Source organism: Ochotona curzoniae, unplaced genomic scaffold (genome assembly GCF_017591425.1).
Source record: "Ochotona curzoniae isolate NIBS_2020 unplaced genomic scaffold, NIBS_Ocur_1.0 contig_908, whole genome shotgun sequence".
In the NCBI taxonomy this organism is placed as follows: domain Eukaryota; kingdom Metazoa; phylum Chordata; class Mammalia; order Lagomorpha; family Ochotonidae; genus Ochotona; species Ochotona curzoniae.
This window is the reverse complement of record NW_024466607.1, coordinates 15,337,832-16,445,143: the sequence shown is the minus strand read 5'-3', so window position 1 is coordinate 16,445,143 and position 1,107,312 is coordinate 15,337,832. Positions and strand designations below refer to the sequence as shown.

Here is a 1,107,312-nt window from a genome sequence, read left to right as displayed (position 1 = left end):
AGGACTGCACAGTCACAGCAGCCCCCTGCCAAGCTAGGCAGTGGTCCAGATCCCTCAGAAACTTCCCCCTCCCTAAAAATCCATTCATTTGACACCTACCAATGTCATCTCTGACCCCAACTCAGCGCCTCAACAAATAACTGCCCTCCACCTTCCTCATGACCGCCAGAGTGTCACCAGCTCTGATACCAGCAGGTGCATACATTTGTCTCCACAGCATTACCAACACCCTGGTGTCACCTCCATCACTCTTGGACACCCTCCTTTTCAAAGCCCAGCTTAGCACCTCACTTCCAGAAACCCCATCCTGATCCTGCAGTCAGCCTCCTCAATCCTTTCTGTCTTGGTCAGGGATCTGTTAGGTTCCTTGTGTCTTGTTTGTCCCATAATGGTAAGCTCCCAGAGGGCAAGGTCCAGGTTGAAGTCTTCCTGACACCAGCCCCCATCAGCACAAACTGAGGTTATTTTGATAATGAACTGGTGGTGCTGATTCTTTCTTCAAAGTATCCTTTGTGATTGGTCATTCCTCCCAACCTAGTCTATTGCTGCTCCTTTTCTGCCTTCCCCAGCCAAAGAAGGCTGCTCACTCCTGTCCAGAAAAGGTTCTCTGAATGGCTGAGTCAATAATCAGATCTACATTTTAAGAGGGGGGTGGTAGGTGGGGAGATTCAGTGACATAACACAAGGGATGACTGGGTTGAGTGCTTAGCATAGTGGTTAAGAAGTGGCTTGGGATGTCCAAGTCCTGTTTTAGAGTCCTGATCCATTTCCAGGCTACTTCCTGCTAATGACACCCTCAAATACAATGAAAATAAATGTATGTTTTAAAGATGTTTCTAAGTTGCTAACTATTGCATAAAGACATATCCTTTGACTAGTGGTCACCAGAGAATGAAACCACATACCCCATAAAGCTCTCCAGAAGTGGGACCAACCCATAAGGGACTTCTGAATAGCTTTAAAGCTTTTATTGCATTCTCTAGATCCACCTCTTTGTCCAGTGTACATGTTGACAGTAACAGAGCCTAAGAACAGATTTTCCCAACGTTTACTGTATTTTGCCCAGTCTGAATTTATCTTAAATGATGGCATCTCCAGATGAAGAATGTCCCATTCCACAACAGCACACCTTAGATCCAGGGTGAGAGGGCATTGATCCCAACTGGTAAAGAGACAAGAAAGGGGGCCAAGGTGAGAAGGAGGGCAACTGACAAGTCCTGAATTACTATACTCTTGTTGTTTGAACTAAATTTAGATTGTTTTCTCAAGTTGAAGCAAAAGAGCATAGCACACAATGTGGTGAATCGGCCTTCAGCGAGCCCATGCACCTGCCGCTATCCCCACAGCAGCTGGTCTTTCTTTCCTCAGGCTCAGTCCACTCGATACCACCTACATGCAACCTTCCCAGCATGTGCTGGGACCTACAACTTGACTCTGAAAATCAGGCCTTCAGCACATGAGCCTCCCCCTCCTCCCTACTCACTCACACTTGTTTTCTCAGCATCCCCAGGAGCCCACTGCTGGTGCCCACTGCTGCCCAGTCCACCATTTTCACCCTGCCCTGTTCCACAGGTACCTTCTATTGTCCCAGGAATACTTTCTCTATAGATGCTCCCCACCCCACATTCCTTCTCTCTCCCTCTCTTCCCATTTGATTCAAAGGAGATCCTCTTACATTTTAATTGTGTGCCACCAAAGGTCTGACTTCTGACCTCATTGTCTCCTGGAATCTGCTCCAAGAGGACACAAGCACCTCCCGTTCCTGGGCTGAATTGGACCATTGCATGCAAGATCCCTCAGCCTGCATCCTCTCCTCCCTTGAAACCCTCAATTTCTCCTCACCCCTCTGAGTCATTTTCCCTAAGAAGTCCTCCCCAGGGGGCTCTCCATAGAAGAGGATTTTTTTTTTCTCTCTCCTGTTAATACCTTTCCTGTACCATTTACCCACCCCACACTGCCCTGAGAGATCAAACGTATCCACATAGGTCAAGAACAAACATCTGCTTCCTTCGTCAGTGGCAAGGATTGCCCTTCATTTATTTTTATCCCACACAGATAGTAACATAGTGCTTGCTCCTAACAGGAATTAACACATACTCTTGAGTGAATGATCTTGCTGCGTGCATACTGAGACCATAACAAAAAAAGATTGGAAAAGAGAACTGAGATAGTTACCTCAGCAGTCACAAATCTCCAAATTCAGAAACTTGAGTTAATTAGAGCAAATTTCCCTGATATAGGCACACTTGTTTTAATTAAAAATTCATGAGACATCTTATTGAGCAGCTATATAAAAGATAAATGTGGTGGAACAATTTCCTTAAGAAATGAAGAACCCTGTAAACAGTGTGACGTATCATGTCACTGTCACTTTTTGAGTTTCACTCATTACTTCAGATAATACATTGCAACTTGATAAATGAGGACAGAATCAAATTTTCAACAGGAAATTCTTGAAGACTGGTGACCATTAGAAACAGCCTATAATCAAGCAGATTTTGGAAATAATGTGCAAGAAATGCAAACAGCCTCATCTTTTTTTCTTAAGTAGATTTCAAATTGATCAATATGCTTTATCATAAGAAAATTCCATAATGGTAAGTTCCCTATCACCTTTAGCAAAGGAGCCTGGCTCACTAGCTACAAAGCCTGATGAGCCACACTTTGTATCTTCACTCCTTGTTCTGTGCTGCCTGGAAAATCAGCAACATTTGAGAAGCCAGCCAGTCTGATGACTCAGCTCATAAAACAATGTGTGGCCACAAAGATGATGTTTATCCAGGAGCATTCTGGAGGCTCTTGCTACTGAAGTCGGCAAGCAGTGGGTAAGCTGCTCCCGATGCTCATTCTCCCAAGAGTTTCTGGCAGCAGTACCAGAGCAGTACTCCCTTCCTTCTCCCAGCAGCCGATCTCATCTGATGCTCTGTCCAAGCAGCATGGTAGGAAAGCTTCCAAAAACAACACAGTTGATAGAAAGGCAAAATGCAGCTGCAAACAGAACCGCTAGCACTTGTTTTGATCAGGAGATGCCAATCTCATGTGCATCCCAGGCTTAAATAGATGGTAGGTTCAAGAACAAATATTACCCAATTCACCGCTGCCCTATTGGGTTCCTCAGAGAGTGTATCTTAGGTAAAGAAAGCAGCTGCAGAGTGACTTTTCTTCATGGCAGAGAGATGCCACAGCTTGTCTCATTGAAGCAGCCCTTTTGGGAGGCAGCATTGGCATAAAGGGCTAGCACAGAGTGGGTAACGCAGAGTTCCTTTCAGGTGAAGAGACCTAAACTGACTAAGAAGATATTTTGGTGGTTTTGTTTTAAATTGTGTTGCATCTGAATATCTTTGCAGTGGGGCGGGGATAGAGAAGAGTGTGAAAGGGAGACAGATTAAGCAGTGCAATATTTCATTATTTTCCTCAAAATGACAAACTTTAACCATCTGTTCCTATTTTATCAACCCATTCAAAATATTATTGAAATACAGATTTCTTGCAGTTAGCCAATGTCTTCTAATGAATCTAACTGAGCAAAATTCCCCTGATTTCTGGTTGGCCCATAACTCTCAAGCCCTGCCATGTATCCAGGAATGTCTGAGAACCCTTGGCAGTTTTTTCTGCTAGCTGATCACTAAGCTGCCTGGAGACCCAGAGATAGCGGCCAGCTCTGCTCTTCCTCTCATCTTTAGAGGCTAACACACAGCATCTGATACAGAGTAGGTGCCCAGGAACACATCATTGAGTGAGTCCTGACTGTTTTGTTTTGTTTTGTTTTTAAGAAATTTTACACTTTTTATTTAATTGAGAGCCAGAGAAAGATTTTGCTGGTTCATTCTCCAAATACCTGCAACAGCTGGAATTGGGCTAAGTAGAAGCTGGGACCAAGAACTGCATGTCTCCCATGTGGGTGGCAGGGACCCAAGTACTTGAGCTATCACCTGCTGCCTCCCATAACGTGCATTCGCAGGAAGTTGGAATCAGAAGTAGGATCAGGACTTGAACCCAGACACTGCCATAGGGGATATGTGTGTACCCAGTGGCATCTTAACCACTTCACCACATACCTGCTTCTTTTTGTTCCGGAGATTTTTATCTTTATTCCAAGAAGGCTTGTGTTTGCTGCTGGTTTGTTTTCTGGCCAAGGAAAAAGGGAGGAGGTAGAAAGAAGATGCCCCTGGAAGGAAGGGCAAATAGAAACTTGGCATTATTTAGTTCTTCTTTCCCTTTGGGAGAAATAACTGTGCCCTTGAATTTTTGCACCAAGTCACCAAGGAGGGATTGAAATTAAAAACCTTGGAGAGTAATTAGCAACAAAACACTCTAATGTCAAGAAGTGAGTTTTATGGAACCATATTTGTAATATTAATTGGGCCTCTGCGTAGCCAAATGGTGAAATTATTGCTCTAATACAAATAGTCCCAAAAGAAGAAAACAGCCCAAAATAGTACGGATATTGCAAATCAGGACAGAAGTAATTTCTCTACACATTAAAAACAACCAATCGCAGAGCCTTCCCTAATTCACTTAGGTGTGAAACTAAGCCTGTTTATTTGGTATAGCACCACCTACCTCATCTCTGAATTGCTAGAACTAACTGGGGCTAGGAAGGAAACTGAGACTTGGTTCTCACTAGCTTTCTTTCTTTTCCTTTTTATTTTTTTTAAGATTTTACTTATTTTGTTATTGGAAAGGCAGATTTACAGAGAAAAGGAGATACAGAGAGAAATATCCCATCTGCTGGTTCACTCCCAAGGTGGCCACAACAGTCAGAGCTGAGCTGATCTAAAGCCAGAAACCAGGAGCTTCTTCCAGATATCCAATGCAGGTGCTGAGTCCCAAGGCTTTGGGTCATCCTCTACCACTTTCCCAGGGCACAAGCAGGGAGCTGGAAGGGAAGTGGAGCAGCCAGGACATAAACCAGCACCCATATGTGATCCTGGCATTTGCAAGGTGAGGATCTAGCCACCAGATCACTACGTTGGGCCCACCCCACCAGGTTTCTATATTTTTCATGGTGAAATGTGAGAGATTCACATTATTCATTCACCAAAAAATGTAATAAGAACCTATTGCGGGGGGCGGGGGGCAGCGTTGTGCCATAATGAGTTAAGTCACTGCCTATAACACTGGCATCCCATATGGGTACCAGTTCATGTCTCAAAGGCTTCAATTGGATCCAGCTCCCTGCTAATGACCTGGAAAAGGCAGTAGAAGATAGTCCAAGTACTAGAACCCATGCATTCATGTAGAAGACACAAATGAAGTTCTCAACTCTAGGTTCTGGTCTGCCCAGTTATCTAGGCAGTAAACCAACAGATAAATAATGAAGATCTTTCTCTTTCTTCCTCCTTCCCTCTCCCTGTCCCTCTGACTCTTACCCATTTCCCTCTCCTCAGTCTATAACTCTGCCAAATAATTAAATCTTAGGGGGAAAAATAATCTATTATATTCAGGTATCGGAAAAAAGTTTACAGTTGTCAACACAGAGTTTACCATTGAGCTGGGAGAAACACTAACCAATGATCATATCAGCACATCTCCAATAAGAGACAGAAGTACCAAAGAACAGTGTACTATCCGTCAGAGGGTTCAGTCTTGCTTGAAAGTCAGAAACTGGGGCCAGTGTTGCAGCATAGTAGGTTAGTCCCCCTGCTAGTTCAACTTCCAGCTGCTCCACTTCTGATACAACTCCCTACGAATGTATCTGGGAAAGCAGTGGAAGATGCTTCAAGTCCTTGGGCCCCTGCATCCCAAATGAAGCTCCCAGATCCTTGTTCCCAGCAGTTGGGGAGTAAGCCAGCAGATGGAAGATGTGTGTGTGTGTGTGTGTGTGTGTGTGTGTGTGTGTGTGTCTTCCCCCTCTCTGTGTAAAGCTGCCTTTCAAATAAATAAATCTTTTGGAAGAAAAGGAAAGGGAATACTTCCTGGAGGACATGATATTAAAACTGCTTAGTGATGCAGTCAAGTAAAAAAAAAAAAAAAGGAAAAGTGTCCTAGACAGAGAGCAGCATTTGGGAAGGTGGTTATGATGGAGATCTTGATGAGTTTAAGGAGTGGAAATGCCAGAGAGATCAGCACGTGATAAACGGAAATAAATGGAGAGCGCTGAGACACATGACCAGACTGGGAGACAGGGTCACCTCCCATGATGCCAGGCCACCAACTGTTGTCAGGCCTTGAGTCCAAAGCAGAAATTAAAGATATGAATAAGAACAGACTAAGGTGAGGTATCTCAACAAGATCCCAGGTCTGTTGCTACTGAAGTCAGCAGGTAGTAGGTAACAAGCTCATGAAAATGCAAGGAAGGGCCCAAGCCCTTGACTGCTGAGATCAGAGGTCCCACTGCATACGCCTCCCCCCATGCCCCACCAGAGCACCCAACAGAGGCTGCGCAGAGGCACTTAGTGCCATTCCCCAACCAGGCTCCTTCCAGCCTTCATGCTCCTCCCTGAACTCATCTCATGATGGTGCTTGTTTCCAAACCCCCACCTTCATTTCCCATACCCAGGGAGAAAAGCAGCTGTGTCCAAACCACATGTGCATCCAGCCTGTCCCACCTCAACCCAAGTCTGTCACTCTAGGCCACTGGCAGCTTTGGTCTTTCTCAAACATCACAGGTCCTAGCAACCAGATATAGCATTTGAAAGCTCTGGAGTTCAGAACTGGGTTCACATCCAACTCCAGTTAGAAGACCCCAAGCAAGTAACTTGACACTCTCTGAATCCAGTTTTCACCTCTGTCAGGTGGAAGTCCCACCAGTTTCTACATTAGGAGTGTGTGTGTGAAGATGATATATGTGAAGAACCAGGCACAGAGCGTAGCACACAAGGCAAATGTTCGCTAAACGTTAGAACCTCACTCCCCTCCCAGTAGCTCAGACGGCATCCCAGAAATATCTGTTTTCTTGTGTTTGCTTCTTCTCCCAACCAGCCTGGGGAGAGCTGCTGGCCACCTCTGCCCAGCTGCACTGGCGTCCCATGTATGCCTCTTACCAGCCTGCCTTTAGCTCAATGCCAGCATCTTCTATTTAACAGAGCTGTTTCCATGATACAGCACCGTTGAGAACTACACATTCTCCCTCCACCGTGACCATCAAATCCCCCACCTGGAGCCACTCTCCCTGCAGCTACAGGGTCCTGAGCTGCCAAGGCATAGATCTGTTTCATTCTGCACTTGCTTAAAGGTCAAACATGAATTTCTCCCCATTATTGTACTGTGTCTTGTCACACAGACTCTCTGTTTCATGGATTAGTCACAGTCTTGCTATCAAATTAAATATTCCTCGGTGCTTATTTTTAGAGAAGTCTTTTTCTAACTCTACATGGTGCAGGGATGTGAGCGCACCCACAGCTCTGGAATCAAGGCATTACCAGGTGGGTTCCACACTGCAGGAGAGTGCAGATTCCTCTAGAAAGCAGCTTACTGTGGAGCAGTGGGGTTTGTTGCTGGCCTCTATCCCTGGACTCCTGCATCTACCTCAAAATAATTAATCCCCCCTCATGCTGCAGAAGATCTAATCATCCATTCATCAGTCTAGTGAAGGCCCAAAGGAAACTCCTGACATAACTGTCAGTTAAGAAGAGAATACCTGGGCCCGGCGTGATAGTGTAATGGTTAAAGTCCTTGCCTTGCATGCCCAGGATCCCATATGGGCGCTGGTTCTAATCCCAGCAGCCCCACTTCCCATCCAGCTCCCTGCTTGTGGCCTGGGAAAGCAGTCAAGGACAACCCAAAGCCTTGGGACCCTATACCCACATGGGAGACCCAAAAGAAGCTCCCAGCTCCTGGCTTTGGATTGCCTCAGCTCCAGCCATTGCAGCCACTTGGGGAGTGAATTATTGGATGGAAGACCTTCCTTTCTGTCTCTTCTCCTCTCTATATATCTGACTTTCCAATAAAAATAAACAAATCTTCAAAAAAAAAAAAAGAAGAGGATGGCTATGCATTCTGGGTCTCCTTTGATCCTCGTTCAAGAGCACCAAAGACAGTAGTGCCCTCCTGCTCTGCACTCTCACGAAAGGCTGTCACCCTCCTGCTGAGGCTTGAGAAATTATAGCATTTCAGTCTCTGCCTGCTCCCATAGGTTCTGCCTGCGCAATCAAGCCAGCATCAATAGAGAAATGAGGCCCTTGGAACAGAATTTCAGACCTCAGCTCGGGTATGGGTGCATATGGTAAGAAAACTTGCTAAGAATCGGTCTGTCACCTAACTGAAGGCACTGTAAAGATAAGAAACACTTCAGAGACACAGTTGCTAACATCCCATTGGTATACCCATGTCCAATATCAGAATGCCTGGGTTCAAGTATGCCAGCTCTGCTTTCAAAATCCAGCTTCCTACTAACACACTTCCTGGGAGGCAGTGGTCATGGCTCAAATAGTTGTGTCCCTGACACCCATATGGGAGACCTGGATTGAGTCCCCACCTCCTGACTTTGGTCTGGCCCAGCTCCTTCTGTTGCTGACATTTGTGAAGTGACCCAGTGTGCTAGAGATACTACTTTCACTCTCAACCTTCCTGACCCTTTCAAAAAACAAAAGCTACCACAACAACAAAGAAAAACCTATACACATCTCGGGGCCTAAGGACTCAAGGCACAGTTGAAGCAATATGGATTTCTCAATCATCTTTTTCCTTTCTTTGTGTGGGTCCCCAGGGATGACTGTGGAATGTATGGAACCTCTCTCACCCAAAGCAAGTGAGACTGAAGGCAAGGGAGAAAAGGCCCAATTCTGGGGTCCACTCACAGCTCCGTTTGACCTCACACAAGTTGCATCTTCACACAAGCCTTCTTTAGCAAAGGTGATGCTTTGGCCTGCATCAGGTTTGTGTTTCTCAACTTGTTCCGAAGTTACATGGGGGAAGGGGAGCTCCTGTAGACTATGTATACTGCAGACACTCGGAGGGGGGGGGGTGCTGAGTTTAATTGGACATAACCCAGAAGCATACAAAGACACTCTTGGAGAAAGTCTCATGAACCAAGGCACAGAGGATGGAAGCAGCCTGGGTGTGGAGGAAGCAGTATGAAAGTCAATGTGACCAGATTCCAAGATTTTCCTAAGGGTGGAGGTGGGTAAGGGGAAGCAGAGGATAGAGAGTTAGTCAGTAAAGACTAAGCCAGGTGGTTTGTCCAGATGTATTTCCTAAAGGCTGTTTGAGGTCCAGAGAGAATGGCTCAGAGCAGAGCCTATGATGGCTTAGAGGTTGGTGTGTCTGTGGGGACTGCTATGAGGCCTTCAGGGAAAGCAGACCATTGTGGAGACTGGCTGGAGGTGAGGGACAGAATAGGAGGACTGGGCCCGGCGAGGTGGTGCAAGTGGTTAAAGGTCCTCGCCTTGCACGCCCGGGATCCCATATGGGCGCCGGTTCTAATCCCGGCAGCCCCGCTTCCCTTCCAGCTCCCTGCCTGTGGCCTGGGAAAGCAGTCGAGGACGGCCCAAAGCTTTGGGAACCTGCACCCTGTGGGAGACCCGGAAGAGGCTCCTGGCTTTGGATCGGCATAGTATCGGCCCGTTGCGCTAACTTGGGGAGTGAATCATCAGACGGAAGATCTTCCCCTCTGTCTCTCCTCTCTGTATATCCGCCTTTCCAATGAAAAAATAAAAAAAATAAATCTTTAAAAAAAAAAAAAAGAATAGGAGGACTGTTTGACCTTGCATTGCCCTTCACCCAGAAGGGTTTGGTAAACCATTCTGAGAGCCTACTGGGGAAGGCACAAATGTCAGCATCCAACAGGAGCTACTTCTTCCCATGAAAGGAAATGCAACCAATAAAAGAACAGTTGGAAAAATGAGCATCCTCCCTAACCAAAGAAACACAAGTTGAAGCTGCAACGAGACCCCACCCCCTTAGCTCACAAAGCTTTCAAGAAGAGAGGGCAGTGAGCCTACCCTGCCTAACTCTAAGAATTGTAGGTCCAGTTGGCCCTCTCACTGGCAATGTAGCAAGTGAGCATCAAGAAACAAACAAAAAGGTTATATTAAAGTATATTAGTGTGAGTTCCACTTACATGGACATTCAATGTAATAGTGTCTATAATTTCAGAAATAATCCAAAGGACCCCAGTAGGGAATAAATTGATTGAGTAAGAGATATTTACTCCATAGAATCTTATGCAAGCAATGGCAACCATTGAAAACCATGTATCAATGTGAAGATTATTGATTATATAACATTCAGTGAAAAATAAGCAGGCCGAAAAGCCATTCACGATGTGCTTATAATTATGCAAGAATCAATGCATGTAGACACAAACTAGAGTAAAATATATCAAAATTCTTTCTTTTCTTCCATTTCCCTGTGGGCATGTGTTGCCTCTATGCCAAATTTACATGAAAAATGTAATGCAACCTTTTTGTGTCGGTAGAATAACACACAGTGGCAGAGTATGGAACCCGGCATCCCACCCTCCTTGGGGCTCACCCTTGCTGGCAACAAGCAGGAAGGATTTCTCAAAGGTTAAGTCTCAGAACAGCCAGGCAGCACACTGCTGAGCACAGAGGTCTATATGTTTCCTCCTCCCCGACCTGACTCATCTATCTATGTCCTTGCCAGCTCAGGCCCTGACTTTCAGGACACGGGACCCATTCTTCTGCTTATCTATGGTCAGGAAGGGCTTTGGTCACTCAGAACAGAAGCCAAGAGCTCCTGCAGGCTTTGCTGAGAGTGCTGGGAGAAGGGCTGCCACTCACTCCCTTGCAATGTGCTCACTACTCTGCCTCCCTTGCTGCAGCTCCCACCCCTCCCAGTTGGACTTCCAGTTCTATCACTCCACCGAGATGGCCGCACTGATCCTACCGAGGATGTCTGTGATCATGAATCTGATGCTGGCTTCTCTGTCCTTGTCCTACTTTTCCTGCACAGCAGCATCCAACACAGTGGCTATCTCTTTCTTGGAATACCTACCTTTTGAAGCTTCCAATAAATAATGTGGTCAACCCTCTCTATCTGTGGGTTCTGCACCCTTGGAGTCAATCAACAGTGGATTGAAAATATTGGGGAGAAAAAAAATTTGCATCTGTAGGGAGCATATACAGATCTTTTTCTTAGCATTATTCCCTGAAAAACACAGCATAAACAACTATTTATGTAGCATTTACAGGGTGTTAGATATTGCAAATGATCTAGAAATGATTTAAAATAAACAAGAGGATTTGCATGGGTTATATGCAAATACTATGCCATTTTACCTAAGGGATATAAGCATCTGTGGAGTTGGGTCCTGGAACCAAGTCCCCAGGGATGCCAAGGAACAACTACATCCTCCAGTGGCCCTCCTTCCCAGCTGCACCCTCTCACTCACAGCCTTTTTTATGTCTGCTCAGCCTCTGCTGGGAATTTAGCCAGCTTTTCATCCCTTCCCACATTCTCTCTCTTCTCTGGTTTCATATATTTGAGCTCCATCTACATCATGATATCTTACAAAACTATGCCTCGTGAGCTAACATTCCAACTGCCTTCCTGATGCCTGGGGTCTCCAATTGTACATTCAAATGATAATGACCAAGCTGCACTGCCCCAAGTTCCCCATCTTGAGATCCAGCACCTCTACCTCCCATAGGCCAAGACAATCGTCTCATTGTCATCCCTGTGCCTCCTCCCCCTACCACAGCCTTTCTATAGTGCTGAGACTGTGACTCCAAAATATATCCCACATCTTCCATCCTCCCCAGCCAAGCCCTCTTGTCACTTGAAATTCTACAGCCTCCATTCTTGGTCTCCCTACTTTTGCCCACTATGAATCATCCCAAGCAATCAGAGGAGATGTTTTTTTTTTTTTTCTTTCAAGTGTAAATCACAGCTTGTCACTTCTCTGGTTAAAACTCTCTGGTGACCTCTCGAGAAATAAAGCCCAAGATATTGCTTCTGCCTTACTCAGTTCTCACCACTACTGTCTACATTTTGTTGCAAGTGCCAGTCAGTGCAACCAGGCAAGAAAAATAGATACACAAACATTGGAAAGAGAAGCCAGTACCATTGGGTACAAACTTAAGCCTCTGCTGGCACTAGCAACCCATATGGGCTCCTGTTCAAGTCCTGACTGCTGTACCTCTGATCCAGCCCCCTGCTAATGGCCTAAGAAAGCAGCAGAGGATGGCATAAGACATTGGGTTCCTGTATCTGGTGGGAGACAGGAAGCAGCTCCTGGATCCTGGTTTCATACTGGCCAAGCCCTGGTCATTGAAGTCATCTGGGGAATGAACCATGGATAGGATGATCTCTCTATGTCTCTCCTTCTCTCTCTGTAACTCTGCCTTTAAAACAAACAAATTTTTTAACTACACACATTGGAAAGAAAGACATAAAACTGTCTTTGTGAAACTATCTGTACTTACATACGAGATTCTTGAGGATGTGGAAAACCTCAAAGAGGGTAGCTGCCCTAGTGGTCAAGACACTGCTGGGCCACCTGCATCCCATATTAGAGTACCTGGGTTCAAGTCTTGCATCTGCTCCTGATTCTAGCTTCCTGCTGTTACACACTCTGGAGACTCCCTTGGAGGGAAGCAGCCCTGCCTGTTTCAGGCATTTAGGAAATGAACTAGCCGCTGGGGGATTTCTGCCTATCGTTCTCCATATCTATCACCTCCATGTCTATCTTCATCTCTATTTTTCAAATAAATAAATAAATAAATAAAAATTAAAGAAAAGCAAAACTCTTAAAGCAAACAATGCCATAGAATATAAGATGAATATATAAAAGTGATTACATTTTCATAAGCTTTTTTAGAAATCTCTTTAAAATTTCCTTACATTACAATCCAAAAACTCAAAAGAATAAGAATAAATATAGTATAATATGTGCAAGACTATAAAATATTGCTGAGAAAAAAAACTAAAAAAGACCTAAACGAATAGTGCTGTGTTCATAAACGGAAAGGAATCAAGACACTGTACTGGCAAACAAATAACCAGGTAATCAACATAAATGTCTGAAGTCCAGGCCTAGACCAACATGTGAAGTGACTTCTTAAAAGGATGTCATAGTGATTCAACATGGGGAAATGTACTGGTTATCATCAAGATAGTGCTGAAACCACTAGATATCTATATGGAAATATATAAACCTCAATTTTGAATTCCCATCACACACAAAAACCTGTTGCAGATAAATGATGGCCCCAGATGTAAATGTTAAAATTGTAAGTTCTTAAGCCTGTGAGAGAATACAAAGTGACCTAGAAGAGTATATTTGTGACCTTCGTAAAGTAAAGTTTTCTTTACATAGACAGCACTAACTATAAAAGACAAAACATCAATCAAACTAAAAAAAAAAAAAAACTAAAAACTCTGCTTCAATAGAAGCACTGTTGATAAAATGAATTGGTAAGCCAAAGTGTAGAAGAAATATTCCCCATCCATATCTAGGACAATGGATGAGAATCAGAATATATGGAGAACTCCAACAAATTGGGAATTAAAAGGTAAATAATCTAATATTTGAAAACAGGCTTAAGATTAGCATGGCATTCAATTTTCCGACCTGGACTTGGCACTTAACACTATGCTCCAGGTACCAAAGAGCCTGAAGAGAATGGCCATGACCCAAGTTAGACACCAAGGACTCCAACTCAAGAGGGCCAAGACTTCTAACCTTCCCATGGTTGCAATCTGTCCCATTCTCCAATGTAATCAAGAAACCCTGTGTGGGTGTCCAGCCTCAGGGTAGTTCTAGTCTCAGCAGGGGCAGGGAAGGGGACATCAAGAGTCAGCTATTGAAGCCAGGGCTCCGGCAGAGCCTGCATGAGGCAGGGACAGGGGCTGAAAGCCTCTCTCTCCAGACTGCCCAACTCCCTGGACCCTGGAAGCCCAGCAGCCCAGCATCTGTCTTCCCCACACACCTGCTCTTCTCTCTACCCCACAACCCTTTGCACCTGCTGCTAGTAATGAACACCCAAGCTGTCTTCCCCCAACAAAGAGAAAGCCTAATTAAGGGACATGGAGAACCCAGCATGCAAGATTTAAAGTTATCTCAGGAGCTGGTGTCCCACAGGTAGTAGAATAAAGGGCTAGGTTCACCTCTGCCCAAGCCTTCCTGAACCCTGAAACTACTCACTGGTAGCCCGGTCCCTTACTCACTGGGTCCTTCTCAGTAGGCTCTGAGATACAATCTCCCAACCTGTCCTAGAAGCCCAGGTGAAGAGACATACTCCATGAGTCAAGGTCCCATCATCTGGAAGAAGGCTAAGCTGGGGGGACTCTGACACAGGAGTGGCAGAGGGGCCTTCCTCTTCCCTGCACAAAGAGCCAAGCCAAGGGTGGGAGTGGGGTCTCATTTGCCTCATCCAAACAGCCCAGACAGCAGGAGCAGCTTCTGCAGGCTCCCAACATCTCCTCACTCACCTCTATCCTCTTTGTCCCAGCTTTGTCTGTGCAGAGTGGATTTCCTGCCCAAAACAGAGCCCTGCTAGTGCCCGAGACAACCGTGAGCAGCTGGCCAGTCCTGCTGCCATGTCATGCACTGCCCACCACCCCACGCCCAGCTGAAGCCCCCAAGACACATTGGCCACTGTTCTCTGCAACGAGGGCAGGGGTAGCGGGAGCAAGGATGACCTTGGAAGCCATTAGGCTACATCACAGCCCTATGTCCTGCCCTCAGTTTTCTGTGTTCACAGAGAATCCTAGTGCCTACCTTGCAGGATTTGAGATGGATGCTGGGAATGTCTGGATCAGTGGTCCATAAACAATTTCAAGCACATAAACTCTTGTTCAAATGAAGTCTCAGGAGAAGCTCCAACACATAAAATTGCTCTGTCGGAAGCAGAGGTGGAAGGCCCCGGGACACCTCTGCCAGATCCTGGAGGTCCAGGGAGCCCAGAGTGGAAACACCTGATACCAACGCTGGCAGCCAGCTGGCAATGCCACAGCAAAAGAGGGAGGGAGATGGATTATCTGACAAACTGGCATCCAAAGCTGGGTGACTCCCTAGGGAGGCAGAGGTGGACACGGGGAGGGGAACTGCCACAAGTAAGGGTGCTCTCAAAGAAGCTGCCAGCAGGTGCCCACTGTCTGAGTCTAGCACCCCACTCTGACCTCCTGTGGAAGATAAGATAAGGAAATGAGAGACTCCTTTGCCATGAATGCTTCCCACCTGTTGAAGGCTCTGTTCTTTACACAGAACCCTGTACGTACCAGCCACAATGTTCTTCCCCTAAGTCTTTTTCTATCCAAATCTAGCTTGCCCTTTAATGTTGTTACCACCTAAGGGAAGGCTTCAGTGATTGTCCCCAGTCAAAAGCAGCAATCTCTCTCTGACAGTGGGGCCATGGCAAAAGGCATGAGGCTCAGTTTCCTCCATCTGTAAAATGGGAATGTAGAGATTGAGCAGATCCATGCAAAGGCCCATCTCAGTCCTGGCAAACAGCAGCCACTCAATGATGGCAGCTATTCATTGTGGTGTTTTTAATAGTCTATTCCTCCCCATCCCATCCCATTTCACCCCTGAGCTCAAGATGCTGGCACACAGTAGGGGTCCATCAAATGTTTACCCAAGTGACCAGCAGGTGGCCCCACACTCCAATTAACCTGTCCTGCCTGATGCCTGCTCCTCTGCAATGGTTCCCTGAAGTCACTCGCTGCTTTCACCTGATGAGAGGAAAGAGAAAGAGGGTGGAGCCCAGTGTACCAGGCTGCTTGACATTTTACCTAGCAGATGTTTCGTGCTGTATTCATAAGCTTGGCCATTCCTTTCTTCTCCATTGAAGGCCTGCCTCCCTTTTGTGAGCATTCGTCCCATTTAACAAGTAAAAAAACAGATCTAATGAAGTGTCTAATGAATCTGAGACCACAGAGCATTCCTCACAGTCCCTACACTGGTGGCAACAGCTCTGCTAAAGACTCTCGAATCATCCAGGCCAGTTTCTTGATGGGGAACCTCAAAAATGAAACAGCCTTGGTCAAGGCCTCTTGGGACCAACGTTCAGGCTCCTAAATACCCCCTTCCACTCCATACCCAGGCTGGGAACTCTGCTTCCCAGACCCTGCCCTGCCTGCTGATCCTGATTCCAAGGGGTAAGCAGCTGGCAGCCCCATGGGACAAAAGGCAGCTTTTTACCCTCCTGTGCTGGGGGCAGCCAGGGGAGCTGGGGGCAGCTGGGAGCCCTGCCTCAGGATACAAAGACTCAAAGCCCAAGGCCTCCAGGCCCAAGGCAGCTGAATCTGCAGACAGCTACTGGTCCCACCCCACCCCCAAGCCCGCCAGAGACAGAGTAGCAAGCAGGACTGCAAACACCAAGACCCCCTCAGCGGCTGCAGAGGGCTGCATTTTGAGACTGAATCGAGGGCAGAGAGGGGCTGGTGTAGAATAGCAATGAGCCAGACTGCTGGAAGCCAGCCAGCATCAGGCTCTGAAGACACAGTCAGCAGGCTACCTTCCTCTCTTTCTCTTTCTCACTCTCTCTCCCTCACACACACAGATATGTGTATGTGTGCCTCTTAGGCAATTATTCACTGAAAGCTTTCATGGAAGCCCCCCCAGGGAGCCCATGCTAATGTGTGTCTGAACTAACTGCTGGGAATGTTGGCCACTTGGCTTCTTGGCTCACCTGAAAAATGGCCAGAAATCTCCCATTTCACAGATAGTCACACTGAGACCTCAACAGCAGTGTGACCTAGCCAAACTTTGGCCCCCCCAGCCCCGACTTGTTGCAGTGACACCTAATACCAGAGACTGGGGGGCAGAATCCTCCTGGGCCCTTGGAAATGGCCAGCCAGATATGCCTTCTGCAAACCATCTCTCCTGCAACCCCTTCCTCTAAGAAGTAACAGACTGAGTATGACCAACAAGCCTTCCCTGGGTCTTTGCATGCAGATACCTGAGTAGATGAGATAGAGCCCCGAGGACTTTTGCTGGTATGGTTTTTCATGTGAAGGCCAGGGCAACCCAGGAACAAGGCCAGCCCTGGAGAAGCATAGACTGGAGAGCTAAGGTATAGATAGGCACAGAATCCCTCTGACGAACCTGCAACCAGCCAAGCATGCTTCCTAGCCATGGGGATGTGTAAGTTTCCTCTAAGTCAAATTACTCCATGATGCTGCCTCCTCCTCCAGCCAAATCCTTCTGTGATAGACTACTCTGGGCCATGGTTCAGCCACATTTTGAGCTTCTCCCTCCCTGCCTGAGCTTTTGCTTCTGCCCTTTTTGCACCCCACAAGGTATCAGGCCTGGGGGCGGGGCATGGTACCCAGGTTAGGAGCCACCTACAACCCCACAGCTTAGTGCTGGGTAGATGGTACCCATCTCAGCGTTCGGCCGCCACATTACCAAAATGTTAGGAGAGCCGACAAGTCAGCCAGCACTGCAGCTCCAGTAGGGTCCTGAGAATTAATCTGGCTCCACTCCTTGAGGCCCAGGAGGACCCCCAGGAAGCAAGAAATTTAGGGCTGCTCTGCTTTACACTCAGTCCACCCCTGGTTCTTCTTGCCTTCCTCCCAGCTGAGGGTGCTAACACCTGCCATACCCACCAAGCATATCACCACCATCTGGCCAAATTTTCCAGCAGTGGGCACCTTGGGCACCTGCCCACAGTTGAGGACACTGGAGTTGTGAAGGCCAAGGGGCTTGTCCAAGGTCAGTGGGATGGTGAGTGGTAGCACATCTCAGGAGCCAGTCTGTCGTCTGCCTTTTAACATCTCCATACCCTACCTTTCACCCTGCAGGAAGAGGCAGCAGAGGACCCTGGATGAGCTCTTGGAAAATGGGGAGGTTCAAGATTGGAGTAGGGGGTGGCAGCAGGGAGGGTGCTGCAGCTAGAGCCCCCCTAGAGTCTGCCCACAAGGGCTGAGTGCACTCCGCTGCTGGAGTCATCAAAAGACAGTCTTCAGCAGCCCGCCCCGCCCCTCCCCGATATTCTCGCTGCCAAATGAAATCTGGCAGCTTCTGAAAATAGCTCCACGCTGCAGCAGGCACCCTGCCCGCCCTTCAGCAGGCTGGTGCGCAGCTGGGGGTGGCCGCTGTGGGCAGACACTGGCACTCATGGGGCTGGGGGTGGGTGTCACACACATGGTGCACAGGGGCAGTGCAGAGCTGGGGGGCATGTGGCAGCTGCCATCACTCAGTTCCTCTGACCTTCCTGCACCCAAGGAGGCCTCAGTGGCCCTGAAACCAGTTGGGCACATTCACCAGGCTCAAGGTAGAGTTAAGACTGGGTGTGAACAGCTATCACTATGGTCCATTCACATGGACAAAGAGAAACCCAGAGGCCAGTGGCAAATGTCAAAATGACCTTTATTCATACCTAGTTAGAAAACCCAGAGCATTGTCCCACCTGACATGGCCCAGCCACTGATTGAGGGGCCAGGAGCTGAGAACTTGACTGGGTGACAGGCACTGTAAGGGTTGAAATCAGGCACTTCACAGCCAGCCCAGGGCTCCCTGGGGCAGAGTGAGGGCAGGGGACTGGGTGACCTGGGGCAACCCAGAAAGGGTGTGCTCTGCTTTAGCTCAGGCTGAAACTGGCAGCAACCTCTGTGAGCATCACTCAGGTCTGACCCAAAATAGAGAAGAGATCCTATGGTCCTGCTCTAAGCCTTATACTGGCCATCACAGGAGGGGCAGGGCAAGTAAAGTGTCTTTCTTGGCTTTTGGTAGAATGACATTTTCCAAAGTGGAAAAGGGTTTAAAATGACTCTTCCCGCTCTTGAGCTGAGAGGAGAAACCACCCTTGGGTGGACAGGAACAACTGGGGTACTAAAAGCAGGGAATCCTGGGGAAAGAGCTCCAAGCACCATCTGACTGGCTGCAACAAGGTAGAGCTGGACCACCCAGGGAGGCAAGCAGTCAGGACCCTGTGGCCTCAGGGAGACCAAAGAGGGGACTGAGAGAAGCGGCCACCCTCAGACTGCAGAGGTAGGCCCTCTCCTGCTGCCTCCCTTCCTCCCTCCCTTGCTACCACACTCAGCATGCACAGACAGCCATGCAGTCCCTGGTCACCATGGTAACCAATGGCCGATGCCTTTTCCAAGGCCAGGCCCATCTGCCCAGGCCCACAGTGGGTGTCTTTATGGAAGAAGGGAAGCCCACCACAAATCCATGGCCCAAAGGCCAAAATATGTCCCAGGGCAGAACAAAGTCAAGGCCTCCCCAGGGCCCCCAGTACCACAATTGCTGCAGGTGCTATGGGTGCTCCTCAGCCCCAGGCAGTCTCCTTCTCTTAGGTGAGAACCTGGGCAGGGGTTCTGACAAGAGGTGTGGGTCAGATCCTCCATCTTGAAGTCCCAAGTGACAAAACATAAGAAAATAATCCTTTCTTTAAAACAATGGCCTTGGGCCCTGCCAGCCAGGACTTCAATAATCAGTCTGTCAACAGGCTGGCAGGCCTGGTTTGTCCAGGTCCTGGGAGCTACTGGTTGTTGCACCCCTGGGAGACTGAGGGGCCACCCGCCTGCTTCTTCCTCCGCTTGTTGAGAAGCCGGTTGTTGGAGGTCTTCAGGTCCTTGATCTTCACCTGGTCATAGTCCACCCGCATGGTGGCCAAGGCGCTGGTCATCTCCTCCTGGAGACAGATGCAACATGGGCCTTAGGGGCAGGCCCTTCTGCCTCAGCAGCCCCTTCATAATTTTAATGGGTACCACAGTTAAGCTGTTACTAGGAATGCCTGCATCCTATAGTGGAGTGCCTGGGTTCAAGCCCTGCTTCTGAGACCAGCATCCTGCTAATGTGCACCCCTGTAGCCAACAGATGATAGCTCAAGGATTGGGTATCTGTCAATTAGTGGGAGACTCGGATTCAAATTCGTGCTCCTTGCAGGCATCTGAGGGAGTGAACCAGCAGGTGGGAGACATTTCTCTCTCTATTTCTCTGTCTTTCATATAAATAAACATTTGAAGAACATCACACTGCATGCCCAGCACAGAGCCTAGCCCTCTATGTCATGTGATCCTCACTATAGTCCTTTCTGGAAGATGTTCTGCTTTTCCTCTGGTGGCACAGAAAGGACCCATGAACCATGCCAAAAGCCAAGTGACAGGCCATAGAACGAACGCTCCCTCTCAGAACTGCACAAAATGCCACCTCCCTGGGCCTGGCAGACACCAGACTGCTGCCCATGCACCTAGATATGGCCTCTGCTGAGCCTCAAGTCAAACTGACTTACTACTCAGTATCACTGGAAATAAAAGGCTATGGCTACCATTTGGGACCAAAACTGAGCCCCAAGTCCAAAGCTGCCTTCACTGAGGTAAGCAACCAGAAGTATACCCTGGGTGGAGTGATGTGGCCGGTGGTTTGGTGTCCGGGTTGGACCACTGGCATAGCACTGCCACCTGGCGTCCCAGGCATGGGTAAGGGGCCAAAGACTCAGACCCTGCATAACCACCTCGAGGCCCTTCTTCCAAAGCTCTGGAGTGCAGGGAGACTAAGGAGTTCACTCACCTTGACTTCGTCCCAGTGATCCTTGTCCTCCTGAAGCACCCGGGCGGTGTAGAGGGGAGTCGGTGGCACCACCATTGATTGCTGGAGAAGCCCCAAAACCACAGGTCAACTTGGGAAAACTGCAGGACGCAGCTTCACCCACCTAAGCCTGGAACCCGAGGTGCAGAGGTGGTGCAAAGCATGGGCACTAGGGGGCGCTGGTGTACACACACACACACACACACACACACACACACACACACACACGCCTCCCCACCCCACATACACACCATTCCACCCCATCCCCACCCCCACTAACCCAGCACCACCATCCTGTAAGCTGGACAGTCCTGCCCAGTGCCAGGAAGTGCTCACATTGATCCAGGGGTGGTTCATGAACTGTGCAATGGTCAGCCTCTCTGTGGGATCTGTCTTCAGCAGGAGGCGGATCAGCTGTTTGGCTAGGAAGGCCAGGCAGGGGAGGGGAGAGGTGAGGCAACAGGATTCCTCTGAGCCCATTCCCCACTTCCCATGGAACACAGACTTGGTAGGGGCAAGTGAATTCTAAACCCTCAGAAATAGGAAGCTGATGATCCATTTTTCTTTTAAGGAACTTGGTGTCTAGCGCAACTCACTCAGAAGTAATAGATTAAAAAGCCAGGACCCCAGAAGGGAACATATGAATGAGAAACAGGAGTTGCAGTTTTAAGGAGTCAAGCTATGCGCCTATTCGGCAGATGTACAAACTGGGGTTTGGAAAAGGTGGATAGTTTCACCTCAAGCCACAGAGCTGGGAAAGAAAGGAGCAGGGGGCACGGGGAAGATCCAGGGGGAAGGCAGCAGGGGCCAGGTTTACTCACCATCCTCAGACACATCTGACCACTCAGGATTGGGGAAGCCATACTGGCCCAGGCGGATCCTCCTCTTCATCCCTGGGGAGATGGCCTGGCCCGTGTTGGAGTAGAAGGGCGGGAAGCCACACAGGCTAGGGGAGGGAGGAGGTCGTTGGGCACGGGGCAGTGGGTAGTGGCAGGATGGACCTGTGTCCCAAACCCCTGACCAGACTGACAAGCAGCCAGGCATACTTCATGGCAATGCAGCCCCTGACCTTCCCCCAGAAATAGCTGGGCACAGGGAGACCTTCAGGAGGCCCGAAGTCTGGTGGCCCACGACAGGAAGGGGAGGGAGGCCTCCAGCAGGAGTGGTACACACAAGCCCCTCCCCCCCGGACAGGGAGGTGGATGTGGCTCTGAGAGTGGGGCGGGGCAAGGCTGTACTCACAGGATATACATGATGACACCCAGGGACCACATGTCACATGACTTGTCATACTTCTCTGGACCCAGGACTTCAGGGGCTGCCAGGGCAGAGGGCAAAGAAGGACTCTCAGACCCAAGAATCTTGGAGTGCAGGCAGGAAAGTGATGCTTGCACAAGGTGGGAAGCATCAGGTGCCCAGGTTGGGGGATGGAAGGTGTCTGGCACCTTCTGGGAATGAGACAAGCGTGTGACGCGGGAAGGAAAAGTGCTCAGGGGGAAATACACTGCTTCACAGCCCCTGGCTCCTCAGACGCTCAGGCCTAAGTGTCCCTGCCAGGCCCAACTTTGGCTGATGGAAGAGACCAGGGTGGGGGAAGGGGGCAGGGGCATTACCATGGACAAGTGGGTACTAGTCCACTGACTGCCCTGTGTCCTTTGCCTTCTTGGATATAGCCTGGGTTAAGATAAGGAAGAGCAAGAAGCAGAGCTGAGCTTTGTGGCCAGCGAGGTACCAACCCACAGGGCCTCAGTCTCCCATCTGAGTAATGGGGGCAGGGGAGTCACTCAGATTTCTAAGATAAAATAAAAAGGATCCGTCCTGATGGGCAGGGTGGCAGAGGGGGCATCCCCTCTTTCAGCAGCCTCTGGGAAGCCTTCTGCCACCAGCCTGCTCCCAGGCATGGGTCCTACCAGCAGCAGGGCCCATCCAGCTTGGGGTAGGGGGAGCTGAGGGCAGCTTTTTTAGGAAGCATGAATCAGCACACGCCCCCAGGGCCCGTCCATACCCAGGGCCAAGGCATCTCTTCCCCCAAAGCAGGTGAGGTGCCCAGCTTGCAGTTTCCTTCCAATGAAGCAGAAAAGGCCCACCCACTTTCTGAATATGAATCCCAGAAAGACAAAAACCGGAGAAAAACAACCGCGGCTGGGCTCTGTCCCGAGCCGATGGCAGCCTTTTATCACATATATATTTAGAGCTGCTGTGATGTCATTCAGCTCACAGGCCACAGCCAGAATTTTCCTGGATCTATTTTCAAAAGCAGAAGCTGAAGTTTGGGAGAATATTTTTACAGCCTCCGGCCCCCCCACTCCCAATGTCACCCGCCTCCATGCAGACAGAATTCCCCCCTCCCTTCTCACTGAGATTTAACCCTTTGGTTTCTGCAACACACCAGCTGCCCTGCACCACAGCAGCATCCTGCCAGAGTGAGGAAGTATAAGCCAAGGACCCAGGACATACCCACATAATAGGGAGTGAAGCAGGGTGTCTGCAGGGCACTTTGTGTGGTCTCCTTGGCAAAGCCAAAGTCAGTGAGTTTCAGCACTGCATCTTTCTCCTTGGATGTGTAGAGCAGGTTTTCAGGCTGAGCCAGGGAGGGAAAACATTGGTTTGCAATTAGGTACCACATGAGAGCAGAACCCTAAGGTGATCTCGGGTCAGACTCCCCACCTTCAGAGCAGGAGGGAGCAGGTCTGTCATGTGAGGGTGGGAGCCTTGGCTGTCAACAATATGGTTTGAACACAGAGAAGATTGAGGTGGCTGGGAGGTGACACCTTGTTCACAGAGGGTGATGGCAGCAGCTGCTCACCCAAGGCTGTGGATGGGCAAGGATCATGGAAAGCTCGGGGGCAGAAACTCTCCTCCCAGAGTTGGTAGTGCCACCTGACATGCAGGAATGAAGGCATGAGGGGAGGCAGGTTATTTCCAAGTCTGTATGGCCAAGCATGTGTCCCATGCCCAGCCCCACATGAAGCCTGCAAGTCCTAACAGGGTAGCCCCAGGGGAGGTTGTTCAGGGAGCAACCCCACTGCTCAGATCCCAGTACCCTTGGGGAAGCAACTCCTCCTAGCTACACAGCACAGTAGAGAGGAGGTAACCCTAAAGCTGACTTCTCATAAATGGGTGGGATCCAGGCTCACAGAGAGAATCAGGAGGGACCCCGAAAACAAGAAGAATGTGGTATTGGTTGAAGCTCTGGTTTGAAGCCAGCAGAAGCTATTTCTCAGGGTCTTTTTGATGTGATCTGACCTCGGACTGGGATAAAAACAGACAAGGAGTTTTAGTCTATGCCAGAGATTGTCCTATACAAGCGTTTTGTCTTCTTGCAAAATAAAAAAAAAAAAGTGAAAGAAAAAAAGAAAGCAAGAGGAGGAAGAGAATAAGAGAGGTCAAAGTAAAGCAAGGAGTCAGAAGGTGAGCCACGTGGCTCTGCACACATCCAAAACTGAAGGACAACTGCAGGGTGGGCACTTGGCACAGGGCTAAAATAGCCACTTGGGACACCTGGATCCCATATACAAGTGTGCTCTCCATGCCAGCTTCCTGCTAATTTACATCAGCAGGTGATGGCTTACGGCTTGAGCCTGGCCCAGCCCTGGTTGATGTGGGCCTAGCACCTCCAAGGTAGCAGTCAATCATTTTTGCTCCTCCTGAGTATGCTGTGTTGAAAGGAAAAGGAGGCCTTTTGGTTAGCGCAGACCAGAGCTGGCTGGGCCAGGGAGAAGAGGCTTGAAAGGCTGGCCAAGGAGCCTAGCCTATACCCCAGAACCACCAGGGATTGTACAGTGGGACCACACCCCTGGTTTGGGCCCCCATCTTGGGCCCTACCACCTTACCTTGACATCGCGATGGGCAATGTTCTGGCTGTGCAGGAACTGGATGGCTGTGCCGATCTCCCGCATTATCTCTGCAGCCTCTGCACACACAGAAAAGGGGTCGGGGATTAGTGATGTTGCTTAGGAGGCCTGGGGATCCCCACCTACTCATTCTCCATGGGTATAGTCTAGCCAGTCACAGCGCTCCTGCTCAGACAACCCAGTTCTCAACACAGATGCTCCCAGCTCACCTGGACCCATCTCCTTGGGCCCAGACTAGCTCTTTCCAGCTCAACTCCTGGTCAGCATGAAGGGGTTCTGAGATCTCTATCCTTAGGCCTCACAGAGTCCACCTCCAGCAAGGGTCACGGAGCCCTCATCCCATCCTGTCTTGCTTAGACTAAGACACAGAAGGGAACAGGGCTTGGCCAGCATCACCTGGCACCTTTAATCTACCCACTCCCCAATGCCCAACCAAATCCTACTGCATGCACGCACCTCTCTCAGTGAAAGCCTGGTCACCACGCTCCTGGATCCTGCTGAACAATTCACCACCTTCCATGCTGCAAGAGAAGGCAGAGAATCTGGTACCAGCCTGCCCCTGCCCACATTGTTAGATCCAGTGCTCCTTTCCTAGTGAACAGCTGCTGCACCTGCCTGTACCTTGACCTTCTAGCATGTGCTGGGCAGACAGCTCAGGTGGGCAGATTGAACTCTTCCAACCAAGGGAGAGTGGCAAGCACTGCCTCTCTCTGGCTGTGAGACCCTGGACAACTCTAACCCCAAACAATCTCAACTTCCTCCAATGCAAGAATGAGTTGCCAATTGTTTTATCACTGAGATCCCCATTCTCTGAGCACCTGCTGTGTGCTGTGCCCTGGGCACTGTCTGTCACTCTTGCTACTGCTGTGGGACCTGGGCTGGTTCTTTCATTTCTCTGTGCCTCAACTAGCTCTAGTAAATCAGGTGTAACCACACCAGTGTCACGGGCATAAAGACTGCATATGTGACAGAGTAATGTCAAGCACAGATTGGTGCCACATGAAGCTCTTATTCTTCATTTGACAGGTGACTTGGAGAGATTCAGAAAGGGTAGCAGCTGCCCACAGGCACATACCTAGCAGGTGGCAGAGACAGGATCTGAACCCTTGATCCAAGGAGTTGGCTAACCTGGGACCAAGCTCTAGGGCTGGTGGGAGCAGCACAAGGAGAGGAGAAGGTCACTGGCTCCTGGTTCCAGTCCCCATTACCCAGCATCTGGTGGGACTTTGAGAGCACAACCTAGTAGGAAGGCTAAAGTAGAGGGCACCATGTGTGTGCCCCATGTTCGCCACCCACATATGCCAAGGATTGGCAGCCCTGACAACCCTCGCAGCACAGACTGCTGCTCCTCCAAGGACAGGCTTTGCCCCTCAGGGAAGCCAGGGTACAGCCCCTGGGATGTCTTTCACACTCCGAGGCCAGATCCATGCACAGGATCAATGGCTGCCCCCACCTCAGGGGCTGGGGTGGTACCCATGGCTGCTATCCAAACAGAGAAAGGTACAGGAGGAGAGCAGGGGGCCCAGGGCTAAGACAGTGGGGCTGGCATACCACTCCATGATGATGAGCAGGCAGCGCTTGCCGCGGTGCATGTTCTCATAGACGTCCAGGATGCGTACAATGTGGGGGCCACCCGAGGCCTGCCAATGGTGCTCCACTTCCTGCCGGGCCTTGGGGTTGTCATACAGGAGCTGTAGGCAATGGGCACAGAGTGTCAGCCTCCCAAGCCTGTTGCTGTCTCACCTGGCATACAAGGATGCATGAACTCAGAGAAGTTTGTCCAAGACTATACAGTTCACATAGGGGCAGGATGAGGAGTCAAGTCTGGGTCTCCCTGCCTGCTGTCCAATGAGCCTCTGGACTGGAAGGTCCACCCAGGACTCAAGCAATTGGGCTGGTTACTTCAGGAGGTTCCACTAGAAGGCTGGACACATGGAGTGGCTCAGGGGTCAAAGGAACTGCTGCCTTCCTTCTCTGGGGCAGCAAACAGCATGGCAGGCAGTGGCAATTGTCAAACCATACTAGCTGGGGGCCCAAGCCAGGAGTCACCCAACCTTTGAGCCTCATTTTCACAATGGGGATGACTTGAGAGCTCCATGGCCCAGGCTGGCATTGGGAACTATGCTCATGAAGTACACAGGAGGGCAGGGTGTTGTGCATGCAGTCTGTCCACAGCACCTGAATGTGCAAGTGGAGGATGCTGCCTGGGAGGGAAGTGACTTGCAGCAGTCAGTCCCTCCCTCCACCCCCGGTAACAGAAGGCAAGCTCATGCTCCCACAGGAGCCAAGGTAAGAAAAACTTCAAATCCTCCAGGAACAGGTACAGGATAAAACTGTCACTACCAGGAAAAGTGCTCCTAAAAACAGCTGCCCAGCCCTCACCTCCCAGCCAGTCCATGGCTCCCATTGTCCCTGGAGGCCATCATGTAGGACCAGGGTGACTGGTTTTAGCCTTGTTGCTAGACAGAGCTCAGGGTCCAGGTTCCACCCTCAATCCAGACCTACAGGCACCTGAAGAGAACCCAGTAGTAGAGACCAGGGCCAGGGAGGACCCCAGCTGAGAGGGATGGCGGTTGGGTGGAGTTAGGTGTGAGTTCAGGACTATACTTTGGCTGAGCCCATTTGGGGAGTAAATCAAAACATAGAAAATACCTTCTCTCTCTCTCTCCCTGCTTCATCCTTTCCCTCTTTCTCTCCTCCTCCCTCTCCCACTCCGCAATTGCCTTTCACATAAATAAATCTTTAATTTCAAAACCAGTCCTGGGTCAGGGTTGTGGCACATCAGATTAAGCCACCTCTTGAGTCATCATATCAGAGTGACAGTTTGAGTCTCAGTTACTCCCTTTGGATCCAGTTCTCTGTTCACACACCTGGGAAAGCAGTGGTAGAAGGTCCAAGTACTTGGATCCCTGTTGTTCATATGGGAAACCCCTGCAGTTCCGGGCTCTTGGCTTTGGCCTGGCCTAGCCCTGGTTGTGGGAACCATTTGAAGAGTGAGTTAGCAGGGTAAGATCTTTCTCTGTGTGACTCCCTCTGCTGCTCTGCCTTTCAAGGTAATAAATAGATTTTTTTTTTTAAATCACATAGTCCTGCAAGCAGCAAGGGCCACAGAAGAAGGCTGTTCCCAGAAAACATGATCCATGTCCAAAATGGCTCCTCCACAGAGGCCAGAGCTTGCTCCTCAGCGCACCTGGACCCAGCTGCCAAGGACTCTGCTGAGTCACCTGACCCTTAACAGAGCTCCAGACTGCTTAATGCCTCAGTTTCCTCCGTCCTTCTCCAGAGCTTCCTCCTCCTTCAGGTTCCCCTCCCAGTAGTGCTTCCTGACCACCAACAGGTAAAGGATCTCAAAGGCCCTCACTCTGCCTTCATGCTTTGCCTTTCCTTATTTGTGCGGCACATGCACTTCTGATGAACTATAATCTACATCTGGTATCAAGGGTCCAGTTCAATGAGTCTGGACACTGCATGTGCCTCAGGGACCCACAACTCTAGCAAGTCAGAAAGCAGGAGCCAGCATTGAGCCACAGTGAGTTAAGCTACCACCTTGGCACCAGCATCCCATGGGTCCCAGTTTCTATTTCTGCTTCCAATTTAGCTCCCTGCTGAAAGACCTGGTAAAGCAGAGGATGGCTGAAGTGCTTGGATTCCTGTCATCCAAGTGGGAAACTAGAATGGAATTGTTGGCTTCTGGCTTCAGCCCGTCCCAACAGACCTGGCTGTCACAGCCATTTGGGGAATAAGCCAACAGAATGGAAGATTCATTCTCTCTCTCCTTGTGTCACTCTTTCAAATTAATAAGTACTGAAAAAAGAAAACATTCCCGTCATCCCATGTCATCACCCTCATTACTCACTGCACAGCACTTGCTCACAACTTGCATGATCTTGTGAGAACTCTTTAAATACAAACACACATGCGCAGACACATACACCCTAGGCTTGCAACATACCTGGCTCTGCTCAGAGCATTTAACACATATTAGGAGAAAATGACTTTATTGTAACTACTTTATTTGAAAGTCAGTAAGAGAAGACAGGATAGAACAGGAAGGGGAGGGGAGAGTTGGGGAGGAGAGGAGAGAAAAGTAGTGTGTGAGACAGAGGAAGAGAGAAAAATAAACAGAAAAAATTCCAATCTATTGGCTCACTCCCTAAATGTCCAGAAATGACACACAATGTTAAAACAAGAATCTAGGAACTCCCATATGGGTGGCAAGGACCAAGTGCTTGAGCCTCGCAGAGTGTGCAACAAACAGCAGAAAGCTGGAAAGGAGAATGGAGCAAGACTTAAAACCAGACCCTATGATAGGAGATGCAGGCACTACAAAGAGTAGCCCAACTGCTACACTATAGACTTGTCTATTTTTTTTTTTTTACTTTTTCTTTATTTTATTGTCTCACTATTGTTTTATTTTAAAATATTTTCTGAGCCCAGTGCAGTAGCGTAGTGGCTAAAGTCCTCACCTGTACATACTGGGATCCCATATAGGTGCTGGTTCATGTCCTGACACCTAGCTTCTCTTCCAGATCTCTGCTTGTGGCCTGGGAAAGCAGTAGAATATAGCCCAAAGCCTTGGGACCCTGCACCCATGTGGGAGACCTGGAAGAAGCTCTTAGCTCCTGCTTCGGATTGGCTCAGCATCAGTTGTTGCGGCCACTTGGGGAGTTAATCAGCAGATGGAAGATCTTCCTTTTTGTCTCTCCTCCTCTGTGTAAATCTGTCTTTCCAATAAAAATAAATAAATCTTTAAAAATATTTCTTTTCCTACTTATTTGAAAGTCAGAATTACAAAGGAGGAGAAAAAGAGAAATACAGGCCCGGCATAGTGGCCTAGTGGCTAAATCTTGCCTTACATCCACCGGGATCCCATATGGGCATCAGTTCCTGTTCCGGCTATTCCACTTCCCATCCAGCTGCCTGCTTGTGGCCTGGGAGGGCATTAGAGGATGGCCCAAGCCCTTGGGATCCTGCACCCACATAGAAAACCTGGAGCAAATTCCTGGCTCCTGCTTCAGATCAGCTCAGCTCCAGCCATTGTAGCCAAGATAGAATATCTTTCTCTCTGTCTTTCCTTCTCTCTGTATATCTGTCTTTTCAATTTAAAAAATTAATCTTAAAAAGAGAGAAAGAGAGAGAGAGAGAAACAGAGTGACATCTTCCATCCTCTGGTTCACTCTCCAAAAGGCCACAACACGCAGGGTTGGACCAGACTGGTGCTGAGAGCCAGGAGTTTCTTCCAGGTCTTCCATGTGAATGGCAGTGGCCCAATAATTAAGGTCCTCCTCCACTGCTTTCCCAGGCCAGTAACAGGGAGCTGGTAGAACAGCCAGGACTTAAACCAGTGCCTACTTGGGATGCTGGCATTGCAGTCATCATATTATTATTATTATTTATTAGAAACGGAGAAACAGAAAGAGGAAACTGTTGGTCTTTGACCACATAGCTATTCCCCCAGCCAAGCCAGCATCATGCAATTTCTCTTGTCAGATCGTGGAACCTTATGGCAAGGGCAGGGCCAGTGTGTCTGGACACATTTGGGTCTCAGTACTGGGGTACAAGCTGGGTAGAGATTACTGGCTCAAGGAATATTTGTAGATGGAATGAACAACTATATAATTTGAAGAGGAAGGAATACACAAGGCATCATGGGGATAAGATCAAAACAGTCCCCACTGAGACTCAACAAATAAACATGACACACTGGCCAAACCTGCTCCCCACAGCCTGGAGGCAGTCTGGACCTCACCAACCCTTGTTGGTGAATTAGATTTTCCCTCCTCTTCCAAGGAGCCTACCAGGGCTGCTCCAGTTTACAACTCAGTGCTAGCCGGCCTTGTTCCTGTAAGTCCAGAATTCCACGCATCCTTCACAAACCTCCCAAACAGCACTCCACCTTCCCAGGCATGGGGATAAGCACAAGGCCAGGGCACCAGAGGCTCAATTCAATCCCTATTGAGCATGATCTTGGCTCAGCCGTTTTCCCTCTCTGGGCCTCCACCCAAAGTGAAGCTGCAGGGCATGAGGTGGAGGAAATAGGTAAAAAGAGGTCCTCCAGGGCGGAGTTCTGGTCCCATTCTTACATCACTGCCCACATGAAGCAGTTCCTGGGTCTCCACTGCCTCCATGTGCACATACCCAAGTCCCTGGGGGTTCGTAGCAATGGCAATGGTGTCTTGCTTCTCAGTCAAGCACAAGGGACAGGCGCCTCCAACAACCCACAGACCCCTCCCCTCCCCTCATTCCCATCCTGTGTCCCCTGAGCTCCTGAGCGGTCCACAGCTGTGGGGTCTAGGACAGCACCTGGGCAGCTCCACAGCTCCAGTCTGTGCCCAAGAGGCTCATGCGTGTGTGCACTTGCACACACACACATGCTCATGCACATAATCCTGGTTGTCACCAAAGGAAGGGAGCTCTGGCTGTACTTGACGAAGCTCAGTGAGCACAGAATTTGAGCTGACACTTCCCTGAGTAAAGGATGCTGCCCTGAGCAAGGGACATTTCTCTGAGCGAGGAATGCTACCCTGGTCTCAGGCTCTGATGTGGCACTCTCCATCTCTCCTCTCTCGCCTCACTTTCCTTGGCCAAATTCTCCCACCTGTGCCCAAAACTGGCAGCCAAGACCCCTAACAGGCCCATCAGCCAAGGAACCCCAGCAAAAGGTGAGGGCAAAGGGGCCTAGGTCCTACAGATACTGGATTTGCCCCTCTAGCATCTCACGTGGAAAGGGAACTTCAGAAGAGGCCATACCCCTTCACCATCCATAGGCCCCATGCTTCTTGCCTAAGGACAGTGCCTACTGAGGGTGGAGGAGTTTTTGAGTTGTATGGTTGGGCAAACAATGGCTTAAGTGGAAAACAATTTGCAGTTTACAAAACACTCTGCTGTCCCTTATCTCATGGGAATGCTGGGTGCCACCCTGTGAACCACACAGGGTGGGGACCATTAGCCCCAATTCACAGATGCAGTAAAGCAGGCTCAGAGGGATGAAGTCATTGCCCTGGGGCTTCTCGGCTACAGAATGGCAAGGCTAGGAGAGGGAAAAGGGCACCTGTGAGACAACATCCACACAAGCCCCCTTCAGGTGCTCAGAGGAGGGAGCCCCCAAGTTGGGGGAGGCATTGGCCAAAGCCACCACCTGAACAAGGGCCAGAGCACTTGCTCCAAAATAAATGTATATATGATCACATGAGTGTGTATAGCATGTGTAGCAATGAGTGAGTGTGTATGTGTGTGTGTGTGCGCGTGTGTGTACCTGCGTGTGCCATTATGTATACCTGGGTGTGTGGCTAAGATCAGGTGGAAAAAAAAGAGAGAAACAAAGCAAAAAGCAATGGATAAGAAAAGAGCCAAAAAGCACCTTGAACCATATCCCACCCCTAAGAAAAGTCTTCAACACAGCCATTTCTAACTTGTCTTCCAGCTCCAATCCAAGGTTATATGGAATTGTTATTCTGTGGGGACACAGCTCCAGCTTTATCAGGGACACAGAAAGCTATAGTAGTGAGACTCATTCAGTTACTGAGACTACCCCTGTCCTGTGCTGCTAGCTGCTGACCTTTGCTGGCTGCATTGCCCATTCATAGCACAGACCACAGCCTCGGCCTCTGTGCTGGAAGCAGCCGGCAGAGATGGGGCTGCCTCCACATTAAGGGATCAGAAGCAGGTACTTCCTGCCCAAGGCCTCAGCCTCTTGCTTGTAAAGCTGCTGCCAGACCCTGTGCCATCCCCCACTACCTCCAAGGGTACTGGTGTCATTCACAGAGATGGCAGTAGCATCAAGTCTGACTCTTTAGCCACAGTTTCAAATCACAGCCTGAGACATGCACCATTATTCTCACATGCACTCACTTTTCCACTCTCATAGCTCATTACAGAAGCTAATGGAACCAATTTTACAGCTATGGATTAGCTGGCTTCATGCCAGACCAGACCTTGCTTCATTAAGCTCTGACCACATCCTGTCCTCCTCCTCACCCTGCCCATTTCCTGCATCTCCTTGGAGGCTCATATGATGCCAATGACCCCAAAAGCCAGGCCCAGCTTGTTGCCTGGGGGATGACAGAGTCAGGTCAATGTTGGTGCCCCGTCTCTCTGCTGCTCAGCCAGTCCTATACTGCCAGCAGCCTAGAAAGACCAGCAGCATCCATTTTTCTTTAAAAAAAAATTGTTTACTTAAAGTCAAAGCAAAAGAGAGAGAAGGAACAGCAGAGAAAACTTCCATCCACTGATTCATCTACCCAAATGCCTGCAGCAGCCAGGGCAAGGCCAAGCCAAGACCAGACTAAAGCCAGAAACCAAGAACTCTATCCAGGTCTCCTGCATGGGTGGCAGGAACCCAAGGATCTGAGCCACAGCCTGCTGTCTCCCAAAGTGCATGCTAGCAGGAAGCCAGAATCAGGAGCAAAGCTGGAATCAAGTCCAGGTACTCTGATGAGGGATGCTGGCATACCACACAACGCCCTCGCCCAGCAGCAGGTTTTTAATAGCAGGGACCCTGTCACTCTGAGAGGTTAAGAGACTTGCCCAAAGTCACACAGCTGGGTAAAAAGAATCAAGACTTGAACTGAGGCCTATTGGCTTCAAGGTAGCGGAAGGCAGGCAGACACTGCAACTCCAGCCTGGGACAGCCCAGCTCCTCCTCCCTAGCTTGACTCCACATCCCGGACCAGGCTCTGCTTCTGGTGGCAAATTGGATGGTGGTCCACAGAGCCCCCACCATGGCCTAGACACATTGCAGCCATCACTCTCGCCTTTCACCAGCCATGCTATTAACCACTGTCTTTAGCAGAGCACCTGAACCTCAGGGAATTTTTATGGCTTCTCCAGGTCATATAGTTCCCATATGGCCACCTCCAAGGCCAGCAGTGCTCTGGGAACAAGGCTTCAACCCTCTTCTGCAGGGAGATCGGTCCACTCACTGATCTTTCTCTGATTCCCACCAACACTCACCAGCCCTGCCTGCTACAGGCACACCATCCTTAAGGATCTGGGGTCTGCAGGTGCATGCACTATTGCCCCTGGGCCATGGGCTTGTACATGTAGCCTAGGACAAGAGACTCCAATGCCTTCTTATCCCCTGTCCTTTCAACCCAGGAGCAGGGAGGGTTACTTTTAGGATAAGTTTGGGATACCTGATGGGCAGACAGGTGATAGCCTGGAACCTCCTGGGAAGGGAAGGAACAGCAGGAGCTGCCAGCCTGTGTCTTCCCAAGAAGCTCTGCTGTCACACCAGCTAACACATTGTGAAACTCTCCAATCTCAGGCACAACAGACTCCTCCAATTTGATGAAATTTGATGACTTCAGTTTGCTTCCTGCCAGCCCCAGACAGGCTGGAAACAAAAATGGAAGTGCCAGGTATGAGGGGTGGGGAGAGTGGGGAGGGAGTTTCCAGACTGAGGGCTGGGGTGTACTGAGAGCAGGGTAAGTGAGGCAGTGCTAATTTGGGCAGGCCAGGGAGTTATGGTGCCCCAGGCCAGAGACCACACATAGCAAGACCATCTGGGGCCACAGGGCTCCACATCAGGCAGGACTTCAAAGGCCAGTTCCCTCTCTGACCACTCTGTGGTCTCAAGAAGGTCACAGAAAGTCTCAGAGACTCACTGGCCCAACGGCAAGTGGAGGCAGTGACAGCACTCATGATCCCAGGTGGCCATGAGGATAAAATGAGCACACACGCATGATGCTCAGATTAGCAGAGACCCATGCAGTGTGAGTTCATGAAGCTGCCACCCTGTGTCTCAGGGGAAAAGGGTTTCAAGGTTTGCTGGAGGCCTCTGCCTTCAGAAGTCCCCCCTGAGTCTTGTCTCAGGGCAGCCTCTTACTCTTTCCAAACACAGGGAAATGCAGGCACAGCCTCTGGAACCTCAGGCAGGCAGACCCTACCAGGGCCATGGGTCCCGAGGAACGATCTAGTGCCCCAGAGGGTCAAGGCCAGGCTGTATGGAGAATCAGCAGTCTGTGAAAGGCTCAGCAAGGGGCTTTTTGGCAGTGGCAAGTGCAGTGGAGACCTGGGGCCCAAGGCAGGAAACCAATCCAGTTCTCAGCCTACTGTTTGGTAGCCGGTATCAGATTCCTCACACCCCTAAGTGCTCAACATGTCTTTTTGAGTGATGCTCCTTTCTGATAAAGAGCTTGATTCTGGGCTAGTCCCAAGCCCCAGGGCTCCATCTGTGAGATGGGGTATACACGCTCCTTAAATGTAGCCCTACATAACAGGTGGCAGTGTGGCCCAGGGAGAGCTGTGAGCTCCACCCTCTGGCTGAGGTGACCCAGGGAGTAAGCAGAGTAGCCATAGTAGCGGTAATTCCCCTGTCCCACTAGGACGGCTTTCAGCATTCCATCCAGGGTCTTCCTGCAGGGGCAGCTCCAGAGAAGGCCCCACAGACCCCCTGGGAGCTTCTCTGAGTGCACAACCAGAAGCTGGGTCTGTCATCCTCCTGAAGATTTCTCTGTCAACATCAGCTATGCAATTTGTGAAGCCTCACCCAGCTTCTGTTGCTTCAGTGGCAGTGCCAAAGTAGGACGTCTCCACCCTAAAGGTTGGAAAATTCTGGCACACAAGTATTTTGTCAATCTCAGAAGTAGAACCTCTTAGGGGGCTTTCTTCCTACAGAGACCTCACCTTGGCCGTGGACTCTGGGCCCCTAATGAGCCAGCTGTACTGTGGCAATGCCCACATAGCCAACATGGGTTACAGGGCATAGTGGCCACCCTCCCCACACATGGGGGTCATTAGAGCAAATGAGGCTGGGCCCCAGTGACCCGTGCAAAAGCACCCAGCAGGCCATGAAGACAGGGACCCAAGATCTTCCAGCTCTCAGGAAAGTCTGGTGTCAATTCCCTGCAGGAAATTTCAGAGATAGCAAAGGAATAAAAAGCAGAGGGACTAGATCATACCAAGAGCATGGCACAGAAACTTCAGGGACCCTTCAGACCCTAACCCACTCCAGAAGCTTCTATTGTGTCTGTTCACCCTCCCTCCTCATTCCCTGGCTTCACTTTTGTCCCTGCAGCTCCCCATTCAGGCTTGTATGAGGACAGGCTTCCATTGCTCTAGTTAGGCTCCTTTCTGGCACAGCAAGAGTTCCGGCTGTCCAGGCTTCAGCTTCCAACCCATCCCCCCTGCTCATGTCCAGTTGGGAGGCTCCCCAAGCTCCAACCCCCCCCCCAGTTGATCCCTAGAAGATCTCACTCATCTCTGACAACACCCCAGGCCTCCAACCAAAAGGAACAAAGGTGATAGACCCTGTCCAATTGGGGACCAGGGTGCTGACCTGGCTCCACTGGGGTGCTGGGAGCAGTCCTGTGGTAGAAATGAAGTCCTTCCTGGGCTACAAAGGACCCACTCAGAGCAGCTGAGCCTGCTTAATGGAGTACTTAATGGAACCCCAGAAGGGGGTCTTCACACCTAAGGTGTATCAGGTCAAAGAGCTCCTTCCCTAGCAGACCACAGATCCTGCTGTGGTATCTTGGTACTCCCCTATTCTGCCAGCAAAGCAGCCCTGCCTGGCCAAGGAAAGGCATCTGGGGCACACTCTGGCCAGGCCCCATGCTGCCTGACTACTTCCAAGAGCAGCTTCCTCACTGGCCTCTCTGGCCCTGCCATGGCTGCTGCCCACCCTGGCAGTCTGCACCAACAGAAGGGAAGCCCCCTGGCTAAGCAGAGTGCCGGCCCGCAATACACAGATGGGCTGACAATGCTCTCCAGCTGAGCTGCCACCCAGGGAGGAATGGCAGAAAGCCAGGCCTAGGGTCCAGCCCAGCCTGGGTATGTCCATGGGACAGGACCCTGGCTGAGTTACTCTGCCATTCCAAACCTCCTATAACATGGGGGTGAAATGCTGTTCTCCAATCCTGCTGAGCTGATGCTCACCACAGAGGAACACTCAACTAGTGGGTGCTCTTACCTGCACCCCTCTAGCCCCTTACACCGCTGTCTGCCAGAGAGCATGGAGAAAACCTCCCAGGCCCTTGACCATAGCCTAGGGTTGGGGAGAAGGGAAGAATCCATGAAGAAAACTACAGGTCCCTTGTGAAGGCCAAACCCTTAGGAATGGGGTGATGTATGAGGCAAGTGAGGCCCTTTGCTTCTTATGCCCCTGAAAATAGCCTTTCGGCTTTACTGGGCTGAAGGCAGCAGGTGTAGGGCGCAGGCTTGAGAGTCTTGGGTGCTCATAGCAGCCAGTGCAGGCCCCTAACCCTCGGTTTTGTCCTCTGTAAAGTAGAGGTCATAGTGTGCCCAGTGTCATATCTCAGACCACCATAGAATGAGACCTGAGTCACAGCTGAAATGACTGCCCACACTCCACAGGGGATGTCTCACATTACAGCATAGCCCGGGAGTGCCTGGCTCACTGTTCCCACTGCCGTGGCTGCCAGCACCTGGCCAAGGCCAGCTGCAGGAGCAGACACAGGAGTAGCAGGGTACAACAGAGGAGTAGCAGACTGACTAGAACTGGGCCCCAGCACCTGTTCCCCATTTGGTAGGTGCAGCAAAGAGCCCCAGGCCAGGCTGAAAGAGACAGGCAGAGGGGCAGGGCCCAAGAGAGAAGGGACAAATCCACAGCAGGAACACATTTGGGAAAGGAGCAATGAAAAGGGCAGGGAGGCAGAATTCCCCTGGAAAGTGCTGAGACAAAGCCCGGGCTGAAGAAAGGAGCAACCTTGGGAACAAGCCAACACTCCCAGTACCTTGGGCCTAGCCCAGGTGGAAGAGGCCTCTAGAGACTCCTCCTCTTCCCCCACCCCTCCCTGGGGTGCAGGAGGAGGGGGGTGCCTCGCCTGTCTCCTGTTCCTGCTCTCAGCAAAACCACCTTATGGTTCCCACGCTGCAGGACTTGAATCACAACTCCACATGGCCTAATCCACTCTGTTTCAAAAGGGTAGGAGGCTGGGGAGGAGACCAGGCCAAGCTCCCTTCACCTGGTTCTCTCAGCCACCCAGGGGCAGGCTTCCTCAGGTACTTACTTCCCCAAGTACAAAACTGAGACAAAAGATGAAGCCTCTGTTGTCATGGAGATAGGGACCTTCCCACATGATCTACATAGCAGCCCAGGTGACCTAGAACCCCTGTAACACCCCCAGCAAGGGTCCTCCCCTTCTAGGCCCTTCACAGAGAACCCTGGTTCCTCTGCAGGTTCCAGAGTCTTTCTGGACCAGTCACCCCTGCCAGACACAGGCCTGCAGGTGGGGGGCTGTCACTCCACGACAGGCAGCAAGCATCTAAACTAGGCATACTGTCTCTCACACTGTGCCCTCTGCTGTCACCCACAGCCTTCTGGACTAAAGCTGGTAATGTCTTCCAGGAAAGGCTCCCCTGGTTGGCCCAGCCCAGACACAGTTTCACTTCACCCACTCACCAGTCTGACTTCCCGTCTGTGGTGCTCTGCACTCAGTTGGGCTGGACTTGTGTGCAAGTTATGAGGCCTGGGGCAAGCCATACAACCAAAGATAGTCCTTGTATGCTGACCTTATGGGACCAGCCCCTGTCCGTTCACAGACGACAAAGAGATTTGGCCAGGTGTCAGCCAGCACTGGCAGCATGGCTTGGGGCCCGGATACACAGCAACATCCTTCCAGGGCTCAAGTCTCAGGGTCCCTGTCCTGCCCCAACTTCCATAAAATGCAAGTGACACAGATGCTAACACTCTGATATCACACAGCTCAAGCTTGCATCCTAGTGCTGCTACCCATGAACTGTACACCTCGGGCATGCCACTGACCTCTCTGAACCTCAGTGTCCTCCTCCAAAGATGCAAACAACTAATAGGTGCTGGGCCAGCACTGTGGTGTAGTGGGTAAAGCAACCACCTGTGATGCCAGCATACCATATGAGTGTCAGTTCAAGTTTTGGCTACTCCATTTCTGATCCAGTTCCCTGCTAATGGGCCTGGAAAAGCTGCAGAAGATGGCCCAAGTCCTTGTGGCCATGTACCCTCCTGAAAGACCTGGAAGAAGTTCCTGCCTTCAATCTGATCTATCCTAGCTGTTGCAGCCATCTGAGGAGTGAATCAGTGGATGGAAGATTACTCTTTCTTGTTCTCCCTCCTTCCCTCTCTAACTACATTTTTTTCAAATAAATAAAATAATTTGAAAAATAATTAGATAACATATGCTGTGCATTGAGGACAGGGCCTAGAAAACATACCACCAGGACCCAAACCCTGGTGAGCTGGCAGCAGCTCCTGGATAAGATGAGACTGGAACCAGAATCCCCCTTGCAGAAGGGATCCTGGGAGTAGGTTGTGAGCTTAGCTTCAAAAGTCCCTGGCAAGGCCAGCCAGAAACAACAGGAAGTATCCCAGAACATCTCATCTACCTAAAATGCCACCATTCACATTTCATGGGGTTTGATGCCCTCCTCAGGATCCTCATGCAAAAAGCAAACTGGCCTGCACCTACCAGCCCTCGTGTTTCTCATATTCTTTCCTTTCAGGTGAGGGGTGACCCAGGGAGAACCAGGGATACATTGAAACTGTTCCCAAAGCTGCCATTGGACAGAGTTGCCAGCTCTCCAATGTACCTCTTGATGGGTGACTCAGTTGGAAGTGGCTCTGCAGCAGCTGATCGGACCGGTCTGGAAATGGGAGGTGAGGGGGTGGCAGCTGCCAAGTGTGAAAGGTCCTGGCTTGCCAGGCAGCCCCACCTGGCCTCAAATCCAGCTTGGCAGTGCCAGCCTCACCCCACCCATGAAGTCAGGGTCCCTATGCCCCTCACCAAGGCAGGGCAAGGCAACCAGGATCCCACGTCCCCCACTCCACAAATGACTGGTTTTGTGCCTTCCTCCTCATTCTGGCTGGAGCTAGCCTCTCTGTACCTACCCTGGTTATACCGGTATCCAGCCAGTGGGCATGGGCAGTAGAATGGGCATTGCCCTTCTCCCTAGACCTTACCCAGGAGTTGTGTCCAAGGGCAGAGGAACTGCTACATGTCCCACAGCATTTTCCTGTGGCACAGTAAGAGAACCAAAGGCCCAGCTGCCACCTCTCCTTCCAAAGCAGGGAGGAGCCAATGCAGGGATATTTTAACGAGCATCAGGAGCCCCTAAGGCAGGAGAGACTTTGGGCACAAATGCCACCAGGGAATTTAAGTTAAAGGGGATTATTAAGCTTTAGGGGTCAAAGAAGCTTCCCAAAATGTTGCGCAAAAAAGCCAGGGATACCACACAGCTTCCTGGAAGAGGTGGCACTGAGGCTGAGTGCTGCTGACAGATGGGATGGGAAGGGATTTACCAGAAGGAAAGATATGACCTGGAGTACAAAAGGTAGGGGAGGCTGCACTGCAGAAGCCTTGAAGACCACTGAGGGGCTCAAAATGCATTCAGCCAAGTGCCCTGTGGGACCTGAGGTGAGATCTCAGGGTCTCCAGAGCCTCGTTTCCCACCATTCAGAAGGTATACTCCCTTCGATGATATGCTACAGAGTAGAGCACAAGAGAAGCCTGGCTCAAACCAGTCAGCTGGCCCATGGGGAAGTGAGCCATCCTGGGCAGGGCAGTGCCTGCAGCCTCCCAGATCCAGGGGCCCAGGGGAAGGCTGTCCACTGCAGGGGTCTCCTACACATGTGCACCCACCATCCGACCACTCGCTCACCTAGCAGAGGAGGGAAGAGCACTGGGAACCCAGAGGGTTCCCACACACTCAGCAGCCAGAGGGGAAGGGTCCACCCACAGGGAGCAGGGGATGGGGGCTTTCCATTCAGAAGTACCACACATCCCGGTCGCACCTGACTGCCAGGAAGCTGATGACCACAGCAGACTGGACAGGCAGTAAGGAAGGCAAATTCAGATGTCGACGTGTGTGATAATGTTTGAAGAGCTGAGTCTTGGCTATGGTACAGTAACACCTGGACAACAGATCTACAGGCCTTCCCACTTAGAGGTAGTGCTGACAGGTGCCAATTCACCAAGTGGGGTCTGGCACTGGGCACAAGGAAGAGGTCAGTGGAAGGAGAAGTGACCGAAGACTCCATGATGGCAGGCAGCACCAGCTCCTACCAACAGGATAGCAAACTTGGGACCCTTGGGGCAGACAGAGTGGGAGAAGCAGCACATAGTGGTCCCAGAGAGGAGCTGCGAAGGGTGAAGGAGGCCGAAAAGGGGCAAGTTGGAGGTCAGAGCCACAGGAAAGGGAAAGAGGCCCGGCTGGCCGGCAGGAGAAGCCTGCTGCTGCAGGGCCCCACAGAATAGCAACAGCCACAGGGACAGTGGTCACAGAGCTTCCTGTTTAAGAATGTCTGTGGCTTCCCAGACTTCCTGCTCAGCACCATTTGCCATCTCTGGCCATGGGGCCAAAGAGGACAGCCATGGAGAGGCACAGAGGTGGATTGAACAACCCCTGGTGACAAGGACTGTTCTGCCTAGTAATGGCAGGCACATTCTGGGGAAGGTGAAGGACACAGAGCCTGTGAGCCCATGACCTTTCTCTCAGCAGAGAGAGGGTAGCGGTGGAGAGAGCTGATCAGACAGAGTGGGGCTAGGGCCCACTCATGAGCTGGCTGCCCCTGTGCTGAGGTCCCCAGGTTCTGGCCCTCCTGGCAGGGACAGAAGCTCTTGGCCACCTGTTCCTGGCCATGGTCACCATTCACAAGCATGATAACTGTGCCAGAGATTGCACTGGCCCCATCTTTGAAGGTAGTGAGGCCTGCCCACCTGGGCAAAAACTTCTAGGTTTGGTCCTGGAGCAGGGGGAGATCGGCGGCACCAAGACCAGGAACGTGCCGAGGTGAGGGGGGGTCACATTGCATTCATGTCTTCCCGGTGCAGAAGGTGAGCACGGAGGCCCCAGACCTGAGGAAGAGCTATATAGATGTCACCTCAGAAGTGTCCCCACAAGAGTCTGTGTGGAAGGGGCACCAAAGAGCTCGAACCCCGCCCCCAATTCCCTAGTATCCGCCTCCATTCGTGGTACATGGAGCCTCTCACTCCTCCCCCACCTCTTCCTTACAGGACTCAGAAAAGCCCCAGCCCCATTCTGCTGCTGAATTAGCATGAACTAACCAAGCAGTTAAATCTGGGGCTCTGTTCCAACAGCCCAGCCCAGGTCACTCTCTAGACCCACCTGCACGACCCCCTCCAGGTCGAGCTTGGGGAGATGATCTCCCCCACAAGGCCTGGCCACTCTAAGATGAACAGAGAGCTGGACCCAGGTCCTGGGCCCCAGGCAAGTCCTGTCACCTCTCCAGGCCTGTACCAGCCCTGCACAAGTCCTCTGCACTCCACACAACATCTCATTTCAAGCTCACAGTAGCCACTTCTCTTTCCTTCATAAGAGAGGAAGTGATCCAAGGTCACAGAGCTGGCAAACACAGGCAGAGATGAGAGCCATGGTGGGAGGACTCTACACTTGGGCTTGCGATGGCATCTGATGAAACAGGAATACCCTCTGCTGTCCTCAGACTCCACTCCTGCTGCCACCATCTGCCCCATCCAGGCAGCCCCTAGCACAAACTACAGGTGAGCAAAGTTCTTGGTGATAACAGATTCAAGGGATTCTAGGTATGAGGACAAGTCCTGGACCTGGAATGTGGGCCTTGAACCAGAACCAAGATCAACCACTCCAACAACCACTGCCTGATCCCACCTGTGTCAGTGTGCCAGGCCTGGTGGCTGCACGGGTGATCCACTGACCCACCAGCTGCCCAGGAAGGGTAGTCAGGCGTGTAGCGGGACCTGCCCCTTTCAACAGGGGACCAGCAACTCAGCAGCATTTATGAGCAACTTCAGCCCATGGATGCCATTAGCCCTTCTGACCCACTAGCCCTGGAAAGCTCACTTCACTCCAGCCCAGGAAGGTGGAGGCCACAAGGGAGGAAGGGACTGCACCCCAATTCCAAGGAGCTCCTTGGGGAAGGAGCAGGCCAGCTGAGGCAGAGCCCCTCCAGCCCTCACACACAGGCCCTGCCAGCACCACAGAGCTGAGAGCCACTCCTGCCCAGCTTCCGGGTACCATGGCTCTGCCCACACTGGCTCCACCTCTGGCTCACTCAGACACCCTGATCTTGGCTAGCTAAGCCTCAGTCTCCCCACTTGTAAAACAGGGAAGATCATGAGCTTCACCTTATAGGAGGGACTGAGGATGTGAGCTAAGCTTTGGATGCTTGGCATGGAGCCCTGGACCTAGCAGTGCCCCCACAGGCCTCTCATCCAGGGCCCACCAGGCGTCAGCGAGGGAGCACTGACCTTCAGGGCACACTTCTGTCCAGTGCGGCGGTGGAAGCACTCGAGCACCTTGCCGTTCACACCCAGGCCCAGCACCTGCTTGGACAACTGGTAGTCGTCTGTCACCGCATACTTCTTGGGCTCCAGCCGTCCTGCGAGGGCCGGAGCCCCACCCTGGCCAGGTGGGCCAGGCACACCTGGTGCGGGTCCAGAACCCCCCAGCTCCTCTCCAGTCTCGACATCCATGGCCCCCGCGGGGCACTCGGAGGTAGCCCCAGCCTGGCACGTCCGGCGACACCTGGGGAGCAAGGGGGGCAAGAGTGAGTCCCACCCAGGCCCTTCCAACCCACCCTGGCATCGGAACCCCTACGCCTGGCCAAGCTTTGCAGGCGGGGGGACAAGCTAGAGTCACAGGGGCACTAGACCAAGGAGGATTGACAGGCGGCAGGGGGTAGTGGTCGCACCAGGCGACGAGTCCCGCCAAAGCACGTGTCAGGAAGAGAAAGCACCAGGCAACCAAAGTGGCCGCCAGGTCCCGTCCGCGGGAGACACCCAGGCCAGTCGTACCTGGGGAGGGCGTGCCTGCTGGGGGCGCACCTGGCGGCGGTGCGGAGATGGCCCAAGCGGCGGCTGAGGGGCACCCTGGGCCGAGAGTCGCGCCGGCGGCCCACGTGACCCCCTCCCCGCGCGTCATTCCGACTTGGGGCCCCGCTAGGTCAGCCTTAAAGGGCCAGGCAGGCCTCCGCTGGGCACGGCAAGGGCGGGAGTCCCAGGCGAGCCCCGCCCCGGAGCCCGGACAGAAATGGAGCGGGCGTGGCTTTCTGTGGAGGCGGGTCCCCAAAGCGGGAAGCTAGGGGGAGACCCTGGCATGTGCGATCCCTGCTGTGCTAGCCTGCGGGACTGCCTGACCAGGGCGGGCGCCGGACGTCTTGTTTCCCTGACAGCCCCTTCTCGAGCAGCTGCTCCCGCTGCGGAGCAGGCTCTGTGGACTTCCGCCTTCGGGGCGCGCCGAAGGGGTGGTGGCCATTTCTTGTTGTTTGGTCCCTGATTGCCCCTGGCGTCTCTCCCTTTCCGTAAATGTTCTTCCGGTACCCTTGATTCCTTGGGCCCCTTTGGTTTCCCATCTAGTCACCCACGAGTTTCTCAGCACTGCTCCTCCACTTCCCTCCCCTGTGAGAGACTTCTCTGTGGCACCAAAGTTTTCGGTCCACTTCAGAGTTCCCTTAAACACCTAGCCTGTCTGGAGCGGGTTTCCTCAACACTGGCTAACCCTCAGTTTACAACTTGTCTAAGAACCACAGAGAGCGTGGTCGTGGCTGCCTAGCTAGGCGTGATCTCCCGCCTCAATCCCCAACCAGGACGCTGAGAACCCCAGGCGCACCGGGCAGCGTTTCTGCGCGGGCCTCTGTCGCCATCTGCTGGCCATCCTCAGGACTGCAGGCACCACAGCTGCAACCCCAGCCTCAGAATCGGGAACCCTGCAAACCCTCCACCCCGCAACATACGCACACCCTGGGCCCGGCTGTATGTAAGGAGGAACCTGGTGCCATTCTGCCCACATAACTACATTCCGCGTGCCTGAGCGTGGGAATGAGGAAGTGAATAAAGAACCACTGTTATTATTGGTGGTGGCTACTGCACCCAGATGCTGAAGGAGGTCAGGGCTTGAGGGCTCTGCCCCAGTGTCCGTCAGGTGACCGTAGAGTTATCATATTCAGTGAGCCCTGCCTATGCTCTCTGAGACAGGGGTGGGGGGATGAGCTGACACAAAGTCAACTGTTTTCCCTACACATTCCCATTCCAAATCCAAAGTACAATCTCAGATTCAGGCTTGTATCCTCAAACAATAGTTTGTCCCAGCTCTCCCCGCCCCCACACACATATACACACATGTAGGCATGGTCTTATGCATGCACATATGCAGACACACATGTCCCCATGGGCACACATGTGCACACACACTCACCTGCAGTGAAGACCAGCTGGCACCTTACTTGACAATCCAACTCAAGATCTGGGGCCCTCAGAGAAACCCTGTGATCCAGACATCCTTCCTGCTGGGGGCCTGGAGAGAAGGTTCTGTCCTTTGGACGGGACTGGTTGGTCCCAGCAACACCAAGGCTGGCTTCCACAGGTGCAGTCAGGAACCTGAGGGTGGAGCTGAGCTCCTTTTCCCAGTCAGGAACAAGTTAGTAGGGGGAGTTGTGCACTTGGGGATGCGGTCTTCTTCCTTTCAAACAGAATCATATTACAGCTGGTCTAAAAAAATCGATCATTTTTGCAGAGTGTAATAAATCCAAATCATGCAGAAATGCAAAGGGTAAACAGTGGTGATGCTCTCCCCCTCTCTCCCCCCCACCCCAAGGTCCCTCATGCACAGTTGTTTGGCAGCATGTGATAGCCAGATGTGGCTTCCCTCCCATGCCCATGTTCCAGCAATCCCTGCCACAGCCACCTTTATGTGGCTGGAAGAATCAGGGTATGGATGACTGGGTCTGCACAAGGGAGAGTTCACGGTGGCAGATGCCACCAGAGTCTCCAGGATGACCGTGTGTCCACAGGGACAGAGAGCATGACTTCTGGAAGAGTTTACAGTGACAAAGGCCCTGATGAATGAGTGCCAGAGTGAGAGAGTCTGAATCCCCCCTTACATAGATGTGGGCTGTCCTTCAGAAAAAGGGGGAAGCTGCACCTGTAGGATTGAGACCCCAACCAGACAGACTCTGAGGAAAGCACTGCTATGTGTTCTTGTGACCCACTGGGCCCATGATCTGGGCAGGAAAAGACCATCCAGGAAGATTTAATGTATGAGGCCACGAGAGGCAGAGCCACTAGGTGGCAGTGCAGGCACAGCGGTTAGAGTGGGAGCTGGTGGGAAGCAGGCTGGGCAGAAGAGGTGACAAGTTGACCAGACTGACACACAGGACAGAGGAGGGCAGGCAGCTGGGGCAAGAGAGGGGCTCCTCACTGCTCCCAGCAAGCAGGTGTAGTGTCCAGGTCACAAAATCTGGTTGGAAGGGGCAATCCCTTAGCACCCTTTGGGTTACACACTGACCCCTGGAGAGGAAGCCTTTGGGACCCCAACACTGACTGACCGTGGGCCTGGGGAAGCTTCGCTGAGGACTAACGGATGCCTAAGAGGGGACCCCTGGAGGGGAAGCAGATGGAAGGTAGGGGCCTTAGCTGCAGCCCACTGCTCACTAGCCATGAGACCATGGACTCACTGTAATCTCCCTGAGCCTCTGTCTCCATGCCTGTAAGAGAGGCAAGCGGGACAATGAAGTGAGACCAGAAATGGCTGTGGGGGCTGGCATAGAAAGTGGATTCAGTAGTCACAGAGAGGGGAGGGCAGAGTCTTGAGGCAGAGAGCTGGGGACTTGGTCCCATAAAGACCCAACCAGTGTGGGGGATCCTTTGCCTTCACAGTAGTGGTGCCGTAGACAGCACCACTGTCGGGGAAGGACCCCCATGCCAGGCACTCCAGGGTCAATAGTGAGCAATCCATCCCACCCTATGTCAGCTTTCCTCCAGCAATGTTACACTGAAATGGATTCCTTAGAGACTTCTCACCTTTTATTTTATTTATTCTCCTTTCACACGACTTTGTGTCAAGGTCTCATCTGTCCTCTGTCCCATCCTGGGAGAGCAAGACAAGCCCTGTCTGCTCTGAGGGGAAGCCAGGACACTATTGTACAGGTCTCTAACACGGCGGTGTGGGGGAAGGGGTGGAAGCTGTCCTCCCTGCTGGGGACATCACAGCTCACTTCTCCCCAGCAGGGGCCCTGGGGGGCACGCCCTCAGTACTACGGATCAAGGGTTATAGCTGCCGCTCTCCAAATCCCATCCTTTCCCGACCCTTTTGGCCTGAGAGTTTGGAGGAAACTTCCACCAATCCTATAGTCCCTTAAGATACTCACCCAGCGAAGTAGAAAAAGGAGCAGGGGTTCAAGGTCTGAGCTGGGACCAAGCCCTGTCCCTTCCCCTGCCCTCCCTCGACGAGGCATTTCATCTCCCCAGGACTAGCGGGGGAACTTGAACCAGGCCTTGATCTCCTTCTCTCCTACCAGCTGTCAAGGATCAAACAATCCCAGGCCTCCGGCTGGGCTGGTCAGGAGCTGCCCGGCTCCACCCCCTGCCCGTCTCCCACTTCCAAGTTGCTCTCCAGAGTCCAGGAGATCCGAGCTTCTCTCCCGGCATTTTTGGTGACTCACCAAACCGGAAACAGGACCGCCGGGGCTGGGGAGGGGGGCACTATCCCAGCCTGCCTGACATTTGTTATTGGCGCGGCCGCCAAAGCGAACAGCCCTGCAGGATCCGAAGGGTGGGGACTGCCTTCGCTTTTTACCAGTTCTTCCCAGTCGTAGGCTCGACCCCCAGCTGGATTCTTGGGGCTACCGCGTTCAGCCCGCTGCCCCCTCTGCGTCATTTTCCAAACACCGTCACTAGGCCGCCCACCACCCCTAATACACACACACACCCTGCCCGGTTATAGACGCGGCCCAACTCCACAGATCAACAGGAAATTGGTGCCAGAACGGAACACAATCCCAAGACCCCGCCCAGTGCTAGCCCTGGTTACACGGTGAGATAAGCGGACCCAACCCCCAGGAAGCGGAAAGCGGGGTCGGAGGACCACAGCCTCGGCCTCAGCCTCCCCGACCCGGGCCTTTCCTACGCTCCCCGGTCCCGCCCCCTTTTGCGTCAGTCCCAGGTCTGCGAGCTACAATTGGCTCGTTCGAGCCTCTCGGTTCCGCCCTTGCACTGTGATTGGTCGTTTCTCGGGGTCCCTCCCCGTTTTCCTGGAAAGTTCTTGGAAATTAGTCAAAGGGATTTCCTTTCACGGCGCGAGGCCCCCGGACGCCAGTGTCGGCTCCCCCTCTGCACCCTCCGCCTATCTGCCCAGCCCCACCGCTCGGCCTGCGGTTCTAGGATGACGGCGCTTCCGGGAAGGGCTGGGACACCGAGGACAAAAGATTAGAAGGCGGCTCGCCCCGCCCCGCCGCGCGGCCCGCCCCGAAGCCCTCCCTGATCGTCCGCCCCTGGCCGCTCAGTCACGGGCCCGCCGCCGTCGACCCCGGAGCTTCCCCGCCGACTCCCGCCCGCGCTGCCGTCCCGCGAAGCCGCCACCCCGAGCCGCTGCTCCGCCACCGCCGCCGGGATATGGTCCTCTGCGTTGAGGGGTGAGCGCGGGGCCGCGGGAGAGCGCCGGCCAGAGCCAGCTGCGGGACATCGGAAGGGCGAGACTGGGTGGGAGACCGAGGGAGCCCGGTGCTGTGGGGGTCGTGACCCCTTTCCCACCCCCTTCTGCTCACACAGTTGTGGGGAATCGAGAGAGCTGGCCGCCAGACGGGGTTCTGTAACCCCCCAAAAGTGGCTCCCCAGAGCTGGGCCCAGAGCGCCCTGCTCCAGTCTGCCGTCAGCCCTGCCTGCCATTGGTGACCTTTGGCCAGCCCCTGCCTCCAATGCCAGGTGTCTCCTCTGTGTCCCAGACCAGCAGCTCTTGGGGAGTCAGCATGTGAGAACCAGTGCTCTTTGGAAAACCTGTGTTTGACTTGGTCTGCCTGAGGCACGCACAATTGCCTCACCCCTCCTCTCTGCCCAGTTTGGGATCCTAATGGGAGAAGGACCTTGGAACTTGTCTCCCCTCTTGAAGTTTCACAAATATTTGGGGTGGGGGAGCTCCAGAAGGGGTGCTGGTGGTTAAGACAGAGTCTTAGCCTGATTTGGGCTCTCTTCACACCCCATCTGCCAAGAGTCTCAACATCCCTTTCAGCCACAGGGCTGGATGCTCGCCACACTGAGCTCAGGAGATTTGAAGGAGAGGCAGAGCCAGTGGGTGTCCTACAACCAGGGAGAGCTGAGTGACCCAGTGACTGCTCTTATCAGAACTGGCATGCTACCAAGTATGAGTGGGAGGTGGCACCAGCCTGAAGTGCCCCTTGCTCTGAGCAGTTCTCATTCCAGGGAAGAGGCGTGGAGATGCTGGGAAATTATTGCTTTTCCCTGGCTGTGGCCCGTGTTCCTAACCTGCTCTCTGAACTTTGGGGTTCCTGAACACTACCCCCAGCCACTGGCTTCCTTCTTAGGAAGGCCCCTACCCAGCCCTATCCTAAGGTCGCATGCTTCCTTCCCTTACCCCTAGCTGGGGGGTGGGGCAGCTAGGGATGGAAAGTAGGATTGCCAGTGTGGCTGGGGATCCCCCTAGCCCCAGGCGGGGTTCACCCTACTGGCATGTGTGTCCCTAGGCAGGACTCAACTGATTGGACTCCACAGTAGGCACACACATGTACCTAGAACACACCAGCCCTGCCCCCTCCTTGATGATGACACAGCCATGAACACACCCAAACAACACACCAGCTCCCAAGCTTCCCACCCTCACACGAGACCTTTATGAGGGCCCTGCTGAGGTATCTGGACGTGGCTACCCCCAGAGATTCTGGCCTGAGTAGTTAGCCATCTGCCTTGTTCCCAAATCATGGCAATCCCAGGCCAAACCCTGGACCCCAGTAGGTGGGTCACCTTAAACTTGGCCTCCAGGACCATTGTTTAGCCTTGTAATTGACATACCAATTGAGATGCCCACATTGTACATCAGAGTTCTTGGGTTTGATCCACAGCTGTGGCACCTGCTTCCTGCTTCCTCCTGTTACGAACCTTGGGAGGCAACGGTGGTGTTGACCGAGTAGCTAGATTCCTCCTCCCCCATGAGAGACCTGAATGGTGTTCCTGTCTTCCGGCCCTGGCCCTGGCCCAGCCCCGGCTGTTGTGAGCGTTTGAGGAGTGAGCCAACAGACGGACTGTCTTTTTCCCTCCTTGTTTCTGTTTGCCTCTCAAATAAGTGGTTGGAAATCCAGCCTCTGGGCCCCTGAGCAATATTCCAGAGCTCTCAGTGCAGCCAGAACAGGCATGGAAAAGTGCTTGGCATTTGGCAGGCTATACCGGCTAGAAACCTCAGACCCCTCCTTCCTGGGTGTGATTACAGAGCTGTGATTTGTTAGAACATTTTTTTAAAGATTTATTTTTTTTATTGGAAAGTCAGATATACAAAGAGGAGGAGAGACAGAGAGGAAGATCTTCTGTCTGATGACTTACTCCCCAAGTGGCCACAAGGGCCAGAGCTGAGCTGAGCTGAAGCCAGGGGCCTCTTCTGGGTCTCCCTCGCAGGCTCAGGGTCCCAAAGCTTTGGGCCATCCTTAACTGCTTTTCCAGGCCACAAGCAGGTAGCTGGATGGGAAACAGGGCCGCCAGGATTAGAACTGGTGCCCATATAGGATCCCGGCATGTGCAAGGCTAGGACTTTAGCCACTAGGCTACCATGCCGGGCCCTTGTTAGAACTTTCTAAGGGTCACCTGTAATGTCCACAGCCATGTCTGACTCCTCTACCTACCTCCTGGCCCATGGGCAGTCCTATTTATTTGTCCGTGCTATCCTCTATGGCTGCAAAGCTTCCCCTGGCTGCGAATGAGCAAACCCTGAGCCCAACCTGTGCTTTCATAGCCTAGGGTTGTATTATGCTCAGTGCATAACTCCCCTAGCCAGTCTGTTTCTCCTTGGGGACGGGGCGCATGGATCCATTATCTGCGTGTCCTGAGGCCCAGCAGGGGCTAGACCAGGACTGGAATGTATGTCTCTCAGGAAGTGGGGCCCATCTCTGGTCACTGTGCTTAGTGGGCTTCCTTGAAGAGGAGTCTTCTGCTTCAATTTTGACCAGCTCCATTTCCCAAAGCAGCCATCTGAGGATGTGTGTCCTTGCATGCCTGGGCTGGTGGGCCGGGGAAGTGTATGGTCAGGAACAAGCTGTGTGCAAGGCCATGGAGCCTTGATGGGGCTGGAGCAAGAGCTGAGCATCCTGCCCCTTGGAGAGGGCTCACTCATATTTATGGGAGGTGACACATGGCAGTCCCTTTTGAGGGCACTGTCCCACCCAGAGCCCTCTGCTGGGACAAGCAGAAGTCCGGCAGGGAGCTGTACCTGTAAGGTAGAGGATGCTGGGGCCACTAAGCCCTCAGGCCTCTTGCTGTCATCTTAGGGCCATTAAATGCACTGGTACCATTTAATCGGCGCCCGCTAACCCAGGAGGGCAGATGCGAGGCTACTTTGCATGATCTCCATTGGTGTGATGAGGGCACTGAAAGTACCTGTAGGGAATGAGGTATTGTCTAAGTTGGGACCAAATATAGGGAGATAATGACTTTCACAAGAAAATCATCAAGAGGATCGCTGCCGTTCACGATGGCCGGTTAGGAAAACTGGGGCCCATGGTGAGAAGCGCCAACAGAGGCTACCGCAGCACTGGGAATCTCTGGACTAGGGGAAACACAGGCTCCCTGCTCACTGCCTGCCTATTCCTTTGTAGATCTTGTCCTTTGCTGACTGTGGAGCAGATTGGGCAGCGGCCCCTTTGGACCCAGTCCCTGGAGCTGCCCGAGCTAGCCATGCAACCCTTACCTGCTGGGGCCTTTCTAGAGGAGGTGGCAGAGGACTCCACAGCCCAGGCGGAGAGTGAACCAAAGGTGCTGGACCCTGAGGAAGATCTGATGTGCATAGCCAAGACCTTCTCCTACCTTCGTGAATCTGGTGAGTTGCCAAGGAGGCAGGCCAGTCCTGGGAGGGCTGCTGGAGGGTATTCAGCTTTGACTGTTTAGTCTGCCTGGGGAAACACGATCCTACCCAGGACAGTCTTCTGGGAGAGATAAAGTCCTCTGCGGGGAAGTGTAAAGGAGGAGGCATGGTCCTAACGTGCCCTGGGTTGGTGCGTCAGCCAATTTCTCCTGTGACCAGCCCTTGGTCTCCTCTCCACTTGCCCAGGATGGTATTGGGGTTCCATTACGGCCAGTGAGGCCCGGCAACACCTGCAGAAGATGCCAGAGGGCACATTCCTAGTAAGAGACAGCACCCACCCCAGTTACTTGTTCACGCTGTCGGTCAAAACCACCCGCGGCCCCACCAATGTGCGCATTGAGTATGCTGACTCCAGCTTCCGCCTGGACTCCAACTGTTTGTCCCGACCCCGCATCCTGGCCTTTCCAGACGTCGTCAGCCTTGTGCAGCACTATGTGGCCTCATGTGCTGCTGACACAAGAAGCGACAGCCCTGATCCTGCTCCTAACCCAGCCCTGCCTGTCCCTAAAGAAGATGCCCCTGGTGACTCCGTGCCGCCAACCCCTGTGACCACAGCTGTGCACCTAAAACTGGTGCAGCCCTTTGTGCGCAGAAGCAGTGCCCGCAGTCTGCAGCACCTCTGCCGCCTCGTCATCAACCGTCTGGTGACCGATGTGGACTGCCTACCCCTGCCCCGGCGCATGGCTGACTACCTCCGACAGTACCCCTTCCGACTCTGACTAAGCCTGCACCTGCCCAGCCACACACTGCAGGGGATACCTCCAGCTGGTCTCAAGCTCCTGCTGTCCCTCCTGTCCTCCTGGTGCCTGCATGCACTTGGCAGCTAAACCAAGAAGAGCCAGCAAGAGCAAGATGGGGACAGGGCTGGGGGGGAGCTGTCACACAACTTGGAGGCCAGTATTCCCAGGCCCCATGTGGCTCCATTGTGGTGAGCCTTGTATCAGAGGAGAGAGGCAGGCAGGACCTGTCTCACCCTGTGGATTGGGTCTAGGCCTCTGCACACTGGCCTGTCCCAGCCAGCTGAACTGTGTAGACTTGCCCAGCCCTGGTTTCTCAGCCCACAGGCTGGGGCAGGCCCCTACCTACCTCCAGACTCTGGTTCTGGGAGGGTGATAGCAATGAAAATCTTGCAGAAAAGCATGCCAGGCTGGGGCTGTACAGTTCAAGAATATTTATTTATTTATTCTCCATGAGGTTGGCCTCAGGGTTGGGCCACCCTACCTCTCTGCCCCAAGCCCTAGGTGGTCCAGAGAACCCACCTCTATGCCAGCTTCCCAGCTCTTCCCTGCCGACAGCCACTTCCTGGGATGTGCCCTAAGTGGCGTGGCACTGAATCACCTGTGAATTGCCCTCGCCCCCCTGCTCCAGCCCCATGTTGCGAGGGTGGGAGCACAGGAAATGAAGCCAGAGCCCCATCTGCACAGAGCTGGTCTCCTGTGGCACAGGCCATGTGCAGTATGTGGGTTGATTCAGGAAAGGGGTGCCAGTTGGAGGGCTGCACTGCTGAGCCTGTCATGCCCAGGAAGTTGCCTGCATGGGAGAAGAGAGAGAGATACATATCTAATAAGACTTTATAAAATAATGATCATAACAAAAACAGAGTTTGGTGATCTTTTTTCTTCCACTGTTTTTTCTGGTAATGACAATAAAATTGTACCTTTCATTTACAGAGCCCTCACTGGGACCTCTCTGGAGTTCTGTCCATGGCTCTTCCCTTTGATCCTATTATCTTGACCCCATTTTACATTGGAGCTAGCCCAGGCCCAGAGACTTAAAGTGGCTGAGCAGTCACTGCTGAGGGGCTCTGAGGAGCTGGGGCATGGGGGATGGTGAGGGCAGGAGCAGCCTTTCTCTTATTTCTCCTTGTTCTCCTGGGAAGCTGGAGGCAGAGGGTGAAAGCCAGTTGGGGGTGGGGTGACACAGGAGTGTGAACAGGAAATGCCAATTCATGTTGTCAGCAGGGAAGGTGCTGTGGTCCACTCCTGGGGTAGTTTTGAGGAAGTCAGCAGCCACGCCAGGACCTGTCCTACTATGGGGAAGGTGCTGAGACCTGACTGGGAAGCTCGGATTCCTGACGCCAGGAGGCAGGGGGAGAGCTGATTCTGTGCAAAAGAACAGCTGAGATGGTGGCCAGATGGAGCAGCTCACAGGGACTAGTCATGGGTAAAGTTGTAGCAGGGGGACCTTGTTCTTTCACTCAGGATCCTGTACCCCAGGAGTGGGCAGAGGAGTGATTGTGTACAGAACCCTCTCTCTTAAGGCCTGAAATGTTCTGCACTTTTGTAGCAAGGACCTCTGAGCCAGACTCACAGTCCTGTCGCCCTTATTTCAGAAACACTTCCAACCGTGCTGTTTCCTGAGCTCTGGGATACTTGAAGCTGTAGATGAGAAACAGCAGCTGCTGGTAGGTTGACAGCAGAAAGGGCTGAGTGTTGTTCTGGTGATGAGGAGTAGGCAGGACTGTAGGAGCCTAGGCCCTAGGGCCACAGGGATGGTGGTGGGAAAGAATGGGAACAGTGTGGTTAGAGCAAGAGGTGAGCAAGGGAGGGCTGCCCTTCCTGGCCAAGATGTCTGGCCTGGCACCGTCCCTGGTGCTGGTGGTAGTTTGGGTTCTTGGCTGGTTGTGGGGCCCGACGGTCTGTTGCCTCAGGTCACCATGGCCCTGCCAGGGCTGTCTACAGTTCCTCATACCTTCATCTTGGAGCTCAGCCCCTTTGTGGCTCCCTGAGGTGACACCTCTGTCTGCTCCACCCCCAAATCTAAGTGTTTTAGTGGCCAGAGAGTGGACACAGAAGGGCCAGAGGCAGGCTGTCCCCACCTGGTGCTATGTCCAGGCCAGAAAATTGCCATGGCCACAGGAAGCAAAGAGATGCTTCACTGTCCACAGGGAAAATGTCAGAAACATGCACCACACCCTGAGTGTGGGGTCCAAATCCTATCCACACCCCATAAGGAACTGAGGCTCAGAGGGGGCAACAGGCTGGTTGAGGTCATGCAGTTAAGTAGGACATAGAGCAGAGCTCATCCTGTTTCTGACTGCCTGCCTGCCTCTGGGACCTTATAAGGAACTGGAAGGAGCAGGATGACCTCAGGCGAGGTATGGCTTTTCCTTGTCCTCTCCCTGCCTACTGAGAGCTCTGTGGACACTGGCCTGGTCAGCAGGGTCCTGGCCCTCACTTCTACTCTAGTTCAAGTCCAGGGCCCAGCTCTTTCCTAGAGAGACGCTGCCAGCTACATCTGACTGTTGGCATTCTCCCAGTTCAATTTTTGTGTTTCCTCCTGAGGGAGTTAAGTGATACCTAGCTAGGTCATGGACGGTAGCAGGTGTGTAATCAGAGCCAAGACCCAGCCTAACAGGTAACAATCCTCTGGCCAACACGTTCATCCCTAGTACAAGGGATTCCTGGCTAGTACAAGGGCACCCCCTGCCAGTACTCTGGTCAGCACATGGGATCCATAATGGATGGTGACCCTTGACCATGTTCCTCAAACACCATTTGGGCCCTGGGGACTGCGTCAGGGGAACAGGGCAGACAGGGTCTCCATCCTCACAGAGCTCAAGCCAGTACAAGACAAGTTAGCAAAAGAAAAAAACCAAAACCAAAAACAAACAAACAAAAAAAAACAAGTTAACAAAGGAGACAAACTGAGTGCAATGGATAAGTAAAGCAGGGGGTGGAGCAAGCCCTGGAGCAGATGGCGCTGAGCCAGGGGACCTGGGCAAAGGGCAGGAACAGCCGAGAAGGTATCTTGGGAAAGGGACCCAGCTGAAGCTGACCACCAGTACGTCTGTCCACAGTAGCTGCTCAGGATGGGTGGGCAGGGTGGGGGCACCCCTGCAGAGTTTAGCCAGGGAGGGCAGTGACCTGACACCCATTTCTAAGGGACAACTGGGTCAGCTGGTGGGAATGGCTACATGAAGGCTTGGGAGCAGACAGTCAGAAAAGTTGCAAGATATGGGATTTGGAGGGGCATGTGGCAGGGAGTAGGAGAAGCTAAGGGAGGCAGATTTGGGGCCCTGGTAGAGCTTGTGTCCGTTTAAAGATGAGTGTGAGGTTCAGAGAGGTGGCAGCTTGCTCAGTCACACAGCTCGTAAGAGGCAGAGCCGGGATTCACACCTCAATTCCAGATCTTGTTTGTGTAACCACCACTCACCCTGCCTGCCAGAGTCTGACTTGCAAATGCCTTGGCACAGCACAGCACAACCAAATATTGGGAGGGGAGGTGGAAGGGAGGCTTTCTGGAGGAGGGAGCCTTCATCTGTTGTCCTTAGGGGCAGAGATATCACCAGGTTTTTCCTCGCTGGAGGGTTTTACTGGCCAGTCACTGGTGGGGATGCTGGCCTGTGACCACTGAGGGGCCTACGTCCCCATCACTGCACACAGCAAATCATGCCAGGCCAAGGCTGCCGACCATGGTTGGGCTGGCTCCACACTAATACCACAGCCCACACCCACCCACCCTGAGCAGCTGCCCACAGGCAATTGAGTGCCAGGACAAGGGACCTCTAGGCCTCAGGGACCTCCCAAAGGCTCTCATGCTCCAGGAGAGGCAGGGCCTGGACAGGCCTTGGCAGCTCTTTCACCCCAACCTGTTGCACCAGTTTCTATACAAAGCAGATTTGGGACTGCACCAGAAATTTAACAGTCTCCCAGCAGGTCTGGCCACACAGCAGTGATTACTCCATGGGGTTCGCTCCCTTGTCTGTGAGCAAGAGACAGGAAGGGCAGGTCCCTGGAGGCTGCATGCTGGCCAGAATGTGGGCCACAGGGTAGTTGGAAGGTGCCTGGGCCTGGCTTCAGGGGATGCAGAATGGAGGCTGCCACTCTTCTGTGAGCAGGGGAACCTTGGATTGACCAGACCTGCTCAGTGAAAACAATTGTTCCCATGACCAGAACCAGGCAGAAATATATAGGGCCCAGAATGGGGTACCTGTAGAGAACTGAGGGAATTTGTAGCTGCCACAACTCTAGGCAGTCCTCCAGGACCATCCCAAGCACACAGTCCCCACTGCCACTGAATACACTGGCACTGATGACACCCTGATGGTGTAGCCAGAAGGGGAATGGTATGAGGCTAATGTCTCCAGGGGTAGAGCCCTGCTCTGGGAACCATCCCCACACCTGCTGCCAGAGCGGGGCTCCACCCCAACAAGTGTTTCTTACCTTCAGCCTCCGCCAAAGGAGCACTTCTCAGCTCCCCCTTCCCATCAGCCCTGTCTCCAAATAGACATCACCGTGTGTGTGTACACCTGCGTGTGCATACATGTGTTAACCTTTCCACTCGGCCACCGTTCCTGTTTTTCTCAGCTTCTTCCAGGGGACATGCTAGGAAATGCTTTTAGGAAAAGGGGTTCTCAGTGAGTTGGTCCCCACAGCTCAGAGATGGCAGGCTCCTCCAGGAGATGGGGCCCGAGGCCAGTTGGGGGGCCAGAGTGACAGGGAAGATAGGACCTCTGGCAGACAGCACCCTGACCCTGGCATGTGCGGGTCTTCAGTGTGTGCCCCAGGCCTCCTTGCCATGTTGTTCTTGTCAGTCTGATACCTCATGGGTGGTCAGGGTGGGCATGGGCAGATAAAGCTGGGGAAACCAGGGCAAGTTGCCTTCTCTCTCTAAGCCACCAGAATAGGCCAAGATTCTGGCTTTCCTGTGAGGGGATTGGTTCCCTCTCCTACCTGAGAGGTACCCAGGTGGGGTCTCTAAGCTGCTGGTGCTGCTATTGAGTTGTGGGGCCCCAAGGAGTGGGTGGGTAGGTGGGGAAATGGTCCCACCTTGCAGCATGTGGATGATCACCTCCTTTCTGTGCTGGGTCTAAGTAACCTGGGGTGCCAGGGGATCCTGGCAGAGGACAGGAAGGCGCCCCACCCTCGGTGAGGTGTTTTCACCAGAATCGCAGCAGCTGCGGCTGGAGGCCTCTTCCCAGGAAGAGCTGAGCGCCTCTTCCAAGAACTCAGAGGAGGCCGCAGGAGGGAGGGGAGCGGGGGAGTTAATTTTAAACCAAACAGCCTTCCTCGCTTCTCAGGAACCGGTTGCTCAACGTGATCTGGCAGGTCCCAGGCGGGTGGGCAGGCCTGGTGCCAGCTCAGAGGTAGTGGGGGTGGAGGACACGCCCCAGAGGAGGCCTGGTGACCTTGAGGGAAGTTGGGCCTTGCCTTCACCCATTCATAGAGCCTGTCCCCAATCACCTGACCCAACTTGCGGGGTGGGGTGTGTGCACACGTGTGTGTGTGTGTGTGTGTCTGCATGTGTGATTGCTTCTATTCTAATCACAGGAGGTGAAATCATAACAGGGTCAGTGATACACAAGTCCTCACTTTCCAAGGCTCCCATCCCCCTTCCCTGCTTGCAAGCTGCCACTCCTGTTCCTAATCCCCTGGGCTGTCCCTCCAGGGCTAATCAAATGAAAGCCAGGGTGAGGCCGGCATGGACCCACATCCTCGCTGTGATGGAGGACGAGTACAGCAAGCTGCAGCAGTTGTGGGCCACAGAGGAGCCTCCCTTCTGGGCAAGAACTCATGGGTCTATCCCCATGATTGACCAGGGGACAAAGCACTCACACTTCCATGACCTCCTGTCCCCTTTGCCCTCTCCAGAGACCCCTTCAGACCTCCCCCTTCCTCATGAATCTGTATTGGTTGCCCTGTGAGATCCCAGTCACTGGGCAGAGCAAGGCCTGGGTTCCAGGAAAGGATCCCAAGCAAATGCTGCCAGGAGCTGCAGTTCTTTGAACAGCATGGCAGGGCTAGGGGACACTTCTTGGAACCTGCAAGCCATTCTAGAGGAACTCAGAGGACAGTGGCCAGTGATGTAGGGTTGGTGAGGGTGCTGAGGCCTAAGCTTGGGTTCCTACCTCCAGGAAGCCCTCCCTGACTGCAGGTATATCCCATCACAGCTGGGGTATGCTGGGCCATTCCAAGGGTTCTGCCAGGGCAAGCCTAGGTCTGTCAGTGCTCAAGTCCCTGACTGGGGCAGAGAGTGGACAACCAGAAATGGGTGTGGGTAGAGAAGAAAAACCATATGGGTACCTGTGTGGGGCAGTGTGGGGATGTGATACCCAGGTGTAACCAAGCTGCCTGGGGTGGGGAGCCCCAGGAGTGTGAGTAACTTGGGAGCAAACAGGAGAATAAGCAGGGTCAGCAGTGCCAAGCCCTGCTTCCCAAGCCCCCTTGTGGATGGACAGACAGCCACTGACTCTGGAGTCTGTCCTCCAGGCCAGCCTTGTTCCTGTGTTAACTCCCTGTCCCACAGCAAGGGTGTAGGCTGCAGCTTCAATATCAAGCTACCCCTGGTAGTCCCAGCTCTACAGTCCTACAACTGTGCCTTTAGGGGTTCTGGTGTCCCTGCCTGTAGAATGGAGACGAGGGGCAGCAGGTGGGCATGGAACCCAGGCCCAGCTCCTAGGTCTCCCAGGAAGCTATGGAGGCTGTGACCTGGGGTTGGGGCTGGGTCAGGGTTAAGGTCCAGCCACTCCCAGGCAATATCCACAAGCTGTCAGAGTCTTCAGATTAGCACTGTCAGAGCAGGGACCTCAAAGTCCGGTTGGGCACTGGCAGAGCAAGTCAAGGTCAACAGAGAGGGAAGGAAAGGCATCTCTTTCCGGCAGGGAAGTTTTGGGGCAGCCTTTTGGCCATTCAGGGCCTGTCTGCCTGGAATGAAGGGAAGACTCCTCTGGCCAAGGCTGGACAGATGTGGCCTGGGACACACGCTCATGCCCTCAGCTCACACCTCAGCCATCACTGAGCTAAGCCCTAAGTCTGCCACCCACTCAACCCCAGGTCACAGAAAAGGCCGACAGCCCATCCAGGGGCCAGTGCTGGAGAGAGGGGCTGTGGCTGCATCCCCCAGACAGCTATGACATAGGGCAGTGGCACAGAGGCCCTCCAACCCCCACTGAAGGGCAGTGGGGGCAGCCCAGGGAGCAGCCAGTTCTCAGAAGCTATCCGGGTGACTGATGGAATGCTGCATTTGCTGCTACTTAAGAGACCAGGCCACATGGAAAAAAATTCTACTATGGGAGAATTTGCCCTGGAGCCCACCCAGCCAGATGGAAAGAGATGCAAGGTAGCAGCTACTGGGTTTTCAGAGGACCCTTGTGCTCTGCTATGGCAGGTCCCAGAGCTACACAGGTCCTGTTGTGTCTTGAACAAATTATGACCGGCCCCCTACCGCTGTGAACACAGAACTCACATGGTAGAGTGAGGGTGTCACTTACCTCAATCACAAGGTATAAGTACAAAGATATGCAGAGAGCTGCTTCTCCTTTGGCTCCCACTTCACCACGAGCCCAGACTCGAGCACTGCAAGGCCCTGTCTCCCCAAGCTCCAGGGCAGTCACAAGTCCCTGCTGCTCACGGCTACCTTTCCTTCCTGCTGGAGCAAAGGCCCCCCAAGTCCATGTTTGCCTTGCCTTGAAGAGACAAATGGAGGCACATGCGTAAAAGTCTAAATATTAAAAAATCATAAATTAAACTGCCATAAAACATGTTCTCCTAATTAATGAACTTTTATAGACTAAAACATCTGTAATTCTGCTGCTTTTATATGTCTGGAAGCCACAAACATCAAAGAAGACTGACCTTAATGATGATTGTTTATGCCTGTGTGTTTGGTGATGGCCTGAGGTTCAAGTAAAACAACAGACATGCCTGATTCAGAAGGCAGTCTGTAACCCTCTTTTTTTTTCTTTAGATTTATGTTTCTTGGAAAGGCAGATATACAGAGAGCAGGAGAGACAGAGAGGAAGATCTTCTGCCTGATGATTCACTCCCCAAAAGTGGCCGCAACAGCTAGAGCTGAACCAATCTGAAGCCAGAAGCCAGGAGCTTCTTCGGGTCTCTCACATGGGTGCAGGGTACCAAGGCTTTGGGCCATCCTAGACTGCTTTCCCAGGCCACAAGCAGGGAGCTGGATGGGGAGTGGGGCTGCTGGGACTAGAACCGGCGCCTATATGGGATCCTGGCATGTTCAAGTCAAGGATTTTAGCTGTTATATTATTGCACTGGGCTCATGATTCTTTAACCCTCTTTATTCTTGTCTTTTTCCAGGTAAATGATAGGTGATGCTATGATAGCTGATATTTTTTTTAAACCTAATTACTCTTCTTTTGATATTTAAAAGATAAGAACACAAAGATTAATGATATTTAATAATCCAAAGTATGAATGCTTTAAACATATTCCCAAAAAATAGTTAGGCAAAGAGACTCAGGATATAATAAACTGTCAAAACTTCAATTACCAAGATGTACAGCTAAAATTTTACTTTTTTTTGAAATTTTTATTAGATGTTGTTAAATTTTTTTATGGGAAGAAATCTTTATAATCCAGTCACAGCCTCTGTGAGGCCTGCAGCTATATCTGCCGTGCAGTTCAGTGGGACCATGCTTTTCCCTGGGGCCTGCATAGTACAAGCGCCATGACACATCTGGGTGCTAGGAGTCCAATCTGCAGTGACAATGATACCCAAGCATTCCTTAGTAAATTTATTGGAAATTGGTCATTTGTATGTTTATGAAACACTACACAAACAGACCCCAGGCAAATTAGAAGATGGTAGAATAGGCACAATTTTTAATACATGATATTGGCACAACTTGGAAATGAAGTCCAGCGCTGGCATTGTGCCGCATTGTATTAAGCTGCTGCCTACAATGCTGGCATCTCATATGGGTACTGGTTAGAGTCCTGGCTGCTCCCTGCTAATGTGCTAAGATGGCCTAAGTGTCTGGGCCCTTGTACCCATGTTGAGGACCAGGATGGAGTTCCAGACTCCCGGCTTCATCCTGGCTGTTGAAGCCATCTGGTGAGTGAACCAGCAGATGGAAAATGGCTCACTCTTGTTCTTTCTCTCAGTCCCTCTCCCTCTCTGTAACTGCCTTCCAAATAGTCTTTAAAAATATATAGGTCTGCCTCACATCTGCCACCATCATAAATTCTAAATGAACAAATATTTAAACATTAATGAAACCATGAGCATCCTTTAGAAACCTCTGCCCCTAGGAGTCACAGCAGGGTTCTGGAAAGAAAATACTTCCTTCCTGTGGCTTCCAGCTTTATTTACAGAATGGGACTGGGGTAGGAGGGTAAGGGTGGAATAGAATTCCAGAAATCCACTGAGGCCAGTTTAGTGTTCCCTCTTCATTTTGAAAGTTTCCCCCAGAGAAGCAGACTCTGCAACAAGGATTCAAAGACAACTTGCTTATCTGGGAGGTGAAGGAAAGCACCAACAGGGTGTTGGACTTCTCCATGGTTCACTGTTTCCACATACCCACCAGGAGAGACACTGACTGCCCTTTTCCCAAACAGTACTTACTGAGGTGATTATGGTAGCGAGTAGCCTCAGGACAGAGGCAGAGCAGGAGCTCCCGCCTAGCAGTTGAGGTATTTGGGTTTGAAACAGCTCTGGCTCCTGATTATAGCTTCCTGCCAATGCAAACATGGCAAGGCAAGCAGCAGCCGATGGCTCAAGTATTTGGGTCCATGCCACCCCACTGGGAAACTGGATTAAGATTTGGCTCCCAGCTTTAGCTCCAGTGATTATGGGCATTTGAGGAGTGAATCAGCAGATGAGGGAACATTTCTATTTTTTAAAAAGAAGATAAATGTAGTGTCTTTCTCCAAGGAAAGATGCTTTTTTAATATATTGTCCAGTATAGCAAGAAATCACTTACTGGGAAGGTAAAGGATCCAAGTCCCCTAAACTCAAGGTTCTTGTGTATAGTGCAACCCACCTGGCCCTCATTGCATCATCTGTGGAAAATGGGGTGCTGGGAAGTGGTGTGAGAAAATGCTGACGCTCTGTCTACTGCTGTTACCATGAACAATGATCTGCTCTTTACTTAAAAATTTATTTGAAAAGAAGAGAGACAGAAAGAGGTCTTCCATTCTTGTTTTTCTCTCCAAATGCCTACAATAGCTGGGGTTGAGCCAGCCTAAAACCAGGAGACAGGAAACACAACTCTGGTTTCCCATGTGGGTGACAGAAACCCAACTATTTGGGCCATCACCTGCTGCACATTGGCAGGAAGCATGAGTTTGGAGCAGAGGTGGAACTCTGCTCAACGATGCAGGCATCCCAAATACCTTGATGGCTACATCAAACAGTCATACCATTCTACCTTTCTTAATTGGTTGTTTATTGCCATCTGCCACCTGTTGGCTTGCAACTCAGATAAATCTTAGTCATTACATTCTTAACACAGAGAAGAGAGGAAGTGAGACCAGGAAGGAAAGGAAGCCGAAACAGGCATGTTAGTAGCAGGCTCCTGCCACAGGTAACTGAAAATCAGTTCAGAACACACCTCACAGTTGTCCTACCCAAGACTGAGGAACACAGGACAGGAATCTGCCAACTTCTTGGCCCCACTGATTCAGGACTGCTGCAGGGGGTCAGTTCCCTGGCATTGCTGGTTATTTACTGACCTGGCCTCTGCAGCATAGAAAGCGCTGGGCTGCTGGCTGAGAACCTGAGTGCTGCTTGGTCCCCATCACACTGTGAGTTCCAAGGAAGCAGGGCCTTTGAACACTGCCCGCCTCCACCTGGCACAGTGCCCCAGAGGCAGTGATCAAATGTATACCCATAGCCTTTCCTCCACTCAGCTATAAGCTCCACAGGGGCTGAGCCTGTGTCTGTGTTTTTTTTTTTTCACACCCCAGCACCAAGTGTAGGCCTGGCTGTCAGCAAATATTCACTTAAGTGTTTGTTGCATGAATAATGAAAGATGCAAATAAACTTCCAAAATAAACAAAATCCAGGACTAGAATGAACATCTGTAACTTAAAAAAAGAGTATTTATCCCAAACCAGCACCAAGTTCACTTGATAGGAGGCTATCAGTGACACCCCCAGGTAATAAGAACAAGACACAAACTCTCCAATCATTACCATTTTTCAATATTATCTTGAAAGTCTTAGCCAAGCTATAAAACAAACAAAAAAAACTAAGAGCTAGAATTATTATAACAAAAAGATAATTTTGTCATTTTCAGTGATAAAACGTCAATGTATAACATCCAAGAGAAGCAACAAATAGCAAATCCTATAAGAGAATCCAAAAGGATGGTCAGATATAAAGTAAATGCACACAGGGGCTGGCATTGTGGTATAGCTGGCTAAGCCTCTGCCTGTCATCCTAGCATCTCATACTGGAATGCTGGATCCAATCCAGCTGCCTACTAATGTACCTGGAAAGGTAATAGAAGATGGCCCAAGTATTTGGGTCCCTGCCATTCAGATATGCTCCTGGCTTCAGCTTGATTTAGCCCTGAGTGTTAATGATCAGATGAAAGACCTTAAAAATAGGGTAAGTGTGGGCCCTGCGCAGTAGCCTAGCAGCTAAAGTCTTTGCCGTGACCATGCTGGGATGCCATATGGGTGCCAGTTCTATTCCTGGTGGCCCTGCTTTCCATTTAGCAACCTGTTTGTGGTCTGGGAAGGCAGTTGAGGATGGCCCAAAGCCTTGGGACCTTACACCCATGTAGGAGACCCAGAAGAAGCTTCTAGCTTTAGATTGGTGCAGCTCCAACCTTTACAGTCACTTGAGGAGAGAATCATCAAACAGAAGATTTTCCTCTCTATATACCTAATTTTCCAATAAAAATAAATAAATATTTTAAAAAATAGAATAAGTGCATATAAGCAAATGATTCATCCACACACACTAGCAAGAACAGTGTAGACCATCTCTAAAAGACAGCTAACAAGACAGGCATCTGAGACCAGATGAGCAGGAAAGCTCACTTTTCAAAGAGGCCTGGGCCTGCCATAGCTGGAGGGAAATGAGAGTAGGGAACTGAAAACCATCTTCCTATTGGCTATGATTAACCTCCTCCAGGGCTCCTAAGCCAGGTCCTGATGCTCTCCCTTGAACTGGCCCTCTGCACAGTACAATGTACTGGGTCCATTTCCTGAGATGTAGCAAAATCAAGTGTATCAGCAGCACTATATTCCTGGGCAGAGACTGAAGCAGATGGTAGGGGAAAAAGAGGGCAGCCAGATGGCACTGGGGCTCAGAGCCTCGTGAGGTTGAGGCAACCTCTCTGTCCCCTCTTCAAGGCAAGGGCTCTGCAACGAGGGGAGAGTTGGGTCTGGGGACGTTTCATGATGGAGCAACTCCCAGTAAACCTGAGTATTCACCAAGCTTTGTCTGGCCCACCCCTCACTGTGCCAAACACAGCCCAGACCTGGCACATAGATGAGGAACACTGGGAGCAAACAAAACTGGAATGGTAAACACCACAGGGTCCAGTCTTCCCAACAGTGCAGCACCCTGGTCTTCTCAGGCTGGCTGGCCTTCGTAGCAGGAGCAGGGTTCAGGGCAGTGGCTCCCTCTCCCAAGGCCCACCCTAAGTGGGACTGGTGAAGTCTGAAGGGCTGGGCCGGCCTGGCTGCAGCTCCACTTGCCTCAGCCTGGAAAATTCTCCACTGAAGCCTAGAGCTGAAGGGGCCAATTGTAGCGTTTCTGAGTGTAACAATGAGGAGATGGGAGACTGATGGGAGATGAGGGACAGGGAAGTTTCAGGGGTCAAAGAGCAGGGAGAGATCTGAGTGGAATTTAGAAGGCTTTGATGGCTGGGAGGGGAAGGGAGGGAAAGAGGGAGAGGACAGTCCAAGGAAAGGTATGGTTGTATGGGAAATCCCAGGGAGGGTAGGTAACGCTTGGGAGGACCCTGTGGTTGATCTCTACATGGATTTGCTGGGATAAATCACCAGCTTTTTTTAAGTTTTTTTTTTTTTTTATTGCAAAGTCAGTTAGATATACAGAGAGGAGGAGAGATCAAAAGGAAGATATTTTGTCTGATGATTCACTCCCCAAATGACCGCAACGGCTGGTGTTTCGCCAATCCAAAGCCAGGAACCTCCTCCAGGTCCCCCACGTGGGTGCAGGGTCCAAAGGCTTTGGGCCATCCTAGCCTGCTTTCCCAGGCCACAAGCAGGGAGCTGGATGGGAAGTGGGACTACCAGGATTAGAACTAGCGCCCATATAGGATCCCAGTGCGATCAAGGCAAGGACCTCAGCCGCTAGGCCACCACACCAGGCCCTAAATCACCAGCATTACCACAGGTCAATGGAGTGGGATCCGTGGGGGTTGCCAAGCCCCAGATACCAAGTCAGAAAGGGCAGTCATGGATATGGTACTCAGGTCTGACTCATTTCCCTCCCAGATCTTTCCCAATTTGCTGTGTGACACTGGGCAAATCATACACCTTCTCTGGTCTTCAGTCTTCTTTTCCACAGCTCACGGTTGAGCCTCTAAGACGGGGTGATGACAACACCACACACACTGCCCTGACCTACTTTCCAGGGCCTGGTGTTCCCCAAGCAAGAGGGCCTGTACAGACACCTGTGATGATAGATGTGGGCCCAAGTGCTCACATCCCTCTCACTCTGTACTTGTGGGCGCCTACGTAGGGATGAACAGGTCTCTGACACGCAGATGTGAAACAGCCTGGCCTCCTCACCATCGGATGACTCCCATGACTCCCCATCACTGACCAAAGGCAGTCCTGGGGACCAGCCATTTACCGGGGGCCCAAGTCCACAGGTTTCCCAAGTGCAAGCCCTACCCCATTCCCCAAAACCATCTACTTAGTGGGTAGATTACCATTCGTTCTCAGAAGTGATTGTGGGTGAACACTGGGCTTAGGGAAGGTGGGGCGGGCTAGGGCAGATGAGGGCTTCACACAAGTTTGGGGAGGTGGTCTCAGCCCTCAGCAACCACAGAATGCCTCATAGAGGATGTTGTCAGGAGACAGAGACTCATCCTAGATGCTGTGTCCTCACCTGACCCTGAGTCCTGCCCCACCCAGGGAGCCCAGAGTGAAGCTGCAGTGCTGGGCTCTTGCTGTGACTCAGCGGAAGACAGAAGGGGGGGGAGGTTGATGTTGGGGCCCGAGGGTTTTGCTTCTCATTTCACTCTTTCCAAAGCACAGTCAGTTCCCAGAAATGGAGGTACCCAGAACCAAAGACACTCTGGGTTTCAGGGGCACCAGGTCCCCCAATCTTCCCACCTCTGGAGGCATTGCCCAGGGTCTAGGGAAGCCCCTGGCCCATGTCACCTGCTTCGGGCTTTCTCTCTTGCTCTGACAAAAGGCTGAGTGTGGGTGGGGGTTATGGAACATGGGAGTTCTTAGGGGTATGTGACTCAGATTCACTTGCTGTGACAGGTGCTAGGTGAGAGGAGGTCCTGTGTGAGGGACTGGAGCAGGCAGGGCAGGCTTTGCAGGAGGAGGTGGTCATGGGAGGGGCTGCCTCAGTTTTCCCAGGACCCCCCCATCTGTGAGTTCCTTCTTTCTCTTTTCCCTTTCCTTCACGTTTCCAATTATTAAAAACACCCCAGACTCCAGTGAGCACAGCACCAGATTATGACACATTAGAGTCTGTGCTCAGAGAACAGGGCTTGTGCTGAGCTGGGAACAGGGCTGCTCCTGCTGTCCCTGTCCATCAAAGACATGGCGAGGTGGACTATGCAGACACTGTTAACCTCACAGAACCACAGGATCAAGCTGGGGTTCTCACTGCCAAAGCCAAACACAGCAAGTTAAACAGATGCCAAGGCCAACAGCTCTCAGCTGAGCTCCAAGTTACATGATTGCATTCATTCTGTTGGCTTCAATGGACTTTATGTTAAGAAAGAATCTGAATTTGTAAAATATGCCAATCAGCTGCTGCTTTTATCGTGTAAAAATCTAAGTTCATGGAAAACACGCATTATCTTTCAACTTCATTTTTCCATGAACCTTTTGAAGTTCCCTTGTATCTGAGTTCCGCGCGAAACCTGGTTTCAAAGAACAAGCTGCCTTCTCCAGGGGGCTGGGGTTGGGGCAAGAGGGCTGAGCAGAATGAGGCAAAGCACACAGAGTGAGCAGGCAGCCACAGTCAGTTCTTGAGCTGTGGATGAGTTCAAGAGGAGTGATAAGGCACAGCAACCTGGTGCCTCTTCCTTAGTCCCTAAAATACAGGACCTCCAGGTGCTGAGATGGAGACTTAGTCTCCTCATCCACCTGTCAGGCCATCCCACACCCAGAATATGTCAGTCTCATTTTGGAGCAGCTACGCTCAATGCCTTCCCTGCTCCATGCCAAGGGCTCTCTGCCTGGCCTCTCTGTGAAGAATGTGAAGGTTGGATGGCAGGAAACTTGTCCTGAGTCTGGTACTTTCTGATTGGGTCACCACTTTCCGTTTTGTCCTGAAAGTTCATGTCAGCTCTGGGAGAACCCTAACCAACTGCTGGGGCCCCTCTAGGAGTTGCAGCCCAGGGCTTCAGTTGGCTTCTGCGGCCTGCTCATCCTCTCCTGGATGATGTCAGAGGATGAGCTTCAAACCACAGTGTGGCGACTTACTGGCTGTGACCTTGGCAGACTAAGCCTCACTCTCTCTTCATCTCAGCACAGTGGACAGTGTCCATGATGCACCTACAGGAGAACTAATGACAATGAGTGGCACCCACTTGGATGCAGAGTATGCCAGATACCCGGCTGCTGTTGCTGGTGCTCAGACCAGGAGGGTGGTCTTCCTGACTCCACCTTACAGGCTCTGATTGGGCTACAGTCCCACATGGATACATATGGATCTGGGATGTCCTCAGGACTTACTTCCTATACTCCCAAACTCACTTAGTCACTGTCCCCAGCACTTGAGTCTCCAACTCATGGTCCCTGCCCCATCACGGACCTGGCCACCTCACCACCTACTCTCAGTAATGCCTGTGAATTGATTCTGTTCCAGAATGCCTCATGCCATCAGCATAGTCCCCAGCCACCTCCAGACCCTCACTAGGTATAGCCTCCTGCCCCAACCAGCAAGAAATTTCTCAGTGCCTATCTGACCCATGGTGCAAAATCCTGCATTCAGATCTCAGCCCAGGGCATCCCCACTGCCACCTCACACCTACATATCACTGCCCTCAGGCATCCAGGACTTGTCCCTGTTGTCAGAAACATCCCTATCCTGCATCCTTTTCTCCCTAAGCCTGGTGTGATGATGAAGGCTTTTAGGCCTTGGGTCACTCAGCCTGAGTTTGAATCCCAGATCAGACAGCATATGAGCCAGGTCCTTACTCTTGCTCAATTTTAGCTTTCTCGTGAGTCAAATGAGAGATTCTCTGCCTCTACCTCGTGTGATGTCATGAGAGTGATAATAATCTCAAGAGTGGGCATTTGGGGAAGGCAGCAGTTAAGATACCACTTGGACCCTGGAGTGATAGCTTAGTGGCTAAAGTCCTTACCTTGCATACACCAGGATCCCATCTGGGCACCAGTTCATGTCCCAGCTGCTCCACTTCCCATCCAGTTTTCTGCTTATATCCTGGGAAAGCAGTAGAGGATGGCCCAAAGCCTTGGGACCCTGCACCCACGTGGGAGACCCAGAGGAAGCTCCCAGCTCCTGGCTTTGGATCGACTCGGCTCTGGCCATTGTGGCCACTTGGGGAGTGAACCAGCAGATGGAGGATCTTTATCTCTGTATATCTGTCTTTCCAATAAAAATAAATAAATCTTAAAAAAAACACAAAGACACCACTTGGGATGCCCGCATCCCATATTTGAATGTCTGGGTTCAAGGCCCATCTCAGCTTTCAATTCAAGCTTCCTGCTAATATGCAGCCTAAGAGGCAGCAAGTGATGGCTGACATAGTTGGGTCCTTGTCATACACACAGGGAGACCCAGATGGAGTTCCAGGATCACAGGTTCGGCCTGTCTCAGATCTGATGACTGAAGACATCTGGGGAATAAAGCAGCAGGTATCTTTCTACCATTCCCTCACTCTGCTTTTCAAACAAGTAAATATAAACAAAAATGAAGGTCTAAAAAATGGGTATTCCAGAAGCACTTGGCTCAGGGTACATCATTCAAGTTCCATATTTTACAAGTCCCTCTGCTTGGTTTGTCCCCTGGGAACCCAGCACAAGGGCTAAGGAGTCTGAGCTCCTGGCCTTATGCTGCACATGCTTCAGGGCAAGGGCCTATCAGATGTCACTGGGCTTCTAGAAAGTCCTCTGGAGATGGTCCTGGCAGCCCCTGCTCCTGCTCTGAGTACCCACAGGACCTCTGCCCAGAGCTCTGGAAGGGGAGCCCAGGACTGTGCCAGTCTCAGTCTCTGACAGTCAGATGGGCATTAAAGGCAGCCTTGTCTTTCCTTCCGGTCCAGCTGTGCCACCTGAACCATGCCTGCACCCTTCTGAGCTTCTGTGTCCTCAACAGAGAGATGATTCAAAACCCAGTCTGTAGTTGTGTGGGCAATTTAAAATGAATAAATGCAAAGCAGCTGCTTGGAGTCCAGGGCTCAGTAGGAGCTCAAGAGGCAGGGAGATGGAGGCAGACCTAGCAGACAGCCTGGGTCATTCCCTCAGCTTCAAGATCTGAGGGCAAGCAAGGCTCCGTCTGCGCTAGCTTGGGATTTGCTGTCCTCGCCCACGTAGCTCAGCCTCACGCTGACTTCCAAGAATGACAAAACAGGCAGGACTGTTCCTAGAAAGACAGGGTGGCGGGGGGTCTTCAGCTGACAGGGGAAGGACTGCTAGCTAAGAGCAACAGGAGAGATGTAGGTCCAAGCCTCACCCCTACCCTTGCTGTGCCTCAATTTCCTCATCTGTAGCACAGGGACTTCTATGGTGCTTCAAGCTGTAACTATCCCTCCCTAGGTTACTCCCCCTTCCATCATGGCTGGGGCCAGGGAAAGATCAGCCCAGTCCAGGGCTCCCAGGTACGTCAAGCTGGGCTTCCCTTGCACCTCTCTATGGGAACTGTAATAATGGCCTTTCCTGGCCATTTTCCTGCAGAACAGGACAAGGAAGGAAATAGGTGGTTGTGTGTGGTGGGTGGAGGGGGTGGTCTTTAGGAAAAAACAATCTTAAGTGTTTGAAGCTCTTAGATTTCTAATTTTTGGTTTTAAGATCAAAGATGCCTTAAGAGCCTTTCCAAATACCTCAGGTATCAGTAGCTAGGGTACACAGCCAGTTTCCACAGGGAGGAAGGTATAAACTTAATTCTTATAGCTATCAGGCTTGAGATGGGTCCCAGCTCTATACATATCCCAAGCTATAGTTGAGCTATCAAAGGTGACCTCAGCCATGAACCTGAGGGCTTCAGGGACCAGAACTCTAGGCTTAGAAGCTCCAGTTTAAAAAGGGCTGTGGGCCCTTGGAAACAATGGGGATTGAGAATACTGGACCAGGGGTCAGGAGGCAAGGGTTGCTTGACTTTGTGTAGCTCTTTTCTCTGGGAAATGGGGTGGGGTGAAGATGGGGCAAACTCAGGGACTGGGCCTGAGTCTTAGCATAACCAACCCCTTCTAGGACAAAGTGCATCTGGAGGATTTGGGGCCAAGCTGGTCCTTTGACTCAAATGTCCAGATGGGCTGACCTCTGGTTCTCAGTTCTCAAACCTGGCATGAGACTCCTGGTGAGCCTTCCAGAAACTCTCCCTGTCACTCCTAGGTGAGGCCTGTGGCTTAATGAGGTGGCCTCTCTTATTCTGCAGGAAAATGGTTGGGAAAGACCAATATTATGGTTCCCACAGAGAGAGAGGCCAAGGGAACCCAGCTGACCTCCCTGAGAGCCCTGGACTGGCTTCAGCCAGGTGAAATGGTGCCTCCAGAACCCTTACGTACCCCTCATTTAGGGGTCAAAAGCACCCATTTCTGGAGTCCAAGGGCTCAGAGCCCCAGGGATGACACAATTCTACCCCAGTAACAGAATGGTGATCCAACCCTACCACATCCCACAGCAAAAGCCAGGTAGCTTGGTGGCTAGGAGGGGGTTCAACCCCTCCACAGCTTATAAGAAGGGGTCAGGCCAAAGCCAGGAGCTGCTGGGTTCACATCACAGACAAGGTACCTGGATCAGCCTCACTCCAGGATTCACCCTAGTCAGTTTTCCAGTCCTCTTACTCTAAGAAAGGGTCAGCTCTCCAGCAATAGTCAGACTTGAGGACAGGGGACTTGGGCAAACCAGGCCTCCAAGTTGAGGGTGGTCCTTCCTGACCCATCACCCTCTGACAAGAGGTATTCAAGGCACTGTATTATGTGTCTTAGAATCCTTCCAACTTTTGCTCATTTCCACATCAAATTTCAAAACCAGTGTTTGTTATAGAAACACTCTATCTTGGGCACAAACACCTGGATTAGCTTCCATAAGGATACAGGAACAAATGACCACACAGCTAGTGGCTGAAAATCAGACAAATGAGGGGCCAGTGCCATGGCTCAAGTAGCTAATTCTCTGACTTGCAGGAATAAGATCCCTTATAGGTACCAGTTTATGTCCCAGCTACTACACTCTCATCCAGCTCCCTGCTTATAGCCTGGGAAAGCAGTAGAGGATGTCCAAAAGCCTTAGAACCCTGCACCCACGTGGAAGATCCAGAGGAGCCTCCTGGCTTCAGATCAGCTCAGCTCCAATAGTTAAAGCCATTTGGAGAGTGAATCAGCAAATGGAAAAATCTTTCTGTCTCTCCTTCTTTCTATAAATCTGCCTTTCCAGCCTGGCGCAGTGGTCTAGTAGCTAAAGTCCTCGCCTTGAACGTGCCAGGATCCCATATGGGTGCCGGTTCTAATCCTAGCAGCTCCAGTTCCCATCCAGCTCCCTGCTTGTGGCCTGGGAAAGCAGTCGAGGACGGCCCAAAACCTTGGGACCCTGCACTCACGTGGGGGATCTGGAGGAAATTCCTGGCTCCTGGCTTTGGATGGGCGCAGCACCAGCCATTGCGGCCACTTGGGGAGTGAATCATCGGATGGAAGATCTTCCTCTGTCTCTCCTCCTCTCTGTATATCTGCCTTTCCAATAAAAATAAATAAATGTTAAGAAAAAAAAAACAGGCAAATATGTCATCTTACAGTTTGAAGGTCAGGAATTTAAGGTCTCTTTCACTGAGCTCAACAATCAAGGTGTCGGCGGTATGGTCAGTGTTCCCTCCTGAAGCTCTAAGCAAGAGGTGGCTGTCCACTGTTTTGGCTCAGGACCCTTCCTCCAGCAACTGCACCCCTGGGGCTTCCGCTGCTTTCCTCAGTCTTCTCTCGCCCTTACTGACCTATCTGCCACCCTCCCTCTTTTAAAGACCTCTGTGATCACACTGAGTTCATCCGAATAACCCAGGGTAATCTTTGCATCCCAGGATCCTAATCACACTGATAAAGTCTGTTTTGTCAGAGAAGGTAATTTAGTTACAATCTGGGGATTAGGACACAGGCATCCTTGGAGGGCATTAATCTGTTTACCAGAGGAGGGATAGGGTTGCTTGCCAGTCCCAAATCCAATCCAGGGAGCTTTTCCAGGGTAGGGGGTTTTCAGGGGGGATCAGGCCACTGTACTAGCCAAAACCCTGCTAGGGGATGGTTGGGCCAAGAGCTCCAGGAAATCTGGCACCTGCCTCTGCTGCCGCCAAGGACAGCCTGTTCTCCCAGCATGGTTGTATGCAGGGATCAAGTGAGCTTGAGCCCTCAAAGTGGCCATGGCTCAGCTCAAACAGCTGCCTAGCTCAGGCAGGACGCCAGGTCCTCAAAGCTTCCTCTCCCTGCTGACCAAAGTGTATGAGAGCCACTGTCATTCAGATGTGGGCTGCGCAAGAAGTTCTAGCCCTGTTCTAGAAAATGTATATACTGTCAGCATATTGGTACAGAGTATGCCGAACTACAGGGTCTCCAGAGAGATGAATGAGAAGGGCAAATTTGCAAATGCATGGGACACAACATCATCAGAGCTGCAAAAGATGTGGGTTAGGGTCAGGCCAGAACACAGACTCAAGGCAGGTGTTCCAAAGGAGGCAGCTTTTGTGCTGGAAATCGAAGGAGTGAATGACTCAGGCAGTGACAAGGGCATTCTAATTGATGCACTGCCTGGGCCAAAGGAAGGTGCGTGCAAGGAATGGAGGTTACTGTCCGGAGGCTAATGTCCAGGTAGTAGAGAGCAGCAGCCAGGGTGAGGGAATGGGGAAGGACCTGCAGGTCTAGAGGGGTTAGTGGGTTCCTCAGCTTGGGCCAGGAGCCTTTAGGCCTCCCAGCAGTGGGGCCCTATGTCTTGACAGCAGTTTACTCAGGGCTAAGGGCTCCAGAGTCCTCTCCTCCTCTGTCGTTCCTCGTTAGACCAGAACAGAGCAACCTACTGGGACTGCGCAGGTCATGGTGGGGCCAGGCAAGGGTTTGAGGCAAGAACTTGGAACAGTGATGGTCCAGGCTGGGGCCCAATCAAGTCTGCAGCTAATGGTCTTGAAGGCTTCACCCTGCCAGTCCAGTTAGCTAAGACCATTTTCCCAGGGGAGGGAGGCCCACATTTGCTGAGAAAGAAACTTCCTAGAGGTGGCTCCTGCCCCAGTGACCTCAGCTGCCCCACGCTGTCACTCTCCATCACTGTACTCTAGAGTATCGCACCCACATGTTCACGAGGCCCTTCTTCAGCACTGGGCCTGAGGCCAGGAAACTGATACCATCAAGGGCTGAAGTGTAGTTCAGGCCAGTGGACAAAGAGGTGGTAGACTGCTATGAGGTCAGCACAACTGTCTTGAGATACCAACACACACAGGAGCTACTTGGGTAACTGGGAGCAAAATGAGGCTGTGACTTTGTGTTGGTCTTAGACTTAAATGAGCCAGCTTCTTACAGGGAAAGGAGCTGCCTGAGGTTTCACTGCAAGACATAACTCTGGGACTCAGCTCTCCTGGTTCCCACAGAGGATGCTGCCCATGGGACCACACTGCCTCTGGCAGCAGCACCTTGGGTCAGTCTCAAAAGTGCCAGGATAGGGGCAATGTGTGACAAAGAATCTGGTTGGCCACACTCCACAGGACCCCAAGATCACTCCCATACCCACCAACCCAGAAGTTTCCTGTCACTGTTGACAGAAAGCTGGACCTTTGGGTGGCCAGCAGTCTGCACAGACCAGAGCTAGGGTGCCAGTTTTAGATGCTGTCTTGGCTTCTTACTGCCCTCAACCTCAACCAGGGGCAGGTAGGCAATCTGAAGCCTCAAAATTAAATTGGGAAAGGATGTTGGAACTAAAGCTGCAAGATTATAAAGTGAACAGGAACAGATGCTTGACACAGCAGTTGAGACACCCAAATTCCCAGTTAGAGATCCTGGGTCCGTGTGTGTTACACATCCAGATTCTAGCTACTAATATTACCAGTGGGACAAATCAGGGGAAGGCACTCACTGGGGGGGGGGGTAGACTCAGCCTGTGAAAGTGGGCTGCCCAGTGCCAGGCTTATCATGTTCGTAGGCCCAGAGTGAGCTCTTCTGTGCCTTTTTCCATACTGCACCCCACCTTCTTCACCAGGCAGCGTATGCATAGCCACCTTGCTGGGGCAGAAGGAAGCTCTCACTCCCAGCACTACCTGGGGGCAAGGGGCAGGGAACCACAATCAATACCAAAGACTGGATCACCATTTGTCAGTCTCTATACTTTATGGCCATATTGCTCAATTCCCCCACAGCAAAACCATGAACAGTTGCTAAGAATCTGCATTCAGACACACTAACATACAGGGAGCCAGACCAGGAGGTCAGGTCTGTTGAGCTCCCAAGCTAAACAGGAGCTGTGCCTGCTCTTGGCTGTCCCAGCAAGAACATTCCAACCTTGTTTCTATCCAAGGCCTTACAGCAATGTTGAGCATGGGACTCCCAGAACCATGGGAAATGTCCCAAACACTCTGGGTCCTGGCAAGCGACCCTCCTTCCTGAGCAGCATTCCAGTAAGAGCCAGCAATGCACTAGGGCAGGCTGGGACCGTGACCAAGCATCACAGGGCAACCACGCTATGGCCCAGATCTCTGGATATGCAGGAACCGGGACCTGAGAAGACAAACATAGAGTGCTGGCTACTGCCTGAGTGCCAGGACATATCAAGGAGCAGGGCAGCACACTCCTCTCACAGCCAGAGCAGTAGACAGCCTGGAGGGCCATGGGGGCAGAGGGATAGCAGAACCTCACCTCCCACAGTAGTCCTTGCGCACAGCCATGAGACTGAGGGACAGGCCAGGTCGGTTCTGAAGCCAGCTGTTGACAAGCTCTGGATGCCTTGGGTCCACTTCCAAGAAGATGCTTCTATGTGGGAGAGAAATTGTGCAGCTCAACTGGGCAGGCCTGGGACCTGCACTTTTGGGTTTGCCAGGAGGAGCAGGAAAGAGTGAGTGCCAGGGATGTGTCTGGCACACAATGGGAGGTTTGCCCCATCCATACCCAGAGTCCTTCAGGAGCCAGGGTGCCAGAGACAGGATATGCGTGATGACGTCCATACCCTCCTCCCCACCGTCTAGGGCTGCCGCATCTTCATAGCTATACAGAACAATAGGAGATAAGAGCCTGTGTGGGGTATCTGAGGGTCTCACCAGAGGGACTCCATAGAATTTGTACTTTACAGAGATGAAAGCCCAAAGACCAGGAGGAAGACAGCCCAAAAAGGATGGCCACTTCTGTCCACCTACTCCTGCAGGCAGCACCCTGTCAGGCAGGGCCAGGCATGCTTACTGAATCTTGCTGACTGATAGCCCAGGGCTGCTTTGGCTCTTGGTCTGGGAAGGTCTGGAACTGGTCCTGACTACTCCCCCCTGAGAACTCAGAAAGTAGAGCACACATCCAGACCCACACTGCTGCTGCCCTGTCTGGGGGCCCCCCTGGCTAACCTTGGTTCTCAGCCCCTGTGTGAGAGCATGATGGGCAGATGCTTGGCTGGAGCAGTTTTAATTTCAGCTTTGTGGGGAAGCTCCCCTGCAGCTTAAAGCAGGCCCTTTCCTTCTCTGGGCCTCAGCCTTATGTAAAATGATGCACCTATCTACAAGTCCATACTGCAGTAGCAGCTACAGAACCATCAAAGCCCTCCCCAGCGCCCTGCCCAGCACCACTGCTTTCCTGCAGAGGCTCAGTGAGGCAAAGTGGCTGCCTAAGAGTTGACTGGGGAGGCAGCAGCTGAGCCCGGGTAGGACTGTGACCTCCATAAGGTATCCTCTCAACACCGCTGCCTCTTGTTGTTCCTGCCCATTTGTACTCTGAGTCCTCCTGACCGGGTGGGCCTGCTGAACAGACCAATCCTGCCAGGCCTTCTCAGGCCTGCCCCCAGCCCACTCCCAGCACCTGCGAATCTCTGGGGCCAGCTGTTCCATGTCCTGGTGGAAGACGTAGGGAGGGTTGCTGACGATGAGGTCCACAGGGCCCCAGGGTAGAAGGTGTGTCCAGTTCCCCTCTGTGGTTAAAGAAGCAGACAGAGAGCACAAGCTGGTCCATTAGGAAGGAGACAATGTCAGCTCCACTGGTTACCAGGTCCCTTGGGCACTCCCTCCATGCAAGCTACCCCTTGGGCCTTTCTCTGGCCTCACGAGCCTTGCTAGGAAATCAATGCCCAGAGTCTCCTAACCAGAAGCCTAGCCACAACTGCGCATGCCGGGACAGGGAAATTCTGCACCTAGAATATCCTTGCCCTCTCTTCTTCCTATCAAAAACCTCATTCTTAAGCAATACTAGGTTCATGTGCCACCTCCAGGAAGTCCTCTCAGATTACCTGACAAAAGCCTCTTTCCTCCACATCCTCCTGGCCTTGCCATACTTTGCCTTGAGCCAGCCTCATCTGAGAGGACAGAGAGAGTAGGCCTGGCCTCCATAAGTCCATCCTGATGGCCATTTACCAGCTCTACCTGAACCAGATGCCACACCAGGTCTACCAAACTCCCTGGAGGGGGCACATGAAGTTCAACGACCTCATGGGTAATGAGATGAAGCCAGAGCTGGAGCTGGAATCCTGAGGACCCTACCCAGGCTGAGGCTGAGGCTGAGGGGCTGCATCTGGATCATGCCTTCCTGGGCCAGGTGGGTGCAGGGGGCACTCAAGGATTTTGGTCCCAAAGGCTTTCTATTGAGCCTCTGCTTATTCCTCAACAATAAGCAAATGCTTGTGAGATACACTGGTGATGGGGGATTTAGAAGGTGAAGAAAATCCCCGTGGCTGGTCTCCTCTTGGGTTGGGTCAGCCAAGGAGACAAGAGCCACTTGTCCGTGCTGAGCAAGGGCTATTCTCGGATGCCATGTGTATCAGTGGAAGAGGGACAGGTGGAAGGCTCTCTCCCCATTCCCAGCATGGTCCCCACCAGCATTGAGGAACTCAATCCTAGGCACAATAGGGGGTGGGGTGGAGGGAAGATACCTAAGGTCACATCAAGGCAGACGATCCGAATCCTGTCCTGCAACTGAAGCCTGCAGAGATGAGGGGCAGGAATAAGCATGGGAGGCAGATATCTGTCCTTGCCTATGGGTACCAGAGGTTGGGAGGGACAAATGAACCCGTCTCAGACATGCAAGACACCATACCCATCACTCATTCATAACCCTATGGGACAGTTACCAGGCTACCCCCATTTCCTCCCCACTTAAGAATGAAAGCAGACACTAGCGGACTTGATACTTGAATAAGGATCAAGTTGAGGCCTTACAGTCCAAGTCTTCTGCCCTGGCTCCCCCACCAAGCCCGCCTACCTCTGAGCATTCTCGTGGGTCAGACAGATGGCAGCCTCTCCCTGATCCACAGCAATGACTTGACCCTGCCCCAAGAAGAAATGAAGGGTGCATGGGAGGCCAAGTGTTCCAAGGCAGCAGTCCTGGGGATCCTCCTCATACACCCCCAACCACTGCAGAGGAAGGAGACAGCCAACAGCCTCTTCCTCTTTACAACCAAGGTTGAGCCAGACAGATGGGGAGCGGAGGGGAGACCATGAAGAACTGGCACAGCCCTATCCTCCATCCTCTGGTCATTCCCCTCAAATGTTTCCAGTGAACGAGGGGGATGAAAGCCAAGAAAAGGAGAGTGTCAATCCAGTCTGGCCAGGGTGGGGTAACGGGATGTGGCAGGGCTTACCTCTGGCAGTAGGCTCAGTAGGCTGAGGGCAATGGCTCCGGATCCACAGCCCACTTCCAGAATGAGGGGGCCACCCTGGGCTCTTGCCACACATGGACTCTGGGCCACTTCCTCCAGTACCCACTCAACCAGTTCCTATGACAGGGATATAGATCAGAGTTAGCCCTTGTGCAGCTGTAGAAAGGGGGAGGCCAAAGTCAGGCTTGCCTTCATATCAGTTGGAGCCAGAAGCAGGTCTCCTTGCCACTCCATGCCTCAGTTTCTCCATCTGTAATCCCAAGCACAGTTGCAGATAACCCAGTTTGTGAAGATTGAACAGAGGCACACTTGTGAGGCACTAACTCCACACCTGTTGTAAGATAGATGCTCAATAAATAAGGCCTTACAGACACCCTTCTCTGTGCTCATAGAAATGCTAGGAACCACTCTGGAAGGAGTACCTGGCCATACCTCCCTCCGTTCCTGGTCCTACTTCCGTCAATTGACTTTCCCAAGAGGAAACTGCAGCCCAAGAGTTACAGCTCCCATGGAGCCTGGCCTGTGACACAGTGGTCAAGACTCAGGGGCTGGTGGGGCCCCAGCTTCCTCACAGGGCTGAGCTAGGAAGTACCAAGGGATGCTCCTGGACTGAAGGAAGAGACAGGGTAGGCTGTGACACACACACACAGCATAGGGTAAACACCATAGATGTAGTGGGAAGTACCTGACTGCACTGTTTAACTGGTGGCAAGAAGACACTTCCAGATATTCTCACTACAAAACAACACAGTCTTAAGGCTCACCTGTCCTTTTGCTGGGGGCAGTTTCTGTGTGTGGGAACCAGGAAGGGGAATGGTGGAGGGTGGGCACTGATGTTTCTAACCAGCAGTGGAGAAGGGACCCATAGAGCCAGGTGTGGAGTAGGCAAAGGGGCAGTGTGTGGCCCCTTTCTTAAGTCATCCCTTTGGACATGGGCAGAAGAGTGCTATTAAAGGCTCAGGACTCCTGGGGTCCCACCTTCTGGGCAGGACTGACTCAGGGAATGGAGCAAATGGGGAGCAAATGGGGGGTTCCCCTGTCTGAAGAGGCCCATCTTCTTCAGAAAGCCCTCCTCTACTCCCCTTCAGGCCTGCTCTGCCACTGCTCTCCCCAGATCCTGGAGTCCAAGGTCTAGGAGGAGGTTTGTCCACAGTGGAAGGAAGACTGGGATTGGCCATTACATGCAACTCACACAGGCAGGACTTGTCCCACAGAGGGGCCTCTTGATTACTTCTTACACGTTCTCTGTGGCACCAAGAAGCCATCCTCTGAGTCTCAGTGTCCTGGGCCCACATAAGACATCAAAGCCCCCAGCCAGGCCCAATGCTGCAGAGGGCTCCAGGTGACTCAGGCCCAATTTCCATTCAGTTTCTTGTGCTAAGGCTCAAAAGACAGGTCATTCTCCTGGGTCCTTCCAACTCCAGTGGCAAAGTTCAGCCACCCCAAGGGTAGCAAGTTCAAGCCAGGCAGAACTTGGCCAATAGGTCCAATGTTTCCTATTGTGGTTTCTGGGTGTTCCTTACCAAGGAAGCTACAGCCAGCCCGACACAGGCAGAAACAGCTTACAGGCGCTTGCTGTGCAGGTACCACTAGGGACCCCCAGGGCTCATAGCAAGCCGGCTTTGAGTGCTGGGACCAGCACAGAGTGAGCAGTCCAGGCTGTGGCTGAGAGCCTGCGGTCTCGGTGTTGAGGTCACATGCCCAGCGTCTGACAGGGTGACCCAACCTTGTCAAGGTGTGAGTTTCTTGGTTTTCTGGTCACAGATAGACCTTTTCTGGCTGGAGATGACCTCTCTGCCAGCCACACTGGTCAGCCACTTCACAGATATGCCCCTGGCCTCAGACACTACTCACCTCAGGTAGGTGTGAGGCTGGAAGACCACCTCTCTCACCAGTGACCTCTCACTCCACGCCACAGGAGGCTCATCTTGATTGGAGTGAAGCACCCCACCCCCAGCCTGCAGATGAGCCTTTTGGGCATGGCTACAAGCTAAGCTAGTCACAAGTCCTGGGTATCTCCCGTTAAACATGGGCAGAATCCAAGACCACATTGGGGTGGAGAGACAGGGATGTGCAAGAAGGTGGGGAGTACCCTGGACTCCTGTACCCCTCAAGAAGTTGGCCTGAGCCTCAGCAGGACCTAGGGGCCAGGAGCAACCCAATGAGGACCGCATGTTGGTGGGGTAGCACCAGGAAGGTGATGTTGTCTCTCCCAAACCAATCAACAGACAGAGCACTGGTTCTCCCCACCCTCACACTTTGACAGTCTCCCCACACCAGGCTGGGCCCAGAATGGCTTGCACCTCAGCTTTGGGTTTCCTGCTATACACAGTGGCAGTTCAGAGACTGAGTAGCCTTCTCACCCCCCAGGGAAAGCCCCACTCTCCAAGGCACGTGCCACCTGTGACTTCTGCACCCATCCTCAGAAACCACCTGCAATGGGCAGAGAGATCGCAGCAACACAAGCCCTACCCTCAGCTCTGCACCCAAGCTCCCCACTTCTTGCCACAGGCCACGTCCTCTTGAATTCTTGGTAAGGCGCCCCCTCCCCATGTGGCTTCACACGGGCAAACCTGGCAAGTTCTCAGAAATGTCTGTACAGTTAGTTGAGGACTTGGCCTCTAAACCACACATCCCCTCCCCCTTCCACCCACCCCTCGCAGCAAAGCTGCTCCCCCAGCCCAGACCCACACAACAAAGGGGAGGCCACATGGGAACAGGAAACCCACACTCAACACCCGGAAGCCCAGAATAAATGGCTGGTGCCAGCTCTAAAGGGACTCATAAGTCATCACAAAAGCTGCCTTCCCATGTCTTGACCCTTGGCAGTCTCAGGGAATGACAAGCAACTTCCTGGCTAGAAGTAACGTGTTTGGGGGAGTCATGGGGTGGCTACCGAAAAGACTGCAGGTGGCAAGCCACATCCTGCCGTAGGTCTGCACTTCATCCCAGATCACACTGACCTTCAATGGCACAGCTTCACACAAGGAGGCAGGAAGACCAAGGGCTGCCCTCACATTCCCCTCGAAAGCCTTGTGACTTCAGCAAGACCTCCTGTGCCTGCCCTGACTGCTGGGACAGTAAGGAAGAGACAGCCTGCCAAAGGCACGCCATGCAGGATTGCAATCAGCTTACTGGCTGGGGGATTCAGGCCGACGCCAGGAGGATTGGGCCTGAGCCCTCACAGGAACACTCTGCAGGCCTAGCTATCTTTTTCCAGAAACATCCTGTCTTTTAACACAGTAGCCTCTGGCCTGGCCACCAGGCTTTGCTACTCTCCCTGGCTCCCAGCTCTGCCATCAGTAAGGTCAGGAAGAAGTGTGAGAAGGCCATAGAACGCATCTCCTTCCAAGATTAGGGTGTCGCATCAAGAGACAGCATCCTCAATGCCATCCATTTAGAATCTTGACACAGGCAATGACCTGACCAGATCCTAGGCCTGAGAGGACCAAGTCACAGAATCATTGGTCTGGAGCCCAACCCTCTCAATCGTCTGGATCTAGAGGGGCTGTCATGTGCACAACGGCACACAGCTCAGAGACAGCTTCTTCATTTCCTCATGCCTCCTAAGATAGCTCCTAGGGAAACGGTAAGGATAAGCTAAGCACTGAGGAGACACAACCCGTCTATGGGCTGGAACCAGTCCTAGAAGCTGGAACCACAACTTGGGACACAGGGACAGCCAACGGGTCCAACAAGAGTCTTTTCTTCTTGGTCCCACCAACCCTGCCTGCTAGAATTGCAGTCATGTGGTCCCAGCGCCCCCTGGAGGAAGTCTACAGCAAGACAGAAGTCCTGAGCAATACTTTGGTACCCACCTGGCTCCAGCAGTGTGGCTTACTCACCTCTGTCTCCGGACGAGGAATGAACACTGGGGGCATCATTTTCAGATTGAGTCCCCGAAAATCCCACTCGCCAAGGATGTACTGCACGGGCATCCTGCAGAGGGGAAAACCAGGTTGTCATCAGAGCTGGAACCAGGACCAATAGGACCATGCCAGGTTCAGGGTACCAATTGTGCTTACAGGTGGCAAGACCACATCCCCAAATACATTGAGACTCCTGCCAAAGTTTGGTCTCCCTCTCACCACTGCCTTACCCCAATACCTCCCGAGCCTTGGACACAGACCTTCCCGACCCTGCATTTGGTAACAAGGTTGGACTTCTGATCTCCATGCAGATCCCTCAGGTCTGACTCATGGGTGCTCACCTCTGCAGTCGGTGGCTGCACAGCTCCTGAACACGCCGTAGTTGCCAAGGGGTCAGAGGCTGGGTCCTAAGCACCGGCTTCAGGCTCTGAAACTGTCCCCACAGTGTGTATGAGCTGCTGGCCTCCTGGTCCTGAGGCCCTAACCCAGGTTTTGTATGTGGACAATACTACAAACCCCACACTAGGGGATCGTTCCTGAACCCCTAGGGCCTGATGTACACACACTGTGCTTGTCGACTGGATGAACAATTATTTGCCTAAGATATTCAATTCAGCAAACTCCCTCCAGTCTAAGCACATGGTGAAGTAAGAAAGCCTAATGCTCCTTCCCCCAAAGTCCTCCCTCGTCTATCCTCCTAACAACATAACACTTAACTGTTTTGGCTCCAAGGACATGAGCCACGATGTACTCGCTGGATTCCCGGGCTTCAGGGATGCCTCTCTTCTTAAAGACCTCTGTCCAGTGGCTGACCAGCCCTGTGGCACTCCATAGCCCAGCCAACGGCGCATGGGGCTGCCCTGAGCTGGATGAAGTCCAGCCCTGAGCACGCCTGATCCTTTCTGGGCAGGACAGAAGGGGCCTCAGCACTCGGCCCCAAAGCTTCATGTCGCAGAGAAGAGCTTTCCTGAGTGACCCCAGGTTCTCAAAGGCCCTTGGTGATCTCAGCTGCTGATGTAGGTAGGGAGAGTGGTGGTCCCTGGCCCCAGCTGGGTAGAGACACAGAGGTCTTAGGCTCCCCTACAGCAGCTCTGTTCCTCAGATGTGGCTGCCCCCTGGAGGGGTGAAGGGGAGAACCAGCAGAGCAGCTGGATCCCACGCTTGCTTCTGCCACCTCTTGACCCTTTTAAGGAAGGCCCTTTTAGACCCTCACCCAAGTAGTAAATTCTTCTGATCTTAGCCAGTTAGGTTTTCTCCAAATTTTTAACTGAGGAGGACTGAACCTGTAGTTCAATCTCTGCTAATAAACAAGCTGCTGGCAGGTCATGTCATGGGTTTGCATTTGCTCTGCATTTGACCTTGACCTTGGCTAAGTTCTTTACGTAGCCCAGGATAATCACACAGAGGGACTCAGAGGCTATTACTAACTACAAAAGACGGGAGACTCATTTCTGGGTAACTTTGGTCCTGACATGTGCATGAGCTGCCACTGTTTGTTGGAATTTTCCCTTTCATTTAACATAGCATCAGCACTCACAGTCAGCTACACAAATGAACAACGTTATCATCTAAGAGTCACAAGTTTAACTGAAGGCGAAACCCGGTGGTCCCTTTTCCTTCCAGCGAGACTAAGGTCCAAACCAGCCACAGGCCACTCCTCAGAAGCCACAGGCTCCAAGAAGGGAAGAGTCTCGCCCGTGCACAACCCGCTAGAAATGTTCCCTAGGCAGGACAGGAATCCAGGGCAGCACCTGACTCCAGAGGCGGCGCGGTACCCCCTGCCTCAGGAGGAATCAGGATCCGCAGCTACGGGCGGTCTCCTCAGGGCGTGCGGCGCCGCCGAAGGCGGAGGTGAGGTCGCCCCGTTCTCCGAGCGTTTCCCTTCTGCTCTGTGAGGAACCGGGTCCGTCAGGCCTCCCGGGGTTTACACAGGAGCCCCTCTACCCGAATCCCCTACGCTAACGCAAATCACAGAGGAATTGTCCCGACCCGCCCTGAGACAGGCTCTCAGACGTGCATAACCCACGCCCTCCTCAGAAACCCCGCTTCCGGACCGGCGCAACCGAGAATCGGCTCGGGTGGACGCCGTTTGCCCCGCTCCAGGGTTCCTAACGCTGCTGCTGAGTTCCACCACGGATGTTCCAAACGCAGAATAGGCAGGCGGTGGACTCCACGCCCACCACACCCCGCAGACGCACAAGCCGGAAAGAGGTGTGGGGGGGGGGCAAGCAGATAACAGCAAAAACAACAACAAAAAAACACGGATCCAATCTGAGGTGACTGCTCGCAGAAAGCCTCGAGCCACACGGTGGGAGGAGGGTGTGGGCGGAACCCGGTACAGGGGGCGTGGCGCTCCCGGGCCTGCCTTCCGGGGCGGGGTCCCGGCGTCGGGGGCGTGGTCTAGCTGTATCCTGTGAAGAGCACCGAGCTGCGCGTGGTGGCTGAGTTGGGCCCCAGGTCTCAGAGCCAGCCGAGGGCCCGAGCCCGCGAGTGGCGGTGCGAGTGGCGACCCCGAGAACTCCAGGGCTTGTGTTCACCTTCTCACTCCCCTCCCGGGTCTGGAAACAGGAAACCCTGGCCGCCGGAGTCCTGGGTTCGAGTCCCAACAGTTGGAAACTCGTTGTGAGGCGTTGTCACACAATTCATGGCTGCTTCCCACAGAACGTGACTTTGTCAACACTCAGCACTGGAATATACTCTTCACTAGAACACTGCTAACTACCGGTAGTCACGTGGCTCCCCGGGTTCCATCCCGGGGATTCGTGCTTGTACCTAGTAACCCGTAATCCCCGTGAGCGCCTTGGAAAACCTGCAGATTAGGGAGGATGCACGTCTGCGGGCTTCCCGCCTGGGCCAAGGGCGCCGACTGTCAGAGGCTGCTTGTGCCCCATCATACCACCACCCAGATAATAGCATCATCCCGTCCCCTCGACAGACCCGCCATCGGAGAAGGAAGCAAAGGCCCCCAAAGGCTGAAGAATTCCTGGTCTAGTGGCTTGCCCCGGTTTTGGGAGCTCGAGTTTGCAAGGGCGAAAGTGAAACGTAAGGAGGCTGGGGTGGAGGTGGGTTGGGGGACTCTAGTCCTGGCCCTGGAAGGGTCTGCCCTCCTCCCCACCCCCAGGCCCCTACGCGACTTCAGCACCAGCCAAAGGGAAGGGTGATATCGGAAAATCCAAACCGAGCTCCAGAATCTCGGCTCTTGGCTCCCGCCGGGGGCGGAACCAGATTCAAGGGACAAGCTAGCGGGCTTGTACTGGGCGGGCTCTAGCTCTAGCAGCCAATCGAGGGCCGGGGGTGCGGAGCCCGTGGCTGGGAGGCGAGGCGCTGGAGCTTCGGGGCTCCCCCACTCCCAGTCCCCAGGCTGCTCTTCCCAGCCTCGCCCCCGCCCGGCGCTCCGTCCTACCCACCTCAGTCCAGACTGGAAGAGCTGGCACTCGCGGTTGCAGCTGCAACTGCAGTGGCTACACCGTAGCTGGCCCCCGGCTTGCGCCTCAGACTGAGCTACCGACCTCTGCTAGCACCTGCCGCGGTCACAGGCAGGGCCTGGGGGCTCCCTCCTCGTCCCGCCCTCCTGCCAGCTGCCACCATCCTTACACTCTCTGACAGCTCGGCGCCTCTCAGAGGATTAAGTAAGTGCTGAGGTCGCTGCTTCTGTGCGAAAATGGAGGCATCCACAGAGACGCGGAGGCGGGAGTGGGGATCGGGACAGGGAGGACTGCAGGACCTGGCGGAGAAGGGCCAGCGAGTTCTGAGGTCGAAGCGCCTTGGCTCTACACCCTGCGTTCCTTCCCTTCTCCTTGGGGACCCAAGGCAGGGCTGGAGGGGTGGTCATTTGAGTTCCTGGGATAGGTAGTCAAGCAGGGCCCTGGAGGAAGAGTTAAGGGTCTGTCCCAAGGTCATGCTTGGGGTCAATGGCAAGGCCAAGGAAAGAACTCTGACCCCTGACCTAGCAGGAGGGAGAGAGAAGAGTGAGCCCCTGCCTGCCTCCTGATCTGCCAGCACAGCCCCTTGCTAAGGGGCCACGGTGGGAGTGGGCACATCTCTCTCACACTCATGCCCCTGCACAGGGCATGCTTCCCACTTAGGACCTGTCTACTCACAGCTGGGTTAGGTCCCTTTCCCACCCTGTCTTACCCCAGGGCCCTCTGGGCTGGGTAAATCAGCTTCCCTGCACTCCCTGGAGGAGGAAAGCAGGGAGAAGTCATGTCAAAGTGGACACGCAGCACCCCTCCCTCGGAAGGGATGCTTCTTTTGTCTTTCTCCCATCCCCAAGAAGTCCCCAGACCCCCAAAGGGGAAAGGGGCCAGGTCTTGAGTGATCGGAGGACAGCCATTAGCCTCTCTCTGCCTCCCATCTTCCACACACTGGGCTGGGTCCAGAGATTCCTGTGGCCGCCCCTTTTCTGACTGGCTTGACCTGGGGGCAGATCTAACATTCATTGGGTGATCAGCTAGCCTGAGCCAAGGCTTTTCTAGGAAGCTGTTCATTCCCACCTTTCAATGACTGTGATACGGGTCTGTGATTCTATGGAATGCTCTTACTATCTCCATATCCCCACATTGGACAAAGAAACTGGAACATGGAGAGATGGAGGGACTTGCTTTGGGCCAACCCACACCTGAGCTGGAACTCAAAGCAAAGCTACCTTGACTCCTAGCCAAGACAGATGTTTCCCACCAGAAAAGGAAAAAATCCGCAACATTTTTTTCCCCCAAGCAGGATGAAGGATTGGAGTGGGGGTGGTGCACAGGGGGTCAGAAGGTGGGGGTGGACAGTAAGGATTGAGGGAGTTCACAGGGGAGAGGCTTTTATTTACTTATTTATTTTTAAAATTTTTATTTATTTTTATTAGAAAGTCACATATACAGAGAGGAGGAGAGACAGAGAGGAAGATCCTCTATCTGATGATCCACTCCCCAAGTGGCTACAATGGCTGGAACTATGTCAATACGAAGCCGGAAGCCTCTTCTAGGACCCCCCCCCCATATGGGTGCAGAATCCCATATGGGGGGATTGGGCGTTGGGCCGTCCTCAACTGCTTTCCCAGGTCACAAACAGGGAGCTAGATGGGAAGTGGGGCCACCAGGACTAGAACCAGCGCTCATATGGGATCCTGGCACATGCAAGGCAAGGACCCCCAGCTGCTAGGCTACCATGCCAGGTCGCTATCTATTTTTTTAAAAGATTTATTTATTTGAGCCTGGTACAATAGCCTAGTGCCTAAATGGATGCCCTCATCCATTGGTTCATTCCTCAAATGTCCATAACAGCCGGAGTTGGCCAGGAGCTTCTTCTGGGTCTCCCATGTGGGTGCAGGGTCCCAAGGTTTTGGGCCATCCTCTACTGCTTTTCCAGGCCACAAGCAAGGAGCTGGATGGGAAGTGGAACAACTGAGGCACAAACAGTTGCCCATACGGGATCCTGGCACTTGCAAAGTAAGGATTTAGCCACTGAGCCATTGTGCCAGGCCTGAGGAGGGAATTTTTTTAAAAGATTTATTTATTTTCATTGGAAAGTCAGATTTTATCGAGAAAAGGAGATGGAGAGAAAGATCTTCCATCCACTGGTTCACTCCCCAGGTGGCCACAATGGCCAAAGCTAAGTCGATCCAAAGCAGGAGCCAGGAGCTTATTCTGGGTCTCCCATGCGAGTGCAGAGTCTCAAGGCCTTGAGCTATCCTCTACTGCTTTCCCAGGCCATAAGCAGGCAGTTGGATAGGAGGTAGAGCAGCTGGGACACAAACCAGCACCCATATAGGATCCTGACACTTGCAAGGCAAGCATTTAGACAAGAATGAGCCATAGTGCTAGGCCTGCAGAGGGACTTTTTTCTTTAAAAATTCCCCAATACCTTTGGTATATGCCAACCATGACCCCTGGGATCGTCTTACTTATCCACAGGGGTGACTGGGCTTTACTGTCTTATACCTGAATGCACACAGGAACTAGCGCTGTATCAAGCCTGTGTCCTCATAGCTGCTGAAGGCGCCCACAGCCCTGCCCACCAGCAGTTATCTCCCCCAGAACCCTCAGAGCTAGAGAAACTTCCTCCCCTCACCACACTCCTGTCTTTAGCCTTATGTGTTTTTTATTCTTTCCTCATCTGCACACAGGGAGGCAAGGAGTTCGCATCATCCAAGGAGGTGGCTCTGCAGATAGCCCAGCCCACGGCTGGAGCATTCCGATGCCCCATGTCCAAAGCGAGTGGACCAGTTGACTGAATGACGGGCCATCTCTCAGTTGGGCAGGGCCCCTCCATGCCAGCATGAACTCCAGGATCCTGTCGGCAAGAGGCTGGCTCAGCAGCCACCCACCCTCCTCTGAACCTGGCCTGGCACCTGCCACGGATGGGTCAGCCTCTGAGACCACCACCCTCAGCCCAGAAGCTACCAGCTTTAATGCCACAAGAGTCCCTGATATGGCCAGTGGCACAGCCGGTGTGGGCACCATGCTGTTGTCTTTCGGGGTCATCACGGTGATTGGCTTGGCTGTGGCCGTGGTGAGAGCAGGGAGCTGGCAGGGGCTGGCCGGGAGGCTCTGGCTGGGTGGTGAAGGCCAGGGTTTGGCATTCCAGAGCTTTCAGTCTGGAGGTAGCTGTCTGTTGATGAGCATGCAGGCCTCCCCTTCCCTGAGACGTATCTGTGAAGAGGCGGAATGGTGGGGGGCAGTTCATCCAACTGGAACAACCAGGAGGGGTCTGTCTGAGTCTGAGCTGGACCATGCAGCCTCCTAGGAATCGGTGAGGAGGCTGTGCCCAAAGAGGGTGCTGGTGCATCCGAGGTTTGCAGTCGGGGCTGTAGCAGAAGCAGAGGGCAGGAGAAGCTGGGTTGGGTTCTGAGCTGTGATGTCTAAACTGCAGACTCAGGACACGATGGGCTCCTGGCAGCATTTGTTCACTTATTCATGGGGTGGTAAGTTTTGGGGCATCTGCTCTTAACTTGACCTTTGGGAGCCCACAGGTGCTGGGAAGACAAGGTTCTTATATGAGGAATGAGAGTAAGCGACAGTGGGGACTGCAGCTGCAGGGAGGAGAGGGAGCTGCTGGCCAGTGTCAGTCCTAAGGGTCTCACTCCCCTCCAAGAGGACACACAAGCAGTCAGAATGTCCTTGAGCGACCCCTGGAGCTTGAGCAGGCTGAGATGGGGAAGGGCAGGGCACAGGTGGTCTCCCAGCAGGACTGGCAGGCTTGGGAGCATGTTACTCTGACAAGTAGGGCTGTGGGGAGTGCCTCCATGGCCCAGCTGGAGCCACTGGTGAACCAGGATCACCATATGGGCCCTGCAGGCTCCAGACGGCTGCCAGGCCAGCAAGCAGGGCCTGGATGCAGCACATGGAAGCCAAGGCCTGGTCTGAGAGGTCTCCTGGGGCTGGGGGAGGCAGAGCGCCAGAGCTTGTCCTGGCACCACGAGGTGGTGGTTAAGCAAACCCTGGTTCCTTTACTCAGGGCCCTAAGAGAGCCTGGATCCTACCCTTGCTACTCTCAGTAAAAGATTTTGTCTCTGAAACTTGGGATGGCTCCTTGCTCTTTGTTCTACAGGAACATTCAGGGATCCTGGGGAGAGGGGCTTGCCCCAAGTGAAGAGGCAGGAAGGTTGGTGGACAAAGGCAGGGAAGAAGGGAAAAATTCCCAGACACGGGGACCACATCTGGAGACGTTCACCAACTGTGGCTTCCTGTCCCCTAACGCTGAGCCAGGAGTAGTAATGCAATGCTAGGCTGTGTGCTTCTCCCAGAAGGAAAAAGAGCTTGGTGTGGGCAGGGTCAATGGAGGAGGACTTCCTAAAGGAGATGGACTGCAGCTGGACTGTGCAAGGGAAGGTTTGGGAAGGCAGGTGTGGGGCAAGTGTTGGCAGTGAGAACAGAGGGGCAAGGACCCAGGGAGCTGATGAAGGCTCTGGCCTTTTTCCTATAGCACCTGCTGAATCCCAGGTCACAGGAGAGGGAGGGGTTCTATGGCAACAGGTAACAAAGCACAGGGTGCTGGGGCAGGCCCAGAAGACCCCAGAGATGGTGTTGCATCCCATCCACAGGAGAGCAAAGGGTGCCCCCATGGTGGCAGGAGTGGGGTTGCCTGGAAAGGAGGGGGCAGTGAAGGATACCTTTGGGGTCCTACAGCAAGAGTCCAGGACCATCTGGGAGCCACATTGTCTGGAAGTTGTGAGTGGAGTCCAGGGAGTATGGGGACCATAGGGGTTCTGGGACAGACCAGGGCAGTGACTATTCCTGAAGCTGCTAGTTTCAGGAAGAGCAGAATGGTGGCAGAGGTCCCTGGGATCCCTGCCTTGTGTGGCCACCCACATCTCCACTCCTTCCCCGCCCCCTGTCCCAGTTCTCCACTCTGTTCAGTGCTTTCTCCCTGGAGACTCCTGCTCAGGTCAGGAGCTGCAGCGTGTTCTCTCAGACAGCCTGGTCCTGCCCCTGGGAACCTAGACATGGACTCTGAGGGGTCAGCCTGGGCTGATGTTCAGGGCCTTGGGCCTGCTCCCGTGCCTCTGTCCGACTGCAGACCATCAACTTCCTAGGAGCCCAGGACCCTACCCAGCACCTTGCCCAGGCCCTGCAAAATCTGCCTGCCAGCTGTCTCCTGCTGTTTAGACCTGTTTGTAGCTTTAGACTGAGGGAAAGTTGAGGGAGAGAGTGCTGTGTGTGCTCCTCTGCTCCTTCAGCCCAGAGGAGGCAGACTCTGGGGGCTGTCAGTGTGGACACAGTAGAACCCACTTGAGGTGTGGTTTTTTAGGCCAAGCTTTTTGAGGCAGACCCATCCCACCTCTGGGTCCCTGGGCCCCATCTGGGCACTATCCACATCTACATACAGCATGGATGTTGGCTGGGGGGTCCTGAGAATGGGAGAACCAGTAGGTTGCCAATTCTTCAGGCTCCACATGTCCCCCAGCCAGAGGGACTGCCAGGTTGGCTGGGGCCTCCTAGTTCTGCCTTCTAATGCTCCCCCTTCTCTTACAGGTTCTGTACATCAGGAAGAAGAAGAGGTAATTCCCTGGTTGCTGCCTCAAACTTAGCCCACCATCAGTGCTGGGCAGGGCTCTGGGAGGTGTGGGTGGCGAGGGAGTCAGGGCCTCTCCTGTCCCCTCCAGGTTGGGGGTGACTGTCTCACAGCCACGGTGGGTAGGTGTATATTCCAGGCATTACCTGACAGAGTGATGAAGGGAAGAAGTATGGAGGGAACTCCACCTAGCTGCCCAGCACCCCTTGCCCTGCCGCTCTGCACTCCCTACCTGCCCCCACCTAGCCACCAGAGGCTAGATTTTCCACAAGGCCTTGACCTAGGCAGTCCATGTGGACCCCCATGTTCCACATCTACATGGCCGGAGGGCCCCCAGGCCCAGGAATGGGTAACTTCTTCCCAGGCCACCCTTCTAAGAGGGGGAATAGCTACAACAAGTTAAAAAAAAAATTCCCCTTTAACTCCAGGTTAAACCCCACTGCCTACTGGCAGTAGCTCAGCTGCCAGCAGGCAGGGCCCAGGGACTAGTGGGAGGGCAGGGTCAGCCCTGTTCCTCAGCCTCCTCTGTCTGCACTTCCAGGCTGGAGAAGCTACGCCACCAGCTCATGCCCATGTACAACTTCGACCCCACAGAGGAGCAAGACGAACTGGAGCAGGAGTTGCTGGAGCACGGACGGGACGGGGCCTCCATGCAGGCTGCCGCCTCCGCGCAGGCTGCACAGGGCAAGGTGGGTACCAGCCAGGCTCCCCCGCTTGGCCTGCAGTACTTCACGCCTCCTCCACCCAAGCCTCCCTCTGTTCTCCTGCAGCTTGCCAGCACCTGCCAGGTGGTCAGCTGTCAGCTCTCAGGCGTGTGGACTTAGGCCAGTTGGTTCTGAAGTGGGGAGAATTGCTCCCTGATCATGCCATGCACAGACTTACTGTGCAAGGCCAGGCCAGAGGCAGCCCCACGATCCGCCCTGATAACTGGCAGATCTTGGAAGCCCCTTGGCACTCTCTGAACCCCCATTTCCTCATTCACAAATGCACATCCTTTGTTCCTCCCCCCATGTCTTGACCGGAAAAGCAGGAGAGGACCAGCAAGAGGTGCATCATGTTGGTCCCCGGGCTCCCCTGCTCTCAGGGCCTGTGGTCTTGAGTGAGTAATGGACAGGATCAGATGGGTTGGAGTAGTCCTGGTCACTGAAAGGTAGAGACCCCAGCCAAAGCTCTCCTGTGTGGTCATTCCCAAGAACCCCAAATCCCCAAAGGATCATCAGGATCAGGCCTTCCCCTATCCAGCCTGCATCTTCTTGAACTCAGCTGGGAGTCCAGAGACCATTTAGTTTTCTGCCAGGGGTCAGGAAGTCACACTGGCAATCTTGATCACTCAAGGCCATTCCCCTCAAGGGCTGCTGAGCATTATTGCCATGCACCTGCCTTGTGCTGGGGCTAGGGAGTGCAGAGGTGAGGCCCTTCACCCCACCCCATGCCGCACTGCTGGAAGAAAATGATGCATACTTCAATTGATTGAGCTCGCCTGCAAGTGCTGCCAAGGTGATGGGGCAAGCTGGGGACAGCTGCTGGGGGAGGTGTCTTTGGAGCTGGGTCGTATTTCCAGGCTGAGTTTTCATGGAGAGCAAGCCAGGCAGCAGGCATCGCTGGCACCTAGCACAAGCAAGCACCGGAAAGCCAGGGGGACATGCCAGACAGGATGTACGTGGCCTTGGTCAATGCCACTGATGTGCCTGCCTCTCTCTCCACAGACCACCCTCCCCTCCCAGGGCCCTCTGAAGAGGCCCAGTCGGCTGGTATTTACCGATGTAGCCAATGCCATCCAAGCGTGAGCCACCTGGGGACGGGCCTGGAATACTGACAGAAGCCACCATGATGCCCTCAGGGCCACCTGCCCACAGATCATCAAGACCTGCCCTGCCTCAGGGGAATAGGGGAGGGCCAGGCCCCAGCTGCTCTGCAGACAACCCCCTGCTGTCTGCCCAGGGCTCTGGCCAGGCTGGGCATCTGGCCACTGACCTCTCCTAACCCCAGGACCCTGGCACGGAGGGCAACCCTCAAGCCAGAGAGGTTGTGAGGCACTGCTGCTTGGCTTCCTCAGCCCCGGCCCAGGCTGTTCACATTTTGTTCTGCTTCCCTGGTATGGAGGAAATGGCAGGGGAGACGTGGCTGAGAGGAGAGGGGAAGGAAATGGGGGGCTCCCCAGTGTCAGGGAAATCCCCGGATGTTAGAGTCTGGAGTCTCCTCTGGGTGGGGAGAGGCAGCCGAGGATGGAGCAGAAGGCAGCATGTCAGGAGGGCTGCCCACTCCATCTGTGTGGCCAAGGGCCCTCCCAGCCAGCCATCCCTGGCAGCCAGTGGCTCTCTAGACCAGGAGGGAGCTGAGGGGAGAATATTGGGGACTGTGCCCCCCAATCCTGCAGGAGGCCTCAAGCATGTGTACGTCCCTAAACAGGGCAGAATGGAGACTGTGTTGACTCCACTCTGGAGCATCAGGGTAGGCTGCAGTGTTCACAGACCCCAGGGAAGAGGGAAGCTGTGTTTCTTTGTGTGTGGCTCCCTGTCCTGACTCCATCAAGATTCAGGGTTGGAGAGAGGAGAGACTGGGTTTGAGGATGGTGGCTGCAGATTGATGTGGGTGGTTCTGACTGATTGAAGGCTAGGCGAGGTGCTCCCTGGAAATAGACCTAAGCAACACAGTCTGTTTTTTAAATTCTCCACCTCCACTCCATCTTTGCAAAGGGCCTCTCTGTATTGATGGAGTGAGCAAGGGAGTTCTGTGCACCTGGCTTCCCCCTAAACCTGGAGGGGCAGGGCCAATGCCAATGCAAGGGCAGGGTACTGGGCAGAGTCAGACTCCAAGGGCTACACTGGCCATGCATGCGCATGTGAGCATGTGCAGTGGCCCCACCACCATTGCCAGCCTCTGCTGGAGGGGCCCCAGGGAGGGCATGTGTGGCTCTTGTGTTGGCCACATACCTCATGTTGGGTAGTAAGGACCTAGGAGGCCCAATGGGGAAGATTCTGGATTGATTTTCTCTTCTAGTTGCTATAAATACGTTAGCACTTGCACTAACTGGAGGGCTATGGGTAATTTAGGATGCACAAAGCTGTAATTTAACTCACAGCATCTCTATGTGAGAACATTAAAGATGTAATTAAGATGTTTACACGGAGAGAGTGGAGCTGGTGACACTCAGTGTGTGAAACCCCAGGCAGGGGGCGGGAGGGCTCCCAAGGGGTCCCAGCTAGGAGGTGGCAGCCCGTAGCTTTCCCTGATGGATTTGGAAAAGTACCTCCAGCCCTGAAGGCAAGCTAGCCCTTGGGCCTCAGGCCTCCACTGTGGAATGGGACAACAAGCCTGCCACTCCCAACCAACCAAGAGGATAGGGCCCTGTGGGACCAAGGGGTGGGAGTCCTGCTTCCCATCCAGCTCCCTGCTTGTGGCCTGGGAAGGCAGTCGAGGATGGCACTAAGCCTTGGGACCCTGTACCCACATGGGAGACCCAGAGGAAGCTCCTGGCTCCTGGCTTCGGATTGGCGCAACACCGACAGTTGAGGTCATTTGGGAAGTGAATCATCGAATGGAAGATCTCCTTCTCTCCTCTCTGTATATCTGACTTTGCAATAAAAATAAATAAATAAATCTTAAAAAAAGAAGCAGCTCAGATTCCAGCTTGCAAATTAAAAAAACAAACAAACAAAAAAAAACAGGTCCTCGGTAGACACCCATGCAATCCATGGGTGACCCATGCTGACCTCCTTTGGGGTCAGCAGTAGCGGCAGACACTAGCAGAGGGTACATCAGGGATTGGGGTAATAAGAACAGCAATCAGTAATCACAGTAGGTGCGATTGATGATTGAGCTCATGCTGTATGCAGACACATGGACCAGCTGGTGCAGGGAGAGCAGGGCTGTGGAGCGCCATCCACAGGCATTCTCAGCTGGCCAGCATCAAAGGGGCCTTGGGCTGCATTGAGGAAAAGAGCCTGGTCCCGATAACCATCACATTGCATCCAGAAGCCACCTGGACTAGGGTCATCGTGCTCAGAGCCAGGCCTTAGGCCCTCCTATGCCTGTCTGGAAAGGAATCCCAGAGAAGCCCCGCTGGAGCCTGCTGGGCCCCCTGGGCTCCCCATTCAGCCTTTTAGCCTTGCGCGCCAGCCCGTGCTGCCATCTTCTGGCAGTTCTTGGAACTTCCCACAGCCAGGTGCCCTGCCTGGTGGCCCGGGGTTCTCTGCCCTCAGTGTCTCCTTACCCCCACCCTACTTGCTGTGTGGAGAGCAGCTCCACCCAACCCCTGACCACAGGCTGGTGTGGGGACTCACCTGGCGTGCTTGGGATGATGTGAGATGAACGAGGGGCCTGAGGTGTTCAAGTCATTGTTACTGGCTGTTGGTCCTGCTCTCTTACAACCTGCACCCCACCCATGCGCTGGGCTCTTAGAGCCCCAATAGGCAGACAAGAAGCACCTAACCACAATGCATGTGTAAAGCCCAGTGGCCCCAGTGGCTAAGAAGCAAGTGTGCAGACAAGCCCCATCCTGGTCAGAACTCCCACGGCCTTGATCTGGGCTCAGGCAGAGAGCACTAGTTGAGGAGAGTTAAGGCAATCAGCTGAGGCTTGGATGGGTAGTGTGGCTTGGTATAATCATGTGCTGGGGAGGGAGGGAACAGAGGGTCTGTGCCATAAATCCCTTGAATGAACCTGTAGGATCCAAAGTCATCACATGTAGACCTGCTCGGGCACTCACAGGCAGAACCAGAGCCGGCTCACTCCTGCAGAGATGGGGGGCCCTTGTGTCCTTGTGTCCCCCTGTTCCATACGGGGATGCCAGGACCCAGAGCAGTCAGCATGTAAGGGGGGCCTGATTTGAGTCCATCTCCCAAGACTCCCCAAGAAGGAAAAAATTTCCCCTAAAGGTGGAGCCCCTTCCTATGGCTGGATCTCTTCCAGACCAGCCCCTCTGCTGGGCTCGCTGACCAGGCCAGCCTTAGTAAAGTCCTGCTCTGTAGGACAGCAGCACTGCCAGCAATGATGCTCTCCTGAGGGGACCGGAGACTTCAGAAGGGGACTCGTGGCTGATGACTGAGGTACAAGACATGGCTCTGGAGCTGATGCGGAGACATTTCAGGTTGGGCAAGAGGCAAGGTGTGAGAGACAACAGACTATACAGGATGCTGGTCGTGGGGAGTTCACCAGGCGAGCACTTGTGTTGTGTGTGGGGGAGTGAGGGGCAACACTGCGCCTTCCTCCTCTGGTGCTGGCGAGGTGCGACTCCTGGGGAGTCCAAAAGGCCCAGGGTGCCTGTTTCCAGCCTCTAGCCTGGACACTCATGGGCTCAAGTTCTTTGGCCTAGTGAGCGCTTTGTGCTCCCTTTGGAGCCATTCCAACTATGACCACCAGGTGGCGGTGCAGGCCTGGACCATTGCGGTGCTCGGGGTGAAGTTGAGAGATTTCCCTCCCCACCTGAGCGGCTCAAGCGCTTAAGTGGCTCGCTGCCTTCTATCAGGAGCAAGTCCGAATGCATCTGGGCTGAGTCAGGGAGACTGGTCACTAAGGTGGTCAAATCTTTTCAAATCACAAATTAGGCTATTCGAAGTCCTTGGAGAGCCTTCTAAATGCATGTTGTCATTTGTGCTTTAATGATGAGTAAGCACAGGGCTCCAGAGTCCCTACCCACTTCAGGCTGAGGGAATCTAAATTGTAGGTGCAGACACCTCTCCCAGTGGGGGACAGACAGTGGACCCTAAAGACCTTATATTCAACAGGCAGAGGAATCCTCTCCCAACAGTGTGGACTAACTCAATGTTTGCCATTGTAGGTTTTAATGAGGAAAGAAAAATACAAGAGAGAAATTTTGGACCAGAGGGTTCCTCGTACAGAGAAAGAAAAAATCCACTCAGTGTCTTCCCCAGTGGCTTTTTCTCATTTGGGAAACCTTGTTTTCTATCAACTTAATTCACCTGTCAGTCCTTTATTTCCTGACTAATCACCATCCCAGCCGGGAGGGCCTCAGGTGACTCCTCACAGGCCCAGGGAGAGGAGGAACCTGGAGCTCATGACCAATTAGCTCAGGAATTTGTGCTGCCTGGGACTCTGGCCTGGCCAACCTCTGATGGAGTCAAGGTGGTATTACTCTCCCACAGCTTCATTCTCAGATACCTGGCACGGGCCTCTGAGCAATGACACCCGCCTGAGGGCTCCCGCTTCTGCACAGCTACTGCTTTGCTTGCAGAGTGCTGTAGAGTTTGTACCTGCACCTCCCCTCCCCTCACCACTCCCAGCCCCTACCACCCTGCCTCCCTGCCATCACACACACACACACACACACACACACACACGCCGACTTCTTTGCACTGCACGCCCCATCAGACAGTCTCAATAAGGCTGAGTGACTTGTCCCACAGGATTTGAACTTGGCTCTGTTGGACTTGTGGATAGGCTCTTTACACCTGTGTCCGTTCAGGGACTGCAGGCCCTAGGCTGTGGGTCTAATGTGCGTCTCTGAGGGCCCGTTCCATCTTGGTCCCATCTCCCCACCCTGAAACGAGACAGAGTGCTTGTTGCCTGCAGCGGCCAAGCCTGCTGCAAGGGGAGGGCAAGAGCTGGGTTTCCTCCTGTCTGTATGTCCCCTCCAACGACACAGACATCAGGAAGCCCGTGGCTTCTGCAGTGATGCCTGGTGGTGAAGTTCAGTGAACTGCTTCTCCCCAAGGACCAGGGGGAGTGGCCTCTGTTCATTTATCTCTGAGGCAGAACTGACAAAAGGCTCACACCTGCTAAATAAGTCACACGGTAAATGTCAGGAGAGCGACCCCCGAGGGGCCTTGAGCCACACAGAGGCTCAGCCTTTAGCCTGGCAGCCCTGGGCTCATAGGACTTACAGATCAGACCTGATTCCAAGCCACCCCTTCTTGCTCAACCCCTGCTCCCAAGTGACCCAAATTCTTTTTTCTTTTTTTAAAAATCCTTTTAATTTTTTTATTGGAAAGTCAGATTTACAGAGAGGAGAGACAGAGAGAAGGATCTTCTGTCTGCTAGTTCACTCCCCAAGTGGCCACAACGGCAGGAAAGAAGGAGCTTCCTTTGGGCCTCCCACGCAGGTGCAGGGTCCCGAGGCTTTGGACCAAACACTACTGCTTTCCCAGGCCAAAAGCAGGGAGCTAGAGAGGAAGCGGAGCATCCAGGACACAAAGCAGCGCCTATATGGGATCCCGACACATGCAAGGCAAGAACTTAGGCCCTAGACTACCCAAATTGTAAAGCTGCCGTGCACATGGCCCTACCAAGTCACCCACTGCTCCAAACCCAGCCTGCCCTTTGTCTGTTGGACACACAGCCCAGGTGCTGGGATCTAGTCTGGGGACTGAGACAAGGCCTGAGTCTTCTATCCTGGCTCCGACAAGGTCAGGGGAGATTTTTCTGCTGGGCAGCCAGAATGGGGTCAAGGGTGAGGGAGTGGAAGGGTGGTGGGTAGGAGGATGGGAGGGGTTGTTTCTTAGGTTTCTGGCATCTCCTGAAAGCCAGCAGGTGGCAGCAGTGCTCTGGCCATAAAAGCTCTGGCCATAGAAGGTTGGGCAGGTGTTGGGGGATGCATAGGCAGCCTGGGGAGGTGTGAGACATAGGCTGCAGGACTGGGTTGGTCTTTTGCTAGCTCGGGGCTGCCCATTACCCTCTCAATCTCCAAATCAGAGACCAGAGCTTCATCCCGTCCCAAGGTTGGTCACTCCCCTGCCATCATGACCCTAAGTTCCACCTGGCTGCCTCTCCCTGGGCCGTGCCCCACCTGACCACCCCTGCATTGCCTGGAGGGCTTCCCTGGAATTCCAGAAGGCCCTTGACTGGCCAGCAAAGGCCCTCAACCTGCTGCCTCCTTGACATCCAAGCCATCTGCTCAGAAAGACCCAGCCTCCTGCCTTTGCCCTCTTGCCCTAGGCCTGTGCCAGGGTAACTTCCCACTCTGCCCCTGCTGGGCAGCAGATTCCCTCCCTACCCTGCTCCCAGCACTCTGGCAATTACCAGGTGATTGATTTGGCAATTAATTTGGTGATTAATCATGCTCTGGCTGCCTAGAATATAGATCTGCTAGGTACAAAGGGGGCTGACCCCCAAGTCCCATCACTAGCAGAGCTGGGCACACTGGCATTGCTTGTCAAGATGGCCAGGAGGGCATTTAGCTGAGAGTGAGCCACATGTGCCTCTGGGGAGGGGCTGAGGGTGTCCCAGCATGCCCTATTGTGCTGCCTCCCAACCCTTGTCCAGTCCCAGGAACTCTCTGCACCTGTACAACTGCTCAGACCCCAAACATCCTAGAAACACCTCCCCCAGGCACTAGGCCTGGAGCTGAGCACTTGGTCCAAAGCCTTGGCACAGACCAGGTTGCCCTGACTAGCTGGCCAGATGAGGGGACAGCTGCCAGTCAGGCACCCCCCTCAGCCAGACCTTGGTTAGTAGTGTGACTGAATGGCGGAGGAGAAACTGAGTCCTGGTCCCTGGCAGTGGTCCCAACCCAAGTGACTCTACCCGACTGTGAGCTCCCAAGGGTCTGGCCACCAGGTGTGTGTCCCCCGCAGGTACAGCCACCAGATGCACTGCCAGGAAGGGGTCTCCTGGAGCTAGCCTGGTGGCATTGATTGAAATGGCCCCCTGCCAATTAGGATTTTTGAAGAAATGTTTAATGATCCCTAATTGGCACCCTCATTAGGTGCCAATTAAATACTTAAGCATTTCTTACAAGTTTAACACATTAATAAGGCAGCTCATTACATGGTAACGAGGTTTATTTCTCATATTTGTGGTATTGTTTCACTGACAGCCCGAGTGGCATGTTCAAATATGGCTTCTTGCTGGTTCTATGCGGGTCCTTCCTACCCCTGCCAGTCCCATAACTGGCTCTCCCAACCCTGGGGTTTTCTCTGGTACCTTGAGTCGAGCCCCCTAGGTGTGGGACAGCCAGGGCTCTACAGCAGGGCATAACTCCAGAGGCTCTCAGATTCTGAAGCTCCTTCCCCTCCCCTCCCACACATACTGGCTACCTCTGTCCATGAAGCCAAATTCTACCTCACAGGTGCATCAAGGGCTGACACTTTGAGGGCAGGAACACAGCAGCCAAAAGAGGACAAGGAGGTCCAAGGAGGCTGTCCCTTGAGACGGGAGAAGGAGTGCAGGCAAAGGGAGCTACGCTGAGATCAGGGGTCTGTGAGACGTTAGGGACACTAGTGAACAGTGACTGGCAGCAACAGACCCTCAAAAGCCAACTGGGGTGGGGAGCACTCAATAAAAATTAAGATGCCATTGGGTGCCTGCACTTCCTGTCCTACTCCTGAGTCCTGCCTAGCTTCTTGCTCATGTGAACTCCTGGGGGCTGCTCACAGGGAAGAGCTGGATGGGGTTTCCAGCTGCTGGCTTCCTCTTGGTCCAACCCTGGCTGTTGAAGGTGTTTGGGGAGTGAACCAACAGCTGGAGGAGCTCTCATTTTCCCTCTAATGGCTATTAGCTTTTCAAATTAATTAATTTTAAAAGTGCTCTGTGGGGGATTTGACCTCCAACTAGAGTACAGTAGGAAGCCACAGAGTATTCTGAATGGGGCAGGTAGTCACCATCTCTGGTTTAGAAAAATCAGGTGCAGGATGGACTGGGAGGGGCCAGGGGAATGCATAGGACCTCCCCTTCTCATCGTTAACACTGGGGAGACTGTTTGGCTGGGGGCCTGGAGCTGGGGGTGTGGGGGTTAGGGACAGGAAGAGCCAAGTAGACGCTTTCAGAATGGCTAGATCAGGGCCCAGTGTGATAGTGTAATCTTAAGTTCCTCGCCTTGAATGTGCCAGGATCCCATATGGGCGCCGGTTCCAGCTCCCTGCTTGTGGCCTGGGAAAGCAGTCGAGAACGGCCCAAGGCCCAAGGTCTTGGCACTCTGCTCCCGTGCGCATGGGAGACCTTGGGACCCTGCACCCACGTGGGAGACCTGGAAAGAAGTTCCTAGCTCCTGGCTTCCGATTAGCACAGCACCGCCGTTGTGACCATTTGGAGCGCGAATCATTGGACTGAAGATCTTCCTCTCTGTCTCCTCCTCTCTGTACATCTGCCTTTCCAATAAAATAAATAAATCTTTAAAAATTAAAAAAAAAAAAGAATGGCTAGATCAGGGCAGGGGCCATGGGGGCTGGGAGCTCTAGAGGATGCTAGCAGTCATCAGCAACACTTAACTGTTTTCTTTTTTCTCTTTTTTAAAGATTTATTTATTATTGAAAAAGACAAATGTTTACAGAAAGGAGATACAGAGAGAAAGATCTTCTGTCTGCTGATTCACGACCCATGTGACCGCAACAGCTGGAGCTAAGCTGATCCAAAGTCAGGAAGTAGGAACTTCTGGAACTCCCACGCAGGTGCAGGATCCTAAGGCTTTGGGCTGTCCTCTACTGCTTTCCCAGGCCTTAAGAAGGGAGCTGGATGGGAAGTGGAGCGGCTGGGACACAACTGAGTGCCCACACGGGATCCTGGCAGTTGCAAGGTAAGAATTTAGCCACTGAGCTAAATAAATAAATCTTAAAAAGAGAGAGAGTTAGGGCCCAGCACCTAGTGGCTAAAGTCCTTGCCTTGCATGCACCGGGATTCCATATGGATGCCAGTTTGTATCCAGGTGGCCCTACTTCCCATCCAGCTCCCTGCTTGTGACCTGGGAAAGCAGTCAAGGACAGCGCCAAGCTTTGGGACCCTGCACTCATTTGGGAGAATGGAAGAAGCTCCGGGCTCTTGGCTTCAGATCGGCTCAGCTCCAGCCATTGCGGCTGCTTGGAAAGTGAATCAATGGATGGAAGATCTTCCTCTCTATCTCCTCCTCTCTGTATATCTGCCTTTCCAATAAACATAAATAAATCTTTCAAAAATGAGAGAAAGGAAGGAAAAAAAAACCCCTTCTATCCACACAGGAAACCTGGTTCTTGCAGGACTCCTATAGCGCTGCCCTGACACCCCTCCCATCTGCTATAGTATCTGCAGGTATGCAGGGCCAAGGGGCTCGCACAGGGCCAAGGAGCTCCCACAGGCTCGGGCTCACCAATGTGGTCTGCTTTTAATCAATTACTCCTAGAAATAGTTCACAATGAGCATCCTTGGGCAAAATTTCTCATATGGAAAAGTTCATCAGTAGGATACATTCCTGGAAGTAGACAGGCTCGGTCAAGGGGTTTTTGGTTTTGATAGACGTTAACACAGATGAATTTGGGTGGGTGTTGTCAAACTGCATTCTCACAGGTTGCACTGCTGTCCTTCTCACAAACAGTTCTAAGTATCCACTTGCTACCTGCTCACCAGAAGGTGCATCAACCACCCTCAACCTTGCCTGTTTGGTTTACTTCGTGCTCAGAGGAATGAGTCGAGTCTGGCTACAATGATGGAATTTCCTTCTGTCTGACCTGTGTGTATGCCCATCTACTTGCCCTATTTTTTTCAATGAGATTGTTGATCTTTCCCTTCTTAAAAGCCTTCTAGAGCCCTTTCAGTGTTGTGAAATTTGCAATTTCCCCTTCAGCTTGCTGTTTATTTTTAAACTTTGATATATTTTCCATGTGGAAATGTTTGATTATTATGTAGTCAGACATATCCAATTTTTCCCCCTCTGTGGCTTTTGTAGTTTTTGCTGTGCTTTGAAAAGGCTGTACCAAATCAAACCTATGTCAAAATTCTCTTGTCTTTTTCTGGGATTTTATTCTTTTTATTTTTTCATCCCTCCAATCCTTGAACTCACTGGAGTTGGCTTTTGTCTTATGATGTGAGGTAGGGATCTGACTTACTATGCCAGATTACCATCCCCTGTTTTCAACAGGGTCTTCCATCAATACTGGTTCACTTCCCGAATGGCTGCAATGGTCATTTGAGTTGTTCTGAAGCTGGGAGCCAGGAGCTTCTTCCAAGTCTCCCATGTGGACGTAGGGTCCTAAGGAGTTGGGCCATCTTCCATTGTTTTCCCAGGCCGTAAGTGAAGAGCTAGAACAGAAGTGGAATAGCTGGGACTTGAAACAGTGCCAATATAGGATGCCAGTGCTGTAGGTGGAGGATTAATTACTACAGCTCTATGCTGGCCCCTGCAGGTTATTCTTGTTGCTAAAATGTTGAGAGTTATGACTGGGAGTATAGCAGAGCTTGTCATTTGGTGGGCAAAGAGGCGCAAACCCTGTCAGGGGACCAGCCCCAGGGACAGGTGGGTGAGATGTGCCTCCTGGAGGTTGAAGAAGGGGAAGGGAAGTCCCTTTGAAAACTAGATGCAGTCTTTTTTTTTTTTTGTAAGATCTATTTATTTATTTATTTTAAAGATTTATTTTATTTTTATTGGAAAGGCGGATATACAGAGAGGAGAGACAGAGAGGAAGATCCTCCGTCCGATGATTCACTCCCCAAGTGAGCGCAACGGTCGATGCTATGCCGATCCGAAGCCAGCAGCCTCTTCTGGGTCTCCCGCGCGGGTGCAGGGTCCCAAAGCTTTGGGCCATCCTCGACTGCCCTCCCAGGCCACAAGCGGGGAGCTGGATGGGAAGAGGGGCCGCCAGGATTAGAACCGGCGCCCATATGGGATCCCGGGCGTGCAAGGTGAGGACCTTAACCACTGCGCCACCGCGCCGGGCCCAAGATCTATTTATTTATTATTTGAAAAGCAGATTTACAGAAAGAAGCACAGACATAGAGATCTTCTATCTGCTGGTTCAGTCCCCAAATGACTACAACAGTCAGGGCTGGGCTAGACCAAAGCCAGGAGCATCTTCTGGGTCTCCCACATGGGTGCAGCAGCCCAAGCAGCTGGGCCATCCTCTACCACTTTTCCAGGCCAATAACAGGAGGTGGGTTGGAAGTACAGCAGCCAGGATGTGAATCAGCACCCATATGAGATGCCAGCACTTCAAGGTGGAGGATTAGTCTTATGAACCACTATACTGCCCTGGTATCCAGTTTTGACTTTGCCTGCCACACCATAATTCCCTTGATAGATTTGTGACCTTGCCATAACCTTGACGCATTGCAGGCAGAATCTTGGGCAGTGGAGTGATGAGGGCAGAAATAGAAATCTGTGTTTTTCTGAGGACTCTCTGCTGGGTCCAACTGAGGACCCTGAACAAGCTTCCCTGTCCCCCACCCACAGAGCTGTTCCAGAGTAGGGTGGCTGTATTGTGACATAAGCCAATGAAGCTGTGGTGAGCCTCATGGGACCTGCTGCAGGTTTTGCAAAGGCAAGACCAGCTGCATCTGTGAGTCAGGCATGGGCAGGATCACAGGGCCTGGCTTCCTGTGCGACAGCCTAGCTCCAGCTTCTCTCTGCCTCCCTGTCCCTAGTTTTCTCTCCATCACCAAGACCCATTGGGTGTGGCCTTGGATGACATTTTGGCTCTTGGTTCCCCTTTAGCTCACCCTGGTGGCACATCTGCTTTGATGGTGTTCTGGAAGGTGGCAGCGTGTGGGCGGGTGGTCAGGAGTTGACAGCACTAAGGCAGCTCTCATCTAAGCCAGAAGAAGGTCTATGTCCATGCTTGCATGCTAGCCTGAAGGGAGAGGTGCAAATCCCACCCCTTCTATGTTCTTCCTCCTATCCCCCCCACCTACCACCCCTGCTCCGAGGCAGCCCTACACCGCCCCCCCAAGGAATTGGAGGCATATTAGGTGCTTTGCTTCTTCTAGCCACCAGGTGGCAGCAGCAAAAAAGCCAATTTTTTTTGTCTGAAGTGGTAGACTTGACCTCCAAAGAGATTCCGAGGTTATCTGGTGGCACTAGACGTGAAAGGACTTGAGAACCAATAGAATCTTTTCGTCTCAGGAGCCTGTTTCTGTGGCTTCTCACAAGGAATTGGCTGGACTGGAGGAATCACATAGAGGGTAACAGGGTTGGGTTTTAGGGGCTGGACCACTGAGATACCCACGGCTTCCAGACCTGTTGATTCCTAGATGGCCACCAGTGAGGACTCTTCCTGGGATCAAAGGAGACTGAGAAGGAAGATGGGGAAAAGGAGAAAGTGGGGTGCACAGGGACAGGAGCCAGAACTGGTGGCCAAGGTTCTTCTGCAGCCCCTGGCTCCGCACACAGGGCTTGGCTGGCTAGAGAGTGATGCTGAAAGTTCTGGAGTCTTCCTTCCACAGGCTGATGGGAAGTTGGGGAGTTGTCTGTGGAGCACACCTCCCTTCCTGCCATAGGCAGTACCCTGAAAGGTTTATGGATTCTCCCAACATCTTGTCCCTGAATCATGAGGCCACACCAGCCTCCGTGTCACTCACGACAACACCAGATATCTCTCATTTGTCTCCATCGTGGAGGGGATGGTGATGTCCTGACTTGACGCCAACGTCCATGTGTACACTCTCTGAGCTCCAGTCAGAGGATCTGGCCCAGGCTTGTGTAGGGTCCCCAGGTCCTGGCTGTCTAGATCCCCTCTGACAGGTTGGGTCTGAAGCCATAAGTCCCCTTGGCTATGGGAACCCATTGCCCTGGCAACGGTCCTCTTAGATGCAGTCCATGAACAGGGCCTGTCTTGTGCTAACCCAAATGGCCCTGGAGACCTGGGCACTTGAGGACAGGAGGGAAAGCGGCTGAGATCTTGGCACCTCAGGAAGCCTGGGGGTGGGAGTGAGGTGCCTCCTCTTTGAGGCCCCATCCAACTCCCTTGGGAAAGGACAGCTGAATAACAGTAAACCAATCAGCAAGGTACTTGCAGAGACTGAAAGAAACAAGGACTGTCTGGAAGCAAAACCAGAATTGGGACAGCTTCTACTGGGTGGCCAGGGAAGGGAGGCACCGACAGCACTGGGCTGAGACCTCAGTGTTGAGAACTGTTGGCCTTGCAGGGAGGGACCTGGGACAGATGTCTTCCAAAGGACAGAACAAGAATGCAGGGTCCTCCTGGGCTCCTAGTATAGGCTAGAGGGAAGCAGAGTGAGTGAGGAGATGCAGGGAGAGAGTGCTGGGCCTTGCTGGGTGGTGAGAAGGATTTATCATAGGCCAGTAAGGAGAGCAGAGGCTGGAATGGAAATGAACAAATAAACAAAGGAACACAGCCCCTCTAAAAAGGCCACTTCTGGGCCGGGTGCGATAGTATAGTGGTTAAGGTCCTCACCTTGCAGTCCCGGGACCCCATGTGGTTGCTGGTTCTGATCCCGAGGGCTCCGCTTCCCATCCAGCTCCCTGCTTGTGGCCTGGGAAATCAGTCGAGGACGGCTCAACGCCTTGGGATTCTGTATCCACGTGGGAGACCTGGAAGAGCTCCTGGCTGCTGGCTTCAGATTGGCTCAGCTCGGCCGTTGTGGTCACTTGGGGAGTGAACCATCGGATGGAAGATCTTCTCTATCTTTCCTCCTCTCCATATATCCGTCTTTCCAATAAAAATAATAAATCTTAAAAAAAAAAAAAAGGCCACTTCTGGTCAAGTTGTCAAAGGCACCTGGAAAAACCACTGTCTTCCTGCCCAGATAGGTGAGAGCCTAGCAGATGCTCAGCCACCACACCTGTGACAGGTGGGGCCAGTCTATCCCCTTTCCCTACTTTCAGCCCCTGTGGTGAATGCCAGGGCAGGCTGCTGCCCAGGCAGGTCCATGGCAGGAGGCCTCCCAGACTTTCTGGCCCAGCTGGAGTCATCCATCAGGCCCAAGGCCATCTGGCCTGGCCCTGGCTCTGACCCCCACTGGAACAGGGGCTGTTTATCTCCCTTAGCTGTTCCAAGCAGACCAGCTCTCAGCTGTCCCCCACAGGGCTGGAGCTGGGCTGGCCTTCCTTGACTCTCGGTCCATCAGCTGCATGCCCCAAAAGGAGAGCAAACGAGGCAGGTCCCTGTCATGTTATGCCGGGGCCAGGGGAGCCAGCTTCTACCCCAGACATCTGAGAGTACTCATCGCTTGCCTACTGTGTGTTGGGTACTGGGCACAGCATGGTGAGCAGTGGGGCAAAGCCAAAGTCCCACTACTCCCACACAGAGCTGGGTACTCCTGGCCTGGAAGGACTTGGCTGTCCAGGTCCAGGTTTGTGACCAGGGCCAGCATCTGCAGCCAATGGGCTGGGACCTTGGAAGGCACCAATCTTTGTGCTTCTGGGGTGAGGTTGAGATGAAAATGTGACCTTGAGAATAATGCATGCCACCTAGGGTTCCGAAGGACTGTGTGTGGCCACACAGGACTTGTGTATGTGAGTGGTGGTGTGCTCTGGCCAAGAGCAGCCCTTGCTTCCATGGGCTGTCATGCAGGCCTGTCACAGTGTACGTGAACAAGGCCTAGGGTGGCTGGGTCACAGCCATGACTTGTCTTGGCTCAGATGAGAATCTGGAGTTCAGGGTCTGCTGTGGTGCCCTGCTTCCAAGGCGTGACCTGCTGAGACTGTTCTGGGAAGCCACCGGGTATGGGGAGCACGAGTTATGGGGAGCACCAGGAAACCTCCCTCTGCTCCCCTGAAGCTTCCTTTCTTCCTGGGAGCCATGGACAGCCCAGGATGGGCCCCTGGGAGGCCCTAATCCTTGCACTCCCCTCAGCCAGTCCCTCCCCAGCCTTATCTGCCTCATCCAACCCTACTCCCCTGCCTGCAGCGCCCCCATCCCCTTCACCTTTCTTTGTCTCCACTCCCTTCTCCTGCTTCTCTGTCACCCCTCCCCTCCCCACCACCCTCCCTGGGGGACAGAGAGGTGCTGGGGGGTTGTGTGAATAGTAATTACTATGCTCACTCATCCAAAGTCAGGTCTACTTGACAAAAAGCCTTTGACCTCTTCCTTCCAAATCCCAATCCGTTGCCACTGATGACCTCAAAAAGAAACCCCTGAGTAGGTGGTTTCCTTGCTAAGTATAGAGGGCCTGGGCTGAGGAGCGGGGAGGAAGGAGTGATATTTGGCCTGCACGGGCCTGTTCCCCACCCCAACAGGCAAGCTGGCAGTCAGCACCCTGTAGACTGGAACCCAGCCTTCCCCAGAGAGAGCTCTAGGGAAGCTATTCCCAAAAGGAGACTCACCAGGACACCCACCATAGGACAGAAAAGGCAGTGCCCTCCCCTGCCCCTTGTAAGGGTCAAGGCCAACACTCCTACAGTGCAAGATGAGTTAGTATGAGAAAAGCATAGTACATTGCTTTTTTTTTTTTTATGACATGGCTCAAAGACCCACAGAAAACTGCATTTGCAGGCTAAGTCTGGTGAAAAGAGGGTTGTGGAGAACCGTGATTGGGCAGAAAGGGAGTATGAACTCAGGCGAATAAACTGGTGATTCTGTTGGCAGCCACCATGCCATGTCATGAGAGTATCTGCTTAGAGTGTGACTTCTAGGTGCCTTATCTGGTGGTAGTGCTTTCCCCAAAAGCACTTTCTTGAGCATCTTTCTTGATCTCAGGGCTTTAATTTTCCCCTGCACGGAGAGCAGTACAGGCTGGACATGAGGACTTGGCCAGTACCTCTTGAAGGGCCTGAGAACACTTTCCCTGTTCAGGCCCCACGACTGATCAAAACAGGAGTTTGCTAGGACCCCTACTCACTCCTGCTACTCTGCGGGGAGGGAGATGCAGGAGCAGTAGGGGCAGGCGAGATGGTACAGGGGGAGACAGGTGGGCGAGGCTGGGGGTATTCCCGGCAGACGTCCCCACAGGGGCAAGGCCACCGAGGTGGGCCGGGAGGGGAGGGGGGGATTTGGGCTCAGTGGTAACCCTAAGGGGGCAGCAAAGGGGTACTAAGAAATATGGTAACACCATGGGCATCCTACCTCTTTCAGAGTCTCTGCTGAGGACTTGCCTTCCCCTTTCTGTGAAATGGGGGCGCTCTGTAGCTTGAGGGGGGGAGGGGATGCAAACCCCGCCTTAAATCAATGCTTCCGTCCCCCAACCCCTCCCCTCTCCACAGGACAGCTAAAAATAAAAGCAGCGATAATTTCCCTAAATGAAACCGCCACTTAAACACTTAAAAAGCAATAAAAACTCAATTTTCTTTCTCTCAATTATTTTACTTATTCCATTTTCCAAAAGGTTCCCCCTGTTATGAAGATGTATTTTTCCCCATCAGCGGCACCGCTCTCCGCCATTACTCAAACTGACTCAGCCTCCCTCTGCCAGGAGGGTCCCTGGTCTCCGCGGCAACGGGTGCATGTGACTGGGAGACTGTGACTTCAGCATTGCTGCTGCCTTTGGTAGGAACACTTGAGGGGAGCAATATCTGCCTCCTGCCAGTCCCTGCCTCAGTTTACCCACCTCTCAGCTCCATACCCCCAGCACGCCCTGCATCTCCCAGCCTCCCAAGTCTCTCCCACCAGCTTCCACCCTCGGCCTCCTGGCCCCTTTGAGATGTGTGGAGTGAGACGCAGTCCCAGCACCCTCAGACAAACAGGGGTCCGCGCAGGAGAGCTGGCCGCACGTTTCAATCACAGTGCTGACATAGTTAAAATGAGCTTTCCTCATGCCATTAGTGCTTGGTGACCGGCCCCATTTGTATCACGCCCGCCCGGTTGCCTCCTGTCTACTAATTGTTTTTCCTCACTCCTTCCATTTTTAAACTGATGCCTTGTTGCCTTTTAATTTTTAATTATCACTGCCTCCCCTTTAGTCCTAATTGGCGCGGGCCGACTGAGTGAGACTGTCTGAGCATGGGTCTGTGGCTGACTACCTCCTGCGTGGATGAGGCCTACTACCACTTGCCCAGCTCTAGCCCCTTGTCCCAGAGGCCAGAGGCCAGCCACATATGTGGCCCATGGTTCAGGAAAGATCCGGGTTCTTCCTGTAAACACACATACAGAGTGGTGGTGGGATTGTTGGTCATGGGAGTGACCAGATCCTTTTCCGTGTAGGACCCTGGCCCTGCTTTGCTCTCAGATTTCCTGTACTCTGTGGCCGAGCACAGAGGTTTCACCCAGCCTCACTCACCCTTGAGCCTTTGCTCACACACAGGCTTTCTTGGGCTCTGCTGACTTCTACTTGTTGCTATCTGTTCCAGTCTGTCTAGCCGTCTGCCCATCAACCACCCATCTGTGTTGTCTTCCTGCCTGGTCCTCAGCCTACCCATGGGTCTCCTAGTCTGCCCACCCTTTTGGGCCCGGGGCCCCTCTCTGCCTGCACCCCAACCTCAGCCCTTCCCTTGCTGTCTGCTCCAAGGCTGCTGGGTTTCCTTTCCAAGCATGACATGGAGGCCTCTCTTGGGTGCCACCTGGGCACAAAAATGCCAGAGTCAAGATCAAAGGCCAGTTTTTATGATGGAACCCCAGCCCTGAGGCACACACATTCCAGGCCTTGGCATCAATCCAGCAGCCATCCCTGCCAAGGGGCCCCTTGGTTCCCCACAGGTCCCCGAGCTGCAGTCAGAAAAGCTGGACCCTGTCTCGGGTTCCAGTTCTCCCTTGCCAAGTGGCTTGGCCCACACCCTAACCTCTGTTTCTGCCTGGACCTTCCCAGGGCTGTTGGGAGGCTATTCTGGGTTCTGGAAGGACATGGAACTGCATACCCAGGGGACGTAGTTGCTATTCTCCCTTGGGGCCTTTTACCCCTCCTCCAGCTGAGCTTGCTGTGTGTTAGAGGCTGGGTTCCTACATGCAAGTTCCAGTCTACCCTGGGCTGCATCTGCTGGGCACTCTGATGGGAATGAGGGTTGGGAGGGGAGGGGGTCCCAAGGGTCCCACCCTGCAGGGGGAGAGCGCACCACGGGCTGGCTAGGAAAATCTCAGTTCTCCCACACTCAGTTACCTTGCTTCCTGCCCTGATCTGGGTCCAATGGGGTTAGGAGAAGACCAAGTGAGAATGGGACTTGGATTAACACTGTGCCAGCTCAATAGGATCAGGCCACACTGGATCTCTGAAGTCACTTTGTTCAGCAGGAATTGTTAACAATGCCGCTAGGCAGCCTGAAGGGATCCACCCCTGGAATCCCGTGCTCTCCCCACCCCAGCCAGAGCCCCAGTCCTCAGAATGAGTTGCAGGCTGAGGATGACCTCCGTCCCCTCACCTTCTGCGAGCAGTAAGTGGGGCTGTAGTCAGAGACCCTCGAGCAGAGCCACCACTTGTTGGCTGGACCAGGTCATCTGACAGATTTAGTGGCAGAATACTGGAGAAGCGAAGGAATGTGTGCCCCTTTGCACTTGGCCTCTTCCAAAGGAGTCCTAGGTGCGCACAGGCACCTCCTACAGAAGCCCTTGTACTTCTTAGTCGGATGTCCCCATCCACCTCGCGGTGCAGACTGACTGCGCCATCCTCTCCGCACAAGGCCCGGGTCACTTAGGGCAGCAACGGGGATGGGGTGAGAGGGTGGGGTAAGAGCACCTGCACGCACGGGAAGCGCATGTGAGGAGCAGCTGCCACCGCCCCCACCCTTCAGCAGCCGACGCCCCCCTGCCGCCTCCCGCACCCCGAACGCGTGAGAAAAGCAAACAAAGACGTATTGGTTTCTGCTCTATTAGAGGCGCAGGAGGGGGGAAATCAATGTTTAGTAAATGGGAAAAGAGAAAATCGTTCAGGAAAGACAGTCTATTTCCAAGCCGGAGAAGGGTTCGTAAACAGCACAGGCCATTGCGGAGGAAACACCGAGGGCCATAAAGCTGCCGAGCCGCGCGGTCGGCTACCGCCGGGGGCGCTTCGCTCCGGCGAGCAGGGAGGGATGCGGGGCTGGCGCGCCCTGTCAGAGCCACATCCAGGCACCTCGAATGGACTACGTTGCTGGTTCCCTGGTCCTTGGCGTCCGACTCCCCTGCCTGGCGAGACCCCTGGGAGAAAAGCCTTGCCAACGCTAGGGCTGCTTAGGAGGTGGCTGTGGGCTCCAAAGGAATGCCATCCAGGCAGGGATAGGAGAGATTTTATGAAAAATAGGACAACTGAGCTGCTGTGGTGACTAAGGGAGGGAAAGAGGCTGGGGAGGAAGAAACTGAATCTATGTGAGGAGAGGGAGGCTGGTATCTGATGTGCCCCAGCCAGCCCTTGTCTTGGTTGCACTGGCCCCCAGGCCTAGAATAAAATATGGCAAAATATACTCTTAGAATGTTGACCTGTTATGCTGTTCCTGCCCCTCACCTTGGCGATTGGGACCCTCGTGGCTGGCATTCTGCTGTTGCAGAGAACATGGCTCAGCAGGTGCGTGGGACCCAGCCTTGTCCTCTCCATTCATCAAGGCCCAGTGGGCTGCGCTGAGAAGTATTGAATTTTAGCTTAAGATGGATGGCATGACCGGGGTCTCCTTTACAAATGAATTATATTCTGTTTACCCTTTGTGCATGTGCGTGTGTGAGCGCGTCTGTGAGCACGTGCCGGGTAGAGGTGTGGGTTTGTGACTTATTTCTACAAGGGACATGTTCCCATGGGTAGGCATGTGTGTGTAGGAGTATGTGTTGGGGAAGGAAGTGGTAGCTCACACAAGATGTCTGCTAGACAGGAAAAAGGCCTGTGGGAGGGGAGTTGGGGGACTGGGGGAAGGGCAGCCACTTCGTCTGTCACTGATATTACTATTCTATTGCAGCTGGACCTTGTGTCCTGCACAGAGTCCCTTCCACGGCATCCTTTCAGTCACACTACAGCACATAAGGTCAACTCTGCTGGACCCTATGTTTGCTAAGGAAATGGAGGCTCAGAGAGGTGAGGCCATCTGTCTGAGGTGATACAGCATGAGCTTGGAACTGGGACCTCAGAGCATGGCTGGGCCTGGGATGACTGTTCTCATTCGGAGATGATCCTGAGAGAGAACTGAGGGTAGGGAGAAGATGGTGGAGGGCAAGGGTTGAAGGACGTGGAGAACTGGGGCTCCTCAAGCAAAATCAAGATCTTGTTTGCTCTGGGAAGGAAAAGAGGCTGGCAAATGCATTGTCCAGGCATGTGACCCAGCCAAAGGACCTGTGTCAGGAGCAGTGGGGGGCAACTGATTAAACCCCTTTCCTGGGTGCAGCTCTATGGCCCACCCAGCTTTCTGCTTTCATTCTGCCTCTCTGGGCCTCTGCTTTCCCCATGTCCATTGGGCAGGGGAGATCCTCCTTCTGGCTTCTCTGATCTCTGACTTGCCGGAGCTCTGTGGGACACATGCATGGTTTTGGATGTATATCCTAGCTGGACAGTGTGTGTGCCCAGAGAGAAGCACAAATGCAAAGCAGAGTCCAAAGGGGAATAGAGGTGTGTGCTTGTACAGCCTCTGGGGTTCAGGTTCATACCTGGTTGAGGAAAGACAGGTCCCTGGGGTGGGAGAGGGAGAGACTGGGGTAGGCCAGGTGTGCAGGAATGAATAGCACAGGACCGGGTCTGGAGGCAGAGGAGCTCCCTGGACCTTAGACCTTGAGTTTCTGCTCGCCGTATCCCATTTCCATCCCTGTACCTGCTCTGGCCCCACTGCTCAGAACAGGACCAAAGAAAGCAATTTTGTTTCAGCAAAGGCAAGCAGGAGATGCAGATAGTGATAAGGAAGCTGTAAGGAGAAAACTGCCTGCCTGGCCCATTGGGCGGGTGGAGCGAGGCACAGACTGGGAGGGGGTGGAAAGGAGGGTGCTCAAAGAGACTGGGATGAGGGTGCCTGCGGAAGTAGGCATGAAGAAAGGGCTGCTTTGGGGTAGGCCATAGGGAGGTGGGGATGGCCCAAGAACACCAGTGATGGACAGATTTGTCAAGGAGTTGGGGAGGGGGTTCAGGCCTGGTTCCTAGGGGTACCCATGCCAGACATCTCCTGAATTTTAGAGCTGTCTTCATGCAGGAGCATCTAGGGAAGCTAGACAAGGGTGTCAGGGTCAGAAAGACACCTCCCCCTCGTGTTAGAGGAAGCCATGACAAGGCTTTGGCCACCAGTGCCTGTGAAAATGCAATGTGGACAGCTGCAGGCTACTGAAGACGAAGGTGAGTGGGAGCTCCTGGCTAGCAGCTGCAGTCCTTGCTGCAGGAAGGCTAGTGAGTATGAGTCTAGAATCCTGGTACCCCATGGGTGCCTTTAGCAGGGATGTTTCCAGACAGGAGCTCAGGCCATGACACACACTTCAGGGAGCAGGTGCCATGCCAGGGACCATTCAACCAATCAGCTTCAATGCTCCCCTACTGTGCCCCCAAAGGGAGGTCAAGCTGGTCTGGGAAGTGGACCTGGCATGTGGGAGCCGCTAGATGACTAGAGGGAGGGACTAAAAGAGGGGGCATGTCAAGGCCTGCCTTGGGGCCTGGTGATAAGTTCTTAACTCCAGAAATCCCTTTCCTATTAGGCAGAAGCCAACCCAAGTCCAGCATTTTCTGCACCAAGTGACCCTGTCACCCATGGCAAGCAACATGTAGGTGCTCCTGCCATGCCATGCTTTTCTGAATAGGAATGGGAGCTGGGCAGAACTGGCCTGGGACCTTCCTCTTCCCTATGGCTGCGATAGATAAGGCAGGGACCCAGAGGCTGCTCCTCTGGGTGGGATGTCCTTTGAGTGCCTTTCGCTCACTGAAGCAGTGAATGAATCCCACAATGCGGGATTCTAGATTCTGGGAGCTTCTAGAAAAACAAGCTAGACTGTATGTGTGCTTTTTTGAGAGTAGGGACCTGCTTTTGCCACTCTTGCCCTCATTAGCAGTGGTTCCATGGATTCCTATTTGATCCCTGGATATGAATGCCTCAGTACTCTGAATGTTCTTCCTCCATGACTCAGCCCCACAGGCCTTGGGGTACAAGGTTATTGAATTTTGACCTCAAGGGACTATACAAACCCCAGTAGGAGACACCACTTACCAGGGAGATGTTGCTGTGAATTTGATCCATTGGTCCAGCAGTCAGGACCACTGTCCACCCATCAGTCTGTCTGCCCTGATAGAGGCAGTCTTGGAAAATATTTTAGTGAAAGAGGATAGGAAAAGGGTAAAGAGGGTCTAGAAGAAGAGTACTTATAATGGAGCAGCTGCATTGGTGGAGCAAACAGAGCTCTATATGGGCCTTGCTGTGGACCCTGGGCCCAGGCATAGAGGGAGAGGCTCTAGAGTCTTGCGGGGAAGAAGGGAAAAGAGGGGAAGGGGAGGCTGAATGGGTAGCTGTCTCTTAACAGGGAGATGAGCTCAGCACCATGGAGAGCTCCCACAATGCTGTCAGGTCTGGCCCAAGCCAACTGCCCCACTGGTGCTGAGCCATTGCCTGGGTCCCTCCTGGAGAGTCCCATGCATATGCGAGTGCAGCCTTGTCTTACCTGGGTTTCCCTGACACTGATGCAAACAGGCCAGGAGTTCAGGGCCAGCGAGTTTGCTAACCACCTGAAGGATGGTCGGCCAGGTCCAACCTGCCCCATAGACCCTCTGCCTACACGCTACTTCCCCTCAGTTTTAATTTAACCAAGCCATCCTTTCTTCTTCAGGAAGAATCAATGTTTTCTCTGTCTTTTGACACTTATTTTATTTTATTTTTACATGCGGCCTCCCAAAGGCTGTAATTTACAACTAATACCATGCAATCAGAGACAATGGCTGGGCGCCTGTGAGCGAGAGCAGGCAGGCTCCCTGCCAGGTGCCCTGGCCCCCCCCATACAGTCTCAGGGGTGCCTATGGCTGTGAGGCCTCGGGGTGCAAAGCCCAACATCAGGCATGGAGAGATATGAACTAAGACCTCAGACTTTCTCTGGAGGCTGCAAAGAGTGAGTTCCCAGGTGGCAAGGGCGTGGGGGGAGCAGGCTCTAGAGCAATCCAGGGGTGTGGGAGCTTCTGTGGGGGCCTGATACAGGTAAGGGGAGGAAAAAGTGTTCAGGGGCTTCCTCCTAGGTCAGCTTCAGCTGAAACACCCCCCTTCCCACAGAAATCTCCTCCATCCCCCTCTGCCTCTGCTGGGATATGCCCATGTGGTTCCTGCACTGTCATCTACGGCACTGTCACTCCGTGTCAGTGATTTAAGTCTGCCGGTGGAGCTCGTGACAGCTTAAATGGCTGCCATCTCCTCCCCTTACCCGTCAGACCCTGATGAGGCCCCATGGGGCAGCAGGGTGCTAGAGTAGGGTCTGACAGTGCTTTCTAAGCTAAGCACGGTGGGGGGGGGGGAGATACCGGCTGCTTTTTTCCTTCTGGAGGGAAGGGAGGTATGCGTGCCCTCTCCTTCCCCTCGCCGGTGATCAAGAAGGGAAGATAAAACCCTCCATAAATTCCTGGGAAATGGAGTGTCTGGAACGTGCTCAATTCCACCTGCCTGCAGGTGAGAGGCTCGGGGAGGGGCAAGGAGCTGCACTTGGTGTTCAGCTCTGCAGCCTGGTGGTCGGGGGGCATTGGAGAACACAAGCCTGGAACTCAGCTGGCTCAGGCCTAGCTCTGCCTCCCCAATACACCCTCCAACCCTGCCGAGTTAGGCTAATTCTTAGGCCCCAGGATCCCACCCTAGGTCCTCCTTCCTCTCCAAAGTCTTCTTTTCCATTCAAGTATTTGATCCCCAATTTTATCTCTGTTCAGCTAATAGGGGGCAGGCATCGTTCATTTGCAGAAGCTAAGATCAACAGAAGCAGAGTGGCCAGGATGCCCTGGAAGCCAAGGGCAATGCAAGTGGTGCCCTGGCCCCTTGCTTATGCTAACAATGTGAGCTTCTTCAGAGTTGAGCTGGCTTCCTCCCTGTAAAGATCCAGAGCAGAGGACAGAGTTTTCAGAGGACAAAATTGAGGGATCTGGAATGGAATGCTTATCCCTGATCAAGAGAGCCACTGAGAACCCAACACTGTTTGGTTCCCTGGCCCTGAGGTCCTAGACCCCCCACCCTCACTCTTATCACAGGGTGAGTGCCTGATCTAGTGAGGTCTCAGGCTGGGTCAGAATGAGTTGCATATGCCTCAATTCTTGGTATTCTGGCAATTCAGGCCTGGTGGGAACAGATGAAGCCCTGGATGGATGCCATGTGATGGCAGAATGCAGACCAAGGATCCTGTGAACACCCTGAGGGCCCATCATCCACATTTGGGGAAAATCATTAAAGCAAAGGCCTAAAGGAGGGATGGGTAGGATTCTCCAGAAGGCCAATGTGAGGGCATGGACATTGGCTACACAGGTAAAGCAGCCCCTGAGCAGGGACTAGACTTGGTTTCAACAGCAGAGTGACAGAGGGGCCACGTGACAGCTCCAGCCCAGGAAGGCCTGTGCAGATCTTGTGGCCTCCCTTATCTTGTGGAAGGAGACAGGTGGAAGTTCTTCTGTATCCAGAAGTGGGAACTGAAGCACAGCAAGGCTGACTGATTTGTCCAAGGTTAGCAGCTTGCAGATAGCTGAGCTGTGCCGTAAGTCCAAGTCCCACTACTGCCCCTCAGTTCTGGCCTGAGCTGGGACTCTGGTTGAGCTGGACTTGTGGCTTGCCAGCCTCCTAAACCCCTGCAAATCCCTCCTGGGAGCAGGAAGTATTGGAGGAGTAATTAAATGACTGAGTGAGCAGGGCCAACAACCAGAACGAGGGACACACCAGGTGTCCTTCCAAAAGTCACATGTCCCCACTGGGGGGGCTCCAAAGGCCTGAGCTGGTTGGGGGCTGGCCTCCCTGCCAGAAGGCGGGACTTGGGCTGACTCAGCTGTCTGTGTAGGACCCCTGACATGAGGCTCAGGACTCACTGAGACAAGTTGTTCCTGGTGAGTGACCCGTTTCTGTCATAGTTTTGTCTTAGGGCTCTTGCAGCTGGAAGAGCAGAATCTGAGCAGGTGGGCAGGTATGGCTGGAGCTCTGGGGTGGGCATAAGGCTGACTTCTCAGGGTGGCATTTCAACTTGAATCAGACTCTTGGCAACAGCAGGGGCGGGGCAGGGGTGTAACTTATCAGTCTAACACCCTTGGGGTTTCTTCCCTTATGCTGAACGCCCCCAGCGCCCCTCCACACATAACCCTGACTCAGCAGCTTAGTCCAGATCCCTCCACCTCCCACCCCAACCGCCTTAATGACTTTTTAATAAATTGAAAAATTGTTTCAATACCAAATGCGATCCGGGGACATTGTTCGTGACTGTATTGAGCTTAAGTCAAATGCTTTGTGTCCCCAAATCCGACTGATTAATAATTACAAGGAGCAAGTCTGTCTTTACTGTAATGTGTTTAGGAAAACTGATGGATTTAATTTTTTTATCGGCCAAAGTAAGAAAATGTAATCTTTCTGAAAGTATCTAATACAACAATGCACCATAATTAGTTTCTCTGGAAACAGGCATAATGGAATAGAATAATAAATCACTTCTCTGTTTCGTCCCTTCCCTCTGATAGAGAAAGATTTTTCTCTCTGTGGGGCCCAGAATGGGACAGAAAACAGAAGTGGGGGACAAGGCGGATGTGCAGCCCACATTTTCCTCCACTGAGCTCATGGAAAACCTGGAGGCCACTCTCCCTGCTTAGGGGATCAGAGCATGGATGCCCCATCCCAGACCAAATCCCGAGCATTTGCCAGGAGCAAGAACCCAGGTTCCAGGTGCTGGGGCTCCTAACTCCCTTATCAGCCAGAGACCCCAACTTGCCACATCTGCAGAGCCTGGGCGGCCAGGAGGACAGGTGCACAAGGGCTAATAAGGAGAAAATATTGTTTGGTTGAGTGTTCGGGGGCCCTGAGATGAGAGAGGTGGATGGGTGGGTATAAAATGGCATGAGGTTCATTGATAGGATTCTTAGCAGTCACCTACTTCCTTGCTGTGTCTGCTTTCTCCTAACTTAAGATGCTTAGAAGAAAAGGGAAGAGGGGGAAACCCAGATAGGGAAGTGGGGAAAGAGGCATGTCCAGGTGAGCACACTCAGATCAGCCTCCTCTCCCAGCTTGGGGCCGTGGGGATTGGGGAAAGGCAGTGCACCAGCCTGCCACCCACTTCCTCCAAGCAGCCCCCAAGAGACACAAAGACCTGGTTGTCCCAGGCTCTGCCTCCACTCTGGGGTAGCCCCCATTCTGGACAAAGACCCTAGGTGTGGCCTATTCTTATTAGAGACCCCTGACTTTCATCTTGGCTGCATCCCATTTGGCTGGCACTGACCTCAGTCCTGCACCCAGTAAGGGCAGATCCTTATTCAGCTCACTGCTCATGACCAGCCTACATGACCCTGTGATATGTAATGTGGAAGAGGCCACACCCTCCTGCTCTAGGGATCCCTGTGCTAGGAGAATCAGCGGTGGGCTCCCCTAGACCTGTCTTCCTCTTGCCAGCTCTCTGACCTAGGATGATGGAGCAAATCAAACCCTAAATTGTTTGGAGTCCTTTGCAGACCTGCCTGCCCAGAGCTCCCTAGCAGCCACCTCCCTCACTTCTCCCAGTCCCAAGCCTCCTTTTGCTCCTGATGCCCAACTATGGGGGAGGCTGGATAGCAGAGAGCCCTCTCCCAGGTGAGAGCTTAGGAGGCTCAGTATGTGTCTAGTGCCCAAGAAAGAGCCTTAGAACTGCCCCCAGCCGGGAAAGGGGCCTCCATGGCCATTTCATTCATTCTTCTCCTCTGTGCCCACTGAGGGCACCAGCTGGTCACACCTCTTCCTTCTGAGCCCCCAGGAGACACTCCCGCTTTGGTCTCCTCCCCACCTTCTCCATTGAGCTCTCACCACACCTTGTTCTGAGCCACTGGCAGAAGCTCAGCTCGGCTCCTCCGAGTCCTTTCCACAGGCTTATCTAGCCTCGCCCTCAGGGGCATTCTTTTCAAAATGAAGCTGATTTTGTGGTTGTTGACTTACTTTAGTTTTTAACTGTGTAATTATTTCCTCAAGAGGTGGAGAGAGAGAGAGCAGGAGTGTGCACAAGTGCCCACATCTGCTGGTTCACTACCCCAAATGCCCACAACAGCCATGGCTGGACAAGGCATTTCAAATGACCTTCCTCAATTAAACCTGCAGAGATGTTAGGTTGTTGTGGCAGCCTAAGTGAGCCCATCCTAGGTGGCGATTGGCGGAGAAAGGATGCCCTGCCCACGGGTGATATTGGGCAGGATCTACTTTAGCCACCATGCAAGCCCCTCATGCCTGTCTCCCACCTAGTGAACCAACTGTGTATCTTCTGGGATGATGGCAAGAATGGAGGTGGGGGAGGGGGCCTGGAGCCAGGGAGGTGTGAGCATGGGTGAGGGTGGCTGGTGACAGTGGGGGATGCCAATATTATCAAAAACTGTAACAGTAATGGTGGTGATGATGTCAAGGTGACAGTGATAGTGACAATGTTGTAGGGGGGATGCTGATGGTGCCTGCCTGTTATAAGGATGCCGATGGCTGCCTTGTCCATTCCCATCAGCCTGGCCCAGGCCTGACTTCCACCCAAGACCTGGGCGTGGAAGTAATCATGGCAGCTCCAATGGAAGGCCTCAAACATTGATTAATTACCTCTGCCGGGATAGCTAATTGTCTGCTGATCTCTCTTCATCAAATGCCTTGCCAGCCTGACCTGGGTCAGCCTTCCAGGGCAGCACTGCATGGCGTCAGGGCAGAGGTTTTCTAGATATGCCAGCATTGAGGCCTCTTCATTTGCCACTAATAAGCCCCCTCACTGCACCCATTATAGGCTGCCTCCAGGGAGCTGGATGTTGGGTGCCGTGCTGGGCAACCGTACAAGGCGTCAGATGGTGTTTCCCTGAAACTTGATGGGCACAATATGGAATTGCCATGTGCTGTGATGTGCACTGCATGCAGCTTGGAAGTGGGTTGCTCAGTGACTTGATGGACTGAGCCCATTCCTGGACACACCTTGCAGATGTCAGGAAAGTAGCCCTGGCCCAACGTGAGGACACTTCTGCCCCGTCCATGCAGGACCTCATGATGGCCACTGGGGGTGCCATAGATTCAGCCTTGACTTTGCTCTGATTTGCCTTCCAGAAGTCCCAGGCTCATAGAAGAGGCTGTTTGTTCTGCAATGGGAAAGAACCAGCATGCTGTGTCTAATACGGATGTCTGGGTGGGGGCCAGGGCAGAGGAGCTCTCAGACTCTACAGTCCACCTCCCTCCTGAGTTAGGAACCAGAGAGGTAGATGCCAGATCATCGGACAAACCAGCTTAAAGCCACAGTCCTCCCCTGCCTTTTATCACAGCACTGGCCCTTCCTCCCACCACAGCCAGGGTGACTCCTGCCATACCCTGGTTTCTTGTTCTGAGCTGTCTTATTGCTGGAAGGCACAGATGAAGGTCTAACGCGCGCACACACACAAACACACACACACACACACACACACACACACACACATTCTTTCCATTTGTTTTTGCTGAATAGGCACTTCTGTTATCCCAAATCTGAGGGGCTTGGCTTGTCTGCTCTGAGGGGAGAAAATACTTCCATTTAAAAGCAGAACGAAAAGAAATACATCCACAGGCCCCATTTCACTGCGCCAGACACGATGAGCAAACCATGGTCGTTAACATGATAAAAGTCACTTTGTCTGGGTGTAAAATTCATTTTTCCCCATTTAGCACATGGTGCATTTGCATCTTGCTTTGGTTCCTGGGCTGCGGTCTCCTCCTAAGGATGCCCCAAGACTGGCCCCTTACGGCTGGGGTGTCGGCTTCAGGAGGCTCAGGGATCTGATTAGGCAGCCAGCTGTTTCCTTGACCATGAGGCCACTTCTCCCCGTAGCCTGGAGGAAGGCCCTTGAGCCCCACAGTCCAGAGAGGACATATCAGAGGGGACTCAACTGGGTGAATGAGTGGGGCACTTAAGATCCCTGAGCACCTGTGGGCCTAGTCCCCACCTTAGTCTGTCAGGGAAGAGATGGCATCAGGTTGGCTGCTGATACCTTGTTCCTGCAACTGATCAGGTGAAATCTGGGTAGGAAATGATGGGACCCTGGGGCACAACTAAGAGGAAGCCACTCCCTGTAATGAGGGAGGAACCAGACATGCTGCTTCTGGAAAAAAGGAATGCAGCAAGCCCAATAGAAGAGGGGAGAAGCTAGGGGAAAGTGGGTGGAGAGGGAGGAAGGAGGCAGTGCCCAAGTAATGTCATCACTGGACCAGAGTAGAGACTAAGAACAGACACAGTAGTTGCTCTACCCCACCCGCCCCTTCCATTGGAGAACTGGGGAGGCTGAGAAGGCCTGGGCAGCTAATGAGAGTCCTGTCAAAAGCGGGGAGTTTGTGCGGATTCCCAGAGCTGCAAGGGTGGGGCTGGAGGTCTTGCAGAAATAATATAGTGATGACCACATGGGTTTTTCTAAGAAAGGCCGAGAGCAAAGCCCAGAGCAAGGGGCAAACTACCTCCTACCTCCCCCTTATTTGGGACAAGGGGGCCATGTACCATTCATCCCACAATTTAGATCCTGGCTGCTGGCCACAACACTCATCTCCGGGACTCTGGAGTATCTGAGAAGGGACGAGAGGCCCCCGTCTGGGTGCCAGGGTGTGGGAGGCACAGTGTGCATAGCAGGCGGGGCCAGCACCAGCTGTTCACTTGCTGAAGCTATTTTATAATATTGCCAGAGCTTTTAAAATAATCCCATTTCTGCAGAATATTCCCAGCTAATTGGAGCTGTCTCTTTCTTATTAAACAGAAAGGTTATAAAAATGTGTGTTGAGGGTTTAAGAGCAATACCTCTCGGCTGCTCTGACTGTTATGACAAGGATAACATCTTAGAAGCCCGCACTGGGTGGGTTAGGTGGTGCAGGCCATGGTGGCCGGGTCGGGCTGGGCCAGGCTGGGGCAGGGGTGAGGCAGGGCCGCGCTGGTTCCCCCCCACAGCACCTTGCACAGTGCAAGCTTGAGGGATGGCAGCCTTCCCTAGAACAATTGCTCTCTAAACACTTAGGCTGCTGTGACAGGGCTGTCCATCACCCTGGCCTCTGACTGGGGGAATTCGCATAATTCATAGTGAGGCAGAGGGAAGGGGGCAGCAAGTCCAATTAGCTGAGCAGGGAGGCAGATGAGCTCACTGAGGCCTCTGGTCTGTGCGGGGATGAGTAAATGCCTCCCTTCTTTCATGATGGGGGCAGCCCAGGACAGAAATCACTGTTTTGCACTTGTCCCAGCAACAGAGGGCCAGGCAGAGCTGGGGGCACTAGGAGCTCGCTCTTCTACCAACGGAGTCGGCAGCAACTTGCACCTGCAGAGGTTTATCCCAAGGTCACCCAGGAGGGTGGAAATGACAGCCCGGGCTTAGCTAGGAGCTGAAGATTTTGGCCGCACACCTAATCCCCACCCACCCCACTCTGCTCCCACTTTTTGTGTATGTGAACCCATGACTGTGTTCTGGGAACCTCCAGACTTCCTGGCCACCCTACATGAGAACAACTCCACTTCAGTCTACTATGTATCGGGGATGCATCTCATGAGGCTTGAAAAGCATCCCCTGCTGCTTAACAGCCAGTTTAAACCTAGTGCCCTGGCAGAGGCAGATGGGACTTCCATGGATACCCTTAGCTGTCCCCCTCTGACCAGTTTGCCAGGGGTAAGTCTGTTTAACAACTGGCACCCCTGACCCCCAAGCCTTTCTCATGGAAGATGTTATCCCAGATTGCCCCCTGCCTCCAGTCCTTGTCAAGCACATTTCTCCCTGAGCTTTTGCCCCATTCTCTGTGCACCTGGGAGGCCTCTGCTCATTAACCTAACCTCACTGACCTATCATTCTGAAATGTACCCCATCCCAGTCCCATCCCTGGCTTATGGCTCAGTTTCAGGCTGCCCAGCATGTGCCAGACCTGGCTTATGCACATAGGTGGGCAGTTAGGGTGGGTGCCCACCTCCCTCCATGGCCTGGAAGACACTCAGATGCAGGTTTTTCTGAATTCTTGGTGACTAAGCAGTGGGCCAAGGCTCCAGATCCTCCCTGCTGCTCCCATAGGGAATAAGGGAGCTTACTGAACCCATTTCACTTCCAAGGAGACTGAGGCTCAATCACATTGGGTAACAAGCTCAAGGTCATCTGGGTCTGGCGATGTCCACTGCCTCTCCAGCCATGAATCACGCCCAGGCGCTGAGATGACTGTCCTTTCCACCCTGTGCTCATGGGACATTTCTCCCATGATTTGCAGCCACAGCATGGCTCTAGCCCTGCCATCTGCCTTGCAGCCTCCTGGCCTGCCTGCCCTAGTGCAATGGGCCTCTCCATCAAGGAGAATGCTTGCTGCTTGCTTCACTGCCTGTGCCTGGAGCAGCCACTGCCGCAACACCTCTCGCTAGTTCCTGGACACCCCCACCACCTGAGTGTCCTTTTCTCCTCCACCTCCCAAAAGCATGCATGTGTTACAGTGAGCAACCCCCAGGCTGTGCATCTCAGAGTGCAGATACTCAATTCTGCTGTTGCCAGGGTCCACAGAAGGAGGGAACTGGAGAGGCAGTGGTGGGCCCCTTACTCACCTGTGAAACAAGTCCCCAACCCTCTTTCACAAAGCCCTATCCACAGGTACTTGGCAGGGCAGGCAGATCAGAGGAGCTTCAAGTGAAGCAGGAGAGAGGAAGCTGCTGCTGCTGCTGGCTCATGGGTGAAACCCAGAGGCTGCACTACCACCCTGGGAGCGGGCAGGAAATGCTAATTTGCATGCCGCGTGCGTATTTTTGCATATTGAGATAAGATGGGCTTATTAAAAAGAAAGATTACAATATGCTTCTCTTGCATCAGCCCAAGAGGAGCTGCATCAGGAGTTGGAGCCCGTCACTGCAGCTTCCCAGCCGGCCTTAAACAAATCACCCTGAATTACCAGGGCCTCAGTTTCCTCATCTGCCCCAAAGGGACTACTGTGACCTCCTTGGAAGGCTCTTTGGAGACTCAGACATCCTTCTGGACCCGTGTCTTGGTGAGGCTGGAAGGGTTGGAGCTGAAAGGGAATGGTGACGGGAGTCATTATCCTCATTTAGTATCTCAGGAATAAGCATAAAGAATTCTTGTGTAATACTTACAGACCACAGTGGCCTGGGGTAAGCCCTTTTCCCCTGTGCAGTGAGCATTCAGTCGCTGGGGAAGGGCAAAAGTAGGAGTGCTCCATGAATGGAGTCCAGCCCCCCAGGGCCTGGTTATGGGGAAACTATGGCAAGACTCACAGTCCCAAGAGTGCCCAGAGCCAATCTAGAGGGTTGAGGGTTGGCAAAGCCTGGGGTATGGAAGATCCAGCTTTGTGTAAAAGCAACTGACCAGCTGCCTACCTAGCAGTGTTTTTCCTGTGTGTGTGTGTGTGTGTGTTGAGGTGGCTACTGAGCAGCTAGGGCTTCCAAGGAGCCCTGCCTGTCCCTCTTTCCCACTATATCTCACAGACCACAACTTCCATCCAGCCCTAATACTCCTGTCATTTGCCCAATAGGGTGCAAGCTAGTGCTAGCAGAGTCATGTGAGTTGAGTTTCCACTCAGGCTCCTCCCCCACAACCCCCAACACCAGCACCTGCCAGTATCACTCCTTTGTGTGGTCTGAGGAGCCAGAACTCTAGGTGCTGTTGCCTCTTCCACCTGGCCCATCTCTTGGGGTGCCCTCAGGCTACATAGCAGCCTCAGATCCTGCAGGCTTTTCCTCAGCAGAGCAGAATGGCTTACCCACTCCCCCTTGGGTCTTTGCCATGGATGATTTCCGGGGAGACTGAAGGGAAGGGAAGCGGATACCCTCCTCCTCCAAGGGCCTGGGTAACTGTGGAATTCTTAGGCACTTGAAGAATGTTGGAAGCTGCCAGCCTGGCTTCTGGACTATGGATCCAAAGGGAATCACTAAAATCCCCCAGGACCCACCTCCTCAGAAGGCTCCAGCCTTCCCTGCTCTCCCCTGCCTTGCCCCAGGCTGTGTACTTGGCAGAGATCTTGCAGGCCTTGTGGAAGGACACACACTTCAGTGAAAAAGCTGGATTCATTCTTCTTTTATTTATTTATTTATTTTTATTGGAAAGTCACATATACAGAGGAGAAACAGAAGATCTTCCATCTGTTGTTTCACTCCCCAAATGGCTACGATGCCTGGAGTTGAGCTGTTCCAAAACCAGGGGCCAGGAGCTTCTTCTGGATATCCCACACAGATGCAGGGTCCCAAGACTTTGAGTCGTCCTCGACTGCTTTCTCAATCCTCAGGCAGGGAGCTGGATGGAAAGCGGGGCTGCTAGGATTAGAACTGGCGCCCAAATGGGATCCCAATGCGTGTAAGGCCGGGACTTTAGCTACTAAGCTACTGTGCCAGGCTCAAAAGTTGGATTCATTCTTGGCTGTGACCCTTCCTGCCAATAATGAAGAATTGGCGGGGAGGGTCATCTACTAGCCGTAACCCTCCCCAGGCAGGAATCTCATAAAACTGGCTCCTACTAGACCTGCTGCCACCTTACACAACCTCAATGTCCACCCAGGAATTAAAGAAGAACCACTGTATCTTGTCTATCTTTCAGACTCAACAAAACAAATGTAGCAGCCATCAGTTAAATTAAATGATGGTGCAACCTGTTTTGACCTCCCTTGACTGCCTGACAGGTGGCTGATCCTCCAGAAAAATAAGAAGCAGAAGCCAAGAGATTCTCCCAGAAGAAGCAGGGGTCTGAAGATTTTCCTGAAGGCGTCTCTCACACTCATAGCAGCTTCTTCCTTAGGTCTGGATCTCTCTGTTCTTTCACACCCATGAGCACCTAGGGCAGTCACTCAAATTCCTTCCACTATTGCTGCAGGAGGATAGGAGGGCAGTCAGTCCTGACCTCGGAGAGCTCCTGAGATGAACCCCTGGTGTCTGCCACCCACAGCAGAGCTGATTCACTCAGGAGCACAACCCTCCAAGTTCCCAGGGTGCTCTGTGCCTCCCTTTCTGCATTTTCAAGATGTTCAAGCTGGGGGACAGATTGTTGCTAGAATGACTGCTGACAGAATCCAGGCACTGGGCAGGACAAGGCGTTGCCCTGGAAGCATGTTGGGACTCTTGATGGGGAAGGCTGCCCCCACCCTTCTCTGATGGCAATAAGATGAGCTGCCTGCCAGGGCCACTCTGCAGAAGCACAGCATGACCGAAAAGGGTGATGGACGCCAGGCTGCCTTGGCCTGGCTGCCTCTTCCCTTCCAGGAGACACAAGAGAGCAGGCCTCATGGAGACTTAGAGCTGCTGTCAGCGCTGGCCAGGGGCTCCCACGAGGCTGTTATTTATTTGAAAGCCAGTCACACACCTAATGCTCTTTCAAGGGAAGAATTTCTCTCTTTTATTTGTCCTCGTTGTCTCTTGCCAGAGTGGGAAGAAGGGCCAAGGGCAGGGCCAGCCCAGCATCTGTCCTGGTGCCACATTTCCTACCAAGGCGTGTGGGACCTGGAAGGGGCTGTGGCACCAGGAACACCCCTCCCTGACTTAGCTGAGGCAGACTCTTGGGTCAGGGATCATAGCAGCTGTGTGAACGTGCATGTGTGTGTTGTGTATGTGTTGTGTGTGTGTGTGTGTGTGTGTGTGTGTGTGTGTGTGTGGTGGGGAGGGGACACAGGGCAGAACTTAGACCTCTGCACGAAAGCCCAAGACAAGTGCTGCCCCTCACTGGACTTGGGCTTTGTGAAATGAGCAGGTGAGTGCAGCCCTCACTGCTATGGGAACCAGGACAGCAGGGACAGAGGATCCTGGGGTGAACAGCCCTGGAACCGCAGGCTCTGCCTGCTGGCTGACCCCTCCACCTGAGCTGGGATTGTGATGGTGGCCAAGGCAGCAAAGGGAAATTACCTCCCAGGCTCACACAACAGAGGATCCACTCACTCTCATTCTCCTCTAAGGAGGAGGAGACCCTGGCTCCCGGGGAGGGCAATGTGCAGTGGGAGCAGCTGTCCTGTTGGCCTTGCTCATATTCACCCCGGAGCCCAACTTTGCCCCCAGTGTTGCCATGCCCATGAGACCAGGTACCCCATCTCCCTGCCTCTGCCAAGTGAGTCCTTTCTCATATATATTCCTGGGAGACCATGCCCCTCCCTCAGGAAGGAGGCCCAGCCCACTCTTGTCTTAGGACTTCTCAGACCCTCTGCTAGGGACACTTTCCCCCTTACATGTAGCCATTCATCCATCTAAGTCCTACATGCCCTTTGATTCTAAGTTTCAAGTATTCCTCTCCCCACCTTGCAGGAAGCCTACTCTAACCTCATGAGCTTCACAACACTGAGTGAACATATTCTTTCTTTCACCCATGTGATGTAATTATGTATCTCTCTGTATCTCTCCTTGTGGTTTGAGGTATTCCACATGTTTTTCCTGTGTGTCATTTTCTACACTAAGAGGGAAGCTCCCCCTGGGCCCTGGACCAAGCTTCTTACACCTGCCAGCACATACCTGGTGGACCAGCATCACCACTCTGCCAATTCTACTGGGCTTGGCTACAGTCTCAATAAAGTTCGAACCAGGGGGCCTGCATTGTAGCAGAAGAAGGCCTGGCTCCCCCACGAGCCCCAGGATGGATTCTTGGCTTCCCTGATGGCAGAAATCTGGATAGGACATGAAAGACCATGGAATGGGTATGCTGATTGACTTTTTTTTTTTTTTTTAAAAAAGATCTATATGCTTATTTGAAAGATTAAGAAGTTAGACAAAGAGAGAGGGAGAAAGAGAGAGAGAGAGAGAGAGAGAGAGAGAGAGAGATCTTCCAACCTCAGATGGCTTCAGGGTGGGGCCAGGAGTAAAAAATTCCATCTGAGTCTTCTGTGTAGGTGGGAGGGGCTCCAAACACTTGGGTCATCTCCTGCTGCTTCCCTAAGTACATTAGCATGTGTGCGTTGGTTGTATAGTGGTGAGCATAGCTGCCTTCCTAAGTACATTAGCAGGAGCTGGATCACAGTGGAGCAGCGTGCACTCGAACTTGTGCTTTTATGGGATTGTAGCACAAGGCCGGCCCCTGACTTCATGCTTGGTTGTGGTGAAATGGACCTGAGATGATAGTCCAGATCTTGAGACTTGAAATTCTAAACCCTCATCTGACCACTGGGTAGGTGATCTTGGGCAAAACTTCCTCTTCTGCTTTTGTGCCTCAGTTTCCCTTGCTGTCTAACAGTTCTGATAGTCCGTAGCCTGGGATTAAGCCCTCACTTGGATGTGTGAGCGGTGACACCTTGCACTTCTCCAAAGGATTCCTTTCCAGCCCCCTCAACTGATGACAAGGAATGGCATAAGCTGATGGTGAGTTGATATTGCATTGAGGATCCTTGAAGGATTCTCAAAGCATTCAGAGATGGGGGTCCCCACGTGACTGCATCTTGGGGCTATGGTGCATCTACCATGCTTGAATGGAAGGTGTCCCATCCACCATCAACCCTCCCCACCAAGAAACTGGCAGTGCAGCCATGGGAGTAGCCACTGGCAGGTGCAAGTGCTGGTGAGCAGTCCATACCTGAAGTGGGATCTGGCTGGGGGCCCTGGGGCCCACAGAGCCCTGCCCAAAAGGGGCAAAAAACAGGTGTCTGAGCTGACTGGAGCAGTAATAGGATACCTGCCAAGGCTAAAGGCAATTGAGCTGACTGAGTGGAGGCACAATTGGCTCAATGAGGCTTGGAGAAGGGGTGGAGACTCATGTTATGCTCATCCCTAGGAATCTTCATCCTCCCATGCTTAATGTACACCCACTCTATCCTGCTTACCTTACAAGACCAACAGCTAACCCCTCCACCCCTTTCAGGAAGCCTTTCTTACCTGTCTGCATAGAGGCCCGCCCTTCCTGGGGATACCCAAGGCTCTCTGTATCTCTCCTTCATTAAGCCCTTGCTGAATGCCAAGTCCTGCCTTCAAGGTATTGCATGCTTTAAACTTTCAGACAACCCTGCCAGAGGTGCACCATGTCTCCTGGTGCACGGAAGAAGAATCAGGTAAAGAGGCAAGGTCACTTGTCTTCACAATTTGCAATGTCTGATGTCAAAGGTAACCCTCCCCTCTCATACCATAGGCCAGACCACTCTTCCTGGGCATGCCCAGTCCCTTGACAGCCCAGAAGATTCCTGATGTCAATACCTCCTGTGCCCTCTCAATGCCCAAGCCCTATGTGGGGCCTAGCTGAAGTGACAAGGATTAGAAAGCCTTGGATCTCAAGCTTGACAAGAGTTCAGAGTGCATGTGTGTTTCTGAACCCAAGAGAGAAGTCATCACAGGTGTTTGTGGCTGGGTGGGGGGGGGGTTGGGCAGGAGAGAGGGGACTGAACTGTGAAGGCCCTATAGTATGAGTAGGGGAGAGTGGTCTAGGAGGGTTCAAGTGGCACAGAGAGGAGAGGACTGCAGATAGAAGGAACTGTGGGAGGAGAGCCCCTGGATAAGAGTATTCTGGAAGAAGGAGCTGTCCAGACAAATTGGCAAACTGGTAACAGGATGTGGGGAGGGGAGGCAGGAGGCTACTTTCCTGGAGTGGCCTATCCTAGTCCAGGGAATGCTGGGCACATAATAGGTCCTCAGTGCTTTCTGGCCCACTGAGCTGAACTCCCCTGAGCCTGCATGCAGAACTGGCACCTGCCAGACCCCTTGTTAGAGCCAGGCTCCTCTCTGCTAATGACAGCTTCTCCATGCCCCTGCCACTCTACATCTTCCATAACAGGAACCTTGGATCAAGTGAGGGAGCCCCAACAGCCTCTCTTGCCAAGCCCAGCAACATACCTGCTATGGAGGCCCTCTTGTTTCCTGGAAAGCTTTGATTTTTGCTCCCAAGATCTTAATCCATGGCTGCAGCCAGCTGCTGGAGGTGGGAGGTGGGGGGGGGGGGGGGGAAGCGTCAGAAGTTGTCACAAGCATCAGAAGTTGGATCATGTTGATGCTTAGCACCGGTTACTTTGAATCCCTTCCCTCCTTATTTGTCTTCCTTTAACGGCCTGTCAACCCAATCTCCAGCCTTTCCCTTGGTGCCTGCAGCCTCAATTAGGCACACATCTGCGGAGGCTGCAACTGGAATGCCCACCCACTGCACCTAGCCTGACTCCAGGTGCCTGGTGGCTTGGGCACTCTTCAGGGATAGACAGGGTAGGGCTGCCCTTGACATTTCTCAGGCTCCTGAAGCTTTCTGTCTTGGAAATGTGCCCACCCTTCTTGCCGGGCTTCCAGGAGGAGTTATGCTCTTTGTGCTGGTCCCTGGGGGCCGTGAGCACAGCTGTATGGTAAACAGGTGGAGAAGGACACTGTAGGCCAGCCCTGCCTTTACCTTGTGGAGCACAGGGCTGCTGAAGACATAAGGAGCTGGGAGGAGGCTGGTTTGTGCTAGCTTCCTGATTCTGTCGTGCAGGACCCTGCCATGCTATACAGCCTGGAAAGACTGGGACAAGAGGACACCCCAGGGTTATCAGACTCCTGGCTTAGTGAGGTCCTGCTCTTTCCCGCTTTGAAGCTGACCTGATTTGGCCTCTGGTGGTCCACCAGGTCCCACCTGTTCACAGGGTCCTAGGACTGTCGGGGGTTGGAGGCCCAAGGCTCCTTGGCACTGTGCTGCCTTGCTGATAATGTTTTAGGAGTCTCAGGGTTTGGGGCCTGCTGGCCAAAGTTAATCTAGTCCTTGAGGCTCACTCACATCAGTGGAGGAGGCAACTCAAAAAAAAAGAGAGAGAGAGAGAGAAAGGAGCAAAAATTGTCCCCTGGCTTGCAGGCACGGGACGGCCAAGACATGCCTAGGAAGCACATGAAGTTGGTTTGTGCTGGGGTTTCAGCCTTCCACCCCCCCCCCCCCGCCACCTCTGCTATGCACAGGAAAGGGGGGTTGGTTGGCATGCTATCCTCCTTTTCCCTCATTCCCTCATGAGAAGATGTGGGCAGTTACAGCCTGAGACTAAAGGGCTGCCCAAGGATGCTCTCCTGCACACAGCTGAGCACTTCCGCTTAGCAAGCAGTCTTCCCCATTCTCCTCCAACTCATGGTCATGGAAGTGGGCACCCACACAGGCATTCCTAACGGGAGGCCCACAAACTGCAGACTGGGGATCTACACCAACTCTGCTTTCTCCCCACAGCAAGGAAGAGCTGGGCGCTCCAGGACAGACAGGCAGCCTAGGGAGCTCCGTGGCCCTAAAAGAGTTTCCATAAAGGTGGTGCAAATCCCAGAAGCTGGGGCTGTAGGAATCCTCGCTCAGGGGAGGGGAGGAGCCCGTCCCAGCACCCCTGAGCGAGGTGGACACACGCCACTGCCCAGAGTCCCAGCAAGTCTGGCTCTTAATTTCGGTCAGGGGTTGTGCCTCCTGGGTATCTGGAGCCGCCCGTGCGACCTCAGACCCGAGTCCTCTTCCCTGGCCTGCCAAAGCCTGCTGTTCCACTATGAAACCTGCGACTCCAGGCCTTCCGCCTGTTGAAGGTCGAGACCCCAAAGGGTCACACGTGCTCCTGCCCGAGCTCGGAAGCTCTGCCCGAGAACCAGGTGGAGAGGAGCATATGGGTGTGAGGCTGAGTGAAGCCGGGGTGGGGGGTAAGGAGGAAGTGGGAGGAGGGTGCACCGGGACCGTGGCAGGGGCGCCGGAGGCGCGCGCCCGGGCTCCAGTCAGCTGCGCGGGCCGCCAGGGCAGGCTCGGGGCTGCGCAGGCACGAGGGGCGCGCGGCCGCGGCGGGGGCGCGCGGGGGCGGGCCGGCAGGGTAGCGGCGAGAGGCGAGGGTGGCGCCGGCGGGTTGGCAGCGGCCGCTATTTGAGCGCAGGTCCCGGGCCGAGCGCTCAGAGCGCTTGGAGCCAGCGCGGCGGGGAGAGAGAGGTGCGCATCCCGCAGAGGCGCTGCGGCCGGCGCACCCCGGAGGCCCCTCGTGGAGCAGGCGGAGGAGGAGAGGCCGACTGCGGGCCCCCCGCCCTCGCCCCCCCTCCCGCCCCGCTGCTGCCACCGCCGCCGCCCCCCTCCCCGCGGCGCCGCGTCTTGAATGGAAACATGGCGGTGCCGGCTCGGACCTGCGGCGCCTCTCGGCCCGGCCCCGCGCGCACTGCGCGACCCCGGCCCGGCTGCGGCCCCTGGCCTGGCCCCAGTGCCCGGCGCCTGGGGTCCGGGCCCCCGCGCCTGCTGGTACTGCTGCTGCCACCTCTGCTGCTGCTCCCGCTGCTCGCCGCCCCCGGCGCCTCTGCCTACAGCTTCCCTCAGCAGCACACGTAAGTGTCCTCGGTCGCCCGCGGGACCCCGGCCGAGCCCTGCGCCCCTCAGCGTCCCGCGGTCCCTCTCGCCGCCCGCCGTTGTGGCGGGGGCGCTGGATCCCGCTGCCAGCTGAGCCCGGGGGCGGCAGCCCCTCAGCCCTAAGGGCTGGCGGCCCGGGTCCTGGTTTTTCTTGGCTGCATCGCGAAACTTCCCCGCGGTGTCACTGCTCCTTCCCGCTAAGCCCCCCAAACGGGGCAAGACAAGATTTCCCATCCGCGGAATGAGGAGTCCGAGCTTGTCAGCTATTTCTACTGCCGCTGCCCGAGTGAGGGGGCCCGGGGTTGGTTGAGGGGTGGCTAGGACTAGGACTCCTGGGAGGCACATTGACTCCACGTTCCCAACCCGGTGAGCATCAGATACTGTAGAGCCAGAAGTGGGGGCACCTACCTGAATCCACGAGCTTGTTTCTTTGGGGAGGGGGAGTGTCTTGGTGCAGAAGATGACCCGTGCCACAGAGAGGGTCGGTGTCCCCTGACTCTTCTCCTACTGAGGGGAGGGTCCCCTGGCCAGCCCTTTTGAGAGGGACAAATGTTGAGGTCAGGAAAGAAGGTGAGTGGCCACGGGGACCCTTGCCTGCCCTGCCACCTCTACAATCGCTGCCACCAGCAGGGTGATAGCATCTTCAGCTCTGCCAGCTGGTGCTTGTCCCAACACTCCTTAACGATCTGGCCCTCGCCAGGAGCCGGCAAACTCGGCGGCCTCCCCTTGGGGAGCTTGGCCAGATGTGCTTGGGACTGGGAGGGAGCTCCAGTGTCTGTGGCCTCTAGGACAGCATCTGTTGGCTGACTCCATACCCTGGCCATCCGTCAGTGCCCAGACGCCCCTCGGAGCACAGTGACCACCTTGTTTCTGCTTTCTACCCCTAGACTCTTTGGCCAGTGTCTTGGCATGGGGCTGGGGTCTCCAGGGAGGGGTCTGGACCCAAGTAAGTGGACAGGTTGGCTCTGCGTCATCAGACAGGTTCTGCACAAGGGTAGGAGCCCCTGGCACTGCCTGGAAACCTGCCGACTTCGACTCACATAGATTCTCTCAGATGATGAGGGAAATGCAAAGTCGAGGAAGGGTGTTTGCGCTGGGCCCCCTTCTCTCAGTCTGATCGTCTCCTTGCACAGGCTGGCTGTGCTCAGGCGGGTGATCAGTTGGCAAATTACAGGTGCCGCACGAACGTGTCCTCTGTCAACTGTCTGGGTTGCTCGTGTGTGCATGTAGGGGGTGCGCAGGGAGAAGAGAATCATAGGGAAGTTCAAGGTGGGGGCGTTGTCTTTTGCTGTGATAAAAATGGACTTCAGCCACTGCCTTCCAACAGGGCAAAGGCATTATTTTTGTTGTTGTTGTTCTTCATTCCTCAAAGCCAGGCACAAGCCATGCCACAAAGGTATTTTTTGTTTTTTGTTTTTTAATTTTTTGCTCTAGCAATGTCGTAGCTCCTTGAGCAAAGATTTTTATCAGAGGCTGCTTGGCCAGCCTGGGTCTCCTCTAGAAGGGCAGTGTGAGACACTGACCGGAGTGGATACTCATCCCCACCGGAGGATGGTAAGGTGTAACGGCTGTGGACACTCTCCTACTGTCGATATAGTTGGAGCTGATTCAAATGTTTGGGTCATGTCTTGCAAACCATAATTAGGACCTGAGAGTCGGGGGTGGAGCAGGGGGATATGCAGCATTGAGGGTCCAGGGGGAAGTAACTAACAGAGGCGGCATGAAAGGTTTGCCCTGACAGCCAGCGCCCTTCAGCTGCCCTGGTTCCTTGGAAGCACATGCCCATTGATCCTTGGAGCGGGAATGGAAGAGGGGCATCCTGAGGTTTCTGCCAACCCCAACCCCCATGATCATGCCTGGCTGGAATTGGGGCTTTTGTTGAGCTGACTTGAAAGGCGGAGGCTACTACTGGGGTTTGGAGCTCCAGGGAACTGCTCAGGACTAGTGCCTCACTGACCCTGCCCGGGGCTTAATATTAGCTGGGCCAGGCAGACACTTTGATACAGGTGGATTTCCAAGGTGGAGAGAGAGAGAGGAACCCTCAACCTCAGGACATAGAGGTGACAGCCCATTGGTGCCGAGGGCAGGTCACAGGAAAGCAATCTCCTTGTTAACGGCTGCCAGCTGCCAGCATCAAGGGGCCCAGCGTTACAGGCAGCCGGGGCTGGGGTCCACAGTCATTGTTTCTGTGTGTCGTCTGTGACGGTGTGGCTCCCTGCCCACCGGGAAAAGCAGACCGAGATTGCTGCTGGATTGGAGAAGGGCATAGCAGTTGCCCCTGCAGGGAGGACAGGGCTTCAGCCGGGGGGAGTGGAGACAGGGGCCTCTCTCACTCCCACCAGCACCTGGAGCCCGTGTGTGCTGCATGTGCATGTGACCACTGGTGTGTCTGAGCGGTGGAGAACGAGTCAGAACATACTCCTCCTCTTCTGTCTCCTCTTCCTCCTTCCATTATGCCCACCCAGTGGGGGCGTTCAGCCCGTGCTGCTTCATTTCCCGGGCGTCTTCCCCAGCCCTCTCCTCCGATCCCCTTTTTTGAGTCTCTCATTTCTGTTCATTCCTCTTCTCTACCTGTCCCTCATGTCAATCCATACCCACCCGGACCTGCCTACCTCTTTTGTCCTCTCTTTGGGTCTCTGCTCCCTGTTCTTAGCCACCCTTGAGCTCCCCTGACTCCTGCTCAAGGGAGTCTTGGTTGAGTTCTGGGCCCAGCACCTGCCAAGCTGCCCCCCCAGGACTGTGCCTTCCTTGGCCAGATCTGGTGTGGGGAGGGTGTTGGGCAGCACCTCTTTTCTTTTGGAGGAGCAGTGGAGGGCCTAAGGTTTGGACCTCCAGCAGGTAGATGACAGCTAGAGCCCCTGCTCCCTTCCTGAGTGGACAGATGTGGAGCAATGCCCGCACCGGGATATGCGTCAGACTGGCTTCAGCTAATGGTGGGTGACGTGTGTCTGTCTGGGCCTCGGAGCCCCTGTCTCCACCTCCCTGTTACTCTCCCTGTCGGAGGGAGGCAGCAACACACATCTGTGTCCCCAACCTGCTGCAGCTCTGGCAGGAGGGGGTGATGCTTTGTTTTTTGCCACTGCTGTCACAGAACACAGAGCTGCTGGTGTCCCCACCCCTCTGAATTTTGGGGGGAGACCTGTGATTGTGATTGTGTCTCCACCTGAGCCCCACCTTCATTGGGAGCTTCCTCCTGGCCAGCTGTATCAAGGCCATCCCTGAGAAGGGAGACCCTCTTTACAATAAGTCCTTGCTTAGTGCAAGAGGGAGTCTTGTTCCCTAGGTGGGATTGTTTGTTTGTTTGTTTGTTTGTTCCCATCAGAAAGAGAGACTGACTCTGGGGCAAAGCTGGCTCCACATGTGGAGAAGTCATGGCTGAAGTCAATACATACTTCTTTTCTCTGCTTGTGTGTGAGGGTGTGCCATGAGCTCCTGGCCCCATGGTTGTGTGCAGGTACATGCTGCCAGCTCCTGGGAGAGGGTGCTGTGGGGTCTGTGCTCGAACTTCAGCTTCCTGGACTGACCCTTTCCATTGGGATGACCTTGCCTCAGTTTCCCCCTCTGAGATAAAAGTATGTACATCATAGGCTGGCAGGGAGAATTAATAGGGGAATATACAAGCTCTGGTAGTTATAGGGGACTCTGTTAGGTGGCACAACAGTGATCATTTATGTCAGTGTTGAGTCCAGAGGCTCCAGCAGGGGCCCGTTGCCCTCCTTTGTGCTCCCACATGCCCAAGGGCTAAGTGCCTTTTGTTCTCTCTGCTCTACCCAGACCTTCTAGCACTATTGTATGCCCTTCTTAGGGATTAGATCTGCCCTGCTGTCAGGTCAAGGTCTCACACTGGCTCCTCCAGGGGCCTCCCCCATTATTATTTGGGTCGTGTCCCTCTTGGCCTCCCTACAGCTGATCTTGACTGCAGTGTGTGTTGTCACCAGGCGAATGGTGGCCTTTCACTGATTCTAACCCAAGCCCCGGAACCCATGGTTGTACCCATTGCACAGGTGGGAAGAATGAGACGCAAAAGGATACTGGGACCTGTCCAAAGCCCACAACTGTACAAGGTAGGACTGGAAGAGGATTGTCTGTCTCAGAGACAACTAAGCACTGGGCCCAGGAAGTAGTAGGGGTGGGGACCAGAAATCTAAGTCTGAGAAGAAAGTGAAAAGGCTGTGTGTGTGTGTGGTGGGTGCAGGCCTTGGTGCTTGTGACCCTTGTGGCCTTGTCCCTCTTTGCTCCTCCAGGGTTTAGACAATCCTGAGGATGCTTCTTGGGCCCCAGGCTGTCCTGGCAGCCCCCCAGGCTGTCACAGAACAACCCAACCCACACTCTTCGCTCTCCACAAACCTGCTGGGCAAGGCTAAGGAGCAGACGGGGTGGGAGTCCAGGGAGGACAGGAGGGCTCTAGCTGGAGATGTCTTCCAAAGTGCGGTTCTGGAAAGAAGATCATGGACTGGGGGGGCGTTGATGGCAAGCCTGAGGCTGAACGCTGTCTGCTGTCTGTCCAGGCTCAAGGCCTTAGGTAGACTCATAGTTGATGGGGTTCATGCTTGGACTGGGGACCAAGGGGAGGGCGAAGGCTCACTGCCAGGAGAATATGGGAGCAGTTGAATGTTTGGAAGTTAAAGTGAACAGGTGTGGGCTGTGTCTGGTGGGGCCTTATACCTGTGGAATGAGTGGTTTCTCCCTCTGCATCTCTCTTTCTTTCTTCCTTCTAGCTATTCCATTTCCTCCTCAAAGTCTGCATGGGGATCTGTGTAGTCTTCAGGCCAGGGCAGGGGGTAGGGAGAGGGCACCCTGAGGCAGGGCGTGGCCCCCACCTGCAGGTAGCAACCCTCTTGCCACCCAAGGAAGATTCTCTCTGTGTTGGGTTGTTGGTTTTTTCCTGGTGCCTACTTTCTAAATAAGAGGCCACAGAATCAATACACATATATTCCCAGAGGGAAGTGTGTATGTGTGTGTGTGTGTGTGTGTGTGTGTGTGTGTGTGTGTGGCTTGTGCTTTTTTTTTTTTTTCCTTTCCCTTACTCTCCTGTCCTGTGTAACCTGAGGAGCCTCCAGAGTGGCTTGTGGCCAGGGCAGGAGGGGCCTGCTGGTGACCAGAGATGGAGCTGCCCCTTGGGGACTGACAGGGGCTGCGCAGGCAGCCCTGAAGCCTGCTTGAAGGAGTCTTGACCCTGTCATCTGGGTCCTGCCAGCTGACCCTGACAGGCCTTGCCCTGCCATCATGAGCTTGGGACATTCATGTCCTTAGTCCTGAGGCTGCTTTCCTCCCTTTAGCACCTGTGACCGAGCCCAATGAGTCAGGACAAATGGACCTCATGTGGTCAGATGGGGGCACCTTCATGTGGGAGCCTCTGTTAAAGTCAAGACCAGTCCTGTCTTCCAAGCTGGGCTCTTGGTTGCTCCCCAGCCTCCTCCTGCCCAGCCCTTCTCCCCCTGCCCCGCCCCCCTGCCTCTGACATCCCTGTGCCCTAGGAGACCTCTCTCTGTGGATGAGCCCTAACCCCCAGCCTATTGGCTCTGGCTCCTCTGGTGGGGGCTGTTTCTCAAATCTCTTGTCCTGACCCTGGCCCTCTATCGGGCCCTCTGTCCGTGTCTGGACTGACCCACTTTGAGCACTGATTAGCCTAATTGTTTAGCAGAGACAGAGGGCCACCGCAAGCTTTGCTGCTGGTAATAACTATCTCCCTCCCCTTGGAAACGATCCTCACTAAACAAGAGAAGGAGTGGATGGGAAGGTGGGAGGTACTCCCTTAGCCTTTCCTTCCTGCAGCCCCCTGACTCTGGGCCCTTGCCTGGGTCTCAATGCCCTCCTTGCCACTCCTTTGTAGAGGGCCCCCTCTGGGTGAGCTGTGTGACACTGGGACTACTTACAGCCTCTATGACCTCATCTGTAAAATAGGTTCTCCTGTTTTATGTTTGGAGATGTGACAGCGTGTGAAGGATCAACTTGGCAGATGTTTGTGTGAAGGCCAGGGGTGTTGTCCTCATCCTTAGCACCCAGCCAGGCCCCCTGGGCATTTGGGATGGAGTAATGGTTTCTTGCTCCCTCCTCTTATGCTTGGCCATTGCTGTGGCCTGTGTCCCTTTGTGTGTGACACTGTCCACACCTGTGTGTGCTTGTACTGTGTTCCTTTGTGTGCTCACCCACTTGCGTGTCTGAGCTTATATACTGTGCATACATGTGTCAGTGCATTTGCGTGTATGTACGTGTGTGTGTGCACACATGGAGGTTGATGCGTGCGTATGTTTGTGGTTGTGGACACCTGCTTGTGTGTGTGTATGTATTACAGGCACAGGTACAGGCACAGTTTATCTCTGCACCCAGCATGCTCTCCCAGTGCCCACCTTCTACACTGCCTTTGAGGTTAATGCCAGGGTTTGCTGCTTAGTCAACACTGGCAGTGGGATACAAAGCCTCCTGGTTGTGAGGACTGGTGTTTTGCAAACTTTTATGTCAGAAACAGCCTGAGTTAAGGCTGAAAAGGAGAGTTTGATCTCCTACCAACTGGCATGGTGACAGTGTGTGAAGGAAACACGCAGAGGCTGTGTCCTTGTAATTCAAATTTTTGCAAATTGAGTGGTATTTAGATTCCTTGGAGGAACCTGGGAGTCTGTGAAGTGAAGCATCTTCGTCTTTGCAGACAGCCCTTCCGTGGGGGGAGAGGTGTGGAGGTCGGGGCTGAGCAGAGCAGAACCCTTGCCGTGTGACCTTGGCTGATATTTTTCTCTCTGGGAGTAGGTGCTTCTCATTTGCACACCAACAGGCAGGAACCCAGCAGCCCATGGAGCACCAGCTGTAGGTTTGGGATCCTCCCCCGCAGCCAGACACCTACCCATGCAGCCCACAGGCATGAATTTTGGGGTGCCGAAACATCGGTTTGATGACCCCTGTATGTCCTTCCATTCCCAGCCTCTCCAGCGGGGCCTTGTTCTTTCAGAATGAATTCTGTCTATGGAGCCTTCAGAAACACAGCTGTGTGCAGTCCTGTGTTGGCCGCTGGCACCCAGGGCTGGGAGGGACCCTGGCACAGTGGTCAAAACCATCAGTCTGGCTTTCCTGGCATCCCCAAGGCCTGTGCATGGCTGGTACTGAAGGAGAACAGGGTCTTTGACATTTAGAAGAAGCTTCTACAAAAGGAAGGCAGAAGGGACTGCCAGGGCTCAGAGACCTGTAGGCCAGGGGGACAGGGACCTGGGCCATGTGTGAGTCCATACTTGGAAAGGACACATCACAACCACAGGTAGACAGCTAGTTGGGCCCCCAGGGTTGCTTTCTGCTCATCTCAAGGCCTGCAGGATATACATGTGGATCTCCCTGCCTGGACCAGGTTCATTGCCTGTTTAGGGGACCAACTCAGATCTACATTGCCCTACAGCTCATCTTGCACTTGTAATTGTGCAAAGTAACACACCTCCCAGCCATTGTGGCAGAAAGTATCAGCCCATAATAGGCATGAAGATGGGCTGGTGTTTCAGCATAGTGGGTAAAGCCACATCTTGTGATAGCAGTATCCTGTATGTGTACTTGTTCATGTCCCAGCTGCTCCATTTCCAATCCAACTCTGATATGACCTAGGAAAGCAGCAGAAGATGGCCCAACTGGTTGGACCCCCACACCCACATGGGAGACCAGATGAAGCTCCTGGTTCCTGGCCATAATGGCCATCTGGGGAGTGACCCAGCAGATGGATGCGCCTTTTCTTTCTGACTGAATTTCGAATAAATAAATAAAATTAAAAAAAAATTTTTTTTTAAAGGAGCAAAAAGAGGTGGTAACTAGATTCCAGGGAAATCTCTACCTACTCTCCAGAAAAAGTGTGAATATTCCTGTCATTCATTAACGTGAACCTCCTGTCTTTAACCTCTGTCATGCTAAGCTCCCCTCCGCACACCACCCACTGTGTAGTAGTGTGCGCTTTTGCTTTGTTGTAGAATACTCATCTGCTGTTGCCTAGACACTTTCCTACTCCTCCTAGGTTCTCCTAGATTCTTTCTCCTCCTAGATTCTTTCCTACTCCTCCTAGATTCTTTCTCTAGGTCAAATCAAGAACCTGGTACTGGACAGCAGTCGCTCTCTGTGGCTAATGGTAAACAAGGTAGCCCCAAAGGTACTGGGGAATTCCCAAAGCTAAGGGTGGTGCAATCTCTCCAGCCCCTCCTAGAAATGCAAATCATGTCCCTGGGAAAACATGTTGGATCATGGGAAAAAAGTCACCTTAACTAATAGGTTTGCAGTTACAATTGTTTCTTGGATTGTAGTCCTTTGTTAGCAGCTTCTAGCTGTCCTGCCTGCTGCTCCCCTGCAGTGTATTCAGTAAGTCTAATTCTACCATGTAGATAGAGAGAGAAACTGGGGCCCCAGGTTGGGGAGGGAGGCAGGCACCGGGTTCTTCAGTCTCCAGCCCCTACCCTGTTCTTTACTATTCTCAGGGTGATTTACTGGTTGACCTTCTTTGAATGGTGGTATTCAAAAGCACCAACAGGGTGACCAGAGGGGCAACTGAAGGCCTCCTTTGGCAGCTCCCCAGAACCTGGTTTTCTGCTGAGTATCCTATGTGAGTCCCCTTGGTTGGGAAGGACACTTTGTCAACAGGCAAGGTGGGTTCAGATGAGCCATGTGATGGCGAGAGGCCCAGCTTTGGTGTGAGGCCCCAGCCTGACGTGGCCTTTCAGTCTTGATAGCTTCCTTCCGTAGCCTGTGCTTTCCTCCCGCTGGCACTGCTTGAAATGCTGCATTTGAAGCCTTAAAGGTCAGGCCTGGTGCTGCCACCAGCTCTAACAAACAACACAACAGTGCACTCCAGCCCTGCCCCCAGCTTCATTCATCTGAAAGGACAGGCCTCCGTGCCCAGGGCCTGCCCACAGGGACATTTCTCCTGGGTTTACTGAGCCCCTAGGAGTCTCCTCTCTGTCCCCAGGGTTGCAGCAGTCTCCCATGGAGGGTTGGCTGTGACTTTGTACCCTGGAAGTCTGCTGTGTGCAGAGCCTAGTTCTTTAGCTTGGCATTTGAGGGCCTGCCTGGGCTGGATCTGGTTTCTGCCCACCAACCCTGAAAATATCCAAGGCTGAGCCCCCTGCAGATCCTAGAACGACCTCTGACATTCCCACCTCTAGGCTCACATCCCTCGACCAGGGTCATCTGCCCAGTCTGAGTCCTGGGCAAGGAGGCTTCCACACTGGTACCTTCATCTAGTTCCCTATCCCTCTACAGGCTGCTCCTAAAACCCTGACACCCCTCCCTCTGCCCCGCCCCAGGATTCCAAGCCAGTTCACAGGGGTCCTGCAGGTGCAAGCGTTCAGCTGTCCAGGGAATGTGTTTGGCTGTCTGGAGAAGGAGCTTGCTTCTGCACACACCTTGATGACCCCAGTGTGATATAGTTTTCATTCATGCTTAGACCCTTTGTCCCCTGACAGAGTGTTGAGGGATGGGTGTGACCAGGTCTTCACTTGCAATATGACTATCTGTCCTTAACTGATTCTCCTAATGTCAACAAAATGGCTGCCACAGCTCCAGGCATCATGTGCAGACCCAAACATGAGAGATGGAAGTGATGTTTCCTCCAGGGTTTTCTTTTCTTTTCTTTTCTTTTTTTTTAAGACTTGTTTTATTTTTATTGGAAAGTCAGATATACAGAGAGGAAGAGAGACAGAAGATCTTCCATCCGTTGATTCACTCCCCAAACAACTAGGAGTCAGGATCCTCTTCCAGGTCTTCCACATAGGCGCAGGGTCCCAAGGCCTTGGGCCATCCTTGACTGCTTTCCCAGGCCACATGCAGGGAGTTAGATGGGAAGTGGGGATGCTGGGACACGAGGCAGTGCACATATGGGGTCCCAGCACATGCAAGGCAAGGACCCTGGCCACTAGGTTACCACGCCAGGCCCTTCTTCTGGGTTTTTCATAAGAGGAGAAGAAACCTTCCCCCAGGAGCCCTCAAATGACTTGCCCTCCCACTTTATTGGCTAACTCTAGGTCACATGTACATTGTAAGCTGATCACTGGCAGTCAAAATGGTGTATTGTGATTGGCTCAGGCTAATCAGAATTTACCCTTAAGCTGACAATGGGGTCACCTTGGAGCTGGAAGGGGAGACTATGCAGACTGGGTTTCTTAGCAAGAAGGCAGGGGTAAAAGAGGACCTTGGGGCAGTGTCTGCTGCAGAGCTGGACAAGAGATCTGATCGTGGTGGGCTTGTGGCTGAGAGGGTGGGGAGAGGGAGGGGAGTGTGCCCCAGGAACATTTGTCAGGAATGTAGTTGCTTTAGCCACAGCATCAGTCTATGAGTGGATGGTGTATTTCATACACATGCTGCTCCAAAAAGAGCAGTCCTTCTTTAGAATGTCTATTTTTAAATTTTTATTTTGGGAAGCAAAGAGACTAGACAGGGATTCTCCATCTACTGGTTCACTTCCTTAATGCCCACAATGAACTGTGACTGAAGCCAAGGGCCAGGATCTCAATCCAGGTCTCTCATGTGGATGCCAGGGACACAGAAAGAGCCATCCCCTTTCTGGGTGAGCATCAGTAGGCAGCTGGAACAGGACCAGAGCCAGGACTCAATCCCAGGCAGTTTGGTATGGGATGTGGACATCCCAAGCAGTGTCTTAACCACTAGGCTAAACACCAGCTGAGAGGTCTGTGTGTTTTGATCCGTTTTCATAAGCCAAAAAGCATGAGGCTCAGCAAAGCTAAGTGGGACTGAAGTCACACAGATGGTGCTCAGATCCCAGTACCTGGTCACTGTCTCATAGAGTGCTTCTGTAACTCACCTCTGGGCAACCTGGCTGCAGGATGCCTGGGGTGTCCTTGTGCCAGGGCTGCCATCTGGCTTCCTGGGACCAGGGCCTGGAGCACCCTGTCTCTTTTCCAGAGGAATAGCATGTCCGTTGCCTGAGGGCTGGGTGTGGGTCTGTGGGAACTGTGGGACTCATTGGTCCGGTTGAACAACTCTGTGTCCAAGTAGGGAACCTGAGGTCCAGAGAGGGGTGCTTCTCATTACTCAAGACACAGCCTGGACCCAGAGCAGGGAAGGAGCAGTCACCCATGTGCTATGTCAGCTGGGTTTGATCAGGTGGGATGCCTGAAGAAGGAAACTCAGGCCACTCCCCTGTCTCCTGCAGACAAACAAGTGTGGGGCTGGTCATGTTGACAGAGGGGTTTGCTTGCCCTTTTTGCTGTTGCTGCAGAGTAACACACTGGCCTGACCCTCAAGGGCCACCACTATGGAAGTAGCATGGCCAACTTGGCTGGGTGCTACCCATAAGACTTGGTTCTCATCTGAGTGGAGGGAGGTAGTGACGTGGGGGACACTTGTGTTAACTCCCTGCAGTGAGACTACCACACTTGTGTGCTAACACACACAAGGCCTATGAACCCACACAGCTGTGTCCTCACCACCTGCACCCTGACCCTTCCTGTTACTCTCTGGGCTCTGATCCCTGCAAAGGCAATGTCCAGGGATGGCCAGTCAAGGACACAGTAAGCCCCGAGCCTGTGCTACTCCTAGTTTGGGGTACCCCTGCAGCTGTTATTCTCCACCTGCCCCAAAGGAACAAATGCTCTCTGGAGCTATGCAAGGGGTGGGAAGGAGCTAAACCAGGGTAGACCTGCTCTGTTCTGCCTCTTCTTTTTAAGAAGATTTACTGGGCCCGGTGCAGTGGCGCAGTGGTTAAGGTCCTCGCCTTGCATACCCAGGATCCCATATGGGCGTCGGTTCTATCCCGGCAGCCCCGCTTCCTATCCAGCTCCCTGCCTGTGGCCCAGGAAAGCAGTCGAGGACGGCCCAAAGCTTTGGGACCCTGCACCCGCGTGGGAGACCCGGAAGAGTCTCCTGGCTTCGGATCGGCATTGAATCGGCCGTTGTGCCCACTTGGGGAGTGAATCATCGGACGGAAGATCTTCCTCTCTGTCTCTCCTCTCTGTATATCTGCCTTTCCAATAAAAAAAAAATAAAAATAAACCTTTAAAAAAAAAAGAAGATTTACTTATTTTTATTGGAAAGGCAGAGTCACAGAGAGAAGGAGAGACAGAGGGAGAGATTTTTCATCTACTGGTTCATTCCCCAAAATGGCCACAATGGCCAGATTTGGGCCTTTATGAAACCAGGAGCTTCTTCCATGTCTCCCACATGTGTGCACGGTCCTCGGGACCGAGGCCACTGCTTTCTCAGGATGTTAATAGGAAGCTGGGTCAGAAGTGGAACAACTAGGATCTGAACCAGTGCCCATATGGAATGCTGATGCCATAGGCTGAGGATTAGTGTGCTATAGCACCATGCTGGCTTCCTTCTTTGTTGTTGTTGTTGTTGTTTTCAAAGTGATCCAGAAAGTGATTTTTTAAAAGTTTGTTTCGTTGAAGTTTATTTTTCTATATTTGAAAGGCAGAGTGAATGAAGAGAGAGAGATCGAGAGATCCCATGCACTGATTTACTCCCATAATGCCCTCAGTAGCCTGGGCTGGACCAGGCTGAAGCCAAGAGTTCTATCTTGGTCTCCTGCACAGGTGTCAGGGACCCACATACTAGAACCATCATCTACTGTCTCCCAGGGTGCTCAGTAACATGAGTCTGGATTCACAGCAGGCAGGGCATCCCAAGTGGCAGTTTAGCCTCTTGAAGCCCCAGGCCTACCCCCAGATCTGCTTCTAGGCTTCTTCCCAATTGCCTGCTTGGGGCTGGTGCCACTGTTGCCTGTGTCACGTAGAATAGAGGGATAGAGCAGTCTAGACCATTGCTCCATCTCTCTGCTCCTTCTCTTGTGTTCCATCCCTGCACCCTTGGGCTGGGCAGGACATTATCTAGACAGGGAGATGGGAAGAGGGAGGCACATATCTAATTACTTAAGCCTAATGGGTGCCGATGGAGGCCCTGGAGACCTCAGTGGCTGATGCGCTGGGGTCTGTGGTCCTCCCTTTTGCCCTGCCCTCCCAGCCTCCTCCCACCTAACCCAGCCCTTGTCCAGCTCATTGTGGGAGCCTGAGCAAGCCTCAGTGCCCACATCATTCCTGACTGCTCTGGAGTGGCAGAGCCTTCTGCATAACCACCCATGCTCCCTGTTCTCTCCCCTGCCTCCTGGCATAGCTGTCTTCTCACCTGTAAGCTGGCATGGGTGGAGAGCACAGCCCAGAAGGCTTTTCTGGTAGGCTTCAGGTGCCCCTCGGAAGAGACCACTTCCTCAGGACAGAGTACCCTCTGGGGCAGCAGCTGTCTTTGGAGTACAAGTGCACAGTGAGTGCTTCCAGGTGCCCACAGTCCCAGGCTGGTAGTGATTGGGGTTCCTGGCTCCTGGCTTCAGCCTGGTCTAGCCCTGGTTGTCGTGGGCATCTGGGAAGTGAACCAGCAGGTAAAAGACTTCTGTGTCTGTTTCTCGCTCCTTTTCAAGTAGATGGAAATAAACAAACATTACAAATGGAGAGAACTATGACTGTAGAGAGTAGCAGGATACATGTGGAACCACACCTCTGCCTTTTTGGGGCACTAAGGTCCAGGGATGGAGAGCTGGTACTGCTTCAGTGCTGCCTGTGAGGAGCCAGTGCCTGTGTATGATCCCAGGTCCAGCCTGACTCAGGCATGTCCTTCACTCAGCTGCTCTAGTTGGCTTCCAAGGGGTGAATGGACAAAATATCATATTCCAGCCACTACCATGCCCAGTCAGGGTGGTACAGGGCCTAGCAAGCTGCCCTCCTCTGAGGTTTAGTCATGTATGGTATGCACAGCACAGGGGAAGGGGGAGGAGGCCCAGACTTGCCTTGCAGGGTGATTCTGCCCCAGTTCCAGAAGCTCCCATCCGACCTTTCCGCTCTCTTAATGGCTGTGCTCCCAGAGACTGCTTTCTGTCAGGGCTGTGCCTGCTGGCACCCAGGGTGCCTTGGGTGCCCAGAGCTTTGAATTGGTGCTCTGCCTGCCTGGCACCCCAAGCCCCAGGTTCCATAGTGCAGAGTGGCTGGGGTAGAGGTGCGGGGAGCACTCCCAGAGGCCATTAAGTGGAGTGATTTACATGGTTCCTGAGCCAGCGCCGGGGGAAATATATTTCACAGGTGATTTCCAGGCTGGTGGTGTATGTAGGAGGCCATTACTCTCAGATGAAGAAGGGTGGAGACTTCCTGGAGCTGCAGCACCCGGAGCTGTAGGCTTTGTTGCCTCAGTGCTAATGCCTGCTGCACGCTAGACAGCCTGGGCTGGGGCTGGCTGGGGCAGGGAGGGAGCACAGGGGAAGGTGAAGCTGTTGTGGGAAATATAGCCCTGTGTGCTACTGCATTTTAATCAGCTGTGCCTCAGTTCCCTCATCTTTAAAATGGGCCCATTTCCTGCGCACACTGGTCAGTAGGATGGAGTATCCCGTTATTGACCCCATGTGTGCCAGATCCTGTTTGAAGAAAAGGGGTTCTAAGGATATGTCTGTGACAAAAAGCACCAGAGAAGTGGTGAGGGGTTCTAAGGATATGTCTGTGACAAAAAGCACCAGGAGGAATGGTGAGGGCTTTGCCCTTGTGGGTACCTCTGGGGGAGGCAGTAGCAGGAAGGCCTTCTTGGGGCATGGAGTTGCCCCTTGCTGGGAGGGGGGTTGATAATGTCCCAAACCTCTAATGTTGGTTAGGTCCTCAGTACTGTCTACTTTCCCCAGGGCCATGATCACAGGGTCCAGAGCCCAGGGCACAGTGTTGGGGTGCTTGGGCCAGAAGGCTGTGCCCCAGAGTTAGCATCTGAAGGATGAACAAATGAAATCAGTGCTTGAGAGACTGCACACTTCTAGCTAGTCTGTTCTGTTTCCCTCGTCCTACTGGCAAGGAACAGTTTCCCGGAGAGCACTCATGCTTATTCAGCCTAGGGCTCCCCAAGCCCTGCCAAGTAGAGCTCTTGGAGAATGGGGATTGCAGGGCAAACACCCAGAGCTGTTGGGCAGCTGGTCTGAGCCTTGCTTGTCTGAGAGATAGAGAAACCACCTGATATACTGTCCTTCTCATGAAATGCACTTGACATGTGGGCTAGGCTGGGAATCCCAGGTCAAATGTCTATACAGAAGTCCCCTAGGGGAGTAACTTGGATGTGGGCTGCCCTTGGGTGTGAGGCAGGGCAGTGGAACAGCTCTATAGCCTTGACTATATAGGCTGTGCCCAGTGAAATACTGGTTCTGCCCGAGACTCCATCCTGGCACATTCTCTTTGGGCATATTCTTTTCTCCACTACAACCTGCTGTCGCTTCATTCTCTCAGCACACTGGAGCATCTGCCGTGTGCCAGGTGCTGGCATGAGCTAGGCTGATAGTAGTCAAAGACTGACGACATGCTGTATTGGAAGGTAGCAAGTGCTGTGGAAAAGGGAACAGGGTGAGTTAATAAGAGGCTGTAGTTCATCTGGGTGGGGTAAGGGTAGGCATTACTGAAGAAGTGTAAGAATAAAAGCCTGAAAGCAGAGGCAGCCAGAGCTGAGGAAAAGTGTCTTGAGCTAAATCCCTGAGGTAACATGTGGCCAAAACAGAGGAAGATGAAGAGAGAGAGATGAAGAAGAGGGGGCCAGGTCAGTAGGGCCAGTGGGATCAGCATGAGACTTTGGTTGATATGTGAATAGGCTAGGAGCTGTAAGAGGGTGTGAGCAGAGTGGTAAGACATGTTAGTGGTTTGGGAATGAGAGGGAGAAAGGGATTCCATGTGAACCTCTAGGTATTTGGCTTAGCAGCTAGAAGAATGGAGTTGCTACCTGCTGAGCTGTTGGGAAGAGCAGATCCAGGGAACCATCAGGGTTGGCCCTGCTGGGTTCAAGATGCTGACCAGATACCATCACAGAACCCTCTGCCCAGGTTGGTGCCTAGCACATAGCAGAGCACCCCACCCTATGAACCCAGTTTACCACCCCTGCTTGCAGCTGCCCTCCTCATGTCCCTACGGCCTGGAGCTCAGCACCCTCGGGGAGGTACTTGGTGTGTGCTGCAGGCTCGGGGTTCTGCTGGCCTGGGCATGGGGGCCATGTGCTTTGGGCCCAGCATCAGCCTGTGAGTGTGTGTGCAGAACTCATTACAAAAGCTCACAAATACAGTTCTCTCTCGATTGTCCTCCGACCCTGCCGTGCCATCCTCACTCCCCAGAGCCCCAGGTCAGGTCATCCCCCTGGCTGGGCATCTCTTTCCCCACTGCCCAGACTTGTGAAACCCTTTTATGGAGCTTATCAGGCTCCCTCCATCAGCAAGGTCAAATGCCACCTGCTCTGCTTGATTCCCAAGCTCCCAAAGGCCAGCCTGTGTGTGTCTTGCTCATACCACTGCCCCAAAGGTAACTCAGTAAGCAGCCAGGTGACTGACTGGACTGCACACGGCGGGTGTGAGACTCAGCAATGAGCCGTGCTAATTTAAATCCCCGAGACAGCACAGGCTACCTAGGCCAGAAGGAGATGGACTGCTGGGCTAGTGCTGGAAGTCCCTTCCTCACTGCAGCTTGGTGCCCTCTCACTTGCCAAGGGACTTGGCGTTGCTGCAGGATTCCCCGCAGAGCACACTGAATACCAGGCCTGTGGTGCAGTGCGTGTCAGGGGCTGAGCCCCCGCATCCAATTTACATGCGGCTTGCCAAGCTCTGGGAAGCCAGGCACCAGCAAGAGCAGATCCCAGAGGAAGTAGGTGTTCCTGTCCAGCCGGTCCAGACTGCGTGGTGGTGATGAGGGGGGATTTGGGGCCCAGGATCTTATACCTCCCAACCAGCCTGGATCTGTGGTGGGACCTGAGGAAGGACTTCCCCATTGCCCAGCCCTGGTTTGCTTGGCCTGGCAGTAGAATCCCTTTCCAACGCTGCAAAAGGTCATAAGCAAGTGGAGGTCCACATGCTATTCCCCAAGTTTGGGCCAGGATTAGGAAGGTTCTATGGCCCTTGGGACCAGGGATATGGGGTCAGAGTCCCCTGGGCTCAAGTACAAACTGGCCAGATGATCTTAGACAAGCTGTTCCATCCACCCAGGTCTCAGAGTTCTCATCCGTGGAATGGGTGTGGATTGGCACACAAGTGGCCAAGGGTATTGTGTGGTGTCAGCACACACTAGTTACCCTGTTTTTGGAGCTTTATTCCCTACTTCATTTGGAGGCCCTTTCCTAGCACTGCTCCCCAGCTCCTCTCCCACTATGGTCCCTTGGGGGAAAATATCTATCCCCAGCTATTTCCAGAAGACTGTTCTTTGCCTGGCGCCACGCTAAGCTCTGCAAGGATGCTTGTGGTGGGACCAGGCTGTAGCCGCAGCCTAAGGTATGTTTGGTAAAGAATGATGAATACTCTGGGTTTGAGAAGGAGCTGGGGGGCTTCCAGGTAGGCTTCCTCATGGAGGTGCCTAGGCCAGATAAAGGAGGGACAAGACCAAGGAACAGGCACTCACTTGGCCTCCACTGTGTACCTGTCCAACTTCAGGTGGCCTGAGTGCTCTCATGAGGTCTCTGCTCTGAGCAAACCAAAGGTCCCTGAGAGGGTCTGTGTCCTCCTCAAGGCAGGCACCCATGTCGAGGACATGCACAGAGGACAGCTATTTGTGGCTCAGCAAGGATTTGACTCATGCTGGGGGAAGGGGAGGATGGTGGGAGGGGAGATGGGGACATGTGAATCACAGAATCTGACCAGAGAGATTGGTGGCACAGAGATAGTCTGTCCTGCTGCTTCTGGTCAGGCTACAGATCCTGATGTCAAGTAGGAACAGGAAGCCAGAGCTCCTGGGTTCCTTCTTCCTCACCTGCTGACCAGTACAGGTGCTTCAGCTTGCCTGGGCCCTGTGACACTGGGCTTGGGTATAGCTCCCTCCTCTGCCTCCTGAGAGCTACCTGGGTAAGCTTGAGTTGGGCCTAGGCAGAGTGCGCCTCTCTATCACTCGTGATCACCTGTGGATAGGAGGAGTGATGTCCCAGCCCCTAGAATGCTCACCTGGTATTGGCAGCTGTGGCAGGTGACTCCTGGTTTGGAGGCACAAAGGACAGCAGAGATCTGTCCTGGTGCCTCAAGCCAGGATCCTAGCTTGAGGCAGGCCTCAGCTGCTTCATGAGTTCCACTCACTGTGGGAAATTCACATGCTGTGACATTGGTGCTAGCATCTGTGTGACACGCCAGTCCAGACTACCAGAAGGGCAGGAGGTTTCACCTTAGACTAGAAAAGGCTGTCCCACCGCTGTGCAGTGAGCTGTTGATCACCATCACCTGTGTGGCTGCCTAGCTCTGTGCAGTGAGGATGGGGTAGGGGAAAAGGGGTCTCAACACAGTTCCCAGAAAACAAAAGCTCCTGGGAGCTACAGAGGCCTGGGGTCCTGAATAGGGACCTTCAGAACAGCCTCGGGTTTGTGATGATGATTGCATGGAGCCATGCTTGCAGTCTGCTTTGAGAATATGCTGACTATATCGAGGGACACCTCACCAGGTGCACAGTGGGCACCAAGGAGGGTTTAGTGGGACAGCTGAAGGGTGGCTGGTCTTGCTGCCAGAGCAATTTGGAAGCAATTTGAGTAGCTGAGTTTATGACTGCAGAAGGGAAAGTGAGGCACAAGCAGGGGATGGGTAAGCCTGCACAATCCCCCACCCCAGCCCTGGCCCCAAGACCTAGAATTCAGTATGGAAGATGTTGTGGGGCATGAGGGGGAGATAGGGTGTTAGAGGGTGGAGGACAGCCCGTGTCTGGATCACTCCTCTGCACTTTTTCCTTGCTTCCTGGAGGAAGTGTCTGCTCCAGCGCCAGCACTTCTAGGAGAGCCATGAATTATGCAGGGAAGCCACAGGCCTGGGCGGCCCTTCATAAACGAGCCTTAATAATTCATACGGAGAGGAGCTGGGGGAGGGAGGCCTCCTAGGCCAGCGCAGGGCGGCCACCACCGTGTTTCTAGTCCTCCGCAGGCTCCCTTGTGGGTTTGTGGGCTTCCGCTGCCCACCCTTAGCGGCCTGCTCCAGCATCCACACACAGCCTGGGACAGAATGGCCAGTAGGTCAGCTAGACTCTGGGGAGGTAGATCTGCTCAGCACCAGGTCTGTTTTCCAGACTGGAGAGCTGGGGCCTTGTCCCACAGGGATAGTAGACCAGGATGGTGCAAGCAATGAACAGCAGAAAGGGAATCTGCGTGGATAGGCACTCAGACAGGGACCTCAGATGGGAACTTGGATCCAGGAGCTTCTTGGGCTCTCCCACTCCCAGGCTCCAAGCCCCTCCTTCCCTCTACATGAGCTCCCGTCCATACTATTGGTGTAAACACTGGGCTGGACCTGGTGCCCTAATTAAAGCCAGGTGCCCGTTCACTGTGAGTCTTGGGGGAAGGGGAGAGGCTGCCTCCCAGCCAAGCACCAATTAGAAGGAAAAGTTCTTTCTCAGCAAAGAAAGGGAAGGGACAGCCCTGTCATTAATAACCTCATTAAGGAGCAGTATTTGGGCAGGGTCCCAAGACACACGTAGTCAAGGCTGGAGGACTCGGACTAATTCAGGCTTCAATACGGCAGCAGCTCCTCTCCGCCACTCCTCTGTCTCTCCTCTGGGTCTCCCAGGCTGCCAGTGATGAGTGCAATCTCCCACCTCCCTGTATACTATGTGCATGGCATGTGAGCCGAGTGGGTGGGGTAGAGACCTGGCTCCTAGAAGCCCCAGCATTGCTCACCCTGCAGGTGCCTTTAACTGAACCCCAGGTGGGGTTGAAGACCTGAGGCCTCTGGGGCCTGAGTCTGACTCTCCCGACTGGGGAGTGGGATTCCACCATGAAATGGCCAAGTGAGTGTGCCCCCTTCCCTCTCTGGCCTGTTTCCCCTCCAAGGTTTAGGTCATGGGAGGCCAGTGCCACTTGGCCCGGTTTGTCCTCTGGTGAGTCAAGGACATTGGCTAGACCATATCCCTTGGCTAACCCTTGATCCTCAAGTCAGAGCAGGAGGCTCCTCTCCCCGCCCAGGCCCAAAGCACTGAGGAGTCTTTTCCCCAAAATAGAGAAGCAAGAGGATGCTGTGATGGAGGAAGCCTGGGGCAGGGGAGAGAGGGTGGCAGCCCGTGAGGAGTACCCAGAGGCAGGCCCCACAAATAAGGAACTACAGGTGTGAGGAGGGCACCTGGCCCTGTGCAGGTGTGGGGGTCTGCATGGCCGCCTCTCTTTCCTAGGGCTGTGGACCCCACTGACTACCTCTTAAGTCCTTGGAGAGTAGATATGGTTGGTGAACTTTAGCTCTAACTTTTAAATGAGATGGCACAACTGATGCCCAAGGGTGCACGTCTGCTCCATGGTCTTGGAAGAGCCAGAACTGGATCTAGACACTCAGTCAAGACACAGTGGGATGTTAATCCAAGTGGTCAAGGAGGACTCCCTAGGGGAGGTGGCTCTGGAGAGGCCGTAACCCTGGAGTATGGCCTTCAGCTTACTGCTTTAGTTCCTGCCTCAGCAGGGATTGCAGCTGCTGGGGAGTGCTAAGCCTCCCTTTTGAGGGCAGCACACTCCCACAGCTGCTCGCCTGCCCATTCGGGCAGGGTCAGCCTGACACAGACGCCCTCCAGCCCTGCCCTGGACTCCCTAGGTTTCTTTTCTGTCTGTCACTCTTGCCCCACCCCTCCTCCTGCTGTCTCCCTTTCTTTCCTTTTCAAATGGCATTGAAGGCACAGAGGTGGGAGGTGGCAGGCCAGCTGAAATATAATCAGAATAATTAAATACCACTTTATTTAAAATTGTTACCTCCCCCAGAGCTGGGAGAATAATTGGCCAACCTATCTTGTAGGAAGCAGGAGATCCACAGCTTCTGCCGTTGCTGTATTTGGTTCACTGTGCCCTTGGCAGAGGGTGGTCCTTGTGATGCCTGTTCTCTCACACCCCTTGCCTGCCCCAGCCAGTGTCCACCTGTTGCATTCTCCCACCTTCAGGACCCACTCCTATACCCCCATACAGGCCAAGAGCACTGAGGAGTCTCCTCCTCAGTGGATGCCCTGCCAAGCATAGAAACAGCTGTAGAGTGTTATCTGCACATCAGCTTAGGGGTTGTCCAGAAAGGCTGCCTGGCAGAGGCAATAGACTTTGAAGGCAGAAAATGTGGCCGAGTGACAGAAAGACTAGCGGAGGGTGCCCAGGGGTCTGACCCTTCACTCCCTGAAGTCCTTGACCCCTGGAACAAACTTCCCTGCCCTCGCTTTTTCCCCTCCGCTGGGTCCAGCCGCCCATACCACTCCATGCCCTTTGAGGGTGAACCGCAGTGTCACCTGTCTCTGGTTTTTTGATTTGTTTAATTATAGATGAGTTTTCTGCATAATTTATTCCAAAAGCCTGGATTATACTGTACAATTAAATCACATTCTGATCAACAACTTCACATATAAAATTAACAACTGGCAACAGTTTAATCTATGCTGCCGCATCTGCACACGGCCCCTTTCCTTTCTCTCCTCTGTCCCTCCTCTCTGCAGAAGCCTTTGCAGCTGGCCTCAGAGCTGGGGTCTCCCCAGACTTCTCACTGTCTACATGGATGAATTTGCTCCCTTACCTTAGTAGTGAACCCTTTCTCTCTCCTTACCACTCCTTGGTTCTGCCATGGACCCCAGAGACCAGAGCCTGGTGTCCCACAACCTCTGCCTGCCCAGCCTTGCCTGCAGCCACTCCTTCTGCCCACTTTCCTCCCAGACATTTACTGAAGATTTCCTTGAGCATGCAGGGGAGCCCAGATCTTGGGGCAGGGGAATATTTTGGATGGTCTTCTACCCTCAGGGATCTGCTAAGTTGTGGGCAGTGAATATGAGCAGGAAGCAACTTAGCCATTTGTCATGAACTCCATTCACAGATGGGAAAGCCAAGCTCACTCAGGAGCAGAACAGGCAGCCTCTCCTATGAGGCTTCAGTGTCCTGGCAGGAAAGGGTCATGGTCCTACTGGAATCAGGAACACAGGTCTGGCTTCTGTCTTAAGTGTGTGACTCTGAGCCTGTCCTTTCCAGGGGCGTCAGTTTTCTCATCTGTGAAGTGGAGCTGCTTAGGTGGAGGCACATTGGAGGAGGTAGTTCATTCCCAGCTTCTCATGCCCCTGATGTATGCCTGTCTCCTAATCTCTCCTCACTTTCGTGCTAATTTGGCACATAGACTCACTTAGAATAACCAATGGCTCCTCGATGACAGGCATGGAAAATCACAAGGCTATGGACATCTAGCAGGTGGACCTCCCTGATGGGAATATAGTACTGTCCAGCCAGAGAAATGCTAGCAGAACCAAGCACCTGGGCCCAGGCTGATGGGAAGATCTTCACGGTATGATCAGTTGTGCTTTGACTCCAGTGTACCTCATCCTTCTGCAGCCCCCATGCTATTCTGCTGGAGTGAAGGTGACTGTCCTGGCCAGAGTTGGGCTTGGCTTGGAGAGTGGCTGCATTCCTTCAGGTGCCTTGTCAGCTCCTGACTCCTCTGTGCCCGTGTGTCAGCCCTTGAGCTGGCAATGGGACACTGACCAAACCCCAGAACCCACAAAGTCACATCCCTGTGACACTGAAAAGAATGATCCATCATCATGTTCTCTTTAACTCTGGAGCACACATATCACCTTCCTAATTGGTTTGATTTAGGTGAATTATCAGAGTAACTTGCTTTCCCTGTCATATGCCGATGGGCAGTGCAGCTGGGACTTAAGGGCTACTGTCAGGTACAGGCTACCAGGCTACCAGAGCCACCCTGAGGCTCCGAGACTATGAATGTGTCCCACCGTGTCACAGTGGGCCAGTCCCCACAGCCCCTGGCAGAGGGGCTGCTTATCCTGGGGCAGGAATGGGAAGATTGTGTGTGCATGCATGTGTGGTGCAGAGAGATGAGGAGAGAAAATAATACATCTTGAGAAAGAATTGGAGTTTGCCCTGGGATTTGGTTCTTCTAAAAATGATTTTGGTGTTGCAGTGGGCTTTTTAGAGGAAACGATGTTTGTAATAAAGTGTTATCTGAGGAAAATAAGGATTTGGCATCCATGTTTGTCGTCCCAATTAATTTTCTTTTACTTATCTGTGAAATCCTGGAAACAGAGACCTATAGACCAGAAAATAATCCAAGCCCGGAGCAGCATTGGTAGCATGATGGTAACATCTGCAATTTGCTCTCTGGGCAGGAGGCAGGCAGTTTCCAGCACATTCTGTGGTGTGAATGTCCCTGCAATGATGGATCCCAACTGTAAGGTAAAGGGGGAAGGGCAGCGCTTGTGACTGTGGCACCCTTCTGGATCAAGTCCCATGTTTGCCACCTCCTGGGTGGTGACTTTAAGCAAGCCCCTTGTGCCTCAGTTTCCTTATTTGTGAGCTGTGAATGATCCTGTGCGCTGCTTTGTGAGGACTGATGTGACAGGGCAAGTGGCACTATACCTTTCACTTGATTTGGGAAAGATTATGGTTGGAATTTTTGTGCCCTAGACCAGTGAACGGCTGAGTCAGGGTCAGGGCCAGAGCAAAGCTAATGGCTCCCTTTGGAGATCAGCTCCTCGACCCTGCCCATTTGTCTGCCACCTGTCTGCCTGCCTGAACACAGAACTGTGTGGGAGCCCATCCCAGCATTAAATCCCAGGGCTTTGTCTCAAGAACACAAAGAGCCACCTGCCACATTGTCCACTTGTAGCCAGGGCCAAGAGATCAGTGCCTGGTGGCCAGGGGCCAAAGAGCCGATTCTCTTCTGCATTTTGCCCTCTGTAGGCTGCTGCTACAGCCTGATTGCCTGTTAGAACCTAACCGGCAGGATGGTCCCCACGTGGACTCAGGGTTGGGTTTTCCCCCTATGGTGGGGAACGGAGGTGGAAATCAGGCAGTGGCTCAGCCAGCAACAAGCCAAAGCTAATACCTCTTTCTTTTGATGTTGATTCTTTTTTCCATCATGGTCCTGACATTCAGCTTGGCAAATTGCAATTAGTGATCTGCCCGCCTCCTGCTCCAAGTTCCCATGCCAACCGACCGGGGCACGCACAGTGGCATTGGCCCAGCCACCACCCCTCTTCCAGCAACAGGCCTGAGGAGGGGTTGGGGGTAGGGAACTGGGGAAGACGCTTGATTCTTGGGTCACAGGGATCCAGAAGAGGGTTCTGGCCCCAAATGGCACTGGGGGAAGTGGCAGGCCCAAGGAAGGGCATCAGGGCCAGCAATGATCTCCTCAGAGATCCCTGGGCTCCAGGGACAGGCAGCACCTACCCCTATCATGCTGTGTTATTGGGATTGATTAACAAATTGTTCGAAGCCTTGTGGTGATTGTCCTGTGGATCTTCCTGGAAGGGACATGGTCTGTATGCCAGAACAAGTCAAGTGGGAAGGGCAAGACCAAGTCCTTTGCAGACACGGGAAGCTGGGGGCCTGCTCCTAATGGAGTGCACTGTTGGAGGGAGCAGCATGTCCCTCTGGCAACCTCTGGCAAGGGCTTCTCTTAGCTGGTCCTGTTGGAAGGGTTTGGGCCTGGGCAGGGCCTCTTCCCAGATTCGTTCCTATTTCTGGGATGTGGGACTAAAGATTTACGGTTGCATGACCACCTGTCCATCCTGTCCACTCACCAAGATTCCTTAGCAGTGCGCATGTCTTGCCTCTTCCCATGTGTTCCTGTGGCACCCTCAGGGGTAGCCCACCTCACCCCCACACTGTAGAAGAGGCAACCGAGGCAAAGGTGCGCTGCACCAGTCCCAGGGTGGCATTGGTCTCCGAGAGGGAGACTGCTCGGGCTTTTGGCTCAGGTGAAGGATCCATGGAAGTTATTAGGCTCCCAGAAAGGGGCAGAAGGGCCTGCCCTGGACCCTTGTGTGGGTGGCACATGTGGGAGAACCAACACTCAGCCTTAGCCAGGCATCGTCTTCCAGCGTATGGGTCAGTGGTGCCATCTCAGCTGCAGGCTCTCCATGGTCCATCATACAACAATGTGATTCTGGTAGCTGCGCTCACTAGCCCCTCCCTGGTCTTGGGGACAGGAAACTCCAACAGACTTCACCTGGCTCCATCCTAAGCCCTTCTCCCTGGTATCCAGAAGTCCCGTGTGTCTGGGACAGCTGTTGTTCACGAGCACATCTCTTTCCCTGCAGTCCTCTCAGGGCTGTTGAGTTCCCAGAGTGTGTCGACAATGACCTCTGCTCTCCTCGGCTGCCTGCAGAGCATGAGAAGCCAGGAAGCCCCGAAGTTGTGGGAGTGGGGTTCAAAGGGGAGTTGCAGGTGCATTCTAGCTCCCAGTCTCTGGTTCTCAACTAGTGAAAACTGGGCTGTGAGGGTATGGCTGCCCAGATTCCCCCAGGGTGGTAGAGCGGCAGGGGCTACTCCTGACTCAGCTGTCCTCTTTGCACACAGGATGCAGCACTGGGCCCGGCGCCTGGAGCAGGAGATTGAAGGCGTGATGCGCATTTTCGGAGGTGTCCAGCAGCTCCGTGAGGTAAATGATGGGGAGGATTTGGGTGGCTGAGGTGTTGGTGGGGGATAAGTCAGTAGGAAATAGCTGGGAAAGCAGTGGCACCCTGCTCCATCTCAAGTCTGTATCCACTCTTCCCGGGAATGAATATGGTCCCTGGTGCCTGCTCTGTTACTCTGCCGGCACCGAGCCCTCCTTTCACTATCCATCTTGTGCCCTCCTTTCACTATCCATCTTGTGGGCCAGTTTGGAGGCTGTTTGGCTGCACCACACACTCATGACTGTGGAGCAGCGAGCTATCCCTCTGATAGGATGTGGGCATCTCAGGGTTTGGTGGTGAGCTCTGTGCTGAAGCTAAAGCCAATGGTGCGAGCCCAGGCCCTGGAGTAGCTGGTGGACACAGGATGCTCAGACGCTGAAGGGACTGCCCCCTAAAGAAGAGGATGGCCAAGCCAGATCCTCCGCACCCCCACCGGGGTAGCAGCACTGAAGGCATGTGGCAGGCACAAGAGGAGTAGGAAGCCTGTGTGCGCCGTGGCGGGATGAGGGTGCAAGGTGCGGGAGGGGTGATTGATTGGGCGCCAGCAACCACATTCATCCTGGGAGATTATGTTAATGTTTGAAATAGTGATGTGAAGAGCAGGCCATCCGTCTCCCCCAGAAGGCTGTGAAATGTGCTGCTGTCAGGCCGCGGGCTCCGCAGCCGGTGCTCTTTATGTGGAAATGCAGGCGCCTGGAGAATGGAGCTCCTAGATATTGCAAGTGGGGTTGCTGGGGGCTGGGAGGTCTTTGGGGATCTTGCTGCAAGAGACTTGGGCCAGGAGGTGCTGCCCAGAACTGAACAGAGGCATGAATGGGACTCTTCTTGCTGATACCTGGCCCAGGGACAGTAGAGGAAATGGAATTCCTATTGGAGCTCAGCTGTGAGTCCAAATGCAGCGTTCTGTAATTGCCTGTCCCCCTGATATCTTGTCCTTCTTCTTGGTTAGGGTCAGGGTGAGATGTGACATCTGTGGAGCAGGGGAGTGTCCCTCATTCTTTCCCATGCTTGGCTTCTTGCAGGTACCCAGAAAAATGGAAGTAGGGGTGAGTGTGTTTAGGTCAGACCTCTGACACTGCGTGGAGCTGGTTGGGGATATCTACCAGGGAGGGCAAGGCAGGGAAGGGGGTCTGGGTCTGGAAGTCTGAACTGCCAGTCCTCCTGCACATCCTCCCACTGCACTGTGCCTGGCACGCAAGGACCCCTCCGTTTCCCAGTCTGTGAGGCTTGAACTGCATTAGCCCCCGTCCCACTCTTCCTGTGAACTCTCCATGACTCAGCTGCACTTGGAAGCCAGCAGAGCTTTCCATAGCACGCACTGTAGGAAGAGCTGTTCTGGAACAGGAGTCAATTTAGGCTCAGGAATAGCACTCAGCACTAACCAGGCTCTAAGCAGGCACTGCCAAGTGCAGCCGCGTAGGTGAGTGCAGGAAGGATAGCTCCTGCAGTGTGCAGCATGCGCCTTTCCCACTGGCCTCGCAGGACATGCCAGATGCCCAAAGGAAGGGGGTATTCATGTACCCTGAGTACAGACCCCTCCCTGCGTTGGGTCCTGAGCTGGTGGACGTTTATGTTACACTGCAGGGCGACACAGACTATGAAAATTGGTAAGTGAGAAAGTGATGCACATACATTGGACCTTGGGCCTGGGGCTCTGCTCTGTATGGGTCTTTGTTCTTCCTGGGTGGTGAAATTATGGGATGGAATGTTAGCCCAGAACTTCCACCATGTGTCCCTGACTGAAATTGGGAGCCTCTTGGGTGCTTGTTTTTTTACCTATGGCCTGCCTGGGAAGTGTGTCGTTAATGAGTAGGTGAGGATGATGATGGCCAGACTGGTGCAGACCCGCCCCCTTTTCTAGAAATCAAATTTGAGTTTCCCTCAAAGATTATTGTCACTCTCAGGATGTGTCCCTTCTCTTCCTATAGGACTTGAGTGATGCTGGACACTGAAGGTACTGGCCTCACAGCATGTGTTGGGCTAGGTTCTGACTCCTGCAGCAGGGCACTGCCTCTCTCTAGCTATGCCTCCCTTCTTGGGTAGACATGGGGAGCTGAGCAATGGGGAACTTGGCAGCTGTTGGCAGGCAGTGGGGAAGTGCTGACCTGGTGTCCTGCTCCTGCTGGCAGCCCCCTGCGTGCTGACTGCCAGCTCTCTGTCCTGCCCCAGTTTTTTTCTCACCTGCTTCCTCAGTCTCTTCCTTCCTGCTGACAGCTCTGGGGCTGCTTCTTGGCCCAGGACACTCTGGAGAAGTGGGGAGCTGGCGCAGAGTTCCAGGGGAAGAGGGCAAGCCCATGGGAGCAGGAGGGAGCCAACAGGGTTTGGCTCCTTGCCCAGGCACAATTCACCTGCAACCCTGACCAAGCTACCACTGTCCTCCTTCCAAGCCACATGACAAGCCCATGTGCCCAGCCCAGGCCTGGCTCTAACAGGTCAGGAGGATGCTTGGGGCAGAGCCTGACCCAGTGGCAGGTGCTGTCCTGGACCTGGGCTTCAGCTCCACCAGGCTAACAGCCTTGGCCCCTGAGGAAGTTACTCCTCCTTAGACTCCCACAGCCGATTCCAAGCATCCCCCATTCACCCACAGCTGGGCGGTCCTAGCATCTGAGCTCTCTTGGCCTTCTCTCCATCCATGCCCGCCCTCCCTGCCTGCCCCACCCCCAGGAGCTCAGAGCAATGAGGGCTGGCAGCTGCACAAGTGCAGAAACTGCAGACAGTGGCATTTGGGAGCGTTTTCCTTGCCTTGGCATTTTCCTCCTCCCGACCTTACCACAACCCCATAGGCTTGGCTGGGGGTTGACTATGGCCTGTTTGCAGATTGGAGACTGTGACATGCCTCAGCAGGAGGTGTGTGCTAGCTGGGAAGACCCCCCCCACCCCCATACCTTTCCTCATTTAACCTAGAACCAGCACACAACAGGACTCCTGCTAAGCCCAGTGTCATTTGTCATTCCTATTCCCATTTTGGCAAGTCTGCTGAGCCACACCCTCCTGGGTAGCCTAACCTGGCCCACTCTTGTCCTGAACAGGCCACAAAAGTGTGACCCTCTGCTGTAGTCTGTCCCCTCCAGAGTCCTTGGGGATTGATCAGCATCTCCAGAACCCTTTCTACCTTCTCCCATCAGCACCATATTGTCCCCATCCTGGGGGAGAGCACAGAGCATATGCTTGGGCTCTGAGCTCATTTGCATAACGAGGCTGATCGGGATGAATAATTCATCAGGTCCCTGGGGGTGCTTGGGAGAGGATGTGGAGACAGGCAGGTCTTCCTTCTCTGGAGCCCAGGTCACTCTGGAAGATATATACAGGAACCTTTCTGCTGGGCTGGCTAGAGTACAAGGAGCACTGGCAGGAAGGCAAAACAGGAGGGATTCTGGTCAGACATGAGGAGGAATGAGACCTGGGGTTCATTCCAAATCTGAGTCTTACCATGTTCCTATCATTAAATGGGGAAATCCAGGCTCTGGCCAACTGCCTCCACCAGCCGATCCCATCCAGGGATCCCAGGCAGGCCATCCCTGAATTCTGGTATGTTGGGGGAGGTGTTGAGTCAGAGGAACTGCCTGGCTATTGAGCCTGCATCTATAGAGAAGCAGACTCCAGAACTGGGATCTCCATCCCCCAGTCTCCTGTTCTCTGCCCTGTATTACCCCTCCAGAGCCTTGGTTCAGATGCATGGTGTCTGTGTGCCTTCATCTCTACTGGTAGGCAAGAATGGCATTTCTGAGCCAATAATGACCCTATCTTGCCTGCCTCTGTCCATGTCTACCTCTGCTCTGGGCTCTCTGGAAATGTGTAATTAACATTCTCCCAGTGTCACCTCTGGAGCTGGCTCCCTGCATGAACCAACGTCTGGTCATATCCCGGGTCCCATTCAGGGAGGCAACACAAGTGCCTTTGAGACACGTCTGTTCCCATCCCAGCTGAAACCACCATCTCCTAAACATGTGCCCACTCTCACACTAACTCAGGGGACACTGCCTGAGGGCTTGTTGTCTGTGCCTGCTTGGGGAGAGTGGGCTCTGGGCATCCCAAGTGAAGTTAGTACCAAGGGTGCCAAGGAACCTCAAAATAGTGGAGGACCTGGGGCAGAAAAGGAAAAGGGACTGGAAGGAGAGACATCCAGGAGATGGAAGTCACCCTGGAAGGTCAGGCAAGGGCAATCCAAGAGGTTGGGAACCCAACACACAGTGAGGCAGGCAGGAGACAGTCCCTAGGTCATGCAAACCCCTGCCACACAGCACTGGTCCCTGGCTGCCTCGGCATTGCACAAAGGGGCAAGTGAGGGGTAAAAGATGAGCTTCACCCCTGCTCTTCCCAGCCCTTCCCCCAGCTGCTGCAGCATGAGAACTGCCATCCCTAGGGCCGCTGCCCTGATGCGTGGCACAGCCCCGACCCTCCATCCAGCTGCCTCCTGGTGAGGCCCAGCGGTGGCCCCCATCCCCTGGTGCAGATGACTGGAATGTGGTGTGCTTTGGGGCGGGGAAGATGGGAGGGTGCGGGTGTGAAATACGCCGCTGGGTAGGGATTGCTGTCGCTTGCCTCCCTAAAACCCACATATATTATTCTTTAATGGAAAGTTAATTGTCTTATTATTCCCTCCATATGGTCCTCTTGCTCGGCACCCAGCGGGGATGCGTGGGGCTGAGGAGGGGGGTTTTGGGAGGGCGTCTCGAATGTGGCTAGGCCTCTGCTCGAGCATAATTGGGTACAGAGAGGCAGATGCATGGGAGCCTGGCCCAAGCCCTGCCTGGACCCCCTCTTTATCCCCCCAGACTATCTTTTGCCGCCCCCTTGCCTTTCTGACCCTGCTCTGGGGTGGGGTGCTGTCTGGCACCCCCTACTCTGTGAGGTCTGAAAATGCTGGTTCCTGAGTGCTGTGATGGGAGACTCAGGTCTGGGAAGGGGGTCGTTATTGTCCCCTGCTTCTCCCCCACTTCCTTTCTCCATTGTTGCTTGGAGGAAAAATATTCTATTTTTGAATAGCTGCTTCATCTGTGGTGGGAACTCCTGCCTGAGGACCAGCTCAGTAGCTGAGGCTTACTGCACCTTGCCACACAACCCAGAGGGGGGAGGCACAGAAGTGTTGGTGGTTACTGGGGCATGCTCTGTGATGCCTGCCCCAGAGACCCTGGTTCATGTCAGCTGCCTCTGCTATGGGCTCCTAGAAACCCTATCAGGGCCAGGTCCTGTGCCTCCCCAGCCCTGGCACCTCCCAGACCTTCCTCTTTCTGCTCCCTGGAAATGGGGGTACAGTGACATGAGATCCCCAGAGGGTATGAGCTGGTGACTGCTGCATCAGTGGCCAACTCTCAGAGCCTGCTCCTAGAGTCTTGGCAGAGCCTTGATGGGGCAGGGATCCCTGTGGAGGGACTTGGAATTGTGGGTATTCTCAGCAGGAGTGACTGCCCAGGCTTCTGCACAGGAGGCCGTGGAGAAGAGGGGCTGGCACAGCCCTGAGTAGGATTGGCTTGGAGTATGGGCATGAGGCTTTAGCTTGAGCCAAGAGATCAGTGCAGGGGTACATCCAAGGTCAGCTTTCTCGGTGGGGAGAAGAAGCACTTAGAGCCCTTAGTGCACCCCCTGAAAGTAGGGCATGCCTGTGTCCCACAACCAAAGCAGAGCTGGGTTTGGACTCAGGGCTGTGCTGTGGCAGCAGTTGAAAATGGTGGGTGATGGTGTGTGGAAGGAAGTGGGCGGTGTGATAGGGCTCTGGTTTTGTCCACTGGGGTCCTGGCCTGTTTTCCTGCCTTCCTTGTTTCCTCCAGTACGTAATGGGGATTGGGATGGTCCTCTTCCAACAGGAGGTTGGAGGATCTCAATGAAGCAGGAACATGGAAAGGCTGTACAGAACCCTGCACATGGTGTGTGTGTGTGTGGGGGGGGGTGACTTGATGCCCCTTGCTACCACCAGCACCAGTGGCCTGCCCTTCAGGGATTAGTCACAGTTTGGAAAGTTGAGGCATCCAGGTGTCCTCTTTCCTGGGCTTAGCCCAGAAGTTTGGGAATTGGTTCCCCCTTCTCTGCTGAGTGGGGCATTTTGGGGGAAAGACACAGAGGCCACAGGGCTAATGCAGAACTGGAAGAAATCCAGGGCACCAGCTGCAGAAGCACTGGTGGGGTTGGGGAGGAGGAGAGCAGAGATAAAGGGAAGGGCCCCAGCCCCCTGGCAGGCACGAGCAAGCTCCTCTACCCAGTCAGTAATTGGTAGCTTGTCCTCTAGGCCTGGAACTTGAAAAAGAAGATGGCAGATTGGCTGGAGATGGCATGGAGGTCACACAGAACCAGAGAGCCCCAGGTTGTTCCCAGAGATTGAAACTGGGATTGGGGAGGTGTGGGGCCAGACAGTGGCATGACAGTGACCAAGGCTAGGGCTAAGGGTCAGGGCTTCTTAACAGTAGCAGCTCCAGGGGTTTTTGGGGGAGTTTCCCTAACTTGGAGGTGGAGTGGGGTGTCTCAGTTTAAGGAAGAGAGACTTAAGTGCAGATGATTTGAATAGTGGACAGGGGCATGTTGGCTGCTGTTCGAGAAGACAAACGTAGGGGCCAGCAGCTGAACCTTGCCAGACAGACAGTGCTGCTGTCCTTGGGAGAATTGTCTGGAATCCTTAGCTTGGCTGGAACACCCATCCCTCTTTACGTCTTGAGAACTGAGGGAGGGGGACACTGGAGCTGTATGTCCAACTTCCCTAAAGAAGACTGCTACCTCCCCCTCCCAACACTGAGAGACTGTGCTCACCAGTGAACCCGCTATCATCTGGGGTTTCTAGAGAGGCTGGCCTTAAAGCAGAATAGCAAGGGTCAGCTCACAGCAACAGTAGCCAGGGTCTGCTCTGCTCCCCCAGCCTCTGCATCTACCCTGGAGTGATGCTGAGGCTGCCTGTCTGGATGATAGAGTGGGGGAAGGGCACATAGGGCCCAGTGGGTTTCCGTTCTGGGCCCCCTGGGGATGGTTGACCTGATCTGCATTCCTCCCCCTTACTCCACTCCTGTCCATTGCTGGATCAGTGGCAGCCAAGGGGACACTTGCCTCGGATTCATGGAGCCCCAAGCACTTGGCAGAGGCAGAGGAGTAATTGGTTTTGACAAACCACAGCCGGCCCCAGGGGCAGCATGAGCAGCATTTACCACGACCAGGCAGGAAATAGAGGTCCAGCACTGCCTCCTCCCCCTTCTATGAGGATGCTGCCTTCGCCTTCTAAGCGGGAGTGCGTGTCTGGAGCCAGTTCCAGAGCCACAAGCCTTCCTGTGGCTGCTCCCAGCCCTGGGTGTACCTGGTAGTTCAGAAGGGCACCACTACTGCATGTGGAGGGGGAAGTAGAGGGGAACTGGGTCCTGCACAGACTCCTGGGGGCCCCTCCTTGTCCATCCTTAGTTCCTAGGGACAGGGAATCAAGAACTTGAGCACTAACCACAGTGTGTGCACATGAGGGTGTGAGGTAGGTGTGCAGTTTGGGTGGAGGGTAGGCCATGTGCACTCACAGGGGGCACAGCATTGGCTACCCAGGGGTTGGGCCCAGAAGATATTCAGACAGAAGGATCCCTCAGGCTATGCCTTTGCCCCACAGGGCTCAGGGAACCATCCAACCCCATGGTGGGAGATGAAATCCAGCATGATGGGCTAAGCTGTGGTGCCATTTGTCCTAGGAAGGGCAGGCTTGGCTGGGATCTGCAGGACTCAGTGCTGCAGAACTGATCCCTCAGTTGTTCTTGAGGAGTCAAGGGAGGGTAGAAAGCTGTAGAGGAGGATCCAGGAGCAGAGGATCTGTGGACGGGTGCTGGTTTCCCAGGCCCAAGGGCGGGGGGTGGGGGCAGGGGCAGCTGAGTGACTATAGAACTGGCTGGGGTGTGTGTTTCTGTAAGGGGTGGGAAATGCAAGGAGCCTTCAGTATGCTCACACTCCTACTCCCTTCCTCTAACTCACTGGATTGGTCCCCAGCTTTAAGCCCCACCCACAGCTTTCCCCACCTTGGCCAGTGCTGAGGCTTTCTTTGTACTGTCCTTTTGCATCCTTCAGGTGTACACAGAGGGGAGTCAGAGCAAGCTCTGACAGGCCCCCGTACAGTGACCCCCATCCAGGGGCACATGGCTGGTGGGCAGAGTCATGCCCAGCCTTCCAGGAGTTTCCCCAGGCACCATCAGGCCACACACTCTGGCAATTCTGGATCAGGTGACTCTTGGGGAGACACAGTGGCTGGCCTGCCAAGCTTGTGGAGGGGTGTGTGGACTGATCAGGATGTATGGAAGATGGCTAGGAGAGACATGGTGTTGCGAGCGGACTGTGAGAACAAATGTGTGTACTAGCAGATGAGCACAGTGCAGGGGTGTGTTCAGGAGAGTGCATGCAAGTGTGTTTATGCATATGTGTATGTGCACACGTATGCACAGCTGCACTGCTCTGAGTGCTAACCATGGAGAGGTGGGGCACTCACAAGGATGCAGGTGCCTAGAGCTCTGTCACCCAGGCAGGCGAGAACTACTTAACTGATTAATTAGTGAAGCTGAGATTCTGCAATGGTAGATGAGGTATACACTTTTTCACACCCTTTTCCCATGCCCAGCAAGCCTCCCCCAGCCAGTCTGCCTGACTCTATGCTCAATGGCTGTACAGTGGCTGTACCAGTTGGTTGTGTGTTTCTGCCTGGGGGCACCCCCCCCCATGGAGGTCAGGGGCCGCATGCAGGATGGTCCTTTCTTGAGGAGACTGGGTGGGGGTGATGAGGTCACTGGACCTGGTCTTCATCTCACAGATGAAGGAGCTGTGGATGATAAGGAGGCAGCAGGTAGGAGCCTTGACTCCAGGTTTTGAGCCTGTGGAGGGGAAGGGGGGAAGGCTGCAGGCTTCCTGCAGAGCGTATGGGTGTGGTCAAGTTATGGTGCAAGTCTCTGCTAGGCTGTGGTAGTCCATCCTGCTCTGGGCTGAGGTTCTCCAGCAAGTTACCTTCTGAAGGTATGGGGAACAGTTTAGGTGCCTGTGAACTTAGAGCAGAGGTGAAGTATAGGGGGGTGGCTTCCTAGAGCACAGAGCAAACCACTCCTTCATACAACCCCGCCACCCAGCAAGTCTGTAGGCCACATATGATCCCCCAAAAGCCTGTGCAATGGCTCCCCTCTCATGTTCCTTTGATGTGAGGTCCCTGTGCTCTCCATCTCCCCATCAGCATTATACCCTGCGGTCGCAGCCTCCCCTTGCCCCCTATTTGGTTTCCTCCATGTGAGCAAAGCTCCTGAGACATTATGACAGGGTCTGTCACGCTTGTCCTGAAATCCTGGAGCCTGACATGGGTGTTGACTCATAACCTGCTGCCCCTGAGACACTCCAGCCCTGCACAGCACCATGCCGTGGCCATGTGGTCAGTTCCAGAAGCTGGGTTAAACGGCAGCCACTTGCCTCTGGGTTGGGTGTTGACAGAGGAGCTTTAATTATGCTCCATCTGCAGGCATGGAATAAATTGGTGTTCAGTGAATTTATTCTCTTTTGAGAAGGACTTTCACACCGGGGAAACTTTTAAAAAGAACATTTATATAAAAAGCAATTACTGTGCCAGTAATTTTTATGTATTCTCCCTTTCTATCGCTGCCTTTGTGTTTGAACGTGACTGCCCTCCCAGGCAGCTGCAGCCTGGCTTCTGGCTCTTGGCCTCCTGGCTATAGCTTCCCACCTGCTGGATCAGCCTCCTCCTCCAAGAAGGATCAGGATTCAGTGCCCAGGCCCAGCGGGGATGCAAATTGCAGAAGCATGGCAGGGTGTATTTTTGTTCCAAACTTGGGTGCCTTGGAAATTTCCTCCCACATGCTTCTGTACCCTGAGGTCACTCCAGTCCCAATGTCAGGACTGGTATATTCTTTCTGGCCATGCACTGAAAAGTACGTGGTTCCTAGCAGCCTCATGGCTGGATGTGGTCAGAAAGGATGCAGTGGTGTGGGAGCAGGTATTTTCTCTTCCAAGGAACCCATAGAGGAGCTACTAACGGGCACCCTGCTTCCCCAGCCATTATTGCTCTCAGACTCAATGCATTATGTAAATTGTCTCTGTTGCTAAGTGGTGGAGGATCCACTCAGGGGGAACAAGGCAACGAGGTCTGGGGCCTTCTCATAAAAGACGAAGACTGCGTCCTGGAAACTCAAAGCTCTGCATCAAGGCTTGCAGCCTCCGCTCTCAGACTATGATCCCTGGGGCATGCATACCTCTCCCACCTTGAACCGCAGCTTTATGAGAGCACTGGGCACACCCCCACTGCAGCTCAGGGGCTCCCAGCAGCCTGGCTAGGATTCCTTCTGGGGTTTTACCTCCTGCCCTGCAGGGAGGCCAGTTTCTCCCATCTTAGCCAGGTTCAGCTGCATCTGAGCCATCAGTAACTACAGGAATGTGACCACCATCCACATAACAACCCCTCCTCCCTTAGAAACCACTGGCAGAGCTGGAAAAGGTCAAGTCCAGCTCTGGAACCCTGGAGATCCCCGATAACCCTGGGTCCCTTCTGAAGTGAATGTCCAGTGAATTTGGGATGTACACGATTGGCTACTTGACGCAACCCCACACCCCAAAACTCCAACAGGTTCATGGGACTCTGGTGAGGCTGGGGTCTTATTGAGGTAGGTGAAGATAGGAAGGTCCTTGGGCCCAGCAAAGGTCTGAGTGATGAAGGGTGCCCTCTCCTGGGGCCCACCAAGACACGTTATCTGCTGGGGGACCCAGGCCCACTGTCCAGGGGCAGAATACCAAGCAGCATCTGAGCTCCCATCCTTGCAGGCCCCAGCTTTGTCCTGTCCCACTCCCATTCCAGTCCAAGATAGGCTGTCCATTTAGTGCATGGGAAACACTGAGTTGAAAGGTGAATTTGTGCATTTTCTGCAAATTTTGCCATGAGTTTGGGAATTCCAAGGAAGGTGTTAAAGTTGGCAGAAACATTTGCAGCCAACTGGACCCTACACTCCAGGCACCCTTTCCTGGCAGAGCTGACCTCAGCACAGGTATAAATAGGGTGGTATAGACAGCGGCATGGCATTTGTGGAAGATTTGGAACTCCTGCCCCACTTGGTGCTGTCTCCACTGCCACAGGATGGGTGGTATCATTTCCCAGACACTTGAGGCCACCGTCCTTCTACTTGCTTTCCAATTACTCACAGCTTTGGGAATATATTGGGAGTGGTTCCTAAGATCAGGGGTCACCAACACCAGCTAAGTACGAATGATCAGAAGGGAGGGTCTGGGCAAGGACTCAAAGCCTCTTCATTTGCAGCTGGAGTCAGCAGAGGTGATGATGTCACCCACTGTCCCTTAGGGGTCTCCATCCTGAGGCCTGAGCCTGAGACCAAAGCATTCTGCACCCTGTCCCTGACTCGCCTGCCTCTTTTCTTTCTTTGCTTTCTTCCTTCCTTTCCCTCCCTCTCTCCTCTTCTTTCTTCCTCTTAGATTCCTAGATGGATTTTATAATTTAGGGTTTTAAGTCGGTATTACACAGGCACTGGTGTAAGTAATAGTTTTACCAGGCAGGTTCTATGAGGAACACAGCAGCCCCTCCCCTCCATTTCCAGCTCCCTAGGTGCTGTCACTTTCTCATCTGCGAGCCCAGTGTCTCTAAATGACATACTTGCGTCATGGCTCTGCAATTGGTTCTGTTTTAGATATTCTCTGTGGCAGCCCAACACTGGAGAGGGACGAAAGGGGGATCTTGGTCTCAATCCCCCATGCACGGCCCTGCCCCCTACCCTGTGCTGCTGTCCTGTTGTATGACCCTGACCTCGCAGAAGCTACACCTCACTGTACTTGTCTGACAGTACTTTTTTTTTTAATTAGTTTGTTTTCTTCCTGGGTACTGTTGGTTTATTTGGTTAGTTTTCTGTAAGCCTTTACTCATTCTATGGCAGACTCCCTGACACGTTATCTGACTGTCCTCTTACAGTTCCATGTACCGGAGTTCTAGCAAGTTCCCCATTCCTGGAAGTCCTGCTTGGAGCCACCCCCTCAACTCCAAAAGTTGGCTGAGCTGCTAGCTGTGATCTGGGATGGATAGCCTTTCATTCTGGATCTTGCAGCCTCCCCTGCCTCGGCTTTTGCATTTCTCCTTTTTTAGATTCATTAAAAAACATTTATTTTGAAAGAGTTACAGAAGGAGGGGGTCAGAAACTGAGAAACATCTTCATCCATGGGTTTACTCCCGAGATAGCCACAAAGGCCAGCACTGAGCCAGGCCAGAGCCAGCAGCCCCATTTAGATCTCTCACATGGGTGGCAAAGACCCAAACAAGTCATTCTTAGGGTCCTGGAGGGGAAGTTGAGGAGCATCCATATAGGACACAGTGTAACAGGTGGCTGTGCTGTAACACTGGCTCCTTCCCTCTCTTAAAAAAAATATATTGTTTATTTTGAAAAGCAGAATGATAGAGCGGGATAAAGAGAAATCAATCTTCAATCTGCTGGTTCATTGCCCAAATGGCCACAGTGGCTGGGACTGGGACTGAAGCCAGAAGCTTGGAACTCTGAATCTTCCTTTTTGGTGACAGGAACCCAAGCATTTGAACCATCACTCAGGCACATTAGCAGGGAGTTGGATTAGAAGGGGAACAGCCAGTGCTCGAGTTGGTGCTCTGCTATGGGATGTGGGTGTTGTAGGCAGCTGCTTAAGTCACTATACCATTATAGTAACCCTGATTTCTGCCTTTCTGCCTAATGTTGATAGGAGGAAACATTGCTAGGTGGCTTCATTAGAAAAGGAAAAGAAAAGGTCCAACTAAGTGGCTCATCCTCCCCATGCAAGTGCCTGCATCCCATATGGGCTCCAGTTCATGTCCCAGCTACTCCACTTCCCCTCTATCTCCCTGCTTGTGGCTTGGAAACTCAGTGAAGGATAATTCAAAGCTTTGAAACCCTGCACCCACATGGAAAACCCAGAGTAAATTCCTGACTCCTGACTTCAGATCTGATCTGCTCTGGGCATTGTAACCTATTGCAGAGTGAACCAGCAGATGGAAGATCTTGCTCTCTGTCTCTCTTCTCTGTGAATCTGTCTTTCCAATAAAAATGAATAAATCTTAAAAAAAAAAAAAAAGAAGAAAACCTGACTCTTACTCTTGAGTCTCAGAAAAGCTTTTGCTTTCTCTCACACTTGAAAGGGCTGAAGTTTTTTTTTGTTGTTGTTGTTGTTTAATACTGAATTATTTTGGAAGTCACAGAGAGAGAAAGAGAGAAATATTTCATCTGCTGATTCACTCTGCAAATGACCTCAGCAGTCAGGTCTGGGCCAGGCCAAAGCCAGGAGCTTCTTCCAGGTTTTCCATGTGGATTGCAGGAACCCAAACACTTAGGCCATCTTTGTCAGCTTCATCCAGGTTGTCAGAGGGGAGTTGGGTTGGAAGTAGAGCAGCCGGAACTCAAACTGGCGCCTATGTAGGATGGTGGCATCACAGGTGGTAGCTGTTTGTCTGGGCTTTGCTAAGGCAGCTCTGCTTCCCTCCTGCTTCCTTGTTTGTTGGGAGAAGCCTCAGGACTTGGGTTCCCAATCCATGGTCTGTGATGCTTTGTGATTTTTTGTTTTTGTTTTTTTAATCAGAAACATATGCATTGTCTCCCTCTGCCTGACATTGAGAAGTTGCACACCAGCTGACCTTCACCATTCAGTGGACACCTCCAAACTAGGGACTGTGAAAATTTCTGAGAAATTTTCCTGAATGATCTCTTTGTCTTTTTTCTCTTGTATTGACTTTATTTTCCTACAGAATCTTTAACTCAAGGCTGTTTCTTTTTTCTCTTTTCAATTTTCCATATCTGTGGCTTTTGGTCAGAAGATTTCTCAATCTCAAAAGATTGATCTTCCAATCTTCCCATCAATCTTGTATTTTACTGCGGCGTTTTAAGTGCTCATAATCTCTTTTCAGACCTTTTCAAAATAATATCTTGTTTATTTTTAAAAGGTTTATTTATTTATTTGAAAGTGAGAGAGAAAGAGAATCTTCCATCCACTGATTCTCTCCTCAGATGGTCACGGTGGTCAGGGCTGGGCCAGACTGAAGCCAGGAGCCTGAAGCTTCATCCAGGTCTCCTTCATGGGTAGCAGTGGCCCAAGCACTTGAACTATCATCTGCTATTTTTCCTAGGCTATTAACAGAGAGCTGGAACAGAAGTGGAGCAACCAGGATTCCAACCAGCATCTATATGGAATGCCAGCATCACAGATGACAGCTTAACCTGCTATCATGCAATGCCAGTACCTATCATTTCCTTATCGCTATGTTTGTTAGGATAGCAATACATCTCTACTTCAGATCAAAGATGGACTTCCCGATGAAACTGTTAACTATGATAGGATGCTGGACTCTGTCATTGCCCATGCCCACAATGATGGACATATGACTGTTTATGAAGAACTACACTACACTATAGTAATAATGTAGGAGAACTCAGTAGGGGAGGAGAGAACTTGGGGAGGGGGTTACGAGAATTCCAGGACCTATGGAAATGTATCATAAAATTATAATAATAATGAGAGTTTAAAAAAAGGATAACATTGCAGTTTTTTTAAAAAGCTTTTTCTTTTGAAATAATTTTAGACTTGCGGAGAAGTTGTAAAAATAGTACAGGAATTCCCTAACTCTTTACCTCGTTTCCTTTAGAGTTTCAGCTTGCGTAACTGTAGTACAAATATCCAAATTAAGAAACTGACTTTGGTATAATTCTCAGCCAAAGCTCTTTGGATTTTACTACCTCTTACATTATTGTCCTTTTTCTGTTCAGAATCAAATCCAGAATATCACACTGCTTTTAGTTGGTATATCTCCTTGGTCTCCTTTAAAATGTATGGCAGTTTCTAATATTTTTTTTAAAGATTTATTTATTTATTGAAAAGTCAGATATACAGAGAGGAGGAGAGACAGAGAGGAAGATCTTCCGTCCGATGATTCACTCCCCAAGTGAGCGCAACAGTCGATGCTATGCCAATCCAAAGCCAGGAGCCTCTTCCGGGTCTCCTGCGCGGGTGCAGGGTCCCAAAGCCTTGGGCCGTCCTCGACTGCTTTCCCAGGCCACAAGCAGGGAGCTGGATGGGAAGTGGAGCTGCCGGGATTAGAACCGGCACCCATATGGGATCCCGGGCGTGTTCAAGGCAAGGACTTTAGCCGCTAGGCCAAACCGCCGGGCCCTATCCTGTTTTTCATGACCTTGACAGTTTTCAAGATGTCTGGTTCAATTCCTGCCTCTGATTCTTGCTCTAGCTCCTGATTCCAGCTTCTTGCTGACATACACCATAGGAAGCGGCAGTGATAAACTAACTCACATGAGAGATATGGGAGACGAAGATTGTGTTACCAGCTCCTGGCTCCAGCTTTGGAACATCCACAGGCATTGTAGGCTTTTCAGAAGACAACTGGCAGATGGGAGCTCTTTCTCTCGCTCTCAAATTAAAAAAAAATGGTATTGCAGGCTAAGTAGCCACCTGCAACATCCACATCCTGCACTTGATCTTAGCCAAAAGGAACATCCACATTCTGTCTGAGCTCCCGTTTAGGTCCTGGCTGCTCCACTTCCATCCAGCTCCCTACTGATGCCCCTGGGAAAGTAGTGGACATGGTTCAAGTGTTTGAGCCCCTGCTACCCACGTGGAAGACACAAATGGAGTTCCTGACTTCCTAGCTTTGGCCTGATCCAGGCCTGGCTGTTGTGGTCATTTGGGGATTAAAGATGTGTGTGTGTGTGTGTGTGTGTGTGTGTGTGTGTGTGTGTGTATCTTCTTCTCTAACACTGCCTGTCAAATAGATACATCTGTTAAAAAAAAAAAAGTACCAGCCTGCTATGTTGTTTAGTTGTCCCCTGTGATTAGATTAAGGCTGTGCTTATTGTGGGGGAAAATATTGTAGGAAGGATGTGCCCTTCCCAGTGTGTCCAATCAAGATTCAGACAACATCAGTACATTTTGTTTTGTTGTCAGTACATTTTTATTACTGGTGATGTGAACCTTGATGGCTTGGATAGAGTATTGTCTGCCTGACTCTGTAAAGTTGCTGTTTTTCCATTCGTAATTAATATACTTCTCGGGGGAGAAGCTGTGCAAATATCCCATTCCTCTTCAAACTCTTGAGCCTCCATTGATGGAGTTTGCCTGCAGTGGTTATTACTGTGGTGTTTGGACGGTGCTTGTCTAGTTCTCTTGCTTCTGTATTTACTAATTGAATTCTTTTGTAAGGAAGTACCCTTTTTTCTGATTTATTTTTTCAGTTATTTATTTCTGTCAATATGAATTCATATGTACTTAGTGCTTACAGTTGGTGCATGTCATGATTTGTTTCCTCGCCCAAATTGCTCCAGGCTTCCTGTGGGGAGCTGTCTCTTGAGTCCTTCGTTTACTTTCTGTTTCCCCCAGTTACCCCAAGCTTGTTTTAGATGGTTCCCATGCCATCTCTGGGATCAGAGAGGGTGCTGGGCAGGAGAGCCACCGGGAAGTGACTGACACGCTGTCAGCCAAGGTAGAGCTTGCTTTATCAGCAGAGCTCTTCTCATTGCAGGCTGCATGAGCCAGGCCTGCTAAGACTCTCCAGGGCGCAGGTGGGGGATATGAGTTCTCCAGTGAGCTCTGGGTCCATTTATTGACCAGTGCAAGTTGAAGATTGGGGTTGAGGACTGAGTATGTGCTTTGCCATTGGCACATAGCTGCTTCTAAGCCATGTCACAATCAGAGGTGGGAAATACCCACACAGATACTGAGCCTAAGATGTGCACATACCTGGGAAATGCATCTGTGTCTCTCCCTCTCCATGCATCTTGAGAACTAGGAGCCCACACTAGTGCCTGTGACTCCAGTCCAGTGCCATAGGGCTTGTGCCGGCCTCCCATTGTCGCTTCCCGTGGCTTCTTTCTTCAGCAGTGAAATCCCAATTCTCATTATTGACGAAGATTGACTGACACTTTTTTCCATCCTTCACCTGCTGTTCTCCTCTCTGCTCAACCTGGTTTCTGTCTCATTCTGCTTTGTTTGATATCTGGCTCTCACGTTCCTGTCTACCCTTTGTGTCTGGGGCTATGGGTTCTTGGCTGGTTAAGCGGACAGAGAATAGCATGTGATAGGATGAGGAGAGGGACTGACACAATTGCCTGGACCTTAAAACCACCGACAGGTGAAACACCAAGTGTGGGTAGGAGCTCTGCACGTGGCATGGCAATGTGTGGACTGGTCTAGGAAGTGCCATCTTAGAAATAGGATCAGAGAAATTTGGAGCTGAGGTTATGGAGTGATTTTTTTTAAAGATAATCACTATTTATGAGGAAAGGTATTTTGTAGGAAAGTAGGCCTCAGTTGCAGCCCCCCTGCTGGCATTCCAAGAAACTAGGCAAGCTAGCCCACCTGACAAAGCCTAGTTTACTGTTTTATGTGCTGGTTTCATTCTAGGAAGGATGCCAGAAGAGGGAGAGCTCGGTCTTGAGCTCGGGTGGGATGGGGGCATTCTAATGGAGGCTACAGCAGGGTGTGGGCTGCCATGCCTGCTCTGACCTCTGTGGAAAGCTGGGTGTGAAAGCCTCTGCCAGCCCCTCTTGGCCTTGAGCCATCCACTATACAACTTGGTTGGAGTTGGGTGCTGTCCCTGCTGCTGGCTTGGGCAGTTAGGCATGGAGGGAAGGCAGGTACATAAAAGCCATGATATGGAACCCGGTGAGGAGAGGCAGAGAGTGTAGGGGTGGGATCGAAGGGTAGGGAGAAATAAGAGGGGAGCTAGGCCTAGGAGGACAACAGAGTGGAACCTGAGCAGACCCTTCTGTCACCAGCTGTTCTTCACATCACCTTGACCAATTTCTAGGGAAACTGATGCCCAGATGGGATCGAGACAGACCACACAGCAAGCTGGGACCAAAACAGAGGCTCCAGACCCCATCCCAGGCCAGTGGGTAGAGATGAAGTCCCACTCCCTACAGTGTGCAAGATGTCACAAGTGACAGACCCACAGGCCCTGCCCCCTCCCACCTCTCCCAGCCATCAGCTGTGCTCTTTGTGCCTCGGAGTTTTTGCTTTTCGAGAACCAAACACCAAAGATTCAAGCTAGGTGTCCCTATTAAAGTCTTAACCCTTTTTTCAGCAGAGACTGAGCCCTGGCAGTGCACACAGCCTTTCCTTTTCTTTCTTCCTTGCTTTCTCCTTTCAAGATTTATTTATTTGCAAGTCAGAGCAACAAGAGGGAACAAGATCTTCCATCTGCTGGCTGGTTCACTCTTCAAATGATTGCAACAGACAAGACTGGTCCAGGCTGAAGGCAGGAGCCAGGTCTCCCATATGGGCAGCAGGGGCCAGGGTACTTAGTCTATGTTCTGCTGCCTTCCCAAGCACATTAACGGAGAAGCTGGGCCCTGTGGGATACCAGGGTTGTGAGTGACAGCTTAACCTGTTGCACCACAATGCTACCCTCCCTGGCTCGTTCCTGGCCTTGAGCAATAACTCCACTCCTCTAGGCCCAATTCCTTCCTCTGTAGAGCAGGGCTCATACTGCCTGCCCTCCACCACCCTCCCATGTACTAGATGGTTGGGAGGTTTATAGGCCACCCGCCACTCATGCCTGGCACTTCAGAGAGAGAAGTGTCACATGATGGTTGACAGGATGCTCTCACAGGAAAGTTGTAGGTGCTGTCCTGGACCGGTCAGCAATAGACAATGCATGGCACTAGGCATTGGTCCAGAAGGATGGGGGCCGAGTGTGGGGAGGAGGGGGAGCCAACGGGCCCGAGTGTCTGTTTTGCTGATTGCTCCTTTTGCTTTCAAGGAGATTAAACTATTTTTAGTCTGTGCTACTGCTGGTGAGACGCCGGAGGAAGCCTTTCCATCGCTGAGATTTTCTGGAAGCTGCCAAGTGTGGTCTTCGGCTCAATTCTGGGAGCCTCTCAGAGCACAGAGGAGAGGCCATTACCATCTGGGGGCGAGGGGACAGGCTGGTGTGTGTGCAGTTGCTCCCCGGGGTCCTTGCCACACTGGTCTCCCTGGAGTTTGCCAGCCCTGGCCTGCGGAGCGCAGTAATCCGATGCGCCTGATGTTTGTAATGCTGTGTTTAAAAAAAAGTAATTTATTTTCTAATTATTCCTTGTCTTGCATAACCGTGCATTGCCAAAGTGTCGCTATTTAAAATATTTATCTCTGCACGCTGCAGGAGCAGCTCTGGAGCGTGGAGGGGGAAGAAATAAAAGTCCGCGTGCCGGTCGCAGGCATATTACTGTGACTCGTTCTGGTGGCTGTGTCTTTGCCCTGTAAATATATTTATTTTTCATTAGGACATTTCTGAACCCATGGCCCCTAGAGACAGCACATTGATGACACTATTCAGTGTGCTTCACTGTGGGGTGGTGGTCCCACAGTGCCATGTGTGGTGGGTGTGTGGTAGTACTGGGCTGTGTGCAATGCCCCTGACTTGTCCTTTTGGGTTGAATGGGGAAACAGGCTCCACTCCAAAAGGCCTGTTTTGGAGCAGACTCAGACTCGCTGGGAAAGTGGGCAGTGGGCCTTGGACTGCTCTGACCCTGATGCCAAACCTTTCTGTATAGGGGTTGAGATCAGAGAAATCCTGATGGCCTTGACAAAGGACCTGTGGGTGCTGCAGGCAGGGTGCCAAGCACAGAGGGCAGGGTCTGACACTCCTGTCCCAGTGTTTCTCTGCAGGCTGCACATTTGAGCCATGGTACAGAGGCAGGCCAGGGTCCAGGTGAGCTAGCTGGTAGAGCAAGGACTGACCCCTGGCTCCTCCCTCACTAACAGGCTCTTTCCTAATCCCCCCAAAAAACAATTTTTTTTTTAGCTCACTGAGTCTAAGAAAGAGTTTTATGCTGAATTTTAAAACACCTTATTCTTTCCAGTCTCTAAACTGCTAATCTCCCGGGCTGAGGGATTCTGGGACAAAGGCAAGGCCTCGAAGTGGAAATCTGTAAAATTAGCTTCGGCAGTATTAGTGTTTGCAGTCGGAGATTGAAAATTACTTCCCAGGGTCTGATTGGAGGCCCTGCTTTCCTTACGGAGGAGGCGAAAGTGAGGCACAGAGTCATCGAGAAGGAAAGGCTGGGGCTGGCCGCAAGGCAAAGACTGCGGCTGCTGTGGAGGGGCCCCCTCTCCTGGGGATTCTGGGGGCTCAGCTGCCTCTTGCTAGGCCACTCAGAGGGTACTTGTGTCCTCTGCCTTAGTCTCCCCCCAGAGCCAGCAGTTTCCTCAGCACTGTTGGTCCAGCAGGTGCAGTTAGTGCTGTGGAGTCTAGCTGGGTCCTATGCCATTCCTGTGCCAAGGCCTCCAGGCCTCAGTTTCCCAGACCCTCACACTCACGCTCAGACACAAGAGGGAGGGAGACTTCCGGAGCCTGACTGAGGGGCCAGCCTGGTGCCTGTGGGTGTGCCCATGTGGCCCATCAGGCCTCTTGTGTGCTTGATTGCCTCTGATTGGCTGCAGCTGAATTCAGCAAAAGCTATTATTTGCCCTTGATGAGCCAATCATATGGCCTCATTGGCCATTCAGAGCAGGCACCAGAATCTCGGGGCGGGGGGGGGGTAGCGGGGGGGAGATATATGGGGCTCAGACAGAAGGGGTGGGGGGCAGGGCAAAGCGGGGGCAGGGCAAGCAGATGCAGGGCCCAAGCCTGGGCAATGTACACCACGACCTTCACACCAATCACACCTTCCTTCCCTGACTCAGCACCCCAAACCAGGGCCTGTGACTCCCCAAAGGACAGCCTTGCTCTCACCACACCCTTTTCTAGCACTTTTTGCAGTCCCGTCTGAGCTCCTCAAAGCATCTTCCATGGGGTCCAGCTGCATCTTTCCAGCCCAAGGACAACCCTTGCCTCTAAGCTCCCAGAGCCTGCCTGCAGTCTGCCCCCTCCCATGTTCTTCCAGTAGAATTCATGGGCAAGGTGGACGGGAAGACTCAGATGAATCAGTGCAAGACCAGATCAGCCCCTGCCCGTCTCTGGAGCCTTGGAGGCTGGTTCCCCCATGAGAGTTTTCATTTCTTCACCTGTGAAAAGGGCCTAATAGTCAGACTTCTTTGAAGGGGTGATGCTTAAATCCAGGAGCTAGGGGGTCACAAAGGTCAGACCTGGGTAACCTAGCCTGGACTGGACCTGGAAGAGGCAGAGATGGGCTTTGTATCTGACATAGTTTGACCCTGTTATTGGGGATATCTGGATGCACAGGAGCAAGTCAGGTGATGTGCTGTCACCCATGCAATTTGTGTGCCATGCAGATGGAGAGGAATGGTGGAGGCATGTCAAGAGGGTTAAGGAAGTCTCTGTGGAGGAAGCCAAAGGTGGAGTGGGGGTGTTTCTGGTGAAGCAGGGAGAAGGGCAGCAAGCAGGATTCTGGCATGCATTGGTAGGAGGGGTGATAGTGAGGGGGTACAGTGGTCCTGGGCCATCTGGGGACGGGCCTGCCTGCAGACACACTTTTTGGAACCCAGGAGAGGACTGAGGCTGTGTGAAGTCACATTCCTGGAAACCAAGTCACACTTTTAAGGTCTGCATACCGGCCATCTGCAACCTCAGCCAGCAAGGGGGAAGTCGTGGTTTTCACCTTGATGAGGGGGCTACTTGTACAGCTGTGGGGTGCCCAGGTTCAAGGTTCTTGAACACAATGACTCAGATGCTCCTTTTTCACTGCTTGGGGTCTCACTCTCCCCGTCAGAATCCTGGGACTGAGACCATTACCCTTGCAGGTCCTTTGACTTGAGATTGAGTCCTGTGGCTGACTCTCAGCTTTCCTGACTCAGCGTGGAAATGAGTCCTTTTATATGCTGCCAAGGGGGCTTCTCTCACATTTCACCTTAAATTCGTGATTAATCACATTCAAGTCTTTCATTGTCTCTCTCCAAAGCAGCCATAGCCCCCAGCAACAGCCATCCCATTCCACAATCCTTATAATTACACTGTCCTGCAACTGTCAAATACCTGAAATATAGTGCCTGTTCACAGGTTTCCCATCTCCCTCATGATGGGTGAACGTTTGATCAGTTGCACTTGTCACTCCATGGTAATGCTGTCGTGGTAAGGATAGCACCTACATTAGGGTCAGCTTTCCCAGACCACTTCTACCCCCAGCTGTGTCAGGGTTAGGGTCCTGGAATTAGGCTCAAAGATGAAGGTTGTGTGCGGATACATATTGAGGGAACCTCTTGGAGACTGCAGCTGTGAGGAGTGAAGGAGGCAGGAGAGGGCAGCCACAAATGTTTGGCTGGGATACAGTCACATCAGAAGCCGGAGTGTTACCAAGAAGCTGGAGCACAGAAGGGCTATTACCTTCTGCCCTGAGCATAACCTGGGTAAAATTCAGGTGGACGGAGTCCGAGGCAACATGGTGGGCGCCATCCCCATAGTTCTAGTCCAGGTATTGCCAGCTCTTGGAACTTGGGCAAGACTCAAGAATTCTCTTAGCCTCATATCCTATCTGTACTTGGGGTTCTGCCAGGTCCCCACTTTCTCATGAGGTTAGGTGTGAACTCTGGGATTGGAAGAACTTACAGCTCCTCTGCGGGCAGGGGTGGGCAAAGGCAGAGTTCAGCCACTGTGTAGGTGAGCAAGTGCCAAGGGAACCCCAAGTAGGCTGCCCCTGCTCTCATTCAACCAATAGAGGACTTGTGGAAACAGGAGATGTGTCTACATCTGCACTGTGAACAAAACACCCAAGTCATCCAAGGGGTCAGCAATAAAGTAGTGTTTCCTATGCGGGGGTCCAGCCCATGCTGAGGCTTCACTAACTAGTGGCAGAGGGAGGCAGGCTGGTTGGTCCAACGAGCTGGACTATAGCAACTGGACTCTGGAACTGCTGGTAGTTTTGGTTCCAGAAAGTGGCCAAGGCATAGGGCATCAGTCAGCTGGGGGATAGGCCTTAGAAACAGTTTCAGGGTAGGGGAGAGGGAAGGGATGAAAGTGATAATGGGGTGAGTCCAGACAGGGTAGTGTCTGTGATAGCCATCGGGAGTGGACAGGAGCCCTCACAGAGGCCACTCTTGTTGGAGCTTCTGTAGGCATGATGGTTCTAGCTCTGAGGGACTTCTGGTTTGCTAGGACCCACGCAGGTGGGGAACCAAGTCAGAGGCAGGTGGCACATTCAGAACAGGTACAGTGTCAGAGACTCCTGGCCACACTTGGTCCATGTGGCCAGTGGGTGTAGCTGTGGGTGGGGAGGAGACAGCAGCAGGAGGTGAGGGCGAGGATCATCTGGGCATGCGCGCCCAACACGCCTGTTAGCAACACTCATCAGCCTTGGTGTGCCAACAGCCTCTTTCACGTTGTAAAAGCCTTTTCTTTCGAAAAATAAAGGAAGATTGGAGGCAAGTACAATATTTGGCTGTGGCGGCTGTTAATTTGGCACTGAGCGTCACCTCCGCCTTTCTCTTCCATGATACCAAGAGCTCCTTTCGCAGCTCTGGGTGGGCGGGCAGGGCGCGGGGGGGGGGGGGGGGGCGCGAGTGCAGGGCGGGCTCCCTGAGCCTCTCAAGATTCGAGATTCATTTCCTTAAACACACATTGTCTCACTCCAATTTCACGTCCGAGCAGTTCTGGCGAGGAATTAGCAGCCCCTGGGAGAGAGCGGGCAGGTTCTGTGTACACTGGCGGAGGCGGCAGAAGCAGATGGGGCTGGGGGCTGTTTGTACAGGGAGCCCAAAGAGGAAGCAGGTCAGGGGGAGTGGAGTGGGGAGGGGGCTCTGCCACAACAAAGTGGGAATCTGCTCCCACTACAGGTGGTCTTGTCTGCCTGAGGGGAGGTGCCTGTGTCACAATGGGGAAGCAAAAAGAAGATACCAGGTGCCCTATCAGAAAATGACTATGGGTTCCCATTACACACACACACACACACACACCAAGAGCACTGGCTTTGTCTGATACCCTACTTTGCCTGATGGGGTCTTGCTGGCTCTTGCGCAGCTTGTGGGAGGAATAGCACCATTGCATGGTGGCCCCGGTCTCCATCCTAATCGGTCCTTGGGATCCATTCCTTGGGGACTGTGTTCATCAGTCCTCCAAGATATATTTCCAGGCAGGCCACCTCTCTCTTCCAAGTGGGGTGCTGGCCACTCTGCACCTGTCAGAGGTGATCTATAAGAAGACTGGGGCAGGCAGGTATCAGCCTCCTCCCTAAGAGTTTAGCCTTCCTAGTTGGGTGTGTTTGATGATGGTGGACCTGCTCTTTTATGCCCACTTTGTCCTCCCTTTGCTCCCCACCATCCCAACCCCCACCACTACACTTGCCAGACTCCCTGTAGCAGAGCCAGGGCTGAACCTACAGGGTGCTGTGGGGAGGTGGCCTAATCCCAGCTCTTCTGAGCCACTGTTCATCCATCACCTCTTGGAGGGAAGACCTGCTAATTTGTCAGCCCATTAGCCAGGCGTGAACAGCATATGGACCCGATTCCCACCGCCCTCTTCCTGCACGCCTCGGACAGCATCATCTGTGCTCACGGCGTGGTCCCAGGTCTAGGCTTGGATCTTGGGCGGCAGCACCTGCTGGCCGTGATGAGCAGTTGAGAGTTTAGCATTTTCAGCTTCAGTAAATCCTTGTGTGAAGTTAGGTGTTGGAGGAGGGCCCTGCTTAGGAAACTGGGCTTAATGGTTGTTTTCAATCTGCTGTCAACAGTGCTTAGGGTGTTTCCAGATCTTCTTGCCTGTGGCTGGGGTTGTGTCTCCTCCAACACTTGGGAGGGAATCCAGGTTCTAGGACATAGCGGAAGACAGGGGGAGGGTCTTGGAGTCCATGGGCCCAGTGGCTGCTGGATCTGAAGTGTTACTGGTGCTGAGCCCTGGGCCTTCAGAAAGAGCGGGGTTAGAGGCCAGGGCCAGGGTCTGCTTCAGGACACGCAGGCCTGTGTACATTTGTGTGTGCATATAGATATTCCCTATGACCTCCTGTTTTCTGGACTTGAGCCAAGTGACACAGGGACCTAGAGGCTGTACTCATGGAAGGATGCAGCCGACTTTGTTCATTACAAGCCCCTCTCACATGCACACTCTGGACATACATACTCTAGGACACATGTACCCGTCCTGGGCATGGAGACACAATTGGCAATCCAGTGATCATGCCTCTGAACATTTTGTTCCATGCATGTGTGGTTCCCCATGCACATGCACAGGCACACTCAGGCACATGCTGGCTCCTGCATCATTCCAATTTATGACAGGAGATAAATTTGCAGTTTAGCTACCCTAAACCTGCCAGCAATGTAAACTCCTGATAGCCAGAGTTGCATAGAGTACTGGAGGCTCCACAAAGTGTATTCCTGGGTAGGATGGAATTTCCCAGCCTTCCAAGGCAGCATATGCCCACACCTGCAGAGGCACTCCTGCAGGGGCTGGAGAGAGGTAGGAAGTAGGGTGGTGGGTATTATTTCATCGCTTCAGCTTGGGCCATCTCCAGGGCTTCCCAAGGGCTGACCATAGAATGAGGGCAGGTCACAAGAGTTTTAAGGGTCCAGGTCCTGGAGGATGAGGGAGATGGGATTGTGTACACGTAAGAGCACAACAGCATGGAGGCCATGCTACTCTAGGTCTTATCCTGGTCTGAGTCTAAAGTTGGAGCTTGCTGCTTGGCTACCTATGGGGCACTGAGCAGGGCAAGCCTGAGCCATGATCTAGTAGATATATGGCCAGCAGGATCCACAGCTGGTTTCTGGAGGAGCTCAGAATTCTCCAGGGCTCTACGGAGTTCAAGGGAGGCAGAGAAATTACCTAGCCTAGGGTACCAGCAGGAAAACCAGCAGGGCTGGGGTATGCTGAGAGAAGCCGTGACTGAGCCTTCCCCAGTGCCCTGGGTGACCTAGGGAGAATCTGAGTGGTCATTTTGGAGGGACTGCCCATCTGGCATGGTGGGCAGGACAGGGAGGAGCACAGCTTCCCAGCTCTCTGCTCTGTGCCCGGAGGATGCAGGGCCGCCTTACGTAATTGGGGCAATTTGTTCTGCTCTTGTCCAGGCCTTTACTGCCTCCTTGCTCAAGCCACCTCCTGTTTGCTGGAGATTGCAGAGCAGGACACATGGGAGCCCAGGGACCATCACCTCTGGGAACCTGATGGACACCCAGGGTGCAGGAAAGTGGGATTGAAAGAGACAAGGCCATACGTGGGTGAGCACCCAGGCCTCCAGAGCCCAGCCTGCCAGGTGACCCCAGGTTCTCTGGCAGATAGCCCCTTGTGGTCCTTTGTCCTCAGCAAGCCCTTACCACCTCCACTTCTGCTTGCCGCTCCCCTGCATGGCGTGCCACTACTTGCTACTCACTTATCTCACTCAGGCTGCAGTTTGCCCATATATAGTACAAGGCTCTGGACTTCTAGTCTCATGTGATCAGGATGACTTCCTGCAAGTGGAATCCACCTTTCTGGGCCCAGTCATATATTTTTCTCCGCAACACACACACACATATACTATCTCTCTCTCTCTCTCTCTCTCGCTCTCGCTCTCGCTCTCGCTCTCGCTCTCTCTTTCTCACTCCCTTCCGCTCAGCGCTCAGGGTCTGTTGAGCAACAGGGATGGGGCCCTGAGCAGAATGAGGATTTAAGAGATCCTAGTGATGAGGTAAAGTATTGGGGCTTGTTATCCTGAAGAGTCTGGGGTCCTGTGAGGGGTCACCCAGCTTTTGTTAAGAATAAGCTCTTGAAGCTGGCATTATGGAGTAGTAGGTTAAGCTGCCACCTCCAATGCCTCCTGGTGCCCATTTGGGCACCAGTTCAAGTCCTGGCTTCTCCACTTCAGATCTAGCTCCTTGCTAACGTACCTGGAAAAGCAGTGGAGGATAGTCCAAGTGCTTTGGGCCCCTGTGTCAATGTAAGAGACTGAGAAGAAGCTCTTGGCTCCTGGTTTTGGCCTGGCCCAGCCCCTGCCATTGCAGCCATTTGGGGAGTGGCTCAATGGATTAGTCTCTCTGTGTGTGTGTCTCTCCGTATGTGTGTGTGTGCCCCTCTCTGTATTTTTTTAAGATTTAACTTTTTAACCTAAAAGGCAAAGCTATAGAAGAAGGAAAGACAGAGAAAGTGCACTTCCATCTTCTGATTCACTCCCCAAATGGCCTACTCCAGCTGGAGCTGGACTGATTCAGATCCAGGAGCTTCTTCTGAGTCTCTCCCATGTGGATACAGGGGCCCAAGCTCTCGAACCATACTCTGCTGCTTTCCCAGGTCAGAAGCAGGGATTTAGATCAGAGGTGGAGAAGCCAAAACTTGAACCGCTTACTATGTAACGGTGCCAGCCCCTCTCTCTTTTGCTCTTTTGCCTTTAAAATAAACTGTACTATAAAATTCAAAATAAACAATAACAAAAGGATTTTTAAAATCTGAGTATTTTAAAAAGAAGAACAAGCTTTCCATTGGACATTCAAAATAGGATGGATGGTGGGAGGGGAGGGAAGACAAGCATTTGACACAATGGTTAAGACACCGGTTGGGACACCTGCACCCTACATTGAAGTTCTTAGGTTCAAGTCCCAGATCTGCTTCTGACCCTAGCTTCCCAGTAATATGCATCTTGGAAGGCAGCAGGTGATGTCCCAAATGCTTGGGTCCTTACTGCTACGTGGTAGACCCAGATGGAGTTGCTGGCTTCATCCTGATCCAATCCCATCCAGTAGGTATAGGGGTGTGAGCCAGTGAGTTGAAATTATGAATGTGTCTGTCTATTTTTTTTTCTCTGTCTTTCTGCCTCTCATTGCAAAACAAAACCTAAAGCCAGGATGGGATTTGCCAGGTGGGAACTCAGCTGTGCCCTGCTGACTTTCCTGGGAGCGCCCTTTGAGGACTGGGTCCAGAGATCGCCCATTCCTGACTCTGGGAAGCCTTTGCTTGGTGCTTACTCTGCGTCCTTCAGGTCTCCAGAGGGGACCCTCCAGTGAGGGCTGGGGAGAAGCTGTGAATGACAGGGAAGAGCAGGTCCCCTCTAGCGTGTGTCCCAGTAATGTGTTTGTCCTCGATGAATTTGTGCTGCTGTCCCTGTCCTAAGCATATCTTTGGTATGTGCAGAGCCATGGTGTCTTGGTCCTGTTTATTTATTTATTCTCCCATTCTCTGGGAGATTTAAAGGCACTTACAAGGATACATAAAATTCAAGAAGTGCCTATAAACTGGAAGCAGGAGAGAAAGAAAAAACCAAGAGGGGGAGAAAGATGGAGCCAAGAGATGCTGACACAGGAGCTGAATGAGGCCGGGGCTTGGGTATGCCTCCTACCTATGCTTGCGCACACACACACACACACACACACACACACACCATGGGCAGCTTCAGCCTGGTGCTAGTGGCCCTGGCCACATCATGCTCAACACCCAGACCTTGTAATCAGTAGGGAGCCCTGCTGGGCTCTCCTGGCACCCTAGTTCAGAGACCACTGTTAGGTTTTGTCCTGCCTTCACAGCCTCTCCAGGATCCAGCAAGGGACTATAGGGCCATGGCCTTCAACAGTAGCGCTAGAAAAATTCTATGATTGAAACATTTCAGGGCCCGGTGGCGTGGCCTAGCACCTGAAGTCCTCGCCTTGAACACGCCGGGATCCCATATGGGCACTGGTCCTAATCCCAGCAGCTCCACTTCCCATCCAGCTCCCTGCTTGTGGCCTGGGAAAGCAGTTGAGGACGGCCCAAGGCCTTGGGATCCTGCACCTGTGTGGGAGACCTGGAGGAAGTTCCTGGCTCCTGGCTTTGGATCAGCACAGCTCTGGCCATTGCAGTCACTTGGGGAGTGAATCATCGGATGGAAGATATTTCTGTCTATCTCTCCTCCTCTCTGTATATCTGCCTTTGTAATAAAAATAAATAAATCTTTTAAAAAAAGAAGAAAGAAAGAAAGAAAGATTTCAGATGGCTACCATATCACCTTTTAGATATGGGCAATAGCCCGGAGAGCCTGACCCAGGCCTGGGGCTATCAGGTATCTGGTGGTATTGGCCAGATCCATTCAAACTGGGGTGGTCTCTCTCTGAGCCCAAGGGCATGGTGTGAGCAAGACATGTGCAGGTGGCCAGCGGGGTCCTGGATGTGAATTGCAGGAGGTTGGAGGCAGTTATACCAGTAAGATTAACTTGGACATGCCTGGAACTGTGTGTGTTCATTGGTATAGGGCAGGACCAGGATAGCCTTGTCCTGGTTGTGATGCCAGGCAGCATCCTCTGCTGCTTACTGCCCACACTAAGAGCTCATGTTTTCACAAGAGCAGCCAGCCTGAGGGCCTCAGCAGAACCTCTTATTGTGATCACGGCTGTCATTGGTGCTGTCATTATTTGGTGACATCTTCAGCAGCCAAGGGCAGACTGCCAGCCAGTGAGGCCAAAGAGTTGGTCCCTGTGGGACAGGGAGGAGCAGGAAAGATGATCTGGGTATTGGGGACAACCCTAGAAGAGACACCACTGGAAGCCAGCAGAACTGCACATGCACCAGTCTACGTTGGAGGCAGGCCCTGAATAGCCTGGATGAGGTAGTTCAGGTCTGTGTGAGCTTTGGGAGCGAAGGTCTGTGCCAGTCCGCGTGACTGGTAAAGAGCAGGGCTGGGATTCAGACCCCAGGCTTTTGATCAGTCTTGCTATGGGTACCAGAGACTGGGATGCCTCCACATTGGACAGATTGTAAAGTGCGAGCAAACAAGTGATAGAGAACTTTAATTCATTGGTTTGACTCCCCAGAGGGCTACAATATTTAAAGCTAGGTTAAGATGAAGCCAAGAGCCAGGAACTCCATCCACATCTCCCATATAGTTGGCAAAGACCCAATCACTTGAGCCATCACCTGCTATTTCCCAGGATGTAGTAGCAGGGACCTGGATTGACAGTGGAGGTGGAACTCCAACCCAGGCACTCTTGATGTGGGTGTTGTCCCAAGTGGTGACTTAACAAACAGCAGCGTGGTGCTCACCCCTTTGGACAAATTGTAGCGCTCTAGCCCCTCAATGTTCTCATCTGTGAGAGGAGCCCCCACCTGCTGAGCACTTGCTGGCTGTCACAGATCATGATGGAAAAGTGAATAAAACAAACATCAGGTGCACCCATTCCCGAAACCTGACAGGGGCCTGGTACACGGTCAGTTTCTAGCTACTGGGGAATCCCTGGGGAACTGCCCCAGTGCTACAGAGAGTTGCCCACCCTGAGTTGTCCATGATGCTGCCAGAACAGAGCAAAGGCCACTCAGAAGGGAAATAGTTTGTCATTGGCTCCCCCTGACCTCCTGTAACCTTGCTTCAAGCTGAGCATCAAACCATCTGGGTCTACCACCTTCAGTGGGGCTCTGAGATGACTAGGGTCCTCCCTGAGCCCTCATCTTACCTTCCCAGACTGCTATAGCAAGGTACAGGCAGACAGGACCTTGTTCTGAGCCCCATCTTATAGGCCTGAAGACAGAGGCTCAGAATGTGACAGGGTTAAAGGGGCAGTAAGGCTTGCAGTGGCCAGGCCCTGGATCTTGACTTTCCTTGAGCTGTCAGGTACAAGAGCAGGGTCAGTGGCTATGCTCCAAGTGCAGAGTGGTCCTCCAAGGTCAAGCCATGCCAGGGCTGCTTATGCCAATGAACCAGGGTAGAGAGCAGACCAGGTTTATCTGGGAGGCAGGAGGGTAGGCAGGAGAAGCTAGGGAGCATCAGCATCCAGGACCTGGCACTGATGACCCAGGTCTGAGAAGTCCTGGGCTGCAGGCTCCTTTGCTTGCTGCCTCTACAGTCTTCCCCTAGAGTGCCTGTCTTCTGGAGCCTCAGTTTGTCCAGCTATAAAATGGGCACACCAACCATTCCTGCCTTAGAGGATAATGGCTCAATGATTTGAGTCCTATCTGGTCCCACACAGGGCCCTGCCAGGATTCAGAGGAATCCCCAGGGGAGGGGCCAACTGGAGGTGGAGGCAACAGAGAGCGTGGAGCCAGAGTGGGTGGCAAGGGGGGCCCAGACACCGACACAAACAGTCTGTTTCCCATCAACACAAGCGCCCACACCAGCCGGCCGCCACCCGGGAAAGTACGGCTCTGTTTACTCGCACTCCCCCGTTGCCAGCTGGTGTGCTGGGCACAGCTTCCCTCCCAGCTGCCTCGACAGCCGGTGCGGCTCCCAGCCCAGGGAGGGGGGCAGGCAGGAGCCCCTGCATCTTTGCTGTAATGCCGTTTCCCTTGGGCTCCCATCACCCGCCCCTGCTGTTCTCCCAGGCCAAATGAAAGGGCAGGAAGCACTAGACATCCCCAAGGCTGGTGTCCCCATGGATGGGCCGTACCACCGTTCTCCCTGCTCTCCAGGCTGCAACTGTCCAGAGACCTTTTTCTTGAGTTGGGCAACAGATGTCTCTAATGGGATGCTCTTCCCACCTCCGCCCTCCTATCCAGCTGCCTTCTTAGGAAGAACTTCCTGTAGGGCATAGTCAGCACCCAGTCATCTTAGCACATCCAGAACCAATGAGTATCCATGGCTTGTGGCTGCATCTGTGAGACCGTGAAATCCCATAGGCCCTGGCCTGCTGGGGAGCCATTGCTCCTGTCCTCTGCTCCATGGACACCTTGTCTGGGCTCAACAATGATTGGTTACTGCAGGAGGTCACACATCATTCAGCAAATCTTAGCTGTGACATAGCACAACATCGCTTACCCCCAGGTCCTGAGTTGAGCATTTTGGATCCAAGACTGATGAAAGCTTAGAAGTAGGGGCCCAGGGCCACTGCTAAGTGTCCCCTCCCTTGTGACTTTGGAAATGGGATGTGGGTGGTTTTGGTGCTGTAGCATTTGCTTTTGAGGTACACAGGAGTATGTACTATGTTGACATGGGCAGGTTGGGACCCTGGGGCATACTGCCTCCCCAGCCCCACCATGAGCTAGGCTATTTGGTACAGTTACCTTCATAGTAAGGACACATCCTCCATTACATTCCTTTCTTACTTTCTGCCCGTGTTTAGAGCATCCCCTTGACCACCAAGGGGAGCACAACTTGGTGTCAGCTTCATATAGGCCCATTGCCAGGGAAAACAGTCATCTGAGACTGACTGCCTAGCAGCCAACTGCTGTGACTATGGGTATATTTGCAGAATCTTTGTCAACTTGGCTTGCACACTCCCTGTGACAGGGAGCTCACTACTTATCCAGGCACTGCTTCCCAGATTTGGGATCCCTGAGTGTATGGAAGTGCCTCCAATTTCCCCTGAGAGTTAAATCCTTCTGTTCTCAACAATCATCAGGAACCTAGGAGAGAAGACCTCTGTATTTGGAGTTAGTGGAGTCCATTCCCCTCCAGATAGTCCCCTCTGAGATCCAAGCCTTAACACTGCAGGCATTGTACCAGGCCAGCCTGTAGTGGCTGGGTACTTGATATCGTCACAATTCCAGAGGAGCAGAGCCATGGCCGCACCCAGGAATGGGCCTTGTACTCTGGGCTCCTAGGATTTGGGGCGGTTGGGGTGGGCCTTGCGTAAGGAGGGGTCTGGTGGGGGGCACTCTGGGGAAGCTGGCTGGGAAGATCTGGTTTATTGTTTTGTGTTGGTTTTTGTGTCTTTTGAAAAACAAGAGATTGAGCCTTTTTATGACATGGATTTTACAGCGTGACGAAGCAGCGTAATTTCCCATTCTCAGCGGCAAGTGCACTTTTTACACTAATTGCATAATTAGACATAATGTACTAATTGCGGTAATGGATGACAGTCAACTAAACTTTAACTTTAAAAACAGGGAGGCGTTGCTGGGGGTGGTGGCGGGGGTTTCATGCCCCTCCAAGTTTTGTAAAGGGGAAACACGGGCAAGATGTTCTAGAAGCCTCCTCTGGGGGCCAGGGCCCTTCTCACCCACCCCAGCCAGGTTTGAGTTTGTAAGGATCCCAAGGAGTATGTGCAGTTTAAGACATGGAGTGCCTGGTGAGGGTGCAGGGAGGGTAGTGCCGTGAATGGGCCCCCAACCCAGGAGGGCCCCAGGCTCCCTGCTCCAGGCAGCTGGACTAGGAGCACTGCTACCTGCTTGCTCACTGCCCCATGTCCTCCACCAAAGCCCATGCAAGAACAGAATGTCACAGCTTGGTTATCGTCTGTGATCCCTTCCAGAAATAATGTTCCTTCCAGGCAACCCCTACCTTTTCAGCAGTGTGGTACACAGTGCCACACAGTGCACAGACACACAGCTGACCCAGTGACACCAACCTGCAGCCAGGCAGCACCAGCCTGGCAAATGGAAGCCATAAGGAGGCACACCCCTGAGCAGCGTGGGCTCTGACGGGCCCCCTGCTGTGTAGGTCCTGTTTGGCCTGACTGTACCCAGATTTCTGGGCTGATGGAACTGGGTGGGGGGTCTGGAATGCTGGGCAACCTGGCTGGATCCCACGCTGAGCACAGGCCTGGAAGGACAGCCAGCAGCAAGGCCAAGCCTGCCTCACCTTATTCCTGTTCCATTTTCTTTCTAATTTAATTTTCCAGCAATGAGGGCTTGTTCACCTTCACTCCAGAGAGGACCAATGAGGGTGCCTGTTTGCAGTCCCCGGGGCTGGGAGCTCCATCCTCAGTCCAGCCCCTCCAGGACAGCCCTCTTGCTTCCCCTGCCTCTCGGGCCTCCATCCTAATCCATCCTTTCCATCCTTTTCCTGCCCCAACCCCACTGAACACCCTGTTCATCTCTTATGTCCATTTTCCCACAGGCCCCACTTTCAAGTCTCAGGAGAGATGCGGGGGACAGAACTGCACCAAGAATGGAACCCAAAGCAAGGGCTCTGGATCAGAGCCAGTTAAACCCCAGCTGTGCCACGTGACTCTTGTCCTCAGGCACTCGGTGTCCACTAGATGGGGTCCATGGGAATGGACCCTGCTTGCGGTTAAGTCGGGTGTGTGGGAGGCCATAGCCAGGGCTTACAACAAGCTGGAGTTTTCTCTTCCCCATTTCATCCCCTCCTGCATCTCTGGCATTTCCCTTCCCTTCCCTCTCTCTTGTCTCATCCTAGGCAGGTTGGGTGCTGGTTCATTTCTAGACCCCTTTGCTGTTGGCTCTCTGGAACCTTCCAAAATGTTCCTGCTGGAGAGCTGCCCATGTGGCTTGTCCTGAGGCTCTTTGTCTTCCCTGGAGGTTGTGGCATAGCCATGGCAGGGTTGTTGGGAGGAGGCTGGTTCCTGTGGGACAATCAAGCTTCCTGTCCCAAGTTGCTGTCCCTGCACATGTCCCCCAGCTAGCCTCCTGTTTATGTGAGACCACCTGAGGGAGTGGGAAGCTGGTCCTGAGTTTAAGGCCTCTGAGGAGGCCAGGGAATCCTGAGGATCTTCAGACATGCTTCTCTCTCTCTCTTTCTCTCTCTACTATTTGGTTGATTGATTGAGTGATTGATTGATTGAAACAATTATAAAGAGAGAGAAAGAAATCTTCCATACTCTGGTTCACTCCCCAGATGGCTACAAAAGCCAAGGCTAGGCCAGCCAGGAGCTTCTTCTAGGTCTCCCACATGGGTTTCAGGGGCCCAAACACTTTGGCCATCCTCTGCTGCCTTTTCCAGGCTGTCATCAGGGCACTGGATCAGAAGTAAAGCAGCCAGGACACAAATCAACACTCATAGGGAATGCCAGCATCACAAGCAATGACCTTACCTGTTTGCTACAATGCTGGCTCCCAGGCATGCCTCTCACTCAAAGAATGTCAGGGCCTTGATGATCAGATTGGAGCTAGGGAAGAGAGAGGTGGAGAGACAGGTCTCCATATCTGAGGGATGGGGACAGGCATGTCTTCCAGGAGGCCACCCAGATGAGCAGTGATCATAGGTACACAGTACGGGGGGTGGGGGTGGGGGGATGGAGATGAGGGATTCCAGATTCCAGAATTGTTCCTCATGGCTTTAAGTACCCTGACATGCTCCCATCCCAGGGAGCATCATATTGTCTCCTGTCCTCCCCCAAAGCATCCCACCATTTGCTGTCTCATGTAGGATTAAACCCCTTCCTCTCATCATGATTGGCCTGAAACTGCCATAACCTGTGGCCCCACTGGCCCCTGTTACTGTCCCAGATCCACTTTGTCCAGGGAGAGGTGACACCATGCTGTTAGCTCTGAGCCAAGAGCCTGGCCACTAACAGATACCAACAGAGAAACAGTCATGCCATGGTTATTGGGATCCAGTACTTCCCTGCACCCTGGGCTTCCTACTGCCTCCTGACTAGCCCAGAGAAGACTGGAGGCTGGGGCTGAAGGGGAGCCTCAGCACTGGGCAGGGTCCATGCTCCAGGGTTACCCAGAGCACTCCCAGGCTCCCTGCTGAGCCTGCAGGTGGAAAACTCTTCCCTGGACCACATCCCTATGGGGATGGCCTATCTCCCAGGGTGGGGCCATCTGCTGGGTTGTCACTTGGGCTTCACTAGGACTCAGTCTGCCTACAGTGGATCCAAGAGAACATTGAGAAGTAAAATCTTAGGGAAATGCCCTTCTAGGACTGCTGTGACTCATGTGGGATGGAGAACAGGTACGGATTGGCAGGGCTGGTAACTCCCAGGCCTGCAGGCTCACAACAGGGTGAAGGGCCAGAGAGGCCTGAACACAGGCATTAGAGCTAGCAGCAGGGTGTCCTTGGGTAGAAGTGGAACAGGAAGAAAACAAGACAGGTGCATCCCTGGACTACAAGGTCTGTCTTAGCTGCAGGCAAAAGTGGAAGAATCCTGCTCAGACCTAGCTGTCCCCAGAGCACTGCTCTTGGGTATGGAATTGGACATCTGTGTTTACAGAGCATCCATCGTCCCATAGACACAAGGCTGAGGAGATGGACAGGAGCTGGCCCCACCATGCCCCATCAGTGGCGCCCCAGTGTCTGGATTCCTACTGTCACATCCAGGCTGAGGCTGGGGTGTCAGAAACAAGGACAGGGTAACTGGAGGAGGGACCTGACAGGAGGGAGTGAATCTGGAGGCACGGAAGCTGATGGCTTCGGACAGCTGTAGAGTGCAGATTTTGCGGAGAGAGGGTGGGGGCAGGGAGGGGACTAGGATTCCATCTGCAGAATTCAGGCACTCCTGTGCAGTAGCAATAGGGACGATGCTGCTGTCCTGGGTCCACCTGCGAGGTGGGAACCTCCGTTCTGTTTGGTGTGTCAGCCACTGAGATGCAGAAATGGGTGACTTGGAAGGCAGGGTCGCTCTGATGTCACCTGCCAGGCACTGAGAATAAGCCCCCTTGGAGGCCCCCTCTCCTGAGCCCTGTCTAGACGTCATGAGGTACTACATGCCACACTATCAGGACCACCCTGGGGCTGGGGGCAGGGATTGCCAGGCTTTCCCAGGCGAGGTGTTATGATGCCTGGGGGCTCTAGCCTCAGGTTCTGGGACTGCTAACCACTGTGGTCTGCCTAGACCGACTGGTCTGGGAATGACCTTGACAGGGGAGTTTCAAAACCAGCTCCACCATCCCAGCAACCAGAGGAGCCAGGCAGCTGCGCCCCCTCCTGGTATCACTGGGCTGGATACTGCCCAATGGATCCTTCAGCCCTAGTGGCTGAGACCACAGCCATAGCACACCTGTGGTCCAAGGTTGGGGGTAAGCCTGTGTTTTTTTAATGTCCCCAACCCTGGGAAGGCTAGGATAGGGTGGATAGGGGGCCTTGTTTTGCCATTCCATCATTCCATTTCTGAGCCTCAGGTTTCCCAGCTGTAGGGTTCTGGGCTGCAATCTCCCTGTGTTTCCCTAGGACTCCCAGGCTCCACCCCCACTTTGTACTCAGTCCTCTCAAGGTCTTCTCTCCAAAGACTTCCAACCTGAGGCCAGGCCCCCTAGGGTCTGGGGAGCAGCCTGGTCTGGTGCCCACTTAGGGCCTCCATCCTCCCTGGCCACGTGGCCAGGCCTTGCAGCTCGCCCCCTAATTGCCACTGCTCTGCAGGAAGGAGCGACTTCACCACAAATTATTTTGTTCTAAAAGAAGGACAAAAAGAAAAGAGAAGCCAGGAGGGTGGGGGGATGGCAGGGGGGAGGAGGAAAAGATTGCCTGAGCCAGCTTTGAGCCATATGTTAACCCTTGCACTGCCAGACACTAGGTGGGCAGCAGCAGGGCAGGAGCTGTGGCAGTGCTCGCTCGGCCCATCCCCCTGTCAGATGGCAGAGGCCTTATCTCCCCACTGTCTAGCTGTCACTCTTCTGACCTTATCTCTGCCTGCCTGTCTGTCTTGCCTCAGCTGCCTATGCCCCCTCCTTATCTCCCCTCATCACCTCTCTGTCTCTGCTTTCTCCTGCACAGCCTGGTGGCTCAGCACAGTTGTAGCAGTCTGGCTTGTGACCTCACATGGGGCCCAACCTACTAGGATCCCCTGAATGGACACACAGTCCCAGTCAGGCTCAAAGAGACACACAGGAGTGTGTCACACACAGACATTTGCATGCATGCACGCAATCGCCCACACTCAAGACCCCAGCCACGAACAAAGACGCCGGCAGAAATGTGCTTCTAAGACTTCTGCAAGCCCCTAAGCTTTGTAGCTTCATGCAGAAGCCCTAACCCCACCCCACCCCACACCCAAATGCTACACTTACACTCAAGCAAGTGTATAAAGCCATTTCTCTCCCTCACACCACACACACACACACACACACCATCAGATTTATACCATCACATGCGCATGTGCATGGACCCCACCCCCAGGAGGAGGAATGAGCTGATTCATTTCACAGACCTGTTCCTTCGTCCCTGATCCCAGTCACTCCTGCACCTACCCTCCTCCAATATTTTATGCCTCCAGAGGAGCCCCTCAGGGGCTATAGTTTCTAGAAATGCCCTGGAGGTAGCACGAGCAGCAAGGAGTGCTGGCTACTTAAGTCCGTAGGCGGGAATGGAGGCTGGCTGTGTCTGTGATGTGTGTGGGTGTGCACATGTAAATGCATGTGTGGGCATGAGAGCACCTTTGTGTGGAGATGTAGGTAGATGATGTGCTTATTGGCACCATCTCTCCTGCCACCCTCCCTCTTGCCTCTGTCCACCCTCCCTCCTCTGTTGTTCACAGCCACTGTGAGCCAAACAGGGGCTGCTGGTCCCTGCAGAGGGAACCCTGAGGCCCTGAGGAGGCCTCAGTGACAACCTTGTGCCACCAAGCACACACTAGCCTGGTTCCGGATAGAAGCTGTAGGGCTGACCCTGCCAGTTTGCTGGTGTCCTTCCTCGAGTGATGGTGGGGGTGGGGTGACCTTCCACACCCACTCTCAGGGACCAAGGTCAGGATGGGGTAGGAGTAAAGACTGCAGAGGAAGTATGTGTAGGGGCCAGGTAGGATCACCCCAGCCTCATTTCAGCCTCTGCTTCCTTCCAGATCTACAAGGACAACAGGAACCTATTTGAGGTGCAGGAGAATGAACCCCAGAAACTGGTGGAAAAGGTGGCAGGGGACATCGAGAACCTGCTGGACAGGAAGGTGCAGGCCCTGAAGGTAGGTGTGGGGGTTGGGTGCGTACAGGGGAAGGACCAAATGGAATGATCCCATTCTGTTAATTCCTTGTTCTGATCCTTGGTCATCATGTAGCGTCCTGGCCTTCTGGATCTAAACTGGGTAGGCAGAACTGTGCCAGCATTTATCCAAAGTGGGCTGCACAAAGAATGGCCTGGGTTGCTGGGGGCCCTGTACAACTATAAGGTGGAACTCAGCCAACTCCTTCCCCATTTACTCCCTACCTTGCCTGGCCTGAGGGACTGTTGTTGCTCTGGGTCCCCTGCCTTTGTTTGTGGGTAGTGTCCTGGGTAAGAACTTGGTCAACAAGCAGGCCTGTTGGTGATGTAGCCTGTGGTGTGGATGGAGGGCTGTGGTGTGTAAAACTAGAGACTTGAACCCCTTCCCTAGCTGCCTAACCCCTCCACCCTCAGTTACTCCCTCTATACCCAGAGAGATGTGTTTAAGCTCCAAGACATGTGGTTCCATGTGGTACCCAGACCTGCTGGGCCATCCTGGTGATGCAGGCTGACCCCTGAATGGGTGGCGTGGAAACAGGTGAGAGGCATCCAGGTTGACCCCAGATCAGGAGCACCTGCAGCTAGTGCAGTCTTTGTTAAAGGTAGGCAAGGCCCATAAGAAGCCCAAAGTCTGGCTCCATGCAGTGACACAGATGAACTTGAAAACATTATGCAAAGTGAAGGAAGCTGGTGACAAAAGACCACATGTTGTGTGATCCCATTTCTGTGAAATGTCCAGAACAGGCAAAGCCATAGAAATGGAAAGTAGATTAGCAGTTGCCTGGGGCTGTGGAGGGTAGGGGTAGGGCGGGCCTGCTAATGGGTACAAGGTTTCTTTAGGGGTGATAAAAATATTCTAAAATTAGATTGTGGCCCTAGTTATACAACTCTGAATATGCTAAACGCCACACAATTGTGTGCTGTAGATGAGTGAATTTGCCTATGTATGAACTGTATCTCAACAAAATAAGCTTTAAAAACATATACAAGTCCATGCAAGTCATGCCCAGACTGGCAGGGTCAGGTCAGGCCAGCCACCCAGATCAGACCCTTCCATCTCCAGGCACCAGAGGAAGCAGGAATCCCCACCCTCACATCTAAACACTGGGTTCTGCTGACCCTCATATGTTTCCCCCACCTGTCTCTCTGTGACCTGCACTTATAAATGTGGAGAGGCTGAATCCTGGGCCCAGAGGCCCTGAGAAACTAAGGACCTAAGGACCTCCCACCTAGTGTGGACCCAGAGGAGCCAGAACTGGGCCCAGCTCATCCCTATCTTCCTTCATGATCTCCTGGCCCCTCCCAGATAAATCTTGGGACCCTGTCTGTTTACTCCATCCAGCTAGCATCTCATGCCTGCCTTCTTACTTTTCTAAGACCTGAGTCAAGCTGACACCATTACTTCCCTTCTCTCCTTCCCTGTCTCTCTGTCACTCTTCCCTCATTCCAGCTTTGTTGTCCTCCTACTCCACCTGCCCAACCCTAAACTTGAATGGGAAATGGGTATCCTTCAAACCATTTGCAGACCCAGGACTGGTAGCCTCAGTAGCAGCAGTGACAGATGCCCAATGAACCCTACACAAAGGGTGCCCAGGACCCCACCCCCTTGCCATCCTCTGTGGGGACCTCAGGGCTAGATGCCTCCATAAGCCACTTTCCCAACCCTTGAGGAGCCTTTGGTGCATTTAGCTTGAGGGTGGAAGACAGCCAAAGATCTGGGATGCCAGCCTCAACCCTCTCCCTGCACCCTACCTGCTGAACCCTAACCCTTGAGGCAGGACAGCCATCTATAGGTCTCCTTTCCAGCTCAAGGCTTAGTATACAGGCAATGTTAATACAGATTATTTTCAATGGAAGAATGATAGCAAAAGATACATACCCAATGGGCATTTGTTTTTCTTTTCCTTTTGAAAAGTTATTTCAAAGACAGAAAGAGAGAGAAAGAGAGAGAGAGATCTTCCATCTACTGGTTCACTTTCCAGAAGCCCATAACAACCAGGGGTAAGCCAAGCCAAAGCCAAGAACCAGGAACAGCATCCGATTCTCCCATAAGAGTGGCAGGGATTTATGTCCTTGAACTGTCCTTTACTGCCTCCTGGTTGGATGCAATAGCTAGAAGCTGGATCAGAAGCACAGAGTAGCCAGAATGCGAGCCAGTGCTCCTGTATGGGACACAAGCACACCAAACAGAAGCTTAACCTACTTTGCACACCCCCAGCCCCACTGGGCATGTTCTGCATGCTGAGTCAATCTCACATCATTGTCCTAGCAGCCTCAGAAGGAGGCCCTGCCACCCCACTCCACAGAGGAGTACACTGAGACTCACAGGTACAAGGGTTTGGGAGAGCCAGGACTTGAACCTGGATCTCCTTGACCCTGACCAGGGCCCTTGCTGAACCCACAATCCTGGTCCTCCCGGGCCCTGCCTACCAGTGAACTCCTGTGCATGCAACCAGCACCCCCTGGCTCCAAGCCTGTGAGGTGCTCCTTTTCCCAGCTCTGAGATGGGTAGGAGCACCCCTTCCCCTCCTTGGTCTTAATTGTTCAAGAGGCATGTTGGTGTTAATTATGTTTTAAATTGAGTTCTGGCCCTTCCCCTTTTGCCACATTTGTTTGCAGCCTGATATGGAGAGACAGGTGTTGGGGGCCTAGACCCCTGCACCCCCACTCCATTGTCTGTCTCTCCCTGGACCCCATCCAGTAATCCAATTTAAATCCCTCGTTCTGGTCTGGAATTTTAATTTGGGGCTTGCAAAGAGGGAGCTACACAGGACAGGAGTTCATTGTCTCATCTAGTCAGTGACAGTCAGATGTCTGTAGCAGCTGTTTTCCAAGCTGTATGGCGTGGTTTCGCGGGGGCAAAAGTCAGGTGGAAGCAGGCCAAAGGGGGACTCTTGAGACAAAAGCAAGCAGCATCCACAAATCCAGAAAACAGGCCAGGTCCTCACCTTCCAGGGGCATGAAGAGGCCCTGTCTGGGAACTTTAGCCACCTGGGGAGCTAGAGCCAGAGCCTGCTGTCTTAGGGTCTTGACCCTGGGAGTGATGTGGAGAATTGAGGAGCGGAGTTAAATCTAAAGCAGGACTCTCTGTTCCCACTCCTCTGGGCCTTGCCCTGTCACTACTCTTTCAGAAAGATCATCTCTTCCTTACTGTTGCCTCCATGCCCCTAATAGGCACACACATGTCACATGTGTCAGGCCCTCAATAAGTGATGGGGCACAGTGGAGACAGATAGCTCCTGTTCCTGGTCTCCTGGAGCTCTGAGACCAGTTCCATGCCAGGGCTGCATCTGCCTTCTTTGTTAATCAGGGACATGAGCACTCTGTCCATTCCAGGGTCCCCAGGCATCACAGCTTTGGGGGTTGCCATTCAAAGGCTCCTTCTGTGCACAGATCTGTAAAGCCTATGCCACCTAGAACACCATCCCTGGCACCTTTATGGTGAAGCTTGGACATCCCTGCTACCTTTATGGTGAGACTTGGAGGAGAAATCCTATTCACATTAGGCAAGGGTGACCCAGTGGAGGAAATGCCAACACCGCCCCTCCTCAAGCCTTGGTGGGCCTGGTTCCCCAAGAATGATTGGAAACCCAGGCCAGGACATGTTCTTGAAGGACATCAGCATGACTCAGAGCCTGCAGCACTCCAGCACTCTGAGAGACCTTTTCACCTCCAACTGTAGACATGCTTAAGGCAGTAGAGACCCTGTCCTTGCTCCAGGTCTCATGGCAAAGCTTTGGATCCAGGCAGCTGGGCACAGACCCTACAGACTGCCCTCCTACAAGTGGCCCCGTGGAATTCATTGTCCACAGGGATATGGGGCTGAAGGAAGAGGAGATGGGACACTGTGACCTTGGGTAAATTCTGGCCCTTTTGATTCTTCCTTGGGTGGTGAAGAAAGGACATTAGCACTCCACCTACACCATGACAAGGTGTGCATATGTGGGGACAAGGTTATGTGCCGCTCTGGCCTTGGTGCTGGGGGCTCCAGTGGGCAGCATTCCCACTGTCCGCGGCCTCTCTGGGGAATGAGCATCATTTAAAGAGCAAAATTAAAAACCCTTCTGCTCTCAGCGTCCTGCTTTTGCCGCTAATGGCCACTTAACCCAATTAAACTGACGCATTGTTGGCAGTGTGGCCGGCTCTGTTCAGGAACTGGGCTCCAGCATGGGGTGTTCAGAGGAACAGGAGCTGGAAGCCTGGTGGCCGACAACAGAACATAACACCCAGGTGCCTCTGACAGTCGCCTTTCTAGGTCTTTGCCCGAAGCTGGGATCCCTTCCTTGCCCTTAGGGCCTGGCCACTTGGTTCTGTGCACTGTGGGCTGTGGAGTAGCATCCTTGTCTCTGCCCACCAGATGTCAATAGCGCCCCATGCTTCTTCCAGCTGTGACAGGCAAAAATAGCTCCAGGTGTTGCCCCGTGTTCCCTGGGGCAAGACTGCCTGGTTGACAGCCACTGTCCTGGTGGTACAGCCAGGTACAGCCACAGCCGACAAGCAAGCCAAAGGCCTGCCAGCAAGGGGAGGGCACTGGGCATATCTGCAGGAGAAAGAATCCTGAGGAATAACAGGAAAGGCTGCCTAGAAGAGACAGAAAGAGTTCGGAGGAAAAACTTTGGCACTGAGGCATCTGTAGGCCCTTTTAACTGGGTCCATTGATGCACCCATTGACGGGAGCTCAATAAACAGTTGGCCAAGAGGTTGGGAGTGGAGGGAGGCCATGAGTGTCTCCTATTGCCTGGCCTGGAGGACAAGCCTCCTAAACATTTTGTAACAGCAGAGCTGTAGCCTTGGGTTCTGGTGGGAGATCAGCCCCTGGGGTCTGCAAGGAGCAGATAGACAGAAGAGCATGCAACACAGGCTGCCTCCGCCCACCCTCCCTGAGCAATTAAAAGGTGCTATGTGGGGCCAGCAGTGGCTTCTGCCTCCTTTCCATTACCAACATTAAGAGATCTTGACCCTTCCACTTTCCCGGTTCTCAAGAGGAGCCGCAGACACGCGCAGCCAATTAGGCGTGTGCGTGGGTGCCCAGGGCCCCAGCAGCCTTTTCTCCCTGATTGCAGCGTTTCCTGGTGATTGTTCTCCCCTTGCCCAAACAGTGCTGCTGCTTTCCAAGCCAGCAGTGCCCAGAAGAGCCAGCAGGGGTCCCCAGGGATGGGGGAAACCTCAAATCAGACCCTGGCCATTGGTCAGAACCTCCTGCCTCAGAGCTCGGTTGAGGGGAGAGAGCTGACCTGTGAGGAAGTAAGGAAGGGGACTTTGGGTGTGAAGAGCGTCTCAGAAATTGGGATCTCCTCAGAGAAGGTGGCCCAGATGTGTGCAGAAGACAGTCATCTGCTGTCGACTCTCCATACCCTGAGATTCTTGGGGTCAGCATGATCCCTGGGCAGACATCGAGGGTTCCTGCAGTTGTGCCAGGCAGCAAAGAAGCCAAAGGCCCCCGAAGGTCTCCAGGTGTGTGGACAGGGCTACCTCCCCAAGAGCATGGAGGTATGTGTGGCTGGAGTCTTCGTCTTCACCCTGGTTGAGCTAATGGTGACCAGAGAAGGGCTGAGTCAGGAATTTGGAGCTGGACTTCTCTGGTCCTTCTCTCATGACCTCCTGTAAGGTGCAGGATCTCAGGAGAAGTCCGAAGCGCTGTGGCCACTCCTCAGCATTCCAGCCCAAGAAAGGTCTGGGGGAAGGGGGCAGGCTATGACCTTCCTGAGACCCATAGAATAGCCCCTACCACCACCACTGAGTTCTCCCTGGAGCTGAAATACAGGCATGTGTTGGGCCAGGAACCTCAACAGCCTGTTTGCCCAACTGGGGACAGCTTCACTGAGGATCCTCAGGCCCCAGACTAACTTCCAAAAACCTCTTCCAGCCAATGGCCCTGCTCCTGTGTGCCACCACACATATCCCTTCAGAATACCGTGCATTCTCCATGTCATGCATGTGTTCAGTGAGTCACTGCCACAGCCTGGCCTGAGGCCGGCTCTAACACCAGTACCTGCTTGCTGTAGGCCACAGGATTCAGAAGTTTAGAGACCAGAGGTTAGCCCTAGCTACAGTCTGGCTGAAGCAAGGGCACCATTCCCTTGCTTGTCCTGGCTCCTGAGCCCATACACCTATACCTCCCAGTGATCCCAGAGCACTGCTGCTGGAGCAGAGGGAAAGGCCAGGGGTGGGGAGTGAAAGGAGAGGACACATCTAGGTGGCTAAGTGCAGAACACAGGTGAGGACCTAGAGATAGGACCTTAACAGACGATGCTGGGGAACTAACATCCTGAGCTCCCTCTGATTCCCCTGCACCCTCCCTCCACAGGACCAGAATCTAGGACAGGATGGGGGAAAATGGGAGGTGGCAACCAGATGGAGAAGACTAACTGCAGCACCAAGTGAGACCCCACCCTACTCTTTGGAGAAGGCCTGCAATGCAGGAGGACCCCTCCTGCTTGTGCCCACCTCTGGGGCTCCTGACAGCCAAAGGGGGCAGATGTTCTGAGGCAGAGGGAAAGGGCCTGCAGGGATGAACCAGTCTAATTTAGGATCAGAGAAGTGAGAATTTTAATTGAGTTTTAATAGCATCTGGCCCTTTGTTCTGAAATCTTCATGTGCAAGGGCTGAGGGGGAAGGTGCAGGGGTGCCTATCAGCCAGGCTGATCTCTGCCCTCCAGGGCCTCAGACTGCAAGTAATCAGACAGTAGGCTGTGGGACATGCGCTGTGAGGACAAACAGGTCCTAGTAGGCAGGCTGGAAGATGCAGGTGAAATTTCCAGAGGCATCTCTGCACAGCTCCCCAGCCCCCATTCCCCCATGCTGACCTGGCATTGAGGGCCATGAGCAGATTCTCTGGCCAGAGCCTGGAGGAGATACCTATGAGTACCTATGAGCCTGTGTGTCAGGACAAAGGGGATGTGGAGGGGCACTGGCAAGGCTGCACATCCAGAAGCACACACCCTGGACACAGCGGTTACTTCTTATCCCATGCTCTGTGTCTTCAAATACAAATCAAGCAGGGCCTTCCTCATGCAATGGGCACCTAGGAGAAGGAGTCAGGTTCTCAGGTTGCTGGTGCAGAGGGCAGGATGCCAGGGACCTAGCTGCAGCCTGGTGCCAGGTTCAGGGGTAGTGAAGGGGTCCTCAGGCCTCCAAAGAACTCCTCAGCTATCTTTCCCAAGTCCACGTCTGATGTCTGGACCAGCTCAGATGCCATGGTAACCCCAGGCACAAGCCTCTGGATTGTCCTGGAAGAGGTCAGTGGACTGTGATTCGTTATGTCCTAAGCCACCTGGTGCCTCAGCGCCCTTGTTTCAGCCTTTGTTTGCTAAGTGCAGACACGCAACCAAGCTCTCAAGGACAGACCTGCAAGGGTGCTCCCTAGAGGAGTACAGTCTGCTCAAGGTGATGGGCAGGCCCGGGGGATATTAGCAAAGCCTAGCAAGGGGTATGGAGTGCCCGTGGGTTCAGTACACAGGTAGGTGCATACAGGCTGTATATGAGACAGGCTTATCTGCTCATCTGCCTCCACAGAACACATGCACAGGTGCCCCATGCAGCGATCCTGGAAGAGGAGGTATGTGAGGGTCTCTTTGGAGTCTAGCTGAACCCTTGCCCAACAATCACATCCTGTACTGTTCTCACCCAACACTGTCCACGATAAGAACCTGTGGCCATGAATCCCTCTCAGACAGGAGTAGCATGGTACATGGTGTATGTAACAGGGCGGCACAGAGGGTAGCTAAAAATCAGAGATTTGGTCTTCCTTGCTGCAGCTGCTGCTGACACCTGAACAGCACTGAGCCCTTGGCAAGTCTAATAGTCTCTGAACCTCAGTTCCCCTACCTACCTATATATTTGGAACCAGTGTCACCTCACACATCTGTCATCAGACTTTATGTCTGGGTCTTGATGATACCAATCACTGGGGCTATCTCATGGGATTGGCCCTGTGACAGTCCCAGCACTAGACTACAGAACCTCCTCTCTGAGGACCTGATTGGGCACCTGTCCCCCAACTCCTACCTCTGAGGCCCAGGCTGCTTAATACTTCCTACATCCTGGCATAGACCTAGGCCCTTGTTTGCAAGGCTGCAGTGCCTGGCAGCCCGTTGCTGCAACCATCCTGGTTAGCTTACTCTATGCCCAGTGAATGGGAATCACAGCATGTTTGCTGTGTCAACACTAGCTGGAGCCTGGTTGTGGAGATAATCGGATGCCTGAGGCCCCATCCAGCCACCTAGGAGCTCCTCCTGGCCAGCAGAAAGGTTGGAGGGAGGGGAAGGTGGGCAGTCCATAGGGCCTCCAGGTGTAGACTGGCAAATGTCTGGGACCAACTAGAGCATCTCCAGGCAAGAGGACAGTACCTAGAAAGGGCCAATCATGGAGGGCAGTCTTTCAGGGAGTCTTCTTTGCAAAGGGAACCTTCAAGCCTTTGAAAGCCAAATGCAGATCCCTTTGAGCTTCCTAGGCCTGTTCTTCTTCTTCCCTGTGTCCCTAGTTGTCCATCCTGCACCATTTGAGAAGGCTTAAGCAGTTAGGCAGGTGAGTATGGACAGGTGAGTATGAAGGGAAGTAGTAAGGGAGAGGGTAGAGGTTGGGAACTGCAGGAGAAGAGATAAGAAGGCCATGAGCCAGGCAGGCTGGCATTGCTGTTTGAGCCATGTAGGTTGGGCCAGTGGGCAAGAGAGCACAGAGGCAGGTATTTTTTGGTGATGGCTGGGTGGGGGAACATGGGACCAGAGACAGGGAGCAGCCCGCCTTGAGTCTAGGGAAAACCCTCCCTCATTGTCAAGGCTCTCAGAATTAATAACCACGTGGCAAAACTGGGCCTCTAAATGCTTTTACTTCTTTCCATTCCACTTCTTCCTCCCATTCCTCTTCTTGTTCTCTTGAAAGACAGTTATTGAAAGAGACAGAAAGATCTTCCATCCACTAGTTCACTCCTCAAATCACTGCAACAGCCAGAGCTAGACCAGGGTAAAGCCAGGAACCAGGAACTCGGTCCAGTTCTCCCACATGGGAGTACGTAGACCTTCATCTGTTGCTTCTCAGATCGTTAGCAAGAAGCTGAATCAGAAGTGGAGACTGTACTTGAACCCAAGCCTCGATGTGGGGTGCAGGTATTACAAGCAATGGCTTAACCATTCTGCCCACATGCTCACCCCAATCCTATTTCCTTTTATTAAAAAAAATAATATTAACTTTTTAATTTGACTTATAAATGTTAATTTATTTGAAAGTTAGAGTTATGGGAGTAGGGTCAGGGTAGGAAAATATATCTTCTATACCCTGATTCATTCCTCAAGTGTCTGCAACAGCTAAGCAGGCTGAAGCCAGGAGTCTGGAATTTCACCTGGAACTCCCATATGGGTACAAGAGCCCAGTCACTTGGGCCATGTTTTGCAGTTTTCCCAGGTACATTAGCAGGGAGCTGGATCAGAAGTAGAGTAACTGGGACTCAAACATGTGCCCAGTTGGATGCACGTCTTACAGGTTGCAGCTTTCCTGTTAACTTCTGAAATAAGACTCCCAATCCATTTCATAAGGAGGCTTTTCCAAAATGAGCCTTTGAGGGTGACCCACCCAGGACAGGTGCCTTTAGGACATGAATCAGGCAACTGAATCACAAGGCAAAAGGGCTAATGGCACTGCCTCTCGTTGTTTGACATGTTGTGGATTTCCTTTCTGGCCTCGGTTTCCTTATCTGTAACCTGGCAATATGTATCCACCTGGAAGGACTGTGGAAAGATTCTCTGCCCTGAGGCTTGACCATCTTGCAGATGCACATACACCACGTGGCTGCCACTGTCACAAAGGGAGAAGTTGAGATTTTCTGAACTCGCACCCTCTCATGACCCAAGGGTTGGGGGAAATTGGCAGAGAAGAACCCCATTGTTGGACCCCATTTTGAGATTCTTTGGAAAAGCATCCCAGTTACCTGGAGTGTGAGGACAAATGTGTTAAAGAAGGAAGTTACACAGAGTGGATGTTGGGGAAGGGAGCAGAGCTGGACCCTTCAAGTTTCCAAATTGGGCTGGGCAGTCAAACTCCAGCTTATGAGAAGTAGAGCAGTCAGAGCAAAGGCTGCCAAGGTTATTGGAACAGTGGACAGAGGCCCATAGCTGATCCAGGTAGGAAGCATAAGTAGGATCAGATGAGGCAGCAAGGTGGAGCAGGTAAGGGAAGGGACTCTGGACAGTTGCCAGTGTGAAGAGGAGAGAGGTAAGGGAGCCTAGGTAATAGCAGGCTGCAGGGTGAGAAGGTGGAACCCTCAGGAGCCACAGGTGTATTTGCACAAGCTCCTGCCTGCCTGCCTGGGGATCTGTTAAGCCTCAGTCACAGGAGCCCAGAGAGTGTCATCTTCCCTGCCACTCCCATCCCAGGGTCCGGGAGCCAGTTTGGCCTCAGGTACACACTCCTACCCAGAGATTGGGGTAGGGGACTGGGGATGGATGGATGTGCTGAAACCTTTCTGAGCTTGTCTCTTGGAACCTTGGCTCCAGGTGCTGGGGACTTTAGAGCCCTTAGAGGGACAGACTCAAACTGATGGGCTATGGGGGCCCAAATCCTCTTCATGTGCACCTGTAGTGCTTGGTGCTGGTGAGCTGAGAAGTAGGACACCGTGGGATAAGAGGAGCGTCCTGGGCTGTGGGAGAGTCTGGAGGGCTCTTTCCCCAGGGCCAGCAGATAAGCAGTGTGTATTTAAAGAGAGAAAAATGATCCATCTGTGCTCTGCCCAGGAACGCCAACGACAGCTCAGCTCCTGGCATGAGTGAGGGGTCCCTGCACCCACTTCCATGACCTTGACAAGAGCACCAGGTACCAGAATCTCCCAGGGATGACATGGATTGTTCCCTGCCTCTGTGTGCATAGCTGGGCCTCCTGTTATCAAATATGCTTCTGCTCATCTCACTCCCTGAGGGACTGCTGGGTAATTAGCTTACCCTGCAGAATACTGCTTCTGTCTTGGTTTGCTTTTCCCAGGAAAGGACAAGAGGAGATGGGGTAGCAGATTTCTAGGTTTGGTGCCACTTCTTAAGTGCACTCTGACTCTGCCCTCCCATAGGCACTGATACCCACACTCCCCAACATAGCTCCACCTCCAGAGCCTGGGTGTAGGTAGAAGTCAGTGGGCTGTCTGAGGGTATCCCAGTGCCAGGAAGGGAGAGAGTACCCATGCGCTCTGCTGACACCAGGGACTGCTCAAACCCAAGCTAGGCTAGCCTTAAACTAATGAGATGCATAAGTGGCATTGCCTACCCATAGCCTCACACATGATAGGCATGTGTGTGGTAGGCACAATGGAGACGAGGATGCTGGTGCCCAGTGCATGTAACCATGAAGATATGGGCTGCACCTGTTCACAGGTATGCAGTAAGCATTTAGTTCGTGGAAACCCCAGTGATCCTCTCGATTTTCAGTCTGCCCATACCCACCTGCTGGACACCTCGCACTGCAGCCAGTCCCAGATGTTGGGGAAGGATGGCTTGGAGTAGTGGACTGTGAACAGACTCCCAAGAGTCACATACAGCCCAGGTGTTGCTCTTCAAGTGTAACAGCTCCAACCATAGCCTCACCTCCTTCTGGGAGCAGAAATATCTGCCTGCCCACCCCCAGAGGTGAGGACTGGGAGATAGAAGGCAGGGGCCAGAGCCAGGCATTGAACCTGGGTACTTCAATTTGGAATGCAAGTTTCTCAACTGTCAGGTTGAATGCCTACCCAAGCACAGAAGTTCCAGCTGTTTGAGTCAGAATTTACCATTGTCCTGGCCCTGCCACTGATGCTGAGGCCCACTGCCTACTCCCCTGGTACAGAATCATGGCCACAGGGGCCTGCGTGCAGTGGACCCTGTGTGGCTAAGAGCTAGCCATGCTGGGGCCCCTTGCCAGGCCGCTGGCAACACTGAACCGAGAATCCTCAGCTGGTGTGGCCTACTTTTCTGCTCCCCCCCACCATGCCCCACCTCTCATCGCCACCTCCTGCTGAGACTCCCTCGGGAAGTGAAGGCTCTTATACTTTTTAATTAAAAATATTCTTTCTCCCTGCAAGCTTTGCTTCCCTGTGATTTTCCTCTTAGAAGGAGAGGGGAGCGGGGAGGTGGACTGTAGGTGAGGGGCAGAGGTCGAGCCTCCCCGAGTTTCCATAGGGGACTCAGAGAGCCATGGTCTGGCCTGGGGGAGGCTGCTGGTCACCCTCTGCCCTCCCCACCACACCGGTGCTTTCCTGACTCTGCTATGTCCTGCATAATCATTCAAAGCTACCCACTTGAATGCAGGTTGGAGAAGCGCCTACAGGGTTTCCTGTCATATAGGATGAAGCCCTGGGGGAGGGGTATCAGGGTCTGGACCTCAAGGTCACCAGATGGGTCCCCAGCACTGCATGGGGAGTATTTCTGGCTCAGCGCTCAGGAGCACAGTGTCAGTTCCTGGCTCCTAAGGTCAGGGTACGGGGGAAGCAGGGCAGGGTGGAAGGACACAGATGGTTGGTCTCAGGGAACCAGAACAGCATCTCTAATTACGGCACTGGAGGAGGGGCTGGCCCACCCTGTCCCCTCACCCCTGCCCTCCCACCCCAACTTAGGAGGAAGATATCACCATGACCTCAGGTCCCCACTTCTGAGTTGGAACTTCTTCCTTGTGTCAATCACACCATGATCCCTCTTGCTTAGCTTACATTCATGTCCTACTCCCTTACCCCTAACCTGCCTGCCACACACATGCCATCTCCAGCATCCCATTGTCAAGATATAGTTAACTGTTCCATTTGGAGTCCATCTTTGATCTGAAAGTAGATATGCCTACTGCATTGTGTCCTCACATCTGGACATGATAGTCTCCATTACACAATTGCCATACATTCCCTGCAAGTACAGTGACCCTATCATTGGGAGTCCCTCAGGATTTGTTTCTCAGCTACATGCACAGTGGCCTTATCCTTGGGTGTCCTTAAGCAGCAATTCCACATCCCCAAGACCCCATGGCTCTCTTGCTAGGTGACCAGCAGGCAGAGCCTGTGCCAATTGGCATGCTGGCTGCACAGTTAAGCCCAGGACTCGCTCAACGCATGGCAGCAATGGCTGTGGCTAGGGCCTCAAGCATGGAGTCTGACCTGGCTCAGGTAACCCCAGCAGATGCCATGTTGCTGGAAGCTCCCAGCACCCAAGCCCCAAGGTCAAACTCAAAAATAGAATCTTTTTTAAAAAAATAAAGATATATGGGGAAGGAGAGGAATGCCAGGACAGGATACACCACCTCTGCCCTGAGGAAGGAGGGCTGCAGATTGCCCATGGAAGGGAGTCTGGGGATGTATTGGAGTGGGAATTTCTGAGGGTATATTTGATGGGATAGGCTTCTGGGGGTTTCCACAGACAAGGCCACTGCACTAGCAGGTTGGCGAGGGAGCTGAGATGAAATGATTTAGAGGGGGAAATCAGAGGGCATGTCTGGGTTACACCAAGGCACCCATCCACATGGAAGACCTGGGCTGGGCTAAATAGCATCACCTACAGGCCACTGGGCCTGGCAAAAGCTGGGGATGGGGAACATCCCCAGCTAGACTAGGCTTACAGTAGCTGCCCACAAACATTAGCATATGGGTGGGCCACGTCAGTCTGGGCCATAGTACCCACCAGAACATAAAAGAATTGGATCTGGGGGCAGATTCTGTAAGGGACTTGTGGGGTCACCTCTGTGGGACTGCAGCACCTGCTGTTGCTGCTGAGAGCTGGGGGTGATGATGGACTGAGCCAGGCTGGACCATGGCATTCACCTGACACAGGAGCTGGGACTGGGAGGAGACTGGACTTGGCCAGGCTGTGGCACCCACCAGCACATTCAAGGCCAGAACTAAGGGCAGTTAATGTCAAGTATGTCAAGCAGGGCTGTGGCACCTGCTGGCATGAGTGAGATCCAGGGCTGGGAGTGGGTCTGATAGGGGAATTCTGGGACGATGACTCAAGTACTTGGGTCTGTGACATCCAGGTGAGAGACTCAGAGTTCTGAGCTCCTGGCTTTGGCCTGACCCAGCCTCAGCTGATGTGGGCCTTTTGGATGTGAACCAACAGATAGATCTTTGTCTCTGTTTCTGTTTCTCTACCTTTCAAATCAAAGTGAGGGTGCCCGAACTGTGATATAGTAGGTAAAGCTGCTAAAAATGTCTAGGAAAGCAGAAGATGGCCCAACTGCTTGGCTTCTGCACCCATGTGGGAGAGCTAGAAGAGGCTTCTGGCTGCTCCTGGCTTTGGTTTGGCCCATCCCTGGCCATTGCAGTCATCTGGAGCATAATTCAGTGGTGGATGATCTCTCTCATCCTCTGTCCTTTTTTCTGTTTGTGTAATTCTTTTAATTCTATTTTTAAATACACACACATATGTGTGTGTATTTGAAACATAGAGTTATACAGAGAGAAAGGTCTTCCATCCTCTCTGTTCACTACCCAGATGGCTGCAATGACCAGAACTGGGCTAGTCTGAAGCTAGGAGCCAAGAGTCTTGAACCTCCTATGGGTCTCCCACATGGGTGCAGGGGCTCAAGGACTTGGACCATCTTCCACTGCTTTCCCAGGCACATTAACAGGGAGCTGGATCAGAAATGGAGTAGCTGGGACTCAAACTGGAATCCATATGGGATGCTGGCACTGCAAGTGGAGGCTTAACCCACTATGCCATAGCATCAATCCTTGTAACTCTTCCAAAAAAAAAAGAGTCAAGTCACACATCTGAGTGGCCTGGCTCTGGCCCCTGATTGCAGCTTTCTGTTACTGTGCACCCTAGGAAGCAGTGATGGCTCAGGTAATTGGGTTCCTGCAACCCCAGTGGGAAACCTAGATGAATTGTATTTCTAGCTCCTATCCAGTCCTAACTATTGCAGCCATTTGAAGAGTGAATTTGTAGTCCAGGAGCTTACTCTCTCAAATACATTTTTTAAATTAAAAAAAAAAAATAACCAACCAGAGCCAGCCTTGTAGCATATCAGGTTAAACTGTTTGCAATGCCAGCATCCCTTTTCAGCGTGCTGGTTTGGGTTCTGTCTACTGTGTCTCCCTGCTAATGTGATTGGGAATGTAGCTAATGGGAGCCGAATTCTTGGGTCACTACCACCTGCATGGGAGTTCTTCTCCTGTGGCTTCAGCCTGGCCCAGCCCTGGCTTTTGTGGGCTTTGCAAGAGAACCAACAGGTGGAGGATATCTCTCCTACTCCATCATTCTGATTTTCAAATAAATACAAGTCTTAAAAAAAAAAAAATCATGCACTCGCATAACCCCACCTTCCTACCTACAGCCACACAAGTACGCTCAAAGTCCATATCTCCTGTGAGTCTGCAGAAAGATGTGCACACTGCTGTGAAAGGAGTTGTGCATGCCCACATGTGCATATCCGGGCCCTAGGCAGAAGCAGATGTACACACTCCTGGCATGCAATCCTCTCCCAGCTACTCCATCCCTCCCTCTGGTGCCTCTCCACTGCACCCAGCAGTGGGCATGAATATCTCTGTTTTACAGATGGGACATTAAGTCTCAGAAAGGAGAAGGGGCTTTCCCGAGGCCACACCACCACCCAACCAAGCCTCAGGTCCCCAAGTTCCCTCTAGGTCTGATGTGGCCTGGCTACCTGTGCAGGGATCTCTTCCCTATTCTGCAAAACCCATGAGGCCCAATACAGAACACCCATTCCTGTCTGCAACCTGGAGCCCACAGTGAGGGTATAGAGAAGGTGGAAGCCCTCAACTGACAGCCCTAACAGTTGGGAGAAGAGACATTTCTGGGCCTTATGCACAGAGGTGGTCTGCAGAAAAAAAAAAAGAAAGCAGATCTCAGTGAGACCTCTGCTACCAACCCTGGCACTCAGGATTTATCCCACCCTCCTTCTGCCTTCTTGAAACCTCCTTTCTCGTGGTAAACCCCTCTGTCTTCTTGCTTCCACAACACCCTCCTAAATTTGTTTCAGTAGCTCCTAAAAAGCTCTCAGAGATGAGATATACCCTGATCAATCCCTCACCCCAGAACCATCCCTGACCAAAGAAGGGACAAGGAGAAATCAGGCCCCAAAATGTTAAGAAAATGGTCCAGAGTAGCCAATCTTGCAAACCAGCTCAGTGCCTGCCACACAGAAACCAGGGCTGTGACAGGCTACAGGGTTGGAGAGATGAAACCAGGAAAGGTCCCATGAGAGGGCAGCTGAGATGGCCGCTAAGTAGGTGGCCATTGCCCAGGCAAGGGAGGAAAAGAAATGGGATTCAAACAGAGGGTGTGGTATGAGCAGGAGCCTGAAGTGGGGGAAATGTGTCATGAAAATTGGATATCTGGGGTGGCACGAAGGCTCAGTTAGATAATCCTTCCCACCCCCTGCAAGCACTGGCATCCTATAAGGGTATCAGTCTATATCCCAACTGCTCCATGTCCCATCCAGCTCTCTGCTTGTGGCCTAGGAAAGCAGCAGAGGACAGCCCAAAGCCTTGGGAACCTGCACCCATGTGGGAGATCAGGAGGAAACTCCTGGATCCTGGCTTCACATTGACTCAGCTCCAACTATTGTGGCCCATTTGGGAAGTGAACTAGTGGATAGAAGACATTTCTCTGTCTCTCCATCTCTCTGTAAACCTGCCTTTCCAATAAAAAATGAATAAATTTTTTAAATGGACATTTGCCAAGCTCCTGCCTCATGCATTTGAATTTCTATGCAAACAGGGTCCTTGGATTCAGTCCTTTTTTCATTCATTCGCTGAATAGTTAAACCAGGTGCTCTGCAGTAGGGCCCAGTACTGGGATGGGAGAAATAGCCTCCAAGGTTGCACAGCCCATCAAAAAGTTGCCTGGTCAGAGACATCCAGAAGAAAAGAGGAAACCAGATGAGGTCATACAGCAGGCACACAGGAGCCCTGCAGAAGGGCTTCACTGAGATGTAGGTGTGCTATGGGAACCCCAGAGAGACCAGGCCAGGACCAGACTTGTTAGGAGCAGCAGTTTTTTTCATCTGTCAATATTTGGTATGGTTTTCAGAGGCCCTCATAGTCGGATCCCTTGGCCGTTCCAGGATTTATCCTTTGGTGTTTAGATGGTAATCAGTAGCATTAGAAATTCAGGCCACCAGGAACGCTATTTCTGAAGTGTAATTGCTACTGGCAGTGCTCTTCTGTAGCCAAACCCAGCCCTGAACTCCCACAACACTTGAGCCTCTGCACAGCACCTCCTAGAGCCCAAAGGTAGAATTGCAGGTGTTAGAAGCTATAATCTTGGTGCCATCCACCCTGGTTGAGCTCCCTTCGAGTGCTGCCCATGTCCTTCTCAGGCCAGTAAGAACAATTGGGGATTCAGAGTTTCCAACCCCAGAATGACTGTGTGATTCCAAACGGGCTTGTCAGCCTGAGGAGATGTGAGAGTGAGGCATGCAGACACTCATAACCTGTATCCTCTTGGAGTCCCTTCAATTGGGGGACAGTGGAGCCACCCCCAGCCCTCCGTGGCAGCAGGGCCAGTGGCTGCCTTCCCCTTCTTGTCATTGGCCCTGCAGACATCTATCCCTTATGGATTCTCTTCATTCCTAAGTCAAATGATTTGTTAATTCAAGTGAGTGATCGCCACTCATCCAAGGCTCTTTGCAGACCCAGGAACAGCTTGTGGGCTCCCGGAGCCCTGTGCCGTCAGCCTGGTGCAGACTTGGAGGGGCTGTTTTCGATTTAAATGCGAATTGAATGAGGAGAAAAATGTTTCTCTTGGCAATTCCATAGGCGCTCGCTCTTCTGACAGATGTTGGAGTTTATTATCCCATCGGGCCGGCGTTTTGTCGAGCAGAATTGCTAATTATTGCAGAGGCCTGGCTACAACTGAGGCGGGGAGGGGATGGGTGTGGCTCTTGGAGGTGTCTGATCCCTGGATGGCTGGGACTGGAGGCCCAGCCTACAGCCCTTGCTGCCCTCCTGGAAACTGTGGACATATTGGAGCTGGCCCTGGGTTCCTGTACCATGCAGTATCCTGGAGTTGTGTTGATTGTGTTGCTGTCCCAGGGCTGCAGTTAGTGTGGCCATGGCTCCGTGCAGGTATGCAGGACCTCAGCATGACCATATGCATATATGTATGTGTATGTATGTGTGTGAGAGAGAGAGACATCTACAGCTGTGCCACACCTGACTTCCAGGCATGCTCTCCATCTCCAGCCTTGTACTGCAAGGTGAGGAGGCCTCAGGAAAAAGAATGGCCACAGCAGGTGTGGGCTATGGCTGTGTACTGTGTGCACAAGTTCAGGGGCTCTATGGTGCATCATCTCCAGTGGATTTCATGCCTTCTGCTTAGGGATCCTAACCTCACCTGGGGCAGCCAAGAACAAGGATGTATCGTCATCCATCTAGCAGGGGCCTGTAGGGGCCTGCAGGGGCCTGGGGATTCCTGCAGCTGTGGGTCCTGGAGCCCCTTGCTGGTCAGGAAAAGGACAACTTGGGTGACTGAGCTGTCCTCCGAGAAACACTTGGCCTTTGTCCCTTGCCTCAGCAAGACCTCTCTATTCAGAGCCTGGAAACAAGCAGCTGAGTGCCCCACTGACCCCAGTACTCCCAGCCCAGGACACGGTCCTGTCCCCTCCTCCTTCCTTCCCTCCCTCCACCAGTTGCAGGCTAACCAAAGCTCAGCTTCCCAGCTTTAACAACAAAGGCAGCCACAGCAGCTGGACAGGATTTTGTAACCCTAATTAACACCAGAGTCCTAGGGGAACCCAACTCTGGACTCCCACTGCAGGCTGAGACCAGCTGAGTGCAGTGGTGAGGGTCCACCCTCATGCCAGGGTGGGGAGGTGGAAGCCCAGCCTCTCCCTGCCTGAAATCCTGGGTCCTGGTAGCTGCCCCATTGGGGAACCAGGGAAGGGGAGATTTAGGTGCTGCCAAGCATCTGATTGACCATGGAGACTGGGCTCTCTCCTCTGGATAAAACTCTGCCGTGACACCCTTTCATTAAATAGGGCATGTTCAGGAGAGAAAATTGCTACTATTTTCCCCTTTTACTTCACTGTCATCAAAAATTGATCCCATATTGCATCCTTATTTCAAAGAATGAGCTTAAAAAAATAATGAAAATCTCCACTCTTTACAGTGGTGGCTGTGTCAAGCTTCCCCACCCCCACCTCCCAAAAAAAGAGAAGAAAGAAAATGTGATTGTTCGGGGTGGGGGTACCTGCTGGCCTGTACCGTGCCTCCGAGATGCACGTGACCTGCAAGCCGGAGGGGGAAGGAGGAGCAGCGCATGATTGTGCGGGCAGAGGGGCATTTCGATCTGGTGAAATGTGGTAGAAAATGGGGTAATTGGGGGAGGTTAATTTGGATCTAAATGGAGCGATTCGTAATCTCAATAAGAAGCATCTCGTTTTCCAGAGAGATGACTGTGCCTACCAGATGCCAGCTTGCCTGAGGTAGTTGGGTGGTAGCTTGGAGCAGGGGCATGTGGTTAGTGTCACTTCCCAGAGCCATCCACCCTGCCTGGCTGCTGGAGGGAAGGGAGCTGGTGAAAGTGTCATTGAGTTTATCCTCTCATTCATTCGCCTGCTTGCCAAGGCCCCTCCTGTAAAGCACAGGAATTCTAAGGGTGGGAATGGACAATGGGAAGCAGCCTAAATATTAGCCTCTTAAGTCTCCTTGAGTCCCGGTGTCACTCTCAGCCGCCTGGAAACCAAAGGAACAAGGGCCACGCCATGTTTTGTGTCCTCTATAGAGGAGTTGAGATGTTTAGGTTGGTTCCCGTGGAAGCTGTCTGGCTTGCCATGGTATGGTCAAGGGACTCTAAGAGAGTACTCCTCAGTCCCACCTGCCTGCCTAGCAGCAGGGCCTGGAAAATGCCTGGACTCCCCTAGGCCCAGTAGTTGGACAGACTCAGGGTTGGGTCCCAGCTCCTTCTGCCACTTTTGTGGGCTGCAAGCACTCACTACACTGGTGAGACTCTGAAAAGGGGTCAAGTAGCACCATCCTGGTCTCCAAGATTGTGATTCCTGGTGTTATGTAGGGGTACCTGAGGAGTGTCACAAACGTCCCCAGGGAACAATTGTTTGGGATTTTTACCCAGGATGTCCTTGGTCCATATATGTGTCTATCCTGGTGTTTGTTTGGCTGACCTCTTTCTGGGGTGGGATGGGGGAGGGTGAGCATGGAGGTGAGTGGAAATCTCTCCCCTCCATGGAGAACTTCATGAGTTAGGGCCAGGTCTGACAATCTGTGCTGCTAGCACTCGGCACAAGCCAGGCCCAGAGAGGGGCTCTTTTCCTTTATTCCATACTGAGTTAGCATACAACAAAATGAACAGAGGCAGGGGCCAGCACTTGATGTAGCAATTAAGATGCCGATTAGGACACCTGCATCCCATATTGGAGTGCCTGAGTTCAAGTCCTGGACACACTCCCAAATCTAGCCCCCAGCTAATGCTAACACTGGGAGGTGGCAGGCAGTGGCTCAAATAGTGGAGTCCTTGCCACCCACATACAAGCCTTGAATTAGGTTCCTAGCTCCCAGCTTCAAGCTGACCAAACCCTGGCCATTACAAGTATTTAAAAAGTGAGCCAGTGAGGAAGCTCTGTCTATACCTCTGTTTGTCTTAACCCTGTCTGCTATTCAAATACAGAACAAAAGATTAGAATCTGGCTGAGGACTGGGAGGAAAGTGAAGGAATACACAAATTGAGGACATGTTTAAGGGGACTTCTGGGGGTGTAGGGAAATGGGCAAGTCACTGCCAGGAAGATCCATCTGGCAAATGATAGAGTCTATGGATCAGGGAATCAGGACCCAGTAAACCCCCTTCCCAGTCCTGCCCCCATCTGTGCCTTTTGAGGGGAATACAAGACCCAACAGTAGTTCAAGCACCAAAGGTAAGGATCCAGCCATGTGTACATGTGTCTGAGTAGGTCATACACATGCGTGCCCCATGTTCTCATGTATGATTCCATGTATGTGTGTTTATACATGTCTGCATGTGTGTACGTGTGTTTTCATGGATACATGTAAGAGTAAGTACTTCAGAAAGCTCATGGAAAATAGAATTAAAAGATGAGTTTATTTTGATACTCCCAAAATTGAAATTGTATTTCCCATGAACTTTTAAAAGATGTATTTGTTTATTTGAAAGGAAGAATTACATAGAAAGAGAGGGAGAGACAGAGATCTATCTTGTGGTTCACTACCTTAATAGCTGCAACTACCAGAGCTGAACCAATCTGAAACTGGGAACTTCTTTCAGATCTCCTACGCGGGTGCAGGTACTTGAATCATCTTATGCTGCATTTCCAGGCACATTAGCATAGAACTGTGTCAAAATTGAAGTAGTCAGGACTCAAACTGGTACCCATATGGGATACTGGCACTGCAAGTGGTAGCTTTACCCTTGATGTCACAGAGCTAGCCTGCACTTTTCAGAATGTATAGATCTTTCGCCTTTTACTGCATGAACTTTTTAAAGATTTATTTATTTTTATTGGAAAGTCAGATATACAGAGAGGAGGAGAGAAAGAGAGGAAGACTTCTGCCCAATGATTCACTCCCCAAGTGACCACAACAGTCAGAACTGAGCCGATCTGAAGGCAGGAGCCAGAAGCCTCTTCCAGGTGTCCCATGCAGGTACAGGGTCCCAGGGCTTTGGGATATCCTCAGCTAATTTCTCAGACCACAGGCAGGGAGCTGGATGCAAAGCAAGGCCGCCAGGGACACGAACCAGTGCTCATATGGGATCCCAGCACATGCAAGGCAAGGACTTTAGCCACTAGGCTATCGCGTCAGCCCAACTGCACAAACTTTAAAAAATATATATATTGATTTGGGGGCCTGGTGCAGAAACCTAGTGGCTTACGTCCTTGCCTTGCACACACTGGAATCCCATATGGGCACTAGATCATGTCTCAACTGCTCCACTTCCCATCCAGCTCCCTGATTATTGCCTGGGAAAGTAGTAATGGATGGCCCAAAGCCTTGGGACCCTGCAGCGACATGGGAAATCCAAAAGAAACTTCGGGCTCCTGGCTTCAGATTGGCTCAGCACCAGCCTTTGTGGCCACTTAAGGAGTGAATCAACCGATGGAAGATCTTTGTCTCTCCTTCTCTGTGTAAATCTGACTTTATAATAAAATAAATCTTAAAAGTATATTTATTTTCATCTTCATTTGAAGGAGTCAGTAACTGTATCTGGTCTCCCACATGGGTGATGCTGACATTTGAGCTATCAGCTGCTGTCTCCCAATTTGTGCATCAGCAGGAAGCTGTAAAAAGCAGAGTAGTCAGGACGCAAGCCAGGAAATCTAGGATGGGACTTTTAAAAGTAAGAGTGAGAGGGAAAAAAAAAATCTTCCTTCCACTGGTTCACTTCTCAGATGGCCACAAAGGCCAACTCTGGGCCAGGCCAAAATCAGGAGCCAGGAACTCTGTCTGGGTCTCCACGTGGCTACAGGGACTCAAGCACTTGGGTCATCTTCCACTGCTTTCCCAAGCACATTAACAGGGAGCTGGATCAGAAGCCAGAACACGAACCAGCACCCATATGGGATGCCAGTGTCACAGGAGGCAGGGCTTAACTTGTTATGCTACAACACTGGTCCCTCCATCCTTTCTTCAAGGGAACCCTCTGCCTCCTCCAGCCCCAGTCTGTGCCCTGAGAAAGTGGCATGAACTCCAAGGCCACTCAGAGTTGGCCTTGTAGTGATTCTGAGGCAGTGGAGCTCAGGACTGCCCAGGTCTCCCCCCGTCCCCTGAGCCCCTCTCCCAGCCATACCATGTTCCACCTTCCATGCTCTCCAAACCACAGCTGAAGGCTCATGTCTGCCTCAGAGGGGGCCCAGGGTTTCTTGTAGGTGAATCAGTGAATGGGAAAGAGGCTTAGGGATCACAGCTCCAGGGACACTCCCTATGGTGCCCACAGAAAGCTGTGTCTGCAGGCAGAATAACCTCCTCTGAGCCTCTGTTTCCTTGTTTACAAAATGAGTGAGCATGAGCCCTGCTTTACTGGTGTTTCAGCAGGGATTAATGAACAATGCCAGGGTATAGCTAGTACCCAATAGCACCAACCTGTGCCAGTGGATGAGCCAGTGACAAGACCTATCAGAAGCCCCATCAGGTGCCGAGATTCCATGCCCTCCTGTATATTTCAGGGGTGGGGCAGCTTCTTGCTCGGCCCCACCTGACCACCAGCCACACCTGACCACTGGCCACTGATCTCTCTGTGAAAATCCCCACCCCTTCCTTGCCCCCAGAGCCCACACCTCCACCTTCCTGGGTGACAACACATTAATGACCCATCCTTCCTCAAAGCCTGAATGCCTTTGACCTCTGCTGCGGCTATCACGGCAGCCTGCCCTGGCCATGACCATTGTAAATTTGAGTTTATTTGTTATTTTATTTGAAAGACAGACAGAATGAGAGCGCTAACCCCTCAGATCACTCCCCCAGATACCCACAACAACCAGGCCTGAGTCAGGCCAAACCCAGGAGCTGAGAACTCAATCCGGATCTCTCTCATGAGTGGCAGGGACCCAACCACCTGAGCTGTCATCTGCTGCCTCCTAGGTAGGTGTGCACTACTAGGAAATGAGAATCAGGAGTAGACTTGGGAATTGAACCCAGGCCCTTTCAGTATAGAGTGCAGGTGCTTAAGTATCTATCACTTAGGCTATATACCCCTCGTTTTCCCATTTTAGAAAGGGAAAACCTTGAGTCCAGGAAAGCTGCAATCACTCCCCTAGGGTGGATCTGTGTACATCTACCACTGGAAGGACCCCGCAAAACAAAGTACAACCCAGTGGGTTGTGGAAACTGAGACTGAGACTAAGGCATCTAGAATTCAGAGGTCTCTTTCCTGGGAGACAGCATGGTAGAGGCCCAATTCTCAGACCTTTGTCCTAGAGGAGAGAGATTACAGCCTGAGTGGAGGTGGCAGTGGCAGAGATGACCCAGTAGGCAGGCACGTGCCGCTAGGCTGCAGCAGACAACAGGGCTCCGTGGCTGTTGCTAGGTACCCGCAAACCCAGGTGGGCTCTACCTGTGGTGGAGTGGCTATGCAGTTTGGGGTGGGCCTAGGGCCCGGGCAGGGGCAAGGCCGCCTCCGCCTGCCCACCCTCCTCTCACTTGGCAGCAGCGCACAGAAGCCATTAGCGCCTGGCAGTCCATGTCCCACGGCTCTGACAAGCGCCTTAAATGTTGTCGCCACGGCTCCAGCTGTCCTGCCGGCTGCCTTTACTCCTCATAATAACCAAGTGTCGAAGCTGATTGCAACAGCGGGACGCAGCCAGTGTGCAGAGCAGCTTTCACCCTGGGCGTTGCCACCTGGCAGCCAGGCTAGGCCCAGCCCTGCCCGCCCTCCACCCACAGCCCTTTGTGTGCCTGTCACCTCTGCCTGTGCCCCCAGCAGCACCCCGGGCCAGGTGGTGTTCAGCTTTGTTGCCCAGGGTGATGCCAAGCTAATGCCACTGAAGCTCATGGGCAGGAACAAGGTGGGGTCTTGGGCATCCACACCAGGAAGAGTAAAAGTCTGAACTATAAGATCCAATTCCCACTCTCCTGAGTGGGCCCTGTGGGGTACCTCAGCTTCATCTTGGGCTAACCTCATCTCTTGGCCTTGCTGTGAGTAGAGACAGGGAGTGGCCAGAGCCTAACCCCGAAACTGACAATGGTGATGGAGGTGACATTGGCAGTGGACAGGGGATGTCAGTAGTGGCCAAGGGGAAATAGATGGTGGTGATGGTGATGGGAATCACATTCTGCTAGTGTCCAGGGTATTGTAGTTGTCAATTGGTCAGACAGGACTAGCAGGGTTCCCTGTGGCATACACTTCTCAAGGCTGTCCTCTGGCAGCCTATCCCCACTCATGGGTCATGCCCCAACTGGAGATAGGACATAGTAGGCCTTGCTTGGTACTCTTTTCTTTTCACCTCCAATGAGCACAGCCTTCTGGGTAATGAGATGCAAATTGACAGAAAAGACAATAAGGCAGTCTGTGGTCGGTGGGACAGCTTTTAGAGTCAGGCTGATTGCCTCCATGCTAATTTGCATGGCATTATCTGTACACGTCTCTGCCAACAGGCTCATGCATTTCATCAGAGGTCACCTGGATGGCTGCATTTGACAAAGAGCAGTGATCTATGATCCCACACCAGGGGCAGGCCAAGGACCACTCTGAATCTGACCCAAGCAGGGCTCCAGCATATGGCTCCACAAGCCTGGGCCTGTGGGGAAGTACAGTGGAAGAGAATGGTAGGGGTTGGAGGGGTGGGTGTGGGGATTGATTGTCAGCCTGGAATAGGCCAGGGGTCAGGGCATGAGTGGCAGACCTAAGGGGTTATGGCTAGTACTGATATTTCCATTTGAATATACTACACGAGCAACAAGCAGACCTTGGGTACCTGGCCTGGGATGCATAAATAAGGGTCCATATTCTATCCCTAAATAAAGCAGTGCCATGGGCTATTCCTCCAGATTCCAGATTCCTATTGTGTACTGGAACCAGTGGACCCCTGGCCTCCTGATATCCATGTTGAAGGTGACCATCATCAAGTCAGCCCTGCCTATGTAGTGTGCTCAGCAAATGGCCCAGGTCCAGTTCTCTACATGCATGGTCACACCTTGAAGCCCTCTGAACCAGCCTACACTGTCATGTCACCAGTCACTCAAGGAAGTGACTACACTCATTTCATGTCTAGGAAGGGTGGCACTGCCCAAAGCCTGGTCCTGCAGGCCCCCTGAAACTTCTATCCTTGGTGCTGAAAGTCTGGACCCAACCTGCCCAGGGGTCCCTGCTGCCAAGGGGCCGGGGTTAGTGCCTTCCAGCTTCCCTTGTATTCTGGCACCTACACCAGTGTGAGCCATGACTCCAGGTCCACATCCCTGTCCCAGGACAGGCAACAAAGGGTCAAGGGACCTCTTCCTATCACCCCACCTTGGGCACACCCTCAGGCACATGCCAGGGCCCATCTAGCCCCACCTCCTTCTTCACTGCCCTACTCCTTCTGCCAAAGTTGGGCCTAATCAGAGCTAATCAGAAAATTATGAGCTGCCTGATTACTGATTAGATTCCTAATGTTAATAGAGTCTGGAAGGGCCTGCTTGGGCTATGTTTTAGGGGAAAGTGTAAAAATAACCCCGTGGAAAGGGAGCATGGGGTGGGGACTTGGGCTCTGCTGTTCTCACTGTAGTTGGGGCCTAGGCCAACTCTCTGGGGGGAACACTTGTGTGTTTATAGCAGAGAGGCTTCCTGGCCCCCTAAATTCTGCCAATGAAGACACCCCAGACAGCTCTTGGCTGCAGAGGCCTCTAGCAAGTTCAGAACTCAGAACAGTGGGACTGAGCTACAGTGGGAAGAAGTTAGCTAGGATGCAAAGAACTGGCTGGTGTTTGCTGCATGAGAACAGGTCCCTGTCTGCACAGCTGGTGCCAAGCACAGGTCATGCAAGAAGTAGGTGCTCAGTAAATGCTTGTTGATAGAGGGGAGGAAGGGTGACATCAAATCCTTCCCATAAAAACTGCTACCCCCATGTCCAGTTCCTGAACTGGGGGGGGGGGGCATAAAGGTGTCTGAGAAGGCTTCTTAAGGAGGCTTTAGGAGCACATCAGGAGAATGTGCCAGCCTGGAGCCAGGATAGGGGGTGTGACATTCCCCAGACACAGTTCCCCAGCCCCAGTTTCTCATCCCAGAAGAGCCTCAGTGGCTTTTGCACCTGGACAGTCACATTGCTGACTTGGCAACAGTTGGATTGGGCAGGCAGAGGATGGTTTCACAAGGTCCAGAGTGGGGTTGGAGTCTTAGAAAAACGAGGTCAACAACTGCAATACCAGAGGCAGCTCCTCAGGGCTGTCTGCATGGGGTACCCAGTAAGACCCTCTCTAGACTCACTCACCTGCCCAACCAGTTCAAACCTAGCACCAACTTGAACCCCTGTTCTGTTACCAAAGTTGTTTCTGGCCTGGTCTCCATGTACTCCTCCTAGGGAAACACAGGACCTCCATGCTGACAGGCCCCTGAGGGCACCTCCTGACCACTCTCTGCCTTGCTGGCCATAATTGGGGCCTGAGATCACTTAGAGCTTCTTCCAGCCCTGGACCACAGAGAATTGAAATTGATAGCGGGAGGGACACAGTTTGGAGACCTCGGGTGAGGAGCTAGAGATGTGTGTCCAAAGTGAGTCCACTCACCCTCTCCTGCCTCTCACAGCCAGCCAGGTCTGGGATGCATTACACAGGTGAGACACCAAGACTCAGGGACACAAAGGCAATGCTTGGTCCCCCATTTATGTGCAGATGCCCAGTTCTGCAGAGTGGGGAGTGGGACATTGTCACATGCATGCGTGCACACCATGCCTACAAGACTGTCTCCAGAGAGTGCCCTGCTGAGGGAGCAGGAGGCAAAGACATGCTCGATACTGCACTCACATAATGACGTGTCACCGAAGAACAGCTGACAGCCTGGGGCCTGATACCCTCACCTGATGCTATCTATGTGGTTTCTTTAAAGGATGAGGGAAACCTTGATGAATTACACTGGCTCATAATTCAAAGGGAGGAAACCTGCCAAAACTTGCAAGATGAGGACAAATTCCACCCAGCTCACCAGGGACCAATTCACCTGCAGAGATGTGCAGGGTTCACGCCGAGGTCTGGGGACAGATGCCAGCGTGGTTGGCAGGGTTAGCCCCCAAGAGGTTGCATGGGCAGGGCATTATCTTGGAATAAACCCCCAACAGCTTGGAGTTTGCACAGCACAGGGCTCTTCCAAAGGTTGGGTGTGTTCCTATGGCTGGGCCTCAGAGCCACTGCCCAGACCTGAGCTTGAGATGCTGGTTGTATGTGTCAGTTTATTTCACACTGGGACACCTCTCGTAAGTTCTCAACAGGGACCCCAGGGGCAGCAACAGGGACAGAACAGTTACCTACAGCCCCTGACATGTGGCTGGCCAGATCCACACACAGCTCTCTGATACACTCAGTAGCCAGAGGCAAACTCTCGAGGGAGAGAGTGGGCTTCCCTAGAGCTCCTGGTCCAGAAGTCCAAGCTGACTCCTACCCAGCCACTGAGGCCTGTGTCCTTGCCTTGTCCTCTGTTCACACGGATACAACTGCCCTATTCCTTCTGTGTTGACTGTGGTCAGTCTCAGTCTGAAGCTAAAGCCATAAAGCCAGTAGATTTCCTGTTGTCACCTGCAAGTGTAGCAGCACCTCCATGTATCCATCTCCAAACTCCCAGCACCCCCATCCTGATGCTCTAACATCCACTTTATGCCAACGGTGCCAGGATAGTGCAGTTTTTCTTAAATGCCTTCTCCCTTGGTGTAACACATCAGAGCAGTGGTGCTCGGGGACCTGGGAAATCCTGGAAACTCCTTTTCCATCTCAAATGCCAGCCTCTCTGGTCGTGGTATTGCCCTCCCCATCTCTATCACACGCTACCTTTTACATTGCCTGCATTTCCTGGGCAATATAGCAGGCTGCCTCTTCCAGGTGGGATGGAGGGGGGCCAGGAATCAATAAGCATGGCTGCAGTGCCCATGGGGAGCCAGTGAACCCAGGCCGGGGGTGGAGAAGTAGCAAAAAGACATAGTAACACGAATGAGATTTTCCCTCTTACATGTAGTCTGACCTTTTTTATTTAAAAAAAGAAGAAGAAAGAAAATCAATGTTCCTAATTCTTTTTTAATCAGCTCATGGAGGGCACATACAGCTGTAGAGGGAAAACATCAGGGGGCTGCCGCTGGCAGCCACAGCGAACACTTCAGTGATGCCCCACTTCCCACAGCACGCCTGTGCCAGGAGCATTTGTTTCTTTCCTTGTGGTTTTTCGTTGCTGGGGTTTTGGTGTAGGCATTGAGTGTTTGGTTTTCATTGTTCTGGTAACTGTTTCCTCTTTAGGCTGGGAGCACAGTTTATTCAGAAAGGATAAGTATTGGGATTTGTCACAGGGGCCAGCATTGTGGTGCAGCAAGCCCTTACCTGCCGGGCAGGCATCCCATATTGGAGCCCTAGTGCATGTCCTGGCTGTTCCTCTAATCAAGCTCCCTACTAATGCACCTGAGAAAGCAGCAGAAAAATTGCCCAAGGACTGGTACACATGTGGGAAACCCAGATGGAGCTCCAGGCTCCTGGATTTGGACTTGGCCCAGCCTTGGCCACTATTACCATTTAGGGAGTGAACCAGCAATTAAATCTTTCTATTTCTGTACTTCTACTCCTCTCTACTTCTTTTTTTCCAGTGTGCAAGGCAAGATTTATTTAAGAAGAGTTTATTTATTTAAGAAAAAGAAGACTTCTGCCATAGTGACAGGAGATGGCTCCAAGGGAGAAAAGACTCCTGTTGTCTCTACTTCTATTTCCCTCTCTTATACTCTGCTTCAAATAAGTAAAATAAATAAATAAATAAACCTCGACAAAAAGTAATGTTGAGGCTGGTACCACAGTACAACACATTAAGCTTCTGCCTGTGCCTCCAGCACCCTGTATGGGGACCAGTTCAATTTCTGGCTGCTCTACTTCTAATCCAACTCCCCACTAATGGCCTAGGAAAGCAGCAAAGGATGGCCCAAGTCCTTGGGCCCCTGCACCCACATGGGAAACCTGGAGGAAACTGCTCGCTCCTAACTTCAGAGTGGTTTAGCTCTGGCCTTTGTGGCAATTTGGGAAATGAACAGCAACTTAAAGATATTTCTTGTTCTGTCTCCAATTGTGTGTTGTGTGTGTCCTCTTTCTGTAACTGTGTTTCAAATTAAAAAAAAAAAAAACAAGTATTTAAAAAAATTGTTTTGGATAGGAGTCATATGTCCAGGGAAGGTTCAATAAGAGGTGAAGGAGGGGACCCTTCAGCCTGAGTATGGCTAAGGGGCTGTCTTACACCAGAGCCCACTAGAGTCAGCAGCACTTTGGACAGGCAGGAATTCTTGTGACTCTACCACTGTGTGAAAGGCATGACTGACGACCCCTCTGTCCTGCCTGAAGTACCCTCTTCATCCATCAGGACTCAGCCAAATGGGGCTTCAGAAAGGCCATGGTGAGCAAGTTGTGCCCCTGGTGTTCTGTGCTAAGGGTGTGTTGTGGTGGTTCAGTCACAGGCTCCACTCATGTGCCTTCCCCTACCATGAACTGTGCAAGGCCAGCCAAGCAGAGATTCTCCCATCCCAAGTTAGGGATTCCCCTGCTCAGAGTAGGCAATGGACAGACCAACAAATGCCCACTCAAGGCAAGGCAGCAGAAGGAAGGGTTCCCCAGGGCCAGGACCCCTAACCCTACCTGATCCTCTGCTTCTGTTGTCAGCCCGGGAACTCCAGCTCCCTCCTTGCTTTCTTGCATCTTGCTTCATTATTATACAGATATTTTAATTATGCAGATATGTTTTAGACAGTTTTAAATATGTATATTATTTACTCATTAGACCATAACAGCTCTGAAAATTGGAAATCTGTATTTAGTATCTATCAGTGCACAATGCAGAACTAGTACAGGGCCCAAGTACTAGAAGGGAAGGGAGTGGCAATGTAATTGGCAGTGGGAGGCTGGGCACACATCCTAGGTATTGGGCTTGGTGACACTGAGGTTGAGAGAGGCCATCACTGATGCCCTCTCCTGAGGGAAGGGCAAGGAACCACTGGGGAAGTAGGAAGCTAGCCAAACTGAACCAGACAGGCCCACCTTGGCTGAGTGACATGACTCCCTCCCTGAAATGCTCTCTGCCACCCTACAAGGCTTGAGCATCAAGCTGGCCTAGGTGTGGTGCCCCCTCCACTACTTTCCAGAGGCCTGAGGCTCACTACTTTCCAGGGTCCTGAGACTCTTAGCTGTGGTTCCATCATCTGTTCAAGGAGGGAGATGAAAGAATCTACATCCCAGGCAGGCACTGTGGGAATGTGAGTTAGGCTGCAGTCTGGGGTGCCCACACCCCACATTGAAGAGCCTAGGATGCTTCTGATCCAGCTTCCTGCTAATTTACACTCTGGGAGTCTGCTGATGATAAAGGATCAGGTCCTTGGGTCCCTGCCACTCATATTGGAAATTTGGATGGAGTTCTAGACTACTAGCTTAAACTTGACCCAACCCTGATTGTTGCTGTCATTTAGAAAGTGAGCCAGCATATGGAAGATTCTCACTCTCTCCCCTACCCCAATGCCTTTATTAAGTTGTTAATCCACTTTCACGAATATTTCTGGGGAAAGCCCAGTCCTTTGTCTGGCATGGGACCCAGTGTGCAGGGAATCAGCCCTGGCCAAGATAGGTGTCGAGCAGGAGCCAGCATCTTCCCACCATTATTACCTCCCTGGCAACCTCTGGTAGCCTTGCCCTAACATCACTTACTGCTAGGGCTTTGCTGTGGCCTTGCTGTGCCTGGGCCTAACTCAGAGCCCCACTTCCATCCTAGCTGCTAGCTAGCTCAGACTGCAGAATCCCCAATCTCTACATCTGGTACCCTGCTGCTAAAAAAGACCCTTACCCAGCCTTGCCCTCTAGGCTGTACCAAGTTAGTCCTGGCTGGTAGGCAGTTATTCCCAGGCCCTTGGGGCTCCCAGGCAAGGCAGTGAGGGGCAAAAGACAGATGAGAAGTGGGGGAAAGAGAGCCCCTAAGAGGAGGATGGTACCTCTTAGTATCCAGTGCCCCAGCATCCCAGTGAACCTTCCCAGAAGGCAGGGGCTTCTGAGACTACCCACTGTGGCCCCAAGTCCCTTATCTTGAGGCATTGTGTGTCAGGCCCCCTGTAATTGTGTGTTGTTTAACTTAGTGAAATTTGAAGGCATCTGCGGAGGGGGCTGCTCCCCGGGGGAGCATTGTCCACAGCCCAGCACACTCCAGTCTTCCTCTCTCTTGCCTTTTCTTGTAAGAATGGTTCTGGAGCTGAGGGAAATTGATTGTTAAGTGAAACTCTCTGATAATTGCCTCTGAAATGCCTGCTGTTATCCTGATGGACTTGGCTGTGAGCAGCCCCACTCAGCAATCCCACGGCGGTCCCTTCCAATGCCATGGCCTTGAAGGGGACACTGCCAGCCAGGCAAGGCACCATCAGTGACTTGGCAGCAGCAGCATCCTCCTCACATGCAGTTCTCACGCGCCCCCTCCCTGTTCTGTGCAGGGAGAAGAGGCTCAGACAGGTTAACCAACACACAGGGTCCCACAGCTGACCTAACTCAAACCCAAGTTCTAGGCAAGTACAGAGACCCTCTGACCTTGATTCAGCAGATATTCGTTATGTACCTACTGTGTTCCAGAGGCTGGCATCAGACGGTGCCCCACCAGACCCAGAGTCCAAGGAAAGCAGACAACAAAGGATGCCCAAGGTGCCGGGATGTGGATACATGGGGCGTTGGAGGGAGTCAGGGTGGAATGAACAGGGAGGAGCAGCAAGGGGTCAGGGCCTGACAGGAATGGACACTGCAAGTGGTCCTGAGAGCTGCCCCAAAGGGAACAAGCACAAAGGGTCAGGGCCAGAAACAGCACATCCCCCCAGCCAGTCCAGTGCCCTGAAGATAGAACCTAGCCCTGCTCCCACTCTCTTAGGTGTCCTGGGAAGCTCTCAGCTTGTTTCTTTCTTCTAAAGATTTAATTTTTTTTTTAGAAGGCAGAGTTATAGAGAGAAAAGGAGAGACAGACAGATATCTTCCATCACGTGGTTCACTCCTCCAAGTAGCCACAATAACTGAAGCTGAGGGGATCCAAAACTGGGAGCCAGGAGCTTCCTCTCGGTCTCCCATGAGAGTACAGGGACCCAAGTAGTTAGGCCATCTTTCTGCTGCTTTCTCAGGCACATTAGTATGGAACTGGATTGGAACTGGGAACAGCTGGGATTCAAACCAGCCCCCATTATGGGATGCCATGGAGAGAGGCTTAGCATACTACACCACAGCACTGGCCCCTCAGCCTTCTTAGCTTCAGGTTCCTTCCCCATGCTATCCACCCCTGAGCCATCACAATGATCTGGAAGAGGTGGGAAAGAAGTGCTAGGAAGATGAACCATGGAGCAAGGTAGGTGTGGTCTGGCCACCCCATGTTGGCCTGAATCTTTGTGCACCATAGGGAAAGGCCGTGGAAACTCTGAGAGCCTGGCTGAGGCCAGGCAGAAAGAATGGGCAACAGAGGTGGGCATGAGCTGGCCAAAAAACCCTCTGTGGACAGGGCCTCTGTAGGTGACTGTTGAGGTTGGAGGAGGGGCCTGCTGAATACAATGCATTCTCAGCAGGAGCGGTTCCTGGAGCCAATGTCCAGGCAAAGGAAAGAAGCCACTGTTCATGGAAACTGCTTTGAGCTCTGGCAAGGATTCTAAGGTCCAGGCTGTGATCCCCACTCTGGGCACTCACCCTGGTGAATGTCTCCCACCCTCTCAGCCTCTTATCCTTGGCCCCAGGGGACCTGGTGGCAACCACAGCCTGCCTATTCTAACCCCTCCTCCCACACCAGTAGCCCTGCCTATTTAGCAGTTCACACACGTCCAGTGCCTAGGGATGGACTGATTGATCTGTAACACCAAAAAAATAATAATGGCTTGATCGTTACTGAGGATTAAAAGTAATCCTTTCTCTGTGGCTATTGCGACTCCGTTATTCACGAGTCAACGGACTGACCCGGGCTGCTCGAGCCCATGGGACTCCGTGAGATCAAAGGAGGCTGGGAGTTGCAGCCCTCCCTTCCTGCGGCTGCCTCGCCTCATCTGCAACACTGGGGCCTGAGACTTCCAGGGTCACATCCAGGCACTAGGAGGTGAAGGAGCTGGGGGGAGGGGGTGGAGGTAAGGACCAGAGGGGCAGTCCCTCAATGCCATTGCCTAGGTTGGAAACTTTCACTGCTGTCAGTTTAGTGGTCATAGCTCCATATACTTGGCTTGTGGCTTGTCTGGTACAGGAGAGCCAATCTGGCTCATGCTGTGCCCCAACCAAAGGCCCGATGAAGTGCAGTGACCTCCATGGAACCCCTGTGTAGGCTGCAAACCCACTCTGAGGAAGTTTCAGCGTCCCTGGTAAGGCAATGGGCCTCTAAAGAAAGGGACAAGTGGATCAACCAGGACTCGGCCATCAAGAGCTCAGGGGTTGCCACCCCAAGCTGCACAGCTCCTCCAGGCCTGGCACCAAGTTTGCACCTGCTGCATAGTACCTGCTCAGTTAACACAAGGGCCGAGGGCTGTGGACTTCACATGTCACATAGTGATGTCCTCTGTGGAAGGACACTCCAGGCTTATGAACTGGAGACCTTGTCCACTCTGAGAGGATCTTTGGGATGTAAGTCAAGAGGCGACCCCAGCCTAGAAAAGGAGTGATGGGAGTCAGACCCAAGCAGACCTAAGTGCGTCTCAGGGAAGCGTTGTCTGTTATGTGCAGAGCAGTAGGTACTGGAGGCTTGCAGACAGGGGACAGGGACATGATCAGATTTTGGATGAGGCTGCAGGGATGATGTGGAGGACGGAGGAAGGACAAGGTGCGTGGGCCAGGACAGAGCGTGAGCAGGGCCTGAACAAAAGCCATGTAAGTGGCAGCAAGTGGGAGTGGAAAGGACGTGGCCAAGGCTCCAAGGTGACTGGGCCTGTTCTGCGGAGATGGGGTGAGCCCCATGGATCTGAGAGTCATTCCAGGAGATATTCAGGAGCTTAGGTGAGGCACATATTGGAAACAAGACATGGGCGAGTGGCCTCTCAAAGCAGAATGTTCTGTGGTCGCTGCGGAGCAGTGCAAAGTGTAGAGTGTGGGTAGATAGAAACCAAACCTATGTGGGAGCAGAAGGCAGAGGTCAGGAGGCCGGGGAACCCAGGGCTGTGACTCCATGCAGTTCCCCAGGTCTCTGGCCTCACAGCCTTCCCACCACTCAGTGCTCTTGTCCCAAGAGCAAAGAGCATCCAGATCTAGTGGGGGACCAGGCCCTACCATCTCCAGAAAGCTTTCTCTGATTTGCTGAGGCCTGCAGCACCAAGCTCCTGCCCTTCTGGTTCCCCCTGCAGCCCATGACCTGTGAGGCATAGAGCTAGGCCAGCCTTGCCTCTGCCTGTCACCTGGGCAAGCCCCAAGTATGCTCTGGCAAGTGTGAACTGCATGACATGTAACTGTTCTCTCCAAGGTGGAAAGGACTTACAAGGGTATGCTACTTACAAGGGTAGAGGCTCCTTGGAGGAGGCCACTGCAACCAGCCCTCAGGGATGGGCTCATGGGGACAGCAGGGGGAGCCCTCTGGGAAAGAACTCGGGAAGCCTGGGAGGGGTCCATGGGTCTGGTGGGCAGCTCCAGTTGAGCCCTGGCAAGCACTGTATAACTTGTGGCAGTCCCACCTTGGCTGAGAAGGCTTTTGCCCTTGGCACTAGGCTGAGACCATTTCATGGGGAATAGTGAATGGCATGTGGAGTTGGTCCAGTTCTGGGGGCCTCCTGTCATGCACTGGGCAGGGGACATTGCTGAGGGGGAATGACAAGAAGTCCAGGAGAGATGCCCTTGAGTCCTTGCCTGCAGGCTTCCCTTTCCTATGAGCCTGGCTGTGGTTAGAATGGCACCCACACAGTGAGCTGACAACATCTGGGGCCCAGAATCAGGGAGAGAAGCAGCTTGGGCTCTGGAGTACTGGGGAGGGACAAGACTTTGGTGGGTGTGGGATGGGAAGCCCTGCACAGCCTCTGACCTCCCTGTGCTCTGTCCCCTCAGAGACTGGCCGATGCTGCAGAGAACTTCCAGAAAGCCCACCGCTGGCAGGACAACATCAAGGTGAGACACACCTGCTGAAAGTCCCTGGCTCCCTACAGTGCATGGTGAAGTCTCCCTTGAGTGGACATGCGGCTCCCATTGGCCTCCTCCAAGAAAGCACCCCAAATCTGGAGACCCTCGGGCCAGAGAGGCCTCATCAGACTTCGGTCCAAAGAGACACTAGGAGAGATACTGGGAGAAGGGAATTGTCCCCTCCCAGGGGACCTGGAGGCACCCATCACAAAAGCCTCTGGCTCCTCCCCAGAGCTGAGGCAATGCGGGAGGGAGAGGGGAGCCCTGCTGGCCAGATCAGTTCCTGGATGGGTTTGGCATTGTCTAGGGCTGGGTACACCTGTCTCTTTGCTGTCTGGACAGTCCCTGACTGGGGCAGGGTTCTGGTATCCTCCACAGCTACATAAGTGTCTTGGCTGTGTCTTGGGATGGGGGTGGGGGTGCTCTAGGAAGGCCAGGGCAGAGCTGCCCCCTAATGCTCAGGGACCAGTAAGTAGGGTGGAGTAGGGCAGACCCTTGATTCAGCCCAGCACTGGGCCAGGCATACCTGTGCACATCTGCCCCAGGAAGAAGGTAGGGCATCCCCACATCACTGATGAGAAAACTAAGGCACAGACTGTTAGACCTACCTAAGGTTACCTATTGGTGGTAGATTGATGTCTGTGATCCAAGCCCCTAAGCCAACTCCTCCTCTGCAGTCCCCTACTCCCCTCCCACTCAGATCACCCTGAGCCTGTTCCATCTCACCCACACACTAGCCACTTTGGTCCGTTCCCATCTGATGGGTGCTGGCTATTACGCTTGGGAGTTCAGTCAAGGTTTGAAATAACACATGACTTTTTTTTTTTTTTTGAGAGGCAGACCAACAAAACACAAGACAGATCTTTCACCCACTAATTTATTCCCTAAATGTCTGCAACAACCAGGGCTGGACCAGACCAAAGCCAGGAACCAGGAACTCAATCCAGTTCTCCCATATGATGGCAGAAGCCCAACCACTGGAGCTGTCATCCATTTCTTCAAAGGGTCCACGTTGCAGAAAGCTGGAGTCAGAAGCTAGAGCCAGGTGTGGAACTCAAGCACTCTGATATAGCATGCAGGTGTCTTCACTGACAGTGTCTGCCCTCTGATGACTTCTTAGTAAATGAGCCAGAGACTGCCAAACTCCTTGCCTGCCCTGGAGCCCTGGGACTGACTCTTCTCTCCCTCCTCACTCTGCAGCACCACTATCCATGGTCTCTCAGTCAGGAATACACATGGCCATGGCCCCTGGCTCTTACTCTCCACCCAGACCATGTTTCTCCCCTACCCAGAGATAGCCCCTTCCTTGGCACCTTCACCTGAGGGCTAGCACTGATGAGCCTGGCTGTTCCTACCTCCTTTTCCAGCCTCACTGTTTGTTTGCACACCACACTGGACATTTCCTGCAGGACCCTTCCCGCCCCAGGTTCTTTGCCTAGAATGCCCTTTGTCCTGAAGGCTGCTGTCTTTCCCCAGCCCATCTGCCCCCTACCTCCTCCATAATCCTCAACTTCATGCAAGTGTTGGAGAAAAAAAAAATGAAAAGATCTCCTCTCCCTCCTATTCCAGACTCCAAATGGGACAAAGAAGCTACTTTGGTCCCAACCCTATTTTTTCTTCCTTCCCTGAGCCCAGAATCTCAGGCCTGAGACTGAGTCAAGGTATTCCAAAAGTAGTCATCAGGGGGACTGCCAGGAGGAGACCCCAGGTCTCAAGAGCGTTGAAAAGATGCTGAGACCAAAAAAAAAAAAAAAAAAGATGCTGCTTGAGGACTGTCCCTTGGGGACCCAGGCAGGGACCTCAGTTTCCCCATCTGGCAAAAGACAGCTAGTATTGATTCCACCTATCACCTCAGGCCACATGGACACCCATCTTGTGATGCGGGGGTGGGTATCTGGCCAACCTGGTGCTTGGGCCCTGGGGGTGATCTCTGGCTGACTGTCCCCCAGCTTGACCTGAGGTGTTCTCAGCTGTGGGTGTGACTACAGGGACAGCTGGACCCAGCCTTTCCTCTCCCCAGTGTCACCATGCTGTCCATCTGTGTGTTCCACTGAGGTTTCAGGCATGGCAGCCACACCCTCCAGCCCAGGTGCAGGAGCCCTACTCTTCTCTCCACAGCCACCCAGCTGAAGGTTGCCGGTGCTGACAGCAGACCCATTAACCCACACTCCAGCCAGTGCTGCCTGAGCTGTCTGGAGCTGGTGGCAGTGGAGAGATGGGGGCTGTCCAGGTTGGGGGTATCAAAGCAAGGCTGGCAGAAGGATGGTGTTCTGTCCTCAGTAGGCACACCACTCACCCAGAAACCATGTCCTTTTGTGACTTTCAGAAGGTGATAGGCAAGAAGCTATATTCTTCCTAGTACTCAGGACAGGCACCTGGCCTATGCCACATTCTAGCCTTGAACTCAGGCCTTTTATCCAAGCCAGGTATTCTCCCGGGAATGCCCCTACCCAATCCTTCCAAAGGACAGAGGCAGTTCTCTGCCTAGGACTCCTATTCTCTCCAGTTCTCTGCCTAGGACTCCTTTTCTGGCCCTGACCCTAGGACTGGCCTCCAGTGCCCACAGTACCCACCTTTGGATCTTTCCTCCCTCCAAGTTATCAAGAGATAGTTTCTGGACCAGTGTTCCTGGAGCTCATCTGTCCCTCTCCACCTCTGACTCTCAGCTCCTCCAGGCTGGGTGTACTTGGGCCTGACTTGGTGCTATCCATCACTACTGTGTGCCCTAGCTGGGTATCCTGAAGACAGAGTAAATAGGTGGCTCTGAGCTGGGGAGGTGGTACCCAGCAATTCTGGATACAGAGGAGATACTTGGAACTCATTACAGTCAGTGGGGTGTACTCTGCCCTTACTGACGTGCCAATAGCACATAGTGAGTCTGCATGCAGGCCTCAGGGAGGGGGTTATGCCCTCTGCATCGAGACTCTACATGGAGCTTCCTGGAGTCTCCCTGAGCCAACTGTAGCAGGAGATCCAGAGGACTCTGAACATAAAGCCTTCCTCTCTTCCTTATTCCCAGGTCAGGGTCCCATGCACATGGCCATGGCAAAAGCAGGAAGCCTGTTGCCACAGCCCTGTCCAGCCCAGACTTCTGGCCACGAGGGCGGCTATAGGCATGACTCACAGGCAGTGCCTCCCCGCTCCCTGCAGACAGGCACAGGTGCTCTAATGCCCATAACACTTAGAACAGATGGAGATAGGCCACCTGCCAGGTCAGGCCTGGTGCCAGCACCACACTACACCAATATTGTGTGCCACCGAAGCGACCCCCAGGAAGGAGCTAATCCATGGCATGGTGAGGTGAGGAAAGAGAAATTGGTGGTCCCAGGGCCTCTGTGCCAACACCAGGGCCTGCAGGAGATAAACCGTAACCTGGGAGTGTACATGGGAAGGAAACCTGCCCTAGGGAATCCAATGGGGGAAGACATGGCCCTGCCACAGAGAAACTGATAGGAAAGATAGCTCTGCCTGAGGAGCATGGAGGAAGGCTGTGAAAGCTGGACCAGACTGGAGAAGATGACAGGATGACACAGGTGACTTCCCCGCCTGTGGCTCTGACCCAGCCACATGACCTGCTGCCTGCCCCTCTGCCAAGCTCGCGACAGACGGCTCTCTCAGAAAACAGTCTTCTCGGCTGAACTGAGCTGAGCTGGCAGGGGACCAGGGCGGGAAGGCCAGGCCTCCTCATGCTGGTATGGCCGGGTGGATGGTCCAGGCCCCGCGAGGGGCTCATGTGCAGGCACAGTCATGTCTGACCAGCTGTAGCAGCTGCCTTCCATGGCAGCAGACTGCTGTTCCCCATGCTTAGCCCAGGTTCACTGCCTGTCCCTCCTCCCACCCCACCCCACCCCCGCCGTACCCTCCTGCCCTCTGTGTGCCACTTCCCAAGAGTGTCCAAGGGGCTTCAAAAAGTTTGTGGAAAAGTAGAAAGAAGAGAAGGTGTTTTCTTTCTAAAATATTCTGTTCATTTGCATTTCTGTTTGAAAGGCAGCAATTAGAGATCTTTGATCCACTGGTTCTCTCCCCAGATGCTGCAACAAGCAGGAGCTCCATCCAGATCTCCCATGTGGATGGCAGGGACCCAAGTCCTTGAGCCATTTACCTCCCAGGGAGCACATTAGCACAAAGCAGAGTAGCCAGGACTTGAACCATGCACTCTCATATGAGTTACAGGTATCCCAGATAACATCTTAACCAAATGCCTGCCCTAAAAGATGTTTCTTTTGGTGCAAAAATATTTTGAAATCCATGCATAGTTTTTTTTTTAAATAAAGTGCAATTTCCTTGAACTTTTTGAAGTCCCAGCACATATATCACACATATGTGGGCCCTTCAAGCCCCACCCCTCACTGGTCAGCTCTGTGCATATCCGTGTGAGTAGGGGATGTGTGTAAACTCAGAGAGTGTAGTCTCCCCACCCTATGCCCAGTTAGATCACAATTGGCCCTGAAGAGCCCAGATCACAGAGCAGAGTGTCAGCATGTGACTCTCCGATCCTGAGGACACCCGTTGGAACCTAGCCAGGGCCTCTTCTGTGGCCTGCCGAGGTGCAGACCTGCAGGGCCCCCACCCAGGAGTAGGAGCAGCCCTGCTTCTTTCCTGTTTGCCCCCTCAGAGGAGGCATCATCGTCCTGATTTTGTAAGTAAGAGGTGGAAGCCAGAGAAAGGGCCTCATAGGGCACCCTAACCTCATCAAGGCACTAGGGACAGTCACCAGGAGAACTCCTGGGACAGGGCCTTTGAGACCCAGCCTGTCTTTACTCACTGCTCAGGGTCCCATGGCTCATACCTGTACAAATTGCAATCTGAACCCTTTGCCAAAGTCCCTGCATTCATTGCCTAGATAATGCCTCTTCCTTATTGCTTAACCCAGGAGGTGGTTACTAATGGTGGACATTTGGGCTCCGTGGAGGTCAAAGAAGACGTGGAGGCCTTCCTCAGAACGCCCTTCTCCAACCCTGACCTTGATGACCCTACCCTGATACACCTCTGGCTTCACATCACACAGGCATAGTAGTCGAATGTGGTTGACCATGCATTCTCACATGGGCGACATTGCCTGCCACCATCCTAGGTTCCTCTCTGTGCCAAGGTAGGCAAAAGGCATGGCCTGATCTTCCTGCCCATATGTATCCAGGTTTTGAGGGTATGAGAAGAAAGCACAGAGAATCCTACACCTCACCTGTAGTCTGCAAAAGGATAGGAATCCTATTTGTTGTGTCTCTGGGGTCACCACCACAATATCAAGGCCGTGGGACGAAAAGAGAAACAGCCGTTGGGGCAGCCGGAGAGGCAGCACAAACAAGTACAGACAGGACCCAACTGCAGCCCGGGAGGGGAGCCCAGGGCCCCCACCCTTGCCCTTTCTCGTCCTTGCTGAAGCTTTGCTGGCAAAGTTGGCAGTGAAGCCCCAGGTTGTAATCTGCAGTCCTCCCCGTGCGCCCGCCTGTTTTCATTCCAAGGGAAAGAGCATCAGAGCCGTGTTTATAACCCCCTTTTAGATAACAAATCACATTTTCTTTTCGCCAGCGAGTGTGTTGAATTGATATTTTTTTCCCCTCAGTTTAATGGGTTTGTGTGTTCAGGAATGATCTTCATCAACTGAAACTCCTTATTGTGTTTGATGTAATGTCAGCTTTCATTATGCACTTTGGTCGGTGCTGGCGCCGGCAAAGCCTCAGCGCCCTGTAGCCTGGGCCCCTGCCCCAGGCCCGTCTGGGCTCCAGGGAATCCTGGGTAAGGTTGGAGATGAGCAGTGAGGGCAGGTTGGAGCCAGGGTGCAAAGCCTTCCTTATTGCTGGCATCATCTGTGTGATGGGGTCACAGGGCTGTCATGAAGAAACATCAAACCCCCAGATGCGTCATGCTTGGTCTCACATTCCTTGGGAAGATATGGTCTCCCCCAGCATGGCCCAGCATGCAGTCAGTTTTCCCAAATGCTTGGGCTAAGCTTGCGTGTCCAGTCAGGAGCCTGTACTCCTCAGGTCCCTGAGACAGTCCCCTGTACTGACCTCCTCAACCCACGACCTGAAGAGCCTGGGGCTCAGAGAAGGAGTTGTCCAGCTCTGAGTTCACATGACCATTACCCCGAAGCCAGGTCTTGGAGTGGATAACCACAGCTAGACCCCAGCCAGCAGACAGGATCACCTCTCCCACACTGCAGGTTTGGGTTAACCCCAGCAAAGCCAAGGAGCACCTGGGGAGGGCGCTATGGACATTGGCCCTGCAGCCCCCCTTGAGTAGGTGGCCCTCACCGACACCAGGCTCACCTTCTGGCAGCCTCTGGCAGCCATGCTCGGTTCTGATTAAAGATCATTAGACATGAAATTAGCCCGTTTGTGTTACGGGTCCCTGGGGCGGCCAGCGATTATGACACGCAGATGGCCAAGAACCCGGGCGGCGGGCAGGCAGGCACGGGCCAGGACAGGCTGGCGAGGCCGGGAGGCAGGCATGCAGGCTGGGCTTTGTTTTCCCCCGCTCCTGTTGTGTCAGCCCCCTTGCATTTCACAACAAATCACAGATAATTAATAAGTACATGCCCGTAATGAGCAGGCTCTTTAATAGAAGAAATTGGAAGATGCCGCGCCGAGTCATTATTTCACTCGAGCCCAGACTCTGCGCTATTTTCCCATCTTCCTCGCTTCCCCGTCCTGGCTCCACCAGCGTCTCTGCACCAGCCAGCCCAGCAGAGGACCGGCCTCCCTTCAGGATTGCCTGTGGGGACAGGTGCCTGAGTCAGAGAGCCTAGGGACTCAGACCCATCTGTCTGCTTCACCCTCCTGGGACCCAGCTGGGATGGAAATGGGGCATTCCCAGACCTTCCAAGAAGGCAGGATGGCTGTGGATGGGGGAAGGAACGGGGCAGCCTTTATCCCTAAGCAATCTCAAGAGGTGTCTCAGGAGTGCCAAAGCTGTGGATGCTAAGGTCTTTGCACCCCTCACACCCTCCAGGAGGAAGACATCATATACTATGATGCCAAGGCCGACGCCGAGTTGGTGAGTGTTCCCATCTGTGCCACAGGGGCGGGAGGGGGCAGTGCTGCAGTCAGGCCATCCTCTCCTGGCCACCAGGACCTCAGCTGTAAAATGAGTGTTAGGATCTGGGATTTCCATTCTGAGCTCAACTCTATAGTATCTTTATGCCACCAGCTACCTTCCATCATTCCTCCAGGGTTTTGACCCCCTCCAAGGCTATGTCTCTGTGGCCACTAAAAGTGGAACAAAATTCAGTATGAGCAGACTCAGCTCCCTGCCTGAGCTTGACCCAGAGGCACCTAGGCCTCCCTCCATGGAGTAGTTCATATCTGCATTAAAAAGGGTCTGGGTGGCCCCAGAGGAGGGAGAAAGATGTGGGAGCTTCCTGGAAGAGGGCAGGTAAAAGCAGGGCCCAGTGGCATAAAGGTGCATTTCCAGCCTGTGCAGCCACTTTCTGGAAGGAGGGGACATAGCATAGCACACAGAGCATCCTTCTGGCTGGCCCTAGCAGGTCAGTGCTGGACCATAAGCTCCTTTAGTCTTGCCCCAACTACAGGGTACCCCACTTCTTCAGCTGACATTCAGTTCATGGTGGCACTGAAATTGAGGAAACTATCCCAGAGCCACGATGCCCCCTATGCCTCCATGGCTGAGCTCCCCTGTTCAGTAGTGAAGCCCTTGACACTAGAGAACTCATGTGAAAGACGTGACTGCTGAGGAGGAGGAGGTGGCTTCGGAGAAGACAAAAGTGTCTAAGGGTGTTGGCAGTCACAGTAGACAGTGTCTGGCGAACTTGGCTGAGCTGGAGTCCCATTGCCTGCCTTCAGGGTGCACAGTGGCAGGGAGTCTGTAGAGTCTCACCTGTGCGTGCTGGTGCAGAAGACCCAAGACCCGCTCCTCCTATGGGAAGGGAAGTCTCCTGGGGTGAAAGGAAGTATCCAGTGACACCAGGAGGTGGAAAGGCTGTAAAAGATCCCCGTAAGGCATCCCAGCACAGAGCCTGGCTGGCCTGGGAAAAGCCTCAGAGAGGACAGGGTCCCTGAGCAGGAAGCAGGGTGGGCTTCAGCAGGTGTGCATCCCCTTGGCTGAGCTCCGTGGCTCCCGGAGAAGTTGCTAAAATTAAAGCTGGAATCTGAAATTCAAATGAAGAGCGAACCTTTAATTAGACCCTGAATCTAATTCCTTACCCCCCTCGGCAGCGGGCTGTAATTTTAGCAATCAGTGCATTAAATATAAACCCAAGACTTGAGTTGCCCACTGACTCAAGGCGCTGGGCTCGGAGGGTACCACCAAAGGGCTTCTTGGCCAGCCTGGTGCCCAGGCCCCCACCAAGACAATCCTAGCAACATCCCCAGCTGTATACAGCACTCTGTCCCCAGCCCTAAATCACAACCTCTGTGCCCCCAACCCCTGGACACCTGCCCGGGGTGGGCAGGATTAGGGACTGCCCAGAGAAGGAGATTGACGCTGGGGTGGTCCTGGGCAAGGGTCAGCTAAGCTGCAGATCCAGCCAGGCCCACCCCGGTATAAATAACAGCACGCACACATTTCCCGACTCCTCTGCTTGTTGTGTTGTTTTGTTTTTTTAATCTTTGCCAGAGGTACAGTTAGAGATCTTTCTAGACCATTTACTTTTAAATTACCAGCCAGAAGGTGGGGGTGGGGGAAAAGAGAGGGAAGGAAAAAAGTTCGCCAGCTGATAGCTTATCAGAATGGAATCCAAATGTCACATTAGTTGGGAAAGTTGGGAGATTAAATTTTCCAGCGCCCTTCATCTGCCGTTGACATTTCGGGGGCTTTCTTCTCCCGCACCTCCCCCTCCTCTGAGCAGAACGTGAGCAGCGCACGCTTCGCAGGCAGCCGGCTTGATGCTCGAGCCAGGCCAAAATGCTCAAGATGCTCAGTTGATTGTGACCTGCCCAGGCTTTACCAAAGCACCCCCTCCAAAAAAGGGGCTACTCCAGGGGTGCATGAGGAGTGCTGGTGGGTGAGAGAAGGGATGGTATTCCAAAGGAGGGGAACAAAGATGGCAGCATTGAATTTGGTCATGCAAGATCTACCTTTGAAGAGATGGTATGGAGTCTGCTGCTGATCTCCCAAAAGCCGTACTTGAGGATGTAGAGGGCACATCTACCTGGGTAGAGAGGTTCCCCTGCCCAGGCAGACAAGACTGGGCAGCACCCCAACCAGGGAAGGGGTGGGCCCGGCACATGGTGCACAGCAGGGTCAGCATCACTGGAGGCATGCAGGGTGGTCAGGGGGGTCTCAGGGGGCAGTGGGAGAGGGTGTGGGGACTTCAGTTGTGTATGCTCACTCTGGGGTGAAGCCCCCAGCTCTGTTCCTTACCCCACCTCCCTCTCCACCTTTCCCTTGCCGCTGGATCTGACTCTCTGCTCCATGCTCTTCCATCCCTGTGTGCACACCTGCACCCGAGCCCCCTCCCTGCCCCCCCCCGCGGCGGCTGCGGCATCAACACCGCAGTCACAGACCCACTCCTGCCAGTCTATGGTGGTGGGCGGGAGTACACGGCGCATGCCCAGCCTGCCCAGCCGCGAGATGCCGTAATTGGCACCTGTCAGGCGGCTGCAGCTCATTTTAGAAAATCAACGGGGGCTCTTACAGTCCTGCTGCTAGCAGACGCCATGGCCCCTCCCTCTGGAGGTCACTAATTCTTAATGTGAGCCCACAGCCCAGCCTGGCACCCCCAGGTCTGCCCCCCCCCGACCCAGTTCAGCCCCTAGAGCATCCCTGCTGCAGGAAGTGAGCCTCTCCCTGGTGCCAGAGGAACTCAATGCAGAGGATGGGCAGTACCCTATGGAAGGTGTGGGGCTCCTGGGGTAGGGGGTGCTGCCACTGCCAGGGCCCCTGACGATTACATGGGGCACATGCTTGTCAGCAAGAGGGCACAGCCCGCTTCTTCTGTTCACTCAGAGACCTGCCTCCCTCTCTGAGAACTGGTTTTAAGGCATCTGGTGAAGGCTCAGTTAGGTTTTGGATACAGAATCGGAATTTAGCAAACGTGGGAATAGCATGGGTGGGCAGTTCCCTCGCCCTCTGGCCACAGTGGTCTCTGAGGGATGTCCTTGAGACAACCCCCCCCCCGCCTCACTCATAGGGCTGTCTGACACTACTTCTTAATCCTGACACTGCCCTGGGGTCCCCTTTCCATAGGATGACCCTGAGAGTGAGGATGTGGAGAGGGGGTCCAAGGCCAGCACCCTCAGGCTTGACTTCATCGAGGACCCCAACTTCAAGAACAAGGTCAACTACTCGTACACGGCTGTGCAGATCCCCACGGACATCTACAAAGGCTGTGAGTGGACAGAGCCATAGGCTTCCGAAAACTCCTGGGAGGAGGCCAAGGGGTGGACATTTGATGGCCAGAGCTCAGGCAGCAGGGGTTAAAGGTCCTAGGGCCCGCTGCTTCTGATACATTCATGCCAGCACCTGCAGAGTAACTGCAGCCTCAAAGGAGGGGAGGGTCCCCTGGGCTGGGGGCCAGAGGGCAAGGTCCTAGGACTATTGTGTTGTTTCCAAGTTGTAAGGCATCCCCCAGTCCCCTCTGAAAGACCCCTCCGGGTCAGCTCAACTTCCCTGGTGGCCTCCAGCAGGAACAGAAAGGATGCTGCCCGCAGGTCACCTGCCTGAGCCAGCCAAGGGGCACTATCACAGACAGCCACACTAATTAAAACAGGAGCTACAACGCCCTCCCCAGTCATCCCTCGCTACTCACACAAATTACATTTTATATGTTTTTTATTTACTGTGTCACTTTTAATTAAATCTGTAATCGCCCACCGGAGGGGGCATGGTCCCCTTTCCCAGCTCAGCGTGATCTGAGTGCGTGCACGTGCATGCAGGTTGGGGTGCTAAGGAACTAGGAGGGAGCAGCAGGTGTTACACAAACCTGTCTTGCTGCCCTGAATATATGGGGCCGGGGGCAGTGTGCCCAGAGCAGAGGGTCTTCTCCTGGCTCTGACCTGTGCCAGGGTCACCCCGTGCTGGTTCCAAAGGGGGTTCTAGATCAGTGTGTCTAAGCCTCTTACAGGGCAGGTAGGAACCCCAAGGCCAGGGAAGGCCAAGGTTTGCCAGGCTAACTCCCAGCAGACAGTAGTGTGTAAAATGTTGGAGGGCATAACTTCATTGTTTTCCTGAAGGAGAAAAATAGAAATGGTTCAACTCACTAAGTTTCTAATTTAGGAATAGGACCGTAACAGACTCCTCAATAGGCAGAGCCAATGCTAGAAATGTGGTTTTATTTTCCCATTATGATCAGTTTGGGGAGGTCACGGGGACAGACGGTGTGAGAATAGAAGAGGGGGATGAAACATCAGCTGTCCCGGGACCATAGGAAGAAGGGTGCTCCCTGGACTATGGGTAGAGCCTCAAGCAGATGTTCATCGCACCTGTTCTACACTCTAGACAGAGAGCCTCAGCAGGGCTTCTTGGGTTCTTACTTGAGGTAGATCGCAGCAGTGGTCACAGACGCTGGCAGGGCACCCCCGGGAATGAAGAAGATAGAACAAAACTGGAGGGAAGGAATAAGAGTGAGATGCAGAGGCCACCTCCTGGCACTTTCTGAGTGTCCAGGGACAAGTGTCCCACACGTATAAGGCACAGTTTAAGAGCTGGGGACTGCTGAAGCAATCCTAGATTTTTGTCCAGGGAGCTGTAGAATAGGATGGAGCCCATTCCTCTGAGTGTGGTGAGGTGGGTCTGGCAGGCGTTGGAGCTGGACCGGGGTGGACTGTGAGAGCTGGATACACCAGGGTCCTCTCAGAACTAGAAGGCAGTGTGTGGGTATGAATACAAGTGCCCTGTGTCTGCGGGCATGGTCAAGTTGCTGGGCAGGTAAGTTTCCGAGTGAGGGGATCACACAGCCAGCTAGAAGCAGAGGTCAGGTTGTAGCTGTACCTGCTGGGGATGCCAGCTGCATGTGTGTGCACATGCATGCAAGCGCACATGCCCATATTCCAGAATCCTGGCACCGCCCCTGCCCTCCAAAGCCCCCACCCCCACCTCTGCCTGTTCCCGGCCCCAGTTGATTAATCATGGAGCTGAGTGGCTTCCAGCTTATCAGGTGCCTTAATAGCTGAATAATTCCAGCCCCATCAGCGAGCCCTTAATTGCTTTCTTGTGGCTGCGGCCTGGAGTGCATGCTGAGTGGGTGAGCTCCCGAGGGGAGGAAGGAAAGTGGTGGGGGTGGAGGGGGACAGCCTTGAGCTCTAGGCAGCCTGCTGGACTGGGGGGAGGGGCCCCAGCACACAGCTCTCTGCCACCTGGGCAGCCTCTCCCCAGGGCCCACAGTTGCTAGTCTGTCCGTGTGGGACCTGGCTGGAGGGCACACTGAGCTGTTCTTTGGACAGCTTGGGAGGAAGAGTAAGGACCAGAGGGTCTACTTTAAGAAACTGGCACAGCTCCAGCCGGGCTGTGACCAAGGGTGGGGGGTTGGAATCTGGATAGGCAGAGGAAGGGAGAAGCATTCTAAGTGTCACAATGGGGGGTGGGGGGTAGTCAGCAGGGACAGTGCAGGCGCTTTCCATCCCAGCCTCCTGCTTTCCCCTCCCCAGCCACCGTTATCCTCAACGAACTCAACTGGACAGAGGCTCTAGAGAATGTGTTCATTGAGAACCGCAGGCGTGACCCCACATTGCTGTGGCAGGTGTTTGGAAGTGCCACCGGTGTCACCCGCTACTATCCGGGTAGGTGCCTCGCCCGTAACCAAGCACCTGACCCAGGGCCTGTGGGGTGGGAATAACCTCTCCTGTGCAGCCTGACCACCCCTTCAGACATGGCCTTTCCCTGCCATGTCTCGCCTCACCTTCTTTCCTTCCACAGCCACCCCATGGCGAGCCCCCAAGAAGATCGACCTGTACGATGTGCGCAGGAGACCCTGGTGAGCGAGCAGGGGCACCCCCTCGGCTCCCCGCCTCTCCTGCCTGCCTCCCTCCCTCCTCATATCCAGGCCTGCGAGCAGGGCACAGCCAGCTCTATCCAATTTTCATTTCACACATCGTTGCCACTGGAAAATGGAGCCCATCACCCAGGCAGGCCTCCCAGCTGCCTCTGCCCCCAGCTGCCGCTGGCACTTCCCACCCCTCTAGATTGTGGGCTGGGACCAGTAGGGGCTCCAGAGTGTGGGTGCAGCCTCTTCTGGGTGACCAAGCCAGCCCCCAGTCCATGCTGGGAAACCTGAACACACCTCCCTTTGGTGTGCCCCCTTCCAGAGCAGCCACTCATGACTGCTTTCCTGCCACCTGCTCTACCCAGCACGGTGCTCATCCCTGCCACTAAGGCCAGGGACAGCCTCCTGACTCCCCTCTGAATTTACTGCTCCCCTTCCTGGGGTTCATTGACCTGCCCAGGGACCAGATCACTCACACATGAGCAAGGGCTGGGTCTGTTTTATTCAACCTGGGCTCCCTGTGCTGCCCCCCAGCCTCCCTGTAGAAACATATTGGATTGGTGTGGAGGTGAAGGAAGCAAGGACCCATAGGGCCTAGGGCTGCCAGCCCTAACTGAGGCTTTTCCTGGACAGGTACATCCAGGGGGCCTCATCACCCAAGGACATGGTCATCATCGTGGATGTGTGAGTGGACAACATGGGCAGGGTCTGGACTCTGCTGCATGGAGCATGGGTGGCAGGGGGAGACAGAAGAGCCCCTGCGTCCTGCCTGTGCCTCAGTGGCCTCTGCCCGACCTCTCCAGGAGTGGCAGTGTGAGCGGCCTGACCCTGAAGCTAATGAAGACGTCCGTCTGCGAGATGCTGGACACGCTATCTGATGATGACTATGTGAACGTGGCCTCGGTGAGTGCCAAGGCAGCAGACAAGCACAAGGCCAGTCTGCTCCTGTGACCACTGCCAGCTTTATGCCACAGCTGCTGCGCTGGACAGAGAGCCTAAACCCTCATCCCACCCTCACCGTCCTGCAGTTTAACGAGAAGGCACAGCCAGTGTCCTGCTTCACACACCTGGTGCAGGCCAACGTGCGCAACAAGAAGGTGTTCAAGGAAGCTGTGCAGGGCATGGTGGCCAAGGGCACCACAGGCTACAAGGCCGGCTTTGAGTACGCCTTTGACCAGCTGCAGAACGTGAGCCCCGCTGGGGGGAGGGGGCAGTGGATGGGCGGCTGAGGGCAGGCAAGCACCCAGGCTCAGTGACACTGGGAAAATCAAGACGGATGGCCTTGTTAGCACCAAACAGGCAGCTGGAACACAGAGCACCATCTGCTGTTGGTGGGGGCGAGGGGCTGGTGGTTTGCAGGGGGGTTGAGGAGGAAGCCCAGAGGGCCAGGGAGGGAAACCCTAGACATGGAGGGGCTGAGAGCCATCTGACTCTGCACCCGCCCCGCCCAGTCCAACATTACCCGGGCCAATTGCAACAAGATGATCATGATGTTCACGGACGGGGGTGAGGACCGCGTGCAAGACGTCTTTGAGAAGTACAATTGGCCCAACCGCACGGTGAGGCTGCCCCCCCGGGGGAAGGGCTTAGTACTGATTTGGGCTCAGTTTGGAGGCATGCTGCTCTCTGGTGGCCAAAACAGTAACTTCAGGCTCCTACAGGTACGCGTGTTCACCTTCTCCGTGGGGCAGCACAACTACGACGTCACACCCCTGCAGTGGATGGCCTGTGCCAACAAAGGTAGCTCCCCAGGGTCACTGCCTGCCATGCCTACTGTCCGTTGGGGTGTTGTCCACTGTCTGTCCATCTTTCCCTGCAAAGGCTGCCTATTGTTCCATCTGGGGTACTGCCTAGCGTGCCCTTGCCCACCCCTTTACAATTCAGCATCTTTCTATGCATCTGTCTGTCTCCCAGCGGATCTGTTCCTGCATCTGTCTGCCAATCAAGTCTGTGCGCTGGGACCTGGCTGCAGGGAGCATGGTTGTCCCTACCATTCTAGAATGAGGAGCTTCAGGTTCCCCTTCCCACCCCGTCTCTTACCCATCCCCTGCCATTCACTTTGCCCTTGCTGCCTCAGTGTTGGTCCCAGTGGCAGGGCAGGGAGCACAAAATGCTGTGAGTTTGGGGGGAATGACATCAAAAGAAGGAGCCTGTTGGACAAATGGAACAGCAGTCACAGAGGCAAGATCACCAGTGCTGCCTGTCCTGCAGTGCTAATCAGACCCATCCTTGCCTCTCCTTCCTTCGTAGGTTACTATTTTGAGATCCCTTCCATCGGAGCCATCCGCATCAACACACAGGTAAGACTGGAGGTGGGAGGAGGCCGTTCCCCCCAGTCCTGTTGCTTCCCCAGAAGCTGAGTGCTGTGGGTCAAGTGCGCCCCCTGGTGGGTGTGGGGACATGTTCCTGTGCGTAAGGTGACAGAAGGCGGGGGGGGGCACGCAGTAGGAAAGGGCACTTGCCACCCCTGCTGCCCCCTCGTCCTCAGGAATATCTAGACGTGTTGGGCAGGCCTATGGTGCTGGCAGGCAAGGAGGCCAAGCAGGTGCAATGGACCAACGTGTATGAGGATGCACTGGTAAGACTTCTGGCAAGGGAGAGGTGGGGTGGGCAACATTCCCCAGGAATGTAGCCACAGGGTCAGGGCCCTTGAGGACCCCCTCTTGAGGAAACCAAAGAAGAGAAATAAGGGGACCAATGCCCGAGCTCCTCTGAACCCTTGGGGCAGGACTGACTACAGAAGACCCCATTTTCCTATGCCTCTAGGGACTGGGGCTAGTGGTCACAGGGACCCTCCCTGTCTTCAACCTAACACAAGATGGCCCTGGAGAGAAGAAGGTGAGGACCCCCAGGAGGAGTGTTGGGTGTGGCTGGGAGGGGCAGGGGAGCACAGGGAAGTGAGATGGACCTGGAAGAGTGGCTTGGGTGTGGATGGTGAAGGGGCACTCTGGGGAACTGAGCCCATCACAGAGCCCCTTCCCCTCATCACCTCTGTTCCCAGAACCAGCTGATCCTAGGTGTGATGGGCATTGATGTGGCTCTGAATGACATCAAGAGGCTGACTCCCAACTATACGGTGAGTGTCCACCTGTATGCCTGCCCTGCTCAGCCTCCTCTGAGGACACCAGGGACACCAGCCAGGTGCAGCTAAGGAGGCTGAGGGGATGACACATCTCCATGGGACCACTGAGTTCAGAGAACCAGGGAAGGCTTCCTAAGGAGGGAGCCTTGGACCCGGAACTAGGGACAGCTGTTAAGGGCCAGGCTACAAACATGTCAGTCTTTGCTGGCATGAATGCCCAACCAATATTCCATTTAGTTATCACATTGCAAAAGTGACCAAAGTGGGCCTGGCCTTGTCTAGTCCAGTGTTATTTGTAGATACTGACCAACGAGCCTGCTGGCCAGGCTAATGGCTCTGCAGCTTGTTGATCAAGCAGCACCCCTTAGCAGGGTGGTAGACAGGATGGAGGAGAGGTATGGAGTCCAGAGCATCCCTCCCTAGTCCTCCAGACCCTGAGCTGCCCCCCTCCCTGATCTGCACCCTCAGCTTGGAGCTAACGGCTATGTGTTTGCCATCGACCTGAATGGCTACGTGTTGCTGCATCCCAACCTCAAGCCCCAGGTAAGCCAGGCTGCTGGCATAGAGTGTGGGAAAACCCTGTGAGATTTGGTCTCCTGACTTCCCACCCTGCCTCCTGCAGACCACCAACTTCCGGGAGCCAGTGACTCTGGACTTCCTGGATGCAGAGCTGGAGGATGAGAACAAGGAGGAGGTGAGGGGCTGGAGTGGGTAGGGCCAGGAGCAGGTGCAGAGGACTGGGCGTCACGTGCCTCTTGTCTCCCAGATCCGCCGGAGTATGATTGACGGCAACAAGGGCCACAAGCAGATCAGAACGTTGGTCAAGTCCCTGGACGAGGTGAGGCAGTGGGGGAGAGGGACCTTCTGTACCCCACAGCCCGCGCTGGCTAGCCAAGTACCTGACCTGCCTTTCTCCCAGAGGTACGTAGATGAGGTGATTCGGAACTACACCTGGGTGCCTATAAGGAGCACAAACTACAGGTAAGTGAGATCAGGGCTGGGTGGGTAGGCAGAGGGCACGTAGCCCTGGGGCCTGAGTAGCTGCAGCCCTCCCACCCTGGACCGCTGTGCCCACCAATCCAGGAGGGTACCCATAGCCAGGCTGCCTGCTACCTCCTGGGCTACCCAGCACCTGTAAGGCCTCAGCCTCGCCCTCCTGGAACAAGCACAGCCCTGTGTGGAGGACAGCAAACACATCTGATGGCTCCTTCCCCACCTCCCTCTCCAGTCCTCCTGCCTGGGCTGCACTCCTGGGTGCCCACACCCGAGATTTCAGTCTCAACACTTCCACTGCCTGCTGTCAGCCAGCACAAGAGATGAGGAGCTGGCAACCTTGTGGGCCAGGCCCCTGTCAGCACAGGTTATCCTCCGGGTGTGCCACACTGCTGCTGCCTTTAGAAATGCCCCACATTGCAAGGCCACCCTGCAGCTGTCCCTCACCATAGCAGAACTGACCTGCCTTGAGCTGGCTTTCCCAGACCTGAGTGTGCTAGAACCGCGGTTCTCAGTACTGTAGCAACTCCCAGTCCTGTAGCAGCTCCCACTCTGGCAGCTAGCTCACAGCCCGGATCCAGCCTCTGCAAGTCTGCTGCTGGTCAAACGGAGGAGGCCAAGCAGGCAGGCGGGGTGCTGCAAGAGGCTGCTGGGGTGGTCATGGGGTGGTGATTGGCTTGAGGGGTGGGAGTTCAGAAGCCTCCAGGAACTCTTGAGACAAGACCTGGACCCCCAGGCATTTCCAAGGCTGTGACCCTACCATAGCCAAGCAGAGTCAGATCACAGCTTAGACCTCTGCCCAGATCCAAGGCCATGGGGAAGGGTGCAGTGTGGCCCACCTGTCCCCAGCAGTGACCTCTACTCCTTTTCTCCTCCCCAGCCTGGGGCTGGTGCTCCCACCTTATAGCACCTTCTACCTCCAAGCCAACCTCAGTGACCAGATCCTGCAGGTCAAGTGTAAGTGGCCCGGCCCCTGCCTGCGCCCTGCACCCCTGCCTCTCCCCGCACCACGGCCGGTCCCAGGCAGCACAAGTAGCCACTGCTTGCCGGCAGGATAGCCTCTCCTGCCCAGTCTGCCCACCCCAGGTGCCTGCAGGCTGAGGCCCCGGCCTTCAAAAGTCTGGAAATCTGCATGCTGGCCTTTTCAGATTTGATTCTAGACCATTCTCTCACAGTTTCCGTTGAGGTTTCTGTTTTTGGTTTCTCCTATTCCGTGTCTTCTCCCCGCCCCCAAGCCTGCCTACCCTGAACACCCCTGGGGGCTGCATTCTTGGAAGACACCCCCTCCCCTCTTCTCTCCCTCCCATGCTTCCTGCTCAGCTCCCGCCCCAGGGTCTCTCTCCACCTCCTTCCCCATCCTCACTTCACCTCATTTCCCTCAGTTCTTCCTCTTCCTCCTGCCTCATCTTCTGCCTGTCTCACCTTTCACTTCTGACTTCTGAACCCTCTCTCTGCCCCTCTTCCTTCCTCCCCCCTCGCTCCTCTTCCCCCTCTGCAGCCTCCCCTGTCCCCCGCCTCATCCCCTGTTCCCTCACTCACCTCCACTATGGCTCTCCTCCACCCTAGCACCCTTGTCCCTTGTCTCTCTCCCACACTGGTTTACACCTGTGCCCCTCCCAACCTCCCTGCTGCCCCCTCACTCCCTCTGCCCTGCCACTGTGCTCCCTGCTCCTCTCCCTCCCCTTCATGCTGGTATCTGCCTCCCCTCTCCATCCGTCTCTCCCACTGTCCTTCCTGCTACCACCCACTCTCTCCCCTCTGCCTGTGGCTCACTCCTGCATGTCCTGCTCACCCTGGGTCTCTCGTGAGAGGCCTCAGTCTCCAGAGCCTGTGGCCCTGCCTGCCCCTGAGGTCACTGGGAGGGAGGCTAGGGCTCCGGCCCCACCAGGCACCCGCCCCCAACCCCCCTGCCTGGCCGCCTGGGGCTCATCTCCTTTGAGTTTTCTTGCTCTCTCTTTCTCTCTCATGTCGTTTTTTGCAAGAAGTTTCCTTTCGGTATGATGATGAGACACAATATTTTCATTCAAACAGCCATTGAATAAAATATTGTTTGTGCCCCTCCCCTCCCCCTCCCCCTTTTCGTTTGTTTTGTGTTTGTGTTGTTTTTGTTTTCCTCGCTTTCTCTCTTGGTGGACTGTCCCAGTGCCAATCAGCAAACTGAAGGGCAAGTATATTCAGAACCAGTGCACCCTCCCCCTTCCCCGCCCTTACACCCCTGCTTGCCCCCCTCCCTGCCCAGGACCAGCCAAACCCCTGCTCTCTGGGGCTCCCCTCCCAGTATCCCCTTGGCTCTTCTGGTTCTCACCTTCCTCTGACTCCTCCATCCGTTCTAGTGGACGGCCCTCTCCCTGGCCATGGCTGGAGGGTATTCTCCAGTGTGTTCCAAGGGCCCAGGCCCCTTCCTTATAACCTGTACTCCTCACTCCCTTTAGAAAGGCCCCTGCCCCTCCCCAACCTCGACCTCCCCTGTCTCTTCAAGACAACTCAACAGTGGGTCCAGGGCTGCAGGTCTCTGCACCCCCTCCCACCCAGCAGGACAGAAGCCCAAGATGCAGGGGCTTTGGGAAAGGGGCCAGCTTCCTCTTAACAGTGTCCTCCTTTGCTCTGTCAGACCTCCAGAGCTGGCATCCACCCAAGGATGGAGGCAGAAAGGCTTGGCAGCCTCACACTTCTACCTGAGGCAGAGGGGCAGCGGAGGGGCAGGCTGGATATTTAAGGTGATCCTACCAACTTTGGGACTGCCCTAGATGTTGAAACCCCCACTCTGCCACCTCAGCCACTCCCGGCATCTTTGCTAAGGCCTGTGGACCCTGCAGCTCCTGCTGAGGCTCAGCAGGTGTGGCAAAGTGTTCCCTTGGGGAAATGAACACTGACTGACTCAGGGACTGTGGGCAGGCTCGGCCAGGGACAGAATGGGATCTGTCCATCCCGAGGGGTGGCAAAGGAGCATCAAGGAAATAAGGCTGGGTGTGAAGACTGAGGCCCTGACACTCCAAGGTGTCCAAGAAAGCTGGCCAGGGGCCTTCCAGGCCCTGGCCGAGAACAAGGGGATGGAGGAAAGAACATAAATGCTACTGGCACAGACAAAGCCATCCCTTTGAGGGAATGTTAGGGCAGATGGAGCATGGAGAGCTACGAGGGCATGTCCCCATGACCTGGAATCTGGCTCCCAAGAATCCTTCTAGACTCTGTCCTGCCCGGGGATACAGCCTCACCCTGGCTCGGGTGGAGGTGGGAGACATGTCCTACTCCCACTGGTTTGAGTTGTCTTTTTCTCCTCACCCCGCACACCCCACCCACTGACCCCTGAAATGCAGGGCTCTGGAAACAATGACAACCACAGCCTAGGTCCCCTCCCTGCCCCTTCTCCCTTTTTATTTCTCCTCTTCTCCTCCCTCCCTTCCCCATAAGCTTGTGCCCAAACCCTGCCTCACAGTCCTATCAGAAAGGAACAGTCCAACCAGTGATTCCCCAGCCCCTCCAAGCACCCTGAGTCCCACCTAACCCGGAATCTCACAGTGCATTGTGGGTGTATTAGGGAACAGGTAATAGTCCCAATCCCTAGAAGATAAACTGCTGGGGACAGGGATGGAAATATGATAATGAAGATGGTGAAGACAACAAGATGGGACTGTGGAATGCCCAGGGGGCATCAGGCCAGAAGCAGACAGACACCTCCCACATGCAAACGGCTGGGAAGGGGGAGGTCAGAGCTCCAAAGACCACATCTTCAGCTTTACTTCACCCACACACTTAAGCACATGCACACCCCTACATATGTAAACACACGTACCCATGTGCTTGCCCTCTCTCTCTTGTTTCTTTCTCTCTCTCTCTCTCTCTCTCTCACACACACACACACACACACACACACACACAGAGCTTATAAGCCTAGGCACAGATCACCTGCCCTACTTAAGCCCCCAGAATTCCTGCCTGGCTTCTCTGAGCCCGGAAAAGTCCTCAGAGGGTAGAGACCCCATTCCTTCTTCCCCACCTGCTTCTCAGGCTCCCAGGTGTGCTGGCTCCACAACAAGCCCAACCCCTCTTGGCTCCCACACTCCCCTCCCACCCTGCATCAGCAGTCCTGCACCCTAAGGGTCTCCCTTCACCCAGCCTTGGGTCCCACCAGACCCCCACAATGCACTGCCGCCCATCCCCGTCTCTGGTTGGACTGTCTGTGCCCGTGAGAGATTCCCACCCCCTCGGTTTGGCCATGTTGATGCCTGACGTGGAACCAAAGCAAGACATACTAAAATGCAAACAGCTGTGGCAAAGAGAGTGCGGGGAGAATCCGCAGTCAAAAGCCGATTCCCTTCCTCAAAGTCTCTTCGGAGGCAAAGGGAGCTCCGCATGTGGTTTTTTGTTTTTGTTTTTGTTTTTTTCTCCATGACGGATGTAACAATCAGAACAAAACTGGCATCTCCCCAGACCATGCACATATATAGCAGTGTGTGTATATATGTGTGTGTGTGTGTGTCCGTGTATATGTGCTATACAGCCGTATGGAAGCATATACAGCCACGCCAAGGGACTCACTGCCGACAGAGGACCAGACCCGGGCAACATATTGGCTATAACTTCCCTCTTCCCGTGATGCCATGCTCTAGTCTCCACAGCCTCCACTCCCTTTCCCCCAGCCCTCCACCAGTCCCAACTCTGGCTCAAACCCGAACATGGACGTGGCGGGTCCCCTCTTCCTCCAAGCCACCCTCTCCCCAATTCCCCATCCCAGCCCCATCAGCTCTGAGCCCCGTGGCCTCCCACCTCCCCCCAGCTCCCGCCGGATAACCCCCCGTTTCTGTTGCAGATTTTGAGTTCCTGCTCCCCAGCAGCTTTGAGTCTGAAGGACATGTTTTCATTGCTCCCAGGTAGCTTTGCGTGTGGCCTTGCTGAGGTGTCCTCCCCGCCCCCCGACCGCCCTGGCCCTGCCTCCCGCACTGCTGCCTGGAGCTCTGTGTGTCTGTGTCCTGTGCAGTGTCACCCCAGCCCCACACATAGCCCGGTATGCGCGCCCATGTGCATACCCAGGCCATGTAGCCGCACCAGGCAGCAGTGGCCAGCAGGCCCCACAGCCCCAGCCCTGGCCCCGACCAGGCCTGGGGCAGGAGGGCTCTGCACTCTCCACTGAGCTCCTCTGCCCTCCCAGGCAACCAAGAAGGAGCCTGGCTCAACCCCTTTCGCTGGGCAGCTGCTGTTCTGGTGTGTGGTGCCCTGCCCATCCTCCTGCCCGTCCCCTTCCCCCTCCCTTGTCCTGTGTCACTTGGTGATTGTGTGGGTCCAGGGGCTGAGCCAGCCAGAGCCTCTGTGGGCAGCGCTGAGTCCTAAGTGTGGGCGGCTCCCTGAGAATGAGGGGAGGGAGAGCGTGGGGAGGAGGGCAAGGCTCTGCAGAGCTCTCTGAGTAAGTGGGGGGCAGGGACCCAGAGCAGGCTTAGGCCTGGGCCACAGCTGGGTCGCACGCTCGTGCACACACAAGTCCACGTGCACATGGCTCTGCCTTGGGCCTCCAGATGCTGAACCCCCCTCCATGACCTGGACTTAAGAGGATGGCACATGGGTACAGCTGAATGAGACTCTGGGCATTCTTGGGCACCTCACAGGGGCTCTGGGCATCCCGACCTCTGTGTGTATGCACGGGCGTGCTCACACCCACACATTTCTTTGTGACTCTGTAGATGTGTGTTTGTGTCTGTGAATCATTGTATGTGTAAGGGTCCAAGTGTACCCCCATGGTGGGCTCTGGGCAGAAGTGACTGTGGGAATGTGGCAAATGCCCGCGTGGCCGATGTGACCCTGAAGGTAGAGACCATATGTGTCTCTGTGACCCTTGCATCTGGTTTGGTCTCCCAAGTACGCCTGTGAAGTACACGCAGGGTGAGTGAGGCCCACACAGGTGAATGTGTGTGCTGTATGCATGGGAGGGGCTGCGAGTGATCCAGCTGCTGTGTGACTGTCATTCTGGGTGTGGCAGCTGCACCCTCAAGGCACAGACATGTAGGCTGGACACAACATGAAGGCCTTAGGGGGCAAGGAGTAAGCCAAGGCTAAAGCTGCCCAGCTCTAAGCCCAGCACAGCCGAGGGGAGTGGCACATGTTCTAAATGCCAAGAAAACAGCTGTCCCACAGGCTGATGGGCAGTCCCCATGAAGGGAAGACTGGGCCAGAGAGGTGGTTTCTCCTGCTGAGACTTCTAGAGAGCAGAAACCCAGGCAGCTGGCAACATGCCCACAGCCGCCATGTTCCCTGGACCCAGAGCTTGAGAGCCCTCAGGAAGGAAGCAAATTGGACTACCAACTCTGGGGGAGGAGCATTCTATGCAGAGGGGACAGCATTGACCCCCCACACCCACCCTCTGCATGGTAGGAACAAGTCTCAGGGACCCCAAGTGAGCTGCCCTAGGGTATACAGCAGATGGGGCCTCAAACCCTGGCTCACAAGACACCAGGGCGGGTCCTTGGGCCCACCCCCTGCTTGCTGACAGCTGCAGGGCACAGAGATTGGTGAGCCAGGCCCCAGGTATGCCATCTGGGTCCGGCTATATACAAGAGCAGCCTGACAGGGAGAAGGAAGCAGACCCTCGCTGTGGCGTCAGCACTGCCTGCCCGACACGTGGGCAAGGGACACACAAAGTCGCAGGAGCCTCAAGAGGCCTGGGCAACCCATCCTCTTCTCAGCCAGTGGGACCACTGGCCTCACAGGAAGCCTGGCCCCACAGCCCACTGTCCAGCCCCTCCGAGCCCTCTCTTCTCGCCCCTCCCCACCCCCAGAGAGTATTGCAAGGACCTGAATGCCTCAGACAACAACACCGAGTTCCTGAAGAACTTCATTGAACTTATGGAGAAAGTCACTCCGGACTCCAAGCAGTGTGAGTGCCTGGCAGGACAGCCAAGGGGCAGCCCCAAGCAAGCCCAGAAACTGGGCCCGTGTAGAAATATGCAGGGCCTGGGCCAAGCCATGGGAAGGGCTTCTGGGAGTCCCTCAGGGACGAGGAGCTGCAAGGAGACACCTGCCCCCCTGTTTCAGGCAACAACTTCCTGCTCCACAACCTCATCTTGGATACAGGCATCACCCAGCAACTGGTGGAGCGTGTGTGGCGGGATCAGGATCTCAACACGTAGGCACCACTCAGCCTGCGGGGGCAGGAGGCTGGGATGGGCCCAGAGAGCTGGCCTGCCTCACAGAAGGCAGGTCTGTGACTCCAGCCCTCCTCCCCACTGCCCCCAGGTACAGCCTACTGTCTGTGTTCGCTGCCACTGATGGTGGCATCACTCGCGTCTTCCCCAATAAGTAAGTGACCAACCTAGCAGCCAACACTGTGCCCTGCCTGGGACTCTGACCCTGTCCTGCTGCCCGGGACTCTTTGAATCTGCTGGGACCACAGTGCCCCTCACCTACTGACCTCTGCCTCCCTTGGGTGCTCTAGAGCAGCTGAGGACTGGACAGAGAACCCTGAGCCCTTCAATGCCAGCTTCTACCGCCGCAGCCTGGATAACCATGGTTACATCTTCAAGCCCCCACAGCAGGATGGTGAGTGTCCTGGGAGCCCAGCCCGCTCAGCCATGTGCCCTCTGCCACCAGGAAGTGGCTGGCTGTGTCAGACCTTGTGCTGAATGTGTTCTGCATGCCCCCTGGCTTGGGCTCCTGGGTCTGGGCTGCCACCCCGCCCCACTCCTAACTGCAGACCCCACAGCCCTATTGAGGCAGCTGGAACTGGAGAACGACACAGTGGGCATTCTTGTCAGCACGGCAGTGGAGCTCAGCCTGGGTGGTCGTACCCTGAGGCCAGCAGGTGAATGCCCAGGATACATGTGGGGAGTGAGGCAGCAGGCAGGGGACTGCCCAGGCAAGCCGCACTGATGGCCCCTTGCTCTCCTTCAAAGTGGTGGGCGTCAAGCTGGATCTGGAGGCTTGGGCTGAGAAGTTCAAGGTGCTCGCCAGCAACCGTACCCACCAGGACCAGCCTCATAAGGTATTGCAGCAGTGGAAGGGGCAGTGAGCCCAGTAGTGTCCTTCCTGGAGTACCCAGGGATACCCAACAGGCCTCCCAGAAGGCCATGTGGAAGCCGGGGCTGCTGCAGTGGCCTGAGACATCAGATGCACTAAGGGCAATGGGAGGGAGGAAAGCTGGAAGGTGGATTGACAGTCCTTGCTCTCTGACCAGCAGTGCGGCCCTAGCAGCCACTGTGAGATGGACTGCGAGGTCAACAATGAGGTGCGTATGCCCCAAGCCTGCCCCAGACCTCAGGTTCCCCTCACTCTAGACTTGTTAGTTCTAGCCACCACTCCTGGCCAAGTGTGGCCTCAATATCTCACCCTAACTTCACATCCTTGCTCAGTCTGGGCAGGGAGGCAGGAAGATGCACTCCCAGATCTCCCTGGGCCACTGCTATGCCAGGGCCTGTAAGGTTGTTGTCCAGCCCCTCTGCTTCTTCCTGACCTCTCAGGACCTCCTCTGTGTCCTCATTGATGATGGAGGATTCCTGGTGCTGTCAAACCAGAACCATCAATGGGACCAGGTGAGGAGCAAGAGGAAACGTGTTGGGGGAATTTTAGGGGGTAGTACTGCCAGCCCTGACCATGGCTCCCTCCTGGCATCCATCCACAGGTGGGCAGGTTCTTCAGTGAGGTGGACGCCAACCTGATGCTGGCCCTCTATAACAACTCCTTCTACACCCGCAAGGAGTCCTATGACTACCAGGCAGCCTGCGCCCCCCAGCCCCCTGGCAACTTGGGTGCTGCACCCCGAGGAGTGTTTGTGGTGAGCCTGCACATGCAGAGATGCCTGGGAGGGGCAGGAGGTTTTCCCACATGTGACCCCCACCCCTGACATCTGAGGGGTTGGAGTGTCCAGGGGTAGGCAGGGTGCAGCTAGCCCACACCCTCTCCCTGCTGCAGCCCACTATCGCGGATTTCCTTAACCTGGCCTGGTGGACTTCTGCTGCTGCCTGGTGAGTACCCAGGGGGAGGTGAGCAGAGAAAGTGTCCTCTGACCTCCGCTGACCACCCCCACTCGGTGCCCCCTGCCCCTTCGGCAGGTCATTGTTCCAGCAGCTTCTGTATGGCCTCATCTACCACAGCTGGTTCCAGGCGGGTACGTAGCCCCGCCTCACATTGCAGTATCCAATCTAAGAGAGGAGAGGGGAGGGTGTGAGGGCTGAACCAGATGAAAGCCCAAGAGTGACCCCGGCGGGCCTGTGAGTGGGGCTGAGGCGCTCTGGGCCCTGCAGACCCCACGGAGGCCGAGGGGAGTCCCGAGGCACGAGAAAGCAGCTGCGTGATGAAGCAGACCCAGTACTACTTCGGCTCGGTGAACGCCTCCTACAACGCCATCATCGACTGCGGAAACTGCTCCAGGTGATGCCAGGGGCGGGGTTAGAGGAGGGGTTGGGGCGGGGCTCCTGCCGGGGCGGGGCCAGCCTCGAGGCGCTGCCTCTCCTGCACCCTGCAGGCTCTTCCACGCGCAGAGGCTGACCAACACCAACCTTCTCTTCGTGGTGGCCGAGAAGCCGCTGTGCAGCCAGTGCGAGGCTGGCCGACTGCTGCAGAAGGAGACGCACTGTATCCTGCCCCCGCGCTCCCCCACCGCCCGCGGCCCTCTGCCCCGCGGCCCCGCGTCGAGGTGCCCCTGCCGCCTCCTCCTTGACTCCCCACCCATGCCCAGCGGACGGCCCGGAGCAATGTGAGCTGGTGCAGAGACCGCGATACCGGAGAGGCCCGCACATCTGCTTCGACTACAACGCGACGGTGAGGGGGCTGGGGAGCGGCGGCCTGGGCGGTCCTCCCGGCTCCCGCGGGCGTGCAGCCAGGCGGACCCGTCCCTCGTCTGTCCCCGCAGGAAGATACCTCAGACTGCGGCCGCGGAGCCTCCTTCCCGCCGTCGCTGGGCGTCCTGGTGTCGCTGCAGCTGCTGCTCCTTCTGGGCCTGCCGCCGCGGCCGCAGCCCCAAGTCCACTCCCACGCCTCGCGCCGCCCCTGAACGCCCCCGCCCGGCTGCCCCCTCCCTTCCCTCGCGCGTGCTCCCGCACTGGAGCCTCGGTCCCTTCTCCCTCCCCAAAGGACGTGCGCCTTGGGGTGGGGGAGCCCCAAAGGAGGGGACCACCACGGGCCTTGGCACTCCATCCACATCGGACTGTGGAGTGTCCTCGGATCCTCCATCCCCACCAGGTTCTCCCCCAGCGAGCTGGGAGGTGGAAGCCACCTGTACTGGTGCCAAACCAGGCCTCCGCTGCCCACCCTGCCTCAGCTGGACTCCTCTAGGCACCCCCAAACTGGTTTCTCCTACAGTAGAGGGAAGGAGGGAGGACAGACGGGCAGTTGCTGAGGCCTGGACATCCCGGCTTAAATCCTGGCAGGAGAGGCGGCCTGAGGTTCCCGTGTCCCTCACCCCCAGCCCTGCAGGTGTGCGAAAGTCCCCGTGACAACTGCTTAGACATAATAACCCTGCACACACCTGAATCCCTGAGGGCAGAAACTGGACTCAAATCAAAACAAACCCTAGAACGAACACACACACACACACACACACACACACACACACACAGTATACCATAGTTGGAGTGGGTGGGGGCTCACAAAGCCTTACCTAGGGCCAGGGGTTGGTGGGAGGGTGTCACCTGCCTGCACACTCCATCTCATCCTCACCGTCCACCCCGAACCCCAGCTGAATGTCAAACAGTGCCAAATGCTAGGGCAGAGGGTGAAGACCCTCTGTCCCACCCCTGCTACCAGTGTTCCCTAAGTGCCCCTTACCCTGCCAGGTGCTCATTGTAACCATTTCTCACTAGTTCGTCAGCCCCCAACACAGCCACCGGCCACTGCCTGCCCCCTTGGCAGAGGAACCCCCCACCATTCATTACCCTTTGCCTTAGCAGGGGTGGCTCAGTCTCTCCTGGCTGGGCCATCCCACCCCAGACTAGTCCTTCCACACTCAGGCCTGTGCCGATTCCCCATCTCTTTCCCCTCACACACGTGCGTGTGCACACACACACACACACACACACCCTGCCCCCAGGAGGCCAAATGCCCCTTCCCTGCTGAACACATACCTGAATTTGCACGTGTGCGCACACATACACACACACACACACACACATACACACTCTGTGCACCCACAGAAGCTGGCCCAGGCATATCACTTGATACTGTTCGTTCTGGTCATTTCCCCCAAAGGCGTCCCAGCCTGGGGGCCGTTGGGGGTGGGGGGAGGCCAGGGCACAGGGATATGGCCATGGGGCTTTGATGGACCGGGAGGAGGGGGGAGGGGGATGCATTAATTAATGGCTCCATTAATTAATGTCATGTTGCTTGTTGCTTTCTCAGTGTGTGTATATGGTCCATGCCCGCTGCTGGTGTCAGGGTGAGGCATCCTTAACGTATGCCACTCCCCAGATGTCAGCCATGCCCTGCGGGGGGGCGTGTGTGTAACTGTAGTGTAGTCAGGTGCTCAATGGAGAATATAAAAACTAAAAAGAAACAACAATATACAGAAAATATATATTTTAAGTTTAAAAAAGCAAACAGAAAAACAGACAAAACAATCCCCATCAGGTAGTCATCCAACCCCCAGCTGGGTCCAATCCTGCTCATCTCCCACCAACCCAGCTACCCCCTCACCTCAGGCTGGGGGACTGGGGGGCCATTTCCTTTTCTCTGCCCTTTTTTTTTGTTTTGTTTTGTTTGTTCGATTTTGTACAGACAAGTCGGAAAAACAACAGCGACAAAAAGTCGAGAAACTTTGTAAAATACTGTTGTGTGTGATTCCTTGTAAAATATTTTCAAATGGTTTATTACAGAAGATCAGTTATTAAATAATGTTCATATTTTCACTTCAAAACAGTCTCCATGCACTGTGTAAGCCCTGAGGGTGACAACTGGGTGGTGACGAGGACAATGGCCCAGGTCAGCGCTGGCCATGGGGTCTGGCTTAGTGAGTGCAGGCTCTTGACATACTTAACAGCTTCTCCCTCAAAAGCTTCAGGAGAAAGCTGTCTTTAATGAATGGCAAAGCCACCCCTCTCCTCAAAGAACCTGGAGGAAAGCAGCTGGGCCAGCCAGTGAAGACAGGGACAGGCATCCACGATGTGGTGACAGACAGCTCCATGAGCCTGACTGGGTGCTGGTGACCTCACTGCCACACACCCGCCCTGCAGTCTAGAAGCTGGCCAAGTGGATGCTGTCTCTAAACCTCCATAGGGCAGGCCTAAGCTCATGCATGCATCTTAACCTGCTTCATAGCCAGCCCAGGTCAGTGTAACTCTAGTCAGCACACAGAGCTCCCTGTCTTTCTCCAGCACTTGCAGAGCAGGCTGCGGCAGCAGCTGGGTCCCCATCACCATCTTAGGAGTTTGTGTTTCCCCATAGCTCAGATAAGCAAGAGAGGAGCAATCTTCTGTCCCAATGAAGGTTTCAGAAAGGAAGGGCCAAGGTGAGGTGGAGTCAGATGCTACACATGAAGGAGGGCGCTGGAGGCCTCAGACTAAAGCCAGGGCTTGGCCCCATCGCCTAGCCCCTCGCCACAATGCCCTGCAGCAGCCCCAAAGGCCCAGAGGTGAGGTTACCAGGGGGAACACACAACACCTGATCCACTTGGAGCTTCAGATCCCAACTTGTGTAGTAGGGAAGTATGTTTCAGGTATGACATGGCAGGTACTTGAACTAAAACAAGAAGCATGCTTATATTAAAAAATACTTTGTTCCTCCAGAATTGACTGAGTGCTCTGTACTTTGGTTTTTTGAGTCTGGTGTGAAGCCTGGAGGGCACCGACATCCACAAGATAAACAGGTTGAAAAGCAGGGATTCTTCACCATGTAAAGTCCCTTTAGGCTGTCATCATGCACACATTTTTAAAAGATGACTCATGCATATCTACCATAGGAAAGAACCTGCCAGAAACTGGGGTAATGTGAATTGGGGTGTCCAGGCTGTGGGGACTATCTCTCTTACCCTAGCTGCTCTAACAAGCCTGGTGGGAAATAGAGTCAGAGAGGGCAGCCCAGCCCTACCCTTGTAGGACAGGGGTTCCTAGGTTCAGGTCCTCATCACTCGTGTCCAAATGAGTGGACAGGCATTTGATACTCCTGTTCCCCTTTAGGGTAGAAAGGTTCTTCCATCATCTGCATTTCACGGTCCAGGAACTCGAGTTTCAAAAAAGTCCTGGAACTTGGCCAGTATCACACAACCACTAAATGGTAGAGCAAGGATTCCAGCCTGGGTCAAGCCCGTGGAATCCCCACACACTCGCACATTCACCAGCATCAGCCAATTTCCTGACCCACATCCCTGCCTACAGGAACAGGTGTACACGCACAAATAGAGCCACTCTTCCAGAACAGTTCGGCAAGCGTGTGGCCCGAGGCACAGCTACTCCCCCCTACCTGCCTCCATCGCCTACCCTCTCACCCCACCTCACCTCTCCATCTTTACCGCCAAGAACCAGCAGAAAGGGAGCTGAGAACTACAACTCCCAGCATACGCTCGCATCACCGACAGGAATTGTGCTCGCGTGTAGCCTTCTGGGATTTGTAGTTCCATCCGGAACCCAGCTCCTCCCGTACCCGGCGGCGGACAAGGACTCAGTATCCCAGCATGCCGAGGAGCCGGAAGGCAGGCGCTGAGGGCATCCCGCCGTCGCCGCCGGGGGCGCGCAGGCGCGGCACCCCTGTTTGCTGGCCCCCCGAGGAGGAGGAGGCACGGCCGAGGCCGAGCCGGAGCTGACCCGGCTTGACTCGGGCCCAGAACTAGGCTCCAGGCCTGCGAGAACCAAAGGACTCCAGAGTGAATGGAGAAGGCCGGGTTCTGAGAGCGCCGTTGGCCCGGCCGGCCCGGCGCGCGGTCTACGGGGCAGGCAGGCGAGGTCGCCCAGAGCCTTCCCGCAGGTCCTGGGCGAGGGGCCTAGGCTCCGGCCCGGCGGCAAGACCCGGTTCGGCCCCTCAGGACCACAGCTTGATCCGACCGTAAGCAGGTCCTTCGCCCGGGACACAGCCTAGTGACCAGGCCAGGCCCGGGCCTCCCGTCGGGGCCGAACGAGGGCGAGGCCCCGGGGAGGCCCTCCAGCCCCACCTTCCTTGAGGCCGACGCCAGCCAGGAAGATGCAGCGCACCCTGCCTGGCGCTCGCCAGCATCTGGGGGCCGTCCTGGCCAGCGCCAGCGTGGTGGTGAAGGCGCTCTGCGCCGCGGTCCTGCTGCTCTACCTGCTCTCCTTCGCCGTGGACACACGCTGCCTGGCGGTCACCCCGGGCTACCTGTTTCCACCCAACTTCTGGATTTGGACGCTGGCCACGCACGGGCTGATGGAGCAGCACGTGTGGGACGTGGCCATCAGTCTGGCCACGGTGGTGGTGGCCGGGCGCTTGCTGGAGCCGCTCTGGGGAGCCTTGGAGCTGCTCATCTTCTTCTTGGTGGTGAATGTGTCCGTGGGGCTGCTGGGGGCCTTCGCCTACCTCCTCACCTACATGGCTTCCTTCAACCTGGTCTACCTGTTCACCGTCCGCATCCATGGCGCCTTGGGCTTCCTGGGAGGTGTCCTGGTGGCCCTCAAACAGACCATGGGGGACTGTGTGGTCCTGCGAGTGCCCCAAGTGCGTGTCAGCGTGGTGCCCATGCTTCTGCTGGCACTGCTGCTGCTGCTGCGGCTGGCAACACTGCTCCAGAGCCCAGCCCTGGCCTCCTACGGCTTCGGCTTGCTCTCCAGCTGGGTGTATCTTCGTTTCTACCAGCGTCATAGCCGGGGCCGAGGGGACATGGCCGACCATTTTGCGTTCGCCACCTTCTTCCCTGAGGTCCTGCAGCCCGTGGTGGGGCTGCTGGCCAACGTGGTGCACGGGCTCCTGGTGAAGGTGAGGATCTGCCAGAAGACGGTGAAGCGCTACGACGTGGGCGCCCCGTCCTCCATCACCATCAGCCTCCCAGGCACAGACCCTCAGGACGCCGAGCGGAGAAGGTACCGTGCCGTCTCCACCACCCCCGCCTTGCCAGGCTAGCTCCCTGACCACTCTGCTAGGACTGAGGTGTCTTCCGTCTCGGGCCTGGTAGGAGTCAGCACTTAGGGGTGTGAGCTCTCGTAGATGTTTTGCACAACCTGCTCTCAGACCCCAGCCGCAGACGATATGTCCCATTTTCTTTGCTATTGTGCGAGTCTAACAGGTGTGTAGAATATGGCCTGGCCTTACCTCAGGATGAGTCCTGTGGGAACCGGAAACAACCTGCTGGGCCTTTATCCTGGGAGGAAGGGTGTTGGCAGGATGCCCAGGGACTCCAGAAGAGGCCTGGGCCAGGCCGGGCTCCAGGTGCTGACTCGCACCCTCTTCCTGGACCCGAATTCAGAGTCTGCATTGAGGAGGCTTGAGTGTCACCCAGCTTTACTCACCCCCCTGGCAAGCACGTGTCACTAAATCCAGGGAACAGACCACCTGTGCCACCTCGAGCCTGCTGACCACACCTTTTCTGTATGGGAAAACCAAGCCCTCTGCAGCCCTGGGTGTGCTCGCTGCATTGTTCACTGGGCACATTGTGGTTACCAGTGGGGCAGGTGTTTTATGACTTGCCTCTCCAAGGTGGCCCCAGCTTCCTCACGCCTCTTTTTTTTTTTTTTTTTTTTTTTTTTGAGGCAGTTCCCTGTGCATTTGGCAAACCCCTACTGCTGCCCACCTGAGAACCGGGGTGCTGGCAGGAAGCTGTGAGCACAGAGCTGAGGGGTTGTACCAACATCTTCACCCGAGGCCATGAGCGTTCAGTTAAGCCATGACCGCAGGTGACTGAGCCCCAGATGTCACACTGTGCGGCCTCATTCTGAGCCTGCCAGCTTGGGTCGTCATGGGCAACAAGTCCTCCAGACAAAAGTCCAGCTCAGCCTCATCCAGGGGGATGGGGCCAGGCGGGCAGGGCCTGCAAGGCGGGGCGGCCAGGCCAGCATGGCCCCTCCTCCAGCTGGAGCCCTTGGATTGTTAGGAGTGGCAGGGTGCCAGAAACCCGCACCCAAGGAAGGCAACAGGAGGCAGGTGGAAGGCAGAGTCAGGAGGTGGCTTCTTGGCTGAGCCTTTTTAGTTGTCAGCTTATGTGGGGGTAGGGTGTTGCACCTTCCGCCCCCATCCCCCAATGTGCATCTGACCGAGTGCTACTGCCAGACCCAGAGCACTCCTGAGGAGAGCAGCAGAGAGGAGCAGGCCCATCTGCCTCTTTCACAGTTGCAGGACACTACCTGCCAGCTGGCTTCAGACAGAACTAGCAGTAGCACCTCAGGGAAGGGGGACATGGACAGCAGCAGGAAAGGGTGCCCACCTGCTGTTTGCCAAGCTGGAGAGCAGTGTTAAAATGTGCCGGAGCTGCCTCTCCTGTCTGTCCCCTGGCATGGTGGGAATCCAGAAGGTGGTAAAAGCCATCCCTCTGTGGGTGGCACAGGGGCCACTGAGAAAGGTGTTGCGCGGTGCTCCTCCTTGGTGAGCCAGGCACCTGTCAATTCCCTTCCAGTGGGCCTTTCCAGCTCCCCTACAGTGGGGCTCACTTTGTAAGGGCCCCACACAGCTGTGTTCTGACATGGTCTTAGTGACTTTGGGGATTCTTCTGGAAAGTGTGGCATTGCCCCTGCTTCCTGGACCAAGAACCAAGCAAGATGCTGATGTCAGTTTTCCCCCCACAGACCCAAGCCAGGAGGTTTAAGACAACCCTCTCTTTAGAAGTAATGTTGTGCGCAGGCAAGAGCTCTCATTCCCAGTGACTTGACCCTCCTACCCTTCTGCCATGCACACTGGCTCCAGCCTTCCTTGGGTACTCAGTGCAGGGCCACTACTGAGCAGCCGCCCTGGCGGGCAGTCTGTCCCAGCTACAGCCTCCGGATCTCTCAATCTGATGGCGGCAGCTGGGGGAGCCGGAAGGGTGGGGGAAGGAGCACTGGGCACAGAGGGGAAGAGCAAGCATGATACCAAGGCATGAGCCAAGCCCAGACCTGGGATGACCTGTCCTCTCTTCTCTGGCCCCAGGCAACTGGCACTGAAGGCCCTCAACGAGCGACTAAAGAGAGTGGAGGATCAGTCTGTGTGGCCCAGCATGGATGATGAGGATGAGGAGGTGGGGGCCAAGGTGGACAGCCCCCTGCCTTCCGACAAAACCCCAGCACCCCCAGGGAAGGGGGCTGCCCCAGAATCTAGTCTCATCACCTTCGAGGCAGCACCACCGCCGCTCTAATTCCAGACCGCCTGGGCATGTCACCTCCCCCAGTGGGATCTGCGATGTCCTCAGCGACCCCAGGGCACCACCGCGACTGTGCTCAGTTGAGGGAAGAAGCCTGCTGGAGTTCTGTAGCCTCCAGCTGTTTCTCGCCAACACTACCCAGGACTCCCGCTACCTGGTCCTAACCGCAGACAACCACTATGCCAGACCCGGGCCCCACTGCGGCAAGACTGTGCACCTCAGCAGGCAACCCCACGAGAGTGGCTACAGGGACACTGGTGCCATGGCCCTCATGTCTGCAGCTGCCTGCTCAGAGCCACAAGCTTGGGCAGGGACTTGCCAAATGTGTTGTAGGGCTCTGCCGGCTCAGGAGACAGTGCCTATGGCAGGCTGCACGTCCCTGCCCACTCCCAGACAGGCGATGCTCATGTCAGAGTTTCCCACTGTCCTCTGCCGTGGCTGCAGCTGCTTCTGAGCTGGAACAGCCACGGCCCACAGGGATTTTCTACAGGACCGTTGAGTGGGCAGCCAGGCCCTGCCTCGCAGTATCAATAAAGCAGTTCTTTGAGGTCTGGCTCCTGGGCTCTGTCAGGCCACCTGTCAGCCCTCCACACACTCGGCTCGTTGATAGGGTCCTTCTGCTGGGCATAAGGGTCAGTCTATGGCAGTGCTAGCATGAGCTCTGTTCCCCTTCTGCCAGCACATGCCTGCTGCCAAGCAGCCTCCTCAGCTGTCAATGAGCACTGCTACAACTCCCCATTCCCCTCTGCCTATGCCCATGGCACCTGCCCACGGAGGACCCCTCTGCCCACAGTTGTTAGCCATAGTTCACCCCCAGACAGGTGCTCAGTGCCTGACCCATGGTCAGATAGCCCCAGCCTGTCACTGTCTGCGTCCAACCGCTCATGCTGGCAGACAAATGGCACAGCATTCACAGGTACAGCACAGCCCTGCTTGGGCCCAGGTGGCACAGAGATCCAGCAGCCATAGTTGGGTCTTTCTATCTTTCCCAGTTACTTGTTTCCTTGCACTGATAAGAACCAGCCCCAAGCCTGCGCCATTCCTCCCATGGGTCTTTTTCCATCACTTTATTACCATTTTCTACTTCTGGACGTGCCAGTACAAACGTGTATGGCAGTGTCAGGGAGGCCATCCTGCAACCCCAGCTTTATCCAGACCACAATCCGTGTGCTCCTTGGGATCGCTGAGCAGAGAAAGGAAGCACTTAGCCTGAGTAGCAAAAGTGTCACACATGGGTCTTTGACCCAAGACTACACCAGTGCCTGAAGTGTCCCAACTCAGTCAGCTGAACATCCAAGAGGGTCCCAGCCCCATCTTCTCCACTGAGGGACAAGTCCAAACATCGCATGAGCTGTGAAGGGTTCATGGCTGGATCCTCTTGCGGTATAGGTATGCATTGCTCACCTGGTTCATGATGACCAAGCTGGTGAGGATAGGGCATAGCACAGCCAGGTACCAAGCGACCCCAGTGACAGTGGCAGTAAACCAGAGTGAGCACATGCCCAGCAGGAGGCTGGCACTGCCCAGCAGGTAGCCCACCAGCCCAGATGTGGCATGGTACAACTTGAGCTTAGCCAAGGGCCACCGGGGCAGCAGCTTGGGGTAGAGTAGCCCCACGCCGCCCGAGCACTGCAGCCCCGCCCAGAGCACAGCCAGCAGCCCCGCCTGCCCATGCCGCGTGGCCAGGTGGGCCTTGCCGAGCTGCTCCTTGTGGAGGACGACCAGGCTCAGGCCCAGCAGTGCACACAGCAAGGCCAGCAGCTGCAGGGCCCAGTGACAGCGGGCCCGAGCCTTCCGTGAGAAGGAGCGCAGCAGCGAGCTCTCAGGGGAGAACACCAGCAAGGCCTCGGTCATGAGGAAGGAGAACTGAGGAGACAGAAGGGGAAAGGGCTTCTGGTCACCCCCCAACCCCCAAAGCAGCCGACGGGTCTGGGGTGTGTCCCCTTCTCTTGGTCCCCCTCCCCACTGGCGAGGTGGGGCGAGGCCAGAGTGCAGGCCCCCACCTGGGATAGAAGGACCATCCTTCTATCGTGTAGAGTGCTGCCTCCCCTTTCTTCCCGGGTGCCACTCTCAAATGTCTTCCCTGCTCTTCCCCAGCAAACAAGGTTAGAGAAACAGTACTCATCAATGATTTACAGATTCTGTCTCCATGCCATGGGGCTGGATATAGTTTCTTGGCAAGAACTGGCCATATTGGAGCACTGTTACAGGGTCATTTCGAAGCAGCACCATAAACTAAGGTAAAAGGGGGCAGAGGTACATCCATGTGCTGTTTTTCATCTTCCTTCCTGGCAAGTGGGTGAAGCCCTCCCCCCCCCTTTTTTTTGTGTTTGATAAATATTTGTCCTGTTTCTTGAGCACTCGGGTTCTGGTGTAGGGTATATACCAAGGGGAAGGAATTCCAGCATGTAATAACAGATATTGAGTGTCCACAAGGCTACAGAGACCTGTGTCCATGCCTGTACCCCACCACCACCCAAAAGGGACCCAGGCCCACTACTTACAGCCAGAGACATAAGCACAGGGTGCCAGGAGAACAGGCCTGGAATGAAAAGGGGACACCGTCAGCCCTGCCAGTCCCTAACAACACTGGGAACTGGGAGCAGCCACCTCCTGAGGTGGGGCTGCCCACATACAGACTCCTGCCGGGATCAGAAGCTGTGCTTGTACCCACTGGCAGCAGTCCCTCCCACCCCATTCCCTCCCACCCCCCCGCAAGAAACCCAGACAAGGGGAAAGGATAAGGTTACTCAGTGGGTTCTGGACAAGTTGGAAAAGCTCCACCCCTCCCATTCCCTCAGCACAGAATACCCCTTAGCCAGCCAAGCCTTTCCCAAGCATCAGGCTCAAGGTTTCCTACAGTCCCCGCTCCCTGGGAGACGTCGCCCTGCCCTTCCCAGAAGCCCACTACCACTTGTACTTACTGGAGCCAGGCCTGGCAAGTACAGCCACGAAGATGGTAAAACCCAGGGCTACGAGGTGGGCGGCAGCCCCAGAGGCAGTGCGCAGAGCATGATAGATGTGCGACTCGGTCTCCACAGACAGGGCCATGATCAGCCAGGCCAGTGGTTGCAGCCTGAAAGCATAGCAGCGCAGGCAAGAATCAGGTGCCACTGTCCGCCCCTCACCAGAGAATGGAGGAATATTACCCTCTTCCAAGAAGTTATGATGGACGGGAATAGTACAGCACCAAGACCGGCAACAGGATTAATCACAACGTGACCATCGAGGACCAGGAGCCTGCCAGCGGCCACCTGTACCCAAACGTTATGCACGTCTGGCCCACCTTAAAGGTAAGGAGGGGCAAGGCCCTGTACGACTACAAATCCCAGCGTGCTCAACGCCCTCGCGGGCGGGAGGGCCGGCTAGGAGGGCGTGAGGCACCATGAGGCACCACGGAAGTTGTAGTCCTCAGGTGCAGCTGGAGCGTGAATCCCTACGCGCGCTTCCTCCCCACGGACCGCTGGCATGCTGCCCCTCTACTCTAGGGATCCGCCTGCCTCACCCGCAGCACCGGCCCGACACTGTAGTTTTCTCCAAAGAAAACTGGATACTCTTGAGTCCTGCCGTGCGCACCGCCGCTCCGTTGCGGAACGACTTCACTTCCGGGTGCGACGCCTACCCACAGGGGCTTCCTGGAATGAGCACAGCCCCACCTTCCTCCAGCCACGCCTCTGAGCCGCGCTGCGCAGGCGCTGTTCAGCGAACCGCGTCGCCGCTGTGTGTGCGCGCGCAGCCCGCGGTACCCTGGTGGTCCAGGCTTCCCAGCCGCGTTTGACAGGTGTCCCCCGAAGTGGGGGCGCCCCTCGCGCGCAAGAGACAAGGAGCCACGGGCGCAGGCCCCGCCAGCACCATGGGCAGCAGCTGTCGCATCGAATGCATATTCTTCAGCGAGTTCCATCCCACACTGGGACCCAAGATTACTTACCAGGTAACTCCCGGGCTGGCGGGATTGCAGAGGGAAAGAGGGATGCACTCAGGAGCCAGCGGGCTGCTCAGAGGGGCTGGGTCTCCGTGTGCTTGCAAGTATGTTGCTCCTTCAGTTGCAGTCAACCATGAGCCAAGAAGATCCAGAGCAACACCCCGGTTCCCAGTGGCAGGGGACACACACTGTCACATCAACAGCGTTTGTAAGAAATTGGATTTTGGGGTCCCAGAGAGAATCCGGGTCCTATGACACAGGAGGAGGTGCCCACGAATATCCCCTCCGCCTGCAAGTAATACACAGGAAGCTGGGTGACAGAGAAGAGAGTGTTGTGGGTCAAGGAGTAAGCAACTGAAAAAGCCAGGAAGCAGCTGTCTGGAAGTGCCCCTTCCACAGGTCCCAGAGGACTTCATCTCCCGCGAGCTATTCGACACAGTCCAGGTGTACATCATTACCAAGCCAGAGCTGCAGAACAAGCTTATCACTGTGTGAGGCCCCAGCCGGGTGGGGGTGGAGGCGAGGGTCCCAGCAAGACAGGGCAGGCCTCAGGGAGAGCCTGATTCTGTTCCATCCATCCAGCACGGCCATGGAAAAGAAGCTGATTGGTTGCCCCGTATGCATCGAACACAAGAAGTATAGTCGCAATGCCCTCCTCTTCAACCTGGGCTTTGTGTGTGATGCCCAGGCCAAGACCTGTGCCCTTGAACCCATCGTCAAAAAGCTGGCTGGCTACCTGACCACCCTTGAGGTCTGCAAACAGATTTGCTTGGGTGCTTGGGCAGGCTGAGTGGGTATGTGGGGTTGGGTGATCTGTTGTTTCCAAAGTCTCTGCACCCCCAGACCTGGGACCCTGCCAGCCAATTCAGGGGTCAGCCAGGGTCCCCCAGCAATGTACCCACCGTGCTGTTCCTGCTTCCTCCAGCTGGAGAGCAGCTTCGTGTCCACGGAAGAGAGCAAACAGAAGTTGGTGCCCATCATGACCATCTTACTGGAGGAGCTAAATGCTTCTGGCCGGTGTACTCTTCCCATTGGTATGGTCCAGCTCTACAGGGGCAGTGGAAGACTGGAGGAGGAATGGGAAGGTGGCAGGGGACAGTAAGCCCAGTCATTGAGGAGAAGGTTGAGACTCGGGAATTGGTGGCCAGGAAGTGGCTGTGTACAAAGGTGATGATGTGCAAGGTGGGCCTGAAGTTGGGAACTGAACAGGGGAATTCGCCAGCTGCATCCTCTGAGCATGTCCCTTTCCCTCTCTGGACCTGTTCTTTCGTTCCATAAAAGGGGAAGATCGGATGATGATGGGCATCTGGCACAGTAGTGGAGTCACCCCTTGGATGGACACCCACATCCCATATGGGAGAGCCTGTTTCAAGTCTTGGTTGCTCCATTTCTGAGCTAGCTACCTGCTAGTGAATGGGGAGGCAGCAGAGGGTGGCTCAAGGGCTTGGGTCCCTGCCACTCGTGGGAGAGAGCCACATTGAGCTCTGGACCCCTGGATCTGACTCATTCCCTAAGGTGTGGGAATCTGGAGAGTAAGTCAGCAAATGGAAAATTTGCCTCTCTCTCTCACTTGTACTCACTTTACCATTCAGACAAAATTTATTTTAAAAATGGGCTGGCTGAGGGGATGAGATTAATGCAAATCACAGCTACCTGTCTGCTTCAGGGGATTCTAGGAGGCCTGGGAATGTCCCTTGGGAAAGACAGGACTGAGGATGTGGGTGGGTCCCCTGCAGATGAGTCCAACACCATCCACTTGAAGGTGATCGAGCAGCGGCCGGACCCTCCCGTGGCCCAGGAGTATGATGTACCTGTCTTTACCAAAGACAAGGAGGATTTCTGTAACTCGCAGTGGGACCTCACCACGCAACAGGTATGCTGCCCCTGCCCAGATCTCATCATCTCAGCCTGGCCACAGTCCTGGCCTTTGCCCACCCTCCGGCTCCAACCTCGCCTTGCTCTGTCTAGATTCTGCCCTACATAGATGGTTTCCGCCACGTCCAGAAGATCGCAGCTGAGGCAGATGTGGAGCTCAACCTGGTGCGCATTGCCATCCAGAATCTTCTGTGAGTGAGGTTCTGGGAACACTCAGGTGGGGAGAGCCCAGGGCTCCTAAGCCTAGGGGGTAGAAACAGAGTACTCCCAGGAGCTGAGCTCTGCAATCTCTTCCAGGTACTATGGCGTCGTGACACTGGTGTCCATCCTGCAGGTGGGCAAGCCTGGGATGCGGTGACGTGAAGTGTGAGCCACGTGGCTGGACCCAACCAAAACTGTTGGGCTCCAGAGCCCCTCACTCAAACCCCCACACCCTGTGCTTTCTGCCTGCCCCGCTAGTACTCCAATGTGTACTGCCCGACACCCAAGGTGCAGGACCTGGTGGATGACAAGTCCCTGCAGGAGGCGTGTCTGTCCTATGTGACCAAGCAAGGTAATGGCAGGCCTGGGGGAGGGGAGCTCTTGAGAAGAGCGGGGCCCCCTGGCACACTGACCCCTGACACCTACAGGGCACAAGAGGGCCAGTCTCCGAGATGTGTTCCAGCTGTACTGCAGCCTGAGTCCTGGCACGACCGTGCGAGACCTCATCGGCCGCCACCCCCAGCAGCTGCAGCATGTTGACGAGCGGTCAGAGGGGCATGGGGGAGGTGTGCCTGGGCATACGTGGAACCTCAGGTCAGAGAGGAAGCTCAGGTTTGCAGAGAACAGAGCCACACAGCCCTGCCAGTCTAGGAAGGCTTCCTGGAGGTGATGGGCTTGGAGGCCAGGTTGGCTACTGAGACAGTCTGAAGAGGAGACCACAGGAAAGGGCTTGCCTGGTTGGAAGCAGGCCTGGCCAGGGCTTCACTCTCTCTCTCCTTCGGCTCTCACCCCAGGAAGTTAATCCAATTTGGGCTGATGAAGAACCTCATCCGGCGACTACAGAAGTACCCTGTGCGTGTGTCTCGAGATGAGCGAAGCCACCCTGCCCGCCTCTACACTGGCTGCCACAGCTATGATGAGATCTGCTGCAAGACAGGTAGCAGCAGGCACGGTGGGGTAGAGCCCCATGGCCAAGCCCGGGCCCTTGCCCTCACCTGCACCACCCCACCCAGGCATGAGCTACCATGAGCTGGATGAGCGGCTGGAAAACGACCCCAACATCATCATCTGCTGGAAGTGAGTCTGGCAGTGGCTGGATGGGCATGTCCTGCCTGCTGTACTGGTGCTGGACCAGTAGGTTAGTCCTGCTGGTCAACCTTCAGTTCTGTAAATAAAGGCATCCTGCTTCAAACCACCTGAAATGAGTCCTGCTCCTGAGCCTGCCACCCAGACTCAACTGCCCACACGCTTGGGCCTTAGTGCTGGCGCCCTGGAGCGCCATCTGGTGGGCAGGACTGACACTGGCCAAGGAAAGGCATCTGCTGATCATAAACAAAGAAAGAGCAGGAAAGGAACCATCAGAGATGCTTGAAGGGTGAAGCAGGAGGGGAGCAGGGACGGCTCTGGAGTAGTTGAGCAAGAATGGCCTTGCCAAGGTGACAAACTGAAGCCTAAAGAGGAAAAAAGAAACAAGGGCAAAACCTTGAGGCTTCATAGCACAGCCTGTTATGTCACGGCTTGGGATCCCCACATTTCCAGGGCTTTCGATCCTGCTCCCTAATGCCCTGGAAAGGCAGTAAGCACCACATGGGAGACCCAAGTTCCTGACTTCAGCCTGCCTGGCCTAGCTGTGAATGTGGGCAATTGGGGAATGAACGACTACATGGAAGATTTCTCTCTTTCTCTACATTTTTTTTTTTAGATTTTTTTTTTTATTGGAAAGTCAGCGTTACAGAGAGAAGGAAAAACAGAAAGATCTCTCATCAGCTGGTTTATTCCCCAAATGGCTGCAATTTTGAGCTGACCCAATTAGGAGCCAGGAGCTTATTCCAGGTCTACGGTGTGGGTAAAGGGTCCCAAGGCTTTGGGCCTTCCTCTACTGCTTTCCCAGGCCACAAGCAGGAAGCTGGAAGGAAATGCAACAGTGGGGATATGAACCGGTATCCATATGGGATCCTGGTGCATGCAAGGTGAGGACTTTAGCCACTAGACTACTGTGCCAGGCCCTCTCTGCCTTTCAAATAAACTCAACCACAAAACCTTAATGCCAAAACCAATGGTGGACTGGACGGAAGCAAAGGAAGACGCAAGAATCCAAGTCCTGAGGTAGGAGAGGAGGCAGATAGATTCTAGTGAGCTGCTATGGCCCTGGTTTTTTTATGTGTTGTGTGTGTGTGTTATTTTATTAAATTTTAAAGATTTTATGTTTATTTGAAAGGCAGATTTACAAAAAGGAGAAAGATCTCCTATCCGCTGCTTCACTCCCCAAAAGGCTATAACAGCGCTGAGCCAATGTGAGCCCAGGAGCTTCTTCCAGGTCTCCCATGTGAGTGCAGGGCCCCAAGAGCTGGAACCATCCTCAGCTGCTTTCCCAGGCCATAAGCAGAGCAGGGTCAGAAGTAAAATACCCAAAACTAGAACCAATGTTCATTTGGGATGCGCACACTAGCAGACAGCTACTGTGGTACCCCCAGGCCAAAAACTTGAGGTTCAGAGACAAGCACAAAGCTGACCCATGGGGGGGGGGGGGGCAGGGAAGCGTTATGTGTTATGGACATCTTTCAGGCTCCTGGTTGTGCCTTGGGGTCAGAATGGAAGGAGGTGGGCCCACCACGGTAGCCTAGCAGCTAAAGTCCTCACCTTACAAGCTCTAAGATCCCATATGGGTGCCAGTTCCTGTCCCTGCGGCCCCGCTTCACATCCCGCTTTCTGCCTGTGGTCTGGGAAAACAGTCTAGGACACCCAAAGCCTTGGGACCCTGCACCCACACAGGAGACCTGGAAGAAGCTCCTGGCTCTTCACTTCAGATTGGCTCAGCTCTGGCCACTGCAGCCACCTGGGGAGTGAATCAGTGGGTGGAAGATCTTCTGTCTTTCCTCCTCTTTGTAAATCTGACTTTCCAATAAAAATAAACCTAATTTAAAAAAAAAAGAGTGAAAGGACGTGTGGAGAGAAGGCTGCTGCAGCTGACAGCAAAAGCAGTGGCCCCTGGGGCCACCACAAAGAGAAACTGCAGGCTGGGAACAGAGCCAACAGATGGAGCTGGGTGCGAGCATCATGGAAGCCACCATGAGGGACATCCGGTGGTCAAGACGGCACGGCCAGGACCAGCACGAACTCTCAATGGCTAAATCCTCATCTTGCAAGTGCTGGGATCCCATGTGGTTGCCGGTTCATGTCCTGCTGCTCCAGTTCCCTTCTACTGACTGGGAATGCCCAGATGAGGATGACCCAAAAGCCTTGGGATTCTGGGCACCCACGTGGGAGACTCAAAGGAAACTCATGACTTTGGATTGGCTCAACTCCGGCCCTTGGGTCCATTTGGGGAGTGAACCAGGGGAAGACCTTTCTGTCTCTCCTCTCCATAAATCTGATCTGCCTTTTCAATAAAAATAAATACTAACAAAGCAAAACAAAAAAAGATAGCACGGCCACAAGAACGGACGGAGTTCACGTTACCCCAAGCGTGTGCCGACCAACTTACTATCTATCAGCAGTCCCAGGCTCCAGGCATAGCAGGCCTGCAGTAGGAGGACTGGAGCATAGTTGCCATAAACAATGGGCTCTGCGACGCTGAGCCGCCGGCAGGGGCGCAGCCGAGGCCTCTCGGCGCAGGCGCAAGCTCACGCGTTTCCCTGGCAACTAGGATCCACGCGCTCCCAACTGCCCTACAACTGTCCTGTGGCCGGCTCTGGTTCCACGGCAGTCCGGCGTCCTGACGTGTCTGTCAGCACCTCCGCTTCGGCTGCGGCCTGAAGACCCTGGCCCCAAGATGGGCGACCTGGAGCTGCTGCTGCCCGGGGAGGCGGATGTGCTGGTGCGGGGCCTGCGCAGCTTCCCCCTGCGGGAGATAGGAACTGAAGGGTGAGCCGGCCCTACCAGAGGCACAATCCCTGAGCTAGGATCCCGAATGGGGGAGCACGGGCTTGACATGGGGGGAGGGCTTGCCAAACTGAGGGGCAGAGAAGTCTACCAAAAAGAGGTTAAGACTCAGTAGGAAGCAGCCTGCCTCCCCCCCACACACACACACACACATTCACACATAGTGCTCAGGCACGCACCTGCACCCACACATCCACGCACCCCATTTGGGGCAGGTGGAACCGGCAGCACGAGAACCTGGAGAAGCTGAACATGCAGGCCATCCTGGATGCTACGGTCAGCCAGAGCGAGCCCATCCAGGAGCTGCTGGTCACCCACGGCAAGGTACACCTCACCACTCTACTCCTAAGAGTACCCCAGCCATCCGTGCCCTCCCCTCCTCCTACCTCCAACCCCAGGGCAGCATCATGGCATCCCGACCTGGGCAGAACATGGGCAGGTTAGGAAGACAGTCATGGATCCTAGAACAGGAAATGAAGCAGGGTGAAGGGCCCAAGCTGAGGGCACCCCTGAATTGACTATAAGGCCTGAGGAGACCACCACTGAAATGTGAATGGGACCACAGCATTGAAGGAGGCCAGGCAATGCCTGACTGGAACATGGGTCAGGGGCTGGCACCAGCAGGTGACCCAAACTACCTCTTGACAAGAGGGTTCCTCTACAAGAAAAAGGTGGTCCCACTACTCGAGGAGAGAATAGAACTGGGCACTAAATGCATAAAATGACCCTGAGGCACACAGGAGAGCCAGGGGAGGGGGAGGGCTGCCCAGAAGGGATGCCCACATGGAGTGTGGTGGAGGAGGGTGATGTGGCTGCAAGTGCAGGGAGGTCAGGGACCAAAGCAGGGTATCCCCACTGGGAGGTTGGGGGCAGCTGGAAACAAAGGGGAAATGCTGGGAAGTGGATGTATGTATATGACCCAGGAGATTCTCTGGGGGAGTTTGCAAGCTGAGTGGTAGGCCAAGCCAGTGGCAGGAAACTTGCTGATCTGTGGCAGGCCCCTCTGCCATCCACCTTACCCCACCCTCCCAGGTCCCGACACTGGTGGCAGAGCTGATCAGTGTGCAGCTGTGGAAACAGAAGGTGTTCCCTGTATTATGCAGGCTGGAAGACTTCAAGCCCCAGAACACCTTCCCCATATACATGGTGGTGAGCTGACCTCTAACCTACATGTCCCCACCCCTCCCGAGGGCCCCAGCCCTCCCACAGCAGCCCCTATGGCCCTGTCCCCTGTCTCTGACAGGTGCACCACGAGGCCTCCATCATCAACCTCCTGGAGACAGTGTTTTTCCACAAGGTGAGGCTCAAGATGCAACTTGGGGAGGTGGGAAGGCCAGCAAAAGCTGGAAATGTCCCCTCTGCCTGTCCTCCCCTCCTCCCAGGAGGTGTGCGAATCTGCAGAAGACACTGTCTTGGACCTAGTGGACTACTGTCACCGCAAACTGGCCATGCTGGTGTCCCGGAGTGGCCAGAGCAGTTCCCTTGAGGAGGAAGACTCTCAGGACACCACCCCCATGCAGGTGAGCTGAGGTTCCCTGAAGTTGGCTTGTCACAGGCCTGGGTCTCCCAAGACGTGTGCAAGTAGGGGCCCCAGCCTGAACCCCATATGGTACCCCCTACCAGGAACTACAGAAACAGGCTGAGCTGATGGAGTTTGAGATCGCACTGAAAGCTCTCTCGGTATTGCGCTATATCACCGACTGTGTGGACAGGTGGGCATCCGAGCCTGGGCCCTTCCTTGGGCTGCAGCAAATGACCATGAGCAGCTCCAAGGCTTGGCTCACTTTCCCCTCCTGCCCACCCACCCCCAGCCTCCCACTGAGTGTCCTGAGCCGGATGCTCAGCACCCACAACCTGCCCTGCCTCCTGGTGGAACTGCTGGAGCACAGTCCTTGGAGTAGGCGGGAAGGAGGTAAGCATCTCCCCCCACCACGCCCTCTGCGTGTAGGACAGTGGTCAGAACTGAGGAGGGCAGCTGGCTTTGCCCAAATTGGGGTTGGACCTGGGCTCTGCAGCAGTCAACACCCTCATGTCTGTTCCTGAGGACTTGCCTTGCTCTAGGGCTGGCTGCATGGTAACCTGGACAAATCCTGGGGTGCCAAGCTCTCTCCCGCCATGCTCAGGCCATAGCCAGTGCTCCCTCTAACCCTCCACCCAGAGAGAACTCACTCCCTGCTCAAGTTGTGCCGGTTCCCTTCCTCAGGCAAGCTGCAGAGATTTGAGGGCGGCCGTTGGCATATAGTGTCCCCTTCAGAGCAGCAGAAGCTGAGCAAATTGGACGGGCAAGTGTGGCTTGCCCTGTACAACCTGCTGCTGAGCCCTGAGGCCCGCTCTCGCTACTGCCTCACAAGCTTCGCCAAGGGACAGCTGCTCAAAGTAGGACACCCCCCTGCCCCACACAAGATGCTACCCCTAGATTCCACCTCTCCCAGCCCATCTCCTCAGTGCCCCTGCTGTTTCTCTTTGCCCAATCCTCTTTGTAGACCTGAAGCTTGAGGTGACATAGCTCATTCCAGAGAGGCCACGTAGATGCCTTCAGCCCACTTATAGACCTTCCCTAATCTCTAGTCCCCTGGCCAGCACATGATCCACACTGACCTCCCTTGGATTTCCCCATAGCTTCGTGCCTTCCTCACCGACACCCTGCTGGACCAGCTGCCCAATCTGGCTGACCTGCAGGGTTTCCTGGCCCACCTGGCCCTGGTGGAACCCCAGCCCCTTAAGAAGGATCTGGTGCTAGAACAAGTAAGGTACCTGTGAGCTGGCCACTCAGGACTTTTGTTGTCTGTCTTGCCTGTTCCTCCTTGTTGTTCTCCATGTCTCTTTCTCTAGATCCCAGAAATCTGGGAACAGCTGGAGCGAGAGAACAAGGGCAAGTGGCAGGCGATCGCCAAGCACCAGCTTCAGCACGTGTTCAGTCCATCTGAGAAGGACCTGCGGCTGCAGGCAGCAAGGTAAGACGGACTGAGCTGCCAGAGCGGTTGGGAGCCCTGAGACCCAGATGTGGGCCAGTGCTTCTCCACTGCCTCTGCCCCTGCCGGTCCTTTGTAGATGGGCGGAGACCTATCGGCTGGATGTGCTGGAGGCCATCGCTCCAGATGGACCCCGCTGTGGCTATTGCAGTGCTGGGGCCACCAAGCGCTGCTCCAGGTGTCGGAAGGAGTGGTACTGCTGCAGGTGAGGCATCACACACACCCACACCCCTCTCCTCCAGCCCTGGGATCCCTCCCCCTAAACACTGCCGCCCTCACCAGCCTGACTGCCCACAGGGAGTGCCAAGTGAAGCACTGGGAGAAGCACAAGAAGGCTTGTGTCCCAGCAACGCAGGATGACAGAGCCAAGTGAAGGACTGTAACTGCCCAGGGATGCCCCATCCCTGTGCCAAGGCCACCCACCCTGAACCCCCTGATCCCCTCTGGCTTCTTCTGCCCTGGACCGCTGCTGCAGGCTGCCGGGTGGTGGTGAGCTCAGCAGAGAGAAGTAGAGCTGCTGACCCATCCCCACCCCCATTTCCTGCCCCACCCGTGGGCAGGCAGAAGGCGCTGCCTCAGCAAACTGGAAGGGGGCCGGATGTGGGGACCCTCTTCCCCCCCACACACACACCCGTAGCACCATAAAGCTGGTCCCCAAGACACACACCGCGCCTGTCTTCGTTGCGCTTTGCGGTCGTGAGCCGACGTGAAAGAGGGAAGGGAAGGGAGGAAGGGCAGAAGTTAGTTGACAGAATCCCCCGCCCCCGCCCGGCCCCGCCCCGCCTGCGGGTCACTAGCACAGTCCCCCAGCCCTGCTTTGCAGCGCACTGCACTTCTCAGACTTTTTCCCGCCGCCCAGTCTCGATCCTAGGGGCGGCGCCCAAAGTCCCGGCCCACCCCGTGGCCCCGCCCGCCCTCCCCAGGATCACTAGAGCCCAGGGCCGGGCTGAAGCCCCGGTCCGGGACTGAACCATGTCGGCGGAACCTGAACTCATTGAGCTGCGGGATTTGGCACCCGCCGGCCATGCCGGTCCGGGCCGCACCCGACTGGAGCGTGCCAATGCACTGCGCATCGCGCCTGTCACCACGCGCAACCCTGCAAGACAGCTGGTCCCAGGCCGCGGCCACCGCTTCCAGCCCGCAGGCCCAGCCACACACACGTGGTGCGACCTCTGCGGTGACTTCATCTGGGGAGTCGTGCGTAAGGGCTTGCAATGCACGCGTGAGTAAAGGCTTCCCACCTCCCCCAACCGTGCACGCACCAGCTGCAGTGCAATGGGCACCCAAGAGACGGGCTGCCAGGAACAGCCACTTGCATCAGTGCAGGCTGGATGGAGGGGGTCGGCGGGGACTGGTTCCAGGGACCCTTCTCCTAGGGTCGGGTGGGAAGTGGTGTATCCCTTGTGGCACCACACCCAAGGCTGGGAATGGTGGGGCAAAGGTGACTGCCTGTGGGTAACAGGTGCTGAGAGGGAACACCATCTTTCATGCCCTCTGGACCTTCTGGAGAAAGAAAGGGCTTGTGCCTACTGCCCTCTAACCCCTGCTCCCAGGCCTGTCTTCCCAGAGACTCACTCACTGAACCACTGTCCCCCTCTAGAACCACTGGTGTAAAGGGAAGTTTCCTAACTCCAGACATGGGCATGCCCTCCTGGGACCAGATACTGTGAGAGCCCTGGGTGGGCCCCCTGGTTACAGGCAAGCCTGGATACCAGAGTCCATCTTTAGCAGACACTTGATTCAAGCCAACTGAGCCAGGTGGAAGTGGACCACACATTACACATTCACACCCCCCTCCCTCCACCTCCCTTCTGCCCTCCTGGGAATCTCCAGAGGGGCTGCTCTCTCCCAGGCTCTGTGTCTTGATCACTCAGGCCAGGAACTTTCCACAGCCTGGTGACCCCTTGTGCAGGGATCAGTGCCCACAAGTAGGCCCCAGGCATCCAGTAATCAAAATAAAAACAAAATTTCCAGCTCGTGCCAATGTGTCGCCTGGATAGACAAGCACTGCTGTAGTCCACAGAGGCACTTAGGGATTGGACCTCAGGCCCACGTGTGTGCTGGAGGGAAAGCCACTCAGCCACACAGGTGCATCTGTGAAGTCAGGAGCTGTGGAGGGGGATGGGACTAACAGGATGCAAAATGTGACAAAGAAGAGGACACTCCGTTGAGTAGAGTAGCGGCAGGGATGAGAAACAGACAAACTGGATGTGTAGAGATAAGACAAAGACTCAGCATGCATTTGGGGTTTAGGCTGAAATAGCTTCTGTTGGTGGTCGGTGGGGGGGGGGAGACCCTAGTTAAGGGGAGGAGGGGAGATGCTGAGTAGTTAAATATTGCCAGGATCATCTCCAACGCCTGTGGGACATGCAAGTGAAAGTGCTGGCTTGCCAGACTTGACCTTCTCCCTATCCCAGAGGGAAGGTGGTGCTGGACCTTGGATCCGGAGCACAGAGGCCCAGCGCAGCATTCCAGACCCAGGCCCCAACCTCACCATTAGAACCTGGGAGTTCGGGCAGAGCCAGCTAAGGAACCTGCAGGGGAGTAGAATAGCAGTACAAAGTGGCCCCTGCAAGCGGTCCTAGCCCAGGCAGTTTCCTGTAGGGAGAAACAAGCCCACCTTGGGGAAAGTGGGCTAGAGGAGACTGTGAAGGCCGGTTTTCTGGGTAGACCAGTATCTGAGGTTAAAAGGTATCCCCTTCGAAGTAATGAGAAGGAACTCTGCTAGGCCTGCAGCCCACATTCCCAGGAGTTTTGCAGACGCCTGTCCTCCAGCCCCAGGGATTCCACACTGCTGCACACGTCTGCAGCAGAGTAGGAACCAGTCCTGTTAAGACGCTGCCGACTGCAACAGGCCCCCAGGGTCTGCCGCGGGCCTTCCGGGGCTAGAGCGCCTCGGCCTCACCGCCGGCTCTCTTCTGCAGACTGCAAGTTCACCTGCCACTACCGTTGCCGCGCACTCGTGTGCTTGGACTGCTGCGGGCCCCGGGACCTGGACTGGGAACCCGCGCCGGAGCGCGACACCAACGTGGTGAGCGCGGGGTCTGGGGGGCGGGATGTGGTGGGAGAGGTGCCCTAACAGCCGAGGGTCCGGCGGCAGGGACTGCACAGGGCGGGTACCCGCGGGGTCGGACCCCGCGCGCGGGCCGCATTCCGGGGTCTCGCCGCCGAGCTGCGCCGGGCGGACCGCAGGCGCACCCGCCACCACTCCCCACGTCCGCCTTCCGGTCCCGCCCGAGGCGGCGCTGACGCACATGCGCACACCGCCCGCGCCACGTTCCCCGTGGGAGGCGGAGCTGCGGCGAGCTGCCTGGGCGGTGAGGTCATGCGAGGAGGTGACGTGTGCGTGTGTGCGCCGCCGCCCCGCCGCGTTGCTTCCCCCAATGAGACGAGAGCGAGGTCCCGGCCGTCCGCGTTTCAGTCTTTAACGGTTGCGGGTGGTAACGCAAGCGCACTGCGATCCACGCGGCCGCGCAGGCAGGCTCCCTAGGTGGAGGTTGGAGGCTAGCGACGCGCGGGACGGGGGCAGCGGGCGGGCGCGGCCATGGGCGAGGCGGACACTCCCTCCTTCGAGATGACCTGGAGCAGCACGACCAGCAGTGGCTACTGCAGCCAGGAGGACTCGGACTCGGAGCTCGAGCAGTACTTCACGGCGCGCACCTCGCTGGCGCGCAGGCCGCGCCGGGACCAGGTGGGGAGCCGGGAGTGCTGGAGGCGGGCGAAGGGGGCGGCCGCCCGGAACGCCGACCCTCCTCCGGCCGGCGGCTCCGGGTAAAAAGTTAATTCCAGCGCCCCGGTACTGGCTGCCGAGGCGTCCTCTGCTCGCCGTCACGGACCGGTTGAACCAGGAGAAGCAGCTCGGTGGCTTGGGACTGACCGGCAGGACCCGCCTCTGACTCAAACTGTCCGCGCGCGCGTTGTAGACTAGTACCTTGATGCCGCGTTTTTTGTTTTTTTGTTTGTTTTTTTGTTTTTTTTTTTTTTTTTTTCGAGGAAAGGGGCGCTCCCTGGGGCAACTCGGGGAGGAAGTGGGAGGGAAGGCGCCTCTCCGGGAATTGAGGAGGGTGTTCCTGGGGAAGAAGAGGCGGAGGAAGGGAAGTCCGGGCTCTCAGTAGCCCAGCGCCCAGCTCTTGCCGACCCCGATTCTGTTCCTAGCCCCCGGGGGACCCTGAAGAACGGGGATTAGGACTGGATGTCTTTGAGCGTTTAGGAACACTTCACTCCCTGGAGGTGGGCAGGATAGACCGGAGGGCTACAGAAATGTCCAAAAGACAGGTATAAGATACGGGTGACTGACTCACAGGGGCTCTTGGATATCTCCTTTATATGAGGCCCCTGTGCTGGGGGAGTTTATGGCCCCCGGAGTAAGTGTGTGGGACCATGAAGTAGAGTATTCCTAGCCAGCAATGGAGTGGAAATTGAGTCAGACAAATCGAATTGTGGGTGATGTTTCAGGAGTTTTTCAAAGTGTTTGAAAGCAGGTGATGTTCAGTACCCCAAAATCTCTACCCAGAGCTTATGTGCAAGGTATTTGTTGTTCTGTTTAAGGGAGTTAGATCTAGGTGCATTCCCCCAAGTGGTCATGATGGCTAAAATTGGGCCAGGAGCCTTGAAAACCCCATCTAGGTCTCCCAGGTGAGTGCAGGGGCCCCAAGGATTTGGGCCGCCTTCCTCTGCTTTCCCAGGAGCAGTAGCAGGTAGCTGGATCAAAAGTGGACCTGCTGGGATCCATACCAGTGCACATATCGGAAGCTGGCATTGCCGGTGGCTTAGCCTTCAGTGCCACAATGCCAGCCCCAGGGACAAGATTTTGGGTGTGTACTCAGCCACAACCATTTTCTGTTATGGAAAGGTGGAAGCCCACAAGATGCTCTCCAGTGGAAAAGGAGAATAGGAAGTGCTGGCTCAGGTATAAAATGAGTCCCTCAGTCACTGCTGTAGACCACCAAGGCACGGGAGAAGGGAGATCCTGTGGTCCTGGTGAGCTTCCTGGGGACACGGGCAGCTTGGGAAACGGGAAAGGAACGTTGTTCTCAGTTAAGTGGCTTGCAGGGCTCCAGTTTGCAGAGGGCGGAGGGTCCTGTGCTGACTGAGCACGCTGGCATTGGATCAGGAATTCCACCAGGACGAAGCATTGGGCAGTGGTGATCTCAGCTGGGGCTGCGACACTCCCATCCCCACTGGGCGGGTCTGACAGCAACAGGAAGGAAAACTGATGCACGGAGGCCGAGGGAATTTCGTTGTAGTGGTTCGTTCGCAGTCCCAGTCATCCAGACCCATACTTCACCCTTCTGGCCAGGAGCTAGTTCCTGGAAGAGGAGGGGACTGGTTTGGGAAGTTGCTATCCTCCCCACAGCTGGGGCAGCAGGGAAACCCACCTGCTTGGCATCTGCAGCATGTACTTGCCTAGGAATCTGTACCTGTAGTGGGCTGGCACCGAGCCTGGTACTACCTTTTGTGCAGCACTGTATGATATCTGAGGTCTGGCCCCAAGCACCCCACCCAGAAGTGTTGCTGGAGGTGATGGTGGGACTACTGGACTAGTAGCTTATTCAGTCCCCATATTTCCTGCTCTACAGTAGCTCATGGCTCTTTCCTAAGACACAATGGAAAAAACAGGCTGCCACGTCCAGAACAAATCTGACACAGCCCTACTGCAGCACTAGGGTTAGGCTGTGCAATGGGGGCTAGGGTCAGAGTCCCTCCTGAGGCTGGTAAGGTGACTTAGCAGGCTAACTCTCCACCTGCAACACCAACTTTCATCCAGGTGCCAGTTTGTGTCCTGGTTGTTCCACTTTGATCCAGCTCCCTGCTTGTGGCCTGGGAAAACAGAAAATAGTTCAAATCCTTGGGCCCCTGAATCCACAAGGGGGCTTCTGGCTTGAGATTGGCCCATCTGCAACTGTTGTGGCCATTTGGGGAGTAAACTAGTAGAGATAGAAGACCGTTGTCTCTGTCCTTTCTGTGTAAATCTGCGTTTCAGGGCCTGGCGCAATGGCTCAGTTGGTTAATCCTCCACTTCCAAGTTCCCATGTGGGCACCAGTTCATGTCCCAGCTGCCCCATTTCCCATCCAGCTCCCTGCTTGTGGCCTGGGAAAGCAGCTGAGGATAGCACATAACCGTGGGACCCATGTGGGAGACTTGGGGAAAAATGCTCCTGGCTTCATATCGGCTCAGCTCCAGCTGTCCCGGCCGTTTGGGTAGTGAATCAGCTGATGCAGGATCTTTCTGTAAATCAGCCTTTTCAATTAAAAATAAATAAATTTTTAAAATTTTGTCTTTCAAATAAAAATAAACCAATCTGAAAAAAACAATCTCTCCTCTCTCCTTGGCTCCTGGCCTTCAGCTGCTCCCACTTCAGCCGTCTCCTGAGGGCCACACAGTGCTGGAGAGAAGCCAGCTGACCGCCTTTGCCATCTGCGCTTGTGGTGCGCAGAATCGGGAGCAGTGACAGATGTAGGGATGCTGTCTTCTGGGAATCCGTGTTCATCCGCCATCTCCATAGGCTGCCTGTTTCCCTTGGGTCTTTTTTTTTTTTTTTTTTTTTTTTTGAGCGCACTTATCTGTTGATTCATTCTCCATTCTCTGGACCACACTGGAACCTGGAGCCCTGAACTCAACCCGGATCTCCCGTGTGGGTGGCGAGCCATCACCCACTGCCTTGCAGGGCCTGCGTTTGCGGGAAGCTGGGATCAGGAACATAGTAGGCATCTCAGCCCCAGGCTGAACACCCACCCCAGCCTTATTTTTCCAGGATGAACCCGTGACATGGGAGACACCGAATCTTTCTCAGGCTGAGATTGAGCAGAAGATAAAGGAGTACAATGGCCAGATCAACAGCAACCTCTTCATGAGCCTGGTGAGTTGAGTGCTCACGAAGGGGCTATGAGGAGAGGCGGGAACTCAGCTGGGCGCCTGATGCCCAGAGGGAGGTTCCCAGTCTAGCCTTCTCAGAGTGTCATTTCTCCCTCTATAGAACAAGGATGGCTCCTACACCGGCTTCATCAAGGTGCAACTGAAGCTGGCGCGCCCCGTCTCAGTGCCCTCCAGCAGGAAGCCCCCCTCCCTGCAGGATGCCCGCCGGGGCCCAAGCCGGAGCACAGCCGTGAAGCGCCGCACCTCCTTTTACCTGCCCAAGGATGCGGTCAAACACCTGCATGTGCTGTCTCACACACGGGCCCGCGAGGTCATTGAGGCCCTGCTCCGCAAGTTCATGGTGGTGGATGACCCCCGAAAGTTTGCTCTTTTTGAGAGAGCTGAGCGTCATGGCCAAGGTTTGCTTCCTACCCCGCTGAGTAAGGAAATGGGAGGGGACTTCAAAAGTTCATGGAAAATAGAATTCAAAGCTAAGTTTATTCTGATGCAAATAATTTTAGAAATGCATGCAGTTTTTTTCCTGAACTTCAGGAATACCTGTGTGTGTGCGCGCAAGCACGCTTGTGCACATGTGTACTTACCTGCCGAGGCAGCTCCTCCTCTCACTCCTCTTCTCCCTCCCTCCCCTGCCTGATCTTCAGTGTACTTGCGGAAGCTATCAGATGAGGAGCAGCCCCTGCAGCTTCGGCTACTTGCGGGTCCCAGCGAGAAGGCCTTGAGCTTCGTCCTGAAGGAAAACGACTCTGGGGAGGTGAATGTGAGTACCCAGCCCTGCTTCGTTTACTGCTTGCTCCTGGGCGGGGCAGTGGGCCACAGCCATGTAAAAGGCTTGGGGAGGAATTGGCCCTCTCTCCGGGAGTGGCTGAAGTGAGTTTTCAGGCCAGCTGTACCAAGCCAGGCTCCTCAGAGAGAGCTGTCTTGGCTCTTTCTTGGTTGGAAAATCCTCTGGCAGCGCATCTGGTGCCCAGCAACATCCCAGCCGCACCCACATGCATGCCCATCCACATCCATCCCTTCAGGCATTAAGGCTTTACCCGGAAGCTTTCTGGCTCTGAAGTATTGGGCCTGTGAAGTGAGACAGGGTGGAGTCAGCTGTAGTGTACCCACAGATGAGAAGAGCAGCTAGCCTGGCAATGAGGTGACTACTTTATAGGATTTATGTAGATCCCCATGCAGTTCATGGTGGCTCCTAGTGTACTGTGAGAGCTTCAGGCAGAAGACCTGATTCAGTTAGGCATGTTCCTCATGACCTGGTCTTTCCCAAAAGGGGTCTACTGGCTTGGTGGCAGCTGCTCCATTCCTGTCCCTTTCTACCCCCTGCAGTGGGACGCCTTCAGCATGCCTGAGCTCCACAACTTCTTACGTATACTACAGCGGGAGGAGGAGGAGCACCTGCGCCAGATCCTCCAGAAGTACTCGTACTGCCGGCAGAAGATCCAGGAGGCCCTGCATGCCTGTCCCCTGGGGTGACCTGCCACCCCCCAGGCAGCAGGAGAGCAGGCAGCGCCCAGAGTGTGCTGTGTGAGTGCGGCAGGGCCCACGGCCCGAGGAGTGAGTGCGGTGGAGGCCCTCCCCGGCAGAAGGACAGGCCAGGGCAGCCGCGGAGGAGCTGGCCCCCATGTCCATCAGCAGGTGTGGCCAGCCAGGGCTGCCCAGCATTGCGGCAGGGGTGGAGCTGACAGATGTCTCCTCCATGTATGTCTCAGAGATGAATGTGGGGGACTCTGTGGGCAGAACAAGGTCATGTTCGTTGGCCTGAGGGCCTTTCTCTGTGGGGACAGTTATTATGGAGTCTCACAAGAACCCCCCCCCCCCACCCAGGGATGGGGGTTCAGAGTAAGGCAGATATCCAAGAAGAGCAGGGTTTCCCGCTGTGGTGCCCTCCGATTGGTCCCCCAGCCTGAGGGCAGGGCATACTGGCTGTATGTTGCCACAGGGAGATGCCCCACACCAGGGACTAGGGATACGGGCACTGGGCCAGGACTGTACCTCGTGGGCCCGTCACAGGCAGGGTCTCTCCTTCAGGTGTTCTTGATGAAGTGTGTGAATGTAAGCACTGTGTTGTGGCCTCAGCTAATGCCTCCTGTGGGGAACGGGGTGGGGGTGGCAGTCACCGTCAGGGCCTGGGGCCTGGGAGAATTGGCTGAATAAAGATTTGAGAATCTTCCTGTTGATTGGATTGTGGACTCATTGTGGGCCCATAACCACCTTGGTGTTCCTGATGCCAGAGGCTGCCAAGGGGGGTGGGCAAGTTCAGGGCATCTTTTGAAAAGTGTCTGTGGGATCTGGTGTGTGGAGGTGCAGGTGATCTCAGCTGTCACTCAACATTCTGGGTGTGTAGGGCCGAACACTGGTTGCAGCTGCCATGGCCAACACAGACCAGGCTCATGAAGGAGCTGGTGTGACCCCCGTAAACTGCACACGGCACCAAGGAAATGGCTGTTAATAATTTTCTTGTGGCATCCTTGTGATATGGGAGGGAATGCTCCCGTTGAAGTTTAGGGCTCATCTGGCCAGTTCTTTTAACTGTACTTGGACTGGGCTTCTCTCATCTGCATCAGTGGTGTTGACAATAATATGGCTGTGAAAAGCTGCATGAGCCGGGAGTGCTTCGAGGGAGTTTGATGTCTGAGCAGGTTCTCTGGGTCCAAGCTGGGGGTGAGGGAGGGGTTCGTCAGAAGCGTCCAGGCGGCCACCCGACTCCCGCAGGGGAACCGCAGTGCATGCCGGGGTGCCCAGCCCTGGCCGACGGTCCGGGACGCTAATCCACAGACGGACGGGAGCAGCAGCCAATCAGGGTGGGCAGCGTGAGGAGCCTGCGGAAGCGGAAGTGAAGTTTCCGTGGAGACGGCCGAGCCTGCGGAAGGCGGCGCCGGCGGAGGCACCTGCGATCGGCGGCTGGGCAGGGCATGGTGGCTCCCTGTGCACTGTGAGAGCCGAGCGGCCTCGGGGTCCGCCATGCGTCGGCGGCCCTGACATGGGTGCCACCGGCTCCAAAGCTCGGGGCCTATGGCCCTTCGCCTCGGCGGCGGGGGGCGGCGGCCCGGAGGCGGCGACGGCGGGTGCTGAGCAAGCCCTGGTGCGGCCTCGAGGCCGAACCGTGCCACCCTTCGTATTCACGCGCCGCGGGTAAGGGCGTGGGTTCTGCCCCGGGGTGGGACCGCCGGGGACGCCGCGCGCCCTGCGCTGGGGTACTGGGCTCGGCCACAGCACTCTGCACCGAGACAGGACGACCCCCCTCTCTCGGGGCCCCATCGGAGCAAGGGGGTCGGGAAAGCCGGGCAGTGGGCTCCGGTGGTCTGACCGTTCAGAAAGGGCTTTCTAGTGGAAAGTAGGCTTGAGTCTTGTCCTTGTGGGACCCCTCCGCACGTCTAAACTAAGAGCCCTGTGAAACTTCGGCACCCCTTCATTGCATCCCTTCTAATGCTGTGTACGAGTGAAGGGCGCTCAGCCTCAAACACCTCCACCTCCCACCCCTGATACTTACAAGGGAAGAATGACCTTCTGTTTCGACTTCTTCCCTTCCACAGTTTTTTGGAATGTTAAGAGTAATATTTGGAAAAACAGGACTGGGTTTGTGTTGGGGGTTAAGGGAGAAGAAGATCCTCCTTCCATTTGTATTCTTCATTGCCACAGCCCTGACCTACCCCTGTCGCTTCCCTTAAGGCCCAAACAGGACCAGCAGGTTGGCCCAGCCCTGGGGGTCTCCTGGAGTCAGATAGTGGTGGTGATGGGGATTTGGCTGTAGATGCCAGGGGGACCCTCTTGTGGCAGTTTGGCTACCCCAGTCTCTTGGGTGCAAGACAGTGGTCTTGCCTGCTTTATGCTCCCTCCTCACCTAGTCCCCGACACTGAGCCAGCAACTACCACCAGCAGACCCAGGCCCCCAGCCTAAGTTACCCCCCAAGTCCCATCTGGAGGCCAGGACATAATCCTGCAATGACTGGCCATGCTCATGGCCCCGAGAATGAGAACTAGCCTTGGGAGCCCAGACAGTGAGTTGTTTGGTGTGGCTTCTATTCTTGAGATCATCTTCACAGAGGGGTACTGGATAACCCATAAACCCTGAGCAAAGGCTTCTCTGTATGACAGTCCTGTCTCGATTCCCTCATCACTGTGGGAGTGGCCCCCACTGTGTTGTGCGTTGTTGGCCATGACCAGGCAGGGGCTACAGGCCAGCCCGTCCCCATTCTGCTTCCAGCTCCATGTTCTACGATGAGGACGGGGATCTGGCTCACGAGTTCTACGAGGAGACAATCGTCACCAAGAATGGACAGAAGCGGGCCAAGCTGAGGCGGGTGTATAAGAATCTAATTCCTCAGGTGAGGGGCTGGGAGCCTGCGGCAGGTGTGTGGAGGTGACCCCAGATGAGGGAGGGTGGGGAAGAGGGAGGAGCTGCAGCAGCACAGAGCCGTGGAGTCGACCCCTCAGCGGCCTCTGTCCCCATGGCAGGGCATCGTGAAGCTGGATCCCCCTCGCATCCACGTGGACTTCCCCGTGGTCCTCTATGAGGTGTGAGCCCGGGCGGTAGCAGACACAGCACCCCTGCCCCAGCAAGAGACCCCAGGCTCCCGGTGAAGACTCCATTGAGGAGCCCAGGCTGGGGCCCACAGCCCTGAATAAACTCCGTTGGCCCAGAACCTTCGGTTTGGACAGGGCTGTCCTGTGCTGTTGATGGGGCATCAGGTTGTTGTGTGTGGAACAGGTGGTGGCAGCAGCTGGCTGCCAAAGGCTGACCATAGAGGTACCAGCATCTCCTCCCCTGCGGGGCATCCACTGGTCGGGAGAGCCTGGTTCCTTGCCTGGCCTGGGGGCCCAGCCCCGTTAGAAGCTACAGCACTTTACAAGCAAGATCTGCCTTCTTCCAGCCCCTGGGCTGTCGGGGGGGCTACACCAGTGGGAACTTCCTTCCCCTCACTTCCCTCTCCCCTAGTTGGAGCATTTCAGCCGTTTGCTACCTCGATTCCTCCTGTGTTGGACCGGGGCTGGGGGCAGCACCAGCCCAATTCGCCCTGCCTCCCTGCTGTTTGTTCCTGGCCTCCTTGGACATACAGGTGGCTAGCTGTTGACAGGAATGGGGACTGGCTGGGGAGCTTTCTCCTCCAACCAGAGCTGGACTGACCCTTCCCTGTGCAACTAGTTGCTGGCCTTTCTCTCTCACCTCTAGTAGTTGAGAGAGTACAGGCCAGGGTCAAGAGGGATTGTAGGCACCTGTGCCTATGGGGAGGTGCACCCACCTCTGTGTTCTGATCTCTGCATGGGAGGGGGAGCTGTGTTGCCACACCTGTGGTCAGGGACAAACCCCTAGTGCTGATGCCTGGAACAAGAGCTATGAGTAACCCGCTCCTCCCCTGTGTCCTCACCTCTTCAGGCTCAGCAAGGGAAAGTACTGGAGCCCCTTGAGAGGGACAGAAAGGAGGGGAAAGCCGGAAAAGAAATACTGAAAATGTGAAGGTTTGTACATAGTCTTGTTGGGCATGATGTCCGGGCAGAGCCTGCTCTCTAGGGAGATGATTTTTTTTTTTAATTTTTGTGTAAGCCCTGTGCTTTTAGACTGTGGGAAATGACTTGGGGAGGGTGGCACCCAGCATAGGAAGACTGTTGTGTTATTTGTTCAATTTCAATAAAATTATTTGTAGATCCTGCATCTGAGAGTGTCGTCCCCTGGGGTTGGGACACCTGCTGTCTGTCTCTTGGCCTCGGTACTCTGGTCCAAAGGTTAAACCTGAGCCCTCCCTGTGGCCATCCCAGCTGTGGCCAGTAGGTGGCGATGTAGGCACATGGACTTGGCCTGCACGTTCCCACAGCATCCACTCCGCCACCGGTGGCACTCCTGCTCACAGGTCCATTGTGTTGTGTGTGGTGAGGCCCTCTGATTCCAGATCCACTCTGGACTTACCCTTCCCTCCCTACCCCCCAAGGTGGAAAGGGAGAGTGTGAAAGTTCTGGAATGGCTTTTGTGCTCTCAGCATTGTGGGCTAACTTCAAGTGAGATCGCAGCCCAGGCCCTCCTGCACCTCAGAGGCTCAGCTGATGAGGAACAACAGCCAGATGGGTGCCACTCAGCGGGGGGTTCTGCAGCCCTGCCCCAAGGCCTCGCACGGTGACAGTGCACCTGGCGCTTTTGTTCCAGCAGGCACAGTTCCTTTCCTGACACTATCTCTTCACGGACCCTCTGCCATGTCTGTCATTCCACACCCTGCGGACCTTCTGCCTGTCCTTCCAGCCTCCCCTGTGGCTGGTTCTCTGCTTGGCCTGATGGGCCCAGCTCCCAGCTATGGGGAGGATGAGTTGAGGGGCATGGCTTCTGCTCCCCTCTCAGCAGTTTGTGAAGTCCTGAGCAGAAACAACACCCTGGGGAGAAACCAGGATTTGCAGTCCTGTAAAGTTCCTTCCCCCACTCCAAGTGACCCGAGACCAAGACCCTGTCACCCACACTGGCTAGGCAAGGGGTAGGGCTCTCCTGTGCTAGGTGGCATGGGCTCTCCCACCGCCAAGGTCCCAGCTGGGGGAACTCCTGCACCATTCTAGCTGACACCAGTGCTGGGAACAATGGCAAGCAGGGCAGTGCTTCCCCGCCACCTCCTGCTGGGCTGTGCGCACTTCCTTCCTGCTGACTGCCTCAGGAAGTGTCCCTGCCCTGGAACAGTCTGGCCCAGGCTGCCTTTATTTTCCCAGGGGTCCCCACCCTTGGGGCTTCCAAGACTCAGTTGCTTCGGAAGCCAGCTCAGCAGTACTGCATGCCCCCCCATGGCCATTACCTGGGCTGCTTGGTCCTCAAGGCAGCCGCCTCTCCCAGCCTTCTGTTGGGAAAAGGACCCTGGGTAAGGGGACCACACTCCCTTCTGAGCTGTAGAATCACCTGGGCCCAGAAGTGTGCCCTGTGGAAGCCACACGGTCACACCCACATCAACATGCTGTCCTCACACTCAGCATACTTCTGCCCACAGTGGAAAAAAACGGATTCAGCTCCTGGAAGTTCCTGTGGCCACCCCCCACCCCAGCGAGGGGGGCTTCCCTCACTGCTGCCCTTGAGGATGAGGCTCCCCCCACCAGGGGAAGTTTTGAGGGAGAGGTTCCCCGGGTCCAGCAAGCTGTGTGCTCAGGAAATACTGGCACCTGAATGTGGCCCACACTGCCTTCCTGTCACCTGGCACAGCTGGTGGCAGCAGATCCTACTCAGGAAGAGTGGGAGTGGCAGCCTGCCAGCGGGGCATGCAGGAGGAAAACCGGGTCAAGGCAATCTCCTCCCCGCCCCTGTTTCTGGCCCTTTCCTCTCAAGGGGCAGCAGGAAGTGAGGAGAAAGGGCTGGGATGGGAAGCCAGAGCGGATGGGAGGGAATGGGGTTTATCAAGTCCCCCGCAGGCAGCAGCAGGTCCAAGTAGTCTGGTCCGCCCCAGAGGCTCACCCCAAAGAAGCAGGGAGGCTGCCGACCTGTTGGACCAAAGGACTTAACATACAGGTGAGTCTGGCACCCATCGCCGGTGTCCGGTCTCCACCTCCACTCCCCGCTTCCCCAACACAGAGAAGGAAGAGGCTGGCGACCCCTGAGGGGAAACAAAGGCAGTGGCCTTAGGACCAACCGAGGTCGCGGTCCAAACGCGAGCCTGCTCCCCACCAGGAGGGTCTCAGGAAAGAAAGGGCTTAACCCCTAGAGAAGCCCCCACCCGCCTGGCGGCTTGGCACCCTCCGGGAGCTGACAGTGAGCTGTGGAACTCCCCACAGCTCCCCCACACACCCCGAGACTGGCCAGGAAAGAGCTGCCCCACGAGGGTCAGGCCCCGGGAGCCCAGCGGCAACCCAGCGCTCGGGGTTGCCAGGACAACCGCGGCTCGGTCCGCAGGGCCAGGGGGCGGGGCTGGACCCCTTCCCCTGGACGGGCAGCGGGCGGGGCTGCCCTTCCGACCGCAAAGAGGAAGGCAGCTCAGATTTGCGGGAGGCGGGGCATTACTGGATGTCAGGGACCGGATCAGTTCAAAAGTCCCTTTTGCTACACAAAGGGGTTCTTGGGCGGAAGTCGACTTTGGGGGAAACAGAGCCAGATCCGTCAGGGCCCCAGTGGAAAAGCGAGGCGGGGAAGGAGGATCCCACAGCACCTCCTCAAGGCCAAGCGGGGGCAAGACACCTCTCTTAGCTTCCCCCTTCACCCCGCCCTCCTCCCTCGCCTGTGCTGTCCCTTTAAGGGGCTGCGACTCCGAGCGACCGGGCGGACTGTACCACCCGTCGTGGACTGTGGGGGGGGAGCTGGAAGTTTCTGGCTCATTGGGGCTTGCTGCTGAAACGCCGACAGAAATCCAAGTTCATAGCGGTGTCCTGGTCTCAGAGGGGCGATCACGTTCTTCTGCAGAGGATCTAGGGGTGCTCGAATTCAAAACGCTACGTGGCGTCGAGAGACCGAACCTTCCCGCTGGGATCTCAAGTCCAACCCCGGGCCCGCCTCCACGCTGGATTCTTAAAGGGCCCGCGGGCCCGAGGGCGGAGCCAGCAGAGGTGCTGAGCCCGGGCTGTGCCTGGGCGAGCGGCCGGAGCGGGCTAGGCTGGCCAGGCCCGGGATGGCGGTGGCCCTGGCACCTGTCCCCTGGGCACCCGGCGCGAGGTGAGGGTGGGCAGCACGGACCTGGCGGCTCCTTCCCCACAGGCTGGGCTTCGAACCTCCGGGGGTGCGTCCAGGGAGGCGGGCCGGGAGCCCCACCCCCACTCGGCCGGGCTCGGGCCCCACGTGCGGGGCGGGGGCGGGGTCCCGCACAAAGGCCGTGCTGAGGGTTCTCGCCCCCGGTCCAGCTCGGGCTCGGCGGCGTGGGCAATAGGCCGCCCGCCCGCATTCCCGGGAGCGGTGGAGGGAAGGGCTTGTGGGGCCAGTGCCTCCGTGGGAGGTCCTGCTGCCCCTTTGTCCCCGCAGGGCTTCCCGCCGCTGAGCCTGGGGATCGTGGGCCAGACCAGGGGCCTGACAGCTTCGCGCTGCTGCTGGGCGTCCTGTGCCTTCCAACTTTGCAGCCCATTACGGGCTGCGTGCGCCCTGCCTTGCCCCTGTGCTATTATTTCTCTGACCCACGCGTTTTTTCACAGGGTGGGGGTGCAGGGTGGGTCCCGGGAATTGGCCATTCTCTGGAATCCGGTGGGTGGTATGCAGACCCCAGGGGCTCTAGGCAAGCCCAGTTCATCTAGCTCACAGCCAGGGTCACCAGCCCACAGCTGGGCTCCCGTCCCAGCTCTGGAAAGCAGACTTGAGCTCCTGGCAGTGAATCCTGCACAGTGCCTGCCCATCAGTGGCCTGTGGCTTCTGAACAGCCCCGGGCATAGCGCCCTGCTCAGCAAGGGCCTTAGGTTGAGAGATGGGCCTCAATGGGATTCTCTAGACTAACTTGTTTTCCCTCACTTTCCTCTCAGTTCCTGAGTTGGTGCCAGGCTGGTGGCACTCCCTGCAGCTCCCAGCATGCAGGTGGGCCCAGGCCCCACCGTCACACTGGCCCTGGTGCTGGCGGTGGCACAGGCCATGGAACTCAAGCCTACAGCACCGCCCATCTTCACGGGCCGACCGTTTGTGGTGGCCTGGGACGTGCCCACACAGGACTGTGGTCCCCGGCACAAGGTGCCATTAGACCTGAAGGCCTTCGATGTGCAAGCCTCTCCGAATGAGGGGTTTGTGAACCAGAACATCACCATCTTCTACCATGATCGCCTGGGCCTGTACCCGCGCTTTGACCCGGCTGGCCACTCTGTGCACGGCGGCGTGCCGCAGAATGGCAGCCTCTGGGCGCACCTCAAGATGCTGCAGCAGCGAGTAGAACACTACATCCGTTCCCAGGAGCCTCCTGGCCTGGCCGTCATCGACTGGGAGGACTGGCGGCCCGTGTGGGTGCGCAACTGGCAGGACAAGGACGTGTACCGCCGCTGGTCCCGCCAGCTAGTGGCCAGTCGGCACCCAGATTGGCCAGCCGACCGCATCGTGAAGCAGGCACAGTACGAGTTCGAGTTCGCCGCTCGCCAGTTCATGCTGGAGACGCTACGCTACGTCAAGGCAGTGCGGCCTCGGCACCTCTGGGGCTTCTACCTCTTTCCTGACTGCTACAACCATGATTACGCGCAGAACCGGGAGAGCTATACAGGCCGCTGCCCGGACGTTGAAGTGGCCCGCAACGACCAGCTGGCCTGGCTGTGGGCCGAGAGCACGGCCCTCTATCCCTCTGTCTATCTGGACGAGACCCTGGCCTCCTCTGTCCACGGCCGCAACTTTGTCAGTTTCCGGGTTCAGGAGGCCCTGCGCGTGGCTCACACCCATCATGCCTCCCATGCACTCCCCGTCTACGTCTTCACGCGCCCCACCTACAGTCGCCGACTCACTGGGCTCAGCGAGGTATGTTCCTCCCCCAGGCCATGCCCTCCTGCTGCCCGCCTACACGCAGCCCCCACACACCCCTTCCAGTCACCAGGGGCCGGCACAGGCATCCTGCGGAAGCATTAGCATCAATGTACCTGCTTGTACAGTAGATGGAGGCGGGGATGCCGAGCAGTTGGCTAACCCAGGACATGGGGCTCCCCAAGGCTCCAGTGTGCCTGTGACTTGGCAAACTGAGGCCCAGATTAGCTTAAAGGTTTGGGTTTTTTTGTTTTTCAAGATTTTTTTAACTTATTTTTATTGGAAAGGCATATTTACAGAGAAGCAGAGAAAGATCCCCAGTCCTTTGGTTTACTCCTCCTCCCCCAAATGGCAGCAATGGCTTAGAGCTGAGCCAATTCGAACTCAGGAGCTTCTTTCAGGTCTCCCAGACAGGTGCAAGGTCCCAAGGCTTTGGGCCATCCTCTACTGCTTTCCCAGGCCACAAGCAGGAAGCTGGAAGGAAGTGTAATAGTGGGGATATGAACCAGCACCCAGATGAGATGCCAGCACTTGCAGGAGGAGGATTAGCCAACTTAGCCATCATACCAGGCCTTGGTTTAAAGAGAAGGAGGGACTCTGCAGAGGAAAGCAAGAAGGCTAGCACCGGGGTCCATGAGAGGGAAGGGCTGGGGCCTACTCACTCTCTCAGCCTGTGGTTTCAGTCCACCCTGCTGACCATTCCCACCCCACACAGATGGACCTCATTTCCACCATTGGCGAGAGCGCAGCCCTGGGCGCAGCCGGGGTCATCCTGTGGGGCGACGCAGGCTACACCACAAGCACGGTAAGTGCGAGCCACACAGCTGGCCAGAACCCAGTCTCCAGGGACAGGCTATGGGGGGCAGTTGGAGTGGAGGAGGGCGCCCCAGCTCTGCTGCCAGGAAAGAGGAAATGCTGACCCCTTCCCGCCTGGTCGGCTGGGTTCCTGTCTCTGCCTCCAGCCCCTTCTTAGCAGGAACAGGGACTGTGTGGGTGGGATGGTGGGGTGTCTATGTGTACACACACACAAAGGTGTGGCCTGTCAAAAATGGTACATATGGAGTCTCCTTCTGCACCTGTGGGCTAATTATAACTCCTTTCTCCTGCCCCCAGGAGACCTGCCAGTACCTCAAGGATTACTTGACACGACTGTTGGTCCCGTATGTGGTCAACGTGTCCTGGGCCACCCAGTATTGCAGCACGGCCTGGTGCCATGATCATGGGCGCTGCTTGCGTCGCAACCCCAACGCCAATACCTTCTTGCACCTCAGCGCTAGCAGCTTCCGCCTAGTGCCTGGCCGTGAACCTGGCGAGCCCCAGCTGAGACCTGAGGGGGAGCTCAGCAGGGCTGACCTTGACCACCTGCAGAAGCACTTTCGCTGTCAGTGCTACTTGGGCTGGGGTGGCGAGCGATGCCAGCAAGACAATAGGCGAGTGGCTGGGGGCGCCGCGGAGGTCTGGGCTGGGTCCTACCTCAGCAGCCTACTCGCCCTGGCAGTCCTGGTCCTCCCCTGGACCTTGTAGTGTAGGAGCGGTTCCCCCTCCTGGCAACCAAGCGAGCTGACTTCCACCATAAGGGCTCTCCAGGACCTTGAGGAGCTTGTAGGGGCGGACAAATCGGGAGTCTGGCAGGGGCAGAGCCCCAGGGATGCCTACCAGGGCATTCATACCAGCTCTCACCCCCCTGTTCTAAGGGGGAGGGGAAGGCCCCCAGGAAGTCCCTAACCCCTGGCCCCTGGACAGTTTCTTATTATTATTTTGGGGTCTCTTATAAATTAAAGACAAACAATGGCTTCTGTGCTTATACTTTCTGCACCCCCACCGCATCAGGGCTTGTGAGAGAAGTCTTGGAGTTTGCCGTGAGGTTGAGCTCAGCTCTGACTCGGTGAACCGCTCAGCTGGGGACTTGCGATCTGTGAGATGCATTCACCAGCTAAGCGGCTGCGGCACAGGCTGCTGGACACACAGGTTGTCACTTCACCCAGCACTCAAGGGCCTTGCCTTCTCTGTGCTGATTGGAAAGGAGTCAGGCCCAGCGCTATGCTGCTACTGCTTGCCTTGCTCTTCCCCCAGCCAGCTGGTCATGGCCTCCTGGCCTTGCCCAGCCAGGGATGAAGGGAAGAGAAAGTGTCCTCCACTGCTGTCCCCACAAGCTGCTCCCCAACTGGGTCACAGTCTGCTCTCAGGTCCAGCCCCAGTCTCGCTGGGGGAGCCATCCTGAGCAAGGGCAAGCCTGCAGTGTGGCCTGTCCCAGAAGAGAGAAGTAGCAGCCGGAGTGGTGCCATAACTCCCAGCTGCCTCCCACCCCTCCCCTGGGCTGTTTGCTGGGCACCTGGGGTCCCCTGCCCATCCGTGATGATTCATCCACATGGCACTGTGTTCAGGAAATGTGGGGCTCTGGGCAGACTCCCTCAAGACCAATAGAGTTGAGGGAGTGGCAGCAGCAGCAGACAGCCTGGGGAGTGTCCTCTAGGATGGACTTTCCATACTGAACTTTGTAACTGGGCAGCTGGGCCCTGGGGAGCAAAGCATGGGTGCAGGCCAGAGGAAGCGGGGGCCCAGCTGCCACCCAAAGGACACAGCTGGGTTCAGGCGTGTCTTGTGGGCAGAGGCAGGAGGGATAGCCCCACCCAGGGTGGCACCAGGCCTGATTGTACCTGATGACAGTCACCATGTCACCTATTCAGCAAAGCACTGGGAAAGCTGCCCAGCCTCACTGAGGTCACCCAGTCCTTCTTGCTGGCTGTGGAGAGGAGGCTGGGGTAAATTCGCACAGTAGAGAAGGAAGTGGACATCAGGGGGCCCAAGTGTTTGTGGCCATGGCAGGCAGAGGCTGACCAGAGGGAAGACACACGTGGTGGTCTCAAAGATGACACAGTAGAGCTCACAGAGGGAGGACAGGAAGGAGGAGGTTATCTGCGACCTCCCCACACAGATGTAACCTAAATGTAAGTGTGAGCACCCCACCGTGCCTATAACCTCTCAACACAGTAATCCTGTCCCACGCAGTTCTATGTTTCTCATCTGGCTGTGACCCCACACAACTGTGACTTCCACAGAAGTGTGACTTGTGCCCATGCAGCCATGACTCCTCTTTACAAACCCAATTTCACCTCCTGAGACTTCTCCCAGCAGAACTAGAGGACAGTGCTAGGGAAAGTGCAGCTTGGGACTAGCCAGGACTGCCGCCCCTGCGCTTGAAGTTAGGGGGCAGCAGTGGGCCTGGGATGGTGTGAGACAGGCAACTCAGAGGTGAGGCAAAGCAGGCAGACAAGCAGGCCTGGACAGATCCCAGACACATGGCTGGGATCCAGCCAGCCCTGCAAGAGCAGACCAGATGGGCTTCCAGCCCCTCACTCCTTCCTGCTTTTCCCAACATGAGTGCTTCGCCCTGGGACTGAGCCAGCTGGAGAATGCCAGTCGCCTGGACTGTGCCAGCCTCAGCACTGACCGAGTGTCTGGGGTCAGGGGCTGCCTTGTTCTCCTGTCTTCTCAGCCCTGACAAGTTGTGCCAGGCTCTCTGGGTGTCCCTGGTCAGCACCAGGATTCTAGTTTCTGAACAGAATCAGACCCAGGTCTGGGCCTTGGCCGATGTGCCCAAAGTCCCTGGCAACCTAGACCCTTCTAACCCTCAGTCTCCTGCCAGCCCAGAGGACCCAACCCAAAAAGCAGTCAAGTGTGTCATTGTCCCATGAGCTGCTATGCTCCCCTCGGCTGCAGGCCCAGGCACCACTTTCTTCCCAGGCCAGAATGGGGCGCTTTTGTCACCCCACCCTGGCAGGCAGGCCTGGACCTGAACACGAAGCCGCTTCTGAGTCCGTGAAATGTGCAACCATGAATGAAGGGAGGGGCATGTGTTCCCAGATAGACCCGCAGCCACACAGCAGCAGGTCCCACGCTCGCACATGCATGCCGCTGAGGTGTGTGCAGAAGTCCACATGGTCCACAGGTCACAAAGATGCAGTTGTTGATCCACATACACGAAGGGTAGTGACAGCCTGGAAAGCATCAACACAGTCCCTCTCAGAAGTTCCCCCCACCTCCCAGGCACCGGAGATCACTCAGTGGTCCACAAAATGGCAGTGTAATTAGATGCAAAATAATGGGTAGATAATGAACCAAGTCTGGATTATATTCATAGTTATACCATCATGGTTTACACACACACACACACAATTTGAAAGGCAGAAACAGAGATTTCCCATCTTTTGCTTACACCCCTGAAGCCTCTGACAGCAGGGAGTGGGCCCAGAACTCAGTCTGGGTTTCCCACTTGAGTGACAGACCCAGCTGCCTGACCTCTCATCTGTTGTATCCTGGGATGCACATTAGCCGGAAGCTGAAGTGGGAGGTGGGGTGAGGACTTCTCAGCCCTCTAATACAGGATGTGGGTTCCTTAAGTGGTGTCTTTGCCCAACGCCTGCCCCTAAAATATTTCAAGGGGCAGGCATTTGGCGCAGTGGTTGGGATGTGTCTATCCCATGTTGCAGTGGCCTGGGTTCAGATCCTGCTGCTTGCTGATCCAGCTTTCTGTCCATCTGCATCCTGGGTAGGGTGGAGAATTGCGGCAGTGGCGGTTTGAGTCCGCGGATCCCTGCCATTCGTGTAGGATTCTCGAATGTTCTGGACATCTGAGCAGTACACCAGTGCATGGAAGATGTGAATCTTCTGCTTTTCAAATACATTTAAAATAGATAAAATGAAGTAAGAATGCATTATGGAAAGGAAGTGTCTATAAAAGCAAAAGGCCCTCCCAGGCCCTGACACCCCAGCTGCCTGAGGAAAATTGACTCCAGCGCTTGCCACGCTCACCCACACTAGAGCCAGGAAAGCCAGGACAGCCTACAGAGTGGGCGGGACCCCTGCCGGCCCCACCCCTACCACCCGAGCAGCCCAGCACCAGGGCCCGCCCCTTGGCCCGCCTGGGGCCTGGGCGGTGCCAGCTCCTACAAAAGCTCAGAGTTTCCAGTAGCAATTTCCTCCTGCTGGAGTAGCTGAGGCCAGATCACCTGGCCTGGCCCTGCCTGGGACGCTCCGCCTGGGGTCGGGAAGCCTGCAGAATGTGGCCCTTCAGCTCTGAGGTCAGTAGGGAGGGGTGGGCAGGCGGGTGGGTGTGCAGGAGAGCTGGGCTGGCTGGGGTGAGCACCACCTCTTCCAGCAGTCGGAACCTTGGGGCAGCCTTGGGGCTCTCTGTGCTCCCTCCTTCAGTGGCCCTTAGGGAAGGGGGAGGGCAAGCTTAGGCTGGGGGAGGGGGGGCGGTACGTGGAAGCAGATGGCAGGGTCCCAGCCCCAGGAGTGGTTTGGATGTGGCCTCGTTGCTCCTTGCCCCCCCTCCCCCAAGTCCCTTCTCACCCACCCTGAATCCTGCCGATCTGGGTCTAACTGGAAAGAGTCCACCTGCCTGTGCTGGACTCAGAGAGTTCAAGACCAGGCCTCAGCTTTGTCTCCCCTACCAGGTTTTCCCAAACATACCTTGTGCAACTGCAGGCCACCTGCTTCACAGCTGTACTCTCTTTCTGACCTTACTCCACATCCCGCGAGGTTCTGGGGACCCCAGGGTGCCCCCCAAGCCCTTCATTACTGTCTGGAATGCAAACACCCAATGGTGCCTAGAGACACACGGCGTGGATGTGGATGTCAGTGTCTTCGATGTGGTTGTCAACCCGAGACAGGCCTTCCGTGGCCCGAACATGACCATTTTCTACAGCTACCAGCTGGGCACCTACCCATACTACACGCCCACGGGAGAACCCATATTCGGTGGCCTGCCCCAGAATGCTAGCCTTGATATCCACCTGACTCGCACCTACTGGGACATCCTGGCTGCCATGCCCACAGCTGACTTCTCAGGACTGGCAGTCATTGACTGGGAGGCATGGCGCCCACGCTGGGCCTTCAACTGGGACACCAAAGATATTTACCGACAGCGCTCACGGGCACTGGTGCAGGCAGAACACCCAGATTGGCCTGCCCCTTGGGTGGACGAAACAGCCCAGGATCAGTTCCAGGGAGCTGCAAAGGCCTGGATGGCAGACACACTCCAGCTGGGGTGGACACTGCGTCCCGGTGGCCTCTGGGGCTTCTACGGCTTCCCTGACTGCTACAACTACGACTTTTTGAAACCCAACTACACAGGCCAGTGTTCCCAGGCCGTCTTGGAGCAGAATGACCAGATGGGCTGGCTGTGGAATCATAGCCACGCCCTCTACCCCAGCATCTATTTGCCTGCCGCACTTCAAGGCACGGGCAAAGCGCAGGTGTATGTGCGGCACCGTGTGAGTGAGGCATTTCGGGTGGCACTGGCCGCCAGAAACCCTGATCTGCCAGTGCTACCCTATGCCCAAATCTTCTATGACCTGTCAGATCACTTTCTGCCCCTGGTGAGTTTCTTCCAGGATTCCACCCACCTGGTCAAGCCTTGGGTCCAACAGCTGGGGCTGGGCAAATGTAGAGGCACCAAGTGAGCCTGGGGTACCAATTGACTACCTGTTTTTGTTTGTTTGTTTTAAAGATTTATTTATTTTTCTTGGAAAGGCAGATTTACAGAGAGAAGGAGAGACAAAGATTTTTCATCTGCTAGTTCTCTCCCCAAATGACTGCAACAGCTGGAGCTGAGCCAGTCCAAAGCCAGCAGCTTCTTCTGGGTCTCCTACATAAGTACAGGGTCCCAAGGCTTTGAGTCATCCTTTGCTGCTTTTCCTAGGCCATAGGAAGGAGCTGGATGGGAAATGGAAAAGCCAGGACACTGATTGGCACCCATATGGGATCTCAGCGCTCGCAGGGAAGGATTAGTCAGTTGAGCTATTGCTTCAGTCCAGAGCATCTGCCTTGTGCCTAGCTCTGTGTCTAGCTTTGTGCCAAGCTCTGGGGGGCATGGGCAGTGGTGTAGCATTTGCTGGAAAGTTATAGTCCTATCCATGGGGGCATTCGCAGGCTAGGGGCCAGGTTCACAAAAAGGCCAGAGCTGCCTCAGAGAGTGGCTGGGACTTCCTTGCCCCATCTCTGGTGGGTGGGGGGTTAATGCCATCTGCTCAGGGAGGGAGGGTCCTCCAAGCCATGTCCTCTTCCTTCCCAGGAGGAGCTAGAACACAGCCTGGGAGAGAGTGTGGCTCAGGGAGCAGCTGGAGTGGTGCTCTGGGTGAGCTGGGAGAACACCAGCACCAAGGTGAGTGCAGGCCCCCAGCAGCAGCAATCGGCCATCTCTGACATACTGACCAGTTGCTGGTTGGGCTGCTGCCTGGTGGTGGTGGTGTCACTAACCCATCCCCCTTCCCTTCCAGGAGGCATGCCAGGCCATCAAGAGGTACATGGACACCACACTGGGGCCCTTCCTCCTGAATGTGACTAGCGCAGCTCATCTATGCAGTCAAGCCCTGTGCTCGGGCCATGGCCGCTGTGCCCGGCACCCTAGCCACCCCGAGGCCCTCCTTGTCCTCAACCCCGCTAGCTTCTCTATCCGGCTCAAGCCTGGTCAGCCCCTGGACCTGCAGGGTGACCTCTCACTCAAGGATCAGGCACGCATGGCTGCGGAGTTTCAATGCCGCTGTTACCGTGGCTGGTGGGGAGCACGCTGTGAGCAGCAGGTGAGGCAGTGACAGGCCCCAGGCTGGGTAATGCACACCGAGAAGCTGAGCTGCCTCCAACACAGGCACAGTCATGCACAGGTCAGAGTCACAGTCAGGAGTGCACTCAGCCACCATCACAGGTGGTCACATGCCCTGAGCACTCGGGTATGCCTGCAGAACGGAAAAGCTGCGTACAGAGTTGGCACCAAGGCCAGACACTGTCCTCTCCTTGTCTATGTGTCCCTTCTGGACTGGGATACTTAGCCAGTCTCTGAAATGCAGCAATCACCGGAACCAATATTTACTGAGCACCTTACTTAAGTCCTGTGCTAAGCACTTTCAGAGGACTTATACAGGGCCAGCACTCTGGCAGAGTGGGTTAAGCCACAGCCTGCGGTACTGGAATCTCGAGCAGCAGTTCGAATCCCGGCTGCTGTGCCTCCAATCCAGCCGCCTGCTAACTTGCCTGGGAAAGTAGAGGAAGATGGCTTAAGTGCTTGGGACCCTGCACCTACATGAGTGGGAGAAGTTCCTGGCTTTGGGGAGTGAACTAGCAGATAGAAATGGATGGCTTGTGGATGTACGGTTGTGTGTGTTGCCGGTAACCAGCCGCAAATCCGCTGAGAAACACCAAGCACCCACAGCCCAGCAAATAAAAGCAGTTAAGATTAGAACTATTTGTGGAGCACCCTGAAATGCACAGGCCCTGGGAACAGCTCATCTGGAGTCGGATGGACAGCTTCCCCTGTGGGGCCCAACTCAGCAGAGGAACTTCCTCCTAATTAATTTCCAGCAGGACGCAGGAGGCCTACCAGACCCAGCTGAGTGGCCTTGGATCCCGGCAGGGGCTCGCTCAGCTGAGCCAAATCCGGACCTAAGAGTTATGCCAGAGACCAACGTGGGGGCCCAGTGTGGGGCCGGACGGGAGAGCCCGCCAGGCTCGGCAGTGGCGGGCGGAACGGAGGCGGGGCCGGGGCGAACACGCACCGGATCCGCGCTGTGACGCGCAGAACCGAGGGCGGGACCTCGGCGGTGACGCTCGGACCCGGCCGCCCCGGGAGACCGAGGACCAGACGGGAGCCGCGGGCCGCGACCGCTGCAGTGCGGGGGGCCAGCGCGGGCGGACCGAGGAGGCTGAGTCCAAGACCGCGACGAGATCCCGGACCGTGGACGCGGTTCGTCCCGGAGCCCGGCGTCAACATGTCAGTACCGCCCCTCTCCTTCCCATGCGCTCCCCTCTGCCTGCCCTCCATGCGCCTGCGGCCCCCAGGTGGCCTTGCCGCCCCGCACGCCTGCCCCCCGCGTCGGCCGTTCCCTACTAGAGTGTATCAGCCATAGTCACTCGGAGTCAGCTCTCAAGGCCCCCCATCCTCAAAGCTCCATAACCGGTGACCCCTTAGGAAAGAGGGGGAGACTGGGCAGACCCCTCCCTCCCTGAGGACGCTTGGAGCCCCGCCCCGCCCACAGTGGGTGGGGTCAGCACTGGAGGGGTTAAGCCGGGCGAGAAACCCGGGGCTTCCTCCCTCCCGCCCCACGCAGGCTTGCAGCTGCTCCAGGTGAGGATCGGATGTGTTACAGGTGGGCTAGGGGCAGGGGAAAGGAAGGGACCTATCCTCTACTGACCAGTGTTGAACTGGCTTCCAGCTCCGGAAGGTGGGGAGGGGGAGTGTGTGATTAGAGAGGTGGGGTTCATCCCCCCCCCCAAGCCACCACAAGAAAATCTCCCTCCTAGACTCTCCTGCCTGCAGGTCCTGGGTGGGGGGAGTGGAAGACGGGGCTGGACGCCCCACCTGGTGGCCGTTGGATACCCTGTGGCTATCAGGAGGAAGCTGTGGTATTATCTAAGATGACTGGCAAACTCAAGCCAATGAGGAACCAGGGCTGTAGAGGAACGTGGCTTTGGGATTGCAGCCAAGCCTCGTGCTGAGGGGACAATGGGACCACCATGCCTTGTGGGCCCCAGTCAAGGGAGACTGAGCCTGAGGGGGCGGCAGAAGGGGGGGCACCAGGATGGCTAAGGCAGTGGCATGGCGCTGGCGGTTGGCAAGGCGGAGAACTAGCTGAAGGCAAGCTGGGGTGTAGGGAGAAAGAAAAGGGCTGCCGCTCCCGGAGAGTGTTTGCTCTAAAGGGGGCTGTGGGTGGGTTTAGGCAGCAGGTGTGTCTGCTCTGTGAGGCCAGCCAGCCACAGTGGTGGGTGGCTTGTGAGAGCTGAGATGGCCCAGCTGTCCGGTTGTGGCAGAGTCTGAGGAGCACAGATCTGTAGCCAGAGCGGGCTGGGTCCAAGCCTGCTGGGGGTCCATGGCCCACTGTCATCATTCTCATTCCAAGACAGTTGGTTCCTCCTCCCGGCTCTCCATCTGAGTCAGTCCCCCCAAATCCCCCAACATAGCGAAAGGGCTATATCAGGCCACCTGGGCCAGCAGGTGAGTGTGGAACAAGATCCCAGTTCCAGGGCACATAAACTGCCCCCCTCGCCCACTCTAACCTCCTCTTCCCTCCTTGCCTGGCCCTGTCCAGTCCAGCTATTGTTTCTGGAATAAGGTACCTTGTAGTCTGAGTCTCCCTGGAGACTGTGGTCTTATCCACTCCCACCTCCCAGCCTAGCATGGAGTCGCCTGCCACCTATAAAGAGGTGGTCTTGGCTGCCAACCTGGCTCAGCTGAGCCTAGCTCCTGCGTGTAAGTGCTGGCAGTCAGTGGGCCCTGGTCCAGTCCAGCTGACCTGTTCCCCATCAACCCTCCACACTAGATGGAGCTGATCCTGAGGACCAGCCCAGCTGAGCTGACTCTGGATTCCGCATGCCAGCCAGAGCTGACCCTGAGACTCAACCTGACCAAGCTAACCCTGGATCCTGCACACCAGCCAGAACTGACCCTGAGTCCCAGGCTAGCTGAGCTGACCCTGGATTCCACATGCCATCCCAAGATGACCCTCAGTCCTGGCCCCACTCAGCTTACCCTGGATCAGCAGCCAGAGGAGAGCTCCAATCCCAGCCTGGCTGAGCTGACCCTGGAGCCCGTGCACCACCATCCTGAGCTCTTGGACGCGTGTGCCGACCTCATCAATGAGCAGTGGCCCCGCAGCCGGGCCTCCCGCCTGCACTCGCTGGGCCAGTCCTCGGATGCCTTCCCCCTCTGCCTGATGCTGCTGAGCCCTGGCCACGCACCTCAAGCAGTCTCCACTGTTGTGGGCCATGCCCGCCTCTCCCGTGTGCTGGATCAGCCTCAGAGCCTCTTAGTGGAGACAGTGGTGGTGGCCCGGGCCCTAAGGGGCCGTGGCTTTGGCCGCCGCCTCATGGAGGGCTTAGAGGTCTTTGCTCGGGATCGGGGCTTCTGCAAGCTGCACCTCACCACTCATGATAAACTGCACTTCTATGCACACCTGGGCTACCGGCTCAGCAAGCCTGTGCAGGGTTTGGCCTTCACCAGCCGCCAGCTACCCGCTGCCCTGCTCAGTACCTTCTCCAGGGCCCCTTCACTGCAGCCACCCTGCAAGACTCCCAGCCTGACTGCCAAAACCACCCCAAAAGACCCCAGGGCACCCCCATTGCCACCGCCTCCTCCCCTCCCCGAACCCCTGCCCACTTCACCTCTGTCTTCTGCAAAGTCCCCATCATTGGAGACACAGTACCATGATCTAAAAGGATGCCCCATATTCTGGATGGAGAAAGACATCTGAGTATTCCAGGACAAGATGACTTCTGGGCATGTGCACTGCCTAGCCCAGGACTGGCCACAACCCTCTGTCCATGCCGCTGGGGGGCAACTTTTGCCTGGACAAGTGTCCTGGATACCAGAGGCCCAGGAGGTGGCTCTGCAGCTCTGGCTTGGAGCCCTCCATATGGCTGAATAAAAGCTTCCGTCAGGTGTAGCTGTGACGGTTTTTTGTTGACCCCACCCTCACTTGTTAGATCCCTCAGCTCTGTAGACCCAGCTTGGCCCTGGGGCCACCCGTGGGGGACTTGTGTCCTTTAGCAAGTGGCTGCTCTTCCTCTCCACTCCTGACCTCCCCTGAACTCCCACTGGGTATTGGGCCCTGAACTGGGAACAGGTAGTGGGGAACAGACAGGTGAAGTCTGGAGCCCAGGGATGGACAGGCAAAGCAGGCAGGCAGGGAGGGTGGCTTTGTGCCAGGACGGGAAGGGCAGAGACTGCAGAGGAACTGGGCCAGGCTAGCAAGGGGAGAGGAGCTGAATACTCTGGGCAGAAGGAAGAAGAGGACTATGAGAGCTGCGAGGAGAGGTGACAGGCCACACCATGCCTTGACAGATGGCAGCCACAGGGGTGCTACCTAGGCCTAGGTGGAAAGCTACGTATACAGCCTTGGACTCTAAGCTCATACCCTCTCTCTACCCCCACAGGTTTCTGTCCCCGGGGCATGACCATGTGGCTAGGCCTGGCCCTGGTGCTGGGGGTGGCCATGTGCCTGGGGTATGGCCGACCCTTGCAAGCCCCTGAGCGTGCCTTCTCTGTGCTGTGGAATGTGCCTTCGGCACACTGTGAGGCCCGCCATGGGGTGAGGCTGCCACTTGGTGCCCTGGGCATCATAGCCAATTGGGGCCAGCACTTCCGTGGGCAGAACATCACCATTTTCTACAAGAACCAGTTTGGCCTGTATCCCTACCTGGGGCCCAGGGGTACAGCTCATAACGGGGGCATCCCCCAAGCTGTGCCCCTTGAGCACCACCTGTTGCAAGCTGCCTCCCAGATCCGCCACAGCCTAAGACCTGGCTTCACTGGTCTGGCGGTGCTGGACTGGGAGGAATGGTATCCACTCTGGACTGGGAACTTTGGCTGCCGCCGCGCCTACCAGGAGGCATCCTGGGCTTGGGCTCAGCAGGCGTTCCCTGACCAGGACCCTCAAGAGCAACTCCACAAGGCCCGTACCGGATTTGAGCAGGCGGCCCGTGCACTGATGGAGGACACACTGCAGCTGGGCCAGGCACTGCGGCCCCAAGGGCTCTGGGGCTTCTATCGCTACCCGGGCTGTGGTAATGGCTGGCAGGGTAAGGTTGCCAACTACACAGGCCACTGCCATGCAGCCACCATCGCCCGCAACACTCAGCTGCACTGGCTCTGGGCGGCCTCCAGTGCCCTCTTCCCTAGCATCTACCTCCCACCCCGACTGCCACCTGTTCACCGGCAGACCTTTGTCCGGCATCGCCTGGAGGAGGCCTTCCGCAGGGCCCTGGTAGGGCACCCACACCCCCTACCTGTCTTGGCCTATGCCCGCCTCACATACCGGCGTTCTAGAAGGTTCCTAGTCCAGGTAAGTGGGAATCCCAGGGGAGGTTGAGGTCTGGGTCTGAAGGCCTGGAACGCTCTCCTCCTTCCCTGGGGTTTGTAAAGGGTGGTCCTGGTGCAGGGATGCTGAGGGGGTTGGCTCTGCCCTAGAAAGGGAGGCAAGGCTTAGCCTGTGAAGATCTTAAAGAAGCCAATTGTTTAGGACATGGGGGCCAGAAGAATGTTCTAGAAGGTAGATGTGGGCCCTGCCCTAGCTCAGCCATTCTCTGCCTCCAGGACGACCTTGTGCAGACCCTTGGTGTGAGCGCAGCCCTGGGAGCGGCCGGCGTGGTGCTCTGGGGTGACTTGAGCCTCTCCAGCTCCAAGGTGCTCACCGCCCTCCAAGGTGCCAGGTTGGGTGGAGCGGGCCCAGCCACAGGTATGCTGACACATTCCCTTCCCTTCTCAGGAGGAGTGCTGGCGTCTCCATGACTACCTGGTGGGCACCCTGGGCCCCTATGTGATCAATGTGACCAGGGCAGCCATGATGTGTAGCCGCCAGAGGTGCCATGGTCATGGGCGCTGCGCCCGGAGGGACCCAGGACAGACAGAAGCTTTTCTGCACCTGGAGCCTGATGGCAGCCATGGGGCTTGGGATCCCTTCAGATGCCACTGTTACTGGGGCTGGGCTGGCCCAACCTGCCAGGAACCCAGCCTTAGTTCTGCACCTGAAGATGCAGCATAAAGCTGGGCATCCCTGCCCCTGCCCCATCTGGCCTCTGCTCCAGCTTGTCCAGTCCTGGTGGCATTCTGTCCCCATCTTGCGAGGTCATCCTCCTGAGCACACACCCCTGGGCAGGGGCGGGGGGGATGTGCACAAAATCAGGAGACCCTCTGAGCTCTTCTGACGCCAGGGCTGCAGCCAGCTCCAGGCTGCGTTCCTGCACTCCCCCGGGTCCGGGAGCAGATGGGCCCCCTTAGACAGTTGGTCTTGGCTGAGGTGTGTGAAGGGGAAAGCTGCTGTCTGTACCCTGCTTTCATCATAAAGTGATTTTGTCTTTCACTGCCAAAGTCTGGCTTTCCCTCTGTTCCTCCAAGCTTCCATGATCCCCAGACCCAGGTGTCCCTGGACCTCGGACCTTGTCCAGCAGTTTGCCTCGCCTTGAGGATTCCTCACCTGAGCAGGATAATTTCTAGTTAACATCGGCACCTGGCGCCCAGGTGCAAGTCGCGGAGTGGAGGGGAGGAGGTGGGCACGCAAGGCATTGTGGGTGCATAGTTCAGCCAAAGCGTAAGTGGTTGATGGGTCTCGAGAGTAAACTACAATTCCCGTGGTTCTCAGTGGCAGGCAGCAGAAGTAACCGGGGCGCGCAGGCCCTTGGGAATGGTAGTTTTGGCCGCGTGGTAATGGTTCTGAACCGCATGGCAGAGAACTCGCCTTCCCGGCGACCCCTGTGGCGGGGCGGGGCGCCTCATGAAGATGGTGGCGCGCGCGGCGTGTGGCTCTGGTCGTCTGCTCAAGTCTGAGCGCAGCCCACGGGCCGGCGTCTGGCTGGTCTGGAACCCTCGCCCGCCGGGTCCCTGACCTCGCGCTCCCTGCGCCCTCCACGTCCGGCTCCCGGAATGCCCCGCGCCCGTAAGGGCAACACGCCCCGCAAGGGCGGCCAGCGCCGTGGAGGAGGTGAGTAGGGGGCGACGGGCTGTTGGCGAGCGGCGAGCTGGGACCCTCGCTGGGTCCCCGTTGGTGTCCCCGAAGCTCCTCTCGCAGGGCTGGCGCAGTCTCCCAGAACTCTGCGGAGACCAGCACGTGCCCCAGCAGGCAGCGGCCACGTGTGCGCCCAACTTGAGCGCGCTCCCAGCAGTGACCTGACCTGCGCTTCCGGGCCTCGGTTTCCCCCGTCGCACCTCCACTCCAGCTGCCTGCTGGAGTGGACGTAACAGGGAACCGCTCATCTTGCCCAGCTGTGGTTACTTGATCACGGAAGTTGGTGGAGCCTTTGCTTGGCCGGCTCCAGAGAAGGAACGGAAGGAAAAGAAGGAAGGAAGCCAAGGAGCGGTTAGGAAGCTTAGGACTGGAGCCTTGGGCCTGGCCCTGACCTCGCAGGGTGGCCGAGTACCTGGAGACCTGAGTTGGTCCTAGGGACTGGCTTATCAGCTTCGGCCAGACCCTGGTCCTGGTGCCGTAAACACATATGTTTACTTGGGCAAGGTTGGGGTGCCTGCCAGACATGGCTTCAACCCAGCCGTCGTACTACTGGGCCTGGGTGAGGGAAATACCTCATTAGGGTAGTGACAGTTCTGGGGAATGTGTCAGGGCAACGCTTGGGAACCCGAGAGTCCCTGGGGAAGAGCGTCTGCTGAGTCGGATGAGGTGGTGATCGTCGCACAGACTGCGAGTTGTGCAAAGGCCTGGCATGAGCGGACAGCGGAGTGGGGCTGGGCTGCTTTGGCAAGGTGAGAGACGGGTGAGCAGAGGCCAGCCTGTGGGCTGCACTTTGTTCTGCAGGCAGAGTGTCAGCGCTTCCCAAGACGTGGGGCTGGCCTCATCCGAAGGACCCGTCCACACAGCCGTGTCCTTTGCCAGGCCAGCCTTGGCCCTGGACCAAACCCACAGGGGGCTCTACCCATGTTCTTCCTGTTTCGGGGACCCTTCCCAGGGTTCGGGGGAGCCTGTGTATCAGGAAGGTCAGGAGAAAGCTGTAGGGTTCCCTTTTTTTGGATTGATTTATTTTTGGGGGGTGGGAAGGCAGATTTGCAGAGATCAGGTGCGTTCAGGGTGGTATGGCCGTAGACGACAATGCCTGCAGATTTACAGAGAGGGAGAAACAAAGATTTTCCATCCGCTGATTCACTTCCCAAGTGGCTGCAACAGCTGGAGTCAAGCCAATCCAAAGCCAGGAGTCAGGAGCTTCCTTTGGGTCTCCCACGCAAAGGCCTTGGGTCATCCTACACTGCTTCCCCTGTTCACAAGTAGGGAGCTGGAATAGAAGTGGGGCAGCCAGGACATGGGATCCCAGCACATGCAAGGCTTCGACTTTAGCCACTAGGCTACAGCGCCAGGTCCTAGCCCCCCAGTTTAATTTATTGAAAGGAGTTACAGAGAGGAAGTTTGAAATGTGTGTGGGCGAGCCTGGAGCAGTAGCCTAGCAGCAAAAGTCCTTGCCTTGATTGCGCCAGGATTCCCATATGGGCACCAGTTCTAATCCTGGCAGCCCCGCTTCCCATCCAGCTCTCTGCTTGTGGCTTGTGAAGGCGGTTGAAGACGTCCCAAAGCCTTGGGACGCTGTACCCATGTAGGAGATCCAAAACAGACTCCGGGCTCCTGGCTTTGGATTGGCTCAGCTCTGGCCATTGCAGCCTTTTGGGGAGTAACTCAATGGATGGAAGATCTACCTTTCTGTCTTTCTCTCTATATATATATATATACATGTGTGTGTGTGTGTGTGTGTGTGTGTCTGATTTTGCAATAAAAATCATTTAAAAAAAATTTTGTATGGGCAAAGGTGTGTGTGGAAGGGACCTTGTGCAGTGCCGAATGATATGAAATGCAAGTGTGGATGACATTATGAAGTATGGCATAGCACGTGCTATGTCATGCACGCTGTATGGTCCTCCCCAGGCGCCCGTAGCAGTGCCCAGGCCGACTCGGGGTCCAGTGACGATGAGGCGGCTAGTGAGGCCCGCAGTACCACCAGCGAGTGCCCCAGCCTTCTCAGCGCCACCGCAGAAGACAGCCTTGGTGAGAGTGGGGCAAGTGGAACCAAGGGCAGGGTGGGTGAGGGCTGCGCTGACCTGCCGCCCTTGTAGGGGGCGACGGCGTGGATGAGCAGGGCCAGCAGGAAGACCTTGAAGAGAAGCTCAAGGAGTATGTGGACGGCCTCACAGACAAGAGGTACCCTCTGTCCCCTGGCTCCCTGCACAGCCTGTGGCCGCCCAGTGTGACCCAGGGAGGGCTGGCCTCTCCTGACCCCTCCCTTGACCCTCAGTGCCAAGACCCGGCAAGCAGCGCTGGAGAACCTGCGCCTGGCCCTGGCATCCCGCCTGCTCCCCGACTTGCTTCTGGAATGTTGTTTCACCCTAGCAGATGCCCTGGAAAAGTGCCTCAAGAAAGGTCAGGCCGGGGTGCGTGGGGACCTAGGCTGGGCAGGCACTGGCCCTCGCTGACTGGCAGGCCTCCCGCAGGGAAGGGCGAGGAGCAGGCCCTGGCTGCTGCCGTGCTGGGCCTGCTCTGTGTACAGCTGGGCCCCGGATCCAAGGGCGAGGAGCTCTTCCGCAGCCTGCGGCCCCTGCTCCAGGCCGTGCTCAGTGAGTGCACAGCCAGCCCTGCCGCCCGCCTCCACGTGAGTGTCTGGTGCCCCAAGAACATTCCCCCACCAGATTCCCCAGCGCCACGTGGGGCATGGCTTCCATCTGCTCACCCCTTACCGGCTCTGTCCTCCCCCCAATAGTGTGCTTCGGCTCTCGGCTTGGGCTGCTATGTGGCTGCTGCCGATGTCCAGGTGAGTGGCCTTTAAGCACAGGTGGGAGAGCACTTTGGCACCTAGCTCTCCCCCTGAACCCCTCGCTTTTTCTCCTGTGCCCCCAGGACCTGACCTCTTGCCTTGCCTGCCTAGAGGCTGTTTTTAGCCGACCCTGTGGCCCAGCAAGCCCCGCAGCTCACATGGCACCCATCAGCCTGCATGGTGTGCTGTGTGCTGCCCTGCAGGCCTGGGCATTGCTGCTTACCATCTGCCCCAGTGCCCACATCAGCCGCATCCTCAGCAGGTAGAGATGGCTATTCACGGTGGCAGGGGTGGGGTGTGGGGGTACCAATGTGGTCCCTACCCCAGCATGGAGTTCAGCCTGTCCCCTCCCTAGGCAGCTGCCCCGGCTGCCCCAGCTCTTGTCCAGCGAGAATGTGAACCTGCGGATCGCTGCTGGAGAGACCATCGCGCTGCTCTTCGAGCTCGCCCGAGACCTTGAGGTACCAGGGATGGGCTTGTACCTGCGGGAGCACTGCCTAGCCCAGACTGGAAGCAGGGGCTGCCACAGAAAGGGATGGCAGTAGAGGTGTCCAGGTTGATTGGAGGAGGACTTGAGAGGGACCAGGCAGAAAAGGGTAGGGCTCCCAGCAGAAGAAAGGGTTTGGACGCCCCTTGCTGGCAGCCAGCAGTGCTCAGTCCCTGCCATGCCCCTCCCACCGGTCCCTGCAGGAGGACTTTGTATATGAGGACATGGAGGCCCTGTGCAGTGCCCTGCGCACCCTGGCCACCGACAGCAACAAGTTCCGTGCCAAGGCTGACCGCCGGCGCCAGCGCTCCATCTTCCGTGCCGTGCTGCACTACGTGGAGGTGTGTCTTGAGTGTGAGCGGGGTGTGCCCTCCAGCCAGTGCCACCCCAAGCGCAGCAGCCAATCCCGGCCTGCGGGTCCCTCTCCCCCGGCAGGGCGGTGAATGCGAGGAACAGACGGTCCGCTTCGGCATGGAGGTGCTCTACGTGGACAGCTGGGCCCGGCACCGCACCTACACCTCCTTCAAGGATGTGCTGGGCTCGGGCATGCACCACCACCTCCAGGTGGGAACAGTCCCGGGGTGGCGGGGTTGGGGCGCCCAGCTGAATGGCTCGGGACAGGCCCTGAGCTCTCTACTCTGTCCTCAGAACAACGAGCTGCTACGGGACATCTTTGGCCTGGGCCCTGTGCTGGTGCTGGATGCCGCCGCCCTGAAAGCCTGCAAAATCTCCCGCTTTGAAAAGGTTTGGCATCTCCAGGCACCTCTGCCCTTCCCTCCACCCCTACCCTAGGAGGCCTGGAGTCATGCAAGGGGGCTGGAGAGGGGCCTGGGCTGGCCCCCCGCCCAGCTCACCAGCCCGTTGTCCTGTGTCCTGCCCAGCACCTGTACAACGCCGCCGCCTTCAAAGCCCGGACCAAGGCTCGCAGCCGTGTGCGGGACAAGCGAGCAGACATCCTGTGAGGCGGGACCAGCGGGAGGCTTGTGCGTGCCCTTGCCTGTATTTTTAACAGAACACAGCAGCAGCTGGCCTCTGCCAGCGATTGTCACTTTATTTTTTTAATGACAGAACCAAAAACAGACACAGGGTGGGTGGCTGAAGATCAGGACACCTGGGACCATGACCCTCTGTCCCTGGCTTCAGCCCTGTGGCTGCCTCCTGCCTGGCCTCAGGAGGGCTATGGGGACCCTATCCTTGTCAAGCCTTGCTCCCCATGGAGACCTACTCCCTTGGGGGGCGGTGCCAGCAGGTGCGGGGGCAAAGCTACCTGGGTTGGCTTGGTGCACTGGTGTTTAAAGATGATTGGAGATGAATAAAATAATGCTCAGCTTCTGTGCTCCTGTGCATTTTTACCAACCCACCCTCACCATCCGAGGGTCTCCCCAGTCTCTCAGGTGTTTCCCAGGTCCCTGCTGGGAGGCCGGGCAGAGTAGGGGGCTGCCAGGAGGGCAGCTATTTCTAGACTTTAGAACCCACTGTCCTCTGACCTTGGGCTACCCACAGCAGGACCTTGGCACCACAAAGCTTAGCTAGGCTTGATGTGAAGTGGTCAAGGGGAAGCAGGCATCTATCTGTGTGGTCAGCTCAGGCTCCTGTACAAAACTCCCCCGAGGATGCCAAACAGTTAGTGCTGACGGCAGCAGACGCCTGCCAGTGGTCCCTCGGTCCTCCCCGCAGACACACGCCCCTAGAATGCAGGTCCCATCGTGCTCAGCTGGGAGCTCTGGCCTCGCTGGAGTTGAGCCTCCGCAGCTGGCTGAGGCTGGCCAGGCGGAGCCTCAGGAGCGTCTCCTCCTGGGTTCGCAGCGTGTGTCCCAGGACACGCAGGGATTCACTCTGTAGCACTGGGAATGGGCAGGTGGGAGTCGGGCTCTGCAACTTCAGGCTGCCTCCCCCACCCAACCCAGCAGCAGCAGGGACCCCAACCCACCCACGCCTGCAGCTGCTCCACTGGTCCCCAGTGCCTCGTCCCAGGTACCCACCCCAGGTTCTTACCGCTCAGGTAGACAGCCACAATGGCGAGTGCCAGGCAGGTGAGGATCAGCAATGCCAGCAGCAGCAGGAAGCCCCCACGGCTGTGCACAGGGCCACAGCCAGCCTGGGCACATAGTGATGGGGGCAGGACGCCCAGCAACTCGTTCCAAGGTTGGGCCTCGTCAGTCAGGTAGGGGTGCAGGGAACCTGTGTGATGGACAGGACGTGAGGGCGGGAGCAGGTGCACCTGTTTCCTCCCTGCCTCCCGTACACCCATCCCACACCGTGCCCCCTCACCTCCACCGTGCAGGTCACTGATGGACTCCACCTGGTGCAGGCGCACTTCTTGCACGTGGTTGAGAGCCAGCGGCCCCCTGCTTCTCTGGCTTGGCTCTGCTGCCACAGCGTCTGCAGAGGCAGCGTGAGGCTGATGGAGCTGCTACAGCTCATCCCCCAGTCGCCTCAGGCAGCAGGGACTGGGGAGAATGGACTAGAACAGAAGGGCATCTGGCTCTACGACCCCCTAAAACTGATGGAGGAATGACGAGTAGAAGACTGGAGACCCTGTAAGCCACAGGCATCCCCACTGACAATATTTGACAGGGGGCATGTGTGCTCATTTGAGAGGCTAGACATGGCCTCTCATTGGTTGGCTCAGGTGTCTGCCAGCAGATTCTGACGTGTGTGTCTGTCTGGACTCTGTACTTTCCTTGTGATTTTATCTTTAGGCTCACTGAAGTGTTTGTGCTGTCTCAGTATTCAAGTACATTTTCTTCTGGCTGTTACTGGATTTTTTTTTTTTTTTAAATCATGGCCCAAGAAGAGCTCCAGATGCCCACTTGGAAACTAGACAAACTAATAAAGTGGGCAGCCACCTCCAGAGTAAGGCAGGGATGGCTCTGGCACTGCAGCTGGCCTGCTCTGAGGGCTGGGACTCGGCCCTCACGGCCAGGCTCACACAGGGAAAATCCTCCACACACATTACTATACTTGTCCACACTTTGTAAATCCACTGTGTAGCCTGTTACAGGGAAAAAACAGTGGTGTTCAGACCTCAAGGGGTACACACTCCCTGCTGCCGGGGGGCCCAACCCCTCTCTTGTAGTGTAGACTAGAGAACACGAGATGCAAGGGAGCTGGCCAGCCTGCCGCACCGAGCTGGGCCGCATGCTGGGACCAGGGAGCCCCTGGCCATACCCCGTCCTGGCACTTGACTTGCAGCTTCCTGGATGCCAACTGCCCTGGCCCTTCTGGGCCACAGCACTTCTCAGATGTGGCAGATTTATAAGCTGAGTGGGAACCAGACCAAGGGACACCCCTCCAAGTCTTAGCCACTTGGGGGGTGTTCAGGCCAAAGCTGGAGAAAGCCAGAAGTCGCTGCTGGTCAGGTGCCCACCTTTTCCCTGAAATCAATGCCCACCCCAAGCCGTTCCTTTTCTCCCCTGAGGAAGGCTAAGGCAGCCAGGCAGCAGGCAGATGCCCACACCTACTCGGGCACAGCTTACAGCTGACCTACCTACCCCTAACGGGGCAGCTTGCTGTGGTCCTTGCTGGGCTCAGCAGAGGGACAAACCCTGAAGTGGGCAGGAGTGCACGCGTGGCATGCTCCTCTTCCATGCGCACACTGCAGTCGGACACGGGAATTAATGACTTCTCACCGCAGTGAACACAGTCGGACACAGGATCTGTGTCCCGCAGGGTCACAGGACTGAGATCCTGGCCTCCCTCACGGTCGCGCTCTCCTACCTTCTTGGGTCTCCTCAGGCATGGCAAGCAGTGGGCAGTCGGGGGGCAGCAGAGGATGGCCAAGAGTAGCAGGGCTGGACAAAGGCAGCTACGGCTCCTCCCCGGGCCTGGCCGCCGCCTCCCAGCCTGTGCCCAAAATAGGCCCGAGTTCAACCCACGGGGCTATATTTAGAGGGGCAGCTCCCAGCCATGGCAAGGGGGAGTGATCTGCATGGGCCAGGCCGGATTCCGTCTTCTGGCGATGGAATCCCAGCCAAAGCCTCTGCCAGTCTACATGCCCAGGGGCCCTCCTGGGGAGCCTTGCTTCCCCATACACAGAGGTCTCAGCCACCCAGCCACACAGCCAGCTTGGGCTCAGCCTGCCCCATACTCCGCCACGCCTCTGTCTGCTCATTCATCTCTCCTCCCAGAAACATGTGACCCATGCCCATCTATCACCGTGTAACTGCTTGGCATCAGGGGTTGGAGGTGACAGGCAGCCAGGGCCCAGTGCCTTAACAATACAAGGATTCTAGGGCTGGTGTTGTGGCATAGCATGCGAACCTTTCACCTGCAGTGACAGCATCCCATCTGGGCGCCAGTTTGAGTCTCAGATGCTCTATTTTCCATCTAGCTCCCTATTAATGCGCCTGGGAAAGCAACAGAAGGTGGCCCAAGTGTCTGGGCCCCTGCATCCATGTGGGAAACCTGGAAGCAGCTCTGGACTCCTGGCTTTGGACTGACCCAGCCCTGGCCATTGTGGCCTTTTGGGGAGTGAACCGGCAGATGGAAGATTCTCTCTCTGCCTCACCTCCTCTTTAAACTCTGCCTTTCAAATAAATTAAAAGTAGATCTTTAAAAAAGGGGGGAGAGATACTGGTTCCAAGAGCCCCACAAAACAACATGTACACATGGCCCCTGAGCTGGCCAGTGTGGTACTGCTAAGCTGACCGCCTTAGGTAAAGAACTGGCCCTGCTGGGCCTCAGTCTGCTCATCTGTAACACAGGCACACTGCCACCTCCCTAGCGGAGGCCGCTGAGAACAGATATTCAACCCCAGGTGCTGGCACTCGGCCCCAAGCTGGTTTGTTCTCCCCACCCCCTTCCACAACAACACGCAAATCACCTGGAGTCAGGATGCACAACTCCGACCCTAGCAGGGAGTAAGGCCCACCTGCGCCCCCTCTCTCCTGGGGCCGACTCCCGCCAGGGGAAGCTCTGCCTCCTACAACTCCCTGCCTCCAGCCCACCCGCCCGCACCACCTCCCCGCACATCCCAAGGCCGCTGGGCAGGCTGACTTTTGACTCCTCGGAATGTTTTGGCCCCGAACCACGGGCGCTGGCCCCCTGCTGCCTTTCAGCTCAGGTGGCACCCCCGCAGAGAGCTCTGTCATTCAATGCCCCACGCTGCCAGTTTGCTTTCTCTACACAGCCTTGGTGCACGGTGCAAGGCCATATTCCCCACGGAACCCACTCAGCCGAGCTGAAAGCACTGTCAGTCCCCACCACGCAACCTCGGACAGGTCAAACAGGCCCTGAGACTGCTGGGAAGCGACCGGCACCACACAGCACGGGCTAGAGCGAGTGGTCGTCTGCCGGCCTTGCAACCGCAAGCGATAACATGTTTATTGCTTTGCTTTAGTACAGTCGGCCTGCCTCCCCCACCCCACCCGGTACCGCACCCAGCCTGTTCACAGCTTGCTTTCTACTCATTGCCCGAGGACGGGCAGCCCTCCCCAACGGAGGTCATCGGGCACCTTCCCAGCCCCACTCCTTGTTCGGGAGCCCCGTTTCTGCGCCCCTTCCTTCCGGGCCGGATCCTGCGCCCGGCCGGGGCTGCCCTCTCTGAGGCTACATTCAAGGGTTATCCTGTTAATAAATAAGCCGGCGCAGCTGCCCCTCAGCCAGGGCCTGTCGGTTGGCGTCTCCACCGGCCAGGGAACCCCCGCGGACCCGGCCCCAACCCTCCGTCTGTCCCAGGGTCTGTCTGCCCCCTCTCCCGCCGTCGCCTCCTGCCTGGTCTCCAACGAGCAGCCGCCGGGTCACCAGTGCGCCGCGCTGCGCGGCCCGCGCTCGGCGCGCGGCTCGGGGTCGTGCGTCCGCCGGTTGCGGCCCTTCCTGCGCGCCGTCGAGGCCGCCGCGGGCGCTGGGGGCTGCGGCCGGCACATGCGCAGGGAGCTGGCGCCGCCCCCGCCGCCGCCGCCCGGCTCCACCAGCTGCAAGAAATCCCGGTACCAGAGTTTGGGGCCGGGCAGCGCCGCGGCCGGTGGCCCTTCCTCGGCCCGCGCCAGGCGTTCGGCCTGCGCAGCGCTCAGCACGTGCAGCGCCACTCGCCGCAGCGGCTGCGAAAAGCCCTGCTCGACGGCGGCGCACACGTAGACGCCCGAGTCCCCGCGCCGCAGCGCGCGCAGCAGCAGCCCCTGCGCGGTCAGGTGGACGCGCTCCTCCGGCTGCACCTGCGGGGCGGGAGGCGTGGGGCCGGCGTGAGGGCCGGAGGGCGGGCCGGGGAGGGGAGGAGCCAGGGGTTCTTGGGAGCTGGGGGCGTTCCAGGCGGAGTGTGTGGAAGCTGGTGGCAAGTGAAGGCCGGGTTCCATGGAATACCGGGAGGGGGCCGGGTCAGGAACCCGTGAGAAGGAGCCAGAGGGGATGGGGCAGGTGGGGAGCCGGCTGCCTGAAGTCCCATGGAGCTGGACTTGACCTAGACATGGGGTGCGGCCTAAAGGACCCACTAGGCAGACTAGGGCGCAGCCAGAGGGGGTGGGAGGCAGCGGCAGGGCCGGCCAAGGAGTCTCACCTGGGTGTGGGCCACCTGGCCTGCGCGCTGGAACGTCCACTCCATGCGTGCCTGCAGCGAGCGGGGCTCGCACTCCAGAAAGGCGCTGCTACCTTCTACGCCAAACACCTTCCGCTCCAGCAGCGTGGGCCGTGACGACGATGACAAGTCTTGGAACGAGGACAACCTCACACTCAGACATGGCAGGGGAAGATGGCGCAGTCTCAGGGACAGAGAATGGGGGCCACACAGGGTACTCACCCCCCGAGCACAGCACACTGGGGTCTCCATTCCTTACATCTTGTCTTCTGAACCGCCTGCAGGGACAGTGGCACCCCAGTGAGCCCTTCTCCCAGCTCCAACAGCCACAGCCCCTGGGTGTCCTTCCCGGCACCCGATCCCCAACCCCCCACCCCAACCCCGCCCACCTCTTGGCACTGGGCTGGAAGCGCGTGCACGCAGCCCCGTCCCAGGCGCAGTATGGGTCCCGCGCCAGACAGCATTCGGCGCAGGCGCGGCCGTGGGCAGCGCAGCGGTGCAGCGCTATCTGGGCCACCGCGCTCCGCGAGGCCACGTACAGCTGGTGCTGGGGGGCACGAGGGGCTGCAGGCTGGCCGATGGCGGGCAGCCCCGCGCCTGCTTCCCCTCATTCAGGAACCCTGAGGACTCAGGCCACCCAGACTAGCATAGGCAGCGCCTACTCACCCCTACACTCACCCCCATGCCAAGGGACTTAACGCAGTGAGCAAGGGCGGACTGGGCCTGGGGCTCCAGTTTGTGCACCCCGCCTCCCTTTCCACCAAAAGGGTGTGCTGCTCACTCACCCTTTTGGAGGAGATTTGCATGCTGGTGACAGCGGCCGAGTCCTGAGTGGGAGGAGGCACTCTGGAGTCACGGCTTTATGGGATGGGGGCTGTGGGGTGCCTGTAGACGGGGAGGCCTCACCTCAAACACATGCAGCTCCTCCAGAAGCAGCCCCTCGGCGCTGGGCCGGCTGCCCTTGGGCAGGATGATCACCTTCAGCACCGTGCCTGTGTCTGCAGGGTGAGAGGAAGGCAGCCCTGGCTGGGTGCCCCTCGCTCCGGTGGACAGCAGCGAGTGTGTAGTATACGGGGCACGATGCACAGCCACCTGGCGAGCCTGGCCAGGGCCTCAGGGGGTGCTGTGGCAGGACACTGACCTGTACCCACGAAGAGGACATCGTAGTGGCCATCTGCCGCTGCCACGCGGTCGGCCACAATTTGAGTGAAGGTGTATCCTGCGCCCACTTGCAGGAAAAGAGGGCGTCCTCCGATGGGCAGCACCGAGTTGTACATGAGGGGGTGGTTCCGGGCAAACTGGATGACATCATCAGGGAACTCCTTGGTGGACCCGAAGGTGCCAAAGGTCTTGCTGGGGCACTGGCGAGGGCAGAAAGAGGGACACACACAGCAGGGAAAGAGGTGTGAGGGCTAGATGGACACCCATACCTGAGGCCTCCATGAACGGAGTGGGGAAGGGGCTGGAGCCCTGCCCTGAAGCCTGGAGACAGAACCAAGCCTGCTTTGCTCCAAGAAGTCGGACCCAGTGGTGGTGACATTACCCCGATGCAGAGCAAAAGGAGGAAAGCCCCACAGCTAGCAGCTACGCACCATGCCTGGTCGAGGGTAGGGAACGCGACCCTGGTAGGACACCCACTGGTGTGTGGGCCCCTCCTTGTGTGCAAAGGGCCCCAGGAAGGCCCGGCGCACGTCGTCCATGCTGTAGGCACACACTGCTGAGCCCTGGAAGACACCACTGCCACCCAAATAGAAACAGGGTCAGCGCGCCCCGTGCGCCCTGGCGGTGTCCCCTACCTGCCGCCCCTCACCTGGATGTGGAGAAGACTGCGTAGAGCAGCGGGGTCCGGCGGTCGCGCGAGGTCAGCAGGAACACGTCCTCTGCGGGAGGGAGGCAGGTGGGCTGGCCAGCGCGCACACACAGCCCCGGTGGGGTGCCCCTCCGGGCTCTCTGCACCTACACCTCCCACACACACCCAGCCCGCATGCCAGGCACTCACGCAGGTGGTCGAAGTGGGTGTCACCCTCGACGCCAGGCACCGAGCACACGAGTCGCGCCTTCAGGAACGTCGTCCACTTGTTGACCAGGCTGCGCTGGCCACCCACGTCATTCTGCAGGGGGAGAGGGAGTGAGCACGAGACAACCCCACCCCTTGGGGAGGGATCTGGGGGTAGGCTGCCAGGAATGGCCCAGGGACGCCTCACCCTGCAGATCTGGCCAACGCGGGACACGGACAGCCGTCCTAGGGCTGGTGCCGCCTCCACTGCCAACTCACGGAAGAAGAAGTAGATTTTGTCGTCATCCGGGTTCTCGCTCTCCGGGATCCAAAAGACCTTCACAAATTTGGGCTCTGGCCGCAACACGATGCAAGGAGTCAGATAGTCATGCCCATTTCCTCCCACCAGGTGGCGCTACGAACGGTCCCCACTCGCCCAGCCGCGTGCGGCCCCGAGCACGGACCGCATCTCGACTGTGGCCTGCGAGGTAATAAGCAGCCACGAGGGGGCAGCAGAGACCACGGCTATCTGGGCATGCACCTAACACACACAGAGACACACACACACACACTCCCTCCCTCCTTCCCTCCGATTGGAAAGAGGGCTGTTGGGCTTAACCTGCATTTGTGAATCTTCTCCCCTAGCAGAGCTAAATACGCCCCGCTTGGGTTCGGAGCCTCCCATGGATCTCTGCTGTTAGAAGACGCTACTCCCCTACTAATAGTTTTAATGATTTTGTGGCTATTTTTTAAAATATTTATTTATTTTTATTACAAAGTCAGGTATACAGAGAGGAGGAGAAATAGAGAGGAAGATCTTCCAAACGATGGTTCATTCCCCAAGTGACTGCAACGGCTGGTGCTGTGCTGATCTGAAACCAGGAACTTCCTCCAGGTCTCCCACAGGAGTGAAGGATCCCAAAGCTTTGGGCCGTCCTCGACTGCTTTCCCAGGCCACAAGCAGGGAGCTGGATGGGAAGTGGAGCCACCGGGATCAGAACCGGCGCCCATATGGGATCCCAGCGCATTCAAGGCAAGGACTTTAGCTGCTAGGCCACGCCAACGGACCCGATTTTATGACTGTTTTTAAATTTACTTTATATAAGTAGAAGTTCAACATATTTTCCTTTGACTACTGTGCATAGCTCATGCCTATTTTCCTACGGGATTATTGTCTTTCCACTTTTTGTTAAACTCTTTATTTAGCAGAGCCAATAAGTCTTGGCTATAATGTAAATTGACAGTATATTATCTGGGCCCAGTCCTGTGGCCTAAAGGCTAAAGTTCTCATCTTGCACAAACCAGGATGCCATATGGGCACTGGTTCTAATCCTGGAAGCCCCACTTCCCATGCAGCTCCCTGCTTGTGGTCTGGGAAAGCAGATGAGAACAACCCAAAGCTTTGGAATCCTGTACCAGCGTGGGAGACCCAGAAGAGGCTCCAGGCTCCTGGCTTCAGATTGGCTCAGCTCCAACCATTATGGCTACTTGGGGAGTGAGTCAATAGATGGAAGATCTTTCTCTCTGTCTCTCCTCCTCTCTGTATATCTGACCTTTCAATAAAAATAAAATATTTTTTTAAAGGTGCATTATCTCTGGTTATCCCTGCAGCATAGCAGATCCAGCCACTTCCTGTAGCACCAACGGGTGCTGATTCAAGACCCAACTGCTGGACTTCCAATCTAGCTCCCTGCTAACGCACCTGGGAAAGTAGCAGAAGATGGCCCAAGTGCTTGGTTCCCAGCCCCCATACTGGAGACTGAGAAGTTCCTGACTTCTGGCTTTGGCCTAGTGCAGTCTTGGTGCTTCTGGTCATTTGGGGAGTGAATCATGGCTAGAAGATCTCTCTCTCTGCCTTTGACTCTCTGCAGCTCCATCTTTCAAATCAATGTTTCACTTTAAAGAGTACATTACCTCAAAACAAATCATATTTTTTAAAATAGACTATTCCTTGGGCCTGGCGTGATAGTCTAGTGACTAGATCCTTGCTGTGAATCTGCCAGAATCCTATACGGGCACCAGTTTGTATCCTGGCTCTACGCTTCCCATCCAGTTCCCTGCTTGTGGCCTGGGAAAGCAGTCGAGGACAGCCCAAAGCCTTGGGACCCTGCACCCGTGTGGAAGACCTGGAAGAAGCTCCTGGCTTCAGATCAGCTCAGCTCTGGCTATTACGGCCATTTGGGGAGTGAACCAGTGGATGGAGGATCTGTCTCTCCTTTGCTCCATAAACGTGTCTTTGCAATAAAACAAATAAATCTTAAAAAAAAAAAAAAGTCAGAGACTCTAAAATATTTAAAAAGAGAGAAGCTTCTGGCGCCCCGAGAACACAGGTGGCCCTAACTGGTGTCCCATGGGTCTGGTGGCCCTGCAGCCTGCACTGCACTGCTCTCAGTTCAGCACAGGGCTCTCCAGGGCTCCGGGAATGAGCTGTTACCTCCCATCCCAGAGCAGCTCCTTCCTCCACCTCCTGACCCCAGGCATCTCTCCCCTCACTGGCCTATCCGTCAGGATCAGTCTCATTACACATTTGTTGTGAAAGAGCGGGCACTGACCACACTGTGCTGACACCTGTGCCTGATGTCAGTCCTGCTTTTGCTGGGTCACTGGTGAGATCTCCCTTCTCCCATTCTCTCTACTGCTTGGCACCCCAGCCTCCCCCGCCCCCTTCTCACCATTGAGCCAGCGGGAGTCGTGCGGCTCTGTTCGGAGACTCGGACGCTGGCCTAGGCTTCGAAAGATGGTGAAGTCCCGGCCCATGAGGTCTGCTGCCACACCTGAGTACAGCTCCTCTCCTGCGGGCAAGCCAGGGCTGCTCAGCCAACCACCCAGGGCTCCGGGGGGCATCACTAAGTTCTGACTAAAGGGGACCAGGAGTTGTGCAGATGCCCGGCTGCTGGACTCACCCACCAGCACGGAGGCAGCCCGATGCCTGGGATCATAAGGGCTCTTCCCCTTGCCATCCTCAAGTCTGCGCAGGTCCAGCCGCAGCATGGGCTCCTGGGAAGCCGGGACAACTGTTCCTGCTAGGCCCTTGTTCACCCTCTCCCCAACCCCCAGCCCCTCTCCTCACCCAGAGCTGGTCTCACCTCAGGCCGGTGGCCCACCTCCACAAAAGCACAGGTAGGGTGGAAGGCTCCTGTACCACAGGCCAAAAGGTGGGTGCGGTTGTAGGTATGCAGCAACTTCACGAAGTTCATGCACTCCGTCTAGTGGGCAGGCAGGAGCTGGCACCGTGAGGCTGCCAGAAGAGGCCCTGGCTTGCCAGCACCATTCCCTGCCTGCCTCCTCTCTGTGCCGTCCAGGGGATACTCTTCATGAGCTCCAGTGACCAGTGCAACCGCCATAGAGCGTGCACGAGGACGCAGGGGCCTGCGAAGCCCCCTGTGACTCAGCCCCCACCCTGACTCACCACCTCGGAACCTTAGCGCCTTTGCCCTTGCTGCCCTCGCCCCAGCTGGAAGAGGCAGGCCTCTGTCCAGTCCTGCCCTGTCCCTGGGCTCTGGGGCTGACCTCCCCACTCCCACCCCATGCCCAGGGCTGGGGAGACAGCCAGTACTCACGCCAATGTCCTTCCCAGCCCAGTTGCACTCTTCTCGCCATTCAACAGGGGCTGGCCAGGCCAGCTGCAGGAAGGTTGGGGGGATTGTGGGTCAGATCTGGGCTGTTCCTACTTTTTACACAGGGGGACCCATTGCTCCCAGACCTCTGCAGACAGCCAGAGATGGGCTCCTGGGACTCCCTCCCTGAGCCTGGGGACCCGGCCACCTTCTTGGCCCGCTTGCTGATGTTGTCCAGGTTGAGCGAGGCCACATGGTTCTCAGCACCCACGAACAGGCGCCCGCGCTCCTCATCCAGCAGCAAGGCTTCATAGCAGCAGGTCCGCTCCAGACGGAAGGTCCGGAGGCCATGCCAGGTCTGCAGCTCTGTGGGGTGGGCACACCTCTCTAAGGATGCGCCAGCCATGCCAAAACCCTCCCTGGGGCCTGACTGGCTGTCTGCCTGGGGACTAAGGGTTGCCTGACCCTCACACATATGCATTTATACACCCGGATAGGCCCACAAGGATGCTTGGTACAGAGCAATCAGGGTGGGCAGTGCGGCCCCCCAGGAAGGGGAAAGCAGGTTGAACAGCTTGTTTGGACAAGTGAGATCTTGTCTGAGTGTGTGCACTGGGAAACCAGTGGATACCAAGGTTCTAGGAGAGCTAGGCATGTAGAACTAGCCAGGACCCGGGATCGGAAAGGTGGACTGGCAGTCCCAGGCCCGGGCTCACCTACCCCAAGCCACTGCTGGGGATGAGGGGGCAGGAGTGAGACTTCCACACTGCCCTGCCCAAGATGCCAGGCCTGGCTGGGTAGAGAGACAGGGCATTCTATTGCTATGGAAATGGAGATGAGACTCTTCTTGGGAAAGTGTGAGGAAATGTGGGCAGAGAGGCTGAGGTTAGCTGGAGAGTTCCCCAATCCTACAGACACAGAGCTACACACCCCAATGAGCCCCTTCCATGCCCGCCTCTCCTGCCTCCTGCGCTGAGCCCCCCTGCCTGCCAGGTGCACCTACCTTCGAAGGAGAGTCGAAGACGTGGGGGGCTGGGGACAGCCCCTCCCAGCCCGGCTGCCCAGAGTAGAGCCAGCCCCAGGATCATGGCGGCGGCCTCAGCCCGCCTCAGCCCCGTCAGCTCAGGGCGCTCAGGGTTCAGCGGGTGTGTGTGGAGGAGCCTTGAGTTGCCCTGGACTCTGCCCTGGGATCTGAAAGAAAAGGAGCCAGCAGTGAGGGCGGGAGACTTACGGGGGGAGTCCCCAGGGATCAGATTACAGCCCCCGGGTGGGGGCGAAAGGCTGGGGGGTCGCATTCCACTTCCGAGGGAGCCCTCCCCTCTGAGGGTGCCCCGCCTGGCCACAATCACAGACACACCCACGCTGGGCACACCCTCAGGGTCACCCTGTGCTGGCAGTGTCTGCTCTGCTACCACGTCACCTCCTTCCTTAACCGCCTCCCCTCCCCTCCCCTGCACACACTCACATTCATTCATTCACAGACCCTGTGTGCCCACACTGTGCCAGCCTGGGACTGGGGGTTGAGCGATTCTGGCAGACCCAGTCAAGGTCCCCAAATGGGAAGAGGCCGAGTGCCAACAAGGAGTCCAGTCCTATGGGTGAGGTCACTCCAGAGAACGCCAAGTGCAATGAGCAAAACAAGCCCATCTCAAGAGGGTGACGGGAGGAGAGTCGACCCAGAGCCAGGCCTGTGGAGGTGGCCATGCACCCACAGAGGGCCATGGAGGTATTCCTAGGGGCTGCCGCCTAGTGGGGGCCTGTCAGTGTGTCTCTGAATGTGTGTGCATGCATGGATGTCTATGTGCTAACATGGGGTATCTCATGTCACACATGTGTTGAGTGAGATTCCTTCACATCATATATGCATCTATACATGTGTGCTATGTGTGCATGCCACGTGTGTGTGTGCATGCCTGTGTGGGCATGTGAAGGAGCAATCCCAGCTGCAACATCAGTCCCTGCCCGGGACCCCAGGGGACCTATTCTTAACCCAGTTAGGCACTGCTGCCTGGGTGCCACAGGGCTGCTGGGCTCCTGGGTTGGGCAGGTGCCTCTGCTGCTGCCTCCTCTTGACTCAGAGCTATTCCTAAGCCAGATCCAGTAGCCTGTGTGCCCTAAGGGGGTGGAAGCGGCACCTGGGGGTCCACAGAAAAGCAGTGAGGTCAGGCCCCAGGAGTCAGGCAGGAGAGGTTGCCTTCACTAACCCCAATCCTGGGGGCGTCCTCAGTCTCCCCAACCTCTCCCTCTACTCCTGCCCCTGTCATCTTCCTCTTTTTGTGTCCCCCACCCTATGACCAGACACCCCCCTCCTAGATCTCTCACATGGGGGCTGCCATGTCCACCTTCCCTCCCAGGGAGCTGTCTGGGCAGGTGCCTGGGTGAGGGGCTCTGGGGGTGGGGCAAGGTTCCAAGAAAGGATGAGGTCAGAGCCGCAGTCGCTGGGGGCAGTCCCAGATGCCTCTTCCAACACACACTGCTGCCCAGTCCTTGGTGCCCAGACTCCCTCCACCCTGCCCCAGGACCCCAGCCTCCCTCCTGCCCACCGGATACACTTGCCGCAGGCTGTCTCTTCCTGGTCTGTGCGAGTCTGCCAAGTGACACGCTGCTTTCCACACCTCCGGCAGGCTCCTCCCCTCCCAGCCCCCTCACACCCCGGGAAGGGGTTGAAGCCTAGGGGCCATAGGGCACCCTCCTACGGCTCCTTTAAGGAGCAGCTCCTGCCCCCACCAGGCTTGCCACCGCCCCACACGCGCCGCCGCCCGTGCCTGCCCTGCCGTAAAGTTTGCAGGGCGGATCGGGTGACTGGGCAGGCAGCCGGGACCGGCTGGAGACAGCAGCGGGCTGGAATGGGCACCAGCAAGGGGTGGGGCGAGACGACCCTCCCAGATCGGGCCTCAAGGTGGAAGAGTGCCCTCACGTGGGTCTGGGGGTGGGGGGCAGCGGTTGCTAGTCAAGCCAAAGCAAGCAGCAGCGACAAGGACATCCCCCAGCTTCAGGTGGCTGTGTACACCGCCTATGGGGAATGCGATGGGAAGGGGGCACCCGTTGACTCGAGCGCCTGACCTGGCTTTCCTGAGCTGGGGCATGGCAAATGGGGAGCTCAGCTGACACCTTGGTTCCCAGGAGCCACTGGGAGGGGAAAGCCTGAGGGTGGGAGAGGGGGTTTCTCAACTGGAGAGCCTCAGGACCCCAACCCCTATCCTTCCTCAGCATTTGGGTCAACTTAGCACTTCAGCTGCCTGGGGAACAATTTGGAGGACAGCCAGGTAGGCACAGACACAGGAGGCCTGGCCAGTCTGGCTTTTGCAGCAGGGCATGAGTCTCCCCTGATCAGGTCACCATCCTGGAAGAGGGGTGCTGCTTCCCTGTTGAGTGGAGGGCATCTTGTGTGGCTCTGCCTAAGTGGGAGGTGAGAGGAATTGCCCCTACCAAACCCAGAGCCAGGTGCCTGATTTTACACTGGGCTTTAGCACTTCAGTTGTGGGGGGGCAGGGGTCTTGGTGGATACCCCTATTTGTATTGGAGGGCGATTATTTTGCAGGGTCTGAATGGTGACAATGACAGTGGCAGGCCCTCAAGTCCATATGGGTGAGCAAACTAGGGCCTGAGGATACACTTCAACTCCTCAGTTCCCACAACAAGTGTCTGCTTGCCATCATCCTGAAGCAGAGGCACAGCACCCCCGGGGTCAGCAGGGCTGGGCAGATGCTTCAAGGGCACACAGTTCTGTTGCCCATCACCTGGGTGCCAGCCAGCCAGCCAGGCACAAGTAGGGCTAGAGGGAGATTCTCCAGGTACCCTGGCATCCGCAGTGAGCAAGACCTTGCCATCTGCCCTCCTCGCAGCCTAGTGTTCCGGACTGCTCTGGCTAGCAAGCAGAAACTAGGAAACTAGGGTATGCAGGGTTGCCCCCTTGCCTGAGCCCTAAGACTTCCAGGATGTGGTCTTCCTCTACCAGCTGCCTCTGGCCTGGAACCTGGGCAGCCTCCCCTTGCCCCATGCAAGCAAACAAAATTCCTCAGCTGTTTACAATTTTCCACCCAGGCAGCCAAGATCAGCAAGTACCCTTGAGGTCCCACTGCACCCCCGCTGCACCCCATCTGCCCCCACTGCTTCCACTTCTTCAGGATTGGGGTCCTAGTCTTTGTTTCAATGCTCCCTGCCCAGTCTCCCAATGCTGTGCTCACACCAAGGACCAGGAACCCCTCACCTTTCCAACAGCCTGAGACTCAGGCCCCAGCCGAAGGGACCGGACTGGACCACCCTTCTCCAGATGTGCCCCCTCTCTTGAGCAAGGCAGTCAGTCCTCAGAGAGAGGGGAAGCTCTTGCTCAGGTCTCCCAGGTCTGCTCCTTGGCCACAGGTCAAGTGTGCTGGCTATGAGTAATACCCTCTGAAGATGGCAGTCAAGAGCAAGGGTGGAGATGACCGCGGGGCTGTGGACCTCACCCCCGGGGCACCCTGGCCTCCAGGGCCTCTACCTTGGACTGGGGCCTGCTTGGGTTCTTGTTCTGCAGCTGCCCAGCAATGGGGTCAACCTGCCAGGAAATAACTGGATGGTTGGGCTAGGCACCTGCCCCCACCCCGCCCCACCCCGCCTCGCTATCATCAGTTTGCCCTGCCCCTGTGCATTATTCCGCTTGGATTCTAGGTGTTGTGGCTGGGGTGGGACAGCCCATGGAGGAAGGCACAGCCTGGGCAGCATGGGATCTTGCCCACTCACACCTGCTTTAGCCATCAAGGCTGGTGGCTCCAATCCATGCTGGCCACATGGGTATGGGTCATGCTGGCCTGAGGATTCAGGCATGGCAGGAGTTAGGTGGGGAAACAGATGGGGATGGGGGAGTGGGGAGACTGAGGGCAGCCAGGCAGGGATCTCCAGGCATGACCTGAAGAATAAATAGAGGAAAAGTTTTCCAGGACATTTGCCCCCCTCTTGCCCAACCCTGCCCCAACTACCTCCCAACCTGGTCTTCAGGTTGAGGGAGCAGATCCCCGGCCCGGCCCACCTTTTGTGAAAGATCAGCTCTTCCCCTCCTTGCCTGCTCCCCTGGCCTTCTGAAGGCCATGGCAGAGCTGAGCCTGAGAGGGGCAAAGAAGCGAAGAAGCTGAGCCTTTGGCTGTGGCCCTGCCCCCACCGCCCCGCCCCTGCCCTCCGCCTCCTGCACATTCCTCGCAGGCTGAGGTCAGCCCCTCTGGGAAGGGAGCCCCCCCACACCCGCACCAGCCACATCACAACTCCTCACTCCTGTTTTCCTCATCGCCCAGCAGGGTGGGGTGAGGAGGAGGGAGGCTGGAGGGGGCGGGGCCTCCCTCTCCCTTCCCCGGAGCCTGGGGGTGTGTGGAGGGGGCTGTGCCAGGAATGCTGCTTGTTGAAGTGGAGGACAACTGCACTCTATTTTCATCAGCAGACCATGAATTTCAGTCCTGCATTCCCTAACTGGCTGCCCAGAGCCCTGGGACTGCTGCTGGCTGACTGAGGGGCTCAGGACACTCAGAGTTGGGCTAAGGGGTGAGGGCTGCCCAAGAATGAACATCCCTCTGCAGGGTACGTTGGATAGCGAGCGACCCTGGACGCTGTCACCACTGTTGTCCTCCAGCTCTCTTTTCTCCTTGGGTCCTGTGGAACAGGCAACAGCCTGGGTGACAGTTGTTCACTCTTGCTGCTGTCTCAGCTCTGGGCATCCCAGGGCACCCAGGCCTGTGAAAGGCCATGAAGGAGAGTTGTACAGCGCCCCCACCCCCCCAGGTACAGCTTCATCGGGCCTTTCTCAGGATGGGGCTTTCTCTTGCCTGCTTCTCTCGAGGCTCCCACTCCAGAAGCTGCTTCTTATATCCTCTGACCTCCACGCCAAGGCTCTGCTTGGTGACCCCTCTGTCCCTGAGGGCCTCATTCACTTCACAAGCCCCAGCCTGGCCCGGGGAAGTGCCAAGCCTGGGCTCCCGAGAGCCATTGCTCAGAGAGGTCCCTCTGTCCTCCTGCTCTGTGGCTGGAAGCCTGACCCTCTGCCCTTGCCCTAGGCCGTGGCCCTGTGTGGCTGCCCCCTGCAGCACCCTGCCCCCATCCCTGACTCAGAGAGCTTGCAGAAGCTTGGGGGCACGCAGCCTCAGCCAGGCATTCACAGTGCCCTGCCAGCGCCCCACCAGTGCCCCTGCCAGTGCCCCAGCTGCTCTGTTTCCGGGATGCATCAGCTCTTTCATTGCCAATTGTTAGCTCGAGCTGTATCCTTCACTTTTCAGGCCCCTCCCCTTGTCACTCGAGGGTCTCATCTCACCATTCAACATCTACCTTGGCCATTTGCCTTCCTGGCTGATCCCTGCAGCAGTAGGTTCTAACCTTGGGTAGGGCTGGGCAGGGGGTCTTCCATTGTGGGGCAGCATCAGGGACTACCCTCCCTGGCAACCCAGGACTCACCAGAGGTTTTGACCTCTGCTCCCCCTAAACACTGGGACCACCACCCCGAGACTACATGAAGGTGGAGGGTCTGGCAGGCATACACACTAGCTGTCACGCAGGCTACATGTGCATAGCCCGGTTGCCTGGGGCTTCACCCTGGCTGGCAGGGGCTGCCTTCCCTCATTGAGAACACAGGGATGGGGGCTTCGGGGAACACAAATCCTCATGAGAGGAATAAGAGCCCTGAGGGGTCTTACTTGGAGCAGGAGATGCAAGGATTCAGGTCAGTGTTTGGGGAGTGCACCCAGTCCTAGAATTCAGTCAAGAGAAGCTGTGATCTTGATCCTGCCCTGGGCTTCTCTCTGACTCCCAGGCCACCAGAATCTGCCTGCTTTGCAAGCGGCCAGGCAGCTGCAAGGGGGTTCATGCTCTCCAACTTTCTCGGTGGGGCTGGCACTCTGGGTGTGGTGGGGAGACACTGATTCTCTGCAGAAGAGTAAGCTTTGCTGGTGGGGAGAGGCCATGAGGCTACCCCGGAACACACTGGGGAGTTCTGCCAGGTCTCCATGGGTCCTGCAGCTGGGGACCTCAGCGCTAACCTTGGGTGGGGAGAGCCCTTCCCTAATCTGCACCTGGCATCTGCCCAAGGTGTGCATCTGGCTTGGGGAACTGGCTCCTCCCCTTGGGGGCTCCCCACAGTCTCCCCTCTGCAGGCCTCTCTCACTTCCCAGCTGTTTCCCTAACCCCTAAGCAGGTTAAAAATACCAAGACTGCCACCACCCCAGCAGCTGGAGCAACTATTTGAGGTGGGTCAGGGCCTCCAGGAAGCAGACTGGCCTCGTGGTCCTTCCCATTTGCGGTAAATAGCCCATACCGCCTGGGTCCCTCCTTGCCTCTGCCTGTCCTGCTAAGAGTCTGCAGCTGCCTAAGGGTGGGGACAGGGTGGATGGGTGCTCTGCGACTAGAAAGCCAAAGAGCCCGTGCATGGTCATCCTCACCCAGCTGCTCCTCCAGGTCAGGCAATGGGGGTTTGCCCATAACCCAATCTCATGGACCCCATGTTGTTGGGGTACAGGATACCTGCACAATGGATCCCTCCTGCCTGTCACTGCTCCCCACCCCCAACATGGCTGGGAATTTCCCAGTCGCCACCAAAGACAAGGCAGAATTGAGAGGCCGCCCCCGCCAGGGCTGGGACAATGGAGCCTTATACCCTAGAAATCAGAACTGGGTAGGAGGGCCCAGCCAGGGCAGGTGGGGGCCCAGCTCCCTCTGTACCCAGGGACTCCCTGCTTGCCAAGACCCCACCCAGACCCACTGCCAAGTGGGGGGCAAGGGGGAATCCTGGCTAGAGCCCTGCACGGCCCACCCAGGAGGGAGACATTGGGTGTGCCAGCAGACAATGCCGGGCCTTCAATGGTGTCTGTTGTGCAGGGTTTCCCCCCTCAGGACAGACGGAAGGAACCATCTCCGGTGCCCGCTTCCTGCGGGGCGGGCATTGCCATTCCGCAACAGCTCCCGCCTGCACATCTGGGAACAGCAAGGTCCAGACCTGAGCCCCAGACGGAAACCAGGGATCCTTGGAGGGGCGCGGGCCCTCGGAGGCAGAGGTAGCCAGAAAGGACTGAGGAACCCGGGACGGAGGGGACATTCATCTTCCTACCGGCGCCCGGCCTCTCATCTCCTGCCAGACTGGGGCCCCACGGCCCCCGCGGGGCACTGGCAGGTGTGTGGAGGCGGGGTCGTCCCAAGTCCCCGGCCCAACCCCTCCCTCCCCGCCTCCACGGCGCCGACCCCGGCCCGCCCTCGGCCCAAGCCGCTTTGTCCCGGGCCTCGGGCCGCGGAGCCGCGGCCGCCGCACAAAGCTGCTTTTGTGCCCCGAGGCCTCCGGCGGGGCCCTGTGACGTCAGTCTCCGTGACCGGACCGGCGGGGCCGAGCGGGACGGCTGCGCCCCCTGGCGGCCGGAGGCGGTGGCGCGGGTCTGCGAGTCGGAACCCCTCCGGGTGGCTGGGCCCGCTGGCTCGCTCGCTGGTCCCTGTGTCATGGCACCTGGCCCGGGCCCAGCAGACCCTAGGAAGGTCCCAGGTTCACAGCCCCAGCACCATTATGATCAATGGCCTAGGGCTCACTAGGCCGGCCCGGGCCTCCCACACCCCTGCCCCGTGACAACACCGAGGGGAGGCTGCCTGTTACTGCCCTAGGGTTCGGAGTGGGCCTGACCTGGGGAGGGACCTTTCTGACGCCTCAAGGTCCCTGCCGGCTTTCTGTTCAGTCAAATCAGCCTGGCTGTGTGACTTATGGCAGCCGTCATGGTCTTGGGCCTGGGTGCCTGGGAGGCCGGAAGTCCAGCCCCTTCCTTGAATGGCACCTGTTGTCATGCTCCAGGTGGGGCTTGTGGCTGAGTGAATGATGCTGGTAGAGAAGCAGTCCCTTGCTGGGTCTCAAGGCTGCCCCAGCAGGAGGAAGGCCCACGGTCCAAGTGGAAACCAGAGCCCAGCCCTGGGTCCAGCCACACGCAAGGCAAGCACCGAGGGCCTGGTCACTTCACCCTGGTGTATCCCGTGGCCTGGGCCTGTGCCCGTGGATAAGAAAGAATACCTCACAACTCTTGATTTTCTTTCTACATTTTATTATTTCAAACCAAGTGAACAATTCCATAAAACGTGAAAAAAGCAAGGAAGTGTTCAATGCTGAAGGACCCGGGGCCTGGGGCGAGGGCACAAGGGGCGGGGAGGGGCCCCTCAGCAGGCAGCGGAGGTCCTAGGTTAGCGCTAAGGAGCTACATGGAGGTTAATGGAGCCTGGGCCCAGGGCCGCTGGGGCGGGGCCCTCAGTGACCTTGGCAGTTGTCTGGAACAGCCCTTGGGACCTGATTGAGTGGAGGGCAGGGCAGGGCAGGGGTGCTGCCGGTTCAGAGGGTGGCAGGCTGGGGGACAGGTGTAAACAGGCAGACACACTCAAGGCACAGCGTCACCAGAGGGACGTGGGTGGGTGCTGGTCAGGATCGGACAGTTTTAAATAGATTTTCCTCTAAAAAGTTTTCTCTTTTTTCTTTACTTTCTTTTTCTTTTTTTTTCTTTTTTTTTAAAAAAAAGCTATGAGTACGAGCAGGTGGACCATGGTCTCCAGGAATGGTGGCGTCTCCCGCTTGTGCTTTTTGCCTTTGGGGCCTCCGGGTGGCGGGGTGGGTTGTGTGGAGGGGACGGATGGGAGGGCAGGAGGCTCCCTGTAAACATTTGGACTTGGGCAGGATCAGGGGCTGCTGTCGGGTGGAGCCAGGGGTCCAGGCTGGAGGAGTAGGTGCCGCTCCAGACACAGGCTTTGGGGGACTCGGTATGTGCTCCCCCCAGTCCCATAACAAGACAACGGTTAAAAACCCAGAACAGATGCCCAGGAAGAGAGTACTGTGATCACTGCCGAAAGCTCAGACAGGGGCAGGCTTCAACCAGGGAGGCCTGTGACAGCCCCTCCCCGCAAGCCTGGGTCTGAGGGAGGGGCTGGGGAGCCCAGAAGAGAGAAGGAAGAAGGGGGAAGCGGCCGAGGGGCAGGGTAGGGGACAGGCGGGGAGTGTGGTCTTCTTGTCCCCATCTTCCTCGGGGTTGGGGAGGAACAGAGTTGATGGTGGCCCTGGAGGTCAGGGACAGGTAGGCAGGGGTCAGCAGGCAGCCAGTGTGCTCACTTCTCTTCTCGCCTCCCTAGACAGTGCCCCTTTCTGCTACCCACTTGTTACCAGGGACACAGCTGCTACCTAGGGACCAGTTTCGTTGCTGGGTTACATGAGGGAGGGCAACCTTGGGCCCTGGTGGTGCCATCCCCACCTCCACCAGAGCCAGTGAGGCCAGTCTAAACCCAGGACCCGCCAGCTTGGGGTAAACGTGGCGGCTGAGCCCCACCCGACTCCAGTTTCCTTTGGGCCAGGCCAGTTGGCCAGTTGGGGTGCGTGAGGAGCTCTGTGTTCCCCAAGGAACACTGGGATAGTTCCGTTTCCATCCCAGGGCAAGCCCATGGCCTCTGGCTGGACCTCTGGGTACTGGAACACCCTACCCCCAAGGCCCTGCATCTCTGCCACTTGGCCTCATTAGTCTTCTGAGCTCCCCTCTTGTCCACTGGTCCCCTACTATCCCTTCCTCCCCCCATCTCTGGTTTCCACCGCCTTCTCCAGTCCCTGCCTGCTCCTCGCCTTGCCCCCAGTGGCTCACCATCTTGTCAGGCCCTGTCCCTCAGAAGAGGCCGCAGTCCTTCAGGTTGTTCTTGATGATGACGTCGGTGACGGCGTCAAACACGAACTGCACGTTCTTGGTGTCGGTAGCGCACGTGAAATGCGTGTAGATCTCCTTGGTGTCTTTGCGTTTATTCAGGTCCTCAAACTTACTCTGGATGTAGCTGGATGCCTCATCGTATTTGTTGGCCCCTGTGGAAGACAAAAATGAAGACGTGTGTGTGGATGTGGGTATGGGTGGCAGGCGGGCCTCATCCTACACAGCTGGCAGGGTTCCATGAGTATGCATGAATAAGCGAAGAACATATGCAAGTGTATGCACAGGATGAGTGTGTAAGTGCTCCTGCACACCCGTGTGTATGGGGAGAGGCACCTAACTCTGTGAGGGGAGCCACAGGCATGTGTTAAGGTTAAGAAGTGCCCGCCCCATAGGGGGTGGGGTTGGGGTATAGCAGGTGAAGCCACCACCTGGCATGAACCCATATAGGGCACTGGGTTCACATCCCAGCTGCTCCAGTTCCAATCCAGCTTCTTGCTAATGGGCTGGGGAAATCTGCAGAAGGTGGACTATTTAGGCCCCTGACAGCTTTGTGGGAGACCCTGAAGAAACGCCTAGCTTGTGGATCTGGCGTGGCCATGCACTGGCTGCTGTGGCCAGTGTAAGTCTGTAAGTCTGACTTTCAAATAAATAATATTAAAAAAAAAAAAGTGCAATTTATGTGAGCAACTATGTAAGCGTGCTGGTTGCCCTTCTGTCCAGTGGGGGGCGTCCACGGTCATCACTGGCTCCTCCCGAGCCCCCACACCTGTGTACTCGGGGAAGCAGATAGTTAGGTGGCTGTGGGTGATCTTCTCTTCAAACAGGTCCTTCTTGTTGAGGAAGAGGATGATGGACGTGTCCGTGAACCACTTGTTGTTGCAGATGCTGTCGAACAACTTCATGCTCTCATGCATGCGGTTCTAGGGACAGGGTAGCGAGGTCAGTGCCAGCCATTGGGCCCCTCCCCAGCCGCCCCCTGGACTCCCACCCAGCTGCTTCTTACCATCTCCTCGTCCTCAGCCAAAACCAAGTCGTAGGCACTCAAGGCTACGCAGAAGATGATGGCTGTGACGCCCTCGAAGCAATGGATCCACTTCTTCCGCTCTGACCGCTGGCCACCCACATCAAACATCCTGTGGACACAGGATTGCCTGAGTACCAGGGAAGGGAGCCCATTCCACAGGCTGGCAGACTGATGGCAGAGCTGCCTTGATGGAATCCACCTCACCCACTTGCTTACTGCACCTCTGGGTTCTGGGCCAGAGAAGCAGTAGGGTGGGGGAGCCGGGTCAGTGGGGCAGGGTGCAGACCCACAGTGTGGGGTGAGCAGAGCTGTGAGCTGCTGGCAAGAGATGGCATGGTTCCTGGCCCCTGATGTCACTGCGAGGTGCTAGGGTGTGCATTCCCAGAGCACAGCCTTGGGAGACCTCAGAGTGGCGTGGCACAGTCCTGCACCAGTCCCTTCCCTTGCATAGCCCGTCCTGCTCCTCCACTCTGCCCACAGGCCTGCTTACTTGAAGTGCAGGTCCTTGAAGGTGAAATGCGTCTCCACGATACCCGTGGTCTTCACGCGGGTCCTCAGCACATCCTGCTGCGTGGGGATGTAGTCGCTCTGGGCGATGCGCTCTAGGTCATTCAGGTAGCTGGGAGTTGGGGGAGGGAGGAGTCAGCACCTATCTGGGGCCTCCTCACCTGATCCCAGACCAGTTGGGAGAGCCCCCTCCTGCCTATATCCCCATCTCTCAGGCAAAACCCTTGCTTCTTTAGCTCTGGAAAAACTTGGGACTAAGAGCCCTCAGTAGATTGTGATAGGAGGGAGGTGTGGCTCCAGGCCACAATAGTTATGGTCTGAGCCAGGCCCTGCTTCGGTTGGGACCCAGGGAGGTGCCAGCTCCAGGCAAGGGAGGAGGGGCAGAACGATCCCTCTGCGAGGGATTCAGGATGCTAATAGGAGCAATTATGGCAGCCTGATGCAGTCCCTCGATGTGGGGCTGGACAAGCTGGGGCCTGCCTGGCCCAGCAGGCTCTTTGCCCAGCACCCAATAAAACAGGCACCCTAGGGGGGCGGGCAGACACCTGCTTGGCGGGGCCCCAAGGGCTCCTCATTAGTGGCTCCCTTAATTAGCATCAGTGTTGCTCAGGCAGGATCCTGGGACGAGCCCCACTGGCCATTTCCAGGGTTGCTGCAGTGCTCCACCGCCTGGGTCCTCCACTGCTGCCCTGTCCCGACAGCTTGCTGGGCCAGAGCTACTGGGGTCAGCCCTTGGCTTCCATCAGCAGCCAGGCCAAACCAGGCCAGAGGGAAATGATCTCAGAGACATAGGGACAGAACAGAAAAACAGGAAGGACCATGGGGGGACCATGACGTTTGTGCCATGACCTGCATACCACAGCCTGCTCCCTACTGAGAGAACCCCCTGCCTGTGGGCCTCAAGGTGGGTTTCATGCCAGCTTCTCCTTTCTCCCCAGCAGAGAAACTCAGCCCTGGGACCCCTGCCTACTGTAGTTTAGGAGGATGACTGGAAGAGGGCCGGGGGTTGCCTAATGTGCACTCCCCCCCCGCCGCCCCACGCACACACACATACAAATCCTGTCCAGGCACAGTCCTGCCTGGGAGAGCAGGACCATGTTCACAGCCAAACCCTATTGCCGAAATGGTGCTGGGCACATGGCAGGTGTTTACCATCTCGGAAAGGAGAAACGGGGTGACAGAGAAGTACGAAGTAGCCTGGAGGAGGCTCTGTCCCTAACCCCAGCAGCTCAGTGGGCACCAAAATCACAATATTTGACGGGTTCACCCCTAGGACTACCTTAGTGCTTGGCTGTGACCCTGCAGTCCCTGTGCAGGGTAAAGGGAAGCTGTCTGGGGAACTGGAGCAGAGACCCTCCTCCCATGGCCTTTCTCTAGAGCGTAGCCCTCTCTGGATAGGCTGGGGAACGCACAGCCGCAGGTGCCCAAGACTGCTCCAGAGGGGCTGGCTGCCGTGTGGCAGGGAGCAGAGATGAGGGGCTGGCTGCCGTGTGGCAAGCAGCAGGGATCAGGTGCAATAACAGCCTCTCTGCGGGCACCATCTGAAGCTGGCGTGTTGTCTGCCAGCCCGTGTGTCCTATTCCCTGTAGGGTCCTCGGCACCCCCTGCCAGTCCTGGCACCTGCTGGCACTGCAGGAAAGTTTGGAGCTTGAGTCTGGGCTTGTTGCGCCTTGGGGACTCTTGGGATTCCCTGAGAGTCTCCAGCTGAGTCCTGGCCTCGGCCTGTGGCCAGTGAGCCTGATACTGAGGGCCAGGGCTCCGGCACCTCCTTGGCAGTGCCAGCTTGGGCATCCTGTGTCTCAGGCACAGTTCTAGGAGCCTGCACATGCCGTGCCCCTGCCAGGAGCCCCTTTCCCTAACTCCCTCTTTTAACTCTTGCCCAGAGCACCAGTTCTGCATGGGGAAATCCCCCAGCTGACACTCTAAATTGTCACTGCTTAGGGACTTGTCTTCAGCCGATGGCAGCAGATGTTAAGACTCCTAAGATACAACTGGACAGGAAGAGAGCTACTGCGAAAGTGCCACCTGTCACTCCTCCTGGCCTTTGGACATCGCTCTGCACTTCCCCCAACTTTCCCCTGGCTAACAGGGGTCAGCTCTGTGGACAGAGACCAGAGACACCTTGCTGGGGGCACTCACTAGGCGGCCGAGTCGTTGAGTTGGTACTCCCGTGAGCGGCCAAAGCAGGCCTGCACTCCTTGGTCAGCCCAAAGCCTCCGGATGACACCCGACAGGTCCTCAGGGAGCACGCCCTGCTCCTCGGCGGCGGCCGACAGTGCAAACAGCTGCCTGGCATCGTCCTGGACACAGCAGTGGATGGTCAGCCAAGGAAAGTGGTGGCCCCCACCCACCCTGCCTGTCGGAGGCAGGGAGACCTCTGGAATGGGAACAGGGCCCAGGTTGGGACAGTTTTGTGTTCTTCAGGATAAGATTGACTCTACAGGTTTTTGGGAGTTGGGAGGGAGGTGGGGGAGCAAGGGGAGAGTGCTCATACATTGCGGGAGGAGTCGGTAAAGTCAATTTGCAAGTTGCTCATGGCTTTGACAATAGCCATGATGGACTGGATGGTGTTGCTGTAGACCACTGCCCGGTACTGCCGACATTCCTCTTCCGAGTAGCCATCTTCATGGATGATCCTGAGGGCCAGAGGTCAGGTGTTACGGCCTACAGGGACTTGCTTCTGGAAGGGGGACCGGCCCCACTGGGATCTGTGGCTGGGGCCTGCCTGCCCACCCCCCCAAACTTACTTCATCTGCTTCACAATGGTGCTCTTCCCAGATTCACCAGCACCTGCAACAGAGAGTACAGGCTTTCAGCAAGAGGCTGGTGGCCTGCAGCCCTGGGGGTGGCACCTGCTGTCCCTAGCAGATGCTCTGGGCCTGCAGAGGGAAGTGAAATGGTGCTCTCACACCTGAACCAAGCAGACTCCCTAGAGGCCTCACCTCTTAAAGGCTCCATTGGCCACTGTGGCTCCCCACTGCCCTGGTTAGGTTCAGGGGTCCCCGTTGGAGCCTTAAGGGCAGCTCCATCTTCCTGTGTGGCTGCTGCACACCACCACAGTCCCTCAGGTGCACCACCTCTCCCCACACCAAGCCTTGGCTGCCTGAGGGCCTAGGCTGTGGCACGATGTCACACTCCTGCCTCTGCTCCCTGGATTGGGTTTGTCCCAGACAGGACACTGGAACCTGGGAGATGCAGAGTCCCACAGCTTCCTATGTGTATACCCCCACTACACAGGTTTAAACTTTCCCCCTGCCTGGCAACCCTTTGTGTGTATGCCCCAGCAGGCCCACAGAGTGGTCTTACAGATGAGGACACCGAGACGGGGAAAGGTCTGGGTATGTCACACCGCCAGGCTTTAGCACGACATGCGAGTCCTGCTGCAGTGATCCCTGACCCACCCTGCCCTTCTCACAATGTGGCTCAGGGAACGGGCATTGGGCACAGTCAAGATGTCACCCGGGACACCTGCATCCCATTGTTACAATGCAGGCATTCTAGTTCCGGCTCTGTCTCCCCATTCCGTCTTCCTGCTCATGTGCATCCTAACAGGGAGCAAATGACGGTTCAAGTAACTGGAACCCTGCCGCCCACATGGGACACTTGGACTGAGTTCCCAGCTCCTGACTTTGGCCTGGCCCAGCCACAATTTTTGTGGATATCTGAATAGTGATCTAATAGGTGAAAGATCTTTTTTTTTTTTTTAGATTTATTTATTTTTATCAAAAAGTCAGATTTTACAGAGAAGGAGAGACAGAGAAAGATCTTCCATCCAATAATTCACACCCCAAATGGCCCCAATGGCCAGGGCTGAGTTGATCTGAACCCAGGAGCCAGGAGCTTCTTCCGGGTTTCCGACATGGCTGTATGGTCCCAAGGCTTTGGGCCATCCCCTACTGCTTTCCCAGGCCACAGGCAGGGAGCTGGATGGGAAGTGGAGCTGCTGGGATATAAACCGGTGCCCATATGGGATTTCCCCGGCGCTTGCAAGGCAAGGACTTTAGCCACTAGACTACCATGCTGGGCCTAAGATCTACCTTTTTTTTGGTTTGTTTTTTAAGATTTATTTATTTCTATTATAAAGGCAGATATACAGAGAAGAGGAGACACAGAGAGGAAGATCTTCCTTCTGATGCTCACTCCCCAAGTGGCCGCAACGGCTGGAGCTGAGCCAATCGGAAGCCAGGAGCCAGGAGCTTCTTCCAGGTCTCCCACCCAGGTGCAGGATCCCAAGGCTTTGGGCTGTCCTCAACTGCTTTCCCAGGCCACAGGCAGGGAGCTGGATAGGAAGCGGGGATGCTGGGATTAGAATCGGCAACCATATGGGATTCCAGAGCGTTCAAGGCAAGGGCTTAAATCACTACGCTATCATGCCAGACCCCAAGATCTACTTTTTTAAAAAAATAATTTTTAACTTTTCTCTCTGCCACCTTTGCCCCATTCCTGCGCCACTGGAATAAACCTGTTAAGATAAAATAATAATAATTTTTAAAATATATTTGAAAAGTGTGGAGGAACACATTTCAAAAAAACAAGGCTTTAAGATAAATTTTAAGATAACAATTTCATGATCTTTTTCAGTCTTCTATTAAGAAGGACGTTTTTAGACATGACACAAAATCCAGAATCCTTCAAAGTCAAGGCTAGTGTGGGTTCTTGTCACGCCAGGGAAGGCATCTCCTGGGACCCCTGTATCCCATGTCAGAGTCCCTGGGTTTGAGTGCCAGCTTTGCTCACAACTGTAGCTTCCTGCGAAGGCAAGAAGGCAGCAGGTGACGGCTGACGTGGCTGCTTCCTGCTACCTGTGTGAAAAACCTGGATGGAGTTCCTGGCTGCATTCTAGCCCGGTCCTGGCAATACCACAGGCATTTTAAGGAGTGAATCAGCAAATAAATTTTTAAATAAACAATGTGGTGTAGACTTCACAGGACGATGCCCTGGGAAGGCATTTTAAAAAGCCAATTCCCAGATCCCACCTCAGGCACCCAGAGCCAGCTCTGGAAGGGCACAACTCAGGAAGCAGCAGTTCCCAGGAAGTCCGAGCAGAGATGGGTGAAAACCAGGCTGGGGAGCCTGGGCACTGGAGGCGGGACCTCCTGCTGTGAACTGGCATGGGCACCCCCATCCTTCCTGCCCCCTCCACACTGTGCTCCCTGCTGGGCTCCTTGCTGGGTGACTGTGAATGCCCCATTCAGTGTCTGTATTCTCCTAGGCACTATGGTGGGCCTATCCCTTGGAGTGGCCCCTGGGGGGCAAGTGGTGGGGTCTGTGAGGAGCTCAAATTGGGAGCTGGCCAAAACTGCCTCGAAGGATGAGGAGGCACTCACAGACAGACCATCACAGCAGTGTGATCACACGGGCAACGACAGTAACAAGGGTCACGTGGCAAGCAACTCTGCCATATGCTCCTCCCCACCCCCCAGCTCCCCCAGACCCCCTCCAGAGCCCGTCAGGCCTCGCAGCAGTGCTGGAGGGGCTTCTGTGCTCAACCCCTTCTGACAAGGCAGGAAACTGGGAGAATAACCACAGGCCTGCTCCTCCATCCCACACCTCCACCACCCACAGCTGTCCCCCTTCCCTACCCTTGCCCAGAGCCTTGTGACACACCCTCCCTGGGTTCTGCACCCTCTTGCCCTTCCACGCTGACCGGCCCCATCTCTGAAGCAGCACCAAGGCCCTGCCTGCCTTCAGCTCCTCAACCTCAGGCCCACGTTTCACCAGGGCAAACTGAGGCATGCCTGTGGCCTCACCATGGCTGATGAGGGGTGGAAATGTCTACATCCCAGCAGCTGCCTCCACCCCCACCCCACCCTGAGGGCCCAGAGTAAAAGCAAGGCCCGGGGTGTTTCCAATGAGCAGACTCCAAAACAAACAAACAAACAAATAAAACTAACAATTAAAAAAATGAGCAGATGCTGGGCAGCGGCTGGGGCCCACTGTACTCCCTTGGGCACAGGTTACAGTTCAGTGGGTGCTCGTTGGTCAACTCCTTGGTACTGGTCCCCCAAGGCCCCACACCACGCATTAGGGCAGGGAGGGCAGCAGTGGCCTGCTGGTAGAGTGCAGATCACCATCTGAAGTCAGGGGGCAAAAGATCATGCTGTCCCCAGCTGGGTATGACAGCGTGGGCAGCTGGCTAGGGCACAGGAGACTTGAGATTGTGTGAAGCATGCCCCCCTCTTGTATGACACTGGGTGACACTGGGATTTTGGAGTCCCCTCAAAACCCACCTGGTCACCTGAGGCATTCATTTCCCCACTTGACCAGCCCCTGGGAGAGGAGGGAGTGTCTGGCCCTTGGATGCCTGTCTTGTGACCCCACCTAATAATGGGGACTTGAGCCCAGGAGAATGTTGACATTGAATGGGGCATAAGGCAGACATTGCTTTGCATCTGCTTTTCCTAGCAGAGTTAAGAGACACCAAGGTGGGCGGTGCTTGCACAGCCTGGTCTGTAAGCCAGGACACTTGCTCCCTACCACAGCCAGCTGAGATCCACTCTCCTGTCCCGCCCGGCTTCCTTCCCTTCAGTCTCCAGAGTTAGGGAGAAGCTCCCAGTCACCAGCAGGGGTCACTGCAAGGAGCATCTGACAGGTGGGTGGAACCAGGCCAGGGAGCCTGCATCCCCGGACTGCAGCTGGCAGGTCCCTTTGTCCTTCCAGCAGTAGCGTGACTCAGGCGGGAAGTAGTGAGTGGCAGGACAAGGCGTGGTGCTGGAGCCAGGCAGGAAGCGGAGAAGGGGAGGAGGGTACTGGGACAGTGTAGGGCAGAGCCCAGGAGCAGAGACACAGAGAAGCAAGCAGCAGGGCTGCGAGGCCCTGCAGAGGCCATCCTATAAGGGGTCCTAAAAGTACCCAGAGCTAGGGGCAGTGACCTCATCCATCACTACTCCAGCTCAGCCTCCTTGCTCATCAGGCCCAACGGGTGTCTCTTGGCAGACACGCTTCCGTGGCTTGTACCCTGCCGACAGCGGACACCTCTGCCAGCTGACTCCAGACCTCAGCAAAGTTGCTGGGTGTGGAGGCTCAGCCAACAAAGAGGACAGATGTCACCCCCCGCCAAGCAGGCTAAGATCAGAGGGCTCCACAGAGCTCCCCTGGGGTGATTGTGCCAGTCCCGCTTGGCCCCAGCTTCTCACCCTTGGCAGTTGGGCAGTAATCACAATGGAGGAGTGCTGAGCCCCTAGGGAGAAGGGGAGGGGAGGGAGGGGGCATCACCCCAGCTGCCAGAATGTGGCCAGCAGGCTCCTGCTGCCTGGCACCAGCCTACAACATGGTCACTCAGGACCATTTCCAGCCCCCAGCACTCAGGCACTAGTTACTGTGCACCTTTGCCTGGTGAGGGCTCTGACCCATAGGGAGGCTATGAATACCACCCTCTTCTGTGGTCTTAGCTCCTCTTCAGCAGAGGTGGCCCAGCCCCGAGAGGCCAGCCAGCTCCTCTCCTGCTTTCCAAGCTCCTCCCAAAAGCTGAGCCAGCCCCCACATCACGGTCCTGACATTCAACCTGATCCCTCATGAGAGCTGTGGAAGCATTAGTTCCCTTGCTGTGAAATGAAAAGCATTAGTTTCTTGTTTTTCCTGCTGAGAAAGAAGACTAAATGCAAAGTTCCCACACTACCTGGCACAAAGCAGGCGTTCAGATCTAAGCTGTCATGCCTACTCTCTCTATCCCCAGGAAGAACAGACTGCCCAGGCCTGGCATTTCCTGCAGCCCACCGTGGCTGTGCCGTGCTGCTCACCGCCATGGCAACCCACAGAGTGGACTGCCAGGGTCATCTTGTTTGAAGAGCTTTGAGGGCTCTTGGACTCAGCAGATGAAGAGTGATGGACAGTGTTTCACAGGCCAGCGCAAAACAGTGGGGGCTCCCTGTTGGGACTTAGCATATGGGAGAGAGTTGGTGCTACTCATTCTACTGCTGGCTTCTTGCCGAGTTCATCACCTCCTTTCCACACAACCTGGCACTCCTACATAAGTGGGGCTGCCTTCCTGCCTAGCCATCCTGCTGCCTGAGTGTACTGAGAGCTGGGTGGGCCAGCTGCAGGGCCTCCCCAGACACAGCTCCCACGCTGGTGGGCTCCTCTGGCATACGTGGGGCTGGGAAGACAGCCAGCTGACGTGGCAGGCCCCAGGGAGGCAGTGGCTGTGACCACAGGGCAGACTTGGGCAGTGCCCAGCTCCAACCCATGGAGCGGGGCCCGCCCACCCTGCCGCAAACCTCAGGCCTGCTGCCCCAGGGTGCATAGCGCGGGAGGGGTTTGGAAGGTCCACCCTAAATGCTTTCCAGCCACCTCCTCCTGCTCTCCTGCCCTGAAGAGTTCCACACTTCCAGATGCCCTGTAGCCATCATTGGGGTTCATGTTGGCTCCTCCCCAGGGTTCCTGGAGCGACCACCTGCCTACCGCCAGGGGGAGCCCGGCAGCCAGGAACGCAGGGGCGGAGGCGAAGGGGGAACCAGTGCCTGGAGATGTTTTGTCTGAGAGAAATGTGGTCTCAGCTGGGGGACGGCTGGGGGATGGGGGTGGCGGCGCCAAGACCCTCACCCACCACCCCACCCTGGGAAGCCCCCAGCCACAGGCACAGAACAATGGGAGCAGGAGGAGGGGGAAGGAGGCCCCACCAGACAAAGGCCCTCTAAGGGCCACCACTGGCGTTTCTTCCTTCCTGCAGGTGCAGCTCTGTGGCTCCTTACTCCCTCCGAAGAGGCTTCGGCCCAGGTCCTGCACACGGACTGAGATCTTGGGTGGGGCCTGGCTTTCCACCGGATGCCCCAACAAAGTCACAGCTCCCACATCTCCCTCGTGCCCTATCTCCTCCCGGCCACATGGGCCTCAGACGCAGGGTTCGGCTAGCCACTGCCCATCAGAGATTTCTGTGCAGGGAGACTGGGCCTGGGACAGGGCTGTGCCTCCCTCTTCTTGAGGTAACTAACAAGAAGCCTTACCTCTCTGCCAGGCCACTGTAGGCCCTGGAGTGAGGTGCCTGGGATGTGGGCCTCAGGGTCCACAGGTGTAGCACATACCCACTCGGGGAATACCATAAGCCAAGGCCCACCCCAAGTATCTCCACCCCCAGCCCGGGGGTCCTCACTCCGCCCCCAAACTGCCTTAAGGCCTAACACAAGCCACAAGGACACAAACCAGGCTGAATCAGGAGGTCATGGCTCCCAGCACTGAGCACTGAGAGGAAAGGATCACACAGCACAGGTGAGGGAGAAGTGGACTTTGGGCGTCTCTGTATGCGCCATGGCTCGGGGTTCAGAGAAACATGAACATTTCTGCTCTAGCTGCTCTAAGCTGCACACTGCTCTCTGGCCCTTGGCCCCAGGGACTGGCCTGCACACAGAACCCTCGGGAGCCTCTAGGCCACAAAACTCAGACCTGGTGCTCCCAGCAGCTATCAACACTGCCACCAGCCCATACCGCAGTGACAGCTGCCACCAAGCCCCACTCCTTGTGGCAGTGCAACAAGGACTCACCTCGACCCCACTCACTGGGATGACTCCTTGTCTCAGAGTCCCCTATGCCCTGGGGCTTTGCTGCCCTCTGGGCTTCCTCCAGCCTGGTGTCAGTGCCTCCCACCTCCCCCCCCCCCAAGTCTGAGGGTTAGGGCAGCAGCATGCAATGCACTCAGTGCAAGGCAAAGTTGCCTCCCAGGACAGCTGATTGCTGACCCCTCACATTGGAATGATTCATGCACGGAGTGTGGCCCACCTTCCAGGCCAACCTGTCACTCCTCATCACTCAGGGCCCCAGGGAGGCCCCCATGAAAGTACAGAACCACTCAGCCTCCTGACTGACTGACCGATTCCTGCCAGCTAGCCCCTGAGGGGTCACGGCAGTCAGGGCACTTACTCAGTGACCCTGGGTCGTCTCTTGGCATTTGTACGAATGACTTAAATCATGTCATGTCCTGAGCCTGTTTGTCCAATGATGAAATGGACCCATGTGTACCAGCCACACAGGAGTCAACAAGGCTGTATGCAGAGGTCAGCTGCACCAAGCCTCAAGCTTCAATCAGAGGAAGCTACTGTTAGTATCAAAGGGAAAATTGAGGCCCAGAGGGTGGGCATGGGGGGTGGGCCCTTATGCTGGGCCAAGGGCCCCTCTGTTTCCCCAGGCAGGGGAAACCCAGAATGAGCTAAGCCTAGGGCTGCTGCTCCATTTCCAGGCATTCATCTCGGCCTGCTGCCGGCCTTCCGGCTCCGGAGGGCAATGGCCGCTCGGGAATCTAACAGCAGCACTGGCCTTCCTGCAGCCCTCCCCTCGGCATCCCTCTCCTAGCCATCACTTCCTGTAGCCAAAGGAGGGGGGCTAGAATTCTTCTCAGAGGCACCACCTTCTCTGGGATCCTGGGCCCAGTGGTTGCTGAGGCAGGACAAGGGGACAGAGCTACCTGGAGTGGCCCCCAGTCCGCAGGGCAGCAACTCATCTCCCCCTCCCCCTCCATCAAGTTGGTAGAGTCCTGGGGTTCACAGCCCTGTCCTAGCACTCAGAAGCAGCCCGCTGGCCCCTTCCTCTTTTCAGCTCCTCCCCCGACCCAGCTGCTTCCTCCTTTTCCTCTGCTTCTCTGAGAAGGCAGGCACTGCCATCAACATGCATGCTCCACACAGCTTAAGGCTGTCGCGGCAGCCTGGGAGCCTCCAGAATCTTCCAAACCACAAGGACACCTTCTCTCCTACAAGGGCCACAGGAGTCCACCAGGAGGCCCTGACCGAGACAGGCCTGCTACTCCCTTCCTGGCCTGCAAGGGCACTCATAAGGCTGGCACCAGGGCCCAGTCCAGCGAGGGTCCCCCCAGCCCTAGCAGGGCATTCCACCAGAACCATTTGGTGCAGCCACGAGCTTGAGGGGCAGAGAGAAGAGTTCCAGGCCGGAAGAACTGGGCAGGGCGGAGCAGAGGGGAGCCCCACCCTGCACCTGCAGCAGTGGGTAGTCTCCGGAACCAAGGTTACCACAGAAGGCCCAATGTGCCGTCCAGGGCACTCTACACAGTGCTCTTGGGCCTGGTCCATCAGCTGAGCCCTGCCCTTGCTCTCCAGGCTAAGATACCTGGAGGAGGCTGCGCCAAGGGCTGTGGGTGGCACTCTCAGCCAGCCTCTGGGCAGAGCCTCTCAATCTCCCCCCGCCCCCCGCGGTGGCTAAGAGCTGGGGTAGATGCGATTTTTCCTCCCTACTCCTGCCTGGTGAATGGGGGCCTTTCAGGAAACCAAGAGCCAGCCAGGGAATGGGATGACGAGCTGAGCAGACAGGACCAATAGGGCTTGCTCATGTCAGCCTCAGGCCAGTCCTGGAGTCCCAGGACCTTCCCTGCCATCTCACCACCATGCCTGGCTCCAGTGTCACCTGCTTCTCAGGCTAGCCCAGGGCCAACCTCTGACAGGTGGCCCAGCCCCTATTGAAAAGTCTGGGCTCTGACTCAAACATTGGGGGTAGCTGGACACTGTTTTCCAGCCTCTGGCCCCCAGGCCCAGCCCAGCGCACTGCAGTGAAGGTCACTCCTTCCCCCACCTGCTCAGCCCTCTGATCTCCTGAGGTTCCCTGCTCCCAGCCAGCCTGGGATGGTCCTGCTGCATCAGTTCCTCCTCATAGCTGCCAATCCACCTGGTCTTCCCAGCTCAGGGGTGGCCGGCCCTTGGAAGACCTCTGACCCTAGGTCTCTGATTCTAGAGGTGCCACTTCCCACATCAGCAGTAATGACACAAGATGGCTGGACAAGGGCAGAGCCCAGGCAGGAGTCAGAATCGGCCTGGTCTACCCCCTCTTCCCCTCCAGTTGGTCCCCAGCGTGAGAGTTAAGTCCCCACCCTGCTCCTTGAAGACAAAGCCTGGGGGAGGGGTGGGAAGAAGAGACTGGGAGGCCCCAGCTGCCCCGCCCCCCATTCAAGTGCTAATGAGCTCCAGCTGGGGAGAGGACTGGAGGCCCGCCTGGGTACCAGCCCACCTGGCACCCAGAGCTCAGCCACACCCCCAACCCAGGCCCCTAGAGGCTGGGCCTGAGATCCCAGGATAGTCCGCTGCTCCAGCTGGCACCCACTTGGGGCATGCTGTGTCTCCCCACTTTCTGGGAAAGGGGTTACCCAGGGTCACCACCCCACCCGGGGCCAGGCAGCCTCTAAGAGGACCCCTTCCTTGCAGCAGCAGGCAGAAGGAGCCTCACTCATTTCCATGCTTTGATGCACTTTCTCTGCAAGGACCAGGGCTGCAGGCAGGCAGTCCTCTTCCCAGGTTAGGGCTCAACTGTATGGGCTGATGTAGAACCCTCCTCCCCCAAGCCAGCAAACACTCCCAGGACGTCTTGTGAGTCAGCCCACCCCCAAGACAGCCAGCATCCCTGGGCACATCCAACAGTTTCATCCTTTGCACCAATACCAGGGGAGGGGGAGCCCTGTGCTAGACACACAGCTCCTCCGGGTGCTTGATTGGGCAGGCCCTTTCTGCGCAGTCAGCTGGCCGGGCCCAATAGTCCAGAAGCATCACTGAGGTCCATGCCCTAGGCTGAGGGCAGGCCCAGCCCCACCAGCGGGAACCAGCCAGCTCAAGCTGTGGGTAGCTCTGCAACAGCTAGCGGGCAGCCTGAGTCAGAAGGCAGAACACAAGATCCTTGCTGTGCCAGGCTACAGGCTGGGCAGTATGTGTTCCGTAGTGTCAGGACTGATTCTGAAGGGTCCATGTGGCGTGTGGTGGAGCTGGGAGGAAACTGCCCCTGAGCTCTGCTCTCAGAGTCCCCCCTACCTGTTGACTAAACTGACACTGAGCCCTTGCCACCTGCCACTGTATGCCACATGGCAGTCCTGCGACTGTCACCTCACTTTTTTCACCTGCCTGTCCTCACACCAAATTCAGGTGTTTAACTTCCCTTGGTTCAACAAACAGAGCAGAAGCCCTCAACAAGTGCCAGACTGTGTGCTGGGCACAGGAATGAAATGGATACAGTCCTGATGTGGCCGCCACCAGGGAGACAGCCCTGCTGTGACGGGGAGGCACCCCGGCAGGAGCCGGGAGATACTCCACCTGCCTCTGGGCAAGGAAAGCAGTAGAGCTCAACAGAAGCCAGGTCCCAGCAGGATACTGCTGTCCTGCATCTCTACACTGTCCACAGGCACCCATCTTAAACCGGAATCTGCCCCTGCAATTCTGGCTTCCTTCCCCTTGTGTGCCAGGGCCTTGCTGGTCAGTCCCGCTAAACTGGGTAAGAATGTGTGTTGGGGGGTGGTATTCCTGGAGAAGGAGTGGTATCAGTTCCTCTGTGCGCGTGCGCGCACACGCACACACACACACAGCTGCCAGGAAAAACTCCCCTGCCAATGTGTACTATGTCTGCTTCAGTCCGGGTGACAGCGACTGTGCCCGCCTCCTGGCAGGGCTAACAGAGATGAGAGGGAGCCAGAGTGAGGGTGGGGCGGCAGGCGTGGCTCTGGCAGGGAGAAGGCTGGCAATTACCCAGCCCGAGGCCCGTTGCCTGGACAGTCTCCCGCTACATAAGCCGAGTGTCCGGAACTCGGAACCTGCCACAGCTGGGCTCCCAACAACCACCTCCACCAGGACGGGAAGAGACAGCTCTGGCCAGGACCCTTTCCAGGCGGACACAAGTAACTGGGTCCTCAAGTTCAGGCGGATCCTGACTTCTCTGCGTCCTGCAGCTGCCATCCCCAGCCCCTGCACCCAGCTAGTCCTCCACCAACTCCAGTTCTCTCCAACCCAAGCTGGCACTCCTTTGGCCTAAACCCAGGAAGCCCATTTCACAGAGGCAGCAGAGGCCGCAGGCACAGGACACTAGGACAGACTCCTCAGGCTACAAAGTGCTGAGCCAGACACTGTACCCTGGCTGCGGCCAGCCTGGCGGGGGAGGGGTGTTCCGCTCCCATCTGGCCTGGCCCACAAGCTGTCCTGGATTCCCAGGGGGACAGGCCTGCTGGGATCAGCAAACCCTTTGGGGTGGGGGCAAGGAACAGGACAAGAACTTTGGGTTCCCAACCCTGGGGTCCAGTTCCCTGTGTTCACAGCCACAAGAGCTGTGCCTAGCCTTGGGAGGGCTGGCTGGAGGCTCCCAGCTGGGCATGGAGAGGTGGCAGTCCCGGAAGTGACCTCCCCGGGTCCAGCAGTGATGGGCATTCCGCTACATCGACACCCACTCGCTGCTGCTGCTGCTGCTGCTGCTGCTGCTACTGCCGCTGCCGCACTCCACTCGCAGCAGACAGGAAGAGGCAAGCGCCCAACGCAAGGCAGCCCAGGCGGCTGGGCCGCCGCCCCTTCCCGCCCCTTCTCTTCCTCCCCGCGGCAGCAGCAGCGGAACATGGATGCCATTTTGAAACCTCCGGGGCTGTGCCCCTGAGGCCGGCCCGCAGAGACAGTCAACAGATGGCCCATAATAGACCTGCACACGGTTCCCAAGTCAGGGGCCCAGCTTAAAAAGCCCAGCTTTCCACAGCCTGGAGACTCCCGGCTGGCTCCGGCTGAGGGGCCACACCCCCACACACTTACGGTCCAGCCCGCATCCATCCTGCTGCAAGGGGGAACCCCCCTCACACGGATTCCCCCCCAGATCAGGCCTCTGCCAGGCACCACTCCTGCTCCTAAGGTGGGGGTAGAGGCCACATGTTTGTGGAACACCAGCTCAGGGGTTCGGGGTCAACCTGGCCCACCACAGCTGGTCCTCCATTCCCAAGCTCAGGTTCAGCTATTCACCATTCCCCCTTACAAAGTCCCCAAGATTGGACAGGCCCACCCACCCTGGGAGACTATAACCTAGGCCTGCCCAGCAGGGCAGCAATATGTCGGCTGTCTCTCCACTTCCACTTCCCCCACCCCTCCAGCCGCCACCATCTTCCCAGGCCTTGGAAGCGGCCACAACCCTAACCTCTTCCACGCTCCCTCCTACTCCACACACTTCCCCCTCAGCAGTCCAGACAGGCCTTGGCAACTAGAAAACAGATGGCCAGGCAGTAGAATCTCCCCCAGGAAGTTGAACTTGGCCCCCACCCACACCCAGAGGGACTAGTGCAGCACCCTGGGGGAGATTTGCCTAAATGCCAAGGCAGGAGGGGAGGGGAGGGGGCTCCTCGTTGGAGCCAGGCCCACCAGGTGCAGGGGGAGGGTTGGGGAGGAGCCTGAGACAGGGGAGGGGGCCTGCAGAAAGGGGTCTCTCTAATGGCTGCGGAGGGGACACCAGAACAGTCAGTTTCACATCTGGGAGCTCAAGTGGAAGACATAGCGGCACAGCGGCACAGCGTCAGAGGAAGCGCAGACAGGCAGGATACAGGACTAGGGAGTACTGGCCTGGGCCCTAGGGAGGTGGCCACCCAAAAGGAACCCGGGAACAGGTGTGGGGAGCAGGTGTAGCCAGAGGTGTGCTGAGAATCAGTGAGGTGCAGGGGTCTTGGGATGGATGCACAGCGTCTGTAAGGTTGCTTAGTAAGGATGGTCGGCCAAGAGCGGGTGTGGGCAGCCAGAGTGGAAGGCACTGAGGCCTGGGTTTGGGACTGCGGGGCCTGAGAGGAGCTGAGCCCGCCCCCAACCCTCCAACCCAAATGGAGTTGCAGGGGGGCACTCAGAGGGCTACAGCCACCCAGAATCCCCACCCCGCTCCTTACTCTTCAGTCCTGGTCCGGTTGGGCATTCAGGGTTCAAGCCCAAGTTGGGGGGTGGGAGAGGGTCCAGAATAAAACCCTCCTCTGGGAAATCAGGGGGTGGGTCCCAGCGCGGGGCGCGGCCTCACCCAACAACAGCAACTTCACCTCCCGCGCCGCCTTCTCGCCATCCTCCCGCAAGTTCTTGTCGATCATCTTGGAGCGTTCGGCCGCCGCCTTGTCCTCGGCGCTCACGGTGCAGCCCATCCCGCCGTCCGCCGGCCCGGCCGCGACCCCCCCTCCCCACAAGGCCCACGGCCCGGCTCGGCCCCGCCCGACCCGCTCCGCTCCCGCCGCCGGCTCTCCGCTGGCAGCTCTCGGAGCGGCAGTTCCGAGCGTCTGCAGGAGGCGCCTTCCCCGCGGCCGCGCACCGACGGCGGGGCGGGCCCGGGGTGGGGCCTCGGCCAGCGGAGCCCCGGACTGGGCCGGGCTGGGCCTGGGGGCGGGGCCTCGAGGGAATCGCGGCTGCCGATTGGCCGGAGGGAGGAGTTTCGGGTCCCGGCCGGCCGGAGGCGGGGCCAAGCGGAGGGACCGCAGTGGCGGTGGAGTCGAAGGGAGAGCTGGGGCCCTGGGCGGGCCGCAGGCGGGGCCGGGCTCCCATTGGGTGCCGAGCGTCCGGAGTCGGCGGCGGGGCGACGGGGCGGGCGGACGTCGCAGCCCCAGGGTGGGGATCCGGTGCCCCGAGGCCCGACGGAGCACAAACCGGCCCCGGGGCTACTTGCGAGTGGGGCGGGAAGGGGCGGAGGTGTGTCTTCCTGGCTTGTTGGTTAGCGTACCCAAGAAACTTGTTTGGGGATCTGCAGAACGTTCTGAACAGCGGTTTTTGATTTTTTTTTTCCAATCTTAAGCGGGTTCCTCCCACTCCCTTTCTTTCTCTGGGTTGTAACAAATCAAAAACAAAAAACAAGTTGATTGCCACTTCCAAACCGCATGCCCTGAGTCTATCTGAGACATTGGTGTTTACCCTGAAAGTAGCTATCCTGGGCTCCAGCACAGGACCAGGCAACCAGGCCATGAGGGAAAAAAGGGGAGAGAGAGAAAGAAAGAAAGAAAGAAATTACACTGGACTTGCAGAAACACAAGTGGTTGTGGTCTTAGACGCCTTCCTGGCTGCCACTTTCACGGCTGATGTCACCTACTGTGCTCACAGCCTGGCACCTCTGGGTGGGCAGAGGTGGGATGGTGGAGGCAGCAGGGTTCCCAGTCTTAACCTCGCAAGTCTGGAGGAACACTCAGCCCAAACCTCGGGAGGCTGGGGCGGGACAGGGTGGATATGGGAGGACTGCCACTTGCCGAGGGCCACCCAGAAACCTGTCCTGGAAGACCCGAGCCCAAAGACAGCAGATTTCTGAAACCAGGCCTGGAGCCTCCTGTTTGGCCCCTGCCTTGCCAGCAGGCACACACTGGCCTTCTGGCTCCCAGCTCGCAGCCTTTCCTGTCTCCAGGTCTCGTGGGAGCATGTCCCCTTCTGAATGGCCTGTAAGTCTCCCAGGGTGTCCCTGCAGCTTCCTCCCGCCTGTAGCTCGGGAGAATCTGGGAGGCATGTAGCAAACTCCTCTGTAGGCCCTCTACATGGGCCCCCAGGCCCAGCCCCCCACCGTGCCTCTGGTCCACAGAGCATGCCATTAAAATGCACGCCAAGCTCACGGTCTATCCGAGTCTATCCGTGCAGGCTACAAACGGCAGCCCCGCCCCTCGAAAGAGAGCTAGCCTGGCAGCCCGGGCCTCCCTCGCCTGCTCCTAGCAACAGCCAACAGCTCTCTCAGTTGCCAGGCAACAGGGAGAACCTGTCAGGCCCTTGGAGGCCAGGCTCTGGGGAGGTGGGTGGACCACAGACCCCCAATCTGTGGAGGCGGGGCAGGATGGGGCCACTGGGAGGCCCAGCCCGAGGTCCTGCATCTCTCAACAGCTTCCTTCCCACCACTCAGCCACTTCACTCAGCCCTGCACTCTCCTTAGTCAAGATCCCAGTGGCATCCCCCACCCCGTAGGCTGCACCTTCCCCAACTCCTCGTGGCTCCTCCAGATTATGGCCAGCCCTCTGCGTGCTCCTCTTGGCGGCAGCAAGGGGTTGGGGTGGGGCGGGGGAAGGCTGAACCCTCTCTTCCCACTCATCATGCTGACTTCTCTCCCCTGACTGCTGGTCCAAGGCAACCGCCATTCTGATCTCTCAGGGAAAGTACAGCCTACTATCCATGACAGGATCTACCTGTCTCCCGTCAGCCCTCGCTCTGGCCTTGATGCCACTGCACGTTCCAGCCAGAGCTGTTGGGGTCTGTGCAGTAGATGTGGGGGACATGAGGGGGTGAAGAGTGTTCCATTGCAGGCAGGGCCGCAAGGAATTTCCCGCTGATCGGCAGGGCCCACCTGGCAGATGTCTCTACAACCACCTGAATGCAGCTCCACCTTCTTTTGCATGGACACTGGACCACCCTGCGGAAGGATTTTAATCCATCCTGGCATTTGCTACTGCGAGGTTAACTTTTTGCTCAGCCTGAGCTTGGAGGTCAGTGTCTTGCAAATGGGGCCCTGTATCATTCCTACTGTCTTGGCTGTGCCCATTGAGCCTATGCTGATCAAGGGATCTAGATTTAGGCCTTCATTCTTTCCTCATTCTTTAGACTCCCCTTTTCTTTGTGGTACAAGATTGAGTTGTAGGATAAGAATCGTAGTAGGAAATTCTAGGTAATGTTAGCAGGAACTTCTATTGTTTCTAGGTAAAACTAATGGCAGAATTATCCTTAGAAACACCCACTTGGTCATGATGTAAAAAGTCTGAGCCAGAATTAGACTGATTTTGTATAAATAAAGCGGACAGCTTTCATGCATCGTCCATTATGATCATGAAGTCCTAGTGGTCCGTCTCTTTCTTTCCTCTTTACGCCTCATCCATGCACCCTTCGCGAGTTCCGAACTCAGCTGGAGCTGGACTCCGGCACAGAGCCACATCTCTGGCTGCACCGTGGCATACTCTCGGCTTCACTTCCCCTCCCCCAACACATATCTATCTCTGTCCTTGTCACCCCCCATCCTCGCCCTCCAAACTCCGCCCTGGTTCCCATGGCTCCTCTATAATCGTCCAGACCATGGCTTCTGAGCGCATCAACACAAACTCTTCACCATGTTACTCCCTGGCTCCCAAGCACGTTGTGGTCCCCCAGTGTCTGCAGGACAAAGCTCATTCATGCTGATGCAGACTCAGTAAGGGGGCGAAGGCTGGTGGGTGAAAGGTGGCAGTGAGGACCTGACTGCCTGTCACTTCTCACAAATACCAGAAACTGTACTTCCATCTTCTTATGAGTCAAATGACTCTAAGGGAGGGAACATGCAGCCAGGAATAAGGGAGCAAGTGCAGGTGAAACTGGAATGTATATGGACCAGAGAGAGAAAGCGAGCGAGCCCTCAACAGGACGAGTTGTATGGCACAAGATCTAACAGAAACTTTCACTTGACTCCTCCATTGGCGGTCCCCAGTTCGTTGACCACGCTCCTACTCCTCAATCCCTCCTCCCAGCATCCTTCACTCCCTGGCTGCACGCTGGGCCTCTCTGACTCACATTGTCGCACGGGCTGGCTTTCCCTCCCCAGGCACATCCCACTACCCTGGTGGGGAATCTCTTCCACCCAACCCCCCAATGCCCTTATTTGGCTGCAGGCAAATATTTATCAATTTAGACCAATGGATTACCCAGGTCTATCCACCCTGCCAGGGGCTCCTTGTCCTGGAGCCAGGAAGGGCATAAACAACTCGCTTCCCAACCCTCTAACAGCCTTAACTGTGGCCTTGTGTGTGTGTGTGGAGGCACGCACTGTGCCTTCACACTCAGGAAGCCACGCCGTCCTCTCAGGAGAGGTCATTCCAGGGCCAGAGGGTGACCGCCCAGCCGGCCAGAGCTGCCAGAACATCTGAGGTGGAGGCCCTGCAGCCCCTTGGGGCTAAACCCAAAGGTGCTTCCAGCAGGAAAGAAGGTGGCACTTCGGCTAGCAAGCAGAAGTGGCTGCTGCTGATGAGGCCCAACAGCCCGTTTAGCCTCAGTGCTCTGCGCAAGCCACAGCTCCAGGCAGCCCAATCAAGCAGCAGCAGCCCTGAGCAGGTGAGGGAGTTCCATTGGGTGGCTGACACCCCAACACCCCCAGCCTGTAGGCTCCAGGAAGGGGAAGCTGCAAGTACTTCCCCAAAGGCAGTTTCAGGGTGTGTGTGTATAGGCGTGTCTCCCCTCACCCAAGACCAGGCAGGACCCTCCAGGGATGCTCAGAGTCCAGAATCTGCACCACCCGACCTGTGGGAGACAGGGCCTCCACTCTGCTCCTGCCTGTGGCTCTCAGCAGAGCTTGCACCCTCCTTGCCACCCGGAGCCAGGCTCCACCCCTCTTCCTCCTCCTCCTGTGTCCCCTGCACTTCCCCCCTTCCTGCTTCTGGGCTCAGCAGCAAGTTCTGAGATTAGAGTCCGCTATGCTGTCCTCTTCTCCCTTCTCTCCTCCAGACTTCTCTTACCCCTCCCACCCCACAAGCCTGGGGATTCTGGACCCCAAGGTGCCCCCCTTCTGAGCCACTTGCCCCCTCTGCAGAGAACTGGCTTTGGTTTACAGAGTTCAGGCACCAACGCTCCATGCCAAGAAGTTTCTAGATAAGGCAAGCCCCTTGCCCCCTCCCTCTCTATCTGACCCATGGGGGTGTGGTACAGAAGGGGCTGGGAGCAGGGTCACTGCTGAAGCAGTCTTGACCAGGAGCCTAGGATGTGGCAATGTGCTGCTAATCCTAGGACAAGGGAGGCAGGTGGACCCTGCCCTCAGGAGCACACAGCAAAGTCAACAGGGAAATGAAAGCCATGGTTTCAGGCTGAAGCTACAGGATGACGTACAGAGCCCTGTGAGGGCCAGGCCAGAGGGCACTGCTGGAGAGGGGAATTTAAATCATGGGATCAGACTAGTCAGGTGACAAACAGGAAGACAGTGACAGGCAGAGGCAGCATCAAGTGCAGAGTCCCTGGCCAGAAGCAGCTGGTGGTTCCTGAGGCAACCGGAGGCAACAGCAGGATGCCGGGTTAGAATAGTGACAAGGGGATAGCAGTGTGTGTGTGTGCTGGGGTGGTAGGGAACTACCAGGAGGCACTGCACAGAAGTAACCTCTACAGGGGGACCCCAGGGGGCAATCTGTCTCCAACCCAGTCCTGGCCCTCAAGGTGCTCCTTATACGAGCAGGAAGGGCTGCCCAAGGCCCTGGCAGGAAACCCAGAGTCCTCAAGGCTTCAGGGCTCTGGTCTGAGCTGCACCTCTTCCTCCTTGAAGAGGCTACATGCAGTCCAACCTGTCTCTGTGCCTGCTGCCTACCTAGCTGCCAAGGGCCACTTCCCCTGGGCAGCCAGGGTCCCCAGAGGGCCTGGGAGAGATCATCACCACCTTCCCCTGAGTCACTGCTTTGTTGGCATTACAGCCCAGGCCTCCGCACTGTGCTGTCCAGAGGCTGGGACTGGGAGCCTCTCCCGCGACTCGTTAGGGCTGCCATTAACGCTGCTTCCTGGAATTTAATTTAATGAAAGAGCAAAAATAGCCCTAATGAAGGTGATGCAACAGCAAGCAGCTCAGCAAGGTGCGTCTTGCCACCTGGGCTCAGGGGCTTGCTCTAGCTGGTGACTGGGAGCGTGTGTGTGCGGTGGGAGGGCAGCAAGGGAACTGTCCTGCCAGGGACGCTGGTCCCTGAGCTCTCAGAACGCACGGGCACAAGGGTGTGTACTGTACCCAGCAAATGCTGCAAGCAGAGTCAGCTAGACAGAAAACCATCAGCAGCCACCTGAAGCTGACAGGGAGAGAAAGTACCTGAGAAGCCAGTTGCCGCTCTGGAGGTCCCAAGGTGAGGACCAGCAAGGCGTGTCATCAGCAACAGGCCCAGGCAGCCCACTGGAACTGCGGGGGTCAGAAGGGGCCACACATGAGGCAAGGAGGAGCTTAGCTGTGGGATGGGTAAAGACAGCATATTCCCATCAGCTGGTGGCTCACTCTCCCCAATGCACACAAAGGCTGGGGGAGCTGGGTCAAGGGACCAGTAGTGAGGAGTGGAGCTCAACTTGGGTCTCCCATGTGGTGGCAGAATCCTGACCCCAGACCATGGGTGCCACCATCCCACCACAGGGGCGTGAGGGTTGATACTAGCCCAGGCACTAGGGCCCGACTGCTGGTCCCTGAGCTCTGACTGCTGGGGCAAACGGCCACCCAAGACCTGATACCTGCACTTTCCAGTGGCTATGAGGCTAGCTGGAAGTCAGGGAAGGGCAGGGTGTGACCATGATGGGTTGCGAGGCCTCTGGGGGCTCCTGGGGAAGGAAGCTGGGGATGTTAGCCCTGGGCTGTTTGTCCCCCAGCACTGGCTGCTTCCTGCCAGCCTTCACCGCGGGCCTGACCTCTTCTCCCTTAAAACACATAAAGGGCTTCCCAGTGTCCCGTACCTGCTCCCCCCTTCACCCAATCTCCCCGTCCCCCCAGAAGTGGCCTTCCCTGCCGGGCCCCAGCACCGCCATCTCACAACAAAAGGCTGCAGATGCCCAGGTGTGCGGCTCAGAGATGTGCAGGGCATAGCCTCAAGGGGTATCGCCTGCCCTGCGCCTCTGCCCAGAGTAACCTCTCAAATGCCCCAGTTCCTGCCCCTCCTCCATGCAGTCTTTTACCCACGCCCCGCCCACGGCTTCCTCCCCCAAATCTGGCCTCCTGAGCCCAGCTGGAGCCGGAAGCGGCCTCGGGGTGCGCTGCCCCGCCCCTTCCGGGGCCTCTCTAGGCCCAAGCACCCGATTTCGGTGGCCGAGAGAGGACGGGAGCGGTTTCCTGGGGCAGCGGCGCCCTCTGGTGGACCTGGAGAGCAGCACCAGCGCGGAGTACGTCCACCTCTGCAAAGCCTGTCTTCTGCCCTCTGGACTGCCAATCCGGGGCTCGGATGTCCTGTCGAGCTTATCCCAGACGTCGGCCGAATAAAGAAACAAGCGGTGTAGCATCTGGAGGATCTCTGGGAAGGCTTGGTTAAGGTGGATTTGGCGATCCCTCCAATACCAGGCAGCTACTAAGTGGGCCTGGCCTGGCTCCCTGCAGCACGTATCTGCCCAGGATTTCCAGTGTGGAGGCCTTGTCCCTTGTGGGCAACCCCGCCTGGAGCCTTCCTGCCTGCATTTCTATTTTCTTGTAGCAGCAGGAAGCCTTCCAGGACCTCCCTGGGGCCTCTGGACTGGGCTGCGTGGTCACAGGTGTCCACCCCAAGCCCCTAACTGGGCAGCGTGTCCAATGGGTCACCGCGCGGCCCAGGGGACCACCAGGGGGCAGCAGAGACCGCCTCCGTGAGCTCCTGGGGATTAAGTCGCTTACCATGCCCTCCTGATTGTTTCCAAGGCTACTTTTAAAATTTTTTTTCATATTTTTCTATTCTTTTATTATTATTATTATTGGAAAGGCAGATAAACAAAGAGGAAGAGAGAGAGGAAGGTATTTTGTCTGATGGTTTACTTCCCAAGTGGCCACAACAGCTGGTTCTGTGCCAATCCGAAGCCAGGAGCTTCTTCCAGGTCTCCCACATGGGTGCAGGGTCCCAATGTTCTTGGCCATCCTCAGCTGCTTTCCCAGGTCACAAGCAGGGAGCTGGATGGGAATGGAGCTGCCGGGATTAGAAGTGGCACCCATATTGGAATCCTGGCATGTTCAAGGCAAGGACTTTAGCCACTAGGCCACAGTGCCAGGCCCTATTTTTCTTATTTTTCTTTTGGTAGGAAACTCGAAGTCCATGAGCACTGCTCTAAGTTGGTTGAAAGAAAATTGGTTGCTGGGTGACTTTAAATTGGGGTCAAGGCAGACAGGTGGATGAGTGGCTAGGTGTCCCCAGACACTGGTGCTTGGCCAGATAAGCCAGTGGCCACCATGCACACCCTGTGATGGATGGTCAGGCCCTGATGTGCAGCGTTCATCTGCACTTCATCAGCTCTTCTTCCCCAGCACTCTGATCCCAGAAGTCCTCCCTCCCACAAGAGTGCCAAAGCCCAAGTCCTTGGGCCATCTTCTGCTGCTTCCCTAGGTACATTAGCAGGGAGCTCGGTCAGAAGTGAAGCCGCTGGGACTGGAGTCAGCACCCATACAGGATGTCGGTGTTGTAGGTGATAGCTTACCGCAACACCAGCTCCCATTGCAGTCTTTTAAAAGTCAGAGTTGGTTTCTGCCTCCTCTGATTTCACACATGCTATCCTTATCTGGTACCTGCTGCCCCCATCCCAGTGCTTGCTGCCCCCTTCTTCCTCCACGCAAACCAGGCAGGCTTGCCCCTCCCTGCATAGACTGCCTTGCTCGGGGTCCTCAACTATCCCATCTCTCCAAGCCCAGAGGATTGCGCTTCACCCTCCCCTCGGCAGCATCCCACATCTGCCAGCATACAGGTGCCCCTGCTCTCCCAATTCGCTCCTACCTCTTTGGTTCTACAGCTGGTTCTGCCTCACCTGCCCAGGGCATGACGCTATCACCTGCCCTGCTCTGTCCAGATTCACTTCTTCCCATCTCATCCTGGCCCATGGCTCGGCCTTCCAAAGCCGGAGCCCTGGCCTCTCTATCGAGCTCATAGCACACCCCCGCAGCTGACCTGCCATCTCCATGTTGATGTTTAGTCAGTGTTGCTGGGTATTATTGTTGTTGTTGTTGTTTAATTATCTGAAAAGCAGAGAGTCCGAAATCTCCCACCTGCTGGTTTATTCTGCTCAATTTTTAAACATCTAAGGCCTGTCTGGACCAAAGTCAAGAACCCAAAGTTCAGTCTGGTTCTCCCACATGGGTGGCAGGGACCCAGTCCCCGAGCCGCTACTGCTGCCCCCCAGGTGCTTATTAGCAGCAAACTGAAAACTGAGCAAGACCAGTGCCCAACGCAGACGCTCCGATAAAGATGCCTGTGTCTCAAAGCCACTGCTACCCCTCCCTATCAACATTTTATTATTTTACACATTATTTATGTAAGGGCCAATGTTGTGGTGTGGTCAGTTAAGGTACTGCCTGTGATGCTGGCATCCCATGTAGGCGCAATTTGTGTCTTGGCTGCTCCATTTCCCATCCAGCTCTCTGCTAATGTGCCTGGGAAAGCAGCTTGAGATGGGCTAAGTGTTTGGCTCCTGTTCCCATGTGGGAGTTCCAGACTCGTTGCTTCAGCCTTATCCATACTTCAGTGTTGGTGTCACTTGGGAAATGAATCAGTGGATAAAATATTCCCTCTAGGGCCCAGCGCGATGGCACAGTGGTTAAGGTCCTCACCTTGCGCAAACCGGGATCCCATATGGGCGCCGGTTCTAATCCTGGCAGCCCCACATCCCATCCAGCTCCCTGCATGTGGCCTGGGAAAGCAGTCGAGGACGGCCCAAAGCTTTGGGACCCTGCACCTGCGTGGGAGACCCGTAAGAGGCTCCTGGCTTCGGATCGGCATAGCATCGGCCGTTGCGGTCACTTGGGGAGTGAATCATTGGACGGAAGATCTTCCTCTCTGTCTCTCCTCCTCTCTGTATATCTGATTTTCCAATACAATTAAAAATAAATTTAAAAAGTGAAGTGTTTTAAGGATTAACATACAAAGAGAATATGCTTTAAAGTAATAAACTCTTGATGGACATAGCTGATGACTTTGTCAGCTCCTGTAATGGCAGCTCCATATGCAGACAGTCCTGGAGTCAGCCTTCATTCACCTCTCCCCTCCCAACCTACCCGGTACCCAAACCACCAGGGAGCCCTGGCACCTCTACCTCAAGACGAGCCCTGTGACTCACCGCACCCTGCTGCTGCCAGGGCCAAGCCTCCCGACTTGTGTGTTTGGAACAACTGCAGTAACCGATGCGTCATCGTCACTTTTGACCTCCCAGCCTTGGCTCCAGAGCCCAGTTCCAATGCAGCAGCTTGAATGGTCCCTTTAAAGTTTGGCTTAGGGCCTGGTGCAGTAGCCTAAGTGGCAAAAGTCCTCGCCTTGCATGTGCTGGGATCCCATATGGGCACCAGCTCATGTTTTGGCTGCTCCACTTCCCATCCAGCTCCCTGTGTATGGCTTTGGAAAGCAGTTTGCTACACATACTGGCAAACAAGGGTAGGGGGCGGGCCTGGTGGGGGTTATTGTGGGTCGTTCCAACTAGGCTGCAGCTCCCACTGGTTTATGCGAGGGCTGAGAGTATGTGATGGGCAGAATCAGGCTGGGCTGCAACACCCATTGGTTCCAGTGGAAGTTGGGGCTGAAAACAGAACTAACCCAGTGATTGCAACCACCAGCTGATGGGGTGATGGACTCTTCCAGGCCCTGTGCTTGCTGGTACATACAAGAATCTGGGAACACCTCAGACAAAGTTTCTTTGGGGATCTCCCCAATCTAAATGCTGGACTCAGAACCCTAATCAAGAAAAGACAGAAGTCAGAACAAGTCAATCAACCACCTCAGCTATATGTTGGCAGCGAAATACTGGGCAAACGGAGACTATGATGGATGATGAACTATATCAGTTAGTGGATGCTTCAACAACGTCATAGTGCTTGGAGTGGCGAGATTGGCAGCGATTCATAACTGGTGAACTATCAAAACCACTTGAGCAAGAATCTTGGAGCATGCCCCACGTCGGGGACCTGGGGTGGGTGGGTAACTGGGTGGGCCTTCCCCCTTAATATCCTCCTTTAAACATGAAGGAAACAATATGGAAATAATGGTATTACCCACTTTCCTGTAGCCCTCGAACCATTTTACCCTAATTAACTATGTAAAGATAGTCAAAAATATAATAAAAACAATTATTAAAAAAAAAAAAGGAAAGCAGTTGAGGACCGCCCAAAGCTTAAGGACCTTGCACCCACGTGGGAGACTCCGAAGAAGCTCCTGGCTCCTGCCTTCAGATCAGCTCAGCTTCGGCTGTTGCAACCACGTGGGGAGCAAGCCAGTGGATAGAAGATCTTTCTTTCTATAAGTCTGACTTTCCAATAAAAATTAATGAATCTTTTAAAAAACTGTTTGGCTCAACAATGAAGATCCCCATGAGGGATGTGCGCATGCCGTGCTGGAGTGCTGGGATGTGGGGACTGGCTCTGCTCCCGATTCCCTGCTGCCTGCTTGGGTGCGCTGCACACGACAGCAGTGAGGGCTCACACAGCTGGGTCCCTGGGAGACCAGACTGAGGTCCCCGATCCTGGCTTTGGCCTGGCCCAAAGCCCTGGATCCCTGGTGAGCATTTGGTGAGGGAACCCATAAACAGAAATTACACACATACCTGCCCATCTCTTTAGCAAAAAAAAAAAAAAATGTTTAAAATCCCCAAACTTAGAAGCAGTACTGAATCTAGTCTCGCTGCCTCTTCTGCTTGGGGTCTAGCCCTGGCTCTCAAATGACCCAGAGAAAATCCACAGACCTTAGGGGGGATGACAAATGCCCACAGCATCTGTGCCAGAGGCCTCCAAGCCGCCGCAGCGCTCCGGCCAGACACTGGCTGCCCCAGGGCTTTGTGCCGGCTTGACCCCGCTGCCCTGATGTTGCTCTGACACATTCACCTGACTTCTCTCCCCCCTCCCATCTCTGGTCATGAGTCCCTCCCTGGCCTGGGTGTTTGAAAACGTGGCCTCGATGTTCTCGGGGTGTCCACGTCCCACACTGAATGCTGATTTGAGTTCCTGTTACTTTGGATTCCAGCTTCCTGGCAATGCATGCTGGGAGGCAGGGGGTGATGGCTCCAGGACTGGTGCCCTGGCACTCGCTTGTGAGACCTGGATGGAGTTCCTGGCTCCTGGCTTTTGCCTGGCTCAGCCTTGGCTATTGTGACCATTTGGGGAATGTTGCTCTACTTTTCAAGTTAATGAAAATAAATAAGCAAACTTTAAAAGAATTTTTTTTTTTTTTAAATTGGCTCTCTGCCACCCATATGGAAGGGCAGAATCCAGTCCCGGGTTCCTAGCTAGAGGCTGACTCAGCCCCAACTGTTTCAGACTTTTGGGAACGAACCAGCAGATAGACGAACTTTGTTCTCTTTGTCTTTGTTTCTCTGCTTTTCAAATAAATAATTGTTTTAAAGAAGTGTTTATTTATTTGAAAGGCAGAGTAAAGAAAGTAAGGGAAAGACAGAGATCTCCTATCTGCTGGTTCACTCTCCAAATGCCAGCAACAGCCAAAGGCTAGGTCAGCCAGCAGCTCCATCCTGGCCTCTCCCTCGGGTGGCACGAATTCAAGCACTCCGGCCATCGCCCTCCCTCCTTAGGCACATTCTTAGCATGCTGAATCAGAAGTAGAAAAGAGCTGGGACTTGAACTAGGCACCTTACTTGGAATACAAATGTCTCCAGCAGCAGCTTAGCCTGCTATCCTACAAAATCCACCCAAATAATATTCACGAGAGAGGGGAGAGAGAGAAGGATTCTCCATCAGCCGCTTTGCTTGGACCCTCACCTGCTGCCTCCCAGGGTACACATCAGCAGGAAGCTGGCAGGAGATAGAAGCAAGGCTTGATCCCAGCGACTCTGACACAGGATGTAGGCAGCTCACCATGCTGAGTCCAGAAATAAAACAGATTTGAGAGTCCTCGTGCCTCAGGGAGCCCCACCCTGCCGCACCTCCTGTGCCCCATGCCCCACTGCCCCACCCCCATGCCCTGAACGCCTTTGTGTACCAAAACACAGGGCTGACGCGTACTGCTCCTGTTCGGAATCCAATCCCCCACTAGACTCGGGTGCAGGGAAGGCAGGTGTTCCCCTCTGCTCACCGCTGTGTGTGCAGGTGCCAGCCGAGTGCCCAGCACGGAGGAAAGCTCTACAAATCCTTGTTGAGGGAGGGAGTGACTCCCTTGTCAGCCGCCAGGCAAATGTGTGTGTGTGTGTGTGCGTGTGTGTGTGTGTGTGTGTGTGTGCGCGCACAGTGAGGGGGCTGTGAGCAGGGAGCCCAGGGCCAGAGCTGCTGCCCCTTCTCCTGGACCATGTCCTCTTCCTTTTCCATCACAAGTAGTCAGAGGATAAACAGGGACAAGCGACCAAGAAGACTTTTGCACTGGACTCTTGGCTGCTCTGAATTGCCAACATTTCCAACTTAGGAAAATCCTTCAAAATTCAGAAAAAGGCTCCGGGCTGCCCAGGGCCTGCAGACCCACTCACAGAGCAAGGTGAAGGGTACATGTTTGCACATAGTCAAATGGGCGCTTGGCAGCGGACTCTGTCGTCACAGCCACATCTCTTGTCTCCTGCAGGCTGGCACCTGCTGGCACCTGCTCCTCACTCCCCACTTGCTAAAGCCTTCACATGAGGCAGGGTACACCTGGCATGGTGGGAAAGCAGCCTGAGATGCCCCCGAGCGTAGCCCCTCATGCCCGGCGGGCCCCAGGCTGTAGCTACCTCTAGGCCAGAGTCCAGCTGTTTGCCTGGGTGAGTCTCCAGGCTGCAGTGAGGCAGCTGACGGTTGAGGGATTGGGATTCAGGAAGACCCCTCAGCCCAGCTGGCATTGCTGCAGACCCAGTGGCCACGGGCTTGAGGAAGTTCTTTCTTCAGAACTTCCCCAAGCTGGCAGCTGCCTGGCAAGTTCAAACTGGGTCTTTCCTGCTGCCTTTTCCCTGGCGGCCTCGCCTGGTACAGGGTCTCTGCTAATGAGGATTCAGTGCCAAAGTCCAGTCAGCTCCATCCCGCTGGGTTGCGGCTGGTATGGGCCTGCCCAAGGCGGTGGCGAGCTTCCCAGTCCCACCGGAGCCAGGCCACCTGGGGCCGCTCTGTCCCCTCGCAGCCCTTACCCTGCCTCGGACATGCCCTCCTCCTGTCACTCAGTGTCCTGCTGTGGGTTGGGTGTGTGTGGCGGGGAAGGGAGGGTATGCTGGGCTCAGCCCACCTTCATTCACATTCCTGGGAATGAAAGGCTTCACTCCTGGATGCAGGATCCCTGGACTTTTGTCCAGGTTGCACGGCAGCCAGGCGGAAGCGGGAGGCCTCTCCTGGGACTTGCTCAGGGCCCCCTATTGCCCCTTGCTCAGACCCTCCTGTGGCTGCTGGGGATGCACCTCACGTCCCCTCCTTTCAAAGGCCTCTCTCTGTGTCCCACTTCCTTGGGCCTCATTAATTCCTCCCCACCTCATCCGTGAGAAAGCAGGTCTGTGTTCAGCTTGGCCCGGGCCCAGGGCTGGGTCTGAGCGTGCCACTGGTGGCTTTGGGAGGCAGCATGTGGAAGGGTGGGTTTGGGGAGTCTCACCCTATCCCCTTCCTCATCCCAGGTGAGGAGATGCAGTCTTCTCTCATCCATGTCCTGGTCCCCACTCCACTTTTCATGCACCCAGACAAGAATATGCATCACAACCAGTCTTAAGATGTAGAATATTTATAAAAGGGGCTGCCAACCTCGCCACCCCAGCCCCAGGCTGACCCCTGGGGAGGGATGCGGTAGGCCCCAACCTCTCCCTTTTCCCAGCAGTGGAATGTCAGCTTCAACCCAGGCTGGGCAGGGGGGGAGTCCCAGCCTCCCCGAGGGCTGGTGAAGGGACAGGGCCTTGGAGGTGGGGGTGCCCACACCAGCCCCACTCTGCAGAACCTGGTAAGCCCAGCTCTGGAGTACCTCCAGATGAGGAGGGGATGAACAAAGGAGCCTAGAGGATCCCACAGAACTGAGCCCAGTGTCTGCCCAGGGGACTGGAGGAGGGACCGCAAAGGGGCTGGAGAGATGAGGCCATAGGGCGAAGGTCCAGCCTAGCTACAGCTCTAGGTTCTGGCTTCCTTTGCCCCCCGGAGGCTGGGACCTTAGAAGGTGGCTGCTGGGCCACAGTGTACACATTTGTGCCAGGAAGGATGAGGGTTTAGGCAGGATCTGAGGCCATGGCCCCACCCTGCCCCCAGCTCAGGAAGCCCCTGCCGCTCTAAAGCGCAGCAGGAGGGTAGCCCAGGGGCCTTGGTCCTGGATCCTCAACAAAGACCTTCCACAGAGAGGACATGGGGCGGGGTGAAGGCCACAGTGTTTGCTTTCTGCCTGGTCTTTCTCCCCGCTGCTGGTCACTGCACAAGGGGGTAGGGGTGCTAGGATGTGGAGACACAACAGGATGGGGCCACCCTAGTGGTTTCCTCCGGGCTGTTTGGTCCCCGAGACCCAGTCAATGATGATGAAACTCAGGCTCATGGTCATTAGCAAGAGTCCAAGAAGAGCAAAACAAAGGGCCTGTGGGGGGTCAGAAGGAAAGTTAGGCCCAGGGTGAGGGTGAAGGCGACCCCCAGCCCGGCCTCGCCCCTGGCCCCCCGCAGCGGCCTCACTCACCAGGATTTTGGGAGTGGATCTCACAGGCTCCTTTTCAGTGGGCATGATCCGGAAGTAGAAGACGGCTGGGAAGATGAAGATGAGACAGGGAGCAGACGTAGCACCTGCAGAGAACAAAGCAAGGCCCCCTGTGGCGGGTCCACCGACTGGCTCAGATCTGAGGCTGGACCCTTTGGGACGACTGGCCAGGCCTTCCTTGTTGGGGGAGCTTCCTGTTGAGATGCCACCAGAGAGCCTCTCCCCTGGTTCTCTACCCCCACACCACCTCCGGGAAGTGGAGGGTGGAGCGAGGTGAGGGCTTGGTATGTGAGCTCCTAAGTTCAGCTGCTCCAGCAACGTACCCAGTTCCTGCAGCCGAGGTATCCTTTCTTTTCTTTTCTTTTTTTTTTTCTTTTTCCAAAGATTAATTTTATTACAAAGTTAGATATACAGAGAGGAGGAGAGACAGAGAGGAAGATCTTCTATCCAATGATTCACACCCCAAGTGACCACAATGGCCTGTGCTGTGTCGATCCAAAGCCAGGAGCCAGGAGCTTCTTCCAGGTCTCCCACACTGGTGCAGGGTCAGAAGGCTTTGCGCTGTCCTCAACTGCTTTTCCAGGCCACAAACAGGGAGCTGGATGGGAAGTGGGGCCACCGGGGATTAGAACTGGTGCCCATATGGGATCCTGGTTTGTGCAAGACGAGGACTTTTAGCCACTAGGCCACCGCGCCGGGCCCAATCCTTTCTTCTTGACTCAGATTTTGTGTGCTGGACTGGGAGCCAGGCTCCTGAGTTGAGTTGCCCCTAGAAGGCCCCTAGATTGATTGATAGTCTACCTCTGAGCCCCAGAGGGGACAGGGCCTGGCACAGAACACCACGCCTGGAGGCTGACGATCTTTGCTGACTTAAGGATCTTGCTCTCCAGTGGTGTGGCCCTGCTACTCCTGCTGTCACCCTAAACTCCATTTCCTCATACATGAAATGGGGATAACAGCCTTGGCAGAGGCCCCTGACCTCGAGGTCCACCCTGTGCTTCAGCAAACTGACCTGACTCAGTGGGTGCTCAACCCCCAAGAGCAATTAGAATCGCCTTAACAGGCATCGTTGTATAGCCCACACCAGCATCTCATCAGTGCTGGTTCAGGTCTCAGCTGCTCCACTTCTGATCTAGCTCCCTGCTATTGTTCCTGGGAAGGTAGAGGAGGATGGCCCAAGAGCTTGGGCCCTTGAACCCACATGGGAGTCCCTAAAGAAGCTTTGGGTTCCTGGCTTTTTTTACCTAGTCCAGCCCTGGCCGTTGAAGGTATTTGGGGAGTGAACCAGTGGCTGGAAGATCTCTTTGTGTCTTCTCTCTATATAACTCAATAAACAAACAAAAATCTTGGCAGGGAAGAATGATTATTTTAAGGACAAAAGCTCAGAGGGGAGGCTAAACTACCAGCAGCCATCACTTAAATGTTGGGCATGAACTCAGGAATCTACTGGCATTTGCGGCTGTGAAATTCTCTGGCAGGATACCCCTACTTCCACTCAGGGCCAGACCCTCACCAATGACCCCAAAGATGCCCAGGATGTTGGGGGCAAAGATGACTAGCAGGTTGATACACGTGAGCAGGCCTGTGGCAATGAGTATGTGTCTCAGCCAGTTGAACTCCTGGTCCTGGAACAGCATCTGCTGGATAGCCCGGCGCACCTGGCGTGGTGAAGGAAGACAGAGATTAGCTCAGTTGCCCCTTCAGCCCCACCTCCCCACCTGCCCCTTGGGTCCCACCCCCAGCCCAGCAGCTCACTGGAAAGAGAACGATTGGCACGGTGAGGGTGACAGCCGTCAGCACGGCCACCCGCACGCACAGGATGAGCACGTCGAATGGATCCACCTTGCTGTAGGTGTGCAGCAGCTCTGATTCCACTGCATCTGCCGCAGCCAGGGATGGGGCAGTTAGTGACAGGCTTTGGGGATTGCTGGGGGCGGGTTGGGTGACTCCCAGGGTGTCACTCAGAGCCGCCTCCACTGCCACAGGGCACAGTCAGGCAGCATGCCCCTAGTCAGTGTCTAAGGTATGCATGCAGGGTCCCAGGGCTACAGACCAGTGCCCACCCCCAGCCTGGCCTCTGCCCCATGGTACAGCCATACCGTAGAAGGTGAGGTAGCCAAAGAGGGCGGCCAGGAAGTACATGACGTACATGACCGAGATGGAGAGGTTGGAGATATGCTGCATTTTCTTCTTGGAGGGGCTGTAGGACAGTATGTGACGGACTTAGTGGCAAGCTAGGCCACATCAGGAGACACCCACAGGTATCGGGGTCCCTCTGGTGCCCCATCTCACCGTTCAGTCGCTGAGAGAGCCTCCTTCTTGTCCCCAATCTCCCCTTGTGGAGAGATCTTCCATCAAAGTGACTTGGTCCCAGCAGCCCGGCCTGGCCCTCTCCCCCTTGGTCTCCCCACCTAGAGCCATATCCACGTGCCCCAAAGCGGCTCCAGACAGCCCACACCTCCCTTCTCGACCCAGCACCTACTCTTTGAGCTCGGTGTAGATGGGCAGCACTTCAGGGTGGCAGACGAAGGCGAACGCCATAATGGGGATGGTGTAGGCTGTCTGGGGAAACATGAGGTCGTGTCACGGCGACCCCCACCCTGGGTCCCGTCCCTACCCAGGCCTGCTGGGACCTGTGAGTTGAGCGTGAAGTAGCTTGGGGTACAGAGAGCTGCAGCTTCAGCCTCGCCTGGCAGGTGCACCTTCCCTTCAATCACATCCACGTGGCTGAAATTGCCTGTGACATTGGCTGAGCTGAGGGGCAGCGGACAGGGCACTTGGAACTTTTTGTAGATGACCTGCATGCAAGGAGGAAGGGAAGGGACTGAGGGTCTTAGAGCCAGGCTAGACTGTCTGTGAAGAAGCCGCGAAGCCACATCTAGCTCAGGCCCTCCCTCTGCCAAGGACCCCTGGCGACTGACCGCAATCAGAAAGAACACCATGCAGCTGAGGGAGAAGCCGCTGGAGTAGCCCAGGTAGCCTGTGAAGTGCAAGGGGGGCTGTGAGACTGGAGGTCCGCTGCTCCAGAGCCCGGCAACACGTCTTCTGAGGCTTGTCCCTGCCACACTCACCGAGCTGTCGCATCAGTGCCAGGGGCAGAATGACTGTGACTGAGACCAGGATCACCAGATAGTTCCCATTCAGGTACCAGTCTCTGCAGGGTTGCGGGGAGGGCTGGGTCAGAGCCCACCCAGCCTGAGGAAGGGTCACCTGCCTGTCTCTAGTGGGGTTACCGGGAGTGCCACTGAGTGACTCCCCAACCCCCACAAGAATCTGTGTCTTTCCCCAGCTGCAAAATGGGCATTCATCCAGGACTCCCCGGGGTGATGGGAGGACAAAGGGGGTCCCCTGGAGGCAGCCCACAACTGGGAACCTTAGCATTAAAGTCATTACTAGCTTTCAGGATTGGGCCAGCCTCCTGAGGGTGCCCAGTGGAGGGAACAGGCTCTGAGAGAAGTCATGCTTTTCTCCCTGGAGTCTAAGGGACTTGCCAACAGTCTGTGCTCCTTCTGGTTCTAGCTAGCATCTTCTTGCTTTCTGCTGTCCCCTCCTCTATACCCCTCAGTGGACACAATAAGGTGATAAGGCCATACCGGATGATTGGGAAAGGTCTCTTAGGGCCCCAGGGCACACTCCTGGCTCTGCGTCTGTCCCAGAGCCACTCCTAGCCTCACAGCCCCTTTGCTTGCCCAGGCTGAGCCGAGAAGAGCAAGACCCAGTTGTCCTCACAGAGCACAGTGGGTGTTGGTCAGTGCTGGCTACAATGATAGGCAACTGGGACACCCTGGGCTTAATCTTCTGGAGGTGGAGCTGGCCCCACGGTCAGGAATAGCAGGTGCTTAGAGCTAAGCCTGAGGCGCTTGCGTTGTCTGGCTGGCTCCGGGGCCAGGAGGCAGCATCCTCAGCGTCATACATTCACTCCTGGGGGCTTTTCCCTTAGGTGTTAGGTGCATAGGTACTGATTATTGCCCCTGCTGGCCGCTCTCTGTGCCTCTCCTGGCCTGCCCAGGCTCTCCCACCAGCCCAGGCTGGGCCTCCCTCCCAGCTGCCCTGGCTGGGGGCTCACGAGGTTTTGTCCTCCATGTTCAGAAAAGTCTGGATGACCAAGGGTAGCTCCGACTTGATGATGTACAGGTAGCTGGACATGGCTGCGGGGAGTGGTGTGGGTCAGTCAGGCGAACTGGACCTCAGAGACACCCACCGCCCACCCCAGGGCCTGCCATCCACCCCATCTGCTGTCTTACCTCCAATGTTCTGTAGTGTGATAGCCAGGGCCGCCGCCAGCTTTCCTGGGGTACCGAAAGCGCGGTAGCCCAGCTGCTCATAGGCACGAATGCCTATGGGAACAGGGGGTCAGCACAGCCAAGTGAGCCACTCCCTGCCAGCCCCACCCCTCTCCGGGCCTGGCAGAGACTCACCCACGATCCCTGAGGACTTGAGAAGCAGGTGGATGGAATAGCTGGAGAGTAGGGCAACGGCTGTTAGCAGGAACCTGAGGACAATGGAGGGAAAGAGGCTGTAGGGGCTGCCCTGGTGGGTTGGGGCTGAGGGACTCCAAGAGGCTGCCTGGGGGTGGTCTGGGACTTGAGTGTGTGAACCTCCCAGCAGGCATGGATGCAAGCTCAGTGGGCTTCAGGCCCCGGCTTGGACATGACCCAGAGAGGTCAAGGGTGCCCTTCAAGGGCTTTGTCTCCTGAGCCATTGACACAAATATGTTTTCTCTCTAGGCTGCAGGGCAGGGCCCCCAGGCCAATGACACGTGTGCCCGCACAGGGCCTGGCCACGGGTTTTGACCATCACATGTAACCACAGTGAAAGGACAGACTCGGGCCTGTGCAGTTGGCCCTTGCCGTGACCTCAGAGAGTTTATGGGGCAGACAGCTCTATTTGGCCAGTGGTGTTTTTCCAGCCGTGGTTTGGGCTTGGTGGATGAAGTACCCACCCACTGCGGCCTGGGCTTTGAGATGAGGCGGGGGCAGTGTGGGAGGTGGGGGGGCTGCTGGAAGACCAGGCTCGACAGCTCGCTGAGGGCTCCCCATCTAGGAAGCTTGCAGAGAACACTCACAGGAAAAGGATGATGCCTGTGTTGGCCATGGCGTAGGCGAGCCCCAGGATGCCGCTGCCCATGATGGCATTGCTGAGGTTGAACACCGACATCCCGAACGACGTCTTCCCCTCGAACTGTAGACACCAGGGTGGTGTGGCAAGAGTGGGCAATCAGTCAGTGAGGTTTGGGGGTGTCGCGGTGTGTCCCCCTTGCCTTACCCCAGTCACTGGGACAGGGTGGTGAGGGTGGGCGATCAGTCAGCAAGGCTTGGGGGTTCACAGTGTACTCCCTCTTTTCTGTCCCCCAACTGCCCATTACTACCCCAGGGATGGCACCTGCACCCCTGCTCCCCACCGAGCCTCCCAACCACAGCACGCAGCCCAGCTCACGTCGGTGAAGTGCGGCTCCTTGCCAGAGCTTTTCTGTAGGAAGCCCTTGCCCTCAGTACAGCCTTGTCCAGGGTCCTCGGCCCTGTGGGCACAGCCAGGACAGGCAGCTCAGCTCTAGCCCCTTGTGCTTCTTGGCCTGTCCTGCCCCAGTCCCCCTGTTGCACTCACCGTTGGTGCACAGCTGCAGGTGAGCTGGCAGGGAGCAGCCCCTCCGAGGGCTTGCCATTGGGCACCAGCTCTACCATCTCGGTCTGCAGAGATGTCTCCATGACTCAGGCCCCACCGCCAGCAGCTCTGCTCTCACACCCACCGTCAGGTATCTGCGGGAGCAGTCAGTCCCTCTGGTCATCTGCCTGCTCCAGCCCACAGCCCTCAGGGGGTTACTCCGAACACTCAGGTACAAGGTGGTCCACCTGCTGCCTCTTTAAGGATGTGCCTTTCAGAGGAGCTAAGCCCAGACAGCTAAGCTACCCTGGTATTTCTGCCAGGATATAACACACACACACACACACACACACACACACACACACACACACACACACACAGCCCAAATGGGCCCTCAGGTTCCCCGTGTGTGCACTGAGGGTCACCTGAGGCCACGCCCCCTGGCATCAGGCCCCCAGCCCTGACAGCGGGTATACACTCTGGATGGGCTCTCCACCTTGACGTGAGTCCTGGGAGTCAGCTTCCTGCACTGGCCTTGTGTGCCAGGGGCCTCCTGGCCAACCTAGAATGGCAGTGCCCGACGGCTGGAGGCCTCGGGAGAGGGTGAGGGCTGTGGGCCCTGTTCCCAGCCGCCCGGCGGGCACTGTTGGCAGCCAGAACAAAGGGCCCTCTATGGGCTGGGAGCTGGCGCTGGGAACGGCAGGCGCAGAGGCTGCCCCCTCCCACCCCTCCTGCCGGAGCCAGGAGGACTAAGGCGGCACTGGGTGGCTTGGACACCTGGGCCCTTCCCTGCTGACCATGGCAATGGGCCCTTCAGGCCCTTCCAGGAAATGGGCACTCTAGTGCCCAGTTCTCTGAGCCACACAGGCCTCATTCCCCACCCAACCCTGCTCTCCTTCAATATTCACCTCCTCTGCCAGGGAGCCCTCAGGTGCCCACCACCCAGGGATGACCCCTCCAGCCAGAGACCCTGCTCCCCAGGGCAACAGGTCCAGGGTGCGTGGCCTTGGCCAGCTGCAAAGCGACACGTTACCCAGGCAACACCCTGGCCCCTCGCCCATTGCTAGGGCCAGGAGTTGGCCACCTCATGCCCGGAAGATGCTGGGCGTTGTGCCCCTAGGGCCTTAAGGACATCTTGAAGGCCAGATGGGCTGGCAGGCTGGTGGGCAGGCTGAGGCCAAGCCAGGACTGGGGAGGACAACATGGCCAGGCAGGGCCTTTAGACCTTAGTCCTGAGGCTGGGGGCCCCACATCCTATCTGACCCCCATCCCCACTCCAGACCTCAGTTTGTCCTTGAATCTGGCTCCAACTGAGCAGCCCTGGCTCAGGGTGAATGGGGGTGGGTGGGCTCAGGCCTTAGGGAGGTGGCAGTCGCTTCCCCTACTTCTTCCTAGGCCCGAGTTTTGACTCTGGGCACCTCCACCCTGAACACCCTATACTGGGCATTCTCCCACCTCTCAAACATGTCCATGCTTCCTCTAATGCCAGCCCTGCTTACTCAGGACTGTGACCATGCTAACCTCTCATCAGCCTCCTTCCTGTAGGCCAGTGTGGTTTCATGCTCCTGTCCTAAGCCATCCTATCAGCACCATCCCATGGAGCCTTATACCACTGGGCATGGAGGTACCTGGACCCGCTTTCAGAGTTACTCCAATGTGAGTCCTGGCACTAAGCTGGGGTTGCCCTCACCCAGCCCCCTAGCCTTGGGCAAGCTGGGGCAAGCCCTTGGAGTACGCTGAGTCAGCAGCTTGGACAAAGCATCCTTCTCTGCCTTAATGATTGAGGCCCCCCGGGGCCTGCCTGGGCTGGTGTGTCTAGAGGTGCCAAGGTGTCCATCAGGACCCCAGACACCACCCACTTGCCTCCAGTCAGACCACGGGAAGTGTATGGGGTGCTGGCCCAGGTTTTTCCCCAGGCATCCTTCAGGTCAGGGGCCTAGACCCTGGGAGCCTGGTGGCTAACACTGACGCCCAAGCAGTCTTGGCTGCATTTCTGGTTGGCCTGAGATCATGGAATACACCTGGCCCACACCTCACAGCTCCTGCTACAACTGAGTGTGAGCCATGCGGTATCGAGACTCAAACAAAGGGTGGGCAGGCATTTAGTGCGGCAGTTAGGACACCTCTTGGGATGACACTGTCTGATAATGGAGCACTTGGACTTGGGTCCTGGCTCTGCTCTTAAATCCAGCTTCCTGCTAATACACAAGCCAGCCTGGGCTGTCATAGGCGTTTGAGGAATGAATATACAGGCACAGACACAGGGGCTGTTGGTTCACTCCCTAAATGTCCACTACAGCCAGGCCTGGGCCAGACCCAAACCAGGAGCCCAGAGCTCACTCTGGGTATCCCCACATGGTTAGCAGGGATCCAGCACCAGCTGCTCCCCTGCGTACACATTAACAGAGCTGGATTCAGGAGTAAAGTAGCTGGGATTTGAACCAGGCATTCCAATATAGATGCAGGCAACCCAAGAAGTGACTTAATCACTGTACCAAACACTTGACATCACAAATATTTTTAAGAAGAAGAGCTGGCACTGTAGTACAGTAGCCTAAGCCTGCACCAGCAGCACCAGCATCCTGTATGGGTGCCAGTTCCCAGCTTGTTCCACTTCTCTTCTAGTTCCCTGTTTGTGATCTGGAAAAGCTGCAGAGAATGGCTCAAGGCCTTGGATCTCTGTATCCAAGGAGGAGACCAAGAAGAAGTTCCTGGCTCCCGGTCTCAGATTGGCCCAGCTCCAGTCATTGCGGCTATTTGAGGAGCGAGCCAGCAAATGGAAGATCTCTCTGTTTGCTTTTCTATATAACTCTGCCTTTCCTATAAAAGTCAACTTACAAAGTAAATGAAGATGGGGGAGGGAGGGAGGCATGAAGGCAAGCTTTCTAGAGGTGATACAATCCCAACAGGCATCCCTGAGGCATTGAGCAGGCAAGAAAACGCAAGGCAGGAGGCACAGCTTGAGCAAAGGTCTTGTGGAATGGCACAAAGACGACTTAAGGATGAGATGCAAGTTTTGTGACAGCAAATGCACAAAAAGACTGGCCAAGTCAAGGAGCCTGAACTTTGCTGTAGGGCTGGGCTGGGGCCCAAGGAGGGGCTGACACCGGCCTAGTCCGTGGGTCTCTGGCCGTTGCTGGGGCCACCAGCCTTTTCAGAGAAGCTCCCCTCTCTCAGCCTTGTGTCTCCCCAGGCTCCTCCATAGCAGGTGTTACGGCCCACTGGGAGAAGCTCCTGCCCGCTGGATTTGCCAGCCAATCCTGGCCACGATGGGGAAGCCCAGGGGAGAGAGGGACTGCAAAGTCCCCAGTCCTGCTTCTGGGTGGGTATTTCCTACTCAGCACCTCTGTGTCCCCCAACATCTCGGGACTCCCTGGGGCTCGGCCAAAGCCAGGGAGAGAGTGAGGAGTCTTCCCCGGACCTTCACACTCCCAGAAAAGACCACGGTGCCCACAGAAGGGTCAGGTTCCGGGATGGAGAGCCGGTCATGACCTTGGGCAAGTCATCAGAGTGGCATCTGTCACTGACCAGGCCACTGCCCTGGGGCCTGTTTGCTTTTCGGAAAGATAAAGGCCAGGGGCCCCAGGGGCCGCGCAGCAGGCAGCGCCTGCCCACGCGGGCGTCACAGGGTGAGAATTCGTCAGGCACACTCGTGCAGGTGTTGAGTTTGGCTAATTAAAGATTCTGAGGCTGGGGAATCCAGGCCACTCAGAGCTGGCTGTCTGCACCAGCAGCTGCGGGAAGCACACCTTTCTATTGCGGGACCATAGCCCTGCTGGGGCCCGAGCTCTAAGCCCTCCCCCACACTCAGGGACTCAGCAGGCCTGCAGCAGTGGACAGCTTCAGGGACACGGTCCTTCCTGCGGCCACATGCTCCAGTGGAGCACATGGAGCCAACAGCTATGGCCCAGGCTGCCTGAGCCTGGCTTGGGAGAGTCACTGTAGTTATTTGGAAGCTTTGGGAGTAAGGCCTGTCCTCAGCTCCAGTTCAGTCTGTCCCTACCATCTCCCTTTCCCTTGGTTTGGCACTCATCTGAACTGTTATCCCTCAGTGTACCTGCTTCTCCAGGCTTCGGAGTCAGGGAGACTCTGGCTACTAGGACAAGCTCTCAGCCAGGGGTGGTAGCGCACATACCTGGCACCTCTGAATTATGTATGGACAATGCACGGGCATAGGCACCTGACTGCTGAGCTCAGAGCTCAGGGGGGAGGGCAGGCGGGAGATGCTGGGACGGTGCAGGCACTCAGAGACCCTCATGCTCTTCTCCCAGGCCCACCACTTCAGATTGTGAACCCAGTAGATGCTAGTCCTTCCTCACTACCACCATATAGCACCCTGATGCAACAGACAGCCAGTGTGAGAGCACCCCTGGGCTGGGGCTCAGGGTTCACACGCATGAGGGGGCACAGTTTGGGAAGAGCAAACGGCTCTATCAGCCACACATACTCTCCTGCCCCAGGTTCCCTTGGCTCTGGCAGCTGGGGTTGGGGCCTCTGTGTCCTGGGCATTGAGAGGATGGGACACAGCGGGGGGCCGGAAGGCGGGCTTTCCTGTGGCGGGGTGCATTATATAGACACACAACAGAAGTAGAGAAGCTCCGGCCTTAGCCACCTCAGGCGTCCTCGCACCCACCCAGCCCCTGGCTCAGGGGGACTTCGGACGGGGACTCCAGTGGACTTTAGAAGGGGACTGCAGTGGCAGGTTGACACTAGAACCTTTTGGATCAAGGCTGGGCCGAAGCCAGGAGCGGCTCCCCCTTCTGTCCACCGCTAGCCTGCTGAGAGGGATGGGCTGCTGAGGCAAAGGCCAGGACATCACGTGACTGTGCCCCCACTTCGCCCCCAGGGGCAGGGGGAGACCCTGCACCAGCCAGCCCATCTTCCTCCCCGCTGACCCGGAATCCCCTGGAGGCAGCCAAATATTTGGACAGCCGGACTTCTGGCCCCATAGAAAGCTGGAGCGTGGGCCTCAGGCAGTTCAGGACTTCTTGGAGACCCCCACGGGGGGGGGGGGGGGGTTAAGGCTAAGCCAGGCTGGAGGAGGGGCGATATTGGCTGTCTGAAAGAAGCAGCGATGGGCAGAAGAAAGGAAGGGAGAGAGTATGGAGAGAAAAAGCACAGAAGTCACACGTGTCCTCTGTGACCTATGGGGCCGACAGGGAATCAGAGTGGGCCTGGGACAGAGTAACCCAGAGAGGAAAAACCCCACCTGTGGGGTGCAGCCAGATACTCAGATGGGAAGACAGCCATACGGACAGCCAGGGATATGAGAAACGGGCAAGGTGGTCAGCCAGGCAGCCAGGTGCAGACCGAGAGGCAAGGATGCAGCAAAACATGCCCAGAAGAGCTGGAGTGGGAGCAAGGAGACCAAACCCCCAGGTGAGGGGGTCCCGGAAGAAGGCTGCTCCCGCAGCCCTGGAGCACTCGAGGCCAGGGCTGCCCCCACCAGCCAGGTGTTAAGTCATCCACAGAATGGGCTCAGCCCGACTGGAGGCTCAGAGACCCCCGGTCCAACACCACAGCTGTGGCCCTGAACAAGGGAGAAGCCCCACAGAGGGGCTGGTTAGTCTGCCTGGCCCCCCGAGAGCAGGGGGCCAGACACGTGTGCAGACGTGCCGGCTGAGAGCTGTGTACAGGACGTGGCCTGTGGAGCGGAAATTCAAAACCAAGCCACCCTGGGCCACCGACCGGAAAGCCCCTCCTGCCCCAGCAGCTGGTCCTTCCCTTTGGGCCCCCAACAGCCCAACTGCCCTGCCTGGACCTCCACAGCCTCCACAGCCTCCACCACGCGCTGGGGCCATCCCCTCATCCACAGCAAGAGATCCTTTTTCCCTTACCACACTGAGTGTGCGTGTGGCACCCTGTGGGGGCTCAGCCTGTGTGCTTCAATGAACAGGAAGGGTTCAAGGCCCTCTGGAATCCTCTTCACATGCAGTCTGGCCTCCCCCAGCCCCTCACCCATCGCATTGAGTCTAGGAAAACCTTGTCCTGCAGGGCCCCATCTGCGCACAGCCAGGACTGCACCCCCACACCAAGATTGCGCCTCCCTTTCCCTCTCAAACTGCCAGCCGTGTCCTTAGGCCAGCCCAGACTTTCAAGGAGCAGGTCAGCTTCAAAACCTCCCCTGATCCAGCCCAGGCTGTCACTTACTTATGCCTCAGTTTCCCTCTTTGCCCAGGACCTCCAACTTGTTCTCTGGGGCAGTGGCCCAGGCATAGAGTAATCAGCTCTCACGTCATGGTCACTTGGGACCCTGGACTGTGGCGGGGCAGGAGGATGGGAGGCAGGTGACATGGGCCAAAAGACCCTGCACTGGACACAGCAAGGCTTGGGAGGCCAGAGGGCACGTGGAGGCATAAGCAGCGGTTGGGGGCAGGATAGAATTAGGAGACACACATGTTCCCGCCCTCCCCAGAGGCTCAGCTGCCACCACCCAACCCTAAGAAGGCAGAAATGACCCTTGTGGGTTGGAATCAGCACAGCCCTGGGCAGGGTGTGCCAGGCAGGGCTCCACCTGTGGGAAGGCTTCCGCTGCTGGGTCACTATACCCCCTTCCAAAATGGCACTGTCCCCGGACTTCCCGGGCTGTCCATACCCCAGACACAGAGAAGCCAGAGGAACTGGCTTTCCTTCCACCAGAAACAGCCCCAACCAGATGGTGTAGGAAGAGGAAGGCAAAGGGAGCGCCGGCCTCGCCTAAGGCAACGTAGAGGGTAGGTAGGGAGTCCTCCAGGATTGCCAGAGACACAGGGACCTGTGGCTCAGTCCTCCTTCGGGCACCCAGAGCCGGGCTCAGGGCTCAGGTCATGGCAGGGAGAAAGGGCAGAGCCCCCCAGGCCCCACCCTTGGCCCCCTACTCGGGTGTAAACAAACGCACGCATTTGCTCGGGCCAATCAACCGACCAACCCGGTGGGGGGCGGGCCCAGCAAGCCGCGCCGGGTCGCTCCCCTCGGTGGACACGCGGCGTTCCTGCACCCTGCCCGGCGCCAGGTAGGGCGGAGCGCGCGGCCCGCCCCGCCAGGCCCGCTGGCCGCGTGTACCCCTCGGCTCCCCCGGCAGGCCCGGCCCGTTCGGGACCCCAAGCCCCCGTCCAACGCAGCAGCAGGCGGGATAAATATACCCGGATTCCCGGCGTGCCAGCCTCCCGGCTCTTGCCCGTCAGGCGCCCGTCGAGGGCAGCGCTCCAGGGACTCCTCCGGGCCCCTCTGGGGTAGTCCAGCGGGACTCTCCCTAGCCCGGCCCCGCGGGCGTGCCGCTTTGTGAGGCCCACTGGGTGCCGCCCGAGCCCCCAGCAAGGCGTCCTGGGGCCCGGCTCCGGGTGCCTCTGTCCCGGCCTTCTCGCTGTACAGACGGCCCGGGGCGGTGAGCTGCCCGGACCCGGCTCAAGCTCCATGCTGGACCCCGACCTACGGGGTTTCCAGACTCGTGTCCCGAGCGCGCCGGGCTCTGCCGCGCTCGGGGCTGGGGCCGCCTGCCCGGGTCCCGCAGCGCGAGCGGGCGGGCGGGCGAAGGGAAGTTCTCCTTAGCCTGAGGATGGACCGAAGGGTGGACGGGACGGCTCGGGCCGTCCGGCGCCCCTGGGCAAGGGGTCCGACGCCCCGGCGGTACCTGGCCTCGTGGGTGGGCACGCGCGGCGCTCCGCTGGGGCCGGTGAGGTCTGCTCTGCTCCCGGCTGAGCGCAAGGCTGCAACGCCCGCGGCGGCGGCGAGGGGATGAAGGGCGGCCGGCCCCGCCCCCGGCCCGCCCCCCGCCGTCAATCCCGCGGTGGCCAGAGGGAGGAGGGGCCGGCCCGGGGCCCGCCTGGAGCCAAGGGGCGTCGGGAGTTGCAGCGAGCCCCGAGGTGCGAGCTCTCGGCCGCTCCGAGAGAAGGCTCACTTGGATCCTGTAGGAATCCCTAGGGGGTTCTCACGGAGGTCTCTGGGCACCCTGAATTCTTGAAAAGCTCTACTTGTCGCCTCCCTTAAGTCACTGGGCGGTCTTCAGCTAAGAGCCGCGGAGCAGGGGACTCTAACCTCGGCCTCCTCCACCTCTCCAGTCATGGTTGGGCTGGGCTGGGCTGGGGGCAGCAGGACTCCTTGCTTCCATTGGGCGGAAGGGAAATGCTTATTGCCTGAAGTGAGACGTTTACATTGTACACCTGTGCTCCACATGGCACTGTGCCCTCCCGCCCCCGGAAATGTTCAGGTATGGCGTGGTGATCCCAAACAATGTTTAAGGGAGTGAGTGTTGTGATGCAGCGTGTCAGCTACTATTCAGCAGGCTATATCCTGTGTCCAGTGCCAGGGTTTGAGTCCCATCTCTGCTACAATTCGAGCTGGAAGCGCATGTCCACCAGCGCATGGCCCGGCACTGGCTTCTGCCCTCTATGGAGGAGAACTGATGGCGTTCAACCTGACCCAGCTCCAGCCAGTATGAGCTTTGGGGGAGTCAACCAGAGGATGGAAGATCCTCTTTCTCAAACCAATAGGTGTTTTAAAAGGAGAGATAGGAGCTGGGTCATTATGGAGAGAAACAAAGTTTGGCTTCCGTGGGGCTTCCCCAAATCATGCCCCTGCCCCCTCCTTAACTCTAAGTTATTTTTTTTTTTTACGGTTTGTTTATTTTTATTAGAAAGGTGGATCTACAGAGAGGAGGAGAGATGGAGGAAGATCTTCCATCTGATGGTTCACTCTCCAAGTGGCCGCAACAGCTGGAGCTGAGCCAATCTGAAGCTAGGAGCAAGGAGCTCTCCGGGTCTCCCACATGCGTGCAGGGTCCCAAGACTCTGCGCCATCCTCAACTGCTTTCCCAGGCCACAAGCAGGGAGCTGGATGGGAAGCAGGGCCATCAGGATTAGAAGTGGAGACCACATGGGATCCCAGTTTGTGCAAGGTGAGGACTTTAATCACTACACTATTGTGCCAGGCCCATCTCTAAGTTGTCGTCCTTTCCAAAGAAAGTGGGGCTCAACCTTGGCACCTGGCAGAAGAGATTTGGGGGTGATCTTGCTCTTTACTGGAGGCCTCTCTGGGTGTTGGCACTCAGGGGTGTGTGAAGAGTGTGGGGATGAGTGATGCTCTGAGCTCACCAGGATCTGGGGAGGAGTAAATGGAGGGAGGCAGGAATTCCCTGAACATCTGTGTCCCTAGCCTCTCAGCCGCTGGCTCTGATCCGATTACAGCCAGGGCTTCTGCCGTCCCTGTCCAGGCTGCCCTTCTCGGTGTTGTGTGCCCCACTTCCTGGAACCAGGGCAATGCCCTGGAGGACCAGGTGAACCCTTCCCTGCCCAGATACAGGAGTCAGGATCCTCCACTTACAGGACTGCTCAATTCCCTTCCGGCTGACTCGTGGGGCCACCCCAGCCAAGCTGAGCTACCTCAGTTTCCCTCCACGGATTGTCCCCGGGCCTGAGAGGAGCCTGGGAGCAGGAAGCTATAAGCCACAAGCAGCAGGCTCAGCCTTGGCTAGGAGGATCAGGAGGCTAGAGAGAGAGGCATTGGGATCTGCCATGGCAACCCCCAAACCCAAATTCCTGCCTGCTGGTGGCTGGAAAACAGGGAGGGCTTCATCCCCCATGTAGGGCTAGTGTGATTCCCAGAGGAGAGCTCACCTTGATCCTGGGGGACCATTAAGTCCCCACCCCACTCCCAAAGCGCCATGGATCCTGGCACATCTTGACAGGAGAGCTGCTGACCGGGGTGCCAGTTCTGCCCTCCTCTGTACCTGCAGAGAGCCTGGAAGCCCTTATGGGGCTGTTGGCAAAGGGCTGGGGACCCCCATCATAGGTTCCTGGAGGGTTAGGGCTAGCTCAAGGTCACCCAGCCTGTGAGACATGGGGTCTCCCACTCAGCCTGGAGGGAACAGAGCCCAGCTAGGCTGGGCTGGGCTGTTGTGAGTGGCTCCAAGCAGTGTAATGTGGGGTCCCTGGGCCAGGTCAGTATGGCCAGGCTGGGGGAGGGGCTAACTGTTTGTTGTTACTTAGCCTGGGCCCCCGCCAGGGCAAACACAGGCTCGGAGGCCTTTCCCGCCACCTGCGGAATCTCCCAGCCCAGCCGGTGCTGACCTGACAGTTGGGGGGCTGGGAGAGCCGCCCCATGTCTTTCTTCAGAGGCCAGGGAGAAAGTCCCTCTGTGCGGTGGTCCTACTGGGGGCAGACACCTGAGTTGGAGAAGGGCACTGTACCTCAGATGTCAACCCAGGCCCCCCTCCTCTGTACCCTCATCAATAGCAAACACAGAGCAAAGTGAATTCAGGGTCCTAGCACCACCTCAACCCTTCTTCTAGGGTCCTAACAGCTTTGGTTTATCTTTGCTCTCTCCAACCTTGAACTCTCAGCGTTTAGCTAGGCAGCTTCTGCTGCATGCTGTTCCTGGGGGCCCTGGATGCACAGCGACAAGATACTTCATGGGCCCCGCTCTCCCCCCCAGTGGGCCTCTCAGCCTCCCTCAAGCACAGTTGGCCACACCCATGCTCCTGCCGCCTCCTGGCTGCTGCACCTCTGCCCTCTTGGCTCTCAGGGCTCTCACCCACTTCCTTGTCCTTCATCAGCCACGTAGCAGGTGGCCTCTAGGAATTCTGTTTCAGGTTCTAGGGAGACCCAGCTTCCTAGCTGCCTCACCAGCCCATTACCTGTTCCCAGGGGGCCCCCAATGTTCCCCATGGCTGATCTAGATACCAAAGTTCTCCGAAGAGTTAGCAGGCATGTAGCGAGGGGAGCAGATGCAGAAGCAGCTTTGTCAGGGGGAGGAGGGCACACTTGCCAGGGTGGGCAAGAGGAGGAGCCCTCCTGGTGGAGAAAAAAAAGGCTGTGTGGGGTGAGTGCTGAAGGGGGGTGCTGTGTGGGAGCCAGGATGCCTGTCTGGTGTCATGAGGTGGCGGGGGAGCTTGAAGACCTCCTAGGAGACCATGGCCCTCCCTGTCACCCCTGCAAGTGAGCCAGGGACCCACATTCACGGCTCTGACTACAGCCTGCTCATTTTGCTGCCTAGAAAGCAGCTCACTGGGGATGAGCACAGTAAGGAGGTAGAGAGGGGACCAATAGCTAACCCTCCTACCTAACCCTGCCCAGTGGGTGATTGGTTGGCCCAGGCCTGCCCTACAGCCCTGGCATGCCCTCCCCTTCCTCTCCCTGAGCTCCAGCCCCCAGCTTCTCTGGCCACTGAAGCAGCTTAATGAGCCTAGATCACGTGGCCTGCGCTGTTGCCCATGGGGAGGGCCCATTCCCACCGTGGCCACCCAGCCAGGCCCTGATGTCAGCAGCATTAACCGTCCACAAGTCTAATCTCTGGCCAGTGGCAGGGCCAGATTGGGCCCATCAGAGCCAAAGCTGAAGGCCAAGTTGTAGGTCAGGCAGGGATTGCAGTAGCCGGAGGTGCTCGCAGTGGACGCCCCCACCTAAAAGCCCAGGGTGTGGCGATGGCGGTGGTTCTAAGGCATTTCTCTCTGATCTCTGCCCTGGACTGTGAATCAGGCATCGGGCACCCATTGATCATGCACCCTAAGGTGTAATTATACTGATGTCACGCGTAGCACTAGGCAAGCTTCAGGCCCAGTGACGCCCGTCCCTCCCGCCCCCCCCCCCATACACTCTCGCTGGGAATGGACAGGGATTCTGGGTCTGAATTCCAGAGGAAATTCTGACACATGGTACAATCTGGATGAACCAGAAGACACCATTCTGAATTAACTAAACCAGCCACAAAAAGGCTAAATCAGTACCACTGCACTTACACGCAGGACTCAGGTGCAAAGTCAGAGATACAAAGTGGGTGGGTGGTTGTCAGGTGCTGGGAGAAGAGGAGGAGGGAGTCAGTGGTTAATGGACACCAAGTTTTGGCTTTACAGGACAAAAAAAATCTGAAGGTGGATGGTGATGATGGTGTACTGTACTCAGTGTGTTTAACAACACAGAAATAGATTCTTAAAGTAGGGATTTTATTGCTTTTTGACTTTAAGATTTTTTTTTTTTAAGTCAGAGTTACAGAGAAATGGAGAGTGAAAAAGAGATCTTGCATCCACCGGTTCACTTTCCTCATGGCCACAACAGTTAGTCCTAGGCCAGGCTGAAGCTAGGAAAAAACAGCTTCATCTGGGTCTCCCATGTGAGTGCAGGGACCCAGACACTCAGGTCATCTTTTGCTGCTTTCCCAGGCCATAACTAAGGAGCTGGATCCAAAGTGGAGCAGTCAGGACTCAAATTGATGCCCACATGGGATGCTGGTGTCACAGGTAGTGCCTTCAGCAGCTACACCTATAGTAATGATTTTTATGATACATATATTTCATCATGAAGGAAAGAAAATTGGCAAAAAAAAAAATAATAATAATAATAAAATGTGGGCTGAGTGCGATAGCCTAGTGGCTAAATCCTTGCCTTGCATGCCCAGGATCTCATATGGGTGCTGGTTCATATCCCGGCTGCTCCACTTCCCATCCAGCTCCCTGCTTGTGGCCTGGGAAAGCAGTCAAGAATGGCCCAATGCCTTGTGAACCTGCACCTGTGCGGAAGACCCGGAGGAAGCTCCTGGCTTCTTGCTTCAGATCAACTCAGCTCTGACCGTTGTGGCCACTTGGGGAATGAAGCAGCAAATGGAATATCTTTCTCTGTCGTTCCTTCTCTGTAAATCAGCCTTTCCTATAAAAATAAATCAATCTTTTAAAAAATCAAAATGTATACAGGGGAAGATATTTTTCTTTTCTCCAGGTCCCAATATGTTCCCATACATCTCTGTTGCCTTTTGAGATTTTTTATTGTGGATTTTTAAGTTTTGCTTCTGACAAATATTTTTAAAGAGCTCACCTGCCTCCCCAGGAGCCCAGCCTGGCCATAGCCTCGGCCCCCAGACACTCAGTGGCCTCCTGGAGAAAGCTCAACCTGAAGACCCCGTGTCAGCCCCCTTTCACCCAGTATACCTCCTCCCTCTCTGCTCTTAACAGCAGAGTCCAACCCCATCGCTGGGTCTGATACACTCCACTATCTTTTTGTCTTTTGTTTTGTTTTTTTGTTTCTTTGACTGACATACTCCAATGTCCCCATCACACTGGGCCCTGCCTGTCCAAGGAGAGCTTTCCTTCACTCCTTACCCATGATCTTCCTCAAGAGACTTGAGTTGGTCTCAGATCCCTCCAGGCATGGGCCTCTTCAGTCCAGGCCAAATGCTTCTCCCTGGGAGGTCCCAGGCAGCCCTGGGCACTTAGTAGCTCCCCACCCCACCCCAAGAAAGGAGAGGGGGGCCTAATACAAAGTTTTATTGCTGAATCTGCGCGCACAGCTAAAGGGAGCGCAAACTGTGCTTCGGCCTAATGGATGAAGCTGCTTGCCCCTGAGTCAGTGCAGCACACACAGGCCCTAGCCGATGGGCAGAAGCAAGTCACGGGGTGCCGGATAAGGAAGGAGGGAGCAGGGGGTTGGGGACATGGAGCCTTCAGCCCTAATGGTTCTGACCTGGCACTCTGTTTCCCTGCCAGGGAATGAGCCGCTGCAGTTGCAGAAGGGTGGACTGCTAACCATGCCACCTGAGTTAGACACCTTGGGCACAGCCTAGGCCTTGCTCTTTTTCTGATTCCTCTGCCTGGGCTGATCGATGGGTGCCGGACTCTGCCCGCAGCCACCCCTCAGGACAGTTCCACCATTGGCCCTCAACTGACCATCCCCTTTGCCTGCCAATTTAGGTGTGTGTGTGTGTGTGTGTGTGTGTGTGTGTGTAGGGGGGTGAGGCAGGGCATGGATCTCATGTCTGAGAACAGAGTGGGCAATTCCCATGGGGAAAGCAGGGGTGGGTGGGTGACTCTGAGTCTGTATTTGGGGAAGGCTTAGCTGGAAACTGTCTCTGGTCGCTGGAGGGGAGGGGGTCCCAGCTCCCCCTCCCTCCCATTTATGTATGGACCAGAGCCAGCTTGGACTTTGGACCTCTGAAATTGCTGGGCGGGACTCACTGGCCACAGAATGGACAGGTATCTGAACTTGTCACATGGAGGTGGACTAGGCTGCAGGAAGTGGCAGGCCTGCTTTGGGGAGGGCCACCCACTCCTGTTCTCATGACAGGGGGCTGGTGGGGAGGGGATGTTTGCTGAACCTAAACCCACCAGGTGAGTGGTGGCTCCTAGGAGGGCAGGATTGATCAGCTGGGCACTGCTGAGTCACTGCTGAGTCACAATGTGAGCCCAGCTATTTTGAGTGAGGCCTGCCTGAGGTCCAAGAGGCCAAGGACAGGGTGGGGCTGGGGGCATAGCCACTCCTCCAGGGTACCAGAGCTCAAGGATGGAGTTTGTGGCTGTGAGGTGGCGTGCTGGGGCCCCAGAGTCTTAGGGAGGTGGGGCGCTGATGGGCTTCTTGGGGGCTACAAGGCTACTAGCGCTACAGGGTATCAAGGCAAGGGACACCCATGTATTCTGGCAAGAGACAAGGGAAGCAGATCAGCAGCCCTGAACCCTAAATTAACCGGGTTTGGGCTTTGTCGGGGGAACTCTGATACCCCACGTGCTGAGGGGAGGGAGGGACCAAAGGATGGGGACTTGCAAGGGGGTGGGATGGGATAGGGCTGAAAGTAGCTGCTGGAGCCTGGGGTGTGTGGGGCTGCAGTTGTAGGGTGCTGGGCTGGGGCTGGGGAACTAGCCGGCAGGAGGGGGCAGTGTTGTCCAGGCTGTCAAGGACCCCACCTCAGAAGAGGCCACAGTCTTTGAGGTTCTCCTTGATGATAATATCGGTGACGGCGTCGAAGACGAACTTGACGTTCTGTGTGTCGGTGGCGCATGTCATGTGGGAGTAGATCTCCTTCACATCCCGCCGCATGTTGAGCTCCAAGAACTGCACCTTGATGTAGTTGCCCGCATCCTCATAGGTGTTGGGCCCTGCGGAAGGAGGTATGGGGGAGGGGGCACTGACTGGCTCGCGGTCCCAGGGCCACGGGGTGTGGGGGTGGCGCTCGAGGGCAGGGTGGGAACTCACCGTCATAGTCTGGGAAGCAGATGCTAAGGTGTGCCTTCTTGATCTTCTCGGAGAAGACATCCTTCTTGTTGAGGAAGAGCACGATGGAGGTGGTGGCGAAGTAGCGGTGGTTGCAGATGCTGTTGAACAGGTGCAGGCTCTCGTGCATGCGGTTCTGTGGGCGGCAGCGGCTGTCGGGCACCGGGGAGGCAGGCACCGGGGCGTGTCCCCCACACAAGCGCCCTTGCCTCCCTATGCCCACCCTCAGGCTGCCTTTCCCACCCCACCCCAGCCCAGCCACTCACCACCTCGTCGTCTTCCACCAGCACCATGTCATATGCGCTCAGCGCGGCAATGAAGATGATGCAGGTCACACCTTCGAAGCAGTGGATCCACTTCTTGCGCTCCGAGCGCTGCCCGCCCACGTCGAACATCCTGTAGGAGCCCCGCGAGTGGAGCCTGAGTGCCGTGCACCTCGGGCCCCCTTTTCCCAGGACGCGCATTCCTCTTGGTATGGGAGTTCCAGGATCGTGATGGAGGGGTCCCCAGGCAGTGCAGAGGAGGAGTGTGGGGATATTGGGGTCGTACCGGAAGTTGAGGTCCTTGAATGAGAACTGTGTCTCAATGATGCCAGTGGTCTTAACTCGTGAGCGCAGCACGTCCTGCTCGGTGGGCACGTAGCCCGGGGTCACCAGGCGCTCCAGGTCTGAGAGGTAGCTGCGGGCAGAGAGCGGGCGCGTAAGCGAGGGACCTGGGGCAGGGCCCACCTGTGCCCCGCGCTGCCCATCCGTGCTCACTAGCCCGCCGAGTCGTTGAGCTGGTACTCGGAAGCGCGTTCGAAGCAGGCCTGGATACCCGAGTCCTTCCACAGCCTCTGGATGATGTCGGACATCTCCTTGGGCATGGTGCCTTCCTCTATGGTGTCGGCCATGTGCATCAGCTTGCGGGCGTCGTCCTGCGGGCCGCGCGGGAGGAGAAGGTGTGGCTGGAGGACAGGAGTCCGGGCCCAACCGGATGCCTCCGGCCGTGCCCATCCCTACCCCTATCCCCACGCATGGCCCACTTTGGACGCACCTGGCGCGCCGAATCTCCATATTGGATGTTGAGCGTGGTCATGGCGCGCACAATGGCCAAGATGGACTGCAGTGTGTTGCCGTAAATGATGGCAATGAACTCCAGACACTCTTCCAGCGAGTACCCGTCTTGGTGGATAATCCTGCGGCCGGAGCGAGCGGGGTCAGCGGCCTGCGGGCCGGAGGTGCAAGGCAAGCCTGGTGCATGCACACGCCGCCCAGCCCCCTCCCTCCCGAGTCGCAGGCCGCCAGGGTACTCACTTCATCTGTTTGACGATGGTGCTCTTCCCGGACTCACCCGCACCTGAAAAGGGAGCAGCATCCAGCGTCTGCGGTCCTCGTGTGCTGGGAGGCTGAGGCAGGGGGCAGGTGCCAGCCCAATCCAGTCACCCCTATCCTGCACCCCCGCCCCAGGCCAAAGCCAAGTCCCGAAGCTCTGGTGAAAAACCGTGTGTAGAAAAACCGTGTGTAAATGTCCGGAAAGTGACTAAAAGAGGGCCTGAAGGGAACATCAGTGACCCCCACTGAGCTCTGTGCGTTGAATCCCCCCAGCCTCGGTGTGCGCAGCTTGGCCTGTGCTGAGACCAAACTGATCCTGGAGCGCCACCTTGTGGGTATTCCTGGCGCCGTCCCCGTGGGTTTATTTGGGGGGGCGGCACCCACTCCTCCTGTTTTGTTTTGTTTTTTTGTTGTTCTTGTTTTCAGAAGGAAGGTGGGCGGGCTCTAAAAGGCTCAGAGAGAATTAGCGCCTTTGGGTGGGGGAGAGGACAGAGCTGGTATCCTTTTTGATCCTGTCCCTGCCAGGGAGTTGGACATAGTTAATGGGATTTCCGGCTTAGCCTCTGTGCCTCTGCTGGCCCCAGGCGGCTGAGTAGCTCTAGATTGGTCCCTTGTTCCCCACAGGGCCTCCAGCTGGTTGGCTGGCCCTACTCCCTCACTCTGTGCTGGTCCCTTGGGGGAGGGGTTGGCTGTGGCCTTGAGGAAGGCTAGGGTCAAGTCCCACCTCCCCTCCCCATCCATGGACCACTGTGGACCAGGCTTTATTTCCTTCAGTGCCCCTCCACCTCCACCTGCTTGGCAGGTGAACCAGCAGGGTAACCTTGACACCTGAGGGCCGTGGTTTGTAAATCCAGACCTCCTAGGAGGACTGTGGCCTTCTTCCCAGGGGAGCAGCCAGGTGTAGGGATCCCTGAGAGGCCCCTGGTTCCCAAGCCCTGCCCCACAGGTCCACCAAACCCATGGCAGCTGTAGCCAGAGGGGCCTGTGCAGACCGGTCACAGTGGACTTAGCACCTGACTTTCTGAGGCCCAGCCCTCTAGAGGACCTTGGCCTGCTCAAGGTTCCTGCTCTGTGCCTTGCCTAATCCCAGCCTCTTTTCTCTTCCTCCCGGCAGGGCTGTCCACCTGCCCCCACAGGGCCTTACCCAGGAGCAGCAGTTTCACTGTTCGAGCATCCTTCTCAGCGTCCTCCTTCAGCTTCTTCTCCAGCTCCCTGGAGTGCTTCTCCTCAGCGCTGGCCCCAGCCCCCATGGCTCTGGCAGCAGGTGAGGGTGCAGGGTGGGCAGGTGGCGCTTTTGGGTGCCAGGAATCCCAAGAGCCAGACTTAAGCCTTCTGTGGCCTCCCCTGCTGCCCTTCTGGCCCCGTAACTGACAATCAAATGGCTCTTTGCAGACTTGTGCAGGCCCTGGTGGAGGGGGTGCTGAGTGGGATTTGGGGGCTAGGAATGCACAAGAGCCAATCAGAGACAAGGACAGGTGAATCTAGCTCAGCCCCCCCAACTTTGTAATCGGCGCTGGCATGGCCCCAATCCTTCCCCTGCTGACTCTGCACCCCTGCTGTGCCCTCCCCATCCCCCCAGGAGAGGCGCGGGAGACAGCAAGGAGGGTTGGTGCTCAGATGGAGAAGGGTAGGTTCTAAGTGTCTGGTGGAGCCTGGGCAGGGATGGCAGTAGGAGGGTTTGCACGGGCCTAGCTGGGGCTTACCTGGCTCCTCCACTTACTATTATCAGCCCCAATGGCTGCCCAGGAATGTCTACTGTGTGTGCCTGGGTGTATGTATCTGTCCTTCACTGGTACAATGCATGCAAGGCAATGATGTACCACATATGCACCTGTGTACACACATGTATGTCATGTCTACACGGTTGCTCCCATGTGCCTAAGGGTGCCCATCTATGCAGGAATGCATCTATGTGTGGAGCTTTTCTTTAGGTGCACATTATTCATTTGGGTTCAAGTGTCTGACATGTGCCTGCACACATGCCAGGGGGCCTGTGCGTGCCTACATGTGTGCATGCCTGCAGTGTTGTCTAGGCTTGCCAGTTCCCTCCCAATAATCAGGAAACCTCCCTCCAGAGGCCCTGAGCCCCGTGGCTGGCCTCCCTCCGGCTCTGGAAGCTGTCTGCCTCTGACTACTCAACTAGCACAGCCTCTGAAGCCCACGAGGGGGTGCCAGGACCCCAGATACTGAGCGCTGAGGCCACAACAGGAAGTGGGGTAAGTGAAGTGGCTCTTACACCGACCCTTCTTGCTGGGTGAGGGAGATATAACTTGATTGTTGATTGGTCCCACTTTGAATTCCTGAGCCCCAGCTCCACTCTGCAGCTCATGCTGCCCATGGTTGGCATCCTGCAGGAGCCCAGGTCTGGGAAACCCAAGCTGGTTTTGCACAGTGGATTTCTCTGAAGTGGGACCCACCTTCTGCCCCCCCATTCCCCATGCCCATTAGGTATGGCTCCACATCTCACAACTGGGCTGGTGTTCAGCATAGCAGTCAATATGCCACTCAGGCTGCCATGGCACGCATGGGTTCTAAGCCCAGATTTGCAGATTCCAGCTCCTTGCTAATGTGTACCCTGGGGGCAGCAGGAGATGGCTGAAGTACTGGCATCCCTGCCAACCTCATGGGAGACCTGGCTTGAGCTCCTGGCTTGATCTGGCCCAGCACCAGCTTTGGCAGGCCCTTGGGGAGTCAACCTGTGGATGGAAGATTTCTGTCTTTCCAATAACTAATAACAAAGTGTGGCAGCTATCCAGGATGAAACATGTATAAACTCAGAATAAAAAACAGTACATATAGTAGGATACACACCCTTCCCCAAGAGAGAAGCCGAAGTCTAGTCCCAGAGCCAGTGTTTATTAGCAAGATGGCACCCAAGGGCAGCTGTGGCCTGGGCAGCAGCGTGGCACCCTGCGTGGCCACCCAGGGCTATTTACACCCATGGCCTGCAGTGGTGGGCAGAAGGGAGCACTGGGGAACCCTGGCAGGCCCCTCTGTTATCCACTCAGCTCCTGGGTTCAGTGGGCACAAGGACAGCTGTGGAGGTGCCGTGGGGCCACCCTAGCCAGGTCTGAGGGGCAGGGAGGAAGCAGCTGTCAGAACTGCCCCACCTGGACAGGGTTCCTCTCCTGTCCCCAATAAATAAGAGAATAAATACTGGGGAAGGGGCTGCTTCCAGTGAATGCCCTCAACCAAGGCAGAGGTGTGTCTGGCAGTGACGGTGGCCCCTTCTTCCCTTATCCGAGAGCACCTGAGCCCCCTTACCCAGTCTCCAAAGCAGTCCTTGCAGCCATGGCCAGGTCCAGGCCACAGCATGGGTTGCAGGTGTGTATGGCCAAGGTACTCAGTCCATGCCCCCCAAAGGTGGGCCTTGCTCCCTCCCTGGGTCCTGTAGGTCTCTGGCAGCAGTCACGGAGCAAGTGAGGTGCAGCTGAGCTGGGAACTAAATAGTCCTGGCCCTTGCCCAGCCTGGGAAAGCAGGCTCATATTTCTGCCGTCTCTGCCCATTGCGGGTCTGAGTTCCGGACACTGTTGCCGATGGGGCAGACTCTGTACAACCCACCAATAAATACTGTCTTTGACGGGGCAGGATGTGTATAGAATATAGATATTTTATATATTTATATATATATATATAGATCTTTTATATTAAAAGGGATGGGGGCTGGGTGGCCCCTCATGGGGCAGGAGCAGCCAGCCTCAGGTGTCCGGAGGGTGGTGCCGACGGTTCCGGGGCTTTTTCTGGTCCTGGGACTCTGGTGGTCTAGGTGCCCCAGGGGCCTCCCGTGGGCTGGGAGGAACATGGCGCCAGTAGCCCTGGCAGTACTGGTGGATGAGGCCCACTTCTGGCTGGGCCAGCAGCTGGGCCAGCTCCTGGTAAGGAGGCGTGGGAGGTCCCACACCCGGAGGTGGTGGGGCGCTCACGGCCAGTGACGGGAAGAGGGCGGCGTGGACGGCTTCTCGGCCTAGCACGTGCAGCTGTACCCGCACCACAATGTGCTTGAAGTTGTTCTCAGTGGCTGTGCAGGAATACAGACCTCGGTCGCTGAGCTGCAGGGCACGGAGCAGCAAGCCCTGCTCTGTGCGCAGGAAGCGCTCCTCAGCACGAATCTGCAGGCAGGGGCAGGGGGTGGGCTTAGGGGCTGCAGGACCACCCTCACCCCCCTGCTACCCTCACCAAGGTTGGCCCACCCTAGCTGACTCATGAGACACTATGACACCCCGAATGAGGCCTGCCTCCCAAAGCCTGAACACAGTGGCCTCATTCCAGTAACTTCCATGTGCGTCACTGCACCAGGGCTGCCTTTTTAAGACCTGCCCAGGACCCTGTGGGGCAGGGCTCACCTCTCGGCGCCTGTCACCAGGATCTCGCTGGAAAAGCCACTTGACCGTGGCTTGGGGTGAGCGTGGCTGGCACTCCAGGAAGGTGGCACTGCCTGCCACGCCATACTGCACCGACTCCATGGCATTCTTGTTGGCTGTGGGGCAAAGAATACGTTGAATGCTGGCCTACTGGTTGATGGGTGACAGGGACCCACAGAGGCAGGGCAGCCGCCACATTTTAAGGAGGTGACCTGGGACAGCCCAGAGCCACTTGCTCTCCACCCCCATGGGCTCTGCGGGCTCTGCTGTGTAGGCAACCCCAGCCCACACTCACCATTCGAGTTGAATCCACGGCACTGCCTGATGGGGTTCCCGTGCCGGACATCCTGGCGACGGCTCCGCCTGGGGGGACGTTAGGGAAGAGAATGGGCTCCTGATGCGGTGCTTCCCGGAAGCTGCTACCCCACCCCTACCTAGGGTCCTGGTACCCTGGAAATTCCACAGACTCCCATCCTCAAGGTAACAGTACAACTACCACCAGACCCCAGGACAGCAGCTAACTGAAGGACCACACCTCTTGGAGGATGCTGTGTAGCGGGAACAGGTCTGGCCATCCCAGGCGCAGTAGGGGTCCCGGGCGAGGCAGCAGTCAGCACAGGCAGCACCATATGCCTGGCAGCGATGCAGGCTCAGGTGCGTGACACCCACAGCTGAGGCCACATACAGTTGTTGCTGGAGGTGGGGGTGATAAGGACTAGTCAGCTCCCTCCTTGCTGCCAGTCTTCATCAGACAGCTGAATGTCAGGACTCCTCCTCCTTGTTCAAGGACTCAGTTTACCCATCCTTGTGACAAAAGCGGGAGCCCAAAGGGATGCAAACACCACCCCCCTTCCCCTGGCCACCTCATCAGACTTACCCTCTTGGAAGAGATGGTCATGGTCTTAACAGGTGCTGGTTCCTAGAAGAAGGCAAGGGTCAACCTAAGACCTCCCGGCCCTACAGATGGGACCAGGGACAGGTGTATGGGGTGGAAGATAGGACCAAGCGATGCCACACCCACCTTGAAGACCTCCACCTCTTCCAGCATGAGCTCTTCCACCTCCTGGTCATCTTTGGGCAGCACAATGACCTTCTGTACTGTCCCGCGGTCTGGAACAGGCCGGGCATGGCCTCAGTGGGGCTGGGGATGCAGGGGAAGGGGCACCAGCCTCAGCCCCTTCCCCTACCAGGGTCCAACCCCTCCCCGTTTCCCCAAGGGTAGTGGAGCCGCGCTGTGCCAAGGCTGAAGGGTTCCCCCAGGATGAGCAGAATGGCCAGGATCTGCCCCCAACCTACTGTCATGTGGGGCTTGACCCTCCGGTGTGGGGACTGGCTGTAGCAGGCGTATCTTTGTGTGCATGCACACGTGTCTGCCATCTGTCCGCAGGGGTCCCGAGGTACCCCAAGGATGAGGATGGCGATGGCCACGGGGTTCTCCCATGCCCAGCGTCCACTATTCCCATATAAGAAAAAGACTCTCAGGACGAAGAGACCAGAGTGGACCTTGGTGGACTTTCTTTGAGCTGTTCTAACTCCTAGCAGGGCAGGTTCCAGCCTAGAGGGCAGCACCCCCCACCCAGTGGGCCCAGCGTGGGAGGGGCCACGAGCAGCAGTGGGTACCTGTGCCCAGGAAAAGCACCTCATAGCGCCCGTCAGCTGCATCCACCTGATCTACAGCGACGGTGGTGAGTCGGTAGGGAGCCCCCGTGCGGACCACCAGGGGCCGCCGCTGCAGAGGGTACACGGCCTGGTACATGAGCGGGTGGCTGCGCATGAAGTTGATGACCTCATCAGGGTAGTCTTTGGTGGACTTCATGGATGGAGTGAAGGTTCCACCGGGACACTGCAGGCAGGCAATGGGTATCAGCCCCGCTGCCCAAGCTTCCCCTTGCTTCTCTCCTTAGAGCCCTTCCCCTGCCCTTTGCTCTCCACTCCCACCTTTTGGGTGGTCCTGCTCTGGACAAGGTCCTGTGTCACAGGACCAAGCTGCTGCCTGGGGCAGTTTCTGGCAGCTGGGATGCCAGCTTTTCTACCAGTTTCTCCTGCCTGCCTCCTGTCTTCCTGGTTTGCACAACCGACTTCTGGCCCTTCTCCCTCCACTGGCTGTTCTCCTCTGCCTGGACTCAGCCTGCAGCCTCTCTTCTATTCACCTCTGGCCAGGGTGGAGGTCAGGTGCCTTCTCTGATCCCTGCAAGCCCAGGTCACAGCAAGACAGAGCAAATGCCATCTCCTGGGGCCCACAGTGAGAGCCTTGTCCCCTGCTCCCTGTGAATGCCCACAGGCTAAGCCAACCTCCAGCTATGGTCTTGAAGAGTGCCCTCTGACCTTCAGCTCCCTAACAGGGCCTCAGAGGGCCCTCTGCAGGTCAGCCCTCCATCACTTACTGCTCCCTTCCCGATCTGCCCAGGGCTGTGCCTGATTTCTGGGTGTTGGGTCTACTTCCCCCATTAGCCAAGAGTCCTGGAATAGGGAACCCAGGCCTGTGAAGGGCTTGACCTACCATAGATCTTTCAGAAGGAGAGGCAGGAAGCCAGGAACACTCACCGTGCCAGGCCGTGGGTAGGGCATCTTCCCAGAAAAGGGCATCCACTGGTAATTGGGGCCCTCCTTATGGGCAAAGGGCCCGTTGAAGACCATGCGGATGTCAGCCATGGAGTAGACACACACGGCAGAACCACGGAACACTGAGCTGCAGGCAGGAGGCCAGAAATGGGCAGCAGACCCTGGCCCAAGGCCCCTCCCACGCCTTCCTCCTCCACCCAGGGGCCACAGTTCTCTCGCAGGCAGATGTCCTCTGCCCGCCGTGTCCCCAGCCTCACCCCGAGGAAGTGAAGACAGCATAGATGACCGGGTTCCTCACATCTTGAGTCTGCTGGACAAACACGTCCTCTAGGGACACAAGGGGAAAGGACAGGGAGGAGCCTTAGGCAGGGCCTGGAGGAGGACCCCAGGGCATCACCTTAGCCTCTGTCCCCAGCTCACGGAGCTCGTCGAAGTGCGTCTCGATGCCGTCGTCACCAGGCACGGAGCAGACGAGACGCGCCTTCAAGAAGGTGCTCCACTTGTTCACTAGGCAGCAGTGGCCGCCATCATCATTCTGCAGCAGGTGCGGGGGGCTAAGTCAGAGGGGTGCCCATATGTGTCCTGCACCCTGTCCCTGACCCCACCGGGGAAGGGGCTTCAGGCCTACCAGGCAGATCCGCCCAATACGTGCGTACACTGCCGGCATCTGCGGTGCCTCTGCTGAGCGCTCGCGAAAGAAAAAGTAAAGTTTGTCATCGTTGCGCTCGGCGCTGTCAGGAATCAGCTCGGCATGGATGAAGGATGGGTCTGCAGCAGGGCGAAGCAGAGAGTAAGGAGGCATGAGCCCTTCTTCCCAGCGACATTCCCTGCTTGACCACCTGTGCCCCAGCCACCTCAGCACTCACCATTGAGCCATCGAGAGTTGTACTGATCTGTGCGCATGGCTGTCTGTTTTCCGAGCGTGCGGAAGATGGCGGCATCTGTTCCCATGAAGTCGATGTACACGCCGGCATAGAGTTCCTCATCTGTGGGTGGCTGGCGGTGAGTCCCAGAGCTGCCCTGCCCACTGCACCATCCTGGTACTCAGTCCCTCCCTGCCTCTGCAGTTGACCAAAGGCTTAAGTGGCTGGAAGAGCCTGGGGGCAAGAATGGCCGCCCAGGCAGGCTGCACCCACCCTTGCAGAAGGTCTGTACATGGACAGCCTGGAGGGGAGCCCCTAGGGAGGTGGAGGGGGCCAGGTCATCACAGAATACAGGAAGACAACCAGGAAGTATGGAGCTGTGTTAGCTACCTCTGCCGCTATCTCTAATGGAATCTATCTCATTCTGAGTTTACAGTATTGCACTTTTAGTAATGGCTATGTTTCACCAGTGACTCACAAAATTCTGGGAGTCTGACCCCCTGCATAGCCTCCTGCAACCCCTGCCCTGCCCTCTTCCCTCAGGGTAGGCCCTGTCTTCTGCCATAAAACTCCTGCTCTGGGCTCTGCCATCAGACTGGGACTTCCTCACTGACCAACAGCAGGAGGATGAAGCCGACTCACTGGGCTGTCCCAGGCTTGCAGGTACTGCACACAGGCAGACTGTCCTGGCAGTCAGAAAACAGGCCGAGTTCACGGGCAGGAGGTACAGCAGCCATTCTCAAGGTACAGGTTTGGGTAACAGCCCCAGCTCTCCCAGACACCTGCCCAGACCAGAAACACGCATGCGCCCCGCAGCTGGTCACCAGGCCAGAGCTCCCTACAGGTGCTTTGATGTGGGCCTCAGGCTACTTTAGGTATCTAGAGTGAGGTAGGGGACCCTCCAACCTCCCAGACAGACCCAGTTTGGCTGGCTTCTCACTCAGGGAGCCCATGGCAGGGCCCGTGCTAGCCCAGAGAGCCGGAGAGAGGCTCATGCCCACTGTTTTCTGTGACCACACCAGGCTCTGAGCTGCAGCCCTCTCCCACCAGGGGCTTTGAGGACAGCCTGCCTGGGACCCCCTTCCTAGGAGCCCACACTCAGTCTAGGGGACAAGGGCAGGGTGGGGAGCACTCACTGATGAGGGCAGAGGCCGTGTCCAGCTTGGGGTCGTATGGACACTTGCCCTTCCCTGACTCGAGTCGTTCAGGCTCCAGGTAGAAGATGTAATCCTGCAGGACAGAGAGGGGCTGAGCACCATCCGGGCCTGTCCCCAGCCGGCGGGTCAGGGTCCTCAGGGACATTCTAAGCCCACTCCCTGCACTCCCAGAGCTCCTGAGGTCTGCACTTCATTTGGCCAGGTCTCCTGCTGCAGAGTCTCAGGCAACTCCTGGGAATCAAGTCGGGAGGGGAAGGGGACACGGGAAGGGAAAGGTGGGCATGGAGTGGACAAGGAGGGGTTCAGCCCCTTCCATGGTAACTGGCTCATAAAGACATTGGCCAGAGCCCTGTCAGACCACAGAGGCACAGCTCTGAGGTGAAAATGCCCATCTGGAGCCAAGGAGGGGCTGCACATCTGGATTGGCCAAGAGGCATTCACCAGTCATCAGGTCTTGTCCTTGGCTATCAGGTCTGACCAGGCCATAGAACTGAGGCTCCAGTGTCCCCAGGCTTTATGCATGGATAGGCTCCTCTGCTTTGGCAGAGCTCACCTGCCCCCGCCCCCAGCCTCCCAGGCCTCCCCAGGGAGCCAGAAGTTAAAGATCCAGCTCAGACCACATGGACTGGCCAACGCTGTTCAAGCCTCCTAGATGGCGGAAGAGAGGCTGGTAGAGATGCTGCAGCCAGGGAGAGCTCATGGGCCACAGGCAATGGCAGGGAGATGGGAGGGATAGGGGAGAGGAGAGAGGCAGAGGCAGAGGCAGGAGGAGGCACAGCAGGTGGCAGGATGGTGATGGGCAGGTGCACACAGGCCCACTTCCAGTTACACTCTGCACACGTGGCTTCCTGCACACACAGCCTGACACACATCTTTGCCGGTACATGGAGGCCACTACTCACACATGCACACACACACATGCATACACACAATCAGAAGGGTCACACTCGTCAGCATTCCCCACTGTAGACATACACATTCTGTCATCCACCGGCAGCCCCTGCCCTCCTGCCCGCCCCTGCCCAGCCCCAGCTCTTCCACTCCACAACTTGTCCGGTTGTGGCAAGTGGACATATACCGCCTCAGGGGAAGAGAACCCCAGCATGAGCAATGTGTGGGACCCCTGTCCTGGGGGCAGCACAGGGCCTAGACCCCTTGAAGGAAGGTGTTAGATCGCCCACAGGTGCCATGTGCCCACTCAGGTGCCATGTGCTGAGGAAGGTGTGGCCAAGTACATGTTGGTGTACGCTCAGGCGTGTCTACACATGTGTTCTGAGGCCAGAAGCACGGCTCCCAGGCTCCTGTCTTCCCCACCTGGTGGCTTCATCACTCTTGCCTGCAGGGGTCACACTAGGGCTGACATGAATCCAGTCGGGGATGCCTCCAGGGCTTGAGGACACTGCAGGAGCAGGGCAGGGATGGAGTGGGGGCACCGAGGTAGGCAGAGGGATGTCCCAGGACAGGCTGGCCCAGGCTGAGTTCAGCTCCGGGGCCATGCTGCCTGGAGTAAGGCCCACCTGGCGTGGGGCTGTGGGCGTCGGGCGGAGGGTGCCATCCGTGGCTCTGCTGCCGCGGCCTCTGGCCACCTGCGTCTGCATTCCCGGCGTGGCCTGAGAAGATGAGGAATAGGGATCAGAGCTGGGGGTGGCAGGGGCTGGGGGAGCGGGCTTGGGCTGCCAGCCTCTCACACCACACAGGCCAGACACACCACAGGCCCCTCAGGAACGTGTGTGCACCTACATGCAGGTGCACACCCACGTGCTCCCTCTGAGCAGTCACTCTCACTTGTGCCCTACGAGCTCACACACACGTCCACATGGATATGGAAAAGGGCAGAAGCAGGCGAAGGGTAGAACTGGGAAAAGGGCAGTTCCCCCAGTCCCCTAGAACCAGAGGAGGAAACCACTTTCTCCCCATCGGTGGAAGCAGACCCAGGTGTCCTGCTTTTGATGCTGAAGCCTTGGGTCTTGGCCGCAGGGGCACACGCCCCACACAGGCAGAGCCCAGAGAGCTGTGGCCGTGCACAGAACCAGCGCTCCCTGTGTGCAAGGCCCAGCCCTTGCTGCACAGCCTTAGCTCAGCACCTACTCACCCGACCTGTGAGAAAGGCAGCTGTTAGCCCTGTTTTCAGATCCCAAGGCTCAGAGAAAGAGAACCGAGTCACTCACCCAACTCATAGGGCTCAGGGCTGGGGGCTCGAGCCCTTCCTCCCATCAGGACCCTGGAAGGGCAGGCAGGCCCATCAGAGGGGCACCCCAGAGGGCCAGGGTGGGCCGGGCTTACCTGGGCACGACGGCCACGGTTCACATAGGTGCACACTGGGTTGTAGGCACCCGTACCACACACATACAAGTGTGTTCGGTTCCAGGGCTGGATGAGCCTGATGAAGTTTCCGCACTCACCCTGGGGCCAGAGAGAAAGGCGTGTGGGTGCCCAATGCCTGCGCTCCTCCACACAGCATCCCTACCCCAAGCCCACGACACTTACGTTGCCATCCTTGCCTGATAGCACGCACTCCTCGATGCGCTGTGGTGAGGCTGCCCAGTGGATCTGCCAGAGAAGGGGTTGTGTGGGGGGTTGCTGATGCTGCCTGCTGGTGGGCCTTTGCCCTCAGGCCCCCAACCCCACACCCACATCCTGGCTGGTGCTCACAATCAGGGGCTCGCGGTTAATGTCGTGTAGGTCCAGGGACAGCACGTAGTCCTTGCTGCCCACGTACATGCGGTCGTGGTCCTCGTCCTTGAGCAGGATTCGGTAGTCGGTGGTGTTGAGCAGGAAGTTAAAGAAGTGGGCCGTGCCTGTGGCCTTAAGCTCTGTGGGTAGAAGGCGGTGTGTGAGGTTGAACCCTCAGGAGACCACTCAGCCACACCACACAGAGGGGAGACAAGGAGGACCTCAGTGCTCTCAGGACTCCAGCCACACAGTTATCTCAAATCTCCAGCTCCTGGGCTCCTTGAAAGGCCCAGAGGGCAAAGCTGGGGCAGGTGGGCAGGCCAGGGCCTGAGTCATTGGCAGGGGTATCACACAAGCTAAGCCCAGGTCTATGGCAAGCCCTGGGGCCGGTCCCAGCAAAAGAGGTGTAGGCACAGCAAGGGTGTGTGATGGCATCACAGTCTTTGCTCAGCCGGGCTGACACTCCCGGGCATGGGGGAGGCAGCCTCCTATAGGGGTCTACAAGTGTTCCCGCAGCTACTGGGGGTGGGAAGCAGCTTGCAGACGCTGGCATGCAGCCTGGATACCCTGTCCTCACCCGGCTGCCTGCTAGACAGAGAGTACAGCTGGTCAAACAGCAAGGTCCCTGCCTGCTCCCAGACGAGTTAGGCAGGGAGCCGGAAAGCTGTGCCGGAGACCCTGGCCGCGCCAGACCCCACAAAGCGGCTCCTGGCCGAGCTCGCAGGCCACTGAGTCTCTGTGCCAGGGACCCCAGGGCTTGGGGCATAGGCCAGCAGCCTCAGCCCTCCCACCTCCAAGAGGCTGGGGGATATGTTCCCCTTCCTGGTGACAACCAATGCCTGCAGCAGGACTAGAGTAAGCCTGGGGGCCTGCCTGGAGTGAGGGGTATGAGCAGACCCCTAGGCAAGCCCCTTCTCCAGCCAGCACCAGCTATTTTCAGCTCAGCAGGAGAGAACATTGTCAGGAGGGTGATCTTCCCAGGATGTCCTTCATCTCCCCTCTCCACAGCTGGCAACACCTCTCACAGGTGATACAGGCAAGGGGGTGGCTGGGCCAGGCCTGCCTCCAGGACACCTGGAGAAGAGAACAGCTGGAATCCCAGGCCCTGGACACAGCCTGGAGGTACAGGCAACAGGTGGTCTCATCCCAGCCATCAAGGTTGCCTTCCATTCAAGACAGCTGTCCTCGACTGGTCTGGCCAATTCTGCCTACCAGAGACCCTGGGAGGAGCCAAGGGGTCTGCCTTGAGAGCAACTGTGGATGAGAGCTCTGGGACACACACATGGGGACTCTGAGGGGCTGGGATACAAGGAGAGGTCTTGCTGTGTCCTGACCTGTCTGTGCAGTAACAAGGGAATACAGGTGATGACCTTGGCCAACCACGGGGACGCAGGGACGCCAAGGGATCAAAGGGCCGATCCCCGCCTGGCTGTGGCCTCACCCGCCTGTCCGGCGGCGCCTTTGAAGTCCTGGGCAGGGCAGCCTGGGCACCTGCCCTGCACCTGTTGTCAGGCCACCCGGAGTCCCCTGCCTGGCCACCCAGCCACAGTGACAACAGGAAAGTAAACACTCCCCCACCCCCAGGACTGGGAAGTGGCCAGAGAGGAAGTGGGGCTGCCAGCAGAGCCCCCCCAGGCTGGGACAGCCCGCCAGGGGTTATTTATACCCTGGCTGGGGGCATGGCCTTGCCTCTGCCCTTACTCATCCCCATGGGCTAGGGGCACTTTGAGGACAATGCAAAAGAGGACATGGAGGCTTCAGGGAGCACCCTCTGAAACAGGCACTTGAGGTCACATCTCATCCCTAGCAACTTTATCAGCCACAGCCCCCTTTCCCCACACTCCCACCAAGCCCTGTGCCTCTATGATCCATACACTGCCCCTCCACTGTGCCATGGCCTCCCAGGGTGCCCAGTTCCTTCCAGCTCCCCAAGCTCATCCCTGTGACAGTCAGGGCCAAAATCACTCAGCAGGTACAGAGAACAGGCCCAAGTAGGGTCAGAAGCCCAGCCTTGCATCAGCCTTGCTTCCTCTCAGCCCTAAGCAACCCCTTCCCATACCCACAGCATGGTGCTGGGTGCAGCTGGGAGCAGAGGCAGCCTCTCTTAGCCATTATGCTCCTATTGTATGCAAAGCCTTGTGCTCACAGCACCCAACTAGAACATGAGTGAAGGGGGAGGGAAGTGACACGGAAGTGACCCGTTAGTGTCCCTGTTGGGGCCTTCCCAAGTCCAGAATTGAAGTGGAAGTCAGTCCTGGAGGTGGGGATGCCTGACAGGAGCCCAGGCCGGAAGGTGACTTGTCCTCCCTCCACGGGACACATGACTCAGGACCACTGGCCCTCTCCCAGAGGCTGCGGGATATGGCGTCAATGGTGTTGGTGTCACAGGACATGACGCGTCAGTCACAGTGGAAGCTGGCTGGGGGAAGGGAATGTGTTGCCATAGCTTGGGTCCACTGTCTCTGAGCCCCATTTCTAGACTGACTTGGGGCCCCTGCGGTACAGGTGACTCTGGTGGGAGGGGAAGTTGGTCCCTACTCTGGTCCCAGAGAGAGAGGCAGAGAGCCGGGTATTCCCTTCATGGGCATCTCTGCTTTCGGGGGAGCAGAGAGAGTGGGCTGGAGTCCCCTGCTCTTTGCTTACAGATGTACTATCACTTGGAAACTGTCCATGCTCCACCCATTCCCACCCCTACTACCCCATTTCCCAGGCCTGGGGAGGGAAGCAGAGGAGGCTCTGGGGCAGGAAGGGGCTTCCTGTTGACTCAGCCCCCATCTCGCGTCGGTGTGTCCCTACCCCACCCCCAATCCGGAGAAGCAGAGCTAAAAGCCCAAACCAGTCACTCACACTGCCCCCACAGAAGAGCCACTAAGGCGGAGGGAAAAGGCACTTTTCCAGGGTTGTCTAGCAAATCAGGGCTCTATCCTTGTCAGCCTATGCTGGGGGGTTAACTTCACCTGCCAGGCAGAGAGATGGGGGAGAAGGGAGATGAGGGGTCTGCTCTGGGTAGGAAGGCTGTGTGTGGCAGAGGGTGTGGTACTCACTGCTCCCCACCCCCTGACCCACCCAGAGACGAAGGCACAGGGAGCCCTCACAGAAAGCCCTGACCAGAGCAGAGCTGCTTAGGGAATCCTGAGTCTCCTCTGTGACACCTGTAGTGCCATCGGAGGCCACATCCTACTGGGCCCCTAAGGGACAAGGACTTAGGCCAAAAGGGCCAGAGGTGGCATCATAGTGAGGGAGGGAAAGGCCAATGTGGACCCAACTGGGTCATGACCTCAGACCAGTGCCCACTTCTACCCAGCTTGGCCCAGGTCCAGCCAGGCCTGACAGCTAGGGCATTAGCCCTCTCCCTTTGCCATGGCGGAGGGGACTCAAATTATGACCTGCAGGGGACAGGAGGGGGATGTGCCTGGCCATGCCCCCCCCCCCGGGGAGGGCTACCCATCCCCCACATTTTCCCCAGACTGGGCATAGCTTGGGTGGGACGACATCCGGGAAGCATTTTCCCGGCACTCGGAAGGAAGGGCCTTTTCTGGCATCGAACACCTCATTTCCGTAGTTGTTCCCAGCCTTTAGGCCTCGCTCCATGGATGCTCAAGTCCAGCAGGGCTTGGCCCAGGTCCAGGGGGCTTCATCCCAGGGTGGGGGTGTGTTCCCTCATCTCTGGGAAGCAGGTGGTGATGCCTACTTGAAAGAAGGCAGCAGGCAAGGGCAGGCCCCGTGGAGGCGTGTCCACAGCCCCCTGCTCCGGACCCCGGCAGTGGGCCTCACCCCCTGCTGCCTGTCTCTAGGACACCAGGTCGGTCACTAGCAAGGCGGGGACTACAGCAAAAAGAGGGGTCTTGGGGTGGAGGTGAGCACCCCGCCCCTTTGGTTATAACTCCACAAAGCAGCAGGCTCTGACTGACAGTGGCACCTCCCCCTAAGGGCTGGGTGCTAGAGATGATGGACAGGTCCTCACCGCCTAACTCTGACCTCTAACCTTGCGTGGGCTAGTGCAACCCTAATCCCTGAGCTGAAGAGAAACAGGGTTGGGTGTGAGTGTGTATGTGTGTGGGGGGTTGTATCCTGGGTTTTCACTTAGACTTCATCCACGGAAAGGATGACCCACCCAAGATGGAGGAGGGGGATCCTGAGAGAGCCAAGATTGGGACAGCAGTGACACAACAGGAGTGCCAGGGCCCAGGCAGTCTCTACTGGCCACTGCCAGGGCCTCGAGAGAGTAGCGACCCCTCGCCTCTCTCTCACTCCCCCTCAAAGCTGTGAGGGGCCCCAGAGAAAGGCCCAGGGGGCTGGACTGGCCCCCTGGCTCCTGGCCTAATCCTCTTTTAATGAGCGGCCAGCCGGAAGGTCTCAGCCCCTGGCCATAGCCCTGCCACCCTGGGAGCCCCAGCTAGGCAGAGCTGGGGGCAGGGTGGCCCAGAAGCCCTTGTATGTACCCTGTCTTTGCTCAGCACATGGTGACTATCACCCCAAGGCTAAGATCTTCACCAGTGGCCAGGCTATCCCAGGTGGCACTTGCCTTGCACCCACACTCACAGGGGAGGCTCTTGCTGCTGGTCCAGTCCCTCCTCTCCTGGGGGCTCTGGATGGGAGCCCCAAGAAGCTCAACCCAGGTTTTACCGTGGGCTTATACAGTGCCCTTGCTGGGACTTTGCTCGGGTGCTTCAGGCCTTCCCAAAAACCATTCAATCACTCCCCAGCCCTGTACCCCCACCTCTGCTGCCACTATCACCATGCTTGCCAGACTAGAGACCCAGCGACCTCCCTAGAAGCTATGCACCCTGCCCCTGCCCCCCTAGGCAGGTGAGCCAGGTCAGTGCCAACAAAACCAATTACAGCCGCTCTCACCCAATTAGCAACTAATTATGGCCTAGTAGTCCATTCAACATAATTAACATGTAAATGACTCCACATGTTTATATTCAATAACTGCTCTGATTGAATTTAATTTAAATGTCTGAACTAGGGACCCAGTTACCGTATTTCACCACCTAGAACTGCACGTCCCCCATCCCCAAAATTCTGGCTCCTGGGGGTGGGGGTAGGGATACAGGGTGGGGACAGAGGTGCTTACAGGCCTTGAACCTCTGGCACAGCCACCCCAGGGGTACAGGGAGGCCATGAGGTCTGAAAATCCCCCAGAGGGACCCTGACGAAGGGAAATCCCCTGGATTGAGGGGCCCCTTCTTCAGGCTGCTATAAACATCCTCACTGTTCAGTAAACACTGCGCCGGCCGCCAGCAAGGCAGAGCCGCCCAGCTGGGCGAATGCTCGGCTGCACATACCCTCCAGGTTTAGGGCATGGGGGGTTGAAGCCGGTGGGGCCAACCACCCTGTTCCCACGCCCGTTCCGCCCCAGTGCCCACCTGCTCCACCCCGGGAGAGGCTAGCCTGGGAGCATGCAGCTCATCCTGGAGCCAGGAAAAGTTAGAAAAGAAGCCACAGGGTTCCCCGGACACACAGCCCAGCCCACACGCACAGGACCACTGCTCATCTCCCAAAAGCAGCCCACAGCTCCCTACCACCAACTTAGGTGCTTCCTGTCCTTTGCCTGTCCCAAAGGCCCCACAGGACCTGACAGTTCTAGATGGGGCCAGGAAGTTCCACATGGACCCGAGAGGAGTACACAGTTGCCCAAGAAAGCACATAAAGGCATGTAGCCACCAAGCAGATGTCAGAAACCCAGCTCAGCATGGGAAGGACATGCGTGGGCAAGGGACTTGGCCCAGAGTGGCAGGGCAACCCTTGGCAGGGTGCAGGAAGTGATTGCATCCAGTAAGCAGGTCACACAGGAATGTGCCCCAGGAAGGGCAAAGGCTAGGAAGAGTCCCTGGTCCCAACGGGGAAAGAGGGGGCACTCCATGCCTTTCTCAGGTGGGTAGAGTACAGAGCAGTGGAGTGTGTGCCCCCAGCTTCCAGCCCCCAGCCCCCTGCCAGGCCCTCCTCCCACATTCCAGGCCTAGCCCGGAAACTCCTCACTCCCTCTTCCACCACCTCCTCCTCCCGAGGCCTCCAAAAGACAACAAACTCTCCATGGCTCATTTACTCCGATAAATCACCCAGACAGACAGGCCAGTCCCGAGGACAGGCTGGTGGGTGTCAAGACCCTCCCCCTGCCCCAGGCCTACCACCATCTCTGCTGCTCTCCTAGGACTCGTGAGGAACCCTGCAGCCCCCTCACATTCCCCAACCAGATTCCAGGGGTGTCCCAGACAGGCCCAGCCCCTCCATGGCATTCTTATGGGGAAACTGAGGCACACAGTAGTTGGAAACATGCTTAGGATCAGCCCCAGAGTATGCACTGAGCCAGGTCAGGTGCCCAGGCCAGACTTGGCCAACAGCCAATCCAGGGAAGTGGACTCCCCCCACAGGCCTGGGGCAGGGTAGGAAGGGGGTGATCAAAGCAACCAGGCAGGAAGACTCGGGCTGAGGGCCCCTCCTGGTGTACCACCCGCTTGGTTCCTGGGTGTTGCAGAAGTCCACAGGTCCCTAGTTCCAGCTGTCACCCTGCTGGTTGCTGCATACAACCCTTAGCCAGCAGCCTTGCCTGGCCAGCAGAGAAATAAAACAATGGCCGTGGCCAGGGGAAGGCAACAAGGGAACCTGCACAGAGCCCCAGAAAGGGAAGAAGCAAGGTTGGTACAGACCTTACAAGAGTGTGTTTAGGTGAGAAGCTGAGGCTGAGTGTGGGTGAAGGAGAAAGGCAAAAGGACAGAAAGGGGTGTAAAGCTGGGCCTCCAGGCTCCAAAGACTCCTTGCTCCCCAGAGCAGCCAACTTGCTGTAGGTCTGGGCCCACCCCAGAGTGACACACCAGCCCAGCTTGCTGGTGGCCCCAGTGGGAGTACCACACAGAGGTCCTGCCAAACCCACCCCCTCTGGCAGCCATTGCCTAGATGCCATTCTTTGCTGGGTCAGGAACAAGGATCAGGGTCTGGAGCCCAAGAGGCTTCCCCAGGGCCCCTGGGCAGAGTGGCAGCCTGGGTGCAGGGCTGCAGGCCTGCCAAGCCCTGGCGCCCATGTGAGCCGGGCTCTGGATTGAGACTGTAGCCTTCTGGCATCCAGGCCCCTGACAGAGCCCTCTTGCTATTTCTAAGAAAAAAAAAAAAAGCAGCAGGAATCCTCTCTGTTTCTCTAAGGGCTCCCTGGAGGCAGGGCCTTGATTCCCAGGATGGTGCAAGGGAGGGCAGGCCAGGCAAACGTGCTGCTGCCCAGCTGGTGCCCAAGTGAGCAGACCAGGTTGGGCTGCCCTGGCTGCCAGGGCCAAAACAGCATCCTGGAAGAGGGATCACTGCAGCTGACCCAGTGCCCCAGCAGGCAGGGGGCTTATCTCGGGGTAGGGGTTGAACGGGAGGGAGCCACTGGGAGGCATCCACCCCCTCCAACGGCACGTCTACTGCTGGAACTTCTCCATGCTCCGTATTTAGTATCTCTGCCATGAGACAAAAGAGCTTAAAGCCACACGGAACTGCACTGCATGCAGCATGCCTCCTCCTGCTCTTCTGTTCCTGTAGCACCCTTCTGCTGGTGAGGCGCAGCCTCTTCCACGAAGCCTGCCAGATGCACCCCAACAGGGTACAGGAGCCTTCCTGCAGCCCTTTTTCAAACACCACCTCCCCAACCAGAGGGTACAACTCTCGAGGGAGCACAGAAATGGGGCAGACAGGAGCCACAGCAGGGCTCCAGATTCCTGAGACACCCTTTGCCAACCAACCAATGCTCACACCACGCCCATCTTCCAACCACACCATCATCCTCACTCCTCATTTCCAGGAAGTTGTGGGGGAAGTGAGAGACAAATCTCCCATCCCTGTCTACCCACAGCCAGGAAGCAAGTATCAGGGGATTGCTTCCATGGGGGCCATGCAGTGGGAAACCTGGGCTCAGAGAGGTTCAGCCAGTTGCCTGAGGTCACAGAGGCAGATGTACCTGCCTCAGGACTGGACAGCTCGACCACCACCTCCCTCTGCGCTGGGTGAGTAGCTGGAGGTCTCTGGGCAGTTAGGTGCCAGCTACCCAAAGCCCGCAAGTCAGCTCTGAGCCATCACAACCTCAGAAGGGTTCAAGGGTCAGAGGCTCATGTGCACACAGGTGCAAGGAGCTGCGAGTCCAGTTGGAGGCCCACTGCTTCCCAAGCCACAAGCTGAAGATGCCCTCAAGGGCTGGGGTGAGATTTTTATCTCGGCGGTTTCTCTTTAAATTCTTTACGATTACAAAGCAGCGGGGGCTGCCAAGGAACATGATTTACTCCTTGAGCATGCACCAGCTCCTTGCTTAGTGCCAAGGGAGGCTGGAGCCAGGGAGGGGGGTGGCGCCATGCCAGGGAAGCAGAGACCAGGCTTGCGCTGTGGAGGCCCAGCCAGTGGCGGCCTCATCCAAAGCTTGGCTGGACCTAGGAGGGCCACAGCTGCAGGCCCAGGGCCCTGGCCTGGCTGACTCAGGCCTGGCCTTTCAGCAGGCTCTTGAGCCAGCACAAGAACCCCGTATGCCCACTGTTTGCAAAAGCCAATTCTGAGCCACAAGTAAGGTGCCGCCTGCCCAGCACCCCTGGGGTCACCCTTGATCTTAAAGCTCCCGGGCCTCCTCTCTTCCATAATGAGAGCAACTCCAGGTTCAACTGGCTGGCCAGTGTGGCCCCTAGGGAGGAGGGCTAGGGGGATTCTGATGCTGCACCCAGGCCTGATTAAGGCTCCCCCACTTCCACCTCCAGCAGCACTGACCACTCCCATGAGTGACAGGAAGGGGCTGTGACCTTCCAACCGCCTCATCTTCAAACTTTGGTTCTCTGTGGCCACAGGCAAACATGGTGAGCAGTACCTACCCACACACTCACCCTTCCCCACAGAGCAAGCAGGCCATGCCACGGTCAGACAGGGTCACACACTCTTCTCTTCTTGCTTTTTTCATCCCTGAGCTGGGAGGGCTTCCCAGGGGAGTGGGTGGGGGCCTGGCTAGCTTTGGGGGGAGGCTGGAGAGGAGGGGAGAGACTGGATTTCTAGGCTGGAAAAGAACAAACCTGAATGCTGCTGCTTCTGCCTGCCCCACATCATCCCAGCCCTTTCCTGGAGAAGTAAGGCCGGGCACTGCAGGACCTAGCAACTCTTCCTGGCTCGCGAGATAGCTAGAGCCAACAGTGTCACCAGTAACCCACTCCGCATGCCTGGTTGGTTCTCGGTTGGTTCTGGGACAGGATTGGGCCCCACCAGGGAAGCCACTGAGGCCCCATGAGTTTCCTTCCTTCCTCCAGAAACCCCAAGAAGGGCCTGCTCAGGCCTGAAGGGACCCCCCCACCACCAACCTGGGTACCTGCTAAGATTTCTACTGCCTTCATCTTCCCTGACCTCCCCTAGCAAGATGACCTTCTGCTCTGGCTTCTTACTTCTGTCTCAGTTTCCCCAGTAGCCTAGCCACCTCATGCCATCACAGCCCCTCCCTCTCTGGCCACACACCTCTTGGCCCCACATCCTGGCCACCACCAGCAGAGGCACCAGTGGCACATCGGGGGCAGCTTCCTGGGAATAAGGAAATACTCTCCACGCCGAACAAAAGAGCTGGCAGGGGCCCTGCTCTCCCTACCGCTGCCTGGGCGGTGGGAGGTGCCCCAGGGCTGGGGTCATCTCAGGGTAGGTAGGAGAAGGAAGTACTTTTCTGCCCAGACGCGGCCCAAGACTCCTGGGTGAAGCGAACCCCACACCCTGGGCAGGTGTGGGTAGGGGTTAGAGGGTGCATGCATTCAGGAGCTCCCCAGGGCCAGGACACAAAGAACACACTGTGCCTCAGCCCTCTCCCCTGAGCGTGACATTGGCTATGCCACCAATGAAAGCACAGGAGAGGGGCCACAGCAGCCCCCATCCACCTGGTCCCCAAATCCCCTCACACTGCCCCAGCTCTAGGCCTGGCCAGGGTTGCCTGGGCGGGAAGGGCGGGCAGCAAGCCCATGCCTGGCCCAGTTCCTGCTTTTGTTCCTTTATCTGCCTTGGGTGGTGTGGCCCTTATGCCAACACCTCCAGCCTGGAGGGTCTGGCTGTAGCCAGGCCAGAACTGGCATTCTCAGTGAAGCGGGACCCAAGGTTAGACCCGAGCCCCCAGAGGCCAGAGCTGGCAGCTGCTACACCCACCCAAGGCGCAGCTGGAGAAGCTAAGGCACAGGGCCCATATGACCAGCAATGCTTCTGAGGACAACCTTTTCTGGGCCCCTCATGTGCAGCTAGGAGAGACACCCCCCTTGCCAGCCCAGGGCCTGGCTTCTCTAAGCACCAGTTTCCAACCTCACTACAGTGAAAATCTATGGTTAAGGACCACTTCTCGGGCCCGGCGCGGTGGCGCAAGTGGTTAAAGGTCCTCACCTTGCCGCCCGGGATCCCATATGGGCGCCGGTTCTAATCCCGGCAGCCCCGCTTCCCTTCCAGCTCCCTGCCTGTGGCCTGGGAAAGCAGCAGAGGACGGCCCAAAGCTTTGGGAACCTGCGCCCGCGTGGGAGACCCGGAAGAGGCTCCTGGCTTTGGATCGGCATAGTATCGGCCCGTTGCGGCTCACTTGGGGAGTGAATCATCGGACGGAAGATCTTCCTCTCTGTCTCTCCTCTCTGTATATCTGCCTTTCCAATGAAAAAATAATAAAAATAAATCTTTAAAAAAAAAAAAAAAAAAAGGACCACTTCTCCTCCACAGCTGAGACAGGCTAGTCTCTGGGACAGGGCCCCACACCCTGCCCCGCCAGGCATCTACTGTCTCCTGAGCCAGTCTGACTGCACACCTGATTTGGTCACTGCCCAATCCTGAGGTCCTGAGGATTCAGCAAAGGACTGGGGGTCAAGTGATATAAACTAGGCCACGAAGCCAGGTGAAAACAGTGAACTTTACAGGTACAATGGCACAGGGATGGGTAGGCAGGGGTCCTGCAGCTGTACCCCAGGCCATAGCCGCACTGCAGGCAGCACCCCAGGCCCACTGCCAGGGAGCTGGGCTTTTACTCACCGCTGGTGTCGGCTTGAGAGCTAATTGAAAGGGAATCGACCAGACCGAGGCGATGAGGGCGCCAGCCAGGCCAGGACACCAGGGTTCTATTTCTGGACTCGCCTCTGCCTCCTTCTCCTCCCTGCCCTTGGCCCTGCCCTTGCCTGGGCCTCAGTTTCCCTCTTAGGGAAAACAGGAACAAAAGCCCCTTGGAGTTCCAGCTCCCTGGTCCCTCGCATGGATGATCACAAAATCAGAACTCATTTGGACACCTCACAGCCCCTATTAGCACCTTGGGTTGCGGAGGCAGGGAAGGCAAGATATGTGCATGGAAGGGTGGCCACAGCAGGCATCTCACCTTTCCACGCCTGGGGAAAGGGATGCTTCTTCTCATACCCCAGCCAGGGCCAGTCCTCAGTAATTCCAGACATGGGGACAATAAACTGTTCACTCCCCGCCTCCCATCGAGTTGCCGGGGGAGGGGCTCTGTGTAAGGCAAGGCCTGGGCCTCGGCCAAGCCCAGGAAAGGCAAGGTCAGCTCAGTCTTTCACTCTAATATGGCTGTCTGGAAATCTGGTCAGCCTGGGCTGAGTGGGTCCCACCCAGGACAGAAACCTGGACTAAGTTACCTCTGACCAGAGGAAGGCCAAGGTTGGGAACTTGGTAAGGACTCTGGGTCCCTCAGGCCCCATACCCTAGGCTACCTGCCTCAGTGGGAGATTCTGATCATGTAATTCCCTCCCCCAGAAGGTGGATACTGAATAAGCCACCAGCATACTCATGATTTCCATGTACACCTGCCCAGTACATAGTGAAATGCAAAGGTGACGGAGCTGGGGACGAGCCATTCCTCACTCTGTTGACCCTAACCCACCATCAAAACCTCCTAGTGATTCCAAGGCTGAGTGCTTGCCTTGTCATGGGCAGCATCCACCCTCCCGGAGCTCATAAGGTGGCTGACAAGCCAGTCACAGCCAAAGGGGCCCTCCTAGTGTTCTGGGAGCCCCTCCACAGGTCCCACTGTACCTAACCGTCCAACCTTCCACCCCAGAGGCTGACCAGGACATGCCCAGATACAAGCCCATGGCAAGGAGGGGCCTTTGCCAGCCTGGCTTTGGAAGTAGTGACCTGTGCCTCTCCCTAATGAATGCAGAGAGTGAGACATCCTGCAGACCAGGCCCAGAGTACCCAGCCTGAACCTGTTAGAGGTCTGGCCTCAGAACCCTTTACCCAGGATCTCAGGATCCTGTGTGGTGGTACAATTTATCCTCTCTACGCCCCAACCTCTCCCCTCTCTCCTGTGCAACGGACCCAAGTACCAAGGTCACAGGCTGGTACCTGGGGAATAGGGAAGGAAGCAAGGCAGCCAGCCTCTTACCTTTGAAGGAGAGCCGGACTCGGGGTGTGGCCGGGAGGTAGTCCTGGGTGGGGGCAGCTGGCCAGGCCGTGAGTAGCAAAGCCCAGAGGAGGAGGTCAGCGACAGGCATTGTGGGAGGGGCCTAGGGCCCAGGAAGCAGGTTCAGCTCTGTGGACACCTGGAGGGAAACAGTCGGGCAAGGTGAGACAAGTGGGGCAGTACTGGCTGACCAGCCTCTCCTGTCTAGCTCTTCCCTAGGAGCCTCCACTCCTCACCTGAACACAAAGGTGGCTCCACCCCGAGTCTGCGTCTGGGTACAGACCACATCAGGTTTTCATTCTTTCATGATTGATTTATTTATTTGAAAGTCAGAATGACAAAAAGATAGGGAAATCTTCCATCTGATGGTTTACTCGCAAATGTCTACAACAGCCACACATAGCTAGGCCAGACGCAAGCTAGGAGCCTGGGAATCCATCTGGGTCTCCCACATCGTATGTGGCTGGGACCCAAGTTCTTAGACCAGTATCTGCTGCCTTCTCAGGCACATTAGCAAGACCGGAAGCAGAGCAGCCAGCACTCCACTGCAGGATCCCAAGCAGTGGCTGAACCCGCTGTGCCACCATAGCTCTCTTCCACCTGCCTTTGCCTGGGGAGGGGGTCTCTGGTGGGCCTAAAGACCAGGTGACATTGGGCAGTCTGGAGGCAGATGGAGTGCAAACTCAAACCTGGAGCATTCTGAATCCCACCTGCAGGACCCAGCTCCAGCAAGTGATCATGCCTGCCCACCTCCAACATCCCCAACAAGTGGGGGGCGGCACTGCTGCTTCTCCCTCCCCACTTCCAGGAACAGGGGAAGAAGAGATTCACCCCAGCCAAAGCTCTCCTCCCAGCACAAGGAGATCTGGACCTGATTGTTGGGGTGGGGAAAAGAGCGGGGGAGATGAGGAAACAACACATGCGCAAAGCCCAGAAAGAGAGAAGCAGAGAGTAGGGGAGCCCATCTTACCACTCCCAAAGCAGGAAAAACCAAGGTTAGACTAGCAGAAGGACTTTCTGCAAGGAACCACTCCAGCTTTGCCTCCAGAGGGAGTCAGAATGGCCAGAGCAGGTCATGGGACAGCATCTGAGCCAGTTGCTCTGCTTCCTTCAGAATCCCCTCCAACACACATACCCACATACACCCAACAGGTCCAAGTTTCATACTGTGTTTTTCAAATATTGTCTCCCTAGGCAGGCTGGCTGTTGGATAAACGCAGCCCAGCACCAGTTGTTAGAACATATTGCTCCCTCCGGCATCAACCAGCGCCAACTCCCACCCCCACCTGGAGGCACTTGGGGGAGGGTAGGGGCAGCAGCAGCAATAATAACGTGGACCCCATCCTCCAAGTATGACCAATGCAACCCCTTTCCCCAGGGTAGACAGGACCCTGGGATGCTGTGGCCTGTGACTCCATTGGCCCGACTGTCCAGGCAGCAATGTACCGCCCCCCCCCCCATCCACTCCCATCTGATTCCCATCCGCTCCCACCTGATTCGGGCCTTGAGGCCCTGCCTACTTATACCCACTTCCGAACCCTTTGCAGCAACCCATGGCACAGTCTCTCAGGCAGGAAGCACAGCCTGGCCAGGGCCCTGGCCCTGTCCTGTGCTTGCCACACCTCCTCTGTTCCTGTTGGGAAGACACTGCCTACCATCACAGATGGCCCCTCCCAGGGTGGCTGGCGGGGGGTGGGGGGGAGAGAGAAGGGGGCAACAAACTAGCTGAGGGAGTGACAGATTTTGACAAGAAGGCCCAGCAGGAGAAAAGGCTGTGCTGCACCCTCACCCTCAGGGTACACCTGGGAGGCCCCCACCACTCGCTGTGCAGACACACACGCCCACACTTGCATGCCCACACACGTCCTCACAAGCTTGAGTTTGCTCAAGAACTTGACCTGCTGGGGAGGTGGGGCTCAGGGGAGCTGCAGATACCTTCTGGCCCTAGGGCGGGCCGGATGAGAGTTCAGACCTTGGTTTCTGAAGCTCTAACTAGTCTGCCTCCACGACCTCATGTTCCCTGCATCCACTCTCACAGCAACAAGGTCAGGGTCCTCAAGCACAGAACTGCAGTGATCCAAGGTATGCAGAAAGGAGGGGAGGGCATCTCCCTTAATCCTCTGGCTCTTTAAAGAGGCGAATAGGGGATGCTCAAGTGGGCTGGGGCCTCAGATCCAAGTCAAGGCCCCTTCTTTGGCAGCCTGATGAGTGGGGGGAGAAAAGGAGAGGAGGAAAAAAGCAGGACAGAGGGGGAAGAGCAGGGAGTTTCTCTAGTCCCGGATCCCCTGCCCACCCCTGGACACTTTTCATGCATCCCCAGGCTCAGACAGCCCCAGGCAGACCAAGCCTAGACCAGTGGCCAGAGCAGGAAGAGCCACCGCCACCTGGGAGCCCACCAGGAGAGAAGAGAAAGGAGGGAAGGAAGGCTGGCGGGAGGGAGAGAGGGAGGGAGGCAGGCGGAGGGAGGAGAGAGGGAGGAGAGAGGGAGGGACGGAGGAGAGGCGCTGGAACAAAGAAACGAGGAGCTGGGGTTGGCAAGGGGTGCAGGGAAGGGGCGATAGGAGCAAGGACTCCAGAGGCACCTGGGGGGGCAGGACAGGGGGCCAGGTAGTCAGATTGTCCAGCAAGATCCAGACCTCCCAGGCTTAGAGTGTGTGCGGTGGGGGGAGGCCAGACAGCCTGCCTCCTGCTCCGGCTCCGGGCAGGGACAGACTGAGGCTGGCTCCTGGAGCTGCGAACTGGGCTAAGGCAGAAGGAAAGCAGGAGCTGGGGCTGTAAGGGGGTTAGCTGGGTGGGGGTTTATTCACAGCACACGGCCCCCCCACCCGGTTACCCAGCCTTCAGACCCGCCTCCCCAAGAGCTCCTCCCCAGCTTTTCAGCTTCCCCCTCCCCCAACACCTTCTGGACCAAGAAGCAGAGCCATCCCAGCATAACTGGGACTGAACTCCCACCCCTACTCTGTGGCCAGTATTTCCTGGTCAAGGTCACCTGGGCCTGGTTCCATCCTCCCCCAAGTAGGTATGCAGAGCAGTGGGGGCTGAGGCTAGGCAGCAGGCCTGATCTCAGGCCCCCACCTCCACACTTCCGGGCAAGACTGCTACAGAGCTGGGGGAGCAGTAGGGGTAGGCATGCGGAGCACCCCCCACACAGGCCCACTGCTGCGGTCTAAACACTAGACCTAGGGTGCAGGCACACCCCCTGGGCAGCCTGGTGAGAGGCCGCTGGGGCTCATTAAACCCTCTGCTGGGACAAGACTCCTCCAAACCCTGAGTGCACTTTCCTTATCACTCCAACTGGGACAGGAGCTGCTGGGAGACAATCAGTACCCTGTGTTGGCCCAACTCCAGGATGGACACACAGGGCGCCTGCAGTCTGCCCCCTCCCCAAGCACTAATGAGCAGCTGCGGAAACCAAGCTACCTAAAGAACCAAGAGTTACTACTCAGCCAGCCAGCCCGCCTGCCCGCCCGCTCGCCCGCCCCTATCTCCAGCCCACTCCTCTTTGCCAGCACTGCCTGATTCCTGGGCCACCTTGGCACCATCCCATTCCACCAGTTCAGGGCAAGCCCACTAAGCCCCTGCTGTCCTCTGTCCACTTCCCTACTCCCCTCGTTCAAACTACGGCTAGAAGGAAGACCCTCCGGCCTCCCCTTCCCAAAGCCAAGTGCTGGCAGGAAAATCAGGCGTTGGGGAGATCCTGGCGGGCTGCCGGGGTCTTCAAACGGGGACATTGAGGCAGGGTAGGCGCAGCTCTGGGGGAAGAGGGATGCCTCTGGCACCAGCAGAAGGGGATGGGAACTCCAGCTCCAAGAGAGGAGAGGGAGAACGAGCAGAAGCACTCACCCACTCAAAGCCTTGGGGCAAAAAGTTGCTTTGCACGCTGCTGACCCCGCAGGCCCCATCACCCAAACCCACACACCCGCACGCCGGCTCAGATCCAAGAGGTCCCGGCTTGCCCGAACAGGTATACGAAGCCCACCTCGGTCCTGACGCTCGCTGGCCACGGCAGCTCCCCGGCTCTCCAACTCCCACTCCCCGGACACTTCTGTGGAGTTGCGTTGCCTCAGGTCCCAGAGGGGTCGCGCAGTGGCCCAGCCGTCTGCCCACTCCCTTGGGTTCCCGCTGCACTCACCTCTTCCGCGGCGACCGGGCCTGAGTGCCCGGGCAGAGGCGGCGGTGGCGGAGGAGCAGTTCCCACTGGGCAGACCGGCGCTAGAGGCCCCCCGGGGCCATGGCCCTGCCCGCGCCCTCCCGCTGCTGCGCCTCAGCTGGGCTCGGCGCCGCAGCCGCGGCTTAACCGGTTCCGTGGGCTTCGGGCACGTCAGCAACCGAGGCCCCGGGCCCCAGCCCGGGCCATGGGAAGGATCAGGGGAGCACGGGGCCGCCTCCCCCGGGGCGGGCTGCGGGCGCCCCCTGGCCGGCGCACCGAGGGCGCATTCCCCTGCGCGGGGCGCGGGCGGCGGTGCGCGCTCGGCTTCGGGGCGCTGCGCTCGCCTCGGCCCGGTGGCGCTGCGCTCGCCTGCCTTGCCGGAGCGGGGCCGGGCGGCCTCGCCGAGCTGCACCGTTCCTCGCGGCGCGCCCTGGCCCTACGCTGCGCTCGGGGACCGCTGGACCGCCGCGGCCGGCTCGCTAGCTGCTCTGGTCTCGCGGCCGCCGGCGGGACAGGGCGCTTGGAGCCGCGCGGGGAGCGCCCGCAATTGGCCGCCCGTGGGCGACATTTGCATAGCGCGGCCCCGCCCCGCCCGGCCCGCCCGGCCCCACCCCCGGGGCGGGACCCGCCCGGCCGCCGCCCCGCCCTCGCTCCACCTGTCCGCGGGGCTGGGTTCAGGGTTCCCGGGCGGTGGGCGACCCACGCCGCCGTCGCCGGGGGTGGGGGAGGCTGAGCTGCGCCCCGCATCCCCGCCCCCGCTTGGCGGGCGGCGCCCCCGCCCCGCCCTGGCTTTGTCTCTCCGTGGATACACCGCAGACATCGCGCCTGGTGTTTACCCGGGCACTCAACTCCCTGGCGAGAAGGGCGAGCACGCCGGGGGAGCAAGGAGCCGGTGCTCACCTGCGCACCCCCTTCCGCGTCCTTCCTTCCCACTCGTCGCCGACCGCGCCCCTGGCGCCGCGCTGGAGTCCCGCGGGCTCCGGCCTGAGGACCTGTCCGGGCCGCTCAGCAGGTGGCGGTGCAGCCCCTGGGACGGACGGACGGATGGTGCCGTTGGTACCAGAGCAATCCTCCCACGCTGTTCTGCCCAGCTACCTGTGGTCACCTCAACTGCCAGTCCCATTTCAGGCCAGCAGCTGCCACAGACCCTTGCCTTACCGCAGAGGAGCCAGATGTGCTGCAGTCTGCTTTACCTTCAAGCCATCTGGTGAGCAGTCAAGGGCTCAGCAACTGACCAGCGGTCTACCTGGACACCAGGCAGGGGCTGTCTGCCCACGCCAATCCAGCCCCCAAGATCACAGCTTCCCTAACCAGGACCCTGCGACCCTGCACACTCAGCTCAAGGCCGGGGGCATTGGCCCTCCCTGTGTCCTCTTCTTTCTCCTCTCTCCTAATGAGAGCCTACCCCCCCCCCGCCCCCGCAATTCCACTTCTTCCCCGTGCCACGGGAGTGTGGAGTGTGAGGGGTCCTGCAAAGGGTCTCCTGATTTAGAACTTGGAACCTTGTCCACAGGCTCCAAGTGCGTTTGGGCTGGGCATCTGAGGCAAGGAAATACCAGCAGCGGATGATGCAGGTACCAGGGCCACTCTTGCAGTTACCCCACGGTGCCACCATCATCAAAGCAGCTGGGGCCACCACCAGGACAGTACCCAATGGCATCCCTTCCTTCTGTCCATGGTGTCCCTATGGCCAGCCTCTTCTGTCACATTCCTCTTCCTCACATCATGGTCACTAAGACAGAGCTGGGAGGACTCACCAGCGCCTCCAGGTGCTGGGCTGGGGTAGAGATTCCACTGATGGAGCTCCACTCAGACCCTACATGGAGAGGGGACGGGAGAAAGAGAGCATCGAGAGTGAGTCTGGTCACATAGGGTGGATGCTTGTTCTCTTGTCAACAGATAATTAAGTTAAAGTTCATGTGTTGCTGTATGGCAGTGCCAGGCTGAGCATTTTGCATTATTGTGAGAGCGTCAAGAAGCTCCTGGAGGGGAAAAAAGTAGAACTGAAAGGTACATGGTGAGGGAGAGGCAGTGTGGTACAGCCACTGAGCTGCCGCTTGTCGCACCCACACTCCGCACTGGAGTGTGTGATTGAGGATCCGTTTCTCCCCACTTCCGATGCATCCTCCTGTTCATGTGCCTGGGAGGTAGCAAGTACCTGAGCCCCCACACCTAGGCGGGAGACCTCGGAGGACTTCCAGACCCCTGACTTTTAATCACCTAGAGATGAATCAGTGAATAGGAGAGTTCCTTTGTCGCTTTGCCTTTCAAATAAATAACACTTTTTTTTTTTTTAAGAAAAGATAGATTTACTTTGGTGCAGCAGATTTTGAAACCCATACGTAGTTCTTTCACAATATGTATTTTCCTTGAATTTCGGGAGGACCCCTTATTTGTATTACTTGTAGGACTGCTGTATAGTTTTCTGCAGTTGTTTTGTCTTTAATTTCAGGGGTCCAAGGACTCCTTGAAACCAACAAGTTAGGAGGTCCTTCACGCCAGCACACCGGTAGTTATTTGTGCTCAGGGACCTTACACGATTGTCCCCATGGCAGCACTAGAAGAGAGGACCAGGAGAAGTGGGGTGAGGCTTTTAACCATGAGGCAATGGCGCCTGAAAAAGGCAGTACTTTTAGGAGTGGAGTGATGGAGAGTTCCTGGAGAGGGGCTGGGTGGAGATGTGGGGCTCCTGGGAGCCCAGGTAGGTGCTCAGGGTTAGTGATGGCTGCTGGTTCTCAAGCTGCATTGTTGAGCTCAATAAATCTGTATAGAATGAGATCAAGCCCTGGAGCCCACAGGCCAGAAAGCTCTGAACTCTGGGCTGCCTTAACCCTAGGCCCTCTGCCACCCAGGCTGGGCTGTGGTGCAGCCCACAGGGAGCAGGCCAAGCTGTCTTCCTGTGGCCCAGGTCTCCCTCACATCTCTGTGGGCTTCTCAGCTCTCCCTCCACCCCAGCGTATACAGCTCCTGGCTCCCAATGGGGCATCTTGGCATCAGGTTGGTCAAGTGGGTACAGAGGGATGGGGTCTGACTCCCACACTGACTCTGCCCCTTGGGTCTTACCTTAGGGTAGCTCCGTTTCCCTTCACATATGGGTTGGGTGCCCAGGTGATGTAGGCCACATGCTGACTCTGTAGGCTAGGCCTTGTGAGTGATTCAGCCTCCTGGGGACTCCAAGGGGTTCCCTGTCAGCCAACAGTGGGAGTCAGCCTGGGGAAGGAGTCTGTACAGCTCCCAGGGGGCGCCAGGCTGACGGAGCTAAATACACACACACACACACACACACACACACACACACACACGCACACAGAGCTTGGCCCTCCAGCCTAGCCCACCCCAGTCCTGTCTCTCTTTCCCGGGCTGGACTTTGAAGACTGTATCTTGGCCTCCTGGCCTCCCGCAAGTACGCTTCAGCCACCCCGGCCCTCCAAGCGCCAGGAGAAGGTGCAGCTACATGCCGGCTAACTAGCTGAACACTAAAGGCCAGGCTCTTCTGGGAGTAGCTGTGCCCCTAGATGGAGGTGGCACCCACACCAGGCTCCCTCCCCAGCCCCAGGGGGAACCTGTTTCCCGGGCCTGGCAGGCTGAGCAGGCCCTAGCCCGCCCCACACTGCTGGCTCAGGTTTCCCTACTTTCTGGTTTTCTCATCTCCCCTGCCCCAGGCACCGCCTGCTCTCTGGCCCAGCCCCCACAGGCCCGCCCGGAACTGGAACAAGTGAGCTGAGCGAGCAGTGCTATGCCTCGAGAGTGTTAGGAAGGAGACCAGGAGGGGTCCTGGGCAGCCAGTTGGGCAGCCCTGGGGAGGGATAGGCAATGAGGAGTCATCTGTGGCCCAGGGCCAGGCAGAGGTTGGGTACAGCCTCCTCCTGCCCAGCCTGCCCCAGGGGCTGGCTCTAAGCCCATCAAAAGCTGGAATGACCCACCTCCTGGCTGCTCCCCAAAGCTTTTCTGCTGTTGTCCCTCCAGCAAAGTACGTCCTCCCCAGACTCCAATGCCAGTCTAAACGCTGCGTTTCCTCTAGACCTGGGCCTGTGGCCACCTCCTTCCTCCACAAAACTGGGAGGGGTGGTGTGATATGGGGGTGTGGGAGTGGGGGTTCAGCTTCTCCTAGCCTGCTCCTCTCAGCTTCCCTCTTGGGCATCCCAGGGCTCTTGGGGAAGCTGTCCACTCTCGGTCAGCTCTGGGCCGTTGCACGTGCTGTATCCCCAGCCTGCTATCTCTCCTGTTTCCTTCTAGATCCCTTCGATCTCTGGACAGGCATTGTCACCTCCCAGAAAGCCAGCGCTGGTGGTGGCTGGGTCACAGCAGGTTCTGCAATCCCCACCACATACACACACCTCCTCCTCAGGGCACACCCACACCCCTGTGCACGCCCCTGGTTGGGCCCCACACAGATCCATCAGCAGCTGTTTATCCTGGGAGTTCAGAGGGAGTAAAGCAAGAAGCAGGGCACTAAACTCCTAGCTTATTTCTCTACAGTTCCTCATCTCCAGGAGAGAGAGAAAAGGAGATGATAAGGAAGGTGGGGTGGGTTGAGTGGACCTAAGCTTGGCTGGCTTAGCAGTGACCCGTGACCGCCAGCCCGCCTGAGTGCATCCTGTTTAGATAGCGGCCAGACAGCCGTCCCTCACCCCTTGGCCCTGCCCAGCCCCCGCGCAGGAGCTCAGGCTTGTAGCTCAGACAGGATCCGGCAGGCTCCAGAAAAAGGCGTCCCTAGGAATGGTGGGATGAGAAGAGCAGGGTTCCTGGGCCTCCAGATCCTGGGGTTCTGGGTTGGTGAGGGCTGGGCAGCCCCATCCAAGGAGCAATGAGGACCTGGCCCAGAGACCTTGCTTGTGTGGCCAAATGAATGAGGAGAACCTGGCTGTGGCCCTTGGACCTTGCTCTGCTCAGATCGATCCTCCCAGCTCCTCAGGCCCCAAATCCGCGCCTTAGCCCAGCCGCTTCCTATCACATCCACTTTCAGCCCTGGGCTCGAACTTTAAACTTCATCTTCTAAATATACCAGACCTCAGATGACTGCTTCTCACCTTCTGTTCTTGTTCCTCTAAGGTGACAGAGTCAGTTGGGGAGCCTGACCCTGAGGCCATGGAAGAAGGCAGATCTCACCTCTCTTGTCCAAAACCCTCCATCTGCAGAGAGGCACAGCCAAGTTCTTAGCAGCCCTCACTCAGCAGCCCCTTGCCAGACTTCCCTGACTCCTGCACAGCTCCTCCCACTGCTGCTTCCTGTGCTAGGCACCCTGCGGCCTCTGGAACCACCCGCAGGGACTGTCTCCTTTGTCTTCCCACAGGCACCTGAGTGCTCCTCCCCTCACCCCCACCCAGCCTTGGTGCCCAGGTACATCAAGACCTGATCTGTCCACCCTCCTCCAAAGTCCCTGGTCTCTCCTACCTTCCTTCTTCTGCCCCTCCCAGCTCCTCAACCACTGACTTACTTTCCTGTGAAGCTGTCTGCTGCTACTTCTCCCACAGGCAGAATGGAGGCCGCCCTTGGCAGGGGAGGAATGAATGACAATGTGGCTCTCCCAGCAGCTTCAGCTGGCGGAAAGGGAGGGAGACTTAGTCTGCCCAGGGGCTAGGAGCTGCTTCCCCCACCCCTTGGGACCCGTATGCACTCCTACCTGGAGTGGAGGCAGTTGGGGGGACAGGGGTGCCATGAGCAGTCTCCTCCCTGCTTGAGAGATGTGCTGTGGAGCAGTGGGAGTGCAGCCGCTGTCAGTCAACCAGCTCCATCAGGATTTGAAGGGCAGCAGAGCCCTGCCTGTGAGCTCCCCTGGGGCAGGCACAGGCCCCCAAGCAGAGGTGGACAGTGAGGCCTCAGAGAGACCTGGGCAGCCCCTGACAAAGCTGACTGTGGCAGACTCTAGTCTTGTGAGGTTTCTGGCTGCCTCCCAGGCCCACATCTGCTGTGCACACTCCCTCCATGTGTCTGTGTGGCCACGGTCCTGGGGGAGGGGGACCTGAGAAGGGTCCTGCTGCCAGGCCTGCAAGCTGGGATCTGGACTTACTTAGTTCCAAATGACTGGGGAATGTCCCTTCCGTGACAGTGGTGGAGGGTGGCGTGGCCGCCCCCAGAGTCCCTCGCTCCCACCCCGGGCAGTCAGGCCCAGAGGAAGGCAGCCCCCCAGAAGGGGGGAGGGGCTAGGTGGGCAGACACTGAGCACCCTGTCATCCTGAACCCCTTCCTAGGTCTGGCTTCAGGTGCCCCCCCCCCATCACTTTTTGGAGGCAACTGAATATAGAGATCGGAGGCCAGAGCAGCCCACTGGAGTGCCCAGGGCTTCTACAAGCTGGTCAACAGCAGGAGACCTGCCACCCAGGGCTTCTCCTTCCAGAACATCTCCTTTCTCCGTTTCTAGCTGAGGGTCTTGGTGAAGGGCCAGACTGGTAGGGCTGATGGTGGGGCTTGGGCACCATGGTGTTTGCCTTCTTGTTCCCTGTGCCAGGCATGGCAGGGCAGAAAGTCTGCTCTAGCCCAGTGTTTCTGTGCCTTTCTGTCTTGCCAGGGTTTGCTTTTTCAAATGTAACTGGCCCTTCTGGGACCTAGGCCCTACCTGGCCTGTGACTCTTTACCTGGGAATCACAGGCTCTACGTAGTACCATCTGTGGAGTTCTAGGAAGACCCAGGGCTTGTGCTTACCCTGGTATGTCCTTGGGTCCCGTTCATTTATGTATGATAAAGAGAGGAAAACAAGACACAGAAAGAGCTGGTCCATGAAGCGATCCATTCCTCAGATGCCAACAGTGGCCAGGCACCAGAAGCCAGGAGCATACTCGAGGTCTCCCATGTAGGCAGGAATCTAATCACTTCAGGAAGCTAAAGGCAGTGGCCAGAGACACTGCAATGTAGGCAGCAGGTGTCTTACTATCTGTGGTTTCGAAGAGTCACGTTGAGTCCATGAGGAGTAAGGACCTGGGGTGATTTTTGTCTAGGGATTCTAGGCACTTGAATGTGAAGGTGCAACCTCTAAAGGAGGCAAGGTCAAGGCTGTGGAACTGGCACTGTGGTGCAGCAGGTTAATCATGGCTTGCATTGCAGGCATCCCATAGCCCAGTGCTGCGTTGGGTCTGATCCAGATCCCTGCTAACGTGCCTGGAAAGACAGTGGAAGGCAGCCCAAATGTCTGGATTCCTGCCACCACGTGGGAGAACAGGAAGGGTCACCTGGCTACTGGCTTCATCAGGGTCCAGATGGCTGTTCAGGTTTTTAGGGAGTAAACCAGCAGATGGAAAATCACTTTTACTTGCCCCTCTCTCTGTCCCTCTGCCTTTCAAATACATAGTCTTTAAAACAAAAAGTAGGACTTGAGGGTGATAATTTTTTCAATGTTTATTTATATCCATTTACTTGAAAGGCAAAACCCCAGAGTGAGACAGAGAGGATAAGGCAGGGAGACAATGCATGTGTAGGTTTATTCTCTAAATGCCTGCCACAGCTAGGATGCCTGAAACTTCATCTTAGTCCCCTATGTGTGGCTGGCAGGAGATCAAGCACTTGAGTCATCCTTTCCTGTCTTCTAGGTGCATTAGCAGGAAGCTAGATCAGGAGCAGAGGTGCCAAGACTTCAACCCAAGTACTCGGATAAGAATGGGAATGTCTCAAACAACAGCTAAGCATGCAACATGCAGGCCCTGATTGAAGATTTCATTATTTTTTGAGCCCAGTGAAGTAACATAATGGTTAAACCCTTACCTTGCATGCTCAGGATCCCATATAGGCCCCAGTTTCTGTCCTAGCTGTTCTACTTCCCATCCAGCTCCCTGTTTGTGGCCTAAGAAAGCAGTCGAGGACGGCCCAAAACCTTAGGACCCTGCACTGATGTGGAATACTAGAAAGAAACTCCTGGCTTCGGATTAGTTCAGCTCTGGCCATTGTGGCCACTTGGGGAATGGACCAGCGAATGGAAGATCTTTCTCTCTGTCTCTCCTTCTCTCTGTAAATCTGACTTTCCAATAAAAATAAAATAATCTCATAAATAAATAAGAAAAATAAAATAAATAAAAGCCAAGGCTGTTTCTGGCTAGCGGGGTGCAAAGAGCAGTGCACATTCAGGAGAGAGGCTGGGCTCTGGCTGGAGCACTGGGGTGCTGCTGGTATCCTTCCAACTTGGCCAGGCTCTCTCCTACTCCTCCCCTTGAAGTCCATCCACGGGGCTTGACCCGGCCTTTGGGGCTAGGACACACAGCCTGCCTGTCTGGCCTCCCCGCCCCCTGCTCCTAAAGCAGCAGTCTTAGTTATAATCCAAGAACAAGTTCCTGCAAAGCTCCTGCGTGCTGCCCCAGGGAGCAGGAAACAGAGATGGAGGGATAAGAGGCTGGGAGGCAGGGGTGGGCCTGCATGAGGAGGGGCCAGAAACCCAGCCTTCCCCCTTGCCCTGCCTCAGGACCCCCAGACTAAAGAAAGTCTTATTCCTGTTCCCACCCCCCACCACAAGCATGCATTCAGGTGTCACAACCTGCTTGTGCAGAGCTCATGTAGCCCCACCCACCTCAGTTCCTGTCTTGGCTCACAGGGACAGGAGTCTCCGGGGCTCAAAGTGGCACGCCTAACTGCTCCAGCCCTGAAGTGCACCCTTGGCTTTGCTCTCCCTGCGCCCAAGCCCCTTCCCCCCCCATTTGCTCAGCTCCCTAAGATCCTTGAGGGGAAATGGAGGCTCACAGCCCACACCCCTGTGCTTTGTCTTCTTTTTAAGAAGGATGCACAGAATCACTTCTCGGCTTTTTGGCTAAGATCAAGTGTAAAAAGGATGCACAGGTTGATTTGAAAGACAGAGTGAGACCGGGGAGAGAAAGAGAAAGATCTTCAGTCAGCTGGTTCACTCCACCAAATGGCTGCAATGGCTAGGTCTGAGCCAAGCCGAAGCCAGGAGCCAGGGACTCTCTCCAGATTTCCTATGTGAATAATGCCTCTGAGGTATCTTAGCAGGGAGCTAGCTGGGAAAGGAATGAAGGAGCAAGAACTCAGCCAGGACTTGAACTAAGCTCCCCAACACGGACTGGATTCCTCCTAAACATCTAACCCATTGTGTCACATACCTACCCCACTGTCTTTCCTTTTCTCTTTTTTCAAACTATAGTTATTCAATTTGAAAGTCAGAATTACATACAGAGAGAGTTGGAGATAGAAAGAGATCTTCCTTTTACTGGTTCATTCCCCAAATGGCTGCATCAGCTGCAGCTGAGTCTATCCAAAACCAGAAGCCAGAAGCTTCATCCTGTCCTTCCATGGGGATACAGGGGCACTTGGGCCATCCTCCACGACTTTCCCAGGCACTTTGGCAGGGAGTTGGATAGAAAGAAGAGCATCCAAGACTCAAACTGATGCTCACCTTGTCTGTGGACTGCTCTGTCTCAGGCCTTCCTGACCTTGGTCACCTTCTAGCTCCCTGCTCAGTGCATGTGCAACTGTCCCTAGATGTGTCTCTGCTGCTGATCTGGAAGCAAGCCTTATCTCTTGAGTGTAATTGGTGTGGGCTGGAGGTGGAGGTCAGGTCCAGAGCCTGGCTGACGTGTTCCAGAGGGAGGTGGGGGTGGTATGCCAGCACATAACCCGCATGCAGACCCTCTTTCCAGAGGACAGTGTGGTGGTCTCTGCCTGATGAGGTGCTGGCTGGCAGGTGCAGGTGTGAATGTGCATGGCCTGCCCAGCAGGGATAGAGACTGGGGTGGGAGGGACAAGGTAGAGGTCCAACTAAGCAGTCACCCTCTGCTTGGCCTGAACAGACCTGTGTCCTGGACCCACTATGTCTCTCCTGGAGTGCCAGCAGAGCAATTCCAGGCAGGCCCTTGTGCACTGGTGGCAGTATCTGGGGTTCCTTGTCGCCCATTGGTGAGAGATGAATCAGACAAAGGTGTGGTAGAGAGAGTGCACCACACCTGCTGGTCCAACCTCTTAGAGCCTCCACCTCCCCCTCTGTAGCCCAACAGTCACGGTCACAGAGCCTGAGGCCCAAGCAAGCACAGCATCCCTTCTCTGAGCACCTGAGACTCCACCAGAAACATCAGGGATCCCTGGCCCAGCAGTGCTGCCAGCCCAGCCAGGCCCTGGAAAAGTCCAGGAGGAAACAGGTGCTCCCGGGGGGTCCCATGCGGCTGGTGGGGCTAAGCAGAGGGGAGGCAGAGGGGCCAGGGTCTTTAGAGAATCAGGAGGCCCACTCTGTAGGACATGCTCCTCTGCTAAGAGGTACTGCACCGCGAGGCCTGGGAGCTCCCAGGGGGACACACAGCCAGAGGTCTGGTCCCACTCCTGCCACCCAGGGTCCCCTTCGACCCAGCTGGTAGCTCATCAAGCACACCCAGGTGGGGAACGGGCTGCGCCACAGAGGGTAAGACTGAGGCTCAGAGGGAGAAGGTCTTGCCTAGGGTGCCAGGGGCCGAGGGCTACAGCCTCCCTGGTGTTTGCCAGACTCTATCCCAGGTCCCCAGAAGTGAGCATTCCCAGTAAAACTCAGACTGTGGGCTGAGATGCCTCTCATAACTGGGCCATGCCCCCAGCACCCTGCCCTCATTCCCTGCTTGCTTTGTACCCCCATTCCTCCTTGCAGAGCCCCTCCAGTCTGCCCTCCTCTGCTCCCTCCAGGCCGGGGAGTGGTCCTGGGCTAGTCTTTATCACCCCTCTCCTGTAGCCCTGCTGGGTGCTCTGCTACCCAGAGGCCATGGCTCCTCTGCTTGGCCAGGTGGGGGGAGAGGGGAAATCAGGGGAAATCAGGGTCGCACAGGGCAGGGGAAAGCCAGCTTTGAAATCCCCCAGGGGCTGCCTGTGCTGCAGGTGTCAGGCAAGGCTTCAGGGCTGCTTGGCGCCCCCCAGGTGTGAGGCTTCCGGCAGCTCAGAGGTCCCTTTGTGCCTTATCGGCTGGGCCTCTCTGGTGGCAGCGCAAAGATAAGCGGTCCATTTGGGGCTGAAATTCCAGCCTTAGCCCACTCTGCCACCGTTGGCGTCCCGGCCCTGCCAACTGTCACTCTGCACTGTCATCTTCCCCCTCCCCGAGGGTCCCCCAGATGCACCCTTGGACCTACACCCCCCAGCGCCTGGCCAGGCAGGCACACACCAGCCTCACCACCTCACTATCCGCCAGGTTGCCAGTAGAGCCCTCCCCTCTTGCAGACCACAGAGCTGGGGGGAGGGGTCCAAATGGGGAGCCTGAAGAGCAAAGGCTGACCCCTGGATGATCCCAAAGCCACACCCCCGGGAAGGCGACCCCAGACACACACCCCTGGAGGCTTCCCGGACCACCGCTTTCAGGGACTCTCCAGCTCAGTCTCTGGCCCGGGCTTCCCTGTCTCCCCCTCCCCCCTCATTAAGCCTCCTAAACCCGCCAGCTCCCTGAAGCAGGAAATTGCATTCTGCCAAGATTAAATGGACTTGAACGCCCTGCCTGAGAGGGAGGGGGGCCAGGAGGGGAGCCGAAAAGAGCTCAGTGTGCTGGAGTGGGGGGGACAAGAAACCCCAGGTTGGGGAGGGGGTTCCCACCAGACAAGATGGGCCAGGGCAGGAAAGCTTTGGTCTTCAGAGGACAGAGGGAGAGGGAACTGAGAAGGCTGTCTCCCACCTCTCCACACTCCCCCCCCACACACTGCTGTGGTAATGTGGAGCCCAGAGAGGAAGTAGCTCTGTGGGGGCAGACTGATTAGATGGAGGAGGGGAAGAGTGGTGGGAGGTGAGAGGGAGACTCCTCTGGGTGAGACCCCACTGGCAGGAAGCCTGAGGGGTGAACCCAGAGAGTGTCCCTCCCACTGGCCCAGGTCTTGCTGCAAGGGTCCCAGCAGGCTTATGGAGAGACCCCATCAACCCCCTCTTCACTGAGGCCTTACCTCTGCGCTGTCCCAGGGTGTGTGCACACAGGGTGCTAAGGGAGAGATGGGCTCAGACCCTGTGGTCCCCGCAGCCCTGCTCCCTGGGAGGGCAATGGTCCTTGCTAATTCTCAGAGAGTTCTGAGGCCGAAATCTTGGACTTCTCCCTCTGCCCCAGGCCAGCTCCTGGTTTGAGGAGAATGTGGGGAAGGGCCAGGAGGGTCTCTCCTTTCCTTCAGCAGGTGGGGTTGGCATTCAGTGGCTGAGGGCTGCCCTTGGTTGGGGCCAGGGTCTGATCTGGGTCCAGATTAGGTCTCAGAGCTGGTGACACACTGGGCCAACCCCTCAGAGGCCATGACCAAGGACAACAGTGCTCGCTGAACACCTGTAGCCAGCCTGTTCGGGGGCGCTTGGGCTGCACCTCCTGTCTTCACACTCAGGCCACCCGGGCTATTTGTTCAGATGCTGGTGCCCATTTCAGGCAACCAGAGCCCAGACAGGTGGCTCTCTGGATTGAAGCTGGCTCCATGCTGGCAGCCAGTGACAAATGGACCTCTCACCTGTGCAGCTGTGGGGGGACCTGACTCGTGTGTGCTGGGGACAGCTGGCAGCCTGGATAGTGCGTCCGGGTCACTCTGCAGGCACTGAGGGAAGGACTGCCTGCAGGGAAGGGTCACAGTACCCCACCCCCGTCCCTGTCCTTGTATGGCAGAGGGGACAAGTGGCCTGCCCCAGTCTGCTCCCAGGATGTCACTTCCTGTTTGGGGAGCCTCTCGTGGCAACTCCTTCTCCTAGTGCCCGGGCCGGCGGGCGCGGGGCGCCGGGGGCGGGGCGCTTTCTTCCCCTTCGCGGCGTGGGCAGCCCCGATCCGGGGGGTGCTGTGGGGGGCCGCTAGGACCGGGGCATGGGGGGGTGCTGAGGGTCTGCCTTCTACCCTTGTGCCTGGTACACCGTACACCCTTGCTTCTCCCAGCAGCGGTGTCCACTCCATGCCCTCAGATCTTTGCAGAGACCTCAGTTGTATGCAGGGGCTTCAGGGCCCATCCTCTCCCAGAGGTCCTGCAGGTGCAGGAGTGCTCCCTGGGCAGCCTGACCGGATGCCTCTGTCCCTGTGCCCTGAGTGGACACCGTCCCCCATTCCCAGCATTAAGCTCCTACGGTTGTGCTGATCATGATTCCGAAATTTTGTATTTAATTATTTTTAAGAGACAGATTTCTTTTTGTCTGTTCATTAGTTCACTCCCCACATGCCCCACCCCCCCCCCCACAACAGCCAAGGCTGGATCAGACCAAAAATAGGAATCCTGAACTCCATCCAGGTCTCCCACATGTGAGCTGTGGGAATTTAGATAAGTTTCTTGCCCTCTTGAAACCTTTACGGTCTCCTAGTCTGTCTGTCCTTCCTTTTTTTTCCCCCAAAGATTTATTTATTTCATATAGAGTGAGAGGGAGAGAGAACTCCCATATGCTGGCAAGGATATGGATCAGAAATGGAGGGCCTGGCACAATAGCATAGTGGTTGAAGTCTTCGCCTTGCACGTGCCAGGATCCAATGTGATTGCCGGTTCTAATCCCAGCGGCCCCAGTTCCCATCCTGCTCCCTGCCTGTGGCCTGGGAAAGCAGTTGAGGATGGCCCAAAGCCTTGGGACCCTACACCCGTGTGGGAGACCCGGAGGAGCTCCTGGCTCCTGGTTTTGAATTGGCACAGCTCTGGCCGTTGTGCTCACTTGGGGAGTGAACCATCAGACGGAAGATCTTCTTCTCTGTCTCTCCTCTCTATATATCTGCCTTTCTAATAAAAATAAATAAATCTTAAAAAAAAAAAAGTGAAGCAACCAGGATACAAAGCAAGTGCCCACACGAAATGCCAGTAATAGCTTTTCCTGCTGTACCACAAAGCTGGTCTGCATCTATTTCCCAGTTGTAAAGCAAAGGATCTTCACCTCTTAGCTGACAGGTGGCTACCCAGGGAACTAGGATGTGTGTCCTGGGTTTGGGATGGCACAGTTGCTGGCATTTCTTCAGCTTCTCTTCTAAATGCCCCATGGGACAGGCAGGCCTGTGGGCTGATCCAACTTCTCTGATATTCAGGAAGCAGGCCAACGTGGGAACACCCAAGGGAGTGTGCAGCTTGGCCTCACATAGCCAGTGTGTGTGGTACGCAGGCTGCTGGCTCCTACCTTAAGGCAGGGAAGGTGCCAGAGCCCAGAATCTAAACCACCAGGGACACAGGGTAGAGCCGTTCCTTGTCCTGCTGGCGGAAGACCTGGGACTAGTTCTGCCTTGCCCTGCTGGTCCTTCTCTTACCTGTCACCTGATGCCAGGGCCAACAAGCTCTCTTGCTGCCCAGCTGACCACTGCTTTTTCAGGTGTCCAGCCCAAGCAGGTGGCACTGAATGGAGTTTGCCAGGTACCCCTAGGGTTTTCAGTGGGGAATCTCAGGGCCACAGGTGGCTGGGGTGTGGCATTCCCCCGGAGGGCATGGAGGGCATCATAGGCAGATAGACACCTCCCTCTACTTGTCCAGCTTCAGCATTCCCCCAGGGAAAGCTCAGGTTCCAGATGTTCCTACCTGGGACATTCTACCCATTACCTAGATCTAGGTCTGGGCTCTGTGTCCCTCTCATCCGCCAAGGTCTAGCTTGCACCCTTCCGGCCCTGGGAACCTGGATGGGAAGGAAGGTGGGTGGGTGGAGCCACAGCATCCCTCCCTCCTCCTCCCCCAGGCCCAATCACCACCTTCACCAGAGGTCCTGGCTTAACCCCTCCTCCCCCGCCATTCCCACCAGCTGGCAGGAGGACAGACAGAAATGAAGGATGGTGCCTGCCCAGGAGAGCCTTATGGCTTGTCTGGGCTATGGGAAAAATCACTCAGGGAGTCTCAAACGCGGAGTTATTATCCTGCATCCATTGGCTGGCCCACAGCTCCTGAGGTTCAGGCACCTGCCTGAGGGCCTTGTGTGTGCCTTGTGGGGTCTCAGCGAGCCAGTGCCCTGGGGACCCTACCCCAAGACAAGGCAGGCTGTAGAGAACAGTGTTTAGCCCAAAATACTTGTCTGGGCTCACTCACCCAGGGTCCAGAAGGGGTGGGAGTCGGCAGGGTCTCAGGCAGCAGCCCCCAAAGTCAGCCAATCTAGTCCACAAATGCCACAAGAGGGACTATTGCCTTAGGGTGCTGGCACTCTGCTCACAGCACAGACAGACTGCAAGTGGCATCCCACTGGTGCTGGCACCTGTCTGATGGCCTTGTCATTCCTGGTTAAGGAAGCAGGCCCAGGGTTGTCAGCCTAGGGAGTTGCTCTGTGTCCATCCTAAGGTGAAACATCCCTGCTCACATGACCCATGGGATGGGATAGGAGGACCAGCATGGGGTGTGTATTTCCTCCTAAGGCTTCCTCTCCTGGGTGTGGGAGGTAGGGAAGGCAGACGCCTTTGGGAGCCTCAGGCTGCTGCAGAGTCCACACAGGCAGAAGTTACCTCCTGCAGGTGAGGCAGGCTGGGCAAGGTGCCTGGGACCCCACTGTCCCCTAGAATCAGCAGGGAACATCTGTATGCCAGTTCCAGAAGGTCAGCATCTCTTCTCCTAGTCAGAAGGCAGGTCGGGGCAGGGATGCTGGCCTCATGAATTCATAATGGCTGCACTTCAGCTAGTAGGTGAGGGAGGGGGAGGGGCCAGGAGGAGGAGAGGCAGAGACTAGACAGGGTCAGCATCCCCCACTTGCCATGTCCTTCTCAGAAACCCTCTACCCACCACAAGGGTCGCCCAGCACAGAGGTTCCTGAGGCTAAGCTCCTTAGCATCAGGACACAGCATAAACAACATCTGTCCCCTGTTGTCATGGGGTCACCAGAGCAGCCCTGGAGATACAGTAGGAGGCCAGTGAGGGTCCTTGCTCCCTGCCTGCCAGGCGCCAGCCCCGCACAGGGCTCCCTAGGTGTGTGCCGGCCTCCGCCTGTGGAGCCCTCGGCTTCTCAGGCTGGCTGGCTGGGGAGGCAGTTGCTGTCCTCTCTGGGGACTGGTCTCCCTGGTGGAAGACTCAGTGGAGGAGGAACCACGTGAGTCTTCCCGCCAGCCCTCTGCCTGGTGCCTGTGCACCGCGTTCCACCCTCCCCCTTCCCCAGGCTTCTAAGATTCAAAGAAGAAAAGAGAAGAAACGAGGTGTCTGAGGATGAGGACTGAGGGGTGGAAATTACCTCAACTGAATTTTAAAAACCCCTGGCTGGTTGCCATGGCAACAGAAAGGTGCATCCCATCGTCATGGCAACAGGCAAACACCGAGGTCTATGGCTGGGATTGGGGATTTGGGATGTGGCCTGAGAGGGGGTGGGCAGAGGAGGCTGGGGGGGGGCAATACAGTTTGAGATGACTCACCCCCACTTTCCCAGAGAACTTAAAGACCAGGCTAGGTGGGAGACAGAAGAACCGTTGAGATGATTCCCCTAGCTCCCGCTGCCCATCGGGGTCTCCCGTCTTAAGTGGGGAGCAGGTCCTGAGTTCCTGTTTGGTTGAAGCCTGGGTCTAGGGAGACAATCAAGGCTGCCTCCTGACCTGGGGGAGCTCCAGTCTGGGAGCTACTGTACCTGGCTACTGCACATCTGGGCACCTGCAAAGCAACCTGCTCCAACTGCAAGATGCCCACACACACCTGCAGGGGACTCTTCAGGGCTGCAGTTGTCTCCTCCAGGGATCTCATCCCCAGGGCTCGAGGAGGACAACTGCCACCAGCCAGCCCTATGATGTAGCATGGGGTAGCCTAGGGCCAGCGGAAGGGCTCCCTTCTGCCATCGCTGAGGCTGCTTAGGCAGCCAGAACCACAAGTGACATTGGTCAGTTTCTAGCATAGGCTCAGACTGACTCGTGCAGCCTCCAGATCCCAACTGACTCTGTGACAGCCAAGGCCCCAGATGGATGGACAGACAGATGTGGAGCTGGATGCTCAGATCCACCGGCCCCGCAGCCTAATGTTCTCAGACTCAGTCAGTCTCCTGGGTTACCCGGTGACGCCACGAGATGTTTGTTAGACACACCTGGGAGTAGCGTGGCTCCCAGAGTCTCGGGCTTTTCCATTAATGCATTAGTGTAGCCACACTTCTAAGAGGAGATGGGCTGCCTGTGGCCTTGGAGAGCTGGCTGCGTATGTGTGTGTGGCAGGGCAGGCGGGGGCATCAGCCTCCTAGCCTGCCAGCTCTGGGCAACTTTGCTGAAATTTGGATGTCCGGCCCATTCCCTTCATTTGGGAGCCTGGCTTGGTACTAGAATTCCCAGGTACTCCAATGCAATCTGCTGCCTTCCCCTAGCTGTGCACCTCCTGAGGTTGGCATAGGGGCAGGAGACCTCACAGTAAGCAGGGAGGTGACCCTCAGACTGGGAGATGCACTTGACTCTAGGGGGAGGAAGAACCCTGAGGCTTCCTGCAGGCTCCCCTCCCCCACTGTGGCCTGCTCCCTTAGAAGACCACTTGCTTGTGGATGGGCTGCACAGCAGGAACACTCCTGGCTCCAACACAAGCCTCCTTGGAGAGGGCTCCCCAGCCTGCCTGCTCCATCCCAAGTAGAAAGACTGGGTTTGGGGCAGGCATGGTGGTGCAGTGGGCTAAGCCTCAGCCTGCAATGGCTGCATCCCATATTCAAGTGCTGATTGCAGTCTTAGCTGCTCTGCTACCTATCCAGACCTGTGAATGCATCCTGGGAGGCAACAGATGGTGACAAATGCTTAGGACCCTGTTACCCATATGGAAGACCCAGCTGAAGTTCTGGGCACATGGCTGTTGGCCTGGTCAGTCCTGGATGTTAAGCTGTATGTCTTTGGGGCATGAATCAGTGGATGGAAGTTCTGTTCTCAAACATTAAGAAAGAACCAAGGCCCCAGTGCAATGGCCTAATGGCTACATTTTTGCCTTGCCAGTGAAAAACTGGGCAAATGAAGGCTCTAAGATGGACTATGTCAGTCACTGGATTCTTCAGCGACCTCATTGTGCTTGGAATGGTGAGATTGGCAGCGATTCATAATGGTTGAACTATTCAAAACCATTTGAGCAAGACCCTTGGAGCATGCCCTACATCTGGGACTTGGGGTGGGTGGGAGGCTGGGTGGGGCTTCTCCCTTTATCTCCCCATTTACCCCATACACAGAAAAAAAGAGAATGTGGAAATAATAGTCTAACCCACTTTCCTGTAGCCTTTGAACCTTTGTGCCCTAATTAGCCAACCATGTACAAATTGTCAAAAATAAAGAAAGAAGTTAGAAAAAAATCGGGCCTGGCGCAGTAGCCTAGCAATTAAAGTCCTCACCTTGAATGCACCAGGATTCCATATGGATGCTGGTTCTAACCCCGGCAGCTCCACTTCCCATCTAGCTCTCTGCTTGTGGCCTGGGAAAGCAGCAGAAGACAGCCCAAGGCCTTGGGACCCTGCTCCCATGCAGGAGACTAGGAAGAAGCTACTGGCTCCTGGTTTCAGATCAACTCAGCCCTGGCCATTGGGGCCACTTAGGGAGTGAACTAGCGAATGGAAAATCTTTCTCTCAGCCTCTCCTCTCTGTAAGTCTGCCTTTCAGATTAAAACAAATAAATCTGAAAAATAAATAAATAAAAGAAAATGAAAGAAAAAGAACTATGGGACTCGACGAGACCGGCCCAGCGCCAGTGCAATGGCTAAACTGGCTGATCCTCCACCTGCAAGTGCCAACATCCCATGCAGGCTCTGGCTCCTGTCTCGGCTGTTTTACTTCCCATCCAACTCCCTGCTTGTGGCCTGGGAAATCAGAGGAGGATGGCCCAAAGCCTTGGGTTCCTGTATCTGCATGGGAAACCCATAAGAGGCTCCTGGCTTTGGATCAGCTCAGCTCCAGCCATTGCAACCACTTGGAGAGTGAACCAGCAAATGGAAGATCTTTCTCTTTGTCTCTCCTTCTCTCTGTAGATCTGCGTTTCCAATAACAATACAAAAATCTTTACAAAGAAGGGCCCAGCTCTAGGAGTGGAGATCGGGTCCAGGACTCTCTCTTTAGAAGCCTGTCTTCCACTATACCAAGTCACACCAGGTGAGGGGATTCTGGGATCTCCACTACCTATAGCAACATACACTCTGCTAAGCATAAAAATCACACTGGGGGCCTGTGTACAGGTCAGGGAGGTATCACCAGGGCCCAGGGAAGGGTCTCACTCTGGGGCTGGAGTGAGGTCAGCAGCCAGGGGGCCTGTACTGAACTTGGACGGGGTGGGGATGCTTGGGTACCTCCAGGCTGTGCCCCTCCCATTCCACAGGGATGGCAGGTGCAGTGTAGCACAGGCAGCCCACACCCTTGGGCCCAAGGTGCTAGTGAGCTTGCTCAGAGGACAAACAACTGTGGCTGGGGAGCAGCTTTGGAAGCTGTGGGTGACCTCCTGGGTCACCTTGGCTCCACTCCACATGCTGGGCCAGGAGCACCCAGAACTTCTCTGGTTTCAACTGTCAGTGATATTTCTCCTGCCATTTGGGGATATCCTAGGTAAGCATCATCCCCCTAACCGTGAGGGACATCAGCTGTGCACACTGGAGCAGAAATCAAATGCTCCCCAGCCAAGCCCTCACCGCCCCCTATGCTATATCTGTCCCTGATCCAAGCCTCCACGGTTGGTTGTGTTGTGGGTGCCAAAACCCAGGCACCCAGATCCTGGGTCAGGAAGTTTCTTTTCCTGGCATCTTGGCTGTAGCATTCCCTGGGTAGATGGTTAGTCCTGCCCTGAGCAGTGTTTGTCTACATGGTAAGGAGATTTCCTAGGTCTGTTGGCTGCCCACACAGAGGACTGCCACAGAGGAGCTCAACAACTTAGCTCTACCCCTGTCAGCTCAGGTCCTATGGTTTTGAGGCCGCCTCCCTCCAGCTCCAAGGACAAAGGTTTGAGCTGGGCTGGGGCCTGACGGATCCTGCTTATTTCATCATAAATATTTATCAGGCTCCAGAGGCCAGAGCCTGCAGCTGGCTTTGGGGGGGGGGGGGGGGTTGGGGGTAGTTGGGGCAGATGCTGCCATCTCAAAAAAGCCCTTCCCTAATTGAGGGTGTTGTGAGAGAGTGCCACCTGGGCCTGGCATTCCTTGGGGAGGGGAGGACAGATGGACAGCGGGACAGAAGGAGGGGGGAGTCTGGGGACTTGGGCATAAATCCAGTAACCAGGCCTTTCCACGCACCCCAAGAATGTCAGCGAGGAGTAAGAAGAGCTGGAGCAGGGAAGACAGGGCGGCCTGGCCCCACCCAGCCTGCTCTCCTTCAGAGCTCTGGCCTCTTACTACCTGCTCTCCTCCCACTGCTCCCCACACTACATCCTCCCAGTCCTGCTCTTACCCACATGTTGTCTTCCTTAGCTGGTGTTGTGGCACAGCGGATTCAGATGTCACTTGGAACACGGGCGTACCCAGTCAGAGTGTGGATTTCAGTCCTGCCAGCTGATGCACCTGGGAAAGCAGCAGAGAATAATGCAACCCTTTGCATCCATCTGGGAGACCCGGATGGAGCTCCAGTTTCCTGGCTTCTGTCTGGCCTAACTGACCATTATGGCCATTTGGAGAGAGAACCGGGGAATGGAAGATCTGTCTTTGTCACCCTGCCTAGCAAATAAACAAAAGCTTTTACAGAGAGAGAATCTTCCATCCACTAGTTCACTCCTCAAATGGCTTCAATAGCTAGGGCTGAACCCAGCCAAAGTCAGGAGCTTTTTCTGGGTCTCCCATGCGGGTGTTGAGACCCAAGCATTTGAGCCAATCTCCTATGCACATTAGTGGGGAGCTGGATTGGAAGTGGAGTAGCCAGGACTTGATGCCCATGAGAGACGTCAGTATTGCAGGCTGTAGCTTTACATGCTATGCCACAATCAGCTCCCAAAGAACTGAGGGGTCGGGGGGCAAACAGCAGCCACATCCCCTACAAGCGTTTCCCCTTTCCTCACACATCCCTCCTGACCCAACCCTCAACTTTCCTCCTGGACTGCGCACTACTAGCCATTCTGTCTTCCTCACACACTCAGGTACTGGACACTTCAGGCTGGCAGAGCAACCCCCATGCTACCCAGCTGCTGCCCTCACTGGCACTTGATCTTAGCCAAAAGGCCGAGAAGCAATGCTGCTGCCCTCATTGGCATGCAGGTGGGACCCACAGGTGGAATCCGAGCGAAGCTCTGCTCAGCAGGGAGCTGTGGCCTTTGTCTGCCAGGTCCCTGGGAAGAAGGGGCTAAGCAGACACATTGGGGGCCTGCAGCCCCCTCCTCACTGCCAGGGATGGCACAACTGCAGAAGAGGGGAGCAGCAGGGCTCATAACACCCCCCGGGAGATAGAGAGGGGCCGTGGGGGAAGGGCCGGCCTGAGGCACAGCCTTGGGGAAGCTGCCTCCCGGCCCAGCAGCTTGCTCATTAGCGCGGGAGCCTGGGGGAGATGCAGCTAAGTGGGTCAGGCCCCTCCCCCAGCCCGGCTGACAGGTGTGGGTGGGAAGGATTGGCAGCCCATTGTCCCCCAGGAGCCAGCCCCCTTCTCTGAGCTCTGCCCTTTGCCACTCCCGCCCCCTCCCCCCAAACCCTCCAACCCGCTGCCCATCAAGGGCCCCCACCTCCTCCCAGGGATCCCCACTTTGAGTCCTTCCTATTTTCTCCCTGAGACTCTCCCGCCGTCCCCCTCCCCGCCCTGCCCCGCTGCTGTGTCCCTCTCTCCCTGAGAACCCTCTCTGGGGCCCCCAACTCCTCCCCCGCCCCAGGTGCTGGCCCCAAAGCCAGCCTCCCGGAGGCATCCCACAGCCCGAGCCACACCTGGGAGAAATTGAAATTCTAGACTCTTCCCCACCCCCACCACCGCGGCAGACAACCCGGTCCTGGCCGCGAGCACAGTGAAACCCCGATCGGCGGGGCCGGCTGGGGGCTGCGCGCCAGAACAAGCATCCAGACTTGGGGGAGGGGGGCAGGCTGGGCACGCTGTGGGCTCCAGGCCAGGGCTTTGCTGTACTCCTATACCCGGTCCCCTGCAGCAACTGGCCCTGGGCATCCACTCTGGGGTCCCAAACTGCCCCCAGCCCAAGTTGACTTCCCTGGTAGGTCTCAGGAGTAAAGTAGGTGGAGAGGGCACGGCATCTCAGGGGCGGGGGTCTGCCTGACTCCCAGCTCTCAGTCAGGCTAGACGTGACTGAGGACCAGATGGGCAGCTGGACCCGCAGCCCCCTCCTTTGGTCCAGTCCATCCTCCATCTAGTACCTTCTAGGGCTCCCCATTTCCTGTCAACACTCTGCCTAGCCCCTGGGCCACCTGTCCATCTCAGGCCAAGGTTTAGAATAGAAATGATTCTCTGCTCGCCTTGGATGTGGCAAGATAGTGACTATCTTGGTCCCCACCAAGGTCACTGTGGTTCATTGGTTGGTGGTGGTGGGTCTGGCAGCACAAGGGTTAATCTCAGGACTCAACCCCCCCCACCCACCCACGTGTGCGCAGTCAAATTCCAGGAACGCTTTCCATTAAGGGCGCTCTGAGCAGATTTCATTTACATTAATAAGAACCAGAAAAATCTGAGGGGGGGAGTTGGTAGTGGTGGTGGTGCTGGTGTGTGGTTGTTGCTCACGTTTTCACATTGAGTCTGGGAGATGGCGAGTCTTTGGCTCAGCCACACTGGTGCTGAGGTGCTCAGGGGAAGGTTAAAGCTGTCCCTGGTCCCTGGGAGAGCCCTGTCTGAGGGAGAAGGCCAGCCCAGCCTTTCTAACCTGTGGCAGAGCCTGATCCTGAGGGCTTCCAATCTGAGGGTGAAGGGTGGCTGAGCCCTGGGCTTCTGTCTTGAGATCTCCACTTGCCAATCTGAGAAAGGTGCATCCCCTTGCCAGCTGTGGCTACTGGTGTCCAAAGGGGAGTGTTGAGCCTGGGCCCACCTATTTCATTAAGTACTGTGGCTGTCCCTTCTCCCCTTTCCTTACCACTGACCATGCAGTGAGTTCAGGAACCTGCTCTGGTTGGAGATCCCGAAAGCGGGGTACACACAGGTGTGCCTGCCGGTGGGGGTGGCCCCTACTCCTGTTTGCCTACAGCTCTGCAGGCTCCCTCTCAGCCTGCTGCTGAACCAGATTTCATTACTGCACCTGGCTCCTGGGGGTGCCTGCCTGGGGGCCAGCGCCCAGGGAGAGGAATAGGAGCTTACAGGTGTCACACACTGGGGTAGATTGTTGGGGTCCGCAGGTGTCTGCATGCTGCCGCTGGAGGACAGGGCAGGGAGGGGGGCTGTGCAGGTGTGTGCCTGTTGCATAGTGCAGGTTTGTGCAGCTCTTCAGCCCAACCCATGGGTGGGGGAAGAGAGACGGGGGGGAGGGAAGCCCCTGTGCTAGTGCCTCTAGGATTTGGGTTCAGCCTTGTCTTGTTCCAGGCCGTGGGGATCTGGTGTGGGCATCCCCAGGCAGTTGGCTGTGCTGGGTCCTGGAGGCCCGTGGGCTGAACCCAAACCCTGCAAAGCAGGCTGGGCTAGGTTCCACACCTGCACACCCCGCTCCAGGCCCCAGCCAGGGAGTTGGGGTGGGGGGCGGGGAAGGCTTAATTGCATCCATGAATCATTCTTGAATAGCTTCTGTCCAGCCAGACTGGGGTGGGTGGTGATGCCTGCCTGGAGCCGGGAGTCTGGCCTGGGTATGAGGGGCTCCTGGGTTTCTATTGCACAGGAAAGGGGTTGGGGGGGTGAAGGTGGGGGAGGTCTCAGCTCAGCCTCCTGGCTCCTCCTCTCAAAAGCCTGCCAAGGCCTTCCCCTGTCAATATGCAGAATTTTGCTGTCTTATCTCAGCAGCCTTGGGCAGAACGGAACTGACTTCCCCAGGCCCCTGCCTGCACGCCCCTTCCCCACACACAGCCTCCTCCCATCGTGTTCTTGATTTCCCTGTAGCCCTTCCCAGCATCCTCTTGCATTTCCCAGTCTTCTAGATTTCCACAGGACATTGGGATCACCCTAAGGTTCAGCTCACTTTGCAGTTGGGGCACATCAGTGCTAGAGTCTGGCCTTGCACCTCCAACTGGGGATTCATCTCCACAGGCCCACCCCTCCTGCAACTTTTTGGGAGGCTAGGGGGAAGGCCCTTGGGAAAATCGACTTCAATTCTCTCTGCCCTGTAGACAGAAGCTGCAGCTCTGATGTGGGCTATCAGGAGTCAATAACCATGAGGGGGGATGACAGCATAAGAGGCAGAAATGCATTTTATCGACTACAGAAATGTTTACCTGGGTTGATAAGACGGCTAAGGCTAGAGTACTTACTAGAACAGGGCCAGTTGTGGGGGCAACTTCCTCTTTTCTAAAAAGGGGAGTTGCAAAAATAGGAATTGGGTAAGACTTGGTATCTGCTTGGCTCCACACAGAACTTCAAGCCTCAAGTTCTAACCAGGCCTCCTTGAATCTCAGACCAAGAAAGAGCATTCCGAAGCCTCCAGTACTGGAGGACTTGATGGGACACCCTCCCACCACCACCGTCTGGTTAAATAGATGATGGAGTGCTGCCACCTGGCGGCCATGAGCAGCACAATTCTCCTGGGTCCTGTTTCCAGGGCCTTCTCTGCCCCTCATGTCCCACCTGTCTCTGAGGGCATTCAGTTCCCTGGAATCAGGGTGGCTCAGCTCTGGGTGCCCTTGAGACCACCAGCCAGACTCTGCATGCCTAGGGAGCTTAGATCAGGCCTGGCTGCTCATCTGGGCTTTGAAACTTGTTTGATGCACAGCCATGGCAGCTGTTACTGGCCAGCCTCAAAGCCTAGCACATGGCAGCAGCTGTCTCAGCCAAGGGCAGTTTGGACTTAGGAAACTTGGAAAAAGCCCTTTCCAAATGTGGGTTTCCCTGATGGGGAAATTTGTACTGCTCTTGTAGCACCCCCTTCATCAAGGTATGACAGAAACCCTGTGAACTAGGCAGATGAGTTCACCACACCCAACAAACCAGTGGGAGGTTCCCTGGGCCCTCAGCACCAGCAAGATGTACAGCCTAAAGGACCACAGCTTTATCCAGCCTCAGACACTGATGCAGTATAGACCAAAGTGTAGAGCTGCAGTCCCTTGGCTAGATGTGCTGCTGACAGCCGTGGCTGAGGGCGGCTCTGGCCCTCCACTTTAAAAAAGAAAGCTCGTGCCTCAGCTGACAGATGCTGTAGTCCACCACAGCATGCACAGCAGCACAGGCTTCACTCAGAATAGACAGACTGAACAGGCCTTCCTGGTGTGCCAACATCAATCCAGAGAGTTGATGGGAAGCTTAGGCTCCTCTGGGAAGCCGTCTTCCTCCCTCAGCCTTTGATGAGCTAGGTCCGTCATCAAGCTGAGCTCACACAGGCATCCAGGCCGTCAGATGTCCCTCAGTAAGCTGCTTGTGACTGCTGCTGGGGCTGTGAGGGCTCAGAGGTAGGGCGATTCTAGGGCTGTACAGACGGCAGACTGCACAGGCCTGAGGACTTGGCATCTGAGTAAATCAGCAACTGGGCTTTAACTCCAAGACACCAAGTGGAGCACTGCAGGAGAAGGGACATAGGCCATGTTTTTCCCCAGCCTGTGCAAGGTAGGGAGGAACAGGAAGGCTGCCTCCCACAGAGCAGCAACATCCCCATTCAGCACCTCAACTGTAGCCTGTGAAAGCTTGCCAAGCTCTGATACCCATCTAATCATGGCTGGTATTCCATCTTAGGTCATGATGGCTATGAGCTGTCATTGTGGTACTGCATCCCATTCGGGCACTGGTTTTTGTCCCAACTGTTGCACTGCCAATCCAGCATACTACCTGGCCTGAGAGGAAAGCAGAGGGTGGCTCAAGTCCTTAGGTCCCTGCATGCACTCTTTGGGAAACTCAGAAGCACATGGCTCTGAACCTGCCCAGCTCTGGCTGCCCATTTGGGGCGTGATCCAGAGGATGGAGGCCCTGTCTTTTCCTCTCTCTGTAAAATCTGCCTTTCAGATTAAATAAATATTAAAATCTAGTGGGTAAAGCGAAGAACATAAAATACTCTTCTAAGTCATCACTAGGCTTGAGTGGCTTAGTTATGCCTCCACCCCACCCTAACCCTCACCAAGAAGGTAGACACACAACACAACACACCCATTTTTCAAGGATTTCTTTTGTAAAGAAGCCATACTTGGCAACTAGACTGAAAATCTTCCAAAATTCTGTACAAATGTATAATATACAAATATACACAAGGCTTTTGCCAAAGAAAGACATTACAATAAAGGACAGAGATGGTTTGAGTGTTACCTACCACCGAGGGCATCTCAACCCCAGGAATATGAGGGGTTGCTGGACCACATGGAAAACACATTACATTACATTATGTACATGGAAGTACAAAAAACCCACGGTGCCCTCTGGGCTGTTCACAGGCCCTCTAGCAGGAAGGAAGGCCATTTACCAGATAATGCACATAGGGGAACTCCTTTAACATGGGGGGGAGGAGGGAGAACCCTGCAGAATGAAGCGGTTCACCCTAAAATCTATTAACAGCACAAAGCATGCCCTGCAAGAGGGGAGGGCAAAATGAAGTTCAGAGACAGACATTCCTTGTGCTCCTGGAGCGCCTTCCATGGCTCCCCTTGTCCTACTCCATCTCTGTGAATCGAGCAAACATGGCTTTCCGGACAGCATCCTTGTATGAATCAGCACCTGACAAGCCATATGCGCTGCCTTTGGCTCCGAGGCCAGCTCCTTTCAGCCGGACTTGAGCCTGGGAAAACAAAAAGGGACATTAGGGCTGGCAAGGAGGGTGTGGCACACGCCCACATCTCTTTAAGCCCACAGCCTGTGCAGCAGGACTGGCCAAGAGCATATAGATCCACCTACGCCTGGGATGAGCCACTTTCACAGGCTCAGGGGCCAGTGGGGTAAGCTGCCTGGTGCGATACTGGCACCTCACTGGGTCCAACCCTGGCTGCTCCACCTTTTTTTTTTTTAATATTTGTTTATTTTGGGCCCAGCGTGACAGTGTAGCAAAGTCCTTGCCCTGAGTGTGCAAGGATCCCATATGGGTGCTGGTTCTAACCCTGGCAGCCCTGCTAGTGGCCTGGGAAAGCAGTCAAAGCCTTGGGACCCTGCACCCACATGGGAGACCCGGAGGAGCTCCTGGCTTCAGATTGGCACAGCTCTGGCCGTTGTGATCACTTGGGGAGTGAATCATCGGACGGAAGATAATTATCTTTATTACAAAGGCATATATTAGAGAGGAGGAGACACAAAGAGGAAGATGGGCTGCTAAGTCCCTGGGGCCCAAGCCATCTGTGGAAGATGCGGACAGGGTTCCAGGCCCAAGTGTGGCCTGGCCCAACCCCAGCTGTTGTGGCCATTTTTTGCTTTTAGGTTTTTTTTTTTTTTTTTTTTAAAAAACAGGAAGACAGCTCAGTATCAGTATGTGAGAGGTCACAGTGGGGCTGCTCTGATGACAAATTCAGGGATTTCTTATGAATGAAAATCTTATCAAACCTTACATTTCATATATATAAGACCATAATCACTTAAGTATAAACCCTTAAAAAATCAAATCCAAGCTAACAGATTTGGAAGGGTGCTAAAGAAAAGCACTCTCTGTGACAAGTTTTCTTATGACCAAGAAAACAAAAGTTACATGGTCTTAAAAAAAAAAAAAAAAAGGTGGTTTTTCATAAAGATAACAAATCTGAACAGAAAAAACAACTGGAGTGCTATACCCATTCCTTCCAATGGACATGTTAAAAGGCAGGCCCCCTCAGCTGCGATGCTATCAGCTGGCCAAAGCAGACTGCTAAGGTAAAGTGCTTCCTGGGTTCATTCTCCCTAATCTACGTACCCACTCAGGGCCAACCCCACTGCTTACCTCAATGGGAGCGGTGATGCCTTGACACTTTCTTCCCAAACCAGAACCTTCCCGCCAACCCATGGCCTGCAGCATTTTGTTGCCAATGTTACTGTGGTCAATGCCATCTTTGGTGGGCTGCTCGTAATTCCTGCCAGTGGCAAACACACAGTTACTTAAAACAGCCAGAGCCCCAGCCAATGAACTGGAAAATGGTGCACGTCACATACACAGTGGTAGCATCAAACTGTTTTTTGCGCTTGGGTTCTGGAGGTTCTGGAATGCCATACTTCTCCCGTCTTTCTGCAGCTCGATCTCGGTATTTCATCTAGGTGGAAGGAAAAAAAGAACACTGCTAGAGACACTCAGGCTTTAATTATCCATCTAATTACTGGTAATTCAAGATTTATCACCTTGGTGGGCCTGGGTGGTGGCCTGGTGGCTAAGGTCCTCGCCTTGAACGTGCCGGAATCCCATATGGGCGCCAGTTCTGGTCCTGGCTGCCCCACTTCCCAGCCAGTTCCCTAACTGTCCTGGGAGGGCAGTCGAAGACGCCATAAAGCCTTGGGACCCTGCACCCTTGGGGGAGACCTGGAGGAAGTTCCTGGCTCCTGGCTTCAGATCAGCCTCCTCTCTGTGTACCTGCCTTTGCAATAAAAATAAATCTTTAAAAAACACTTGAGGTGATACATCTTTTTAAGATTTATTTTTTATTGGAAAGGCAGATATACAGAGAGGAGGAGAGACAGAGATGAAGATCTTCTGTCCGATAATTCACTCCAAGTGGCCGCAACGGCTAGAGCTGAGCCGATCTGGAGCCAGGAGCCTCTTCCGGGCCTCCCACATGGGTGCAGGATCCCAAGGCTTTGGGGCCGTCTTTGATGGCTCTCCTAGGCCACAAGCAGGGAGATGGATGCAAGTGAAGCATCTGGGATACGAACTGGCACCCATAAGGGATCCCGAGTATGCAAGGTGAGGATGTAGACACTAGGCTATTGCGCTGAGCCCACCTCAAGCATTTTTTAAACAAGTATTTGGTTTTTTAGACTGGGCTAGCGAATTTTCTTTCCTGTCACATTTAGTCATGTCTATACAATGCCAGGCCTCAGGGAAAGCCCTGTTTTTAATGCTCACAACCCACGAGTGCTAGTTATGAGCCCTAGACCTCCTATCCAGCTTCTTGATGATGTGTCCTGGGGGTGGGGTACCAGAAAATGGCTTCAAGTGTGTGGGTTCCTGCCACTCAAGTGGGAGACTCTGATACTCTGGGTTCTGCCTGGGCCAGACTTGCTTATTGCAGGTATTTGGGGGAATGAATTAATAGGTGGAAGATCTTTATTCTCTGCCTTCCAAATAAATTAAACAGTTTATACAGATATTGCATGGAACCAGAGAGTTGTGTTCAGTTTTCGGTCTCCTGGGACAGGTGGGTATAGCCTGTGAAGGTCTTTTGGGAAGGAGAACAGCATTGTCTGTGTCTTTCAGCATCTGAATGGGCCCAAATCTGTGGACAGACAGCATCTAGAGATCCTTCAGCAATCCCAGGGGGAACTGGCCCCCTACGCAAACAGAGGAAAGCAAAGCCTTACCTAGATATTTCAGAATTGTTACCATGGTAGGAACAGTTTCTGACACATTGATTTATTCCTAGCCCACAGTCTCTATCTGAATGAGCAGAGGTTCAGACACTCCCCAGGACACCTGTGTCGTTCTCTCTATTAGCTTGCGATTCTGTTTGTGATTCTAGCTTCCTGCCGACATACACACTGGAAAACAGCAATGGCTTAAAAACTTGATCCCTGTTACTATGCAGGAAGACCCAGATTGAGTTCTGCATCCATGGAGGAGTGAATCAGCAGATGGAAGGAGCCTTTTTCAGGTTTCCCAATGTGGGCGCAGGGTCCCAAGGTGGTTTTGGGTCATCCTCGACTGCTGGATAGGAAGCAGGACTGCCGGGATTAGAACTAGCGTCTGTATGGGATCCCAGCGCATGCAAGGCGAGGACTTTAGCCACTAAGCTACTGCACCGAGTCCTAAAGTGTTCTTTGTAACATCAAACCACAAAGTTCTCCTGAAACTCCGCGCACTTCACCAGTGCCTGTGTGGCACTTCAGGACCTGTGGAAGTCTATGGGGCATAATTCTGTCTTATGCATCATGATGTCACAGAGTGGGAGTCACAAATCACGTAAGGCCTGAGTCTACATGAGCTATAGTATAGTGGCTGAGTGTATGACAAATCTTTCTATCCTGCCCTTGGGTCCTGGTACCAAATACTTTTCCTAGTGGGTCACTGTTTCCAATTTACCTCTCTTTCTCTCAATTCCAAGGCTTCCAGCTCCTGTTCGCTCAACCTGGATCGTCGGTAGATATCCATGTTTTGCTAGACAGAAGATTTTAGACACAGTAAGAATCCAGACAATTTGAACATTTGTAACATTAGCAGGATCTGAGTTAAAGCACTCTTGGAGTCAAAACTCCTTTCATTACATTATGGTGTTAAAAATTATGGACCCTGGTGTGCAGGGAGTTGCCATGTTTCTTTCCATTCTACACTGTTACAACTTTCTAAATGGCCATTGTTTAAGAGTGCACGTTTACTGAGCTTCCCCAAAGTCAGGGTGCTCACATCATATCACCTAACCACCTTCCCTCCCCAGCTTAGATCGGATCAGAAAGGTAGGGTTACCTTGTGAAGGTCTGAAAGCTGCTGATGCCTGACCAGGGCATCTTTGTTTGGGAACTGACGCCGGCACAGCAGGCAAGCCATCTTTTTCCAGTCAGCTAATTTCTCTTCTTCACTCTCAAGTCTCTCTACCAGCTCTTCCTCGTTGTCACTGTCACCACTGTAAGCAGCAACTAGACCCCTCTGAGGATAAAAGAAGGTGGGTCATCCCACGGGTACAACAGGAACACAGTGACAGCTATGTACCTGGATGAAGTAACATCTGAAACACAAGCTTCCCCCATCACTCTGCCATTCTTTAGTATTGAATTTCAGTTTAACTGCACAGAGCAGCTAGGTCTTTTGAGTGCTGAGCCTGGTACTAGCCTCCGGGGACCAAGTTTCTAAGAGCCAAGAAACGGCTTCTTGGATGAATTCAAACCACTGACCATGTATATAACCTTCAAATACAACAGTAGATTAGAGTAATGGACCAGTATCTAGGAAGCAAAACAGGTTTTTTTCTTGCCTTAATTTTCTCTTTCCAGACCATTAAAAACTCTTTCAGATGTAATGAAACTCAATTAGCTGAGCTCAGGAATTCAGGTTGTTTCATTGCTCCATCTCACTTGCTCTCACCAACAGGAAACACAACTTTCCAAATGAGTTCTAAGTGCAGAAACTGCCCCAGATACCCATGGACAGAGACCACATCCACTGCCCCAGATACCCATGGGAAGAGACTGACATTCGAAATGAGACATAAACCCGAAGTGGCCATTAAAACACTGGTGTTAGTTCCTTACCTTGAGGGGATTCTCCTCCTCTCCATTTCGCACCAATTCTGGGATGAGCTGCTGTCTTTCAGCTAAGGCCCCCTGGGAAAAAGAGACATAGCCGTAAGTCTCAAGTTTCCCCAATACCTATTACAAGGAACAGCCCTTCCTGTTCCATTACCTTCTTCTCAAAGAGAGCAAAGCCAGCATCTGCTGCAGCAGATTCTTTCCTTTCTTCTTCTCGCAAGGAATTCACAGGTTGAAAGCTATTCTTAAAATTTTCTTTCTGCTTGTTTAAACTCTTTGCCCAGCGTTCCATATCTTTGGCGATCTAATAATGTAAAGCAACAAATACCACCATGAAACATCTAAAGATCTTACCTCAACAGCATATATTGCAGACCCCTTTTACTTCTACTTCTACCTACAAATATTTCCACGAGATGCTGCATACAACCAAGGTCACTGAAGAGTACCACTGAAAAGCCTTGGAGATGTAATCTATAGGAAATTTACTTTCTAGGTTTTCAGGCAATGTATAACAATTAAAAGTTGCAAAATGTTCCAAGCACTTAATGTCTCATCTAATTTTCAACAGTCCAAGTAAAACTGACATAAACGCTGTAAGTCAAAAACGAAGAATTAAGCTCCATACTCTAAAAGCAGAGAAGTACGGGTCTCTGAGCCGGGTCATAATCTTACCTGCTGAGCTGTTTTGCTCTTGGGTTTCTCCTTTTTCTCTTTCCCCTCTTTGGCAGGAGGCAGTCCAGTCTGCTGGTGGGAGCTAGACTCTGCTGCTGGCATGTAGGTCTCTTTCTCTCCATCCCAGTAAAGGTACTGCTGGGTTAAGGAATTATAGTAGTACTAGAAAAACAAAACAAAACAGTGAATGCAGATATTCTGCTATGTCAGGTAGTTTTTGAAAAACCCAGCATTAAAAAAAAAGTTGTAGGATAGCTGTAGAGGAACCAGAAAGGTTCCTTGGTATCTCTAGGTACAGGTGATGTGTCAGCTAGGAAAGAAGTGTAAAACTTCCAGAATGGAAGCAGTTTTTGTGCAAGTGTCTAGTTCTCAGTATTTAACCTGAGCCTACCTAAAATACACCAAAGAGGAACACATCTCACACCTTTCCAGAGAGCACCTGTTTATACAAACCAGGTGGATGTGTTAAAGACCACACACTCACAGTGATAATAGCTCATCTACATAGTCTTTGGGACCCCATCCCAGCAACCAATCATAGAATCTTTTTTTTTTAGTAATTACTTTTGTGTGTGTGTTTTCTTTTTTTTTTTTTTTTTAAAGATTTATTTATTTTTGGGCCCAGCGCGGTGGCGCAAGTGGTTAAGGTCCTTGCCTTGAACGCCCGGGATCCCATATGGGCGCCGGTTCTAATCCCGGCAGCACCGCTTCCCTTCCAGCTCCCTGCCTGTGGCCCGGGAAAGCAGTTGAGGACAGCCCAAAGCTTTGGGACCCTGCACCCTGTGGGAGACCTGGAAGAGGCTCCTGGCTTCGGATCGGCATAGTATCGGCCGTTGCGGCTCACTTGGGGAGTGAATCATCGGACGGAAGATCTTCCTTTCTGTCTCTCCTCCTCTCTGTATATCCGCCTTTCCAATAAAAATAATAAAAATAAATCTTAAAAAAAAAAAAAGATTTATTTATTTTTATTGCAAAGTCAGATATACAGAGAGAAGGAGAGACAGAGAGGAAGATCTTCCATCCGATGATTCACTCCTCAAGTGACCATAACAGCCAGTGCTGTGTCAATCTAAAAGCCAGGAACCAGGAACTTCTTCCAGGTCTCCCACATAGGTACAGTGTCCCAAGGCTTTGGGCCATCTTCGACTGCCCTCCCAGGCCACAAGCAGGGAGGGGGATGGGAAGTGGAGCTGCTGGGATTAGAATTGGTGCCCATGTGGGATCCCAGCAAGTTCAAGGTGAGAACTTTAGCCGCTAGGCCACCACTCTGGGCCCCAATCATAGAATCGTAACATGATTCTGGGGAAAGAGGTGTTGGTGAAGAAACTTGAGCTCAATAGGACCAGCACCAAGAGGATGGGCAACATTTAGCATTGTTCACTCCTTTTAAAATTTCCCATTCAGCAGGTCACAAAGAACTTCTTTCTCACTTTACTCTGAAGCCACAAGCTATCAATGCCAAGTTCCTGTTAAAAGCACTTCTTTTACCCTGTTGTATATTCAGCTCCTACTCACAAAATATTTATTTATGGAGTGCTAAATGCTTCTTTTCCTTGCTAAAGTCAGAAATGACACCAAAAATACCATGTCACAGAGCTGCTAAATTCTACCCTCAAGAATACATAGGGATGTTAAGAAGCTAGATATAAAAAATGTCAATATCCAAAAATGAGAAACAATGAACAACAAAGAAAGTCATAATATCCAATTCCACTTATATGAACTGTCTAGCATAGGTCAATCCACAGATTGAAAAGTAGATCAGTGGTAGGGTAACTCTGTGGCTTAGCAAGTTAGGCCAATACCTCAAGTGCCAGTTTGAACCCAGTTTCCATCTAACTCCTTACTAGTATGCTTGGGAAAGCAGAAGATAACCAAAGTGCTTGGACCCTTACACAGACATAGGAGAATTGGATGAGGTTCCTGGCTCTTGGCGTCGGATCGCCTCAGTTGTAGCCATTGTGGCCATATAGGAGTGGGCCAGTAGATGGAAGATCTCTTTCAGATACATAAAATAAATCTCAAAGATTCTAGTTCAGTGGTGAATAGAAGAACGAAAGAATGCCTAAAAGGGACTGGTGTGACTCATACTAAGAATCAAAGAATTTACTGCACACTCTAAATGGTTAAAACTAAATTTTATCTCAGAGACAACTACTCACAAAGAAAACAATTTAAAACTTATATGCTTCACGCCAAAGAGGAAGCCTATAGTGGAAGACCACTCATGTCAATTTGCAAAGAAAAAGCCTAATGTTGCTTCTGGCCTATAGCAAACAATAGCCAACACCAAAGACAATCTGAATTGGTTTATCATCCATGATACAGGCTCAAAATCTGTCAGAATACAAAAACTGTCACACCCAGACTGGATTACTGCTACACTTACTGGCAAAACAGGGTAGGGGGTGGGCCTGGTGGGGGTTATTGTCGGTCGCTCCAACTAGGCTGCAGCTCCCACTGGTTTATGTGAGGGCCACGTATGTGCTGGGCAGAACCAGGCTGGACTGCAACACCCATTGGTTCCAGTGGAAGTCGGGAGTGAAAACAGAACCAACCCAGCAATTGCAACCACCAGCTGATTGGGGCGATGGACGGTGCCAGGCCCTGTACTTGTTAGCACATACAAGAAATTTCTTTGGAGATCTTCCTAATCTAAATGCTAGACTCAGAACCATAATGAACAAAAGAGAGAAGACAGAACAGGTCAACCAACCAGCTCAGCTATGATGGACTATGTCACTCAGTGGATTTTTCAAAGACCTCATAGTGCTTGGAGTGGCAAGACTGACAGCAATTCATAACTGTTGCAATATCAAAACCACTTGAGCAAGAACCTCAGAGCATACCCTACATCCGGGACCTGGGGAGGGTGGGATATTGGGTGGGCCTTCTCCCTTAATACCCCCCTTTAAACATGAAGGTAACAATATGGAAAACATACTAGTATTATCCACTTTCCTGTAGCTCTTCAACCTTCTTACCCTAATTAACTATGTAAAGAATGTAAAATAAAAATTTATTAAAAAAAAAAACTGTCACACCCACGTCAGCACACCACAGCAAAGATTAATGACTATTTTTAATAAAGGAGATCAAGATTCTGGAGTACTTTTATGAAGAATTGGAACAGATGAAAAATGGCTCTATCAGTGCAATTCTGGTGACAAAGGTACCAAGAGGCAGAAGTTGTCTAGTACCAGCAAAAGTAGACTAACTGCTCAAAACAAGGTTTATGAAACTAATTTCTGCAATGTTCCAGGTATGTTGCTTGCTGACTTCATGGAGGACCAGAGAATACCTACTTATGAAGTGTTCTGAGAAAGTCAGCCTAAGTGTCCACACAGTACCACCTGAAAAAGCCTCACTCTTCTATCATAGTGCCTGTACTTATTCTTTCAATTTTTAATAATGTTAACACTCCTGGCACTCTGTTCTTATCTGCTGGTTCACTCCCCAGATAGCCACAACCATACTGGACCCAGCAGCTTCTTTTGGGGTCTCCCGCATAGGTAGAGGGGTCCAAGCACTTGGGTCATCCTCTGCTGCATTCCTAGGCCATTAGCAGGAAGCTGGGTAGAAGTAGAGCAGCCTGGACCAGAACTGGTGCCCATATGTGATGGTGACACTGCAGGAGCTCATTTGAGTTACCCATGTGGTTAGGTAGGAACCCAAACCTCTGGGCCATCTTCTACACCTTTTCCCTAGTCTATTAGGAGGTCAGTGCCCTGATAATGTGCCTGTGAGAGCAAAAGATAGGCAAGCTTGAGCTGTGTACCCATGTGGGAGACCCTGGTGAAGCTCTTGCTCCTGGCTTAAGCTTTGAGCAGACCTGGCTGTTGTAGCCTTTCAAATAATACAATAAAATAAATCCTTATTAAAAATTCCCTAATTTTGGGTTACATACTGACTTATAGAAATATTTCATTTCATACTTCATAAACTGAAATGGTGAAGCTAAGGCATTTCTAGTGAAACTGAAAAGGAAACAGTGTATTTACTTGCGAGTTTGGGTCATAGTAGAGGCCTGTTGTTGGATCATAATAATATCCCGAAGATTCATCATACTGGTATGTGGATGTGTCAGGTACAGCTGCAAAACAAAATTGAGCACAGTCATTCCAAGTAAGAAACTGGCTTTATTTCAGATTCTAAATCAATGAGGTGCAGCAGGCCTGATAGCTCTCCTTTCACTCACATCCCCAAGTGTCCCTCTGAAACCCACAAAGGGAGAGGAACTTTCACTAAACAAAGGCAACAACTAGGAACTTCCAACTGTCAGCAGCCCCAGGAGGTTTGGCTTACCATATTTGGTACCAGGAACTACACCAGTGGGGGAAGCGGCTGGGGCCTGTGTACTTGTGCTAGTGCTAGGCTGTGCTTCCTCAGTCTGGAAAGAACAGCAGCTTCAATATAATTTCAACTGTAAAGCCTTTCAAGAGAGCTATATTACTGTAACCATCCAGGAAGAAGGGCCTCCGTGACATACACACTGTAGCAAGGGTCTAATACAATCCTTACAAAACACATGCTGACCACTTTCTTTCTAAAGGTGAAGTTGAAGCATGCACAAAGTATAAATACACTCCTGAAATTTTATATTTAAAATACATGCATATCCATAATAACATTATTATCTAATAAAGACAGAGACTGGAATGTGTATTGCTCAATCGAAGGAGAAGTAAGACTTGTTCAACAGAACAAAGTTAACCAACAGCTACCAGTTCTATATTTAGGAGGAAAGGATTACCGGAGAGCCAGGTGGATTGGAGGTTTGATTATACAGCTGGGGACTCTGGGATACTACAGCCGCTGAAGTGGTGGTCACTGCTGTGCCTGATGATAAACACAAGAGTAAAGGGAAAGCCAAAGTACAGAATTCCAAGCCAAACATTTGTTCCTGTAATGCCCAAACTGTTTTCTTTCATTAAGGTTTTGGTGTGACGGCTAAGACAGAAACTACTGCCATCTGGGACTGAGGCGTAAGTTATTGCACGGGATGCTAGCATGACATGTCAAGAGTGCTGGTTTGGATTTGAATCCTCTTTGCTTCTCATCTAGCTCCCTGCTAATGTGTTTGGAAAACTCTTGAGTCCCTGCCACCCACATGGGAGTCTGGCCTCATGTGCTGACTTCATTGGGGACAGAACTGGTGGATGAAAACTCTCTTTCACTCATTCCCTCTCTGTCAACTCAGCCTTTCCAAACAAAACCAAAAAACTCAAACAAATAAAGCTATCTGGTCTGGGGATAAGAAAACATTTAAAGGGCCTGGCGCGACAGCGTAGAGGTTAAAGCCCTTGCCTTGCACGCCAAGGATCCCATATAGGCGCCAGTTCTAATCCTGGCAGCCCCGCTTCCCATCAAGCTCCCTGCTTGTGGCCTAGGAAAGCAGTCGAGGACAGCCCAAAGCCTTGGGACACTGCAGCCGCATGGGAGACCTGGAGGAAGCTCCTGGCTCCTGGCTTTGGAACGATGCAGCATTGGCCATTGTGGCCACTTGGGGAGTGAATCATCAGATGGAAGATCTTCCTCTCTGTCTCTCCCTCTCTCTGTATATCTGTCTTTTCAATAAAAATAAATCTTAAAAAAATTAAGTAAGGATTTTATAATCCAAAAGCTAAAAAACATACTGCTTATTGCGACTCCCATGGATGGAAGCCTGAGCATCAGACTTTAGGGTCACACTCTTTCTACTCACCTGAACTTATGTGGGCACCCAGAATATCTAACAACACACATGAGGGAAGCAAAAATCTGAATACTAAGACTTACACACACTCTGGAACTCGAAGAGGCTATATCAGATTTTTGTGTGTATAAACCACTCTAGTCACCCCTAGGATTTAGAGCACACAGCAACAACCCTGAATTTGTTACCTACATTCTTGCAGTGAAATGGACTTAAGAGTTGTGGGTATAGTTAGGACATCTAGTCCTAACTGCTTAACCACAGTTGTTCAAACAAAGAAAAAGGCAGATGAGATTGACTACCTGATGCAGACGATGCTTCAGATTCCAATCCTCCAGGTTGTTGCTGGTAAAACTGTTGGTAATCCTGTGAGTACTGAAGAAAAGTCCACCATTAAAGCTGCTATCCTCAGACCCAATCTGCAGTCTCTGGAGGTTGGAGGCTGGTCAAACTGACCTGAGTGTACTGGGCATAACCGTCTTGGCCTGGCTGCAGATAATTGTAGTCAACATTGCCTCCTTCACCACTTTGCGACTGTAAGATGCCAAAATAAAAACAAAGATAAACTTAGTGGATACTAAAGGAAAGCCAGAAAACAAGTCTCTCAAACTTCCTTTGGAGAGCTTCTATTACAAATACTGTGGGGAAAAGTCACTCTGTGTATCTGAGCAATACCATCGTAATCCCCGAGCAAATCCTCCATCTTACCTGGGTGGATGACCACTGAGCAGCAGCGATGGCTGTACTAGCCACAGAGAAGGCGCTGACCCGGTTACCATCTGGGAGGACCAAGTCTCTGAAATCACAGAAATTCAATTATGTGATTACAACTTTGTAAGCGCTCCCAATTAGTGCTCCTACTGCCAGTGATACAGTGACTACACTACCCTTTCTCAAGTCTTCAAAACCCAGAGAAGCCACATTTCACAGAAAGAGAAGTCTATGGACAGTAACCAAGTATCCCTGTAATATCACTGCTCAGTTTTTAAGTTTGTCATCTAACCAGGCAATGGTTAGATGAGCAACAACACTAGAAAAGGGATATTTATAGTACTATACTTAGGAACTTTGAGGCTACTAGCATGATGCTCTGGAAAGAATAGGTTACCTCTAGACAGGTTTGTACCATGGTGCTACAGTTTACACAGCACATACTCTCAACCTATCTGCTATTCTTGAAATCATTTCTGGTAACCATTAACAACTGGTTATAGAAGACAGAGGGAAGAAGATCAGGATATAAAGTAGGAACTTGCACTGGTTGGCAAAGAAGCTGCCTACAAGCCACAAGTCTACAAGTCTGCCTATAAGTCTACAGCTACAGCCACTTGCAATCAAGCCCATGAGTCACTCACTTCCTGGCACTTTTTGCAAAATCAACTCCAATGGTTTTTCCATCAATTTTCAAAGGAGGATGGAGACTCTGTAATATCTGAAGCAGTTGAGAAGCATCCTGAATGTGGAAAAAAAGTTGTATCACACAATTAAGTCTCTGCTTACCATCCAACCCATTCAAAGAAACAGCTTTTTATAAAAATCAAAAGAGCAGGGATTCCTTATTATGTTTGTGAATATGAAACAGAAAACACACAGGAAATGAAAATATTCAGTATTATTAAATGCCAAATCAATCTACAACAAAGCAGAAAGGAAAAAATCATGGCTCAACAGGTTTTATTTTTTACTATGTATCAAAGTGTATAAGCCTCATAATTTAGCAGGGCAGAATCAGACAGCTTCACACATAGAACTGCAACAGCTTTGTAAAAAGTATCATAGTTGGATGAACTATATTTGTATCTTAAAAAGAAAGCTAGCTTCATTTCCCATCTAGCTCCCAGCTTGTGGCCTAGCAAAGCAATGGAGAATGGCCCAAAGCCTTGGGACCCTGCACTTGTGTGGGAGAACTAAAAGAGGCTCTTCCCTCCTGGCTTCAGATTAGATCAGCTCTGGGCATTGTGGCCATTTGCAGAGTGAATCAGTGGATGAAAGATCTCTCCCCCTCTTATAATTTTCCTTTCCAATGAAAATAAATCAGTCTTAAAAAAAAAAAAAAAAGAGATTCAACCTCACCATTGCAGATGACAGCTGTACAAACGCAAAGCCTCTGTTCTGCTGGGTCTGTTTGTCTTTTATGAGGCGAATGTTGTTGACTGCTAAGGATGCATAAGGAGACAGTGCTGTCATGATGGAATCCACCACAGTGTGCGGGGCTATGTTCCGAAGAATGATTGCTGTGGATAAATGAGACAAATGATAAATAAATGCATTCCTACCACTAATGCTTTTAAGGCTGGTTTAAGCATGAACAAATCCATTTTGGATTTGATCTAATGCACAGAAAATTCTTAAAACTTTTTCATGGGCTAAACTGAAGCAGACATTGCCAACTAAAAAGGGTGAGAGAACAGAAATATACAACTAATGCTTTCATATAAATAGCAAGATTATACTTCAACTTACTGTCACAGTAGTAATCCACAGACTGAACCGATTCTGTGGTTCCTGGAGGCACTTCTTGTTCAGAGTCTAGAAGAAGTGAAGGAGACTCAATTGAAGGCAAAACAGACAAATAACACCAATGCATTTTTAGTAAATATTAACTACATATAGCAGTTTTTTATTTTTTTTCCTTTTAAAGGATTTTTGGTTATAGTTAAACCTCAATAATTTTGAAATGGCTAATGTAGGATGCAAATATTGGGCAAGCACAGTACTGATATCAATGTGCACAAAAGAAAAGCAGCTATAGAATGAAACCAGGCAAGCAGTTAGTTCTGGAAAACAAAAGAACATCTGTGTTCTCATCATTGCCAGCAGCATCAACCTAACCAAAGGTTTAAGGCAAGCATACTACCTGAGTAAATGTCTAAAATCTGCATCTTCCCTTCAGATTCACAGGCAATAATTCAGTCAGTCAGGTTTTAATGTATATTCCAAATAGCTGTTTCTGAATTCAAACTTACCAAACTTGTCTGCTCCACATCGGAAACATTTTAGTCTTTTCCTGAAATTGTTAAGCCAGCACTGGGGGGGGAAAAAAATTATCTAATTACGTAATTTATTCCAAAGGCAAAGTAACAGGGCAGGACAGACCAACATTTTCCTTCTGCTGGTTCACTCCTCAAATGCCCATAACACTTACGGTTCGACCAGGCAAGAGTGAGGAATTCCATGCAGGCCTCACATTTGAGTGGCAGAGACCCAAGTATCTGAATCATCATGTGCTGCTTCCCAGGCATATAAGCAAGAACTTGGAATCAAAGCTGAGGCAGGACTTGCTTATAGGCACATATTTGATACGAGGGGAAGCATAAAAGCCTACGCACATGAACACCTGACTTTGTAACTATTTCATTATTACATTAGGCCAGGCTTTCCAGTAATAATGTGGATATTGTATTAATAATATAAAAAAAGACAAAACACACATTTTTCTGACAAACAAGGGGATAAGGTAAATATTCAGAATGCTATACTACATGAATTCTTCCATAAAAATTTTTTGTTGGTTCTGGCGTGGTAGCCTAGTGGTTCTCCTTGCAAGCACTGTGATCCCATATGGGCGCCAGTTTGTATCCTGACCACTCTGCTTCACTTCCGGCTTCCTGCTTGTAGTTTGGGAAAACAGATGAGGACAGCACCCACCCAGGAGATCTGGAAGAAGTTCCTGTCTTCAAAGGCTCAGCTCTGGCTGTTGCGGCCACTTGGGGAGTAAATCAGCAGATGGAGGACCTTTCTCTGTCTCTCCTCTCTGTATATCTGACTTTAAAATCAAAATAATTAAATCTTAATTTCTTGTTGTTGTTGTATTTAAGACTTTTTAGCAAGTTTGGAAAAGGTTTCATTTCAAACACTCAAGCGACTGTAGGAACTTGGTCTAATGGTTGAGATGTCCAAGTCCAAAATGAGAGTGCCAGGATTTGTTGGATGGCTGCCTATGGTTCTTAGTCCCACCTGCCTGCCAATGTAGACTAAGAGGCAGTAATGCTAACTTAAGTAAGGGGGCTCTACCACCCAAGCAGGAGACTTGGACTGAGTTTCCAGCTTTACCCGGCCCACTGTCAACCAAGGTGTGTACAAGGAATGACCAAAGCATGGGAGCTGTCTCTGCCTCTCAAACGAAAAGCAAAACAAAAATCACAAATGAATAAACCTAAAACTAATCCTGACCAGCCACTCGTGAATTTCTTCCTTATACTGAGGGAAGTCTATGTACCATTCTATATAAACAAGAGTATCTAGTCACCTCCTGAGTACAGGACACGTGTAGACTAAAGCATGAAAGACTCTCGGGGAACAGAGTCCTCAGTTCTTGCCTTACATCTACTAGGATCCCATAAGGGCACTGGGCTGTTCCACTTTCCATCCAGCTCCCTACCTGTGGCCTGGGAAACAGAGAATTGCCCAAAGCCTTGGGACCCTATACCCACATGGGAGACACAGAAGAAGCTCCTGACTCCTGACCTTGGATTGGCTCAGCTCTGGCCGTTGTGGCCACTTGGGGAATGAACCAGAGGATTAAAGATGTTTTTGTTTTTCCTTCTCTCTGTATATCTGCTTTTCAAATGAAAAAAATAAAACTTCCAAAATGGGATTATAAGCATTAAGTGGCATCTTACCCACTGTCCAAATAGTCACCCTAGGAGCTCTAAATGAAGGAAAACTCTATAGTTCTGTGGATTCTGTCCTCTGATCCTCACAGTGTGAAGAATTCAATAAAGTCACAATATATGAAAAGATTGTGACTGTGTACTTATTAGTTTCCTTGTCTGAATAGTTTAATAGACAAACTTCTCAGGGTTTTGCTGTTTTGCTAACTGAAAAAACACATGCTTACCTTATTACAAAGCCAATCTTCAAACTTTGGTCTCAGATTACTATAATGCATTGTAATGTGCTTTCCCTGAATCACCAACTTTTTCTGTAAGAAAAGAAGTGATCAGTTATTCCCATTGTGAGGAACATGTGTCCATTTTCCCAGGGCAGAGCACACTTCGGAAAAATCAGTGCTCTGGAATTAAATGGACAACATACGGGGAGGACCAACCACCGCCACCTATACTCTGCCCATCCAATCTTCAGATAGGCAGTAAGAGAATGGGATGCGGAGTAAAGGTAAACGGAGTAAGGGAATGCTGAGAAAGCTGCCAAACACTAAACGCTGACATGCACCAGGCCGTGTCTCCAGCAGAGACAGAAGTCCTAACATTCAACAGGCTGCCTGAAAGTGACAGTCTATTTCAAAAAGCAGAAGACACAACTCTCCAAGTTCTGAGATTGTCTCCCACTTTAATCATGGTGTCCTTGGGCTTTGCTTCACTTTTTCCAAAGTCCCCATCCTTACGCAAAGTAAAAGCTTTTATCTTTTCCCTTCCCCCGAACTTCTGCTTCAGGACATGTCCTTTGGGGGTACACAGGGAGGGGAACGCCATTTTTAAAGGGAATCTGATGGTAACTCTTTCTCAGAAAGACTATTCTGAATGCCACCAACTTTAAAAATAGCTACATTGAGATGTCTTCCTGCCAACTGCAACCATGGAATGTACTAAGTGACACATGTTTTTCACTGGAATGGATGATAACTTTCTTCAAGGTGAGTAACCAGGAGGCCAATGAAGTTTCTTCAGGGGGTAGGAAAAGTTAATAATGCATAACACCACCTCATTCTTCAAGTCAACCATGTGACAGATATTTAGTTTTAAGGGGCCAAAACTCGGAGCTGAATCATTCTGGTCAAGAGTACACCTAGTACCTGCCCCCCAAAAGCCTTCATTTAATTGGAGTATCTTTTTTTTTTTTGGGTGTGGGGCTGGTGAGAGTTGTGATCTGACACTATCAGAGCAGACTTAAAAGGTTAGATTTCCAGGTTGTTAAAGTCTAACCCTTCTAGACATACAGTCGAGGAATCTAGTTCTCACAAATCCTGGACAATTAAGAAAATGCTGTTTATTTTGTTTGCAATATCTAAAGGCAAGACTGTATGTCTGGCCAATAGAGAAAGAGCTGAAGGGCCATCCACTCATTTTTAACGTAGAGAAGCAAAAATAGAGAAGCTGGGAATTATGTCAATAAATCATCCCACTAAGAGGGATGTTGTGTTGGGGAAACTCCAAACTACCACTGAGTCCCTAAACCTATTGGCCTTTTATTTCTGGAGTGATTTTGAACTGTAATGAAGTATTACACATTAACACAGCTTTGTATACATTAAAATTGTGGAGACTCTTAAATGTCTGATGAGCTTTACTTTCTGAGGAGCTTTTAAACTCTCAGGATAATCAATCTGTTAAAATCACTGCACCAAAAGTTGCTGTCAAAGAATCATATGAAGTCTTTTTATATTATGGAATCACTATGATGGTATCCACAGTGTAAAATGAATGATTTTGTAAGATCAGACTGTGATTTCTTGGTTAAGAAAATGAGAAGTTCAAAAATCTAACAAGCCAATCAATTCAAGTAATATCCTTATTAATGAATTTTGTTATAAATGGCAATATTACTAACTGAAGAATATGACTCAAAACATAAAATGTTGCAGAATAGCAACAAGTCAAGACAATTCCCAGAATGCACTTGGTAAAGGCATTCAATATTGTTCTTTGGTGCTCCTGAGGAAAAAAAAATTTAAGTGCCAAGCACTAAGCATTATCTTGGTAAACTGAAGAACACTTCAGTTAACAGTACATCAAAGAGCCATCAATGACTGCCTTGAGCGGACCACAACAGGCATTCTAGGGGGAGATTAGAATGTTAATGTCTCTCTGAACTAGATTAGATAGCAACAAGGTACTACTTTCAGGCTAACCTCAATAGACTTTTTGTTCATGAATTCTAGCAGGTCCTTAAACAGCCCCTCAAGACCCATCTGAGCAGTTATGCATCCAGGAGTCCAGGCAGAAACAAGGAATTACTTACAAAAATGCCTACCAGAAATTTTCATTATGTGCTCTATACTGTCAAATGTAGTCTGATAGTCTAAGCTTACCCTCAGTAAACATAACGAATAAGAAAAAAATTATAAAGAAAGAGGACCATTAAGATAATTATGAGACAAGCATTCATAGTTATTGCCCGGTGAGGTAGCCATGTTTAAAGGCAGAGCAAATTCTGCAATTTAGTCCTTGGAACTGTATTTAGTGTAATATCAATTTTAATATATACAAAGCTTTTAAATTTTTTAAAGTCACTCCTTTGGAACAAACCACTCCTTCAACCTTCTTTTTAAATTGTACAGACTTGTTCCATTTTCATGAATATCTAGACTTGGTGAGTGAAGCAACCTGATTGGCTTCCATCCAGCTGGTAGCATCTTGCAAGTGATAAAACTCCACGAAGGCGAAACCACGGCTTACACCTAGAGACAGCATTCAGATATAGACGGGATACTCGTGTTAGTCAGTTCCTTTATAACAGGTGAATCTCTCTCCCACTGCTTCAACACTGCGTGACAAAAGCCAATTGGGAAGCAGCTTTACAAATGTCACTTGACTTGGGGATCTTCTTGATACTTTGCCATGGCAAGGAACAAGTCGCCTGAACTAAGTGTCACTCGATTTGATTCCACGCTTAATAACCATGCAAATGAATACAAACAGTCAAACAAGGAGTTTACAAATCATTACTTACCGAAGGGAAAAAAGCCCCTAAAGACAAAGTTTTTTAAACGTTCCTCTCAGATGCTAACATCGTTTTCAAAGTCACATTCCTTAGCCATGGCAAACCTTTCATTCTGATTTCATGTGCTTGAAGATTGGGGGTATCAGGACGTTCTTTAGGGACTGAGATGGGAATGGGGGAAGAGAACCAGAACAGCAGGAACTAAGCAAGCTCTCACCTGTCTTTCTTTTCATCAGCCTCACGTCTGCAGGCTGAGGGCCTTCAAAGGACTGCATCGTTTCTCGAATCTGCACAGGATGTTACAGTTAAAAGCTTTAGTCACAGTATTCATCACAGAACAAAGTTCACAGGCTTTGTACATCAACTGCTTGATTAACAGCCTTTAACTTCTACCCAGAAAATGCAAATATTCTAAAAGGCATACAGAAAAAGAGAACACTCATCGAAAATGACCTAACAGGACCTGGAGCGGTAGCCAAGTGGCTAAAGTCCTCGTCTTGCTCATGCCTGTATCCAAAAGGGGCGCCATGTCTAATCCTGGTGGCCCCGCTTCTCTTCCAGCTCCCTGCCTGTGGTCTGGGAAGGCAGTTGAAGATGGCCCAAAGTCTTGGGATCCCGTACCCATGTGGGAAACCCAGAAGCTCCTGGCTCCAGACTTCAGACTGGCTCAGCTCTGGACATTACAGGCACTTAGGGAATGAGCCATCGGACGGAAGATCTTTCTATATCCTTCTCTGTATACCTGCCTTTTCAATAAAATAAGCAAAAGAAATTGACCTAACAGCCAGGAAGGAATTATATGGTGCCTGGGAATTTGGTACAGGCAAAATTTATGTATTAGTCTCATCTTGTTTTGTATTCTAAGGGATCAATAAAAAATACTATTTAAAAGAGGCAGAGGATATAAATCATCCTTGGAAGTATACCTGACCGAGGCAATAGCAAAACCAGGAGAAATCCTCTCAAGATAAACATTAACAAAGTCCAGAATCTTAGGATCGAAATTAAAGCAAAGGTCCAATTAATCAAATCAAGAACCACTCCAAAACCAAAAAACATTAAAGCACTCTGACTGGCAGATTTATAATGGTCTAGTCCTCACTGCAAAAGCAATGATAAAAAACATGAGTTGGGGTGGGTGTATCAGGTCAATTCTCTACCTCCAACACTGGCATTCCATATGTTCACCACTTGTTCTGGCTGTTTTACTTTTGATCCAGTCCTGGGGAAACTGCGAAGCACAGCCCATCTTTGACCATGCAGTGATTTGGGGGAGTCAACTAAGAGATGGAAGATTCTCTAACTCTGCCTTTGAAAAGCTTCTTAGTCTCTTCTTTTAATCACACAGGGCAACAATATTCCCAAGATAAAAATGGTCTGGTCTATAAAACAAAAATTCTCATTTAGCACCTACTAGTTAGGTACAAAGCTTCCAGTATTATATACAGTCAATTTCTATTTATTAAAACTGTAATCCCTGAACCAACACTTGCAGCACTGTCATGGATACACAGAGGAATGAAAAACAAGTTGCCCAAATGCAAACATTGCTAGATGAGCTGAATCTTTATATTGTAAACATGTGTTCAAGGGTCGCATGTGTGTATCTCTCTTCTTCCCTCAACTTCATTACCTAAAATGGCTTCCCCAGTATTTTAGATAGCTAGACGGGATCTAGAATTCGTAAGCACTAAGAAGGCAATGATGGGGTCAGTGTAATGGCTCACCTACCTAATCCTCTGCCTACAAGTGTTGACATGTCTTATGGGCGTCGATTCTAATCTTGGCTGCCCTGCTTCCCATTCAGTTCCCTGCCTGTGGCCTGGAAAGTAGTGAAGGACGGCCCAGAGCCTTGGGACCCTATACTATGCGCATGTAAAATACACATGTGGGAGACCTGAAAGAAGCTCCTGACAGCTGCTTTGGATTGCTCAGCTCTGGCTATGGCAGGTTAACCAGCAGATAGAAGATCTGTCTCTCCTCTCTGTAAATCTGTCTTCCAATAAAAATAAATATGGGTCCAGCACAGTGGCCTAGTGGCTAAAGTCCTCACACCCAGATCCCATATGGATGCTGGCTCTAATCCCGGTGGCCCTGCTTCCCATCCAGCCTCCTACTTGTGGCCTGGGAAAGCAGTCGAGGAGGTCTTGGAACCTCCGGGCTCCTGACATCAGATTGGCATAGCTCCAGCCATTGTGGCCACTTAGGGAGTCAATCAGCAAACAGAAAATCCTTCTCTCTACCTCTCCTCCTTTCTATACATCTGACTTTACAATAAAAAAAAGAAGAATTTAAACAAACAAGCAAGCAAGCAAACACAAGAGGCTCCAGATCGGCTCAGCCCTGGTCACTGTGGCCACTTGGAGAGTGAACCAGTAGACAGTAGACCTGTATCTCCTTTCTGTGATCTGCCTTTCCAATCTTTCTAATGAAAATAAATATTGACCATCAAGTTACTAGCCCACACATGTGATTATCGGCTGCTTGTACCAAATCCATCACTGCTGGACAGTGGAGAAGTGATGGCTGAACAAGGATTTGAAAGCAGATAGAAAGTGTGACAGACTCCCACAGAAAGAGGAAGAGGGATCCTTTGAAAAACTCTAGGTTACCCCTATAGCTCATTCAGCATTGGAAGTGCAACAGTTCTCTTGAATACTACTGTGCCCTCTAAGAAAGTAGAATACCCAACAGAACCTTCTCAAAGAATGAAATAATCTGAACACTCCCTTTGATTCACAGGCTGAAAGTCTTCCTGAGACCCTTTGGGGTTTACAACAACTGATAGCAAAGCGAAGCCTTGAAGTGCCAAGCAGGCTTCGGACACCTAATGACTTATCTTGTACTAGGGATGCCTAGATATACTCTCCTGAGGGATATCCTGCTGCTGTTGTTGCCCTTCTATGATCTTTCTCAGCATGAAGCAGTCGAGCCACCATCGCCCCCGTCCCTGACAGAAGCTAGGGTCCATTCTTCTGGGTGAAGGAATATGAGGAGTTACATGGGATGATAGGCAGTTAGAATCTTGGATCCCTAATGAAGATGCCTTTGTAAAATATAAAGTCCTGCTTCCCCTATTTCTTCCCCCCTTTAAGAGCACAGAGTTTACAAAACAGAAGGGGGATTTGTAGGATAATTGAGTGGATATCTGTATGAGGACAACTGACTGGATATACAAAACAAAGAGATACTTCCAGGTGAGAGTGTGGAAACAATTGATGGGTTCCATACACAGGCTTCTGGGAACTTCCATAATCTCAAATCAACCTCCTGCTGTTGATATGTGAACTCCTCAAAGGAGCATCCCTTATGTGAACCTCAGTCTATAAAAGCCTAATGCCACTGACTATCAAAAACAAAATAAGGGCATAGTGTGATAGCCTAGTGACTAAAATTTTCATTTGGCACACGCTGGGTTCTAATCCTAGTGGCCCCATTTCCCACCCACCTCCCTGCTTGTGGCCTAGGAAAGCAGTGGAGGAGGGCCCAAAACCTTGGGACCCTGCACCTGTGTGGAAGTCCCAGAAGGAGCTCCTGGCTTCGGACCTACTGAGCTCCAACTGTTGTGGTCACTTGGGGAGTAAATCAAGGGATGGAAGATCGTGCTCTCTGTATATCTGACTTTGCAAAAAAAAAAAAAAAAACAAAAAAAAAAAAACAAAAAACTGAGCAACAAGAAAGAATCCACAAAAGTTGTGATGTGCCTTACAGAGAAAATCTGTCAGGCAAGCTTCATTCAGGAATGAGTAATAGCCTGCTTGCTGTGAGTTCAATGTTAAAGAAATAAAACAAAGTTACCAGGACTAAAGGGAAACTACCCTGTATCTATCTCCTCATATAGCAGAGCTACAATGAGCCATGATGAGACTCAGGCTCATACTAAGTAACAATAACCATAATAAATAGTTACTATAAAGGTAACAGAGTAACACATGTTCCAATTTAGTTACTAGAGATAATCCTAAAGTAAAGAGCCAAGCAGATTAACAAAATGTACTAAATGCTGTACTAATGATGTACTAAAGTTCCAGAGATTAAATACCATAATTTAAATTTTTAATTTTTTTTTTTTGGTGGGGAAGGAGGATATAACTAAGCAGCATTTGTTATTTTTCACTTTTTTTTTTTTAATACTTTACATTGTTAATTAAAAAAAAATTATTTTGGAGTTTGTGTGGTGGGTCAAAAAGCTAACTCTCTGACTTGCAGTATCAGCATCCCATATGGGCATGGGTTATAATCCCAGCTGTCCCCTTCCATCCAACTCTGTTCGTGGTCTGGGAGGGAGCAGAGGATGACCACAGTGGTTGGGACCCTTCATCCCATCAGAGACACAGAAGATCCTGGGTTTCGATCGGCCCAGCTCTGGCCATTTGGGGGAGTGAACAAGTTAATGGAGGATGTTTCTCTTTCTGTAAATTTGCCTTTCAAATAAAATAAATCTTTAAATAAGCATTCAGGGATGGGCATTTGGTCCGAGTTAGCATGTTCAAATCCCACACTAGTGTGCCTGGATTTAAATCTATCCAATCCTGCTTCTTGCTAACGTGCACTCTGGGAGGAGGCAGACAATGGCTTAAGGACTTGCTTCCCTACTATCTGCATAGCAGATCTAAGTTCTAGGCTCCTGGCTTCAGATGAGCCCAGCGCTGGCTATTTTGGGAATTTGGGAGTGATCCAGTAGATTGAAGATGGAGATCTCTCTGGTTTTCAAATAAATGAAAAATCAGTTATAAAAACAAGACACTTCTCAAAGGCAGAGAGACAACAGACTGGCACAAATCTATTAGCAGCTTCACTCATTACACGGCTGCAACAGCCAGCATTAGGTCAAATCAGAGCCAGAAGCCAGGAGGTTCTTCTGGATTTCTCATATATGTGCAGGGGTCCCAGCACATAGGCAATTCTCCACTGCTTGTGCAGGAACACTCATGGAGAAACTGACAGGAAGTGGTACAGCCAGAACTTGAACTGGTGCCCATTTGGGATACTAGTGTCATAGGTAGGCGCTTTATCAAATATGCTAAGCACCAGCACTAGATCTTGGCTTTTTCTAGGATAATCCATGGTTATGTATCCTGTGCCATCTAACATAATGCAGCAGATGTGCAATAATCACATATAACAATAGAGTGATTATCCAGTATTAACTGCTAATATTTCCCATTTACCACATTCACTATCTTGAGGACTGAGAAGCTCAAAGCTATACAAAAACCCATTTCTTCCCTTCAGCTTTGTCAAAAAGTCAGTTCAACATGTCAGTAATAGTATTATTCTGACCACGCCAGTATTGGTAAGGCACAGTGCTGTTTTTTACATCTTTGGAAAATATATTTTCAAACTTCACATTCACTTCTCCAGTGACACTGGTTAAACATCACAGTGCATTCAAGGACTGGGAAAACAGACACCTGGTTTTCATAGATGCCTCAGAGATTTAGTCTTGTGTGGTAAAAATGGGACACATATGCAAGTTGATAGTTACAGAATAAGTATTACATAAAAATCATGATTATGCCTTAGAGAAAAAAGAAAATTAAAAAGTTATTTGTTTGATCAGGAAAGACTTCATTCTAAAATATGTCTCCAAGTAGATAAAGATAATTTAGTATAACAATAGACAAATCCAGAGTGGCCCACTGGGGAAAGATTGACTGGAAGGAAGGCATATGGACCAGATATGCTGCTGAAAATGACAGGGTCGGGCCCATCATGGTGGCCTGGCGGCTGGAGTCCTCCCTTGAATGCACCGGTTCTGGTCCCGGTGACTCTGCTTCCCATCCAGCTCCCTGCCTGTGGCCTGGGAAAGCAGTCAAGATGGCCCAAAGCCTTGGGATCCTGCACCCATATGGGAGACCCGGAGGAGGTTCCTGGCTCCTGGCTTTGGATCAGCACAGCACCGGCCATTGCAGTCACTTGGGGAGTGAATAAATGGACAGAAGCTCTTTCTCTCCGTCTCTCCTCTTCTCTGTATATCTGACTTTGCAATAAAAATAAAAATAAATCTTTGAGGGGAAAAAAAAATTGACAGGGCCAAACAGAAGCTGTTCCACGTTGGTAGGAGTGAGTCAAGGAATGAAGCTTCCTTTCAACAGCCTTCTCCAAGGTTGCAAATGGATAATTTTCTTCTGTGAAAACTTTTTTATTTGGGGCTGACAAAGTGGCTCAACAAGTTAAACCTCCATCTGTAAGTGCCAGCATGCTATAAGGGCACTGGTTTGTACCCCAGCAGATCCATTTCCCATTCAGATCCAGGCTTGTGGCCTGGGAAAGCAGCAGAAGATGACCCAAAGCTTTGGGCCCTGGCACCCATGTAGAATACTTAGGAAAAACTCCTGGCTTCAGATCAGATGAGCTCTTGCCACTGCATTCAACTGCGGAGTGAACTAGCAGACAGATCTTTCGTTCTTTCTCTGATGTAAAAGTTTTTCAAACAAAAATGTATTAGAGAAAAGAGAAACATCTTCCACATGCTCACTCACTCCCCAAGTAGCCACCAAGGTCAGAACCAAGCCAACTGGAAAAAAGGTGCCAGGAGCCTCCTTCAGGTCTCCCATGCGGGTGCAGGGTCCCATGGCTGTGGGCAGTCCTCTACTGCTTTCCCAGGCCCCAAGCAGGGTGGTGGAAGGGAAGTGGAGCATCTGGGACACGAATCATCACCCATGAGATCCTAGTGTTTGAAAGGTGAGGATTTAGCCACTGGGCCATCACACTAGTGCCTAAAAACACATTATTTTATTTGAAATGCCGTTTGACAGGGAAAAGATACATTCAGCTTGCTGGCTTACTCTCCAAATGGCTGCAAAGGCCAGGGCTGAGATAGTCTGAAGCTAGGGTCCCAGAATTCCATTTAGGTCTCTCATATAAGTGACAGTGGCTCTAGTAAATGGGCCATAATCTGCTTATTTCCCAAGCACATTAGCAAAAAGCTGGATCAGAAGCAGGGCAGCAGGAACTCAAACTAGTGCTACTGTATAAGACTACTGGCATTTTACCCAGCAGCGAAGCCCCATCTGCTAGTTACACCTCATAGCTTTCATCAAATCAAAGGGTAGGGTAGCCAAATTATGACAAATGTTACATTTTTACCAGTCACCCCATTTAATAAGTAATCAATTCAATAAAACTGACAATCTCTCTAAGAAGTATTAAGGAATAAGAGCTGATCCCAAAAATTAAGGAACTTCTGAAAACTCCACATTGAGGTGCGAAGCCTAAGTGTAAATGGTAATTTATTTTTGCTTATTCTAAAGAATTTTTCACCAATGGAGATTAACAGTTGGAGAGAAAATTATTAACATGAGATAATAATGGAAGAATTTGCATTTGTGTTGACTCACATCGCTCTCTGTGATGGTGATGGGAAGGCCGCGGAGTATGATGGTCTTGCTCTCTCTCTCGTCACTGATGTCATGTCTATAGTCATGCTCACCATAGTCACCATCTGAATGGTAACCATCTTCAGATCGGTCACTGTTCCTTCTTTCACGTTCCCTCTGATTTAAAATAAACAAAATAACATTAAAACCTTTCTATATACTTTCATGCAGGCCCTCTACTCCTAGAACTTACCAGATATGACCCTTAGAATTTAAACAAGTCACAGGCATTTGGTGCAGTAGTTAAGATGTTGATCTCCCCTATCAGAATGCTAGAGTTTGGTTCTTAATTCCAGTCCTAATTCAAACTCTGGGAGTCAGCAAGTGAGAGATTAAAAGGCTGGGTCTTGGACACCCAGATCAGAGACTGGAACTGAGTCCTGGGTCCCAGCTTTGGCTTGGCCCAGACCCAGCCACGGTTGCTGCAGGCACTTAGAGAAGTGAGCAACACAGGAGCTCTCCCTATCTGCCTATTTATCTCTCCTTATTTGCTGAAGAGTATACAAGCATTCCAGGTTAGTGTTTTCTGCAGTGGTTTCTAAAACAGCAAGGACAGGTTAAAGAAGACCTTACAGTATACCAACATTTGATGAACATAAAATAAAATAATGTAAACATAATAAAAGGATGTGGGAAAAAAAGTTAAGGTAACCAAAACTGCAAGTGTAACACACAGCTTGAGGCACAGTATTTGATACTGTGATTCCAGGATGTGATTTTTACAATAGCAACAGCACCTATCTTATAGGGTTCTGAGAGCTTAACAAATTCACAAAGTCGGGCCAGCGGCACGGCCTAGCAGCTAAAGTCCTCGCCTTGAACACGCCAGGATCCCATATGGCTGCCGGTTCTAATCCCGGCAGCTCCACTTCCCATCCAGCTCCCTGCTTGTGGCCTGGGAAAGCAGTCGAGGACAGCCCAAAGCTTTGGGACCCTGCACCCGCATGGGAGACCTGGAGGAAGTTCCTGGTTCCCAGCTTCGGATCAGCGCAGCACCAGCTGTTGCGCTCACTTGGGGAGTGAACCATTACACAGAAGATCTTCCTCTCTGTCTCTCCTCCTCTCTGTATATCTGACTTTGTAATAAAAATAAGTTCACAAAGTTAAACTTCAGCTGCAATTTCTTTTAAGCTAAAATTTCTATCCCTGAAACACTCAAATTTTATTATTATTAAGAATAAAAAATTAGGCCTACTGAGGAAGCTTAGTGGCTAATGTCTTCACCTTGCACACACTGGGTTCCCCTATGGGCACCAGTTTCTGTCCCAGCTGTCTCATTTCCCATCCAGCTCCATGCTTGTGGCCTGGGAGAGCAGTCAAGGATGGTCCAAAGACTTGGGAACCTGCACCCATGCGAAAGACCTGGAGGAGGCTCCTGGCTCTTGGCTTCACATCAGTTCAGTTCTGGCCTCACTTGGGGAGTGAATCCTTGGACAGAAGATATTTCTGTCTCACCTCAAGTGCGTATCTGACTTTCTGACAAAAATAAATAGAAGTCCTCACCTTGAACACACTGGGATCCCATATGGGTGCCAGTTCTAACCCTGGCAGTCCCACTTCCCATCCAGCTTCCAGCTTTTGGGAAAGCAGCTGAAGATGGCCCAAAACCTTGGGACCCTGCACCCATGTGGGAGACATAAAAGAGGCTCCAGCTCCTGGCTTCGGATTGGCTCAGCTTCAGCCATTGTGGCCACTTCCGAATGAATCAATGGATGAAGATCATCCTGTTTCTCCTCTCTGTACATCTGACTTTGCAATAAAATATCTTAAAAAAAAAAAAAAATGAATTATCTTTCATCCGTTGGTTTACTCCACATATGGTTGCAAGAGCTGGGATTGAGCCAGGCTATAGCCAGGAGCTTCATCTGGATCTCTCGCATGTGTGGCAGGGGCCTAAGTACTTGGATCATTTTCTGTTGCTTTTCTCATGCGACCAGCAGGAAGCCAGATGGAAAGTGGAGCAGCAGGGACATAAACCAATGCCCACACGGAATACTGCTATTACATACTTTACCTGCTGTGCCACAATTCCAAAACTGTCTTTGGAGGTTTTAATCAACTCAAAGTTTTCAGAGTAATTGTTTGGCTGTGTTAATCAGAAGAGAGATTTCTATATCTAGTAAACTTATTTTGAGAATCCTGCATCGTTAGTCATATGCTTATACTCTGCAATATTTGCTGGTCACTCACCTCTGGGCTATCATAGTCTCGGTAGTCATCATATCTATCACCTCTTCGATCATCACTAGATCTTTTATAATCTGAGTCCCTCCGCCTGCTCCTAGATTCACGTTCATCACGGTCATCTCTGTCTATGATGGAACCATATCTTCCACTTCGCTCCGTTCTACTCACTCTGCCACGGGAAAGAATTTTCATTTAATGTTAATTTGGTTAAAAACAGTTTACACAGTTTGCAACATGTATCTACCAATAGCTGAACGTGACCCCTAAAATGACCAAATTCCTGTTTGTAAAGATAACTACTGGGGGAAAAACACCTACTACTGTCAAGATAATTTCCAACAATGTAAGATCAACAGAACATGCAGCTATCAAATGCTTGGTTTGATTATTCTGGGCAAAGCGTTCTGTTCTCAAAGTTTATTCTTCTACCTTCTCAAGCTTATGGTTCTACATATTACTCCTTCCATGCCCTTTGTCCTTAGTGACCAAAGGGCAGGAACAATGTAACTGAATTTCACTCATTCCAAAGGAGAAAACTCTAGTTTATTACCCTCAAAAGTACCACACTACCTGAAGATGGACCAACAACCTGGATAAATTAAGTCTTTTTTTCCATCAGTCTGTCAACCATGTAATTTGTCAGACATAATTGGATAGTTACCTGAAACTAATACCATTATTTTCCACAATATCTGGTTTATTTCGGTGACTGGGTAGAACTATGAAAATCTAGTAACAAGAGGTCAGTCTGAACATAGATTAAAAAAAAAAAAAGCACATAAGGGCCTCATTGATGAAGCATAAGTCCAAGTAAATGAGTAGTCTTAAAGGATTTCATGATATTAATCAAAGCAAGGTAAATGTTTATTAAGTTACTTGGAATCACAGACTGCCGCCATATAATTAAAATGACAAAACAAAGTATTGTGGGCTGTCAGTTTGCTCTAACACAGGCCTGCCCTCAATTCTAAGGCCAGCAACTAAAAATGCAAATATTGTTTAAAAAAAATGGCCTGAGAAGGGAGTATATCCATTGGTGACATGGCAGCTACTTTCTCTAATTTTTTGGTTCTCTTTCTCCATGTAACAGCCTCAAGCATTTCAGGTATGCCTGTAACATCTCACTCCATAGGGGACAAATCCAAATAATGGCACTTCATCAGCTGCTTAGCAGCTGGGTACCATGCTGCAGCACAGTCTGTTGTCCACAACGGAAATCCTCAGCAACCATTCCATTTGCCTGCTTTGCCTAATCCTTACTTAGCTTTTAGGTTTAGTGAGTATTTTCCCCAGAAAGCATTCCAGGATATGGCCCATTAAAACACCCAGAACTGTATTCACAGCACAGCTCACACTGTACCTTGACTAGACTGCAGGATCATGAAGGTTCGCATTAGCAATGCTTGACACAAAACACTCAAATAGTTGTATCATAAGTAATTTAAAGCATTTCAGTTCCCCCTGAAATGTGAAGATCAGAATACTGTAGTAACTTACCGTTTGTCTGAACCCATTGTTCCACTGCCGATCTAGCATACACCTCCAAAAGCTTTGTCTTACTTCTGCTAGGAGACAAAAGAGATCGGTTGCTGCAAACTTCAGAGATCATTTGAGTCAGCCTCTCTATAAACTGAAATAATGCTGTTTGGGTTTCATCAATCTTTTATCCAATCATTAACAGCAATTAGCAAAGGTGAGAACAACTGTCAAGGCTAAAATCAGGCCAATTAACAATGAGCAGTTTAAAGATTTAGCAGCAAACACAAAACATGAAGTAAGCAGAAGACAACTTCTCTGCTGTTACTTTAGGATTACAAAGCAAAAACAAACAAACAAGCAAACAAACAAAACAAAACCAAAAACCAAAAAACCAGAGCAGCAATCAGCTGCTTGGGTTCAGAATCCAAATAGCTACAACGGTTAAAGCCTGAATCCACAGGACTACACCAATTCAATGATCCACATGAAATTCAGCATTTAATGATGAAAACCTCCTCAGAAGCTAGAACAGTTGTGGAGCTTTTTAACATTCACTATATTTACGACGCAACGGCTGATCCCAAGCATTTACAGACAGATAAGAGCAAACCTCGACACGACTGAATTCCTTGGTAATCCCCCCTCCCCCCGCTCAATCCTGGGCCAAGGGGCGAGCAGCTAGACCCACCCGCTGGCTGCTAATACCACACAACTGGGGCCCTCTTCGAGAAACCGGCTAAGTTACAGCCATCCCCAGAGCCTTTTCAGGGAAGGGGGGGGAGGGTAAAAAAAAATAGTGATTAAGTGGAAAGGACCGCCTGGGAAAAACAAATTGCCAGGCGGTGCCTGCAACCCACCCCCACTGGGTGTCGCGGCCGAGATGGCGGCGCCACAGCCTGCGAGACCCACTCGGGTGTCCGGCCTTCGCTCCCTGCACACGCCCCTGCTGTCTCCCAGGAAGTTCCCAGGCTGCAGATCAGGCACCACCGAACAGCCTTTCCGAGAGGGCGAGTCAGTTGCTGGTACGGGGCGATGGCGGATAGTCCGAGGCACTCTGAAAGAACGCTCGAGTCCGCCGATGGCTTTACCGCTCCGTTCGGTTGGGGACAAGGAGACATATCCAAGCAAGGGCAAAACTCAGAGCCCATAAGGAGCGGGCCCATGGCTGAGCTGGGAGGTAGCCTTTGGAAGCTGACAGAGGCGGCGGCGAGGAGGGGCGCGGCCCTCTAGCGCCTGGAACTGCTTAGCCCCCCGAGAGCCTGGGTTGCGGTAGAACAGCCACCTCCTAGATGACACTGCAGCTTAGGGGACGGCACGAACGGCAAGGATCGCCGGTCGTTACGGACGGGCCAAGTACTTACCTCTAGGAGGGACCGAAGCAGCAGCAGTAGCTGCGCTGCGTCCCTGAACCTCCAGACAGGATTCGCCCGCTCCACAAAATGGCGTCTCCACCGACGGCCGTCTCCTACCCACAGTTCCTTGCTTTAGTCCCGCCCCGCCACCCGCCTCTGCGGAGCCGCCCAATCCACGAGTCTTGCTAGGCTGCGCGAGGACTGCCGGGAAGTGTGGTCGCCGGGGCAGCCTGTCAATTCGCCCCGAGTTATTTTCCTGCGTGTTTCTCTTAAACTATGACACAGTTCAGGACCCGGATTTGAGCTTTTACAGAATTCCTCTCGGCAAAGGCAACTAATTGTTGCCTTGGTTACAAGCGCCAAAAACGCGTTTTGCGTGTCTTCAAGAGAAGGAATGTTATTTGACCCCTGGATGTTGGGTTCAAGTGATGTTACTAAATGCTTTACAGACACTATCTTGATCTCCATAGCCCGTGGATAGTTATTAAGCTCCATTTCAGTGCAAGGAACTCAAGAATTATGAAAATGGAGAAAATTCTTGAGAGTTACTACAGGGACAGTCTCTAAAGAAAGCAGGAAAAGTTCAGGAAAGTCACTCCCAGGCACTACAGCTACTGTGTGGCCTAATTAATCTTCAGCTCCTGCACAACTATTCAGGATTAAACAAAACAACTCAGTCATTCATAATTCGTTTAATTTTCTTGTACCCACTGCATCACCAAATGCTGTTGATTTTACCTTCAAGTTCTGCCTAGTATGACCACTTTGAGCCACTTCCACCGCTGTCCCTGTTAAGGCCATTGTGTGAGAGACAGTAGCTCATGTAAAGCTTACAACAGTGGACTGATAACTGAATTAATTTAGTTGTGAGACACCAGCAACCCAATTGCCCGTTCAAGACTTGGCTGTTCAACTTCCATCTCAGCTACCTAACATGCACGGGAAAGCAAAGGATGATCCAAGTCCTTGATGATCCAAGTTCCTGAATTCTGATCCAACCCTGGCAGTTAGGCCATTTTGGGAGTGAAGCAGTGGATAAAGATCTCTCTCTGTATCATTCCAATTTAGAGGTGGGGTGGGATGGGGAAGGGGGCTGGTGTGATGGCCTAGTGGCTAAAGTCTTTGCCCACGTGGTGTTGTTTCATATCATAGAAGCTCTACTTCCCATCTGGTTTCATGGATTTCCTAGTAAAGCAGTGGAGGATGTGATGGCCCAGGACTTTGGGACCCTGTGCTCGCATGGGAGACCCAGTGGAGGTTCCTGACTCCTGGCTTCAGACTGGCTTAGCTCTGGCTGTTGCAGCCACTTTGGGAGTGAATCAGTGGACAAAAGATCTTTCTCCTCTGCCTTTCCAACAAAAATAATAAATCTTAAAAAAAAGTGCACAACTTTTCTTTTAAGATTTAGTTTATTTTTATCTCTATTACTGACCTCTCTTTAGATAAGAAATCTTTTATGAATGAGCAGAATGACATTAGCAAAGACTCCAAACAGCAGCTTCAGTGGCCTAGAAAATCTTTTTCCTGGAAAAGTACTCCAACATGTTTTAATTGTATGGCTTACTATAACTTTTTACATGCTAGAAGGAAGTGACTCTGGAAACCTATGGTATGGCATCTTGGTGTAATGAGTTAAACTGTTACTTATGACACCAGAGTTCCATCTGAGTACTAATTTATGTGCTGATTTCTTCACAGGGCCTCTGCCACCCATGTGGATGACCCTGATGAGAATCCTCAGCTCCTGGTATTGACCTGCCATATCCTGTAACTATTTGCGAAATTTGGCCCAGCACTATGGCCTAGTGGCTCAAGTACTTGCCTTGAATGCACTGGGATCCCAAAGAGTTGCCAGTTCCAATCCCGGCAGCCCTGCTTCCCATCCAGCTCCTTGTTTGTGGGCTGGGAAACCAGCTGAGGATGGCCCCAAAGCCTTTGGATCCTGCACCTGTGTGGGAGACCCAGAAGAGGATCTGGCCTCCTGGCTTCGGATTGCCTCAGCTCCAGCTGTTGCGGTCACTTTGGGAGTGAATCATTGGATGGAAGATACTTCTGTGTCTCTTCTTCCCTCTATATATTTGACTTTGCAATAAAAATAAATCTTTAAAAAAAAAAAAACTTTGTGGAATGAACAAGATGATAGAAGACCTGTCATTATCTTGTCAACCATCAAATAATTTAGTTTTTTTCTTTTTTTTCTTTAAAGATTTATTTATTTTATTGGAAAGTCAGATATACAGAGAGGACGAGAGACAGAGAGGAAGATCTTCTGTCTAATGGTTCACTCCCCAAGTGAGGGCAACAGCCGATGCTATGCCGATCCGAAGCCAGGATCCAGGAACTTCCTCCAGGTCTCCCACGTGGGTGCAGGGTCCCAAAGCTTTGGGCCGTCCTCAACTGCTTTCCCAGGCTACAAGCAGGGAGCTGGATGAGAAGCAGGGCTCCGGGATTAGAACTGGCGGCCATATGGGATCCCAGTGTGTTCAAGGTGAGGACTTTTAGCTGCTAGGCCACGCTGCCGGCCCCAAATGATTTATTCTTAAAGCCTTTTCCTTAAAAAAAAAAAAAAATTTAAAAGGCAGAGTTACAGAGAGAAGGAGAGACAATCTTCCATCCACTGGTTCATTTCCAACAAAGCTGCAACAAGGGTTGGATCAGGCTGAAGCCAAAAGCCCAGAGCTTCAACCATTCTCTGTGGATGCAGGGACCAAAGCTCTTGCACTGTTTTCCACTGATTTCGAGGGTGAATTAGCAGGGAATTGGATCAGAAGTTGAGGAGCCAAGACATGAACTGGTACCCATACTAGGATGCCAAACTCACAGGCAGAGGCTTTTCCTGTATGCCTTAAAGCTGGCTTCAAATATATACATATCTTTGTGTATTTACATTTTGTACATATGTATATTTTGTACTGTGTATTTGTGTGTGTGCATACATATAAATATAGAGAGATAGATGTAGATATATAAAAGCTTTATTCATTTAACTTGAAGGAGTTATAGCGGGAGAGACAGAGATGTTTTCTATGCTGGCTCATACCTCAAACGGTTGCAACAGTCAGAGCAGGGCTGGTATGAAGCTGGGAGCCAGGAACTTCTTCCAGGTCTCCCATGAAGGAACAGGAACACAAGGCCTGGGACCATCCTCCACTGCTTTCCAAAGTATAGAGCTGGATTGGGAAATGGAGCAGGCAAGAGTAGAATTGGCACTTATACAGAGAGCATTATGCCCCACTTTGGCCCCATTTTTTTTTCTTTTTAAACATGACAAGAAAAAAGAAATCCTTGGGCCTGGTGGCGTGGCCTAGCGGCTGAAGTCCTCGCCTTGAACACGCCAGGATCCCATATGGCCCGCCAGTTCTAATCCCAGAGCCCTGCCTCCCATCCAGCTCCCTGCTTGTAGCCTGGGAAAACAGTCAAGGACATCCCAAAGCTTTGGGACCCTACACCCACGTGTGAGACCCGGAAGAATTTCCTGGATCCTGGCTTCGGATCGGCATAGCATCGGCTGTTGCCCTCACTTGGGGAGTGAATCATTGGACGTTAGATCTTCCTCTCTGTATATCTGACTTTCCAATAAAATAAATAAATCTTAAAAAAAAATCCTTGAGTACGGAATCAGCCGTAACTCTCCCTCTCAGTTCTATATACACATTCCTATATATATATATATTTCTACCTTTCAGTGTTTTGACCTTGTTATTTCTATGCTTGTACCTTTAAAGAATGTAGAGTTTAGGATAGAGCTTGTAAAATTTTCATCATCAGGAAAAAAGCACATGTAACTGATCCCACAAAGCCAGTCAGACAATGAACTAGTAGTCAACCACCTTGTTCCCAGGGGAGTTCAACAGCATTTTTTAACAACTCTTGGGATTCTGGGCTGGGCTGGACTAATCACCTGTCAGAAAAGCTATCTGCAGTCATAAATGGTACAAAATCATCCTTAAGCTTGAAGGCTGCCTCTAGAAAACAGACTAATCCCATCTGCATTTAAGTGACATACTCTCAACTGTCTCTGGTAGCTGACTTGAGTAATTTTTCACTGCTCTTCCAGGCACATTATCAGGGAGTTGGATGGGAAGTAGAGCAGCTAGAGCATGTTTGTTGCCCATACAGGATACTGGCATTGCCCTGCAGCTTCATCGGCTGTGTCACAACATTGGCCCTCAGCATTATTTTTCATATGCTGAGTATATCTCTATTAGGCTATCTGGCAGGATCTAGAGATATGGAAGTAAAAAAAAAAAATTTAACAAGGGCCCCATTTTGAAAATCTCATTAAGAGCCGCAAAAATTTTCCAAGGTGAAATTCTTCACATTTCTACTTTCATTAGTAACAAGCTTTAAATGGGAAACAAACTTTAAATAGGAAAATCAAATTAAGTAAAAAAAATTTATTTGAAACTTAGACAATGATCTGATATCTGAGTTTAAAACATCTTTCATAGATTATGTTGTTGCCACCAAAGAATCAAGTCCATATCATTCCATCCCAACTGCTGACTGCACTTCTCCCTTGAGATTTTTAATCCATTAGTAACTGATCAGTGTCCATTTTTCTCAATGGACAGGTCCAAGGGCACAGAGACTAAAACCAGTCTTGCTTATAAAACCAGCAAACTAAGCTCTCAATTCGCAGACTGCCAGCTTAGTAACTGGATGTTTCTTCTGTTGTACCACCAGTAACAGATGAGCACTGTGGTGTGGTATGTTAAGCTGCAGTCTGTGATGCCAGTATCCCATATAGTTGCTGATTATTATCATGCCTACTCTACTTCTAACCCAGCTTCCTACCAATGTGCTGAGGAATGCAGCAGAGGATGGCCCAACTACTTGGATCCCTGACACCCACAGGGAAGAAATGTAAAGTTTTGGGCTCCCTGTTTGTCTGACTCAGTCCAGGCTGTTGGGGCCACATGGAAGTGAGCCAGTGGGATGAAAATCTGCTGTGGGCAATAACCCTGGTTCTCTGCCTGCTACCTGGTAGGTGTGGCTTAGAGTTTACCTGCCCTGGCCTGAGGCACAACATCAGGTCCTGCATATGGAACATGACCTCTGACATGACTAGAAAGTCAATAGCATTAGGCACGCCTCTTAGCCAATCACAGTGTCATTACTGGGTGTGGGGATAGCCTGAAAAATGCCCTCCTACCCCCTTTCCTTAACTTTATTTTTATTGTTTTTACTGGAAAGGCTGATATACAGAGAGGAGAGACAGAGAGGAAGATCTTCCGTCTGATGATTCACTCCCCAAGTGAGGGCAACAGCCAATGCTATGCCGATCTGAAGCCAGGATCCAGGAACTTCCTCCAGGTCTCCCACGTGGGTGTAGGGTCCCAAAGCTTTGGGCTGTCCTCGACTGCTTTCCCGGGCCACAGGCAGGGAGCTGGATGGGAAGTGGGGCTGCCGGGATTAGAACTGGCGGCCCATATGAGATCCTGGGCATGTTCAAGGCGAGGACCTTAACCACTATGCCATCACGCCGGGCCCTCCTTAACTTTTAAAATCCTGGAACTTGTGCTGAATAACGGACATTCCTCACCAGCTTGTCTCTGGTGGTTGACTCACCCTCGGTGACCTGGGGGCCTACTGGTGGGCTTAAACCCTGAGACCCATTTCTCTGTAACTCTGCCTTTCAAACAAATAAAATTTCAAAAATAAAATTTCGGGGGCCAGCAAGCTGGCATAGAAGGATAATCTTCCACCTGCGGCACTGGCATCCCAAATAGGCATCACTGTATATCCTGGCTGCTTTACTTCCAGTCCAGCTCGCTGCTTATGGCCTGGGAAAGCAGCAAAGGATGGCTCAAATCCTTGGGCGCCTGCACCCACTTGGAAGACCTGGAAGAAGCCCCTGGCTTCAGATTGGCTCATTTCCAGCCATTGTGGCCACTTGCAGAGTGAACCAGTGGACAAAGATCTTTCTCTCATTCTCTCTGTGTATCTGCCTTTACGATAAAAATAAATAAATCTTTTTAAAAAATTTACATTTATCATTCCTATTGCTGGTAATGCTTTCTCTTTAGCAAACCCCCTATTATATCCCCTGCTCATCATTCTATACCCCTTCTCCCACAGCATCCCCTTATTTCCTCAGAGTACAGTTCTGCTCTCCATGTCCTATATTATGCATTCAGACCATGCCCTTAAACTAAAGATTGGGCAAATCACAACCTACAGGCAGATCAAGTCTCTGTGTGTCCTGGGATGGTAAAGTTTTACTGAATCACAGTTTTAACCACTTGTTTATATACAGATAGCTAATGGCTACTTTTTAACTGCAATAGCACAGCTAAACCATTACAAGAGATTATGTGACCTGTAACAGCATAAAATACAGTCTTTATTTCTTTATTCAACTGATCTTTTAAATACTCAACTCTTTTCTTAAGGATCATTCTTTTCCTGAGACATCTACAAAGAACAATTTACTACAGTGCCTATTGAAAGTTGCAATAGACTGTATAGTTCCTTCAGCAACAAATAATTTTTTTAAAAGTCAATTTTTTTTTAGCAACCTTGGGGAAATTGCGGAAAAATTCAGAAGGCAGATACTGCTTTGGGGAGTTTTAGCTATGGAGGGAAGAGCCAGAGTAGTGGTTGTGATGATCACAAAGTGAGAAGCACCAGGATCTCTTAGGCAGAGTTGCCACATCATCCCTCTCCCACAACAGTGGGGGAGTCAGAATAGGACCTTTGAAGATGTAATGAATAGTAAAGCAACATTTGGAAATACATCCTGTCTTAGCATTACCCCAAAAATGGAAACAAATAATGAGATTACACTGGAAAAATAAATTCCATACTTTTGCAAGTTTAAAGAAATTTTACAACCTGACAATATTCACATAAGCTATAGTTAAAGATCCCTTCAATATATTCACTCACATTTATAGCATGATGAAGTACTCCAGGGCTCACTGCAGTTGGAGTTGCAACTTTAACCTCAGCTTATATGAACCCATATCAAGACTGTCTCTTCTCCTTAGCCATCCATCACCATATTTGGGAGAAAAATTTAACAAAATATAATCACATTGAAAAAAAGTTTATTTAAAAAAGTTCTAGCAGCAAGAACAGTAACAAAACAAAAGAGAGACAGACAAACAAAACAAGGAAGTTGTGTCCTGTGGACTTGTCTCCATTCTTAATCAAGTTCTTTATACCGAGCAAACATGACCCTCCGCACAGCATCACGGTAAGTCTCATTGGACTGCCTCTTGCTGGGTCTTCCTGGGGTACCAACTCCAGGTCCTTTCATCCGGCCTTCAGTCTGCTAAATAAAGACAAACAGTGTAGTAGGCCCAAGCATTTCTTGACAAGAAGGCGTTCTCATTATGGAACAATATCCCAGATGAGTAAGGGTGCTGGTGCCATGACTACAGGATGTAGATTTCAATAGAAGACTTATGAGAAGCTCTTCAGGGTGACATACACCAATTTCCTTATAGCTGGCATATGTTAAGGGGAAACCAAGTCTAGAAAATGGACAATGTTTCTTCTTGGCACCTTTGCTAGAGGCTCTTCATGTAATACAAGGAGCAAAGTCCTTCCTGGGAATCAGGATTAATTTCATGTTCTCCAAATCTTAGCCATCAAAGACTCTGCTATTTTTCCAGGAGATATCCTTATTCAACTCTTATTGCTGGTTCCAAATGATTCTTTACCCTCAAAACACCCAAATTCCCATATGGCTCTACTGCTTATTCTTTGTAAGAATACAACAAAATTCATTCCAACTATTCCCTCTTTCCCACCTCCAACCAATCCACAAAGGGCCCCTCAAGTCAAGCTATAATCCTGTGAACCAAACAGATGAGTTCATGAGGTCTTAGATAATACAACAGCAGTGGAGAACTCATTGAAAAGGCAAGGATAGTATTGTAGGCCAGCTACCAAAAGAAAGTTAAGTATATTTGACTCAAACATTTCACCTCCTCTGATGTAGCCAATCCAGGATGGCCATATCCTAGGCCGGCCCCTTTCCTCCAGCCAGTGGCCTGTTGGACACAGCCTCCTTTGCCACTGTCACTATCTTCTTTATCAACAGGTTTACGATCACTGCAAGAGAAGGAGATATACTTAGATACATCACATTCAAGGTAACCTACTTGTGAGCTTAATAAAAATTTCTGTACTCTTTGTTCAAATACATCTCCTGGAAAGTAAACTAAACAATGTCTATGAGTGGCTGTTATGCAGTAGGCTTTGTCCTGGGGATTCAGAGATGGCTATGACTTCACCTGTTCATGGGGAATGATACAAGAATTATGCCCAAAATATTTTAATAAATAAATAATTATTTATTTATAATTGAAATGTAGATTTATAAGAGAGACAGAGATCGATCCTCCACCTGCGGGTTCATTCCCCAAATGGCTAAAAAGGCCAATGCTGAGTGTATCCAAAGTCTGCAGCCAGGACTTCCTTTGGGTCTCCCACATGAGTGCAGGTGCATAAAGATCTAAGTCATCCTCGGCTGCTTTCCCAGACTATAAGCAGGGAGACAGATCTGAAATGGAGCAGTCAGGACTAGAACCAGTGCCCATGTTTGGTCCTGGCTCCGTGAGGTGGAGGATTAGACCATGGAGCCAATGTACCAGTTTCCCAAGAGATTCTTATAGCAAAGAACACTGAAAAGCTCAATTATGAATGTGGCAATAGTGAATATCTGATACAGAAATACAACAGGAGCACAAATTGCAAAAGGGCTGCACAAAATATGACAGGAACTCTTAACAGGAAGATGCATCAGAATTGGGTCTTGTCAAACAAGAAGCTGTAACCTAAGAAAGGTATGGAAGAAAAAGAGGACACAAGCCAAGAAAAGTGAAGGAAGTAATTTATTCAGGAGATAAGTGGTAGGAATTGACAAAGGTAAAACTGCTTGGGAACAAACATAAAAAGCATTAAACATACAGCTAAATCTGGTTTCTGAACTTGAATCTTCAGTTCATATTCAGAACATATAACTGGGCACAGTACATGTTCAAAAGCAGGCAAGTTAGAAGAACAGTTTTCTCTTTACAAATCTTCTATTGCTGCGTAACGAACAAGTAGACTAAAGAACAGAGGTAGCTAAGATTTGGAGTAAGGATTAGAGTCTGGGGTGAGCAAGTTAGAATAATGAACAAGAGTTCATTAGGAAATTGGCCATTAACTTGATACAGCAGGGAAATAGTAGGCCTGGATCAGACCAGCTACACAGAATGCTGTGATGTTGTTAATCTGAAATAGGAATCTAGGAGGTTTAGTAGAATTGTACTAGGATATAAAGTGAAATGTAATAATGGGCAATTGTTTAGCGTGAGGGACCTGAGAAGTGCCCAATTGGAAGCACTCAGGTAGCAAAGGAAATAGTGATTGTGAGCTCAGAAAGCAGAAGTCACTTGGGATGCAGGCACAGGATTAGCCAGCTTCCTGGTGAGGACTCGGTTTTTGCATCCCTGAGACAATCCAGGTCAAGAGGGTAGAGTCACCCACTATAAGTGAGTAGTGGGGCTAGCATTGGGGAAATAATGGGTAAAGCCATTGCCTGTGACCCCAGTATCCCCTATGAGTATCAATTTGTGTCCAGGCTGCTCCATTTTTGATCCAGCTCCCTGTTGATGGCTTGGGAAAAGTAGCGGAAGATGGTCAAGATGTCTGGGTTCCTTCCCCCATGTGGGTAATCTGAACGAAGCTTCTGGCTTCGGCCTGATCCATTGAATGGAAGATCCCTTTCTCTGTTGGTGTTGCCTCTCTGAATATCTGCCTTTCAAATTAAAAAAAAAAAAAAAAAAAAAAAATCTCTTGTGGGATGTGATCAAATTAAGCTGAAACTGAAATGCCAGAGCCTCAGGCTCTAACCAGCCACTGCAGGAATTTGCTTTATCAGTTGTCTCCTTGATCCCATTAGCACAATTTTCTCTGATTATAGGCTTTATTTACCAATACAGAAATCTGCTCCATTTATTTATTATAAATGATAGTATCCCCTTTTCACTCTTCCCTCCCAATCTTTTCTTTTAGGGTTTTTACTGCCCCTCCAAAAGACTTCCAAAAGAAACCTGGGACACTATCAATGATTTTTTTCCTTTCCACAATAAATTGGTCACAAACACTGATGGGTTTCATACCTTTCATTCTCAGCTACTTTCTGTTCCATATTTATAATCTCCTTTTAAGCAAATAAAGCATTTCACTTGCTGCATAAATCGCTCTGCAGTTACCTTGCGTCAAACACTTTCTCTTTTATATCCATCATTTGTGCAGTTCTCTCCACCTGAAATACTGTGCCCCTCTCCTCCAAGCTGTTGAGTCTGCCTCTTGTGACATGCTGCCACTCAGGTCTTTCCTATCCTGTGTTCAGCAAAGGGAGTCTTGTCTACATGAGAACTCTTTACACTTAATGCACTGCTTGTATATAGTGGGTCATCAAGAAATCCTACAATATTTTTGGGTTTATGACTTGGAAACTCTCTGATTAGAAACAACTATAAGAAATCAGAGATTATATATCTATTATCAGTCAACCATTTATCAAGCATTACTGCAAGAGAATGGAGGGTCCTTAGAGAAAAATCTAAGAATGTGATATGTTCATCAGGCTCATGAAAGAGGGTACAACATTACTGTAGGGAAAAAAATTTCAGACCTAACTTTGATCAGTGAAAGTAGCCAGCCAATGTTCCTTGTAAACAAAAGCACTCCCTGTGCTGGGAAGAAGATGGGTATATCTGACACACAAAGATATCAGACAAAATCTGCTCTGATATCTTCACAAGAAAAAAACAGCAACACACTTGGTGCAGGAGATGGCTTCATCATCAAGTCTTGAGGCTCAGGTCAAATGGAGAGTGTCTGGCTTACCTGTCAGTTTCCTTGGAGTATTTAATTCGTTTCCTTTCTGGAGAGTCAAAAGATTGGAGTTTTTCTCTGCGATCATTTCCTCTTTCTTTATATTTTCCCTGTTGGTATGCAGAAAAGTAGACTTGAGATTTGCGTTAGGCAGTGGGGAAGCTGGCATTTCCTTTAATGTGAAGATCAATTAGTAACTCCCAGAATCTAGCTTCTTCACACATTGCTTACAGAAAACTGTGACTGCTCTGGTAAATTTGGAAAGAATAAGGTGGCTGGTATGACTAGCTTTTCTTTTTCTTTTTTCTTTCAGCTTTTGCTTTTTTCATCTGAAAAGCACATGAACTCTAAAAGGTTTACATAGGTAAATTAAAAAAACATTTGAGAAGAAGAGACACATAACTTTTATGCTTTGGCTCATTCCCTCAAATGCTTACAATGTCCAGAGCTGGGCCAGTCAAACCCAGGAGCTAAACTCCATCTGTATTTCCTACATGGGTGGTAGGGCTTAGAGATACAAGTACTTGAACCATTGTTGCTGTTTACGAGGATGAACATTAGCAAGTTAGAACTGAATATAGAGATGGGACCCAAACCAGGCACTCTGTATGGACTGTTGGTGTCCCCTAGTGGTGTCTTTATGATGCAACAAATGCCTGTACCTCAAGGTAGATTCCTAATTATCACATAAGATCTGTCCTGCACTGGCAAGGCATGTAACTGGGTTTGTGAATCCACTTGATCGTGTGGTCTAGGTAGCAAGTTCAATTGGCTCTCAAATATATATTTTTTTAAAAATATTTATTTATTTTTATTGGAAAGGCAGATGTACAGAGAGGAAGAGAGACAGGGAGGAAGATCTTTCATCCGATGGTTCACTCCCCAAGCGGCCAGAACGGCCGGAGCTGAGCCAATCTGAAGCCAGGAACCCCTTCTGGGTGTCCCAAGTGGGCACAGGGTCCCAAAGCTTCAGGCCGTCTTCGACTGCTTTCCCAGGCCACAAGCAGGGAGCTGGAAGGGAGGTGGAACTGCTGAGCTTAGAACCGGCACCCATATGGGATCCCAGAGCATTCAAGGCAAGGACTTTAATCACTACGCTATCACGCTGGGCCCAATTGGCTCTTTATATATTAAGAGGCCTCCTCCATCTTAGCCTTAATCAGTAAATGTTATTTTAGAGCTCCATATGATACTCCTTCCTTTTACTAAACTAATTTAAAGTATCAGCTTTATAAAGGGCATAGCCATAGTTTGAGATGCCTGTATCTCATATTGGAATACTAGGGTTTGAGTTTTTCCCTTTAGATCCAGCTTTGTATGAATGCATCTGGGAAGGCAGTGGATGAAGGCTTAGGTTCTTGCCATCCATGTGAGAGTCAGGTGGAGGTCCTAGTTCCTGGCTTTGACATGGTCCAGCACGGGTTATGACATTTAAGAACTGAATCAGTCGATGAAAGATGTCTGTCTTTCCCTCACTGCCTTTTAAACCAATCGATAAATCATTTAAAAACAAAACAAAACAAAACAAATTCACTGGGGGATATATCATCCTTTTTTAGGCCTCTTCATTTTTTGTCTTCTTGTAATGAAGCAGAAGCACAATCTATAAGGTTTATAGCAGAAAATAAAGAGTTAGGGTAAAGGGAGTAACAGATCATCAAAGTTTACCTCCCGTTCTCTCCTCTCCAGATAGGCCAGCTCCTGTTCAGACTGTTTTATCTTCCGATGAATTTCCAGGTTTTGCTGAGAAGAAAGGGAACTGTAGTAAGTGCAGTCTCTCCAAAAAAAAAGAAAGGTCTGCAGACCTTCCTAATGGCACCATAGAATTATGGCTCTTCTGACTATCTCTCTCCAATGACTACTGTATCACTAACTAGTTTTGCCCTAGTTTCATCAATGAGAACCCAGATTCTGATGTAGGCTCATCACAAACATTAATTAAGCAATGTGGCACAAGAAGGAAAACTTCACTACCCCAGCCCCATGTGTGGTTTATTTCTTTAAAGTGGAAAAACAAAACTAGACAAAATAATAAAAGGAGAGGGTGTTGAGTATACAGTGTGCAAGCACTCTATCTATTCTCCTTTACCCCAATCCAGCATCCCCTGACACCAATTACTCTCTCCAGGGTCCAGAAAAACTTAGGAAAAGCAGTAGCAAGATCCTGACAGAACAGACAGACTGCTCTGACAGTCCCACTCCGTATGCACCAGCTCTAAGACATATAAATCCTCAGAAGCAGAACTAAATATAAGGAGCCTAAAACAGCTCTTACACAGAGAGCACTTCTTTGTACTAGAGGACTTCAAGGAAAAGAAGAGTGCTACAATCTTTTCATTGTCTTAGAACTAGTTCAATTTATGGATTCACCAGGCCTGTAGCTCTTTCTCACTCATAATTTTTTTTTATCTCTTTAGCTATTTATAAGCATTTCATTAGCTAAAATTCAAATTTATCAAACTGATACTAGAAAAGATCAAAAGGAGTAGGAAGGCAATTTATTTCAGAACTATCAAAAAGAGCTAATCAAGTCCTAGAAGTCTGTGGTCTGTGCAAACATAGCTGTGAAAAGTACAAAAACAGAGCTTCTCAGCTTTTAGCTACATTAGATTTTAGGTTCCACATTGGAAGAAAATTTAAATCTGTACCCTCACCTGCTCTTGAAACATTTGCTAAAGAGGTATCAAATAAATTACTTTGAGAACACGAACTAGTTGGGAGTTTTACTTGTTCATAAATTGATCAGCACATACAATTAGCAAATCTGCAGATCAGGACTGATGTGTGCCTGGGTGGCACCCAAGAAAGTTGCTATGCTGTGGCTTAGACCAACACTTACCACATGAAGAGATGGGAGACTCATCCATCATGGGAAAACGGGGAAAACTGTACATTTTTATAAGCAAAACTAGCAAATATTAAAGAAAAGACACTCATTAAAGCTCCAACTGTAAGGCTGACAGCAAAGCTAAGATGAGAAACCCAGCAAATAAGCTTCCTACCTCACAACCTATTTTCTCTACGTATCTTTTGTATTTGGTGCATCAGCCCCAACTAAGCCGCTTGCCTGGGATCTCAACTTCTATATTCTTTGAAGGCAGATAAAGCCTTAATTCAGAGCAACTCATGAAGAGAAGTAGAAGCGCAATTCTTTCTTGAACTGGATTGATTTAATGACAGGAACTGGGGATGGTACATCCCCAAGGGGGACAATATAGCTTCTTTATTTCCTGTAATGCCCATAAATGACAAGAGTACAAGGTTTCAAAGATCACTAATACCTTATGCAGATCTGACAGCTGTTGGTGTTTGAGCAGAACTTCTTTATTGGGAAATTGCCTTCTGCAGAGCAGACAAGCCAGTTTATTCCAGTCAGTCAGTTTGTCTTCTTCACTCTCCTTCTTTGTCTGCTCCTCCCTCTGCTGGGGCTGCATGGTGCGGGGCTGTTGGGGAGGGGCCTGTTCCTCTTCCTCTTCTTCCTCGTAGTCACTATCTCCTCCATATTCACCCAGGAGGCCGATTAGTGGATTTACCACCTTAGGCTGGAGGGAGAAGGTCAGGGATCAAAAACCAAATTCAGCCTATAATTTTAGATATTCTGATATAATTTCTCATTTGTTTTCTTTTAGCTGGAATCATGAACTGGGTTAAATATAGGTCCACTGACTGTGCTGCTAATTTTTCAGAAGCAACATGGCTACAGATTAAACTTGTCCAATCATTCTAGCAACAGAATTGTAAGAAGGAAAACAAAGTAGAAATGACAGAGAATGTAGCAAGAGTTAAAAGTTCAAAGAAGTGATAAATTCCTTCAGGTTAAGTAATTATGGGAGAAAGGTGAATTTCATCAATAGTATAGGTAAAGGGGATTTCAGAGATTAGAGCAAAAGCTACTGTAGTGATAAGCATGCAGGTACACAGATCCAACTCCTGAGTAAAGTAAAGCTAGAAGCTGAATGAATAATGGGAAGCTGGCAAAGAGTACCTTATGGGAACTGCTAAATAATAATACATGGTCATGCATATATGATCAATTGAAACGAAAAATAAAGCAAGTCACTATTTTATTTGCATTCAAACAGAATCACTAGTGGTTAGATTAAGAGCATCATTCAAGGGATCTAAAAATTGTCAATGTTAGCATCATTTGTTGTGGTCACAAAGGCAAACTATAAAAATGATCAAATTTGAAAGACTCTAGCAATGAAAGGCAGTAAATACTAGGACCACAAAAATGAATTTATTTAATGATTTAGAAAAGAACTGACACGACTAGGGTTATAACTTTAAAAAAGGTAAGGCAGATTAAGAGGTAACAGCACAGAGTAAACAAATAATAGCCACTGATTGTTCAGTAACATTCCTATCAGCTGATAGGAAATTTCATCTCATGCATATACTCAGGGAAGTCTGTATGTATCAGACAAAAAAGCTAAAACTAAGTGAGACATTAGGCTTTCTGCTTTCTTTCCCACCCCAAACCAACCCCAGTCCAAACCCAGGCACCAGTGTTAGCCTTACAGGAGGAGGACTCTCTTCTTTCTTCACAGTAGGAGGTAGGGGCTTCTTAAAGACATCTTCTGTGGGGGGCTTCCCTTCAGTGGCATTTTCTTGAAACTGAAGAAACTAAGTGGTTAATCTTATAATATTCACAAAGTAAAAAACTGTTGAAAGTACCCCAATAGGTCTCTAATCTGCTCACCTCTGTAATGAACATTTAAAATTAAACAAAAAATAAGTAAATTAGGGGAGCCACCCATGGAAACTCAACAGGCTTATCCTCTGCCTGAAAGTGCCAGCATCCCATATGAGTACTAGTTTGTGTCCCAGCTGCTTCACTTAAAAAAAAAATTTTTTTTAATTTTACTTTTATTGGAAAGGCGGATTTACAGAGAGGAGAGACAGAGAGGAAGATCTTCCATCCGATGATTCACTCCCCAAGTGAGCACAACAGCCGATGCTATGCTGATCCGAAGCTAGGAGCTTCTTCCGGGTCTCCCACGCGGGTGTAGGGTCCCAAAGCTTTGGGCCGTCCTCAACTGCTTTCCCGGGCCACAGACAGAGAGCTGGATGAGAAGTGGGGCTGCCGGGATTAGAACCGGCATCCATATGGGATCCCGGGTGTGCAAGGCGAGGACCTTAACCACTGTGCCATCGCGCCGGGCCCTTCACTTCAAATTTAGCTCTCTGCTTATTGACTGGGAAAGCAGCAGAGGACGGCTTAGGTCCTTGAGTCCTTGCACCCATAAGGGAGACCCAGAAGTTTCTGGTTCTTGGCTTCAGATCAGCTTAGTTCTGGCTACTGTGGTCATTTGTGGAATGAACCAGCAGATAGAACCTATCTGTCTCTCCTTCTCTCTGTAAATATGTCTTCTAAATAAAAATAAATCTTAGAAATAGAAGAAAAAAAAAAGTAAAATAACATGCTAAATGCTACACAGTATGACAATGATGCAAGTTTAGAAAAGAGAAATAAATGCAGCAATAATAAAATGAGAGTATAACTGTATTTTTTTCCCAGAGGCATAAAAAAAAAGAGTATTATAGATGCAAAAAAAAAAAAAAAAAGCAAAGTGAATAAAGAATACAAAACAGTATGCATGCTATAATTACAATTGTAGAATGGTGTACAAAAAGCTAAACCACAAAAGGACTGGTGCCATGGTGTAGGAAGCTAAGCTTCCACCTATGGTGCTGGCATCCCATGTCCCAGCTGCTCCACTTCTGATCCGGCTCCCTGTTTATGGCTTGGGAATGCAGTGGAGAATAATAGCCCAAGTTCTTGGCTCCAGCGAAGACCCAGAAGAAGCTCCTGGCTCCTGGTATCAAACAGGCTCAGTTCCAGCTGTTGTGACCATTGGTGAGAAAACTAGTGAATGGAAGATGTTTATCAGTCTTTCCTCCTTTATGTAACTCCGCCTTTTCAAATGGAAGTAAAAATAAATCATAAATGTGGGGCTAGGAGTAGGCCCAGTAGGGAAACTGTGCACATGTCTCTGATGGGCTGTAACTCCAAGGAGTAAACATGAGAATCAGGACTGAGAGCAGGTCTGGCTAGACAGGCAGTGGCACCTGCTGGCATGAGTATGGGCTAGATAGTGAGGCTGATTGGATTGAGCTAGGCTCCAATACAAATTGATGTAAACGAAAGGGATGTGGGACAGAGTAGACTAGTTTGCTGCACATACTGGCATGCACAGGAGCCAGAGCTAGGGGCCAGCCCAATGGGGGTTATTAGGGGTCGCTCCAACTAGACTGCAGATCTCACTGGTGTACATGAGGGCAGAGTGTGTGGTGAGCAGTTTTGCGCTGGTCCACATTATTTATCCATTTGCGAATGATATGGGACTGGGGACAGAACTGACCAGGTAACTACAGCGTGTGTGTGGGCTGGTGTGGGTGATGGACTGAGCCAGACCCTGCCCCAACTGGCACACATATCAACCAGGTTGGGATCACCTCTGGTGAAAGAAATTTCTTTGTTTTTTTTTTTTTAAGATTTATTTATTTTTATTGGAAAGCCAGATATAAAGAAAGAGGGGAGACAGAGAGGAAAATCTTCCATTTGATGATTCACTCCCCAAGTGACCACAACAGCCGTGGCTGTGCCTATTCAAAGCCAGGAGCCAGGAACCTCCTCCAGGTCTCCCACATGGGTGCAGGGTCCCAAGACTTTGGGCTGTCCTCGACTGTTTTCCCAGGTCACAAGCAGGGAGCTGGATGGGAAGTGGAGCTGCCAGGACCAGAACTGGCAGCCATATGAGATCCCAATGCATTCAAGGCGAGGACTTTAGCCGCTAGGCCACTGTGCCAGGCCCACCTCTGGTGAATTTTCTTTGGGGGAAAATTCCAACCACTGTGAAAATCACAGGCTATGTGGTTTGATCGCCAAGTGCACGTGTTAGAACTGAGTTTCCATGATTGCTGAGGTCTGTGTGGTAGACAGCATGCCCAGATGCTCATGGGGGACAAGACAACCAGATCACTGAGGTCTGAAGAGGACACCTAGTACCATGGAGGGCAAAACAAACCAGACAGCTCTCTGGACAAGTATCTGGAGGAATCGAGACTCTAAGGTGGACTATATCAGCCAATAGAACTTGGAATGATTTCCTCAACCTTGAAGCTACAAAATCAACAGCATCTCAGAACTATCAAAACTACACCAGAACTATCAGAACACACTCCACACTGAGGATCCTAGGATAACATTGGGCGGCGTTCCCCCATTCCTGAGTGCTGATGTGAGTGGCCCTCTCTTCTTTCCACTTTCCCCAGATACCAGAAGAACAAGAGATTGGAGGCATTTGTCTCTACCACTTTGCCCCCTTCCTTGACCTCCTCACTTAACTGGTGGACCACATGGACATGCATTCCTATCAATTATGTAAACAAAAAATAACAAAATAAATAATAATAAACAAAAATAAAATGAATTTATTATTAAAGAAAAGAGTCAAATATGAAAAACGGAAAGTAAAACAAGTAAAAATGTGTAACTCTGCAGTTAGGACCTGAGCTTAGTTTCTTTTATTCTAAATGATATTTACACAGTTAAGAAGGCTGTACGCCATGTGGACCACTGATGAGGGTGGAAAGGGTCAGGAAGCAGGGGAAACTGAATGAGACAATTGTTTCCAATTTTCTTTTTCTTCTATCAAGCCAAGTTTCTTTGTTCTACCATCCATGATTTTTGCAGGAAAGCCGAAATTGGGAGCCAGGAACCAAATACAGGGACTCTGATGTGGGATGTAGGCAGTTTAAAACATTACGTCAAACAGCCACCCCTTAAGTAACTTTCCATCTTAAACTTGGAGAGTCTTTGTCCATAACACCTACAGTCAAATGATTAATTAGTCTGGTTAGACAGTAGACTCACAAATCCTCTTACCCTTGGCACTGCTTTGTCTTTTTTCTCCTTGCAATCTTTTTTAGGTGTTTCTTTCTTGCTACTTGACTTTCCTTGACTGGTGGGCTTCTTTTCCTTGACCTCTTCTTCCTCAGGTGACCCAGGATCCTGGGGTACATAGACTTCTTGCTGTGATACAGTTGGAAACAGGTAAGTCTAAAGAAAAATTTCATCTCCAAGCAATTCTAGATCTAAAAAAGTTCATTTCCCTTCTAGGAAAAGAACAGCTCTCCTATTCATAAGCCTAAGTATCCATGTTAAAACAAAAACAAAAACAAAAAACCTAGTCTAATGGGCAGGACACAAGCACACTTCTGAAAGCAGCACTGTTCTTACCTGTAATGTTGTAACACACTGATTTCCATATATGTAACAATTCAGTTTCCACAGTTTTAAACTTTTCCACTTTTCATGCATTAAGCGTCCACAGGATCCAGAGAACAAAATTCTCAAAGTGACAAATTATGGGTTCTATCCAAAAGAATCACTGAGTATAAGTAAAGTAAAAAAACCTCACCTGGGTGGTAGGGTCATAATACGTTCCTGCCAAGGGATCATAATAGTAGCCGGTAGCAGAATCATATATGTAGCAGTCAGATGATGCTGCAGGGAATAAAATTAGAACCAATTTTAGTTCCTGCCTAAAGAAGCTCTTATTGGGGAATCACCAAGAATAACTGAGGAATCAGGATGGCCTACTAACAGGTAATAGGTAGTAAAAGTAATCTCTCCGAATGATCACCCACCCACAAAGAGCATCTCACGTTAATTTTATGAGTATAAATATTTTTTAAAAATAAGTTTATCCTTCAGGTTTAATACATAACAATTTCTAACATTTTGCTGCTTGTACTTCTTATGTAGACATTATGTACACCCACACAGAGACCATTTTTTTTCTTTAAGATCTCAAGGATTTCAAGAACAGAGAAGCAAGTCAAGCAAAAACAATAGCAGAAATAAAACAGGTCACTTACACTGTTGTCCTTGCCGATTTGTATCTGAAGACCAATCAGAATTTCTGCTATTTCCTCTCCTATCTCGGAAATATTTTTTGCCCTATCACAGAAAAGCAAGTTAAAATTATGGAACTATCCAGTAACAACTAACCTGAACAGTCACCCACTAGAGAAAATTCAAGATCACCCTTTCAACCACCTGATGATTTTCACAGAGCACTGTGCACTGTGCAAGCCTACCTGATAGTAATGCATGTGGTCAGAATGGTCCCCAGAATCATTTCTGCAACAAATAACACCATACGTCATGCACCTCTTAGGAAGAGGCACTCAAGGAGTGCTTCATTTTACAGATTAACTGAGAAACTTTTTTTTTTTTTAATTTTGCAGGGAAAAGAACCAAACCAGATAGCAAGCAAGTAAGATGGTTTACACTTTCCTAAGGGGAGGAGCAGTGGGAGCCTTGCAAAGTCAACGGATGAAACAAGGCAGCAACTGAGGTTGGTAGAGCAAGATCTGCCTCATCTCTGCAAGCCTGCCTTGCTGCAGCTGTTTTTCCTAGCTACCATTTCTGGGTCAAGATGAGTGAAGCAGTCTGAACAAGAACTATAGCAACAGGAATTTGAACAAAGTCAGGGAGTGTAAAGTCAGAAAAGCATTTTCTTACTTGATTTGAAGGAGAAACACAGCATTCTAGAGATTTTTTTTTCATATCCAAAATGTCTCACCATTTGAGAACCAAGGATACCAGGTAATTAAAAGGAAAATGTTCAAAATATCAATTAATAGTATATAAGCACAAAGACAACTTTAGAGTAATATGTAAGAACAAAAACAACTACAAAGTCAGAAAATGGTAGAATTTAGAAAAAGAAAATGTATGAACATATATTGGAAGTGCCTGCTCCAGGAAAGCATCAACCTTGTTATTTGTCTCCCTAGGAGGAGTTAGTTTTCTTCCCAGAAGCTTGAGCAGGAGCAAAACAGAAGATCCCCACCATCCTGCCTTTACCTTCGCTTTCCAGTGGCCAGGTTTACAGCTACCATCTTTCCATCAATGCTAAAGGGTGGGTCAAGGTTCTGCAAGATCTTGACCACACGAAGAGCTTCCTAGGGAATCAAATGCACACTTAAATCCAAAGAGAGAAAAGGCCATTTCCCTTGAAAAAAAATGTGGATTTTTCTTTCTAGAATATACATTTACTGAATGTTATGTTCCACTTAACAATTTTAGCCAGTAAGAGGGCAATGGTGAAAAAGCACAAGGACAGGTACTGTGGCATTACTTTTTCATTAGAGTGCTGCTTTGAGTTTCAGTTCATTAATCTCTGATCTTTTCCCCTGCTGGTGCACCTGGGAAAGCAGCAGAAATTGGCCCAAGTACTAGGGCCGCAGCATATATATGGAAGACCTGAATGGAGTTTCTGGTTTCTAACTTCAGCCTGCACCAGCACCCACTGTTGTAATCATTTAGGGAGAAATTAGAGACATAAGATTCTTCTCTTCATCTCTATATGTGTATGTGTTCTCTTTCTCTATCTTTGCCTTTCAAATAAATACTAAAAAAAGAGCAACTCTTAAAGAAGGACTGATCAAACCAATGATGAGAGTAGATGCATGCTTCAGGAATAAATTTCACAAACTCAAATCCTCTTTTAGGCTGCAATTATCAGCATATCAGGTCCTGTATATAAAGTTTCTTGTGAATTTTGAGCAAGAAATCTAAGAAATATTAACAACTTTCATCACTGTTTTTACATTATTTCCATAGAAAGAGTTCCCAAAACTAAAATCTAACCACTAAGAATTTATTAAATACTTTGAGGAAAAAGAGATCTGTTATCACCAAACATAAAACCAGCTGTAGTTGAACAAACCTAAGAAATTTTAGAAATCGACTGAAATTTTGAAGTGTTCAGTAACCAATTTCTTTGTAAGTATGCAGGTTGGAAACTGATGCAATAACACAAAAGTGATCGGGAAAACCACACAAAGTTTTAATTGTCAAGGACAATCACTTAGTCTGAATGAAAAATAAGCCCAAAAAAAGAGAACAAAGGAGGTTAAGATACTGAACAGAGAGCACATGAGAATTTAAACAGTCAAGAGAGTGCTTCACATCTTCAAGATTCTTAAGTTACCCTACCCTCGGAGCGGAAACTAAGGTAGTGGAAACTCACCGCGTGGGAGTCAAGGTCAATAAAGCCATAGGTGTGGCCCATGGGCCCAGTTCTGTTCTTGATAATGCGAACATTGGCAGTTGTAAGGCGGACGTAGGGTTCCAGCACTTCCACTATCACTTCAGGTGGGGTGGAGCGGTAGATGCGTTTTAGCATGATTGCTGAATGAATCAAGCACAAACAGGAAAAGAGATGAATTTCTGAAGTCTCAACCATCTGTCATTTTTGGTTACAAATACTACTCTGCTCTAGCAAGGCTGGTTCTACAAAGAAAATCTGCATACTTCTCTACTTAAAAATCTAAAATTATGCCTTATTGTATTTGGAGGATGTCAACTGCTTCAGCTAGTCCAGTAAAGGCAAAGGAAAGCAATGGCTTCTGTAACCAGGCTGTGGAAGTCACCAGCTCTTAGATACAAAACAAGCTGTCTGTTCTCCAATAGTGGTGCTCACAGTCTGGCAGATGCACTGATAAGCAACTTACTTTTGCTCTCCCCATCCTGACGTCCATCTCCAGGCCATGGCTCCTTCTCACGGTCTCTTCGGAAAGTTGGCCCATCCCGCCGAGAATGAGGCGGATACCTTTCTGAGTCTCTCTTTTGATGTCCCAAGCGTGATTCTTGCCCTTCTTCACGCTTCCTGGATTCAGGTTCCTTATCAGCTGTCCTTGAGGCCTGGTTGGATTGTTTTTCTGATGGGGTTGGTATGGATATTTTCTGAGGCTGAGGGTAGGTTATTAATACTTGCTTGGCCTCTGTCATTAGGGGAACAGAAACAGAAAGAGAATCTTTTTTTTTTTTTTTTTAAGATTTATTTATTTTTATTACAAAGTCAGATATACAGAAAGGAGGAGAGATAGAGAGGAAAATCTTCTGTCTCATGATTCATTCCCCAAGTGGCCACAACGGCCGTGGCTGTGCCGATCTGGAGCCAGGAGCCAGGAACCTCCTCCAGGTCTCCCACACGGTGCAGGATCCCAAAGCATTGGGTTGTCCTCGACTGCTTTCCCAGGCCACAAATAGGGAGCTGGATGGGAAGTGGAGCTGCTCGGATCAGTACCGGTGCCCATATGGGATCCCGGGGCATTCAAGGCGAGGACTTTAGCCGGTAGGTTACGTCGCTGGGCCCAGAAAGAGAATCTCTATCCAAAAAAACACTACTACTTTAATTCCTCTTTATCTGTCAACCAGTATTTTAGTAGCCTCAAAAATACCTATAAGGGGTGGGTGTTCAGCATACCAGTTAAAATAATATCTACTTAGGACAATCGCATCCCATGTAACAGCATCTGCGTCAAGTTCCAGCTACCTTACTTTTTAAAAAAGATTTATTTTTATGGCAAAGTCAGACATATAGAGAGGAAGACAGAGAGCAAGATCCTCCATCTGATGATTCACTCCCTAAGTGATTGCAACAGCTGGAATTAGCTGAACCGAAGCCAGAAACCAGGAGCCTCCTCCAGGTCTTCCACTTGGGTGCAGGGTCCCAAGATGTTGGGCTGCCCTTGATTGCTTACCCAGGACACAATAAGGGAGCTAGATGGGAAGCGGGCCACCAGGACTAGAATCGATGCTCATATGGGATCCGCCTCCCACTAATACACCTGGTAAAACAGCAAAAAGATGGCCCAAGTACTTGGACACCTATCACTGATGCAGGAGACCCAGATGGAATTTCAGGCTTCTGGCTTCAGCCTGGCCCAGTCCTGGTTGCTGTGGCTGGTCATTTTGGGAGTGAATGAGTTGAGAGATCTCTTTCCTTCTCTCTAAGATTCCCTGTAGTTCTACCTTTCAAAAATAAATAAAATTTTTAAAACCTAGCAGACATCAAATATTATTTTTGATGGAATCTTTTATGGATTTGAATGATAGAAAGGCAGAGGTAGAAATTGTCAATCAACTGGCTCACTTCCTAAATATCTCCACTAATTAAGGCTGGGCCAGGCCGAGGCTGGGAACCTGGGTCTCCTAGATTAGGGGCAGGGATTCATGCACTTGAGTCATTACTTGCTGCCTCCCAGAGCAACAATCAATAGGAAGGTGGAAACAGGAATGCAGCCTGCACTCAAAGTGAAGAACTCTTAATACAGGATGCAGGCATTCCAACGGGAGTTTTATCCGGTATGCCAAAGAGCACAAAAATAAACTAAACTTAAACCTTAGAATGTGTCCTTCAGAATGCTACTTGAATCCATGCACCAAACTATATTTCATGATCATGCCCTAGTTTTTTTTTCCCCCCTCTCCTCCTCTGAATTATTTTTATTGAAAAGTCAAACTTCCTTTGTGTTTCAAAAAAAAAGTCAGATTTACAGAGAGAAGGAAAAAGATCATACATCTTTTAGTTCACTCCCCAAGTGGTCACATGGGCTGGAGCTGAGCTGATCTGAAGCCAGGAGTTTCTTCTGGGTCTCCCACATGGGTAGAGGGTTCCAAAATGTTGGGCTATCTCCTCTGCTTTCCCAAGGTACAAGCAGAGAGCTGGATGGAAAGTGGAGCAGCTGAGACATGAAATAGCATCATATGAGATACTGGGCCTTGGAGGTGAAGAACTAGAAAACTGTTTGAGCTTTGCTTGAGGAATATCAGATACAGGCACATACATCATTACTACAGGAGTATCATGACAGATGTCTCTGATACCTTATTATTATTATTATTATTTAAGATTTCTTTGTTTCAGAACTGATATAGTAGTCTAGCAGATGAAGTCCTCACCTTGCATTTCCTGGGATACCATAAGGGCACTGGTTCATATCCCAGCTGCTCCACTTCCTTCCCAGCTCCGTGTTTGTGACCTGGGAAAGAAGTCAAGGATGGCCTAAAGCCTTGAGACCCTGCATCTGCATGGGAGACCTAGAAAAAGCTCCTGGTACCTGGCTTCGGATCGGCTCAGCACTGACTGAAGAGGCTACCTGAGGAATGAACCAGCGGATGGAAGATCTTTCTGTCTCTCCTTCATCCTATAAATCTGACTTTGCATTAAAAATAAATAAATCGTTTTTAAAAATTGCAAAGTCAGATACATAGAGAGAGGAGGAGAGACAGAGAGATCTTCCATCCAATGATTCACTCCCCAAGTGACAGCAATGGCCGGTCACTTAAGGAGATCTAGAAGAGGCTCCTGGCTCATGCTTCAGAGCAGCTTAGCTCCAGCCATTGTGGCCACTTGGGGAGTGAATCAACAGACAGAAGATCTTCCTCTCAGTATATCTGACTTGCCAATAAAAATAAAATAAATCTTTAATAAATTTACTTTAAGTTATGTGCTTTCACATGTTATACATGTATTGAATTGTACTCCATAGACAGGTAGACATTAATAAAAGTTAGTTTAAAAAGTGCTTGGGTAGTAGGTTTTTTCCTTTATATTGGATAGTCTCACAATCCTGATTATTTTTCTCTTAAGATTTTTCATATTACTATTTTAAAAATATTTATTCTAAAGGCAGAATTACAGAAACAGGAGAAGATAGAGATTTTCTACTTTTTGAAACAGTCCCCAAATGGCTACATGGCTAGAACTGGACCAATCCAAAGCCATAAGCTTCTTCAGGTGTCTTACATGGGGTGAAGGAGTCCAAGCACTTTGGAAATCTTCTGCTGCTTTCCAGGTGCATTAGCAGGGAGACAAATCAGAAGTATTACACTGGGATTCAAATTAGCACCCATAATAGACGTTGATATTTCAGGTAAAGGATTAACTCACTGCGTTACAATGCTAGCCCTGGTGCCACATATATTCTATTTCAATCTGACATCTTAAATTTCTTCTCCGTGACAATACTACTGACCTGTGACTACCTGCCTCTGATTACTTAGCCACTTCAGCCTAAGGACCTTGCAATCCCATTTCTTTCTTCTGCTTCAACACTGTGGCCCTAAATCTCTTTGCTAACAAACCACATGAAATAGGATATTAATCAGCTCGCTCTTTCTTTTTTTCTGTTAATTTATTTTTATTACAAAGTCAGACACACAGAGGAGAGACAGACAGGAAGATCCCTCATCCGACAACCCACTCCCCAAGCGACTGCAACGGCCGAAGCTGTGCCTATCCGAAGTCAGGAACCAGGAACCTCCTCCGGGTCTCCCATGTGGGTGCAGCGTCCTAAGACCTTGGGCTGTCCTTGACTGCCTTCCCAGGTCACAAACAGGAGCTGGATGGGAAGTGGAGCTGCCAGGACCAGAACCGGTGCCCATATGGGATCCCAGTGCTTTCAAGGCTAGGACTTTAGCCGCTAGGTCATGGCGCTGGGCCCAATCAGCTTTTTCAAAAGCTTTATACATTAGCCTTTATTTAGGGGTGAAATTCTTTAAAACCAAAAACAGTAGGTAATTTGTTATATTCTTTGCACAAGATAAAAACCACAATCACATCCACCACTCACCTTCCTTTGGGCACTTGCAAAATGAACATGACGATCGGTGCCCACCAGTGTTGCTCTTACACTGCAAGGGAAAAAAAATTCAATTTGGTTGGAAACATTTATTTAAAGCATTCTCTTTCTCATACATATGCATACAGTAACACATATGGAAAGTGAAAGAAACAAGCTGAATCTCAAATCTCAAAGTGCTATGAACCTGATAGCTACCCTACCTACCAGTATCGGCTGGCAGACAGTATCTGGTAAGTTACTTTTTCAGAGCTTCATTCTTCCTTTAATTTTATTGGAAAGATAGATTTTCAGAGAGAAAGATCATCTGTCTACTGGTTCACTCCCCAATGGCTACAATGACCAGAGTTGAGCTGGTCCAAAGCCAGGAACCAGGAGCTTCTGGATCTCCCACATGGCTTGCAGGGTCCCAAGGCTTTGGTCATCCTCTACTGCTTTCCCAGGCCACAAGCAAGAAGTTTGATGGAAAGGAGCAGCCAGGAGAAGAACCAGTGCCCACATGGGGTCCTGTGCGTGCAAGGTGAGCAGTTAGCCATTGAGCCACTGTGCCAGGTCCTGCAGGTTGGTGATTAATGTGCTGTACCACAGCACCAGTCCCTTAGATTGTTTTTATGCTCAAAGCAATCAAAATGGACTGCTAATAAAAGAGCATAGCACAATTTCTTTTTAATATGTCAGTATGAAATAATATAAGTTTAACAGAATATAGCAATCTGGTGCCTGAAATTCTACATGCTTGGAAACCCTAAACTATCCTATGGAGAGCCTGCACAGAACCAGGCTCTCCAAATGCTCATTTCCAAATACATGGTCCTCTATAAGCACTTCTAGGAAAAGTAACAGAGAAGAGATGGTAAATCAAGGGACTATGATGATGATTATTATTTTAAAAGATTTTATTTATTTATAAGAAAAGCAGAGTTACAGAGAGAGGGCAAGAGCCAAAGAAGTCTTCCATCTGCTGGATCATTCCCCAGCTGGCCACATTGAGCCAGAGCTCAGAGCTTCATCCAGGTCACTCTGCCATTGTAAATATTAAGAAGGAGACAGACCTATTTTTGCTATTACTTCAAAATAATAAGGGACTTTAGTTTGCTCTCTGGCTCCAGCCATTTAAATATTCCCATTACATATGAAGAATTGGGTCCATAAGACACACAAGTTTATTGTTTTTGAAATTTATTTTTATTGGAAAGTCAGATTTACAGAGAGGAGAGAAGGAAAGATCTTCCATGTGCTGATTCACTCCCCAAGTGCCTGCAAAGGTCATAGATAGCTGAGCTGACCCGAAGTCAGAAGACAGGAGCCAGGAGCTTCTTCTGTGTTTCCCACATGGAAGCAGCGTCCCAAGGCTTTGGGCTTTCTTCGACTGCTTTCCCAGGCTATAAGCAGGGAGCTGGATGGGAAGTGGGACATCTAGAACATGAACCAGTGCCCAAATGGGATGCCAGCAAGAACTTTAGCCACTAGTTATCATGCCAAGCCCCCCACATCTCTTAAGTGGATGCAGGGGCCTGATCACCTGACCATCGTCTTTAACTTTCACAGGCACAGGTTAATAGGGAAATGAATGGACATGGCCTATTAGGTTTTGAATTTATCTCTGTATGGATGCCAGCATGGCTATACAACAATGCTAACCCCAGGAGTTATCATTTTTATGATTAACAGAAAATCAGGCATGAGCGCTTGAGACTGTACAGAGTCTGCTGTACAGACTCAGACTGTACAATGGTCACATGCAGCAGCTGGGAAGCAGGAATTGGGGACATTACCATGGCCCCCAGTTCATCTTGAGTGGCAACGCCACTGCTGGAGACATGCAGGAGCTGTAATGATGGATATCTACTTTTAAGAAACAAATATTTTATACTTACTCGTTTGCAGTACCAAAAATCCGGTCCTGGTACATACTCAAGAGTGACCTCTTTGTCACGGATCATTAGAGATCCCTGTAAAGACAAAGACAGAAGTCATCAACATCAATCCTAGCAGGACACAGAGAGAGACAGGAAGGCACAGAGAGCCTTTCTGGTCTCCAACCTGAAACATGTTATAAAGTGAGTTTACTCTTTGGCAAAGGCAGAAAGGCTGTGTTAAGCCACAGATTTGATGTAACGTGACACAGCAAACAAGCTTAGGCAGTGTGAAAAGATGAAAATGGTCTTCAGCCTTGGCTCCTGCAGATCGGGGTGCTGTCCTTGGGCAGGCTAGGCCAGGTCTACTCCAGAAGTCATGTAGCACATTCTTACAAGTCCCAGCAAGTCCCCAACTTGGTTCAGGAGTTAGTGCACAATCAAGAAGCAAACTCTTGCAGCATGGAGGCATGGGAGCCCTCTGAATAATCTTCTTTTCCATGGCTAACTCACATCTCCTTGGAGAGGCAGTAAGGGCTGTAAGTTTTGTTTCCCAAAAATTCTCTTTGGAAGAGTGGCTATACAGCAAAAGCACCAGGATAGAGAGGTACAACACTGAAGACAGGAAGAAATGAGGAGTGAAAGCCACATGACAGGTGATATATTAATACAGGAAACTATACAGCTGGTGGTAGTAGAGGTAACAGTAGCAGCAACAGCAGCAGCTTCACTTTGACCTGGAGCCTAGAGGGAGCCAGTCCTGAGATCTGAGGAGCAACTACTGGCACAAAAGATTTTGGGAAAGCATGGTGAAGGAACAGGTAAGGAAACAGGCCCAATAAGCCTATAGTCACATAACTCTCTTGCCTCTCCATTTTGAGGAAGTCAATGTCTAGTTCATATCAAAAATAAAATAAAATAAACACTAGCCAGCACATATAGGTTGTAGCAAAGGGGAAAAGAATCTCTGCCTACTGACAAGGGACCCTCACCCACACTTGTAAATGAACTAACCGAGGCTGTGACTCTGGAACTAGCCCCTGCGCTGTGTTCATTCTCCGCCCTCTAGGGTCCTCTGTGTCTCCTCAGACAGGGCTCTGAGATATACAAGTCATTTCTTTGCAAATGGAACTCAGTTTCTTGCTTGAATCCATACATCTGTCAAATAATGCTTTACCTCTCTGCTTTTCACATCAAAAGAGTTAAAAAAAATACACAGAATAAAATTATTGTCTTGTCAAGAGCAAAAGTAAACTGTTTACCTATCTAGGACTTAGAATTTGGTCTCCGAGAAACTATCTCCTGGTTTGCCCTCAAGGCTATTAAACAATGACAATAAAAATTTTCTTATATTTATTAAACATTTACTCAGAGCCAGAAATTACTAAGTACATTTTCTTTTTTAATTCCCTAAATGACCACATGGTGTAGTAACATTATTTTCACTTGACAGGCGAGGATACATGCCCAGATACACAGGGTCACTCAACTGGTAAAGGGTTGAGCTGGATTCACATCTGGATTTTTAGAGAAGAGAATCTTTCTCATTTACCAACTCATGTTTGCTATTAAGGATAGGTAATCTGACCTCACAAACCAGCTAGGAAAGAAACAGAATCTTCAGCAGAGCACCATTTTCAACCCAGTTCTAATGATGCAGACATGATCAAAACAGTGCCCTACCCAGGACAAAGCATCACACCATTGAGAGTATGGACTAAATCTGAATCCTGTTTATACCCCATGATCTTCAGCAAAGTCCTAATGTCTTTGTGCTTCCTCATCTGTTAAGTAGGGGTCACAGTACCTACTTCATAGAGTAGAACAATAACATACATAAAGAAGATGGAATATGGTGAGGGCTCAATAAGCGTTAAGCCCTAAATGCTAAAAATGTCAAGCCCTAAATGTTAACAAAAGACTAGCCATTAGCAGGTAAGACCAGACAGAGCCAAACAGCCACAACACTACACATGCTGCTTGCTTGAGACAGGAACATCTGAGAACTCATTTCAATCTTCTGAAAGATTATATCTTTATTAGCAATTTCACTGTACATCAGAACCTGATATGAGCTGTCAATTTTCTAGCCCAGATCTTAACAGTCCAGGCTACATCATACCAGCTTTTTATCAGCACCAAACACAGTAACTGAGACTGAAAACAAAGCTTAAGCAGTTCTTGTTGAATGATGAAAGGACTTAGCAGGATCAACCACCCCTGGAGAACTGGAGTGCTTAGAAGACTCTGGAGGGAGATACTGCTGTCTCCACACATATTTGCATACCCAATTGACAAAACACATTAATTGCTATATGAACAGTAACCATGAGAACAAGGCATGGGCTGAATTTCAGTCCACTAAAAATTCTGATTTCACCACTTGAAAGCATTAGTAATGAGGAACCATTAAGGCAAAAGCACTTTATATTTCTCAGACAACAAATATGCCACTCCAGTGGCTTTGGACAGATGACCTTTTGCAACTGGAAGAGACTCCTGCCAGGAGCCCACATAATCTTGAGGTTTTCTTCATCTATTGTGATATGAAGGAAATGGTTTCTTACTTTAATGGAATCCCTACAACTTGTACACAGTTTGATTTCAGACTGCCAGTAACCATTGCTGAAAAATATATCATGATTTTAACATTACCACTGAGGAATAGTCAATTCTTTTAATAAGAATCAACAAGTCACAGGAAAAAAATTGAATGAGGTTAGCTATGTATGATTTGATATCCCAGTTACTGTCACACAAAGTAGCCCAGATCCACTAACTACATATCTAGCTGCACCTTGTCCCATCCCTATCAGATTTTCTCTAGTTCCAGAGCAAAACTTTGTCAATGACTTCCAAGTAAGTAACCTCTGGGGACTCAGATTAATTAGTAGTTAGAATAATGCAATAACTTTCAGTAGTTATTTCTTATTCATTTTTTTAAAAGATTTTATTTTTATTTTTATTATTTTTTCATTGGAAAGGCGGATATACAGAGAGGAGAGACAGAGAGGAAGATCTTCCGTCCGATGATTCACTCCCCAAGTGAGCACAACGGGTTGATACTATGCCGATCCAAAGCCAGGAGCCTCTTCCGGGTCTCCCACGCGGGTGCAGGTTCCCAAAGCTTTGGGCTGTCCTCGACTGCTTTCCCGGGCCACAGGCAGGGAGCTGGAAAGGAAGCGGGGCTGCCGGGATTAGAACCGGCGCCCATATGGGATCCCGGGCGTGCAAGGCGAGGACCTTTAACCACTTGCGCCACCGCGCCAGGCCCTTCTTATTCATTTTTTAAAGAATTACCTGCACTCCTATGTTTTTCTTTCTTTAAAAATATTTATTTTTATTTGTAAGTCATATTTTACAAAGAGAAAGAGAGAAGAGATCTTCCATCAGCTGGTTCATTCTCCAAATGGCCACATAGCAGGAGCTAATCTGATCTGGAGTGAGGAGCTTCTTCTGTTCTCCTATGCAGGTATAAGGGCCTAAGGACTTGAGCCATGTTCCACTGATTTCCAGTCTGCAAGCAGGGAACTGGATTGGAAATGGAGCAGCAAGGACATGAACCAGCACTCATACAGGATGCCAGCTCTGAAGGTGAAGGCTTAGCCTACTACGCTCCAGTGCCAGATCCATGGTTATCTACTCTTAATTGTCTAATATCTACAATCTTCAGTACACCAGAATTTTTATTCATCATTTGATTTACTTAGTTATTAAGCTACTCGACCAAAGGTACCTTCGAAGCCACGAGCCTGATCAACCATGTTTTGTTCTTACCCAGCCACCACTATTTGGGAAGTAAAATCAAAGTCACTTTATTGACAGTAGTATTAGATTAAGTCAGACACAAATCTGCTAAAATCCTCTCAATCCCTATGTCCTCAGTTGGCAGTCACACAATTGTGTTCCTAAGTATATTTCAAGGGGTCTAAATACACAGAGTTACAAAAAGCTGTAGATGTTTTTGCCCCAGACTAACAAAGCAAACCTCTTATTCTTTATCTCAGTGAGAAAGAATTTCATAGAGAAAGAACTTTGGTTCGCTAGCTTACTTCCCAAGCGGCCACATCGGCTGGACCTGAGCTGACCTGAAGTCAGGAGCCAAGAGCTTCTTCCAGGTCTCCCACGTGGGTCTGGGTCCCAAGGCTTTGGGCTGTCCTCAACTGCTTTCTCAGGCCACAAGCAGGGAGCTGGATGGGAAGCAGGGCTGCCAGGATTAGAACTGGCATCCATTTGGGATCCCAACGTGTTCAAGGTGAGGACTTTTATTTATTTTTATCAGAAAGTCAGATACGTACTTGGGGAGTGAATCATTGAATGTAAGATCTTCTTTTCTGTCTTTCTTCCTCTCTTGTATATCTGACTTTGAAATAAAAATAAATAGGGCCCAGCGCAATAGTGTAGCAGTTAAGGTCTTGCAGGTAACTCCCTGCCATTATTACATGTATTCTAAAGATCCTAATACTACTAGAAAATGTCTTGTCACGATCAAAGAAAATCTTTGATCTGTAATCTTAGAAACACTTCCATTAACTTAGCTCCTGAAATATTTAAAGAAAAGATATGTCTGTCATAAGATTCATAACATTCCCCTATTCTAAATATACATAGAATTGGCATTTGTGGAAAAATAAAGAAAGAAAATTTAACAAGTAAGTAGGCAAAAAAATAAATGCAATACTCTGGTTTTACTTTCCACAATGGCAGCTACCAATGATCAGTTGTCTTAAAATATTAAATAGAAAAATTCACAAAAAAGCAATTCCTAAGTTTGGAGCTGTACACTATTCTCAGTAGCATGATAAAACTTTCCACTATTCTGCCAAATTAGACCAGCACATTCATACCATATTTGCTTTCTGTTCATTAGGTTACTTAGTAGTTGCGGGAGATCTACTATCTCAGCTGGAGGATCAGCTTACTATGCCACTTTGCTGTCCCCTAAACAACAAATGTTTTCTAAGCAGATGACTATTGGCACTGGTTTTAGCAGTGGATAAATCTAGTAATGCTCTCACAAAGACTACACTTTGAGTGAGAATAATAAACACATCTTGTAACAATAAGAAGCATTTTATAACACTGCTGGATGTCAGGAGACAGGGACAGTGAGAAACTTCATGTCAAATGGCAAATTGCACAGGTCCCTAGATTAAATAAACAAACAAATAAATAAGCCGAGTGCTGCACAGACAACAAACCTGAATGAGAACCAGAGAGGTGAGAGTCACAAGCCACAGTTACAAAATATACAGAAGTTGGCTGGGTGCTGTGGCACAATAGGACAATAAGTTCAGCTGCTGACGGGATGCCCATCTCCCATCTCCCATCTCCCATATTGATGTGCCTGGTTTGTGTGCCAGCTACTCGGTGCTGCATATTCAGTTACTTGTGAATCTACCTGGGAGACAGTGAATGACAGCTCAGGTACTTGGGAAAACCAAACAGTTTTTCTTAGCTCCTGGTTTCAGCCTTTTCAACCCTGGCACTTGGGAGAATGAGTCAAAAGATGATTTTGTCTCTCCACCTCCAACCCTTCATTCTAATTTAAAGTAAATAAGTCTTAAGAATGTCCATAAATGGGGCACAGTGCAATAGCTTAGTGGCTAAATCCTCGTCTTGTATACAACAGGATCTCATATGGGCACCAGTTCATCTCCTGGCTACTTCAATTCCCAGTCAGCTCCCTGTTTGTGTCTTAGGAAAGCAATAGAAGATAGCCCAAAGTCTTGGAACCCTGCATCTGTGTGTGGGAGACCTGGAGGAAGCTCCTGACTCCTGGTTCCTGGCTTCAGATCAGCTCAGCTCCGACCATTGCAGCCACTTGGGTAGTGAAACAACAGATGAAAGATCATTCTGCCTCTCCTCCTCTGTGTAAATCTGTCTTTTCAAGAAAAACAAATATTCAAAAATAAAAATAAAAATGAAAACAACTGAACAAAATTTGCAGGAGTCAAGAAAAGCAATGCTTTTCCTTTCTTTCCCCTTTTGGTTTCTTTGGAAATGGCAGTCCTGGAGTCTAGCCGGACCTTGAGTCGCGGAGGTGGGAGTTGTCCAGTTGTGTCCCCTACAGGTTTTGGAGGATGGTCATTTGAGAGCCTTCCAGAAACCTCTGCCTGTATCAGACTTTTTCTAGAACTCAATGATGGCCTTTGGCATCAGAAGGTGGTCTATGCTTTCATGTGCACAGGCCCAGGTGCCTCAGGATCTCTGATCTCAGGGACTAGATCCTGTGGATATGAGTCTCCACCTTGCAGAAACATTGCATGTTAGATCACATCCTTTATTTACTCCAGTGCAAAGGAGAAGATCATATCCAATGCATAAAATAGGCAAGTCTGTCTATTCCAGAAAACCAACTGAAGACTTCAAATATCTCTCCAAAAGGCAAAAAGAACCCAACAACCTCTTAGAGTAATGGGAATATGAGGGGGTTACAAATACTGAAAAGCGACCGGAAATTTTCTGTCTTGTGAGATGGACCTTTTAGATGATATAGGGATAGATCTCAGAATTAGCAGAAGTCAACAGAAGATGAGATGATGAATCTGCATCCTTCAACAACCCTTCAAATTAGGATGGGAAATATCTGAGGACAAATGAAATGGGATAAATAATAGCTAGCTTAGGATCAGGAGTTGGAAGCCACACACCCTTCCATGTAATCCTTTCTGCCTGTCAACCAAATGACCCTTTCCCCAGAATGTACTTTCCTTCACCTGGGACCTAACCCTAACCACTCCCCATTCCAGGCTCCTAAGAAGCCTAGCAAAGGGAAGGGTGCTCTCTTCCCAGGGACACTAGATGGAAGATTCCTACCATCTGTGGAACATGAAATTAAGCTAGCATTAACAGGCTAGTCAAATTGGTACTTCTATAGATCCAGATCTCTTCTCAACAGTCTACATCAAAGACAAGCTCAAAATGATACAACAGCTCAGCTCTGGAAGACTGAGCCACAACATCCACCAACAAATGCAATGGCCAAGACTAGGGGGCAGACTATACCACGTAGGGGCCTAGCATGTGTGAGATCTGGGTCTGGGAGCAGCATTGGTAGGGGGAGTTAAGAGGACACTCCTGCTGGGCTGTGGTTCCCACTGATGAGCACAAGGACCAGGAATGGGAGCAGACCTGGCTGACCATGGGCTGGGCCTGGAAGTGTACCATACTGGTCTAGGCTCTAGTACCAGCTGGTACTTATGAGAGCCAGAGCATGAGGCAGGCAGGGCTAGGTTACAGCACCCCCTGACCCACATGAGAGACGGGTCTGGGGATGGTCAGGCAGAGCTGGTGTGTAGCAATCATCAGTGAGAGCCAGAATAGGTGTGGGCTGTTCTGGCAAGGCTGCAATACCTGCCAGTGAATGTTGAGACTGGAAGTGGGCCAAGATAGGCTGAGCCAAACATCCATGAATGTCTGCGAGATCTGCAACTGGGAGCTGGTCTGGTAGGTGAACTTAGGGAACTCCTCTGTTAAGACAGCCCTGGCTGGTGAGCACAAGACCCCATGCTGTGGTAGTCCAGGCCAGACTAGGATATAGTGGGTCAGGTCTGGGGGCAGGGTAGGCTGGGCCAGTGTGAGCCAGGATGGGATGTAGGCCAGCCTGTGTTGCGATGCAACACCTGACAGTTCGTTAGACCTAGAGACAGTTCGTTGACCAACCCGGGCTAGGCTAGGCTGCAGAACCTCCCAGCGTGAGCTGGGACTAGGGGCAGGTCAGCTGGAACCAGGCTACAACACCCACCAGTGAATGCCAAGGCACAGAATGGGCAACAGCACTCATCGGCAGATGCAAGATCCCAGGCTGAGAGTGAACCTGGTTGGGGGTGTTGGGGGAGAGCTGCAGGGAATCCCTTGCTGGGCCACTGCTCTCACTGGGGAGCATGAGAGGTGGGACTGGAGGCAGACCAAGTTGGGCAGGGCTACAACAATCACCTTGTATGCAAGCTGGGTTTAGGGAAGGTTAGTTAAGCTAAGCCACTGCATCTATTGGTGCATGCAAGAGCCAGGGTTAAAGAGCCGACTGGCCAGGCTTTTCTGCAGTATCAGTTGCCAAGTGCCAGGACAGAATACAAGTTCTGTCACACTGAACTGCAGTAGCCTCTGGAAAGTGCAAGACCTGGGACTAGGGCTACAGAGAAACTATGAGCACTCCTCTGCTGGGCTGCAGCTGCCACTGGAACACATGAGAGTCAGGGCTGGCGGCAGACCAGGCAGGACAAGGCGGCAGCATCTATGTGGACTGTGTCATGAGAGGTTAGGGTGGGCTGAGCTAAGTTGCAACATTCATAGCTGTATTTGAGAGCCCAAATGAAATGTGGCACAGACCAAATTAGTTTGCTGTAGATACTGGCATGTGCAGGAACTGTGGCCAGCGGCAGGCCTGGTAGGCGAGGTAAGGAAATGCCTCGACCAGGCTGCAGTACTCATTAGTACACTTAAGGGCCATATCTGTGGCAGGCTGTGTTGGGCTGGGCCACATCACCTATTGGTTTGCATAGGACTTGGGGCTAGGGACGGAACTGACTAGGCAACAACAATCACCAGTGTGTGCATAGCGTGATGAGGGTGATGGAATGAACTGAAACTAATACTAGCTGGCACATGCAATAGTCAGCTATGAGATCATCCCAGGTAAGATTTATTGGGACCACTGGACTCAAAATTCTGGGCACACGGAAGATCACAGGATTTGTGGTCTGAACATGGACTGCACACATGTGTCAGGACGGGGCCTCCTCAACTGCTGATGCCTGTGCAGTGGAGAGCATTCTTTTTTTTTCCTAAGGTAGCTTAAAGACTTTGTTTTATCATATATTTACGACTGGGTTTAGGTTTAGGTTTACAGTCCCTGTTAGGGTTGGTTCTAAGTTTATCATTCAGTAGACAGCATTCTAAGGTGCATGTGGGGGACAAGACGACCAGCTCATTTAGGCCTAGAGGATGTCGAGTGTCATATCAGGAGATGGAACACAGAATAGGTTAGACAACTCTACTGCTTGAGCTTTTGCGGCAAGGGACTGGGTAGACTATTGTCAGCAAACAGACTTTGGAAGGGTTTTCTCAATCTAAGAGCAATGAAACTATCAGTGTCTCAGAACAAGCAAAACTAATTAAACAATATCCTTAGAACATTCTTCTCCACATTACAGTGTCAAAGACATTAAATAGACATCTCCCATCCCCAGGTATTGATGTAGTTTGACACATAAGTGCATCTCCCCTCCCCCCAATACAGGAAAAAAGGAAAACTGGAAGTATTTGTTTCACCCACTGTCCCACATGCCTCAACCCTCCCCACCCCAAATTGGTGGTTCTCATTAGCATGCATCTTTGTCAACTGTATGGACAACATCAAGAACAAAATAATTAAAATAAAACAAAAAGAGACAAATTAGTTCAGTCATCAACACAGCCTTCCTGAGCTTACATCTGCTGTAAGTCAGGACTCAGAATAATGTATTGAAAAAAGTTATAAGGGGCCTCGCAGCTAGGGTCCTCGCCTTGAAAGCACCAAGATCCCATTTGGCACTGGTTTGTATCCCAGCAGCTCCACTTCCCATCCAGCTCCCTGCTTGTGGCCTGGGAGAGCAGTTGGGGACAGCCCAAAGCCTTGGGCCCCTGCACCCAAATGGGACACCTGGAGGAGCTCCTGGCTCCTGGCTTCGGATTGGTGCAGCACCGGCCTTTATGGTCACTTGGGGAGTGAATCATTGGATGGAAGATCTTCCTCTCTGTCTCTCCTCCTCTATATATATATCTGACTTTGCAATAAAAAAAAAATCTTTTTTAAAAAAAGGTATTCAAATATTCCCTATATAGCCCAATTTACTAAGATTCACTGCCTTGCATGTTTTTAATGACAAAAGAAACCCTAAGTGTCCATCAATAGAGCATGGATAAGAAAAAGAAGTTGTAGGGCTGGCACAGTGGCTTGCAGGCTAATCCTCCACAGACAACACTGGCATCCTACAGAGGTGCCACTCTGTGACCAAGTTGTTCCACATCTGATCCAGCTACTTCCAATGGCTTGGGAAGGCAGAGAAGGTCAGCTCAACCTCTTAGGCCACTGTATCCATGTCAGAGTCCTGAAAGACGCTCCTGCCATCTGGTTTTGGATCAACTCAGCTCTGATCATTGAGGCCATTTGGGGAGTAAACCCAGCAGATGCAAGATCTTTCTTTTTCTCTATTTCTCTGTAAATCTGCCTTTCAAATAAAAATAATCTTAAAAGGACCGGCAGCGTAGCCTAGCGGCTAAAAGTCCTCACCTTGAATACGCCGGGATCCCATATGGGTGCTGGTTCTAATCCCGGCGGCCCCGCTTCCCTTCCAGCTCCCTGCTTGTGGCCTGGGAAAGCAGTTGGGGACGGCCCAAAGCTTTGGGACCCTGCACCCACGTGAGAGACCTGGAGGAGGCTCCTGGATCCTGGCTTTGGATCGGCATAGCAACGGCCGTTGTGCTCACTTGGGGAGTGAATCATCGGACAGAAGATCTTTCTCTCTATCTCTCCTTCTCTCTGTATGTCTGACTTTCTAATAAATAAATAAATCTTAAAAAAAATTTTTTTAAAAACCAAAAAGGCCCGATGCAGTAGCCTAGCAGCTAAACTCCTCACATTGCATGCACCAGGATCCCATATGGGCACTGGTTCTAACACTGGCAGCTCCACTTCCCATCCAGCTCCCTGTTTGTACCTGGTAAAGCAGTTGAGGACAGCCCAAAGCCTTGGGACCCTACACCCGCATGGAAGACCCAAAGAGGCTCCAGGCTCTTGGCTCTTGGCTTTGGATTGGCTCAGCGTGGGCTGTCATGGCCATTTGTGGAGTAAATCATCAGATGGAAGATCTTCCTCTGTCTCTCCTCCTCTCTGTATATCTGACTTTGCAATAAAAATAAATCTTTTTTTAAAAAAATTAGTAAGCATAATTTTTTAAAAACACTCATTTTTTTTTTTTATTTGAAAGGCAAAGTTACAGAGAGGTATGGAGAGAGAGAACAAGATCTTCCACCTGCTGGTTCATTGCTCAAATGGTTAAAATTGCCAAAGCTGAGCTGCTTAGAAGCCAGAAGTCAGAAGTTTCCTCCAAATGGGTGTAGGGATCCAAATACCTGGAGGAATCCTCCACTGCTTTTCCAAGCCATTAAGAGGAAACTGGATCAGAAGCGGAGCAGCTAAGATCCAAACAAGCCCATATGGGATAGGCACCTCAGCCAAGGCTATAGGCTGAGGATTAACATGCATACCACAGTGCTGTCCCCTAAGCATGATTTTTAAGTCCTGGGACTCTTCACTTCCAATCCAAATTCCTAATAATATGCTTGCGAAATCAGTGAAATATGGCCCAAGAGCTTGGGTCCATCACCTACATGAGAGACTTCAAAGAAACTCCGGGATTCGTCATCACCTATGATATCACCATCCATATTGACACAGGTTCAAGTCCAAGCTGCTCCACTTCCAATTCTGCTCCCTGCTAAGTCTGAGAAGGCAGCAAAGGGTAGCCCAAGTCCTTCTATTCCTGCACCCATGTGGGACACTGGATGAAGCTCAGAGCTCCTGGCTTAAGCCCACCTTAGCCTTGGTTGCTTGTAGCCATCTAGGAGTAAACAAGAAGGAAGAGCTCTCTCTGCCTCTTGCTCATACTCTCTAACCACAAATTTCAAATAATTAATTATTTCAAACTTGGTGACAAATAAGAGATTTACCAAACACTGGTTCACTCCCCAAATGGATGAAATGGCCAGAGCTGAGCAGATCCAAAGTCAGGAGCCAAAAGCTTCTTCCAGGTCTCCCACGTGAGTACAAGGGTCCAAGGACTTGAGCCAACTTTTGCTGCTTTCCCAGCCAGTAAGCAAGGAGCTCAATTGGAAGCAGAATGGCTGGGACATGAAATAATGCCAGGAGTAGGGAGCAAGCAAGTGGGCCATCATTTGACTGCTTTCCCAGGCCATTAGAAGTCAAAGGGTAGCCGAGTATCAGTAAGGAGAGCTATACAGAGCACAGTGAGTGTAGCTAGTAATAATACACTTGCTATGGTTTGGATGTGTTCTAAGGGTCCTTGTGATTAGAAGGATGGTTCCCAGAGTAGCAATACTGTAACCTCTGGCAGACAGAGCCCAATGGGAAGGTCCTTAGCTCCCTTGAAACTTTTTATACAACCTGTTTGTAAGTTCTCAAAAAAATGGGGGGGGGGGGGCTGTTTGTTTATTTTTATTGGAAAGGCAGATTTTACAGAGAGAAGTGACAGAAAAAGATCTTCTACCCAGTGGTTCTCTCTCCAAATGGTGCAATGGTTGGAGCTGAGCAGATCTAAAAACAGGAGCCAGGAGCTTCTTCTAGGTCTCCCATGTGGGTGTAGGGACTCAAGGCTTTGAGCCAACCTCTACTGCTCTCCCAGATCATTGAAAGATAGCTGAATCAGAAGTGGAGCAGCCAGGACAGGAACCAGTTGCCCATAAGGGATGTCGGCACTGGCAGGCAGAGATGGAGGTCAGTTCAAGTACCAGCACTTAAGTTTCCCATCATTTATCCTGGAAAGTGTCAGGTGATGATGGCCGTAGTAGTTGGGTCCCTGAAAAACCCACATGGTAGACATCGATGTATACTCGGCTCCCGGTTTCAGTGTGGCCCAGCCTCAGCAGAAGAAGATCAAGGTACGCTGCTATATCCTATCACTGCTCCTTCTCAATAAAAATACTAAGTAACAATAACAATAAATAGGAATTGTTAAATAGTCTGGAAGCTTTCTGTCAAGGACCATTTGGGTATTTCTGACATCATTTGTGGATCATATAACATAATCAACTTTAAAAAATTAGCTTGAAGGCTGGTGCAATGACGCAGCACTGGTATCCTATAGGGCACTAGTTTGTTTCCCACCTATTCCATTTTCTGGTTTTTTTTTTTTTTAAGATTTATTTATTTTTATTGGAAAGGTGGATACACAGGAGGAGAGACCGAGAGGAAGAACTTCTGTCTGATGATTCACTCCCCAAGTGGCCACAACGGCTGGAGCTGAGCCAATTCGAAGCCAGGAGCCAGGAGCTCTTCCAGTTCTCCCATGCAGGTGCAGGGTCCCAAGGCTTTGGGCCGTCCTCGACTGCTTTCCCAGGCCACAAGCAGGGAGCTGGATGGGAAGCGGGGCCGCCAGGATTAGAACCAGTGACCACAGGGGATCCCAGGCACAAGGCAAGGACTTTAACCACTACACTATCGTGCTGGGCCCCTATTCCATTTAACACAGCGCCATGCTAATGCACCAGTGAAAAGAGTGAAAGCCTAAGGCCCCAGGCCTATGGCACCCCTGTAAAAGACCTGGAAGAAGCTCCAGGTTCCTTGCTTTGGTCTGGCCCAGTTCTGGCTGTAGCAAAATGCAATGGAAGACATTTCTCTGTGAGTCTTTTATCTCTGCTACTCTGCTTTCAAGTGAATAGTTTTTTTTTTAATTCATTTTTATTACAAAGTCAGATATACAGAGAGGAGGAGGAGAGACAGGAAGATCTTCCGTCCGATGATTCACTCCCCAAGTGAGCGCAACAGCTGGTGCTGCGCTGATCCAAAGCGAGGAACCAGGAACTTCTTCTGGGTCTCCCACATGGGTGCAGGGTCCCAAGGCTTTGGGCCATCCCTGACTGCTTTCCCAGGCCACAAGCAGGAAGCTGGATGGGAAGTGGAGCTGCCAGGATTAGAATCGGCGCCCATATGGGATTCTGGCGCATTCAAAGCAAAGACTTTAGCTGCTAGGCCACGCCACTGGGCCTGAATAGTTGTTGTTGTTGTTTTTTTTTTAAAACAAATTAGCCTTCTATAATTTGTTGAATTCGAGTCCTGATTGAGATTGTTTGCAAGAACCAGTTCAGACCGTATCATGGAATTTATATGACCCATCAACTGGATATTTCCCATCCCTGCATCCACAAAAATATATCCTTTTTTTTTTTTTTTTAAGCTCTGGGTATCAAACACACAAGATATTCAAAATTTACTATGTCAATAAAGGGTTGTCATTGTGGCACAGAACGTTCAGATACTCCTTGCAATACCAGTATCTCATGTCAGTGTGGTTAGAATTCCAGTTACTCCTTCATTTTTTTCTGTTGTTGTGGGTTTTTTTTTTTTTTAAGATTTATTTCTTTTTTATCAGAAAATCACATATACAAAGAGGAGGAACGAGAGGAAGATCTTCCATCAAATAATTCACTCCCCAAGTGACAGCATCAGCCAGAGCTGAGCAAATCTGAAGCCAGGAGCTTCTTCCAGGTCTCCCACGCAGGTTGCAGGGTCCCAAAGCTTGGGGCCGTCCTCGACTGCTTTCCCAGGCCACAGGCAGGGAGCTGGATGGGAAGTGGAGCTGCCGGGACTAGAACCAGCACCCACATGGGATCCCGGCATGTTCAAGGCGAGGACTTTAGCTGCTAGGCCACCACACCAGGCTCAAAAAATGTTTTCACTTTTTAATAATCACATGTAAATCAGTAATTTGTATAATCACGATGAAAATTAGTATCCAACACAATTTTTTCTTACAAAAAATAAAAAATACACATTAAAATAGATGTGACAATACTGAGAAATGATGTTAAGACACATGTGCCAAACACACACACACACACACACACACACACACACACACACACACACGCACACACGCCTTGGGACTAAAGTTGTGGCACAGTGGGCTACAACACCTCCTGAAGTGCTTACATCCCATTTGCATGCTGGGTTGAGTCCTAGCTGCTCCACTTACCATATGTACATATTACTACAACACACAGAGAAAATCATACTTTCAGTTTACAATAAGTTGGGAAATAAATTATTTCAACTGATAGAAACAAACCATTATTTATAACAAAATAATTATAAATCTATCATAAGAGACACACTGAAAGGTCCTCTTAAAACTCTTAATCAATAGGGCCTAGTGCGGTAGTCTAGTAGCTAAAGTCCTCGCCTTGAATGCACCGGGATCCCCTGTGGTCACTGGTTCTAATCCTGGCGGCCCCGCTTCCCATCCAGCTCCCTGCTTGTGGCCTGGGAAAGCAGTCGAGGACGGCCCAAAGCCTTGGGACCCTGCACCTGTGTGGGAGATTTGGAAGAGCTCCTGGCTTTGGATCGGCTCAGCTCTGTCCATCATGGCCACTTGGGGAATGAATCAATGGAGGGAAGATCTTCTCAGTCTCTCCTCTTTTGTTTATATCTGACTTTCCAATAAAAATAAAATACACCTTTAAAAAGAAACTACCAGAAACAGAGGTTTATTTTTCAAATTTAAGAGATGCATCTTCTATAATCAGAGACATAGTAAACCAGGTTTTGGATTTCATAGTTTGAAGTCTTAAAGCCACAGAGGTAATTTCCAGCACTTGCAACCATATTCCACACAGTGTTATTGTTTGCCTTCCCGTCTCTTCAAACTGCAAAGCAAAAAAAAACTCTTGTGGAAGCCTGGAAGCAGTCCCCTAATAATCAAGCCAAACCAACAAGCTAAATGAGAAAGACAGTTAAAATAAAGCAACCTCTTGGGAACTGCCACCAAATTAGCTTTAATCACTTACTCTATTAAGTAAGCCAAGACCAGAGCTGTTGAGACTTAAGATCTTGTATTCACCAGATAAGAAGCTGTGGTGATGACAGAAAACATGTACTCAGCATTCCCTGGACTGCCAGACCTTATCTTCACTAACTCAGTTAATCCTATGGGCAAGAAAGGGGATGGGCCAGGCCAGTGGCTCAACTTAATAATCCTCCACCTCCAGGCATAGCATCCCATGTGGGTGTACTTCATGTCCTAGTTGCTCCACTTCCCATCCAGCTCCCTGCTTGTGCCTGGGAAAGCAGTCGAAGATGGCCCAAAGCCTTGGGACCCTGCACTCGCGTGGGAGACCTGGAAAGAAGTTCCTGACTCCTGGCTTCGGATCAGCAAAGCACCGGCCATGGCGGCCACTTGGGGAGTGAACCATCGGACGGAAGATCTTCCTCTCTCTCCTCCTCTCTGTGTATCTGCCTTTTCAATAAAATAAATCAATCTTTTAAAAATATAAAAAATAATAAATAATTTAAATATCTTTAAAAAAAAAAACTTCCTAAAAAAAAATCCATGAAATGGAAAGGAGCAGATAGATGGTGGCCCACCCAAACGCTTGAGCCCTGGCCATCCATGTGGGAGGACCCAGATAGAGTACTGGGCTCCTAACTTCAGCGTGGCCTAGTCATTTGGCGTCATTTGGGGAGTGAACCAGCAGATGAAAGATTTCTCTGTCCCTATTATACTGCCTTCCAAATGAATAATTAAACCTTAAATAAATAAGCAGATAAATAAACAATTAAAGAAATAATGATTATGGCAGCACTGTGGCAGAGCAAGTAAAGTTGCTACCTGTGGTGCCAGCATCCCACAAGCATGGTAGTTTGAGTCCCAGCTGCTGCACTTCTGATCCAGTTCCTTGTTAATGCTCCTGGGCAAGCAGCAGAAGACTATCCAAGTGCTATGGCTTCTACATTCATGTGGGAGACCTGGATCAAGCTCCTGCTGCTAGCTTTGGACCAGCCCAGTTTGAACTATCACAATCATTTGGGGAATGAACCACTGAGTGGACGATTTCTCTTGGTCTCTATAACAGTGCCTTTCAAATCAGTCAATAAACCTTTAAAAACAGAAAATAAAGAGTAGACAAAAATTTGGCATCTGTGTGAATGAATACTCCATGAGATCCACAAGCACCATATAATCTTTCTGTCCTTTCTCAGTATGAGGTTTTATCATCCCAGAAGGAAGGGGCTAGCTGGTAAATATACTTCTGAATAGAGTACCACACAGTACTGTATGCATAAAGATGACTACTTACTGAAACCGTGTATTTCACAATTAAAGAATACTGCTTTGTTCTAATGTCCCATTTCCTGGATAGCAGTCATTCATTGGGGATATGGAAGCCCTAATAGTATATTTACATAGAACGACTAGGAATGGCTGGGGAGAAAAAAAAATCAATCTGTAAGTCTATAAATCATCTTTTTCCAATGCTCCTTGTTTGAGTTTTTCTTCAGATGTGGCTCCAACAGAAAGGCAGCATAAGGATAAATCTAGGGGAAAAAAAGCAAAACTGCCCTGGTTTTACTACTAGTGACACTATTCTTCGGGAAGTCAGGTTTTGGGGCTTTTGTGTGTATATATATACATTTTGCGTTTCTGTATATTTTTTGATAAAATTTACTCATGTTTCTCTGAGAGGCAGATTTATAAAGAGAGAGAAATTTTCTATCTGCTGGTTCACTTCCCAGAAGGCCACAAGGACTACAGATGAGCCGATCTAAAGCCAGAAGCGAGGGTGCTTCTTCTGGATCTCCCACACAGGTGCAGGGACCTGATAGGAACAGTCTGGTTATAAGTGTTTATTTACTCCCGTCTACATGTACACTGCTCCATCAATACATACTTAAATGGGTATAGATAAAAATGAATCCATGGGAAATAAGAGTAGTATTATTATCAATAATCTTAATTATATCCTTAATATCACTACACTTTTATCTGAGATTGATGACCCAGAAATAGCTGTAATAATAGACTTTTTCTGTAAGTTATGCTGTGACTTAATAATGGATATAGTATGTATTCTGGAATTTTTGAACAGAGGTGACTCCATCCTCCTAAGCTACTGGTGAAATGGGGCCTCCTCTCCTATCACTCCTGTCAAGAAACTCCCATATATGCAAGCCCTCCCTTATTCTTGTCAAGAAGCTCCAATGTGCGTAAACCGTCTTCTATCACTCCTGTTACAAAGCCCTAACATACGTAAGCATGTCATAAAATACAAGCTATGTTAAAGATGATAAAAGAAGAAGAAAATGTGTCTTGATAAATATGTAAAAAAACATGTTTTTCAGAACTAAGAGAAAGCAAGTGTGGCTGATACATAACGCGTAATAACCAATCAAAATGTTGTAACAACTGCTTGCCTGACCCCCTCAATTGTATAAAAACCCATGCCTTGATCCCAGTCACAGAAGCCAGCAGGCTCCCACTAGACCGGAGCCAAAGCCCTTGGGCTTCCACCCGAAACTTGCAGGCTCCCATGAGGCCGGAGCCAAAGGTCCAGCAGGTTCCCACTAGGCCGGAACCAAAGCCCAGCAGACTTCCACAAGACCGAAGTCAAGGGTGCTCTCGGTGGCTTCCCCCGTCCTGTTTGGTGTGTGTTCACTTGAATAAACACTTGATTGCAAAGCATCCACTCTCTCGACTCGTGGCATTTGTTTGAGTGACCGGGCTCGGTGTTTGCGACAGGACTCAAGGGTCTGTAACATCCTCTGCTGCTTTCCCAGGTTACAGGTAGCAAGCTGCATCAGCAGTAGAGTAGCTGGGACTCAAAACCAGGACCCATCTAGGTGGCTGGCACTGTAAGCTAGATTTTTTTTTTTTGTAAGCTAGATATTTTGTCAGGATTCTTTGTTGTAAAGAAGGGGCAATTAAGTTAAACACTAATATTTTTAAGATTAAACATTAACTAAATCTTTTTTAAAAAGCATTATTACTCTAGGAACAACACAACTGGAAAAAAGTGTAAAAGAGATGAATGGCATCTGCCATGATTGTCCATTTATAGTTTTATCATTCATAATATTTAATGTAGTCACAAAAGATTTACTGATTATTCATTAATAGGAAAAACTGCTTACTAATTAGTATTCTCAAATTTGGACAGATTATTAGAATGGAATCAACCATAAGCACAGATTGGAATCTTCATTCTTCCCTCCAAAACTGGCAAGTCGTTTTGTTTCTGATACATAACTACCATTTGTTAAATGACCAATTCAGTGATGAACAATGAACCACCAGAAATCTGTCAAAACAAGGCAATATGCTCCCAATCAAACCATCCTCTGAAGATCAGACAGTCATTATATTACTAACAAAAGACAACGATACATCAGAAATCTCTAATTACTGCCAGCTTCTCAAGCACTTCAAGCATGTCATCTCCACATCCATAAGGGGAGAGCACCACCAAAGAGAGGGAGAGTATAATAACTTTTGCTGAGTACAACAAACTGACAAATGGGTATTAGACTTCAGAAAGAATTCTTCCGTAATCACTGCTCTTCTCTAGGAGAACCTTTGTAAGATTTGAGGCTTACTGCAGTTGCACTATCCTAACTGTAGGCAGTGGATACACAAAAACCAAACTACATCTCTAAACTACTTTTTCCCACTTTATAGATGGAAGAACTGACATACCTCAAAGCAAGCCACTTCCTTTAAGGAAATACCATGGTAAGAAGGATTCTATCCATTAGGAATTCCTCCCCCAAAACTGTTAGGTCAAGTAAAGACAAAGATGGCAATTCTACATGGCAAGCTGTATAACTCCAGATGGTTCAAACGTAAAGAAGGACAGATTCAAATCCACCAGCTCTGACCATATGCAGCCAAGGACACAATTCCAACTGGCAAAAAGCAATGACAAACAGACACAACAACTCATTCCTCCCCAACAGCTTTCCTTGAAAAGTAGCACATGCAGGCAGAACCTCACTGCCAACCAAGTCACATCAGTGGTCTTCAATCTACGTTTGAGACTAATTATTGTTCTTACATTTCTAACCAGGCAGAACTTGGACCACAATCAAGGATCATACATTACATCAGGATGCTCATCTCAGTCGCATTCCAGAGAGACACACTTCAGACCTGTCATCTTTTTCCATCTACTATCTTTGGAATTTAGTCCAACTGCAAATGGGCTAGTTTTTAAAATATGTTTTTGCCCATTAACTCTCCCAGAGAAAACCTTTGAATGGAATAGGATATGCTCCAAAGATAGATTTCTATATCTTTCCAACGTGACACCATATGAAACCCTCCCTCCCCATAATAACAAATAAATCCTTCCAGCATCATTTGACCGAAGTATAAAGCAACCTGGTTGGCCTCCATGCATCCGATGGCATCTTCCAAGAGTGAAAATTCCACGCAGACATAGCCATAGTCGTAACCTGGGGACAGCATTTAAATACAGACGGGAGTGGTGTTAGTGCCTTATAAACACAAAAGATACACTTAAATCCCGTTTCTGAACCCCTTAGATACAAGCCCTCCCAACTAGACCCTCCCTCTCTGTACTAAGTAAAGCTGCTATCCCAAACAGAAAAAAAGTACTGAAGGAGAGTATGAATGTGTCTGGACTTTGAGACTCATCCCAAAATGGCTTTTTCTATGAACCAAGAAGATCCTTTGCCCTCTTTAGTGCTGGTGACCTGGTGAGGGTGCCGCAGAATTGGGTAATCCCACAGAATGCTCATGTGGGGCCCCAAACATAACTATAGGCTGAATCTTCTGGAAATACATTCAACAAGAAAAGGAAAGTATCTGGGGGAAAAAAATGTATCCAGAGAGAAGGAGGAGAAGCAATTATCCCAATTCTATGCTAATAGTCACCACTTTTCAAGCAGAAACCACCTTCAAAGACAGAAGTGCTGACAGATTGAGGCAACTATTCTGTTTGAATGCCACAGGAAACTTCTGGTTGGCAGGGGACAGACCATTTCAGGTCTCCTCTTTTTCTTGTTTCAATGCAAGTCATAAATCAGCTAAAATTTGTATGAAAGAAAGAAGGTATAAAAGCAAAACTAAATAAAAATAGATGGGTCCAAAATTATGGACTGGTACAGGCTGGGGGAAAGAGTAATTATTAGCAACCAACATGTTCAACATGTTCAAGAACGGTACACAGTATTATTACACAAAATATCCTTCATCTCACTGCTGAGCAAGTGTCATAATGCAACGCAGGCCTGAGACTCTCATGACCCATGAAGCTGTGAAATCACAGAATTTACAGACTACAGCATCTAATGTTAATCCATTCTGCAACTTGGAAACTGCCACACATGATCACAAAAACACACTTATCAATACAGTTGTCCCCAAGCACCTTAAATGCTTCACCCACTGACTCACATCTTTAGAAGTAATACTCCACAAATGAACAGCAAGTAAAAGATGCAACAGGAGAAATAAAACCCAGGGGGAAAAAAAACAACACAAAATCTGACAGGTTTGAGCTTAGAGTACTTGTAATAGGAAGCTGGTATTTAATCAAGGTATCAACAACTAGAAAAACTAGGGCAACAAAAAGTACAATTTAAAGACCTCAAATTTGGAGGAATGGGTTGGATTCTTACATGGCATGAATGGTTTAATATGCTTTATTTTGACAGTAATAAATTTTTATTTTATACTTATTAAATATTTCAAGTTTTCTATGACATACTGTAATGGTACAGGCTGATATTTACTTTGCATTTGAAGGGATCACCAGGAAGAAATAAAGCTACCAGAAATCTTAGTACCACCTTAGGCTGAGAGACAGATTTTTCCATTGCAATTATACAGTTGTTTTTTTTTTTTTTAAGATTTTTTATTTATTTTTATTGGAAAGGCAGACATACAAAGAGAAGAGGAGAAACAGAGAGGAAGATCTTCCGAGCACTAATTCACGCCCGGAATGGCCAAAACGGCTGGTGCTGCGCTGATCCAAAGCCAGGAGCCAGGAACTTCCTCCAGGTCTCCCACATGGGCGCAGGGTCCCAAAGCTTTGAGTCTTCTCTACTGCTTTCCCAGGCCACAAGCAGGGAGCTGGATGGGAAGTGGAGCTGCTGGGATTAGAACCAGCACCCATATGGAATCCCGGCACGTTCTAGGAGAGGACTTTAGCCACTAGGCCATGGTGCTGGGCCCCAATTATACAATTTTAAATAATATAAATTAAAACTGAACACTCCAACCTGTTTAAACTGACCACAACATGTTTCTTCTGATTAGTAATTTTGAAGAAATAAAAATAGTTTAGCCAAACAATGTACATACTTATACATTTTCCCTTAACACTGGATCATGTTAACATGTTTTCTTACTTAATTAATTTTAAATGGATTTTGTTAACCAAACTGAGTGAACACCTGACATATGAAACATTCTGTACTTTGTAAAGGGCTGTGAATCTTCTTGGAAAACATAGAATAGCAGAAAGAACAGTGGTCCTTGTTATCAACAAATATCTACGGTAAACAATTATAAGTCTGTAACTGGAAAAGGCAAGCCATCATGGAATAAGAAAACACAATTTTGTGCTGTTTGGAGAACATATCAAAGGAATGCTCAGATATGTGGAATGCAACCCTTTCTATTGCAACCAAAAAAGAAACCATTGGAAAATAATACCAAATTGGAACAACCCTAGGTTGCCTTTCAATGTCTAAAGAATTAAAAACTGTGGCCCAAAAAAGCACATAATCTGTGGATAAAAGATTCTTGACAACATTCATACTTCACTAAACAACACACAGACTCTGATATTAAAGTCACACGTTAGAGAAACATGTATTATGGGAAACAATATGAGCATTTAATAGCAGCTCTATACCTCAGCCCTGAAACACCAGATGTTGACATTGTACTACAGACTTAATATTGAATTCACAAGCCTGGGACCGGTACCGTGGCCTAGTGGCTAAAATCCTCTCCTTGAAGGCGCCAAGATCCCATATGGGCACCGGTTCGTATCTCAGATGCTTCACTTCCCATTCAGCTCCCTGCTTGTGGCCTGGGAAAGCAGTCGACGATGGCCCAACGCCATGGGAACCTGTACCTGCATGAGAGACCCCAAAGAAGCTCCTGGCTTCGGATTGGCTAAGCTCTGGCCATTGCGGCTACTTGGGGAGTGAACCAGCGGATGAAGATTCTTCTTTATTTCCTTCTCTCTGTATATCTGACTTTCTAATAATAAGTAAATCAATCTTCAAAAAAGAATTTCACAAGCCCAACACTCAATTTCTTCTACTTGAAACTTTAGCTGCCAAACAAGAACATACTTAGGCTACAACTGTACATCCTAAAACTAAAGAAAGTAACTAATATCCACTCCAGGCATTTTATGTGTTTGAGACTCATGGTTATATCATAAAGATTTTGAGAAACTGTCGCCATATACAATATTAAAATAAAATTTACATGGAATTTGTTGGTAAAAGGCTTTAAAAACTTTACACAGAATGATTTTAACCTTCATAAGATTACTTGTCAGTTAAATATTATTGATTTAATCCACGACAAAACAGGCAAAAAGAACCTGACTTAAAATTACAATAAGTAAGCACTAATACTGAGCATCAGATCCAGGAAGTCCAAATTCTAACTAATGCGGTTATTCACTATTCTATTGAACTAGTCATGTCTTAGTAAGATTCTAGGCGGATTTAAATAACCTGAACTGCAAACTCTACAAAATCAAGAAATATGAGCCCAATACAATGTCTCAATTGACTAATCCGTCCCCCCCCCCGCCCCCACTTTCAGGTGTCAGCATCCCATATGGGCACCAATTTGTGTCTCAGCTGCTCTACTTCACATCCAGCTCCCTGCTTATGACCTAGGAAAGCAGTACAGGATTGCCCAAGTCCTTGGAACACTTATGAGACCTGGTTTTGGATTGGCTCAGCTCAAGCCACTGCAGCCACTTGAGGAGTGAATCAGTGAGTTGAAGAGTTCTTTCTCTGCATCTTCCTCTCTCTGTAGATCTGCCTTTCCAATAAAAATAAATCTTAAAAAAACAAAACTTGACCATACTGGGTCTCAAAAGTCTTCCAGAAAGACAAAAATTAAAGTCTTACTGCAAATGAGGAAAATAGACTTGGTATAGTATATTTTAAAAAGCATTAATAATGAATTTAGCCTTAAAGACAAATTTGTAAAATGTATATATAAAAAAATTGGAATTAAAAACTTGGAAGTTAAAAAGTCACCAGGTAAGAAAACCATGCACTATCAAAACCATAATTGAAGATCCCAAGGTGAAGAACAACATACCATCTTTCAATATAGGTAAGTCCAACATTGCCAGTTTTTCCTCCAGCGTTGCAACAGATCACATTTCCTTTGGTTGACACCAGATGCAGAGCTGGGCTTGCATTTAAAGGCCACAATGTGTGAAAATTCATTACTTTAAATTATAGAATCATAGCCAGCACAGTGAATGCGCACACTCAGAGAAACTTTGAAATAGAGACCAACTAAAGCCATAGTCAAGTCTCATCCAGCCCCACTTTGGTGCTACTCCATGGGGAGGAAAATAGGTTGTAAGGCAGGAGGGAAGAAGTGAGGAACAGGATCTGAGCAAGCACAGTGAAATATACAAAATCTGAAAATGCACGTAATGCAACACAACAATATATTAATTTGATTACAGTAGTTGTATTGCTGTAGAATAATAATTAGGAATTATGTCCTTTATAATTCACAGAAAAGACCCTGTAGGCAAGAAAGACATCCCACACACAGACCTATCTCTACATTATGAAAATAATTAACCCATCACGCATTCAAAACTGCTAGAATTTACTAGGAGTCAGAATGTAAACTCAATGAAAATAGTTCATAAACAAATTTTTACCATAGAGAATAACAACAAATTGCATTTTTAAAACCTTGTTCTTTCACCATCCCTTGTTGGCTAGACGACTATATCTGGTAGGCTGATGTGCCTTTGTGCATATTAATATACCTACTAAAAAGTTCATGTACATATTGCAACAAGGTGGAGGAATCCACCATGGGGTGAGGGTACGGGGAGGGGTTGGGGGAATCCCAGAGCCTACGAAACTGTGTCACAAAATGAAATGTAATTTAAAAAACAAAATAGTGCTTCAAAGATCTAACTTAAAAAATGGGTTCATGCAAAGATGGACTTACAATGATACTGTTCACTATATCTTGACAATAGGATGCTGGACTCTGCCATTGTCCATGCCCGCAATGATAATGATAATAATAATAAAATGTAAAAAAAATTTTTAATGGGTTCATGTTTGATATACAATTTTTTTTTAATCCAGGGCATCAGTTTTACACACAAAATTTTAATATATTTTAATGCAAAAATATTAAACAATCCATAAAATCATTTTAAAACTATACGTTTTCCATGATCTTCTAAACTAGTCTCACATGTTAAGTATTAGTTAGTTCATGTGTGTTACATTAAATTTAATTATGAATTAATGAATGTCACGATATATGTAAATCCTTTTATGTTAGTAATATAATGTGATATAAACTGAAAAAAAAAAAGTGCAAATGCAGCTCAGTGTGATGGCTGAATGGCTAAATCTTTGCCTTGCAAGTGCTGGGATCCCATATGTGCATGCCCCAGTGCTCCAATTCCCATCCAGCTACCTGCTCATGGACTGGGAAAGTGGTAAAAGATGGCCCAGAACCTTGAGACTCTGCAACTGCATGGGAGACCCAAGAGGAGGTTTCTGACTCTGGTCAGCTCAGCTCCAGCTGCTGCAATTATCTGGGAAGTGAATTAGCAAATGGAAGATCTTTTTCTCTGTCTCTCCTCTTTATAAAATCTGTACTGACTTTCCAACAAAAATAACACATAAATCAAGGAGAAAAAAAAAAAGTATTCCTTGGGCTGACATCATGGCTTGGCACATTAAGTCCCCACCTGTGGTGCTCGCTTTGGCAGCACATATACTAAGTCTCCATGTGTGGTCCAAGCATTCCATAAAAGCTCTGGTGCTGGCTGCTCCACTTTCAATCCAGCTCTCTGCTAATGTGCCTGGGAAAGCAGCGGAAGATGGCTCAAGTGGAGAATGTAGGACTGTACCCATGCAGAGACGTAGAAGAAGGTCCTGGCTCCTAGCTTTTTAATCGGCCAGTGTAGCCATTTGGGGAATGAACTGAGAGATGGAAGATCTCTGCCTCTCTCTGAGTAATTGTCTTTCAAATTTAAAAATATATTTATATTTTAAAAGTATTCTTAACTGCATTTTCTAATTTAAATTCATAGACTTTGCAGAAAAATAAATGTTCTTTAGGCTTTTCCTAGGAAATTAAGAAGAGAACCAAACAAGGGAAGGAAAATCTATGAAGGTAATAATAAAACTTAAAAATTTCTACATTTTCATTAACCATTTGGTTGGCTATTTCCCAAAAAGGTGTCTGTGATAAAAGCTAACCTGATGGTTAAACAACCATGTAAAGATAATCAATAAATATATATACTTCTTAATGGAGCCAGCATTGTAGCACAACATATCAGGCTGCCTACAAAGCCAGTATCCCATGGGCATTGATTCAAGTTCCCATGGCTTCACTTCCCATTCAGCTCCCTGTTGACGCACCTGGGAAACCAACGGAAAATGGCCCAAATCCTTGGGTGTCTGCACCCACATGGGAGACTTGGATGGGTCTCCTAGTTCCGGCTGGCCCAGCACAGCCATTGCAGCCACTCTGAATGAACTCGAGGATAAAAAAAACTCTCTCTTCCACTCACCCCCTCTCCCATCGCCCTCTGCCTCTCCCAAAGAAATAAAAGGCTTTCAAAGAAATGAAGGGAAAAAGAAAAGAAAGCCGCAGTAGAATATATCCAATCCTAGGACTAACTCTTCAGTCTCTGTCCCTAGAAAAATTGACTCTGTGATGCTGATAAATATTAAGTGCAGATCCTCCAAGTCAATTGTTAGTCTAAACAGGCTAAGCTTTCATAGCAATTATAATAAATATTTGTTTTGGTTAATAAGATGAACAGCTGTACCTTCAAAATAAGCTAGAAAAAATAAACAAATCCAGTTAACTTTCCTATTAGAAATTATTGGCTGTTAAAAAAAAAAAACAGAATATATACATCAACTATAAAATGTAAAAGGAAGAATCAGAACTTATGCATGGAGGGAACTATACAGTTTCTTAACTGAACTGGTATATTTGATAGATTTTAAAGGGCTTAGTTCTATAGGTTTGGTTTTGCTAATCCCATTTCTGTGGGATAGAATTTTAGGATAAAAGTAAATATTACCAAGTTAGCAAATTTAGCAAGCCAAACAGAAGTGATCCAGTATTTGAATTCCTAGAAGACTATGTCAGACTTCTAACAGGTACTTTGTTCTATTAAAACTTCAAGTGAAGCACTGGCAGCTTTCATTAGAAAAATCAGAAAAATAAAAATTTTATATCAAGCTACTACTCTGGAAGAAAATAATTTGGACCAAGCACAATGGCCCAGTCACTAAATCCTCAACATGCAGGTGCCGGGATCCCCAACGCTCTACTTCTCTTTCAGCTCCCTGTTTGTGGCGTGAGAAAACAGCCTTAAGACCCTGCACCCACATGGAATACCCAAAAGAAACACCTGACTCCTGACTTTGGATTGGTTCAGCTCGAGTCATTTCAGCCACTTGGAGTGAACCAGCAGATGGAAGATTTTTTGTCTCTTCTGTAAACCTGTCTTTCCAAAAAAAAAATAATTGGCCCACATAACATCCATCCCATATAAGCACTTCCAATTTGTTTAATTTTATTTTTAAAGACCAAAAATAATTCCAGTGTCACTCCATCCTTAAGGTGATAGTCTAGGTCTAGGATATTTGCTAAAAAAACTCTAAACTTACTCAACATTTCAAATTCACTGGCAGTGATGGTGCTAAGACAATAGCATCCCTGCCCTAGGGAGAAGTCACGACTATTACAAAGAGGCAGAAGCCACCTTACAAAGCTATGTAAGTTAAAAGGGGGAACAACTCTTCTTCAAAGAATCAGTGATCTCATTCATTTTTTGTGCACTTAAAAGCAAAGAGAACAACAACAAAAGCCTGCCAAATGATTTTCAGGAGTAACAAAGCAGCTTTGCAAGTCTGCTTTTCCCTAAGCAAAAACACTTTAAGATAATGCCAGCATGGTGGAAGGCTCGCCCTCAACAAAATTGGCATCAATGCTATATAATAAACTTCCCATGCAGAGAGGTGACACTAACAAAAGTTAAGTCCCAGATTAGGGACTGGGGTTCTATTATTTATCTCCAATGCTAGCACTCAATAGTGCTTAGTCAATCCTAGATCAATCATAATGAGCAACACAGAGGGAAATTTAGTATAGTAAATGCACAAAAGTGCACTATACCTAACTTTTCATGGGACCAAGCCACAATGATTCCTATACAACAGGAGGTTTTAGAAGTAATGAACTTCAATACTTCTGTTACATAGTTTTTTTTTCCTGTTACATAGTTTACCAAGCACCAGAGTTCAAACAATTGCCTCTGTGTTATTGCTTCTCAAACATGTACCACTATTACTATTCACACTTAAGCAGCTGAAAGGCAGGCACATATTTCCTCATACTAAGAATATACCTGCTTCCCCCTATAGATCACAAGGTTATTTTCACCTTTTTTAAAGTTTTTGTTGTTGTTAAGGCAGATCAGATTTACAGAGAGAATGAGAGGTAGAAAGATATTCCATCTGCTGACTCATTCCCCTCGTGGGCAATGGTCGGAGCTAAGCCAATCCAAACCCAGGAGCTTCTTTCAGGTCTCTCACACAGATGCAGGTTCCCAAGGCTTTGGCTCATCCAGCAAAGTGGAGCAGCCAGGACAAGAATTGGAGCTCTTGGGCCTGGCGGCATGGCCTAGCAGCTAAAAGTCCTCGCCTTGAACACACCGGGATCCCACATGGGTGCTGGTTCTAATCCCGGCAACTCCACTTCCCATCCAGCTCCCTGCTTGTGGCCTGGGAAAGCATTTGAGGACAGCCCAAAGTCTTGGGACCCTGCGCCCACGTGGGAGACCCGAAGAAGTTCCTGGATCCTGGCTTCAGATCAGCATAGCATCGGCTATTGCGCTCACTTGGGGAGTAAAACATCGGATGGAAGATCTTCCTCTCTGTCTCTCCTCCTCCTCTGTATATCTGACTTTCCAATAAATAAATAAATCTTAAAAAAAAAAAAATGGAGCTCTTATGGCATCCTGGCACTTGCAAGGTAAGGATTTAGCCATTGAGCCATTGTACTAGGCCCAGTTATTTCCACTTTGGGAAGAAACATATGACCTATTTTCTCATTGTCTTAGCCCTAGTGCAGAAGGCAACTCAACACTGTACCATCTGTGAGTCTGGGACAATTCTATAAAAATGATTATTTCTAAGCTGAAAACTGTTCAGGATAAAAGCAAATCACAATGGTCTAGTCACTTATCTAATCCAGAAATAAACAAGCATCCAGAAAAGTAAGACAAATGGCACAATAACACTCAAAACTTGACCAATCACAAATCTACGTATACAGGCTACCACTGCCAAGATGGGCTATATATCAACCTGACTGGGCCATTCATGCCCTGTAACAGATAGTTAGTGCCCAACTGAAGTCCCAACTAGATATTAGCCAGATCTAGCCTTGGGGTCCTTTAACTGTAGTATCACAGAAACATTTGGTCTTTGTCCTCAATGCTTGCACAGAACTCTTAAAACCCTTAGAATTTCCAAAGTGATATGGCTGAGAGAAATATTTGTTATTCTAATGAGCAAACTCTTGTGAGAAGAAGGCCTAATGACAAAAAAGAGCAAGCCTTGATCAGAAGTTTGGAACTCTGCCACCCATTCCAACCTCTAGAAACAGGAGAGAGATCTGAGCTAACCAACAATGGACAATCATTTAATTAAATCATGCCTGCATAATGAGGTCTTCATGACTATCCCCACACAAAGTTGAGACAGCATTTGGGTTGATGAAATCATCTATCTGCATGTATAAGAAGGTAGTAAACTACAATTCCATGGTTCTGATGATGCTGCACTCAAAAACCTTCTGATCTTGTCATATGTATTTTGTGATCTAGCTGAATTCAATTGAATTGAACTGTAGGACTCCCAGGCTTTGTCAGAACTGGCTGATGGTGCAGAAACTATGTGGCCTAGTGGAAAAGATGCTGGGTAAGATAACTAAACACCGGGCGGTATGGTAGCCCAGCGGCTAAAAGTTCTCTCCTTGAATGCACTCCAGGATCCCATATGGGTGCTGGTTCTAATCCCGGCAGCCCCGCTTCCCTTCCAGCTCCCTGCTTGTGGCCTGGGAAAGCATTTGAGGACAGCCCAAAGCCTTGGGACCCTAAGCCCGTGTGGGAGACCTGAAGGAAGCTCCTGGCTCCTGGCTTCGGATTGGCTGAGCTCCAAACATTGTGGCCACTTGGGGAGTGAATCAACAGACGGAAGATCTTCCTCTCTTTATATTTGACTTTCCAATTTAAAAATAAAAAAAAAAGATGACTATACCCTAAGTCCTGGAGCCCAATTACAGCTTCTTGCTAAGCTGCAACCTGGTTGACAGTAGGTGATGATTCAAATGGGTCCCTGCCTGCCACATGGAAGACCTGGATTGAGTGTCTGGCTCCCAGTTTTGAGCAGGCCCAACCTGAGTCAGTACAAGTTTTTGAAAAATGAACCACTAAAGGAGAACTCTCTACATTTGCTTCTTAAATAGCTGTACTGAGTTTAGGAGACTAGAGAAGTAATTTTTGTTTTATTTTTAAATATCTATTGGAAATAAATATCTTTGGCAAAATGGAGTCATGGACAAACATTGTGGTACTGCAATTTAAGCTCATATTTGGAAGGCCCACATTGGAAGTCCCCAAGATGGACCCTCCAACCTTCTGCTACTGTGCACCCTAGGAGGCAACAAATGATATACTTGGGTTCTTGCCACTCACATGAGAGATCAGGATGGCTCCGATCTTCAGCTTGGCACAGCCCTGACTATTGTGAGCATTAAGAGAATATACCAGCAGATGAAGATATCTCCTCACTCTGCCTTTCAAATAAATAAATTTTTTAAGAAAATTGTTCTATCAAAAAAGAAGGGGGGGGGGGACTTTCTTTCCTTGGAGCTCCCTTCCTGTCACTATGGCAGATCTCTTCCTTTCTCTCTTAGATTTCCTCGGGTCTTGCCAAAGGAGCCCTTTCCTGTCACTACAGCAGCAACCCCCTTTCTCTTTCTCTTAAGTTAATCGTGCTTTGCAAACTAAAAGAAAAGAAATTGGTCTATCTGCCTTTAGGACAAAGGAGGCAAGAATTTATTTCCACTGATTCATCATTCCTGTGGCACTGGCATCCCATGTGGATACCAATTTGTGTCCAGCTGCTTCACTTCTAAACCAGTTCTTTGTTTATAGTCTAGGAAGACAGTGGAAGATGGCCCAAGTCCTTGAGTCCCTGCATTCATGTAGGAAACCTGGATGAAGCTCTTGTTCCCTGCTTCCAGACTCACTTAGCTATAGCCTTTTCAGCCCTTTATAGTGTGAACTGGCAGGTCAAAAATCTGTATCTCCCCTTTTTCTCTCAAGCTCTGATTCTTTCAAGTAAAATAAATAAATCTTGAAAAAAAAAACAAACTCAGAGTCAATACTTTCCCAAAAAGCACACAAAAACAGCTACATGTTTCTTTCTATATGCTTCTACTTCTACCTATATGGTTTTCTATAATATTCCTAAAAAGCACCGATTTATTTTACCTCTGTGAAACAGAGGACATCATAAACAAGCATTTACTGATCTTTCTAACTAATGGTTACCATCAAACACTTCTTTAGTTAGTCTTTTAACCTTGTTACCTTTAAACATCTACTATGGTTTCACTGTTGCTCCCAAAACTCATGTATTAGAAACAATAATACAACAATGTTTCAAGATGGGGTTTTATAAAAGACAATCAAGTCATTAAGATGTTGGCCTCAGTAAAGAATGAATGTTATTTTTGCAGGAAAGGGTTCCTAATGAAGGATGACTTTAGCCTCTTTTCTCTCAAATTCACTTGTCCTTCTGCCTTCCACCACAGAGTGAACAAAGCACAAAAGCTTCATCAGATGTGAGCCCCTTCACCTTTGTTTCCTTGAATTGTGAGACCTTTTTTTCTTCATAAATTCCCTAGTTTGTGGTATTCCTTTAGAGCAACACAAAACAGACAATGTTCTATTGTCATCCTCTAATAATTTTATAAAGGACAGCATATTTTACTGATAGTTATCTACAGTAATAAAATTCTTTTAAATTTTCAACTAAAGAAAACTGATAGAACATCTAAATCCCTTTACAGAAACTGAATTTCACCATATAGTGGAGGCTGCTACCTCCTCCCTCCTGTTCAAGAGGGAGACATTGAACCCTCATCCAGATATTTATATTCAACAGCTCCTTAGAGTCAGGTTACATTGCTTGGAATGCATTCCTAAACACCACTCAGACACTGGTCAGATGAATGAACCAACAAATAAGCAGTAACATTACCTGTCAGTTTCAATGGTACAGTCACATACAAATCAAAATAGTAGCAGCAAAGAATGTATAATAGGGACAGGCACTGTGTTGGAGCACAGAAAGCTATCACCTTCAATGCCAGCATCCATACGAACACCACGTCAAGACCCAACATCTGGAGAATCAAGATGGCGGAATAGGGTAAGAACATGTTTAATCAGACGGAGAAACATTTAATCAGGATGAAGCAGAGAACATATTTCAGGAAATAGGAAAGGACAGAACAACAGCAGAGGGGTACCTGGAGACTGACAGACACAGGAAAGCAGCAGGCACAGCAGTGTGGTGTTGCAGTGAATGATACTCCAACAGCAGACGGAACTCCACCAGCAACCAGGTGGGAAGGGACTTTCACTGGGAGCTTGGGAGGTGAACCCAGACAAAGTACTGTCCGTCCTGCTGGTCCCTTTGATTTGACCAGGAGCAGAGACAGAGCAGCAATCTCAGGCAGTGCGAGAACAGTGAATTTCATAGCCCAGTCAGCCCCCTAGAGCTGAATTGTTCGCCATTTTGAATAAGGAGAAAAGGGCAAGGGAAAGTACTGAGCATGCTCTGAGCAGGGAGTGAGCTCATTTCTTACTCGGCGAACTGCAACGACGTGGCATTCTACAGGTTCCATCCGGGGCATGTCTGGGTAGCCCTCGGATCTGACGGCCAGCAGATCAAGGACTGTTGTGGTAGCACGTTGTGCGCCATTTTGTGCACTGTGGCAATAGCTTTGGGACTGCAGGGGACAACAGAGAACTGCGCATGTGCTGAGCTCGTGAGAGCTTGCTGAGGTTCCGCAGTAAAATAATACCAACTGTGACATTGTACCGGTCAAAATAGGTCCGTGTAGCACCCAGACCTAATGTCCAACAGGTTCCAACAAGATCAACGCCACCAACAACCTAACTAGATAAGACACCTGGTGTCTCTCTAATCCTGGAACCCACTCCAACTGGAAGAGGGAGAAAGGTTGCAGAGACAAGGGTGCAGCCTCAGCATCGTATCACAGGAGGTGGAGAGTGGTGAGCCAAGAGCTGGGGCTGTGGAGACCACGGTGGATATCTGACATAAGAACCCAGACCTGGAACTCGCTGGAGGTCGTGGCACAAGTGGCTGCAAGTAAAAAGTTGTGTGCCAACTGCAATAAGTAAAATCGTATTGTAGACCTGTGGGTGACACAGCTTAGAAACCTGCCCCAAGAAGAAGACTCTGCTAACCAGAAGTACAATGAGCAAGAGCAAAAGAAAAGACAAAGGCACAATGAATATTACTGAGCACTCCCTTGCAAAGGAGCAAAACCCTATGCCAACATCAGAGTTAATTGAGGAAGACATAGAGAAAATGGGGGACACAGAATCCATAAGACTCATTTTGAAGATTCTGGTCAAAAATGAGAAGCTCATGCAAGAGTTCAAAGAATTTAAGGAAGCAGTAAAGCAAATCAAGGCTGGTATATCAGAAATTAAGAACACAGTAGAGCAAATTACAAGTACAGTGGAGTCTCCAAAATAGAATGAACCAAGCAGAAGAAAAAATCTCAGAATTGGCAGATATCTCCTGTCACCAGGGAGAAGCAAACAAAAAGCTGGAAGCAGAGCTGGATCAGGCCAAAAAAAGTATTCAAGAATTGAAAGACATTATTAAGAGGCCAAATATAAGAGTTGTGGGAGTCCCGGAAGGTGCAGAAAGAGAAGCTGGTTTTACAGATATTTTTAATGAAATAATAAAGGAAAATTTCCCTAATCTGGAGAAAGAATTGGGAAACAAGATTCAGGAGGGACACAGAACTCCCAACAGGCTTGATCAAAAGCGATCTTCACAAAGACATATGATTATCAAACTCTCTTCAATTGAACATAAGGAAAAGATCCTTAAATTTAAGTGCACGTGAAAAACATCAATTGACATATAAAGGAATGCCAATTAAACTCACAGGAGATCTCTCACAGGAAACTCTACAGGCCAGAAGAGAATGGAGTGACATATTTCAGATTCTAAAAGAATAAAATTGTCGGCCTAGGATAACATATCTAGCAAAGCTTTCTTTTGTCTTCGAAAATGAAATAAAATTCTTCCACAGGAAAGAAAAGTTAAAAGAATTTGCCTCTTCCAAACCTGCTCTACAAATGATACTTCAAGATGTTCTCTTGACAGAGAAGAGGAATAGCACCTACCAAAACCAAAGGCAAATGGAAAGAACATCCCAGTAAAATGACAACAGAAGAATAAATCAATGAACAACCCATTCCTAAAATGACAGGACCAAAGTACCACCTATGTATATTTAACTCTGAATGTAAATTGCTTAAGCTCAATCAAACATCATAGATTAGTAGACTGGATTAAAAAACAAAACCCATCTGTTTATTGTCTGGAGGAGACACACTCCAACAAAGATCAGCGGAAACTCTACCACATGGGTTTTGTTGTTTTCTGTTGGTTTCATCTCTTCAAAACACTTCCTTCTGATTAAATCATTCAATGACTCATAGATCATACAGTGGCATCATTTTCTTCAAGAAGTTTCTTGATTTTCACTTCTTCAGCTACACGTTAGACATTTAATAGCATGTTGTTTAACTTCTTGGTGTTGTTAGTTTCTTTTTTCTCTTGGATGTTGATTTTGTTTTGTGGCTCTTCATTTAAGGGAAGGTATAGTAGTTGTGTAAGGGAGACTGTCATATCTAGTAACATGTCATTTAACTTCATGGCATTGTAAATTTCTATTTTTCTTTCTATTGTTGATTTTGTATCATGACTTTTCTTTAAGGGAATGTACAGTAGTTATGTAATGGAGACTAACAACCAGATGTGAGGATGCAGTGTGGTACGCATTTCTGTTTCCAGACAAAGATGGACTTACAGTGAAACTGTTTATATTATATTTTGACAATAGGATTCTGGACTTTCTGCCATTATCCATGCCTGCAATGATGAACATATGACTGAGCATGAAGAACTATATGTTAGTAATGATATAAAGGAACTGGGGGGTGGGGAGGGGAGGGAATTGGGTAGGGGATAAGGGAATAGGGAACTGTATAATAAAATGAGAGCAATAATAATAAAATGTGAAAAAAAAAGACCCAACATCTGGTCCAGCTCCTTGATAATGCACATGGGAAGGAAGAAAGGAAGAAGATGGCTCAGATGCTTGAGCTCCTGCAACCACGTATGAGATCTAGAAGCTCCAGCCTCCTGGCTTCAACCTGGCCCTGCCCTAGCCACTGTGATCATTTGGGAAGCACCAGCAAATGGAAGATCTCTATCTCTTTTTCTGTCTCTGTAAGTCTACCCTTCAAATAAAATCTTTAAAACTTTTAGCAGGGCCTGCATAGCAGACTCAGAAGAAGCTCCTGACTCTTGGCTCTGGACTGGCTCAGCTCCGGCCATTGTAGCCACTTGGAGAATGAACCAATAGATGGAAACTGTTTCTCCTCTCTGTAGATCTGCCTTTCCAATAAAACCAAATAAATCTTACAACAACAACAACAAAACACCTTAGCAGTAGTGAATGTCTGGCCTGCAGGCTGTGCAAGTCCACTGAAATCATTTAGTAAAGCCATCTCAATGCAATCACAGGCAATTTTGAAACTCAATAAATTTATGTTAGGTTAATTTTTAAAAATATTTTTAAGATTTTTTAAAGTTTTTATTGTAAAGTCAGATATACAGAGAGGAGGATAGAAAGATTGTGGGTTTTTTGCAATTTATTTTTTATTACAAAGTCAGATATACTTTGAAAGAAAGGGGAGAGAAGGGGAGAGAGAGAAAGATCTTCCATCCGATGATTCAATCCCCAAGTGATCCAAATGGTCACAACAGCTGGAGCTGAGCCAATCCGAAGCCAGGAGCCAGAAACTTCTTCCGGGTCTCCCACACAGGCTCAGGGTTCCAAGCTTTGGGCCGTCCTCAACTGCTTTTCCAGCCTACAAGCAGGGAGCTGGATGGGAAGCAGAGCTGCCGGGATTAGAACCGGCGCCCATATGGGATCCCAGTGCATTCAAAGCGAGAACTTCAGCTCGTAGACCACCGAGCTGGGCCATAGGCTAATTTTTAAGCTGATAATGCTATGTGGACCACAAATCATGTTGTAAGTATCTATGGTCCTTATCAGAAAAAAAGTTGTGCAGACCTGGTTTGACAGTGTTCAGGACTAACATATTTTGATATACTCTTTATTTCCAGTTGATTGAATTAATGGACATGGAGTCCATGGATAAGGCCCACAGTCTAACATCTCTTTCCATAGCTCAAAATCTGCATTAGGCATTATTTAGTAAATCAGAAATTATTTATAATATCTAAGAGGAGGTATGTAGGTCATGAACAGAAATTGCAATAGTATCTTGCAATTTTTACGTAAGGGACGTGGGACTCTAAACTTTCATCTAAGAGGAGGTATGTAGGTCATGAACAGAAATTGCAATAGTATCTTGCAATTTTTATGTAAGGGACGTGGGACTCTAAACTTTCTGGGATATCCAGGGGCCTACAACTAATCACTCAGACACTGAGGAACAAGCCTATAGTGCATGATGAGATTTGGATATTGGTTTCAGCATCCCCCAGAGGCCCATGTGCTAATAGATTGACTTAGTCACATCTTTAAGGCTCCACAAGGACAGAAACTTAATTTAATCACAGTCTTAAGAGGGAGCCTTTGGGAAGGCGTTACATTGAATTAGCTTGCTGGCTCCCCATGATTGAATTATCGTGGCTGCCTCCTTGACATGTGATGCCATATACTGTCCTGGAAATTTACAAGCAAGAACATTTATCACTAAAGGCCAAAACAGGTCATCCAGTCTCAGGCTACGAAATTCTAAAACTGGGACCCACTTCCTCTTGGAATGGCTTGTGTTAGGCATGTTATGGTAGTTAACAAAAATCTGACTAATAACCTACATGTACAAAACTAAGGATGTATATAGCATCAAGACTACTACAATCCTGCCCCAGCCCTATAAAGCAGGCAATCTAACAGAATTGAAGTAAAATGTATGCTTAACATGAGTTCCCAAAGCACGAACGGGATTACTTTTGCATACTTGCAGAAAACCTGTTACTGAGTCACTTTATTATTTTTTTAAAGATTTAGTTTTATTGGCAAGATATACACAGAGGAAGAGAGAAAGATCTTCCATAGGATGATTCATTTCCCAAGTGACCACAACGGCTGGTGCTTAGCCATTCTGAAGCCAGGAGCCAGGAGCTCTTCCAGGTCTCCCACACGAGCTTAGGGTCCCAAGGCTTTGGGCCATCCCTGACTGCTTTCCCAGGCCACAAACAGGGAGCTGGATGGGAAGTGGAGCCGCTGGGATTAGAACCAGCAACCGTATGGGATCCTGGCATGTGCAAGGTGAGGACTTTGACCACTACACTATTGTACCAGGCCCTGCAACTCTACTTTTAAATAAATAAATAAATATTAAGCAAACAAAAAAACCTTTTAGTCTATATTTTCTGAGGATGAGGTGTTCTCTAACACAAAAACATAACTTACCAACTTCTATGAATTTAGCATTAATACGCCTTTACCACAATCAAGATACAGGATAGGGCCATCGTGTGACATGGCAGGTTACAACACTAGTTGTATGTAATGTGGGCATCCCATAAAAAAGTGAGGGGTTCAAGTGGTGGCTGCTCCACTTCTGGTCCAGCTCCTTGCTTATGTGCCCTGGAAGGCTACAGAGAATGGACCAAGTACTTGGGCCCCTGTTACCCATGCAGGTGATCCGATGGATTGCTGGCTTCAAACTGTTCCAGACTTACGTATTTTGAGAATTAGGAGAGTGAGTTGCAGATTGTCTCTCTCTGTCTACACCTCACTTTCTCTGTAAGTCTGCCTTTCAAATAAATATTTTAAAAAGGAAAAACATATACTATATTATTACACTAAAAATTCCTTCATACTTATACATTCCTGTAAAAAATATTCAGTATATGGGCCTGGCATGGTACTCTAGCGGTTAAAGTCCTCGCCTTGTACACACTGGGATCCCTGGCTCGTGGCTTCGGATCGGTGGTTGAGGCTACTGGCGAGTGAATTAACAGATGGAAGATCAGCCTCTCTGTCTCTCCTTCTCTCTGTACATATGACTTTCTAAAAAAAAAAAAAAAACTTTAGAAAAACACTCAGTATACAAACGATTAGTAATACGTACATTCACACTGCACTGCTGTTCAAAATACTTTTATCTCCCCAAAAGTGATCTCACCCCCATTAAGTAGTGATTACCCCATTCCCACAGGATCTTTAGATCACCAATCTCCTGTCTATATAAATGCCTATTCTGGATATTTCCTATACACTAACACATAATATCCGACATTTTGCATAGTTTCAAGGCTCACTGAAGTTGTGATATGTGTCAGCATTTCATTCCTCATTAGGGGCAGTAGAAGAATTAAGACTGGCTTCTTTTAGTCAGCCTTTGAGACTCACACACACTGTTTCTTGCGTGAATATTGATCGTTGAGTATTATTTCCTTATATCTACCCTTCTCTGTAACTCAAAGATTTAAAAATCCAATAAATGCCCAGGTTTTTCAATAATTTTTCAACAAAATCATTCTGAGGGCCCAGCACGCTGGTCTAGCAGCTAAAGTCCTAGTCTTGAACGCGCCAGTATCCATTATGGGCACAGGTTCTAATCCCGGCAGCTCCACTTCCCATCCAGCTCCCCTGTTTGTGGCCTGGGAAAGCAGTCAGGGATGGCCCAAAGCCTTGGGACCCTGAATCCTCGTGGGAGACCTGGAAGAAGCTCCTAGCTCCTGGCTTTGGATCAGCACAGCATCGACTGTTGCAGTCACTTGGGGATTGACTCATCGGACGGAAGAGCTTTCTGTCTCCATTCCTCTATGTATATCTTTCTGACAAAAATAAAATAAAACTTTAAAAAATAAATCATTCTTGGGCCCGGCGCGGTGGCGCAAGTGGTTAAAGGTCCTTGCCTTTAAAGCACCGGGATCCCATATGGGTGCCAGTTCTATTCCGGCAGCCCTTCTTCCCATTCACCTCCCTGCTTGTGGCCTGGGAAAGCAGTTGAGTACAGCCCAAAGCCTTGGGACCCTACACCTGAGTGGAGACCTGGAAGAGCTCCTGGCTCCTGGATTCAGAATGCCTTAACTCCAGCCGTTGTGGCCACTTGGGGAGTGAACCATTGGACAGAGGATGTTCCTCTCTGTCTCTCCTCCTCCTCTCTGTATATCTGTCTTTCCAATAGAGATAAATAAATAAATAAAATAAAAAACAAAGTATTGGGCCTGTTGCGGTGGCCTAGAGGTTAAAGTCCTAGCCTTGAATGTGCTGGGATCCCATATGGGTGTCGGTTCTAATCCCAGCTGTCCCACTTCCCATCTAACTCCCTGCTTGTGGCCTGGGAAAGCAGTCAAGGATGGCCCAAAGGCTTAGGACGCTGCACCCACATGGGAGACCCGGAGGAGGTTCCTGGATCCTGGCTTCAGATCAGCATAGCACCAGCCGTTATGGTCACTTGGGGACAGAATGATTGGACGGAAGATATTTTTCTCTGTCTCTCCTCCTCTCTGTATATCTATGACTTTGGGATAAGAATAAAATAAATCTTAAAAAAAAAGAAAAGTATCTGGGTGATAGATAGATCAACAAACAAGGATACGATAAAAAATGACCAAGGAGTGACTTTTCAATTGGAAGGCGGTTAAACAGAGTTAAAAATGAGGTCACAAATGAAATCTTAGAGGATTAGATGAGAAAAAGCAGGGCAAAGGCCCTATCACAAATAGGAGCTTGAAGTAGTGAAAGACTAGAGAAAGAGTTCATTGTGACTACAACATAATCCTGGAGGCCAGTACATACAAAAGAGGTCAAACAGCAAAGGGCTAGCTCATGCAGGGCTCTGTAGTTCAGAATAAAGTGTTGGGCAATAAACTGCTAAATACTAAAATGAAAACAGACACAAGACAGCTGAATAGTACCCTATAGCCACTTTAAGGTACATAGCAGCCGGTTCTGTGTATAAGCAAAAATTGAAGGGTCAATGAAGTAGTCACAGGATGTGGTTAAGAACTTGCATTGTTTTAACATACTGATTACTCAATACCATGTCAATTAATTCCATAATGTTGTAAATTGTTGTTGATGTTGTGCTGGGGCTTCTAATTGATCGGGATGGTACTCTGCCAGCTCTACCTTCAGACCACAGAAGGTCTCCCCAAAAAAGCTGTTGGATTTATCTGGACAATAAGATGCTGGACTCTATGCTTGGTATATATTCGCAAAGAAAGAATCTTGACTTAATTTGAACTGTACAAATTACAGGTGGAGGAATCCTCCAGGGGGGAGGACACGGGGAGGGGTTGGGGGAATCCCAGAGCCTATGAAACTGTGTCACAAAATGCAACGTAATTAATTAATAAAGAAAGGAGAGAAAGTAAGAAACAAGAGAAAGAAAGAGGAAGAGAGAGAAATAAAGAAGAGAAAGAAAGAAGGAAAGAAAGAAAGAAGAAAAAGAAAGAAAGAAGAAAGTGTTGGGAATTTCTTCCCAGTAAGATTGGGGTCATAAGGTGGCTTTAGGCATTGCTCCGGAATCTCTGAAGTTCATTCTACTTACTACAGAAATGTAACATGGATCTGATAATCTGATCATAAATGAAATCATATGTATACGCATAAAACATACTTTCATTTGCCAAAGAATACTACATTACTGAAAAGTGTTATTTTTAACGACAGTCCTGATTCACTTCATATGTGTATCAATGTCTCTGGTCTGCCAAAAGCTAACAAAGCCAGCAAATTTAAGAAGCTCCTTTTTGAACATTACACAATAATAAATTATTGCTCTGCAAACAAATCTATTTTAAATAGAAACTATCTAAGAAATTATAGTAGCTGAACTGCTGCTATTTAAACATTAATACAGCTCATTTTCTAAATGTATCAATAGTTAACAAAAGCATAGTTAATGAAATAAGAATGAAACTAAGGTTATTACTCTGTGAGTTAAAAAACATCTATGGCCAGTAAATTCTACCTTCAGGTCACAGAGAATCATGTATGAAAGGCATGAAAAAATAGTTAACAACCAACAAAAAGGAAGTATACAACAACGTAACTCCTCTTAGTCACAGGTCCACAAATTCAGAATTGATGTTTTTAAAACAAACCGACAACAACAACAAAAAACTAGCTTCCTAAGAAATAACATTCCTGAATTTGTCCTTAAATGATAGAAAAAATGTTTTTGGACTTAATATAAACATCATATTCACCATGTTCTTTTCAGTATATAAAAAAAAAATTGTTTCTTGACAAGTTTATTTAACAGAATCCATTTAAAGACATTATCTAGTTAATGAAAAACCTGTTTAAAAGCAAACTATGGCCTCCAGCTCTTAACTTGAACATTTTTTAACTAGAGTACTGATATTCTAAGTCCTGTAAAGAGTAACGCTCTATTTTCTCCAATTTGAAATGTTCAAAAATAAGTTTATCTTTATTTTTTAAGGGGAAAGTGTTTGTCCCAGTAGCTAAGATGTCAGTTGGCATGCTACAGCTCATTACCTGCATCTTCGGTTCTCTGCCTACGCTCCTGACTCCAGCTTCCTATAATACAAACCCCAGGAGGTAGCAGTGATGGAAAGAGTGATTGGGCATTTTCAGTTCTGGCCCATTCCTAGGTGTTGCAGTCATGTGGGATCCAGTGGAGGGGAGCACTCTCCTTCCCTCTCAAATAATAAAATTTTCAAAAGACCACCTTTATTTTTAAACCATTTCATATGCTTGACTTTTTTTTTAAGATTTATTTTTAAATTTTTATTGGAAAGGCAGATATACGGAGAGGAGGAGAGACAGAGAGGAAGATATTCCGTGCACTAATTCACTCCCCAAATGGCCACAACGGCCGGAGCTGTGTCAATCAGAAGCTAGGGGCTTCTTCCAGGTTTCCCACATGGGTGCAGGATCCCAAAGTTTTGGGCCATCCTCGACTGCTTTCCCAGGCCACAAGCTGGGATCTGGATGGAAACAGAGCCGCCGGTATCAGAACCGGTGCCCATATGGGATCCTGGTGCATTCAAGGCGAGGACCTCAGCCTCCAGCCCAACGTGCCAGGCCCTATATGCTTTACTTCTAAGCACTGATTAAAACTTTGAGGACTTGGCATTTCACTCCTGATTAACTTTTTAGTTAGCAGTTGAAAAAACTAATCAAATTTGGTGCTCAGAATCCTAGAATTAAACTATAAAATGGACTTGTGAGGCCCGGCGCTGTAGACTAGTGACTAAAGTCCACGCCTTGCATGCTCTGGTATCCCATGTAAGTGCCAGTTCTAATCCCGGCAGCCCAGCTTCCCATCCAGTTGCCTGCTTGTGGCCTAGGAAAGCAGTCGAGGAAGACCCAAAGCCTTGGGACCCTGCATGCACATGGGAGACCCAAAAGAGGCTCCAGCTGCTGTGGCCACTTGGGGAGTGAATCAATGCAAGGAAAATCAATCTCTATTTTTCTTCCTCTCTGTATATCTGATTTTGAAATAAAAATAAATCTTAAAAAAATAATAAAATAAAATGAATGGACATGTAGTTTAATTTGTACTGAATTAAATCTGTGGAATGCATTGTAAACTGTAAACACAAAGAATCAATAAAACTTACAGACTGAAAAAAGATACTGGGAAGATAACTGAAAATGTTTAATTTCAGTTTAGACCACAGAACACAGGACAAAGACAAAGCCCTTCTGGATTTGATTTATACACAAGTATCAACAAAATAGCTGTCAGAAGACTAATTTTAAGAGCACGACTGAAAATTCAAGAAACCACTAATTAACACAATTTTTCTGAAAAATAATAAATCTCACTTTCAAACAATGAAATGTCAAGTTTTACATACAGAAGCTTATTAAATCCTACTAAGCTAAAATATCATTCCACCATCAAAACATAAATAGCAAGTTTAGTTATATAATAATGTAAAGTATATTCAGGAATAAATGCTCCAACACTCACTTTACATCTCAAGGGGACTCAGAAGAACTGGAACATGCATCCTCCATGCCCATGTGTGGACAAACATCCACAAAGAGCCACAGCTAAGACTAAAGCTGGTTGGTATTGGAAGGCACCAACAGGAGGTTTCTGGAAATCTTAATTGTGATTTCATAAAAACAATTTTGAGTAACATATGATGTAGAAATCTGACAGACTTTTCCTAAACCAACACCACATACATATAAAGAAACTCACCTGTGTTACACTGCTTCAACTGCAACTCCTTCACAGGTTTGCCATCTGGACTCCGAAAAGCATTAAGGATCTGCAAGAATATAGTATTTACACTAATCACACAAAGCATATTCAAGCACCAATTATCCTTTTTCTACCAGTTTTTATTCTATAAAACCCAAAGTTATATTTATTTTATAAGGGCAAATCTAAGCCATGCACAAGTGCTCAAAAACATTGGAACTTGATAAGCCTCCTCCAGCAGTGCTAATATCTCTCATATGGTTGCCAGTTCAGGTCCTGGCTGCTCACCTTTTGATATGGCCTGGAAAAGTAGTGGAAGTTGTCCAAGGCCTTGTGCCCCTATACCCATATGGGAAACCTAGAAGGGGCTGCTGGCTCTCAGGTTGGATCAGCCCAGCTATGACCATTCAACCACTTGGGGAATTAATTAAAGATTAAAGACTTCTTTTTCTGTAATTCTGACTCTCTAGTAAAAAACTAAATCTTTGCACAAAAAATAAAACAAGGGCCCAGCGTGGTGGCCTAGTGGCTAAAGTCCTCGCCTTGAACATGCCGGGATCCCATATGGTTGCCTGCTCATATCCCAGCAGCCCCACTTCCCATCCAGCTCCCTGCTAGTGGCCTGGGAAAGCAGTCGAGGATGGCCCAAAGCCTTGGGACCCTGTACCCGCATGGGACACCTGAAGGAAATTCCTAGCTCCTGGCTTCAGAATGGCTAAGCACCAGCCGTTGTGGTCACTTGGGGAGTGAACCATCGGACGGAAGATCTTCCTCTCTGTCTCTCCTTCTCTCCGTGTATCTGACTTTGTAATAAAAATGAATAAATCTTCAGGAAAAAAAAATACAAGATATAAGCCTTTATTTTTAAAAATATTTTTATATTAAAGGCAAAGTGACAGAAAAAGGGAAAGATAAAGGTCGTCCATCCTCTGGTTCACAGCCCAAATGACTGCAACAGTCAGTCAAGGCTGGAAGCCAAGAACTCCATCCTAGTTTTTCACTGGAAGTCAGGTGCCCAAGCACTTGGGCCATCTGCTGCTGCCTTCTCAAACATATTTAACAGGAATCTGATCAGAAGCAAAGAAGCTAGACAAGGGAAGCCAACATCTCAAGCAGAAGCATTAGATACTCCACAATGCTGACTCCAGAAGAAGACATCTGGTGCATGCAGCAGTTAACACACTGCTTGACATGCACACCCACAGTCTAGTCCTAGTTTCAGCTATTCCATTTTTTTTAAAGATTTATTTTTTTTTAATTGGATAGGCGGATATACAGAGAGGAAGATCTTCCGTTCGATGATTCACTCCCCAAGTGAGTGCAACAGCCGATGCTATGCCGATTCGAAGCCAGGAGCCTTTTCCGGGTCTCCCACGAGGGTGCAGGGTCCCAAAGCTTTGGGCTGTCCTCGACTGCTTTTCTAGGCCACAAGCAGGGAGCTGGATGGGAAGTGGAGTTGCCGGGATTAGAACCGGCACCCATATGGGATCCCGGGTGTGCAAGGCAAGGACCTTAACCACTGCACCATTGCGCCGGGCCCAATTTCACCCTTTTTTTAATTTGCATATTTCATGTTGAATTTATTCCCAAGTCGTAAGTTTTTGCTTCTTCAGTGTCTTCTGGAATATCTCTTTCTTATTAAAAATTCTGTCAACTGAGTATTTAAAATATTTATTTGAAAGAGTTACAAAGGAAGGAGAGGTCCTCCATCTGCTGGTTCACTTCCCAAATGGCCACAACAGCCAGGGCAGGACCAGTCCAAAGCCAGGAGTTTCACTGTTAACCCTTGTGAATGACAGTGACTCCAGTACTTAGGCCATCTTCCATTCTTTTCCCAGGTATATCAGCGGGGAGCTGAATCCAAAGCAGAACACCCAGGATTTTAACGGGCACCCAAATGGGATGCTGGCATTGCAGATGGCAACTTAATGTGTCACACCACTGCAGCAAACCCTAATGTATCACAATTACAATAACAATCCCTCCTTTAACAAAATGGCCTATCCTTAGCCTGCAAGCATCAGCATCCCATATAGGCACCAGTTCATGTCCCAGCTGCTCCACTTCCCATCTGGCTCTGTGTTTATGACCTGAAAAAAGCAGCAGAAGATGGCCCAATACCTTGGGCACCTGTACCAGCACAAGAGACCCAGAAGCAGCTCCTGACTCGCACAGCCCCAGCCATTGTGGTCATTTGGGAAGTGAATTAGTGGGTAGAAGATTTTTCTCTGTCTCTCTTCTCTATAATCTGCCTTTCCAATAAAAATGAAATAAATCTTAAAAAAAAAATTCAGCCCAAATACATTTAGGTTAAGATGATACTCTAAACTTGTCCTTCAGTTTTCTTCAGAGCATGTTTATTGCCTATAATTGTTATGTGTTTTTTTGCTTGCCTTTGTATTATCTATGAGGCTTCATAATATTTACTACTTTATCACTGAGTGCCCATAATACCGCCTGGCACACAATATACACAGGCTTAATCGGAAAAATCTAAAAGTCTCCAAATTTGATATGGGTTTTACCTATAGCTTTTTTAAAAATTTTTTAAAATTGCAAAGCGAGAATGTGCAATGGCATCTTACCTCTTCTTTTGTGGCATTTTCAGGCACCCCACTTAATCGAATTAGCTTGCTGGGTTTCTGCTCACTTGAGCCCATCCTATAATCTTGGTCCTTGAATTCAGAATGAAGAAGTATTTCACAAATATATTTCAGTGTGCAAAATAAATTTTAACATAAAAACCTAGATACTCAGGATCAAAAATGAAAATAACTTGCAACAATGAGATAAAAAATTCAAATTCTCTACTGTCCTAAATTCTGAAACTTAGTTTTAAATTATAGAATGAAAGTGTGCTAATTTTAAAGCTCCCTAAGTACATATTGAAATCATAAGGCAGGACATTAACATAAACATTGAAAAATCTTTTATAACCACACACACAAAAAGCCTTAACATGTTTCTAAATTTTATCTTCCTGAAACAGAAAATAATCAAAAAAATAATTCAAATTTGCCAAAGATGTTTTCTACAACCAAATTTTAGAACAATCAAAAACATGATCTGAGTCTAAAGCATACACCATCATTCAGAGAAATTTGCATTTTTTCATACTTATAAGGAGTATGAGCTCCAACTAATTTCTCCTATTTCAAAAGTTATCTCCTTGCTGTACACCTGCCTTTACAATAAAAATAAATCTTTTTTAACAAATTTAAAATAAACAACAGAATAAAATGCTTAAGAAACATTAAAGTGAATTAATTAACTGCAAAGGGATATTCACAGCAGTTATGTCACCCCATGTAAGAGAAAGACTAATGAGTATGAGTGAGTTGTAACTCCAAAAGATAGATCCTTTCAAACTAAATTATCACAGGGCATTTATATCAGCAGCATAAAGAAAATCTAGGAATAAACAGACATCAAAAATATGATCTCAGCTGAGGAGCCTTTTTATGAAACATTTACATTCCTAATTTCTACTCCTGAACACAAATCTTGCAAAGGAAGAATCAGAATTGAATATCTTGGACTGTACCCTACATTCTCTAAGAAAGCTTTGTGAAACAGCAAAAAGCAATCTATTCCATCAACATACCTGAAGGTCCCGTTGGGCATCTCGGGCAGTTCTGCCCTCTAGAAAAGACTTGCTCTGGCCATAGCTAAACATCTGGTTTCCTGGCAGCCTATGATCCACATCACGGTATTCCATGCTCCGGTAATCAGTGTCTTGCCGGCCGAGAAAGTCCAGACCACCTTCTTCTTTAAACAAACCAGCATCTGAATTCTGTTGTTCACCTCCAGAAAGCTGTGACTTTTCTTGATCTTGAACTGGAGTTTGGCTGTTTTGAAAGTCTGACGGAGATTCACGTTCAAAGGCTACACCTTGTGTTTCTCCTTCCCGGGTTTCTGAATGCTCAAATTCTCCCTTCTGAATGCCAAAAGTAGGCCTTTCTACTGTATGGTCATGTGTGGATTCTTCTCTCTTGTTCACATTCATACCAGAATTTTCTCTATCTTGTGTAGAGGGCTGAATGTAATCCAAAACATTTGGATCCCCAAGGGGCCTCTCTCTATCTTTAAATTCCATACAAGGTCCCACCTCCCTGCCCCTGAAATCCTGATCACTCCTGGAACGGTGTCTGCCTCTGAAATCTGAATGTGGTGTGTCCCTGTCCCTAAAGTCTAGATCAGTAGTACCTGAACCTCGGCCTCTAAAGTCCATCTGTGTCCCATCTTTGTCCCTGAAGTCCAAATCAGATACTTCTCTATTCCTAAAATCAGAACGAGACTGATCTCGGGGCCTGAAATCCAAATCTGATAGATCTCTTCCCCGAAAATCTGCATGGGTCCCATCCCGACCTCTAAAATCTAAATCATAAGTGCCCCGAGCCCTGAATTCTGATGGGGGAGGATTCCTCCCTCTGAAGTCGACAGCATGAGCATCTCTGTCTCTATAGTTCATATGAGGTGGTTCCCTACCCCTGTAATCCATAGAAGTACCATCTCCTCCCCTATAATCCATTGGTGGTCCTTCTCTATCCCGAAAATCCCCAGAATGCATGTCCCTTCCCCTGAAATCCAACTGTGATGAATCTCTGCTTTGGAAATCGGAAGATGAAAAATCTCCCCCCCTGAAATCATGTCCAGGTCCCTCTCCTCCTCGATAGTCACCATGCGGTCCATCTCTAGCTCCATAGCTGAAAGAATGCTCCTCTACATTTGCAAAAGGAGGCCCAGAGTGCCCCTGGAAATCAAAGGGAAGTGAATCTCTGCCAGGACAGTTGCCAGAGTGTCTCTCTTGAGCATGACTCTTAAGGGGAGGAGGATAATCCCTGTTCCACCCGGGAGCAAACCTTTCTTCTTGGCTCCCACTGTAGAAACAAAGACAGTGTTATTTATATTGTCCAGAGAGTTTGATATCTACACACCAGCATATTCTTCTCTAATCACAGCACATTCTTCTGCAAACATTTTTTTTTTTTTTGGCAGAGTTCTGTAACAAGGTCCTAGATCTGCAGAAAACAGCAAAGTTTTGCTATTTTAAGACGAAGTGGCGGAGTAAACTTTTATGCTCCCATTTCAGAACACGAGGAAATTCAACACAAGGTTTTCAACATGACTGCTGCAGAAAAAGCTTTCACCCAGTCCTGCAACAGGGAAAATCCGCAATACCAGATAAGCTAACAATGGTGACATGCTACAAAATTTCCATTTTCCTACAGCCAGGGAACTTAGAATTCCAAGGTCAACATGATGATACCTATATATCAGAAAAATTAATGCACTATAAATTTCTTACAGTAAGTTTCAAGAGTTCTTTCTCATGGCTGCATTCATAGTAACATTTCAAAATATATTACTACAGCTACAATAAGAACACCACCCAATCAAAATGAATGCAGGCCCAAAAGGAAGAAACACTGGTTGTAAACCACCAGTAGGAGCACAGCAGTGCTCACCGCTGGGTAACCGCTCTGGCTGCATATAAATTCCAGTTCCACAGTGACAATGCCTGGAGGTGCTCTCACTTGGATGCTATTACTATAGCCACCCCAGGGCCTGTGACAAGGCAGCAATAACCATGCCTCAAAGCCTGTCCCAGCTGAGCAACAGTGTCCAAGAGCCCAGTGGTGACAGCCCTGAGAGCACATCTCAAGAGGAAGAAGCTAATACTCCAGATTCCAGTGCTTCATGCTGATTTTTCATGTCATAAAATGTATTTTGAAATAGGTACAACGTTAATTCACATTTTCAGTTTACAGAAGTTGAAATAAAGGAAAGCTGGCCCAATCTTTGATACTACCCAACTTCTTCCCTTAGCCTAACCTCCAGAGTATTTTGCTTTTGGGTCAAAGATAAGGGAATTTAAGAAGTCAATTAAGGTACCTGAAATCCTAGGTAGTAATATATGAAAAAGGAAAACATGAAATAATCTAAAGGTTATTTGCTGTTTAGTAGTCAAAAAACCAATGAGATCTCAAGATCCACTCATTTTTTTCCTCCAGAACTGAAGAGGTTCTTTTAAAGATTCCTCCAAGTTCAGACTATACTATAATAAAATACAAAATACAGCCAACTCTAGGTCATTCAGCTGAAGAGAAAAGTTACAATGCCAAATCCTTTCTTAAAGTAACAGGAATTTAGCATCATTAACCTAAACACTAGAATGATGTACATGAATTTTTCAGAACATGATAACTTCCAATTGATTCTATTAACATCAGTTCATGTCTATGTGGATCAGCATAAAAGTAAGTTTAAATGTACTTCACAGGGGCAAGGGGTGTGGGTCAGCAATTAAGCCGTGGCTTGTGATGCCAATGTCCCATATGGGCACTAGCTCAAGCACCAGTTACTCCACTTCAGATCCAGCTTCCCACTAATAAGCCAGGGAAAAGCAGAAGACACCCTGAACACCTGGTTCCTGACACCCAGATGGGAGACCTAGATGTGGGCCCAGCTCTGATCACTGCAGCAACTATCTGGGGAGTAAATCAGCAATGGAAGATTTCTAGCGCTCACTCTGATTGATTATATATATATATATATATTTTTAAATAAGTAAAAAAAATACGTCATAAGTATAATCTAACACCAAAAATAACATGTTATCACTATATTATCTCCCATACTTAAAATCATTCTAACCCTACTAGTTAGCTTATAAGAGGGCTAACCTCTTCAGACATTCTAGATTGAGGGCAGAAGTATCTATGTTTTCTAATTAAAACTCATCTAACACTCTCTCTAAATACTGCCCTAATTATCTCAGCCTCCCAATTAAGAGGAAATGGAACTAGAGTAACCTACCATACAAGAGTTCTCAATAGTTTAACAGAGACAAATCAAGAAACAGATTTATTTAATATAAAAAAACAGTGGTAATGAAAATAATTTTAAACTAAATAAGGACCAATTCAAGAAGATGTTCAAAGGAGCTCTAATGTTCTTTTCCTACCAATTTACCTCTTTACAGTCCAAATTAGTTCCCAAAGAAAGGAATGCTGTGTAAGACATATCTCCCTTCTGGTCAAGCATCTCAAGAAACTGTACATAATAACTGATATTAAACTAAAACTAAGGTAGAAAAAATAACTTTAAATAAATTTGAATGGTTCAATGAAAAATGTTCTGGTAATATCAAGAAACATATAGCAGAGGGAGCATACTTTTATTTATCTAACATTTGTGAATACTTAAATCAATCATCTTAAATTGATTCTATAAGAAACAATCTTACACACCAACTAATTAACCTAAACAAAAATAACAAAACATGGGTTACAATCTAACTATTTTGAAATGTTTAAAAATTACAAGTCCACTGATCTAGAGTTGGCAAACTATAGCTATTTTATGGGTTGTATACCTTCAGTCACAGCTATTCAACTCTGTCATTGTACCATGATTATAACTACAGTCAGTTTGTAAATAATGAGCATGGATGTCTCCTAATAAAACAGGCTGCAAGCTACAGTTTACTGAACACTAAGCCAAACTTTTTTTATTTGGAAAACTTTATATTTTAAAATATCATCACTTTAATTAAAACTACAGAGCAGAAAATAAAATTCATTTAGCATTTATTAAATAAAGTTTTACTAAACATTATATAAGTTTTCTAAACTTATTGCTCTAACTAAATTTTCCACTGCAATTTAAACCTTCAGAATAATGAATAAAAACATATACTGCATAAAATATTGCAGACAATTCAAACAAAATTTAGCGGTTACTGCAGTTTCAATTGGAATACAAATACTTTACATGCATAAGTTCAAAGGTAAAATTTCTCTGCCATATACCAATTTACAACATAAAAATCACATCTTTATAGTATTTTATATATCATACATAGGATTTCAAAGGTTTTTTTCCAAGTATCACAATGTTTACTGATAGATACAAGTATATAAAACCAGGACATGAATATGACTGGATAAATTAAGTAGGCTTAATTTGAATACCACAACAAGAGGGACCAATTCAAATTCTCATTATTTGTTTCACACCCACAAAAAACAATTCAAGGGCATTTATGATCTCTCAAAACTGATCAGTTTTGTGCAAGCAAACCATGTTTATTTTTAAAAAGACTTGTGCCCTTGCTCAGATTCAAGGATACTAAAATCCAGCACGTTAAGCCCATGACTAGAGGTAGAAACACAGGCAATATTACTATGATGGCAACAACCATTAATTCCAAAGCTTTAAAACTAATGTCAACAGTGTGCTCTATACAATCTATTTAAAAAAAAAAACCATAAGCCAAAAACCAATTAATTCCTAACGGAAGGCTACCAATCCTCCACTCTGCTTTGTCTCCTATAACCATTAAAACTAAAATGGAGCTTGAAAAATGGCATCAATAAGCCATTGGCAAGGCACAGCTCTAGAGTCTAGATACAAATTAGGAAATTAATGCAATTTTTTAAAGATTTACTTACTTTTATTGGAAAGTCAGACATACAGAGAGGAGGAGAGACAGAGAGGAAGAACTTTTTATCCACTGGTTCACTTCCTAGGTGGCCACAAAGGCCAGAGCTGAGCCAGTCCAAAGCCAGGAGCCAGGAGCTTCCTCTGGGCCTCCCACGTGGGTACAGGGTCCCAGGGCTTTGGGCCGTCCTTGACTGCTTTCCCAGGATGCAAGCAGGGAGCTGGATGAGAAGCAGTGCCATCGGGACATGAAACGGTGACCATATGGGATCCCAGCACATGCAAAGTGAGAACTTCAGCCACTAGGCTACCATGCCGGGCCCAATTAATGGAATTTTTATACATGTTCATGTACATGTTGCTAGCTTTCCTTAACAAGTATTAATCATTTGGCTAAAAACCATATTTTTAATGTTTAAAAAATGTTACTGAAGTGGACCAGTGTTGTGGCACCATGGAAGTTTAGGCTGCCAGAATCCTATACTGGAGTACGAGCATGCATCCCAGCTCGTCCTCTTCACTCCAATTGCCTGCTAGGGTGCCTTGAGCAGGGTCCCAGAGCTTTGCTCCTTGCCATCTGTGGGAGAGAACAGTGGGAGACCAGGATGGAGTTCCTGGCTCCTGGCTTCAGCCTGGCTATTGGTAGCATTTAGGAATAAATTAAATGGAAAGATCTTTAAGTCTCTTTCATCTTCTGTCTCTTTCATCTTACAAATAAATAAATCTTTACTTGTTTTAATTACATATTTTATTTACATAAAGGTCTAACTTTTAAAGAAACAATATTTTAAGATAAAACACTTAGCATTATGGATACTCAGTCCCTCAAGTATGTCAGAAACGCAGAGGGGCCAGTATTGTGGTGTACAGGGTAAGAGCACCACTTACAGCACCAGCATCCCATATGGGAACAAGTTTGAACCCCAGTTGCTTGATTGTATATGCAGTTTCATGTTAATGCTGCTGGAAAGCAGTGCAAGATGGCTCAGTACTTGGAACTGCCACTCACAAAGGAGAACCCAGTGAAGCGCCTGGCTTCTGCCTGGCCCACTTCAGCCACCATAGCCATGAGGAATGGAAGATCTGTTTCTGCCTACCAATCTCTGTAGTTCTGCACTTCAAGTACATAAATAAACAAATATTTTTAAAAAGAATAGAAACATTTTAAACAAACTCTGATTTTAAAAATCAGTTATTTTTACACACAAACACACACAAATTTTCCTATAAAGGAAAAGCCAAAACATCATATTATATAATTACCACTAAAATATTAACAATATCAACATTAAAAATCACAAGACTTACCGAAAAGGTCCTGTTCTGTTAGTAGGACGAGAATCCCCCCACATTTCTTTCTATGTCAAAAGGGTCCCAGTAAGTAGATCCTTTTTCTACTCAACTCGGGCTAACCCTGTATAAAACAAAGAAAAAAATGTTATATTTTTTTTAGTATTTTTTTAAGTATTTATTTTTATTGCAAAGTCAGATATACAAGAAGGAGGAGAGACAGAGAGAAAGATTTTCCATCGGATGATTCACTCTACTAGTGACCCCAATGGTCCCAACAGCCAGTGCTGTGCCGACCTGAAGCTGAGAGCCAGGAAATTCTTCCAGGTCTCTCACATGGGTGCGGGGTCCCAAGGCTTTGGGCTGTCCTCGATTGTTTTCCCAGGCCACAAGCAGGGAGCTGGATGGGAAGCGGGACTGCTGGGGTTAGAACCTTCGCCCATATGGGACCCCGGTGCTTTAAAGGCTAGGACTTCAGCCACTGAGCCACCGAGCCAGGCCCCAAATAAATAAATCATTAAAAAAATTGTTGAAAGGTTGGAGCCCGGTGCAATTGCTAGGCACCCGGCCCAAGGCCAGGACTTTAACCACTACACCATCACACCAGGCACAACAGGTTAAGCCACCACTTGCAACACTGTTATCCCACACTGGACTGCCATTTCAAGTCCCAACTCTGCTTCTGATCTAGCTTCTGCTAATGTTCTTGGAAGACATCAGAATTTGATAGCAGTAACTCCATACTGAACATGGGTCAGCTGATCTGAGAAAACATAAACATCATATTAACTAGAGATTTAACTAGAGATTTAACTGTACTTTCAAAATCTGTGGGAAAACAAAACTAAAAAAAAAAAAAAAAAGCCCAGTGGTATGGCTCAGTGGCTAAATCCTTGCCTTGTATGTGCCAGGATCTCATATTGAAGCCGGTTTCTGTTTTAGCTGTTCCACTTCCCAACCAACTCCCTGCTTGAGGACTGGGAATGCAGTAGAAGATGGCCCGAAGTCTTGGGACCCTGCATCTGCATGGGAGACCTGGAAGTAGCTCCATACTCCTGGCTTCAGATCAGCTCAGCTCTGGTTGTTGTGGCCACTTTGGAAGTGAACCAGCAGATGAGAGATATCTGTCTCTGTAAATCTGCCGTTGCAATAAAAAAAAAAATACAATTTTAAAAAGCATAAAAAAGCATTTTTGGTAAAAAAAATTTTGAAATCCATGTAGTTTTTTCATAAGATATCTCCTTTGAACTTTCTGTAGACCCTCTCATAGGATGCATTGCCAACTGTTTAAAGTTTCAGCTTAGGAGCAGCTGTTTGGCCTCAAAGAAAACATCCCTGCATCCCACTCACATCTGCACCCAGCAAAAGTTACTCACTCCAACTTCCCTTCAATACAGACACCGGAGGCAGCAGAGATGGTTCACGTACCTGAGTTCCTGCCACTCAACATGGTAGATGGATTTAGTTCCTGGCTGTTGGCTTTGGCCAAAGCCCAGCACTAAGCTGCTGTAGATATTTGGGGACTCAACCAGCACAGGATTTTTGCCTCTCAAATAGTTTAACTTAAAAAAGAAAAAAACAGGCCTTTAGCTGCAAGACTACTGCCGGAATCCAATATGGGCAAAGGTTCCAATCCTGACAGCTCCACTTCCCATCCAGCTCCCTGCTTGTGGCCTGGGAAAGTAGTTGAAGACAGCTTAAAGCCTTGGAACCCTAAGCCCGCACAGGAGAGCTGTAAGAGCCTTCTGACTCTTGGATTCAGATCAGCTCAGCTCCAGCCCTTGCGGTCACTTGAGTAATGAATTATCCGATGGAAGATCTTCATCTGCTGTCTTCTCCTCCTCTCTGTATGTCTGGCTTTGCAATAAAAACAATTCAAACTTAAAAAAAAAAAAAAAAGATAAACTTTCAAGGAATCATTTCAGGCCTGGCATAATGGATCAGTGGCTAAATCCTCACCCTGAACATGTCAGGATTCAAGATTAGAATCGGCACCCATATGTAATGCCAACACTTGAAGGCCAAGGACTAGCTTTTATTTTTTTTTAAAAAGATTAATTTATTTTTAATAAAAAGACACTCAGAAAGAAAACAAGCATATGTGAGCATTCTCCCTCACATTTACCTCCTCTCAAATAAATTAATTTTAAATATACTTTATAAAACTGCTCTTCTAAAGACATTCTTAGAAACTGAAATGCAGGGCCCAGCGCAGTGGCCTAGCAGCTAAAGTCCTAGCCTTGTATGCGCCGGGATCCCATATAAGCACCGGTTCTAATCTCGGCAGCTCCACTTTCCATGCAGCTCCCTACTTGCGGCCTGGGAGAGCAGTCTAGGAAGGCCCAAAGTCTTGGGATCCCATACCCATGTTGGAGACCTGGAGGAAGTTCCTGGCTCCTGGCTTCAGATTAGCACAGCACCGGCCGTTGTGGTCACTTAGGGAGTGACTTATCCGATGAAAGATCTTCCTGTCTCTCCTCCTGTCTGTATATCTGAATTTGCAATAGAAAGTCTATGAAATGAGCAGCTGACTTACAAAGACAAAATTCATTTTAAAAAATGCATTATAAACAGAGTAAATAGAGAACCCAGAGATTTGGGGAACATATTTGTAAATCACATTTCATGAGGACTTAATATCTAGTACAAAGAGTTCTCAAAATTCAACCACAGATTCAGTTTCTAAAATGATTAGAGCCTGGTGAGGTAGCCTAGTGACTAAAGTTCCTGCCTTGCAACCGCCGGGATCTCATATGGGAGCCAGTTTATATCCCAGCAGCCCCGCTTCCCGTCCAGCTCCCTGCTTGTGGCCTGGGAAAGCAGTGGAGGAGGGCCCAAAGCCTTGGGACCCTGCACCCACAGGGAAGATCTGGAAAAAGCTCTTGGCTTCATTTGACACAGCACCAGCCATATGATCACCTGGGCAGTGATTCAATGGACAGAACATCTTCCTCTCCAACTCTTCTTTTCTCTGTATATCTGACTTTCCAATAACAAATAAACAAATATGTTAAAATATAAGATAATAAAAAGACATGCATATAACAGATTCAATGCCTGGTTCTGGCTCCTGACTCCAAGTTCTTGCTAATGTCTGATCCATGAAAGAAAGCAGTGATGGCAGTCTTAACCGAGTCTCTGCCATTGTCATAGGAAGCATGTCAGAGGTCTCAGTTACAACAAGTGATGCAGAAGAAGACCTCTCCGAGTCTATTCTTCTCCCTCTGCCTCTCAATCTAAAAAACAAAAATCAATAAAAACAAAAAGCTAACAAAGAAAAACCCTAGAAAATAAGTGTTGGAGAGGATGGAAATCAAATTAGTCCGATAGGACTGTCCTAACAAAATATCAGACTGCATGGTTTAAACAAGAGAAATTTACTTTCTGGTGGTTCTTGAACAGGGAAATTCGAACACTGAGCAGTTGGCAAGGTTGCCCTGGTGAAGCTTCTCTTCTTGGCTGGCAGATCCCACTGCATCCTAACAGTCTCTTTGTCTTCCTAAAACAGTCCTGGGCGTGTCTCAGTGGACTAGCAGCTAAAGTCCTCACCTTGTATGCGCTGGGATCCCATATGGGCGCGGTTCAAATCCCCCAGCCCAGATTCCCATCCTGCTCCCTACCTGTGGCCTGGGAAAGCAGTCAAGGACGCCCTAAAGCCTTGGGACCCTGCACACGAGTGGGAGATCCAGAAGAGGATCTGGGCTCTTAGCTTCAGATTGGAGCAGCACCGGCTGTTGTGGTCACTTGGGGAGTGAATCATTGGATGGAAGATATTTTTCTGTCTTTCTTCCTCTCTGTATATATCTGATTTCGCAATAAAAAATAAAATAAATCTTAAAAAAAAAAAGGATCTCTAACTGCCTCACAAATTTAAAAAGTCCATGTTGCAGCGTTAACGATTAAAACCTCTAGCCACAGGCCCAGCGCAGTGGCACAGTGGTTAAGGTCCTCGCCTTGCACGCCCGGGATCCCATATGGACGCCGGTTCTATCCCGGCAGCTCCACTTCCCTTCCAGCTCCCTGCCTGTGGCCCGGGAAGGCAGTCGAGGACGGACCAAAGCTTTGGGACCCTGTACCCGCGTGGGAGACCCGGAAGAGGCTCCTGGCTTCAGATCGGCATAGCATCGGCCATTGTGCTCACTTGGAGAGTGAATCATCGGATGGAAGATCTTCCTCTCTGTCTCTCCTCTCTGTATATCCACCTTTCCAATGAAAAAATAATAAAAATAAATCTTTAAAAAAAAAAAAAAAACCTCTAGCACAATGCCATATGTCACAACGGGCAGCGGTATGAGTTCCAGTTGCTCCACTTCTGATCCAACTCTTGCTACTTTGCCTGGGAAAAGCAGCAGATGGTTCAAGTCCTTGGACTCTTACACCCACACAGGGGATCTGAATCAAACTTGTGGATCCTGGCTTCATCTTTGCTTGTCCATCTGTCTCCCTCCCTAACAATGCTTTTCGGGCCTGGTGCAGGTCTAGCGGCTAAAGTCCTTGCCTTGCACATACCAGGTTCATGACCAGGCTGCTCCACTTCCCTTCCAGCTCACTGCTTGTGGTCTGGGAAAGCAGTAGAGGGTGGCCCAAAGCCTTGGGAACCTGCACCCAAACAGGAGACCCAAAAGAAGCTGTGAGCTCCTAATCGGTTCAGCAAATGGCGTTGCAGCCACATACTGAATCAGCAGACAGGTCTGTCTCTGCTTCTCTATATAATTCTGACTTTCCAATTAAAATAATAATAAATCTTTAAAAGAAATGTTTCAATAAGTCTTTTTTAAAGATTTACATAGAACTACCATATAGCAATTACATTTCTGGGCATGTACCCAAAGGAACTGAAAACAGGGATTCAAAGAGGTATTTGTACAGGGTGTAAATGTTCACAATAGCATTATTCACAACAGTCAAAAAGAAACTACCCAACTCTCCACACAGATGAAAGGAAAATAAATGAGATCCATATAACAGAAAACATTACTGAGCCATAAGAAAGAATGAGGTTTTAACACATGCTATAAAGTTGATGAACTTCGAAGCAATCATGCTAAGTCAAACAAACCAGATGCAAAGGATGGATAAATACTGCAGGATTCCATTTCTAAATGATGCCCAGAACAGGTAAATTTACAGAGAAACAAAGTATAACAGAAGTTACCAAGAGCTAGAAACAGAAGAAATGGAGAATTCCTTGCTTAATGGTTACAGTGTTTTAATCTGTTTTTCCTCCCTTGGAGCCCCCTCCTGTCACTATGGCAGGAAACCTCTCTCTTACTCTGTTAAATACGGCTTTGCACACTGGGAAAAAAATTAATTAATTAATTTAATTAAATTTTAAAAAAACATACATATATATATTATATATATAAAAAACGTTGGGCCTTGCGTGGTGGTATAGCAGCTAATGTCCTCACCTTGAATGTGCTGGGATCCCATATGGTCACTGGTTCTAATCCCTGCAGCTCCACTTGCCATCCAGCTCCCTGCTTGTAGCCTGGGAAAGCTTTGGGACCTTGCACCCATGTGGGAGATCTGGAGGAAGTTCCTGGCTCCTGGCTTTGGATCAGCACAGCACCAGCCATTGCAGTCATTTGAGACTGAATCATCAGACAAAGATCTTCCTCTCTGTCTCTACTCCTCTCTGTATATCTGACTTTCCAACACAAATAAATAAATCTTTAAAAAAAAAAAAATCTATAAAAAAGAATATAATGTCAGTGATTTATGAACTGCAGTATTATTTTTTAGGGCCCAGTGCAATAGCATAGTGGTTAAAGTCCTTGCATTGAACGCGCCAGGATCCATATGAGTGCCGGTTCTAATCCCAGTGACTCCTCTTCCCATCCAGCTCCCTGCATGTGGCCTGGGAAATCAGTCGAGGACAGCCCAAAGACTTGGAACCCTGCACCCACATGGGAGACCCAGAAGAAGCTCCTGGCTCCTGGCTTCAGATTCACTCAGCTCCAGAAGCTTTGGTCGCTTGGGGAGTGAATCATCAGACAGAAGATCTTCCTCTCTGTTTCTCCTCCTCTCTGTATGTCTGCCTTTCCAATAAAAATAAATAAAATCCTTTTTAAATTCTTAAAAATAAATAAGAATTATTAAATAATTATGTAATTATAAAATAATAATTAACTAAAATAATTCCCTTTTCAAAGCCTTATTAATTTTTATTGGAAATGCCGATATATAGAGAGGAGGAAAACAAAGAGAAAGATTTCCATCCGATGATTCACTCCCAAAAGTAGCCAAAACGGCTGGAGCTGAACTGATCCAAAGCCAGGATTCTAGAGTCTCTTCCAGCTCTCCTAGAGGGCGCAGGGTCCCAAGACTTTGGGCTGTCCTTGACTGCTTTCCCAGATCACAAGCAGTGAACTGGATGGGAAGTGGGGCTGCCAGAATTACAACCAGCACCATATGAGATCCCGGCCAGTACAAGGCAAGAAGCTGCTAGGCTACCACACCGGGTCCAGAATTATTTAAAATAAAAATTTTGCTGCAATATATATTTTTTAAATACTATAAGCTCTTAAAAAGAAAATTATCAAAAAGGAATGGGTGGGGCCCGGCGCGGTGGCGCAAGTGGTTAAAGGTCCTCGCCTTGCACGCCCGGGATCCCATATGGGCGCCGGTTCTAATCCCGGCAGCCCCGCTTCCCTTCCAGCTCCCTGCCTGTGGCCCGGGAAGGCAGTCGAGGACAGCCCAAAGCTTTGGGAACCTGCACCCGCGTGGGAGACCCGGAAGAGGCTCCTGGCTTCGGATCGGCATAGTATCGGCCCGTTGCGCTCACTTGGGGAGTGAATCATCGGACGGAAGATCTTCCTCTGTCTCTCTGCTCTCTGTATATCCGCCTTTCCAATAAAAAAATAATAAAAATGAATCTTTAAAAAAAAAAAAAAAAAAAAGGAATGGGTGATTCATCTTACTTAGATAAAATGCCATAATGCATGAGTTTTATCTCAACTAACCCCTTCATTAAAAAAGTCACAGGGGCTAGAGCTGTGGCACAGCTCAGTAGGCCGTCACCTATGACACTAACATCCCATGGGAGTGCCAGGTCCAGGTTCCTGCTGCTTCACTGCTGATCCAACGCCCTGCTAACTCACCTGGGACAAGCAGCAGAAGATGGCATGATGGAGTCCTCAGCTCCTGGCTTTGGCCTGACGCAGCTGCAGCAGTTACAACTATCTGGGAAGTCAACTGGTTAAAGGAAGATCCTATCTCACTTGCTCTTTGAAAATCTGCCTTTCAAATAGATAAAAATAAATCTTTAATAAATAGATACATGGTAGTAGAATATATTTAGTGAGCATTTTCAGCCCAACCAGGCATGGTAAGGACATTACACATTATGCCAATTTCACAAAATTTACAAAGTGGCTCTATTTATTAACTCATTTCAGATGAGGACACTGAGGCACAGAGAGAAGGTAATTTGTTCAATGTCAATAAAGTTGTGCTGGGGGCAGAGATTACATCCCTATCAGATTTGAGGGGCTCAACAGCTATCTGCTACAGAGTCCCACAGGGTAACAGGGTTACCAAAGAGGCATTCAACTGAAGTCTGTTAACTAAGCAAGGGAGATGGATGAACACGTTGTGGGAAGCTAACAGAAAATTTAATTCCACATACTTGGAATATAGCTAGGGGAAAAAGTCTACCAATAGTTTTAATTCCAAGCCAATTCTTTAAGTTTTTTATTTTGTTTTGTTTTTATTGGAAAGTCAGATATACAGAGAGGAGGAGAGACAGAGAGGAAGATCTTCTGTCCAATGATTCACTCCCTAAGTGACTGCAATGGCTAGTGCTGTGCTGATCCAAAGCCAGGAGCCAGGAATTTCTTCTGGGTATCCCACACGGGTGCAGCATCCCAAGGCTTTGGGCCGTCCTCGACTGCTTTCCCAAGCCACAAGCAGGGAGCTGGATGGCAAGTGGAGCTGCAGGGATTAGAACCAGTGCCCATATGGGATCCCAGCGCATGCAAGGTGAGGACTTAAGCAGCTAGGCCACGCCGCCGGGCCCCCAATATGTCAATTCTTAATCAGATCATTAGTATCAATTCAAACATTTAAACATATTGTCACAAAAGCATCATCTCCAAACTTCTGCAGCAAGTCTAGACACAATGCTTCTTTGAAAAGCCACACGATGTTAGGGTCCTAGAGGATCCTTATCTTTTGGTTAGATACCTGCCTGGCTACCGACCTGGACACGATTCACATGCTCCTCTCTGCGTTTTACCCAAATGTGAACGGCGAATCAACCCGTTCTCTCTCCGTCTCCCCTGCTCCTCATACCTCTCCCTACAAATCTCGAGTTTGGTGATGGCAACCTATTTCAATCACTGACATCGGGGGCATTACACAACAGGAAGTTGGAAACTAACAGGACACAATCCAGAGTTCAGAAAATAAACCAGGTGACCAAGCGCATCAGAGCCGACTCAACTCCCTTCAGTTACATCCAGCCACTCTGACCTTCACGAACAAATCCACAACGTGCAACACACACACAAACCCCTATCCTCACAATGTGTGACCCCCGCAAAACATGGGGGTGTCCTTTTTATTATTACTGAAAAATAAAATGCAGCTGCAGAGTTGGACCCGTAAGCATAACATGAATTCTAAAGTTAGCAGAAGGAGGAAAAAAAAAAAAAAAACAACGCCGAAAGGAATTCACGTGGGAAAAAAACATCTCACTCCTCTCACACTGGCCCAAAGGGAGAAGAACCCACCAGACCACCAGACTGCTCCCACCTCGCCGCCCAGGCGCCTTCCTAGCTCTCGGCCAATGCGGCCCACCCGCCTCTGAGGAGGGATCGCTCCCTCGTGATACCTCAGAACTGAACCAGAAGCCGACAGCAGGCAAGAAGAAAAGAACCCGCCCGACCAGCAGCCCCCGAGCAGCCGCCACCAAGCGCGCCCGGCCTCAGCCCCCTCAGCTGGCCACTCCGACGCCCGCTAGCCGCGGGACCGGTAATTCGACCGGCGAGCCGGGCCCCGCCCAGGGCCCACGGACCGTTCCGAGACGTTCGTTCCTGCTCCGGCAGCGCCTCCCTCACCACACCGCCGCTGGGCTCCCGTCTCTCGCACCGAGGCCGCGGCCGCCCCGCGCCACACGGAAGCCGCAGCCTCAGGCCGCGCAGGTCCAAAGCCGTCCGCCCTGGCCCCGTCCGCTGGCTCCTTCCCCCCGACGCCCGGCAGGTTCCGGCACGCCCTCTCCCGCAACGGGTCCTCACCGAGGCAGCGTAGCCTCCGAGGCCCGCTCCTCCTTCTCTTCAGCCGCCACCGCCGACCAAGCGCCTCGGAAAACCGGAACTTCCTCCCGGCCGGGCCGCTGTTTCCACAAAGGCCCCGCGCCACCGCCTTCACCGCGCGGCCCGCCGGGAGATGGAGTACAGCAGCCGATCCCGTAGACTGAACTCCCGCCATGCCCCGCGCGGAGATTGCCTCCTGGGGCGGGGCGAAAAGGGCACGCTGTTCGCCGCCATCCAATAGAAGGGTGCGTTTTCCTGTCTCAGTTCGTGTGGCCTGCTGGGGGTTGTAGTTTTCCCTCTGCTCTACAGCAGCTCCTCCTCTTGGGCTATCAAAGCAAACTTGCATGAGTTGATGGCTTTTCCTTTCCAAGGTTTGCTTCCTTCCAGGAGCTCCCTTAGGAGCCTGGCTGCATAGCTCAAGACTTCCTTATTTTCCCTTAGTGTAAAGGAAATGGAAGGGAACCTCTTTGGATCTAAACACAAGGAGATGGCCCAGCGGCGTGGCCTAGTGGCTAAAGTCCTAACCTTGAACCCACCAGGATCCTATATGGGCACTGGTTCTAATTCCAGCAGCTCCATTTGCCATCCAGCTCCCTGCTTGTGGCCTGGGAAAGCAGTCGAGGACAGCCCAAAGCCTTGGGAACTTGCACCCGTGTGGGAGACATGAAAGAGGTTCCTGGATCACAGAAATTGATGGTGCTTGTGCTAGTATGGCCACACCAGAGAGAGACATATATGACTGGCATAAGGGAACAGATGGTGGAGGAGCAGTTTTAACTGGAAACTAAAAGGCAGGTAGCTTTGGTTTCTTAGTATTTATTTTTATTACAAAGTCAGATATATAGAGAGGAGAGACAGAGAGGAAGATCTTTCGTCCAATGATTCACTCCCCAAGTGACCACAATGGCTGGTGCTGCGTGGATCTGAAGCCAGAAGCCCAGATCCTCTTCCGGGTCTCCCACATGGGTGCAGGGTCCCAAGGCGTTGGGCCATCTTCGACTGCTTTCCCAGGCCAAAGCCAGTGAGTTGAATGGGAAGCGGGGCTGCCAGGTTTAGAATCGGCGCCCATATGGGATCCCAGCACATTGAAGGCGAGAACTTTAGCAGCTAGATCATGGTGCCAGGCCCGGCAGGTAGTTTTAAATGTCTGGTAGATATGATGAGTAAGAAGTGGAGTTCACGACAAGGACCAGGGCTGGTAATACAAGTTGTGGAGATATTAGCACATTTCTAGTGTCAAGACATGTGCTTACATAAGATGAACAGGAGAATGAATGTGATATAGATGGAAGAGCAAAATTTGAGCCATAAGGCTTACCAGTGCTAAAGTGTGCTGGAGGAGAGCAACAGTTAACAGAACTACAGACTTTGCTCCTCAAACGGGATTATTATCAGTAGGCCCTTCCTTTATCAATAGTACTATAACCTCTCAAGAGGTAAATCTGACGGCCAGCATTGTAGCACAGCAGGTAAAGCTACCAACCGTAATGCCAGCATCCCAAATAGGTGCCAGTTCAAGTTCCACCTGATCCACTTCTGATTTAGCTCCTTGTTAATGCACCTGGGGAATCAGAGGAGAATGGCTTAAGTGGAAGATGGGTCCCTGCATCCATGTGGGAGAACCAGAGGAAGCTCCTGGCTACTGGCTTTGGGTCAGCTTAGCTCTGACCATTGCAACAATTTGGGGAGTGAACCAACACTTGAAACATCTGTCTTTCTCTCTCTCTGTAGATATGCCTTTCAAATAAATAAAATATTTTCTAAAACAGGTAAGCCTTTTTCTTAAAGATTTATTTACTTTTACTGTAAAGTCAGATATACAGAGAAGAGGAGAGCTAAAGAGCAAGATCTCATGTCTGATGATTCACTCCCCATTGACCGCAACGGCCAGAGAAGCCCCAGTCTGAAGCCAGGAGCTCTTCCAGGTCTCCCATGCGGGTGCAGGTTCCCAAGGCTTTGAGCTGTCCTTCACTGCTTTCCCAGCCACAAGCTGGATGGGAAGTGGAGCTGCCGTAATTAGAACTGGTGCCCATATGCGATCCTGGTGCATTCAAGACCAGGAGTTTAGTCACTAGATAACTGTGCCAGGCCCAAATGGTAAGCCTTTAAATCTTTTTTTTTTTTTTTTTTACCCATTTTTATTGGAAAGGCAAATTCACTGAAAGGAGAGACAAAGTGAAAGATTTTCCATCCACTGGTTCACTCTCTAAGTGGTCACAATGGCCAGAGCTGAGCCAATCCAAAGCCAGGAGCCAGGAGCTTCACCCAGGTCTCCCACGTGGGTGCAGGGTCCCAAGGCTTTGAGCCTATCTCGACTGCTCTCCCAGGCCACAAGCAGGGAGCTGGATGGAAAGTGAAGCAGCCAAGACCTGGGATCCCAGCACTTGCAAAACAATGATTTAGCCAGTAAGCCACTCTGCTGTGCCCCCACCATTCCCTTTTATGGTTAAGGAACTAAACCCTGGAAAAATTAACTTGCCAGAGCTGGAAAGCCAGACCCAGTTTGAAGGATTCTAACCCCACTCTGTCCTAACTACTTTCCCTGAGATGTTTCTTGAAAGTTTTCAGAGTAGGAACCTGGGCTTTTTTGTTTTTTGTTTTTTAATTTTTCTTACATATAGGAGCTCAGGGTATTCTTAAAGATTTTTTTTCTGTTTTTGTTTCACTTTTTGCTGCCAAGGAAAAAAAAAAACAAGAGCTATGTTGTCCCAGAACAGCACAGTCACCTGGAACAGGGTTCAAGGTGAAATAGGGAAGCAGAATCCTGATGGGAGACGACCCAGCAAAGACAGATATTGTCCAGCTGCTGCTGCTGTGGCTGCCTTTGACCTTGATCTCATTTGGAGCTCTGGTTCTTCAGCATCCATGGTAGGAACTTGATCAAATGTGAAAATAAGAGACAAAGAATTGGATAGTACCAAATCACAGGTGAGGGGCCAGCACAGTGGCTTATACTAATCCTCCACTTGCAACACCTGCATCCCAAAGGGGTGCCAGTTGAGCCCCAGCTACTCCGTTTTCTATTCAGCTTCCTGCCTATGGCCTGGGAAAGCAGAAATGTTGGGGCCCTACATCCATGCGGGAAACCTGGAAGAGGCTTCGGATTGGTTCAGCTCTGGTTGTTGCCAACTATTTTGGGAGTGAACCAGTTAATGGAAGATTTCTTTCTTGCTATCTATTTATGGATCTGTGTTAGCTTTTTCGCCACAATCCTAAGACACCAGATATAATAAATGAGCCATGCCAGAGTTCTTTATTTTGGCAGGGGAGGTAGCTGTGGGGCAGGGAGAAAGCGGGAGCAGAGAGAAAGTAGAGAGAAGAGAGACAAAAGAAAAGAGGATGAGGAGAAGAGAACAGAGAGACAGAGAGCTCAAGAAGAAGAGAGATAGAGAGAGCAGAACACAGGAAGCAGCACCTTTATAGCCTCGAGGTGGGTATGGGGAATGCAGGGTCAGGGACTGGCAGATGTGGCTGTAGGTGGACACCAAGGATAGATGCCTCAGGGGATTGGTTTGAACCTGAGGGTCACTAAGCTTCCTTAAGCAAGTGGGCCTTAAGGGGGCTGAGACCTAGAGTATTTATGGTAGGGCTGGGTAAGCAGGCACTCAAGGTGGCCTCTGGGACGAGCATGATGGAGTCAGTCTTGGGGTCACTGTTTGAGTCACTCCTTATAGTCTGTCGATCCATCTATCTATCGATCTCTCTTCTTTCCATAAAATCTGCCCCTCAAACAAGAATAAATAAATCTCTCTAAAAAACATTGGGTGAAATTTCCCAGCAAACAGGAAAACAGCTGCCTTAGAAGGTATTGCAAAGTGATACATAGGAAGGAAGACCTCTTCAGAACTTCCTGAGGGGAAGGGAGTTTGGCACAGCAGTTAAGATGCTGCCTGCATCCGCTGTACAAGGGCCTGGATTTGGGTCTTGGCCCTGCTTTTATTTCCAGCTTTCTGTTTATGAGCACGTCGAGAGAGAAAAGGTGACAGCTCAGGCACTTGGGTTCCTACCACCCATGTAGGAAAGCCAGATTTAGTTTTGGGTTCCTGGCTTCAGCCTCACCCAGCTTTCGTGGGCATTTGGAGAATAAACCAGTAAATGAAAGATCTTTCTAACTGGTTGTTTCTCTCTCCTTTTCAAATAAAAGTAAATAAAGTTGACAAATCAAATTTAAGAAAATGTTAAGCAGTTTCTGGGGGCAGGTGTTTAGACCAGTGGTTTAGACGCTAGTTAGGATGCCTGGCTTCCTTATCAGAGTTTGATTCCCAACTCTAGGTTCAATTTCATCTTCCCGCTTATATAAACATGTTATGAACTTTTTTTTTTTTTAAAGATTTATTTTTATTATTTTTTCATTGGAAAGGCGGATATACAGAGAGGAGAGACAGAGAGGAAGATCTTCCGTCCGATGATTCACTCCCCAAGTGAGCGCAACGGGCCGATACTATGCCAATCCGAAGCCAGGAGCCTCTTCCGGGTCTCCCACGCGGGTGCAGGGTCCCAAAGCTTTGGGCCGTCCTCGACTGCTTTCCCGGGCCACAGGCAGGGAGCTGGAAGGGAAGCGGGGCTGCCGGGATTAGAACCGGCGCCCATATGGGATCCCGGGCGTGCAAGGCGAGGACCTTTAACCACTTGCGCCACCGCGCCGGGCCCTGTTATGAACTTTTAAAAAAGATTTATTTGCTTTTATTGCAAAGTCAGACATGTACAGAGAGGAGGAGAGACAGAGAGGAAGATCTTCTGTTCGCTGATTCACTCCCCAAGTGACCGCAATGGCCGGTTCTGAGCTGATCCGAAGCCAGGAGCTAGGAGCTCTTACAGGTCTCCCACATGAGTGCAGGGTCTCAAGACTTTGATCCATCTTCTGCTGCTTTTCCAGGCCTCAAGCAGGGAGCTGAATCAGAAGCTGGGCTGTTGGGATTATAACTGGTGCCCATATGGGATCCCGGTGCGTTCAAGGTGAGGACTTTAGCCACTAGGCCACTGCACCAGGCCCTAAACATGTTATGAACTTAAGCACCATATATGGAACATGCTCTCCCAGGAAGGCAACCATATACATTTGCATTCTTGCACAATGTCAGATTTCTCAAGTGCACAAACACACATACATATCAACTTTAGCAAACATGCAAGGTTAGTCAATAATGCATGTCACATCAAGCAAAGAGGGGCGAAAGCATGACAGTGTGGAGTCCATGGTCTGGGAGGCTCTGGTCCTCCAGGCAAGCAGATGTCAAGTTTGTTCAGATTATGGTTGCCCTGGATTAGCATGCTGACTGAGTCACTTGGAGTGCTTCCTAGCAACTGCCAGTGGCCAGGTGGGCACCTGCCTGCAGCAAAACCTGTACACACTGGGCCAAAGTTCCTTCTCTTCTTTTATAGGCCATTTTACTTTGAATTGTCTCTTTATCCATTGTCCATGAGTCTCTGAGCCATTTGACATATCCCTAGGTCATGTTTCTTTTATTTATTTGTTTGTTTGTTTTTATTTGAATGGTAGATTTACATAGACAGGAAGAGAAAAAAAGATCTTTCACCCACTGGTTTATTCCCCAAATGACCACCACAGCTAGAGATGAGTTGATACAAAAACAGGAGTTAAGAGCCTCTTCTGGGTCTCCTACTTGGGTACAGGGTCCCAAAGCCTTGGCCCATCTTCTATTGCTTTCCCAGGCCACAAGCACGGAGCTGGATAGAAAGTGGAGCAGCCAGGACATAAATCAGTATCCATGGGGGATATTGGCATTCAGAGGTAGAGCATTAGCCAGTGAGCCAATTCGCTGGCCCCATCTTATGTGATTATCGGCTGCGCCAAGTCCATCGCTGCCACACAGCAAACAAATGGCAACTCTGAACAGGGACTTGAAAGCAGAAAAGTGCGATGAAGACCCCCACAGAAGGAGCTAAGTAAGGATAGTGGGCCAGAATCAATGTGCAGCACAGTGTTTTATTTCTCTTGTGCAGAACTCTTTTTTTTTTTTTAAGATTTTTTTTTTTTTGTGGGGGAAAAGGCAGATGTACAGAGAGGAGGAGAGACAGAGAGGAAGATCTTCTGTCTAATGGTTTACTCCCCAAGTGAGCGCAACGGCCGGTGCTGAGCCATTCTGAAGCCAGGAGCTCTTCCGGGTTTCCCATTATGGGTACAGGGTCGCAAGGCTTTGGGACATCCTTGACTGCTTTCCCAGGACACAGTAGGGAGCTGGATGGGAAGTGGAGCTGCTGGGATTAGAACCGGTGCCCATATTGGGATCCCGGCGCATTCAAGGCAAGGACCTTAACTGCTACACTATCACGCGGGGGCCATGCAGAACTCTTTTTTAAAAATTTATTTTTATAGAAAAGTCAGATTTACAGAGAGGAGAGACAGGGGAGAAAGATCATCTGTCTACAGTTTCACTCGCCAAGTGGTCACAACAGCCAGAGCTGAGCCCATTGAAGCCAGGAGCTTCCTCTGGGTCTCTCACATGGGTGCAGGGTCCCAAGGCTTGGGCTGTCCTCAACTGCTTTCCCAGGCCACAAGCTGAGAACTGGATAGGAAGCATGGTGGCTGGAACATGAATCAGTGCCCATATGGAATCCCCGATGTGTGCCGGGCAACGACTTTAGCCACTAAGCTACTGCGCCGGACCCCTGTGCAGAACTTTTTAATGAAAAGTGAAGCAAAGGTAACTAGGCAGTAATTGCATTTTTTTTAATTTAGTTTTTTTTTTAAGATTTATTTTTATTATTTTTTTATTGGAAAGGTGGATATACAGAGAGCAGAGACAGAGAGGAAGATCTTCCGTCCGATGATTCACTCCCCAAGTGAGCACAACGACCGATACTATGCCGATCCAGAGCCAGGAGCCTCTTCCGGGTCTCCCATGCGGGTGCAGGTTCCCAAAGCTTTGGGCTGTCCTCGACTGCTCTCCCGGGCCACAGGCAGGGAGCTGGAAGGGAAGCGGGGCTGCCAGGATTAGAACTGGCGCCCATATGGGATCCCGGGCGTGCAAGGCGAGGACCTTAACCACTTGCGCCACCGCGCCGGGCCCTTAATTTAGTTTTTAAAAGATTTATTTACTTTTATTGCAAAGTCAGACATATACAGAGAGGAGAAGAGACAGAGAGAAATATCTTCCATCCAATGATTCACTCCCCAAGTGACCACAACAGCCGCAACAGCTGAAACTGAGTTGATCTGAAGCCAGGAGCCTAGATCGTCTTCCAGGTCTCCTACATGGGTGCAGGATCCCAAAGTTTTGGGCCATCCTCGACTGCTTTCCCAGGCCACAAGCAGGGAGCAGGATGGGAATTGGAGCCGCTGGGATTAGAACCAGCGCCCATACGGGATCCCAGCGCATTCAAGGTGAGGACTTTAGCCACTAGGCCATGGCACTGGGTCCAAGTAATTGCATTCTTGTTTAGATGTTATTTGTGAATGTAACCCTTGGTCACTGCGTGAGAGAATGCTAGATACTGAAATTAAGCATCGTGCCCAGAAAAATGGTAAAAAAAAAAAAAAAAAAAAAGAAAAGACCCAAAAGATAGAAGGTATTCATGTTAGTTTTTGGATTGCATGGACTTTAATTAAAGCTGTTGTTATTATTTTAGAAGGGGACCCTCCAAGAGACTCCTCTAAGAGGAGACTACTGAAATATGGCTAAAAATGAAATGCCTTACATCACAAATGAGGAAGACAGAAAAAGAAACTCAGGAGAGAATCCCTTATTGTGGCTAGAAAAGAAACTAAAACTTCTTGAGTTGAAACAGCAAAATCGCAGGACTTCTCAGAATCTTCCAGTGAGAAAAATGAGCATGGGATAAAAGAACATATAAGTACCAGCCCATGCTGCTGCCTCACCCTTAAATCTGCTCAAGCATGTGCCTAAGTGTTTGATATTCTCCAGAGACCTCATGAATTACAATCTCTTTTCCAATTACACTTAGTAAAGAAAATAATTAACCTGCATATGAGACTCTAGACTTTAACACCATCACAGCTTTAGATCTGGCATGATAGCCTAGTGGTTAAAGTCCTCACCTTACATGCACTAGGATCCCATTATGGGTGTTGATTTGTATCCTGGCTGCTCCACTTTCTTTCCAACTCCCTGTTTGTGGCTGGGAAAGCAGTCGAGTATGGCCCAAAATCTCGGGACCCAACACCCATGTGGGAGACCTGGAAAAAGCACCTGGCTCCTGGCTTCAGATCAGCTTAGTTCCAGCCATTGCAGCCACTTGGGGAGTGAATCAGCAGATGAAAGTTATTTCTCTGTCTCTCCTCTCTGTAAATCTAACTTTGCAATAAATTTTTTTTTAAAAAAATCTCAAATAAAAATAAAAAACTCTTAAAAAAAAAAAAGGCTTGTGCATCCTACAGACCCACTTCTTCATAGCTATGGGAATATTTAAATGGCTGGATCCAGGGAGCAAACTGAAGTCCCTTATGCTTTTGAAGTAATAGCAAAAATAGAGCTTTCTGCTTCTCAATATTTACAATGGAAAATGTGGAGGAGCAATATGGGTAAGGAAAAATTGCAATCCTTGGGATTTCCCTGAAGGTGGGTGACTTAGGAGGTGTTGGTTGGAAATGGGTTGTGGACTACTTCAGCGCAGTAAATACAACTACCTCAAGCTGTGGACCTGGGAAAACATTGACACTGGGGCTGAATTTGCAGGCAGCTATACAAAAGTCATCCAGAGGGCTTACGTAGGTCCTTGACTGACTCCGTAGAAACACAAGTTAGAGCAAACAGCACCAGGAAACTATTACTGCAGCAGTTGGCCTTTGATAATGCCAACGAAGACTGTCAAGCACCTATTCGTCCTGTAAAAGCCAGCACATGGGGAAGCCCAGAGTGGGCAGGAGTCTCCCCCCAGCCCCTGCGTGGTGCTGAAAGGGGGATAGGAGACTGGCTTGGGGGTACTTGCTGGAGCAAAGGGAAAATCCTAGTGAGCGATTTCAGACTTTCTCTTCATCCAAAAGTGGTCAGCAAGGATTGGCACGAGGCTACAAATGAATTAAGCTGAGCGTTATTGGCAATCTAACGTTGCTTCTTGAAACTGACCACGGAAAACAATGGCCACCTCTGTATTAGAGCGTTTTGAAAAGCTTTCCAGGTCTATATGTGCAGCTAGGGTCCAGATTTTCTGTTCTAAAACATGGCTCAAGCACTTTTTCTTGTTCTTTTTTTTTTTTAGCAATGGGGCTAATGCGGTTTTTGCACAAGCCCACATCCTCCAAGGTCGGTGTAGTAGGGCCGATTAACGACATGCACCCACCCCCAACACTGGTGGTCCCTGGGGCAAACAGCAGAGCAGCGCCGTCCTTCCATCCCTTTCTCTTGAAATAAGTCTCCCGCTGGCTCGGACTCCGGGATCCGAGGAGCCAGTCGTATGGATCCGCACGAGGGCTCCGGGCTCCAGGACACTACGGAAGGAGATGCGGGACGAGGCGGTCGGGCAGGGTGGCCACCGACAGTTCCTAAGGCGCCGCAGGCGACCAAGCAAGGCAGACTACATCTCCCACAATGCATTCGGGGGCGGGCCAGGTCGGGCCGAGCGGCTGGAGCCGGGCCTTGGCAGCGAGAGACCAGCAGGGGCTGCCTTTCTGAGCCCGCTGCAAGGTTGGGGGACGGCAGGAGTGCTCGTGCCGGGTTGCTGTAGTCATGTCTGTGACCGCCGGGGGCCTGGCCCCCGTCAACTTGCTCTCCCAGGCCGATCCCAGCCGGGCACTCCCACCCCTCCGGGGGTCCGGCGGAGAACAGTGACCCACACCGTCCGTGCGTCCTGGGCCCGCCTGGGCGAACAGGTGAGTCTGGTTTGCCAATCCACGTGGCCTGGGGGGTGCCGAGAGACCGGAGAGCTGTCATCTTTGGAGGGAGGGACTTGAAGATTGTTTGGGAGGGGGGGGTGCCTTGCCATCTTCCTGCTACTATTTCCCATAGAAGGAATGGGTCTGCCTGGAGCCCCTCAGCGTGTGGACCCCAGCTGGGAAATAGAAAAAGCGAGGCCTGGAACCAAGACGGTGAGGTCCGATAGGGCACAGTGGGCATGTGGGACCCACCTTCTAACACACTCCCATGGAGTCCTCAGAGCCCACTCAGAAAGTGACAGAGGTGACTTGCAGGGTGAGCGGGCAGCAGCTGGGTCCTGGCTGTGATGGCTCGTGCTTTCCAGGGTGCTCCCTGGGCCAGATAAATGGGCTGCACCTTGTACCTTGCAGCTCTTTCTGGTCTGGAGTTTGCTAGGGGAGAGGGAGGAAGCAGCCTTTGTCAGGGAGGGGAGTGGCTCCCAGGAAATGACTGGGACCAGGCCAGGCTCACAGCTAGGCCACAGCAGTCTCACCTGGGCTCTGTGCCGCCCATTGTCCCAGGAACGCCACTCCCCAGAGAAAAGGTGAAGGCAGGGTGAAGTGTTATCCAAGCCGGAAGAAGAGCCAGGGCAGTAGGGAGCTAGTGAGGAGGGGCTCAGCTCCCTGCAGGGCCACTTGAAGGAGGAGGGCACCTTGAACCAACCTGTTGGGTGGCATTGTGCACAGCCATAGCAGGGCTGCTTCTAGGGAAGATGGCCAACCCTGGGGTTAGCTAGAGAGACTTCTAGAAGAGAGTCCCTCCCGGGACTTCTGAGAGACCTTCTTTACCTAATGTTTTCATGGGAGCTTCAGCCACAGTGGGAGCTGTGGCGGCTTTAGACGTGATTCCTTCCGGCTCCTTGCCTGAGTTTATGGGGCAAGCATCCAGAGTCCGATGTTCATCAGAACTTTTGCCAGGAACTCCAGCTTGAGTTTAAACATGCTCAGGTGTTGTATGGTCTCAGGTGGTAGGGGACCAGAGTGAAGGGAGCATCCACTGTCCAGACCAGTTGGTCCTACTCCTTATTTCCCATGCTGTATCATTCATGAAACCCCCAAGAAGCTCTCAGGACAGTAATTAGCCTTCTTTGGGGGTCTTTAGAGCAGAAAGATATAAAACAGGAACATATAGCAGACCTAGGAGTTCATCTTGGGAGTGACTTCCAAGAGTAGCAGAGAGCCAGCAAAGAGCCAGTTAGTCCAGAGGAGTGCTTGTTCCTCGGCCCACTCCAAGCCTTGTGGCCCCATGTGCGGTGGCGGGGCGGGGGGCAGCGGTCATTTGAGGCCAGAGCCTGGTTCAGATGGAGCAAACCTCTTAACAGCCTGATGTATGAGACAGAGGTGACTGGATCTGTGTGTACACGCAGTCACACACGTGCCGCGGCTGATAAGTAAAAAGAATCGTGGCGTGCTAATGGCAGCATATAAACACCTACTCAGTGCCAAAGGGAATGAAATGACACGGATGATCTCATTTGCTCCTCTCACAGCCCAAAGAACCAGTGCTGTCACTCTCCCCATGTTATAGAGGAGAAGGCAGACACCAGGAAAACCAAGCCAAATTCAAGCGGGCTCTTCTGCCACGTGTGGTGGCTCCTGAGCCATTGATTGCTTCTAAGGACAGGTCTTCCCCACCAGCAGAGGTGTCCCTGGGCTACATCGTGGCTGTGGTAACTCCTGGCTGTTCTTCACAGAGCTTTTGACATTCAAGCACTGATTGAACCTGTGGTACCGCCACTCCGAGAGTGGTGGTGGGTCACAAGGGGATCTTCCATTCAGAGGCATAAAGCAGGGTGGGAGTAGGGCCATGAACGGAGGGAGGCCTCACTAATAAGTCACACCTGAGTGGCACCCCGTGGGAAAGGAGGGAATGAATCATATGGGTTTTCAGCCTAGGTGGTGAGAGCGAGGACCCGAGGGTGGGGACAGCTGGGAAAGTTCAATAGGGACAAAGTCCTGGGGGAAACTTGGGTTGCTTCAGGCAAGCCCTTGGCCGAATAGTCGGGAGAGAGGTAGGAGATGAGGTGGAAGGAGCCATGGTGACTGGAGGGGACAGGTAGTGACCAGGGGTTCTGCTGTATGGCGTAGCTTTCTCACGGACTTTGGAGGGGCCGTTTGAGTTATGAGCAGAGGCATTACAGGACATTTCTCAAGAGGATCCCTGGAGTACTCTGAGGAGGAAGTGGGGAGGTGGTTGAGGGGACTGCGGGAGCCATCTAGACAGACACAGGAGGTCTGGACCCACATGGCAGTCATTAAGGTGAGAAGTGGTCACATTCTGGGTACCGGTGCTTCCCACTTCAGTAATCAGATCTGTGAAAGCTTGCCCCATTCTGTGTGCCATTACTGATGTCTGTATTTCTGGTTATTTAACATTTTTAGAAAATCTTTAATAAAGATTTATTTCATATGTTGATTCACTCCCCAAATTCCTGCAATGGCTGCAGGTGAGCTGATCTGAAGCCAGGAGCCAGGAGCTTCTTCCACATCTCCCAGATTGGTGCATGGTTCCAAGGCTTTGGGCCATCTTCCCCTACTTACCCATTCCAGGGACCTGAATCAGAAGTAGAGCAGCCAGAACACAAACAGGCAGCTATATAGGATGCTGTCATTTGCAGGTAGAGGATTAGCGTGTTAAGCCACCACACTAGTCCCAGTTATTTTATTTTACTTATTTTAAGGATTAATTTATTTATTTTTGAAGTTTTCTTTTTTATTGGAAAGGCATGTTTTCAGAGAGAAGGAGACACAGGGAGAAAGACTGTCCATCTGCTGGTTCACTCCCCAAATGATCACATGGTTGGATATGAGCAAGGAGTTTTTGAGTCTCCCGTGCAGGTGCAGGGTCCCAAGACTTTGGGTCATCCTTTATTGCTTTCCCAGGCCGCAAGTAGGGAGCTGGATGGGAAGTGGAACAGCTGGGACATGAACTGACACCCATATGGGATCCTGGCACATGCAAGGCGAGGATTTAACGACAGAACCATCACACTGTGCCCATGGGGTGTCTTTTGAAGAAAGAAGAAATGTCTGTATGTTAGTGATGGATGGGGAGAAGGGGAATTGCTGAACCAGGAGCCAGAGGGACAGCTGCTAAAGCCATGTGCTCATGTGGGAGGGCGGGGCTGGGATCCAGCACTCACGTGGAGCAGTTAGCCTGAGTGGAGGAACAGTTCATCCTTAGTAAGCAAAAGGAACACCAAGCCTGCCAGACAGGGTAAAAGGGCCAGTGGCAGTCTACGGAAGTTGTCTTCGGATCCCTTCTGGATTCTTAGTGCAATGGAAGGCAGGTTCATCTACTGAAGATACTGTGAGCATGAGGGAAAGAGGACGGAGGTTTGAGAAGAGGAAAGATGAAGCTGCTGACTAGGAGCACGGGAAGGTGAACAGCTACAGAAATGTTGAGTGGTCCCATGTATGGGACCCTCCCCAGAAATAACCCAGGGAGCCAGCTTCAGAAACTCTGGCCACAGCTCACTACCATCCAGCTTGCTTTCTGCTTAGGCATGGGCAGACTAATCCCTCTGAGGCCACGCTACACAGCAATACAGACCCAACTCTGGCTTTTAAGGTAACTTTGTAGTCTTTAAAGTTCTTGTGTGGCCTTTTTAAAAAAAGATTTATTTATTTTAGGAGCTGATGCAATGATTTAATTGGCTAATCCTCTGCCTTCAAGTGCTGGCATTCCATATGGATGCCTGTTCATGTCCTGACTGTTCCACTTGCCTTCCAGTTCCCTGCTTGTGGCCTGGGAAAGCAGTAGAGGCCCAAGGCTTTGGAACCCTACACCCACTTAGGGGACCCAGAAGAAGCTCCTGGCTTCTGGCTTTGAATCTGCTCAGCTGATCTATTTGGGAAGTGGACCAGTGGATGGAAGATCTTTCTCTGTCTCTTCTCTCTGTAACTCTGCCTTACCAATAAAAATAAGTAAGTCTTAAAAACAGAAAGATCTAGTTTCACTTCAAAGTCTTTTGGTTCACTCCTCATGTGACTACAATGGCTGGGGCTGGACCATGCCAAAATCAAGAGCCAGGAACTCTGTCTGTGTCTCCTAGTCTCTAAAAACTTGAGCCCTCTTCCACTGCTTTCCCCAGAGCATTAGCAGGGAACTGGATTTGAAGCAGAGCTTCCAGAACTCAAACCATCACTCTGATATGGGATGCCAGTGTCTGGAGCAGCAGTTTAATCCAGTATGCTACAGTGTCATCCCCTAAATTTAACTTAATTCCACCTTCCTAGTAACTTTCTGGAGTATCTGCTTAAACTAAAGTGAACAGGCAAAGTGGTAGGATGATGTTAACCCTTCTCTATACTTGTCCGTGTTTTCAAAGTTTTCTACAATGACTATAGAAACAGAGCAAGACACTGAATGTTCTCTATGAAGGGTCTACGCAGAGCCCAATTCCTGGGGATGTGAGTGAGTGAGTGAGTGAGGTTCTGGTAATGGACAAGCCCGCTGCACTGACCCCTGTTGGTGATGCCAGTAACGCTGCCAGCAGCACCTTCCCCCCAGCCTCCAGTGATGCCTCTGTTCACCCCACAGGAAAGCCCAGAGGATGGCTGCCGATATGCAGAGGAAGAGAAGCAGTGATGGTCCCGATGGTACTTTGGCTCCTTCTGATGGACAGAGTATGGAGAGAGCAGAGAGCCCTACCCCAGGAATGACCCAGGGGATGGAGCCAGGTACATGCAGTGGACAGCTCCAGCCAACCAACAGCTGGAGTGACCACTCGGGGTACGGGTCAGGGGTTGGGACTCCCCATCACTCTTTCCTACTTTGTCCTCACTTACACATGTGTTCAGCCCCTTGCCAGCTCTTTGTCAGGTGTGGGGGATCCTGTAGGAAACTGAGCCCTACCCATATCTGGTCTTCCTCTCCACTCCCCTCCTATGCCCTGTGTCTGCCAGCTCCCTCTCTCCTCTTCAGCTCTCTGCTTAAAAGGTACATGTTAGGCTTTCCCCAAGTGCATACCAGCTAGGATGCTAGTTATTATGTCATTTTGTCTGTGTGTGTATTCCTCATCTGTTACACACAAGCTCTTGAGCTCCAACCACAGGACAATGAGATACTGCATGCCTGGTATAGTGTTAATCTCATCAGAGAACCTCAAAAACCTGTGTCCCAAAACACTCAGCCCGGCCCCTGCCCTGGTGGAGCCACCTGCTGGTAGAGCTGAAACAAGTAGGGGAGAGATTTCCTATGTGTGGCAGGTGTTCCAGGCACAGGCGCAAGCCTGGGCATGCAGCAGTGGACAGCCAGGTTTCCTCTTTTGGGTGGGGAGGGGGTGCCATAGTACCAAGGGGAAGGGAGATTGAAGAGGTAGAAATGATAAAGAGCCAGGGCCAGAGGTTTGGCAAAGGTGTATAAGCTTCTTTTCTGAGAGCTGAAACATGGACCAGCATCCAGGCAGCAGTGGCCAAGCTGCTGAGGCTGGCAAGGGCGTTTGGAGGGTGGGCAGAAGGGTGGGCAAGGGAATGGACTACAAGATGGCAGTGAGAGAGGTGGGCCCTCCCAACTGCCACTGCTGCTTCGAGGGGCTTGAGTCTTATTTCAGTATGAGGGGAGGAGGCGGGTGGGTTGGCAGAAAAACATGGTTCGTGGCAGGCAGTGGCAAGACGGAACAGAAGCGAGTCCACATTGGGACCAGCAATCATGTCAAGGTGGCTGTGGTATGCACCTTGCCAGTAAGGGTTTGCCAGTGGGAATCGGCTGGCAACAGACTCTAAGAAGCAATGTTTTGGGCCCACAGGTGCTGGGCAGGAGGGTGCCATGTTTGTCCACACCCGTTCCTATGAGGACTTGACTGAGGCAGAAGATGGGGCAGCTTCTGGGGACAGCCCCAAAGAGGGCACCGTGGGCCGCCCCCAGCTGCCTGCAGACATGCGCCAGATCAGCCAGGACTTCAGTGAGCTGAGCACCCAGCTGACGGGGGTGGCCCGTGACCTGCAGGAGGAGATGCTGCCAGGAAGCTCTGAGGACTGGCCAGAACCCCCAGGGGCAGCTGGGAGACCTGCTGCGGAGCCCCCCAGGGAGGGCACAGCCGAGGGGGAGGAGGAGGACGCGACCGAGGCCTGGCGCCTGCACCAGAAGCATGTGTTCGTGCTGAGCGAGGCCGGGAAGCCGGTGTACTCCCGCTATGGGTCCGAGGAGGCACTTTCCAGCACCATGGGAGTCATGGTGGCCCTCGTGTCCTTCCTGGAGGCAGACAAGAACGCCATCCGCTCCATCCATGCAGGTGAGCCACCTGGAAAGAGGCTGGGGAGGGTCCCTGGGCCACAGTTTAACACGTAACAGGTCTTATGACAGGGTAAGTCCCTTCTCCCTCTGAGCCTCACTGGAAGCTGGGATAAGCCACTGCTGGCCATAGGCTGTGGTGAGGGTCACAGACTGCTCTGACCTGGGCTCTGCCAGGGGGTAGGTAACCAGCACTAACAGCGAGCCCCTGGGGCCTGAGCCCCACCTAGCTTTTGCCTAGACTTCGCACCCACCATAAGAATGTGTGTCTTTCTGAAGAGCTTCTATCCAGGGTGTCCAAGGATGCCAGTCCATGACATAAGTGGCAGGAGCAGGCCCTAAGCCTTCAGGGAAATTGGGCAATGGGCTTTTTTTTTTTTTTTTTTTCCCAATCATCATCAACCTTGGATCAACTCCTGTTGGGAAAAAGAACTCTGAGCTAGGAAAGAATGTGGAAGGTAAAGGGATGCAGGGGAAAGAAGGCCCCTGGGAGAAGGGCTGAGGCTGACCCCACCCCGCCCCACTCCCCAGATGGCTACAAAGTAGTGTTTGTGCGCCGGAGCCCCCTCGTGCTGGTGGCGGTGGCCCGCACGCGACAGTCGGCCCAAGAGCTGGCGCAGGAGCTGCTCTACATCTACTACCAGATCCTGAGCCTTCTCACCGGCGCGCAGCTGAGCCACATCTTCCAGCAGAAGCAGAACTACGACTTGCGGCGCCTGCTTTCTGGCTCGGAGCGCATCACCGACAACTTGCTGCAGCTCATGGCGCGGGACCCCAGCTTCCTGATGGGGGCTGCGCGGTGCCTGCCCCTGGCCGCGGCCGTGCGCGACGCGGTGAGTGCCAGCCTGCAGCAGGCACGTGCGCGCAGCCTGGTCTTCTCCATCCTGCTGGCCCGCAACCAGCTGGTGGCGCTCGTGCGCCGCAAGGACCAATTCCTGCATCCTATAGACCTGCACCTGCTCTTCAACCTCATCAGCTCTTCTTCCTCCTTCCGCGAGGGGGAGGCCTGGACGCCCGTGTGCCTGCCCAAATTCAATTCGGCAGGCTTCTTCCACGCTCACATCTCTTACCTGGAGCCTGACACCGATCTCTGTTTGCTGCTGATCTCCACCGACCGTGAGGACTTCTTTGCGGTTTCTGACTGCCGCCGGCGCTTTCAGGAGCGCTTGCGCAAGCGCGGAGCCCACCTGGCACTGCGAGAGGCGCTGCGCACGCCCTACTACAGCGTTGCCCAAGTGGGCATCCCTGACCTGCGCCACTTCCTCTATAAGTCAAAGAGCTCAGGACTCTTCACCAGGTGAGGGAGGGCCTTGAGGGCACGCACTCCTTCAGGGAGATGGGGATGTGGGGCCTGGGAAACCGATGGATCCTGGGCCCTGGGGTGCAGACCACTATTTTGTGTCTCTTTTTACTCTGGCAGAAGAGACCCATACTCTCCATTTTCCCAGGGCTGTGTATTTCTCTCCCTTCCCTGTCCAAAGGGCCTGGAAATGCCCAGTGTACCCAAGGAGGGAGGCTGGACCAGAAGCCTTCCTAGGCCTAGACTGACTCTGGGTCATTTCGCTCCAGTCCAGGGTACAGAAGCTGCTGCTGCTGCTGCCTCCTGCTGTGGAGGGGCTGGGAAGACAGACAACCTTTGTCCTTTGACTACCCTTGATTCAGGGGGGGTTCCAAATTGGACCTGTTACTCTTAGATGCCCGAATTTACCTTGGCCTCTCTCCAAGGAAGGGTCGCTAAAGACCTTGAACTTGGGGGGGATTGGGTGGTGGAAGGGGGCAGGGTTTCAGCCTGTCCTGGGCAGTGTTGTGTGGTAGGAAGATAATGCCCTGGCTTAGGAGATTTCTGGTGGGTAGAATCTGGTAGAATCTCCCTGGCTAGGAATAGGTGATTCTAGAACTCCAGAGAGGGCAATGGAAGTCACCCTTTTGCGAACCCACTACCTGCAGCCCTGAGATTGAGGCCCCGTATACCAGTGAGGAAGAGCAGGAGCGGCTGCTGGGCCTCTACCAGTACCTGCACAGTCGTGCACACAATGCTTCCCGCCCACTCAAGACCATCTACTACACAGGCCCCAACGAGAACCTCCTGGCCTGGGTAAGGTGGCCCTGGGCCGGGCTGGGCTTCACCCAGGTTGAGGCTACGAAGGCAGGGCCTCACCTAAATGACCACGCATTCTTCCCCTGCTCCAGGTGACAGGCGCCTTTGAACTCTACATGTGCTACAGCCCCCTGGGGACCAAGGCGTCAGCTGTCAGTGCCATCCACAAGCTGATGCGCTGGATCCGCAAAGAGGAAGACCGGCTCTTCATCCTCACGCCCCTCACTTACTGATGGCGCTAGGTGTGCAGCATCGGCCCTGCGAGGCTCTCTGAGCATGCTGGGAAGCCCTGGGAGCCTGCAAGGCAGGGCTGGCCTCTGCTACCCGGCTAGCAGGTGGGGACTGTGTGTGTATTAAAGTGCTTTGGGGAAGAAGACACCTGTCGGGCCTTGCCACTGGTTCCTTCCCCTCTTGTTCCCAGACTCCACTTTCCTGTCGCTAGCCCCTCCGTGAGCGTCACTCTACACAGGGGCAGGTGCACACTTGCGGCCCTGTCCCCTTGTGGTCGCACCAGTTCAGACCACACCCACCCAGAGCGGTTCCCTGGCTCTCTAGTGCCTCAGCTCTTTGTGCTTGCCTTCTCCTGACCAAGAGGCCTGCAGGTGCCCGAAGAACCCCCTGTCCCCCCGCCAGGACACCCAGAAAGCCTGGCTGTGGCTGATCTGAGCATGTCAGCCATAGTCAAACATGGAAAACCTGAGTCCTGGTGTGGGTAGTAGTCCTTGATGAGGCATCTATGTTCAGCACAGGCAGGTCAGGTTCCTCCGAGAACACAGGCTTCTGGGAAACTGCTTGGGTTCCCCATGAAGGGACTTTGTGCCTCAGCCAACTCCTTCCTCAGAACAGTCCCCATGAATAGGCTGGGAGCTTTGGGGAGCAGGCCCAACTGGCCTCTTGAACAGGAGGTTAATGACTGTAATGAAAGCTCATGCCACTCAGAGCCTCGCACCTTCCTCCATCACCCTGTCCCCAGCCATGGCAGGGCTGTAGAGTCACATGGGGTCCTGCTAATGTCCCGGAGCCTCAGTGGTGAAGACCCAACTCCAGTCACTCCACCATGAAACTGTCCTTGGACAAAGCCTGTAGCATAGTGCTGCTGGTGGTGGATGAGGGGGCTGGCCTACTGTGTGTGGGTGCTGAGAGGTATAGGGAGGACTGACGGAAGAAAACCCTGCCCTGCAGAGGGTATGCAGACCACCAGAATCACCCTCATGCCTTCTCTCAGAGTAGGGTCAAGATGTTCTGACACTGTCAGAGAATGTCTCAGAATGTGACCGTGTGGGTGTGACAAGTAGAAGGAACGTGGGAACAGTGGCACCTCCTGTGCTGGGAATGGCCACATTCCGGAGCACAATGCATGGGCCTGGTGGCAGGTCACCCACCCAGAATCCCAAAAGCCTTGGAGAACAGCCATGGCTTGGTGGGTACCATCTACCCCATACATGTTCTGGCTCTTTTATTTGCCTCTTTGATGCTTGCACTCCTCTCTTTGCTTCTGGTCAGGATAGTGAGCCATTGCCCTTGGGGCTGAGGCCATGCCTGACCACTGATGTTCTTGTGGTCGTGAGGCAGTAAGGACCTCTGTCAGCTGACACGATCCATGGAGGGAGCTCAGCATCTGTTTGGGGCAATGACAGGAGGAAGTATCACAGATAAGAGTGTGTACCTGAACACCAAGCACCTACAAGCCTGGCATTCACCTGTTGGGGATCAGGGTCAGGGAGGGAGATGCTAGGTGAACAGGGAAGGTGTTCCCACTGGAGGAGCCAGTGTGTGCCATGGGAGGACTTGGTATGCAACCTGGCATAACTGGTTCACAGTGGAGCTGGAGGAGTTGACAAGGTGGGGTGGGGGGCAGTCCTTCAGATTTGGGGTGTAAGTCTGATGGGGAGACTTTGAAAGCTGCCATGTGATGTGGCTACATTGTAGTTTGAGGGTCATTCTCCCGCTTAGCTCTTCCCATTACTGAGGACTCTATGAGTTGGAGAAGGAGGCCTCGTCTTTTGGAACCATATTCAGAGAGAACTGACAACCCAGAGAGGGTAAGGGGGACAGCATTCCCTCAAGGGGTAGTTGTACAGGTCCTGAGCCAACTGTGGACCTGGAAAGTGCTTACGCTTGGCATCAGAGGCTCCACCAACTGCCCTCCAGTCCTACAGAGCCAGCAGAAGGATGAACCTGCTGTTCCGGAGACCCAAGGCTGCCACACGATGGCAGTAGAAAGCCGTATGATGACTACTGAACACACATACACACACACACACACAAAGTGGCTCCGCTGGCGCGACCCTGAAAAGCCCTGGAAAGACTCCTCCGGGCCCCAGGAACTTCTCACACGTCCAGCCTCAAGCTTATGATGTTTCATTCCAGTTCTGCCCTGCGGGGACCATCTCCAGAACTCCTGAAGGAATGAAGTGGCGCTTACTCATTTCCGGGCCAGTTGTGGCCCTCGAGGGCGTGACTGTCGCGTCGCCTCGGGCGCCGCAGTGTCCTGCAGGTGTGGGTGTGGCGGGCCGCTGTGCTCCAGCTCCTTTTCCCGTCACCGGGTGCTCACGAAACTCCGCCCTGAAGGAGCCGGGAGGCTGGCACACCTGCCGCGTTCCCCTTCTGTCTCGAAACAGCTCTGATCGGGCGCTCCAAAGGTTGGCAGCCACGCAGGGGCCCTCGCGCGCAGGTACGACCCTGCCTCCGCCCTGTTCCGGAGCCGGCAGGTACCAGCTTCGCCGGACGCGTTAGATCGTCCTGCCAGCGTCTCACCTGCACCCCGGTCCAGGTGTGTGCATTGGCGGGTGGCGTGGGAGTGCGGGAGGACCACTTGCCTTCGGGTCTCCTGTGCCCTCCTACACTGGTCCCCTGAGGGAAGGGGCGGGAGGAGGCCAGCCTCGGGAACGCCTGGCCCGGGCGCCCCGGGGAGCCCCGCCCCGGAGCCGGCCCCGCCCCGGCCCCGCAGCCCTCGGGGCGATTTCACTTGGAGCGGCGGCCACGGCGGCTACTCCCGGCCACGCGTGTCCTCCGGCCTTGACTGCTCCACGCTCGGCGAGGTTCGACTGCCCTGGGGACCGTCGGGGTCGCTGCCCACGCCTGGATTCGGGCTCCGCTGGAATTCCCGAGGGCTTTGATGGGGCACTTCCCTTGGTCTTCGGTGCTGCTGCTGCTGCTGCTCCTGCCCGTGGTGCCTGCAGCCGGCGCGCCCTGGACGTGCCGGCGCACCCCGTACTCGGCCTCCCGTGACTTCGACGTGAAGTACGAGGTGCCTAGCTTCCTGGCCGGTAGCCCTGTTCAGGCCGTGGCGACCTTCGAAGGCGGTGCGGATGGGAGTGCCGTGTTTGTGGCTACACGCAACCGCCTACAGGTGCTCGGGCCCGACTTACAACCCCTCCAGAGCCTAGCTACTGGCCCAGTCGGTGATGCGAGCTGCCAGACATGTGCAACCTGTGACCCGTGGCCACAGGACTCAGCAGGTGATACGGACATGCAGGTGTTGGTCTTAGAACCGGCACTGCCAGCGCTGGTCAGTTGTGGCTCAAGCCTGCAGGGCCGCTGCTTCTTGCATGAGCTGGAGCTGGGCGGGTCAGCCCCCCGCCTGGTAGCACCTGCCTGCCTCTTCTCAGCGCGCCGCAACCAGCCCGAGGACTGCCCAGACTGCGTAGCCAGCCCTCTGGGCACACGCGTGGTCGTCGTGGAACAGGGCCAGGCCTCCTACTTCTACGTGGCATCGACCCTGGACCCAGCCGTGGCTGCCAGCTTTAGCCCCCGCTCCGTATCCATCCGGCGCCTCAAGGCCGATGCGACGGGATTCGAACCAGGTTTCGAGGCACTGTCGGTGCTGCCAAAGCACCTGGCCTCCTACCGCATCGAGTACGTGCATAGCTTCCGCGCTGGAGCCTTCGTTTACTTCGTGACGGTGCAGCCGGCCAGTGTAGCTGAGGCGCCCGGGGCCTTGCAAACGCGCCTGGCGCGCCTGAACGCAGCCGAGCCCGAGCTGGGGGACTACCGGGAGTTGATTCTCGACTGCCGCTTTGCGCCCAAGCGCCGGCGTCGCGGTGCGGCTGAGGGCGGGCAGCCTTACCCGGTGCTGCGGGCCGCCCACTCGGCTCCCGTGGGCGCCCAGCTGGCCGCGGAGCTGAGCGTCTCCGAAGGCCAGGAGGTGCTGTTTGGGGTCTTCTCCACTGGAAAGAACGGTGGCCCGGGCATGGGCCCCAGCTCCGTGGTCTGCGCCTTCCCCATGGATCTGTTGGACAAGCTAATCGAGGAAGGCGTGGAGCTCTGCTGTGACTCCCCTGAGGGCCGCACCCTCCGCCGAGGCCTTGACTTCTTCCAGGCGCCCAGTTTGTGCCCCAACCCGGTGAGTGGGAGCTGCCCATCTTCCCTCCCAGGGAGGCATTGCGGTGAGGGAGACAGGCAGAGAGAAGCTTCTTCCAGCTGTCCAGTGTGCTAAGGGGAGTGGAATAAGGAATGGGCCAGGCACAGGGCACCCAGTCAACTCATCTCCCAGCCTGGCAGGTCTTGTGGTTGTTCTTTTGCTCTCCCACGCATCCTGGCCTCTGATGTTTATGGGTGCTTTCCGGGGTATGTGGGGGTGGGACTGTATCATGACTGAACCCAGCTTCTGTTCTCTGAGTGAAGTGAGAATGGGTTTGCCTTCCTCGCTGCCCACCCCTTGATATCCTCAGGGACACACACACAGACCCTGGTATACACGCAGCACACACACACACACACACCCCGAATATGCTCATGGTCATGAAACATACACAACTCCAGCCAGCTGCCTAGCCACATGGTTTCACTTTCCCAATCAGAGCACTTGCTTCCCTTGGCTTTCCAAAGGAGATAGAGCTGGCTTCCTCAGAGACTCTTCTGTCCTCTCCCATCTCATCTCACTCTGGCAGGTTCTGACGTGGAGTCTCCTAATTTTTAGCAGTGTAGGGACTGGGTAGTATTGTGGGCTGAGCTTAAATAGCCTGTTATCCACTGGGGGGGAGAGGGGAGGAATTGGGGAGACAGAAGGCAGCTTAACTGCAAAAATGTTCTGGAAGACTCGCCCTGGTGTTACGCAAGCAACTATAAACATTTGGGGATGAGTGAAGGAGGAGTTGGCTGGGATTGATTCCCGGCACCAAGTGTCTTCTGTCCCAGGCAAGAACATGGACCTGTGTTGAACTGGGCCCTGGTCACAGCAGGCCTGGCTCCCAGTTCTCTCCAGCCATGGCCTCAGGAAGAAACACACAGGACAGACCTTAGAACAGTCCTATCCAAGGCTGTAAGAGATTAGGCCAAGGGAGCCAGAGCATGGTTGAGTCTTCTGTTCAGCTGGCCCACAGCCACTGCTCTCAGAATCTCTGGTCACCTGTTCCCTGCTCTGACTTCTTTCATGATTCCCGTCTTAGTTCTGGAGACAGAAGGAGAATTTGGACCCAGTGTGAGGGCTGGATTTTCAGCCTCCTTTCCTCCTCTGGGTGCCTATGGGGTGGGAGCCCGGGCAGCCCTGCAGAGTAAGAACTTAGCCCCAAATCGGCTAACGGTCAGTGGGTCACAAGACAGCCAATAGCAGCACAACTGGGCAGTCTCCAGGAGGCCAATGCATCTCAGGCCCCGCTCACATGTCATCAGACCCTGATGAGTCATGTCTCTGCAGTGTTTGGGCTCTGGGTACGTGGTACCCTTTCTGGGCTCACAGTACTTGGCCTCAGAATGCCTGGGAGGCTCAGGGCTGGTGCATGGGACATTGGGATACTATGTGTTTCCAGGAGTCAGGGGGCTCCTAGAGAAGCTTGGAAACCCAGAGCTAAGATCCTGGAACAAGGAGGGAAGAGGCTGGGTGTAGCCCTGCCTGGGTTAAGGCGTCTTTTCAACCCCAGAGCCCCACCTGTCCCTGAGTCATGCTGAAAATACCTGGCAGGCTTCTGGCAGGTTTCCTAACTCCAGTGAGGACAAAGTCCCACTCCCTAACCACTTGGGCTATAGACCCCAGGGTGTGGAGAGTTCTGGGCCTAGGTCTGCACCTTTCCTGGGCCCTGGGGCTCCTAAAGTCCCAGGACGGGGACAAGCCTACATGATCTGCTGGAGGTCTCAGGGTTTCACCTTGAAATGTGTGCTCAGTGCTGGCAAGGACAGAGCACCCAAGACTGACTAAGGCTTGTCACCACCTGGCACCCAGCTCCAACATGTGTAATTCACACCCTGACTTCCTGTTTCTCTCTCTTTAAAGATTTATTACTATTTTTTGTAACAGCAAAGTCAGATATACAGAGAGGAGGAGAGAGAGAGAGGAAGATCTTCCGTCGATGATTCACTCCCCAAGTGAGCGCAACGGTCGGTGCTGCACCCATCCGAAGTCAGGAGCCAGGAACTTCCTCCAGGCCTCCCATGTGGGTGCAGGGTCCCAAGGCTTTGGGCTGTCCTCGACTGCTTTCCCAGGCCACAAGCAGGAAGCCTGATGGGAAGTGGGGCTGCCAGGATTAGAACCGGATTCCATATTAGGATCCTGATGCGTTTGGGGCTCCTTCCTTTTGAATCTTCTACCGGACCCATCCTGGGGACCCATCTTGGGGACACGAATGAAGCCTCCAAAACACCTTTCACAATGAGTAGGGGACTTAGTGTTCCCCAGCCTCTGGGGCCTGGTGCTCAGGCTTTAGCCCTTTTATACCTCCTGAGGGAGTGTGGTTTGCAGCCGCAGGTTCAGGAAGCCCTTTGGCGTCTCAGGAGGATCCTGTTATCTGTTCTGTGCTGCTCAGTTCACCTCAGGGTTGTTTAGCCAAGTTGGTCAGCGGGAAAGGTGAAGTTCTGAGGATACAGAGTTCACGGAGGTTCAGAGCAGAGCCAGCAGAGGGCAGCAGAGTACTCACGTTAAGGTGGCATATTTCAGGGCCTGGAGCAATAGCCTAGTGGTTAAATCCCTGGTCTTGCATGAGCCAGGATCCCATATGAGCCCTGCTGCTCCACTTCCAGTTCAGCTTCCTGTTGTGACCTGGGAAAGCAATGAAGGATGGCCCAAGTCCTTGGGACCCTGCACCTAGGTGGGAGATCCAGAGGAAGCTTCTGGCTTCGGATATGCTTAGCTATGGCCGTTGCAAAACGGCCACTTGGGGAGTGAGTGATGTGGTTGATAGAGGATATTTCTGTCTCTCCTTCTCTCTGTAAATCTGCCTTTCCAATAAAAATAAATAAATCTAAAAAAGAAAAAAATAGTCACACTCTTCCTGCCTGGCTTCTCTCCGGAGGGGCGATGACACTGACCCTCTTTGAAACTGCTTCCTCATGTACCTGCCTGAGGAGGTAAGGGCAGACTGGCTATAAGACTGAGTCACTTATCAGGGTGGACGCGGCAGGGGAAGGGTGTGAGGGAGGTGAGCTGGCTCCCAGCAGCTTGAGGCCACTGTGAAACCTGACAAAAGCCCCAAGGGGTCAGGGCACAGGGCTGACCCGATTCATTCCCTACCCTGATCCTCCCCAGCCGATTCTGGAAGCCCGCAGCCCTAACATCAGCTGCCGCCACTTCCCCCTGCTGGCCCGCAAAAACTTCTGGCGTGTGGACCTGTTCAACGGCCTGTTGGGAGCAGTGCAGGTCACCGCGCTGCATGTGACGCGTCTCGGCAATGTCACTGTGGCCCACATGGGCACAGCTGATGGGCGAATCCTGCAGGTGGGTCCCCGCAGCCCCCCGACCCAGGGTCTTCCCCATCCCCATTGCCATTTGCTCACAGCTCACCTGTCCCAGGTGGAGCTGGCTAGGTCACTCAACTACTTGCTGTACGTGTCCAACTTCTCACTGGGCAGCAATGGGCAACCCATCCAGCGGGACATCAGTCGCCTGGGGGACCACCTTCTCTTCACCTCCGGGGAGCAGGTGAGGCAGGAGGGGCAGGTGGGGCAGGCTTGGGAACAGGGCTGTCCCATCCAGAAAGGCACTGATAAACAGATGTCCCTAGGGCAGGGAGAGTGTGGGGTCTGGTTCCCTCTAGCCATACCCGCTGACTCTAGCCAGACCTGAGTCACCTATCTGCCTCTTCCCTCCCTCTCAAGGTCTTCCAGGTGCCTATTCGGGGCCCTGGCTGTCGCCACTTCCTCACCTGTGGACGCTGCCTGCGGGCCCAGCGTTTCATGGGTTGTGGCTGGTGTGGGGCCGTGTGTGGGCGGCAGGAAGAGTGTCCTGGCTCCTGGCAACAGGACCACTGCCCACCTGAGCTTACCGAGGTACAGGTTCCCTGGAAGGGCACAGGTGAGGGTGGGCCATGCTGGACCTTGCGTGGGAGTTAGCAGGTCCTGACTGTATTCTAGAAGTCTGAGGATCCTCCACAGCTATGGGGAGTGGGGGCGTTCTTGGCAGGGGCCATGTGGGGCACAGGCAAAGGCTGAGGCCAGGAAGTGCTCCAACAAGGACCAGCACGCGATCAGGGTGCTGGAGTGTGGATCGGTGACTTTGGGGCAAACGGGACTCTGTGAGCTCTATCTCTCACAAGGACTCAGTCTGTCTCTTCCTTCTGCTGCAGTTCTACCCCCACAGTGGACCTCTTCGGGGCAGCACCAGGCTGACCCTGTGTGGCACTAACTTCCATAACTCCTACCTACACCCTCCTGGCCTGGTACCCAAAGGAACCTACCAAGTCACTGTGGGCCAAAGTCCCTGCCAGCTGCTGCCCAAGGACACCTCCCGTCTCAGGTAACTGCTTCCTGGCCTCCCCCTCCCCTGAAGGAGGCGAGTCTGTTCTCCGTGAGACCCCATTTTCTGCTTAGCAGGATCAGGGGGCGGGGGGGGTGGGGACACAGGAGCAAGCTGCCGGGGTTCTGGTTGTTCTGGGCCTGGAGCGATGTTTCTGTCCCTCTTGGGGCCCGCATGTGCCTTACTTGTCCATTTAGTTGTGAAGCAGGCCAGGTCAGTCCTGCTGCTCTGGAGGAAGACATGGGTGGAGGAGCCCTGTGACAGGCATGTGACCAGGCCTGCGTGGTTCCTGGCTGACCTCCGGGATGCCCCCTGATGCTCCAGCCTAGTGCCCCGGAAGGACTTGACGGAAGAGCTTGAGTGTGAGCTGCAGCCCTTGGGCACCCAGGCAGTGGGGACGACCAATGTCAGCCTCGCCGTGACTGGCGTGCCACCAGGCAAGCCCTTCCGCATAGAGGGCACCTCAGTGCTGCAAGGCTTCTCTTTCATGGTGAGGGCCCCTGTCTTGGCTGTGCCCTAGGGCCCCTGGGTAGCCAGGTGGCATGGGAAGGGTCTGCTCCAGCCGAGACATCTCTGCCCACACAGGAGCCAGTGCTGACGGCAGTGCAGCCGCTGTTTGGTCCGCGGGCAGGGGGTACCTGTCTCACGCTTGAGGGCCGGGGTCTGTCAGTAGGCTCTAGCCGGGCTGTGCTGATCAATGGCTCCGAGTGCCTGTTGGAGCGGTAAGTGCCAGCAGGCAGTGGGATGGGGCGCCCTGCAGGAACCCTAGGTTCCTGTCAAAGTAGAAGGAATTGGGCTGGCTTACGAGATCAGCATGGGGAGCACAGTTCCCGAAGGAAGGGCCCACTGCCACCGCTCCCAGAGGCCAGAGACTCCAGTGGCTTTGGCCCAGGCAGTTGGGCAAGCTGATCCCCCAACCCTTCTGGAGATTTTCCTGGGACCATCCTACTTTCAGACAGAACCATGAAGGCTAGGTGCAGGAGCATGGCAGCAAATGAATGGGCACGGGGACAGGAGGACAAACAGGCTCCTAGAGGAGGTGGCCTGGCCATCACAAGGGCAGGGGTTGCCCCTGAGCCCATTCCCTCATTCCTGCAGGGTCAGTGAGGGGCAGCTTTTGTGTGCCACACCCCCCGGGGCTGCCACGGCCAGCGTCCCCCTTCGCCTGCAGGTTGGGGGTGCTGAGGTGCCTGGTTCTTGGACCTTCCACTACCGGGAAGACCCTGTGGTGCTAAGCATCAGCCCTAACTGTGGCTACACGTAAGTGCCACCCTCCCATGCCCTCTGGCTTCCAAGGAGTGAGGAAACTGGCCTAGAGAGCTCCTGAAACTTAGCACCCTAACTCCTCCACAGTGGCTCCCACGTCACCATCCTTGGCCGCCATCTGACTTCAGTCCAGCACCTGGTGCTGGCATTCCATGATGGGCAAAGGGCAGTGGAGAACGCGGTGAGCAGGCACTGGGCTGGAGGGAGGCAGTGGGAGGCTGTGTTGGTTCCCTGAGCTCCAGCCCCACCCCGTGTTGTGTGGAGGTGTCAGGGTGCCTGGCTGACTCTCACTTGTGTCCCAGGAGTGTGAGGGGCAGCTTCCAGAGAAGCATCGGTGCCAGCTGCCTGAATACATAGTCCAAGGTGCCCCAGGCTATGTGACAGGGACTCTGAGTGCCCGAGGAGATGGAGCTGCTGCCTACACCCTGCCTGGCTTTCGCTTCCTGCCTCCTCCCCATCCACCCAGTGCTGAACTGGCCCCCCTCAAGCCAGAGGAACGTGCCGTTAAGTTCGAGGTAGGTACAGGGGTAGGGAGGCTGGGAGAGCAGGGGGAGTGGGAGGTAGGAGCCGGACCCCTGGCTACTCTTCGCAACTGTCTGTGCAGTACATCGGATTGGGAGCCGTGGCTGGCTGCGTGGATGTCAACGTCACTGTGGGAGGTGAGAGCTGCCCGCATGAATTCCGGGGTGATGTGGTCATCTGCCCTCTGTCATCGTCTCTGCAGCTTGGCAAGGATGGCACCCCACTGCAGGTGGGTGACCTGTTGCTGCTCCTTCCGTGGGAAACAGGAGCTCAGACCCACACAGGCTGGCCCTGAGCTGCCCTCTGCCTTCTAGGTCTGTGTGGATGGTGAGTGTCGGATGCTGGGCAGAGTGGTGCGGCCAGGCTCCCAGGGCATCCCGCAGCGCACGCTCCTTGGGATCTTGCTGGCCCTGCTCCTGCTTGTGGCTATCCTGGCCACCACACTTGTCTACAACTATCGCTGGAAGAAGAAGCAGCAGGGTGAGCTTGTCACTTCCACTGTGATTCAATCTCTGTCCCAACTATGGTGAAATCTCTAAGACCCTGCCTGGGTTCTTCATGCCCTCTCAGTGGGCCTGTTAGTCACTTGGCAAGCTTGGCCCCTGGGGGCTGTCTTTCCACAGGGCATTCTCCCAATCTGAACAACCTGGTGTCCCTGGACCACACGGCTGGAGCCACGCCCTTGCCCCTTCTCCGCTCTGACTCGGACTACAGAAGTGGTGTTGGTGAGACGATGGAGGCACCGGAAGCTAGGGTTGCCCTTCCCCGCCCCCTACAAGACTCTCATTCCCTCTCCCCACAGCAGTTCCTGTCACTGGTGGTCTGGATTCTTCCACTGAGGTCCTAGGAGAATCCTTCTCAGACAGTGAGGATGGAACCTGTGTCCCCCTGCTGCGGGCAGAGTCCAGGCAGCTCAGAGCCCTGGATCCCACGCTCCTAGCCGAGGTCAAGGATGTATTGATTCCTCACGAGTGTGTGGTCACCCACAGGGACCAAGTCATTGGCAAAGGTATGGGGGTCTTGCAGGGCTGGGGCCCAGATGGCATCAAAGAGGATAGGGCTCCTGGGGTGGCTGGGAGATGTTGTGCCCATCTGTGTGGGACCTTGGGCACAGAACTGAACCCGAGCACCTGTCAAATAGTGATCAGGTTCTGCCTTGGGTGGGTTTCTGGTGCAGAGGAAGTGGGATGGGAGGGCCAGAAGCTTTGCTGCCTCAAGACTACTGCCTGTCTCTAAGGTTAGATTGGCCCACCCCAGCGCTCTCAGGTTTAGCAGCCAATGAGAGAGCTCAGGGCTCTATAGCTTCTGTCACCACCTCCCTCTTCCCAGGTCACTTTGGAGTTGTGTACCATGGAGAATACACAGACCAGGCTCAGAATCTAATCCACTGTGCCGTCAAGTCACTGAGTCGTGAGTGGGGCAGGGGCTGGCAGGCCAGGACAAGGGAAGAAGCCCCAGGCTGGGAAATCGTTACTCCTGCTGGGCCATCACCCCACCAAGCAACCCTGGGTGGTATCCCTGCCTCTCTTCTCCGCACCTGACCCCTGTAAAGCGGTCAAGGGCAGGGAGCCTGCCTGCCGTGGGCCTGACTTCCCTCTGTACCCAATTTTCTTCCTCCAGGCATCACAGAGGCACAAGAGGTAGAGGCCTTCCTGCGTGAGGGCCTGCTCATGCGTGACTTGCACCACCCCAATGTGCTGGCCCTTGTGGGCATCGTACTGCCCCCTGCGGGGCTGCCCCAGGTGCTGCTGCCCTACATGTACCATGGAGACCTGCTGCACTTCATCCGCTCGCCTCAGCGGGTCAGTGCCCAGTGGCCCTGGCTGGCTGGGTGGCGAGTGGGACAAGGGGAGGGGCTTGGGAAGCAGCCAAAGCTGGAGCTGCTCCGTTCTTGCTCACCCAACCCGCCTGTGCCCTGCCCGCCCCCACCAGAACCCCACCGTGAAGGACCTCGTCAGCTTTGGCCTACAGGTGGCCCGCGGCATGGAGTACCTGGCAGAAAAGAAGTTTGTACACAGGGACCTGGCCGCTCGGAACTGCATGTGAGGGACTAGAGGTGCCAGGGGAACAGCCAGGAGGCAGAGGATGGTGTTATGCTGCGGCCTGGGCTGCCTCAGAGTACAAGCCACCCCTTGTACAAGCCGCCTTTGACCTTTGCTGTGCAGCCCTGAGTGCGTCCTCTCCTCTCTGAGCCCCAGTTTTTTCACCTGCCCTTGGACTGGACATCATTATTCTGAATGTCTGTAAAGGCTCCAAAACGAGTGGGATCAGGATCTGATGGAGGCCAGTCCTAAGCAAGCTTGTCCCCTCACAGGCTGGACGAGTCATTCACAGTCAAGGTGGCCGACTTCGGGCTGGCCCGCGACGTCCTGGATAAAGAATATTACAGCGTCCGTCGGAGCCGGCACGCTCGCCTCCCTGTCAAGTGGATGGCGCTGGAGAGCCTGCAGACCTACAGATTCACCACCAAGTCCGATGTGGTGAGGCCTCACCTGCCCTCTACGCCCCGGGACCGTGGTGCCCTGTGGCACTTGACCTTGGCCAGTCAGCCGTGCATGACCTGAGCCTAGGTGATCCCCAGGCTGGGCAGTACCCATAGCTCTTGTAGCTTGTGCGTCCACTCCTTGGGCAGACAGGTGTGAGATGGAATGTGCTGCATGCTGCGGCTGGGGACACAACAGCTCTTCCCAGGCAATCCTGGGCCTGCCCAGCCCTGGCTGAGGTTGAGGGAAGTCTGGGGTAGGGGAGAGGAGTGTGAGCTCTGAGCAGAAGGTGGGGTCACCCATGTATAGCTGAAAGATTCCCTGAGGCAGAGATGCTGGGCTGAGTGCTGAATTTCCCCTCCCCCATCTCACAGTGGTCGTTTGGGGTGCTGCTATGGGAGCTGCTGACTCGAGGTGCACCCCCATACCTTCACATTGATCCTTTTGACCTTCCCAACTACCTGGCCCAGGGCCGGCGCCTGGCCCAACCTGAATATTGCCCTGATTCTCTGTGAGTATTTTTTTCGGGGGGGGGGGCAAGCCTGCAGAGGGTAGCACTAGCTCTAGAGATGGGGAGAGGGCAGGAGACAGCAGTACCCACTGCCTCTTTGAATTACAGGCTGGTTGACAGGATAGGCAGCCTAAGCAGGCCTCAGTTTCCTTCTCTGTGGATTAGAACCCACCCACCCCCAATACTGCACCCTTGCGCAGGGCGAGATACTGAGCAGGTCTCATGGTTGCCATGGGAACAGCATTCTGAACTCCAAGTCTGGGATGCGGCCAGTGATTTGATTTCCCAGCACCACCCTCCCCAGCTCCTGCTGTGGTTCCCATCTTTTCCACTCATGTAACCTCAAGGAAAGGTCCCATCAGTGCCCACCCCAGTCCCCTTGGCTCTGCGGAGGCTCTGTGGGGGGCCAATACCTGTGCCTTGAGGTGGTGTGGCGGCCACTGAGTTGCTGGCAGGGCCTATGGGGTGGGCCTGGTGCAGAGCTGTTTCAGCAGCAGGCATGCCTCCTCTGTGCCAGGGCTGCAAAGGGAGAGCAGGAAGAACCAGGTCACAGGTGTGAGTCAATGACTCCCATCGTAGGCTGAGTTCCAGTGAGGCCGTGAATAACCCTGTCCCTGGGTTTGCTCACCAAAGTCAGAGAGATTGACCACTCTACCTACCTGCCTACCTGTCTACCTGCCTCCAAGCTGGGCTCCCCAAGAGACATGGAGACCTATGTGCACAGTTGATGGGTAGACTGGGGATCAGGCCTGGCAGAGAGAGGAGTCAGCTTTGTAGCAGATCTAAGAGAAGCTGTAGCCCACCCTGAGGGACCTGCTTTGGCTGGGAGGTTTCTGCAATTGAGGCCCTGGGATCAAGTCCTTGTTTCAGGCCATTATCAGTCACAGGTCCCAGACTGTCACTGTAGTGGTGTGGTGTGGTGTGTGTGCATGTAGTGGGTATTTGTTTGGGAGGACAAACTTGAGGGTCACAGGGAGATGAGAAAGTGATCCGGGCAGGAACAGCACGACATCCATTACCCCACAGTAGCTCTGTTTCCTCCCTAGGCCTCAGTCTACCCGTCTGCAGGGTGGGGATGATGATGGTATCAGTTAGAGCCTGAGCACGCGGAGTCGTTGTGTGAAGGTCACAGAATGTGGAGATGATGTATCTCAGACTGCAACGTATGCGCCAGCACCAGCAGGCACACCGAGAGGGCCTGTTGGCAGGAGTGAGGGTGCACTGCAGTGGCCCCAAGTGTTTCCTCACTCGCCTGAGAGTCCTGTAGCACCAGGGCCAGGTTTTCTTCCCAGAAGATGTGTTCTAGGAGCCTGAGGGCTGGGCCCTGTATGAGGCCCTTCCTCAGGACAGGGGGCACAGGCACTTGCCCCAGGTCACACATCCCAGGCCACATGGTATGAGACCCAAGCTCTTCATACTTAAGGCCATCCAGGCTTTGCTAGGAGTATGGGGACTGTAGGACTGGACCAGCAATCTTAAGGCTGACAGAAGCTGGCCCTGAGGGGAGCATTCCTGGGCACCAGGCCATGCCACCCCTCCTCATCCCTACATGGCCCACCAGGGTTTAACTGCAAGTGAGTGGCCCAGACTCCCTGGGGTCAGTGTATCAGTGATCTCACTGACCCACCCCTCCTACTGCAGGTACCAAGTGATGCAACGGTGCTGGGAAGCAGACCCAGCGGCTCGGCCCACCTTCAGAGCGCTGGTGGGGGAAGTGGAGCAAGTTGTGGCCACACTGCTTGGAGACCACTATGTGCAGCTGTACCCAGCCTATGTGAACCTCAGCCCTGGCACCTCAGGGGAAGTGAAAGTGCTCCCGGAACAGCCACAGTCCCCTCTGGTGCACAGAGACACATGGCGGCCCCGGCCCCTCTCAGAGCCACCCCTGCCCACATGACCTAAGCCCCTGGGCAGGCCTGTGGAGGCCGGACTTGCTCAGCAGCCTTAAGCTAACCCCAAACTCCCTTTGGGCCAGACCACAGAGGGCATGGGACCTGCGGGATGGCAGGAGGACAGTAAAGTACCTTGGGTCCCTCCCTCCCCAGAGAGAACCAGAGAAGGTCATCTGTTTGCAGTGTGTATTTATGGAGTGCTTGCTGTATACCTGGCCTGCTGGATGCAGGGCATTCAGCCAGGACCAGAGACTCTGACTTTTGAACCAGTGAAGGAATAAAGGAATATTTAAATACAACTGTTGAAGTATTTAAGTACAAGTATGAGAGGACATAACCTGTTTTGGGGCATGGGAGGGGATGCTTGGGAGAGGTGAGTACAAAGGCAAGGGGGAGCCTGCTGAGAGGTGATATTCCTGTTGAGGCTTCAGCTGCTGGAAGTAGGGTTGTTGGGGGGGTAGGGAAGAGCGTCTGCAAGGCTCTGGGGTGACAAATAGTCAGCAAGAAGGCTCCAGAGAACTGGAAGGGAGGCAAGAAGTGGATGTAGGTCATAGGACCCTGGGAACGACAATGGTGTAGCCCATAGCAGTAGTCTGACTACTCAAGCATGCAGCAGCCAGGATGGTCCCTCCAGGGCCCAGGCACCATGATGGCACTTTCCCTATGCCTCTCTCTCCTCCAGGGCACCTCCATTTGCAGTCCCAGCCCTCCATGCCATGAGCACAGCATAGAGCCTTGCCTGCCCTTCAGCCTTGCCAGTGTGGTACCAGCTGCCTGGCAAGAGATGGGCTGGCAGCAAGGCCTCAGTGCCACACTTTTTTTTTAAAGATTTATTTTTATTATTTTTTTAATTGGAAAGGCGATATACAGAGAGGAGAGACAGAGAGGAAGATCTTCCATCCGATGATTCACTCCCCAAGTGAGCGCAACAGCCGATGCTATGCCGATCTGAAGCCAGGAGCCTCTTCCGGGTCTCCCACGCAGGTGCAGGGTCCCAAAGCTTTGGGCCGTCCTCCACTGCCTTCCCAGGCCACAGGCAGGGAGCTGGAAGGGAAGTGGGGCTGCCGGGATTAGAACCGGCGCCCATATGGGATCCCAGCATATGCAAGGCGAGGACCTTAACCACTTGCGCCACCGCGCCAGGCCCAGTGCCACACTTTTTTTTTTTTTTAAAGATTTATTTTTATTATTTTTTAATTGGAAAGGCGGATATACAGAGAGGAGAGACAGAGAGGAAGATCTTCCGTCCGATGATTCACTCCCCAAGTGAGCGCAACGGGCCGATACTATGCCGATCCGAAGCCAGGAGCCTCTTCCGGGTCTCCCACACGGGTGCAGGTTCCCAAAGCTTTGGGCCGTCCTCGACTGCTTTCCCAGGGCAGTGCCACACTTTTAAGGAACCAGCTTGGAAGTACCACTGCCCACTCATCAAGGCCAGTATACAACGTCCTCTAGAGGACTGTGTGGTCCCTGCTTCCTTCCCCCATGTGGCTGCTAGGCCCAGGAAACAGGTCACTGTATCTCCTCTACTTCATTCGGGACAACCACAGCCCTTGGCCTCCATCCCTCCAGCTCACTGTGCTCACCAAGTCCTCAGCTCCATGACCAGGGTCTGCAGGGTGAGCTCCCTGCTTGGGGGGCGGGGAGGAAAGTCTTCTTGGGACTGGCACTGCCTAGCTCTTCTCCACTCACTCTGCACCTCAAGTTGAAACAGCCCTGGGGATCCTAAGGACCCTCTGGACAGATAAGGAAGGCTTACAAGGGGACTCTTGGCAGAGTGCAGGGGTCGCAAGATTGGGGGCTGATGAACTGAAGGGGCAGATAGACTCTGTCCATCTGTTCACCTCTACCACCTGACTCAGTGCCCCTCAGGGTGGGCCCATAGGAGGCTGTGGCCAAACTTGGTGGCCTTGTCCCTTTGAACATGTGTGTAACAAATGTGTTATCCTACTGGACCCACTGACACTAGGACAGAGGTAAGATGAGTATCCTGGAGCATAATTAGCAGCTGTGGTCTCGGCACAGTTAGAAAGGGGTATCTCCACCCCTCCAACATGTAGCTATCACACTTTTAAAAAAAGTTTTTAAAAAGATGTATTTATTTGAAAGTCTAGGACCTGCACAGTAGCCTAGTGGCTAAAGCCCTCGTCTTGTATATACCGGGATCCCATATGGGTGCCGTTTCATGTCATGGCTGCTCCACTTCCCTTGTAGCTTCCTACCTGTAGCCTGGGAAAGCAGTCAAGCACGGCCCAAAGCCTTGGGACCCTGCACCCAAGTGGGAGACCCTGAAAAAGCTCCTGGCTCCTGGCTTCAGATCGACTCAGCTCTGGCAGTTATGGCCACTTGGGAAGTAAACCAGTGGATGGAAGATCTTTCTCTTTGTCTCTCTTTCTCTTTGTAAATCTGACTTTCCAATAAAAATAAATCTTAAAAAAAGAAAAATATATGTATTTATTTGAAAGTTAAAGTTACAAAGAAAGAGAGGTACAGAGAGAGTGAAATCTTCCACTGGTTCACTCCCCAAATGACTGTAATGGCCATGGTTGGACCAGACTGAAACCTGAAATCAGGAACTCCATCTGGGTCTCCCATAGGGATGTAGGAACCCACACACACTTGGGCCCCCTTATAATGCTTTCCCAGGCATATCAAAAGGGAGCTGGATTGGAAATGGAGCAGCCAGGACCAGAACTGGTGCTCATATAGGATGCCTACAGCTCAGGAGTGGTTTTACCCACTATGCCACAACACTGGCTCCACTTTTACACTTCAAATACATATATATGCACAGATATATTTACTTATATATATTTAAGATACACACAGATAGGATCTTCCATCTGCTGGCTTATGCCCCAAATGCATAACAGTGCCCCTAACTCCACAACAGTTGGAGTTAGGCCAGGCCAAAGCCATGATCCTGGAACTCAGTGTGGCTTCTGAGTGGCAGAGACCTGACCTCTTGCCCCAATATCTGTGGCTTTCCAGGGTGCATAGTAGCGAGAACTTGGGTGGGAAGTAGAGCCAAGACTCAAACCCAAGGACCCCAAAATGTAGGTGCCCAAGTGCTCACACCTTAAGCCCATCTAAGGACATCCAAAGCTGCAAGCTCTGAGTAAGAAAAAGGAGAAGGCCCAGGATCCTTCCCCACATAGATTCATGAGTTCTAAAGTAAAGAGCTCAGAGAGGAGCAGAGAGGAGAGGGGCTGGTTTTTGGACAAGAGGAGACTTTAGCAGGGAAAGGACCTGGAGACAAAAGGAAGGAGGGAGGGTAGACTCAGAGGAGTTTTCGGTGCAGCCAGAATGTGGCTCTTTGAGCCCGAAATCTCCAGGGAGGGACCCAATTAAGCAGGTACTGGGGTCCTGGATTGTGACACAGTTGTCTCTATTCTCATCTTTTGCAGCCCCCAGCCTCTGAGTGCCTTTCTTAGAGTCACTTGTAATCCCAATGCTAGCTGGCTGGTTAGGGGCAGGCTCTGACTTAGTCTGGCCTGACTGAGAACTGGGCTTGACTTGGGGACTGGGTCACAAGAAACATCAGGAGGGTTAGTTCCTGATCCCTAGATGGGCCAGTAGGATTGGGTGGCCTCCAGGGCTGGTGGAAGTTGGTCTCTGCCCTCAGGGAAGCCTGGTGGGCTCAGGTGTGGTTAGGGTCAGGGTTAGGGTCAGGCTGGTATAAGAGGAGGTTCCTTTTCAGCAGGATGGGCTCAACAGGGCTTAGAGTCCAGTGTTCCCAAGAGCTATGGGAAGCTGGTACTTTTGTTTCATCTCCCTCTACCACATGCCCATGGGGCAAGTAGATGCCAGGATAGGCAGGGGAGGCAGCTGGGGGCAGGGGCAGAGAGCTGGGACAGAGGCAATAGCAGATGACTCACCCTCCTGATGCCCACTGGTGTCACTGTTGTCTGGCACTTGGGGGCATGCATGGAGAAGGCTGACCTGCTTTGAGGAGGAGCCATGAGATTTCCATCATGCCTTAGCTCAAGCCTTTCTGGGAATCTCTCCAGGGACTCAAAGACTTTGTAGGTAGGGAGTTAGGGGGCACACATTTTTAAAAAGATTTATTTTTATTGGAAAGTAAGATATAAAGAGAGGAACAGAGATAGAGAGGAAGCTCCCCCACCTGCCAATCCACTCCCCAAGTGGCCACAACAGCTGCAGCTGAGCCAATCCAGAGGAAGGTGCCCCTTCCAGGTCTCCCATGTGGGTGCAGGGTCCCAAGGCTCTGGGCCGTCCTCGACTGCCCTTCTCAAGGTCACAAGCAGGGAGCTGGATGGGAAGCAGGGCTGCTGGGACCAGAACCAGTGCCCACATGATGTGTGCAAAGTGAGGACTCCAGCTGCCAGGCCACCGTGCTAGGCCTAAGGGGCACACATTTCAAACATAGTCTCTGGTTGTTCTGTGGGAGCTCAGGGGCCAGACATCCCCCATCTGGAGCTCAGGTGGTAGGAGTTGAGGGAAGATGCTGATGCTGGGATGGCAGTGGGAGAGGGGGAGTGTTAGAGGTTCCCAATGCCAAGGGCAACCTGCCCTATTCCCCAGGTCTGCCTCATTCCAGGTTCCTTTCACCTCTTAAACACTCGTGACCTGTCTTGGAGTGAGCTCTGGGCTGCCTCCGGTAGGGCAGGGAGTTGGAAGAAGCTGATGGCCAATATCAGGCAAGACAGACATCTGCTTCATACCATAACTCCTTCCTGGCATATTGCAGTCCATACCACATAGAATTAGAAGCCCCCAAGAAGTTGATCCTTTCCAAACTCCAAGGCAGTTGTGATTTCAGCAAAACATCACTGCTGCTAGCCAGGTCCATCTGGTTAGGGGCAGTGTTCCCCTCCCTCAATACACACACACACACACACACACACACACACACACACACACAGGAACAAGAACCCTTGGAACAGCTCAGGTGCCTGGCCTGGTCTTGGATTCAGTCATCATTTTCATTTATACACTTTCATTTCAAGGCAGGGAGACAGAGATCTCCTATCTGCTGGATCACTCCTTAGATTAGCCCACCATAGCCAAGGCTAACCCAAGCCCAAACCAGGAGCCAGGAACCCAATGACATGGGCCCTTACCTTTTCCTCCCAGGATGGGCATGATGAGCAGGAAACTGGGATCAGATGTGGGGCTGGGCCTTGAACCTAGGTACTGCCGTGTAAAATGCGAGCACCCCCCAAGCAGCAGTTCAACTGTTGTGCCAAATGCTTGCCCCTCAGTCATCTGTTCTTCAATTCACTGCTACCCTGCCCCCAGGCCTGGCTTCTGTAAGATCCTCAAAAAGGGCAAGTCTCTCCCCATCCCCTCAGCTGGCCTGGCCACAGGTCTCCTCAGCAGGCAGAAATCTGCACTTGCTCTGGCAGTGCGGCCTCTGCCTCCGGTGCCTCCACCTGTGCTGGCTCCCAAATTGGGAGGTTGAGGGGACAGCTCCTTTTGCCCCTTTGCCAGCTGCGGGCTGTGCTCAGGGCGGCTGTGCTGTGCTCTCCCTTGGGGCTGTGGCCGGCCATCTTTCACGCAGAGTTACGTAAGCTTGAGTCAATTGGGGCTCAGAGCGGTTCATTGTGGGCTATTTTTAAGCTGCAACACATCGCAGCAGAGGGGTCACTGCACCACCGGCTTGCAGGGAAGGTTGTTGAAACATCTGTTATTTAAATTTCCCTGTGCCTTGGAGCTCAGAAAGGCGCATCTGCTGATGGCTTCTGCCTTCCTCATCCCAGATTAGGAATGGATTACTTCCCCTCGACCTGCCACATGTTCTTAGGGCTGGGGTTCTCTCTCCCTGGGGTGCTGCTTCCTCTGGGGTCAAGCAGGGGCACCAAGAGGCAGGGCGGCTCATACAGCTCCTTTTACAACCTGGTCCGGCTTCCATGAAATGGGTACATCCATGGGGTCAGAGGAAACATCAGGCAAAAGTGCCCCCAGAGCTGGGGCCCCCAGGCCACTGTGACAGCTCCAGAGAGCAGGGATTTGGGAGAGACAGGCACATAGGAGGAGCTGGGAGTGGAGCCTGGAGGCCCAGCCTGCATTTCTCATCCTCAGGGGCCTGAGGTTCCCTGTCGGTACCTGGAGGGTTATGTCACAAGATCCTCCTGGGTATTCCGGAAGTCAGTCTTTGCCTGGCTCTGCTCCTAGCTGGAACGCCCTTCCTGCGCACATCTAAGTGCTACTCAACTGCAGCCTCAGGGACAAAAGGGCTAGGCTGAGAACCCCTGGACGCTGGCCCGGTGGGAAGGAGTCTGGGGACACCGGCTTGTTTCCTATCCACTCTTGAGCTGATCACTGCCTCAGGAGCACACTGAGGCTCCTGCTGACCTTAGGGTTCTGAAACAGTCCCAAGACTTCTCCTCCCTGCCACCTAGGGGTAGGCACAGAGAGGGGCAGAGGACAGGACTCTCATGCTAGGGCACTAAAAGAAGGTCTGTATTGGAGAAGTAGATCTGGAGGACTTGGCCCTTCCCAGAGCTCCGTGCTTCTTCCTTTTATGTCCCAACGGCCACTTTTCCACTGTCCTGAGGGCCTCCTAGGTGGGAGGGTTGGCTCTGATCTAGAGGGAGAAGGGCACCCCAGGATGACTGTACTCTCTCCCCTTGGGCTGCCCGGGAGGCCAAGGTGAAGGTGAGCTGGAAGGCCATGCAGGCACTGGGACTTGCCCTCCCTTTGGGCTGCCCCCTCCAGCCTTGCCCACAGACTGAGCTCCTTGCCACCCTCTGGCACCCCACAGCCCTCGGCCTGGGGAATGGGCTCGGCTGGAGGGGGAGGGGCTCTCCAGGTTGCCATGGTAACGTGTTGGCCCTCCTCACTTCCCAGAATCAGAAATAGAATTGGACGCCCTTCTTCCTGGTGAGAGACTATTTAAAAACACAGGGTGGGGGAGGGCACAGGGGGCTATCTTTAGGGGCCAGGTATAAGGGACCCCTCCTAGGAGTCTCTTGACTTTCCTTGCTGCTCCTCCCCACCGCTGGACGAAATGAGAACGGCCTTTGGCCAAGCCAAGAGCTCTGAGTATAAAAGCCTCAGCTTGACCCCCATGGGGTGTGCAACTGGCCCATGTACAGGACTTCCAGGTTCTTGGAAAGATACTGGCTTAGCTGGCATCCACAGGGAAAGTAGCTAGACAACCTGCTAATCTATGGAGGGGAGGAGGAACAGGGCTGGGGAGCACCCAGTGTGGGTGTGTGGCTTGGGGCTATAGCACCCAGAAGGGAGGAACAGGCCCATGGCTATGTGGCACCCAGTGGTGACACTTCGGATTCAGAGTGGTGTGAGCTGCCTTTGATTCTGGTTTGGCTGTGCACTGTGAAGCAGACCACTGTCCCTCTCTGTGCTGTGATGTCTTCATCTATAAGAACGATGCAATAATGCCCAGCTCCCAGCATGGCCACGAGGCTGAGTCACGTGTACTCCACCCTGAGCTGGTCCCACACAAAGATCCAACAGACGACAGACATTGCCGCAGGGGGAGTTTGCTTCCAAGGTGGGATAGGCCTGCTCTCCCTGGCTGCCTCCTGCAAGACTCTTCCTTTACCAGTGGCTCCTTCAGGCCAGCTCCACTCTCTTTCCCTAGGGGACCCCAGGACCAGGAAGGACCCCAGTCCTGGAAAGGGGAGAGGAGAGTTATTTCTCATCTCTACAGGCAGTGGAGGATGGCCTAGCGGTCAAGCCAGCTGGAGGCTTTTAGGGTCTCCCCCAAACCACTCAGGCGCAGCCCAGCTCAGATACTGCAGGCACAGGAGACTGCCGTCAGCGCCTCTGCCAGGAACAAACAACGCACGAAAAACAGCTTGTCTGGGCCCGAGAGGAATGCAGGGAACAATGCTCGGAGAGTGTGTGCCCATGGGCGTACACACACACACATGCACGCACGCACGCACCCACAGGCTACAAACCCTGGGGCTTCCGCAGCAGCATGCAAGCTGCTCAACCCGATGTCCAGAGCCATCTGCCCCATTCTTAATGAAGGCAGCACACAGGGAAGGAGGGCGGGGCCCCGAGGCTGAGTCAGGCTTTGCCCAGTGCAAGCCTGCATCTTTGGTTACCAAACCTCCAAGCCCTCAGCTACCATAACCACAGTCGTTAGCCTCCAAAAACACACTGGCTTTGGGGAACAAGTCTATGTTGCCTTCTCCACAGCCCTTTGCCTGGGTGGAAAGGCTGAGGTAGGTCTGAAAAGATTTGGTCCTGAAAGAACAATGGAGGGTGCTCTGACCTCTGAGCTGAAAGCAGGCAGCAGCTCAGGGCTGGGCCGTAGCAATAGGTGACTCCCAGAAGTGTAGCCTATAGGTGGGTGGTATGGTGCAATGGGTTAACTTGTTGCCTGGGATACATTCCATAGCAGAGTGCTGGGCTCAGGGTCCTGCCCCTGCTTCAGATCCAGCTTCCTGCTAAGGGGCAACTTGCAAGCCAGCAAGTGATGGCTAAAATACCTGGTCCTTTCCACCCAGGATGGGAAACTGGGATACAGTTCAACCTGGTCTAGCACAAGCTAATTGCAGACATTTTGGAGTTAATGCAGCAGACGAAGAATTTGTCTGTCATCTGCCTTTCAAAACAAACAAACAAAAAAGTCCTTTTGCTGCCTAGCGTCCTCTGAGACTGACAGGCAGATCCCACCCCTCCCTGCCCCTTTCTTCCCTACCTCAGAAATAGAGGGTGGGGGCTGGACACGGTGGTGTAGTGGTTAAGCTGCTGCTCAGGATGCCCTGGTTTAAGTCCCAGTGAATCCAGATTCCAATCAGTTTCCTGCTAATGCACCTAAAAGGCAATAGATTTGGACCCAAGTCTAAGACATCCATGTAGGGGACCAGGAAGGAGTTGTTGGCTCCTGACTTTGGTCTGACCTGACGCTGACCCTTGTGGGCATTTGAGGAGTGGGTCAATGGATAGATCTCTCTTTCTTGTGTCTCTGTCTTGAGTCCTCTTTATCTGTCACTCTGCCTTTATTTAGGACAAATTGGAGATTGGAACTGGATTTGCACCTGCCCTGTGTCTAGTCTGTCCTTCCTGTGTGTACCACGCTATGTTTGCTTGCTCTCAGAGCTGCGCCCACTGTGTGCCAGACCAGATCCACACTCTGTAGCCCATCTCATGCCTGTTGGGTCCCTATTGAGGCCCCATGTTGTGATTGCCACTTGATTAGCCCTGTAGACACTGTGACCTAGCTCTGCTCCCCACGCCGCTTCTGACCAAGGTGCAGCCAACACAATAGGACAAGAGCTAGAACATTCTGACTTGCGAATTCTGAACTGAGGTTCCCCTTCCCCCCACCCACTTTCCTCTCCAACATCCCTCTCCCTACGGGGTGTTGGTGCTGGGCCTAGGGGACATGTGGCTCTGGGGAGGGGGCTCAGTGAGGCACAGGCATAAGAGAACCATCTGGAGCAGCAGAGACTGCCAAGGAGCTGCTGTCCCCGGAGTGGGAGCTGGAAAACACAGGGGAGGAGAGCTTGGGCCCCAGCCTGAGCCCCCTCACCCTCTTCTGCCTCCCCAAAACTAGGCGGGAAGGAGGCTTCTTCCCTGCTCTCCCTGAAAAAGCTTCCTTCAGATCTCCCCTGTCCACCGCAGAATCCCTTCCCCTTTTAGCACTGACCTTGACAGAGTAGTCACTTGGCCAATAAGGAGAAAAAGAGGCTGACCCGTCACTGACTCACTTCACAGGGGTCCCTGAGCCTCTTTGCTGCCTGAGATTTCCTGGGCAGGCCTCCATTCCTCAGGGGGTGGGGCCCCTGGTTTCCTGCACTCTGTTCCTTCCCAGGTCACTGGGGGCTATGATGTGTGGGGGTTGCCATGACAGTAAAGTGGGGGCAGGGCACCCAGGACATGGAACAGGACTATGGAAGCCACCAAGAAGGTGGGGGGCCCTGATCCATCAGGCCACCAGGACCACCCCTTGGTCAGCAGCCAGCATCTGGGGGGTAGTCTCAGAGGATCCCAGGGACTGTGGATAAACCCGGGATCTCTATACGTCAAGCAGGGGCTATCACTGTCCAATGAGACTGCCATTGATGGGACCTGCGGCTCAATCCTCCAAGCCCACCTGCCTGAGTCCGTTCACCAGCAGCTCCGTAACTCCTCCAGGGCCAGTTCCCAGTGCGAGAGTGAGCAGTCCTCCCAGGATACATCAAGACTGTCTTCCACTGACCCATTTCCAAGTTCCATCGTGGGAGGAGCCCCACAGCATCTCAACCTGGAGGACAGGACCCTGCTCTTACCTGTATGCAGGCTCAGTGGCAGTGGTAGTGACATGTCCCAGCACGGACCCTGCAACCCCCGACTCCAGGTGCAGGTTGGGAGTGAGATCAAGGCTCCAGCCAAAGTCTTGGTAGGCTGGGGCAAAGAGCCCTGCAACCCCAAACAAATGGCTCCGGTGGTCAACAGGAAGAGTCGGTGGTTACCCTACTTCTTCTCAGGAGAGCATGGGCTAATTGAAGGCCAAGGTCCTCTTCTAGCTCCAGCTCAGCTCCCAGCTCAAGATCAGGGCCAGGGCAAGCAGCCAGGTCCGGCTCAGGCTAAAACTTCTTCACTGTCACTGGCTCCTCCAGTGGCTTCAGTGGCTCCAGCAGTGGCTCCAGTAGCTCCAGCAATGGCTCCAGTGGCTCCAGCAGCGGTTCCAGTGGCTCCAGCAGCAGTTCCAGCTCAGGTAATGACAACTCCGGCTCAGGATGTGACCCCAACACCTGCTGCAGTCGAACCTCACACCCCTGAACACCAGAATGAAGCCATTTTAGTTCCCAAGGGCCTCTCTCAGGACCTCCTCCTCAGGTGTGGCAACCAATGGTCAGTTCTCATGCAGTCTTCCAAAGTGGCCAACTCTTGCCAAGACAAGATGAACTTTTACTCCAAGGAGACTTCCACCCTGACGCCTACTCTGGAAGAGTTTGTGGAGCACATGCAGGAGTTCGAGATTATCCAAAGGCAGGTCACACCTGAACAGCCTGAGACATTGAGGGAGAAGCCGCTGGGCTATACCTCCATGCCTGGCAGCCCAATACTGAGTCAGAAGACCCCAGACACCCCCAAGACCCAAAGTAGCCACGACATCCAGAGTTCTCGGCCAGAGAAGCAGCCACCCAACAGTTCCACCAAGAGCAGCCCCAGTGTGCCACTGTCTGCCCACCAGGTCACCTCTCACAAGCAGCCCTTGTCCCAGTATCCCCAGGAAGCCATGCAGATTCCCCCACCCAGTGCCCCCACCTGCCAGCTCAGGGATGCCGTGGAAGATCGTGTGCTGGTGTTTGACATGGCCACAGGCAACACCAGGATGGGGCTGCTGTGCCATGACCCTATGGGTTCCCGGGCAGTACTGGTGGGCCTCATGCCCAATGCCCCTTCTCTCTATGCTTCTGAAACCTTGCCATCCTCCCGGTCACTGGGCAAGCCCATTCTCTCCCCTGACAGCAATCACTCCACCTTCTGGCCCACCACACCCATGCTCTCCAGCCCTGTGCCCTCCAGCCTGTCATCTGGCAGCTACCGAGAGGTGGCTCTGGTTCCCAAGGAAGGCAGACTCCACCTGGAGGCCTGGAACGCTCCAGGCACAGAGACACCCATTGGAGTCGGGATGCTCACTGGGCCTGTACAGCTCGGAATGCCCCTCCAGTTTAGAGACAGGATCCTGACACATGGCCCTGATCCTGGCTGGTCCAAACCTGAGGCTGACAAAGCTGGATCTAGTCGTACCATCTGGATGCTAGATTCCCTGAGGATGCCAGAGGCCAAGAAACTCCAGTGGGTGAACTCAGAATTGGCTTCAACGCCCAACACACAGCAGGTGCCTGAATCCTCACTTCAGGAGGACTTGCACAACCATAAACAGAAAGAGGTTATTGCCATTCTCCCTGAAGGCACTCGGGCTGAAGATGCTGGACAGGCCTCTCTCACTGGTCAGATGTTTCTCAATGGGCAGAGCCTACTTGCTGGACAACCACCTCTAACCAGGAAGCCCTCCTTCACCAAGCAGACCCCCCTTCCCAACCAGCCCCCTCTCACCGGGCAGACCCCTCCTGCTATCCAAATTTCCTCCTCTGGGCAGGTGCCAGTCGCTGGGAAGCCCCTCGTTATCAAAGAGACCCCTCTCTCAAGAGGGCCCCCCACCACCACCACAATCACTGGAGAGCCTGTCCAGGCCTCTGCCCAGGAAAGTGAGCCCTTGGACCTGCCTCCCCATGTTGGGGTGCTCCGGGTGCCCCTGGCCCCTGAGGAGGCCTCTATCTACATGGGCCAAGACAAAGTTGGCATCGGTAGTACAGAAAGCACCAGCATACATCGGCTCTCATCCTGGCAATCCGGCAACTCCCAGGGGACACAGGAGGAGCAGCTTTCCTTCATCACTTTTACCACGCCTGGCAAGGCCTTGCCCATGGCCATTGTGAACACCGAGCCCCAGAATGTTCGGTTCAAGCTGACGGCTGAGGACGTCACCCGCCAGCCTATGGTCGCGCACCTTGGCCTGCTCCACGGGACCTGCTATGAGCTGGTATCCACCGTGGATACCCTACCTGTGCAGTCCCCCGTGCTCTGCCGCCATTCACTCAGTCCCTACCAGGGCATGGCGGCTGTGGTGATCGACACTGGTACAGGATTCACCAAATGTGGGCTGGCTGGGGAGAACCATGTCCTCAACGTGGTCCCTTCACGAGTCCAGCTGCTGCAGCACGCAGCCCAGGGCCAGCCCCGGTATGCTGTACCTGAAAACCAAGAGGGCTCCTACCCGATGCTGAACAGAGGTGTGGTCTCTGACTGGGACGCGCTTGAAGTGCTGTGGCAGCACCTGTTCTATTGCAGACTGGGCGTGCAGTCAGAAGAACTGGCTGTGCTCGTGGCCGACTCGCCCATCTCACCGCGGACCAATCGGGAGAAGGTGGCAGAGATCTTGTTTGAGCGCTTCCGGGTGCCTGCAATGCAGACCGTGCACCAGGCCCTGCTGGCACTTTATGCTTACGGGCGCACCACAGGTCTGGTTGTGGGCAGTGGCCATGGCACTTCATATGTGGCACCCATCCTCACCGGAGACCTGGCTCCGCTTGACACCTACCGACTAGATGTGGCCGGTGGTGACCTCACTGAATATTTGACTCAACTATTGCTGGCAGGTGGCCACTCACCCCCCAAAGCAGGGCTGGTCAACCAGATTAAAGAGGCCTGCTGCTACGTGGCCATGGATATGACTGCCGAGATGGCCCGGACCCAAGCCCAGGCCAGAGTGGACTTTGTGCTCCCGGATAAGCAGGTTATCACGCTGGGCTCAGAGCGGTTCTGCTGCCCCGAAGCCCTCTTCCAGCCCAATCTGCTGGGCCTCAACCAGCCTGGCCTCCCACAGCTGGCCTTGCTCAGTATCAGCAGGCTGGAGGCCAAGCAGCAGGAACAGCTATTAGCTAACGTGGTGCTGGATGGTGGCAGCACTCTGCTGAGTGGCTTCCCCGAGCGCCTGAAGCAGGAATTGGGCCACAGGGCCACCGTGCTGGGCTCCCCACACCGTGCAGTGGCTGCCTGGCTTGGGGGCTCAATCATGGCATGTCGGGACTCGTTCCAGAGCCTGTGGCTCAGTCGTCGTGAGTACGAGGAAGAGGGCCCATGGGCTATCTACAAGTACCAGCTGTGAACACATGAAAGCTCTGGTTCTGCTTGCACTTAGCTTCATGGCATGCTTCTGTGGCAGGGTGGTATGTGGAAGGCAGGAGCTAGGGGCCTACAATCTGGGCCAGTGGTGTGTGTGTGTGTGTGTGTGTGTGTGTAGGGTGGCCCTGCTTCCATGCTCTGGAACTCACAGGCCCTGGCAACCTACCCTTTCTTGGAGGGCCCAAGAGTTCCTTGCCTGGTATTGGCTCTGGTCTGGCCTGACCTTTACTGCACCCCAAGGGCAACCACAGAGAGTGGCTGCTGTGGGTTTTACCCTGTTGCCCTGACGACAAATGCAATTACCCTTGATTGCCAGCTAGTTGCCATGGCAATTTCAAACATAATGTAATAACCCACACAGCTTGGAGTGAGTCATGAGGTGGGGACTGGGGGAGCAGCCCCCTCCCCTAGCTTCAGAGGGAAAGACTGCGTACAATCCCCCCACCAACCCTATCTGGAGCCCTCTTCTGGTGGTCGAAGATCTGGTCAACAGCTGAGCCATCCCAAGTTGCGGAGATGGCTGGGGGTCTGGAGTGTTGGTTGTTAAGGAAGGGTCTCTGACTGACTTTTGACTTCTTAGGGAGGTGGAGGGTGGAGGTTGAACATCCTGTAGGGACACCGGGCTGGAGCTTTGTGCTGGGTAGCCAGAGCTTCTGTGGGCTTGCCAGAGTAGGAGGATGTAGGAGTGCTGCCTCCTGGCCCTTGGGGGCAGGGAGTGGAAAGGCTCCTGGCTCCTGGGTTCTGGGTAGCAGCGCATTGAGGTGGAGATGAGACACTGGCCGCTCCGCAGGCTTTGTGGACACTAAGCTCCTGCTTGATCCTGCCCCTCTGGCCTTCCAGCTTTGGTGGGAGCCAAAGCTATAAATGTCACGCTCCTTCCTCAGCCTCCTAATCAGCCGGTCTAAAAGACCTCCTCAGGAGGGGTTTCCCAGAGGTTACCAGGCAATGTTAACGCCCGCAGCCTCTGATCTTGACCTGAACTGCACCCTGTGCTGGTTGGGTCTCCTACTAGTCCTCTGACCAGTGGGAGAGCAGCAGTGTTGCGGGGGAGGAGTGGGTTGGTTAGCTGGAAGCCAGTCAGTCCCCTGGCCCTGTCTGGCTCTAAATAATGAATGTGGCAATGAACCTCAACACTGGCTGGGTCCATGGCCTGGCATTGTGGGAGGCGAGATTCTGCCGGTGTGATTACTCTCTATTGAGATGGCAGTTGAAGAAGGAAATCAAAAACACTGAAGTTTGCCCCACCAGCCTCCATGTCCTGAGCTGAGGGCCACACCATATCCCAGCCCCAGCCCTGGGTTCTACTTCTCTACCCATCCTTGCTTCCTTTGTATCCCTCAGAGTAAGGGGCTGCCTGGTGGGGGGACTGAATGGTGTTGGCGTCGCAGGCCCTGCTTGCCTCTTGGCGTGGCTCATCTCCTTCCTGTGTCCTGCTCTCAACAGCCTGATTCAGCCTCCGCAAACCTGAGACTTGTGTCAGGCAGGAAAGGGGGCTGGCAGCTCCAGAGACCGGAGACAGCTGTACACGTGCCAGCAAGCACGCCTGGGTGCACGTGGAATGCAGACACACGTGCCCCTGGGCACCGGTGCACACACATTGTGCTGCTGCCATTTTCCTCAATGTAAGAGCATACACATACACGCACACACATGCATGCGTGCATACACTCCCTGCCACGTGCTGTCACCCACGTGCCACAGAATGTGCCTAGAACCCAGAAGAGGTGGAGGACTGCCAGGAGCAAGCAGGGCTCCTAGGAAACACCCCTTCCTCCTGCCTAGCAATCCCCAGCCCAGCTTCTTCCCCATGCCTGCATAACCATGACCCTTGAGGAAGGCACAAAATGTGTGTATTGTGTGGGGTTAGTGAACCACGGCTTGTCCTTACCATATAAGCACACAAACCCACTATGTTAAGAACAGCGGCTAGATGGTGGGAAGAATTGAGGACCAGGTCACTCCATTCTGCAGACATAAACTGCATGTACAGAGAGGAAATCTCAATCCAGCTGGGGTGGGGGGAGGGGAGTTGGTACTATCACCACCATCACCTGGATTCGGTACTGGCTAAAACCAGGCAAGGTTGTAAAGGGTTTTTTTAAGCACCCTCTTCTCTCCCTCTGGAGAAAGGCTTCCAGAGGCCTTGCTGGAGGCAGTCATTTGCCAATCTAGCCCCAAGTTCTTTACTCAAATAGTCCCTCCTGTTAGCCCTTGTGGGTCACCATGTGGGGGAACCTCACTCGGCAAAGCTGAGGGTTTGAGAGTAATCCCATGCCGTCCCAGCCCAGAGCAGGGGCAGAGGGCTCAGTGGGTGGGGCTGGGGAGGCTGAGTCTAGCTCCAGACCCTGAGAGGCTCAAGTCGGGCCTAAGGTGCTGGTCTCAGGGTAGTCCTCAAGACTGCGAAAAGATGGGGCAGGTAATGAAGCCAAGTGCCTGCCAGGTAAGGAACAGGTCCACAGTCAAGAATATTATTCATAGTTTCTTCCCAGTACTTCTGGGTCTCCATGGAGAGGAAAGGCTTGGTGGTGCACACCTTGGTACTATAGTTCTCTTATGTTCCTATAGACTAGCCCAGACCACTCAGGAAGCAGGGCTTACTAAAGTGTTAGGGGGTGACTGGCCTGGGAGGAAAGCAGAGTCTATGTCACATCATATATGACTTGCATGGTTTGGGAGACTCAGTGCCACAAAAGATAGGGCAGACAGGGCAACTTTTTTAAATGGTTCATTTAACGTGGAGAGAGAGCTCTTTCATCTGCTGGTTCACCCCCCAAATGCTCACCGCAACCAAGACCCATGAACTCCATCCAGTTCTCCCCAGCAGGTGGCAAGTGCCTGGGCTACCATCTGCTGTCATCCAGGCTACCCACGCACAGGAGGGTGAGTCAGAAGCAGAGCCAGGTCTTGGATTGAACACGAAAAGGCTAGTGTCTCCAGGAGCGACTTAACCCCTGTGGCAAACACCTGCCCTCCTTGGCTGTGGCTTGTGATTAGTGGACTTGCAAGAGCTGGAGTTAAGAGTGAGGTAGAAGGCTCTTTCGTGGGAACTGGGACCCTTACAGGGCTACGTGCTGCCTCCAGTTAAGGGGACCTTCTGCAGGACACTGCTCACCACTATCTATGTGGTTCCTCTAAGTGAGTGTTGCTCTTTGGGTTCAGTTTGGGGAGTTGGGCAGGTCTCCCCCAAAACAACACACATACCCAGATGTTACTGCCTGCTGATTCCTGTGCAGTGCAAAGCCTTCGGCTTCCTCCCAGGCCTGCCGTTGTTTAGCCAGGAGTCCATGGGCCTGAGGGAGCCATTGAGAGACTGGCCGGGACTGGACAGGTCAGTGCGCCTCGAGTGGAACTCCAGCCTCAGGCTCCTCCAGGGGCGGGGCGGGGCCTCTCAGGCGGCCCCGCCCCCAGCCCGCCCCCGGCCCAGGGTGCGAATCCGGTGCCGGGGAGCGACTGGCGATGCTGGAGGTTTCTGAGCCGAAGCGGCTGCAGCTGGCGCCGCGTCTGCCCCGCGTGCCCGGAGCAGATTCTGCCCGCCGCCCCCGGAGCCCTCGGCGCCCTGCTGAGCCCACGATCCTTTCCTCCCCGTGACCGACCGGCGCTGCAGGTGCGAAGCAGGTCCAGCCTGGTTGGGGTGGAGAGGGGTGGGGAACCGTCTCCTGGATGAAGGTTGGGGGGTTTGGGGCAGTTGTCCCCCTCCCCTCACCCTGACTCGAGGTTCTGGGCGCAGAGAGCGTGGGAGCGCCTCGAGGGCGCCAAGTCCCGGCGGGGGCAGAACGCGCGGGCTCTGCAGATCCTGGGGGCGGTGTGCGGGGTCGGGCTAAAGTTCCTGGTAGCCTAGGACGGCTCCAGGGCCCGGGGTGGAAGCCTCTGTAGCTCCGATTGTAATAACATTTAACCCTCGAAAATTCGTGGTGCCCGGTGAGGGTCGGGGCCAAGGGCCGAGCGGTTCCTCCCTGGCTCCCAAAGCCTCCTCGAGCCCCTCCCAACTACCCCCGGATCCCCTCCCTCCAGCTTAGCAGTCACTAATTTCCATGACAACGGAGAGTTCTTTATGGGCGACAGCCCGGAGGGGGGCTGGGCGGGGCTACTGCGGGGTGGGGGAGGAGGCCCCAAACCTTGGGGGACCAGCAGCCCCTTAGCCACGACCGAGTCTTCAGATCTTGACCTAAGGGCTTGCCGGGGGTCCAGTGCACCGACCCACGTGCGCGGTGCGGGAGGGGAGTGGAGGGTGGGGGCGCACAAGTTGCTGATGGGAGCTGCGGGCTCGGTGCTCACACGTGTGCCTTCCGCATGTGTGTTGCTGTGCCAGCGGGGGCGAGCCAGCAGCACTGAGGAAGGGGGTCAGGGTGGCACCGCGGGAAGGAGCAGAGCGCTTGGTTGGTGGTCCAAGGGACAGGTGGAAATGGTGAATTTGTGCCCTCATCAGCCTCCACTGTCTGGTAGAGACCCTGGACTCTTGAGTCCCAATGCCCACCCTGTCCCCTCCCCATGAGCTTTGGCAAACAGCCTTTGTCTGCACCCCACAGAGTCTGATTTTTTTCAGTTTCTTTCCTATTAGTAGGGCTTTCTGTCCCTCCCAGAGACCTGGGTCAGCTCTCCTGCGTCCCTATTCTGCCCTCTCCCCCGCCCTCAGCCCTGAGGGGTGGAGTTCCTTAAAACCATCATTAAGGATCTAGTGCCCTCCTCCCCTGCCAGCTCCAGCCAGACCCCTGGGCTATAGTTGACTCCACTGGGAGATGGTGTGTCCACTCCCCTCAGAATCAAGCTGGTCTAGCGGGGAGCAGGGGAGAGGCAGGGTCCCCTCCACTTTCCTAGGGGCATTTGGTATGGCACACAGGTACCCTAGGCTAGCTGCCCATATGCTTACGGCCAGCCCTCAGCTTCAGCTCCATGCCTGCCCACCCTGGGGATCCACAGCATCCCTGGTCTCTGCTCAGGGAAACTGAGGCATGGGAAGGGGGTGGGATTATGCAGTTGTTTTGCTGGTTCTGGCCCCGTTGGCAGCATTCATCCACTAGCTCAGGTGGTGAGGGTCAGACCTCACTCTCTGACGGAGAGGCCCCCAGAGGATGACAGTGGGGGTGGCAGTGGGGGGGGGGATCTTGACCACAAGATTCAGGTGCAGCTGGGTGGCTGAGAGGAGCACTGACTGGGGAGGGAGTCTTCCTCTCCTGCCACCCTCCAGAATTCCCTTGCCTTTGCTTCCATATGTTGGCTGTCCCTTGCCCTCGGCTGCCACAGGTGGAGGGGCTGGGGAACTGTCCTGCCTGGGGGTTGCAACAGTTGGCTCCTTCCCACCATGAGAACCAGAGAGAGCTGGCTCCTTTTTGGCAGTGCCTCCCACGCCAAGTTCAGTGTCTGGGGGATTAGAGGAAGGTTCATACTTCAAGCTCCAGGTAGACTTGGATGTAAAACACAGGCCATCAGACCTTCGAGTTGTAAGAGGCACCCACAGGTCCCTTCAGAATCTGGCTCTGCCCTCCCCTGTCTACCTGCTCCCTGTCTCTCTCTCTGTCTGCGTCCCTTTTACTCCAGGGTCGCCTCCTTGTTTTGCCAACACAGCTTCTGCTTTTGGTCCCTCTCTGCCTTCTCTCTTTTCTGACGTCTCAATCTGCACACCTCCCCTCTTCTGATGGGGACCAGGGTCATAGAGCCCGTGGGTGCAGGAGACATACCTGAGTGTCCAGAATTCTTAGAGAAGGGACCTGGCCAATACCTCTCCCCTCCCCCTTCCCTGGTTTAAAACTTCCATCACCATAGCAACCTTTTACTCCAATGCCTTCCTCTGCATTTCCCTTCCTCCAACCACAGCAGAGCAGAGCCCCTGATAGATTCTGGGGCTCAAAGATTGGGACCTGTGGAGATTGCCTGTGGAGGGGCCAGGAAGCTACTGGCCCTGCCTGCATGTTGGGGACTGAAACATTCTGAAGGTAGCAACTGACTGTATGCCCACCCATGAGGCCAGGAGAGACCCCCCTCCTCTGACTCCCTCAGTGTGGATGTAGGAGGTAGCCAGCTACAGAAATTGTGGGCCATTGTTCCATGGAGCTGGGGGCACAGCCAGGAGGAGCCCCTGAAGCAACTGGAAGGTGGACTGTGATTTTAGCCCTTCTCGCAACACCAGGTCTGGTGAGTGAGGTTTCCACATCCCCCAAGCCCCAGATCCCCTGATCCCATGAGAAAGGACTCTGCTGGTTGTAAGCAAGGCAAGGCTTGGGCCTGGGCAAGTCTGTGTGAGAGCAGCAAATTCTGCCCCAGGCCTTGGGAGAAGAGAGCAGGGGAGGGGAGGGGATACTTGCAGGCTGGAGTTCACAGCTGCCACTAAATCTGGAGGTGTTGCCTGCAGTCAGTCCCTGGGAGGGAGTCAGAGGCCTCCTGGGCCCCTGGTGGCCTTCCTAGATTTACTGCAAGCTCTGGGGCCAGGGTGGCAGGAGACTTCCATTTATGACTGTGGCCAGAACCAGGCTGACACGGGGGGAGGAGAAAGTAAGACCCTAATGAGGAGCCTCTTGGCCTCTGTCCCAGTCAGACTTTTCTTGGATCAGACTTACCTGAAGATACAGTGGAGCCCCAAGGGTTCCCTTTGTTTCAAGGGCACCAACCACACAGGCTCCCTCAGGGTTCCCTAAGGCTGGATTACCTGAGCCCAGCGGTCAAGCCCCAGGAGCAGGCGGGAACTGGAGAGCTCTTGGTTCTCAGGGAGCAGCTGGAGGGCAGTGGCAGCATCAGCACCAGGCTCTATGCTCTCCCCTGTCTCACAGGTGCACTCTGCAGAGGAGAGAAGGGAGCTGGGACTCCAGGGTGAGAGCTGCTGTGACGCAGGCTCCTGTGCGTACTTACTTGGTCCCGCATGGACCTATCTAACGCAAAGGAGAACTAACCCCTATGTTGGGTCTGGGTCATGGGAGTGAGCTTGACAAATGCAAACCTCCTTCTCCCTGTCCTCCTGCTCTTCTTAGAACTGTGCTTTACCAGTTCCTTCAGCGTCAGGGCCAAGGTCCCTCTCCTCATCCCCCGACCCCACCCTGCTGATGTGCTTGATGCATATGCTCACATCCTCCCAGGTAACAGGAATGAAGAGCAGATGTTAGAGTGGGTGAGAGTGGAAGGGACTGAGGTGCTCATTGTTAAGCATGGCCTCCTCTTCTTTTTTCACCCTAGGCCTAGGTTTGGAGGCCCAAGCAGGAGGGTGAGGAGGGGTAGTGACTAGCTGGTATCATCACAGCCAGGATGGAAGTGGGGGTGGATCTGTGCCTGCCCCAGCTTTCAGTCCTGCAGAAGCTGATGGTGGTTCCAGGCTGATGTTGTGGGCAGAGACTCAGCTTTCTGTGGTGGAGATAAACACCCCCCAGATCAGCCCTGGGGCACTTGTGGGCATGAATGCTAATGTATTACCAAAGGCTGGGGCCAGGATCGGGGACAGGTCTACTCATAACCTGCCACCTGTGCCCCACATGGGCAGAGCCAGGAGTGGTTGGCGTGGGGGTGAGAAGTGGAGGTTGTGGAAGGTATCAGAGAGAAAGGGCCATTTTGAGTCTGGCCTTGGAGTGTCAGAATTGTTTGAGATAATTGTGTTGCACAACCAACCTAATACTAGACATCACAAGGAAGGAAAAGATTCAGCCTGGGTCTTGGCACCTCGCTCCTGTGGAGGCTGCTCCACGGGAAGCCCAGGTAGGCAGCACCCTGGCCAGCACCCAGACTTCCTGCAGTCCAGCTAGCGAAAGTCACCTGTTGTTGGATATTGAGGTAGTTGCTGATTAAAAAAAAAAAAAAAAGTTATAAATAGCTCTGCCGTGACAAACAGGATTCGGATAGGAGGCTTTGGAGGAAGGGCATTCATTCCTGCTAGGGGAACGGTGTAAGCAAGGCCATGGAGCTGGAACACTGGGGGTTCCCCAGCCCTTCTGGGAGACCTGCAAGCACAGGCAACACCCTCCTATGTGTATTCTATCCTCGGGAGGAAGTTATTGTCTTTTCAGGTGGGTGGAGGACTAAGGCGGGCCCCATCCCCTGGATGTTAAAGTGTGGAAATGGATGGCCAGCAGTGGTGGGTGGCCCTGCCTGGCTGTAAGAGTGGGATTTGAGCCTCATGCTTTTCCCCCAGCACACACAGAAGCAGGGCTGTGGCCCTGGTGGCAAAGCAAAGACACACAGCTGGCTACAATCTTTAAAGCCTCTCGCTTGCCTCTGCAGCATCTCACAAGATGGCTTAAGCCCTGGTTTGAATAATGCTGTTGAGATGTGTGTGTGTGCCCGGAGCCCCAGCAACCCAGAGGAGGGGATTGATGGCATTTGTTTTCTAAGTCTTTGGGGGATTGACCTGTGTGCCTGCATGCCTGGGAGGAAAAGAGTAGCAGCTGGGGCTGGCCCTGAGGCTTGGCTAGGTCTTCAGCTTCCACCCTGGCTGGCAGAGTCCCTGTCAAGCTGCCTCCTTCCTCTCTTTCCTATTCATTGAGGCTGTGAGTACATTCAAGGAGGGGAGATCCAGGGCTCCAGCACCGCTAGCTAGGACCCATCTACAGTAAGTGCTAGCTGACCAAGGAGAGACTAACAAGGTAAGCACAGGAGAATAGTCAGTACCACCCCAATGCACAGCTTACTGGGGTCCCCATGTCCTGCTGGATGGGCATCCTGGGCATCGTGGTTGCAAGGTCGCTAGCTTCCCTGTCTCTTAGAGAGTGTTGCCAGAGCCTTTTCCTTCGGGGTCTGGAGCCAGTCTGCTGGCAACACCATGGGGCTCAGGCTGTAACTGGTGAAGTTGCAGATCCGGGACCAGTGCTCTAGCTGCAGAGCTAGCTGTCCCAGGCTCCCTGCAGGCTCCAACACCGGGTAGGCTTGTGCTGTTCCTCCTGCCCCTTGTCCCTGCCAGCTTCCTGGCAAGCCGTTCCCTCGTGGGCCTGGCTCTCATGCTGCCTCCTCCTCCTCCAAGCTCTTTGCCTCACCCCACAGATGGGCATTTCTCCCATGGAGGAGTCCCACAAGCACTGTGCCTGAATGCAGCATTAGCTGTCAATCAGAGCAAACAGCAGCAATTCCAACAGAACATTGATTACTAAAAACTGTCATCTGTTTCTTCACTATCCAGTTCTTTGCCCTAATGAGAAGTCACGTCTTTGGTGTCCATCCAGAAAAGAGTTTGTGAGTGCATACCAGTATACATACTTAAAATGTTATCCAAATAACAGTCTTCTTTCCATTCTGTCCTTTCCTTTTTCACTTTAGCCTTCCAATACAGTACACCAATTTATTTATTTATTTTGGTTGAAAGATTTACTTATTTTGTTTGAAAGACAGAGTGAGGTGGGGGGAAGAGAGAGATTAAGATCCACTGATTCATTCCCCAAATGGCTGCAAAAACTGGGGCTGGGTCAGGCCACAGCCAGATGCCTGGAGCTTCATCTAGTTCTCCCACATGACTTGGCAGATGCCAAGCACTAGGACCATCCTCCACTGCCTTCACAGGTACATTAAGCAGGGGACTGGATTGGAGTGGAGCAGCCAGGACTCAACCTGGCACTCCTATATGAGATGCCTACGTTGGAGGCAACGGTGTAGCCCTGTGCCACACTGTAACACACTGCTGGCCCTCACAGTACGCTTTTTAATACTACAAAGTATACTGTAGTATGAGTAGCCCTTGTTTTTATCCACATTTTTATTGTGAAATATATCTGAATTTTATCATGTGCATGTATACATATTTAGAAATTCATATGAAGCAAATACCTGCATAGCTGTTCAGTGTCAGGAAACAGGCCCTTCAACGTGCCCTTAGTGCATCTGATTCAATCACATCTCCCTTTCTTCTAGAAGGCACCACTATCTGACTCTTGGTGACTACTTCCTAGCTCTTTTTTGTAGTTTTGCTACTGTGTTAGTATTCCTAAATAACATGAGTGAGTTCTCCCTGTTTTTGAAATATTTATTTAAAATATTCATTTATTTTTATTGGAAAGGGAGATATACAGAGAGAAGGAGAGACAGAGAGAAAGATTTTCCATCCATTGGTTCACTCCCCAAGTGGCCAAAATGGCTGGAACTAAGCCAATCTGAAGCCAGGAGTCAGGAACCTCCTCCAGTTCTCCCACAGGGGTGCAGGGTCCCAAAGCTTTGGACCGTATTCTACTGTCTTCCCAGCCACAAGCAGAGAGCTGGAAAAGCAGTGGAGCAGCTGGGACATGAACCTACACCCACATGGGATCCCAGCATGTGCAAAGCAAGGACTTTAGCTATTAGGCTACCACACCAAGCCCTATTTTCAAAATATTTATTACTAGGATCATATTTAATGTATTTTTTTGCACTTTTTTCCCTCACTAAACACCAAGTAAGATTCCATATGCTGGGATCAACAGTGTGGTACAGCATGTTAAGGCACTGCTTGCCAGCAACAGCATTGCTTATGGGTGCCAGTTCAAGTCCCAGCTGCTCTGATTCTGATTCAGCTCCCTACTAATGCACCTGGGAAAACAGCAGAAAGTGACTCACGTGCTTGGGCTCCTGCCACCCAAGTCAGAAATCCAAATGGAATTCTTGATTCCTGGCTTCAGTGTGGCCCAGCCTTGACTGTTGTGGACTTTTTGGGATTGAATCAGAAGATGGAAGATATCTTTTACATAAACAAATAAAAATTTTTTTAAAACATTTATTTGCTTTTTTATTACAAAACCAGATATACAGAGAGGAGGAGAGACAGAGAGGAAGATCTTCCGTCTGATGATTCACTCCCCAAGTGAGCGCAAAGGCCCGTACTGTGCCGATCTGAAGCCAGGAGCCAGGAACCTCTTCCAGATCTCCCTCACGGGCTTTGGGTCGTTCTCAACTGCTTTCCCAGGCCACAAGCAGGGAGCTGGTTAGGAAGTGGAGATGCCAGGATTAGGACCGGCACTTTTAAGGTGAGGACTTAAGCCGCTAGGCCACCGCGCCAGGCCCAAATCTTTTTTTTTTTTTTAATTTAATATGTTGGGTCTAGCAGAAATTCTTTCATTTTGCTGTATGCTATGCCATTATGTAAGGATGCTACAGTACAACTTGCTGATAGCAGTATACTTTCAAAAGGTCATGGAAAATGGAATTAAAATAGAAGATGTTTGTGTGTGTGCAGTTTTCAAATCTGTATAGTTTTTCTTTTTTTAAAGATTTATTTGTTTTTTTACTGCAAAGTCAGATACATATAGAGAGAAGGAGAGACAGAGAGAAATATCTTCCATCCAATGATTCACTCCCCAAGTGACCGCAATGGCTTGTGCTGTGCCGATCCAGAGCCAGGAGCCCAAATCCTCTTCCAGGTCTCCCACGTGGGTGTAGGGTCCCAAGGCTTTGGGCCATCCTCGACTGCTTTCCCAGGCCACAAACGGGGAACTGGATGGGAAGTAGAGCTGCTGGGATTAGAACCGGTGTGCATGTGGGATCCTTGTTTGTTCAAGGCGAGGACTTTAGCCACTAGGCCATCACTCCGGGCCCAAAACTCTTATATTTGACATCTTTCCAGTTTTTGGCTGTTATGAACATGACCGCTATAAAGCATCTTGCAGAAGTGTCCTGATGCACAAGTATACGCATTACTGTGGTGTGTCTGTGAGGGAGCATGTTTGCTGGCTCCTGGGGTAGGTTTAACTTTTGTGGTTTTACCAAACTGCTTCCCAATAAAGAAGAGTTACCTTCTGTCAGCAGTGCTCATGTCCACATCACCAGTGCTTGGTATTATCAGACCTTCAGAAGTGTAACACATGTTTCATACATGGGGGCTGCAGTCAAACTGGGTGTCCGTATTTATGGCCTGAAAGGCAGGGGTAGGAATTAAGCTTACCTATTGTCTAGTCCCTCCTCGTGCCGTTTCTGCCCCTGAAGGGCTTGAGCCACACTGGGATCTCCCAAAGTCAATCCATGTATGGTGGCAAGAAATGGGAGTGGCACGGCTGAGCTTGGCTCCCATCCTGCCTGCAGCTTATAGCTTGGCAATGCCGTTTGGGTGTGTGACTTTGGGCGATAAGAAGAACTATAATCAGCCATCGGAGGTGACTGACAGATATGATTTGGGACAAGTCATCAAGACGTGAGTGCCTCAGGCCTGTTGGGCCAGGGTTGGGTAAGGGCTGAGGAAGGGAGGGTGGGAGTGCAGCCCAGCCCATGCTCAGCCAGGGCTGAGTGCAGTGCTTGTTGGCCGCAGCGAGGAATTCTGTGAAATCTTTCGGGCCAAGGACAAGACAACAGGCAAACTGCACACCTGTAAGAAGTTCCAGAAGCGAGATGGCCGCAAGGTGCGGAAGGCAGCCAAGAATGAGATAGGCATCCTGAAGATGTGAGTGTAAGGCCTGGGGAAAGTGGGGGAGGGGTTCCAAGGGAGTAAGGGGGAGCTGGCTTCAGGCTTTGCCAGTCTCTGTTAGTCTCAGGATGCTGTGGCTGCTATAATAACCAAGAGCCTTCCCCAGGGGTTCACCCAGTCCTGACTGGTGGCTCCTTTTCCTGATGCCAGGGTGAAGCACCCCAACATTCTGCAGTTAGTGGATGTGTTTGTGACCCGCAAAGAGTACTTCATTTTCCTGGAACTGTGAGTGAGGGTCTGGGGTCAAGGCATTCCCAGACCACAGGGTCTTCCCTCATCCTGACTTCTGAAGCTAAAGAAAACCCCTCCTCCCACTCTTTCTGAACTCTTGGGGACCCAGACGCAGCCACCCACCCACCCAGTTGTTCCTGCCCCACCCCCTGATTCTATCCATGCGGGACTCAGGGGCTGGTGTCCCTCAGGGCCACGGGGAGAGAAGTGTTTGACTGGATCCTGGACCAGGGCTACTACTCTGAACGAGACACAAGCAATGTGGTGCGGCAGGTGCTGGAGGCTGTGGCCTACCTGCACTCACTCAAGATTGTGCACAGGAATCTCAAGGTAAGGCCAAGGGCCAGAGTCCAAGAGGCAGTTGAGAGCAGGGCTGGGGTGGGGAGACCTCTGGAGCACTGGTCCCAGCCCCTGATGTCTGCTCATATCTCCTTCTGCCTACTCACATGCCGTTGCTAATGGCCGGAGCAGCTGGAGAACCTGGTTTACTATAACCGGCTGAAGAACTCTAAGATTGTCATCAGTGACTTCCACCTGGCTAAGCTTGAGAATGGTCTCATCAAGGAGCCCTGTGGGACCCCCGAGTATCTGGGCAAGCAGAGGGTGGGGCTGGGGCGGGTGCGGGAGGGCAGCCTTTGTTGAGGCCTTCTGGGTAGCATGAAGAGGGGGAAGGGGATCCCCTTTCTAGAAAGTGGAAATGGTTGGCCCCTGACCCACAGACCTGATACTGACCAGTAGATCGATGTTTGTAGCCCCGGAGGTGGTGGGCCGGCAGCGGTACGGACGCCCTGTGGACTGCTGGGCCATTGGAGTCATTATGTACATCCTGTGAGTAGACAAGCAAAGCAGCCTTGCAGCCAGGAAGGGATGGGACCTGTGTTTGTGTCTGTCCTGGGTGACCCTGGCCCATGTAGGCTTTCAGGCAACCCACCCTTCTACGAGGAGGTAGAAGAAGATGACTATGAGAATCACGACAAGAATCTCTTCCGCAAGATCCTGGCTGGTGACTATGAGTTCGACTCTCCATATTGGGATGATATCTCACAGGCAGGTGAGGCAGTGCCCAGCTGTGAGTGCCAAGGTGGGGGACTGGGGGAAAGATGGGGTGCCTACTGTGCCCAGCTGCTGGGTTCTATTCCTGCTCACTCACCACCTGTAGACAGTGAGGTTGGGGTACCCATGTCTTCCCCCCTGTGGCTTTGTCCCCAGCCAAAGACCTGGTTACAAGGCTGATGGAGGTTGAGCAAGATCAGCGGATCACTGCAGAAGAGGCCATCTCCCATGAGTGGTGAGCAGGACCCCGGGGGAGGATGGACGGAGAGGCTAGGGTTCTCCTGACCTTGGCCATCAATCCCCTCACATCTTGCAGCCCCCTCCTTGAAGCCTGGGTGAGTGTAACCAGAGCTCAGGCCAGCCCAAAGGCTCTGAATGGTGGTTCCTGGGTTCCCTGGGGAAGGGCTGGGTGGCGTCTGCCCCAAAGATTTGTTCCCCTCTAATCCAGGTGTATTTCCACTCTCTATTTCTAGGATTTCTGGCAATGCTGCTTCTGATAAGAACATCAAGGATGGTGTGTGTGCCCAGATTGAAAAGAATTTTGCCAGGGCCAAGTGGAAGGTAGGATTTGGGCCATTCCCTTTCCTGGCCTGATCCCCAGTGCTTTCTTTTGGCACTTATTTCTGCAGCCAGATGTTAGCATTTCTCAGGCCAGTAGGTTTGGCAGTGACCATCGTCATGGCCTATGACAGGGGTGTTGGGCAGCTGGATTCCTGGTCCTGGGCAGGGCAAAGGCATCTGGGAACACCATGGCGGATCTATAATTCCTCACCCTGAGCCTCTCCCCGCCATCTTCCTTTCAGAAAGCCGTCCGAGTGACCACCCTTATGAAGCGGCTCCGGGCGCCAGAGCAGTCTGGTGCAGCCGCAGCACAGTCGGCCTCAGCCACAGATACTGCTGCCCCTGGGGCTGCTACAGGTGGGGCCGCAGCTGCAGCTGCCGCAGCCCCTGGGAGCAGTGCCACCCCAATCACGGAGGGTGATGCAGCCTGTGCTGCAAAGAGTGATCATGTGGCCTCTGCAGACCGTAGTGCCACCCCGGCTACAGACGGCAGTGTGACCCCAGCCACAGACGGCAGTGTTACTCCAGCCACCGATGGGAGCATCACACCGGCCACTGATGGCAGTGTCACCCCAGCCACTGACAGGAGCGCTACTCCAGCCACTGATGGGAGAGCCACGCCAGCCACAGAAGAGGGCGCTGTGCCCACTACTCAAAGCAGTGCCACGCCAGTTCCCAAGGCAGCTGCCATCCCAGAGCCGGCTGTGGCCCAGCCGGACAGCACAGCCCTAGAGGGCGCCACAGGCCAGGCCCCACCCTCTAGTAAAGGGGAATTGGCTGCTGGCTCTGTGCAGGAGGTCCGGAGGGAGGCCAGCTGAGTGGGCAGCCTGGTTGGAGGGGAGGGGTCAGGGGATGGGCAGGAGGGGAGTAGAGTAGCTGAGGGGCTTCTCATGTACATAGAGTCACTGGCATGATGCTCTCGCTTCCCCAAGCCCCCTCCATCCCAGGGGGGCATCCCTGGGGAGCCACGGGAGAGCAGTCCTGGCTCCTGTGTATATGTATGTGTGTGAGTGGTGGGCAGGCCAGAGGCAGGGCCAGCCCCAGCCCTTGCATGGATTTCTCGTGGCTTCTTCTGTCTTATGCTAGCTTCACCAGTTTCTGTTCCTTGTGGGACACTGTTCTAGGGATACTTGGGGGAGTGGGGTGTCCCCACTCTCCTTTCCCTATCTCTTTGGCCTCACCACCTCCCCCCCTGCCCAGGCAGACTCTGCAGGTCCCATACTCTCCCAGGCCCTAAACATGGGTGGCCTTGCCCTGAGAGCTGGTCCTCCAGCGAGGCCCTGTCAGTGGTCTTAGGCTCCTGAGCAAGAGGATGTGCACCTTGGCTACATGCTGCTCCTGGAGTGGATGCAGGCTGGTAGAGAGGATGTAGAAATCTAGGGCAGGATACTTCAAGGATTGATCACATGGCTGGGGGCACTGCTTGCTAGCTGTGGGGTTCCTTAGAATTGGAAGAAAATGGTAGGAGGGTAGAAGTCTCCATCTCTGTCCATGGGAAGTCCCCCCAAAGACCTTTGCATGATTTGCCCTGCTGATTCCTAAAGTGGGGTGCCCCGGACTTCCTGAGCCTCAGGGAGAAAGGAACAATGAGGGTGTGGCCATGAGACCTGGGAGAGCAGAGGGAGGGCCCAGCACTTACTGGCCCAGTTTAGCTGCAACCTTATCCTGGGGCCAGACAAGGAGAACGCTTATCCCCTCGCTTGTCCTGGATGCCAGTGCCCACAGGCTCAGCCAGCAAGTCTTCTTTATCCCAGGGGCCCTGCTGCATGGCAGTACCTTGGGGGTTTGTGATTCACAGGGCAGATTTTGTTTTGTTTTTCAATTCTTCAACAAAATGGAGGAATATTCCAAAGGCTCCCATCCAGGGCCCTGGTACCCTTGAGTCATGTTGGGTTGCTTTTGCTGGGATGAGGTCACGTGACCCTCCCCAGTTCCAGTTCCCCACAGGAGATTCCTGATGGGTACCCTCAATCAGACCGCACCACAGCCTGGACAGGCAGCCACCCCAGTCCTTGCCCTTGCTCGGCACTTGTGGTGGTCCTGCCCTTCTCCCTGCATGCCCATGGGTCTGCTCTGGTATGTGAAGGTTGGTGGGCAAACTGTGTGCCTGCTGAACCTGGCAAATAAATGTCACCCCGCAAAGCCTCCCGCTGACCTCTTGCCTTTGCTTGGTCGTAACTGGGGAGGAACCCCTAGAAGGCAGTGGGCAGGGGAGAGGTTGGGAGAAGGTGCCCAGGCTGTGGCCACTGCTTGGTGCCCTGAAGACCATCCTGATTGGTGTGCTGTTGGATGACGGCCGCGGGGCCCTCTGAGCTCTAGAAGTCAATGTGGGTGGTGGATCCTGGGCTGGGTTTGAGAGACACCTCTGGGGCTGTTCTGACTCGCATTAACCAAGAAATCTTTTTCTGGCACCCACTTGGTACCAGCTGCCACAAGGAAGAAATGTATTCAGGGCCAAGATGGGCCTTTGGGTACAGGAGCTCCAGAGGCTAGTGTACAAGGGGGGGTTCTGTCCTGCAAGGAGTCTGGTCTGCACCCCCTCTGAACACCTGTGCTTCCCACAGACACCCAAAGGACTTCATTCCAGGCCTTCTCCCATGGAGCAGGTCTGTTTTACAGGATGAGCCCCTCTAGAGGGTTTCTCGTGGGGCAAAGTAAAAAACACTACTCAAAAGCCTTGGAGGAGACTTGCTCCAGCCCATATGGGCTCCGATGTAGGAACAGTTCAAAAGATGTCTGAGTCCCTAGACTTTGAAGCATCTGAAACCTCCAAATTTTCTACCCAATGCCTCTCCCACGTGCCTAACAGATTTCATGAGAGATCAGCTAAAATCAGGGTAACTAGCCTCAGTGCCTCCAAACTCAGGCAATCCCCAGGGTTCGCCTGGCAGTGGGGGGTGGATTGAACCTTGGTACCTCTTTGCCCGCCTTTCCTGGTTCACTCAGAAGTGATGGGACATTCTTTTGGTCTGGGAACGATGCCACCGCCACCACACGGTCCCTCACTGCCCAGAAAGGAGGGGATGGATCCTGCTCCCTTAGAAAGGCTGGGGGGGGGGGATGCAGGCCTACAGCGGCTAGCGCCAGCTCTAGCTTGAAACCACCCTAAACCTGCTTTGCCCCGGGGAGGGGCCCAGACAGCGACGTCACTGCTCCTCGCCCCGAATCACGGAGGCGCACTCCGGAGCTGCTAGCTAAGTCCTGCCCCTAGACACCTGAAAACTACCGCGCGGCCCCACAGCGTTTCTCTACCGCCTCGGGGACGCAAAGTCCCGCCCCTGAGCCCGCCCTCTAGGAGTTTGTCCAATGAGGATCAGCCGTTAGGTCTCCCGCCCCAGCCCGTTGCCGTCGTTTCCTGTTCTCTCCCGGAAATCGCGCTGTGGAGCCAAATTTGAAGGAAGCGGTGGCGCGCCGGTAGGCTGTGGCCGTTTCCTTGGCTACCGGGGCCGGTGGGGTCTAACCGTCATGCCCATCCGTGCGTTGTGTACTATCTGCTCGGACTTCTTCGACCACTCTCGAGACGTGGCTGCCATCCACTGCGGCCACACCTTCCACCTGCATTGGTGAGTGAGTGACGGCGGTGGCGGGTGTGCAGGCGGCGGGTCTGGGGAGCCCAGATGGCCGGTAAGCAAGGGCCTCTGGACGGAGCCCCCCAGCCTGGGTAAAAAGAGGCAGGGTGGGCTCCTGGCGTAGGTGGTGGCTAAAGCGCGCCGGGGTCCCGGGGAGAGGCCCAGTTGGTCCAGTAAAAATGGGGTAGGCGTTTCCTCCATCACCTGTGCAGGAGCCTTCCAGATTCCTGGCCTGGGAGCTGGTGAACTCTCTCCCCACTTGGAAGCCCTTTTGTGTCCTCAGAATAGAAACTTCATAGGCTTCTAGCTACCGGCAAGAGTTTGCAGTAGTTGGCCAAGATGGTTTGGCCAAAGACCTCGGACCTGCAAACCCAACGTTACCTGGATAGGCAAGAGCCTTTCGAAGGGTCCTGCCGATTGCAGAGTGGGTAAAGTCTGTCCCCCGTAGGGAGCTCCCAGTGAGATAGGGCAGAGAGACTCTGGGGGATGGTGAATCCTAATTGTCACAGGAGGCATGTGGGACCGAGGGGCCCCGGATTTTGGACCCAGGTGCAGCCCTGAAGACTGTGGAACACTGCTTAGTTGGAAAACTGTTGAGACTCTTAGGCCCAACGAGGGGAAGCCGAGACTAGAAATCTAGCTGTTTACTCTATGTATGTTCTGTTTTCTAATCCATTTACTTTTAGCTTACTCTTAGCTTTTTTTTTTCCCAAAGATTTATTTTATTTTATTATTTGAAAGTCAGATATACAGAGAGGAGGAGAGACAGAGAGGAACATCTTCTGTCTGATGATTCACTCTCCAAGTAGCCACAATGGCTGGAGATGCGCCGATTCCAAGCCAGGAGCCCAGAGCCTCTTTCAGGTCTTCCACGCGGGTGCAGAATTTCAAGGCTTTGGGTCGTCCTCGATTGCTTTTCCAGGTCACAAGCAGGGAGCTGAATTGGAAGCAGGGCCACTGGGTCATGAACTGGCACCTGTATAGGATCCTGGTATGTGTAAGGCGCAAACTTTAGCCACTAGGCTGGCACGCCGGGTCCCCCCATGTAGCTTAAAGATGTAGAAGAGTCGACTATGCTGGTACTGGTATAATTAACATACATTTGGTTAATCAGGTCCAAAATGCCCAACACACTTGGCTGCTTTTCTCTCAGCAGTGTAACAGTTGCCTAGTTACAAGGCAACCAAGGTGGTTGCCTACAGCTGGTGTCCACTAATTTATTATTATTTTTTTTAAGATTTCTTTTTATTGGAAAGGCAGATATACAGAGGAGGAGAGACAGAGAGGAAGATTTTCCATCTGCTGATTCACTCCCCAAGCAGTCACAGCAGCCGGACCTGCACTGATCTGAAGCCAGGAGCCCAGAGCCTCTTCCAGATCTCTCATGCAGGTGCAGGGTCCAAGGCCATGGGCCATCCTCGACTGCTCTCAGGCCACAAGTAGGGAGCTGGTTGGGAAGCAGGGCCAGCAGGATTAGAACCGGTGCCCGTATGGGATCCCAACGCGTGTGAGGCACGGACTTTAACTGCTAGGCTACTGTGCCGGGCCCCACTAATTTATTTTAAATGTTCATTTATTTTATTTGAAAGGCGAAGATAAAAGAGATCATTCGTATGCTGGCTTACCCCCCAAATGCCCACAACCTCCAGAGCAGGCTGAATCAGGCTAAATCCAGGAGCTGGAAACTCAGTCTGGGTAACCTGTTATCTCCTAGCGTATGCATTACCAAGAACTTGGGGGTGGAACACCCAGACACTCTGGAGAAAAATATAAGTATCCCAAGCAGCATCTTAACCAGCAGGCCATTCCCAGAAACAGAATATTAAAGAAGTTTCCTCATGTGTTTTTCCAAATACTCTTATTAAATTCCCTTTCATTCTTCTTCATAAAGGTGAGTACTAGCTTGACTTAAGAGCATAGAACCAGGGCCTGACGCAGTGGCCTAGCGGCTAAAGTCCTCGTCTTGAATATGCCAGGATCATGGGCGCTCCTTTGTGTCCCGGCAGCCCTGCTTCCCATCCAGCTCCCTGCTTGTGGCCTGGGAAGACAGTCGAGGATATCCCAAAGCCTTGGGACCCTGCACCCATGTGGGAGACCTGAAAGAGCTCCTGGCTCCTGGCTTCGGTTTGGTTCAGCTCCAGTAGTTGCGGTCACTCGAGGAGTGAACCAACGGACGGAAGATCTTCCTCTCTGTCTCTCCTCCTCTCTGTATATCTGCCTTTCCATAAAAATAAATCTTTAAAATAAATAAATAAAGATTTATTTTATTTTTATTGGCTCCTAAGTCAGGCTCGAAAGTCAGGAGCCAGGAGCTCTTCCAGGTCTCCCACGCAGGTGCAGGGTCCCAAGGCTTTGGGCCGTCCTCGACTGCCTTCCCAGGCCACAAGCAGGGAGCTGGATGGGAAGCAGGACTGCCGGGAAACGAAACAGGTCCCATATGGGATCCCGGCACATGCAAGATGAGGACTTTAACCACTACGCTGTTGTGCCTGGCCCTGAAATAAATCTTTGGAAAAAAAAAAAAAGAGCATAGAACCATTTGAGCATTACTCCCTGAGCTTGCTGCACACTGGGGACCCTAAGATGACGTTTGGTGGCTATCCCACATCCCCAGGTACTAATGTGGTTAGGATGCAGCTTTTCCCTTCTCTCCCCTCTTCCCCCAGATGCAGGAAGAAAAAGCTTGGAAACAATGCTCTCATCTACTTTCCCTAATCTTCAACCCTTGCCACCCTAATGAGTGGTTCACATGAGTATGCATCCTTCTCAACTGCGTAAACATCATCAGAAATAAAATGTAAAAAACAAAAATAGCATAGATGAGTTTTGCCTGCATTTTTACTTTTTGTAAATGGAATGCTGCAGAATATATCTTCTATTTTTCCCATCAGGCTGCTCTTTCTCAGCAAAATGTTTTTTTTTTTTTGTGATTCATCTATAATGTTCTTAGTTGTGGATTTTTTCATTCTGCTTGCTAGGTAGTATTCCACTGTGCCTACTTAGCTTTAATTGTATGTTGCACATGATATTTGAGAAGTTTTTTTTTTAAGATTTTTTTTATTGGAAAGGCGGATATACAGAGAGACAGAGAGGAAGATCTTCTGTCCCAAAGCTTTGGGCCCTCCCGGGCCTCAGGCAGGGAGCTGGATGGGGAAGCGGGGCTGCCGGGATTAGAACCAGCGCCCATATGGGATCCACAGGCGTGCAAGGCGAGGACCTTAACCACTGCGCCACCGTGCCGGGCCCAAGAAGTTTTTTTATAGAAGAAACTGGAAGCCTAGGATAATGGTGTCATCTTCCAGAGAGGGCTTTGTTTTTCACAGGTCCTTGAGGGTAGGAAATTCTATTAATGGGAGAACACATTAAAATTTAAGGCTGGAGCTTTGCTGGATCACCTGTCATATGTTGATGATTCACACCTGAACTATGTTTTGCTTTTACCACTACTTTTTACATCTAGTTGACTCTAATTTTGAAAGTGTAGTTCTTTGGTGGGGATCTCAGCTTTAAGTGGGGTTTTTATCAAAATCCCCATCCCTGAGGGACCCTGGACTATGACTGTTCCCTCCTCCACTCTTTCCAGTCAAAGCCCAGAAGGTTGCCCAAAGAGCAGGTGTGACCTGGCCAACACAGACAGACAGGAACCCATTGGTCTGAACGCTGAGCACCCATCGGGACTTGTGGGCAAGCCCTAAGGTTGTGTGGTGCTGCCCTTCCAAGGGAGTAGATATTGGGTTGAGGAAAAACAGGACAGATTCTGATGGAGTCAGGCTGTCTGTCAAGCAAGGGCTCACCATTCTGTTTTTCTGCTTCTCATTCCAGCCTGATTCAGTGGTTTGAGACAGCACCAAGTCGGACTTGCCCGCAGTGCCGAATCCAGGTGAGCCTGTTGGTATGGGACCGTATCATTCAGAGATGTGATTTCCTTGCTAGGGAATAGGAATTTAGAAAGATCTCTGAAATTGAGCAGTATCTATGACCTTTTAGACCCTACTGGTTTGAGGCCAGTTGAGCTTCATTTTTTTTTTAAGACTTATTTTTATTATTTTTTTATTGGAAAGGCGATATACAGAGAGGAGAGACAGAGAGGAAGGTCTTCTGTCCGATGATTCACTCCCTAAGTGAGTGCAACGGCCGATGCTATGCCGGTCCGAAGCCAGGAGCCTCTTCCGGGTCTCCCACGCGGGTGCAGGGTCCCAAAGCTTTGGGCCGTCCTCGACTGCCTTCCCGGGCCACAGGCAGGGAGCTGGAAGGGAAGCAGGGCCACCAGGATAGAACCGGCACCCATATGGGATCCCGGGCGTTCAAGGCAAGGACCTTAACCACTTGCGCCACCGCGCCGGGCCCTGAGCTTCATTTGTGTCCTTGGGTAACCCAAGAGGCCTGGTTACACTTACAGGTTATTGGCAGAAGAACGTGGTGCCTAGGCCAGTCTTCATCTGGGTAGATACTGTCTTTTTTTCCTGCCTTAGCACCTATAGTTCGGGTATCTCTTGAGCATTCTCCACGTGGATATTCCATGATATAACCTCAGCAACTACCAATCCAGGAGACACAGCTCACGGCACCTGCAGGGGTGGAGAGGTGTTCTGATTTCAGAGCATGTACTCTGGAAGATTAGACCTGGCATATGTGCTAGGTAGTCAGTAAGACCCCATCTATCCCTGTCCTTGCCCTGAACTACTTGTGCCATATACTCTTATCTTGTTTTCTCATCCAGGTTGGCAAAAGAACCATTATCAACAAGCTCTTTTTTGACCTTGCCCAGGAGGATGAGAGTATTTTGGATCCAGAATTCTTAAAGGTACCCAGGACTTATCTTATTCCACTGAACTCCAAGCCCTCTGGGAATTAACCTCCTATTCCAATACAGGGAAGATGCATAGAGCATGGAGATGGAATTATGGAGGGGTGATTCCATGAAAAGTGAAAGGACAGCAGAGAACAAGTGATGGCGAGAATCAAAAAAGAAGTGTAGGATCAGGGCAGGCAATCTGAGAGCCCTCCCCCTGAGATGCCAGGGTAGTTTTGAGCAAAGGGCTGGTTCCCCCACTTCAGGAAGAACCTACAGCCGACTCCCCTGGGGCACTTTGCTGCTGGACACTGTGTAACAGATTAGAAAACTTCCATTTCTTAGCCAGGGAAGATGTGTGGGTCCACTCTTCTCAAACCTCACCAGACTTCAGAATTGCTTAGCTTGGTATAATGTTTGATACCTAGGCCTTTCCAAGACCAGAAACAGAGGGCAGAACCTCTGAAGTCAAGATTGGCAGCCCAGGTGAAAATCAGGGCAAAGGGAGCAGTTTTCTCTTTCTCTCTCTCTCTCTTTTTTTAAGAAAAGTAGGGGGACAGAATTAAAGCCAGAAGCCTGAACCTATCTCCAGGTGTCCCACAGAGCTGCCTCTCTCTGCCTCCCAGGGTGCAGATTAGTAGAAAGTTGGATTGGAAGGGGAGCTGGGACTTAAACCCAGGCACTCACATATAGGATGCAGGTATATAAACATCATCCTAACTGCTGTGCCAAATGCCTGGCTGTCTATTTTTATCTGTGGCCAACAAGGCTGGGCAGGCAGAAGGCTCTTGGAGAAGTTGAATTGGGACTCATCAGTGATTCTTGCACTCATGAAGATGAACATGGCTGGGTGTCTGTGAGAGCAGATCCCTCAGCCAAGGCCTCGGAGTGTCCTGATGAACTCAGATCCACGCTGCTCCAGCCTATTGTCATGACAGCTGCTCCCAGTTTTAAGTAGTGTCCTTCCTGTGATGAAGGTGACAAAGGCTGCTTCATTTCTTTCTGACTTTGAAAGGCAGATCTGTGAGACTGAGAAACAGCATCTTTTTATTTTAGTGCTTTTCTTATTTTCATCTTTTTCATCTTGCTTGAAAGAGACCAATGGTAAGAAAGAGAGTGAGATCTTTTTTTTTTTTAAAGATTTATTTTTATTATTTTTTCATTGGAAAGGCGGATATACAGAGAGGAGAGACAGAGAGGAAGATCTTCCGTCCGATGATTCACTCCCCAAGTGAGCGCAACGGGCCGATACTATGCCGATCCGAAGCCAGGAGCCTCTTCCGGGTCTCCCACGCGGGTGCAGGTTCCCAAAGCTTTAGGACGTCCTCAACTGCTTTCCCAGGCCACAGGCAGGGAGCTGGAAGGGAAGCGGGGCTGCCGGGATTAGAACCGGCGCCCATATGGGATCCCGGGCGTGCAAGGCGAGGACCTTAACCACTTGCGCCACCGCGCCGGGCCCGAGAGTGAGATCTTATAGCTTCTGGTTTGTTCCCCCAAACATTCACAACTGCCAGGGTTGGGCCAAGTGAAAACCAGGAGCTCAGAACTCCACCTGAGTCTCCCACGTGGGTGGCAGGGGCCCAAGCACGTAAATCATCATCTGCTGCCTCCGAGGATACATTATAAAAAAAGCTGGCTTGGAAGCAGAGGCGCTGGGACTTGAACCGCACTCTGAGATAGGGTGTGGGCGATCCAAGTGGTAGCTTAACTTGCTGCACCACAGCGCTGACTCTAAAAGGCAACACGTTGCAGAGTTTGGAGCAAGGACTTGGAAGACGCCCTGATGGGCTGCGGAAGGACTGTGGAAGTGTGGGTAGTAATGCCGCAGTCTCGGACTAGTACCTTTTCCCAGGTGGTACCTACGTGCCTTTCCTTGTGCACCATTTCTACTCCCAGCTTTTCTGCTTATACCTACCAACCCAGCCACCAGAAACTCCTATCCCCATGGTCCTGGGTATGAAGTTTGACAGCAAGCAGCTAGTCCACTCACTCTACAGATAAACAAAGAAAAATGCTAACTTTAAAAAAAAAAAAATTAAGAAAACAGGATGATCTACAGGAAGTTTCACTGGGATTCCATCCACCAACAGTGCTTGGACAGTGCTTGGGTTCTGCACAGCCTTGGCTTTCCTGATTATGGAATAGGCACCTTGCTTACTCACAGGCATGTTGGGTGTTCGGGGCTCCTGAATAGGAGTTGGATCTAGTTCAAAGGCAGCCTGTCAGTGGTTCTGCATGTGCCACTCTGGATGTGTAAGGACTTAGAGAGGCGCACTCAATCCTCAGGCCAATCTCTTTAGAACCTAGCACATGTCAAGTTTTGTTCAGGATGTACAAACTTGTCCTGGCTTACCTACTGCTGTTGAATTATGGGGCTGGAAGATTTGTAACATGTAAATGCAACTTAGAGCTTGGAGGGGGATAGACTGTGAAGCAGGAAGAACCCAGGATAGAAAGGGGTAGTGACCCAAGGTCCTTTTTCTGTGTCCTTGATGAGTACTGGTGATGCCCAGATATGTAGAGGCTAGGTCAGGGCCAAGGAAGCAGTGGAAACTTCTTTTGCTGAGAAGACTGGTGAGGCAGGCACAGCCTCACTGGCCTTGCCTCATTTGCCTCTACTGGAGTCTTGCTCCTAACACTGCTTTGCTCCATCTTACCCAAGTTAGAGAAGGCATATGGTGTTTCCCTCTCCATTGTGGGCTTAGCAGAGCCTCCAGATGCAGAAGGGTCCATGTCTGTCTGGACCTGCAGGCCCCTTGTCCCATCCTTGGGTTCCCTTAAGCTGGCGGGCCATGTGGAGACAGACTAGAATGCTTTTCTATTGCTTATTGTGAGTATTGCCTTGCAGAATGAACTGGACAGTGTCAGAGCCCAGCTTTCTCAGAAAGGTGAGTTAGCAAGCAATCAGGTAAGGGCCCTGGGAAGGCACTGACTTGGGAGCTCTAGGGACGAGGTCCAGGAGGAGTACCAGGCTTTTGACAGAGCGGGGCTCTTCTTGCTTTCTGTGCCTAAGAGTCCTGCAGGCTCTTGTGACTGGGCAGAGAGGGGGAAGGAAAGGAGTGACCAAAATTTCCCTCCCTTGACCTGATGAGCCTCCTTTCTCCATCAAGGTTTTCCTGTCTGGGACTCAGATTGGGAGGGGCCTGTGGGTGGGACAGATGAGAGTTTGATGAGATGAGTGCTATGGATTAATTAACTAATTAGTCCCATGGGAGCAAGAGCAAAATCTTTTCCTAAGTAGCTCAAACAAAAAGGATATTTTGTATCCTGAGTGACGTCTATTCAGTGTGTGCCTATTAGTGTGTGCCGGACAGAAACAGACCACGCAGCTTTCTGGCATGGACTGGTTACTTACTCATCTGGCTCGGGAAGACTATCACTCCAGGGTCTCCAGGACTCCCAGTTCTCCTGAGTTCTCGCGTTGATGGTGGCTAGTCCTCTTTCTCCTCTCCACCCTGCTCTAGAGAGGGAGAGACAGAATAGCCAGGCTATCATTGACGCCCTGCGAGACTCGCTGGAAGAGCGCAATGCGACTGTGGAATCTCTTCAGAAGGCCTTAGGCAAGGCTGAGATGCTGTGTTCCACTCTCAAGGTAGGTTCCCAGGTTCTGTAGACACAGAATTGGTGGGGAAGTACGGCCCAATGCTGAACTTACCAGATTTGACTTACCCTGTTTCTGCCTTGGTTAGTACCATGGTTTGTGTGATTGTAAAGTAGAGGCCACCCGTGTCTCCCCCAAGCCCTCCCATACTGTACCTATCCACTAACAGCCCCTGAGAGAGACAGTATTGGCTGTGGTCATGAATCTTGTACCAGGTAGTTTGGAGAGGTGAAGCTTTCCTAGCACTTAACAAAGGAGCTGCTCAACAAAGACCTTGATGAGGCTGGGCCATGTTTCCAAAAGTGGCTCCTACTCCATGGATGAGGCCAGCCTGAAGAACCTTCCATTAGCACTCCAGTCCTTGGCTGGGCTGCTCTCTGGAGCCAGATCAAACAGTATCCCAGGGAGGAGCAAGGGCCTTTGAAGTCGGCTGTGCTGAGCTGACCGGGCAGATCAAAGCCTATGGAGCGCGCAGCCCTAGACCCAGATGAATTTTATATCAGCCTGGACCGGTGAGCCTCTCGCTCTCCAAGGAGCATGAGGCGATTGATCTGAACCCGCGATTGATATTCTGGCCTTGTAGGCAAGAGCAGTCCTTGTTGGATGCCATTTGAAAGGGAAAGGGAGCCATCCTTGTGAGCAGGGCTGAGGATAGTCACTGGCTCTGTTCCTTTACGGGGGCTGGGCTGGATCAGATAGCCTTGCTGGTGAGAGGCAGCAGATGGGCACAGGGCTGCAGAGCCGGAGTCTTTGATGGCGTTCTTGAGTCAGAGGTGGAACAATAGGGTGCTAGGGGCTTCTGGCTGAGTTTGTTTTTTTTTTTTTAATCCCAGCAACTTCTATGGGTCTGAATGGGTGATGGTAATGCCTGGGTTTGAACTCTGCACTCCAGCTTACCTTCATAACACACCGTGAAGAGCAGACTACTGAACTTAGTGGCCAACTATGGCCATGTGGGTGCTGGTAATGAACTGTGCCTGTGTAAATTGTATCTCAGAAGGAAGCAGAGGAGAACCACCAGTTGGCCTAGGCTCTGTTAGCTAATAAAGCAGAATCTGCATAGGGCCCGTAGCTGTAGCCCTACTTCCTGCAGTCTGGAGACACATAGTGTTGGGGGCACTGACAATTTCCTGCCCTGTGATTGGCCCTTTGCCCTCATTGGTGTGCCTTGGTGATTTTTAAGCTGATTGGACAGGATTGACATATAAGCCGGGGGCTGGGCGGGGGAGGGGCTTCAGCATAACAGAATTAATGGACATAGTGGTTTTTTTTTTTTTAAGATTTATTTTTATTATTATTTTTTTTATTGGAAAGGCGGATATACAGAGAGGAGAGACAGAGAGGAAGATCTTCCATCCGATGATTCACTCCCCAAGTGAGCGCAACGACCGATACTATGCCGGTCTGAAGCCAGGAGACTCTTCTGGGTCTCCCACGCGGGTGCAGGGTCCCAAAGCTTTGGGGTGTTCTCGACTGCTTTCCCGGGCCACAGGCAGGGAGCTGGAAGGGAAGCGGGGCTGCCGGGATAGAACCGGCACCCATATGGGATCCCAGGCATGCAAGGCGATTACCTTAACCACTTGCGCCACTGCGCCGGGCCCGGACATAACGGTTTTTAACGGAAGGTCTGAATAAAGCGCCTCTGAGACTCTCTCCAGTGTCGGGTGATTTCTTCCGCGGGATGGGAGACCCCCCCCCACCCCGATAACATAGGAATCAGCATTTTGGAAAGATGTAGTGCAGGTGGTTCCAGAGCATCTTCCCACTGACTTTGGCCCTCAGGAACCTCCAAACAGCCTGTGTGGGTGTGTTTGCTCTTCAGAAGCAGATGAAGTACTTGGAACAACAGCAGGATGAGACCAAACAAGCACAGGAGGAGGCCCGTCGGCTCAGGAGCAAAATGAAGACCATGGAGCAGTGAGTTTGGGGCTACGGCCTGCTCTGCATCTTCGCCCCCAGGGCCTCAGGTGATACAACTCTCAGGACTGCAGCTGGCTGTGGAGTTGGGTTACCTCTGTGGCTTTAACCTTCATAAACCGTGGAGGGCTCAGAGCAGCTGAACGTGGACAACTGTCTCCTTGCTCAGCCTCAATACAGACTTTTCCAGTTTCCACTGGTGCTTCACCACCCTCCTCTCTGTCCCATTGCCTGGGACCAGATCTCCCAGCAGGTCTTTGCCTCTCTGAAATCCTTGACCCTTAGGCCATCTGTCAACACCTCTTCCTCAGCAAACATCCCAGGGCTGTGCTCAGCTCTGCTGTGGGGCTTCTCCTTGGGCACAGCCACCTGCTAAACCATCCTAGCAGCCCAAGCTGTTGCCATAGCAACGGCAGCAAAGGGAGGCAGAGCTGTACTGGTACCTAGCTGTCAGCCTCCGGATTTCAAATGTCGTGGGCCGGGTATGTTTTTCAGGATTGAGCTTCTACTTCAGAGCCAGCGGCCCGAGGTGGAGGAGATGATCCGAGACATGGGTGTGGGACAGTCGGCAGTGGAGCAGCTGGCTGTGTACTGTGTATCCCTCAAGAAGTGAGTTACCTGGTCACTCTCCATAAGCCCCCTTGGGGCTGTGGGATCCCCAGCTATGCCCATCTCTTATAAAACAGAGTTAAGGGGCAAGCTGCCTGCTTTTAAACTGACTCAAACTCTTGCTGGTCATGTGGCCTGGAACCAGTTTCTTGGCTTGTTTTATCCTCAGCTTCTTGAATAGAGATAGTAATGAACAAGCCTCATAGGGTCATTGAGAGAGATCTGAGTGTGAATTAGAAATGTCATTTCTAAGGAAGCTGATACAGCCCTTGGAAGAAGCTGGTAGTCCCAATTGTGATAGCTGGAGGCTGTTTCCCATCAGCATTGCTACTGCCCTTGCCTGGCTTGGGTGAGAAACTGTTTATATTCTTCTCTGTGGGTGTGAGATGGGTAGGAGAGGGCCACTTATCTGCAAGCCAGAGGAGCTTTGGCAGTGTAGGAGTTCCCTAGTGAGGCCAGGCTTCCTGTACCCGTTTAAGTCACCTGTGTCCACAGGACAGACCTGGAGTGGTCAGGTATCAGAGCAAGAAGGAAAATGAGCAGGGCTGGGGTGGTGGTGAGGGGCCCTTGCATTAGAATGGTACTGTGGCCTGATATCATCACAATGTCCTATTCCAGTATCTCTTTCCATGGCCATTTTGCAGAGAGTATGAGAATCTAAAAAAGGCACGGAAGGCCTCGGGGGAGCTGGCTGACAAGCTGAGGAAGGACTTGATTTCCTCTAGAAGCAAGGTAACAGCAAGGAGGAGGGGTGAACAGAGGTGTCTGTCCTGAACAAGTCTGTAGCAGGGCCTATTGGCCTAACTGATTCCATGGGGCTGTTAGACGACTTACAGAGAATGGTCACTGCTCCTTACTGGGTGTTTTGGTAAGGACTGGCTGTGAAACTTGCTTACCTGGGTGGTAAATCATGGAGGCATTCCTCCCAACATCTTTATGTTCCTGCTTCCCTCTGCTTTTCCTGGTTCCTTCGCATATAGCAGCTTGTGGACAGCACTCCGATCCACCATGTAACAGCTTCAAAACTTGTTTTGTTTTGTTTAAGATTTTAAGTCCAGGCACAATGGCTCAATGGCTGAATCCTTGCCTTGTATGTGCCAGGATCCCATGTGGGCACCAGTTTGTGTTCCGGCTGCTCTACTTCCCATCCAGCTCCCTACTTATGGCCTGGGAAAGCAGTAGAGGATGGCCCAAAGCCTTGGTGCCCTGCCCCGACATGAGAGACCGGGAAGAAGCTCCTGGCTTTGGATTGACTCAGCTCTAACTGTTGCAGCCATTTGGGGAGTGAACCATCAGATGGAGGATCTTTCTGTCTCTCCTTCTCTCTGTAAATCTGTCTTTCCAATAAAAATAAATTTTTGAAAAAAATATGAGAAAAAAATAGATCTATTTTTATTGGAAAGGCAGCATTACAAAGAGACAATAGGGGAGAGAGAGCTTCTGTTTGCTGGTTCATTCCCCAAATGGCTGTAACTGCTAGAGCTGGATTGGGTCAAAGGCAGGTGCTTCCTCTGGGTCTCCCCTACGGGTTTAGAGGCCTGGACACTTGGTCCTTCACTGCTTTCTCATGCCATTAGCAGGGAGCTGAGTCAGAAGTGTAGCAGTTAGGACTCAAACTAGCATCCATGTGGGATCCTGACACTGCAGATGAAGGCTTAACCTGATATACCATGGTGCCAGTGCCTAGAGACTTGTTTTTGTATCAGATCCAAAGTAAGAGGGCGCTTGGAACCAGAATCAGCTGCTTTCACTTCTTGTGTAGTACAGCCGAGGAGTGCAGGAAAGTGGGAGCCGTGTTGTTCCGTTGCCTGGCTGAAACAAACCTCGCCTTACACCGCTGGAGTCTCCTCCCATATCCCTATTGTCTTCTGGACCTGAGACTACCCTGGCCTTGGACTGAGCAGCAACAGGCAGGGCGGGCCACATGGCCACTGTCTGCTTGTCATTTACTCCCTGTACTTTCTTATAGTTGCAAACAGTCTACTCTGAATTGGATCAGACTAAGCTAGAGCTGCGGTCTGCTCAAAAGGACTTACAGACTGCTGACAAGGAAATCATGGTGAGGGTACCCCGGGTCTGATGGATGGGAATAAGGCCTGATTTGTATTGCCTTCAAGAGCAGAGTTGTGCTGTCTCTGACCAGCAAATAGGACTGTCAGTGTTAGCAGTTCCCGGTTTCCTGAATCTTGGGTTTGGATGGTGGGTGGCCCATGTCTTGTCTGGTATCTGGGCTTATCTGGGCTTACTCTGCAGTTGGCCTTGGTTACCAGGGGACAGTCCTGGTGGTCTCAGCCTCCTAAGCCTGATGTTGGGGTTTCGGGCTTTGCTTCATTCTCATGAGTCTGCCCTTTGTGTGTGCTGTTCATGTCCACACATCGTTTTTGAACTTGATACCTCAGCCTTTCTCTCACACTCTTCTTTTGTTCCCCCAAGAGCCTGAAAAAGAAGTTAACAGTGCTGCAGGAAACCTTGAATCTGCCACCAGTTGCCAGTGAGACTGTCAACCGCCTGGTTTTAGAAAGGTTTGTTGATCCTCTGGGGTAGAACTGGGGTTACCAGCTGGGAGAGTCCTTGTAAGTGACTTCACTCTTCCTGGATTTTCTAGGGAAGTTGGCCTGTATGGACCTGAACGAGGACCCCTGTCCTAGATGCCAGCTACAACTTAGCCAGAAAGCAGCTTTGAGGCAAATTCTGGATTTTAACGAGGAGAGGCCAGGAAAAGCCATGGAGGACTTAGAGTGATCTGAGATGGGTGGGGGAGGTCAGGAGCACTGACTGTGTAGGGACATCCTGTTTATGGAGTGACTCATGGCATGCAGCATGTGGCATGCGGCATCTGCCCCCAGTTTGAAACATGAAGCCTCTGTAGGAGTTCCCCTTTGGTCCCAGGAAAGTGTGCCTCAAAGCTGCCAGCAGAGGGTGCCAGAAGGCAGAGGCATGGGTGTCCTTTCACCCAGGCACTGGCCTTTGTTCCTCCTCCTGAGGTTCAGAGAAATAGATTGGCCAAGAGCATCTTCAGGCCCCTCTCCTACTGTCAAGGGGACCCAGATAGGAAGCACATTACTCTTGTCAGAGACCCAGTCTTTGATTTGAGCTGCTTTTCAATATCTTTTGGAGAACCAGCATAGTCCTTCTCTACATCCTGTGAATTTCTGGAGCCTGTCCATTGCACTAATCTCTGTGATGCCTCCCTGCTCTCCCCTTGCATCATCTCTGTGGGAGGTTCGTGAGCCATCCCGTTGCTCTTCCTTTGTGCCCAGCCTCCAAGCCTCAGCCTCAGAAAAAAAATTTCCTAAAACAGCTCTAGCATCATGCTGTTCCCCACCCCCAACGCCGGACACCTCCCAGACTCCTTGGCCCTGTGCCTAGGAGCACTCATGGAGCCTGCCTTGTGGGTCACAGCCAGATCATACTTTCCCCTTTGCAGAATACTTCCCTGCCTGTCACTATGCCTGGGTTTCAGCCTTACCCTGGGAGAGCCAGCTGTCCTGCAGAGCCCCGGTCTTCTCTGCAGGAGCAGCTGCCCTCCTCTGCACGGGGAGCACCTCTCACTCAGGTCCTGTCCCAGGGGCTCTGGGCTGTAGAAGTGCTCCAAGGTCTGCTGGGGCATGGGCACCCCAGCAAGAACACACAGTTCTGAATAGACCTGGAGCCAAATCTCGTGCTTCCACTCTTTCTTTTTTAAGATGTATGTCTTTGTTTGATAGGCAAATCAACAGAAGGCACGACAAAGAGATCTTTAATCTGCTGGTTCACTCCCCAAATGGCCATAATGGCTGGGCCAAAACCAAGAGCCTGGCATTCCATCAACTTTCCTACATGGGTTGCAGGGGCCCAAACACGTGGGCCATCTTCTGCTTTCTTTCCAGGCACCTTAGCATGGAGCTGGGTTGGAAGCAGAGCAGTAAGTATTCAAACCAGTACTCTGATACAGGATGTCAGAATTGTAAGTGGTGTCAGCCTGCCAAGGTTCACTGCTGTCCTCATGGAGCCACATCTTAATCTGTGTCCTTAACCATCAATTTACACACAGATCCCAGGCAGAGATGGTAAAACCTGCTCCAGGACATGCCACTGGCTGCTGACTTCGAGCTCCTGGTGACACTCCTCTGCTCTGTAGCTCGTGCATCCCGGGTAGTTCTCACACACTGAATTTGGTGTCCACAGTGAGGGGAGTAGCTCCCTATTTCCCTCTTTGACCAACTCCTAAAACCACTTTCTTTTTTTTTTTAAAGATTTATTTATTTTTGTTGAAAGGCTAATATACAGAGAGGAGAAGAAAGAGAGAGGAAGATCTTCTGTCCAATGGTTCACTCCCCAAGCGGCCACAACAGCTGGAGCTGAGCTGATCAGAAGCCAGGAGCTCTTCCAGGTCTCCAACGTGAGTGCAGGGTCCTAAGGCTTTGAGCCGTCCTTGATTGTTTTCCCAGGCCACAAGCAGCGAGCTGGATGGGAAGCAGGGCTGCCGGGATAAGAACCGGCATCCATATGGGATCCTGGCATGTGCCAAATGAGGACTTTAACCACTACATGATCGCACTGGGCCCAAAACCACTTTCTCGTTATGATTTTGAATACTCTAGGAGCCTCATATGAGAATTTTGTAATATTTGTCCTTTTGGGACCCAGCATGATCATTCAGTGGCTAATCCTTTCCTCTCATGTGTTGAGATCCTATATGGGCACCGGTTTGTGTCCTGGCTGCTCTACTTCCCATCCAGCTCCCTGCTTGTGGTCTGGGAAAGCAGTGGAATATGGCACAAAGCCTTGGGACCTTGCACCTGTGTGGGAGACCCGGAAGAAGCTCCTGGCTCCCAACTTGAGTGTGGCCCAGCTCTGGTCATTGTGGCCATCTGGGGAGTGAGACAGTGGTTGGAAGCTTTCTATCTTTGTAAATCTGCTTTTTCAATAAAAATAAATACATCTAAAAGTATATATTTGTTCTTTTTGGAATTGGCTTATTTCATCTGACATCTTTAAAGTTGATCTATATTGTAGTATGCATCAGAAGTTTCTTTTTTTTTTAAAGATTTATCTATTTTTATTGCAAAGTCAGACATGCAGAGAGGAGAGACAGCAGGGAAGATCTTCCATCTGATGATTCACTTCCTAAGTGGCCGCAATGACTGGAGCTAAGCTAATCCAAAGCCAGGAGCCAGGAGTTTCTTCTAGGTCTCCCACACCAGTGCAGGGTCCTAAGGCTTTGGGCCATCCTCTACTGCTTTCCCAGGCCACAAGCAGGAAGCTGGAAGGGAAGCAGGGCTGCCAGGTTTGGAACTAGTGCCCATATGGGATCCTGGAGTGTGCAAGGCGAGGACTTTAACCACTAGGCCATCATGCCAGGCCCTGAAGTTTCTTCCTTGTATTTTACATTTGTAAGGTTTATTCTTTGTGAGTACATCTTTTACAACACAGTACAGTGCTGTTCTTGTTTTATGCCCTCATCTTTCTGTTTATATCAGAGTCAATGTTTGTATATCATGACCTTTCTCTTGAGTGTTCTTTCCATGCCTGGGGGTCCTTGGTTGCCTATGGCCCTCTGATTATGTGATAATAGGAAGGCTTCCCGGAAGCCCAGCTTGTGTGTACAATGTTTAGGGGCATTGTGCAGTGAGCTAGCATAATGCTGAGCCTTAGCTGAACCCAGAATGCAGAAGGCATTGCTGTCCAATATTGACTGACCCAGGTTACCAACACTGACTAGCTTGGTGCCTTTGAGAAGGGCTCTTCCATTTCGTGACCCCACCTAGCAGCCTCACTGCCTGGGTTTCTTTCAGTACAGTTTGTAGGGAGAGGTGAAGCTGAGCTCACACTGCCTCCTATCACTGCCCCAGTTTGCAGGCCTCTTTAAAGGCTCTACCACTTTGATTCCCATCCTCTGCCTTGTGAGTTCTGGCAGCTGTGTCAATCTCCAAGCCTTTGGTCATGCTCTTTTCCCCAGGATTTTGTGGAACTTTCTGTGTTGATGATGACTGCCCATTCCATTTGTTGACACATGATTGCTACCACAATTTTAAGGGGTGCTGCAGGAAAAGATATTGCCCCCAACTGTAGAGGGGATGTTAGGAAGACCTCTGGTGGACACCAGGGGACCCTAACCCTGAGGCTGGAGGGAGTTTGGGATGCTAATCATGGGGTAGGACATCTGTAAGCTGGGTGTTCACGGAGGGGACACTGACTGGTCCCACGCTACACTAAAGAAATGGGTCTACCTAGGGCTTTGGCTTTGCTTTGGAAAGTGGACTTGGAAGTACCTGGACCCATTTCCAGAGGCTCTGGCTTAAATCCCTGTAAGGTAGCCATGGGTGAACATCCCGAGAGTTCAAGCTTGCCTTCCACCAGTGAAGGAGTGGCTACTTAACCAAGGCTCTTCCCTCTTAGGACAGACAAAACATGGAAAGAAAAGAATGTGGGCCCAGGCATGAAGGGAAGCAGGCTTCAAGCTCATTAAGAATGAAGGGTATACCAGGAACAGCTTGAGATCCCAAGAAATGTGTCCATGAATCCAGTGGGTGTGGAAAGGCAGTGAGGTAGAGAGAGGGAGACCCTCTGAGAATGTGCTGAGCCTTGAGTTTATTGCTGTGAATGGCCAGGAGGCACAGATGCAGAGACTGGGTTGGCTTAAGTCAAGGGTAAGCATGTGCTTTAGGAACCACTGGGCAAGGCCTGAGGGAAAAGCGGTAAAAGGCTCCACCTTGGGCCACTTGGAGGGTGGAAGGACTGCAGCCACTCAGACCTTGCCTGCCTCCTCACCTGAGCCTGAGTTGGCAGATGGCACATAGTATTGGAAACCGAAAAAGAGTTGATGTGAGTTGTCCTAACTGCTCTTTTATGCTGTGGATCCCTGCAGGAAGCAGAATAACCCACTTGGAGTTCATATGAGGAGGGCTTGTGCAGCTTGAGTAAGAGTAGAGCTTCCAGGACCTGGCCTGGGGAAGGAGTTGGTCCAGGCTTTCTCTGTAGTTTCCCCATCCAAATTCCTGAAGGTCCCTCCATTCTTTCTGACCTGACACCTAGTTTAAGTGGTCTGTGAAACAGCTAAACATTCCCGAAGGAGGGAAAGAGAAGGCATCTTTCAAGTGTCTCATGCCACCCCCAGGGTTTTCCCCAGACCTCCTCCTGCCAGGTCAGGGTAGGATAGAAAAATCCTGCTGACTACAGTTTTTCCCTCAACCTTGATTACAGATTCTCACTTGTTGGAGTTTTGTAATGGTTACTAAATTTAGCAAAGGAACATTTTCCCATGTTACTGATGTCCCTTTCCAGAAATAGTACTTTAAGGCCTACATCACATTTAAGCTATGGAAGTGCCATCTCCCTGAGGAAGGTCCACTGATGACTGCTAGTTTTTGTAACAATTGCAGTAATGAGCAGCAGCATCACAGAGGGATGGAGGGGCTCGGGGGAAGGTTCCTGCACTGATCAGCGCTGATGTCCCTGGCTGGCTCCTCATGTGGCACTTTGAGAAATGAGGCTTCATGTTGAAGGGCAATAGTCTTGTTTCTTCACTTTGGTTAGGTCTCAAATCCTACTGGCTTACTTTCTTATCTCCCAGCTTTTACTTGTCCCATGACTGTGGGAAAGACTGAGCCCAATGATTTGCTATGTAGGGCTTCCCTGAAGGTGAACCTGAGTCAGGAGCTGGTATCCGAAGTATCTGACCCCTGGAGCTGAGTGCTCTCTCTTGTTTGGGTGCTGTGTCTTTCCAGACTGCCCCCAGGTCCCGAGTAATCAGGCCTTCTCTGTCTCTAGTCCAGCCCCTGTGGAGATGATGAACCTCAAGCTCCGCCGACCGTCCTTTGGAGATGATATTGACCTCAATGCTATGTTTGATGTGGATACTCCCCCAGCCCGGCCGTCCAGCTCCCTACATGGCCACTCCAAGAAGCTCTGCATGGAGAAGACACAGTGAGTGTTGATCCTTTGCACTGTCCATGGTCTGGAAGAGGAATGGCCAAGAGATCTTTCAAATGGCCACAACATCCAGGGGTGGGCCAGACTGAAGTCAGGATTCTGAAACTCCATCCGGGTTTTCCACCATGGGTGCAGACCCTAAGCACTTGACCCATCTTTCACTTCTCAGGAGCATTAGCAAGCATTAGCAGGGAGCTGAACTGGAAGTGGAGCAGCCAGGACTCAAATCAGTGCCCATATGGGATGCTGGCATCTTGGGCAGTGGCTAAACCTGATGTTTAGCCATCATTCTAGCTCCAGTTTTGTAAATGTATTATACGTGTAAAGCCTGAGACATGTTGATATAAACATGGACCTGGGAAACATTAGAAGCTGGTCCCATTTTCCCTGTTGCTATCACTTTTCTGACTATGGCTAGCTAGCGGTTCTTGGCCCTGCCTTGGTGTGGGGGTATGGGGACCTTGAAGCTCCTTGCCCTGCCATGTAATGCAGTGGCTTCCCAAGGGGCTTGTGCTAAGCTTGACCTAATGTCTTGCTTATCTGCTTTTGTTTTCATGTCTCATTCTTACTACAGCTCTCCTGTTCAAGATGTCTCCAAGAAGGTAACCAAAGGCTCCAAGCAGGTAAGGATTTCTTGGAAATAGCTCCAGTGGTCATCGTGCAGCTGGTGTCAGGATTGGGCACAAAGCTGCAAGTCTGAGAGACGGTAGTTTCTTGCTAAAGTGCTCTTCCTCCTGACCCTGGACAGCAAATTTGGAGGCAATTTTGGGCACCTATCCTTTGGCATCAGTGATCCCAATCTTATTCCACTACCTTTCCTGCTTGGCAACTATCTGGCTCATCAGGTCTGGCCCTGGGTCTCCTCTGCAGGAGCCCCAGCTCTTGTTGGGTGGCCAGCGCTGTGCAGGAGAGCTAGATGAGGAACTGGCTGGCACCTTCCCTCCCTTCATCCGCAATGCTGTGCTGGGCCAGAGACAGCCCAAGAGGGCCAGGACAGAGTCCTGTCGAAGCACAGATGCAGTGAGTATGGCTTCCCGCAAATGAGAGGGACCAGTCCTCTCAGAGCTGGGGTTGGGTAGCCAGTCACTTTGCCTAACCTGGCCTGCTCATCTCTTTCTTCTGCCTTAGGTAAGAACAGGATTTGATGGGCTTGGAGGGCGGACAAAATTCATCCAACCTGTATCCTTGTTCTGTGGTTGTATGCCAGGCTGAGCTGTGGAAGCCACACGTGCCTCACCTATACCTCCATCCCAACCTGCTGATCAGTTGCTGCAGCCTCAGGTGTGCAGAGCCAGGCCTTACTTGGTGTAGCAGGGCTGCCCACCTGAAGCCTGAGCCTTTCCTGCTCTACACTCCAGTCCCTTCTTCAGGCCTCTTCCTTAACAGCTGCTGCAGACTGATATGGCCACGATCCGCCCATTGCCTGTCAAATCCAAGGCCAAGACTAAGCAGAAAGTGGGAGTGAGACCTCTGAACCCTCCCTCCCAGGCCAAGCTGGACACCTTTCTGTGGCAGAGAGACTAATGAACCCAAGCACTGTCCAAATATGTGCTTCCAATTTGTAGGTCAAGGACTGGCCAGGACAGGGTTTGGGTTTTTTTTGGGGGACAGGGGAGCATGTGGTGGCCCCTCTTCCAAGGCCAGTCCTAGGAGCAAAGACAAGTAGGTGAAAGTGAGCATGCACTTACCTGCCCACTCCCATCGTGCTGGGCCTACTTTGGGAGCTGGTGTGACCAGTTTGCTGTTGCTGTCAACAACCTGCTGCTGGATCTAGAATCCTGAGTGTAACCATGGTTGGATGTGGCTGAGTTCTTTTGGGTCCTGGAGATCAGGCTGCTTTGTTGTCTGTCTTTATGGACCAAAATACTTGAGAAAGTTCATCTTCTATGTGTTCTGACCTACAGCTAGGCATAGCCTGGCAGATGGCAGATGGGGAATGGGAGATGGTGTTGGGGAGAGAAGTAGAAAATTTCTAAGCAAAATAAAAAAAAAAAAAATGGATCTTTTCTTCCTGGCTCTGGGAGTTTAAATTGGCACCAACCCTTTAGAAAACTGCTTAGCACAATTTATTTATTTATTTTTAAAGATGAATGTGTTTGAAAGGCAGAGTAACAGAAAGGGAGATAGAAAATCTTCCACCCACTGGTTCCCTTCCCAAATGGCTGCAATAGACAGGTCTGGCCTGATGGAAGCCAGGAACCAGCTCTGTCCAGGTCTCCCAGATGGATGACAGGGGCCCAAGCATTTAGATCATCTCCGCCACCTTCCCAGGTGAGTTAAAAGCATGGAATGCCTGCATTGCTAGTGGTAGCTTAACCAGCTGTAGTAGAATGCCAAAGCCCTAACATGACTTTCTGAAACAGAAATATCACCTAGATTCAGACTCAGCTGTTCTCTTTACAGACGTGCACCCTCTCACAGGGCACAGAGACATTTTAGCAAGAACAAGATTATGACGACTTTGTTTACAGACTCTGACTTGGCACAGCTTAGAATCATAACAGAAACAGAAAAGTAAAGGAGTAAATCAGGACCAATTGAGCAACATCCTCAGAGTAAGCATGACAAATAACCAGCGACCACCACCCCTTCTTCCCCACCTTTATGCCCTGGCAGCCACATTGCTGGCCTTTGGATTCTGTTGGCATCACAAAAACCTATTGATTCCTGGCTTACCCGCAGTGAGCAATTGGAATTTGAAATTTAAAACACAGCACAGGGCCCAGCACATTGGCCTAGAGGCTAAATCCTTACCTTGCATACACCAAGTTTATGTCCCGGCTGCTCCACTGTTCATTAAGCTCCCTGCTTGTGGTCTGGAAAAGCAGTGGAGGATGACCCAAAGTCTTGGGACCCTGCCCCCACATGGGAGACTCAGAACTTACTCCTGTCTCCTAGTTTTGAATTGGATTAGCTCTGGCTATTGCGGTCTCATGGGGAGTGAACCAGCGGATGAAAGATCTCTTTCTCTCTGTATATCTGCCTTACTAATATGAATAAATGAATATTTTAAATATTTATTTTTATTGGACAGTTGTATACAGGGAGGAAGAGAGAGACAGAAGATCTTCCATCTCATGAATCACTCCCCAAGCAGCCACAACTGGAACTAAGCCAATCTGAAGCCAGGAGCCAGGACCCTCTTACAGGTCTCCCATGCAGGTGTAGAATCCTAGAGCTTTGGGCCATCCTCGACTGCTTTCCCAGGCCACAAGCAGGGAGCTGGATGGGAAGCAGGGCAGCTGGGATTAGAACCAGCACCCATATGGAATCCTGGCGCATGCAAAGCGAGGACTTTAGCTGCAAGGCCGTTGCACTGGGTCCAAATAAATATTTAGAAGATCTAAACAATGGAGAGAGGCTGCACATAGGAAGAGTCAACATGGCAAAAATATCAGTTCTTATCAACCTGATACAAACTTGACACAATCACAGTATAGCTCTAACAGTTGCCTGATGGATCTGGACAGACTGATTTTAGAGTTTATATGGAAAAGCAAAAGCCAAAGTAATTTTGAAGAACAAAGTCAAAGGGATGACATTACCTGACTTAAATATTTAGGATTCAGGGCCCGGCATGATAGCATAGTGGTTAAAGTCCTCACCTTGCACATGCTGGGATCCCATATGGACACCGGTTCTAACCCCAGCCAACCTGCTTCCCATCTAGCTCCCTGCCTGTGGCCTGGGAAAGCAGTTGAGGACGGCCCAGAGCTTTGGGACCCTGAACCTGCATGGGAGACCCGAAAGAGGCTCCTGGCTCCTGACTTCAGATTCGCTCACCTCCAGCCATTGCGGTCACTTGGGGAATGAACCATCAGACAGAAGATCTTTCTTCTCTGTCTCCTCCTCCTCTCTGTATACCTGCCCTTCCAATAAAAATAAAATAAATATATATTTTTAAAGATTTTATTTATTGGGAAGTCAGATATACAGAGAGGAGGAGAGACAGTGAGAAAGATCTTCCGTCCGATGGTTTACTCCCCAAGTGAGCACAATGGCTGGTGCTATGCCGATCCGGAGCCGGGAACCAGGAACTTCTGGGTATCCCACACGGGTGCAGGGTCCCAAAGCATTGGGCCGTCCTCAACTGCTTTCCCAGGCCACAAGCAGGGAGCTGGATGGGAAGTGGAGCTGCCAGGATTAGAACCGGCGCCCATATGGGATCCTCGCACATTCAAGGTGAGGACTTTAGCTGCTAGACCACCCCGCCAGGCCCTATTTTTTTTTTTAAAGGAAAACTTCAGGGGCCTGGTGCGGTGATACAGTATGTTAAGCCTCTGCCTGCAAAGCCAACCTCTCATTTGAGTGTCGCTTTCACTGCTCCACTTCCGATCCAGCTCCCTGCTAATGCACCTGGGGAAGCAGTGGAAGTATTTGGGCCCCTATACCCACATGGGAGACCTGGAAGAAGCTCCTGGCTTTAGACCGCCCCAGCCTCCACCACCATTGTGGCCATGTGGAGAACCAGCAGACAAAAGATACCTCTCTCTCGTCTCTGTGTGTCCTCTCTATAGTTCTGCCATTCAAGTAAATTTAAAAATCTTGGAAAAAAAAAAAGAGAGAGAGCTTCTGTCTATGAAAGTAAATGGAAAAGACAAGCCACAGTTTAGGATAAAACCTTTGGAAAACATATCTGATGGAAACCTGGCATCTAAATTACACTCATGTGCCGTATAACATTTCAGTCAAGGATGAACAGCATATTAAATGGTGAACCCATCACATTCTGCGTCCTGGCAACACTGAAGCTATCTTTGTTTGTATAAGTACATTTTTTGATAGTCTTTTTCATAATATTCATGATTGTCCCTTCATAATGTATTTCTCAGAATGTATCCCCATTGTTAACCATGACTTTATACAAAAACTTAAAATTGAGCAATAAGAAAGCATTTTAAAAATGGGTAAAAGATCGAATACAAACCTCATCAAAGATATCCAGAAAGGAAATAAGTACATGGAAAGTTATTCAACATTGTATGTCCACAGAGAACTGCATGTTTAACTACCAAGGTGGAAGCACTACCCATTAAAAAAGGCTAAAATCTGAAATTGGACAGCACCAGACACTGGCAAAGAATTCGAATTCAGTGCTGGTAGGAACATAAAATGGTACAGCTATTTTGGAAGGCACATTGGCAGTTTCATACAAAGCTAAATATAGTCTTATAACCCAGCAATTATGCTCCTAGGTCTTTTCTCCAAATGAATTTTTTTTAAAGTCCATACTAAAAACTGTACATGAATATTTATAGCAGCTTTATTCATGATGCCAAAATTGGAGAGCAACCAAAATGTCCTTCAGATGTCCTTCAGAGAAAGGGGGTTGGGGGTGCGGTGAATATGGGAACACTGCACTTACAGGAAGTCCCGCCCCACGACTCAGCAGTTGCTGTGAGAAAAGTCAAAACCAAACAGCCTCTTCTTCAACCTGAAAACGTTCTACTGGCTTCCAGATTTCCGAAGTTATTTCAGTGGAGAGATTAATTCTCAGCTTTCTATCCCCTCTTCTTCCTCAATACGGCTATTTAAAATTTTTTTTTTTTTTTACATTATAAAATGTCCTTTTTAAATTTGAAAGTTGTAGAGACAGAGCTCTCCCTCCACCAAGGTCACTCTCCAAACATCCACAACAGCCTGAGCTGGACGAGGCTGAAGCCAGGAGCCAGGAACTCGATCCGGTTCTCACTTGTGGATAGAACAGACAAAACTGCTTGAGCATCAGCTGCCTGCCAGGGCATGCGCAGCAGGAAGCTGGCACGGACAGCAGAGCTGGATCCTGAACTCAAACACTGTTGCTACAGAATCTGTGTTCCCCAAGCGGCATTTCAACCCCATGCCCACCCTTGACGTGACTTTCAAACAATGCCGGGTGAAAAGAGGAATCACCAGGGAAACTAGAGAACACCTTGAGAAGAATGAGAATGAAAACATCATACTCCAAAATTGATAGCATGCAGCAAAAGCTGTACTGAGAGGAAAGTTTATAGCTGTAATATCCTGCAAAGCTGAAAGGATCCTAGCCTGACCAAGAATGTCAGACCATATTGTCAGCCCCCAATCCTTTTCAGCTCATAACTCCGTCTGCAAGCTTGTCAACAACATGATTTGAACTCCCCCCACCTTATTTATTTACTTTTTATTGGAAAGGGAGATATACAGAGAGGAGGAGGAACAGAAAGGAAGATCTTCCATCTGATGGTTCACTCCCCAGTTGACCACAATGGCTGGAGCTGAGCCAGAAACCAGGAGCCTCTTCTGGGTCTCCCACGTGGTACAGGGTCCCAAGGCTTTGGGCCGTCCTCAACTGCTTTCCCAGGCCACAAGCAGGGAGCTGGATGGGAAGCAGGGCTGCCGGGATTAGAACCAGCAACCATATGGATCCCGGTGCGTGCAAGGCGAGGACTTTAACTACAGCACTATCACTCCGGGCTCCTGAACGTCCCCCACTTTAAATCTCACTTTAGACAGATCTAAAACAAATAACCTTATAGTACACCTTAAAGAACCAGGAAAAAAAGGGCAAAATAAACCTAATGCTAGCAGAAGGAAAAGAATAACGAAGACTGGAGTGTTGATAATAAAATAGAGAAAAATACAGGCAGTGTTGTGCCACCATGGGCTAAGCTACTGCCTATGAGGTTGGCATCCCTTTTGAGCACTGGTTCAAGAATATTTTTTTAAAAGACTTATTTATTTTTATTGTAAAGTCAGATATACATAGAGGAGGGGAGAAAGAAAGATCTTCCGTCCGATGATTCACTCCCCAAGTGAGCGCAACAGCTGGTGCTGTGCTGATCAGGAGCCAGGAGCCAGGAACCTCTTCCAGGTCTCCCACATGGGTGCAGGGTCCCAAGACTTTGGGCCATCCTCGACTGCTTTCCCAGGCCACAAGCAGGGAGCTGGATGGGAAGTGGAGCTGCCAGGATTAGAACCGGCACCCATATGGGATCCCAGCACGTTCAAGGCAAGAACTTTAGCCACTAGTCCACACTGCCAGGCCCTGGTTCAGGAACGTTATGAATAATTGTACGCAGCTCTACTTCCGGACTCTGACACCAGCTCAGCTCCTGATTGTGTCCTCCTGTTCGTATGCACCCTGGAGGGCAGCAGATAATGGCCTAAGGCACCTGGGTCCCTACCACCTATAGGATAGACTCTGTTTCCAGTTCCTGGCGTTGCATGCCCCCCTCATCTTTTTTTTTTTTTTTAAGAAGAATAGTTTTTTTTTTTAAAGATTTATTTTTATTATTTTTTCATTGGAAAGGCGGATATACAGAGAGGAGAGACAGAGAGGAAGATCTTCCGTCCGATGATTCACTCCCCAAGTGAGCGCAACTGGCCGATACTATGCCGATCCGAAGCCAGGAGCCTCTTCCGGGTCTCCCATGCGGGTGCAGGTTCCCAAAGCTTTGGGCTGTCCTAAACTGCTTTCCCGGGCCACAGGCAGGGAGCTGAAAGGGAAGCGGGGCTGCCGGGATTAGAACTGGCACCCATATGGGATCCCGGGCGTGCAAGGCGAGGACCTTTAACCACTTGCGCCACTGCGCCGGTGCCCCCCCCATCTTTTATATACATGGGGAGTGAACCAATAGATGGGAGATCTGCCTGCCTGCCTCTTTCTGCCTTTATCATACATTATAGAGGGGTTTTTTTATTATTATTATTGCTAAAAAACTGCTATAAGGAGCCGGTGCGGTAGCCTGGCAACTAAAAGTCCTCACCTTGCATGTACCAGGATCCCATATGGGAACTGGTTCCTGTCTCTGGCAGCCCCACTTCCATCCAACTCCCTGCTTATGGTCTAGGAAAGCAGTCATGGACAGCCCAAAGCCTTGGGACCCTGCACCACGTGTAAGTCTGGAAGAGGCTACTGGCTCCAGGCTTTGGATCAGCTCCCACTGTTGTGGCTGCTAGGGGAGTGACTCAGCGGACGGCAGATCTTCTTCTGTCTCTCCTTCTTTCTGTGTATGTGCCTTTCCAATAAAAATAAAATAAATCTTGGGCCTGGCACGGTCTAGCGGCTAAAGTCCTCACCTTGCACGCACCGGGATCCATATGATTGCTGGTTCTAATCCTGGCAGCCCTGCTTCCCATCCAGCTCCCTGTTTGTGGTCTGGGAAAGCAGTTGAGGACGGCCCAAAATCTTGGAACCCTGTACCCGAGTGAGGGACCCAGAAGAGCTTTTGACTTCGGATCAGCACAGCTACGGCCATTGCAGTCACTTGGGGAGTGAATCATCAGACAGAAGATCTTCCTCTCTGTCTCTTTCTATATATCTGATTTTGTAATAAAAATAAAAAATTATTTTAAAATGTTAAAAAAGAAAAACACTACAGAACTGTATTAATCAAAATGGTGCAGTACTGGTATAACTATGTACATACATAGAATTCACTAGAAAGCCTAGAAATAAATCCTCACATATGTAGTCCATTGATTTTTTTTTAATTAATGGATTTATTTGGAAGGCAGAGACACAAAAAAGGAGATAAAGACAGAAACCTTTCTTCTTTTGTTTTAGTCCCTAGATGGATCCAAAGGCTAGTGTTGGGGTTGGCCAAAGCCAAGAACCTGGAACTCCATCTTCCAAGTCTCTCATGTGGCTGGTAGGGACCACACACTTGCGTCATCTTCCACTGCTACCCTGGGTGCATTAACAGGGAGTTGAAATGGAAGCACAACAGTCGTGACTGGAAGCAATGCTTCTGTGGGATGCTAGCATTGCAAGCAGTGGCTTAACACTGTGCCACAGCTCTGCTCCTGACAGTGTTTCTTAATATGATTCTAAAACACAGATAGGTATAAATTATGCTTTCATTAATTTGTTTAAAGATTTATTTTATTTTTATTGGAAAGGCTGATACACAGAGAGAAGGAAAGACAGAGGAAGATCTGCCATCCGCTGAGTCACTCCCCTAGCAGCCGCAACAACGGGAGCCAATCCAAAGCCAAGAACCTCTTCCAGACTTCCATGTGCGTACAGGGTCCCAAGGCTTTGGGCTGTCCATGACTGCTTTCCTAGGCCACAAGTAGGGAATTGGATGGAAGTGGGGCCATCAGGGACATGAACCAGCTCCCATGTAGAATCCAGATGTGATAGCCTCTAGGCTATCACACTGGGCCCACTTACATCAATTTTTTTTTTAAAGAAGATAGTTTTGTTGTATGTTTTACTTTTTTTTTTTAAGGTTTTTTTTTTTTAAGATTTATTTTATTTTTATTGGAAAGGCGGATATACAGAGAGGAGGAGATGCAGAGAGAAAGATCTTCTGTCTGCTGGTTCACTCCCCAGGTGGTTGCAATGGCTGATTCTATGCCGATCTGAAGCCAGGAGCCTCTTCTGGGTCTCCCACGAGGGTGCAGGGTCCCAAGGCTTTGGGCTGTCCTCAACTGCTTTCCCGGGCCACAGGCGGGGAGCTGGATGGGGAGCTGGATGGGAAGCGGGGCTGCCGGGATTAGAACCGGTGCCCTTATGGGATCCCAGGCGTGCAAGGTGAGGACCTTAACCACTGTGCCACTGTGCCGGGCCCACTTACATCAATTTTTAAAATGGCATAATGGGAGACTGTCAAAAAGAATGATGAAAAAATATTAAATGCATAGTCATCAAAGAAATGTTAATCAAAACCACCATGAGATAAAACTTAATATTCACTGGGACAGCTATTATGGAAAAGCAGGAAAGAAAGTATTGGCAAGGATGCAGATAAATTGAAACCGTTGAGTATTGTGTGTGAGGATGTGAAACAGTTTGGCAGGTCGTCAAAATAAACAGAATTACCATATGATTAAGTATTTACACTGTAAGATATACAAGTATACTTAAAAGAATTTAATTATCAAGTTCTTGAACAGGTATTTGTATACCAATATTCAAATAAGCATCATTCACAATAACCAAAAAGTGCAAGGAGTCCAAGTATTCATGCATAAACAAAATGTGTTCTATACATATGATGGAATGTAATTTAGCCACCAAAAGGAATGAAATTCTGATACAAGCTTCAGTATGGATTAACCTTGAAGGTATAACCCAAGTGAATTAAGCAGTGCAAAAGGATAAATATTGTACGATTCCCTCATTCCAAGTACTTAGAGAAAACAAATTCATAGAAAATTGATTTGGGGATTAGGGAAAGGGGGAAGGAAGTATGGAGAGTTACTATTTAATGGGTTCAAAGTTTCTCTTTGGGATAATAAAAAATTTCTGGAGACATTAGGAATGTACTTAATTCTCTGAATTACACACTTAAACTGTTACTACAATTAAAATAAAATTTAATACTATAATTTTAAAAATATGTATTTATTTGAAAGTACTACAGAGAGTGAGAGATACAGAGAGAACTTTGCTGGTTCATTCCTCAAATGATTGCACAGGCCAGCTTTCGGTCATGCTGAAGCCGGGAGCCAGGTGCTTCCTTTAGGTCTCACATGGGTCTCCCGCCTGGGTGCTATGTGCCTAAATACTTAGGGCATCTCCAGGGAGCTGAATCAGAAATGAGCAACTGGGGCTTGAACCAGCATCCACATCGGATGCCAGTGTGCTGTAGTGGCTTTATCCACTATGCCACAATGCTGGCCCTTTACGACAATGCTGGCCCTTTATTTAAAATATATATATTTTTATTGGAAAGGCAGATTTACAGAGGAGAGACAGAAAGATCTTCCACCTGCTAGTTCACTTAGGCTACCACACCGGGCCATTTTAGAGCAATTTTAAGCACGTTTATTTATTTAAAAGTTAGAGAGGAAACTCTATTCACTCTATCACTCTCCAAATGCCCACAACAGCCATCATCCGAGCTGGGATCCAACTCAGAATGCAATCCAAGCCTCCTATGGGGGTAGTGAGAACTCAGTTATTAGAGCCATCGCTGCTGCCTCCCAGAGTTTGTATTAGGAGGAAGCCGGAATCGGGAGCAGAATCAGGAGTTGAACCTAGGAACTCCAAAGTGGGACATGGAAGCCTGGCCTAATGGTTCAAAGACTAAATCCTTGCCTGCACGCACCGGGATCCCATATGGGAGATATAGATATATCTCACTCCACAAATGCCCGTAACAGCCAGGACCAGCCTGGGCTAACGCAGCGAGCTGAAAACACAATCCAAATTTCCCACATGGATGACAGGGACCTAACTGCTTGAGCCGTGATCACTGCCTTCCAGCATCTGCAGTACAGGAAGCTGGAATCCAAGCAGTACTCAGAATCAAACCCCAGCACTCACATGGGACTTGGGCATCTTAACTAGTATCATAACCCACTAGAATCAATACTCAGCCCATGCAACCTTTTTTTTTTTTTTTTTTTTTTTAAGAAATAAAGGGGGCAGGTATTGTAGTACAGTGAGTTGAGTTACTGCTTGGGTACCTGTTGGTGTTCTACATCAGAGTTCTGGTTCAAGCCTCAGCTATTTTCAATTCTGATCCAGCTTCCATCCTGTTAAGGCACTAAGGACGCGTTAAATGAAGACTTAAGTGCTTAGGCTCCTGCCATCCACATGGGAGACCCAGATGGAGTTTCTGACTTTGAACGGCCCAGCCGTGGCTGTTGTGGGCATTTGAGGAGTGAACCAGTGTATGGAAGATGGCTCTTTCTCTGTCTTTCAAATAAATAAGATTTTTTTTAAGTTTGGGTCTGGAGCAGTAACCTAGCAGCTAAAACCCTCGCCTTGCACACACCAGAATCCCATACGGGCTCCAGTTCTAATCCCGGCCACCCTGCTTCCCATCCAGCTCCTTGTTTGTGGCCTGGGAAAGCAGTTGAGGACAGCCCAAGGCTCTGGGACCCTACACCCATGTGGGAGACCCAGAGGAGGCTCCTGGCTCCTGGCTTCAGCTCGGATCAACTCCAGCCATTGCAACCACTTGGGGAGTGAATCAATGGACAGAAGATCTTCCTCTGTCTTTCCTCCTCTCTGTATATACGTCTTTTGAATAAAAATGAATAAATCTTTTTTAAAAATGTTTAGATTTAAGCCTAATGTTCTCATTGATAATGTACAAAAGTTTCTATTTCAGCCTGGCACAATGGTTCAGTTAGCTAATCCTCCCACTTCAAGAACCAGGATTCGTCTCCCAGCTGCTCCACTTTCTGTCTAGCTCCCTGCTTGTGGCTTGGGAAAGCAGCACAAGATAGCCCAAAGTCTTGGGGCCCTGTTCCCATGTGGGAGACCCTGAAGAAATTCCTGGGTTTAGATTGGCTGAATTTTGGTCATTGCAGCCACATACAAAGTAAACTAATGAATGGAAGATCCTACTCTCTCTCTTTCTCTCTGTAGATCTGCCTTTCTAATGACGATAAATCTTTTTGTTTGTTTGTTTGTTTTGTTTTAAAGATTTATTCTTATTGGAAAGTCAGATATACAGAGAGGAGGAGAGACAGTGAGAAAGATCTTCCGTCCGATGATTCACTCCCCAAGTGAGCACAACGGTTGATGCTATGCTGATCCGAAGCCTGGATCCAGGAACTTCTGGGTATCCCACACGGGTGCAGAGTCCCAAGGCTTTGGGCTGTCCTCAACTGCTTTCCCAGGCCACAAGCAGGGATCTGGATGGGAAGTGGAGCTGCCAGGATTAGAACCGGCGCCCATATGGGATCCCGGCGCGTTCAAGGTGAGGACTTTAGCTGCTAGACCACACCGCTGGGCCCCAATGATGATAAATCTTAAAAAAAAAAAAAAAAAAAATGAAAGAAAAGAAAAAGAGAGAATTGGGCTTGGTGCAGTAGCCTAGTGGCTGAAGTCTTCACTTTGCATGCGCTGGGATCCCATGTGGGTGCCGGTTTGTGTCCCGGCTGCTCCACTTCCATTCCAATTCCCTGCTTGTGGCCTGGGAAGGTAGTGGAGGGTGGCTCAAGGCCTTGGGACCTCATGTGGCAGATCCAGAGGAAACTTCTGGCTTCTGGCTTTGGATCACCGTTGCAGTCACTTGGGGAATGAACTAGTGGATGGAAGATCTTCCTCTCTGTCTCTCCTTCTCTCCGTATATCTGACTTTCCAATAAAAACAAATAAAAATTTTTTAAAGAATCTAAGCATAAAATTATCATGTGACTCAACCATTCTGCTCCTAGGTGTATATACAAAATACTCAATAAAATACTTAAGAGCTTATTCAAGAAGGATAATAGTACAATATCCAAATGTTGGAAATGGCCCAGATGTCCATTAGAAGGCGAATTAGTAAATACATGGTGCAATGGAATAGTATCCAATAGTTTAAAAAAAAAAAGAATGAATTATTGATATAGGCTACAACCTGTATGCACCTCAAAAACATGCTAAGTGAACGAATCTAGACAAAAGAGGTCACATTTTGTATGATTAATTTTTTTATGGAAGGCATATTAGCATTGTCCCACATGGAGAGTAGGGGATTGGGTGATTATTATTATAATGTCTTGCCAGGTGATGAAAAAAATTTTAAGCTAGAGAAAGGTGATAATTGAACAACAGTATGGTTGTACTGAATGCCCCTGAATCATAGATTTTAAAAAGTTAATTCTATGGTAAATAACGTTTACCTCCATAATTTAAAACAAAACAAACAAACAAAAAACCTTATGAGAGCACTTGGTTTTACCTCCGTGAAGTTTTGTGAACTATGGTCTATCCTTGAAATAACTGGTCCCAGATCCCAAGAAGGCAAAAGAATGCTTTTGTGAAAGCATGTGAAAGGTGCACATGAGTTTGTGCTATTCTTGCACCTGCTTTGTGCGTCTGTCACTTCTAAGCTGAATACAACAGAAAAATAAGACACATGAGACTGTGGGTTCCCCGGGTCTCCCACTCTCAAGTCTGACCTTCAGAGAAACTGGACAATTTCCTGGAATTCCTGGAACTCACCCCGGTTCCTGACTGGCTCACCAGTCTTTGCCTCTGTCATGGTCTAGGGAGGCGGGGCCAGTTTAACTTTCAGTTTTGTTTCTCAGTGGAGGACAGAGGAGCCAGCAAGACGGCTGTCAGCTCAAGTGTCCTTGGCTCCTCTGGCTTTGGTGCCTGATCACTTGGGATTGCAGAAGAGCGCTAATTCCTGCTGACTCCTCTGGCACCACTTCCCACCCCCAAACTCCCCTATCTGAGTGCAGCCGCCCACCACCCAGCCTGACACTGAAGATGAGCATCCTGGAACCGTCTAAGTTACTGGATAAAGAGTTATACTCAAGGCAACTGTGAGGACCACGTGGAATGGGGGTGTGGGATGGGATCTCTCATCCTCTATTACCTGCCTTCTTCCTTCATACTCACAGGTATGTGCTGGACCCACCTGCCATGCAGAGGATTCAGGAAGCCAAGGTCCTGCTGTTAGGGCTGCAGGGCCTGGGGGCTGAGGTGGCCAAGAACCTGGTCCTGATGGGTGTGGGCAGCCTCACTCTGCACGATCCCCATCCTACCTGCTGGTCTGACCTGGCAGCCCAGGTAAAGGTTCAGGGGAGTTATCAGCTCCCAGATCAGGCTGGGGCAGAGGTCTGTGAGCTGGGGCTGCAACTGGATCTCTCTCGCTAGTTTTTGCTCTCTGAGCGGGACTTGGAAAGAAGCAGGGCCCAGGCCTCGAAGGAGCTCCTGGCTCAATTCAACGAAGCTGTCCAGGTGTCTGTCTATGCGGGTGACATCACTGAGGTCCTACTGCAGGATTTCCAGGTGCTTCCCAGGCCAGACTAGCTCCCTTCTCCAGCCCTGTTTGGCAGGGAGGTCTGGACCCTGCTGATCATGGTGTCCACCCAGGTAGTGGTGATGACTGCCTCAACACTGGAAGAGCAGCTGAAGGTGAGCACCTGGTGCCACAAGCACAGAATCTGCTTCCTGGTGGCAGACACCCGGGGCCTGGTGGGGTGAGTGAGACTGCCTAGCCTGCCCACCCCCTCACAGTCAGTACCTGGACCTAGTGCTATCTTAGGCTCCGATCTTGCTCTAGTCCCTTCACCTCCTTTTTAGTTCCCAGTCCCACCCACCTGGCTCCCCCACCCGTCTCCAGTCCTACTGTAGATACTCTCAAATTCTCATGCTCAAGCTTCTCCCAGAATTCCCTTCCCAGCTCTGGCCCTCCAGGCCTGCCCTAGCATCCTCTGTCCTTGACAAAACTGTGAGTCACCTCAGCGATAATGCCACCCACCCCAGGCAGCTGTTCTGTGATTTTGGTGAAAACTTCATCATTGAGGACCCCACTGAGGCAGACCCAGCGACAGCCGCAATTCAACACATCTCCCAGGTGGGTGCTGAGGGGTTGTCCTTCACTTGCCAATCAGAGAGAGGCTGCCATGGGCCTGTGGAAGACAGATGCAGGCACTGCTAAACCAGGCTGCATCCTACCCAGGGATCCCCTGGCATTCTCACCCTGAGAAGCAAGACTGGCACCTGCTGCTTCTCTGATGGCGACTTGGTGACTTTCTCAGGCATTGAAGGCATGGTTGAGCTCAATGGCTGTGACCCCCGGCCCATCCGTGTGCAGAGTAAGCCAGTCCCACTCCTACTCCTGGCTCACCACCCAAGTGCCTGTTGGGAGTGAGCAGTTGTTGTTAGGGGCAGAGTCTCCTTCCACTGTCCTAAGGGAATAGCAGTGACTAGGACCCAGATGCAAGACAGGAGAGGACATGGGCACTGTTTAGTTCAGGAACCGCACTTAACCTGTTTGGATCTGTCCCTAGAGGATGGGTCCTTGGAGATTGGGGATACGACCACCTTCTCCCATTACTTGCATGGTGGAACTGTCACGAAAGTCAAGAGAACTAAGACTGTCAATCATGTGAGTGCAAGTGCCTCTGAGGGTGGAGGGCCAGGGACTTGGTCACTGTTAGGGGCCTGCAACATTCTGGACACTGAGCCAAGCATCTCCTGCAGAAGTCCCTGGACACAGCCCTGCTGCAGCCCCATGTGGTTGCCAGAAATCCCCACCGGGTGCATTGCCTGCATCAGGCGTTCCGCGCACTACACCAATTCCAAGACCTTCATGGCCGGCTGCCCCAACCCTGGGATCCTGTGAGTGACCTCTTGGGCCCTACCACTGGCCTCTCTCTCACTGGGGGCTTGTCTGCCAGGAGGCAACAGGAATCCTTCACAGATCCAAGCTGGGATCCTAAGGCAATTTCCTCACTCAAAAAGGAGAGGCAAGATGCCAATCATAAGAGGCTAAGTCCACAGACATGCTGGGCACCACACAGTCCTGCAAAGCATGTAAATCTCCACCCTCAGATCCAGGCTGGAAACTGCACCCACATGGGTGAAATCTGGACCTTTGGTGCTAGGCAGCAGGAGTGGAGTCAGCTCTTCTCCCTCAGGCTTATGATTCCTGCCCTATGGGGGAACAGGGTGCAGGGCAGCCCAAAGGGCTTTTTCTGGGAGGGGGTCGGGGGTGGCATGAGGCTGAGAGTGCAGTGCCCATGGAGTCCCATACCACAGGTTGATGCAGAGGCGGTGGTGTGCCTGGCACGGGCCCTGGGACCACTGAAGGGGACAGATGAAGAGCCACTGGGTGAACCACTGGATGAGGCCCTCGTGCGGATTGTTGCTTTGAGTAGTGCTGGTAGCTTGAGTCCCATGGCAGCCATACTGGGTGCAGTGGCCGCCCAGCATGTGGTGAAGGTGGGCACAGGTAGGGAGATGGGTGGGTGTGGGAAGCTGGGGAGTTCAAGGTGTGCTAGAAGGCATTCAGCCCCAGACAGCGGCTCTGGTGGCTGGGTATAACCTCCAACCAGGATCTGAGAGTGTCAAGGGATGACAGGAGCCCCCAGACTAAGGTGCCAACCCACAGGCAATCTCCAGGAAGTTCATGCCCTTGGAGCAGTGGCTATACTTTGATGCCCTCGACTGTCTTCCAGAAGAGGCGGATCTCCTTCCCAGCCCTGAGGACTGCATTCCGGTGAGAGCTTGGCTGGCTTAGGTACAATTTTGTTCAAAATCAGAGCGGTCACTCATTGTCAGTCTCAAGGTCCCGACTCAGAAAACCCCGTGTAAGAAGCAGCAGGCCAGGCCAGTGGCCTCCCCTGACTGACCTCTCGTGTGTCTCCTAGAGAGGCTGCCGTTATGATGGACAGATAGCAGTGTTTGGGGATGCTTTCCAGAAGAAACTAAGCCACCAGCGTTACCTCCTGGTGAGCTGGGGGATGAGTCAGTGTGTGTGTGTGTGTGTGTGTGTCTACAAGGGGGCAGGGGTGGGTGTAGGGGGCTGGCCCCCTGGCTAAGGCTGCCCCTGTCAGCAGGTTGGTGCGGGTGCCATTGGCTGTGAGCTGCTCAAAGGGTTCGCTCTAGTGGGCCTGGGAACTAGAGGCAACGGGAGTGTGACTGTCACTGACATGGACCACATAGAGCGCTCCAACCTCAGCCGCCAATTCCTGTTCAGACCCCGAGACATTGGAGTGAGTGCTGGCCCCTCCCCCAGGTCTGTCCCAGTGGTCTCACCATGTCCCTGCCCAATGCTTCGGAATCTAACATCTGGCAACTACTTCCCAGAGACCTAAGGCGGAGGTGGCTGCAGCAGCTGCCCAGCATCTGAACCCCGACTTACGGGTGACCGCATTCACTCACCCACTGCATGCCGCCACAGAGGATGTCTTTGGGGACCACTTCTTCTCACATGTGGATGGTGTGGCTGCTGCCCTAGACAGCTTCCAGGCCCGTGAGTGCTCACCTTTAGAGCTCAGCCTCCTGCCTTGGGCTGTGCCAGCCCCTGTTCTGATGCTCTACCTCCCTTACCAGGGCACTATGTGGCTACCCGCTGCACCCACTACCTGAAGCCACTGTTGGAGGCAGGCACAGAGGGCACCCAAGGCAGTGCTACCGTGTTTGTGCCACACGTGACTGAAGGCTACAAAGGCCCAGAGTCAGCTAAGGATGACACTTACCCCATCTGTACTGTGCGCCACTTCCCTAGCACAGCTGAGCACACCCTGCAGGTGGGGAGCACCCTGGAAACCCCCCAGTCCCCATCAAGCAGATGAACTTCCCCATCTGACACTTCATCATTTATCCCTCTGCCATAGTGGGCCCGAGACGAGTTTGAGGGACTCTTCCGGCTGCCTGCAGAGACCATCAGTGGCTGCCTGCAGTAAGGACAGAGGCAGAGGTGGATGGGAGATCAGGATTCCAAGCACCGGCAACTGCCCAGCTCAGTAGCAAACCAGGCTCCTCTCTCGGCAGGCCCCATGTTTCCCTGGCAGACGTGGACGGGCCACAGAAACTGGCTTTACTGCAGCCAGTGCTAGGTGTGCTGAAGGCACGTGCACAGACCTGGGAAGACTGTGTGGTGTGGGCACGCGGCCACTGGCAGCTACGCTTCCACTCTAGCATCATCCAGCTACTGAAGAGCTTCCCCCCTGATAAAGTGGGTGACTGGAGCTGGGAAGTGGAGGGCTCAGACGGACTAGACTGAGCCCAGCAGCCTCTGTTTCCCTAGGTGCTTGAAGATGGAACTCCGTTCTGGTCAGGTCCCAAACGGTGTCCCCAGCCCCTGGAATTTGACGTTGACCAAGTGAGTGGGGTCCCCTAGGGAAGCCCCAAGATAGAGACATAGCGCCTCAGAGCAGAAGGAGGCACCTCTGCATAGGTGCTGAAAAAGATCCGTGACTGTGCCCCTGGGGTATCCCCAATATGAAGCAGAGGCAGCCAAAGGGATTCCCAAATGGGCAGTGACCCCCTCACCCTATGCCCCCAGGCATGCCTGTTTTATTGCCACACCCCTTTCCCTGCTTTCCATGTGGCTACAGGAGACCCACCTCCTCTTTGTGCTGGCAGCTGCCAACCTTTATGCCCAAATGCATGGGCTGCCTGGCTGCCGGGACCAGATTGCACTCAAAGCGCTACTCAAGTCACTGCCACAGCCTGACCCACAGCTGCTGGCCCCCGGCCCAGGTATGGCTCCAGAGCTTGCTTGGGCTCCTGCTAAGTCTGGTTAAGTTCTTGGCCCTGGCCAACCCTTCAATCCCAACATTCCTCCCATGTTGTCAGTCACTGGCCTGCCCCATTCTCAACCTGTGCTAAGAAGAAAGATGGGATGTGGGAGCCCTCTGGCCGATCTGCTGTCCCTCATGTTTGACCCCGTGCTCTGGACCCCAACATATCCTCCCTGTTGCCTCCTCCATGTCCCAGTTCTTTCAGTAGCTTCTCAAAAAAATATATAAACAAATAAAATTAAAAATCGGGTCCTGGGACTTGCCAGCACTAATTGCTGGGTCAGGACAGTCATCAAGGTCACATCTGTGCATGTACACACGCACACATACAGATGAAGGCTGGGGTTCCTGAGGAAAAAACTGTAATATTGGACAAAAGGCTACCCAGCTTGGTCAAGGAACTGTAAGCAATAAGCTTGGCAGTGACCAAGCCAGAAGAGGATGGGAGCCGGGACTAAGGCCTGCTCCCCATCCCTTCCCACGACAGGCCCTGAGCCATTGACGGGATTGCAAGAGGTCCTGGGAGTGTGGCGCGAGCACCCTCTGAACCCGCTGGTATTTAACAAGGTGTGTGCTCCCATGGGGGCTGGAAAGATGGTACGGGACAGTCAGGAGCCAGGAGGGCAGTCTGGGACCCTTTGGCTTTTCTTCCTGAAACAGTCCCCTCTCGCTGAGCCTTGGCCTGGGTGGGTGATCAGTGGAGAGGGGGCTGCTCCCTCCACCCAGCTGGCTGCAGCTAAGAGGCACTGGCTGTGACCGTTACAGGATGACGACAGCAATTTCCATGTGGACTTCGTGGCAGTGGCGGCCACCCTGCGATCTCAGAACTACGGCATACTGCCAGTCACTCGGGACCAGGTAACCCTGTGCCTTGGGGCTCAGGCCAGGAGATTCAGGCTCAGCCTTTTCCCTAAATCTCTGATTGTTGGCAGAGCAAGCGGATTGTGGGCCAGATCATCCCAGCCATTGCCACCACCACAGCAGCTGTGGCGGGCCTGGTAGGCCTGGAGCTTTATAAGGTGGTAGGTGGGCCACGGCCTCTGGGTGCCTTTCGTCACAGTCAGCTGTACCTGGATGAAAACTGCTTCATCCGCTGCGTGCCTCCCGCACCAGCCACCCAGACGGTGAGCCCTCGACACCTTACCCCACCCCCAGGAAGCCTGGGCTTTCCTGCTTGCACCAACTAAGTGGAATAGGCTGCTTCTCCCACTTCCCCCACCAGCTGCAGGCTCTCTCCTGTACCTAGACTGTGGGGGAGTCCGCAAAGCCCCCTGGCAGCCTCTCTCTTGCTAGGAAGCCAAGCTGGGACCTGTCAGACACAGGAAGTGGCCGTCAGCTATCCCCACCCCCTAGCCCTCTGCATGCCCAAGGTCTGAGGAACTGCAGCTTTAACTCATTAGTGGAGCCAGACATCCCCAACAGCCCCTCCTCCCTCCTTCCCTGGAGTACCCCTGGGGAGGATGGGGAGGTGGGGGAAGGAGGGCCCCAGCACCGAAAAGAAAGTCTGGCTTCTCGCGCACAGTGCGTTTAAGCTGGGTTTCAGGGCAGCAGACTTACCACAAAGGGATGTGAGGACTGCAGCAGCCCTGGCAGGGAGGGGTGCTTGGTATGCGTTTGTGTCACAGGTGTGAGTAAACCAAGCCTTGGCACCCCTGGGGTGTGGGCATGAAGGGAGTAAGCTTGCACATCTGTGTGCCAAATGGGAGTGCATGGTTGTGCACATGAAAGCACACACATGGGTTTTCCTGAGAGTGCGAGCCCAGCTACTGTGGTTGTTGGCATTTCCTTGGGGCACAAGACATGGGGGTGGATAGAATGCCCGCACCAGGAAGAGAGGGCAGAGGTCATGGGCCAGGCCTGGGCTTTTGCTGAGTCCCTCTGGCCATAGCACACAGAGCCCCTTTGTGAGGTGCCCCACCTCGAAGCACTAGACAAACTGCCTTTGTCTGCATAAGGGACAGAGAGGGGGAGGAACAGGAGCCCCTCTTGCCCCCCAGTCTAGTCTCAGTTTGACCCTCCATGTGTTTCAGTGCAGAGCTGGCAGGGCCCCTGTGTCCTGGCCTCAGGCTTCCTGCTGCCCTCAGCTCTAAGCCCCAGAAACCCAACACTGCTGAAACAGAAGGAAAAAGGGGACAGGGAGAGAAGGCCTCTAAAGATCATGTCCCTGTTGGGAATCTCTGGGCCAGTGGGTCTCTGGGGGTCACTGTGCTGGGTGCTCTGGCAATAAAGATGGAGGACAGGATGTGCCCCCAGCTCCTAGCCCTGCATTTGAGGAACCAGCAGTTTTATCAGAGAGACTGCAGCAACCTCACTGGTGCTTCCTGAGGAAGCCTCACCCCCCTCGCTCCCCACCCCCCAACACAACTGGCCTGTGTGATGGATAGTCTGTTTCCCTGTGTGGGCCCCCTGGCCCCATTTCCTGTGCTGGCCCCAGCATGGCTGGGGGTGGGAGCTGAGACTCTGGGCCCAGATCCCACCTTCCACCCCCTCCACTGGCTCCGGCTTCCTGCCTCTGGTGCAGCTCCTCCCCTAGGAAAAAGCTCCTAGTAACCCACCGGATTGGGGTTGGGGATTGGAAGTGAAAAGTCTCTCCTCCCCTCCCCATGGCCACCTCCTAGTTCCGTCACCTGAAGTGGACATGTTGGGACCGCCTGAAGGTGTCTGCTGGGCAGCCGGAGAGGAATCTACAGTGGCTGTTGGCCCATCTCCAGGTCTGCCCTGCCCGCTCCCTGCCCAGGTGTGCCCCCAGGCCCACCCTGGCCCAGGCATGCCTGCTGATGGCATCTGCCCTCTTTTCAGGAGCAGCACGGGCTGAACGTGAGGATGCTGCTGCACGGTCAAGCCCTGCTCTATTCCGCCGGTTGGTCACTCGCGAAGCAGGCCCAGTGCCTGCCCCTCAGGTGAGACCATACCCACGCCAGGCCCACATGACCATGGAGGTAGAGGAGGGGAGTCACACGGCCCCTCCTCTTCCCACCCCTAATCCAGGCCCCTCACACCTTCCTGAAGTATTTGACCAAATGGAGCTAGCAAATGGGCTGGGGGCGGGGCAAGGGTTGGACCTGAGGAGGAGCCTTCAGGAACAGGCTGCATGGTCACCCCACTGGCTCCTCCACACCCTGCCCAGCCGCCCCGCCAGCCCAGCACAGCCCATTCATTCCCAGGGGACCCACGGCTTCCTGCCTGCTGCCGGCCCCTCCAGCCTCTCCTAAAATAGTTTCAGATGTTTCCTGTCTTGAGCTGCTCCACTCCTGTCCCAGGCTCCTGATGTCTCACCAGCACCCTTTCTGGTCCAGGCTAGGCTACAGCTCCACCATCTGCCACTCACCTACTGCACCCCCTCTTCCTCCCAGGGTGACAGAACTGGTTCGGCGGGCGACAGGCCTGGCACCCAACCCCTTGCTGCAGGTGCTGGTCCTGGAGCTGAGCTGTGAGGGTGAGGAGGAGGACACCGCCTTCCCACCTCTGCACTTGGAGCTGTGACAGTGGCTGCCCTGTATCACCAGCCGTGCTTGCAGCAGGCACTCAATAAATGCTTGCTGAGGAAAGGTGTGAGTGGGCCAGATGAACAGAATGCAGTGCGGTCATGCACGTGGGCGTGACACAGGCGTGACACGGGTGTGACGGGCACCCTCCCACAGCTCTTTAGATGTGTTCGCCTGGGCCGTGCCCTGCAGGGCTGAGGCTGCCTCTTGCAGCCTCAGAGACAGGAGCCTAGAAGGTCTAGAAAAAGGCCTTTATTGTCCCCATCTGGGGTACAACAGGGTCAGAGGTAGCTGATGTCATTGCAGATGATGGGCTGCCGGCTGCGACAGCTCATGAGTGCTGCGAAACGGGACACATCCGTAGGCAGCTCAGGTTCTGGGCGAGGCGGGCACGACAGGCGTTTTCCTGCCATGGCCGCCCGGCGTGCCCTGGCCAGTCGGCGCCGTAGCTGCTCGGAGAGGCCAAGCAGGAACTGGGGGGGGCGAGCACGGGCCCGGGGTTCACCTCCGTCACCTCCTTCACTGGCTGCCTCCGGCAGCTCCATCCAATTGTGAACCAAGTCAGCGAAGCAATTGTCCCCTAACACCAGGGGCTGGCGGCTACGACCCCTGTTGAGCAGGGCTGCGGTCCAATCATCTGCTTCCAGTCCCTGCCAGTGCTCCAGGCAGGCGTCTGGGGTGGACTTGGGCCGGGGACGACAGGTAGGCCGTGCGTCCGCAGCAGGAGCCCTGCCGGACAGGAGGCCACTGACAGAGAGGCGCTGGCTCTGGGGGCGCCGTGGGGGTGCCGGGCGGCGCCGTAGTACTGGCAGTTCCTCCTCTCGCCACGTGCTGCCTGACACCTCGGAGAAGCCAGAGTCCCAATCCAGGGCATGCTCTCTGGGGCCCCCAAGGGCTGTACCCCGATCTTCTGTCACTGCTGCCTCCTCCTCCTCTTCCTCCTCCACACAGCAGATAGAGTCTTCTTCCAAGACATCTGTGGCTTTGAGGTGCTGGGCAGTACTCTGCACGCTGGGGACACTTTGGGGAGGTGGATGCAGGGGCCCAGGCATAGGTGGTGAGCCAGTATCTCGGCCACACAACTGAAGTGAAAGAGAAGGCAGAAGTTGGAGGGACATTGCTTGTCATCACCCCTGGCTGCCTGGCTTACCCAGCCCTAAGAGTACGGGGTCCTGGAGAGCTCACTAGGCCCACGGGCCCTGAGCAGCAAGGCCACGAGGGGGCACTGGGCCCAGCACGAGGGTGCTGGCACAGGCAGCTCCTGTGGCTCCCATCCGCCGACCTGGTGGCAGTACAGCGTGCTATAGCACGCAGGGCTGGGCAAGTTGGTACTCGCCACCGGCTGGCAAGCAGGGTTGAGGGCCTGCATTGGGAAGTAGGGCCTGTCAGGGCCAAGGTGGGTTTTCAGCTCCCCAAAGGCCAAAGCGTCTTTCAGAGAAAGACACTGCTTCTGAGAAGTGTAGGGAAGAGGCACAGGCCTGCCGGGCATGAGAACAACCACAGCAGTGCCAACACCTCTGTAGTCCCTTGCCTTCCCTGTCCCACCCCAAAGGAAGTGTCCCCCCTCACCACCACGTCCCTCTTCTCCTCCCCAGCAGCGTGGCCAGCTGGGCGACTGTTACCTGATGCCCTGAGCAGCTCCCTGCGGGGCCCCCCCACCCCCCCGCGCCGACGACGCCCGACGAGGGCCATCTGGGCCATCTGCTCCGCCCCCATCCTGTCTGAGGGGGAGTGCGGGACCACCCAACACCAGCTCATTGTTCTGGCCGGACGGCAGCCGGGTACCCCACGCGAGACCGCAGGAGCCACACCCGCTCCCCCAGTCTCACCAGTTCGCAGCGTAACTGGCTCAGAAAGCTGTCAAGCCGGGCGCTGTGCATGTCCGCGCCGGTGCCCCCGCCGGGCCTGCCAGCTCCCTTCTCCTCGAGTCCCGGCGGGAGCGGCGCAGAGAGGGCCGGGCCGGCCGGCCAGCGGCGCCCCTACCCTGCGCCTCCCTGGCTCCGCGGCCCGTCGCTCTCCGTAGCGCCCGCCGCCGCCCCAACATCTGGCAGCCGCGCCCCGCCCCCTTGGGCTGCCGCACCGGGGGCGGGGCGGGACGAGGACGACCACGCCCCTCGGGCTCCGCCCTGTGAGAGGGGGGCACCTCGGAGCCACCTCCTTAATTCCGCAACGGCCCCGGGGCAGGGCCGGGACCCCCGGACGCCCCGCGCGGGTCTCCTCTCCCTGCGCTCACCGCTTCCCGCTGTGGCCTCAGGCTCCTTGTCTGTCCCACGGGGGAGCAGCAGTCCTGCAGGAACCCCGTGCTGCGCCCACGTGCGGGCCCCGCTCACGCTGTGACCCACTCGGAGCCTGGCCGGCTCCCGAGGCCAGCCTCGACAATTCCTGGAAGTGATGCCATTTGGGGTTGGGCCCTCCCGAGGACCGCAGGACCTCAGGCAGCCGCCCGGAGCGCGGCGTCCCAGCCGGGCGAGGCGGGCTCGCCCCCTGCTGGTGAGCGGCGGCGACTGCAGTGGTCCTGCACCTACAGACCCGGAGCCAGTGCTGGGAGGGTCAGAGCCTGGCCTCTGAGCCCATGCAAGCAGAAGTCAGGCTCGAGGGTGGAGAGACTGCAAGCAGACAGGAAACATCCTGACATGGGAAAAACGGGTCAGCTTGGACGAGAGCACACCCAAGGGGGAGATGACATCGTAATGCAATCTCGGCCGTGTTATGGCCTAGGGGTTGAAGTTGCCACCTGCCACGCCGGTATCCCATATGGGCAGTGGTTCCAATCCTGGTTGCTCCACTTCTGATCCAGATCCCTGCTAATGGGAAATCAGTGAAGAATGCCCCGAGTCTTTGGACCCCTGTCACCCATGTGGGAGACCTGGATGGGGTTCCAGGTTTCTGACTTCAATCTCTGTAAGATTCTCTCCCTGTCCCCTGCCCCTCGCCATCAGTTTGCCTTTAAAATAAAATAATTTTTAGAAAGGGGGTGGGCAGAGGCAAACACGTTTGGTTTAGTGGTTAATTCATATAAATCCCACATCTGGGCACCTGGGTTTCAGTCCCCACTCCAGCTCCTCATCTCAGCATCCCACTAATGCAGAACTTGTGAACTAAAGGCAATGTCTCCCCCTTTGGGTTCTCAGCTCCTATTTGGGCCCTTGCTCAGCCCCTGCCATTTCACCCTTTGGGAAGAGAATAAATCAGAAGCTGGGAAGCATACAGTGTGTGTGTGCGTGTGTGTGTCTGTGTGGCTCTCTACCTTTGAGGTGAACGTGTGAATGTTATTATTATTATTATTATTTTTTTGCCAATGCCGACTATATTTCAAGTTGTCACAGCAGGGTATTGGGAAAAGTTTTCAATTAGCAATAATCATGTCTCAGATAAACCTCATTGGCTACGATACTGCTACTGCACAAAGCTATGCATGTTAATTTTTTAAGAGGGACCTTCTAGGCAGAGGAGTCAACCAGTATGAAGACCTTAGGAGGGGCAGATGTTGCAGCCCAATGAGTTGGGTCACTTGGCAGTCTTAGCACTAACAGTTTCTCCAGCTCCCTGGCAGCAGATGACGGCAGCGCTTGGGCCCCCATCATGCATGTGGGAAAACCAGATGGAGTTCCTGGTTTCTGGCTCCTGTCTGGCCCAGCCCAAGCTGTCGCTGCCCTTTGGGAAGTGAACCAGCAGCTCTAAAACGTCTCTGATTTTGTCCTTCCCTCTGTCACTTTTTCAAGATAATAATCTTTTTTGAAAAGCGGCTTCGCTCTACTAAAAAATGAAATGAAGTAAAAAAAGTTACATCTCCATCATTGTTAAAATCTGCACGCCCAGACCAGGACACAGGGGCACCTGAGGCCCCTCCAGGAAGCTACCTTGTGCTCCCCAGCCTCCCTTCCCTCCCCCATTGATGGATATTCACCATCAATAATCTTTTTTTTTTTTTTTTTTAAGATTTTTTATTTGTTTTCATTGGAAAGGCAGATATACAGAGAGGAAGGTCTCCATCTGATGGTTCACTCCCAAAGTGTCCACAACGGCTGGAGCTGAGCCAATCTGAAGCCAGGAGCCAGGAGCTCCTCCACGTCTCCCACATGGGTGCAGGGTCCCAAGGCTTTGGGAAATCCTCGACTGCTTTCCCAGGCCACAAAAAGGGAACTGGATGGGAAGCGGGAAGGCTGGGATTAGAACTGGCGCCCATATGGAATCCTGGCATGTTCTAGGAGAGGACTTTAACCGCTACGCTTTCATGCCGGGCCCAATAATCGTTATTTTCATCACTATCACCAATGGTTTCATTTGCTTGTTGAATGTAGAAAATTTTAGAGGGATCTTGTTGATAGGCTCAAACTCTTTCATTTTATTTAAAATAGTAATAGAAAAGGACAGAGCTATCTTACATCTAGTTCACTTCCAAATGCCTATAGCAACCAGGGTTGGGTCAGGTGGGAGCCAGGAGCCTGGTAGCAGGGACCCAAGTACTTGTGCCATCCTCTGCTACTTCCCATTAGTAGGGGAATGGATCGGAAGCAGAGAGTGCACCAAGCAATTGGGGTGTGGGCTTCCCAAGCAGCAACTTAACCACGGTGGTAAATACCCACTCCTAGGCTCAGATGTCATGTGCCGACCGTGTTGGAATGGTGGCAGATATTGGAGTGCAAAATCAGGGAAGTAGCAGATCTTGGGCACAATTTTGCTGGGCACTGGGCTTGCTCTGTCTCTGGGGACTGTGGGACCAATTTCCCCATGAGAGGCTGTATCCTCCGACATCCCCTTGGGGTTGAGGTAAGCAAAGGGAATCACCAGAGGAGTGTGGAAAACGGGATTCTCCAGGCTCTGTAAGCCTGCAGGTGACTGCAGCTCTCTGCACCAGGGTTGGGTGGAGCTGGGATCTGGAAGCCCTGGGAGGCCCAGCTGTGTTTGAGCAACTTACCTGGCTACCTGGCAACAGGGCAGGCCTGACCAACAGCCTCCTGTACTGTCTGTGGGGTTAGGCCAGCATGGGGCTTCTCAAGCTCCCGGTGCTCATTTTGGCTCTGATTGTCTCTGGTGAGGAACTGGTGGGTGAGGGAACACCAAGTTTTCCTTGAAGTCTTGACCCTTCTCAGATAAGGTGCCATGGAGGACCAGGGGCTGGGAAGGAGAGCAGGGGAAGGGGTGGGGTCTGACCCCCTGACCCTCATTCTTTATTTTTGGTTGTTTCACCTCTTTACTCTTTCTCTGTCAACTGTCAGCGGCAGAAAGTGGGTAAGGAAGGGTTGTGGCTGCTTGGCCCTAGGGTACGATCAGGTCTAAGTCAGAGGGGCTCATGGATGGCTTCCTATGCATGGTGCATACAACCTTGAACTGTCTGCTTTTCCACAGATCTTTACAGCCTGCCCTGGTTCATAAATGTCTCCGAGAGCCAGGGTCCTGGCACCATTCTGCAGCCCTTCTCTTTCAACTGCTCCGCACCCACAGCCAGCCTGGATTTGCTCAGCGTGCAGCCGCCTACCACCTTCTTCAACCGACCCAGTCTGACCAGGTGGCAGGGGAGCTATGTGGGCAAGGCAAGTGGCACTGGGACAGCTGGGGGCACAAAAGCCAGACCAGAGATTCCCAAAGCCAGATGTGGTAGGAGGAGGGGGAGACAGAGCCCAGACCCCATGTGGCACTGCCCACCCACCCACTCCAGGTGACCTTGAGCAGCTCGGCTCGGCTGGATGCCCTGGAGGTAAACCACTATGAGCTGCAGCTGCAGTTCACCTGTGGCAACGTGGTAACCCAGGGGCCGCTCTCTGTGGATGTGCTGCGGGATCCCAGCCGGATCCGGTGTGTTGGCCGGTTTGCCAGCCCAGGTGAGGCCTGGCAGGGGTGGAAATGGGGACAGCAGACAAGGGGACAGGGTTGGCATGGCCCTTCACAAATTCTTCCTACCCTCCTCTCTGTCCAGCTGGGGAAGTCATCCAGGTGTTGGAGACTGTCCCACCTGGGGCCCGCCTCTACACTGTGCTGCTTCCAGGCCTGGAGTTCCAGGAAGCCCAGGTGAGCTGTGCAGTGGGAAAGAAAATGAAGGGGCCAGCATGGCCAGGCCCAGCCTGCAGAGGGACCCTGTAGTACATGGCTGAGCCTCTGAAGTCCATGAGGGCTTGGAGAGACCCGTGGAAGGCTGTCCATTTCCCAGTCACATGGCTGTTCCTATAGGGGACATCTTCAAGGTGGAGGTCTTCTTTCTCTGATGTGTTCCGTACCCTCCAGGCCAATTTACCCCACATCTCTGTGTTGTCAGATGAGAATCATCAGTGCCCAGGACCCTCCACACTTCCCTGCACCTTTCTCCATTAATGATCAAGGTTGGCTGCAGGCACCAGCACAGGGCCTCAAAGGCCAGGCGCAAAAGGTGAGTGTAACACAGCACCAAGGCCTGGGTGCAGGGCTTCCATGGCTTGGTAGCACTGCCATCTTCTGGAAGATTGTTCTTGGCTTCCTCAACAAATACCACCTCTCGTGCCTGTACCCCCCGCCCCCCACACACACCTAGAGTTTGTGAAAGTCGAGGGGTCCCTGACTCTAAGATCTCACAGACCCCGTCCTAGGAAGGAGAACACTTCGGGCTGTCACGCTTGAAAGGAAAGTCCTGGATGGAGTCTGGGGGTTGGAGAAGTCTCCTTTCAAAAACTTCCACCTCTTAGTCCCTGGTTCTGGGCCACTCGAGGACAGTAATTCCCACGATCAATGACTCCTCGCTCTCTTTCCAGGGCTGTTGGCAGCCTTACAGCGGGACTCACGGCCCAAAAGTGCAGGGCTCCCAGGAATACTTGTCAGCAGAGTGACAGGGCCCAGGGAGGAGGGACCCTGGGGATTGCTTGTAAGGTTGGCATTGCAGGGAGAACTGAACACAACAGGCCAGGCCCTGCCCTTCTTCCCTGTGCGGTGTGCCCCACAGGTCTTCCAGCTGCGGATCTCAGTGTCCCTTAGGCAAGGCCAAAGTTGCCAAGGAATGGTGATGGTGAAGGTCTTGCCGGCTCCCTCCAGCCAAGTCTTCTTCCTGTAAGGTTCCCCTATGCAGAACTGCGAAGAGGCAGGGGCCTGGCCCCAGGGCAGCAGGAATACTAGCTCTCCCAACTCCCCCCACCCTCACCCCCACTGGAGGAAGGATGCCCTAGGGGGAGGAGCACCGCCCCCCCCCCCCCCGCACCCCCTGCAGGAGCCAGTGTCCTCATTTCCATCCAGGCAGCAGGCCCAGAATATCACCGTTCCTGACTCCTTGGGTCCTGGGACAGAAGTGTTTCACGTCCAAGCCCAGGGCTCCTCCAATGTGCACTACGAAATCGTCTCCCCCATGCCCAGCACATTCTACTCCATTGGACCTGGTGAGGGGCAAGGGGGTTCGGGTACTGAGGTGCCTCAACGCCCAGCTCTGGGGTGACCCTTGTTACCTACTAGTCTCCTGCACCTGGCTTGGGGGCAGGAAGTGGGGGCATGAGTGGTCTCCCCCTTCTTCCAGTGGAAATGGGTGGTTGGGATTGGGTCTGAGCCAGAGGTGGGGCTGAATTAACCCTGTGTTCTGGCCTCCCATCTTGCCCAGTCGATGGTGTGATCCGGACCACCGCGCCTTTGGAGTTGGCTCCTGCCCAAGGCGCCGTGGTCAGCAGGCTGCAGATAAAGGCCTTTGAACAGTTGCAACCCCAGGCTGGTGCTGAGCTAGAGCTCACAGTGATCGTGCAGGCAGCCAACCGCTGGCCCCCACGCTGCCTCCCTGCGCTCCTGGTGTGAGTGCTGGGGCAAGCTTGGGGGTGGGGGTTGGGCCAGACACCCCCACCTTGCCACTCACCTGCCTTCCCCTTCCAGCACTCAGATCCCTGAGACCACGCCTGTGGGCACCCCGCTGAACACCCTATTCTGTGCTGACCCGGATACTGCTGACGCCCTCCTTGACTACCAGCTATGGTCCCACAGCCCTCTCAGCCCGGCCAGCTTTCACCTTCGAGACAGCGTCTTAGAGGTACCCAGGTCCCTGCTCCCAGGGCTACTCACAGGGTGCTTGGGGTTAGACCAAGAATCTGGGGGAGGGAATTTATGCCGGTTGTGGGGAGGGCCTGGAAAAGAGTCAGGGTAGGCCCAGATGAGGACTCACCCTCTGACCAATCTGGTCAGGTGAACACCACACTGGACTGTGATGCTCCTGGGGCCTGCTTGCAGCATGCAGCCTCCATCCTGGTGCTTGATGGTGGTCAGCCTCAGATGACTAGTGAGTGACCATGCCCAGGACAGGGCTTTCCCACCCCCCCAGTTCCTGTCTGTGCAGGACATCTCTCCCCCTAACCTCTTCAATGGAGCAGAATTATCTCCAGTTCATACTCCTGGACAATCTTTTCCAGTCTCTCAGCAGGGGTGGGCTCTTGTCCACAATTCCCTCCCCTTCCCCTTCCCATCCTCAAACGCTCAAGGCAGGGCTGGACACCCCAGGCCGGAGTTTTGACTATCACATGACCCCCAGCTGAGGTGCCGGTCCTGGTGATGGTGACACTGGTCAATGAGTTCTCCCCAGCTTGCGCACCACAGACATTCCACGTTCGGGAGGATGCAGGGCCCCACACGCTGCTGGGCTCCGTGGTAGGCACAGACCTGGATCACCCACACAACAGCATTGAGTACTACGCCTCTGGGGGCCCTGCCACCTTTGCTGTGGATCGTCTCAGTGGTACTGCCACCCAGGGGCTGGTTTGGAGGGCTAGGGCCAGAGCTGGCTCTGAGGCCGTGCCTCCTCCCACACCCTCACCGCCCCTCCCCTCCTGCCTCTTCCAGGGGAGGTACAGCTGCTTGGACATCTGGACTATGAGCAGCAGAAGTTATACAGGCTGGTTGTCCTACTGATTGACTATGGCCAAGACCAGGACCCCACCAATCACCGCTCAGGCTCCTGCACCATTACCATCATGGTTGAGGTCACTGGGTCCTAGAAGGCCTGGAAAGCCAAGCATTCAAATCACCTGCACTCTGGCTTTCTGCTTTTCTCTTTAGGCCTCAGTTTCTTCCACTGATTGGCTGGAGGGCACAGTGGGCAGTACACCTCAGGCTCTGGCTGTAGGGATGTGGGGAGGATGGGGGAGAAAGCCCCTGGGCTGGCCTGTGGGTCGGGGTGTGGCCTGCACCCAGGCCTAACTTGGCCTCCTTACTCTAGGATGTGAATGACCACCTGCCTGAGTGCGAGCCTCCCTTTCAGGAAGTCACTGTCTACACTCTCCTGGGCCAGAGCATGGAGGTGACAAAGATGTCATGCCACATCCCCCAGGAGCCACAGCGCCTGGCTTTCTCTTATAGCATTGTGAGAGGTGGGGCCGTGGCACAGGAGGCACCCATGCAAGGCTTTGGGCAAAGGGCACCAGGTCAAGGCCAGCTAAGGAGCCTTTCTGTTGTTATTCTGCTTTCAGGGAACAGCCAGAGCCAATTCAACCTGCAAGGGGCCGTCCTCATGCACAGTGGCCCCCGCCTGGGGCTCCCCTGGCCGGAGCAACCCCAAACCTATGAGCTGCTGATCCGGGTGGCTGATGCAGGTCCCTCTACCCCCCATCTCAGCACCACTGCCACTGTTATTGTGCATCTGCTGCCCTGGAGGGCCAGTACAGTGGCTACCAGCACCCACACAACCACAGTGAGCGGGGTGTGGTTAGGGGTGGGTGGAAGAGAAGATGCTACAGGATGAGTAAGGAGACCCAAGTGTTCCCTGTGGAACAATGGGGAAGGTGTTGCAGAGGACACTGGTGCGTGCAGAGAGCCTGACAATATGGAAGAATGATCATGGGGTATAGGATGGCCAGGCTCATGCCAGGGCAGTGGTGAGGCTGTGTCCCTCATTTCAGGTGCCCTCAACGATAACACCCCTGCTTGTGACGGGCACAGAGGTCTTTTGGAAGCCAGAGGCCTGGTTTGTGGCAGTGCTGACGGGAACTGGCGTCCTTGTAGTCTTGGCTCTGAGCTGGTTCTTTAAAAAGCTTCTCCAAGGGTAGGGCTCCTATTCCTGTACCCCTTGCTTTTATCTTGCTTCACCCAAGATGCCATGAAAATGCCCATGTTGGTGGGCACACAAAACTGATACTGAGGAGGACCTTCCCTCCAGAGACCTTGCAATTAGAATCTGAGAGACCCTAGGAAGAAGTGGCTCCCACTGATGGCAAAGTTCAGTGGAGGGGGGTGGCTCTGGGCTCGAGGCATACATGGAGCACTGACCCCTGTCTTCCACTTGAAGCCTACCTTGCTCCTAGAGACCCTTCATCCTTCGTGGGTCTAGGACTGAGCCCAAGGAAAGAGGTTACAAGCCTATAGGCTTGCTGTCCTCAAGGGTTGGTCCCTCCTGTTGGCATTTTAGGTTGTCCCAGAGGCTACAGGCACCAAGCAAACCAGCACGGGCCTTATTGCTAAACAGGTGTGTCTCTTTGACTTACTTCCATGGCTGGGAGCCCCACTCTGGGGTTGGAGCCTTCTCCTATACTCTTGTTCCTCCTCTTTCCCAGCATCCAGGCAGCTGAGGGGTCCTTCAAGGGGTTTGCAGAGGCATCAAGGATGGAGCTGCCCCAGGTACCAAGCAGCGTCATGAGCTTGGTTTGTCAACTCCCCATGCCAGCCAGGGGGCACTCGGTCTTCTCCAGAGCACTTCCCTGCCCCACCCCCTTTTCCTTGCTGGGTCCGGGTGGAGTGGGGAGGGGTAGGACTCTGCTCCTCACCTGCTCTCACTCTCCTCTTTAGCAGTATTTTGATGGCAGAGCACAAGACTCCCGTAAGTCCCCCTTTTGGGTGTGGATCCTCTCTCATTTTGGGATTTCCTCCTATCACATGGCACCTGCCACCTACTTTTTCCTGAATGGGGTCTGCACTCACTGCCAAACATCTTGGTCTGATCTGGTCTTGCCTGTGGTGGGAGGGGAGATAGTGGTCAGGGGAGAGGCCTCCAGTAGTGATTAATGTCCTAGTGTGACACAGGTGAACCGTGACAGAATAATCTGCCATCTGTCTAGGGAGCCGGGATCCAGTTTTGGAGGGTCAGACTGAAGTTGATCCACTGAAAGGAGTGGGAAGGGATAGGATGAATCCCAGTGCAGGCAGAGAAGGGGTATCTCATCTAGGGTCCTGGGATGCCCCTTCAGGGGAGGAAGCCAGTCCTGTTGAGGCCAGCAGGGTCCTCCCTTTCTCTCTGTTGTCTGGGTTTGGGGACAGGCCAAGATCACCTGTTCAACATGCGTTCTGGACCCCAGCGCTGGCTCTGAAGACAAGCAGCTGCTTCACTCCAGGCAGGAAGGCAGAATTTCTTTCTCCCTTGATCATGGGCTTTGTTTCTCAATTAATTCAATAATAAACAAAATTACTGACAGAAAAGTCCTGACCCTGTCACTCATCTGTGCAAGAAAGGCTGAGATTCACACTCCCTTTTCTCACTTGGAGAAGCACTTCCTTTGGGCACATCCCAGGGAGAAGCAGGTGATTTCTCCTATAAGAAATTTCTCCTATAAGAAGGCATTGCACCAGGGCTGGCACAATCGCTCAACTGGCTAATCCTTGGTCTGCAAGCACCAGCATTCCGTATTGCTCCACTTCTAATCCAGCTCCCTGCTTATGGTCTGGGAAAGCAGTGGAGGACGGCCCAAAGCCTTGGGACCCTGCACCCATGTGGGAGACCCAGAAGCTCTTGGTTCCTGGGGTTTGGATCAACATTGGCTGTTGCATCCATTTTGGGAGTGAGCCAGCGGGTGGAAGATCTTTATCTTTCTCTCTGCCCCTCCTCTCTGTACATCTGCCTTTCCAAATAAATAAATAAATAAATATTAATAAGCCTTGTGCTTATAAAAGGTTCACTTTTCCCTTCAGAGGTCACCTGTTTCTTGCTCCTACTAAGGGGAGCACACTTGTGTGTGTTTTAAATAAGCTTACCTTTTAATTCCATTTTTCTACAAACTTGAAAAATTCATTTTCTTTTTTAAAAATTGTTTAAAGATTTATTTATTTTTATTGCAAAGTCAGATATACAGAGAGGAGGAGAGACAGAGAGAAAGATCTTCCATCTGATGATGCACTCCCCAAGTGACCGCAATTGCCAGTGCTGTGCCAATCTGAAGCCAGGAGCCAGGAACCTCTTCCAGGTTTCCCTCACGGGTGCAGGGTCCCAAAGCTTTGGGCTGTCCTCAACTGCTTTCCCAGGCCACAAGCAGGGAGCTGGATGGGAAGTGGGGCTGCCGGGATTAGAACTGGTGCCCATCTGGTATCCCAGCAAGTTCAAGGCGAGGACTTTAGCCCCTAGGCCACCACACTGGTCCCAAAAAAATTATTTTCATTTTATTTCAGAGGCAGAAGAGACAAAGAGAGAGACTGACGGGGAAGTAGCTTTTCGTTGGCTGGTTCGTTTGACCACATACCTGCAACAGCTGGGGCAGAGTCAGGCAGAAGCTGCAGTCTGGAGGTCCATCTTGATCTCCCATGTGTGTGACAGGGACCTGAACATGTGAGCCATCATCTGTTACCTTCCTGGATGCACTTAATTAGGAAGCTGGATGGGAAGTTGAGTGGTTAGAATTTGAACCCAGGTGTACCATCCTGGGATGGCCCACTCTACCAAACACTTACCCAGATATTGTTACTTTTAGAGGTCAAACTTGAGGGCAGCCAACCAGCTGGGTATTTCGTTGGGGGAAACTGGAGATTCATTTGTTTGTTTGTTTTTCCTCTCAGTTGAGGGGAGGGAAGACTTGAGACCCTGTAGCTTTCTGGTCCTATTGGGATCAATGGAAGCCTCTTTCTGAGGGGTTTCCCCTGCTTCCTTTGCACTTGACTGTATGCTGAGCCAAGGTGGCCTGTGGTACCCTGGAGGAGGGCAGATCTGTGGGCACAGTGCTGGTCCCCTCCCTGTGTCCAGCATGGCATCAGGTCTCAGGCTGCTACCAGATCTCCAGGAAACCTGCTGTTAGGTGACTGCTCCTCTGCAGGTGGTACCCCCAGGCTATCTCAATATTCCTCCTTGTAGGTCTGCAGCCTGAACATCTCTGGGCACGAGGGACTCCAGTGTCCTCTGTGGGGAAAACGCTCTTCATAGGGGCTCCCACCAAAGGACAGGTGCTAGTGCAGACTTCAGGGACTGCCACTTGGAAGCAGGCAGTCCTAGAAAGTGGCTGCATGTGCCTGGGTATTTAGCCAGCTTTACGCATTACAGCAGCTACCTGGGACACAGGTCCTCATCTGCTCATAAGAATCTTAGAAAGAGACAGACACAAATGGGAAGTAATGGTTTAATAAGGAGGGCATCTGTCAGAACAGACCTGAGAGAGTATGCCCATTTGGGCTAGGTTAACAGATGATGATAGTGCTTGATGAATGGCAGGCATCTTGGCCAACAATTGACAGCTGAAAGCAGGCTGCGTTCAGCCTGGGAGGGCTAAGCCTATGGGGTTCAGGTTTTTCCACTAGTTCTCCTCCTCTCCAGCCTGGCTGCCTGGATGAAAGGCTTGCTGGGTGTGAAACAGGTGAAATTCCTTCCAAGCGTTTTATTACACAATGATGTTATCAAGCTGAGCTGCCTTCTTGGCAGAGAGGACTGGTGGGGAGCGGGGAAGAGCTGGGACCACCAAAAAAGTCACTGGGTTCTGCTTTGTGGTGTAAAATACCCTGAAGCTGCTACACGTCTGTTTTAGTTCCACTTTGTTTTCCTTAGGATCCTTTCCCACTGATTGCTGCCTACCTCACATAAGGATTCCTTTCTCGTTTATTCCCCATTCCTGAGAAGCTCATCGTAGGTCCTCATTTTACAGATGGGGCAACTAGCTGTAGGAGAGGCCGCAGACTCAGGTCTCAGCTACGCTGCGTGGGGGGGGAAGTGGGTGTGGCCCCAGGTGGTGTGATTGTGTGAGGTACATTCACTATAAAGTCAAGCCCCTGGGTGAGCAACTTCCTGCGACTCACAGTGTGGCTTGGAGACAGGTCAGAGGATCTGCTCACGAGTAGATGCTCGAGGGCAGAGAAGCAGGACTTCCCACGTGTGTGCCCCGGCTTCTGAGAAGACTGAATGCTCGGCAGAGAAAGGGTGGGAAAACAGGAACCATGGCACCTCTGTCGGGTGAAGGGGAAAGCTGAAGAAGACGCGAGGAAGAGGTCAGCAGGACAGGTACGAGACCCAGTGCCTTCACTCCAAGAGGTGGTGTGACTTCTCGTATCCTCATCGGCAGCCCCCTTAAGGCAAAAGAAACACACACACACACACACACGGCATATCGCAGACATTTCCGTGTGTGTCTGTTTGTAAAAAAACAAACAAAAAGCACATTGTGGACAGTCACCAACTCGGTGTGTGTGTGTGTGTGTGTGTGTGTGTGTGTGAGAAGATGCGGCCAGCTCCGCACGGCCGACACGCAGGCAGATGAGCCAAGGGCGCTATGGCCTTTGAGTGGCCAGCTGAAGATCCGCGACCAACTCTGAGAATCGCGCGCATGCGCTAACTCGTGCCGTCACAGTCACGTGCCTCGGGCGTTCGGCACGGGTCTGGAGCGTGAGGCTCTGACTGACAGGTCAACCGACCTGTCAGCGGGAAGCATTTTCCCAGGCATAGGGCAAAGAGGCTGTTGATTGGGGATATCCTCAGCGGGGGGCGGGTTCTTTGCCTTCTTGGTTACTATGACGCCCGGCCCCCGCCCCCTCGGCTGGCCGCCATCTTGTTGTTGATCCGTACCCAGTGGGCAGCGCCGGGAGCTGGACCGTGCGGCCGGTGCGGGGCCGCTGCTGCGGGGCTCAGCCACCTGTGCTGCCTGCTAGGGGGGGCGGGCCGAAACCTGGAGGCCCGGGGGCCCCAGCTCCCGTCGGGAGCCGTGGGCGTCTGCTGTCCGGGCCGGGCTGGTGAGTGACAGGAGCCGGGCCGGAGAGACCAGCCTGACGCCCGTGGGGAGGGTGGCGGCTGGCGCGGGATTGGAGCGGTTGCGCGTGTTGGGTAAGGGTTTCGGCCGAGCATCGCTCCAACACGGGTCGAGCGTCCTGAATGGTCGCCCCCGAGCTTCCCAGGTGCTGGAGCCGGGGCCGGGAAGACAGCCGAGGTGGAGGTCGGAGGAGCCGGGTGCCCCCAGGGCCGGCCTTTGGGATAGCGGGAAACCGGCGCCGCAGCGTGTCCAGGTCAGCCTGCCGCTCTCAGGAGCGTGTGCTGCTCCTAGGTGGGAAATGCACGAGCCTCTTTGTATGTGTCGCTTTTTTGTAGTGGTTTTCATTCCTACTCTAGAGTAGACCGAACGCTGAAGCCCCCAGTGCCGGCAGGCCCTGGTCGTGCTGCTGGGATTGGGGCAGGGCTAAGACCCCTCTAATTGCCTGCCGAGACTGTCCGTATTGCCAGCATCTGAGGTTGGAACGTCATTTCTGTGGCGCTTTCGGCCGCCAATTTTGGAGTGTGTGCTTCAGGAGAAAGTGAATGTTTCATTAATGGCTTGACTGACTATGCTTCCTAAAGGGAGATCCTTGTGCCAGTCGGCAAAGCATGTGGAGGAATGTGTTTAGAATTGGAAAGAATATGTGAAACCTGTTGTGGGTGGTCTTGAACGGCCGGCTGAGTTAAGTATTAGTAGTACTGAGTGTTTTCTGCTCAATGAAAACGAACTGGCCCTCACCCGGGGAGGATTGGAAGTTTCCAGAGAGGGTGAGCAGGTTTAGGAGGAGTTGCGACTTTTCTAAAGTGCTTTTCTCCTTTGCCTGTGGTGGTTCGTTGTTTCTGAGCAGGCTTCTTGTAGGTGGTTCCCCGCGGCTTGCATGAGCTGACCGAGTGGTCAGGTAACCACACTCAATGCATTTCTGGTGGGATCTCCTCCTCTCACCTCTGAATGTTTATTTTCTTTACAGCCTACATTTATTTTTTTTTTTTTAATATCCCCAATGCATTCGGGGGGGGGGAGTTGCTTTATTTATTTATATTGACAAGTCAGACATACAGAGAGGAGGAGAGACAGAGAGGAAGATCTTCCATCCGATGATTCACTCCCCAAGTGACTGCAATGGCTGGTACTGTGCCGATCCAAAGCCAGGAGCCAGGAACCTCTTACAGGTCTCCCACACTGGTGCAGGGTCCCAAGGCCTTGGGCCGTCCTCAGCTGCTTTCCCAGGCCACAAACCAGGAGCTGGATGGGAAGCGGGGCTGCCGGGACTAGAACCAGCATCCATATGGGATCCCAGGCGCTTTCAAGGTGAAGACTTTAGCCGCTAGGCCACTGCTCCGGGCCCTGAATGTTTATTTTCAAAAGAAGCCTGCGAACTGGCTCCTTGGCCAGGAAAAAAGCAGGTGGTGAAACCAGAGGAGACTGGCCGCTTGTTGCTGCTCTGGTACTTGCAGAGAGAATAGTTTAGTAGTTTTCATTTCTTTTATTGCCTTTTCTCAGAGCTGTTGAGCTGTTTTCTGACTCTTTAATGAGGCTTTTTTTAAAAGGTCTTTTTGAAAAAGTTGGTTTTCATCTGCTTGAAAGGCTAAATTCACAGACTTAACATTTTAATTGATTTATTTGATAGAACGTGCGAGCTGCTAGTTCACTTCCCAAATGGATACAATGACCAGGGAAGATCCATGCTGAAGCCAGAAGCCCAGAGCTCCATCCCAGTGTCTCGCGTGGGTAGCAAGGGTCCGAGTACTAGGCCAGCCTCTGCTGTTTTCTCAGACACATTAGCAGGGAGCTGGATTAGAAGTGCAGCAGCCTAGTCTTGAACCCTTACTCAGATGGTGGCCACTGGCATTCAGATGGTGGCCAGTGGCATGGCTAGCTAAGTTGCAATGCTGGCCCCTGATAAATCCATCTTTTGGTTCACTCTCCAAATGCCCTGCAATATCCAGGGGTGGGCCAAGCTGAAGGCAGGCACCTGCCTTCAGGCACCTTCATCTGCTCTGTGGGGTGTTAGGGCCCTCAAGCCCTTAAGCTGTTTCACTGCCTTCTAGGATGCATTTGTAGGAAGCTGAAGGGAAGTGGAGTAGCTGGAACTTGAACTCTCCACAAGGAGGGACCATTATCCCAAAGGTGGCTTAGCTTGCTGTGCCATCGCACCCACCGCGATACTGTCTTTCATGTGCAGTGTTAGGAGGTTCACAAGGGCACCTGAAGCCCACCCAGAGGGACTGTGTTATGGCACTCCAGTGAGGCCATGGCTTGAGACACCAGCTGCTCTGCTTGCCATGCAGGCTTCCTGCTAATGCATCCTGGAAGGTAGTGGGTGATGGTCCATGTGCCTGGGCCCTTGCTGTCCATGTAAGAGCCCTGAATGGAGTTCTGGGTTCCTGGTTTTGGCCTGGCCCAGTCCAAAATGCTGGCTGGTGTGGGCATTTGGGGAATGAATCAGAGATGGACTTCTCACTGTGCCTTTCAGGGTGATTAAAAAATAATAATAATAAAGTCTATCCGTGGTCTTAATCCTGTGTTAGAGTCTCTGTCCCAAGGAAATGATTAGACTACTCAAGAACCTTTATTACCTTTGTTTAATGCTTTTAGTGCCTTGTGAATATTTACGAGTAGTGAATGATGCTTTATTTCAACATGGTGATTACCTAGAGGAGGCTAATAGTACTAAAATAAATGAGACTGTTAGAGTAGCAATTTACCTGTAAACCTAATGCTTTTAGTAATTATGGGCAGTGCTACTGTAGCAGGTAGAGCCCCTGCCTGGGACCCCTGCATCCCATGTGGGTACCAGTTGGTTTCCTGATTACTCCTAATCTGCCTCCCTGCTCAGGGCCTGGGAAAAGCAGTGACAGATAACTCAAGTAATTGGGCTCCTGGCACCCACATGGGACGTCCAGATGAAGCTCCTGACTTTAGCTGGGCACAGCCCCCAAAGGAGCAGTGAATAGAAGACCTATGACTCTTCCTCTCTCTATAGCTCTTTCAAATATGTATTTGGGTATATATGTAAAGGTGTATATATATCTTTGGGTAATAAATGCATTCAGCAGACTGAGTATCCGGTGTTGAAGTCAGCTGCTGATGTGGGAGGGAGAGATCTGATGTTCTAATGTGACATTCAAGGTGCTACTACCCAGTTGGACCCAGCCTGCCTCCGCAGGGTTATACTAGTTCCCAGTAACTAATCAAATGGTTTGCTAAGCATTCCAGATGTATTATCTTTTTTTTTAAGACTTATTTTTATTGCAAAGTCAGATATACAGAGAGGAGGAGAGAGAGGAAGATCTTCTGTTTGATGGTTCACTCCCCAAGTGACCGCAATGGCTGGAGCTGAGCTGATCTGAAGCCAGGATCCTCTTCCGGATCTCCCACACGGGTGCAGGGTCCCAAGGCTTTGGGCCGTCCTCGACTGCTTTCCCAGGCCACAAGCAGGAAGCTGGATGGGAAGTGGGGCTGCCAGGATTAGAACTGGCGCCCATATGGGATTCTGGCATGGACTTCAGGGACTGGGCCACCACTCTGGGCTCAGATGTATTGTTTTTTTGACACAGCCCTACCCGAATTTGATGACTATTGCCTCCGGGAAGCCATTTTCTTTCCCTCCATCTTCTCCCGAGTTTAGTTCAGTTCACGCCTGTCTTTTTCATGAGGCACCCCTACAATTCCTGAGCCTTGGGGATCTGTTCCCTTAGGGCTGAAGCAGCAGCATTGATCAGGAATTGAAGCGATGCCCGGATGAGTGGCTGTCAGGTGCCAAGGCCTGTGTTCCAGTTGAGCTTCTTGCTGCTGCGCAGCTGGGAGTCAATAGCTGATGGTTCACATGCTTGTGTCCCTGCCCCCTCTCTCCTTGCCCTCTCTGTGGCTGGCCAGATGGAGTTCCTGGTTCTTGGCTTCACCTAGCTGAGTCCTGTGATGATTGGAACATTCGGGAGTGAACCAACAGAAGGAAATGCTCTTACTTTGTTTCTACCTTACCAGTAAGATGAGGTTATATTTCAAATTTAAAAATAATTGTGTTGGGCCCGGCGGCGTGGCCTAGCAGCTAAAGTCCTCGCCTTGAACACACCAGGATCCCATATGGGCGCCAGTTCCAATCCTGGCAGCTCCACTTCCTATCCAGCTCCATGCTTGTAGCCTGAGAACGGCCCAAAGCCTTGGGATCCTGCACCCACGTGGGAGACCTGGAAGAGGTTCCTGGTTCCTGGCTTCAGATCGGAACAGTACTGGCCTTTGCGGTCACGGTCACTTGGGGAGTGAATCATCGGATGGGAGCTCTTACTCTCTCTCTCCTCTTCTCTGTATATCTGATTTTGTAATAAAAATAAATAAATCTTCATAAAGACAAAACAAAACAAAAAGTTAAACTCGGGGACTGGCATTGTGGAAAAATAGTTTAAGCTTTGGCCTGCAGTGCCAGCATCCCTAACAGGTGCAGCTTCAAGTGGTGGCTGCTTCCCATCCAGCTCCCTCCTAACATGCCTGGGAAAGCAGAAGATGGCTCAAGTCCTTGGACCTCTGCACCACATGGAATACCTAGAAGTCACTCCAGGCTCCTGGCTGTGGACCAGCCAGATCTGGCTGCTGTGGCCATTTGAGGAACAACCCAGCAAATGGAAGAGCTCAGTCTGTCTGCCTCTTCTAGAGAAAGAAACAGAGGGAAGGGAGGGAAAGGGCAGGCAGTCAACAGGTACAAGCACTTCAGGCAGGGAAGAAAGCGGACATCTGTAACCACCACATCCCCACTGCTTCTTATCCACTCCCTTCCATATCTCTGCTTAACTACACAGTGCTTCCAACTCAAACACATTTAATTCCTCATGGAGCAGGCGCTGTGTCTCCACAGATGCCCACATCCGGTATCGGAATGCCCATTTATATGCTGTTCTCCTGCCTAGGATCCAATTTCCTGTTCATGTGCTGAGAAAGACAGCAGGTAACCGCCCAAGTAATTGGGTACCTGCCACCCATATGAAAGAAATGGATGGAGCTTCAGGATCCTTGTTTTTGGCCTCACCCAGCCTCTGCTGTGGACATTCCAGGGACTGCAGATGGAGGATCTCTCTCTCTCTCTGCCTGTCAAACAAGTACCTCTTTAAAAAATAATAAAACATATAGGGCCCGGCACAATAGCCCAGTGGCTAAAGTCTTCGCCTTCCATGGATGCCATATGGGTGACAGTTCAAGTCCCAGTAGCTCCACTTCCATTCCCGCACCCTGTTTGTGGCCTGGGAAAGCAGGAGAACCAGAGGAAGCTCCTGGCTTCAGATCAGCTCAGCTCCAGCTGTTGTGGCTGCTTGGGGAGTGAACCAGTAGATAGGAGATCCTTCTGTCCTCTTCTTCTCTATAAAATCTGACTTTCCAATAAAAAAAAATCTAATACATGTATATATATACACACACATATACATATAAGGACCAGTATTGTAGCACAGATTAAGCTACTTGCTTCCAATTTCACTTTTTGCTATTGATGTGCCTAAGGAAAGCAAGAGAAGATGGCCCACGTATTTAGGCTTCTTACACCAGTGTGTCAGACCAAGATGAAGCTCCTGGCTTTAGCCATTATGGCCATTTGGAGAGTTAACCAAAGGATCACTCCGTCTCTCTGCCTAATTAATTAAATCTCACAAACAAGTAAACCTTTACAAACACAACTGGTGCACCTTGGAGGCAGCATGGCACAGTGAGTTAAGCCTCCTCCAGCATCCAATCAGTGCCCATATGAGCCCTGGTTGGATTTGGATCCAGCTGCCTGCTAATGCACTCGGATTCCTGCCACCCTGGTGGGAGACCAGGATGGAGTACCAGGCTCCTGGCTTCAGTTGGTCTATCTCCAGCTGTTCTGACAACTGAGTGAACCAGCAGATAGAACATCTCATCCTCCTCCTTTCTCTAACTCTGCCTTTAAGATTTACTTTTATTTGAAAGGCAGATTTACAGAGACAAAGGAAGAGAAATACCTTCCATCCACTGGTTTATTCCCCAAAATGACACAGTGGCTGGAGCTGAGCTGACCCAAAGCCAGCAACCCGTATCTTCTTCCAGGTCTCCCACATGGGCGCAGAGTCCCAAGGCTTTAAACCATCTTCTACTGCTTTCCCAGGCCAAAGCAGGCAGCTGCACAGGATCTAGTGTCCATATGGGATGCTGGCACTAACAAGTGGAGGATTAGCTTGTTTAGCTACCTCATCGACCCCAGAGAGATATTTTTTAAAAACTTAATATGTGTTTACATTTAGTCCTCACCTACCACATACAGGTTCAAAACTTATTTAGAAAAGTCTTTATTGGGGCCCGGAGCGGTGGCCTAGAGACTCAAGTCCTTACTTTGCATGTGCTGGGATTTCGTACAGGCACTGGCTCGTGTCCCAGTGCCCTGCTTCCTATTCAGCACCCTGCTGTGGCCTGGAAAAGCAGTTGAGAACGGCCCAAAGCCTTGGGACCCTGCACCCATGTGGCAGACCTGGAAGAAGTTTCTGGCTCCTGGCTTTGAATCAGCTTAGCTCCAGCCGCTGTTGCCACTTAGGGAGTGAACCAGCGGACAGATTTGTCTCTCCTCCTCTCTGTATATCTGACTTTTCACTAAAAATCTTTTTTTAAAAAATGATTTATTTAGAAAAGTCTATATGGACAAAAAGATCAGCATGTAGAGATCTTCCACTCACAACCTCCACGACTCCCACCTTAGGTTTACTTCCCAAATACTCACAACGCCCAGAGCTGGGCTAAGCTGCAGCCAGGAGCCTGGAACTCCATCCAAGTCTCTGACATGGATGTCTGGAACTCTACCTGAGCATCCCAGGGAATGCATTAGGAGGAAGCTGGAATCAGACGGAAAGACAAGATTCAAAGCCAGGCATTCCAGTGGCAATTACAGGCAGCCCAAGAGGCAACTTAAGTGCTACTCAAGCACCTGCCCCTTGTTTTAATTTCAATTTTTTAAAAAAATATTTATTTATTGGAAAGTCAGATATACAGAGAGGAGGAGAGACAGAGAGGAAGATATTCTGTCTGACGATTCACTCCCCAAGTGACCACAACGGCCGATGCTATGCCGATCTGAAGCCAGGATCCAGGAAATTCCTCCGGGTCTCCCACACGGGTGCAGGGTCCCAAGGCTTTGGGCCATCCTTGACTGCTTTCCGGGGACACCGGGATTAGAACCGGCGAGTACATGGGATCCCGGGCGTTCAAGGCGAGGATTTCAGCCGCTAGGCCACCGTGGTGAGCCCCTTATTTGTTCTTAAATGAGGTTTATTTATTTATTTATTTGGTTTGTTTGTTTTTTTGCTGGATCTGTTAGAGGTTTAAACATTTAAAAATTGCAGGATGGGACGTGGGTTTGGGGCCATGGTATGGCCGTTTTTATAAAATAAAGCCCTGGATGTCCTCAAAAAATTTTTTTTTTATTTTATTGGAAAGGCAATTAGATTTATGGAGAGAAGGAGAGACAAAGATCTTTAATCTACTGGTTTACTCCCCCAAATGGCCATAACAACTGGAACTGAGCTGATCCAAAGCCAGGAGCCACTTCTGGGTCTCCCATACGAGCGCAGAGTCCCAAGGCTTTGGGCCTTCCTCTACTGCTTTCCCAGGCAGGGAGCTGGATGGGAAGTGGGGCCACCAGGACTAGAACTGGTGCCCATATGGAAGCTGGTGTTGCAGGCGGGGTATTAGCCTGTTAGACACCTTGTGGACCCCTCTTTCCATTGTTTACATGTTGTGTGAACCAGAGTGATCCCACTGTGCAGTGGAATTCTAGACTTTGTTACTTCTTTGTGTTAGTGTTCTTGTCCAACATCACCTGGAACTTTGTTCATTACCTGAACTGGAAACTGCTTGAGTATACTGTAATGCTGTCTGCTTTTGCTTGAGCCCCTATGCGTTCTCACATACTTTGTATGAATTTGCCCATTATAAACATTACATGTAACTGGAATCATACTATTTTTGTTCTGTTGTGTCTGGTTTATTTAGCAGAATGTTTGGATTTTTCTTCTATTTTTGTAGCATATATAAATTTCATTGTTTTTAGTGCAAATAATACCCAACAGATTTTTAAATACATTTGTTTGTTGCCAGACTCCAGTTGTAGCCACCCTTTAGCTGTTGGGAGTGATGCTGCTGAGAACGTTAGTGTGTAAATATCTGGATCTCTGCTTTCAGTTTGGGGATGGACCTAAAAGTGGAATTGCTGAATCACGTGGTCTCTTAGCTGCTGCATCTCTTTACATTCCCACCAACTGTGCACAAATGTTATAACTTGTTCACGTTCTTTCCAGCATTTATTTTCTATTTTTTTTTATTCAATAGAGTGTGAAGTACTTTCTCTTTGTGGCTTTGATTGCATTTTGTGACTGATGATAGGAAGATTTTTTTAAATTATTTATTTTTATTGGAAAGTTAGATTTACAGAGTAGAGAGACAGATCTTCTACCCGCTGGTTCACTCCCCAAGTAGTCACAACAGCCGGGGCTGAGCTGATCCAGAGCCAGGAGCTTCTTCTCAATCTCCTGCATGGGTGCAGGGTCCCAAGACTTTTGGGCCAACACCAGCTGCTCCCTGAGGCCACAAGCAGGGAGCTGGATGGGAAGCGGGGCCACTGGGATTGGAACTGGAGCCCATATGGGATCCCGGGAATGCAAGATGAGGACTTCAGGCACTAGGCTATCCTGCTGAGGCCCAATACCATTCTCTTTTGATAACTGCAGCTTTGTAGTGAATTTTGAAATCAGAAAAAGTAATTACATTTGTGGATCATAGATCATATTGATACCAGTGTTGCAGGTGGTAACTTGCTGCTACATCACAGTGGCAGCCCCTGCAGATTTTATGGTTCACTGGTTAATTGTAACAGTATTGTGTGTGTCAGGATTTGAATGGGGTCCGGTATATGTTTGGAATCTTTCTGGATTTCTGAGAAGCATTGTGTTGTCTGCAACCATAATCTTCCTTTCTACTTTAATGTTTTGCTTAATTGTTCTAGAACTTCTTTTGTGATTTCCTTTATTTTGTAAAATTCTTCCTTAATTTTTCAGTTTTTCTTTTATAGACTTTATTTCACTGTTACTAGGAGAAAAATTATTTCTCTCTTTGAAATTTTCTATTATTTGGGGTGGCCACTTGACCTGGCAGTTGATACTACGCTTCCCTTAAGAGTTACCTGGTTTGGATCCTGGCTCTGCTTCTGATTCAGGTTTTCTGCAGTGTGCACTCTGAGGCAGCAGGTGATGCTACTCATACAGGAAATCTTGGAGTAAATTCCCACTCCTGCCAGGCTGAAGTCAGGAGCCAGGAACTCCATCCTGGTCTCCTACAAGGGTGATGAGGACACAAGCACTTCGTTCATCTCCTGCCTTCCCAAAACGTTAACAGGAAGCTGGATTGCAAGCGGAACAGCAGTAACTTATACCAGCACTCCAGTAAAGGATGCTTATGGGATGTCAGCCTGGCACGAAACTGTTAATCTCCTGTGTCACAGTGCCTGCCTTGCGGTAATCTCATGTGTGTGAGAAGTCACTTGTCTCATTGTTCTATGTATTCTTAGTCTTTGTGGCTGGCATCTCATATCAGCACCAGGTCGAGACCCAGCTGTAGGAAAAGCAGCTCCTAAACACTGTGTACGATTTGCTATGGCACCCTAGTGGCTGAGGTCCTTGGCCAGCACACATTGGGATCCCATATGGGTGTCAGTTTGTGTCCTGGCTGCCCTTCTTCCCATCTATCTCCCTGCTTATGGCCTGCGAAAGCAGTTGAGGACAGCTCAAAACCTTGGGACCCTGCACCCGTGTGGGAGACCCAGAAGAGGATCCTGGCTTTTGGCTTTGGATTGGTTCAGCTTCAGCCGTTGCAGCTGCTGGGGAGTGAACCACCAGATGGAAGATCTTCCTCTCATTCCTCCTCTCTGTATATCTACCTTTCCAATAAAAATAAATAAATCTTAAAAAAAAATCTCCGCTCCTATACTGAGTACCTGGGTGCAGGCCCAGGCTCTGGCTGCTTGTCCCAGCTTCCTGCCAGAGGAGACCCTGGGAAGTAGTGGGTGATAGTCACCCACCAGTGTGGGACTTAGATTGTGTTGCTGGACTCTGACTCTAGCTCAGCCTGGTTCCAGCTAGTGCAGGCGTTTGAGGAAAGAGCAAATGGATGGAAGCCCTGTCTCAGAGATAGGAATAGCCAAAAATGTTCTGAATGTTAGTAAAAGATGTGAAATTTTATATCCGAGAATCCCACAGATCTCAAGAGGATTAATTAAGAGACCAACATGAGACACTATAAAATAAAAACCTGTTATAAAATTGATAATTTAAAAAAAATTTTTGGAGATTTATTTCACTGTAAGTTATGAAAAGAGAGAGATTATCAACCAATGCATCACATGTTGGTTCCCTCCCTGGATGGCAGTAATAGCTGGGGCTTGGCCAGGCGGAGTGCCTGCCTCCCACATAGGAAATCTTATTAACTTCCCAGCTCCCGCCAGACCAGTGTCAGGAGCCTGGAACTCCATTCAGATCTCCCTTGTGAATGGCAGGAGCTCAAGAACGTGCATCATCCTCCACTGCTTTCCTAGGCACATTCCCAGGAAGCTTGGTCAGTAGCGAGGCAGTTGGTCTGTTTTTTTTTTTTTTAAGATTTATTTTATTTATTGGAAAGTCAGATATACAGAGAGGTGGAGAGACCAAGAGGAAGATCTTCTGTCTGCTGACTTACTCCCCAAGTGACCAGGACGGCCAGTGCTGCGCTCATCTGAAGCAAGGAACCAGGAACTTCTTCCAGGTCTCCCACATGGGTGCAGGGTCCCAAGGCTTTGAGCTGTCCTCGACTGCTTTCCCGGGCCACAGGCAGGGAGCTGGAAGGGAAGCGGGGCTGCAAGGATTAGAACCGGCGCCCATATGGGATCCTGCCAAGTTTAAGGCGAGGACTTTAACTGCTAAGCAGCTGGCTTTGTATGTGGCTTCTATTCTAGCCTCTCTGTGGTTAGCCAGTGAGCTGTTGCAGGTTTCCTTAAATGTCTGGCTCCCAAAAAGGGAAAAAATAAAAATAAGTACAGTTGTCATCTTAAATTCCCATGAAGCTGTTTCAACCTGTTGGTGTTTCCAGTGTTCAGTAGCTGTTTTTCTTGCCCCTTGGTGGTCACAAGCTGCTAGATTGTTCCTCAGGATGTATAGCCCTTTTATTTGGAAGGTGAGAGCCTTATTGTGTAGCCTAACTTCTCCAAGTGGCAGCCCTGCCCACTGTTGCTCATTGTGGAGTGCTGCGTGAAAATGGAGAGTCTGGATAACCCTTAAAAGGGCTGAAGTTTACCAACATTTACCTGACTTTGTCAAACTCTCCCTTGTAAACTGTTTTTTTCAGTCACACTATAGATTCTAAAATATAATCATGTATTTGAAAATAATACTTTGCTCAGTGATGATGTTGGACCCTTCAGATTATCTCACCTGCTGTGATTGTAATGTCTTTTGAGTACATACACAATGTGAGTTTGCATAGGGACAGAACCATCTAACCGTGCGTTTCTCAGGATGGACGCCCACCCTTAATGGGTGCCTGACTGCAGAGTGGTTATAGGGGGCCGAAAGGTTCCTGGAGCTCCCTGCTCTGCTGTCTTGCGTGACCTCATCCCTCTGAGTGTTCTGCAAATTTTATTTTTGTGTTGCTTGCTGTAACTGATTCTTGTATGTTGGTCTTGAAACCTATGACCTTACTGAATTCACTTGCCAATTTTACAGTGTTTTGGAGATTCCTGAGGATTTTCTATATAAATAATTATGTTAACTGCATATAGAGTTTATTTTTCAGTTCTTTATGCATTTTTTTTTGTTTTTTAAAGGAAAATAGTTATTTGAAAGAGGAGAGTCAGACTTTGCTGCACTAGTTCATTCTCCAGATGGCCACAGCGGGTGGGGTTGGACCAGGCCAAAGCTAGGAACCAGGAATTTGTTCTGGATTTACCACGTGGGTGGCAGGTCTCCCAACACATGAACCACCTTCTGCTGCTTTTCCCAAGTCATTAGCAAGTTGCTGGATGGGAAGAGGAGCAGCTGCTTCTCAAACCAGCACCCACGTGTGATGCTGCGTTTCAGGTGGTGGCCACGACATTGACACCTTCATTTTGTTTATTGTACTGACTGTTGATGAGAATGGTGAGAATGGATGTCTTTGCTTTATTTCTCATGTATGAGAAATGTCCAAAAAGCCTCATTGAATATATCAGGTGTAGATTCTTCATAAATTCCTTTTATCACATGAGGAAGCTTCCCTCTGATTGTTGAGTTTTTAAACTTTTTCTGTTGGATTTATTTCAGGGGTAGAGAAATACATACATAGGTGTGGGTGGCAGGAACTCAATTACTTGATTTTTCTCATCAATTCTGTTAGTGTGATGAATAACATGAGTTGATCCTTCTGGTGTCAATCTTTCATTCCCTATTGCATTACCATGTGTTTTTCTGTGTATCATTGCATTTGTTTTGCCAAGAACATCTTGGAAAAATTTGTGTCGGGCTACAGTGTGATGGCTCAATGGCTAAATCTTCACCTTGCGCGTGCTGGGATCTCATGTGGGTGCTGGTTTGTGTCCCGGCTGCTCCACTTCCCAACCAGCACCCTAGATGTGTCTGAGAAAGCAGCAGAGGATGGCCCAAAGCCTTGGGACCCTGCACCCATGTGGGAGGCCTGGAAGAGGCTACTGGCATCGGATCGGCTCAGCTCTGGCCATTGGTAGCCACTTGGGGAATGAACCAAAGGACAGAAGATCTTTTGCTTTCTTCTCTGTAAATCTGATCCACCTTTCCAATAAAAATAAGTAAATCTTTTGAAGTTTTTTTTCTCTATATTCATGATCATTTTTGATCTATAATTTTTTTGTGATTTAAGGTGTGAGATTTTGTTCTGTTATCTGTATAAAACTGATTTTATTTTTTCTTTCCAACCTAGAATGACCTTCACTTTTTTTTTTAAAAGATTTATTTATTTTTATTATAAAGTCAGTTATACAGAGAGGAAGATCTTCCATCTGATGATTCATTCCCCAAGTGAGTGCAACGGCTGGTACTGCACTGATCCGAAGCCGGGAACCAGAAACCTCCTCCTGGTATCCCATGCGGGTGTAGGATCCCAAAGGTTTGGGCCATCCTCAACTGCTTTCCCAGGCCACAAGTGGGGAGCTGGATGGGAAGTGGAGCTGCCGGGATTAGAACTGGTGCCCATATGAGATCCTGGGGCGTTCAAGGCGAGGACTTAAGCCGCTAGTCCACGCCACCGGGCCTGTCCTTCACTTTTTAAATCTGGTGTTACAGGTATGGAAATTAGGATGAGTCACAAGACTGCTTGTTTTGATAAACAAAATCATAAAAAATCATTTATTCAGGTGAGAAGTCTCCTGAGGTTCTCATCTCCCAGTCCCCTCTGCTTTAGCCTGTCAGTTTGCCCCCGTCTTAGTTGCATTCCAGTAGTACTGAGATAAAGAATCAGAGTTAATTGGTTGTGCAGAAACCTAGGCTGTGACAATATGCCTGGTGCTGTCCCTTTACATTTTTGAGTTATCAGAAAGTTCTGTCTTTGGTATTCCTTGGTATTATTGGTAGAAAATAAATCCAGGAAACTCTCCATTCCATGTTGTAGTACTTCAGATACCTTATTTTGAGTATATACCAGTGAAGTGAGAACCGTCTGTGTCGTCTTTCTACACATCTCGGCTTGCCCATATTTAGATTCATTTGTAAAGGTGCTGGGTGAGACATACCTGATCCAGGTGTGGCTCACCTGTACTCACAGCACAGGCATCCTGTGGCTTGTCGTTAAAGCAGACCAGGAAATCTTCCAGATGGGAAGCATGGGGCAGTTGAGTGTCTTGTATCTTTTTGTGCTTTTCATTTTGATTTCCTTTGTGATACTTCACATCTTTAATTGAAAATTTGTCCTCTGGTACCTCCTCTCTCCTGCTTGTTAGGTTGGTTAACGCAGCCATTTTCAGAAGGATCTTTGAAGAGTGCCTCTGGGGAAGCACAGGTTTCCAGCCTAGCAATCCAGTGTAGACAGGTAGGAGACTCACAGGCCCCACAGTCTCTCCTTGTCCTGGATTTTCCTGTTGCTCTTCCTTGAGGGACTGGCACATCTCAGGCCACCTGCCCAGGCTGCCCACCTCCCCAGGCCCACCTGCTTCTTGCTGCCCGTTTATTCTCAGTCAGGTGGCCTGACTGGGGTTGATGTTGGGGTTAGGGTTGTTACCCCCAGCTTCTGGGTTAGGACCCAGCATCTAAACAATCCCTCATCTTTTCCCTGGATAAAAGAAGCTTATTTGCATGTCTCTGTGTCAGAATTCTCCAGTTGTTCTGGGGCTCTGTGCCCACTGGCTTCTAGTTCAGGGGTGTATTTCGCAGCCCTGTGTGACTCAAGAATGTTTCTTAATGTCTCTCCTCCTAAAGGCAGGTGGCAGTGGGATCCATCTGAAACGATCCGTGAAGGTGGGGTAGGGAAGAAAGAATTGTCTCACCCTTGTAACTAATCTATGTCAGTGCCTGCAGGATCATATGCAAAGGCAAGAATGGACTTGAACGTAAGGCGGCATCAGATTCCTTCCCTTATGTTTTAGAGCACAAAATGGTGTTTTGGTTATTTTTTAATTTTTTTTTTAAATATTTATTTATTATTGGAAAGTCAGATTTATAGAGAGAAAGATCTACTGTCTGCTGGTTCACTTCCCGAGCGGCTGCAGTGGCCGGAGCTGCACCAGTCTGAAGCCAGGAGCTCGGAGCTTCCTCCAGATCTCCCATGTGGATGCAGGGTCCCAAGGCTTTGGGCCGTCATCGACTGCTTTCCCAGCCACATGTAGGCATTTGGATGGGAAGTTGAGCAGTCAGGATTAGAACTGGTACCCATTTGGAATGCCGGTGTGTGCAAGGCGAGGACTTTAGCCACTATGCTACCACACCGGACCCTTGGTTATATTTCTTATACAGTTTTTTTTTTAAAAGATATTTAATTACTTTAGAGACAAAATGTCAGGGAGAGATGGACTCTTCATCACTGGTTTACTCCTCCTACGACCACAGCACGTTGTTGGGTTGCTGGGACTCGGCCAGGCTGAAGCCAGGTGTCTTGTGAATAGCAAAAGCTCAAGTGCTTGGGGCCAATACCTGCTGTCTCCTAGAGACATGATCAGGAAGCTGGATTTCAAGTACACACCCTGGTGAAGAGGCTGAGTGTCCCTGCTACGCCATGGGGATTCTCTGCTCTAGTTTTTTTCTATGGATTTGAAGCTGTTTCAGTATTTTTTCCCTCCTAGCCCATACTGATGTTTATTTCTGGAATTAAATCGGGTGTTAGTTTTTACAAAATCCAAATTTGTGCAGTCCAAGCTTTGTGTTGCTTTTTCCTGGGACTGTGACTTACCATTGTGTTCTAAAATTTCAGTAACTTTATTATGTTCCCTTTGCGTTGTATCAGACAGTGAAAAATCAGACATATTTGCCAAAAACATTACCTGATACCTTCCCGGGATATATGTTAATTAATGCTAAATAAAATTCTTGACAATATTACTACCAGCTTAGCAAGTTTAATTAAAAAAATATTTGAAAATCAGAAAAACAAGAGGGAGACGAATTTCCCATTTACTAGTTCCTTCCCCAGATGCCCACAATTGCTGGGACTGGTCCAAACTGAAAATGGGAGCTGACCCTCAGTCTCCCCCATGGGCAGTAGGGACCTAGCCATTGGGCCATCACCTGCTGCTTCCCAGGGTGTGTGTGAGCAGGGATTTAAGAGTAGAGCTCCCCTGGGGCCCAAGAACTCTGATATGGGATATACATGTCCAAAGCAAATTTCTTTAAAGATTTATTTTAATTTGAAATAGTTACACAAAGAGGAGGAGACAGAGAGCTATCCCTAAAGTACTGTTTTAACTGCTATGTGAAACACTTGCCCCCTCCAACTGTAAGTTTTTTTCTTTAATATGAATATTAAAGGAGTATGATACTTTGTCGTATTTTTCATGCTTAAATGACCTTACTTAACTTAGAGCAAATAATAGAAATACTGGCTTTCTAAGTCAGTTTTTAAAATGTATTTTTATTTAAAAGGATATATATTAATAGATTTATTTTTATTTGAAAGGCAGATTTATAGAGATAATGCAAGACTGGTTCACTTCCAAATGGCTGCAGTAGCCAGAGCTGAGCCCATCTAAAGCCAGGAGCCAGGAGCTTTTTCCGGGTCTTCCACGTGGGTGCAGAACCCAAGGAGTTGAGCCAACTTTCACTGCTTTCTCAGGCCACAAGCAGGGAGTTGGGTGGGAATTGGAGCTGCTGGGATTAGAACTGGCACCTATATGGGATCTCGGCATGTTCAAGGTGGGAACTTTAGCTGGTGTGCTATCGTGCTGGGCCCCATTTTTATGACATCTTGAGGTAATTTACAGTTACATGTGAAGTATGAAAGTACCAATAGTGTTTTCTTTTGCTCTGTAAAGATTACATATCAAACCCAGGTGGATAATCTTGACCACAGAAATCGGCATTTTAACTTGTCAGAATGCATTCCTGCTCATCTTCAGTTTGTGTGTCTGTGCCTGCCTGACTGAAGAATCGGAGTATTGTCTTTCAGTTGCTTTGGAGATGGTGCCTTTCTCTTCCTAAAATAATCCTGACCTTGTTCCCCTTCTGGTCTGTTTGAGATTACGATTTCTTTTCCAGGTTTTTTAAAATTCATTGTTACTTTCTAGGTTTGCTGTTTTCTTGAATTAAAGCAGATAACAAAAACATACTTACATTGTAACTCCTTAATTTGGTTCAGCAAGTGCTTTGACCTTTGCTTCATTTTACTGCCTTTGTTTTTCTTTGGTATCATTGATAAAGAAGACCTTAATCTTGTTCTTAAAAAATGTCTTTTTTTTTTTTTGCCTTCAGTATTTTGCTTAGATTTTTGTTGTTGTTGCTGTTCTTATCTAGGTATATTTAAACTCATTTATTCGCTTATAAATCAAGTCTTTTTGAGTTAAAGCACATAAATTTATGTTGCCACTATTACTGATTTAGGATCATCACATTTTTCTAATCCCGGCAGCTCCACTTCCCATTCAGCTCCCTACTTGTGGCCTGGGAAAGCAGTTGAGAACGGCCCAAAGCTTTGGGACCCTGCACCCATGTGGGCAACCTGGAGGAAGTTCCTGGTTCTCGGCTTGGGATCGGCATTGCACTGGCCGTTGTGCTCACTTGGGGAGTGAATCATCGGACGGAAGATCTCGCTGTCTCTTCTCTCTGTTTATCTGACTTTCCAATAAATAAAATAAATCTTAAAAAAAAAAACTGCTGAAAATAGACTTTGATCAAGCTGTGCTTGTATTCGGGGACAAAATGTTAGTAGAGGGAATGGCTAGTACAAAGACCCTCAGGTGGGAATAAGCCTGGTGTTGCGGAACCCCAAAACCTAGGTCTCTGCCCAAAATTCAGTAAGGCAGTCACCAACACAGCAGTGGTAGGAGAAAGTAAAGGTAAAGAACCCTTTAGACTGAGGAGGCGGGAAGTGTGTCTGCTGATCTGCAGGCCAAACTGTGTGTCACCCCTTTTTGATTGGTTGGTGGTAGAATTGCTATTGTAGTGTTTTGGAGATTTTGCTGGTAGCTCTGATTATTCTGGATGCTATCTGCAGTTGGCTGTTATTTTTTGCTTAGGGCCTAGAATTCCTGTAAACCACAACAAAGCCTTTAAAGCAGACCCTGAGGTCAAGGTGTTGCTACAGACTGATCAGTGACCTGCTGAGTCTTGTGTTCTGGGATCCTGTGAGCCTGACCGGCGCTCTACCTCTCCATCAGTTCAGTGAGTTAATCTTAGTAACAGATTGATTTGTGGTCATCAAAACAGAGTAAAGGAATGTTAAGCTAGGGAGAAAAATAAAGAACAGGTCCTGCTAAAATGGACATCGGAGAGCCTAGGCACTTGCATTTTAGTGTGTGAGGATTAGCTAGGAGGCTAGTGTGACTGAAGGGGTAAGAGATGAGGTCAGAAGGAATGTGGGGGATACAGATCTTGTGGGACATGGGAAGGAGTTGGCTTTTTTCGCTGTGAGCTGGGAGCCACTGCACAACTTAAAACAGAAGTCATGCACTCTGACTGTCGTGGGAGAATCACTGTGACTGCTGTGTTGCGGGAGCTGTTGGGAGGCCAGCAGGGAGAGCAGTCAGGAAGTGAGAGTGGCAGTGATGGGAAGGTAGTAACATGGTTGAAATCTCTGCGATGTTCTGGAGGGGTTTGACGGAAGAGGAATTCAGAATGACTGCCACGTGTTTGGTGAGAGCAGCTGTGGAAGTGGGGTTGGATGGGGAAGACTGTAGCAGAGAGGGGTTTGACACTATTGGGGACCAATGAATTTTTGTTTTAAGATTTATTTGAAAGGCAGTGTTATACAAAGAGATCTTCTGTCCCCTGGTTCACTCCCCAGATGGCTGTAACAGCTGGTGTTGAGCCAGGCGAAAGACAGTAGCTCCATGTGGGTGGCAGGGACCCAAGCACTTGGGCCGTCTTCCACTGCTTTCCCAGGCACATTAGCAGAAACTGGGTCAGAAGTGGCTACTCATGGGATGTTGGTATGTCAGTCAGCAACTTAACATGCTGTGCCATTTATTGACCCCAGAATGTCACACTTTTTTTTTTTTAAGATTTATTTTTATTGCAAAGTCAGAGAAGAGAGATGGAGGGGGAAGATCTGTTTCTTGATTCACTCCCCAAGAGGACTCAATGGCTGGAGCTGAGCCAATCCAAAGCCAGGAGCCAGGAGCTCAGCCTCCTCCAGCTCCCACATGGGTGCAGGGTCCCAAGGCTTTGGGCCATCCTTAACTGCTTTCCCAGGCCACAAACAGAGAGCTGGATGGGAAGTGGGGCTGCTGGGATATGAGCAGGCACCCATCTGGGATCCCGGGGTGTTCAAGGCGAGAACTTTAACCACTATGCTACTGCTCCGGGCCTGAATGGGATCTATTTAAAAGGCATCCCCATATTCTACTTTTTTGCTAGTATAGAAAGGAATACTGTCTTCTCCCCCTTGTCATTAGTCTGACTTACAGTGACATTCAACAGACTGTGTGGCCAATAGATTTTCTTCTTCAGTATTTTCATGTTATCCTCATCTTTGTCCCCTTCTTAATCAGTGTTTCCCAGAATAACTGCTGTTTTGGCTTCCATCATTTTGGTTTTTTAAGATTTATTTTATTTGAGAGTCAAAGTGAAAAAGAAATGTAGGCATTTGACATTTTTTTTTTTTTTTTAATATGGGAAAGCCAAATTTACAGAGAGAAAGAGATACAGAAAGATCTTCTATCTACTGGTTCGCTCCCCAAGTGGCCGCAATGAGAATTTAGCCACTAGGCCATTGCAGTGGGTCAACAAAATAGTTTTTATCGTCATTCATGGAGCTCTAAGGGAAGTTGTGACTTGCGACTTGCCAAACATTTTGATTGCCTCCTCTTCTCTCTTCTGCAGGGCATAATCCTAAGCTGAACAGATCTTGGCTTTCAGCTCCCCAGAATCGACAACCTCATTCTGCTCCTGTGGCCCATGTGCTGCATCCTCTGCCCTCAGTGTGCAACTGGCCCCCAACGCAATGTGTGTTTGTCAAACCATGGAAGTGGGGCAGTATGGCAAGAACGCAAGTCGAACTGGAGACCGGGGAGTCCTGCTGGAACCCTTCATCCACCAGGTGGGCGGCCACAGCAGTATGATGCGCTACGACGACCACACTGTGTGCAAGCCCCTCATCTCCCGGGAACAGCGGTTCTACGAATCCCTCCCTCCAGAAATGAAGGAGTTCACCCCTGAGTACAAAGGTCAGTCAGCGGCCCGTGGCGACCCAGCAGTCCTGGGTGTGTTGTTCATTTGCCCTGTGAGGGGGTTATGGCTGATCATTGTCTCAAGGCAGGTAAATCCTTTTATTAGGAAAAAGTAGAGCTTGGAAAAGCATCAGCAAAATCTTGAACAATAATAACAGGACAATATGAAATTCAGATTTATCCAAGTTCAAAGTAAAAGAGCAGACTTCCGTGGGAGGGTGGTATCTGCAGTCTGTCACTGCATATCAGTGTGCAGTTGACGGAGGACAGGTGATATGTGTTATGGGAAAGCCAGTGTGACGATGAGCTTTACACACCCCATCTGTGTAGCTGTGTGTTGACTGCTTCCCTTTTTTTTCTTTTCCCAAATAGGTGTGGTGTCTGTCTGTTTTGAGGGGGACAGTGACGGTTACATCAACTTGGTGGCTTACCCATACGTGGAAAGTGAGACTGTGGAGCAGGATGACACCCCCGAACGAGAACAGCCTCGACGCAAGCACTCCCGCCGCAGCCTGCACCGGTCTGGGAGTGGCAGTGACCACAAGGAGGAGAAGGGGTCCCTGTCACTTGAAGCCTCTGAGAGGTAAGTGGGGGCGAGCAGAGCTGCAGGAGCCTATCATACCCTCCTGGTCTAAGTATTCTGGACATCCCTGGAGCCCTGACACAAGGGAAGCAGGACTTGCGGTTGGGGCAGGTGGCTGGTGCCCTTGAGCTCCCCACAGCATTATCTCTCTGTCATGTTCAGTGATGCTGTTTCCTGGGTTAGTCTGTACCTGGCTCAGAGTGAGACTTTTTCATCCCTTTTGAAGCAAGAATGCCCCCTGCTGGCAGCAAGTTCCCTCGCCTTCTGTCCTTTGTTTTTTAAGACTTTGCAATAAAAAGAGATATTTTTAAAACTTTATTTTTTATTAAAGGCAGATGAGAGTTTATAGAGAAGCAGAGAAAAATCTTCCATCCACTGGTTCACTCTTCAAATGGCTACAACAGCCAGAGCTGAGCTAATCTAAAACCAGGAGCCAGGAGCTTCTTCCAGGTCTCCTATGTGGGTACAGGGTCCCAAGGCTTTGGGCCGTCCTCAACTGCTTTCCCAGGCCACAAGCAGGAAGCTGAATGGGAAGTGGGGCTGCTGGAATATGAACCGGTGCCCATATGGGATCCCAGTGCTTGCAAGGTGAGGATACAAACCATTGAGCCATTGTACCTGGTCCTTCCCTGGCCTTCTGTTGTCTTGCACACAAGATGGAAGGTTGAAAAGGACTAGTCCATAGTGGACTAATCACCCTGCTTATGTAACATTTTCAGAAGATCCACAGAGAGAGAACCAGTTGGTGCTTGTTTCCTGTTAGTAATCAAAAGGCTGAGGATGGCGAGGAGGGAAGAATAACTACCACTGCTGACAAGGTTTGCTTTGGTTAGTGATGAAAATATCCTGAAGTATGGTAGTGCTAGATAAGGATTTATGTATTTATTTAGTATGAAAGGGATAGTGACAGATAATTTCCATCTGCTGGTTCACCGCCTAATTGGTTGCAATGGCCAGAGCTGAGTTAGTTCAAAGCCAAGAGCCCAGAACTCCATCTGGGTCTCCCACATGGCTGCCAGGGACACCAGCGCTTGGGCTGTCATCTGCTGCTTTCCCAGTTGCAGTAATAGGGAGCTGAATGGGAAGCAGAGCAGCCACAACGCTCCAGGATGAGATACCAGAATGGTAAGTGAGGCTTAATTTGTCACACCACAAAGCTACCTCTTGTAGAGATATTTTACAATTTTGCAAATATACTTTAAGAAAACAAAATGCCAAATTGTAAAAAGTAATAAATTAAGGTAAATTATGGCCTGCATTGTGGCATGGTAGAGCCGTCCCCTTCAGTGCAGGCATCCTGTAATGGGCACTGGTTCTTGGCACAGCTGTCCCACTTCCAGACCTGCTCCCTGCTGATGCAGCCTGCAAAGGCAGTGGGTATGGGTCAAATGCTTGGGCTCCTGCACCCACATGGGGATCTAGAACTCCTGGTTCCTGGCTTTGGCCTGGCCTAGGCCCAGCCATTGTCGCCATTTGAGTAAAGAACCAGCAGGTGGAAGACTTCAAACTCTTCCTTTCGGATAAATAGAAGAGATTTTTAAAAATCTATCTTTCGAACAAAATAAATTCTTTAAAAAAAAAGATTTATTTTTGTTTGAAAGATTTACAGAGAGGAGGAGAGACAGATATTCTGTCCTTTAGATCACTCTCCTAGTGGCCGCAACAGCCGGAGCTGAGCTGATCCAAAGGAGCTAAAAGCTTTTTCCAGGTCTCCCACGTGGGCTCAGGGTCCCAAGCAGCCATGCCATGACCCTGATACAGAAGCTTTCATCTAGTGCTCCTACTTTGACCCCAAGAGTCTTTATTCTGACTGGTGACTGTGAACCCTGAGTTGGTCATCCTAGTGATACACAGTGTTGATCTAGGCCCCGTGTAACAGCAGTTGGTTCTCTTCTCAGCAGCTCTTTTTTTTTGTTCCTAGATTGTGTACACTCTTTTTAAAAATATTTTATTTATTTTTTTATTGGAAAGTCAGATATACAGAGAGGAGGAGAGACAGAGGAAGATCCTTTGTCCAATGATTCACTCCCCAAGTGGCTTCAACAGCTGGCACTGAGCCAGTCTGAAGCTGGACCCTTTTCCAAGACTCCCACATGGGTGCAGGGTCCCAGGGCCTTGGGCTGTCCTCTACTGCTTTCCCAGGCCACAAGCAGGGAGGTGGATGGGAAGCAGGGCTGTCAGGATTAGAACCGGCGACCACATGGGATTCCAGCCAGTGCTTTCAAGGTGAGGACTTTAGCCACTAGGCCACTGAGCTGGGCCCTTCTCAGCAGCTCTTAAAGTGGGCTTGCTCTGGGCTTATTATTGTTCTCCAGAGGTGCAGAAGGTGCTTCATGAGTTAGCTAGTGAAAAGCTAAGAAGCAGAATAGCATCAGGGTCACCCGTGTCCAGGCTCAAGGTCCTGTTCTGTGCAGTGATCAGGCTTCTCTTACAGAGCTTCTGAATTTTCCAGAAGAGACATGAAGAATTGTTTTTCAGTTTTCCTAATGTAGGACACACCACCTGCCCATTTGGTTACCTTTGTTGACTCCCTTATCCTGAGTCCTTGAAGCGCCTGTCCGCAGGGATGGCGCGGGGGCGGATGAAGCCTGGCCCACGTGTCCCTTCCGCTGTGCAGGGAGGCCCCTGATGCTCTGTGTGTGCTCATTCTTCCTAGCTCCCAGGAGGCAAAAAGCCCAAAGGTAGAGCTGCACTGCCACTCGGACGTCCCCTTCCAGATGCTGGATGGCAACAGCGGGCTGGGTTCTGAGAAGATCAGTCACAACCCGTGGAGCCTGCGCTGCCACAAGCAGCAGCTGAGCCGCATGCGCTCCGAGTCCAAGGACCGCAAGCTCTACAGTATCCTTGTTGGCACCTGCAGCCAGGCCTCCTGGGACCACCTGCCAGGCCTGCGGCTGAAGGCCTTCTCTCTGCAGGGACTCTCTCTAATCTCATTTCCCTGTTTGCTAGGTTCCTCTTTTACTGTCATGAACATGTTGTTTTTCCCACATGCTTTTCAGATAGAAACACTGACTGGTGGTTCCTGCGCCTTGACAGCCTGGACGTGCATGCTGTGTGCTGAAGGAAGTGCTGTGTCCCCAGGCTTTTCTGTGTGATAGTCCCCGGCCACACTGAGTAGCTGAAATGTGGCTTCTGTGACTCAAGCATACTGAAATTTTAATTAAAATTTACATTTAATTACGTATAGATCACTGCATGTGGCTTGTGGCTATCACATTGATCAGTGTGTGGCTGGAATCAGATTTACACGTATGTTTGTGTGTGCATGCATATATCGTCCCTCACCTTACAGAGAATAAATTTAAAAATAGCCTGTTTGATTTTGGTGTTTGTCTAAGGATAAATACTATTCTTGTAAAGCAAAAAGTAATGGAATTTTATTTTAAAATGAATTTTTAAAATTCATTTTCAAATGTATTTAAGGCAGAAGGGTATATAGATACAGAGCTGCCATCTGCTGGTTCATTCTCCAAATATCACGTACTCAGTTCAGGTTTCCTATGTGTGTGGCAGGGAGCCAACTGCATGAGCCGTCACTGCTGTCTTGCAGGGTCTCGTTTCAGCTGAAACTTTTAGGGTCAGGAACCCAAAATGGATATTGACGCCTGTCAGCCCAACATCCTAACTCTTGTGCCAAATACTGCCCCCACAAAATTGCTGGTTTATTAGAAAGGTAGAGTTATATAGAGAGGGAGATCACAGATATTGCCCATCTGTGTATTCACTTCTCAAATGGCTGCAGGAGCCAGGGACTCCATCTGGGTCTCCCATGTGGGCATCAGGGGTACAAGCTCTTGGGTCATTATCTGCTGCTGATTCAGGTACATTATAAGGAGCTAGATTGGAAGTAGAGCTATCAAGGCACAAGCTTGGTGTTCACATGGCATGCTGGCATCACAGGCGGTAGCTTAGTGTGCTGTTCCTGGTTGCTTGTCCCTAGCTTTAAGATGCTAAGAAGTCTTGTGGAATGGGAAGTCTTACGTGTGTTGTGCTGAGGCAGCAGGTACATGAGCACGAATCCTGAGATGCTGAAGGAGAGAACAGAGGTGCTTCCCAGGCAGCCACTCAGTCAGCATCCACAGCCATCTTAGCGGGGGGTGCAGAAGCACAGGGTGAGGCTGTGTGTCCCGAGCCAGTGAGCCAGGCAAGGCTCGAGCCCACACTCTCAGGCGTCCTTGAGGGGTTCTGCAGCCCCTCCAGCTTCAGTCATTGCTTGTCTATAGGCTACTCCAGGTGATGGGCTTGATTAAAAGCCAAATGTAATGTTCTAAGTTTCTTTCCAAAGTATTGGGAGGCATTAAAATGTCCATCCTCAGAGTGGTACTGGATGGCCTCCAGGATACAAGAGCCTAGCATCCAGAAGAGATTTGCAGCCCTGGCCGACAGCCTCCGTGTCCTTTGGTAGACCTGAGGCAAGTCTGTGTCTTCACAAGGTTTAAAGAAAGATGGTTGTGAAGAGCCTGTATTTGGTTGAAGATATGAATATAAATGCTGGGATGTTAGGACCGTAGTGCCCTTTGGAGCAGAAGGTGCTGCTCATAGTAAATTTGAATATGTATAGAGCTTGCTGGAAATCGCAGGAGGGCCAGCTCTTTCTGAACATTCCTGTTAGAGTGTGTTAGAACTGAATCTCCTCATTTGTCATAATGCAGCCAAGATTTCGTTCTTAGCTCTTAGGGTTAGCTCAAGGCTTGCAGAGGGCCTTGCTTTACTGATGGGCAAATGTGTCCAAGGTTTCTTTTATGAGTCGCTTGTAAAATTGAAATAGAGGATAAAATGCAGACATCATCAGTGGGTATAGTGTAGCCATGCAGTGGGGAATTACGACTTCTGATACATGCTCATAATGTGCATGGACCTTGAAGACATAATTATGCTGAGTGAGCTAGCCAGACACAAAGTGGCAGATATGATTGCACTTATACCTGAGACCTGGAATAGACAAGTTCACAGCGCTGCGGATAGAAGGAACAGAGGTCCCCAGGGACTACGGGGAGGGAGAACGGGAATTAGCATTCAGTGGACATGGAGGCTCGACCGAGGAAGATGAACAAGTTCTACATGTGGGTGATGGTGCTGGCTGTGCAGTGTGAACGGATGTATGGTGTGCAGAAAGCCAGATCCTGTGACCCCCATGGGACAGGCAGTGGGGTGTGGAGCGCTCAGTTGGGCCAGGCTGGTCAGGTGGTGGGAGATTGTGCCTGTGCTCCTTGACCAGAACTCAGAGTTCCTGCTGCTGGAGAATGTGGTGCACCACTTCAAGTACCCCTGTGTGCTGGACTTGAAGATGGGCACCCGGCAGCATGGCGACGACGCGTCAGCTGAAAAGGCAGCCCGGCAGATGCGGAAGTGCGAGCAGAGCACGTCTGCCACACTGGGCGTCCGGGTCTGTGGCATGCAGGTGAGTCGCCTCCGGAGAGCCCGATGCTGCCGTCTGTGTTTCTGGTTGTGCCTGTGCCTGCCTGCCACAGGCTCTTCCTGAGCTCCTGAGGATGTGTCCCCTGAACCCTTCTGTCCTTGTCTCCTGACTTTGAGCTGGACTCCAAGTCCAGGGCTACTCCTAGACTCAACTACTCCTACTCCTGCCTCAACTTTAAGACAAGAGGAATTCGTGTATTGACCAAGGTTTTCTAAGGTAGAACTAACTGAGCCCCGTAGCACGAGGTGCAGGCTGCGTGATACCTGCTCCTGGTGTTCTCTTGGCTTCTTGTGCTGTGGACCTGAGGTGTGGCCTTGGCTGCCCTAGCCAGGGCAGCGGGGAGCAGAGGGCCTTGGGTTGGTCGGAGCGCCATCTGGAGGGTGCCCGCTGTGCACGGTGAGAGCAGCCTTCTGCCCTGGCACTCACCCTGTTTTCTGGGGTTTCAGGTGTACCAGCTGGACACAGGGCATTACCTCTGCAGGAACAAGTACTATGGCCGAGGGCTCTCCATTGAAGGCTTCCGCAATGCCCTCTATCAGTACCTGCACAACGGCCTGGACCTGCGACGTGACCTCTTTGAGCCTATCCTGAGCAAACTGCGGGGCCTCAAGGCTGTACTGGAGCGGCAGGCCTCCTATCGCTTCTACTCCAGTTCCCTGCTTGTCATCTATGATGGCAAGGAGTGTCGATCGGAGATGCGCCTCAAGCACCTGGACATGGGGCTCCCTGAAGTGGCATCACCCAGTGTGCCCAGCCCCAGCAGTGCCAGTCCTGACGCAGGCCCTTCCTCTCCACCCAAGGTGGATGTCCGCATGATTGACTTTGCACACAGCACATTCAAGGGCTTCCGGGATGACCCCACTGTGCACGACGGGCCCGACAGAGGCTACGTGTTCGGCTTGGAGAGCCTCATCAGCATCATGGAGCAGATGCGAGATGAGAATCAGTAGGCCTGTACAGGGCCCCCAGCACCTCCTCTTCTCCAGCTACAGGCAGGGACCATTGCTCTCAACTCGCCGTGAGGACACAACAGACTTGCTTTTAAAGGGTTATATTTCTCTTTGGTGTAAACTAAAAGAAATGTTTTTAGCTGTAGCCTGGAATCCATATATATAAGATGGAAGGAGGGCAGAACATAATGTCCTCTGGGCCAGGCTCCTTAGCTCTGTATGCTGTGTCCAGGCTGGTTAGGAAGGCAGAGATGCCCTGGTGGGCTTGCAGCAGGTACGGGGGGCCCTTGGACATTGATAGCTGTTCCTGGATCTGTGGTTACAGGCCATGGTGATTGTAGGGTGAAGCCCTGGGCTGGCACAGGGCTGTTCCATGCCCCCTCATCCTTTGTTTCTCTGAAATGGGGGGGGGTCAGCCATCCGCCTCGGGGCTTTCCGTTCTTGTGCCGTAGGGGTCAACCAGCTCTTTAAGAGGTGCCCTCTGGGTGCCCCCAAGCTCACTGCGCACAGCATCTTTCTCGGTTCTGCCCTTGGCACGGGGCTGGACAAGAGGTTGCGCTTAAGCCAGCTCATGGCAGTGGGCAGGCCCTGGGTTCCTTGGTTACCCATTGGCACATGAACCTGCTCCTCTGCCTGCAAACCTGGTCAGTCTCACCAGGATCCCATGCCTAAGGAGGTCACTCCTTTCTGCCCCCCTCCCCGAAGGAGACAGCTCTGCTGGCCTCGGGGGTCTCTGGTGGCCCTGGCCCAAAAAGTATTTGCAGCTTGCCTTCTGAGGGTTGGGGGCCACTGCTTCTAGTCTGGGCAGCTGTGCTGCCTCTGTGGGCCGCTCCTGCCAAGGGGCAAGGGCTGTGGTCCACTCAGGGTCTCCCTTCTCCAGGCCCCGCTCAGTGCAGCAGCTTGCTGGGAGACTCCCAGGACCTGAAGGAGAAACTTTCCCGAGAGCCTGGGGCCTTGGGTGCAAGTGCTCAACTGTGTGCTAATGAGAGCTTGGCCTGGTCAGTCCCTGGTCCCTCAGTTTGTCTGTCTGTTCACTTGCCAGTGCTGTCTTCTGGGAGCTTTCCCCTGGGGAGGAGCCTTGATCTCCAGCACCTGATTTTCTCCACGTTCTCCTCGGCACGAATCTCCTGCCAATCTCTGAGGTGAGCCTTGCCCCGTGCCCTTCCTTAGCAGGCGCTGCCGTTTCCAGCGACCTGGTAACAGGATGGCTTGTAGGTGGCATGTCCCTGCTGGCCCAGCACCGTGCCCGGGGTCTGGGGTCTGGCCTTTAGCACTGACAGGGGCAGGGGATACTCAAGGTGCCAACCTTCCTCTCCCATCATTTTCATCATTCTTGTTCCCCGTCCTTTAGTGGCACAGAAACCTGCCTCTGATGCAGATGGCCAGGTGACATGGCACTAGGCCAGTGTCGCAACAAACTCTCTAACCCTGCAGGCCACCACTGTCACTTGGGACTTGTTTTGGCATTAAAGATAAACCTGCTGGCCTGTGTGTAGGCCTTGGTAACTGAAGGATGAATTCCTGGTCTTTGGAAGTGCAGCTTTGCACCTGGGTTCCTTGAAGGATCCCCATGCTCAGCCCTCTGACCCGGTGCCCTTGGGGGCAGGTTCCCGATCCTTGGGCCTGGGAGGGGCAGCTTGCTCATGGGCGGTCAGAAATGACCATCTGCTCGCCTATACCATTCTGTGGCTTCTTTAGCATAGACAGTCATTCCCTAGCAGGGTAGGGGTAAGACAGAGGGTCTGGGGCTGCCCGGGATGTGCTGGGTCCGGCAGTTTAGATTTAGGGAAGATTGTGCCCTGTTGTGCTGCTCACAGCGGGGGGTGGGGCTGTATTCACCCACATTCAGTGTTTTCCTGCCACTTCCTGGGCGGGGTCCCTCTTTTCAGCACTTTGACACCTACAGCCCGCCTAGAGGTGGTGGTGAGGTGTGGGCGTGCACACGTTGGCTCGGCCACTGTTGCTTCTCCTTGTCCCTCGCTAGAGCGCCCATTCCTCCCGCCCCAATTTGGGACCAAAGTGCAACATGGGATCACCGGTTGGGGCACTCAGGTGACCCCACGCTACTGCTTTCCTGGGATGAGGCGACACCAGTCCCCAGTGATTGGGTGGGGTGGCGGTGCTTAAACAGGAAGGGGACCAGCGCGACCACTTGCCGGGGTTCCGCCTCTCTCTGGGCCTGTGCAATGGGCGTGGGCATCCGCCGGAGCCAGGGGCTGCGCTCGCTCGTAGCTGCTGCTCACGCGCTCACACCTGGCCTCCACACCGACTGCTTTGAACTTTAAATCTGTACCATGTGGTTCTGTTTGCGTTGATTTAAGTTTTTACGGGGGGAGGGGTGGAGGACCCTGGGAAGAACTCGGCTCCTTTGCTTCCCGGGGGACGTCGTTTCTACGCTCCCTGCTCTTTCATAGAAACTAAGCCTGTCCGCGCCACCGGGGCGCGTCCCGCTCTACGTGGCGCCGCCGCGTTTCCTCGGGGTCTTGCGTGTGGGAGGGGTCGCTTGGGCCGAGCCCGCCCCCGTCTGTACATCCAGCGCTGCCCGCCCCGCTTGTGTCTGAGATCGTGTACGTCAAAATAAAGCCGCTAAAAACGAGCTTTTCCGCGTCTTTGTGCAACCCCCGCGGCTTCAGGGAGGACCAGGCCGGCGCCCGGGGGCGGGGCCTCGGCGGGACGAAGCCACGCCCCTGGCGCCAGTTCCGCCTTTGGATCCGCCAATGAGTGGCTGACCCGCTGGGTCCACGTTTCCGTCCCCATAGCAGCCGAGCGTGCTTGGCCTCTCATTGGTTACGTGCTTCGCAGCTCCGTGCGCCAGCCTCTGACGCCTGCTGCCCTGCCACGTAAGCCACAGCCTATTGGTCCGCTGAAGGACACGTCACCACCCGCGCCGGCTTCTGCCTGAGTTCCGGGTCGCGACCCTCGCCTCCGCTGTCCGTGTCACCTGCTGGCCAGTGGCGGGTCCAGACCCGGCGTCCGGCAGAGAGGGCGCGGCGTGGAGCCCAGGTGGCGAGTCTGGCCGGGGCCGGTGCGGTGGGCTGACCCGCCTCGGTGCCTGGGACTCGGCCGCCGGCCGCGGGCGCCATGAAGGCCCTGATTCTGGTGGGCGGCTACGGGACGCGGCTGCGGCCGCTGACGCTGAGCACGCCGAAGCCTCTCGTGGATTTCTGCAACAAGCCCATCCTGCTGCACCAGGTGGAGGCCCTTGCTGCGGTAAGACCCGGGGTCGCCGGGGGCCGGGGCGGGGGCTCCCTGGGCCGCCCCTGCTGAGGCCGCCCGCCGCTCGGTGCACAGGCAGGTGTGGACCATGTGATCCTGGCCGTGAGCTACATGTCGCAGGTGTTGGAGAAGGAGATGAAGGCCCAGGAGCAGCGGGTGAGGCCCCGACCCAGCCCTCCCCCCGGGGCCTGCCCAGCCCCTCCCCCTGGACGGGAGGGCGGGCCTGACCGCTGCTGTCTCCCTCCAGCTGGGGATCCGCATCTCCATGTCCCACGAGGAGGAGCCCCTGGGCACAGGTAAGTAGTGGGCAGAAGGGCCCGCGCGGCACCAGCCAAGCCCTTCACGCGCTCCACAGGGCGACCCTTGTCCTCTCCCCCCAGCTGGGCCTCTGGCGCTCGCCCGGGACCTGCTCTCTGAGACCCCAGACCCGTTCTTCGTCCTCAACAGTGATGTCATCTGCGAGTTTCCCTTCCAGGCCATGGTGCAGTTTCACCGACACCATGGCCAGGAGGGCTCCATTCTGGTGAGAGACCCATCTGCCTGCCTGCCTGCCGTGGCATCCCCAGCCCCCTCATGGCACGGGCACGGTGCTATGCCAGCGGAGGCCTGAGGTGTCCATGTATTCAGGTGACCAAGGTGGAGGAGCCCTCCAAGTACGGCGTAGTGGTGTGTGAGGCCGACACCGGCCGCATTCACCGCTTTGTGGAGAAGCCACAGGTGTTCGTGTCCAATAAGATCAACGCAGGCATGTACATCCTGAGTCCGGCCGTGCTGCGACGCATCCAGGTGGGGAGGGGACGAGAAAACGGCCAGCTGGCCTGCAGCAGGGTGGGGTGGCCCTTGTGGGGACCCTGCTCACTGCCCGCCCCCCACAGCTGCAGCCCACATCCATTGAAAAGGAGATCTTCCCAGTCATGGCCCAGGAGGGGCAGCTGTATGCCATGGAGCTGCCAGGTGAGGCAGGAAGCCACTCGGGAGTGGGGTGGCATGGGTCAGGGCTGGGCAGAGCCCCCTGACGTGGCCCTACTGCCTGCAGGCTTCTGGATGGACATCGGTCAGCCCAAGGACTTCCTCACCGGCATGTGCCTCTTCTTGCAGTCACTGCGGCAGAAGCAGCCTGAGCGTCTGTGCTCAGGGCCAGGCATCGTGGGCAACGTGCTCGTGGTGAGCTGCTGCCCGCCCCTCGCAGCCCCCCCGGGCCTGGGCGGCACACTGCCTACCGGCCGGCACCTTCCCCACTCCCCCACTGCCCTCAGGACCCGAGCGCCCGCATTGGTCAGAACTGCAGCATCGGCCCAAACGTGAGCCTGGGGCCAGGCGTGGTGGTAGAGGACGGCGTGTGCATTCGGCGCTGCACGGTGCTGCGGGACGCGCACATCCGCTCGCACTCGTGGCTCGAGTCCTGCATTGTGGGCTGGCGCTCCCGCGTGGGCCAGTGGGTAAGTCGGGGCCAGGGGCTGTGGGAGCCAGGAAAGCACCTGGCTCACTGACCAGGCCTCCCCTCGCCCCCAAGGTGCGCATGGAGAACGTGACGGTGCTGGGTGAGGACGTGATAGTCAATGACGAGCTCTACCTCAACGGAGCCAGCGTGCTGCCTCACAAGTCCATCGGCGAGTCTGTGCCTGAGCCCCGCATCATCATGTGAGGCACCCCGGGCTGGGCACCACAGAGGCCTCGGACTGGCTGACACTCCAGAGGCTGGTGCTGCTGGACACCTGCCCTCCCACGTGGATGTAAAGTGGCACACCCCCAAGAAGGGCTAGGGCTGTATGGAATAATAATTTAATGCTCGCTGTGGCCCTGACTCAGAGTCAAGCTCGGGCACAGTTAGGGCCAAGGCTACACACAGGCGAGGTTGGCGGGGCAGGGGCAAGGTTCTGGGGCACAGGGTGTCAGGAGCTCATAGCTAAGGGCCTGGCCTGGGTGGCAGGGTGGCAGGTTCAGCAGGGGTGCAGGCTGTGGAGCTAGGCAGCTGAGGAGGTGCTGCCGGCACTGGCTCCCTTGTCCCAGTCTTCCACAGCCACAATGGTGGCCTTGCAGAAGAAGCAGTCTTTGTTGTTCATGAGGTGCTGGTTGATGCAGGCTCTGCAAGGCCAGGAAGTGCAGAGTCGGGTGAGGGCTGCCCCATGCCCCTGCTGCCCCCCTGGATACCGGGCTCCTACTTACTTGCAGGATTTGTGGCCACACGGCTGGAAGACAGCAGAGATGGGGTGGGCGTAGCAGATGGGGCACAGGTCTTCCTCACTGGTGGGCTACAGACAGGAGCAGCAAAGGCAGTTGGGCTTTGGCGCCAGGCCACCTGCGTTGGTAGCCCCGCCGCCCGTGTACCACCCACCACTGGGCTCCCAGCTCACCAGGGACGCAGCCGCGGCCTGGGCAGATGCCGAGGTCAAGTGCGCCAGCATCTGCTCCACCTGGGCCAGTTCCTCGGTGCTGATGTAATCCGCGTCTGGTGCCCAGGAGGGGGCGTCAGGCCTGAGCTTTCCCCTATTCCCTGCGGGCAGACCATGTCCAGCCCCACACCTCCCCGGACCCAGCCCTGGATCCACTCACAGCTCTGCAGGGAGAAGCGCTTCCGGTCAGGGGCAGGCAGGGCCGCACCAGGCGTGGGGGGCTCTGGCTGCCCCAGGAGATAGCAGATGGAGCGGAGCTGGAAGCAGGGGTCAGCCAGGAGCACGGCGGTGGCTCGCTCCTTCCTACAGGAAGGCAGCAGAGGCGGCTGGGGCAGGGATGTTGTCACCCCCTTCCTCCTGCTCAGCCCGCTCTCCCCCAGCAGAATTCTACACGTGTCCATCAGTGCAAGTGCGCAGTACATGACCCCTTCAACGCTGCCTCAATAAACACGGTAACAACTTCCGCGGTCTCCGACGCTTTCTGCGGCGGCCAGGGCGCCCAGGAAACCTGCCGGCGGCGGCTTGTCCCGCCCCTGGCGGCTGGAGCCAATGGAAGCCGGGCGCCCCGCCCCGCCCCGCCCGCTCCGGGGTACTTAAGCCAGGGGAGCTCCGGCAGAGTGCAAGCCGGCAGAGTGCAAGCCGGGGAAGAGCACTGCCCGACCTCGCAAGAGCCACGGCCCGAGCGGGTGGAGCCCGCGTTGTGCTGCCTTGGCCACGGGCCGTGCGGGTGAGTCCAGGGGCTGTGCCCTGTGCACCACTGCCCTGCCCCGTCCCTGGCCGCCATGGCCTGGCTGTTGCTGCCAGGTACGGTGCTGTGCATGCTGCCTGCCCAGCTAGGCGCCCTGGACGCTGCCGGTTCCCCGACCCCTGTGCCCCATAACTGCCCCTACAAGTGCGTCTGTGCCGCTGACCTGCTCAGCTGCGCAGGTCTGGGGTTACAGGATGTGCCGGGCATGTTACCTGCTACTACTGCAGACCTCGACCTGGGCCACAACACGCTCCAGCAGCTGCGCCCTGGCTGGCTGGCGCCCCTCTCCCGGCTACACACGCTACGCCTAGACCATAACGCGTTGACTGCGCTGGGTCACGGCGTCTTCGCCAACGCCAGCTGCCTGAGGCTGCTGGATCTGTCATCTAACGCCCTTCGGAGACTTGGCCGCCACGACCTCGACGGGCTGGGCGCGCTGGAGACCCTGTTTCTGTTCAACAACAGCCTGGCTCGCCTGGACGAGCTCGCCTTCCACGGCCTCTGGGCGCTCAGCAGCCTCTACCTGGGCTCCAACCAGCTCGCGGCCTTCTCCTTCGATCACCTGCACGGCCTGGGTGCACCCCACCTGCGCGTGCTCGACCTCTCCTCCAACCATCTGGGCCACGTCTCCATCCCGGGGCTGGCTGCACTGCCCGCCTTCCTCAAGCGCGGCCTCTACCTGCACAACAACCCACTGCCCTGCGACTGCCGCCTCTACCACCTGCTTCAGCGCTGGCACCAGCGGGGCCTGAGTGCCATACGTGACTTCGCCCGCGAGTACACGTGCCTGGCCTTCAGTGTGCCCACATCCCGTGTGCGCTTTTTTGAGCACAGCCGTGTCTTTGAGAACTGCTCGGCTCCCCCCGCCGCTGGCCTTGAGCGGCCCGAGGAGCAGCTACAAGCGCAGGTGGGCCAGTCCCTGCGGCTGTACTGCAATAGCAGCTTACCGGCTGGCCGTGTGGCCTGGGTTTCCCCGCAGCAAGAGCTGCTGGTGGCACCGGGATCGCACGACGGCAGCATCGCGGTGCTGGCCGATGGCAGCCTGGCCATAGGCAGCGTGCAGCAGAAGCACGAAGGCATGTTTGTGTGCCTGGCTGCGGGGCCACGCCTGCACCACAACCAGACCCTCGAGTACAACGTGAGCGTGCACTGGCCACACCCCGAGCCCGAGGCCTTCAACACGGGCTTCACCACGCTGCTGGGCTGCGCCGTGGGCCTGGTGCTGGTGCTGCTCTACCTGTTCGCGCCACCCTGCCGTGCCTGTTGCCGCTGTGGCCGCCACCCCTGCCGCTGCTGCTGTTGCCGCTGGCCTCGCACCTTGAGCCCACTGCAGGAGCTCAGTGCACAGTCCTCAGTGCTCAGCAGCACGCCCTCAGAGGCCCCCAGCCGCAAGGCCAGTGTCCACAAGCATGTGGTCTTCCTGGAGCCAGGCAGGAGGGGTCTCAATGGTCGCGTGCAGCTGGCTGTGGCCGAGGATTTCGACCTCTATAACCCGGTGGGCCTGCGGATCAAGGCCAGCTCAGAGTCGGCCAGCTCTGCAGGTTCCGAGGGCCTCATGACGAACTAGATTGCCCAGGGATTGCCATGGGTGCTGGGCAGGCTCTCTCCGCCTTGACCTGGTGATGAGGGCATGGCCCTCGGCTTCCCTCCCCTGCCTTGGAGGGCCGCTAGTGCCCACCCTGCCTGCCACCACCACCTGGTGCCCAGCAACTAGGAAATGAGCTCTGCACGGGTGAGCCTCCATGCCACAGCTGCAGGCTGCCCCCCAAGGCGGGTCCTGACCCTGGGACTGCAGGGCAGCAGCCCTCGCCCTTTTGCCATTCCACCTTCTGAAACATCACAACTTCACAGTCTGTAGGTGGCTGTCAGGCCCCAGATTCCTGGATGTTTGGTGTGAGGTGAGCCCCAGCCTTGCTCTCTGTGCAGGGGTGTCTGGCACAGCCTATTCTGCAGACTCGTGGGACCACGCCCACAAAAGCCTGCCATGCAGGGACAGGTGGGAACCACACATCCCTGCAGGGTAGGGCCTGATGGCCGGGGTACTGCCTGGGCTCTGTACAGCTTGCCACTCCTTGGCAGGGAAGGGGACTTGTGAGTGACTTGGGGTGGGGGCTGACTTGGTGACCCTCAGGTGTCCCAGACCCTACTGGTTTGGAGTTTCTGAATAAAGGTGGCAGCTCATGCTCGTGCCAGAGCCATCACCCAGTCCTGTACCGCTGGGGTCCCTGATTCTGCTCCTTACGCCATCTGCCACGCTGTCTCCCCAGGCAGTGCAAACCTCACCACTAGCCCTGGGCTTCCCAACTTATCCCAAGCTCTATTTCCAAGACGGGAAAAGAGGCAAGGGGAGGCCTGGCCCAGTCCCACTGAGACACGGCCCCTGGGGGCCCCAGCCCCCAACACTCACTCTGCGGCGGGACCGTGCACCAGGAGACGCACCAGAATGCCCGTCACTGCCACCAGGATGGGGTAGTGGTCCACGCTCTCCAGGCCTAAATGAAGAGCAGGGAAAGTCTGGCCCATGTGTGCCTGCTGCCCCGGGCCGGGCTCATGTCCTCCACCCTTCCCCCCATCAGCCAGGCCAGTGGCTCGGGGCAGGAGGACCAAGCAGTGTGGGCTTCTAGGTTCTCACCAGGCAGCCGCAGGGTGACGACACGGTCAAACAGGTTCCTCTCAGCTGTCACTCGGTTCAACACCTGGTTTAGCAGCTGTGAGGGCAAGAGTCTGTTGGTGGGAGGGTGGGTGAGTGGGCACACCCAGGATCCCATCCTTGCCCAAGTGGACGCACCTGGGCCAGGCGCCGCAGCAGCATCTCCGAGGTAGGCCGGGCCCAATCAAGGAAGATCTCGGGCACGAGCGTGATGGTCATCTCCAGGACCCGCAGCAGGCTGACTGAGAGGTCGAAGCAGGTGGCACAGACCTTGAGCTGCCGGCTGTCCACGAAGTTACGCTCCAAGCGCTCGGCTGCCTGCTGGATCTGAGCCAGCGACATCCAGACAAGAAGCCATCACATTCAGACCACTCCCCGGGGCCCCCCCGCTAACACCCTGGCCCACGGACTCCGCCAGGGCCCACCTCCTGTATCATGCCGATGAACTCAGAGAAGGCCCAGTTCAGTTGGTTCAAGACGCTGTTGAGGAAGCTGGGCGCTACGTCAGGACCCTGTCGCAGCAGGTCGGCCATGTGCTGCTGCAGCAGGGTAGAGGGGCAGGGCTCTGCAGGCACAGGCAGGTGGCATCAGCAGGGGCTTTGGAGCTGTGGCCTTGCCTTCACACACTGGGGCAGCAGACAGCTCCCTGGGAATGCTCAGGTGGTGCAGGCAAGGGGCCAGGCGTCAGAGCTAAACCCACCCCCTGCCTTGGCTGGGGGCTCCCACACTACACCACTCTGAGGACTCCAGTGGCCAGACAGCCCTGGTCCACAAGTTCTCAATCACATGCATTTCAGACAGAGTCAGACCTAGGCAGGGTGTCTGATCCTTGCCTGCTGATTTCAAAATTACCTTCTCCAAGAGCCTCCCCCATCCCTGCTGTCTGCTATTGTCCTCTGTTGCCCTTGGCCTTGGCCTGGCCTTGGCAGGTGGCCCAAGTGGTGGAGGCCAAGCGTGGGATGGCAGGCAGCAGTAACCGGAGTCCTCTCCGAGTGCTGCCTGCCCAGCCCTCGTGGTACAAATCAATAGTCCCTGAGGCATGCGGGGATCCGGCCTTGTGGCCGCTCTCCACTTACAATTCAGTTCCACCCTGGAGACAACTGGCAAGGACTTGCTGTTTGACTTTGAACAATGCACCCAGCCTCTCTGGGAATACCTCTCAGACTAAAATCCAGGCCACAAGGGCAGAAACACACTTGGTGGGCAGAGACCCACACGCAGAGCGAGCATTGTGGGGCAGCCCCTGCGAGCTCTTCAGGGCCTTGGGCAGGTACAGTTGCTGGACCCATAACAGAGAGCACAGCCTCTTTCCCAACCAAACTCCTCTTCCTCCAGAAAGCCCACGAACAGCCTGTGTCTCCCTGCCTTTCCCAGGGTATGAGAGTAGCAGGCATCAAGGAGAAGGATGTGGCACTGGGACAAAGCTAGCGGTCGGGGAGCTAGCCCAGAGGGGCAGGAGTGGAGGTGGCCTGGGAGGGTGGGCCCCTTCTAAGAGTGACCCCACAAGGTGCACAGGCTAGAGGCCACACATAGATGGTGGTGCAAGACTGGGCAGCCCAGGATCTCCAGGGCCCAGAGGCACAGGCTGGAGATACGGGCCAGCAGGAGGCCAGAAGAAGGGCTGGATGAGCCTGAAGGAAGAACCCATGGGCAACTGACACTCACTCTGAAGGCTGGGCAAGTTGGCATCCTCGGGCTTGGTCTTCAGCAGGTGTGGCAGCCGGGTGTAGCGGTACCCAAATCCACAGCCCTGGGAGAAGAATGGGGGGTCATCGTGGGGAAGACAAGCCTCCCATCCTGCCAGCCTTGGCCACCTGTCCCCAGGCTGCCTTACCCTCCAAAGCCGCACCAGGATCCAGTTGGTCTGTGCCCAAGGCCGCTGCTCATAAGGGGCCAGGAGGCTCCTCACCATGGCAATACGCCTGTGAGGGCACAGGGGTGGTGGGCCCAGGGCACAGCAAAGCACAGGATGTGTAGGGCAGGGCGGGCAGTCCCCCAGGCCCCACTCACTGTTCCTCGGGGATCCGCTCCACCGCCCGCAGGGAGTGTGGGTAGCACACGTAGCTGGCCAGGGCCTGCATCAGGGCATCGCGGATGTCTGTGGGCCGGGCCGTGGTGAGTGGTGGTTGTGTCCTGGACTTCCAAGCTCACACCCAACAGCCTTCATCCTACCACTCCACCCCACCCACCCTGGGGCCCTGTGTGAGCATCTCACCAGTGCCCACAATGCGCGGGTCAGCAAAGTGCTTGGCCAGGATGGCAGCCAGGCGGGTAAGGGTTTCTTCATAGCCTGTTAAAGGGGCAGGGCGAGAGCTGTCAGCTGGGAGTAGGGGTTCCTAGACAGGAATGTCTCTGGGCAGGGTGGGGGCCTGGGGGATGGGCTCCAGCACAGGTTCCCAGGGCATCCTGCCAGCAGGTGTGAGGTGAGCCATGCTGTCCACCATACATGGCCATACGCTCGGGGCCACAACAGTTGCTTGGAGGAAGCTATAAGCCATAGGAGCCCTCACTCTGCACCCCCCCCCCCCCCGGTCCTGTAGCTGCAGGGAAGGGCATAATGTGGGGTGACCTCATTCCCATGGGGGTGTATGCTGCTGGCCCACGTGGCTCAGGCCAGGGCCTGAGCTGAAGGCTTCCCTCACATGGCCCCATCACCTGGGAGCTCCTCCATGCTGTGCACGGGGCCAAAGTAATTCTTGAGAGCGCTGTAGCTGTTGATGGCCACGTTTAGGTAGAACTCGGGCATGAAGGCAAAGAGCGAACCCGTACGATCGCCGTGCTCAATGGTGCGCAGGCAAACGCGCAACAGCCAGTAGATGTCCAACATCTTCTCCTGCAGGGAGCACATGTGGCACACTGGGCTGTCCACTGTCCCCTGGGGAGAGGGCCTGGCCAGGGGCTAGGGGGAACCTTCCCTGGAACTAGAACATCTGGACAGAGAACTGCATTGTGGAAGGTGTGAGCCAGGCAATCCAGGCCTCACAGTGCATGGAACGGGTGTAAGAGGAGGCCAGGAATGTGCTGAAGTGTGGCCCGAGTCAGGAGGGACTGGGGAGGGAGCCATTCGGACTGGGTGCCCCAGGCTCCAGGTTACCACTGAGCTGTGGGAACCCAAGAAAGGCCACCCCAGGAAGGGGGAGCTCATTTCTAGGGGTGTTGCAGCCTTCCTGGTGATCAGAACAACTACAGAAACAGAGGGGTGTGGCTCATAGCACAGGGCACTCAGGGTGGGGTGGAGACAGGTGGCACAGGCAGTGCAGGGCAGAAGACACATGGAAATTTTGCACTGCAGCTCAGAGGACAGGGGACAAGAAATGGGGCAGGAGATGCGGCATGACCCCGGGTAGAACAGGATGGCAGGAGTTGTGGCCTGTCCGAATAAGCCACAGCCTGGGAGGCTGCATCCCATGGAGGAGAGCTGGTCTGAGTCCCAGAAGCTCCACCTCTAATTCTTCCTGCTGATGTACCCAATAGGTAGCAGATGACAGCCCAAATGCTGCCACATGTGGGAGACTAGACTGAGTTTTAGGCTCCTGGCTTCAGCCTGGCCCAGTCCTAGTTGTTGCATTTGGGAGGCAGACCAAGAGATGAATGATTATTCTGTCACTTATGTCATCTGTTTCTCTGACTTTAAAAAAGCTGAAAAATATAAAATAAACTATTTCATAATGGTCATGGAGGGGTTGGCATTGTGGTGCAGTGGGTTAGGCCAAGTCTGCAATGCCAGCATCCCAAATATGAAAAATCGACATTAACATGAATGCAGACCTGGAAACTTTGTCTCTAAGACCAAGAACAAGGTAAGGATGCCCACTCTGTTTCTATTCAGCATAGTAACTGGACTATCTAGCCAGAGCAATTAGACAAGAAAAAGGAATAAATCAATCCAAACGAGAGGAAATTATTAAGATCACACACACACCCCTGACAGAACAAATTCACTTAAGTTGCAAGACACAAAATCAACACACACAAAAAAATCAGCTGTGGGGCAGCACTGTGACATAATGTGTTACACTGTCTGCAAGGCTGGCATCCCTTTCTATCTGCTCCCTGCTAATGTACCTGAAGGCAGAAGAGGATGGAACAAGTGTCTGGGCCCCTCCCCCACAGGGGAGACCTAGAGGAAGCGCCAGGTACAGTCCTGGCTATTGTGGCCATTTTAGGAACTAAAGCATGAAAGACACGTGTTACCTCCCTCCCTCCCCCAACTCTGCTTTTCAAATAAATAAAGCCTTTAAAAACAAATTAGCTACACACACACACACAAAAAAAATCAGTGGTGTCTGTCCAAACCAATGAGGAACAAGCCAAAAGGAAATTAACAATTCCATTTACACTGTTATCAAAAAGAACAAAATACTTCAGAATAAGTCTAACCAAGCAAAATGTAGCTGAAACAAACTAAACATCTAAATAGATGGAGGGAACCCCATGTTCATGGATTGTTAGCTTGGTGTTACGATGCCAATCCTGCCCACAGGTGCCACAGGCTCGGCACGGTCTCTGTTAAAGCCCCAACCAAGGTTTCTGCAGAAACAAAGGGCACTGGCTTTTCTTTTTTAATTATTATTTTTTCAGTTCCTGAAGCCTGTGCAGTGGATGGCACATCTACATGCACATGGGGGACGTGACAGATCACTGAGACCTGCAGAGGACAGAACAAATTAGATTACTCTCCTGTCCAAGCTTTGACAGCAAGTATCTGGTGAATGGAGACTCCAGGGGGACCTTGTAAAGGACTTTGGAAGGATTTCCTCAACCTTGGAGCAATGAAATCAACAGCATCTCAGAAATATTGAAACCACTTAAGCAGAACCCTCCAAACACATCCATATCAGGAACCCTAGGATCACATCAAGTGGCCGACCCACAGCCCCGGGTGCTGACGCAGTTGGGCTGCTGGGAACAGCCCTTGCCTTCCCTCCCCTCTTCTCCCAGACACAGGAAAAAAACATGAAAGCAACGGTCTCATCTGCTTTTCTCCATTCCTTGACGCACCCCGCCCCCCACTCCCCACGGTCCACATGGGCATTTCAACTATGTAAGCATCATCAAAAATAAATTTATATTAAAAAAAGAAAATGGAATCTTTGTCCCTAACTCCGCCTTTCAAATAAATCACTTAAGTTGCAAAATATTTAATGATGTGAAAAATTGTCCACGGTATATGTTTAAGTGGAAACTTGCTAAACAGTTTGTGATTAGTCCATTTAAAATGTATCTGTTTAGTTACAGAGAAAAGATTAGGAAAATAGACTGACATTTAAAAGGGTTAAAATTTTTTTCTTGGAACAGCATAACAAATTTACAAGAGAGGATATACAGAGCAAGATCTTCTGTCCACTGATTCACTTCCCAAATAGTCACACAGCGCCTGGAGCTGACCCGATTCAAAGCCAGGAGCCAGGAGCTTCTTCCAGGTCTCCCACACTGGTGCAGGGTCCCAAGGCTTTGGGCCGTCCTCAACTGCTTTCCCAGGCCACAGGCAGGGAGCTGGATGGGAAGTGGAGCTGTCACAACACAAACCTGGGTGCCACTTCCCATTCAGCTCTGTGCTATTGGTTAGGGAAAGCAGCAGAGGACATCCCGAGTGCTTGGGTCTCTGTATTCCCGTGGGAGCTTCAGAAGAAGCCCAGACTCAATGCTTCAGCCTGGCCCAGCCCTGGCCATTGTAGCCACCTGGGGAGTGAATCAGAGGACGAAGATCTCTCCACCGCCTTTTTGTCTTCCTCTCTGTAACTCTAACTTTTGACTTCATAAATAATCTTAAAAATTTTTTTTAAAGTCCATCCAGAAATTCATCTGGAATTTCAAAGGACTTTAAAAGGGCAAAACAATCTTGAAGAAGAACAGAGCTGCAAGTCTCAGGTTTCCTGATGTCAAAGCCAAGCCAGTGAGAACTGAGACAGCAGGCGTCTGGCCCGGCAGGTGTGAGGCCCATGCCCCCGAGATGCCAGCTCCTGCCTTCAGCTTCCTGCCAATGCAGACCCCAGAAAGCTCCAGCAGCCGGGTTCCTGTCACTCAAACAGCCCTGGATTGAGTTCCTGGCTCTTGACCAGGCTCCTGCCAACGTCCGTCCCTGAGAGGCAGCAGATGATGACAAGCATTTGGAGGGTAAACCAGCAGATGGAATAGCTACGCTGTTTTCTGCCTTTCAAATCAAACCAAAATAATTTTTTTAAAACTAAAATCCAACCAACCGACAAAACCAGAACCAGAGCCAGTACTGTGGCACAGCAGCAGGTAAGGCTGTAGCCTCCAACACTGGTAGGCTCACTCCGGATCCAGCTCCCTGCTGACGCTTGAGACAGCGGCTGACGATGGCCCAGGTCTGGGCCCTTGCCACCTACAGGAGAGACCTGGATGAAGCTCCTTTTACCTGTGGCCTGGCAAAGGCTGGGCTCTGACCACTTGAGGAGTGAATCAGCAGATGGGAGATCTCTATCTCTTAAGACTGACTTTCAAATAAGTAAATGCAAGAAATAACAACGACAACAAAACTATGTGGAGCTGGCATAAGGATACACTCACAACAGAATCATACAGAATCCCAGTGATAACCGCACACAGGTAAGGGCAATGAGTTTTTTTTTTCTTTTCCAAGATTCATGTTATGACACTGGATTTGGCCTAATGTAGGAATTGGCAACGATTCCTTGGATATGATCCCAAAAGCAGACACAACGAAACAAAAGCTAGATACATTGGATAGCATCAAAACTAAAACTCTCTAGATATAATGGGTGGGGTAAAAAGGCAACCCGGACAGACACAGAGCCAATATCCCAACCACACAGAGAATTCCTGCAACTCAACAACAAAAACACGAACAAGCCGTTCACAAACAGGGACAAGGACTGAACTGTCTGCAAAGGAGATGTCCACACGACCAGTGAGTTCATGAAAAGGTGCCCGACACAGGCAGCCGCGGGGAGACGCGCTGCAGCCACGGGCTGCCCCGTCATGTTCACTGGGACGGCGGCCATCAAAACCACAGAAGGCAAGCACTGGGGAGGAAGTGGAGAAATTGAAGCAATACATACTGTTAAGCGGGAACACTAGCATAGTACAGTCACCGCGGAAAACAGACTGCCACATTCTCAAGAAAACAAGAACAAAAATACTACTCTGATTAGAAGTCCCACAGACTGAAAGCAGACTAGTCAGGGTGGGCATTGCAGTCACAGCAGGCTAAGCCACTGCTGGGGGTGCCAGCTTGTTCCTCTGCTTCTGATCCCGTGCCCTGGTAAATTTGTGACAAATGGGCAGCAGCAGATCTCAGATTTCTGCACCCCGGCTAACCATGTTGGGGATCCAGATTATTATCCAATTATTTCTCTGAACAGCAGAGTGACAGAGACAGAAAGTGTGTGTCCTTTTATTTGCTGGCTTAGTCTGCAGACCATCCACAGCAGCTAGGGCTGGCTCAAAGCTGAAGCCAGGAGGAAGCCCACCCTTATCTCCCACACAGCCTCCCAGCCATGCCAGCAGGAAGCTGAATCAGAAGCACAATGCAACCAGGACTTGAAACAGGCTCAGCCCACTAAGCCACGATGCGTGCCCTGTCACCATCTGAAAAAGTGGCACAGAAAGAGCCCAGAGAGGATGGCATGAGAGGCGGCAGCCAGGCTGCCCGGGCTCGGGGGAAGCCCCCCACACATCATCTGCACGTCACAAGGTGGTGTGCGCCAATGAGGACGACAGGCAGGGACAGCCATGGCATGGCAGCAGATGGGTTTGGAGCCACAAGGATGAATACCACGCAGAGAAGGGAACACCAAGATCTTAGCCACCTAGCTCTGGAGCAGGGCATGCCCAAGCTAGCAGGTGCCCTGACTCAGGCAGCTGAGTGTTCTAGGGCACCTGCTGCCAGAATGGAGAAGAAATAAGTGCAAAGCGCCTGGGTCTAGTTAGACTCCAGTCAATCTGTTCATCCACATTGTCCAGTGGGCCTGGAGCCCTAGCAGGGCACAGCTCATCTGGCCCTTTCCTGCTGGGTTTGTCTCGTGTCCAGGAGGGCACCAGCACATTCCAGGCTGTGTCACTGAAGGCACGGGCCAGCAGGGAACCCACCGGTGTCCTGGAGAGCAGGTGGTCAGACAGAACCAGGTGCAGAATTGGGGGTGGGGAGTGGCCAGGGCCACAGAACCCTAGAAGCACCAGAAAAGGCAGGATGGGGGCAGAGGCGGTGGGCAGAGCCAGACCTTGGCCTTAACCTTAAGGGAAAGCTTTACGGGTTGGGAGTGTACTGGTGGTCCAGACATGACCACTACTGAAATTCCTAGGAAGTAGTGGTAAAGGGGTATGAGGTGGCAGAAGGAGCTTAAAGGTGAGGAGAGGCCTGGGCACCAGAGTCCTGAGTGGAAGGGGAACTTTAGAGGCCTGGTCCAGCCCTGCCTAATCCATGGCCAGGTAGCATGGCCATGGGAGAGTGGCTACTGGCCAAAGCCACGACCACTCACCTGAGAGTAGACAGTAGCGTGGACCCAGGCTAGACGGCGGCTCAGGTGGTCAAGCTTTTCTGAGAACACTTTTTGGCTCTTGGTCAGCTCTGCAAGGATGTCCTTCCTCTGCCAGCCACAGCGAGAGGCCCATCGGTCACGAGCCCTGCCTGGGGCTCTCACTGTGCCATTGCCCTCCCCCACCTCCCAGCACCCTTGCCCTGAGTGCCTGGGTGGGCCAGGAGTCAGCTTTAGGTTTCAAACTCTCTTCTGCCACTGATCCACTGGTGACCCTGAACAAGCCTCCAAACAGGCGCACGGTCACCCCTTGAGCTGGCCAGGGCACCCTGGGGCCAGGATGCCATGGCTATGGCTCCAGCAGCCAAGGCCTGCCAGGGAAGCCCAGCCTGGCATGTGGAGGGAAGAGGGCAGTGGCAAGGCAGAGGGGCTCCTGGGGGTGGGAGAGCTGGGCCCCAGTCCTGCTGACTCGGCGAGCGGCTAAGGAAGCACTCAGGGCGATCCATAATTGACGAGGAGAGCAGAGAACATCAGCACTTAACAGGCTGGGGGGAGGGGCGGGGAGGCCCGGCTGCTGCTGGGTGACAGAGCTCAGAACCACACCAGGCCTTGCTACCAGCCCCATTCCCACTAATGGGGGTTGGGACAGCTCCCAGACTCAGATTACCTTTGCAGCCCATCCTAGGACCCCAGTAAGCCACCGCCCCTACATGATCCCCTCCCTCGCCAAGACCTGCCTGCCTGTCCAGGCCTTACCCGCTTGGGGCACCGGCGGATCTTGTCCTCCGTGTCCCTCAGGGCGATGGCATACTCGTTGACATCATCAGACACACCCACCATCTAACATTGGACACCACATGGGCAGGGTGACCCTTGGTCAGACCCAGCCGGGACCAACCTGGGGCCCAGGATAGCCCCTTCCTCGCAAGCCCCCCACCCCGACCTGATGAGGCCTCTTGCTGCTTGCCCCCAGGCAGCACCTTGCACCCCACCCACATCTGGGAGGCCCGAGGGGAGACCTTGCCCAACTGCTGGTGCACACTGAGGTTGTACATCATGACGGCCCCATCCAACACTTCCAGCAGCGAGTTCTCAGTGAGCGGCTGCTCCGGCTCCTCGGGCGGCCGGCCCAGCAGTAAGCCCTCGTTCCAGTGGCTGCCCTCGACTGTGAGGGGATGGAAGGGAGCTTGAGGTCAGGGCCCCCGGCCGCTCAACATGGGCACGCTGGGTGGGCTTCCCCCAAGGGGGGGTGCCCCATGCCCAACACCCTTGTGGGGCTCCAGAGGGGAGAGTTGCGGGCGAGGACGGCAGCAGGGCTAGGCCTAGCAGCACCAGCAGCTATTTCTGTAGCCTCCATTTCCTGCCCTCAGCGCCCTTGGGATGCTGCCAGGACACTGGTTAGAGGGGCACGCGGTACGTCTGGCTTTGTCTGGGCTGGGGATGTCCTTTTGAGCCTCCCGGCCCTGCCCGGCACCTACTGTCCTCTCGTGTCCTCTGCTCCACGTTCAGTGTGCGGACCTTCACCTTCTCCGCGGTGCTAAGCGGCCGTCGTGGGGTCATGAGGCTCACGGCTGCCGTGCTGAGGAAGCGGTTGGCTCGGCCCAGCGTGGGCGAACTGAGCCAACCAGGCCGAGGCAGGGGCAAGGCGCCCCCCACGGCCAGGGCCTGCATGGGGCGCTGCAGTACAGAGAAGGGGGCCAGAGCTGCTCAGCTCCCCAAGACGAGGGCCCCCACAAGGTACCTCTGCTCTGAGGGGTTGGCAGTGGACAGGGAGAGCTCCTCCCCACTACTCCCCCCCATGGAGGAGAGACCACTTGTGCATGGTGGTAGGGGGTGGCCCTGACACCCATGCCTTTCTGAGAGGAAAGCCCCCCAGGACACCTCCAGCCTGTCCTTGGGAGGTACCTGGGCGGCAGCAGGCGCTGGCTCCTCATCCTCGTCTAGGTCATCCATGGTGGCTGCCTGGAGCTCTAATGGGTCGATCACGATGTTGGCCTTGGAAGCAAGGTCATCTGGGTGGGACAGCAGAGGGAACCTCAGGCCAGGGTAGACTGAGAGGCTCTGAGGAGGATCACCCAGGATGGCAGGAAGCCTCGGAGGGTCCCGTGTCCAGCAGCAGCTCGGTGGCCACAGGACCCCCTCTGTACCTCTCCGCGGGCTCACCCATGGAGGGTCCTCTCCAGCTCCCTAAGCAGGAGAGCCCAGGGCTGCTGAGGGCCCTGCTGGCCCTGCTCTGCATACTCCCCCGAGAACCACACCTCATCCCAGGCAGGTCCCCAGCTCTGCCTGACAGCTGACTGCACCAACTTTGTCTCCAGCCCAGGCCACCCTCCCAGCTATGTTCATGGATGTTGCAAGTACACTGCAGCCACCACTGAACTTGTCACTTCAGACTGAAGTCCCTGCCCGCCCCCCCATGGCACTCCTTTGGCAGGATATCTTGGGTCATCCGACTCCTCCTCTGCGTCCCCAGCACACGGCCTGGATACCTGGCCTCGCTGCTTCCTTTCTCAGCCACTGCACTCCACTTCCCACACCACAGCAGCCAGTGCAGACCCCAGCCTCTGGACAGCTGCTCCAGAGCTCACACTGCGCTCCCAGCCCTTGCGCCCAGCAGCAGCTGCATGTCCCCTGCCCTGAGCCCACCAAGCCCACCCCAGGCCTCTATCAGCATGCCTGACTGTGTTTCACACCAGCCACCCCAGCCTCCCTCTGGGGTGGGCACTGCAGGCAACGGACAGCTGGCCCCAGGACCAGAGAGAGCTTGAGCAGGCAAATCTGCAGTGCCACCTTGAAAATAGATACCCAAGCGCCCTCTGGTGGGCAGAGGGCAGTTCAGCAACCACAGCAGAGCAGGCTTTGAGATGGACTTGGCTGCCCCAGACCGACTCCCTGCCCAGGGGTCTGCACACACCTTTGAGTGTCTTCCGAAGATGGGAGAGGAGGCCTCCGAGACGCTGCAGGTCGAAGTAGTCCACTTTGCCATTATAGAAGACCTGGGGTGGGATGTAGGCCTCTGCAGGGAGTTGGGGAGGCGCAGACAGCAGTCAGGGCCTAGCAGGAAGACCCTCCACAGAACCTGCCTCTCTAATTTGATCCAGCACAAGAGTGGACTCCTGGCCTTGTAAGACAGAGTAGGGCCCAAAGCCTAGACTCCCCCCAGTTTGCCCCCCGCTTCCCATCCAGCTCCCTGCTTGTGGCTTGGGAAAGCAGTTGAGGACGGCCCAAAGCCTTGGGACCCTGCACCCGTGTGGGAGACCAAGAGGAGCTCCTGGATCCTGGCTTCTGATCAGCACAGTACCGGCTGTTTCAGTCACTTGGGGAGTGAATCATTGGAAAAAGGATCTTTCTGTCTCTCCTCCTCTCTGTATATCTGACTTTGCAATAAAAATAAGTAAATCTTAAAAAAAAAAAAAAAAAGAAAGAAAGAAAAAAAGAAAGAAACCAACTGCAGTTGGGGAAGGACTCAGCTGGGCAGGAGGTTGGGACTGTCCCCCTGTTCTGGCCCCAGCTCAGTAGCCTACACCAGTGCTAGTGACAGCCTGGGCCTGGCTTCCCACTGCCTTACTGCCCTCCGGCCCAGCCTCACTCACCCTCGCTGAAGGAGGCGCGGGGATTGGAGACCTTGTATTCATCCCAATAGTAGCGGAGGGCAGAAATCAGCCGGTGCAAGAAGCAGACCATGTACTCAGGGGGGCAGAGCATGGGCATGTTCTGGGGGCACAGGGCATACAGCATGCATCAGTGCTGGCCCAGGGCCCAGCCCATCAAGGCTCTGGCCCATGATCCCAGGGGTTGAGCAGGGCTGCTGTGGGAAGTTGGCGAGGGCACCTACCCCACGGCCACTGGCGTTTTCTTGCAGAAACTTTCGAAACTTGGTCAAGAAAATGTACCTAGAAGCTTCCCCCTTCGAGATTGGGAGAAAACGAGACCAGTGAGCAGAGCATGCTGATCTGGACCAGAACAGCTCAGCAGCCTCCAGGTCCTGGGGCCCAATCCAGGAACCTCCCCTGTGGCAGGCGGGGAGTCACTCACCCCGTTTTCATCCTTGTTGTCCAATAGTAGCTTCAGGATCTGGACCTGTAATGCTTCCACCACTAAGGATGGGATGGGCGCAGGACAGGACACTCAGGCTCCCAGTGGTGGGAAGGGGTAGCTGGTATGGGGTGGGACTCCACCAACCACCAGGGCACCTCAAACCCAACCTGGGAATGGGCACTAACACCAGTGGGTTTTTGTCTCCCTGCTCACTGCCAGGGCTGACCTTCGATGCGCTTCTTGAGCCGCTGGCAGCCCCTTTCATAGGCCCGCCGCCGGGGCCGCTCCTCAGCGGACTCTTCCTGGTCCTCTGCACCATCTTTGCCCTGGGCAAGGACAGAGGTTTCACCCAGAACGCATGTGAGCCTGCATTTCATTCAGAGACCCCCAAAACTACCCCCTGACGATGAGAACCAGAGCTGAGGCAGACAGACATCTCACAGACTAAGGGCCAGGCGGTCCAGCTCCCCAGAGCTGCCTTCCGCAGACTGCTGCCCACCTCCCGGCTGGAGCGGTGGGGCCACCAGGTGGTGGGGATGAGCTCCTGCAGACCGGCCTCCTCTACACGCAGGGGACTCTTGATGTTGAAGAAGACAACGGAGCGCAGCACATCGAAGCTGGTGGCAGTCAAGGCATGGGTCTGCTTGCCATGAGCCCCCAGATGCCTGGGAACCCACACAGGATGTGCCCACCATGGCTCTCCACCATCAAGTGCATCGCTGACATTTTGCACCTGTTCCCCATCCTTGAATTGGGAGTCTCGAGAAAGCTGTAGCTGCCAGGGCCACCAAGCCTGGCTTGCCCTCTTAACCGACACTGGGGTTAGCATCTTGGGGAAGGCACCACACAAGCACCTGTAGCAGAGGCCAGGCCGCAGGGTTCCCTGCTGCACTTCTGTGTAGCCTGGAGTCTGCTCACCCAGAAGCCCCATGCAGGTGGGCCACTGGGCTCAAAGCGTCTGTTTCACCTTCCCTGCTTGGCTAGGACAGTGCTGGAGTGGAGGGGCCAGTCCTGGGGATGGGACTCAGATGCTGGGAAACCCTGGGCCTCCTGAGCCTCCTGAGGTACTCTCCCTGGGGCACCCCGGCCTGCTGAGCCCACAGGGTGTGCCGCCTCGCCCACCCAGCAGCAAGGGGAGGATACAGGATGTTGCTGAGCAGAAACTTGCGGGACTTCTGATGCCTCAGGATGGCAATGGTGAGCCGCAGGTAATGGATCTGTGGAAAGGGGACAATCAGAACTGGTGGCGGAAGCCTGGGGATTCAGGGCAGGGCCAGGTGCTCCCCTACCTGCAGGCTAAGGTCCGGGACGATGGGCGAGAACCGGTACAGCCGCAGTAGAGACATCATCAACTGCTTGAGACAATCCTGTACCTCGTAGTCCTGGGGGTGGGGTGGGAAGGGAACAGTGCCAGGGCAACCACGAGGGCATGAGGACTTTTCCAAGACTCTCCCTGAAGCTCCCTCACTGCTGGGGAGCCCACTGGCCTGGCCCAAAGCTTGAGTCATGAACCTTACCTCCATGAAGAGCCACAGGAGGTCCATGACCTGGTGCACCATGGCCTGTGCTTTCTCGGGCGTGCCCTTCTCCACAATGCCCAGCAGGAAGCTCATGAGCACGGCCTCAACCAAGTACACCTGGTGCTGCACCAAGAGTGGACATCGTGAGCTGGTGGCTTTCACACTCTAGCCAGAGCAGCTGGCCAGGCATCCGCAGCCTCAGGCCACGAGTGACAGGCCAAGCCTTCCCCCTCTGCGTGGCGGGTGCCCTCACCAGGAGTGGAGCAAAGCGATGGAAGATATGGGCCAGTGTGAGGAGGACGGTGGGCTGGCCCTGCACCTGCCACTCTGAGCTCTCCTTCTCCACTAGCCGCCCTTCCTGGTGGGTGGGGGACACAAGGAGAGAGGGCCGTGAGGGGCTGAGGGCCTGAGGAAGGCCCCACAGTACCCAGCCCAGGCCCTTGCTCACCACAGGGTCCAGCTCCACGCTCAGCACGGCCCGGAAACAGCCCAGCAACCTCTGTGCCCGTGTCAGGTCAGCACCCGGCGGGTCTTGCAGGGGCCGGTAGCCCGCCACAGGGTAGGTGCCACAGAGTTAAGGCAGCAACCCCTGGTCTTGTGCTCTGGGGCAGAGCTTGAAATGCAGCACCCCTGCCTCCCCCCACTCTGTGCAGTGACTCTTCTCCTGCCACTTCTTGGTCTCATTTGTTCTAGCAGGTGACCAAGGTCCCCACCCCGCCAGACCACGGTCCTCAGCACCCGCGCATGGTGTACCCTCCTCACTTCTCGCCGCAGCCTGGGCCCACTCCCAGCCCATACACATCTGATGACACAGGAAGCGGCTGAGCCCAAGGTCCTGGGAGCTCATGAACATCCACGGCCATCCCCCCAAAACGATATCGTAGAGGACGGCTGCCGAAGTTGAAACCCACGGACTCCTTGAAAGAGAGGCTGATGGCGGGGAAATAGGCCATGCCTACACCCCTGGACAGGTTCTCAAAGGCGGTGCCCAGCGACACACCATTCCTGGAGGAGAAGCGGGGCTGCCATGAGCCAGTGCTAAGGAGGGCGTGGCTGCCCACCTGCAGGCTACCAGGGGACTGGAGGGCAGTTCAGAGAGGCCACAGGGCAGGAGACTCACAGGCAGAAGGACAGGGTGCCTTCATCCAAGTCGATCAGACAGCTGACAATGTCCCCTGCTGCCCAAGCCTGGCATAAGAGGTGGCCTTTAAGACACAAGGAAGTCCACCCACCTACCTTCCCCGGCATCCACAGCTACATTTCCAGGATGGACCACCCAAGGGAGACTGGCCATGCAAGACAGGAGTCCTGAGCCCCTGTCTGTTCTCCAGTGGCCCTGTAGTCCCTCATGACTGCTCAGAAGTTCCACACTGGCTACATGGGACAGGTGACCCAGCCAACCCACAGGAGGCTTAGCCCTCACCTTGCCATAATTTGTGGTTGTCACATTCCACTTGCGCACCCGGTTGCCATCATAGGCGTAGGAGTTCTGTGTGTCACCCACTCCCTCCTAGGGAGGAATTGTCCGTGAGTTGGCAGGGAGCGGGGAAGGGGCAGGACAAGTGCCCACTTGGCTCTAGAGAAAGGGGCTGACATATCAGGGAAAGGGAAGGGTACTGTTCAAGCTGGTGGTTGGGGTTAAGGAGAACCCCCTCCTTCTCCAGAGGGCAGTCCTGACTAGGGTCCCATGCAGGTTTTAGAGAGGCCAAAGCCCTGGGGCCTGTGGCAGGAAGAGCCCCTCCCCAGCAGGTACCTCCTGGTTGAAGCGGCAGCTGATGGTGCACCAGCCGATCTGCATGAGTCCCTGCGAGGAGATGAGCACCTCGTAGACCCACTTCCCTGCGGAGAGCTGAGTTAGGCTCAACAGGTGACGAAGACTGCCTTGTGCCTCAGACATGCCCCGCCCCCAGGTTCCTCCTCACTCCATGGGCCACAGTGGAATATGGTTGCCTCACCTTTGTACACGCATGTGGTAGAGCGGATGGTGCCGAAGTTGCTATGCCCAATCACCTGGGTGAAGGACAGTGCTGGTCAGCTCCCTCCCAGGAACATGGGCTGCCTCCCCTGAGTGATAAGGAGCTTACCTCCAGCGGAGGTGACCCTATGACCAGCATGCACTATACCTGACCAGGGTGGCAGGGGTTAGGCCTGCATCAGGAAGGAATCTGGGTCAGGGGCATAAATTAAGGAGGCTAGGGACCATGCTGGGAAGGGCCTGGGTCAGGACCAGGTTCTAGTTATGGCCCTATCAAGCAGAGTGGCAAGACCAGGGCCTCAGGACAAGGAGCCTGAGCTATGTCCAAAAAGATGGGTCCAGGGCCTTCACTTGGCCCTCACTCACCCCCAGGAGGTCGTCATCCACGAGGAGGAGCCCCTCAAAGCCGCCCGTGTGGTCCAGGACCACAGTGGATGGGCCAAGTCGCCCTTCAACCTGCCCTGCAAAGGGGAGAGGCATGGGGTGGGGCAGGCCAGAGGGTCTGATGAAATATACGGGGTGCATGGAACTCACTGGGAAAGTCTCCAGTGCCCTCCAGGGCCCAGTTTTGACACCCCAGCACATCCCAGGCTGTCACATACCCTGGCTCTCTTCATCCTCATTGTCTACCTGCAGCAGCTTGTCCAGGTGCTCTGGAAGGTTCTGGAAGTTCAGGGGTTTCCTGGGGAGAGTGAGAGGCTGCCAGGGGACCACAAGTCCTTGAAATCAGCCGGATGACACTCCCCACCCCCATTCTTTCCCTTAGCTCAGAGGGTGGCTGCCTGGACTCTGTCGGGAAGAGCCAGGGAACTCTGAGCCATCCCCATACACTCGGGACAATTAACAGATCCCAGCTCCCCTGGGCCATTATCCCCTCAACTGTGCAGAGAAGAGCAGCTCGATGTCAGAAACCCTGCTAAGAGTTCGTGCAAGGATGAATACATGTCCCATGAATACATGTCCCATGGCCTGTCTACTCTTGAAGGCGGGTGTGTAAAGGCTGGGAGAAATGCCAGTCCCCACAATGGCAAGACCAAGGTCACCTGGTACAGCCCCTCACCCTGGGCCTGTGGTTCCTTTATGGGTAGATTTCCAGTCCCTCACTGCCCAGTCAGGGGTGTCTGTGCCAAATCAGACATGTCCTGGCAGGGTACAGGGCTCACTGGCTGCTGGCTGGCTTTATTCAAAACCCATCTGTCCACAGGTGGCCGGCAGAGCACATGGCCCACCTGCCTGCCACCCGCTACAGCCAAAGAAGATGGGAAAATCCACCGGAGCAGCCCCCTCATTCTCTCAGCACACATGCTCACAGGAGAAAGGTCACTGTGAAATGTTGGCTGGCTCTGGGCTGAGCTCAACTGCTAAGAATAGCAGAGTGGGGTGGTGGGAAGCAGCAGGATTCAAAGCAGGGCCTGGTACCCATCTCGAGCCCACCCTGAGCCTGTCAGCTGTCAGAGCCCACTCTCACACCTTTAATCCCAGTTTCCACCCCATTTGTCCCAGAGTTCCGAGGCTCTTGGAGGGAATACATATGGATCAGAACATCAACTCTGCCCAGGGAATGGCAACCCAGGCTCAGGGAACACACAGGACCCTGAGCTGCAGGAGGTGGAGATGCCTAGGCCAAGGCTAGGTGGGGCCCAATCCACAGCTTAGAAGGCGAAAGCCAAACCCATTTCTGATTAGTCAAGTGGACCCAAGAGAGGAGAGTTCCTGCAAAGCAGTTCTAGAGGCCCATATTCAAGAGAATAACGGTGTGCTATCCCCTCAAAAAACCACCTTTGTGCCTGCATGGAGCTGTGGGCAGCTGTCCTGAGAGTCTGCAGTACTGCCCTCTTGGCCAAGCCAATTCTGCATTCCCCAAGTCTCAGCCCATAGCCACTGACTGACAGCCCTGCCACCTGTTCTCCCTCCTGGCAGCAAGACCATTTCCAGAGGCAGCATGGATCAGGTGGCTGTGGGAAGAGGCCAGGTCTGGGGTTGGGATGGGGCTGGGTACAAGTAAGTAGGAACACTCCAATCATTGCAGGTACTGTAATACGTGATGGGCACGACATGGTCTTATGGGGAAGGTGAGAGGGGAGGAGGCTGGTGATGGGAAGACAGCTACAGAAGGGGACTGTCATGATGGTCCTTTGAAACAACTGGACAGCAACATTAAAAATGATTGTGGCTCATTCTAGCCACCTGACTCCTAGCCTAGGCATCCTCACAGCACTCACAACACTGTGTAAATAGCAAAAGCCCTTCCAGACCAGGGCTGTGCCACGGGCCACGGGAGCCTCCTGGCCCTAGAAGACACCAATGGGAATCAACTCATCATGGGGAAAAGCATTCACAGGACAATGTCTAATGATAAAAACTGCATTTAGGGGCAAGGTTTTGGTGGTTAAGACACCTGGCTTATTGGGCCCGACGTGGTAGTCTAGTGGCTAAAGTCCTCACCTTGCATCAACTGGGATCCCATATGGGGTGTTGGTTTGTATTTCTAGCTGCTCCACTTCCCATCCAGCTCCTTGCTTGTGGTCTGGGAAAGCAGCAGAGAATGGCCCAAAGCCTTGGGACCCTGCACCCATGTGGGAGACCTGGAAGAAGCTCCTGGAACCAGATCAGCTCAGCTCTGGCCACTGCGGCCACTTAGGAAGTGAACCAAGTGAACCAGCGGATGGAAGATCTTCCTCTCTGTCTCTCCTTCTCTCTGTAAATTTAACTTTCCAAAAAAAAAAGAAGAAAAGAAAGAAAGAAAAAAAGACACACAGCTTGTGCCTACTTGGGTTCAAGTCCCAGCTCCTCTCTCGATTCCAGCCTCCCACCAGCGTGCACCCTGGGGGCAGTATTTAATACATAAAGCACTAGGGGCCCTGCACTCATCTATGACAGTCATGCCTGATTCATTTGGGAATGAATCAGTGGATAGGAGCCCTGTCTCTCAATTCTTTTTTTTTTTTAATTTTTAATTGAAAAACTATACTAAAAGTAGAAAAACAGTAAACATGTGGTTTGAAAAATGTTCTACAGGGGTTGCCAAAAAACAAATGCCCTATAAACTTTCAGAAATAACACCTTCAGGTGTTTCAGAAGTAACATCTGTTCATTATAATGGTGGCAAAGTTGTTTTCCAGGGTTACACAAATGCTTAAACTTACTGAATGTTTTACATGTATGCTTCATCCTAAAGATAGCTCAATAACATGTTTTCTTAAAGGGGCTAGTTTTGTGGCACAGCATGTTAAATTCCTGTCTGTGATACCAGCATCCCACAGGAAAACCAGTTAAAGTTCTGGATTCTCCACCTATCATCCATCTCCCTGCTAATGTGCCTAAGAAAGAAGCAGAAGATGCCTCAGGTACCTGTGCCTCTGTACCCACATGGGAAATGGCTGGAACTCTTGGATCGTGCCTAGCTATGACAGCCATTTGGGAGTAAACCAGCAGAGGACAGATCTTCAGTCTCTCCCTAACTCTGCATTTCAAATAAGTACGTCTTTCAAAAAGAAATGTTCAAGGTTTTCTAGACAGCAGAATCTGACCTGTATCTAAGGTGAGAAAGAGGCAACAGTAAAGAATCAAGTTCAAATGGTCACAAGAGAACAACAAAGTAACAGGCGCCAGGAAGTGCACTTGCAACTTTTTTACATGGACTAAATGTCAGTAAACTTATAAGGAAAAGTAAACTTGCAGGGAACAAGTTCAGAGAGAGGTAGAGTGGGGTCAGCGCGGGGCAGAGGTGTGAGCAGGTGCCTGCAGGACCAGATACAGTGGGTGGAGCAAGTGCTGTGTGTTCCCTGTGCACTGAACCTGTAACCTGACCTTCCCGATAGCCTCGGAGGGAAGCAGCTAGCATTGTCTAGAGGGAGAAAGAAAAGGCCCAGAGTCTCCTAGCCAGGAGCAGCAGAGTGGGGCCAGAGCTCAAGACCCTTCCCTATCACTGCAGCCTTCGGCCCGGCCCCCATGCCCAGCCATACCTGCTGGTGGCTGTGGAGGTGGCATCGTCAGGACAAACAAAGATGCGGTGCAAGTAGTCATTCAGCAGCTTCTCATCCACAATGCCTGGGCCACAGGTCAGAAGGGAAAGGGGGGCGCGTGGTTAGTGCAGTTTTGGGTGCCAGCCCCAGGGGGCCGAAGGACAGCCACACTGGGTGTCCCGCTCCGTGGCTGCTGCTGAAGGGCTGGCTCCCAGGACAAGAGGCACAGCGAGGCCTGAGGCTCCCTGGACCAGCCGCCTCATTCCCACCCTTCTCTCCCTGTCCTACCAGCCCTTACCTGTGACCCTGGACTTCTCAGCATCTGACGTCAGCCTGTAGCTCTTGCGGGACAAAGACACACCGGCCCCCTTGGACGCCATCCTTCACCTCCCATGGGCAGTCGGGGTTCCTGAAGGCTGAGCCAGATGCAGAGCCTGTCTGCTCCAGGCGCACTGAGGGCCCCACCCCCAACCCGGCCTTGGTCCTGCCACAGCAGAACACTGGGGAGCAGAGAAGCCCAGAAGCCCACAGCCTCACAGAGCAACTCAGGGCAGGGGAGAGCAGCTCCCAACCCAGGAAGGGGACAGGGATGTAGGCCTACGTGTCTGTCTTCTTCCCTACTCTGTCCCAGGGCCCAGCGTAGGAGCCCACAGACTGTAGGCGCGCAGTGTTTGTTGAACTGAATTGTAACTAAATGCCTCAGCTTGGACAAACCAGAGTAGTGAGGGTGACCCAGGCAGAGCCCCCACATTCATCTCTTGCACAAGCTCCATCGAGCCCAGTTCATGCTCAGGAGAGACCCTGACATCACATCTCCCCAAGATCAGACCACTGCTGGTCTTTCCCCTTCTCGGTCAGGAGGCCCAGGACACCTCCAAAGCAGGGTCCTTCTTTTCAGCTGCTGGCCTTGCCAAGGTCCTGGTGCACCAGGCTCCTGGTGACTTCTGATAGACAGCTGTAATGGCTAACACAGCAACCACCAGCTGCGCACGCTTATTCCAATCTGAATTCAACTTCTAAAAATTAAAAAATTTCAAGGCCAGTGTTGTGGCACAGCACATTAACCCACTGCTTGAGACACAGGTATCCCTTAAGAGAGAACTGATTTAAGACCTGGTTGATCTGTTTCCAAGCCTTCCCACATTAGCTCCCTGCTAAAACGTCTGGGAGGGCTGAGGTCACTGACACATATATGGGAGACCCAGGTGGAGTTCCTAGCTTTGGCCTGTCCCAGCCCTGGCTGCTGCAGCCATTTGGGGAGTAAGCCAGCAGATGAAAGGCAGATATCATGGTCTATCACTTTTGATTTTCAAATAAATAAAATTTTTTTTTAATTATTTTTATTGGAAAGTCAGATATACAGAGAGGAAGAGCTCCTCCCCGCTGATTTATTCCTCAAGTGACTGCTACAGCTGGGGCTGAGCAGATCCAAAGCCAGGTGCCTGGAGCTTCTTCTGGGTCTCTCACATGAGTGCAGGGTCCCAAGGCTTTGGGCTGTCCTCAACTGCTTTCCCAGGCCACAAGCAGGGAGCTGGATGGGAAGCCAGGTCGCCAGGACACAAACCGGAGCCCATATGGGATTCCGGTTCATGCAAGGCAAGGACTTTAGTCACTAGGCTATTGTGCTGGGGCCTAAATAAATCTTTTTTTAAAATTAAGCATTAAGGACTAGCATTAGGCTTGGTGTAGTAGCCTAGTGGCTAAAGTTTTTGCCTTACATGCACCAGGATCCCATATGGGTGCTGGTTTGAGTTCTGACTATGCCACTTTCCATTTAGCTCCCTGCTTGTGGCCTGGGAAAGCAGCAGAGAATGGCGTAAAGGCTTGGAACTCCTCACGTGTATGGGAGACCCAAAGGAAGCTCCAACCATTGTGGCCACTTGGGGAGTGAACCAGCGGACGGATCTTTCTCTCCGTAAATCTATCTTTCCAATAAAAATAAATGAATAAATCTTCAAAAGGGGGGGAGCAGCTAGCATTGAGCACCAGTGGGTTAAGGGACTAGATTCCCTGCTGCCCACACTGGAAATGATAAAGTCCCTGACTTCAGTCTGGCTCAACCCCAGGCATTAAAGCCATTTTAAGAGTGAACCAGTGGGCCAGGCGTGGTAGCCTAGTGGCTAAAGTCCTCGACTTGAACGCGCTGGGATCCTATATGGGCAACAGTCCTAAATCCAGCTCCCCCGCTTTCCGTCCAGTTCCTTGCTTGTGGCCTGGGAAAGCAGCCGAGGACAGCCCAAAGCCTTGGGACCCTGCACCCATGTGGGAGACCCAGAAGAAGCTCCAGGTTGCTGGCTTCGGATAGGCTCAGCTCTGTCCATTGCGGCCACCTGGGGAGCAATCATCAGATGAGAATATCTTCCCCTCGGTCTCTCCTCCTCTCTGACTTTCCAATTAAAAAAAAAAAAATCAATCTTAAAAAAAAGTGAACCGGTGTTTAACTCTTTCAAATAAATCGTTTAAACAAAACTAAAGTATAAGCTTGTCATTACATTAGTCTTATTTGAAGGGCTGAGGGACGACGCGGAGCTAATGATGCCCATGGAGGCAGCACAGGTGCGGCTCATTTCTCCTCACAGCAAGTTCCACTAGCTCCCTTCTAGAGCCAACGCACCAGCACAGCCTCAGCCACTACTGCCTTATCTCATTCCAAACAGACCTTCAGCTTCCCTCCACAAACCCTTGCCTACCGGAGAAAGTGACTCTCCCGCCCTGCTACCCACTGCGGCCCCTCGGGGAGCTCAAGGGATCGGCGTCCCACCCTCCCCTCACACCACAGCAGCAGTAGGAATGAACAGACGCGATCACTCATTGGACCAGCGGAGCTTGCAGGGACACCCCCACCCACTCCAGGTATCAGGTGCGAAGGCCCCAGGTGAGAGGCAGATTCTGCCCCTGCCCGGGGACTCCTTGCCACGGCAATCCTGCCCAGTCTCGCCCAAGCCTCCACGAGGGGAGTCCAAGGACGCCAAGGGCAGCGCATGGCCCCTCCAGGTCGCCCCCGCCGAGCTCCAACCTCCAGAACATTTGCCAAAACAGCACCCTCCCGGGGTCCCGCACCGCTGGCCGCCATGTCACGCGCGGCGAATGCTCTGGCACTAGACGGGCCTGGGCCGCGTGGGGAGCCCCGGAGAGCCGCCCCGCTCCCAGCCCGGCCTCCCCTCACCACTCACCCCCACCAGCCTCGGCCGCCGCGACCGGCTCACAACATCCGCCCTGCTTTTCTGCTACGGCGCCCGGCCGGGGCCAAGCCACGCGCCCAATCGCGCGCCGCCGTCGGCGCACGCGCGGCGGCCACGCTCGACCATCTCCTGGTTGCCTCCGTCTGCCGCCGCACGGCAGGTGGTTCGTGGTGTCAGCTTCGCTAGAGGTTCCTGGGGCCTCAGCATAGCCGGGACGCTGCTAGCCTGCGTGTGATTTCCTAGCCGGGATCCCTAGACCACCTGTTAGCTTACACTTGCCGGATTGACCCAAATGTCCCCCAGCACATCTGAAAGGCCTTCCTGCATAGAGCCCACCGCCTGTCACCCCCGCCCCAACCACCATGTCAGCCCAATCCAACGGGTGCCCTTGCTCACCTTCCCCGAGAGGACACTTCTTCAGGCCAGGGTGGGACTGCCTGGGCTGGGTTGCCAGGGGTGTGACTTAATTGCCTCCAGCTGGAGTAGATAAGACACTTAAAGGGGATTGGGCAGGCAATGTTCCCCACATCACAGATGAAAACGGGCTCAGAAAAAGTACATGTTACCAAGCTGGACCTGGAACTCAGATCCCAGAGGCAGCTCCCATGTCCCTGGCATTCTCTGGCAGTTTTAACCTCCCACCCCCAAGGCCTCTTAAGTGTCCTCAGTTCTAACAGCTGCCTGCTCCAGGAAGGGGCTTAGGACCCACTGCACCTGGCCCCATGGAACCAGAGGCCTAGCCCCTGCTGATGGCTGCCACAGGGTCTCGGTGGGGGTGTGGTTCTGAAGTCATCCAATCCCGTGGGGACAGGTTTCACAACTTCCCGGATGGGGCCGTGGTGGGTCACAGTGCAGCCTCCAGCGGGGAGGATGGGGTGGCTTTCACTCTTGCTGCTTCTGCCGTGGTGTCTAGGGGTCCCTGGTAAGTGCCCCCTTCTCAGAACCCTGGTTGCCTTCAGGAGGAGGTTGGCCCCAGGCCCATCCAAATATGGCCAAGAGGTCACTTCCCTACCTGGCCTGGGAGCTGGGAAGGCAAATGCACCCACATGATCATGGAGGCCCTCCATGCTCTGGCCTGCTGGGGCAATGAGGCAGTGTGGGCCAGATGCACAGACCCAGGGGGCAGGGAATCTCTTCCCTGGCACTGTGCTCCTGCTGGGTATTCCACCTGCAGGGCAGCGCTCCCCGCTGAACGACTTCCAGGTGCTGCGGGGCACAGAACTGCGGTACCTTCTCCACACGGTGGAGCCCAGGTCTTGGCAGGAGGATGTGGCAGACGCTGAGGAGTGTGCTGGGCGCTGCCAGCCCCTCCTGGATTGCCGGTGAGTGAGCAAGGGACAACCCAGCTGGAACTAGGGATGGTGGCAGCTTGGGGTGCTGGCTAACCTTGTGCTGCCTTTATGTACCCACACTCCTACCACTAGGGCCTTCCATTACAATGTGAGCAGCCATGGCTGCCAACTTCTCCCGTGGACTCAGAACTCACCCAACACGCAGCTGCAGCCGTCTGGGCGCTGTGACCTCTTCCAGAAGAAAGGTGAGTGGCCATGAGTGGCAGGGTAGTGCCCTAGGATCTCAGTTGGCACTGACCTTTGATCCTGTTCTCCCAGACTACGTTCGGACCTGCATTGTGGACAATGGAGTCAGCTACCGGGGCACAGTGGCCGTGACTGTTGGTGGCCTGCCTTGTCAGGCCTGGAACCATAGGTTCCCCAATGACCACAAGTGAGACTGACACCATCCATCTGTCCCTGATGGGAGTTCTCCCATAGCCAGCACTGTAGTGGCCACCATCTGCCCCCTAGGTACACACCCTCACTCCGGAATGGCTTGGAAGAAAACTTTTGCCGGAACCCAGACCGAGACCCTGGGGGTCCTTGGTGTTACACCACAGATCCTGCTGAGCGCTTCCAGACCTGCGGTATCAAGTCCTGCCAGGAGGGTGAGTGTGGCCAAGGCGAGTCCAGGGAGGAAGGGAGGAAGGTAAGGAAGGAGGGAGAGGAGGACCCGAGGGAAAGACAGGAGCCCACGTATTGGCCCCATGGCCTCTAGCCACCTGTGTTTGGTGCAATGGTGAGGATTACCGAGGTGCGGTGGACCACACAGAGTCAGGTCGTGAGTGCCAGCGCTGGGACCTGCAGCACCCACACCCACATCCCTTTGAGCCTGGCAAGTAAGTGCAGGAACAAAGTTGGGGTACACCCTGGGCCCAGGGGGATCTCTATGTGAGGCAGCCTTGTTCTCCACCCACTGTCACTCCCAGGTTCCTTGACCAAGGCCTGGATGACAATTACTGTCGGAATCCTGATGGCTCTGAGAGACCCTGGTGCTACACCACAGACCCAAAGGTTGAGCGAGAGTTCTGTGACCTTCCTCGCTGCAGTACGTGCCCAGGCTTTGCTCTGGAGGGAAGAGGGGTTAGGTAGGACCTGGTGGGTGGCTCAGAACAAGTCCCAGCTGCTGCTTCCTCCCCTCCGGCCCCATTTGCCCCAGGAGCCGAGGCTCAGCCACGATCTCAAACTACTACTCTCAACTGCTTCCGTGGAAAGGGTGAGGACTACCGGGGCACCGCCAACACCACGGCTGCAGGCGTGCCCTGCCAGCGCTGGGATGCGCAGAGCCCGCACCAGCACCGCTTTGCACCAGAGAAATATGCATGCAAGTGAGGTTGGGGATTGGGGTGCACCCTGCAGCACAGACCCGGGGTAGGGAAGGGCTGGTGAGCTAGGTGAGCCATCACCCACAGCCAATAGCAGTACCCGCCCAGGGACCTCCGTGAGAACTTCTGCCGGAACCCCGATGGTGCCGAGGCGCCCTGGTGCTTTACCTCACGACAGGGCATGCGTGTGGCCTTTTGCTACCAGATCCCACGATGCACAGACGATGTGGGGCCTGAGGGTAAGGCCCAGAGGGAAGGTTCCAGAGCGGGAGGGCGGGGGTGAAGTGGGAGCTGACAGCTGTCCTCTTTCACCTGCTGCAGACTGCTACCACGGCACAGGGGAGCAATATCGCGGCCGGGTCAGCAAGACCCGCAAGGGCATCCCATGCCAGCACTGGTCTGCAGAGACACCGCACAAGCCGCTGTGAGCACATCCAATCCCATCGGGATCTTAACCCTCCATCACCTGTCAGATCCCTACCCGAGCAGCCAGCTGACTGCTCTCCTCTGCCTAGGTTCACACCTACCTCGGCTCCACAAGCCAATCTGGAGGAGAACTTCTGCCGCAATCCTGACGGGGATAGCCATGGGCCCTGGTGCTACACTACAGACCCTGGGACCCCTTTTGACTACTGTGCTCTGCGACGCTGCGGTGAGGCTGGCAATGGTCCCCTGTAAGCCCTCCTCAGCACCCACAGCCGAGGGCAGTGCCCCTTAATCTGGGTGAACTTGGATTTTCAGATGACGACGTGCCACCATCCATCCTGGACCCTCCAGGTGTGTCCTTCGGCAAGTTACCCTCTAGGTGGCTTCTTCTTGTCTGGCCCAGGGTTCACTGTCTCCCGTCCTCCCACAGACCAGGTGCTGTTTGAAAAGTGTGGCAAAAGAGTAGATCGGCAGGACCGGCGGCGCTTCAGGCTGCGGGTGGTAGGCGGCCAACCTGGGAACTCGCCCTGGACAGTCAGCTTGCGGAACAGGTGTGGCATGGCCCGTCTCTGGGTGGAACTAAGGCTGTTTCCTCTGTGGTTATGCTGCGGCCCCAGAGTTTCTGGCTGGAAGATGGCAGGCCCAGCCCTTGTGCCAAGCCTTGCTATCCCCTCTCCTTCAGACAGGGTCAGCATTTCTGTGGGGGGTCCCTGGTGAAGGAGCAGTGGGTACTAACGGCTCGACAGTGCTTCTCCTCCTGGTGAGCCTCCCTTGGGCTTGGGACCCGGACCCCTGCCCCTACATGCCCTTCCTCCCCCTCCCCACAGTTACTTCCCCAGGCTGGGCATCTAAATGACCCAGTGGAGCCTTTTTCCCAGCCACATGCCTTTGGTGGGCTACGAGGTATGGCTGGGCACCATGTTCCAGAACCCAGAGCCAGGGGAGCCAGGCCTGCAGCGGGTCCCCGTGGCTAAAATGGTGTGTGGGCCTTCAGATTCCCAACTGGTCCTGCTCAAACTGGAAAGGTATGTGGAGCAGCTGAGGGTTGAGGTGGTGCTGGGCCTCACTTCGGGTCCTAACTGCCTTCACTCCTGCCCAAGATCGGTGACCCTGAACCAGCGTGTAGCCCTCATCTGCCTGCCCCCGGAGCAGTATGTGGTGCCTCCCAAGACCAAGTGTGAGATCGCAGGCTGGGGCGAGACCAAAGGTAAGAGCAGTGCATGGGCATGGACTGTGCCATGCCAGGAGGCTGGCCCTGGCCCCCGCCCCAGTGCCCAGTCTGCCTCACTCCCCTCCCTGCAGGCACTGGTGATGATGCAGTTCTGAATGTGGCTTCACTGAACGTCATCTCCAACCAGGAGTGTAATGTCAAGTACCGAGGGCGAGTCCGGGAGAGTGAGATGTGCACTGATGGACTGCTGGCTCCTGTGGGGGCCTGTGAGGTGGGTGTGGGATGCTGGGGACAGCCTGGAGAGGTGGTGGGGGGTTGGCAATGGCTTCAACACCAAGGGGGCCGGTCACTGCCACAGCTCAGCGGTCTCACCAGTTCTCCTGTCTGCCAGGGTGACTACGGGGGCCCACTTGCCTGCTTTACTCATGACTGCTGGGTCCTGGAGGGAATTATAATCCCCAATCGTGTGTGTGCACGGGCTCGCTGGCCAGCTGTCTTCACACGTGTCTCTGTGTTTGTGGACTGGATTCACAAGGTCATGAGGATGGACTAGGTTGGCTACAACCCCACGTGCCTTGGAGCACACCACATTCCATATTGGACATAAAGCCATCTTTCCTAACTAAGCCATTGCTTCTAGGGAATGAATTGGCAACTCCTTGCCAGGACCTGAAGCTGGGACTAGCTCAGCCTGTGAGTGCTGTGGAAAGGCAAGGCCTCCCAGGCCTGTGGTCACTCTCTCAGGAGCATGGGGTGGTTCAGGGCAGTTTCTAATGTGTGAGGCTGTGGCAGACAGCGAGCCAGGTCTGAGTCTGTCAGTCAAGCCTCTCACTGGCCATCCTGTCACACTGGATGCTGACAGAGCAATGGTGGCTGCCACACCCAGGACCTGGTGTCAGGGAACCCCAGGGCAAGCCAGGGGAGGGCATGGCATGAAGCACCAGCAGGAACCAGGCTCTGAATCCTCATTTATTGTGACCGTACAACCCACATTCCTGGCCCATCTGTCCATGGAGTCCAGAGCCTGGGGCTCCCCAGGAACAAGTGGTATGGGCTGATTGGTTGACGCTGCCCGGCAGGGCCTCAGCTGCCCAGGTGCGTGCGCAGCCAGAGCACAGTGTTCATGAAGCTGTCTGACTCCACCTCCACCTCCGAGAGGGCATGGCTGCTTTTGGGGTATAGCAGAAGCCTGTAAGGGGCCAAGTGGCAATGTTTTAAGGCGGGGGTTCTCTCGTGCTCACCTGCCCACTGGCTGCCAGGGCTGTCAGGCTGCACTCACCGCACAGGCACATTCCGGGCCTTGAGGGCACGGTAGTATTCCATGCCCTGCTTGAAGGGTACACGCCGGTCCTCCTGCCCCAGCATCAGCAACAGTGGCGTCTTCACCTGGATACATGATGTGGAGAGAACAAGTGAGCTGGGCCCCAGGGTTTGGACAGGCACATAACACAGCGGAAGGCCACATACCTGAGGTATGTACTTGATGGGCGACTTGTCCAGCATGTCAGCCCACACGCTGAGGTCTGGCAGGCAGTCGCTGCTGTATGGGAAACCGGCCTCCACCACACACCTGCAAGAGGCTTGGTGCTGATGCAGCCCCAAGGGTGCTGGGGTCCCCAGGGGCTTGGTGGAAGGACAGAGCTGGAGGGAAAAGGCTAGGGGCCTGTGGGGTACACCCACCAGTCAGGGATGTCAGTGGAGCCCATCATGGAGGCGATGTTGATCACGGGGTTCCTGGCCACACAAGCACCGTAGGTCTCTGGGTATTGGCCAATCAGGTGGCAGGAGAGGAAGCCGCCATGGGAACCACCCATGAGGGCCACGCGGCCTGGGTCAAAGCGCTCCTCCTGGAGAACCTGCTCCACTGCAAACTATGGAAAGGGGCATGGCTCACTGCAGCCGGCTGTCTGTCCAGTGGGACGCAGCCACATCCTCACCAACCTACCCTCCAGCCTGCCCTGCAGCCCAGTCTTGCTACCTGAACGTCTTTCACATCCTGCTGACCCACATGGCCTGGGAGAGAGAGGATACTGTCCTGGCCAAAGCCTGTTGAGCCACGATAGTTCACTGGAGGCCAGGGAAAGACCAGACAGGTAATTAGGCAATGTCCCCAGCCCCCGGGGACACGCGTTCACTCATCCAGGCATGGGGATTCCGGGGCAGGGTGCCAACCCAGTGACCACAGCACCCTTCCCTGAAGTCTTTAGTTAGTTCACACTATTACCACACCAGGGAGCCAGGATGGGCCTAGGTGGAAGTCCCTAGTTACCATGCATGCTATTACCACACCAGGGAACCAGGGTGTGCCTGGAAGTGCCTGGCACTGGCCACTTGGTTCAGGGTACAGAAAGGCCCAGAGAGCAGAGCCTCCCCATTACTCCACCCCAGCCCAAACCCAGCCGCACGCCCCTGCCTACTCACCGAGTAGCACTGCAAAGCCCATCTTGCAGAGCATCGCTGGGAACAGCATCCAGGCAGTGACAAAGGATGAGTGTGGCCCCCCTGCAGACAGGGAGTGGAGGGTGAAGAGGCCCATGGAAGAGCACCAGGGCAGGGTTCTTTGGCAAGATGCCTACCGTGGGGCATGACCACCATGGGCACCTGGGTCTTATCTGGAGGGTTGCTGGGCTGCATCAGGATGGCTTCAAAGTCAAGGCCAGCTGCAGGGAAGGGGCAGCAGTCAGCAGGGCCAGGGCTGGGGGTGTCCCCATCTATAGCAGCAGGTCTGAGGCTGACCCCTGGAACTGAGTCTTGACCAGTGTGGCCCGAACAGCAATACAGTAACCCCAAATGCTTACATTTCTCTCCTGGTAGAGAGCCCCACGTTCCACAACAGCATTGTGCATGAGGCGATTTTCTGTGGGTCCTGGTTTCCCCACCCTAAGCCACTCCCCATTCCCACCCACAAAGGGACAGTGAGCTGCTTCGAGCACACTTCAGGAAACCCCGGGACACACCGAGGCCATGTCCCTCTGCCCAGGGCCCAGCTCACCGTACTGCACATTCTCTTGCTCCGGGGGTGGCTGTAGTACCCGGATGCCCCAGTGAATGTCGGGAATGGGCTCAGCCTCCTCCAGGGACACCCATGACACTGACTGCTCCTTCCCAGCAGGAGGCAGGAACCCAACTTTCTGCCGGGCAAGGGATGAGGGCAGGGGGAAGGAATGTATCATGGTGGTCCAGCTGCCTCTTCACTCTACTGCCTCTACCCTGAGGGGGAGGTGGGCAGCTTTCACTAGGCTGAGCTTCTGCTCACCTCCCGAGGACATGGCATGCATTCCTGTTTGAGCTGGTAAACACCCCACACCCTTACCCCTCAAGGGCATCCAGGCACTGCTGTGTCCCTAGGCTCTGCAATACCAGTGCGCTGGCCATTCTCCCAGGCACCCTATTTTACGCACAGTACTACCATGTCCAGAGGTTCTTTCCCATGAGGGTCAAACCCTAGTGGATTCCGTTGGATGGGCCCACATGTTGAACCTTCCCTGTGCGGTCTGTAGGTTGACCTCTGGAACCAGCTTTGTGGCCTGGGGCATTCCTGTACTCACCAGACTTGGGGGCAGGCTGGGGGTGGAGAATTGTACCACCATAAGGTCCTGGTCGATTGCAAGCAACTTCCAGCTCCCACCTGAACCCCCTGGAGAAGACAGAAGCTACTCAATACCAGGTAGGGGCACAGTCCCAGGCTAGAGGCTTTAGGGAAAGGTGTCCCTGCCCACTCAGACACATGGCCCTGGGTGAGCTTCCTGCTCCCAGACACTGGCTCTGCCCAGTAGCTACCAGACTTCAGGACCAGCAGGGCACAGCTGCCCACCTGCCTGACTATAGGGTACAGCTGGGCTCAGGGAGATGGGTGGGGGTGGGGGGATTATGCTGATTCTGGGCAGAGGCGTCCAGACAGGTTAGAGTGATCCTTCAGTAGCTCTGTGGAGGAATGGATGGAGGAGGGCAGGTAGAAATATCTTTTCACAGATGGAATCATCAGGCTGAGTGTGAGAACGGTACTTCTCCCCAGCTCACCTGCCTGTCTGCCTGAGAGAGGTCCCCATGGGCTGGGGAAGGCTAAGGAGGGACTGGTTGATCCTGGTGAGACAGTTTTTATGGGTTTTAGGAGCAGGGGTGAGGCGGGCCAGGACCTATAAGCAAAGCTGAGTACTGTGGGGAGTACTGTGGGCAGGTCAGGGAAGGTAGAGGGTCAACCAGGGAGGCCATGACATTAACTGGCTCCCCCTGGGGGCCTGCTTACCAGCTGTCAGGGAGGTCACACTGCCCGTCTGCGTGTCCACAGCAAACAGATCCTGGAGTGGAGGGGGAAGGCCCCATTCAGAAGTCCTAGAGGTCCCCCTTCCCCACCTCCCCTCCAACTCCTCAGGGATCCCTGGGCTAGGCCAGGGCTATGAGCAAATGTGGCAATGGCTGTTAAGTGTAGCAGGGCATAGCCTGAGGGCTGGGGTTCCAATGCCAGCCCCCTCACAACTTGCTGGGTGACCCTGGGTGAGATGATGAATGCCTCTGGACTCCCTTTCAGTTAACATGAGAACAACTGACACCACACTCCAAAGGAGCCTGGCCTGTGTCCCTGCCCCAAGCCTGCAGGATGGCACAGTCCTCTCCCCACAAGACACCATCCTGGAACATCCAGTCCCAGAAGTGTGTGCAGGGCAGAAGCAGGTGGTGAAAGGACCACTGACATCTGGGGCCTGGGCTATCCGTGTCACCTGCCGGCTGCGCTGAGCCGAGTCAAAGACCACCCTCTGGCTGTCGGCTGACCAGCATCCCAAAGGCAGAAGGCTGCAGTAGATTCCTGAGAAGTTCTCTGCAAAGACAGGGGTCCAGGGCTCATTCACCAGTGGAGGCACAGGGGTCAAGAGAGCACCCCTGGAACTTGACAGTGTGTGTGTGTCCCACCCATGGGGCATCAAAGGCAAGGTGGTGTGGCCTGAGAAGTGCACATGCATGTGTACTCCTGATGGGTGAGTGTTTGTGTGTGTGTCACCCACAGTGCATGTGAGGTGTGGCCTGAGAGGCCTCCAAGGAGCTGACCAAGGCTGAGCTTGAGAGATTTTGGGGAGAAACTGTGGGTGCTCAGGCTAAAGCACCGGCTCCCCAAGAGTGGTTCCAGCTGGGCCCCTGGCAGACACTTCACCAAGGTAACACCTGCCTGCCTGCTGGCCCCATCATGCTCGGGACAGCACCTGACATGGGTGATCAGTAACTTGTGCCCTTTAGTTTCATCACTCATTTAATCCTCATTACTGCCCTGCAAGGAGGCAGGACAACTCTGTGTGTGTGTGTGTGTGTGTGTGTTGTGGCAGGGGACCTGGACACTGTCCAGGGACACACAGCCAGATAGAGGTCAAGCTGGGACTGGGTCTTGATCTCTAGGCCTTGGTCTCTACCACGGCAATGGCTGGGAAAAGACAGCTGGCTTCCGGTGGCACTCCTGGGAGTTAACTGGCCAGAGCAAACAAGAACCTCTCACCAAGGGCCACTTACCCAGAGCCCTGGCTCGAGCGCTTGGTCAAGCTTAGAGGCAGGGGATAGGACAGTATGGCAACCTTAGGACCCAGGGCTGCTCAAGCATGACACTGCAACCTCATGAGCTCCTTGAGACCCACTCAAAGGAGACATTGCCCTCAGGGGGAGTCCAGGGCAGGAAAACAGAGCCATAGGCTCGACTACCCTCCAATCCTGCCAAGCGCCCCTTACCTCCGAGGTGCCGAGGTACAACATCCACCACCACTGAAGTGACCTTGGTGTACCAGTCATACTGTGGAAGAACACAACAGACAATGGGGGCTCCCAGAGGCATGGCAGTGTCCTAGACACAGAGCTCTGGCTGGGTCCCAGCCTAAAAGCCCTTGGCTGTCTCAGCAGAAGCCAGGAAGGGGTAGGCATGTCCCACTGACTTTGTCTGGCACTGCCAAAAGCTCTTCCTGGATAAGCCCTGGCACTGAGTACCCTCTCACTCCATCCCAGGCTCCTGCAGGGCCAGCTGCATGCAAAGAAGAGCCTAGAGGAGGAGCCGTTGTACACGGAAGACCCTGTGTACAAGATGGCAGCTCTCATGGACAATGCACTCTGTGCCGCCACTCAGTCCTCCTGGGCACTGGGAAGAGATGACACTGGCCTTTCCCATCCTCTGGCTTACCAGGCACAGCTGGCTGCACTGATGATGGGGGACCAGGGACAGGTACCGCAGGTATACAATGCGACACTGGTCTGGACTCAGTCGTGGAGAACAGACTGCCAGGGAGTCGTCTGAGAGGAGCTCTGTATCAGACAAGGTGTGCACGTAAGTCCCTTGCAGCCTGGTGGGGCCCACATGTGTCAGGCAAAAAGGTGGGTGCCGGGCCCCTTACCACACTTTCCCCCACTGAGGTCCACGTAGTACAGGGCTGACCTAGAACCGCAAGAGAAACACTGAGCTTTGAGGCTAGCTGGGCCACAGGGGCACTGGCCCTGTCCCACCACCTCACTCACCTGCGGTTGGTGCAGAAGCGGATGCCAAGCCGGAAGGGCTCATGCCACCAGCCCACAAACACCACACCTGTGTCTCCAGGAGCCCAGAATGCCTGCAGATGAGACCACAGTGGGCAGGGATGTGTCAGGGCAGTGGCTCAAGCAGGGCCCCTCAGTGCTGGGAGGACTCCAGGCCAGGACGCTGCTGACCTGTCCGGGGGACACATTCTCAGGGACTCCTTCAAGCACAGAGATGTTGCCGCTGTCCACATCCAGGACGCAGAGCACGGGGGTGCTCTTGGACACCATGTTTTCTCCCCAGTCTTCATAGAAAACAAACTGGTCCCCCTGAAGACACAAGATACTCAGTGCCCAGCCCCTCCATGGGACCCTGCCTGGCCACCTAGAAGGAGGTGTTTCCCACCACCCGCCCCCAGTTCTGGCAGGTACAGTGTGACAAGGGAAGCACATGGATAGGCCATGGCCACAAGCACCTTGACGGCCTGCTCAGGCTTCTTCGGCCTGGCCGTTTCATCGTCACCGGCACTGATGTCCAAAGCTTTGGTCTGAAAGAAGGACTCGGTCTTGGGTCGCTTCTTCTCAGCCACATACAACAGGTGGGTCTCCGAATGTGACCAACACAGGCAGCCAAAGCAGTCTGGGTGCAGGGAGGGCTGATCAGGAAGGGTCCAGGGCAGTGGCAGCTGCCCTTCCTGGCCACCTGTCCCAGGCACTGGCCAGGCACCTTACCATCCTCATAAACAGGTCCATGTTTATCCAGGGCTGACAGGTTAAAGCTCTTGAGTTTCCGGTTCTTCTCCCAGATCTGAGGATGAGCGGGTGTCAGACTGCTGCCTGTCCCCAGCATCTTGTCTCCCACTGGCCTGCCAGAAGGGGGTCCTGTGGCAGACTCACCTCTAGGAACTGTTTCTCTTCCCCGGGGCCTGGGCCTCCAGCCTTGCGCAGAACAGCTTTCATGGTGCCTGAAGGTGACTCCCGGCTCAGCAGCCTTGAGGAAGGCACAGAGCAGTCTGTCAGGGATAACTCCTCCCACTCGCCCACAGCCCTGCCCTACCCTGCCCTGCCCCCTCACCTGTCACACCTCTAAGAGAAGATTCTAGAGGTCTTGGCCCATACCAGCCCCTACAGCACTTCCAGGTTCCCCAGTTCCCATGGGTACTGGCCTGGCCTTTTCCTTATCAGGCCATGTCACTGAGACCAGTGGGCTCCCAAGGGCCTCGACCCTGGCTCCCCTTTCCCTCTCTCTGAGTCTGTACACTTCTAGCACCTGCTGGGCTATCTTACAGGCCTGAATTACAGACGGCTGTGGCCCCGTCCGTGAGCTTCCTCCCTTCCACACTTACTCCCCGCGGGTCTCCACACTGCTGCCTGCAGGCCCTGCAAACACCACTGTATCCCCGTCGTGGAACACTAGGTACTGGCGGCAGAAGCGGATGTTTTCCATGCGTTCCAAGTCCCTTTGGGTCCATTCTGCGAGGGAGAAGCGTGAGGTTGTCCAACTTGTCTTCGGCCCATCCCAGCCTCTGTCCCTGACCCAGGAAGGCCCAGGCTGCAGGCGTGCAGGCTGGATGACAGCTGGCCATAACCCAGTCCAGCATCCAGCTTCACAGGCAGCCTGGCATGCCTTGGGCAAGGCCCATACCACTCTCAGCACACAGGTCAAAGTTCTGCTCCCACACCCTCTCCTCCAGCACTTTTGGGCACTGCCTGTAGGCAGTGCCTGCTAACGCCCCTACACGAAGACAGGAAGACTTACACCCCTGTGCACGGAGCCCTGGCTCCCTCCACATCATCTGCACGCACTGTCAGATGACAAGCTCCACACACTCTCCCGTCCCCTCCTCCTGAGTGCTCGGTTCCCGCGCTGTCCCCAGTTCCTCACCGTACACCCACCAGTGTGCACTGTCCGATAGCGGCCCCCGTACTGCGTGGTGACATCCGGGCCCAGGCAGGCGGCGCTCAGCGCGGGCTGGCGACTAAGGACCCGATACAGCGCCGCCGCCTCCTCGGGCTCGCTCAGCAGCACCTGCGCAGGGGACACATCAGGTTCAGGCCCGGCCCGGGCTGCAAGGACCACGGGGACCGCGGACCGAGCCCTCACCTGACGCTCCATCGTCTCGGCGGCCAGGGCGCAGCCGCGCGTGCTGAGTGCCCGGAAGTGAGGCTTCGCCGGAGGCGGGGCCTGGGCGGTCCGCCAGTTTCCGCTTAGAGCCCCGGCGGCAATGGAGAGGGGCGTGGCCCTCGGCGAATGGGCGAGCGCCGCTGGCCTGTACGGGGCGGGACCTCGAGGGAAAGGAGCAGGCCTCTCGGGGCAGGGCCAGGAGGAACAGGTGGGAGGCGTGGTGTGTGCGTCCCAGTCGCGGGCCGCGGACGGAAAGGGCTGCCCGCCGCGGAAAGGGGCGCAGGGTGCCAGGGAGAACACAGGGAGGCTCTTAGGCCGAAGAAGCGAGAGCAGACAGGAATGGGCTTGGGAAGGTGGGGTCTGAGAAGGCGGAGCCGGCAGCCTGCGGGGCAGGAGGCAGGGTCAGGGACTCACGCACTGCACCACACTGTTCTGGGGTGCATGCAGAACACAGGCCTGAGGTGTCGTCTAGGCTTATCGGTCACCAGGCCTGAGCCAAGACTTATCGGTCCTCGCAGCCCTGCACCTACTCTTCAGCTCATTGGTGCCTTGCTGGGGATGGGTGGGTGTCACCCTCAAGCTCTTGGGTACAGAGGGCCCGGTGGGGTCAGCCTCTCGTACACCAAGAGGGCTTCCTTCTGGAAAGAAAATTGTGGACATAGGGAAGGAGTGACATTGCAGTTTATCAGGTTAAGCCTCCGCCTGCATCACCACCATTTCATTTGGGCACGGGGTTAGAAGGGCTGCTCTGCTGCTAGTGCACCTGGGAAAGCAGTGGAAAATGAGCCAAGTGCTTGGGCCCCTGCACTCACAGGGGAGACAAAGCACTGGGGAGGCAGGGAGGGAACTTGCCAATGGAACACTCTCTCGGTCTCTCCCTCTACAACTCTGCCTTTCAAATACTTTCTTTCTTTCTTTTTAAAGATTTATTTTTATTATTATTTTTTATTGGAAAGGCGGATATACAGAGAGGAGAGACAGAGAGGAAGATCTTCCGTCCGATGATTCACTCCCCAAGTGAGCGCAACGGCCGATACTATGCTGGTCCGAAGCCAGGAGCCTCTTCCGGGTCTCCCACATGGGTGCAGGGTCCCAAAGCTTTGGGGTGTCCTCGACTGCTTTCTCGGGCCACAGGCAGGGAACTGGATGGGAAGCGGGGCTGCCGGGATTAGAACCAGCGCCCATATGGGATCCCGGGCGTGCAAGGTGAGGACCTTAACCACTGTGCCATCGCACCAGGCCCCAAATACTTTATTAAAATCTTAAAAGCAAACAAGTATTGGAAGACAAGTATAGGGAAATCAAGCCAGCAGAGGTTCCCCCTTCTCTCTAGTTCCTTGGGCCTGCCTGGTTGGCCGCACTTTAGAACCCTGGGTCTCTGCCTTGCCTGCAGCCTCTCCTTCCCTAAGGGCAACATGGTCACTTAAACATCACTAGTTATGTAAGGACAGCCCCTGCTTTCAAAGGGCACTGGCATTTATGAGCACTCAGGATTGTCAAGGCCAGAACCTGGAATCCAGGAATGACCCCAGCCATCGATCTGAGTGGAAAAGCTGGGAGATTTCACTGAGGCAAACAGAATCCAGCACCTGCCTGCCTGTTGGGGTGTGTGCAGTTGGACCGGCTGCAAACTCTGGATGAATCTCTCCAGAGGCCAGGCACTGGGCAATGGGCATGCAGAAATAAACAGGAGACTAGCAAATGGTGGACTGTACCTTCTGGCTTCTGTTTGTAAAATGAAAAAGACAGAAAGAGAAGAACCTATCTCAAGGTGTGGACTTTGGGACCTGGCACTGAAACCTAGCGGCTAAATCCTCACTTTTCATCCACTGGGATCCCATATGGGTGCTGATCTGTGTCGCAACTCCCTGCTCTGGCCTGGGAAAGCAATAGAGGACAGCCCAAATCCTTGGGACTCTGCACCCACATGGGAGACCCAGAAGAAGCCTGAGGCTCCTGGCTTCAGATAGGCTCAGCTCTGGCCATTGTGGCCCCTTGGGGTAATAATCAGCAGATGGAAGATCTTCCACTCTGTCTCTCCTCTTTTCTGTATATCTGATTTTCCAATAAAAATAAAATAAATCTTGGGCCAGGTGCAGTGGCCTACCTGCTAAGGTCCTCCCCTTGAGCACGCGGGGATCCCATATGGGTGCTAGTTCTGATCCCAGCTTCTCCACTTCCCATCCAGCTCCCTGCTTGTGGCTGGGAAGACAGTCGGGGATGGCCCAAAGCCTTGGGACCCTGCACCTGTGTGGGAGACCTGGAGGAAGCTCCTGGATCCTGGCTTCGGATTGGCGCAGCACCGGCAATTGCAGTCACTTAGGAAGTGAATCATTGGAGGAAAGAACTTCCTCTCTGTCTTTCCACCTCTCTGTATGTCTGACTTTGTAATAAAAAATAAATATATTTTTAAAAATAAATAAAATAAATCTTAAAAAAAAAAAAGGGTGGAGGCTGGGGATGGTTGGCAGAGCAAGGTCTGCAGATAGCTGTGTGTGGGCTCCATCAGGGTCCTGTTTTCATTCTCCCTCCCCAAGCTCCCTCTAACCAGGACACACAGTTGGTGATTTGTCTCCCTTTTGACTTCAGAAACCAACCCAGAGACAGCTTGCATGTTGTTTATATCAAGTCCTTTTATTCTGATACCACAGAATTACCTTGTCACAATACAGGGGGAGGGACACGGAAAAGGACCACGAGTTCTCACGGAGCACGGGAGGACGGCGCACAATTCACAAGGTTGTGTGGAGGACTCGGGTCATTGCACTTACAACTGTAAACTTGTTTGTTTGACTTTGTACAGCACTCTTCCCTCCCTCAAAGAAAGGAGAGAAAGAGAGAGGGAGGAGGGAGGAGGGGGGAGCTCAGAAACAAGACAAGGGAGCTAGAGGGAGAGGCTGATGGCCGCTGCGATCCAGGGTGCTGCCCTGGGAGAGAAGGGGCTGATGTGACCCCAGAGGCTGAGTGAGGCCGACACACGCACACCCACTCACACACAGTATCTCATGGTTGCCATGGTGCTCCGGAGCCTCCCCAGTGAGCACAGCAGCAGGTTTGCTGCCACACAGAGGAGTTTCAGCTCACAAGGCCTGTTGCTCTGACCCTTTTGCAGTCCATAAGGACACGTATTTACAGCATGGCGGCGGGACAGAGAAGGAGCCAATGGGATGGAAGTGCACTGTCTGAACAAAGGACCTGCCTGGAACCCCCCCCTTCCCTTCTCCCCAGGCTCTAGCAGACAGGCCACAGGTGCTGCTGCTGCTGCCCTCTCATGGTTGGCCCTGAGGCCTCATGCTCCATCCACCCAAGCATTAAGAGGATGGGTCAAAGCAGGCAATGACATGGGCAGGGTGGGGGAAGGGTGGAGAAGGCCTAGACTGCCTCCCAGAGACCCCTTGCACATTTGGAAACAGGCCTGTTCTCTACTTCCCAAGGCACCACATGGGAGGTCCCAAGGTCTGAGACACCTGCGTCAGCCACCTTCACAGAGAGAGGCAGTGACTGGTCTTGTAGATACAGTAGGGCATGAGGAATGGCAGATGTCAGAAATTTCAAGTTTGGAGACCTCAGCCAGAAAGGAAGTTCACTGAAAATACAACACTTCACAGCCTGAGACTAGGCCTGCTGGAGGCTGACTGTTAGCTTCTGGCCTGGAACCTACTACTAGCCCATCCTTGACCCCCAGCAGAAGGGATTGCTGCATTGGTCTCCAAATATCTAGCATAAATAGATAGGCACATCCCCTCACGAACCTGGCCCCTCACCACCCTCAGCCCAGGCCTCATCTTGGGGGATGAGGCAGGTGTCCCAGAGCTCAGGAGGCAGGCATCTTACGTTCTCCATGGAGGCTGGCAGCTTTCTGTTCTCTCCGCAGGCACCAGAGGTGGGCCAGGATCTCTCTCTGCAGGGGTAGGCAGACTTCACAGAAAATTGTGAGCAATGTGTTATGTCAACCAGTGCCCTAGGGAGAAAGGCTGGGGTCTTGAGGCTTCAGGCAGCCCCTGCCAGCCACACTCAGGGTTGGTGGCTTCAGAGGTGGGGATGCAAAGGGGAGGGAGCAACTGCTGGGGAGGGATGCAGAGAGGACCACACAGGACCCTTGATTTGTCTGGCTCTTGAGAGGCTTCCCACAAAAGTTTACTTGAAGCCAATGCAGCTATAGACAGGTCATTTTCTCTGCCTGTGCACTCCTTGACCTCCTGGTTCCCCTTGCCTGTTTCTCCTGGGCTCACAGTGCTCTCAGGCAAGGAGCAGGTGCAGCCAGAAGCTGGGGTTCCCAGGGGCACAGCCAAGTTCTGTCTTTGGCCTCTGCCTCTCTAACCCTGAATGCAAGTACCCTGCTAGAAAGGGGTGGCCAGATGCCTCTGGTTTGGGGTCGGGTAGGAGGGGAATGTGACATAGCTGAAAACCCTGGAGCAAACCTTCAGAACGTCTGCATGCATGCATCCTGTGCAGGTTCCTCTCACTGGGTCAGCTCCAGGAATTCCCTTCTACCTGTCCTCTGGGTTGAGAGACCTGTAAGGTATGTGGGGGCCTCATCCTGCCTAGCTTGCTCAGGCAGGGATTCTGACAGGTCCTCACTAGTGTGGGTAGAAATCAGCTACAAGTGCTCCTGAAGGAGAGGTTCAGAGGCAAAGAAGAACTTCAAGCAAAAGGGTCGAGCATTTCCAATGGATGAAATCGTGCAAAGAGGCTGCGAGCTGTGCATGCTCCACTGCGGGACAGGCGGTGACTCACCTGGCAGCAGCGAGTCCTGCCACAGGTCAAGCATGCCACAGACTGAGAGTTGCGCGCGCACACACACACACACACACACACACACAAACATACATACACACAGAGTGGGAGCAGGTGGGGGCGGGGTGGGGGGTGATATGAATGTTATCTATCCAGTTTCTCAATTGCATGGTTGCAATTAACTCCTTATACATAACATGGAATTTATTAAATATTAACAGTTGTCTTTGAGGGTTTATATTTCATTGCATAGAACATTAGAGATGAGACTTGTGGCTGTGCCCAAGATGAAGGGAGCCCCATCACCCCCCACCAAGGGAAGGGTCTTAGGGAGAAATGCCGCCCAGCACACCCTGTGGTAAGCCTATGTGACATACACACAACCCCCCTTGGGGGTTCTGGGCCTTTCCCAGGGCTGGTGCAGCCCTGGCCCCTCTGCTCTGAGCACACTCACTGGTGATGGCTTAAGAAGGACTGGGATTGCACAGTAAACAGAGGCGGGCTGAGGGGCCTCCCTAGACCTCGCCCTGGGGTTGTGCTCTTGGTGGCCTGCTGCCCCCTATTGCTTCTAAGTCAACATTCTCCCTGTGCTAAGCAGGGGCAGAGCAGAGAGGAAACCAAACCATCAGTCACAAGGTGGTGGTGGTGAAGGAAGAGGTAAGGGGGTGAGCAAAGAGAAGAAAGGGTGGGGGGAAAGCCAAAGAAAAAATGTTTATGAGGTATACACGTAAATCAAACTGGAATGATTAAGGCTGTTCTCAAAATCAAAAGAAATCTCCAGGTGTATGGACAAGGAGGAGCCAGCTGGTCGAAACAATGGCGGTGCCACTGGGGTGCTCACGATGGCTGGGGGATGGCTTTAAGGTGATGGCTGGCGTGCTAGCTAGCACGCTGCCACCAGGGGCTGGGAGAAGCCTCAGCCGGCGCCCACGCTGCTTTTCGGTGCTATGGCCTCTTGTTTTCAGCGATGAGACAGTGTTAGGTCCTAGTGTTTGTAAAGTGCTCCCAACCCTACGCTGGCCACATGGAGATCTGCTCCGGCGTCACCCAGAGGGCAGGGTGAGGGGGCAGGGCCTTGGGGCCACAGAGGGATCTGGGCCAGCTGGAATGTGAAGGAAACGGAGCCCAGGGCCCCCAGCCCTCAGGCAAAAGCCCCTCTCCAAGGCTGTGGAAAAACTTCTGGCATCTCGGAGGGAGGGCAGTGTGTGTCCAAACTCGGCGTATAACGCATTGAAAGCCTGGCCGGCCAGGCCACAAAAAGTTGGCTGTGGGACTCGGGCAGGATGGCCACGGGTTGGGATTTTTGCAGAGGGGGGCCTCCCTCCCAGTGGCCGATGGCGGTGCCTCATGGCAGTGCCCTGAGGAGAACAGGGTCTCTGGAAAGACAACCAAAGGGTTCCCCAGAGCCAGTGGTCCCACTGGTCCAGCAGATGCTTCACGCAGACAGCTGCTGTTAGAAAACTTCCCATCCTCACTGTGGCCTGTCTGCCGCATCCCACCTGGTGTGAATCTTGGGACCCAGGGCACGCCAGGTTGCAGATGCTTGGAAGAGAAAAGGAAGCAGGGAGGAAAGAAGACAAACGAGTTTCGTCAAGAACTGTGGATAGCTGCTTCTCACCCCCTCCAACTCCTCTCAACTGTCTGTCTTGGTTTCAGGGTCCCACACCTCTGAGGCCTGGGGGATTGGGGACTTGAGCAGCTTGGAGGACACAGAGAAGACAGGAAGAGAGAAGGATCAGGCACTGTAGTCCTTAGTAGGGACAAGTACCACATTTTGATGCAAAATGCAAAGGCATGAGGCAGGCATGTGGCATGGCAGTTTGGTTTGCATGCCTGTGGCCCACATTGTGTGAGTCCTGCTTCTGTTATTGCACACCTTGGGAAGCAGCACACCTAGGCCTTGCCTTGGGAAGTTGGGTGCTAGCCACCCAAGTGCAGACCTGGGTTAAGTTCCTGGTTCTTGGCTTGAGCCTAGCTCAGCCCTGAGCTTAGCATGCATTTGGGGGAGTGAACCAACAAATGGGAATTCTCTCTGTCTCTTAAACAAAGCAATAAATTAAAAAATTGACTTGGCCAGAAAGGCACATATCTTTCTACTAACAGAAATTCTTGAGTTTTGCTTAAGAATGAGGCAGATGGAACTGTGTTTACAACGGTGAGCCTCTCCCAGCATCTATGAAATTGTTAGAAAGGACACTAGGAGATGGACACTCGGCAGTGTTGACCTCAGCCCCATCATCAGCCCAAGACTAGAACTTGAGAGAGACTTCTTTCAGTCACAGTTATAGTCAACGGCTTCCGCACACCATGTGGTAGGCCTCAGAACCAAGCTACAACTGTGCTCCCTTTTCCTCTGCACTGGGGTCCTGGTCCCTAATCCAAGGTGGGCACTGCCATGAACCAGGGCCCTGGGCTGTCCCTCCTTTTCTGTCTTCAGCTCCACTTCTGGTTCCCAGGGAGGTTCTGGGGAAGCATCTACATGAGAGGAAAAGCAATGGAGCCGCAGGCGGTGAGAACAGGAACATGGCAGGGCCAGCCCAGTGACTCTTGGAACACATTACAGGCGCTTCACTGGGTCTGTTGAAGCCCAGCCTAGTGGATGACCCACCCCTAGACCTCATACCAGGCCATACAGCTACAACTGTGCTCCCTTTTCCTCTGCTACAGCTCTTGTTGTGCCAGCTTTTTGCCCATCTCTGAGACCTACCTGTCTCATCAGAACCTCTTCCTCCAACCCTGGCCACCCCTTCCCCATTGCCACTTCTCTCATCCGCCTCTTCCCTCCCCTGCATCATCCCATGCTTCTATGGCCCTGACCATATCCTCTAGGGTGGCTTGTAGCCTAGGTTCCCACAGCCCTGTTGTACTAGCTTCAAAAACCCTTATCACCTTCAGAAATGACCTTTCCATTTTCTTTTTTTGTTTGTTTTTTTCAACCCCATTTCTACTTTTCACTGTCAGCTTGTAGGGGAGGGGCAACTTGGCTTGGATCCTAGGGCCAGAAATGGGGCCTGGCACCCAGCTGGGCTTGACCAGCATCTGCTAAGTGCATGGACAGAAACTTGGGCCTTCCCAGGCCACCCATCCCATCATTCCTCCACACAGGAGCCCTTTGGGTTAGGCTAGGGCTGGGCAAGGGCTCCTGCAGAGCCCAGGACTTCCTTGAAGTGACCTGTTTGCTGGGTATCACACATATGTCCACCTACCATGAGAGGTGCCCAAATTTTTGTCTTCTTACCAATATGGGAAGGACAAAAGGGTCCTACGGCTGTGGGACAGTGGGAGGTGGTCCCTGGCTGTGTCTACAGCGGTTTCAATAGTCAGCTTACTCCCTTGCCTCATGCTGGAGGCAGGGCTGAGGCCACAGGATGGCACTGCAGTGCACACAGCCCAGGGTTCCTGTCTTTAGGCCCTTTCTTCCCTCTCCCCAGGCTGATAGGCTGGGATGGAGGCTGACTATTTGGGGACCCCTCCCCACCTGCCTCTCTGCTCATTCTACTCTTCTATCTTGCCTACAAGAGCTGCAGGCTGCCCTGTCCCCACAGGACTGGATTCAGTGCTCAATGTGTAGACCCCAAGTAGTTATGGGACATAGTGATCTCTGTGGGACCCTTCCCCAAGGGTTATGGCTGACTTGAGCACTGCCACCTCAGCTAGCTCAGAGACCCTGGCCTCCCTGGGAACTTCTGGGTACACTCCAGCTAAAGGAAGCCCACCACACCCATCCTAGTGAACACTTGGACTGCATGGCTGTGGCTAACCAAGTCACGGCCCTTCACCCCTTCCTCTGGTCCATCCCGCCCTGGCCCTCAAACTCACTGTTATACGCAGAGTCCAGAGCTGTGCCCAGATCTCTGACTCCAGAGATTTTTCCACAGCAATGTTACCAACTCTCTTCATCCCTTCAAGAGCCTGTGGAGCATTTATAGAGGAGGATTGGTGGGGAGCAGTGCCACCATGGGTCCCACCTATAACCAAATGCCAGCCCACAGCTGTGAGAGGAGGGACACAGGAGGGTGACAAGGACATGGGGACCCTGGTCCTGCTTCTCTGCTGAGAGCTCCACTATGCCAGCCCTACACCAGGACTCCGAGCACGTTGACTTCCCCTCTCCTCATCCTTCCACGTCGTAGAAAAGACGTCATGCTGTGACTCAGGCCATGCCACCTGCTCCAGCCTAGCACCTCCTGGAAGATCTGCTGGGACCTACAAACTCGGCGCCCTTCCGTGCCACTCCCCCTCACCCCACACCCCCCAATACCTCAAACCTTTCCCAGGAAAGGCCAGGAACAGGCAGCTCGTACTCACCCTGCTGGGCCTGGTCACCAAAATGAGGAGAATTTTTTGCCAAAAGCAGAGACAGCTGTGATACAGAAAGAGGAGAGAGGCATTAAAGAATCAGGCTAGCCCCCTCCCAGGCAGGGCCAATGGGGCAGTGAAAGCAAGGGCAGTCCCTGGGACAGGGAGTGGCCACAGGACCACTGGGTGGTAGCCCAGGAATCCCTCCCAGACCCAACTCTACCAGGATGGGGATCCTGGAGAGGCCGCCCTGTGGACTTGGCCGCAGGCAGGCACCGCAGCACGTACCTTCAGTCAGCTTGCCAGCTTGCTCTGCTGCCCCACCTGGGAGGATCTTGGAGAACACACTCTCTCCATCTGCACCTGGCTGGCCTGCAGGAGTCGCGGCGGTGCCTCCAGGCCTGGTTCCTGACTTCACACCTGTGGGGGAGGGGGAGGAGAAGAAACCAGAAACACTGAGAGTAGGCATGAAAGACTCTGAGCATGGCTGTCTAGGGAGGAAGAGAGAAGGAGGGGAGAAGAGCTAAGGAGCTATTGCCCTGGCCTCGTGCTCACTGTGCCTGCCCTTTGGGGTTCTCCACCCAGAGCTTCCTGAGCCCCAAGGCCCCAGTGCTGGTGATAATGCTGGTTCATTGCAACCTCCAAGTTTTGGGGAGGTCTGCAGCCCACTGAGCATTTTCTCAGAGTGGGTGTGTGGAGGAAGGTCCACCTCAAGGAGGACTTGGGGGCACAGGTAGGTGTGTGTGGGAAAGAGTCTGCATACTCTGAGCTATGAGCAAGAGAACCAAAGAGTAGGCTCACCTGCAGGTGCGGGTCCTGGCGTTGCCTGCACCTGAGGAGCCCTTCCCTGTGGCGGAGCCTTAGCTGTTGCTTTAGAGCCATTTGCTTGGTCTGCCCGTGGCTGCAATACAGAATCCACAGCTGAGTTCTGCCTATCACCATCACCCACACCCAGCTTAGAAGCCAGATGTCTAAGCTTCAGTCCACCTTGGGTAGGATCCATGCACTCACCAGTCCTGCTGGCTGGGGGCCTGCAGCTGTTGTGGGGCCTGTTTGAGGCTTCCCTGCTGGCTGGCTGGCAGCAGGGCCTGGGCCCCTGGCAGATGGCTGGCTCTGCTGCTGCTGCTGTCGAGCCTGTGATGGTGCCTGCTGGGGAGGTTGCTGCTGCTGCTGCTGCTGCTGCAGTGGCTGCTGCGGCTGAGGTGCCTGCTGCACCTGTGGTTGGCGTGCTACCGCCCCCGAAGGCAGCTGTCTGGATGGTAGTGGCTGTGACTGCTGTGGTCCTGGAGTTGTCTGTCGACTGGGAGCTGTTTGTGGCTGCGCCTGGGGTTCTGGCTTTGGCTGCAGGGCAGAGGGCCCAGAGTGGGCCTGCCGGGAGCCCTTCTTGCTGTCAGGGACATGATGGTATGCTGATGGGGTGCGTGGTGGCTGGGAATACTCTGCAGAGCTGGGGTATGCAGGTTGCCCCTTCTTCGGCATGGCTGGGGCAGGGCTGGGTTGAGGGTGAGGTCGGGCCTCATGACGACCCATGTCCCGACCGTGTGACTTGGCAGCACGCCGTCCCGGCTCCTCACCAGCGTGGCGGCCTGAGTGCCGCCCGTGCTCACTGTGGTGCCGGTGTTCCTTGACTGAGGCGTGGCGGCCTGGGCCGCCCTCATCAGGAGGCCACAGGCCCTCCTCAGGGGGCTCGTCATAGTCATGGTAGCTGTGCCTGGCAGGGCCTCGCTTCTGGGAGGAGGAGACTGCGTGGCCCCCATGGTGCCTGAACCGGTCGGAGCGGGCATCCCGGGGCTTATCAAACCAGTCTGTCTCCTCCTGGCCCAGGTGATACGCTTCAGAGACCAAAAACAGAATACCATCAACCCCCGGGCTGGCCGCAGGGGGAGGCCTAGCTGAAGCCATGCAAGGAAATCAGAGTGTGGACACCACAGCCACAAGCAGATCACTAAACCCTCCAACCCGCCCTCCCACAACCAGGGGCACCAGGGTACAGGTGTAGCAGACAAGGGCAGCCTGCGGCAGGGCCCACTGGAGGAGGCAACAGGCCAGACCCCTGCTGGGACATCTCAGGGCCCAGGAACCCAGGCACAAGCAGGCCCCCCAGAGGCTGAATCCGCAGAAATCACCCCCAGCTCCCATTACCTTCACTGTCGGACACCACGCAGTGTGAGTCGTCCAGGATGTAGCCCTCCTCACGCTTATATGTGTGGGCCCGAGGCCCGTCCTTGATGTGCTCCTGGACGTCAGGCATGGAGTGGCTCGAGCAGAACTGTGGGCAGCTATCCCCGGGAGGCAGGGGCCCCCCAGGAGGGCGAGGTCGCCCCAAGGGGCTAACCGGACTCTCTTCTTCAGAAGCCTGGCTCCGCATAGGGGGTCGTCCCCGGCTGTGAGCCATACTTAGGGACGAGGGCTTGGGGCCTGCTTTTTGAAGTCGCTCTGCAGTATCCCGCTCCCGTTCGTATCCCTTGCTCCGGCTACTGAAGTCGTGGCTGGACAGCCTCTCCCCACTGTAAGCAGACGCCACCCGGGACCGGCTGCTCCCAACATATACACGGTCATCCTCCTCAGCTGCATCTCGGCTGGACACCCCATAGTACCTCTGCTGTTCGTACACATTCTTCTTGAGCCCATAGGTGATTTCGTCTTGGAACTTCCTGCCCCGGGAGGCTAGGCTGCTGCTGACTGCAGAGGGGGGATAGGAGGCCAAGTCTGACTCCACGTCCCTGGCCTCTTCAATTGGCGAGAACTTGGAGATCTTTTGCTCCATGCCTTGCTTCCGGTGCTTGCTGCGCTTAGAGGAGACAGCAGCTGGGGCCAGGCTCTTGGCGGGATGCTTGGGCCCCAAGGGTCCTGAACCATATTTCTCTGCCCGAGTTCCATGTCTGTAGTCACTGTCACTGTAGTAGTGGGTGCTGGCTGGTCGGCCGTTGCTCTCCACACTCCGGTGGTGGCCAGCCTTCCCACGGGGGTCATAGGAGTCTTCCTCGGATTCTTCCTCTCCTCTGCCATAGCAGCAGGGCAGGGTGGGCCCCTCAAGGGCACCAGGATCTCCAGGCTCCTTCCCTGGGCGTCCACTGCTGCCCGGTCCCATGGGATCCAGCCGCTGGCTCTCTGGGGCAGTGGGGGTGCTGTCCTTGGTTAGCTCACTGATGTCATCTATCATCACGTAGTTCCGAGGAACATTTTGCTCCAAACTAGTGTAGTGTGAATCAGAAGAGTAGGCAGGGGCTGGGCTCTGGCTCACACTGCTGCGGTCACTGGCCCGGGGCAGCTCGGGACCCTTGCCCTGTTCGTAGCTGCTGCTCACAGCTGGGCCACCATAGCTAGTTTCAGTGGGGGCTGAAGACATGGCCACCACGGGGCTGGCGATCACCTCATAGTTGGTGGGTAACTTCTGCTCCAGGTCAGCCAGCGATGTCTGGCGTGGCTTCTGGTGGGGGACACGGCTGTCAGCCGGAACTGGAAAGTGGGTACTCTGTGTGGTTGGCATTGTTGTTTGGGCTGTATGGTGGCCTGTGGGACGGAAAGCCTGCTGGATCGATAGGCCAGGTTCAGGTGGATAATTGGTGCCAGGAGGAAAGGCAGGTGTTGGATATGTGTTGGGGCCGGGGTAGGTGGGTGCCTGGTGGGCTGGGAATCCATTCTGGGTCAGCCCACTGCCGCCTGAAGTGTACTGTGTAGTTGGTGGTGGGAATCGGGGCTGCTGGAAAGCAGTGGGGCCTAAGGCAGTGGTAGGGGTTGGAGCAGCAGCAGCAGCAGTGGGGAAGTCCACATATGGTGCAGCTGGAGTCGCGCAGCCCTGGAGCCGCAGCTGGTTGAGCTCACTGTCTGACAGGTAGTCACGATGCTCCCCAAGACCACGCAAGGGTGGGTAGTCGCGGCCACCCCGGTCTTTGGCCAAAGACTCTTTGCGCTGCGTGATACCCAGCTCCAGGTACTTGAGCTTGGCGTCAATCTCCTTCTCCTCCTCATCCAGTTCCGCCTGCTTCTTGCGCAGCTTGGTGGACTCATGCTCCACCAGCCGCAGGTCCCGGTCCAGCTCCCGGAGCAGGCTGGCCTTGGTAGCAGGGACGGCGGTGGGCCCCGCCAGCCCTCGCTGCAACAGGCTGGCTGTGTACAGCTGTTGGGGGGCCTGGCCAGCCAGGGGAAGGTGGGCCTCCTCTGGAGGGGGGCTGGGCAGTGTCCGCTTCACCTTGCGGACCAGGCCGTTGGGTGGCAGCGCCGACACCTGAGACAGAGGGAAGGGTGGGCAGCACTGAGACCCGAGGTGTGGGTGACTTGGCAGGGAGTGGGGTCTAATAAGAGTCTGGCTGGGGCTGGGCCAGGAGCTGGGTTCCATGCTTTTGGGTGCCCTGATTTACCAGGCAGCTTCAAACCCTATCCTACCCACCTGCTGGCCTGTGAGAGAAAGCTCATGACCACAGCCCTCCATTCCCCCAGAGCTCTGGGCAGTGAGGATGGGGAGTGGGGAAGGGGCAGGATGTCCATTTACGCTAGTTTCTAGCTCTGGCTTGGCACACAGTGGCTTTGAGATTCCCTGCTCATCTCCAGTGGGCTTTCTACCTTCCACCTCCATGGGGACGTGACAGGTTGGGCTTGGGATCCAAGGCCTAGTAGTCACTGAGGGGGCATGGATGGGAGGAATGGAGTGGGTACTGGAGGATCACTGGAGTTCTATGGGCAAGGGCACCTGCTGATGGCAGGCCAGTTGTTGCAGACTCATTCCTGGCTGCTCTTATGAAACTGTCCTCCCGGCATCCACTCATTTCCTGACATCGTTTTGTGTCTTGGTCTGCACTCTTGGTCTAGCCTCCATCTCCCTCCACATCCCTAAGGGATACCACATGTGACAGCATGTCCCGCAAATCTTGGAACAAAGGGTGAAGCTTCAGCAGTACAAATTTAACTTTCTGAACTCCTCTCTTTGTTGTCTTTCCTTATTTTGGCCACCACCATGAGTGTGCACCATGGCCTGGCCCCAGATAGGTTCCCCCAAGGGATTCTCTGGGTCTCTTGCTTTCCCTGTGAGCCAATGCTCCTGATCCCACCCACTCTGCTGGCCTGCATACACCAGGCTCTTTCCTGCCTACCTTTCTGCTCCCTGCATCACAGCCAGAGCATGGGTTAACATACCTAACCATGCCCCTGGCCACCACCTCCTTTACCCAGGGTCTCTGGCTCCAGCTTATCAGCCTCTATTCTGTCCCCAAAGCTCAAATACCTGCTTTGTCCTGGAACCTCCAGGAGCTCTCAGGAGCTACCTTCCTCAGCCTGGCACTCAGAATCCTTGGCCTGAGGCTCTCACAGCCCCTATCCTCACTGCTGCTATATGCCACAGCTAGGCTGTTTCTCACAGGCCCGAGTGCATCAGTGATGGTGAAAGTCATCATGAAGAGCAAGTTCATGCTCCTGGAGCTCCTGCAGGGGCAGGCAGGTATATCATCTGAGGACCAGGTAGGAGTAGGGAGCACACTGTAGTATCTGGGATATAGGCCTCAAGGCCTGTGCCCTGGGCTGGGGCTTCCTGTGAGGCAACCGAAGCCAAGCCAGGATGGAGACAGAAATGTATTACTGGTCTTAGAGATGAGGCCTGGAATCTAAATGGCCCAGATTGGTGCTGAGGGCTGAAGTGACCTGGAGAGGGAGGTGGTATGGGCAGTAAAGGGGCAATGCTAGGGAGAGAGTGATGTCTCTAGAGGGAGTCTGGGGGAATGGCTGTGAGGCCCATGTGCCATCTGTATTGGCCCTGGCACCCTGGCAGGCTGTGGACTCTGGTAGACAGGAATCCAGAGGCCGCCTCCTTGACTCCCCCAAGCCTTTGGAGGCGGAGGAAGCTCCACTCCCACCCTAGGGGAGGCCCCTCCCTACAGAGCCCCTCGAGCTAGGCAGAGATCCCTGTCCCACCCTGGACCAGCCCCGGTGCCCATACCTGGCTACCCAGCCCCCCCTGGTGCTGGTAGAGGGAGAATCTCTCTTTGGCAGACTCCTCGGCGGTGGGGCTGAGGGGCTTAGGGTCAGACAAGGACCGCTGCAGGGTCTTCATGGGGCGAGGCAGCGTCTGCTGACGGAGAGTGCTTTCAGCTGCGAAGTGCTTCTGTGGACTCACGTGAGCCTTGTTCAGTCTCTCGCTGGAAGCAAAGGAGGTGTCCAGCAGCCGGTGTGGGGACAGGGGTGACACTGGTGAGTAGAGGACCTGAGGGGACTTTGGAGGCTGGCGGCCCATGAGCTGTGAGAGGGACTCCGGGGGTAGGTGGGCCTGGTACCCAATCTCCAGGGGATCTGGCTTCTTTTTTTCAAATCTGCCCAGGGACCCAGGGGTGACTATCTGGATGCCAGGCAGATAGGGGCTGATGGCAGTTGGCCCGACCAGCTGGGTCCCAGTTACACTCTGGGCCTGGGCGTCAGGCTCTGTCTGGCAGGCCAGGCTCTCCCCACGCCCCGTCTTCTCTGGTGCCGATATGTACTTGATGATCTCCACCTTGGGGTCAGTGGCAGCCGTAATGTGAATGGCTGGAGAGACCCTGGGCAGCTGGTCAGGCTCCGTTTGCACAGAGCAGTCACTGATGGTCTGGATGCCCACACTGCTTGTGGCCCTGGCGGCAGCAGCGGCAGTGGAAGCAGTGGATGTTGAGGCAGTGGCATCATGCTTGCTATCAGAAGTGGAGTCAGAATGGCGTGAAGCCCGGGCCCTGCGGCGGCGCACCGGCTGTTCCCACTCGGCATTATCCTCGTCATCTGTCTGCACGCTGCAGTCAGCACTGCGCCGCGTCCGGCGCCGCCGGGTCAGCAGGTAGCGGCCCTCCCCGTCCTCGTCGTCTGTCTGCACACTGCTGTCTGCAATCCTCCTGACCGTGCCAGGCTCCGGGCCTGGCTCGGACTCACAGGCATCCCGCAGGCGTGGCATAGAGTGCCGTTTCTTGATGCCCCCCCGGCTTGCCTCCCACTGTTCCTCGGTCTGCAGCGACATGTCTGAGGCGGAGCTGGGTAGACCCCGGTGAAGCACAGGCTCACGAGGCTGCCCAGGAACCTCGGGCCCTGCCACGGCAATGAAGGCTGTGTGGCTCAGGGGTGGCCAATACTGGCCATTCTGGGCCAGCTCAGGAGCAGTTGGAGGAGGCCCTCGGCTAGGTGCCTCACAGGCTGCAGGGAAGGGGGCCTTCTGCCGCTGCTTCTGCTCTTCTAGCTGCTGCTGCAGCTGCTGCTGCAGCTGCTGGATCTGCTCCAGCTGCAGGCGCTGCTGGGCTAGCTGCTCCCGCTGCAACGCAAACTGGGCCTGGCGTTCCTCCTGCTGTTGCTGCAGCACATGCTGCTTGATGGTCTGCAGCTCCTGCAGTTCCCGCTGCACCAGCAGCTGCTCCTCCTCCCGGTGCCTCTGGAGCTCCACACGCTCCCTCTCCAGCTCCTCTTGCAGCCGCAGCTGCCGCAGCTTCTCCAACTCAACTCGCTCCCGCTCCAGCTGCAGCAGCTGCTCTTGCTGCTTCCTCTGCCTCTCCTCTTGCGATAGTTCTTCCTTCTCAGGTCCTGGCCGGCTGAGTGTTGTAGTGCCAGCCCCAGGAGCAGCAGCATCTCCTGGTGGCTTCTGACCAGCTAGTGGGGCTGGAACTGGGGCTGGGGCAGCCTCCTTAATAGCAGCTGGGGTGGTGGTGGGAACAGGCTCTTCCCGCGCAGTCCCTGCTGGTGGCTCTGGCCTGGGTGGGCCTCCAGTGCTCGGGGCCTTGGCAGCAGCAGGCTTCCCTAGGTAGACAGGCCCCTCAGCAGGTGTGACATTGGAAGCAATGGGGAACCTCCCTGGAGCGGGGTATCGCAACAGCCCTGTTGGCCCAAGAGGGACCCTGGGAGCAATCATGGGCATACGTGTCAGACTGGTGAGAGGCACGGCTGTGACTCCACCAGACGTGTAAGGCCTGTACATGCCACCACGCACCATGGGCCGCAGCACCGAGGCAGGCTGGGTGGTGATGGGCAGTGTTGCAGCAATCGGGGTGTTGATCGTGGAATAGATCATGCCGTCAGCGGCCCGCACAGTGGCTGTGGATGGCAGCAGCTGTCTGACAGCTGGTCCCTGGCCTGCTGCAGGTCCAAACTGTGTCAGGTTCCCGGGACTTGGATGGCTCTCTGGGAAGGTGGGGTTACCGAGGAGGCCAGGTCTAAGGGGAGCCAGGCCCTGTGGAGCACTGAGCCCAGGCCCATGCTGGGGCTGGTGGTACTGTGCAAGGTCAGGGCTACTGCCAACCCCGCCATGTCGCCCACCATACTGGTCCATTGAGTTGAGGGCAGCACACATACGGCTGATCTCACGGGCTGTGGTGGCACTGTACTGGGCCAGACTGGCTTCCTGGAAACCGACTGTGTCTCCCCGGGCACCATACCTGTGGTCTGAGTAGATGTTGGACACTGAGCTATAGCGCCGCATGGGGAGCGGGTGAGTCAGATCTGTGGGATGACGGAGATCTGTGAAGGAGCCATATTGCAGGCCCTGCCCCACATAGCGCCCATCTGCAAAGCCCAGGCTGTAGGAGTGTTTCAGGGAGCTGAGGTCTAGGGCTGAGTCACGTCCAGAGCCCTGCAGGAGCTGCCCAATCCTGTGGGCATGGTAGCCGAGCCCAGCCTCAGCCAAATTGGTGTCAGACATGGAGGAGTACAGCCGGCCAGGAAGGCCTTGTGGGTAGGGCCTCTGGTCCTCATGGGGCCCAGGCCCCATGATCCCCTGTGCCCGGTAGGTAGGGGGCTCAGGAAGCTCTGAGTCCCGGGGACCATAGAAGGGGCCAGTGCCTTGGCCAGGAGGCACAGCCTCTGACCCGCTCTTTTCAGGTGCACTGGGGGTGGGGTGGAAGGCGCCAGTGCAGCTGCTGCTGAAGGGGAACTTGTAGACCATGTCACAGCAGGCCAGCTGGCTTTCAGGCCTCATCCCAGTCAGGTCCAGGGCCCCGGCTGGCTCCTCTGGGAGCAGTGTGGTCACGGTGCCTGCCGGGCCCTCTCCCATCTGCACCACCACCGTGTGTGGCTTCCTGGCCCCTGGCAGGGCATGGGATCGCAACTCTGCTGGAGTGACCCGGTGGGGCTCAGCTCCAGGTTCTGGCACTGGGCCTGCCTTGAGGCCAACGCTCTGGGCGGTGCCCATCTGAGTGATCAAAACATCTCTTCTGGCCAGAGGTGCTACCTGGTTGGGGAGGTTATACCTAGCAAACTTGGCTTCCCTGGGTCTTCCCCGGGCACCCCCTCTGTATGGGGCTGTCTGGACGGCTTGCTCTACCTGCTTGACCTGGGCCAGGCACACAGGGCTACCTGCCCCCTGGCCAAAATCGAGCCGGCTCTGGAAGGGGTCTCCATAGACCACAGGCTGTTTCTGCTGAGCCATGAGCACAGAGGAGGACATGGTGATGCTCACGGTGGTGGCAGTGCCAAGAAAGGCATGGGTCTGCTCCTGGGCGTTGAGGTTGATGACCAAAGGCTGCACAGCAGTCGATTGCCGTCCTGGAACTGGATCCAGAGCGAGGCCGTACTTCCTTGCTTCTGCAGCCAGAGAGGTCAGGTCCATGCCCTGGTCAGTGAGGATGATGGGCGTGGGCTTCACAGCTGTGCGGAGGTCTACCACTGCACTACCAGGGGGCCTGGGGCCTGGTTCCACCCTAGAGGTCCCAGGGACAGAGGAGATCCGGCACAGGGAGATGTTCTCGGCAGGGAGGGCGCCCCAGCCATACAAGGCCAGGGGCCCATCTGCACCAGCACTGGGCCCCCGTGGAAAGCCAGGGGGCCCAGGTGGCTCTTGGGGCAATTGAGACCCATTGGGAGGTGTAGTCTGGCTGTAACTGTGGGCGGTGGACTGGGTGTCTGTAGGTGAGCTCGGCGGGGAGGTGGAGGCACTGGCATGCACCATCCTGGTCTGGCTGGAGGCGTCTGATGCCAGCGTGATGACCATAATGGGTGCCTCCTGAGAGGACTGCTGCCACACCAGACGAGGCGTGGTGGATCTATGTGGGGTCTGAGTGCCCTGGGCTACCATAGGGGTTGGAGTGGGAGCACTGGGGCTCCGTGGCATGTCCAAGGCTGGTGCTGGGCTTGGCGTCTGTGTAGAGAACTCTGCTGTGGCCCTGTGGCCCAGCCTGCCAGGAGAGAATGTGGGACTCTCTGAGGGGGAAGATGGGGAGATGGGTGGGCTGGACCCCGCAAAGTAGGAATATCCCCGGGAAGGCTGTGGAGCACCCCCTTCACTCTCAGCCCCGCTTAGGGGCTTCTCTCTGGCAGCCCGTCCACTTGCAGCAGGGCCGCTAGGGGCTGGGGGCAGTTCTTCAGTTTGGGACCCATAGTTTGCAGTGCTTGGGCTTGCGCCATAGGCGTGGCCCGCAGAGGATGGTGAAGGGCTACGCTCAGAGCCAGCAGGAGAAGCCGGAGTCATATATCCCCGTGGCAGGCCAGCTGGGCAGGGAGCCGCTGCTGTTGTGGCTGGGGCCCCAGGGCCCTGGGAGACAGACATGCCTACCTCCTTGGGGGCTGAACTGGGGGAGGCAGAGGAACTGTGCAGCCTGAAGGTGTCTTGAGGCTCCTTCGCGAAATGCTGAGTGACACGCACATCAGGGATCACTCGGCCTCCACCACTGTCCGAGGTAGTGGAGGTGGAGAAGGACACAGGGGCAGCAAGCTGGGTGGGACTGGTGCCGGGCGTCAGTGGGCCACCATTCTGCTTCATGGGGTCTATGTATGCGCTCTCAGCATTCAGGAACTGCTTCTCCTTCCTCTTGTCCTCAGCGAAGGCTAGGTCTCTGGAGGAAGCCTGTCGCATGCGCGCAATGCTCTGGGATGTCTGGAGGATCTCCTCATACACAGCCTTGCCCAGGCCAGCTGGTGAACCCTCAGGGGCAGGCTGAGTGGCCCTGCCATAATCGCGGTCTGGGGTGTCCTGATACTCAAAGGAGCCCTGGCCCCTAGGGCCCGGGGTCTGCGAGGGGCCTCCATGAGGCCCCTTGGCTGCCATGCCCTGGCCCTGCTGCCGCTGCAACAGCTCAGCTTTTCTCATCATCTCCTCGTAGGCCTCCTCGGCACTCTTGAGGGGCCGTCCGGTGCTGGGAGTGGTGGCACTGCCCACAGGGGTCTCAGTTGGTGAGTAGAGGGACATGAAGGTGGGCAGGTTGTACTCACTACCGGACTTGTACAGGCGGGAGGGGCCTCCGTCCAGAGCCTCGGCCTCCGAATCCAGAGAGGGGGAGGGTGAATACTCGGAGCATGAGGAGCGGTGCAGCTCCTCCATCTCAGCTGCTTGCCTCAGCTCTTCGGTGGGTGAAGCATCCTCAATTGGGGACAGGTTGCTGGGTGGCGTCTTGGAGCGCTCACGCCGCCGCTGGGCCCGCAGCTCCTCCTTGTCACGCCGGGTCTTGCGGGCTGTGCTGCGGATGCGCTGCTGTTCCACCTCCCTCATCTTCTCCTGCTCTCGCAGCAGTTCCTCTTCCTCCCGCAGCTCCTCTTCCTCCGAGGAGTCCTCAATAGTGGGCAGCAGGGGCCCGTGAGAGCGGTGCCGGGCCTTGCGCTGTTGTTTTGCTTCTTCTAGCCTTTGCCGGCGGCTGGGGCTGCTGTCGCTGTCCTCCTCGAGTGAGGACAGGGAAGTGGGAGAAGTGCCGGACGTGTAGCTGGGTGTGGAGGCAGGCAGGGTGGAGGAGTGTTCCCCACGGGAGCGGTCCTCCGGTGAGCCTGTCAGGCTTTCCATCTCTAGCTCAGGCTCTCGGTCGAGGCTGGGGTCAGGGCCTTGGCCCAGGTCCAGCTCGTGGCCATAGCTGCCCGTGCTGTTGAGTTCAATGGTCTTGAAGCGTCGGAGCCCACCCTGCAGTGCCCCGCTGCCTTCGGTGTCCTCTGGTGGGCCTCCCTCTGAGAGCAGCTCCTCATAACCTGTAGTGGCATTGTGGGGCAGGCGCCTCTTAGGCAGTGCTGCTGCTTCTTGGCCAGACTCAGGCCTGGTCCTGGAGCTGCCCTTCTGGGCACCGTGCTTGGCCAGGCTGTGCCCAGGAGCAGCAGTGTCATCATCGTCCTCCAGGTTGTCTTCCTCGGCGCTCATCTCCAGGATCTGCCGCCGCATGAACTCCTCATCAGTCAGTTCTGCTGCTTGGGCTGGGGGCTGGGGTGGGACTGGGGACAGGCCGCCCTCACTGCTGTCCTCCACGTAGTCATGCCTCAGCTGACTGCCAAAGTCGTCAGACGACTCGGCTGTGTCCTGTTGCTCCCTCTGGCGTTGCCACTGCAGGGAGTCCTCCTCCTCCAGGATGTCCTCCAGCTCCTCATCGGAGTCGAAGGCCTCTGGCATGATGGACAGGGAATGGGGCCGCTGCTTCTGTTCCTCACTGATGCTGCTGCTGGGGGCTTTGCTCCGCTCGCTGCCACTAGGGGCCAGGCCCTGGGCCTCCAGCTGCGGACGTACACTGCTCCCGACCTTGTGGAGCTCCACAGGACTGGGCGGGCGTGGCCCTGTCACTCCTGCACTGTCTAGCTGCTCCACCTCCTGCTGCACCACACCTGTGATCTCGCTCTGGGAGCTGGAGATGCCGTCAGAAGAATAGCCCGTGTCGCTGAGGCTCTGTGGGCTCCGCGACAGGTCCTGAGAGTAAGGCTTGCCCACCGGTTCCTGCAGCAGGGCAAGAGCAGACACTGACTCCCCATGGCAGCTTGTGGTAGAGCCCAGCCCTCCCTGCCAATCCCAGGGCTCTGGGGAAGGGCCTCCCCATCTTCCAAGGGTCTAGGGCCCACCACCCAGCCCATGTCCCTGTCCGTAGATGACTTAGAGCTTCCATGGCAAGCCTCAAGCAGCACTAGAGATTCAAAGAGAAGCTTTACTAGAACAAAGGGTGTCAAAACTCAACAAGGCATCCAGCAAGGTGCCAGATGCAGGTCCACTCTCCAACTCAGAGCCTCCGGGCTTGCCAGGGCTTCATTTCCACTTTCCCTCTGCTGGGACATCCCTGTCCTCCTCCATGTCTCCTCAGGCCCTGACCCAGCTGACATCCCTGGTCCCCCAGGGAGGCAAGCTTCTCCTGAGACCATCCCCTCAGGGAGCTAGGGCTCATGGGAGTGAAGGGACTGACCTCTGCTTCCCCACCCTTGGGGGCTTCTGGAACTGCCTTGGTAACGTGGGTGGCAGGTTCACTCCTCCTCACCCCACTCTTGACTTTAGGCGTCCCAGAGGGCAGGGTTGCTTCTGGTGGCGGCTTCGGCACAGTCGTAGCTTTTGCTGGGGCTCCTGGCTTCTTTTCCTGGGCACTGCTTGGGGTCTTGCTGGGTTCAGAAGCTCTGGGGGGCTTGGCCTGGGGGCTGGCCTTGGTGGGCTGGGGGCTGGCCTTGGCAGGCAGAGGGCCAGATGGTTGAGTGGGCCCCTGTGGCCCCTTCTGCTTCAGAGGGGATGCTCCAGCAGCACGGTGAGGGGCTCCCACAGGGGGCTGTGGTGAGGTGGACAGCGGCATGGGTGTCGGCTCTCCCAGGCTGCCCTCGAGCAGCCGCTTAGTTTGGCAGTTCAGACAGAGCCACTCTGTTTTCTGTAAGCAAATGGAAGAGGGAGTTGATGAAAATCACAAACACACTGAGGTACTTCAGAGTATTTCCATGAGTCCTTCTGGAAACTTAAAGAAGAAAAGGAATAGGGAGCCTGAAGACAGACATACACAGGGTCAAAATGAAAATAACAAACTGAATAAGAAGGGTCCCTTCCTTACATCCACCCTTTCCCTAGAACTCTGCACCTGGCCAGAAGAGAATAACCACAGGGGCGGGAGGCCATAAGCAATACAAAGGGAGTTGTGGTGCACCCTCAGGGAGGTGAACTACTCTTTGGGGACTGGCAATGGGGTCCAGCTGCTGAGATCAGCGCAGAATAGGGATGGCAGGGCCTTCACCAGCCTCCAAGCTCTCAGATCTGACATCTTCCTCTATACCATTGCCCAAGCAAAGGCTGTGCTGGGCAAAGAATGCTGTCCAGGGCAAACTTTGCTTGTGGGCAGGGCTGAGCAGTCCTCTCCGCTCACATTCCTTAGCCAAGGCTAATTAATACCCTTGGCAGAAGCTGCCTCCTGCCCCTGGGGTTCTGGAATGCTTCTCAGACTGCAAGGTGTGTGGCAGGTTACCCTTGGCCAGGGGCTCTGCTGCTTTCAGAGCTGGGCAAGGATTAATATTTGGGTGCTTAATCCAATACTGTTAGTGCTGACCACCCTGCTTCAGATCCGATCTAAGTATCAATCCCTACTGAAGACCACAGGTCAGACCACTAGAATCCCACAAGTCAGGTCTAAGTGCCTCAGCCCTGGCTGCCTATGTGGGCAGCCCTGAGTCCCGTGGGAGTGATTCCTGCAGGTCTCAGGCTGATGGGGGCAGGTTTCCTGGGAGCCTCAGTTAGAAAGAGGATGTGAGGATGTGCCCTGCTCTGGCCCAGGAAGGGGATGAGGAGTGAGGATTAGTGCAGTCCAGAGCAGGGCCTCATTGACACCTGTGCCTGGGCTTACCCTGTGGGGACACAGTCTTGGTACCCTTTCCTTCCCACTGCTGTTCCTTCTGGGTCTCTGGACTCTCAGGCTCTTGCCAGCAGCCTTGTCAAAGGGATGGGCCATTATAAGAATCACAGGATCAGGCCCAGTGCAGTAGCCTAGTGGCTAAAGTCCTCACCTTGCATGTGCTGAAATCCCATATGGGCGCTGGTTCTAATCCCAGCAGCCCTGCTTCCCATCCAGCTCCCTGCTTGTGGCCTGGGAAAGCAGTAGACGATGGCCCAAAGTCTTCAGATGCTGCACCCACGAGGGAGACCCAGAAGAGGTTCCTGGTTCCCGGCTTTGGATTGGCACTGCACTGGCCGTTGCAGTCACTTGGGTAGTAAATCATCGGACGGAAGATCTTCCTCTCTGTCTCTCCTCCTCTATATCTGCCTTTCCAATAAAAATAAATAAATCTTTAAAAAAAAAAAGAGTTCTGGAGATGAGCAACAGCCATTTCCAAGCCTCAGCATCAGCTTCATAGGGTGGGAAGCTGGGCCACACTGGGGGCGAGGCCGAGGCAGTGCTGCCCTGACTCCTCTTTAGGTCCCTGGACACAGTTATCCTAGATTGGGCCTCTTGAAGATGTTACCACTGCTCAGTAAATCTGTGACCCCCATCTTTGACCTGCAAACCCCCTCCCAGAAGCAATAATCAAAATAAAGCAAGGGCACCTTGCAGGGTGGTCTGGTTGGAGAAGGCAGACTCAATGCCACAAGCTCAGAGCCAGCCCTGAAGAGGCCCAGGCCACAGTACAGCATGTTGCTGCAGTCACTTGCTCCCTCACACCCTTATTCATGGAGACAGCCGGCCTGCAGAAGGAGTGGCCCAGCCAGCCTCCTTGCGCCTGGCTCTGCTATAAAAGGCAGCAGGGAAGGGAGGGCAGTGAGAAGGAGGTGGGAAATAAGCTAAAAATAAACACTTGACTTGGCTCCTGGAAGTCAGGGGAACATACATGGTATCTGGGCCAGCAAGGGGAGACCTGGCCCAGGCTTGGGGCTTCTGGGGCACGGGATGGTGACAGGCAGCCCAAGTGGAATGCCTGTCCAGTCGCTGAGGTCCTAGTGCCTTGATTCACTCTGCTTTTATCTACACCCCAGTGCACTCCCCACCCAAGCCCCGCTATGCATTCCCTTGTTTGTGCACTCAGCTCTCCAGGGCAGAAGCTATTCCACATCACACTCTGTCACACTCCCACTCACTCAGCCTCAGCTGTCCCCAGCCCTGGGAAAACTGCCTTTTGCTTGGCCCCTTTCACAACTGGGCAGGGAGAGTCTTTGGAGGGGCTCTGATGGCCACTTTTGCCTTGCTGCCCTCAAATTGGTTCCTTTTCAGGGGCAGGAAGGCAGCATTCCCCAAGAACAATCAGCACCTGAAGGTGGGACAGACAGCGGTGCACACCACCAGATGGAGCTCTGTGGTCCAGGGTATCGTTATTTAGGAAGTGAACTGACTGTGAAATCAGAGAGCAGCCAACAGGTGTTAGAGACCTGCTGCTTCCTGGGTCCACTGGCCAGCATGCCTTGTGGGCCAGTATAGCCCTGGGGGCTGGGCAGGATGTTGGGCAGACTCCCTGCTGTGTCTGTTGCATGGGTCCATGGTCTCAGGGCGTAAGTACCTCACCTAGCTCCCACAGAAGCTTATGTGGGATGAGCCCTGTTCCCATTCTGTAGGGAGGAGCCGGGGTACCCTGAGATTGCGCACCCCTGTAGCAGATCAGGAGCACCGACAGCTGCTGGCCTCTTGTCCGATGCCCTATCCCAGCACTTGCTCTGAAAAATCCATTTCAGCCCCTGTATCACAGGCACCAGGTACACAGGTACCTAGGGAGGCCTGACTTCTCAAAGGTAGAATTACTGCACATTAGAATAAATAAAAAATAAAATAAGAAACTGGCAGTGTTATTGTAACAGATCCAATTGCACTAATTTCTTTACAAGCTCTACTTTGAACTGAAAGCTAATTAAAAATTAAGCCAGAGGATACTATTATCCTTCAAAAAGATAAATGTTAAAAAAAAATTGGAATCAACAAGTCTTAATTATGAAATGACTCACTAAATAGCATTATGGTTACTTTCAAAGGGAACAGGCTCCGGTTGTGTTGCCACCTATGTTACACACTGTGGGCTCCCTGTCTGGGGAGGAAGAAAAAGGTTCTCAGAGACGTTGAGGGACATTCCAACCACTGGTCTGAACAGTCAGCTCTGCCCTCAGGGGAAGCTCTGGGAGACAAGTCCCATAGGACTGTGAGGGGAGTAGGGTGGCTCTTCTGGTATGTCCCTGCCTTGGGCTACCAGCCTGCCTGTGCTGTGCACAGAGACTCGGCAGTCACTCTGAGCCTCACACTCTGGCTTTGGCCAAGGCAGGGAAGAGGTGGTCATTAGAAACCAGAAGCTTCTAGCTAAGGACAGGGGAAGCACAAAGTGGCAAATCACTGAAGGGCTATCAAAGATGGCCATGACCTGCTCAAGGGCTCAGTGAGGAAGAGTGAAGCTGGGGTCAGGACACAGTGAATACCAGCCTAACCCCACCAACCCTGCAACATGAAGCCAGGAGAAAGTTTTGCTCACTGTGTCAGGGAGGACGAGGGCTGTGGCCCCAGGGTGGAGAGGAGAAGCCAGCCACAGGCTCCTGATGGTGGGGGCTGCCAAGTGGATGCAGTCCATGGAGAGGCAGAAGCTATAGGACCCAGGAAAGCCAGAATCAAGCAGCTAATGACAGGCTTGGAGCAGAACCCAGACGCATCATCTGGAGGCAGCATGTGACAGAGCTGCTTGTGTTTGGCCTAATTCAGCACTGCCAGGCCTGGCCTGGGGCTGCCACAGCGAGCTGTCGGGAACACTTACACTCCTGGACAGAGACAGATCTCTGCATATTTTGCTCAGTGAGGAAATGTAGGCTGAGCGGTCTCTCAGGGACAAGAATCTTCCCATCCAGGCCAGCCCAGGAATCCACTGGGCCTCCTGGTCCCTCAAGGTCAAGGCACCCCACTCAACCAGTGGTGAACTTGTGCCTGGAAGTCTCTGAGTAGAAGAGCCAGTTGGGGGGTTCCATGGCCCTGAGGTGACCTGGATTAGTGCATACCCCCACTGCCCAGATAGCCAGGCAAGCTTTCCTCCCATGAGTCACTGGGCCTAGAACTTACTAAAGTGACAGTGTGGATGGAACTGGAGGGCCACATGGATGTCACACAGGAATCCCTTGTCTTACTCAGTGATAATGCCATACATGTTGGAAAATACACCCTACTGTAGGGTCCGGTGTGATAGAGTAGTGGTTAAAGTCCTCGCCTTGAACGCGCTGGGATCCCATATGGACGCCGGTTCTAATCCCGGCAGCCCTGATTCCCATCCAGCTCCCTGCTTGTGGCCTGGGAAAGCAGTAGACGATGGCCCACAGCCTTGGGACCTGCACCCTGCGTGGGAGACCCAGAAGAGCTCCTGCTTCCTGGCTTTGGATTGGCTCAGCTCCAGCTGTTGCAGCCACTTGGGGAGTGAACCATCAGATGGAAGACCTTCCTCTCTGTCTCTCCTTATCTCTGTACATCTGCCTTTCCAATAAAAATAAATAAATCTTAAAAAGAGAAAAGAAAAGACACCCTGTAGTGGTCAAAGGCAAATTCCTAGTCACACTGAGTGGCTCCATGAAGGTCTACCCCAAGGAAAATGAGAACAGTGTAGTGAGGAGACCATGATGACATCATGCTCTCCTCTCTTGTTCCATTTTGGGCCAGCGGTGATTTATGTGCCACACACCCCTGCGCCACCATGCATGGCTCAGCCCACAAGCCCACAGGGCTCAAGTAGCTGCATAAGTGCAGGAGGTAGGGGTCTTGGCCTGACCATCTCCTAATGTGACACAGGCGAGAAACCCACCTAACTACACCAGGAAGAGTCAGTTCCAGCCCCCAGGAGCACTCTAAGGGCAAGACACCCCTGGCTATGCCCAGTAGCCACGGAGTGATCTTGGGTATGAGAGAGTAAGTAAGGAGTTTAGGGGAGTACAGCTGTGCCAGGGCACCTCTACATTTCAAGCCTCCCTGACTGGACCCAAACCTCAAGCAAACAGAAGGCTGATGCTGTGCCTCCGCTTCCTTCCACCTGACTCTGCAAAGAGAGGCAGAAAGAACTGTGCCAGCCCAGCTCTCCCTCAAACCTGCCTTAGGGAAGAGGAGTACTCCTGAGCACCTCCACAAGCGGCCACAGCAGCTGGAAATGGGAGGGTCAGCTCAGGGCTTCCTGAATCCATCTACATCTGGGAGCAGACCCAGGGCACTGTCCAGTCAAAGACAGTGGGCACCTCTATTCCCACCCACCATAGACTCAGATCTCCGAGTAGAAAGACTGGTGTGTGTGAGGCATGGACAGAGAGGAGCCCCAGCACCCTTGTACACTGTCTGTTAGGAGCAGTCTCGTGCCTGCTGCAGACCCAGCACTTGACAGCCCTTTTCGGTTCCTGTGTCACCCCCACACTCTAGGCTCTAGCCTCTCACCAATTTGGGGATACATGCTTGGTCCAGCTCTTACCTCCACCAGGTGGGGTGTTGGGTTGAAGCCACACAGGTTGCACACCTGGAGCTTGCAGGTGGTGCAGGTGTTATAGTTGGCTGGGCCCTTGCTGCCCATGTTGAGCTCCGCTTGGCACAGTGGGCAGGTAGCCCTTTCCTTCGGCGTGGTCTTTGGCTTGGCAGCAGCCTTGGATGCTGCCTGGTGTTCTGCTCTGCCATGTTTTGGACTAGTTGTTCCTTCAGTTTTTGCCAAGGCTCCAGGCCCTGACCCAGGGCCTGTCCTAGCCCCAGGCTCAGTTTTGGCTGCAGGTGCTGGTCCAGGCCCAGGTCCTGAGCCTGGAGGTCTTGGACCAGTCTCCTTGCTGGCATCGCTGAAGACGATCTTGGGTGGACCCTTACTGGGGGCAGGCTGGCCCTGGGGCTCAGCCTCAGGCTGCACAGACATGAGGGTGCTTGCCTGGGTTAGCAGTGAAGCACCAAGGCCAAAGAGCTTCCCAGTGAGGCCCTCTTGAGTCGGCTCGGCAGCGCCAGCCCCAGAGGGCGCTGTGGTGGCACTTTTTGCTGAGGCCTCTCCTGGAGGTGGCCTGGGCTCAGCGGTGGAAGGCTTGGTGGGGAGGGAGGGCTGAGGAGATGCTCTCCCCATCTCTGGAGGGGCAGCTGCTGGGGCATGTCCCGGCACTGAGGTGGCCCTGGCTGTCTCAGCCTGGCGGGATCCAGGCTGTGGTCCCCCTGGGCCCCGAGATCTCTCTTGTTCTGGCTTCCCCAGGGGCTGTTTGGCTGGGGAGTGGGCAGGAGACAAGGCTGGGGAGTGCAGCTGCTGCTGGCTTTTGGAACGAGGCGCAGTGGTCATGTCCATTCCCAGAGCCCTCTGCATTTGACAGTTCAGACAGAGCCATTCTTTCACCTAAGGAGAGAAGCATCAGTTAGCAAGGTGGCCATGCCAGGTGGTGCTCATGGTCCAGGATAGTACAGGCCCCACAGTAGCTAGGGTTGGTTTCTGGCTCAGGCAGAAGTACCAAGCCCCCTGCTCAGGGGTTTTTTTAGGATGCCATGGGGTGGGGCAGATGGCACCTGGGCCAGAGCACAGGTGGTCCTATACTCCTTAACCACCCCCATCACGCAGCCTGCTACCTGCTGGACCCACCTGTTGAGAATCCTCCCTACCCAGCGGGGTCACCCAAGACCTGGACATGTGATTCCCGCTCTCCAGTCCACACTACTGACTTCTAGGCTGGATGGCCTAAGTAGGCTCCTGACCCTTTCCCATTCTGGCCATTTTTAGTTTTAAAGATGTATTAATTTTTTACTTGAAACACAATGAGGGCTCAGCACAATGGCTCAGTGGCTAAATTCTCACCGTGTAAGTGTTGGGATCCCAAACAGGCACTGGTTTGAGTACCACTTCCCTTTCAGCTCCATGCTTGTAGCCTGGGAAAGCAGTGGAGGATGGCCTAAAGACTTGGGACCCTTCACCCACGTGGGAGACCTGGAGGAAGCTAACTTTAGATCTGCTCAGCTCTGGCTGTTGTGAGCCACTTGGAGAGTGAACCAGTGGGTGGAAGATCTTTCTCTCTGTCTCTCCTCTCTGTAAATGTGATCTGCCTTTCCAATAAAAATAAGCAGATACTTAAAAAAAGAAAAAAGAAACAGAGAGAGCGAGAGAGTGAGAGAGAGAGAGAGGAGGTGAGACCCTCTATTCCCAAATGGTTCTATCCCACATGCCTGCAATTGTCAGAGCTGGACCAGATGGAAACTGTATGCCATCTAGGTTTCCTGCATAGGGCACAGACATACAAGTACTTGGGCCTGGGATGTGCCCTATCAAGGAATTATATCCAAAGTATGGAGTAGCTAGGACTCAAACTGGTACTTTGATACAGGATATATGCACATCTCAAGCAGGGTCTTACTAGCCTTCAGAGCCACAACACTGGCCCAAGAGCATTCTTCAAAAAATGTAAACCAGGTAGCAAGGCCTGGGCCTAGAGCAATGCCTGGCATACAGTTAAGTAGCCAATAAACATTGCAGAATGAGTAGGTAAAGATAAACAGGTGGAAGAAGGAGGCACAGAAGATAAAATGAAACCACAGGTTCTATCCTGGAGAAGCCGAGACTCCAGCTGAAAAGACAATATATGAACCAAAAAATCACAGAATGTAGAACAGAATAATGTGATCGAAGTGGCTGGTGTAAGCAGAGTGAAATAAGCCTTGTACCCTCTAAAGGAATATATATATTTTACAGAAGATTGGATAATTTTTGTTTCCAGAACAAATAAGACACGTGCAGCCATTCACTGGTAAACATGTTGTTTTCCTCTGCCATCAGCCCTGTGCAGGGATGGGAATGGGACCTTACCCATAGGGCCAACAAGAGCCTGCCAAGCCTTGCTGCAGCAAGAAGAGGAGGCCTTTTATTTCTTGGATTTCTAGACAGAAAGATGACCAGCAGCCGTCTTTTTGAACATGCGGAGAGATGCTAAGAAGGAACTCAATCAACAGCTGGAAGTGCAGCCAAGAAGATCATTTGATTCTATGGATAAAATTATGTCTTAGTCTACCCTTTTCTAATTACATGAGCCAATACATATTTTTTTTCCTCTAACAACTCACATATAAATTATAGCATATTACTTATAATTGCATTATGTTTGAAGATTTATTTATTTTTACTTGAAAGGTAGGGTGACAGAAAGAAGGAGTGACCACAGCCCCAGGAGCCACCCAGCCTTCCCCTCCCATTGGTCTCTTTCCTCTCTCCTTGGTTTTTTCAGCCCAGACACACAGGGCCTCCTGATGGGTCAAGTGGAGCTCTGAGCTAAAATTTGCACCAGGGCTGTTGTACTCATATTCCCTCTCTCCCTTGGCTTGCTTTATTGTGTAGATATCACCTCTCTCCTAAGCGCCTTCATGGACCACACTGTGACCATCTCTCCCCTTGCCCTTACGCAGCTCATTTTCCTCCAAATGCTTACTTCATCCCAAAGTATGTACTAATTAGCTCACCAGGAGTCCCTTGTGTCCTGCAGAGCCTGGGATCTCTTGTGGACAGGGTATTCCTTGGGAGTTCCAAGTGGTGTATGGTGGGCAGCAGGCCTCACCCCAGAGAGGCTTGCCTGGGAGACACGTCCTGATGATGCAGTGATACAGACACTACTTCCTCCAGGTTGAAGCCACCACAGCAGGTCTTGTGATGAGGAGGTTCTTCCCCTACAGCCAGAGCTGAGGCCTGCGGCCCTGGTGTTGCCCTGTCAGGGGCTGTGAATCCCCTTGAAGGGCCATTCACTACCAGAAAATGATCCAGGCTCACTGTGGGGGCAGAAGGACCTTTTGAGGACCTTTGGGCCTCCAGCCCTGTTCTTTGTCACAGGGCCCCGGGCTGCACTATAGTTGCTATAGCCTGAGCTGAGACTGAGAAGGGGGAGTCTGGGAAATAAGTTTCCATTTCCTGGGACTGGAGGGACCCTCCCTGGGGCTGTGGACAGGACTGAACAAAAGCATGTGCTCTAACTCCTAACCTCATCACTAGAACATTCCTCCTGGCAGCCCTCATCTCCCAGGCTGTCACAGGCGCCTCACCTAAAATAGAACCTCTTCAAAAAAGAAATGCCTTCCGTGACTCATCGCCCAGATGGGCAGGCTATTTCCATCCAGCTTCTTCAACAGTGAGGAGCCTGGACCACACCCTGACCCAGCCCTTCCCAGGCAGGACACAGGCTGAGGAGGTTCTAAACCAGCATAAATGCCCTCTCTTATCACTGCTCAGGTCTCCAAAAATATGCAGGAGGGGACCCAACCCTTCCTTTCTCTTGCTGCTGCCAGGTCCCTACCCTCTTGCTAGGGGTATGGAGGCTGCACACTGGAAAGTGGCAGGATAATGGGCTGGGCACACACCAATAGTCCTGTGGCAGACTGCCCTGGCCTTGGAACTAGCAGCAGTTGCTCAGGAGGTCTTCAGGCATTTTCCTAGCTGGCTGCCCACAGAAGGATTGGCCTTCTACTGGTGTGAGAGAACATCTCTCCTAGGGTCCTACTGGCATGACTAGGCTCTTGGCAAGGAGGTAAGCAGTCATTAAGAGCCAAAAGCAGAGCAAAGCTGACCTGAGCTTGATGGCTCCACCAGAAACCAGGTTTATTAAGCTCGCCCTTCTTGTCGACAAGAAAGGCCATCCTACCATTTCTGAGGGCTGGCCAGGACCTCCCTGGATGCCCATATGGGCCAATCCAGCGGGGCCCTGAGTGGAGGTAAAGATGGGAAGGCTCTGCAGGGTCAGGAGGTGGTTTGAGAAGCAGAGGAAGCAGAAGCTTGGACAAGAGATCTGTTTCCCACAGGGAGCCACTGCTGCTTTGCCAGGAGCCTGCAGGGGAGCTGGAGAGACAGGGCCCCTGGGCTCTGGGGTGCTGAGGACTTTCCCTGAGAAGAGTCTTTTCCGCTTGTCCCCTTTCCCAGACTGTTTAGAGCAGAGAAGGGCAGGAAAGACAGCACTGTTCAACACCAGTCCACTGTGCTGCACATCAGCTGAACGAGCAGCCACGAGTGGCCCACTGTGTCTCACCCCCTGAGGATGGTGTCGCCAGATCTGGTACTTTGGGCTGCTCCCAAGGCAGATCCTGACTCACCGTCAGCCCAGTGGCTGTCAGGACACAAGACCGGCCCCGACAGCAGTGAGTTCTAACCCTAACCCTCCCACCTTCAAGCAAGAGAGTGCCTGTGGACATCACTTGAGCTTCCTTTCTGTGGAACCAAGCAGCCTGCCTCTGAGCCGCAGCCCTGCCTGGGAGAGCAGGCATTCAGTGTGTCTGATCACTCACCAGTGACATCATGCCTCATACCTTGTTTGTTCATGCTTTCCATTTTGGTACAAATTGCAACATCACAGAAACAGCTCATAAAGGAGCCCTCCCTGCTGGTGCCAAATCCAGAGATTCCTGTGAGGGAACCATTGGCCTGTGTGCTCCCCTGCCTTTCTGGGCTGTGAGTCATTGGCCAGCCCTCAACAGGAGGAGGCCCATGGACAAGGGCAGATTACAAGGAAGGAGTCAGGGTTGGCGCAAGCCCTCCTACTCCAACACCAATGGACATAACCTAATGGAGCACCTAACCCGCTCGACACTTGGCCGCCTTGCGTCTGCCCGCAGTTGGTTTGACCTGTCAGCTGGCTGACCTCTGGCTCAGAGTCCTGAAGCGCATAGGCACACTGACCCAGAGCTGGCTCAGACAGACATGGCCCACAGGGGAAGTCTGGGCCAGTAATTCAGGTCAGGGCCTTGGGGTAGACCCTGGGTACCTGCCCAGCATCTGAGGCCAGGATACTGGGGATGGAATCTAATCACTTCTTGAGGCTGGAAGGCCTTTCTGACCTGGAGCTTTATGAGAGTAGCATCATGGTCGATCATGGACCCCTTAGCTGTTCTGCCTCCCTAACCTCATGGATGTCTATTGTCCACCATCAGTTAACTCCCCTGCACTCTCCCCAACACACTCCAGCAGATGGAAAATCTCACTTTTGGTGATATTGGCAGTAATTCAGAACTGTTGAACTATAGAAACCTCTCGAGCAGGACCCTCAGAGTATGCCTCATATCAGGGAGCCTGGGATGGTTGGGAGGCTGTGTGTGGCTTCTCCCCTTATCTCCCTCCTTCCCCCAGATACAGGAAGGAAAAAAAGAGAATGTGCAAATGGTGATCTCACCCACCTTCCTATAACCCTTGGCCCTTATCAACCTGATCAACTATGTAAAAATTATCAAAAATAAAAATAATTTTAAAATGTAAAAATACAGACACAAAGTATAAAAAAATGATCAAGTTTTCCATGAACTTTTTGAAACTCCCTCACATATGCATACACACATATATGTGCTGTGCATGTGTTAAAATAAACACAAAATTTAGGGCCAGCATAGTGGCTCAACAGGCTAATCCACCTGCTAGCGTCAGCATCCCACATAGGTGCTGGTTCATGTCCTGGCTCCATTTCTGATCAAACTCTTTGCTTATGGCCTGGGACAGAAGTGGAGGATGGCTTCGGTCTTTAGGACCCTGCATGCATGTGGGAGACCTGGAATATGCTCCTGGTTCCTAGCTTTGAATCAGCTCAGCTCTGGCCATTACAGTACATAGGAAGTGGGACAGGGGGTGCCCAAGAGGAGCCCAAGAACCAAGGCAAAGAACAGCTCAGACCAGGCCAGGTTACAGTACCCACTGGTATATGTGTGGCTCAGGTCTAGAGGTGGGTCTATCTGGGCCAGTTCATAACACCCACCGGTAGATCTGAGAATGAGGATGAAATGCAGGCCTGGATGGGTCAGGCCATAGCAGCCCTGCCTGGAAGGTAAAGGCCAGTTTGTATTATGCCAAGACTGGGGACTGGCTGGGCCAGGTCAGGCAGCAGCACCTGCCAGGGCTCCCTGAAACAGGGAACAGGCTGGGCCAGGCTACAGCACCTGCTGGCAAATGCTGAGGAGAGATGGGCTATGCCAGACTGGGGCATAGTACCCATTAGCCCTTGCAAGACCCAAGAGGTAGGTGTGTGCAAGCCCAGTATCGGGAAGCCATGAGGACTGTTCCTGCTGGTGAATGTGAGAGCTGGGACAGGGAATAGATCAGGTTGGGCAAGGATATAATACCTGTTGGCCTGCATGTGAACTGGATTGGGGGAGAGCCAGGCTGGGCTAATCAACTGTATCCACTGGTACAGACATGAGTCGGAGTAAGGGCAGGTGGCTTGGGGTTTGCTGCAGCGTTAGCTGGCAGGTGCTGTGAACAAGGGCAAGTCCTGTTGAGCTTAACTGTAGAACCACCTGGAAAGTGAAAGCTCCAGGACTGGGAGTAGGGAAACTGTGGGCACCTCTCTGATGGGCTGCAACTCCCATTGGTGAGTGTGAGAACTAGGACTGGGGACAGGCCTGGCTAGACAAATGGAGGCACCTGATGTCATGAGTATGGGCTGGAGGGTGAAATCAGTTGGGTTAAATTTGGTTTCAAAATACAATAATGTATACGAGATCTGAATGGGATGTGGGACAGACTGGACCAGTCCATGCTGGAAGGCACAGGAACCAGGGCTGGGGGCCGGTCCAGTGGTGGTTATTAGGGCTGGCCCACAGTATCTATTAATTTGCATAGGGGAAGTAGAGTAAGGAGGGCAGAACAAATTTATCAAGTACTCCAGTGAAACTTGACAGCAAATCTCTGGGCGAATGGAGACTCTGAGGTGAACTATTTCAGCCAATTGACCTTGGAAAGATTTCTTCATCCTTGGATCTGCAAGATCAACAGCATTTCAGAACTATCAAAACCAGTTGAGCAGAACCCTCAGAGCATGCACCACATCGGCAACCCTGAGATGACACTAGGTAGCCATTCCCCATACCTGGGTACCGAGGCAGCTGGGAGGTTGGGTGTGGTTTTTCCCCTTGTCTCTCCCCCACACCCAGATACAGGAAGAAGAAAAACAAAATGTATAAATAATGGTCTCGCCTACTTTGCCCTGATTGTCAATCCTTCCCACCCTGATCAACACAATTTTCCATGTTAACCGTTTTGAGAGTTCAAACTATAAAATAAATAAAGTGCATCCATCACTACTATCCACCTCCATAGTTCTGTCTTGTAAAAGTGGAACTCTGGGGCCCGGCACGATAGCCTAGTAGCTAAAATCCTCACCTTACATCCACTGGGATTCCATATGGGCGCTGGTTCTAATCTCAGCTGCTCCACTTCCCACCCAGCCCCTTGCTTGTGGCCTAGGAAAGCAGTCGAGGACAGTCCAAAGCCTTGGGATTCTGCACCCACATGGGAGACCCGGAAGAAGCCTGAGGCTCCTGGCTTTGAATTAGCTCAGCTCCAGCCATTGCAGCTAATTGGGGAGTAAACCAGCAGATGGAAGATGCTTCTCTCTGTCTCTCTCTTTGTAAATCTGACCTTCCAACAAAAATAAATAAATCTTTTTTTAAAAAGATTTATTTTTATCACAAAGTCAGATATACAGAGAGGAGGAGAGACAGAGAGGAAGATCTTCCGTCCAATGATTCACTCCCCAAGTGAGTACAACGGTCGGTGCTATGCCAATCCAAAGCCAGGAGCCAGGAACTTCTTCCAGATCTCCCACACAGGTGTAGAGTCCTAAGGCTTTGGACCATCCTCGACTGCTTTCCCAGGCCACAAGCAGGGAGCTGGATGGGGAGTGGAGCTGCTGGGATTAGAACCAGTGCCCATTTGGGATCCTAGCGCATTCAAGGTGAGGACTTTAGCCACTAGGCCATGCCGCTGGGCCCCAAATAAATAAATCTTTAAAAAAAAGTGCAGGCCCGGCACAGTAGCCTAGTGGCCAAAGTCCTCACCTTACATGTGCCAGGATCCCATATGGGTGCCAGTTCTAGTCCCAGCTGCTCCACTTCCCAGTCTGCTCCAGTCTGTGGCCTGGGAAAGCATTCAAGGATGGTCCAAAGCCTTGGAACCCTGTACCTGCATGGGAGACCCAGAAGAGGCTCCTGGATCCTAGATTCAGATTAGCTCAGCTCTGGCCATTGCGGCTACTTGGGGAGTGAACAACAGATGTCTCTCCTCTTTGCATATTTGCTTTTCCAATAAAAATAATATATATATTTTTAAAGGTGAAACTTTGAGCATAGAGACAATAACTCATCATGGTCCCCTCCTCTTAGGCCCTGCAAACTGTCATTGCCCATTGTGTCACTCTGATTCTTGACTCCTCTGACGCCTCCTATACGTACACTTGTACTCTATTTGTATCTTTGTGGGTGGTCCATTTAACTTGGCATAATGTCCTTAGGGTACATCCCTATTACAGTACAAGTCAGAATTTCCTTTCTTTTAGAGGCTGAATATTATTCAGTAGCATGTATACACTACATTTTGCTTATGTAGTTCATCTGTTAATGAACATTCAGGTGACTTCATTATTTTAGCTATTGTGATAATGCTGTTATGAACGCAAGTGTGCAGATATCACCTCAAGATGCTGCTATCAATTCTTCAGGGTACACATCCATAAATGGAATTGCTGGATCATATGGTAGTTCTATTTTTAATTTTTTGAGCAACTGCCAAACTCTTTTTCACAGTAGCTACACCTTTATACATCCCCATCAACAATGTGAAGAATCCCAATTTCTCCTTGCCAGTGTTTATTGTTTTCTGGGTTATTTTGCTTTTGTTTTTCTTTTTAAAGATTTATTTATTTACTTATCTGAAAGGTAGCATGATAGAGAGAGAAAAGGAGCACTCTTTCATTTTCTGGTTCACTCCCCAAATGGCTCAGCCTGCAAGGCTGAGGCCAGGAGCCAGAATTCCACCCAGTCCCCTGGGAAGTGGCAGGAACCCAAGCCTCGGGCCATCACCTGCTGCCTCCCAGATACATTCACAGGGAGCTGGATCAGAAGCAGAGGCGAGACTTGATAACAGATACTCTCAATGAGATGTGGGTATTCCAAGGAACAGTGTAAGCTGCCGTACCACACTGTCTGCCCCACTGGTTTTTCTTAAATGGTAGTCATCCTAATGAGATCAGGTAATAGCTCATTGTCATTTTGATCTGCATCAGGCAGTGATCAGTGATGCTGAGAATCTTTTATTGTGTTTACTGGTCATCAGCACATCTCTTTGGAGAAATATCAATTCAGGTCCTTTGACCAATTTTGAATCAGATTGTTCTTTTGTTGTTGCTGTTACGAGTCGTGGGATTTCTCTGTATGTTCTGTATATAAATTCCTCACTAAGTGTATGATTTATAAATATTTTTTCTATTCTGTTGGCTTTTTACTCTGTTGACAATATCTTTTGATGCAGAAAGCTTTTAAGAATTCATAAAGTCCAACTTGACTCTTTTCTTTTTTCTTTTGCATCATGCTTTCGTCTAACAATATTTTATCTGTGGCTCTTCCGATCCATTTTGTGTAAAGTTTTGTACATGGTCTAAGGGAAGGGTCTAACACCCAGTGTTCCCAGCACCATTTGTGCTGTTCCCAGTGAAAGGCCTTGATGCTCTAGCTCTTGTAAGAGCATCTGGCTATTTCTGGACTCTCTAATATTTCACTGGGGTCTGCGTCCATTCTTAAGTCAGTATCACACTGTTTTGACTACTGTAGCTTTGTAGTAAGTAATGAAGTCATGAGGGATGAGTACTCACTCAAGTTTTGTCCTTTTTTTCTTTGGTTAACTGGCCCTTGACATTCTTTCAGAGGGATGCTTTTAAATGCACATCTGATTTCACTGTCTCCTTCCCACGCCTTTGGGATCCTAATCACAGACCCGAGCAGAATCTGTATGTCCTTTGGTTTTGGCTTATGGCATTCTAACACCCTAGACCTGGCTCTCCCAGGACCCTCCTGTGAACCAGGCACAGCCCCTTAGGTCTCCTTTTGTCCTGGCTGTCTCCTACCCAGCTCCAATCCATCTCTGGGCAGACCAATATCCCCTCCTCACAGCAGCCCATAATAGCCTTGTTACAGTCCCCTGCTCAGCCTGTTTAGCCCTGCCCTTGCCTGTGTGCTCACTGTGGAGGGGCTGCCCGCTGCACTGTTTGAGGCCACAGAGGGCTGAACACAGTGGCTGCTCCCCTGCCCTATGTGCTCACAGCAGTAACTGTCCCATCAGAAGGACTCAAGGAGGCAGTTAGGGGAAAGGATGAAGGAAGGGAGATCATTCTCCAACTAAGTGGAACAAGCAGTCCTGTTCAGGCCAACAGATAGGCAAAAAAAAAAAAAAAATAGGAACAGCAAAACCAACACGTCACCAGCCTGCCCCGTCCCTGCTCTGAGCTCTCCCTGCACCCTGCCTCTGGCTTTCTCTCCTTCACTGCCCTTTCCTGCTTCTCCCCTCTTATACCTTCTTGCCCTTTTTGCCTTCCCATGCTATTTACTTATTTCTTTACCATCTTTATTCTCTTTGTATTCTTTTGCCTTCAACTATGAAAACAAGCATTTGAAGAATAAACTGTCCTATGTTCTGTTCTGAACTAACCTTGTATTCATTGTTGGCCGACCCTCTTTCACAGCTGAAAGGTGGAGCTCTCTGCCTGGGAGCTTAAGACATGAAACAGTGCGTGCCCCAGTTCAGCTGTCCACCTAGGCTCCTGCCTCCACCCTGCAGTCCAAACAAGTAGGCCAGATACCTTTTCTGCTGGGACCCTGACCTTCCTGGGAGCCTGTGTTAATGCATGGTGGGCTGTGCTAAGGCTGACTGTAGAACGGCAGACATTTCTCTGGTTTTAATTAATTAATTAGAGAGAGGGATACAGACAGTGAGTTGCTATCTGCTGATTCACTCCCCAAATGCTCACAATGGACTTCACTGGGCCAGGCTGAAGCTGGGAGCCAGAAACTCGATCCAGATCTTTCTCATGGGTGGCAGTAACTCTTCTTCTTGAACTATCCATCCCTACTGCCTCCCAGGGTCTGCATTAGCAGGAAGCTGGAGTTGGGAACTGGAAATTTAATCCAGGCACGCCAGTGTGAGAAGTGAGCATCTTCACCTGTGTCTTAACCATCTGCCCTACCAATTCTCTACTAATGTGAAGGCAGTTTCATTCAATGGGACTATTCAAAGGCCAACTGCCCAAGTACTAGACACACAGAGGGTAAAGGATCTTCTGAAGGACCTGACATCAGCAGACCTATCCATTTTATGTGTAGAGGGCCACAGAAAGCTGAGGCAGTCACCTGCTCCTGGGCCCAGTAAGGAGGACACCATTGACTCCCCTCGGTGCACTGCGGGTCCCATGTCCTTCCAACACCTGCTCCTTCTTCCGCTCTGGCCCAGGCGGCAATGAGGCCAGGAGGAAGCAGGAGGGGTGGAGCAAGGCTGCAGGCTGCAGTGGAGGGATCTGGGCTGAACTCACAGCACCACCCCCAAACCATCTGGTGCCCTGGCCCTTGCTGGAAAGGAGTGGGATGCAGGCAGTAGCATGGGAGGCATGGAGTCTTCCCACACCATCCACCCTGGGCAACTGTCTAGGCTCCAAGCTTGCCACTGGGTAGCAGGAGGAGGTGTGGTGGTTTAAGCATCCTTAGCTTGATATCAGGAAAAGTCCAGGCCTTGGAGTGCAGGAGGGAAGATCATGTTCACCCTTTTGTAGTTTTTCTAGAGGGGCTTCTCTGTGATTCCAACAAGAGTAGGGAGAGTGAGAGGCCCAGATGGGTGCCTGACCCGGAAGGTTGGATACAGGGTAGCAGTCCTGCTGCTTCCTTCCTCTGGGGCAGAGGGTGGGCCTACCACACACAGACTGCAGCATCCCTGGAGTGGCACCTCGGCAGGACTCTGCTGACATGCCTGCCTCTGCCCTGTACTCACCAGGGGAAACTGCTCTACAGGTATAGGAGTTGTAGGCTGGGGTGTGCTGCCAGTACTGCCCTGAGAGGGGTGGGAGACCCCTGAGGGACTAGCAGAAGCAGGTTGGGTGTGGTGCTCTGCATACTCCCCAAAAGCTCATCCCCAGCCCTGATGCTCTGAGATCTTTCCCCTACCCAGCAGGCTCATGCTCAGGCCCTGCCTCCTACTCCCAGCCAACTGGGTGTCTGACAGAGGCCTGACAGGGACAACCTGGGCTACCTCCTGGTGGAGACTTGTGGGCAGGACCAAATATAAACTGCTCAAAACTGGAGAGGTGGACAGACAGCCTGAGCATCAGCAAAACCTGGGCTCCTGCTTCCCCCTCAAAGAAATCTGATGTCCATGGAGCCTAAAGTCTTTTTCAAAACCCCACATGTAGGTAGAGAAGGGGGAACACTACTATCTCACACTCTCCTGACACTGGGCACTTCTGTGCCAATACATTATCAGAAGGAAGGTCTCTCGTGGGCGCAGAGACAGGCAGATAAAAAAGAAGAACACCTCTGTCTCATGGTTTTGGCAGCAGGTGAAACTGCTCATGTGCCCTGAACTGCTGTGACTGCAGAACTCCAGGAGAAAGGGTCTCTACCAAGGAGCATGGCTGGCATAGCCCCATTTGCTCCGAGCCAGCCTCAGCCTGGGCATACACATGGACTATGGATGGGTGGAATGGTGCTGAGAATCCCTGGGGGAAAGTTGGAGACAGCTAAAGGCTCTGGGTTCACAGATCTTCTGGTCTAAAATGAGCCAGAATAAATGGAGCCTTTCTAAGACCCAGTCTTCCTGTTTGCACTCAGTTCATTCCGCAGTTCTGCTACAGTCTTAACACTCAAACCAAATAGAGCACATGTCCACACCTTCTCCTGTCTGCCTAGCCTCGGTGCTGGAGAGGTGAACGCCACAAGTGGGTGAGGGCTGAAGCCCTTCAGCAATGCCAGGGCTCATGAAAGAAGCCCGAGTTTGCCAATCAAAAAAACTGTGATTTCCAATCTCACACACTACTTCTCACACACTGCCACATGAGGCTGATGGTGCCACCTGTGTGAGATTCTTGTCTCCAGACCTGGTCTGCTGCTTCAACAGCACCAGGTAAAGTGCCAGGACCCTGCCAGATGCTATGTGAGCACTTCCCACAGCACCAAGTTCTTCCTTTCCCTCTCCCTTCTGCTCTCATACCACACAACAGTTCCACCACAAGCCTGGGCAGCCAACTTGGCTTGGTTTACAAACCACTCCCTGCATTTCTGCTTGGTCACACGTGCACCAAATTCATTTTTCATTTTTTTTTTCTTCCCCAAAGATCCAAGACTAGCTTCTCTGGCAAACTTGGAGAGGCTCTGAAACTCTCATGTCACTTGTGTGGCATTGGGCCCTCTTTGGTACTGCTAAAGCCCTCCAGTCAGCAGAAAGTTGAGGAACCGAGGAGCAGTACATCTGCTGATGGTCTTTGGCTGTGGGCCCTGGGCTGCCAGGCCTCTTCCACCAGTCCCAGGGATATGCTCCACCCTGCCAAAAGGCCCCCCATTGGCCAGGTATACAGTGTTCCTACCCTTTCTACTCTAATTGGACCACTCCTGAAGAGTGAGAAACTGAGAAAGAAGTGAGTGCTCCAGTTGAGTTTGCTGATAAAGGGCACACTCCATGCCCCGCTGCCACCTAGACACACCTGACATCAGAAACAGCCCCCTGGACATGCCCAGAACCTTAGGCTGGGCAGAAGCTCAGGCCACAAAACAAACATGCCTGGGAACAGCTTTCCTGGCTAACATGACATCAAGCTCGAGGTGGTCAAAAACAGATGTGTTCTGAGCAGGATGAGTCTAGCCGCAAATGTGCAAGCCAAACCTGCAAACCTACTTCCTCGTCATGCAGGAGCCACCAGAGTGTGGCTCTGTGCTGAGCAGTGTGATGTGGGAACGATGCTTTACTGTGCCTCAGGAAAATTATGTGTCCTGAGCAGGAAAGCCAACTATGGAGAAGCAGAGGTTCTGCCTGGGGACTACAGAGGGAAAGAGGTGTGGACAGAGGACTAGGTCAGCATTTCCCAAACTGGGTGCTGTAGGGCTGTGGCCCCTGAGAGGCACCCAGATGGTAAGTTCAAGAGCTCAGTGATGCTCCTTGAGATGTAGAAAGCCCCAAGGAATCTTATGGCAAAGAGCCACTTCACCTGTGTAGCCCAGCGTTTGCTTCAAGCATTGGCTTTTTCACCAACTGCGGTGGTTCTGCAGTGAGTTTGAGTCTGCCTTGCCTCATGGCCCGGAGCCATGGCTTCCTCTCCACACGGTGAGGCAGATGGACCAAGCAGCTTCAGGGCCCTCCTACTCTGATGTTTTTCCAGGCACAGCCAAAAGCTGGCTCCCGCCCACCTAGCCAAGGTCCTGGGTTTGAGGGCGCCTGGAGGCAGAGGCTATGGTGGGAGGAAGGCTGGGATGGGCTCCAGGAACTGGTGGGATGCAGAGGGCAAGGCTAGTACAGAGAAGGGATGCCCTGCAGTGGCATGGGCCAGCTGCCAAGCCTCCTTGCTCCCATGAGACCAGGTGCTTCTGGCAGAAACACATAGGCGAGCATCCCCAACCTCCATCTCACTGTTCTAAATACTGAAAGGCAAACACTTATCTAACTGATGGGCGCGGGGATGGGCCTGTTTCTAATCACAGATGCAATAATCACGAGCACACACGCCTCCTCAGGAAGCCTCCACACTCCAGGAGCGACTCCAAAGCACTGAGTCATCGCCCCACACCGCTAGCTCCTTCCTTGGAATCTCACACTTACCTCTTGCAAACCACACGTCCCACACCCACAGCACCTCCTGGCATATATAGACCCTGACCCGTGAACAATTATTCTCACTCAATCCCTCTCCCACAGGGTCCAAACAGCCCTAGCTGCTGGAAATTGCAGAGGAGGCCAGGCCTGTGCCGGCAGTCAGCTGCTTTCCATACTACCCAAGAGGGAGAGGCAGAGGTTTCCATGGCTTGTCCTGGAGGAGTCGGGGGAAGTGAGGAAAGATACTCAGCTCACTTCAAATCGACGTCCACAGCTCACCCCACACAGAGGAGCACTTAGCTTCCAGGTCAAAAAAGAGCCCTTTGTGGGGTGTGGCAAGGCGTCTCCCAGCATCCGGAATGAAGCTTAGTGGGGGTAAGGCTGTGGAATTGAATGCCTCGGGGAAAAGGAGGTCAAACCCAAGGGAATGGTCCTGTGATGGCCTATTGGTGAACTTGGGACACTGACACCCGTTTGTGCTTGGCACTCAGCCAGAGCTTGAGCTGCTGCTCTGTCCCCTCCAGCCCAAAAGTCCAGAGAAGGAACGTCTGAGCCCACCTGGAAGGCAGGACTTAGCGAAGCTGTCTCTGGCTAATCATGGGCTCCTGGGAGCCCTGCCCCAAACACCTTGCTCTCCCCACCTCCAGCATCCCCTCAAGGACCGACTATCAGAGAGGTAGGGCTATCTGTCTCCCTTTGGGCCTTCTAGCCACTCATGGCCCTCTCCAAATGAGCATCTATTGGGAAAGAATGATCTAAGACTGTCTTTGGCCTTCTCCAAGACCATTTGTCCAGGTCAAACCTGGACTAGGAAGGAAGGCACTTCTTCTCTGAGACCCGAACAAGCATTCAAGGGATGCAGGAATCCCTCCAGAAATGCAAGGCCACACCTTATAGCCAACACCACTCTTGCCCCCAGAAGACACAGATGCTGGTGGCCAAGGAAAATGGCTGGGAAAGGAGTTGAGGAAAGGGGAAGGGAGAGGAGAGGCATGACCATGAGGCAGGGACGGAAGGGTGCTGGTGCACAGGGTGTTTACCTGGGTGAGATGAGGGTTGGGGTTGAACCCACACTGGTTGCAGACCTTGCTGTGACACTGGGTGCAGGTGTTGAAGTTTGGCTGGCTGGGGGTCGATGTGAGGTCCGAGGTCTTGCATATGGGACACAGAGTGCTGCTGGGAAGAGGGGCAATCTGGGGCACAGAGTAGGGTGATGTCGGGGTGCTGCCCCTGTCCGGCGACACCGAGGGGGACCGCCCTGTTCTCTGTGTCCTGCTGTCTACCTGCAGCGTCCTGCGTGGGCCATCAGCCTCCTGGCCTGCTGGGCCCTGTGCCCTTGTCTCCCGTGGGCTCTCACGGCCAGGAGCAGCAGTAGAAGCCTGCTTCGGGGTTGGGGAAGCTGCTCTCTGGCTACCCACAGGCTCCTTGGAGTCCAGTCTCCGGGAAATGCTGAAATGACATCAAAAACAACTGTGTTAGAAACACATCTTAGAGAAGCAGCCTGCAGAAGCTCTAGCACGTAATGCCACCACACTGCCATGCTCCAGCCACACCTCATCCTCACGCCATGGCATAACCCAGCTCCCATTCTCTGCTTCATGAGTGGCCCCTCTTACATGTTCATAGGCTGCAGATCCTAAGGATCTGGGGCTGGCTGACATTTCTAAAAAGATTTATTTACTTGTTTATTGGAAAGGCAAAGCAATAGAGAGAGAGCGAGAGAGAGAGAGAGAGACAGAGAGTCGGCCATTTACTGGCTCACTCCTCAAATGGCAGCAATAGCCAAGTCAAAGCCAGGAGCCAGGAATTCTACCCTGGCCACCCACAATAGACAGCAGGGCCCCAGCCCTTGGGCCATTTTCTGTCACCTTCCAAGGTGCATTAGCAGGAAGCTGGATCAGAAACAGGGCAGGAAAAAAAAGTAGGGCAGCCAGGACTCTAATCTGCACTCTGATATGGGATGTCAGCAGCTTTACCAGATGCACCACAATGCTGGCCCTCTCAGCTGCATTTTAGTAAGTTCCAAAACTCTGGTCTGCAGATTGAATTTTGAGACCCACCAGACCAAATAACCTCAAGGGCCTTCCATGGACCACAGCCTGGGTCCATGGAATCAACCCCTGCCAATTCCACACAATGGAAACATAAAGAGAGATTTTAGAATTTGGACCCTAGATGGGATCACATCAGATTTTGTGGAGGAAACCTCTTTGCACTGATATTTTCCCAATACCAATGTGAATCCAATAAACTGTCCAAGTTCAGAGCTACTGCCCTGGAAGGTCTACTGCCTCTGATCTGTCCCCTTCTGAGGCTGATCCCAGACAGCCAGGAAAAGCAGCACATGCTAATGCCCAGTTAAGGCCATCTACAGCAAGGACATTTATACACAGAGTATGTGTGATGCCAAACCAAGTCTATCACGACAGAATGAGAGTAACTATTCCACTGGTGTGAGGCTGGGTCAGGTTGAGTTTGGGGTCCAGTCCTTGAGAAGCCACTGGCCTGGCTGCAGGAGCTGATAGTTGGACAGTTTAATAAAAAGCAAAAAACCATCAGATGAAAATGCAATCCCCTTATCTTCTTTCTTCTTTGACCAAAATTAAGCTCATTTTCTGCCATTTTTTTTTTTCTTATCCAACTTGAAAGAGACTGAACACAGGAAGCCAAGGCAATGCTTCCCATTGCTTCTCTGAAATTCTCTATTCACCTCAGTGTGTTTACCTAGGTGGAGTCAGGACAGACACGTTGAGAGCAACTGCAGGAGCCGCAGCTGCCTGGGAAGGAGCCTGCCTTGGCCCACCCACCCCCATTTCTCAAGTCCTTGCAGGGTCTGCCCTCAGCGGAAAATGACACCGAGGGGGACCGCCCTGTTCTCTGTGTCCTGCTGTCTACCTGCAGCGTCCTGCGTGGGCCATCAGCCTCCTGGCCTGCTGGGCCCTGTGCCCTTGTCTCCCGTGGGCTCTCACGGCCAGGAGCAGCAGCAGAATCCTGCTTCGGGGCTGGGGAAGCTGCTCTCTGGCTACCCACAGGCTCCTTGGAGTCCAGTCTCCGGGAAATGCTGAAATGACATCGAAAACTCACCAAAAACATCCAGGAGGTAAACTGTCATCCTTACGTAGGGACTATGCTAATCCTTTCTGTATTGTTCCAATTTTAGTATAAGTGTCACCAGAGAGAGCACCTCAGGGGGCAAATGCTAGGAGTGTCATCATCGATCAGGGGAAGAGGTGGGGAGCCCCCTTCAGGAGGTTCAGCCCAACTTACTCCAAAATGGGTCTCCCTTATGAGAAAGTAGGGTGGAGATATACTTCAGTCCAAAAAAAAAAAAAAAAAGACTTTCAGAAAAGAGGCACATTATCAAATGACCAGCAAACATCCCTTCCATCCTTCCATCAACCACCAACGTGCCCCTAACCATGTATTCACAGCTCTGCCATTTCCTTCGGTAGTAAGACAACTGGAGTCAGAGCCTAAGCTCTCTGAGCCACCCTTGCCCCCAGCTGTGGGGCACAGGTTGGTGGGGGCCATGTAACCTTGGTCTCCATTCACATTGTGGTCTCCTCACAGTGTCTCAGTAGACTGACATAGATAGATATCTAGGTATCCTAAAGAAATATTTCCTGTTTGGTTAAATTAATAGTTCCCCCCTTTTTTCACTTAAATTATTTGGGGGCTGTAATTTAAAAGCAGTCCTTGAAAACTAATCAGAAGCAACTGAGCATCCTTTATAATACATGAATGGGTTACAACAGCCCTCTCCCCAGGCTTCTGAGAAACATAGCAATTTCTACTTTATCTGGGTTGACTGGGAGTGATGGGCAGTGTTCCGTACACACAGTGACTTCTGACTTGAAGACTGCATCACAGCGCAATCTTTCTGGGTATATTCTCTCCAGAGCCATGCCTGGGGCAAACCCAATGCCTAATGGGTAGTTCCCTGAATGGATGGGCCCCGCAGAGCAGTCAGTGAGATGTGACCCCAAAGTATGATGGAGCTGAGGAAACATGGCTAGGGCCCAGCCCAGCTTTTAGCCCTTGTCTGGAGAGGACGCTATGTAGACACAATTCCAGGTGACCTCTCTGGCTGCTGGCCCCACACCCAGCTTCACGTCAGATATGTTCCTGCTGACCGTCACAGTGGTAACACCACCACAAGACATCTGTCTCACAAGAAATGTAAAGCCTAACAGAAAATCCATTGGGTAAGAGACCACATCGCTCATTTCATAGACAAAGAAATCACAACACGTGCATGTTAAGAAGCTTGCAGAGCTGCCCCAAATTTCAAGTAGCACATCTGGGATTCTAACATCCAGTTTGCTTGTCCATGTCCTTACCCACTGTCCTACACTCTCCAGGGAGCAAGCATAACTGTGAGAGGGTGATAAGCAATGATGGTTAAGTTCTTTGGATTCTTGTTCCTTTTTTCCCTAGAGAGGAAATGGTCTCTGACCATTCTGTTCCCCACCGCATTCTCACACCCAATGTAATGCACCCAAAAGGGGCACAGAAAGGTGTGTGAATAGCACAGTGAGCCACAAAGCAATGCCAAGTTTAGGTAGTGACATCATTCAGTCATAGCTATTTTGCCTGCAGTGTGCTCAGTAACACAGAGAGACTCACGGAGAAAATGACTCTAATACCAGACAGTTGTTCCTCTGTTTGCTCAGGCATTTGTTCAGTCTTTCTATTTTTCATATACATTTATGGACTTCTGGACTAGCTCTAGGCCCTGTGATAGGCTTTGATAGTAGGAAGGAGTCATCTCTCTTATAATGGGGTGTAGAGCCATAGGTATTTGTTGTGTTGTTACTCTCCACATCTTATACATATTTTATAAGTCTCCTTACATTCTTGATAAATGTCTATTCAATATTTAATTAAAACACATTTTTAAAAAAGTGAATCAGTCAGGGCTCCAGCCCTCTGGGGCATCCAACCCAGAGCAGAGACAGATGTGCAAACAAATCACCACTCCAGAGGATGGGCAAAAGCCTCAGAGGGCTTTAAGGACATGGAGACATCCGAACCAAGTGTCCTGAAGTACAAGCTGTGTTCCTCAGGTGCAGGGAAGGCACACACAAAGGCCCAGAGACAAGTCAGAGCATGTTCTGTCTGGATGATTGTGCAAGGCAAGCATGGCTGAGGTGAGCCATTGCTATTTCCAGCATCTAGAATAGCTCCTGGCTCTACTATATGGTCAAACTACTTGCATTAATTGAGAAGTTTAAAGTTAAAGTGGAAAGGGCCAGAGCAGCAGGGCCTGGAAGGGTTTCAAACAGGGCAGTGCTTGGGCCCTGTGTCAAGGAAAAGATGGGGTAGGTAGGGAAGCCAGCAAGAAGGCAGGGACCCAGGGTAGTCTGCAGGCCGAGGGGGAGCAGAGGAGCAGTTACCATGCTCCCGCTCGAGCGTACTAAACAGGGAGTCCAGGGAGAGAAGACAAGTGATGGGTGGGGAGTGTAAGAACAGGACCATGGGTTTGGGTTTGATTGTATTGAAGTTGGAGGCTGGCAATCCAGGAGACTTCGGGAGACAGGCCGTAGCATGGACTCAATTCTGATCAGTGAGGATACATTTACCTGAGAGAAGGAAACGTTAAGTTCACAGGCACTTCTCAGTGGTCAGAGACCACTGAGAGAGCCCTGTGGAAAACACCAGTATTTCTTGGGGTACAGAAGATGCCAGAAAGAGGGCAGTGGAGAATGGAGGATTAAAGAGAACAGGTTCACAGGACTAGGGGTCCCTAGGAGGCAGAGCATTCAGCAACGCCACATGCTGTGATGAGCTTACAGATCTGAAGGCTGAAAAGTGATGACAGAAAAAGGCCACACACGTGAGGCTCATACCCTGTGAACACACAGTTCCTCTCTAGCCCCACCCAGCTCGGAAGAGGTCAGCCCCCTCCTGCTGAACACAAGGCTCCAGCACTCAGCAGGGGCAGGGCTCATGTCTGTCTGGACACAAGTTCCAAAGGGACAGGCTGGAACAGCTGGAGGCTTTCACCCTAAAGGAAGAAGGGGGTGAGCCTTCTAGAAGACCTCGTTGAGAGGCAAAAATAAGCATCTCCACAAAAATATTGCTGCTGAAGCGAGAAAGGAGTAAGTGAGGCAAGGAGAGAGGAATGCCCCCAGCCGTGATCCAACCCAGGTCTGAGGAAGACCTGGCACTGCTGGGGTGAAGGACCCACATCTCCCACCATGGGGGTGGGAGGTGTCCTACAGGGAGGCCGTTAGAGGCCAGAGCTCCCTGCTGCAGCCTTGGGAGCCCTATCACGGGGAGTCTGCGGGGAGGGGCAAGGACACTGCCATGAAGCAGAAAGGTTGGCGGAGAAGGAGGGAGAAGGCGGAGTGTGAAGGAGCAGCCAGAAGACAAACAGGAGAAATCAAAATGTCTTATCAAGGGATAAATATTTTTTTAACATGGCTATAAAAAACAGAAAACATAGAAGTAGCTGGATTTCTGCCAGCTTTCCTTCCTTGTACCACTTAGGGCTATTAGCTGATCAGGAACAACAGAACCCAAAACTGTTTGTCAAAGAAGGAATTCGCCCCTGGACCACTGGAGGGCTGCTGGCGGCGCCAAGAAGAGCCACTTCCATCAGCACCCCCAGCAGACCTCCTCCCATACCACAACCACTCCTGGAGACACGATCCGGATAGTACGGATGGGAAGCTGGGCTCCCTCTGTCAGGCACCCTCATCCCCAGAAAGGCACATGGCCAACCAACAAACTGCTGAGACTGAAAGACACTTGAGAACCCAAATATGTCTGTAAGGGTACCATGACTGCCTGGTCCACTGTGGGAAACAGCCTGGAACCGCTCTGGCTGTGCTGTCACAGAGGGCCCCTGGGGCTGAAGTGACCACGAGGAGAAGCAGGGAGCTCAGAAAAGGGCCACCCTCCCCAGCCCCAGCACTACGGGAAAGAGAACCATTGGGAGGTAATGAACTGCTACTACCTCTGTTCACCAGGAAGGGAGTGAACTTAAAAAACAACAACAAAAACTTTCTCTCTAAGGCAGAGCGGCTGGAAGAGCTCCACAGCTTCAAACAAGGTTTTGATAAATTCATGATTGACCTTTCCATAATGGGCAATTACAGTGAGGCGACACCACGGGGGGCAGGGAGGACTCTGTCTTTTGAGGTCGCTCTAGTGGTCCCTGTACACTCAGAAAGAGAAGCAGAGGCTGTGGGGTGACAGGTCTGGGATCCAGGTCCCATATCCTGGGCTTCTCTTTCAGAAAGGAATATGAGAATTCAGGAAGCAGGTGCCTAAAAAAAAATCAGTTTTCACACAAGGAGGATATTCTTGACCTTTATCCCAACCCCTTCCTTGGGGACTCTTGCCATTTTTTTTAAATAAAGATTTATTTATTTTTATCGAAAAGGCAGATATACAGAGAGTAGATACACAGAGAAGCATCTTCCATCTACTGATTCACTCCCCAAATGACTGCAAGGGCCAGAGCTGAGCCAATCCGAAGCCGGGAGCCACGAGCTTCTTCCCAGTCTCCCACACAGGTGCAGGGCCCGAAGGCTTTGGATCATCCTTTATTGCTTTTCCAGGCCACAGGCAGGGAGCTGGATGGGAAGTGGAGCAGCCAGAACATGAACTGGCACCTTTATACCATCCTGGCACATGCAAGGAGAGGATTTAGCCTCTAGGCTATCACGCCAAGCCCCTGGCCTTTTTCTTGATCATGTGATCTTATCAATAAAACATGTTTGTGCATCCTCCACATAAGCAGTTCATCCACCAGTTACATGCTTAGGTACTATTAACAAAACAAGCAGAAGCGCTTGAAGGGAAGAGGTAGAAAATTGAGGTAAAAACTAAGAGTTTTCACATTTTCTGCCTTGTTTCTTCTCCCCTTGCCAGTGGATACAGGTGAGTCAGTTTAGAGGTAAAAGGCAAAGAAATGCATCAACTTCCAGGCCTCAGTCTTTAAAGGAATTCCACTGGTCTGGTCACTTAAATCTGACACTCTCCAGCCCCAGCTCTGCTCCATGGAAGGGGAATGTGACAGGGATGTCCCTGGCCATCAGAAGCTGCCCTTACCAGACTCCTCAACTGTCTGTGAGACAAAGGAGAATTTGTTGTGCTGTTGACAAAAGCACAGGGACAAGGATCTTTTTTCACACTTGATCTTAGCCAAAAGGCCAAGAAGAGATACAAGGACTTTTTTTTTCCACTTCAAATGACCAGATCCCATGTTTTTTACTTCCTTCACTTTACACTTAAAACTTTCGTATTTCTTAACTGGAAAACCTTGGGTCTTAATCTTCGTACTTCTACTTTGCTTATCCTACAATAGCCATATCATGGAATAAAATTATAAGACAAATATTTTTGCTGATAATATGACAACAAAATGAAATCAATGATTTCCTTGCAGCCCCTGGGGTGTGGAGAGGGGGATCATGGTACAGCGAGCTGAGCTGCCTGCAACTGCCAGCATCCCATATGAATGCCAGTTTGCGGTCTGGCTGCTCCGCTTCCGGTCCATTCCCTGACAACGTACCTGAGACAGTCGTGGGAGATGGCCAGGGAAGCCTGTGAGACAAGCATCTTTTGTGTCCTCAATCACAGTGCTAAGAGGCTGGCACCATGACATCTGAGCCTCCAAGGGACTGGAGTGGAGCAGGAATTGCCTTGCTAGCTGGGAAAAGTAGGTACCCATCAGTGCTCCTGACAGGATCAGCTTAAAAAAACAGAGCGCTCCAAGAGGCTGCCACCTTTTTCTCCTAACTACCCAGATTCTCAAAGCTGGGAGGGTAAGTTTCCAAGACCTAAAAGACCCCAGAGTAACCCAGAGAGCTAACTCTTCCTTGGTATAGGAGGGACAAAGCACTACATTTGCCTAGTGACAGACCCTGTACTGGGGTATACATGCAATCACACCTCTCCTCAGGAACAGCCACAAGAAGGAACAACTAGTGTAAACAGGCTGCCCATCACTTCCACGCATCCTTTTCACTCAGAAACATCTGGAAGGACTCTTCCTTGTGGCCAAACAGGAAGCTTGCAGCAGGCTCCAGTCAGCCTGTCTGGACCAGCAGAGAACACATTGAAGGCAGTGAACACTGACTACTGTCCTGGTGCTGAAGCAGAAAACTTAGGCATGAGACTGCAAGTGGGTCAGCAAGGAGGGAACATGGCAGGAGGACCCAGGGGAAACCAGAGCTACTGCCAGCCAAACAGGACAGACCACCAGGAGTCATGGAGCAAGGTGGAAGCCGGTCCAGAACTGCAACAACAGCAAGCCCTGGGGGCCCAGTTGGTCTACAGAACTTCTCCCAGGACTGTCTGAGAGGGGTTGCTTCTTTCTAGGGCCAGCCAGTTTCTGGAATGCACAGCAAGGAAGCAAAATGAGGGGCATTCCCAGTAACCCCAGTCAGTTGGTGGTGATTGTCTGTAGAGCTGGATAAGGGAAGAAGCACTGGGAAAGACACTTGTCACAAGGCTATGAATGCCATCCATGATGGAAAACAAAATGAAACCCTTAGGCCTGCTTGGAGTGTCTCACTCAGAACTGGGTCAGTCCAAAGGGACCAGGAAGGACACAATAGTTCATGCAGTGGTCACCATTGACCTTTCCTGAATCCCATTTTCACCTCCATCTGGACGCTTTCCCAGTGTCACCAGAGCTGACTTTGGGCATCAATCAGCAGAAGCGTCAACGGCCACGAGCTCAGTGTAACTTGCAGGTTGAATATCTCCTGCACCTGGTACCTGTGGCAGGCACTGTGTGAGGGCAAGTGAGTGGTAGGTGCCATCCTCTCAGCCTAGGGGTGCCATGGTGGGGTCACTACTCCTTTGATCAAGCTTCTCTATTAATGTCTTATGAGCTCATCCACGGAAGCTTATTTGTGTGTGTGTATGTGTGTGTGTTTTATTTTCATTTTAGTTTTAAAGCAGCAAATGAGGGACAGAGATAGAAACAGAGAGCTATTCCATCCACTATTTCACTTCTCAAATGCTTGCAATAGTTGGGGCTGGTGTTGGGGCTGAGCCAGGCCACAGCCAGGGGTCAGGAACTCTGGGTCACATCCAGAGGGTGGAGGCCAGAACTCAGGTACCTGAGCCATCATCTGCCTCCTCCTGAAGAGGAGCAGCAGTGGGAAGCTGGATGGGAAGTGCAGCTGGACTCGAACCCAGGCACCTGATACGGGGTGCAAGCATCCCACCAGCATCTTTAATGGCTGCATCCCTAGGAAATTTTACTTACTGACTCATGCATTTTTAAAAGATTTATTTATTTTTGTTGGAAAGGCAGATATACAGAGAGGAGGAAGATCTTCCATCCAATGGTTCACTCCCCAAGTGGCTGCAACAGCTGGAGCTGAGCCAATCTGAAGCCAGGAGCCAGGAGCTTTTTCCAGGTCTCCCATGCAGGTGCAGGGTCCCAAAGCCTTGGGCTGTCCTGGACTGCTTTCCCAGGCAACAAGCCAGGAGCTGGACGGGAAGCAGGGCTGCAGGGATTAGAACCAGTGCCCATATGAGATCCCGGGGGGTTCAAGGCGAGGACTTTAACTGCTACGCTATCATGCCAGGCTCTCACTCATTTAAAAAGAATTCATGATAATCATCTTCTCCAAGTTCTTAAATGTCTGAACATCTCCGAGATGTTTAAATGTGAACACCTGTTTGTCCGGATATAAAATTCGGGGCTCACACTTTGTTTTCCTGCAGTTATGGTCCCTGTTTTCTGATCACTATTACTGAGGAATGCTCGGACTAGTCTTTGTCTTCAATACATAATTATTAACTCCTTTTTCCCCTCTGGACACAACAGAACTTTCTCCTCAACATTCAGTAATTTTTTTTTAAAGATTTATTTTATTTTTATTGGAAAGTCACATATACAAGAGGAGGAGAGCCAGAGAGGAAGATTTTCCATTTGTTGATTCACTCCTCAAGTGGCCACAATAGCCAGAGCTGAGGCAATCCAAAGCCAAGAGCAAGAAGCCACTTCTGGGTCTCTGTCATGGGTACAGGGTCCCAAGGCTTTGGGCTGTCCTCAGTTGCTTTCCCTGGCCACAAGTAGCGAGCTGGATGGGAAGCGGGGCTGCCAAGATTAGAACCAACACCACATGGGATCCCGATGCATGCAAGGTGAGGACTTTTAGCTGCTAGGCCACTGCGCTGGGCCCAACATTCAGTAATTTGAAAGATGTATTTCAGAGTTGAATATTCTATATCTATGTTTCCTGAAATTCAGTATTAATTCAGATTCATTTGTTCTATTTATCTCTCTGGATGTTTCTGTGTTCCCTATGGTTTGTTCTGTTTTCCGGGGATATCAGTTAAACAATATTTTGAATTTTCTTTTTCTTCCTAATGCCCTGACTCTTGGTGACTCATGGCTTTTTCCCCCTTGAGCTATCCATTGCCCATCATGCCAAGCCCCAAAACTTCAGAGATTTAAAAAAAAAAAAAAACTAGGGCCTGGTACAATAGTTCAGTGGCTCAGTGGCCTTGTACATGCTGGGATCCCATTGGGTGAGTGGTTTGTGTCCCAGCTGCTCCATTTCACATCCAGCTCCCTGCCTGTGGCCTGGGAAAGCAATAAAGGATGATCCAAAGTCTTCGGACCCTGCACCCGCATGGGAGACTGGGAAGAAGCTCGTGGCTCCCGGCTTCAGATTGGCTCAGCTCTGGCCATTATGGCCACTTGGGCAGTGAATCAGCAAATGGATCTTTCTGTCTCTCCTTCTCTCTGTTTATCTGCCTTTCTGATAAAAAAAAATAAATTATTTTTTACAAAATAAATAATTTCATTTCATTTTTCATCTACGTCAAAGGAGGAACGAGAAGGAGAGACACGGAGAAGCGATCACTGGTCACTTTCCAAATGCCTGCCAGGCTGAGACTGCCAGGCTGAAGTCAGGAGCCAGGAACTCTATCTGGGTCTCCCACACGGGTGACAGGGACCCGGGACTTAAGCTGTCATCTGCTGCCTCCCAGTGTGTGCATCCACAGGAAGCTGGATCAGAAGCAGAGTAGCTGGGACTCAAACCAGGCACCTTGATAAGCATTACATGTGTGAAAAGTGGCATCTTAACCACTACCCCTAATGCTTACACCCAAGGACTGGGTTTTAAAGAGTACAGCAAAACAACTGATTTCTTTAGTTTCTTTAGTTTGGAGGGGAGAGTGTCATGGCTTTGCAATCAGTTTCTTAATGCCCTTTTCCTTACTTGCACATCAGATTTGGACAATAGTTCACCAGCAGGAGATTCCTCAGGGAGCCAAGACAGTGAGGAATCATTCTGGGAGCCAAAAGGCTCAGAGGAGCAAAAAGAAGGGAGGCAGGTGGCCAGGCCAGACTCCCTACCCAGAGCCAAGAGCATATCCCTGAAGGGCTTTCCTGTCAGCTCCTGTGATTCTCAAACGGCCCTGAGCTGAGACACTAGAAAAAACAAAGACCCTAATCCTAGGGACTCTTTCTTTTGGGAACCCAAGAGGTTGGCATTTATCTGGATCAATCTCAGTGGGTCCTGCCCTATGGCCTATACAACATTGGGCTTTAAAGGAATTCCCAGGCCTCTCCAGTCTGCAGTGGAGAGGCACATTAGCCAGGCACTCCAGGCTAAGTAGATATATCTGTGGATTAGCAGGTCCAGCTCTGAGGGGGCACCTGGCTGGCTGGGAAAGGTTTTAGTCACCTCCCTACAGCGTTGTTGGGAGCCCTGGTCCCAGTGCCAGTTCTCTGTTCACATTTCCCTGTTTCTCTCAGGAGGCCTGCACACTTCTGCACTAAGACCCTACACAGACCTGACTTTGAGCCGTGTACTGTCCCAGTTTTTCTGGCCCGGGGCGGGGGGAAAACTTCTAAAGATAGGGAGCTCTCATCAGGAGTCGGAAGTCTGTGCAGAAAGCTAAGTCAGCTTTTCCTAAGTTCCAGTTACTGCAATTCTCTGACTACAGCCCCGTACCATGGGAACAGCGTTATGCTTGTCAGCTTTCTTCCAAATTCTGCTGCAACCAGGAAGTTGTGATAAGCTGAGAGAAAGCTGCCAGTTTTTTTGACTTGGGAGAACGTAGCCTGCCCCCAATAGGGAAGATGTCAGGAGACTGTCCCAGAACCTCACAAGTTCCTGTGCCATCTTAGGACTCAGCATTCCGCCTGCTCTGGGGGCTGCCAGGACAGTCTCAGCCCACGAAGATGGCTAAAGGCCTGCTTCACACCGGCTACGGTCAAGACACAGGAAGGAAGACAGGGATCCACGATGAACTGGCATCACTGGCACAGGAATTGGCTGAATACCTACCATGCTCAGGAGACAACCCAGAGAATGAGGTTTCCCAAAGCCCCTCAGAGCCTGAGACCCCTGGACTCCCTTGTCATAGGAGTTGGTTAGGAATCTAAACCCTACACATGGGGACAAGCTTTAACCTAGAGGTTAGGCCATGGGTTAGGATGTGCACATTCTAGACTGGTGTGCCTAGTTTTGGGTCCCAAGTCCACTCCTGATTCAGGCTCCCTGTTAATGTGAACACTTAGAATAGCAGGTGGCACCACAATTGATCGGGTTTCTCCCATTTGGGAGAACTTGGATGAGCTCTCAGCTCCTGATTTCAGCCTGGCACAGCCTTAGCTAGTATAGACTTTTGGGGAGTGAACTAGTGAATGGGCGTTCACTGTCTGCATCTCAAACACATTTAAAACTCTATTGTTGGGGGCCCGGCGCCGTGGCGCAAGTGGTTAAGGTCCTAGCCTAGCACACCCGGGATCCCATATGGGCGCCGGTTCTATCCCGGCAGCCCCACTTCCCTTCCAGCTCCCTGCCTGTGGCCCGGGAAAGCAGCTGAGGACGGCCCAAAGCTTTAGGACCCTGCACCCGCGTGGGAGACCCGGAAGAGGCTCCTGGCTTCGGATTGGCGTAGCATTGACTGTTGTGTTCACTTGGGGAGTGAATCATCGGATGGAAGATCTTCCTCTCTGTCTCTCCTTGTCTCTGTATATCCGCCTTTCCAATAAAAACATAATAAAAATAAATCTTTAAAAACAAATCTTGGGGGCCCGGCGCGGTGGCGCAAGTGGTTAAAGGTCCTCGCCTTGCACGCCCGGGATCCCATATGGGCGCCGGTTCTAATCCCGGCAGCCCCCGCTTCCCTTCCAGCTCCCTGCTTGTGGCCTGGAGAAAAGCAGTCGAGGACGGCCAAGGCTTTGGGACCTGCTCCCGCGTGGAGACCCGGAAAGGCTCCTGGCTCGGATCGGCGTAGTATCGACCCTTGCGCTCACTTGGGGAGTGAAATATCGGATGGAAGTCTTCCTTCTGTCTCTCCTCTCTGTATATCCGCCTTTCCAATAACAAAATAATAAAAATAAATCTTTAAAAAAAAAAAAAAACAAATCTTGGGCCCGGCGCGGTGGCGCAAGTGGTTAAGGTCCTCACCTTGCACGCCCGGGGATCCCATATGGGCGCCGGTTCTAATCCCGGCAGCCCCACTTCCCTTCCAGCTCCCTGCTTGTGGCCCGGCAAAGCAGTGGAGGACGGCCCAAGGCTTTGGGAACCTGCACACGCGTGGGGACCCGGAAGAGGGCTCCTGGCTTCGGATCGGCATAGTATCGGTCTGTTGGCCACTTGGGGAGTGGAATCATCGGACGGAAGATCTTCCTCTCTGTCTCTCCTCTCTGTATATCCGCCTTTCCAATGAAAAAATAATAAAAATAAATCTTTAAAAACAAATCTTAAAAATAAAAAGCACAGGTTCAGGTCCCAGGTGTTCCACCCCTGATCCAGCTCTCTGTTGCTGTGCTTGGGAAGGCTGCAGATGATGACCCACGTGTTTAGGCCTCTACCATTCACATGGGAGGTTCAGATGGAGTTCCTGGCTCCTGACTTTGGTCTGACCTGGACTTGGCTTTTATAACCATTTGGGGGAGTAAACTAGCAGATGCAAGATTGTTCTCTCTTTCTGAAGTGTCATTCTTTAAAATAAATAGATACTTGGGCCCAGCAGCGTGGCCTAGTGGTTAAAATTCTCGCCTTGAATGCGCCAGGATCCCATATGGGCGCTGGCTCTAATCCCAGCAGCTCCACTTCCCATCCAGCTCCCTGCTTGTGGCCTGGGAAAGCAGTCAAGGATGACCCAAAGCTTTGGGACCCTGCACCCACGTGGGATACCCGGAAGAAGTTCCTGGCTCCTGGCTTTGGATCGGCATAGCATCAGCCATTGCGGCCACTTGGGGAGTGAATCATCGGACGGCAGATCTTCCTCTCTGTCTCCCCTCCTCTCTATATATCTGACTTTCCAATAAATAAATAAACCTTTAAAATAAATAAATAAAATAAATAGATACATAAATGTTTAGGTAGGTGTCACATTCATAGCCACACGGTCATATTGTGCTGATTACTCTTTCTATCCGAGCAGGTATGAGTGCCATACCACCAATCCCACCCAGCAGGTGGGGCACTGTGCCGTGGCATCAGGGTTACCCCCAACCCTGGGCCCACTTGTCGGCATCCTCCTCAGCATCCTACTCAGGCAGGGACTCCTAACCTTTGCCCCTGCCAGCTTGTGCTCTATCCTCCTTCTATAAGGTCCGTCCATTACCATTCAATTCAACTTCCAAAATCTTGTTCAAGCATCCTGCCCTCTAAGACCTTCACCAAGTGTCCCAGTATCTATTACAGATCCTCAGGGCATTCCACAAGGAGGACTCCCAGGACCTTGTGGGACCTTCTCTGGTCTCCCCACTCTTGTCTGTTTGCAGTGTGATGCCAAATACCCAGACAGGACTGATGCTAAGGAGTGCTACCTGGCTGACTGCAATTGTTTATAAAGCTGTGAAGGACAACAAGAATGATTTTTTAAAAATAAAGGTCATTATCAAACATGATGCAAGATTACAGCAGGAGAAGCATCCCAACTTCTGAGCAACACCTGTGACAACATCAAGCGACACTAAGAAAGGAAAACCACCCACCACCCCTGCAGCTCTCCAGGTTTCAGCTTCACCGGGTCCACTGTCCCCCATGCCTGCCGGCTCGGTGTGCATACACGTGGCTCCTCCTCCTTTGCTGGCAGCAATGCTGTCTTTCCTCTGTGCCTTTCTTAGTTTCCCTTCTGAGGATTCACTTCCAAGAAATCTGATGCCTGTGTGTGGCACTAGGGCTCACGTCTTCCTCTCTCACTCACACTATACATGACAGGAAGGTGCTGGGGGTTCCTTTCTAGATCTCTCCTGAGGACAATTTGCCTGTCAATCCCCGGGGAGTGTGCCCAGGGAAAGATCTTGCCCAGGAGTTGCCCCTACCCTTCTTGATCCTTGCTTCCCACTCTTCCTCCCACCATTCTGCTTTCTGTGGGGAAACTGAACGTCCCTCCGCCTGGCTTAAGTCAACAGTCTCTTTCAGAAAAGTTTCTCTCCCAAGCTGACCATCAGGGGCTCCCTTGCCTATTTTCTTCCCCTTCCCAAAGTTCTGTCTGATGTCCCTACCTGCCACAGTATTTTCGAACGTCAAGAACATTAAACTCAGCAACTTAGGCTTAAATTGCATCTAGACAAAAAAACTCCAGGTAGGAACCTGTCTAGGGATTTGAGGGTAAGACTAGGACCTGAGAGAGGGCCCCATTTGGCAGCGCAGGGGCTTAAGCTGCTGCCTGAGATGCCAACATCCCATACTAGCACTAGTTCAAGTTCTGTCTGCTCCACTTCTAAGCTGGCTCCCTGATAATGTGCCTAGGAAAGATAATAGCTCAAGTATTTGGGCTGCTGCCACACAGGTAGGAAACTTGGGTGGAGTTTTTGTTTCCTGGCTTTGGGCTGAACCAGCCCTGGCCATTGCACTCATTGGGGAGTAAGCCAAGGGATAACAGATCTCTCTCCCTCTCTATCTCTGTAACTGATTTTCAAATAAATTTTTTTTTATTAAAAAAAAGCCTGAGAGAAAAGTGTGATGGATGCCATATATGCATGTTCATGCATGTGGGCATCAGAGGGTGCTGTGAACACCTATGTGGACAACATACCTGTGTGAGCATGTGAATGCACATGTGACCACATTTCCCAAGGGCAAATAGCCTGAGGGCATCAACCAGACCTGAAATGCTAAGCAGAGAGCCTGGTCCAGAGCAGGGCAGAAGGTCCAGTGCCACAAGCACAAGGAAGTACATGCCAGGGACACAGTAGGCATTGAGGGAAGCTCTTGCCTTCCTCCTTCCTTTCCTGGCTTGTAAACAAGTGGAATGGGCAGGAGGTTGGGATTTTGTTGCCAGCAGCTTGGGGAAGTGGGAAGTAATGGGAAGTCCAGGCAGCAATGCTAAGCCAAAGTGCTGGAACCATATGGCCAATGTCTAACAAGGGAAAAGAGACCAGGATCTGAGCACCAGGTTCATGCAGCAGGCTCAGGGGAGTTCTGGTCCAGCAGAACAGGCAAGTCGGGGACAGGGGGCAGAACAGACAGCCCTGTTGATGCAGAGCAGGGAACACTGCACAGTCATGCATGCCCAAGTTTCCATGTGGCAGTAGGTGAAGGGAATGTCTGAGAAAGTTGCTGGGGACCCAGGATAACTTGGGGGTTCCAGAGCATGGGGAGAGGGGACTTGGGATGGAGGATATGATAGCTGTGGTAGCTGGAAGTCCAAAATAAGAAGGAGAGATGGCAGGGATTAGGGTGTTGATGGTGGCCAGAGCAGCACAAGTATAGCTTTGTTCAACATTAGACCCCCAGCAGGAACTACAGGGTGCCTGCCATGGTTATGTTTGTTGACCCTGACTGTCCACAGTGAGCATGGCAGAGAGACCATCAGCTCATGGAACTTCCATTCTGGTTCAAAATTTGAGGGACAGACCAAAAAGACAAAGAGAGACCCAGTTCCCTCAGGGTGTGACAGGTGCTCAGAATGAGGAAGGAGGGACGCCACCCTGGTGGGTCATGGGGCACATCTGAAGACCAGAACCATGCATACAACCTGGGAGGTGCTGTGCCAAGGCGCAGGATCAGGCATTCCAGAGGGAAGCAATGGCAACACACAGGGCACCGCAAGTACATCATGGCAAGCAAGCCACATGAATAGAAGGGTGTAGAGGGGATAGCTAAAGGATGAGGGAGGCCTGGGCACAGCAGCAGCCCCTACTTCTAGGCCTTCTCATCTCAGGGCTATTGCCTGTGTATCTGGGCCAGCTGTCCACCAGGCTGCAGCCCAAAATCCCTGCAGTGTTCATGGCAGTCATGGGCAGAAGCCACCCAAATGCCCATCAGTGGGTGGCTGGAGAAACTAAACATGGGACACTTACTTGATGCAGTGGGCTTAAGCCTTACAAAAAAGGAATGCAGCTTCTGACACATGCTGCAATACAGATGAATGTTAAAGACATGCTAAGAGAAATAAATTATTTCCCAAAGGACAAATGTATCATCCCCTTGGTGAGATGAAACTAGGATAGCAAAACGCATGGAGGCAGACTTTGAAACAGTTGTTACCAGGGGCTGGGGAGTTATTACTTAACAGGTACAGAGTTCCAGTTTGGGATGACAAAGGGCTGTGCAGATGGGTGGTGGGGATGGTTCACAACAGTGTGAATTCTACACCTAAAAGTGTTGTAAATGGAACATTTAATGCAATCTATAGTTTATTATGCACACATAAAAAGACCAAACAAAAAGAATTCTTTACCAACACATGCTGTTGTATGGGTAAACTTCTAAAACATGGTGGAAGCTTATGGAACCTTGTGGAAGCCAGGCACAAGGGGACACATGCTAGGCACCAATGCTGTGGCACAGTGGCTTAAGCTGCTGTTTGGGATGCCTGCACCCACTTCTAGTTCAGCTTCCTGCTAATGCGCACCATGTAAGGCAATGGGTCCCAGCCAACATTATGGGAGACCTGAATGGAGTTCCTGGCTTCTAACTTCAGCCTTGGATATTATGGGGAGTTGGAGAATGATCTGACAGATGGAAGATATCTCTCTCTCCCTCTGCTTCTCAAATAAGCAAAATAGATAACATTTTTAAAAAGAGAAGCCTGGGGCTAGCATGGTGGTACAACAGGCTAATCCTCCACTCTGTGGCATTTCCAAGCTGTTCCACTTCTGATCCAGTTCTCTGCTTATGGCTTGGGAAGACAGAAGATAGCCCAAGATCTTGGACCCTGCAGCAACATGGGAGGCCTGGAAGAAGCTCCTGGCTCCCAGTTTCAGATCAGTTCAGCACTAGCCATTGCAGTCATATGGGGAGTGAAACAGCAGATACAAGACTTTCTCTTTCTGTCTCTATAAAATCTACCTTTCAAATAAAAATAAATAAATCATAAAAAAGAAAAGACCCCACCCACTCTCTGTCCTTCTGTGAGGACATGTGATCTCTTATACCCACTCTTGACCTGATGCTGTTAAGGCCCTTACCAGAATCTGAATCAACAGGAATTGGTCCTTCAATTTCCAACACTGTAAGCTAAATAAAGCCTCATTTATTTATTAAGTAGCCTGTCTCTGGTATTTCACTGTAGTAACAAAAAGCTGACTGTTATAAGTTTCCTGGCTGCTTGTCCTAGCAAGCCAGAAGTGGGGTGCTGGGCCCCAGCCACCCAGGGAGAGCAAGGATAGCCAATTGGGTCAGGACAATTTGCTGAGCAAACATGAGGCTCAAGGTGTAGGAAGCTTTATGGGCTGTCAGCATCTTCTGCTCTGTGCTCCTGACTCACGGTACACCTCTCTGTTTACCCTGCACAGGAGAATGATCTGTCACCGATGTGAGACCCAGGGTATGGAGGAGTGGGCCAGATTACAGGCAGGACAAGGGAATTGATGGAATGTTACCATATGCCAGGTTCTTTACATGCAGACTCTCAGTTAACCCTCACAACAGCTCCACTGTGGAGATCTAGATGAGGGAACCATGACCGAAGGAAAGGACAAGACATGCACAAGGCAAAGCTATAAGTGACACCTATGGCTCCCTTCCCCTAACCTGCACCCTTTCCCCATATGCTGTTTCCTGAATGGACTGTCTTGCTGTACCAAGGACTCAGGAGGAAGCATTGGGGCACAGCAAGCTGGAAGGAACTGAGGAAACCTATCCCTGCACTGGATGCTTCTCAGAAACTTCTGACACCCAAGTCGGTAAACTCAAGGGCACTGCCTGGAAAGAGCTGGCAGAATTTAGTGGACAAAGATCCCTTAGCTCCTGCCGCTGCCTCAACTGGCCCATCACAGGGGGCTCCCGGCAGGGGACTCAAGGCTCTCCGGAAACAAAGCCCACCTCTTCTTGTGTTAGTTGGACAAAGCTTATGCCCAACGGGGAGGGCCAGTGGTGGTGGGCTCATGGAACACCCAGTTCTCCTGTTCCCTTATAGCTCAAGCACAGAACAGAACTAGGGACCACGCAAAGACAACAGATGGAGTCCTCTCTATTTTAGCCAAATGCTCTGACTCACATAAACAATCCTGCCATTTTCAGAAATCTAATAACTACCTCTTATTGAAAAAAATTTTTTTAATTCTTCAGAAGAAAACTATGCCAGCAATAGATACAAAAACCTGGAAAACTATTCTCTTGGTGCTATTGTAAGATTAGATGTAAAGTAGGCTGCACCCAGAAGCAAGCTTCACTCTGAAGATACCCCAAGGAGCAACCATGGGAGGAAAACGGCCTCAGGGAGAACATGGCCCTCCCCAGGCCCTCCACCCCCATCCACCCTGACACTAGGGCATGGGTCTCCGTTAGCCAGACACAGTCTCATCTTTGACCTTTTCAGTCAGGACACAGATATCAACCTCAGAGAAGCCATGTTCTTACTGAGGCTGCTCTGGGTTTCCATCACTCCTACATCTCAGCCAGTCCAGGGATGCAAAGCAGAGCAGATCACTTGCGATGCAGTCAGACCCCAGAGAGCAAGAACCTCATGGAGGCCTGCAGAGGCCTTCTGGGACTACTCAGGCCCTACCAGCTGCTACCTCTTCTGTCCCTCCAATGTTCTTGTCCAGACTTCCAGGCCACTCCCCCTGGCTTCCTTGCTCTGGAGCCAGGGCCTTCTCTTCCTGCCTTCTTCTTGGAGAACCTGTCTGCCTCCCCAGAGTGGTTTCTCTGATAAGAGCTGGAGCTGCCTTTAGCACAGACACTAAGGAACAAGAACTGGGGCTTTGGGTTCTGTCTTAACTGAATCCTGAAGTCGGCTCTTCACTTCTTCTTACTCATTTTCTGCATGCCATTCTGTTTTAGATCCAACATGAATTTCTGGGCTTACAACAACCTTTACTTATGTCCAGCGTCCCAAGCTCCCCTTTCCCATGCATGTCACATAACCATCACCAGGAGAATTTTCCTAACAAACAAAGCAATCTCCAGTAGCTCCTCTGCTAGTGTTATACTCAGGTCTAAACCCTTCTGTCTGTCATTCTAGGCCACTGGTCTTTACAATCTCACTCAGCCTTATATTCATAAGTCCATCAGCTCAGCCCTCCCTTCTAGCCAGTCTGGCCACCTCACAGTCAAAGTACATCCCAAAAATAACTGTTCTTTTGTCATTTTCCTTATCTGGAGGCCAGTCTCTACCTCATCCACCTGCTCCAAGCCAGGATCAAGGTCCAGTCCCTCAAAGCTTAGGCTCAAACCACTTACTCAAGATGCATCTCACAGCCCCTCCCTCTCCTAATGCACTGGCATAGTTGTAGGGATAATCTACCCACCATTTTAGCCTTAAATCATGTGTTACACCCCAAGTTTGCTGATCATGAGCTGACTGCCTCTTACTGAGGAGTCTAGCTTTCACTGCCAAGGGCCAGTGTCTGTGCAATACTCAGCAGCAGACCAGGGACCAAAAGCACACAACAGCTTGCCTCAGTGCTTCTGCAGGGGAACAAATACAAGATGTTTTGCTTGTTTCTAATCCACTGGGCAAATCCTTAACAACAGACATAAAGCTATTCACCAAGCGTTAGTCTCAGGATCCATATAGAGTAAACACAGATTGATGAGAAAGAATAATGCCTGGCTTTATATTGAATTACACTATATTTAAAAGCAACTTGGGGAGCTCGGCGGCATGGCCTAGCGGCTAAAGTCCTTACCTTGAACACGCCGGGATCCCATATGGGCGCCGGTTCTAATCCCGGTAGCTCCACTTCCCATCCAGCTCCCTGTTTGTGGCCTGAGAGAGTAGTCAAGAACGGCCTAAGGCCTTGGGACCCTGCACCTGCGTGGGAGACCTGGAGGAGGTTCCTGGCTCCTGGCTTTGGATCGGTGCAGCGCCGGCCGTTGCGGCCACTTGGGGAGTGAATCATCGGATGGAAGATCTTCCTCTCTGTCTCCCCTCCTCTCTGTATATCTGACTTTCCAATGAAAATAAATAAATCTTTTTAAAAAATCAGGAATAAAACTAGGATGTCCACACATATCTCACCTTTTCTATTTAAAATAGTTTTCAAAGTTCAAGCCAGAGCAATTAGTCAAGAAAAAGAATTAAAAGATACCTAAATTGGAAAGGAAAAAGTAAAAGTATCTATCTGCAGACTAAATATCCATACATAGAAAATCCTAAAGATAATACAACAAAAATGACCTATAATCATTAAACAAATTCAGCAGGATATAACATCAATATCATAATCATCTTCATTTGTATACATGAATAATTAATGCTATAAAAGAATACTAATGATTCAATTTGCAAATAATATCACAAATAATTAAATATTAGGGCATAAAATTAATAAAAATTTTTAAAGCTTTATTTTATTGGAAAATCAGATATACAGAGAGGAAGAATCCCCTGGGTCCACCCACTGCTGACGCCCCTTCTTGGGGTAGTCCCACCTGCGATGGTGGACCCCAAGCAATCTTCTTCCCCAGTGTTTCTCGAGGAGTGACCCCAGAACTCCAGCCCTTGAGAGGCCTAGTGGGTGCTCCCTGGCAACTGTTCAGCTTTTCCACCAGAAGAGAAGGGAGCACAGCCCTTCCCTACACCCACTAGCACCAAGCTTCTGGACTGCTTTGGTTTGAGTACTGTGCCCCCGCCCCAAAAATGCATGCTGAAACTTCAATCCCAATATAATAGTATTACCAGGTGGAGCTTTTAGGAGGTGATTAAGGGACTAGCCAGGCCCTTGTCTGCCCTTCTGTTTCTCTTGCCACATGAGGACAGTATCTGTCCTCTCTGGAGGACACAGCCACAAGGTGAGAAAGGGCCTAGACACTAGACCTGTCAACATCTGCCCTTGTACTGCCACTGGACTAGGACAGCAGGCCCAGGCAAAGGCTCCACGCCACAGTGGGGGTGACTTATGGGGGAGAAAGCAGGACAAAACAGAACAGGATCAGCAGCTGGGCCCTGGCTAGAGAGGGCTGGGAACTGGAAGCCCCAGGTAGAAAAGCGTAAGCACCAGACAAGGCCTCAGAAGTCGACTGTGGGCTGTGGGCTGCATGGGAGAGGCCTGTGTAGGGGGTAGAGCGGAAAGGGCTGCAGGCTGTGGGCCCCGAGGAGAGAGGCTGCTTCAGCCAGACCCTTGGGAGCCTGAGAGGATGGAAAAGGCGTCCGATCTTATGGTTGCTGAATACATTCTCTTGCCCAAGCAGCAAAGGAATGAGGCTCAGAGCCATCTTCTAATCTCTGGAGCACCTGCCCTGACAATTAGCCAGAACCACCTGGCCTCTTCTAGCCCAACTGGATATCAGGTGCTCTAAGAGCCAGTGGAAAAGGCACCGGTGGAAGGGAGAGTGGCTAAACATGCTGGCCAGTAACAGGGAACTTTCCACTTGCTGGGGGAGTCTGGCAGACTGACCCTCACCACCAGCAGTCAAACCTGACAGTACCTATCTTCCTGGTGACCTCCAGAAGAGACAGGAACTGAGCTGTGTATCTGAGTGATGCCCCCACCCCCATATCTCCTTGGAGAGTCACAATGCTTCAGTGCCCTCTCACGGTGGCAGGGGCAGCTGGCTGGACACACAGACCAGTAAATGGTGAATGGCCGTGAGCTCCTATTGGAGCCCAGAAGAGTGATTATGGGGGACACAGAAGACAGATCATCTGCACCATCAGCCACAGTACCCACAGCAGGAAACACCCTGACTGGAAATAGGCTGTGTGCACTACTGCCAGAACAAGCCATACTTCTGGTTCATCTTCCACTTAGAGGAAACCACTGTATTCTGGTTGTAAAATTTCATTCTTTATTTATTTGAGAAGCAATGAGACACAGCATCTATTTACTGATTCATTCCCCAAATGCCTGCCAAGGCAGAGACGGGGCCAAAGTCAGGGGTTAGGAACTCAATACAGGTCTCCCGTACAGATGGCAGGAACCCAATTACTTAAGCCATCACTACCGCCTCCCAGGGTCTGCATCAGCATGAAGTGGCAGCTAAGAGCTGAAGCCAACCATCAAATCCAGGCATGCTGATAAAGTACACCTGCTTTTCAACCATTGTGCCAAATGCCCATTCCCTCTCTTACTTCTCTAAACGTGAGCTTCAGGGCCTCCAGGAAGGTTCCTCCTTCCCATAAGGTTTGTCCCCTAGCCTGCTGCCTTGACAGACACAACCCGCACAAACATCCCCACCCCAGCATCATTCTCTTCAGGGCACCAGTTCTCATGGTGTGGTTCTGCTCTTTCAACAGCATTTGCCTGAGTCTTTAAAGATATCCTCCCCAAATCGAAGGCTGCCTGGTCACTGGCCTTACCCTTTCTTTTGTCACACGCAGATGAGGGAACCAAAGAGGCTGACCCCTCTTTGTGAGGAGGACCTGACAAGGGCAGCAGGATCTTATCATTTATGCGAGCAGAGACCAGGACGAGCCTGGCAGACTTAGCGCTAAGCCAGTACAACTGAACTCAGTGGACAAACAGGAACTCAAAGTCTCAAGCCCCGTGGAGGTCAGGCTAGAAGAGAATAAATAGGTCACTGGTGAAACAAACAGCTGGAAGGGTAGCTCTGGGTTTAGTCCTGCCTTGGGAGAGGGTTAAAGGGAAGAAGAATAGGAAAGATGGACTCAACTTTGAAAATCTCCCTCAAGCTTGTCTCTTCTCATAGTCTTTTCTGTCCAACAACAAGGGCCGCCTTTTAGACACCCCTAGAGCTGCAGAAGGGTCCTGGGCAGAGGGTGGACCCTATGGCCACGGCTGTATTCCTGCCAGACCTACTGCTGGTCCTAGTCCACAATGAGCCTCTCTGAATCTCTTCTGGAGATCTGAAGTGGGAAGAAAAGGAAAGCAGGGAGAAGAACATGTGATCTGTGAGTTGCCGAGATTCCATTAGGAAGCTGGTGATGCCAAAAGGGCCAGGCTACAGCAAGAGAGAAGAATCTGAGAGGTCCAGAGAGGGCATAGTTTCCTGGTTCCTCCTCTTTATCTGAGGCCTGCTTCTAAAATACCCCTTGGATCCTTAAGGAAGACACTTTGACTTTAAAACATGACCTCCCCCCCCCTTTTTTTTTTTTGCTTAATGTTGTCCATGTTGGCCCTCTATTTCTCACCAGAAGCATTCTTGGATCCATCAAGCACACCCTCAATTGTCTGCCTGACCCAGGGGCCCAGGAAAGCCCAAGCTTGGGTCTGGGAAGAGGTATTATTAAAAAAAAAAAATGAGGGGGGTGCCAGTATGGTGGCCTAGCAGCTGAAGTCCTCACCTTGCACATGCCAGAATCTCATATGTTCGCCGGTTCTAATCCTGGCAGCCCCATTTCCCATCCAGCTCCCTGCTTGTGGCCTGGAAAAGCAGCAGAGGACAGCCCAAAGCCTTGGAACCCTGCTCCCACGTGGAAGATCCGGAAGATGCTCCTGGCTCCTGGCTTCAGATCAGCTGAGCTCCAGCCGTGCAGATGCTTGGGGAGTGAATCATCGGATGGAAGATCTTCCTCTCTGTCTCTCTTCCTCTCTCTATATATTTGACTTTGCAACAAAAATAAATAAATCTTTTTTTAAAGATTATTTTTATTATTTTTTTATTGGAAAGGCGGATATACAGAGAGGAGAGACAGAGAGGAAGATCTTCCGTCCGATGATTCACTCCCCAAGTGAGCACAATGGCTGATACTATGCCGATCCGAAGCCAGGAGACTCTTCCGGGTCTCCCACGCAGGTGCAGGGTCCCAAGGCTTTGGGCCGTCCTCAACTGCTTTCCCAGGCCACAGGCAGGGAGCTGGAAGGGAAGCGGGGCTGCCGGGATTAGAACCGGCGCCCATATGGGATCCCGGGCGTGCAAGGTGAGGACCTCAACCACTTGCGCCACCGTGCCAGGCCCAAATCTTTTTTTTTTAGAAAAAGTCTTATACACATCAAACAAAACCATTGGCATTCCTATTTCCAAAAAGTGTCAGATTAATTCTATCATTTTTAAAGATTGATTTATTTTTGTTGCAAAGTCAAATATAGAGAGAGAGGAGGAGAGACAGAAATATCTCCCATCTGATGATTCACTCCCCAAGTGACCACAACGGCCGGTGCTGTGCCAGTCTTTAGCCAGGAACCTCTTCCAGGTCTCCCACATGGGTGCAGGGTCCCAAGGCTTTGGGCCATCCTCGACTGCTTTCCTAGGCCACAAACAGAGAGCTAGATGGGAAATGGAGCTGCCGGGATTAGAACCAGCACCCATATGGGATCCTGGTGCATTCAAGGTGAGGACTTTAGCTACTAGGCCATGGCGCCGGGGGCCAAATTCTATCATTTACAAGCCGAACAGCAGCATTATTTCAATCAAGGGGGAGAAAGGGACAAGTGACAGCACTTTGCACCAGGGTGCCCACCCAGAGATGCCTACTGGGAGGGCAGCCATCAGCAGGCAGCACTGCTCAGGCAGAAGCTCTTGGGGACCTAGCAAGAGGGACAAAGACATGGCCACGGGCTGAGTCTAGGCACTCGGGCTGGCAGTACATGAAGTGCCACAGAGCCTGAGAAGTGAGAAAGATAGTGTTACTCAAACCTACAGGGCAGACAGCATTGCACACTGGGATACTGGCTTGAGTCCAGACAACTCTTGCTTCCAATATGCCTGAGAAACAGCAGATGATGGACCAAGTTCATCATCATGAATTCATACTACCCTTGTGGGAAACAGAGACATAGTTCTTGGCTTCTACGTGGCCTAGTCCCAGCTGTTGTGGCTATTTGGGGAATGAACCAGCAGATCTCTTTCTCTGCTTTTCAAATAAATAAATATTTAAAGAAGTAGCAGCAGCAGCAGCAGTAGAAGCAGAAGGAGGATGAGGAGAAAGCAGTTTCCAGGAGGAAATTCAGAAGAGTCTGAGCGCACAGCAAGGTCCAGCCAGCTAAGGACAGGAATGTATCATGGAACCTGGCCTACAGGCTCTCACCAGAGCCCTGGGACAACAGGGTCAGGGAACATGTCTGCATACAGGCACGTGTGGCTTAGTGTGTGTCAGGGAGGGAACAGCCATCACCTGAAGCTCAGGCCTGCCCAGTTACAAAAGAAATTCCTCTTAAGACTGGCAAGACACCAGCTCTGTGAGCCCCACGCTGGGGCCTTGTTATCCCTTTCTGTTAACTCTGTGGCCCTGCATGGGCCCTCTGTGCTCGCCCAGCCTGTGAGATCGTGCTAAGCTCACTTCTGAGTTTCTCCAGAGGCAGTGCCTTGTGCAGCCCAATGTAGGCATAAATGAACGGACAAAGAAACAACTTTCCTTGAACAAGGCTGCATCTTCTGGGAAGTAAAGCCCTTCTGAGGATAAGGCAGACTCTCAGAAAAAGCTGAATTTGTTGGGGGAGGGGCGGTGCTGCCTATATCCCATAACTCTAAACCCATCCCCGCCACATGCCATGGGAGAATACTTGGCACATTTCACCAGAATTGTGTCTCTGGTGTGGGTTTTCCCCAACAGCCAGCAGTCTATATACCTCGAGCACACTGGTTCGTTTACTGGGGTGCCCCACAAATCTGCAGCAGTTCAAGGAAGAAAGAGGCAAATAATCTCCATCCTTGCCACAAAACTGAGCCCTGCAGCCTCTGAGCTCTGGCCCAGAGTGAGCAGCCTGCCCAAGGTGCTGTTCCACGCAGGGTCACTTCAGCAGAGGCTTGCCCCAACCCTCCACAGGATCCTGGCCTCAGCTCTTCTTCTGGCTCTGAAGCCTTGTATCCCAACGCTACTCCAAAGCCTCTCCTTTCTCCCCATCCCTGGTCTCCTCTACTGAGAGGCCTGTACTCCCTGCCACAAAGCCAAAACACGCCAGTCCTGAACACCGGGAGCACTGCGCCTCTCTGGGCACATGAAAGCTTCTTCTTCCCAGAGCCGGGGAAGTTCATAGAGCAGGGGCTGTTGTACTTTCATTCAAAATCCTAACCTATCATTTCACTCACAAATAACTCAGGATGTACCCCTAACTGAAAAGGTATTTTATGTTTTAAAGATTTTTTTACTTGAAAATTTATAATCATGGGCCTGGCACGGTAGCCTAGTGGCTTGCTTGCATGTCCTGGGATCTCATATGGGTGCCAGTTCTAACCTGGCAGTCCCACTTCCAATCCAGCTCCCTGCTTGTGCCCTGGAAAAGCAGTTGAGGATGGCCCAAAGCCTTGGGACCCTCCATCCACATGCGGGACCCAGAAGAAGTTCCTGGCTCCTGGCTTTGGATCAGTTCCATTCCAGGCACTGCAGTCACTTGGAGAATGAACCAGAGGATGAAGATCTTTCCTCTATTTCTCCTTCTCTCTGCCTATCTGACTTCCCAATAAAAATTAAAATAAATAAATAAATTTATATTTTTTAATTTAAAAGATTTTAAAAAGAAAATGACAGAGAGGAGAGGTATGAATGGAGAGCAAGAGAAAAAAATTTCCACCTGCTGGTTCACTCCCTAATGGCCACAATGGCTGGCATTGGGCTGGTCTAAAGCCAAAGCCAGGACCTTCTTCTAGGTCTCCCATATGGGTACAGAGGCCCTAACATGCTCTGGGATCTGTCTTTGCACCCTCACCATCTACCGACCAAAGCTACATGGAGGACATCATAGCATGTAACAAAATCCCACCAAAATTCCCACCAGATTTGTCGCTGGCTCTTCACAAGCAAGACATGGCTGCATCTGAACTTTTGGGTTTTTTCCTGAGTTACTAGCAGGGACTAAGGAAAAGGAAACTGAGGGAGGCTAACGGGGGCCTACATGCCCTAGCAAACCTTGGTCATTGCTGGGGTCACTCCCCTTCCGTTTCACAGGCCCAACGGCCCCAGAGTTAGTACTCATTTGGGAGGGTAAGGAACACAGGTTGTTTTCCCAAAAGGCAAAGCTTCTAATTTGCTCCTGCTACTCACCCGTGAACACAGGTTCATACCAGCACCAGGCCGACCAAGAGTGAGCCTGGAAGGAGAGAGGCCATCCCAAGGATCCCCAGTGGGTTTTCCAGGCTGACGTCAGAGAGGGCATTTTTGTTTTCCTCACTCACCACTCAGAAGTGTAACAGTTTTGTTCCATTTAGTGAAAGAGCAATTGCATGGTGCTGACATCTGCTCCTGGAATCCTGGGTGGGCTTCCCAGGACTCTGCACCTAGCTTGGGAGGCAGGGGTGAGTCCCGGGCAGCAGGCAAACTTGGTCTGTTGGGAATATCATAGCAAGGTGCCCATTCTGCTCCCTCTTCCCTTCCCTCCGCTGGATCCCTTGCATCACAGCCTCCCAAAAGTGATCTGGCATAACACCCTCAGACTGCCTATGTGTAGCTCAGGCAGTTGGACAATTAGCACAGCGTAGCCTCATATACAAAGTCCTTTCAGTCCAGAACAGCAGGGACGGATGTCTGACCATGGGGATGTCCTAATCCAGTCCATTGGCATCAGAAGCAGCTCCATGTGCCACAGCCTATACCCTAGACCCCGAGGGCAGCCAGAAACACGTGCCAGTGACAAATGATGGTTTCTCTCACGCAGCTGCCTGTGAGCAGATCACAATCCCAGAGCAGCAGCCTCAGAGCTAGAGCCCCCTCTCTCCTGATCTCTTCCCAATCCCCACAATCTGCTGCGGGGACTCAGACACACCCCATTTTCTCCCTAGGCGAAGGCTAACAGCCAGCCAGCCTTCATGGAGTTTTATGAATAGGAATGAGGGCTCAAGAATCAAAGGAGCACATTCCCCAGTGTGACCTAAGGCTCTGAGGGACTGGCCTTCAGCTGCAGATTCTGAGAGCTCGTGAGCTGGGTTAGGCTCTCTTACATGAAGCCTCTGGGCCGCAGCCTCGAATGACATGTCTGGCAGGAATATATGAAAATGAGGATGATGGACCATGAGGACCACACTGAATCAATTGTAACTCTGACATGCTCTGCGATGGGAAATGGGAAGTGCTAGTCTACCTTGCTCAACCTTTCTGTCCTGAGCCCTAGGCACTGAACCTCACATCAACTATCAGGTATTTAATGAGGCCTCAACATTTCATTTGATAAATGCTTTGTGAACTGAACATGCATGGCTCATCATTTTAAAATCCCAGCATTGTCATAATTTCCTTCTCTTCTTTATATCTTTTTCATTGTAGAAATCGGGTAGCATTTGTATTTTTTAAAGATTTATTTAGGGCCTGGCACGGTAGCCTAGCAGCTAAAGTCCTTGTCTTGCATGCATCAGGATTCCATATGGGCGCTAGTCCTAATCCTGGCTGCCCTGCTTCCCATCCAGCTCCCTGCTTGTGGCCTGGGAAAGCAACAGAGGACAGCCCAAAACCTTGGGACTCTGAACCCCCGTGGGAGACACAGAAGAGGCTCTGGGCTCTTAGGTTTGGATCGGTGCAGCTCCAGCCATTGCACTCACTTGAGGAGGAAATCAATGGATGGAAGATCTTACTCTCTGTCTCTTTTCCTCTCTGTATATCTCACTTTCCAATAAAATTAAATTTTTAGAAAAGGTTTATTTATTAATTTTAAAGGCAAAGTTACACAGAGAGGAAGAAAGGGAGAGATGCAGACACAGTAAGAGATGTGCCATCTGCTGGTTCACTCCCCAATGGCCACAACAGCCAGGAATAAATCACAGGGAAGCCGGGAGCATGCAACTCCATCTGGGTCTTCCACATCAGTGCAAATACTTGGGTCATCCTCTGCTGCTTTCCAGAAACATCAGTAGGGAAATGAACTGAAAATGAAGCAGGGCCCAGCATGGTGGCCTAGCAGCTAAAGGTCCTCACCTTGCATGCTCCAGGATCTAATATGGGCCCTGCTTCCCATCCAGCTCCCAGCTTGCAGACTGGGAAAGCAGATGAGGATGCCCCAAAGCCTTGGGACTCTGCACCCACATGCATCCTGGAGGAGGCTCCTTCCTCCTGGCTTCAGATTGGCTCAGCTCTGGCTGTTGCGGCCACTTGGGGAGTGAATCAACGGACAGAAGATCTTCATCTCTGTCCCTCCTCCTAGGTCATATTAATATTAAAGTATTTTCAGGTAAAGTACTGCTTCATTTTTCCAGCTAAACCCAAACACCCAGCTAAGTAGCTAACATATCCCTTGAATTCTTTAAAGCACAATGTGTAGGACAGGCATTTAGTGTGAAATTTAAAATGCCAGCTGGGACACCTACATAATACTGGAGTGCTGGGATTCAAGTCAGCTTGTCCACAATTCCAGCTACTTGCTAATGCGTACCCAGGGAGGCAGCCGTGATGGCCAAGCAGCTGGGCCCCTGTCACTCATCCAGCAACTGTGCATTGCTTTCCTGACTCCTGACCATTATATACATTTAGGCCAGTAAATAAGAACATCTCTCACATAAACAGGTGAAAATCATGTTTAAACAAGGACTAAGTCAACAAAAGGCAATGCAGTCCTCTGGTTTCCCCTCCCTTGCCTTCCCCACCATTGGGACTTAAAACCACATGGAAAAACACTGAAGGCCCCAGTAACAGACAGCATCAGCTGCCAGACATGTGAGAGATGAGCCTTCAGACAATCCTAGTGCGCAACCTTCGAGTCTTCAAGTTGACAATAGACAACACAGAGCAGAAATGCCAGAATTCCAGACCTAGAGAATCTGTGACCAAGCTGATAGCTGCTTTTCACCAAGTTTTTGGCAATTTGTTATGAAGCAACAGTAACTGCAGTAGCATCCCCGCAATTCTGTACCTCATCATAAACTGCTTCACTTAAAACATTATTAGCAGAAGAGCCAGACTGTCAGTTGTTAATGTGCTTGTGCAGTTAGGGATATCTTGTTAGGCCTCTGTTAGAATCACGCACAGAACATGCCTCATCTAGCCTACAGTGCAAGAAAGATGAGAGACGACAGAGCAGACCTGGAATGGGGCAGCTCAGAGCCTAGCAGAGACTAAGACTTCCAGCTAGCATACAGACACACAAGAAAGATGACAAATGGCTATTGGAAGAAAATGGATTTTAGCTGTTTAATTGTGCACTATGAAAGCAGCAACAGGTAACTACTGATCCAGGGCTGGTACCACTTATGGTGACGAATCTCAAACTGGATAACTAGTTTGAGTCTTGGCTGCTCTGTTTCTGAATCAGCCCCCTGCTAATGTGCCTAGGGAAGCAGGGGAAAATGAAATAAATATTTGGACCCTGCACCCACATAGGAGACCTGGATGGAATTCAAGGCTCCTGGTTCCCATCTGGACCCAGGACCCAGCCCTGACCACTGCAGCAATTTGGGGAGTGAACCAAAGATGAAAGACCATTTCTCTATGACTTTGTTTTTCAAATCAGAAATATAGATAGAATAATAAATAAATAAATAAAATTTTAAGTTATATTTATAAATTGCACATTAACTAGGAAGAAAAGTTTAGTTATATATCCTGTTACTGGCATAACCAAATAAATAAGAATCATTAGTAATAATTCTAAAACACAAAAATATGTATTCCTAGAGAGATATAACGTAAGGACAAAAGAAATCATAACATTAATTAGTACTGATGTTAACAGAATACATTCATTAATATTATATTAGTAAAATACCTGTGGATTATTTTGTTTAACTGTTTAACAGAAGGGATGAAGAAACTTAGGCAAAGTGAGGCCCAGCGGCATGGCCTAGCGGCTAAAGTCCTCGCCTTGAACACGCCGGATCCCATATGGGCGCCAGTTCTAATCCCAGCAACTCCACTTCCTACCTAGCTCCCTGTTTGTGGCCTCAGAAAGCAGTCAAGGATGGCCCAAAGCCTTGGGACCCTGCATCCTGGAGGAGGCTCCTTCCTCCTGGCTTCAGATCGGCTCAGCTCTGGCTGTTGCGGCCGCTTGGAGAGTGAATCAACGGACAGAAGATCTTCCTCTCCGTCCCTCCTCTCTGTATATCTGCCTTTCCAATAAAAATAAATAAATCTTTAAAAAAAAACTACAGAATCATGCTGCAGGGCTCAGCACTATAGCCTAGTATCTGAGGTCCCCACCTTGCATGCACCAGGATCTGATATGGATGACAGTTCGTGTCCCAGCTGACCTGCTTCTTATCTAGCTCCCTGCTTGTGGCCTGGGAAAGGGTAGAGGATGGCACAGAGTTGGGACACTGCGCCCACATGGAAGACCTAAAGGAGGTTCCTTGCTCCTGGGTTCAGATCAGAACAGTTCTGGCCATTGCAGCCACTTAGGGAGTAAATCAGTAAACAGAAGATCTTTTTCTCTCCTCTCTGCAAATCTGACTTTCCAATAAAAATAATAAAAATAAAATCTGATTTTAAAAATCCTGTTGCAATGATACAGGAACCACCCTGAAAAGATTATCACGGGCCAAAAATGGTACAGTTTGGGTAGCAAAAAAATACAATGACTGTGTTGATCTACAGTACATCAAATAGATCTAGATCTATGTGCTTTTAATGATAAGAAAACAACACAAAACAACACTACTGAATATTCTAAAAGGAGAGAACCATTTACCCTGCTTGAACTGAATTTCAGGATAATCATGGTTAATAATAGAAAATGTTCCTCACAGAAGATTTTCAGCTCTTAATTAAATAACAGATCTGGCTAAGGCTCATCAGTGAATGCTAAACCCTGCAGGCAAAGGCTGATGGGGACTTCATAAGGGACAGATCACTGACAACACCTGCACAATGCTTTCATCACCAAAGTGGGACAAGGAGCTATTAGTGCCTCCTTCCGGAATGCAATAGAAAGCAGACAATACCACCAACGAAGCATTCTTGCCAGAAAGACTGAGTTTGAATTAAAAAAAAAAAAACTTATTTTGGGGCTGGTGCATTGGCTCAACTGGCTAATCCTCCACCTGAGGACTGCTTTCCCAGATACATCAGCAGGAAGCTGGATTAGAAGTGGGGTAGGGGCCTAGTATGGTAGCCCAGTAGCTAAAGTCCTCACCTCAAACACACCAGGATCCCATACGGGTGCCAGTTCTAATCCTGGCAGCTCCACTTCCCATCAGCTCCCTCCTTGTGGCCTGGGAAAGCAACTGAAGACAGCCCAAAGCCTTGGAATCCTGCACACATGTGGGAGACCCAGAAGAAGCTCCTGGTTCCTCACTTCAGATTGGCTGTTCCAGCTATTGTGGCCACTTGGGAAGTATACCAGCCGATGAAAGATCTCTCTGTGTCTCCTTCCCTCTGTAAATCTTATTTTCCAATAAAAAATAAATAAATCTCTAAAACGGCATCACAGGCAGCAACTTAAGCATGTGTGCCACAAAGTCAGGCTCTAAATCTGAATCTAATCCAATCTAGTTTACAGGAAATATGGGAAGACTAGGGAATAAGTAAAATAACATCACAAGGAAGTGCTCAGCCAAAATCAGTACGAGAGATATTTCAAGACAAATATCTGGATTTTCCCACCAAATAAATGATACAAATTGAAGAAAAAAAAATAGCTGTGGCTGGCACTATGAGGTAGTAGGTTGAGCCTCCACCCGTAGTGCCAGCATCCCATATGGACACAAGTTTGAGTCCTGGCTGCTCCACTTCAGATCCAGTTCCCTGTTAATGGCCTGGGAAAGCAACTGAAGTCTAAATCTAAGTCCTTACACGCACATGGGAGAATCAAGAGGAAGCTCCTAGCTCCTGGCCCTGCTCCAGCCATTTTAGCTATCTGGGAAGTAATCAGTGGATGGAAGATCTGTCTCTGTCTCTCCTCTCTCATTAGCTTTGCTTTTCCAACATAAATAAATAAATCTTTTTTAAAAATTATAGTTAACTATCTCGGTGTGGTTGCCTAGCGGCTACTAAAATCCTCACCTTAAACGTGCAGGGATCCCATATGGGCGCCGGTTCTAATCTTGGCAGCCCCGCTTCCCATTCAGCTCTCTGCTTGTGGCTTCAGAAAGCAGTCGAGGACAGCCCAAAGCCTTGGGACCCTGCACCCACGTGGGAAACCTGGAGGAAGTTTCTGGCTCCTGACTTCGGATTGGCACAGCACTGGCTGTTGTGGCCACTTGGGGAGTAAGTCATCAGACAGAAGCTCTTCCTCTCTGTCTCTCCTCCTCTCTGTATATCAGCCTTTCCAATAAAAATAAATAAATCTTTTTAAAAATTATAGTTAACTATTGACTGTGATAATGTCATTGGATTAAATTTCAAAATACCTGGAGGTCAGTGCCAATGCACAGGTTAAGCCTCTGCTTGCAATGCTGGCATCCCCTGTGGGCACTGGCTCAAGTTCCAGCTGATCCACTTCTCATTCAGCTTCCTGCTAATGCACCTGGGAAAGCAGTAAAAGATGGCTCAAGTCCTTGGGCCTCTGTACCCACATGGAAGACCCCCAAAAAAGGTCCTCTCAATGTGGGAGGCCTAAAAGAAGCTCCTGATTCCTCACTTCAGCACCAGTGTCTCAGCACCAGTTCTCATGGCATTTGGGGAGTGAACCAGTAGACAGACAATTATCTCTTTCTCACTCTCTTTTCCTTTCTCTTTCTCCCTCCCTCTCCTATATATTTGCCTTTCAAGTAAAACAGATAAAATCTTTCAAAAAGTATATCTTTTCACAATTAGAAGCATATCCTAAATTATTTATGAGTGAAATGATACGTTGGGAATTTGAATAAAACTACAACAGCCAACAAACAAAAAGGCCAGAGGACCATGGACAAGACAAGCAGACAAAACGTTGCTCAGCCCTGAAGGCAGGAGATGGCTTCCTGGGATGGAGTTCCTCAGACCAGCCTTTCTGCTTCTATGTGTTTTAAACTTTCTAGCACAGAGCAGTCGCTATGCCTAGGGACATCAGCCACACAGAGCCACAGACAGATCAGCAAGCCATGACCCACCAACCAGAGACAGTCCTAAACAGGGCCTTCTTGGTAATACACGAGGGCTGCCTCAGCAAGGCGGCAAAGGCTGCCTGCCCAGCGCCTCTCAGCCAGCACCTTGCTAAGCCTGAACAAGCAGGAAGAATCCAACACGAACCACTTGAGGTTGAGTGCTGGGGGTTGCAAAGCAGTTCTCAGGGCTACAGGAAGGGAAGCAGACTGCACAGTATGATTCTTGAAATAAGCACGCCACCATAATTGCTATGCCCAGTGTATGGATCAGAACCGGGATCTGAAAGGGTCTCATGATGTTGGAAATGATCTTCAGTACCAAAGAAGACGCAGGGACCATGCCAGACCCTACTGAATCACACGTGGGCCACACATGTCCCAAATGTGTGCAGATACCGAGCTGGACAAGTGTGGGAGTAGCTGCCAGGAAGCTCAAAGAGGCGTGGGAAGGTGTCCCCATGTGGCATGAGAAAAGGCCCCTGCAATCCTGCATCCTGCAAAGTGTGTTATTCACAGTCCATGTGACTTGCTGAGCAGAATCCTGGTCCCTGTTTTCTGGCCCTCCCTGTCCTCAGAATACTGCCACCCTCAGGCAGAACAATCCAGGTCAGCAGGGATCCCAGACTCATCACAGCCACAGTGGCTGGAGATGCTACGTGCAGAGAATGGGGTTGAGGAGGGAAGTACATAAGGACCCTCTATTCTGGCACTGTGCACTAGCAGGCACCGGGAACACCTGCTAAACTTGTGAGACACAAGTCCAAAGTGTCAAAGGGCAGTGCTAGGGCCAGCAGATAGGAGATATAAGGAGATCTACGGCAAATAGAAAAACAGAGCTTCCCAATGGCAAAGTCACCTGCCTGGGATCAGAAGTCATGCCACAGCAGAGCCTGTGAAGGGTGTGAGGGCTGGCATGCGGGCAGCTGTTCAAGGCTGGAGTTGATGCCTAAAATTAAAGGGGATCATAGCAAACACGTCCCCTGCCAAAGCCAACCACATTCCTCAAGGAAGCATCTTCATACACAGCACCCTGACACTGGAGAGACCAGTGGGACCGCAGAGCTACAGAGGGCACCAGGGCCCTCTTATTACTCTGCAAATGACAGGAGGCTGCCCATGTGCTCATCTGGAGGGCCCATGACCAGAGTTCTTTCCCCGACTGCCAAACCAACCCAGATTACCTGGAAATCACAGGCTCACTGACTACTGCCTGAGCACCCAGCAGACAAGCAGGGCATCTGCAGCAGGCTCCACAAGCATGGCTACGAGCCTTGTTGCCTGGCTAACCAGTCAGTGCCAGGAGGGAAACCTGCCTTCCAACCGCAGCCCAAAGAGGCAGGCACTCTGGCACAGTGGATTAACTGCCACTTAGGACACCCACACTCCATTCTGAAGTGCCTGGTTTCAGTCCTAGATACTCTGAAGGAAGCAAACTAGCTTCCTGGGAGGCAACAGGTTGTGGCCCAAATTGTTTTTCTAAGATTTATTTATTTTTACTGAAAAGTTAGATATTACGAAGAAAAGGAAAAACAGAGAGGAAGATCTTCCATCCGCTGATTCACTCCTCAAGCAGGCACAATGGCCAAAGCTGAGCCAAACTGAAGCCAGAAGCCTGGAGCATCTTCTGGATCTCCCATGCCAGTGCAGAGTCCCAAGCCATTGGGCCGTTTTCTACTGCTTTCTCAGACCACAAGCAGGGAGCTGGATGGGAAATGGTGCCACAGTTTAGAATCAGTGTCCATATGGGATCCCATATGGGATCTCAGTGCATGCAAGGTGAGGACTGTAGCCACTAGGCTACAGTGTCAGGCCCAATCCAAATGTTTAAGTTTGTGCCATCCATATGGGAGACCCAGATAAAGCTCCTGGCTCCTGGTTTTGGCCTGGCATATCCTGGTTATTGTAGGCATTTGGGGAGTGAGCCAGTATGAATGTGTGTGTGTGACAGAGAGAGAGAGAGAGAAAGAGAATATGTTTCTCTCCTTATTTTGTTTTTGAAGTTGACAAAAATAATAGGTAATTTTTTAAAACATTATTTTTTTAAAAAGCAGCAGCCAGAGGCAGGGTGCCAGAAACCTCTCTCTTGGGCCCAGGCTTAATTAAGTGGCCATGCCATCCATTGTAAAAAAAAAATGTGCAACATGATGGAAGAGCAATCGTCTCCATGCGGAGCTCCTCAGAACCTAAGCGGGGCATGCTGTACTTCTGATTTATGACCCTGCTTTAGATCACCAAGGGTGCTCAGCAGCAGGGACAGGCATCATTCTTCCTTTTTGTTTTCTCATGGAAGGCTGCTGTCAGAGGTGGGAGGAAAACTGAGGACCCACCCAGGAGTTTCCAGTAACATCCAGCTTGATTAAAACCTGTATTGCAGACCCCCGCCAAGAACACTGCCTTCACTCCTCGCTCCATCCTACATGGTCCTCTGCTCCATGTCCTACTTCCTGGCCCTCCCCTCCTCAGAGCCCTCTTCCCCCACCTCCATCTTCTCAGAGCGGTGGCAGGGAAGTGACACAGCTCTCCAGCTGTGCTCCATGCATGCCATTCTGCTTTGCTCACAGCTGCTGGCTGCTTTACTTCTGAATCGCTCATCTTGGGCCTTTAGAGCTCCCAACAGAATAAGTGAATGTTGTGAATGTGTTTTGTAAGCTGTAAAACACCATGCAGATCTAGGCTCTACTATTTTAGAAAATGGAATAATACAATCCCTTTTAATCATGCTCTCATTTGCCTTCCACGAAGGTCAGGCAGCAGCAAACTCTAAGGAAGAGAAAGCTGAGGGTCAAGCCTTTGCCCCCAAGAGGATGAGCTACTAAGGGCAGAGCCCACACTGTCCCTCCCTTATTCCCCACATGTCAACCAAGGACAGGCATTCCACAGGTGCTCAGTAAAGATTTCCTAAATCCATGTTTATAAAAATTTACTTTAAAATCTTTCTAAGACCCAGTGGGCAGCCTAGTGGCTAAAGTCCTCTCTTTGCATGCCCCTGGCACCAAATGAGAGCCTGGGGCAGGAGTGCCCACAGCTAGATCGTCCATCCTGTGCCAGTTTACTGGGAAGGATTTGCATTCTAAAACAACATGCAGCCCTACTGCACACATGCAGACCTCAGGCACCATTCCAGCATTTAAAAGGCCAGTGCTAGAGTAGGGCTTGGACCCATGTGTCACATCCAAGTACCTACTGACAATTCCTGCTCCTGACTCATCTTCCTGCTAATGCTGGCTGTCTGGCTTGCTCTTGCTTGCTCTCTCCCCCTGCCTTTCAAATAAATAAAATAAATCTTTAAAAAAAAATTCCTGAGGCCAATGCAGTCCCCACAGCATGCTAATCCTGTACCTCTTGTAGAACCTCCCATATGGGCACTGGTTCAAGTCCCAGCTACTCCACTTCTAATCTAGCTCCTTGCCTATGACCAGTGAAAGCAGCAAAGGATGGTCTAAGCCTTTGGGACTCTGTACCCATGTGGGAGACCTGGAAGAAGCTTCTGGCTCCCAACTTCAGCTCAACCCAGTCTTAGCCATTGGAATCATTTAGGCAGTGAACCAATCGTTGGAAGATCTTTCTCTCTGTTTCTTCTTCTCTCAAATATCTACATTTCCAATAAAAATAAATAATTATTTTTAAACAAAGAAAGAAAAGACAAACCCTGAGGCACCTGAGAGCTATTTACTTATTTGGAAGTCAAAGCTACAGACAGAGAAGGAAAGAGAGAGACAGAGAGAAAGAGAGAGAGATCTTTTATCTGCTGGTTCATTCACCTGCAATGGCCAGGGCTGAGCCAGATCAAAGTAGGAGGCAATAGCTTCTTTCGGGTCTCCCGCATGATGTAGGGGCCCAAGCACTTATCCCATCATCTGATGCTTTCCCAGGCTGCATCAACAGAGAGCTGGATTGGAAGTGGAACAGCTGGGACTTAAAGCAGTGCCTTTGTGGGATGTGGGCATCACAGGCAGACACTTAATCCATCGTGCCAAAACATCAGCCCTTGTTTTAAACAAACCTAGAACCAAACTGAGAGGAAGAATTTTAGAAAAAAAAAAGTGATCCACCATACTGTTCTCTGGCTCCCAAATTACTCTAAAATTCAACTCTACCTGCAGTGTGCACCCATCCTCTCCATGTCTGAAGCCCTCAACAAACCCTTCCTTGGAAATCCAGAATCCTGGGACACCTGCATCCCATACAGGAGTGACTGCTTCTGATTCCAGTTTCCTGCTTATGCACATCCTGGGCAGCACAAGATGATGGCCTGAGTACCTGGGTCCCTGCCTTCCACACGGGAGACCCAGTTTGAGAACTGAGCTCTTTTGACATGATCTAACTCCCTAGATGTTACAGGCACTGGGGAGTGAACCAGCAGATAAAAGGTTTTTTCCTCTCTTTATCAAATACATACTTTAACAAAAAGATTTATTTATTTATATTGGAATAGCAGGTTTATAGAGAGAAGGAGAGACATAGAGGAAGATCTTTCATCCACTGGATCACTCCCCAAATGGCAGCAATGATCAAATCTGAGCCAATCCAAAGCCAGAAGCTTCTTCCAGTCTCCCACATGTGTACAGAATTCCAAAGCTTTAAGCCATCCTCTACTGCTTTCCCAGGCTACAAGCAGAGAGCTAGATGGGAAGTGGAGCAGTTAGGACAGGAACTAGTGCCCATATGGCATTCCAGTGCTTGCAAGACAGAAGATTAGTTAACCAAACCACTGTGCCAGGACCACACAATTTATAAAGCTAGAATTTCTTGGCCAAAATAACAAAATTTGAAAATGAGTAGCTTCCAAGAAAAAATATGGGACAAAGGAACATCATAAATGACATTATAGGGATCTAATCAGCATAACCCAGAATCTAAGAAATCACAGGGTGAAAGACACAGTTCTCTAACACAGCTATGCAAGGAGCAAAAAGATAGGAACCAACAGATTCAAAGAAACTGCAGATACGGATCAGCCCACTGCAATGTACAGATCACCACCCAAGCAAACTAAATGTAAAAATAAATTCCTAAGGGGCCCGGCGCGGTGGCGCAAGTGGTTAAAGGTCCTCGCCTTGCACGCCCGGGATCCCATATGGGCGCCGGTTCTAATCCCGGCAGCCCCGCTTCCCTTCCAGCTCCCTGCCTGTGGCCCGGGAAAGCAGTTGAGGACGGGAACCTGCACCCGCGTGGGAGACCCGGAAGAGGCTCCTGGCTTCGGATCGGCATAGTATCGGCCCGTTGCGCTCACTTGGGGAGTGAATCATCGGACGGAAGATCTTCCTCTCTGTCTCTCCTCTCTGTATATCCGCCTTTCCAATGAAAAAATAATAAAAATAAATCTTTAAAAAAAAAAAAAATAAATTCCTAAGACAATCAGAAAAACTGCTTGGATACATGCTAACATTAAGGGATTGATACTCTATTCAGATGTGATTATGGCACTGTGGTTATCTTCAAAGTTCTTATTCCTTGCAAATACACGCTGAACTATTCATGCTGGAATTCTGGGACGTCTGCAGTTTGTTTCTGTGGGGAGGGGAGGGAGATGAAGGCATCTGACTGTGAGCTGACGGTACATACCGCAAGCAACAGAAATGCAGGGGCCCGTTTCTTCCTTCGATACACATGAGGAATTTCCCCAATAATTTATTTATCTATATATTTTCTTCTCCAATAACTTCACTATAAGTTATTCTTTTTTTGAAGCAACAGCATCTTATTAGTCTTACTGACGCTGGGAGCAACCATATTGTCAAATCTACCCCTCATTCCCTAGTAAGAAATGCAAAAACGTGTCTGCTGCTTCAGGGTGAAGTTTTGACATCACCACCAAGCAGAGGTGAACTCACTTCGGTGCATTCCCTCCGTGGGAATCCAGCCACTGGGGCCAAACAAGAACTCCATTAAATAATAAAGGACCTTTATCTCCAAACCTTTTATGTCCTTCATTTTATCTTTACAAATAAGTCCTAAATTTTTCTATAGCCTGACTGTTGGCTGGTATACCAATCTGGCTTATTCCAGGCCACAGAGATCATGCCTCACAAATCCACCACCACCACCCCCTTTTTTTTTTTTACATTTTTAAAATTTATTTTTATTGGGAAGTCAGATATACAGAGAAGAAGAGAGACAGATAGGAAGATCTTCCTTCCGATGGTTCACTCCATAAGTAACTGCAACGGCCGGAGCTGAGCCAATCCAAAGCCAATTGCAAGGAGCCTCTTCCATGTCTCCTAAGAAGATGCAGGGTCCCAAGCCTTTAGGTCATCCTGGACTGCTTTCCCAGGCCACAAGTAGGGAGCTGGATGGGAAGTGGAGCAGCTGGGACTAGAACCGCCATCCATATAAGATCCTGGCGCGTTAAAGACGAGGACTTTAACCACCAGGCTACCACACCGGGCCCACAAATCCCTTTTAAGAAAGGTACTTTAGGGCCCAGTGCGGTGGCCTAACAGCTAAAATCCTCACCTTCAACGCGCTGGGATCCCATATAGGCGCCAGTTCTAACCCCAGCAGCTCCATTTCCCGTCCAGCTCCCTGCTTGTGGCCTGGGAAAGCAGTTGAGAACAGCCCAAAGCCTTGGGACCCTGCTGGCTTCGGATCAGCTCAGCACCAGCCATTGCAGTCACTTGGAGAGTGAATCATTGGACTGAAGATCTTCCTCTCTGTCTTTCCTCCTCTCTGTGTATCTGACTTTGCAACAAAAATAAATAAATTTAAAAAAAAAAGGTACTCTAAATAACAAAACAAAACAAAACAAAAGCACAAAAGAAAGAAAGGAACTCTGGGGGCAGGCACTAGAGCACAAAATATTCCATATCAGATTCCGGCTCCATATTAGAGTGAGGGCTTCAAGGGCCAGCAACTTCACCTCTTATCCAGCTTCCTGCTAATGCAGCTAGAAAGGCAGCTGATGATGGTCCGAGGGTTTGGGTCAAGGCCACTCATGAGGAAGATCCCAATGGCGTTCTGGCCCAGCCCCCACTACTGCAGTGAGTTGAGAAGTGGATGGAAGAGTGATCTCTATTTCACTGATTTTGTCTCTCCCTCTCAGATTTTGTCACTCTGCCTTTCAAACACTAAATAAAATCTTTACAAAGAGAGGAAGAGGATCCGGTGTGATGGCCTAATGGCTAAATCCTCACCTTGAATGTACCAGGATCCCACATGGATGCAGATTCCCATCCCAGCTGCTCCACTTTCCTTCCAGCTCCCTGCTTGTGGCCTGGGAAAGCAGTCAAGGGTGGCCCACTTCCTTGGGACCCTGCACTGGCGTGGGAGACATGGAAGAGACTCCTTGCAATTGGCTTTGGATTGGCTGAGCTCCGGCCGTTGCAGCTACTTATGGAGTGAACCAGTGGATAAAAGATATTATTCTCTGTATCTCCCTCTCCATATATATCTGCTTTTCCAATAAAAATAAATAAATCTTGGGCTCAGCACAATAGCCTAGTGGTTAAAGTCTTTGCCTTGCCTGCACCGCGATCCCACATGGGTGCCGATTTTAATCCCAGCAGCTCCACTTCCCATCCAGCTCCCTGCTTGTGGCCTGGGAATGCAGTTGAGGACAGCCGAAAGCCTTGAGACCCTGCACCCATGTGGGAGACCCATAAGTGGTTCCGGGCTCCTGGCTTTGGAAAAATGCAGCTCTGGCTCTGTTGCAGCCACTTGGGAAATGAATCATTGGACACAAAGTCTTCCTTTCTGTCTCTCCTCCCCTCTGTATATCTGACTTTCCAATAAAAATTAGATAAATAAATCTTTTAAGAAAGAGAGTGCAAGAGAGAGGAAGAAACTGAAAGTAGTTCTCAGAGCAGTCTCACCCATCTTTCCAGACAATGCTCAGGTCCTCTGTGTCCAGCTTGCCTTTGGCTCAAGACATTTCCATGATATAAGAAGGGACTAAAAGAGGAGGGGCGACTTGGTAGCTGAGGATGGATTTTAATGTGCAATGAGGAACAAGTGCCTTGTATGGTGCTGCTATAGCTCCACCCTGGCCTCTCTCTCAGCCTCATTCTGTGGTCACTGTCCCTGGCTACACAGATCAAACTTGCATGCTATCTCCACCTCTCCTAACCCCACCGGGACATATCAGGGCTCTCATACACTCTCTCTCCTGAAGACTGCCTCTGCCTTTCTATTCCTCCCACTTGACAGCCCACAGAGCTGCCCAAAGAATCTCTCCTGCGTTTTTTTCCATGCTTTGGCTCAGCAAGGGACAAATCTAACTAGCCAGTCTGTGAGGTGGTGGGGAGGACATCCTTCTAGACTTCCCACAAAACCAAGTACAGCGTTTGTTCTTGACATCTGGGAAACATACTATAGCTGATTTACTAAAAAGATCAATTTGCAATGATCCCCATACTTGCAAGTCCAAAGGACTGGTGCAAACCACACAAGCTCCCACTGGTCTACAAGGCCCCTTTGTGCAACTTATGAAAACTGTGCTTTCTGGAGGGCACCGGAAGAGCTGTGAAATGATCTGGTGGTGTATTGTGAGTATATGTATGGACAAAAATCTCAGCAGTGTGCACCCCTCACTGTACATTCAGCACATACTCATCAATAGGGAAAGCAGTGCCTGAGTGAATCATGCCCCCTCCCCTAACAGGAAGCAGCCCACACTGCGACACAGCTTGGAGAGGGGAGCTTGAGACAGAACTCGGCCTCCTCCCAATCTGGTGTTGCTTGGGAAAGACACTGCCTATCCAGCTGCACACGGCAACCCTGGGGTCAGCCTGGGCTCTGACGCCCACAGCCCCTTCACACACCAACACCCGAGAGCAACATGAAGGGTGTGGCAGCACTGCTCCTCCTGGCATTTGAACCAGGCTCTGCCTCTGCTAACGCCACCCTCTCCCGAAGCCCAAGTCAGCTCAGCATGAGGACAAAAAGAAAGACTAATTCAGTCTGGAGTGAAGAGAGAATTCAAGCACCCCTGAACTTCAGTTCCCATTTCCCTCTGGCAGCTAGAAAGATGAGCTCTCCATGACCTGCTCCTCTAGCCACCTCTGGGAGGGGTGTGGCTGCTCTGAAATGCACCTTCTTGCTGGCAACCAGCAGGTCCCTGTGCCAGGCTTCTTTCCTGAAGGCTCAGAAGCACATGCCACGGGGCTTCATCAATGGGCCAATCTGTTCAGCAGCATCTCAGAACAGAACAGGCTAAATTTGGAATCAGGTATCTGAGATGCTCTGCTGAGAGGGAATGGGAGCTGTTCTGACACCAAAGACGAAACCAACCATGGAATTGCCAGGCTAAGCCAGGTATCAGCTGGAAGAGTAAGTCCATCTCCTATGGGTCCCTCATTCTGAGCTTTGGGGACACAGGGCCAGATCGCCTCCTGATCTGAGAGTTGCTCGTGTGTGAGCCCTGTGCAGAGCCAAACAAGAAAGAGAGAGAGATGGTGTGACTGACTGCTAATTGTAGCAAGGGCTTCCAGCTTTCCTCACTCACAGCCGTTGGCCCTGCAGCAGAATACCTATTAAAAAGGAAACACGGACTAGGACCATGAGCAGTGGACCCCTGCCTCCTTTCAGCCCTACCCAAGTCTTCTCAAAATATTCCAGAGGCTTGGTTCTGCAACACATGAGAAGCTACAAGACGAGCAGCCTGTTTGGTTTCCAAAGAATAATGCCCGTTCCCCAAACAGAGCTCCTCCAAGCAAGGTGTTTTTCCATTTGGCTGTAGGTTTCCCTCAGAAGGAAAACACTACAGTCCAGGTGGGTCCAGGGAACACCCAGACAGCACCTCAACATACAGCCAAATGGACAGGGCTCACCACTCTGAGAACCAGTTTGCTGTCCAGCTGCATGACAGCAATAACCCAGGGAGAGAAAACAAAGCCCACCTCTGAAAAGGATACTTGCACGCTTGCCTGGCTGCAAGCAGGTTTCAGGCCACCCATGGGAGCTTTCTGACCACTAGCTAAGAAACATGACTGGTGAAAAAATAAACACAAGAGACAAGTAGCTGGAGAGCTGAAGAATCAAAAATGACACTTCCTCAGACCTGAGGAAAAATGCATTCTTCCCCCGCCCAGACCCCAGGCTCTGCTACTCCCCACGTCTAGTTGGTGTCAAGATGATGCCTTCCATTTTATTCTGCCACCTCTTGGTTACTCCCTGAAGTGTTCAGTTGGCTGACAATCTATCTTGGCATTCCCCTCTACTGCGTCCACTGCTACTTGATTATTTTCTTGGGACCTGGGTCTGGCATACACCTAAAGCGAATGGGTTTCATAGTATTCGATCAGATACACTCTGTGTCAAGCATTCCATGAGGGTTTTGGCTTTTCCACGGCTTTGAGCCGGTTGCTCTACATCATGAGGCAACAAGAACCTCTCTGGTGGTAGAGGATGTGTTGGCATTTTTGCTTCGCCCCAAAAGTGTCTCACCAAGCCTTCCCGAAAGCACATGACCCTGTTAGTACAGTCAAACCTACTGGTGTACGGTGGGGGCTGTTTTCTTTCTTCCAGCGATGGCTAAGCCACCAAATGCCTGAGGAAAGTGCAAGACCAAGATCACGGTTCAACTATGCCCGCATCTTTCTGTTCCTCACCATGACACTTATCTCCCTTGACAGCCACTCCCATTGTGCTGCTTCCTAGGCCCAACACAATGAACATCTGCAGACACTGGCAGACAAGGAGGACGTTTTCCATCCCACTGCTTCCCTGTGCAGAGGGACCAGGCTAAGGTTACATAAGCCCTTCCTGGGCGGTTGGGCCCACCTCTAGGGGGAGAATGAATTTGGGGTTCGTGATGGAGTCACGGTCTGCAGGCCCTGACTGACCCTGTGGCTCGTCAACCCTGCCTCCGCAAAGCAGGGTAGCTAGAATGGGAAGGCGCGCTTCCCTTCCTCCCTCCACGCCCCGCGAGGTGGGTACCTCATGACAGCCTGTCACGATTCAAAGCCATGGCCTGACGTGCAATCTGCATGTCCACACTAGACCGAGGAGTCCCAGGGCCCTAGACCAGCCTCAGGCAGCAGCTCCCCGCCCCCCGGGCGCCGAGACGCGCGCTTACCTGCCTGAGCCCGGACCGGGACCGGGACCGGGACCAGGGCCAGGGCCAGGGACCGGTGGTCCCACGGTCACCCGCGCCGCGCCCGCCACGGGGAGCTGTCCACCGCCGACTGGTGCTGAAGGCGGCTTCCCTGCGCCGGGGCCCGGGCCAGGGCCGGGGCCAGGGCCTCCCGGAGGCAACAGCCCGTCGCCAACGCCGCCCTCTAGGCTGGCCTCGTTGCCCATGGCAGGCAGGCAGGCGGGAGGGCGGGCGAGGTCGGGGTCGCACTACGCCCAGGCGGGCGGCTCCCGGGCGGGTGCTCACACTCTCGGAGCCGCCGCCGCCATCTCCCAGCTCTGCTCGCGCCGCCGCCTGCCGCCGCGCATGCGCGTCGCTCTCACCCCTTTCCCTACACACGCCTCCCCTTTCCACCTCCCGCGCGCGCTCCCGCTAGCCTGAGAGGACGCGTGTGCGCGCGCCTGCCTCGCGGTCGCTGGGAGAAGGCCTCCGGCGCCCGCGCATGCGCTCCCCGGGGCAGCAGCACACCGCCTCGAGCTGGCCGGGCGGGCAGGGGTCGTAGAATGTTCCACAGGATTAGTGTGGAAGGTCACCGGCAGCTAGAAGTGGTCGTGGAATTAGTGGTGCTTTCGGCCCCGGAAACGCGGGAGTGGAGACTGCCTCAGCGGGCGGGGAGTCTTGGGGCCGCCCGCCTGTGGCCTCACAAGATGCCAAGGAATTGCAACGGAAAATGAACAACGGTGTTGAAAGACACAACGTCCTAAGAGGAAGGAGAGAGGATGCAGTAGGGCCGGATGGCCAGGGTCTCAACGGCCGGTGGAGGATTGAAGCCCGAGTGCGAGCCAGGAGGGATTCACTCTGAGGGCTGGGCCCAAGAAGAAATCTCAAGAAGTGCCCGGGAAAGAGAGAAGTTGGTCAGGGCTGGTCTGAAAGCAGCTGGAAGGCTGCCTCCGCAGGCCCTGGGACAATGACCTTGGAGATGGGGGCAAGGGCGGGGACCTGGAGCTCTGGCTGCAGGTGAGGCTGCAGGTGGCCTGTGTGTTGAGAGCTCGCTCCATGTGGGGTTTGCAGGCCGACAGAGGTGTCTGCACTTTCTCCCGGGACAGTATTTCCTAGACGAGCCAATGTTCCAAATTCTCCCTGGCTTCATCAATGTAAGAAAATGCCAATGGGGTATTTTCAAAGGACGTGACCGGCCTCAGTGCAGCCATAGCAGAAACCTCCAGCTACACAGACTGTCCTGGTGCCGTGGCTCAACAAGTTAAACCTCCACCTTCAAGCACCAGCGTCCCTCCACCTTCAAGCACCAGCGTCCCATGTGGGTGCTGGTTCTTGTTCGAGCTACTCTACTTCCCATCCAACTCCCTGCTTATGGACTGGGAAAGTAGTGGAGGATGGCTCAAGTTCTGGAGCCCCTGCACTCACATGGAAGACCAGGAAGAAGCTCTTGGTTCCTGGCTTCAGATCAACTCAGCTCATGCCATCGTGGCTACTTGAGGAGTGAACCAGCAGATGCAAGATCTTTCTCTCTGTCCCTCCTCCCTGTAAATCAGTCTTTCAAATACAGATACATTTTTTTAAATGTTTAAGCATTTTTAAAGTGGGGAAAAAAAAGCTGCAACTGCTAAAACATGTTTGCAACTCTGCTTATTTGCTTTGTCTGTAATGCAATCTATAACCATCACTGTTCTCTTCTTGGAGTAGTTCTCCTTTTCTTTTCCTTTTTTTCCTGGTGTAGTTCTAAACAAACAATTCTAACAAGTCTTCCCACACAAGGCCTCTGCTGCAGTCCTGTTTGCCCAGCATCTGTTCTAGACAGCCCATCACCTGCCCCATCTTGGGCTACATTTGAGAAGATTGTGACTCCCAAAGTACTCAGCCAATGAGGAATTAGGGGAGAGGACCTGCAGCCTGATTAAAGGGTGCTTGGTTCCTGCAGAGTCACAGATAAAAAGCCTTTCTTCTCCCCACTTTCATGTGTTTGGGTCAGTCCTTCAGGGGGAAGCTGCCCTTCACGGGTTTATTCCCACAGTGGATCATGATGTAGAAGGGCTTAAATAACTTGGATCCATCTTTTTTAGTAAGATTTATTTATTTTATTTGAAAGGCAGAATTACAGAAAGAGAGGAGAGAAACAGATCTTTCATCCGCTGGTGTACCCTCCACACCCCCCCCCCCACAATGATGGCAGCAGCCAGGCCAATGCCTGGAACTCCACTGAATCTCAGGTGAGTGGCAGGGGCCCAAATGCTTGAGCCATCTTCTGCTACTTTCCCAGACAGGTGGAACGGGGAGCTGGATTGAAAGGGCGGCAGGTGGGACTTGAACTGTTACTCACATGGGATGACGGTGTCTGTCACATGTGCCACCATGCCAGTCCCAACTTGGACCCATTCTACAAACCCACTTAATTTAATCATAAGGATTGTGTCACATGGGATTTCAGCAGTTCTTTTTTAAAATTTATTTTTAATAGAAAGGCAGATTTTACAGGGAGAAAGGAGAGAGAGAGAAAGAGCGCTCTTCCATCTGCTGGCTTACTCCCCAAATGGCTGCAACAGCCAGAGTCAACCCAAAGCCAGGAGCTTCTTCCAGGTCTCCCATGCAGTTGCATCATCACAAGGCTTTGAGCCATTCTCCAGTGCTTTCCCAGCCCACAAACGGAGCTAGATTGGAAGTGGAGCAGCTAGGACAGAACTGATGCCCAAATGGGATGCAGTGCAGAGTGGAGGATTAGCCTGATGTGCCACTGCACTGGCTCCAATTTCAGCAGTTCTAACCTGGCTGGGGAATAATCAGGTGTTTCCATGAACACACATGGGCAACCTGATGCAGGCACCTGTGCAGTGTCAGTTCTGGCCCTCCCTGGGCCTGCAGTCCTGAACTGCTAGATGGGGTGAATAAAAGAGCAAGCACAGCCAGGTAATAGGCATGCAGAGCCACCTCTCTCCCCAGTGTTGTCTATTGACTGGGTTCTGCTGCCCTTCAGGCTGAAGGACCCATCCTTGCTGGAACCACTTGGGACAAAGAGACCCTCCCTGCCCATACTGTGGCCCTCACTGTGCCTCCCCCTTAGTGAAGGGTGTTGTGATAGCAACTATAGGTGCACATTTAGGTCCCACAGGTGTCCACATCTCATTCCTGCCACTCCCCACATGGCACCTGTGTGACTTCCTAGCCTTCAAAGTTGGGATATTAGTAGCACCTGACACACACATCACAACTCTATTATTATTTGGCCCTGTGGTGAATTTAGAGGTTTTGTGTCATACTTTCCCTCCTGGGCAAGAAACACACATGTATGCATGTGCCCACACGTGTGTGCACTCACACACACACACACACACACACAAGCACTATGGGCAAGCCCTGGCCTGACCCTGTCCAAACACAGACTGTTCTGGCTTCACAAACACCAGTTGGTATGGCTTGGGTAACTTGGAAGGGGGGAAAGGATGTTTATTTCTTGTCTGTAGAAGCCCCAGGAGCTGCAACTTTCCACATGTTTAAGTCAACAGGCCCTGGTTCCTGTGGGGGTAATTAGTCCTACCCAATCAGCAGGCCTAGGGAGTTGGTTCCACACAGTGGACTCCTGACTGTGAGCAGACCATCCCTCCCCAAGAGTCCCTGCTGCCTTGGTGACAGCACAGCCCAGGGAGTCCAGGAAGGCTCCAAGTGTGGGTTGGTAGTGGCCCCTCTCCTCCTCTCAAGTTTTGCCTCTGCAGAGCACCCCCCAGGAAGTTGTCTGCCCTGGCCTATGTCTGCCCTGGCATTCAGCCCAGGGACTCCTGGCAACCACAGTGTGGTGCTGGCCTCTAGCTGACCAGCACCCAAATTCAGTCTCCCATTTATATTCACTGATTCAGGATCATTTCCTTCTCTAACCAAACTTGGTATCCTCAGCCAAAAGACCCTATCTGACGTGGTCTGTGCCCTAGACTGCCCCTCACCCTGTTCCAGCTGCTGACATGATAAGTACCCACTCTGAGTTTACATTTGGCTTCTCACAGAGAAGATAGTTGCTGGGCTGTCTTCACTCAGCCAGGAAAATTCACTTCACTTGATGACCAGTGAATAAATACATCTCAGCTGGTACAAATTGGCTGAGTGGTGTGCTCGGTCCCACCCCCTTCCTGCTGACCCACCAAGGATGGGATGAACCTGGGAACTGCGCAAAGGTTTGCCAGCCCCTCAGTCTTCACTTGCTGAAAGTATCTTCTTCCCAAGTTAGTTTGACAGGTGACATGTGGAAGATGTGGTGGAGAAAGTCCAGAGAGAAGAAGAATCTATGCACACACCGAGACAGGCCATTGGGTGGACAGGTGTTCTCTCGCTTGTCCAGCTGTGCTCCTTGTGGAACATTAGAGAGGAGACAAAAAGAAAAATTAGGGCCCAGCGTGGTAGTCTAGCAGCTAAAGTCCTCACCTTGAACGCACAGGGATCCCATTTGGGTGCTGGTTCTAATCCTGGCTGCTCCACTTCCCATCAGCTCTCTGTGTGTGACCTGGGAAAGCAGTCAAGGACAGCCCAAAGCCTTGGGACCCTACAACCATGTCGGAGAGGCGGAAGAAGCTTCTGGCTCCTGACTTCAGATTGGCTCAGTGCCAGCCATTATGGTCACTTGGGGAGTGAAACATCAGATGGAAGATCTTCTTCTATGTCTCTCCTCCTCTCTGTATATCTGACTTTGCAATACAAGCAAATCTAAAAAAGAGAGAGAGAGAGAAAAGAGAAAAGTAATAGAGAAAAATAATAATACTAATCAACTCAAGTAGGAAAAGGCCCAGTCACAACCGGCTTCCTGCTAGGGTGAGTGGGTGTGATTAGACACTGGCAGATAGTGTTGGGGAACTAAAGGATGGCAGGACCACCCTAGGAGCAGTAGCCAGAGAGCAGCTGGGTCACAGACAAGGCAGCCTGCAGACCTAGGGAGCAACGGCAGGAAGGGCAGAGCCCCAACTCGGGCCTCCCTGCTTCCTCCTCCTACAGCCCAGGTCACCTTACACTAACATGTAAAGCATGGCAGCCTCCATGGGGAAGGGGGAAGCTCAATGGAAAACTTCACAGATCAGGGTGGCAGTGTGGAAGACAGTTGGGAAAGGCATGATGGCAGCACTGGGATCTGTCTGCTTCCACGGGCTCCCAGAACTCTGTGCCCTTCTTCGGTCTCCTTGCCCTCTCTTCCTCTGGGAAGTAGCAACAGAACTGGAGAGAAGGGAAGGCCGGAGAAGCAGGGGCTTTGCCTCCAGGACATGTCCTGCTGGCACTGCCCATGACTCCCAGGTCAAGCCTCAGACTGGAATGAGGCTGCCAAAAAGAAGCCTGGTCTGTTCCTCCGAGGCTGCCCTCAACAACCTCAATGGTGTACCAACAGTTTCAATAGCTCTAGGTGGATCAGGGACAGAGGAGAAGGTTGGATAGACAGAAGTTGCTTGAGAGGGGCTGGCACTGTGGCTCAACAGGTTAATTTCCACCTTCAAGCACTGGCAGGTGCCAGTTCATGTATCAGCTGCTCCATTTCCCATCCAGCTTCCTACTTACAGCCAGGAAGGCAGTGGAGGATGGCCCAGTTCTTAGGACCTGCACCTGCATGAGAGATACAGAAGTTCCTAGGTTTGGATCGGCTCAGCTCCAGCAGTTGTTGCCATTTGGGGAGTAAACCAGCAGATGAAGGATCTTTTCCTGTCTCTCCTTATCTCTCAAAATCTGCCTTTCCAATAAAAATAAATCTTAGAAAAAAAGAAATTGCTTGCCTGCAGAATTTCAAACTTGCATTGTGTGGTGGGAACAAAAAGCAGTAAAAATCGTCAGCAGTGTTTAGCACCAGCCTAACCCTACCGCCCATGCACTGCTACCAAGAAAGCTCATTAAGCCCCGTCGCTGTTAGTTACACACTTCCGCAAGCTTGTTGTGACAGGAAAAAATCATGACGCTGCTGTTTCTCCTCTAACTTGTAAGCGTCGAAGTCAAAACAAGACTGCTTTCCTGCCCCTCTGTGCTTCCACAGACAAGCTCCTGTCCCTGTCTAGCTCAGTCACACATGCACTCCTCCTTCTTGAGCAAGCCAGACCCCAAGAAGATGTGGGATCTGCCAGACAAAGACTGTTCCAGGAAGCTGTTAGGAAATGCCACCTGAATTCCTACTGTGATGCTTCCTATCAAGCTCCCAGTTCCCTCAGTGCTCTCCTCCCACCTCTGTTCCACGGAGGCAGGACAACTGCCCCATGTGGAAAGTCCTGCCCCATGGCTGCCTCCTGACCAGTTTAGAGAGTTGAGGGTCAGAGGAGTTGAGGATGGTTCATTCAAAGGAACAACTCGCTTGGCCCCTCTGTCAGACTAAGTTCTGCTTGGCTTCTGAAAATTCTCTTAGATAGGGGTCCTCCTCTTGAGCCCTTTGTGTTTCTCCTGCCACAATCCCATTGTTACAAAACACCTTTTAGGGGCCGGCACTGTGGCATGGTGGGTAAAGCTGTGCCTACAAATCCCACATCCCATAAGGGCACTTGGTTGTTATGCCAGAGGCTCCAATTCTTCATTTTTTTTTAAAAAAAAGATTTATTTATTTTTATTGGAAAGTTAGATTTACAGAAAGCAGGAGAGACAGAAAAGATCTTCCATCTACTGGTTCATTACCCAAGTGGCCGCAACAGCTAGAGCCAAGTTGATCCAAAGCCAGCAGAAGCTTCTTCCAGATCCACATGAGTTCAGGGTCCCAAGGCTTTGGGCCATCCTCTACTGCTTTCCCAGGTTGCAAGCAGGGAGCTGGATGGGAAGTGGGGCTGCCAGAACACACACAGGAGGCCATATGGGATCCCAGTGCGTGCAAAGTGAGGACTTGAGCCACTAGGCTACCACATTGCGCTGAACTGCTCTACTTCTCATCCAGCTCCCTGCTAATTGCCTGAGAAAGCAGCACAAAATAGCACATGTGCTTGAGTCCTGACATCCACGTGATGGATATCCAGAAGACACTTCTGGCTCCTGGTTTTTTCCTGGCCAATTCCCAGTGACTGGCAGTCATCTGGGCAAGAGAGAAACAGCTTTCACCACCCAGGATCTTGAGCCATGGGGTGCAGTCACTCTCCCCACTGAGCCCCATCGCTGTCCGACAGGAATAGATATTAGCAGGACTCCTCTACTCTGTCATCTTGACAGCAAGGCCAGTGAGCCCTTGCCATCTAGGATGGCTGGACAGAATGGGGCAGGGAGTGAGACTGTGATGGGAGCCAGGGTGCGCCAAGCCAGGCAATATGAGGAGAGCCTGCCCAAGTTCTGCTGTTGACGCAGCAGCAGGTTATCAGCTCAGTAGTAACACCTGGGAATGCGCTGCTAGGTAGGTATCCATAACCCCCTCCAGCTGGCAGGCCTGGCGTGGGCATCGGCTCTCTGGAAAGGCAGTCTTTCTGACAATGACCTGACATTGCAGACAGAGTTACTGAGACTGAGCATCCTCCATCTGCTACCCTAGGGAGCAGAAAGGTCAGATGTCTGCCAAGTCTCCCTCCCTTCCACCCGCTTTTGTTGAATGCTAATTCCAACTGGGCCCACCTGTCAGCTCCAACTCGGCCTCAGGGATTGTCTTTGAGCTTCCAGGATGAAGATGGCCCCTCTCTCAGTCCTGTCTCCCTCTCAGAGGATCCTGCAGTGCCATGAAGGAGCTGATTAGCTGCCTGGGGCTGAGGGTGGGGCTTGAGGGATGCAGTGGCCCTAAGCAAGAGCTGCTGGAGTCCCGTTGGCACCCTGAGCCTCCCACTGGACACAAGGGAGAGCTGCTTCTGCCTTTGCACGCACACAACAGCTGCTCCCCAAACAGGCGCAGGACTGCAGTCCTTTCAACAGCCACTGTGCCCAAGGCCTGGCCCAGCCAACAAGGCACATGCCCCCTGAGGACAAATTCATCTAGGACAAAGCTGGCACCTCCCCTACACATGCCCACAGATGAGGTGCTAACACCTCAATGCCTCCTGTCATAGACAAAGCCAGCACCTCTTTATTAAAAAGAAGAAAGGAATTACTACAGTAGGGGTAAAGAAGTCTTCCATCTGTCAGTTCTCTCCCCCAAATGGCTACAAGACAGCCAGAGCCTGGCCAGGCCAAAGCCAGGAGCATGGAACTCCATAGGAGTCTCCTATGTTGGTGGCAAGAGCCCATTCATTTGAGCTATCTTCCACAGCTTTCCCAGGCATGTCAGCATGGAGCAATAGGGACTGGAACCAGCACTCATGTGGGATGCCAGCGTCCCGGGTAGTGTCTTAACCCACTGTGCCACAATACCAGCCCCTAGGCAGCCCCCTTCTCCACCTGGTTCTCCTACAATTTGTAACAGAGGTGTTGAGCAGCACGGGCTCCAACATGGCCTCAAACTTGGGCTCTGTTAGCCCTCTGCATCGTAACACTGATGCACCATGAAGACCAAAGGCAATAACACCGTCAGCCTTGGTCCTGGGGACCCTGGTCAGCTGCCAATTGGATGGATGATTCCTACTGTCCCCGTGTGCCTGAAGCTGAAGAGATGGCTCCTCATACCAGCTGCCCTAGTCCCAACTGCTTGCAGTACCAGAGTCATGGACTAGGGGGACCCCCAACCTCACTATTAGAGGTGTGGGGCTTTATGTAGGACTCTCCCAGATCCCATGGCTAGGCTGAAAGAGGAGAGACAAGCAACAAGCGCCAGCCCCAGAGTGCGCAGTCTGACACGGGACACCACGGGTTACGAAGCCCGCCAGCAAAGCAAAAGCAAAGACAAGGAAATGCGCAAAGGAAGGGTTCGTACTGGTCCCTGACTACCTTCATCTAAATTCGGAGTCTACTTGTGGAACTCCCGACCTCATTCCTCCTGTTTTCCCCCAAGCCCCAAGCTCCTGCAGGAATCAACAGGTGCCTGAATCCCAGCCCCTTACCCTCGGGCTCTCAGCTGCGCCTTCTCCCCGCCCACAGCTGCGCTCGGTCCCGCCCTGCCCCGGGCTTTTACCCAATCCCCTGCCGGCTCGGCTCTCGGCCGGGCTCCGCCTTTCCCGTCCCGGGAGCCTTAGTCCCGCCTACGCTCGGTCTTAACTCGGCCCACCGCGGGCGGCTTGGCGCTCTGGCGCCACCTCCCGGAGGCCGGGCGCTATCCGTCCTTCCACCTTGAGTGGCTGGGACTCCGCTGAGCTCACGGGAAGAGGGGGAGCACTAGGAGCTGTTAACCAGCATTGAGGTCTGCACCATCCCCACTCTGAACCTGCTCAGTGACCTGGTCCTGGCCACACGGAGCCGTCCACAGGGATACATACAAATCAAGTTCTCCTGGCCTCAGACGAAGCTCCCACAACGCTGAGGGAAGTAGGGTCCTGAGTATCCTCCCCTCAAGCAGCCCTCTCCTGCAGGAGCACCCCAATACTAGCCTGTGTGTACTAGAACCAGCCTCATCTCCTCTAGATCTTCTAGAAGTTTCAAATAATTGCAATTCTGCAACAGAAACAAATTTCATAATCAGAAAACACCCCCGGGGTAGATATCTGACTCAGTTGCTTAAGTGGCTGCCTGGACCTGGAATGCTTGCATCCCATATCCAGTGCCTGATTGGAGTCCTGGCTCTATCGCTTCTAACCTAACTTGGCTTCTAACCTAACTTGGCGTTAACGCACACTCCAGGAGGCAAGAGATGTCGGCTCAGGGACTGGAGTGCTGGGTGTCCTTGCAGAAGACCCAAGACTTCTCGCCTCCTGACTTCAGTATAGCCTTGGTGGTTGGTGGGCATTTGGAGGAGTGAACCAGTGGAGGGAAGGTATGCCCGTTTTTCAAATATAAATTAGACAACTTAAAGTGTGTCATACTTTGTGTAGATCCTCCCCTAAATTAGTCCCAAGACTTGATCAGTCACAGCCACAGTCACCATGCTTTAAGACACAGTGAAGAAAATGCGCTAATTTGCAAAAGGACAAGCCACCCACGGATTTAGGGATCTAAGATGACAAGAGTGAAGCTCACCCTGAGTGTGATGCTTGGATTGTGTCTTCCTCCTTGTAGAGGAGCTGGGAAGCAGCCCTGCTTGGGAATTTTGCTCGCCTGTTGTGGACAAAGGGAGGACGAGGCTGGCCACAAACTCATAGACATACATGATTTGCAGGCCAGGGAGCTCTGGCCTGGGACCAGCCCCTGGACCTTGTCCCATGGTAGTGCCTTCACTCATGCCGATGGAAGGCATTCATCCAGTCTTACTTTGATTCTATACCCTTATTGCAGGTATGGGCGGGGGGGAGGGACGAGGAAGACCCATTATTTCAACCCTAGTCACTGGTTGCTGGAACCCCATGGAGACAGTTCCTTTACGGGTCAGGAACCGGACAAAGGGATCCTAGCACTTGCCCTTGTCAGAGGCCGGTGCACTGGAGGATTCTTGTAGCAGCCCCCATCTCCCTCAAGGAAGTGTCACATAAATGTGCCAGGAATGCTGGGGACAGGGGCCGCATATCCTAGGAGCTTCTGTCCTTCCTGCTCTGGCCTTACTATTCTCTAAGGCCACGAATTCACTTAAAGTCTTAGGAGAGACCTTAAGCAGGATTTCCTGACATGAAGCAAGGACAGAGCTACTGCGTCCAGGTCCATGGGGTGAGCCACGCTAGGAGCCTCTCCTTGACCACTTTGTGTGAAACACATGCTCAGATCCTAACTCTGTAAGAAGGTATCTGACCTTCATCGACTCCCTACCCCCTGAAGCTCCTTCTGCCAGATGGGATAACATCCTCTCTGGAACTTAAAGGCAGTGAGCTGAGGTACAGAACGCAGCCCACAGGAGGAGAGCGCCAAATAGCTAGTGGTAGCACAGCTGATCCCAGAAGAGCCACCAGTTGTTCAGTGACCAATGCCCTAATCCTCCTCTGAAAACAGCTGCTGTGGTTCCTGCTTCCCACACATCAAGAGGTATCCCAGGATGGCCCCATCTGCCCCTTGCTAGGCACTGACAGACATGCTCGGCCTGCTCTATTGGCCTATCTCATGCCAGGCACTTAGGGTCAGCTGCACACAATCTACAGGCCCAAGTAAGGCAAAGCAGCCTGGCCATAAACCATTCCCTTCCCTCCTCCCCCACTTCTTCCCACAGAGGGCAATGCCATTCCCACCCCGAGACTACCAGGGAGACTGCAAACCCCTAACTCTCCCAAGACAATAGGGAAGGGGTGGGGTTAGGTGTTGTCACAGGTACCCCTAAGCTTTCATCCTTGCAGGAACTCGGGGGAATGGGGAGAGAAGGGCCTACATCTGGGGAGAGCTGCAGGAGCCCACACCAAGTCCTCTTAGAGAACCCCCCAAAAAGTAAAATTTATATAGGGAGTCTGTCACCACACCTCCCAGTGGGCTTGGCCAAGGTCCTTCCCACAGCCACGGCGAAGGGGGAAATAGATGCTCCAAGGCCATGGCATTGTAATAAAGACGCTGCTTTTATTTAGTTTGATATGTTTCTATACAGAATGCAGAAAACACATCGTAAAATCATGTAGAAGGAAATCAAAACACGTCAGTGGTTGGTGAACTTGAGTGTGAGAGTGGCTCTCCGTCTAACAGAGTCCAACGGCCGACTAGCCAGCCCAGCACGCAGGGGAGGCTGCCTGTGAAGGCATTGTTGCTGTTATTATTCTGTTCACTGCCCCATCGGCTCCGGTTGCTAAGGCAACAGGCCATTGGGGCCAGGCCTGTCTCTGTGCAGCGGTGCCCGATGGTGGGGTTGCCTGCGGCAACGGAGCTCTTTGGAAGGCCTTTCAAAGCCCTTACCTGGAACAGTAGGAATTGTTTATTTTTTGACAAGGTCATCAGAAAGAATCTCACCCGGGTCAGATTCCACTTGTGCTCCTGACTCTGAGGCATCAGGGAAACTCTGGCTTGGACCAGGGCTTGGAGGCTCCAGGCCCAATAGTCACTGCTGTCCACTGGGAGCTCCCACAGGGGCACCGCTTATTTCGGAGGACCCTGCTAGGGACTGGGGTCTGGGGCCTGTGGGAGGAGAGCCAAGCAGAAGAGCCCTCCAGACATGGCAGAAGGGAGATCCTGCCCCTCCTGGCCAGCCCTGCCCTGCCCTCCTGAGGCAGCACACACATGAACCCTCTGCAAAATAGTCGATATGGCTTAGAAAGTAGTTGCTCCGGATCCACCCACCCACCCATCCCAGACCAGGAGAGGGCGACATTATTGCGAAAGGCATTCCTCCCTAAAAGGGACCCAAAATAACTTGGACACCAAGAAAAGTCATGCTGCTTCCAAACGAGGAGAGTCGAAGCACAGCGGGCGCCCCTGAGTCATGGGACAGAGATGTAGATGGACAGACGGACGTTCTTGCTAAAAAAGGCGAAAGAGGCCCAGTGTAATTCCAGAATTTAAACTGTTAGGAAAAGGGGGAGGGAGGAGGAAAAAAAAAAATCAATACGAGCAAAGCCGTCAGGGTCCATGGAATTGACACTAAGAGCTTGTACAAACTGCTGTAAGCATCACCATTTTTAATCTATTTTTTTTAATAAAACAATTTGAGGCTGTATAAAAACTTTTAGTAAAAAATTAGCTTTGAGAGCCCACAGATCTGTTACTATGAACTATTGCTGGCACTCCTCCCTGGCCACCACAGCTTTTCCAGTCGTTGGTTTGGGCCCAAGGCCGGGGACTGGAGCGCCAGAGAATAGGGGTAGACTGGGATCAGGGCAGGGCTGTGGACTGCTGGGACAAAGTGGCCAAGGTTAAGTGAGGGAAGAGCATCACATGACATAAAAATATTGCATCTTCACCAAAATGTCCCCCACTGAGTGTTTCAAAAGCTGTGGTATTCCTTTTTTGGGGGAGAGGGCGGGGTGTGAAAAGGGAAGAGGGGGAAAGAAGAAAGGTAAAAGAAAATGGGTCAATGTGGTTGAGTCCCTCTACCTCCCCAGGCGCCCCCATGAGCAGCTGGCCCACCTTGGAGCACCTAGGGTGGGGGCCATGGCCACCACTGCCTCTTGGAGTCCCTTTCCCATGGGAATGAAGACCCCCTTGGTGGTGGGCCACAAGCGTGCATGGGGTGGAGGTGGGGATGTCCACGGCCCAAGAGGCCCCTCCAGCTTCCAGCTCCTGTCTACCACAGGAGAACAAATCCAGCACCAGGGCCCCGGCCCCTGAGCGGGGGTCTTCTGGCCCCCGCTTAGGCTCTGGGATATCAGAGCAACCAAGTTGACATAGTGTGAAAAAATAGGATTCCTTTGATAAAAAATACTGTCCCTTGGTCTTCTCTAAGTTTGAAACACCCTGGGAGCTTATTTTTAGCAAACCAATTCCCCATACCCACCCAAAAATTATACATACAAGTTTAGGTAAACAGCAGATTAAATGTAAAAACTTAACCCATTAACTTCTGAAAGTCCTTTGAATTTAATCTTTAGCTACTGTTTTCCATGTTACATCCTGCAGCTAGACACACGTGAATAGAAAAAACAGTACAGTTAGTGTTAAAGGCAAAACGCAGAGAGCCGGGGGGCTGCCCGGCACTGCCTGCGAGTTCATTCACGGTTCCTCGCGCCCCCCCAGCTATCTCTACTCCACATGGTGCTTTCAGAGCCAGCCACCAAAAACGCAGCGAAGAATTTTCTATGAACAAACAAAAAAGCTGTTAGGCAAAAATAAAAATAAAAAAAGTCCCCAAAGTCTTTCCAGCTGCTTTGGGGGGTTTGGGAGGACCAGAGAGGGCGGGCTTGTCCAGGCCCCGTGTGTCAGTGTGTGCTAGGTCTGGCGTCAGCTCCCGGTGGGTGGACAATGGTTTGCGGGCCACTGGTCTCCACAGACAACCTTGCGTTGTCTCCAGGCCCCTGCCCTACCCCTGCCTCCACCCAGGCGCTTGTGGGTTAAGGGGGCACATAAGGAGGAGGTGACCGGTAAGGGGTCATGTTCTTGGGACGCGAGCCCTTGCCCTCCATGGGTGCTGTGAAGGGTGGTGGGGGCTGGTAGGGAGGCGCATTGGGATCCTCATCCCGCAGGGGTGTGTACTCTCCCACAGTGTCCTGGTTCAGAGGAGTTGTCTCGGGCACACTCTGGTTGGGATACTCTGGTGGGGGCAGAGGGGCCTTCTCCTCTTGCAGGATGAGGGGCATGCTGGAAGAGGGTGGGGGCTTGGAGTCATCCAGCTCATCAGCAAAGATGATAGGCACACCCTTCTTGATGAAAGTGGCCTGGTCCTCCAGGGTGAGCTTGCCCTTCCGTTTCTTGCGGTAGCAGATCATGGCAATGATGCCAGCAATGAGCAGGATGGCAGCAACCACCACGGCCGGAATGACCGTGTGCAGGTAGACGTCATCCTCACTGCTCTTCTCGGGGTCCCTGTCTGGCACCTCCGTGAGGGGTGTCACTGAAGACGGGGTACCGGGCGGTGGCACTGGGATGAACTGCAGGTGCCGACAACTGCCAGAACCTGTGACGGCAACACTCAGGGCCTTGAAGTCAGGCTCCAGGGCATTGGAGAAGGCCGGCCGAGGCTGCCCATTGTCCTCAGCGATCCTCCGGCTAAGCCCAGCAATCTGCTCCTTGGGGCAGGGCTCCTGTGGCAGCGTGTTGTTGGTCCATTCCACTATAATGGAGCCATGTGTGATGTTTTGCAGGGTGATGGTGCTGCAGTTGCGGTCGCCAAAGGCAAAGGCCAGCTTCTTCACCAGGGCAATTTTCTTGTGGATGTCATTTACCACCGGTGTGGGGTCACCGGCCAGCTTGGCCTTGAAGCGTGCAGGTGCTTTGTCCCCTTGAGGGCGCTTGTGGACATGGATCTCAAAGGCATCCACAGCCGACAGGCCCCCCTTGTCGGTGGCGTGCATGAAATACTCGTGCTTGCCTACATGGCTGCTGTCAGGGAGGCCATACATGAGCTGGCTGTTACTGTTGAACTGTACCCATGACTTCTCGCCCACCAGCTGTTGTTCCCGCAGCTTCAGGGTCAGTTTCAGCTTGTCGGTGGTCGTGTCTTCCTTGTCATAGAAGGTATCTGATGGGATCTTCACCTCAAAGTAGGTGCCGACCCAGGCATCCACCCTATCAATGTGGTTCTTGAGTTCAGGGCGCTGGTTAGGTTCCCCGCCACGGGGCACCCCACTGGTGGTGGTGCGGACACGAGTTGGTGGTGAGGCCGTTTCCAGCCTAGTGCTGGGTGCCTTGGTGGTGACCCGGGGCACTGGCCTGGAGGTCCGTGGTTTCTTGGTTGGCCTGCGAGTTGTGGTGGTTGAGTCAGTTGAGGGCGTTGCTGGTTTTGGTGTGGACACACGTGGTTTTTTGGTTGTAGTTGTAGGAGGGGTAGCAACAGCTGTGGGCTCCACATAGCCAGGAATGGTCACTGTTGGGCGAATCTGACCAGGAACTGTGGTGCCAGCTTCTAGCACCCGAGTAGGCTGGATGGGGCCCAGGGTTGGAGTCTGAATAATGGCACCTCGGGTCCGAATGGTGACTGTGGGCTTCCCGGGAACAGGGTCTCTGACAGGAGGCACCATGGTCTCTGTGGGAGGAGCAATGGCTGGGGATGTTGGGGTGGGCACGATGCGGGATGGTGGCTCCTGGATGGCCGTGGTTGGGGGGCCAATGGCAGTAACAGGGGTGGGTGTGGCATGGATCTGCCGTCGGACACGTTTGGGGAGAGGCGGCTTCTTATTAGCAATGTGCCAGCCCACCACAGGGTAGCCGAGCTGGGCAGACATGGTGCCCTCCCTGGCAGGGGTTTCCACGCCACGGATGTCAGGCACACTGTTCTGGTTCAACGAGCAGCCCAGCTTCCAGGAGAGCAGAGCCCCATTCTCCACCACCTTTTTTGCATTTCCAGGACCAGCCATGAAGGCAGACATATCAAACAGTCTGTTGTTCACCACGGGCACCAGCTTCATGTGATGGAGCTCTACCTGCGAGAAGCTTTGCATCTGGTGCAGGAGGTCAAGCCTTTGCTTCGGGGTCATCTTGGTGAGATCGGCATCTAGAATCACTGTCAAGACAGTCACAGGCTCATCGGCAGCACAGGCAGAGGGCGCCAGCTCGCCTGGGTCTGGAGAGGTCGCCCGCACAGACTGTGGCTCACTGTGGTCCTCGGGGTAGACCTCGATGGAGAAGACGCTGGCCATCTGGGGGATGTGGCTGCCGTTGGCCCCCAGCCGTGCAGCACTCACTGAGATATAGTGCACCCCTTTGTCAGTGTCCAGGGGAAGGCCTTCCAGGGTGTGGCTCTGCGGATCCCAGTGCAGCCAAGATGGCAAAGCCTCCTTTCCTGCTGCTGATACCTACAAGACACACAAACATGAGCTGCAAGGGCTGCCGTCACACAGGGACAGGCCTGATGGTGGAACATTTCTGAATTCCTACTGGGGAAGTCAACTCCTTTCTTCCAGAGAATGCAAGCAACCCCATGCATCTGTCACAAGAAGACTGGGGCTATTGGATGGGTTAACATGGTAGACAAATAATTCATCCTAGGCCATACAGCATGCAGGCAACAGCATTGGCACTCAGACACAGAACTGATGCCAAGGAGCCGGAATGCTCTGGACATTCACACCAGTAGCACACTCTGGCCCACCTCTGTGACACTTCACCTGCAGAACCCAGCCAGAGTTTCACCTTAGCAATCAGCACTGCTTTCTAGTCTCACCTTACTCACTCCCTTGTCCCCTCTGCCTCTCATCTGGCCAGGAATGCCCTTCCTATCTAGGAGTGGAAATGCAGAGGCCTGGAGACAAGGCAAAGCTTCACATCCAGAACAAATTCACTTTACAACTGCTAGCTGACACTCAGGGCAGGGGAACACATTACAGAAAACACAGCTATACCTAATGTTGTAACTAATCCTCCTTCTCAAACCTCAAGAGGATCACGCCTGGAGAGGTGGACTAGAGTCAAGTGTCCTGCAACAGCACCCAGCAGGAACCCTGAGGTGCCTGTGTCTGCAGGAGAGGGTCTTCAGCCAAGTGCAGGCAATGCATGTAGAGAGACAGCTTCTGACTCCTCTCAGTGGGAAGTCCTCTCTCACAGGGACATAGTGAGCACTCAAGGCAATGCCATCCAGAGACTTCCACTGACAGCTGACACGAGGGAAGGAGACTTGCCTCCTGCTCAAACCTTTGGGAAACACCTATTGCCATCCCCACACAAGAAAGGAGGCACACTATGATCTGTCTGGAAGTGCTCTAATGGATGGCACATTCCATTGGACCCCCAGTGGCGGGGGTCAATCCAATCCTTCCACGCAGGGACTATCCCTTAGCACCTTGCTTGCTAAGGGTGGGCACTAAAATATCTCCTTTCCTGCAGCAGGAAGACTAAGTTCAGGCTTGGGTCCCTCTGCCAAAAGCCAGGAATCTGGGTGGACTGGGGAGGAGGCCCTTGGCTTGTATTTAATATTCCCTGCCAGGGTGCAGGTGTCCAGGCAGCAAACTCATCAGAAACTAGACACTGCCTCCTTCCCCTTTAGCTGAATTTCAACAGGTTTGCTACATTCAGCAAAAACCTATGAGGAGGGGCCAGCGTCGCCTAGCAGCTACAGTAATCGCCTTGAACGCGCCGGGATCCCATATGGGCACTGATTCTAATCCCGGCTGATCCACTTCCCATCCAGCTCCCTGCTTGTGGCCTCAGAAAGCAGTTGAGGACGGCCCAAAGCCTTGGGACCCTGTACCCCCATGGGAGACCTAGAGGAGGTTCCTGGCTCCTGGCTCCAGAAGGCACAGCACCGGCCATTGTGCTCACTTGGGGAGATCTTCCTCTCTCTCTCTCTCCTCCTCTCTGTATATCTGATTTTGTAATAAAAATAAATAAATCTTTTTTTAAAAAAAACCTGTAACTCTATGAGGAGACAACTTATATTCTTAGGAGTCATTATTATTGGGGTTAGCCTTTCCTAACTGCTCTCTGAGCCACTTATTGAGAATCTGTGTGAACAGTTTTGTGTTGTTGATGCCACAAATCTGAAACATACCATTATCTAATTTATGTACCACTAAGAATCTCTCATCATTTACCATCAAACAGAAGTGCTAAAATACCTATAAACAGCAATCTTCAAATCCATGGAAAGGGGCCAATATTGTGGTAAAGCACGTAAAGCTGCCATCTGTAACACCAATACCCCATATGAACCCAGGTTCAAGCCCAGTTGTTCCACTTCCAATGCAGCTCCACACTAATGTACCTGGGAAAGCAGTAGAAAATAGCCCTGGTACCTGGGAGACCCTGATGGGAGTTCCTAGCTCCTGGCTTCAGTCTGGCCCTGCCCCAGTCATAGAGGCCACTTGGGGAGTGAGCCAGCAAACAGATCTCTGTTTCTCCTTCTCTGTAACTTTTCAAATAAATCCATGAAAACATCCTAAATATATTTTTCTTAAAATTTTTCTAGCTGTAAAAACAATTCTTGTTTCAAATGTTTTGGCTAAAACCTTATGCATAAAACTGTTTTTCATTTATTTATGTTAAATATGAAAACTGCAGTACCCAAATGTAAACACATAGTTTTGCAGGGGTGGGACCCAAGCAGGAGTCCTGAAGAGTGGAGTAGGTAAGTTAGGTTATGGGCCCTGGTCTTCAGCCACCCCTGGGTGTTTCCCAAGATCATACCACAACTACCACCACAGAGATAGAGCTCGTGCAACAGAGGCAGGTGACAGAGAAAGCCTGGAATGGAGCTCTGAGTAAATCAAGTCACAGAGAAGCCAACCGCAAGACCAGGCTGGCCACACCTATGAGACATTCCTGAATGGCCAGGAAGCTGGGCCTGTGTCCAACCCTGTGTTCCACCAGCAGAGAGGTAAGCAGCTGGCACTTCTCCAATCTCTCTCCAGCCACAAAAAAAAAAAAAAAAAAAAAAAAAAACATTTCCTAACCCAGAAAACAGAGTAGGGGCCTTCCCTCCTTCAAAATATACCACCAGTATGGCTGACTTTCTACTCCATGACCTAAGCAGCCAAGTGCTGCTGTCAGACATTCCTACAGAACAAATGCAGGATTCTCTATGAACCAGGTCCCCATGGGGCTGCCTATGAAGCAGCATGCTTTATGCCAACTAACTTGTAATAGAAATTGCAAACATCAAAAATTCCAGGTTTCACCAAAGCAAGTTATAGTGCTCAATTAATTTCAAATTGGGAGATGAGAATTGTTAGCTTAATTTTCATCAATGAGAGTACTTTCTTTTACTACTGTCTACTCAAGGCTGTATGAATTTGGGGGCAAGCCAGGACAGAACAAGAGCCAAGCCTCTTCAACATACACATGTTTTCATGTGCAGATTCTGACTCCCAATACACGGCTGCAAGACAGCTATCAAACCTGCACGTGCAGACCTGAAGTAGACACTGCTCTCAGGGTTACAGAAGCTTCTTAGGTAAGAAAGAAAAGTACAAACCTGAACAGTCTAACCCCTTCTCCTCCAGATGTGTCAGTACCAGGAACATCAAAGCCCAAATAGCGTTTAAAGTTGCAACGATATATTTTAAGAGAAGGGTCTTAGGAAGCAAAAGAAAGCTAACTTCCATGAAGAACCTGGCCAAGTCACAGACGTGCCACCTCTACATTTTTAAGGCCATTTAAGGTAAAACAGCTGGGGTTCTGTGTAAGGTGTTCACTTAGCAGCTGGCAGTCTGACCCACCAGACTGCAGAGGCAAGTCTAGTATAAGATCACAGGCCCCAGTTCACAGGTCATCGAGAAAGGGCCAGAAAGCTGTCTAGTCTCAGCAATCTCTGGAGAAGATGAGACGGAAAGTGGAACTAGCTCAGCTCTGGCTGGTGTGGCCATTTGGGGGAATAAACCAGCAGACGGAAGATCTGTCTTTCCTTCCCTCAGTAACACTATCTTTCCAATAAAAATAAATCTTACAACAAACACAAGAGCTCCAGTTTTTGACTCCAGCATCCTGCTAATACAAACCCTGAGAGACAACAGTGATGGTTCACGTTAACTGGGTTCCTGCCACTCACATGGCAGGCTGCATGGACTTCTAGAAAAATTGAAGATGCATTGACTTGAAGGGCAGAGCACAGGAAGACAGAGAGAAGGGACGGAGAGTCTTCCATCTGCTGGTTTGTCTTCCAAATGGCCCAAATGTCCAGTGCTGTAGAGCCAGTGCAGTCCAATGTCAGGAACTTCTTCCTGGTCTCCCACATGGGAGCAGGGGCCCAAGGGCTTGGCCCATCTTCTACCGCTTTCCCAGGATATTAGCAGGGGGCTGAATTGGAAGTAGAACAGTCATGACTTAGCACCCATTGAACATTGGTGCTACAGGCTGCACCTTAACTCACTATGCCACAATTTCAGCTTCTCAAATTTAATATTAACCCCTCTTCTTACAGGAAAAAAAGGAAAAGTTTAGTATTGTTACAGTCATCAGTAAAACACTCAGAATGAGTCATTCAATCTAGAGGACCTCACATTATGTATATTGACTTTGTCATGGTCTCTTTCAGTCATTGTCATTTTTTGTTTAAACACAGAAGCCTGTATTTTCAGTAATTATTTGAGCTGATGAGTCTGGGCACATGCCATGCTGACAGCCCGCCCCCAAGGATGCCTTCCTTTGCCAACCCCTACTTCCCGGTGTGCTGTGCTCACAAGGGGTCCATTCAGAACTAGGGAACACCCACTCCAGGCAGGAAGAAACTGCAGTTCATCTCACACAGGCAGGGTCGCCACAAAGCTCTCAAGCATCCAGAGAAATGCTCTTTTCATGAACTCTTCTTCCTGGCCAAAGACTGCTCATTGTTCACGGCGAACAATGGAGCACCCACGCCAGCAGCCCAGGGCTCAGTCCCAGGAAGGGCTGCTCCCGGCCGGCCGACATCTTGGGTCCAGGCAAAGTCCACATTGTCGGCGGGCAAGGAACTGATGGGAACAGGAAGCAATGCCACCCTCTGCACAGGGCCTGCCAAAATGAGGCCTGAAGGGACTCCAGAGCGAGCATCCCAGTCATTTCCTGAGACACAAAAACAGCGCTTTTAGAACTTCTCTGGGATGTCACCATGCTGAGGTCAGTGGTGCCCATAGGAAACAGTACCAATCTTGAGGGGGCAAGAGTCAGAATGGATGACTTATCCTGTGGCCAATCCAGGGTGGGCTGGGACCCTCCAGACATCAACCACAGGTGCCGGTTGGGGAAGGACAGTCTCAGATCGGAAGGCAGCTGTTAGAGAAAAGGACAGCTTTGCGTACAGGCACCCAGTCTGAGTCAAGGGGGCACACACTAAGACCATCTGTTCCTGACTGTCCTGAGGCCACAGGAGACAGGAGCCGGGCAAGACAGGCATCAGATCAGCCATGAGAGCTATGAGGCCTAGAGGCAGTCCTTTCTTATAACACCTGCTCCATTGGAAATAACACTGGAGTTTAAAAAAAAAAAAAGGCAAATCAGTTGCCACACTGTCTGAGAAATCTACAAGAATGGGTTCTTTTGCAACAAAATACAATCTATGCCCATGTGCTAATGGGAAGGAAGGAAGGAAGGCAGGCAGGCAGTAAGGAAGCTAGCTCCTGGCTTACTGTGGACATCTGAGAAGTTAACCAGTAGATGGATCTCTGTCTCTCCCGCTCTATATATAATGCTTTCAAATAAGTAAATAAGATATCTTCCGTCTGTTGGTTCACTCCCAAAAAGGCTGATACAGCCAGAGCTGGGCGAATCTGAAGCCAGGAGTTAGGAGCCTTCTTTAGGCCTCCCATGTGAGTGCAGGGGCCTAAGACCTCCACTGCCTTCCCACGCCAATTAGCAGGGCTTTGTATCAGAAGTGGAATAGGTGGAACTTAAAATGGCACCCATATGGGTTACTGTCATTTATAGGCAACACCAGACCCAATAAATAAGTCTTTTAAAAAAGTCTTGGGCCAGATATGGCAGCCTAGTGGCTAAAGTCCTCACCCTGAATGTGCCGGGATCCTATACGGGTGCCGGTTCTAATCCCGGCAGTCCCATTTCCCATCTAGCTCCCTGCTTGTGGCCTGGGAAGGCAGTTGAGGACGGCCTAAAGCCTAGGGTCCCAACACCTGTGTGGAAGACCCAGAAGAAATTCCTAGCTCCTAGCTTTGGACCAGCACAGCTCCAGCTGTTGCGGCCACTTGGGGAGTGAGTCATCAGACAAAAGATTTTCCTCTCCTCTCTTTGTATCTGCCTTTCCAATAAAAATAAATAAATCTTTAAAAAACAAAAGTGTCCAGGCAGTGCTAGTGAGTAGCAGGGGATATGACAAGCAAGACTGGCCAAGGGCTACTGAAATACCCTAGTATGTCAGGTAGGAGAAAACCACACAATGCATGCAGGACCTCCAGGATACACCCCCAGGCAGGCAGATTCCTCCTCTCTCCTGACACCAAATCTGTATAGGGAAGCTCTAGCTATAGGGCATGTTACTCGACTGGCATAACAGGCATCCTTTGCAGTCCTTGGGCCCCTGCATCCACAAGGGAGATCCTGAGGAAGCTTCAGTCTCCTGGCTTTGGAATGACCCAACTCTGACTGTTGGAGGCAATTTGGAGAGTGCACCAGCAGATGGAAACTCACTCACTCTTGCTCTCTCTCTCTCTCTCTCTGTAACTCTAACTTTCCAACTAAAAAAAGGTAAATAAATCTTTCTGTAGATTTATTTATTTTTATTGCAAAGTCAGATATATATAGAGAAAAGGAGAGAGAGAGAGATCTTCCGTCTGGTGATTTACTCCCCATGTGACCGCAACAGCCAGTGCTGTGCTGATCTGAAGCCACGAGCCAGGAACTTCCTTCAGGTCTTCCAAGCAGGTGCAGGGTCCCAAGGCTTTGGCTGTCCTCTACTGCTTTCCCAGGCCACAAGCAGGGAGCTGGATGGGAAGCAAGGTAGCTGGGATTAGAACCAGCACCCATATGGGATGGCGGGGCGTTCAAGGTGAGGAATTTAGTCACTAGGCCACTGCCCTGGTAAATAATCTTTAAAATAATCTTTAAAAAATCTTTTAAATAATCTGCCCAGTAAATAATCTTTAAAAAAATAAAAGTGTGTTCCACAGTCCTGGGCCAGGCAGCATGTGAGGTCACAGAACACTGGGGTGTGTAAGTTTGCTGCCCGGCTCAAGTCTGCATTTCTTCTTGTGTACAGTCAGACAGGTTTTAACAATCCAAAGTAGGCTTGCAAGTCTCATTTCTTCTATCAGTGCACAAATATTTGAGAGCTGACATGACAGGTGGCAAGCATGTGACCTAACAAAGCATTTCAAGTGGACAAATTTGCCAAGCTGAAAGCATATAGTTCTGTGGGAAAACTGCTTTAAAAGGGTTCCAATGCCCCAGATGTCCTGGTGGAACCTGTAACAGACAGCTGTGCCCATTGCGAAAGAAGAACCAGAGCCAGGTTCTGGCAGGAGAGGGGCTGGGGAGGACAGAAAGGAGCTGGTGCAGTGGGAACAAAGTGACAAAGGAAAGGGAGGGGGACGAGGCAGATCATCCTGACCTTCAACTAAGGTGCAGTTCAGTATCGGGGAACCTTGACCAAATGTGGGTCTTAGAAAGATAAAGACATGTCATACTGTAATGTGGAGAACAGACTGAGGGGTTGAGAACACAGGAGGGGATGCCTAGGAAGGGGTGACAAGCAGTAGCATGGATAACAGACAGCAGTAATGGAACTCAAGGGACATGACCTGGGTCACCCCTGCAGGAAATGAAATGTTCCGCAAACACACACAAATACTGGGCAGCTATCATTTCTGAGTAATACTCAATGACTATGGGCAAAAACTCAAGCCACAGAGAATGAAGAACAGTTTCAAAATATGCTGAATGTGATCCTAAGCCTGTCTGAGATGTCTGTGGATGTGGCATGGATGCCTCTTAAGGACAGAAAATGACGGAGGAGTCCATTCTCAGTGTACAAACTACAAGAGACTGTCCCTTCCTTTACCTGCATTTTTCATTATGCATAGTTATGGTTATCATAGTAAGGGGAAGGAAAAACAAACAAATAAACAAACAAAAAACTCCTGGCCCTGGGCAAGATGGCCAAGTGGTTAAATCCTCATCTTGCATTCACCAGGACTGCCTACAGGCACTGGCTTATGTCCAGGCAAAGTAGTCAAGGACGGCCCAAAGCCTTGGGACCCTGTACTTGTGTGGGAGACCCAGAAGAAGCTCCTGGCTCCTGGCTTCAGACTTCAAATTGGCTCAGCTCTGGCTGTTTTGGCCACTTGGGAAGTGAACCAACAGACAGAAGATCTTTTTCTCTATCGATCTGCCTTTACAATAAAAATAAATAAATCTTAACAAAACAAAACACAACATTCCTCTAATGTTGAGACCTTTTCAACGTTTTAGAGGTGCCATCAAAATTGAAGGACGACGAGCAGGCTTTCAGGTACCTGACATCCTGGCTGTGCTGTTCCGATGGCTGAGAATGGGATGAAGTCATATTTCCTCATGTTTTTCTACAGGTTCATTGGCTATTCAGCAGTCTGCTCTCCAGAGATAAATATGCTCAAATAAAATCCTGTTTTCCCAGGAAAATCTCTTTACTTCTGTTGCTGAATAAGCCTGTTATATGTCTTTCTGCCAGATACAGCAAATATCCAGCTTGCTCAAATAGTTCAACGCACGTCTGGTCAAGACTAATCCCTGTAAAACATTCTAATGGACATGGGAACAAAGGTAACCAATGTGGAGCTTGGATACTGAGGATCTATCTGTGAAGCTGATGCCAGAGGCAAGAAACACACCTTACAAAACCATCACTCTATTCAGTGTCAGACAAGCATCTTGCTTGCCAGGATAGCATGAGGATTATGTGCAAACCTTAGGCAAACACTCTGCAAACCACATGAAATCAGGTTGTGCCCCTTAACTGGATCTCTTACGAGTTCCACGAGAATTCTGCTGCACTCCCGATAATTTCTCCCCAAAACCTCACCCTTCTATTCTTTAACAGCAGGTTCCAATCATGAAAGTCAGGAATACTAAGTTAATATTTCTTTTATAAAAGATATATTTACTTATTTGAAAGGCAGTAAGACAGTGAGACCTTCCATCCATTGGTTCATTCTCCAAATGGTCACAACAGCCATGACCAGGTTAGGCCAAATATAAAAGCCTGAAATTTGGGCCCAGCGGCGTGGCCTAGTGGCTAAAGTCCTCGCCTGGAACGCTCCGGGATCCCATATGGGCGCCGGTTCTAATCCCGGCAGCTCCACTTTCCATCCAGCTCCCTGCCTGTGGCCTGGGAAAGAAGTCAAGGTCGGCCCAAAGCTTTGGGACCCTGCACCCGTGTGGGATGCCCGGAAGAAGTTCCTGGATCTTGACTTCAGATTGGCACAACACCGGCCGTTGCACTCACTTGGGGAGTGAATCATAGGATGGAAGATCTTCCTCTCTGTCTCTTCTCTCTATATATCCGACTTTGCAATAAAAATAAATCTTAAAAAAAACAGACAAACAAATACAAAAGCCTGGAATTCCATTCAGGTTTCCCTCTTGGGTGGCAGAGGCCCAAACACTTGGGTCATCTTCCATGGCTTTCCCAGGCACATTAGCAGGGAAATGGATAGAACTGGAGCAGCCAAGACTAAAACTTCAGGATGCCAGCTTCACTGGCAGTAGCTTATTAATCTGATGTACCACAACCCCATCCCTTACTAAGGCAGAGTAAGAGGGAGACTGGCCTTCCATTATTCCCAAAATGGCTGTAACAACTAAGTCTGGACCAGGCCAAAGCCAGGAACCTGGAACTTTACCCAACACTCCCACTTGGGTAGCATGGGCTCAGACACATGGGCCATCTTCTGCTGCTTTCCCTGGTGCATTAACAGGAAGCTAGATTGGAAGCAGAGCAGCCAGGACTTGAACTGGTACTCATATGGGATATCAGTGTCACAGGCAGCAGGTTAACTTGCTTTGCCACAATGCTGTCCTAAATTACCCTCAAACTACCATTAAATTGGCCTAAGCAGTTTCAACTAGATTCACACTGAGTACCTGGGTCATATATACACAAAGAACTATGACTAGAGATGACACCCAGAACCAAATATGTACCTCCACACATAGACACACAAATAAAAAACCGGGGAGTAGAGAGGGCCAGAGTCAAAAGTCAGGGTTCTGCCTACATTGATCTCATATAGGGCAACGCCACAGGCCTCAGCAATCAGAAGTTGCCCTATCCATATATTCCAATCCCAAATCTTAATATTTTTCTAACATCCTGATCAGAGAAGATAGGGGTGTGACCACTGTCTCCAGGTCAGCCTGCCAGCAATGCCCTCAGAACCTTTCTCTGCTTGAAGACGAGGCTAGTCACTCAGTGGAGCTCCCATCTTTAGTCACACAAAACACTTCATGGAACAGAGCTATGTCAGCTGCTCCTGAGACCACAGGACCACGTTGAGAATGAGCCAAGATGGAACGACAAGAGACCAGAGCAGAAAGGAAAGGAGCCCTGGAAGGGTGCAGGAAAGGAACAGATTCACCTAAATAGATTAGAGGAAAAACAAAGACTCATCTCTCAACTAGCAACCATTTCTAATCTGGACATCTGGGACTTACAAGTCAGAGAAGGGGAAGGTGGAAGGATGGTCTGAACAAAGGAAATACTGCTGTGCAAGCTTCCCAATCTAAGCCTTAAGGTAGACTGGCAGCTTCTCTTCTCATTTCTTGGAATATGCAATCTTAAAAATCTAGCTATGAATAGGAATTGTGGCACAAAGGGTTAAATCAAAGTCAGGTACCTCCACTTCCCATATCAAAGTGCCTGGGTCTGGGACCTGCCTCAGTTTCCCATCAAGCTAATGCATATGGTGGGGTCAGAACCACAGGTAATGACTCAAGTACCCAAGTCCCTACCACCCATGAGAGAAACCAGGATGGAGTTCCTGACTCCTGGCTTCGGCCTGGCACAGCCCAAATGTTCCAACCACTGAAGAAGTGAACTAATTCCTTGCTCTCTGCCACTCAGCATTTCAAATAGACAAATAAATAAATATTAAACAAATGACCATTATATTGTGAGAAACCCCAAGCACAGTTCATGAAGAGATCTGAGAGGAGGGGAACAACGGCCAACAGCCCCAGCTCAGTCCTCAGCAGCAAGCAGAGGTGGATTCTTCAACCCCTGATGAGCTGCTCCATGAAGACATCAGATGGACCCCAAACAAGCCTTGAATTCCTGAATTCTTAGCCACCAATATTTATGCTAAAAAAGTTGTATATTTTGGTGAGTGAAATATATTTACAGGTAGTCAGAACACTACATGCAAGCAGAAGTCTAAAATGCTGAGCTGACAGAAAAGTACTAAAATGAATTATAGCTCTTAAGAGTATTTTTAACTCGGGCCCAGCGCAGTGGCGCAAGTGGTTAAGGTCCTTGCCTTGCACGCCCGGGATCCCATATGGGCGCCGGTTCTATCCCGGCAGCCCCACTTCCCATCCAGCTCCCTGCCTGTGGCCCGGGAAAGCAGTCGAGGATGGTGCAAAGCTTTGGGACCCTGCACCTGTGTGGGAGACCTGAAAGAGTCTCCTGGCTTCGGATTGGCATAGCATCGGCCGTTGCGCTCACTTGGGGAGTGAATCATTGGATGGAAGATCTTCCTCTCTGTCTCTCCTCTCTGTATATCCGCCTTTCCAATAAAAAAAATAATAAAAATAAATCTTTAAAAAAAAAAGAGTATTTTTAACTGAATTTCAAGGCACACCTCTATGCTGTTGGGTAGTAGTCAGCAAACTACGGCGATGAACTAAATCTGGTCCACCACCTGTTTTTTGTTTATTTTTGTAAAGGAGTTTACTTGAAGCAGCAAGCAATCTTGGGGGAAAAGACCACCTGTTTTGGGGGCCGTTATCATGGCATGATAGGCTAAGCCTCCACCTGTGGCGCTGACATTCCATATTGCTGCCAGTTCACATTCTGTTGCGCCACTTCCAATCAAGCCCTCTGCTTATCGGTGGGAAAAGCAGCAGAGGATGGTTCAAGCTCTTGGACTTCTGTACCCATGTGGGACACCTGGAAGAAGCTCCTGGCTTCAGATCAGCTTAGCTCCAGCTGTTGCAGCCATTTGGAACCAGCAGATGGAAGATCTTCCTTCTCTCTGTAAATCTGCCTTTGAAATAAAAATAAATACTCTTTAAAAAAAAGTCACCTGTTTCTGTATAACCCATGGTTTCTTTATTTTAAAATGAAAAAAAGAAAAATAATGGCTGTCATGTGAAAAAATTAACAACAGTCTCAGCTGTAATTTTTTAACCATTAACTCATTAACCATTAACCTAAGGTTTTCCATTTTAGACATCTACATGAGCTTTGGAAGGCAAATCTTACTCAATATTCAGGTCACAACACCTGCCTGCACACTAAGGTGCTAGAAGAAATTCCAATGCTCAACACACAGTCAGACGCTGCATCTTCACACAAAGGCCTCTTGTTTCACCTGGCTCCCACCCTGAGTGAGCTAAGACACTCTTGCAAACAAGGGTTTGAGATGCCCCCTTTCCCAAAAGGAAATGGAGTAAACCTGCCATCTTGACTAAGTGATAAAACACATTAATAAATAAAAACTGCCAAATCAGAGCAGAATATCACATCTTTTTTTTTTTTTTCTCTTCTGAGAGACAGAGAGAGAAAGATAGTGACAGAGCTTTCACCTGCTAGTCATCCTACACACCTGCCACGGCCAGGGCATTTGACACAGGTACGAGTGGGGTACTCAATCTAGTCTCCCATGGTTGTGGCAGGAACACAACTACCTGAACTATCACTGCTGGTCCCCAGGAAGCTGAGAAAACCAAACTCGGGTATTCCCATGTGAATGCAGCATTTAACCACTCTATTCCTTATAGTATGTTCAAGAAAATTTTTTTTGTATGAAGACAGCCTCAAGATGATACAAAGAATACAGCCTAGGACCCTTTTATAAGATACACAGGAATCCCCGTGAGGATCAGTGACTGTGACTTTCCTGAGCCACCCTGAGCTGGAACTGGAAGAACTGAGCTTGGAACCCCTGGGGCAGTGTTTCAAACTGGGAAGGAAAAGGCACCAAATCTAAAACAGAAGACAAGAAAACTTGAACTCCTCTTCATTTATCCATCTCACCTTGATGACGTCTCCACTGGAGCCAATTAGATCTGTTGGAATGGCCACTCGAAACGAGCGCCCGACCACAGCTGTGCCATCAGGAATGCCAACCACTGTGGGGACCGCCTCGTGCAGGTCTGACAGCACGGAGTGCATGGACGCCTCAAGCTGGTTCTCCCAGTCCCTGACAGGCTCTGAGGGGTCACTGGGCCAGCGGGACTGAGCCACAGCTGCAGACAGGAGGAAGAGGAGGAAGGTCCTCCCCCAGAGGGGGAACAGCAGCGGGAGGCCCACAGGCATCCTCATCCTGGGCCAAGTTTGCTCAAGCTGACGATCTTGCTAAGGCAGGCAGCAAATGAATGGATCCCAGAGCGTGGGTCCTCACCCTCGGCACACCTGCTCCATCCCACAGCATCCAGAGCCTAAAAAAGAAGAGAAGCATATTCAGAGTTCAGCAATTCGCAGGAGTTCAAAGTCATGCATTTGCTACCAAATGTTCTGCCAAAGACATTGTCCCTGAGTCAGACTTAGTCTCTAGGCCTTGCAGAAAAGCCAGCGCTGCTCAGTGCTGGGTACACAGCTGGTCCACTCAGTGATTCTGAAAATTTTGTTTGAAAAAGAAAAGTGCCTCATTAAAATTTTTACAATATTGACCAAAAACTGAAATAATGCTTTGGGAATAGCAAAAATATATCAAATAAAATTTTATTGTAGATAATTAGAAATCTATTAAAATGACACTTGCTTTTGTTAACAAAGTTAAAATGAAGAAAATCTAGATGAAACATGGCTGACATCACATTTCTATTGGGCAGTTCTATCCTAGGTCTAAATTCTAATTTACAAGCAAATATGGGCAACAGTAAAAGACTATCAGTCAACTCTAGAATGTGGGACCATCTAGGGCCAGGCACGGTGGCCTAGCAACTAAAGTCCTCGCCTTGAATGCCCGGGGATCCCATATGGCCGCTGGTTCTAATCTTGGCAGCCCCGCTTCCCATCCAGCTCCCTGCTTGTGGCCTCAGAAAGCAGTCGAGGATGGCCCAAAGCCTTGGGACCCAGCACCCGCATGGGAGACCTGGAGGACGTTCCTGGCTCCTGGCTTCAGATCGGCGTAGCACCCGCCATTGTGGTCACTTAGGAAGTAAATCATTGGTCGGAAAAATCTTCCTGTCTCTCCTCCTCTCTGTATATCTGACTTTGCAATACAAATAAACCTTAAAAAAAAAAAAAAGAATGCGGGAACCTCTAACAAGATAATTGGCCTGGTCTCATCAAGTATTTACACATCTAAACACAAGGTGCCAACTGCAGATGTGGAAAGCAACCAGATGTAATGTGTGCACCTTGATCATACACAGCTCCCCAGGGTGCAACTGGGGAATTCTGCAAGTGAGCTGGAGCAGAGTCAATCACTCTTTTAAGTGATACAATGGTGGCAGGTCTCCAGAGGGGACTGTCCTTAACTTCACGTGTGCCAATGTGAAGTATTCAAGGATGAAGTGCCAAACACTGTGCAATTCACTTTGAAACAATCTATGGGGAAAAGAAAATGTGTGCATGTGTTTTCTTTTTTTTTTTTTTTTAAGATTTATTTTTTAATTTTTATTGGAAAGGCGGATATACAGAGAGGAGGAGAGACAGAGAGGAGGATCTTCTGTCTGATGGCTCACTCCCAAGCGGCCACAACAGCCGGAGCTGTGCCAATCTGAAGCCAGGAGCATCCTCCAGGTTTCCACGTGGGTGCAGGGTCCAAAAGCTTTGGGTTGTCCTTGACTGCATTCCCAGGCCAGAAGCAGGGAGCTGGAAGGAAAGCAAGGTCGCCTGGATTAGAACCTGAGCCCAGATGGGATCCCGGAGCACTCAAGGCGAGGACTTTAGCCACTAGGCTACCACGCTGGGCCCGTGTGCATGTGTTTACAGAAAAAGCCTTGTGGCAAATTAAACTAACACAGTTTAAAATGTCTTTGAAAAAACTAAAAAGCATAATCTGCACAGAGAAATTCAGTAACTACCCACTGGCTTCAGGCGTATAAGACAGCTGTTCTAAAGCTAGCAGCCACCACACACAAACCTTGTGGGACTTAACAGGTACCTGCCAGTGACCAAAGCCATCATGACTACTTTTCCATTTTGACTTAGGTAACCTAAGTTAGATAAACACAACTAAAGAAAAAAAAGCTACTGAAGCAGATGGCATATTCAAAGTCAATGCAAATCCAAGCCAATTGCAACAGGGTTTTATTTGCTGTCAATACTGCTTATCTTGCTTTTATTTTAAAGATTTACTTATTTTCATTTGATAATCAGGTTATAGAGAGAAGAGGAAAGACAAAGATCTTCTATCCACAGGTTCACTCCCTCAAATGGCAGTAAGAGTTGGAGCTGAGCTGATTCAAAGCCAGGAGAGGAACATTTTCCAGGTGTCCCATCTGGGCACAGAGGCACCAGTACTTCCACTGCTTTCCCAGACCATATGCAGAGCTGGATCAGAAGTGGAGCAGTTGGGACACAAATCGTTGTCCATATGTGATGCCAGGGCTACAGGCAGAGGCTTAAATTACTACACAATGGCACCAGCCCCTTTCTTTTTTAACTAAACTTCAGGGGACAGAACTAAACATCAAGTAAGTACAACAAGATAGTAGTCTTGTTCTACAAAAATTTATCACGGCTCCTGTGTCCGTTAGTGTCACATGGGGTGGAGCAGACAGAGACTCCAGAGCTCAAAACCAGCTTGGAGAAGTGCCAGGAAATGTGGCCATCTAGGCAAAACACTAATGCAGCCAGGTTCCTTTCTCACTTCACTGTCACAAACAAGATAAATCCCAGAGGATTAGATCCACAATTGTGAAAAGGATCATTTTAATATGTTCAGAAGAAAATGGAGCAGAATCTCAGGATACAGAAGTTCTTCTGGAACACTGAAAAAAAAAAAAACTTGGCCTTTTGGACAGAGTTGATCAATTTTGCTTCTATTTTTCCCATTAAATACAATTTAAAATCCTAGACATTATTATCCCAGACGCCAAGCCCTTGCATTTCCAATGCAGCTTTCCGTTGATATGGGCATCTGGGAGACAGCAGAGGACAGCTCAAGAACTTGGGTCTCTGTTTCCCACAAGGAAAACCTGGGCTGAGATCCTGGCTCCCACTTGAATTTGGAGAATGAGTCTGTGAAATGTGTTTCCTCTCCCTGTCTGTCTCCCTCTGCTGTTCAAATAAAACAAAAATTTTAAATGTTTATAAATAGAGTCTAAATTTTTTTTTAAATCCTTAAAAAGTAAAAAGAAGGCAATAGACCAAGTAAGGATTTCAGAAAACAAGGAACACAGGGATGTTTCCTGGGTTTTCTTTTTGCTTCTTATATCCCAGGACTGGACCTGAGGAAGCTGGCAACCCAGAAATGCCAAAAAGTTCAAAGATGCTCTAGCAAAAGTTTGCTTCCTAAACCCAAAGGAACAAAAAGGGCAGTCTAGCAAAACAGAAAATATGTGGCAAGAACAGCTTTACTGTGATAAACACTACTGAAGAGAACTAAGGCTCCACCCCTAGCCAAATCTGCAAATGCCATTTGGGGAGCCACACTTCTACCCTCATATGGCTGTAACAAAGTATCCAAAACATCCCTACTGGGTGGGGCAGCTTCAGAAAAGGCCAAGCAGGGAGCTAGACTCCCACGGCCACTGGTCAATCAAGTACTCTCCACCCTGCAGGAGCCACAGAAATCACAGGGAGAGCCGAGATGGCCACGCCCACACAGAAGCAGCACCTCCCTGCTGGGAGCAGGACCAGTGGTTAACCAACCCACTCTCCACCACTGCCCAAAGATCAAGTACCTCCCCCACTGCACTCAGCTCTCCACAAGCTAGGCTTTTACTTTCACTTGGCAGGAACAAGGGGCCCTTCCACAGCAATGGGAGGAAAAGCCAGCTCAAATAGAACGAAGAACTTCAGAAAGAAATACAAAAAGAAAAAAAAAAAAAAGGTCCAGATTTCATTTTTTAAAAAATATCATTCAACAAATCAAGTAGGAAGATCTCCATATTTAATGGAAAAAAAGATAATCAACAGATAACACCAAGATGATAGAATCAGCAGAATTATCTAACAAAGATCAGCTGAAACTAAAAGGATGGAACAGATGTATCATGGAAATAGTACTTAGAGGAAAGAGTGTCTATAGCACTATCAGACAAAGGAGGCTTCAGAGCAAGGAAAATGACCAGAAATAGAGAAGGACATGAAATAATGGAAAAAAGATTAATGAAGGATTATACCACTATAGTAACATACTACTATAGTAAAACGGGGAAAATCTGTCGGGGGGTGGGAGTTTGGGGGAAAATCCCAGTCTATATGAAATTGTAACACATAATTCAAAAATTCAAAATAAAAAAATTAAAAATTAAAATTAAATTTAAAAATTAAGTCCACCACCAAAAAGATAACATTTAAAATACAAAAAATTTAAAAATAAAATAAAATAATTTTAAAAATTATAAAAATAATAAAAAATTTAAAAATTAAGTCTACCACCAAAAAGACAACCATTTAAAATACATATGCAATAAGCAATTCAGCTGCAAAATATGTGAAGCAAAAACTGATGGAACCAAAATGAGAAATCATCAAATCCCCAGTAACAACAGGACTCCATAAAGCAAACCGGGGAGGGGGGGTTGAGGAGTGGGAGATGGGCGGCTGGCAGCACCTCATGTCGCTGGTTCGAGTCTTGGCCACTCCACTTCTGACCCAATGCACCTGGGAAAGCAGCAGACGATGATCCAAGTGCTTGGACCCAAACACCCCAGTGGCATACTCAAAGTTTCCGACTCTTCACAGCAGATGGGTCCAGCTCCGGACACTGTAGCCATTTGAGGAGTAAACCAGCAGATGAGAGACATCCATCTTTCCTACTCTCTGCAACTCAAGTTTTCAAATCAATAAAACACATCATTTTTTAAAAGTACATGATGGGTGGGCCCTTGCAGTACTCTTAATGGCTTAAAGTCCTCGCCTTGAATGCGCAGGGATCCCATATGGGCACCAGTTTATATCCTGGCTGCTCTACTTCTCATCCAGCTCCCTGCTTGTGGGAAGGCAGTAGACGACAACCAAAGGCCTTGGGATCCTCCACCCACGTGGGAGACCCAGAAGGGGTTCCTGGCTCCTGGCTTTGGATTGGCTCAGCTCTGGTTGTCGAGGTCACTAGGGGAGTGTATCAGCAGATGAAAGATAGCATTCCCTCTGTATATCTGCCTTTCCAAAAAAAAAAAAAATCTGAGAAAAAAAATGTGGGTGTCTCTCTTCCTGCCCTTTCGAGAGGCACCCCACCCCACCTCCCGGAGTTTTCTCCAGAGGAGCTTTCTCCTTCCCTGCTCACCTGGTTCCTTCGCAAGCAAACTTTTCTGTCTGATTTAAAAAAAAAAAAAAAAGGTGCATGATGGGGTCCAGTACAGTGGCCTAGCGGCTAAATCATCACCTTGCATCCACCAGGATCCCATATGGGCATTGGTTAGTGTCCCAGCTGCTCCACTTCCTATTCAGCTCCCTGCTTGTGGCCTGCAAAAGCAGTAGAGGATGGCCCAAACCCTTGGGACCCTGCACTCACATGGATGAAGCTTCACAGAAGCTTCTGGCTTCAGATTGGCTCATCTCTGGCCACTGTGGCCACTTGGCGAGTGAGTCAGCAGACCAAAAATCTGTTTCTTCAACTCTCTGTGACTCTGCCTTCCAATAAAAAGAAATAAATAAATCTTAATAAGGGGGGGAAAGGGAAAAAATTTTTAGAGGTTTATTTATTTTTATTGGAAAGTCAGATATACGGAGGAGAGGAGAGACAGAGAGAAAGATCTTCCGTCTGCTGGTTCATTCCCCAAGTGACTGCAGCAGCTAGTGCTGTGCCAATCTGAAGCCAGGAGCCAGGAACTTCCTCCAGGTTTCCCACATGGGTACAGGGTCCCAAGGCTTTGGGCCGTCCTCAACTGTTTTCCCAGGCCACAAGCAGGGAGCTGGGTGGGAAGCGGGGCCACCGGGATTAGAACTGGTGCCCATATGGGATCCCAGTGAGAACTTTAGTCGCCATGCCGCTGGGCCAGGTCCATCAATATTCTTCTTGTATCAACCATCATAACATAGGGAGATTATTTTTTAAAGATTTACTTTTATTTGAAAGAGAAAGAAGGACAGAGACAGAGATCTTCCATCTGCTGGTTCACTCCTCAAATGGCTGCAATGACCAGAAGTGGGAAGATCTGAAGCTAGAAGCCAGCAGCTTCTTCTGAGTCTCCCACATGGGTACAGTGGCACAAATGACTTGGCCCAACTCTAGCTGCTATGGATACCTGAAGATTCTGGTTGCTCCACCTTCCATCCAGCTCCTTACTTACGCACCTGGAAAACAACATAAGATGGACCTGAGCCTGCTACCCAGAGTGGAGATCCAGAAGAAAACTGGCTTTAGCCTAGCCCAATCTTGGCTGTTGTAAACCATCTGAGGGGTGAACCATCAGATGGAAGCTCTTTGTCTCTCTGACCACTCTCTGCGTAGCTTGCTTCAAATAAAATACATCTTTTTTTTTTTTTTAAAGAAATAGTTTTTTCAGGCCCAGCATGGTAGTCTAATAGCTAAAACTCCTCGCCTTGCACAGACCAGAATCCCAAATGGGTGCTGATTCATGTCCTGGCTGCTCCATTTCCCATCCAACTCCTTGCTTGTGGCCTGGGAAAGCCACAGAGGATGGTCCAAAGTCTTGGGAACCTGCACCTGCATGGGAGACCTGGGAGAGGCTCCTGGCTCCTGGATCGTGTCAGCTTGGGCCATTGAGGCCACTTGGGGAATAAACCAACAGACAGAAGATTTTTCTGGGCCCAGCAGCGTGGCCTAGTGGCTAAAGTCCTCGCCTGGAACGCACCAGGATCCCAAATGGGCGCCGGTTCTAATCCCAGCAGCTCCACTTCCCATCCAGCTCCCTGCTTGTGGCCTGGGAAAGCAGTTGAGAACGGCCCAAAGCCTTGGGACCCTGCACTTGCATGGGAGACGTGAAAGAAGTTCCTGGCTCCTGGCTTTGGATCGGCATAGCATCGACTGTTGTGATCACTTGGGGAGTGAATCATCGGACGGAAGATATTCCTCTTTCTCTCCTCTTCTCTATCTGACTTTCCAATAAATAAAATAAATCTTTAACAAAAAAAAAATTTCCCTCTGTAAATCTAAGAGACAATAAATAAATTTTAAAAAAAGAAAGCTTTTCCCTGCTTTTTCCCTACTTTCCCATTTACTATACAACTGACCTTTTACTTGTCTATTCTAGATCTTAATTTTTAAACTCTCAGCTTATTTGAGAACAGCTCCAGTTATAAGACACACCCTGCCCTACCAAATGCTTAAGCTCAGTCTGCTATCTGAGGACAGATGACGACATGGGCTATCTGTTTCATGGGTATGACTAAGGACTCTGCATTTAGCAGGCGGGCGATGTCCAAGGCACAACTCCAACTACTCTGCACTGGTTTTCCAAGCTCTGGGGAGAAAGAATCTTTTTGCTACTTGGCAAACAGCAGACTTTTGTCTTTCTGATGTTGTTTCCCCATAAGCAAGGGTTATCTGTACCCATCCCAGGAAGCTTCTAGGCTGCATCTACACAACTTGTACTAGGGCATCCTTCTGGAAGGTCTTTTTGCTCAGTCTCTAACTTACCTACTTAGCCAGTGCAGAGTGAGCAAAGCTCAAAGAGCCTGGTGGCCAGAACATGGTGTGACAAAAGAGCACCCAGAACTTGGGCCTCCGTCACACTTCACATACCCATCCATACCGTGTCTTCTCAAAGAATCTGCGGAACCCCGCAGTATTTGACTAACACAACTGCCAAAGCTCAAATGGCAAATGAGAAGTAGAAGCTGAGAGTTAACTCCAGGAACCCTGGCTCCTGGAAGGCAGTAACTCTAGTTCCCTCAGCCTGCTTCGCCAGACCTATCCAAGTGATTACACACACAAGAGACCTCTAATCACACACGCTCTCCTCTTAGCAAATGCCAGAAACAAATATGTGTGTAGCACAAACTGTACTGCAATAAACTTCTGTTTCTCCATACACAGAGAAACTCAACAGTGAATAAAACTTTTAGGTACCCAAACTGTATGACTCTGAAGCCACAGCTTCCTACCTAAGAAAAGCTTCCTCCCTAAGAAAGCAGGAAACATTGTGGAAAGCAATCCACTGTTAGCCATAGCAAATGAAGCACAGCTAGACCACCCACCACTCCCAGGAACCCCTAACTCCCCACCTGCTCTGCCACCACTGTCAAATAGCTGCAACCCATGGAAACTACAACATTTAAGGGAAATAAAATTTTTATTTTTTTTATTTATTATTTTTTTAAAGATTTTTTTTTTAATTGGAAAGGCAGATATACAGAGAGGAGAGACAGAGAGGAAGATCTTCCGTCCAATGATTCACTCCCCAAGTGAGTGCAACGGCCGATGCCATGCCAATCCGAAGCCAGGAGACTCTTTCAGGTCTCCCACACAGGTGCAGGGTCCCAAAGCTTTGCACCATCCTCGACTGCTTTCCCAGGCCACAGGCAGGGAGCTGGATGGGAAGTGGGGCTGCCAGGATTAGAACCGGCGCCCATATGGGATCCGGGGCCATGCAAGGCGAGGACCTTAACCACTTGCGCCACTGCACCAGGCTCTAAAATTTTTATTTTAAAAATAAATTTCATGTAGCTGTTTTAGACAGTTTAAGAAAAAAAAAAAGATAATTAAAACAAACACTTCAGGTTCTATGCAGCCCATAAACTTACAAGTTAAAGATTAACTGTCAGTCTAACATTAATACAAAAAAAATCCTAGAGGGTTAACCAGCTTAAAACAGCTTAATCTGACTGATGGCCAACAGGATGTACTGAACACAATGACAATGGAAAGTAATGATATAATGTCATTGTTTCATTGGGCTCCAAATAACAAAAACTGCTGCCACTGAAAAATGTTTCACTCTTTGCCATCAGATGGAGAGTCTTCAATGAAGTCACTAATGAAGATTCCAGATACCACTCTTCAATTGCTCTCAGTTACTAGGCAAATGAGATTTTCCTGACACCAGACAAGTTCCCATGAGCCACATGAGGGCAAGACCAGAAAGACACCATGGGCGACCATGGTGGGAATAGGGTCATATACAACACAAAAGATTTAGAGGTTTAACAAAAATGGGAGAAAAATTAGCACTTTTGACAAGCAAGCACTGCTGTGAACACTTCTCCCAGTTGGGAATATTCTCGTAGATTCTCAGAGCTCACAGAGCTCCTCCTCAAAAGGTTTCTGCTAATGGTGGTGTGGTCTTTCCCAACGGTAGTGAAGAAAGCAAAAGTTTACAAGATGGGTATAAATTCACCCAGATGCAGTCACTCCAAGACGGACAGACAAGGCTCAAACTCCAGGGCTGAACAGCCTTTTCCCACTGGGCCATGGCTTCTAACCTGAGTAGACTGTAAACTTCTTATGTGAAAGAAAAATAGTTCCTTCCACCCTTCTTTGGAATCCACAGGATGCTGGGAAGCATTACTATTAAACAGTACACCTTAAAATTGGTAAGATGGTGATTTAAAAGAAAGAAAATTTATTTTTAATTTATTTTTACTTATTTCAAAATCTTCCTGCTTTACTCCCCAAATGCCCACAAGAACAAGAGTTGGACTAGGCCTAAGTCAGGAACCCAGTATTCCAACCCGGGTCTGCCATGAGGATGGCACGGACTCAATCACCTGAGTGTCCCTGCTGCCTGCCCAGGATCAAATTAGCAGGGAGCTGGACTGGAGCAAAGAAGCCACGACTCAGACCAGCCATAGATTTGGCATGCAGACATACAAGTGGCTTAACCAATGTAACCCTCTTTGTCACGGTAAATTTTATATTATGCTTTTTATGCATGAGGCTCATGTTATAGAGTAGCAGGCAAAGTTGCCATAGGAGACTTCACATACCGCACAGGTACTGGGTAATGTCCCGAACTGCCCTTCTGATCCAGTGCCCAGTGTGAAAATCAGGTGGCTGTTGCCCTTGTGCTTGGTGAAGCATTTTAGGGAGTGAGTGAGAAGCTTTCTCCCAGGGCAAATGTCTGCTGAGTGCCTGCTTCGTGCCTGGCAGTTGTTAGAGGACAGCAGCAAGAGAACATGCTGCCAAGAGCTTGCAGTGAGCATCTTTTGGCCTCTCAGGGCAGCTTTTGTGGTCCAGGCCTGACCCCGACACACTGGTCAGCCTCTTCTACTATGTACCTTTGTACCCAGCTGAGGAAGCTGGGGCAGTCAGAAGGTAACTTTGAGCTTCCAGGAAGCATCTACTTAAGAAAATGTCTGCTTAATAGTGTGAGGACTTGCATTTCATGATGTAGTAATGCATTTAAATCTTAACTGAGTATTTTGTATGAAGTGTGGAAAGACTGGCATGCATACCAACTGAAGCTTCACACCCAGCATTAGATCATTAGTCAGGAAACACACATTGAGATGTTAATGATTAGGCTGCCTCGGGATAATTGTAGTTTGTTTTCACTGGATTCTTGGATGGAGGGGTGGGAGCTCATGCATTCTCTCTTGGATCTGGCTGAGGCTGGCCACATACCTTTCATACTTCTTCACTGTCCCTCCACCTCCCACTCGCTCTGCTGTGATAAGATGGCTGGCTAGGGAGTCGTCCTTGCCTTTGGGCTCAGTTTAATAATGCTCCTCTTTTTTTTTTAATTATTTTATGGGCCCGTTCTAATCCTGGCGGCCCTACTTCCCATCCAGCTTCCTGTTTGTAGCCTGGAAAAGCAGCCAGTAGAGTATGGCCCAAAGCTTTGGGACCCTATACTTTCGTGGGAGTCCTAGAAGAGGCTCTGGGCACCTGGTTTCTGATAGGAAAAGCTCCAGCTAGGGAGTCAATCAATGGACAGATCTTCCTCTCTGTCTGCCTCCTCTCTGTATACATCTGACTATCTTATAAAAAATAAATAAATCCTTTTTAAAAAGTTATTTTATTTGAAAAGCATCAAAGAGGGCATTGCACATGGTGGCTTAACTTGCCATGCCACAACACCCAGCCCTTCTGTTTAACCTCTTAGGTCTGCAGTGCCTTACCTGGGTATTGTTGATTAAAATAGCTCCTAAAATGTTTTCTTAGACATCTGTTCATAGGATTGAGTACATTTTTTGAAAGTATCTTTGTTGTAAATATGTGTTTGATTCAGCAGTTAAGATGCGGCTTAGCATACGTGCATTCCATGTCGCATTGCCTACAATCAAGTCCGGGTTCCACCTGCTGTCCTAGCTTCCTGCTAATACACCTCTTCCTATTCCTCTTCCTTTTTTTTATATGTTCCCTTTTTATTGGAATGTCAGATTTACACTAAGAAGGAGATACAAAGAGAAAGATCTTCCACCCACTGGTTCATTCCCCAAGTGTTCATAGAGACTAAAGCAGAGCTGATCTGAAGCCAGGAACAACTTCTGGGTCTCCCACGTGGGTGTAGGGTCCCAAGGTTTTGGGCCATCCTTGAATGCTCTCCCAGGCCACAGTGGGAAGGGAAGTGGAGCTGCCAGGATATGAACTGGCACCCATATGGAATCCCAGCACATGCAAGGCAAGGACTTTAGCCACTAGGCTACTGTGCCAGGCCCTCGCCCCACCTTTAAGATTTATTGACTTTTGTTGGAAAAGCAGATTTAGAGAGAAGAGACAGAAAGATTTTCCATCTGCTAGTTTACTCCTCAAATGACTGCAATAGGCAGAGCTGAGCCCATCTGAAGCCAGGAACCAGGAGTCTCAGGTCTCCCACGTGGGTACAGAGTCCTAAGGCCTTGGGCCATCTTCCACTGCTTTCCCAGGCTATATGCAGCAAACTGAATAGAAAGGAGGGCAGCTGGAACACAAACCTTATACCCATATGGGATGTTAGTGGTTGCAGGTGGAAGATTAGCTAGTTAAGCCACAGTACCAGCCCAGACTATGAGTTGTTACACATACACTGAAAGGTGTCCCTGTACTGAGTTTTTAACCAAGCAAAAAACATTAGCCGTAAGTGTGTGAAGTTACACCTTTTTAACCACATTCTTGCTCTGGCCACATTCCTTAGGCTCTACCACCAGAACACTTCATTGATGTCATAAATTGCCAAATCAACATACCTTGCTTATTATGAAAGGACAAAACTTGGATCTCCTCCCTTGGCTCATCCAGGCTTACTGCTAACAGAATTCCTTCCCTCCCACAGACAGCTCTAATTGGCCTTTTACCTGCTTAAGTCTTGCACCAGTTGCAAATTCTCAACAACCACAAACTTCTGCGGTTTTAGTGGTGAACTTCCAAATGCTGCAGAGAAACATCCACAAGACATTCTGGCAAACTCAGCAGTGCTGCTCTGAGACCAGCTGGTGAGGTGGTAGGTCAGACCAACGAGCAGGACAGGGATGTCTGCCAGGCCTGATTACAGAATCAGGCTTGTCTTGGAGGGGTGTCTCGGGCAAGGCCCCTGGGCCAGGACCTGCCCGTTCCACACTGCCAGGCTTCCCCAGCAGAGGACGGACAGAGACAAGTGTGTCCACTTCACCAATCTCCACACCAAGCAGGGATCCGTCCCATGTCCCCCTTAAAAAAAGTGCTTTCCTCATCCTTAAAACATCAAGGCAGCATCAACTGCCACACGGTTAAGCTGACGGAGGAAGTCCCTGAAACCCTGCCTTTCTGCCATCTCCATTTTGTCTTGATCATCCCCTTAGCACAAAGTGAGGGCAGGTTTCTACTCTACAATAATTATTTGGAAATCAGGTGCTATTTTAAAAGCCAAAGATTAAAAATTAAAGGCAAGAAGGATGCAGCTAGGGGCAGACATTGTGACACAGTGAATTAGGTTGCTGCATTCCTTCTCAGAGTACTGATTTTAGTCGCAGTTATTCCAATCTAGCTTCCCACTAACTTTCCTGAGTGGCAGCAGATGATGGCCCAAGGATTTGAATTTCTACATACCCAGATGGAGTTCCTGGCTACTGTTTTTAGCCAGCTGTTGTGGGCATCTGTGTGGCAAATCAGCAGACAGAAGCTGTCCCAACTTCTCTCTGCCTTTCAAATAAGCTTAAGTATTTATTTACTTGAGAGAAAGGGTTACAGAGAGAGGAACAGGCAAAGGCAAAGAGAGACAGATCTTCCATCCACTGGAAGTTTTCCATCCAGAAACTCCATGTCGGTATCCCACATAAGTGTCAGGGGCCCAAGTGCTTGGGCCCTCCTCTGCTGCCTTCTCAAGTGCATCAGCAGAAAAGGGACCTGAAATCCCAACATGGGATGCCAGTGCTTCAAGCAGCAGCGCAACACCAACTGCCGGCAACCTTCACTTTCATCCCTGTACGGTCCCTTCCATATCTGTCCCTACTCAAGTTATCCCAACCCATTACTGCAGAGGGAACAAACAGAAAGCTACAGGCTCCCTAGAGATGCTTCCCACCCCAAGGGAGGCAGTGGGCTTCCAGTCCTCAGCCAGCTCTAGCTTGTCACCAGATTGCTAAGCTTGGAAAATGATTAGAAGAAAATAAAGCATATGTACCGGATGACTAGAGACAGAGTAAATCAAACTGTAAACCCACAAAGACACCCCAGTCACTCTAACTCTATATGCACAAGGACAAAGAAACAGGAAGTTTCCCAGCACACTCCTGACCCCAGTTTCCGCTCCTCACACATCACAGAGAAGGGTAGTGGCAGCTTCCAGGAGGGTCGACCCTTGTGAAGCAAAACTGCAGCTAATTCAAAGAAGGCACATTTGAACTTTTTCAATCTATTTTTCTTTCTTTTTTTTTTTAAAATCTATTTTTCAAAGTGCTTATAAATTCACCCAGGAATCCCACGTGCCTTTTGCATTTAGACTGATTTTAAGGAATCAAGGAAGTAAGGCCTCAATTTCCACAGGCACCCTGAATCAGACCCATGCATATCTGTCCTGGCTGCTTCCCTGTGACTCAGGTCCCTTCTGGACTACACTACTGTGCCAAGCATTTCCCAGGGCCCCATGGCTTACACATGGCACTTACAAGCCTAGACACAATTGGTTTTAAAGAAATCACTTTCAAAATGTAAATTATGTTCTGCTTTCACATATTCTTCTACAGCAAAGCAATACATCCTGTCTAATGAGCCCTGGACATGGCTGTCTCTAGGGTGCAGTTGAGGACGGGCCAAAGCCTTGGGACCCTGCACCCACATGGGAGACCCAGAAGAGGCTCTGGAATCCTGGCTTCACATTGGCTCAGCTCTGGCCATTGTGGTCACTTGGGGAGTGAACCAGCAGACAGAAGATCTTTCCCTGTCTTTCCTCTCTGTATATCTGATTTTCCAATAAAAAATAACTCTTAAAAAAAATGAAGAAGAGAGGACCTTGGTTAGAGAGATATAGATATATGAGTATATATCTATATCTATATCTATCTAGATAGATAGATATTGATATGGGTGGGCAAGGAATACTAATTCGTTTTTTTCCTCAAATGTGGCTCAATGTCAAAATTGACTCCTTTTTGTTTTTCCATTCAACAACAATTTTTTAAAAAGCTAGATGTTTGTAGTGTCAGGTACAACAGTTCATCTGACAAAGTGAGCAACCAGTGTTTGGAAGTGGGGGGTGCCATCCCTCTTCCTGGGCAGGCCCACTGACTGAACACACTCATCAGCACTTCCTGAATGTTCACTTCTGCCTCTATGAGAATGGCTAAATGTCTTATTTCAACTGAATGCATAAGCTCCATGCTCTAGAATGGGGCTGCACATTAGAACCACATGGGAAAGGGAACCCAATTTTTGTTTTTTAAAGAAAGAGACAAATAATAGCTCAACTATTACAGTTGCTGTAATAGCTCAACTGGCTAATGCTCCATCTTCAAGCATCAACATCCCATATGGGCACCAGTTCATGTCTCAACTGCTCCACTTCCCATCTAGTTGCCTGCTTGTGGCCAGGGAAAGCAGCAAAGGATGGGCCAAAGTCTTGGGTTACTGCACCCATGTGGGAGACCCGGGGTACTCCTGGCTCAGTTCTGGCCATTGCAGCCCTCTGGGGAGTGAACCAGCAGTACATGGAAGAAGTCAGTCTCTCATTCTATCTCTAAATCTGCCTTTCCAATAAAAATAAATACATATTTTTTTTAAAAGAGAGACTAATACAGCTCCTAGGACTAATTCACTCCATAAATAACAGCAGCAGCCTCCAACTGGGTCAAAAGCCGAGAATCTTCTAAATACCAACAAACTGGAAACTTAACCAAAGTCTGCCACACGGATAGCAGGCAACAAACCTACTTCAGATACTTCCATGGTCTTCCACAGTCCACATTAGCAGGAAGCTGGAATCAAGAGTCAAGGCCCAAAATCAAACCCAACTACTCCAGTATGAACCAAGGCACCCTAGCCACTGGCTTAACAGCAGGGTAGGGCAGAGACTGTGACACAATGGGTTAATAAGATGTCTCCTGCAATACCAACATCCCATATCAAGGTGCCAATTTAAATCCCAGCTATTCTGCTTCTGATCCAGCACCCTAACACACCAGTGAAAGATGACCCAAGCACTTGAATATCTGCCACTCACCTGAGACCAAGATGAAGCTCTAGGTTTCTAATTCGATCCTGGCCCTGCCCTGGCTCATACAGCCACTCACACCCTAACCATTCTGAAGTCATTGATGGGGCTCAGGGATTCTAACCCATTCATGGTACTCCACTCTAAATACACAGCAGCTCTAAAACAGGACAGTAGGCAGACAGCCTGGCAAGGGACTCAAACCACATGGAGATCAGCCATTGAAGGAATAAAAAACTGGTGTACAGCTGAGGAAAAGAGCTCAGAAGCCCAGGAACTTGGGCCACATCCACATATCTGACCAGAGCAAACGCCTGTATCCAATCACTAACAAATCCCCAATCTTTCTCAGATGCCCTGGCTCCATGCAAACCACAACTTCTCAGAAGTAATTTGGGTGCCACAGGAAACCCCCACAAGCACTGCTGAGTTAGCTCTTCCTCCTGTCCCTCTCCTCACTCCTCCCCAGGGTGACAGCAGCTGTAAGCAGTGCCCAGCTCAAGGCTGATCCTGAGTTGTGTGAGTCAAGCACATGCAGCACCTCCAACAGCTGCCTAGTAATTTTCTCTTCAGTGAAATGGGGACCATGTGGTTCACAAACATCACAGGACCACCAGAGGATGACCTGAATGGAACACAACAGTCACGCAGCTCAGTGTCTGCACAGAGTAAAAACTCCCAGAAGCCTGCCTCTTTGAAGGACCATGTGCACCCTGCACAAGATGGTCACAATGAGGATTATCATGTTTTGAATGGCATGGTGTCTTAAGGCTAGTATGTAACCTCATATGACATGAAGAAACAGACAGCAACTAAGACAGAAGGCCAGAACTTGGACATTAACTGACCCAAGACAGTGCTGTACCACAGGGCTTCAAGCTGCTTACAGCTGCTGCTATTCAACCACCTGCTGCAACTATACTCAGACACACATGAGGTCACCTACAACACCATGGGTAGCCCAAGTTTCAGAAACAGCTCTTGGCTTCCCACCAACACTGGGCACCCTGAGTCCTCCACTTTCTTCACGCTGCCTGTCACTCCACTGGACCCAGAGCCCACAGCCAGCACCATCCCCAGAGTCCCCAGCATGCTGCTCCTATGCTGATGCATCTGGGAGGAGGCAGACATGGTCCCAGTTCTTGAAACCATCCTCTCGACTCCTGCCTTTAGTCTACCCCATCCTCAGCTACCCGAGGAATGAACCAGTGGATGGAAGATCTGCCTCTCCATTTCTATCACTCTGCAAAATAAATACCTAATTATATATTTTTTTAAAAGCAATGGGCCAGGCACAATGACTTAACAGCTAAATCCTCACTTTCCATGCACTGGGACCCCATACGAGTGCCGGTTCATGTCCCAGCTGCTACACTTCTCATCCAGTTCCCTGCCTGTGGCCTGGGAAAGCAGCAGAGGACAGCCCAAACCCCTGGGACTCTGCAGCCATGTGGGAGACCTGGCTCCTGGCTCCTGGCTTCAGATCAGCTTCACTACAGCAGTAGCAGCCACTTGGGGAGTGAACCAGTGGACTGAAGATCTTTCTCCTTCACTCTATAAAATCTGCCTTTCCAAGAAAAATATACATTAAAATACATTTTTTAAAAAAGCACTTCCTTACAATAAGATGATAATACACAAGGAATGAAGAACTCAGAAGGATCACTAGAGACAGAAAGTATAAGCTTGGTCTGGGCTGACCGTGCAGGCAGTGAAACAGGTTAGATCACCAGTTAATATGGGTGGAGAGCTGGGCCAGTCCCAGCTGTTCTGCCTCAGATCCAGCTCCCTGCTAATGCCCCTGTAACAGCAGCAGCCAATGGCTGCAATATTTACACCCACTCACATGGGAGATTCGGTTTAAGTTCCCAGCGCCTGGCTTCAGCCTGGACCGGCCCTAGCAAGTAAAACATTTGGGGACTGAACCAGCAGATGCAAGATTTCTCTGTATCTATCACTCAGTTTTTCAAATAAATGAATTTTAAAAATTAAAAAGAGTTTGGTATGAAACAGGATATTTATATAAGCTCAAATGCTTGTTCATCACCACATGTCACTTCCTAACTACGGAAAAGCAAAACAGCAACTGTACAGTGGAGGAAACTGCCAGGCACCTCCTGATTCAGAGCTAATTACCAGAATAAACCAGTACTTTCTGACACCCAATGGGAGATATCAAAGATGTGGCTAGAACAACTGAGGAAATTTGAATACGAACCATAAAGTATGAAACTAAGATTAAATTTCCCATTTTGATTACTACACCATGGTTACATAAGAGTGTTCTCACTCTAAAAAAATATATAATTAAGAACTTAGGCACAAGAGCACATGATATATACCAATTAATTACTAATATGGCTCAGAAAAAAAAATACATACATAGAAAGGAGAATAACAAGACAAAACCTAAACAAATGAGAAATCTAGGTAAAAGCATTTGGGAGTTCCCTGAATTACTCTTGTAGCTTTTCGGTAAATTTGAAGTTATAAAAAAATATATACCACATGAAAGAGTCTAAATGGTAACAGGAGGAAACATAGGGAGGGCATGTCCTCATCCTAGACCTTGGGATCTCCCCAGCTATTTACTGGCCAACAGCCGCACAGCAGTGAGCAGGTGAGTCCTGTGGACCATGACAGCGCACGTCACACTTACCCAATAGGCATCTCACACCCGGCTTTGTCTACCAGGGCTCCAAGTTCCAGATATCAAATCCCCAGACAACTGGATGCAAAACACAGACCCCATCTATACTTAGGAGGGGACATGAAGGTATTTAAAACGCATTTTCTTCCAGAAGCATTATGAATACAAAATCACACACAAAAAAAGATTTTGTTTATTTGTTTTAAAACTGACTGGGCTATAATGGAAGAAAATGTTACACTGGAACTGGAAATTACTACATGGGGCTGTTTGCTTAAAATTAAAAATAGGTTCGTCTTCCCTTCCCAGGAGCCTTCCTCCCAGAGGAAATACAAGCAGACCAGATCAACACCGAATTCAGGTCCCACCGCTAAGGGCAAGTTCAGAGCCAGCAACAAACAGGGTTGCCGGAACCAGATTCCCAGTTAGCCTCGCCATGACACCATCTTACTGCCCAGTCCTCCCCAACTGACTTACTGTAATAAAAGTAATTCGCACGGAGACAAAACAAAGCCCAATGACAGAGTAGGGCGCAAGTGGAACACAACTCCCCTGCCGAGGCCCACAGATGAGCCGTTGATCTCTCCACTAGTTCTCAGCAAATGGCACACTTAATGTAAATCTAAACACATACAAATAGGTATATCTTTTTATTTCATCATTTTTACTTTAACTTTTTTTTTTATTTGAAAGGCAGAGTTAAGAGAAAAGAAGAGACAGAGTTTTTCTATCCACTGGTTCACTTCCCGGATGGCCACGTGGCCAGAGCTGAGCCAATTCAAAATCAGAAATCAGTAGCTTCCTCTGGTTCTCCCAAACGGGTCCTAAGGATTTGAGCCATCCTCCACTCTTTCCCAGGCCATAAGCAAGGAGTTGGATCAGAAGTAGAGCAGCCGGACCACAAACCGGCACCATATGATATGGGATGCCAGTGCCAAAAGTGGCAGCTTAGCCTACTACACAATGGCACCAGCCCCCCATTTCAGTTTTTTTTTTTTAAGATTTATTTATTTTTATTGGAAACTCAGATATACAGAGGAGAGACAGAGGAAGATTCGTCTGCTGGTTTCCTCCCCAAGTGGCTGCAATAGCCAGAGCTAAGTCAATCCAAAACCAGGAGCCAGGAGCCTCTTCAATGTCTCCCACACAGGTGCATGATCCCAAGCCTTTGGATCATCCTCTACTGCTTTCCCAGGCCACAAGCAGGGAGCTGAATTGGAAGTGGAGCAGGCAGGATTAGAAGTGGCACCCATATGGAAATGCAGTGTGTATAAGACGAGAACTATAACCACTAAGCTACTGCACAGGGCCCCCTATTTCAATTCTTGAAGTTCATATGAAACTGCATAGTTCCATAACTGCTCCTTTTTTAAATTTACTAGAGCATGGTGATCCCGCCTCATCGGCACCACGCTGAACTTGCGCACTGCCTAACAGCCTGTATGCTTTGCTTTTTGAGTGCTTTCATATTCACCTGTGCTTCCTCTGTAAACAAATCTGAGGATTAAATCCAAGACATGGAGTTTCAGGTCAAAGGAAGTGCATGTGGAAACTGAGAAATATTGGCAAAATACTCATCCATTTTACACTCCCACCTCTAAAGAAGTCAGTGCCTTTTCTCTCTTCTTTGCATTCACACCGAGTTATTGTCAGATATCTTCACGAAAAACATGAATTACAAGGAAGAAAAAAGGTGGAGCAGGTTGAAACAACATCATATAGCAGTTTTCCCTTCTTGCACTGCTTGACTGATGGGTAAGAGGGCAGCAGGTGTCATAAACTGAAGTTAGAACTAACACTACTTAATAATTACCCAGCTTGAGAATATGGGAGGGCGACCATCTAGATGACTAATGAATCAAAACATGGTGCAATGTTTTTCTTGTCAACCTTGACTACCTCAGAGGAAAATTGCTATCAAGAATTTACAGGCTAATTAATCCAAATAATAAGGCATCTCTGGGGCTCAGTCCTCCTGTTGCTGCCTCCCTGTGTGGTAACCTCTGAGACCGGACCCTGGATCAAACCAGTCTTCCTAGGCCACCCCCAGAAGCCTGAACGCGGGGCAGTGGGAATGCTGACACAAGCACGGAGCAGGAGTTAGCAGAGAAGGGAAGCCAGAGAATTCTTTTGAGCTCTTAAGTCTAATCTTCATAATATGGTTTCACTGTTCCAAAAAATATTAACCTTTCCTAAATCATATTCTAAATTTTGTTATACTTGCTGTCCTCCAACCAAGGGGCAAGAAACGCTGGGACCCCATTGTGGTAAAGGCGGCATCCCCTCCATGTTGTACGGGCAATGAGGAAAGCAATCCGTCCCAGATCAGTGCGGCCATCGGGGACAGACAGTGGTGTGCGTAATCACACAGGAGGTAGCCACCAGCTCACTGCCATTTCTCACTCTTCCCTCAGATCAGACTAACTTGTACACAAGAACAATTAACCTGGGCCTGGTGTGGTGGCCTAGTGGCTAAAGTCCTCACCTTTAATATGCAGGGATCTTATATAGGCACTGGTTCTAATCCCAGCAGCCCCACATCCCATCCAGCTCCCCACTTGGGGCCTGGGAAGGCAGTCAAGGACAGCCCAAAGCCTTATGACCCTGCACCTATGTAGGAGACCTGAAAGAAGTTCCTGGATCCTGGCTTCGGATTGGCACAGCACCGGCCATTGTGGTCACTTGGGGAGTGAATCCCCGGATGGAAGATCTTCCTCTCTAGCTCTCCTCCTCTCAGTGTATCTGACTTTGCAATAAATCTTCAAAAAAAAAAAAAAAAGAACAATTAACCCATTAAGAACTGGTGCCCACACTGTGACTGATACCCCCAAATCCAAAAGAGCTTCCAAACTCTATCATTTGGGTTCCAGGGAAAACCATGTGAGCTAAGAACCTCCACCAAGATTTGTGGTGAGTAACACTTGAAACCACCAGTCTGCTATGAGGACCACAACAAAAAACAGCAGCACTAGAGTAGCAGGATAAAGCTGTTCAGCAGATGTTGTGGTTACATTATTTTTTACAGATAACACACAAAACTATTTATGGATGAGATGACAGATGCCTGAGATCTAGTTCAAAACAGCACAAGGCAGGGAAGTGGTTGCAAGTCTGAATAGGGCAGGACTGACCACTGGTTGACGGTTGTCAGGGCTGGGACAAGGGACCCATTGTACTTGCTATTCTGCCTTTGAATAATTCAAAATTTCCCATAGTAAGTCCAGGAGCAAGCAATTTAGCCTAACAGAAAAGGCACCCACATGTTCTAGTATACTCTCTGGGTGCAGACTGCAAGCTCCACTTCATTTCTCCAGCTCCCTGCTAACACACATTCTGCGGATTACAGAGTACTTGGGTCCCTGTCACACACCTAACAGAACCAGGTCCTCCGCTCCCTGGTTCAGTCTGGCCCAGACCTCACTGCTACACACAATTGGGGAATGAGCCAGTGGATGCAAGCACTTGTTCTCTGTCTGCTTCTCAAATTTAAAATTAAAAAAAAAAAAAGGTTCAGAAGCAGTACATATTCGTGAGGATCGGGGTATGGGTTGTGAGAGGTGTTAGACAGTTCAGACATCACCTTGATACCACTATCCCATACAACCAGCCAATTCAAATATTGGCTGCTTCATTTTTATTAATTTCATGGGGAGAATTACACAGAGGGGATGGAAGTGGGGAGAGACAGAGAGAGAGAATCTTTTAGCTACTGACTGGTTCATTCCCAAATATCAAAAGGGAAATGGCTGGGACCAGCCCAGCAGAAGCAGAGCTTCATCTGAATTTCCCACATGGGTGCAGGAGTCCTAGCACTTGGGCTGTCCTCTGGTGCTTTCCCAGACACCACCAGGCAGGGACACAGCGCCTGTGCACCTCATGGGGACCAGATTGGGTGAAAACCAGGCTGGGCTGACTATTCCCACTGGAGCAAGCTATAATCAGAGTTGGTGAGGGTTGTTGGGGCTTAGTTGTAGCACCAGTTGGCGGAAGCTGGTACAAAGGGTTAGACACGTTGAGTTGAACCACAGGGCCAAATGGAGAGGGCACAACTGGAATGGGAGCGACCTGGGAGGGAAATAGTGGGTTCCTCCCTCGTGGGTCATCACCTCCCACGAGAGGGCATGGGAACTAGGACAGGGGCTGGGGTGGTTAGACAGACACCCAACAATATCCGTTAGGGACGGTAGGAGGAGATAGTTAGATGGAAGTAGGTGGCAACACCTGTTGGCAAGAATATGAACAGAAGGGTACTGGGGACAGACTGGGCTAGTATGCCATATATACTGGCAAGCCAGGGTAGGAGGTGGGCCTGGTTGAGGCTACTGTGGGCCGCCCTGACTGGGCTGCAACTCCTACTGGTACGTGCGAGGGACAAATGCGTCCAGGGTGGAACCAGGCGGGACTGCAAGAGGACACGGGTGGAGACAGAACCGGCCCAGCAACTGCAGCCGCCAGCTGACCGGGGCAGTGGACTGTGACGGGCCCTATGCTACTAAAACAGCAGGAATCTGGACTGGGAATACCTCAAAATTTCTTCGAGGATCTTCCCATTCGAGACACCGGACTCGGAGTCCTAACCAGGGAAAGACAGGACAAATCAAGCAACAACCTCAGCCATCTGTTGGCAGCAGAGACTGGGCAAATGGAGACCCTAGAAGGGACTGTGTCAATCAATGAACTCTTCAATGACCACATCATGATTGGGGTGGCGAGACTGGCAACGACCCATGAATGGTGAACTATTGGAACCACTTGACCGAGTATCTCGGAGCGCGCCCCACACCCGGGACTTGGGGTGGGCGGGAGACTGGGTGGGGCTTCTTCCTCTATATCCCCCTTTAGACCTTGACCCTTTTTTACCCCAATTAAATTTGTAAGGATTGTCAAAATTAAATAAAAAAAAAAAAAAGAAGGAACTGGATCAGAAGTGGAGCACCTGACAGGGAGCGGGCAATAATGCAGCAAGCTAATCATCTGCCTGCAGTGTCAACAGCACATATAGGCTGCCTCGAGTCCCAGTTGTTCCAATTCAGTTCCAATTCAGCTCTCTGTTTATGGCCTGGAAAAGAAGCGGAGGATGGCTTGAGTCCTTTGGCCCCCTTTACTTACATGGGAGACCCAGGAAGAAGCTCCAGGCTCCTAGCTTTGAATCAGTTCAGCCTGGACAATCGTAGCCATTTGGAGAATGAACCAGCAGATAGAAAAAACTATAAATCTGCCTTTCCAACAAAAATAAATTGAGGGGAAAAAAAAGGTGGAATGGCTGGCACTCAATCTGGGACTGTAGGTGGCAGCTTAACTTACTATGCCACAATGCCAGCCCCTTCCACCTACCCCTTCTGATCCAGCTCCTTGCTACCGCACCTGAGAAAACAATGGAAAATGAGCTCCTGCTGCCCATGTGGGAGACCAGCATGGAGTTAAGGATCCTAGCTTCGACCTGGCCCAGCATTAGCCATCAGAGTCATGCAGGGAGTGAACCAACAGATGAAAGATCTCTCTTTCTTTGTCTCTGTCAGTGTAACTCTTTCTTCTGAATAATTAAGATCTTAAAAAAAAAAAAACAATACAAGAAGCAATAACAAAAACATCAAATATATCCAACAATTCCCTTAGGTATGTACCCAGAAGACACAGTCAAGAAGAATCAGTATTGGGTCAGGCACAATAGCCTATTGGCTAAATCCTTGCTTTGCATTCGCCGGGATCCCATATGGGCACAGGTTTGTATCCCAGCTGCTCCACTTCCCTTTCAGCTCCCTGCATGTAGCCTGGGAAAGCAAAGAGAACATCCCAAAGCCTTGGGACCCTGTACCCACATAGGAGACCAGAAGAAAGTTCTGGCTCCAGGTTTCAGATCTGCTCAACTCCAGCTACTATGGCCCCTTGGGGAGGGAACCAGCAATGGAAGATCTTTCTCTCTGTCTCATCTTCTCTCTGTGAATCTGCCTTTCTAGTAGAAAAATAAAATAAATCTTTTAAGCAAATCAGTATTCATCATGGAGGTAAAAAAAAATGGATAAGAGCCTAAATGATCAGCAACAGGAAAAACTGTAAACTGTAGTATATACTTATGTAGAATAAAATACATCAGAAGATACTGCAACAGAGAACCACACTGATGAATTCCAAATATGATAAACATGAGAGCACATGCATACTTCATGATTCCACTTGCAAGAAGGTTAGAAACAGTGAAACTAACCTACAAAGACTTTTAAAGGGCATTAGGGTAATGCTGACTGGGGAAGAGACATAACAGTACTTCCTGGAAACATTCACTATCTGAATCTCACACACACAAATCTATCAAGCTGTACATTTATGTCTTATATATTTTACTATACATAAAATGCTTCCAGTTACTTATTTGAAAAGCAGAGAAGAGAGCATATACTCCCATCTGCTGGTTCACTCCTTGTATGCCAAATGGTCCCAAGCCAGACCGAATGTAAGCCAGGAGCTAGGGAATTCAATCCAGGTCTCCCATATGGGTGGCAGGAGTCCAGTTACTCGAGTCATTACTGCCATCTTCCAGGGTATATATCAGTAAGGAAGGCAGAATGATATGCCAGAGCCTGGATTCAAACCCAGGCACGCCTAGGCAAGACAGCTACCCCTTCAATTTTTTAAAAATACTACACTGGTGCTACATGACTCTGTGGATTAGCCCACATCTCTCTCTCTTTTTTTTTTTTTTTTTTTTTTTTGATTAGCCCACATCTCAAATTGGAGTGCTGACTCAAGTCCTAGTAGCTTCACTTCCAATCTAGCTTCTGCTAATGCATTTTAGGAGGCAGGTGACCCAGACAAAGTTCAGGTTCCTGGTCTACTCCTGGCCCAGCCCTTGCTTTTGCGGACATCTGAAGTATAAACCAACATATGGAAGATAGATCTCTCCATTCCTACCCATTCTCTGGGGCACTAATCAGCAGATGGAAGAGCAATCACCCCCCTCCTCCATGCATTTCAAGTAGATGAAAAATAAACACATTAAAAAAAACAATAATGGTGCCTGGCATGATAGCCTAGTGGCTCAAGTCCCCGCCTGGCATGCACCAGGATCCCATATGGGCATTGGTCCATGTTCCAGGAGCTCCACTTGCCATTCAGCTCCTTGCTTGTGGCCTGGGACAGTAGCCAAGGATAGCCCAACACCTTGGGGAAGCTGCAACTGCGTGAGAGACATGGAAGAGGCTCCTAGCTCCCAGCTCCAGATCGGCTCATTTCTGTCCACGTGGTCACTTGGGGAGTGAATCTGCAGATGGAAAATCTTCCTCTCTGTATCTACCTTTCCAATATAAATAAATAAATAAATAAATATTTAGAAACAACAAATGACACTGGGTCAGTTCTATGGCATAGCTACTTAAGTCTCTTGTCTGCAGCATCCCACATGTGCGCTGGTTTGAGCCCTGGCTCCTTCACTTCAGTCCATCTCCCTGCTCATGACCAGGGAAAGCAACAGAGGGTAGCCTAAGTCCTTAAGCCTCTGACCGTGGAGACCTTGTCAAGACACTCCTGGCTCCTGGCTTCTGACCAGCCCAGTTGTACCCATTGTGGCCATTTGGGTAGTGAACCAGTGGAAGAAACATTTCCCTTTAATCCTCCTCCCTCCATAATGTTGCCTTTCAAACAAATACATCTTTAAAAACTCAGCCTCTGTACCAACCAGCAGACATATGGATCAGGTCTAGAGGCAGACAAGGTTGGGCCAGTTCATAACACCCACTGGAAGATCCAAGAACCAGGACAGGGTGCAGGACAGGCTGGGACAGTCCGCAACACCAACTGGGGGCTGGCTGGGCTGGGATAGGCTGCAGCACCTACCAGCATGAACAGGAATTGGGCACAAACTGGGCCGGGCCAGGCTATAGCATCTGCCAACAAAAGCCGACATGAGGCAAGCCATGCCAGACTGGACCACAGCACCAACCAGCACACATGGGGCCCCAGGGGGAGGGGGAAGAGGGTGAGCCAGCAGGTATGGAGAAAGTGTGGGCTCACCTACTGAGCCACTAGCTCCTACTGGTGAGCTTCAAAACCGGGACCAGGGCAAACCAGGCTGGGCAGGACTATAACACATGTTGGTCTGCATGTGAACTGGATTAGTAGGGAGAGCCAGGCTGGACTAACCAGCAGTACCCACTGCTGCATGCATGAGCCATAGTAAGTGCAGGCAGGCTGGGCTTTGCTACAGCATCAGCTGGCAAGTGCTGGGACTGGGGACAAATGCTGTCAAGACAGACTGCAGAACCACCTGGAGATACAAGATTCAGGACCAGGAGTGGGCCCAGTAGAGAAACTGTGGGCACCTCTCTGATGGGCTGCAACTCCCAATGGTGAACATGAGAACTACGGCGGGGAGCAGGCTTAATTAGACATGTGGTGGCACTCACCATCATGAGTATGGGCTGGATAGTGGGGTTGGCTGGGTTGAGCCTTGAGATCCTGCACCCGCATGAGAGACCTGTAAGAAGTTCCTGGCTCCTGCCATTGTGGCGCAGCTCCAGCCATTGTGGCTGCTAAGGGAGTGAATCAGCAGACGACAGATCTTTTCTGTCTCTCCTCCTCTCTGTATATATGATTTTGCAATAAAAATAAATACATCTTTAAATAAATAAGTAAGTAACTCAGCTTCTGTCCTGGGATCATGCCATTGGGCCAACCACTGACACATGCAGTGAAGACAAAAGTTCCCTCTGAGGGTGCTGCCAGCAGCTCACAACTAAGAGAACATCAGAGGAGCCCTTAGCAGCTGCCTCAACGTCTCCACAAACAGCCCTGGTTTTGGTCCCGACCTCACCACAACTCAGTAGTCCATTTTGAACTGTGGTGGAATAAATTCTTTGCCCGGAGAATCAGCCTGCTCCTTGCTGCCCAGCCTGACCTGCACCCCCCAGACAGCTCCTAAGTACTGCCCAGCAGCCACTCCAGCCCTTCTCCCAGCACAGCCCACACCTCCATGATTCAAGGATTCCTTGCATTCCCACAAGGAAAAACAACTCAGATCCCAAACAACAAAGTAAAACTTAGTCTATTACCCCAGGTTTAAGCAACCATGGAGGATATGCAAGATAGAAAATTTGAATTGATTTGGGCCCAAAAGTACCTAAATATAAAACAAACGAAATTTAACAGCAAAACAAAGCCATTCCCAGCACATGCTATGTGGCCTGGAGCTTGTGGCCAGCAGGTGAGATCAGAAGCACAGTTCCAGGTTTTACTACATCCCTCACCCAGCCACCAGCAGGACCAGATTACAGCTGCTCTCATTTCACCATTACCCTGCAACTGGAGCTATGTCCTATAAGGCAAAGCAGGAGAATCTTTTAAAACAACTTTTAAACACAGAAAAAGGCTGTAAATAGAAAAATTCCAGAATAGAGTTTGAAGTAACCAAGTCAGGATTAACCCCTTGCTTTAACCAACTCCTCTTTTTAGCCAACCCCTTGTCTTATGGGGAATCAAAGGCTTTCACAGTTCCCCAGACGGTGAGCAACCCGGCAGGATGAAAATGCAGCTGCTACTCCTTAGGCAACTTTTTTCTGATCAGAATACATAAACAAATGAGGAAAGGAAGAGGGGGACGCTAAAAACAGGGAACAATTCGAGCGACAGTCAGAGCCTGAGAAGGGGGTGAGGTTCCTGCCACTCACACCAGGAACCTACACTGCGTTCCCAGCTTACAGGAAACAAGCTAGGCCAGCACTTAGCCACTGTGAGCTTTAAGAAAGTGAACCAACAGAGAGAGCTCGCTGATCTTCTGAGTTTTTAAATAAATAGCTAAGAAAAACTTTTTTTACTACATTTGGCTCAGGTCTGAGGTGAGTCAGGCTGGGCCAGTTCATATCATCCACTGGCAAATCCGAGAGCCAGAATGGAGTGTAGGTCAAGCCAGGTCGGGCCGCAATACCAGCCAGTCCACATGAGGGCCGGGACTGGGTGCTGGACAGGTTGGGCTGGGCTATAGCCCCCACCAGCGTGAGATGGAATTGGGAGTGGGACAGACCCAAATCAGCTATAGCACCCACTGGCAAATACCAAGGTGAGGCAGGCCATGCCAGACTTGACCACAGTTCTCAACCAGCACATGTGAGACCCAGGGGAAGGAGGAGGGGCGAACCCAGTAAGGGGAGCTGAAGGTGTTGCATCCACTCCTCCATTAAAACAGAATGTTACATTCACCACTGACAGTCACAACAAAGTTTTACTATAAATGAGAGACAAGGCAACAGACTAACAGACCAGCCGGCCAGCCGAGATTAACACCCCTTACAGGAGTGCGGCCCTGAGCAGTACAATTACAAAGCTTTTATAGGGGCAGTTTGACACAGCTTGGTGGGGAGAAGGGGGGACACAATTTACAATAGCTCGAGAGATGAGTGAGGAAGGATTTCGCATTCCTTGCTTATCTCGGCTTGCCAGCTCCTGCCTGCTCTCCTCAGGTCTGAGCCCCAAGCTTGGCGCCACCTGTGGCAAGCAGACCCTGATCTTGAGTTATCTATGGGTTAATAAAGCTAGGGCCTTGATTTATGGGAGTTGGGGTCACTGGCACTAAAGGTCACATTGGCCATTATTAGGCCTGCAAGCTCACACAGTTTGTTAGCCAGGCAAATAAAGCAGAAGTTACAAAAGCAACAAAAATTGCAGTTAGCAACGAACCATGTTTACTTCATTTTGATTTCAACTCTACAAAGGGGCGACCTTGCTGGGCCACTACTTCCACTGGTGAGTGTGAGAGCTGGGATTGGGGGCAGACCAAGCCGGGGAGGGCTACAACACCCGGTGGCTTACATGTGAGCTGGATCATGGAAAACCCAGGCTGGGCTGACCGTTCCTCCTGGTGCACGAATAAGCCAGAGTGAGTGTGGGTGGGTTGGGCTATGCCACAGCACCAGCTGCCAATGGCTGGCACGGGGGGCAAATTCTGTCAGGCTAAATAGCAGAACCACCTGGAGAGTACAAGACCCAGGACTGGAAGTGGGCCCTGTAGGGAAACAGTGGACATCTCCCTCTTGGGTTGTCCCTGTGACTGGTGAGCATGAGAACCAGGACTAGGGGCAGGCATAACTAGAAAGAGGTTGGTACCTGCCAGTACCTGTGTGGACTGGATAGTGAGGCTGGTTGGGTTGAACTAGGCTTCAATGCCCACTGACATGTATGAAAGCTGAATCGGATGTGGGACAGACTGAACCAGATGAGTCTGTTGTACATTCTGGCAAGCACAGGAACCATGGCAGGGGGCGGGCCTGGTGGGGGTTATTGCGCTTCACTTCAACTAGGCTACAGCTCCCACTGGATTGTGTGTAGGCCGAATGTGTGGCGGGCAGGATTGGGCTGTACTCCAAAACCCATTGGTTTGCGTAGAAGACAGAGCTGGAGACACAACTGACCCAACAATTGCAATTTCCAGTGCATGCATAGGCTAATTTGAATGATGGACTTTGCCAGGCCTTGTACTGGTAAACACACAGAAGAACCAGGTCTGGAATCACCTCAAATGAGGTTTCTTTGGCGATTCTCCCCCAAATGAACTGCTGGACTGGGAACTCCAGCCACAAAGACAATTGCAAGTTCCATGGTCTGACCGTGGAATGCATGTGTCAGAGCTGAGCCTTTTCAATGGCTTAGATGGAGCAGTGCACAGCATATTCAGATGCACATGCGGGATAAGGCAATAAATCGGAGCCAACAGAGGACCTGGTACCATCACAGAGGACAATGGACAGAACAAATGATCAACTACCCCAGCCAAGCGTTGGTGACTATCTGGGTGGGTGAGTGGCTTTGATCCATCTTCTGCTGCTTTCCCAGGCCACAAGCAGGGAGCTGCATGGGAAGTAGGGCAGCCAGGACAGGAATGTGCATAGGAAATGCTGTGCCACAGGTGGAAGCCTAGTCACAGCACTAGTCCGTTCACTTTTTTTTTTAATATTTAAAATTTATTTATTTGAAAGATAAAGTTAAAAGAAAAGGGAGAGGGACAAAGAAAGATCTTCCATCCACTGGTTCACTCCCCAGGTGACAACAACAATGAGGTCTTTGCCAGGCCAAAGCCAAGAGCTTCTTCCAGGTCTCCCATGAGAGACAGGGGCACAAACACTTGGGTCCCCTTACACAGTTTGTCTCAGGCCATCAACAGGGATCTGGACCAGAAACAGAGCAGCTGGGACATGCACTGGGAATCAAAAAGTATGCCAGGATCATAGGCAGTGGCCTTAACTACTAAGCTGCAATGCTAACACCTCAGCTTGACATTGAAGAAAAAAATTAAAAAATCTCTATGTTACCCTTGGAGGGTATCTTAGTCTATCTTAGGACATAGAACCAAAGGTAAACCAAGCCTGCCTGTGGTCACCGGCTAGATGCTGTGTCTCCACAGCCTACTGTCTTATGAAAAACACCACGGTGAGGAGAAATAATCTTCCCGCCTCCCTCTGCTGCCTGCTGAGGGCAGAAGAGAAGAGAGCACACAGGATCTCCAGAAGCCAGCACAGCACCCAGGACCTGACAGTAACTCACAAAACACCTTTTGGAGTGGGCGCTGTATACCACCTGGAGGGCTGGCGCAACAGCCTAGAGGCTAAAGCCTCACCTTGCATGTGGCAGGATCCCATATGGGCACTTCTTCACGTCCTGGCAACTCCACTTCCCATCCAGCTCCCTGCCAGTGGTCTAGAAAAGCAGTAGAGGACAGCCCAAAGTCTTGAGACTCTGTACCCATGTGGGAAACCCAGAAGAAATTCTTGGCTCCTGGCTTTGGATCAGTGAAGTTCCCACCATTGCAGCCATTTGGGGAGTGAATCAGCGAACAAAAGCTCTTCCTCTCTACTCCTTTTGTATATCCACCATTCCAATAAAAATAAATAAAACTTTTTAAAAAGGGCCCGGTGCTGTGGCCTAGTGCTGAAAGTCCTCGCCTTGAACGCGCCAGGAATCCCATACGGGCGCCGGTTCTAATCCCGGCAACTCCACTTCCCATTCAGCTCCCTGCTTGTGGCTTGGGAAAGCAGTCGAGGATGGCCCAGAGCCTTGGGATCCTGCACCCACATGCGAAACCTGAAAGAGGCTCCGGGCTCCTGGCTTCAGATCGACACAGCTCTAAACCACTGCAGTCACTTAGACAGTGAATCAACAGATGAAAGATCTTCCTCTGTCTCTCCTTCTCTCTGTATATCTGACTTTGCAATAAAAATAAATCTGTAAAAAAAAAAAAAGAGGGAAAACAAAACAAAAACAAAATAAAATAAAATATGCATTTATTAATTTGAAAGTCAAGAATTACAGAGAGATATCCCATCCAGTGGTTCACTCCCAAAATGGCCACCACAGTAAAAGCCAGGCATGTCCAAAGCCAGGAGCTTCCTGTGGGTCTCCCATGAGGGTGCAGCAGCCCACATATATAAGCCATCTTCTGCTGCTTTTCAGTCATACTAGCAGGAGGTAGACCAAAAGTGAGGCAGCCTAGACTCAAACTAGCATCCATACAGGCACTGCAGGTGATGGCTTTACCCACTATACTACAGAGATAGCCCCTGAAAGTTCTTTTTTCATCTCACAAATTTTCTAAAACAAAATATTCAAACTATAAGAGGTTACAGATGTTACCTTGCAGTAATTACCCTACAATGTATATGAATATCAAAACATAGTATTGTATACCCCAAATACAGTTTTTCTTTGCCAATTATTCCTCATAAGGCTGGAGAGTGAGGTGGTCACCTGCTGAATGAATGAATGAATGCCAGCACCAACATGACTTGCCCAGTGGAAACCAACAGGCAACCCACAGGCTAGACTGTCTCATAAGATTCTTTAATACTATTTTGTCTCAAACACTTCTTACATCAAATTCCTCCTTTACTTAATCTTTTATATTTATAAACAATGAGGCATTAGGTGAACTAACGTGTACAAATACTTAGAGAAATACCTGACACAGAATAAACACTTTAGGGCCCAGCATGGTAGCCTAGCAGCTAAAGTCCTCGCCTTGAATGCCAGGATCCCTTATGGGTGCCAGTTCTAATCCTGGCTGCTCCACTTCCCATCCAGCTCCCTGCTTGTGGCCTCAGAAAGCAGTTGAGGACGGCCCAAAGCCTTGGGATCCTGAACCCGTGTGGGATACCCAGAAGAGGCTCCAAGCTTCGGATCGGCATAGCACCGGTCACTGCACTCACTTGGGGAGTGAATCACTGGTCGGAAGATCTTTCTGTCTCTTCTCTATATATATATCTGACTATGCAATAAAAATAAATAAATCTTTAAAAAAAAATAAATGCTTCAAAATGTATAAACAAGGGTAGGCATTTAGCCCAGTGGTTAAGATAACAGAACACCCTAGATTAGACTATGTAGGTCTGATAACAGGCTCTGGGCTCCTGCTTCTGTACGAGCTGTGGAGGCAGACTTGCTTCTCATCAACCCCTGCCCACTACTCTCCTAGCCATGCAGTGGCCAGGCTCTGGTCTATCCTGAAGGAGGATGGGGACACCTCCAGCTGGCCTCTGGCAGTGTGAGCACGTTTCCCTTCTGATAACAGCCCACAGCTCGCCTCCAACCTGACTGACAGAGGTCACTGATAACAGCAGGGTCCCACACTCTGGCAATCCCCTGCTGCCTTCTCTGCCAGGTGCTACAGCTCAGCTGCTCCACCCAGGAAGTCACAGCTCAAACCACCACTACCTTCAGAGCAGGCAGTCATTCTCAGGGGGCATGGCTACAGAGTGGCACCTGTACCCTGCCTTATCACACCTGTGGCCTCACTGACACCATGTGCCCCATTTGTAGCCCCAAGCAGTCAGGATGCTCAAAGCTCTTTAGGTTTTCAGGGGGAAGATGCTGATCTTACAGAAAGTAAAGTTCAGATATTCCACACCAAGTTCAACCTATAATTTTTTTTAATTATTTTTTTAAATTTTCCTGTTTGAAATTCCAACTACACAGCTCAGCTGATTCCATGTTCCAGATACAGAATCTGCTCCTGCTCAGGGCATAGGAAAAGCACCAGTTTTCTAAGTCAGAAAGTCACATGGATTAAAAAAAAAGTGACAAGGGCTTTTCACATTGGGATGTATTGCTATCAATTACCCAAACAGAAATAAACATCATACAAAAGGAAATGAAGGACTTTATCTCCCCATTCACATGATGTCCTTACTAGTCCAAACTCTGCTTTGATATCACTGCTGAGGTTCAAGAAAACACTGACCAGACCAGATACTCTTAAAATTAAAAAAAAAAAGAGGGGGTGGAGGGAGGCACACAATTCAGTGGTTAAATCCTCACTTGGATGTACCAGGATCCTATATGGGCACCAGTTCATATCTGGCTGCTCCACTTCCCATCCACCTCCCTGCTTGTGGCCTGGGAAAGCTGTAGAGGACGGTCCAAAACCTTGGGACCCTGCATACACATATCAGATCCAGAAGAAGCTCCAGGCTCCTGGCTTCGGATCAGTTCAGCTCCAGTTACTGTGACCATTTGAGGAGTAAACCAGCAATGCGTGATCTTTCTGTCTCTCCTCCCTGTAAATCTGTCTTTCCAATAAAAATATATTTTAAAGGAAAAATTTTAAAACAAAAATAACTGGCATTGTTACACAGCAGACAAGGCTGCTGCCTGCCCCCCGCAACACCATGGAGGTTAGAATCCCAGTTGCTCCATTTCCAACACAGTTTCCTGCTAATTGTCTGGAGAAAGCAGTGAGAGATGGCCAAAGTACTTGAGTCCCTGCCAACCTGAGAGAAGTTTCTGGCTCCACCCTGACCATAGCAGCCATTTTGGAAGTAACCCAGAAAATGGAAGCCCTCTCTCTCTGGCTCTCCTCTCTATAGTTCTGGCATTCAAATAAAATTTAAAAACTAAAAACTAAAAAAAAAAAACAAAACAAACAAAAACACACACACACACACACACAGAGGGCTCAGCCCGGTGCAATAGCCTAGTGGCTAAAAACAAATCCTCACCTTGCATACGCCAGGATCTTATATGAGTGCTGGTTCATATCCCAACTGCTCCACTTCCCTTCTAGATCCCTGCTTGTGCCCTGGGAAAGCAGTAGAGGATGGCCCAAAGCCTTCAGACACTGCATCCACGTGGGAAACCCAGAAGCTCCAGGCTCCTAGCTTCGGATCAGTCCAGCTCCAGCCATTGCACCCATTTGGGGAGTAAACCAGCAATGAAGATCTTTCTAACTCTCCTCACTGTAAATATGCCTTTTCAATAAAAAGCTGTCACTTGCAAAACCATCATCCTATGTCTGAGTGCTAGCAGCAGTCCCAGCAGTTCCACTTCTAACTCACCACCCTCCTAATGTACCTGGTATGGCAGCAACCGCTCCAGGTGCTTGAACCTTCACCTCTGGCTCCTGGCTTCAATGTGGCACAGATGTGACTTCTGTGGCCACTTGGAAAACCAACCACCAGATAGAAAATACCACAAGTGCTTATATTTGCTTCCCTGCTCTCCCCCTCTCCCCCTTGCTTCTTCTCTCCCTTTTTTGCTCTGTACTTCAAGGAAATAAATCTTCAGTTTAAAAAAAAAAAACCTTGTCCAGTTAATATAGAGACCTTAGCCCTCAAAGCTCTTCTAGCGCTGTATTCTTGATACGGGGTTGCCCTCCCAGGATCACTCTACTCCAGCAAAACAACACGACTGGACGGTGCATCCCTCAGAACTGCCTGGGAGATCCTACAAGCTCAGGTCTACATTCTGCTTCTCTTGCTCTTCTTAACAAAGTATTCAGTACGTATAACCTATTTTGCACATAATTATAAGACATAGCAAATTATAAAACACAGCACCACTAACTGAAGAAATATAGTCAGCTTCATGAAACATCAGATTCACACCAGAATGAGGAGGGACAGATAATAAGCAGTGATTACAGCAAGCTGCCAGACGCACCTGTTACCACGCACACTACCAGCACCCATTGTCCTGCTCAGTAGCCTGTGGGGAGGGCACACATGCCCTGTCACTGAGGCAGAAGTGCCTCCTATGGCTGAGGGAGTTCCAGGGAACTCAACACTTCCAGCATCACTCCTTCCCCAGGCCCACATCTCCTATGCTCAGCAGTGTCTACAACATGATTACACACAAGCCAAAAGCCTTGCCTAGCTTGTCAAAAGACAGAGTCTTCAATAGATAATATCTCACTTGTTGGAGCAGTGGTAGGGCACAGCATATTAAGCCTCCGTCTGCAGCCCCAGCATCCCAAATGGGCACTGGATTGTATCCTGGCTGCTCCACTTCCCATCCAGCTCCCTGCTTGTATCCTAAGAAAGCAGTAGAGGACAGCCCAAAGCCTTGGGACTCTGCACCCGTGCGAGAGACCTGGAAGTAGCTCCAGGAGACCTGGAAGAGACCTGGAAGTAGCTCCAGGATTAGCGAGCTATGGTGCCGTGCCAGCCCTTGCATTTCATATGTTCAGTGAGTTCTAAAATTACTTATGGTCAAAATAAAGAAAACAAGAATGTAAAGCCCAATCTCGTTCACAGATTAATACAATGCTTCCCAGAGGATCTGAAGCATACATAAGAAAGCTCAGAGGAGGGTGTGTCCAGCCTCCTCTGACTACGCACTTTGCCCCATTGGGAGTAGATTCTCCCAATATGGCTTCAGCTCTGCTTCATGGTGAGCTAGGACAGATAGGGGGTCCAGGCACAAACCCAAAACCGGAGGGCTCCCCTGAGGGTAACTGAAGTGTAAGCAGCACCCCACACAACATTTCTGAGCACACAGCAGCTTGTGAAGGAGATGGCTCACTGGGCTCCCGGCCCCTCTGCACCCAGGGTCACAGCAGGCCTGTCACTGAAGTGGACAGCTGTGCCTGCAGGCACAGCCTACAATGGGCCCCATTCTCCCTCACAGCCAGGACGGGCTGCAAGAGGCGAGGCCAGGACATTCCTCCACCCCCTCACGCATGTAGGAAAGGGCACAGGCAGCCTGGGGCACCAGAGGCCTGCACTGTGAGGAGCAACTGCTGCCCTCTCTAGCTGAAAGTGGCCCAAGGGGATCCCGCCCCACCAAAGCCCAAGGGCAGCCTGAAAAACAGTTAGATGAAACCAGGTGGACTGGCCAGCCTCTGTAGGAAAGCCCTCTTTGGCCAGTCCCTTCCAGCAAGTAAGAAAAGCAGCTCAGGGCTCTGAGGGCCGGAGGATCCCACTGCCCTGCCAGCAAGGCACAGGCCCTACAGGCCCTAGAAGCAAGTTCTCTCACTAAGAATTCCAGCCTCAGGGAATTATGCCAAGACATTCAGTCAGTTTCTAAATTCCTTTGGAAGTTGGAGGGGGCAGGGAGGAATGGAGAAAAAGGTACATCCTCAAACCGGCAAACACAATGTTTAGGTCTCCTACACTGACCCTCTGACAAAATATTGTAATCTTTCCCAGGTAGACAGAAACAACAGCTAGCTGCACATATCCACAGTGGGAGAGAGAGACAGAAATCCCACTGGCATCTATTTGTGACTTTAATAACATTCTATTTTTAGATCTTTAATAAAGAGCTTCTCTTCTAGTCTCCTCCTACCGAATTCCCCCGTTCCAGCAAGTCAATCTTTCCAGCACAGCTCAAAAGCCTAAAAATATGAGACACTTTTCCAACTCAACCTCACAGAAGCAGCCTTATCAACCCCAAAACCCAGGATCCGCCCTTGCTCACCAGGCAGGACCCTGATGGGAAACCCTCCTGCCAGCAAGGTTCCCTGAGAACAGGGGAGACCCAGGTGGGAGCTCCACTGCCCAGGGCCATCAAAGGGAAGACCTGGAAATCTCATGGACATATTCAATAATGAAATCAAGACCCAGATATGGACGCGATCCCAGGTTCTGATTAATAGTTAAATAAAAAGGAAACGCCATTTGGAATGCTTCTTTGAATTCCATTATTGACTACATCATTTTTCTTGGCAAAAAAAACTGGCCACACAATCAACTCAGCATGGAGAACAACCAAACTAATTAAGGTTGCTTTGTTTTAATTTAAAAATTCATTTATTGGGACTGCTGCTGTGGTGTAGTAACTTAAGGCTCCACCTGTAGTACTGGCATCATATATGGGTACCAGTTCGAATCCTGGGTGCTACACTTCCAATCCAAGTCTCTGATAATATGCCTGGGAAAGCAGCAGAAAATAGCCCAAGTCCTTGGGCCCCCTGCATTCATGTGGGAAACTCAGAAGAAGCTTCAGGCTTCTGGCTTTGGACCAGCCTAGCTCCAGTTAATAGCCATTTGGGGAGGAATGAAGATTTCTGTCTTTCTTATCTAATTCTGCCTTTCAGACAAAAATAAATTTTTTAGAAGAATAGGCACAAAACTTTTTTTTAATGATTTATTTATTTACTTGACAGGCAGAATGACAGAGAAAGTGAAGTAGTTCCACCTACTGAATGGTCACAATTGCCAAGGGTAGGCCAGACCAAAGCAAGAAACTGGGAACTCTAACTGGGTCTCCCATGTGGGTAGAAGGTGTTCAAGCCCTTTGGCTACCTGCTGCTGCTTTCCTAGGTGCATTCGCAAGAAACTAGATGTAAAATGGAGCAGCTAGTACTCAAATTAGGACTCCATCACAAGTGGCAGTTTAACCTGCAGCACCATGGAGCTGGCTCCCAGTGAGGGTATTTATGATAATCAAGACAGAACTGGTTTGCTCCTACCAGACAGCCTTCAGCATCTTCTTAAGCAGTCCCGGATTAACCTTTGAGACGCCTAGGGAAACTGCCCAGAAGGGAAAACATAATGCTTGCAAAATCAAAAGGAATGTCTTCAAATTGCATTAGTTTCAATACGGTAGTTAGAAACTAACAGGTGCTTGTCTGTGGATTCCCATACAAACAACATCCAAGGAAATGAAGAGCAAGTGTCAAAACAACGAACACATTATGGCAAGTGTCCTACTGGTCTCCACCACTGGGACACCTTCCCCATACTTAAGTATCTAAGGACCAACTGCGACACATCCGCAGGAATAAATTTGGGCTGCACAGGCCTGCCAGGGCAGAGACACGGAGACACCAGGGTCTCTATGTGGCTGTAACCACCAGGAAACCCAGGAGCCACAGGGAAAGGGGGACGGGAGGGAGCTGAGTGGAAGGAATGCTTCCTTCCTCTAGGGACACAGGGATCTTTCCTTTCCTTTCCATTTTTCTCTTCCACATGTGTCACTTTATTAAATGCACTGCTGGATAGCACCTTGGCCCCACAATCAGGGTTCTAACATTCTGCAGCCTATCTTGGCAAGGATGGGACTATTCTGCCCCTTTCTTTCACAAACATTCGTCTTCGGGTACCTTACCTATCCTTCCAGTGCTAGGCAGCTTTAAAAGCCTTTTATCTTCCTGGAAATCAGAGGTCCTGCAGGAACAGAAGGAAACAAAGCTGGTGAAGGCCCGTAACTGAACCAGAAGCACGCCACCTCCAACTCCAGGGGAAGCGGGAGCGTCCCTCAGCCTGCAGCCCACGCTAAGCACCACCCTTCTTGGTCAAAGATCAGAAATTTACATCTTTCCAGTATTGTCATTACAAGACCAAAAACTGTAATTTCAAAGACATAAAATTAATTCCAGTGTCTGTGTTTCTCACAATATCTCAAAAAGAAAGAAAGAAAGAAAGAAAGAAAGAAAGAAAGAAAGAAAGAAAGAAAGAAAGAAAGAAAGAAAGAAAGAAAGAAAAGGAAAGGAAAAAACAATTAGTTTTAAAAAGTATAACTGAAGGGCTGGCCCCAAAGCATAGCAGCCTAAGCCCCTAACTGTGGCACCAAAATCCCATTCGGGCATCAGTTCAAGCCATTCCATAGCTCCTGGGCCACTATACCCATGTGGGAGACCCAGAAGATACTCCTGGCTCCCAACTTTGGATCAGCCCAGCTTTGGCCATTGTGGCCATTTGCAGAGAGAACCAGAGGGTCAAAGATTTCTCTGTGTCCCTCCTTCTTTGTAACTCTGTCTTCCCAACAAAAAATAATAGGAACAAACCATAAATGAGAAGCAAAGTCTCAAACTCTATCAGATGTAGCCTGTGACTGGCAAGATACATATTTGAGTCAACTTAAATATTTTTACAGTATTTACAACTGATAGTTGCCATAATCCTTTCAAAATAAATTCAGGATATTGCTAGTTTCAATCTGAATGAATATGCTTTACGTCAACAAAGAAAACAGTACAGCTTCAACTCTGACACCATTGGCTTACAATCTTTTTTTTTTAAAGATTTATTTTTATTTTTACTACAAAGTCAGATATACAGAGAGGAGGAAAGTCAAAGAGGAAGATCCTCCGTCCAATGATTCACTTCCCAAGTGAGTGCAATGGCTGGTGCTGTGCCGATCCAGAGCCAGAAACAAATTTATTTGTTTCATTGCTTATTTTTGTTTATTTGATATTTTGTTTGTTATTATTTATTTATTTAGAAGCAAACTAAAGAGAGGAGAAAAGACAGATTTTCCATCTGCTGGCTCACCCCACTACACACACACACACACACACACACACACACACACACACACACACACGGCTGCAATGGCCAGAGCCCAGCCACACACACACACACAATGGCCAGAGCCCAGCCACACACACACACACACACACACACACACACACACACACACACACCCCCCCCTGCAATGCCAGAGCCTGCCACACACCACACAACACAACACACCACACACTCACACACACACACACACCCTCTGCATGGCCAGAGGCCCAGACACACAACACACACACACACACACCACCACTCTCACAACACACACACCCTCTGCAATGGCCAGAGACCAGCCACACTAACACACAACACACACACACACACACACACACACACCCTCTGCAATGGCCAGAGCCCAGCCACACACACACACACACACACACACACACACACGGCTGCAATGGCCAGAGCCCAGCCACACACACACACACAATGGCCAGAGCCCAGCCACACACACACACACACACACACACACACACACACACACACAACCCTCTGCAATGGCCAGAGCCCAGCCACACACACACACACACACACACACACACACACACACCTCTGCAAATGTGCCAGAGCCCAGAACCACACACACACACACACAACACACACACACACACACCCTCTGCAATGGCCAGAGGCCCAGCACCACACAACACAAATCACCACACACACACACCTCCAACACACACCCCTCTGCAATGGCAGAGCCAGCCCACACACACACCACACACACACCACCACACACACACACACATCTGCAATTGGCAGACCAGCACACCACACTCACACACACACACACACACACACACACACACACACACACACACACACACAACACACACAAACACATCACACCCACACCCCACACACCACACACACACACACACACACACACACACACACACACACACACACACCCTCTGCAATGGCCAGAGCCCAGCCACAAGGACACCTCAACACCAGTCCCGGTTTGTGACCTCGTACTCCTTCATCCCACATCTTGGACCCAGAGCAAACAGACAAAGCATGTTTGGTTATAAAAACCAAGAAAAAGACAAAAAAGAAAATCCTGTTCATTAAGCTCTGGCTGGTATAATTTTGTAAACTACTCTAACTCCTATTAATAGAAATGGCTATCTAAGCAGTATCACTGACTAATGGCCAGAGCGAAAGGGGTAAGGCCGAGATGTGGAGCCAGTTATATGACTCCCAGGAAGACTGCTTCATGACCCAAGGGCACAGACACAAAGATCGACTGTGAAATGAGCAGATTAATCACCAATTTATTAAAGTCACCAGCACCTTGCTCCTGGCCCAAAGTCTCAATTGGGGAAAAGCAGAAGGGGCTAAGAAGCACCAGTAAGCAACCCGTGTTGAGCTGCCCCCTGTGACGCTGGCATCCGTACAGGTACTGGTTCACATCCTGGATGTTCCACTGTGATCCTGCTATTGGCCTGAAAAAAGCGAAAGACGGCCCAAGTATTTGGGCACTACCCACGAGGAGACTCAGAGGAAGCTTTGGACTCTAGCCTTTGCCTAGCCCAACCTTGGTTATTACAAGCACTTGGAGAATGAACCAGCAGGTGGAAGACAGGCACCCCCACCACTACACCCCTGCTCTGACCCCTCCCTGTCATGCTACCTTTCAAATAAATCTTTACCAAAACAAAAAAAAAAAAAAGAAAGAAAACAGGCTCCAGAAAAGGAAAATAAATCCTGAATGGGGCCAGTGTTGTGGAACAAGTTAAATCACTGTCTCCAACTCCAACATTTCATTAGTACTGATTTAAGTCCCAGCTACCTAGTAATATGCCTAGGAAGGAAACAGAAGACAGCCCAAGTACTTGATCCCCGCCAGCCAGGGAGAGCCTGATGGAATTCTTGCCTCTGGGGTTCAGGCACATCTAGACTGGTGACATTTAGGGAATCAACTAATATGTGGAAGATTTCTGTTTCTCTTTCAATTATACAAATCTCTGAAAAGGAAGAAGGAAGGAAGAAATCCCTAACAAACATTAAAAAACAGACTATCTGGATTAATAATTCCCACTTCAAATTTCCTAGAGATTCAACTCTCTCTCTTAGTCCCTAACTTGGCATAGCATCGGCCATCGCGCTCACTTGGGGAGTGAATCATTGGAAGATCTTCCTCTCTGTCTCTCCTCCTCTCTGTATATCTGACTTTCCAATAAATAAATAAATCTTTAAAAAAAAAAAACTGGATGGGAAATGGAGCAGAAAGGACTCAAGTCGCTGATCATTTGGAATGACAGTGTTGCAGGCAGCAGAGTAACCCAATGCATCACAAAGCTGGTGCCGAAAGACTGATTTTTTTTTTCAAGATTTATTTATTTTTATTAAAAAGCAGATTTTAGGGGCCAGTATGATAGCATAGCCTTGAACACGCCAGGATCCCATATAGGCACTGGTTCTAATCCCAGCTGCTTCACTTCCCATCCAGCTCCCTGCTTGTGGTCTGGGAAAACAATCAAAGACGACCCAAAGCCTTGGGAGCCTGCACCCGTATGGGAGACCTAGAAACTGTTCCTGGCTCCTGGCTTTGGATCGGTGCAGCACTGGCCGTTGCACTAACTTTGGGAGTGAATCATTGGACAAAGATCTTCCTCTCTGTCTCTCCTCCTCTCTGTATATCTGACTTTCCAATAAATAAATCTTTAAAAAAAAAAATCTTCCTCTCTCTCCTCCTCTCAATATCTGACTTTGTAATAAAAATAAATAAATCTTTAAAAAACTAAAAATAAAATTAAAATTTAAAAAAAAAGAAAAGAAAAGTAAAGCAAATTTTACAGATAAAGAAGGAGATACAGAGAGAGGTTTTCCATCTGCTGGTTCACTCCCCAAATGGCAGCAATAGCCATAGCTGAGCCAATTTGAAAGAGGAGCCAGGAGTTTCTTCCTGGTCTTCCACACAGGTCTGTGCCCACGATTCTGAGCCATCCTCTGCTGCTTTCCAGGCCATAACCAGATAGCCGAATTAGCAATGAAGTAGCCGGGACTCCAATTAGTACCCACATGGGATGCCAGCACCACAGGCTGAAGATGAGCCTGACAGCCAACATGCCAGTCCCAAGCTGATGTCCAAGGTAGCAATAATTTTTTAAGATTTATTTTTATTGCAAAATAAGATATACAGATGATTTACTCCTCAAGTGGCCACAAAGGCTAAAACTGAGCCAAACTGAAGCCAGGAGCCAGGAACTCTTCCTCCGCATCTCCCACGCAAGTACAGGGTCCCAATGTCCTCCACTGCTTTCCCAGGCCACAAGCATGGAGCTGGATTGGGGGGGGGGCTGCCAGAATTAAAACCGGTGCCTATATAGGATCCCAGCACATGCAAGGCGAGGACTTTAACCACTATGTTATCGCGCTGGACCCCTCACTCTAATTTTTAACCCATCCATTAAAGAGGTCTCTCACCTCCTGTCCACTACACCAATTGTATACCGCTTACCAAGAAATGTAAGACTAATGGGGTGAATATTTTGCACAACCCTCAGGACCACTTGGAACACCTATATCAGATAGTGGAGACCCCAGGACAGAATCACAACTCTGTTACTCCAGAAAGCAACAGTTTCAAATACTTACATGGTGCAAACACTTAGTCCTTGCCACCCATATGGGGGAGTCGGAATTAGCTCTAGGTTCCTGGTTTCAACATTTGAGGAGTCGACCAATGGATAGGAGATGCCTCTCTGCCTTTCAAATATTTTTAAGTTTAAAATCCATCACCTCCTATCATGATTATAATTCTATAAAACTAGAGCTTTTTAATTTTTAAAAATGTACTTGCCTAAAATACGAAGTAACAGAAAGAAAAAAAACAGTGGGAAAAGGATCTTCCATCTACTGGTTTATTCCCCAAATGGTTACAACCTCCAAGTGTGCACCAGGTGGAGGCCTGGAGCTCCATCTGCACTACCCACATGAGTTGCAGAGACCTAAGTCATTGGATCAATGTCTGTCACCTTCCCAGGGACGTCAGCAAGAAGCTGGATTGGAAGAGAGCAGCCAAGACTTCAAATTAGCACTCTTAGGACACCATCATAAACAGTAACTTAATGCATTCTGTGCTGCAATGTCTTTTCTTTTTAAAATATTTTATTATTTTTATTGGAAAGTCAGATTTTTTTTGAAAGATTTATTTTTATTTTTATTGGAAAGGCGGATGGATATACAAAGAGGAGAAGAGACAGAGAGGAAGATCTTCCGTCCGATGGTTCACTCCCCAGGCGGCCACAAAGGCTGGAGCTGAGCCAATCCGAAGCCAGGAGCCTCTTCCAGGTCTCCCACACAAGTGCAGGGTCCCAAAGCTTTGGGCCATCCTCGACTGCTTTCCCAAGCCACAGACATGGAGCTGGATGGGAAGCGGGGCTGCCGGGATTAGAACCAGCGCCCAAATGGGATCCTGGGCGTGCAAGGCGAGGACCTTAACCACTGCGCCATCACACCAGGCCCTGGAAAGTCAGATTTACAAAAAGAAGCAGCCACAAAGAGAAAAATCATCCATCTGCTGTTTCACTCCCCAAGGGGCTTCAACTGGCTGGAGCTGAGCTGGGCCAATCCAAAGTCAGGAGTTTCTTCCAGGTGTCCCACACAAATGCAGGGTCCTGAGGCATTGGGCAGTCCTCAAATGCCTTCCCAGGCCATAAGCACGGAGCTGCATGGGAACCTGAACAGACACCCATATGGGATCCAGGGCATGCAGGGCGAGGACTGAGCCACAAGACTACTGAGCCAGGCCTGCAATGTCTTTTTAAACGTTTTGTTTATGTTCAGTTTTGTGTGAAAGGAGAGAAAACCGGAGAGCTCCTCCATGTGCTGGCTCACCCTCAAATCTCTGCAACAGCCAAGGCTAACCCAGGTCAAAGCCACAAGCCCAGAACTTATCTATGTTCCCACATAGGTGGCAGCAACCCAAGTACTTGAACCATCATCTGCTGCCTCTCAGAGTGCACATTAACAGGAAGCTGGATCAAGACACAAATTAGGCACTCCAATTTGGAATGCAGGCAGCCCAAGAGAAGACCTAATCATCATGCCAGACACCCTTCCCTAGAGCTATTTTAAGATTTATTTATTGCAGTCAAGGAAGACCTAAGACCTTAGGACCCTGCACCCACGTGGGAGACCCAAAAGAAACTCCTGGCTCCTGGCTTCAGATCAGCTCAACTCCAGTCATAGCAGCCACATGGGGAGTGAATCAGCAGATGCAGGATTGTTTGTCTCTCCTTCTCTCAGTAAGTCTAACTTTCCTATAAAAATATTTCTTAATTATTTGCTTACTTGAAAGGCATAGTTACTTGGAGAAACAGACAAAACACAATTTTTTTTTTTTAAGATTTATTGATTTTTATTAGAAAGTCAATAAGCAACATTACCTTCCCAGGCCACGAGCAGGGAGCTGGAAGGGAAGTAGAGTAGCCAGAACACCAACCAGGGCCCATATGCGATCCCAGCTCATGCAAGATGAGGACATTAGCCACTAGGCTACCACACTGGGCCCACAGAAAGACGTTCTAACCCATTGGATCACCCTCCAAATGGCGGCAACACGTGGAGCTGGGCTCGTTCACAGTCAGGAGTTTCATACGGGTCTCCCACATGGGTACAGATACCTAAGGACTTAGGCCATCTTCCACTGCTTTCCCAGACAAATCAGCAGGGAGCTGGATCTGAAGTGGAATAGTCAGGACTCAAAACAGGCACCCATTAGATACCAGCACTACAATTGCAGTTAAAAAAAATATATATAGACACACATATATATATATATGGTGGGGGGCACAGTGAGTAAGTTGCTGTTGTAACACCAACATCCCATATCATATCAGATTCCCAGTTTGAATTCCAGTTACTATGCTTCCAATGTAGCTCCCTAATATGTGTGGGAAAGCAAGAATATATGGCTCAAGTGCTTAGTGCCTGACACTTAGAACAGCTGGATGAAATTCCTGGCTCTCAGCTCAGCCAGGTCCAGGTCTGACTGTTTTGGCCACTGAGGAGTGAACCAGTGGATAAAAGTCTTCCATCTCTCTCCCTGTCACTATGCCTTTCAAATAAAATTTTTAAAATAAAGACACATTAGGGGCAGGTGCTGTGGCACAGCAAGATAAATCACTGCTTGGAACACTCATATTCCTTATCAGACTACCAGTTCAAGTTCTGGCTAATATGCATTTCCAATTCAGCTCCGTGTTAATATGCCTGGAAAGCAACAAATAGTGGCTCAAGTACTTGGATTCTTGCTACCCACCCAGGAGACCTGCATTAGAGTTCCTAGTTCATGGCTTTGTCCTGATCCAATTATGGTCACTGTGGGCATAAGGAAAGTAAACCAGTGGATGGAAGATCAAGCTACTGCTATGCACCCTGGAAGAGAGCAGAAGATGACTGAAGTACCCGAGTTCCTGACATCCAAGCAGGAGATCCCAGATGGAGTTCCAGGATCCGGGCTTCAATCTGTGTCAATCCCAGCTGCTATAGGAATTTAGGGAGTGTACCTAAAGACAGGTGATCTGTGTGTATGTGTGTGTTTATCTGCCTTGTAAACAAATAAACTAATTTTTTTTAAGTGTTCAGTGTTTTTAATTACAAAGTTCCAAATTCCCTAATTCATCTCACAAAGTCCCTTTCCGCATGCGGCCAGCATCCTTTCCGCAAGCTCCAGGGTCGAGGCACTTGATGGTGGCATGTAGCCACAATAAGCCCACCACCTGGCCAAATTGTAATTTTAAAAACTCATCTCAGGCCTGATGTAGAGACCTAATGGCTAAATCCTAGCCTTGCACATGCTGGGATCTCATAAGGACACTGGTTCTAATCCCAGCAGCCCCACTTCGCATCCAGCTCCCTGCTTGTAGCTGGGAAAGCAATCAAGGATGACCCAAAGCCTTGGGACCCTACAGCTGAGACAGACCTGATGGAAGCTCTTGGCTTCTAGCTTCAGAATAGCTCAGTTCTGGCCGTTGCGGTCACTTAGGGAGTGAATCATCGGACGAAAGATCTTCCAGTCTCTCCTCATATACATATATATATAACTTTACAATAAAAATAAATCTAAAAAAAAAAAAAAAAAAACAACCTGGTCTCTAGGCCTAAGTGCAATAACCTAGCGGCTAACATCCTCACCTTGAATGCAACAGGATCTCATATGCGCGCCAATTCTAACCCGGGCAGCCCCACTTCCCATCCAGCTCCCTGCTGGTGGCCTGGGAAAGCAATCCAAGATGGCCCAATGCCTTAAGACCCTATACCCGGGTAGGAAACCCAGAAGAATCTCAGGGCTCCTGGCTTCAGATTGGCTCACCTCTGGCTGTTGTGGCCACTTGGGGGGTGAATCATCCAACGGAAGATCTTCCTCTCTGTCTCTCCTCTTTTCTGCGTATCTGAGTTTCAAAAAAAAAACAAATAAATCTTTAAAAAAAAAAACTGGTCTCAGGCCCGGTGCAATGGTGTAGTGGCTAAAGTCCTTGCCTTGCACGCCCAGGATCCCATATGGGCGCCGGTTCTAATCCTGGCAGCCCCGCTTCCCTTCCAGCTCCCTGCCTGTGGCCCGGGAAGGCAGTGGAGGACGGCCCAAAGCTTTGGGATCCTGCATCCACCTGGGAGGCCGGGAAGAGGCTCCTGGTCTCTGCTTCTGCTCTCTTACCCCTCCTACTGGGGAAGACACTACCCCACTGAGAGCTTCCAAGGGGCTCAGCTAGGACTCAGCCTTCAGGTCACCCTTCTGTCACCTCTCTCCAGGGGGTACCTTACTCCAGATCCAGCCTATCCACACCCTGGCCCTCAGAGCCAGGCCCTTCCTCCCACCAGCCATTTCTGATCATCTAAGGACAGCCCCTCACCATCCTGCAGCCTAGATGGCCCCCTCTCTGCTCCAAATCTCTAAAGTTCTGCTCAGTGACTGGCAGATGCTACCCGCCTTCCTCCTCTTCTCACCAGCACTTTAAAAAGGTGAAGGCATCTGCTGGGGCATAGCATCTTTTAAGCTCCCAATCACCTGCAGAACCTACTTGTCTTGAGCTAAGCTGAGGACCTGTCCACCCCAGTTAGCTTCTGTCCTTGCTTCCCAATCAGTGACCAACAACCTCTCCATGCTCCACAGAAACACAGGAGGCTTGCTTCTTATGATCTGGAGTCAACCTCACCACAGCTGGACCCCAAGAAGGTCACACGGCTCCCTGTTCTTGCATAACTCCAAACTCCTCCATGCCACAGTGGCCCCAATTCAAGCTTCCAGAACACCCCATGCTCAGTCTCCTCTTTCCCCATCCTTTGTCTTTGCTTTTCTCCTCTCCTAGCACACAGCTGTGACCTTCCCGTCACCAGCTTCTTCACCAAAGCAGCCTTTCTTGAGGGTCAGCTCAAACCTGTTAAATTCCCCCCCGGACACAGAACCAAAGTTCCTGGGATGACTCGAGCCCAGTTCCCAGAGCAAGCAGCACAGACTCCAGGAAGGATCCCACTGGACCTTGGTTTTGAGAACGGTCCATCATCACACCCTTGCTGTTCTCTGCAAGATCCCTGACTTACAGACAACGAGGCTTAGGCTCCACCAAAGCACCCTACTGACACCCTACCCTTGCTTGCAGCTGTTCCACTCTTCACTCAGCTCCCCACTAACGTGCTATGAAGGCAGAAGACAGCCCAAGTACTTGAGCCGTGGCACCCACGAGGAAACCTAGATGAGGCACCTGGTTCCCCTCCCCTGGAACGCTGGTTATCACAGTGAATCAGGTGACAATGGATCCATCTTTCTCTGTGTACAAATGTATCTCCTTGTAACTGCCATTCAGATAAATAAACCTAAGACCAAAAAAAAAAATTCAAATTGGGTTCCAATTCTGCCAGTGCCATATGACAGTTATTTAACCCTGGGCACATTCCTTCTTCTGTGACTCAGTTTCCTCAGCCAAGATCCCAGGCTCTGATGAACCAGTGATGAACAGCAGAAACAGAGAAGGACCTGGGCTACAATTGAGGTTGGCCCCTCCTCTCCTGTCCCCAACCTGAGGACCTGGCAGGAAACATCAAAGCCTGAACTTGCTCCATCTTCCTCAACAGCTCTCCTCTCTCCAGGGCAGGAACCTGCTACACTCAAGAGGCAATGCAATGCCCCAGGTTCAAGCAAGAGAGGTTTTTACCCAATGCCAGACCTCCAATCTAAGCAGCTACACTAACAGAACACCAGCAAACCCGCCGGGCATCCAGCATTGCTGAATGCAGGTTTCTCCCTGCCCCGGGTTCCTGGTAGCCTCTGCACTATCCACCTAATAAGCCTCTCTTCTCCCAAGGTTCCTCCTCCAGCTCCCTCACCTCTCCTCGGTGTGCTGACTTCACTGCCAGAAATCCTGACCCTGTTTCCCCCTTGGCTACTCCCTAGATGGCCACCAGCTTTATCTTTCTAAACACAGGTCTGGATTAGGCCACCCAGCAGATTTACAGCATTCCTAGGTTCCAGCACCCTGAAGGATGAAGGAAGAACTGAGCACAACAAGGATGGCCCAGGGCTCCGGCCTGCCAAGCTGGAAGACTCCCTGGCACTATTTTAGGCACTCCTATACCCGTGGCTCCCTGTGCCCTAGCCTTGATGTCCCTCAGCTAATTCCTGCAGGTAAAAAAAAAAAAAAAACCTCACACAGCTCAGGAATTCCCTCTCTCCAGACCGCCTGGTGAGCACATTTAGTGAGCAATTACTATTAATCATGCAGGTTCCGGGGTTCTCTGATACCCCCGGGCCCCCCAAACTGCATTCCTTCAGGGAACAACCAGATACTTTTCCTTGGGTCTACAGGATCTACCACAGGGTTTTGCAAGTAGTAGTGAAGCCAAAGATTTTTTAACACACTTGAGCAAGTCAACATTTTTTTTAAGTAGCAAGGACTGTCCTCTGCCCTTCAGCAACAACTTTCATGTTCCAACCAAGTGTTCTTTATTTCCTGTGGCACCGTTCACTATGACCTTTACACAGAATCCCATAGGCCACGAACTGGCACACTCCATGCACCCAATGCCCAACTGAAATCGGATTTCTCCAACAAACAGCCCCTGAGCCCTCATAGGCACCCAGGCTATGAGCTCGCCTTCCTCAGCTGCAAGGCAATATAAAGTTCAACTCCAGATTCCAGCTATGGATTTTTTTTAAAATGCCTCCAAAAGTATGGTAAGGTCAAATTCTTTTTTGGAACAGGAACATTCCAAAATTATCATGTCTCTGAGCACTAAACATAGAGCAACCTGAAAAAAAAAAATGATCCCATCTACCCCAGACTTTTCAAAAACACCTGGAACCTTATTTTCCATCCTATACACACACTCTCAGCGAGTTTGGCTTCCACACTAGGAATCGCTTCTTTTCACTTTTTTTAGGGGAAAAGAGCAGGACGCACTTGGAACTTCAGAATTCCAGTGTAGGAGACACTGCCCCAGGCTATAGTACCAGGAGGGCAAAAACTTCATGACTCCTCACCGTCAAAACTACTTCACAAGTAATTCCTTTTACACAGATTAGGAGCTTTTCAAGAGACTAACAATGCAGTGTTACACACCATCAGTTGAGCCTGCTAATGAAATTCGCTCGGCATTTATGGGGGGGAAAAAAGGTTTTGTCTTTTCTCTGGGGATATCCTCCACACATATTGCACATATTCACGAGTGAACCCAGCATTTGCCATTACCAAGTGAAGAAGATGAGAAGGTAGTTAAGTAGGTTCCCAAAGGAGCTCAAGTTGGGGAGAGGGGACCCCCTCCAACACACACGCCCCCACCCAGGCTCTGAGTAGTTTCAAGGGAGAGGCAGCAGCCATGCCCTTCCCTGACTCCGGCCGGGGCCCGACGCCTCCGAGTCGGGATCTGGCCCAACTGGGCCGCGACCCCCCCAACTGGAAGCCCGGCTGGCGGCCCGCAGGCCGCGCACGCACACACACCCGCGGCAGACGAGCAGGCCCCGCGTTCCCGGGAGCGCGGGCCGGGCGATGGCCTGGTCCACCGCCGCTGCACGCAGCCCGGGCCTGGCCGCCCGAACGTTCCGAGCTTTGGCTGCTAGGACCAAGAGCGGAGGGGCGGCTCCGCCCGGGCGGCGCCGCCTCCTCACCCCGCAAGGACGTCCGCGGCCCGTGTCCCCGCCCCGGGGCCGAACCGCCAGCAGCAGCAGGTGTTCCCCCGAAGGCTCGGCCGGCAGCACCGACTGAGGGCCGTCCCCACCCCCAGCAGCCCTAGGCACGGCGGCGGGGGGCGTGCGGCGCACTCACCCAGCGCCGGCGGGCGAGCCGCGGCAGGTGTTCCCGTCCTTCCAGCCCCAGGACGCCGCCGCCGCCGCCGCCGCCACCACCGCCGCCGCCGCCGCCACCAAAGCCGCAGCCACCGCCGCCGCCGCTCCCCCGGGAACTCGGCGCGAAGCTGCTTCTGGCTGCCGCCCCCGAGCCCAAGGAGCGCGAGCGCCGCGCCGCAGCCTCCGCGCGAGCACGTACCGGGCGGTGAGAGGGCGCCGAGCGCGAGGGCGGGGCGCGCGGCCGGAGCCTAGCAACCGCCTGACACGCGAGGCCCGCGACCAATCCCGCCGCCGGCTCCGCGAGGCGCCGACGGGCCGTCCGCGCGCCGCCAGCTTCTGCCTGCGTCGGCCGCCCTGCAGCGCGCCGCACCCGCGCGCAGGCCACGCCCAAGCCCGGGCCTCTCTGCTCATTGGCCCGCCACGGCCAGGCCACGCCTCCCCGAGCAAGCCCCGCCCCCTCGGCCAGCCAGGTCCGTTCCGAGACACGCCCTGGCCAGTCCTGGTGGCCCGGAACGCTCGGGAAAAGGGAGGGGTGTGGAGTGCAGGGTGGCCGTGGAGGAAGGGCATCCCGCCTTAACCTCAGGCTTTTGCGCCTCCAAAACGAACCGGGGATGATCAGGCTTGGGGACCAGAGCGGACACAGCTGGCCACCCGTAGATGGCTTTCGGCCCTCCTAAATTTTTCCTCGAACGCAAATCTAGAGGTAATTAGAAGCCATGAAAAAAGCCGCCTCTGAATTGTGAAGGATGAAAGGCTGGTTGCCCTTACACTGATGGGGGAAACGGGCCAGGGCCCAGAGGGGTTAGCCCATTTCCTAAAGCCCTAGCCAGAAACCAGTAAGCACCACCTCAAGACCATCCCCAACCCCTCCCCCTTGCCTGGTGCCTCCTCAGGCGCCCAAAATAGCTGACCGCCAGAAGCACAGGTCACTCACTCCTGTGGCCTGCATTCTTTGGGTGGGGGTAAAGAGTGTACAAAGTGGAGCTATCTGCTGAGCTCTGGCCTTCTTCCTAGGGCAGAATTGAGCAGAGCGGAATTGAGCAGGGTTCCTCAAAAAGCTCCCAACAGACCACATGGGGCAGGGATCTGGGAATGGGCTCTGGGAAGAGCTCCCCTCCCTTCCACTCCCCACCCCCATCCCAGCAGAATGGTCCATTCACTCTTTGGCATGCGACCAGACTGGAATTCCAGCCCCTTACTCTCCTCCTTGAGCACGTTCTGAACCCAGAACTAACTGCCACCTGCCCAGGGCAATTGGGGGTGGAATGTTGGGGAAGCTGGGGTTGTCCCTGAATGCCAGATAGTTCTGGGGTTCTCCTGCTTTCACCTCCTCCTCAGGAGTGTCTGGGAAAAGCAAATTTCAGAAAGAACAAAACACAATTCGCCACTTCCCAAACCCACCTGCCTGCTTTCCATGGTCTCCAAACCTCATTCAGAGATAATAAAAACCAAGGGGGAAAAGAAAGCCTCAAATCATACCTTAGGTGTTAAAACTCAATGGCATCAAATCCATCTCTGAAATCTTGCTGCTTTGAGAAGCAAGACGTTATTTGGGTTTCTCTGCAGAATCTATTTTCCTCGTTTGCCCCTTCAGCTTCATCTGCCGCCCACCCCGAGCACAACAGACACTGCTTGGCAGCCTGAAGTTCTGCAAAGTTCAGCCTGAAAATTCATAAATATGGATCTCTGATTTTGAAAAATAAAAACACACCATGGGTGCAGACTCAAGAGGCACCCCCCACCTGTCACCCACAAAAGCAGCAGCAAACCACTCTAGACCTCATAGATGCCACAGGTGCCAGCTCTGTCTTCCTTTTTGACCTCGGCTTTGGTTAGATCGAGTATTAAGTCTCCTTCTGACCCCTAGCATCCCAGGGGGCTTTATGCCTAGGTAGCCCTAGAGCCTTGGTTAAGGGAGGTGTCCTGTCCAACTGGTACCCCAGGGTAGATGAAGCTCTGAGCCCAGAGAAGGAGCCAGAGTTTGTTTCCAGTCCTTTCCAGGCCTTGCTCCTACAGGTGTGAGGCTCCTGGAAGTCACAACTTTTAACTCGTGGCTAACCCTGAGATGAGCCAGGCTGAGCCTAACTCCAGCCCACTCTGAGAATCAGCACAAAGTCCTCACTCACTCTTGGAACCCTGCTGAGGATTCCAGGCCGGGCCTGGTATTCACAACCCATGGCAGACCAGTGTGGAGCAGGGAATGCCCAGGAGCAGCAGACACCCACAAGGCCTGGGCAAGACTGATCCAAAATGAGATTTTTCAGGCCTGACATCTTTCTCAGGCCTCCTGAGCTTTCAGCCCCTAGGGCTGCCTCCATTAAAATGCTTCCCCCCCAACCCCCACCCCAGTACACCCAGCTTTGTCCCTTCCCCTGCAGCATGAGTGCTGGACATCAACTGAGGCTCCACTTTGTAACCACTGCCTAATAACCTGCAGATAGCAGACTTTCTGCTTGAGAAGGAAGGAACTGGGCTACTCCCTGCCTGGCATCCCCTCTGGCCTCTCATGGGTCCAGGCTCTGTGCAAGGTCCAAGGCGAATACCCCAGTGTTTGCTTAGGGCTGATATGATTTGAGTTGAGACCTTGGTTCCAGCTCCGACCAAATCCAGTGTATGTTTACATGCCCAGAGCATTCCTCTAATTCTAGAATTCCGGGACTTTTGATTCTGGCACATTCCTGAAAAACAATGTTGGACCTCAGGTTTTCCCCCAAGGAGGAGGAAGACTACTGCTGCTGCTGATCCATCCTCCAGGCCTGATCAAAATGGGCAGGAACCAGTGCTGACCAAGGGTGGAGGCGCCTGACCCAAATGCCAAGCCTGAAGGCCTGCCCAGGGTAGTAGGCTGGAAAGCAGGGTCAGCCCAAGCCCGGCAAGGGAGGGGTCCCTTTTGTGTGGGTGTAACAGAAGGGAGATTGTCTGGCAGCTGTGCCAAAGATAAAGGGCTGGTGAGTTAGTCTGGAAACTGTAGTAGGCGTGTTTGCAGGTCACCGCCACACTTTCCATAAGCCAGTTCGTTCCCTATAGGGCCCACCTCCCCAGCACTGCCATCAGAGCCCCTTAATACAAAGCTGGCACAGGGACTTCCTCCAGCTTCCACACCTGGCCATTTAGAAATAGAGTCCTGTGGAATAGGAAACCCATAGCAAGGGTAAGCATTGGCTGGATTAATTAAAGACAAGGCAGCTTGCTGCAGCCGTTAAAATGCCACCCCGGATGACTGTTCTGAAGTGTTTGGTTTCCCATCAGAGCTCGGCTACCAATTCTAGCTCCCTGCTACTACTTCATAACCTGGGAAGCAGGAAGGGATGCCTCAGGGGAGCATGCCACCCATGTAAGAGACACAAATTGAATTCTAGACTGCTAGCTTTGGCCTGGCCAGCCCTGACTATTGTGAGCATTCTGGCAGTGAACCAGTGGATGAAAAGCATTTCTGTCTTTCTGCCTTTCAAAAAAAATGGAAATTAATAAATAAAAATTAAATAAAAGACGTTGCTTCCCTTGGGCAGACACATGTCTGATTTCCCCTCCTTCAGCTACCTTCTACTTCCCTGCTAGCCCTGGGGATAAGATAGTTCCCCCAAGGCCAACTTTGGGTGGCTTTCCCCAAACACTGGGCCTATGGCCTTGAACACTGGACTAAACACCAGATTAAGTGTGGTCCAGCTGGTCAGGCGGTGAAAACAAAGCCAAGGGCTCCAATGGGTGATGGCATTCAATCACTGACTGCTTAGAGCAGAGTCCTGGGGGTACCAGACTCTGGACTCAGTTACGTATCCAATTCAGGGCTCTTTTGGGGACTCAGGGGAGCAGAAACACCCTCTTCTCTAAGAGCTGGCCTGAGACCTGGGCCTGTCCCTCTCACAGGTGCAGACAAACCTCTGTGGTCCCTTAGAGACAGTGCCCAAGTCCCCAAGAACAGCTGATCCTGATGCTGCCCTCATGGTTGGAACTGAGACTTGTAGGAGCCAAGTGAGCAGCTATGTTTTTGTTCCGGGCTGGCTTGTAGAGCGTGTGGGAGCCACCCCCCACCTTTGTACTGCAGAATCTCCAATATTTGTGGAGTGAAGGAGAGGGGTCCCTCCAAGTCATTTTGAGGTGAGCTGATAAAGAGGTAAAGGCCAGGCTCATGTGTCCAGGTAGGGGCAAAGCCCTGGCTGGAACTCAGAGCTGAGTTCCCTGTAACCTTGTAGAAGCCGGTTGCCCTTTCTGGGCTCTTGGTCAGATGACAGCATGGGTGGGTTGTGGCCTGCCTGCTCACTGAAAGTGACGCAAGACCATGCTATATGACTGAGTCAGAGCCAGAGTGACACATCCATCCATGTGTTGGTCAATCCACAGATATTTAACAAGTCGGTTGTGTGCAGAAAAAGAGCAAGCATTTAAAAAAAAAAAAAAAGACAAGACCTGCCATTGGGGAACCCAAATCCTAATATGATCAAATAGGTAGCAAATAAATAAATACAGGTGGAAGGGTTGGAGGTTAGGAAGGCTGCAAGGGGCTGGGGCCATACACAGGGCAGGTGCTCAGGAAGTGAGGAAGGAATGCCTAGGTTTCCCACGGAAGCTCTGGAACTAGCCCGAGAGGGGCAGCCCAGGAGGAAGTGGGCTGGGCGGGTCTAAGGCATCAGGGAGCATTTGAAAAGGGGTGGGGGAGGGAGGTGAGACCCCCCTGATGGGAGGGCAGGCTTCAGAACTGGATATCACCCCACTAAGGTTTGCCAGGAGTGTAGGCAAGGGACTTGGAAGCAGAAAGGTGGGGCCTAGGAGGAGAAGAGAGGGGAAGGTGCCCTCAGGCCAGCTGCCAGGAATGTGGTGGGGTGAGGGGTGAAGGGGCAGCAGTTGGACAGCAATCTTCAGCCTCCCTTCCTCTGGGAGGTGGGAAAAGAGGGAGCAAAGATAGAGGGGCGGAGGGAGCAGACTGGGATGGGAGCCGAGGTGGAGGTCTTGTTGGGAGGGGCACCAGGCGCCTTAGAAGTCAAGTCAGAGCACGCATTTGGAGAAAAACTTTCTCATTTTTCCCTGCCTCCACCTGGGCTGGAATGTGGAGAGGCTGCTCCTCTGCTTCCAGCCTGTGCGGAGGGGGAGAAAGGAGGAGGGGAAGAAGGGAGGGGAGAAAGGGGAAGGGAGGAAGCGGCACCCCTGTGGTGGGAGGAAGGGCTCCCCTGGGTTTGGACAACTGCTGCTAAGTGCCCACAAGTAAGGACTTGGGGAGGGGGGAACCTGCACAGCCATCTAGGGGAGGCACCAGACCCAACTGTCCTGCCTGGGGAAAGGACTGGGCCAATGTGCAGACTGCGGACAGTTTGGGAGAGTTGGAGGTGGGGGTAAGGTCCTGCCCCCAGAGAGATTCCAGGGCATCCCCCAGCCGGCTGAAGAAGACAAGTGTTTTGTGACCTAGCAGGTGTAAGGCTTCCGCTTCCTGCCAGCTGCTCCCTCCCATCTTCTTCCTACTTACCACCCAGGTTGCTGGCCTTTTGAATGTCCCAGAGTCCTGGCTGGGGTCACCTAGGAATGAGTGTGGCCCCCAAAGCAGGGGCTATTTCCCTCAGATGGGCTCACTGTATTTGAGCTGGCAAAGATACACTAGGGACCACAAAGGCCTGAAATGAAAAGAACGTGGGGCTAGACTCAGGACAGGCCCTTATAAGAAGGAGGGGCTGTTGTGGCTGTAGTGGTGGTCCAGCAAGTTAAGCTGCTACTTATGATTCTGGCTAGCATTCTGTATCAGAATGCAAGTTTGAGTCTTGATTATTCTGCTTCCCATGTAGTTTCCCGCTAATACATCTGAGAAGGCAGCAGAAGCTGACCCAAGTGCTGCTCCCCCTGCCACCTGTGCAACAGATGCAAAAATTTCTGGCTCCTGGCTCTGGTCTGACCCATCCCTGGCTGCTGTGACCATTTGGAGACTGAACCAGCTTATGGAAGATCTGTATTACTCACCCTCTTTGTCTCTCCCTATGTGTCATTTTTGTCTTTCATTTAAAATAAATCTAAATAAATCAATCAATCAAAGAAGGAGGGAAAGACCTCAGCTTGAATCCAGGGTGGTAGGAGTGGGTATGGGGGTGGCTGTCTTACAGAGCCCTTGACTTGTCCCCAGGACCATACAAAGCCCCTTTCATAGTGGATGAAGAATTTTCCCCAAAAAAAGATGAAAAGACAGATTTCATCATGGCCATGTCCCAGGGCAGTGAGGGACTGTGGCCGCTGGTATAACATGAAGGTGGGGACTGGGTGAGAGAGGAAGGATTCTCTGCCAGGGGTTCCTGGGCCTCAAAGCCAGGCCAAGCAGCTGTTCTACTCCCACTGGGAGGATGCCAAGCAGAAAAGCTAGCCTCAGCTGACCCCCTGCCTCGCTCTGCTCTGGACCTGCCCATACTCCCTCCGCCACCTGGGACCCTTCATGATTGCCTCTCAGGCAGCAGCTCTGATCCCTGTGTTGGGGTAGACAGAAAAGTGGGAATGCACACTTGCTGCCCTGCAACCCTAAGACCAGACTCCTTTGTAAGAAGCAAATGACTCACACAAGGCAAAACCCAGGATTACCAGTGGGCCTGGGGTTGAGGCCCCAAGGGTTGGTTATACAGACAGGGAACCCCTAATGCCTGTGTCTGGCTGATTGGAACCTTGAGCAAACATTTTTCTCTCTCTTTTCCCTTCACACTTGTGGAGCAGAGCTTCGCAGAGGGCTACGAGGAATTCTGGATTCTGTTTTCTTTCCTACCCAGAAGGGCCAGGACACAGGATGGATAAGGAACAGAGCACAGAAAGGCAACCCAAGGGTGGGAGAGCATGTGGGATGGGTTTCTAAGCTAGTCAGAGTGGCCACATGGAGGAGGATGGTCTCCAGGGCAATCCAAGAAAAAGGAGAGCAGTTGGTTCCTTCCCAAACCCCCATGCTAGCCTTTCCTTTCTGGAGAAATTCCAAATTATCTGAACAGAGATCCAGGACTATAGATGCCTCTATCATAGTTTCCTCCAAGAAATCCCCCTGGTCACCTCCCCCAGTGCCCTTCTACCCTCACTGGTTTTCTGTTCCCACGGCCCCCTCACCTGCTGCCGCCACCCCCAGCCTCCCTCCCTCTGCCTTGCAGCTGTTCCCAGACAGCTGTATCTATCCAAGAGTGACACTGCCCCCACCACCACAACCACCGCCTGATCTGCCAGGACATCCTCCCTCCCCTGCCTAGATGGCTCTGCTGACCCACTCACAGCCCTGCCTTTCCAATGTCCTTGGCTTGAAATCCCACAAGCTACCACGGCCGGGGGCTGCCCACATCGCTTGCCAAAAGAACAGCTGCTGTTGCTCCCAGGCCCCTCAAGACCAAGGTCTTGCCCTGTCTCCTGGCAGCCCTGCAGGGAGATACCAATCTCTACCTCGCCTGCCCTCTTGTCTTCTGGGACATTGGTTTTCTAAACACTTTTTCCCCATGACAGGACGGTGACCTGCAGAGAAGGGGGGGGGACGGACAAGACCTGTCCTCTGCTGGATTTGGCCCTGAGCACCCTGCTGACCAGCCACTGGGTCAGCCACCCAGAGCCCACATCGAAACCCAAACTCCACTGAGGTCCTCCCTCCATAGTCAGGCTTCCTCCAGGTTTCCAGCTGCAAGAGGAACAAGGAACTCTCATTTTGCCCCTACCTGCCTTCCTGGTCCCATCCTTTCCTCTGGTTTTATTTTATGATTGTCTGTTTGGCAAATCTTTATTCAATTATTTGAAAGGCAGACCCACACGGAGACAGAGAGGAAAGTCCTCAAGGCCTTGGGACCCTGTAGCCATGTGGGAGACCCAGAAGAGGCTCCAGGCTCCTGGCTTTGAATCAGCTCAGCTCTGGCCATTGCAGTCATTTGGGGAGTAAACCATCGGTTGAAAGATCTTCCTCTCTGTCTCTCCTCCTCTCTGTATATCTGACTTTGAAATAAAAATAAATAAATCTTCAAAAAAAAAAAAAAGATTTATTTATTTTGGGCCTGGTGGCCTAGCTAGTGGACTAGTGGTAGCGACACCTAGTGGCATGTGCCAGGATCCCATATGGGCATCAGTTCTAATCCAGGTGGACCCCACTTCCCATCCAGCTCCCTGCATGTAGCCTGGCGAAGCAGTCAAGGACGGCACAAGACCTGTTTTGTTTTAAAGTAATGACTTTATTAATAAATATGCATCCGTATGATAATGATGTAGATACGAATCTTGAACATTACTCCATTATCATACATGTAACTGCATACAAGCAACTCAAGTTCATAGACATGAAAACACACACAGTTATCTCTTCAGAGGACAGCATGTTTACTATTAGGTAATTGATAATTATCTTTCTCCATAATTATCTGTGGAAAAGGAAATTGTGAAAACTTAAAGAATCAAAGTGAACTGATTATCTTAAATTACAAACTTGAATTACTCCAACATTAAGTTTTCCAAAAATTAGGGCCTGGTGCAGTGTAATAGCCTAGCGGCTACGGTCCTCACCTTGCATGGACCAGAAACCCATATGGGCACCGGTTCTAATCCCACCAGCCCAGCTTCCCACCCAGCCCCCCCGCTTGTCACCTGGGAAAGCAGTCAAGGACAAGCCAAAGGCTTGGGACCCTGCACCAACATGGGAGACCCAGAAGAAGCTCCTGGCTCCTGGCTTCAGATCAGCTCAACTCCAGCCGTTGGGGCCACTCAGGGAGTGAATAATCAATGGACAGAAAAACTTCCTCTCTGTCTCTCCTCGTCTATGTATATCTGACTTTCCAACAAAAATAAAATATATCTTTTTAAAATTTTTTTCTAAAAATTAACCATGTAGTATTGTCAGAAATTTGTGTACTTAGGAGCAGGAGGGCAAAATCAGTGAAAGATTAAGATACATTCTAAAGTTTAACAGCATAAAGTTAAGTCATAATAAAAACAAAAACGTAACAGCATCAGCATTTATGTCCAAGGAGAAAAAACAAAAACATTTTGAGTAACTTGTGAATTCTCCTATTTCACTAGAACTGGGCCATAAAATTTTACTGCATACAGAGACAATGAATACTGGTAACCTTGAAAGTCCCCTGAATTCTTCGATAAATAAATCTTAGCAAAAAAAATCAAATAAATAAAAACAAAAACAAAACCAGAAGTCACAGCTGGGACAGCTGAGCAGCATGTGTTTTAGTTGTGGCTGGGTGGGGGAAGCTGCACACAGGGAGAAGGAAGCTGCGAGGAGGCCCAGGGTGCAGAGACAACCTTCAGAGGAGGTACCACAGTGGTTCTTGCAGAAGCAGTGGCTAAGCTTTCTGCTGCCTTGGTGAATTCCCAAGAGGGGTTCACTAACAGTAGGGCATGTTCAGACCTGGCTAGATGGACAGGAATGGAGCAAAGGTGACTACCCAAGCAGGCCTCAACTAAACGTCCTAGACTTTGCTGGGACTTGCCTGACTCTAAGCGGAAGGATCTTGGTGTGGGGGCCAGGAGAACTGACAAGATCACCAGCTGGGTCCTGCATTCCCCCACAGTAAAGTCATCTCATTAGGGATTCCTTTCGTCAGGGGGATAAAGTGTGCCTACGGGGAGGCCCAGAGCTGGGCCTGGAGTGGAATGGAGTGACTTCAGTTGCAGGATGTGGATCCCAGGAAAGACAGAGTGCATGAGCATTCCTACGCTTCCTGTTCCCAGCAGCTGCAGGAAACTGCTCCAAGGCCCCCAGCTCTCCTAGCCACGGACTGGAAAAAATCTGCTTCCTGCCCTTCTTTGGGATTGGATACAGAGTCCTGAACAGGGTGGCTGAGTGCTTCATGGCAAGCCCCAGGGAGACTGTAGGGCTGGAAGCCAACAGTGGGAAAAGCCACGCAGGCCTGTCTGGAGTTGGAGACTGGGAACACCACGGATTGCATGACCTGAGGCAAGGTCCCCAGCCTTACAGACCTCTGCTATCTAAACAGCTATGGACAAGTTCCCAAGGAAAACATTTTCCTACACATTCTTTCTTGTCAGAGGTTTAAGAGTTCCCGAAAGCTCTGCCATGCTTATTTGCAGCCTTGCAGCCCTGACTGTGTGCCAAAACCCAGAACAATTCCTGGCTCTGTGAGGCTTGGGCCTGCTCCTGGCCATCTGGACTTTCACTGCCCTCTAGAGTCTGAGGGCTTGGATTAGGAAAGCCCCCTAACCACCTCCTTGAAGCTACTTTGAACCAACCTTTATAAACAACCAAATAAATGATGACAGTGAGAAAGACAGTTGTGGGCTGTCCCATTCACAATGGACCTCCTAGGACTCTGGATACTATTGGCTCTTCCTCTACTTCCTGCCTAACCAGACGAGTTTGGGGATAAATATTGAAAAGTGTAATGTTTGTATCTATTTTTTACTTGAAAAGAAGAGCAAGAGAGAAACAAATGTCCTCATCTGCCACTTCACTCCCCAGATGCCCTACAAGGGGCAGGCCTAGGCCAGGCTGAAGCCTGGAGACAGAATCCCATCTCCTGAATGGGTGGCAAGGACCCAAGCACTTTGGCCATCATCTATGGTTCCCAAGTTACATTAGCAGAGCTGGATCAGAAGAGTATCCATGGCCTGGTGCGATGGCCTAGCGGCTAGGGTCCTCACTTTGAACACGCCGGGATCCCATATGGGTGCCAGTTCTAATCCCGGCAGCTCCACTTCCCATCCAGCTCCCTGCTTGTGGCCTGGGAAAGCAGTTGAGGATGACCCAAAGCCTTGGGACCCTGCACGCACCCATGTGGGAGACCCATAAGAAGTTCCTGGATCCTAGCTTCGGATCAGCATAGCATCGGCCGTTGTGCTCATTTGGGGAGTGAATCATCGGACGGAGGATCTTCCTCTCTGTCTCTCTTCCTCTCTGTATATCTGACTTTGTAATAAAAATAAATAAATTTTTTAAAAAAGCAGATTTTATTCAGAGAGAGAGCAGAATCTTGTTTATTCTAGTTCACTACCCAAATGGCCCTAACAGCTGGAGCTGAATCAATCTGAGGCCAGGAACCAGAAGCTTGTTCTGGGTCTGCCAGCTGGACACAGAGTTCCAAGAACTTGAGCCATTCTCTGCTGTTTTCCCAGGTCATCTGCAGACAGCTAGATCAGAAGTTGGATGTCAGTGCTTGCAAGTGCGGGATTAGCATGTTGCGCCATCGCTGGCACATTACTTATTTGTTTATTAATTTTTTTATTGAAAAGATAGATTTACAGAGAGAAGGAGATATAGAAAAAGAGGTTTTTCGTGTGTCTGAGTCACTCCTCAAGTGGCCGCAACAGCTGGAAACGAGCCAATCTGAAGCCAGGAGCTAAGAGCTCTGGGTTTCCCACCTGGGTGCAAGATCCCACTGCTTTTAGCCATTGTCTATTGCTTTCCCAGGCCACAGGCAGGATGGGAAGTGGAGCAGCCAGGACACAAACTAGCATCCATATGGGATCCCGGCACATGCAAGGCAAGGATTTTGTTACTAGGCTATCTCGCTGGGCCTGTACCTTATATATTTTTATATGAGACAGTGATATAGAGACAAACTGATACTTTTCACTTGTTGGTTCCTTATCTAAATGTTTACAATAGCTGGTTTTTGGCTAGACTGAGGTTAGGAGCAAGGGCCACCCCTTAGTGGGTCACAGGAGCCTAAGGACTTGGGCCATCATCTGCTACCTCACAAACTGCCTTAGCAATAAGCTGGGCAGAAGCAGAGGTTCAAGATCACAACCCAGGACTCTAATATGATATTCAGGTGTTCCAGGCAGCAATTTTACCTGTGTCACAACAAGCACCATTGATGGGATTTTTAAATTGGAAAGTCAGATATACAGAAAGGAGAGACAGAGAGGAAGATCTTCCATCTGATGATTCACTCCCCGAGCTTCCTCAACAGCCAGAGCTGCACCAATCTGAAGCCAGGAACCTCTTCTAGGTCTCCCATGTGGGTGCAGGGTCCCAAGGCTTTGGACTGTCCTTGACTGCTTTCCCAGGCCACAGGCAGGGAGGTTGATGGGAAGTGGAGCTGCTGTGATTAGATACCAGTGCCCATATGGGATCCTGGCACATGCAAGGCTAGGACTTTATTCACTAGGCTACTACACCAGGCCTCCTACCCGCCGCTTTTTTGTATTGGAATGTCAGGTATAACAGATACACAGAAAGACGGAGACAGAGTAATGGGGTTCTTGATATGATAGCTGTCTTTGTGAGAAGAGGAAATAAGATTATGCAATATGAAGAGATAAGGGCTCGAATGCAGTGGAAACTTGAATATCCAAGGTTCAATGGGCAAAGTCAGTCCAAACACCTGGAACTGATTTCGTGGCAATGTGATTTCACCAGCCACAGATGTAGCAGGTGATCCTCAAAGCCCAGTAGCTCGTTGTCAACCAGCAGATGGCGCTACCTACCCTGACTTGCCAGAGGATGGCGGATTAAGAGACTTGATTCTCTCTAGCAACTGGGATCCTGGGGGTTCCTGGGCTGGGCACCAGTCCCAGGCAAGGATGCCAGGGAATGCAAATCCACTCCATTCGCTCACTTTCAACAAACTCTAATTGTACACCTATGTGCCAAATCCTATTCTAGGAGCTGGAAACTTGGCTTTGAATGAGACAGATTAAGTCTTGGTTTTATAGGGTGCACATTTTGAGGACTGAAAACGTAAATTTGGCTCGTCTAAATTGCAATGTGTTATATGTGTAAGCAACATTTATATCAAAGATTTTCTCTGAAAAGATTACTCTGAAAAAATATCCATTCCGTAAAACATGTATTTTTCTGTTGGAATGATCATATTTGGTATGTAAAATATGAGTTATGTAAAATAATCAAACTGTTCCTTTGACATTTTTATCATAACTGCAAGAAATGTAAAAATTATGGCAGGTGCTCATATTTAAGGCATGAATTCAATTTAATTTGAACAGTGCAGTTTAATCAACATGTATACCATTAAATATATAATACGATGTCAGATTCAAATATGTTTAGGCTGAGAAATGACAAAACAGAGAGAGTAAGCCAAAAGGCAGGAATTCATCTGTGACCCTGGGAACAACAAAGAGGACAGTTGAGATGGCCAGAGCATGGAGTAAGAGTCGAATTGGGAGACAGAGGAAGCCTAAAGTTTTTTTTCTTTTATTTCTTAGTTTATTATTATTATTATTTTAAAGATTTATTCATTTTTATTGCAAAGTCAGATATACAGAGAGGAGGAGAGATAGAGAGGAAGATCTTCGGTCTGATGATTTACCCCCAAAGTGAGTGCAATGGCCAGTGCTGCACTGATCAGAAGCCGGGAACCAGGAACCTCTTCCGGGTCTCCCACACGGGTACAGGATCTCAAAGCTGTCCTCGACTGCTTTCCCAGGCCACAAGCAGGGAGCTGGATGAGAAGTGGAGCTGCCGGGATTAGAACCGGCGCCCATATGGGATCCCGGGGCGTTCAAGGCGAGTACTTTAACAACTAGGCCACATCGCTGGGCCCTAGTTTATTTTTTTTTTAAGTATTAATCATTTTTATTTTTTTAAAGATTTATTTTTATTGGAAAGGCAGAAATACAGAGAGAAGCAAAGACAGAGAGGAAGATCTTCTGTCTGCTGATTCACTTCCTAAGTGACCACAATGGCCAGAGCTGAGCCAATCTGAAGCCAAAATCCAGGAACTTCTTCCGGGTCTGCCAGGCAGGTGCAGGGTTCCAAGGTTTTGGGCTGTCTTCGACTGCTTTCCTAGGCCACAAGCAGGTTGGATGGGAATAGGAGCTGCAGGGATTAGAACCGGTGTCCATATGGGATCCTGGAGCAGGTAAGGAGCGGTCTTTAGCCACTAGGCCACAGCGCCAGGCCCATGAGCCTTTAAAAAAAAGACTTATTATTGGAATAAGTGAAGAATAAAAAAATAAAAAAATAAAAAATAAAAAGTCTGATTATTATTGGAAAGTCAGATTTACAGAGGGAAGAAGAGACAGAAAGATCTTCCATTCACTGGTTCACTCTGCAAGCGGCTGCAACAGCCGAAGCTAAGCTGATTGGAAGCCAGGAGCCAAGAGCTTCTTTTTGGTTTCCCCTGTGGATTCAAGGTCTCAAGATTTTGTGCCATCCTCTACTGCTTTCCCGGTTCATGAGCATGGAGCTGGATGGAAATGAAGCAGCTGGGACACAAACCATTGCTCATATGGGATCCCATCAAGTACAAGGCAAGGATTTAGACACTGAGGCATCACGCCAGGCCGCTATACCTGCTCTTACAAAGACTCGGCCTGGTGCCCTTTGAGCTGGGAGGATTTTCACTATGGCTGGTGGCAACAGACTAGTTCTGGTCTTTAAGAAGATCTAGAGATTATGGTATCTTATTCTTTTGAGAAGTTATTTCCCAGGATTTGGGTGGTTTCACAGGTTTTTGCTGGTTGTTACTCAACTGAAGTTCCCAAGGGAACCTTCTGGAAGTTCCCGGTGCAGATCTGAAACCTCTAATTTGTAAGTACTTCCGTCCATCAGGGCTCGCTGTCTTGTGTTGCCTAATTCACACTGTCTGAACATTATTGCTTCCTATATTTTGTCTGGTTCATAGTTGGGTCAATGGGGAGGGGACAATCAATCCTTTTCTAGTTGCTCTTTCTTGGATTTAGGTGCAAGTTCCTTCCATCAAAGAAAAATTGGCTCACTTGGAGTGTCAATCAGTGGACTCTGCAGCGATTTCTTCCTGCTTGGAATGGTGAGACTGGCAGCAATTCATAACTGTTGAACCATCAAAACTACTTGAGCAAGACCCTCGAGCATGCCCCACATTGGGGACCTGGGATAGGTGGGAGACAGGGTGGGGCTTCTCCCTTTATCTCCCCCGATACCCCAGATACATGAAAAAAACAATGTGGAAATAATAGTCTTACCCACTTTCCTGTAGCCCTTGAACCTTTATGCCCTAATTAACTATGTAAAGATTCCCCAAAATATAAATTTTTTTTAAAGTTGCTTGCTTCAAACCCACCAATAGAAGCCTGCCAACTTGCTCTTTTTGAAAGTTAACAGTTAAACTGACCAATCACAACTGTATAATTATTGGCCTAAAATGTGTAAGAACCCTATGCTGTTCAACCTCATTCTCTTTTTCTGTCCTCGTCTTGCATCTTCCAGTATCCCTGTCTGCTTCACTTCCCGCCCAGCTTTTTTGCTTGTGGCCTGGGAAAGCAGTCAAGGATGGCCTGAAGCCTTGGGACTCTGCACCTGTGTAGGAGACCTGCAAGGAGCTCCTGAATCTTGACTTGGATTGGCTCAGCTCTGGCTATTGTGGTCTCTTGAAGAGTGAACCAACAGGCAGAAAATCTTTCTGTCTCTCCTTCTCTCTGTGTTTCTGCCTTTCCAATAATAAAAAATAAATAAAAAAGCTTAAAAAGAAAAACTTAAAAGTAGGGCCAGGTGTTTTGCCTAGTGTTTAAGAAACCACCAGGGAGGGCCCAGCGCGGTTGGCCTAGTGCCTAAAGTCCTCGTCCTGACCGCACCCAGGATCCCATATGGGCACTGGTTCTAATCCCGGCAGCTCCACTTCCCATCCAGCTCCCTGCCTGTGGCCTGGGAAAGCAGTCGAGGACAGTCCAAGGCCTTGGGACCCTGCATCCGCGTGGGAGACCTGGAATAAACATCCTGGCTCCTGGCTTTGGATCGGCACAGCACTGGCCATTGCGGTCACTTGGAAAGTAATCATTAAATGGAAGATCTTCCTCTCTGTATATCTGCCTTTGCAACAAAAATAAAATAAATAGAAAAAAAGGGAAAAAGAAAGAAACCAACCAACCACTGGAGATGCCTGCATCCAGTAACAGAGGGTATGAAATCAGGTCCCTCCTTGCTCCCTTCTTGTCCTGACTTCCTGTTAAAGCTCACACTAGGAGGCAGCAGGTTACGGTGAGGCTAATTGAGTCCTTGCTAGCGGTACGGCAGATCTGGACTGAGTTGTTAGTTTCTGGCTTCAGCCTGGCCCAGTTCTAGTTGTTTCAGACGTATAGAGAAAGAACCGGCAGATTAAAGAGTCCTCTCTCTCTCTGTTGCTTTCAAATAATAAAAATAAAAAAAAAAATTTTTTTAATTAGCACAGTGATGTTGAAGCTAATCCTCTGCCTACAAAGACCCATAGGAGGCTCCAGGTTCCTGGCTTCAGATGGGGGAAATTTCTCCTCCACAAGCTGGGCCGGTTTGGGCGGCGCCGCGGCCTCCGGGAAGCCTACTGCGAAGATGGCCGGAAGAGAAGAGGCCCGCAGGCACTTCCGGCTTCCGGCCTGCCCCGCTGTCGGTTACTGGCTGGCCGGGTTGAGTCGCGAAGCTTCTTGGGAGTTGTAGTTCTTCTGGTTGGGCTTGAGTGGACAGAAAGGACCAGTGATTGGCGCCCCCACCCCATCCCCGAGCGAGCGGCGGTGGTTGCGTTCGGTTACTGCAGCAGCGGGCATCATGTCGCGCGTGTTGGTGCCCTGCCATGTGAAAGGTACCGTAGCCCTGCAGGTGGGTGACGTGCGGACTTCCCAAGGCCGGCCTGGAGTGCTGGTCATTGATGTCACCTTTCCCAGCGTTGCGCCTTTCCAGGTGAGCCAGCCTTCACTGCCGGGGCGGGGCGGAGCTGAGCTGGGAGGGCGTTCCCCAGGCGGAGTCCCTGCAGTGTCCCTGGCGCTTGGCGAATGCTAACCGTTCACATATGCATTTATTCAATTAGCACAGAGACTGCAACCTGCTGCTGTGTTCTCTGACATTTCTTCCGCATCAAGGACAGCGTACCTGCCATAGAGAGACGAGGAGATCTTTGTGGCCCTGGCCACGGCCAGGGACATCCTCTCTCATTCCTACAACCCTGCCCCCAGAGACCAGGCGCAGACCATTCTTCATCTGCATCCTCCCAAGTGGCTCAAGTTCCCAGGGTCCCTTGCATTCTCACATCAGCAGGAGTGAGCAGACAAGTCCTGTGCTCCCCTCCTACTTCTGTGCCCCATGCTGTCATGTTGTGTCCTCCACTAACCTGTTCCTTACTATTATCTGGGACACTTAATTAAAGGGCCCAGCCCTGGAACTCTTGATGCACTACATTTGTCTTGAGGTGGAGCCCACACACCTGTGTTGTTAAAACTTTTGTTGGGTGATTTTTTTTTTAAAGACTTATTTTATTTTTATTGGAAAGTCACATTTTACACAGAGGAGAGAAAGAAAGATCTTCCATCTGCTGACTCACTCCCCAAGTTGCCACAAAGGCTGAGCCAGTACAAAGCCAGAAGCCAGGAGATCCTTCTGGGTCTCCTACGTGGATGCAGGATCCCAAGATTTTGGACCATCCTCTTCTGCTTTCCCAGACCACAGGGAGGGAGCTGGATGGGAAGTGGGGCTGCCGGGATAGGAACTGGCAACCATATGGGATCCTGGTGCATGCAAGGCAAGGACTTTAGCCACTAGGCTACAGGGACTGGACCTGTTGGGTAATTTTTTAAAAAGATTTATTTTATTGGAAAGTCAGATATACAGAGAGGAGGAGAGACAGCTGTCCTATGATTCACTCCCCAAGCGGCCACAACGAGTTGCGCTGATCCAAAGCCAGGAGCTCCCTCTGGGTCCCTCACATAGACTCAGTGTCCTAAGGCCCTGGGCCGTCCTCAGCTAAGTTCCCAGGCCACAAGCAGGGAGCTGGATGGGAAGCAGGGCTGCCAGGATTAGAACCTGCACCCATTTGGGATCCCAGTGCTTCCAAGGCAAGGACTTTAGCCACTAGGCCATCATGCTGGGCTGGGTGATTTTTTTTTTTAAATTATTATTGAAAGGACAGATTTATAGAGAGAAGGAAAGACAGAGAGAAAAATCTTCCATCTGCTGGTTTACTTCCCAAGTGGCTGCAATGGCTAGAGTTGAGCAAATCCAAAGCCAGGAACCAGAAACCAGAAACTTTTTTTGGTTCTCTCACAAGCCATCAGGGTTCCAAAGACCTGGGCCTTCTTCCTCTACTTTCCCAGACCATAAACGGGGAGCTGGATCAGAATAGAGCAGCAGAAATACAAACTTGTGCCCATAGGAATGCTGGCACCAGCCGGCAGAGGATTCGCCTGATGGGCCACGGCTGACCCTGGGTGGGTCATGTTGATTGAGTCCAGTCACTGCCAGGTTTTCCCACCTTCCTGTCCACCAGGTGCTACCGTGACATTCCCTGTACCTAATGCCTCCTGTCCCAGGCCTCAGCCGTCAGGCATCATCCACCTTTTCCAGGGTAGGGCTCTGCCCTCTAGCAGTGTCTGGGACGTGTGGTGAGATCCCAGTCATGGTTTATGGGTCTGACCTATTTATTCAGACTGGGAGGACTTTTAGCCAAGTTAGGAGGTCTGTGGACCTCAGTTATACTTGTTGAATGCAAGACCATGTACGAAAAGAGAAGACAGCTCACTTGGACTGCTGCCTTGGCATAGTAGGCTAAACCTTTGCCTTTGGCACTAGCATTCTATATGGGTTGTGGATTCAGATCCTGGCTACTCCATTTCCAATCCTATGGCCAAGTAGATGAAAATGTCACTGTGTCTTTACAGCATAACTTTAAAAAAAAAAAAAAAGAACCTAGTTTGGGGGCTCTGATTTGTGGTGTGTATGTATTCCAGCTGCAGGAAATCACCTTTAAGAACTACTACACAGCCTTCCTGACCATCCGTTTCCGTCAGCAAACCTCGACACATGGCCCAAGCAGATGGGTGACTTGCCTTCGGAACCATTGCCTGATGCCTGACCCGCACAGTGAGGAGGGAGCCCAGGAGTATGTATCGCTGTTCCAGCACCAGGTCAGCTGGGTCCCAGCATGGCCACGGCAACTTTGAGGAGGAGAAGGCCTGTGGACCATATTTCTCGAGGGAAAAGTGGGATGTTACCTGGGCTACTGCTCTCAGGCAAGGGCCATGGAGGGAGCACCACTCTTCTCTCCTTCCCAGAGGAGCCCAGCAGGGGGCCAGCATCTTGGTACTTGGCTGGTTGGGAGGCTCCTGGGTGGTGGGCTGGCTGGGTCCTCTCTGGATCCTTGTATCTGTTGTCAGATGCTTTGCGACATGGCCCGAGTCGTGGAGCTGCGCCTGATTCTACGGCAGCCCTCACCACTGTGGCTATCTTTCACTGTGGAGGAGCTGAAGATCTACCAGCTGGGACCAAAGGTAAGTGACTGCTGCCTAGAGGTGTGGGCTCGCCCCTTCCCCAAGAGGCTTCCCCAACCCCCACCCTAATCCCCCTGACTGTGACTGGGAGGGCTAGGCTAGTGGGCTGGTGGGCAAGTAATGGGTAAGGATGGTGATAATCGAGAGACAATATTCAAGAGAGGTTGGCCAGGTGTGAGTGCTGGAAGACTCATGATTGGAGACAAGGCTGTGAACATGGGGGCCACCTGCCACTTTCTGATGGACACCTTCAGGGGCCGGGAGACCTGTCAGCAGCTGCTGCTGCCCCTGGTGCTTGAGTTTAGGTAGTCTCACTGTGCCTTTGGACCTCCTGAAGGTTTTCAGGGGCTCCTCCTTCTCTCTGCCCCCGGGGACTGTGGCTTTTTCCTGCTGCTCGGTGTCGCTCAGGGCAGTTGGCCTGTGTTTTGCAGAGCCCCTCTATGACCTTCCCCAAGTGGCTTTCCCATCCTGCACCCTGTGAGCAGCCCGCTCCCCTCGTTGAGGTAAGCTTTCGCCCCATGAAAGAAGTGTGCTTAGCCCTGGCCCTGGTGTCAGCTGCCTCCTGCTAACGGGCCCTGAGCTCATCTTGAGAAGGTTACTGGCCTCAGGTGGAGTGTCCCTAAATCCAGTATGATCCCCCACCCCTACCCCAGAGCTCTAAGGTTACCAGCCCCTCCTTTTGGAGCAGGGTTTCCCGGACCCCAGCAGCGTGTCCTCGAAGGTGCAGCAGATGTGGGCGCTGACAGAGATGATCCGGGCCAGTCCCAGCTCCACGAGGATCGGCCGCTTTGATGTGAGTGAGGGCCTCCCTCACCTTGGCCTTGGCTTGCCCTGTGCTGAGAGCCTCATGCCTGAGGGTCTTTTGTGTTGCAGGTGGATGGCTGTTACGACCTGAACTTGCTTTCCTACACCTGAGCCATGATTCATAGCCAAGACCTTGGCCATGCCTGTGCCTACCCAGGCTGGGTTTGGACCACCAGTGATTGAAGTGCTTTCCCTGCGCATTCTGAGTGTTGGCTGTGCGGCCATGCTGCCTGGGCCGTCATCACAGATTTGAGATTCTCAGGGCAGGGAGGGGTTAGTTCCCTGTTATGCTTTGGCATAAATTCCTGGCAGGGGTCCACCTCCATCTTCACCAGGCTGCAACACAACTCTTCTTTCTTCTCCTACCCAGAATAAAATAAAATACCCCAAGAACCCCTGAGGCCCCTCTGCCAACCTTCACCCTCGTCCCACACCCATCTTCCACCTATGCCCTCACTCTGCATGCAGTGGGTTGGGATGAACCTTCTGGCATCTGCTTCATGTCATCCTGGGAGACCACTGCTGCCTTAGCAGCCCTGGAGATTGGGGCCTTCTTTCCCTTTGTATCATGCCCACCAAAATAAATTTCCTGTTTAAACTCTCCTGCTGCCTGCCTGGGAAGCAAAGCTGGGATTTTTGCATAGCCTGTGTCCTCTGGTTCCTTGCTCCTGGATGTGTGTTCAAGAGGATGTGCCTGAGAAGCAGATGGGAGATCTGTCTTTCACCCAACACTGCATGTCCCTGTCGTGCTCAGTGGGCTGAGGGATCCACGGGGGGGGGGGGGGGGGGGGGGGGGGGCCCAAGGGAAGGTTCTCATGACTGCCTTCTAAGAGCCGGTGAAGTTTCTTGTTACCCTAAAGCCAGCCATGAACTGCCACAGGCTGTGCTTAAGCTGGGGAGAGAATCCTGCTTCCCTCTGGTTTTGCTTGGTGCCTGGGGTCTATAAGGAAGAAGTACTGCCGAGTGTCTTGCTTCTGGAAAATTGGACAGGTGCACGGGCTTAACACCTTGTATTTAAAAAAAAATTTTTTTTAAGATTTATATTTTTGGGGCCCAGTATGGTAGCTTAGTGGCTAAAATCCTCTCCTTGCACATGCCAGGATCACTTATGGGCACCAGTTCTAATCCCAGTGGCCACACTTCCCATCCAGCTCCCTGCTTGTGGCCTAGGAAAGCAGTCGAGGATGGCCCAAAGCCTTGGACCCCTGCATCTGCAAGGGAGACCTGCAGGAAGTTTCAGACTCCTGGCTTTGGATCGGCTCAGCTCTGGCTGTTGTAGCTACTTGGGGAGTGAACCAGAGAATGGAAGATCTTATCTGTCTCTCCTTTTCTCTGCAAATCTGACTTGACTGCTTTCCCAGGCCATAAGCAGGGAGCTAGAGGGGGAGTGGGGCTACTGGGATTAGAACCAGCACCTATATGGGATCCTAGGCGCATGAAAGGTGAGGACTTTAGCCACTAGGCTACCACACCAAGCCCCTAACACTTTATTAAGTCACTTTTTGGTGTCCACCCTCTGTGCTCAACATTATGGTTACCTGCATTTATTAGTCCCACTTGCTTTTGCTAAAAGGGTGATCGCCACTGTGTGTGTGTGTGTGTGTGTACTGTGTTCACAGCTGCCTCTAGCACCCATAAAGGCTCTGGTGTGCAGCAAGATCAATAAACACTTAATGAAATGCATGTGATTGTGCTGACTACCTTGTCTGCTGGGGCGGAAATTTGGGATCCTTACCTGAGGCCAGCACCTGGGTGCTGGGCCCCTCTGTCAGCCTCCAGCTTCCTATTCCCCAATCTAACCTTACATGCAGGAAGTTCTGAATGTACCTATCAATCTTTTGCTGAACTTTGACTTTTGGAGGTGGGAGGCAGTGGGGAGGTCTTGACCCCTGCCTTTGGCTCTGGGTTGGTCAGTCAGCTCTGGACAACCTGCTCCGCCACCAATTAGCCTTTGGGGGAAGAGCCTAAGACTGTTTCCCCGCTGTGTGGAGTTTCTGCTCTAGCTGTTTTAAATTCCAGCCAGTCCTCCGGGCAACCCTCCCCCTCCTCTGATTCCTCTTAGCAGGCTTTTGAGACCTGTCCGAGCTCTGGCCTGGACTACATCTCCCAGCGTGCCTGGCAAACTGGTGGCCTCTCAGCGCCAGCTGCACGGGTTGTAGGCGACAATGCAGCGACTAGCAGTGAGCATGGTGTCCCTTCTGGGCTTGCGCTTGCAGGCGCTCCCCTCAGCTCTGCGTCGTCCACTCAGTAGTGCACAGGTGGGATACAGGGTGCTGGGATTTGGTGGTGATCTTTGAGGGATGGTAGGTGGGGAGGGTGCAGGGATATGGGGTGGGCTAGGACCCTGGTGGTACTAAACTCCACTCCCCACAGGATGTGCTCCATAGGACGCCACTCTATGACTTTCACCTGGCCCACGGAGGGAAAATGGTGGCATTCGCGGGTTGGAGCCTGCCAGTGCAGTACCAGGACAGTCACATTGCCTCACATCTGCACACGCGCCACCACTGCTCACTCTTTGACGTGTCTCATATGCTGCAGGTAAGCCAAGGCAGCTCCCTGGTCTCTGGGCCAGGCCTTCTTCCCACCTGACTGAGCTGCACTCCTCCAGCTTTGTTTCCAGGGAACTGGGTTCCAAGGACAACCATACAAGAAGAGCCATGGCCCTGAGGGAATTAACTCAGGATGTCCCTCTCTAAGTTGTCCACCCTCTTCCTATTACTCCCAATTCTCAACCTAGTGCTAGGTATTGGTTTGGAAAAGGGGGTATTTTGGAAATGTGTGGGTTCTCCTCTGGGTCCCCCAAGTCACATCCTGTGCTGGGGCATGTAGGGGAGTTAGAAAGTGGGGCCTTGCCACTTGTAGAACTAAAAGACCGCTCAGTGCCTTCTGGGCTGGACTGCACAGGGGACTGTGTGATGCCCAGTGGTCTGTGGCTTTCCATCTTTTTCCCAGAGCAAGATACATGGTCGTGACCGGGTGAAACTGATGGAAAGTCTGGTGGTTGGAGACATCGCAGAACTAAAGCCAAACCAGGTGGACCCTTTGCTTTCTGCTTAGTGTGTGTTTTCCATCATGAACCAGCAACTGGGCTGGGTTGTTTCCTCTGGCTTGGACTGTGGGGCACAGGAATGGGTCAGATGCACTTTCTCAAGGCTTTGTTGTCTTGGGGGACAGAGTCCAAGAGTCATTTCCAGCTGTGCCTGGGGGAGGTGCTATCTCCACTGCCATATCAAGCTGGGAGACCAGAAAGCAAGGTTTCTGTATTGTTGAACCTCTCGCTGCCTATGAGGAACTTGCTAGGAAGATATTCCTGGAACTCCATTAGACTTGTTCAATCAGAGCCTTTAACAAGGTTCCCAGGTATTGAGGGAAAAAAAAAGAAGAAAAAGCAAAACAAAAATGAATAAAATAAAGATCCCCGCATGATTCTTGAGACCCTTGACCTTCAGACACTTCAACTGGGGCATCTCTGTGAAGTGCTAGTCATCCACGGGAGCTTGGAAGCTTGTATGCTGTGGGGTTGGAACACTGGCTGAGTTGCCCCAGGCCTAGGTGGGACAAAGTACCCAGTCCTAGGTGTCATAGATGAAGTGTGACATAGGGCTTGGTACTGAGTAGGGAAGGGGAACAAGGGCTCCTAGGGAATCAGGGAAGTCCCCTGCCCAAGGTGGGGAGAGAGTAAAGTTTACTTGGTACATGAAGATTAGAGTCTAGATCTGGGTCCAGCTATGCACCCTGCATACTCTGAGCATGAGTTTACTGTGGCTTAGCAGAGCCAGGGATGTGTGTGTGTGTATGACTCTTGGCAATGTCTTCATGGGTCTGGAGGCCAAGCTGCTCCATTTTGGTGCTAGGGGACACTGTCACTGTTTACCAACGAGGCTGGAGGCATCTTAGATGATCTAATTGTGACCAACACTTCTGAGGGATACCTGTATGTGGTGTCCAATGCTGGCTGCCGGGATAAGGATCTGGCCCTCATGCAGGTAAAACCCTTCTATGTTCTCAGTATCTTGTCCTCATCCCTGTGTTGTCCTGAGCAAGCCTGGCCCAGGGGCTCGAGAAGTGACTCTTTGAGGAATGAATGTCTGCAAGACTTGCACAGACCTGCCCTGGAGCACGTCAGGGCTGGGTGGTAGGGGACACAGGGAGGCGGCCAGAAGCTGGCTTTGATCTCAAAGTAAGAATCCTGTGGTGAAGAAGTGACGGGTGGTAGACCTGGACTTATAATCATCCTATTCCTCAGTAGCTCTGCAACTTGGTAAGATGGGAATCTATTCTCCTACACCTAGCTCTGTAGTGTCTAACCTGTGGTAGGTTCTCAGGATGGGAATCCCAGAGTCTAATGTGCTTCTCTCTTTCTTTTCAGGCCAAGGTCAGGGAGCTGCAGAACAGGGGCAGTGATGTGGGCCTGGAGGTAATGGATAATGCCCTGCTGGCCCTGCAAGGTAAGAGGGACAAGGCTGGAATTGGAGCTAACCTTGGCTTTCCTGCCTTCATCTAATACTTAGCACAGAGGCCATACTAAGAGGAAGGTGTGGTGTGTGTTGTCTGTGTGGCGTAACTCTAAGTGTGCATGTTGGCCTTTGCCCTCCCCCACTAATCCTCAAAGGTTGAGCTAGGGATTAGAGTCCCTTTCCTACTGGCAGAGTAGGATTTGTCCTGGATTTGCTTTTTGATTCCTGAGTAAAGGCTGTAGTCCACTTCTGAGGGGCACTGGGATCTGGATGCTTGGTCACTGGCTCCTTGGGTACAGGGCCCACTGCCGCCCAGGTACTGCAGGCTGGCGTGGGACATGACCTGAGGACACTGCCCTTCATGACCAGTGCTGTGATGGAGGTGTTTGGAGTATCTGGCTGTCGTGTCACCCGCTGTGGCTACACAGGAGAGGATGGTATGGAGGTATGTCAAGAAGCAGGTTTGGAGATGGCATTGTGGCATGGCGGGTTGGACCTCTGTCTACGATGCTGGCATCCCATCTGGATGCTGGTTCAAATTCCAACTACTCTACTTCTGTTCCAGCTTCCTGCTAATGTACCTGGGAAGGCATTGACCTGAGGCTTGGGTCTCTGCACCTGTGTGGGAGACTCAGGCTAGATTTCCAGGCTTTTGACTTCAGCAGGACACAGTCCTGACTATTGTAGCATTTGGGGAGTGATTCAGCAGGTGGATGATTTTCGCTATCTTTTCCTCTATCAAATACATAAATAAAAATTTTTTTCTAGTGCATAAAAAAAAGTGGATGTATGGGTTGGCATTTGGCACACTTGTTAATATATAGCTTGAGATGTCTGTATCCCATTGGGTAAAGTGCCTGGGTTCAAGCTCTGGCTCTACTTTTTAAAAAAAAAATATTTATTTTTTATTGGAATGCCAGATATACAGAGAGGAGGAGAGACAGAGAGAAAGATCTTCCATTTGAGTATTCACTCCCCAAGTGGCCACAACAGCTGGAGCTCAACCAATCCAAAGCCAGGAGCCAGGAGCTTCTTCCAGATCTCCCATATGGGTACAGGGTCCCAAGGCTTTGAGCCATCCTCGACTGCTTTTCCTGGCTACAGCCAGGGAGCTGGATGGGAAGCAGGGCTGCTGGGATTAGAACTAGCACCCGTAGGGATCCTGGTGCTTGCAAGATGAGGACTTTAGCCGCTAAACTACTGAGCTGTGCCCCTGGCTCTACTTCTAATTTCAAATTCCTGCTAACATGTCTCCAGAGAAACAGCAGTGATGGCTCATATATTTGAGTCCTTGCCACCTACTTGGGAGATCTAGGTTGAGTTACTGGATCCCAGCTTTTTTTTTTTAAAGATTTATTTTTATTATTATTTTTATTGGAAAGGCGGATATACAGAGAGGAGAGACAGAGAGGAAGATCTTCCATCCGATGTTTCACTCCCCAAGTGAGTGCAACGGCCGATGCTATGCTGATCCAAAGCCAGGAGCCTCTTCCGGGTCTCCCACGCAGGCACAGGGTCCCAAAGCTTTGGGCCTTCCTCGACTGCTTTCCCGGGCCACAGGCAGGGAGCTGGAAGGGAAGCGGGGCTGCCGGGATTAGAACCGGCGCCCATATGGGATCCCAGGCATGCAAGGTGAGGACCTTAACCACTGCGCCACCACGCCGGGCCCATGGATCCCAGCTTTTGAAGGCATTTGTTGGAGTGTGAACCAGCAGATGGGAAATTTGTTTCCTCTCTTTCCCTCTCAATGTATGGGTTCTTCTGGGTCTTCCCTGTAGGTGCAGGGTCTCAAGGCTTTGGACCATCCTCTACTGCTTTCCCAGGCCACAAGCAGGGAGCTGGATGGGAAGTGGAGCAGCTGGGATATAAACTGGCGCCCATAAGGGATCCCGGTGCTTGTAAGGCCCAAGAACTTTAGCTATTGGGTTACTGTGCTGGATCCTCAAAATATATTTCAAAAATGAACAAGAATGGTTATAGGGCAGTGCAGGGCACATGACTGCAGATGCCCACCTACTTGCCCTCTGGTGTCCCATGCAGATCTCAGTGCCTGCAGCAGGGGCAGTCCGCCTGGCAACAGCTCTGCTGGAAAATTCCGAGGTGAAGCTGGCCGGACTGGCAGCCCGAGACAGCCTGCGCCTGGAGGCAGGTCTCTGCCTATATGGGAATGATATTGATGAACATACTACACCTGTGGAGGGAAGCCTCAGTTGGACATTAGGTAAGCTAGGTTGGCACCAAAAGACAGGGTCCTGGAGGTGTGGCCTGAAGCAAGTAACTTAGGTTCCCTGAAGGTGCAGTTATGGCCTTGTTAAAAGCCTTGGAGCTTCTGGAGGTTAGGATGGGAATAGTGGCCTGCCCGCAGTGCAGGAATAGAGCCTGAAGGAGCCCAAATGAAGGGGTCCTTGTAGCTATGAGCTTGTGTGGCCAGCATGTCTAGTGGCTATGGCTTAGGTCTGGCATGTCGTGTTCCAGGGAAGCGCCGCCGAGCCACTATGGACTTTCCTGGAGCCGAGGTCATTGTTCCCCAGCTGAAGGGCCAGGTGCAGCGGAGGCGTGTGGGCTTGATAAGTGAGGGGGCCCCTGTGCGGGCACACAGTCCCATCCTGAACATGGAGGGTACCAAGATTGGTAAGTGGATGAGGGAAACTGGTGGGGGATGGTCCTTATCTCTTCCTCAGGAGGGTGGAGGGCACGGGGCTGGCCTGGACTAGGTGATGTTAACAAATGGCCTCTGCCTGTACAGGTGCTGTGACCAGTGGCTGTCCATCGCCCTGTCTGAAGAAGAATGTGGCCATGGGTTATGTGCCTTGTGAGTACAGCCGGCCAGGAACTCCGCTGCTGGTAGAGGTGCGGCGGAAGCAGCAGATGGCTATGGTCAGCAAGATGCCCTTTGTGCCTACGAGTTACTATACCCTCAAGTGAGGATGGCTCAGGGGGGAACTCTCCCCTTCAGGAGTCTTGCCCTGGAAAGCATTTGACAGAGGGTTAGTCAGGAAGCTCACAGTGGGTGGGAAGTTAGCTCTAGTTTGGTTGGGGGGCGGTCCCTAATACCTATATTTCTGCAACCTCAGATTGACTTCAATTTGGGACCCTATGTTCAATGCCATTTCAGCCCACAATCCCACTGACCCCACTCTTGTCTTTTGGAGGCAAGAAGTTACAGCTGTTGCCATTTTGCCTGCTTTGCCAAAGCTCACCTCTGAAGGGAGGAATACACCTGCCTGCCAACCTACCTCATCATGGTTTTTCGCGATGCAAAGGGTTGTTACTGTGGGAAATGCGGGCTTAGGCCGCCACCTCTGGTATGTTTTCCATGAATGCAAACTGCTGACTCTCCCTGAGCAGGAAGGATGCCCGACTCATGGGCTGGCTCAGTAGGGCTCTACTAGGTTTATACTTTGAACTTGGGAGGTGACTGAAGGGACATGTTCTTATTCCTTCCTGTTCCCAGGTTGGCCTTGCCATGCTTTACTAACTGTGGCTGGCTGGCCACTTATTCTGAGCCCCAGGACTCTGGCATAGCAGGCAGGCAGGCAGGCAGGCAAGCTTTTTCCTGGACTTGCCTTACCCTGAGCTGACCTTTGGCCCTGGACGTGAATGCCTAAAAAAAAATTAAATGAACTTCCTTCCTTATTTGCTATCGTCTCTGGTTTTTCTGTTATTGGTCCACAGGGTTGCTGGGGTGCCAACTCAATTGCCTGACTTCCTTGTCTCCAAGACAGGCTCAGGGCAGGTTCCCTTTGAGAAGGCACACATCTGTAAGAACTAATGAGGTTATTGCCCCTACTGGGCACACCACTGCCCCTCTACCTCTGCAGACCCTTGGTTCTGTGTCCTGAGGAGCAACAGGGTCCAGGTGGTCCCCTGTGTAGTCCCCTCTGTGAGTGCATATCCTTGGCCCATATGAATAACAACACGACTGATACATTTCCGTGTTTAATAAGCCATGTCTTCGGTTGAGCCTGAAATATGGGACCTTGATTCGGTATGGAGACCATCATCCTGCCAGCCAGAAGACATCTATTTCTGGAATGGGTACATGTGATTGGGCTAGGTGTGTTTCTACTTCTGATATACCTTTGCCACCAAGTCAGCCTAGGCAAAAGCTCCGAGATGGACATGTGGTATGTGACAGGGAGGAAACAGACAGCAGGGTACTGAGGTAGCTAGAGATCCAGCAGAGCAGGAGGAAGTGTGGCTCTCAGGGAGAGGCATGTGCAGGATCACAAGGTTCAGGAACAGGTGTTTCCATGGAGCCATTGGCCACCTGCCTCTGTGAAGGCTCCCCTGGCCAGTGTGGCTCTTCCCCACTAAAGATTCCTGAAGGCAGATGTAGTGGTCCTGGGGAGGAACCGAGTCCATGGGCTCAGAGGAAGATGCCCCTCTTGTTCCAGGTCAAGATGCGAAATGACGAGATCGTACAGCATTCTGGGGCTGCTGGACATCTACTGCTTAGGCATGCCCTGGGGGATGGGGAGCAGGTACAGACCCAGGATCCAGAGAGGGCAGGTCATCACCCCAGAGGTTCAACTAGTGGGCGGTACCCAGACTTCCCACACCCACAAGAACAAAGAACTATGACCGGGACAGCCAGGATATGACTACTTCTGTTGCCTGGCTCACACAGCGGAGATCTCCAGTTGGGCCAGGACACATCACTTTATACCTGAATGGCCAAATGAGTAACCGCAGAATAGAAGTCCTAGTCTAGGGCAGGACTTCCTGGCTCTCTGCCAATCCAAACAAAGAAAAATCCAGAAAACACAGGGTTTAGGGGAGAATAGTCTTCCCTTAGAAGTCTGAGTCAATCAATCAGATTTCCTCTCAGAGGGAAAAATCTTTGTGGGACTACATCTTGGTGGAATGAGAAGAGGGACAGGGAAAAGCCTAGACAGAAAAAGGTTTCTGTTGGCCTCCTCAACCCAAAGGTGGTGGCTCCTGGTGCTCTGACCCTGGAGAAAACAAACATGCCTTGTCTGTTTAAGGTACCTCTTCCCTTGCCCAGTGCCTAGGGCTGTTGGAGGCCGGGTCAGGGGCAGTGGAGGCCCAGCCCTGCAGTCCTGGGCGCTCCTGGTGTCAAGCTTGAGCCTTCTATGTTGCCCCTTGTGTCTGGGAAATTGCAGGAGTTGGTACAGGCACCTGTGGACCCAGGCTTGCATCCTGGAGACCTCTTTGCTTGGCCTTATTCTCTGTGGGTTTTGAGAGGTTCATTGGCTGCCGTTTCCCTGAAAGTGAGGGAGAAAGAAGGGATTATTCATTCCACAGGCAGCAGAGCAGTTTATGCGAGTGGCTCTCCCAACCCCTTTTCTTGGAGGCTAAGCTGGACTCCCTAGGACTGTATGGCAGTTCAGACCTCTTGGCTCATCTGCAGCCAACCAGGGGCCTGCTTTGCTGGTGCAGACACATTCTTTTCCCCCTGGTTTCTCATCTTAGGATGGCATTGCCATTCTAACCCAGCCGCTTCACAGTGGCAGTAGCACTTCTCACCCTCAGTCCTAGACCCCTTTATCTATCTGCCAGGAAGCAGGTGTTTATAAAGGTGTGGCCTCCCTGAGTCAGTCCCTAAGTCATACTCTCATGTTCAAACTCCACAGTCTTGTCTATTTTCCTTCCACTCTAGTCCTTGCACCTTCTCTGACCAAACACCTCCAGGTGGGTTGCTGAACAGCATATGGATGGGTTTCGCAGACCTCAGTGTCACACCAATCCTAAACCCTGACCTCTCCAGGTCACACCTGAACCTTCTGCCCAAGACCACTGCTACTTTGAGAACTGTGTACTCTGTCCCTGCCACAGGGGTGTGTGCTCTTGCTTGCCAGAGGGATGGATCTACTTACCACGCAGGGAAATGTGTGGAGCCATCAGGGGTGGATCCGTTCTGGCCGCCTATACCTGAAGGCAGGAACACATCCAGAGCTAGAGCTGCGGTAGGCTGGGGTGGGAGGCGGGGGTCTGGGCAGGCAGTAGGCCAATTCAGGTTAGGGGCAACAGAGGACTGCTGTGGGGAAATCGGCCACGGGGCTCCCCAGTCTGGACGGTTCAGGTGATGGGTGGAAGGGTGGGAATTTGGCATCACAGGATATGGCTGGGGTACCTACTCAAGTTTTGAAGAAGATGTTGGCAGACTAGTGGTTGTCTAGAGGGATTCTGAGGAACCCCACTGGTAGGAGAGGGGGCGGCCAGCTCACCGAGGTTCGCAGGGAGCCTCACCTGGGCGGTGATACAACCCGGTCACCGTGTTCCCGTAGAACCCCCACGCCAGCTGGATGCCCAGGAGACTTAACACCAACCACAGCAGCAGCACTTTGAAGAGGGTCACCCGCATGTCCTGAGCCTCCCACTCCCGCAGGAACTCGCTGCCCAGGGCGCCCAGAGCGCTCAGCACCGTGGCCGGCAGAGCCTGCAAAGACTGTCCAGACCAAGACTCCGCCATGATCGCCCCGCCGCGCCCCACCTCGGGGTACTGTCACCGTAGTCCTCACCGCGCAGGCGCAGGTGGCTTTCTGGAGCCAGGCTCCGTGACTGCGCACGCGTTAAACCAGGCAGGGCGGGGGCCCTACCTCGCAGGGGCGAAGAGTTGGCAGTTTAGGGCGGAGTATGAGAACAGCGCATGCGCACCTAGCCACACCCTACTCCCTTCAAACACGAGCGACTCCGGGAGTATAAAATAGCAACTGGGTCTTTTATAGCCCCAGAGTTCCCGTGATGCCCCACGCGGCCGTCAGGATTGGTTAAACGCCTTGCTCGTAGGGCGTGGACGCGTTCCTGAGCAATCGTGGCTGAGCTAGGGGTGCGCGCGCGTGCGCGGGGCCGCGGCCAGGGCCGGCTCGAGCCCGCCGGGCGCTCGGGGACGCGCACGTCGCTCCCCGCCCTCCCGTCGCTACCACCGCCCGCCCTCGCTCGCTCGCTCGCTCGCGCTCCCCGCCCGCCACCCGCCGTCCTCGGTCGGTTCTCTCGTTAGTGAGCCGTCGCGTCCTCAGCCGCCCGTCCTCGTCGCCGGCCTTGCGACTCGCGGACAGGCGTCCCCTCGGCGCGAAGAGGCCGGACTCGGAGTCGTCGTCGCCCGAGGTGAGCGGGAAGGACTCCCTCTTGGCGCCGCGGCGCGCCCCGGGCCCGCCCGCCCGGCACTTTTCCGGCCGCCCGCCCTCCCGTCGCCCCGCCGCGACCGCGCCCCACCTGCTGCTCTCTCCCCGACCGGCCGGCGGCCCCTCGGCCTCTGCCCCCCGGGACTCCGGCCCTGGGGCCCCCCGAGCCCGCGGCCCCGCCCGCGCAGGCCCCGGAAGCGCGCCCCGCCGCCTCCAGTGCCCCTTCCCCCGCCCGGCCGGGCCTGCCGGAGCCCCAGCCGCCCGCCCTCCGCCGAGCTTCCTCTCTCCCGGCCGCGCGGGGCTGGGCGGGGGCTCCCAGCTAGCCGCAGGGCGCCGCGGGGCTGGCCGAGTTGAAAATGGGCAAGAAACTTCACAACTCCATTTTGCCTTTTTACATTGAACGTGAAACGTGAATCGCCCTTTTATACACCCCGTCCAGCTGTGCTTTGAGGAGATTTTTTTTTTTTTTTAAATGCAGTAGCCTTGGGTTTATTCTGAAGGGAAAAGCTCTTGTTGAAACCTGTTAGTTGTTAGCACTGAGAAGTAAAAGGGTGTTTTCTAGGAGGGAAAATTTTTATTTCTGATGATTGAAATAACGTTGCATGAAAATATATGTAGTTTTGCTTTAGTATAAGTTACTGCCTTGATTGGGTGCTCACCTGAACGGGTCGGATGCACAGTTAATAGGGTGTCTTTATTAAACAGCGTTATTTACACCTACATCAACTTGATTAGATGCAATATTTTGTCCTTTATGGTGGAAGATGGCTTTTTTTTTTTCCAAAAAAAGTCCGTGTTGCTTTCCCTTGCGTTTTTTCGGTAATGTTGATTGAAACATTTTGCGTTTGTTGGGGCTTGCTTGGTTCTTTTTGTCTTTAAGACCTTCTTCTGACATATGTGTGTTTTGCAGGTGTGCAGTCAGGTTGTATTGTTCTCTACCAGATTGGAAGTTGGGGGGGGGAGTGTTAAAACAAGGCCCCAAAAGTTAACATTTTAATGCTGTATGTTTTGAGAATTTTTTCAGCCACTTAGTGTATTGCACACACCCAAGTGTTCAAAAGACAAGGTTGGGCTGATGGAGAGGTTGTTTGAAGTATTTGGGGAGGGGAGCACAAACAACCTTGTTTGGACTGGAACTACAAAGACTAGTTCTTAATTGTTCTTCCTGAAGGGCCTCTGAACTCCTAGATACCTTTAATATTGCAAACAGGAGATGTATTTTAAAATCCAGCGTGTTCATGCCACCTGTCATCCTCACTGGTAGCCAACATGCAGTTAGACTCAATGTGCTATCCTTCAGGCCCAAGTGAATTCTGAAAGTTTGGGTTCGGTTTAGGTTGTGTCCATCTGCTTGACTGCTGTCTGTAGCATTAAACATATCCTGTGGAGCTTGGTTTTAGTCAGTCTAGCACTGAGCTTACAGCCTGTGTTCTGATCAAAGACTGTACGGGAGAGAATAGGATGGTAACTGTCAACCAGTATCTTCATAGATACTGAATTTTAGAATTAAAATGCATCTTATGGTCCAGTCATGCTGGAGGTAAAGCTGAGTTCTAGAGACGGAATGAGCCAGGATCATACTGGAGTTGTCAAGTTAGAAGCAGACCAGAACTTTTTTTTTCTCTGTGAGAGAGGTCCTGCATATTTCCAAAACAGCTGGCTTGGAGTTGGCTGTACTTCAGGATTCTTACCTCTAGTGTGTTCACTTTACATCTTGATGTTTTTGCATAGATTGAGAGAATCTAAAAATTATTTGCTAGACAAATTCCAGTTCTTGGGCTTTCATAGCAGTCTCTATGTGGCGGGTCCGACTGCAATCATTTGAAGGAGATGGATGAGTATCCCTGGGAGGTCCTTGGCTGCCTATTCCTGGCTTAGGTGTTTGGGTCTTGAATGACCACGGTCCAGACTGGCCTGTTCCAGACCCAGCCCAGTGATCAGCACACGGTGTTTTCTGGCTGCTGTGGGCTCTTCAATGGGTGACTGCTGTGGGGTGGGTCGGGGAGGATCTGCATGCATCATGGTGATGGTCGTCTGGGCGCATGCCTGTGGCAATGGTTGGTTCTGTTGGAGTATTTTCATAGTCCTGGTTCCTTTTCTGCCAGGCAGTTAACTCTTTAAAAGTTTATTCTAGGTATGTGGGGGTGGAAGTTATTAGAGGAAAAAGCAGGGAGACCTTCAGGTGTTTGTCGCTGGGGTGGAGGACAAGTGATGACAGGAGAGGGTTAGCTGCTACTGAGTCTTTTAAGTTGCCTTTTTTTTTTTTTTTTTTTGTAAAATTAAGAAAGCTGTTTGCAGGGCAGGGTTATATATAGACAAATCTTCCATCCACTGGTTCACTTCACAAATGGCCGCAATGGCTGGGGTGGGGCTGGGCTGAAGTGAAGTGTCTAGAACTCCATCTAGGTCTCCTGTGTGGGTGGCAGGGGCCCAGTTGTTGGGGTTGTCCTCCACTGCGTTTTCTGGGCATAGGAGCAGGGAGCTGACAAGACACAGCTAAAAGCTGAGAGGGCTGAACTCAGCTGAAAGACTGGAGAAGGAATTTCAACATGATGGCCTTCCACAGATAGCACCTTGGGTTTAACTGAATTATAGCTGCTAGTGACAATGATATATGATACCTAGTAACTGAATTAAAAAATGATCCTTACATATTGGTAGCTGTAAAGGGTCTCTAGGAATTTTGTTCTTCTCCCTTGCCATTTAGCTTGTCCTTTCATGCATTTGTTGCTGGAACTCCGTTTGCCTGTACTTAGACATTAATATAGCTAAATGTTTAAATTGACATTTGTTATGTCAGACTAGGCTGTGCTGTGGCAGTTCTGATTTCTGTTTCTAAAGGCTTATTTCTTTGTTTATTTGAAAGGCAGAGGGTAGATGAACTCCCCAAAGGACTGCGGGAGCCCTGGCGAGGCCAGAGCTAGGAGCCACGGCTGCTGACTGGGAATCCTGTCCAGGTTTCAGGAACTCAGCACATACCATGGCCTTAGTAGGGGCCTGAATTGGAACTACTATGCCACAGCCCCACCCAAACAAATAAATTTAACATTGTTAGTGTTAAATGTGTGTCTTACTTTGCTTTTTTGCGGGCATACTCACTATTAAGTAAATTAACATTTTCAGAATAGTTTGAAGTTAGTAATTATTATAAAACCCGTTTCAAATGACTCATTTTTAATCTGTAATGCTGTAATATTGAGTGAAGGCCATATAGACTCATAATTACGGTAGTCATGTGACAGATGATCAGATAGGCACTGTGGCTGCCATTCTAGGTGTTGTCACTTTATTGGGGCTTCTTCCAAATGACTTGAATACATTTTCAGAGTTAATAATAATCAAACTATAAGATACATATATATTATTAAATTGCAACCAACATGAAGTTTATACAAATAAGCTTAATTTTTTTTTTCTTTAAATTAGAGAAGGTGAGTAAATTATTAGGGTGTTTGGATGAAAGTGAAATTAGAGAATAAGTTTTAGGGCTTGATCACTGGCGTAGCATGCTAATCCTTCATCCTGTAGTGCTGACATCCCATATGGGCACTGGTTCTTGTCCCAGCTATTCCATTTCCCATCCAGCTCCCTGCTTGTGGCCTGGAAAATTAATGGAGTATGGCCTAAAGTCTTGAGAACCCCACACCCAATGGAAGACCTGGAAAAAGTTTTGGATTTGCTGAGCTCCTGCCATTATAAACAACTGGAGAGAAAACCAGCAGATGGAAAACTTTTTTTTTCTCTTCCTCTTTCTGTAAATCTGCCGTGAGTGTATAGTTTCATTTTTAAATAATGATTATGTGATTGATCAGGGTGGGAAGGATCAAGGCTTAAGAAAAATTGAGGTGAACTCATTGCTTCCAAATTTGCTATTTTTTGTTGTTCCTGGGAGAAGGGGAGAGACAAAGGGGGAAACCACTCATGACTTTCCACACATTCCACTACCCAAGGATGAGGAACCACCACCTGATATCAACCCAGAGTCTCAATATTTACATATTCCAAGGATTCTGTCCAAGTGGTTTGGATAGTTCTGAAATGCTGCTGTAAATCTGCCTTTTCAATAAAAATAAGTTTATTTTCTTTTTTTTTTTTAAAGATTTATTTTTATTATTTTTTCATTGGAAAGGCGGATATACAGAGAGGAGAGACAGAGAGGAAGATCTTCCATCCGATGATTCACTCCCCAAGTGACCGCAACGGGCCGATACTATGCCGATCCAAAGCCAGGAGTCTTCCCAGTGTCCCACGCGGGTGCAGGTTCCCAAAGCTTTGGGCTGTCCTCGACTGCTTTTCCAGGCCACAGGCAGGGAGCTGGAGGGGAAGTGGGGCTGCCGGGATTAGAACCGGCACCCATATGGGATCCCGGGCGTGCAAGGCGAGGACCTTTAACCACTTGCGCCACCGCACCGGGCCCAATAAAAATAAGTTTAGAAAGTTTTATTTATGTTCAAATGTGTTTTGGAAAGTCCATACTTAATTTTTTTTTAATTTAAATATTTATTTATTTTTATTACAAAGTCAGGTATACAGAGAGGAGGAGAGACAGAGAGGAAGATCTTCCATCCGATGATCACTCCCCAAGTGAGCACAACAGCCAGTGCTGTGCTGATCCGGAGCCAGGAGTCAGGAACCTCCCCCAGGTCTCCCTCACGGGTACAGGATCCCAAAGTATTGGGCCATCCTCAACTGCTTTCCCAGGTCACAGGCAGGGAGCTGGATGGGAAGTTGAGCAGCCGGGATTAGAACCAGCGCCTATATGGGATCCCAGCGCATTCAAGGTGAGGACTTTAGCTGCTAGGTCACGGTGCCGGGCCCCATGCTTAACTTTTTCATAACACATTTTCATGAATGTTTTTAAAGACCTCTCCTTACATGCATAGCTTTCAGAATTTAAAAATTATTTTTATTTTTTTTATTGTATAGTCAGATTTACACAGAGAAGGATAGACAAATCTGCTTGCTGGTTCACTTCCCAAGTGGCCACAGTGGCTGGAGCTGACCTGAACCAAAGCCAGGAACCAGGAGCTTCTTCTGGGTTTCCTACATGGGTGCAGGGTACCAAAGCTTTGGGCTGTTCTCAACTGCTTTCTGAGGCCACAAGCAGGGAACTGGATGGGAAGTGGAGCTGCTAGGACACAAATCGGCATTCGTATGAGATCCTGAAGCCTGCAGGATGAGGATTTTAGCCATTAGGCTACCATGCTGGTCCTTCTGGTCCTTGTTTTTCTTTTTTTGTTTTGAAGATTTATTGACATGAAAGGCAGAGTTACAGAACAAGTGGAGAGAAATCTTCCATTCACTTCTTCATTCCCAAATTATTGCAGTAGTCAGGCAGAAGCTAGTTGCCTAGAGCTTCATCTGGGTATCCCATTTGGGTTTAGGGACCCAGGTGTCTAGAGCATTTTATATTGCTATCCCAGGCACGTTAGCAGGGACATGGAGAGAAATTGAACATCTGGGATTTGGACCAGCACCCATATGGCATGCCGGCAATTCATGTCGTGACACCTTGTCTACGCCATTAACCCCATGTGCCTCTCTCGCAGTGTGCACTGAAGAGTTACATTATTGAACATTTACACATGGTTATTTACATAATGTCTTTCTTTTTTCCCTTGTAACTAAATGGATAATAATTTCCAATATTTTCTGTATTTTTATAGTCTTTCACCTGAGACGTTCAAGGTACTTTGTACAGCTTCTAGGCCTGTGGATCTTGCAGTACATCTATAAGGTATGAAAATAGAAAATTTTTAAATTGCTTTATTTATTTATTTATTTTTAATTGGAAAGTCAGATTTACAGAGAGGAGAAGAGACACAGAAAGATCTCTCTGCTGGTTTACTCCCCAAGTGGCCGCACTGGCCAGTGCTGAGCTGATCTGAAGCCAGGAACAGGGAGTTTCTTCCATATCACCCATGGGGGTGCAGGGTCCCAAGGCTTTGGGCCGTCCTTGACTGCCTTCCCAGGCCACAAGCAGGGAGCGGGATGGGAAGTGTAGCAGTGGGTACAGGAATTCCCAGCACTCATGGGATCCTAGTGCATGCAGGTGAGGACTTTAGCCAGTAGGCTACCACACTGGGTCCTCTGCTTTGATTTAAATATTTTTGTATTTTGAAAGACAGCTTCCTTTGTTGGCTCACTCCCCAAATGTCTACAGAGAAGTGGTGGAGCCTGGATCCGGGAGCTCAATCCAAGACTCCTGTGTAGTGGCAGGGCCTGTTACTTGTACCATCACTGCTGAATTTATGTTGTGAGAGCTGGAATTGGAAGCTGAAGGTTGGAGTTAAACTCAGTCACTCTAGTGTAGGTGGCAGGTCCTTAAGATGTGCTTGTGCGCGCGTTTTTATTTTATTCTGTTTTTATTGTAAAGTCAGATATACAGGAAGGAGAGACAGAGGAAGATTTTCCATTCGTTGATTCACTCCCCAAGTAGCTGCAGCAGCCAGAGCTGAGCTAATCTGAAACGAGGAGCCAGGAACTTCCTTCAGGTGTCCCACGTGGGTGCAGGGTCCCAAGGCTTTGGGCCATCCTTGACTGCTTTCCCAGGCCACAAGCAGGGAGCTGGATGGCAAGTGGGGCTGCCAGGATTAGAACTGGCGTCCATAAGGGGTCCTGGCACATTCAAGACAAGGACTTTAGCCACTAGGCTACTGCGCTGGGCTTGTGTGTATATCTCTTAAAACCCATAGACATACAATACATACCTAGATATATATATATGCACACACAAATATTAATAAATGTATATATATATGTTAAGATTTATTTTTATTGGAAAGTCAGATATATAGAGAGAAGGAGATACAGAGATCTTCTGTAGCCTCAGTGGCCAGAGTTGAGCCAATCGTAAGACAAACACTAGGCTGACTGGTCTCTCTCCGAGTTGTAAATGAGAGACTTGTTTTGATTTTGTTTTTTTAACTATTTATTTGATAGGCAGAAGTAGAGTGACAGAGAAAGAGAGAGCAAGCTTAGTTTTCCATCTGTTGATTCACTCTCTAAGTGGTCGATGGCAGTCAGAGTTGGACAAGCCTATGCCAGTAGCTTCATCTGGTCTCCCATGTGGGTGGCAGGAACCCTAGTTCTTGGCCATCCCCAGCTGCTTTCCCTGGCACATTAACAAGCAGCTGGATTGCAAGCTTAGCAGTTGGGACTTAAAAGTGGTGCTCTAATATCGGATGCCAGCCTTGTAAGCTGTGGCATAACCCATTGCACCATAGCAGCTCCGTACACTTCTTTTTCTTAACCATTCCACTTATCTCATTTGTTTTTAATTTTCTTGAGTGTTTGGTTATATAGTTTACTGTTTGTACTATAGGTATGTCTGTTTATCAGCAGAAAATGAGTCAGCTAGAGATTAAGGATCAAAGGACAATATTTCCTAACCAGAAAGATCAGCAGTGACTTTTGGAGAGGGAGTGGTGACAGCAGTGCAGCCTTGTTTCCAGGAAATAGAAGTTACTCAATTTTAACATAAGTGTCCTGTTACTTTATTGTTGTAGTTGCCCTTTTTTTTTTAGGTTCATATGTTATTTTGAAAGGCTGAATTACACAGAGGAGAAAGAGCTGGTTTGTGCTACTATAGTCAGGGCTAGGCCTAGCATAATCCCATAGCTAAGAGCTCTGGGTCTCCTATGAGAGCTGGACTGGAAGTGGAGCAGCTGAATGTTTGATTCCTGGCTGGCTGCACACAGAGATTTTGCATCTGCTGGTTCACTCCCCAAATGGTTGCAACGGCTTTAGCTCAGCTAATTCAAAGCCAGGAACCTCCTCTGGTTCTCCCATGGGCATGGGCCATCCTCCACAGCTTTTTTAGGCCATAAGCAGAGAGCTAGATTGGAAAGTGGAGCAGCTAGGTAAGAACTGGCACCTATATGTGATTCTGGTGCCAAAAGGCAGAGTATTAGCTGAATGTGCCACTGGCACATCTTTGACATTTATCTATAATGTATTAATAAACTATTGAAGACTTTTTTTTTTAAAGATTAATTTATCTTTATTGCAAAGTCATCAGATGTACAGGAAGGAAGAGAGACAGAGAGGAAGATCTTCTGTCTGATGATTCACTCCCCAAGTGACCACAAAAGCTGGAGCTGCGCTGATCTGAAGCCAGCAGCCAGGAACTTCCTTCAGGTCTTCCACACGGGTGCAGGATCGATCCCAAGGCATTTGGCCATCCTTAACTGCTTTCCCAGGCCACAAGTAGGGAGCTGGATGAGAAGTGGAGCTGCCGGGATTAGAACCGGCGCCCATATGGGATCCCAGTGTGTTCAAGGCGAGGACTTTAGCCGCTAGGCCAGCCACCGTACCAGGGCCCTATTTAGTAATTCTTAACTTTAAGAATGAGATGGGTAGGACGTGTTTTGCGGGGGTTGAACTATTGTTTGGGATGCCCATGTCATACCATAGTAGTGGTCCAGTTTGTTGGCTGCCTATCGCCTGGGAAAGCAGTACATTCTATCTTAGTGTTGGGTCTTTGCCACCTATTTGGGAGACCCAGTTGGAGTTCCTGGCTCATAGTTTGTGCCTGATCAAGCCCAAGCTATTGCAAAATTTAGAGATTAAATCAGTGGATAGAATGTCTCTGTCATTCTTAAATATCAGTAAATAGGAACAGAGATGGTGCTTTGAAGCAGACAGAGAATACAGACAAGTATACAGACACCCCATCCCCATGGTTGCCTACAGTCAACACCTTTTGTTGCTGGAGGATTCTGAGCAGCTTCCCATCCCTGCCTGCGCTGCTGAGCGTGTGTGGTGAATTATGGCTACAGAGGCTGCTTTAATGAATTCAGACTTTTCTTTCTTTCAAGATTTAATTTAATTTTACATGAAATGTAGATGCTATGGCCATGACTGGCCCTCTCTGATGCAAGGAGCCAGGAGCTTCTGGTTTCCCACATGAGTGTAGGAGCACAGGGACTTGAGCCATGCTCCACTGGTTTCCCAGGCCACAGGCAGGGAGCTGGATGGGAAGCAGGGCTGCTCGGATTAGAACTGGCACCCATATGGGATCCCAGTGAGTTCAAGATAAGGACTTCATTTATTTATTTGTATTTTTGACAATCTTTACATAGTTAATTAGGGTAAAAAGGTTCAAGGGCTATAGGGAAATGGGTAAGACTATTATTTCCATATTGTTTCCTTCATGTAGCTGAGGTAAAGGGGGATATTGAGGGAGAAGCCCCACCCAGTTTCCCATCCACCCCAAGTCCCGGATGTAGGGCATGCTCTGAGATACTTGCTCAAGTGGTTTTGATAATTCACCATTTATGAATCGCTGTCAAGGTGAGGACTTTAACCACTGCGCCATGGTGCTGGGCCCTCTCTACTCCTTTTCCATGAGCATTAGCAGGAAACTGGATCTGAAACAAGGTGTCTGGGACTTTAACTAGTACTATGACAAGTAATTCAAGTGTCCCAAGCAGTGGTTTAATGTGCTGGACACCACATACTCCAGACGTGCTTTCTCAAACTAGTTGTAGTGCCTTGAAAGGAATAGTAAGCCCTCCTGGAATTGTTTGTGCCCAGGCTGCCTCATGCTTTCAGTCTTGCCTGTTAGTCCTGTAGGTAAGCATTGTCTTAGGGACAGGGTAAGTGGGTAGCTAGGCTGCACAGGGTTAACCTGATTCTGGAGTATTTAGATTTTAGAGTGGGTGATTTGATGCTGTTAGGAAACCTGAAGATATGTCTCTTTGGAAAGTGTTCTTTTCTTTTCTCTACCCAGAGAAAGAACTTGACTTTGTATTAGACATTTATATTGGTTCTATGTCTCTGGGCCTTGGGCCTGCTCCTCTTGCTCTCCAAGGACCCTTATTATTGCAGAAGGGAATGCTGTTGGACTGATATCAGCCCTTGGCAACTGCTTGGTCAGGATGGCTATATAATGACAGCACCAGGCTCAAGTTCATTATGGACAGATGGGCAGATGGAGTTCAGACACTTTTGCCAGGAATTTTCTATAGAAGTCCATAAACGAAATAAATGCCTTAATGTTTCCAGCTTCATTTCCTAAATTTTAATGGTATTTGCTTTGTGTAAGTGCAATTTTAGGTGTAGGTGAAATTGGCATAGCTTTATTTTATCTTTTGAAAAGCCGGGAGAAATAGAGAAACAGTTTACAGAGCTTAAATATACGAGAATACATAATATAGTATAAAGAAATGCACGTTTAAAATGAATAGATTACTGCTTTAATAAGTTCGGAAAAGCTCTGAGGATACTTGACAAAGTTGGTGGAAGTGGAATTAGTTAAACCGAGTGGGAATCTGGTGTGACAATTGCAATGCATCTTGGGATTCCTGTATATATCCTGTACTCCTGTTGTGCACTCAGGGCATTGCCTCCTGACACACACCTGGGGGGCAGTAGCTGGTGGTTCATGTACTTAGGTCCCTGTCATCCATTCAGGAGACCTGGATGACAATCTGCCCAACCCTGGCTGTTGGCAGGCATTTGAGGATTAAACTAGCAAATGGGAACTCTGAAGCTGTTTCTCTGTTTCTCTCTGCTTTTCAAAAAAGATAAAATAAATAAAAGTTGCTTTTATTACAGAAAGGTTTTTTAAATCCATACATATGAAATATCTTTAAAAAGTTTATGAAAAATGTGTTACTAAAAAATGGATTTAAAAAAATTTTCTTCCTCAATAAATTTTTCTCATCATTTTATTTATTTAAATGACAAAAAGACAAAGATATTCACCACTTACTGGTTTGTTCCCTGCATGCCCACAACTGCTGGGGCTGAGCCACGCTGAAGCACAGAGGCTGGAACTCGTTTCAGTTCCCCCATGGCAGCAGGGATCCAATTAATTGAACCATCATCTGTTGCCTCCCAGGAATATATTAGGAAGCTGCATCAGAAGGAAAGCCAGGACTCAAACCAGAGATTCCAGAATGGGATGTGGACATTTCAGGTGGTGTCTTATTATTGGAAAGGTGGATATGCAGAGAGGAAGATCTTCCATCTGATGGTTTACTCCCCAAGTGACTGTAATAGTTGGAGCTGAGCCAATCCGAAGCCAGGATCCAGGAACTTCTTCTGGGTCTTCCATGGGGGAGGGGAGTGTTGGGGGGTTGCAGGGTCCCAAGGCTTTGGGCCATCCTTGACTGCTTTCCCAGGCCACAGGTAGGGAGCTGGATGGGAAGTAGAGCTGCCAGGATTAGAACCAGCGCCCATATGGGATCCCGGTGTGTTCAAGGTGAGGATTTTAACCGCTACGCTATAGTGCCAGGCCCAAAGTTGGCGTCTTAACCACCGTTTCCATTGCTTGCCCTTTTGCTGTATTTTTTCTATGAAATTGAAGGTGCTGTCGTGGATATTTCCTTCCTCTGTCTTAATAAAGCAGTGTGTATTCTTTAGATATGCATTTATTTCCTTCAATGAAGAAAATAGTGGAATGGAAAGGTGTAAAGAAGAAATTTACGAGTTTAACTTATTTTTCAGCTAGGTTTATGGTTTGCACAAAAGTTGTTGTTGGTTTGGTCCTTTTAGGATGAGTTGAAAAATTTATGTATCTTGACTTTATTTTCAGTTTTATGGTGTTTCTGATACCTTAGGAGGATGTGGTAGAAGGCATGAATTTGAGCTTTTGTGGAGTTCATTTGTAGTTCAGTTGGAGGGGGGGTTCCTATCGGAAAATTGCTTCCATTAATCATTGAAATAATATTACCGTGTTTCTTGTAATTGAAACTTGCTCTCTAAGGTGTAAAGCATTTTTTCCTTCTGGCGATGTCTTTTTCTGTGTCTTTAAGTGACTCTGTAATGCTTGAAGGTGTTTCTCTTGCCCTTAGGGTCTTGTTTCCCTGATTTTGAACTCTACCCTGACTTATTATCCCCTCCAAACCCATTTTACATCTCTGAACCTGATTCTCAGCGTTTTCTGTCTGAGTTCTTGCTGCATCACTTCTCATCCAAGCATGCAGTTTCCTTTTTCTTTTGTAAAGATTTATTTATTTGAGAAGTAAAATGAGAGGGAAGAGAGGTTTTTTTCCTTCTGCTAGAGCTCTGTCCACATGGCCACAAGGGCTGAAGTTGCTGCTGGCTGAAGCCAGGAGAACCTAGAACTCCTTGTGGGTCTCCCATGAGGTTAGCAGGGGCTCAGGTACTTGGGTCATCATCGATTGACTGTTTTTCCCAGGCACATCATCAGGGAGCTGGGTTGCAAGTGGAGCAGTCAGGATTCAAACCAGCATTTCCAGCTTGAGATGCTGGAATCAAGGCAATGATTTCACTCCCTGCTGGCCTTCAATCATTAATTTGTCTAAGTAGTTGTAAACTCATTTGCTGGCCATTAGACTTGTCGAAAGTAAGAGCAGGTGAGCTTCTAGCCAACAGGTAGAGATGCCACTTCAGACACCTGTGTTTTGTGTTAGACTGGGTTCAAGTTGTGACTCTGCTTCCAGTTCCAGCTTCCTGCTGAGGTGCATGTTGGGAGGAAGCAGGAAATGGCTCAGAGTTGTGTCCTTGCTATCCACATGGAAAATGCAAGTTGTGTCCTAGACTTCTGGCTTCAACGTGGTTGTTAAGGACATTCTGGCAGTGAACAAGTGTATAGAGGATCTGTCTCTGCTTTAAAATTTATATATATATATAAAATAATTAGAGCACATGAATTCACAGGGAGGATGTGAATTTTAGTACTTCTTGTTAGAGATTTTTGAACTTTATTATATATGGAGTTTGTATTATTCTTTGAGGGTGAGTATTTGAACTACTAGAATAAAGTGTTACATAAAAACTTTACTAGGATGGTACACCACTGCTCTTATAGCCCTTTTCATTTATAAATTCTACTAGGAATTAGTTTGTATAACCTCTTGTTGTTTCTGGAAAAAAATTTTGTCAGTAGGTTTGTTGTTTGAGCACCTGAGTTAGGTACTTATGCCTGTGTTTCCTATCTAATCCTAAATAAGATTCATACATTAATGTAGTTGGCAGGAAGGAAAGTTAGAGTGTGTGATAAGTAAAGCAATAAAAATGTGGAGCTGGCCTGTGGCATAGTGTGTAAAGTTGCTGCTTGAAACATTGGCATCTCTATTGTGGCCAGTTTGTTTCCCAGTAAATCATTAGAACGAAGGTGAGAGGGGCTGCTGGTGGCATAGTAGATTACACTTACCATGTAGTAAGCTTATGGTGCTCCCATCCCATATGAGCACCAGTTTTGAGTCCCAACTGCTCTGCTTATGATCCAGCTCCTTGCTAATGGCCTGGGAACATTGGAGAAGATGGCCCAAATCCTTGGGCTCTACACCCACATGAGATGCTGAGAGGAGGCTATTGGCTTTGGATTAGCCCAGCTCTGGCTACTGAGTCCTCTGGGTTGTGAAACAGTGGGTGGAAAATCTGTTTCTTCTGTCGATGTAGCTTTGGCTTTCAATTAAAAAGAATTTTTGAAAAGATTTATTTCACACATTAAAAAAAAAGATTTATTTTTATTGCAAAGTCAGATATATAAAGACGAGGAGAGACAAAGATCTTCCATTCGATGATTCACTATCCAGGCAGCCGCAGCATCTGGAGTTGAGCCAGTCTGGAGCCAGGAGCTTCTTCCAGGTTTCCCACACAGGTGCAGGGTCCCAAAGCTTTGGGCCATCCTCTTCTGCTTTTCCAGGCCACAGGCAGGGAGCTGAATGGGAAGTAGCGCAGCTGGAATTAGAACCAGCGCCCATGTGGGATCCTGGCCCATGCAAGGCAAGGACTTGAATCACTAGGCTACTGCTCTAGGCCCTACTGTTACTTAATAGAAAGTGGTTTGTTTTGTCATCCTAATTTATCGTGAAGCATCCATTTGCTATTTGCTTTCCAAATTTCTAACATTGAATCTTTTTTTTTTTTTTTAAAGATTTATTTTTTTATTATTTTTTCATTGGAAAGGCGGATATACAGAGAGGAGAGACAGAGAGGAAGATCTTCCGTCCGATGATTCACTCCCCAAGTGAGCGCAACGGGCCGATACTATGCCAATCCGAAGCCAGGAGCCTCTTCCGGGTCTCCCACAGGGTGCAGGTTCCCAAAGCTTTGGGCTGTCCTCGACTGCTTTCCCAGGCCACAGGCAGGGAGCTGGAAGGGAAGTGGGGCTGCCGGGATTAGAACCGGTGCCCATATGGGATCCCGGGCGTGCAAGGCGAGGACCTTTAACCACTTGCGCCACTGCGCCGGGCCCCTAACATTGAATCTTAAAAGAATGTATTAAAAAGCAAAAATTACTATTACCAAAGCTGTGCTGCAGGTTTTATTTCAGGGTATTTGTAAAGTGACAGCAAGCTTGTTGTAAGTTTCTTTTGCAAATTAGCCCTTTGAAGAATTATGATAGTAAATTATAATTATCTTAAGTGTGCTGAATTAGTAATTTCTAAAGCCATGATTATTTTATCTGCATGAAAATTTGTTCATTATCTTTCCAAAATATTGGAAGATCTTTATCCAGAGTAAGAAACAGTTATTCAGTTAAATTATTTCTATTTTTGTTTCTTGGCAGCTCAGTTGTATTTTGCCTATTGATAACTAACATTTGGCTAATAAATGTCTTTATATTACATTTGTTATAACCTAGTAGCATTAGTTCAGACATCACTAATGGTTTCCTTTATGCCAAAATAAGCTAAACATAGTGCAGAAAGGCATTTTTGCTTTATGTTTAAGAAAATGTATAGATTGTAAACATGATATCAAAATTATTCAGCTAATTTAGGTTGTGGAGTTTGTTTTTGTCAGTCCTGCTCTTAATCATAGAACATGTCGCATCTCCAATGATACCTTTCTAGAGCCTACTTTCTTTTAATTCACCATGACAAATATCAGCTGGTATTGTTTATTTCTCTTTCGCTCTCAAGTTTTTTTTTTTTTTTTTTTTTTTTTTTTTTGAAAGACCAAGTAAAGGGAGATCTTGCATGTTCTGATTCACTCCCCCAAGTGGCCACAATAGCCAAAGCTAAGACAGTCCCAAAGCCAGGATTCGGGAGCTTCCTCCGGGTTTCCCACATGGGTGCAGGATCCCAAGGCTCTGGGACAACCTCCACTGCTTTCCCAGGCCAATAGTGGGGAACTGAATGGAAAATGGAGCATCCTGAACATGAATTGGCACCCATATGGGGTTCCAGCACTTGCAGGTGGAGAAGTAGGCTGTTAACTATCACACTGGGCCCCGATAAAATAATTTTTTGGATTACTTGTTTGAAAGAGAGCATTTGCTTTTATTTTCTCGTTCCCTCTCCAAATGCCAGAAATGACTAGGACTTGGCTGCACTAAAGCCAGTAACTCGATTAAGGTTTTCTGCATGAGAGACAGGAAGTAAATTACTCGAGCTGTTACCACTATCTTACAGGAAGTATCTGCAGGAAGCTTGAGTCAGGAGTCTTTTTTACATTACTCTGCCAGATGTGTTAGCAGGGGAGTGGATCAAAAGTGGATTCTGGGCTGGGAACCTGTATCCAAATGACCTAAGTATGTGATAAGTGATCAAGCTGATGACAGTGTTTTGCTGGTTGAGTGAAGGTGGATCAGAATCAATTGGAGGTCTCTTGAGACACCTATCAGGTGGGAACTTTCATTGATTACTTACCTTAGGATGCAATTTGGAACACCTGCAACCCATATCATGCTGCCCGAGTTCAAATCCCAGCTCCACTTCTCTTTTAGCTTCCTGTTGATGTACACTTGGGGAGAGGGTGGTCCCTGCACCCACATAGAGATTTGAATTTAGTTCCTGATTTTTGGGTATTGTGGCAATTAGGAAAAGAAGAAGCAGATGGAAGATCTTTGTCTTTCTCTCTTTGCCTTTCACAAAAGAGGGAGTGAGCAAGGGAGCTTGTTTGTCTGCAGGACCCATCCAGAATCTGTGGGTTTCATAGGAGTTTCCATGTAATTACATCTTCCAGGGACAGTAAATTACGATTATTATAAGGGGAGACTCAGTGACAGAGGTTACAACTCCTAGGCCCTCTCTCTTTAAAGAATTATTTATTTTTACTGGAAAGTTAGATACACAAAGAGGAGGAGAGACAGAGAGGAAGATCTTTGTCCGCTGTTTCACTCCCTAAGTGGCTGCAACGGTGGAGGTGAGCCAATTCAGAGCCAGGAACCTCCTCTGGGTCTTCCACTTAGTCACAGGGTTCCAAGATTTTGGGCAATCCTCAACCCCACTTTCCCAGGCCACAAGGAGGGAGCTGATGGGAAGCAGGACAGCTGGAATTAGAACTGGGGCACACATGGGTTCCCGGTGCATGCAAGGCAAGGACCTCACCACTAGGCTGCTGCACCAGGCCTGCCTGCGTACTCTCTCTCTCTCTCTTTCTATTTGAAATTCGGAGTTACACTAAGGGAGGTTGGGGAGGAAAGGGAGAGACAGAGAGAGAAATCTTCACTTCCCAAACACCTCAACATCTGGGGCCAGGTTGACCCAGGAGCTTCATCCCCATGTTGTGGCAGGGGGCTTGCTGCTGCTTTTCCTAGTCCATTAGCATGGAGCTGGATTAGAAGTGAAGGAGCTGGAACATGAACTTGTGCCTATATGGGTCGGGTAGCCAGTGTCACATGGTGGCTTAACCCCACAGTCATGGCACTGGCTCTTTTGTCTTTTGCTACAATAAAACAAAGAAATGCTATAGGAAAAAAGTTATTAGACTGGGAAAACTTGTTATATGAAAAACACTATTGTATTCAGGTAACCTTGATTTTGCTCCAATTTTATTTAGGTAACCTTGATTCTGTTCCAATTTGGAAAAAAAATTTCTTTTAATTTTTAGTACTTAAACATTAATAACATTTTTGATCCTTCACAGTGAATCTGTTCATTTTGGCAGAAAATAGCTCTAAAATATATCAAAGTTTTCTTCACAAGGCCTTTTTCCATCTCTAAGGTGATAAGACATTAAGTGTCACTCCACCATGCCCTGTGTTTTTGTTTGATATTCATAAATGAATGTAGGGACTGTGGAGTTTTATGTGCAGTAGGTTATTCCAGACTTGCAGATCTTGTTTGGAAAGAAATAGCTTCCTATTTGAATAATGAAACTAAAGGCCATTTCAGAGAAGGGAAGTATCTTAAAGGAAGTAAATTTGAAAACTGGTGTCTATTCTTAGCAATTTGAGATTTTGAAAGTTTCATTTAAAAAGTCAGAGCACTAACTCTTATGTATCAACACATTTAATCTACTAGCTTATAAAGACTAGATATTTTAACCTTAGCTCAGTCAGTGCACATACGTATCTGCTCAGTGCTACGAGTGCTGATTTACTCCTGAAACTGCTGCAACAGCCAGAGCTGAGCCCATCAGGAGCCAGGAGCTTCTTCCAGGTCTCCCATGTGGGTATAGGATCCCAAAGCCCTGGGCCATCCTCTGCTGCTTTCCCAGACCATAAGTAGGGAGCTTGATTGGAAGTGAAAACAACCAGAACTCTAATTGGAGCCCATATTGAAGCTTGGCATACTATGTCACGGCAGTACCCTGATACTTTGATTTGTAAAAAGAAGATAGTATATCCGCCTTTCCAATAAAAAAATAATAATAAAAACAAATCTTTAAAAAAAAGAAGATAGTAGTCATATATTTATGTATGTCTTTTTATTGCAAAGTCAGATTTATAGAGATGAGAGACAGAAGATCTTCCATCTGCTGATTCACTCTCCAAGTGGCCAAAAGGGCTGGAACTCAACTGATCCAAAGCCAGGAGCCAGGAGCTTCTGGGTCTCCCTTGCAGGTGCAGGATCCCAAGGTTTGGACCATCCTCTACTGCTTTCCGAGGCCACAAGCAGTGAGCTGGATGGAAAGTGGGGATGCCAGGACTAGAGCCGGGCCCAATAAATCTTTTTTTTTTTTAAAGTAATTTCATTTAATAATTTTTTTTAATAATTTCATTTTATGACACAGTTTCATAGGTTCTGGGATTTCCCCTACTCCCTCCCCATGCCCTCCCCCCTCCCCATGTTGGATTCCTCCACATTGTGGCAGTAGTACAGTTCATATCCAGTCATGATTCCTTCATTGCAAGCATGTACCATGCATAGAGTCCAGCCTCTTATTGTCCAGATAAGTTCAACAGTTTCCTTGGGAGACCATCCCTGGTCTGAATGTATAGCTGGCAAAATATCATCCCCTCCAATGAAAAGTCACAACATAACATCAACAACAGTTTACAACATTAGAAAGTTAATTGTCATGGTTTTGAATGACCAGTATGTTGGAGAATCCTGTGACTACTTCATTGACATTTCAATTTTAATTTATACATAACCGGCTGCTATACACCTTTAAATGGTTATAGGGTACTATTCAGCTGTCTCGTGTTTATTTTCATTTTTGTATTTAGCATCTTACAGTATTGAAGCATGATTTTTACTGAACTTGGCTAATTTTAGGATAGTCCAAACAGGCTTATAAATCTGACAAGGCATATGTTAACAATTAAGGCACAGAACAATTTTAGGAGGGGTGTAAAGCAATCCTCAGTACCTTAGTGAAGAATACTGATCTTTGTGTCCCACCTAGTAAGGTATATGTGAGTCCAAGCTGACCGTTTCCTGTCTGTCCTAAGCTTTCCTTATTGGTCTCTGCCTATCTAATGTAATGGGGAGGAGGGCGGGGACAGGTTAAATCTTTTCTTTAAAAAAATCCATTACCCCTTTGCGCCCAGTGTGATAACCTAGTAGCTAAAGCCCTTGCCTTGCACGTGAGGGGATCTCACGGGCGCTGGTTCTAATCCCAACTGCTCCGCTTCCCATTTAGCTCCCTGCTTGTAGCCTGGGAAAGCAGTCAAGAATGTCCCAGAACTTTGGGACCCTGCAACCATGTCGGAGACCCAAAAGAAGCTCCTGGTTTCAGATTGCCTCATCTCCAGCTTTTGCGAATGGTTAAGGAGTGAATCGTACAGAAGATCTTCCTCTCTGTCCTCCTCTCTGTGTATCTGAGTGTCCAATAAAAATAAATCCATTACCCTCTAATGTATTCTCAGCTCCCTTTCCCCTTTTTAAATTTAATTTTTGGGACTGGTGCAATGGTTCATTTGGCTAATCCTTCACCTGCAAGTACGAACATCCAATATGAGCACTGGTTCTAATCCCGGCAGCCCTGCTTACCATCCAGCTCCCTGCTTGTGGCCTGGGAAAGCAGTCGAGGATGGCCCAAAGCCTTGGGACCCTGCACCTGCATGGGAGAACCAGAAGAGGTTACTGGCTCCTGGTTTCAGATTGGCTCAGCTCTGGCCATTGTGGCCATTTGGGAATTAAACCGGTGGATGGAAGGTCTTTGTCTCTGCTTCTCTTTAAATATGCCTTTGCAGTTTAAAAAAAAAAAAGAAAAGAAAAAAATTTTTTTTGCTTCTCTTAATTCTGAATCTGTAGCAGAGTAGTTAGAGAAGGGGAAACATAATTGTCTCATTTTTATTACCTCTAACATTGAAGTTGGCTCTTTGCACTGTGCAATATTTCATTTAAGAAGCTTTGGTTTTTTTTTTTCACTGTCGTCATTGACTACTTATGTAATGCTCAAGGCTCATCTGTGTTGTAACATGTATTTCCTAACTTCTTAAAAAAGCGTTTTACATCATCTCTCTCAGTGCTCACATTTCCTTAGTCCACTGCGAACTGCCGCTTTTTGCAACTAGGAGAAAGGACATGATTACTGGAAATCGCCTGATGGGCCAGCCGATGGACTCTTGGTGCCTCTCATCATCTGGACCTTATCTTTGCAGTGCTGCCTTCTGGGTTGTTAGCATTGTTTCTCACCATAGCTCCCAGTTGTCCTCTTCAAATGCCTCTGGCTTCTTTGTGACCACCTCTTGTTGCTGAGAGTCACCATAGTTACATCACTGCCCCTCCCCATTTAACACACCTCAATGCTATGGCATTTTTACCTGGATTAACAGTTTACCTTGGTGCTGTCTTTCACGTCATTGGTGGAAATGTGTGTGGGCTTTGGAACAGCCCTCCATAGGTTGTATCATTGTGTCCGTTAGGCCTCTGTCTCCACCTGGACACTGCTAGACCCTGTCTGTGCTCTTCTCCTTCTTGGTCAGTTCCTTCCCAGTCATCTTTGATGTGGCTGCCAGACCCTTTTTGGAAACCACAGATCAAATCATGGCAGTTCAGTTGCTTTCCCTTCCTTAGAATAGAATTCAGATTGCTAGCTTGGTGCTCTAGCTTAACCTTCACCCATCTTTCCAGCCTCATAATTTCATTTTCTTTATAAATTCTTTTTCTTACTTGGTCATTTCTTTAAATTGTTCTTTCACCTTAGAAAGTATTCCTGAGGGTCTGGCACGATCGTGTAGCAAGCTAAACCTCAGTAGCACTGGAATTCCATAAGGGCTATGGTTCATGTCCTAGCTGCTCCACTTATGATTCAGCTCCCTGCTAATGGCCTGTGAGAGCAGCAGGGATGGACTCCTGCACCCAAGGGGAGACCCGGAAGAAGCTCCTAGCTCCTGGGTTTGGACCAGCCCAGGTCTTGCTGTTGTAGCCAGCAGATGGGAAACCTTCTCTTTCTGTATCTTCATTTTGGTCTGAATTTCAAGTAAAATAGGTCTTTTTTTAAAAAAGTGTTGTTGAGCCACCCCTCTGTTATTTTAAGGTTTTTTTGTTTGTTTGTTTGTTTTTGGAAAGGTGGAGGCAGAGAGAGGTTTCCATTTGCTGGTCCACCTCCAAGTGACCGCAGAAGCCAGGGCTGAGCCAAACCAGAGCCAGAAGCCAGGAGATTCATCTGTCCCCCAAGTACTTAGGCCATCTTCTCTTGCTTTCCCAGGAACATTTTCAGGGAACTAGATCAGAAATGGAGCATCTGGTGCTTGAGCATGTAAGATGCCTGCTACAGAATACATCTTAACTTACCTCACAGTGCCAGACTCAGCAGTGAGTTAGAAACACATTCAAAATATCCATGAGAGAGGTCAAGGATCCATGAAGAATACGGATGCTATGGCCTCATCGTAGGGGATGAGTTCAGGCTATGCCTGGCAGAAACTGGCAGGGGTGAGCTATCTCTCTTCATTTCTTTCAAGGGACTTGTCCCCGTGGCCAAGTCAGACATCATTTTCTCTGAAGTCCTCTGCAGAAATACTTGGTTTTGCTCTTTGCCATATCAGAGAAAAAGACTTCTATTCAAGCACTTAATTGTGTTGTGTTTCCACTATCTTCCTCCACAAAATTTGTGATTATGTAGAGATAAGAATTGATATCAATCCATGTGGCCTGATGAAGGAACTGGTAGAAGAGAGACTAGCTGGGAAAAAAAGGTATGAAGGATGGACAGAAGTATTTACTAGCATTATTATTATTGTTGTTGTTATTATTATTTACGATTTTTTTATTGGAAAGGCAGATCAGAATTATGGAGAGGAGAGACAAAGATTTTCCATCTTCTGGTTCACTCCCCATAGTGGCCAGAACTGAGTCAATTTGAAGCCAGGAGCCTGGAGCTTCTGTGTGTCTCACGCAGACGCGGGATCCCAAGGCTTTGTGACATCCTTCACTGCTTTCTCAGGCCACAAGTAGGATGCTGGTTGGGAAATGGAGTGTCCAGGACTGGAACCAGTGCCCATATGGAATCCAAGCTCTTGCAAAGGAAGGAAGGATTTAGCCACTGAGCCATTGCACTGGGCCCTGGAATATATCTTTAAAGGACCTTGGTGGGCATGTATCCTAGTGGTTAGGGCACCAGGTTAGATGCCTATGTGAAGTATGAGTGAAGTATGAGTGCATGAGTTGAGCTCCTGTGTCCAGGTCTTCACTCCATCTTCTCTGGTACAGAGCTCAGGAGGCAGTAGAGAGGGCTGGGGTCTGTGGTTGACAAGTTTTTCTCACTCCCTTTTTAGTAAAAAGAGGACCTGATGTTTGTGGTGAATATTATCTTGAGAAAATCTTCCTTTGAAATACTGTTACAGGGCCCAGCACAATGGCGCAAGTGGTTAAGGTCCTCGCCTTGCACGTGCCAGGATCCCATATGGGCGCCGGTTCTAGTCCTTGCAGCCCCACTTCCCATCCAGCTCCCTGTCTGTGGCCTGGGAAAGCAGTCAAGGAAGGCCCAAAGTCTTGGGACCCTGCACCCGCGTGGGAGACCCGGATGAGGCTCCTGGCTTCAGATTGGCTCAGCTCCAGCCGTTGCGGCCGCTTAGGGAAAGAATCATCAGACGAAGATCTTCCTCTCTGTCTCTCCTATCTGTATATCTGACTTTTCAATAAAAATAAAAATAAATCTTAAAAACAAATGATGGTTACCACTTCCAGCCTTTAAAAAAAAAAGAAAGAAATACTGTTACTGTATTCCTTCCTCTCTCCTCCCAAGATTCATTAGAGAGGGGTCCCAGAGAGAGAGGTCTTCCATTCACTGGTTCATTCTCCAAATGGTCACAATGGCAGTGACTTGACCGGTCCAGAGCCAGGAACTTTTTCAGGTTTCCCACATGGGTGCTGGTGCCCAAGCACTTGGACTGTCCTCCACTGCCTTGCCAGGTACATTACCAAGTAGATGAATTGGAAGTGTAGTATCTCAAACTGGTTACCCATATGGGATGCCAGCATCGCAGGCAACAGCTTTCTCCACTATAATAGTGCTTATACCAGAGGAATCAAAACTAGAACCAGATGTTCTGATAGGGGATTCTCTGATAGGGGTTGCATGCATCCTAATTGGCATCAACCTCTAGGACAGATGCCTGCCCTGACTTTTGTTATATCTGTGTTTTCTTGTTACCTCCTCTGGCTCAAACTGAGTGATATCAGGGCTGATGGGACAGGTTAAACTGCCATGTGCAATGTTGACATTCCATATAAATGGTTCACAATGCAGCTGCTCCGCTTTCCCATCCAGCTGCCTGCAAATGTACCTGGGCCTCTGCCACTCATGTGGAAGAACTGAATGTAGTCCTGGCCTCTAGTCCCAGCTGTTGCAACCCTTTGGAAACCAGCAGGTGAAAGAGCTCTCAGTCTCCGTTCCTTTCTCTCCTCCCTCTCTCTAAGCCTACCTTTCAAATAAATAAAATATATTGTTAAAAACAAAAACTATCTCAGGTAAGTTTAATGTGAAATTTGACATGAGCTGATTGCCTTTCACAGCTTGTAGAAGCTAGAAAGACAGGCGTCTACCAATGAAGACGAGGTGGAGAGGCTCCTGTTTTATAGAACTTATCTTTCCCTGTCTTCTAAATCAGTGTACAAACTTGGGCCAGTTGATCATTCAAGTAGCTTGAGATTACGTTGCTTTTTCTGAAGTTTATTCATTCTGGTGAATTCTCAGACACAACAGCACTCCTGAGATGTAGTGAGAAGTATCCTGACCTTTTTCAGAAGAAATCTATTAAGGACATGTGGCTGGAAATAGATCCTGCCACACGAGGAGTTTATTCAAGAGTACGCCTTTCTAAGATGAGCCTAGGGCACCTGAGCAGTAAGTGCAAGTAAAACTAGTATGCTCTTGCTTTTTTCTTTTCTCATATTTTTTGTAGTTTTTTTTTTTTAAATTCAAGGATTATTTATTTGAAAGGCAAAACAATGAAAATATACTTTCCATATGATGGTTTACTTCCAAATGGCTGCAAAAGGCGGGAAGCAGGAGTACCAGCCTGGTCTTCCACATGGCTGCCTGGGGCCCAAACACTTGGGCCAACTTCTGCTGCCTTTCCAGGTATATTAGGAAGCAGAATAGCGAGGACATGAACCAGCACTCTGATATGGTTGCCAGCATTGCAAGCAGCAATGTAGCACGTCATGCTCCAGCATCACTCCCCCAGTAGGCTCTTTTTACCAAGCAGTTGACCCTCTCACTTACCCCACAGAATTTAAAACAGAGCTTCCCTCACCCGCCTTAACCTCTAGGTACCCACTGTCCTACTTTCTGTAGATAATCTGTCCTACATATTTTATATAAATGGAATGACTGACTTTTTTTACTTACTGATACTATTTTTTTTTTTTTTTAAGATTTTATTTTTACTGCAAAGGCAGATTTACAAATAGAAGGAGAAACTCTTATTAAAGATCTCCCATCCGCTGGTTCACTGCCCAAGTAGCCACAATGGCCAGAGCTCAGCCAATCCAAAGCCAGGAGCCAGGAGCTTCTTCCAGGTCTCCCACGCGGGCTTAGGGTCCCAAGACTCTGGGCCGTCCTCGACTGCTTTCCCAGGCCACAAGCAGGGAGCTGGATGGGAAGTGGAGCAGCTGGGATATGAACCAGCACTCATACCAGGATCCCAGTGGTGAATTCAAAGCGAGGACTTTAACCTCTAGACTACTGCGCCAGGCCCTATTAATATTCTTTATATGACTAGATATTTGACTTATAAAGGATTGTTGTATTAATTTAAAATTGTTGAAAAAAATTTCAATGGCACATGAAAGTAATTGTTAGTGCTAGGGTTGGACATTTGGTGTAACACTTAAATTGCCAACTTGAGATGCTCTCATCTCAGAGTACCTGATTCTAGTTCCTGCCTCTGAACCAGTTTTTGTTTAGCAGCTAATGGGTTAAGCAATTGGGTGTCTACCAGTCACATGGTAGGTGTGGATGGAGTTCTGGGCTACTGACTTCAGTATAGCCCAGCTCCAAGTATTGCTAGCATTCGGGAAATGAGCCAGTGGATGGAACATCTCTTTGCCTTTCAAATATTTAAGATTAAAAAAATAAACCTCTGGTGCCTTAGGATATTTGTTTTTTATGAAGCGAGCAGATACTCAGATTTCCAGTTCACTTAACCTCTAGGCTGAATGGACTGCTTCATCAACATCTCAGCCTTTCAGAAACCTATTCAGGCAGCTGTGAGTCAACAATATGGTCACACAATCACCAAAAACTGCAGTGTAACATGGAAGGAACTGCACATTAGTATGTGGTCATAGTTTACCTCTGAAGTGCCACCACATGACCAAGACAGGCAAGTGTGCAAGTGCGCTATAGTCACTACATGGAATCAGTTGCAGTTGAGGGGGAAAAAGTGTGAAGAGATGGCCACCACTTTATTCTGTTTCTATATTATAATTTCCTGGAGCTTGAAGGCAGCAGTCTTTACTTAACATCACCTGTTCCCCAGCAAGGGTGAACAGACTTAAGACACAGTAGACACTAGAGTTAGTCACTTCATACCTACTCAGATACACTTGAGATTTGGGATTTTTTTCCTGTTATATATATATGACATTCTAAAAGGAATGTATGTAAAGACATTATATACATACATAGATATACATATACTACACGTGTGTGTATATACACATACATACATATATAAAAGAGGGTGGGAAACCAATTAGGTTTGTTTATTTGAGAGACAAGGGAGACTTTCCACCCACTGGTTCTCTTCTGAAATGGCCCTGCAGCTAGACCTGGGATAGGCTGAAGCCAGGAATAGGAATGAACTTCCTGGACTGCAGTGAGGGAGCAGGGAGGGGCCAACATCTTGCCCTGCCTTTTCAAACATTAACAAGAAGCTGGGTCAGAAGTGGAGTAGCCAGGACTCTGAGAAGTTCTCTGATTGCAAGCAGCAGCTTAACCTGCACCAACCCGGAACCTGTTTTGTTTGTCTTTGTAAACCAGTGGATTATTAAGAAATAATTCAAAGTAGGCATCTCCTTAAGTTAATTTTTTTCACAGTTTCAGCAAGGCTTGCCTATATATACGAAGGAGAGAAGTACATCCCAGTTACTGGTTTGATTCTCCAGATATTGGGGGTGGGGAGGAAAGAGGACAAGACAGTGGAATATTGAACGTTGTAGACTCTGGAACAGTTTTATTCATTGAGGTTCTGCCTTTTACTAGCTAACTGTGTAACCTTGCACAGATTAGCCTTTCAAATAATTCAGTTTCCTTGTCTGTAAGATAATGTTAAGTCCTGTCTCATAAAGCTATTATGAAGATTAAGCATGTTAATATGTAGTAGAAGATTCATAACAGCATTAAATGTTTCTGTGATTTTTTCCCTGTTACCTTGATAAAGTCAGGGAGACAAGGCCACAGAAAACATTTTGGCTGCTGTGGAAAACATTTTGGCAGTTCCTTAAAAAGTAAGTCATGGGCTCAGCACGGTGGCGCAAGTAGTTAAGGTCCTCGCCTTGCACACCCGGGAACCCATATGGGCGCCGGTTCTATCCTGACAGCCCCGCTTCCCTTCTAGCTCCCTGCCTGTGGCCAGGGAAAGCAGTCGGCCCAAGGCTTTGGGACCCTGCACCTGCGTGGGAGACCCGGAAGAGGCTCCTGGCTTCGGATCGGCTAGAATCGGCCGTTGCAGTTGCACTCACTTGGGGAGTGAATCATCAGACGGAAGATCTTCCTCTCTGTCTCTCCTCTCTGTATATCCGCTTTTCCAATAAAGAAATAATAATAAAAAAATAATAAAAAGAAATCATGCTATAAAAAAAAAAGTAAGTCATAAAAGCACCCAGCAAATCGTCTTCCAAGAATCAACCAAAGGAATCAATCAGTGTCTCACACAGATGCTGTCTGCAGTATTGTAGCAACTAGATAGAAACACTGAGATGTCCCACCAGCAGATGAATGAATAAATATTATTTAGATATTAAAATAAAAGAATCTCCCCTCTCTTCTTTGACACTTATTTGTTGTGAAAAGCAGAGTTTGAGATTGTCCAATTTCTGGTTCATCCAGATGGGCTGCCACAGCTGCAGCTAAATCAGACAAAGCCAGGAACCTGGAACTCCATTCAGGTCTCCAACATGTGTGGTAGGGGCTCAGACTTGGGCCATCTTGTTCTGCTTTCCTTTACACATTACCAGAGAGCTGGGTCAGAAGTGAACCAGCCAGTACTCGAATTGACAACCATATCAGATGCCAGTCTTTGTAGGTGGCAGCTTAACCTCTTTACCTGCTTTTTTTTTTTTTTTTTAAGGCTTAGTTTATTTTTTTTAAGGCAGATTTACAAAGGAGAGAAGGAGAATCTTCCATCTGCTGGTTTACTCCCCAGATGGCTGCAAGAGCCACAGTTGAGCCAGTCTGAAACCAAGAGCTTCTTCCAGGTGTCCCATGTGGGTGTAGGGGTTCAAGCACTGGAGTCATCCTCTGCTGCTTTCCCAGTCCGTAAATAGGGTACTGGATCGAAATTGGAGCAGCTGGATATTTCTGTCTGTCTCTCTATATATCTGACTTTGCAATAAAAATAAATAAATCTTAAAAATCAGGGGGAGGGGAGACCCAGCGCCGTGGCCTAGTGGCTGAAGTCCTCGCCTTGAATGCATGGCACATGAAGGATCCCAAGAAGATGCCAGTTCTAATCCCGGCAGCCCCACTTCCCATTTTCAGCTCCCTGCTTGTGGCCTGGGAAAGCAGTAGAGGATGGCCCACAACCTTGGGACCCTGCACCCATGTGGGAGACCTGGAGGGAGCTCCTGGCTTCGGATTAGTGCAGCTCTGGCTGTTGCAGTCACTTGGGAAGTGAATCATAGGACGGAAGAACTTCCTCTCTGTGTCTCCTCTTCTCTGCATATCTGCCTTTCCGAGAAAAATAAATAAATCTTAAAAAAAATTGATACTGTATATAACTATAGGTGCTAAGCTTCCATATCACTGGCAGCACATATGTCTGTTTATGCCAGTATCACCACAATTGATGAGTGATACAGTTTTGTTGTGTGAGGAGGGCTTTCACTGTTAAGCCGTTGTAGACTTGCAGACCTCTGTTGAGTATGCTGTTGGTTGTTGATCAAAATGTTACAAGGTACGTAATTGGATGATGGATCTTGTTATTTTTGTATGGCTCTGTTTTTGTTTCTCCTCCTTGCCTCCCTTAATTTTTATTTAAATACTTGAAAGGGAAAGTGACAGATTACTCATTAAAAGCCTGCAGTAGCCAGGAGTAGGGAAGGCCAAAGCCTGGAGCCCAAAACTACCTTAAGATCTCCTGTGAGAGTGGCAGGACCCAAGCGCTTGGCAGGACCCTTGGTGCATTAGCAGGAAGTGGATTAAAAATGCAGGGGCTGGGTCTCAGATCACACTCATTATGAAATGTAAACCTCCCATGTGCTGACTTAACCCACCGTACCACAGTACTCAACTCACCCCGTGTATCAAATCTTGGCATTAATTTGGAGGTGTGAGAAAAACAGAATTTATGAATCCTCTTGTGTTGCTAACAGACTGAACATTAAGGAAGATTCTTTTATTTTTCTTAAGCAGAAAACCCATCAGTTTCTGTGCCCTGGATTATTTCAAAGTAGAATAAAAATTAGGTAATTTATGTCTTCTCATTTTTTTTAAGATTTATTATTTTTTAAATTTTTATTGAAAGTCAGATACACAGCGAGGAAGTTCTTCTGTCTGATGATTCGGTCCACAAGTGGCCACAGTGGCTGGAGCTGAGCCTATCTGAAGCCAGGAGCTTCCTCGGTCTGGCATGCAGGTGTGGGATCCCAAGGCCTTGGGTCGCCCTCGACTGCTTTCCCGGGCCACAAGCAGGGAGCTGGATGGGAAGTGGAGCAGCTAGGATTATAGCCGGCATCCATATGGCATCCCAGTGCGTTCAAGGCGAGGACTTTAGCCACCAGGCTACCATGCAGGGTCTGATAGCTTTAAGCTTATCTAACACCTACTGCTGTCCACTAAAGTTCTATATTTTATAGGCTCTACAAAGGAATTTAAGATAAAATGTTTACCCTGAGGTGATTTTTTTTAAATCAATTTATTTTTATTGCAAAGTCAGATATATACAGAGAGGAGAGACAGAAATATTTTCCGTGTGATGATTCACTTCCCAAGTGACTGCAGTGGCCAGTGCTGAGCCCATCCGAAGTCAGGAGCCCAGACCCTCTCCCGGGTCTCCCACACGGGTGCAGGGTCTCAAGGATTTGGGCCATCCTCAACTGCTTTCCCAGGCCACAAGCAGGAAGCTGAAAATGGGAAGTGGGGCTGCCAGGATTAGAACTGGCACCTTCATGTGCCATGTATTCAAGGCGAGGACTTTAACCTCTATACCAAGCTGCCGGGCCCTACCCTGATGTGATTTGCATTTTGAAAGACTAAATGAGTGAAACAAGTGCTGGACCTTGAGACATATCTCATATCGATTGGGAATCCAAAACCAAAACTGAGGGAGAGATACAGGAATTGACTGCCTAGAGGAGATTATGGTATAGTCATCTGAGTTCAACACAGCATGATTTTTACTGTTTGTTTAATTTATTAATTTGATAGAGTTACAGAGAAAAGAATCTTGCAATCATGACAACCGTATGTATTCACTGAGCACTGGTGTATTTTCACTGAACAGTGTAAGATTGTGCTGAGAGTTCATGAGTTGAGGGTCTGAGAGCAATATTGGCCCTTTTCATCCTAGAATGTTCTTATTGTTGGGTATACATAAGTGCCTAAACATTGTATGTTTTATTTACCTTTCTGAGAGAACTCTGATTTGTTCACTGTCCAATTTTGTGCAAGGAAGGCAGGTTTCTCATGAAGGTGGCAGGGACTCAACTGCTTGAGCCATCAGTTTCCTCTGAAGACTAATATTGTCAGGAAACCTGAGTCAGGAGCCAGAGCTAAAATTTGACCTCAGGCAGACATCCTAACCTGCATTTAGGAGGAAGAGGTATGTTTTTTAAAAGATTTGTTTTAATCATTTCAAATATTAAATGGAGAGAAATAGGACTTCAACCACTGGTTCACTCCTCAACTGGCAACAATGGCTAGGTAATAATCTTCTGTATCTCCCATATGGGAGCAGGGGATGGAAGAACTGAAGCTGCTTTCTTAGGCACATTAGCAAGGAGCTAGGTTTGAAGTGTGCATGCTGTGACTCAAATTGGTGTCCATATTGGATTCTGACAGGCAGTAGACTTTAATGGCTGTGCCACAGTGCCAGCTATTGTGCAAATTTTGTAGCTACTCACTTTCTAGACCTAAGAAAAACAAGTGATTTCAATATTTGTACCCAGTGGTACAGGTGTGTGTTTTAAAGGCAGACAAAGGGCCAATGTGATGTCTCATCAGACTAATATCCACTTAAAAGCTCCTGTGTCTTATGTGGATACCAATTTGTGTCCTGTTTATACTTCTGATCCAATTCCCTGCTTATGGCTTCGATGGCCCAAGTCTTTGGGACTCTGTTCCGTAACTATAAGGGAAACCCAGAGGAAGCTCCTGCCTTTGGATCAGCTCAGTTCCAGCCATTGAGGCCACCTGGAGAGTGAACTAGTGAATTGAGAAAGAGAGGTGAAGGGAGAAAGAGAGAGGGGCTGGTAGGTTGGTCCCTGAATAAATTATACTTAAAAGAAAATCACCCTGGTGGCGTACTTTTTTTTTTTTAAGAAGGCCTAGCACAATAGCCTAGTGGTTAAATCCTCACCTTGCATCCACTGGTATCCTATATGAGCATCAGTTTGTATCCAATCCAGCTCCCTCTTTGTGGCCTGGGAAAGAAGAAAGCTTTGAGACCATGCACCCGTGTGGGAGACCCAGAAGAAGCTCCTGGCTTCAGATCAGCTCAGCTCCAGCTGTTGGTGGCCACTTGGGGAATGAACCAGTGGACGGAAGATCTTTCTTTGTATCTCCTCTTTGTATATCTGCCTTTCCAATAAGAGAGAGAGACGTTTTGTGTGTTTTTTTTTTTTTTTTAAGAAAGAAATACCATTGACTTTCAGCATCTTAGATTGTGCAACCTTAGTGAACATGCCTATTCTAATAGTTTAGTAATGGATTCCAAGGGATTTGCCACATAGAAGATTGTGTCATGGGCTGTCATTGTGGTACAGCAAGTTAAACCACTGCTTGTGATGTCAGCATCTCATCCCAACTATTCTGCTTCTGATCCAGCTTGCTGCATGTGGAAAGGTAGCAAAAGATAGCTCAGCAAGCGAGTCCCTTGCCACTCATGGAAGAACTGTATGTAGTTGCTTGCCATGGCTTTGCCTGGTCCAAATTGGGGAGTGAAAGGCACCCTTTTGTCTTGATCCTGATCTTTGGGGGAAGGCTTTCGATCTTATGCATTGAGTGTTGTGTCCCATCCCTTGCAAGTTTTTAGTGTATGACCTTAAAGTACCCAGTGTAAGCCTGCACTAGAATTTTTAATTTGGATAAACAATAGAGGCTTATGCCCCATGGGTTAAAAAAAAAATGTTATAGTCTGAAGCTGTTCATTCTGTATCAGCATCTTCTTGTCTTCTGTTTAAGTGATGGCTGCCATCCGGAAGAAACTGGTGATTGTCGGTGATGGTGCTTGTGGCAAGACATGCTTGCTGATAGTCTTCAGCAAGGACCAGTTCCCAGAGGTCTATGTCCCCACGGTGTTTGAGAACTATGTGGCAGATATTGAAGTGGATGGAAAACAGGTAAGTACCCATTCTGTGGAAGCTGCTGTCAACTTTGTATGATATACTGAGCGGAGACCTGCAGGAATTTTGCCACTGGTACACATGCTAACAAAAACATTGGCAAAGAATATCCATTTTTCACTTTGTTCATTTTCCTATTATGCAGACTTTATCTATGTGTTTCGCTGTGTGTTTCACACAGGGCAGCCTTATTATGTGCCCTTTTCAGGTGTGTTAATGTAGAAGTGTCATTTGTTGCCAAATAAATATTGCTCAAATGATTATCTTCTTGCTGATAAACAACTTATTATTATTATTATTATTATTATTATTATTACTGTGTCAGTAGTTCACCAAATGCTCAGAGATTTACTAGCTCTAGTGATCTTTGCTTTTTAGGTTTCTCATTCTGCTGTCACTTACTTGACATAAAATAAATATTCTTTTTTTTTTTTTTTTAAAGAAAAGATATTTGGGGCCAGCGCCTTAGCAGAGTAGGCTTAGCTGTGCCTGTGGAACCAGCACCCCGTATTGACATTATTTCGTTTCCTGGCAGCTTCACTTCCCACCCAGCTCCTTCTTATGGCCTAGGAAAAGCAGGGGATAGCCCACGTCTGGGAACCTCTTCTTTCTGTAACTGCCTTTTAGATAAAAACCATAAAACAGCCTGCATGGGTGTTTACATTTCCCATTATTGACAGTGACGTTTCACAGTATCTATCCTGAAAACCCTAGGAATTGGCATAGGTTTTTAGGTGTGTGGTTTTTTTTGTGTGTTTTGTTTTTGTTTGATCTTTTTCCCCCAACCTGGAGTAGATGTTTTTTATCTTCTGTTCACTTTTTTGTTTTCGCAATTATGCTTTTAATTCATTTTCCTGACCTTCTGTATGTCATTCTGAGAGCTAAACTCCCACGTGTCATCATGCTATTAACACTGAGACATTACCTTCTACCATTCCATCTCCTTTCTCTATTCCTTACTTTCTAACTTTACTTACTGTCCCTGTCTGACCTTTAGTCACCTAGCCCAATTTGTAGCACCATTTGTCTCCCATAGGTTAGGCTACTTGCTCAGAATTCCAGGATCCATCATCACAGGGCATTGGATAGTTCTGTGACCATGAGTAAGCTGCCTGATCTTTGAACCTTCGTTTACAAAGTGATTTAAACCTGTTTTAGGGATATATGGTACAGAACCACCAAATCGCTTCACAAGTTAATCTAAATATACCATGCTGCACCATGCTTGGAGTCCATTTTAACCAAGTACAGAATAGGCCGTAATGATTACTCTTTTTTTTTTTTTTTTTTTCTTTGAAAGGCGGCACAGTTAGAGAGGGAAAGATACTAATCTTTTCCAGTCTTCTGGTTCACTTCCCAAGCGACTGCAGCAGTCATATCTGGGCTATTCCAAAGCCAGGAGCTTCTCCTTGGTCTTCTGTGTTGGTGCAGGACCCCAAGGAGTTGGGCCATTCTCCTCTGCTTTCCCAGGCTCATTAGCAGGGGGCTAAGTCAGAAACAGAGCAGCAGAGACTCAAACTGGTACCTGTATGAGATGGTGGTGCCACAGGTGGTGGCTTTGCCTATCAAGCCATAGCACCAGCCCCAAAAAGGTGCCGTATTTGCTAGATCATTCCCCAAATGGCTTCAGTGGCCCAGAGGCTAAAGCCAGGAGCTTTTTTAGGGGTCTTCCATGTGGGTGGCAGGGCCAAAACACATGAGCTGCTTTCCACTGCTGTCCCAGACCATTAGCAGGGATCTGGATCAAAAGTAGAGCTGCCAGAACCCAAACTGGTGCCCCTGCGAGATCCTGGCATGCAGTCAGCTGCTTAACCCTCTGTACCACAATGCCAAAGCCCAGGGGTTGTTTTTTTGTTTGTTTGTTTGTTTGTTTTTAAGATTTATTTGTTTACTTAAAAGGCACAATTTACAGAGAGAAATCTATCATTTGCTAATTCGTTGCAACATCAAAACTAGATCAGCCTGCAGCCAGGAGCTTCTGGGTCTCACCCATGGACGCAGGGGCTCAAGGACTTGGGCCATCTTCTGTTACCTTCCCAAGCGTATTAGCAGGGAAATGGGTCAGAAATGCAGCAGCTGCAATTTTTTTTTTTTTTTTTTAGATTTTTAATTTTTTTGGTTATTAAAAAGGCAGGAAAAGAGCGCTTCCATCTGCCGGTTCATTCCCAAAATGGCTACAACATTCAGTATTGGCCTAAGTTGAAGCCCAGAGTCCGGAATTGAATCCGTTTCTCCCACAATGGTGGCATGGCTGTCAGTATTTGGGCCATCATCTCTAACCTTCCTGGGTGCATTAGCAGGAAACTGGGTTGGAAATAGATCAGGCACAACTTGAAGTGACACTCCAGTGTGGGTAGTCTGTGTTGTAAGCAGCATCCTAGCTCACTGTATCACACCAGCCCATCTACTTAGTTTTGCTCATTTTATTTGAAAGAAAGGAAGAAATCTTCCAGTCAGCTGATTGACAACCCAAAAGCTCGGAATTCAGTCTTGGTTTAAAGGTGTGATTGAGACCCAACTGTTGGAGCCATAATCTGTCTTCCTTGATGCGAATCTGTAGAATGCCAGATTGGAGATAGAATTGTCAGCACTCTGAACACAGTGATAAATGATAAAAGCGTCCCAAGAAGTGGGGGGTTTTTTGTTTTATTTATTTATTTTTTGTTTTGTTTTGTTTTGTTTTGTTTTTTTAAACACTGCTCCAGACATAAATTCAAATGTAGTCTTATTTCTGTGTTTTTGCAATTGAAGAGTAGAGTGATAAAATGGTTGGGTTGGAAGTGTTAGGCAAAGTGAATCTGGTATTTCCCTGCCTTCTTGGTGGAATGTCATTTACAATTTAACTTGTGCTCCAATCTACTCAGTTTCTTTTCTAATAGAATTAGAAACATGTCTTAAGAACTGGTTATTTTTTCTTGGCATTTGAATTACTACGCTGCTTATTAGCTCATTACAAATAGTTGTTTATAAAATTTGTGATTTTGAGAATTTTAACCTGAAACACTAAGCATATATCCTCTGCATTCGGCCTTGAGTCATAAAAGTGAGCATTTCTGTCTTCCTAATCTACCATCTGAGTGTATTGTGGTAGGTGTCACTTTTTCCAAGAGGGAGGTGAGACTAACGTGTTTGCTGTGGTCGCTTGTTTCCCCCTCACAGGTAGAGCTGGCTTTGTGGGACACAGCTGGCCAGGAAGATTATGATCGCCTGAGGCCTCTCTCCTATCCAGACACTGATGTGATCCTGATGTGTTTCTCCATTGACAGCCCTGATAGTTTAGGTAAGTGCCCCTGCAGCTTGCTGTTTGTCCTTTTCTATTCACTTGGCTGGCAGACATCTGGTTTATGTAGTCTTGCTGGGGCTCCAGTGGTTGCAAATCAGACCTGAGCTTGTGGAGGCGTCACCAGTGGCTGGAGTCCTGGAGTCTTGGGACTGTAGAATATGGACCATGGATCACTTTTCACTGTAGGTCTCCATGGCTACTGTATCCAAAGAGCATCCATTCCTGTAAGAGCATGGGTTGGAAATGCAAAACCATCTGTGCATTGAGATTTGAGAATGGCTTTTTGGTTGTGCACATTTTTTGTTTGTTTGTTTTAACTTTTATTTGAAAGGTAGGTTGACAGAGAAGGAAAGAAAGATCTTCTGTCTGCTGATTCATTCCCCAAATGGTTGCAATGGCCAGAGCAGAGCCAAGCCAGTCTGAAGTGAAAAGCTTCTGCCACAACTCCAATGTGAGCACAGGGTGGAAGGCTTTGGGCCATCCATTACTGCTTCCCAGGCCATAAGCAGGGAACTGAACGGGAAGTGGAGCAGCTAGGACATGAACTGGTGGCCATATGGGATACTGGAGGCACAGATGTAGGATTACTTTGCTATGTCACAGTGCTAGCCCAGGTTGTTCAGATTTTTAATCTATGCTTTGTGTTCAGCATGCTGCCTCCCAGTCCCTAGACTGGCTTTATCTGATTATTGTCAAAGCCTTATTATTGCCCCTTTTATAAAGTACCTTCGCTTATAGAGACTTGAACCTGACGATTGCACTTCCCTTGGATTGCCGAGCAGCTCAGAAATTATATTTCAGAAAAAGATGAAACAATGTTAACCTCTCCAGTCTAATTTTATTTATTTATTTATTTAAGGTTTATTTATTTTTCTTGGAAAGTCAGATTTACAGAGAGAAGAGAGATCTTCCATCTGGGTCCAGCGCAGTGGCCTAGCGGCTAAAGTCCTCTCCTTGAATGAGCCAGGGTCCCATATGGGTGCCAGTTCTAATCCCGGCAGCCCCACTTCCCATCAACCTCCCTGCTTGTGGCCTGGGAAAGCAGTTGAGGATGGCCCAAAGCCTTGGGACCCTGCACCTACGTGGGACTCCTGGAGGAAGTTCCTGGCTCCTGACTTCAGAACAACGCAGCACTGTCTGTTGCGGCCACTTGGGGAGTGAATCATTGGACAGATATTTCTCTCTGTCTCTCCTTCTCTCTATATATATCTGACTTTGCAATAAAACTAAATAAATCTTCAAATTTTTAAAAAAATCTTCCATTCACTAGTTCACTTCCCAACTGACCACAACAGCCAGAGCTGAGCTGATTGGAAGCCAGGAGCCAGGAAGTTCTTCTGGGACTCCCACATGGGTACAGGCTCCCAAGTCTTTGGACTGTCCTCGACTGCTTTCCCAGGCCACAAGTAGGGAACTGGTTGGGAAGTAGAGCAGCTGGGATATGAGCTGGCACCCATATGGGATCCCAGAAGATCCAAGTGAGGATTTAGCCACTAGGTTACTGCACTGGGTCCTTCCATCTCTTTTTTTTTTTTTTTTTTTTTTTTTTTAAAGAAGTCTGTCCTAGTCTCAAACAAGATCTGTGGCTTTTGACATCTTCCTGTTAATAGCCACACCTTGTTTCTTGCTGCTTCTTTCCCACAGCGCAGGCCTTAGAACATAAGACAAAGGTAGGAAGTAAATGGCAAGGGGAAATGGTCCTCCCTGTCTGCAGTGCACACCACTGAGGGATTGGGGCTGAAGCTGTGCTCTCCCTTGCTGTTACTGCACGGAGGTTGGATAGCTAGGTGGGTCCCTTTGGCTGTGCTTTCTGAACTTGGCCAGCTTCTCTGTGGGCCTTTTGAAATTTATTACTTCTCTGTTAAGGAGTGATGGCAGACTCCCTTTAGTTTTCCCCCAGTTAAATGGCATCCTGGGAAGTCAAGCTGGATCCAAAAAAATGAGACTCTAATATTAACCTGATTTAGAGATTGATTTGCTTATTTTAAAGGCAGCATTACAGAGAGATCTTTCATCTACTCTTTCTCTCCCCAAAGGGCCACAAAGGCCAGAACAGGGCCAGACTGGAGCCAGGAGTTAAGAGCATGAGAGAGCTGGTGCAGGCACCTGAGACACTGAGGGCCATTTTCTTTTCTTTTCTTTTCTTTTTTTTTCAAGTTTTCAACTCTACAAATATTTTTTTTTTCTCCCCATTTTTTATTATATCTTGACAATCTTTACATAGTTAATTAGGGTAAAAGGGTTCAAGGGCTACAGGAAAGTGGATAAGACTATTATTTTTTCCATATTGTTTCCTTCATGTTTAAAGGGGGGTATTAAGGGAGAAGGCCCACCCAATTTCCCACCCTCCCCAGGTCCCAGATGTAGGGTATGCTCTGAGGTTCTTGCTCAGGTGGTTTGATATTTCAACAGTTGTAAATCGCTGCCAATCTTGCCACTCCAAGCACTATGAGGTCTGTAAAGAATCCACTGGTTGACATAGTCCATCATGGAGTCTCTGTTTGCCCCGTATTTCACTGCTAAGATATAGCTGAGATGGTTGGTTGACCTGTTCTGTCTTCTCTCTCTTCTTGGTTTGGGTTCTGAGTCCAGCATTTTGATTGGGGAGATAGCTAAAGAAACTGTCTGAGGTGTTTCAAACCAGATTTTTGTATGTGCTAGCAAGTACAGGGCCCAGCACAGTCCATCGCCCCAATCAGCTAGTGTTTGCAATTGCTGGGTTGGTTCTGTTTTCACTCCCGACTTCCACTGGAATCAATGGGTGTTGCAGTCCAGCCTGGTTCTACCCAGCACATACTCGGCCCTCGCATAAACCAGTAGGAGCTGCAGCCTAGTTGGAGCGACCCACAATAACACCCACCAGGCCTGCCCCCTACCCTGGTTAGCCAGTATGTGTAGCAGTAGTCCAGTCTGTCCCACACCCCATTCCACCCCAGCCGCTGTCCTAGTTTTATGCCCTCCCGTGGAAATGGTAACCCAAGAGGGATGAGCCCACTATTTCCCTCCCAGGCCTCTCCCACTCCCAGATTATGCACTCTCCAGGTAGTTCTGTGGTTTGACTTGATAGAATTAGTCCCCAGTGCCAGCTTCTTGCCGCTGATGCTGTGGCTAAGCCCAAACCACCCTCACCCACTCTAATTTTGTTTGCACCAGTAGGAATAATCAGCCCAGCCCGGCTTTTCCCTGATTTAGTCCACATGAGGCGCACAGGTGTAGTAGCCCTGCCTAGTCTGGTCTGCCCCCATCCCAGCCTATGCTCTCCAGCGGGAGTAGCTGTCCAGCAAAGGAACCACCCCTTTATTCCCCTGCCAGCACTGCCCCCTTGTTCTCACGCTTGCTGGTTGGGTGCTGCGGTCACATCTGGTACAGGCATCCTCACCTTGGCATTCCATATTGTGCACTAGTCTATGTTGCGACCAAACCTGGCTCGACCCACACTTTTCTGGTGCTTGGATGAGGGCCATTTTCTACTGCTTTCCCAGGGTATTAGCATGGACCTAGATCAGAAGCAGAGAAGCCAGGACTCAAGCCTGCATCCATGTAGAATACTGGACATTTCAAGCAACGGTTTAACCCATTAAACCACAGTGCTGCCACACCCCATTACTCTGCTTTTGGTCTAACTTCCTGCTTGTGTTTTTGTTTTTTTGTTTGTTTGTTTGTTTGTTTTATTTTATTTTGACAATCTTTACATAGTTAATTTGGGTAAAAAGGTTCAAGGGCTACAGGAAAGTAGGTAAGATTATTGTTCCCATATTGTTTCCCTCATGTATCTGAGGTAAAGGTGGATATTGAGGGAGAAGCCCCACCTGGTTTCCCACCCACCCCAAGTCCCGCATGTGGAGCATGCTCTGAGATACTTGCTCAAGTGGTTTCGATAGTTTACCAGTTATTAATCGCTGCCAATCTCGCCACTCCAAACATGATGAGGTCATTGAAAAATCCACTCATTGACATTGCCCATCATAGTGTCTCTGGTATTTTGTTGCCAACCGATAGCTGAGGTGGTTGATTAACTCGTTCCATCTACTGTCCTTTCATGGTTAGGGTTCTGAGTCCGGCATTTCATTTGGGGAGATCCCCAAAGAAACTTCGTCTGAGGTGTTCTCAAGCCAGATTCTTGTATGCACCAGCAAGTGCAGGGCCCAGCACAGTCCATCGCCCCAATCAGCTGGTGGTTGCAATTGCTGGGTTGGTTTTGTTTCAGCCCGGCCTTCCACTGGAACCAATGGGTGTTGCAGTCCAGACTGGTTCTGCACAGCGCATACTCGGCCCTCACCCCGAAGGGAGCAGCCCCGGAGCCCAGACAGGCCCAGGCCCAGCTCACCATGTGCATGCACATGATGGCGGGCTTGTGGGATCCAGGCATGAGACGCCCTGTCCTGGGATCCACCTGCAGCCGAGAGGCAACGGGAAGTTTAAACTCCCCAGCTTGTGCATTTGATGCGGCAGCAGCTGATGGGTCAAGTGCTTGAGTTCCTGACTTCAGCCTGGGCCAGTCTTGGCTAAGGCAGGCATTTGGTGCAGTGATTGTGTCTTTATTTTTCTTTGTATCACTGCATTTCAAGTAAATGGAAATACAGTATTTTTAAAGTAAGCCAGTGAATCTTCAAAAGATAAATCTTCATACACAGTGCAACACTGGTGCTTCTGGCTAATTCCATGATAACAGTTAATTTTTTTGGAACCTCTGATCTAGAATCTAGATTCTAATTAAGCCCTGGGATTAACGAACTTCTTTAAAAGGCCAAATACTAAATGTGTTTGGCTTTGCAGCCCATATGGCTTCTGTTACAACTATTTAACTTTGCCAAAACTATTTCAGCCTTTATAGCACAGAAGTAACCATAGAAAATATATAAATGAATGAGCTTCAGTGTGTTCCAATACATTCGACTTACAAAAACAGACTGCAGGCAAGATTTTTATTTCCCTGGTATCTGGTCTAGAGGAAGGAGTCCTTTTTGCCAGCTTATTTCCTAAAACCAAAGCCCCTACCCCCTACTGTATAGTTATAATACAACACTCCCTGATGTGATCAGATTATTGTTGGGGGAATAGGAGATATTATAGGTGATTAACAGTGAATTATTTAAAATAAAAGCAGGGATTGGCACTGGCACACCGTGGGTACCTGGCAACACTGCATTCCATATCAGAATACTGGTTCAAGTCCTGGCTGATCTACTTTTCTTTCTAATTATTTTTGTAAAGACATTCATTTATTGTTTCTTTGTTTTAAAAGGGCAGATTAGATTTATGGAGAGACAGAGAGACTGGAAGATCTTCTGTCTACTGGTTCACTCCCCAAATGGCCATTGTGGAACCGAGCTGAACCAAAGGCAGGAGCCAGCAAGCTACTTCTGTATCTCCCACACAGATGCAGGGTGCAAAGGCTTTCAGCCATTCTCTACTGCTTTCCCAAGCCATAATCAGGGAAGTGGAGCAGCTGGGACGTGAACCAGTGCTCACATAGGATCTCAGTGGTTGCAAGATGAAGATTCAGCCATTGAGCCATCATGCTGGACCCTGGCCCTTGAATTTTTATTTTTGATAAAGGGATACTGAACTAATAAAACAGGAAGTGGTAAACAAAAAAAGCACAGTAGGGATAGCACTGTGGTGTGGTAGGTTAAGCCTCCACAGAGGATTGCTACATCCTGTATAAAAGTGTCTGATAGCACATGCTGCCTCTGCCTGCAGTCCTACCTCCTCTGAGGGACCTGAGAAGCAGTACTTGGTGTCCTGAAAGTTGGCCTGAAGGTCCGCATAAACACCCAACAAAGGGGCTGGAAAATGATAGACATAGTGTCGCTGAGGCAAAAGGATGAAGGCAGGGAGGGAAAAAAAGGGAGTGGCTTTATGGGGGCTGGCACTCTGGTGCAAATAGATTAAGCTGCTGCCTGCAGTACCAGCATCCCACATGGGCACCACAATGGGACTAGGAAGCTCTGGGCTCCTGGCTTTACCCTGGCCCCGCCTTGGTCTTTGTGGCCATCTGGGGAGTGAACCTGCAAGTGAAAGATCTGTCTCCTTTTCTCTGTAATTTTGCCTTTCAAACAAATAAATACATCTTTAAAAAGAATAGGAGAAGAGATGGATATGAGGTTAAGGACCCCCTCCTTCCTTTGGGAGTAAGGTGGAAGCTTTTGGAAGGTTGGAGCAAGGCAATGGTGGCATCTCTCAACTTTCAAAGGGATCATTGTGGCAGCTGAACTGAAGACTAATCCTAGGTGCATGGAGAGCAAGGGTCACACCTGAGGCTGTATGGCAAGATCTTCCCGAAGCATTGTAGCATAGTGGATAAAACAGTGCCTGTGCTGCTGGCTTCCCACATATGCCAATTTGAGACCTAACTGCTCCTCTTCTGATCCAGTTCCCTGCTGGTGCCCTTGGGACCAGCTCCTAGCTTCAGCATGGCACAGTTTTAAACGTTGTTGCCATCTGTAGAGTTAATCAGGATGGAGGATCTAATTCAATCTGATTCTCATACCTTTCAAATGGATACTTAAAAAATGGAGGCATTTTACCAACCACTCTTACATGGCTTCTCTGTCCACCAGAAGATAGAACAGTCTTTCCATATTATAAGTAACCATTGTCTTTTGGCAACATGGCTTGAAGTGTAGGAGTGAGCAGTTGATATATAAATGCAGTCTCAGGCGCAGGTGCCATGATATAGGAGGCTACTCTACCTGCAGTGCCAGTATCCCGTATGGACACTGGCTACAGTCCAAGTTGCTACACTTGCGATCTAGGTCCCTGGTAGTGGCCTACCAAAGCAACAAAGGATGGCCCGAGGCTCCTGCTCCAGCTTGGGAGACCTGGAAGAAATTCCCTGCTTCAGCTCAGCCCAGCTCCAGCTCAGCCCAACTCTAGCTCTGTGGCCATTGAGGGAGTGAATCAGTGGAATGAAGTTGTCTCTCTCTCTGTCTCTCCCTTTTTCTGTAATTCTGACTTTCAAGTAAAATAAATAAATAAAAATATATACCTACAGTATCACCTGATAAGTCATACTAAGCATTTCTAGTGTGTGCAATTAAAGCCACCCAATGTAGAGTAAATATTGTTGTGTCTATTTTCTAAATGATCCCTGGTACGCTGGTCTACTGTGGAGGACATACACAGCCTTTGCAAATGTATAACATTGCCAGAAAGGCACAGCTGGTTAGGTTTTGGTTATGCTGTCACTCTTGATCCATTGGAACCCAGGTGAGACTTTATCTAGGCCCGATCTCTGCAGATATTCAGCCAGCATTTTGTTGTTGCTGTTTTATTTAAAGATTTATTTCTTTTTATTGGAAAAGCAGATCAGATTTACAGAGAGACAGAAAGAAAAAGCTGCTGTCTGCTGGCCCACTCCCCAAAAGGGCATGATTGTAGTGGAGCTGATCGGGAGCCAAGAGCTGCTTCTGGGTCTCCCAAGTGGGTGCAGGGTCCCAAGGCATTAGGCCATCCTCTACTGCCTTCCCAGGCCATAAGCAGGGAGCTGGATGGGAAGTGGAGAAGCCAGATCATGATTCTGCCTCCTATATGGGATTCTAGCACTTGCAGATGGAAGATTAGCCAGTTGTGCCATTGTGCCAGGCCCCAGCCAACACTCCTGAAGTGCTGTGGCTCAGTGATTCACTCCCCAAGTGACCGCAGTGGCTGGAGCTGTGCTGATCCAGAGCCAGGAGCCAGAAACCTCCTTCAGGTCTCCCACATGGGTTCAGGATCCCAAAGCATTTGGGAAGTGGAGCTGGATGGGAATTAGAACTGGTGCCCATATGGGATCCCAGCGCGTTCAAGGCGAGGACTTTAGCCACTAGGCCATGCTGCTGGGCCCTTTCTCTCATTTTTTAAACTACAACAACAAACATTTGCAATTTAAATAGAACTATACAAAAATCTTCAAGGTAGAATTATTTGTAGCCTCTAATTTTGTGCATTTTTCTTTCAGAAAATATCCCAGAGAAGTGGACCCCCGAAGTCAAGCATTTCTGTCCAAATGTGCCCATCATACTGGTTGGGAACAAGAAGGATCTTCGGAACGATGAGCACACACGGCGGGAGCTGGCCAAAATGAAGCAGGCATGGTCTGGGGGCAGGCACTGTTGGGCGGCCAGGCTCAGTCTTCCTGCAGCATTTGCTAACCAGAGCCCCTAGGGTGGCTGCTCTAGGAGTCCACCAAGAAACCCTAGCCAGCCAGGTGGTCTCCAAGCCACTCCCTGGCCTGCTGCCCTTGTTAGACCCTTGAGTCCTGCACGCTGGGTGCCTGTTGGGTGGTAGTCTGTCCCTGTGCGGACTGCAGCCCATGAAAGAGCTGTTCCGGGAGGCGGCCAGGCTGCCCCTGCCTCTTAGCTTCCCTTTTCAGGTGTTGTTTTGGCATATGGGAGGCTGAGGATAAATTAGGAACAACTGAAGGCTCAGGAAGTCCCAAGATTTGGAGTCCAGGCAGGAAGCCCTTAGCTTCCCAGAGAGTGGGGGACAGGGAGTAGTCACTGCCCAGCAGTTTCGCACTCTCACCAGACAGTTCAAACTGGGGGCTATGGCAGCTTAACAAAGTCTTTGAACCGTTTGAATACACTACCTAGCTGCTGTGTGGATTTAACAGTGTCAGCTGAAAGCATTCTTCTTTGTTTTCAGGAGCCAGTAAAACCTGAAGAAGGCAGAGATATGGCCAACAGGATTGGCGCTTTCGGGTACATGGAGTGTTCAGCAAAAACCAAAGACGGCGTGCGGGAGGTGTTTGAGATGGCCACGAGAGCGGCTCTGCAGGCCCGGCGGGGGAAGAAGAAATCTGGGTGCCTTGTCTTGTGAGGCCTTGCTGCGGGCAGCCCTCCTGCGGTTCATTTTGAAGTGCTGTTTATTAATCTTAGTGTATGATTACTGGCCTTTTTCATTTATCTATAATTTACCTGAGATTACAAATCAGAAGTCATCTTGCTACCAGTATTTAGAAGCCAGCCATGATGATTAATGATGTCCAGCCCGTCTGGCCCTCCAGGGTCCTCTGACACTGCTCTCTAACAGCCCTCGCTGCACTCCCACCTGACACACCAGGCGCTAATTCCAGGAATTTCTTAACTTCTTGCTTCTTTCTAGAAGAGAAACAGTTGGTAACTTTTGTGAATTAGGCTGTAACTTCTTTATGACTAACATGTCCTGCCTGTTACCTGTCAGCTGCAAGGTGTTCTGGTGAGTTTACTGCCCCCAGAACACAGCTCCCTCAGATTCCATTTGGCACAGCTCTGGGGTGGGCTCCCCGTTTTTCTAACATGCTCAGCCAAAAAGGCTCAAGCCCATTGCAGCTGTGGCAGAGTTACAGTTCCGTGGTTTCATGTTAGTTACCTTATAGTTACTGTGTAATTAGTGCCACTTAATGTATGTTACCAAAAATAAATATATCTACCCCAGCCTAGATGTAGTATTTTTTGTATAATTGGATTTCCTAATACTGATATTTGTCATCCCCACAGAAAGTGTATTGGTTTTTTTTAAAAAAAGAAAAGTGTATTTGGAAATAAAGTCAGATGGAAAATTGATTTTTTTAAATTCCCGTTTTGTCACTTTCTATGATGACAGATGGCCGTAACGCCCACTCCCCCCCTTGCCCCGGTCCTTCTCCAGAGCTGGGTTCGCCGTGTAGGATTTGGTTTCCTGCCTGAAGCAGTCACACTCTGGAAGGTGGCAGAGCCCATCTCCTGGGCTGCAGGCTCTGGCTCTAACTCACAGTGCTCTCCTCACTGCTAGGGGAGGTCCCCGCCCTCAGCCCCAGAGGCTGCACAGCCTTCTCTTCCCTAGCCCACTAGACTTTTATTGTGTGCCAGTTACGTTTTCCAACTACTAATAGAATAAAGGCAGTTTTCCAAACTTGAGTGTCTCTGTGTTTGTGTTGCTCTGCCCAGCCCTGAAGGCCGGATAGAAGGACTACCCCAGCCCACCTTCAGAGGTTCCTTTGCGGGGGCAAAGTACCAGCTTCCTTCCCCCCACCCCCAACCCAGCGCTACCCTGACTCCTCCTCCTCAAGAATACGGAAATGAGTGTCCTGTGCCAGTCATGTTCGCAGAGTTGGCAATGGCACCACGGGAGGTACTGGGCACACCTAGGGCACAGCCTGAAAGGGAGGAAGCCAAGGGAACCTGGAAAATGAGCTTGCTCAGAGCCAGACCTGCCCTAGTACCATGGAGTCCCTTGCTCAGATCCTGCCTGGCAGCGTCTGCCAATGTCATACAAAAGGGCACCACAGTGCCCCATAAGAGCACTGTTTGTGTTGCTATCGCCGGCAGCCAGGCCCCTTTGCCGAAGCCCCACACCCTGAGGAACTTCTGCTGGAGAAACCCGAGTCCTCCATGAGGCCCTCAGCAGCGCAAACACGGCTGGCCACCCCCGGGCCCGCGCTGCGTTGGACGGGCTGGACCAGACATGCCCCTGGCTCCTCCCGGCTTGGGTGGAGCAAGCCTCCCAGATGGCCGAATCCTCCCGCCTGCTTAACCGCGGGAGAGGGAGGGACCAAGACCCTTCGGGGAGGGCGGAGGCCGGATGAGGCGGGACCCTCGGGCCCGGAAAAGTGCTCGTGCACGTGACCCTACCTCTGCCAGTTAAAAGGAAGCGCCTCCGAGCACCATTGTTTCGCGGGCTTGGAGTTGGACCTGTAGTGCTCTGTCGCTGACGCCATGTGTGCGGCTCAGATGGCAGCGGCTGCCCAGTCGGTGTACGCCTTCTCGGCGCGGCCACTGGCCGGCGGGGAGCCCCTGAACCTGGGTTCCCTGCGCGGCAAGGTGCTGCTTATTGAGAATGTGGCGTCGCTCTGAGGGACTACGGTCCGGGACTACACCCAGATGAACGAGCTGCAAGAGCGCCTCGGACCCCGGGGCCTGGTGGTGCTCGGCTTCCCGTGCAACCAGTTTGGGCATCAGGTGCGCGGGGCGGGGGCGTGCAGCCATGGTGGGGTGTGCAGGCGGGGCGGGCAGCCTTCCTCTCCCTCCCCTGTGCTCACTTCCCTTTGCAAGCTGGTCTATTCTGGAATTCAGCCCCGCCCTGGGGTTGGGCTACGCCGGCCACATCCTGATGACTCATCCACAGACTTGTTTGTGGCTGCAAGTTTCCATGACCTTCCTTGGCCCGGTGCATCCTAGTTGCCCTTGTGTCTCCCGCAGGAGAATGCCAAGAACGAAGAGATCCTGAATTCGCTCAAGTATGTCCGACCGGGAGGCGGGTTCGAGCCTAACTTCATGCTCTTTGAGAAGTGCGAGGTGAATGGCGCCAAGGCCCATCCACTCTTTGCCTTCCTGCGGGAGGCCCTGCCTGCGCCCAGCGACGACCCCACCGCGCTCATGACCGACCCCAAATTCATCACGTGGTCCCCGGTGTGCCGCAACGATGTGGCCTGGAACTTTGAGAAGTTCCTCGTGGGCCCCGACGGCGTCCCGGTGCGTCGGTACAGCCGCCGATTTCCCACCATCGACATCGAGCCCGACATCACAGCCCTGCTGGCCCAAGAGTCCCGCGGCGCCTAGGCCTTGCCCCACTTCCTGGCAGCTGGGCAGTGGCCTGCTGCTCTATGGGGGTTTCATCCATGAGGGTATTCCTCCTAAAATGTGCATGGAGGAATGCTTGATGTCCCAGAAACCCCCAGATGGGCACGCTGGTCCCATTTGTCCAGCCTCCCCTGTTTCCCTCATTAATAAAATGCTGAGTGCCAGCAGGCTGGTGTGTGTGTGTGTCATATGTCACTGTTGCCCTCGCTGAAGGCAATCTTAAACCTTTTTCCTAGCCAGGTCTGTCCTGGCCCTTCCACCCTTTCCCATTTGTGGAAGAGTCCGGCTAAGTCCCTGTGGGTTTCTCCTGCCAGGACATGCAGTGGGGCCATCCTGAGGCTCAGCTGCAAGAAAGGGTCCTGAGCCCAAAAGAGGAAGCTGCACTGAGGATTCCCTGCCTGCGCCAAACTCAGAAGAGTCCACCTCATTCCACCTGTGGCCTCTGCAAGTGTTAACTCCACACAAGCTCCTTGTGAACTCTGGGAGCTCCTGACAGCCGCTCTCCCTCTAATGTGAGAGATCTTTCCTTGGGCTCCCTTGTTCTAACAGCTGCTCCGATGCCAAGGGAGTGGGGGGATAGGTGTCTCACCGGCTGACCGTGACACCCAGCACTTTAGTGTGATGCCACCTTCAGTCACAGTTTGGTGGCATATCTCAGAGGACAGCTGCTGCTTTGTGACCCACCCCTTTTCTTCTCTGCTCAGGGGCAGCAGCATAAAGACAGGACTGTTTTTTTTTTTTTAATCAGTGCAGGAGGCCTTTGCCTGGTCTTACTTCTTGAGCAGATAGGGACCCCAGGATGTGTGGACCAGAGGTTCCATTTGCTGACTCAAGGCCCTCCCAGTGTGTCTGCCAACTCAGCTTTACCTCTGGCCCTTAAGTAGCATTCCTTACTACTACTCTCGCCCTTCCCCACCACACTCCACCTGCCTTCAGATCCTGAAAGAATGAGACTGCACCTGCTTGCTCTAGTTCTCTGGCTCCCACTCCTGCTGACCATGACTTACCAACCCTGGCTAAAAAGCCTCTCCAACTCGGTGCCCTGAGGTGAGGAGATCCAGGAGAAATTGTCTTGCACCCTGTGGTCCCCACCCTTCGGGGCTCCACAGGACTCCCGTGAGCCTAGTTTGCATCTGGTCAGCTTCCCCAGCAGTTGAGTGGCAGGTAGGCAACAGCTGATAACCTCAGAGCCACAGGGAGGGCCTGGCAGGTATTTGTCAGTTACCGTACAAATGGACATTCACATAGGCCCAAGCAGGGACATCTGACACCAGAGTGAACAGTGCTACCCTTATGGCTAGGTAAATTCCTGTGTGCCCATGCCCGCTCAGTCTCATGTCCCACAGCTGTCTTTACCAAAGCCACATTTCTCCCCTTCTACAACACTCATCATTTAGTCCTGTGCCAGATACTCTATGGGTGTCTCAAGAAGGCACCAGGACACTAATTAGGAAAAATACACAGTATGATAACTGAAAGCTCAGGGTGCCTTGAGGACAAATAAAGGCACCTAATCCCGGTTCTTGGAGGAAGTGAGTGAAACTGCAAGGAGGAGTTAAAGTAAAGCCAAGAGCTGATTTGAGGGTAGGGTATGGGGATGCAGACAAGCAGGGAATACAAGGATTCAAGGACCTGAGATGTTGAAAGATGACAATACCAAGAGGAATAAGTGATGGGGCCAACACTGTGGTGTTAGCAGGTCAAGCCACAGTGCCGGTTCAAGTCCTAGCTGCTGCACTTTCCATCCAATTCCCTACTAAGAGGCCTGGGAGATCAGTATAGGATGGCCCAATTGCTCATACCCCCGCACCCTTGTGGGAGAACCAGATGAAGCTCCTGGCTTTAGTCTGACTCAGCCCAGCCCCTGCCATTGCAGTAATTCCAAAAATGAACAAGCAGATGGAAAACCTGTCTATATCTCTCCCTCACCCCCTCTATAACTTTTTTTTTTTTTTAAGAGAGATGTTGTATCAAGGGGCAGATTGGTACAGAATCAAGATGTTGCTTGTGGGGGTGAATGTGCAGTGGGTTAAGCCCCTGCTTGTAATCTTTGCATCCCATTAGAGTGCTAACTTGAGTTTCAGTTACTTGCCCTGCATAACACAAGCACTTGGGTCCCTGCCACCTGTGTGGGAGACAAGCAAGGAGTTCCTATCTTCTGGTTCAGATTGGCCCAGATCTGACTATCATAGCCATTTATGGCAAACAGGGAAGTGTGGGCGGACCAGCAGATGAAAGATTCTCTTTCCATTCTGCTCCATCATTCAAATGAATAAATTTTTTTAAAGATTTATTAGTTTTTATTGGAAAGGCAGATGTACAGAGAGGAGGAGAAACAGACAGGAAGATCTTCTGTCCAATGGTTCACTCCCCAAGTGGCCATAATGGCCAGTGCTGTGCCAATCCGAAGCCAGGTGCCAGGAACTTCTTTCCAGGTCTCCCACACAGGTGCAGGGTCCCAGTGCTCTGGGCCATCCTCAACTGCTTTCCCAGGCCACAAGCAGGGAGCTGGATGGGAAGTGGAGCTGCCAGGATTAGAACCGGCGCCCACATGAGATCGCAGCGCATTCAAGGCGAGGACCTTAACCACTAAGTTATCGAGCCAAACCCAAATAAATAAATCTTTTTAAAAGATGCCTCTTTGAATATTTGCATCAAATTTTTCACAGTGCCTGAATTTCTCTTAATTCTAATTTCCTGTTAATGCACAAGCTGGGAGTTGGCAGCTCATGTAGTTGAATCCCTGCGACTCACATGAGTAACCTGGGTTGAGGTCCTGGCTCCCGGCTTCAGTCCCTGGTCATTAGAGGTATATGAGACATACATCAATGGATGGCAGTTACCTCTTATCATCTCTCTCTCTGCCTGTCAAATTTTAAAACATATTTTAAAAATGTGTTACATGGAGTATCTAGATGATGGAACCTGAGGCAGTATTTACAAGACTCAGGAAGGGCCCGATGCAGTAGCCTACTGGCTAAAGTCCTTGCCTTGCATGCTCTGGAATCCCATATGGGTGCCGGTTCTAATCCTGGCACCCTGCTTCCCATCCTTGTGGCCTGGGAAAGTAGTCAAGGATGGCCCAAACCCTTGGGACCCTGCACCCAAGTGGAAGACTCAGAAGTCACTCCTGGCTCCTGGCTCTGGATTGGCTCAGTTCCAGCCATTGCAGCCTCTTGGGGAGTGAATCAACAGACAGAGGATCTTCCTCTCTGTCTCCTCTTCCCTGTGTATCTCACTTTCCAATTAGAAAAAAAAAAAAATCATAATTAAAAAAAAAACTGTTTGTTCCCAGCATGGTGGCCTAACGGCTAAAGTCCTCGCCTTGAAAGCACCAGGATCCCATATGGGTGCCAGTTCTAATCCCGGTGGCTCCACTTCCCATCCAGCTCCATGCTTGTGGCCTAGGAAAGCAGCCGTGGACGGCCCAAAACCTTGGGACCCTGCACCGTGTGGGAGACCTGGAAGAAGTTCCTGGATTTTGGCTTCGGATCTGTGCAGTGCCGGCCGTTGCAGTTTGGGGAGTGAATCATCAGAGGGAAGATTTTCCTGTCTGCCTCTCCTCCTCTCTGTATATCTGACCTTGCAATTAAAAAAACAAAACAGGGCCCGGCGCGGTGGCGCAAGTGGTTAAGTCCTCGCCTTGCACACCCGGGATCCCATATGGGCGCCGGTTCTATCCCGGCAGCCCCGCTTCCCTTCCAGCTCCCTGCCTGTGGCCTGGGAAAGCAGTCGAGGACGGCCCAAAGCTTTGGGACCCTGCACCCGCGTGGGAGACCTGGAAGAGTCTCCTGGCTTCGGATTGGCATAGTATCGGCCGTTGCGCTCACTTGGGGAGTGAATCATCGAACGGAAGATCTTCCTCTCTGTCTCTCCTCTCTGTATATCCACCTTTCCAATAAAAAATAATAAAAATAAAATCTTAAAAAAAAACAAAAAAAACCAACTTCATCTATTTAAAAAGAGAGAGACTCAGAAAGAGGAGGAAAGTTTAAAGGCAAAGGTCAGCCAAAGGAGAGGCAGTGGCCACCCCGAGGACGAGGTAGGCCTCTGAGTTCCTAATGCTTCTGGCTAGGGGCAGAGAGTGGCAGCTAGGGAGACAGGAGAAAACCAAGAAGCAGAGGGAAAGGACATTTCATAAAGAAGGGTATTATCCTGATGACCACCACCCCCCAAACTCCTGATGCCTGCTAACTGCTAATGCCCACCCTGGGAGATAGGGATGACAGCTCAAAAGAATTGGGCTTCTGCCACCCTTCTAGGAGACCCAAACTGAGTTCCAAGTTCCTGGGTATGGGCATGTGGGAGTAAATCAATTCTCTTGCTCTCACTGTCTCTGAGTCTCACAAACTTTTGAAAAAAACATGAATGAAAGAAAGGAGCCACCTGTGTGCTTGTGGACTGAGCATGGTTCAGCCAGTGCAGGCTCTGGGCAAAGCTGGAAGAGGGCCAGCAAGTCCTTCTCTGGGAATGCAGCGCAGAGAAATCAGTCACTTGTGACTGTGTGTGGGCCCTGGACCATGTACAGGAAAAATGGACTGCAGAGTCCAGGAGCCTGGGGTCTGACTCAGTAACCCACCCATTGGGGAGCCCACTCCACACTCCCCTTCCTTGTCCTTGGAGCTGGGCATCCCAGGCCACTTAGGCTGGGCCACAGGATGGAACCCGGGAACCAGGGGCTTTCCATACTGATGCCAACCTTTTGCCCTGAGGCTGCCTGATGATTCAGCCTTCTCACCCACTTTCTTTTCCTTCTGTTTATGCCTCAGGCTGGGAGGGATGGGGATTTCTGGCTTCCCCTGCGCCAGGTCCTGCCTGGGGAGCATTCCAGCAGCCCATAGTCCTTTCCCTCCCTGTCCCCCCAACACCTGCTTCAGGCACAGCCCTAAGAGCCTGGATGTCTTCCTCCAACATACACACACATTCCTCTTGCTCAAACTTCTAACTGCTGCAGGCCCTGCTCAGCACCCACCTCACCCGGCAGTGACTCAGCAGTGTCAGGCAACAAGTGAAGCAGTACCCGTCACACTTAGCCTTGGGCCTTGATCAGCCAACAGACCTTCTGGGAAGGGGGTGGGGTGGGCTCAACTATTATTCAATGAGGTTGCAAAGCTTCTGTTTCAACAGTTCTTGCAAAAACACTGCTTTTGTTTGGTTTTCTCTTAAACATTAAATTGGATAAAATTAGCTCAGGCACCTCTTGCACAATGAGCTCTTGGTCAAATAACTTCCTTCTTCTAACGGTTTCAAATTAGCTCCACAAAGAATGTTGAGAGTAAGCTTATTTTCAGAGTAGCATTTCTGGCCTGATTAGCATAACAGATCTTTTCAACTTTAGCTTTTGGGTCATACTGAGTTTAAAAAAAAAAAAAAAAAAAGACGCTGGTCAAAGATTTTCCTAAGAAGCCATTATTGTGACTTAGTGAGTTCAGCCTCTGCTTGGACCTGTCCCGTGCATCCATTAGGAGACGCAAAAGAAGCTCCTCGCTTGGGCCTGAACCAGCAGATGGAAGACTGATCACTTTCTCTGTTCACCTTCTGCTCTCCATAACAGTCTCTCAAATAAAATCTTATAAAAAAAAAAAAAAAGAAAAACTTCCCCAAGAGGACATAGCATGGATATATGAAGGGAGGAGACTGTGGCCTCTGTCAGATTATGCTGAATTTTTCATATTTTAAAAAGATTTATTTATTTTTCTTGGAAAGGGAGATATACAGAGAGGAAGATCCTCTATCCAAGAGTGAACCCTTGCCACAACAGCGGGCCAATCCAAAGCCAGGAGCCAGGAGCCTCCTCTGGGTCTCCCATGTGGGTGCAAGGTCACATCAGGAAGCGCAAAGATTGAGGTGATGTGATTGACAGTGTGTGCTGGCAGGGACCCAGCAGCCTTCCCATCATCCCTCTTGCAGACAAATACCTCCCAGGTGCCAGGTAACTGTGGCCCCCAAGACCACAAAACAGGGTCTTTGGATCCTGCTCTGGGGCCAGAGCAGGTTAAGACACCAGCATCTCTGTGGGTATTAATTCAAGAATCAGCTGCTCTACTTCTAATCTACATCTCTACTAAGGCGACTGAGAAAAGCAGTGGAAGATGGCCCAAGTATTTGGGCCCCTGACTCCCACATGAAAGACCTAGATGAACCTCCTGGCTTCAGCCTAGCCCAGACCCGACTGTTGTAGCCTTCTGGGGAGTGAACCAACAGATGAATGACATCTTTCTCTCTCCCATACTATCTTTCAAATAAATGAATACATTGAAAAAATAAAATAAAATAAAGAAAAACCAGGGGGTGAGGGTTGCTTTAGAGCTCAGGCAGCAGGCAGCCCATTCTGGGTGAGGTTCTATGGCTGCACAGGGTAAAGGCAACCTGTTGTTAGGGTCCAAAATCGTCCCACCGTTGGACAGCAAAGAACCAGACATGGATGCAATCAGCAACGGAGTTTATTGAGCTGACTAGCCAGGGTTGAACTCCTCATACGAACACACAGGATCGGTGGATAAAGCAAGACCCCGAGCCAAGGACAAGCCAGATTCTTATAGGCCAGTTTGGCTGTTACAGCAAACCCAGCGCCCGGGAAAACACTGCAATCATTTTAAAGCAAATATGAAACACTCCAATCAAATACAGACAAAACTAAAGCCCTGTGAAATGCCTCAAGTCCCTATTAAATGCCTCAAGTCCCTATTCATCATGACAAGACAAAAACCACTCTAAGCTAAGGGGTTACAGATGCAAACCAATAGGTAACATATCTGTGAAACACAGGACATGTGGCTATTCACTCTTACTCTTATCAGGGCCACTGACCCTTACAGCCTGAGCCTGGGGGCGGGGGGCATGGGGCTCTTTGCTCTTACTCTTATCAGGGCCTGCAGGGGCCCAATGACCCTTACAGCCTAAGCCTGGGTGTGGGGCCTAAATTATTTGTAAAACTTCTCCTTTTTACTTTTAAATTCAAGCTGCTTCTGGCTTATTCAAACTAGTTCTAATATTTAGGCCTTTTAGCATTTTGTTTGCCTCTAACACTGTGACTTCAGCCTCCCCTGTCCTGGATATGGGACTCTGAGAACGTGTACAGGTGTACCAAGTCCACTAGGAAACCAAAGGCTGGATCCCCTGAACATCTTACAACGCATCCTGAAGTGCGCAGTGCTCTCAGCATCAGTAGCTTCGGTTTCCCTCCTAGCCGTGTGTCTACAGGATGACTGTGCTCCTGGTGGCACTTGAATCACATAACGCTGTAATGACCTATGAACCGCTTGGGCCCCAACCATGCCAGGAACACTCGGATGCTAGTGCCCATGAGCATGCCAGAGACACATTTTGTTAGTCAAGTGGGGGGAAAAAATGACTAGTCTCTGAGAAACTCCCTCTGCCTCCTGAGAATTCACTCTGTGCAGAGGGCAAACAAAGACATAAAATGACACCTAAGCACCAACTCAGGGTTAGACTTGAAGGGAATGGAATTAGAGAAATAAAAAGACAGTAGCCACACCTGGATTTAGGGTACCACACCCTCCCTGCCCAAACAGGGTTGGCCACGGAGGGTGGCAAAACCAGAATGAAATCCATGCATCAGCACGACTCCCCAGTGTAAGCAAGACTCCTAGTTCCTCTCAGTGAGACTCAGTATTAGCCTCAGTCACTTTACCCAGAAAACCAATCTTCCTATCAAAAGTTGGAAATTTCTGGGTAGGGAGTTCCTTCCTCCCATGTATACTTCACCCCTTACTTTTGCACCCTTCCCCTGGAAGAGTTAAGGGAGTCAGAGAAAGAAGAAATCAAAAACATTTCTCTCCAGCTGCCACTTTTGGTTAAAATGTGCCCCGTGTTTATGAATCCGGCCATGTGTAACTAACTCTCTGATCGCTGGCCAAGTGGGCACCAGGGTAACTTGGCAGAATTGAGCCCAGTCGAGTATAGAGAAAGCTGTAGTCCAGAGCCAAAGCAAAAATGGTTAGTATTTGAAGTCAAATAGAGTTTAAAGCTCACATACTCAGACATTATGAATTATACCTTCCCAGCCCAAAGTCAAGCAGGGAGTGACCAGGGAGACTTGCTCTCCTGCCCAGGTTGATAGCCCTGGTTGGTCCTGCCTTCTGTCTTCCATTCTTCCGCCTCATGCTCCTGTCTCAAGGAGTGGCTGAGCAGTGGTGGGGTCTGGGTACCCTTAGGCTTCCCTTCTGCTTATAGCATGTCCCCTGGGCTGAAACTGTCACTCCTACCACTTCCTCTGGGATCGCTGCATCATTTCTCCAATAGCAGAAACACTTGGATAGATATGCATGTGTTTCTAATATTCAATTTTAAAAAAATTTACAAAGTTTAAATATGGGGCCCGGCGCGGTGGCGCAAGTGGTTAAAGGTCCTCGCCTTGCATGTCCAGGATCCCATATGGGCTCCGGTTCTAATCCCGGCAGCCCCGCTTCCTTTCCAGCTCCCTGCCTGTGGCCTGGGAAAGCAGTCGAGGACGGCCCAAAGCTTTGGGAACCTGCACCCGTGTGGGAGACCCGGAAGAGGCTCCTGGCTTCAGATCGGCATAGTATCGGCCCGTTGCGCTCACTTGGGGAGTGAATCATCGGATGGAAGATCTTCCTCTCTGTCTCTCCTCTCTGTATATCCGCCTTTCCAATGAAAAAATAATAAAAAAATAAATCTTTAAAAAAAACAAAAAAAACACAAAGTTTAAATATGATGAAAATAATAATGATTTAAAAAAATTTTTTAATTTACTTTTATTGCAAAATCAAATATACAGAGAGGAAGGTCTTCTGTCCAATAGTTCACTCCATAAGCAGCCGTAACGGCTGGAGCTGAGCCAATCCAAAGCCAGGAGCCAGGAGTCTCTTCCAGGTCTCCCACGTAGGTGCAGGGTCCCAAGGATTTGGGCTGTCCTTGACTGCTTTCCCAGGCCACAAGCAGGGAGCTGGATGGGAAGAGGGGCTGCTGGGATTAGAACTGTTGTGCATATGGGATCTTGGTGCGTTCAAGGCAAGGACGTTAGCCACTAGGCTACTGCTCTGAGCCCTTTTTACTTTTTTAATTTTTGCAAAAGATTTATTTACTTTTATTGGAAAGGCAAATTCACAGAGAGAAGGACACAGAGAAAGATCTCTCATCCACTGATTAACTCCCCAAATGGTTGTGATAGCCAGAGCTGAGCTGATCCAAAACCAGGAGCTTCTTCTGAGTTTCCACTGCAGGTGCAGAGTCCCCAGGTCAAAATCAGGGAACTGGAAGGAAAGTCGAGCAGCAGGAGCATGAACTAATGCTCCAATGGGATCCCAGCACATGCAAGGCAAGGACTTTAGCCACTAGGCTATCATGATGATCCCAAAAATAAATCTTTTTTTTTTTTATTGGAAAGGCGGATATACAGAGAGGAGAGACAGAGAGGAAGATCTTCCGTCCGATGATTCACGTCGATGTTATGCCAATCCGAAGCCAGGAGACTCTTCCAGGTCTCCCACGCGGGTGCAGGGTCCCAAAGCTTTGGGCCGTCCTTGACTGCTTTCCCGGGCCACAGGCAGGGAGCTGGAAGGGAAGCGGGGCTGCCGGGATAGAACCGGCGCCCATATGGGATCCTGGGCGTGCAAGGCGAGGACCTTAACCACTGCGCCACCGCGCTGGGCCCCCAAAAATAAATCTTAAAAAAAAAAAGAGAGAGAGCAAAGAAAGAATTCACTTGAAAGTGCAATGAGGCCAAGAGCTGTCATGTGCCAGGCCCATATTTTTGATATTTTAAAAGATTTATTTTACTTTCATTTGAAAAGTGTAGTTAAGAGTGGAGACATAGGGCCTGGCTCAGTGGCCTAGTGGCTAACATCTTCGCCTTGATCCCATATGGGTGCTGGTTCTAATCCTGGCAGCTCCACTTCCCATCCACTTCCCATCCAGCTTCCTTGACTTGGGAAGGCAGTCAAGGATGGCCCAAAGCCTTGGGACCTTGTACTCACGTGGGAGATCTGGAAGAAGCTCCTGGCTCCAGATCGGCACAGCACCAGCCGTCGTGGTCACTCGAGGAGTGAGTCTTTCTCTCTGTCTCTCCTCCTCTCTGTATATATGACTTTGTAATAAAAATAAATAAATCTTTATAAAATAATCAAAAATAAATTAAATTTATTATGAAAAAAAAGTTGGGTAAGGAGTTGAACCAGCATCTGTATGGGATGCTGGTGCCATAGGCAGAATCCTAGCCCACTATACCATTTCCAATATTTTTTATTAGACTATGTTCTTCTTTCTACTGTTGTTGAGAACTGACTAGAACAGTAGAGGACAAACTCCCCCAAAAAAAAAAAAAAGGGGAAGCAGACTCCCTGTGAGGTAGGTTCTAAGGTGATGTTACTAATGAACTTTTTTTCCTACAAAAAGCATGGCCAAATAGTGTTTCTCCGGTGCCAATGCTCAACAGATTGAAAGCAGTTTCACCTGCCAGGAGTCATCGCCCGGGCTCCCAGGACACAGAACCATCAAGTGCTGGCTTACTTCTACTTGCAGGAGAGTAGATGAGGTTATTCAAGGTTCTTTGAATTCCCTGTTTACTTTCCCATGTTACCTACCCAAGTGCCAAGAGGCCTCTGTCATCAGGCCACAGGTGTGTGATGGATGACCCAAGCAAAGTCACTTCAGAGAGCCCACATGCAACGCAGACAGAGGAAACCCGTTCAACCGTCTCACCAGACCCTCACTCGCCTGACTCCCCTTCCTCTAGTCCTCACCATGGGTACTCACCAGTGTCTCCTCTTCTTTGGTCACAATTCCCTGTGGGCCTTGGGAGGACCTACAGCCATTTTCTTAGTGGTATACCTCCTCCAAAGCCGGCTTGCCACTGCTGGCTGCACCTGTGCTTCAGACTGGCTAAAACCGGCCTGAGGCCGCCCACCCTTTGATCTTATCCTGCCCCTTCTAGAAATTCCCTGCCAGTTCTTCCCTCCCCACCCCCAACACCATAACTTTCAGTTACAGCTCTAGGCTTCCAGTGTTTTCTTCACACCCCCTACTCAAATGAAGGTTTTTTTTTTTTGTGGATGGGATTGTGCCTGGCATTCCTATAGCCTGAGGGAGTCCCAGCTCCAAATACAGCTTGGCACGAGCATAGGAGGGCAGGAACGGGGTCTCCTTGGTATTTTTTTTTTCCCTCGGAGGGCAGAGGCTGCTAGACAGGAGAATGAGGACTGCTGGGCCTCCTGGTTTGGGGCTTCTCCTTCTAGGAGGAGTATTTTCCTTGGGGAGTGAGGAGGGAGACTTAGGCAGTAGTGACCAGAGCACCTAACAGGGAGAACGCCTCCATAGCTGCCTCCTTCCCCGCTTGCGATCGCCCCTGTGTGGCAGCTCCTCTCCCTGACAGGGCAAGCCGCCCAGAGAGGTGGGGCCGCAAGCGGAATTGGGCAGGGGGCCGGATCATTGTGCCAGAGAGCGCCTGGCTGAAGTGTAGGGGCTCCTGGCACTCCCCAGGAACCCTGATGAGGCCTTCATTAGGGTCGCTAAGGGTTCCCCCAAAGTCCCTTGCTAAAAGCGGAACAGCTGGGGTGAAGACGAAAAACCCAAGCTCCAGGGATTCCTGCACTTGGTTGGCCGGTGTTTAGGAACAAGATAACCCCCTCATGCCTGGGATCGGGGAGCCCGGGAGGTCGTGGGGTCTGATTTCCCTCAGCTTAACCCGGCTGGATAGAGGCCCAGCGGGCCCCACTCTGAGCAGAGAAAAGGGTGCTTGGGCCCGGCGCAAGTGGTTAAGGTCCTCGCCTTGCACGTCCGGGATCCCATATGGGCGCCGGCTCTATCCCGGCAGCCCCGCTTCCCTTCCAGCTCCCTGCCTGTGGCCCGGTAGAGCAGTCGAGGACGGCCCAAAGCTTTGGGACCCTGCACCCGCGTGGGAGACCCGGACGAGTCTCCTGGCTTCGGATTGGCACAGCACCGGCCGTTGCGCTCACTTGGGGAGTGAATCATCGGACGGAAGATCTTCCTCTCTGTCTCTCCTCTCTGTATATCTGCCTTTCCAATAAAAAAATAATAAAAATAAATCTTAAAAAAAAAAGAAAGAAAAAGGTGCCTGACGAGGACTCCGCCTAACGTGTAGCCTAACGTGTAGCCTGCAGGGTAGAAGAAGGTGGAAGCCCTTCTGTCGGCTCAACATCCTCGGGGTACGATCTGCTCCTCCCGCCCCTCGACAACCCCGGCCTCCCCGTCGCCCCTGCCCCACAGCGCATGCGTAGGAGACAGGGCCCGGCGGGGGAGGGCGCGTCGAGAACTCGGCAGGGAGGCGCGGCGCAAGGTGGGGCCGGCGCGCGCACACGGGCGTGCGTACGTATGTACGTGCGTGGGCGCGTCCCAGAGCACGTTGTGCGTGGGGCGGATGTCCGGGCCGGCTGGGCCCGGGCCGCGGACGAGATGGCGGAAGGCGGAGGCTGCCGTGAGCGACCGGATGCCGAGACCCAGAAGTCCGAGCTCGGAGCCTTAATGAGGACCACGCTCCAAAGGGGGGCGCAGTGGTAAGCACCGGGTTGTGTCCTTCTGTCGCTCAGAACCAGGACGGGGGAGAGAGGGAGGGTGCTGCTGCTGAGGGGCAGGACCCCTTCTTCTCGACTTGTATAGAATTCGCGTGGGGGGCGGTGGTCCTTGGCCCTCTAAGAGTGACCTGACACCCGGCCCTTCGGGAGAGGAACCCCAGAATGGCTTCAGGGATCGCGCGCGTGGCCCTGGAAGTGGTTCTGGCCCTTTTTCGGAGGCTCAGGAGGGGGCGGGCCCGGCTGCTGCTCGTGGGCAACGTGGGGGAGAGCCCTCGTCCCCGAGTGGTCCGGCCCTCGCAGACCTCGCTTCCGTGGGCGGAGGCCAACATGGGAAGTTGGCACTTTGTAACTTGTGCACTGCCGGGAAGATGTGTCCAGGACTACGGCACGTCCAACCCCCCCCACCCCCCCGCCCGGAGCCCTAGATGCTTTTGACAGAATCGTGGCCAAGGCCTCTGCGTATGGAAGAAACAGTGGCCTAGATCCCACAGCTCAACAGCATGATGAAAAAGTTTAAGAGTTTTAAAAGAGCCCAGGCTGAGCTGGGAGGCTTCGGGATAGATTGTGGAATGTGAAGGGGGTGGGGGTAAGATCAGGGACTTTAAGGAAAAAAAAATGTGCCTGATTCTTAAAATTCCACTTTTTTTTTTTTCGTGAATGGACTGTGCGAAGCACCCTTAGACGTTCCACAAATAGACTCCTCGGTGGCGGTACTGTGTGGGAGGCAAAAACTCGATTTTGCCTTTGAATGTAATTGGGTGTCATCTGCCTTGAAGAAGGCAGCAGAGAAATGTTGGAGACAGAGAAAGAGCTTCCATTCGCTGGGTCATTTCCCAAACGTTGCTGTCCCCTGGAGCTGGTCCGGGAGATCCCAAGGACCTCCGCTGTCTTTTGCTAACATTCCCATGCGTGTTTGTAGGATGCTGAAGTGGAACAGGAGCATCCAGCTCTGAAACTGGTACTCCTCCACGGGATGCCAAGTCTCGAGCAGCCACTTGACTCGCTGTGCCACAATGCCAGCCCCATAACAGGGCTTTTCAATGTTGATCTGGAGCTCCCCAAGCTGTGACAGGCGAGGCAAGCATAAGGTGTTACATGAAGGCTGAGTAAGGTGTTACATGAAGGCTACTCAGCCGTAGTAGAGGAAGTTCTTAGATGGATTCAGATCATGTAGTGTACGAGCTGCAGGGGCTGAGGGAAGAGCATTGCAGAGATTGTCTGAGGCCTTTGGGGAGTGCATGATACCCTCTGAGGTTAACCTTAATATTGGAAGCACTCGCCAATGTACCTTTTTAATTTAATTTTTAAATTTGAAAAGCAAAAGGAGTAATGGACAGGGAAGGGTTTTTTTCCATGCATTGGTTTACACCACAAGTGACTGGATACCTGGCCACCTGGAAACCTGGGGCTGGTCCTGGCTGAAGACTGTAGCCCAGAACTGCATTGGGGTCTCCCACACAGATGGCAAGGACCCAGGCCTCTGGACCATCTTCCACTGCCTCCCCAGGAACATTAGGGAGCTGGTGTGAATGCAGGATAGCCGGGACTCAAACCGGTGCTCCGGCATGTGATGTTCAACGTCATATAGCAGCTTCACCTGTTGTACCACTGAGCTGGCCTCACCAGTACCATTGTTGCTGCTTTACAGAAATCAAACCCCGAATTCTCAAACCACCTAATGATTCATTTCAAATATAATCAGGTTAATTAAGCAGAAAAAAACATTAAATTGAATGTAAAATGCAGCTTAATAGTTTTTTGTTTGTTTTTATAGATTTACTTATTTTTATTGGAAAGGTAGATTTTTTACAGAGTAGGAAAGACAGATCTTTTATCCACTGTTTCCCTTTCCAAGTGGCTGCAGTGACTGGGGCTGAACTGACCTGAAGCCAGAAGCCAGGAGCTTCTTCCAGGTCGCCCATGAGGTGTAGAATTCCAAGGACTTAAGCCATCCTCCACTGCTTTCCCGGGCCGTAATACATTGCTGGATGGGAAGTGGAGCAGTTGGAACATGAACCAGTTCCCATATGAGATGTTTGGTTTGCAGGAGGAGGATTAGTCTGTTGAGCCATTGTGCTTGCCCTCAACTTAATATACTTTTTTAAAAAGATGTATTTATTTTTTATTGGAAAGGCAGATATACAGAGAGGAGAGACAGAGAGGAAGATCTTGTATCCGATGATTCACTTCCCAACTGGCCGCAACGGCTGGAGCTGAACCAATCTGAAGCCAGGAGACTCCTCTGGGTCTCCCACGCGGGTGCAGGGTCCCAAAGTCTTGGGCAGTCCGCCACTGCATTCCCAGACCACAAGCAGAGAGCTATATTGGAAGCAGGGCTGCCGGGATTAGAACCGGTGCCCATACGGAATCCCAGCGTGTTCAAGGTGAGGATCTTAACTGCTACACTATCATGCCGGGCCATTAACTTAGTATTTTTTGAGCACATGTTCTTTATCTGTGTGTGTGGATTGGTACACATGCAAGTGTTTGAACCTTTTTGGGTATCTAATTTGATCCTCAGAGGAAAGCTGAAGCGAATGATGTCATGATTCTATTTTCCTCAAGAAACTAATTTTATGCTGTACATGTTGAGCAAAAGTAGGGTAACCAGATTGGACAAGGACGTAACTTGTTTAAAGGCAAACATGATTTTATGCATTGCAAGACTCCATTTAAATAAGCATTTTAAAGTTAGTCGTTTCTCTATTATTTTCTGTTTTTCAACATTGATTTCACTTAGTGGATGCTTTCCCTGGGCCAGGCACTTGGTACTATATGGGACTAGCCTTGTTTCTGATCCTGAGAATTTTTTTTTTTTGTGGGAATTACTCGTTCCCAATGCACAAGACCATAAAAAAAGATTACAGAAGGGGCCAACATTGTGACGTGGCAGGGTAAGCTGCCTCCTACAATGCCAGTCTTCCATAGCAGAACGCTGGTTTGAGTCCTGACTGGTCGGCTATTGATCCAGCTCCCTGCTGATGCTCCTGGGATAGCAGCAGAAAACAGCCCAAGTACTTTGGGCCCCTGTCACCCATGTAAGAGACTTGGATGGAGTCCTTTTGGCCTGACCCAGCCCCAGTGTTGTGGCCATTTGGTGAGTGAGCCAGCTGCTGAACATCTCTGTCTCTCCCGCTGTCATTCTCTCAAATTCTACAAAATAAATAAATAAGGGGGCAGCTGCAAAAGCTTAACAGTGTTGGCTTTTCTGCTCCTGCCAATCTTTGTCTGTCTCTTAGGTATCTTATCGACAGTCGGTGGTTCAAGCAATGGAAGAAGTACGTGGGCTTCGATAGCTGGGATGTGTATAATGTGGGCGAGCATAACCTGTTTCCAGGCCCGATAGACAACTCTGGACTCTTCTCAGGTATAGTACTATGTACTTTTTTTTTTTTTAATTGGAAAGGCGGATATACAGAGAGGAGAGACAGAGAGGAAGATCTTCTGTCCGATGATTCACTCCCCAAGTGAGCGCAACGGCCGATGCTATGCCGATCCGAAGCCAGGAGTCTTCCCAGTGTCCCACGCGGGTGTAGGTTCCCAAAGCTTTGGGCCGTCCTCGACTGCTCTACCGGGCCACAGGCAGGGAGCTGGAAGGGAAGCGGGGCTGCCGGGATAGAGCCGGCGCCCATATGGGATCCTGGGCGTGCAAGGCGAGGACCTTAACCACTTGTGCCACTGCGCCGGGCCCCAGTACTGTGTGCTTTCTAAAAGCTCCCTGTTCCCGTGGGCATTGGCCCAAAGTCTTGTGTGTCTGTAACAGGGACACTCTGAATCAACCTTCCTGGCTTGATGATGCAGAAGCAAGTGTCCTCAGCTGGCATGTGATAAGCATGTCTTAGAGACCCTTAGGGTGAAATTAAGCTGCTTTTTTTTCCCCAAGTAACTTCTTCTAACCCTAGCAAGTTTTTGATGTTTTAAATCTCATTCTCTCTCTCTGCAAATTTGCTGTGGAATAGTATGTGGAGTGCTAAGAAGTAAGGTATCATTTTGAAACTGCATTTGAAATTTAGAGACCAGAAGTTTTGGTGGTTGTCTTAGTGTAGTATATTGAGACTGTGTTTGTTCTAGAAGTAGTGTGAAGAAAGCTCGGAGTTCAGTAGACAGTAGATATGCGGTCAACCCGCAGGGGAAACTGGCCCAAGTGATTCGTAGTTGAGTAGGGGGTGGCTTTTACCCACAGGTGGTTGAGGCAACACAGTCAGCCTATTAGTTAATGCTGCGCCTTGTTTGGCCTAACTCCACTTCTTGTAGGATGGGGTGAACAGTGCTGTGATGGGAACGAGATTGGGCTGTCTGCTTCACCTAGACCTTCAGCCCTCACGGTTGTAAATTGGTGGTGTGGTGATGTGGAGGAGTGGAGGCAGGCCCTTGGGTTGCTCATGAAAGCTGAGTTGGATCTTGTCTCTCTGTTTCCTGGCTTCGCAACTTATCCTTCTGTGTGTCTTGTGCTTCACTGCCCCGGCAGACCCCAGGCTAATGAAGCTGCCTGCCTTGGCCTGTAAGCCTCCACAGCCATGAACTGCAATCAGACTTCCTTTCTGTAATGAATACCTTCACCAGGTATTTAGCTGTGGGAATGTAAGCCTGACTAGTACAATCAGGAAGGTGGTTAAACATGAGGTTTGACCCACACACCTAAGATCAGCCTGGTAATTTTGAAATGTGAGCAGTGCTGCTGCAGTTCAGTCCTTGTGCTAGCAGAGGCTTAAATGGTACTAACCATTTCATTTGCTTTGTTTCTCGGTGTAGGTTAGAGAGTGTACTAGGCTCTCAGGAATTACATAGCTCTGTGTTCACACTTTGTTTTTTCCATCTTTAGTTAAAAGGGTTTTTTAAAGATTTATTTTTATAATGGAGGCAGATTTACAGAGACAAGGAGAGACTTTATTTATTTATTTAAGATATATGGAGAGGAGGAGTTACAGATAGAAATATCTTCTGTCCAGGCCCTATGCAGTAGCCTATTGGCTAAGGTCCTCAGCTTGCATGAGCCAGCATCCCATATGGGCACCAATTCATGTCTGGCGGCTCCACTTCCCATCCAGCTCCCTGCTTGTGGTCTGTGATAGCAGTAGAGGACAGCCCAAAACCTTGAGACCCTGCACCCATTCCTGAGACCCAGAAGAGGCTCCAGGTTCCTGGCTTTGGATCCTGCTCTGGTCATTGTGGCCACTTGGGGAGTGAACCAGCAGATGAAAGATCTTTCGGTCTCTCCTTTTCTCTGCAATGGCCTGAGTTGCTTCTCTGGGTCTCTCACATGGGTGCAGGGTCCCAAGGTCTTGGGCTGTCCTCTACTGCTTTCTCAGACCACAAACAAGAAGCTGGATGGAAAGTAGAGCAGGTGGGACACAGACTGGTGCCCATATGGGATCCTGGCACATGCAAGGTGAGGGTTTAACCACTGACCCATTGTACCAACCAGATGTATTTTTTTAATGATTCATTTGAGGGTGACAGGAAGAGACAGAGAAAGGCAGATTTTTATTTTTTGGTTCACGTGATTTTTTTTTTTTTTTTTAGCATGAATACGTTGGACAAATCTGGTTTCTTTTTATCAGAAAGAAAGATCTACTGAGAGAAAGATTTTCCAGTCACTGCTTCATTCCCTTAATGGCTGCAACAATGGAGCAGAGCTGGTCTGTGCCAGAAGCTGGGTGTTTCCTCCAGGTCTCCCATGTGGGTGTAGGGCCCATGAACTTGAGTCATTCTTTACTGCTTTCCCAGGCTACACACAGGGAGTTCAGTGGGAGTTAGGGCAGACTGGACACAAACTGGATATGCAGGAGTGACTGGACATGAGATGCTGGTGCTTGGAGGTGAAGGATTAGTCATTTGAGCCATCACACCGGCCCTGACAAGTCCAGTTTTGAGTGAATATAGTGACTTGGATCAAAATTTTCAGTTAGAAGTGGATATAGTGGATAAGATGCCAGTTAAGACCACGCACTTCGTGTGTCAGAGGACCTGGGCTTGGTATCTAGCTCCCGATTCCAGCATCCTACCTTAGCAGTGCCTGGATACAGCAGTGACAGTTCAGCTCGCTGGGGCTCTGCCTCTCATGTGGGAGACCCAGCTGCAGCCTGGCCTGGTCCCAGCCATTGTAGGTGTTTGGTGAGTGAACCAATAGATAGGAACTTGTCTGTCTCTAAAATAAGTCAATTAAATTGTCAGTTAAGCTTTCTGTACTTGATGTATAGTGTTGTAATAATGACATGTTTGGAAAAATTATCAGTGAAGGCCCTGCGTGATGGCTCAGTGGCTAAATCCTCACCTTGCACGCCCCAGGATCCCATATGGCACTGGTTTGTGTTCCAGCTGCTCCATTTTCCATCCAGCTCCCTGCTTGTGGCCTGGGAAAGCAGCTGAGGACGGCCCATAGCCTTGAGACCCTGTACCTGTGTGGGAGATCTGGAGGGAGTTCCTGGCTCCCTGCTTCAGATCGGCGCAGGTCCAGCCGTTGCGGCTGCTTGGAAAGTGAATCATCGGACGAAAGATCTTTCTCTGTCTCTCCTCTTCTCTGTATATCTGACTTTGCAATGAAAAATAAATAAATCTTTAACAAAAGAAAAAACAGTGGGTAAGGATGAAGAGATGTCAGGTCTGCTCTGTTATGGCCAGTGACAGAAATGTGGACTTTTATACTTGTCCGTTTATATGCTTCTCTTGTTTCAGAAAAATATGTGAGGATAATGGTTAAACAAATGAACAAATAAATCTGGGGGAAAAAGAACAATGGGTTATATGGTTATGTGCTGGGTTTTTTTTCCCCTCCAGATCCTGAGAGCCAGACCTTGAAGGAACACTTAATTGATGAGTTAGACTATGTGTTGGTTCCAACTGAGGCCTGGAATAAATTACTGAACTGGTATGGCTGTGTTGAAGGTCAGCAGCCCATTGTCAGAAAAGTGAGTACATGAACTGTCAAACAGTCTGCTTGGGGTCTGCAGCCACCCCCCAGAACTCTCTGGGATTGGTTTCCTGGGAGGATAAGTGCTTCAAAGGGCTGAGTCAAAGTGGTTGTGGACTTGGTTTGGGTTTATCATAAGGGAATTCTGATTGTGAATAATGATGGGAGAGGCTGCTCACCCAGCATGTTACTGGAGAGTGGCTTCAAGGCACCAGAGCTGCCCAGGGCCTTGGGAGGTGTCCAAGGTGGAGACATGTGATGTGCAGTAATACACTGCTCCATTGTTGTCATTCCTTTCCGATACCACCATTTTTGATTTAAGATGACCTCTTGACACCTTGCTGGGGGGCCTAGTGTGGCATGAAGCCCAGTGAGGAACACTCTGCTTTCCCCTAAGCAGTCCTCTGTGTCACCGGATGTGTGGGAGGAAAGTTGATTTTTTCTCTTTGAAAGATAATGCATGTATGTCAAGAGTTTCCACCGGCTGGTTCCTTTCCGACATTGCTTGGCAGTGACCAGTGCTGGGCCAAGGCTGCTGCTGGGAGCTGAGAATGCAGTCCAGATTTCCCACACATGTGGCACAGTACTTGAGCTATCACTGCTATCTCTCAAGTTCTGCATTAATAGGAAGCTGCACTTAGGGGCCAGAACTGGGAATCAAATGAGGTACTCTGATGTTGGAAATAATCATCATAACACTAAGCTAAGTGCTCATTCCCTGGAACAAGATTTTTTCTTTTTAAAGATGTATTCATTTTTGTTGCCAAGTCAGACATATATAGAGAGAGGAGGAGAGACCGAGAGGAAGATCCTCCATCCGATGGTTTAATCTCTAAGCGGCTGCAATGGCTGGCTCTGAGCCAGTCCGAAGCCAGGAGCCAGGAACTTCCTCCAGGTCTCCCACGTGGGTGCAGGGTCCCAAGGCTTTGGGCCGTCCCCAACTGCTCTCGTGAGGCCACCAGCAGGGAGCTGGATGGGAAGCGGGGCTTCCAGGATTAGAACCAGCGCCCACATGGGATCCTGGTGCACCAAGGTGAGGACCCTAGCCGCTAAGCTACTGTGCCAGGCCCCGAAACTCCTAGAACAGGTGCTGAAGGCTTTAAAACTTGGTGGTTTATTGGGAGATATTGAGGCTACCAGTTAAAATGCTGATCAAGGTGCCTCCTGTCACCTGCGTGTGGGCCCTTGAGTAATTTGCTAGCTCCAAGATTTGGTCTTGACACTAATCCTAATGATTATGGGCATTTGGAGAGTGAACCACTTGGCGGGAGCTATCTGTTCTTTTCCTTTATCCCCTTCCCAATTTCCCATCTCTCAAATTAAAAAAAAAAAAAAGTAAACTATTGCAAGAAACTGATCAGAAAGTGTCTACCTCTGCTACTGATGAAACATACTACTTCCAGTACTGCGCAGGTGCAGACCTGCTTCTACCTCTGCATTGATGTTGCCAGGTTGTGGAGCATGGCCTGTTTGTCAAGCACTGCAAAGTGGAGGTGTACTTGCTGGAACTGAAGTTGTGTGAAAACAGTGACCCCACCAATGTGCTCAGCTGCCATTTCAGCAAGGCAGACACCATTGGTGAGCAGCTGAGCTGGGATCCTGTGGGTGTGGTGAGAGACTGTGGGGCATTGCGGTGGGCAAAAGAGAAGTTAAAGAAAAAAAAGGTCACAAAAAAAAATCTCAGAAAGTGGCAAAACTGGCTTTTGAACCCGAGCTGTATAAATTCCAGGGGAAAGCTCTGTCTGTGTTGCTTCCGTGCTGTTAACTGGATCCATGTCTTTAGAGAAGCAACTTGGGGAAAGTTTTTGGGTGTGTGAGTGCCAGAGAGGAGGTCCCGGGAAGATGGCTGCCAAGTTCAGTTAGGACTTGGGATCCAAGGCCCTGATGCCTATGTATAAAGGAAGCAGCAGGACCTCGTTTGCTGTGGTTATCCTTGGCCTTGACCCTGGAGGACTCCTTGGGTTATGTTTCTGCCTGTCTGTAGCAACCATTGAGAAGGAGATGCGAAAGCTGTTCAACATCCCTGCGGAGCGTGAAACTCGACTCTGGAACAAGTACATGAGCAACACGTATGAGCAGTTGAGCAAGCTGGACAATACGGTCCAGGATGCCGGCCTCTACCAGGGTCAGGTAGGATGTCACAGGCTGAAACTCTGAGGGCACTCTGCTCGGGCTGTGTGATGGGACCTCTGCTCGGTGAGGTGGTTTGAGCTGTACTGTCCCCATATCCCCTTTCACCCAGGTGCTAGTCATTGAACCCCAGAATGAAGATGGCACGTGGCCCAGGCAGACCCTGCAATCCAAGTAAGTGAACCTCATCACCCTTGGGGCCGGGCTTTCTGCTGGAACTGAAACATGCTTTCCCAGGTCTTCTGTAAGAGTTGTTCTGAATCAGGCTAAACAAAACAAAATACAACAAAGCCACAAAAATCGTACTCAGTTTCTTTAATGTAGCATCTGCAGTCCTGATGGAGACCCTGGCCCTTGGTAAGCAGCACCTGGACTGTCATTTAAGGAAAACCTGCAGGAAGGAGGAGGTGCCAGCATCTGAGGAGGCTGCTCTGTCCAGAAGTGGCTTTGTTCTTGTCAAGCTCTTCTTTTCTCCTGCTGTACTTAGAGGCTTTTGTGGAAGAGGGCAGGGTTATTGTATGCTTTTTTTTCTTTTTAAGATTTATTTATTTTTATTGGAAAGATTTACAGAGAGACAGAAAGACCTTCCATCCAATGGTTCATTCCCCAAGTGGCTGCAATAATCAGAGCTGAGCCAATCTGAAGCCAGGAGCTTCTTCCAGGTCTTCCATGCGGGTGCAGGTCCCAAGGCTTTGGGCCATCCTCCACTGCTTTCCCAGGCCATAAGCAGGGAGCTGATTGGGAAGCGTGGCTGTCGGGACATGAACTGGATCCCCGGTATGTAAGGCAAGGGCTGTAGCCACTAGGCTACTACTTTAGATCCTCTTGTATGATTTAAAAGTGGGTTCTGTCCCACTCTTCTACTGAGTGGTCTGTTAATCATTGTTGCCTTTAGAACATCCTAGGAAAATTGTTCAGCCACTAACCTGGTTCTGTCTGAGGACATGTTCACCTAATCTGTTGGATTGTGCGTTTCTTAGGTTGGGGGACAAAGAGGTGATCCATTTTCCTTGTGACATAAGCTGGAGGAAATAGTACGTGTTCCAGTCCACAGAGGGACGGTGTTGGCCTCTGCTCTCTCCCCTCTCTGGGGCCTTGATCTGTGACCTCTACGCAGTGATAGGCTCACATCTTATTGGAAAACTGGGGAAACTATCAACTCTTCAGAAACACACACAAAGACACAGAACATTTTACAATTGTGAAAAAGGTTATACAGACCACTGACACCGAGATGTGGACTCTTGCTCAAGAAACCCCTTGGCCAGGTTTTTGGCTCAGTAACGTAGAAGATGCTTGGGATGGCTGTGCCAGTATCACTATGCCTGGCTTCAGTTTCAGCTGTGCTTCCCAGGCCAGTTTCTTGCTAACGAGCATTCTGAGAGTCAGCAGGAAAGCAGTGTGTTGAGGGAAGAATTACAGTGGCTGGAATACAGGCAGATGTTCACAGCATGTGGAGGTCCTTACAGCCTACATGAAGGGATGCATCTCTGCCAGCCCCTTATTTAACTCAGAGCCGTTCCAGTTCATGACCTCCTGAACTGTAGGTGATTTTTATCACCATAGGTAACTTGTGACAGCAGCAGTAGGAAAGTAATACACTGGGCAGTAAAGCCTCTTCCTGAAACTGGAAAAGTCGCACATGAGAGAGGAAACAAAAACTGGGAGCTTTCTCTTTTTCCCTGTCCCTTTTTTCTCTATCCCTCAGGCTGTACACCAGTCTCCTTAAGAGTCTGCTTGTCCAGAGCCAGCGGCAGCATGTGCCAGGGCAGAGGAGGGCTGTGTGTTATGCTGGCAGCATTGGTGCAGAGATGTCACAAAAGCCCACAGGATGCTGGTTGTGAAGATTTCTTTTTAATATTCATCCTTTTTGAAAGGTGGAGAAACAGGCATGTTCTGTGTACAGAGTAGCCAGGGCCGGACCAGGCTGAGAAGGTCCCGAAAATTTGAGCCGAAATCTTCTCAAGGTACACATTAGCAGGAAGCTGGACTTTTTCTTTTTAAGAGTTATTTTAATCGCAAAGGCAGATTTATAGAGAGGAGGATCTTCCATTCACTAGTTTACTCTTCATGTGGCTGCAATGGCTGGAGCTGAGCCGATCTGAAGCCAGGAGCCAGGAGGTTCTTCTGGGTCTCCCACATGAGTACAGAGTCCCAAGGCTTTGGGCTGTGCTTGACTACTTTCCCAGGCCACAAGCAGGATGAGTGGGGCTGCAAGTATACAACCTGGTACCCTAATGGGATCCTGGGGCATGCAAGGCAAGGATTTAGCCACTAGGCAGTCTAGGACGGCCCAAAGATTTGGTACCCTGCACCCACGTGGGAGACATGAAAGAACCTCCTGGCTTTGGCTCTAGCCGTTACAGCCACTTGGGGAATGCTCCAGTGAATGGAAGTCTTCCTCTCTTTCCTCCTTTCTGTGTATCTGCCTTTCCAATATATAAAATGAAATCTTTTTAAAGAGGGAGAGACAGAGTGAGAGATCCTCCATCTGCTGTTTCACTTCCCCTATGATCACATTACCTGCGTGTCGAAAGCCAGGAGCCAGGAGCCCAAGGACTTGGAGTCATCTGCTGCTGCTATCCCAGGGCAGGAAATAGAGCAATAGGTACTGAACCACAGGTACCCATATGGGAAGCTGACAACACAGGTAGTAGCTTTACCCACTACACCACAGTGTTGGCCCCTGGTGTAACTTATGAGGGCTTGACCTTTCTGTAGAGGACAGATTGGTGGAATGGGAACTGTCTCGGGAGAAGGGTGCTGGGGGTCCTCTGGCTTGGCCAGCGGGTTGTTTCACAGGTGTGGTACCTGCTTTTAGATGGTATGAGACCCAGTTGCAACTGAGAGCATGTTTCATGAATTAATATATGTGGAAATAGCAAATCCAAGAGTCTGAAAGTTAGTGAACCCCAAGTTTGAAAGAAATATAATTTGCTTTTGGCAAATTTGACGAGAAAAAAGAATGGCATAGAGGACCCAAATCTTGCTTAATAGCTAGGTTTTCAATTTGCATCACATTATTGGGGAAACTTTTTCCTACTGCTCTTTTCCTATACCTTTTTTTCTGGTAACTTTAAAAGTTAGCATGGTAGCTTAGTGACTAAAGTCCTTGCTTTGCATGTACCAGGATCCCATATGGTCACTGGTTCGTGTCCTGGCTGCTCTATTTCCTATCTAGCTCCCTGCTTGTGGCCTGGGAAACAGTAGAGGACTGGCCAAAGCCTTGAGACCCTGCACCTACATGAGAGACCCAGAAGAACCTCCTGGCTCCTGGCTTCAGATCAGCTCAGCTCTGGCTGTTGCAGCCACTTAGGGAGTGAACCAGCAGATAGAACATCTTCCTCTCTGTGTCTCCTCTCTATAAATTTGTCTTTCCAATAAAAATTAATCTTTAAAGAAATGATTTTATAGTTCATGTATCCCTTGTCTATCACATTGGAAGATACAGTGTATGACCATGTGGTCTAATGAGCCAGGAAGACCAATTAATTTCTTTGCTGTCACTCAAGCTTTTCTTTTTCTCCTAATTTTTTTTTTTTTCATAATGTTTTGAGAAGCAGAGACACCTTCTGTCTGCTGGCTTATTTCTCCAAATATTTGGGAGCAGGAGTTCAAATCCATGTCTCCCACATGGGTGGTAGGAGCCCAAGTATTTGTGCCATCATCTGTTGCCTCCCAGAGTGAACCTTTCAGGGAGGTGAATTCTGAATTGGGAGCAGAGCAGAGCTGGGACTCATGTCACGGTGTTCTGACAGGGGATGTAGATATCTCAAATCCCAGAAGCATCTGTTTTGTTTTTTAAATATTTATTTATTTGAAAGGCAAAGAGAGAGACACACACTCACACCCCCCCTTCCATCTGGATGCTAGTTCATTGAATATTTATTTGAAAGGCAAAGGGAGAGACACACGCACACACCCCTCTTTCCATCTGGCCTGGGCTAAGATGGGCTGGCACTCCGTCTACGTCTCAGTTCTTTGGGCAAGCCTCTCCTGTTCCCCAGGTGCATTAGCAGACATTTAAATTGGATACTGCAGGCAGGACAAGATTTGGCACCCTGTTTGGGGATGCTTGTGTCCCAAACTGCGGCATGAGTTTCTGTGCCACAGCACTGGACTTTTAGTTTTTCTGGAATGACCATGGAAAATGTGTTTCTTGAGAAATTACCTAAGGCATAAAGTAGGACCCAATTTTCTGCAAAAAAAAAAAAAAAAAGAGTAGTAGCGTTGTTTCTGCTTCTCTTCCCTAGATCAAGCACTGCACCTAGCAGAAATTTTACTACCTCTCCAAAATCATCAGCAAGTCCCTATTCCTCAATGTCTGCCTCTCCCATTGCAAATGGTGATAGCACTAACACCTCTGGGATGCACGGTTCCGGTGTCAGCAGGGGGTAAGAGGGGAGGACCTTTCCTTTTGCTTCCTTTTGCAGCGGATACCCGGGAGCTTACTTGCTGCTCTGCAAAGTGTGGTTGGATTAGAGTTCCCCAGGGCAGTATGCTGCATGTGGCTTCTCCCTTAGTTTCCTGCCTACAGTGAAGTGTGCCTCTCTAGTCCTGACTCCCATGGCTTGTCTTCCTGCAAACTGGTGTCTTCTGTGCAGATTTAATCATTAGTGGTCTCAGACGTCACTGCCTTTGTTTGTGAAGGGCTAGGCTGACCAGTTTGGTGAAATGCTTGTAGGGGGCTGTTTGCACTCGTGAGAGCCGTGCCAATTCCTCCTCTGGGTGGCTGTGATTCTTTCTGCAAGCTTTCCTGGAATAACTGCCATGCACTGTAGACAGAGTAGCTGAGGAGAGGGATGTGGCGTGAATGCTTGGGAACCCTCAGGCCCAGGCAGGGTTGGCTGTGGCCTGCTGGACATTGCTGGCTGCAGCGGTCTGGTAGGCAGTGGTGACTGCAGCATCTTATTTTTTCTCTGCCATCACTTGGCAGTCAACCTGCAGGAAGAAAGGATGTAAAGCGAGCATTTGCCAATCCTGAGAGAGGAAAAATCAAATAGTGTTTTTCTCCTTAAGGTGTTTATACCTGCTAGCTTAGCAAGTCAGGGTGGGCTAGGAGAGCAGAAGCACCAGGAGGACTAGCATGAGAGGTGGGAGGTATGCAGCATGCAGTCTGAACCAGACATGAGCTTGAGGAGCCCTAAAAGTTGTATGTAGGATGGGTGTGCAGCATTCATCTGGATTGTGTTTTCTAGTGGCTCTGGCTTTTCAGCTTCCTACAACTGCCAGGAGCCTCCATCATCTCACATCCAGCCTGGCCTCTGTGGACTTGGGAACCTGGGGAACACCTGCTTTATGAACTCCGCTCTGCAGGTAAAGGGAAATAAATAAACCCTAAATAAAACCCTGCTTTGGGCTGCTGAAGTGCTGAGTGGGTCCTCTCCCAGGGGTTACTGTCTCCCTCTCGTCCAGTGGTCACCATCAAGACACCTCCCATTGATTGGCTCAGAATGGTTCTCAGTGTTTGTGTTGGCAGCCATGTCTTCCTGCTTAGGTTGGTGTGTGGTTTCCTCAGAGTTTTGAGTTTTGTTGACCATTAGGCTGTGAAATCCTTAGAAAGTATGGGATTATGTGCCTGCTTTGGTATCTTAAGAGTTGATGTGAACTTAAAGGAGTTGGTGCTAACCCAAGTTGTGCTTTGTTGACTGCTGATCATCCTATAAGGATAATGACCTAACCTCACACTTCTTACTGGAAAAAGTTCTAGTTTCCCCCTTGGTGTCCCGTTAATTCATCAGGCATTTATTGACTACGTAACATGTGAGGCCTTTGATAGACTAGGATCTAACTGCAAAGTTAAGAAGACACATTGTCAAGACTGACTGCCCATTTTTTTCTTTTTAAGATTTATTTATTTTTATGGAAGGGTAGATTTACAGATAGAAGAAGAAAAAGAAAGATCTTCCATCTGAGGTTCACTCCTCAAGTGGCCACAACAGCTGGAGCAGAGCCAATCTGAAGCCAGAAACCAGAAACTTCTTCCAGGCCTCCCAAGCAAGGGCAGGGCCTCAAGGCTTTAGGCCCTCTTCTATGGCTCTCCCAGGCCACAAGCAGGGAGCTGGATAGGAAGTGGAGCATCCCAGGACATGAACTAGCACCCATTTGATATCCCAGCACTCGGAGGTGGATTAATCAATTGAGCTGTTGCACCAGGTCTCTTGGGTTATCTTTGGCTGCTTTCTTAGACACATTAATGGAGCTGAGTCAGAGGTGGAATAGCCAGGACTGTCACATATGTGAGATGCCAGGACTATAGGTGGAGGCCCAAACCACTATTCCACTGTGCCAACCCCATGAAAGGTTCAAATTTCCCAGTCCTTTCTATTAAAAAGAGGGCATTAAATAAACATTTAGCTTTTCCTCTCCAGTAGCCGATTTCAAGGATAAGTGTGAGGCAGTGTATTGAGCTCTTCAAAGATCATGATCATAGAAGCTTAGTACAGAGGTGGTCTTTTACCTTGCGCTCCGCGGAGCAGTTCCTCACTGCTGGGAATCTTACCAGCATCTGTTAGGGACTCCTTGATTTTGAGGTTGTCTGTCTTGGTGCTTCAATTTGTTCGTGTGTGTGTGTGTGTGTGTGTGTGTGTGTGTGTGTGTGTGTGTGTACGTGGGCGGTCAGGAAGAGTCTCAGCTCCGATCTTTTTCTCTTCCAGTGCCTAAGCAACACTGCCCCGCTGACTGACTACTTTCTCAAAGATGAATACGAGGCTGAAATCAACAGAGACAACCCTCTTGGGATGAAAGGGGAGATTGCAGAGGCCTATGCAGAGCTCATTAAGCAGATGTGGTCGGGGAGGGACACTCATGTGGCACCTCGCATGTTCAAAGTAGGTGGAGAACCATACTTCCTTTTTTTCTTGTGTTGGGGATAGTGGTTTAGTGTTGTAATGAGACGTTCCTTTACTTGCACAGAGAGTAAGATGGAAACTGCAAAAATGTGTGACATTGTCATACCCTTTTATTCTGTTCATCATTTTGAGTACACTGTCTGATTTTTGAGATTTACTATTTGAAACACCAGAGTTAGAAGAAGAAACAGTGCTCGCTTTGGCAGCAGATATGCTAAAATTAGAGGAAGAAACAGAGGAGTGATCTGTCTGTTGGTTTGCTCCCTACATGACTACAAAGGGCAAGCCTGGGCCAGGTCACAACCAGGAGCTCCTGAGTCTTCCACTTGGGTACAGGGTCCAAGAACTTGGGCTATATCCTGCTGTTTTCCCAGGTGCATTAGCAGGGAACTAGATGGGAAACACAGCAGCTGGAACTCCAACCAGGACCTGTGTGGGATGCCATCTTGGCAGGTGTTGGCTTATCTTCCAGTGCCACCATGCCTGCCCTATCCCAATGACATCTTAGCACTGTGCATTTGTTTGGGAGGTAGAGAGGGCAACCAGTAGACAGTGCTTCCATTTACTGATTCTCTCCCAGAAATATCTGGTGGCTGGAGCTTGGTCAGGGCTGGAGTCAGGAAAGCAGCCCAGGCATTCCGTTGTATAACCTGGGCATCTCAAACGTCAGGTTGAATGTGCACTCCACAGGGCTGTTTTTGATGACAGTTTCCCTTCTGACTTTGCTGTTTTTGTATACAGCATGCCTTCTGATGTAGTTGTTTTTGTTGCAGACCCAAGTGGGACGCTTTGCTCCTCAGTTTTCTGGTTACCAGCAACAAGACTCTCAGGAGCTGTTAGCCTTTCTCCTGGATGGCTTACACGAAGATCTCAACCGAGTGAAGAAGAAGCCCTACTTGGAGCTCAGGGATGCCAATGGGCGACCCGATGCGGTATGGTTCCCATGGCATCTGAGTGCAGGATCTCAAGGCAGTGCAGGGGTGTGCTGGGGGTAGCTGAGTGGGCAACAAGGCCCTGGGAGTCTGGTGCTGTTGTGAGTGACAACGGCATGGCCTCTAGGTACGAAATATATCCCAGGTTAGAAAGAGACTAACCCTCATTACTTTTAACAATCCCTGATGAGCTTCAAATTAATGTTTGCTACTTAGTCTTTGATTGTCAAACCAGAGGCTTAGGATGTTCTGAAAGCACTAGTGTGCATACTTTGTACTGTTACTGCTCCCGTTCAAATCCATTGGCTTACTTGTATTTTAAGATTCATATATTATCTGAACAGCAGAATTATATATAGAAAAATAGGGAGATCTTTGATCTACTCTTGACTCCCAAATGGCTGGCACTATTGGGACTATACCAGGCAGCAGCCAGGAGCCAGAAACGTGTGCATCTCCCACGTGGATGGCAGGAGCACACGGACTCTTCCACTGCTTTCCCCAGGGCCATTAGCAGAGCACTGGAGCAGTGCAACTGGGCCTCAAACTGGTACCTCTATAGGGTGCTGGCACTGTGAATGGTGGTTTAACTTACAGCATCACAGCACCAACCCCCATTCTTTTTCTTTTTTCTTTCTTTCTTTTTTTTTTTAAGAATTTATTTCCATTAGAAAGGCAAATGCACATAGAGAAGGAGACACAGAGAGAAAGATCTTCCACCTGCTGGTTCACTTCCCAAGTGGCCACAATGGCCAGAACTGAGCCAATTGGAAGCCGAAGTAAGGAGCCAGCAGCCTTCTCTGGGCCTCATACATGGGTGCAAGGCCCCAAGGCCCCAAGGCCTTGGACCATCCTCCATCACCCTCCAGGCCACAGAAAGCAGGGAACTGGAAGCAAAGTGGAGCAGCCAGTACACAAATTGGCATCCATATGGGGTCCTGACATGTACAAGGCGAGGACTCAATTGTGAGCCATTGCATTGGACCCCGTCCACTAATTTTTTTTTTGTAAGATTAATTTTTTTTTTATTGGAAAGACAGATATACAGAGAAAAGGAGATATAGAAAGAAAGATCTTCCATATGCTGGTTCCCTCCCCGAGTGGCTGCACTGGCTGGAGCTGAACCAATCCAAAACCAGGAGCCAGGAGCTTCCTCTGGGTTTCCCATGAGGGTGCATGATCCCAAGGCTTTGAGCCATCCTCTGCTGCTTTCCCAGGCCATGAGCAGGGAGTTGGAAGAGAAGTGGAGCAGCCAGGACACAAACTGGAACCCATATGTGATTCCTGCGCATGTAAAACAAGGATTTATTTACTAGGTTATTGTGCTGACTACTGACTAGCCCCTACTCGAAGGAGAGACAAAAAGATCTTGCTTCCACTGATTTACTCACTAAGGCCGGAATAGCCGGAACTGAGCCAATGTGAACCAGAAACCCAGAGCTGCTTCCCAGTCTGCCATGTGGGTGCAGGGCCATCCTCTTCTGCTTTTCCAGGCCACAAGCAGGGAGCTGGATGGGAAGTAGAGCCACCAGGATTAGAATTGGCGCCCATATGGGATCCCGGCGCATTCGAGGCGAGGACTTTAGCTGCTAGGCCACAGTGCCGGACCCCCAAGCTCCCATTCTTGATTATTAAAATTAATGGTGGAGCTGGCAAATTGGCTCAATTGGCTGCTCCTTTTCCTGTAAGCATTGGCATCCATATGGGTGCAGTTCATGTCCCAGATGCTCTACTTCCAATGCAGCTCCCTACTTGTGTCCTGGAAAAGTAGTAGAGGATGGCCTGAGGTCTTGAAACTCTGCATCCCTGTGGAAGACGTGGAATAAACTCCTGCGCATGGCTTTGAATCGGCTCCTCTCTGGCCATTGCCGCAACTTGGAGCATGAACCAGAGGATGGAAGATCTTTGTTTCTATCTCTCCTTCTCTCTGTAAATGTGCCTTTCTAATAAAAATAAATAAATTTTAAAGTAGTGGTGATTAATTGCCGGAGTCCAGCTCCAGCCAAGTTCGGAACTTGAGAAAGGTGTGTGGGTGAAGAAAGAAATGGACCATTATATTTTCATGATCATAATGGACAATGCAGGAAAGCTGTATGTTTTCTTTTTTTTTTTTAGACAGATTTTTTTTTTAAAGATTTATTTTTATTATTTTTTATTGGAAAGGCGGATATACAGAGAGGAGATACAGAGAGGAAGATCTCCCGTCCGATGATTCACTCCCCAAGTGAGCCGCAACAGGCCGATACTATGCTGATCCAAAGCCAGGAGCCTCTTCCAGGTCTCCCACGCGGGTGCAGGTTCCCAAAGCTTTGGGCCGTCCTCGACTGCTTTCCCAGGCCACAGGCAGGGAGCTGGAAGGGAAGCGGGGCTGCCAGGATAGAACCGGCCCCCATATGGGATCCCGGGCGTGCAAGGCGAGGACTTAACCACTTGTGCCACCGCGCCGGGCCCTGTGTGTTTTCTGGCTCAGATTTTTTACGTCATGGTCAAGTGGGTGTTTCTAAGGATAATTCTGCCATTTGTTTCACCTAGAAACAATAGAAGTTCCTACTGCAATTCTTATTCTACAACTCACTTTTGTGTTACAAAGAAAAGGAGAACCTAAAAATCAAGGAAAGAATGAAGCCCTAAATACAGGTCCCTACATTAGTTTAAGGTCAATGGGGACAGCCAAGACAGTATGAATAATAAAAGGCCCTTTTGTAAGACGTTATTATTGACATTAAACTGCAAGCTCACATTGAGTAAAAAAGCCAACTCCACAGTAGGAAACAGTACCTGAATGGATTAGAATTCTTCCATAGAGTGGTCCGGTGTCCATGCAGAGGGAGGCGGCGCTGCATTCAGGTGGTTGTAGAGACGTCCACCTGGCCCTGCTGTACAGAGGGAAAATCCTTGCGGCCCTGCCTACAATGGAACAATACTCTTCATACCTTAGTATCCCCCACATCCACTGCACAGACCCCAGCAATTAATATCATATTGTAGACATTTAAATATTTATTTAAATTGGGAAAATTTTCAAAAGAGTTTTTAAAATTTTTATTTATTTGACTGTCAGAGTTGCAGAGAGAGGGAAAGACAGAGGGTCTTCTTTCCATTGGTTCACTCTAGATAGCCACAACAGCAAAGGCTGGGCCAGGCGGAAGCCAGGAACTTGGAACTCTGTCCTGGCCTTCCATAAAGATTTCAGGTGTCCAAATAGTTAGGTCCCAGTTGCATTAGCAGGAAACTGGGTGAAAAGCAGAGCAGCCGGGACATGAAATGTCCCTCCATTAGTATTCATTAGTATGAGCCTGGCATCACAAACAGAAACTGAACCCAGTGCCACAGGGTATATATGTTTTCTTCTCTGTGAAAGGATTTATTATTTCAGCTGTGCTGTCACATTGTGATAACTAATAGGAATCCTGTAAGTGACATATAGATCCTAAAGAAAAAGCTGTGTTAGCAGAGCTGTACTGTAGATGCAAGCTTCAACAGATAGACAGAAAGACTGCGAGGCAGCCCTTACCCGAGTTAGGTCTGTGTGCCTATGCTGCTTTGTAGCCTCCTGTTCCCCTCAGATGACATGCTGACCCTTCATTTCCCATTTACTGTGTTGACTCCCACTCAGTGGCGGCCTGGGTGTAGAGCAGGCTGGCAAGTTGAGAGTGGAGCACTAAGAGCAGTGATGGCTCTTCTTGGCCTGGACCACACTCTTAGCTGGTCCTACTTGGACTTTACTGTGAATCCTCCTGGATACAGAGAGAAGAACCAAGAGATGGCTGACAGTGTCCCATTAATCCCTTTCTTGCAGGTAGTGGCAAAGGAAGCCTGGGAGAATCACAGGTTGCGGAATGATTCCGTGATTGTGGACACTTTCCATGGGCTCTTCAAATCTACCTTGGTTTGCCCAGAATGTGCTAAGGTTTCTGTGACTTTTGATCCATTTTGTTATCTCACTCTCCCACTGCCCTTGAAGAAAGACCGAGTCATGGAGGTCTTCCTGGTGCCTGCTGACCCTCGCTGCAGGCCTACCCAGGTAATAGAACACATACCCTTATGGCACTCTTGCTTTGAGTGGTCTCTAGACGCTGGAGGGGCTGCTTCCACTGGCCGTGTTGCATCGGGAACTCTGAGTTGCCTGTGTCCTCTCAGCACTTGACCCCCACTGGCCTTTGGGTATTCCTGTAATATGCCTTGCTTGTTGTGGTTTTGTTCCTCATATTCCAGTCATGTGACTGAAGAAATCTGTGGGTCTGTGACGTGGCCCTTGTGTATGAAGGTTTGGGACCCAGAGGCTCCCTTAGCTTCATCCTCACATCAGCCAAAAAAGCCCCAAACAAGAGGCCAGGGCAGGTGTCTGAGCAGCAAATCTTGGTTGCAGCTGTGCTGGGGATGCATTAATCTTCATGTCTGAAAAGGATGATGGGTGGGATCACTGAAGGGGAGCATACAGAGTCATGTGAAGAAAAAGTGGGGCAGTGTTTGGCAGGGCAGGAGATGGCCCAGCTCCTGTCCTGCTGCTGGTTCCTGAGGCAGGGACTGATGCACACGTGCCTGTTGTCTCTGCCACTCACTCTTCTGGTCTCTCACCTCCCTGTATGCTGCTGTTTCCGAAAGAGCAACTAACATGCCTTCCCCTCCCAGCTTGTTTCCCACCTGTTATCTTGACTGTCTCTCCCCTGCAGTACCGGGTGACTGTCCCACTGATGGGGGCCGTATCAGACCTGTGCGACGCACTCTCCAGGCTGTCTGGCATTGCTGCAGAAAACGTAAGGCCGGGTGACCAACGAGACTCCTTTTTCAGGGGGTGGGTAGTAGTTGCTGTCCAGCACAGTCATGCCCTTAGCTCTGGGTGCCCTGGGGCCATCCTAGCTCCAGAGAAACACCATCGTTTTTCTTTCTGTTTTTGGGTCACACTAATCATGGTCTGCGGCAAGGGGTAGAACTGTGTTGCCAGCACTGTGTGATGGAATGGGCTGGAGACTTTGGCCTTGTGGAACACCCCTGCAGATTTTGAAGAAGTTCCAGTCTGTGATTAGCACTCCTTGCCACCCAGCCTCCACTTCTTCCTTGGACCTTAGCTCCGAGTCCTGGGGCCATTTGTGGGAGTGCGCATAGAGGCAACATTTCAGCTGGACATTTTTTTCCTCTTGTTTCTAGGTTATAAGTAGTTGGCAGGGCAATCTGGTGCCATCCTGTAATCTGTTACTGTTAATTCCCAGATGGTGGTCACAGATGTGTATAATCACCGGTTCCACAAAATTTTCCAAATGGATGAAGGTTTAAATCATATCATGCCTCGAGATGACATTTTTGTGTGAGTATTGTGCTGCGAAGTAAGGGCACATGTTCTAGAGGTTCTGCCATCCTGGCAGGTGCTGTTCAAATGGAGCTACGTGGGAGTGCAGGAGACCGGGCAACCAGCACCATCAGCACCTTAAGGCACTGCAAGTCGTGTGTCCCCGTGGTGCGTCTCTACATGGACACACCTGTGGTTAATACCTGCAGCAGGTCATGGAGTCATCCCAACTGTGGGAGAAAGGGGAAGGGGATGCAGAAGAGATAAGAAACATAAGCAGTTTATGCCCAGACTGTGGGAGTGCGCATAGAGGCAACACCAGTTCCTCACTCCTTGTGGGCGGCGGGAGGGGTATGAGGGAAGCGGGTTATTGTCTTGGGCTACTTCCTGGCTTTTCTGTGTAATTGTAGGTATAATCCCTGATGGAGTGGGGTGTTCTGACTTTGCCTACAGCTCCCAGATTGTCAACTTGCTTCAGTGTGGCCCTTTCCCTCCTTCTCTACTCTCACTTGGAAACTTATCTCATGTAGAAGCTTTTCAGAATTGGTCTTGGCTTTGCCTGAGGAATGCAATATCTAAAGAAGAAACCTCCCCATTACATGTCTGGGCCTGTGACTTTTGGTTTATATTCTGGAAGGCGCGGTGGAAATGGCTTCTCTGCCTTTCTGCTAGTGTACTTGGTGTGCCAGGGCCCATAAACCCACCACTGCAGCTGCTCTGTGCTCACAGGCTAACACATCCTGTCTATCCGACACAGGTATGAGGTCTGTGGCACCTCTGTGGATGGTGTGGAGCGGGTCACGCTTCCTATCTACTTCAGGGAAAGGAAGTCCAGGCCGTCAAGCACATCCTCCGGGGTGGTGCTGTATGGGCAGCCACTGCTGGTTTCTGTCCCTAAGCACAAGCTCACCCTCGACTCTCTGTACCAGGCCGTTTGTGATCGGATCAGGTCAGTGGCAGAGATGCAATTTGGTGTGTCTCTGAGATCAACATGGGTGTCTAATGGTAGTAGCAGCCCTGTGCGGATGGGCTGCGTGGATCCCCTAGGCTCAACTATGTCTGACCCAGAAGGGCCAGCAGGTGTTATTGGGATGGGATGTCAGGTATACTGTCCAGGTATAGTGACCAAAAGTCTCTAAATCGAGTCAGCCACCTGCATTTGGGAATTCAGGGGCTTCATGTTTAAAAACTTTTTCTGAAACATTGCACTGTTCTGTAATTGGCATTACTGAGAAATAATTTCATTTATTTAATTTAAAAAAAAATAATTTATTTTGAGAGAGTGACAGAAGAGGAGAGGTAGATCTTCATTTGCTTATTCATTCCCCAAATGGCTGCAACAGCCAGGGCTCTGTGAAGCCAGGAGCCTAGAACTCCATCTGTTATCTCCCGTGTGAGTAACAGGGGCCCAAGTACTTGGACTGTCATCTGCTGTTTTCTCAGGCACTTTGTCAGGGAGCTGGATCAGAAATGGCTAAATCCTTACCTTGCATCTGCCAGGATCCCATATGGGTGTCGGTTTGTACCCTGACTGCTCCACTTCCCATCCAGCTCCCTGGTTGTGTCCTAGGAAAGCAGTAAAGGATGACCCAAAGCCTTGGGACCCTGCACCTGCATGGGAGACCTGGAAGAAGCTCCTGGCTTTGAATCGGTTCAGCTCTGATCATTGTGGTCACTTGGAGTGAACCAGTGGACAGAAAATCTTTCTGTGTCTTCTCTGTAAACCTGACTTTTCAGTCATAATCTTAAAAAAAAAAAAAAATTAGGAGCAGCCAGGACACAAACTGGTGCTCATTTGGTATCAAGGCCACAGCTTTACACAGCCAACCCAGAGAAAGTCTTTTTTTTTTTTTTTTTTTAAGATTTCTTTTTATTACAAAGTCAGATATACAGAGAGGAGGAGAGATAGAGAGGAAGATCTTCCGTCCGATGATTCACTCCCCAAGTGACCGCAGTGGCCGGTGCTGTGCCGATCCAAAGCCAGGTGCCAGGAGCTTCCTCCAGATCTTCCACACGGGTGCAGGATCCCAAAGCTTTGGGCTGTCCTCAGTTGCTTTCCCAGGCCACAAGCAAGGAGCTGGATGGGAAGTGGAGCTGCCAGGATTAGAACCCGTGCTCATATGGGATCCCGGCGCGTTCCAGGCGAGGACTTTAGCCGCTAGGCCACGCCACCGGGCCCGAGAAATAGTCTTAAAAATGATTGTTATAGGCATTCACAGAAGACTGAGACCGTTTTTTTGAAGTCTTTATGGCTTAATAGATTGAATGTCATGTCTCCTGGATTCCTCTTAGTGTTTTAGTGTGAACCATCATGATGGTTTTAAAGCACTTTTTATTTACAAATATTGCTTTGTGAATAGATTATATGCACTACTTAGCTGCATTGCAGAGAAAAGCAAGGAAATGTTACATCTGTTTTGCTCTTTCTCTTTTAAGCCGCTATGTAAAACACCCTTTGCCTGATGAATCTGGCAGCTCACTCTTGGAGCCAGGGGCCTGCAATGGCTCCAGGGACAACTGTGAAGGTGAGCTAAGGGGCAGTTCTAGGGGCGGTGGTCCTGGGACTGAGTGGCTACCTCAGTTCCTGCTGTTAAGGGTGTGGCACTTGATTGGCAGTTCTGCCTATTACAGCAGACCTGGGAGCCAGATCTGTATGGTCACTGTTCTACTTTGTCAGCTCATGGAATCTTCCTAGACACCTGCTGATATGGGTTGAGTTTCACTGAAGTATACTGAACCTACAGGGGTTGAGTGACTTGCCCAGGTCACAAAGCAGAGTCAGGATTTGAATTTTGATCTGTTGGGGTTGCGGCATGGCATGCAGCCAGCACAGGACTGTCTTTGTGACCTTCATGGGCATAGCGGTGGTTAACTGGGCCTTTCTGCCCTTCCACAGCAGCATGATGCATAACCTTCTGTCCCCAGGGAAGGTAGAAATTCCTGCCAGCTTGTCAGAAGGCAGGGACCAGCTCTCCTGGGCGTTTCTTTTACTCCTTTCTCCTCAGGATGCCATGGGTAGTTGCTGATGGCAGGCACCTCCTGCTGTGAGAGGGAAATCCCATGTGGGAAAGTAGGAGAACCCTGAACCTTCATTGTCCTCTCATGAGTGCCTGGGCACTGACAAAGCCCTTCTTATCAGGGGAGCCATGTGCCATCTGCATTTCACCTGTTATTCTTCAATGGATCTGAAAGAACCAGTGGTTTTCTTTCTTGAAAACTGGAAGCATCCTCCAGATTAATTCTTTAAAATACCAGTTACAAATCTAATTGTACAGATTCCTCTAATATGTACAAGGTCCTGAAAGTGAGAACTGATATTAGACATCATGACTCTTTGCCAGTGACATGTCTGGACGTGAGGGACATTATGCTAAGTAAGTCAGGCACAGAAAGAGAAACACCACAGTGTCATGATGACCCCACCCCTTGTGTGCAGTCTAGAGAAGTGGATTTCTTCGAGTGCCCACCAGAGGTTGGCAGCCTGGGGTGGAGAGGATGAACAGCTTGGTCAGCAGGTACAGCATTGTGGTGAGACTGAGAAGTCAGTTCTGGTGTGTGTGGCATAGCAAGGGGCGTGGAGGTAGCCATACTGCATCATGTGTCAGAGTGGTTAGAAAAGAGGCTTTTGAGCATGCCCTAAGGAAAGGATAAAATTGTAAGGTGATAGGATGTTAACTGTGCTGAGTTGATTTTTATCCCATGTCTACATGAGTCAGAACATCACATTGTACTGTACAAATAATATATGGATCGGGGGTTAATAAATGAAATCAACAAACTGAAAAATACTGCTGGCTAAACTGCCATTGATTGTTCCAGGTTCCTTCTAAGTATTTTAGGATGGTTAAGAAATCTTAGAGTCAGCACTAGTTCTCCCTGGCCAGGAGATGAACGGAAGTATATTTTGTGCACAGGTCGCACAAGCAGAGGTTTCGAAGTGACAGTGGCAGTCTGTGAGCAGACCTTGCCTTACTTGTGGCTCTGCAGAAGCTAGGGCCCTGTGACCCCTCGTCCGAGTTATGACTTGGGCTTCAACAGGGCACTGCATTCCTCTGAACCTTGGCTTGCTCATCTGCAAACCAGCCCGGTGCCACCTGCTTCCCACTGGCAATTACAGCAACAGCCAGAGCTGAGCTGATCCAAAACTGGGAGCTGTGTTCAGTGTGGGGTCCCAAGGACTTGGGCCATCCTCCACAGCTTTCTTAGGACACAAGCAGGGAGCTGAATCAAAAGTAGAGCAGCCAGGACTCCAAACAGCCCCATATAAGTTGCCGGCACCACAGGGCAGAGGATTAGGCTGTCATGCCACTGTGCATGATGTCAGCTTGTGACTACATTAGCAGTTTCTGAGATTGTCCAGGTAACAGGACCAGTAGAATGGCCTGGGCAGAGTTTGGGTGGTGCCAGGATATTGGCACCAGGTAGGAGTAGGACTGGCTCACCTGAGTAGAAGGGGCAGTGCCACCATTAGAGGAGTTGAAGAAGTGGGGAGGACCTCTGGGGCACACAGGCTTCCTACACAGTGCCGCCTCCTCTCCTGTTTTTTGATCTGATTTTTTCGGATAGTTTTATCCGATGTTTTTTTCCACGTTTACAGGTGTCTTTTTTTTTTTTTTAAGACTTCCTTATTTTTATTGCAGGTCCAGCGCAGTAGCCTAGTGGTTAAAGTTCTCTCCTTGAATGTGCTGACATCTCATGTGGGTGCCAGTTCTAATCCCAGCAGCCCCAATTCTCATCTAGCTCCCTGCTTGTGGCCTGGAAAAGCAATTGAGGATGATCCAAATCCTTGAGACCCTGCACTCGCCTACGAGACCTGGAAGAGGTTCCTGGCTCCTGCCTTCAGATCGGTGCAGTTCTAGCCACTGAGCCGCTTAGGGTGTGAATCGTCAGACAGAAGATTTTCCTATTTGTCTCTCCTCCTCTCTGTAAATTTGACTTTGTAATAAAAATAAAATAAATCTTTTTATATTTTTTCTTACTCATTTTTATTGCAAAGGCAGATTAACAGAGGAAAGGAGACAGAGGCAAAGATCTTGCATCCACTGGTTGTCTCCCCAAATGGCAGCAATGGCAGGAGCTGAGCCAATCCGAAGCCAGGAGCTTCTTTCAGGTCTCCCACATGGGTGCAGGGTCCCAAGGACTTAAACCGTCCTTTGCTGTTTTCCCAGGCCACAGACAGGGAGCAGTATGGAAAGTGGAACAACCAGGACACAATCCAGCACCCATGTTGGATGCTTACGCTTGAAGGATTGGTCTGTTGAGCCACGGTGCCCGCCCCCAGAGTTTGTTTTGGGTCCGTTCTTCTTGGTCCCCTTCCAGTCGGCTCTTGGGTGGACCCCATCTTTACAGGAATTAATGCTGATGTGAGGCTTTACCTTTCTCCTCCATCTGCCATGGCTCCGCAGCATGGCATGCCATCCGCACCTAAGAGATTGACAGTAAGTGCTCGCTCAGGGAACATTTGGTATATGTGGTTATTTTTGTTTGTTTTCTGGGGGAACTGAATACTTTTACTTAGTATTTGTGTTCATTTACTTTCTTTTTTTCAAGGACTTTTTTTGAAAGGTAGAATTATAGAGAAAGAGGGATAGAAGGGACTTTCATCCTGCTGGTTCAGTTCCCTGAAGGTCACTCAGCATTTGAAGCTAGACTCGGCTGAAGCCAGGAGCTAGAACCTTTGTCTGGGTCTTCCGTGGGTTCCAGGAGCCCAAGGATTTTGTCCATTCTGCCTTCCGAGGCATGTTAGCAGGGAGCTGGATTGGAAGCAGAAGAAACTGGACTCAAATTGGTGTCCATAGGGGATGCCAGCAGCACAGGCAGCAGTTGAACCCTTGTGCTGAGTGTGTGTTTCATTTAGGCCTTTGCTGTCTGTGTGCGTAATGTAGTTCAAAGAGCGGAGCTGTGTGAATTTTGGTGCCCTACAAAGGAGGGCTGGACTGTAGGACTGCCAAGTCACGGCACCTTTGGGGCTCACTGAACTCCTTGCACCTCCACTTCCTCAGCACAGAAGAGATATGGCCACTCTCCCCTTCAGAGAGGGTCACACATGAATTAGAGTGGCTTGCACAGGCCATTGGGGCAGGCGAAGGTTCTCACGCGCAGTCTGCTTGCAGGAAGAAGCACTTGCTCATGGACACTGCCTCACGGTGCATGTGCCTTGTTTTGTTTGTGTGTCAGGAGAAGAGGAGGAAATGGAACATCAAGAAGAAGGCAAAGAACAGCTCTCTGAGGCAGAAGGCAGTGGGGAGGACGAGCTGGGCAGCGAGCCCTGTGAGAGCAGGCCACAGAAGGCCCCCGGCCAGGCCTGCCCCAAGAGGCTCTTCACCTTCAGTCTGGTGAACTCCTACGGAACAGCGGACATCAATTCCCTTGCGACTGACGGGAAGCTGCTTAAACTCAACTGTAAGCACCTTCCAGGGCCTTAAGTCAAGCTTTGGGTGGAGGATGGCTTATTGCTTTGGGGCTTCCCTTTCCTCGTGTTGCAATCACGGGGGCAAACAGGGCTGCTGTGGGCTGACTCTGGAAGTCCCATGGCCTTCTTCAGGGGAAAGCCTTGCTCCTTCCAGCACGGTCCTTGAGGTCCTGGGAGGAGGTGGCCCCTTCACTTCCTCGCCCTGTAGGGACAAGTGCTTTGATCCGGCTGCACAACATTTATTTGAACATCTTCAGCTTCAGAAAATCATTCCATGTTTTGTTTTCTAAGAGTATTTAGAAATTATGACATGGCTGGAGGACGGCTGTGCAGTTCGGCGTTGTGTGAGACAAGCCAGTGAGGACCCTCATGCAGGACTTGCAGATGCAGCTCTCTAAAAAATTCTTACTTTATTCATTTTTTATTTGGAAGTCTGAGTTATGAGAAGAAGGGGCACAGAAAGGTTTTCTGTCAGTGAGATTGTTCTCCAAGTGGCTATCTCAAGTGGCCACAATGGCCAAGCCTGAGCCAGGCCGAAAGGAAGTGGGCAGCTAGGATACAGATCTGCTCTCACATGGGATGCTGGCTTCACAGGTGGTGGCTTTAGCTGATGTGCCTCAGTGCTGATCCCACTGAAGTATTTCTGTATCTTTTAGCTGCTTTTGTTAGAGAAGAAACTAGTAAACCAGCTGATTGTGTACTTGCTTATATTTTTTGATACACATTTTTTTTTTTTTTGCCTGACAGGCAAAGAGACAAGAGACAGAAACCTTCCATCTGCTAAATGACTCCTGAAATGTCCAGAGCTGGGCCAGGCCAAAAGCAGGAGGCAAGAACTGTGTCTAGATCTCCCCAGTGGGTGGCAGGAGCCCAGTTCATTTGGGCTGTCTTTCACTGCTTTCCCAGGCACATTAGCAGGGAGGTGGAGCAGCCAGGAATTGAACCAGTACAACGGGCTTCATGCCTTGTACCCCAGCTCCCCAGTCCCTGTGCATCCTTTTTAAATTAATAAAAGCAAGCACTAAAAGTGCTGTGTTGATGTTCCTGGTTCCCCTTGGCTGGCTCACCCTGCAGCTCTGTCTTCATTGGTGGTTTTTCCCTTTCTGGCATGGTACCTGTCCATCTGGCCTCTGCAAGTCGCCCTGTGGCTGCAGCCTGGAAGCTGCTGGCCAAGCCAACAGCTAGGGTGGGGTGGCAGTCAGTCATTTTGTTTTCCTTCTACCAGAAGCCTCTCATTCTAGGGCCCAGTGTCTGCCCCCAGTTGTTTCATCTGTGTTTCATCTGCTCTGTTTTTTTTCTTTTTTTCTTTTTTGAACGAGCTACAAAGAGAGGGGGCTCATGTGCTGATTCATGTCCCAGATGCCAGGAGGTCATCCAAATCTCCCACATGGGTCCAGGAACCATCCTCCACTGTTCTTCACAGGCCGTAAGCAGGGAGCTGAATTGGAAGTGGAGCAGCCAGAATACCCACCATACTGGGGCTGTCAGTGTCGTGCAGGTGACGGCTTAAGCCCTGTGCCACAGTTTCGTCCTCGTTTCAGCTGTTCTTGGAGATTTTTTGCTGGTTGGTAAAGGAGGATAAATATAGGCCGTCTAGATGAGTCTGTCTAAAACCGTGCCCTTTCAGAATCCTATATATTTCACACTTCTGGAGCTTCCCTGTACTGCTAAGGAAAGCTGCTAAGGACTTCACAGTTGCAGAAAGGCTGTGCCTAGGCAGAGCCTTGCTCCTGGCCGCAAGTGGTAATGGATCTGCCTGCGTGTGTCCTCCTTCCTGTCACCTGCTGGCCATCCCATAACAAATGACTCCCTGGTCCTCCTCCTCAGCTCGATCTACTCTGGCCATCGATTGGGACAGTGAGACGCGAAACCTTTACTATGATGAGCAGGAGTCTGAGGTACGTCCCCTGGGGTTATCAAGTGGCAGCAAGTTCCGATTTGAGAACTGCATGTGTGGAAAAGAGGGTCGCCCTCAGGGTTCAGAGAGCAGTTTAACAGGTTAGATTTGGGTCCAGGAGGGCAGAGTTGTACCAGGGTTTTCTCCTTCCACACACAAAGGTTCTGGGGGCGGGAGGAGGGGAGGGGAAGCTGTTTCCTTGGCTGCCCCCAGCCCCATGCCCGGTTTTGTCCCGACAGGCCTTTGAGAAGCACGTGAGCATGCTGCAGCCACAGAAAAAGAAGAAGACCTCCGTGGCCCTGAGAGACTGCATTGAGCTCTTCACCACCATGGAGACCCTCGGGGAGCACGACCCCTGGTACACAGGGTTCACCCACACACCCTAGGCCAACCCTGGGGTGGGATGTGTCAGCTTGCTGTGCCAGGTCACTCTGCCCTTCTGCACACAAGGCCGGTGCGCTCACTCATACATCCTGGCTGTGCCTCCCGTGGCATGGGGCAGGTGCCCCCATGACACTTTGTCGCCTGCTGAGTGGAACTCTCTCCTATTCAGGTACTGCCCCAATTGCAAGAAGCACCAGCAGGCCACCAAGAAATTTGACCTCTGGTCCTTGCCCAAGATTCTGGTGGTCCACCTCAAGCGCTTCTCCTACAGCCGATACTGGAGGGATAAGCTGGACACAGCCGTGGAGTTCCCAGTCAGGTGGGGGAGGTGGCAGACTCAGCAGGTGGTGTGGGGGCAGTTTGAACACGGATTGGCAGAAAGGCTTGTCCTGGGAGACCTATGCCAGTGGGCCTGAGTGTTGCTTGGCTCAGCTCACCTCTCCGTGCAGGCTCTGGGATAACCAACACCTCTGCCAGCCTGATGCCACTAACCGCCCTGCTTATCCCCTTCCTTTTGGGTGCTGGGGCAGCTAGCACCAGCAGGAGCAGCAGACCCACTGCTCACGGGCAGGGGGGACTGGCTGTCAGGTGTGTCCTTCCAGGCCTGAGGTTTAGGGTAACATGGGCAAGACAAGAAGTCCACCCAGCAGAGGTTGCCTACAAAAATGCTGATTTTCAGAAACTTTCTGGGATGAGTAACAGGTAGATCCATGAGAAATTGTTCTCTCAGTGGCAGGTCCATGTAGGTGCTGGAGTGTCAGTTTTGAAATCTTTTCACCTTTCCTGCATGCTAGAAATTTCCACCATGCTGGCGACCGAATGCTCTCTGGGCCTGCCTTGGTCCTGACAGCCGCTGTCACTCTGGGGGTGACAGTGGTTACCGTGTGGCTGCTGTAGGAGATGCCTGGGACACTACTCGTGCCTTGCACCTTCCCAGAGCCCAGGGCCCACCTTGCACCCTACAGTTCCTTCTGCAGTGGCTTTGGTGCCTGCCTTCCCACGTCCGGCCTGTCACAGACAAAAGGGCTTGCTGGGCTCTCTGACCTCTCCCACAGTGTCGGGCACAGTGGCCCAGAGCACTCTCTGTTTCGTGATCAGGGCGCTGAACATGTCAGAGTTTGTCTGCGACCTGTCAGCAAGGCCTTACGTGTATGATCTCATCGCCGTGTCCAATCACTATGGCGCCATGGGCGTTGGCCACTGTAAGTATTGCCTCTGTGCCTCTCCTACTGCTTAGCTCACTTGTCAGGCGCTGCCCTAAGCAGCTACTACTCCTTCTTTCTTATTTATTTATTGAATAAAAATTTTTATAATGTATTTAAAAGGTAGAGATGACCTTCATCCTCTTCACTTCCCCAAAAGTCAGTAACCAGAGCTGGACCAGGCTGAAACCAGGAATCTGGGATTCGGTCTGGGACTCAAACTGGCCACTCCCATGTGGAATGCCAGTGTTGAAGGCTGTAGTTGTAAGTGCTATGCCACAATGCTGCCCCTACCTCCCAAATAAAAGTTTAAAGCCTTGGCCCCTATAACTGCATTCTTTCTCTTTAGGAGAAGGCATAGTTTAGGGAAAAGTGTGAGTTGTCTTGATTCAGACCTACCCAAACTGTACGTTATTGTTCCTCATGTTTTGCTTTGCTTGGGGTTGAGGAGGTGGTACCTGCCTGATAAGCCAGCAGACTCCAGCTCTGCTGACTGCCAGGGTCTGTGCTGATTTGCAGACACTGCGTATGCGAAGAACAAGCTGAATGGCAAGTGGTACTACTTCGATGATAGCAACGTGTCACCAGCCTCTGAGGAGCAGATTGTGGTGAGTGGACCCCACCCCAGCATCTCCGTCCTGCTGCAGAGACTCCCAGACTCCCTCTGGGCAAGGTCCCACTCCCACCAGTTGGCTCTTATGTTTCTGCCGTGACAGGAGAGAGCCCTTCCTGCCCTCCTTGCAAAGGGTCCAGGTGGAAGGGTTCGAGGTGGCTGTTCAATGCAAGCAGCGGCTGTAAGAGGCCTACCCCCACTTGTCTTGCAGACAAAGGCTGCCTACGTGTTGTTCTACCAGCGCCGAGATGATGAAGTCTGTAATACTCCTTCGCAAGCCGCTTTTCCTGGCTGCTCCGAGGGGGACGCGCGACCCAGTGGCTCACAGCAGGTCTCGGGAGAGGAGGAGACCTGCAGCATGGATACCAACTGAGGCCCGCTTGGCTGCTGGCCACCCATCTCACGGGGTGGCCTCCCCAGGGACATCTGGGATCCTCTGGAGACTACCAGTGTTCAGCCAAAAACAAGATGAGGAAAAACCCTTTTATGAGCAGCAGAAAAAAAAAAAAGACCCTGTTTGCTCCAAAGGGCTATGGCAAGAGGCTGGATTATTTTCTTTATGAGCAGGTGGTGAGAGACCTTGGGTCTGAAACCTCGGAACTGCACAGAGTGGCGGGCAGGGGGCAAGAGCAGGGGGGAATCCCCAGAGGCCTGCTGGGTGCCTGGGGAGCAGAGGAGCCCCCTTGGGCCACCTGGACCCATCACCACCTGTGGTCTCCCCCCAGGACCCCAACTTCAAGTAAACGTCTCTCTTGCCGTGTGCACCAAAATGGGTTTCTCATTTTCTAAGACACAGCAGCCTCCGAACCCCATTTGGGTTCTCCTGTGAGTCATCTTGGGATTTCCAGCTTTCTTTCTCCTCCCTAGTGGAATGAAGATGTTTGGTGTTGGGGTTTCCAGACTCCCAGAGAACCAAGTAGTTTTTCAATTTTTATTGGAAAGGCAGGTTCACAGAGAGGAGAGACAAAGAGATCTTCCATCTGCTGATTTATTCCCCAAGTGGCCACAAAGGTTGGAGCTGAGCCAAACTGAGGCCAGGAGCTTCTTTCAGGTCTCCCACACTGGTGCAGGGTCCCAAGGCTTTGAGCCATCCTCTACTGCTCTACCAAGCCACAAATAGGGATGGGAAGTGGGGCAGCCAGGACATGAACCGGTCCCATGTGAGATTCCAGCAGATGCAAGGCAAGAATTCAGCCACTGAGCTGTGCACTGGCCAGACCTAGCAGTTTTGTTAGGCCTTCTTACCCCCCATTCTCTGTGAATTGAAATGGCCACTGTGTGGGCCTTGTGTTAGATGGCAAGCACTGAGTGCTTTGGTCCCACCTGTACCTTCCTGGCCAGGGAGGGGGAACCTCCGTGAAGGAATCGATTCTGGTCCTGCTGGTTTGGGGTTGATACTCAGGAATTAACAGGGTGCTCTCCCCACCCCTGTCGACTCCCAGACCCAGAGGCCCCACCCCCACCACGGCACTCTGCTTCACTGGACCAGCCTCTATCCTGGAAACTTCCTGTCCGTCCCTGAATACTAATTGGAAGAACAGTTGTCCGGGATCTGACCTTTAACCTAAGCGAGGGTGGGGGTTGGGGCTTCCTTTCTGGGCACGCGCGATTGGGATTGATCAGGTGCACGCAGTGACCGTTGGCGAGGGCCGTGGTACAGCTGCGCCACCGCTCGGTGAGAACGTGGTGGTTTTGGGAGTCCAGCCTAGGGTGTCGGGTGGAGGCAGCAGTGGCGGCGCCCTGGGGGCGGGCCAGACCCGGCAGGCACCAGGGGAGGAGGGCGGGCAGCCCCGGGGTCACTTGCTGATGGCACCCCTCAACCGCCATCAACCCTGCTCCCGCTCAGGCGGTCACTGCCCTGCCCAGTGTGCTGCAGCCCCGCCCAAACCTCAGCCCTCCTGTCGCCCTCCCGCTTCCAATGTAACTCGTAATAAAGACATGGTCACTTTTAGGGAAGATGTCTGAGAAACTCAGAAGATGCAGAAAGGAGCTGGCTGCAGCCATTGACCGAGCCTTTGAAGGCGTCTGTCATTCCCAGGAATGCACAGGCTCCCCGAGGCTGGAGCCGGACGCAGCGCCGCCCACCCTCTCCCTTCCTGTGCACCGGCTGCTCTGCGGGAGGCACCCGCTGGTTTCTTGCGCCTCCGCGGCACCGTTCACCACTGTCCCGTGTGCTGCTGAGAACGAGAACGCTGCCATGCTGCCCACCCATGTCCCACTGGGGGCAAAACCACACGCCTTGGGTCCCAAAAGAAAGCCTCTGGCCAGCAAGGAGAACATGCTGATGCATCCCTGCGCTCTGGCGCCTGAAAGACAGTTCTGGAGAGCAGCGGGCGATGGGGAGCTGTGGCGGAAGGAGACTTTAAGGTGATGGGGTGTCTGTGATTTGCTGCTTCAGCAAAAGGGACCAACCTCTTGTCCCCAGACGTTGTGGTGCCCAACCCTGGCTGGCTTGGGAGAGTTGTCATTTCCAGAATCTTGCTGCAAACTTGTAGCTCGCTGTGTGTGTATGTGTGCTTGGGCCGATAGCCTAATTTCACTGCTGGACCACCTGTGGAAACTATACCCAGCAACACCCAAAGGGATGGTGAGGGTGTCAAATGGCCTGGTGGGGAGCCTCCCTTGACACTGTCACACCGCCCACATTTTAATTGCATCTCTAAGCAGTGTTTGAGCCTGCATAATGTAGTCTACTTAGCCAACACTGCAGGGAGAGGCTAAATTGTGGGTGGCTCAACTTCCTAGCTTTACTCCTGTCTCTGCTCCCCTCTTACACCCAAGACGCTAAGGGCTCCCAAGGCCCTTTGTAACTACCAGATTTCTCCAGACCGCTTGGTCCAGGCATCTTGACTTGAAGTGAGGATGGGAACCCGGGATGAGTCCATGCAACAGGCTGGAACCCACGAAGTCCTTGACCCAGCTCAGCACCACGAGTAATTATGTGGGGTCTGTGACATCCCAATTATCAAAAATGCTATTGGTCCATTTCCTCCAGGACCTCCCAGTCCCAGCATAAATACCCTAGTCCCAAATCCTTTTTTTTTTTTTTCAAAGATCCTATAGCAGGAAGTTGCCCCACAAGGTTCTCTGGATAAGGGTTCTAATGACATTTCTCCTCACCCCGGGACTGCAGGAAAGATGCAGAGAGAGAGTTGAACGTTGAGTCAAACCTGCCTCTCACCAGTGCTAGCCCAGAGGTCACGAAGGATCTGCTGGACATGATAGGTGAGTAGCAAGGGCCACAGCAGCCCTCTGGCCTACACCTCCATGGCCCAGCTGGATCAGCTCTGGGTTTTGGTTGATGGGTGGTGCTCATGGAGGACCACGTGGAGCCATCCTTCCTCGGAGGGCCCAGGGATGGGAAGCCATTTCCCAGACACAAAGGAACAGAGATTTCTGCATCCCTCACGACCTGAAGGTTGAGCTGAGTAGTGGAGGAGCCAGGAATCAGGTCAAGGAAGAGAGGAAGCCAGCGGGGGTGGACGGGACAGCGTTTAGAAGAAAATGTAGAAGCCAAAGCTGTCCTGGGATAACTACCCCCTGCCACCACCACCTCCAGTTATATTCCCTTGACATAGCTGTGTAGTGCTCCCACACACATGACATGGCCATGTAGTCCTCCCACATATGTGTGGGACACTCCAGGCTGTAGATCGATGTGTGAGCTACCTGGGCCTGGTTTGACCAGACTCTACCAGGCAGCAGGTGCCCAGCTGCTAGTTAAGGGGGCGGCTGACTGAGCCTGGAGAGGTGCCTGTTAGCCAGTGCAAGCTTCAGGCACCATTTGGATCAGCAGCTTCACACTGGGCTGCTCTGCCATCCTTCCACACTCCAGCCTGCATGTACATGTCACTCAGACCATTCCCTGCATAGCCACACCTGCCTCTCCTCACATCCCCATCCTGATGTGTGCTTGCTCTGTCTTGTCAGTCCTGAGAGCCAGGCCAGGTATCTGCATTTCAGGCCTTTTATTCCTGGGGCCTGGTAGAGTGTCAGGCGCAGTAAGGCCAGGACCTGCGGCAGGGCGAGGCACCAAGCATCCCCCCCAAGAAGTTGGCATCCACTTGGCCAGCCTGGTACAATCCCAACATGCAACCATCTGTCTGTGCTTGTTTGACTTGTGTTCACAATATCTCCCTCAGACTCCTCACTAGAGCTGTAAAGCTGAGCACATCTCTTCCATTTTAAGATCATACAAGCATCCGAACCATTGAGGACCTGGCTGGGAAGCTGGAGTTTGAGAATGAACTGGGCCGCGTGTGCAGCCGCTGCCAGGATTCGCCCTTCAAGGAGGAGGCCTGGACCCTGCTGGTGGACGAGAGCCCCGAGAGGGCTCCAGGCGCTGACACCTTCGACGAGCACAATATCGTCGAGACTGTTCTGGACCTGGAAGAAGACTACAGTCTGATGAGCCATTTCAAATACCCGATGGAGTGAGGGCAGTGGCTCTGGCCAAGCTCCTCTAAGGGGTGGGGTGGGCGTGTGGGGCAGCCACAATGGCAGTCACGGGGCTCAGCAGAGAGGGTTCTGTTCACAAGGTTGTGAGAACTAGTGTGGCCATAGTCTTTGCCATGTACGATGGGGGTACTGTTGGGGCAGATAACTCAGTTCTGGTAGTTAGGTTAGTTTTACATGTTCCTTATTGTTTGTTGTTTTTGGACTTCTCCTGCCATCTTGAAAGTTGTTTTTTCTTTTTTTACCTTTTGATTTCTGTTCAATATACCCCAGCTCCAAGGTGGGCACAGGGAGTGGGCCTGTGTTGTGTGTCTTGATGTTCTTTTCTGTGGGCCCCATTGTGGGCTGTTTATGCTTATCCAATGGTCCTTGGTCCAACCCTCTGCCATCCTTCTGTGCATGCTTGGTACAGAGGGCACCCTTGTACCCAGACCTGCCTCTCCTCACGCCTCCCCCTGTTCCCCCCTTATTCACCCACAGACCTCTATAGAGGCCCTTCCCCACACAAATCTGGTCACCTTGAGGACCTCTGCCCTGCCTTTCCAGAACATTCCCAGGTGAGGGGCCTCCTCACAGCACCCCTAACCCCAACACTTGAGCGAGCCCCTCACTCCATGGGGTGATAACCCAGTGAGACAAGGCAGGGCAGGGCTGAAGGAGGTGCCTAGCTGTTGCCCTGTGCAGGTCAGTGCGGGCACATCCTTCACAGAGCCACCTCCAGTTTCATCTCTGTATTGTGCAAGAAAGAGCAAGTGAACAAGCATCCAATGCTTCACTTCCCAAATGCCCACAAAGGTCAAGGGGTTGACTGGGCCGGGGTAGGACTGGGATTTCAGTCCAGGTCTCCCATGTCAGTGGTAAAGCAGGAGAACTTGATCCATCACCTGCTGCCTCCCAGAGGAGCATCAGCAGGAAGCAGAGCTGAGACTGAAACCCAGGCACTACAGGTGCAGGTGTCCCAAGGGGTATCTTACTCACTCCTAGGCCGAATGTCGTGGGGCAAAGGTTTAGGATCTTCCAGGAACTGAGGCTTAGCTAGTAGCATGGGCTCAAACAGGGATCATGGACAGATGTGAATCGTGAACAAACCAAGATGCAGAGGACAAAGATAAGGTGGAGAAAGATTGCTTGTCAGGCCACCTTCCGGGTCAGTGCTGCCTCTCCCTGCACTCCTGCCCCTGGAAGCCACCAAGCTTGGCCAGACCCTGATTACTTGATCTGATGAGCCACCCCTCAGGTGTCCTGATGGCGTGTCTGTGTGTACCTATTACAGAAGAGGTGGGGCTTAATTGCTGCCCCTCCTCATCCTGGCCATCACCACCCCCTGAGCATAAGCTAGAGTCTTTGTAAAGACTAAAGGTAGGGAAAGGTGAAATCACAAGCTGGTGCTGGAGATGTACCCTTGCGCAGATGGTGAGGGTTAACATCACCACACACACCCAGATGGGGCGGGGTGGGACTGAGAAAGCTGCTCGCCCTCTGGTGTGTTCTTTCCGAAGACCCCCCATCTCAAGCCCAGAATTGTAAAACAAATGACCCAGAGCACACTCTGCATGATGTCTTGCAGCTGTCAAGGTCATGGCAAGACTCAACAACTGTCAGGGGAGGTGGTACGCATGACTAAAAACTGTGTGGAATCCTGGAGCATCTCCTCGAACTGTAAGAGGACATGAATGGCCAAACTGCTGAAACCCAAAGGAAGCCTGGAGCTAGGTAAAGGAACTGATGTCAGTTCCATAATTAGCTAAGATGGTAACTTTGGGAAGGCTGGGAGAGGCCATGTATGAGCTCATTATCTCGGTAACTTCTCTAGAAATCTAATATCATTCCAAAATTTCAATTGTATTCACTTTTGTAACTGCAGTGGATGGCAAACCTGTGGAAATATGCGTGTGAACACATGTGTACCAAGAATGGAGATCAGTGGGGTTGTGCAGTCTCCCTCCCCCTTCCCTGAGCTTTCTCATTTAACTGCAGGGAAGGTGTTCCACTTTTGTGAGAAGGCAGCTAGCCGCGGACATTCCTCTCGGCTGCCGGTCCAGAGCAGCCTCCCAAGTTTCTGGCACCTGGACTGTATCTTCGGGGCCTTGGGGGGACCTTGGCTGAGGAGTTTCTTGCTGTGGAAATAGATATTTAGCAGAATTGCTGAGCTTTCTGCTTGGCACGCTGGTCCCAGGATGATGAAGGGGTATACCTGAACCTTGTTACTTCCTGAGGCAGGGAACAGGAGACAGCTACTCCTGTCTGCCTCTCTGGCTCCTTGAGGTCCCCCACTGACGTTGTTGCCCTGGTCCTCGGTGACAGATGGTGGGGCTCTTCTCAGGGCAGGTGTGAGGTGCTGTGGACAGAGACCTAGCTGAAGGGATCCCAGGAGCTGAGATGGAACAGCTCGTGAAATGTGTTCAGAGCTCAGGGAGCTAGAAGCCACACCGTCTCAGGAAGACTTCATACTTGACCCGGGTCACATCTGAAAAGCTTCTTAAAACATTTGACGTCATTCGGTTCTCATCCTCACAGCTCATCTTGGCGAGCCAAACAATCACTGAATTGTCTCCTTGGAAACACCTCACTGCAATTTGGATTACCAGAATCAAAATAGAAACAAGACAGCTTCAAGAATAAATAGAATAAATAGAAGCCTTGGAACATGCTAGTTGCAGCAAATTTAGGTCAGAGCACAAGGTGTGTGTGAAGCTGGGGCCTCCCAGGCCGTGTGAAGAGAGGATCCCAGGTCCTGAGGCCACATCCCACCCGTGTTCATGCCAGCACTGCAGGAAGCCTGCTTTGTAAGTAGATATGTAGTCATAACAACAGGTAAGGTAGGTGCTGATCTGTAGAAGCTCCCAGAAGGAAAGGTCTGAGGGCCTCACTGGGAAGGAGGGGACAGGAGCCAGGAGAAAGATAGTCCAATGGGGGAGCAGAGCAGCCCTCCACCCAAGAGGTGTGGTCATAAACTTCGGGGTGTTCCTATCCAGCTGCGAGGATCTCATTTCAGACTCTTGCAGGTGAACTCTGCTGGATTAGCTCTGCCTTCTTGCTGGGAAGGGAACCCAGCCCAGCCCTGGGATGCACCTGCTCCTCTGGATCTCAGGGTCATCCTGTTCCAGCTTCCCTCATGGTTTACCTTACTGGGCATTCTTGCAATAGACCCCCAAGGGATCAGGAGACCTGGCAGAAGGGAAAACAACTTGGTAGGGAAAGGGAGGAGGGGGCTATGTCTGTCATGTATACCCAGCAATATGCTGAGATGGCAGCAACACCAGCCTGCCACAGGTGTGGCATTCAAAGAGTGAAGCAAGGAAAACTGTGGCAGGGGCTGCAACTGTGGCAACTCTCCCCCAGGAAATGCCACAGCGATATGTGACTGAGCCAGGGAGGCTTTGGGAAGCCAGAGCACCCCAGTGAAGATGGGTATTGACAAAGCTCAATCATATGAGACAGACCTGAGCTGGGGCAGTTTGCTTTCCCATAGGAGTATGTGGGAGAATATTAATATTTCAGGCTCCAGTTAAATATTTACAGAGGGAGCAGTTCTGCTCAGGAAATCTATTTGACACTGGATCTGGTTTCTTGCAAGGAAGCACTGGAAAATGACTGTGGTGATGGAGAGCTTTGGCCCAAGGCCTAGCATATGAAAAATTACAAAACCACACAACCTTCGTAGGAATCACCTGGTGTTTTTGAGGGAGGAGAAGCGGTTGCATTCTGGTCTTCAGGTGAGCGAGCTATTACCATCTGGCCAGGGAGAGAGAGGCCTTCATCCTCTCCAGAGGCAAAATATGCAAAAGGAAGGCGGAGCAGGCCCCTCCTTCAGCCCACATGGTGAAGGGCTAACTGACCAATATTGATACCAAGTACCTGCCACTCTCAGACGCCTCCTGGCTGCTGAGCTTGTGGCATGGACAAGGCGTTACCGTAACATGTAACTTCAGATGGAGAACAGGATAGAGGCCTGGATTAGTGAGGGTCAGGAAAGACCTCTCCAAAGGTGACAGGGAAGCTGACATTTGAAGGTCAAAGCAATTAGGCTGCAATCATCTCCCAAGGAGGGAGATGGACCCAACTGTGGGCCTCCCACTGCGTCCACCCTGTGCTGGCTAGAGAGCGGAGAGTGCTGCGTCACCAGGGCCGGGCCTGCACTGCCTCACACTAGGCAAGCCTGGCAGGAACACCGCAGTCAATTTACAAAGAGAAAAACCGCGGACTAAAATAAGAAACAGCCCATCCTGTCCTGATGGTCGCCAGGGACTGGCAGAGGGAGTTTAATTCACTCAGCCTTGTTAGGAAACAATTTTCCTATGTATAACTCCACAAAAAAAAAAAAAAAAAGCTTCGTGGAACACTGGTCATTCTGAACTTTGGCTTCATCATACAAAATGAAATCCTTCTGAAGAAATATTAATTTAAAAATAGGCACATACATATGCACTTATCTGAAAGGGAAACACTAAGAGCGACTGGTGCCCTCCACAGGTTCCCTGCAGCAGCAAGACTCGATCTTCTGGGAGTCTTAGAGAACAAAAACATGGTCTGGATGTTACCTATTTGATTTCTCAAATAAGCTTAAGAAACTGAACTGGGAGATCAGTTCAATAAAGAAAAAGATAAAGATTTGACAGGCATTATCTTTATTTTGAGCAAGTTATTTACAAAAGAAACACACGTCACAAAAATAGGAAAACGTCGCCAAGGTGTAAGTGGAAAGCCAGCCTACTGGTCTTGAGCAGCAAAGCAGGACCAGGGTGAGGAGGTCGTGCAGGCAGGAGGCTGGCAAGCCCCAACTTGGGGCATGCTGCCCTGGCATCGTGAGCACAGCCATTGACCAAAACATGCAAAAGATTGAAGTGGAAGGAAAGAACAATCAGACTCGCACTGTGTAGCACACACATTGAAGACCGAGCACGTGTTTGGGAGCCATGTGGCCGCAGTGACTTGCCAGTAAGCAGCCACGGCCACCTTGGGCCATCAGAAGCTATCCTCGTCACTGCTATCAAAACTCGGGTCAAAGAGGAACCGCTTCCCGGGCTCCTGGCGCGCGGGGCCCCTGGAGCACCGGATGCCCAGCTCGTTGAACCACCGCATCTGCCGGTCTTCCAGGAAGCTGTCCCGAACCGGGGACCTACGGCACTGCAGGCGGCGAGCGCGGGCGGGCCTGGGCGCGCTCCTGCGCACCAACCTGCCACTCTGAGCAGGCGAGCTCGGCCCGCCCTGGCTGCCCACAGCCTCCCGCTGCTCCAGGGAACTCCGCTGGGGGACAGCAGCTGGAGGATGAGCTCGGGAAGCCTGGATCCGGCCTGGGGCCGGTTCCCACTGCCGGACTGTGAGCCTGCCTCTGTAGACTTCGCGGGGATGGGGCTGGTGGCCTTCCGACGCTGCTTGTGGAGCCTCGCCTCTCTGTTCAAGCCCTAGCTGGTCGCGCGGCTCTCTGGAAAGCCTGCTTTCCCCCTGGCATCTTGGAGGGGCATTCCTACTAACGCTGGCTGCCAGTGTGTCTGCATCCTGGCATGTGAGCTGTGACGCGCCCTGACCAACCTGGTCCCTGTGGCCCAGCGGGATGTGGGAGCCAGGGTTCTTGGACTCTCTTGGAGGAACATCTTGATTCTGGTGGGTGACCTGCACTTTCTTATCCTCCGCCCACCCCTTTCTCTGGTGGGGCTGAGCTTCGGGCAGTGCAGCCTCTTCATGGAGGGCACTGATCTTGGCTCCCCGGCCCCCGAACTCAAACTGCCCAGACGGCACGGAGGCCGTGCTGGGGTTTGTTGACTCTGGGAGGGCCTGGGCCTGCCTAGGGCCAGCTCCCTGCGAAGCCCCATTCTCTTGCCTGGGAAAGCTGAGGCCCCGGGCCAGGAGTGGTGATGTCTGAGACGAGCTGTCCCGCAGGAGCCCAGGCCGGCGAGGCTCTGTGAGCCACCTCCGCAGCTCCACCAGCACGCCGGGCACATCCAGCTGGCCGAGCTGTTCACACAGCTGCTGGAAGTCCTTACTCTGCTGTGCCACCAAAACCTCAAGGTGCTTCAAGTCGGACTTGACTTCTGTGAACTCGGCTTGTTTCTGTGGAGAGGCAGTGAGAAAGCAGAGTGATGGTATGCAAATCAGAATGCCAGCAGAACTGAGGGTGGGGTGGGCGGGTCACACTTGGAGACCGGGCCTGCTCCCATGGGGCTTTTGGTCTTGGTTGACAGTTTGCAGTTTTTTAGGTGTCTTTCTGGGTCAAATGTCAAAGCCAAAGACACACTTAAAAAAAAAGAGGATGGGGTTGTCACTTACCACCTCGAATGTCTTCTGCATCTCCAGGATGGCACGATCCGTGTTGCCTTTTTCCCGAACTGCCTCGGCTAACAGGTCACTCTGGGTCCGTGAGGTCTCTTGCACTAAATACAAAACAATGACATTTCACCTCATGGGGATCCCGACGTGTATGGCCTCCAATGAGGGAAGGGAGGAACTGGACAAACGCTTGTCCATGTGCTCCCCAACCAGGAGGCTTTCTGCACAATCTCTTCTTTTCTCACTGTAGCTCCTTTTCTCTGAATCAGAGGCCAGAGCTGTGCCCATCTGAGGCCAGGAGCCAGGAGCCTCTTCCATTTCTCCCTCACGGGTGCAGGGTCCCAAGGCTTTGTGCCATCCTCAACTGCTTTCCCAGGCCACAAGCAGAGAGCTGGATGGGAAGCAGGGCTGCTGGGATTAGAACCAGTGCCCATCTGGGATCCTGACGTGTGTAACATGAGGACTTTAGCTGCTGGGCTACCACGCCAGGCCCAGGGGGAGCATTTTCAAGGCACAGCATGACCTGTGCCTCTGTAAGTACAATATGACAAACTGATCAATGAGCTGCTTCTGTGTTTTTTAATCGTTATCTTCTCAGGGTAGCTTCCTTTCCTAAATATTACCATGAAGGAACCAGGGCCACTGAGGTGGCACTGTGGGTTAAACCACCCCTTGTTAACACTAACATACCATCGTGGATTACTAGTTTGAGTCTCAGCTGCTCCCCTTCCCATTGTTTCCTGCTAGTACATCTGGGAAATAAGTGGATGATGGCCCAGGTGCTTGGGCATCTGTCTCCCACATGGGAAATCTGGATGGAATTTCTGCTTCCTGAGTTTGACCTGGCCTAACCCCAGATATTATGGGTGTAAAACAGAAGATGGATGAGCTCTCTTTCTCCCTCTCTTTCTGTCATTCTATGATTCTGACTCTTTAATAGATGAAAATGCAGCTATCAACAGCAAAAGTTAGGATCCCTGTGTTTGCCAGAAGCCACATTCCATTTTAATCTGGTCTCTGATTTTGCCTCACAGACTTGGACACTTCCATGCTGCCTTCTGAGACTCAGATGCCTGCACGTTTTCAGCAACCCTTTTTCCCTTTACCCAGTTTGTTCTGCTTCCCTCCCAGGTGCAGCAGTCAGGACTCGAACTGGTGTCCATATGGGATGCCTGCACTTGAGACAGCTGCCTGACCCACTATACCACACAGTGGCGGCCCGTTTCATCCAATTTTTAAATATACTGACAGAGAATACTTCGTGTGGGCATCTAACAAATGAGTTATTCTATGTCATTACACGATGGAAGTGTTCTGAAGTTGCTTCTGCTCTTTGCTTTGCTGCATTGTGTGTGGGTAACAGTCCACACATTCCAGAAGCAGTTTCTGAGCAGATGCACAGTTGCCCTAATTGTGGGGTACCCAGATTGAAGACAGCAGACGGACAGCACTGCTTTGCTCACAGATGGGGATTAATGTTCAAGGCACTCAAAGGCATTAAATTTTGTAAATCATGAGCAATCCGTTCCATGGCATCTGAATAAATTGATTCCAACTTGTTTAAAATCAACACAAGGATAAATGCAAACAAGTACAGATGCACAGTCATCAGCTTCCCATGTGGCCGAGAAACTGATGGTTCTAGAGAGATCCGCCTGAGGTCTGTGCCTCGATTTGTCCTCTTCACAAGGGCTAGGGCGGTGGTTTCTACAAATGTCAGCCCCTAATTGGGGGAATAGGGGATTTAAGGAGGCCCAGACCATAACTGAAGTTGAGACTGATGCTCCACTCTTATAACGCAGCTCTTACTGAAACCAAGGCAGATGGAGGAACAGCAGATAAATGGGATATCTCTTCCTTCAAAATTTATTTATTTATTAGCATTTTATTTGAGAAAGACAGAGACAATGGTATCTCTCTCTTTCAAGATTTACTTTAATTGAAAGGCAGAGAAAGAGGAAGACACACAGAGAAATTTTTCCATCCACTGTTTCTTCCCAAAATGATTACAAGAGTCAGGAGCTTAACTCCAAGATCCAAGAACTCCATCCAGGCTTTCCTTGAAGGTGTCAGGAATCCAAGCAGTTAAGCCACTGTCTGTTGTTTTCCAGGCACATTAGCACGAAGCTGGATCAGAAGTGGAGCAGCCAGACCTGGTGTGGTAGCCTAGTGGCTAGAGTGCTTGCCTTGCATGCGCCGAGATCCCATATGAATACCAGTTCATATCCCAGCTGCTCTACTTCCTTTCCAGCTCCCTGCTTGTGGCCTTGGAACCCTGTCCTTGGGTGGGAGACCCAGACGAAGCTGCTGGCTCCTGGCATTGGACCGGTGCAACCCTAGCAATTGCAGCCATTGGGACTTTCCAATAAAAATAAATCTTTTTTTAAAAAAAGAAATGGAGCAGCCTGGATGAATCTTGTGTCATATGGGTTGCTGGCTTCAGTTGACAGTCACACTGGCCCCAAAGAACAGAATCTTCCACTCGCTGGCTCACTCCACAATTGCATGTAACAATCAGGGCTGGGCCAGAACAAACCAGGAGCCTGGAACTCCTTCAGGGACTCCTATGTGGGTGGCAAGTACCCAAGCATGCAAGCCAGCAACTGCTGCTTCCTAGGGTACACATTAACAGGAAGGATTGAAGGTGGAGGAGTCAAGATTCGAAACAGGCACTTGGATATAGGGTGTGCACATCCCAAGCCTCTGTGTTATTGCCCACTCCTAACCTTCAGCACCTCTCTCTGCTAAGGACTCCGTGTCTCCACAGCCAGCACAGCCAGGGACTCTGGGATACTGTCAGCTCACTTTAGACAGCGAGATGAGAAGTCACAGAACTACTTACCCCAAGGCAGGCAGAAGGCATTGTGGGAGGAAGGCCTATCACCCCAAGGGGGCTATGGGACTAGCTCAGTGCTCTAAATCTCTTCAGGGCTAGTCTTGGGTACTCACACTCTGATCTGAAACCCAGGGAACCTCACCACTGGAAACTGGGATGAGTCAGAAAATTCCAGGTCACCACTCTCCAGTGCTCTCTGCTGATAACTTCAAACCCAAGACACTCACCTGTCTTGGCCACAGTCTCCAGAGAATCCAAGATAGTCTGGCTCCTTACACTGAGATGCTCTTCAGACTTCTCCACAGATGTCTGCAACTGGAAACCACAAAGAGCAGAAAGAATTCAGACTGTTGCTTTATTTTACTAACCTGAAGAATTTTAACATAAAAGTGTAGTTAAAAGGCTGCTATTCTAGGGACCAGTGCTATGGCATATAGTGGGTTAAACTGCTGCCTGTGATGCTGGCATTCCATGTGAGTGCCATTCAAGTCCCAGCTGATCCACATGCATTATGATGCTCTGCTAAATGCACCTGGGAAAGAAGCGGAAGATGGTCTGAATGTTTGGGCCCCTGCACGCATGTGGGAGACCAACCTGGAGGTAGACCCTGGCTTCCAATCAGCTCAGCTCTGGTTGTTGCACCCATTTGGGGAGTGAAATAGCGGGTGGAAAATCTCTCTCTTCCTCTCTGGACTCTGACTTTCAAATAAATAATATTTTTTAAAAGATTGCTATTTGTAAACTCAAACTAATCCAACTGTTTAACTTTCTAATGTGAGACATCATCACTCCTTGAAATGTAATTATACTTACCCTATGGATGCTTTCTCTGACATGGGAAACAAAGCTGTATAGAGTCTCACTGGAAGGGGAAAGAGAAAGGAAATCACATCTTTGAAAGGACACAGCCAAGCAACATGGGACAGAACCGACAGTGCACAAGTAGGACAGGATTCCGTCTCACGCAGTCTAAACACTAATCAAATCTGGGGATTAGAACCTAATCAGAAGGAAAGGAGAAAAGTGGCTTTCTGGGATGATTTCCAGCCAAATCTCTTTTTTCTTTTAAGAATCCACTTGGAGGGGCCTGGCAGCGTGGCCTAGCGGCTAAAGTACTTGCCTTGAACGCGCCCAGGATCCCATATGGGCGCCGGTTCTAAGCCCGGCAGCTCCACTTCCCTTCCAGCTCCCTGCCTGTGGCCTGGGAAAGCAGTCGAGGACAGCCCAAAGCTTTGGGACCCTGCACCTGCATGGGAGACCTGGAAGAAGCTCCTGGCTCCTGGCTTCAGATTGGCCATTGCGCTCACTTGGGGAGTGAATCATCGAACGGAAGATCTTCCTCTCTGCCTCTCCTCCTCTCTGTATATCTGACTTTCCAAATAAATAAATAAATCTTAAAAAAAAAAAAATCCACTTGGGGGCCGGGTGCGGTAGCCTAGTGGCTAAAGTCCTAGTCTTGTAAGCGCCAGGATTCTGTATGGGTGCTAATTCATGTCCCAACTGCTATACTTCCCATCCAGCTCCCAGCCTGTGGCCTGGGAAAGCAATTGAGGATGGCCCAAAGTTTGGGACCACGCACCCACATGGGAGACCTGGAAGAACTCCTGGCTCCCGGCTTTGGATCAGCACAGCACCAACCGTTGCGGTCACTTGGGGAGTGAATCATCGGACCGAAGATCTTCCTCTCTGCCTCTCCTCCTCTCTGTATATCTGACTTTGCAATAAAAAATAAGTCTTAAAAATAAATATTTTAAAAAACAATGTATGTATTATATTCTTTACCCTAAAATAAATGCTATTTAACTCTTAATCCCAATGAACTGAAAATAACTAAAGGGTAACTTTTTAAAAAGATGCATTTATTTATATCCTCATTGCATTTCTCAGAAATTCTCCAGTTTTTTTACTTTTCAGAAAGGCAACTATGGTGACAGTCATCTTCATACTTTCTGAAAACATGACAAGCACTAAAAGCCAGAATGCCGTACACTGGTTTATTTACATGTCAACCTGGCAGGCCTAAGAGCCGTCTAGAGAGCAGGTACAGTCTTATTTCTGGGTGTATTTTGGTATTGGTAGGTTGAGTAAAGAAAGTGACTGCCAATAATATGGGTGAATATAGCCCAGGGGATCTAATACCAAAAGAGAGCCCCAAGGCAGAGGCAGGGCAGACTGGCTCTTCTCGTGCTCTCCGGGCTCTCGGCCCTCACCCTCGGGTGCCTGTCACCCACTTCCACACAGGCCTTTGGACTCAAACCCGGAGTGAAGCCATCTGCTCCCCTGGTTCTTGAGCCTCTGGGTGACCGTATTAGGGGCTTTTTCAATATTACCCAACATCTGTGGGATTTCCTGGCTTCTACAATCTCCTGAGTCAATTCCAACAGCAAATTCATTTCTGTGTCTCTCCCTTTTGCTTACTCCACTTACACTACACTTACACACTCACACACACACACATTCTACTGATTCTGAAGAACACTTATATAGGTCTGTCACTAAGGTCAAGTTCAATTATTTGATTATTGACATGTTATTTTTCTCCAGAACAGTCAAGGTGTCTGTACAGCTTGAAGGATTTGCTTACTTGCAATATTTATCTTTTGCCATTTTCTTTTTCTCCTCAAACTGTTCCAAGATGCCTTTTGATTTTCCAGCCAGCAGAGGAAGAGGAAATAAACTTCCATCCTTTGTCTCACTTCCAAACAAGTGGGGTTTTGCCTGGTACTTTGTAAAAATACTAGGTTCGTTCTGTGAAATCATAATAAGAAAATACAGCATTCACTGTTCACTATATAATGCAGATTCACATTTAAATGCAAACCATGTTATCAAAAACAATACAGCGTGTAATATTTTAATTTTTGTGCGTACAGAGGTATGTCTGTAATAACGCAACTCTTTTATCAATATAATTTCTGCCTTAGCAGCCAAGAAATATTTTCAATGTTGATAAAATGGCTTGCAACCAGCTTCCTAAACGTCAAGGCAATATCAGAGAATTATGTCTCAGAGACGATGTGCTAACATTTTCATCTTAACAGATTTGATTAAATCGTTGTTTCTCAGCTGCTAGTGATCTGAAACCTCACTGATGGTTTGCCACAGGCTGCACGACCGGGATGCTGGAACACTGCGGAGCCGCTTCCTACATTCTCAGGTAAGATTTATCTAAGAATATCTACAGAGCACGTTTATGTTTTCAGATCACTAGATCACAAATTTTATACTGAAATACTTAGATCATATTCTACTCTTATCAGTCCTTATTTGATGCACCAAAATATGTATAATTAAATCTAGTTCTAGACCAATAAAACAAAAAACTCAAAATATTTCTGACTCCCAAGAGAAGATAAGCCTCCAACCCCCCATTTTCTCTTTGTTAATCATTAGATTTTCTCAGTTGTAAATACGTTCCAACCGAGTACTGCTCTCTATAATGACAATGACGTGTAGCTACAGAGATGCGACCCATCAGACCCACATCCAGAGGCGCCTGCTGTGTCTGCTTGTGCTGTCTCAGGTGTGTGCCGAAGTCCAAAGGTGCTGCCAGAGTCTCTGTATTTTCTGGACAGAACTGAGATCCAAAGAGGAACTGTGAGTCGCTGAGACTAGAATAATCAGGCTGATTATTGCTCCAAGCAGGTGCTCTAGTATTCCTGAAATCCAACCAGAAAAATACACCATTTGAACAAAATTCTGAATGCATGAAATTATAATTCACAACTGTTTATTTCAAAATATTATGTTTTTCATTAACACACATGTATATAGAAATAATTCCTTTCCTAATTGTTACATTAAAATTAATCAGAAGTATATACATATTTTTTCAGATTTATTTATTTTTATTTGAAAGGCAGATTTATAGAGAGAAAGAGCTTCCATCTCCTGATTTATTCCCCAAATGGCCACACTGGCCAGAGCTGAACCAATTCGAAGCCAGGAGCCAGAAACTTCTTCTAGTCTCCAATGTGAGTGCAATGCCCAAAGACTTGGGGATTCCTCTGCTGCTTTCCCAGGTCATAAACAGGGAGCTGGATGAGAAGTGGAGCAGCCGGGACACAAACCGGCACCTAGATGGAATGCTGATACCACAGAGTAGAAGATCAGCCTGTTGAGCCACCATGCCAGCCTCACATATTCTTTTTTTTTTTTTAAAGATTTATTTTTATTATTTTTTCATTGGAAAGGCGGATGTACAGAGAAGAGACACAGAGAGGAAGATCTTCCGTCCGACGATTCACTCCCCAAGTGAGCCGCAACGGGCCGATACTATGCCGATCCGAAGCCAGGAGCCTCTTCCAGGTCTCCCACGCGGGTGCAGGGTCCCAAAGCCTTGGGCTGTCCTCGACTGCTTTCCCAGGCCACAGGCAGGGAGCTGGAAGGGAAGCGGGGCTGCCGGGATAGAACCGGCGCCCATATGGGATCCTGGGTGTGCAAGGCGAGGACTTAACCACTGCGCCACCGCACCGGGCCCCACATATTCTTTTTTTTTATAAGTGCATAGTCTAAGCCAAAGGAAATTTTTTTATTATAAATACAAACAAAAATATGCTTATAGGCTGGTACAAAAATATGAATAAAATGTAAGAATATTAATAGTACTGCATTGGTAAGGGCAGTTATTTTCACTCAGTGGTAGCAGGCTGCACACACGTATTCAATCTGGGTTGTGAAATCATTACTCAAAATAGCTGGAGACCCATTATGCTAAGAGAATGAGCCAATCCCAAAATGTCAGATAGCACATGTTTGCTCTGGTAAAAGATAATATGGTGTCAAATCTAAGGATTTTTCCTGTGAATTCTACCTTAGTGTTCCTCTTAGTTATTGCACCTTTTGTAATAAGATCTTGTGATATAGTTCATTCATCAATCATCCATTAGAGTCTGATTGTTGTAATCACCTTAGATTGTCAATGTCCTTTTTATCACTGTTATTGCTACTGCCCAGAAGTAACGATGATCTAGTCCTGATTGTGCTTTCTTTAGTGCCACACTGGACACACTGGCATTTATTCCTACAAGAAGGTATTGGACAGGGCCCGGCGTCATGGCCTAGTGGCTAAAGTGCTCGCCTGGAACGCCCCGGGGCCCCATATGGGCGCCAGTGATAATCTTGGCAGCTCCACTTCCCATCCAGCTCCCTGCCTGTGGCCTGGGAGGGCAGTCGAGGACGAACAAAAGCCTTGGGATCCTGCACCCGCATGGGAGACCTGGAAGAAGCTCCTGGTTCCTGGCTTCAGATAGGCACAGCACTGGCCGTTGTGGTCACTTAGGGAGTGAATCATCGGACGGAAGATCTTCCTCTCTGTCTCTCTCCTCCTCTCTGTATATCTGACTTTGTAATAAAATAAATTAATTTAAAAAAACGTATAGAGGGCCCAGCACAATGGCGCAGTGGTTAAAGTCCTCGCCTTGCACACCCAGGATCCCATATGGGCGCCGCTTCCCATCCAGCTTCCCATCCAGCGGCCCCGCTTCCCATCCAGCTCCCTACTTGTGGCCTGGGAAAGCAGTCGAGGACAGCCCAAAGCTTTGGGAACCTGCACCCATGTGGGAGACCCGGAAGAGGCTCCTGGCTTCGGATCGGCATAGCATCGGCTGTTGCGGCTCACTTGGGGAGTGAATCATCAGACGGAAGATCTTCCTCTCTGTGTCTCCTCTCTGTATATCTGCCTTTCCAATGAAAAAATAAATCTTAAAAAAAAAGTATAGATCTTTAAAAAGGAAATTATGTAGGACTTTTATGTTAAAGTTCTGATATGCAATTAAATGAAGATTTTCTTTACTCTTCAACAATGTTATGCATTCCTTTTCTTATTGCAAAAGAGAACAATGCTGTCGATTTTTGACCAGCTTTCTTCAAGAAGGTTTTAGGAAGGTAAGAATCCTCGCAATGATAAAAGCATATTCAAAGCAATTAGGAATCTTTTGAATACACAGCACTTTGGCAACATATGCACCAAATTAGCTGTGGTTGCTTGACTCAAGGCTTGTGAATACCAATTTAAGTACATCAGTGTGGTAGCAGCAGGAACAATATCTTCCTGAGCCTTGCCGTCACTAAAGTGGTTCTAAAATCCACAATACTTACAAATTCCACTGCACAGTTTTTCTGAAGGATTTATTTATTTATTTGAAAGTTGTAATTACAGAGAGAGAGATAGGGATGGAGTGATTTTCTCTTCTCTGCCTCATTCCCCAAGGAGCCAGGCCAAAGCTAGCAGCTTCATCTGGGTCTCCCACATTTGGGAGGGTGAGGGTGCCCAAGCACTTGGGCCATCCTCCACTGCTTTTTCCTGGCCACTATCAGGTAACTGGATCAGAGTCGAGCAGCGGGAGTTGAACCTCTGCCATATGGAATGTTGGCATTGCAGGCCATGGCTTTACCCTCTGTGCCAAATATTGGCCCTGCATTATACAGTTAAATATGTATCTAAATGTCATCTTGGGGCCAATGAAGTGGCGTACAAACTGATCCCCCACCTGTAGTGCCTGGTTCTAGTCTTAGCTGCTCCACTTCTGACCCAGCTCCCTGTCAGTGCTTCTGGGAAAGCAGCAGAGAATGTCCCAAGGTGTTAGGCCCCATACCCATATGGGAGACCTGGAAGAAGGTTCTGGCTCCCGACTTCAGCTTGGATCAGCCTGGCCCAGCTGTGGGTCTTGTGGACCTTTGGGGAATGAATCAGTGAATTCAAGATCTCTCTCCTCTCTGTAACTCTGACTTTTCAGTAAAATTAGTTAATCTTATTTTCTTGATTTTGTTCCTTGCTATTTGCTTAGAAGCCGCCTTAGAAGTGAATTTCCTTAAAAGTTGATCAGTCTGGCTGGCCCTGACACAGTGCTTGGTAACAGTCATTCATTCCTCAGTTAACTCACAAAGCTAAATCAACTCATAATCAGCCAAGTGGGAGAAAAGAAACAGACAGAAGTGACAGAGGAAGGGAAGGGCAGAAGAGACCATCTGAGGCGCCTCTGTTACTGTAACCTGACAGGAAGCAGGTCCTTAAAATGTAGATTCCTGTAAGTATCAGAGGACATCACCAAGAGTCTTACCCAGAAACTGAAGGGATACTGAGCATCTCTTTGATATTCCACACGTTAAAATCCATTTCTTCTGGTTCTCCCCTATTAAAGAGAACAGAAGAAGATTAAGATAATGTGTTTTTCCTTAAGATTACTAATGCTTGGGCCCAGCACCATAGGCCAGTGGCTAAATCCTCGCCTTGCACATCTGGAATCCCATATGGGTGTGGGTTCTTATCTTGACTGCTACACTCCCCTTCCATTTCCCTGCTTGTGTCCTGGGAAAGCAGTGGTGGATGGCCTTGGGACCCTGTATCCGCGTGGGAGGCCCAGAGAAAGCTCCTGGCTCCTGGCTTCAGATCGGCTCAGCTTCAGTCATTGCAGCAACTTGGAGAATGAACCAGTCTCTCCCTTTCTCTTGTTTGCTATACCTTTCAAACAAATTTTTTTTTAAAGATTTATTTTTTTATTTTTTTCATTGGAAAGGCGGATATACAGAGAGGAGAGACAGAGAGGAAGATCTTCCGTCCGATGATTCACTCCCCAAGAGAGCGCAACGGGCCGATACTATGCCAATCCAAAGCCAGGAGCCTCTTCCGGGTCTCCCACGTGGGTGCAGGGTCCCAAAGCTTTGGGCTGTCCTCGACTGCTTTCCCAGGCCACAGGCAGGGAGCTGGAAGGGAAGCGGGGCTGCCGGGATTAGAACCGGCACCCATATGGGATCCCGGGCATGCAAGGCAAGGACCTTAACCACTGCGCCACCGCGTCGGGCCCTCAAACAACTTTTTAAAAATAAAGACAGATTATATCCTTAGTCTTTGGGGACAGGTGTTTGGTGCAACAGTTAAAATGCCTCTGAGATAGCCACATTGCCTCAGAATGCCTGGTTTGATTCTGGCTCCACTGCCAGTTACAGCTTCCTGGTGCTGTAGGCCCTTGGAGGCAGCAGACAGCAGCTCAAGTGCTTGGTTCCTGGTCAGTTACGATGGAGACCTGATCAAGTGTTAGCTCGCTGGCTCTGGCCTGACCCAGCCCTGGCTGCGGTGGTTCAGGGAATGAAGATTTCTGTCTCTCTTTCTCTGACTGCCTTTCAAATAAAATGAAAACAAATATTTTAAAACATCACACTGCATCTCATAAATATGTGCAATTACTATATCAATTAAAAAATAAAACAGAAAAGAAATTAAAAATTTTCTAAGATTAGGAAAAGGCAAGAATATTCTTAGTCCTTTTTAATTGTACTGGATGTCCTAGCTAAAATTGGTAAAGGAAATAAGGGTCCAGTGCAATGGCCTAGTTGCTGAATCCTAGCCCTGGCTCTGCTCCTGACGCCTTTTCCTTGCTAATATATGTCCTGGGAGGCAGTGGGAAAATGGCTACCAGCCACATGGGGCCCTGCCCGGCCATAGCTGCTGCACACAAGTAGAGAATAAACTTGTAGGGAGGGAGATCTCTCCATCCTTTCCTCTTTTGTATGCCTTTCTGACTTTCCATTAAATAAACTTAAAATATATATTTTTTTAATATAGCACTAGAGGCCCAGCACAGTGGCCTAGTGGCTAAAGTCCTCGCCTTGAACGTGCCAGGATCTCATATGGGCACAAATTCTAATCCCAGAAGCTCCACTTCCCATCTAGTTGTCTGCTTGTGGCCTGGGAAAGCAGTCGAGGACAGCCAAAGGACAGCCCAAAGCCTTGACACCCTGCACCCGCGTGGGAGACCTGAAAGAAACTCCTGGCTCCTGGCTTCGGATCGGCACAGCTCCAGCCACTGCGGTCACTTGGGGAGTGAATCAATGGAGGAAGATCTTCCTCTCTGTCTCTCGTCGTCTCTGTTTATCTGACTTTGCAATAAAAATAAATAAATCTTAAAAAAAAAAGAGAGGGAGGGCCTGGCCTCTTCCGGGCCTCCCACGTGGGTGCAGGGTCCCAAAGCTTTGGGCCGTCCTCGACTGCTTTCCCGGGCCACAGGCAGGGAGCTGGAAGGGAAGTGGAGCTGCCGGGATCAGAACCGGCGCCCATATGGGATCCCGGGTGTGCAAGGCGAGGACCTTAACCACTTGCACCACCGCGCCGGGCCCACCTTTTTTTTTTTTAAGATTTTTTTTTTTAATATATATTTTTTGGAAAGTCAGATTTACAGATAGGAGGGACAAAGCTCTTCCATCCGCTGATTCACTCTCCAAGTCACAGCAATGGCTGGAGCTGGGCTGATCTTAAGGTAGGATCCAGGAGCCTCTTCTAGGTTTCCCACAGGGGTGCAGGGTCCCAATGGTTTAAGCCATCCTCTACTGCTTTCCCAGGCCACAAGCAGGGAGCTGGATAGGAGACAGGGCAGCTGGGATTAGAACCGTTGTCCATATGGGATCCCAGCAAAAGAGGACTTTAGGACTAGGCTACCACACTGGGCCCTCGCGCGCTCTCCTTTTCAAATAAGGAATTAAACGTCAAATAAAGGTAGAATTAAGCAGAATGCACGGTCGCATGCAATCAACGAAGGGAATGGCCCTGACAGGATGGCTGTGAAAGGCAGGAGGGAGCCGGACAGGACGACCCTGAGGTGCATGGCACGGCCAGACAGCCATCTCAGCCTCGGAACCCGGAGGTCTCCGTGTGAGGCCTCCACCAGCCCCACTTTCACTTTCAGTCTCTCTTCAGACCTAGACCCAAAGCTCGGAGCCCGTGGACTCAAGCTCTCTGAGGTCTCTTCCAGAAATTTCCATGGCACTTTCCCGGCTAATCAAAGTCCCTGCGGCCTTTGTGGAGTCCCAGGGGAAGACAGCAGGTACAGCAGGGAAGCGCCCTGAGAAAACTGAGGAAAAATGCCCTCCATGGAGGAGCCAGACTTGAAGTTTCCTGGGGCAACCCGAGCTGCTTGATCGCCTCAGGGAAAGGCGAGATGCGCAAAGTTCTGGGAAGCCCCGTGAGACTGTCAGGTATTCCAAGCCCATTTCCGTCGCCCCTTCGGCTCCCTACCCCGCCCCCCAGTCGCCTTGCAGCCCCGCACGCCCCTCGGGTCCCCACCTCTGGTGACTGGCACGCCTCTGACCTGTGGCAGCCCGGGCCTGGATTCGACCGGAGGCCTCGCGTCCCGCCTCGGGGGCCAAATCACGGGCGGCCCCGCCCCCAAGGGCGCCTTTTGACCAATGGGGATGCCGCCCAGGATCCAAGGCCCCGCCCTCTCCCCGCCTCCAGCCAACGGTTTTAACGGTTGGGCCGCAAAGTTTAAAGCCTGGGATTCCCCACGGGTGCCGCCGCCTCGTGCTCACGTACGTGCCCTCCGCGATGTGCCCTCAAACCTTCACAAACTCCGCTGCTCGAGGCAGGCCCTCCTCACGTGGCTCGCTCCACGCCGCTGGCAGTGGGGCAACAGGCTTGTTCTAAAGGGACACTGGGGAGGAGCCGTCCGTGAGGGGACAGCGCCGGCATGGGGTCAACAGGTCAGTGTGTGACTGGGGCTGAGGAGATGTGCGCCGGGGCAGGGCTCCGGAAGCTTCTAGAATAGGAGGTTCAGATTGAGGCCCTGAAGAGAAAGAAGGCAAAAGGCAAGAAAATGGCGCAGGGGTTGGTGGCCTGTTGCGGGGCTGGAATAGCGTAAGGGCAGGGACTGTGGACCGAGGCCAGGGAGATGTAGCTGCTGCTGATGAGAGATGATTCTGAAATCAATGAGACAGGATCGCATTCACACCGTGAAGGAGTATGGTGGAGATGAAATTGGGTGGAGCCCAGGATACACAGGGCCTGCAGGGTAATGGGAAAGCCGACAAAAAAGCCAGAGAAAACTGTCAAGGGAAGGACCCTGGAAGCTCTTGAGAAATCAGCTGTGACACACATGGCTGATGTGTCAGGAAAGATGAGTGAAACTGACATGGGTGACCCTGACAGGAAATGTCTCAGGGATATTAGTAAGGGGGGAAAAAAATCTGGTGTGTGGATTGCAAGGCCAGAAGGAGAGATTCGGTACCTCCATGAGGGGAAAAACTACAGGCAAGAGACAGGAGTGACCAACTGATACAACAGAACAATAGTGGTAAATCTCAAAATAACTACACCGAGTAAAAATCAGACACCAAAGAATACATACAGTGCAGTCCTCCTTATTCTGTAAGGTTCTATTTATGTAGGTTCCGTAACGCACACCATAGCACTGAAGAGCAGAATGGGGTTACCTGAGTGAAACGGAGCCATAGTGAAGGATTAGCAATGGACAGAAGGAAATTTGAGGGTGAGGGTTATGTTAGCTATCTTGATGGTAGCAATATTTCTAGGTGTATTCTACATGTATCTCAGTATCAAAGAGTGAAAAAAAAAGAAAAAGATTGCGGAGTTGAAAACCTATTCTGTCTCTCTCTTGAGACCCTTGCGCTGCTCCCTACATGATTTCTGTAATAAGCTGGCTTGTTTCTGTGCATGCTTTATATTTTTAGTTGATATAGAACATTGTTTTTGCCCATTTGTTTCATTTTATAAATAATATAATTTTCAATTCCCATATGTTAGGATTTATTTATCTGAGGGGCCAGTGCTATAGCTCACCCTGTGGTACCAATATCCCATAAGGGAACTGATTCGTGGGCTGGCAGCTCCACTTCCTATCCAGCTCCCTGCTTGTGGCCTAGGGAAGCAGTCAAGGACGGCCAGGTCCTTGGGACCCTGCACCCACTTGGAAGACACAATAGAGACTCCTGGTTCCTAGCTTCGGATTGGCTCAGTTCCAGCCACTTAGGGAATGAACTAGTAAATGGAGGATCTTTCTCTCTGTCTCTCTTTCTCTCTGTAAATCAGTCTTTCTGATAATAAATAAATAATATATCTGAAAAGCAGAGAGGAAGAGATCTTCCATCTGCTGGTTCACTCTCCAAATAGCCATAATGAGTTTCTTTTTGCCCCATGCCAAAGCCAGGAGCCAGGAACTCTATCTGGGTCTCCTTCACGGGTGACAAGGTCTCAAGCACCTGAGCTATCTTCTGGTGCCTTTTGAAGCACATTAGCAGGGAACTGGATCAGAAGCACCAGCCATACTGGTAGAGAACTCGGCATCAAAAGAGGCAGCTTAACCTTCTGCACTGCAATGATTGCACTTAAATAATATGCTTCATACATCTTTTAAAACTTTTTTAAATTAGTATTTTATTTGAAATAGTTACAGAGAAAGAGGGAGAGACAGAGATCTTCTATCCCAAATGGCCACAGACAGGGCTCTGCTAGGCTAGAGCCAGAAGTTAAAACTTCATCCAGGTCTTTCAGCAGATGGCAGGGGTCTAAGCATTTGTGCCATCCTCTACTGTTCTCCAAGATTTATTAGCAAGGAGCTGGATAGGAAGTGGAGCAGCCAGGACTTGAACTGATGACCATATGAGATTTTTTATGCTGCAGGAAATAATTTAACCTGCCAATGTTGGTCCTTACAACTTGACTTTCTAACATCTTTCTGGATTATTTATGTGAATTAAAATATTTTTAATATATTCATAGTAACCTCCAGTTTTTCATTCTGTGAGTATAGATTATTTTTTAAAGATTTATTTTTATTAGAGAGGCATATCAAATTTAAAAAAAGAAGGAGAAACAGAGAGAAAGATTTTCCATCCTCTGGTTCACTCCCCAAATGGCCAAAATGCCTGGATCTGAGCTGATATGAATCCAGGAACCAGGATCTTCTTGGCCTCCTACAAGAGTGCAGGGTCCCAGGCTCGGTGAGGTAATGGAGCAGCTAAATTTCTTGCGCTGTGCCAGGGTCCCATATGGGCGACAGTTCGTATCCCAGTGGCCCCACTTCCCATCCAGCTCCCTGTTTGCGGTCTGGGAAAGCAGTTGAGGACAGCCTAAAGTCTTGGGACCCTGCACCCGTGTGCAATGGAAGATTTTCCTCTCTGTCTCTCCTCTCTGTATATCTGACTTTCCAATAAAAATAATTAAAAAAAAAAAAAGAGTTCAGGGTCCCAAGACATTGGACAGTCCTCCACTGGTTTCCCAGGCCACAAGCAGGGAATCTAGAAGGAAAATGGAGCAGCCAGGACATGCACTGGCGCTCCTATGGGATCCCAGCGTTTGAAGGTGATGATTTAGCCGTTCAGCCATAGTTTATTTTTGTCATCACTGTCCTATGGGTGAATCCTCAGGATGCTTACAGTTTTTCCAGCCTACACAGGTTGAGTATTCATAACCTGAAAACCGAAAATCTGAAATGTTCCAAGATCCAAAAACTTTTTAAAGTACTGGCGTACCACAAGTGGAACATTTCACACCTGACTCATGATGACAGTTCATAAAACAAAGAAATTTATAAAATTTAGAGCAGGTAATTAGGCTACCAGTGAAGGTACCCATGTTGCATATTGGGGTGCCTAGGTTCAGTTTGTGGCTTCAGCTTCCTGCTAATGCAGACCAGAGAGGTCACAGTGATGCTGCAGGGAATGGGGTCTTTCCACCCTTGTGGAAGGCTGGGTTGCACCTTGCTATTAACTTTAGCCCCGTGCAGCTCCAGCCATTATGGGCTTTTTGGTGAGTGAACCAACCGGGGCCAGATGTCTCTCTTTTCGTCTCTCTGCTTCAGTTTTTTGTTTGTTTGTTTGTTTGTTTGTTTTGTCTCAAATTTTTAATATTTTTATTTGAAAGGCACAGTTACAAAGAGAAGGAGAGGTAGAACAGATTTTCTATTCACTGATTCATTCTTCAGCAACAATGGCCAGAACTGAGGCAATCCAAAACCAAGAGCCAGAAACTTCCTCTGGGTCTCCCACTTGAACACAGGGACCCAAGGACAAGAGCTATCCTTTGTTACCTTCCCAGGCTGTAAGCATGGAGCTGGAATGGAAGTGGAGCAGATGGCACTGCAATTGGTGCCTATATGGGATCCCAGTGCCACAAGTGGAAGCTTTGCTTCCTATGTCACAGCACTGGTCACAAAAGCAAATTTTATATTTAGACTTACCCCCAGGATATCTCTCCTCGTATATGCCAATATTTTAAAGTCTGAAATCTGAAAACACTTTTGTGTTCAAACATATCATATAAGGGATACTCAGCATATATATAAATGCTACAATGAACTTTTTTTTAAAGATTTATTTTTATTATTTTTTTTTTATTGGAAAGGCGGATATACAGAGAGGAGACACAGAGAGGAAGATCTTCCGTCCGATGATTCACTCCCCAAGTGAGCGCAACGGCCGATGCTATGCCAATCCGAAGCCAGGAGGCTCTTCCAGGTCTCCCGCGCGGGTGCAGGGTCCCAAAGCCTTGGGCCGTCCTCGACTGCTTTCCTGGGCCACAGACAGGGAGCTGGAAGGGAAGCGGGGCCACCGGGATAGAACCAGTGCCCATATGGGATCCCGGGCATGCAAGGCGAGGACCTTAACCACTGTACCACCGCGTCGGGCCCACAATGAACATTTTTACACCCATAAATATATGGGAGGATCTCTCTAGACCAATTGCACTAGGCTTTCTGGATATTAGGTTCTCTGCCAATGAAAACCACTGGAGTCTGAGTGTTTCCTGTTATTCAACTTTTTATTTTTATTTATTTATTTTTATTTTATTTTTATTGGAATGTCAGGTTTACAGAGAGAAAGATCTTCCATCCATTGGTTCACTCCCCAAGTGGCTGCAACGGCAGGACCTGTGCCAGTCTGAAATCAGGAGCCCAGAGCCTCTTCTGGGTCTCCCACGCAAGTGCACGATCTCAAGGCTTTGGACTGTCCTCAACTGCTTTCCCAGGCCACAGGCAGGGAGCTGGGTGGGAAACAGGGCCTCCAAGGTTAGAACTGATGTCCATATGGGATCCCAGTGCTTGTAAGGTGGGCCCAAAATAAATACATTTTAAAGGAAAATAAACATTGTGTTTATTTGACAGAGAATTCCCATCTGCTATTTCCTTGAGTACCTGTAACATCTCCCCTCCCACAAGAAGAGACTCAATCTAGGTCTCCCATGTGGATGACGGGAATCAAATAGTCACTTCAGCTGAAGTTTTCAATCGCTTCAAATGGCCAGCATCTTTCGGTTAGTAAATGACATGAAGTGTTCCTGTCCCCATGTCATAAACAGAAGTCAATAATGTGTCCAAGGGATGCTGTCTGACAGCATGATGACAAACATTTGCATGCTCTTCCTTGTATCCCGCAGTTCCACTCTTGGTCCTTCACTGTGTCCCTCGGAGCATCTGTCTGTCCTAATAACCATTCCCAGTCACCATACACTTTAACAGATATATGGGCACAGCTTTATTCTGAAGCTACAGTCTTAGGAGCCATCAATCTCTTTAATGTTTCTTCTGACTCTATGCAATGCTTGCTAAATTTAATTCCTGGTAGAATGGTTACATACATACACACATATCCACATGGATGTATATATGTTTACATATAGATCCCTTGCTAAATCAATAGGTGGAATGTCTTCTTGGTCTATTGCTCTGCCTTTTAAGTAGGTGAAAACATTTTTAATGCATAGCTTTAAAAATGCATGGCTTGCCTCAACAATATTCTTCAATATAGTGTTGGCTGCAAGTCCATGTGACTCCACTGTGGAGCCCTATAATGTGCTTACATAAGGGCTCTCCCAGGCTGCTAATGCCAAGATTTATCTCTCATGGAGAAGAAAAAGCAGCACCAAGAAGCCCCAGACTGGGTGCTGCCTCAACAAACAACAGCATTGTGGAGTCACTAGTGCCTTGTCACTAAGCAACAAGAAGCTGACTGTATGTCTCTTTCCTCAGACATAGCCTTAAAAAGACAAGAAGAAAAGTGGACATTTCTGTTCCCTTCCTGGAAAGATGCAAAGTGCTTTAATAGGCTCCTGGGTAAGAGTACACTTTTTTAAAAGATTTATTTATTTTTATTGGAAAGACAGATATACAGAGAGAAGAGACAAAGATCTTCTATCCATTAGTTCCTTCCCCAATAGCTACAATAGCCGGAGCTGAGCTGATCTGAAGTCGGAAGCTAGGAGCCTCTTCCAGGTCTCCCACATGTCCCAAGGCTTTGGGACATCTTCCACTGCTTTCCCAGGCTACAGGCAAGGAAGCTGGATGGGAAATGAAACAGCTGGGAAATGAACCAACACCCACATGGGATGTCAGTGCTTGGAGGTGAAGGGTTAGCCAATTGAGCCATCATGCTGGCCCCAAGAATGCACTTTAGAATAACTTTGGTGCCTAGGGTCGCACCCAAAATCTGCGCAAGTCCTGAGAGGGATGTGAAGAGGTTTCATCCAATATCCAGGCTGCTTGGAGGAGCCCTGAGCTGCCTCTTTCTCCTCTGCTGTTGAGCTCACTCCTGGAGCCTGCCTGACCTTCCTGATAGCCTATCCCCCACAATGTAGCCTGCTCTCACACTAGCCAATTACAGCACTTCATCTGTCCAACACCTCCTTTGCTCCTTGCTCATAGTTCCATTGCCACCTGGCTCTCTACTCTGGGAACATCTTGAGGGCCAAGACTGCCTGTTTCCCATGCCCAGCTCCTGCCTGGAATACAGTTAAGGTCCAGGAAATACTGTTGAACCAACAAAAAGGCAACAAATAATGATTGACAAATGGTAGAAGGATGGATAGTCTTACAGGGATAGAAAGACATAAGACATAAGAAAGACATAAGACCTTCCTAGGCCTGTTAAGTAGCCTCTCGTGATGGCCAGAGGTCAGGCTAAGGATATACGGGTTTTTTTCACTTAGAGTTGTGACTATGGGTGACCGGAGACTGTTATCAGATCTCAAGACAAAGAGGTGAGGCCTTGAGAACTTGCAGGTGTGACTACCCATGGGATGCCCGCCTAATGGCGTCAACAGAGTGGAACTCCCTTCTTGTACCCCTGATGGGGGCACATTTCCATAATCTCCCAGTGCTTTTCTCTGAAGTTCTCTCCAGAAGGCATTCTCTGTTGGTGAAATACTCCTTTTGGAAAGTACATTTCCTTGGAATGACTGTGGGTAGCAAACAGGTGCTCACAACTTTGTCAATAGATGAGGAGGAAGTGGACTTTTGCACTTCAGGGATCTTTGAGCACTGTTAAAATTGTGGGGAGCACAGCAGGGAAGTACCACGTACACTATTAGTGCTTCTCCCCACCCAACCCACCCGCATCACACACATAGCCCTCCCAGGTGGGTCAGCACAGCCGGGACCAACTGTCCCAGTAATAGATGGAAACATCTTTTTGCTAGCCCCTCTCCTCTATATTATTTATATTCTGTCAGGAAGTCCCACAAGGGGATTCTAGTCTGGATTCCTTGGAATCCTCAGATGGGGACCCTGAGATCTGGAACCTAGGACGGGGGTTTGAGTGTGTCTGCCTTCTACCTTCTGCCTTCTTATAGCACAACAGTGGTTTCTACGGGCATTACAGAGGCCAATTCAAGAATGAAAGTGCTAGAGAATACCGCCTTGCAGCCAAGCCCCAGCCTCCAGCAGCATTCCTGCAGCGATGTCAGGTAAAAGGCAACCCCAGGGGAAGTGAAGGTAACGGGGCAACTTCCTGCTTTCCCAGGCACTAAAGGCATCAAACCCAGCCCTCCTCCTGAAGGACTGACACTCAGGACCATCCGATCCCTGGGGAAGCCATGAGGCTTGGCTCTTCTTTCCTGAACTGTCAGATCTTCTCCCTACAGATAGGGCAGAGAAGGGCAGGTGCCAAATTGGACAGACTTGATCACTGCTCCTTCTAGTAACAGGAAGGAAGGACCAGCTGGCTTTGTGACTCAGTGAGTTAAGCTGTCACTTAACGATACAGCTTCCCATGTGTCACTTTAAATCCCAATTGTTCTGTTTCCAGTCTAGTTCCCTGCTAAGGTGCTTGGGAAAGCAGTGAATGCTGCCTGAGAGCTTGGGCTCCCGCCCACCCATAAGATCTCACTGCAGTTCTGGTTCCAACAAACGGACTTTGACTTGGGCCAGTCCATTTGTTGTGGGAATCAGCTAGAAGAGGAAAGATTCTTTCTCTGTTTCTGCCTCTCTGTAACTCTGCCTTTCAAGTAAACAAATAAAGGAAGGAGGAGGAAGGCCAGGGTGCAGATAGAATGTGTAGCTATGGGACAAGAGCCTCTAGAACTCAGGAAGTGAGCCTTGAATTTTGCTAACAACCACCCTTGATGCCTCCAAGCCGCATTGTCCAGCCACAGCTAGCCTCATGGTCCAAGACTTTGACAATGAACCGCAGGCTTCCTTTGGTCAGACAGAGCAGTGGTATAGGAAGAGACTGGGTACTGGTCCACACATTTAGTCACAGAGGATTGGAAGGAGGGATGGCAGAGGGAGCCTAAGGTAGCTTGAAAAAGCTTTTGGACTGGCAAAATCACTTGGTTAATCCTCTGCCTGCAAGCATGAGCATTCCACATGGGTACTGGTATGTGGCCTGGCTGCTCCACTTACATGGAGCAGGCAGTTCTCTGTGTGGGAAAGAAGTGGATGATGACCCAAAGTCTTGGGACTGTGTACCCTCATGGGAGATCCCTAGGGGTCTTCTGGGTTCTGCTCCTGATTGGCTCAGCTGTGGCTATTGTGGCCATTTGCAGAGTGAATCAGCAGATAGAAGATCTTTCTTCAAATCTTCCTTTCCAATAAGAATAAATAGTTATGAAGAAAGAGAGAGAGAGAGAAAGAAAGAAAGAAAGAAGAAGGAAGGGAGGATGGAAGGAGGGAAGGAAGGTAGAAAAAAGACAGAAAGAAAGAAAAGAAAGAAAACTAAGAAAGAAAGCCTGGTGCAGTAGCCTAGTGGCTGAAGTCTTCACCTCACATGTGCCAGGATCCCATATGGGCGCCAATTCATGTCCATCTGTTCCACTTTCCTTCTTGCTACCTGCCCGTGGCCTGGGAAAGTAATGGAGGGTCCAAGGCCTGGGGATCCTGCACCCATGAGGGAGACCTGAGGAAGCCTTCTGGCTCCTGGCTTGAGATTGGCTCAGCTCTATTGCAGCCACTTGGGGAGCAAATCAGTGGATGGAAGATGTTTCTCTCTGCAAATCTGTATTTCCAATAAAAATAAATATTTTTTTAAAAAAAGAAAGAAAAGAAGAAAAGTCTTATTTTTGGGAGAGAGGGAGAGACAGGGCCCAGGTCTTCTACCATTTGCCTAACCAGAGACAAGAAGGAGGCCCTGTGTGTCATCAGCCAGTGTTCCAACCACGAAAGCAAACTCAAACAGAAGGTGAAGGAGTGGATGCAGAAGCTCCTGGGAAAAGGGGCAACAATAGCGCAGTAATTAAATAACCCAGTAACAATAACCCAGTGGTTATTGCTGCTGAGCCTAGAGGGCTAAGTGGGAAGTAGTGTGGTGAGAGCCACACTGAGGGAAGGCTGGGGTCAGAGTCAGGCAGGAGCTGTCCCAAGAGAGCACCAGGACAGGAACTACCACCTCCTTCTTTCCCTCTGTTACCTCCCAGAGCTCCCTGGTGACAAAGGGAGCCCGGTCTTGGGGGCACTCAGTCAGCCTTCCGGGCAAGGATGGGGAGAAGGAAGGGATAGCAGACCGAAGGGGAGCCCAGAATGTGCTTCACTCACTGCACTTTCTGGTTCCCCAGCTTCTGGACAAGTCCTACTGGATTTCCCAAGAAATGCTTTCCCTGATTGAGAGATCCTAGAATCAGCCGTGGGGTGGAACCTGAACTCCTTAGCATTTTCAGTTGCAAGGACCACCTTGCACTTCTTACCAAAGCAGGCCCAAATGTAGTTGTCAAAAATTCATCCATCCAGGGCAACCTCCATCGTGAGAGTGATGGAGTAGGGACAATGCAAGGAAAGAAGTAACTTGTAAGGGCTAGAGTTGTGGCATATGTTAAGACACCAGCAACTGGGTCTGGTGTTTTCACACAGTGGGTAAAACACTGCCTGTAACATGGTATCTATATGAATACTGGTTGGTGTCCTGGCTCTTTCACACTTTTGTTTAAGATTTACTTATTTGAGCCTGGTGCTGTAGCCTAGCAGCTAAAGTTCTCTCCTTGCATGCGCCAAGATCCCACATGGGCACAGATTCTAGTCCTAGTGGCCCCACTTCCCATCCAGTTCCCTGCCTGTGGCCTGGGAAATCTGTCAAGGAAGGCCCAAAACCTTGGGACCGTGCACCTGCATGGGAGACCCAGAAGAGTCTCAGGTCTCCTGGCTTTGGATCAGTGCAACTCCAGCCGTTGCGCTCACTTAGGGAGTGAATCATTGGACGGAAGTTCCTCCTCTGTCTCTCCTCCTCTCTGTATATCTAAATTTCGAATAAAAATAAATCTTTAAAAAAAAGATGTACTAATTTTTATTTGGAAGGCCGATTTTACACACAGAGAAGCAGAAATAGAGAGGAATTTTCTATCCACTGATTCACTCCCACCAAATGGCTACAATCACCAAAGTCGAGCTGGTCTGAAGCTAGAAGCCAGGAGCTTCTTCTGGGTCTCCCATGTAGGTGCAACAGGCCCAATGACTTGGGCCATCTACTGCTGCTTTCCCAGGCCATAAGCAGAGAGCTGGATCAGAAAGGAGCATCCAGAACATGTGCCCACATGGGCTGCCAATGCTTCAGGTGAAGGATAGCATGCCACACTGTTCTTAATCCAGCTCTGCAATTCCTTGCAAGTGGCTGGAAAAGGCAATGAGATGCTCCTTGGGTACTTGGACCTCTATCACTCATATGGGAGATGCAGATGAAGCCCCTGCCTCTTGGCTGCTGGCTTCGGCCTGGCCCAGCCCTGGCAAATTATTGCTGTTTGGGGAATGAATCAAAAGATGATTTTTGTCTCTCAATCTTTGTAACTCTGCTTTCCAAATAAATAAATAAATAGATGTATCTATTTATTTGCAACAGAGAGAGAGATTTTCCATGTACTGATTAACTTTCTGTGTGGCTGCAACAGTCAGGGCTGGGCCAGGCCAAAGCTGGGAGCCAAGAACAACTTCTGGGTCTCCACATGGGTGCAGGGGCATAAACATTTGAGAAATCTTCCACTGCTTTCCAAGGCTCATTAGCAAGCAGGGGGTTAGAGTAGAAGTGGAGCAGCTAGGATACCCATCTGGGATGCCGGCATTGAAGGTAGCAGCTTTTCTTGCTATGCCACAAAGCCAGCCCCCTAACAGACAATATAAAATATTGATTACATTGTATTATGTGACACAGTTTTATAGGTACTGGGTTTCCCTTCACCCCTCCCCTAACCCTCCCCCCATGGTGGATTCCTCCCCCTTGTTGTGTGACCACAGTTCAAACAGATAAATCTTAAAAAAAAAAAAAAAGAAAGAAAGAAAGAAAGAAAGAAAAGGAAAAAAGGCCACCTGGCCCTTCCTGCTGAAAGTCTGCAGCTAGCTTGCAAAGGCAGCTGTCAGCCCAGGGACCAGAGTGGCCTCTGAACCTAATGAACTCATTCCCTCGGCACGGGCATGTGGGAAACGTGTTCTAGCCACTAGTTAAAGTAAAAGTTTCCACAGAAAGAATCTGCAAACATTAGTTGCATCTCCAAATACCAGGCCCGGTGTGTCTCGGGCTCAGGTTGTATAAATGTCAAGTCTCCTGGTTCTTTCGGGAACGTAAAGCTGTTTTAATTAAAGAAGCTGCTCGGAAACTGTGCATGCTGGCCCAGCAGCACGTGCTTTCAGCTGCCTGATGAGGATTTTTTTGCTTAAACCTGTGCAAGATGTGGCATCCATTTTCCTCTGGTGGGAGGAGCAGGGACAGTTTGCCATGACATTGAGATGCAAGAAAACTCCTTTCTCTCCTCCTTCATTTTTTTTCTTCTAAGCCAGGCTAGCTTATCCCAGTTGTCACCTGCTGTAACTCTTGGAAAGTGTAACTTGGTTCCTGTTCATTCCTAAGTGCAGACCAGCATTGCAGACATTCATAGCCACAGTCCTACAACTGCTGAGCCTCGGCTGCTCCCCGAAACCCCAGCCTGCCACACAATGCTCCCCCTTAGCACTCTGCTGACTTCAGACCTGCCAGCGTCTACATGTGGATATTACCCCCTCCCTGAACACTTTACCTCTTATTTAAGGCTCCTTAAGCGGAAAAGCACAACCTTGGCCCCCACATGCCTCGAGACCACTTAGTGGAAAAGGAGCTCCAGTGGCTTAAAAGCGAAGACGTAGGAGCTCATTCTCCTCAGGAGAAGAAAAAGCCCCCAGAGCTGCCGGGGTGGGGAGGAAATGACTGCTCTTCTCACCATACTCCCACAGTGCTGAGAACAAAACTCAAATCAGTGGGAGGCGATAGCTGATCCTGCCACTGCGGGAATAATGAGTTTCCCTGAAGAGGAGCTGCCTCCAACAGCAGAAGCATCCACATTTGGAGCTGCGGGCCATTCTGTGGGCAAGGAGGGCAGGCGTTCGACAAAGTGGTAAAATTGTCATTTAAGATGCCTGTAACCCATATTGAAATATGTGGTGTGAGTCCCAGCTCCTCCACTTCTGATCTAGTCTCCTGGGAGGCAGCAGGTGATGGCTCAAGGACTTGGGTCTCTACCACCCACTTGGGAGTCCCAGTTTGGGTTCCAGGCTCCTGCCATCAGCCTGACCCAACCAAAGTGACACTGCAAAGGGAAGGTCTCTTTCTTTACCCCCTCTGCCTTTTAGATAAAATGAAATTAAATTTAAATACTTTTACAAAGTGGTAAAGACATCTAGGGGACAACTGAACATTTCCTTAGATGCCCCAATTTTTAAAAAGATTTATTTGTTTTTACTGGAAAGGAAGATATACAGAGAGAAAGATCTTCCATCTGCCAATTTATTCCCTAAGCGGCCGCAGTAGCTGGAGCTGAACCAATCCAATGCCAGGAGCCAGAAGCTTCTTCTGAGTCTCCCATGCAGCAGCAGGAGCCCAAGGCTTTGGGGCATCCTCGACTGCTTTCCCAGGCCACAAGCAGGGAGCTGGATGGGAAGTGGAGCAGCTGGGATACACCCATACGGGATCCTGGTGGAAACAAGGTGAGGATTTAGCCAGCAGGCTATCACGCCAGGTCCCTATTGTAATTTTTTTTAGAGTTCCCACTTTTTTTTTTTTAATTGACTTATTTTTATTGGAAAGTCAAGGAGAGAGATTTTCTGTCCATTGATTCACTCCCTAAGTGACCGCAACGGCTAGAGCTGAGCTGATCTGAAGCCAGGAGCCCAGAGCTGCTTCTGAACCTCCCATGTGGGTTCAGGGTCCCAAGGCTTTGGGCAGTCCTTTACTGCTTTCCCAGGTCACAGGCAGAGAGCTGGATGGGAAGTGGAACAGCTGGGATTAGAACCAGCGCCCATATGGGATACCTGCGCGGTCAAGGCAAAGACCCTAACCATTAGGCCACACCGCCGGGCCCTAGAGATGTATTTTTAAAATACATCTCTAGACAAAAAGACAAACACACCAATAGATCTACCATCTGCTAGTTCACTCCCTAAGTGCCTATAACACCTGAGATGGGCCGAGGCTGAAAGCAGACACCCAGCATTGCGTCCAGTTTTCCCCGTGTGAACTGCAAGGGCACAGCTACTGGGCTGTGAGCTCTGCATGTAGTGCCATTAGCAGGACACTGGAGCCAGGATGAGCCGGGCACTCCTCTGCAGGATGTGGACGTTCTGAGCTACATCTTAACCAGTGCCACAAGCACCTGCCCCAGACCTCTCAAAAGCTGCTACCAGCACTGAGATGATTCTAGATTCATAAGCATCTGTAAGACATCAGAAAGATCCCATCTCGGCTCTGTCCAGTTTTTCCAAATGGTAGCTTTTGTTGAAGATATAGTATCTTCAAACAAGCAAAACATTGACACTTAAGCCACATGTCAGCTTGATTCAGTTGTCCTCAGTTTTATTCTTACTGTTCTTCGTGTGTGAGAGGGAGAGAGTTGAGATCTAGAAAATGTTTTCAGCTGTGTAAGTCTGGCCATCACCAGTTTAAATACTGTCCAATATTACAAGAAGCCTTGTATTGTCTTTTTATTACCATACCCATTTGCCTCCCACTCATTCACCCCTCCCCTATTCCTAACCACCGGTATTTCTTCAATTTTTAAAACTGTGCCACTGGGGTATGGCGCAGTAGCCTCGTGGCTTAAGTCCTTGCCTAGCATATGCCAGGATCCCATAAGGGTGCCAGTTCTTATCCCAGCGGTCCTGCTTGCCGTCCAGCTCCCTGCTTGTGACCTGGGAATGCAGTAGAGGATGGACCAAAGTCTTGGGACCCTGCACCCGCACAGGAGACCCAGAGGAGGCTCCAGGCTCTTGGCTTCAGATTGGCACAGCTCCAGCCACTGTGGTCACTTGGAGAATGAATCAACAGACGGAAGATCTTTCCTCTCTGTCTCTCTTCCTCCCAGTATATCTGCCTTTGCAATAAAAATAAAATAAATATTTTGAAAAAGGTATAACCTTTAAAAAATTATTTTTTACCAGTAAGGGCCCAGCACAATAGCCTAGTGGTTAAAAGTCATTACCTTGCATCTGCCAGGATCCCATATGGGCACCAGTTCATATCCTAGCTGTTCCACTTCCCATCCACCTCCCTGCCTATAGCCTGGCAAAGCAGAAAAAGGAAACCCAAAGCCTCAGGAGCCTGCACCCACTTTGGAGATCCTGAAGAAGGTCCCGGCTCCTGGCTTCAGATCAGCTCAGCTCTAGCCATAGCAGATACTTGGGGAGCAAACCAGAGGACAGATCTTTCTGTCTTTCCTTCTCTAAATAAATCTGACTTTCCAATAAAAATAAATAAACATTTTTTGAAAGTGTGCCACTGAAAAAATATGATACTATAGTATGAAATATTTGGAAATTGGCTTTTTTTGCTCAGTATAATTAAACCCAAGCTGTATATATAAATGGGTCATTTCTTTTCCTGACTGAGTGGTAGTCCATGGCACATGTGCCAATTTTGTTGTTTGGTTCTTACAAATTTCTCTGATAGGAATGTTTGTGTACAGATTTGGGTTGTTTATTCTCTGGGATAAATGCTCAGGAGTATGACTTTTTGGGGTCCTATGGCACATTTTTTGCGTGTTTTGCTTTTAAACTTCCAAATTGTTTTCCAGCATGACTGGATCATATGACATGCCCACGAGCAATGCATGAATGATCTGGTTGCCCTGTACTCCTGCCGACATTTGCTATCATCCCCATGTTCAATTTTAGCCGTTCAGATAAATATGTGGTGACATATCGTGTGGCTTAAATTTGCATCTTCCTAATGTTGACTGATATTGAACATCTTTCTATGTATTATTTTCCATCCACATAGCTCTTTTGGTGAAAGGTCTTCACATTATTTGCCTAATTTTTTTGAAGACTTATTTTATTGTTGCTGGAAAGTCAAATATACAGAGAGGGGAGTCAGAAAGATCTTCCATCCATTGACTCACTCCCAAAGCAGCTGCAACAGCCAAAGCTGTGCCAATCTGAAGCCAGCAGCTTGGAGCCTCCTCTGGGTCTCCCAAGCAGGTGCAGGGTCCCAAGGCTATGGGCTGTCCTTAGCTGCTTTCCCAGGCCACAAGCAGGGAGCTGGATTTGACATGGGACCACCAGGATAAGAACTGTCACCCATGTGGAATGCTGGCACATGTAAGGCGAGGAATTTAACCACTAGGCAACAGCACCAGGCTCTGTTTGCCTACTTTCTAATTAGATTGTAGAATTCTTTATATATTCTAATTCCTTGTTGTATATATAATTCATAGATATTTTCTGCAAATCTGTGGCTTTTCATACTCTTTACAAATATTTACACAGACTTTTTAACTAACATTGAGGTTTATTTATATCTCTTGCTTTGGTGGCTCTGTTCAAAATTCTTAAAAATTTTGTTTTTCCAAAAGCTTTTGGTATACATGGAGTTCGTGTTCCAATGGGAGTTGTCAAGCCATAAGTAATATCAGAATACAAAATCAAACAGTATATTCAGCAATGAAAAATGCAGACCTGAGACTGCTGACATCTAGGCCAGGAAAGCCTCTAAGGAGAAAGAAGAGAAGGAATTACCCATGTGTCCAGCAGGAATGGCGGTGGAAGGGCTTGAGTCGGCAGTCCCGGCATGTCTGAGGGCCCATGCGGCCCTGTGGCTGGTGATACAGAAGGACCCAAAGCATGCGGGTCTCGGGCCACTGTGATGACTCTGACCACTAAAAACATGAACTAGTGTGCATTTTGGGCAATTAAAGTGTTATTTGACTTACCAAAAGAATTCTACTGGCTGCTAAGAGGACAACAGATTGGGGAGGCAAGCTTGAAGTAAGGACACTGGGCAGGAATCACCTGCAGTGATTTACCTTGGCTTGGAACCAAGAATGCAGAAGGCAGGCTGAGGAGTGGTCTCATCCTGGCCCCATCCTTTTGATGGGAGTTTCTGGCACATTAGGCTTGGGATAGAAGAGCATCGTGGGGATACTGAGGCGTCTGACAGGACCTAGCTGCATGGTCTGAGCTGGGGGAGGGGTGTTGCTGTGAGTAGACCGTGTGAGGATGATTCAGAGCTCAGACATGTGTTTGGAGATGACATCCCGTTAGGTACTTACGTGGAGACCTCAAGTAGGAGCTTGACTCATGAGTCTGGAGCTCAGGAAGGAATTTGAGCGAAGGACAGACATTTTAGTTTCCAGATGTCTTTCAGGGCCAAGAGCCCGGGTGTGTTGACAGGGCACGTGCATAGAGGGGGAGAAGAGGCCTGGAGCCTTGTTGCGGGCAATCTAAAGGGCTCAGTGTGAAGCCTACACCACCGGCCCCTGATGGCATGATATCTGGTTAGATGCCTCTGCTCTAACCGACCATCAGCTCCAGAAGCTTCTGTTTGAGGGCAAGTTCCAGGATAAGCCATCCCAGGAGAGATGTGTGGCTTTAAGTCGCCCCTGTCCTTTGAGAGTGTTGATAGTTTAGCGGTTCCCGCGTGGTGGAGGCTCCTGGCCGTTTCCCTCCGGTATGGGCCCTGAGACAGTACCCGGAGGATATCACTGTCCCCATGCATCTTGTTTGTCACTGTTTTTCAAGGAGCCGGTACAGCAGCATTTCTTCTCCAAGCATGACAACCGCACATCCTTCGACAAAGTGAGTGTTGGAAAGAATGAAAGCAGCCAGTCCCCTTAGTCTAGGTGGAGGACAGAGAAGGTGGCAGAACAGCTAAGACCTTGGTGGAGGTGGGGTTGAGGGGTGGAGGATGGCTGCTTCTACAGGCAGAGGAGTATCCACCTCCCTCATTGCCATTCTCCTCACATTTCCTACACGGATGCCCTCTGTCAAAGCAGAGCAGGTACATGTAACCTGGTAGGGCTGGGGGAGGCGTCACTGATCCTCCAGATTTCCAAGTTGAACTGGATGGCATCTCTAAGAAAGCAAACAAAGGAGGCCAAGCCTCATGAGGTAGACAGGTTTAATTTGGGGCCCAAGTGGGTGTCTGGTGCCAAGACTGTGGGCCAAGGGCCCGTACCGTTGAGAAGGGTCCTTACTGCCTGCTGCAGGGTATCGGAAGACGGAAAGACCTGCAGCGTCTATGGCAGCGGCACACCTTCCTGCGCTGGGCTCCCTGTGAGCTGGAGCTGAGCAGGCAGCGGCCCCTGGAATCCTCCTACCAGTCTGATTTCCGGACAACCCCTGAACCCTGCAAGCAACCCCAGCGCCTCGTCCACTTTGTGCAGGTCCGTCCCCCACACATCAGTACCACCTACCAACAGAACTTCTGCCAGCCATCCCAGGGTGGCCACTGTGGTAGCCCCAAAGTAGTGACCCAGGCTTCGGTGACAGACACTCTACCTGACCTCCCAGGGGTGCCAAGACGCAGGCTGCTGCAGCACTACATCCACGCGGGGGTCTCAGAATGTTTGGACTGGTCCCGCACATTAAAGGACTACTAACCCAGGATTCTCCTTGAACTCACAGATCCCTAAGGTCAGGGGTGCAGAGCCAGATCCCACAAACGTGCACTATGGCATCTGTATGCTGTGCTGAAGAGGCACTGCCCTTGAAGCTGGCCACTAAGTGAGAGGATCAGGCTGCAGGAGGCCACGAGACCAGCAGGGTTGCTCTTAACACAAAATATGGGGTCCCAGGGACCCAAATACTTGTGGCAAACCTAGCTGTGAACCCTTGGTACTCAGGGTAGCTACAAGCAAAGCAAAACCAAAGGGCAAAGGGCAGCAAAGGCTGGAGGGCAAGGGCAAGGGTTGGCAGTTGCTAACCTTAAGTAGCCACCTGGCCCTGCCCAAGGGATGGTTGCTCCACAGCTGTGACAGAGGGACACTGCCCTGGTCCAGTGGCAGCCTTGGACTATGCATATCTGTATGGGGGTAGGGAAGAAGGGGGAGGAGACGCTGTGTAACTTGGACCTACATGTCATTATATCCCTTGCTGCAGTTTCCCTTTTTTTTTTTTTTTAAGATAATTTATTTTAAAAGCAGAGTAGTGGTGGAGAGAGGAGAGGCACAGAATCTTCCATCCACTGGTTCACTCACCAAATGCCAAAACCTCTCTCTCTGGGTCTCCCACGGGGGTGGTAGGGATCAAGCAAGCACTGAAGCCATCTAGTGTTGCCTTCCCAGGTGCACCAGCCGGAAGCCGGACCAGAAGCAGAGCAGGGATCGTTCCTGGGCTTACACACACTGCAGGCCCTTTGCTTTCTGAGTTCTTCTATCGTCCTCATGGTGCCCCCTAACATCCAGCACAATAGAGAGGAGCAGTTACTCTGGGTCACCTAAGCTAAGACATCAGAGACCAGAATCAAGAAGCATTCCCCCAAGACCCTCGTTCCTGCCAGAGTTGAGGCGCCCCCAAAGAGGTAAGGGGGCAGAGGCTGATGAGTCAGCTTGGGTGTCTACACCAAGAGTCACACAGCAGAGTGGAGCAGGACTTTTACTTACACATCCAAACCCCCTTGGTCCTCACAACAGCCCTGTGAGGTAGGTAGGGCAGGAAGATTTCGCGGCTCCCCATTTACACATGAGGATGCTGAGGCACCGAGAGGTGAAATGACTCGCCCAGTAGTGTCAAGGGCAACCAACCAGCATTCGCTCAGCCCTCTGCTGGTCCCCCCACCCCAGTCTCTCCTCTATTCCCGCTGTGTCCTTCTCCATCTCTGGACACTCCTGGGTCTACAAGCACCCTCATGGCAGGCTGGCAGCTGGACAGGCCAGATCATCTCCCAGACAGGCACTAACCTCACAGGGCCCCAGGCTGGCTCTCCCTTCCCTGCTTCCCAGTTGGACAAAGGACCTACTAGGTTCTAGGGCAAGGACGGAGCTAGGCATGGCCCATGAGTGAATGGTGGTGAAGGTAGGTTGTGAGTACATGTGTGTCCTATATGAAAGACAAAGGTTACCTGAACCCAAGTCCAAGGCCACATTTCAAGTGCCTACTGGCCCACACCTTCCTAGCCAACAGAGCCACAGGGAGCTCCTTTGGCCACCAAAGGAACTGCAGGCACCTGCCGTAGGCACCTGTCCCCCAGCACCCAGCGGCTCCCCTGGATGGCTCTCACCAGGCCTTTAGACTCCATCCCGCAGACACAGTGCCTCCACAGCTTGGCTGGGGCCCTGGGCCACACCCCCAATGACAAACAGCCAGGGCCCAGCCTGCAGGCTAGAACAGGAGCAGCGGGCTGTGGGCATGGCAGGCAATGCCTCCCAGCGCCGCTTTGCGAGACTGAAGCTCTCCGCAGAGCCCAGGGGGCATGGCTGATTTCCTGCAAGAAAAAGAGAAAGTTGTAGGAGCTCTGGCTCCCAGGGACCCAGAGAATGGCCTGGGAGGTATGACCACAGACTGAGCAACAGATTAGCTGATGTTCTATTTGTTCACTTAGCCCTGCATTCAGGGGTCTGTTGGGGAACTCCAGCGGGGCCAGGCCAACATCCCACCCCCAACTACCTACTTACCCAGGCCCCCAATGGCCACAATGTGGCCCCCGAGGCTGCCAACCACAAAGTCAGCCCTCTTGTCCCTCATGCGAAGGCTGCGGGGCAGCTTGGTCCAGGACCCTGCAGGAGAAAGGAAATCAGATACAGCCACACACCATGCCCCTTCACCAGAGGGACAGAAGACCCTGCCACTGCTTACCATGCTCTAGGTCAAACATCTCCACAGTGTTGACAAAGTGGGGGCGGGAGTAGAAATTATGGGGTCCAGGCTGTTGTAGGCCACCTAGGCTAAAGACATTGCCCTCGGCCATGGCGCAGCCAGCAAAGGCCCGACGGCTGGGCAGGCTTGGGTGCCGGGTCCACGTGCGGGTCTCCAGGTCAAACGATTCAAAAGCTGTCACCGGAAGCTTGCCCTGGCGGCCCCCTGTTGATAGAATTGGGGTACCTGAAAGGGTATCCCAGAGGCTGGGTAGCTCCTCAGCCCCATGAGGTTTTTCATCTGCCTGCTTTGGCCTCCTATACCTTGCTGTGTGCACTCCTGTGCAGGAATCATCTACCCCACACGCAATGGCATTGGGCTTTGCAGCCCCCAGAACACACCTAGATCTTCTCTCAAGGATGCTCCCCAAGTCCTGTCATCCCAAACCAAGCCTGGTCCCTAACCCAGCCAACCCATGGGTGTGCAGACCTCTGGGCTCCCAGCTGGGCTGCTCTCCGACACCCCCCATCCCTTACCCAGGACGTAGATCTTGTTCCCGTGGAGGAAGGTGGAGGCTCCATAGCAGGGTGTGGGCATGGAGGGTAAGGAAAGCCAGCAGTCCCTGCGTGGCTCATATACCCGTACCTGGGCCTGGGGGGCCGTGTCAGGACCCATCCCCCCCAGGGCATATACCAGACCATCTGTACAGAAAAAGAGGGAAAAAAAGAGTAGTTTAGATTAAACCGCAGTCTGGCCCAAGCCATCCATTCTTGCCTGAGAGTCAGACATCCATATGTCTGCTGGTCTGGAGTCAGGGGCTGGACTAGCTGGGACTCCCCCCTCTGGCCAGGGCCCCTCACAGTGAAGAGCAGCAGGCAGCTGATCTAATTATAATCCATCTCCGTCTCCCTGGAGATGCTATGGCAACCAAGTCTGGCATCCAAGCACGGCTGACCTGGACCTGTGGTCGGACCTAGAGGCCACAGGTGGTGGTGGGGAGGAGGACGGGGGGACTGCTGAGGAGGAAAAGGCTGGGCTAGGGGAATGGCTTCCGCCAGGGCTGAGGAGCCTAGGAGGATCTGCTCAGCATGGAGCTCAGTCTAGGGTGGGGGCCTTGGGATCAGCTGGCAGTGGCACTGGGGCTTGAGTGTGCAGGGCTGAGGCACTGGCCACAAACCTTCCGGCCCAGAAGTCCTCCCAGCGTCCCTCCACCACACCCTTTCACCAGAGTAGGTGTTGCCTTCTGTCAGATTCTCCAGGTCAGCTAGGGGGCATGTCTGGGGGTTTGGGGTGAAGCACTAGTCAGCCAGCGGCTGTCATGACAACCACTCCCTGGTCACAGGCCTTTGTCCACATCAATCAGGATTCCTAGCGTGCATGAGCACGTGTGTGTGTGTGTGTGTGTGTGTGTGTGTGTGTGTGTGTAGGTGGTTGGGGGGAGTCTATGTACTTTCTAGGCTCTAAGCCATGGCCAACTCCCCTCCCCCATTCCAGACTATTTATAGCTATGCAAGTCACTAGGCCACCCCCATCACTTAGAAATGAGGAATGGGCTGGGAGTCAGCTGGGTTTCCTGTCATCCCGGGGCCACCCTGAGCTCTGTCACCCATCTCAGTGCCAGAAAGTAGTCTGCTGCAAATCCGGGGCAGGTTGGAGGGGACACAGGAGGCAAGTCAACAGCTTGGGCACCCAGGCAAAAGCAACCTTTTCTCATCCAACCTTTGGGAGTGAGAGGGAACGCAGGGTGTCAGGGCACTTGACAGACCGTGAGAGGACACTCACCTCTCTCGACAGTCGCAACCCCCATGGCTGCTTGAGGGAGGGTGGCCCGACGCTCCCAGCGGCCCTCGTCCACCAGGTAAGCCTCCACAGCAGCCACTGGGCTCTGGACTTCATCCACACCACCCACCACTAGGACCTGCTTGCCCAGAACCACAGCAGCCCCACCAGCCCTGGCAGTGGGCAAGGGCTCTAGGGCCAGCCATGTGTGTGAGGCCATGTCCAGTGTCTCAGCAGTATCCAAAGGCAGTCCAGTCTGCCCACAGCCCCCCAACACCAGCAGGTGCCCATCCTGGTGTGCCACAGTACCATATACCCGGCAAGTGGGCATAGGGGGGAACACCTGCCACGTGAAGGCCCGGCCACCTCCTGTAGCCATGTCCTTCACTGCCAGTGGTGGGCCATGCCGTCTGCTCAGGCTGTAGGCCTCAGTGCAGGGGCAGCATGGGGGCTCATCTTGATTTCTACCAAGAGGTGCCAGGAGGGAGAGCGTCTACCCCAACCAGGCCTCGCCTTCACCTGCAGGAGAAGGAAAACAGAGGGAGTGTCAGAGCCCCTGGAGAGCAGCCTGCAGCTGAGGTCTGGGTGTGAAAGGGAGGGCGAGGGCCAGGGTTGGCACTGAACTGTGGAGGTTCCCTCCCCACAGGGAGTTAGGGGATAGCAGCATGGGACAGACAGACCCCAGACACCCAGTAGTTGCCTCCTTCCTAGGGAAAACCTCACCAGGGATTCTCTTCCACACTCCCTTTGCCCTAAAAGCCACCTGCAACTTGGTCACATTCAGCCTGAATGGGAGATACAGTGACTAACACAGAACCTGCCATCCGGTACCTTCTTTCCCCACAGCAGTCCACACCCCGTGCTACTGTCCCATCTCTCCTCCCCTTGACTGGCGGGACCCTCACCCTGCTGTTAGGTGCCAGAGACCAGGATACCATGACAACACCCACAGGGTTCAGCCACTCCCACCAGCCCAAGAAAGCCAGAGTCCAACCAGGGTTCCAATTTCCCGCGGGTCCACCATCAGGGTGTGCCCAGGCCAGGGACTTCATTCACCCTGTCTACAAAGAGGGTACACATGTTGAGGAGGTCGTGTAGCACAGGGCTGGAGTGGCATTTCCAGCAGCAGTGGAGCAACTGGGCTCCTAGCTCCCCTCATAGCCCACCGCCCGTCTTCTCCAGTCTCCCTTCTCCCACAAGGGCTGATCCACTCCTGGATCTTTGGCAGGATGGCCTCTTGGACCCAAACTTGCAGGTCGAGGAGATGGTTGGGGAGGGGAGGTGGAGAGAGGAGAGGACAGGGCGGGTCTGGGCGAACGCGTCCCCACACCCCAAACTTCCCCCAGGCTCGGCTTCCGCAGGACTCACCGGCCGGGGTTCTGGTGTCGCTGGGGTGTGGGCCCGCCGTTCCGCCTCCGCTGACGCCGGCTCTGGCTAGGGCAGAAAGCCGGGGCTCCAGCCCGACGAGACTACGGCGAGGATCCGGTACGGGGCGGGGCCCGGAGGGGTCCGCCCCTTATCCCCCCTCGTCCCCGCCTCCCCCAGACTCGGGAAACCTTCCTCCCGCCTTAACCCTGCATTTGCCGCGGCCGGGGCTTGGCATGCCAACCCTCAGTGGTGTACAGAGGTGCCAACGGGCATGCAGACCCTGGGGCCTGCCGGGATGTAGGGCCCGGTCCGGGCGCGGGGAGAAAGGAGGAAACAGCAAGCTGTACAAGTGCATGGCGAGCGGGTGGCACCGAGCCAGGGCCAGCCTGGGTGCGCAGGCCCTGGAGTGGCCCTGCAGATGCTGGGGGGCTGAGGGCAGGCGCCCTCCCCGCCAGCGCTGCTGAGCGCTAAGGAGCACAAAGACCGGCCTCGCAGCGGGCGCCCTCTGGAGGCTGCTTGGGGATGTGGCCTGGGCTCCCTTGCACAGAATAGGGTGCAATGGGTACCTGAAGGCTACTTCAGGGCGGGGTGGGAAAGACCACAGTTGAGACCTCAGGGTATTGCATGTCCTTGGAGGGAAGGGTCGCTCTGACCCGTGGAGATCTAAGAGTCAGAAGCCAGGACCCCTCCCAAATGGATCACTTTGGCCTTAGACCCCAGCATGCTAATAGTCTGTAAGGGGTCAGGCAAGAGTCAACTGGTGTGACAAAGGCCTGAGGCCTGTCGACTTGACTCAGCCTCTGGCCCAGCATACCTTCTAGGTGCTTAGATAAGCTGAGTTTTCCAGGTGGACTCCCCACTACCCGCTTCCACCTGAATACAGGTCAGTTGCTGGCCTGTGGGAAGAGGTGAGGTAGACAGACAATGTCTGTCTTAGCTTCCCCAGAGCAGACATGGCAACAGAGATACAAGTAGGGTTCATGTGGAAGTACCAGTGGAGGAGAAGCTGTGAGCCAGGGAAGGCAGCCAGCAAAAGTGGCCTCATCCAGCAAGGCACCACCATGGGCCACAAGGACTGACTCCTGGGGATTCTGCAAACTGAGGTACAACAAGGGCCTTGCATGGCGTAAGTGCCACTCCAGGAGCCAGGGAAGCAGAGTCCCCCATCCTCAATTCCTGATGAGCCATTTGAGGGCATTCATGACCTGGCTTGCCTGAGAGAACCTTCAAGCCTCCTGGGGGCCAGCAGAGGACCTATGTAAACATGGTGGTGCCATGGTTGCTTCCAGCTAGAACAGAGCCTGACTGGGAAGCCTCTACCCTCCCACCCTGCTTGCTCCTCACCTGGGGGCTCTCCTTTCCACAACACACCTCAGGCTCAGCCTCTTCAAGGAAGCATCTGCTGTTGTCACAGCCCCACCCCACCTGCACACAGAGAGCCAACTCGGCCAGCAGGTGGAGAAGGTGAAGTTGGACTGGTCCTCATAGTGGACAGCCAGTTCTCAACTATGGACAGGGCCAGAGACAGGGCTCATCCATAGTTAAGGATAGGGAGTGTCAAGTGGAACTTCCTGGTTATGACCCGTGGGAATCTGACCTTTGAGTCCCTACCCAACCCTTCTCTCTGCCAGGGCAAATAGCTGGAACACTCACCCCAGGGCATCAAGAGATTTTTGCGCCCTTTTTTCCTCTTTGCTTTCCCACCACCCTTCCCTTTCCTACTCTGCTGAAATAAAAACCTCCTAAAAAAAAAAAGAGAGAGAGAGAGAGAGACAGAGACTTTTGCCATTCCTGCTGCTTTCTTTGTTGTTGAAAGTAACAAGGCCCTGTGCCAGTGGAGAGGCCCTGGGAACCTCTAAGGGGCACCAATGAGGCCTCAAGCATGCTCAGTGGAGTGACACTTGGCCTTAGATGTTCCCTGACCCCTCTGTGTCTGCAGTTGGAGGATCCCAAGGTCACACAAGGAGGAGAGAGGGCTAGCACCCAGTTCCTAAAAGATATACTCCATCCAGTGACCCTCACGTGATTTCTAAGGTCAAAGTCCAGGAGCTGGGATAACCATTCTGCCCCCTGACTCAACACAAACACCCCTCACTTCCTCATCCACCCAACAGGGGCTCCCATCCAACTGTGGTGTGGAGCTCTTGGTCAGAACTATGGAGACTATCCTCTGAAGCCAGAGAGGGCTGGGGCTAATTTGGACAGGTGTCCTCTGATCTCTGCATACCCTGGGCCCCTCTCTGCTGGCCTCAGAGCAAGGCGAAAAGACACATCCTCCAGCTCCTAGTCCCAGGGGGCCCCTAAGACTGGACATGCGCCAACTCTAAGCATTTGTGGGAGGCCCCAATTCTGAACAAAAGAGGACCTGCCGTACTCAGAGGAAGTATCATTGCTGCCAAAACAAACGAGCCCCCGACCCACCACCAAAAAAAAACAAACGCCTTTGCAACGAACACTCATTCGTGGCCCATTAGGTGTGTGGGCCCAGGACCAACTTTTCTGCTCCTCAGGTTTCCGCACAGTCCCTGAAGGCCACCACCTCCAGGCAGTCCTCCCTAGGATCCCATCGGTCCCATTCCTCTCTGACTTTGGGGGGGGGGGTTGGTGGGTGTAGAAATGGGGTCTTGGAGGGGGTCAAGGGTCACAAGGGCGGACCGGGTCCAGGAAGCGGAAGCGCAAGCGCACTTCCGGCACGCAGCGGGCGGCCATGTTGGAGCGGCGGAGGCGGCGCAGAGGCGCGTCTTGGGTCCCCGCGGCGGCGCCGGTAGGTTGGAGCCGCGGGCCTAGCCGCGCCGCGGAGGTGTGCGGCCCCGCGAGGCGTCCGGGCGGAGGGGCCAGGCGGCGGCCTCTGCCCAGAGCCACGTCCTCCGCCGGCAGTGGCCGCCGAGGTCCTCCCGCCCCACCCCCACCCTGCGCCCAGCGACCCCACCCCGGGGGCTGCGCCGTCCCGGTCGGGCTGGCACCTTCGGTCCGTCACGCACATTTGGCTGCGGTGGGGGCTGCAGGGATGCGACCTCCCAACCCCAGGAGGCCCCCTCCCCCGGTCTGCCTCGACGGCGCCTTCTGCACTCTCGTCTACTTTCCCAGTTGGTCTGGGACGGGGAACGGGAGGGGGAGCGGTGGGAGGTGTGGAGCGGGGAACGTGTGAAGGAAAGTTGGGTGGGGGCCCAGTTACGGCCTGTGTTCCCACAGCCTCTGGAGCGTCCAGCAGACCCCTCCCGAGGGTCCTTGGACCGGTTGGGGCAGGGCAGGGAACGGAGAGTGGTCTCGATAGGGCCCTTCCTGAGTCCACAGCCCTGGGAACTCCAACTCCCTCAACGTAAATAAAGAAATAAATAAAAGAACTAAAGTCACGTGCAAGGATTGTACTTGGAGATTCCCTTCAGGGAGCAGGGGGGCGCCCCAGACACCTAAGGAGCCTAACTGTTTCCAAACAAGGAGTCCCAGGGCGCCTCTCCTCCCCTCCCTCCCGGGTGTTTCCTTGTTCAGACGTCTTGGTCTCCCTTAGGGCCAAAGGAAGAAGTTGCGGAGCCCTGGGAGCCTGGCTGATCTTTTGTGGAATGCCCCTGTGTAGCTAGGGAGTTGCTTACAGAACCCTTCCCAGCCCTCCCGCAGGCTTCCTTCTCTGGGTATCTCCCTGGCTGAGCACATTTTACCTAGCATGCCTTCTGCTCCCATTGTCTTCCCACCTTGGGTTCTTGGTGTGATTGCTTAGAGAACCTGCTGTTGATCAGCTATTTAGTGTCTTTGGAAGAGGCTGGCTTTCTCCCCTCCCTGCTGCTGAAGCATTTGGTCTCCATGACTGCAGACCCAGGAATTGGGCTGCCACTGTAGACCTAGGAAATGGGCTGCCGAGAGGCCTCTCTGGGAAGTGTGGAGGATAGCTTCCTTCCTCCTGCTCACATGCAAGTGCTTGGCACAGAGATGAAACACGGTAGACCTGGACCCTCTGGCCAACACTTCTGACTTTATGTTGCCTCTGGAAGGACCCTGGTTCTCTTTGTAGGCCCATGGCAGAGGATGTGCCATTGTCTGTGGTCTGTTAACATCTAGTCCTTTCACACCCATGGCTCCATCTGGCCTTCCACACTGGGCTCCCAGAGAACAGGGATCATGATTTGCTTTGCCAGGTTGAAATAGAGTGCACCCAACTCCTCCCAGAATTGCTATAAGCCCCCATCTCAAAGAAGCTGCCTGGCCCATAGCCACAGTGATCAAGACCAGGGAGCAACTTCCTGGCCAGATTCTTTCCCCCTGCCCGCAGTATGGTGGAGAACAGGGGTCCTGACTGGCCTTTGAGGGCTCTGGCCCCATGTTTTGGTGTCATTTTTATTGACTCTTTTCCTCTTGCCTTGGAGGTGCTGAGCGCTGGTTTGCAGATACGCAAGCAGATCGGCAGTGCCTAATGCCATGAGCGTGGTGGTGCAGCATGTGGAGGAGAAAGCTGTGCACTCATGGTCGCGCATCTCCACGGCAGGAAAGAAGGCCCTGGAAGAGGCGCTGCTTGTCTTTAACCCCATGAGCCGGGATCTCAGTGCCACAGAGGCCCAGCTCGTGGCCTTCCTGCAGGGCCTGCGAGACGATGGCTTCCAGCCCACCATTCTACGCAGTGGTGATGTCTATGGCTATAGTTCATGCACAGCCAGCCCCCCAAGCCAGACGAAGCTACAGGCTCGTGCCCCCAACCCAGCCACCACAGCACCTCCAGCCAGTACTCCCCAGACTGCTCTGCGGCTGCCTGCAGGCCGGGCTACGCTGCTCCCCATGTCGCTGTCCAGCAGGCTGGCCAAGGCGTCTGCACCAGCCCTCGCCAAGCATGCTACCACCAACCTGCTGCTGAGCTCCCTGAAACAGTCAAGTGCCAGCCGTGCCAGGGGTGCCACAGTGGGCTTCCCTGCCCACCTCTACCCAGGTGTCTACCCTGCAATGCGGCTCTCCGTGGTCCTTGAGGCCCTGGTGCCACTCAAGACTCCCATGCCCTGCTTGGGTACTAAGCACAAGGCACAGTCACTACAGCTCCCCCTTGCGGACTCGCCACTAAAACTGCGGAAAGGTTCAGGGAAGGGTCCTAGGAACCCCCGGCCCAGAGCTCCCAGAAAATCCACAAGCAAGGGCCCCAAGTGTGTGACTCGCAAAGCACCAGGGACCACACCCCAACAAGGCACCAAGCCCCATGGCAAGACCTGCAGAGCCACTGGATCCCTCAGTGGTCTGCGAATGAAAGGGGGCTCTGCCTTAGGCACCAAAACATACCAGGGCAAGTTAGTTCGAACACTGACCAAAGCTGCCCGACCCCGAGCCAAGGCTGCTCGAACACAGGCCAAGGTGGCCAAGGCCCGGGCCAGAGCTAAGGCATCCCAGATAAAGGCCAGGGCTGTTGCAGCGCACGCCAGAGCCAGAGCTAAAGCCAAGGCTGTTCCAATCCAGCCCAGGGGCAGAGGCAGGCCAAAGGGGTCTGTTAAGGCCAGGACTGCAAGAAAGAGCCAGAAAGTCCACCGTGAGACTGCAGGACAGAAGAGGAAAAGGGCAGAGGAGGCCAAGGACCTTCCCCCCAAGAAGAGAACACGGCGACTTGGGCCACGATCTCCTAAGGCATGGCTGGGGCCAGGAGCGGCCAAGTTGCTCAAACTGCGTGCCATCAAGGTGGACAGGATGTCCTCGGACGAGGAGGTGCGGCAGTGGGCGCAGCGGGTCCTCCGGGTGAACCTGTCTCCTGTCATCCGGCTCCAGCCATTGCTGCCACACTCAGCACCCTGATTCCTTCACACAACCAGGTCCCAGGAAAGAGCCCAGCTTGTCAGCATGGCCAGTGGCACAGTGTGAACTGCACAACCTGGAAAACTCCGGGTACTCTCTCCAGGGCCCCTGGAGCCACTAGCCTCCTTTCAAAAACTGGAGGACAAGGGGCGGGGTGGGGTGGGCAGAAGGGGTGTTCTCATGGCGCAATGCACTGTGACTTGTTCTCCAAGTTTTATGTCTGCTATTCCATCCATCACGTTTTATACCTTTCCACTTTCTAGTCTCCTCGCCCACACTCCACTTAGTGTGTGTCTGGTTTTTTAGGGAAACAGCCTCAGGGACATAGCCTGGGGCAGGTGATCTCTGGGAGTGAAGAAGGGTGTCCCTAGAGCTCTTTGGAGAAATGAGAGGAAATTGCTACAGGCTTTAGTGTGAGAGGACCATGCCCTGAGGACAGGATGGCAGCTGGGGAGCTGTGACCTCAGATAACCCTTCTTTGAATGGTGAGATAGGAGGTTTGTTTTGTTTTGTTAAGATTTATTTTTTGTTGCAAAGTCAGATATACAAAATGGAGGATCCTCCATCCCATGATTCTCTCCCCAAGCAACCGCAATGGACGGTGCTGCGCAGATCCGAAGCCAGGAGCCAGGAACCTCCTTCAGGTCTCACACACTGGGTGCAGGGTCCCAAGACTTTGGGCCGTCCTCGACTGCTTTCCCAGGCCACAAGCAGGGAGCTGGATGGGAAGTGGAGCTGCTGGGATTAGAGCCAGCAGCCATATGGGATTGCAGGGCATGCAAGGCGAGGGTTGTAGCTACTAGGCCACTGCCCTGGGCCGAGCTATGAGGTTTGTAAGCTAGAGAGGGGAGCCTTTTGCCCCTAATGGGCCAAATGGACCATCTGACCCCAACCAGCTCTGGCTAGAACTTTGGGGTTTTGCTTGGGTTTGTTTAGGGTAGGGTTAGGCCCTAAAGGAGTTAAATTCCCTCCCTTCCTCTGCTCCACTGACAGAGCTGCTAGCTCCTAGCCTCAATTGGTAGCAAGGGATGTGGGAGAGACATCAAATAGGAACCACAAAGCCACCTCACTGTAGCAGAAATTTGCTCCCTGGTTGGTTAGGGCACCCGGTAGTAGAACTAGCAGGGTTTCCCCCACTCACTGATCAGTGATGCCTTGTCCCTGGATCTGTGCTCTGTCCACTTGAAGAACCAATCCCATGACCTGTAAATTTCAGAGATTTAAAAAATTGTTCTTATCTGAAAGGCAGATTTAACACTTAGAAAGGGAAGCAACCAGAGATCCATCTGCTGGTTTGCTCCCCTAATGCCAGCATAGCCGGAGCTGAGCATATCAGGAGCTTCTTCCAGGTCTCCCGTGGGTGCCAGGGCCCAAGGACTGTTCTAAGCCATAAACAGAGCTGGACGAGAAGTAGAGCAGGGCCCTACATAATGGGCTAGTCCTCCACCTCCAAGCTCCTGCATTCCATGTGGATACCAGTTTGTGTCCCAGCTGTTTCATTTCCCATCCAGCTAACTGCTTGTTGCCTGGGAAAGCAGTAGAGGAGAGCCCAGAGTCTTGAGAGCATTCACCCATTTGGGAGACCTGGAAGAAGCTTCTGCTTCAGGTCTGCTCAGCTCTGGCCATGGCAACCATTTGGGAAGGGACCAGTGAGATGAAGATTTTCAGTCTTTCTATATAAATCTGGCATTCCAATAAAATCTTTTTAAAAGTAGAATAGCCAAGACTCAAGCTGGTGTCCATATGGGATATTAGTATGTGCAGTTAGAGTGTTAGGCTATCTGCCCTTGTGCTAGCCTCCATTTCAGATACTGTTAACCCTTTGTTTTAAAGAAGGGCCTGGGTCCTGTGCAGAGCTGGCTGCCCCTCTCTTAAGGTCCTCCCTGGGTTCCAGGCTGAATGGCCGGTGGCTGAGGTGGTAGGGAACAGGTCACATTGCCCAGGGGCTCCTGAAGATAAGCCTTGCAGAGTTGTTTGAATGAGAATCAGACCTTACCGTCCCTGGGTTTGGGCTCCACTAACGCCTGGGCCTGTGCTTTTGGGGGTCCCCTTCTCTTCACCCTTTCTTCTATACTTGAGGCTTTTGAGCATCTGGTTGTGTTTTTTTTTTTTTCTGAATTTTATTTATTTTTATTGGAAAGTCAGATTTACAGAGGAGAGACAGATCTTCCAACTACTGGTTCACTTCCCAAATGGCTGCAGTGGCTGGAGCTGAGCCAATCCAAAGCTAGGAACTTCTTCCAGGTCTCCTACGTGGTCAA

The 1,107,312-nt window shown here is 51.8% G+C and overlaps 51 protein-coding genes, 1 long non-coding RNA gene and 2 other non-coding genes across 107 annotated transcripts; 32 read left to right on the top strand and 22 right to left on the bottom strand.

Moving 5' to 3' along the window:
• Nucleotides 1-18,203: 18,203 nt before the first annotated feature.
• Nucleotides 18,204-43,048, bottom strand: MAPKAPK3 (MAPK activated protein kinase 3). The gene is made up of 11 exons (XM_040994545.1): nucleotides 42,966-43,048; nucleotides 42,420-42,696; nucleotides 25,789-25,928; nucleotides 24,694-24,758; nucleotides 24,217-24,296; nucleotides 22,841-22,964; nucleotides 21,626-21,701; nucleotides 21,205-21,329; nucleotides 20,720-20,805; nucleotides 20,366-20,446; nucleotides 18,204-19,487 (listed from the first exon to the last, which is right to left on the bottom strand). Exons 2-11 carry the CDS (start codon nucleotides 42,642-42,644, stop codon nucleotides 19,335-19,337), a joined length of 1,155 nt encoding a protein of 384 aa, XP_040850479.1. The 5' UTR covers nucleotides 42,645-42,696; nucleotides 42,966-43,048; the 3' UTR covers nucleotides 18,204-19,334.
• Nucleotides 43,049-47,336: 4,288 nt separating this feature from the next.
• Nucleotides 47,337-52,693, top strand: CISH (cytokine inducible SH2 containing protein). Of its 2 annotated transcripts, XM_040994544.1 has the most exons (3): nucleotides 47,337-47,578; nucleotides 50,759-50,979; nucleotides 51,211-52,693. In XM_040994544.1, the coding sequence occupies exons 1-3, from the start codon at nucleotides 47,559-47,561 to the stop codon at nucleotides 51,741-51,743; spliced, it is 774 nt and encodes a 257-aa protein (XP_040850478.1). In that variant the 5' UTR covers nucleotides 47,337-47,558; the 3' UTR covers nucleotides 51,744-52,693. The 2 variants fall into 2 exon arrangements, with proteins under 2 accessions (XP_040850478.1, XP_040850477.1); XM_040994543.1 differs by lacking the exon at nucleotides 47,337-47,578 and having other exon boundaries at nucleotides 49,661-50,979.
• A 21,207-nt stretch (nucleotides 52,694-73,900) lies between these two features.
• Nucleotides 73,901-84,003, bottom strand: HEMK1 (HemK methyltransferase family member 1). Of its 3 annotated transcripts, none has more exons than XM_040994541.1 (10): nucleotides 82,457-84,003; nucleotides 82,081-82,172; nucleotides 81,716-81,809; nucleotides 77,853-77,987; nucleotides 77,474-77,538; nucleotides 77,145-77,194; nucleotides 76,082-76,190; nucleotides 75,191-75,286; nucleotides 74,942-75,055; nucleotides 73,901-74,803 (listed from the first exon to the last, which is right to left on the bottom strand). In XM_040994541.1, exons 1-10 carry the CDS (start codon nucleotides 82,685-82,687, stop codon nucleotides 74,767-74,769), a joined length of 1,023 nt encoding a protein of 340 aa, XP_040850475.1. In that variant the 5' UTR covers nucleotides 82,688-84,003; the 3' UTR covers nucleotides 73,901-74,766. The 3 variants fall into 3 exon arrangements, with proteins under 3 accessions (XP_040850475.1, XP_040850476.1, XP_040850474.1); XM_040994542.1 differs by having other exon boundaries at nucleotides 74,942-75,052; XM_040994540.1 differs by lacking the exons at nucleotides 73,901-74,803; nucleotides 74,942-75,055 and having other exon boundaries at nucleotides 75,197-76,190.
• Nucleotides 84,004-85,062: 1,059 nt separating this feature from the next.
• On the top strand, nucleotides 85,063-92,863 carry CUNH3orf18 (chromosome unknown C3orf18 homolog). The gene is made up of 5 exons (XM_040995026.1): nucleotides 85,063-85,368; nucleotides 87,852-88,237; nucleotides 90,700-90,725; nucleotides 91,281-91,428; nucleotides 92,446-92,863. The coding sequence occupies exons 2-5, from the start codon at nucleotides 88,004-88,006 to the stop codon at nucleotides 92,524-92,526; spliced, it is 489 nt and encodes a 162-aa protein (XP_040850960.1). The 5' UTR covers nucleotides 85,063-85,368; nucleotides 87,852-88,003; the 3' UTR covers nucleotides 92,527-92,863.
• A 39,200-nt stretch (nucleotides 92,864-132,063) lies between these two features.
• CACNA2D2 (calcium voltage-gated channel auxiliary subunit alpha2delta 2) lies at nucleotides 132,064-258,702 on the top strand. Of its 3 annotated transcripts, XM_040994532.1 has the most exons (39): nucleotides 132,064-132,462; nucleotides 157,721-157,802; nucleotides 195,988-196,104; nucleotides 231,693-231,752; nucleotides 238,716-238,760; nucleotides 241,911-242,052; nucleotides 244,310-244,441; nucleotides 244,578-244,635; nucleotides 245,278-245,328; nucleotides 245,448-245,547; nucleotides 245,673-245,831; nucleotides 246,096-246,203; nucleotides 246,306-246,384; nucleotides 246,895-246,944; nucleotides 247,133-247,222; nucleotides 247,411-247,482; nucleotides 247,646-247,720; nucleotides 248,195-248,269; nucleotides 248,349-248,420; nucleotides 248,493-248,564; nucleotides 248,646-248,707; nucleotides 249,600-249,676; nucleotides 250,863-250,883; nucleotides 253,530-253,590; nucleotides 255,487-255,584; nucleotides 255,743-255,833; nucleotides 255,944-256,006; nucleotides 256,143-256,246; nucleotides 256,410-256,508; nucleotides 256,600-256,688; nucleotides 256,884-256,931; nucleotides 257,164-257,235; nucleotides 257,325-257,477; nucleotides 257,615-257,667; nucleotides 257,755-257,810; nucleotides 257,947-258,073; nucleotides 258,168-258,277; nucleotides 258,381-258,463; nucleotides 258,555-258,702. In XM_040994532.1, the coding sequence occupies exons 1-39, from the start codon at nucleotides 132,248-132,250 to the stop codon at nucleotides 258,693-258,695; spliced, it is 3,462 nt and encodes a 1,153-aa protein (XP_040850466.1). In that variant the 5' UTR covers nucleotides 132,064-132,247; the 3' UTR covers nucleotides 258,696-258,702. The 3 variants fall into 3 exon arrangements, with proteins under 3 accessions (XP_040850466.1, XP_040850467.1, XP_040850468.1); XM_040994533.1 differs by lacking the exon at nucleotides 250,863-250,883 and having other exon boundaries at nucleotides 132,229-132,462; nucleotides 256,881-256,931; nucleotides 258,555-258,698; XM_040994534.1 differs by lacking the exon at nucleotides 250,863-250,883 and having other exon boundaries at nucleotides 132,229-132,462; nucleotides 258,555-258,695.
• A 3,635-nt stretch (nucleotides 258,703-262,337) lies between these two features.
• TMEM115 (transmembrane protein 115) lies at nucleotides 262,338-266,451 on the top strand. Its single transcript, XM_040994536.1, has 2 exons — nucleotides 262,338-263,658; nucleotides 265,694-266,451. The coding sequence occupies exons 1-2, from the start codon at nucleotides 262,808-262,810 to the stop codon at nucleotides 265,896-265,898; spliced, it is 1,056 nt and encodes a 351-aa protein (XP_040850470.1). The 5' UTR covers nucleotides 262,338-262,807; the 3' UTR covers nucleotides 265,899-266,451.
• Nucleotides 266,452-266,956: 505 nt separating this feature from the next.
• On the bottom strand, nucleotides 266,957-270,227 carry LOC121165732 (cytochrome b561 domain-containing protein 2). Of its 2 annotated transcripts, none has more exons than XM_040994538.1 (4): nucleotides 269,833-270,227; nucleotides 268,829-268,980; nucleotides 268,409-268,446; nucleotides 266,957-267,770 (listed from the first exon to the last, which is right to left on the bottom strand). In XM_040994538.1, the coding sequence occupies exons 2-4, from the start codon at nucleotides 268,953-268,955 to the stop codon at nucleotides 267,267-267,269; spliced, it is 669 nt and encodes a 222-aa protein (XP_040850472.1). In that variant the 5' UTR covers nucleotides 268,956-268,980; nucleotides 269,833-270,227; the 3' UTR covers nucleotides 266,957-267,266. The 2 variants fall into 2 exon arrangements, with proteins under 2 accessions (XP_040850472.1, XP_040850471.1); XM_040994537.1 differs by lacking the exon at nucleotides 269,833-270,227 and adding an exon at nucleotides 269,410-269,513.
• On the top strand, nucleotides 269,609-273,097 carry NPRL2 (NPR2 like, GATOR1 complex subunit). Its single transcript, XM_040994535.1, has 11 exons — nucleotides 269,609-269,835; nucleotides 270,226-270,317; nucleotides 270,409-270,577; nucleotides 270,752-270,860; nucleotides 271,563-271,699; nucleotides 271,795-271,892; nucleotides 271,999-272,035; nucleotides 272,161-272,254; nucleotides 272,331-272,448; nucleotides 272,697-272,839; nucleotides 272,916-273,097. The coding sequence occupies exons 1-11, from the start codon at nucleotides 269,758-269,760 to the stop codon at nucleotides 272,981-272,983; spliced, it is 1,143 nt and encodes a 380-aa protein (XP_040850469.1). The 5' UTR covers nucleotides 269,609-269,757; the 3' UTR covers nucleotides 272,984-273,097.
• Nucleotides 273,098-275,337: 2,240 nt separating this feature from the next.
• LOC121165728 lies at nucleotides 275,338-279,149 on the bottom strand. The gene is made up of 2 exons (XR_005885310.1): nucleotides 278,539-279,149; nucleotides 275,338-275,743 (listed from the first exon to the last, which is right to left on the bottom strand). It is a non-coding gene; the product is annotated as an uncharacterized LOC121165728 (long non-coding RNA).
• ZMYND10 (zinc finger MYND-type containing 10) lies at nucleotides 275,675-279,420 on the top strand. Its single transcript, XM_040994526.1, has 12 exons — nucleotides 275,675-275,766; nucleotides 276,000-276,108; nucleotides 276,817-276,933; nucleotides 277,028-277,081; nucleotides 277,167-277,304; nucleotides 277,408-277,496; nucleotides 277,596-277,696; nucleotides 277,988-278,160; nucleotides 278,404-278,529; nucleotides 278,617-278,738; nucleotides 278,836-278,961; nucleotides 279,054-279,420. The coding sequence occupies exons 1-12, from the start codon at nucleotides 275,675-275,677 to the stop codon at nucleotides 279,127-279,129; spliced, it is 1,323 nt and encodes a 440-aa protein (XP_040850460.1). The 3' UTR covers nucleotides 279,130-279,420.
• Nucleotides 279,421-279,560: 140 nt separating this feature from the next.
• RASSF1 (Ras association domain family member 1) lies at nucleotides 279,561-287,799 on the top strand. 4 transcript variants are annotated; one of them, XM_040994529.1, is made up of 7 exons: nucleotides 279,561-279,978; nucleotides 281,681-281,784; nucleotides 282,156-282,170; nucleotides 285,512-285,616; nucleotides 285,734-286,031; nucleotides 286,275-286,390; nucleotides 286,957-287,799. In XM_040994529.1, exons 1-7 carry the CDS (start codon nucleotides 279,729-279,731, stop codon nucleotides 287,101-287,103), a joined length of 1,035 nt encoding a protein of 344 aa, XP_040850463.1. In that variant the 5' UTR covers nucleotides 279,561-279,728; the 3' UTR covers nucleotides 287,104-287,799. The 4 variants fall into 4 exon arrangements, with proteins under 4 accessions (XP_040850463.1, XP_040850461.1, XP_040850462.1 ...); XM_040994527.1 differs by lacking the exon at nucleotides 282,156-282,170 and having other exon boundaries at nucleotides 281,681-281,787; XM_040994528.1 differs by lacking the exon at nucleotides 282,156-282,170 and having other exon boundaries at nucleotides 279,561-279,981; nucleotides 281,672-281,787.
• A 684-nt stretch (nucleotides 287,800-288,483) lies between these two features.
• TUSC2 (tumor suppressor 2, mitochondrial calcium regulator) lies at nucleotides 288,484-291,280 on the top strand. The gene is made up of 3 exons (XM_040994525.1): nucleotides 288,484-288,762; nucleotides 289,835-289,955; nucleotides 290,086-291,280. Exons 1-3 carry the CDS (start codon nucleotides 288,611-288,613, stop codon nucleotides 290,149-290,151), a joined length of 339 nt encoding a protein of 112 aa, XP_040850459.1. The 5' UTR covers nucleotides 288,484-288,610; the 3' UTR covers nucleotides 290,152-291,280.
• A 2,850-nt stretch (nucleotides 291,281-294,130) lies between these two features.
• HYAL2 (hyaluronidase 2) lies at nucleotides 294,131-298,037 on the top strand. The gene is made up of 4 exons (XM_040995025.1): nucleotides 294,131-294,229; nucleotides 295,021-295,987; nucleotides 296,706-296,795; nucleotides 297,104-298,037. Exons 2-4 carry the CDS (start codon nucleotides 295,067-295,069, stop codon nucleotides 297,512-297,514), a joined length of 1,422 nt encoding a protein of 473 aa, XP_040850959.1. The 5' UTR covers nucleotides 294,131-294,229; nucleotides 295,021-295,066; the 3' UTR covers nucleotides 297,515-298,037.
• Nucleotides 298,038-300,917: 2,880 nt separating this feature from the next.
• Nucleotides 300,918-304,226, top strand: HYAL1 (hyaluronidase 1). The gene is made up of 4 exons (XM_040994517.1): nucleotides 300,918-301,071; nucleotides 301,447-302,370; nucleotides 303,066-303,155; nucleotides 303,271-304,226. Exons 1-4 carry the CDS (start codon nucleotides 301,051-301,053, stop codon nucleotides 303,583-303,585), a joined length of 1,350 nt encoding a protein of 449 aa, XP_040850451.1. The 5' UTR covers nucleotides 300,918-301,050; the 3' UTR covers nucleotides 303,586-304,226.
• A 101-nt stretch (nucleotides 304,227-304,327) lies between these two features.
• Nucleotides 304,328-307,421, top strand: NAA80 (N-alpha-acetyltransferase 80, NatH catalytic subunit). Of its 2 annotated transcripts, none has more exons than XM_040994523.1 (2): nucleotides 304,328-304,757; nucleotides 306,304-307,421. In XM_040994523.1, the coding sequence occupies exon 2, from the start codon at nucleotides 306,304-306,306 to the stop codon at nucleotides 307,231-307,233; it is 930 nt and encodes a 309-aa protein (XP_040850457.1). In that variant the 5' UTR covers nucleotides 304,328-304,757; the 3' UTR covers nucleotides 307,234-307,421. The 2 variants fall into 2 exon arrangements, with proteins under 2 accessions (XP_040850457.1, XP_040850458.1); XM_040994524.1 differs by lacking the exon at nucleotides 304,328-304,757 and having other exon boundaries at nucleotides 304,764-306,365; nucleotides 306,441-307,421.
• Nucleotides 307,422-307,504: 83 nt separating this feature from the next.
• On the top strand, nucleotides 307,505-309,840 carry HYAL3 (hyaluronidase 3). 2 transcript variants are annotated; one of them, XM_040994520.1, is made up of 3 exons: nucleotides 307,505-308,823; nucleotides 309,075-309,164; nucleotides 309,247-309,840. In XM_040994520.1, the coding sequence occupies exons 1-3, from the start codon at nucleotides 307,933-307,935 to the stop codon at nucleotides 309,520-309,522; spliced, it is 1,257 nt and encodes a 418-aa protein (XP_040850454.1). In that variant the 5' UTR covers nucleotides 307,505-307,932; the 3' UTR covers nucleotides 309,523-309,840. The 2 variants fall into 2 exon arrangements, with proteins under 2 accessions (XP_040850454.1, XP_040850455.1); XM_040994521.1 differs by lacking the exon at nucleotides 309,075-309,164.
• Nucleotides 309,841-310,198: 358 nt separating this feature from the next.
• On the top strand, nucleotides 310,199-315,095 carry IFRD2 (interferon related developmental regulator 2). Of its 2 annotated transcripts, none has more exons than XM_040994518.1 (12): nucleotides 310,199-310,458; nucleotides 312,397-312,516; nucleotides 312,585-312,669; nucleotides 312,764-312,888; nucleotides 312,960-313,117; nucleotides 313,226-313,276; nucleotides 313,363-313,541; nucleotides 313,635-313,740; nucleotides 313,970-314,107; nucleotides 314,202-314,330; nucleotides 314,415-314,510; nucleotides 314,648-315,095. In XM_040994518.1, the coding sequence occupies exons 1-12, from the start codon at nucleotides 310,401-310,403 to the stop codon at nucleotides 314,726-314,728; spliced, it is 1,326 nt and encodes a 441-aa protein (XP_040850452.1). In that variant the 5' UTR covers nucleotides 310,199-310,400; the 3' UTR covers nucleotides 314,729-315,095. The 2 variants fall into 2 exon arrangements, with proteins under 2 accessions (XP_040850452.1, XP_040850453.1); XM_040994519.1 differs by lacking the exon at nucleotides 310,199-310,458 and adding an exon at nucleotides 311,046-311,231.
• Nucleotides 315,096-315,351: 256 nt separating this feature from the next.
• LSMEM2 (leucine rich single-pass membrane protein 2) lies at nucleotides 315,352-319,215 on the bottom strand. Its single transcript, XM_040995004.1, has 5 exons — nucleotides 319,175-319,215; nucleotides 317,487-317,560; nucleotides 316,038-316,148; nucleotides 315,762-315,947; nucleotides 315,352-315,610 (listed from the first exon to the last, which is right to left on the bottom strand). The coding sequence occupies exons 1-5, from the start codon at nucleotides 319,213-319,215 to the stop codon at nucleotides 315,477-315,479; spliced, it is 546 nt and encodes a 181-aa protein (XP_040850938.1). The 3' UTR covers nucleotides 315,352-315,476.
• A 292-nt stretch (nucleotides 319,216-319,507) lies between these two features.
• On the bottom strand, nucleotides 319,508-334,271 carry SEMA3B (semaphorin 3B). Its single transcript, XM_040995003.1, has 18 exons — nucleotides 334,021-334,271; nucleotides 326,834-327,021; nucleotides 326,039-326,196; nucleotides 325,834-325,896; nucleotides 325,360-325,479; nucleotides 325,177-325,270; nucleotides 324,946-325,065; nucleotides 322,482-322,627; nucleotides 322,277-322,388; nucleotides 322,088-322,157; nucleotides 321,870-322,014; nucleotides 321,419-321,638; nucleotides 321,184-321,275; nucleotides 321,063-321,104; nucleotides 320,667-320,824; nucleotides 320,500-320,555; nucleotides 320,260-320,408; nucleotides 319,508-319,921 (listed from the first exon to the last, which is right to left on the bottom strand). The coding sequence occupies exons 1-18, from the start codon at nucleotides 334,269-334,271 to the stop codon at nucleotides 319,508-319,510; spliced, it is 2,598 nt and encodes an 865-aa protein (XP_040850937.1).
• Nucleotides 334,272-334,839: 568 nt separating this feature from the next.
• GNAI2 (G protein subunit alpha i2) lies at nucleotides 334,840-353,982 on the bottom strand. Of its 3 annotated transcripts, none has more exons than XM_040994514.1 (9): nucleotides 353,731-353,908; nucleotides 340,764-340,806; nucleotides 340,511-340,652; nucleotides 340,156-340,316; nucleotides 338,000-338,128; nucleotides 337,489-337,618; nucleotides 337,252-337,405; nucleotides 336,407-336,637; nucleotides 334,840-335,853 (listed from the first exon to the last, which is right to left on the bottom strand). In XM_040994514.1, exons 1-8 carry the CDS (start codon nucleotides 353,846-353,848, stop codon nucleotides 336,447-336,449), a joined length of 1,068 nt encoding a protein of 355 aa, XP_040850448.1. In that variant the 5' UTR covers nucleotides 353,849-353,908; the 3' UTR covers nucleotides 334,840-335,853; nucleotides 336,407-336,446. The 3 variants fall into 3 exon arrangements, with proteins under 3 accessions (XP_040850448.1, XP_040850446.1, XP_040850449.1); XM_040994512.1 differs by having other exon boundaries at nucleotides 336,426-336,637; XM_040994515.1 differs by lacking the exon at nucleotides 340,764-340,806 and having other exon boundaries at nucleotides 336,426-336,637; nucleotides 353,731-353,982.
• Nucleotides 353,983-368,517: 14,535 nt separating this feature from the next.
• On the bottom strand, nucleotides 368,518-374,595 carry SLC38A3 (solute carrier family 38 member 3). The gene is made up of 15 exons (XM_040994511.1): nucleotides 374,495-374,595; nucleotides 374,327-374,408; nucleotides 373,956-374,071; nucleotides 373,309-373,382; nucleotides 373,135-373,227; nucleotides 372,957-373,038; nucleotides 371,962-372,044; nucleotides 371,812-371,870; nucleotides 371,524-371,688; nucleotides 371,373-371,452; nucleotides 370,990-371,090; nucleotides 370,646-370,770; nucleotides 370,404-370,548; nucleotides 368,873-368,976; nucleotides 368,518-368,776 (listed from the first exon to the last, which is right to left on the bottom strand). The coding sequence occupies exons 1-15, from the start codon at nucleotides 374,593-374,595 to the stop codon at nucleotides 368,672-368,674; spliced, it is 1,515 nt and encodes a 504-aa protein (XP_040850445.1). The 3' UTR covers nucleotides 368,518-368,671.
• A 14,487-nt stretch (nucleotides 374,596-389,082) lies between these two features.
• Nucleotides 389,083-392,127, bottom strand: GNAT1 (G protein subunit alpha transducin 1). The gene is made up of 8 exons (XM_040994516.1): nucleotides 391,894-392,127; nucleotides 390,732-390,774; nucleotides 390,472-390,613; nucleotides 390,195-390,352; nucleotides 389,986-390,114; nucleotides 389,703-389,832; nucleotides 389,419-389,572; nucleotides 389,083-389,321 (listed from the first exon to the last, which is right to left on the bottom strand). The coding sequence occupies exons 1-8, from the start codon at nucleotides 391,997-391,999 to the stop codon at nucleotides 389,131-389,133; spliced, it is 1,053 nt and encodes a 350-aa protein (XP_040850450.1). The 5' UTR covers nucleotides 392,000-392,127; the 3' UTR covers nucleotides 389,083-389,130.
• A 2,217-nt stretch (nucleotides 392,128-394,344) lies between these two features.
• SEMA3F (semaphorin 3F) lies at nucleotides 394,345-419,392 on the bottom strand. 2 transcript variants are annotated; one of them, XM_040995023.1, is made up of 19 exons: nucleotides 418,854-418,890; nucleotides 414,704-414,860; nucleotides 402,346-402,506; nucleotides 402,181-402,243; nucleotides 401,977-402,096; nucleotides 401,211-401,303; nucleotides 399,673-399,766; nucleotides 398,540-398,659; nucleotides 398,302-398,441; nucleotides 398,094-398,208; nucleotides 397,931-398,000; nucleotides 397,656-397,800; nucleotides 396,732-396,954; nucleotides 396,133-396,221; nucleotides 395,989-396,030; nucleotides 395,647-395,804; nucleotides 395,407-395,474; nucleotides 395,094-395,227; nucleotides 394,345-394,859 (listed from the first exon to the last, which is right to left on the bottom strand). In XM_040995023.1, the coding sequence occupies exons 2-19, from the start codon at nucleotides 414,810-414,812 to the stop codon at nucleotides 394,449-394,451; spliced, it is 2,355 nt and encodes a 784-aa protein (XP_040850957.1). In that variant the 5' UTR covers nucleotides 414,813-414,860; nucleotides 418,854-418,890; the 3' UTR covers nucleotides 394,345-394,448. The 2 variants fall into 2 exon arrangements, with proteins under 2 accessions (XP_040850957.1, XP_040850958.1); XM_040995024.1 differs by lacking the exon at nucleotides 401,211-401,303 and having other exon boundaries at nucleotides 418,854-419,392.
• A 25,329-nt stretch (nucleotides 419,393-444,721) lies between these two features.
• Nucleotides 444,722-476,442, bottom strand: RBM5 (RNA binding motif protein 5). Of its 3 annotated transcripts, none has more exons than XM_040994509.1 (25): nucleotides 476,313-476,442; nucleotides 474,970-475,034; nucleotides 473,476-473,641; nucleotides 471,247-471,402; nucleotides 464,121-464,190; nucleotides 463,567-463,640; nucleotides 461,121-461,204; nucleotides 459,247-459,307; nucleotides 458,744-458,809; nucleotides 458,354-458,514; nucleotides 457,636-457,733; nucleotides 456,989-457,076; nucleotides 456,737-456,814; nucleotides 456,583-456,655; nucleotides 455,339-455,424; nucleotides 454,891-454,975; nucleotides 454,587-454,678; nucleotides 450,586-450,747; nucleotides 450,065-450,214; nucleotides 449,914-449,985; nucleotides 449,132-449,311; nucleotides 448,751-448,825; nucleotides 446,674-446,771; nucleotides 446,465-446,594; nucleotides 444,722-445,342 (listed from the first exon to the last, which is right to left on the bottom strand). In XM_040994509.1, the coding sequence occupies exons 2-25, from the start codon at nucleotides 474,984-474,986 to the stop codon at nucleotides 445,217-445,219; spliced, it is 2,448 nt and encodes an 815-aa protein (XP_040850443.1). In that variant the 5' UTR covers nucleotides 474,987-475,034; nucleotides 476,313-476,442; the 3' UTR covers nucleotides 444,722-445,216. The 3 variants fall into 3 exon arrangements, with proteins under 3 accessions (XP_040850443.1, XP_040850444.1, XP_040850442.1); XM_040994510.1 differs by having other exon boundaries at nucleotides 474,970-475,037; nucleotides 476,313-476,429; XM_040994508.1 differs by having other exon boundaries at nucleotides 476,309-476,428.
• A 6,407-nt stretch (nucleotides 476,443-482,849) lies between these two features.
• RBM6 (RNA binding motif protein 6) lies at nucleotides 482,850-566,900 on the bottom strand. 5 transcript variants are annotated; one of them, XM_040994506.1, is made up of 21 exons: nucleotides 566,806-566,900; nucleotides 557,585-557,690; nucleotides 551,436-552,987; nucleotides 550,417-550,506; nucleotides 547,829-547,898; nucleotides 524,380-524,453; nucleotides 504,470-504,544; nucleotides 502,584-502,644; nucleotides 498,678-498,947; nucleotides 498,194-498,354; nucleotides 497,026-497,123; nucleotides 496,254-496,296; nucleotides 496,032-496,113; nucleotides 495,572-495,657; nucleotides 495,037-495,183; nucleotides 491,667-491,762; nucleotides 490,427-490,687; nucleotides 488,814-488,888; nucleotides 487,158-487,255; nucleotides 484,241-484,367; nucleotides 482,850-483,582 (listed from the first exon to the last, which is right to left on the bottom strand). In XM_040994506.1, exons 3-21 carry the CDS (start codon nucleotides 552,399-552,401, stop codon nucleotides 483,454-483,456), a joined length of 3,009 nt encoding a protein of 1,002 aa, XP_040850440.1. In that variant the 5' UTR covers nucleotides 552,402-552,987; nucleotides 557,585-557,690; nucleotides 566,806-566,900; the 3' UTR covers nucleotides 482,850-483,453. The 5 variants fall into 5 exon arrangements, with proteins under 5 accessions (XP_040850440.1, XP_040850436.1, XP_040850439.1 ...); XM_040994502.1 differs by having other exon boundaries at nucleotides 551,436-552,711; XM_040994505.1 differs by having other exon boundaries at nucleotides 482,850-483,579; nucleotides 551,436-552,711.
• A 9,457-nt stretch (nucleotides 566,901-576,357) lies between these two features.
• Nucleotides 576,358-585,365, top strand: MON1A (MON1 homolog A, secretory trafficking associated). 2 transcript variants are annotated; one of them, XM_040994500.1, is made up of 6 exons: nucleotides 576,358-576,613; nucleotides 581,199-581,338; nucleotides 582,406-582,891; nucleotides 583,422-584,187; nucleotides 584,838-584,985; nucleotides 585,081-585,365. In XM_040994500.1, the coding sequence occupies exons 2-6, from the start codon at nucleotides 581,212-581,214 to the stop codon at nucleotides 585,219-585,221; spliced, it is 1,668 nt and encodes a 555-aa protein (XP_040850434.1). In that variant the 5' UTR covers nucleotides 576,358-576,613; nucleotides 581,199-581,211; the 3' UTR covers nucleotides 585,222-585,365. The 2 variants fall into 2 exon arrangements, with proteins under 2 accessions (XP_040850434.1, XP_040850435.1); XM_040994501.1 differs by lacking the exon at nucleotides 576,358-576,613 and having other exon boundaries at nucleotides 581,195-581,338.
• A 2,710-nt stretch (nucleotides 585,366-588,075) lies between these two features.
• On the top strand, nucleotides 588,076-600,626 carry MST1R (macrophage stimulating 1 receptor). 3 transcript variants are annotated; one of them, XM_040995017.1, is made up of 21 exons: nucleotides 588,076-589,333; nucleotides 592,448-592,636; nucleotides 592,712-592,840; nucleotides 593,017-593,187; nucleotides 593,484-593,653; nucleotides 593,862-593,866; nucleotides 593,983-594,143; nucleotides 594,239-594,375; nucleotides 594,752-594,913; nucleotides 595,007-595,100; nucleotides 595,225-595,434; nucleotides 595,524-595,670; nucleotides 595,756-595,921; nucleotides 596,065-596,166; nucleotides 596,244-596,450; nucleotides 596,771-596,851; nucleotides 597,062-597,243; nucleotides 597,374-597,483; nucleotides 597,756-597,921; nucleotides 598,299-598,435; nucleotides 600,077-600,626. In XM_040995017.1, exons 1-21 carry the CDS (start codon nucleotides 588,107-588,109, stop codon nucleotides 600,330-600,332), a joined length of 4,209 nt encoding a protein of 1,402 aa, XP_040850951.1. In that variant the 5' UTR covers nucleotides 588,076-588,106; the 3' UTR covers nucleotides 600,333-600,626. The 3 variants fall into 3 exon arrangements, with proteins under 3 accessions (XP_040850951.1, XP_040850952.1, XP_040850954.1); XM_040995018.1 differs by lacking the exon at nucleotides 595,524-595,670; XM_040995020.1 differs by lacking the exons at nucleotides 592,448-592,636; nucleotides 592,712-592,840.
• A 9,536-nt stretch (nucleotides 600,627-610,162) lies between these two features.
• On the top strand, nucleotides 610,163-613,930 carry LOC121165872. Its single transcript, XM_040994875.1, has 2 exons — nucleotides 610,163-610,903; nucleotides 610,991-613,930. Exons 1-2 carry the CDS (start codon nucleotides 610,163-610,165, stop codon nucleotides 613,928-613,930), a joined length of 3,681 nt encoding a protein of 1,226 aa, XP_040850809.1.
• A 3,423-nt stretch (nucleotides 613,931-617,353) lies between these two features.
• Nucleotides 617,354-630,262, top strand: CAMKV (CaM kinase like vesicle associated). 3 transcript variants are annotated; one of them, XM_040995014.1, is made up of 11 exons: nucleotides 617,354-617,551; nucleotides 625,897-626,005; nucleotides 626,120-626,251; nucleotides 626,426-626,500; nucleotides 626,698-626,836; nucleotides 626,978-627,098; nucleotides 627,259-627,334; nucleotides 627,421-627,557; nucleotides 627,716-627,794; nucleotides 628,033-628,120; nucleotides 628,363-630,262. In XM_040995014.1, the coding sequence occupies exons 2-11, from the start codon at nucleotides 625,911-625,913 to the stop codon at nucleotides 628,936-628,938; spliced, it is 1,518 nt and encodes a 505-aa protein (XP_040850948.1). In that variant the 5' UTR covers nucleotides 617,354-617,551; nucleotides 625,897-625,910; the 3' UTR covers nucleotides 628,939-630,262. The 3 variants fall into 3 exon arrangements, with proteins under 3 accessions (XP_040850948.1, XP_040850950.1, XP_040850949.1); XM_040995016.1 differs by lacking the exon at nucleotides 617,354-617,551 and having other exon boundaries at nucleotides 625,911-626,005; nucleotides 628,363-628,477; nucleotides 628,583-628,938; XM_040995015.1 differs by lacking the exons at nucleotides 617,354-617,551; nucleotides 627,259-627,334 and having other exon boundaries at nucleotides 625,911-626,005; nucleotides 627,429-627,557.
• Nucleotides 630,263-631,489: 1,227 nt separating this feature from the next.
• LOC121165991 (TRAF interacting protein) lies at nucleotides 631,490-652,517 on the top strand. Its single transcript, XM_040995013.1, has 15 exons — nucleotides 631,490-631,683; nucleotides 635,512-635,569; nucleotides 636,410-636,493; nucleotides 639,330-639,369; nucleotides 639,946-640,073; nucleotides 641,905-641,999; nucleotides 642,495-642,608; nucleotides 643,253-643,340; nucleotides 644,578-644,667; nucleotides 645,042-645,130; nucleotides 650,361-650,516; nucleotides 651,097-651,145; nucleotides 651,393-651,542; nucleotides 651,651-651,701; nucleotides 651,918-652,517. The coding sequence occupies exons 1-15, from the start codon at nucleotides 631,586-631,588 to the stop codon at nucleotides 652,044-652,046; spliced, it is 1,419 nt and encodes a 472-aa protein (XP_040850947.1). The 5' UTR covers nucleotides 631,490-631,585; the 3' UTR covers nucleotides 652,047-652,517.
• An 11,947-nt stretch (nucleotides 652,518-664,464) lies between these two features.
• UBA7 (ubiquitin like modifier activating enzyme 7) lies at nucleotides 664,465-673,076 on the top strand. 8 transcript variants are annotated; one of them, XM_040994492.1, is made up of 24 exons: nucleotides 664,465-664,702; nucleotides 664,781-664,949; nucleotides 665,037-665,171; nucleotides 665,256-665,362; nucleotides 665,649-665,739; nucleotides 665,845-665,980; nucleotides 666,176-666,273; nucleotides 666,369-666,506; nucleotides 666,927-667,109; nucleotides 667,279-667,386; nucleotides 667,538-667,618; nucleotides 667,727-667,882; nucleotides 667,977-668,142; nucleotides 668,223-668,419; nucleotides 668,507-668,571; nucleotides 668,664-668,847; nucleotides 668,920-668,994; nucleotides 669,230-669,413; nucleotides 669,903-669,982; nucleotides 670,181-670,273; nucleotides 670,348-670,539; nucleotides 672,034-672,126; nucleotides 672,215-672,315; nucleotides 672,769-673,075. In XM_040994492.1, the coding sequence occupies exons 1-24, from the start codon at nucleotides 664,647-664,649 to the stop codon at nucleotides 672,896-672,898; spliced, it is 3,018 nt and encodes a 1,005-aa protein (XP_040850426.1). In that variant the 5' UTR covers nucleotides 664,465-664,646; the 3' UTR covers nucleotides 672,899-673,075. The 8 variants fall into 8 exon arrangements, with proteins under 8 accessions (XP_040850426.1, XP_040850427.1, XP_040850428.1 ...); XM_040994493.1 differs by having other exon boundaries at nucleotides 667,724-667,882; nucleotides 669,230-669,374; nucleotides 672,769-673,074; XM_040994494.1 differs by having other exon boundaries at nucleotides 669,230-669,374; nucleotides 672,769-673,073.
• Nucleotides 673,077-673,137: 61 nt separating this feature from the next.
• Nucleotides 673,138-674,851, bottom strand: INKA1 (inka box actin regulator 1). The gene is made up of 2 exons (XM_040995012.1): nucleotides 674,730-674,851; nucleotides 673,138-673,982 (listed from the first exon to the last, which is right to left on the bottom strand). Exons 1-2 carry the CDS (start codon nucleotides 674,778-674,780, stop codon nucleotides 673,182-673,184), a joined length of 852 nt encoding a protein of 283 aa, XP_040850946.1. The 5' UTR covers nucleotides 674,781-674,851; the 3' UTR covers nucleotides 673,138-673,181.
• A 1,323-nt stretch (nucleotides 674,852-676,174) lies between these two features.
• LOC121166185 lies at nucleotides 676,175-676,311 on the bottom strand. The gene has a single exon (XR_005885349.1). It is a non-coding gene; the product is annotated as a U4 spliceosomal RNA (small nuclear RNA).
• A 1,574-nt stretch (nucleotides 676,312-677,885) lies between these two features.
• CDHR4 (cadherin related family member 4) lies at nucleotides 677,886-684,128 on the top strand. Its single transcript, XM_040995086.1, has 19 exons — nucleotides 677,886-677,934; nucleotides 678,250-678,434; nucleotides 678,560-678,722; nucleotides 678,818-678,909; nucleotides 679,154-679,264; nucleotides 679,811-679,914; nucleotides 680,098-680,237; nucleotides 680,453-680,636; nucleotides 680,716-680,869; nucleotides 681,022-681,115; nucleotides 681,365-681,568; nucleotides 681,673-681,812; nucleotides 682,049-682,199; nucleotides 682,299-682,519; nucleotides 682,728-682,870; nucleotides 683,234-683,290; nucleotides 683,379-683,466; nucleotides 683,614-683,641; nucleotides 684,073-684,128. The coding sequence occupies exons 1-19, from the start codon at nucleotides 677,886-677,888 to the stop codon at nucleotides 684,126-684,128; spliced, it is 2,364 nt and encodes a 787-aa protein (XP_040851020.1).
• Nucleotides 684,129-687,564: 3,436 nt separating this feature from the next.
• Nucleotides 687,565-717,131, top strand: IP6K1 (inositol hexakisphosphate kinase 1). Of its 3 annotated transcripts, none has more exons than XM_040994488.1 (6): nucleotides 687,565-687,735; nucleotides 707,237-707,453; nucleotides 707,956-708,166; nucleotides 710,823-711,004; nucleotides 713,392-713,567; nucleotides 714,032-717,131. In XM_040994488.1, exons 2-6 carry the CDS (start codon nucleotides 707,312-707,314, stop codon nucleotides 714,533-714,535), a joined length of 1,215 nt encoding a protein of 404 aa, XP_040850422.1. In that variant the 5' UTR covers nucleotides 687,565-687,735; nucleotides 707,237-707,311; the 3' UTR covers nucleotides 714,536-717,131. The 3 variants fall into 3 exon arrangements, with proteins under 3 accessions (XP_040850422.1, XP_040850423.1, XP_040850421.1); XM_040994489.1 differs by lacking the exon at nucleotides 687,565-687,735 and adding an exon at nucleotides 705,041-705,577; XM_040994487.1 differs by lacking the exon at nucleotides 687,565-687,735 and having other exon boundaries at nucleotides 707,253-707,580.
• GMPPB (GDP-mannose pyrophosphorylase B) lies at nucleotides 715,585-719,627 on the top strand. The gene is made up of 10 exons (XM_040994491.1): nucleotides 715,585-715,677; nucleotides 717,338-717,745; nucleotides 717,827-717,907; nucleotides 717,999-718,047; nucleotides 718,132-718,274; nucleotides 718,379-718,537; nucleotides 718,627-718,705; nucleotides 718,788-718,915; nucleotides 719,008-719,190; nucleotides 719,265-719,627. The coding sequence occupies exons 2-10, from the start codon at nucleotides 717,617-717,619 to the stop codon at nucleotides 719,394-719,396; spliced, it is 1,083 nt and encodes a 360-aa protein (XP_040850425.1). The 5' UTR covers nucleotides 715,585-715,677; nucleotides 717,338-717,616; the 3' UTR covers nucleotides 719,397-719,627.
• On the bottom strand, nucleotides 719,520-746,749 carry RNF123 (ring finger protein 123). The gene is made up of 39 exons (XM_040994475.1): nucleotides 746,676-746,749; nucleotides 743,801-743,918; nucleotides 743,503-743,587; nucleotides 740,140-740,219; nucleotides 739,904-739,998; nucleotides 739,518-739,572; nucleotides 739,316-739,401; nucleotides 738,986-739,072; nucleotides 738,683-738,750; nucleotides 738,442-738,567; nucleotides 738,011-738,125; nucleotides 737,816-737,920; nucleotides 737,560-737,685; nucleotides 737,332-737,424; nucleotides 737,186-737,259; nucleotides 736,542-736,659; nucleotides 736,269-736,368; nucleotides 736,040-736,101; nucleotides 735,840-735,911; nucleotides 735,598-735,718; nucleotides 734,919-735,020; nucleotides 733,910-734,016; nucleotides 733,483-733,681; nucleotides 733,024-733,169; nucleotides 732,761-732,844; nucleotides 732,008-732,115; nucleotides 726,198-726,375; nucleotides 725,758-725,832; nucleotides 725,553-725,640; nucleotides 725,377-725,464; nucleotides 725,208-725,292; nucleotides 723,968-724,107; nucleotides 723,681-723,869; nucleotides 723,525-723,600; nucleotides 723,300-723,384; nucleotides 720,305-720,447; nucleotides 720,106-720,200; nucleotides 719,918-720,003; nucleotides 719,520-719,836 (listed from the first exon to the last, which is right to left on the bottom strand). Exons 2-39 carry the CDS (start codon nucleotides 743,880-743,882, stop codon nucleotides 719,716-719,718), a joined length of 3,945 nt encoding a protein of 1,314 aa, XP_040850409.1. The 5' UTR covers nucleotides 743,883-743,918; nucleotides 746,676-746,749; the 3' UTR covers nucleotides 719,520-719,715.
• Nucleotides 720,352-723,326, top strand: AMIGO3 (adhesion molecule with Ig like domain 3). The gene has a single exon (XM_040994486.1). It carries the CDS (start codon nucleotides 720,927-720,929, stop codon nucleotides 722,457-722,459), a length of 1,533 nt encoding a protein of 510 aa, XP_040850420.1. The 5' UTR covers nucleotides 720,352-720,926; the 3' UTR covers nucleotides 722,460-723,326.
• A 50-nt stretch (nucleotides 746,750-746,799) lies between the features above and the next one.
• Nucleotides 746,800-751,553, top strand: MST1 (macrophage stimulating 1). Of its 6 annotated transcripts, none has more exons than XM_040994481.1 (18): nucleotides 746,800-747,606; nucleotides 747,859-748,006; nucleotides 748,109-748,221; nucleotides 748,295-748,409; nucleotides 748,490-748,626; nucleotides 748,737-748,857; nucleotides 748,948-749,066; nucleotides 749,178-749,346; nucleotides 749,452-749,582; nucleotides 749,665-749,767; nucleotides 749,859-749,995; nucleotides 750,085-750,120; nucleotides 750,200-750,320; nucleotides 750,452-750,529; nucleotides 750,648-750,794; nucleotides 750,870-750,976; nucleotides 751,072-751,154; nucleotides 751,332-751,553. In XM_040994481.1, the coding sequence occupies exons 1-18, from the start codon at nucleotides 747,513-747,515 to the stop codon at nucleotides 751,491-751,493; spliced, it is 2,121 nt and encodes a 706-aa protein (XP_040850415.1). In that variant the 5' UTR covers nucleotides 746,800-747,512; the 3' UTR covers nucleotides 751,494-751,553. The 6 variants fall into 6 exon arrangements, with proteins under 6 accessions (XP_040850415.1, XP_040850412.1, XP_040850416.1 ...); XM_040994478.1 differs by having other exon boundaries at nucleotides 751,072-751,211; XM_040994482.1 differs by lacking the exon at nucleotides 749,452-749,582 and having other exon boundaries at nucleotides 748,737-748,853; nucleotides 751,072-751,211.
• Nucleotides 751,554-751,896: 343 nt separating this feature from the next.
• APEH (acylaminoacyl-peptide hydrolase) lies at nucleotides 751,897-759,582 on the bottom strand. 2 transcript variants are annotated; one of them, XM_040994484.1, is made up of 22 exons: nucleotides 759,525-759,582; nucleotides 759,317-759,449; nucleotides 758,767-758,893; nucleotides 758,318-758,411; nucleotides 758,153-758,228; nucleotides 757,897-758,060; nucleotides 757,613-757,750; nucleotides 757,424-757,515; nucleotides 757,303-757,343; nucleotides 757,092-757,213; nucleotides 756,650-756,710; nucleotides 755,659-755,756; nucleotides 755,187-755,238; nucleotides 754,489-754,577; nucleotides 753,933-754,071; nucleotides 753,517-753,600; nucleotides 753,362-753,442; nucleotides 752,919-753,007; nucleotides 752,621-752,811; nucleotides 752,408-752,510; nucleotides 752,220-752,326; nucleotides 751,897-752,129 (listed from the first exon to the last, which is right to left on the bottom strand). In XM_040994484.1, the coding sequence occupies exons 1-22, from the start codon at nucleotides 759,534-759,536 to the stop codon at nucleotides 752,024-752,026; spliced, it is 2,199 nt and encodes a 732-aa protein (XP_040850418.1). In that variant the 5' UTR covers nucleotides 759,537-759,582; the 3' UTR covers nucleotides 751,897-752,023. The 2 variants fall into 2 exon arrangements, with proteins under 2 accessions (XP_040850418.1, XP_040850419.1); XM_040994485.1 differs by having other exon boundaries at nucleotides 753,362-753,397.
• A 9,022-nt stretch (nucleotides 759,583-768,604) lies between these two features.
• Nucleotides 768,605-850,066, bottom strand: BSN (bassoon presynaptic cytomatrix protein). The gene is made up of 10 exons (XM_040995011.1): nucleotides 849,843-850,066; nucleotides 803,750-804,158; nucleotides 787,605-788,489; nucleotides 781,646-782,092; nucleotides 774,511-781,188; nucleotides 770,724-772,809; nucleotides 769,593-770,413; nucleotides 769,383-769,482; nucleotides 768,870-769,001; nucleotides 768,605-768,645 (listed from the first exon to the last, which is right to left on the bottom strand). Exons 1-10 carry the CDS (start codon nucleotides 850,064-850,066, stop codon nucleotides 768,605-768,607), a joined length of 11,823 nt encoding a protein of 3,940 aa, XP_040850945.1.
• LOC121166194 lies at nucleotides 805,786-805,893 on the bottom strand. Its single transcript, XR_005885357.1, has one exon. It is a non-coding gene; the product is annotated as a U6 spliceosomal RNA (small nuclear RNA).
• Nucleotides 850,067-863,186: 13,120 nt separating the features above from the next.
• On the bottom strand, nucleotides 863,187-929,955 carry DAG1 (dystroglycan 1). 2 transcript variants are annotated; one of them, XM_040994474.1, is made up of 3 exons: nucleotides 929,879-929,955; nucleotides 878,875-879,278; nucleotides 863,187-866,077 (listed from the first exon to the last, which is right to left on the bottom strand). In XM_040994474.1, the coding sequence occupies exons 2-3, from the start codon at nucleotides 879,160-879,162 to the stop codon at nucleotides 863,678-863,680; spliced, it is 2,688 nt and encodes an 895-aa protein (XP_040850408.1). In that variant the 5' UTR covers nucleotides 879,163-879,278; nucleotides 929,879-929,955; the 3' UTR covers nucleotides 863,187-863,677. The 2 variants fall into 2 exon arrangements, with proteins under 2 accessions (XP_040850408.1, XP_040850407.1); XM_040994473.1 differs by lacking the exon at nucleotides 929,879-929,955 and adding an exon at nucleotides 917,416-917,461.
• Nucleotides 929,956-946,231: 16,276 nt separating this feature from the next.
• Nucleotides 946,232-950,423, top strand: NICN1 (nicolin 1). 2 transcript variants are annotated; one of them, XM_040994461.1, is made up of 6 exons: nucleotides 946,232-946,438; nucleotides 948,478-948,654; nucleotides 948,904-949,017; nucleotides 949,449-949,520; nucleotides 949,706-949,810; nucleotides 949,891-950,423. In XM_040994461.1, exons 1-6 carry the CDS (start codon nucleotides 946,307-946,309, stop codon nucleotides 949,930-949,932), a joined length of 642 nt encoding a protein of 213 aa, XP_040850395.1. In that variant the 5' UTR covers nucleotides 946,232-946,306; the 3' UTR covers nucleotides 949,933-950,423. The 2 variants fall into 2 exon arrangements, with proteins under 2 accessions (XP_040850395.1, XP_040850396.1); XM_040994462.1 differs by having other exon boundaries at nucleotides 949,703-949,810.
• Nucleotides 950,424-951,246: 823 nt separating this feature from the next.
• AMT (aminomethyltransferase) lies at nucleotides 951,247-957,232 on the top strand. 3 transcript variants are annotated; one of them, XM_040994458.1, is made up of 9 exons: nucleotides 951,247-952,079; nucleotides 952,195-952,362; nucleotides 952,777-952,857; nucleotides 953,679-953,810; nucleotides 954,194-954,272; nucleotides 954,581-954,726; nucleotides 956,322-956,502; nucleotides 956,757-956,912; nucleotides 957,028-957,232. In XM_040994458.1, exons 1-9 carry the CDS (start codon nucleotides 951,987-951,989, stop codon nucleotides 957,204-957,206), a joined length of 1,215 nt encoding a protein of 404 aa, XP_040850392.1. In that variant the 5' UTR covers nucleotides 951,247-951,986; the 3' UTR covers nucleotides 957,207-957,232. The 3 variants fall into 3 exon arrangements, with proteins under 3 accessions (XP_040850392.1, XP_040850394.1, XP_040850393.1); XM_040994460.1 differs by lacking the exon at nucleotides 952,195-952,362; XM_040994459.1 differs by lacking the exon at nucleotides 953,679-953,810.
• Nucleotides 957,233-958,091: 859 nt separating this feature from the next.
• Nucleotides 958,092-961,102, bottom strand: TCTA (T cell leukemia translocation altered). Of its 2 annotated transcripts, none has more exons than XM_040994471.1 (3): nucleotides 960,495-961,102; nucleotides 960,122-960,236; nucleotides 958,092-959,509 (listed from the first exon to the last, which is right to left on the bottom strand). In XM_040994471.1, exons 1-3 carry the CDS (start codon nucleotides 960,715-960,717, stop codon nucleotides 959,467-959,469), a joined length of 381 nt encoding a protein of 126 aa, XP_040850405.1. In that variant the 5' UTR covers nucleotides 960,718-961,102; the 3' UTR covers nucleotides 958,092-959,466. The 2 variants fall into 2 exon arrangements, with proteins under 2 accessions (XP_040850405.1, XP_040850406.1); XM_040994472.1 differs by having other exon boundaries at nucleotides 960,122-960,176; nucleotides 960,495-961,094.
• Nucleotides 961,103-961,160: 58 nt separating this feature from the next.
• Nucleotides 961,161-1,005,450, top strand: RHOA (ras homolog family member A). Of its 4 annotated transcripts, XM_040994467.1 has the most exons (6): nucleotides 961,165-961,352; nucleotides 967,036-967,106; nucleotides 992,480-992,637; nucleotides 995,800-995,920; nucleotides 1,003,866-1,003,996; nucleotides 1,004,552-1,005,450. In XM_040994467.1, exons 3-6 carry the CDS (start codon nucleotides 992,482-992,484, stop codon nucleotides 1,004,723-1,004,725), a joined length of 582 nt encoding a protein of 193 aa, XP_040850401.1. In that variant the 5' UTR covers nucleotides 961,165-961,352; nucleotides 967,036-967,106; nucleotides 992,480-992,481; the 3' UTR covers nucleotides 1,004,726-1,005,450. The 4 variants fall into 4 exon arrangements, with proteins under 4 accessions (XP_040850402.1, XP_040850401.1, XP_040850400.1 ...); XM_040994468.1 differs by lacking the exon at nucleotides 967,036-967,106 and having other exon boundaries at nucleotides 961,161-961,352; nucleotides 992,480-992,610; nucleotides 995,833-995,920; XM_040994466.1 differs by lacking the exon at nucleotides 967,036-967,106.
• Nucleotides 1,005,451-1,006,476: 1,026 nt separating this feature from the next.
• On the top strand, nucleotides 1,006,477-1,007,612 carry GPX1 (glutathione peroxidase 1). Of its 3 annotated transcripts, none has more exons than XM_040994465.1 (2): nucleotides 1,006,477-1,006,686; nucleotides 1,007,065-1,007,612. In XM_040994465.1, exons 1-2 carry the CDS (start codon nucleotides 1,006,582-1,006,584, stop codon nucleotides 1,007,422-1,007,424), a joined length of 465 nt encoding a protein of 154 aa, XP_040850399.1. In that variant the 5' UTR covers nucleotides 1,006,477-1,006,581; the 3' UTR covers nucleotides 1,007,425-1,007,612. The 3 variants fall into 3 exon arrangements, with proteins under 3 accessions (XP_040850399.1, XP_040850398.1, XP_040850397.1); XM_040994464.1 differs by having other exon boundaries at nucleotides 1,006,480-1,006,824; nucleotides 1,007,068-1,007,612; XM_040994463.1 differs by having other exon boundaries at nucleotides 1,006,488-1,006,824.
• Nucleotides 1,007,613-1,019,809: 12,197 nt separating this feature from the next.
• Nucleotides 1,019,810-1,053,337, top strand: USP4 (ubiquitin specific peptidase 4). Of its 3 annotated transcripts, XM_040994454.1 has the most exons (22): nucleotides 1,019,810-1,019,939; nucleotides 1,023,197-1,023,324; nucleotides 1,026,735-1,026,865; nucleotides 1,028,319-1,028,445; nucleotides 1,028,852-1,028,997; nucleotides 1,029,110-1,029,171; nucleotides 1,033,251-1,033,391; nucleotides 1,034,196-1,034,313; nucleotides 1,035,654-1,035,827; nucleotides 1,036,622-1,036,780; nucleotides 1,040,580-1,040,804; nucleotides 1,041,454-1,041,537; nucleotides 1,041,991-1,042,085; nucleotides 1,042,825-1,043,016; nucleotides 1,044,504-1,044,592; nucleotides 1,048,245-1,048,469; nucleotides 1,050,307-1,050,377; nucleotides 1,050,616-1,050,734; nucleotides 1,050,930-1,051,079; nucleotides 1,051,859-1,051,962; nucleotides 1,052,482-1,052,570; nucleotides 1,052,787-1,053,337. In XM_040994454.1, exons 1-22 carry the CDS (start codon nucleotides 1,019,839-1,019,841, stop codon nucleotides 1,052,946-1,052,948), a joined length of 2,892 nt encoding a protein of 963 aa, XP_040850388.1. In that variant the 5' UTR covers nucleotides 1,019,810-1,019,838; the 3' UTR covers nucleotides 1,052,949-1,053,337. The 3 variants fall into 3 exon arrangements, with proteins under 3 accessions (XP_040850388.1, XP_040850389.1, XP_040850391.1); XM_040994455.1 differs by lacking the exon at nucleotides 1,033,251-1,033,391; XM_040994457.1 differs by lacking the exons at nucleotides 1,041,454-1,041,537; nucleotides 1,041,991-1,042,085; nucleotides 1,042,825-1,043,016; ... (6 more) ...; nucleotides 1,052,482-1,052,570; nucleotides 1,052,787-1,053,337 and having other exon boundaries at nucleotides 1,019,818-1,019,939; nucleotides 1,040,580-1,041,446.
• Nucleotides 1,053,338-1,053,721: 384 nt separating this feature from the next.
• On the top strand, nucleotides 1,053,722-1,057,323 carry CUNH3orf62 (chromosome unknown C3orf62 homolog). The gene is made up of 3 exons (XM_040994453.1): nucleotides 1,053,722-1,054,942; nucleotides 1,055,709-1,055,800; nucleotides 1,056,765-1,057,323. Exons 1-3 carry the CDS (start codon nucleotides 1,054,533-1,054,535, stop codon nucleotides 1,057,010-1,057,012), a joined length of 750 nt encoding a protein of 249 aa, XP_040850387.1. The 5' UTR covers nucleotides 1,053,722-1,054,532; the 3' UTR covers nucleotides 1,057,013-1,057,323.
• A 4,672-nt stretch (nucleotides 1,057,324-1,061,995) lies between these two features.
• On the bottom strand, nucleotides 1,061,996-1,073,250 carry IHO1 (interactor of HORMAD1 1). The gene is made up of 8 exons (XM_040995000.1): nucleotides 1,073,195-1,073,250; nucleotides 1,069,618-1,069,792; nucleotides 1,068,718-1,068,881; nucleotides 1,066,947-1,066,995; nucleotides 1,066,361-1,066,448; nucleotides 1,063,298-1,063,401; nucleotides 1,062,563-1,063,081; nucleotides 1,061,996-1,062,277 (listed from the first exon to the last, which is right to left on the bottom strand). The coding sequence occupies exons 1-8, from the start codon at nucleotides 1,073,248-1,073,250 to the stop codon at nucleotides 1,061,996-1,061,998; spliced, it is 1,437 nt and encodes a 478-aa protein (XP_040850934.1).
• An 8,627-nt stretch (nucleotides 1,073,251-1,081,877) lies between these two features.
• CUNH3orf84 (chromosome unknown C3orf84 homolog) lies at nucleotides 1,081,878-1,093,953 on the top strand. The gene is made up of 4 exons (XM_040994999.1): nucleotides 1,081,878-1,081,972; nucleotides 1,083,487-1,083,600; nucleotides 1,093,094-1,093,150; nucleotides 1,093,540-1,093,953. Exons 1-4 carry the CDS (start codon nucleotides 1,081,946-1,081,948, stop codon nucleotides 1,093,951-1,093,953), a joined length of 612 nt encoding a protein of 203 aa, XP_040850933.1. The 5' UTR covers nucleotides 1,081,878-1,081,945.
• A 981-nt stretch (nucleotides 1,093,954-1,094,934) lies between these two features.
• On the bottom strand, nucleotides 1,094,935-1,099,551 carry KLHDC8B (kelch domain containing 8B). Its single transcript, XM_040995006.1, has 6 exons — nucleotides 1,099,295-1,099,551; nucleotides 1,097,930-1,098,445; nucleotides 1,096,684-1,096,848; nucleotides 1,096,148-1,096,372; nucleotides 1,095,967-1,096,068; nucleotides 1,094,935-1,095,776 (listed from the first exon to the last, which is right to left on the bottom strand). Exons 2-6 carry the CDS (start codon nucleotides 1,098,303-1,098,305, stop codon nucleotides 1,095,580-1,095,582), a joined length of 1,065 nt encoding a protein of 354 aa, XP_040850940.1. The 5' UTR covers nucleotides 1,098,306-1,098,445; nucleotides 1,099,295-1,099,551; the 3' UTR covers nucleotides 1,094,935-1,095,579.
• Nucleotides 1,099,552-1,101,996: 2,445 nt separating this feature from the next.
• On the top strand, nucleotides 1,101,997-1,105,600 carry CCDC71 (coiled-coil domain containing 71). The gene is made up of 2 exons (XM_040994452.1): nucleotides 1,101,997-1,102,058; nucleotides 1,103,653-1,105,600. The coding sequence occupies exon 2, from the start codon at nucleotides 1,103,705-1,103,707 to the stop codon at nucleotides 1,105,049-1,105,051; it is 1,347 nt and encodes a 448-aa protein (XP_040850386.1). The 5' UTR covers nucleotides 1,101,997-1,102,058; nucleotides 1,103,653-1,103,704; the 3' UTR covers nucleotides 1,105,052-1,105,600.
• Nucleotides 1,105,601-1,107,312: the final 1,712 nt, after the last annotated feature.

Bases quoted from the DNA above. Each gene is read 5' to 3' on its own strand.
- MAPKAPK3 (XM_040994545.1), bottom strand. From the start codon at position 42,644: ATGGATGTCGAGACTGGAGAGGAGCTGGGGGGTTCTGGACCCGCACCA. The intron at 24,759-25,788 runs GTATGCCAGCCC...CTTCTCTTGCAG, and splicing joins CTGCTCATCATCATGGAGTG to CATGGAAGGTGGTGAATTGT. The intron at 24,297-24,693 runs GTGCGTGCATGC...CTGTGTGTGCAG, and splicing joins CCAGGCTTTCACTGAGAGAG to AGGCTGCAGAGATAATGCGG.
- CISH (XM_040994543.1), top strand. From the start codon at position 50,661: ATGGTGAGAAGCGCCAACAGAGGCTACCGCAGCACTGGGAATCTCTGG. The intron at 50,980-51,210 runs GTGAGTTGCCAA...CCACTTGCCCAG, and splicing joins CTCCTACCTTCGTGAATCTG to GATGGTATTGGGGTTCCATT.
- HEMK1 (XM_040994540.1), bottom strand. From the start codon at position 82,687: ATGAAGCTTTGGGGCCGAGTGCTGAGGCCCCTTCTGTCCTGCCCAGAA. The intron at 81,810-82,080 runs GTGAGCACCCAT...TCCCCTCTGCAG, and splicing joins TGCAGCCACCGACTGCAGAG to GATGCCCGTGCAGTACATCC. The intron at 77,195-77,473 runs GTAGGCGGGCTT...TCATCTCTGCAG, and splicing joins ACCCACGAGAATGCTCAGAG to GCTTCAGTTGCAGGACAGGA.
- CUNH3orf18 (XM_040995026.1), top strand. From the start codon at position 88,004: ATGAACTCCAGGATCCTGTCGGCAAGAGGCTGGCTCAGCAGCCACCCA. The intron at 88,238-90,699 runs GTGAGAGCAGGG...CTTCTCTTACAG, and splicing joins TTGGCTTGGCTGTGGCCGTG to GTTCTGTACATCAGGAAGAA. The intron at 90,726-91,280 runs GTAATTCCCTGG...CTGCACTTCCAG, and splicing joins TACATCAGGAAGAAGAAGAG to GCTGGAGAAGCTACGCCACC.
- CACNA2D2 (XM_040994532.1), top strand. From the start codon at position 132,248: ATGGCGGTGCCGGCTCGGACCTGCGGCGCCTCTCGGCCCGGCCCCGCG. The intron at 245,548-245,672 runs GTGAGTGCCAAG...ACCGTCCTGCAG, and splicing joins ACTATGTGAACGTGGCCTCG to TTTAACGAGAAGGCACAGCC. The intron at 245,832-246,095 runs GTGAGCCCCGCT...CGCCCCGCCCAG, and splicing joins CCTTTGACCAGCTGCAGAAC to TCCAACATTACCCGGGCCAA.
- TMEM115 (XM_040994536.1), top strand. From the start codon at position 262,808: ATGCAGCGCACCCTGCCTGGCGCTCGCCAGCATCTGGGGGCCGTCCTG. The intron at 263,659-265,693 runs GTACCGTGCCGT...CTCTGGCCCCAG, and splicing joins CAGGACGCCGAGCGGAGAAG to GCAACTGGCACTGAAGGCCC.
- LOC121165732 (XM_040994538.1), bottom strand. From the start codon at position 268,955: ATGGCCCTGTCTGTGGAGACCGAGTCGCACATCTATCATGCTCTGCGC. The intron at 268,447-268,828 runs GTAAGTACAAGT...TTTTCATTCCAG, and splicing joins ACTTGCCAGGCCTGGCTCCA to GCCTGTTCTCCTGGCACCCT. The intron at 267,771-268,408 runs GTAAGTAGTGGG...CTGTCTCCTCAG, and splicing joins CTGTGCTTATGTCTCTGGCT to TTCTCCTTCCTCATGACCGA.
- NPRL2 (XM_040994535.1), top strand. From the start codon at position 269,758: ATGGGCAGCAGCTGTCGCATCGAATGCATATTCTTCAGCGAGTTCCAT. The intron at 271,893-271,998 runs GTGAGTGAGGTT...AATCTCTTCCAG, and splicing joins ATTGCCATCCAGAATCTTCT to GTACTATGGCGTCGTGACAC. The intron at 272,036-272,160 runs GTGGGCAAGCCT...CTGCCCCGCTAG, and splicing joins CACTGGTGTCCATCCTGCAG to TACTCCAATGTGTACTGCCC.
- ZMYND10 (XM_040994526.1), top strand. From the start codon at position 275,675: ATGGGCGACCTGGAGCTGCTGCTGCCCGGGGAGGCGGATGTGCTGGTG. The intron at 277,082-277,166 runs GTGAGGCTCAAG...CCCTCCTCCCAG, and splicing joins AGACAGTGTTTTTCCACAAG to GAGGTGTGCGAATCTGCAGA. The intron at 278,739-278,835 runs GTAAGACGGACT...GGTCCTTTGTAG, and splicing joins CTGCGGCTGCAGGCAGCAAG to ATGGGCGGAGACCTATCGGC.
- RASSF1 (XM_040994529.1), top strand. From the start codon at position 279,729: ATGTCGGCGGAACCTGAACTCATTGAGCTGCGGGATTTGGCACCCGCC. The intron at 279,979-281,680 runs GTGAGTAAAGGC...TCTCTTCTGCAG, and splicing joins TAAGGGCTTGCAATGCACGC to ACTGCAAGTTCACCTGCCAC. The intron at 286,391-286,956 runs GTGAGTACCCAG...TACCCCCTGCAG, and splicing joins ACGACTCTGGGGAGGTGAAT to TGGGACGCCTTCAGCATGCC.
- TUSC2 (XM_040994525.1), top strand. From the start codon at position 288,611: ATGGGTGCCACCGGCTCCAAAGCTCGGGGCCTATGGCCCTTCGCCTCG. The intron at 288,763-289,834 runs GTAAGGGCGTGG...TTCTGCTTCCAG, and splicing joins TTCGTATTCACGCGCCGCGG to CTCCATGTTCTACGATGAGG. The intron at 289,956-290,085 runs GTGAGGGGCTGG...TCCCCATGGCAG, and splicing joins ATAAGAATCTAATTCCTCAG to GGCATCGTGAAGCTGGATCC.
- HYAL2 (XM_040995025.1), top strand. From the start codon at position 295,067: ATGCAGGTGGGCCCAGGCCCCACCGTCACACTGGCCCTGGTGCTGGCG. The intron at 295,988-296,705 runs GTATGTTCCTCC...CACCCCACACAG, and splicing joins GACTCACTGGGCTCAGCGAG to ATGGACCTCATTTCCACCAT. The intron at 296,796-297,103 runs GTAAGTGCGAGC...TCCTGCCCCCAG, and splicing joins CAGGCTACACCACAAGCACG to GAGACCTGCCAGTACCTCAA.
- HYAL1 (XM_040994517.1), top strand. From the start codon at position 301,051: ATGTGGCCCTTCAGCTCTGAG. The intron at 302,371-303,065 runs GTGAGTTTCTTC...CTTCCTTCCCAG, and splicing joins CAGATCACTTTCTGCCCCTG to GAGGAGCTAGAACACAGCCT. The intron at 303,156-303,270 runs GTGAGTGCAGGC...CTTCCCTTCCAG, and splicing joins GGGAGAACACCAGCACCAAG to GAGGCATGCCAGGCCATCAA.
- NAA80 (XM_040994523.1), top strand. From the start codon at position 306,304: ATGGAGCTGATCCTGAGGACCAGCCCAGCTGAGCTGACTCTGGATTCC.
- HYAL3 (XM_040994520.1), top strand. From the start codon at position 307,933: ATGACCATGTGGCTAGGCCTGGCCCTGGTGCTGGGGGTGGCCATGTGC. The intron at 308,824-309,074 runs GTAAGTGGGAAT...CTCTGCCTCCAG, and splicing joins CTAGAAGGTTCCTAGTCCAG to GACGACCTTGTGCAGACCCT. The intron at 309,165-309,246 runs GTGCTCACCGCC...TTCCCTTCTCAG, and splicing joins TGAGCCTCTCCAGCTCCAAG to GAGGAGTGCTGGCGTCTCCA.
- IFRD2 (XM_040994518.1), top strand. From the start codon at position 310,401: ATGCCCCGCGCCCGTAAGGGCAACACGCCCCGCAAGGGCGGCCAGCGC. The intron at 313,542-313,634 runs GTAGAGATGGCT...TCCCCTCCCTAG, and splicing joins ATCAGCCGCATCCTCAGCAG to GCAGCTGCCCCGGCTGCCCC. The intron at 314,511-314,647 runs GTTTGGCATCTC...TGTCCTGCCCAG, and splicing joins AAATCTCCCGCTTTGAAAAG to CACCTGTACAACGCCGCCGC.
- LSMEM2 (XM_040995004.1), bottom strand. From the start codon at position 319,215: ATGACCTCCGTTGGGGAGGGCTGCCCGTCCTCGGGCAATGA. The intron at 316,149-317,486 runs GTAGGAGAGCGC...CTGCCTCTGCAG, and splicing joins GCCTGAGGAGACCCAAGAAG to ACGCTGTGGCAGCAGAGCCA. The intron at 315,611-315,761 runs GTAAGAACCTGG...GCCCATTCCCAG, and splicing joins TGTGGCTGTCTACCTGAGCG to TGCTACAGAGTGAATCCCTG.
- SEMA3B (XM_040995003.1), bottom strand. From the start codon at position 334,271: ATGACACAGGGACCAGCGAGCGAGCCAGCGGGCCCAGCCACCCGGAGG. The intron at 322,158-322,276 runs GTGAGTGCCTGG...TCCCTCCCGCAG, and splicing joins CACCCACTTCGACCACCTGC to AGGACGTGTTCCTGCTGACC. The intron at 320,556-320,666 runs GTGGGCGGGGTT...CTGTCCCTGCAG, and splicing joins TTCCAGCCCAGTGCCAAGAG to GCGGTTCAGAAGACAAGATG.
- GNAI2 (XM_040994514.1), bottom strand. From the start codon at position 353,848: ATGGGCTGCACCGTGAGCGCCGAGGACAAGGCGGCGGCCGAACGCTCC. The intron at 340,653-340,763 runs GTAAGTTTGGGG...TCTGGCCCTCAG, and splicing joins ACCATTGTGAAGCAGATGAA to GATCATCCATGAAGATGGCT. The intron at 337,406-337,488 runs GTAAGAAGCAGC...CCCTGTCCCTAG, and splicing joins TGGCTGAGGACGAGGAGATG to AACCGCATGCATGAGAGCAT.
- SLC38A3 (XM_040994511.1), bottom strand. From the start codon at position 374,595: ATGGAGACATCTCTGCAGACCGAGATGGTAGAGCTGGTGCCCAATGGC. The intron at 373,383-373,955 runs GTGAGTGTTCTC...CATTGTCCTCAG, and splicing joins ACAGGCATCATCCTTTTCCT to GTTCCTGCTAACAGCCGTTG. The intron at 371,689-371,811 runs GTCAGTCGCCAG...CCTTGCATGCAG, and splicing joins TGGTGTTCTTTCTGATTGCG to GTCATCTACAAAAAGTTCCA.
- GNAT1 (XM_040994516.1), bottom strand. From the start codon at position 391,999: ATGGGGGCTGGGGCCAGCGCTGAGGAGAAGCACTCCAGGGAGCTGGAG. The intron at 390,775-391,893 runs GTAAGGCCCTGT...CTCCCTTTTCAG, and splicing joins AGTGAAACTGCTGCTCCTGG to GTGCGGGTGAGTCCGGGAAG. The intron at 389,833-389,985 runs GTACGACCCCAA...GGGCTCCTACAG, and splicing joins TTCAAGGACCTCAACTTCCG to GATGTTCGACGTGGGCGGGC.
- SEMA3F (XM_040995023.1), bottom strand. From the start codon at position 414,812: ATGCCTGTCGCTGACCTCCTCCTCTGGGCTTTGCTACTCACGGCCTGG. The intron at 399,767-401,210 runs GTGGGCCTTACT...TCTGTCCTGCAG, and splicing joins CGCCCACAGCCCCACGCCAG to GATTACATCTTCTACCTGGA. The intron at 395,805-395,988 runs GTAAGTCTGATG...CCCCACCTCCAG, and splicing joins TGACCATCTCTTCCAAGAGG to CAACAACTGTATGTGGCCTC.
- RBM5 (XM_040994509.1), bottom strand. The intron at 471,403-473,475 runs GTGAGTGACCAG...ATTTTAAATCAG, and splicing joins GAGACTATGATAGCCCAGAG to AGGGAACGTGAAAGAAGGAA. The intron at 458,810-459,246 runs GTAAGTTTGAAT...CACTTCTTCTAG, and splicing joins ATGTGGAGCAGACAAGTTTG to ACTCTGAACAAGAAGTGCCT.
- RBM6 (XM_040994502.1), bottom strand. From the start codon at position 557,628: ATGTGGGGGGATTCTCGTCCTACTAACAGAACAGGACCTTTTCG. The intron at 550,507-551,435 runs GTATGTTGATGG...TCTGAATTCAAG, and splicing joins ATGCCCAACGGGACCTTCAG to GACCAAGATTATAGGATGGG. The intron at 502,645-504,469 runs GTAAGTATAAAA...TTTCCCTTGCAG, and splicing joins ATTTTTGGTACTGCAAACGA to TGTAAGAGCAACACTGGTGG.
- MON1A (XM_040994500.1), top strand. From the start codon at position 581,212: ATGGCTGCCGATATGCAGAGGAAGAGAAGCAGTGATGGTCCCGATGGT. The intron at 581,339-582,405 runs GTACATGCAGTG...TTGGGCCCACAG, and splicing joins GACCCAGGGGATGGAGCCAG to GTGCTGGGCAGGAGGGTGCC. The intron at 584,986-585,080 runs GTAAGGTGGCCC...CCCCTGCTCCAG, and splicing joins ACGAGAACCTCCTGGCCTGG to GTGACAGGCGCCTTTGAACT.
- MST1R (XM_040995017.1), top strand. From the start codon at position 588,107: ATGGGGCACTTCCCTTGGTCTTCGGTGCTGCTGCTGCTGCTGCTCCTG. The intron at 589,334-592,447 runs GTGAGTGGGAGC...GATCCTCCCCAG, and splicing joins CCAGTTTGTGCCCCAACCCG to CCGATTCTGGAAGCCCGCAG. The intron at 593,188-593,483 runs GTACAGGTTCCC...CTTCTGCTGCAG, and splicing joins GCCCACCTGAGCTTACCGAG to TTCTACCCCCACAGTGGACC.
- LOC121165872 (XM_040994875.1), top strand. From the start codon at position 610,163: ATGGAAGCCACCAAGAAGGTGGGGGGCCCTGATCCATCAGGCCACCAG. The intron at 610,904-610,990 runs GCTCCAGCAATG...ACTCCGGCTCAG, and splicing joins CTCCAGCAGTGGCTCCAGTA to GATGTGACCCCAACACCTGC.
- CAMKV (XM_040995014.1), top strand. From the start codon at position 625,911: ATGCCGTTTGGGTGTGTGACTTTGGGCGATAAGAAGAACTATAATCAG. The intron at 626,252-626,425 runs GTGAGTGTAAGG...TCCTGATGCCAG, and splicing joins GAGATAGGCATCCTGAAGAT to GGTGAAGCACCCCAACATTC. The intron at 626,501-626,697 runs GTGAGTGAGGGT...GGTGTCCCTCAG, and splicing joins TACTTCATTTTCCTGGAACT to GGCCACGGGGAGAGAAGTGT.
- LOC121165991 (XM_040995013.1), top strand. From the start codon at position 631,586: ATGCCCATCCGTGCGTTGTGTACTATCTGCTCGGACTTCTTCGACCAC. The intron at 631,684-635,511 runs GTGAGTGAGTGA...TTCTCATTCCAG, and splicing joins CACACCTTCCACCTGCATTG to CCTGATTCAGTGGTTTGAGA. The intron at 640,074-641,904 runs GTAGGTTCCCAG...TTTGCTCTTCAG, and splicing joins TGCTGTGTTCCACTCTCAAG to AAGCAGATGAAGTACTTGGA.
- UBA7 (XM_040994492.1), top strand. From the start codon at position 664,647: ATGAGCATCCTGGAACCGTCTAAGTTACTGGATAAAGAGTTATACTCA. The intron at 666,507-666,926 runs GTGAGTGACCTC...CCCATACCACAG, and splicing joins TGCCCCAACCCTGGGATCCT to GTTGATGCAGAGGCGGTGGT. The intron at 669,414-669,902 runs GTTAAGTTCTTG...TTCCCACGACAG, and splicing joins TTGGGCTCCTGCTAAGTCTG to GCCCTGAGCCATTGACGGGA.
- INKA1 (XM_040995012.1), bottom strand. From the start codon at position 674,780: ATGCACAGCGCCCGGCTTGACAGCTTTCTGAGCCAGTTACGCTGCGAA. The intron at 673,983-674,729 runs GTGAGACTGGGG...CTTTCACTTCAG, and splicing joins GCCAGTTACGCTGCGAACTG to TTGTGTGGCCGAGATACTGG.
- CDHR4 (XM_040995086.1), top strand. From the start codon at position 677,886: ATGGGGCTTCTCAAGCTCCCGGTGCTCATTTTGGCTCTGATTGTCTCT. The intron at 677,935-678,249 runs GTGAGGAACTGG...GCTTTTCCACAG, and splicing joins TTTGGCTCTGATTGTCTCTG to ATCTTTACAGCCTGCCCTGG. The intron at 680,870-681,021 runs GTACCCAGGTCC...CAATCTGGTCAG, and splicing joins TTCGAGACAGCGTCTTAGAG to GTGAACACCACACTGGACTG.
- IP6K1 (XM_040994487.1), top strand. From the start codon at position 707,358: ATGTGTGTTTGTCAAACCATGGAAGTGGGGCAGTATGGCAAGAACGCA. The intron at 708,167-710,822 runs GTAAGTGGGGGC...CATTCTTCCTAG, and splicing joins TCACTTGAAGCCTCTGAGAG to CTCCCAGGAGGCAAAAAGCC. The intron at 711,005-713,391 runs GTATCCTTGTTG...ACCAGAACTCAG, and splicing joins CAAGGACCGCAAGCTCTACA to AGTTCCTGCTGCTGGAGAAT.
- GMPPB (XM_040994491.1), top strand. From the start codon at position 717,617: ATGAAGGCCCTGATTCTGGTGGGCGGCTACGGGACGCGGCTGCGGCCG. The intron at 718,048-718,131 runs GTAAGTAGTGGG...CTCTCCCCCCAG, and splicing joins GGAGGAGCCCCTGGGCACAG to CTGGGCCTCTGGCGCTCGCC. The intron at 718,538-718,626 runs GTGGGGAGGGGA...CGCCCCCCACAG, and splicing joins CCGTGCTGCGACGCATCCAG to CTGCAGCCCACATCCATTGA.
- AMIGO3 (XM_040994486.1), top strand. From the start codon at position 720,927: ATGGCCTGGCTGTTGCTGCCAGGTACGGTGCTGTGCATGCTGCCTGCC.
- RNF123 (XM_040994475.1), bottom strand. From the start codon at position 743,882: ATGGCGTCCAAGGGGGCCGGTGTGTCTTTGTCCCGCAAGAGCTACAGG. The intron at 734,017-734,918 runs GTGTGTGCAGAC...TGTCCCACCCAG, and splicing joins TCTTCGGAAGACACTCAAAG to ATGACCTTGCTTCCAAGGCC. The intron at 725,293-725,376 runs GTAAGGCAGCCT...TTCTTCTCCCAG, and splicing joins TCCTGGTGCGGCTTTGGAGG to GGCTGTGGATTTGGGTACCG.
- MST1 (XM_040994476.1), top strand. From the start codon at position 747,750: ATGCTCTGGCCTGCTGGGGCAATGAGGCAGTGTGGGCCAGATGCACAG. The intron at 750,121-750,199 runs GTGTGTCCTTCG...GTCCTCCCACAG, and splicing joins ATCCATCCTGGACCCTCCAG to ACCAGGTGCTGTTTGAAAAG. The intron at 751,212-751,331 runs GTGGGTGTGGGA...CCTGTCTGCCAG, and splicing joins CTCCTGTGGGGGCCTGTGAG to GGTGACTACGGGGGCCCACT.
- APEH (XM_040994484.1), bottom strand. The intron at 758,412-758,766 runs GTAAGTGTGGAA...GCCTTCCTCAAG, and splicing joins AGTGTGGAGACCCGCGGGGA to GCTGCTGAGCCGGGAGTCAC. The intron at 752,130-752,219 runs GTGAGTGCAGCC...GGCCCCTTACAG, and splicing joins GCCCGGAATGTGCCTGTGCG to GCTTCTGCTATACCCCAAAA.
- BSN (XM_040995011.1), bottom strand. From the start codon at position 850,066: ATGGGCAACGAGGCCAGCCTAGAGGGCGGCGTTGGCGACGGGCTGTTG. The intron at 804,159-849,842 runs GTAAGCGCGCGT...ATGTCATTTCAG, and splicing joins CCCGGTCCGGGCTCAGGCAG to CATTTCCCGGAGACTGGACT. The intron at 781,189-781,645 runs GTCAGTCCCTTC...GCCCTGCTGCAG, and splicing joins CCAAGGGTGGGGAAGCAGAG to GAACCGGTGGGCAAGCCTTA.
- DAG1 (XM_040994474.1), bottom strand. From the start codon at position 879,162: ATGAGGATGCCTGTGGGCCTCCCGCTGCTGTTCCCCCTCTGGGGGAGG. The intron at 866,078-878,874 runs GTGAGATGGATA...TGTGTCTTGTAG, and splicing joins CCAGTGGAGACGTCATCAAG to GTATCAGCAGCAGGAAAGGA.
- NICN1 (XM_040994462.1), top strand. From the start codon at position 946,307: ATGTCGCGCGTGTTGGTGCCCTGCCATGTGAAAGGTACCGTAGCCCTG. The intron at 948,655-948,903 runs GTCAGCTGGGTC...ATCTGTTGTCAG, and splicing joins TATCGCTGTTCCAGCACCAG to ATGCTTTGCGACATGGCCCG. The intron at 949,811-949,890 runs GTGAGTGAGGGC...TTTGTGTTGCAG, and splicing joins CGAGGATCGGCCGCTTTGAT to GTGGATGGCTGTTACGACCT.
- AMT (XM_040994458.1), top strand. From the start codon at position 951,987: ATGCAGCGACTAGCAGTGAGCATGGTGTCCCTTCTGGGCTTGCGCTTG. The intron at 952,858-953,678 runs GTGGACCCTTTG...TTTTGGTGCTAG, and splicing joins CAGAACTAAAGCCAAACCAG to GGGACACTGTCACTGTTTAC. The intron at 954,727-956,321 runs GTATGTCAAGAA...TGTCCCATGCAG, and splicing joins CAGGAGAGGATGGTATGGAG to ATCTCAGTGCCTGCAGCAGG.
- TCTA (XM_040994471.1), bottom strand. From the start codon at position 960,717: ATGGCGGAGTCTTGGTCTGGACAGTCTTTGCAGGCTCTGCCGGCCACG. The intron at 960,237-960,494 runs GTGAGGCTCCCT...CTGCCTGCCCAG, and splicing joins CGGGTTGTATCACCGCCCAG to ACCCCCGCCTCCCACCCCAG. The intron at 959,510-960,121 runs GTAAGTAGATCC...CCTCACTTTCAG, and splicing joins TCCACACATTTCCCTGCGTG to GGAAACGGCAGCCAATGAAC.
- RHOA (XM_040994466.1), top strand. From the start codon at position 992,482: ATGGCTGCCATCCGGAAGAAACTGGTGATTGTCGGTGATGGTGCTTGT. The intron at 992,638-995,799 runs GTAAGTACCCAT...TCCCCCTCACAG, and splicing joins TTGAAGTGGATGGAAAACAG to GTAGAGCTGGCTTTGTGGGA. The intron at 1,003,997-1,004,551 runs GCATGGTCTGGG...CTTTGTTTTCAG, and splicing joins AGCTGGCCAAAATGAAGCAG to GAGCCAGTAAAACCTGAAGA.
- GPX1 (XM_040994465.1), top strand. From the start codon at position 1,006,582: ATGTGTGCGGCTCAGATGGCAGCGGCTGCCCAGTCGGTGTACGCCTTC. The intron at 1,006,687-1,007,064 runs GTGCTGCTTATT...TGTCTCCCGCAG, and splicing joins TGGGTTCCCTGCGCGGCAAG to GAGAATGCCAAGAACGAAGA.
- USP4 (XM_040994454.1), top strand. From the start codon at position 1,019,839: ATGGCGGAAGGCGGAGGCTGCCGTGAGCGACCGGATGCCGAGACCCAG. The intron at 1,044,593-1,048,244 runs GTGAGCTAAGGG...TTTGTGTGTCAG, and splicing joins CTCCAGGGACAACTGTGAAG to GAGAAGAGGAGGAAATGGAA. The intron at 1,051,963-1,052,481 runs GTAAGTATTGCC...GCTGATTTGCAG, and splicing joins CGCCATGGGCGTTGGCCACT to ACACTGCGTATGCGAAGAAC.
- CUNH3orf62 (XM_040994453.1), top strand. From the start codon at position 1,054,533: ATGTCTGAGAAACTCAGAAGATGCAGAAAGGAGCTGGCTGCAGCCATT. The intron at 1,054,943-1,055,708 runs GTGATGGGGTGT...CCGGGACTGCAG, and splicing joins TGGCGGAAGGAGACTTTAAG to GAAAGATGCAGAGAGAGAGT. The intron at 1,055,801-1,056,764 runs GTGAGTAGCAAG...TTCCATTTTAAG, and splicing joins GGATCTGCTGGACATGATAG to ATCATACAAGCATCCGAACC.
- IHO1 (XM_040995000.1), bottom strand. From the start codon at position 1,073,250: ATGGATTTTAACGTGTGGAATATCAAAGAGATGCTCAGTATCCCTTCA. The intron at 1,068,882-1,069,617 runs GTGGGTCTGATG...ATGATTTCACAG, and splicing joins CACAGCAGGCGCCTCTGGAT to AACGAACCTAGTATTTTTAC. The intron at 1,062,278-1,062,562 runs GTTGGTCAGGGC...GCTGTCCCCCAG, and splicing joins CGCTGGGCCACAGGGACCAG to CGGAGTTCCCTGGAGCAGCG.
- CUNH3orf84 (XM_040994999.1), top strand. From the start codon at position 1,081,946: ATGCAAAGTGCTTTAATAGGCTCCTGG. The intron at 1,083,601-1,093,093 runs GTAAAAGGCAAC...CTGTTTTTCAAG, and splicing joins CATTCCTGCAGCGATGTCAG to GAGCCGGTACAGCAGCATTT. The intron at 1,093,151-1,093,539 runs GTGAGTGTTGGA...ACCGTTGAGAAG, and splicing joins ACCGCACATCCTTCGACAAA to GGTCCTTACTGCCTGCTGCA.
- KLHDC8B (XM_040995006.1), bottom strand. From the start codon at position 1,098,305: ATGGCTACAGGAGGTGGCCGGGCCTTCACGTGGCAGGTGTTCCCCCCT. The intron at 1,096,373-1,096,683 runs GTAAGGGATGGG...TTCTATCAACAG, and splicing joins GAACAAGATCTACGTCCTGG to GGGGCCGCCAGGGCAAGCTT. The intron at 1,095,777-1,095,966 runs GTAAGTAGGTAG...TTTTTCTTGCAG, and splicing joins TGTGGCCATTGGGGGCCTGG to GAAATCAGCCATGCCCCCTG.
- CCDC71 (XM_040994452.1), top strand. From the start codon at position 1,103,705: ATGAGCGTGGTGGTGCAGCATGTGGAGGAGAAAGCTGTGCACTCATGG.